This window comes from Scyliorhinus canicula, chromosome 3, assembly GCF_902713615.1.
Source record: "Scyliorhinus canicula chromosome 3, sScyCan1.1, whole genome shotgun sequence".
Lineage (NCBI taxonomy): Eukaryota > Metazoa > Chordata > Chondrichthyes > Carcharhiniformes > Scyliorhinidae > Scyliorhinus > Scyliorhinus canicula.
In genome coordinates, this window is record NC_052148.1 from 158,108,181 (window position 1) to 159,104,763 (window position 996,583).

Consider the following 996,583-nt stretch of genomic DNA (forward strand, 5'->3'; position numbering starts at 1 on the left):
TATCCCTACTCTTGTTCGCGCTAGCGATCGAACCCCTGGCGCTAGCCCTGCGGGCGCGTAAAGCTGGAAGAGAATCTGGAGAGGAGACAGAGAGCACAGAGTCTCACTCCATGCAGATGACCTGCTCCTCTATGTCTCAAAGCCACAGAAGGTACTGAAGGCAATATTGCAAATACTGAAGGTGTTTGGAACCTTCTCGGGCTACAAACTCAACCTGGGCAAAAGGGAGGCATTTCTAGTGAACCCAAAAGGGGGAAGGACAGAGCTGGAGGGGCTCCCATTTAAAACGGCCCCGGAGATCCGGGGATCCAGAGACTGGACACAGAGCCACAAGTGGAACCTGACCAGCCTGGTGGAGGAAGTAAGAAAAGACCTTCAAAGGTGGGGTTCACTCCCACTCTCCCTGGCGGGAAGAGTGCAGACGATCAAGATGAACGTACTGCCAAGGTTCCTCTTCCTGTTTAGATCCATCCCGATCTTCATCCCCACGGCTTTTTTCCAAAACGTAGACAGTCTAATCATGGCGTTTGTGTTTGGGGGTGAGAACCCGAGAATTCCCAAACCGACACTGCAAAGAGGAAAAGTCAAAGGGGGCTTGGCTTTACCAAACCTACAATACTACCACTGGGGATCAACGGCAGAAAAAGTGAGGAATGGGTACAAGAACCCGACACAGATTGGGTACAAATGGAGGAGGCATCCTGTAAAGGAACGACCCTCCGGGCCCTGGCTACATCAGCACTCCCATCCTCCTCAACAAGGTACACAACGAGCCCAATGGTAGCGGCCATGCTGAGAACGTGGACCCAGCTGAGACAGCACTTCGGGATAACCAAAATGTCCCTTATGGCCCCCACCTGAGACAATCGCAGATTCCCCCCAACCATGCTAGATACCACCTTCAAAAGATGGAGGCGGGACGGGGGCACACTGACGGTCGGGGACTTCTACGTAGGGTGCAGACTGGTGACATTGGATGAACTGACGAGGAAGTGGAAACTAGCAACAGGATGGGAATTGAGACACCGCCAAATAAAACACTTCCTCCGCAAAGAGACAGTAGGGTACCGCGGGGCCCCAGAAACCACACTACTACAGGACCTGATAGGCACAAGAAACGAGACGTGAAGGCTATGTGGGAAAATATACGGACAACTACTGGACAGAGCTTGAAATTCACTGGATGAGACCAGACAAAAATGGGAGAACGAACTGGGGACAGAGGTAGGGTGGGGACTTTGGAGCGAAGCACTGAGCAGGGTGAACTCCACCTCGTCCTGACCAAGGCTAAGACTAATGCAGCTCAAAGTGGTGCACACAGGGCCGGCTCAAGGTACCGGCAACTCGGGCAGTCGCCCGGGGCGCCATGTGCTAGGGGCGCCGCGTGAAAGACTCGGGTCCCGCGCATGCGCAGTTGGGCCGGTGCCAACCAGCGCATGCGCGGTGGCCGCCCTCCCTCAGGCCGCCCCGCACAAACATGGCGGATGGATCCAGGCTCGCCGGTGGTCACTCCGGCGCCCCCCCCCCCCCTCGGGCCCCCCCCGGCCCCCCCCGGGCCCCCTCCACCCCCCCCCCTCCGGCCCCCCGCCCCCCCCCCCCCCCCGAAGGGCGCCGAAGTTCAGCTTGCCCGGGGCGCCAGCAACCCTAGGGCCGGCGCTGGGTGCACAGAGCACACCTGACCAGAACCCGAATGAGCAGGTTCTTCCCGGAGGTGGACAAATGTGAAAGGTGCCAGAGGGGCTCGGCAAACCACATCCACATGTTTTCGGCTTGCCCCAAGCTTGCTGGGTTCTCATCAGCCTTCTCCGAGGCAATGTCCAAGGTTGTGGGGGTAAGGGTGAAGCCATGCCCAATAGTGGTAATCTAGTTACAATGAAAGACTGGAGAGGCTTGGGCTGTGAATTGTGTGATCACTGATTGTATTTGAACATATGAGATAGGAAACAACATGGAAAAGAACACAGGGTCAAATTAGTAAAATGTTGAGATCCACAGTGGGAACAGCAGAGTGCAAATCAAAGAACGACGAACAAAGAAAAGTACAGCACAGGAACAGGCCCTTCGGCCCTTCAAGCCCATGCCGACCATGCTGCCCGTCTAAACTAAAATCTTCTCCCCTTCCTGGGTCCATATCCCTCTATTCCCATTCTGTTCATGTATTTGTCAAGATGCCCCTTAAATGTCAGTATCGTCCCTGCTTCCACCACCTCCTCTGGCAGCGAGTTCCAGGCACCCACTACCCTCTGTATAAAAAACCTGCTCGTACATCTCCTCTAAACCTTGCCCCTCACACCTTAAACCTACGCCCCCTAGTAATTGACCCCTCTACCCTGGGGAAAAGCCTCTGACTATCCACTCTGTCTATGCCCCTCATCATTTTGTAGACCTCTATCAGGTCGCCCCTCAACCTCCGTCGTTCCAGTGAGAACAAACCGAGTTTATTCAACCGCTCCTCATAGCTAATGCCCTCCATACCAGGCAACATTCTGATAAATCTCTTCTGCACCCTCTCTAAAGCCTCCACATCCTTCTGGTAGTGTGGCGACGAGAATTGAACACTATACTCCAAGTATTGGGATTGGGATTGAGTTCTGATAAAAGTAACTTTGGGACTGATAGCAGGAGATTCTTCATACAGAGATTGATTAATAACTGGGACTTCTTTGCAGAATAACAGAGGTGAAAACCCTGGAGTCATTGAAATATTGGAAGACTGGATCGAGAATGGGTTGTGTTCTGGTTTGCAAAGTGTTGCATTAATAGTAGTGGTATGGGCTCCTGTATTTTTATGATACATATCAATGATCTAAATGAGGACATTGGATATACTGCATGCAAATTTGTGGATGGCACAAATATCTAAACTGGCGTCAGAATCCCTGAACAGAAAATATTGGAATCTTCTCCCGATGTGATCTATCTATTTTGACACAGAACAGGTGAAGTATTATCAACAAGTTGTATTTATGTAGCATCTTTAATGGGATGAAACATACCGAGGTGCTTCACGAGAGCACTAGAAAATAAAATATGATGCTAAATCACATAAGGAAGTATTGGAGTAGTTGACCAAATAGGTAGGTTTTAAAGGGCATCTTAAAGGAGGAAAGCGAGGTAGAGAGGCACGGAGGGAACTCCAGAGCTTTGGACCCAGGCAACCGAAGGAAGGTACAGCTACCAATGTGGAGCGATTAAAACTAGAACGCTCCAGAGGTGAGAATTGGAGGACTACCAATATATCAGGGGGTTGTTGGGCTGGAACAGATTACAAAAAGGGGATGCAGCAGAGTCATGGAGGGATTTGAACAGGGCGAGGAGAATTTTAAAATTGAGGTGTTGCTTAACTGGGAAGCAATATAGGTGAATGAACTGGACTTAATTCAAGGTAGCAGCGTTTTGGACAACCTCAATTCACAGCATGAAAACAGGCCTTTCGACCCAACTTGTCCATGCCACCCATCTTTCCCATATAACTGTCTAAATGTTTTTTAAAAGACAAACTCTACCGTTCCAGACATTCACCTTCCTCTGTGTGAAAAAATTGCCCCTCTGGACCCCTTTGTATCTCTCCCTTCTCACCTTAAACCTATGCCCTCCAGTTTTAGGCTCCCCTACCTTTGGGAAAAGATGTTGACTATCCACCTTATTATTATGCCTCATTATTTTATAGACCTCTATAAGATCACCCCTAAGCCTCCTACGCTCCAAGGAAAAAAGTCCCAGTCTAACCAGCCTCTCCTTATAACTCAAACCATCAATTCCCGGTACTATCCCAGTAAATCATTTTTGCACTCTTTCCAGTTTAATAATATCCTTTCTATAATGGGGTGACCAGAACTGTACACAGTATTCCAAGTGTGGCCTTACTAATGTCTTGTACAACTTCAGCAAGACGTCCCAACTCCTGTATTTAATGTTCTGACCAATGAAACCAAGCATGCTGAATGCCTTCTTCACCACCCTGTCCATCTGTGACTCCACTTTGAAGGAGCTATGAACCTCCATTCCTAGATCTCTTTGTTCTCTAACTCTCCTGTTTTTGTAAATCCACCACTCTGTCTTAGAATTCCCCCTATGCCAAAAAAGGGCCAATATTCTAAAATGGTGAACAGGGATTCTCACTCCCTGACTCCGATACAGGCTTCTGTGGGTGCTATTCAGGTCAAACTCTCCTTTCAAGTTATCCCCCGGTATAACCCATACCTTCACCGAAGAATTTTAGCTACTTACCCCTTAATAGCATTGATGTCCTGGGTCCTGCGTTATTAAGGAAGTGAAGTAAGCTAATAACCACTTTTTCAGGTTAAATTATTTTATTATCATACTTTTTTTAAAAATAAGTTGTAAACACTTTCTCTACAGAAAGGTAAACAGATTAGTGATTTTGGATGTTGTCTGGTTGGTTGGGGACCTTCAGACCCAAACTTAACATTTTACCTTTAAATCCTAGCCTTCTTTAAATCTATTACCGTTTACAATCAGCTGTTTGCTTTGCCTTTCCCATAACCGAGTTCTCTCTCTCTCTCTCTCTCTCCTCCTCTTCTCTCCTGATGCTGGTTCTCTGTTTTCTGTCCTCCTTCCTCTGAGCTCCGTTCTGACCTCTCCAGCTGCTGCTCCCTCGCGTTCTGCTTTTCTCCTGATGTCTGCTGCCTCGCACGTGGGGGGAGGAGCGAGGGAAGCCCGCGCTTAGTGATTTTTGGCGGGAGATCGGGACCTCCGATAGGGAAAGGACTACGGGGCTTAAAGGGGCAGTCCATTATAATATTTCAACAACACAAAGAAATGTATGCAAACTCTGTTTTTTTCTTTTTCCCTTTCTCCTGCTGCAGGTTGTAATAACAATTCTGACAGACTGAAATTGACTGCATTTTTGACAGAAGAGCTGGCCACAGTTTCTGCTCTTTTCAGCTGCCACCAACCTCTTGTGGGATCTTTCCCTGCACTCTCCCAGACCAGATATTGGCAGACCTCTATGTTTCAAATGACACATTCTGTATTTTCCAGAACACTCCCCAACACCCTACCATTAACTGAGTAGGTCCTGCCCCAATTCGATCCACCAAAATGCACCACCTCACATTTATCTAAATTAAACTCCATCTGCCATTCATCGGCCCACTGACCCAATTGATCAAGATCCCGTTGCAATCCGAGATAACCTTCTTCACTGTCCACTATGCCACCAATCCTGGTGTTATCTGCAAACTTACTAATCATGCCGCCTAGATTTTCATCTAAATCATTAATACAAATAAGAAATAACAGTGGACCCAACACTGATCCCTGAGGCACACATACTTAAGTGCACGCAACCTGGGTCCTGCCCATTGTGGGCGGGGTTCTGGTGGCACCACCTCACGAAGCATCATGGCTGCCGGGAAGCCTGCAGGAGGCCTCGCCCAGCATCTACTGGTCATGCGTGCTCCCATTCGGGCGTGATGCAGCTGGTAGATCGCGCCATAAGGTGCAATTCTCCCAAAGAATGTGTAATTTTGGGCGGGTTTCACGGGGTGATTCCTCCCGGATGTTTGGGTGTGATCCAAACCTGCATTCACCCACACTTAGAGCACGATCTATCGGCCATGCCGTGCTGGACAAGAGAGCGGGCGGGCCGGTCAGATAGTGGGAGAGATCGAAATCAGGAATCACGCCAAGTGCCAATGGGTTTCCGGTCTAACCATCCTGCTTCCATTGAGATGAGGATCCCACCGTGAACCAATAAGCATCAATTAAGACCAATCTCCATCCTAATAACGGGAAGGGGTCCCTATTGAACATCCATGCGTGACCTAACTGCCTCCCCTATCGAACAGCCACGCGTGATCTAACTGCGTCCCCAGTAAGTGGTCACGTGGGTGCCATTCAGTACACCTATTTTAAAACGTGAAACTGGCTGAGTAGCTGCTGTGGGGATCTGGGGAGGTAAGTAGCCATCTTCGAAATCAGGCAGTCAACCTGGGGGTATCAGGGCTGCTGCCCCAGTTCTCAGGGAGGGGGGGGGGGGGAGGGAGCCTTCGGTTGGGGGATGGAGGGAGGGTAGGCTCGGTTGGAGGGTGGGCTGCCACTATTGGAGAGGTTCGCCACCGGGCAGGGGGGCTGCGCCCGGGGGCTCGGCATGACATCCTCTGGATCGTGAACATCCATAACGAGGGCTGCTCCAGCCGCTGCCTGTCCATCCCACCGAACTCCCCCATGACAGAGCCCCGTCCGAGGTAAGATGCTGATTGTCATTTTAACCCCCACTGACCATGGCCGCACAACTGAAGGGGAATTTGCAACTCTAGCAATGTGAGCACGTCTCAGCTCCCACGTAGATCCCAGTGCGTACATGTGCCATGAAGCAGACAGTTGTTAAAGCCTAGCATCCCAATCAGCCCATGAGGCCTGGACACTCTACCTGAACTCCAGAGGCAGCAACAGCACAGAGGCAGCACCCACATTCCAATGCCCAGGAGCTGGTCCACAGCACAGGGGTCATTGCTGTGATCGGAGGGTGGGTGTATGAATCACGAGAGGGAACCAACACCTGGTCCAGATAACATTCCCAGCGGGTGTCTGGGGTCAGGGGCCCAGGGCGGGTTGGCAGGGGATGTGAGGTTGAGAATGTCTGGGGGTCACATAGGTCCGGGGTGGAAGCCATAGCTGTTTGTCAGGCTCTCACCCTCTCCAATTCCTTACAGTTATCACATTATGGATGATATGGTGCACCTCACGGAGGCTGCCATCGTGTTGCTTCTGGCAGGGCTGGCGGCCAGGCGCCAAGACGGCAGTGGCAGCCGCGTCGACAGAGGCTTTATTTCTAATGTCTACCAATACAAAGATAAATCCCTTAAAACTAACTTGGTTTTCCAAACACTACTAACTGTAAATCCACTGCTGTCACCCCAGTTGTGGTAATTCTGCGCCAAAGAAGTGGAGTTTGAGAAAGGAAAGCAATATCGGAAGGATGTCTACATAACAGAGTGGGATACATCCCAAATTGTTGCTGGAAATATGAAATAAAAACAGAAATGCTGGATAATAATAGGTCTGGCAGCATATGTGGATAGAGAAACAGAGTTAATTTTTCGAGTCCGTCAGTCTCTTCTTCGGTGCAGACACATAGACCCTGAATGACTCTCCCTCTACCCCCAGGCAGTGCAGCCTGCTCCTCCAATTCTACCCCAGAATTTTTAAGTTTGAGGACTCTATCTCCTTCAGTTGTTCTGACTGCCGTCAATCAATAGGCTTAAAAATCCAAATTGGAGCTCCTAATGGCTTTGGCAGGATGTAAACTGTGCTCTATTTTATTCTTTCCAATATTGGTTCCTTCACTCGGTGCTTTGTTCTCCATGCTCATTTCTCAAAATGGAACATAGCTGCAACTATCACCCTGTCTGAAGTCCAGTTGATTCAGAAACCAAAATCAAAGAGCAAACTTGCAATCTTCCTGATTCTTGGTACCTCCAAGTCACAGAATGACTACAGATTATTGACCATGGAACAAATGTGTGCAGATTCTACATCACCTTCAACTCTCGTTACCTCATTCTCTTATGCTTAATCCATGTTAATTTGGAAAAGTGGACCCTTAAAAAGACAGACACATTTCCAATTCCAGGATTGTTAGATTCTTTAGTTCATTTTCTGCAGTTCTGTACTTTCATCCTGTATCTGGGGGAATTAGTTGATGAAATAAGTAATGAAGTTTGTATTGTTCTTCGAGAGCTGAAAATATTCAGCACCAACTGATTTGAATTGCTGCTTTGGTGATTACTCAGTGATTTGTTAATGAAAGATAATTTGTGAAATAGAGCTCCAAGCAATTTGCAGTGATTTGCGCTAATATTGCTTCAGTTCAGTCATTTCCTTAACCTGACAGTGACCAATTAAAATCAATATATTTCCACACTTCAAATAAAATTGGCTTTAAATTACAAATTAATCATTTCAGATTTTCAATTTATTAAATATATATTGAAGAATGTTGACTGGACAAACACATCTCTGAGGTTACAGGAACTGTCCTTGTCCTGGACAAAGAGACCACCAAGTTCAGTACTTTAGTGCCATGTGTTCTTCTATGAGAAGAGCATCATATGGAAGAGGAATGTGGGGGGGAGAGCCCAGAGGTCGCCATGTCTGTAATAGAGAAAATAATTGTATGAGGTAGATGACGGAGATATGGACACAAAGACAGACAGAGAGACAAGGACAGGAAGACACTTGTAGATACATAAACATAGAGATGGACAGGTAGATAAAAAAGTAGCTTTCACAAAATTGGTAACTTCAAATCGGAACAGGGTAGAGAAGAACACAGGCAGACGGAGCACTGGAGAGAGAGGAAGAATTTTTAAAACTTAATTATATGGGATGTGAGCATCACTGGTTAGGCCAGCATTTATTGCCCATCCCTAGTTGCCCTTCAGAATGTGTTGGTGAGGGACATTATTGAGAGAATTCTCAGATTCCCTCCTGGGAGGGAATTCCAGGATTTTGACCAGCGACAGTGAAGGAATGGTAATATATTTCCAAGTCAGAATGGTGAGTGAGATGGAGGGAAACCTCCAGGCGGGGGTTCCCAGGTATCTGCTGATCTTGTCCTTCTAGATGGTAGTGGTCATGGGTTTGGATAGTTTTGCCTTAGGAACTTTGGTGAGTTCCCGCAGTGCATCTTGTAGATAGTACATATGGCTACCACTGTTTGTCGGTGAGAGAGAGATTGAATGTCTGTGGAAGGGGTGGCAAACAAGCAACTGCTTCATACTGGAAGGCGTTGATATTCTTGAGTGTTATTGGAGCTGCTCTCATCCAGAAAGGTATTCAATTACATTCCTGCCCTCCAGATCGTTGACAGGCTTTGGGGGACCAGGAGGTAAATTACAGCCTTGCACCTGCTCCTGTAGCCATAATATCTATATGGTTAGTCCAGTTCCGTTTCTGGTCAATGGTAATTCCCCCAGGATATTGATTGTGAGGGATTCAGCGATGGTAATGCCATTGATTGTCAAGGGATTGTGATTAGATCCTCTACTGTTGGAGATGGTCATTGCCTGGCACTTGTGTGGCACAAAGGTTACTTGCCACATGTCAGCCCAAGCCTGAATATTGTCCAGGTCTTGTTACATTTGGACATGAACTGCATTAGTATCTGACGAGTCATGAATCGTGCTGAACATTGTGAAATCATCTGCAAACATCCTCCCTTCGGACCTTATGATGGAAGGTCACTGATGAAGTAGTTGAGGATGGTTGGGCCTGGACACTAACTACCCTGATGAACTACTGCAGTGATATGCTGGAGCTGAGATGATTGACTTCCTGATGGAACCATCAATTTACCAGACACGTGTTTCCGATATGAATCTAGGCTTTAATCGACTTACTACAGAGCCAGCCTGTTACCCGTTGATGAACTCTCAGTGAACTGCAGGCTGACTCTGGACAAGAGTATTTATACAGCAGCACTAGGGGGAGGAGTCGTGGGCGGAGCCAAGTGTGGAGCCCTGTACAAGCTCCTGATCATTCCCAGAGCTACTCCCCCTAGTGGTCGGATAACGCTACTGCGCTTACAAAGACATAGTGTGAATTATCATGTTACATTCACCACACTTCCAACCAGCACAACCATCTTCCTTTGTGCCAGGTATGACTCCAACCAGTGGAGAATTTTCCCCCGGTTCCCATTGGCTCCAGTTTTTCTAGGGCTCCTTGATGCCATATTTGGTCAAATTCTGCCTTAATGTCAAGGCCAGTCATTCTCTGGTGTTCACCTCTTTTGTCCATGTTTGAACCAAGACTGTAATGAGGTCAGGAGCTGAGTGACCTAGCGGGAACTCAAACAACATTTGTGAGCAGGTTATTGCTGAGTAAGTGCCACTTGATAGCACTGTTGATGACCTCTTCCAACACTTTGCTAATGATTGAGAATAGACTGATGGGGCAATAATTGATTGGGTTGGATTTGTCCTGTTTCTTGTGTTAGGAATATACCTGGGCAATTTTCCACATTGCCAGTCAGATTCCAGTATTGTAGCTGTACTGGAACAGCTTGGTTCAGGGCAAGTTCTGGGGCACAAGTTCAGGGCTATTGCTGGAATATTGTCAGGGTTCATAGCTTTTGCATTATCCAGTGCCTTCAGCTGTTTCTTGATATCATGTGTAGTGAATTGAATGGGCTGAAGACGAACATCTGTTTTTTAAATTTATCTTTCAAATTTAAAGTGCCCAATTCCTTTTTTTTCCAATTAAGGGGCAATTTAGCATGGCCAATCCACCTACCCTGCACATCTTGAGACTCACGCAGACACGGGGAGAATGAGCAAACTCCACAAGGACAGTGACCCAGGACCGGTGTCAAATCCGGGTCCTCAGCGCCGTGAGGAAGCAGTGCTAACCACTTCTCCACCAGGCCACCCTTGAAGACTGACATAAGTGATGCTGGGGACCTCTGGAGGAGGACGAGATAGATCATCCACTCGCTATTTCTGGCTGAAGATTGTTGTGAATGCTTCAGCCTAAACTGTAGCACTGATGTACTGGTCTCCTCCATCACTGAGGATGGGGGTATTTGTGGTGCCTCCTTTCACAGTAACTTCATTTGAAGCCTACTCGTGACAATAAGCGATTTTCATTTCATTTCATTTCACCTTCAAAAAACTCCAACACGTTAGTTAAACATGATTTGCCCTTACTAGGTCCCTGCTGGCTTTCCTTAATAAACCCCAATATGGTCAAGTGACTATTAATTTAGGGGCTGGTTTAGCTCATTCAGCTAAATCACTGGCTTTTAAAGCAGACCAAGCAGGCCAGCAGCACGATTCGATTCCCGTACCAGCCTCCCCGGACAGGCGCCGGAATGTGGCGACTAGGGGCTTTTCGCAGTAACTTCATTGAAGCCTACTCGTGACAATAAGTGATCTTCATTTCATTTTTCATTTCCAGTGCACTATTTAATTGTTCACCACCATTCACAGTTGAATGTGGCAGGACCTCAGAGCTTAGATCGGATCCATTGGTTGTGGAATCGCTATTATTTTCTGCTTCTGAATGAAATGAAAATCGCTTACTGTCACGAGTCGGCTTCAATGAAGTTACTGTGAAAAGACCCTCGTCACCACATTCCGGCGCTTGTTCGGGGAGGCTGGTACGGGAATTGAACCGTGCTGCTAGCCTGCCTTGGTCTGCTTTAAAATCCAGCGATTTAGCCCAATGTGCTCTTTGGGATGGAGGTAGTGCGTGTTGTAGTTTCACCAGGTTGACACCTCATTTTTAGGTATGCCTGATGTTGCTCCTGGCGTGCCCTCCTACACTCTTCATTGAGCCAGGGTTGATTCCTGGCTTGGTGGTAATGGTAGAGTGGGGATATGCTAGACCATAAGGTGACAGATTGTGGTTGAGTACAATCCTGCTGATACTGATAGCTCACAGCGCCCCATAGTTCCAAGTCCTGAGTTGCTAGATCTGTTTGAAGTCTATTTAGCACGGTGGTAGTGCCACACAACATGATGGAGAGTATCCTCAATGTGAAGATCAGACTTCATCTCCCCAAGCATTGTGCGGTGGTCACTCCTGCTGATATTGTCATGGACAGATGCATCTGTGGCAGGCAGGTTGGTGAAGATGAGGCCAAGTATGTTTTCCAATTTGTTAGTTCCCTCACCACCCACTGTGGTACCAGTCTAGCAGCTATGTCCTTTAGGACCCGGCTAGCTCAATCAGTAGTGGTACTACCGAGCCACTTTTGGGGATTAACATCGAAGTACCCACCCAGAGTACATTTTGAGTCCTTGTCACCCTCAGTGCTTCCTCCAAGTAGTGCTCAACATGGAAGAGTATTAATTCATCAGCTGAGAGGGGACAGTACGTGATAATCAGCAGGAGGTTTCCTTGCCCATGTTTGACCTACTGCCATGAGACTTCATGGTGTCCAGAGTTGATATTGGGGACTCCCAGAGCAACTCCCTGCCAACTGTATGACATCTCTACTGATGCCGGTTAATACATCCAGTTTCATTCCTTTGTGTTTCTTTTGTAGCGGTTGAATACAACTGAGTGGCATTTTTCCTGGGAAATCTTGTGGAAGATATTGACTGATAAAGGTTTTTGAAAAAGTTATTTCAGCGGGCATTTAAGAGGAAATCACATTGCTGTGCGCCTGGAGTCATGTGTCGGCCAGACCAGGTAAGGACAGTAGGATTCCTTCCCTAAAGAACATTAGTGACCAGTTGGGTTTTCACAATACTGGTATCATTGTCATCAATAGACTTTTTCTTCATGATGTGTTTTAAAAAACAAACATTTTAAGGCATTTATAACTCAATAAATAACACCCCCCCAAGCAACAATCATACCCAGCCAACATGGCTTATACACACAATTCCCCAGTCCCTCCTCCTCCTCCTCTTGATGATCCCACCTTAACGAAACCATCTCCCTCTACCCCTCTCATTCCCTAACACCCCCTTTGTATCTGCTGACAGTTTAGTTTTCCCCAAAGAAGTCGATAAATGACTACCACCGCCAGATGAACCCTAACACTGATCCTCTCAGGGCGAACTTGACTTTCTCAAGCCTGAGAAATCCAGCTATGTCACTCACCCATCCCTCCGATTTTGGGGGCTCCGAGATCCACGCTAATAAGATCCGTCTCCGGACTATCAAGGAGGCAAAGGCCAAAACGTCAGCCTCTCTTGCCCCCTGGACACCCGAGTCTTCGGACACTCCAAAAATCGCCACCTCCGGACTCGGTGCCACCCTTTGTCTTTAATACTGCGGACATGACATCCACAAATCCTTGCCAGAAACCCCTGAGCTTCGGACATGCCCAGAACATGTGAAAATGATTCGTGGGCCCTCCCGCACCCGTCCTCCACCTCTTCAAAAAAACCTGCTCATCTGGGCCATGGTCATGTGTGCCCGGTGTACCACCTTGAATTATATCAGGCTGAGCCTGGCACATGATGAGGATGTGTTGACTGTACTCAGGGCATCCTACTTTCTGATCATGGCTATATTTGCTGCCCAGTAATAATTCATAAAGTTCAGTAAAGCCAGCCCCCGCCCCCTCGGCTCCGCTCCAACAGCACCTTCCTTACTCGCGGGGTTTTACCCCCCCCAAACAAACGAAAGGGGAGTAGAGATAACCCCGGTAACTATAGGCCGGTGAGCCTAACGTCTGTGGTGGGTAAGGTCTTGGAGAGGATTATAAAAGATACGATTTATAATCATCTAGATAGGAATAATATGATTAGGGATAGTCAGCATGGTTTTGTGAAGGGTAGGTCATGCCTCACAAACCTTATCGAGTTCTTTGAGAAGGTGACTGAACAGGTAGACGAGGGTAGAGCAGTTGATGTGGTGTATATGGATTTCAGTAAAACGTTTGATAAGGTTCCCCACGGTCGGCTATTGCAGAAAATACGGAGGCTGGGGATTGAGGGTGATTTAGAGATGTGGATCAGAAATTGGCTAGTTGAAAGAAGACAGAGAGTGGTAGTTGATGGGAAATGTTCAGAATGGAGTTCAGTTACGAGTGGCGTACCACAAGGATCTGTTCTGGGGCCGTTGCTGTTTGTCATTTTTATAAATGACCTAGAGGAGGGCGCAGAAGGATGGGTGAGTAAATTTGCAGACGACACTAAAGTCGGTGGAGTTGTAGACAGTGCGGAAGGATGTTGCAGGTTACAGAGGGACATAGATAAGCTGCAGAGCTGGGCTGAGAGGTGGCAAATGGAGTTTAATGTGGAGAAGTGTGAGGTGATTCACTTTGGAAAGAATAACAGGAATGCGGAATATTTGGCTAATGGTAAAATTCTTGGTAGTGTGGATGAGCAGAGGGATCTCGGTGTCCATGTACATAGATCCCTGAAAGTTGCCACCCAGGTTGATAGGGTTGTGAAGAAGGCCTATGGTGTGTTGGCCTTTATTGGTAGAGGGATTGAGTTCCGGAGCCATGAGGTCATGTTGCAGTTGTACAAAACTCTAGTACGGCCGCATTTGGAGTATTGCGTACAGTTCTGGTCGCCTCATTATAGGAAGGACGTGGAAGCTTTGGAACGGGTGCAGAGGAGATTTACCAGGATGTTGCCTGGTATGGAGGGAAAATCTTATGAGGAAAGGCTGATGGACTTGAGGTTGTTTTCGTTAGAGAGAAGAAGGTTAAGAGGTGACTTAATAGAGGCATACAAAATGATCAGAGGGTTAGATAGGGTGGACAGCGAGAGCCTTATCCCGCGGATGGAGGTGGCTAGCACGAGGGGACATAGCCTTAAATTGAGGGGTAATAGATATAGGACAGAGGTCAGAGGTGGGTTTTTTACGCAAAGAGTGGTGAGGCCGTGGAATGCCCTACCTGCAACAGTAGTGAACTCGCCAACATTGAGGGCATTTAAAAATTTGTTGGATAAGCATATGGATGATAAGGGCATAGTGTAGGTTAGATGGCCTTTAGTTTTTTTTTCCATGTCGGTGCAACATCGAGGGCCGAAGGGCCTGTACTGCGCTGTATCGTTCTATGTTCTATGTTCTAAACCCAGAGATCACCGCATGGACCCGTTTTAAAAAAGCTTTTGGTATAAAAATAGGGAGACACTGGAAAATAAACAAAAATCTCGGGAGAACCGCCATCTTTACGGTCTGTACCCTCCCCGCCAGTGACAATGGGAGCATGTCCCACCTTCGAAAGTCTTCCTTCATTTGCTCCTTGAATTATACCAGGCCAGATTTAATTTCTGTAACTGCTCCCATCCCCGTGCCACCTGAATTCCCAAGTACCGAAAACTCCCTCCCATCACTTTAAACGCACCTCCCTAAATCTCATCTCCTGCCTCCTTACCTGGATCACAAAGACTTCACTTTTACCCATATCCGATTTATACCCCGAGAACCGGCCAAATTCCCCTTGGATCCGCATAATCTCTCCCATCCCCCCGAACGGGTTTGAAATATACAGGAGTAGGACGTCCGCATATAACGAGGCCCTGTGCTCCACCGCCCCTGGACTAACCCCTTCCAGCCCTTTGACACTCTGAGCACCATTGCCAATGGCTCCATAGCCAAGGCAATCAACAGTGCAGAGAGTGGACATCCCTGCCTCATCCCTTGGCGCAGTCTAAAATACTCCAAGCTCACTCAGCTCGTCCGCACACTCGCCACCGGTGCCTGATACAGAGACCGGACCCAGTCTACAAAGCCCTGCCCAAACCACCCCAGGACCTCCCACAAATACTTCCACTCCACCCGGTCAAAGGCCTTTTCCACGTCCATAGCAACCACTACCTCCACCTCCCTACCCTCGGAGGGCATCATGATAACATTCAATAGCCTTCTAACGTTAGCCATTAACTGCCTTCCATTGACAAATCCCATCAGGTCCTCCCATATCACCCCTGGAACACAGTCCTCTACTCTCGAGGCCAAAACCTTGGCCAGCAATTTAGCGTCCACGTTCAGTAAGGAGATTAGTCTGTATGACCCGCATTGTTCTGGGTCCTTCTCCACTTCAGAATCAATGAGATCGAAGCCTGTGACATTGTTGGGGAAAGAACACCTCGCTCCCTAATCTCGTTAAGTGCCCTCACCAACAGCGGACCCAGCATTCCAGACTGCATGTCCTCCAATCCCTCCACTACTTCAACAAGCCCGATTGGGGCTGCCAGACCCTCCACCAACCCTTCCTCCACCTTCAGAAATTTCAAACCCTCCAGAAATCGCCTCATCTCCTCCACCCCAACTGGGAACTCTGACTATAAAATTCCTTAAACACCCCGTTCACCCTTGCTGGGTCCAAGATCGTGTCCCCCCTCTATCCTTCACTCTTCCTATCTCACTCGCCGCCTCCCTTTTCCTGAGCTGGTGTGCTAACATCCTGCTGGCCTTCTCCCCATGCTCATACACCGCCCCTCTTGCCTTCATCAACTGCCCCACCGCCTTCCCTGTGGATAGCAGACCAAACTCCATCTCCAACTTCTACAGTTCCTTCAACAGCAGTGCCTCCGGGGCCTCCGAGTACCTCCTGTCCACCTGGAGAATCTCCCTAACCAGCCTGTCCATTTCTGTCCATTCCACCTTCTCCCTATGAGCCTGCACCGAAATCAACTCCCCACTTACTACTGCATTCAGTGCCTCCCGTACCATTGCTGCCGAAACCTCCTTTGTGTCATTTATCTCCACATAGTTCTGGATAGCCTCCCTCACCCGCCCGCAAACCTCCTCATCTGCTAACAGTCCTACATCTAATCTCCGGTGCGGGCACTGGCACCCCTCCTTGCTCACCTGTAAATCCACCAAGTGTGGGGCATGGTCCGACACTACAATTGCCGAGTACTCAGCGTCTAGCACCCTCTGCAGGAAAGTCCTTTCCAAAACGAAAAAGTCGATCCGGGAGTACACTTTATGTACATGAGACAAAAACAAAAACTCCTTCGATCTCGGTCGTCCAAACCTCCACAGATCCCACCTGTTCCACAAACCCCTTTAGCTCCTTCGCCAAGGTTGGCACCCTCCCCGTCCTTGAACTTGACCGATCCAGCCTCGGATCTATAATCGTATTAAAGTCCCTCCCCCATGTTCAGCCTATGCGAATCCCGGTCCGGAATCTTCCCTAACACCCGCCTCATAATTTCCGCGTCGTCCCAGTTTAGTGCATAGATGTTCACTAATACCACCTGTATCCCCTCCAGCTTCCCACTCACCATAACGTAGCAACCCCCCCCCCCCACCCCCCGAGTCTGCCACTATGCTCCCTACTTCAAATGATACCAGCTTATTAATCAGAATTGCAACCCCCCTAGTTTTAGTGTCTAGTCCCAAATGAAAAACTTGCCCCATCCACCCTTTCCTCAGCCTGGTCTGATCCACTACCCTTAGGTATGTCTTCTGTAGCAATGCCACGTTCGCCTTCAAACTCTTCAAATGTGCGAACACGCAAGGCCTCTTGACCGGCCCATTCAGCCCTCTCACGTTCCATATGATTAGCCTGGTCGGGGGCCACCCACTCCCCCTCCACACCCCCACCCACCCTCCCTCCCCCTAACAAAGTAACAATCCCAACCCCCCTCAGTAAACTTATCACCTACTCGCCCCTCCACTACACTTCCCTGAGCTAGCCCGCCCAGCGAGCCTGAGCTAGCCCGCCCAGCGAGCCTGGTAGCCCCCGCTCATGGCGCCAAGCATCTTCCCCCCCCACTGATTTCTCTCCTCCCCGCTCGAACATACATATGCAAACATTACAATCCCCAACAAACATAAACAAGAAAATTCCACATACCATTTCCCACTAAGAACAAAGTTTACCCATAAACAAAACAGAGCAATGGCCCCAAACTTAGTGCAAAACAATACATACAAAACCAGAACAAAATGAAGTTTCACAGCAGATCAACAACACAAATACTCCCCCCCCCCTCCACCAAGTTCAATGTCCTCCATCACCTGCCAGTCCCCTGTATTTGACAAAGTTCATCGCCTCATCTGACGTTCCGAAGTAAAGTTCCTGGCCCTCATAAGTGACCCACAAACGTGCTGGGTACAGCATACCAAACTTCACCCCCTCCTTAAAGAGGGCCGATTTCACTTTGTTAAAACTCGCATTTCTTTCGGCCAGTTCTGCACCCAGGTCTTGATAGATACAGAGTTCGTTGCCTTCCCATAAACAGCTCCTCGTCTGCCTGGCCCACTCAAGATCTGTTCCTTGTCTCGGAAACGGTGCATTCGTACCACCATCACCCTCGACGGCTCGTTCCTCAGCTGCTTCCTCACAAGCGCCCTGTCCACCTCCAAGGGCCGAACAAACGCACCGTTCCCCAGCAGCTTTTCGAACATACGTGCCACAAATGCATCTGCGTCCAATTCCTCGCTGTCTCCGGCAGGCCGACAATCCCCAGATTGCGTCCATGCGATCTGTTCTCCAGATCCTCCACGTTATCTTGCAGCCACTTCTGGTGGTCCTTTATCAGTCCCATCTCCACCACAATCGCGGTTAGCTGGTCGTCGTGCACAGCCACCGCCTCTTCCACCTTCTGGATCGCCTGTCCCTGGGTTTCCACACGATCAATCCCCGCCTTATCGGATCCAGATATACCTTCCTTAGCTGAGTAAATTGCTCATGGAAAAAGTCCACCAGTTGCTCCATCGCCCAATGGGCCGGCAGCTTTGGTTCCTGACCTTCTGCCATATTCCCCTGTGTCGCAGGCTCCACTCCCGTCTTCGACCAACATTCTCTTTTTTCAGACCACTTCTGGTCCATGAATCCATACACCGTTGGGGAATCCGTCTCCTCTACTTCCTCTGCTTCAGGGCAGCATGGTAGCATTGTGGATAGCACAATTGCTTCACAGCTCCAGGGTCCCAGGTTCGATTTCCGGCTTGGGTCACTGCCTGTGCGGAATCTGCACATTCTCCCAGTGTGGGCGTGGGTTTCCTCCCCGGCTGCTCTGGTTTCCTCCCACAGTCCAAAGATATGCAGGTTAGGTGGATTGGCCATGCTAAATTGCCCATAGTGTCCAAAATTGCCCTTAGTATTGGGTGGGGTTACTGGGTTATGGGGATAGGGTGGAGGTGTGGACCTTGGGTAGGGTGCTCTTTCCAAGAGCTGGTGCAGACTCGATGGGCCGAATAGCCTCCTTCTGCACTGTAAATTCTATGATTCTATGATTCTACTAGTCCCTTGTTTTGTCAAATCCACCGTAAATCAGGGGAGAAGGTCCAAAAGGTTCACCACGAGCAGGAGCTACCAAATATGTGACAAATAACACCATGGTCGCCACCGGAAACCCTCACATCCAAATGTTTTGAATTGAGTTTAAATTCTACCATGTGCTGTGGTGGGATTCAAACCCAGGTCCCCAGAGGGTCTCTGGATTACTTGTACAGCGACAATACCACTATGCCACTGCCTCCCCCACAGACAGAAAGAGGGAAAGCATAAAACGTCAAAGAGGCAGGTGGACAGTAAGAGACAAATGCAGAGAGATGAAGGGAAATAGTCAGACATGAAAATAAATAATCAGGGAGAGTAAGAAAAAGAGAGATAGAGGTAAATGGCCAGAGAGAAAACAGAAAGATTCAGTCAGAGGCGCAGAGGGAAAAAGATACAAACTAGAGGAAGGCAATGTCATTACCATCGCTGAATCCCCCACAATCAACATGTGAGGGTTGTCATTGATCAGAAACTGAACTGCACTAGCTATATTAATACTGTGACTGCCAGAGAAGGTCAAAGGCTATAAATTCTACGGCGAATAGCTCACCTCCTCACCTCCCCCAAAACTTGTGGGTGTACCTACACTTCAGGGACTGCAGTGGTTCAAGAAGGCAGCTCACCAACTCCTTCTGAAGGGCAACTAGGGCTAAGCAATAAACGCTGGCTGTGTTATATTATATTTGGTGGTAATATGTCGTTGTTTTTTTGCCTTTTGAACCAGAATGATCCGTTGAGTTGATGACAAAGAAACCACCAATCTTTAGATTCAAATCGAATCAAAACTAATTTATTGGATAACAATTAATTCAATGAAGTCCGCACATGCTACTGAGCTATAACTAGTAATAAAGTAATGTTGAATCTGTCTCGCAATAATCTATAAACTAATAGTCACTAATTATATCAGCATGTTAACTCTCTCTAATCTAAACTACTCCTCGTGGCGTGATTATTCTCTCTCCTTTGCTAACTACCCAGAATTCCCTGAGGTCTGATATTTAAATTGAGAACTGGTGTTGCCCTCTAGTCTTTGAATTACACTGAGATGTAATAATTAACCCTTCACTGGCTCACCTACATACATATCAATACATCCCCTTGTTTAAACATTTCTTTTCTATGTACAAAGGAAAAAATATATAATATTATTACAATACACAATATCTATATAAGTTTGAAACATAAAAAAGTACAACAGGAACAATTCACAAATCGAGTCTGTCTGCCTTCCTTTTTTTCCTGGTTGGCCTGTCCGACTTTCTTCTTTTCCTGGTTGACCTTCTTAAACCACTAAGAGAAGACGCAGAAGTTTTTACAGTCCTCTGTGAATCTTCATGAACTTGAGAATTTGTCTTTGTATCATTGAAAATACTTTCATGGACTTCCGGTGGCGGCGATGATCGAGTGAGCCGCACATTCGGCTGGCTCTCACTCCGGCGGGGCTGTAGGGGCTGATTCCCCGCAATAGCGGGACTGCGGAGCGGCAAAAAGGCGGCCGCGGAAGTGCGGGGGAACGGGCTGCATTGCATGGAACCGTGGCAGTCCAGGAAGCAGAGGAAGAGAGAGAGAAAGGGACAAAGGCAAGGAGCAGGGGAAGCTGACCTGGAACCTAAGATGGCGGACACACGGACCTCGGACTCAGGAATCCAGCAGGCGCTGGATAACATGCTGCAAGTGATGAAGAGCAGTTTTGAGTCACTGAAGTGGGACAACTTGGACCCAATCCAGAAAGCGGTGGATCAGCTGAATCAGAGGCTGGATGCTCAAGATGTAAAAGTTAAGGAGCTGGGAGAGGCGGTGGAGGAGCAGGCGGATGCGCAGACGAGTGCGGCGTTAGAAATCGACGGGCTGAAGGAGCGGCAAAGAAGACTGCTGGACAGAGTGGAGGAGTTGGAGAATAGAGCTCGCAGGAATAATCTGAGGATCATCGGCCTCCCGGAGGGGGCTGAGGGAGCGGATGCCGCAGCGTTTGTGGCAGACCTATTGATGCAGCTGATGGGGGCGGAAGCCTTTCCGCGACCACCGGAGCTGGAGGGGGCACACAGGGTGCAGTGAGGCAGGGGCGGCTGGGGGGACCCCCCCGTCCGATGGTGATTAGGTTCCACAGGTTCGTGGACAAGGAGCGGGTGCTGCGGTGGGCGAAGAGTGCCAGGAGCAGCACGTGGAACAACAGTGTTCTCCGTATATACCAGGACCTAAGCCAGGAGGTGGCTCGGCGGCGAGCAGCCTTTAAACAAGTCAAGGTGGTGCTGTTCAAGAAGCACATGAAGTTTGGTCTGCTGTTCCCGGCCCGTCTTTGGGTCACGCATCAGGGTCAACACCACTACTTCTCCGAGCCCGAAGAAGCGATGGACTTTGCGAGGGATCAGGGGCTGGTCCCGAAAAGAGGTCCCACAGGCGCGAATTAGAACCCGAGAACTATCGTATGAAGGGACGCCGAATGTGCCTGGAGCGCCGTTCAACGGTTTGCTGGGTTAAAGGTGCCATGCGGGACAGTTGGGACTCTTCCCTTTGTTTTTGGTTACTGGTTGTTTTTTGTCTTCCTCTTTTTTCTGGTTTTTCCTTTTAGTGTGGATTTTTATTTTTCGTGGGGCTCGCTGAGTGCACTGGAGCCGGTATGGTAACCAAGGGTGGCCGGTCAACGATGGGGTTAAGGACGTGGGTTGGGGTTTTTTGTTGTATTGATGTTCATGCCTTCCTGTGCCAGTGAGTTTCCTCCAGCGGGTTGGAGAGGGGGATGGGGCGCCGGGGAGTGGGGATGAGGATGGGGAAACAATGGGAATGAGACAGGGGGGGCGCCGGAGTGATGAGTCACCGGGCTAGCAGATTGGCTAGTCAAGGGAGTCAGGTGGGGGGGGGGGGGGAGAGAATGCAGCCAATGGGTGGCGGGGGTGGGGTTACTTGGGGATGTTGCTGGGGGGGGGGAGGGGGGTTGTTCTGCTGACGTGGGAGGGATTTGAAGTAGGCAATGGAAAGGAGGTCGAGGGTGGAGGCAGCCAAGAGGCGGGCCAAGAATGGCACGACGCGTGGGCCGGGGGTCGGCCCGAGAAAGGCTATGGCTGACCGGCATGGGGGGGGTTGTGCCCCCCAACCAGGCTGATCACCTGGAACGTCAAGGGACTGAATGGGCCGGTTAAGAGGGCACGGGTGTTCGCGCACTTGCGGGCTCTGAGAGCGGACGTAATTATGTTGCAGGAGACACATCTGAAAGTGTCTGACCAGACTAGGCTAAGGAAGGGCTGGATTAGCCAGGTCTTCCACTTGGACTTGGACTCGAAATCCAGGGGGGTGCCAATCATGATCAACAAGTGGGTGCAATTTGAGGCTGAGGGCATAGCCGCAGACAGGGGGGGCAGATACCTGATGGTAAGGGGCAGACTGGAGGGGAGAAGAGTGGTGCTGGTGAATATATATGCCCCGAACTGGGACGACGTGGACTTTATTAGAAGAGTGCTGGGGAAGATCCCGGACCTGGACTCTCGTAGGATAATAATGGGGGGGGGACTTTAACATGGTCCTTGACCCGGGGCTGGATCGGTAATGTCCCAGAATGGGTAGACTCCCAGCAATGGCAAGGGAGCTGAAAGGGTTTATGGAGCAAATGGGGGCAGTGGACCCCTGGAGAGCCAGACAGCCGACGGGAAGGGGTTTTTCTCACACGTCCATAAAGTGTATTCTAGGATAGACTTCTTTGTCTTAAGCAGGGACTGTATAGGGGAGGTAAAGAACACGGAATATTCGGCAATCACTATCTCGGACCATGCCCCGCACTGGGTAGACCTGCAGGTCGGAGGGGCGAATCACCAACGCCCACAATGGAGGCTAGACATGGGACTGTTGTCGGAGGAGGGGATCTGTGAGAGGCTTCGGAGGTGTATGCAAAATTACTTGCAGGTGAATGATATGGGGGAGGTCTCAGCAGCGATCCTGTGGGAGGCGCTAAAGGCAGTAGTGCGGGGAGAGTTGATCTCAATTGGGGCCCACAGGGCCAAGGCGGACAGGGCAGAGATGGACAGATTGGTTAGGGAAATGTGTCGGATAGACGAGGAACACGCGGAGTCCCCGGGGGACGATCTACTCAGGGAGAGGCAGAGACTACAGGCGGAACTTGGGGTGCTATCCACGAGTAGGGCCATGGAACAGCTTAGGAAGGCGAGGGGTGTGGTGTATGAGCATGGGGAAATGGCCAGTAGATTGTTAGCGCAGCAACTCAGGAAGAGGGAGGCGGCCAGGGAAATAAGTAGAGTGATGGATGGGGAGGGGTGCAGAGTGGAGGACACGGCAGGATTGAATAAGGTATTCCGGGACTTCTACGGCAAGCTGTACGCTTCAAAGCCCCCGGAAGAACCGGAGGAGATGAAAAGGTTTCTGGACGGGTTAACATTCCCAACAGTCGGCGGAGGGGGCAAGTGGATGGGCTGGGGGCCCCGATTAGAGTGGAGGAGGTATTGGGGGGCCTGAAGGCCATGCAGTCGGGGAAAGCCCCGGGGCCGGATGGATACCCAGTAGAGTTTTAGAAGAAGTTCTCTGAATTAGTGGGTCCGGTCTTGGTGAGGGTTTTTAATGAGGCAAGGGACAGAGGGACCCTGCCGCCGCCGATGTCGCAAGCCACCATATCACTGATATTGAAGCGGGGTAAGGACCCGGAAACGTGGGGGTCATACGGGCCAATCTCCCTGATCAATGTAGATGCCAAGCTCCTGGCGATTAGAATTGAGAACTGTGTACCGGAGGTGATTGGGGATGACCAAACTGGGTTCGTGAAAGGCAGGCAGCTGTCGGCCAACTTGAGAAGATTACTTAATGTGATAATGATGTCCCCGACGGGCAAGGGGGTGGAGATAGTGGTGGCGATGGACGCTGAGAAGGCCTTCTACTGGGTGGAGTGGGGCTATGAGAGGTGCTCGGACGGTTTGGGTTCGGGGAGGGACTGGTGAATTGGATCAAGCTATTGTATCAGACCCCAAAGGCCAGCGTCAGGACAAACAGAGAAGTGTCAGAGTATTTTAGACTATACCGCGGGACCAGACAGAGCTGCCCACTCTCCCCGGTGCTGTTTGCGCTGACCATAGAGCCGCTGGCGATTGCGCTGAGAACCGCAAAGGGATGGAAGGGCATGGTTAGGAGCGGGGTGGAACATAGGGTCTCTCGCTATGCGGACAACCTGCTCCTGTACGTGTCGGACCCATTGGGTGGGATGGAAAGTATACTGGAAACATTGAGGAAGTTCGGCCAGTTCTCAGGGTACAAATTAAATATGGCCAAGAGTGAAATGTTTGTGGTGCAGGCAAGGGGCCAGGAGAACAGATTGAGAGGGCTACCATTTAGGCTGGTTGAGGAAAGTTTACGGTACTTGGGGATCCAGGTGGCGCGAGACTGGGGCAGGCTGCACAAGTTAAATTTGACCAGGGTGGTGGAGCAAATGAAGGGAGAGTTCCGGAGATGGGATGCACTCCCGCTGTCGCTGGCAGGGAGGGTGCAGACTGTAAAGATGACAATCCTCCCCAGATTCCTGTTCATTTTTCAGTGCCTCCCGATCTTTATCCTGCAGTCCTTCTTCAAAAGGGTTAACAAGATGATCATGAGCTTTGTCTGGGCGGGAAAATCCCCGCGGGTGAAGAAGGCGATGCTTGAGAGGAGCCGCAGCGAGGAAGGGCTGACATTGCCGAGTCTGATTAACTATTACTGGGCGGCTAACATCGCTATGATAAGGAAGTGGATGGTGGGTATGGGGTCTATCTGGGAGCGGGTGGAGGCGGCTTCGTGCAGGGGCACCAGCTTGGCAGCCCTGGTCACGACTCCTCTACCGTTGCCGCCGGCCAGGTACTCCACCAGCCCGCTAGTGGTGGCGACCCTGCGGATATGGGGCCAGTGAAGGAGGCAGGTAGGGGAGGTGGGGGCGTCTGTTTGGGCGCCAATCTGCGACAACCATCGGTTTGCCCCCGGGAGTATGGATGGGGGGTTTAAGAGTATGGCGGCGGGCGGGGGTGGGGAGGGTGGGCGATATGTTCCTGGAGGGGAGCTTTGCGAGTTTGAGGAGCTTGGAGGAGAAATTTGGTCTCGTAAGGGGAAACGATTTCAGGTACCTACAGTTGCGGGACTTTGTCCGTAGATAGGTCCCATCCTTCCACGCCTCCCGCCAATGGGGATGCAAGACAAAATAGTCTCTAGGGGCGAAGGAGGGGAGGGCAGAGTCTCTGATATTTATAGGGTGCTCATGGGGGGGGGGGGGGTCCCAGACGGAGGAACTGAAACTCAAATGGGAGGAGGAGCTAGGCGGGGAAATGAAGGACGGGCTCTGGGCAGAAGCCCTGAGTAGGGTAAATTCGACCGCAACATGTGCCAGGCTCGGCCTGATTCAGTTTAAGGTCGTTCACCGGGCCCACATGACGGTGGCTCGGATGAGCAAATTCTTTGGGGTAGAGGACAAATGCACTAGGTGCGCAGGAGGACCAGCGAACCACGTACACATGTTTTGGGCATGTCCGATGTTTAGGGGATACTGGGAGGGATTCGCGGGGATCATGTCCCGGGTGCTAAAAACAAGGGTGGCGATGGGTCCGGGGTGGCAATTTTTGGGGTTTTGGAGGACCCGGGAGTCCAGGGTGAGAAAGAGGCCGATGTTTTGGCCTTTGCTTCCCTGATAGCCTGGCGACGAATATTATTGGCATGCAGGGACGCAAAGCCCCCAAAGACTGAGTTGTGGCTTTCGGACATGTCGAGTTTTCTGGGTATGGAAAAAATTGAGTTTGCCTAGAGGGGATCTGTACAGGGGTTCGCCCGAAGGTGGCAACCATTCATTGACTTCTTTGCGGGAGAGTGAGCGTCAGCAGGAGGGGGGGGGGGGGGAGAGGTTAGAGTAGAGTAGAGTAGGAGGGATAAATTGGCGGGTAGTGCCGATGGGAGGAGCGGGCTTGTGCAGTATGGTACGATTGAAATATTGAATGTACATGGATGTTTGCACATTTTTGCTTTCTTTTTATTGATGTCTGTAACTGTTTACAATGCCGAAAAACTACTTCAATAAAATTGTTTATTAAAATCCTGACACTGTCACTTGGAAGCAGTGTGTCCAATGTATTTGCATGTTGATCATAATACATTCTTTGTTTCTCTCGTTGATGTTTCATCTTTCGTATCACGGGTAGATGATCTGGATTGGATACTGAAACAGATGGTAGAGTAGTCCTTAATTCCCTGTTCATCAACATTTGCGCTGGTGATAGTGTGGAAAGCGGAGTTGCTCTATAAGTGAGTAACGCTAGATTCATGTCTGAATGAGAGTCCAAAGCTTTGGAAAGAAGTTGTTTAATGATATGAACTCCTTTTCCACTTTACCATTTGATTGAGAGTAGTGCGGACTTGAAGTGATGCGAGTGAAGTTGTATTCTCGAGAGAATTCAGCCCATTCATGACTGTCGAAGCATTGTTGATTGTCAGACATGACAGTGGTTGGAATACCATGTCTGGCAAAAGTTTCCTTAGTCGCTTTTATAATAGATCTGGATGTGAGATCCGATAACTTTATGACTTCCAGATAATTCAAATAGTAGTCGATGATTAGGACATGATCACGGTCATTGCAATGAAACAAATAAATCCCTTCTTTCAACCATGGATATGTCTCCAATGCATGTTGTTGTAGTTTCTCCTTGCATTGTGCAGGTTGAAATTTCTGACATGTTTTGCATCCAAGTATTATATCAGTGATGTCTCGATTGATACCCAGTCAATACACAGCTTGCCTTTCTCTTCTCTTGCATTCTTCAATGCCAAGGTGACCTTCATGTATCTGGTTAAGAATCATGGGTTGGAGAGACAATGGTATTACTATCCGATCAAGTCGAAGTAACGATCCATCCACAACTGTAAATCTGCTTGAATATTCCTGAACTTGGAACAATGCTCTTTTGGGCAACCATTGTTGAGATGGTCGATGACTCTTTGAAGCATTAAATCCTTCTTGGTTTCTTCATGGATGAGGTTCAGTTTCTTATGTGAAGCAGGAAGAATTTCAGCTCAAAGCTTCACTTGAGCTTCTATGTGCTGTATGAAGTCATGAGGTTCTTCTTCTGAATCGAATGAACATGATAAAGCATCTGCTTTAATCAAGTCCTTGCCTGGATGAGTTGAAGTTGTATCTCCTCAGCTTCAGCAAGATCCTCTGTAATCCCGGAGTCATATCATTTAGATCCTTTTGTATGATATGTACAAGTGGTCTGTGGTCAGTTTCAACAGTAAAGGTAGGAAGACCATAGACATAATCATGAAGCTTTAAAACACCTGTCAGTAAACCAAGGCATTTTTGCCTCTCTGTTTGGGTCAAAGAATGAAAGAAGAGGTGCAGTCGTCAGTTGAGACTTTAAATCGAGCCATTCCTTTTGATGATTGTTGGTCCAATCAAATGTTGTAGACTTCTTGATGAGATTTCTGAGAGCAGTGGTTCTGGACGAGAGGTTGGGAATGAATTTTCCTTGAAAATTCACAACACCTAAAAATCATAAATGGCCTTTTTGTCCTCTGGGACTTTCAATCGTTGAATGGCAGCAATCTTGTCGTTGCCAGATCACACACCGTGTTCTGAAACCTGGTCTCTGAGGAATTCCAGAGTCGAACTACCAAAACTACATTTGGTTCTATTCAGTTTCAAATCAAACTTAGGTACTCTTTGAAATACCTGTACGAATCTTGAGTTGTGTTCTTCTCTTGTAGGTGACCAAATGATTATATCATCCACATATACATGAATACCTTCAATACATTCAGTCATCTGTTCCATCACACGATAAAAATTCTCAGATGCTGAGATAATCCCAAATGGCATCCTAATAAAACAGTACTTACCAGAAGGCCTGTTGAATGTATATAACTTTCTATTGGATTTATCAAGTTGCATTTGCCAAAATCCTCTGGGAGGCATCCAATTTGGAAAAGATTTTAGCATTAGCCATCTCACTAGTGATTTCTTCTCTCTTAGGAATGGGATACTGCTCTCTCTTAATTTTCTTATTAAAATCTTTAGGGTCAATGTATATCCTCAGATTACCAGGAGGTTTCTCCACACAAACCATGGAGCTGACCCAGTCAGTCTGTTCTGTGATTCTTGATATAATGTCTTGATTTTGTAATCTTGCCAGTTCAAGTTTCAATCTCTCTCGAAGTGGTACAGGAACACTTCTCAGTGGGTGTACCACTGGTTTGGCATCCAGTTGTCATTTAATTATGTAACGGTAGGGAAGAGTATCCATGCCTTCGAAGACGCCTGGAAAACAATCAAAAATCCCTTGAATGTCGTCTTCAATCATTGGTTGAGGTGAACTCACACTATAAAGCCTCTGAATTAGGTGTAAATCCTTGCAGGCCTGCGCATCTAAGAGTGAAGACTTGTTTGAATCAATAATCTCAAATCTTAGAGAAATCGCTATGTCATTATTGGTAATTAACAAGTAGCAAGATCGCATTGAAGTGATGACATTGCCATTGTAGTTGCTTAACTGACAAGTAGATTGATTTTCAGAGTTTGCTTCAGCTTTGAGAAGTCAAGCCTATTGAGCAAATTGGCAGAAGCGTCAGTAAGAATTAAGAACAGTACAGCACAGGAACAGGCTCTTCGGCCCTCCACGCCTGCGCCAACCATACTGCCCGTCTAAACTAAAGTCTTCTCCACTTCCGGGGTCCGTATCCCTCTTTTCCCATCCTATTCATATATTTGTCAAGATGCCCCTTAAATGTCACTGTTGTCCCTACTTTCACCACATCCTCTGGCAGCGAGTTCCAGGCACCCACTACCCTCTGTGTAAAAAAACTGTGCATCAAACTTAAATTTGATTGGATGATAGAATCTACCTTTTTTAGTAAATAATCTACCTTTTTAGTATATAACTAACTGAAGGAATAAATGGCCAAAACTTAAAATGGCTTCTCGTAATATAGTGTTGAAACACACCAAACAGCAAGAAAGGCTGTTTCCCATGAGAATAATCAAGATATAAACCTAGACAGACAAACCAAGGACATATTTGCCCAAGTCAAAGATTTTGGGCAACACTCCCAGAAACGCTTTTCATAGCAACCAGTAAGATTCATAAGAAAGGCATATTGCAAATCAACTCATGTCAAAATTTGATGGACAAATACATATCGATTTGAATTCACTTTGAAAGAACTTTAACCCAATCAGCTAGAAAGGGGAGAGAAATTAATGACAGTAGGCATCTTTTAAGTATACATGCCGGTTTGAATAATTCATTCTCGAATCACTTACTTTAATCTCTAAAGCTACTTTTCTGCTCTGTCGCTTTGAACAGCTATTTTGATTGTATTTTCAACTTTCTCTATTCAATTAGAAGAACCAATAGAGCTTTGATTTGTATTGAATACAACTCAGGACTCTGTATTTGCTGGGACAAAACGAACTTTAAAGAGGCTCTGTATTGCAAGTGAAAAATACTGATCAAGAGATATCTCATTCGAACTAAATAAAAACAATTTACTCCATACACGAAGTTCTGTTTCATAATCTGACGAGTGGTGTATATCGTGCGGCGATATGAAAGATACACTAACCAAAACTCAGATCTAACAAATGGCGTTGCGAGCATTCCCAAGGAGATAAGGGGGAAAATTTACGAGTTGCACGGACGAAGGAAGAGCGGTGTGGCCTTTGAAACCTCACAGGCCCCCGGAACATCACAGACCAGACCAAACAAAACAATCTGAAGCCTTTGATCCACTGAGGTAAGGACTGAGGTAAGATACTTTTATTGCGCCTCAGCCCATCCACTGTCTCCTACCGGCTAAAGAATCCTGCAAAAACAATATTAAAAAGGAACTGAGATATGCAAGTGTTGAAATTGCTTATTCATATTTTTTTGGAAGCGTTAAACAGGGACAAGAGATAGTTTCCGCGCCTTCAAATAGTAATTATGGAAAATGACAATAAATCCATTTCTTCTAAAAGTGCTGCAGAGTTTCCCACTGCCACAAGAGAGAGCCCAGCCACAACAAATGTCTCTACTGAATTCATCTTTACGGAGCTTACAAATTCAATTCTTAAGCATTTTAATTTGCCAAAAGCAATTACGGAAATTGAGCTGAAATACAACATTACTCAAGGCCAATGGTCCTTTGAAGATGTTAAAATCATTTGGCAAAAGAGCGCCAGTTTAAGGAAAACTAATTGTATCAGATGGCCTCTTGCCGTTTTGCGAGAATTGCGTATTAGGTCCGCAGCTGAAATAAGGGCCCACGAGGACACTTACGGCCGTTAAAAAGGAGCTTGAAACAGCTTCTGCGCTTTTACAAAACTCAAATTACAAACTCCAGTGTTCAGATCACTCCGGATCTTATCTGCACCATCAAAACTGTGAGCCACAAAAACAACTTGCTGACCTCAAACTGAAAAATAACGACCTTCAGGTCACCAATGCGGAACTGCAAAGTACAGCATCTGACCTCCAAACCATTAATGCTGAGATTCAGACTCAATAAACAGCTTGAGGACATTAATAGTGACAACCAAGATCTTCAACGCATTAATTCCAATCCAGAAGGAAAAGTTATTTTCTGATTCAAAGTCCACAGTCCAACTTTTAACAATTCAAAACAATGAGCTGTTCTCCAAAAATATCAGCCTCCAGACAGAAAATGCACAACTCTTAAAAGATAAGAGCATTCTGGACACTAGAATTTCCAACTTGGAACATACTATCTCCCACCTTGAAATCCATTACAGGTCATTGACAAACAATCAAACACCTTAAAAAAGAAAAACAGCTGCAATACAAATGCATGCGAGCAATCTATTCAAGTCCCAAAGCTTGCTTTCACGCCACGTGGTCAAAAACGAAGTTCTGATGAGGACAATGATGAGGATTGCCCTGAATCTTCTGGTTACCATGGAAATGACATTCCTGGCGCCAGCTCTGCTGTGAAACAGCAAATCCCGAAACTAGCACCTTTACGAACTTAAAGGGTTAAGATGGAAACATCGAAAACGCAAGATGCTGATAATGTGTCTATCTACAGATATCGATACACACGACACTGGGTACATACTCCAGCTGACCCGGATAAGGTGGACAGATGGTCTAAATACCTCCCACATCCAAAGAAGGGGGGCTTAGCCACGTGGAATGAGATAGACCGGTTAAAAGGCATTTTCAGGGCAGCACGGTGGCCTAGTGGTTAGCACAACCGCCTCACGGCGCTGAGGTCCCAGGTTCGATCCCGGCTCTGGGTCACTGTCCGTGTGGAGTTTGCACATTCTCCCTGTGTCTGCGTGGGTTTCGCCCCCACAACCCAAAAATGTGCAGAGTAGGTGGATTGGACACGCTAAATTGCTCCTTAATTGGAAAAAATAATTGGGTAATCTAAATTTATAAAAAAAAAGGCATTTTCAGCTTGCACCCCATGGATGGTGTTCAGATTTTGTCAGTAATGGTTTGCGCCAGAGATAGCCAACGGCTCTCCACGAATGTCCTCAGAGCCCTGGGGGATAATTTGCAAAATCTGGATGCGGGCTGGCTGTCAATTAAAGAATGGCTAACAGCTTTTAGTCCACCTAGAACTGATTGGACAAAGATCACTTCCTACCTTCAGAAAACTACAGAAGATCTACAAGATTACGATGACAAGTTTAGGGCAATTTGGGAGGAACATTCAGGCATGACACTTAAGTCAGGAGAATTGACTTGGGAGCAGAGTACATTGGAGCCATTTAAATCTGCTTTTATAAATGGTTTAAAAACAGAATTGTCTAAGACGTTAAATCTGGTGTTCCCTGACTGGAGACTCATTGGCACCACCTACAGGGCATTAGTAGAACACTGTATTCAAATTGAACGAGGATTGGAAGTTAGAAATCATGACGCCCCTGCTACAGAGGGGAAGGCAGGCAGGGTGTTTGGGTCTTCCGAACCTGATGTAATACCACTGGCCGGCGAATGTGGAGAAGGTGCGGAGCTGGGTCAGAGGGGTTGATTCCCAGTGGATCAGAATGGAGGAGAGTTTGTGCAGGGGGTCGGGATTGGAAGCACTAGCAACAGCGCCGCTCCCGATAGTCCCGGGGAAGTACTCAGGGAGTCCGGTAATACTAGCTTCATTGAGAATTTGGAGGCAGTTTCACCAACACTTCGGGTTGGGGGCAGGATCAAGGGAAATGCCAATTCGGCGAAACCACAGATTTGAGCCAGGGAGGTGGGATGGAAATTTTCGGAAATGGGAAGAGAAAGGGATTAAGACACTAATAGATTTGCTTCTGAGGGGTCGGTTTGCAGCGCTGAAGGAGCTGGAAGTGAAGTATGGGCTGGAGCAGGGGGAAATGTTCAGATACAGGCAAGTTCGAGATTTTGCCAGAAAGGAGATACAGAGCTTCCCGGTGGAGCTGGCATCCACATTGCTGGAGGAGGTGCTGACGATAAGTCGACTGGAGAAGGGGGTAGTGTCAGCGGTTTAGGGAGCTATTTTGGAAGAGGAGAAGGCACCACTGGAAGGGATCAAAGCAAAGTGGGAGGAAGAGTTGGGAGTGAGGTGCTTCGGAGAGTGAATGCCTCCACCTCGTGCGTGAGGTTGGGGCTGATACAGCTGAAGGTGGTGTACAGAGCACACCTCATGAGGGTGAGGATGAGCCAATTCTTTGAAGGAGTTGAAGATGTGTGTGAGCGTTCGGGGGGTGGGGGGGGGGGGGGGGGGGGGGGGCGCTAATCACGTTCATACGTTTTGGTCCTGTCCAAAGCTAGAGAATTACTGGAAGGAGGTTTCTAGGGTAATTTCTAAAGTGGTGCACATGAAACTGGACCCGGGCCCCCGGGTGGCCATATTCGGGGTGTCGGACCAGCCAGGGTTGGAAACGAGTGAGGAGGCAGATGTTCTAGCCTTTGCCTCGTTGATCGCCCGAAGGCGGATCATGATGGGATGGAGAGCAACCTCTCCACCCTGTGCCCTGGCGTGGTGGGGGACTTGTTGGAATTCTTGACTCTTGAGAAGGTTAAGTTTGAACTGAAGGTAAGAACACAAAGAACATAAGAACTAGGAGCAGGAGTAGGCCATCTGGCCCCTCGGGCCTGCTCCGCCATTCAATGAGATCATGGCTGATCTTTTGTGGACTCAACTCCACTTTCCGGCCCGAACACCATAACCCTCAATCCCTTTATTCTTCAAAAAACTATCTCTCTCTATCTTACAAACGTTTAATGAAGGAGCCTCAACTGCTTCACTGGGCAAGGAATTCCATAGATTCACAACCCTTTGGGTGAAGAAGTTCCTCCTCAACTCAGTCCTAAATCTACTTCCCCTTATTTTGAGGCTATGCCCTCTAGTTCTGCTTTCACCCACCAGTGGAAACAACCTGCCCGCATCTATCCTATCTATTCCCTTCATTATTTTATATGTTGCTATAAGATCCCCCCTCATCCTTCTAAATTCCAATGAGTACAGTCTCAGTCGACTCAACCTCTCCTCGTAATCCACCCCTTCAGCTCTGGGATTAACCTAGTGAATCTCCTCTGCACACCCTCCAGCACCAGTACATCCTTTCTCAGATAAGGAGACCAAAACTGAACACAATACTCCAGGTGTGGCCTCATTAACACATTATACAATTGCAGCATAACCTCCCTAGTCTTAAACTCCATCCCTCTAGCAATGAAGGACAAAATTCCATTTGCCTTCTTAAACACCTGTGTCAGGTGAGAATATCTTTAAGAAATGGATGTTTAAGCAATGTATCTTTAAGAAATGGAGCAGCTCATATTACTGAAGTGATGTCAGAGGGTGGGGGTAGCTGAGTTGAGCTCACTTCTGCTTTTAATTTCAGTTTGAGAGAGAGCAGCTGAAAAGTGCCTGGCTGGTTTGCTGTGAGCTGTTTTGAAAGGAGAAAGCCAGTTTGAGGAGAAAGCTGGGAATGTTTGTGTTTTTTGCAAAAAGCTGCGAGAAGAAAACACAGAACTAATCTGCTGATGTCTGAAAATCCAAAGACTATAAGTATATTGAATGTAACCTCATGTCTGTTGTTAAAGGTGAAGTCTTTTGGGGATTTGAAGGAACATTTTGAGGGATTATTTAGTGTTGTATTATTTTTGGGGTTATCTTTGAAGTAAGGGGTGTTAAGAGATCCAATGTTTATTTTAAAAGGTTAATTTGAGTTCATGGAATAAACATTGTTTTGTGTTTAAAAACCCACGTGTTCATAATTGTAATACCACACCTGGGGAACAAGCCGTGTGTTTCAAAAGCAACAATCCATTTAAGGAAGAGGTTGGTTGAACTCCATGATACATTTTGGGGTTCTGAAACCGCTGCTCCCATAACACCTGTTGCACCTGTAAACCAACTTTTTGCGCCTCATGCACAAGCACACCCAGGTCTCTCTGCACAGCAGCATGTTTTAATATTTTACCATTTAAATAATAATCCCTTTTGCTATTATTCCTACCAAAATGGATAACCTCACATTTCTCAACATTGTATTCCATTTGCCAGACCCTAGCCCATTCACTTAACCTATCCAAATCCCTCTGCAGACTTCCGGTATCCTCTGCACTTTTTGCTTTACCACTCATCTTAGTGTCGTTTGCAAACTTGGACACATTGCACTTGGTCCCCAACTCCAAACATCTATGTAAATGGTGAACAATTGTGGGCCCAACACTGATCCCTGAGGGACACCACTAGCTACTGATTGCCAACCAGAGAAACACCCATTAATCCCCACTCTTTGCTTTCTATTAATTAACCAATCCTCTATCCATGCTACTACTTTACCCTTAATGCCATGCATCTTTATCTTATGCAGCAACCTTTTGTGTGGCACCTTGTCAAAGGCTTTCTGGAAATCCAGATATACCACATCCATTGGCTCCCCATTATCTACTGCACTGGTAATGTCCTCAAAAATTTCCACTGAATTAGTTGGGCACGACCTGCCCTTTATGAACTCATGCTGCGTCTGCCGAATGGGACAATTTCCATCCAGATGCCTCGCTATTTCTTCCTTGATGATAGATGCCAGCATCTTCCCTACTACCGAAGTTAAGCTCACTGGTCTATAATTACCCGCTTTCTGCCTACCTCCTTTTAAAAATAGTGATGTCACGTTTGCCAATTTCAAATCCGCCGGGACCACCCCAGTGAATTTTGGTAAATTATCACTATAACAGGGGGCTGTTTAGCACAGGGCTAAATCGTTGGCTTTGAAAGCAGACCAAGCAGGCCAGCAACACGGTTCGATTCCCAGAACAGCCTCCCTGAACAGGCGCCGGAATGTGGCGACTAGGGGCTTTTCACAGTAACTTCATTTGAAGCCTACTCATGACAATAAGCGATTTTCATTTTTTTCATTTCATTTAGTGCAGTTGCAATTTCCCTAGCCATCTCTTTTAGCACTCTGGGATGCATTCCATCAGGGCCAGGAGACTTGTCTACCTTTAGCCCCATTAGCTTGCCCATCACTACCTCCTTAGTGATAACAAACATCTCAAGGTCCTCACCTGTCATAGCCTCATTTCTATCAATCGCTGGCATGTTATTTGTGTCTTCCACTGTGAAGACCGACCCAAAAAACCTGTTCAGTTCCTCAGCCATTTCCTCATTTCCCATTATTAAAACTCCCTTCTCATCCTCTAAAGGACCAATATTTACCTTAGCCACTCTTTTTTGTTTTATATATTTGTAAAAACTTTTACTGTCTGTTTTTATATTCTGAGCAAGTTTACTCTCATACTCTATCTCACTCTTCTTTATAGCTTTTTTAGTAGCTTTCTGTTGCCTCCTAAAGATTTCCCAGTCCTCTAGTCTCCCACCAATCTTTGCCACTTTATATGCTTTTTCCTTCAATTTGATACTCTCCCTTATTTCCTTAGATATCCACGGTGATTTTCCCTCTTTCTACCGTCCTTCCTTTTTGTTGGTATAAACCTTTGCTGAGCACTGTGAAAAATCGCTTGGAAGGTTCTCCACTGTTCCTCAACTGTTCCACCATAAAGTCTTTGCTGCCAGTCTACCTTAGCTAGTTCTTCTCTCATCCCATTGTAATCTCCTTTGTTTAAACACAAAACATTAGTATTTGATTTTACTTTCTCACCCTCCATTTGTATTTTAAATTCCATCATATTGTTATCGCTCCTTCCGAGAGGATCCCTAACTAAGAGATCATGAATCAATCCTGTCTCATTACACAGGACAAGATCTAGGACCGCTTGTTCCCTCGTAGGTTCCATTACATACTATTCTAGGAAACTATCGCAGATACATTCTATAAACTCCTCCTCAAGGTTGCCTTGACGGACCTGGTTAAACCAATCGACATGTAGATTAAAATCCCGCATGATAACTGCTGCACCATTTCTACATGCATCAGTTATTTCTTTGTTTATTGCCTGCCCCACCATAACGTTACTATTTGGTGGCCGATAGACTACTCCTATCAGTGACTTTTTCGCCTTACTATTCCTGATTTCCACCCAAATGGATTCAACCTTATCCTCCATAGATGTCATCCCTTACTATTGCCCGGATGTCATCCTTAAATAACAGAGCAACACCACCTCCCTTGCCACCCACTCTGTCCTTCTGAATAGTTTGATACCCTCGGATATTTAACTCCCAGTCATGACCAACCTTTAACCATGTTTCAGTAATGGCCTCTAAATCAAATCATAGTCATTCACGATGATTTGTGCCATCAACTCTTATTCCGAATACTACGAGCATTCAGGTAAAGTACACTTATGTTGGCTTTTATACCTCTGTTTTGAATCTTAACACCTCGATCAGTAACCTCTCCTAATTTATATTTCCTCTTAACTTTTCTCCTAATTTTCCTTGTCGTTGAACCCATATCTTCATGTAACAACCTGCCGCATCGCTTACCATTTACGTTTTTACTTCCCGTTTTATTCCTTTTAGTATTACTGGGCTTATTCACTGAGCTCCCTTCAGTCACTGTACCTTGTACTGTCGCCCTTTTTGATTATTGACTATGGCTTCTCTGCCTTACACTTTCCCCCTTCCTGCCTTTTGTTTCTGTCCCTGCTTTACTACCTTCCGACTTACTGCATTGGTTCCCATCCCCCTGCCACATTAGTTTATACCCTCCCCAACAGCTCTAGCAAACACACCCCCCTAGGACATCGGTTCCAGTCCTGCCCAGGTGCAGACCGTGCAGTTTGTACTGGTCCCACCTCCCCCAGAACTGGTTCCAATGCCCCAGGAATTTGAACCCCTCCCTCTTGTACCATCTCTCGAGCCACATCCGGGCTAACGTTTGGGGTTCATCCCATCTATCCTGACATTCCTACTCTGACTAGCTCGTGGCACTGGTAGCAATCCTGAGATTACTACCTTTGAGGTCCTACTTTTTAGTTTAACTCCTACCTCCCTGAATTCAGCTTGTAGGACCTCGTCTCGTTTTTCTACCTATATCGTTGGTGCCTATGTGCACCACGACAGCTGGCTGTTCACCCTCCCCCCCCCCAGAATGTCCTGCAGCCGCTCCGAGACGGCCTTGACGGCCTTGACCCTTGCACCAGGGAGGCAACATACCATCCTGGAGTCTCGATTGCGTCCGCAGAACCGCCTGTCTATTCCCCTTACGATTGAGTCCCCTATCACTATAGCCCTGCCACTCTTCCTGCCCTGCTGCGCAGCAGAGCCAGCCACGGTGCTAATGCGGGCTAATGTTTGGGATTTGGTGGGAGGATGGGATCGTTGTTATTTTTATTTTATTTAAAATAATTTTTATTGAAACATTTTGTATTTATATAACAACAACGAACCGCAATAAAATACCAACAATAACAAGAATGATAACAGTCATAAACATTCGCCCATCCTCAATGAACAACAAAACATATTAACAACTTAAATAACACAATATTAAGTTAAATAACCATAGAAAAAATAGAAACAGTAATAAAGAACATCCCCCTCCCCCCCCACACCACCCCCCCACCCACCCCCCCCCACCCCCCCCCCACCCCCACCCCACCCCCCCACCCACCCCCCCCCACCCCCACCCCACCCCCCCCACCCACCCCCCCCACCCACCCCCCCCACCCCCACCCCACCCCCCCCCCCCCACCCCCCACCCCCACACACCCCCCCCCACCCCAGTCACTTACCAGGGTTAAAAACCACCTCCTCCCCACCCAGCTTCGAATTCCCAAACTCACTCTTAGCTGTGTCTCACTCTGGCTGTGTCTTCTCTGGCTCACTGGGAGAACTCCCTCCCAGTGGAGGGGTTCTACAATTCATGGGCATTATTCATCATGGACTTTCAAGAACTGGATAACATCGAACATTAGTTGGGGGGGGTGGGTGAGAGGGTTGGGGGAGGGGAACGGTGTGTGTTGATGGTGACTATGGGTGATTCCTGATTCCTTTTTGTCATTTGTTTGTGTGAACATGCGGGCTAATGTTTGGGGTTTGGTGGGAGGATGGGATCGTTGTTATTGACATGGGGATTGACATATTTGTTACTAAATATTTTAGTATGTTGTTGGTGGGTGTAAATTTGGGAGAAAATGTGAAAAAGGAGAATAAAAAATATTTAAAAAAAAGAAATCATGACGCCCCACGAGCCCCACCATCTGCAACAGGCCCTCCCCATGCTCCTTTAAAAGATTCCAGAAAACTGGGTCAATGCAATTTTTGTGGTAAAACAGGACATTGGGCAAAAACATGTCGCTATAGACTAGAGGAGTTACAGGAAAAAGACCACAAAGATACACCCCATGACTCACATCACAGGGAGACACCCCATGACTACTACAGGGACCCACCCCATGACTACTATTGGGATCCGCCCAGGAATACGTATTATGATGATACGTACATCATGGTGCCCACAGGCACCACCTAGATATGATAATGATAAGGACAGGTTTCACAGACAACAATGGCAACCACAACTTGAGAGGTCAAAAAACTAGTGGACCCCACTCTCAGTGGGCCCATTCCAACAGCATTACATGCTTTAATTAAAGACAACTCGTATGGACTGGAAATATCATTGAGAGTGAGAGGACAAGACATTGATTTTCTTTTTGATATTGGGGCACAATTAACCTGTGTCCCGAATAAATATGCGACATTTTTCCCTTTAAAAGACAAGGCGATTGAAGCATATGCAGTGGGAGGTGATCCAGTAACCCTTCAACGGACACAGCCTTTACTGCTTGAATTTGGCCTATATCAACTAATGACTTCAATCTGGATCAGTCCCATTACAGAAGCTCTTTTGGGAATGGATATCCTCTGTACATTAAATTAATCCCTTACCTTTGATAATGGCAAAGTTACATGGTCACTTAGGCGCCTTAAAAGGGGTGATCTTGCTCAACACCCAATTTGGGCAAAGGACAAAAATGTCTGTGGCCTTTTGAAAATGGCACCAGCATCCGTCACTGGAGTGCCACCACCATGCACCTCACAATATCTCATTAATGCCTCCTCAATTGAGGGAATTCTGCCTGTAGTAAAGCAATTGGAAGAGGAGTTTTAATTAAAATTCACAGTTCATCAAACTATCCAGTGTGGCATGTCAAAAAGGCTAATAGCACATGGCGCCTGACTACTGATTATCGGAAATCCAATGAGTGCACTGACAGAAAAGCTCCTTTAGTAACTGATCCTTCTACAATCTTTAGTGCCTTAACACCAGACCTTGAATGGTTTTCAGTTATAGACATGGCAAATGGCTTTTGGTCAGTACCACTGGTTAAGGAAATGCAACCATGGTTTGCTTTCACAGTTAACCAACAAAAGTACACATGGACCAGACTTCCACAAGGATTTCACAGCAGCTCTACTGTTTTTCACATGGCTTTACAGGACCACCTGAGGGAACTACCTGATATGCCCTTCACCATTATCCAATATATGGATGATGTTCTGCTAGCCTCCATTAATGAGTATGATCATGAAAAATACCTGTCTTCCCTCTTGGACCACCTTTGTCACAATGGACACAAAGCAAGCCTTGCCAAAGCACAAATTTCCCAAGATGAAGTTATTTACTTGGGTCAGACAATCTCCAAAGGTAAAAGAAAACTTATCCAGGACAGGAAAGCAGCAAGAGACACCAGAGAACCTACAACTGTGCAGGAGGTGAATCATTTTTGGGACTTTGCAATTTTAACAGAAATTGGATTGATTCCTCTACTCAGCTGGCTCAACCATTAAATGATCTCCTAAAAGGCAACCGGAAATCAAAAGACTCAGTTAAACTCACATTGGAACAGAGTCATTCTTGAACCTGAAATGTGCTTTTTGCATAGCACCTGCACTTGGCATTCCACACAATGGAAGGCCTTTCACTATGTTTGTTCATGAGAAAGATGGCTACATGACAGCAGTACTAGCCCAAGAACATGGTGACCTGTCAAGACCTGTAGGATATTACTCTGCCAAACTTGACAATGTAGCAGTGGCATATGGCAGCTGCCTCAGAGCCATGGAAGCAACCTGTCGAACTGTAATGACTACAGCAGGCCTTGTCTTAGACCAGCAGTTGACTATTAAATGTCCCCATGCAGTCCATTCCCTACTTTCCATGAACAGAGTATCACAAGTCACATCAGCCAGATGGACCAGATGGACAGCGGTGTTGGAAGCAGCTAATCTTTACTTCCACCGAGCAAGTCCAGTCAATCCGTCAAATTTGCTCCCACTTCCTAAAGTGTAAAAGGGGGGAAGAGGAAGAAGGACATGACTGTATGGAAGTAACGAAAGGAATGGAAGAGGCACGTCTGGTAGAAGAAGAACCACTACAGAACCCAGATTTGATTCTATTTACAGATGGCTCTTCCTCTATTGATAAAGATGTCAGAAAAGCTGGATGGACAGCCACCAGCCTCTATGAAGTAATGGCGGAAGGAAGTTTGCCCCAAGGAACATCAGTTCAACATGCCGAACTGAAGGCTCTAACAGAAGCATGTCATGTGGCAAAAGATCAATCAGCAAACATCCATACGGACCCCAGATATGTTTTTGGAGTAGCCCATGATTTTGGTCATTTATGGAAGAAAAGAGGATACCTTACCACAGCAGGGACACCTATACGAAATTGGAAAGTACAAGACCTTCTGGAAGCAATGGCTTTATCGTTACTCAAATGTAAGGCTTATACTCAAGAAGATACTATGGAAGCTGAAGGCAATACCTTTGCATATCAAGCAGCAAAGAAAGCTGCCTCTAAGTGGCATCCTTCAGCATCACCAAGACACATCTACAAATTAGGAGTGATCAAGTTATTACAAATGGGGGTAAAAGCAAATTACTGTGGATGCTGGAATCTGAAACGAAAGGGAAAATGCTGGAAAATCTCAGCAAGTCTGGCAGCTTCTGTAGGGAGAGAAAAGAGCTAACGTTTTGAGTCCGATGACTCTTTGTCAAAGCTAACAGACAGAGAGAGTGGGAAATATTTATACTGTGGAGTGAGAATGAAAGATGAGTCATAGCCACAGAAAACCAGGGAAAAGTTATTACAAGATCTGCGTGAAATGCAACAAAACTCAACAGAACAAGAAAAATAGTCATGGCTAGATTCAGGTATTGAGGAGTATGATGATGATATCTGGAGACAAGTTCAGACTGATAAACCAACGGCACCACAGGCACTGATGCCATTCCTGGCACAACAGATCCATTCATGGGGACATCTGGCCCCTCAACAGATGATGGATCGATTCCACAAAAGTTGGTGTGGCAAAGGATTCAATAAACATGCACAATTAATATCAGATCGTTGTGTAACATGTCAAAAGAACAACTTAGGACCTGTCACAAAAATGCCCCAGCTAAGATCTCCTGCCCCTGCAGGACCATTTCAGAACATACAGATTGATTACATCACCCTTCCTCCATGCCAAAGATACACTGAGGTCCTTGCGATAGTAGATACATGTTCTCGATGGATAGAAGCTACTCCAGTCAGAAAGGCTACAGCCATCCATATGGCCAAAATCCTACGCAAAGACTATATTCCCAGATGGGGAGAACACGCTAGCATTGATTCAGATAATGGAATCCACTTTATGGGTGCAGTATGTCAGGAGGTGTGCAGATTACTGTACATTGATTAGAATTGGAATTTGCATTGTCCTTATCATCCAGAATCATCAGGACTAGTGGAACGCAAAAAACCAGACCTTAAAAGAAAGACTGTCCAAATATACCCAAGAAGACATGAACTGGATTCAAGCTTTGCCCCTAGTACTGTGCAGTATCAGAGCAACCCCAAACAGAACAACAGGCCTAAGCCCATTTGAGATCATTACAGGCAGACCCATGTCCCTGCCAGGAACTATTGACTTACGAAAAGCAGACTGTAATTTAATGAGTGATGAATTACTTAGCTATTGTCAAAATCTAACAAGTGCTGTTAGTTCTGTTTCTCAACAAGTTTCCGCAGCCTGGGGTGAACCCCTTGAAGGTGGACATGGCCTCATTCCCGGCGAGGCAGTGTTCATCAAGAAAATACAGAAATAACCTCTCGGGGCTAAGTGAGAAGGCCCTCATCAGATTCTGCTGACTACACAGTCTGCTGTGAAACTCCAAGGAAAGAAACACTGGATTAACGCGTCACATATGAAGTGCGGGCATCAGAATAATAATAATCAGTTATAATGTTTGCAACATTATTAATTTTAAGTTCCCTCAAGGGCAGCATGGTGGCCCAGTGGAAAGCACTGGGACTGCGGCGCTGAGGACCTGGGTTCGAATCCCGGCCCTGGGTCACTGTCCATGTGGAGTTTGCACATTCACCCCCTGTCTGCGTGGGTTTCATCCCCACAACCAAAAGATGTGCAGGGTAGGTGGATTGGCCATGCTAAATTGCCCCTTAATTGTAAAACAAATTATAATGGGGTACTCTCAATTTATAAAAAAGAAAATAAAAAAAATTATGTTGCCTGGTCTGCTTAACAGGCTTTACTAAACAGTTACATGACAATACCTTTCTTCAAATGTCTCACAGTTATGCCCAAAAATTGAATATCTCCGGGTGCTGAGTGTGTACTGCAATTCCTACCCACTCAGAGGGAGGTATCCCTTTTATACCCGTTCCTTCTAATATTTCAGAAACCGCTGAATGGTATATTTTTCCAAATAACTCAGACCAAGTCAAAGAATTGGCAATACACATCCAAAACGAAGTTTAGAAACTTGAAACCCTTCTGATTCCACTACTTGGGGTTGGCTCTTTGGATGGTTAGGTAGCACTTTTGCGTTGTTGGATTTATCCTTTATGAAATCATCATGCTCATCAGATGTGCATGCCAATGCACGGCAGCCCGTAATGCCCAAAGGATTCAAGTGGTTCAGTCCACACCCAGTACACTACCACCCAATAACTTCGGAGTGGAAAGTATTTGTTGGACTATTATTTACTGCATATTAATCATTTATTAATAATTTTATTACTGAATTTCATAATCAATTTTGAATCACAACCAATTATTACTCAACTTCAGTTATTTTATTGTATAATCATTTTATTTGTCAACATGAAATAATAATTATTAACCTTTTATTACTGAATTATGTAATCATGTAATCAATTTTAATCATGTAATCAATTTTTAATCAGTATATCAATGTTTTAAGCAATTTTTCAATTTTTACTAAGTCCCTTAATCAATGTTGTATTAAGTTCAATTATGAATGTATTAATATTTTACGATGTTATCATTCGATTGTTTTATTTAATTATTAAGTTGTTTGTAATGCTTGCAAGGCTTTTCCCACTCTATTGTTGAAGGCTGTTCTCAAATAAGTGAACCATTAAAGGCAATGTGAATGTCTGTCTCTCTCTCTCTATGCGTATCACTGTCCTATTGCATTTATTCCTTTCCTTCTTTGATTCTATTTCATTTTTGATTCATCCTATTCGTCTTTCGACTAATCAAAAGGGGGGGAACTGTTGAATCTGCCTTTTTTAGTAAAGAATCTACCTTCTTAGTATATAACTAATTAACGGAATAAATGGCCCAAAACTTAAAATGGCTTTTTGTAATATATTGTTATATTACATACTGATCAAGAGATATATCATTCAGACAGTGAGAGGTTGTTTTCCATGAGAATAATCAATATATAAACCTAGACAGACAAACCAAGGACTGATTTGCCCAAGTCAAAGATTTTGGGCAACACTCCCAGAAACGGTTTTCATAGCAACCGATAAGATTCATAAGAAAGGCATATTGCAAATCACCTCATGTTAAAATTTGATGGACAAATACATATTGAATTGAATTAACTTTGAAAGAACTTTAACCCAATCACAGCTAGAAAGGGGAGAGACATTAATGACAGTAGTCATCTTTTAAGTATACATGCTGGTTTGATTAATTCATTCTAGAATCACTTACTTTAATCTCAAAAGCTACTTTTCTGCTCTGTCGCTTTGAACAGCTATTTTGATTCTATTTTCACCACTCTGTATTCTGTATTCAATTAGAAGAACCAATAGAGCTTTGATTTGTATTGAATACAACTCAGGACTCTGTATTTGCTTGGACAAAACGAACTTTAAAGAGGCTCTGTATTGCAAGTGAAAAATACTGATCAAGAGATATCTCATTCAAACTGAATAAAAGCAATTTACTCCATACACAAAGCTCTGTTTCATAATCTGACGAGTGGTGTATATCGTGAGGCGACATGAAAGATACACTAACCAAAGCTCAGATCTAACATTGAAGAATTATTGACTTGTAATACTGTGTTCCATTCCATATCGGTGTAGATGTAGTGGACTATCTTGAGAGGTGATGAGACTTCTGTGGTTCTATCTTACTTCTCAATGATGCCAACAAAGAACGAGCTTTCCAAAGAATAAGCATCTAAATCATCGGAAAAATTTTCTTCAAAACTTTCTTCCTTTGTATCCACACTTGTAACATTAATCTGTTTTGAATTTGACTTTGCAGATTTAAATGTGCGAGTGGATCTACACTGAGCAGCGAAGTGGTTGTATTTGCCACATTGTGAGCAAATCTTTCCCCGAGCAGGGCATTTTCTTTGAGGGTGGGTGGTTCCACACATTCCACATTTCATTATGTATCTGTCATCATACACCAAACCTCTTCGCGCATGTGCAGATCGGTCTTCGTCCATTTTGCATCTTTTAACAAAGTGCTCATGTGTGGGTTGAGAATGCACGTGCGCAAGATGGCTGCCACCTGAAATGCGCATTTTCTTCATCTGCGACACTGCCTTAACACATTCTAACTCGAGGTTCGTTTTCACGCCCTTTTCACGGAGATAAAATTAATTATACTGACTTTTTGATAAATGATGTTAATGGCACATTTCAATCGCATTTTCAAGCGTGGGATCTTTCTGTCTCAGCAAGCATTCTCTGAGCTTTTCATCAATTATACAGAAGACAATTTGATCCCTGATCATTGAATCATTCAATACAGAGAAGTTACAAGATTGAGCCAGCAGTCTGAGATCAATTACAAAGCAATCAATTGATTCACCTTTGTTTTGCATTCTTCTTTTGAAAATAAAATGCTCTAAAGTTTAATTTGTCTGAATTTTACAATAATGATCAAACTTTGCAATGATTACTTCAAATTTGGCTTTATCTTGATCCGTCGCAAATTGAAGAGTTATAGATTTTGATGGAATGTGGACCAGCTATAGTTAGAAGCAGAGCTATATTATGTGCATCACACACTTTAAATCTGAAGCATCTAAATACAATTGAAACTGCTGCTTGAACACTCTCCAATTACATCAAGTTTACCGATGATCCAGAGTTGTCATGGAGCTTGAGCTTTGTCCATCAGTCCTGGATTCATTGATGTTCTGCAGTAACAGGTTGGTGCTTTGAAATTTGAATTGTGTCTTGGTTGTTTCTTACTAGATCCTCACTAAATTATCTAATTAGCTACAGTACACCACCTGGTACCATGTTATATTACCTTTGGTGGTGATAGGGTGGCATGTGGCACAATGGATAGCACTGGGACTGTGGTGCTGAGGACGTGGGTTTGAATCCCAACCCTGGATCACTGTCCCTGTGGAGTTTGCACATTCTCCCCATGTCTGCATGCGTTTCACCCCCACAACCCAAAGATGTGCCAGCCAGGTGGATTGGCCACGCTAAATTGCCCCTTAATTGGAAAAAAAATAATTGGGTACTCAAAATTTATTAAAAAAAGACCTTTGATGGTAATATGTCGTTGTTCTTTGTCTTTTGATCCAGAATGATCCGTTGAGTTGATGACAAAGTAACCACCAATCTTTAGATTGAATCAAAACTAATTTATTAGGTAATGATTAATTAAATGAAGTTCGCACACGCTACTGAGCTATAACTAGTAATAAAGTGATGTTGAATCTGCCTGGCAATAATCTATAAACTAGTAGTCACTAATGATATCCGCATGTTAACTCTCTCTAATCTAAATTACTCCTCGTGCTTTGATCAGTTTCTCTCCTTTGCTAACTACATAGCATCCCCTGAGGTGTGATATTTATACGGAGATATGGTGTTGCCCTCTAGTCTTTGAATTACGCTGAGATGTAATAATTAACCCTTCATTTGCATACCTATATACATATCATTACAGGCTAAACCAGCGGCTCCCACATACTGTAAATGAATTTTAAAAATTACAAAAGGCAAACACCTTAAAGATTTAGGTAAAGAGAAGTCAGAAAGAGGCAGAAAGACAGCCGAAAACACAGACAGCTGGTAAAACAGAGCAAGGGACAAGAACAAAGATATGAGAGAATGATGTGGGGGACATAAGAGACAATGACAGAGATGGGGCAGACAATCAGGATGACACACTCTTATGAAATAAGGGACACTGATTGTGGGCAGGGGGCCATTGGTTCAAACTGAGAGGGATTGAGTTGAGGCCACAATAGCACGGTCAACTAAAAATATAACTTACCTTGCTGTGTCACATTATTATCTGCCCTGCTCACTCACTTGCAATCACGCTGAAACCCAGTTACTCAAACGCACCCTGGAGGGTCATTCTGGGACAAAAGACTTCCCATGGGACAAATAGTTAAAACGCGGGACAGTCCTCTGAAATAGGGGACAGTGGGCGGTTGGATGTGCACACGTTGAGCACTAACCTGCAATTGCGGTCTGTATATTTGCCATGAGTGCGCGCTTGCCCTGGATACCCCTGCCTCTCCTCTCTGGCGCGCCCCCGGCCGCTCTGTCACTCAACTGTTCCCCGGCCGCCAGGTGATCGATCCGAGACTTTCAGTGAGGAAAGGCCCAGGCAGGAGAAGGAGCAAAGGTAAAAACAGAGACGGCGGAGGAAGGAGGTGACCGATTCTCGGTGAACTGCAGCCGTTGCTAAAGGTGCGAATCTGATACAGCCTCCGCCTGGCGGAGGGTCAGCTCAGGGATTGAGTGGAACTTGCGGGGGTCAGCCGTGCAGCACTCACACACACGGTCAGCTGATGAAATCCACACCCAGGCTTATCCCCGGCCTGGCTCTGTGATTTATCTGACCGGGGTGGGCGAGGATGAGCCGGAGCTCTAGCTAGCGAGCTGCTCTCTGAGCGACACAAAGTTCCAAACCCTCTGCAGCTGCCAGTGTGCAAAATAGGGGCATTTCTGCAATCAGTAATACTCATATCAGCAAAGGGTGTTATTCGGTTTAAATTGATGCATTCTTTAAATTTCTGGGTAGCTGGGGGTGTGCACGCACCTTCTGAGGAGGTAAAGTTTTCAATTACTTAACGGCGCCCAGTGCAGTGCAGCTCCAGTTAAAACTTCGGAGCTCACTTTAAATGTTTCCATTTATTGGATTCAACCTTTGTGTGTCTTTTTATTCAATTGTTTTAGATAATTCCTTATTAGAGGCACTTTAGAAAAATATGACCGTTTTTGTCCTTTTCAGATTTAGTTATAGTCTTACTATAAAGTGAGTCCACTTGGGCAGAGAGCTATAAGAGCAACCCTTAATGCACAGAACCACCTCCCCGGGATGTTTAACTTTTTTAAAAAAAACTACCTGCCACCAAGCTGTTTTTTAACCAAAAGTAGAATACTACTAAATGCTGGAAATCTGAAAGCAAAAGCGAAAATGCTGGCAACAGTCAGCAGGTTGGACAGCACCCGTGGAGTGAGAAACAAGAGTTAATGGCGATCCGACTGAGGACTCAAGTATGGGTTTCTTGGACTTTGTGCAGGTTTTTCTGACTGACCGGTAGACTACCGGGAAAACCCGCAGCACGAGGGTGCAGCTAAGTTGCATTGGGAAAAAGAAAAATATTGCGCTTTACAGGGGGAGATATTGTTGTGGTGGTGGTGGGGTGAGAGCTCACCATGGGAGAGCGTGGGGGTGGGGTGGAGAGCGATGGGGAGACATGTAGCAGTAGCTATGCTTGGGGGGCAGGGGCGCAAGCAGTGCTGTAAATCTTATGGGTCCAGTCTTTCTTGCTTTCTCCCCTTCTGAGATTCTTTATCTGAAAGCCTTTTTCGGAAGCTTGGGAAACCTGGCTGAAAGTAGTTCAAATTAAAACGGTTCTTGAAATTGAGGTGTGCAGTCACCATTAAAGCCTCCCGTACCAGCCTCCCCGGACAGGCGCCGGAATGTGGCGACTAGGGGCTTTTCACAGTAACTTCATTGAAGCCTACTCGTGACAATAAGCGATTTTCATTTTCATTTCATAGCTGTACCATCTCTGGAGATCAAAATCAACATCCTGGGGGTTATCATTGATCAGAAACTGAACTGGACTAGTCATAATAATACTATGGCTACCAACGCACTTCAAAGGCTAGGAATCCTACAGGGAGTAACTAATTTCCTCTCTCCCAAAAGCCTGTTGACCATCTGCAAGGCACAAAGCATAGTCACCACTTGCTTGGATGAGTGCAGCTCCAATAACACTCAAGAAGCTCAACACCAGGGTGGCACAGTGGTGCAGTGGTTATCACTGATGCCTCACGGTGCCAAGGACCCTGGTTTGATCCCGGCCCCAGGTCACTGTTTACATAGAACATACAGTGCAGAAGGAGGCCATTCGGCCCATCGAGTCTGCACCGATCCACTTAAGCCCTCACTTCCACCCTATCCCCATATCTCAATAACCCCTCCGAATCTTTTTGGACACTTAGGGCAATTTTAGCATAGCCAATCCACCTACCCTGCATGTCTTTGGACTGTTCATGCAGAGTTTTCAAATTCTACCCGTGTCTGCGCGTGTCTTGCCTCACAACACTAAGATGTTCAAGGTAGGTGGATTGGCCATGCTAAATTGCCCCTTAATTGGGAAAAATAAAACTGGGTACTTTAAAATAATTTTAAAAAAAAGAAGCACAACATCATCCAGGACAAAGCAGCCTACGTGATTTCCAGCCCTTCCACAAACATACAATCCCTCCACCACCAACCAACAGTGGCAGCCATGTGTACCATCGACAAAATGCACGGCAGTAACTTTCCAAGGATTAGGCGGCACCTTCCAAACCCACAACCACCACCATCTAGAAAGACAAGAGCGGGCAGCACGGTGGCCTAGTGGTTAGCACAACCGCCTCACGGCGCTGAGGTCCCAGGTTCGATCCCGGCTCTGGGTCACTGTCCGTGTGGAGTTTGCACGTTCTCCCCGTGTCTGCGTGGGTTTCACCCCCACAACCCAAAAATGTGCAGAGTAGGTGGATTGGCCACGCTAAATTGCCCCTTAATAGAAAAAATAATTGGGTAATCTAAATTTAAAAAAAAAAAAAAATAGAAAGACAAGAGCAGCAGTTATCTGGGAGCCCTACCACCTGGCGGTCCCCTTCCAAGTCACTCATCATCGGGGTGGCACAGTGGTTAGCACTGCCTCACAGCATCACAGCCTTGGGTGACTCTGTTTTGAGTTTGCATGAACTCCCACGTCAGCATACGTTTCCTCCGGGGGCTCCAGTTTCCCCTCGCAGTCCAAAGATGTGCCGGTTACGGGGATTGGCCATGCTAAATTGTCCCTTAATGTCCAAAAGGTTAGGTGGGGTTATGGGGATAGGGCCTACCTAGGGTGCTTTTTCGGAGGGGCTGTACAGACTCGGTGGGCTGAATGGTCTCCTTCTGACCTGTAGGGATTCTATGATCCTGACTTGAAAATATATCACTGTTTCTTCACTGTCACTGGGTCAAAATGCTGGAACTCCATCCTTAACAGCACTGAGTATACCTACACCTCAGTGACTGCAGCGATTCAAGAAGGCAACTAATCACCACCACCTTCTGAAGGGAAACTTGGGATGGGCATAAATGCTGTTCTAACCAGCGACGGCCACATCCTCTAATTGAATTTTTAAAAAATTGTCATCATTCTGTCCCACCTCCACTAAAATGAAAAATAGGTGGATTGGGATCTGATTTGAAAGTTTAACCTCTCATTTAACCAAAACCCACGTATTTTTGGGTTTAAAATTATCCCAAACTTTTCATATTGATGATCTTTCATCAGAACTACCAGCTCTTAAGAGATTTCGGCAAGTGCATGGAGCCTGGGAAAGGAGTCGGGGAAGAACAAAAGGTCATCTGTGATTGGGTGGAGAATGGGGGGAATCATATGATGGAGGTACTGCTGGTGCAAGGGGCAATAATGAGCGAAGTATTGAAACAATGGATGAGTCTAGAGGAGGTGTACTGCAGAATAACAAAGGAGGGGGGAAACATGGAAAATAAGTTAAGGGAAGAAGACTCCTTTGACTTGAGATTGTGCCAGAAGAAAGGCATGTAACCCAGGGGCATGGATCATCCTGCTACCCAGATATGGATAGGGGATCTCAACCTCAAGAACAAGCACACTTTTTGTTATGGAGCAGCTATTGAAGAAAATATTCACATTCCTGGCAATAAAGTACTAGAGACGTCTGTTCCAATTGTTGATTCCAATTGGTACCCAACAGTCTGGGTGATGCTAATTTTGTTCTGGACTCTCCTTTGTGGTTGTAGCATTTTCTTTTCACTCCAGGATTGTGGCCATTGTTGGAAACTTGTGCGCTTATTGTCTGTACCAAGTTGCCTTGAGAATTTGACAGTGGGCCTTCTATTTGATCTGTTCTGATAGTAGTTTGATATAATGGAATGACTTACTAGGTGACTCCAGAGGGCGGTTAAAAATCGCTCACATTATTGTCGGATTGGAGCTTTGTAAATTTGATGCATCTCCTCACATCAGATACTGAGCTGGCCACTAAAACAACACTTTTTGAATCTTAGTGCTAAGCAGGAACATGATGTTAAAGTTGCAATATTAATGCAAGCTAAAATTTTGATATGGAAACATGTCTATTCTGCATAACTCATTTTTTCCAAGGAAATCTTATGGGAAATATTGACTGATTAAATGTCATTTTTGAAAAAATTATTTGCAGATTTGAAATGTGTGCGTTTAAGACACACCTGTTGCTCATATATTGAGATTGTGCTGATTGACCAAAGTCAAATTCATAATTTACCTGGCGTGATGAGTTTTGCAATTGTACTGCTGGTTTCAATCTTCCAGTTTGAATGTGATTTTTCTGCTATTGTACCAATAATGAAACAGTGAAGGCTGGCGCTTTTGTCCGATGGTTCATGACAAGGAAAATGGTGTGGACTGAAAATAATAATCATGATTAACTGATACTCATTCTTCATGTTATCACATCACTGAACATACACTTAAACAGAACAGCATTAGTTATTATGAATTGATGTAACTGACTATTCAGAACTGATTAACTGTTGGGAAGGTTTGATATGTAGGATAGTGTGCATCAAACTTGTAAAATGATTGAAAATTCTGGGTCTTGCTGTAGGAAAATAGTTACCATAAGCATACTTCAAAAACATTGCACAATAACATTATTTTGCAGTCCACATTTATTTTTCTTAAACTGCAGTTATTTTGTTATTTCAAAAGTTATTGATTGCTCCCACTTCAAAACATAACATGGTTGAAACTGTTATTGTTTTGGGAATGTCTTTTAATTTTCTGGATCATACATGCATTGGCTTCTATTCTTGCTCCCACGTCATTACCTCTGGTGCCCCCAAGGGTGTATCCTTGGGCTTCTGATTTCTCTTCTACATGCTGCCCCTCAGTGGCATTATCCAAAAGCACAGTGTTAGCTTTCATATGTATAGTGGCGATGCCCAACTCTATCTCACCACTACTTCTTTTGACTCTGTTTTATTATCAGATCGCTTCTCCAAAATTCAGTACTGGATGAGTCCAATATTTCCCTCAATTAAATATTGGGAAGACTGACGTCATTGTTTTTGGTCCCTGCTCCAAACTCTGTTGCCTGGCCATGGACTCCGTTCCTCTCCCTGATAACAGGGCAGTACGGTAGTATAATAGTTAGCACTGTGGCCTCACAGCGCCAGGATCCCAGGTTCGATTCCCTACTGGTCACTGTGCGGAGTCTGCATGTTCACCCCGTGTCTGCATGGCTTTGCTCCGGGTGCTCTGGTTTCCTCCCACAGTCCAAAGACGTGCAGGTTAGGTGGATTGGCCATGCTATATTGCCCTTTGTGTTCAAAAAGGTTCGGAGGGGTTATTGGGTTAAGGGGATAGAGTTGAAGTGAGGGCTTAAGTGGGTCGGTGTAGACTCGATGGGCCGAATGGCCTCCTTCTGCACTGTATGTATGTATGTATGCTCTATTAAGAGTCCTAGAGGTTGACCAGCACAGAAAAGGCCTTTCGGTGCATTGTTTCTGCGCTGGTCAAAAACAACAACCTAAGTATTCTAATCCCATTTTCCAGCTCTATGCTTTGGCATCAGAAGTGCACATCTAAATACTTCTTAAATGTTATGAGGGTCTCGGCCTACCATTCTTTCAGGCAGCAAATTCCCAGCACCCTCTGAGTGAGAAAGGTTTTCTTCACTTCCCTTCTAAACCTCCTGCCCATTAATCTATGCCCCCCCGGCCATTGATCCCACCACCAAGGGACAGTTTCTACATCTCAGTCACGTCACCCCTCAGTCTTCTCTGCTCCAAAGAAAATGACCCAATCTATCCATTCTCTTGTTATAGCAAAAACTCTGAACCCAGGCAACATCCTCCTAAATCTCCTCTGCACCATTTCCAGTGCTATCACATCCCTCCTACAATTTGGATTCCACAACTGCACACAATATTCTAACTGTGACCTAACCAATGTTTTGTACAGTTCCAACATAACCTCCCTGCTCTTAAATTGTAAGCATCAGCTAATAAAGGCAAGTACACCATATGCCTTCTTAACCACTGTATCCACCTGCCCTACTACCTTAAGGGACCGACTGAGGTCCCTCTGATCCTCAGTGTTTTCCAGGGTCCTGCGGTTTATCATGTATTCCCTTGCCTTATTTGTCCTGCCCAAGTGCATCACCTCACTTATCAGAGTTGAATTCCATTTACCACTGATCAGCCCATCTGACCGTCTATACCCTCCTGTTATCTTAGGTTGTTATCTCCTCAATATTTCCCAACCCCCAATTTTTGTATCATTTTTGAAGCCAGTCTGTTTGAAAATGTGATTTAGACCTGAGCTAAGCTTCTGACCTGAAATTTGCACCATCACTTAGACCATTTACTTCAATGTCTGTAATATTGTCTGACTTCATTGTTGTCTCAGCTCATCTGCCAATTCATGTCCTAGACTTGACTATTACAACACATTCCTGGCTGGTCTCTCACATTTCGCCCTCTATAAACTTCCTACCATTCCATGTCTTAACTCACACCCAAGTCCAGTTCCTGTCATGTGGAATTTGTCAAATGCCTTTTGCAAGTCCATGCATAGCACAACTGCATTGGCCTTCTCGATCTTCACTTGTACTTAATCAAATAATTCAGCAAGTCAGTTGAACATGATTTGCCTTGACCAGGTGACTATTAATTTTGACCTATATAACCAAATTTTGACCTATATAACCATTTCTATAAACCTTTCTCCCTATGCAGTTAAACAGACTAGTCTGTAGTTCCTGGGCTTATCCTTATACCCCTTTCTGAACAATTTTTCTGTCCACTGGCCCCTTATGTCCAAGGAAGATTAGAAAATTGTTGCCAAGATTGGAACATTTTCTCCAATTTCCACTCTTATTCCGTCAGTGTCATCGGAAACATCTGATGGGGACCTGGTGATTTTTCAACCTGCAGAGCCTTTCTGTGACGTCTTCTTTGTAATTTTTAGCCATCCAGTGTCTTAACAAACTCCTCACTCATTCCTTGGTAATCTTCCTTGGTAAAAACAGATGTAAGTAGTCATTTGGTTCCTTAGCTGTGCTCTCTGCTTCATAGGTTCCACCCCTTTTTTTTTTTACCACTCTTTTACTATTTATGTGCCAATAAGATTATTTTGGGTTCCCTTTATGTTCGCTTTCAGTCTCTTCTCATCCTCTTTTTGCTTCTCTTATTTTGTTCACTTTCCTTCTGAACTTTTTATGTTCAGCTGGGTTTGGATTTGTATTATCAACCTGACATCTGTCATACACGCCCTTCTTTTGTTTAATCTTACTTTCTGTCTCTTTCATCATCCTTTAGTGGCATACTCAGTCATAATTACTGTGAATAACCTCTCTCACCCTGGAAACTAATTTTAGAATCTAATATGTCATTCCCTCCATTCCATGATAAACCTACATATTCTCTCTCTTGTTTACAGTTTGTTTAGATATTCCAGATTCTCCTTTAATCTTCGGTATACACCTCAATCTTTATTTCACCCCTTGTTGTAAAATGATTAAAAAATGAAATATAATCAGTGCTTTTAGCTTCCTGGTTTGCTGTTTGTGAGGATACTTCAGTCTAATTGGGTGCTCAGTCCGCTTGATGACATCACTGTTCATCAGTATCAGAGATCCCTATCAGTGGTGCCAGAATTAAATGGCACAGTAATAGAGGAAATACATGCCACAGCATCACTGAGGTCAACAGTGCCTGCTGCTGAATGCAAAATCTGGACCAATTTTGCTTATTACCAGTGTTTGAATTTTTTTTGTGTAAAGCAGCACTTATGCTTGAAGGAAAGGAAATAAAAGAAATAATAGTTACTATGGATATGGTTACAGATGGTTTTGAGCAAAATCCAGATTCCATGTCAGCACAGAATACATTCACACTTTATCCTTGTGGGTTCATTTCAGAAATAAATTGGAGAACAAACTGCAAATTACAATGCAGGGTTTCAAAAAGGCATTTCTTTTGCAGACTGACTGACTTACACAACATTTCTTTATTTTGGGAAGAAAATATTTTATGTTTACAGTTTGTTTCTAAAATTATTATGTTTCAGTCTGGAGTCTGATCATGCCAAGTTTCTTGTAGGTAAATTGTAATATCATTGTTATTGATGTAATTATCTGTTTAACCAGACCGTATGGTGTGCAAACAAAATTTTGGCCAATGCAAACAAATTTTACATAACCTAAAGTGCAATATAGTTCAGTGTCTTTCAATACATTACGTGACCCTCTGTGTGGCCTCATTACACATCCAATTAAGGGTATTCTGATGGTCCCTGGATGAGATTGTTAATTTGTTAATTCCCAATTTTGTTATGGTCTGGGTGAGGAGGGATGAGCTGGCTTCCCTTCTTTATTCAACCCCCTTGGTTGGTCACTTCAAGGTTAATTTAAAAAGGATCCATCCCTTCCCTTTTAGATACCTTTTCCAGTCCAAATGTATATGTTTTTATAAGGAGCCAATTTAACCAGGCTTCCTTCCATCAAAGAAACTAAAACCCAAGAAGAATAATGAAAAACGTGGCACTCATACATACCGGTCAGAAATGAGAAGTTACGAGTCCAAATTAATATTCAAAAATATACAAGCCTGTACTTGGCTTGCCCATGAAGTGAGAATGGTAGTATGTTGCAGCCGATAAATTGGGTGATTCTGGTAGAGCTGATTTTGGCAGGTTCAGAGTTAGTTGGAGATACTTGGTTTTTACATAGAATTACATAGAATTTACAGTGCAGAAGGAGGCCATTCGGCCCATCGAGTCTGCACCGGCTCTTGGAAAGAGCACCCTACCCAAGGTCAACACCTCCACCCCATAACTCAGTAACCCCACCCAACACTAAAGGCAATTTTGGACACTACGGGCAATTTATCATGGCCAATCCACCTAACCCGCACATCATTGGACTGTGGGAGGAAACCGGAGCACACGGAGGAAACCCACGCACACACGGGGAGGATGTGCAGACTCCGCACAGACAGTGACCCAAGCCGGAATCGAACCGGGGACCCTGGAGCTGTGAAGCGATTGTGCTATCCACAATGCTACTGTGCTGCCCTATTTTGATGGGGTAGTTGAAGAGGCTCTCTGATTTTCTTTGAAAGGTGGCTTCTGCAGCGCTTTGCCTCCAACAGCAGAGAAAGAGAGAGCAGCACGGTAGCATGGTGGTTAGCATAAATGCTTCACAGCTTCAGGGTCCCAGGTTCGATTCCCGGCTGGGTCACTGTCTGTGTGGAGTCTGCACGTCCTCCCCGTGTGTGCGTGGGTTTCCTCCGGGTACTCCGGTTTCCTCCCACAGTCCAAAGATGTGTGGGTTAGGTGGATTGTCCATGCTAAATTGCCCGTAGTGTCCTAATAAGTAAGGTTAAGGGGGGTGGTTGTTGGGTTACGGGTATAGGGTGGATACGTGGGTTTGAGTAGGGTGATAGTTTCTCGGCACAACATCGAGGGCCGAAGGGCCTGTTCTGTGCTGTACTGTTCTATGTTCTAGAGGAGTGATCATCACCTGCAAGCTGAAGGGGTGGTGACTGGCTTTCTGCTTGCTCTCACACACCACCAACCCCAGAACACCAAATTGTGAACCAATTTTTCCTGTGTATTCTGGAAGGAAATAAATTATGACTTGCATCCAGAAACCATATTCTTTCATCCCAGACTGTTTGCACATTCTGGAGATATAAATCAACACGAGGTGGGCTTTTGACTGCTGAGATATACAAATCCGTATTTTGTCTCTCCAACCAGAGGAGATTAATGTTTGGTCATGTGCATCTTTTCTATTCCTTTTAAAGTATCTCTGTTTGAGGAAGGCCATGACACCTTCTCAGGATCGGGTGGTCACTGTAATCCACATAGGGATTATCCAGAAACGTGGTAATTTTTTGCTCAGTGCCTTAGCTTTTACTTCTTTTAAAAAACACAAGTCTTCCTTTTTTTTGGAAGTGTTTTAATAAAATTTTTAACATTTTATACAAAATTACAAAACATACAAATAAATACATTTAACAAAACACGTTTAACGAAACACCAACACCATACAAAATCACCCCCCCCCCCCCCCCCCCCCCCCCCCCCAACAACCTTGCAACTCATGAAACAACAAAAACAAAATAGAAAAGAAACTTCTCCCAGCTACTCATCGGCCCCCCAAAACAGCTAACATTGTCCGATCAGCCTGGTATGGCAACTCAGCCTGGTATGGCAACTGCTCGGCCCAGGACCGCAAGAAACTTCAGAGAGTTGTGAACACCGCCCAGTCCATCACACAAACCTGCCTCCCATTCATTGACTCCATCTACACCCCCCGCTGCCTGGGGAAAGCGGGCAGCATAATTAAAGACCCCTCCCACCCGGCTTATTCACTCTTCCAACTTCTTCCATCGGGCAGGAGATACAGAAGTCTGAGAACATGCACGAACAGACTCAAAAACAGGTTCTTCCCCACTGTCACCAGACTCCTAAATGGCCCTCTTATGGACTGACCTCATTAACACTACACCCAACAAATCCAATCCAATTCTCTGAAGTACAGTATAAACAGCTGCCATCTCCGGTAGAACCCTTCAATTGACCCCCTCACGGTGTATTTGACCGTCTCGAGATGCAAAAACCCAAGTCTTCCTGTAAGTAATTTGTGGCTGTAATCTGCTCTTCATGACACAAGTTATATGCTTCGTGTCAAACATACAGTCCGAGGACTTTTACACACATTTGCGGCATCTCAGCATACTTTGGTATGAGGGTCGTAGACCAGTGCAACCTTTCCCCATTGAGTCTTTGCAGCATCTGCCCTGAGCTTTAAGTGTATCCACCTCTGCATAGTCATGGACCTTGGAATGTGCCAGTCTGCAACATTTGATTGTGAACAGCTCCTTGCATTGGAAAACCAGCATGATTCAGGCAAACTTAAGAGCCGATCATCGAACTGACAGCCTTTCAACGGGAGTTGAAGTTCCTTTAGTTTCTGCCCTTGAGAACAGCCTGTAGAGCACAGAACTGGTTAGTTCTGTTGGATGATGTCTACTGTGTGTGATGGAGCATAATGCCAAGGGTGTAAGTTCAATGCCCATACTGACTTAGGTTGTTTTGGGGCCTACCTCCCCAATTTATCCCGAAGTGATATCATGGCATAGATTGTGATTAGCAACCCACGGACAATGAGGACACGACAGTGCATTATGGGAAAGAGTACTCATTTACAGTACACCATCTTTCTTATGATGCACTAAATTTCATTTTGAGTAATTGCTCACTTAAATAAATGTTGTCTTTCCCCAAATTATCAAGTTTTCCGAAACGGCTTGTTATTATCCTCAGATTTAACTCTACTGTACAATGTTAATTAGGATCATTTACAAATAGTACCAGAAATCATGGAACTGATTTATAAGATACTCTACAAGGATCAACTGTCCAAAACGTATTACTAGTGATCTCTTCTCTCTCTCTCTCTCTCTGATGCATTGGGTAATTTAGAACCCATTTCACAACTTTTATACATTAAATCATTGACGTTCAATATGATTTATTTAAAATTCAAGGTATGTAACAAGCGCTGCCTTGGCGTGGCTTACCAATTATTCAAGAAACTCTTAAATTTGTTGGTGAATTATTCACCATAAATTTATGTTACTGCAAATTGTTTAATTCACTCCTGTTAAGTGGTCTAGAATTCCCTTGCTGTAGATGTCAAACAGACAGGTTTATAATCTCCAAGATTTTGTTTAACATTTCAAAACTTGGAACAGTTTTAATTATTATTCCAGTTGCTGTATTAAATGAGCAGCACCAATTCAGCTTGGCTGGGGAAATCAGGGCTTTTAATAGCAATCAGGTGATTTTAAGTAGATTTTTCCCATCGCAGACTCTGTATTTCTAAATCAGCGGGAGAAGTAGTTGTTATCTTTGTCTCATCAAATTTACCATTCATGTCGTACTGGTATTTATTTTTGAATCAAGAAATGAAGAGGAAATAGAGTGGCAGCTTTTTCTTTCCAAGAACATATGTCTTTTTAAATGGCATCATATTCATTATGTGAGCATGCTGAAAATGTGATTCAGTAATCAAAATAAATCAATGAAGCTAAATATTTACTCTATCAGATTCAGTGTGTGGGACATTGTTGATTATCTGTAACTCGTCAAACTGGACACCACATATGTTTCTCAGAGTCAGGGTTTCCCTGAGCTGTTTTCCTCTTCCGCTCTCATGGCTCTCTTAACTTTAAGAAGACCAAATTAGAGGTTATATGATATGAGCGCAGGAGTGGCTTCATTTCCATGGGCTCTGGCTCTGCTCATCTTGTAATCCTTTATGTTCTAGAGTCAGACAGAGGTCTACAGCACAGAAAAGGCCCTGCCCACCGTGTCTGTGCTGTTCAAAAGCAACCACCTAACCATTCTAATTCCATTTTCCAGCACTTGGCCCATAGCTTTGTATGCCTTGTGGCATCGGAAGTGCACATCTAAATATCTCTTAAATGTTATGAGGGTCTCTGCCTCCACCACCCTTTCAGGCAGCGAGTTACAGACTCCCACCACCCTCTGGGTAAACAAATGTTTTCTCACATCCCCATTAAACCTCCTGCCCCTTACCTTAAATCTATGCCCCCTGCTTACTGATCCCTCCACCAAGGAGAAAAGTTTCTTCCTGTCTACTCTAATCTATGCCCCTCATAATTTTATACATCTCAATCATGTCCCACCTCAGTTTCCAAGGAAAACAACCCCAATCTATCCATTCTATCTTCATAGCTAAAACTCTCCAGCCCAGGCAACATCCTGGTAAATATCCTCAGCCCCCTTTCCAGTGCTATCACATCCCGTCTACAATGTGGATTCCAGAACTGCAAACAATACTCTCGCTGTGGCCTAACCAATGTTTTATACAGTTCCAGCATAACCTCTTTGTTCTTAAACTCCAGGCCTTGGCTAAAAAAGGCAAGTATACCATATGCCGCCTTAACCACGATATCTACCTACCCTGCCACTTTCAGGGACTGGTGTACATGCACACTCTCTGACCCTCCTTGCCTTCCAGGGTCATGCAGTTTATCATGAATTCTCTTGCCTTGTTTGTCTTGCCCAAGTGCATCACCTCACATTTAGCCTGATTGAATTCCATTTGCCACTGATCAGCCCATCTGACCAGCCTCTCAATATCCTCTTTTAACCTAAGGCTATCCTCCTCACTATTTACCACCCCACCAATTTTCGTCTCATTCGTGAACTTACTGATTAACACTTCTACATTCATGTCCAAGTAATTTATACAAACCGCAAACAGAAAGGGCCCCAACACTGATATTTGCGGGACCCCACTGGACACAGTACAAATTTTATATTTATCTTTTCTTGGGATATATGTCATTTGCTAACTCCCTAGAGGACCCTGATTGGTGTTTTGCGAAGAAGAGCTGAGATAAATTGTGGAAAATCTTTGTTTGACTGTGGCAGTCAGAGTGGACTGGAGTGGGGCTCAGCTTGCAATGGCGTTGTTGCTGGTGAGTGGGCTTTCACTGTGACAGTGTTGTATGCATGATGGCCGCCATTGAGAATGTTCTTGCATGAAGACCCCGGCTCTATGGTGCAGGTCTTTGAAGCTCACTTTGGAGATTTGCAAGGTGTCCTTGGGAGAATGGTGGAGGTGCATGAGTTGTTTCATTTGGAAGAGCACTTTCCCTGGTAAGGGCCCGCCTTCGAGACTTTGAGATCCTGCTGTCTGGCGTATTATTTATCCTGACCGGTTTGGGAGGTAGGAGTCAGACAAGGTGCGTCTGTGAGCATGATTCCTGGCGAGAAGTGGGGGGTGAGTTCCCGATTGAGTTTGAAGATTGGCTGCCTTGCTTTGTTAATCTTCATTTGGAGGCGGGGTGTACAGGGAGGTTTGACAGAGTATCTGATCTTTGAGGTCGAGGGTCAGTTGGTCCCCCGATTACTGGCTTTATATTATCCTATCCTCGATGCTCATTGAGGTTTGAGGTGGACGAGCAGGTCAAGTCATCCAACCTCCCTCCCCGGTGGGGCCGAGGCTGTGGGTTGCTTGGGTATCAGAGCAGTGGCATGGTGGAAGTGAAGGTGCTTCGTTTGTTGGAATCCTTGAGAGCCCGGAGGAGCGTTCATTGATCCTGTCTTGGCATTGGCCTCCTCGGGCAACATAGATCAAGTCATTATCCTGCAATTCTTTAAAAATCCTGGACATTACTCCCTTGTGATTATGTTGTTGATTATTTATTGTTGTCTTTTCTCCTGAAAGGAATTTAAAAAATAATTAATTTTCAATTAAGGGGCAATTTAGCGTGGCCAATCCACCTACACTGCAGATATTTGGGTTGTCGCGGTGAGATCCATGCAGATGTGGGAAGAATGTGCAAACTCCACAGGGACAGTGACCCGGGGCCGGGATCGAGCCCGGGACCTCGGCGTGAGGCAGCAATGCTAACCACTGCATCTCCATGCCGCTCTGCTGTTACGCCATTGTTGACCTCCCCACCGACTTGGGACTTGCCCTATCTATCCTCAGCTCCAATACACAATTGAAACCCTCACCATAATCAGCTGGTGAGACCCCAAGTCCGGGATCGCCCCCAATAGCCTCTTTATGAATCTGGTATCATCCCATTTGGATGCATACACATTCACCAACACCACCGGGGTGCCCCTAGCCCCTCACTCACTATCACAACCACCCCCCTCAGGTTTCAGCATTTCCTTGGCCCCCGTAAACCCCGTTTTCTTGTTCAACAATATGGCAGCTCCCCATAACTTTGAGTCAAACCCAGAATGAAACACTTGCCCCACCCACCCCTTCCTCACCCTCATCTGATCTTTCACCCAAAGATGAGTATCCTGCAAGAAAATCACTGTGTGGAGTTGTCATATTCTCCCTGTGTCTGCGTGGGTCTCACCCCTCACAATCCAAAGATGTACAGACAGAGTGGCCTGGATTGGCCACACAAAATTGTCTCATAATTGGAAAAGTTTTATAAAAAAGAGAGAATGGCGTGAGAGGATGGGGGTAATTGATCCGTGGAGGTTTGGGCACCCAGGAGAGAGGGAGTATTCTTTCTTCTCGTAGGGTTTATTCCAGGATTTACTTTTTTGTGGTGAGCCGGGACTTGCTGATTGGAGTGGAAAGTGCAGAGTATGTGGGAATAGTGATTTCAGACCACGCTCTGCACTTTCGTGACACGAGTCTTCATTTGGGTCAGGCACAGAGGCTTGGGTGGAAGTTGGATTAAAGGCTTTTGGCAGACAAGGAGTTCTGTGGGAAGGTGACGGTTGCGATTAAGAATTATATGGAGCTCTGTCAGAATGGGGAGGCATCGGCAGCCACATTTTGGCAAGTCTTGAAAGTGGTGGTTGGGAGTGTGGGGAAATTATTTTGTTCAAGGCCCATAGAGAGGATAAGTAGGGAGGAGCATCGGACACTATTGGACAAGATAGTGGAGGTGGATAGGAAGTATTTGGTGGCCCTTACGAAGGAGTTGTTGGTGGAAAGAAAGAAATTGCAGGGGCAGTGTAACCGGTTGACGACGGGTAGGCCGGTGGGTCAGCTATGGCAGGTGGGGGGGGGTTACAGTATGAATATGGAGAGATGCGAGTCGCATGCTGGCCTCCCAGCTGTAGCAACAGGCAGCTTTGAGGGAAAGTCTTCAGGTGAGGGCGTGTGAGGGGCGCGGTGGAATTTGGTATCAGATCCGGAGAGGATAAATGAGGTGTTCAAGGTCTTTGATGAGGGACTGTACAGCGTCGGTGGGGGAGGTGGTGGATATGGCGTGTTTTCTGGATGGGCTGGACTTCGTGGAGCTGGAGGAGGGAAGAGGTAGCCGCTGGAGGAGCCGTTATGGCTAAAGGAGGTGATGGAGTGTTTTGGCATGATGTAGTCGGGAAGACGCCGGGGCAGGTTGGCTTTCCAGTGGAATTTTATAAGCAGTTCGTGATGGAGTTGCCCTCCCCACATTTTGGGCCTGTTTAGTGAAGCAGTGAAAAAAGGGGTGTTGCTGGCTACGTTGGAGCAGGCGCGATTTCGCTGAAAAAGGGGAAGGTCCCATTGGAGTGTGGGTCTATAGGCTTATCCTGCTGCTAAATACGGATGTGAAAGTCCTGGCAAAGGTACTGGTGAGAAGGTTGGACGGGTGTGTGCCGGAGGTGGTTTCGGGGGACCAAACGGGCTTTGTGAAGGGGAGGTGGCTCTCTCGTAAAATTAGAAGGTTACTGAATTTTAGGAGGTTACTGAATGTAATTAAACCTGTCAGGGGAGTGAGTGCCGGTGATGATCGTGCCCATGGATGCGAGAAGGCCTTTGACAGGGTAGAGTGGAAGTATCTGCTTGAGATTCTGGGGAGGTTTGGGTTTGGGCTGAGGTTTGTGGTGTCGGTTCAGTTGTTGTATGCGTCTCCCATGGCAATTGTGCGAACAAATGAGAAAAACCTGGGTATTTTGGGCTGTATAGGGGGACAAGGTAGGGGTGCCCGCTGTTGCTGCTGTTGTTTGCGTTGATGATTGAGTCCTTGGTGATGGCTCTTCAGGCCTCGGTTGAGTGGCGGGGGATTGTGAGAGGGGGGTTGGTAGGGAGTAGCAGGTGTCGTTGCACGCCGGTGACCTATTTGTGTTGGAAAGCATGGGCAGAATCATGGGCCTACTGGGGATGTTTGGGTCTTTTTCAGGTTATAAATTGAATGTAGGGAAAAGTGAGGTGTTTCTGGTGAATGCTGTGGGCAGGGAGAGAGCCTGGGTTCTCTGTCAAGGGAGCCGTTTTGGTACGTGGGCCACAATGCATAGGTGGAACTGGACGGGGTTGGTGGAGGCGATCAAGGAGGACTTTAAAAGGTGGGATACGCTGCATCTGACAGTAGCGGGGAGGGTGCAGGTGGTGAAGTGAATGTGCTTCCAAGGTTCCTGTTTGTGTTTCAGTCCCTCCCGACTTTTCTCCCAAGGCCTTTTTTCAGAAGGTGGATGGGCAGGACTGGGGATATATATGGGTGGTTGGGAGAGCAGGGCAAGACATTAGTGAAAAGGATCAAGCTAAAATGGGAGGATGAGTTAGGAGGGAGATAGGATGGGAAATTTGATATGAGGTAATGCAGCGAGTGATCTCAACCTTCCCATGAGGCGCAAGAATTGGTTTGATACAATTTAATGTGGTCCCCATGACTCGGGTTCAGATGAGTGTTTTTTCCCCGGCAGTAGCAGACGTGTGTGTGCAGTATGGGAGGGGGCGGGCGAATCATGCTCAGATGTTCTGAGGCTGTGAATAGTTGGAGAACGTTTGGGAAGTGGTGTTCGGGACTCTTTCGAGGATTGTTGGGGTTGAGGTGAAGCCGGACCCTGTGGCGGCGATCTTTGGGGTGGCACATGTGCCGGAGCTGCTGGAGGGGAAGGGGGACAATGTTGTGGCCTTCACCTCTCTAATTGCCCAGGGACGGATATTTGGCTGCGGATCTGTATGAATTTCTCAGGTTGGAAAAAATCAGATTTGCCTTCAGGTGGTGAGAGAGAGGCTTTGAGGTACGGCGGAGGCCGTTCATGGCTATATTTGAGTAGCTGCTGCGGGGAGTGGGGGGGGGGGGGGGGGGGGGGGGGGGAGAGGGGCGCGGTATTCAAAGGAGAAAAATGTGCAAACTGTGTACTTTGATTGGATGTTAAGCTCGTGTTATTTTGTTGAATGTATTTGGGATAAAATATCATTAAAAAAAAAAAGTTGCAGAGTGTGGCAGATATTTATAACTCCCCTTTAGAACTGGGGTTTTTGCGTAGTTTCTTTGCTTTGTTTCCTTTGCAAGAATGTGTATAAAGAATCCATGATTGGTTCCTGCATGGGTGCAGATGAGTTTGGTATCTGAGATGAGGAGGCTGTGATGTGTCTCGTCTCATAGAATTTAGTGTAGAAGGAGACCATTCAGCCAATCGAGCCTGTACCGGCCCTTAAAAAGAGCCCCCTTTCCCAAGCCCACACCTCTACCCTATCCCCGTAACCCAATAACCCCACCCAACCCTTTTGGACACTAAGGGCCAATCATGGCATTGCCAATCCACCTAACCTGAACATCTTTGGACTGTGGGAGGAAACCGGAGCACTCGGAGTAAACTCGCGCAGACACGGAGAGAAAGTGCAAACTCCACACAGATAGTGACCCGAGGCCGGAATTGAGCCGGGACCCAGGAGCTGTGACACAGCAGTGCTAACCACTGTGCCATGTCATGGGTTGAACTCCCGTGGTAAGAAGCGCCGTGGGAGGGTGTGTACAATATTACCATGTTTTTGTCATAATATACACCAGTATATCATGGTGCAGACACATACTGATGGACATACACTAGGACCAATCAACATGCACAAACACCGCAGCCAATCACCAGTTAGAACACACGCACTATAAAGGCAGAGGGCATCACTTTTCCCGCTCATTCTGGATGCTGCCTCTCAGAAGCACAAGAGCTCATCAAGTATAGTACAGACTAGTATAGGGCAGCACGGTAGCATTGTGGATAGCACAATGGCTTCACAGCTCCAGGGTCCCAGGTTCGATTCTGGCTTGGGTTACTGTCTGTGTGGATTCTGCACATCCTCCCCGTGTGTGCGTCGGTTTCCTCCGGGTGCTCTGGTTTCCTCCCACAGTCCAAAGATGTGCAGGTTAGGTGGATTGGCCATGATAAATTGTCCTTAGTGTCCAAAATTGCCCTTAGTGTTGGGTGGGGTTACTGGGTTATTGGGATAGGGGGAGGTGTTGACCTTGGGTAGGGTGCTCTTTCCAAGAGCCGGTGCAGACTCGATGGGCCGAATGGCCTCCTTCTGCACTGTAAATTCTATGATCTATGATAGACTCACACCACGTGCTGAATAATTCAACTGGTTTGGACAGGCACAGGTTTCTAGTTAAACTAGCATCGTGTAAACCCACAGTTATCGTATGTTTATTATTTTATAAGTAGTTAATAAAATAGTGTTGAACCTTCTTCAGTGTTGGTGGCACATGTCTGCTTCACAAGTTCACAGTGCCCAACACTTTTTTCATGCCTTTATCCTGTTTCTCCCTTGGTCTCTGGTGGGGCTTATAGATGATGTGGAGATGTCGGCATTGGACTGGGGTGGGCACAGGAAGAAGTCTTAGAACACCAGGTGGAAGTTCAACAGATTTATTTGGAATCACGAGCTTTCGGAGCGAAGCTCCTTCATCAGATAACTAATCTGGTGTTGTAAGACTTCTTATGGGGCTTATAGAGGCATCTAGCTATGCCTAATGATTGTATTGAGCCAATTATAATGTTGCTCTCCTGTTCCTTCTGTATTTGTGTATGTTGAGCAATATTTCCTTTGCTCACAGCGATGTATTTGTCTGTAGCTCTGTTGGCGTTGTTTGCAAAAATGTAAAATCTTAAACCTTTTTTTTAAAAAGACCAAATGATTAGCAATTTTGAGTTATCTATTCTCTTTATCACAAGCTTGAGATCAATATGACTCCAGTTTATCATTTGTTCAAAGTTAAAGATGAAATAGAACATAGAACATAGAACACTACAGCGCAGTACGGGCCCTTCGGCCCTCGATGTTGCGCCGACCTGTGAAACCATCTGAAGCCTATCTGACCTACACTATTCCATTTTCATCCATATGTCTATCCAGTGACCACTTAAAAACCCTTAAAGTTGGCGAGTCTACTACTATTGCAGGCAGGGCGTTCCACACCCCTACTACTCTCTGAGTAAAGAAACTGCCTCTGACATCTGTCCTATATCTCTCACCCCTCAATTTAAAGCTATGTCCCCTCGTGTTGGTCATCACCATCCGAGGAAAAAGACTCTCACTGTCCACCCTATCTAACCCTCTGACTATCTTATATGTCTCTATTAAGTCACCTCTCAGCCTTCTCCTCTCTAACGAAAACAACCTCAATTCCCTGAGCCTTTCCTCGTAAGACCTTCCCTCCATGCCAGGCAACATCCTAGTAAATCTCCTCTGAACCCTTTCCAAAGCTTCCACATCCTTCCTATAATGTGGTGACCAGAACTGCACGCAGTACTCCAGGTGTGGCCGCACCAGAGTTATGTACAGCTGCAGCATGACCTTGTGGTTCCGAAACTCAATCCCCCTGCTTATAAAGGCTAGCACACCATATGCCTTCTTAACAGCCCTATTAACCTGGGTGGCAACTTTCAGGGATTTATGTACCTGGATGCCGAGATCTCTCTGTTCATCTACACGACCAAGAATCTTGCCATTAGCCCAGTACTCTGCATTCCTGTTACTCCTTCCAAAGTGAACCACCTCACACTTTTCCGCATTAAACTCCATCTGCCACCTCTCAGCCCAGCTCTGCAGCTTATCTATGTCCCTCTGTATCCTATAATATCCTTCAGCACTATCCACAACTCCACCGACCTTCGTGTCATCTGCAAATTTACTAACCCATCCTTCTACACCCTCTTCCAGGTCATTTATAAAAATGACAAACAGCAGTGGCCCCAAAACAGATCCTTGCGGTACACCACTAGTAACTGAACTCCAGGATGAACATTTGCCATCAACCACCACCCTCTGTCTTCTTTCAGCTAGCCAATTACTGATCCAAACCGCTAAATCACCTTCAATTCCATACTTCCTTATTTTCTGCAATAGCCTACCGTGGGGAACCTTATCAAACGCCTTACTGAAATCCATATACACCACATCAACAGCTTTACCCTGATCCACCTGTTTGGTCACCTTCTCAAAAAACTCAATAAGGTTTGTGAGACATGACCTACCCTTCACAAAACCGTGTTGAGTATCGCTAATCAACTTGTTCTTTTCAAGATGATTATAAACCCTATCTCTTATAACCTTTTCCAACATTTTACCCACATGTTCCCCATTCATCTACATAATTGCTTCCTACCAGTTGATATAGTTTTAGGAGAACAGGATTATTCGCTGGTGTCACCGTCTCTGGCAGTTTCCTATAAATTGCCATGAGTAATGCCTACAAGAGATCTGATGGTTTTAATTAAAGGAGGCTGGTAACATGTTAACTATAAATGCGGTTGGCTTTTACTGTACAGTCAGTTAGAGAAGCCAGTTCATTATTTTGCCACCTGTAGTGACTGATTTTGTACCCGTCAGTCTTTCATAAACTCTGCTACCCTGTAGTCTTTTTTAAGTTTTTCATTTGTTGTCTACTCTGTAAAGTTTCTCCCCGTCAGCTTCTAAAGACTTTGGCTGAACTGTGTGCTTGGGTTCTGTCATGCATTGGCTGCAGGATCATATTTGAGAATATTAAGAGGAAAATACAAATAAATATCTATCAACTCTATCTATCAAACGGGCAGCACGGTAACCTTGTGGATAGCACAATCGCTTCACAGCTCCAGGGTCCCAGGTTCGATTCCAGCTTGGGTCACTGTCTGTGCGGAGTCTGCACATCCTCCCCGTGTGTGCGTGGGTTTCCTCCGGGTGCTCCGGTTTCCTCCCACAGTCCAAAGATGTGCGGGTTAGGTGGATTGGCCATGATAAATTGCCCTTGGTGTCCAAAATTGCCCTTAGTGTTGGGTGGGGTTACTGGGTAATGGGGATAGGGTGGAGGTGTTGACCTTGGATAGGGGGTAGGGTGCTCTTTCCAAGAGCCGGTGCAGACTCGATGGGCCGAATGGCCTCCTTCTGCCCTGTAAATTCTATGTAAACTCTAATGTTCCAATCTCTCAACTCGTAAAGCCTGAAAGCATTCCGACCACTCACTAAAACAAATTGGAAACACATTGTTTTTGCTTGCATTTTGATATCCCAACATATCAGTAATGGTAACCAATTTTGGGAATTTTGCTAGTAAAAATGTTAAAAGCTGTCCACCAAAAATCTTTGACCAGTGGCTGATCCGTGTACTGTTTTTGCAGGCAGATGGCAAATAACAAAGTGAAAGTATGGTAAAATCCTTAACATCCACAGCTGGAGTTGAGTCTTTGCTTGTGTTGTGTTTCATATTTCAACCGTTGGTCTGCACTTGCATGTACTGTAGCGACGTTTCTATGGGATCTTTGAGTAAGAATTTGTTGGAGATTCATGTCAAGCCAAGTATTTACCCGAGTTGTAACAAACGCATACAGGTAAAGCATGCTGCACATAATCAGGGATATTGTGCAGTGCACAATCTACAGTGCAGAAGGAGGCCATTTGGCCCATTGAGTCTGCACTGGCCTTTCAAAAGAGCACCCTACTTAAGCCCATGCCGCCACCCTATACCTGTAACCCAGTAACCCACCTAACCATTTGGACACTAAGGGGCAATTTTGCATGGCTAATCCACCTAACCTGCACAGCTTTGGACTGTGGGAGGAAACTGGAGCACCCGGAGAAAACCCACGCAAACACGGGGAGAAAGTGCAAAATCCACACAGTCACTTGAGGCTGGAATTGAAGCCAGATCCCTGGAGCTGTGAGGCAGCAGTGCTAACCACTATGCCCGTTTTGTTGAATTTCTTTTAGCTTCTTGACCATCATTTCAGACTGGAATGTTCCAGTGAGAACAAACCGAGTTTATTCAACTGCTCCTCATAGCTAATGCCCCCCATACCAGGCAACATCCTGGTAAATCTCTTATGCACCTTCTCTAAAGCCTCCACATCCTTCTGGTAGTGTGGCGACCAGAATTGAACACTATACTCCAAGTGTGGCCTAAGTAACGTTCTATACAGCTGCAACATGACTTGCCAATTCTTATACTCAATGCCCCGGCCAATGAAGGCAAGCATGCCGTATGCTTTCTTGACTACCTTCTCCACCTGTGGCTTTCAGTGACCTGTGGACCTGTACACCTAGATCCCTCTGACTGTCAATACTCTTAAGGGTTCTACCATTCACAGTATATGCCCTACCTACATTAGACCTTCCAAAATGCACTACCTCACATTTGTCCGAATTAAACTCCATCTGCCATCTCTCCGTCCAAGTCTCCAAATGATCTAAATCCTGCTGTATCCTCTGACAGTCCTCATTGCTATCTGCAATTCCACCAACCTTTGTGTCGTCTGCAAACTTACTAATCAGACCAGTTACATTTTCCTCCAAATCATTTATATATACTATGAATAGCAAAGGTCCAGCACTGATTAAGGGGCTGAAGGTGTAGTGGGAATGTGAGGAAAAACTTTTTTACCCAGAGGATGGTGGGAGTTTGGAATTCGCTGCCTGAAAAGGTGGTGGAGGAAGAGACCCTCATAACAGTTCAGAAGTAGTTAGAAGTGTACTTGCGATCCCAGGGCATACAAGGCAATGTGCCAATGCTGGAAAATGGGATTTTAAATGGATAGGTGGCTGTTTTTGACTGGCATGGACGCGATGGGCCGAAGGGCCTTTTCCTTGCTGTGTGATTCTGTGACACTATTCACAACTAACTGGAAGAGGAGCAGGCTCCACAAACATGCTCATTCTCTGCGATGGAGGAGCTCAATGCTTCAGTGCAAAAGACAATGCAGAAACATTTGCGACCATCTTCAGTGAGAAGTACCAGGTGGGTGATCTATCTCTGCCTCCTGAGGTTCCCAACATCACTAATGCCAGTCTTCAGCCAATTCTGTTCGCGTGACGTGTTATCGAAGCACAGCTGAAGACACTGGTAACAACAAATGTTGCGGGCCCTGGTAACATTCTAGCAATAGTACTGAAGACCTGTGCTCCAGAACTCACCATGCCCCTCGACAAGTTGTTCCAGTACAGCTACCACACCGGCATCTACCTGGCGATATGAAAAATTGTCCAAGTTTGAATTGTCCATAAAAGCAGGACACACCTAATGTGGCCAACTATTGCCCCATCAGTTTCTCCAGATCATCAGCAAAGTGATGGAAGATGCCGTTGACAGTGCTATCAAGCGGCACTTGCTCAGCCATAACCTGCTCACTGATGCTCAGTTTGAGTTCCGTCTGGGCCACTCTGTTCCTCCTCATCTCTGTCTTAAATGGGAGACCCATTATTATGCAACTCTGCTTCCTAGTTCTAGATTCCCCCACAAGGATAAACAATCGCTCAGCACTTACTCTTGTTATGCCCCCTCAGCGTCCCATATTTCAATAAGATGGCCTCTCATTTTCCTAAACTCCAATGAGGATGGGCCCAGTCTGCTCTTCAGCCTTCCCTCATAAGACAACCCCTTTATTCCAGAAATCAGCCGAATGAATCTCCTCTAGACTGCCTTCAATGCAAGTATATCCCCTTAAATAAGGAGACCAAAACTGTACACGCTACTCAATGTGGTCTCACCAAAACTCTACAGTTGTGGCAAGACTCTTCTACTCTTATACTCCCGTCCTATTTGCAATAAAGACCAACATTCCATATGTCTTCCTAATTACTCGCTACACCTGCATACTAACGTTTTGAGATTCATGTACCAGGACACCCAGATCTTCCTGTGTGCTGAATTTTGCAGTCTCTTTCCATTTAAATATAATTCTGTTTCTTCTATTCTTCCGACCAGATTTTGTGGACAATCTCATATTTTCCCACATTACACTCTGTCTGCCAAATATTTGGCAGACATTCACATAACCTCTATACCGTGGCAGACTCTTTGTATCTCTCATCATATCTTGCTTTCTTACCCATCTTTGTAGCATCAATCTGACTACAAAACAGTCAGTTCCTTCATCCAAGTCGTTGAAATGGATTGTTGATAGATGATGCCCCAGCATTGAACCCTGTCGCTTGCCAATCTGAAAATGCCCCATTTATCCCGATTAGTTGGGAAATCCTCTCACCATGATGGGCAACAAATGCTGGCCTTGCTAGTGATGTCCACATTCAATGAACGATTAAAAAAACCAAAATGATTTGTCATGCATTATTTCCCTATCGTAAAACCGTGCTGACTATTTGATTTTATGAAGATTTTCTCAATATTCTACTAGTTTCTTAAATGATAGATACTAAGCTATAGGTTCCTGCTTTCTGTTACCTTACTTTCTTGAACATAGCTGTTACAGTTGAGGTGTTCCAAAACTGCTGGGATCTTTCTGGAATCTGGGCGATTTTGGAAGATTACTGCCAATGCATCCACTGTCTCTGCAGCCACTTTGTTTAAGACCTCGGACATAGGCTATCAAGTCCAGGGAATTGTCCCGTTAGTTTTCCCAGTACTTTTTCATTTTTCGATAGTGATTGTTTTAAGTTTCTCCTTTTTGCTTCTTGCTTTTATACCACTCTTGCGATGCTTGTGTGTTTTCTCCCGTGTAGACATATTAAATACTTGTTCAGAGTCTCTGCTATTTCCTTGTTTCCCATTATTAATTCTGCAGTCTTGCCCTCTAAGGGACCAATGCTCATCTTTTCCTCTTTCTATACTTTGTGCCCAATTCATTTTTTCCAATTAAGGGGCAATTTAGCATGGCCAATCCACCAAGAGGTTAATCGTTTAGTGATTTTGAGAAAAACTCAAAATGAAAAAAACTGTGCTGGTGCCTGGCGACTGTGCTCAAGTGGCACAGAAACAGAGAAAGACAGGAGCTGAGAGGCAGTTCAGTCAGTGGGTGTCAGAGAAGACAGGGATTTTAAGCTAAGAAATACGATAAGACGAATGAGAAACCGAGTTTAGGGGATTCTTGTGTTTGCTCTGCAGTTGAAGCAGTCATGAGTTCACGATGTGCTTTTGAATGTCTCCGAGAGAGGTAACAGTTCGGTGAAAAGCATCGGGTGAATGTTCAGAAATTCACCGGGCAAACAGTTTTCAAGTCCAAACAAGAAGCCGTGGTGACAAGAAAGTTATAATTCTTCACCTGGCTTTTGTGTCAATAGTGATATTGCTGAGGGGTAAAGCAATATTGGGTAATTAAACCCATTTCTTATGTTGTTGTTGAGATCTTTCCACCCTTTTTGTCTGACTATGCTTGATTTTTCTTGTTTTGATAATTATTTTATTAATAGTCGTTTGGACCTCTTGCTGTATTTTCGGTTCCGTTGGAGAGTATCGGAAGGATTATGGGCCTGTTGGCGAGGTTTGGAGGGTTCTCCCACGGGGTACAAGCTGAATTTAGGGAAAAGTGTGGTATTCCCGGTGCATGAGCTGGCACAGTGGGATAATTTAGGGGGGATGCCATTTCTGGTAGCGAGGGATAGGTTTAGGTATTTGGGGATTCAGGTAGCGAGGGAATGGACGGGGCTCCAGAAGTGGAACTTAACGAAGCTGGTGGAGGAGGTCAGGGAGGATCTTAGGAGGTGGGATACACTGCACTTAACGTTGGCGGGGAGGGTCCAAGTGGTGAAAATGAATTTTCTGTCAAGGTTCTTGTTTATCTTTCAGGCTCTCCTGATCTGATCTTTATACCAAACGCCTTTTTTCAGAAAGTGGACACGATCATCTTGAACTTTGTATGGGCAGGGAAGGTGCCGAGGGTGGGGAGGACCCTGCTACAGAGGCAGAGGCAGCAGGGGGGGTTGCCGTTGCCGAACTTGCTTCATTATTATTGGGCGGTGAATGTGGACAAGGTGCAGCGGTGGTGGGAAGGAGAAGGGATAGTGTGGGTTAGGATGGAGAAGGAATCTTGTCAGGGGTCTAGTTTGAGGGCTATGGTGCCGGCAGCGTTGCCAATAGCTCTGAGTAGGTATTCAGGGAACCCAGTGGAGCAGTCCACGGTGAAGATATGGAATCAGCTGAGGAGGCATTTTAGGATGGAACGGATGGTGGTGCTAATGCCGCTGTGCGAGAATCATGGGTTTGAGCCGGGGGGAATGGATAGTGTATATAGGAGGTGGAGGGAATTTGCGCTGGTCAAGGTGAGGGATTTGTATTTGGAGGAAGGGCTTGTCAGTCTGGAGGAGCTGAGGGAGAGGGTAGAGCTGCTGAAGGGTAGTTAGTTCAGGTATCTGCAGGTTAGGGACTTTGCACGAAAGGTCTGGAGAGGGTTCCCTCGGTTGCCGGGATATACCCTGCTGGAGCGACTGCTGCTTTTGGATGTGGAAGGAAAGGGAAATATTGGGGATATATGTAAGTGGTTGGGGAGCATGGAAGTGTGTGGGTGGTGAAGATCAAGGAGAAATGGGAAGCGGAGTTGGGAATGGAGATCAATTGCGGAGTTTGGAGTGAGGCACTGCGAAGGGTTAACGGGACCTCCTCTTGTGCAAGGATGAGCCTGAAACAGTTTAAGGTGATGCCCAGGGTGCTTCTGACTCAGGTGAGAATGAGTGCGTTCTTTCAGGGTGTAGCAGATGAGCGTGGGAGGTGTGGACGGGATCCTGGGTGGGAGGGTTCACTATCCTTAGCCAGGATAGTGGAGGAGGCGGTGGACCCGGACCCTTTGGTGGCGATATTTGGGGTTACAGAGAAGCCGGAGCTCGTGGAGAGGAGGAAGGCCGATGTCGTGGCCTTCGCCTCTCTGATTGCATGGTTGCAAAGTTTGCTGGAGTGGCGGTCGGCATCACCACCGGGGGTAGCAGCATAGGTGGGTGACTTGTACGACTTCCTGCGATTAGAGAAGAGTTAAGGGGCACAGCAGGGGAGTTTGAGAAAAGGCGGGGGATGTTTGTAACTGTGTTTGAGGAGCTATTCGTCACAGGGGGGTGGTGGGGGGGGGGGGGGGGGGGTGAAAAGGGGGGAAAATCTGTACAGACTTTATAGTTGATTGTTTGGAAGTGTGGGGTGTTTACTTGCAGTAACCTGCTTTGATACAAGTTTGTATTAAAATACGTTAAAAAAAAATAATAATAATCGTTTGGTGGTACAGAAGTTAAAGTGGCATATCAAAGCTTTTCACCTTTCACTCATCAGGACACTTCACAAAATTAACAGTGAAAAGGGGAAACAACAATAGATACAATATGAGAAGAGAATGCCAATTAGCACAGTGGTTATCACTGTTGCTTCACAGCTCCAGGGTGTCTGGTTCAATTCCTGGCTTGGGTCACTATCTGTGTGGAGTCTGCAAGTTCTCCTTGTGTCTGCGTGGGGTTCCTCCGGATGCTCTGGTTTCTTCCCACAAGTCTCGAAAGACGTGCTGTTAAGTAATTTGGACAATCTGAATTCTCCCTCTGTGTACACGAACAGGTGCCGGAATGTGGCGACTAAGGACTTTTTGCAGTAACTTCATTGCAGTGTTAATGTAAGCCTACTTGTGACAATAAAGAATATAAGATTATTCTTAATTGGCTAGCAAATGGACTCTGGTTGAACACCTTTTTGGCTTGGCGACGGCATCCTGTGAGTGGCGAATGCCACCCGTGTTGCTACTGCATAGTAGCAATGTGAAACAGCTAGCTTCACCTGCTGCTCAAACTTGCCAGGATAACCTCTGAGGTAGACTGGGCACTTTTGCAGCATCAAAAATGAAGGCCCATGAGTTTGCGTGCTGTACTATGCAAAGATGTTCTGTCTATCACACAAATTAGTGATGTGTATATATACATTTCAGTGCCAGTGTGGTGCTAGGTATGTGGACTGTATGTCCCAAAGACTGGCGGATCGCATCAAACAGCATGTCCAAGCTGCTATTCGCAATGGGCAAGGTACAGACCATACCCAACCAGCCTGTGCTTGGAAAAGTCAAAACATTGTGACAACGTGAGGTATGATTCTGCAATTGGACAACACTTGCTAAATAATCCTCAGTACTAAGAACAATTTAAGAACAGAAAGAACATGTACACACATTGTGCCTGTTTAAACTGAACAAAATAAGTAAAAGCCATTCACTGATTCATTCCCCAGGGTAATGCCTTGACCAATCAGTCAAGCTGCCTGGTTTAAATTTCAAACAATGCATGACAATTATCTGCCAGTCACTATTACTGGTGCATGGCAACGTCCCCACCAAACAGAGTCTACTTGCCAACCGATCACCATTCTCTTCTCATACAGAATAAATTGTTGTTTTCTTCTTTCACTGGTGTTTTTGCGACCAGTCCTGATGAGGACATGACTTGTCTCTTCTGTCAGCAATACTCAAATATTTTATTCTTTGTGATGAAAGTTAATCAGACTACTGTGAATTTGTTCAGTAACTTCCCACCACGGTATCTAAAGAAAGAAAGTTAAGATTTATCAAGCCAGGTTTCACTCTTGGAACTAGTGCTTTCCAGATCAATCAGAAAGAACCAATTAGGGGGAGAAAAAGGATAATTATAATAATCTTTATTGTCACAAGTAGGCTTACGTTAACACTGCAATGAAATTACTGTGAAAAGTCCCTGGTCGTCACATTCCGGCGCCTTTTCGGGTATAAGGCCTCATGGATAAGATTGGATTACATCTCATGCCCCATGCCTTTATGTATTGTACGATCAAGACTTATAATATGGCTCAAGGGAACCCCAACAGGAGTAGTTCAGACAAGGCAGAGCCTATACATTTGAGATAGGTGCCCCAGACTTGACAGAACGCATCTGATTTAGAACAGGTCACAGACATTAGGAACTCTAGAGAAATATATTCCATGTCTAATTTATGCCAGTTTTGAACTGAACGCTCCTTGTTCCTGACCCAGGAGCAGAAGATATTTTTCTGAGTTGCAAAAGTTAGGATGTTGCACAGCCTTTTTTCATTAACATCGGTAATTATCCCATCTGGGATACTCAGAATTAGGAACAAAGGGTTAAGTTCAAAGGCTCTAACAAATATCCACCTAAGCTCCCTAACCACACCAGACCAATAGGGTTGAATCTTAACACAGGTCCATTCACAGTGTACATAATAATTCTTGACAACCAGACACTTTAGAAAAATGGGAGATCAAACCGATGTGTCAGACTAGGTATGATATGCAAACGGTACAGTATCTTAAATTGAGTCTCCTTCACTCTATTGCAAACAAATAGAATCAATCAACTGAGGAAGGTTAGCCCCATATACCTGCCTAAAAGAAGGGGTGATTGCAACATCCATGTACTTAAACCTCAATGGGGACCATTTAAATGGGAAACTGGTATGGGTATATCCCTCAACTCTCTCACAGGTATAGCTTCTGACTTTGTAAATTAAAATTTTTTTTTTTTTCGAGTACCCAATTCACTTTTTCCAATTAAGGGGAAATTTAGCATGGCCAATCCACCTACCCTGCACATGTTTGGGTTGTGGGGGCGAAACCCACGCAAACACTGGGAGAATGTGCAAACTCCACACAGACAGTAACCCAGAGCCGGGATCAAACCTGGGACCTCTGCTCTGTGAGGCTGCAGGGCTAACCCACTGTGCCACTGTGCTGCCCCTGACTTTGTAAAATTAAATTTATAACCGGAGAAGGCACTAAACCGATCCACCACATCAATAATAGCGGAAACTCAGTCCTCCTGCTTTGACACAAACAGCAGCACATCAACTGTGTTAAGTGTAATCTGAAGCAGCCTCTCCCCAGAACCCAGCCCTGATATCAATGGGCTCCTCCTAATAGCCTCTGCAAGTAGCGCTGTGGTCAATGCAAACAGCAGGGCACACCCTTGTTCTCAGACCTAAAACCATTTGTGAGTACTGCCGCCAAGGGTCTATGAACCCATTTAATGTATTCCTCATCCAACCCAAATCTCCACTGTGTGAACACCAAATAATTCCACTCCAGATTAAAGGTTTTCTCCCCATCAAGGGCAGCATGGTGGCGCAGTGGGTAGCACTGCTGTCTCATGGCGCCGAGATACCAGGTTCGATCTCGGCCCTGGATCACTGTCCGTGTGGAGTTTGCACATTCTCCCCGTGTTTGCATGGATTTCGACCCCACAACTCAAAGATGTGCAGGGTAAGTGGATTGGCCACGCTAAATTGCCCCTTAATTGGAAAAAACGAAGTGGGTACTCTAAATTTATTTAAAAAAAGGATTTCTCCCCATCCAAGGAGGTGACCAGCCTGTCTATTGCCCACTTCTGGAAATCCTGGAGCACATTCAATAACCGTCTAACTTTGTTACTGGAAAACCTACCGTTAATGAGCCCAGTCGGATCCTCCCAGTCAATTAACGGTAAAACTCCTTCTACCCGCCTCGCCTGTACTTTAGACAACAATTTCAAATCAATGTTCAGAAGCGAGATTGTCCTGATCATTGTTGGTCTTCAAAATCAGGGAGATGGCTGCCTCCCGCAAAGTCGGTGGCAGCAGACCTGCCTCAAAGGAGGGACAATAGGTTGGGTGGGGTTACCGGGTTAAAGGGATGGGGTGGAGGCGTGGGCTTGTGTCGGGTGCTCTTTCCAGGGGGTTAGGGCAGCACGGTAGCATTGTGGCTAGCACAATCGCTTCAGAGCTCCAGGGTCCCAGGTTCGATTCCGGCTTGGGTCACTGTCTGTGCGGAGTCTGCACATCCTCCCCGTGTGTGCGTGGGTTTCCTCCGGATGCTCCGGTTTCCTCCCACAGTCCAAAGATGTGCAGGTTAGGTGGATTGGCCATGATAAAATTGCCCTTAGTGATCAAAATTGCCCTTAGTGTTGGGTGGGGTTACTGGGTTATGGGGATAGGGGGAGGTGTTAGCTTTGGGTAGGGTGCTCTTTACAAGAGCCGCTGCAGACTCGATGGGCCGAATGGCCTCCTTCTGCACTGTAAATCTATGAAATGAAACAATACATACCCACCAATGGTTCCATTGACAGATCATTAAACTCCCTGTAGAACTCCCACCCAAAATCGTCTGGTTCCAGGGCCTTCTCTGACTGATGCTCCTTAATGGCTATGGCTATTTTGAGAGAGAGGAGCACTAAAGACCAAGCACTGATCTCTGAAATCAAAGGAGCTCAAGGGAAGGGAAGAAGCACTCCATGTGTGCCATCACAACATCAGATTGACCAGGCTTGTATAATAAAGCATAGAAATCCATTAATCTGCTCAGTTTTCATTAACCTCTTATCCCCCCACACCCCACCCAAGGTTTCACAGAGGGAATAACCCTAGATTCTGCCTTCTTCTCAGTGAAAAAGGCCAATACTTACATGGCTTAATCCCAAGTCATTTTTCACTGCTTTCTAAAGTTTTCAAATCCTCTGGCCTACATTCAGCATTGCCTTTTCTTTCAATTTTATACCATCCTTAACTTCCTTAGTTCGCCATAGATGGTGCACTCAATCCCTACAGTGCAGAAGGAGGCCATTTGGCCCATCAAGTCTGCACCAACCCCTGGAAAGAGCACCCGACACAAGCCCACGCCTCCACCCCATCCCTATAACCCCACCCAACCTATTGGACACTAACAGGCAATTTATCATGGCCAGTTTACCTAACCTGCACATCTTTAGACTGTGGGAGGAAACTGGAGCCCCCAGAGGAAACCCAGTCAGACACGGGGAGAAAGTGCAAACTCCACACAGTCACTCGAGGCTGGAATTGAACCCGGATCCCTGGAGCTGTGAGGCAGCAGTGCTCACCACTGCCCGTTTGTTGAATTTCTTTTAGCTGCTTGACCATCATTTCTGACTGGAAATTGTTGGTTAGTTTATCCACAAGTATCACTGACCTACCAGGAGCCCCATCCATTATAACTTATAATAAGATCCACTGTATTCATTTTTTCTCAACGGAATTTATCTTTGTTGTGAGGTTATGAGATATCTCCCGAGGTATATGACATTACTTATCTTCCACTTTAGTCAACCCTTCATACCCTTAATTCCCTTACAATTGTCATTATTTAAGTTTCAGACTCCAGCTTCAGATCCACAATTCTCACCCTCAAAGTGAATGTGAAATTATAAGATGTTGTGATCACTCTTGCCTGGAGGATCCTTTACTGTGAGATCATTAATTAATGCTGTCACAGTACACATCATCAGGTCTAAAAGAGGCAATTCCCTGGTTTGGTTCCCGAATGTTTTGTTCGAAGAAAATCCTCCATGCCACCTTTGCCAATTTGATTTGTCCAATCTATATGAAGATTAAAATCACATAGAATTATTACAGTACCTTCCAAACATCTTACTTGTTAATTCTTTGTAAGAGACAAGAGATTTAAGTTACATTTTGAAATAACAAGCACTGTTTTTTTCTCTTACCACTTTTGTTCCATTTGCAAATAATTTGTTCCTTGCCATTTGGGCCTGGATCAGAGCTTGGACACCATTGTACCCACTACACTTCGTGTTTCTCCAGGAATTTGAAGCCTCAATCACCTTAAACTGTCAGATTTCTCAATGCTTTTTTTTTTCAATTCAACTGTTTTGAGTACGACCTTTTCATCAAAAGTAATCCAAGCTCCATTTTAACAGAGTGGCAAATGAAAACAAATGGAAATATTCAAATCCGACAGTTGATCTTTGAGCGTCATGTGCTAATTGAAGTAGATGTGAACAATAAAACTGAGTTCACTCCTGACATGTACAGTTCAGTGAAGGTCAATGCAATCCCATTGTTCACCATCTACAAGCAGAGATTCATAAATTGTTGCCAGTCATTTTCTACACCAGAGTAATTATAGACAGTATGGAGCCCCAGGCTGCATGCCTTCAAAGACTGCATTTCAGAGAATGAAAGAGAGACGGGTAATTTTTATAATAATCTTTATTAGTGTCACAAGTAGGCTTCCATTAACACTACAATGAAGTCACTGTGAAAATCCCCCAGTTGCAACACTCTGGTGCCTGTTCGGGTACACTGAGGGAGAATTTAGACTGTCCAATTCACCTAACAAGCATGTCTTTTGGGACTTGTGGGAGGAAACCAGAGCACCTGGAGAAAACCCACGCAGACACGGGGAGAACATGCAGACTCCACACAGACAGTGACCCAAGTCGGGAATCAAACCCGGGTCCCTGGCACTGTGAAACAACAGTGCTAACCACTGTGCTACTGTGCCACCCGTTAAGGCATTGTGTTCAGATAGTTTTATTGACATAAAATAAATTATTGGAAGTATGCTTTTAAAAGCTTATTCTGAGGACAATTATTGCATGTCTGTTTTTGGCAATGTTCATATTGTATTGTGGACCCACTTAATGCTCGACAGCTTTAGTGCATCGTGTGGCTTCATGGGTCATGGTCATGGGCTGGTTTAGCACACTGGGCTAAATCGCTGACTTTTAAAGCAGACCAAGGCAGGCCAGCGACACGGTTCGATTCCCGTACCAGCCTCCCCGAACAGGCGCCGGAATGTGGCGACTCGGGGCTTTTCACAGTAACTTAATTGAAGCCTACTCGTGACAATAAGCGATTTTCATTTCATTTCATGTGCCCAATGGAAATATCAATATGTTAATCACAAATTCAGAGCAACAGAATAGGCTTAACTGAGCTCAAATCTGGAACTGCACTGTCACTTTCTTCACAAATGGCTGTCGAGTGAAGTTTGATGGATTGTTGTAGTTTTGGGTTATGCTGTGCAAGGGTTGCTGCCCCTTGAGAGACACTTTGTTCTTTTATTTAGGGAAAGAGATTTTTATCTCTGCCATTCCATCCTGTCATAAGTGCCACTATGATCCCACCTCGGGGAACTTGAGTGATTCTCCTGGTTTTGTACAGCCCGTTGTTGCACACTCCCAACATTGTGTGCAGAAAAGGTCACATCCCATCCTTTTTCTGAGATCGCTTGCATCTGGAGATGGAAGAGATTATTATGAAATGCTGCTCTGGACTTAGCCTGACAGAATCAGGTAGAGTAAGTGCTCTGCGGAATATGAAAAAATGACAGTTGACTTTATGTAACTGATTTGTGTTTCCTGAAATACTTTAGCTGGAAACGGCTTTCTATTGAACCTCGAGCTTGTGCAAGATAATGTAGTGCGCTATTATTGCTGCATCTTGTGAAGCTTGGTCTGTTCCTTTATTTCTCTGGGTGTTGCAGTCGAATAAATCAGGTAAACTCCTATGGTTGCTGACGCTCCTCTCTTCAGCTGCATGTTTGTTGTACAGGACAATTTATAATCGCAGTAAACAACCCTTATTAAGTACAAAACTTTGCATAGATGACTGTTGGATCTTCAAACTTAGAACTGTTAGCTTAGTATCATTTTTAAAAATGTCCTCTGATGACTACACCTTTCCAGTGCCCAAGATTAATAATTTGTCAATTTGATCAGCACTAAATGTATTTTGAGTTATTTATTTTGTTTTTGGTCAATTTAAAATGCCAATTTTAATATTGTGTTTCATTTTGTTGGACCGTGTTATTTCATTTTGCACAAGTAGTTTGTTTTTCTCTGGCTCTGAAAGCCAATTTCCCAATTTTTGGCTTTTTTACACGTTAAAAGTAAGTGCAGCATTTCTGGGGTAGTAATCTTTTCTTTTGTGAATTATGAGGAACAGAAGTATCCAGACAGTGTATCTTGCCAGTTTGTAAACTGCATAAAAAAATGAAGCTGATACATTTGCTAATAAGGAACTTGGTCCAATTAGGTAATCTATGCAAACATATTGAAGAGCCTGAGCCAAGGAAATGGCCAAAATATTGTACTAACACCACAGACCATAAGATATAGGTGCAGTATTAGGCCATTCATCCCATTGAGTCTGCTACGCCAGTCGATCTTGGGTGATATGTTGAATTGTTCTCTTCCCTATTCTCCTGCCTGATCCCCATATGAATCAAGAGCCTATCTATCTCTGACTTAAAGACACTGATTGGCCTCCACAGTCTTCTGCGGCAATGTGTTCCACAGATTCACCACCCTCTGGCTGAATAAATTCCTCCTCATCTCAGTTTTTAAAGATCATCCCTTCAATCTGAGGCTGTACCCTCGGGGTCTGGTTTCTCCTACTAGTGGAAACATCCTCTCCACGTTCACTCTATCTTGGCCTCTCAGTATTCTGTACATTTCAGTGAGATCCACCGAATGTTTTGAAACTCCATCGAGTACAGACCCAGAGTCCTCAACCTCTCCTCATATGACAATCCCTTCATTCCAGGGATCATTTTGTGAACCTCCTCTGGACTCTTTCCAAGGCCAGCATATCCTTCCTTAGATACGGGGCCCAAAACTGCTCACAATACTCCAAATGGGGTCTGACCACAGCCGCATACAGCCTCTGAAGTACATCCCTGGTCTTGTATTCTAGCCTTCTCGACATGAATGTTAACTTTGCATTTGCTTTCCTAAATGCCAATGGAACCTGCATGTTAACCTTAAGAGAATCCTGAACGAGGACTTCTGAATCCCTTTGATTCAGATTTCTGAAGCCTTTCCCCATTTAGAAAATAATTAGTGCCTTTATTTTTCCTACCAAAGTGCATTACCTCACACTTTTCCACATTGTATTCCATCTGCCACTTCTTTGCCTACTCTCCTATCCTGCCCAAGTCCTTCTGCAGCATCCCTGATTCCTCAACACTACTTGTCCCTCTACATATCTTTGGGCTCTTATCTTATTTAGCAGCTTCCCGTTCGGCAGTTTGTCAGTGGCCTTCTAGAAATCCAAATAGATCACGTCCACCGGCTATCCTTTGTCTAACTTCCACGTTACCTCCTCAATGAATTCCAACAGATTTGTCAGGCATGACCTCCCCTTGATGAGGCAATACTGACTTAGTCCTAATTTTTTTCTTTTTAAAATAAATTTAGAGTACCCAATTCATTTTTTCCAATTAAGGGGCAATTTAGTGCACCCAATCCACCTACCCTGCACATCTTTGGGTTGTGGGGGTGAAACCAGTGACCCAGAGTCGGGATCGAACCTGGGACCTTGGCTTAACCACTGTGCCACCATGCTGCTGACTCAGTTCTATGTTACTAGGCACTTCCAAGTACTCCGTAACCTCAACCTTAGTAATGTACTCTAAAATCTTTACAATGACAGAAGTCAGGCTAACCAGCCTATAATTTCCCACCTTCTGCCTCCCTCCCTTCTTAAACAAGGATGTTACAGTGGCCATTTTCCAGTCCTCTGGGACCCTCCCTGACTCCAGTGATTCCTGAAAGATCACGACCAATGCCTCCCCAATCTCCACAGCTATCTCGTTCAGAATAGTGCCGTCCATCTGGTCCAGTTGATTAATTTACTTTCAGGCTTTTCTCCTTAGTGATGGCAACTACACTGTCACACGAGGGAGATACAGAAATGAGACCCCAATGTAGCGGGCAATTTAGGAGTTAAACCGACTGAGGGAAGAAAAACCTGCTAGCACAGAATCAGAAGAATGCACCCACACCTGGTCAAGTTACATTGTCCCAGTCAGACTCCAATTCGTTAATGAGAATGCACAGGATGCCTCAGATCCATTGTTCTTTGGGACCATCCTGTCTGACCAGCTATTACCCATTATAGAGTCTGGTGACCTCTTTGTCCGTCAAAGGGAGATTAGTTGCATATCAATAGCATGGCTCTGTTCTTTTGTACAAACGGGAGTGGGCAATCAGCCACGATAACAGTGATAGGTTCAAGTCTGAAAACCCCAAAGACCCTTTGTTTGAGGGGCTTGGTGGAGCTCAGAGAGAGATAGGGACTACTGTTCTTAATAGTTATAGAGGTGAAGGCTTTGGAAATCCACCATGGAGGCCATGAAAGCTGCCACCAAGGCAGGCTTTGGAAAAATATTCTAACAAATGTCTCTAACAGAAGAAAAATTGCTTCGTAAATGCAAGTATTGCCTTTGCCTGTCTGTGAAAGTGGCCCGAGAGCTGCATGATCTGTTACAGTGTAGTTTAATGGGAATTAGTGTGTTAAGGTTAAGAAACTGCATGTAATCTGGTATTGTTAGGGTTGAAGTTTAAAGGTTTATATATTGTTTTTTTGTTTTAATAAAGTTTTAAAAAAAAATAACCAAGCCCTATGTATTACATTATCACTCATGGAATGAATTAATGCTTATCTGAGGAATTTCCTATTGCAAAAATAGTTGAGGTAAAACATTGTTTAATTTTAAGAAAGAATTAGATATAGCTCTTGGGGCTAAAGGGATCAAGGGATATGGGGGGAGGGCGGAATTAGGGTATTGAACTCTATGATCAGCCATGATCATAATGGCTTAAAGGGCTGAATGGCCTCCTCCTGCTTCTATTTTTGATGTATGTTTCTGTAAATCGATCTTTCTGCACCATCTTAAAATTGAAAAAAAGTTATGGTCCTGGTCCCGTCACTTAGCCACTGTTGAAAGCCGACCAGGTGTCCGTAACAAGACCTTTGCCCCATGCTCTCTTGAAGTACTTAGTCTGGCCAATCGTTGCAGCACATGATATGAATGTTTTCGCCAGCAGGATTGTTTCTTTAATGGCGCCAGCCATCAGCGCTTTTACAAAATTTAGTTAGAACCTGAAGAGAACAATGTCAGCAAGAATTCAATACTTAAACCAGTTAGGATAATTTTATTTGCAAAGTACTTCTCGGGCTATATCGATCCAACAACTGAAAATAGACCTTGATCGAATTACCTTCAGGCTACATGCTGTACCCTATTAAAATTAGTGCTTACTACATGCTATACCCTATAAAAATTAGTGCTTACCAATAGCTTTTCTTTTTGAACATTTAACATTTGTTTGACTTAGAAGTAAATCCAGACAGTAGAATACGGGCTCTCTAGCACTGCAGAGTTGGGGTGAATTGCAGAGAGCTATACCACCTGTCATTGATTGAAACATTGAGTGGCAGAATCACCATTCTGTGCTGGGTTTGCTGATCTCCGCTGACACAACATTACGGAACTGTAATCTACCTCCAAATTTCAAAATGGGGGGAGGGGGGATCCAACCCTGAACACTATCTGGTGACTGCCGGATGAAGATGCCCTGTGGTAGAACGGTCTGTCAACACTAGGCTTTCATAAGAAGTATGGCTGCTTTAGCCACAACTTCAGCCACTCTTTCCTCTCCAACTACTTGTAGAAGCTTTTAACCGCCTGTTTTTATATTTCTTGTTTGTTATATTTCATACTCCAATTCGTCCTTTATTAATTTTTTTATTATACAATGATTTTTAATATTGTTCCAATGTTCTGTCCTATCACTAATCTTTGCAGTATTGTACATCTTTTCTTTCCATTTAATACCGTTCTTAGCTTTGTTAGCTACGGATGGTGCACTCGTCTGGCAGAGTCTTTCTTTCTCAATGGAATCTTTCCAACTAATTCTTACTTTAGTGCTTTCTGTCTCTCCTAATCATTCATGTAAGTGCTTCTCCTTTCTAATGTTATTTCTTGTGCCTATCTCACTGCTCTACTGTGGCGAGGCCGGGGGAGGCTGAAGTGGAGAAAAATTACTCTGGCAGGGCAGAAAATGCTGAAAAATTGGTGGGGGTGAGGGGCACACAAGGTTGTCCAAACATATATTAAGAGAGGAAAAATAGAGTACGAGAGTAAATTTGCAAGTAACATAAAAGTGGACAAAAGTGAATATATAACAAAAAATATTAGTGAAGACGAATGAAAGTTCCTTGCAGTCCAAAGTAGGAGAATTTATAATGGAGAACAAATGGCAAAACAATTAAACAACTACTTTAATTCTGTCTTTACGGAGGAAGACACAAATAACTTCCAAGAAATGCTAAGAAATCCAGGATGTAGTGAGAAGGATGAATTGAAGGAAATTAATATTACAAGAAAAATAGCGTTTGAGAAATCCCCAGGGCCTGATAACCTACACCCCAGCATACTAAAGGCGGTTGCCATGGAAATAGTGGATGAGTTGGTTGTAATCTTCCAAAATTCTATAGATTCTGGAACAGTCCTGGCAGATTGGAGAGTGGTAAATAATCCCGCTATTTTTAAAAAGGAGGGAGGGAGAAAGCCATGAATTACAGACCGGTTAGCCTAACAGAAGTAGGGAAAATACTCGAGTATACTGTAAAGAATGCAATAACCGGACACTTAGAAAATATCAACTGGATTAGACAAAGTCAACATGGGATTTATGAAAGTGTGATGAATATCACGTTCGCTGCAGAATTCAGCTTGAAATAAGGCAACAGAAATTAATACGACCAGTATTTTAATACAAAATGGAATAAAACCACTTCAGCTAAAGGTCGTCCAGGAGTCACCATTTGAAGGGAGAAACTCCTAGCTGACTTCAAGGATCATTAATACATTCCAAACAAATACAGGATAAGGAAAACCTTGCATTGACACACCGTAAATTCTCTAGATCACTCCCCTACACATATAATTATTCAAATCATGAGGACAGGAAATTTATCAGATAATTAATATACAAATCCTTCCTTAAGTATATAACTCTTGACACTTAGAATAACACCCTTAAAGAAGTGTCTGTTTGACAATCTATATATCTAAGAAACATGGCAACACTGAAAAGAGACAGATCTCTATACGAGTCCCTCTTTGCCAATATTTCTTAAGACACCTGACATTCACGCAGACACTAACATCATTAAAACATATATTGATGATAATACATCAAATTGGCCATTTGGCTATTGGCAATTAACCAACAATAAGTGATACGATAACAGAGACAGTCCTTGACTGATTAAAAGGTTTTATGTATAAAAGAGGGGCATTTTAGCAGATAGGTACACTTCTCACTCCCCTGCAGGAATGTGGGTCAAAGCTCTGTTCTTCAAGCTTGCCTCGTCAATCAAAGGCCATCATGATTTTGTAAGTACGTTTCTGTTAAACTTCTTAGAAATGTATTAGAAATTGATAGGAGATACTTTAGGATTTTCCATGTTTTAGATATCTCATTCTCTTAAGAGAAGTAAGTGTGTTAGCAGATAACAAAGGACTGTTAACGGGTTTTGTATTGTTAGCAGATAACAAAGAACTGTTAACGGGGTTTATATTATTAACCGATAACTAAAGACTGTTAATCAATTTATATTTTTAACTCTGCAATACTCTATGTATCAATTGAGAGTATTTTACAATAAAAATACTTTGACTAAAATTATACCATGTAGACTTACTCTCAAAGTTTAAAATCCTAGACACTCATTAAGGAAGTCTTAAATGACTAGGACCCATGACGACAGAGGTAACGATTTAGTTATGAGTGACACATTTGAACTTTTCCCATAAAAAGTAACTGGGATCCTGTTTAACTGTCTGAGACCCGGAAAAGTATTCTCCTTTCGTGAGATCTATTTTGAGTCTTAGCAGAGAAACAGATTTCCATCGTTTGGTGGGTTAACCTAGAGCATAGGTTGTTAATAAAGTATTATCAGGTCCAGAATAACCTAAATCCTTCACAAAAGGGAATTCATGTTTGGCAAACCTACTGAAGTATTTTTGAGGATGCAACTAGTAGAATAGATGAGAATGAACCAATGGATGTGGTGTATGTAGATTTCAGAAAGCTTTTGATAAAGCCCCACATAAGAGGTTAGTGTGCAAAATTAATACATGGGATTGTAGGGGCTGGTTTAGCACAGTAGGCTAAACAGCTTGCTTGTAATGCCGAAGAATGCCAGCAGCGCAGGTTCAATTCCCAAACTGGCCTCTCCGAACAGGCGCCGGAATGTGGCTTTAGCTTTTCACAGTAACTTCATTGAAGCCTACTTGTGACAATAACCGATTTATTATTATTATTATTATTATTATTATTATTATTATTATTATGGGTAATATATTGACATGGATTGAAAATTGGTTAGCAGACAGGAAACAAATAGTAAGAATAAATGGGTTTTTTTGAAGTGGAAGGCAGTGACGAGTGGGGGCTCATATTTCACCCATTGGATACATGGACTGTGCGCTTGCAGAGAACATTAGAATATATGGTATATTTATAATTTGTGTAATCCTTATAAATCTGTATATCTGTATATTGAGGGGTAGGTCTTGCCTTACAAGTCTTATTGAATTCTTTGAGGAGGTGACCAAGCATGTGGATGAAGGTAAAGCAGTGGATGTAGTGTACATGGATTTTAGTAAGGCATTTGATAAGGTTCCCCATGGTAGGCTTATGCAGAAAGTAAGGAGGCATGGGATAGTGGGAAATTTGGCCAGTTGGATAACAAACTGGCTAACCGATAGAAGACAGAGAGTGGTGGTGGATGGCAAATATTCAGCCTGGAGCCCAGTTATCAGTGGCGTACCGTAGGGATCAGTTCTGGGTCCTCTGCTGTTTGTGATTTTCATTAACGACTTGGATGAGGGAGTTGAAGGGTGGGTCAGTAAATTTGTAGATGATACGAAGATTGGTGGAGTTGTGGATAGTGAGGAGGGCTGTTGTCGGCTTCAAAGAGACATAGATAGAATGCAGAGCTGGGCTGAGAAGTGGTAGATGGAGTTTAACCCTGACAAGTGTGAGGTTGTCCATTTTGGAAGGACAAATATGAATGTGGAATACAGGGTTAATGGTAGGGTTCTTGGCAATGTGGAGGAGCAGAGAGATCTTGGGGTCTATGTTCATAGATCTTTGAAAGTTGCCACTCAAGTGGATAGAGCTGTGAAGAAGGCCTATGGTGTGCTAGCGTTCATTAGCAGAGGGATTGAATTTAAGAGCCGTGAGGTGATGATGCAGCTGTATAAAACCTTGGTCAGGCCACATTTGGAGTACTGTGTGCAGTTCTGGTCACCTCATTTTAGGAAGGATGTGGAAGCTTTGGAAAAGGTGCAAAGGAGATTTACCAGGATGTTGCCTGGAATGGAGAGTAGGTCATACGAGGAAAGGTTGAGGGTGCTAGGCCTTTTCTCATTAGAACGGAGAAGGATGAGGGGCGACTTGATAGAGGTTATAAGATGATCAGGGGAATAGATAGAGTAGACAGTCAGAGACTTTTCCCCCGGGTGGAACACGCCATTACAAGGGGACATAAATTTAAGATAAATGGTGGAAGATATAGAGGGGATGTCAGAGGTAGGTTCTTTACCCAGAGAGTAGTGGGGGCATGGAATGCACTGCCTGTGGAAGTAGTTGAGTCGGAAAAGTTAGGGACCTTCAAGCGGCTATTGGATAGGTACTTGGATTAGGGTAGAATAATGGAGTGTAGGTTAACTTAAGGGCAGCACGGTAGCATTGTGGATAGCACAATTGCTTCACAGCTCCAGGGTCCCAAGTTCGATTTCGACTTGGGTCGCTGTCTGTGTGGAGTCTGCACATCCTCCCCGTGACTGCGTGGGTTTCCTCCGGGTAATCCGGTTTCCTCCCACAGTCCAAAGATGTGCAGGTTGGGTGGATTGGCCATGAAAAATTGTCCAAAATTCTATGATTAACCTAGGACAAAAGTTCGGTGCAACATCGTGGGCCGAAGGGCCTGTTCTGTGCTGTATTTCTCTATACCTATCCCAGTAAAGCTACAGCTGGGTGAACTATAGTTAATCTTTTCTTGTTTTATTCTTCTGTTCGAAGTTAATCAGCAGTCCTGTTCAATCATGTGTCTAAACAAAAAATAAAAGTTACGATCTACTGAGCCAGGGTCCACTCTGGGACCTTGCTGAATAAATCAGATGGGACCATAAGAGGGGAAAATGCTGTAATCTATTGTTCAGGAGGCTATTGGGGGGGGGGGGAGTGTAACTCAGAAAATCTCAATGCGATCAGGCTGAGTCAACATGGTTTTGTGAAAAGGAAATCATGGTTGACTAATTTATTAGAGTTCTTTGAGGCCTATACTGTTTAGAGTTTAGAAGAATGAGTGGAGATCTAATTGAGGTATACAAGATGCCACGTCTATATTATCAAGGTATTGATAATGCAGACGTGGAGCTGATGCTTCCTCTTGTGGGGAATTCTAAAACTAGAGGTCATAATCGTAGAATAAGAGGGAGCAAATTTAAAACAGATTTGAGGAAAAACTACTTCCCCCAAAGGGCTGTGAATCTGTGGAATTTGTTCCCCAGAGTGCGGTGGATGCAGGGACAGTGAGTAAATTTAAGGAGTTAGTCAGATGTTTATTTGGTAATGGTTGAAGGGTTATGGGGAACGGGCAGGACAGTGGAGTTGAGGCCAGGATGGGATCAGCAATGATCACATTGAGGGTGTTAGGCTCGGGATTGCCTACTGCCACTCCGAGGTCATGTGTTCTAGGGAGGAGGTGTTCCAGCTAATTTCGCAATCCAGCTCTTGACCTGTAACATTGTGGGTAGCAGATGAAGCACGTATCAGCCATGATAGAATGGCAGAGCAGACTCAATGGATCGAATGGCCGAATTCTGCTCCTATATCTTATGAACTTATGAAGTAACAAGCAATGTGGATGAAGGGGAACCTGTCGTTGTGCTGTACTTAGATTTCCAGAAGAAAGTTGACAAGGTGCCATATCAAAGGTTAATACACAAAATAAGAGCTTTTGTTTGGAAGGTGACATATTAGCATGGATAAAGGATTGGTTGGCCAACAGCACGCAGAGAGTTGGCATCTTTGGGTCATTTTTGGGCTGGCAAGATGTAACCAGTAGAGTGCCACAGGGATAACTGCTAGGGCCTCAACTATTTGCAGTCTGTGTTAATTTCTGTGATGAAGGGACTGAATGAATGGTTACTATATTTGCTGGTGACACACAGTGATGTAGGAAGGTAAGTTGTGAAGAGGACATGGAGTGGGGGCGGGGCGGGGGGGGCTTGATTTGCTTGTGCAAATCCCGCTATGTGGGGCTAATTCTGGGAGAGGCCTGGAACAAAATTTGCACAGTTAATTTCTTAAAATTTAGAGTATCCAATTATTTTTTTTTTCCAATTAAAGGGCAATTTAGTGTGGCCAATCCACCTACCATGTACATCTTTGGGTTGTGGGAGCGAGACCCACGCAGACACTAGGAGAATATGCAAAGTCCACAGGGACAGTCACTCTGGGCCGGGACCAAACCCGGGTCCTCTGAATTGTGATGTAGAAATGCTAACCACTTAAGCCATCGTGCCACCTTGGGTGCAAAACAGTTTGTGATGTCCCAGGCCCCTCCCAGCTGGCATGATCAGGTTCACGCCCTTGATTACCATTCCTCTAAATATGTTTTAATATTCAAAATGGGTTTAAAGCCGTAACTTCGGGAACCTACCGACGAGATGTGGCACTGGTGGGAATCACTACTTCTCTTGCTGGTGTGTTTAAGCCCCACCCCTCACAATGATGGTGCAAAACATGCCCCCCTTCAAAAAGAATGGCAAAAATATTTTGGGAAACCTGCTGGTTTTCTGTCTGAATTTGACACTTTGCCATTTTCTGGCAATTCACCCAAGGTGTTTGCAAAGGGATGCAGATAAGTGAGTGGGCAAAGTATATTGTGGGAAAATGTGAACTTGTCCAGTTTGTCAGGAAGAATGAAGCAGCATATTGTTTAAATGGGTGAGATTGCAGGACTTGGAGGTATAGAGGGATCTGGGTCCTCTGGTACATGAATCACAAAAAGTTATTATGCAGGTAGAGCAAGCGATTTGAAGGCAAATGGAATGTTGTTGTTTATTGCAAGGGTAATGGAATGTAAAAGGGGTGCTGTTTTGCTACAGTCATACGGGATATTGGTGATAACACATCTCGAGCACTATATACAGATTTGGTTTCCTTATTTAAGATAGAAACAATTCAGAAAACGTTCACTTCATTCAGTCCTGGAATGGTGGAGTTATTCTATGAGGAATAATTGTAATTTAGATAAATGAGAGGTGATCTTATTGTGTGAATGTGTCTCTAATTCACTTGTCTCTCATTCCGGAAGAAACGGTCTCGAACACGTTCGTACTTTAGAATATTCTTTATTGCGATCGGGGCAGCCCTCTAGGTATTCCAAAGAAACACCTTTGAGTGTGCCAAAGTTTTGCTCAAAACATCCTGTCTTTATATGTTTTTTAAGGGGCTGTCCCTTACATTCACTTGAGCTTGCCCCCATTACAAAGCATAGCTTGTTTTTGCCATAGTTTCGATACATGATTTACTTGTTAGTGCCATAATTTCAGTACATGATTTTACAGACTTTGAAGTTATCTATTGGCACATGAGTATATAGAAACTTTAACAAAAACAACAGGTGTTTAGCCACAGTATCAATGGCTCCCACATTTCATATTCCGTCATCCAGCCATCTTCCTTGTTTCTCAAGGCTATTTGGCTTACAGTCATGAGTCCGCTCACAAATTCAATAATAACTCCCTTATTTGTAACTTTCCACTAATGTGTCCCATTAATTCTGGATAGCTATTAACCCTTGCTTCACATTCTCATTCCCCCCTTTGATCATTCCATGATCACACAGCCCTCAGGCACTTATCCTTGAGAGTCGGAGGAATTCCTCCGGGAATTCATCCATTGGTCCAATGTCCTCATACACATTTCCGGCATCTACTAAGTCCTGCTTGTCTAACTGGGAAAGCCGCTGCAGCATCTGTGGCATCACAGAGGTGCCTAAACGATTACAAAAGCATTTGACACAGGTTACAATAATACATAGCAAAAGGCAAATAACGATAAAGATAATAAATGCATGAAACAGATAGGTGGTCCAGGAACTAGACCACAGCCCTCCCCACCAGTCGTTCGAGGAGGACTGGCGGAGTCTCTTTACCCCATCCCTAATGTGGTCCACTAGGTGAGTAATGTTCTCCGAGCTATCAGGGATATAAGTACAGCACTCAGAACCCCACTACAGCACATGCACCTCCCTCGCTGGCGAGGAGGTAGTCTAGAGCCATGCGGTTCTGTAAGGCAACGATCCGAACAGCTACTAACTCTACGTTGAGCTCACTGAGTCCTTCCGCGGTATCATTATCCACCTGCTCCAATATATCCCGGAGCTCTAATACTGCCGAACTGCGGCCAAAGGACAGTAGCTATCACCTCCCAAGGCACAAGGGACCTAGTGGTTCGGGCATGGGGATGTTTGGATAGATCTGTATAATGGGTGATGCCAGGGTCTACAAAGCCCATATAGCAAGAACCCGACCAATTTTCCGGCAACCAGGGATATGGTTTATGTCCGCATATAAAATAGGTATCATTGTACGAGGTCAAGTTCCTCTTGGCATCCATCATCATGATTCTAGTCGGCTCTCCCCTCCAGGGGCCTCCACTTGTATGGTTTTCTATTGCTGACCAATTAAAGGTGAACAAGCCTTTTTGTGTAAGATTAGTTATGGGTGGTTGCCAAATCAAGGTCTGGTTACATTGGCTGGTACCTACCGGGTGGGTCCCATTGGCATGATCCTTTTTAAAACATATACTACCTTTTGGAAATTTAGCATACTTGGGGAGGATCAGGTAGGGCGGCTGACGGGTTACAGTAAATTTTGGCCACCACCATCCTTTAAACCTGCTCATATTGAACCCGGCCGATCGCCAATCTATCATATCTTGTGCATCATTATCAGGATCGGTGCGATTACGTTGCAGAGCCCATTCTGCGACCTCGATCAAATAGGAATAAGGGACCAAAGGAATACCCCCATAGGCATGGCTAGGAACATGCGTACATACCCAACAAGAGAAGACATTTAATTTCTTTGCATAAGTATAAGACATAAACAGGAATGAATTCACAGTCACATGGTGCGTTGCCCGCATCCACCTGGTAGGCGGGTGAGTATGAATAGTCTTACATTCAGGAACTCGTGGCTTACCTTTCCTCGTACACCGGTAGTCCCACCGGCAAGCGTAGCGATCGCAGGTCAGGGATCTGCGGATAGTCAGGAACCGAGGCTTCTGCTCGTCTTGATGAATGATGGTGGTGCAGGTATCTCCCGGGGTCGCCGTCCACAAGGTCTCATCTGTGGTGCTGTTGGCACAGCTAAAGGTGTCCTCACGACAAAGGTGCAGAATTTGTCCGCCGGGTCTACATCGCTGGCCGCTAGTGAATGTAAACTGGATGGCGCTGGCAAGGATTACTAGTAAAAAGAGCAGCTTCATCGTGGGGTCCTGCTCCTATTCCGAGTAAGGTCGTATGTACCTAAAACTTAAAACAAGAGTTAATAATCACGAAAACGTCACTAGCTTACAGTGGTGGGTGTGAATCCATGCAATGCGTCCTTCAACTTTGACTGCCGTGGGGGTGGTTAGGAGAACTTGGAACGGTCCTTCCCAACGTGGTTCCAATCCCTTCCGTGTCCAATTGCGGATCATCACACGATCTCCTGGTTGTACAATATCGGAGCTAGCTAAGGGTGGCACTTCCTCTTGCGTGGCATGTACTCGCAAGTGGAGACTCTTTAATACTTTAGTTAAGGCTGTTATGTAATTAGCTATTTCTGTAGTCATGTGGTGGAACTGGACCTGTTGGGGAATCTCTCAATCCCATGGAGTGCGGAGTGCAGTAGGTAATAGTTTGAGCCAAGTGGCTCCAGTCTCAGCTTGTAATTTAAAAAGCTTAGTCTTTAAAGTCTGGTTAGCTCTTTCCACTATCCCAGCTGCCTGGGGTCTGTAGGCGCAGTGTAACTGCTGTTTAATTCCTAGTTGAGTGCAGAATTCTTTATTAATCTGTCCCACAAAGTGAGGTCCATTATCAGAGCTTAAACGATAGGGAATTCCAAATCTTGGTACAATTTCATGCATAAGAACTTTTACTACAGTTGAAGCCTTATTATCTACAGTAGGATAGGCCTCTATCCATTTACTAAACACATCAACAATCACTAATACATGCTTATAACACTGGCATCTTTCCAACTCAATGTAGTCCAGTTGCAGGGTCTCAAAGGGACCCTCGGGCAATGGTGTTTTCCCCTGCTCACAGGGCACTGCCTTACCAGGGTTATACTGCTGGCATATCATGCAGCGATTGCTAATTCATTGGGCTATCTCCTGCAGTCTGGGATGCCACCAGATTTTTAACAATATATCACCTGTAGCGCGAGCACCACAGTGAGTTGCAAAGTGTACACATTCGGTCACCCAGGCTGCCAAAGCATCGGGCATACATGTCTGCCCTGCTCGGGTGACCCACAGCTTACTTTCTTTATCGTATGTACATCCCAATTCTTCCCATAACTTTTTATCGCTAGCAGGAGCGTCCTCCTGTTGCTGGATTACGTCAGTAATGGTCAGCATAGGTTTTTCAGAGGGAGACTTGTCTTTTGAGCTTTTAGTCTGGCTCATCATTTTAGGCACTACCATGGCCTTTGACTTTGAGGCTTCTTTTGCTTGGTGGTCGGCCTGCCTATTTCCTTCATCTACTGGAGTTTTTCCTTTTGTATGGGCAGTACACTTTATCACTGCTACCTTTTCTGGGAACATAAGAGCTTGGAGTAATTGGGTTACTAGCTGCTGATGGGAAATTGGGGTGCCAGCGGATGTTAAGAATCCTCTGTTCTTCCATAATTGTCCAAAATCATGTACGACGCCAAAGGCATATCTGGAGTCTGTATAAATATTTACTTTTTGCCTGCTCCTAGTGCGCATGCGTGTATTAGTGCGAACAATTCTGCTTGCTGTGCTGAAAAATGCTGCTGATTCTACTGTCTCCCCACCCTGGTTGACTATAGCATATCCTGATAACCGCTCCCCCTTTTCACCGATGGAAGCACTTCCATCTGTGAACATGGTCAGGTCTGGGTCGTTAAGAGGGTGAAAATTCAAAACTTAAGATTTGTAAGTTCCAATTAAGATGCATCTTCAGCTGTGTGGACTGTTCATTACTTTATCAGAATTAAAAGGACCAGAGCTCACAGGTAAACCAGCATGGGAGTGTCAAGACATCTTCTGGATTACACACAAAAGCTTGTTGAAAGGGTTAATTGTCTTGCAGAGACAAAAAGGGGCGTATAGTGGGTGGATAAATTGGAATGATGCCATTCGCATCTCTAAACTTGTTTTTATATTTTTCACTCAAATGGACTGGGAGTAAAAGTTGGAGTGCTGCCAAATTCCCGTTATCAAATCTTTCAGCAAACACAATATGTTATTGAAACTCATGGACATATTTCATTTACCCATCTGTTGTTTATAAGTAATTCTGCAATCTCATAATTAAAACATCTGCGTTGTGAGACAGTTTAGTTTCACCCTACTGATGATTATTTGTGTCAGGGAAGTTTTAACCCTGAACTAATGAAACACCGGCTTGATCATATTTGTCATATGTATTTCAACTATCCTAATCTCCACTGAACACCATAAATCTAATATTTTCTTATTCTTACATACGTGATTTTGCACCCTGATTAAAATTCCCTGTGTATCAAAATTACCCTGGAAATGCCAATGATAGCCTTTGAAAAAAAATTGTTAACTGTACTCAAACTATAATCTTTAAAGACAATGCGTAGACAATTTGAAGCTTTCAAATAATCACAGCTCGTAAAAAGTCAAGGTCTGAAGTCAAAGTCTGAATACAGAGACAGTGAATAGTTCAGAACAAAGTTTAAATGCCTAAAACTCCCTCTCTGTAGATGCCTAAAACTCTCTCTCTCTCTCTCTCTCTCTCTCTCTGTCTCTCTACGTAACTATCTGTCTCTGGAACTCTTGTCGCTCTTTCTCTTTATCTAACTACCCCTCCCCTTCTCTGTCTCTACCTGACTCGCTCTCTCAACATTCGCTGTCTCTGTCAGTCCCTCTCTCTGTCTCTGGCTCTCTCTCTCTCTGACCCTCTCACTCTTTCTCTAAAATGGAGCTCAATTAGAATACTGAACAAAATTTTTCATTCTCCTTCGGAAACTTTATCTGTGTCATTCCATTTAAGTCAATTTCCACGGATTAATTTTAGAGGCATTAGCTATTCTTAGAGATGTATATTTCTTTGTGCAGATGACCTGCTTGCTGAAATGGTTAAATTTTTGTACAGAATCAAAAGTGGCATGATGCCATCTCCATCCGCTACCTTAGACAGTACCCATCCTTTCTTTCAATTTTCAATGTTTGTTATTTATCCGGTTTTTGAAAGAGACATTACTGGATGTTTATTTTTCTTTTATTTCAAATGAGTTGAATTACTGCTGAATTTATCTGGACGGCTTGAAACGATCTGAAGTTATTCTCGACATGTATCCATTCTCAAGTTTCTAACCGTAATTTTGTATTGATTTTCCTCCCCATTTTTTCGTTTTGGGAGAGGGCGGGGGGGGGTTAGTCATCCTCAGATATTCCTGAACATCCTCAGATATTCACGCACCCTTCTAAAGCCTCTTATCGCGGGGGCCCTTTCTGATCTTTTGGACTTCACTTAATTTTATATATATTGTTTTCTCCTTGAGACATTCCGGGACAGTCGTTAGCCGTAATTGTTGGTAGTTTTGTGATGTCTTTATGCTATCTTTACCCACTTTATTGCTATGCTTAAAGGAGTTAGAGCTCAATTCCTTTAAACCAGCCTGTCTTCCAAATGGTGTGAAGGTTTAATTTATGTCATTTGTGCTTCTAACTTTATTTGTCTTATCTTTACTTCTGTGTATCTCACCATTTTTCTCTGTTCCACAGAAATCACACCCATCTTTGATCATTGTTTTTTTTACCAGAGTATTTTGCTCTTCAAACACCAAAAAAAATTTTTTAAACTGACTTTTTTACTCATTTGGCCTTGATACCAGACTTATTGGATGTTACCTCACCGTCTGTCCGCCTTGCCAAGTGATTCTAATTTTTGGCGGTCAAAGGTTTGACTACTCGCCTTGTCCACCGGCTCGAGCGGCGTCCAGCTCAGCAAATCCTTCCAGACTTACACTAAATGTTAGGGGTGAAAATATTCACACGAAGGCCTGAGTATCAGTAACAAAGCAGTTTATTATGTCAGAATTCTGGGAGATAAGATTTGGGAACTCCGCAGTCCCTGACAACACCGTATCCCACTTAAGGTTAAACTCACATGGATTAATATACAGATTCAAGGCGGATAGCCTAATGACTTGGTTCTTTTCCCATATGTGCCTTCCTTTTTTTTTAAGACCTTGGCTGTTTTAACTATTTCTTTCTCTGTCAATTTTATACCCAATTTTAATGCAATAGTTTTCCCCCAGTGGCCATTTTTCTTCTAAATTTTTATGCAATTCTCCTGACAATTGTCTCAGTTGCTTGGAATATTCCGGATATTGTTCACACAAGGTTTGAAGCGTGCTTCCACTATCAGAGGTTGTATTACCCATCTCTAACACTATTGGCAGTTAATGATCCTTGCGATTATTGTTTATTTGGCGAAATGGTCCCGGACCACTTTATTCAGTCATGAATTTAAACTGAGTTATCCTGCTCCGTTGCCCAATTCAGGCAGGCTCATCCGTGCCTGCAAGTCTATCTAACTACAAGGTTATAAAGTCCTTGTTATATTTTAACTTATGGTTGATCACGCACCCTTCTAAAGCCTCTTATCGCGGGGGCACTTTTAGACAAAAGGAAGGATCATGATGATGCCGAAACCTCTTCTGTAGCTATTACTGTAGGGGTTACACACCCTCCCTTAAAGCACTAGTCCTTGACTGTGCCTGTGACTATTACTGTAGGGGTCACACTCCCTCCCTTTAAAGCACTAGTCCCTGACTGTTCCTGTGACTATTACTGTAGGGGGTCACACTCCCTCCCTTTAAAGCACTAGTCCCTGACTATGCCTAGTGACTATTACTGTAGGGGTCACACTCCCTTCCTTAAACGGGTTCGCCGGACTGACCTGGATTTCGTAGGAGCGTACCTGAGCGCTGACAGCAGGGCCGAATCGTGGCCGGTACAGCGGAGAGGAATACCAAAGTGGCAAAAGCTTTACTCACAATGGTGGCCCAATTCCTCCTTCGCTCCCGAACTCGATCAGTCGCTTATGCCACCAGTCCCAGCGGAGACTCTTTGAAATCCCACCGCTGCCACCAAAATGTGAATGTGTCTCTAATTCACTTGTCTCTCAGTCCGGAAGAAACGGTCTCGAACACGTTCGTACTTTAGAATATTCTTTATTGCGATCGTATTCCAAAGAAACACCTCTGAGTGTGCCAAAGTTTTGCTCAAAACATCCTGTCTTTATATGTTTTTTAAGGGGCTGTCCCTTACATTCACTTGAGCTTGCCCCCATTACAAAGCATAGCTTGTTTTTGCCATAGTTTCGATACATGATTTACTTGTTAGTGCCATAATTTCAGTACATGATTTTACAGACTTTGAAGTTATCTATTGGCACATGAGTATATAGAAACTTTAACAAAAACAACAGGTGTTTAGCCACAGTATCAATGGCTCCCACATTTCATATTCCGTCATCCAGCCATCTTCCTTGTTTCTCAAGGCTATTTGGCTTACAGTCATGAGTCCGCTCACAAATTCAATAATAACTCCCTTATTTGTAACTTTCCACTAATGTGTCCCATTAATTCCGGATTGTTCTAGCTGTTAACCCTTGCTTCACATTCTCAATTGAAACATATGAGATCCAGAGGGGACTTGACAGGGTGGATACTGAGGGCACAAGTTTAAAAATAAGGGGTCTCCCATTTAAGAGATGAGGAGAATTTTCTCCTCTCAGATAATGAGTCTGTGGAGCTCTCTTCCCCAGAGAATGATGGAGGCAGGGTCATTGAATATTTTTTTTTTTAAAAATATTTTTATTGAAGCATTTGCAAATTTTCTATAACAATTAAAAACAAAACAATAATAACATAAACATCAGCATGGTAAACTAGACATTTCCCACCCAAACCCTTCTCCCTGAACCATATTACACCTACCCCCCCCCCCCTTCAGAATGCTGCTTCTACTGACATTTTAAGTTTACCCAGGAAAGTCGACGAACGGCTGCCACCTCCGAGAGGACCCCAGCATTGACCCCCTCAATGCCAACTTTATTTTCTCCAGCTTGAGAAACCCAGCCATGTCACTGACCCAAACCTCCACGCTCCGGGGCTTCGAGTCCCTCCACAATAACAGGTTCCGTTTCCGGGCTACCTGGGAGGCAAAGGCCAGGACGTCGGCCTGTTTCACTCCCTGAACTCCTGGGTCTTCCGACACTCCGAAGATCGCCATCTCTGAACTCTGCACCACCCGTGTACCTAACACCTTGGACATTGCCTTGGTAAACCCCTGCCAGAATCCTACAAGCTTCGGGCATGCCCAAAACATATGGACATGGTTTGCTGGGCTTCCCGCACACCTCGCACATCTATCCTCTACCCCGAAGAACTTTCTCATCCTCGCCGTCGCACATTTAACAAATTAACATTCTAAACAACCGAGCGGCCCGACGCACACAACCACATCACCAGAACGTACCCAACATACCCTCCTGTCCTAGCTTCTAACTACCCGTATATTAGATTCCCTGTCCTGATTTTATACTGCCAAGCCTCCCATTTTCTCCCCCCTACCCCTCCCCTTTCTGCTGATGTTCAGTTTTCCTTAAAGAAGTCGATGACCGGCTGCCACATCGGAGCAAACCCCAGTTGAACCTCTCAAGGCGAACTTAATCTTTTCCAGCCTGAGAAACCCTGCCGTGTCGCTAACCCACACTCCTGGCTTTGGAGGATTCAAGTCCCTCCATCCCAGCAAAATACGTCTCCAGGTCACCAGGGAGGAGAAGGCCAGAACATTGGCCTCCCTCCCCCCTTGATCCCCGGATCTTCCGATACCCCAAAGATTGCCATTTCTGGACTCTGAGTCACTATCCCTTCCAGGACCTCTGACATGACGTCTGCAAATCACTGCTAGAATCCCCTCAACTTTGGACATGGCCAGAACATATGCAAATGATTCGCCGGGCTTCCCCCACAGCGACCACACCTGCCCTCCACTTCCTCGAAAAACCTACTCATCCGGGCTACCATCACGTGGGCCCTATGAACCACCTTGAGCTGGATCAGGCTAAACCTGGCACACGATCAGGATGAATTGACTCTCCTCAAGGCTTTTTCCCATAGTCCGACTTCCAGCTCCCCTCCCAACTCTTCCTCCCACTTCCTCTTCACCTCCCCGATTGGGACCCCTCCCACTCCATCAATTCCTTGTATATCTCTGAGATCCTCCCCTCCCCAACCCCAGTTTTAGATATTACCTTATCCTGTAGTGGGAGAGGTGAGAAAAACTTGGAACCTGCCTCCGGACAAAGTCCCGTACCTGTAGGTACCGAACCCCGTTCCTACCCGGCAACTCAAACTCCTTTCTCTAAGGCCTCCAGGCCCGGTAAGCCCTCCTGAATGAAGAGATCCCCAATTCTCTCAATCCCTGCCCGCTGCCACCTCCTAAAGCCCCTGTCCAACCCCCCAAACAAACAGGTGATTATCACAGATCGGTGACCACGCTGACGCACCCTCCGGTCTCATGTGCTGTCTCCATTGTCCCCACGCCATCAGAGCTGCCACTACCACTGCTTGTGGAGTACCGAGCCGGCGAGAACGGCAGGGGCACCGTTAGCAAAGCCTCCAAACTCATACCCTTACACAATGCCACCTCTACTCGTTCCCACACCAACCCCTTCCCCACTACCCACTTCCTAAGCATTGATATGTTGGCCGCCCAGTAATAGTTCATAAAATTCGGAAGGGCTAAGCCCTCCTCCCTGCACCCCCATTCCAAAAGTACCTTCTTCACCCTCAGGGTCTTACCAGCTCATATAAAACCCGGGATCGGCACGTTAATCTTCCTGAAAAAAGCCGTGGGGATAAAAATTGGAAGACAGTGAAACACAAACCGCAATCTTGGGAGGGCTGCCATCTTCACAGTCTGTACCCTCCCTGCCAATGACAGCAGGAGCATGTCTCAACAATGGAAGTCTCTTTTCATTTGCTCGACCACCCTGCCCAGATTTAACTTATGGAGCTGACCCCAGTCCCTAGCCACCTGAATCCCCAGGTATTTAAAACTCCTACCCACCACTTTGAACAGTAACTCCCTCAGTCCCCTCTCATGGCCCTATGCCTGGATCGCGAACACCTCGCTCTTACCCATATTAAACTTGTAGCCTGAGAACCGACCAAATTCTTCCAGTATCTCCATAATTCCATCCGTACTCCCAGCAGGTCTGTTATGTACAGGAGCAAATCACCTGCGTAGAGCGGGACCCTATGTTCCACTCCCCTCTCACTACCCCCCCGCCAAACATTAGATGACCTCAGGGCCATTGCCAAGGGCTCTATGGCCAGGCAAACAGTAGAGGGGAGAGTGGACACCCCTGTCGTGCCTCCTACACAAAATAAAGTATTCTGACCGGACCTGATTGGTCCTCACATTCGCCACCCCTGCCTGGTATAGCAACCGGACCCAGTCCACAAATCCCTGCCCGAATCCAAACCGTCCGAAGATATCCCACAAGTACTTCCACTCCACCCGGTCAAAGGCCTTTTCTGCATCCATGGCTACTAGCACCTCCATCTTGCGCCCCTCCGCAGACATCGTTATAACATTTAGGAGCCGCCTAATGTTGGACGTCAAATGCCGTCCCTTCACAAATCCCATCTGGTCCTCCCCTATTACCTCCGGGACACAGTCCTCTATTTGTGTGGCCAGGATCTTTGGCAACAGCTTCGCATCTACATTCGAAAGAGAGATCGGCCTATACGATCCACAGCTTTCTGGATCCTTATCCCGCTTCAAAATAAGGGAAATTGATGCCCATGATAGCGTTGGGGGAGCACTCCGAGTGCCATGGACTCATTAAAGACCTTTACCAGGAGTGGCCCCAGTAACCCAGAAAGCGTTTTGTAAAACTCGACCGGGTATCCATCAGGTCCCGGAGCCTTGCCCGATTGCATCGCCCCCAGTCCATTTATCACCACCCCAAGCCCGATTGGATCTCCCAAGCCTTCCACCAACTCCTCATCTCCCCTCAGGAACTCCTGACAATCCTGATTCTTTTGCTGCTAGTCTGGGCTCAATAAAATTAGAGGCGGATTTGCAGGTATCAATTATTGTTTATTTTAACCAGCTAACTGGGTGACTCACTCTATTGGGAGAGCAGGACACAACCATGCCTCCTGGATCTTCAACAGCCAGAGTGAACAACGTGGCAAAACATTTCTGTACAGATACATTCAAGTTGCATCAAATTTCACATACATACGACCAAATAAGGCAACGGTACAAATGCAAAGCTCCCATAGGCTTTCCCCACATTCCTCAACCTGGCCTGAGGCCCCTTTTCCCAGTATCCTTGGCAACAAAGAAATGGTCTTAGTGACTGCCCATCCCCCTCTTCCTGCCTTGAATCCCAGTTGATGTTTAAAAGTCCCCAACCTAACTCCTTATTCTACTGCAGTAAAATATTACTCCTAACTTGGCCTAACTACCCATTATGCCTTTCTGTTCATTTTCTCACTCCAGCACCCCCAAGAATCGCTTCATACCTTCCTCCCTGGCTGGGGGTTCCGATTTATAAAGTCGGCTATAAAATTCCCGAAATACACCGTTCACCCCCTCTGGGTCCACAATGACCTTCCCTCCTGTATCCTTTACTTGCCCAATTTCTCTCGCTGCCTCCTGTTTCCTCAGCTGATGCGCCAACACCCTGCTGCCTTTTTCCCCATATTCATACACCGGCTCCTTTACCCTTCTCAGCTGCCCCTCTGCCTTACCTGTAGACAGGAGCCCAAATTCCATTTGAAGTCTCTGACGCTCCTTCAAAAGCCCATCATCCGGACACTCTGCATATCTCCTGTCCACCTGTAAAATTTCACCTACCAGCCTGTCCAACTCTGCCCTTTCATTCTTCTCCCTGAGAGCCTGAATCGAGAGTCATTGAATATTTTTAAGACTGAGTTTTGATAGATTCTTGATTGACAAGGGAATCAAAGGGTAATAGGGTGTCGGAAGAAAAATGGTATTGAGACTGTAATCAGATCAGCTATGATCCTATGGAATGGTGGAGCAAGCTCTGGGGGCCGAATGGCCTACTCCTAATATGTATGTATGTTTGTATGTATGTATGTTTGTATGAACGTATGATTCTTGGTGCAAAGGGAGTCCAAGCGATATGGCAAAAGGATGGTGGAAAGTGGAAGTTCTTATTGAATGGTGGTGCAGGTTGGCTTGAGGAGTCCGATCTGCTTCTATTTCTTATTTGCTATATTCTCAAACAGTCAACATGTCAATTGATGACCTTTCATTAGAATTGGAAGGAGTTAGAGATTGAACAGCGTATGAGCAAGTAAAGATTCAGGAAAAAAAGTGGGATTGAGGGTGCTGGAGGAGAGAACACAACTATTGCCAGTACCTAAAATTTATTTGAGTTTCACTGGAACAGTGTTAGCGAGGTCAGAGTGGGATGGAGAAATAAAATGGACTGTGTAGAATCCGCTAAAGTAGCACGCATTGACCAAGCAGGTAGAAAACAGAGGTTTGGAATATTTACAATATGCCGAATCTCCACTCCCCAAAGGGCAGGGTTTTTTATACTGTAATCTGGTCCCCTGTTAAGGGGAACCCCTGCCCACACTTACGGGGAAGCTTGTATTCAGTGGGGGTCACAGGGAATCTGATTGTCCTGATGCAGTGACCTCCACGAGGGTTACAACAGACAGATAATTAGACAAGTGACCGGAAGCTCAAAGTCGTGCTTCCAGACTGATAGCCTACATACATTCTGAAGTCAATTCACATTCTTGGAGTTGAACATGGTCAAGTGAGCTGTTGTCTAGTTCTGGGATATTATTAGGTTCCAGGAGCATGAACAAAGCGATTTGGATGATTATAACGGCTGCCCCTTATAAAATATTTCCTGTTGACATCCTGACCTAAACAGCTGGAGGTTGGATGAGAAGCAGCTGCCTAGTTGATAAAATCAGCTTGCTTGCAGGCGGGATTATGGGAATGGCCCCAGCACAATGTGAACGCATGTGAAGGGCTCGACACAGGAATTGCCCCTGGGCGAGAGTGGAAACCCCGGGAAGCTCAAGTGTTGCCATGTGGGGTCAGGAGGGGCTAATCCACAAGAAAATGCAAAAATATATTTTCAAACTGTATTTTAATGCTCTCTAATGGGCTTCTTTGCAGTACTGGGCAGCTTTGACATGGCAGACCTTTGGTACTAATAGTAGTTGTCCCCCCACAATGTCATTAGAGCCTGATCTGGATAATCAAAGTATCCTGCGGTCTTTCTGCTGCAAACTCTTCCAGCCTTGTATAAATCCTCCCCATCTCCCGTCCTCTCTCCAGAATACTTTTCTGACTTTGGCCATTGTGTATCCCAAATTCTTTTGTCTTACCACTGATGTCCAAATCCCTCCTTTCTGTTTTTCTTTGTCTTATTTCTTTATCTCATTCCCTCAATTTCTCCCTGTTTTTCCCTTTTTCTTTGCCTGTCCACCTCTTAGTTTTTTGTTACCCCTGCGTAAGTCTCTCTCCACCCCCATCACTACTTCTCTCCCATGGCCATTTTTTTTTTAAACACTTAAGTGCAGAGCTCCCAGGGCTATTTGTCTGATATTAAAGCCATGTGTGTTATTCAAGAATAATCTTATAGCCTCACCAATGCGACCTTCTTTGAAACAAGGGAATCAAAGCCACAGCATTCGAGTTATGGTTCCAGAATGGTTAAAGGCATTATTTTGAAACAATTTATTTCAATGTATACGACTACTGTTATGACGTGGCTGACGGCAAATGCCGAGCTGCCCAAATCCCAGAAGAGAAACTTGAAACAGCTGCCAAAACATTTTTTTTACAATTTGTATAGTATGAGGATAGGTTCTGAAACACAGAAATGATGTCCCCAACTACTTGTGATGATTTGATAGTAAAGTTAATGTTCACGAAGAAAGAAAAAACAAAAGTAGAATTAGACTTAAATGCAAAAATGGCTCACACAATAAGCAGTATTTTAAAACAGTTCCAAAAGATTTTGACCATCTTCAGATCTAACCTTCCCCACTTCTGTTCAGCAACTCCTTCTAGATTGTAAAATATATAAAATGTCTGTATTTTTTACCACACAGTGCTTTGTTTTCTTTTGGTGTGTGCTTTGAGGCTAACAGCAGCTGATTCTTCAGGTGTGGCTTTGTTCACACAGCTTTCTGGGCATTCTGACCAGCTATTCCTGTTGCCTGTTGGCAAATCTAAACAGCTATCCCCTCTCATAGTTTTCAGTATCTCCTTAAATACGTTATTTACCTTTGATCTCTCCACTGTCTCACCCAGTCGCTTTAAAAATGCCCCCTCCCTGGTGCATGTGAAACTGGACCCGGGCCCTCAGGAGGCCATTTTCGGGGTGTCGGACCAGCTGGGGTTGGAAACGGGCACGGAGGTAGATGTTGTAGCCTTCGCCTCGTTGATCACCCGAAGGCAGATCCTGTTAGGGTGGAGATCAACCTCTCCACCCTGTGCCCCGGCATGGCGGGGGGACCTGCTAGAATTCCTAACGCTTGAAAATATCAAATTTGAACTGAGGGGAAGGATGGAGGGGTTGTACAATCATGGGCGTTATTTATAGTGCACTTTCGAGACTTGGATTACATCGAACATTGTTGGGGGGGGTGTGCTGGGAGGGTTGGGGGGAGAGGGACTGGATGTGTTAAGGTGACTATGTGTGATTCCTGATTCCTTTTCGTCATTCGTTTATGTTAACATGCAGGCTAATGTCTCGGGTTTGGTGGGAGGATGGGACCGTTGTTATTGATATGGGGATTGACATTACATTTGTTACTGATTATTATTTATTGTTGAGTGTAAATTTGGGAGAAAATGTGAAAAAGGAGAATAAAAAATATTTTAAAAAATGCCCCCTCCCAGAACTGATTAAATTAATTTCTTTACTTTAGGTCTTTGTGTTTAAAAAAGTAAACTCATCCTTTACTTGCTTTACTTCCTCATATTTTTTTTCAACCTGCATATATTCTGCTTTGAATCAAAACAGCCCATTCCAATCTACTCTTGTTATTGCCTTACGTAAACATCTGTTAAGTTCTTCTAGGTTCATTACCGTATCAACCACATCTGATTGTTAGTTTAGATTCTCAGTCACTCTGTCTCTTACTCCAATTACCATACTTACAAATCTCCAACGGCTGAAGAAATAGGACAATGATGTTACCAAAAGAAACATTTTTGTTTTATTGTCAGTACGCATCTTCCATCCTATTTGTTTGATTTGATATTTGGCCTCATTGAACTAATCAAGTTAAGAGGGGGTAAAAGCAAAATACTGGCAATGCTAGAAATCTGAAATAAAGCAGAAAATGCTGGACAAACTCAGCAGGTCTGGCAGCATCTGTGGAGAGAGAAACAGTTAGCGTTTCGAGTCTGTGTGACTCTTCAGAACTATGGGGCGGGATTCTCCCAGCCCCGCGCCGGGCCGGAGAATCCCCGCAACCGCACCGTGCTGGCCTGACACCGGCACGCGATTCTCCGCGGAGAATCGGCGCCATTGGCGCTGGCCGTGGGCCGCTCTAAGCGGCCGGGCTGCCGATTCTCCAGCCCGAATGGGCCGAGTGGCCACTCTTAAAAAGGCAGAGCCCTGCCGGCACCGTCCATACCTGGTCACAGCCAGCCGGAACTCTGCGTGCAGGGTCGGGGGGCAGCCAGTGGTGGGGGGAGGGGGGCTCTGACCCCGGGGGGGGGGGGGGGGGGGCCTCCGATGGGGCCTGGCCCACGATCAAGGTCCACCGATCGGCGGGCCGGCCTCTCGCTCCCTGGGCCTATTTTCTTGGGCGCGGCCTCTGAACTCCCGCGCCATGTTGCTTCGGGGCCGGCACGTTGAGGGAGGCCACCGCGCATGCGTGGGTTGGCGCAGCGCACAGTTCGCGCTTGGATGGGAGGCTGGAGCGGCGTGAACTGCGCCAGCGCCGTGCTGGGCCCATGTAGGCTGGTTTAGCTAAATCGCTGGCTTTTAAAGCAGACCAAGCAGGCCAGCAGCATGGTTCGATTCCCGTACCAGCCTCCCCGGACAGGTGCCGGAATGTGGCGACTAGGGGCTTTTCACAGTAACTTCATTGAAGCCTACTCGTGACAATAAGTGATTTTCGTTTCATTTCATTTTCATGTACGGGCCAGAATCTGTACTCCCAGCGGCCCGTTCACGACGGCTTTTCTGACGGCGTGGACACTCTGCCGCCGATTGGAAGAATCCCGCCCACGATGTGGAGATGCTGGCGTTGCACTGGGGGGGGGGGGGGGGGGGAGTGAATGTAGTACAACATAAATCCAAGGTCCCAGTTGAGGCCGTACTCGTGTGCGGAACCTGGCTATCAGTTTCTGCTCGGTGATTTTGGGTTGTCATGCGTCCTGAAGGCCGCCTTGGAGAACGCTTATCCAGAGATCAGAGGCTGAATGCCCTTGACGGCTGAAGTGTTCCCTGATTGGCCACAGGATAGCAAACATTCAGACGAAATAACAGATCGATACCTCTGACATACTGCTTCTTTAAATACTGTAGATGTACAATTCTACAGGGATGCCTAGACACACCCTGCTTATGACTTGTCGTTTCAAGAATAGATTTTAAAAATAAAGTCTACTTGCAAGAGAAGAACGTGCAACAAGTGATGATGTCTCAAATAATGGACTGTTGCAGTTGCTGTGGAGGACCTGGATAGATTGTTCTGTGGTACTGTCGAGCAACAGATTTCCTCCCGTTTAATATAGTGCATCATTTCAGGTAATCATAGGTATTTAACCCTATGCATTTGCTGATGGAACTCCAGGTGGAGCCCTGTCTGGAAGAGACTTGTGTTGAGCAGGTTCAGCTGAGTGATTATTGGGGATTAAGTTGTCGCACTTATTCTTGAATTGTTCATGAAAGGTTTGCTATGTACGTGGTGTTGCTCCAACCACAGCCTTGTGGAGGAGTAGGAGTAATAGCTTCTGATACAGTTTCTGCTGCTGAGCAGATTATGAAAATGAAATGAAATGAAAATCGCTTATTGTCACGAGTAGGCTTCAATGAAGTTACTGTGAAAAGCCCCTAGTCGCCACATTCCGGCGCCTGTCCGGGGAGGCTGGTACGGGAATCGAACCGTGCTGCTGGCCTGCTTTAAAAGCCAGCGATTTGGCCCAGTGAGCTAAACCAGCCCCTATCTTCATGAAGTCCTCAGATCTGCATCAACCGACCCTAGTCGGTTCATTTTTTTTTAAATCAAGGAAATACCAAATGTAATTCTTATAGTTTTTAAAAATTAGGATATTAAGGCGAAGAGCCACCCATGCTGCAGGATTAAACAGAAAAACACATTAAATCAAGAAATGGGTGACATCAACCTTGTGGTGTTCTATTTTCATGAATTTTTTTCTAAAAGGACCTGTTGGAAGCTATATTTTGTCTGACCTTCAATGTGTACAGTTATTGACTACCAACTAAAATGGGTGTAGCCAGACTAGAAATGTGATCGGTGGAACTGCCTTACAAATGGCCCACTTCTGCTCCTAGTTCACATGCATGTAAACATTAACTCCATCTCAAATGGGACCGGCACTGTAGAATGGCTGAGCATTACTTTGTGTTAACGGGCCCTGAAGGCAGTCCTTTTTTATTATTATTGAAATTACAAGTTGTGAATAATTAGCACCTAGAGGATGGAAGCGAGATATTGTTCTTGCATTAGTGTGAAATTAACTAACCTGTGACCCTTTGCTTTCTTTTCATTACCATGAACTGCAGAATCACCTTACCTGTAAATTAGCGTAAGTCGTAAAGTCGCCATAGTCCCAGATGACCATAGGCTGCTTTCTCTTTGAGGGAGAGAGCTGACTGGTGGTGATTTAACCTGAGGATCACTACACCTCAGGCAAGGGGTGAGGCTGAGAAGTCGGAGCCTTCATGAATAAGCTCAAACCGGTACGGGAATTTAACCAACGCTGCTGGCCTCGCTCTACATCAGGGACCAGCAGTCTAGCCAACTGAGCTAAACCAGCAGCTAATTTAGTTGCAGTGGTCTGTTGACATAAAAAATGAGCTTGAAAGATTTTGAAGTGATTCCTGATTTATTATTAGCATGCAGCAAAATGCAATTCATTTAAATGGGGTTCCACAGTGATGCACACCTCCAAATTACAGTTGGTTCATCTCAAATTGATTCCAACATATTTCTATCTTGGGAACTGTTGAATCTGCATTCCCATTTCGCCTCAGAAGCACCATTGTGCACTGATTCATGGACTTTTAAAGCAATCAGAGAATTTCATTCACATCTCCACCCAATCAGCTTGGCAATCATCACCCTTTCTTTAAACCTGTAGTGAGAACCGTTGCAGAATAATAGAGAACAGGAATCCAGGTGCTTATTATTCACTCTTTTAGCTTCAAATGCATAAATTTGCTGCTTTACCATAGGAACTGGTCCATTTGTAAAGTTATATTTTAAGAGGTAGGTTATTTTCCAGCAGTATAGAAGAGGCAATAATCACTTATCACTTTTGATTTGTGATTGGTGATGCTAAATAGCTGCTGAGATCAGTGGCATTTTGACCTTGTCATGGGGATCTACAGTGAGTTCTACTTCTCGTAAAGTCATTCATATTTTCTTTAATTTATCCCTGTGGAGAAATGGGCGATACTACTTAGGACTGAAGTGGATGCAAAACCTATGATTTACATGAAATGGGAGCTTTTGGTGAAGATTGAGCAGACATTGAGTTTACAAATGCTTTAAAATTATGAATGTTTTTGACTTGCTTTTGTAGGCTGCTATCTTTTGAAGCATTCCAAACTGTACTCACCACAAGAATTTGAACCGATCATCTCAATTCCTTTTTCATTCAGCTCCAGAACAATGTTGGACAGAGAAATGGGGTAAGTGTGATTATTTTGTAATATGCTTGCTCGCCTTTTTAAAATTATTTTGTTGGGATGTGGATTTTGCTGCTGTTTTGCTTTAAAAGCTCCATTAATTTCTGGAAGTGGTATTTCATGACTCAACACAGGTTTAGCTCTAAAGATGCACTGTTGTTCAAATTATTATGTTGTCATGAAGTGACAATGGTGTACTCAGAAACTGAACCACGCAATAATATAACCGAGATTTTCTTCATAAGGAGAGATGCTAACTCACTCAAACTGCATTAGAGAAGTGTTGAATAGAAACACGGCACTTTCTCAAAGGGAAGGGAAGATAGGGTGCCAGAATAATCTGGGCTGGTCTGACACACCATGTAGTTGGCAGTGTTGGTGTGGTAAGAATTTATTTTAAAATAATTTAAAATGTATGCATAGGAAACTAAATTATTTATTGATAACAAATGCTCCACACTGGAGATTGAATGGTAGAGTGGGTTAACACCTTGTTTGTTTAGCAATGAAATTTTGATTTGAATCTAGCTCAGCATGAATGAGAGTCTCCTCTCCTTACGGATTATGCTGGTTAATATGGCACCCAAAATTTAGTATGTGCAAACTCAACATATGTTGTAAATTCAGAGATCAATATGGAACAATTTGGCAATCTCAGTTGGGTGACTGGTGTGGAGAGTGGAAAAATATATACTAATGTAGTAGTGAGTGCTCTTAGAGTTGGGACAAAGGAGACAATTATATCTCAATTTATGAGCATTTCATATTGACAATTGGTTGTAACAATGCAAAGTGTTCTCCCCAATTCATCAGCATCCCTGATCCTGAGTGCAATAATCAAAAAGACACTTGGCTAAAATATTGCTACAGATCATCAATGATATTGTAATCACTGGATGTTTGATGCAGTATATGTACTAAACTCACCACAGAAAACTGAGTGTCATCCTTACTCTTTTAGTAACATATTAATTATATCCTATCAACTTCTCAAGCACTGAAAAATAACCATTGCAACAAAGAGTTTCATTCCTTCAGTTCTTTAACTGTTGGGAATTTAAAACTCTCAAACTTTTTCAATTTTTTGTTTTGGTCTCGTATTCCTCTCTCTTAATGCAATCTTCCTTTCCCTCCCTTTATTTCACGTTCTGTACCAGATTTTAGCATTGGATTTACTCACTCTAATGCTGAGACTATGCTCTGTTCATTTCACAATCTTTAAAACTGACTTTTTTTTTAATAAACATTTTATTGAGGTATTTTTGGCATAGAAACAACAGCAAAATAGACAAGATACATAAAACCATAAACATAGTGCAAAAGCCATTTACCTTTCAGACAGGTCCCACCCTTATTAACCCCCTACTCTACTCTACTCTAAACGACTCTTTTCTCTCTCTTTCCCCCCCCCCCCCCCCCAATCAGCTCCATGATGCTTTGCCATTGCTGGCACCCTGCCCGTTTTCAAGCTTGATCGGTCTAAGCCTGGGTCCATAACTGTGTTGAAGTTCCCTCCCATGACCAACCTGTGCAAGTCCAAGTCCGGTATCTTCCCCAGCATCCTCTTTATAAACTCCACATCATCCCAATTTGGCGCATATACATTCACTAATACCACCTGCACCCCCTCCAGTTTCCCACTGACCATAATATACCGACCTCCCACGTCCGCGACTATTCTACCCGCCTCAAACACCACCCGCTTATTGATCAGGATCGCGACCCCTCTAGTCTTTGAATCTAGTCCCGAATGAAACACCTGGCTGCCCCAGCCTTTCCTCAGACTAACCTGTCCGTTACCTTAATGTGCGTCTCCTGCAACATTACCACGTCGGCCTTCAATCCCCTAAAATGCGCGAACACACGTGCCCTTATGACCAACAAATTTAACCCTCGAACATTCCAGGTGATCAGCCTAGTCATTGCCCCCCACCTCCGCCGATCAGTCATCCCTTTTTTTAGGCCCGCCACCAGTCCGCGATCCACCCCTCCACCGATTTTTTCCCCCCCCCCGCTCATACAAACAAACTCTGATATCAAACAAACTCTGATATCAAACAATCTCCACACAATTATCCAACCGTAAACCACCAAGATCTAAACAAGCACACCTCCATCCCCCAACAGTGTAAATAAAAACCTGAACTCACTCAGCTCTACTGCGGGTTCCAAGCAAAACGAGAAACCTTTTACAAAAACAGAGAATCAAAACAGAAACACAAACGTTGCAACCATGTTCAAAAGTTCTCAGTCCTTCGTCAGCCCTTTCTTTCTTGCAAAGTCCAACGCGTCCTTGGGCAACTCAAAGTAAAAGTGCTGATCCTCATGCGTGACCCAGAGACTGGCTGGGTACAACAGTCCAAACTTCACCTTTTTGTTGAAAAGGATCGCCCTGATCTGATTGAAGCCTGCTCTCCTCCTGGCCACCTCCACACTCAGGTTTTGGTAAACCCGCAGGATGCTATTGTCCTACTTACAGCTCTGTATCTCTTTGGCCCACTGCAGAATATGCTCCTTATCCGAGAACCTGTGGAATCTCACCTCGGTGGGTCTCCTGTTCGCGGCTTCTTTGCAGGTGCTCTGTGAGCCCTATCCACCTCCAAGGGCTGGGAGAATGCCCCATCCCCCAGCAGCTTCTCAAACATGCCTGCGACGTGTGCCCCAGCGTCCGTTCCTTCAAACCCCTCTGGGAGCCCAACAATTCTTAGGTTCTGCCAGCGGGACCTATTCTCTAGATCCTCCACCTTCTCCAGAAGCTTCTTGTGCTGGTCCCTCAGCATCCCCACCTCCAGCTCCACCGTGGTCTGATGCTCCTCCTGCTCAGCCACTGCCTTCTCCACCTTCTGGATCGCAGGATCTTGGGCGTCCAACCTGAGTTCCAACCGTTCAATCAACGCTTTTATCGGGTCCAAGCAGTCCCGTTTCTGCGCAGCAAAGCCCTCCAGGAAGACTTGCATCAGCTGCTCCATAGACTGCTGGGTCGACAAGTCGGAGGTTCGCCCCTCCGTCATCCTGTCCCCTGTTGCAACTACAGCCCAAATCTTCTCTGTCTTATTTCTGCCCTTACGAACACTTCTAGTTCTTTTGTCCATGTACTGAAGTGGGAATTCAGTAGAGAATTAACATTAACATCCGTTCTGCAATTCAAGTCCGTTAAAAATCGGGGGAAAAGGTCCAAAAGTCCGACCAGAGCGGAGCCACCAAATGTGCGACTTACTCCTTCATAGCTGCCACCGGAAGTCCTAAAACTGATTGTTTAAAGAGAAATGCAATTGGTTATCCTGCTAACTCAATCCCAGAAGCCTTGTTTCCCCTCAGTGCAATATTTTTAGCTTCTAGTTGGGCAACTTTCTACACATAAAAAGTAAATGCCTCAATGTGCGAGGGCAGGTATAACTAAACAAAGATGCTTTACTTTGTGAAAGTGAATGTGGGCCATCTGCAGGCAGAGATGGGAGAAATGGTGAAGTGGAGTAAGGAAATGACAGAGACATCAATCAAATACTTTGTATCCATCTGCACAGTGGAAGACACCAATGCATTCCATCGGCCTTTTGGCTAAGATCAAGTGTCTGGTATGTCTCTCTTGTGGAACCCATGAATTGGATTCAATTTGAATTGGTTTCTGGAGCAGGCAAGGAGCTGGATTAGGGGTTCTCTCCTGTCCACACACTGAGCTCTGGTTTTGTAACTCAGAAAAAGTAATAAAAAAAACAAATAGTAGGCAACGCAGGGTATAAACAGAATGAAAAAATTAAAGAAATTAGTATTAGTGAAGGAATAGTATTGGAGAAAATAATGGACCTCAAATCGGCAAATCCTTTAGATTTCATAGCCTGTAACTGAGGGTTTTAAAAGAGCTGACTACAGAGATGGTGGATGCATTGGTTTGGATCTTCCACAATTTATAGATTCTAGAATAAAATGAATTGGAAGGTAACAGACTTCTTCACGAAAGGCGGGAAGGAGGAAACGTGAAGGTATAGGTCAGTTAGCCTAACCAATATCAGTGGCACAGGAAGTGCGAGAGTCCACCTGGGTGGGGGGGGGGGGGGGGGGGGGGGGGGGGGGGGGGGGTTGGACCAGGAGGGGATTTTTTTTTTGGGGGGGGGGAGGGGCTCTGACTGGGAAGTTACAGGTTGGGGGTCAGACTGGAAAGGGAGTTCAGGTCGGACCTGGAGTGGGAATTGGGTCGAGTCAGACTGAGGGGGATGGGGGTTAATCCGGCAGAGAGGATGGCGGGTCAGACTGGGAGTGGATGGCGGACTTGGTCCTGGAGGGTGTGAGGGAAACCAGGAAGTTATGGGCCAATGTGTTAGTGACTTAGCTGAGGGGACTGCGTATGATGTATTTAAGTTTGTTGACGATGCAAAGTTAGGTGGGACGTAGGATGCAAAATGACTGTCAAGGGAAATAGGTTAAAAGCAAATTACTGCGGATGCTGGAATATGAAACCAAAAGAGAAAATGCTGGAAAATCTCAGCAGGTCTGGCAGCATCTGTAAGGAAAACAAAGAGCTAATGTTTTGAGTCCAGGTGACCCTTTGTCAAAGCTGGAGGGAAATAGGTTATTCACTTCAGTAGGAAAAATATAAAAGCAGAATATTTAAAAAAATGGTTTGTGACCGTAAGATGTTAGTATTCAGAGGGACATGTATGTTCTTTTATGAGAACCACATATAATTCACATGCAGGTAAAGCAAACAATTAGGAAGGAAAGAAAATAGAATGATGATTTTTATTAAAATGGATTGAAGTATAATAATCTTTATTGTCACAAAAAGGCTTACATTAACACTGCAGTGAAGTTACTGTGAAAATCCCCTAGTCGCCACACTCCGGCGCCTGTTCGGGTACACAGAGGGAGAATTCAGAATGTCCAAATTTCATAATAGCACGTCTTTTGGGACTTGTGGGAGGTAACCGGAGCACCTAGAGGAAACCATGCAGACACGTGCAAACTCCGCACAGACAATGACCAAAGATGGAATCAAACCTGGGACCCTGGTGCTCAGCACTGTGCTACCGTGCCGTCCAAGTTGGAGTTTATGGAGTTGGAGTGGAAAGATGTGCAGGTTAGGTGGATTGGCCATGTTAAATTGCCCTTGGTGTAGGTTAAGTTAAGCCGGTATTGGGTTTGGGCGGGTGAGTGTGCTTGGGTGGATTGCTCTTTGACTGGGACCCTGGTGCTGTGAAGCAACAGTGATAACCACTGTGCTACCATGCCGCCCATGTATGAAGATTGTGCGAGAATGTTGAGTTGAAGTAGATGTTCAGCGACTTCCGGTGGTGCCCTCGAGGAGGCAGGTCGCAGGTCGGATCGCTCCCGCCCGAGATGGGCAAACGGACCTTTGTCAACGGACTTTTTTGGGACCTGGCAGCCTGAATCGGTGGAGGAGACGATAGGGAAGAGGCTTCCTTTCCGGGGTATGGGCAGCTGGACCAGAAGTGGTCGAGTGGAGCGGCAAGGATCGAAGCGGGAGCAGCGGGGACCCCAGGCCGGGCAGCCAAGCATGGCGGACGGCGGGGAACGGGGAGCGGAGGCTCACTGGCCAAGGGAGGAGCAGATGGAGTTCTTCAAGAACTGCTTCGCCGAGCTGAGGAGGGACACGCTGGAACCGATGAGAGCGGTGATGGACCGAATGGTCGAGACACAGGCGGCCCAAGGGAAGGCGCTCAGGGAGGTCGAGGCGAAGCTCTCCAGTCAGGCGGGCACGGTAATGGAGCTGGAGCACGAGGTGGAGGAGCTGAACGCCCGTCAGAGGAAGATGCAGGAGCAGCTTGAAGAGCTGGGGAACAGAGCCAGGAGGCAGAATTTACGAATCGTTGGCCTCCCCGAGGGCTGCGAGGGGTCAGATGTGGGCGCATACGTGACGGGTATGCTTGAGGCGCTGTTGGGACCGGAGGCCTTCCCTCAACCCCTGGAGTTGGATGGGGCACATAGAGCCCCCGCAAGGAAGCCCAGGACGGGCGACCGACCGAGGGCCTTGGTGGTCCGCTTTCACCGGCTTGCTGACAGGGAACGTGTGCTGCGATGGGCCAAGGCGGAGAGGAGCAGCAGATGGGAGAACTGCGAGGTGCGCATTTACCAGGACTTGGGAACGGAGCTGGCCAAGAGGCGTGCAGGATTCAGCAAGGTAAAGGTAGCCCTCTACAAAAAGGAGGTGAGGTTTGGAATGCTATATCCTGCAAAGCTTTGGGTTACGTTTGAGGAACTCCACTACTATTTTGAGACACCAGAACAAGTTTGGACCTTTATTAAAGACAAGAAGCTGGACTTGAACTAATGGGCACTTAGTTCTTTCAGTGCTGTACAGTGGCGGCGCCCTGTTAACCCAAAATTGCTCTGATTAGGACTTTTATTAAAAGAAGAAGCTGGACTGGAACTAAAGGACTTTGGGCTCTCAGACCTTTTGTGTGGCGGCGGTTTGTTAAACTATCCTGTACTGTAATGTTTTATCCAAGATTGTTTTCAGCCTGGACAGTGAGTGGGGGCTGGAGGGCGCACTGTTTAGGGTCTTTTGGGGGGATTGCAATGGGGGGGGGGGGGGGGGGGGCTGTGCTTGGTGCCTTTTGGCGGGAGATCGGGGCCTCTGATAGGGGGATGGGCTAGGGGCTGGTCACGGGACTTGAAAGGGCACGGTGGGATACAATTAGGCTAATGGGTCCCTGGCGTGTGGGGGGAGGGCCTGAGCGCTGGGACGGGAGACAGGTAGGCGCCAAGGGCAGGGGTCAGTGTGACTAGCGTGGGTCAGGGGGCACCAGGGAGATCGGAGGTGGGGCGGGCTAGGGCCAAGCGCAGGGCTGACCTGGCAGGTCAGGCCTTGGGGAGCAGGGGAGACCCAGGCGGAGGGGGGCGGGGAGGTGGAAGTGGGTTAGGGCCACGTTAGTTTAGTTGAACACGTGTGGCATGGGCAAACAGAGCTGGCAGGGAAAGTGCCTTATGGAAGGATCTTTGGCTTCAACACCGTTCGTTTTCACTATGTTAAGGCTCTTTGCACAGGGCCATTTTTCTCTCTGTAACTGTTACAAATTTGTGTTAAATAAAAAACTTTAAAAATAAAAAAAAAGAAGTAGATGTTCAGCCATCTCGGATCTGATTGAATGGTTGGGTAGGCTGAAAGGCCTGGATGGCCTACTCTTGCTTCTGTTTCTTACGATAAACCCCAAAATACGGAACTGCAGAAAAATCCATCCAGCCATAGGCACAGGCCTTGGGCCTCTCTTATCGGCTTTTTAGCTTCAGTATAAGGTTTTCTGTGCTTGTTTTCTGTTTCCTTGGTTGATGATGTAATCCGGGACCTTGACAATAGGAGTTCTAACTGTAAAGGTGCATTTAATATTTCCCTACTTCTAACAGCTAAGAATGAACCTATAGCAGCATCAATATTAAATTTCAATTTAGCAAAGCTTAAATGCTGTAAAATAGTAAAAGGAGATAATATTTGGTTATATTTCAACAATTTAATAAAAGTTTGTGCATTCCTGTAGATATAGAAAGAGATGAGATAAGGCTGTAGAGTCGATATGTCTCACTCTGTCCTTGTCGCTTCCGGCAATGATAATTAGTTTTTGCAGTAACAGTTATTTATGATGTTGCAAATGCTCAAACACAACAGTCAAAAGGATTGTATTTTTGAAGAACAGTAGCTTTGGAGAAAGGTTTCAGGTCATTTAGTTCTTCGCAATGCCTAATCCCTCAAATACCTTTGACGTCCCATATTCTTACATAGCTATGGTTCTGTGAAAGGTTAACTTTTCTACTTTGAATTCCACGCCTCTAGAAAACAATCTCAGTGCCTTCCATGGCCGTGTAACTTGCATTGCTGTGTCAAATAATTCATGAATCTGTAACCCTAGATCCCATTGCTCCTCAACTGCATTTAGACTTATTAGCAAGGAGTATGCTTGTTTGGCTACATATCCCTTAATTCCACACGTTCCAACATTTGGCATGTGTCTACTATATACCTTATCGAATCATTTTAAAAATCCAAGTATAATACATCTATGTTGTTACCTTTATTTAGTCTTCCTTTTAATTTTTTGAAAGAAGTCCGAAAGTTGGTCAAGCATGACCTTCCTCTTTGAAATCCATTTTGACAATTCTTCATTAAAATTTCAATTTCTGGACATATTACATCTTTGTGTAAAGGCCCCTTTTTTATATCGATATTTGTTTATCTGCTTTATTGTTTTAATAGAATCATAGAATTTACAGTGCAGAAGGAGATCATTCGGCCCATTGAGTCTGCGTGGTCCTTGGAAAGAGCACCCTACTTAAGCCCACGCCTCCTCCCTGACCATAAGACAAAGGAGCAGAATTAGACCACTTGGCCCATTGATTCTGCTCCGCCATTCAATCATGGCTGATATTTTATCATTCCCATTCTCCTGCCTTCTCCCCATAACCCCTGATCCCCTTATTAATCAAGAACCTATCTATCTCTGACTTAAAGACACTCAGTGAATTGGTCTCCACAGCCTTCTGTGGCAAAGAGTTCCACAGATTCACCACCCTCTGGCTGAAGAAATTCCTCCTCATCTCTGTTTTAAAGGATCGTCCCTTTAGTCAGAGATGGTGTCCCTCTGATTCTAGTTTTTCCTGCAAGTGGAAACATCCTCTCCATGTCCACTCTATCCAAGCCTCGCAGTATCTTGTAAGTTTTAATAAGATCCCCTCTCATCCCTCTAAACACCCAGTAACCCCACCTAACCTTTTGGACACTAAGGGGGAATTTAGCATGGCCAGTCCACCTAACCTGCTCATCTTTGGACTGTGGGAGAAAACTGGAGCACCTGGAGGAAACCCCGCAGACATGGGGAGAAAGTGCAAACTCCACACAATCACCTGAGGCCGGAATTGAACCTGGGACACTGGAGCTGTAAGACAGCAGTGCTAACCACTGTGCCGCCCATCTGGACTCCATCGATCTCCCTATTTACCTTCTGCACTGTAAATTCTATGATTCTTCTTTTTAAAAAATAAATTTAGAGTATCAATTAATTTTTTTCAATTAAGGGGCAATTTAGTTTGGCCAATCCACCTAGCTTGCACATTTTTGGGTTGTGGGGGCGAAACCCACGCAAACACGGGGAGAATGTGCAAACTCCACACGGACAGTGACCCAGAGCCGGGATCGAACCTGGGACCTCGGCGCCATGAGGCCGCAGTGCTAACCCACTGCGCCACCGTGCTGCCTTTTATGATTCTATTTAAATATAGCAGTAACATAGCTGACAACCTAAATGTTTGACCCTTAACATGAAACTGTGCCTCCTTGTTCTAGATCAGGGGTGGGCAAACGTTTCCGTGCAAGGGCCACATTCAGAAATTCATAATTTTAAAGGGCCGCATAGTATATTAAGTAAAATAATTACGTCACCCGGTTATGATTCTGGGCACCTCATATAGAACATAGAACAGTACAGCACAGAACAGGCCCTTCGGCCCTCGACGTTGTGCCGAGCAATGATCACCCTACTCAAGTCAACGTATCCACCCTATACCAGTAAGTAACCCAACAGCCCCCCCCCCCATTAACCTTAAAAAAAAATTTAAAATTAAAAAAAAAATAAAAAATAAAAAAAAATTTTTTTTTAATGACTTGGTGGGCCGCATAAAGACCTTTGGCGGGCCGCATGCGGCCCGCGGGCCGTAGTTTGCCCACCCCTGTTCTAGATTCTCCAGCCAGGGGAAATAACCTCTGTTTCTCTTCTATCAAGGCCCTTCAGAATCTTGTGTGCTTCAAAGACATCACTCCCCATTCTTCTCAACTTGAGAATAAAGACTTAATTTGCTCAGCTTCAAATAACAGGACAACCCTCTCATCCCAGGGACCAATCTAATGAAACTTCTTTAACTTTGGAGGCCAAAGTGCACAGTACTCCAGGTGCGATTTCACCAAAGTGCTGTACAACTGTAGAAGATTACCTTGTTCTTGTACTCCAGGCCCTTGTAATAAAGGCTAACATGCCATTTACTTTCCCAATTGTTTGCTGTCCCTGAATTCCAGACTTCTGCGTTCCGTGTACAAGTGCACCAAAGTTCCTCTAAACACCAACGTTTTGAAGTTTGTCTTTTAAAAGTATCCTGCTTTCCAATTCTTGCTGCTAAATTGAATAACTTCACACCTCCCCACAACATACTCCATTGGCCACTTTGTTGCCCACTCACTTAACCTGTCTATATCTTTATGCAGCCTCTTTGGGTAACCTCCTCCCAACTTACATTGTAACCTAGTTTTGTATAGTCAGCAAACATGGGTATATGTCGTTTTGTGTAAATCATTAATATAGATTGTAAATAGCTGAGGCCCCAGCACCGATCCTTGTGGCACTTGACTGGTCTCAGCCGGCCAACTTGAAAACAACCAGCTTATCCTTACTCTTTATTTCCTGACCGTTAACCAATCTTCAATCCATGCTAGCATATTAGTCCCAGCTCCATGAGTCCTTCTCTCTCCTCGTTTAACAACTGTATATTGTTGTCTGTAAAACCTCAGACACTTCAACCAGTTTATTACTCAAACATTTTAGCCAGGGCTCTTTCTTTGCGAGATGAACAAAGGAATGATTCAAACACATTTATTTATCAAACAGTAAAACCAGTTACCCTGCTTAGATGATCCCAAATCAATTATCCCAAGATTCTTAATACTATCCGCGCTGATGGACTCAGTTGAGGGTCTGATTGTCTGAGTTGCAATTCCTCAGGGCCTTCGTCCGCGAAGATGGGTCACACACGTTGCTTTCTTTTGCCTCTGGTCGATTGTCCAGTCTTCTCTGCTCCCTCTGTGAGTCTTCGCTGGAGAGTGTCCTGGTGGTCGATCTTTATACCACTCTTCTTGTCTTGCCAGAAAGTTCTCTGGCCCTCAGCCAATGAATTCTTGGGCTGGAGTCTCAATACCCAATGGTGTTGCTGACTATAACTCTGCAGGACATCTGGAACCCAAAACAACCTATCCATTGGGCTGAGTATCCAGTTGGGTGATTGACAGGGCGGGCCTAGACATGTTCTGGCAGTTTGTCTGTGTCCAGTGTAGCAATGGGGGCATAGAGAATTGGATATAATCTAATAACAAACATCTTCCAAGGGTTTAATTTAAAGGGGTAAGTCAAGGCAGGAGAACTCAAAGTGTTGGTATGATCCCCTTGCTCCCTGTTGGAAAACGGGAACATTTCCAGTGCTGGGGGCCAGCATGAGTGCAGGAAATGTCTCCAATTACAGCTCCTGGAAGTCTGCGTTTCGGGGCTGGAGCGGCATCTGAGGATACTGGAGCATTCGCCAGAATGTTGTGGATAGCATATATAGAGAGGTGGTCATACCGCAGGCTCAGACTGCACAGGCAGGAAGGGAATGGGAACCACCAGGCAAAACAAGAGAGCTAGGCAGAAAGTGCAGGAATCTCCTGTTACCATTCTCTTGCAAAAGAGATATATGGCTTTGGATACTGTTGAGGTGACTGACCTCTCGGGGATAAGCAGCAACAGCCAAATTTGTTGCAATACAGTTGGTTCAGCTGTAGAAGTGTGAAGGAGTAAAAAGTGTAGGAATGCAATAGTTATAAGGAGAACAGATAGGTGTTTCTGTGGTTGCAAATGGGACTCTAAGATGGTATGTTGCCTCCTTGGTGCTAGGATCAAGAGTGTCTCGGAACGGTTACAGGACATTCTGGAGGAAAAGCGTGAACAGCTAGTGGTCATGGTACACATCTTTACCAACAAGCTAGGTTTAAAAAAAAAGGTGATGTCCTAAAAGCAGAATATAGGGAGTTAGGAAGAAAGTTGAGAAGTCGGATCTCAAAATAATCTCAGGGTTATTACCAGTGCCACATGCTAGTCAAAGTAGAAATAGCAGGATATATCGAATGAATACGTGGCTGAAGAGATGGTGTGAGGGGGAAGGATTTAGATTTCTGGGGCATTGGGACTGGTTTTGGAGGAGGTGGGACCAGTAAAAATTGGACGGGTTATACCTGGGCAGGTCCGGGACTGATGTCCAAGGGGAGTATTTGCTAGAGTGGCTGGGGACAGTTTAAATTAAAAAGGCAGGGGATGGGAACCTATGCAACGAGTCCAAGGAGGAGGAATCCAGGGCAAAACAAAAGACAGAAATTTAAATAAGAAAAGTAATAAGCAGAGAAACCAAGGGCCAGATTCAAATAGGGCCACAGTGAAAAATATTGGGAGCGGGACAAGTGGTTTCAAAAAGACAAGCTTAAAAGCTTTGTGCTTTAACGCGCTGAGCATTCGCAATAAAGCGGATGAACTAATCGTACAAATAGACGTAACTGGGTATGATATAATCGGGATTATGGAGAAATGGCTGCAGGGTGACCAGGGATGGGAACTGAATGTCTAGGGGTATTCGGTATTTAGGAAGGACAGACAAAATGGAAAAGGCGGTGATGTTGCATTGCTGGTTAAAGAGGGAATTAACACAATAGTAAGGAAGGATATTAGCTCTGATAATGTGGAATCTGTATGGGTAGAGCTGAGAAACTTCAAGAGGCGGTGGCGTAGTGGCATTGACACTGGACTAGTAAACCAGAAACCCAGGATACTGCTGTGGGGTCCTGGGTTCAATTCCCGCCATTGCAGATGGTGAAATTTGAATTCAATAAAAATCTGTAATTAAAAGTCTAATGATGACCATGAAACCATTGCCAATTGGAGGGTAGCTGATGTAACACCACTATTTAAAAAGGGAGGTAGAGAGAAAACAGGGAATTATATATCAGTAAGCCTGACGTGGATAGTGGGGAAAACTCTGGAATCCATTATCATAGATTTTATAGCAGAGCACTTAGAAAACAGTGGCAGGATCGGACAGAGTCAGCGTGGATTTGTGAAGGAGAAATCATGCTTGACAGATCTCCTGGAATTCTTCGAGGCTATAACTAGAGTTGATGATGTGGAGCCAGTGGATGTGGTTTATTTGGACTTTCAGAAGGATATTGACAAAGTTATTATAGAATAGAACATTACAGCGCACTACAGGCCCTTCGGCCCTCGATGTTGCGCCGACCTGTGAAACCACTCTAAAGCCCATCTACACTATTCCCTTATCGTCCATATGTCTATCCAATGACCATTTGAATGCCCTTAGTGTTGGCGAGTCCACTACTGTTGCAGGCAGGGCATTCCACGCCCCCAATACTCTCTGAGTAAAGAACCTACCTCTGACATCTGTCCTATATCTATCTCCCCTCAATTTAAAGCTATGCCCCCTCATGCTAGACATCACCATCCGAGGAAAAAGGCTCTCATTGTCCACCCTATCTAATCCTCTGATCATCTTGTATGCCTCAATTAAGTCACCTCTTAACCTTCTTCTCTCTAACGAAAACAGCCTTAAGTCCCTCAGCCTTTCCTCATAAGATCTTCCCTCCATACCAGGCAACATCCTGGTAAATCTCCTCTGCACCCTTTCCAATGCTTCCACATCCTTCCTATAATGCGGCGACCAGAACTGCATGCAATACTCCAAATGCGGCCGCACCGGAATTTTGTACAACTGCAATATGACCTCATGGCTCCGAAACTCAATCCCCATACCAATAAAAGCTAACACACCGTACGCCTTCTTAACAACCCTCTCAACCTGAGGGGCTGTTTAGCACAGGGCTAAATCGCTAGCTTTGAAAGCAGACCACGCAGGCTGTTTAGCACAGGGCTAAATCGCTGTCTTTGAAAGCAGACCAAGGCAGGCCAGCAGCACGGTTCAATTCCCGTAACAGTCTTCCCGAACAGGCGCCGGAATGTGGCGACTAGGGGCTTTTCACAGTAACTTCATTTGAAGCCTACTTGTGACAATAAGCGATTTTCATTTCATTCATTTTTTCAACCTGGGTGGCAACTTTCAGGGATCTATGTACATGGACACCGAGATCTCTCTGCTCATCCGCACTACCAAGAATCTTACCATTAGCCCAGTACTCTGTCTTCCTGCTATTCCTTCCAAAATGAATCACCTCACACTTTTCTGCATTAAACTCCATTTGCCATCTGTCAGCCCAGCTCTACAGCTTATCTATGTCCCTCTGTAACATGTAACATCCTTCCGCACTGTCCACAACTCCACCGACTTTAGTGTCATCTGTAAATTTACTCACCCATCCTTCTATGCCCTCCTCCAGGTCATTTATAAAAATGACAAATAGCAGTGGCTCCAAAACAGATCCTTGTGGTACACCACTAGTAACTGGACTCCAGTCTGAACATTTCCCATCAACCACCACTCTTTGTCTTCTTCCAGCTAGCCAATTGCTGATCCAAACTGCTAAATCATCCTGAATCCCATGCCTCCGTATTTTCTGCAATAGTTTACCGTGGAGAACCTTATCAAACGCTTTACTGAAATCCATATACACCACATCAACTGCTTTACCCTCATCCACCTGTTTGGTCACCTTCTCAAAGAACTCAATAAGGTTTGTGAAGTACAACCTACCCTTCACAAAACCATGTTGACTATCTCTAATCATATTATTCCTTTCCAGATGATTATACATCCTATGGCTTATAAACCTTTCCAATACTTTGCCCACAACAGAAGTAAGGCTCACTGGTCTATGGTTACTGGGGTTGTCTCTACTCCCCTTCAAGAACAAGGGGACAACATTTGCTCTGCTCCAGTCTTCTGGCACTATTCCTGTAGACAAAGGTGACTTAAAGATCAAAGCCAAAGGCTCAGCAATCTCCTCCCTAGTTTCCCAGAGAATCCTAGGTTAAATCCCATCTGGCCCAGGGGACTTAGCTATTTTAACACTTTCCAGAATCGCTAACACCTCCTCCTTGTGAACCTCAAGCCCTTCTAGTCCAGTAGCCTGTATCTCAGCATTCTCCTCGACAACATTGTCTTTTTCCTGTGTGCATACTGACGAAAAGCACCTCTCCTATCTCCTCTGACTCCATGCACAACTTCCCACGACTGTCCTTGACTGGCCCTACTCTTACCCAAGTCATTCTTTTATTCCTGACATATCTATAGAAAGCTTTAGGGTTATCCTTTATCCTACCTGCCAAAGACTTCTCATGTCCCCTCCTGTCTCTTCTGAGCTCTCTTTTTAGATCCTTCCTAGTTAACTTGTAACTCTCGAGCGCCTTAACTGAACCTTCACGTCTCATCTTTACATAAGCCTCCTTCCTCTTGACAACTGTTTCAACTGCTTTAGTAAACCACGGTTCCCTCGCTCGACCACTTCCTCCCTGCCTGACAGGTACATACTTATCAAGGACATGCAGTAGCTGTTCCTTGAACATGCTCCACATTTCCATTGTGCCCATCCCCTGCAGTTTTCCTCTTCATCCGATGCATCCTAAGTCTTGCTTCATTGTATCATAATTGCCTTTCCCCCAGATATAACTCTTGCCCTGCGGTATATACCTATCCCTTTCCATCACTAAAGTAAACTCTATGGTAAATTCTATGGTAATTCTATGGTAAACGTAATCGAATTATGGTCACTATCACCAAAGTGCTCATCTACCTCCAAATCTAACACCTGTCCTGGTTCATTACCCAGTACCAAATCCAATACGGCCTCGCCTCTCGTTGGCCTGTCTACACACTGCGTCAGGAAACCCTCCTGCACACATTGGACAAAAACGGACCCATCTAAAGTACTCGCACTATAGTGTTACCAGTCAATATTTGGAAAGTTAAAGTCCACCATAACAACTACCCTGTTACTTTCGCTCCTATCCAGAATCATCTTTGCAATCCTTTCCACTACATCTTTCAGGGCAGCACGGTAGCATGGTGGTTAGCATAAATGCTTCACAGCTCCAGGGTCCCAGGTTCGCTTCCCGGCTGGGTCACTGTCTGTGCGGAGTCTGCACGTCTTCCCCGTGTGTGCGTGGGTTTCCTCCGGGTGCTCTGGTTTCCTCCCACAGTCCAAAGATGTGTGGGTTAGGCGGATTGGCCATGATAAATTGCCCGTAGTGTCCTAAAAAAGTACAGTAAGAAGTCTTACAACACCAGGTTAAAGTCCAACAGGTTTGATTCAAACACAAGCTTTCGGAGCGCAGCTCCTCCCTCAGGTGATTCACCTGAGGAAGGAGCTGCGCTCCGAAAGCTCGTGTTTGAATCAAACCTGTTGGACTTTAACCTGGTGTTGTAAGACTTCTTACTGTGCTCACCCCAGTCCAACGCCGGCATCTCCACATCATGGCTAAAAAAGTAAGGTTAAGGGGGGGGGGGTTGTTGGGTTACGGGTATAGGGTGGATACGTGGGTTTGAGTAGGGTGATCATCGCTCGGCACAACATCGAGGGCCGAAGGGCCTGTTCTGTGCTGTACTGTTCTATGTTCTATCTCTGGAACTTTTCGGAGGCCTATAGAAAATCCCTAACAGGGTGACCTCTCCTTTCCTGTTTCTAACCTTAGCCCATACTACCTCAGTAGATGAGTCCTCATCAAACATCCTTTCTGCCACTGTAATACTGTCCTTGACTAGCAATGCCACCCCACCCCCTCTTTTACCACCTTCCCTGAGCTTACTGAAATATCTAAACCCCGGCACCTGCAACGACCATTCTTGTCCCTGCTCTATCCATGTCTCCGAAATGGCCACAACATCGAAGTCCAGGTACCAACCCATGTTGCAAGTTCACCCACCTTATTCCGGATGCTCCATGCATTGAAGTAGACGCACTTTAAACCACCTTCCTTCCTGCCGGTACACTCCTGCAACTTTGAAACCTTACTCATGCCCTCACTACTCTTAACCTCCTGTATACTGGAGCTACAATTCAGGTTCCCAATCCCCTGCTGAACATGTCCCACATAAGATATTAGTGTGTAAAATTGAAGCTCATGGTATTGGAGGTGGTGTATTGAGATGGATAGAAAATTGGTTAACAGACAGGAAATAGAGAGCAAGAATTAATGGTTCTTTTAAAAAAATTATCTTTATTATTGTCACAAGTATGCTTACATTAACATTGCAATGAAGTTTCTGTGAAAATCCTCCAGTCGCCACACTCCGATGCCTGTTCGGGTACAGAGAGGGATAATTCAGAATGTCCAATTCACCTAACAGCACGTCTTTCGGGACTTGTGGGAGGAAACCAGAGCACCCGGAGGAAATCCACACAGACATGGGGAGAACACGCAGACTCTGCACAGACAGTGACCCAAGCCAGGAATTGAACGTGGGACCCTGGCGCTATGAAGCAACAGTGCTACCATGCAGCCCATATTTTCAAATTGGCAGGCAGTGACTACTGAGGTACCGCAGAGATCGATGCTAGGACCCCAGCTATTTTATTATGTATATATTTTCCTTTAAAAAAAGATTTAGAGTACCCAATTCTTTTTTTTTTCAAATTAAGTGGCAATTTAGCGTGGCCAATCCACCTACCCTGCCCATCGTTTCGTTGTGGGGGTGAGACCCACGCAGATATGGGCAGAATGTGCAAACATGGACAGTGACCCAGAGCCGGGATGCACCTGCGCTAACCACTGCACCACTGTGCTGCCCCTATTCGCAATATATATTAATGATTTAGATGAGGGAACAGAATGTAATATCTCCAAATTTACAGATGACACCAAGTGATGCCGACCACCACTCCAGCAAAATTCATTGCAGTGCAATCAGAGAGGCGAAGGCCACGACATCGGCCTTCCTCCTCTCCATGACCTCCGGCTTCTCTGAAACCCCAAATATCGCCACCAAAGGGTCCGGGTCCACTCCCTCCTCCACTATCCTGGCTAAGACCGCGAACACTCCCGCCCAGAATCTTCCCAATTTTTCACAACCCCAAAACATGTGCGCATGAGTCGCTGGCCCCCACCCACACCTCTCACACTCATCTGCTACCCCCTGAAAGAACCCACTCTTACTCGCTCGAGTCATTTGCACCCTGTGCACCACCTTAAACTGTATCAGGCTCATCCTTGCACAAAAGGAGGTCCCATTTACCCTTCGCAGTGCCTTTCTCCATACTCCCCAATTGATCTCCATTCCCAACTCCACTTCCCATTTCCCCTTGATCTTCACCACCCGCTCGCCTCCCTGCTCCCCCAGCCACTTGTATATATCCCCAATTCTTCCCTCCCCTTCCACATCTGGAAGCAGCCGTCGCTCCAGCAGGGTGTATCCTGGCAATCTAGGGAACCCCTTCCAGACCTTTCATGCAAAGTCCCTAACCTGTAGATACCTGAACTCACTACCCCTCGGCAGCTCTACCCTCTCCCATAGCTCCTCCAGATTGGCGAACCCTTTCTCCAAATACAGATCCCTCACCTTAACCAGTGCCACTTCCCTCCACCTCCTGTATACACTATCCATGGCTCAAACCCATGATTCTCGCACAGCGGCGTTAGCACTGACATCCCTTCCACCCTAAAATGTGTCTTCAGCTGATTCCATATCTCCACCATGGACTGCACCACTGGGCTCCCTGAATACCCACTTGGAGCCATTGGCAACGCTGTGGTCACCATAACCCTCAAACTAGACTCCTTACAAGATTCCTCCTCCATCCTAACCCACACTACCCCTTCTCCTTCCCACCACCGCCGCACCGTGTCCACATTCGCCGCCCAATAATCATGAAGCAAGTTTGGCACCGCCACCCTCCCCTGCTGCCTCTGCCTCTGTAGCAGGGTCCTCCCCACCCTCGGCACCTTCCCCGCCCATACAAAGTCAGATATGATTGTGCCAACTTTCCGAAAAAAAGGTCTTTGGTGTAAAGATGGGGAGAGCCCGAGAGATAAACAAGAGCCTCGGCAGAACATTCATTTTCACCACTTGGACCCTCCCCGCCAACGTTAAGTGCAGTGTATCCCACCTCTTAAGATCCTCCCTGGCCTCCTCCATCAGCTTCGTTAAGTTCCACTTATGGAGCCCCGTCCATTCCCTCGCTACCTGAATCCCCAAATACCTAAACCTATCCCTCGTAAATGGCATCCCCCCTAAATTAGCCCGCTGTGCCAGCTCATTCACCGGGAATACCTCGCTTTTCCCTACATTCAGCTTGTATCCCGATAACCCTCCAAACCTCCCCAACAGGCCCATAATCCTTCCCATACTCCCCAACGGATCTGAAACATACAGCAAGAGGTCATTGGCATAGGGCGATACCCGATGCTCCCTCTGTACCCTCATTATCCCCTGCCACTCTGCCGACCCCCTCTCGGCCCAAACCCAAACCTTCCCAAAACTTCGAACAAGTACCGCCACTCCACCCGATCAAAAGCTTTCTCTACGACCATGGGCACCACCACCTCCGGTACCAGAGCTCTCGACGGATTCATCACCGCATTCAACAGCCATCTTGTATTACTCGCGAGCTGCCTGCCCTTCACAAAGCCTGTTTGATCCTCTGCAACCACCCCCGGGACACAATCCTCCATCCTCCCCGCCAACAACTTAGCCAATACTTTCACATCCGTCTTCAATAGTGATATGGGTCTAGACGACCCACATTCCACTGGATCCTTCCCTTTTTTGGGGATTAGTGTAATTACTGCCTGCTTCATCGTCTCCGGCAATTTCTCCTTCCCCAGTGCTTCATTAAATGTCCCCAATAGATGTGGTGCCAGGTCCGCCGCAAATTCCTTATAAAATTCTGCCGGGTACCCATCCGACCCAGGGGCCTTCCGCGGCTTCCTACCCCTGATACTATCCAGCACCTCCCTCAGCCCCAGGGGCTCCTCCAACACCTGCCTCTTTGCTTCCTCCACCTGGGGAAATTTCAGCTCGTCCAGAAATCACCCCATGTCCCCCTCCTCTCCTCCTGGGTCTGCCTCATAATGTCCCTGGTAATACTCTCTAAATGCCTTATTTATCTTACCTGGCTCTGACACCACATCCTCAGCCCCAGTCCGGATCTTCAGTATTTCCCTGGACGCAGTCTGCCTCTGCAGCTTGTGCACCAGCATGCGGCTCGCCTTCTCCCCATACTCGCATTGCACCCCCCTTGCCTACGCAGTTGCCCTACCGCCCTCCCCATTGTCAGCCTGTCAAATTGCCCCTGCAACATTTTCCTCTTCGCCAATCCCTCCACGGTGGGCACCCTTGTACATTCCCTGCCCACCTCCACTATCTTGCTCACGAGGCGGTAATGTTTCACCCTCCTTTCCTTATTCGCATGAACCGTAAATGAAATAATTTCCCTCCCCTGGACACTGCCTTCAGTGCTTCCCAAAAAATGCCCGCTGACACCTTCGCGTTCTGATTGAACTCCACATAATCCCTAATCGCCAACCGCACCTTATCACAAAAACCTCCATCCGCCAACAACCCCGACTCAAACCACCACCCCGGCCTCTGCTCTCATTCCGTACTGACTATCCCCACATACTCTGCTCCCTCCACCCCAACCAAAATCTCCCGACTCACTACAAAGTAATAAATCCTCGAATGCACCGTATATACGTGAAAAGGAGGAATACTCCCTTCCCCCGGGTTCTGAAAGCACGATGGATCCACCATACCCATCCTCTCATAAACCCCCCCAGCTCATTTGCCATTCGCACCCTGCCCATCGACCTGGGGCTCGATCTATCCACCCTCGGCTCCAGGACACAGTTAAAATCTCCCCCCATGATCAACTATTGCATGGCCAAATCCGGGATTGCTGCCAGCAACCCCCTCATAACACTCGCATCATCCCAATTTGGGGCATACACATTTACCAACACTACCAGTGCACCTTCCAATACCCCACTCACAATCACATATCTCCCACCTGGATCCCTCAACGCCTTCGCACTCACGAATCCCATTTTTTTGCTCATTAAAATCGCCACACCCCTCGATTTCAAATCAAATCCCGAATGAAAAACCTGCCCGACCCACCCCTTTCTTAACCCAACCTGGTCCTTCACACGGAGGTGTGTGTCCTGCAAAAAGCCAACCCCCGCTTTCAAGCTCCTGAGGTGCGTGAACACCCGCAACCTTTTAACCGGCCCATTCAGTCCCCGGACGTTCAATGTTACCAACCTTAATAAAGGCTTGCGCCTCCAATCCCCTCTACCGTCCGTCATCTTCCCCACTTAACTCCTGCCCCTTTAATTCCACTCTGTACCTAGCCTCTCCCAGATTGCCCCTTTCTTTGCCCTTGACCATATCATCCCTCGCTCCTGCCGCGTCGCAGACACCCCCCCCCCCCCGCTTTTCCCCTTCTTCCCCCCCCCCCCCCCACTTCCCATTTCCCCCCTCCCCCCGGCCACCCCTCTTGGCCTTCTCCCCCACCACCTCACTTCCGTTCACCAGCATAACCTGCTCGCACGGCTGCCCCTGCCCAAAGGCACATCCTAATGACCACCTCCTCCCTCCCCCACTCCTCAGCTCAAAGAAGAAGGCCTCCTGCTGGCCTTATCTCCCCCCCCAATCAAGGACTTCTCCTGAACTCCAGGTAGCGTTCTCCAAAAGTAAATAAACAGATGTTAAACACAAACAGTCCCATAAAACAGGAGGGGGGGTGGAAACACCCATCCCCACGTAAACGTTTCACCCCTGCAAGTCCTTATAATCTCAACATTGAACAGAACCCCCCCCCCCCCCCAAAAGGCGAAAATCCCCTAATCCCTACACTCACTTCAAACATGCTCCCGACCATTACATAGTGCCAAAACCCCGGTTCCCAAGCATTGTCCACTCAGTTCTCCCCCAGTTTATGCTCCTTAATGAAGTCGTCGGCCGATTCTGGGGTCACGAAATAATACTCCCGGCCTCCGAACGTCACCCATAATTTTGACGGGTAGAGCACACCAAACCTGATCTGCTGCCGGTACAGCACTGCCTAGGCCTTGTTGAAACCTGCCCGCCGTTTTGCCAACTTGGCTCTGATGTCCTGATAAATCCGGACGTTATTTCCCTCCCAGTCGCAGCTTCGCTTCTCCCTGGCCCACCGTAGAATTTTCTCTTTCACCACAAATTTATGGAGTCTCACGATCACCGGCCGCGGCAGCTCCCCAGCTCTAGGCTTTTGCCTCCGAGACCTATGCGCTTGGTCCACTTCAGGTGCCTTATCCAGCAACCCTTCTGCCAATAGTCCCGCCAGCATCTTCGGGACGTACCTCGTGGCACTCACATCTTCCACGTCTTCAGACAGGCCCACTATTCGCAGTTTCTGCTTTCTTGAGGCATTCTCCTGCTCCTCCACCTTTGCCCTCAGCATTTTACCAAGGTCTCCTAGGAGCTGCACCTCCGCCTCCAGAGCCACCACACGATCGCTGTGGTCGGAGATCATTCCTTCAATCTCCCGAATCTGTGACCCCTGTACCTCCAAACACCTCTCCATCCGCTCCAAAGTACTCTTCAGGGGTGCCACAGCTTCTGCAATGGCCTTTGCACGGTCCTCATGCATTTATTTCCTATGTTTATAGAATTCCTCCTTGATAAAAGTCATCAGAACCTGTATCTGGGGCCTTACTGCTTGCCCCTCCCCCACCTGCATGCTGGAAGAGACTTTCTACTTTCCAGCCAAACCTCTCACTGTTTTCTGCCGGGTCCTGTGATCAGAAGACAGAAGACAGACGACCAGGGGTAAACTACTCCTCTAGCATTCATCTACGCCTTTTCATCAAAATTCCACCCGGATCTGGGTAAAAAGAGCCCTTTTCTGTGACTTTGAACAGGAACAGCCCTTTATGTGACCAATCACTCCATGGTCACAAGTGGAAGTCTCGAGGAAGGATGTACTTGCGATAGAGGTAGTGCACCGAAGGTGTACCAGACTGATTCCTGGGATGGCGGGACTGACATATGAGGAAAGATTGAACTGGTTAGGAATGTATTCACTGGAGCTCAGAAGAATGAGGAGGGAATCTCATAGAAACCTATAGAATTCCAACAGGACTAGACGGGGTAAATGCAAGAACGATGGTGGGGGCATCCAAAACCAGGAGTGACAGCTTGAGGCTATGAAGTGAACCATTTAGGACAGAGGACAGAGATGAGGAGAAATGTTTTAGAACAAAAGTCAGCAGGAAGATCGCTGAAAGAATAGCTGCTCCTCAGTCCTAAAGGTTGCCTCATAGGTTAGCAAGACCACTGTAAATATGTTCCACAACAAGTACCTACATTAGAACATAGAACATTGCAGCGCAGTACAGGCCCTTCGGCCCTCGATGTTGCGCCGTCCTGTGAAACCCCTCTAAAGTCCGTCTACACTAGAACATAGAACATAGAACAGTACAGCACAGAACAGGCCCTTCAGCCCTCGATGTTGTGCCGAGCAATGATCACCCTACTCAAACCCACGTATCCACCCTATACCCGTAACCGGCTAACTTTACTTTTTTAGGACACTGCGGGCAATTTAGCATGGCCAATCCACCTAACCCGCACATCTTTGGACTGTGGGAGGAAACCGGAGCACCCGGAGGAAACCCACGCACACAGGGGGAGGACGTGCAGACTCCGCACAGACAGTGACCCAAGCCGGAATCGAACCTGGGACCCTGGAGCTGTGAAGCATTTATGCTAACCACCATGCTACCGTGCTGCCACTATTCCCTTATCATCCATATGTTTATCCAATGACCATTTAAATGCCCTTAATGTTGGCGAGTCCACTACTGTTGCAGGCAGGGCATTCCACACCCTTACTACTCTCCGAGTAAAGAACCTACCTCTGACATCTGTCCTATATCTATCTCCCCTCAATTTAAGGCTATGTCCCCTCGTGCTAGACATCACCATCTGAGGAAAAAGGCTCTCAATGTCCACCCTATCTAATCCTCTGATCATCTAGTATGCCTCAATTAAGTCACCTTTTAACCTTCTCTCTAATGAAAACAGCCTCAAGTCCTTCAGCCTTTCCTCATATGATCTTCCCTCCATACAAGGCAACATCCTGGTAAATCTCCTCTGTACCCTTTCCAATGCTTCCACATCCTTCCTATAATGCGGTGACCAGAACTGCACGCAATACTCCAAATGCGGCCGCACCAGAGTTTTGTACAACTGCAACATGACCTCATGGCTCCGAAACTCAATTCCTCTACCAATAAAAGCTAACATACTTCTTAACAACCCTCTCAACCTGGGTGGCAACTTTCAGGGATCTATGGACATGGACACCGATATCTCTCTGCTCCTCCACGCTACCAAGTATCCTACCATTAGCCCAGTACTCTGTCTTCCTGTTATTCCTTCCAAAATGAATCACCTCACACTTTTCTGCATTAAACTCCATTTGCCACCTGTCAGCCCAGCTCTGCAGCTTATCTATGTCCCACTGTAATTTGTAACATCCTTCTGCACTGTCCACAACTCCACCGACTTTAGTGTCATCTGCAAATTTGCTCACCCATCCTTCTACGCCCTCCTCCAGGTCATTTATAAAAATGACAAACAGAGGTGACCCTCTGGAATTCGTTACCACAGGAAGTTGTTGAGGCCAAAACGTAGATATAGTACTTGGGGAGAAGGGGATCACAGGATATGGGGGGGGGGGGGGGATCTGAATTAGGCTATTGAGTTGGATGATCAGCTGTGATGATAATGAATGGCGGAGCAGGGACTTCCAGTAGCAGTTATGCAGCAGTAAGCCACACATGTGGGAGCTCCCGTTTTAAAGAGATTTTTCGGCTCTTTTGAGAGCCCAAAACGGAAATTTTTCGACGTCTCCCGGTGGGGGAAGGTGTTCTGAACAACTTTCCCTGCAGTCCATGACTCGAACTCGGAGTGGAAAGGTGGAAAAAACAGCAGCAGCTCCTCAGAAAAAACGGGGGAAGGGATCCAAGATGGCCACCGACAGAGCTCCAGAGGAGTGGAGACTCTGGGCCCAGAAACAACAAACTGATCTCCTGCGCTGCTTTAAAGAATTCAAGGATGAAGTACTGAGCTCTCTGCAGGAAACAAACAGAAGACTGTCAGAGATTCAGTCCACCCAGGGTGCTGCCATCAAGAAGTTGCAGACGCAGGCCATTGAACGAGAGGAGGAGGCCGTGGTCCTCGTGAGTAAGGTGGAGGGGCACGAAGCACTCCACAAGAAGTGGCAGGAACGCTTCGAGGAGCTGGATCACCGCATGAGGCGGAAAAACCTGCGGATCTTGGGCCTTGCGGAGGGGCTATAGGGATCGGACCTGACAGCCTATGTGGCTGTAATGCTGAATTCGCTAGTGGGGGCCGGGTCTCTCCACCTGCCCCTGGAGCTGGAGGGAGCACACAGAGTACTGGCCAGGAGGCCTAAGGAGAATGAACCCCCGCGTGCGGTGCTGGTGAGGTTCCACCGGTTCAGTGATCGGGACTGCGTGCTGCGCTGGGCCAAGAAGGTGAAGCGCAGCAATTGGGAGAATGGGGTAGTGCGGATCTACCAGGACTGGAGTGCGGAGGTGGCTAAGCGGCGGTCCGGATTTAATCGGATGAAAGAGGTGCTTTATAGAAAAAAGATAAAGTTCAGAATGTTGCAGCCCGCGCGCCTGTGGGTAACTTATTCGGACCGGCACCATTATTTCGATTCCCCGGAGGAGGCGTGGGCCTTCGTGCGGACGGAGAAACTGGACTTGAACTAGGGGTTGGGGGTTGCGAGGTCGGCTGTAAGATATTAGTGCTGGATTCGGCTGTTGCTGTGTTCTCTTTTTCTTCGGTTTTTTTTACGTCTTGTTTTAGTACTTTTGCAATTTTGATATGGTTATTTACGGAGGGGTTGTTCTGCTATGTTTTTGTTTTTGTGCTTGGGGCATTGTTTGGGCTGTGTATCTTGCGGGGAGGGTCGGGGGGGTATGTTGTATTCTATGTCGGAGTGGGGGTATGGAGGGGGGCTGATATTTGGGAGCTGCGTCAGAAGGGTGTGGTGGGGCAGGGCGAAAGCGCGGGCTTTCCTCTGGTTTCCCGCACTGCGGGGCTGGGGGGGCGGAGACGGTGACGGGGGAGGTGGGGCCTTAACTGATTCTTCCCCGCGCTGGAGCGGTGCCAGGAGGAGGGATAGGATGGGGGATGATCCCACTTCGGGAGGGGTCGGGCTATTGGCGGGAGTTTCCGGGGTCAGCAGAAGTTAGCTGACCCACGGAAGTACAATGGAGGACGGTTCGCGGCTGGGAGGGTTCCTAGTCTGGGGGGGAAGGGAGGGGGGGGAAAGGGGAATACCGGGTTGCTGCTGGTAGGGGCAAGAAGGAGCTGGTGGGGGTTGGGGGGACAGAGGTGAGGGGTTGTCGCTATGGGGACGGGGTCGAGCAGGGGATGCTGGCCTGGGGCGGGCAGTCGACGGGCTATGGCTAGCCGACGGGGGAGGGGGGCGGGACGCCCTCTGACCCGGTTGGTCACCTGGAATGTGAGAGGGTTGAATGGGCCGGTGAAGCGGTCAAGGGTACTGGCTCACCTGAAGGGGCTAAAGGCGGATGTGGCAATGCTGCAGGAGACCCACCTGAGGGTGGCGGACCAGGTCCGCCTGAGGAAGGGATGGGTGGGGCAGGTTTTCCACTCGGGGTTGGATGTGAGGAACCGGGGAGTGGCGCTTCTGGTGGGGAAAAATGTGTTGTTTGAGGCATCGGAGGTGGTGGCGGATAAGGGGGGTAGGTATGTGATGGTTAGGGGCAGGCTACAAGGAGAGAAGGTGGTACTGGCTAGTGTGTATGCCCCAAATTGGGACGATGCGGGCTTTATGAGGCGTATGTTGGGACGGATCCCGGATCTGGAGGCGGGAGGTCTGATCATAGGGGGGGACTTTAATACGGTGTTGGATCCTTCACTGGATCGGTCCAGCTCTAGGACGGGTAGGAGGCCGGCGGCGGCCAAGGTACTGAGAGGGTTTATGGATCAGATGGGTGGAGTGGATCCATGGAGGTTTGTGAGGCCGAGGGCACGTGAGTACTCTTTCTTCTCCCACGTACATAGGGTCTACTCTCGGATAGATTTCTTCGTGGTGAGTAGGGGACTGATTCCGAGAGTGGAGGAGGCCGAGTATTCGGCCATTGCAATCTCCGACCACGCTCCGCATTGGATAGAGTTGGAGATGGGGGAGGTGCGAGACCAACGTCCATTGTGGCGGTTGGATGTGGGGTTGTTGGCGGAGGAGGAGGTGTGTAGGAGGGTCCGGGCAAGTATTGAGGGGTACCTTGAGGTGAATGATACGGGGGAGGTTCAGGTGGGGATGGTCTGAGAAGCCCTGAAGGCAGTAATTCGTGGGGAGCTGATATCCATCCGGGCACACAGGGAGAGGAGCGAGAGGAGTGAGAGGGATAGACTGGTGGGAAAGATGCTGGAGGTGGACAGGAGGTATGCAGAGGCACCAGAGGAGGGACTGTTGGGGGAGAGGCGCAGCCTGCAGGCTAAATTTGATTTGCTGACCACTAGAAAGGCGGAGGCACAGTGGAGGAAGGCACAAGGGGCAGTGTACGAACATGGTGAAAAGGCGAGTAGGATGCTGGCTCATCAGCTCCGTAAGCGGGATGCGGCTAAGGAGATTGCTGGAGTGAGAGACAAGAGTGGGAATGTGGTGCGGAAGGGGGTAGAGGTGAATGAGGTCTTCAAGGACTTTTACGGGGAACTGTACCGGTCGGAGCCAACGGGGGAGAGGAGGGGAATGAAGAGGTTCCTCGACGGGCTTTCTTTCCCGAAGGTGCAGGAGGAGAAGGTGGAGGGGCTGGGTGCGCCGATTGAGCTGGAGGAGCTAGTTAAGGGGATCGGGCAGATGCAGTCAGGGAAGGCACCGGGGCCGGATGGGTTCCCGGTGGAATTTTATAAAAAGTTTGTGGACCTAGTGGGCCCCTTGCTGGTGCGGACACTCAACGAAGCGTGGGAAGGGGGGACTTTGCCCCCGACGATGTCACGGGCACTGATCTCGTTAATTTTAAAGAAGGACAAGGACCCCCAGCAGTGTGGTTCATACAGGCCCATATCTCTCCTCAACGTGGATGCTAAGATGCTGGCAAAAATCCTGGCCACCAGGATAGAGGACTGTGTGCCAGGGGTTGTGCATGAGGACCAGACAGGTTTTGTGAAGGGAAGGCAGCTGAACACGAATGTGCGGAGATTGCTGAATGTCATTATGATGCCGGCGATTGAGGGGGAGGCAGAGATAGTGGTGGCGCTGGATGCGGAGAAGGCCTTCGATAGAGTGGAGTGGGGGTACCTATGGGAGGTGTAGGGGAGGTTTGGGTTTGGTGAAGGGTTCATTAGATGGGTAAGGCTGCTATATGAGGCCCCGATGGCATGCGTGGCCACGAATAGGAGGAGGTCGGAGTACTTCCGGCTTTACCGAGGGACCAGGCAGGGTTGCCCCTTGTCCCCCTTGTTATTTGCACTGGCAATCGAGCCGCTGGCGATGGCATTGAGAGATTCAGAGAGGTGGAGAGGCTTGGTGCGAGGTGGAGAGGAACATAGGGTGTCGTTGTATGCTGACGACCTGTTACTGTATGTGGCGGACCCGGTGGGAGGGATGCCGGGAGTGATGGAGTTACTAGCCGAGTTTGGGACCTTCTCAGGTTATAAATTAAACTTAGGCAAGAGCGAGGTGTTTGTGGTGCACCCTGGAGACCAGGAGGAAGGAATTGGTGGGCTCCCGCTTAGGAGGGCAGGGGAGTGCTTTAGGTACCTGGGGGTGCAAGTGGCCAGGGACTGGGGGACTCTCCACAAGCATAATTTTACCAGACTGGTAGATCAGATGGAGGAGGAGTTCAGGAGGTGGGACATGCTGCCATTGTCGTTGGCGGGGAGGGTGCAGTCCGTCAAAATGACAGTGCTTCCGAGGTTCTTGTTCCTTTTTCAGTGCCTGCCCATATTTATCCCCAGGGCCTTCTTTAGGAGAGTGACCGGCAGTATTCTGAGCTTTGTGTGGGCACATGGGACTCCGAGAGTGAGGAGGGTGTTCCTGGAGCGAGGAAGGGATAGAGGTGGGCTGGCGCTGCCCAACCTTCTGGGGTACTATTGGGCAGCCAATGTGTCAATGGTGCGTAAATGGGTGATGGAGGGGGGAGGGGCGGCGTGGAAAAGAATGGAGATGGCGTCATGTAGAGGTACGAGCCTGGGTGCCATGGTAATGGCACCGTTGCTGCTCTCCCCCAAGAGGGTTACCACGAGCCCGGTGGTGGCGGCGACCCTAAGAATCTGGGGACAGTGGAGACGGCATCGGGGGGAAACAGGGGGCTCGATGGAGGCTCCACTGGGTGGCAACCATCGGTTCATCCCGGGGAACACGGATGGGGGATTCAGGGGATGGCAAAGGGCGGGCATCAGCAAATTGAGGGACCTGTTTATTGGCGGGAGGTTTGCGGGCCTGGGGGAACTGGAAGATAAATTTGGCCTTCCCCAGGGGAACATGTTCAGATACCTGCAGGTAAAGGCGTTTGCTAGGCGACAGGTAGAGGGATTCCCTTTGCTGCCCTCGCAGGGGACGATGGACAGAGTGCTTTCGGGGGTGTGGGTAGGAGAGGGGAAGGTGTCTGACATCTATAAGGTAATGCAGGAGGTGGAGGAGTCGTCAGTGGAGGAGCTGAAGGCTAAATGGGAGGAGGAACTCGGGGAGCAGATAGAGGACGGGACTTGGGCGGAGGCCTTGGAGAGAGTCAACTCTTCCTCCTCATGTGCGAGGCTTAGTCTCATCCAATTTAAGGTGCTGCACCGGGCCCACATGTCCGGGACTAGGATGAGTAGGTTCTTCGGGGGTGAGGACAGGTGCACCAGATGTTCGGGGAGTCCTGCGAACCACGCCCATATGTTCTGGGCATGCCCAGCACTGGAAGAATTCTGGAAGGGGGTGGCGGGGACGGTGTCGAGGGTGGTTGGATCCAGGGTCAAGCCAGGGTGGGGACTCGCGATTTTTTGGGGTTGGGGTGGAGCCGGGAGTGCAGGAGGCGAAAGAGGCCGGTGTCCTGGCCTTTGCGTCCCTAGTAGCCCGTCGAAGGATTCTGCTACAGTGGAAGGATGCGAGGCCCCCAAGCGTGGAGACCTGGATCAGTGACATGGCGGGATTTATAAAATTGGAAAAGGTCAAATTTGCCCTGAGAGGATCAACACAAGGGTTCTATAAACGATGGCAGCCTTTCCTGGACTTCCTGGCTCAGAGATAGGTAACCGGGTCAATAGCAGCAGCAACCCGGGGGGGGGGGGGGGGGGGGGGGGAGGAAATGAATGGCGGAGCAGCAGGCTCGAAGGGCCAGATGGCCTCCTTCTGCTCTTATTTTCTGTTTCTCTGAAACAACAAGAGGGAAAAACATATTTGATCTCATTACCGCCAATCTATCTGTCGCAGATGCATCTGTCAATGACAGTATTGGAGGGATTGATCACTATGCCCCCTGGTCATCAACCATGGGAAACATCCTACCAACAACTTCAGGCTTAATGTTATTCTTTGCAATATTGTAAGCCTCACTTCGTAAATCACGGTAGATCTTTCTGGCAGTGTTTCTGTTTCTTAATGGACTGTATTTTTGTTGAATTTTGAAATGTTTCTTTAAATATTTCCCACTGTTTATTTGTCACCATAACTTTTAATCATTATGTTAATCAAACAGGGGCAGCTGTCTGCTCCTACCTTTGGAATCGGTTTTGTTTAAGTTTAGCGATTCTGGTTTGGGAATGGAGCATGTTGCTATTTTGCTTAATGCTACCTCATTGATCTCTCTTTCATAGTGCCTTTTATTATGTGTGATGTGATGTGTCAGGAATAGGGTTTTGTCTACTCTAGGTTTGACTGTTTTATTAATTATCTCCTCACCTACTTTCTACCACCTGTCTACATGGACTGAGACATTTATAACAACATTGTCTGGATAATTTGTACTTATCACAGATTAACTTGCTGGTTTTGTCAATGCATCTATTTTAACACATAATATTTAAAAATGATTATGGTAGAATAGTTATTGATGTTTCAAATTTTGAGAGGCAGAATGGTACAAATTAGCAAATGATAGATAAATGTGTAAGATTTTTATGTAGGTGGTATTAACAGTCATAGGTCTACAATGCAAATATGTGTATCCCTGTGATTTACTTGATCAATTTCTAATTTTCATTCTTTCTTCATTCCTCAGGCCGGCATATCCTTCCTCCTTCAGTGAGCCAGATATGGGGTAAGATGAATTCTATTGCCTTTTGTGAATGATTTTTGTATTACAGTTGCATTTTGGCAGATTTGAACCAATACAAGAGATTAAGCAAATTGCTGAATGTAGCATAAGATGTGACCAAGATTAATATAGACCAGGAGTTGGCAATTGGTGGCTCGGGAGCTGCATGTAGCTCTTCATCTCATTTACAGCTTCCAACTTTGCCAGTTGGATTGCATGAACATGAAAAATACCTAGAATGATTAAATCAAGAAAAGTAGGGGCGGCTGGTTGTGCAGTGGTTAGCACTGGAACTGTGGCGCTGAAGACCCGGGTTCGATCCCGGCTCTGGGTCACTGTCCGTGTGGAGTATGCACATTCTCCCCGTGTCTGCATGGGTTTCACCCCCACAACCCAAAGATGTGCGGGTTAGGTGGATTGGCCACGGTAAATCGTCCCTTAACTGGGGAAAAAAATAATTGGGTACTCTAAATTTGAAAAAAAAGAGGGGAAAAAAATGAAGAAAAGTAAAAGCTGTGTTTAAATTGTGGAATAAAAGGCTAACAGTTATACTGTACTTTGTGGTTTCAAATGATTATTCTGTTCAAAAATATAGCCATGCTGTAAATGCACTTTTTTGAGTGGTATAGCTAAGCCATGGTTGTAGATGGTGCATTGGGTTTGATGAACGGGTTGTGTCTCTTATTCTTTCGAAAATTGCTGGGATGGAAAATCATCCTTAATGAAGCATTGGAGTCACAATTCTTATTGTACGATCACAAGAATCAATAGCTGAAAAAAATTGTCGTAATTCCACACATTGCTCCATTAACAGGTTTATAGTACAGAAAAATCAATTTCTTACAAGATCTGTTGTGAAAACTCAAAACTAAAAATGTTTTTTGCCTGTGTAAATTTTTTATTAATTTTTTATTCAAAGTGGAGAAATGTGCTGTTTTTCCATGATTATATCTTTTTGAACACGCTTACACATAATTCATGCACATTCATACACAAAACCTGAACACGTATGTACGGGAGATCTAAAGAAAAAAAAAGGAAAACCCAATGAATGTCAAAAATCTGATAACTCAGTTACTTCCAATTTAGTTTTGATTTTTTCTGTTGAAATCCAATACATGTGCTGTATTTTATTATCTGTGGACATTCTTTGGTCTATCAGGGGCACTTGGCAATTTATCATGTACTTCGATTAGAAATGCCAAATTTTCATACTGATGCTCCCAATTGTTTTATTTTTGGCAAACCTTTTGAGACAGATGCCAGGATTCTCCAATCCCGCCGCCAAGTTCTGACGCCGGCGTGAAAAGTGGCGGCAACCACTCCGGTGTCAATGTTCCTGATAATCAGGAATGCTCCACTTCCTAGGGGGCTTGGTCGGTGCCGGACCCGCAGCTCTGGCCGGCGCGAGTTCGCTCCTACGCGCTACGGGCAGCGTGATTCTGTGCATGCGCATGGGTTCCCATTTCTGCGCTGGCCCCCGAGCAATATGGCTGAGTTCTACAGGGACCCAGCACGGAGGAACATAGGCCACCATGGAACCGCCGATCGGTAGGCCCTGATCGTGGGCCAGGCCACCGTGGAGGCCTCCCCCCCCCCCCCCCCCCCCCCGGGCGCCGGGTCAGAGAATCCCGGCCAGGGTCTTCAGGAAAAGAGGTTGCCGTCTCCCGAAATAGCACATCTATTGAATCCTGGAGCTCACAAGCAGGTTTACACGGCCCAGACTAGCCCAGAGGTTTTGCTGAAAGAGGTATTTTGTTCCTGTTTTGGCTCTCCAATTTTTTGAAAAATCATTGGAAATTCTTACAGAAACTAAAAACAAAAAATGTAGGAGAGTACTGTCAGCAGGGCAGGCAATATCAGTGGAAAGAGAAACATTTCATATCGTTGACCATCTACCTGAACTATTCATTCCTTCCCTTCTCCCTGAAATATGTAAAACAAATATTGTTTTTCATTGTCCATCATCTCCAGGCTTTTAATGTAAGCATTGCGTTGACTAAAGAGTTTGTCTGAGCATTGGCACTGAGACCTATTGAGTGACTGAATTGCTCCACCTGGTGGCCAGTTCTGGGAACAGATAAAACTCAGCATGACTTGTCAGATACATTTTCAACTATCCAGCAGCTGCTTCGATGTGAACTTATGAAATGTGTTTTTAGGGAAACAAAGGCCAATTGTGTACTTATCAAATGATTCGGTCTCAATCATTTTTATTTTTTGAAGTTAACATTTGAGGCCAGTACCAATGAGAAGGTCTGACAATGATTTTCAGCGACGAAAGAGAAAATGCTGGAAAATCTCAGCAATTCTGGCAGCATCTGTAAGGAGAGAAAAGAGCTAACGTTTCGAGTCCGATGACTCTTTGTCAAAGCTTTCACAAAGAGTCACGGACTCGAAATGTTAGTTCTTTTCTTTGTAAAAACTTTGACAAAGAATCATCGGACTCGAAACGTTAGCTCTTTTCTCTCCCTGCAGGTGCTGCCAGACCTGCTGAGATTTTCCAGAATTTCCTCTTTCGTTTCAGATTCCAGCATCCACAGTAATTTGCTTTTATCCAATGATTCTCGGCAGTGGTTAAGAAATGTTTATTTTTAATTTAAAGAAAGACGGCAGACTTTTTCCTTTACTGTGATTGTTTTAAACTTAGATGGCTGGCCTCTTGCTACTATTCCATGTCTGCTGGTAGCATGCAAATCTATGTCTGTGCTGTCAGACTGCTTAGCTGAAGCTGATTTTACATTGGAGCACAGTAGAACAGTACAGCACAGAACAGGCCCTTCGGCCCTCAATGTTGTGCCGAGCCATGATCACCCTACTCAAACCCACGTATCCACCCTATACCCGTAACCCAACAAACCCCCCCCCTTAACCTTACTTTTATTAGGACACTACGGGCAATTTAGCATGGCCAATCCACCTAACCCGCACATCTTTGGACTGTGGGAGGAAACCGGAGCACCCGGAGGAAACCCACGCACACAAGGGGAGGACGTGCAGACTCCACACAGACAGTGACCCAGCCGGGAATCGAACCTGGGACCCTGGAGCTGTGAAGCATTTATGCTAACCACCATGCTACCCTGCTGCCCCCCATTTCTTTGAGCTAAATCATTTTCGGACCATGCCATAATCTACACTCTGCTGCCACTAATTCCATCTCCTTTTTTGTCACCTGCATGGGCTGAATCAGGCTATGAGAAACTCCTGTTGAATCCAGTTTCAAATTTCATCAGCTCTCCATTATAAAGACTGCCTACGTCTATCACTGAAGCTTTGTCTGTCACACCAACTTACCCCCAGAGCCACCAATGCCTTATCCATTATTTTGTCACCGGTAGACATGCACCCACATTCTCGATTAATTAAACGTAAACGCTACCTCCCCCCCCACCCGTACCGTCACCCATCACCCACCATCATATCTTTGCTATCTCTTTGAGACTTGTATTCTCTGTCACATCCGTCAGTACTTTTACTTTCTGTGCACCTCTATCCCTCCCTTTGCCTCATGCTTGGTAGTGCGTGTGGTGATATGGGATAGGCATATCTATGTATAATTGTACATAGTTATATCAATGTATATGCTTGTACGTAACAGTGCCACTGTATGACCAACATATGTAGGGATAGCTATAACCTCCCGCCAGCAGGTGGAACCAGACCGGTCAGATGTATGTATAACGAGAGGACGGACGTGAGCCGGGCACTGGGTAGCAGGACGGACAAGACAGCAGACAGCAGTAACAGAGACGGAAACGTTTGTACATAGGAATGCATAGTTATCACTAACAATAAATACTTGTCACAACTATATCTTCTTGTCTATGTGTACCTTCATCAACAAGGATGCAACAGAACATAGCAGTGCGCAACTGTCAGCTGCTTCAGCGGCACTCTCGATAACCTCTCCTTAAGTTGCACCTCCCTCCAGGCATGAAAGTGCTTTTTAAAACTGAATTTTCAACCTGTCTCAACAACAACAACTTGCATCAACATAGCATTGTTAACATAGTGACATGTCCCAAGCTGCTTCACAGGAGCATTATCAGGTAAAATGTGACACTTTGCCGCATAAGGATTTGTCAGGACCGGTGAGAAGCAAGTTTTAAGAAATTTGTCAAAGGAGGAGAGGGAAGTGGAGAGATCTCGGGAAGAATTCCCCAGTCGTGGGAATACCTCAAACTCTTCAACAGCCATGCATCTGTCAATTTTTTTTAAATTTTAAACTCCTTGGGGTATATTTATATATTAATGATGCTATATCAATATAAATTGTTAATTTTTTCTTTGATCAATCATTATATTTAAAGACTTGTGTCCATTGCTGGTCCTACTGTCTGTCAAGACCTTGTAAAGAGTTGTTGTAACCTTTATATGTTTTCATGTTGATGAATAGTAGTATAAAAAAGCAAAGAATAAGAGACTTGTATTTAATAATGCCTTTCATGGTCTGAGGACATCCTGAAATTATTTATAGTTGTGGAAGTACTTTTGAAATCTCGTTACTGTTGTAATTCCAGGAAATACAGCATTCAGTTTTGACATAGCAGACTCCCACAAACACCAACCTATAATGAGCAGACAATCTGTTTTTGGTATTTTCATTGAATTTCTGCAGTGCAGAAAGAGGCCAATCGAGTCTGCATCGACCCTTCGAAAGACTACCCTACCTAGGGCCAATCCCCTGCCCTAGTCCTGCAACCCCACCCTCAGGGGCAATTTATTATGGCCGCTCCACCTAACCTGCACATCTTTGGACTGTGGGAGGAAACCGGAGCACCCAGAGGAAACCCATGTAGATATGGGGAGAATGCATAAATGCCACACTGATAGTCATCCGAAGTGAGAATCAAAGCCGGGTCCCTGGAATTGTGAGGCTGTGTGTTAACCATTGTGCCACTGTGCCGCCTTGACTGAAAGATAACTATTGGCCAGGACACCAGCGAGAGCAGCCCTGCTCTTCTTCGTATTGTACCATGAAATCTTTTACATCCACCTAAGAGAGCAAATGGGGCCTCAATTTAATGTCTTATCCATAGGGCAGCACGTCTGACGGTGCAGCATTCCCTCAGTACTGCGCTGGAATGTCAGTCTGGAATACGTGCTGAAGTCTCTGGCACGGGACTTGAAACCCTCAACCACCTGACTCAGGAGCAAGGGTGCTATCAACTGAGCCATGATGTGTATTGAACTAAAAGTGGCAGCGTAACCTGGAAGTTCGGTCCCAAGATTGTCTGTCACTCGTTTGACTTCTGACTGTGTGACATAAATCTATCGAGGTGTACTCACAAAAAGCTCAGACATCTCGCGGGAACTTTAAGGATTCACTTTTTACAGTGCCGTTTATTTTCTGGGAAAGTGGACATTCCTTCCAAATCTATACTAATATCAAAATGTAGCTGTCCAGGGGTCTGCAGGTACCAAGTGTGCACAAGAGAACTCCAGTGTAATTGCCCACAATGTCATCTTCAGTGATGCAGTTGGCTAATTGTTTGAACATTGCTGTCTGGGTACAAGCAGCTATAATTTAACAGAAAAATCCATAAAAATTAAAAAAATAAATAATTTGATTTGTGTGAAGAATAGTTCTTAATCCATTTATATTTTGGTCTGTTTAATTTCATCAGAGCTCCTTACTTCGTTATTTGGCTCTTAATAAATTTTGATTATTTCCTTGGTGATCCTTCCTATTATGTTTATGCTTTCCACCCTCGCTTCGCACAAACGTACAATATGCCGGGAGCACCTTTATTCACAAGGAAAGGGAAAGTTTAATTTAACTCAATAGAAAATTGAACTTGATGTTTTTGAAAGGTTTCTGGAAGGCCAGGGGCTAGAAACAAATATTCATTTAAACAGCCCGTCAGATTAAATTAACAGACCAGTGAAATGAAAAAAAAATTTCCCTCCCTCTGGCTATGTGTGACCTAGTGCCATTTCCATTCCATAATAACCGCCTCAATAACCATTCTTTAAGAAAAAAAGGTTGAATCAAGAGACTTTGGAAATATCTACTTCATGCAGCACTGTTCCTGGAATCTGAGTAAATGCTGACATTCCCGGTGTTTTTTGAACAGGATTGTATGCAGTCACAGCAGGGAAGATCATTTATTTCATTCTGAATGAACCAATTGCTCTTTGAACAGAATGCTCCTGCACCTTCCTTTCTGATCATTGCGCAAAGAAACAGCGCAGCTTTAAAACTCAGGTTCATTTTCCGGGATTTTCCGTCCCAACAGCCGCAGGATCTGAAATTCCCGCCCAAAGTTTAAAAAAATATATTTTTTATTCTCCTCCTTTTTCAGATTTTCTCCCAAGTTTACAACCCCCCCCCAACAATGAACAAGAAGCAGTAATGAATATAGTATCAATCCCCATATCTCCAACAACAATCCCATCCTCCCATCAACCCCCAAAAACTGCCCGCATGTTAACATAATCAATTAACAAAAAGGAATTAGGAATCACCCTTAGTCACCATTAACACATACAGTCCCAATTCCCCCCCCCCCCCCCAACTTATGTTCGATGTTATCCAACTCTTGAAAGTGCATAATGAATAACGCCCATGAATTGTAGAACCCCTCCATCCCTCCCCTCAGTTCAAACTTAACCTTCTCAAGAGTCAAGAATTCCAACAGGTCCCCTCCCTGCCACGACAGGACACAGGATGGAGAGGTTGCTCTCCATCCCAACAGGATCTGCCTTCGGGCGATCAATGAGGCGAAGGCTACAACATCTGCCTCCCCACCCGTTTCCAACCCCGGCTGGTCCGACACCCCGAATATGGCCTCCCGGGGGCCCGGGTCCAGTTTCACGTGCACCACTTTGGAGATTACTCTAAAAACATCCTTCCAGTAATCCTCCAGCTTTGGACAGGACCAAAACGTATGATTGTGATTTGCGGGGCCCCTCCCGCAACGTTCACACACATCTTCTACCCCCTCAAAGAGCCGGCTTATCCTCGCCCTTGTGAGGTGTGCTCTGTATACCACTTTAAGCTGTATCAGCCCCAACCTCGCGCATGAGGTGGAGCACCTCACACCAGAACCCCCCCTCCATACCCTATCCCAACTCGTCCTCCCACTTTGCCTTGATCCCTTCCAGTGGTGCTTTCCCCTCTTCCAAAATAGCCCCGTAAACCGCCGATACCACCCCCTTCTCCAGTCCCCCTGTCGTCAGCACCTCCTCCAGCAATGTGGTAGCCGGCTCTACCTGGAAGCTCTGAATCCCTTCCTGGCAAAATCTCGAATCTGCATGTATCTAAACATTTCCCCCTGCTCCAGCCCATACTTCACTTCCAGCTCCTTCAATCCTGCAAGTCGACCCCAAGAAACAAATCTTTTGGTGTCTTAATCCCCTTATTCCCGTTCAAAGTTAACGGACCTTTGGCTGGTCCTTCAGATTGTCCATCCTGCCCGTGATGATTCCGGGCATTGTTTCATTAACAATTATTTGTTGGGATGTAACGGCGCTGACTAGGCAGCCATTTGTTGCCCATCCCTAATTGCCCTTGAGAAGGTGGTGGTGAACCAACATAGAGGAATCATAGAATTTACAGTGCAGAAGGAGCCATTCGGCCCATCGAGTCTGCACCGGACCTTGGAAAGAGCACCCTACTTAAGCCCACACCCCCACCCTATCCCCATAACCCAGTAACGCCACTCATCCTTTTTGGACACGAAGGACAATTTATCATAGCCAATCCACCTAACCTACACATCTTTGGACTGTGGGAGTAAACCGGAGCACCCGGAGGGAACCCACGCACACACGGGGAGAATGTGCAGACTCCGCGCAGACAGTGACCTAAGTCAGGAATCGAAGCTGGGACCCTGGAGCTGTGAAGCAACTGTGCTAACCACGATGCTACCGTCCTCCCGAATGGAACAATGACCCATCAGCCGAGGGAGAGGGTTGGTGATAATCAGCAGGCAGCTTCCTTACTCATGCTTGTCCTGATACCATGAGACTCCGTGGGATTCAGAATCAACGGTGAGAATTTCCAGGTCAATTCCCTACTGACTGTAAATCACTCCTCCGCCACCTAAGGTGGGTCTGCCCTTCTGGTGTGTGAGGAGGTGCGCAGGGATGATAATGATGGTATCTGAGACACGGTCAGTAACGTAAGATATGGCTGCTGCTGGACTAGCCTATGGGGCAGCTTTCCCAATTTTGGGTCAAGCCCCTGGTTGTTGCATAGTCAACTGGGAAGAGTGCTCCATATGTCTTTTTTGGTGTCTAAGTTGATACCAGTTGGTCCATCTGGTTTTCATCTTATTGACTTTTTCACCTCCTCTTTGAAGGTGGTGAAGGTGGTGAAAGAGGGAGGGGGAACATGATCAGGGTTTTATGGTTCCTTAGTGAGAAAACAAATAATGTCCATTCTTCACCGTTGAACCTTGACTGTCGCCTGTACAGCACAGAATGAGAATTGAATCCAAAACTGACTCGTCTGCCAAGCCACCGGTGAGCCCAACCTGTAGAAGTTATCACAGAATGTTTCATCTGGTGCATATAAATTTGCTGCTTGGCTCCTTTTACTCCCCAGCATCTGATTGCTACTCAATTACCAAAAGTCCTAACTCCATATTGAAGGTGAAATATATATTTCTGTGGGAAATGGCTGGCTGCATTGGTCGTACCTGAAGCTTCATCATTGGCCTTCTGTTGTGCTGCCCAATTTCTTGTTGCTTATCTAGACTTGGATGAGGCAGAACATCCTTCAGTTCAACATCAGCAGTTACGTGAAACCATCTGATTTGGTTCCTGCTATAAATTGCTAACTTCCAACTCTGGGATGTTGCCCTTCTTACCTCAATGTCTGTCACTGCAAACCTCATCCAGGCTTTCATCAGATCAAGGATCGATTTCTCAAATATTTTCCTGATCAGTTCTGTGATCACAGTCATATCAATAGCATAGTCCCATTTCCCCATCATTCTTCATCCTTGTTCTCATTGATCTCCATTGGCTTTCTATCCCTATTTGACTTAAAAAGTCCTTGTCTTCAAACTCACCCTTGTCTGCAATCCTGTCCGGCCTGTTTTTCCCAGAATGTGTCCCCGATTTCCTAATTCTGTTCAGTTTACTTCTCTCGTATATCCTTGCTTCCCCCTCAATTGGTTCCACAATTGATCGCAGAGATTTCAGCTACTACTGGACCCTGGAAATGAAGGACTTGCATTTATTTTGTTCCCTTCACGTCCTTTTTTTTTCTCTTTCGTGGGACATGGGCAGTTAAGGCAAGACCAGCATTTGTTACCTATTGCTAATTTGCCCCTTGAACCTGGCTTGCTCAGCGATTTCAGAGGGCAATTAAAAGTCAACCACATTGCTATGGGTCTGGAGTCATACATGGGCATTTGTGAACCAGATGGGTTTGTTCGGCAATTAGTGATAGTTTAACGGTCACCATTACTGAGATAAGCTTTCAATTCCAGATTTCTAAAATCAAATGTAATTTAAATTCCATCAGCTGCTGTGGTGGGTTTTGAATCCATGTCCCCAGAGCATTAGTCTGGGTCTCTGGATTATTAGTTCAGTGACATTTCTACTACTGTCTCCCCCTAATGACGTCCCAAATTGCTTTCCAGCCAATTGGTTCTCTTTTTAAATAGGATCACCGTTACAACTTCTATTCCTTCAGCATCATCTTCATAATTTACCGCTGTGCCTCAGAGCACTTCCCCATAATCTTTCTTCCCTGCTTTCTGGACTTGGATTTGTTTTATTGTCACGTGTACCGAGGTACAGTGAAAAGTATTGTTCTGCGTACAGTCCAGACAGATCATTGCATAGACAAAATACATAGGACATACATAAATACATAATATAAATACATAGGCACAGGTGAGCATGGTGGCACAGTGGTTAGCACTGCTGCCTCACAGCTCCAGGGTCCTGGTTTCAATTCCGGCCTTGGGTGACTGTGGAGTTTGGGAGTTTTCACTTTCACCCGTGTCTGCGTGGGCTTCCTCCAGATGCTCCAGTTTCCTCCCACAGTCCAAAGATGTGTGCGTTAGGTGGATTGGCGATGTTAAATTGCCCCATGGTGTTCAAATGGTTAGGTGGGGTTACTGGGTTACGGGGATAGGGTGGAAGCATGGGCTGAAGTAGGGTGCTTTTTTCCAAGGACTGGTGCAGACTTGATGGGCCAAATGGCCTCCTTCTGCACTGTAAAATCTAAAATTCTAAAAAATTCTAAAATTCCTATAGAGTGCAGTACTACTCAGAGAAGATATGTGGAGACATCAGTTGAGTCCATTGGAGAGTCATTCAGGAGTCTGGTAAGAGTGGGGAAGAGGCTGTTTTTGAACCTTTTAGTGCGTGTTCTCAGATTTTTGTATCTCCTGCCTGATAGAAGAAGTTGAAAGAGTGAAGAACCTGGGTGAGAGGGGTCTTTGATCATGCTGCCCACTTTTCCAAGGCAGTAGGAGGTGTCGATAGTCAATGGATGGGAGGCGGTTCCGTGTGATGTATTAAGGGCGGCACGGTAGCACATTGGTTAGCACTGTTGCTTCACAGCACCAGGGTTCGATTCCTGGCTTGGGTCACTGTCTGTGCGCGGTCTGCACGTTCTCCCTGTGTCTGTGGGTTTACTCCGGGCACTTTGGTTTCCTCCCACAAACCCCGAAAGACGTGCTGTTAGGTGAATTGGACATTCGGAATTCTCCCTCTGTGTACCCGAACACGCACCATAATGTCGCTACTCGGGAATTTGCACAGTAACTTCATTGCAATGTTAATGTAAGCCGACTTGTGACAGTAATAAAGATTATTATTATTATTATTATTATTACTGGCCTGTGCTCATGTTTCTCTGTAGTTTATTACGGTCTTGGGCCGAGCAGTTATCATACCAGGCTATGATGCAGCCTGATAGGACGCTTTCTATGGTACATGTGTAAAAATTGGTAAGAGTCCCGTACCAGCCTCCCCGGACAGGCGCCGGAATGTGGCAACTAGGGGCTTTTCACATTGAAGCCTACTCGTGACAATAAGCAATTTTCATTTTCATTTCATTTCATTTTCAAGAGTCAATGTGGACATGCTGAATTTCCTTAGTTCCTTTCGGAAGTGTAGGCGCTGTTGTGCTTTCTTGGTTGTAGCACTGACATGGGTGGACCAGGACACATTATTGGTGATGTGCACACCTAGGAATTTGAAGCTGTCAACCATCTCCACCTCAGCACCATTGATGCAGACAGGGTGTGTACTATACTTTGCTTCCTGAAGTCAATGACCAGCTCTTTAGTTCTGCTGGCGTTGAGAGAGAGATTGTTGTCATTACACCACTCCACTAGATTCTCTACTTCCGTCCTGTAATCTGACTCATCATTGTTCGAGATCTGACCCACTACGGTTGTGCTATGTGTCAGGAGGTCGAGGATCCAGTTGCAGAGGAGCCAAGTCTTAGGTTTTGGCGCATTGATATGAGTTACGCTGGAATTATGGTGTTAAAGGCAGTGCTGTAGTCAATTAACAGGAGTCTGATATAGGAGTCCTTGTTGTCAAGATGCTCCAGGGTTGAATGTCGGGCCAGGGAGATGGTGTCTGATGTGGACCGGTTGTGGCAGTCTGCGGATTTCAACGGATCAAGCCATTCTGGGAGTATGAAGTTGAAGTGTCTCATAACCAACCTCTCGAAGCATTTCACAATGATCGACGTTGAGGCCACCGGACAGTAGTTGTGGCCACGTTGCTGGTTCTTCTTTGGCACCAATTTGATGGAAGTCTTCTTGAAGCAGGTAGGAACCTCGGAACGGTTTAGGGAGAGGTTGATGATGTCTGTGAACACACCCGCCAGTTGGTCCGCATAGGATCTGACTGCATGACCAGGGACTCCATCAGGACCCGTCGCTTTCGAGGGTTTACTTTCAAGAGGCTGATCTGACTTCGAAGCTGTGAGGTAAATATGGGTGTGTCCGCGGCTGCTGGGACAGTTGACGACGGTTTGATAGTTTCCTGCTCGAACCGAGCATAGAATGTATTGAGCTCATCGGGGAGGGCTTCGCTATTGGCAGGTTTGCTTTGTAACCTGTTATGTTGTTTAAGCCTTGCCACAACTGACGAGAGTCTGTGAAGTTAGTCTGTGACTCTAGCTTTCTATTGGGTAAAGCATCTTTGGATTTTTATTACCTGAGTGGATATATATATTTTTTTCTTTTGTAAAAAATTTAGAGCACCCAATTATTTTTTTCCCATCAAGGGGCAATTTAGCGTGGCCAGTCAACCTAACCTGTACATCTTTGGGTTGTGGGGGTGAAACCCATGCAGACACGGGGAGAATGTGCAAACTCCACACAGTGACACAGGGCCGGGATTGAACCCGAGTTCTCAGCACCATAGGCAGCAGTGCTGTTCCTTCACTGTGGCTGGGGCAAAATCCTGAAACTCCCTCCCTCACAGCATAGTTGGTGTATCTACAGCTGAAGGACTGCAGCAGTTCAAGAAGGGAACTCCTTCTGAAGGGCAACTGAGGATAGGCAATAAACGCTGGCCTAACCAGCGATGCCCGCATCCCACAAATGGATAATAAAAAAATATATATATATTGCCCAATTGTGCTTTGGGCAGATATATCACGCTCTTTGATTTATTCCCTTGACTGTTCTTATAGCATGCGTGTAGCATTTAAATAAAAAAATGGTTCCTCTTTTTTTTGTTTTGTATTCTTCTTGGATGTCTGTTTTACTCTGAATTTCCTCCTTCGAGGTTTTAACATGAATGATCAGTCAGCCACCTATTAGATGCTGTCTCATTTGATCTACAGTTGGTCACATCTTATCAGCAGCACTCTTTATGGTTTTCAACTTGTCAAATGACATTGTGCTGAGGTATTATGTAAGAATAAACACTAAATATTCTTAGAGATGTCAAAATTGTCAACTGATTTATGTACATGTTACTGCAGAGAAACAATCCTATGTCTGTTCCAATTCAATACTATTAGACACAGATGTTAATTCACACTTTGAATTCTAACCATTGTTAGTTTTATTTATGTTATGTTTAAGCTCCTATATTGGAGAATAATAAGTGTGACAAAAATATTGGAATTCTAATTCATTTAGACAAGTTTGTTTTTTTATTATTTTTTGAACAACATAATTATTTTCTCTGATGCTTGGCAATGAAGGTCTGCATCTATTTTGCATGGTTTCACAAAATCACATTGACTGTTTGATCCAGTAAATTAATGACTTGCTTATCCAATAATCACACACAAGACTATATATACTGATAGTTGATCAGTAGAACGTTGTTATTAATATAATGAGGGACCTGAGGCTTCAGTTGTTTCTCATGCAGAATTTTAACCTTTAAAATTCCATCAAGATCCTGCTCTTTAAGGCGCTGGTCTTTGATCTCATGTTATTCTGGACCAGTTTCATTTCTTCCTGGGTCTCTTCACAATTCCCTACTCATGCTTTTCTTTCATACCACACTATCTTTCATCTTTCCAGGTTGTGAGTTTCTCCCACAGGCCACCGGTCTAAGCCTCATTTGTAATGGAAATGAAGCCTAAATGTGTTCTCAGAATTATTATTAGAACTCCTGAATTCAAAGTTCAATGCATTCTTTTATGTACCCAAGATTTTAAATGGGAATATAATTTTTTAAAGCAGTTAATTCTTGGTACGTGAGCAGTGCTGGTGTTAGGAAAACACAGGGGCGGGATTCTCCGTTGGCGGGATTCTCCAATTCGCCGTCTGCGCACTCACGCCAGCGGATTTCCCGACGGCGTGGGGGTGCCCACAATGGGAAACCCTTTTGGCCGGCTGGCGGAACGGAGAATCCCACTGCCAGCGGCGGGGGCGGGGAATCCAGCCGTATGTTCTCCCGCCGGAGGAGAATTGCACCCGTTTTACAATCCCCCTGGGAGTGCAACGTGGGATGCAATTCTGTATCCCGTGCCATGCAAATTTATGCATGGTGAGGAATATGAGGGATTCCCGAAGGAATCCTACTATCGGGCTGCCATTATGAGTGGGTGGCCCGATAGCCAAGTCCCACGGCCGTCCATCCCACCGCCCTATAAATCCCCAGAGACCCCCTATCCAGACGAGCACTCAGAGACCCCCTAAATAGAGGGACTCCCCACAGAGACCCTCTCACTAGAGGGATTTCCCACAGAGACCCACTAACTAAAGGGGCCCCCTGGGATGACTGGAATTAACTGAACAGAGGCAGATGTATTAGAACATAGAACATAGAACAGTACAGCACAGAACAGGCCCGTCGGCCCTCGATGTTGTGCCGAGCAATGATCACCCTACTCAAACCCACATAATACCCGTAACCCAACAACCCCCCCCCCCCCCCCCCCCCCCCCCCCCCGAACCTTACTTTTTAGGACACTACGGGAAATTTAGCATTGCCAATCCACCTAACTCACACATCTTTGGACTGTGGGAGGAAACTGGAGCACCCGGAGGAAACCCGCGGAGTCTGCGGAGGACGTGCAGACTCCGCACAGACAGTGACCCAGCCGGGAATCGAACCTGGGACCCTGGAGCTGTGAAGCATTTATGCTAACCACCATGCAACCGTGCTGCCCTAATTATTCAGAAGAATTCAAGGAAGAATAAACAACATGGGTGGCACGACAGTACAGTGGTTAGCAAGGTTGCATCACACCGCCAGGGACCCGGGTTCAATTCCGGCCTTGGGCGACTGTGCAGTTTGCACTTTCTCCCCATGACTGCTTAAGTTTCCTGCTGGGGTTCTCCCACAGTCCATAGAAGTTCCGAATAGGTGGATTGGCCATGCTAAATTGCCCCTTAATGTCCAGGGATGTGCAGGTTAGGTGGGTGTATGGGGTTGTGGGCATAGGGTGGAGGAATGGGCTAGATCGGGTGCTCTTTCAGAGGGTCGGTGCAGACTTGGTGGGCCAAATGGCCACCTCCTGCACAGTAGGAATTCTATGTTCTATTCTAAAGTGTTGTGAATTAAAGAGACAATTGCAGTAACAAAATTTAAAGTGGGGTAGCAGACTTCAGAAGTAGATCAAACGTCTGAAGCTATTTTAATACACTCTGGGAATCGAGAGTTAAAGCAATTGTGAGCCCTTTGCACAGCAGTCAAGACAAAACAATCCTAAAGATGTTGGTGAAAAAATCTGGTCTGGATTCACTGTTAAAAGATGTGTGGAAGCTTTGTTTAAAAGTGTCATTTGGAAAATCTGGTCTGGATTATGGAATGCAAACTTCTAACGGAGAGCATAATAATTATGAAAGAAGATGTTAAAAACATGTTTTTTGAGGTTTGGAAACATTCACGTGACAATAATCTGGGGGGATTCTGAGGAGACACCCACATTCACCTGGGGTTCAGAGCGGAGAGTGTATGCCCGCAGTCACCTTGTGTCCTTAAAAGAGACTTTGTTAACAAGACCATTATAGATTAAGATGTACTTTGGAATCGGTGTTAATCCGAAAACCTGTGTGTAATTGTTAAGGTAAAGGAGGAGTAAAGGGTATCGTATCATAATCCAATTTTTTCATGTTTTTTCCTTGTTGTTAAAACTAATAAGCGGTCCTGTGATTCTGTTCCTCCATGTTTGATAAAGAAATGGAAAAGTTATGGGGCTGAATTCTCCGCTGTCGGGATGCTCCATTTTGCCGGCAGCCCAGGGATTTCCCGACAGCCTGGGGCTGCCCCCCATTGGGAAACCCCATTGACCAGCCAGCGAAACGGAGCATCCCGACGGTGTGCTGAACCAGAAATCTGGTGAGGTGGGATGGAGAAACCTGCCCACAGTCTTTTGAGCCAGGATTCCATTCTGAGATTTTTCCTATCTAGTTATAACATCTGGGAACGTAACACTGGCAAGACCATTATTTGTTGTTCATCCTTAGCTGCCTTTGAGAATTAGGTAGTGAATCATCTTTTTGAACTATTGGTGAAGGTACAGACTCAGTGCTGATGAGTAGGGAACGTAAGGATTTAGACCTATTGATGATGAAGGCTTTGCCCAAATGATGCTTGATTAATTGGGAGGAGCTCTGCCCCAGGGTGGTGGTTTTGTGTGCATGATTCCAAGTTTCCAGCCTCTTTTGCTTCTCAGCTCCATATTTCCTAAGCCAGCTGAACATTTCTATCTACATTTTTGGAATATCTCAAAGTATAATTTCGGCTGTCCTTTTTCACAGCTTTTCAGTGAATCTTGTTTCTTCAATGAATCTATTGTAATTTAGTGCCGACTTTAGTTCATTGATCAGTACTCCAATTCAGAGGGCATTTGAGTGCCAAATACAGGTAAGGATTGCAGATTTTCCCGCATAAAGGACATTAGTGAGCCAGATGAGTTTCATGTTAAGCAACATCATTAGATGACTTTTAATTCCAGATTTTTATTGAATTCAAATTTGATCATCTGTCATGGTGGGCTTTGAACCTGGGTCCCAGACCTTGCCCTGGATCCCTGGATTACGGGTCAAGGGGCAATACTGCTACACCACCACCTCCCCTTCTAGAGAGGGGCAACTACTTTCTACCATTTGCAGCAAATAAAAGCTCCATCAATTATGGGCAAGTCCATAGGGAAGTGGTATATGTCTAGGCCAGCCTGATATTACTTCTGAATTCAGACTACTGTGAAACAATTTTCATTCATTTCTCCAGTTGACAACAGCTTTTTGATTGGTTCTCATTTTTATGCATTGAACTGTCCTGCTTCCAGCTTTATAATATTTCTTATAGTTGTCAATATATTTTTAAATGGTGTTGCACTATCACAGCTATGTTCTGACCTGACTTACTGTAGAATTCTATAAACATGTTCCGAGGAAGTTTGAATGAAGTGGAAAAAATGGGTTATCACTAGGAACCCTCATGCTTCCAAATGATTGATTTTCTGCACATGTACATCCCGAATATTTGGTTTAATATGCTTTTCTTTTAATACTTGCTTTGGTTGTTGGAAAGCTTAATTGAGTGGAACGGTGGTTAACTTTTTCTGTAATTCCATAAAATGAGCTTCAGTAAAGTCTGATAAAACTGCTGCATAATTTCCACATATGCAGAAGTTGGGCAAGGAATAAATAATCCTGTGAGCACGTAGAGAGGACATTGATTAGAACAAGATGGATTACTGACAACCAACCATGTAGCATTTTTTGAAGTCTGAAATTGCTATTATTTTAGGAAGTGTTGGGAATCGATTATTAAAAGTAGTTAAGGAGCTTTGGCATCGTGGGAGAACCTTACTTTGACATCAACGTATTCCTTGTTTGATGAATGATATTTCAGTTCTGAATAATGAAATTCCATGAGTACATTTCATTAAAAAAATTGTTCATTGTATAACAGCTGATAAGTAGCTGAGCAGGCGCAGGGAATGCTAACACACCATGTACAAAATCTCTCCCAGGCAGACTCTAGGATTTGCATCAAACCTAATCTCGTTAATCACCAGGCTCACCTAAAATTGCTACGTGAGAGCGGTGCTTCACTGATTTCATGGATTTTGCACAGGCTATTTGCATCATGAATATTGCAATGAAGAGAAAGTGGAACATGGCTCTGGTAGTCTCACCACTCTCATTGAGAAAATTAAAATATTGGATTCATATTTGCCAGATCAAACACAAATGTAATGCACTACATGATCCAAGGAGGAAGCTTCGAAGGAAATTCAATTATCAGATGAGTTTAGTGTGTGATTCAAATTTTTTGCATCAGTTTTAAGGGACATTTGAATTTAAGAATGCAACATGAGTACAGCACTGTGCAATGCGAATATTGGAATTTAGGACATTGGTCAAAGATCACTATTGTTGAAAGTTCCTAGTCCTCGTGGAAATGCTTTCAGCAAGGCTATGTCCTATTTCTGAAAAACAGTTGGTGAAGAATTACACTGCCACAAATCTTTACTCAGTCTTACATTTAGTTACAAAGTGAAGCATTACAGCTATGAACGTCCTCAATGAGTTTCTCTTTAATTCTGCCCATGTGAAACTCCACATGATGTAATCAGATTGACCAAGGTCGCAAGGGTGTGTTTCTTGAGCATACAGATACAGGACGCAATTTAATGGAAAAGGAACAGAGTCCTATTTTGAGCATGTTTAGTGAGGTGCTTCCCGGTGCCAAGATCCACCCCACTATTAAATGGGACTCTGCTTCTTTTTTGGATCTTGACAAGGAATGCCCCGCCAAGATTGCGCTTAAACTCATTTCCAGCACTAACGAGCTCAGTTTGCCAGTGCAGGACGAGATGTGGCACCCCGACCTCTGAACTCCCCATCTAACTACTCACTTGAATATGCAAATCTGGATCCCGCCCATTGAGGGCGAGATCCAGATTGTGACGCCTCTTGAGCTCTCGTTTGATTTCACGAGGTACAATGAGAATTGTCACGAGAGGCCTCTTGAGCGATTTAATGGCCTCATCACATCCTGAGTTGGGCGTGATGAGGCCGGTAGATTGCGCCCACAGTATCTCAAAACCGGCAATCTTGGGACTGAGTTGTGCCAATTTCTGGTTTGGGCTGTTTGGACTGCGCCAGGTTTGGCGGATCAGGTTTTTTGGGGTCAAGAGTCATTCGGAGTGAGGGAAAAGACCGGAGCGTGAAGCTGATAACTAATGTGACGCACTACTGCGCCAATACAGCACCCAGTCAAACAAGCCAGTAAGTTACTTTGCTCATTTAAATTAGTGCTTGGCAGCTTATAAAAATGTTCAATTGTTGGTTTTTGGGTAGCCAGATTTGAGATATTGTACCTGTGAGAGGTTATATATTGTTTTTATTCTTGCATAACTCATTGTTTTGGTCATATATAGAATATTGTATGGAGATCAAGATGCTGCAATATTGGAAAGTTTGGAGAAGTGTGCCGACTGTAACTTACTGAACTCAGAAATGAGCCTGTCTGAGGAAAAAAAGTTTGAGTGGGAGAGGGGGAAGGTGGGATGATTCAGTTCTTGAAAGTGATTCAGTGTTTAGATAATGTGGACGTGATTGTTTATTTTTTAAAAGTTGAATGTGATTTACTAATTAGAGGACAAATGCAAAATGAATTGGTTGGAAATTCATGGGGCTTCATACAGCTGGTATATGTGTGAGCAGAGTGAAACATGCCCTCTCTTGCTCACTCCTACCCTCTGACCAAGGCTATAGGGGAATGTCAAGGCTCGAGATCAGCAGAATTTTGGGTAAAATAAACAGAGGGACAGAGAGAGAGTAACAAAAGTAATCTGGTGTTAGTAATTAAGGTGTAAATTAGAAAAAGGTCAAAGCAAAAGTCCCTACATTTCACAACAAATTAGATGATTTAATAGCACAGAATGAAATTAACAGGTCTGATCTAAAAGCTGAGTTGTTGTTACAAAGTGACAAAGGCTGGAAATAAATATTCCAGGATACTTGCTTTTTAGAAGGAGTAGGCAAAATGGAAAGGAAGAGGGTTGGTCCTGATTTAAAAAACAAAGGAGGGGATAAAGACTGGAGAAAAACACTATTAGCTCAAAAAATCAAAAAGTAGTAACTGTCTGGATGAAGCTAAGAAACAACAAGAGGCGGAAGATCTTGGTAAGAGTTGTTTATAGGCTCCCCCTCACAGGAGTTGTAGTGTAGGGCTGTGTGCAAATCAGGAAATGAGAGGTGCACATAGTGGTACTACAATGTTCACAGGTGGGAGTTTTTTCTTCAAATAGACTGTGAAACCAAATTTGCAGCAATAATGTGGCGGATGGGTTCATGGAAGATGGTTCTCTGAATCAACATGTGGAGGAATCAGCACGGGAACAGACTATTTTGGATCGGGTATTGCGCAATGAGAAAATATTAATTAATAACCTTGTGGAAAAGGGGTTTCCAGAAAGAGGGAGTCACAACATATTAGAATTATTCAGTGAGATTTAAATGAATTTTAGTTAAGTTCAAAATGAGGATCTTAAATCTAAATAAAGCAAACTCTGTAGATATGGGAAGGCAAGTTACCTAAAGTAATTTGATGAACTACACGATAAGATATGATGTTTCCTCCCACAGTTTAAAAATGTGTGGGTTAGGTGGATTGGTCATGCTAAATTGCCCGTAGTGTCCAAAAGGTTTTAATAATAATAATCCTTATTGTCATAAATAGGCTTACATTAACACTGCAGTGAAGTTACTGTGAAAAGCCCTTAGTCACCACATTCCGGCGCCTGTCCGATACACAGGGAGAATTGAGAATGTCCAAGTTACCTAACAGCACGTCTTTCAGGAGTTGTGGGAGGAAACTGAAGCATCTGGAGGAAACCCACGCAGACATGGAGAGAACGTGCAGGTGAGGTCATGGGGGTTACAGGATTAGGGTGGGCGAGTGGGCCTTGGTGGGCTGCTCGTAAAGAGGGTCGATGTAGACTCAATGGGCTGAATGGCCTCCTGCACTGTAGGGATTCTATGATAGATGAGCATTGGCTCACATTTAAGGATTTAATACATATTGTGCAGCAAGTACACATTCCTTTTAAGGCATAAAAACCCTGCAGAAAATCTGGTCCCATAGAAGCTAACGAGGTAAAAATAAATCACAGGACGAGGCCTATAATATTGTCAAAGAGAGCAGAAAGCCTGAGGGGGTGGGAGGATTTTAGTATTCAGCAAAGCCAAAACTTTGATGAGGAAACAAAAAAATGAATGAGAGTACATCAGAAAGAGACATAACAAGATTGTAAATGCTTCTATAGGTGTGTAAATAGAGAGACATCAGTGAAAGCAAACACGGGCCATTAGAGAAAGAAAAATATAAAATTATAATGGGGTTAAAGGAAGTGGCAGAGACATTACACACTTTGTGTCTTTACGATATAAGACATAGAAATGTTTTGGAAATAATGGGGAACCAAGTGTCTCGTAAGAATGAGGAACTGAAAAATCAGCCTTTAAAAATAGCCCTGGACAAGTTAAAGGGGATAAATGGTGGCAATACCCCAGAACCAGATGACCTGCAACCTAGGGTTTTAAACATGGTGTTGCAGAGGTGTAACTTGTTTCTGATCTTCCAGAGTTCCTTAGATCCTGGAATAGTTCCCACCGATTGGAAGATAGCAAGATAAGCCTTGAAGTCAAGCAAGAAATAAAAGATCAGTGGGAGGAATATGCTAGAATTTATTAATGTAGTAACAGGACCCTTAGAAATCATCATATGATGAACAGAATCAACACAGATTTATAGAAAGAAAATGGTGTTTGACAAATTTGTTAGTTTTATGAGGATGTCAGTAATGGGGATGATAGGGAAAATCAGGTTTAGCGTATTTGGAATTTCCATAAAAGCATTAGTTAATGTGTCAACAAAGAAGTTGTTAGCACAGTGGGCTATACAGCTGGCTTGTACTGCAGAACAAGGCCAGCAGCGCGGGTTCAATTCCTGTACCAGCCTTCTCGAACAGGCGCCGGAATGTGGCGACTAGGGGCTTTTCACAGTAACTTCATTGAAGCCTACTTGTGACAATAAGTTATTATTATTATTATTATTATTATTATTATTATTATTATGATGAAATCATCTCACCAGGGCCAACATATCATTTGCCTTCTTTACTGCCTGCTGAACCTGCACTCTTACTGTCAGTGACAGATAACACAAGGACACTAAGGTCTCGCTGAGTATCCACCTCTCAATTTATACCCATTCAAATAATAATCTGCCGCCTGATTTTTGCTGCCAAAGATAATAACCTCACATTTACCCTCATTATTCTGCATATTCCCACTCACTTAGCTTGTCCAAATCACGCTGAAGCACCTCTGCATCCTCATCACACTTCATCCTCCTCACAGTTCACCCCTGTATTCACCACAATGCATGACACTGGAACCATTGTATCCACCTAATGTAACCTATGACCTGGAAGTGATTATATGAGCTGCTTCCAGGTACTGTACCAAATCCTGGTGGGCTCTGCCTCTGGCTCCTCCCTCACCAGGGCGATATATAACCCGGCCACCTGCGGGTGGCACTCATCTGCTCAACCGACTCTGGCTGGGCAAGTTCACGACTAATAAAGCCTTATGTTCACTCGCTCTCTCAGCCTCTTGGTGAATTGAAGGTATATCAATTTATTAGTCGTCGACAGCACCATGAAAGCCGCTCTAAAGCCAGGCGGGCTCGAACTCGACGCCCGCGTGTCCGAAGCCAAGGAAATATTTAAACATCGGCTTTGATGCTTCGAGGTCTACATCGACTCCTCCACGCTTGGGTGAGCCATCGAATCTCGGTAATGATTGAGAAAGCGGCCACATACGAGGAAGCGGTCGCAACCCTCGAGGCGCATTTCGTGAAGCCCATAAATGAGGTGTTTGCTGGATACCTCTTCACTACACGCCGTCAACGTGCCGGAGAGTTGCTGGACGAGTATCTGGGAAACCCTGACTCTACTCGCGAGGAACTGCAGCTATCGAGATGTGACGGCGGAGGAGGCTATGAACTCACAGATCACAGATCCGGGAGACCTATGCGACGTGCAGCGACTGTGGGGGAAAAAGGAGCACTACGCGAGAGTCTGTCTGGGCAGACCTACGGCCCAGAAATCGAAAACGACCTATGGACTCGCAGCCCCACAGACCCCGCGATGTGGCTGCGTGCCTGCCCGGAACGCCTCCGTCAGATGCATCATCGGCATTGTGCGAGTCGTGGGGGCCGCTGGGGGCTGCCATCTTGGCCACCGGCCCTGGCACCGACCGACACGTGCGACTGATGGGGGTGGCCATCTTTGTCGCTATCTTCGTTCCCGTCCGACATGTGCGACACATGGGGGCCGCCACCTTGTGACTCCACCGACCACGCAGGCTACCCACAGCTAGACGCGGTGACCCTCGACCAGTCGCAGCCGAAACTGCTGAAGAACTCCATGATGGCCGTCCAGGTCAATGGGCACGAGACCCCCTGCCTCTTCGACTCCGGGAGCACGGAGAGCTTTGTCCACCCCGACACGGTAAGGCTGCTCCCTCCACCCCTACCCCGCCTCACAAACAACCTCCCTTGCCTCCGGGTCTCATTCGGTCCAGATCCGGGGGTCCTTTATCGCCAATCTCGCGATGCAGGGCGTGGAGTATACCCGCTTTGAGCTCTACATCCTCCCCCACCTCTGCGCCCCCCTACTGTTCGGATTGGATTTTCAGTGTAATCACCGAAGCCTGACCCTACAGTTCGGCGACCCTTGCCCCCCCCCCCCCCCCCCCCAATCCCACAGTAAGCTGCCTCGCGACACTCAAGGTCTCACCCCCCTTCACACTTTGCGAATTTCACTCCTGACTGTAAGCCCATTGCCACCAGGAGCAGGCGGTAAAGCTTGCTAGACATGGTATTTATCAAGTCGGAGGTCCAGCGACTGTTGAGTGAAGGGATCATCGAGGCCTGCAACAGCCCCTGGAGAGCACATGTGGTGGTCGTCCGGACTGGGGAAAAGAACCGGATTGTTGTAGACTACATCCAGACAATTAACCGGTTCATGCAACTGGATGCGTACCCCCTCCCTCGCATAGCGGAGATGGTCAACCAAATCGCACAGTGCTGTGTGTTCTCCACGGTCGATCTGAAGTCGGCCTTCCACCAGCTCCCAATCCGCCCGGAAGAGCGCCACTACACTGCCTTTGTAGTAGCCGGCCGACTCTTCCACTTCCTCAGAGCTCCCTTCCGTGTCACTAATAGGGTCTCGGTCTTTCAGAGAACGATGGACCGAATGGTGGACCAAGTACGGTTTCCGGGCGACATACCCGTACCTGGACAACGTGACCATCTGCGGCTATGATCAGCTGGACCATGAAGCCAACCTTCAGATGTTCCTCCAGGCCGCGCAATCTCTCAATCTTACATAAAACAAAGAAAAGTGTGTTTTCCGTACTACCCGACTGGCCATCCTCCGCTACGTCATGGAGAACGGAGTCGTCGGGCCCGACCCCGACTGTATGCGCCCCCTCACAGAACCCCCCTCTCCCCACAGCCTCAAGGCCCTAAAACGATGCCTGGGACTGTTCACATACTACGCCTAGTGGGTCCCCAACTGCGCGGACAAAGCCCGCCCACTTATTCAAACCACCAGTTTACCCCTGATGGATGAGGTCCGCTCGGCCTTCAGCCTCATCAATGCCGACATCACCAAGGCCGCAATGCACGCCTTGCGAGTTCGTCCCCTTCCAGGTAGAGAGCGATGCGTCAGACGTCGCCCTGGCCGCCACCCTCAACCAGGCGGGCAGGCCAGTCGCATTCTTCTCTAGGACCCTCCACGCTTCCGAAATCCGACACTCATTAGTCGAGAAGGAAGCAGAAGCCATAATGGAAGCCGTGCGGCACTGGAGGCACTACCTAGCCGGTAGGAGGTTCACCCTCATCACCGACCAGCGGTCGGTCGCCTTCATGTTCAACAAAGCACAACGGGGCAAAATAAAAAAAAAAAAATCCTGAGGTGGAGGATCGAACTCTCCACCTACAATTACGATATTAAGTATTGTCCTGGGAAGCTCAACGAGCCCCCAGGTGCCCTGTCCCGCGGCACATGCGCCAGTGTGCAAGATGACCAACTTCGGTCTATCCACAATGACCTCTGTCACCCGGCTTACCCACTTCATTAAGGCCTGCAATCTGCTCTTCTCCACCGAGGAGGTCAAGGCAATGACCAGGGACTGCCAAGTCTGCGCGAAGTGCAAACCGCACTTCTACCGGCCAAACAAGGCCCGCCTGGTAAAGGCCTCCTAGCCCTTTGAACGCGTAAGTATCGGTTTCAAAGGGCCCCTCCCCTCCACCAACCGTAATATATATTTTCTCACCATCATCGACGAGTACTCCCGCTTCCCCTTCGGTGTCCCCTGACCCGGCATGACCTCGGCCACTGTAATAAAGGCATCTTCACACTGTTCGGTTTCCCTGCCTACGTCCACAGTGACCGGGGCACATTGTTTATCAGCGATAAGCTATGCCGGTACCTGCTCAGCAAAGGCATCGCCTCGAGCAGGACTACGAGCTATAACCCGCAGGGAAACGGGCAGGTGAGAGGGAGAACGCGACGGTATGGAAGGCCGTCCTTCTGACCCTCAGGTTTAGAAGTCTCCCAATCCCCCGCTGGCAGGAGGTCCTCCCCGACGTCCTCCACTCTGTCAGGTCACTCCTCTGCACAGCCACAAACAAGACCCCTCACAATCGTTTGTTTATCTTCCCCAGGAAGTCCACCTCCGGGGTCTCGCTTCCATCTTGGCTGTCAACACCGGGACCTGTCCTTCTCCGGAGGCACATGAGGAGTCATAAGACCGACCTGCTCCAGCTGCTCCACGCCAACCACCTGTACGCCTACATTGCGCACCAGGACGGACGGCAAGATACGGTCTCCCTACGAGACCTGGCACCAGCTAGTTCCACTGCCAACGCGCCCCCCCCCCCCCCCCGCTACCCAGCGCCCCGTACACCCCCTGGGTCTCCTGTATTGTTCCGGGCAGACACTGCTGCCACCCACCACCCCCCTGCCTACCCCCACATCCCAACCGTCTCCGGCTCGCCGGACTAAGGCTCAAGCTCCAGACACAACGCCCCTGGAGTCACCACTTGCAACAACCGTGCCCGCCGCACCGCCAGAGCTAAGGAGGTCGAAGAGAACGATCCGGCCTCCAGAGAGACTGAATATGTAATGACCCCATGTCACCCCCGCTGGACTTGGTTTTTGTTAACAGGGGGTGAGTGTGGTGAATGTATTCACCATAATGCATGACACTGTAACCATTGTACCCACCTAATGTAACCTATGACCTGGAAGTGGTGATATGAGCTGCTTCCAGGTACTGTACTGTAACCCTGATGGGCTCCGCCTCTAGCTCCGCTGTCACCGGGGCCATATATAACCCGGCCATTTGCGGGTGGCACTGATCTGCACAACCGACTCTGGCTAGGCAGGTTCACGACTAATAAAGCCTTATGTTCACTCGCTCTCTCGGCCCCTTGGGGAATTGAAGGCATATCAACCCCTCCACCCAACTTTGTATTATCTGCAAATTTGGAGACCTTGTCTAAAACATGAATATATAATGTGAACAATTGTGGTCCCAGCACAGATCCCTGCGGGACCCTACAAGTCACTGCCTGCCAATCGGAAAAAGACCCATTTATTCCAATGTTTTGTTTCCTGTCTGCTAACCAGCTTTCTATCCATCTCTTTTTAAAACATTTTTTTATGAAGGCATTTATAAATTTAACGGTCAGGTTTCAAAAGAACAAAACAATATAACCAATACACACCCTCAGTACCAAACCCCAGCCAACATGACTTGCACTAACCGGAACTCCTTCCCCAGCCGCCTTTGCACTGGTTTTCCTGACCTTACCCAACCCCGCATACCTCGACCTCCTCTCCCCCCCCCCCCCCCCCTTTTTTTTTTTGCTGACAGCTTAATTTTTCTTGATGAAGTCGATGAACAGCTGCCACCTCTGGGCAAATCCCTCGAGGCAAATTTAATTTTCTAGAGTCTGAGAAATCCCACCATGTCGGAAACCCATACCCCCGACTTCAGGGGTTCTGAGCCCCTCCAACATGGTAAGATTCGTCTCCAGGTCACCAGGGAGGCAAAGGCCAGGACATCGTCCTCTCTCACCCCCGGGCTCCCGGGTCTTCGACACGCCATGTGGACTCGGCACCACCCTGATCTTTCAAACTTCTGACATGACGTCAGCAAACCCCTGCCAGAAACCCCTCAGCCTCGGACATGCCCGAAACATATGGACATGGTTCACAGCACCCCCGCACAGCGCCCACACCTATCCTCCACCCAATCGAAGAACCTGCTCATCCGGGCCACCATCATGTGCACCGTGTGGACCACCTTAAATTGGCTCAGGCTGAGTCTGGCACACAATGAGAATGCATTGAGTCGCCTCAGGGCCTCCTTCCATAATATGGCCTCCAACTCCCCATCCAACTCTTATTCCCGCTTTCTCTTCACCTCCCCTATCGGGGCTCCCTCCCACTCCGTCTGTTGCTTGTAGATCTCTAAAACCTTCCTCTCTCCTACTCCTGTTCTCGACACCACCTTATCCTGTAGCCCTGGTGTGGCAGGTCTGGTCCGCACAAACGATCCCGGAACCCATTCCCACCTGGCAACTCCAATTCCTCCTCCAACCCCTTCAAGCTTGGGAAGACCTCATCAATCAAAAGATTTCCAAATCTCCCCCCCCCCCCCCCCCCCCACCCCCCCCAAAAGATTTCCAAATCTCCCCCCCCCCCCCCTGTAGATTACCACATATCAGTGTCCGCAGCACATTCTTCACCTTGCGGGGTTTTACCCGCCCAAATAAATCCTGAGATCACAGCATTTACTTTTTAAAGAATACCTTGGGGATAAAAATTGGAAGGCTCTGAAAGACCAACAAAAATCTCTGGGGGATCGTCATTTTAACTGTTAGAACCTGCCCCGCAATGACAGCAGGACCGCATCCCACCACCAAACGTCCCCCCCATCTCTGTTCTACCAACCTCCAAAATTCAGTTAATGCAGCTGCTCCCAATCCCGCGCCACCTGGATTCTCAAATACTGAAAGCCCCCCCCCCCCCCCCCCCCCCCCCCCCACCACCACCACCTAGAATGGTATCTCATTCAACCGCCTCTCCTACTCCCTCGCCTGGATTGCAAAGATTTCACTTCACTCTTGCCCATATTCAATATATACCCAAGAACCGACTAAATTCCTCTAATATCCCCATTACCCTCGCAATCCCCCCCCCTCCAGTGGGTCTGATATGTATAAAAGTAAATCGTCCACGTAAAGCGAGATCCTGTGACCCCCCCCCCCCCCCCCCCCCCCCCCCCCGTTCCCCTGGTGTAACCCAAAATAATCTGATATCACCTGGTTCGTCCGCACACTCACCACCGATGCCTGATACAACAACCGGACCTAGTCCACAAATCCCTACCTAAACCACTCCAGAACTCCCCATAGATATTCCCACTCCACCCGACGAAGGCCTCCATTGCGTCCATGGCAACCACAACCTCCACCTATCCAGTAGATCTTTTGAACACGATTTCCCTTTCGTAAATCCAGGCTGACTTAGTCTAACTTAGACTGCTTTCTCAAGACAGTGCTATGAAATCCTTGATGATGAACTCTGGTAACTTCCTTACTACCGACATTAGGCTCACTGGTCTATAGTTCCCTGTTTTCTCTATATCTCCCTTTTGAATAGCGGTGTTATATCAGCTCCCCTCCAATTTCTAGGAACCATTACAGAATCCTAACAACTTCAGAAAATGACCGCCAATGGATCTACTATTTCTAGGCCTACTTCCTTGAGTACTCTGGGATGAAGATTATCAGGCCCGAGATATTTATCTATCTTAAATTCCATTAATTTTCCCCAAACCATTTATCTTCTAATACTAATTTCCTTCAGCTCCTCACTAAAACTTGTTCCTCAAAACTTCCGGTACATTATTCATGTCTACAAAGAACAAAGAAAAGTACAGCACAGGAACAGGCCCTTCGGCCCTCCAAGCCTGCGCCGACCATGCTGCCCGTCTAAACTAAATTCTTCTTCACTTCCGGGGTCCGTATCCCTCTATTCCCATCCTATTCATGTATTTGTCAAGATGCCCCTTAAACATCACTATCGTCCCTGCTTCCACCACCTCCTCCGGCAGTGAGTTTCAGGCACCCACTGTGTAAAAAAACGTGCCGTGCCTCTAAACCTTGCCCCTCGCACCTTAAATCTATGCCCCCTAGTAATTGACCCCTCTACCCTGGGAAAAAAGTCTCTGACTATCCACTCTGTCTATACCCCTCAGAATTTTGTAAACCACTATCCGGTTGCTCCTCAACCTCCTTCGCTCCAGTGAGAACAAACCAAGTTTATTCAACCTCTCCTCATAGCTAATGCCCTCCACACCAGGCAACATCTTGGTAAATCTCTTCTGCATCCTCTCTAAAGCCTCCTTCTGGTAGTGTGGCGACCAGAATTGAACGCTATACTCCAAGTGTGGCCGAACTAAGGTTCTGTACAGCTGCAACATGACTTGCCAATTTTTATACTCAATGCCCCGGCCAATGAAGGCAAGCATGCCGTATGCCTTCTTGACTACCTTCTCCATCTGTGTTGCCCCTTTCAGTGACCTGTGGACCTGTACACCTAGATCTCTCTGACTGTCAATACTCTTGAGGGTTCTATCATTCACTGTATATTCCTTACCTGTATTAGACAATTCAAAATGCATTACCTCACATTTGTCCGGATTAAACTCCATCTGCCATCTCGCCGCTCAAATATCCAAACAATCTAAATCCTGCTGAATCCTCTGACAGTCCTTATCGCTATCCGCATTTCCACCAACCTTTGTGTCGTTCGCAAACTTACTACTCAGACCAGTTACATTTTCCTCTAAATCATTTCGAACAACAAACGTCCCAGCACTGATCCCTGTGGAACACCACTAATCACAGCCCTCCAATCAGAAAAGCACCTTTCCATTGCTACTCTCTGCCTTCTATGATCTAGCCAGTTCTGTATCCATCTTGCCAGCTCACCTCTGATCCCGTGTGACTTCACTTTTTGTACCAGTCTGCCATGAGGGATCTTGTCAAAGGTCTTACTGAAGTCCATATAGACAACATCCACTGCCCTACCTGCATCAATCATCTTTGTGACCGCCTCGAAAAACTCTCATCAAGTTAGTGCCCCTTCACAAAACCGTGCTGCCTCTCGCTAATACGACCACTTGCTTCAAAATGGGAGCAGATCCTGTCTCGAAGAATTCTCTCCAGTAATTTCCCTACCACTGGCGTAAGGCTCACCAGCCTGTAGTTCCCTGGATTATCCTCGCTACCCTACTTAGCAAAGGAACAACATTGGCTAATCTCCAGTCTTCCGGGACATCACATGAAGACAGTGAGGATCCAAAGATTTCTGTCAAGGCCTCAGCAATTTCCTCTCTTGCCTCCTTCAGTATTCTGGGGTAGATCCCATCAGGCCCTGGGGACTCATCCACAGTAATATTTTTCAAGACGCCCAACACCTCGTCTTTTTGGATCTCCATGTGACCCAGGCTATCGACACACCCTTCTCCAGACTCAACATCCACCAATTTCTTCTCTTTGGTGAATACTGATGCAAAGTGTTCATTTCATACCTCGCCCATTTCCTCTGGCTCCACACATAGATTCCCTTCCCTGTCTTTCAGTGGGCCAACCCTTTACCTGGCTACCCTCTTGCTTTTTATGTACGTGTAAAAAGCCTTGGGATTTTCCTTAACCTCATTTGCCAATGACTTTTCATGCCCCCTTTTAGCCCCCCTGACTACCTTTGTGAAGGTAGAAGCAAAGTGCAAATTTAGTTCCCCAACCATTTCTTTGTTCCCCGTTATGAATGGGTGGGGCATGGGCGGGTGTTGGGAGGGTCGCGGAGCAATGGTCTCTCCATTGCCAGATTGGCCCTGATCATGGAAAAAGCGCCCAATGGCTGCCACTGACATATTTATTGGGAATGGTGGCCGCTGCCACCTTTTAAATGAAACAAAATGAGGCTGTGTGCAATCTTCTGATCAGAAGCAGTAGCAGTGAGAAGGGCACACGCCCTGCACACTTGACGAATAACACCCTCTATGTAGGTACTTTTGGCATCAAATCATGGAGGAGGGATGCTTCCATTTTCTAGCTTCTGGCAAGCAAGGCAAGAGGACTGTGATGATGGATCATTTTCTTACAAGTAAGAGACGGCCAGAGACACAAATAGGCAATGTAAAATGGACAAGATCTCATTACAGATTCTCCTGGAGAAAGCTGCTCAGGAGAGTCCAGGACAGGGCAGAGAAGTGCTAGTGTTAGCACTGGACAGAGCTCCAGTGCCTCTGGTTAGCAGCTGACAATGAAGAAACAACTTGAGGTATGGTTTTGTCAATTGTGCCAACGCATGTAAGGATACAAAACCCATGTGTGTTATATGCAGGTTAGTATCGGCAAATGAGAGGAAAAGTTTCAGATTTTGTAAGAGAAGTGCTGGGTGAAAATTTTATTTTCAGGTCGAGGCCCCTGAGTCAATTATTAATTTGCAGCTGACTCCAAATTAAAAGACGATGCTGTGTCTGACCATGATACCACATTAAAATCATGCCTTAAACTGATGAGGCTGTCAGCATTCTGGAGTAGCATCTCCCAGGAATATCCAGTGCTGAGTAAAACAAGCATTCTGTTGCTGTTGCCCTTCACAATGACCTATATGTGCGAGGTTGGATTTTCTGTTTTCACAGAGATGAAGATGGCACAAAGGAACTGGTAGATGTCTGCAGTTTATATGTGCATTGTCCTCTCCTCCTTTGAACCTGATTCAAGTGAGATCATGATGAACAAGAAGGCTCCCCTTTTGCGTTAAAGGTAAGCGAACGTGACGTGTATTGCGAAGCTCAGCCAGCGTGGGTCCCACAGGTCGGCCGATTGGAAACAATGGGTCCAGAGGAAAAAGGTTTGAAAAGCACTGCCTTAGAGACAGTAGAGTGATAGTCCATGATACTGGTTCTGGGAATTACGGGATTGTCCTATGAGGAGAGATTGAGTAGACTGTGATTAGAAGAATGTACGATAGATGCTAAAGAAAAATATTTTCCTCTAGTACATGGCGGCCACAGTCACAAAATAAGGTGTCTGCCATTTTAGACTGAGATTAGGAGAAATTGTTTTACATAAGAACATAAGAACTAGGAGCAGGAGTAGGCCATCTGGCCCCTCGAGCCTGCTCCGCCATTCAATTAGATCATGGCTGATCTTTTGTGGACTCAGCTCCACTTTCCGGCCCGAACACCATAACCCTTAATCCCTTTATTCTTCAAAAAACTATCTATCTTTACCTTAAAAACATGTAATGAAGGAGCCTCAACTGCTTCACTGGGCAAGGAATTCCATAGATTCACAACCCTTTGGGTGAAGAAGTTCCTCCTAAACTCAGTCCTAAATCTACTTCCCCTTATTTTGAGGCTATGTCCCCTAGTTCTGCTGTCACCTGCCAGTGGAAACAACCTGCCCGCATCTATCCTATCTATTCCCTTCATAATTTTAAATGTTTCTATAAGATCCCCCCTCATCCTTCTAAATTCCAACGAGTACAGTCCCCAGTCTACTCAACCTCTTCTCATAATCCAACCCCTTCAGCTCTGGGATTAAACTAGTGAATCTCCTCTGCACACCCTCCAGCGCCAGTACGTCCTTTCTCAAGTAAGGAGACCAAAACTGAACACAATACTCCAGGTGTGGCCGCACTAACACCGTATACAATTGCAACATAACCTCCCTAGTCTTAAACTCCATCCCTCTAGCAATGAAGGACAAAATTCCATTTGCCTTCTTAATCACCTGTTGCACTTGTAAACCAACCTTCTGTGACTCATGCACTAGCACACCCAAGTCTCTCTGAACAGCGGCATGCGTTAATATTTTATCGTTTAAATAATAATCCCGTTTGCTGTTATTCCTACCAAAATGGATAACCTCACATTTGTCAACATTGTATTCCATCTGCCAGACCCGAGCCCATTCACTTAACCTATCCAAATCCCTCTGCAATCTGCAATCAAAGTGTTCTGAATCTTTGGAGGGCTTTGGATTCTCAATCTTGAGTATATTCAAGACAAAGCGTGATAGATTGTTGGATTTTCAGGAAATTAAGGGTTAATGGGATAGCGTGAGAAGGTGGAGTTCAGGCCAGCCATGATCTTGTCAAATGGTGGAGTACACTTGATGGGTCAAACAACCTATTCCTGCTCCTGCTTTCTTGTCTTCCTACGTCCAATGTGGGGTTCTGGCACCCACTGGAGCGCATTTACAGCTGTCACCTCTGCCTAAGCCACTGTGACCTTATAAGGCAAAGGCCAACTGTACCCAGATGAAAAATTCTTCAGGTACCGGTGGAGGCACTTTGTCTGAGAAGGCAACTATTCCGTTCGCCAGATTCCAAATGCTTATATTCAGCTGAGACTTTTCAAGAAAGTATTGGAAGAATTTTCCCTGAATACAACCGTTTGATGTAAGGATGGTGGTTGGAATACTTGTGACCAGAGTTTAAAGGTCCAGTAAAAATGGGATTCAATCCCGGCTGAGCCGAGATTGATTTATTCACCCTGGGCATAAGTGCGAAATTGGCTCTATCCAGCTCCTTCAACCAATGGGTGTAGAAATGGGATTTTGTTCAAAACATTATGGATGTATGTACACAATACAGGACAAAATCAATTAGTGCTATGCTGATTGCATTAAAAATGTTATTGGATTGTACTCTATTGTGCTGCATGGCGTATTCCCAAATGTTTGTATTTCTATGTTAAATGAAAGATGAAATTTTAATGAGGTCTATACCAATATGAGCCATTGAGTGGAGCTGGTGACCCAGGATATATCTGCATGGTTTTTTTAAGCATTGTTATTTCATACTGACAGATTTTTTTGGTCAAATATTCAATTGTCTAAGAATCAGGCCAGTTACCAGCATTTGGGTTATTCATATTTTTGAGCAATTAATTGCTATAAGTTAAATTGTGTTGCTTATGATCCATCCTCACAACACATGGCAATGATGGCTGGAACAGGGTAAGTACAAACAGTTCCATGTAGATTATCACTGTGGATCACCAACAGTAGGACAACAGCTTTGGCTTTTGAGTGACATTTCTGGTCACTTTGCTAATACCTTGGGCAATAGGTTAACTCTGCAGACCTTGACTGAAATGTGTATAATTATAATAGGATTACAATATTGGTCCTTGCTTCAATATGTGTGAAAACTGTTCTATGATTACTTAATCTGCTGGTTCAAACCTTCAGCTTTGCATTGGATTCCTGCTGGCACCTATTGTGAAGCAGAGGAAGGATTGAAGTGGATCAAAGCGTCATGGAGCAATATCCACACAGCACTGAAGACAGGAGTGGAGCTTAATTTTCGGTGCTTTGGAAAACGCTCTTATCTTTTTTACCTTTTGATGCTTCCTATTTTCTTTATTTGAGGTCTGTAGAAGGTTACAGATGTGACAACTATTGATGCCAAAGACGGGAAGTTATTGTTCACTTGAGGTCGCTGTAATCTGAAAAGAACATGTAATCTTTTTACCACCAAAATTGTGGCCTGTATTTGTATTTAGTAAACTGTTAGTCTATGAAAAATATACAGGGAATAAAGAGGGACAAGATTAGAGACCATGTGACTCTTTATGCATATCTTATTGCCTATTGAACAGGTGGTAACAAGGACACATAACCCACTCTGTGGTTCTTTAAATAGTGCATGCTGTACTGCATTGCAGTACCATTGCAAAATCTAAGTAAAGATTAACTAAATATATAGAGACATAGTTGGAGCCTTAACAGAGTTCCAAAGGTCACGTTTCACGAGAAATTGAACGTCAAAGAGGATTGAAATTCATAGCTTTATGTGCATGCATTGTTATGACCAAGTTAGGAGGGGTGAGCTGATTCCTGGCTTTGTCTAATCCTGGGTTGGTTGAGTTTGAATTTAAAAAAAAAATGTTACTGCCAATTAAGTATGTATCTTTATCTGTGTATAGCTCAGTTTAAGAATTAAGCTAGCCAGATTATTTGAGTTAACAAGTAAGAAATTTTTTTTCAGAGTACCCAATTATTTTTTCCAATTAAGGGGCAATTTAGCGTGGCCAATCCACCTACCATGCATATCTTTGGATTCTGGGGATGAAACCCATGCAGACACGAGAATGTGTACGCCGTGAGGTGGCAATGCTAACCACTGCTCCACCATGCCACCCTCATAGAATTTACAGTGCTGAAGGAGGCCATTTGGCCCATCAAGTCTGCACCGGCCCTTGGAAAGAGCACCCTACCCAAACCCACACCTCCACCCTTTCCCCACACCTCCACCCTATCCCCGTAACCCCACCTAACCTTTTTTGGACACTAAGGGCAATTTAGCATGACCAACCAACCTAATCTACACATCTTTGGACTGTGGGAGGAAACCGGAGCACCCGGAGGAAATCCACGCAACACAGGGAGAACGTGCAGATTCCGCACAGTGACCCAAGCCGGGAATCGAACTTGGGACCCTGGAGCTTTGAAGCAACTGTGCTAACCACTGTGCTATTGAACTGCCCCAATAGAGGTTTATCAAATTATGAGTGGCATGGACAGGGTGGCTATCAGACGTTGTTTCCCCAGGATGGTTACAGGGAGACCAGGTCTGGGAATTGAATATCCAAGGGTACGCTGGATTTCAGAAAGATAGGGTGAAAGGAAAAGGAGGTGGCTTAGCCCTGCTGGTGAGGAAAGAGGTCAGTGCTGTAATGAGAAATGGCATAAGCACTGGAGATTGCAATGTGGAATCAGTCTGGGTAAAAATAAGAAATAACAAATTGAAGTCCTTGGTAGGCGTAATCTCTAGGTCCCCAAACAGTAGTTCTACAGTGAGGCACAGTATAAACCAGGAAATACTCGGGGTTTGCAAGAAAGGTACGACAATAATAATGGGTGATTTTAATATGCACATAGACTGGGGGAATCAAACTGGCAAGTGTAGCCCGGAGGCAGAGTTCACTGAATGCATCAGAGACTGTTTCCTGGAACAGTATGATGGGAACCAACCAGGGAGGAGGCTGCTCTCGATTGGGTATTTTGTAATGAGGAGGAATTAATTAATGACCTCATAGTTAAGGATCCACTAGGCAGTAGTGACCATAGTACGGTAGAATTCAAGATTCCGTTTGGGAGCAAGAAAGTCGAGTCCCAAACTAGTGTTCTGGACTTAGACAAAGGAAATGACATAAGCATGAGGTCATATTTGGCCCATATAGACTGGGCAGGAAAGCTGAGAGCTCTGTAGACGCTGTGTGCGGGATTCTCCGAGCCTCCGCACCTAAACTGCGCTCGGTGGAGGGGCGGAGAATGGGCTTCAGACCCGAGATCGGTCCCTGGGGAATCGCTGCCAATCAGGCTCGCGCGGTCGACGCGGCGCTGGTCAGGGGCCTTTGAAAGAGTTCCCCGAGTGCAGCTGGCCGAGTTCCCGATGGCGTGGTTCTCTCATGGTTCCACCCGACGGGAACTCGGTGTGGCGGCTGCGGACTCAGTCCGCGGCTGTCCTGTTGGGGGGCGGGGGAATCGTTCACGGGTGTGTCCTCCTGGATGGCCAGGCCTCCGATCCGCGAGTGCACGCAATCTTGGGGGGACTATCCACTTGGTGCCGGTTCGCGGTGCGGGTCGGCCATGTCTCGTGGTGCATCTGCCGCAGGCCGCCGCCGTGCACTTGCGCGGACCACCGACCGGAGGTGCAGGGCCACATATCGGCAGCCGGAGCTGCGAGCACTACTCCGGGGCCCTGCTAGCCCCCTGCAAATCGGAGAATCACCCTGGACTTTCTCCAGTTAAGTCCAGAGTGATTTGCGTGCGTTTTTACACGGGCGTGGGGACATTATCCCATTATTGGAGAATCCCGCCCCATGTCTCCATAATGTGGCTTGTGACCTTCACACGTGCAACTTCATACCTGCTGTAGGCGAGTGTCTTTAGTTTGACACAAAATGTTCTTTTAATATCCAGCAGATGATGTGACACGCTAATATTCTACATACCACATCTTTGTAACTGTGTGTATGAAAACAAAATATCTCGCGTACACACTTCACAGTGATATTTTTGCTTACAGCTCCCATAATGCTTTCTATGTTTTTCACAACAGAGATGATTATGCCACGTTTTTGCTTTGGAGGCTCCCTTCCATGTTAGAAAAATTCCAAAGATTCCCCTGTCACGTAATAAGTATTTTTTCTGTATAAAATTTATATATATAATTAAATGTATATTATTTTTGATTTGCTCATTATCAATCTAATTCGTGGTGCTGAGCAACAGTATTGATTTTCATTGGTGGAAATGTTCAACAGATCAGGCAGTATCTGTGGGGGAGAGAAAAAGAGTTAACCAGTCATCCATCTGAACAAAACATTGGGTGGGATTTTCCTCTCTGTGGGTTAAGTGCAATGGCATGCAGGAAAATTGACCTTTTACTCTGACTGCAGTGGTGCGTTTTCCCGCCCCATTTTGCACCTCTCGCTTCATTAGTCAACAGATGGAAACATGGCGTTTAGCTGGCAGGCGGCCTGTAATTCGCCTGTCCTGTCAATTCTCGCAGCCCTTGTGAGGCCGAGGCGTACGTTTGTTCTCTTGGAAGATCCCAGTGGCAATATCCCGAGCCCTGGAACACGGCTCCGAGTCCTCAGTGTCGGCTTTTCCTAGCGCTGTGTCCCCGTTCCTGTGGCCGAACACTTTCTCTGGCAACAAAAGAAAGAAATAAAGGGTTGCACACTGTTCCCGTGCGTGTGTCGTACCTCTTCCGCTTGGATGGCGCGAGTTGGTTGCACCGTATTTCTAGTTGAACCCAGTACCTGATTCCCTGTCGGGAGAGAAGCTGTGAACCCCCTGTACTACATGCCCCTGAAGCGTCATCATCCTTCAAAGGATGAGTACATGGCGGGCAGAATGTGTAAATACTCGATCTTTGAATGAAGACTAGTCACGCTGGTGGTGGCATGGGTCCACCATGGAGTGTACTGATCTGACAGGTTGAGCACTGTGACTCATCATCATCCTCCTGGAATTTAGTGGCTATGAGTGGCTCACATGCCTGCCTTTTCTGGCCCATGCTATGGCTTCTTTCCCTGTAGCCTTGGCTTCCTTGACTTCATTGCCTTCATTCCTCTTGATGTCCTCCTCATTGGAGATGTGCAGATCCTCCATCTTGGCATCTGGCAAGTCCTCCCCCTTTGCAGCACCAGTTTGTGCAATGCACAGTAAACCACGAAAATCCGTGAGACCCTCTGGGAAGTACACTGGAGTGCTCTGCCAGATCTGTCCAAGCATCAGAATTGCATATTCCAGATGCGAGTAGTCTGCTCTACCAGTATTTAGGTGGCACAATGAGCACCATTGTACCTTTCCTGAGTTGGAGATTGTGGCTGTCAGATGGGCATCATCAGCCATGTCCTTTGTGGGAAGCCTTTTTCATGGATGAGCCAATCCTGGATGATGTGTAGTCCTTCAAAGGTGCCTGGGATCTGCAATCTACTTAAGATTTAGGAGCCATGGCAGCTTCCCAGGTGTCTTGCAGAAACTTGTATGATTGGTTTCTGGTGGTCGCAGTCCAGCTGTACCTTGAGTGATTGGAAGCCTTTCCTGTTGATAGGTATTGCCTTTGGCCTTATCCATACGAGTACAGTCGATGGTATCCTGCACCTGTTGGAATCCAGAAATAACAGCTGAGTCCAGTGCTTTGGCTGCCTGGCTGGCTTGATCTCGAGCGAAATGCATGTTATAATGACCCTTGACAAAGAGGGCCTCAGTCACCCCCTGTATTCATGTATGGCTGTAAACTTGAGAGATGCCGCCAAAGAAGTCTCCAATGGAACCCAGAGAGAGCCACTTGCTAGAAGTTAAGAGTGGCGGTGATTTTCAGAACCATTGGCAATGCATGTCCTCCTAGTCCCCGTGGCATCAATCCCTGGAGAATGTAGCAGATGTGAGGCACCAGATTCCTGAACCATTTGAAGGCTTTGATAAGATTGTCTCTTGCTCATCTGCAGAAAAGTCCTCCTGTAATTCTTGATCCCATTATAATTGTACTTGTTACCCCTGTGTTTCCCCCCTCAATTGCTTGAGGTTGACGAACTGTGGAGCTCTATGTGGAGCTTACCCGTCCCCATTTTGAGGGCTACTGTTGTGTCACATATAGGGTTCCCTCACTCCCCCATGAGACCATTGAGTAACACAAACACACACACGTGGCTGTGTCTGTACCATGCGGGGCCGAGGACTGTGCCACGAGCTTCGTGGATCACGAAGAATGAGGTGATGACCACGTCGTGCACACACTATTTTGGACATGACTGACATACCTGCCCCTTCCCTGGACTGGAACAAGATCTGTCTTTGGAAGTTGAGCAATGTACGCTTCCACACTCCACAATCCTCCCACTCTGGCACTATGTCCTTTTGTAAGAGACTTTCCAAATACCAACTGAGAGGATCCCGCTCCCACAATCATGTGTCTGAGTACACCCCCCCTTCCGTCTTCCCACTCCCCCCAATCAAGCCCTTTCCCTCCAGTCCGTTCCTTGCTCACCCCCACATCCCAACCAAAGTCGGTCCCTTGTCCTGTGGCACATTGCAACCCACCGCCTTTGGTATTTAGAGTTTTACCTCTGTACCCCCCTTGGAAGTGAAATGATGCTGCCTGTGAAGGCGGCGCTGAATCCAAGGTTCCGCGACCACTGTGTGATGCAAGGTATGTGAGAAACCTTGAAAGTCACAAGTGTAGTACAGGTTGCTTACATGCAGCTGTGAATCACGCCTTTCGATCCATCAAGGGGGGCTTGATTTTGGTGAGCCTCGTTGATGATGAGCATTCATGATATGCTAATGTATTCAAATGATATATCCAACATGGCGCGGCAGGAGGGGGTAATCATAACCTGTTTGTATGCTAATGAGAAAATGACTTTTTCCTTCCTGTGATATTTTCCGGGCGGCATTGGGAAATCCCGGCCATTAATTTGGTTTCTCTCTCCGCTTGCCGAGTGTTTTCCACCATCTTCTGTTTTAAATTTCATGTTTGCAGCATCTTTACAGTTTACAATAATCACGCTGTTGTGAGGTTATCCATGGGAACTTTACAGATGGAAATCAGAAGAACAACATCGACCTTATGAGAGGGGAATAAAGTTATAAATTGATGAAATTCTTGTGTTTTAGGAGTGAGTCACTTATGTTAGTTTACTCATGTGACTGTCTACGGCAGGGATGATTAAATACTATCTGTTATATTCAGAAGGGCTCAATCTACCCCATTCCTTGATAAACTTGATGTCAGCCATTACCCTGCACATTTTTAAACTGATCGTTCCCTACCACAAGGATTCTGCTCACTTCCTGTCAATTTTCCCTAGTGTAAATTCCCATGTCAATGCTTAAATTAGAAATTGCCTCTAAAAACTTGTCACACTGGATTTATCTCTTTATGTCAGTGATAGCAGCGTAGGACCACAGTTGTGGATATCTAGCTCCTCAGCCGCCATTGTAGATACACTCTTATGATCGCACCAACTCTGCATCTCTGTTTCCTAAGTTGTTCGTCAAGTAACAAAAATGAGTGCAGATGATTAAATAAGTTCAGCTGGTTGTGAATGCAGCTGGTGCACATATTTATCTTTTTTTCGATTGAAAGCTGTGGAGGTTATTTATTCTTAATGGAAGGGCAGTGAGAAAATGTCTGACAACCAAAACAATAAATTCCACAAAGGGCCTATTAATTTTTTTTGAACTTTTCTTGGACTGTATAAAATGAATCTACTTACAAAATAGATATCTGCCAACAGTTAATAATTATTTATTTTAAAGTTATTTTTGTCTCATTACTTAACCAAGAGAAGTAAGTAATAAAAGCAAAACTAGACCTCTGCTAAATAGTTTAAAAGTTAGAACAATACCGCCTGTGTTTGACAGTTAATAAGCAGACTGAGGAATTATATTGGAAAGAGCTAGGAGATGCAATTTACAAAGAGTGCCAGCACCATTTAGCATGGCAAAACTGAAAGGTAAGAATGTTCATAGCAACAAGCAGGCACAGCTAGCTGACATGGGAAAATGTGGCACTGGTTTTGCAAAATAGCGACACAGGAAGTGTGCACATGCAGGACTGTAAATATTACTACATTTTTTTCAAAGTTCTACAATGTCAGGGACTTCTCTATTGACTTAGCAAATTAATGCAGTGAGTAGTTAAACCCATACGGACCAGGGAGGCTCCAGTTTTGATATATGGTCTCAGCTGAAATCTGATCTCAGTTGGGGAGGACCAACTGCCTCCAGTGTTACTGTTCTTGAGGGGGGGTAGAATCAGCCAGGATTTCTGCTGCTGATTGCAAGACAGCAACCCCTGATCATAGTGCATGTGTTAGCTGAGGACATTTGGTTTCATATTATCTTACAAATAAAATCAATTCGTTTTTAAGATGTATCATAATTGATATCCCTTTTTAAAAGAAACTTATAGTAATGCTTTCCAGCTTCCCTTTTCAAAAACTGTTTTGCAATTTTCCTCTTTCCATTTTTTGTCCCCTCTAAACATGTGACTGGTGAGGAATCATTGAATAAAACTCCCTTTTAAGAGATTTGCTTACTGAAGCATCATGACAAGCATGTTATGTTCCACAGTTATAATAATCTTTATTGCCACAAGTAGGCTTACATCAACACTGCAATGAAGTTACTGTGGAAAGCCCCTCGTCGCCACATTCTGGCGCCTGCTCGGGTACACGGGGAGAAATCAGAATGTCCAATTCACCTAACATCACGTCTTTCGCAGACACAGGGAGAACGCGCAGATTCTGCACAGGCAGTGACCCAAGCCGGAATCGAATCTGGGACCCTGGAGCTGTGAAGCAACAATGCTAACCACTGTGCTATCATGCTGCCCAGTTCTTTCCTCAGTTATTTTTTTCAAATGTGGAATTTTACTGTTGCTTAACATTCACAAAGTTTTATCATTTTGTTTTCACATCAGAATTGTTGTTGTTTCGAATCACTTTGTATTTTGGTGTCATCTTTGCCAGTGCTGCTGTCATGATTTATTTTTAAAATTCACTTTCATGGTTATGTAACAAGGTACTCCAGCATTCTTAGGCTTATGATAATCGGCGATAGTTGTGCTCCCACGATTCATGAAACAGTGAATTTTTTTTTAAAAATGCATTAAATGTAGAAATTTGTGAAGTCTCTATCTCAGATTTCCCTATATGTTTGGGGAGGGGGGAGGAGGGGGAGGGGGGTCAAGAGTAGACACAGAGGTGAATGAGATTTAATGTCAGCATTTGCAACATTTACCCTGGAGACTTGCTGATCTAAATTTCAGTATCTGGTGGTTTGCCAAGTATGTGTTGGATGCTTTCCCACATTGAAAGGAGGAGGGAAATCTGATGGCTAATTCACTTAGGGCTTTTTGAGACCTCCTGGTGATTGGTTAATGACCGGCACTGTAGGAGGTAATCCATTTACCCCCCTGGCAATGGAATCATGCTGGGTATCAGAAAGAAAGGGAAAGAATCTAAATAAATACGAATGGCAGAAGATTGCATGAAAATACAAGTCTTTGGCTTTCAGTAAAGAGAGTTTGTCAGGATTGGACAGTGTCTTGAAATGTTCTTGTCATTTTGGTATCTTTTTCATTGTGTGAGACATTGAGAGGGTATGCAGCTAGTGAGAAAATATAAAATTATGCAGCATACAGTAAATGTGGTCCTGAAATAAATCCATGTTGTTTGAACTGGTAAGGGAATGGTTGTGCCAATTGGCAGAACAGCATTGTGATTTTTCTAATGCTGTAGGAGGTAGGAAATGTGGAACAGGTGGTGGGGCCATTGGGGTTCCCAAACTGGGGACTACTGTAATGCTGGATTCGTTGAGGAAGGAGGGACTTGAAGATTTTACTTGACACGAGGAAAGTTGGGGAAGAGACCCTGAGTATTGATGCATAATGTCTGAACTAAACCTTTGAATTAACATCTGCATGATGTCTGGGTTAATGCTGTCTAGGACCGATATTGACACTGGCTGACTGTTATTCATGTTCTTCTACTTTTGTAAGCCACTTTGAGTACTACAGAAAGCATGAAAATTCGTAAGGTAAGTTGGTGAGGAGGGAGGATAGGTTGGCGGAAGGAGGTGGAGTGAGGGAGGCTTAGGGTTGTTGGGAGAGTGGTTGGGTTGTTAGGTGTTAATCAAGTTGTGATGGTGTAGTCGGGATGGGGAGAGTAATTTGGGTCATTGATGGGGAAGTCAGATGTGGTTTGTAGGCTGTTTTGGGGGTGGATCGGATAGTCGGAGATTGTGAGTGGGGGGGGTGTATGGGGGCATAGTTAAGAGTTTGAATAGGGTAGATCGGGGTTCGCAGGTAGTCAGGGGGTGAGGCTGAAATTTGAGGGGGTTGGGAGTAAGCGGGTGGAGGTGTAGTCCAGTGTGAGTGGTATTGGAGGGTAGTCGGAGGTAGGCAAGTATAGTAAGTAGTGGGGATGGGCGGTGTGGTCTGGTGAGAATGCGGGGATTGTCTGTAGTATTGTTACCCAGGAGCTAGAACTGGTTTTAACCCTTCTCACCATTCATGTCCTTTTCCTGCCCCTCTCCAGCTCTAAATCAGGGTATTAAGTGCTCCATATTCAGAGTAATTAGCCATCAGAAGTTAAATTGCCAGGGAAATATTTCAGGGAGTCCTTAGTTTTGGACATCCAAGGGAACCCACAGGACATCTTTCGGCGTACCTCCAGGATATGGGCATTTGAGGATTGGAGGACCTGGTGGAATGACATTTCTCCCTCAAATTTTCTGGAAAAAAAACCAGAAGCAGGCCTTTGATTGTTAGAAGATTCCGGCCGATTCTGTTCCACCTTTATTGTGCAGTACATAATGGGAAAGACCAGTCTCCATTTAAAAGCCGCAATTATTTTCATTTACACACTGGGTCCTAATGTTTGAAGTCAGAAGCATCATTTTAAACCATCCAAAGAATCTCAGTGTGGGAGAGTTTTGTTTTCCTCCAGAGCTGTGAGCAAGAAGGCACCCAATCGTCCAATGAGAAGTTTGGTTGAATGTGCCATGGCTTAACTGCACTTGCCTGGGACCTTGCTCAACACTGATTGGTGATTTACCAATGCACGGAGTTTGACAAGAGCAGCTTGCGATTGGCAAACAACACTGTCAATCGTCTCTTGTTACTCGGAGGCCGATTTGCTCCCAGCTTCAAGGTAGTTACTCCAGTAACTCCCTCTTAATTACCCACCGGACACTCTATAAATTACCCTCAGGGAAACCCTATAAATGATCTCCTAAAGATTGCCCCCGTCACCCTTATAGATTACCCCCAGTAACCGTAAGGCATAGGAGCAGAATTAGGCCATTCGGCTCATCGACACAGTGACTTGGCCTCCACAGCCTACTGCAGCAATGAGTTCCACAGATTCACCACCCTCTGGATGAAGACATTCCTCCTCATCTCTATTTTAAATGATCATCCCTTCAGTCTGAGGCTGTGCCCTCTGGTTCTAGTTTCTCCAACAAGTGGAAACATCCTCTCCAAGTTCACTCTATCTCTGCCCCTCAGTATTCTGAGAGTTTCAATTATATCCCCCTCGTCCTTCTGAACTCCATCGAGTACAGACCCAGAGTCCTCATCTGCTCCTCATATGGCGGAACCGTGGCACAGTGGTTTGCAGGTTTGCAGGAAAAATAAGGGTTGACCAAACCACTGCCAACAGATAGCTTGGGAGGACGAAGTTATTAATCATTTTGAAGGGCGGCATATGATATCACAACCATTTTTCCCAATGGTACCATACTATCTCTCATTTACAAGCAAGCAGCAGTTAGGTTTAAGCAATGAATTTAAGCGAATAATTCTTTTCTGGCATTGGTGGTGTTGCAGAATCGCAGTTTTGCATTTCCCAGCTCCTCAGCCTAAACTGCAAAGGAATGCCAAGCATCAACCAACTCAACTGTTCTGCTACCTAAATTTCTGTACATTTGTAACAGTGATGGGCTGGATCATGTTAGAACGGAGCATCTTGAGGCAAGTCCCATTTGTTAGACATTTTTCTGCACTGTACAACTCAATTTGTTTTGGTCTGGTAATTTTCTGGAGGTGCGAGCTGATAACGCCAATGGTGAATCTGGGAACTTGGTAAATAGTGGGACCAAGAGTGTATCTCATGAACCAAGGATTGGGAAAAACCAGATAAATGGCTGAAAAAGGCGAAATTCAAGTTAGATCAGGGATGGAAAAAGAAATAGAGAGGGAAGGAAATCCAAATCAAGAGAGAGGGAAAAAAAGAAAATAGCAAAGTAAGAAAATAAATTAAAACTTAACCTTTCTAAAATCTCTAATAATTTACCACCTGAAGGAGTGAAATCACACAATTTCAGGTGTTTAATTCCTGGACCTGAGAGGGTTTTTGGCACAGCATTAACAATTAGCACATTGTGAAAAAGGTATTTGCACTGTTAATAACACAGTTAATTTTCTGTGGCGAGATTAATGTGCAATTCCAGCCAGCTCTTAAAAAATGACAGGGAAGCAAAGGATGAAATGGTGTTTGTATAAAGAAAACAGTGGAGGGGCGTGATGCGACCATGAAATTCTGGAGATTCGCAATTCGTGGTGTAGCTCTTAATCCCCTCTTAATAATGTGCATATTAATAATGGCATTCATCGTTAATACACTTGTATTGGACTAAATGTTGTTGGAAATATAAATCAGCAAAATGTTAAATCAAAGGTTTTTTCATAAAACAAGGCCTGAATGTATGCCTTTCAAGTTATGGCTGCATGCCCTGGTTAAGTTGAATCCTTTTTTAAAAAATTACAATTTTTTATTTTTATAAATTTAGAGCACCCAATTATTTTTTTCCCAATTAAGGGGCAATTTTACCTTGGCCAATCCACCTAACCTGGTCATCTTTGGGTTGTGGGGGTGAAACCCACGCAGACATGGGGAGAATGTGCAAACTCCACACGGACAATGACCCAGAGCCGGGATCGAACCTGCCTCAGCGCCGGGATCGAACCTGGGACCTCAGCGCCGTAGTCCCAGTGCTAGCCACTGCACCACATGCCGCCCGTCAAGTTGTATCCTATCGGCTAACCCTGCTATGTGCTTGGTGAACGTGGTGGTCTTCATGACGGCCCAACCTCCTGCTTATCTTTAATGCCTTATATCTCTAGTCCTTGCAAAAGGTGCAAGGAATATGAGCGGGCCTCCGGTTTAAATGACCATACACGTGATGAGGCCAGTTTAGTGTCTGTATTGGCTGGCTCTGTGACTCACTGAAGTTGAAGGTTTGGCGAATACATAAATTAAAGCAAAGACTTGCTCCTTTACCACTCCCCGTACAATCTCCACCCTAATGATTTGGGGGACAAGTAAATAAGAACAGAATAGCTAGTCCACCACTCGCTCTTTCCTAATGATTGTGGGCAGCTATGTCTTTTTAAAAAGAAACAGATGAATTAATTAGTTGTATAACTGGCGTGATACTTGCCAATGACTAGCCTACTCTCCACCTGATGTGAAAGGATAATCACAGAGTAGGCAAATAGTTTAAAGAGCCATTGCGATGAAAAATGCATGCAGCAATTATGTGAGGCAGCAGAGATTATTTCCCTTTGGCAGACGGGAGTTGCAGGCGGAATTGGGGCAGTAATGTTTTAGCCTTTGCCTTGCCGATTGCTCACAGGTGGGTTCTGTTGGGATGGAGGTCAGCTTCTCCACCCTGTGCCTCGGCATGGCTGGAGGGTCTAATAGAGAAGGGATTTGTTTATTCTGCATTTTGGGAAGCCAGTTACTGTCAACTGGCGGGGCGGGGCGGGGGGGGGGGGGGGGTGGGGGGGGGGGGGGGGGGGGGGGGATTGTGCTGAGTCTATTTTATTTTGTGTTGTAATGCTTTGTAAATGTTAAAATGTTAACTCGACTAAAACACTTTTTTTTAAAAAAAAGATCAGCCACGATCTTATTGAATGGTGGAACAGACTCAATGAGCTGAATGACTGAGTCCTGCTCCCAATTCAAATGCTCGTATGAAAGTTCTAATCCACTGTGGTATACCATCATCAATCTTGGAGAAGTGCATGTCCTTTTCTAATTTTCTGGTTAATCATAATCGATGTTACGTTTCTTTCATTTAATTTCAAATTTTATTTCTCTATTCTTCACAATTTATTCTAATTTCTTTTGTCCATTATGCCTAAAGTTTGAATTTTTGGGATCATTTGGGATAAACGCATTGTTGATAAATTTTCAATGGGTAAAATAAACATTAGAAATTTCACTTTAAACTAGAATGTTTGTTCAGTCTGGCTTTGTGATTTACAAAGAAAAACAACACTTCTGTATGTAAATTATTTATTGATGCTGAATTTTTAGAGCTATTACTGAAAATCTCATTTAATCTTTTTTGTCCAACATAAGGGAATATTTGAAAAATATGTCCAGAAATTATTCATGAAAGCTGATTTGTTTTAAGGCTGCATTGGTCCTGTTACACTGGCATCGCTTAGCTGCAGCCCAGTTGAATATTTTCAATTTTATTGGAAAGCAAAATCAAGGAACGAGAAACTTCAATTTGTTTTGAATCCAATGGATCCAGAGTTACGTTGTTTTCAGGAGCACAAATGACTTTATTGATACAGGAGTCCTTTCTCGGTAACATTGCTACATTAATGTTAAAAGTGGTATCGTCCAGATAATATTTCTGATGGACATTTATAAATATTTTAAATAACCTGGAAACAAATAGAAATACAGTGCAGTGTGTGTAGATATTCTTTGCCATTTATTTTTCAAATAAACACCAGCCAAACAAACAAGCTGTCATGTATATTGTGTGGAACAATTTCAAACTCCTTTCCGGAACGTAGACAGATAACATCCACACCCAATCCAGCAAATCTAGAAGCTTTCCTGAGAGATTCGCAAATGCTGTATATGCTATGTCTCATCAAAGTCTTAAACATTTTCCTCTAAGTGGAGGTTCGACTCACGGATTTGCAATTTGAGGGTGGAACCCTTGCTGCATTTTCTTTTTAAAAAATATTTCTTTATTCTCCTTTTTTGCATTTTCTCCCAAATTTACACCCACCAACAAGAAACAATAATCAGTAATAAACAATAATCAGTAACAAATATGTCAATCCCCATATCGATAACAACGAACCCATCCTCCCACCAAACTCAAAACATTAGCCCGCATGTTTACATAAACAACTGACAAAATGGAATCGGGAATCATTCATGGCCACTACTAACAACCCCCCCACCCCAACTAATGTTCGATGTTATCCAGTTCTTGAAAGTGCATAATGAATAATGCCCATGAATTGTTGAACCCCTCCATCCTTCCCCTCAGTTCAAACTTAACTTTCTCAGGACTCAAGAATTCCAACAGATCCCCCGCCCACGCTAGGGCACCACTTTAGAAATTATCCGAAAAACCTCCTTCCAGTAATCCTCTAGCTTTGGACAGGCCCAAAACATATGAACGTGGTTAGCGGGGCCCTGCAACGTTCACACACATCTTCAACTCCTTCAAAGAATTGGCTCATCCTCACCCTCGTGAGATGTGCTCTGTATACCACCTTCAGCTGTATCAGCCCCAACCTCGCGCATGAGGTGGAGGCATTCAATCCGGAGCATCTCAAACCAGAACCCCTCCTCCATATCCTCTCCCAACTCTTCTTCCCACTTTGCTTTGATCCCTTCCAGTGGTGCCTTCTCCTCTTCCAAAATAGCTCCGTAGACCGCTGACACCACCCCTTTCTCCAGTCCCCCTGTCGTCAGCACCACCTCCAGCAATGTGGAGGTCGGCTCCTCCGGGAAGTTCTGTATCTCCTTTCTGGCAAAATCTCGAACCTGCATGTATCTATACATTTCCCCCTGCTCCAGTCCATAGTTCGCTTCCAGCTCCCTCAATCCTGCAAACCGACCCCGAAGAAACAAATCCTTCAGTGTCTTAATCCCCTTCTCCTCCCATTTCCAGAAATTTCCATCCCGTCTCCCTGGCTCAAATCTCTGGTTCTCCCAAATCGGCATTTCCCTTGACCCTGTCCCCAACCCGAAGTGTTGGCGAAACTGCCTCCAAATTCTCAATGAAGCTATTATTACCGGACTCCCTGAATACTTCCCCGGGGCTATCGGGAGCGGCGCTGTTGCCAGTGCTTTCAATCCCGACCCCCTGCACACTCCTCCATTCTGACCCACTGGGAATCAACCCCTCTGACCCAGCTCTGCACCTTCTCCACATTTGCCGTCCAGTAGTAATACATAAGGTTCGGAAGACCCAAACCCTCTGCCTGCCTTCCCCTCTGTAGTAGCAGCTTTCTAACTCTGGCCACCTTCCTTCCCATATGAACAATGTAATCCTTCCCTCAATCTCTCTGAAAAAAGCCTTTGGCAGGAAAATCGGCTGGCATTGAAAAATAAACATAAATCGTGGCAACACGTTTATTTTAATAGCCTGTACCCGACCCGCCAGTGACAGAGGGAGACCATCCCACCTCGCCAGATCAGCTTTCACTCTCCCCGCCAAACTAGAAATGTTGTACCTGCAGGGGCCCCCCCGCCCCACTCCCGGGCAACCTGCACCCCCAGGTACCTAAAGTTAGTCCCTGCCCTACGGAATGGCAGTCCCCCACCCCTACCCTCGCACCCGGCCGAGATACCACAAAATACTCACACTTGTCTGGATTCAGCTTGTACCCTGAGAAAGACCCAAACACTCGAAGCAGCTCCAATATCGCCCCTATCGACACACTGACATGTACAACAGAAAGTCATCGGCATATAAGGACACTCTATGCTCTATTCTCTTGCCATTGCTTCCCTCCAGAGCTGACCGGCTAACAGCCCTATCTCCATGTTCGTAAACTGCACCCCTTGCTCATCTCTGTTGCCGCACCGCCTTCCTGGTAGATAGTCGGTCAAAGCCCACCTGTAATTCTTTCCTCTTTTCTAGCTTTGCTGGGTCCCATCCTCTGCATAACTCCTATCTACCTCCAACATCTCATCTGTTACCCTCTGCCGCTCCAACCTCTCCTCTTTGTCCACCCTGGCCTTAAACAAGATCACTTACCCCCTCACCACCGCCTTTAGAGCCTCCCAGACGACCGCCTTCGACATCTCACCCGTACAGTTGAAACCTACATATCCTTAATTACCTTTTCAATTTTGTCACAGAATACTTGGTCCCCCAAGAGTCCCACATCTAACTTCCGCCCCGGCCTCTGCACTACCCTCTTCTCCAGCACCATATCCACCCAGTGCGGAGCATGATCTGACACTGCAATTGCTGAGTATTCCAACCCCTTAACCTCAGCCAACAAAGCCTTCCCCACCACGAAAAAGTTGATCCGCGAATATACCTTATGGACAGCTGAGAAAAAGGAGTACTCCCGCTCCCTTGCTGCATTTTCAAAGATATTTAAGGTTGGGACTCTCGGGTCCCACTGTAGTGGGTTCCCCTATGGCAGATGCGCAAGCTATTCAAATCTCCATTGACTTTGTTAGGACTGAAGATCCAGCTGGCGGGAGGGGCTGGAATATCCCACCCTAAGTTTCTCTACTTTTCAATCCATAGGGATGTTAACAATTCCAATGATCTTTGAAAGATATTGGTGAAATGATTTGCAATTTCCTCTGCCACCTTTACTCGCGCCGTGAATTGATCTTGCGAGAGTTGGAACCTGCGTTAATGACGTTACGTTCCTGACTGCTTTCCCCATGGCAGCACCTTGGCTAATCAGCCGATTTGTCAACCAATTTAACACCCTTTTCTCCTGTAGTATAAATTGTTATGATTGTTTGAAATTTCACATTCTCGTGTTTAATCCTGATGAGAGTGAGAGAAAAACTTCCGCACCATGTCTCTTTCTTCAGCAATAATTCCCAATTTAAATATTTTGTGCAGATTTACAGCTCTCAAAGTCAACTTCCCTGAAGCCCAGTTTCTTAATAGTTGTTTCCTCATTTCAGCCTATCATGATCACTGAACATAAAATATTGACAAATTATTTGAAGTTCCTCAGTGGATTCTCTCATCTGCAATTGAAGAAAAGGTTCTTTGCAGACTTCAATAAACTCTCCCATGCATGCAGACTGTCCGCTCTGTAAATTCCAGCTGAAAGCAGGTAAATATAATCTCCCCATGATCACAGCTGGGAAGCAGCCTTATACCAAGTCCCACAACTGGAGATCCACCTCCATTTTATTTTGCCATGATCAATAATGTATTCTTGAGAGTTTTTTTTTCCACTCTGTGAAAATGTGTTCTCATCTTGTGGATGGGGCTGTCAAGGCCTCATCTAACACCCATTCCTAGTTGCCCTGTGAATGGTGTTTGGCTTGCCCGATAATTAATTTTGCTGTCAGCTCTTGCTGTATTACTGAATAAAACTGACAGAAAGTTTGCTGTCTGCACAAGTGCAATTAAATGTGGAAATCTGGAAGCCGCTTTCAGTTGCAACAAGTTTTATTCCGGATTCCAAATATGTTGAAGTATCCAAACATAGAAAGTAGGAGCAGGAGGAGGCCATTCAGCCCTTCGTGCCTGCTCCGTCATTCATTATGATCATAGCTGATCATCCAACTCAGTAACCTGTTCTCGCTTTCCCCCTATCCTTTGATCCCTTTATTCCCAAGAGCTATATCTAACTCCTTCTTGAAAACATACAATGTTTGGGCCTTAACTGCTTTCTGTGGTAGCAAATTCCACAGGGTCACCACTCTCTGGGTGAAGAGGTTTCCCCTTGTCTCAGTTCTGAATGGCTTACCCTGTATCCTCAGACTTTGATTCCTGATTCTGGACCAATTATAATAATAATCATCTTTATTAGTGTCACAAGTAGGTTTATATTAACATTGCAATGAAGTTACTATGAGAATCCCCTTGTCGCCACACTGTGGCGCCTGTTCGGATACACAAAGAAATAATTCAGAATGCCCATTTCACCTAACAAGCATGTCCTTCGGGACTTGTGGGAGGAAAGTGGAGCACCCGGAGGAAACCCGCGCAGACACAGGGAGAACGTGCAGACGCCGCACAGACAGTGACCCAAGCCGGGAATCAAACCAGGGACCATGGAGCTGTCAATCCACAGTGCTAACCACTGAGCTACCCTGCCATTGGGAATACCCTTCCTGCACCTACTCTGTCTTGTCCTGCTAAAACTTTATAAGTTTCTATGAGATCCCACCTCATTCTCCTCAACTCCAGCAAATACAATCCTAACCGACTCAATCTCTCCTCATACGTTGGTCCAGCCATCCCTAGAATCAGTCTGGTAAACCTTTGTTGCGTCCCTCTACAACAAGAACATCCTTTCCCAGAAAAGGAGACCAAAACCTGCACAAAATATTCCAGGTGTAGTCTCACCAAGACCCTGTATAATTGCAGTAAGATATCCCTGCTCCTGTACTCGAATCCTTTTGCTCTGAATGGAACATGCCATTTGCATGCTTAAGTTCAGCGACTGGTGTACGAGGACACCCTGGTCTCGTTGTACATTCCCCTCTCTCAATCTATAGCCATTGAGATAATCTGCCTTCCTATCTTTGCACCAAAGTGGATAATCTGACATTTATCCACTTTATACTACATCAGCCATGTATTTGGCCACTCACTCAACTTCTCCAATTGACACTGCAGCATCTCTGCATCCTCCTCACAGCTCACCTCCCACCCAGCTTTGTGTCATCTGCAAATTTGGAGATATTACATTTAGTTCCTTCATCTAAATCATTCATCATTCATATATGCTGTGAATAGCTGGGATTCCATCACTGATCCCTGCATTACCCCACTATTCAACATCTGCTATTTGAAAAAATTCCCATTAATTCCTACTCTTTGGCCGGGATTCTCCGAGCCTCCGTGCCGCAATTGCGCTTGGGGCGGAGAATGGGCTTCAGACCCATGATCGGGTCCGATGCCGCTCCCGCGATTCTCCGGAGGCCGGCAATCGTGCGCGTGTGGCACGGCGCCAGTCGGGGGCCGTTGAAAGAGGTCCTCATGGCGATTCTCCGCCGGCAACTGGCCGAGTTCCCGCCAGCGTGGTTTACTCATGGTTCCACCCAGTGGGCATTCGGAGTGGTGGCTGCGGACTCAGTCTGCGACCGCCCTGGTGGGGGGTGGGGATTCGTCACCGGTGGGGGTGGTCTCTGGGTCGGCCAGGCTCGCGATTGGAGGCCACTGATTGGCGGGCGCGCGCGATCTGAGAGGTGGGGGCGGGGGCTATATTGTCGGGACCAGTCCGTGTTGTGAATCTGCCATGTTGAGCCACCGGAATGCATGCGCGGACCCCTGGCCGGACATGCAGGGCCCCGTATCGGCAGCCGGAGCTGCGAGGAGCATTCCAGGGCCCTGCTAGCCCCCTCAGGTAGGAGAATCACTCTAGACTTTCTCCAGGAAAGTCCAGAATGATTCACACCCTTTTTGTCGCAGGCATCCTCTTGCTATGGATGGAACATACCATTTGCATGCTTACGTTCAGCGACTGGTGTACAAGGACACCCTGGTCTCGTTGCACATTCCCCTCTCTCAATCTATAGCCATTGAGATAATCTGCCTTCCTGTCTTTGCACCAAAGTGGATTATCTGACATTTATCCACTTTATACTACATCAGCCATGTATTTGGCCACTCGCTCAACTTCTCCAAATGAAACCATTATCAGAGAATTCCGCCCTTTGTTTCTGGTCGGCCAATCAGCTTTCTAACCATTTCAATACACTACCCCGCAATCCCATGCACTTTAATTTTACACGCTAATCGTTTACTTGGGACTCATACATGGGAAAGCCTTCTGAAAGTCCATATAAATTACATCAACTAGCTCCTCCTCATAGACTCTGCTAGTTATATCCTCAAAGAATTCTAGTAGATTTGTCAAGCATTTTTTCCCTTTTGTAAATCCACGTTGACTCTGCCCAATGCTACCACTGTTTTCAAAGTGCCCTGCTATTAAATGTTTTATAATGAAATCAAGTACTTTCCCCACCCTGACTTCAGGCTGAATGGTCTTTAATTTCCTGTTTTCTTGCTATCTCCCTTTTTTAAATAGTGGGGTGACATTAGCTACCCTCCAATCTGTAGGAACTATTCCAGATTATCGAATCTTGGAAGGTGAACACCAATTAACCCCCTATTTCCAGGCCACTTCCTTAAGCACTTGGGGTGCGAATTATCAGGCCCTGGGGATTTATTGGCCTTCAATCCCATCAATTCCCCAACACCATTTCCCTACTAATACTGATTTCCTTTAGTTTCTCCCTCTCACAAAACCCTGTGTTCCCCAACATTTCTGGTATGCTATTTGTGTCCTCCATTGTGAAGATAGAACCAGACTATGTATTTGGTTGGTCAGCCATTTCTTTATTCCCCGTTATTAATTCCCCTTTTTCTGACTGTAAGGCGCCTACATTTGTCTGCACCAACCTGTTTCTTTTCACATTCTTATAGAAACTTTTATAGTCAGTTTTTATGTTCCTCGCAAGCTCACTCTAGTACTCTATTTTCCCCTTCTTAATCAATCCTCCTTTACTAATTCTAAAGTGCTCCTAATCCTCGGATCTGCTGCTTTTTCTCACCAATTTGTATTCCTCTTTCTTGGATCTAATACTGGCCGGGATTCTGCCCTACCCAGCGGGGCAGGGGGTCCTGGCGTGTTGGATTTGGTGTGAACCACTCCGGCGTCGGGCTGCCCCAAAGGTGCGGAAGTCTCCGCACCTTTAGGGGCCAAGCCCTCACATTGAGGGGCTAGGCCCGCGCCGGAGTGGTTCCCGCTCCGCCGGCTGGCTTGAACAGCCTTTGGCGCCACGCCAGCCGGGACCGAAAGGACTTCGTCAGCCCGCGTAAGCCCGCGCATGCGCTGGGGCGTCAGCAGCTGCTGACGTCATCCCGGCTCATGCGCAGGGGAGGGGGTCTCCTCCGCCTCCGCTATGGTGAAGACCATGGCGAAGGCGGAAGAAAAAGAACGCCCCCACGGCAGAGGCCCGCCCGCCGATTGGTGGGCCCCGATCGCGTGCCAGGCCACCGTGGGGGCACCCCCCGGGGTCAGATCGCCCCACGCCCCCCCCCAGGACCCCGGCGCAGGCCCGCGCCGCCAACCGTGCCGGTCAGGTTGGAGTTTTGACCATCGCGGGCCGATTCCCGCCCCCGCCAAATCTCAGGTGGCGGAGAATTCGGGACACCGCGGGGGCGAGATTGACGCCGACCCCGGGTGATTCTCCGACCCGGCGGGGGGGGTCGGAGAATCCCGCCCACTATCTGTAATTTTGCTTGTAAGCCATGGTTTGGCCATCTTTCCCATTTTATTTTTGTGCCTGTCAGGAATGAACAAATGTTGCAGTTCACCTAAGCGCTCTTTGAATGTTTGCCATTGCCTATTCACCATCATCTCTGAGAATTATCATAGAATTTACAGTGCAGAAGGAGGCCATTCGGCCCATCGACTCTTGGAAAGAGCACACTACCCAAGGTCAACACCTCCCCCTATCCCAATAACCCAGTAACCCCACCCAACACTACGGGCAATTTTGGACACTAAGGGCAATTTAGGACACTAAGGGCAATTTATCATGGCCAATCCACCTAACCTGCACATCTTTGGACTGTGGGAGGAAACCGGAGCACACAAGGGGAGGATGTGCAGACTCCGCACAGACAGTGACCCAAGCTGAAATTGAACCTGGGACCCTGGAGCTGTGAAGCCATTGTGCTATCCACAATATTACCGTGCTGACTTAAGTAACATTATCTATTTAAGTTACATTCCCCAATCCATCATAGACAATTTGTGCTTCATACCAACGTAGTGTCCTTTTTTAGATTCAGAACCCTAGTCTCACAATCAACTACGTCACTCTCCATCTTGATGAAGAATCTTATTATATTACGGGCTCTCGCATAACTAGAGAGCCAATTATTCCTTTGTCATTGCACAATACCCAGTCTAGGCTGGCCTGTTCTCTAGTTGGTTCCTCAATATATTGGTCCAGAAAGTTATCCCGTAAATGCTCCAGGAATGCGTCCTGTATGGTATTGTTATGAATTTGATTTGCAATCAATACAGATTAAAATCACCCAGAATTACAAATTTTCCTTTATCGCACGTGTCTCTAATTTCCTATTTAATGCCATTTCCAACATCACCACTAAAATTTTGGGGTTTAAATACAACCCCAACTAACATTTTTGACCCTTGGTGTTTCTCAGCCTGTATATTACCACATTGTCGGAGTTAACATCCTTCCTCATTATTACATTCATTTCTTCTTAAATCAGCAATGCAACCCCCACTGCCATTTCCTTGTTCTCTATCCTTTCTAAATACGGAATACCCCTGGATGTCCAATCCCCATCACAGTTCACCCTGCAGCCATGCCTCTGATCCTGACTCTATTATACCCGTTTACATCTATTTGCGTGCTTAATTTATCCACCTTATTGCAAATTCTCCATGCAAATTCTCCACCTCTTTTTATGTGCTATCCATAATACTCTCTGCGCCCCCAGCCACTGCTCTAGCTCCGAAACCTGGACTTTCAGGAGCTGCAGTTGGAGACGCCTCTTGCACACATGCTGGTTTGAGTAATGGATATGTTCCCGGCTTCCCTCATAGAGCAGGAGGAGCACACCACAACTTTGAGTTCTCCTGCCATGACGTACCTCTTTAAATTAAAGCTTTTGGGAGATTCTTAAATCCAGTAATATCAATTACCCTGGGGCTCTTTTTCCCTGGTCATCATTACTAAAAATGTAGACCGTACAAATTATAAGTGATAAAAATAGTAAATATTTACCCGATTGTAGTCACCCAATCAGCTGCTTCCACTTTCCCTGCGTCACTTTTGAATCCTGTCATCATTTGAGGAGCTCCAGACTCCAAGCTAGATGCAAACAAGAATCCTTATATTGTGGTTGACAAAGCTCATATCCACATAATAGTTTCAAATAGTAGACAGGGAGATAACTAACAATACTACAACTTTTCTTTCACATTTGGTTCTTGTTGTTCCTTTCCATTTCTAATTTTCTGGTCAATGAAAAATTTGAGCTCTTCATGGTCTGCCTCTCACCAAATACTGTCATTGCTGATTTAATTATAGCACAGGTGTTATCCTGAATAAATCCTGGAAAGGACGTATTTCCTACAAAGCAACAGATGCCAACTTGTTTTCATCCTGTCTTCATTGTTCCATTTTAATATCTTAAAACTGCCTTGGAGTTTCTCAGCAGTTCACTGGCTGTGTAAACAAATTAAGGGTTATCAGAGCATTATAAAATTACAGAAGAGTTGCAGAGGAAGGGGGCCATTTGGCCTGTGGTGTTTATGCTGCTCTCATGTAGGATTAATTAATCTAGTGCCACTCACCTACCATTTCTCTGTCTCGCTGCAAACCTTGTATTTTCAGGTAATGATCTAATTTATTTGCTTTCGAAGGCCTCAATTGAACCTGCCTCCATGAAACTCTCAGGCAGTGCCTTCCAAATATTCACAACTTTCTGCTTGAAAAGATATTTCCTCATTTCATCATTGCCTCTTTTGTTAATTGCCTTAAACCTGTGGCCCCTGGTTCTTGATCCTTCCACCAAAGAGAGCAGTTTTTCCCTATCTACTCTATGCAGACTCCTGATTTTGAATACCTTGATCAAGTCTCCACTAAACCTTTTCTTCGCCAAGGAGAACAGTCCCGACTTCTCCAATATATCTATGTTGCCGAATACTGCCGTGACACATCCAATCTTAAAGAACACTGGGGAATTAACAACTTGTCACTATTTCCATATTTCCAGCTACAGTACAAATTTACAAACTATACAGGAAAGAAACCAAAAACTAGAATTATGGGATTAACCCAAACCTTAATCATGCCCAAAGATGCCCTGCTCCGTCACAGTTTGAGCTGTTGTAGCCTTTGCTGATGGAATTTTCACAGACATCACTGTCATGGTGTGGACATGGTTAATACCCACTACTCCCGCTCTAAAAATGGCTGAAAATGTTGGAGCTTGTTCAAAAAGGTATAGCTGAGTTTTTGACAGTGCCATAAGTTATTTTCTGGTCCTGCAAAATAAATAATTTTACAATTGTGGAGTCGCATTCCTTCAGAAGAAATTTAATTTTGCAAACCTAATGTGTATGACCAAATTTTATTCGGCTTTGTGTGGAATGGTTTACGTTTAGTTTATATTCCTGCTTATTCGATTTCCTGCTTTGTTATCTATGAGTTTGATCGATTGAAGAACCTCCCCACTACTTGACCTGCTCACAGACACCACAGATCTCCAGTTGAGGGCGCTAAATTCAAACAGATGTTGGAAGAGTTGAAACCTCTGCTTGATGAGCCTGCCTAAAGTCTGTGGACAACTGTTCATGAGGTGAAAGACAAAATAGTTTCCTTTGCTATTCAAAGCAAAATCTGGGCCATTGTGTTTGAGATACCATGGCTTGGAGTTGTGTTTTGACATCAAATAAAAAGATACATAAGTGACTGACATTTCATTGAGATCAAGAGTGGACAAAGTCGAGGGACAAAGCTGGTGAAAAAAACATAATTCTGAGAGTATATAGAAAAAAATGGCTCAATTATTGTGGTTCTGAATGCAAGTTGAAAGCTGCTGCATTTATGACACTTGCACAGGTGATTATTTTTCCAATTATGAGTCATTGAATCAAAATAGATGCTGTAGTGTTTCTTTAGTGCACTGGTTTTACTTTTTTTTAACCCTCCAAATATTTCACTGCAGAAAGGAGAACAAGCATGCCTTGAGAATTGAACTGGAGTATAATCAATATTCTATTCCACATTAAAGGTCATATTTCTAACCCATTGTTGTTAGTTAAAGTATTATTGCTAGGGGAAAATAAAGTTCAGAATATGTTCCTTTAGGGCATAGATGCTTTCTGAGTGTAAATGGGCTAATGCTGTCCATCTGTGCTTTTGTTTGTTTTTGTTCACAATCAAGTTGTATTCTATTTGTGCATTTAAGCTACCTGCTAAATACTTAAGTGCTGGAGACGAATTTGTTGGCAATAAGAATCAATTTTAGGTCTGATAACAGCATTTAATTAATATTCTAGATTTTGAAAATGCAAGGAAAGGATTTGTGAAATGATGAATTACTTTTGCAACATACCTGTCAAAAGGAGCAGAAATACATTTTTAAACAAGAAGCTCCAAAGCGCATCATTTAATTTCAATCTGGAGATATCATTAAGTGACATTTTAAAAGGATCTTCTGGGACCCTAACATATCTTGGGTGCATTGAATCAGTAGTGCACGAGAGAAAAATGCACTGTGTTGAGGTTAGTTTACAAACCCCATAGGACTTACAGTGTGACAATCTGTAGGGAAATGCTTTTGCTGAAACCAATTAATTTTGTAACAAAAGCAGGGAATTATTGAAGTAGAAAATTGACAGCTTAAAATTGAGTTAAAAACTAAAAATAGATTTAGACACATGCTTAAATGATATGTACAGAGAAAGGAGCTGTCAGACTTGTGAATTCAAACTGCGTTCCAACTGGGCTTATTGCTGTACCGTTTGTGCGTTATTTCTTTGAGAAAGCTAGTGTTTTGATACACTTTCTTGAGCTTGACCAGTCCTAAGCCACTCCCGAGAACAAATCCTGCTGGGTTTTTCCGTACTAATTTGCAATGATTATGTTATCAGGCAAGCCAGGCAAAAGGGAGGAGCAACCATAATTCGAAAGCAGGATTAGGTTGAAATAACGAGGTCACCGAATTGCTGTTGCTATGACTACAGCACATCTAAGAATACAGTATACTGCTCGGAGATGAGTCAAGCCTGGGTATTTTGATGTACATTGGATTTTAGCAAATGGCTTCCTCCTTTTAACCTATTGTGGCCTTTGTATGAGTGGAAGGGCAGAGTGACATCACAGAATTACAAAATCACTTCACTCCCGCAGAGCTGTTCATTCTAAAACAAGGTTTTATATTTTGAGCTGTTCGTGTATATCTAAGGTTATTATTTCACAATATCATCAGAAGTGTCAAAGCACTGGGGAGGGGTGCAAGGGAGAAGAACCCCCTTGCAGCAATTTAGGGTTCACTATAAAAATCACAGTGGAGGATAGATTGGCAATGCACAAGACATGAGTATTTTAAGAACCACTTCTATTTTGTAATTATGATCTTATCAAGAACATACCTTTACTGAACAGAAAGTGAAGCACTTCTAATAACATATACGTTTAAAAATTGACTTGATAAGGGAGTTGCTTTCGAAGTGAATGTTACAGAAAAGTCTTCAGTAATAAATGGGTGCTACCCAACTCATCATTAGCTGTTGTGTAATGTTATGGAAACCAACTATATTGTCCCATTTTGCAAGTTATGTAATAATTTTTGTATTTCTTTGGCAAGTTCAGAAACTTAATGGTTTGAACTCTGAATGTTGTGCCATTTTTGATAGGGCCAATAATGAATAATGATGGTAATAATTAATCTGTCAAGACTGGTTTGTGCTTCGGTACAACAGAAATATTATTTTACCTATTACTGGTGTAGTTAATATAATGCTAACATTGGCATCCACCCAACAAAGTGGAAAATTGTTCAGTAATGTCCTGCCCTCATATCAGGACAATTCTAATCTGGCCAATTACCACCCCATCAGTCTACTCTCAAATCATCAGCAAAGTGAAAAACAGTGCTATCAAGTGGCACTTAGTGGTAACCTGCTCACAGATGATTTGTTTGATTTCCACTAGGACTGCCCCGCTCCAGCCCACGGTCCAAATATGACCTAAGGGACTAAATTCGGAGCTGAGGTGAGAGTGACTGCTCTTGACATCAAGACAGCATTTGACCGAGTGTGGCATCAAGGAGCATAAGATCAAAGGTGGGATGTTTGCTGGTGCTTGCATAGTGTTAAGTACTATTTGCAGCTTCTCGGGTTCATGCCCACGTGCAGCAAGACCTGGACAATGTTTAGGCTTGAGCTGATATTTGGCCAGTAACATTTACACCACTCAAGAGCAAAGCAATGGCCATCACCAACAATATAGAATCAAACCAACCTTTTGCTATTCATTGGCATTACCATTGCTGATTCCCCCACCATCAACATTCTGAGGGTCACCACTGAACTGAAACTTAACTAAACCTGCTATATAAACACTGACTACAAAGTGTGAGTCACAATTTGGGAATCTCCAGGAAATAACTCACCTCCTGACTCCCAAAGCCTGTCCACCGTCTACAACACAGTTGCCAGGATTGTGATGGAATACTCTCCATTTGCCTGGATGACTGCAGTTCCAACAACACTCAAGAAGCTTGAAGCCACCAATGACAATGTCAGCCCACTTGGCTAGCATCCCATTCACCACCTTAAACATTCACCACCTACACCACAAATTCATAATGGCTGCAGCATGTACAAATTACAAGACTCACTACCGCAACTCATCATTCATTCCTGGAACACTCTCCCTAACACACTGTGGGTGCACCTACACCACAAGGACTGCAGCGGTTCAAGAAGAAAACACTCCATTACCATCTTGAGGGCTATTAGGGCAATAACTACTGGGGTTCCAACTGGCATGGTAGCACAATGGTTTGCACTGTTGCTTCACAGCGCCAGGGACCCGGGTTTGATTCCCGGCTTGGGTCACTGCCTGTGTGAAGTCAGCACGTTCTCCGCGTCTGCGTGGGTTTCCTCCCACAAGTCCCAAACGACGTGCTTGTTAGGTGAATAGAATATGCTGAGTTCTCCCTCTGTGTACCTGAACAGGCGCTGGAGTGTGGCAACCCGTAGCTTTTCACAGTAACCTCATTGCAGTGTTAAGTAAGCCTGCTTGTGACAATAATAAAGATTATTATTATTATGTTCATATCGCACAAACTAATCAACATTTTTCTATGTTCCAGAATTCATTTAAGATAATGTATGTTGAAATGTATTGGCTTGTATGTCTGGTGACTTGAGGCAATTATTTTTATACCAATGGCTGGGGCAGTTATTGTTCGATGTGGAGGTTAAAAATCCAAAAATTTGATTCTTATGCATAAGGGTGCATCAGCTGAGTTTGTAGTATTGAGGATTGCTGGCCATTTAAGCGAGCCACTGTAACTGTAGCGGTCTGGTGAGGAGGTGTTGCATTTGGAGCGTATACCATGCATGAAGCAGATTGCTGATAGGAGGTACTTTCTTTTTTGGAGAGCAAGTGCGTGCATATTGTGGCTTAATTATCTGAGGATCAATTGGTTACAAGAGGACTTGAATGCTGTAAGCTTCAGTTCTGAAGGTCTCATTCTGGGCAGTTACGAAATAATCATTTTCATGATGTTTCATCACAGATGTATCTATGTATGATTCCACAATGGCATTATTTTTTCCACATTACATCAAGGAGGTTTTCAATTCAATTTCAAAAATGTCAGAGATGCTGAAAAAGTACATGGTCTGAGGAAGGTGGAAACTGTAGAATTGTGATAAAGATTCACATGTGACCATTCAAATTTTTTTGTTTGCTCATTCTCTCTATTTATCTATAACTCATATCTTGTAAATTATCTCTGTCCGTATCCATTTCTGTCTCAAGATTTCATTTATTCCTCTCTCAAATGTGAGGAATAATGGCATTTTCAACCCTGGAACTTGGATAAAGCCTTGATTTAAGCAGCCATTTTCTCCTGAGAGTTCATTATTAGCGAGAGTTCCAGGAATGGTGAGTTGCTGCAGTGACTCTTGTAAATTGTACACTGCAGCCACTGTGCCTCAGTGGTGGATACAGAAAATGTTTAAGATGGCGAATGGTGTGCTAACCAAATGGACTGGCATTGTCTGACCTAGATGATTTCATGAGTGTTGTTGGAGGTGCATTCATTCAGGCAAATGGGCAGTAGTCCATCACACCCCAGACTTGTGCATCATGGATGGTGGACAGGCTCTGGGGAGTCAGAAGGTGAGTTAATTGCCGCAGAATTTTCATTTTTTGACCCCTCTTGTAGCCAGTGTTTATGTGGCTGTTTCAGTTAAATTTCAAGTGGGGAAAACAGAGATGGGGATGAGTTATTCCCCTTAGGGTTGAATTGGGTTGGGTTTGGATCGTGAATCACCCCCTCCTGCCACCCCTCCCCTCACCCCCAGCCCATTTGCAATGGTGGAGAATTTTGTGTCTTAATTGGATCATTCCATACTTTAACTGGACCACGCCACAGGGTAAGAATTATCCCCAGGCACTGTATTTCTTGACCCACTGTGCACATTTATCCAAAAAAGCTGGGGTGGGAGATAGAAAAATGTTTCAAAATGTTTACAATCCATGATTGGTATTACAAGGTACAATTTGGAACTTTATGGATGGAATAACTTTTGTACCCTTGAAAGTTCACCAGTTTTTAAAAAATTCGCACAGTTCTTAAAGAAAGGTGAGATGTCCAATAGCAAAATGGAAGCACAAAGCCAAGATTGTTGATTAAAGTATCTAGGATTTCTCGTGATTTGTTCAGTATGTTGGAGCATAAACAACATCTGTCGGAGTTTCTGGCAGCATTCCAACATACAGTTCCCATTTTTACTGACCTAATCCTGAACCAAGCAGTGTGACTTCCGCAGTGGTCTTGTATGTGGGAGAATGCATACTGGCAGTGTCTATGCCAAAAAAAAGGCTTTTGTTCTCTATGTTTACAGTTTGCTGCGCTGTCTACTTGGCATTGTGTCATCTGATCAATGTGCTATGTCCTCGTAAGTGTTAAAAATACATTTTAGAAATTTATAATCAGGTTAGCAGTTATAAGGGCTGATATCATTCAGTTTAAAAAAATAAATAACAAAACAATAAACAAAATATATTTATTGGAAAAAAAGTGGGTTCAACTTCAGTGCTATTTCATTTTGTAATGTTTTTATAAAGTAAATCATTTTCCATGTGGTTCAATGCTGGTCTTTTTTGGGTTTGTCAGCTCGCCGGTGTGCAGATTTATATTCATTGGGTCTGGTACTAATACATTTTGAAATGGCCCTTGATCACTCGAGTGTTCGAATTACCTTTCATTTGGGTTAGCTTTTAACTGAGGCCCCATTTGCCCTCTCAGGTGGATGTAAAAAAACTCTCACGGTATTAGTTGAAAACAAACACAAAGTTCTCCTTGGTGTCTTGGCCAATACTACAATAATATCACCAAAATCAATTATCTAGTCATTGCCACATTGCCGCTGTGGGACTTGCTGTGCACAACTGTTTTCATATTGTGTTTTTCTTTATATCACAGCAGTAAGAGCATTTCACTAAAGTACTCCATTGGCTGTATCCTGGCATCACGAATCTTACAATATGAATGCAAGTCCCTTCTATTAAGATATTTCAGATTTGTTCTCTTTAGAATGGCTGAAGATGAAAGATAGATGGACAATTTTGGACAGTCAGAACGAAGAGGGGTGGGTGGGGGGGGGGGGGGGGAAGAGAGAGAGAGAGAGAGAGAGGCTCAACTGATATACCAACATCAGAGAGCTAGTGAGTTGAATGGCCTGCAAACAAAATCCTGCTGGATGACAGAATAGGTCTTTATTACGATATTACAGAGATATAAAGAATCGCAGAATTACTATAGTGCCATTTGGCTCATCGTGCCTGCAGCAGCTCTCCAAACAAGTGCCATGACTCAGTGCCGTTCCCCTGCTTTTTCCCCGCACCCCTACACATTGTTTCTGTTCAAATAATCATCTAATGCCCTCTTGAATGCCTTGATTGAACCTGCCTCAACCTCACTTCCAGGCAGTGCATTCCAGACCCGAGCCACTTGTGTGACTAAGTTTTTCCTCTCATCACATTTGCTTCTTTTGCAAATCACTTTAAATCTGTGCCCTCTCATTCTTGACCCTGTTACAAGCAGGAACAGTTTCTCCCTATCTACTTTGTTCAACCCCCTCATGATTTTGGACACCTCTATCAAATCCTCTCTTTGTCTTCTCTCCAAGTAGAACAGTCCCAATCCATCCTCATAACTGAAGTTTCCTATCCCGGGAACAATCCTTGTAAACCTCCCCTACACTCTTTCTAATGTGTGCATGTCCTTCCTCTAGTGTGGTTTCCAGAACTGCACACAATGTCCCAACTGAGGTCTAAGTAGTGTTTTGTATAAATTCCAACTACCAACTGTTCTGGCTTGAGACAATTCACACCTCTTTTATTTAAAAAAGTAATTTTTATTGGAATTTTTTTACAGAAAATATAAAAATATAACAACAAGTAATAATGTGCAACAAACTGCCCCATAACACCCGCAACTCCCCCCAAAACCGTAACAACACATGTGTCCCATCCCCCCACACCCCCCACCCCAACAAGAGAACTTAACCATAAATTAAAATTAAATAAATCAAATTTAAATAAACTAAACAAACATAGTCATCCCCCCGCCGGGTTGCTGCTGCTACTGTCCCAGCACCCTATCGTTGAGCCAGAAAGTCGAGGAAAGGTTGCCACCGCTTAAAGAACCCTTACACCGATCCTCTCAGGGCGAATTTGACCTTCTCTAGCTTAATAAAACCCGCTATGTCATTGATCCAGGTCTCCACGCTTGGGGGCCTCGCATCCTTCCATTGTAGAAAGATCCTTCGCCGGGCTACTAGGGACGCAAAGGCCAGCACACCGGCCTCTTTCGCCTCCTGCACTCCCGGCTCTACCCCAACCCCAAGGATCGCGAGTCCCCATCCTGGCTTCACCCTGGATCCCATCACCCTTGACACCGTCCTCGCCACCCCCTTCCAGAACTCCTCCAGTGCCGGGCATGCCCAGAACATATGGGCATGGTTCGCTGGACTCCCCGAGCACCTGACACCCCCAAAGAACCTACTCATCCTCGTCCCAGTCATGTGGGCCCTATGCAGCACCTTGAATTGAATGAGGCTAAGCCGCGCACACGAGGAGGAAGAATTAACCCTCTCCAGGGCATCAGCCCATGTCCCATCTTCGATCTGTTCCCCCTCCCACTTAGTTTTCAGCTCCTCTACTGACGCCTCTTCCACCTCCTGCATAAGCTTGTAGATATCGGATATCTTCCCCTCCCCGACCCAGACCCCCGAAAGCACCCTGTCACTCACCCCCCTCGCGGGGAGCGCAGGAAATCCCTCCACCTGCCGTCTAGCAAATGCCTTTACCTGCAGATACCTAAACATGTTTCCCGGGGGGAGCCCAAATTTCTCCTCCAACTCCCCCAGGCTTGCAAACCTCCCGTCGATAAACAGGTCCCTCAGCTGTCTAATGCCCGCTCTGTACCATCCCTGAAATCCCCCATCCATGTTCCCCGGGACAAACCTATGGTTCCCCCTTAACGGAGCCTCCATCGAGCCCCCCATTTCTCCCCTATGTCGCCTCCACTGCCCCCACATCTTGAGGGTAGCAGCCACCACCGGACTCGTGGTATACCTCGTGGGAGGGAGCGGCCACGGCGCCGTTACCAGGGCCCCCAGGCTTGTATCCCCACAGGACGCTCTCTCCATCCGTTTCCATGCTGCCCCCTCCCTCTCCATCACCCGCTTGCGCACCATCGAAACGTTGGCCGCCCAGTAGTACCCTGAGAGATTGGGCACGCCAGCCCCCCCCCCCATCTCTACCCCACTCCAAGAAGACCCTCTTCACCCTCGGGGTGCCATGCGCCCACACAAATCCCATGATGATGCTGGTTACCCTTTTTAAAAAGGCCCTAGGGATAAAGATGGGCAAGCACTGGAAGAGGAACAAGAACCTCGGGAGAACTGTCATTTTGACGGATTGCACTCTGCCCGCCAACGACAGTGGCACCATGTCCCACCTTTTAAATTCCTCCTCCATCTGTTCCATTAGTCTGGTGAAGTTAAGCTCATGGAGAGTCCCCCAACTCCTGGCCACCTGCACCCCCAGGTACCTGAAACTCTTCACTGCCCTCCTGAAAGGGAGCCTCCCAATTCCCTCCTCTTGATCTCCCGGGTGCACTACAAATACCTCGCTCTTTCCTAAATTTAGCTTATAGCCCGAAAAGCCCCTAAATTCCGCTAACAGCTCCCAACACCCCCGGCATTCCCCCCTCTGGGTCCGCCACATATAACAGCAGGTCGTCCGCATACAGCGATACCCGGTGCTCCTCCCCACCCCGCACCAGACCCCTCCATCTCCCTGACTCCCTCAACGCCATGGCCAGCGGTTCAATCGCCAGTGCAAAGAGCAGGGGGGGACAGGGGGCACCCCTGCCTGGTCCCATGATAGAGCCTAAAGTACTCCGATCTCCTTCCATTTGTGACTACACTCACCATCGGAGCCACGTAAAGCAGCCTCACCCATTTGATGAATCCCTCCCCAAATCCAAACCTCTCCAGCACCTCCCATAGGTACCCCCACTCAACTCTATCAAACGCTTTCTCTGCGTCCAGCGCCACCACTATCTCCGCCTCCCCTCCACTGCCGGCATCATGATAACAATGAGCAGTCTCCGCACATTCGTGTTGAGCTGCCGCCCCTTGACAAATCCTGTCTGATCTTCGTGAATCACCTCTGGCACACAATCCTCTATCCTGGTAGCCAGGATCTTCGCCAGCAACTTAGCATCTACGTTAAGGAGCGAGATAGGCCTGTATGATCCACACTGCAAGGGGTCCTTAGCCCGCTTCAGGATCAAAGAGATTAGTGCCTGCGACATCGTCGGGGGGAAAGCCCCCCCTCCCATGCCTCATTGAAGGTTCGCACCAACAGGGGACCCACCAGGTCCGCATACGTTTTGTAAAATTCCGCCGGGAACCCGTCCGGCCCCGGGGCCTTACCTGACTGCATTTGTCCAATCCCCCTGACTAGCTCCTCCAGCTCTATCGGCGCCCCCAGCCCCTCTACCAGCCTCTCTTGAACCCTTGGGAAACATAGCCTGTTCATGAAGCTCTCCATCCCCTCTCTCCCCCTCGGAGGTTCCGACCGGTACAGTTCCTCGTAAAAGTCCCTAAAGATCCCGTTTACTTCTGTCCCCTTCTGCACTACATTTCCACCCCCATCCTTCACTCCACCAATTTCCCTAGCCGCATCTCGCCTACGGAGCTGATGCGCCAACATCCTGCTCGCCTTCTCTCCATACTCATATACTCAAAGTACGCTGTTCTCCCAGCAACCCTTCCTCCGGTGCCTCTGCATATCTCCTGTCCACATCCAGGAGCTCTCCCACCAGTCTCTCCCTCTCCTTCCTCTCCCTCCTTTCCCTGTGGGCCCGGATGGAGATCAGCTCCCCCCGGATCACTGCTTTCAGAGCCTCCCAGACCATCCCCACCCGGACCTCCCCCGTATCATTGGTATCCAGATACCCCTCAATGCTCCTCTGAACCCTCTTACACACCTCCTCCTCCGCCAGCATCCCTACATCCAGGCGCCAAAGCGGGCGCTGGTCCCGCGCCTCTCCCATCTCCAGATCAACTCAGTGTGGGGCATGGTCTGAAATCGCTATGGCCGAGTACTCGGCATCCTGCACCCTCGGAATCAATCCCCTGCTCAGGACAAAAAAGTCTATCCGGGAATAAACCCTATGGACATGAGAGAAAAAGGAATACTCCCGTGCTCTCGGTCTCCCAAACCTCCAGGGATCCACCCCTCCCATCTGGTCCATGTATCCCCTCAGCACTTTGGCCGCCGCCGGTCTCCTGCCCGTCCTTGAACTGGACCGGTCCAGTGTGGGATCCAGCACTGTGTTAAAATCTTCCCCCATGATCAGGCCCCCTGCCTCCAGGTCCGGGATGCGGCCCAACAATTGCCTCATGAAGTCAGCATCATCCCAATTCGGGGCATATACGTTCACCAGCACCACCTTCTCTCCCTGAAGCCTACCTTTCACCATGATATATCTGCTCTCCTTGTCCGACACCACCTCAGCCGCCTCAAACGCCACCCTCTTCCCCACCAGAATCGCCACCCCCCGGTTCTTCGCGTCCAATCCTGAGTGATAAACCTGCCCCACCCACCCCTTCCTCAGACGAACCTGGTCCGCCACCTTCAGGTGGGTCTCCTGGAGCATAGCCACATCCGCCTTCAACCCCTTCAGATGGGAAAATACCCTGGTTGTCTTGACCGGCCCGTTCAGCCCCCTCACGTTCCAGGTAATCAGCCGGATCAGAGGGCAACCCACCCTCCTCCCCCGCCGACTAGCCATAGCTTATCAGATGTTCGCCCCAGGCTAGCACACCCCGCCCGACCCGTTCCCCATGGCGATAACGCCTCTCCTCTTCCCTCACCGGCTCCTTCCTAGGCGTTCCAGCAGCAACCCGGTATCCCCCCCCCCCCCCCCCCCCCCCCCCCCCCCCCCCCCCTATCCCCTCCCGGCATGGGGTCATCCCCCTCTTGCCACACCTCCTTGGCACCGCTTCAGCGCGGGAAAGAAGACCAGTAGAGGCCCCGCCAGCTCCACCCCCCCGCCCCGCAGCGCGGGAAACCAGAGGAAAGCCCGCGCTTTCACAGTGCCACACCCCACCCTTCTGACGCAGTTCCCCAAAATCCAGTTTCACCTCAATCCCCAGCCCCGTGCAGAAGAGAATATATAAAACACAAACCCCCAACATTCCCCACCTAACCCACAACCATACCCAACTAACAAACCCACCCGTAAACAGAGCAAACAGAAAACCAGCATACATAACACACATGTCGAAGTTAAAAAAGTTGAAACAAAACAGCAACAGCGGAAACAACGACGGCCAAAGTATGTCCCCAGGCCCTAGTTCGAGTCCAGCTTCGCCGCCTGTACAAAGGCCCACGCCTCCTCCGGGGACTCGAAGTAATGGTGCCGGTCCTTGTATGTCACCCACAGGCGCGCAGGCTGCAACATTCCAAACCTGACCTGCTTGGCATGAAGCACCGCCTTCGTCCGGTTGAACCCGGCCCGCCGCTTCGCTACCTCCGTACTCCAGTCCTGGTAGATCCTCACTACCGAATTCTCCCATTTACTGCTCCTCACTTTCTTGGCCCAGCGCAGCACACACTCCCGGTCACTGAATCGGTGGAACCGCATCAGCACCGCCCTCGGGGGCTCATTTGCCTTGGGCCTCCTGGCCATCACTCTGTGAGCTCCCTCAAGCTCCAGGGGCAAATGGAAGGAGCCCGCTCCCATTAACGAGCTCAGCATCGTGGTCACATACGCCGGGAGATCCGACCCCTCCAGCCCCTCCGCCAGGCCCAAGATCCTCAGATTCTTTCGCCTCGTGCGCACGTCCAGCTCCTCCAAGCGGTCCTGCCACTTTTTATGAAGTGCCTCGTGCAACTCCACTTTCCCCACGAGGACCACGGCCTCCTCCTCCCGCTCAGCGGCCTGCTGCTGCAACTCCCGAATAGACACCTCCTGGGCCGCCTGGGTCCCAAGCAGCTTGTTCGTAGTTGCATTCATGGAGTCCAGCAGCTCAGCCTTCAGCTCCGCAAAACAACGCAGGAGAGAGGCCTGCTGCTCCTGCGCCCACTTCCACCAGTCCTCGGGTGTTGCGCCGGCCGCCATTTTGTTTTCCTTCCCCCGTTTTTTTGGGGGAGCTGCTGCAGCTTCTTTCTTCGTCCCACTCCGGGTGAGCACCATATAGTGTGGGGCAAGTTCCTCCAGGCACCTTCCCCACTGGGATGCGTAGAAACAGCGCCGTTTGGGGCCCTCGAAACGGCCCAAAAGTCCCTAAATAGCGGGAGCTGCCGAACGTGCGGCTTAGCTCCGCATAGCCGCAACCGGAAGTCCAATTCACACCTCTTTAACCTGTGATTATCCCTCTCCCTGGATCTGTAATGATTTGATTACCTGCAAATGCTCGCATTCCAAGCATAGTCCAGCATCTCTGACTTTGTCTACATAAATGTTTCTGGAACATACCTCGCCATTCACCTGAGGAAGGAGCTGCGCTCCGAAAGCTCGTGTTTGAAACAAACCTGTTGGACTTTAACCTGGTGTTGTCAGACTTCTTATTGTATAAATTCAGCATAATCTCCTTGCTCTTGTGCCCTCTGTCCCTATTAATAAAGCCCAGAATATTATGCTATCTTGACTGTTCTCTCCACCTATCCACCCACCTTCAATGATCTCTGCACATATACACCCAGGTCCCTCTGCTTCTGCACCCCTTTAAGAATTTTACCCCTTATTTTCTATTGCCTCATCATGTTCTAACCACCGTAAAGCATCACCTCACACTTCTTTGCTTTAAACTTCATTGACCACCTATTTCTCCACATTACACTGTCCTTCTCGCAGCTTACAACGCTTCCAAGTTTTGTGTCATCCACAAACTTTGAAATTGTCCCCTGCACACCAAGATCTAGATGATTAATATATATTAGGAAAAGTAATAACGACTCCTGGGAAACACCACTACAAACCTCCCTCCAGCTCAAAAAATATCTCTCAGATCGTTACTCTCTGCTTCCTATTGTTCAGCCAATTTTGAAATCCACGTTGCTACTGTCCTTTGTATTCCATGAGCTGTAGCTTTTCTCACAAGTCTGTTGTGTGGCACTGTATCAAATGCCTTCTGAAAGTCTGTGTGCACCACATCAACAGCATTTCCCTCATTGACCCTTTCTGATACCTCAGAAAACTCCCAGAATTAATTAAACACAATTTTCCCTTTAAAAATTCATGCTGCCTCATCCTAATCAGCCCATATTTTTCTATGTGACTACGAATTCTATCGCAAAAAATAGTTTCTAGAAGCTTGCCCACCACTCTCTTTTAAACTGATCTGTAATTGCTGGAGCTAGCGTTACAACCTTTTGAAGAAGAGTGCAACATTTTCAATTCTCCAGTCCTCTGGTACCTCTCCATAATTTAGAGAAGACTAGAAGATTAATGGTCAGCACCCCTGAGACTATGGCCAGCGCCCATAGTGGATGTAGTCAATTGCTCCTTTTACTTGGGTAATTTCTTCCCACTTTTAAGACACATTTCACACTATCTTTAAAAAGCCTACTGTCAATGCCGCCATTATCTCTCAATACTGCCCCAATTCTAACTACCTCTTCCTCTCAAAAGTGCCCAAACACATCACCACCCAACTCCATGCCAAAAACTTCCTGCCCAGATCCATCTAGTCTGATCACAGAACCATGAGCAGCATCAATCAATACTTAATTTAGCTGTGACAACAGTTCATTATTCCTCGTCTGACTCGACCTCTTCAGCCTTTGAACCAATCTATCAAAGAAATAACTGATGCATGTAGAAATGGTACAGCAGTTATCATGGGGGATTTTTAACCAGGTCGGGAAAGGCAACCTTGAGGAGGAGTTTATAGAATGTATCCGCGATAGTTTCCTAGAACAGTATGTAATGGAACCTCCGAGGGAACAAGCGGTCATAGATCGTGTCCTGTGTAATGAGACAGGATTGATTCATGATCTCATAGTTAGGGATCCTCTCGGAAGGAGCGATCACAATATGGTGGAATTTAAAATACAGATGGAGGGTGAGAAAGTAAAATCAAATACTAGTGTTTTGTGTTTAAACAAAGGAGATTACAAGGTAGACTGGGAGCAAAGACTTTATGGTGGAACAGTTGAGGAACAGTGGAGAACCTTCCAAGCGATTTTTCACAGTGCTCAGCAAAGGTTTATACCAACAAAAAGGAAGGACGGTAGAAAGAGGGAAAATCGACCGTGGAGATCTAAGGAAATAAGGGAGAGTATCAAATTGAAGGAAAAAGCATATAAAGTGGCAAAGATTGCTGGGAGATTAGAGGACTGGGAAATCTTTAGGGGGCAACAGAAAGCTACTAAAAAAGCTATAAAGAAGAGTAAGATAGAGTATGAGAGTAAACTTGCTCAGAATATAAAAACAGACAGTAAAAGTTTTTACAAATATATAAAACAAAAAAGAGTGGCTAAGGTAAATATTGGTCCTTTAGAGGATGAGAAGGGAGTTTTAGTAATGGGAAATGAGGAAATGGCTGAGGAACTGAACAGGTTTTTTGGGTCGGTCTTCACAGTGCAAGACACAAATAACATGGCAGCGACTGATAGAAATGAGGCTATGACAGGTGAGGACCTTGAGAGGATTGTTATCACTAAGGAGGTAGTGATGGGCAAGCTAATGGGGCTAAAGGTAGACAAGTCTCCTGGCCCTGATGGAATGCATCCCAGAGTGCTAAAAGAGATGGCTAGGGAAATTGCAGATGCACTAGTGATAATTTACCAAAATTCATTAGACTCTGGGGTGGTCCCGGTGGAGTGGAAATTAGCAAACGTGACACCACAGTTTAAAAAAGGAGGTAGGCAGAAAGCAGGAAATTATAGGCCAGTGAGCTTAACTTCGGTAGTAGGGAAGATGCTGGAATCTATCATCAAGGAAGAAATAGCGAGGCATCTGGATAGAAATTGTCCCATTGGGCAGACGCAGCATGGGTTCATAAAGGGCAGGTCATGCCTAACTAATTTAGTGGAATTTTTTGAGGACATTACCAGTGCAGTAGATAACGGGGAGCCAATGGATGTGGTATATCTGGATTTCCAGAAAGCCTTTGACAAGGTGCCACACAAAAGGTTGCTGCATAAGATAAAGATGCATGGCATTAAGGGTAAAGTAGTAGCATGGATAGAGGATTGGTGAATTAATAGAACGCAAAGAGTTGGGATTAATGGGTGTTTCTCTGGTTGGCAATCAGTAGCTAGTGGTGTCCCTCAGGGATCCGTGTTGGGCCCACAATTGTTCACAATTTACATAGATGATTTGGAGTTGGGGACCAAGGGCAATGTGTCCCAGTTTGCAGATGACACTAAGATGAGTGGTAAAGCGAAAAGTGCAGAGGATACTGGAAGTCTGCAGAGGGATTTGGATAGGTTAAGTGAATGGGCTAGGGTCTGGTAGATGGAATACAATGTTGACAAATGTGAGGTTATCCATTTTGGTAGGAATAACAGCAAACGGGATTATTATTTAAACGATAAAATATTAAAGCATGCCGCTGTGCAGAGAGACTTAGGTGTGCTAGTGCATGAGTCACAGAAGGTTGGTTTACAGGTGCAACAGCTGATTAAGAAGGCAAATGGAATTTTGTCCTTCATTGCTAGAGGGATGGAGTTTAAGACTAGGGAGGTTATGTTGCAATTGTATAAGGTGTTAGTGAGGCCACACCTGGAGTATTGTGTTCAGTTTTGGTCTCCTTACTTGAGAAAGGACATACTGGCACTGGAGGGTGTGCAGAGGAGATTCACTAGGTTAATCCCAGAGCTGAAGGGGTTGGATTATGAGGAGTGGTTGAGTAGACTGGGACAGTACTCGTTGGAATTTAGAAGGATGAGGGGGGATCTTATAGAAACATTAAAAATTATGAAGGGAATAGATAGGATAGATGCGGGCAGGTTGTTTCCACTGGCGGGTGAAAGCAGAACTAGGGGACATAGCCTCAAAATAAGGGGAAGTAGATTTAGGACTGAGTTTAGGAGGAACTTCTTCACCCAAAGGGTTGTGAATCTATGGAATTCCTTGCCAGTGAAGCAGTTGAGGCTCCTTCGTTAAATGTTTTTAAGGTAAAGATAGATAGTTTTTTGAAGAATAAAGGGATTTAGAGTTATGGTGTTCGGGCCGGAAAGTGGAGCTGAGTCCACAAAAGATCAGCCATGATCTAATTGAATGGCGGAGCAGGCTCGAGGGGCCAGATGGCCTACTCCTGCTCCTAGTTCTTATGTTCTTATATGTTCTTATTCTCACCTGCCGCTCTGCCATGATGCATTTTGGTGGTTCTGCACTCTCATGTTTCTAATTCCAGTGTAGAAAGCAAATCTGCGATATCTTTTCCTTCGTGTCGCAAGGATTCCTCCTCGGGCAACTCCTGTTATTCCTCCACACATTGGGCGCGATTTAATGGCCGTGCTGCGCTTGAGCGAGATGAGGCCGTTGGATCCCGGGAGAGGCCAAAATCGAGAAGCACGGCGTGAGCCAGGAGCCGACCAGTTTGTGATCTAAATAGCTTGCTCCCGTTGGTAAAATCTGGATCCAAATGCGGCATGGCGAGAAAAGAATAATCACCACTTAAGGCCAATCTCCAGAAAATCAATGGTAATGGCCCCCTATATAATGGCCTCATGTGATCTAACCGCATCCCCAGCAAGTGGTCACACGGGTGCCGATTTGTACATCTTTTTCAACGTGAAGAGGGCTGAATGGCTGTTGTGGAGATCCGAGGAGGTGAGTAACAATCTTCCCTTCCAGGCAATGAGCCCGGGGGCACTGGGGTTGCTGCTGCAGCTCGTGGGAGGCTGTGGTGGGCAGCCTCGGTCAGGGTAGGCCACCATTGTAGGGGCTGGTTTAGCACACTGGGCTAAATCACTGGCTTTTAAATCAGACAAAGGCAGGCCAGCAGCACGGTTCAATTCCCATACCAGCGTCCCTGAACAGGCACCGGAATGTGGCGACTAGGGGCTTTTCATAGTAACTTCATTTGAAGCCGACTTGTGACAATAAACTATTTTCATTTTTCATTTCATTTCATTGAGGGGGGAGGGGTGTTGCCCCTGAACTGGGAGGCTTTCAATGCCCAGTCAGCCATGCCACACCTGTGGAGGCATCTGGTTGCACGGCGAAAAGCTATTGCTAATAGGGAATTCACAATCATAGTTAAGTGGGCATTTCACAGCTCCCAAGTGGATTCCTGTGGGTAGGCATGTCATGTAGCATGTGGGGGTTATTGCTTCTCATCCCAATCAGACAGTGATGCCTGGACACTGTGCCTGAGCATTGCAGGGGGCAGCACCAGGGTCCCAGCAGCAAATATCCAAACACCCAGGGGCTGGGCCCTAGCACCGGGAATATCTCCATGACCAGAGGGGGGGGGGGGTGGGGGTGTACACCGGTGAGTGGATCAGCACCCGGTCCAGGTAACGTTCGAGCGGGTGTCTGGGGTACAGGGTGTGGGGTCTGGTGACCAGGGGTCCCCTCTGCAGCTGGGGTGCATGGGCTGGGCTGTCGGATGGCTGGGTATGTGTGGAGGGGAGCAATGGGAGAATGGAGGGTCCTGGGGTAGAAGACACTGCTGGTTGCCAGTCTCACACCCTCTCCTAATTACTTACAGATATTACATGGGTTGGATGATATCTTAGAGCCAGTGGAGGCTGCCATCTTGATGCTGCTGGGAGGCCAGGCGCCAGAGAAGGCGGCAGCAGCAGCGTTAACAGACACCCAAGGCGGCTGCCCATGCCCTGAGGACCCGGCCGCCCATCAGGCCAGGGAGGGACCCAGAGGCAGAGGCCCGCGACGGCCAAAGTTGCGCAGGCATCGTTGGTCTTTCAAACAGATGATGGACAGCATGTGCTGCAGGAAACTCTGTCTCAACAAAGAGAGGATGCGGTACCTGTGACATGCCCTTGCGGAATTGACACCATGTGGAGAAGGAGGATACCTGCTCCCAGTGGTCGTCAAGGGCACCACAGCCCTGAGATTTTACGCCTCTGAATAATTCCGGAGGATGCCCACCACAGGCATCGAAGGCCATGGAATGCGGTAGGCAGCAGGCTACTGCACCTCTGAGGTGCATCCTGGAGATACACCTAGACGCAGCAGTGGACAACGGAAGGCCAAGCAGTTCGAGGATTACTGCGTGGGTACCGGGAGGGAGGGGCCGGTGGGAGGGGAGGGGAAAGGATTGGGAGAGGTGCGGTGGCATCATCGGAGGCTAGAACCAGTGGGGGACACGTATGTAGAGCATTAAAAACACTGCATCCAGTCGGGTTTTGGCGTACTGACAGTGTTTGAGATGGAGGTGATGAAGAGATGAAGCAGTGTTTCAGCATTGATGGATAAGGTAAGCACGCGAGTTTGCGATGCTGTAGAGGTGGAAATAAATGACACCAGTGATGGGTAGGACATGGTATGGAAACTCAGCTTGGTGCCAAGCAGAACATTGTTTCACACCATTGGTTCAGCCTTGCTTAGGTGTGGGGGTTTTGATGGGAATGTGCACTCTCTGCTTTACTGAGTTCGAATGATATCGCATTTATCCTTTGTTCATCCACACCTGTTGACCGAGCCTTTGGCCATCATGCCTTATCCTCTGGAACTCTCTTTCGAAGCTCCTATGTCTTGATGTGTCTCTATCCACTTTCAAAGGATTTCTTAAAACTTACTTTTTGACCTTGCCTTCCTTTCTAGGTCTTGAGCACAAAAATGTCCTCATCGTTGTCTTGTAAAGGCAACTCCTCATTCTAAAACAGTGCTCCCAAGTTCTCGACTCACTCACAAGAGGAAATTCAGGATTGTATACATTTTCAAAGTCGCCCATCACATTTCTAATTCCAGAGGAAACAAACTCAGCCTTTCCAACCTATTCTCAGAAGACAACCTGCTCATTCCAGCTATCAATCTAATAAACCAGCTCCAATGCATTTACATCCTTCCTTAAATAAGGTGACCAAAACTGCTCACAATATGAGATGAGGTCTTACCAATGCCCTCCTTCACTGAAGCATAACATTCTTACTTTTATGTTCAATTCCACTCACAATAAAGGATAGTTTTCCATTAGCCGTCTTGATTCTGTGCTGTACCTGCATACAAACCTGTTACTTCTCGTGCACGAGAACATCTAGATTTCACTGTACCATGGAATTCTGCAGCCATTCACCACTTAAGTAGCTTTTTTTATTCTTCTTGCCAATGGACCTCTTCACATTTTCTCACATTATACTGTCTGCCAGATTTTTGCTCTCTCACTCAATCTATCTCTATCTGTATGCCAACTTCTTACCCATTCTTCACAACATACGTTTATGCCTATCTTTGTGTCATCTGAAAATTTAGCTGCCATGCCCTTTCTCCGCTCATCTAAGTCATTGATATAAATTGTAAAAGGTTGAGCCCCAGCACAAGCCCGTGCGAGACTCCACCCGTCACGTCCTGCCGATCGGACGAAGACCCGTTTATGTATACCTTTTGCTTTCTGCCAGCCAGCCAGCCAATCTTCTGGCCATGCTCATATTTTACCCTCACACCATGAACTTTTATTTTCTACAATAATTTTTGATGTTTGATGTGATATCTGGTCAAATGCCTTCTGGAGATCCAACTATATCATGTCTGCAGGCTCCCCTTTATCCCCAGCACATGCTATTCCTTGAAAGAACTCTTAAGAAATTGGTTACACGTGATTTACCTTTCATTGAACTATGCTGGCTTTTTCCAATGACCTTGAGTTTCTTCAAGTTTATTACCTCTTTAATGATCAGGTCTACACCTTCGCCACGACAGCCATCAAGCTAACTGGTCTATAGTTTCCTGTTTTCCCCCGTCTAATTGAATAGAGAGGTTATATTTGCTAATTTCCAGTCTGATGTAACCTTTCTAGAATCTAATGAATTTTAGAGAATTAACACTAACAAATCTATTACCTCATTAGCCATCTCTTTTAAGACCCTAGGATGGAGTCCACCGGGTCCTGGAGACTTGTCAGTCTGTAGCTCCATCATTTTTCTCAGTACAGCTTCCCTAGTGATTGTAATTTCACCAAGTTCCTCTCTTCCTTCCATGTCCTGATTTACAGACATTACGTGGATGTTTTTTGTATTCTCTGTAATGAAAGCAGAGGCAAAATATTTGTTCATTTCATTCACCATTTCCTTATTTACCATAAACTCTCCGTTCTCACTCTCCAGAAGACCAATACTCACTTCCCTTACTCTTTTCCTTTTTGAATACTGGTAGAAGCTATTACTATTTGTTTTTACATTCCTAGCTCGCTTCCTCTCGTACTCTAATTTCTTTCTCTTGATTAACCTTTCAGTCATTCTCTGCCATTCTTTATATTCTGACTAATCATCTCAACTTCTACTCATCCTTGTGCTGTTTTATGCTTTTTGCTTAAGTTTGATGCTTTCACAGCATCATAGAATTTACAGTGCAGAAGGAGGCCATTCAGTCCTTTGAGTTAGTATCGGTCCTTGGAAAGAACACCCTACTTATGCCCACACCTCCACCATATCCCCATATCCCAGTAACCCCACCTAACATTTTTGGACACTAAGGGCAATTTAGCGTGGTCAATCCACCTAATCTGCACATCTTTGGACTGTGGGAGGAAACCGAAGCACCCGGAGGAAACCCATGCAGACAGTGCACAGACAGTGACCCAAGTCGGGGATTGAACCTGGGACACGAGCTGTGAAGCAACAGTGCTAACCACTGTGATGCCGTGCCGTCCATCCACCTAACCTACACATCTGGACTGTTTTGGAGCCCTAACTTCTTTATTTAGCCACGGATGGTGGCTCCTCCCTTCAGCATGTTTATTTATAATAGGAATATACTAATACTGAGTATTCTAAAATATCCCCACAAATGTCTACCACTGCTTCTCATTTGATCTGTCTCCTATCCTAGCAACCCAGTTAACTTCAGATAGCTCAGCTTTTCATGGCCACATAGTTGCTATTATTTAAGTTTAAAATACTTGTCTTAGACCCACTCTTTTCCTTTTCAAACTGGATGTAAAATTCAATCACATTGTGGTCACTGCTGCCCAGGGGTGCCTTTACTCTGAAGTCATTCATTAATCCGGTCACACTGCACAACATCAAGTCTAACATGACCTGCTCTTTGGCTGTTCCAAGTAATACTTATCCAGGCTACTGCTGCCAGTCTGACATATCCAGTTTATATGTGGATTAAAGTCACCCATGATTATTGCCGTCCTTTCACATCACACAAAACTAATATTTCTTCCTGTATACTTTGTTCTATATTATGTTACTGCTTGGAGGCCTGTAGACCACTCCCACTAGTGACTTATTTCCCATTTTATTCCTCACCTCCACCCAAATAGATTCTACATCCTGATCTCTTGAACCAAGATCATCTCTAACTATTGCAAAATGTCCATCCTTGATTAAACATGCTACCCCTCCACCTTTGCCTCGTTTCCTGTTCTTCTCGAATGTCACCTACCCCAAAAGATTCAGCATCCAATCCTTGTTGTCTTGCAGACAGGATGGCTGTCAGATCATATTTATTTACTTTAATGTGCGCTAAGAATTCATTTAAATGCATTCAGATACAGAACACTGGCACCGGACATGTAACACAGCCATCTGGACTTTGCTGTTTGCTGCAGAGAACAGCATCAATTCCCCTCAATATACTGTTCCCTACTACCACTACATTACTTTTTGCTTTCCCAACTTGAATGGCTTGCTGTACCGATAAGAGAACCTCAAAACTATTGGACAATTGTAGACGCTTACACTCTCGTGCTCCTGCCCTCTTTTGGTCCCCTTATCTGCCTCACTCGCAGTCACACACTCCTGACCCTGAACAAATCTGCAGACCCTATCCTAAGTAGTGTGGCTGTCTCCTGATAGAAAGTATGCAGCTAATATTTCCCCTCCTTGATACGTCGCAGAGTTTGCAGCTCAGTATTCAGCTTAACGACTCTGAGTCGAAGTTCCTAGAGCCATAAACACTTACCCCAGATGTATTTGCCCTGGATCACAATATTCTCCGGGAGTTCCCACACACTGCAGGCATGACACATGACCTGTCCTGCCATCCTTTACATATTTTAATTCATTATATTATGCACTTAATTATGTTGCTTTTTTTCAATATTTTTTATCAACTTTACCACCAGTTTGTATACTATTTTAAACTTTAGGAATAGAATAGACTGTAACTGTGTGGTGAATGTAACGTAGTAATTCACACTGTATTTACCAATACTATTGTAAGCGTAGTAGCGTTATCCGACCACTAGGGGAGTAGCTCTGGGAATGCTCAGGAGTTTGTACAGGGCTCCACCCTTGGCTCCGCCCATGACTCCTCCCCCTTGACTGCTGTATAAATAACCGTGTCCAGGGCCAGCCTGCAATTCACGAGAGTTCAACGGGTAACAGGCTGGCTCTGTAGTAAGTAGATTAAAACCACTGTTAATATCTTAAAACACGTGTCTCGTGAATTGATGGTTCCATCAAACTGCTTACCAGATATTAATTAAACAACTTGCTTCTTGCCCCGTAGTAAAGGAAGAGTCAATTCCTACAGCACGAGAAAGGTGGAAAAGCAAAAGCTACGGGAAACAAACACCTCCTCCTCCCCTTTACCAAGTTCATTTGCTCCCCAAACTCCTGTTTGTATTCAGTTTCCTCAGCTGCAATCCTTTGTCAAAGCTGCATGTATTTATAGCCAACTGACATGAGGCTAGAGAAACCAGTTAGCTAATTATGTTCCTCCTTTGCCTGATGCGACTTGACACAAATTGCACCCCTAAATGTATTCCCTGTGAATAAATTTCCTTTAAATTTTGTTAGAAATTATGTGCTCAAGAAACAAAAATAAGGAAGAGGGAAATGAAAAGCTTTTGGAAAGATTTGGATGAACTAAATACATTGCCGAAATAAAAGCAGATCAATTTAATTTCTAAAGGTTTTTGTTCATCCATATTGGAACAAGAATCAGTGAATACGTATGAAGGTGTATATTATTTAATGTATGATTATTGGATTATTCCCAGCATCCAGTCAAAACCTGGCCATCATTTAAAAGGAAAAAATGAAACAATAGAACTCATTTGAGGGAATTTGACTGTGAATAAAAACAAGTCATTATAATATTGTGTATGGTTCACTGGTGATACTTTTGGGTACCTTACTTTAAAAATGAACATTGTTAATCATGTTAATCTTAAATGGCCCAAAGATAATTCTGGGATTAGGGGCTGTAAATTATGAAGAATTCCTGGAGTAAATTTGCTTCCAATGGAGGAAAGTAAATTATCCTGATCTTAAAAATACTGTAGTTGCAGAGCAAGAGGACAAAGGTTATTGATGGGAAGAGTTGAACTGATAATTAAATTCTTGGAAATTATCCTGGTTGAATATTTAGATGCAAATAATATTACATGTTATAGGGATATAATAATAATCTTTATTAGTGTCACAAGTAGGCTTACATTAACACTGCAATGAAGTTACTGTGAAAATCCGTATGAAAAGATAAGGATGGCCTTTCAATAATTTGACTGATGGATGTTGAGGGAACGTCTAAGCCTGGTCTTTTGCTGAAGTAGATACAAAGTGATTCAACTATAGGGAGCCAGGCATGTGGAGAAAATGTGGACGGAAGACAAGACACAAGATATCATAACTCATTCACTGAGACTGTACCTCAATTTCAAAGTTACTACCTGGGTGATTCATATTATTATTATGTGCAAGTGTAAAGCGACTTCATGAACGATCGCAACCATTCAACGGTTGTATTCTGGTCTCAAACTTTACTTCCTGCTGGTACCTTTTCAAAAATTGTGTGAAAGAGAGAGTGGAAGATAAGCAGAAAAACAGAGACAATGGGAAGAACGAATTAGCGAATGGGAGGCAAGCAGACCGCTTCAGGCCAGGGAAGAGGCAATTGAAACAAAACTAAGTATTTAATTCTGACTGTCAAGGGTAGGGTTTTTGACTCTTCATCTGAGGAATGATGATGATGTGCTCTTGAGTGCAGATTGTAAAATTGCAGCTGCATTGCCTGTAATGTTCCAATCTGTACTTGTTGTGGACCAGGTAACTCACCATGGGTGAGGAATCTGAAAATCCACCTTATTATGTGTACTTGGTGTGTGATCATGCGAGGACGTTGACAGTTTGTTAGGTTGCATTAGGTTTAACAGACAGCAATGTTCAGTTGATTATTGGATGATTCCATACTTAGCATAAATTAGGTGTTGTCTTCAGCTCAGACCTGCCTTTTTTCTCCAGGTTTGACAATATTTCAGAACAGGACAGAAAAAAGAGATCATAATACAGTGGAATAGATGGTGGATGATTATTGAGACAATTAAACTTATGAAGCAAGTGATTAACTAGAGATTTTTAAAATCAAAATACAGAATTGCTTGATGTCAGTGCTCATCATTTACACTAATCTCTTCAACTAATACAGTTCCAGACTCTTGAGAGCTTGAATTGAGTAAAAAGAAAGAAACAGCAATGATTGTTTCCTTTTTAGCACAAATTGACCTTGAAGGAGATTCTAATTAGACTGAAGGAAAATAATGGAATGAGTCACATTTGTAGAAGGAGTGGATGCACTGCACAATGCACGGATGAAATGTTATTGAGAAAGCACCAAATGGCTGTGCTGATGTAGGAAGCAACGCAGAATAGAATGTAGATGTACAGGAGAAATTTAACTAGATCTTAGATTAAATGTACTGGATTTCTGCTAGGGATCAAGCAGGCTTTCGAGCACATAGCTGCATTCGGCAGGGTTGTAGTTAGCTGATAAGGGAGGCACTGCGTTTCGTCCAACTCCTACCCCCACTCTGTGTCATTCTCTGAAAAGTGACCATTCTGAATAAGTGTACCCTGCTCGTGAATCCAAAGAATCTGCAGCAAAATATTTTTTTTTCTCTCAGCACAGCTGACTATGAATAAATGATGCAGACCTGAAGCAAGCATAGAATTCCAATGTACCAAACCACTTCCTCCCACTTACTCACATGTAGAAATCATGATCAAGCATAACCGTTGAATGAATTATGATTTTTCAATCATAAAATGTTCCCCAATTGCTTGATTTGTAATGCTAAATACACTAAATATAGTAGTTGTGGTGGTGCCAAAATTTCACTTAGCCGAATCTAGTCTATGGAATATATTCTTTTTTTTTAGAATGTAGATTGACTTCATGATGGACCATTAGGAAGTCAGTGCCATTCACATTAACCAATTGAAGGACGGCACAGTGGTTAGTACTGCTGCCTACGGCGCTGAAGACCCAGGTTCAATCTCGACCCTGGGTCACTGTCCGTGTGGAGTTTGCACATTCTTCTGTGTCTGCGTGGGTTTCACCAACACAACCCAAAGATGTACACGTTGGGTGGATTGGCCACACTAAATTGCCCCTTAATTGGAAAAAAATAATTGGGTACTCTAAATTTATTTAAAAAAACATTAACCAACTGTTTGCTTTTATCAGCAGTTTATTGAAATCATGATTTAGATTGCATTTCTTCAAGTTTATTCATTTTCAGGTGTGTATAACTGCAATTTTAATGACTGTGGCTGAAGAGCATCATAACATTTATTTTGGTATCTAATGATTGTATAACAAAGTGCTTGATTTCGGATATTTTGTTTCAAATTTCATTGGAGAAGGTGCTTAATTACAACCAACACACAGCAAGCAGTGTCAAATTCCTGTTGTCTGGGTCCTATGTGCTTCCATTCTTGTAAGGCAGTTGAACCTATGGTTTTCCTGCCGATATTGGTTGCATGATGCAACACGATGGGCTTTCTGTGCTTCGACCGTTTGGCGGTTGATGGTGAGAGACGTTTACAATCAAGCAGGCGTTGTGGAGTTGAGAGATGGTAACCGACTGCTTACTCAGCCTGGCTGTGAGAGTTCTTTCTAGTTGATGTTAAAACAACAGTCTGAGGATTTCTCTGTTCTAAAAGGCAGTTCAAAACGGTCACTCAAACTATGTGACCTTCGTTCTCCACTATTACTTCAAAAGGGATGTTTATCCAGTGTCTGGAACTGATAATAGGACTGATAATGTTCCAGTCATTAGCTGTTAAAAGAAGTATAATAATAATCTTTATTGTCTCAAGTAGGCTTACATTTACACTGCAATGAAGTTACTGTGGAAAGCCCCTAGTAGCCATATTCCGGCGCCTGTTTGGGTACACAGAGGGGGAATTCAGAATGTCCAAATTACCATCCATAACTGAAGATCTAGTGTTGGGAAGTCATTGTCTAGGCTGACATCTGACTCTGCTGGAAGGCGGAACTTATCAGCTGCAAATTATGTCCCTTTGCCTCAATGGTTCCCTTTTGAAATGGATCAGGGCACTCGCAGGTGTAAAATGAACCCCTTTTCAGCGCTGCAGGCATAATGTGTGAGTCTCCTAATTTTGTGATTTCAAGGACTCTGTAAAATAAGGGGCGCACTTTAACCACCTTATTTTGGCTGCCATGGATCCGAGCGTGCCGGGTAAATAGTGGGAAAAGAGGGTGGGGGTATCCCCTCGGGGGTTGGGCATGGTCAGGTGGACTGAAGCGTTTGAGGTTGGGACTGGACTGGGGGTGAGGGGTTTTGTGTCTGTGAGGCCTTCAAGCCATCTTTGAATATTGTGCAGCACCCATAAGAGTGCAACTGCAGCTGCTGCCTGTCTGTCCTACCAAACACATCCAAGACAGAGGCTTGCTGTGGCTTCTCTCCTGAAAGTCAATTTCATCCCCTTTGACTGTGAGCAGCCTTATAGCTCAAGGTTATTGCTAATGAGGAGTTGGCCTTGTTTGTTGTGAGTGTATTTCACAGCTGCAGGTTGTGTTTGCTGCTTGCTCCTGCTGGTGGCTGAAACGCCTTTAAGCTGTTGTTGCTGTTTCCTTCCTTTTCTGTGGCTGGAAAGGAAGACAATTTGTTCTAAGATACCTTGGTCCTGGACCACTGGGCTCAGGGGGACATACGAGTCCAGAAGGCATTCCGATTTGAAGCAAGAAGACACTGTGGGACCTGGTGTGTGACATTGATCTAAATGGGCCACCTGATATCGCCACTGAAGAAATGCTTTCGCAGATTGCTATTGCTTTAGTTGCTGGTGTGATAGTGCTGCATGTACTTGGCATATCACTGTGGGTTAAACACAGGATGTCAAGAATGTTCAACTGCACCTTGAGCGCCAGTGGAATATGTGGATGACAGGATTTGGTTCCTGTGAGATTGGGCCGTGTGGGAGGGCACAGCTGTGGCTCCTGGGTGGAGAACGGCACTGATACGTGGAACAACTCACACATTGATGGACAGATCATTTCTATGACACAGTTCTTGAAACAATTACACATTCTCAGGCTTATCCTCTGTTTCTGTTGAGGAACCTGTGAGGGGTGATACTGTGTGTTTGGTTTTTTGGTGAAAATGAGCTGATATAACTTTGTATTGGTACCAATAGGAAATGATGATGTTTTGCTGTTGTTTAATGGTTACTGTGATATGTGGAATGTTATGTAGTTAAATTTCAATTCTTTATTACTGTTGAATAAACACAATATTCTCAAGTGGTGCTGCAGGTTGTGTTTGCTGCTCACTCATGCTGGTAGCTGCAAATATCTGAAGGCCGTGTGTTTGTTTGCTGTCACCCCTTTTGTCTCTGTGGCTTGGAGTAAGGAAAGGGAGGATGTAAGATAACCTGCTGCCAGCGCTGGAGAAGGGGAAGGGGTGCTTTTCCTCTCGTCTGGTGTGTTCTGCATTGTGTGATTTCCCCCCACCCCCCCGCCCCTTGCTGAGAAATCTACTGCTAGGAGCTGCAGGAGGGAGGAAGAGGGGTGGATTGATCCAAATGTGCAACTTGACGAAGGTGTTGAAGAAATGCTTTTTCAATTTGCTGGTGACTTTATTGTATTGTTGACTGTTTCATGATTAATGCCTGGAAGCCATGTGTTTGTTTGCTGCTGCCTCTTCTGTGGCCGAGAGCAAGGAAAGGGAGAATGTACGGATGACCTGATACCAACGTTGGGGAAGGGTTCCTCATTATTTCTTCTGGCCTGCTCTGAATCTGAGACAGAGGTGGCTTGATCTAAAGGAGCAATTTGATGGAGGTGTTGAATAAATACTTTTCAGATTGCAGGTGACTTTATTGTACTGATGACTTTATTTGTTTCTTTGTATAAATTCACTGTTGTAGCCTTGTGTTTGTGCCGATATTCTGCAGTGAAAAAGTGTTTGTGTGTTTGGCACGGTGCCTTTTCCTTGCTGGTTAATGGTTAGTGTGATATATGGCCTGTGAAGTAGTTTGTTTTTATCTTTTTGTGTAAAGGTATTGTTGACTGTTTAATAAACAAAATATTATCAAGTGGCTTCTCGAGGGTACACATGTCATGTCTCAGACAATGATTATTCCATCGTATTTCAATCAAACTTTGAAGCCTGAACAATTTGCCTAACCTCCAGAAGTGTCAGCACCAGAGAGGCAGCAGCCAACAATCAAACACTCAAGAGTTGGGCTTCAGCACTGGGGATATCATCGCGACTATAGGTTAAGTGTGTGGATCAGGGGAGGCTATCTAAGCACGCTCTCCCTAATGTTCCCGGCAGAGGTCTCCGCTCTTGGGGTCCCTGCTGTGGCTGGGGGTGAGTGTGTAGGGCAGGGTTTGCAAAAACACATGGCTCGCTGTATGGTACTTTGAGAGAAGGCGGGACACACAGGCTTGGATTTGAGGACCCCGGGTTGGAAGCCTTAATTGATTGTTGATTTCTCTCTCTCCAATTCCGTACAGATAGAACAATATGCTGGTTATGTTGGTGCTGGTGGCAGACCAGGCAGCCAGACGCTGGAGAAAGCAGCAGCGTCAATGCAGGCTGCAGGTGCTAAATTGCTGGCCTTGAAAGCAGACCAAGGCAGGCCAGCAGCACGGTTCAATTCCCGTACCAGCCTCCCCGAACAGGCGCCGGAATGTGCCGACTAGGGGCTTTTCACATTAACTTAATTTGAAGCCTACTTGTGACAATAAGCGATTTTCATTTCATTTTTAATTTCATTCAGGTGGCACCCCATGTGAAGGGGGCGGCCGCACACCCTGAAGACCCGGCCGCCCATCAGGCCAAGGAGAAACCCAGAGGCCAGCAACAACCCACGGTGTGCAGGTGTTGTTGGTCTTTTGAGGAGATGATGGACAGCATTTTCCACAGTAGGCTCCCTCTCAACAAAGAGACAGTGTGGCATCTGTGCCATGTCATCGCGGAACTGGCACCCCATGGAGGAGGAAAACACCCACTCTGGGTGGTTGTGAAGTTCACGGCAGCCCTGAACCTCTCATTAACCAGTTCATTCCAGGGCTCGAGCGTGGACTTGTGCGGCATTTGGCAAGCAACAGCCCGCAAGTGCCTCCGTGAGGTCGCAGATGTCCTGTATACCTGGGCTTCAGACTATGTTAACTTTAAGCTGGACCTGGCCCAACAAGGTGCCCGGGCTGCAGGATTCTCTGCCATCACCAGGATGCCCCAGGTCCAGGGAGTAATTGATGGCATGCATGTCACCTTGCCCGCATCAGGGTGTGCCATTCATTAACAGAAAGGGGTTTCACTACCTGAATGTTCAACTCGTGTGCAACCACCGCCTCAGGATCATGCACATGTTTGCACGCTTCCCAAGGAGCGTACATGGCAGCTACAAGCTGGGACACTCGGAGATCCCCAGCATCTTCGAGGACCACCCCAGGATCACAGCTGGGCTCTTGGGGGATAAGGGGTACCCGCTATGGTGCCAGTGCAGGGACTGGAGACCGAGGCAGAGACCCGATATAACGAGGCCCATGTTGCCACCCATACAGTCGTAGGGCGGTGCATCGGACTGCTCAAAATGTGATTCCGATGCCTGGACCGTTCTGGTGGTGCAGTGCAGTACACCCCCAGAGGGTCTCCCGCTTTGGCGTGGTCTGCTGTGTCCTCCAAACCTGATACAGCAAAGAAGCGACATGCTCGAGGAAGAGGAGGAGGGGATGGAGGTTGAGCCTGGGAGGGACCCATAGAGGGAGCCGGAGGATGGAGGACAGACAGCAAGGGTCCTGCATGGCTCATCCTCCCCCAATTCTCATCGGGCAAAGCTTGGTCTGTTAGCCCCCCCCACCCTCCTCCTCCTTCTCACCCATTTCCCTCCTTTCCCCGCATCCTCCCCCACACGATTACCCTGTTCCGCCCTCCAAGGGTCTGTGTCGGCACTGTCAGTGGGTCAATATACAAGGCAGGAGAGTGATGATAGCTTGCTGTGAGGTAAGTAAGCTCTGGTGCTCATCAGTTTTTCCCAGAGTCTGACTCCTATCTTTCTGCTGACACCTATACTCTGAACGGGGTTTGTAGTGGGGGCGTTTGATCTTGGACCACTGTACCTGGGGGGGCAGGAGTTGGGTGGGGGAGTGGAGAGCAACAGGGGGTGGAATTGCAGGCTGGCCGGCTGTGAAGATTAAAGGGATAGAGACTTGACATGTATCAGCTGTAACATGTTTTTATCGTGAACATTTGACATTTCCATTTCTCCCATCTCTGGTGCAGGCCAACTGTCAGTGAGTGCTCTCCCCTTAGTCAACCCCACTATTTCCAGAGCCTGTTCCTCATAGGGAGTGAGGACTCACATTTCTGGTACTGCCCCCCCCCCCCCCCCCCCCCCCTTTCCGGTGGGAGCATGAGAGGGCATTGTGAGCCGCATGCTTGATGGGTCGGGAGGGAGGGGGGGGCGTCTGTAGCAGGTGGCGCGAATGGGCCCTGCACCTGGACATGAAGGGGTTGTGCTGGTGGGTGCCAGTGGCTTCTGAGGATCAATCACGAAGATCAGATGTGGTGAGGTGTCAGCCAGTGATTTTGAAGGGGGGGCTGGGTGGGAATTTGAAGGATGGCTGGCAGAACTGATGCCAGGAGAGAGCTGGTAACCTACCCTTGCAGCTTGGTGGAGATCGTTGATCTCCTTCCTACATTGTACGGTGGTCCTCCTGGTCATGCTCCCCTTACTGACAGCCGCTGCCACTGCCTCCCAGGTTGCATTGGTGACCCTGTTGCTGGTCCTCCGATCCCCTCAGGGGAACAGGATGTTGTGTCTCACATAGACGGCACCAAGAAGTCTGGCCAGGTCACCATCCCCAAAGCCGGGATCAGTCCTGCCATGTGTGTTGACTGGGAGTGAGTGGTGAGCGAGCGTTTAAAAGCAGCTCACTCTTGTTACTGGCAAGACGCTGAGGCACGGGTCAGGTGAATCGGACGTCAAGAAGCTCGTGGGGGCTCATTTCCGGCTCTAAGTGCTGTTAAATATGGACCGCGATCTCGTCAACCCGACATTCGAGAAACACCCCACCAAACGTACCTAAAATGACACCTTGAACATTTTTCATTAAATCATGCTCGAGAGGTGAGATTCCACCAGCTGACAGAGGCATTATTTTGTTCTTGTACCTGCTGCCGGATGCTTGCAGAACACAGGGCTAATGCCGTGGTCATGTGTCTTGTCGCAGCCGTCCCTTTTGGTTCAAAGGATAGTAAAGTTAAAAAGAGCATATAGCATAGATTCACTCGAAATGTGACAATAATGGGAACGGCTATTTTACTGGTTGTTGAATCTGTAATATTTTGCTAACAGAAGGTTGCTGAAACAAGGCATGCTTTGACACAGGGAGTCGGTGAGGTGGGAGACCATTGTACCTTGTAAGGAAAAATGGATAAATATTGAAATTAGGACATTTGAACTGTGGGCAGAGTATAAGGCTGTAAATTTGTTTCCAATTGATTTCAGAAAGAGTCAGCACAGACCTGATGAACGGTGTGCTGTAAATTTGTATTGTTTACTGTGGACTTCTGAATTATTTTAGCTTAAAAGTTTGAAAACAATTACTTTTTAAAGTTGTTGGTTTTTCTATTTGACTGTAAGGAGGCAGGGCTTGCAAACAAGTGCCGACACTGCAAATGGCCTTGAGCTACATTTAAAGCCAAAATGAGATGAGGTGGACTGAATGTTATTGACATATACAGAGCCAATCATTTATGGAAGAAAAACAAAGTCCCATCTCACAATTCAAATTCAACTTTCAATTATGTTTAGTATTATTTGGAAGACAAATTGAAATACTGTTTCTTAGCTTGGGCTTTTCCACCAAGAACATTTTTTATTAAGTTCTTTTCTCATCGTACACAAATGTTGTTAATCTTCCATTTGGAATTGTCTGGGTATTTAACATAAAACCAAGAAGTTCACAAATTATATTAAGTAGTTAATTAGTTACCTGAAAAATTGAGAATTTATCCTCCCAACTTGTTTTGGAATTCGCTGATAAAACTAGGGTACTTGGAAATGGTGTTACTCCAGGGATGCAGCTCTCAATTTCTACTGAGTGTCTCCTGGTGCTGCATACTGAAAATTATATATATGGGCAGCAGCTCTCCAGGTGATAGAAGAACTTCAAGCCTTTGCTTTTGAGAGAGCTTTCAAGTAAAATCCGTGACTGAGACACTAAAAGGCAGAAGCAATAATTCTGCAATTCTGTTTTATACCGTAGTTTTTGTTTTATTATGCAACAGACCTTATTTTGAGCTCTTCTTTGGGAACATGATGGGGGAAGTAGTGAATGAAAAATATTTTGACAGTTTGATTGGTTCACTTGATTTGTATTTGTTTCAAGAAATTTATAATCATGTTTAATACATTTGTTGATCTGTTGTAAGACATTTCACTTGATGGAGCAAATTTGAATATTAGTCAATCAACTGTAAGTGGAACAATACTTTGTCTAATGCTGGTGTGGTATCAGAGTATAATGGTTAAAAGTGGGTGGAGAATCCCCTGACTTTATAATTCGGATGAAATAAAATGCATGATGCAAACAAAGCTGACTCTAACTCTAAGAGAAGTAAAATCAATTAAAATTACAAAGAAAATGTTGTCCATTACATCAATATGATTGGAATACAAAAGTAAGGAAGTGATGTTTCAGTTGTACGGAGCCATCGTGGGTTCCACCTGGCTTACTTCGCATTGGACCTCAGGAAAGATATATTAGCGGGATTCTCCAACCAGAATCATGAAGCGCAATTGCGCATGAGGCTAAAATCAAGGCCGCGCCACGTGCCCGACGGAATGCCATGTTCTGTTACTTCGATAGGCATTCCACTCCACACATACAGTAAACGCTGTTGGCATTTCATTAATGGGCCTGATCATGTATTCTCTGTGATGCTCCGCCTTAGCCAGGAGGAATTGCAGATAACATGTTTCAATTGTACTTTTAAAGATTGGGAAACAGGCACTGTGGCTGCTGAGGGAGAGAGGAGAACAAAGGGCTGGATTCTCCGGTCGGCGACACCAAAATCGTGTTCGTTGAATAGCCGGAGAATCCAAGTTTCCGCCTGATGTGACCATCAATTCACAAGATGCATGGTTGGAAGTGAACAGTGGTTTTAATAGTCTTACAACTGAGCCTACCTGCGATGAGATGAACTGGCAGCAGGCTCACAACTGCAGATCTTTATACTTCCAGTTAGTGGGAGGATGCATGGGTGGAACCATGGGCGGAGCCAAGGGTGGAGCCCAGTACAAACTCCTCATCTCCCCCTATGGGCAGAGCCGCGCAACTGCTCATATACCGAGCTTACAGAGACACAACACATACAATATAACACAGTGTGAATTACTAGGATTGTGATTCACCACACTGCCGAAATCGGGGGCGGCGGCGTTTTCCCAATGCACCGTCCCTTCCAAAGCAGCTTACTCTAGGAGTGTGCCGCGCCACGTATCGACAGCCTCAGGACATTGCCTGAGGCTTGCCCCCACGATGCTCCGCCCCCGACTGGCCGAGTTCCCGACGCTGTGGGTCTCATGATTTCACCTATCGGGAACTCGGCTTGGTGACTCCGGACTCAGTCCAGCGGCTCCAAAGTCAGGGGAGGGCCGATCCACGGGCAGGGGGGGGACATTATTCGGGGCTGGGGGCACTGTGGGGGGTAGTCCGGTACGTGTGAGCCAGCGGAAGGGGGGAACTATTTTACAGGCCAGGTCAGCGAGCAGCTGCCGCCATGTTGCACGGCGCGGCCGTTGTAGGCCGCCACCGTGCACATGCGCGGCCATGGACCTAGCAATTCTCCGGGGGGCGTATCGACAGCTAGAGCCAGATGCTTTACACTGCCGATCTGCTAGCCCACAGCAAAACGGTGAATCGATGGCCGTTTTGCGCTTGTTTTTCTGGTGTAAAACGCCACAGTTCCCACGCCGACATTGGGACATAGCCCCAGAATTGGAGAATTCAGCCCAACGTCTCCCAAATGGAGAATTCAGCCAATGGTCTTAAAATTAGAGCCAGACCATTTATAAATGAAAATCAAGAAACATTTTTTCATGCCAATAGGAGAAATGAAGGAATCGATCCTAAAAGTCTGTGATACCAGTGCAATTCAAAATTTCGAGTATGAGATTTATTTTTGTTGAGTGAGGATATCGAGAGATATACATCAAAGGCCGTCAAGTGGAATTGAGTTACAGATTTACTAGATTGGAAAGACAGGCTGAATTGTCCACTCCTGTCAATATGTTCCTGATAGCGACACTTTTTTAAAATGGGAATTTCTCGTGCTTATCCATTGGAATATAGATGTGGAAGAAGTGACTGCATTGGGCTTGTTGGGATTGAAATTTGTGTTGTAGCCCAAATAAAAATGTTTTTTGATCTGTACTGACTTAGTGTTTAATTTCAAAGTGTAATTATTTATGATGAATAGTTTGTTTGTTTTATCCTTTCAGTTTGACCTTTGGTAATGGGGACAAACGGAGTACAACATATGTGTAGATTAAAACACTTTGGCATTCTATTTCTTCTGCTATCAAACAAATAATTGCACTTGAAATCAAAATTAATTCATTGGCTTTGAAGCCCTCTGAGCTGATCTGAACACATGAAACTCTCTATATAAATGCTAGTTATTTATTTGTGAAAGTTTACTCCCTCAAGTTTCCTTCAAGGTGCTCACATTATCGCTTGGTCAGGACTGTTATACTATCCCTCTATTTTATATGTATCAGTGCCTTATCTTCATTCACTCCAGTTTCCATCACAGTCCAGTCTCACCACATCAAAGGCAAAGCTTTGCTTCTGAATAGAGTGAATGGGCAAAAGTGAGTTCATGTCTCAATCTCAAATCAAATTCTTCATCCATTTCAAGTATTATGGTCTGAATTTTACGGCTGGCGTGCACCCGAAATTGGCACGGGCGGGAGCGAATGTGAAATCCACTCCTGCCAAAGATCGCATTGTTAATGTGATAATACCATAACACCATAAAACTTAGGAGCAGAAACAGGCCATTCGGCCCATCGAGTCTGCTCCGCCACTCAATGAGATCATGACTGATCTGATGTGATAATCCTCAACTCCACTTTCTCTGTGTGTTTCCAGGCTCATCCTCAGACCCAACACTGGAGTCATCCTCCCTGGCCTGTAGTCCTGCTTCGCTTTCCTCCATCTCTACTGGCCCCCCCCTGTCTGATCTAGATTGCAGGGCACAGCATGTGACCACTATGAGGGAGACGCACTCTGATGGATATTCCAATGATCCGCCAGATCAGTCAAGGCATTGGAAGTGCATCTTGCGCAGCCTGACAGTCCTCTCCACAGTGGATGCTTGACTCCTGTTGTATTTCTCCTCTGCCTCAGCCCTTGGTTGCCGAAGTGGGGTCATGAGTCACCTCATGGGTGGCACGGTAGCTCAGTGGTTAGCACTGTTGCTTCACAGCGCCTGGGGACCTGGGTTAGATTTCTGGCTTGGGTCACTGTCTGGAGCATGCATGTTCTCCCCGTGTCTGCGTGGGTTTCCTCTGGGTGCTCCGGTTTCCTCCCACAGTCCAAAGATGTGCAGATTAGGTGGATTCGTCAATCCAATTTGCCCTTAGTGTCCAAAAAGGTTCGGTGGGATTACTGGGTGATGGGGATAGGGTGCAGATGTGGGCTCAGGTAGGGTGCTATATCCAAGGGCTGGTGCAGACTCGATGGGCCGAATGGCCACCTTCTGCAATGTAAATTCTATGATTCTTCAAGGGATAGCCTTTGTCACCCAGGAGCCACACGTCCAGGAACTATGAACAGCCTTGGTACCTGGGAGTGCTACACAATTCAACATAGTGGATGCCCACATGTTTTACTTGTGTGACAAGCTAAAACTCACACATGCAGCATTAAAATGCTGTAGATTGAATCTTTGATGTTTTTAATTGGCCTTTTAATTGTTGGCTGGCACACATCTGATTTGCACCTGTGCGCGCTGACCTAAACTCATACATGTGCGATGATGTTGGGAAACGCTTCCAAAGTCGTCTTGCAAGATTTTACACACTTCCAGGTTGGGTGCATGCCTGGCCCAGACATGCAATATTCTGGCCTGTGATTTATCCATTCAATTTTGGTTTTTCGAATGACCAGTTTGGAATAAGAACATAAGAACTAGGAGCAGGAGTAGGTCATCTGGCCCCTCGAGCCTGCTCCGCCATTCAATTAGATCATGGCTGATCTTTTGTGGACTCAGCTCCACTTTCCGGCCCGAACACCATAACCCCTAATCCCTTTATTCTTCAAAAAACTATCTATCTTTACCTTAAAAACATGTAATGAAGGAGCCTCAACTGCTTCACTGGGCAAGGAATTCCATAGATTCACAACCCTTTGGGTGAAGAAGTTCCTCCTAAACTCAGTCCTAAATCTACTTCCCCTTATTTTGAGGCTATGTCCCCTAGTTCTGCTGTCACCCGCCAGTGGAAACAACCTGCCCGCATCTATCCTATCTATTCCCTTCATAATTTTTAATGTTTCTATAAGATCCCCCCTCATCCTTCTAAATTCCAACGAGTACAGTCCCAGTCTACTCAACCTCTCCTCATAATCCAACCCCTTCAGCTCTGGGATTAACCTAGTGAATCTCCTCTGCACACCCTCCAGCGCCAGTACGTCCTTTCTCAAGTAAGGAGACCAAAACTGAACACAATACTCCAGGTGTGTCCGCACTAACACCTTATACAATTGCAACATAACCTCCCTAGTCTTAAACTCCATCCCTCTAGCAATGAAGGACAAAATTCCATTTGCCTTCTTAATCACCTGTTGCACTTGTAAACCAACCTTCTGTGACTCATGCACTAGCACACCCAAGTCTCTCTGAACAGCGGCATGCTTTAATATTTTATCGTTTAAATAATAATCCCGTTTGCTGTTATTCCTACCAAAATGGATAACCTCACATTTGTCAACATTGTATTCCATCTGCCAGACCCTAGCCCATTCACTTAACCTATCCAAATCCCTCTGCAGACTTCCAGTATCCTCTGCACTTTTCGCTTTACCACTCATCTTAGTGTCATCCGCAAACTTGGACACATTGCCCTTGGTCCCCAACTCCAAATCATCTATGTAAATTGTGAACAATTGTGGGCCCAACACGGATCCCTGAGGGACACCACTAGCTACTGATTGCCAACCAGAGAAACACCCATTTATCCCAACTCTTTGCTTTCTATTAATTAACCAATCCTCTATCCATGCTACTACTTTACCCTTAATGCCATGCATTTTTATCTTATGCAGCAACCTTTTGTGTGGCACCTTGTCAAAGGCTTTCTGGAAATCCAGATATACCACATACATCGGCTCCCCGTTATCTACTGCACTAGTAATGTCCTCAAAAAATTCCACTAAATTAGTTAGGCATAACCTGCCCTTTACGAACCCATGCTGCGTCTGCCCAATGGGACAATTTCTATCCAGATGCCTCGCAATTTCTTCCTTGATGATAGATTCCAGCATCTTCCCTACTACCGAAGTTGAGCTCACTGGCCTATAATTTCCTGCTTTCTGCCTACCTCCTTTTTTAAACAGTGGCGTCACGTTTGCTAATTTCCAATCCACCGGGACCACCCCAGAGCCTAGTGAATTTCGTTAAATTATCACTAGTGCATCTGCAATTTCCCTAGCCATCTCTTTTAGCACTCTGGGATGCATTCCATCAGGGCCAGGAGACTTGTCTACCTTTAGCCCCATTAGCTTGCCCATCACTCCCTCCTTAGTGATAACAATCCTCTCAAGGTCCTCACCTGTCATAGCCTCATTTCTATCAGTCGTTGGCATGTTATTTGTGTCTTCCACTGTGAAGACCAACCCAAAAAACCTGTTCAGTTCCTCAGCCATTTCCTCATTTCCCATTATTAAAACTCCCTTCTCATCCTCTAAAGGACCAATATTTACCTTAGCCACTCTTTTTTGTCTTATATATTTGTAAAAACTTTTACTGTCTGTTTTTATATTCTGAGCAAGTTTACTCTCATACTCTATCTTACTCTTCTTTATAGCTTTTTTAGTAGCTTTCTGTTGCCCCCTAAAGATTTCCCAGTCCTCTAATCTCCCAGCAATCTTTGCCACTTTATATGCTTTTTCCTTCAATTTGATACTCTCCCTTATTTCCTTAGATATCCACGGTCGATTTTCCCTCTTTCTTCCGTCCTTCCTTTTTGTTGGTATAAACCTTTGCTGAGCACTGTGAAAAATCGCTTGGAAGGTTCTCCACTGTTCCTCAACTGTTCCACCATAAAGTCTTAGCTCCCACTCTACCTTAGCTAGTTCTTCTCTCATCCCCTTGTAATCTCCTTTGTTTAAACACAAAACACTAGTATTTGATTTTACTTTCTCACCCTCCATCTGTATTTTAAATTCCACCATATTGTGATCGCTCCTTCCGAGAGGATCCCTAACTATGAGATCATGAATCAATCCTGTCTCATTACACAGGACAAGATCTAGGACCGCTTGTTCCCTCTTAGGTTCCATTACATACTGTTCTAGGAAACTATCGCGGATACATTCTATAAACTCCTCCTCAAGGTTGCGTTGACCGACCTGGTTAAACCAATCGACATGTAGATTAAAATCCCCCATGATAACTGCTGTACCATTTCTACATGCATCAGTTATTTCTTTGTTTATTGCCTGCCCCACCATATCGTTACTATTTGGTGGCCGATAGACTACTCCTATCAGTGACTTTTTCGCCTTACTATTCCTGATTTCAACCCAAATGGATTCAAACTTATCCTCCATAGCACCGATGTCATCCCTTACTATTGCCCGGATGTCATCCTTAAATAACAGAGCAACACCACCTCCCTTACCATCCACTCTGTCCTTCCGAATGGTTTGATACCCTCGGATATTTAACTCCCAGTCGTGACCATCCTTTAACCATGTTTCAGTAATGTTTCAAAAGAACTCCAGACTTTGTGAATTGAAAATAAATCTAAATTTTCCTTGTTATTTTATATACGTTTTTCGCTGATGTTTCCCTTAAAGTGCAAATACCGTTTTAGCGACCAAGACATAATATTTATTTGCAAATTATAGTTTGTCCTGTGCTGCTGGGAAATGAAGAGTTAATCTTTTTTCCCCATTATTCTGTATTATTATATATTAGCGCAGAGAGTCAGAAATCCACTTCAATTGCACTGCTGCCTCTGTATTTGTAATAACCTTACCATTGTTTAAAGGAGATTCAAAGCATTACTATTGTAGAGGCCTGATTATAGTCGTCAAAGATAATGATGTCTAGGGATTTTGCAGTTCTTGGTGTTCAAAGCAATAACAGGAAAAAAAAATCTAATTTGCATTACAAGTGTAAATCAGACACTGAATTTTATAATGTCTAGTTAAGGTTCAAAACCTATAACTGCGACATTCCCATACCATACTGTATTCTTCATTTAATGCAGTACATAGGCATATAATTCTGCATGAATGCATTTAATTTTTCAAGAATACATATATTTAGACATTCACAAGTTTAATCTAACCCAGAAATTCTGAATGATTCAGAAAATGCCCTATATTTATTGGTTTAAATTGTGCTGACATCTGTGTTTTGAAGCAAGATTTTGCACTGAACGACTTTCTTCAAAGCTTTATAATCTTACATATTACAAAATGTGTGCCTTGTGCGCTTGCCTATTTTGCAAGGTTTTTTTTTAGTTGCCCTCCTTGCATTTTACTATATTGGTGCATGTTGATTAGGAAAAATACATAGTATATGTCACTACCTAATATTTTAAAGCTGCCGTCTCGTACGATGGAGCACACAATGAAGGTAGATCATTTTATAAATGGTGATTGTTTCAATAATGGTAGACATTGTGCAAATGTGGCTTATAAATTCACAAGCGTTATATCTGGTGATTGGACATGTTTATTGGCCACAATCTATTTGTAACAATGATGTTCATGCACTTTGATATGCTTACAATACAAAATTAGACAATCTGTAAATATTTTAAAAACCTCCATGAGAGTACATTTTCACATTTCTTTATAATTTTTACTTTTCATTATAAACAGAATTACTCCTTCAGTATTTAAAATTAACACAAAATAAGTTACTCATGGAACATCGCTGATACTGAAGCAAGCACCAAAAAGGTAGCTTACCATATGCAGTATCCCTTGAAATACTGAAGCGCAAAATAATTAATGTTTTACAGATTAAACTAAATATACTCATTACCATATTGATTTGGAAAGTTTTCAACTGCCAGTTGCATTGATCAGATTTTCCTGCTCCCTCTCCCACGGCGAGGTAAATGCTGTTTTGCTTATTTGACCTTTCTTTGAATGCATCGGAATTCTAAATCCAAGAAAACCTCTGGAATTCTTTTTCAATCAGGATAAAATAGTTTATTTTAGCAGTTCACTGTATGCTGCAAATAGAATTTCCTCTGCACTAAAAAGCTATTTAAAACAAAAACAGAAGTACTATAGCTTTTCTCTGCGTAACATCTTGAGTCTTAAAACTTTTCAATTATAATGACACAACGATAACAAAAAATTAGCCGTCATAAATTTCTTCAAATTTGCTTGTGAATATGCTTGTGATTTCAACAGAACATTCTTAGAGAGAAGCATTACGACATGTTCTGTTTTGGATCCTTATAAGCCAATTCTATATGAACCTAGAAATTAGGCAGCTTTGCATCTTAAGAGCATGTGGCATAGCTGAACCTCCTATGTTGAGGGGGATTGAGCGGTTCTTCAGGTGAGCACAGTTTCAAAGACTTGAATTCAAATGCAGCTCATCTGTTCACAGAATTTACAGTGTAGAAGGAGGCCATTCGGCCCATCGAGTCTGCACCGGCCCTTGAAAAGAACACCCTACTTACGCTAAACCGCTTCCCTATCCCAATAACACAGTCTAACCTTTTGGACACTAAGGGGTAATTTAGCACAGCCAATCCACCCAACCTGCACATCTGTGGACTGTGGGAAGAAACCGGAGCACCTGGAGGAAACCCACACAGACAATAGCGGAAAGTGCAAACTCCACACGGACAGTCACCAAAGGGAAAAATTGAACCCGGGACGCTGGAGCTGTGAGGCAGCAGTGCTAACCACTGTGCCACCGTGCCGCCCGATTGTTAGGTTCTTGTCTCAAAACTTTTAATCCATTGTTTGTAGGTCAGAAACCACCCTGTAGTTCAGTACAAATTGGCAATCTTGTCCATGAGGTTACAGTTGTCGTTGGGACATGTACAATTTTATTCTCCTTACTTACGGGGGGGGGGTATATACTTACTTTGGAACAGTTCAGAGAAGATTCACTCGGCTGATTCCTGGCATTCAGAGTTTGTCTGATGAGAAAAGACTGGGCCTATTTTGGAGTTTAGAAGAGTGAGAAGTGGTTTTATTGAAACGTATAAAATTCTGAGAGGCCCTGACAGGGTATATGCTGAGAGGATCTCCTTGTTGAGGAGGGAATCGAAAACTAGATGGTACTGTTTAACTATAAGGGGTGTCCGGGGTTCACGTGATGTGAGCGGCTGCATTTTCATGGGCTCTGGCGCTATTCATCTTTTAATACTTTTAATCCTGATGCACAGCCCATAATTATTTGATCTTGGTGTATGTGTCCTATGCTATGTTCCTGGAAGATCCTGCCTATATTTTGGTAATGGGGAGTCAAAATATCCTTGTTTGATTGAGGCGGTTGGAGGTGGCCCGGGTGGAGCCCAGCTTGGAGTGGCGGGTTTGCTGGTGAGCAGGCCTAAGCTTTGGCAATGCTGTCGGCATTGAGATGTGTGAATGATGTTTTTGACAATGGTCTCCGTCCCTTAGTACAGGCTGTTGGTGCACATGTTGATGAACTGCGAGAGATCCTTGAGAGAATGGATGAGAAAATATTACATCAGTCGATAGGGCAATCTCCTTGGTGGGGGCTCACCTTTAGAATCATAGAATTTGCAGTGCAGAAGGAGGCCATTCGGCCCATCAAGTCTGCACCGGCTCCTGGAAAGAGTACCCTACCCAAGGTTAACACCGCCACCCTATCACCATAACCCAGTAATCCCACCCATCACTAAGGGCAATTTTGGACACTAAGGGCAATTTATCATGGCCAATCCAACTAACCTGCACATCTTTGGACTGTGGGAGGAAACCGGAGCACCCGGAGGAAACCCACGCACACACTGGGAGGATGTGCAGACTCCACACAGACAGTGACCCAAGCCGGAATCGAACCTGGGACCCTGGAGCTGTGAAGCGATTGTGCTATCCACAATGCTTTAGTGCTTCAAAATCCTGCTGCATGGAACGTTGAATATTCTGGTTGATATGGGGAGTTGGAGTCGAACAGGAAGTGTTCGTGTACCCGGACTTCTAATGGGAGATGGGGACAAATTCCCGGCCGAATTTGAGAGCTGGCTGCCATGCTTTTGCAGTCTTGATTTGAAGGCTGGGCTATTCGTGTTCATTGGAGCAAATTGTATCCGGGACCCGGGGTGGGTCAGAGACCGAGACCACTGATCTTACATTGTCTTTCCCTTGGATTTTTCTTTGATGTTCCTCGAGAAGGTTTGGAGACTGCGGGATTCGACAGGTCATCGCCTCCCATCAGGGCCTATGTTTCCCGCTACCTGTGCTTCAGGGCGATGACATGTCGGAGGCGCAGGGGCTTCGATGGAATTCTGGAAGGATCCTGAATGCTGCTCGACATTCCTGTCACGACTGGGATTTTCCAGCTCTATGGATGTTATCCTGCAGTTCATCAAGAATCCTGAACTTTCTCCTTGTGATTATGCCACTGAATTTATATTATTGTCTTTCATCACGACCAGGATGTATGATATATGAGCACAGAGTCAGCTGTCCCCAGTTATCCTGTTATGGCAAAAAATCATGCTGCATTGTTAGTGTGACATGAGTTGTGTGGTAGTTACCCAGTTTTTTTTATTGTACTCTTTGCATTTACAAGGAGGGTGTACATTATAGATACCTTTCACTTTTTAAAAAAGTATTTTTATTCAGGTTTTCAACAATTTTACAACATAGAGCAATCCCACAAACCACCCTCCCCAACAGTCAATGTAACTAACTCCTGAAAATGCATGATAAACAAACCTCAATAATTGTAGAATCCATCACTTACCCCACTCAGAGCAAACATTGCCTTATCCAGGGTCAGAAACTCCAGCAGGTCCTCCCGCCACATCGAGATACCGGGTGGGGAAGCTGACCTCCACCTCAACAAGACCCGACTGTGAGCAATCAGCGAGGCGAAGGCTAAAATATCTGCCCCCACACCCGCCTGCTGCTCCGGCTGGCCCGACACCCCTTGAGTTGTGCGTCACTCTCAACTTAGCAGGGTAGGCTACTCCAAATCTCACTCCGCTGCCATTCAATGCTGTCTTCACCCATCCAGAGGTCGCCCGCCTTCACGCCAGCTCCGCCGTCAGGTCTTGGTACATTCGTATACCAATGCCATCCTATTCCACCTCTCGCCTCTGCTTCACCCAGCTCAAGACCTTCTCCTTCATGTGGAACCTGTGAAAGCAGATTATAACCACCCTTGGTGGCGCATTTATTTTAGACATTGGCCTAAGCGACCTATGTGCCCTGTCCAACTCGTAGCGGGAGGGATCTTCTCCCTCCCCCATTTACTCCGCAAACATCTTTGCAAAGTACTTGGTCGACCTCTGGGCCCCCCACCCCCTCAGGCAGGCCCATGATTCTCAGATTTTGCCACCTTGACCAATTCTCCAGGTTCTCCACCTTGACTCTGAGCCCTTTGTTGGCCTCCAACCCACCCTCCGCATCTCCTCAGCCATCGAGGTGAACTGGTCGCTATGTTGTGACAATGCCTCTTCTACCCTCTTTAAATTCTCTCCTTGCTCCCGCACCTCAACCAACGTCTTCATAACTGCTACCTTTACCGGGGAAATCACCTCCTCCACCCACTCTTTCATCGCAATCATCATCTCCCTCCCAAGCACCTCCATATGCTTGGCAAACAGCCTCTCGAACTACACTGACATCACCTTGGTCAGAGTTTCCAGTGTCAGGGGAGCGCCTTCCCCCTCGCCTCCTAGCACCACCTGGCAACCCAGCCCTTGCCATCTTCCTGCAGGAATCTCAGCCTCACTCGACAGCGGACGTTTGCTTGCCCCCTTCTTTCCAGCACCTTTTTCCTGGGTCTTAGAAATTTCACGTCCTTCTTATAACTTCCCACGCCAACTCATTCACAAACTACTCCATTCTCCCCGTGTCTGCGTGAGTCTCACCCCCACAACCCAAAAAGATGTGCAGGGTGGGTCAGTTGGCCATGCTAAATTGGCCCTTAATTGGGAAAAAAAAATTAGGTTCTCTAAATTTAGACAAAAAAACATTCACAAACTACCCCTGAAACCAGGCATAAAAGTCCAAAAACCAGAGACTCTAACAGGAACTACCTAATGTGCAACCTCCACCTACATGTCGCCACCGGAAGTTCCCCCCTTCACTTTGTTTGCAGACAAAATGAGTCGTGCCACTGCAGGGTGACAGGTAGATGGGTTTGGAGTGGTGGTGGTTAATATGACATTGTAAGTTCTTATGGGTGATGAGAAACTATCAGTGTTGTGTTTTTCTACTGTGTTATTGTTATTTTGGGAATACGGACTCTGTGCCGTGAAGATGTAAACAGATCATATCCTAGAGAACGTTGGGTACCTTATGATTCTTCTTTGTGGTTGGTGTCTCTGACGTTGTTGGGAGTAGGGGGAAATATGCAATGGCGCACACCCAAGAATGGTTGATTAATCCTTGATTGGCTAGCCTTCTTCGATATTTATTTGACTGTGTGGGTCGTGGCAGTGGTCACTTGATTGAGTAGTTTAGGGCAGAAGTAACTGTCTTTACCTGGGTCGGATAGAGTGTATGTTGAGAGTTGGAGTAGGTTACCCTTCCCCAAGTTGTCCCCTTTTGCAGCTCCTGGTCTGTTCTTCTTGAGATAGGATTTCACTACGGAGGTAGTAACATGTCGGCTGCAGGATTTGAGTGTGAGTCTGAGTGCTGTGGATCAGTGCTGTTGGAGTCTTTCTTCGGTTAGAGTGGAGGCTGGGTGGTCTTGTATAGAGGTGTGCAGGTTGCCCTCCATATTGAGGCCTGGGCTTCCCTGGAGAGGCAGTGTGCTGTTTCTGGTCTGTTGTGTAGCAAACTTGGCATGGTATGAGTATCTTGGTTTGCTGGCTCCTGTTTTTAAGAGTGAACAATGCCAAGCCATGTCATGTTTTGAGGGCTGTATCCTGTTGTTCCCCTTTGCTTAGGATGTTCCTTCTTGACTGGATGACTAAGGTTTCGATTGTGCAGATTTTTCCTTTTTTGTCTTATGGAGGGGGGGGGGGTGCGTCTGTGGTCATGTGCTCATGACTACATCCTGGTATCCTGAGATCCTCTGCTCTTGGTATTATCTTTTTATTCTGTCATTGTCAGTGTGATGGGAGACGCTGACCGCAATGATTTCAATCTGAACTAACTGTCCTCTCTGTATAAATGTGTGGAATAATGATCGCTCAGTACTGTGCTGGATTTGGGGGATTTGTTGCGTCTTGTGGTTATAGGTAAAATATCCTCTTAGAACTATTTTTTTCTGTATTCTTTTTTATTATTTTAGGGTCAAAGAATCACTGACTGGCTAATACAAAGGTAGAGACAGATCTTATATCCGAGAAAAATGTCATATATGTTTATTGATGCCTCTGGTATGATTGGAGTTGGGAAAGATATGCCTGAACATGGTGCAAAAATCTTATCCTATATATTCGTGGGCTGTATGAGCATTCGCTGCATGTTAAGGTGTGTGCCATTTTACCATCTTTTCATGGCTTTATCCTCTTTCCCCTCATTCTTTAGCTTATCCTTCGGTACAAAGGCACCAGGTTTAATGATTAAACTGAACCAACTGATTTGTTGTTCTGTCTTTTTCTGTATTCTTGTATGCTGAGACGCTTATGCTATGCTGTACCAATCCTGAGGATTTGTTGCATTATTTGTAAAACTGGAAAAACTCTAATAAAATATAGGGGTAGCCGATTTAAGATGGCGATGGGGCACCACGATGGTGCAGTGGTTAGCATTGCTGCCTCATGGCACTGAGGTCCCAGGTTCGATCCCGGCTCTGGGTCACTGTCCGGGTGGTTTGCACATTCTCCCCGTGTTCGTGTGGGTTTCGCCCCCACAACCCAAAGATGTGCAGGGTAGGTGGATTGGCCACGCTAAATTGCCCAAATTGGAAAAAAAATGAATTAGGTACTCTAAATTTATTATATATAAAAAAAGATGGAGATGAGGAGGAATTGAGGTGGATCCTTAGTCTTTAGAATTCTCTTCCACAGCTAACAGTGAAGGCTGAGTTATTGAATATTTACAGGGCCGAGTTTGACAGATTTTTAACCAACAATGGGAGTGGAGGCTTATGGGGGATAGGCAAGAAAGTGGCGTTATGGCCACAATCCTATCAGCTATGATTAATTGAATGGTAGATCAGGTTTGATGGACTGAATTGCTCACTTCTGCTCCTATTTCTTGGACATTATTGGGATGAACAATTAAGAGTTTTCTCTGCCACTGATTATGCTTGGCATTTAGACTCCTTTTTTTCGACATTGCTTTGATATTGCGGCTTGTTATAATGAAATAATAGGAAATTTGCTTTTAAATAAAAAGACCTGCCCTTCATAAAGTGAATCAAATCTTTACTGTTAATGCAGGTTTTCTATTAAAATGAAAATGCAAATTTACATTTTTTGATGAACTCTCTGCTCCTCCCGGTGAGGGGTTCAATAAGCTAGAATACTTTGCCATGTTGGGAATGCAATCTGATCACCTGACACCCCAAAGCCCATCCACTATCTGCAAGGGAAAAATCAGAAGAATTGGAAAATCAAGAGAAAGAAGCCCACTTGATTGGCACAGCATCCACCCCTATTGTGACTGCAGTGTGTAACATGCACAAGATGAACTGCAGCAACTCACCAAAAACTTCTCTGACAATACCACCCAGGACCAGGACCATTTAGGACAAGGGCAGCAGGCACATGGGAATATCCCCACATAAAAGTTTACCACTAATTCACCATCCTGATTTGGAACTGTATCGTGGTTCCTTCACCATCACTGAGCCAAAGTCCTACACCACCAAATGCTAATCTTGCCAGAGATTTTAAAAAAGAATTTAAAAACTGGAGTCTTAACCTGGGCCCCTGCCTTTAACTGGCACACATATCCCTGTTTTATTTTGTACAAGCATACACATTATGGCAGAGAAACAAGTTACAACTTGCATTGACAATACTACCAGTGCTTTGGGTCGTGCGATTTGTTTTTTGTTGCTTTAGACTTTCTCTGTTTTCTGGATTCTGGCTGTGTTTTATGCAAAGTTGTATCCCAAATTTCTAGATGTGAAAGTGATTACAGCATTAGTAGCGGAGAGGGGAAGGAAATGATGAAATGTGCATTGGAGACTTGGAGTCTCACCGGCCACCGTTTACAACATGTTCAGCGCGTTTCACACACATCTTTAGATTGGTTTTAGAAAAATCAAAAAAGAGAATTGAAAATGCTGAAGGAGAGTTTTCTGCTCTTAATATTCCCTTTCAACAATGAGCCAACATATTTAAATGTGCATCCCTGGAGAAATAGCTCTATATTTATGTTGTGCAGCAAAGCTGTGTCTCTTATTAAAGACTGTCCAAAAAGAGGGCGCTGTTGCTATCTGCAAAGGAACACATTAAAATTGGATGCATTGGAATTTGTTTTTAATGGCTACTTCCATCTATCATTTTTACAATGTACCCAGTCTTAACAAATATAGTTTCATATTTTCCATTATTACCCAGTTTAGCACAGGGCTAAATCGCTGGCTTTGAAAGCAGACTGAGGCAGGCCAGCAGCACGGTTCAATTCCCGTACCAGCCTTCCCGAACAGGCGCTGGAATGTGGCGACTAGGGGCCTTTCACAGTAACTTCATTTGAAGCCTACTTGTGACAATAAGCAATCTCCATTTAATTTTCATTTCATTTCTTTGCTCCAAGTCTCAGGTCAAGTTTGTGTTTGTGCAGTTGACCGATTTTCTTTCCACAAAAAGATTTTTTTTGTTAATTGAATTAATCTCTCAATTATCTCCCATTATTACTTGATCTTGCTAGTCCTGGGAGCCCCTGTAGATGAGTGGACTCCCAGGGTCTCAGCTGACTGAAGAGCAGGCCAGGCAATGCGGCATGTTCGTGATACTCAGCAGTGAGCATCCCTGAATTTTTCCGATCACCGAGGGAGCAATACTTTGACCTTAGTCAGTGCGTCCCTGCACCAATATTATGAAAGAGAACTCAGAATGTAGAATTGATATGCTTCCAAGCATTTGAGTCCTTGCACGTCGGCACCACTGCAGCTGAAGAGAGCACTGAAAATTTCACCCGCTGCTCTCAATTTTTCATTTTTATATCAGACAACCTTTTCCAAACATAATCTACCTGGTAGGAATGGGAAATGTAACCAGCAGGGACGGGGAATTGGCAATGGGGCTGGAGTGGTTCCGCAGTATGTATAACATATCTGTCTAAACAAATATTTTCTAGTGAGTGGTATTAAATCTTGTTCAGGGAATTTAAAGCAAGGATTAAAATCAGGGCTGATGGAAATTCTTGTAGAAGTTCACCGCATCTACTAATGACTCGGATTAAGGAATTAGAGTGTTATTGTTCCAATTGTGCAAGCACAGTAAATTGTGTGACCGCGAGCAGCAAGTTACATGGGGGCACCAACAGACTAAGTGAGTCGACAAAGCTTTGGCAGGTAGAATTCAGTATGGGGGAAGTGGGAGGTCATTGGCTTTGGACAAGAAAGATAAATTTGAAAATTTTCCTTGTGGTGAGTGTGGAAAGCACTTAGGTGTGCAGATAAATTAATGACTAAAAGTGAATGCACAGGTACAAGAGTAATCAAAGAACTAATGGAATGTTGGCCTTTATCATAAGGGAATTGGCATTCAACGTGAGGAAGTGATACTTCAGTTATACAGCCCCTTATTCAGATGCAGTCTGGAGTACTACATGCAGATTTCTGTAACTTACCTCAATAAGGATATATTGGCTCTGCAAAGGATCGAGCGCAGATTCACCCCAGAATTATACTAAGGCTTAAAAGTGTTAAATAATCAGGGCCCATTGCACAAACTTTATTTTTATTCCCTTGGGTTTAGAAAGTTGAGTGATGATCAAATTATGATACGCAGGGTAGATACAAATAAACGGTTTCTTCTGGTGGGAGATTCCAAAAAGTTCATCATGTTAAAATTATAACATTTAGAAGTGAAGTCTGGAAATACAACCATTTTTTTCACAGAGGGGATAGTGGAAATCTGAAGCTCGAGTGGCCTCAAATGTTGTAGAAACTTGGTTAATTGTGATTTCAAGACTCCCCAATACTCCTTGTTAAAAAGAAATAGGGAATGAATGAATGTAACTGAAGCTGAGGTGCAGATTGGCAGGAGTGACCTAAGCACAGTCCTTGTGGAGACAAAGTACAGTCTTCACATTGAAGATGCCCTCCATTTTGAACAGATCTAACAACGCACAACTAGGCATCCATGAGGTGCTGTGGGCCATCAGTAGCAGCAGAATTGTACTCGACCACAATCTGTAAACTCGTGTCACGGCACATCCCCCACTCTACTGCTACCATCAAATTGGAGGATCAATCCTGGTTCAATGAAAAGTGTAGGGGAGTATGTCAGGAGCAGCATCAGGCATGCCTAAAACTGAGGTGTCAATCTGATGAACACAGGACTACGTGAATTGAGCATTGCTGAAAAAGCTGACATTTATTCTCCAACCTTAGTTATCCTGAGCAGGTGGGTTAGGCCTCTGCAGAGGGCAATTAAGAACACACCACAGTGGCGTGGGACTGGAGCTACATATATGAATGACCAGACCAGAACAGACAGCAGATTTTCTTCCCGAAACGTCATGAATAAAGCTGTTGAGTTTTTATGTCAACCTAGTAGCTTCATGGTCACTTCTGCTTACTTCAACTTTTTATTTCCAGACTTTTAAAAGCACTGAGTTTGAAGCCTCAAACTGTGATGATGGAATTTGAATTTGCATTGCCCAAATTGTGAATTCAGCTCTCTGGATTAGTCGTCCAGTATTATCAGGACAACACTTCCTACACAACAAACTCTCCCACTTCTGTCTGTTGACCGGATTCACTTACTTGGGCCACTTAATCGCTCTCAGTTCCACTAGCACCAGCAACAGTATCCTCCCTCCCACACAGCATCAACAGTTTCCATCTCGGTCAGTAATCTGGGGGTGCCAGGACTTCCTCACAAATATCGCCGCTGGATTTGAGCCTCAAGTCTGATGACACTTGCATTCCAGAGCTGTTCGCTGCTTCAGAACTGACTGTTGGTGATGGTGTGGGATCTTTGACTGTGTCAGGTGCAGCTGTTTCCTCTGCCGGTGGGGTGACTTCAGTGGAGCAGCAGTGGTTGGAAATAGATTCTACGTTAAGATGCAGACGTTCCATGTGAACACAGCACCAGAAGTGATTCTCCTCTGCCTTGCGATGTCATGCTACAGTCAAAATGTCGCAGCACCTCCACATGGAAAGTACACTAATAACCCAGAAAACGCTGGAAAAGCTCAGCAGGAGTGACATCATTTGCAGAGAGAGAGAAACAGACTCACCGTTTCAAGTACAATATGACTCTTTTCTGGAACTCGCAGTCCTGAAGAAGAGAGTCATATTGGAGTTGAACAGTTAACTCTGTTTTACTCTCCACAGATGCTGTCAGGCCTGCTGAGTTTTCCCAGCACCGTCTGTTTTTATTTAAGGTCTTCAGCATCCACAGTAATAATTATTAGGGGCTGGTTTAGCACACTGGGCTAAATCACTGGCTTTTAAAGCAGACCAAGCCAGGCCAGCAGCACAGTTCAATTCCCGTACCAGCCTCCCCGAACAGGCGCCGGAATGTGGCGACTAGGTAACTTCATTGAAGCCTACTCGTGACGATAAGCGATTTTCGTTTCATTTTTTTTCATATAATAGTAATCTTTATTAGTGTCACAAGTAGATTTCCATCTTGCTTTTATTGTAGCAATATTCCACATTATTTCTGTTTATTTCCCCTCAAGGGTGTAGACAGAATGATAGCACTACAAACACCATGGGGTTTTGGGTGTTAGGGCTGGGCGGGAATCAAAATTCCCAATTATCCAGCAGCTTTATTTGCCCACTCCTCCTCGTGCTCATGCCACCTGCTACTGTAATTCTTGCTTAGTTCTATTTTCCCCACCTGAAAGTTTACATTGATTGAAAAAATATAGTACCCACAGGCATATTGAAGAGAGAGTTAGCTAGTTCTTTCTGGAGATGGCTACAGCTCTCACAGCAGACATTCTGGAAAGAGTTTAGCTGGATATTATTGGAGAGGATTGGCAACAGCTTTATGGAAAGGATTTAGCAGGATCTGTTACCTCTGTGCTGCCAAAACTGAAATTGAAAGTTCCTTATGTCTTTAAACCATTTCAATGGGATAAGATCCAATCACCACCTGTTGTCAGACAGAGCACAGCCTTTCAGGCCAATTCATTGGACACAAGCCAAATCAATGAAACCAAGTCCCAGCCAACCTCTGTCATCGATACAAGTCAATCTACAACTCCAGTTTAAACCACCACAGGCTTCTGTTTGAATTAACGGCACAGGAGACTTGCCTTAAATACACAGGTCCACCAATCATCCATGGATTAAAAATGTAATGGGAAAAATAAAAGTTAGGAGAAATAAGGGAATAAACGATGGACCCTTAAAATGGTTCAGGCAGTAGTGGGAATCCAGGGCCAGAGAACGGTGGGCTTCTGGATCTCACACCAACTGCCCCTTCCATGGTGCCCAGAGCCCCTGGGCAACCTGGAGGAAAGAGGATTAACCCCAGCCTATCCATTCTCTCTTGAGGCAATATCCTGCTGAATATCCTTTGTACTCTTTCTAATGCTATCACTTCCTTTCTAATGCTATCACTTCCTTTCTATCGTATGACAGCCAGAACTGTGCACATACTCCAACACTTGTGCGCGCCTGACAGATATGCTGTGCAGGCTACCCATGCTGCCCTGAAAGGAGCCGCTGCCGTAGATGCTCAGAGCAGCAATAACTTTAAAGGGCACAGGCAATGGGTGACGTCCCAGTCCGTGTGGTGCCAACTCTTGCATCATCTGGCACAGGTGGTCCACCGGCACCTGGAACAGACGTAGTATTCTCTGGCACTAGACCTCTGACATCTGCAGGTAGAATGACCAATGTTGGAAGACCCTTGGCCGGTTGTTTCTCCTCCAAGGCTCTGCTGTCCTTGGCCCTGCTCCGAGAAGAGCAACGGATCCAACCTCCCCCTCCTTTGCAGAGCGCTGTTCCTGGCTGTGTGCAGAGGAACATCGATGCGCTGTTGCTGGCTGATCGTAATCATTAAAATTGCCAACTCGACCGGCTCCATGATTCTCCAGAATCATAACCTGAAAGGATGTGAACATCAAAGTGAACGATGAGGACTCCTGATAGTGGCCTGATCCTCTGCCCTCGAGCATCTGGGACATTCACCCATTTGGTTTCCGCTGTGTGGACGCCTTTCCACTAAGCTTCACTTCCTCCCCTGTCACACAATAGGCACTTACCCATAGCTGTCCCTCTGAACTCCACCTGAATGAAGCACCTCAACCTTTCAGAGTCTCGGCCATCCCTAACCCCCCCCATGGGTGTGGAATGGGGACAGTTGAGTGCATCAAATGGACCAGCGTTCTAACCTCACAGGGGACCTGAATAATATTCCTTTATTCCTTTTCCCTTAATGCATTTATCTTGCATTTATGCCATCTTCCAGTGGCGGCCATCGAGTGAGTGGTCGCACATTTAGTGGCTCCTGCTTAAGGTGGATTTTTCTGGTCCTTCCCCACCAGTACGGGGGTTTCTTGAAGCCAAAAGGGTGTGTGAGTGCCCAGGGAAGGTAATACTCTGGTGAGCCTGGTGTGTGGATCAGCGGATGAGAAGTACCACGAGAAAGAGAGAGCAGCTGGAGCAAGAAGGTTTTCATGGTGTGCCACAGGCGAAGATGTGGAAGGCAAGGGAGCAACACTGCCCACTCAGTGATCGACGGAGCAGCTGGTGGGGTTTTTGAAGAATAAATTCCAGCAGCAGAGGAAAGAGGCTTTGGAGGTTTTGGCCAAGGTGGTGGAGCCCCTCAGATCTGCGATTGAGAGAGTGGAGCAGGGGCAAAAGGCTCAAGGTCTGGCGATCCAGAAGGTGGACGAGGGACGGGGGGAGGATGCGTGGCTGGCCTCACTGGACAAGGTGTTCGGGATGGTTTTGGACAGCCAGAAGAGGCTAAAAGAGAAATTGGAGGACCTTGAGAACCACTCCAGGAGGCAGAAGCTGAGGATCGTTGGGATACCTGAGGGCACCGAGGGAATGGAGGCTGCCAAGTTTGTGTCAAGCATGCTGAAGAATTTGATGGGGGAGGACGTTTTCGGCTGGCCCCTCGAGGTGGATCGGGCGTGGAGGAGGAGGCCGCAGGTGGGGGAGCCTCCGAGGGCGATGATAGTGAGGCTGCACCTATTTTTGGACAAGGTAAAAATTCTGAAATGGGTGAGGCTGACCAATAAATGCACCTGGGAGGGGAATTGGCTGCGAGTCTACCAGGACCTGGGTGCGGAGCTGGCGAAGTGGACGGGCGGGTTCAACTGGATAAAGGCTGCCCTCTAAGAAGGGGGTGACAGTTTGGGGTTTGTACCTTGCCTAGTTGTGATTGAAGTGAATTGAATTTATTATCACATGTACCAAGGTACAGTGAAAAGTGTTGCTCTGCATACAGTCCAGACAGATCATTCCATACATGAAAAAAAGGAGAGGCATAAATACACAATGTAAAAACATAGACACAGGCATCGGGTGAGCATACGCAGTGTAGAACTATTCATGTGGGAAGAGATCAGTTTAGTCTAAAGAGGGTCGTTCAGGAGTCTGGTAACAGCGGGGAAGAAGCTGCTTTTAAACCTGCTAGTGCTTGTTCTCAGCTTTTTGTATCTCCTGCCCAATGGAAGAGTTTGGAAGAGAGAACAACCCAGGTGGGAGGGGTATTTGATTATGCTGTCACTTTCCCAAGGCAGCATGAGGTGTAGGCAAAGTCAATGGATGGGAGGTAGGTTTGTGTGATGGACTGAGCTGTGTTCACGACTCTGTAGTTTCTTAGGGTCTTGGGCTGAGCAGTTGTCACACCTGGCTGTGATGCAGCTAGATAGGATGTTTCCTATGGTACATCTGTAAACATTGGTAAGAGTCAATGTGGACATGCCGAATTTCCTGAGGATGTTTAGGCACTGTTGTGCTTTCTTGGTCGTAGAGTCGATGTGGGTGGACCAGGACAGATTGTTGGTGATGTGCATACCGAGGAATTTGAAGCTGTCAACCATCTCCACCTCAGCACCTTGTTGCAGACAGGGGTGTGTACGATATGTTGCTTCCTGAAGCCAATGATCAGCTCCTTAGTTTTGCTGACATTGAAGAAGAGATTATTGTCGTTGCACCACTCCACTAGGTTCTCTATCTCCCTCCTATACTCTGACTAATTATTGTTCGAGATCTGACCCACTATGATTGTGTCATCAGTAATTTGTAGATGGAGTTGGACCCAAATTTTTCCACACAGTCGTGTGTGAATAGGGAGTATAGTAGGGGACTAAGTCTGCAGCCTTATATGGGGCCCTAGTGTTGAGGACCATCATGGAGGAGGTGTTCTTGTTTATCCTTCCTAACACATCAGAAGCCGGAGTTTTATTTTGACTTGCCAGAGGACATGATGGACTTTATGCGGGACCATGGATTGGGAGTAATATGAGGACATTGAACTTTGGAGAAGTGCTTTGTGTTCATTGTAAAGTGGCTGGGTTAGGCAATTTGGGGTGAGTTGTGACAGGGGAGTGCGGTGGTGAGTGTGCTTTGTGTTTCTCTTTGTTGATGGTTGGGGTGGGAGGGCTGTTCTGGAGAGGTGCGGGGAAGTCCGAGGCCACCATCCTACCTCGGTGGGCTAGTTAATGGGAGTGAAGTGGGCCTAGGAGGTGTGAAAAGTGGGAGGAGGGGACCGAGACTGGGTGAGGTGTTTTTGAGAGGAAGTGGATGGCGGGATTCTGGGAGGGGCTTGATGGTAACAATTGGACAGGGCAGGCCAGTGGGCAGGGCCCGGAGTTATGATGATGGCGGATAGGAAGGGTGGGGGGGAAAGATCCTTGGTTAGGATAGTTACGTGGAATGTGAGGGGTTTGTTGGAGGGAGGTTTTCAGTGTCATCGGGGGTAGTGCTCGTGAACTTGCAACTAGGGCCCCTAGAAGCCATTTTCGGGGTGTCGGACTGGCTCGGGCGGCTGGCTGGTGCGGGGGCAGCTATTGTTAGCCTTCGCCTCGCTGATTGCCCGGAGGCGGGTCCTGTTGGGGTGGAGGTCAGCTTACCCATCCTGTGACATGGCTAGACCGGGGACCTATTTAAATTTTTTTGAATTTCGGGAAGGTGAAGTCTCAGCTGAAGGCGATGAAGGAAGAGTTTCACAATGCATGGGGGCTGTTTATTATGCACTTCCGAGAATTGGGTGCCATTGAACATTAGAGGAGGGAAGGGGGAGTCGGCGGTTTTGTGTCTTTGGTTACACTGTTTACGGGTTGATTGTTAATTTGTGTTTTTTCTTTCAAAATAACCATTTTTGTGTGGAGACATTATGAAGCAAGTAACCTCCCCTTTCAGGAAGGTCATGAGAGGGATTGTGTCGTTTTACTTGCCAGGCCTCTTTGCAATATCTTTTCTAGCTGTAAAGAGCTGAAGATGGTCGTAGGAGGTTAACATGCTTTTCTGAGATTCCTTGACAATTCTCTGACAGGGGGTTAGCAGAATCCCCGAAGAAGTCACGAACAACAAATGTTCCTGCCATTTCTCCCACGTTCCTGCCAAAATTACAGCAGGAGATGGAGGACCCCATGGAAAATCTTGCCTTCTCCTTTGTATTGTGCAGGAATCAAAAATGACCTATTTCTGCAATACAAATAGGAAACACTAGAAATCTTCCCATGTTGGTCAGCGTTTGAAAGGAAAATTGGCAAACTAAACTGTCATCATTGTCTTTTTCGGACACCAATTAAATTGTTGTGTATTTGCATTTTAGATTTTCAGCACTTGCAGTTTTTGAACCTTATTTCTGTTGAGACATTTTTGACAAAGTAATGGTAATCTTTTACCTGCTGCTTGTTCCAGCAACCATGTTATGGAGCTTCTGTCCCCATTTAAAAATTATTCCCGCAAAAATGGTCGTGGCCCCTTTAACTCAGCAATGGCATTAAAAGCCAGCTGTACTCCCATCTAAGTTAATGCAATTGTTGCAAAGACAACTGATTGGTTGTCTCTGGGTATTTGGTTTGAACGAAGAGTCAAGCCTTACAATTCAGACACAAACCTGAACTGTGAATTGTTCAGATATGTGTTTGGTTAGATGTTTCTTTTGAAGTTCAGTAAGAAGTCTTACAACACCAGGTTAAAGTCCAACAGGTTTGTTACAAACACTAGCTTTCGGAGCACTGCTCCTTCCTCAGGTGAATGAAGAGGTGGGTTCCAGAAACATATATATAGACAAATTCAAAGATGCCAGACAATGCTTAGAATGCGAGCATTTGCAGGTAATCCAGTCTTTACAGATCTAGAGATAGGGGTAACCTCAGGATAAAAAGGTGTGAATTGTCTCAAGCCAGGACAGTTGGTAGGATTTCGCAAGCACAGGCCGGATGGTGGGGATGAATGTAATACGACATGAATCCCAGGTCCCGGTTGAGGCCGCACTCATGTGTGCGGAACTTGGCTATAAGTTTCTGCTCGGCGATTCTGCGTTGTCGCGCGTCCTGAAGGCCGCCTTGGAGAACACTTACCCGGAGATCAGAGGCTGAATGCCCTTGACTGCTGAAGTGTTCCCTGACTGGAAGGGAACATTCCTGCCTGGTAATTGTCGCGCAATATCCGTTCATCCGTTGTCACAGCGTCGTCGTGGTCTCGCCAGTGTACCACGCTTCGGGACATCCTTTCCTGCAGCGAATGAGGTAGACAACGTTATCCGAGTCGCACGAGTATGTACTGCGTACCTGGTGGGTGCTGTTCTTGCGTGTAATGGTGGTATCCATGTCGCTGATCTGGCACGACTTGCAGAGATTGCCATGGCAGGGTTGTGTGGTGTCGTGGTCGTTCTGAAGGCTGGGTAGTTTGCTGCAAACAATGGTTTGTTTGAGGTTGTGCGGTTGTTTGAAGGCAAGTAGTGGGGGTGTGGGGATGACCTTGGCTAGATGTCCATCTTCATCGATGATGTGTTGAATGCTGCGAAGAAGATGTCATAGTTTCTCCGCTCCGGGAAAGTACTGGACGACGAAGGGTATTCTGTCGGTTGTATCCCGTGTTTTTCTTCTGAGGAGGTCGGTGCGGTTTTTTGCTGTGGCACGTTGGAACTGTCGATCGATGAGTCGAGCGCCATATTCCGTTCGTACAAGTGCATCTTTCAGCGTCTGTAGATGTCTGTTACGCTCTTTGTTTGAGCAGATCCTGTGTATACAGAGGGCTTGTCCATACGGGATGGCTAATTTAATGTGTTTAGGGTGGAAGCTGGAGAAGTGGAGCATATTGAGGTTATCTGTGGGCTTGCGGTAAAGCGAAGTGCTGAGGTGACCGTCCTTGATGGAGATGTGTGTCCAAGAACGCAACTGATTTTTGAGAGTAGTCTATGGTGAGTCTGATGGTGGGATGGAACATATTGATGTCATTGTGTAGTCGTTTCAGTGATTTTTTTTTTGCCGTGGGTCCAAAGGAAAAAAATGTCATCGATGTTTCTGATGTATAACAGCGGTTGAAGGTCCTGTGCAGTGAGGAGTTCTTTCGAAGTTGGCTGAGACTGCTCAATTCCCCAAATTCTTTTTTTTTGTTGAGAATATTAAAATCTCAATGTTCTGCAACACCCAAAGAGTCTTGTTTGTTGGGAATATAAAATCTAGATTAATGTAGCCATTTATTATTTATGTATTTGAGGAGCTAGGGTATTCTAATGTCAGCTGTGATTTTTTTTTCCATTATTTATTTGGGGGGGGGGCAGGGGGCTGGTTTAGCTCAGTGGGATCGACAGCTGGTTTGTGATGCAGGACAAGGACGCGGGTTCAATTCCCGTACCAGCTGAAAATTCTGGATTCTCCCTCTGTGTACCCGAACAGGCGCTGAAATGTGGCGCCTGGGGACTTTTCACAGTAACTTCATTGCAGTGTTAATGTAAGCCTATTTGTGACAATAAATGTTATTTATTTATTTTATTTATTTACTTGTTTGTCTATTGCTCAGTTTATCTCACGGTTAAATCCTGAAACAAGACCTGGTGTTGTAAGATTGTGCTGCTTTATTAAAGACATGAAAGACATTGCATCTTGTAAAGGTCCATGATAGATTTCAGTGAAATAAAGTAAAATAAATTTTGTTCCTTATCCTGGGCACTTTATCAAACTGAGCCAGGTGACCGGGCAAGTGTAAATGCTCTCTGACATGGAGAGTGAGGATCACTTACAAGATCAGGCTGAATCACAGAGGCTAAGAGTGCATCTATTCCAAATATGCAGCAAACAGATGCAAAAACCCAACAATTGTATCTAATGAGCAATCTTGTATTTTCGTGCACCTCAAAGCACTGGTGTAAGAGATTGGTACAAGATATTTTGTCAATTAAGAACAAATGTGGATGCAGGCTTCTCAAACCCTTTCCTTGTACCTGCTGAGCATTGGCCATTAGCTTACTGTCGGCTTTGTTTGATTCGGAATATTTTCTGTAAAACAAATGTTAAGGATTACCTATTTGCCTTGTTTCCAGAACTTTTCTATAATTTAGCAATCTTATGTTATCCTATTACATGAGGTATATTTTCAAAGATGTGAATGTGCACCTCGGAACCGGAATTTCTGGTCCTTGTGACCGTTTCCTTTGTTCTGATGAAAATTGGAAGCTGATGCTGACCAATATCATGAGAGCAAATTATAAAATCTGTCAGTCCACAAGAAAAGACTTGAGCACACCGGTTAGAGTACTGGCAGTTTATTGGATGGACCCACATACAAATCAGCAAGGAGACGTTGACCCAAAACCTCTGTGCCCAAGATGGTCATACCATGGAGGTACACCCAAACATGCGCTGGGAACCCTTGAAAGTCCCCAAGCACTACCTGCATGGGAATTTACCAGGAACTTTGGACTTCTGATGGGCAATTACCCTCCATCTAGAACCCAATGAAACTCTATTAAAGTCAGAGACTTTGGATGGTTCCAACTTACGTACCTGAAAAGTTATTCAGGAAAATTGTAAAGGATTAACATGTGAAGAATCCAACCCCCCCCCCCCCCCCCCCCCCCCCCCCGCACCAATCTGACTTTCCTTGGATCCCAGCTCAACCCCGACCTGACCCGTAACTACTCTCCTGACCTGCAACTACTTCACTGACCACCCGAGCACCCCCCACACCCAATAGCCACTGATGTGACTTTTCCGGACCACCCCACAGCACAACTAACCCCCCACCACCCGGCTACCGCCCCCGCCTGACTTTGCCCCCAACCTGACTACTCGTTGCACCCCCCCCGAATACCCTCTTGACCCAACTACCCCTGACCTGATTACCCCCCTTGCCCCCTTACCTTATGCACACAACCTCTCTGTGAAGCTTGTCAAAGTGGTTTTGAGACATGTAAACTTGGCAGAATATGGCAGCTAGTGTTGTAAAAAGGGGGAGCAGTTTGGATTCAGCCGATGCTCCGACACTGCAAAGTTAGGCCTCCAAAACAGTCCAGTTGTGTAGGTTAAGTGGAATAGCCATACTAAATTGTCTCTTAGTGTGCAGAGATGTGCAGGCTAGGTGGATTGGCCATGATCAATGTGTTGGGTATTAGGGATAAGGTAGGGGAGTTGTCTTGGGTACAATGCTTTTTCGGAGGGTCAGTATAGACTCGATGGGCTGAATGGCCTCCTTTTGTACTGTAAGGGTTCTATGGATTCTATGGACTGGTATGCTTCGCATCCTGAGGAGGCCCAGTTTGGAATGCCAGGGATGAGAAATGCAGAGCTCCAATGCAAAGTGAGAAAGGAGGAGTGAAGTGGCAACCTGACGATTATTCCCATCTTTGGAAGATATGGCTTTGTCTTTACTGCAGTGTTAAATGATTTAAAATAAATAATTTTAAATAATCAAAATCTTTCCTGCAGGATTAAAATGCCTGCACATTTTTAAAATGTTACGTTTTAGTGCATTTTTTAATACAATGTTGAATACCACTGTGAGGTTAAGCGTGGTGACCTGTTAATAGAATGGGGAAGTGCGGATGAAACCTTTTGTGTTGACTCAGGATTTTTTTAAAATTTAAGGATGGCATTTCCACTGAAATCACTTAGCACTGTTGATGAACATATATTTGGTTACAAAAAGGACTACTGCTGTGAACATGATCACATTGTTTGTAACTCTCATCCTTTACTAAAGATATTAAGATTGATATTTGGAGATTGTGACCTGGAGATTTTTTTTTTCTGACTCGTTTTCAAGGCTGGGGAGGAATAATGGTTTTATTTTACCTGAAGATCCTCACTGTTCTAATTTGCACACTATTTCAGTCAGGTCACTGTTTTGTCACAGAATTTACATCATGTAATCCTTTCTTCAGGTGGTCAGCATTGAAGAAGATCTTTGTGGCTTGCTTTGGGCCTAGTTTCTTGGAATGTTGATAGAGACATTAAGGGGAAAAAGTGAATGAATGACCTATCTGATTTCCTCCAAGCATATGTCCTCTGGGTATCGATTTTATGTTTTGCTTTGCATGTCACAACATTCATGCTTGCGCTAATTTAGTTTTCGTTACCTTAATTTCTGGCGCCAGCTTTTACTAGTCTTTCCATGCACAATTCTCTTTAACAATATAGTTAACCCAGAGTTATTGAGGTAAAAACATCCCTGCCTCAGGACTGTGGATTTCGAAAGTGCCTTTCCAACTAGTTTTAAGTTTGAGCTCAACTCAAAAGAACTGCAAATGGCTGTCTTACATTAGGAAGAAAGGATATATATTTTTGGCATGAGAAGATGCTCCTAACAGGAATAAAGTTCCAGGTAACTAGGTATCTACCTGGGAGGGGAAATTAAAATATGGCGAGTAATAAAATCCCCAAATCTTGAACCATGAAGCTATGCATAATTTAAAGAATTTAAATAATGGACTGATCACACAAGTCAGAGGGTCAGAAAAAAGACAGTTACACAGGAGGAAATCACATAAAGGTTGAGTTACTTTTCTTTGTTCTTGGGATGAGGGTGATGAAGCCAAGGCTGCATTTATTGCCGGTCCTTGGTTTTCCCAACAAGGTCACAGTTAGCTTTCTGCTTGAAATGTTGACATCCTTGTGACGAGTGTACTTCCGCTCGTACATTGTGCAAGGTTGAGATTTGCAGGATCTTAATCCAGTGACAACGAGGGATGTAAATTCAAGGTACGATTGTGTGTGACCATAAAGTTAATAATGTTCCTGTTGTTCTTCGTGGTGATAGATTGGGAAGTGCTGTTCTTTGTGGTGATAGATGGAGATTGGGAAGTGCTGTTGAAGCATGCGTGGAGGAAAATGACAGTGCTTCCTGTTGCTTGTACATACTGCAGCGACAATGAATTGGTAATGGAGGGAGCAAAGTGCATTGTTGGTCAAGAGAACAAGCTTGCCCTGGATGATGTTGACATTTTGTGAGGCTGCGTTCACTGCGACAAATACTGATTGTCCCAAATCACTCCAGACTTGACTCTTGTAGGTGGTGGGCAGGCTTTCCGGTAAACAACTCATCACAGAATCCCCAGTCTTACTCCTGTTTTTGTAGATATGGTGTTGATATGATTCTGGTTGACAGTGACCTCCAGTGACAGACAGTGACAGCGGGAAACATTGTGCTGGTGATGTGATGGACTATCGTGAGCGATGGTTTATTTAGCATAACCTCTATGAAAAATATGCAGGAAAGCTAACATTATAAAATTTTGACATTATTTATGATTCATCTTGAATTTGTTAAATTTTTGCTGCACAGCTGAAGTTACTTTCCTTTACTGGCAATACAGCACCTCCTTTGATTGTCGTTTGTCAGAAATCTCATTAAATGCCACTGACATGTGCTTTCTTGACCATGGCTTTTATACTTGTTAATTGTTCTGTAAAGGTTTTGGTGTTGTTGCTGTGTTTTGCCGTTTGATCTTTGGAATACTGTACCTGCTCCATTGCTTACATTTCTCCAGGTTTTTTTCCACACTATCTCCTTTGAAATAGAATTTCATGGAATTATAGCAAGTAATAGGTCCATCGGCCCAAATGGTTGGTGATGGTGTGTCATACTCCACACAAGTCTCTTGTACCACTCTTCATTGAATGCTACCAGCATAATCTTCTGCTCCTTACCCCATGTATTTTGTTTTTTTGTGTGCCAAGTTTGATTGTCGTGGAGGAAAGGTGTCATCACAACTGCACCATTCTTTCAGAATGGACAAAGCTTGTAACCTTTGCCTACAAGCCAGGAATGGGAGCCTTCAATGCCATAGTTAATACTTGAGAAAATTATATTCACAAACACCACATGTGACATTGTGAAGAAAGTGGAAGCTATTTTGTCAGCTGATTAGCTTTATGATTACCTAACTTTGTGTTCAACATGCACACTTTTAGCCAACAACTAAAAATAATTACTGTCTGTTTTACATTCTGATGGCTACTTTCAATGCTCATTTGTTCAGCAAACCACGGAATGCCAGCCCTCTGCTAGATCCAGATGGCACTCATACGCAAATGGACTACTCGATCTTTAGCCCATCGATTCACAATGGTCTGAGAGAGAGAATGAGCTTTCTGTGTGATAACTTTCACGACTCAGCAAATTACATTGATTCTTTCCATAGTCGGGTTAGGGTGAAGGTTAGAACAACACCTTATACAGTGTTAAATAAAAACGAAATACTGTGGATGCTGGAAATCTGAAATCAAAGCAGGAAAGGCTGAACATGCTCAGTAGGTCTGGCAATATCTCTGGAGAGAGAAACAAGAGTTAACAATACAAGTCCATATGACCCTTCTACAGACCCTTATATGGTGGTGTCAGAGACGATGGACTAGGAACTGTCTGCACAAATCCAATTAGTACCAGCCATGTATTTGAGGGCTAAACCTTATTTTGACATGTGCATGAATATTGTTGCTGGCAGATTTTTAAGACACCGTCAACATAACGTGAATTCAACACTGGCAGGAAAAGTGGCATTCTTACAGTAGACGTTTTATCTTTGTTCCGAATCTTATGCCAGGTTGGCTCTAAATGTTGTCTTTGAGTCAGCCAAACAAAGAACAATTCTTCCATATCTAGGAAACTATTATGCTTGCCAGGCCCTGACCTCAAAGTAGGCCCTGGCGATTCAACTGCTAAACTGATTTCAAAAAATTAATACACAGAAGTGACCCGAGGAAACAAATGATTGTACAAAATTAGGACAGTTGCACAAGAAAATGAACCATTCAAGGTAATCTGGAATTCTTTCAAATAATTTACCTGGTCTTCCAGGACAGTCTTAACTACATTCTTTAGGTACTCTTGAATATTTTGTCCAATCACTGCACAAGTGCACTTAATAGTGGAAATTTAAATACCTTTCCGTTTTCCAGTGCTTAGCTTGGGGATTTGCTATTGACAGCTTGCGAGTTAGTTGGATATTATCTTTTCCTGTAGCCTGTCCACTTTTTGTTCTTTTCCCTTTCTATCATTCCTCTACAGTAGATGTTTCACCCTTTTACTTTCAACTCGATTCTTTCAATTATTTTTTGTTTTCTTTTGCGTGATGCACAGGCAATGGTCAATAGTTTGTGAGTATAGTCAGCTTCTTGGGGTTAAATATTTAATTGCTATTTTAAAACGTTCCACTCATGGTGGTAGTCACTATTTTGTGGTCCTTTACCCACTTTTCAAACTTTTATTCCCGGGACCCAATTTAGCCAACCATCTGAACTTTGGGACCCACGTCAACGCGAGACAGGCTCGTTCGTTTACCTTTAATGCGAAAGGGGAGCCTGCTTGGTCCTCACAATCTCGCACCGATAATGTTCACAGGTGGAGAGGGCAGTACGCATATGACGTGCAGAATTCAGTCAGTTCCTTTGTGCATTTTCATCTTTGTGAGAACGGAAAACCCAACGTCGCACATGTAGGTTGTCGTGAAGTGCAGTAGCAACAAAATTCATATTTTACTCCGCACAGAATACTCCTGGAAGATGCTACTCCAGAATGCTGACAGCATCATTGGCTTTGATGTGTTTTTATGTAATATCACAGATCAGGTACAGCAGCATACTCTTTTTTCATTTGGAATCAGCTGTAAGTTAACTGATTCTGGGGTCTCAACCTCAAAAGGAATTTTTCAGCCACGACTTCTCTTTTAAAATCTGCAACCTTCCGCTCATTTGCTAGTGCTTCCCTGCATAAAACACAGATGGGCATTGCATCCTTATTTGCATTGGCACAATTGACAAAACCATACCTCAAGAAATCGTCATTATACTACTTTGTTCCCAAGTTAAGTTTTTTCTTTGTAGGCTGTTAACCAGAGACCTTGGGGCTCTTTACAAAGCTAATACTAGCACTATGCTGCCCTGTCCTGAACTCACCTGAGCAGCTCTCCCTAGCAGATTCAGTTGTGAGATTCTGCCCAGTAGGTACACTGTCTATTTGTGTCTTTGGAGGTCTCTTACTTGTAAGAAAATGATTCATCCACACAGTTCTCTTGCTCTGCTTGCTAGCAGCTAGAAAATGGCAGATGATCTCCTCTGTTATTTTGCGCCAAAAGCGCCTATATACAGTGCACTTGATGGCAAATGTACATACAGGGTGCTTGACCTGCTCATTGCTGCTGCTTCCTGCCAGAAGACTGGGCACAGCTCTTTTCCTTTTGTAAAAGGCCACAGCGACCGTGATTCTCAATAAAAATGCCGATAGCGGCCGTTGGCGCTCCTTCTGCGATTGGAACTAGCATGGGAACGTCATGACCAGTACTTTGAAAAAGTGGCCTTAAACTATAGCAGTGCAGCTTGAAACAAACCAAAATGTGAAATAAAATGGTCCCATTTTCCCTTCTTTTTGTCCCCTAAATGCTCTCTTCTATTTGAATACTAGTGGAGTATATTGATCATGAAATGTAAAGTAAATTGACCTTTTTCATTCTCTTATATGCCTGTATAAGATCGCATCTCATATCTCTTAGATTAGCCGCAAATTGAATTGTGTGGAAAACCCCTTATGATAAATTTATACTACTGCGGTAATATTTCCTTCAATATTAAATGTTCACAGGAACACAGTGAACACAGATTTCAAAAGCATGAAACAAACTATAATTTGCGGCAAATTATTTTGGACCAGTCCAGCTGCAGTGAATGGAACAATGCAAATCCGCTGATTCTGCTAAAGCAGGGGTGGGCAAACTACGGCCCGCGGGCCGCATGCGGCCCGCCAAAGGTATTTCTGCGGCCCTCCAAGTCATTAAAAAAAAAAATTTAAAAAATTTTTTTTTTTAAGGTTAATGGGGGGGGGGGGGTGCTGTTGGGTTACTTGCTGGTATAGGGTGGATACGTTGACTTGAGTAGGATGATCATTGCTCGGCACAACGTCGAGGGCTGAAGGGCCTGTTCTGTGCTGTACTGTTCTATGTTCTATATGAGGCGCCCAGAATCATAACCGGGTGAAGTAATTATTTTACTTAATATACTATGCGGCCCTTTGTGAATTGTGAATTTCTGAATATGGCCCTTGCACGGAGAAGTTTGCCCACCCCTGTGCTAAAGGCTGACAACAGTATTGTAGATTTTGAAATGTTTGAGGTACTGTGGATGGATAATAAATTATTTAAGTTTACCTGGAGAAAAGGCGAAGGGTAAGTAGTGCCTCCACTGTCTCTTCAAAAAAAGACCTGCTGAATTGTTTGATTAATAGTTATTCGTATTTTGGTTAAACAGGTGACATACATCATTAACCATAATATTTATAGAGCAATAAAAAGTGTCTGGTGACTAAGTGCAATTGCCTGTCACAGCAGGAATCAAAATAACTTTGTCTAATCACGAGCAAAGTTGAGATTGCAATATACAGGCATTGTGACATTTCACTTTTTTATTTTGGAACATTCACTTTCAAGTATTTGGTGAGGGTTTTATGGATTGCCTTCTCATCTTTGGTCCTTGAGGCAATTGTTCTGAATTATTAAACTTCTGCATGCTGTAGTTATATGAAAGCCTGGTGCTGCATTTTTATTCATTTTTATAGTGAAGCCAGGTTAAATATTTCATTTGAAATCTTTTAAAAATATTTTTAATAAACCATTGTTATGAAATTTGACCCAAAGTTTCTGATTGAAGTCTTACTCAAAAGAGAGGCTATGCTGCATTTGACTGTTAGCAGCATTTGAAATTTTTCACATTAAAGAATTCTGAATAGTCTTGCGGGCAGGAGGGAGATTGATTTAAACAGTCCAGACTTCTCCTCTCACCACAACTCCAAGAACGAAGGGGGTGTTTTTGCTGGCCCCCTTTATAAGTGGTGGCGACTTTCCACCAACCCATCAGTGTTGGACTGATCCAATCCTCTATTAATAACCCACCACAAACTCAAGACGAGGTAAAATTAGAGGGCTGGTTTATTTTGGATGCATACAAAAGGCGGGATGATGTTTTGCATTCATTTAAGAGAAGAAAGGGATTGCGGGCAAAGTCCACATTATACATAAGAATTATGGTTTCACGTAAGTTTAGAGTCAGGTCAGTCAATGTCCAATTAAGGTTCTTTCAGGTGGTTTTGTCTGGCAGAATTCATGGTCTTGGTCGTAGGAATTTGGTTGCAGATTGAGTCCATTGGGGATGCAACAAAGCATTCTGTTGTGGGGGAAAAGTACAGCTATTTGGCTTTAATGTACTTCACTCCCCCACTCACAAGAAACCAGATGAAGTCTCTTGGAGTTAAAAATGAGACCTTTATTATAATGCTATAGGATGGGTTAGTGAACTTCTAAGTAGGCACATTAGAGCATTGATTCAAGGATTGTACCGATTTGGTTACAATAAATTAGCATATACCAATAATTTGTGACTAGTTACCAATGTCCAATCATGACAATTGATTAGGTTTATATCATGCATAGTATATAAGAACAATTAACCAATTACAACATGTGCATACTTAATTATAATATCCAATGAGTGCAAAGACACGTACATGCTGTCTTCTAACATTCATCACCGGCTCCATATTATCAAGAATGTGGGTATCAATCACCTCCCCTGTCTAAGCATAATGGTCTTCCCAAGGTAAAAATGCCCACTGCTATAAGAATTCTGTTTGATTATGTCTTCCTTCCAGACAACCGGACACGAGTATAAATGGCAAAAAGATCTCACATTGTTAATTGTCATGCTTGATAATGACCATCTGTTGTTTGTCTTTCCTGGGGCCCCATCACCAGCAAGATGTATCCTTGGGCAGATTTCCTACATCTGACAACGTCAGCTGAACAGCTTTCACACAGGAGAGTTTTAACCCTGTCAACACTTAGTGGATTACTAAAGTTTTGAAAAATAATTCTGATATAATGTCAATTCTTGCATCTTCCAAGTTAATTCAGTCTGTTGATAAAATACTGGGTTGTTTCTGGAGTCCAGACTTTGAGAGAGAAGGAGGTCAAAAGTAGACTGCCAGCCTGGAGTCCGGTTTTCTTTTTGGAGGTTAAAACACAACTCCAGATAAAACCCAAAAACTTTATAATTAAAGCAATTCAAACAGCTCAAGGCTCGGTCATGTGACAGGTGGTTTTAGGTCGAGCTATTCAACTAATGAGGCCCCTGGTTAAAACCCAGTGTACTTTGGGCAAGTAACTGTAGAACCATTTCCACAACATTCCACAACATTGGAGATGAGGAGTAACAAATATCTGTACCTTTGTCCATAGTATTCCAGGATGATGATGTGTTAGCCGTTGTTCATTTTTAAACTGCTCAGAAACTTCCAGAACTACAATCATGTTGTCGACGTCAGCCATTTTATTAGCTATTTGTCCAATTTTAAAAAATATTTTAAAGTAGCTAGGGTGTCTTTTGATCACGAGAATCGTATAATTTCATTGTTCATTCAAAGCCAAAATGAAAAAAAGCACCAAATTTCATGAAATGCCTACTCTAAAAATGGCAAACAGCTGATGCTGTTCTTTAACATTTCACACTATTCAAAGAAAACTGCATCTGAACATGCTTTACAGTTTAAAAACTGCTTGACAAAGCTTTAGTGCTCCTTCACATCACATCAGTGGTAATATATAAGATTAACAACAACTTTTCTCCGCGTGATCTAATCTAACAAACAGAATTTACATTTGATTTTTGATTGCATGGTGAAATGTAATTATTTCTAGAGAAATGAACTAATGAAACCTGTGTAGTTTCTGACACAGTGGCCTTTATAGGTAAATGAGTTGATGGCGCAAATCCTCGTGAATGACTATGATTTAGTGGCCATAACTGAAGCATGGTTAAAGGATGGTCACAACTGGGAGTTAAATATGCGAGGGTATCAAACTATTCAGAAGGACAGAGTGGACGGTAAGGGAGGTGGTGTAGCTCTGTTATGTAAGGATGACATCCGGGCAATAGTAAGGGATGACATCGGTGCTAGGGAGGATATGGTTGAATCCATTTGGGTGGAAATCAGGAATAGTAAGGCGAAAAAGTCACTGATAGGAGTAGCCTATAGGCCACCAAATAGTAACATTATGGTGGGGCAGGCAATAAACAATAAGAAATAACTGATGCATGTAGAAATGGTATAGCAGTTATCATGGGGGATTTTAATCTACATGTCGATTGGTTTAACCAGGTCGGTCAAGGCAGCCTTGAGGAGGAGTTTATAGAATGTATGCCGATAGTTTCCTAGAACAGTACGTAATGGAACCTATGAGGGAACAAGCGGTCCTTGATCTGGTCCTGTTTAATGAGACAGGATTAATTAATGATCTCATAGTTAGGAGTCCTCTCGGAAGGAGTGATCACAATATGGTGGAATTTAAAATACAGATGGAGGGTGAGAAGGTAAAATCAAACAATAATGTTTTGTGCTTAAACAAAGGAGATTACAATGGGATGAGAGAAGAGCTAGCTAAGGTAGACTGGGAGCAAAGACTTTATGGTGAAACAGTGGAGAACCTTCCAAGCGATTTTTCACAGTGCTCAGCAAAGGTTTATACCAACAAAAAGGAAGGACGGAAGAAAGAGGGAAAATTGACCGTGGATATCTAAGGAAATGAGGGAGAGTATCAAATTGAAGGAAAAAGCATACAAAGATTAGTGGGAGACGAGAGGACTGGGAAATCTTTAGGGTGCAACAGAAAGATACTAAAAAAGCTATAAAGAAGAGTAAAATAGATTATGAGAGTAAACTTGCTCAGACTATAAAAACAGATAGCAAAAATTTCTACAAATATATAAAACAAAAAAGAGTGGCTAAGGTAAATATTGGTCCTTTAGAGGATGAGAAGGGAGATTTAATAATGGGAGATGAGAAAATGGCTGAGGAACTGAACTGGTTTTTTGGATCGGTCTTCACAATGGATGACACAAATAACATGCCAGTGACTGATAGAAATGAGGCTATGACAGGTGAGGACCTTGAGAGGATTGTTATCACTAAGGAGGTAGTGATGGGCAAGCTAATGGGGTAAAGGTAGACAAGTCTCCTGGCCCTGATGGAATGCATCCCAGAATGCTAAAAGAGATGGCATGGGGAATTGCAAATACACTAGTGATAATTTAACAAAATTCACTGGACTCTGGGGTGGTCCCGGCGGATTGGAAATTAGCAAACGTGACACCACTGTCTAAAAAAGGAGGTCAGCAGAAAGTGGGTAATTATAGGCCAGTGAGCTTAACCTCGGTAGTAGGGAAGATGCTGAAATCTATCATCAAGGAAGAAATAGCGAGGCATCGAGATGAAAATTGTCCCATTGGAGAGACGCATCATGGGTTCGTAAAGGGCAGGTCATGCCTAACTAATTTAGTGGAATTTTTTGAGGACATTACCAGTGCGGTAGATAATGTGGAGCCAATGGATCTGGTATATCTGGATTTCCAGAAAGCCTTTGACAAGGTGCCACACAAAAGGTTGCTACATAAGATAAAGATGCATGGCATTAAGGGTAAAGTAGCAGCATGGATAGAGGTTTGGTTAATTAATAGAAAGCAAAGAGTGGGGATAAATGGGTGTTTCTCTGGTTGGCAATCAGTAGCTAGTGGTGTCCCTCAGGGATCAGTGTTGGGCCCACAATTGTTCACAATTTACATCAATGATTTGGAGTTGGGGACCAAGGGCAATGTGTCCAAGTTTGCAGATGACACTAAGATGAGTGGTAAAGCAAAAAGTGCAGAGGGTACTGGAAGTCTGCAGAGGGATTTGGATAGGTTAAGTGAATGGGCTAGGGTCTGGTAAATGGAATACAATGTTGACAAATGTGAGGTTATCCATTTTGGTAGGAATAACAGCAAAAGGGATTATTATTTAAATGGTAAAATATTAAAACATGCTGCTGTGCAGAAAGACCTGGGTGTGCTGGTGCATGAGTCGCAAAAAGTTGGTTTACAGGTGATTAAGAAGTGTTATGGGGGGCGGCGTTTTCAGAACCCCAAAATGTATAATGGAGTTCAACCATCCTCTCCCTTTAATGTGTTGTTGCTTTTGAAGCACACGGCTTGGTCTCCAGGTGTGGTATTACAATTCGGGACACGTGGATTTTTAAACACAAAACAATGTTCATTCCATGAATTCAACTTAACTTTTTAAAATAAACATTGGATCATTTACCACCCCTTACTTCAAAGATAACCCCGAAAATAATACAACACTAAATAATCCCTCAAAATGTTCCTTCAAACCTGCAAAAGACATAACACCTTTAAACAGAAACACATCAGGTTAAAGACATTACTATTATGAGTTTAAATCACCGAAATGATTCAGAGATAGTCTTTCATGGCAGAGATCACAGCAGATCCAGCTCACTGCAAACACAGACACACCCAAGCTATTTTCCTCAAAACTGGCTTTCTCCTTTCAAAACAGCTCACAGCAAACCAGCCAGGCACTTTTCAGCTGCCCTGTCAAACTGAAAACAAAAGCAGAAGTGAGCTCAGTTTCCCCCACCCTCTGACATCACTTCAGTAATATGAGCTGCTCCATTTCTTAAAGGTACATTGCTTAAACATCCATTTCTTGAAGATACTCTCACATGACAAAAGGCAAATGGAATTTTGTCCTTCATTGCTAGAGGGATGGAGTTTAAGACTAGCGAGGTTATGCTGCCATTGTATAAGGTGTTAGTGAGGCCACACCTGGAGTATTATGTTTAGTTTGGTGTCCTTACCTGAGAAAGGATGTACTGGCACTGGAGGGTGTGCAGAGGAGATTCACTAGGTTAATCCCAGAGCTGAAGGGGTTGGATTACGAGGAGAGGTTGAGTAGACTGGGACTGTACTCGTTGGAATTTAGAAGGATGAGGGGGGATCTTATAGAAACATATAAAATTATGAAGGGAATAGATAGGATAGATACCGGCAAGTTGTTTCCACTGGCGGGTGAAAGCAGAACCGGGGGCATAGCCTCAAAATAAGGGGAAGTAGATTGAGGACTGAGTTTAGGAGGAACTTCTTCACCCAAAGGGTTGTGAATCTATTGAATTCCCTGCCAGTGAAGCAGTTGAGGCTCCTTCGTTAAATGTTTTTAAGGTAAAGATAGATAGTTTTTTGAAGAATAAAGGGATTTAGGGTTATGGTGTTCGGGCCGGAAAGTGGAGCTGAGTCCACAAAAGATCAGCCATGATCTCATTGAATGGCAGAGCAGGCTCGAGGGGCCAGATGGCTTACTCCTGCTCCTAGTTCTTATGTTCTTATAGCATTGATAGAAACAAAACTTGTCAGCCATGGCTCAGTTGGTAGCACACTTGCCTCTGCATCTCAAGGTTCTGGGTTCAAGTCCCACTTTAGGGCTTGAGCATAACATTCGAGACAGATGCTCCTGTACAGTCGTGAGGGAACATCGCACTGATGGAAGTGACATTTGACGCAGGAGAGATTAATCCGGGGCCCCATCTGGCAACTCGGGTGAATGTAAAAGGTCTCATGGCACTATTTTGAAGATGAGCAGGGGAGTTTGTGGCCAATATTTATCCCTCAATCAACATCTGGCCATTATCACATTACTGTTCATGGGAGTTTGCTGAGTGCAAATTGACTACTGTGTTTCCAACCTTACAACAGTAACCACACTTCAAATAACAACTTTATCTGTTCCTTTGGCAATGATCTTAAATTTATTCTCACCTACACTCACTGACAATGGAAAAATCAATTCTCTATTTATTCTGTTGAAATCCATCATAATTTTGTACACTCCATTAGATTATCTCTTATTCTTCCTGTCCTGATGTAAAGAGTCCAAGTTTCTCTCATCATTCCTCAGAATTGAAGTCTCTGACCCTTATACATATTTGAATAAGAATCGATAACATCAATGGCCTTGCTGAAGTCCATGTAGACAACGTCGACATCACTGCCCTCATTTACCTTCTTGGTTACCCTTCAAAAACTGCAATCAAATTGGTGAGACAAAGCCATGCTGACTTTCCCTAATTAGCCTTTGCCTGTCTAAATGCCTATAGATCCTGTCCCTCAGAATACCTTCTAACAATTTACCCACTACAGAAGTATGGCTAACTGGTCTGTAGTTCCCAGGCTTATCCCTACAGCCCTTCTTAAACAAGGACACAGAACAGAAGAGGAATGCTGAGGCAGATAATGGGTGAACTTCTCTGCTTGGGAGACGAAGGATGTGATTCTAAGGGTGCGATTGACGAAGGATGCACAACATGGCCGGAGATTCCCGCGAGCGCCCTCCAGCGGGCCTCCTGGCAGCCTCCGCGCTCTTTGGAATTCACCCAAGTCCCACATGATGTTGGAGTTGGAACTCCACCCCAACGAGGCAGAACCAAACGGCGCTCCTGAAACTGGCTTAAGACCTACCTACCTGATATCCACCGGCCTCCCTCGATTCTCCGGCCTCCCTAGAGAAGCTGTAGCTGAGTGACGTTCAGCACTGGTCCACACAAACGTGGACCAGGTGGAGCGGCACCTGGAGGCTCTCCCGGGTCATAGGTGACTGTCCTCCTCCTGGAACATGGGCACCTTGGCACTGCCACGCAATGAGAAAATTCCAGGGCCCAAAATAAGTGTCATTGAATAGCAGTGGCCACAAATGAACTACTTTCTCATTGTGGATGCCGGGACTGAATTGCGTGTAATTCGCAATCTCATTGCGGGCGGTGTTTGGGAAGAGAGTCAGGACATGTTTCATGTGAGAATACCTTTAAGAAATAGGTGTTTATAAATGGATGTGTTTGTATAAGTATTTGTAGTAAAAGTACCTTTAAGAAATGGGTGTTTATTACTGCAGTGATGTCAGAGAGTGGGTGGAGCTGGGGTGTGCCAGCTTTTTACTTTAGTTTTAGGATGTTTGCTGCATGGTGTGTTTTAGCTTTGTTTTCAGAGCTGGATAGCTTCAGTCACAGCCAGAAGGTTTATGAATCTCTCTCTGTAATCTAAAGACTGTAAATCGATCCTGGTGATTTAAAACTAATAACAGTAGTGACTTTAACCTGATGTGCTTCTGGTAAAAGGTCTTTTAAGTCTTATGGATGTTAAAAGGAAAACTTAAAGGATTACTTAGTGTTGTATTCTTTGGGGGTTGTATTTGAATTGATGGTTGCTAAGATGTTCACTTTGTTTTAAAAAGGTTAACTTGAGTTCATAGAATAAACATTGTTTTGCTTTAAAAATACATTTCCATTTCTGCTGTACCACACCTGTAGAGTGGGCCGTGTGCTCCCCATACCGCAATCTGTTAAAAGTTGTGGGTCAGGTGAACTCCATGATACACTTTGGGGTTCTCTAAACCCCGGCCCATAACACATGCTATGGGCTTGCAGCCTGCTGCCGTGAATTCTGAGCCATTTCCATTCCAGTGGGCGTTCTAACCGCTGGAACCGGAATTAATGCCAGAGAGCCTGCAGCTGGAGCTGTTTTTAAGCACTCCATTTACCACACACTCAATGCAGCCACTAAGATGGCTCAGAGAAGACCTGCTCCCCGATGTCAGAAGTCCGAGGTGGACCCACAGCATGCCCTCATTCCCACAATGGGCCACAGGCTCAAGCCTGTCCTCCAGAACATTGCCTGGGTGGTGGTGGCGGCAGTGACATTCAGCACTGCCCGTCTCACCAGGAGGAGACAGCTGGTGATCCAGAGGAGTGGAGGTCACTGGTAAGTCCACTGTCCTGAGAGGGACAGCGAACCAGGAAGGGTCCAAAGGCTGTGGTGCAATTGTCCTCTGATTGGGGTGAGCTCTGCTGATCCCCTGCTTCCTCTGCAATGGGGCAGCGCTTCTGAGGAGTGCCAACACCTGGTGGGCTTCTGATTGAGCTTGGCTCTTGATGAAGCAGCTGGGATATGAGGGTGGCCTGGGTGGTCTCCTAGTTGACCAGTGGGCTTCTGAGCACTTAAAGGACACATGCAGCACTCAGCAGTGTGAGCAGCCAGGTGCCTGTAAGTAGCACCAAAGGGGTGTGTTTAAAAGACATACTGGAACAATGATGGTGTGAGCCAGTCTAGCCCAATTCCTTGGGGGACACCCAAGTCTCCGTAATTGGCACCAAGCCACTACCTGCTACTGTCCCTGGCCCGGTCAGCCAACCCCCAGGAAGCCCAACAGTTTTCAGCGTTTTTTCTGGCCTCCTCTGCTCCCCCTCTGCAGCCATGCCGCCAGTCCACGTTTGGAAATACTTGTAATAATTCACGCCGTCGAGACTTCCGCCTGAAAGGTGTGGAGTATCGCAGACAGTTGGAGCATACTGTGTCCAAGCTGATCATCACATTTAACTGCATGCAATGCTGGTTTTGGAGGCATGCACCTCATTATTGCCACCTGCGAGAGACCGGAATGGCGCCTGATCTGGCGCAGGGCGCGAACCTTGATTTTGACTGCACACCTGAATCTCCGATGGATTGCAGTTCACATTTATCGCGTCATGAGGCGGACAATTTCGCCTAATGAGTTTGAGATTGTGGGGGGATAAAATGTGAGAGTAAGAAACTGCAGTGTCTTAATTTCAGCATGGTTAGTATGTGGGATGAGGGATTTATTTGAAATTTGGAAATAATCATGCACAGCACTATCAGACGAGTACTGAGTATAGTAATATTATTGAGATCCAGGAAATAAAGAAAATTAAACAAGCGTATTCTGCTGTAAGCTACGAATAATAGTGGCCTAATATTTTTGAACCCTGTCTCAAAGAGTGCAGGAGCGGTGCTGGAAGAGACTCTCTTTGTATCCTTTTTGCCACATTAGCAGTTATTTCCGTTGCCTGAATTTAGTATTTCAGAAATCTGCAGATAAATATACATGTAGCAGAAGAATTATGGCAAAGACAAGAGCTGGAATTTTCCAGCCCCCTCATGCTGGTGGGATCCACTCATCCCGCTAGCGTGAACTGAAATTTCAATGGCTTGCTGGCTGTGGTGTGGGAGAGCTGGAAAATTGCATCTAATTGCATCTAATAGTGTGGGGGCAGCACGGTAGCATGGTGGTTAGCATAAATGCTTCACAGCTCCAGGGTCCCAGGTTCGATTCCCGGCTGGGTCACTGTTTGTGCGGCGTCTGCACGTCCTCCCCGTGTGTGCGTGGGTTTCCTCCGGGTGCTCCGGTTTCCTCCCACAGTCCAAAGATGTGCGGGTTAGGTGGATTGGCCATGCTAAATTGCCCGTAGTGTCCTAAAAAGTAAGGTTAAGGGGGGGGGGGGTTATTGGGTTACGGGTATAGGGTGGATACGTGGATTTGAGTAGGGTGATCATGGCTCGGCACAACATCGAGGGCTGAAGGGCCTGTTCTGTGCTGTACTGTTCTATGTTCTATGTTCTAATAGTTTCATTCCATTTTGTCAATATACCTCATAATCTTCAAAACCTCAGATATCTTACCATGTAACTTGCCCCTTCTCTACCAAAGAATTTGCACCTTGAATTCTTGACATAATTGTGGCTTGTCTCCAGCACCCTCAATGACAGTAATATCCTTCATGCGATCGGAACTGGACACAAGAATATTAATGAATAATAAATGGCCATTTAGAAGATGCTCATCACTTCAGTATTCCAACTTTGCCAGCATTTCCTTGTGTTTAGAATACTCCTTAAGTGAGCATTTGTATCATTCTGCCTAACACCCTCTTCCAGGCAATTATCACTTTGCATTTAGAAGTTTCTTCTGCTTGTTGTACATGTATTTCTCACTGGCTTATTCATCAGTTATAAAACATTTTGTCATGCCCTGAGGATGTGACTCATTACATGAATAGAAATTTTTCCTAGAAGATTTTGTGAAAGGTCTTCGGAAGCTGCTTTTTTGATATGAACATGATTTGAAGAGCATTGAATACCCCACTCCGACCCCCCCAGTGGTAATAACCATTACTTATCGGAGATCCAAGCTACTGTTGCATGAGTTGCTCTTGTGCTGCAGTGAAGGCTGACAGGGAAAAAACTGAGACGAAGGTGAAGGTTGGAAACCTGACATGATCCTGCCCACTTAAGGGTTTAACCCAGGCAGGCAGTGGGGAACCATTGTGGAGCTGCCAGGTATATTAAATTGAATATTAAAAGAGGTAATTAATTGTGAATTTGATCCAATATTTTGACTTTAAAGAGTCTACATAAGCTGTAGTCAAGTATTGGATTTCCAAAAAGAAGAATAGAAATAAGAAAAGATATTTTAAAAATGTTTGGGTGTAAAATTATAATTCTCGGCTTAGGGAGCTGATCATTGTTTTGATGTCATGTGGCAGAGTTTTTGGCATTAATTTGACGTTTTAATTATATATCTGTTTGGTTTGATTTCCTGAGGTACATTGATTTTGCTTACCATAAAGAGGACTGTAACTGAATTGAATGACGTTACAAGCAGTATTTTGGCTGACATTCAGTCTAATCTCAAACTTAAAGAACATATTAACATTTTAAAGAAAAAATTGAGGGTTTCAACTTGTATTGTTCGTGTACATTTAGGATCAAATTTTAACTGAAGTGGGTTCAGTTGCAGGCGGGAGTTAAAACTCTGAAAAGGGGTGTTGGGTTGGGAACCCATTAAGATCCTGCCCAATTCTGGTTAAACCCGGGCAGGTTTGCAGGCAAATGATGAACTCTCCGTGGAACTGTCAGGTAAGTAATTAGAACATTCAAAGAGGCATTTAACTGTGAATTTAATTCAGCAATCCGGCTTTAACTGCCAGAGCTTGAGCTACCTGAGGAACAACGCGGGTCAATGAGACAAGAGCACCGTCTTTAAGGAATAAAAACTCGAAGCTTGTGGCCAGCCGCAATGAAAGGCTTGTGCCGGAAGGATTTGTTCTCAGAGTAAATTCATTGTCTTGAGGGTCATTTTTCAACTTTTTGGAAGTAATTTTAACTACTTTGGCGTTTACTTGCCTTCATCGCAATTTCCTTACTGTCAACCTTCTTTTCAGCATGGGAGTAACTTATGAAGCATTGGCGTAGACCTTTGATGAGAGTGTCACATCAGCAGCAAGAACTCCAGGAATAACAGCACCAATAACAGTTGCCTTCCCTGCAGTCACAAGCTGCAACACGGAAGCAAGGGGTAGACATAGACCTCTAACTCGAAGGAGGTCTGACTCAGAGCACAGGATCTACAGGCAGGTGATCAGCTTCCTAAAGATGATAGGGCAACAGTACCTTAGCAGGCGCAGGCTTTCATAGCATGCCATTGTTGCCATCTGCAATGATCTGGAAGAAGGCCTCCTTACTAGAGGGCCAAGTTGACATGCATTGCCAGTAGCTGTCACGGGCACACCACAGCTTTGCAATTCATCACCTCCGGCTACTTCCAGGAATATGGGTCAGGATTCTCCATCGCCGACGCCAAAATCCATAAATGCACTTGGACGGAGAATCGGTTTAGATGTCAAAAACATGCTGGGCGCCGGTTTCACGCCAAATTGCAATTTTCCGGAGCCTCGACAGTGATGTAAATATGTTGCACTCTGCACGTACAGTAAATACCCTTGATGTATCGTTAACAGACCTGGCCCGGTATTCTCCGGTGCCTCTGCGATTCTCCGGCCCCACTGGGGAGAATTTCTGGCGGCGTGGTTCACTTTTATTTTTTAAAATTGTGAAACCAGCGTTGTGGCTACTGAGGGAGACGGAGAGGGGTTACGGAAAGTGTCCAACATTGCTACAGTTTGCTGATAGTTGTGCCGCTGGCCAGTGGGCTTCTGCCAGGAACGGAGGGAGCAGTGGGAGGCGGCCAGGAGCTGGGTTGTGGGGTCGGGGTGGATAGGTACGAAACACCATTGCCACAGCCTGCAAGGCAGCTGTGCACGCCGATGACTGCCAATTGTGAATGTAGGGCTACGGGTGGTATGGGCGTCCCCCCCATGCTACCCCCTTATGTGCCCTCTGGTCCCAACCAACCCATTAGCTGGATGGCCATGCTCCAGCGCAATCAGTGTCATCTTGTTAGCTGGAATGCGTGTGTGTGGGGAGTGGAGTGCTAAACTGCGACTGCAGCTTTTCAGCCTCTCAAGTGTCAGTCCCAATCCTGGCGAATCGACTGTGTTCCACATTGCGTCAGTGCTAGCCCCTCAACGGTCACTGAATCGGTCCAAATGTGGCACCAATTTTGCTGTCCTAGAAGCCCACAAATCCTGCCCCGCATCAAAACTTGTTCTCAGGAACGGAGAATCCTGTTGCTGATATCTAAAGCATCTCTCAATCTGCTGCCCCAAGGTCATTCACAGGTCACCGATATCTTGTCTCCCAAGCCCACCACTTAAGTACAATTTACCACAAATGAAGCCCCTCAAACAGAGAGGGTTGTAATCGTCACTGCAGTGCTGGATTCCCACAGGTTCAGGGAGCCATTGACTACGCACATGTAGCAATCACAGTGCCCTCAGATCAGCTAAGAGTATTTATCAATCATGGGGTTTCCATTCCTTCAATGTTCTGTTGGCTTGTGGAGACTGAAAGGTAATCCCTTGTGAGTGCACTAGATATCCATGGAGCTGCCATTATTCATTCATTCTGCAGCAGGTTCTCTCTCTTCCACACAGCCAAAGTGGCTGGCTCTTGGGAAATTAGCGTTATCCTCTGAAGACCTGGCTGCTGACTCCGGTGAGGAACTCTATAAGTGAACATTTGCAGAAGGCATTTGATAAGGTGCCACATCAAAGGTTTTTGCAGAAAATAAAAGCTCATGACGGAGGTGATAAGATATTGGCATGGGTTGAAGATTGGCTGGCTGACAGAATACATAGAACATACACAAATTCGTCTTTGTCTGATTGACAGGATGTGATGAGTCAAATCTCGCAGGGGGCTCAACTTTTTACAATTGATATCAACGACTTAGGTAAGTGGGGCGAAAGCATGGTAGCGATATTTTCAGATGACACAAAGATAGGCGCGAACGTATGTTATGAAGAGGACATAAGGAGGTTGAAGACCGATACAGATAGATTGAGTGAGTGGGCAGAGATCTGGCAGATGGAATATAATGTGGGAAAATGTTCATTTCAGCAGGAAGAATAAAAAAAGCAGAGTATTACGTAAATAGAGAAGAGCTGCTGAATTCCAAGGTGCAGAGGGATCTGGGTGTTTTAATGCATGAGTCACAAAAAGTTAGTATGCAGGTACAGCAACTAATTAAGGCTAATGGAATGCTATCCTTTATTACGAGACGAATGGAACTTAAAAGGAAAAATGTTACGCTTAAATGGGGGGCAGTGGCACAGTGGTATTCTCATTGGTCTAATGATCCAGAGACACAGGTTAATACTCTGGGCACCTGGGTTTGAACCCCACCACCGTGGATGGTGGAATTTGAATCCAATAAATATCTGGAATTAAAAGTCTAGTGATGACCATGAGACCATTGTCGATTGTCGTAAAAAACCCAGCTGGTTGACTAATGTCCTTTAGGTTCTCTGACCTACATGTAATCCAGATGCACAGCAATGTAGTTGAGTTTAAATGTCCTCTGAAATGGCCGAGCAAGCCACTCAGTTGTATCAAATCACTACAAAGTCAAGAAAAAGGAAAGAAACTGGACGGACTATCTGACATCGACCTTGGTACTTGAAATAACAGGAACAAACCCAGCCTTGTCGACCCTGCAAAGTCTTAATTACTAACACCTGGTGGTTTGCGCCAAAATTGGGAGAGCTGTTTCACAGACTAGTCAAGCAACAGCCTGACATAGTCATACTCATGGAATCATACCTGACAGATAACGTCCCAGACACCACCATCACCACCTCTGCAGAGGTGGTGGTACAGTGGTATACAGCTGGGCCATCTACATCGACTCTGGACCCTATGAAGCCTCATGGCTTCAGGTCAAATATGGCAAGACAACCTCCTGGTATCGGTAGGAGTGATCACCGCTCAGTCCTCGCGTTGTGTGGCACTACCACCGTGCTAAATGGGATAGATTCAAAACAGTTCTAGCAACTCAAGACTGGGCATTTATGAGGCGCTGTGGCCCAACAGTAGCAGCAGAATTGCACTCAGCCACAATCTGTAACCTCATGGACCCCAGCATGGCCCACTCTACTGTTACCACTCAGCCAGTGGATCAACTCTGGTCAATGAAGGGTGCAGGAGGGCATGCCAGGAGCCAAACCAGACATACAGAAAAATGAGGTGTCGACCTGGTGAAGCTACAACACAGAACTACTGGTGTGCCAAACAGCATAAGCAGCAAGTGATGGACAGAGCTAAGCGATCCCACAACCAACAGATCAGATCTATGCTCTGCAGTTCTGCCACATCCAGCCAAGAATGGTCGTGGACAATTGACCAACTCACTCGAGAAGGAGGATCCACAAATATCCCCATCCTCAACGATCGAGGAGCCCAGAACATAAGGACAAAGGCTGGAGCATTTGCAATAATTTTCAGCCAGAAGTGCCGAGGGGAATTCCATCTCGGCCTGCTCCAGAGTTTCCCAGCTTCACAGATGCTAGTTCTAAGCCAATTCGATACACCCCACATGATAGCAAAAAACAGCTGAAGGCTCTGATACTACAAAGGCTATAGTCCCTGACAATATTCCGGCTATAGTAATGCAGATCTGTGCTCCAGAACTTGCCGCGCCCTGAACCAAACTGTTCCAATACAACTACAACACTGCATCTACCTGGAAATGTGGAAAATTGCCCTGTACACAAGAAGCAGGACAAACCCAACTCAGCCAATTACCTCCCTATTAGTCTATTCTTAATCATCAGTAAAGTGATGGAGGGATCAAAAACAGTGCTATCAAGCAGCACTTACTGAACAATAACCTGCTCACTGATGCTCCTTTTGGGTTCTGCCAGGGTCACTCAGCTCCTGATCTCATTTAAGCCTTGGTTCAAACATGGACAAAAGAGCTAAATGCCAGAGGCAAGGTGAGAGTGATTGCCCCTTACATCAAGGCAGCATTTGAGTATGGCATCTAGGAACCCTCTGAAAATGAGTCCATGGGAATCGGGGGTGGGGGGGGGGGGGAAACTCTCCACTGGTAGGAGTCAGATCTGGCAGAAAGGAAGATGGTTGTGTTTGTTGGAGGTCAGTCTTCTTAGTCCTGGAACATCACTGCAGGAGTTCCTCAGAATAGTGTGGTTGGCCCATTCATTTTCAGCTGATCCATCAATGACCTTCCTTCCAATATAACGTCAGAGTGGAGATGTTCGCTCATGATTACACATTGTTTAGCATCATTCGTAACTCCTCACACTGAAGCAGTCCACACACAAATGCAGCAAGATCTGGACAAGTAACGTGTGCCAAACAAGTGCCAGACAATGACCAGCTCCAATAAGAGAGAATCAAACCATCGCCCCATGATATTTAATGGTATTACCATTATGAATCCCCCACAGTCAACATCTTGGGGCATACCATTGACCAGAAAAATGAACTGGACTAGCCATATAAATATTGTGACTGCAAGGGCAGGTCAGTGGCTAGAAATCCTGTGGTGAGTAACTCACTTTCTGACTCCCCAAAGCCTGTCCACCACCTGCAAGGCACAAGTCAGGAGTGTGATAGAATACCCCCCACTTGCCTGGATGAATGCAGCTCCAACAACACTCCAGAAGCTCGACACCATCCAGGACAAAGTGGCCCCTTTGGCATCACTTACATAAAAATTCACTCCTTCTACCACCAACGAACAGTGACAGCAGTGTGTACAATTTACAAGCTGCACTGCAGGAACTCACCAAGGCTCCCTAGGCAGCACCTTCCAAGCCACGATTACTATGATCCAGAAGGACAAGGGCAGCAGATACATGGGGACATCACCATCTGGAAGTTCCCCTCCAAGCCACACACCATCCTGACTTGGAAATATTTCGCTGTTCCTTCACTGTTGCTGGGTCAATATTCTGGAAGTCCCTCTCTAAAGCACTGTGGGTATTCCTACACCTCAAAGACAGCAGCGGTTCAGGAAGGCAGCTCACCACCACATTCGCGAGAGAAATTAGGGATGAGCAACAAATGTTGTCCGAGTCACATCCCATAAAAATAAATTTATAAAAAAAGTTATACAGGGCATTAGTGAGACCACATCTCGAATACTATGTGCTGTTTTAGTTTCCTCATTTAAGGAAGGATGTAAATGCTTTGGAGGTGATTCAGAGGAAGTTTACTTGATTACTAGCTGTAATGAACGTGTTGTCTTATGAGGAAAGGTTGGACATACGGACCTTGTTTCCACTGGAATTTAGAAGAGTGAGGGGTGACTTGATTGAAGTATCTAAGATCCTGAACGGTCCCAACAAGGTGGGCGCAGAAAGTGTCCTCTTGGTGAGTCCAGAACTAAGGGCACTCTTTTAAAATTAGGGATTGCCTTTATTGGACAAAAATGAGGAGATTTATTTTATTTCAGAGGGTTGTGTAAGTTTGGAACTCCCTATCTCAGAAGGCAGTGGAAGCAGGGAGATTGACTATGTTTAAGACAGAGGTAAAAACCCCAAAAGGCTACAAAAAGATGGCCACCTGAGGATCACCTGAATTCTCTTGTGGATTGATTCACTCCCCTGCCTCGAGGGAAAGGAGAGAACTTCACAGACTGATGTTGACTCATTGCCTTTTCCTGGCATTAATTCAAAAGGGTAATTTCAAATTGAATAGGTCATTTAGATACAAAGACACAAGCTGTCTCAAATGCTCCAGGTGTGAAAACCACTACCCACAATATGTAATTAATCTAGCCAGTCCCCTTATTTGGAAAAGGACTTTGGACATGGTCACATGGTGAGATAGCCATGTTTGTTACCTGATGCTAAAACATCAAAAAGCTGTTGTGCAGGTGGGTTACACTGGAAGCCATCAACCAGTTGTTAGAAATCCAAGCTAACATGAGAAACAGCAATACCTTGAAAATTTAAGAAGGACTCTCCCCAACCTGGTCCAACTTCAGGTACACCTGAGAACACACCTCCTGGAAATTCAACTGCAAGAGGCTCTGCAGTTCTCATTTGCAAGACCTTGCTTTAACCAACGCATCAACTCGTCATAAGAAACTACAGACCTGCCAAGAATGTGGCTGAAACATTCATAAATTGCAATTGTATTTTCTTTTTCTCATCTATGCCTAATCTTTGTGTGAGCGATAGTGTGGGTGAATCGCGTGAGTAGGACATTGTATTTTTAAACCTCTGGTGTGTGATAATAAATAACCTTCCTTATTTTAAATTCACAAATAACTTGTCTCTGGAATTATTTAACATGTGACAGTCACTCTGAAGGTAAAAAAATACACTCCTCAGATACAAAGCACACTGATCACGGGCAACAGGAAAACACAAATTCTGTCAGTAACATGAGGTTCTCATTATAAAATGTCTAAATATGCAACATTTCCATTTTAGAAAGATATGGATGCACAAAATAGGTTTTTTTCTGTACTAGTTTTTTTCATTCACTATGCTTGAAAAGTTCCGGCTGATTTTACAGAACTGCATGTAGGTATTAAGTAAAGCAGTTTGGAATATCGATGCTTTGCATTTTTTATATTTTAGAAAATTCTTACAATATTTAATACCAGCAGTCACAGGTTACAAGTAATGTAAGAAATATTAAAAGTTACAACACATGCTATGCATCACCTGAGTGTCTGTGATGTGTACTGGAAAGGAAAGAGGTCTAGAATACATTTCTATTCAGATTCACATTTCCAAGGCTCAGACTGAGAAATTATCTTCTCTTAAAATTAGCAATCTATCAGTGAAATCCAACAGCAACCTGAAATTAGCAGTTTAATATTTTCATAAAATTTTGATGTATGACACTCTATGCTGTGTCCTTTCGAACATTTTGGAGTAGGTTTGTGTTTTATGATATGTATAGTGCTTTACAGGAGAACATTTACACTAACAAACTTGACTGAAAACATTGATAATTGATGACTCGAGCATTAACAAAATAATGTGCTGTCTTCTTAACAGGTCCTTTGATCGATGATTGTTCTCTATCTATAAGAATTGGTGACATTAGCAGATGTTTTTATATTTTTCTTTTTGTTTGCTATTTTAACATGAGTGTTAACCGATTTATTTTAAATGGGTTAACACCCATTAAAATAGTGGAAAAAGAAATGTAGTAGAATGTGTTGCCTGCCAAAAGTAATGTGTATGCTTCGATCTCCAATGAATCAATGATAATTTAATAGTACGCATCAGAGGTATAAAATTGGTTCTGATTACAGTAACTGCCATGGCGCCTTTTGCTTTGCATTAACCCTTTACTGCCTGCAATGCCATTATTTTGTGTCATTTGCCATGTTGTGCTTACAGAGTCGGGAGCTGGTGTACTTCTTGAATCTCATAATGGAAGAGATAATCCATTAAGTACACAGCATGTGACTTGCAATGTTTGGGGTGTGCCATACTATTTGCAATTTATTTTATTCTGCTTATCATTTCTGTTCCTTCACTGATATGCAACTTAAAATCAAGGTTCGATCAGATTAAGTATGATCAGTTATATATGAACCGAGATCATTAACCCAATTCCCAGTTTTCAGCTATAAGTGCGAATAAATCACTTTGAAGTAGCACAGGTCATTTATTATTATCCTTTGAATACCAGGGTGCCGATTTCTATTTCATACCCCTGCCTAAGTGAAAAGTCCTTGTTAAGATCAGAAGACATCAGTGTGAAATTATTGCCTTTTTTTATTCATTTCTGACACATTGAAGAGAGGCGGGCGGTGCCAAATGGGAGATGTTTAGAAATACATGCTTTAATCAACTACTAATACTATATTATAATTAAGTAATTATTTTAATGTCAACTCACACCAAAATGTTAACACATTTATCAAATTATCATCACATAATTGTTTGGACCACAGGAGTTTATGTCGTCAGAGCGTTGTGAAAATAATGCCCAGAGATGCATAAAAATACACCTTATACAATGGTATATGCTGTCTGCTACTTTCACTTTTTCACCTCAAACTTGTATGATTATTATGACTTTGCTCTGAGTTTAGTCTTCAAAATGTTGAAATAGTCAATTCATACTTTGTATTTTACCCAGCAAGTTTACTTAATTTGGTTGGGGCAGGAGAGTCTCAGAAATTCTTACAAAATTGTGATAGTTGTGGAGAGGAAACATTGGACATTCAAGTCGATTGTTTAATACAGATATGCTCCCACAAAGAGTCGACTTTTACAGCCTTACTAAGCCTTCAGGGGTTCTATCCAGAAACACCCAGAACATCTGCCATATATGCGACTACAAAAAACACAAGTCCACCCTTCCAACTCTGTAACATTAAATAAGCGGACACAAACCATTTAGCTAACAAGAAGCATGTGTGCACTTTGCTTTTAAGCAAAGCAAAGTATGGATGATAGTTCACCAGAAGCCCCTCAATTGAAGCAGTTTTTTTCCAAGTCTGCTACACACTATTATCTGCAGTAACGATTGGCATTATTCAAATCAGGTGGCAGAGGCCTTTTCATACCCTCAGGCTTGCTCTGCCATAGATCTACTGGAGATTATTAGTATAGTGCCTGTGCTTTTAGATATAAAACCACTTTATACATTAATGAAGTTTAATTTTGATGGAAATGAATTCAATATGATGCTTACCCTGAATTTATTCCACTTAAAACTGCCAGACGTACTTGCAGAAAAATAGTTTTAAAACATCCTTGCAGGATTTAGGCCATCTTAAAGTGAATGTTGTGGAAAATGATGAACAGAAAAGAGAATTGAAACAGTCCTTTCCCACTGTAGCGCCAATTTTGTAGCTTCTTGACATTTGGATTTGGTTTAGGATTTGGATTTGTTTTATTGTCAAGTGAAAAGTATTGTTCTGCGTACAGATCATTCTATACATGAAAAAAAAAGGACATACATAAATACACAATGTAAATACATAGACACAGGGTGGGGCATATGGAGTGCAGTACTACTCAGTAGAGACGTCCGCTGTGAGCTTTACTTTGACTACTTTATAAAGGTACCATTCATTTTAGGCAATAAAGACTTGAGTCCCAGCTCCATACACTTTATGGTGTTGCTCTGTTTCAGTCCCAACAGCGTCGCCAATACTGTGGGTATTTCTATTTATCTTAGTGAACCACAAGCCTTCCCTTATATCAATCAAATGACCACACAACAAGTTAGTTTGTTCAAAAAATGGTTTATTTACATACACAAGAGTTATCTCAACATGCAAACACAATATTTACTATGAGTTAAACTATACCTATCAGCTCCAATAACCTAAACTTAACTTCAGGACGACCGGCACTGTGCAAATGGATAAAGGCCTTTATCTGGATTTCACTTGGCTGGTTCGAAGAAAGTGGCTCTGTCTCTGCTGGGCTCATCCATCAGGTAGCGATCGTTGGTCTTGAACTTGGCTGCCTGTTCCTGCTGCAATTGGGTTGGCACAGGCCGGATCCAAACGAGACAGAACACATGGTTGTGTCCCCTTTTATCCCTCTGGGATGTTGCGCTCTTTGGGGCGGTCGTTAACCTTGGACGCAATAGTTCGACAGGGCTCTGATCACTCTCTTCGATTTTGGCCAATAAAGGGGCAGGTGCCCTGGTAGCTGGGCGGGGCCTTAGCGGTCATTGACCTTGGCAGTTGTGCTTTCTGAGTAAGGGGAGTGGCGCCGATCAGTCTGTGGCTGTACCGGGTGCTTGATTGGAGTTCTATTGTCCTGGGAAAACAGGCCATTAAAATGCAAACGAGCGGGGGTTTCGATCAGGTCTGGTTTCCTGTGTTTTAGATATACACAGGCTGTGTATCTGTCTGAATCCTAGATTAACCATAATTCCCAAGGTCCTTTGTAGGTGGCCATTTTAGATGCCTACATTCCGTCCTTTTGATCCTGAACGCGAAGCGTGGTGGATCACACTATTGATCCCTGTTCATCCTTGGTGGACCGGTCACCCTTGGTCAAGGCAAGGTTCTACTCTACTCTATCTTATGGTTTGGGATATTTACCTAATATTCTATTCATAAATTAATTCATCTCTAACGGTTACTATAATTTAGGTCACTATAACATTTAATTTATCTGCACAGTTGATCTCTAGCTAATGCTATCTATGCTACTCTCATGCTGCTGGTGAATATCAAAGAACGTATATTCAGTTCAAAATTTAAAACAGCAGCCTCACATTCCTACTTAATCCTAATAAAGTTAAAGAGGTACATGGTTTATTTTTAGCAGCGATTGTTACATGAGTTCAATTTTGTTGAATTCCAAAGAAGGGGGATCGGACTGTATATATCGGGGAGCAGGAGACTTTTGCTCGCCATTTACAGAGTCCGAGTGTCTGAATGACACTGCAGATTATTGCAATTATGAGAAGGGCCTCGACTATGTATGAAAGGGGGTTCCATTTCGCAATGTTTTCGCACCAGGCGGGGGTTTCGATGTCTGTCTTTATGTGTGGTGTAGTGTCCGGGCTGGTGGCGGTCTGTTGTGTGGTAGTGTTCGGGGCTGATGTAGTGTTTGTTCCAAAAGGTTGTTGCGTGCGCAGTTGCAGAAGTCCAGTGTGTCTTCTGTTTTCTGTGTAATCCTCGCGGTGCAAGCATAGTATCTGTTATCTTTGGCTAATATCTCGTTTTATTAGTCTTTCTCTCCTTACCCGTTATGATTGTCACCATGTGTGACTCCCTCATTTTATTTTTTGAAATACTATTTTGGAGAGACAAGAAATGCAAATTTTTAAAGTACAGAGACTCTCGCAGCTTGTCGTCGATTCGGGGAGTGGTCGGACAATTTCTTCATCCAGTGTTTCTTTACTTGCAACCAGTGGTGGTTGAGGCTTATCTTAACCGGACGAATTTCAGGGTGGCCAGTTTTATAGAGTTTCGTCCCAGAGCTCGGAGGTAGTTCGCGTGTATCAGTGTGTATAGCAGCAGTGATTAGCAACCAATTGTGTCACATGTGTAAATAGCATGTGGGGAGCGACCAGGGGGTCGTGGGAGGTAAAGGAAAGAAGGGGCGAGTGTACAGAACGTGGCAAAATGCATTCTTTATACCACAACCAAAGGCAGAGTAGAGAAGGTGAAACTAAGAGCTTGCCAAAGGCAACGCAGAGTATAGAGAACCATTCCAGAGCGTATGAGGTGACGGGGACATGAGGTGCGTGTGGGCCGCTGCGGGAGAAGAATGGGTGGAATCCCCGGGTAGAGCGGGTGTTACTGCCATTACTCCACTACCCGAGCTTGTACACGAAGGGGCTCACTTTGTCGGAAATGGAGTAGGGTCCTGCAAATTTGGGGGAGAGGAAAGAACTGGGGTTGTAAAGTGAAACCATTACTTGCTGACCGACTGTGTACTCTACGGGGTGGTCGATTTTGTCAAAGCAGGCTTTACTCTGCTTCCTTCGAGCGCCTAATCGGACAGCTGCAGCGAGTTGTGCCGCTTTAATGTTTTCTGTAACCTATTGAACTGCTTTTTTGTGGGTGAGGGAAGTTACTGTAGGGCTTGCCAGATCGAGGCCTAATAAATGTTCAATACTCTTCATGGGCAGTCTGGTCGTGAGAGTGTGGGGGGTGAAACCTGTTGAACTGGAAACGGTGTTCCGAATAAACATGAGAGCAAATGGGAGGACTGTGTCCCACGTGGTATTGTTCTGTTGCACCATCTTCCTAATGGTCGCTTTTAAAGTTCGATTCATTCTCTCGACAATGCCACTGGATTGGAGATGATATGCTATATGGAATTTCTGCCTGATCCCAAAAATTGTTAAAACATTTTGCATGACTCTGCCGGTGAAGTGGGAACCTTTGTCTGACTCAATGCTGTGGGGGAGACCCCAGCTTGTGAATATCTGTTGGGTCAAAATTTTAGTGGTGGCCTTTGCTGTGTTTGTCCGTGAGGGAAATGCTTCTACCCATTTAGTAAAGGTGTCGATTACAACCAGCAAGGGGGAAGCGGGCCAACTTTATCGATTTGCAAATTTGTCCAAGGACCATTCACAGGTTGGGTGTGATGTAATTGTCCTTTCTTTGAGTAACGTTCAGGATTGTTCTGAGCACAGATAAGGCAATTCGCGACATAATGGGTTACATCAATTTTTAAATCGGGCCACCAACACACAGGCCTTAAATGGGCAATGGTATTGTCTATCCCCTGATGTCCGTGCCCGTCATGAAATTGGTAAAAAAGCTGGTTTCTCTCCTGGGTGGGGACCACATAAATTCCGTTTTTTTAAACTATGGCATCCTGTTCAGTCAGTGCATCCTTCCATTTATCATAGGGGGCTGGGAAGGTGCCGTCTAAAACCTGTTTGAGAGTGTCGTCTGCTTTTTGTACTTCAGAGAGATCCTCAACATTGGTCTGGGAAACCTGAACTGAGTGAGTTGGGTCGCTTTTGGGTGGCTGCCAGAAGTGACCATGGCATGATCCTGCTTTAGCTAAGGCGTCTGCCTTAACATTACGGGGTGCGGAGAAGTGATGATGGCTCTTACTTTAATGATACTGTATGTGCGGTCTGAGCCTGTTTTGAGAATGTGATTTAACAATGGGGCAGAGGGTGTGGGTTTTCCATCGGCTGAAACAAAACCTCGAGATTCCCACAGGGGCAAGAATTCTGTTAAACTGTTGCACACATACAGGCCGTCTGAGTGTATGTCTGCGGGAGTTGTAAAAGAGTCGGGGTGCTGAATTACATAGGCTATGGCTGTGAGTTTTGCTGCTTGTGAACCTAGGTGGCCAGGCAGTTTTAAATAGATCTCTTCTAGTGGGTGTCCTTGTGCGTCTGCCACGTAAATTCCACAACCAGTAATTCTAACTCCATTTGCGATTGTGGAAAAACCGTCTACATAAATTTTTAAAGTATTTCCTGTGGTTTTGGAATCCTGTGTCTTACTGCCTGCTCGTGGTTGCAGTGATTTTGGGATAAAGGGTAATGTTGGGCTGCTATGATCTGGCATTCATGTGGGGTCCCTGCATGTTTGAGATTATCGACCAGAAATGTGTGGTTTTTGGTGCATTTTACCGAAATATCCCTGCCTTGTAACAGTAGTGTCCAGCGAGCTGCTCTGATTTGGCTGACTGAACCGTCCTTTAATCTACCGTCTAGTAATAGTTGTGTGGGGGTGTGCTCGGGTTGTGACTGGGTTGAGGCATGTGATATACGCAAAGTACTGTACTGCCCAAAAGACTGCAAGCAAGCGCTGTTCGCAGGCTGAGAATCCTTGCTCTACAGGGCCTAATACTCTTCAGGCATAGGCTACGGGTCCTAAGTGATCATGTCGTTCTTGCAGGAGCACTGCTGATAGGGTTCGCTTGGTGGTTGCTACTTCTATGGCACAGGGCAAGTCTGGGTCTGGAACTTGTAAAGCGGGGGCTGTGCCTAGGGTGCGTTTTAAATCGTCTATGGCGTCTGTGTGCTGCGGAAGCCATTCCCAGGGGGCGTTCTTTTTAAGGAGCTCTGAGAGTGGGGCTGCTTTGGTGGCAAAACCATCTATATAATTTCTGCAATATCCTACCAAATCTAGGAATGATCGGCGTGCAGTGACATTTTGGGGCAGGGGCAATTTAACAATGGACTCGATCCATCTTTGCTCAATTTCTCTCTTCCCGTGTGTGATGATGGTGTCTAAATAAAGAACATTTTCCTTTAAAATCTGGGCCTTTTTGGGGTTTACCTTGTATCTGATTGATTGCAGTCGGCCTAGTAATTCAGATAAGAGCTCCAAGTGTTCCTCTTTTGTGTCTGTTTGCAAGAGCAGATTGTCTACAAATTGTATTAGGCATTCGGGTCAGGAAAATTTAGAAAGTCCGTTGGCCAATTGTTGGTGGAAAATGGAGGGGGAGTTATGGAATCCTTGTGGGAGGCATGTCCACGTGTACTGCTGCCCTTGAAACGTAAATGCGAATTTATACTGGCAGGCCCTGTCTAACGGGATGGACCAAAAGCCATTGCTGATGTCCAGCACCGTGAAATATTTTGCCTGTACTCCCTGTTTGAGTATGGCCGCGGGACTCGTGGCAACAGTGGGGGCTGCTAAAGGGGTTACCTTATTAAGTTCTCTGTAGTCGATCGTTAGTCGCCATGAACCATCGGGCTTTTTTACGGGCCAAATTGGGGCATTATTTGTGGACACTGTGGGTTGAATAACTCCTTGGTCTAACAAACAGTTAATAACCTTTGAAATGTCACCCTCGGCATGCTGTGAGACACCGTATTGCTTTTGCGGCTTTGGATCGGGACTTGAAATCTTTATTGTCCCTGGGATCTTCCATCAATTGTGTTTGTGTTGTGCAAACGAAGCTTTATGTTTTATGAGGACCTCTCTAATCGTCTGGCCTGCACTAATTGTTTGCCGATTAAACCAATTGTCCCCTACTGAGCAAATCCTGTTTTCATAATCCCCTACTGTGAGCGTAGCGGGAGCCCTAGTTCTTTTAGCCATTTGCCAGACACATTTATTTACTGGGTCAAACGAAAGGTTATGGGAGCTCATAAAATCAATGCCTAAAATGTGTTCTGCGGTTTGGGGTAAGTCAACTCAAACAACGGGGTGTTTGGTGCTAATGTTCCCTATCTGAATGGGTACTGGAGCTGTGATATATCCTTGATGCATGTGGCTTGTGAATCCACTCAGGGTGATGGTGTCTGTGGTGGGCAATTTGTCCTGTTGAAACATGGTGGAGGAATTCAAAGTGCTGCGGGATCCTCCTGTGTCCCAAAGAAAATCGACTGTATGACCCCTACTGTGCCTGTAGCTACTAGTCTGCCTGATTTGCCCCAGCGTGTGTCACACACCCAGGTTGGGGAGTCCGAACACTGTCAATTTGTGGAGTCAAACGCTAAATCGTCAGAACACTGTTCCTCGGTGGGGGGTTTGGTTGTTGGTGTCATTGATGGTTCAGAGGGTTTTGCTGGCAATCACGGGTGTAATGTCCTACGTGGCCACAATTGTAACAACCTCATGGTGCCTGTGCTCTGGGGTGCTGGCCCTTGTGTCTACCCTCATTTATCCATGATGGGTCCTGGCTAGTCCTAACTGGGTGCATGTTTGCTTCTATATCGTCCTGATCTGTCTGTCGGTGTAGGGTTTGTTCCCATGCTCTAGATTGTCATTTCAATACCCAAACATCATTGTGTGTGTATGGTCTGCGGGGTCGTAATTTACACCAGCTTTTTGACCTGCGTCTGTGGCATGCGAGACTAAGGTGCGGGACCATTTAGTGGTGTCCTCCTCATTTCGGTGTGCGTGGTTCAATTGTCCGTAGACTGCCATAAAATGAATCCATAGGCGACCAGCAAATGCAGTTGGATGTTCTCCCTTCTTTTGCCTGCAGTGATTTAAACCCTCGACTGGATCTCCTTTGTTATACCCGATGACATTGAATATGGCTGTTTTCATTTCCTGTAGGGCTCCTCCTGCTACATTTTGGGGTTGTGGCAAAGCTGACCTTACAAACTGGCGAAGGCTCATAACTATTAGCTTTACATCCTCCCTCTCATTTAGGCTGTACATAACCTTTTGTTGGCGCACCTCCTCAAAGAAGCTGTGCAGGTCTGCGGTGGGCTGAAATGGACTAATTTTCGTGCAAGCTTCTCTCAAGTGGGTTATGGATAGTGGGGTGGTGTAAACGATATCAGGCTCCGACTGATCTGATGACCTGCGTTGTGTGGTAACCGGATTCATGGGGGTCGAATTGTGAGTGCGGGTGTGCTGCCTGTGCAGTCGGTGCTGCGGGTGTTTTTCTTATGGGGCGTCGGGGGCCTGATTTTGATTTCCGCTTGTCCTCTATGTATTTTTGGGCACTTTCGTTGAACTCTTGCCAATCGGGAGAATCTTCCTCATCTAAATCCTGCCCGAAAGTGTACCCGAAGCCATTCTGTACTGAGAGTAGCGACTGTAACTTTTCTATCTTCTGTCGGCATTTAGAATGGCCAACGGTACTCTGCCTCTGTTCCTTAGTGGAGTTGTGGAGTGCTCTCAAAGCTGCTTTTAAGTCTGCGCATTTGCTAGTTAGCTGGGCGACCTGTTGTTCTGTTTCCTCTCTTACCAGGACTGTGCGCTGCGTATCTTGGTAGGTTTTATCATACTGGGTCGGGAAGCTACTAAGGTGAACTGGACAAGATTGATGTGCACGTTTTACATCAGCCATTTCCTTGTCCTTAGCTGCTAACTATTCCCGGAGTTGCTCAATTACCTTCTTGCTTTCGTTACCGTTTCCCTCGTTCTTTTCTTCCTTCTTTGCGCATTGGAAGGAGATACAGCCTGAGTGAGTGACATACAGCCAGAGTGGGAATTGGAACTTGGTAATTTGGGCAGTGGTAATTAAAGAGGTAAGTGGTGAATTCAAACCTTCAAAACTGTTTTTCAGTTTTTGATTTAAAAGGTCAGTGTCTAGCTCAGTGTCTGATTGGCTGAAGCTGCCCCCACCCTAATTGCTGAGAGTCAGTTATCTCTCAGTCACCTGAGGCATGTTTAGTGACACAAGGGTGTACATTGTATTCTTCTGTTTGAGGCTGAAATAGTGTGACTCATCTTGTTTTGCTGGGTTCGATATAAAAGACAGACAGAAAGCGCAGAGTAAGCTTTGCGCAGGTGAAGGAGACAGCCTGAGTGAGTGAGACACAGCCAGAATGGGAATTAGAACTTGGTAATTTGGCAGTGTGGTAATTCCGCGTGGAGTGGGAGGAGGTGCTGTTTCCCTTTTTGTTCTGTTTCCTTCGTTTGGCTTTGTAACTGGTAATCAGCAGGGAGAGAACCAGAGTGCATTTCGCGAAGCAGAGAGAAATCCAGGGAGCACCCTGGGAAGGTAGATGATATAAAATCTTACCCCCAGGTTCCAGCGGCCTTCATTTTCGGGAGCGAGAGAGAGAGAGCCGGGGAGCAGCTTGGGAACAGGTAAGCGATAAATATTCTGCCATTCTGAGTGATCCAACTGCGGGGGGAACTGTAAAATAATGTCACAGGAAAGCTCTGACCTGATTGACTGATACAGAATCTGCACTAAATTTAAAAATTGAACATTATTAATCTAATTAAACATAATTAATTAATTACTTAATCATAATTTAAAGGGTTATCTAAGCCAGAGATCGGAGAGCACTGTATTTAGCTTTTACGTTTACAGTAGAAATCTTGTGCTAGGAAACATATAGTTAACGGTAACTTATTAAAAATTTTGAAATTTAATTTACTAATTAATTAACGCAATGTCAATTAGAGGGGTGCAGTGCTCTTACTGTGAGATGTGGCAGGTCCGGGAGGCTTCCAGCGTCCAAGATGGCTTCATCTGCAGAAAGTGCACCCAACTGGAGCTCCTCATAGACTGCATGGTTCGATTGGAGCAGCAGTTGGATGCACTTAGGAGCATGCAGGTGGCGGAAAGCGTTATAGATAGCAGTTATATAGATGTGGTCACACCCAAGGTGCAGACAGAGAAATGGGTGACCACCAGAAGGGACAGGTAGTCAGTGAAGGAATCCCCTGGGGAAGGGGGATGAGGTCCTGAAGCAGGAGTTCAGGGAGCGAGGTAGAAAGTTAAAAGACAGGACCTCAAGGGTTGTAAACTCGGGATTACTCCCTGTGCCACGTGCCAGTGAGGCGAGAAATAGGAAGATAGAGAAGCTAAACACATGGCTAAACAGCTGGTGTAAGAGGGTGGGTTTCAGTTATCTGGACCACTAGTAGCTCTTCCGGGGCAGGTGTGACCTGTATAAGAAGGACGGGTTGCATCTAAACTGGAGAGGCATAAATATCCCGGCAGCGAGGTTTGCTAGTGTCACACAGTAGGGTTTAAACTAGTATGGCAGGGGGGTGGGTACCGGAGCAATAGGTCAGAAGGTGAAAAATTGAGGGAGAACTAGGAAATAGGGCCACTATGGCTCAGAGCAGACAGGGAGATGTTGCTGAACACAGTGGGTCTGTTGGCCAGAAGTGCATATGTTTTAATGCAAGAAGTATTGCGGGTAAGGCAGATAACCTTAGAGCTTGGATTAGTACTTGGAACTATGATGTTGTTACCATTACAGAGACCTGGTTGAGGGAAGGACAGGATTGGCAGTTAAACATTCCAGGATTTAGATGTTTCAGGCGGGATAGAGGGGGATGTAAAAGGGGTGGCGGAGTTGCGCTACTGGTTAGGGAGAATATCATAGCTGTACTACGGGAGGCCACCTCAGACGGCAGTGAGGCTATATTGGTAGAGATCAGGAATAAGAAGTGTGCAGTCACAATGTTGGGGGTTTACTACAGGCCTTCCAACAGTCAATGGGAGATAGAGGAGCAGATAGATAGACAGATTTTGGAAAAGATTCAAAACAACACGGTTGTTGTGATGGGAGACTTCAACTTCCCCAATATTGACTGGGACACACTTAGTGTTAGGGGCTTGGATGGAGCAGAGTTTGTAAGGAACATCCAGGAGGGCTTCTTAAAACAATATGTAGATAGTCCAACTAGGGAAGGGGCTGTACTGGACCTGGTACTGGGGAACGAGCCCAGCCAGATGGTAGAAGTTTCGGTAGGGGAGCATTTCGGGAACAGTGATCACAATTCAGTAAGTTTTAAAGTGCTGGTGGACAAGGATAAGAGTGGTCCTCGGGTGAATGTGCTAAATTGGGGGAAGGCTAATTATAACAATATTAGCCGGGAACTGAAGAACATAAATTGATGGCGGTTGATTGAGGGTAAATCAACACCTGACATGTGGGAGGCTTTCAGATGTCAGTTGAAAGGAATTCAGGAACGGCATGTTCCTGTGAGGAAGAAGGATACATATGGCAAATTTTGCAATCCTTGGATAAAGAGGGATATTGTAGGCCTCGTCAAAAAGAAAAAGGAGGCATTTGTCAGGGATAGAAGGCTGGGAACAGACAAAGCTTTTTACACATACATAAAAAACAAGAGGGTAGCCAGGGAAAGAGTTGACCCACTGAAGGACAGGGGAGGGAATCTATGTGTGGAGCCAGAGGAAATAGGCGAGGTACTAAATGAATACTTTGCATTATTATTCACCAAAGAGAAGGAATTGGTGGATGTTGAGTCTGGCGAAGGGTGTGTAGATAGCCTGGGTCACATTGAGATCCAAAAGGACGAGGTGTTGGGCGTCTTGAAAAATATTAAGGTGGATAAGTCCCCAGGGCCTTATGGGATCTACCCCAGAATACTGAAGGAGGCTAGAGAGGAAATTGCTGAGGCCTTGACAGAACTCTTTGGATCCTCACTGTCTTCAGGTGATGTCCTGGAGGACTGGAGAATAGCCAATGTTGTTCCTTTGTTTAAGAAGGGTAGCAAGGATAATCCAGGGAACTACAGGCTGGTGAGCCTTACGCCAGTGTAGGGAAATTACTGGAGAGCATTCTTCGAGACAGGATCTACTCCCATTTGGAAGCAAGGGGTCGTATTAACGAGAAGCAGCACAGTTTTGTGAAGGGGAGATCGTGTCTCACTAACTTGATAGAGTTTTTCGAGGAGGTCACAAAGATGATTGATGCAGGTAGGGCAGTGGATGTTATCTATATGGACTCCAGTAAGGCCTTTGACTAGGTTGCTTGTGGCAGACTCGTACAAAAGGTGAAGTCACACGGGATCAGAGGTGAGCTGGCAAGATGGATACAGAACTGGCTAGGTCATAGAAGGCAGAGAGTAGCAATGGAAGGGTGCTTTTCTGATTGGAGTGCTGTGACTAGTGGTGTTCTGCAGGGATCAGTGCTGGGACCTTTGCTGTCCATAGTATATATAAATGATTTGGAGGAAAATGTAACTGGTCTGATTTGTAAGTTTGCGGACGACACAAAGGTTGATGTAATTGCGGATAGCGATGAGGACTGTCGGAGGATACAGCAGGATTTAGATCATTTGGAGACTTGGGCGGCGAGATGGCAGATGGAGTTTAATTTGGACAAATGTGTGGTGATGCATTTTGGAAGGTCTAATACAGATAGGGAATATACAGTGAATGGTAGAACCCTCAAGAGTATTGAAAGTCAGAGAGATCTAGGTGTGCAGGTCCACAGGTCACTGAAAGGGGCAACACAGGTGGAGAAGCTAGTCAAGAAGGCATACGGCATGCTTGCCTCCATTGGCCGGGGCATTGAGTATAAAATTTGGCAAGTCATGTTGCAGCTGTATAGAACCTTAGTTAGGCTACACTTGGAGTATAGTGTTCAATTCTGGTTGCCACACTACAGGAAGGATGTGGAGGCTTTGGAAAGGGTACAGAAGAGATTTACCAGGATGTTGCCTGGTATGGAGGGCATTAGCTATGAGGAGAGGTTGAATAAACTTGGTTTGTTCTCACTGGAACGAAGAAGGTTGAGGGACGACCTGATAGAGGTCTACAAAATTATGAGGTGCATAGACAGAGAAGATAGTCAGAGGCTTTTTCCCAGGGTAGAGGGGTCAATTACTAGGGGGCATAGGTTTAAGGTGTGAGGGGCAATGTTTAGAGGAGATGTGCGAGGCAAGTTTTTTACACAGAGGATAGTGGATGTCTGGAACTCGCTGCAGGAGGAGGTGGTGGAAGCAGGGACGATAGTGACATTAATGGGGCATCTTGACAAATACATGAATAGGATGGGAATATAGGGATACGGACCGCAGAAGTGTAGAAGATTTTAGTTTAGACGGGCAGCATGGTCGGCGCAGGCTTGGAGGGCCGTAGGCCTGTTCTTGTGCTGTACTTTTCTTTGTTATTTGTTCTCAATTAACTGCGTATGGACCGTCTTCATGACACTATTGCCGTCGGCTTTCTGACTTTCCCTACATTTTTCTTGTTAACCTTACTTTAGTCCTCCCACCAAGTCTGTCCTATCTTTCCTGGACCTGACTCATCATTAGCGCAAAGATTTGACCATCCTTTCCCCTTTAAGTAGGGCAGCACGGTAGCATAGTGGTTAGCACAAATGCTTCAAGCTCCAGGGTCCCAGGTTCAAATCCCGGCTTGGGTCACTGTCTGCACGTTCTCCCCGTCTGTGCGTGGGTTTCCTCCGGGTGCTCCGGTTTCCTCCCAGAGTCCAAAGATGTGCAGGTTAGGTGGATAGGACATGCTAAATTGCCTTTAGGGTCCAAATTGCCCTTAGTGTTGGGTGGGGTTACTGGGTTATGTTGATAGGGTGGAGGTATGGGCTTGGGTAGGCTGCTCTTTCCAAGAGCTGGTGCAGACGCGATGGGCCGAATGCCCTCCTTCTGCACTGTAAATTCTATGAAGTATTTTCTTATCTCTTCCTCCCATATGGGGCATTGCTCTGCTCTTTTGGTTGCTGCGACCTCAGGTTGCTGTGGACTCAATCTTTCCATTGCTTTAGCTGCCAGTACTTTTCTTATCTCTTTCTCAACTTTTAATTTGGGACAGGGGAATAAGGCAGTGATTTGAACAGTGGGTATGGCTTAAGCTATTTTCCGGCTCACAATCGCTCGATAGTTGTGCACAATTCTAACGAGTTTACCTTACTCTTCCTGTTAGGTAGGCATGCGGGTTAGTACACAGTTCCGAAATTCGGTTATTTGGTCGATATGTCTTGCACTTGTGGTTCTTTCTCTTTCTCGCAATTGGATTCAAAGTTTGTGTGTTCTCTCGGAGTGACAAAGTCACTTGTAATCGAATCCCGTCAGAGTTGCCAATAATGTTGCTCTGTTTCGGTCCCAACAGCATCGCCAATAGTCTGGGTATTTCTATTTATCTTAGTGCACCACAAGCCTTTCCTTATATCGCTCAAATGACCATACAACCAGTTTGTTAGTTCAAAAAATTTACATACACAAGAGTTATCTCAACATGCAAACACAATATCAACTAGGAGTTAAACTACACATATCCGCTACAATAACCTATACTTAACTTCAGGGCGACCAGCTCTGTGCAAATGGATAAGGCCTTCGTCTGGTTCGAAGAAAGTGGCTCTGTCTCTGCTGGGCTCATCCGTCTGGTCGCGATCGTTGGTCTTGAACTTAGCTGGCTGTTCCTGCTGCAATTGGGTTGGCACAGGCCGGATCCAAAAGAGACAGAACACATGGTTGTGCCCTCTTTTATCCCTCAGGGAATTTGCGTTCTTTGGGACGGTTGTTAACCTTGGACCCAATAGTTCGATGGCTCTGATCACTCTCTTCGATTTATGTCAATAAAGGGGCAGGTGCTTTGGTAGCTGGGCGGGGCCTTCGCGATCATTGACCTTGGCGGTTGTGTTGTCTGAATAAGGGGAGTGGCGCCGATCAGTCTGTGGCTGTACCGGTTGCTTGATTGGAGTTCTATTGTCCTGGGAAAATGGGCCATTAAAATGCAAACAAGCGAGGGTTTCGATCAGGTCTGGGTACCTGTGTTTTAGATACACATAGGCTGTGTATTTGTCTGAGTCCTGGGTTGGTCATAATTCCCATGGTCCTTTGCAGGTGACCATCTTAGATGGCTACAATGGGATGTGTACATGTTATAGCCGTAGTGTAGGTGAGAAGCAATTTCAACTTGCACCAACACAGGTTATAATTATTATGTATGCCAAATCAAGGCCTGACCTGGAAGAGCGAGTCTCTCTGCACTTTGGAGCCAGGTTTAGCTTTGACATCAACTTACAGTGCACAGGATTGGCAATCGTGTGACACAAAATTATTGGTTGACTTGCAGTGCAACGTGCCATCAGTTGCAGAGTAGACCCCAAGGGTTCTCAACTGGAGCTCTGCAAGAAGATCTCATGTGGTCTTCATGTTTTTTTTTCTGAGCTCTTTCCCATTGGCCTAGCCATTGGTTTAACTGTAAAGTGGCACATTTAAAACATGAAGTGAAAGAGAGAAATAAAAAGCACATTGAAATAAAAAGGAATAAGTCCTGGTGCCGGGAGACCGCGGCACTAACGACAGGCGTGTCCAAAGGCACCAGCCTTACAACTTGTACTGTTCCTCTGGAAGTAATGGCAGCTTCTTGCAGTCTTAAGATGTGTGCCAACAAAACTGTGGACAAAAATACTCAGCTTTTGGGCATTCAAGGCCAGAAAAGCACAGGGTGTGTGGCTGTGGATTGCTTATTGAGACAGCTATCTTCTGAGAGGGGCAGAGACAGAGGCTTGATGCTAGTTTACGCAAAGTAAAGTGTGGGTGTTTGTGAGTGCAGACGGTGTTCCTGCCAATGGTGAACTTTCTACATGTTAAGTAATTAAAACAAAAATAATAAATATATATGTTTAATTGTATAACTTTTTTATAGAAAAGCTTTTGGATGGTGTTACAGGGAGATGGGGCATATTTTGTAGCATGATTGTGTGGGCCTTGGAAGCAAAGAAGTTACGAATTGTTGGTATGGAGAATATTCTGTTGAGTATCCAGAGAATGTTTGTATGTTGCAGAAGTGTGAGTGCAAAGATCAACTATAGATAAGTCATTATGATGGTTCCTGGAAATTGGCCTGTCCCAGATGGTGCTAGCTGGGATGAGGGTCGAAGTTCATTGAGAATATTGCAAGTGAACATGAATTGCACCATTTATTTGCAACTACAGAGTGTTTCAAATAGAACATAAGGACTCTTTTCAATTTCTGTAAAAATTAAATTCCAATAATCGACAATAGTTGTCATTATTTAATTTACTGATACATTTCTCAGGACATTGCACTGATGTTAAACATGCTATTAGATGTGAAGTGTTAACTTATACTGGTGGATTTCCCATGGGATTTCCCACAATGAGTTGGAGGGGGAGAAATACAATTTTAAAACAATTTACTAAGTCAAATTCTGTTTCTTATTGCATTATATTCTGGAATTTTTATTAGTGTTTTGAGGATCAGATTCTGTTTGTTGTTCTGTACAAATTGTGAATGAATGGCCTTTACTTGCAGTAGGGAAGGCATTTAGCATGAACAATTTTTTTGTTTTATTCCTTTATCAGAGTTACAAAGCCAGAGCTCAGAGTGTGGACAGGGACAAACCCCGAATCCAGCTCCTTGCCTGCTCCAAAAACCAATTCAAATTGAATCCAATTCATGATCCTCACAAGAGAGACATACCAGATCCAGGCATTACACCTGATCTCACGCTCAACTTAGCCAAAAGGCCGAGAAGTGATATGCACAGATTTGTTGATGACCTTTCATAGCACTGGTGGGCAGCTTGTGAACTTTGCCGGCACTTCAATTAGATTTTTGGAGTTTAGCACCAAGCGGGAGTTCTGAAGAAAATGATTTAGTTGATGCCCAAGCTTTTGAGACGAGCTTAGCATTTAAAGTAAAACATTTTAAAGAAAGATGTTCAAAGACACAAACAAGTATCCACTTGATGAATTTAATCAGGTTATTGTGAGATATGTAGTTTTCGTATTTTTGGACATCAAAATTTGCAAGAATAGATGAAAAAAGTTTAGCTGATTCTTTTGAAGGACTTTGTGTGGTTTAAATGTATGTGTTGACATAGGATTTTCTTTGTTATAAAATGCTCGCATGGGATTATTAAATTTGACAGAAGTCGGGCAGCACAGTGACACAGTGGTTAGCACTGCTGCCTCACGGCGCCAAGGTCCCAGGTTCGATCCCGGCTCTGGGTCACTGTCCATGTGGGGGTTTGCACATTCTCCCCGTGTTTGCGTGGGTTTCGCCCCCACAACCCAAAGATATGCAGGGTAGGTGAATTGACTATGCTAATTTGTCACTTAATTTGAAAAAAATGAATTGGGAACTCTTAAATTTATAAAAATATACATTTGACAGAAGTCTTTCATTAAAAATGTTCACAAAGGTGTAATTCAAAAGTCATGACACACGAAGTAAGGTCAATGAGGAAGGGGAGCATGTATCAAATGGGAAACTTTTAGTATAGATTTCAAGAACCAGTAAGAGGATTAGAGAGTTTGGCGCAGAATTAAAGAATTTTATGTGCAGACATTAACATTTGCAAAATCCATCTGGGATTATGGGCAGTGGTGGAGCCAAAATTATATAAAGTGGATCCCACGCAGTGTTGTTCATAATTAGTTTTTATTACAATCAACATTCAATATATATTATGAGGGCCGTTCATCTGTCGTGATTTAATCGATTAAATTGTGGCCTTCCTTGTCAGAATGCTGTGGGTATGTTAGTGGTATTTTAGGTTCAAATTCCATGAATTTATATTTGATATGTTGTTTCAAAATGCAAGGAGAATAATTTAGATGTTATTCCTGCGTTTTAGGGTGGTCATTTAAAAAATTCTTTCCTGGGACATGAGCATTGCTGATAAGGCTGGCAGTTGTTGCCCATCCCTAGTTGCCCTGGAGAAGTCTTTCAGTAATACTTTCCTCTTGTGTTATTGAAGTGATTTAATTAGATATTTTACAGGCCTAACATTACTTAATAGGAACTTTCCTTTGTTCAGACATAAGCAATAAAAACAAATACTGGCGTCTACATTCAGCTCACGTCAGATTGTTTTTGGTATTCCTGATTCCCCATTAATGTCAAAGTAATCTCTGCAGCACTGTGGTAGACAGCCTTGAATCTGAAACAAGTGATGGCTTTGCTGGGCCACAGCAAAAACTGACAGGACTTCTGAAGTCCCAGAGCAATATACACTGCAATTGGTTAAACATAAATCGGACATTGATGGGCACTGTGAAGAAAACATTGACCAAGGCAACCCACTGGCCTATTTAAACAGTGCAAGGGGCATCAGGACAAAATTTGTGTGAAATTAAAAAAATAATTATAGTCAAATTCATTTGTGTAATTTCTCAATTGGTAAATCTTTTTGGGAGATATAAATGCTTGTTAACTAGCTCTGACCAATGTTTAACAGGGTAATACAATTTTTTGTTCGTGAACTATAATTTAGGCAATTATTAAAGACAAATAAAATTAACTTTAATCATGCGACACAATCTCAATGGCAAACATCGTAAGAGTTTTGTCGCCCTTGGACGAGGCTCAAACTACACCTCCAAGCTAAAAATCAATATTACACTAAACCTCAGCATGTGCCAGCTGTGCATACCCTTCTGATGTATGTGGAGGCACTGGACATAAGTACTGACAAATTTCCTACACATTAGTGAAACACTCCGTGTGCAGAATGAAATTTCTGCATCTCCTTTCTCACTCTCTCTTCTCTCTCTCTCTCCCCCCCCTCCCCCCCCCCCCCCCCCCCACCCCCCCCACCCCCTTCCAATAAGTGGAGCTCCCCAGTGCAGAAAGAGAGGTGCCCTGATCACTTGACACCATGGACTCAACCCCCCCTAATTCACCTGTTTTGGGGATGGGGGCCCGCCACACCCTTTCATGAAATGTGGGCTTTGCTGGTGAGGCCAGCATTAGTTGTCCATCTCTAATTGCTCTTGAATTGATTGAGTGGGTTGCCAGGCTATTTCAGAGTCTTTTAAGAGTCAACCACGTTTCTGTGGATCTGGAGTCACATTTGGCCAGATCAGGTAACTCTGGCAGATTTCCTTCCCAAAAGGACATTAGTGAACAAGGTGGCTTTTTTATGACAATCAATGATAGTTTCAAGGTTACTACCACTGACTCTACAGCTTTCAATTACAGATTAATAAATATAATTTAAATTACACCATCTGCCATGGTGGGATTTGAAATTATGTCCCCCAGAGCAGTAATCTTGGCCGCAGATTACTAGTCCAGTGACATTATCATGATGCTACCATCTCCCCCAGATGTTGATGACATCTGCAGCCTCCTGGACCAAAAATTGCTGCCTGCTGGATCTGATGGCTATGCATTACCAGTGGCTGTTAAAGTCACCACCACCCTCAATTTTTGCTTCTCGTTCTTTTCAGGACATTTCCAGAGACATGTTGCACATAAATGCATACAACAAGTGATTGATAATTGTTTGCCAGGGCTGGGAGGAATATTAACCACCATAATGATAGCTAGAATGGGTGGGCACTCAGATTTGGATAAATGGCTGGCTAATGTATCTTCCAAGGCCTTGGCTAAATGGCTGACAGGTATTGTGTGTCATCTATTGCAGATAGGTGGCAAATTGCCACTCAGTGGACAAGAAAGCTGGACATTAGAAATTGGTGCAAATTCAACCATAAGTCTTAGGAACAGAATTAGGCCATTCGGCCCATTGAGCCGGCTCCACCATTCTTTCATGGCTGATATGTTTCTCATACTTTTTATGCGAATAAATAAACAAAACTTAGCAACACAATATTTTCATAATGAACCTTGTGAATGCCCTCAGTAAACTTCTGTTGCAACTACATTTGATGTTATTGCTGAGCAAGCCAGACCTCAGACTGAAATAGATCTCGCTGATCATAAACCTGTTTTTATTGTGAAAATGAGGAGGAAGAGCAACTGACTTCAAAAACATAGAATTCCAGCAACGCTGTTAGTATGTTAAAACTTTTTAAAAAATGATTGAAAAGAAAAAAAATTAATCAAACAAGATAAAACTTACACAGTTAAAACAGTCTTACAGAACAACCCCAAGAAAGATACTTGGTCAAAAGTACGCAATTAAACTAGCTTTTAGGCAACAACCTCATAAACATTCTTAACTAAAAATCTAGTGAACATTATCCAAGTCAAGAAATTGTTGCCACTTTAATAAAGGTCCATCTCATAACTTTGTAGATACTTCCACTCTGATGTGAAATTTCAAAAGGAGAATCAGAAACAAACTGTTTGCTAAAATAAAGACACTCCTGGATTAACACTGGGTGGCTGTCTCCAATCCAATTCCACAGCTTCTTAGCCACCCATGCAAAGAAGCTGACCTTCAGGGCTTTCCCCGACAGCAACTCACAACTCAGTTAAATATCCCATTCCTTAAATATCTTTTCCCCCTTTTATCTTTAGTTCCATTGTCCTTAAACACCTCTTTGAACTCTAATTCCCCAAATCTAAAAATTTTTCATGTGTTCTATTTTGCTCTATTTTCAGGTTAATAAAATTTTAATATACCTTCTCCTGTTTGCTCCTGGAACCCCTGTAAGAGGTAAATGTTCTCATCACCTTTGATCTCCTTTTTGAAATCAGTAGCTGAAGAACCCAGATCTCCACTTGTCTCACAATGCACATTTCAGATCCAACCTATTTACCTGCAACTTAGACCCATTGTAACCTTTCCCTAAAAAATGCTTAGTTACAGACACCTCACATTACACTCCAAAACTTTTAAAAACACTTTCCCCCACCACGTCAATGTGATGCAGCCCCTGTGGCTTCAGCTGAGATAGAGAAAGGTTGCTCTGAGTTTTGACATGCTTGAGATTGATGATATCTGTTTTAGGGGGCCCATGATGCACAGGGATAGACGCAGCCATCGGGAGAGAAGGCAGTGTGTTTGTTACTGGTGGGGGCAACGAGTAAGATGTGCAAGTGCTTTGAGTGGACTTCCGATTAACATAACCCCTTTTGCCATCATCCTTTTCCTGCAAGAGTGATGCATTACTGCTATCTTTTTCTGAGACAGTAGCTTGGGTAGATTACTTCTGTCTTCCAAGGCCTTGGCTAATGTATCTGTCATCTTGTTTAAGGCATCAGAAATGTTTAAATCTCTAATTCTCACATCATTGGCCAGGGCATGCAGGGACTGATGAGTTTGTCATGATTCAGAATCCTGAGGTGGCCACTCTATCCAGTTGGATCCTTTTAAAGGCCCCTGGCACAATCCTCAAATGCCTGGCCTGGAGTCCTCTATCTTCTCACAGTGTGCCTCGCACATCAGCCAGTACCTCACACATTTTCTGCGGACCCTCTCATTTTTCTCTTCAGTGATCGCCTCCAAATTTCAGCAGCAGCATCCAGCTAAACAGATACTGGAGAAGGGTGCAGAATCTCCATAGCTGCACCTTCCACCAATCTTTGCTCATTCTCACTTATGAATTATAATTCACCGGGTGAGCTCCCACCCAACTTTCTGACAGGACCCCTGGAGACCGATTGTCTGTGCTGGTGCCGTTAATGATGTGTTCTGTGAAAGTACAAAAGGAATGGGTTGCTTTGAGGAATTCTCACCATTTCTGGGCAGCAGCTGCTGTTCTTCGCATGGTGGCTCATATGATTTATTTATGGGAATGTAAAAATGTTGCAACTCTGCACAGCCACGGTAATCATATTTCATTCGATACTGAATCCAAGCCAAGGACAGGATGTGGATTGCATAGATTAATACTGTCAGCCTGCAACACTTAAGTCTCAGTCTATCCACCTCCGATGATCAGGATGCTCATGTTCCTGTTATGTCCAAAACCACTTCGCTCATTAGCTTAACGATCTGTGAGACCCCATCTTCGGTCCCCTCCATTGTATTTTGCATTTGCTTCTCACACAAAGGGATATGAACATTTATGAGTGATTGTACAGCTTGTGTACGTGAGATGACTATCTTTTGTTCTCTAAAAATATACTTCATTCATGAAATTTGCAAAAGCACATCACAAAACATTTCAAGTTGAATATTACAGAAAGTGCATTAAATTAAACTTTTTTTTCCACACAGTATGTTTCACTCTGGTGCCTCCATACAATTGCAATACCTTGATATTTACACTATACATTCCATGTCAGACATCCTGCTCAAGGGCAAAACATTCCAACTGAAAATTACAGAAAGTGCGATAGAATTCACATGTTTTCCCACGCAGAGTGTTCCACTCTGAGGTGCCTGAATACAATTTCAATACTCTTGATATTCACAATGCACATTCCATGCAGACATGCATACAGCCCGAGGGGCTCTACATGGTTTCCAGCCCATTGGTGTACAATGGCAGAAAGATCTTCGGCAGCGACCTTTTCCCATTATGCCTCTGCATAATCCTGGACCTTGGAATATGCCAGTTATGACACCTCTTAGCACTGGAAAGCCAGTATGTTTTGGGCAGATCAAAGGGTATCTCTTATTGAGTTGATGGTACTCCAGCCAAGGTTGATGTTTATTTTGGTGTGCGTCATTGGAAACAGTCGGTAGAGCATTGAGTCATGCATCACACAGCTGCTCGGGATAAATTTTGACAAAGGTAACTGTACCTTTCTCCTGATCATCTTTGCAAAGGTTATCCTCTTGAGAAGTCCCTCAGGGTTGGAGATGACTTACTTCCACACCAGAGAGGTGGATGCTGCAGTGGATGAATAGTCCAATCCTGGATCTGCAGACTCTGCTCCAGGTTTGGCAGGTGGTGCTTGATCAGGTGGGTGGGTGGGACACTTTGGATTCTGCGCTCTCCTTCTGCTCTTTTCGCTTACAGCCTCTGCGTGCAGCATCCTGCACCTAATCACGTGACGTGATTAGCACATTCGTGGATGCTTATTCTCCAGTTTGTCTGTTTTAAGTCAAGAAATTCTCATGTGTTGATGTGGATGTTGCATTTATTTGGGAAGGCTTTCAGAGTGTCCTTGTAGCGTTTCCTCTGCCCTCCTAGTGTTCGCTTGCCATTGCAGGGCTCAGAGTAGAGCACTTGTTTCGGAGATCTTGTGGCGGGAATGCAGACAATGTGGCCCACCCATCGCAGCTGCTCTAGTGTCTCGATCCTGGGGATATTGGTCTGGGAGAGGACGATTACATTGGTACGCCTATCCTGCCAGTGGATTTGCAGGATTTTACGAAGGCAAAGTTGGTGATATCTCTCCAAGGATTTGAGGTGTCTGTTGCACATTGTCCATGTTTCTGATGCATACAGGAGAGCGGGGACCATGGCTGCTCTGTAGACCATGGGCTTGGTGCTAAATTTGAGGTCTTGGTCGTCAAACACTTTTCCTCATGGATCCGAAGACTGCACTGGCACATTGGATTCGATGCTGGGTTTCATTGTCAATGCCTGCTTGTGCTGAGAGGAGGCCTCGGTGAATGCGTCGATGATGGCTTGTAGCTCGGCCCCTGAGTGTGCGACACTGTAGCTCGATGACAGAAGTTAGGGTAGTTTTGGCTCAGATCTGGAGGCGTTGGAAGTTGAAGAATTTACTGCTTGTCCGGCAGGTTAGCTCCACACCAGCGGGTAGCTTCAGGGCGATGGGGTGGAGTGTTGCTGCGAGGAAGATGTCAAAGAGTGTTGGCGCGATGATGCAGCCCTGTTTGACCCCTTTACAAAGACACAATCCAGCAGCAGGTAGACACAAGATCATGTCCCCATATATTCTGAACTTCAATGTTTTTTTAACCTGACTGGAAATGGCTACAATAAAATGACTGCCCGAGGATCATTGGGCTTCACTTGTGAATTGAAACACTCCCCTGTCTCAGAATGAAACAAAAAGAACCTTCCAGACTGATGTTGACTCAATGCCCTTTCCTGACATGAATTCAAAAGGGTAATTTCAAATTGAATGGGTTATTCAGACTCCAGCTGTCTCAAACTCTCAAGGCGTGACAGCCACCACTCAGGATGTATAATGGATCTAACCACTCACCTTATTTGGAAAAGGACTTTGGTCTTGAAAAAGGTTACATGATGAATCACCCCTACTTTTTGTTTACTTTGAAAATAACAGCAAGAAGGTGTTCTGCAGATAGAGTTTCATTGGAAATCAACTGAGCCAGCTGCGAGTCATCTGAGCAACCAAGGTAATAAACAGCAATGCGTTAAAAATAAGAGGACTCTTTCACCCCCCCCTCCCCCCAACCTATTCCAACTTGGAGTTCACCTGAGAACCAACCTTCTGGAAATTCTACAAAAAGGCATTGCAGCTTCCTGGGAATCCTTTGCTTTACAAGACCTTAACTTCAAGTAAAGCTCACCTCATTGAAGTAACCACAAGCCTTCCGCAAATGACTCTGTAACATAAGAACATAAGAACTAGGAGCAGGAGTAGGCCATCTGGCCCCTCGAGTCTGCTCCGCCATTCAATTAGATCATGGCTGATCTTTTGTGGACTCAGCTCCACTTTCCGGCCCGAACACCATAACCCTTAATCCCTTTATTCTTCAAAAAACTATCTATCTTTACCTTAAAAACATGTAATGAAGGAGCCTCAACTGCTTCACTGGGCAAGGAATTCCATAGATTCACAACCCTTTGGGTGAAGAAGTTCCTCCTAAACTCAGTCCTAAATCTACTTCCCCTTAGTTTGAGGCTATGTCCTCTAGTTCTGCTGTCACCCGCCAGTGGAAACAACCTGCCCGCATCTATCCTATCTATTCCCTTCATAATTTTTAATGTTTCTATAAGATCCCCCCTCATCCTTCTAAATTCCAACGAGTACAGTCCCAGTCTACTCAACCTCTCCTCATAATCCAACCCCTTCAGCTCTGGGATTAACCTACTGAATCTCCTCTGCACACCCTCCAGCGCCAGTACGTCCTTTCTCAAGTAAGGAGACCAAAACTGAACACAATACTCCAGGTGTGGCTGCACTAACACCTTATACAATTGCAACATAACACAACGTAACAATCGAGGATATGTTTTGCCTTCATGGTCTTTGTGCATGTGATAGTGTGGATGAGCCAAGTGATTGAGACGTCATGTTTTAAATTCCAAGGCAAGTGTGTGCTAATACATGACCTCCTTTATTTTAAACACTCAAAAAGCTTGCAGCTGGCAATTATTTAATTCGGATTCTCACTCTGAGGATAAGAAACCGTACACCTTTGACTAATAAACATATTGATCATGGGCAATAAAAATGAATGGATAAATTCTATCCATGACACCGATCTCTTCCCTACTGCAGCCACCTCAATGCCAGATGTATGGAGAGGTGGGCTCCAGGTGTGGAGGAAATATCTGACAGGGAGGAGCTTTCATACCTTTGTGAGGAAAATGCACAATCCGTAACACTGGCATACCTTTTGAGGATATGTGCTGAGAATTGCGGGGAGCTGACAGGTTGTATTACATTAAGTAAGGATTGGAATGAGTGGCTGTGATGGATGGAGGTGAGGAAATGCTTAGAGAATGATTGTTACTGTGGAAATCTATGCAGATATGCAAAGTGATGGGAAAGGAGTAAGCTTCACAAGGCAGAGTTATATTTGTGGATGAATCTGCAAGGTTATGGTATCTGGTGAGGTTAGTAAAATGCTCCTTGCACTGCCTTCCAGCCCTCTTGATCACACATCTACTATTCATCCCTTGGGCACCTCCAACCACATCTTCATTTTTGTGACAACAGGGTTATTTTTCCCCACCACTATGGAAGAAGACTTCCTTACACATCCATACTGCATCCAACAGTGCGTCCAGAGTAGTTCCATTAAGTCTGGGCACAGCCGTTGTCTTCTTTGTTTCAATTTCTCAACTTGAATGTCACAGACTTTGAATCTCCTCCACTATTTGACACTGAAGTGACCCTTTAAATTATAGGTGAAATTCTGAAATGGTGGTCTATATCAACCCCACTTATGCAGTGGATGTACAAAACCCGACGTAAAATAATAATGAGGCGTTTCTCTTGGAATAGTGTTGAGTGTTTGCTTAAAACGCATTGGGCCATTTCTGCAATGTGTAGCCAATTGGAGCACTGCAAAGGAACCTATCCTTTTTGCCATCATTTAAGTGAATGGAGAAAAATTGGGTCAGTTCCTTTCACTGATGATGACACTGATCTGTTCAATTTTCCAATTTAGTGCACTTGGGTTCAGATCGAGGAATATCCCACTGCTGGCTCCAGTGGACAAGCACATGGGCAAGTGGTGTCTTTCTGTTTTGCAATTTCCATCATTTTTATGATTCATCTTAAGTGATGAATGGCAATCCTTTGAGTTAAGGCATTTTGATTTTACAATCTTTATACTATCCTACTGTTACCAATTTTTATCCATCTCGGACATCCGGTGGTGGCCATGGAGCGAGTGGTTGCACATTTGGTAGCTCTCGCTTGAGGTGGGATTGCTTGGTCCTTTTTCACCCATTTTAAGGGCTATTTCTGGTGTGAGGTGCATGAGCACTGAGTATAGCTTTCACTACCTTGGGATACAGGTGGTGCAGAGATGGGCCTAGCTGCATAAGTTGAACTTGGCGTGGCTGGTGGAGGGAAAAAGGTGGATTTTAAGAGGTAGGATGTGTTGCGATTGTTGTTGATGGATTTGGTGCAGAAGATAAAGATGATGGTGTCACCGAAGCTTTTGTTTGTGTTCCTAAACCTCCTGATTTTTGTGCCTTTTTTTAGGAAGGTAAATGGGATGATCTTGAGGTTTGTGTGGGCAGGAGAGGCTCTGCTGGTTTGGAGGGTGTTTTTGGAGAGAGATCGACGGGGTGTGGGGCAGTTAGCGTTGGCGAGCTTGTTGAACTATTACTGGGAAGCTAATATTGGAATAGTCAGGAAATGGGCGGTGGAGGAGCATTCGATTTGGGGGCAGGTGGAGGCGACCTCGTGTAAGGGGACCAGCCTGAGGGCACTGATGTTGCCGTCCTTCCCTTCTCGCCGGTCGGTACTCCAGGAGCCTGGTGGTGGTATCAGCACTGAGGTATTGAAGCCAATGTTGGCCACTTTGGATTGGAAGGCATGTCTTTGTGGTGGAGTTGGAAGAGAGGTGGCGGTTGGTGGGAATTGAATATTTCAGGAATTTGTTTGAGGGAAGGAAGTTTGCAGGCCTGGAGGGACCATATCAGTTGACGAAGGGGAATGTGTTCAGATATCTGCAGATTTGGGACTTTATGAGGAAGGAGATGCTGTTGTGTGCAGGATAAGCTTTTGTCCGAGGATGAAATAGTGGAGGGAAGGGCTGTGGACATGTATGGGAAGTTGATGAAGAGGGAGGGTGCTCCCATGGAGGAGGTTAGTTGGAAGTGAGAGGAGGAATTGGGTGGGACATTGGGGGTCAGAGTATGAGTGAAACTCTGCAGAGGGTGAATATGTCCTTGTCGTGTACAAGACTTGGTCTTATCCAATTTAACGTGGTGCACAGGGCCCACATGACAGTGTCCAGGATGAGTTGGTTCTTTCCAGGGATGGAGGACAGGTGTGTAGGGGGTGCCATCAAATTATATGCATATGTTTTGGGCATGCCCATGGTTGAGGGAGTTTTGGAAGGGATTTTACGGACGTAACGTCAAAGATTTTGGGGGTAAATGTAGACACGTGTCTGGAGGTGGCGATATTTGGAGTATCAGAGGATCCGGGAGTGTAGGTGGGGAGAGGGGCCAAAGTGTTGGCCATTGCCTCCCTGATAGCCCGGAGACAAATTTTATCGTGCTGGTGGGACTCAGTGCCGCTGAAGGCTGGGATATGGGTGAACTGGCAGAGTTACTGCATTTGGACAAGACCAAGTTCGCCATTCAAGGTGCGGAGGAGGGATTCACCTTGAGGTGGAAGCTGTTCACCGACTTCTTTAAGGAGTATTGGGTTATCAGGAGGTGGGGGGTGGGCAGTTCATTTTCTTTTTCTTTTGGGTGGGGGGGGTGAAAAGCTAAAAAGGGGCAGGTGCCGGGTGGCAGCGGGTGAGTGGGGGCTGTTTGTGGGGGGTGTGCAGGGAGGGAGGGGTTTCTTTCCCGTTGCCGTGATTCGCTTGTGTATTTCTTGGTTATGTTTACATTGAAAGTGCCTTCAATAATATGTTTTACACAAAAAAAATTCACTCTACCCCCTCAACATACCCCTTATGTTATTCCTGTTCTCACAAATCACATTACCAAAATCAAAATGGTGACTTGTCTGGTCTGTGTGGCTCAGATATTCAGCAGATAAACATCCATCAGGGAGTCCTTTGTATCTGTTACTGCTGCTTACATATGTCACTTTAATTAACATTCATTAGACTACATTAGTATATGTAATGTATCTTGTTCTCACTCAGAGATTTGAATAACTTGGATTAACATCTGATGAAGTATCTCAATTTGCTTTCTATTATACGTAATTTGCAGGATTTAGGGCTGGAAAGTGAGTGAATGCGCCTCCCACCACATAACTACCTATTGCTCCACAATAGCTGCAAAGCAGCATTGCAGTTAAGTAGGAAAGCTCTGTAGACATTAAATGCCTGGAATGGCAAAAACCAATGTCCAAATGTGCCACAAATGCATTTACATCAGTACTTCTCACAAAAGAGTTCAGACATGACCAAGCCTCCTGTCCATTAGTTTGGCAGCAGCTGATCTTGTCAGCTGGGAATAAATGTCGCCACAGTCCCAGAGGACCATAGGCTGCTTTGACAGCAGACTGGTGGTGATTTAACCTGAGGATCACCACACCTCTGGCGAGGGGCAAGGTTGACAAGGCGAGGCCTTCATGAATAACCTCAGCCAGCACAGGAATTGGACCCGCGCTGTTGCCGTTGCTCCTCATCATGAACCAGTCATTCAATCAACTGAGCTAACCGGATCCTAGTTCATATTTGAAGACGATGTAGTGGAATGATGGAGCCAATTTTTCCCTTCCATCCTAAATGTGCGACAGTTGGCGTGCGATTTGTCTGGAACTTTATTGAGACAACAGTGCTCATTGTTGCAAACATCTAGTTTATGATTCATATGTTTGAGAATATAACATTTAGTTTTAAAAATTAAAGTTTTAACTGTAGAAAAAGGGTGGCATCAGGTTGAAAAACTAATAAGCAACCCTGAAGTAAATGCAATTCAACATGCTTTGAGTAAATTGCAGTTAAAAGCTAGCCTGTGTTTATCTACAAGGCCAGAGTTGACATCAAAAAATTTCAAACAATAGGTGACCCATTTTTGGACTTCTTGGAAGAGTCGGAATGTCTATTATTACCGCCATGAAATAAATTAAAAGGTGGCAATTCTGGGAAAGAGGGTCATGAAGTTCCAGAGATATTAATTATTTGTATGGGTTGCAGAATCAATGAATTGTGTTGAAGGTAAAATAATTTGTTTGTATTTCTGCTTGAATGAGCCCACGGTACACCACATTGCCATGGGGATAATGATTTCGGGGGGTGGGGGGGGGGGGGGGGGGGGGGGGGGGGGGGAGTTGGTTAGAAGGTTACTTTGTTCAATTTATCCATGTATGTTTGTTCACTGAAGCAGGCAGTTCAGTTTTGGGAATAGACGGACGCAGTTGCATCTCTGCTGTGGTGTTGAGAGATCCACAGGATATGTTAGTCAATTATACCTGAACTTCAAGCAGAGAAAATACCATCTACGTTGTTTACCAAGTGGCTTTGTTTGAGTTTATGAGGCAAAGCAGCTGGGAGATTTGCGCTAGCTTGCAGCTAATGGAAGAAATCCACACTGTCTTCACAGACCCTTGTGGCAGAAAATAGTCAACTTGAATTGTTAGGTTAGAGAGAGCTATACAGAAACTGTGGAAGACTTGGAAAACCAATTTTGTATGCCCAAAACCAGGACAAAGGAGCTGAAAAAGTCACAGTTATGAAGTCTTCAAAGGAAATTTGGGGATCGCACAGCCAAAAATGCATGTAATTGGTACCTCGAGGAATAGCTGGAATACTAAGGAGAAATAAAGTAAATTGTGGAGGGTTGTGGCATACCTTTTAGGTTTGTCCCAGGAAAGGTGAATGAACCTTCAGGGTTTCGTAATATAAGTGAACTATTGGAGGGTAGCTGTTGCTGGCTTTTTGGATTTCTTCTTTAAACATTAGTGGTCCCTAACAGGATCATAACACCATATAATTGAAATAGAATATTCCACAGTAGTTTGGGGAGCCAGAACCATGTTTGAGAACAGTGATATTAATATCAGAGGAATCCAATGTGGATCAAACTGAAATATTAAAGCTAACTTTCCCCATGGCAGTGGTGCTTGTAAATGTATATGCTCCGGACTGGGGTGATGTGGGATTTATGAGATGGGTGTTAGGCAAGATCCCAGACCTAGAGTCTCATGGCTTGATCATGGGGGGAGACTTCAACACGGTCATTGATCCCGATCTGGACCGGTCAAAATCCAGGATTGGAAGGAGGCCTGCCGCGGCGATGGAGTTGAGGGGTTTTATGGAGCAGATGGTGGGGGGGGGGGTAGACCCGTGGAGATTCAAACGGCTGAGGGCGAAGGAGTTTTTGTTTTTTCCTCATGTCCATGAAGTTTACTCCGGCATTGATTTTTTTGTTCTAAGCAGGGTGCTAATTCCGAGGGTGGCGGGAACGGAATATTCTGCGATTGCAATCTCTGATTGCGCCCTGCATTGGGTGGATATGCAGTTGAGTGAGGAGAGAGGGCAGCGCTCACTGTGGAGGCTGGATATGGGGTGGTTAGTGGACGAAGCAGTCTATGGGCGGGTGAATAAGCCCAATCAGAATTACCTGGTTGCAAATGATACGGGTTAGGTATCAGCAGTGGTGGTTTGGGAGGCTCTGAAAACAGTTGTAAGAGGGGAACTAATTTGATTCGGTCCCATAGAGAAAAGGTGGAACGAGCAGAGAGGGAGAGATACTTCGAGTGGATGGGAGATATACGGAGGCCCTGGATGCGGGGCTTATGAGGGAGCGTCAGAAACTACACGCAGAGTTCGAGTTGTTGACCACGGGGAGGGCGGTGGAGCAGTTGAGGAGGGCAAGGGGGGCGGTCTGCGAATATGGGGAAAAGATGAGCAGGATGCTGGCGCACCAGCTTAGGAAGAGAGAAGTGGCAGGGAGATTGGGAGAGTAAGGAATAGGGAGGGCAACATGGTCTTGGACCAGGGGGACGACATTTTTAAAGAATTTTACAGCAAATTATATGAGTGGGAAGCCCCGCCCGGTGTAGAGGGGATGAGGCAGTTTCTTGATCAGTTGAGGTTTCAGAGGGTGGAGGAGGACCTGGTCGAGGGGCTGGGGGCCCCGATTGAAGCAGAGGAAATTGTTAAAAGGTCTGGAGGGCATGCAGCCGGGTAAGTCTCCGGTAGAATTCTATAGGAAGTTCTCAGAGGCGTTGTGCCCACTGCTGATGAGGACCTTTAATGAGGCTAAAGAGAGGGGAATCCTCCCCTCCAACGATGTCGCAGGCCTCGATTTCGCTCATCCTTAAATGAGAGAAGGACACGGAGCAATGTGGGTCATATAGGCCGATCTTGCTTTTGAATGTAGATGCCCAGCTGGGATAGAAGACTGTGTCCCGGGGGTGATAGGGGAGGACCAAACCGGATTTATTAAGGGTAGACAGCTCAATGCTAATGTTCGGAGGCTTTTGAATGTAATTATGCTGCCCTTGGAAGGAGGGGAGGCGGAGGTGGTGGTCGCGATGGATCGGGTGGAGTGGGAGTATCTTTGGGAGATGCTGGGAAGGTCTGGGTTTGGGGAAGGCTTCATCGACTGGGTGCGATTGCTCTACCAGTCGCCGGTAGCAAGTGTGTGCACGAACCGGCTGAGGTCGGGGTACTTTAAGCTACACCGAGGGACGAGGCAGGGGTGCCCTCTCACCCCGTTGCTGTTTGCTCTGGCTATAGAGCTGCTGGCCATGGCGCTGAGAGCATCAAGGAAGTGGCAGGGGCTGGTACGGGAAGGGGGGGGGGGGGGGCACCGGGTTTCGCTGTACGCGGACAATCTGCTCTTGTACATCTCGGACCCGGTGGAGGGATGGGGGAGGTTATGCAGATCTTGGGGGAATTTGGCAGGGTCTCGGGGTACAAATTGAACATGGGAAAAGTGAATTGTTCATGATCCTGGCAAGGGGGCAGGAGGGGAGACTGAAGGAGCTGCCACTCAGGATGGTAGACAGGAGCTTTCGCTACCTGGGAATACAAGTGGTTTGGAAATAGGAGGCATTACACAGGCTCAACCTAACCCGGCTGGTGGAGCAAATGGAAGAGGACTTTAAAAGATGGGATATGCTCCCGTTATCGTTGGCGGGGAGGGTACAGACCGTGAAAATGGTCCTCCCCTGATTTTTGTTCGTCTTCAGTGCCTCCCCATCTTCATCCCTCACGCCTTTTTCAAGTGGGTAAACATGACTATTTCGGGCTTAGTCTGGGCGAATAAAACCCCGCAGGTGAAGAAAATGTTGTTGGAGAGCAGTTGGGGGGAGGGTGGGTTGGCGCTGCCGAACTTTTGCAACTACTACTGGGCGGCGAATATAGCGATGATTAGGAAGTGGGTAGTGGGGGAGGAGTCGGCATGGGAGCAGATGGAGGTGGCGTCATGAAAAGGCACCAGTTTGGGAGCACTGGTAACGGCACCTCTGCCATTCTTGCCGGCCCGTTACTCCACTAGCCCGGTGGTGGTGGCGGCATTGAGGGTCTGGGGGCAATGGAGGGGGTATAAGAAGGTGGCGGGTGCGTCAGTCTGGACCCCAATTTGCAATAACCACAGGTTTGCGCCGGGCAGGATAGATGGCGGGTTCAGAAGTTGGCAGAGAGCAGGAATTGGACGGATGGGAGATCTACTCATAGACGGGAGTTTTCCCAGTCTGAAGGCGCTGGAGGACGTTCAAGCTGCCGCCGGGGAACGGTTTCAAGTGCGGGACTTTCTGAGGAAATAGATGTTGGCTTTCCCGCTGATCCCGCCAGGGGGGATACAGGACAGAATAGTGTCCAGTACCTGGGTGGGGGAGGGGAAAGTGTTGGATATCTATCAGGAGTTGTTGGAGGCGGAGGAGACCCGGTGGAGGTACTGAAGGGCAAGTGGGAGGAGGAGCTAGGTGGGGAGTTGGAGGCGGGTCTGTGAGTGGACACCCTAAGCAGGGTTAATTCCACCTCATCATGTGCTAGGCTCAGTCTAATACAGTTGAAGGTGGTACACCAGGCACACATGACGGCGGTGAGGATGAGCAAGTTTTCTGGGGTAGAAGATAGATGTGCGAGGTGTGTGTGAAGCCCAGCAAACCATGTCCCCATGTCCATATGTTTTGGGCATGCCCGAAGCTTGGAGGATTCTGGCAGGGGTTTGCCAAGGCAATGTCCAAGGTGCTAGGTACGCGGGTGGTGCCGAGTCCAGAGATGGTGATGTTTGGAGTGGCGGAAGAGCCGGGAGTTCAGGGAGTGAAAGAGGCTGACGTTTTGGCCTTTGACTCGCTGATAGCCTGGAGACGGAACATGTTATTGTGGAGGGACTCGAAGCCCCAGAGTGTGGAGACTTGGGTCAGTGACATAGCTGGGTTTCTCAAGCTGGAGAAAATAAAGTTTGCCTTGAGGGGGTCAATGCTGGGGTTCTCTTGGAGGTGACAGCCGTTCGTCGACTTTCTCGGGGATAATTAAAATGTCAGCGGAAGCAGCATCTGAGGGGGGGGGGTTGCGGATAGGTGCAATATGGTTAAAGGATGTACAGAAGGGGTTGGGTGGTATATGTCTAGTTTACCATGCTGATGTTTATGTTATTGTTTTGTTATTGTTATAAAAAAAATTTCTGTAAACATCATTGAAATGATTAATGTTTTGTGTATAATTTGTACGGTACTCCAGTCTTCAGACTCCACAATCTAAATAATCAAAATAATTTTGTCCTAAATTGTTTGGTTGCTGTTGAATCTGCGGTAAGCAGAATAAAGAGACGATAAGTAGAAATTAACAAACAAGATTTATTGCAATACAAATCAAAAACTCCTCCACTCCCCTGTGGATCTCCTCCGCAGGTCGGGGTTTTTATACGATTTGGGGATCTCCTTGTTAAGGACATTTGTGGAGTGTAGGAGGAAACCGGAGCACCCGAAGGAAACCCTACAGATCCTGGGGAAACCATGCAGACTCCACACAGTCACCCAAGATGTCGGGTGCCTGATGCTGTGAGGCAGCAGTGCTAGCCACTGTGCCACACCCTTTTAACACTTGAGGCTATTACAAATCTCTGCTGGAGCCTGTGTTTAATCTGTGCTGACCACTGGTCAATTCTCTGGTCCCTCTTTCGCACTCTACTTTACAACGTCCACCAGTGTAGCATCTCTTGCTCTGCTCCTCCAACAGCTCATTCATCAATCCCTTCTTCACCACTGGCTCACAACTTTATTTGTTGTTAGTGAGTCCTTTATACTGCTTATATCTGGACCCGCTTGCATCACAGTCTCCTGATATTCAGATAGTTTCATTAGGCCCCTTTCATGGCAACAGATTATGACTGCGACATGTCTCTTACCAAATCTCCCCAATGCCATTGTAACTTTCCATTGCGTTCATTTCCTGTTTTTGGCTGCTGCTCAGGACTTGAGCCAATGACTTCCATCTTTCAATTTGTGCATTTATTGGGCTATTCTTTTCTCCTGCCTTCCCTATCCTCCAACTGGCAATGCCACCTTTCATAACTCTCCTCTCAGGGGTTTTTACCTCTCGCCACCACCCCAATGTCCCCAAACCTGTCTTGCTCGTACTCTTCTGCCTTCCTGTTTGCCTGCTTGAAACTTGAAATACCTGTGATTAAGGCCATACTTGTTTTTAACCCTGTTACTGCATTCTTCAACAGATCTATAATGGTATGCATTGCAGCATGCGCAAGAAAAGCGAATTCATCTATTTGCACGGTCTTCCCTTACTGACTTACAAATCCAGCTTTTCCACCCTGGACTTGCCCATGAATCAATAATTACTACCTACCCGATGTTTCCCTCCCTTATTCAAAAACAAGGCCTCAGACCATCACTGCATTGGTACACAGATTTTGACTATCACCTGCTTACAAATTACAATTAGGAGCAGACCACCTTCGAGCCAGCTTCGTCATTCAATAAGATCATGGCTGATCTGATTGTAACCTCAACCCCACATTCCTGCCTATCCTTGACAACCTTTCACCCCCTTGTTTGTCAAAAATCTGCCTTGCTCAGCCTTGAATACATTCAAAGACTTTGCTTTCACCGCGTTTTGAGGAAGAGTTTCAGAAGATTAAGTCGGAGAATTATTTTCTCTGAGGATCAGGAGGAGACTTTGAGAGAAAGAAATTCCCCTCATATCTGCCTTAAATGAGCGACCCCTTATTTTTAAACACTGACTCCTAATTGTAGATTCTCTGACAAGAGGAAACATTGGCCGGGATTCTCCGAAATCCCGACCAAGTGTTGACGTGGCGTCAAAACCGCGCAAGCAGCGCCGGCGTCATTGGGCCTCCAGGTCCAGGCATTCAGGGGCCCGACGCAGAGGAACATAGGCCCCCCCCCCGGAATGAGCCCGCCTGTCGATCGGTTGCCCCCGATCACGGGCCTGGCCACCGTGGAGGCCCCCCCCCCCAAACCCCGGAGTTGCCCCCCCCCCCCCCCCCCCCCCCCCCCCGCACCAAGATGGCCCCTGCAACCAGAAAGGCAAGGTCCAGCCGGGTATGACCGGAGAATTGGCAGCCTGGCGTAGCGCGATTCGCGCCCGCACCCGCGCCCCCCCCCCCCCCCCCCACCCCGGTGATTCTCCGACCCGGAACGCGATTGGAGATTCCCACCCATTGTCTCCACATCCACCCTGTCAAGCCCCCTCAGGATCTTAAAGGTTTAAATCAAGTCACCTCTCACTCTTCCAGATTCCAGTAGATCTAAACTTAACCTGTCCAGCCTTTTCTCGTAAGACAATATGCCCATTCCAGTTATTAGTCTAGTAATCCTTCTCTAACTACTGCAAAACATTTAAATCTTTCCTCAACTAAGGAGATAAATACTGTACACAGTCCTCCAGATGTGGCCTCACCAATGCCCTGTACAACTGAAGTAATCCTTACTTTTGTAATCAATTCCCCTCATAAGAAACTAACATTCTATTAGATTTCCTAAATACTTGCTCTCCCTGCATACTAGACTTTTCTGATTCATGCACTAAGACACCCAGATCCCTCTGCATCTCAGAGTTCTGCAATCTCTCACCATTTCGATAATATGCTTTTTTGTTCTTCCTGTGCATCATTTAATATTTTCCCACATGATACTCCATTTGCCAGATATTTGCCAAATCGCTTAACCTAGCTAGCCAATCTTCTATCCATGCCAATATGTTACATCCTACACCAGAAACTTTTATTTTCCGCAGTAACATTTGATGTGACAAATGCGTTCTGGAAATCTAAATACAGTACATTCCCCGGCTCCCCTTTAACCATTATACATGTGACTCCTTCAAAGAACTCCAATAAATTGCTTGGGTGGTAATAATGATTTTCCTCTTACTGAAGCCTCCCTGTCTAGCCAGACTTTCTTCCATCCAAGTCATACCTTACCTTTCATTTTACCCATTTCTCATCTTTTCCCTTTCAAAAATCTTGCTGTGTTCATTCCTCTCTCACCTCTCCTATAAAATCCTTGTGGTCTACGCTCCCCTCCTTGAGTTTCTCTCCAAGATGCCCTACCTCTTCCATCAGCTTCTGTTCCAAGTGAGTCCTAATTCTGGGTGATTTTAATGCCAGTCATAGCTCGTCCTGCCCTCTTTCATCCAGATGTACAATCCTTTTGTCCTGCTTAAATCTCTCCATCTGTATAAACCCATACCCATATTCAACTATAAATAGCTAAAGCAAGTCATTTAGCTCAGCTGGTCAATGCTAGTATTTCTGCTCTACTTTCATCCGAAGCATGCTATTCTGTTCCTCTTTGTGTGTTTATCGAGCTTCATCTTAAATGCATCTGTGTTATTTGCCTCAATTACTCATTGTGATGGCACATTCCATTTTCTTCTCATTTTTTGGATAAAGAAGGTTCATTTTTATTGGATCTATTAATGACTGTTTCATATTTATGACCCCTAACTTTTGAGTTCCCTATAGAGATGTACAAAATTATGACGGGAAGAGGGTAGACAGGATAAAATTGTTTCATTTGGTGGAGAATTCTAGAACCAGGGGACATAGATTCAAGATAAGTGACAGAAGGTGCAGAGGGGTAGTGAGGAAGACATTTTCTACGCAAAGGGTAGTGGGAGTCTGGAATTCGCTGCCCCAGTTGGTGGTGGACGCAGAGACCCTAAACTCTTTTAAAACATATCTGGATTTGCACTTAAGTGCTCTAAGCTATAGGGCTGTGGACTGGGGGCAGGAAGGTGGGATTAGAAAGGGCACCTGGGTGTCCTTGGGCTGGCATGCATAACATGGGCTGAATGGCCTCCTTCTGTGCTGTACTTTTTCTATGATTTTCTATGATTCTATAGTTGGAAACGTGTTTGTATCTACCCTATTGAACAATTTCATCATATTAAAGACAGCTATCAAGTTAACCTTTAACGTTTTGTTTTCTAAGCTATTTAGTTGATCTCACCATATCCCATAACACCGTCAATCCAGTGGTCTTTAACGTTTTTTTTAATAAACATTTTATTGAGGTCTTTATGGTTTTATAACAATAACATAAAAAAACAGATATAAACACAATGCAAAGGCTGTCTTCCTCCCTCACAGGTCCCACCTTTCATACACCCTAATTTAAACTAAACTAAACCTCACCTGCCTGCACACCACCTCATCCGCAAAAAGTTTGACATCTAATCTCCACTGCGGGCGTTGGCCACCTTTCTTGCTCACTTGTAGGTCCACCCAGTGCGGGGCATGATCCGAGACCGTGATCGCTGAACTCTCAGTGTCCACTACCCCCGTCAGTAAAGCCCTGTTCAAGATTTAAAAAAGTCAATCCATGAATACACTTTATGCACGTGTGAATAAAAGGAGATTTCCTTCACTCTAAGCCGCCCAAATCTCCATAGATCCCCCCCATCTGCTCCATGAACCCTTTTAGTTCCTTTGCCATTGCTGGCACCCTGCCTGTCCTTGAGCTCGGCTGGTCTAGCCCTGGGTCAATGACTCTGTTGAAGTCCTCCCCCATGACAAACCTTGCAAATCCAGGTTCGGGATCTTCCCCAACATCCTCCACCCATGGCGCCAGACATTTTCCCACCTACTGTTCACCCCCGCTCGGGGACACATATGCAAAAGAAAACAATCCTAAGCCAATTGCCCAAAAGAAACACAAAGAAAATCAAAAAGAAAACCCCACTTCTAAAATTCACAACTCCATCCCCCATCAGTGCAAATGCAAACTTTAACTCACACAAATATGTGGCAGGCCTCAAATCAATACAGAAGTCATTACAGATAATGTCCAAACACAAAACCTTTTTTAACGTAAGTGCTGCAGCAAAATTCAAACACCTCAATCCACTGTCAGACCATTCCTTCTAGCGAAGTCCATCGCTTCCTGACTCAAAGTAAAAATGTTGCTCCTCATAAGTGACCCAAAGACGGGCCGGATACAGCAGTCCAAACTTAACCTTCTTCTTGAAAAGGGTTGACTTTATTTAGTTGAACCCTGCTCTTCTGGCCACGTCCGCGCTCAGATCTTGATATGCACGCAGAATGCTGTTCTCCCACTTACAGCTCCGTCTCTGCCTGGCCCATTGTAAAATACATTCATTGTCCAGGTACCTATGGAATCTCACCACCATTGCTCTTGGGGGGGGTCACCTACACGAGGCTTCCTCGTGAGTGCTCTGTCCACCTCCAAGGGTCGGGAGAATGTCCCCTCCCCCAGTAACTTCTCGAACATGCCCGCTATATATGCCCCTGTGTCCGTTCCTTCGGACCGCTCCGGGAGACCAACGATTCTCAGGTTCTGCCGGTGGAACCTATTCTCTCCGTCCTCCACCTTCTCCAGGAGCTTCTCCTGCTGGTCTCTCAGCATCCCCACCACCAACTGCATTGCTGTTTGGTGTTCCTCCTGCTCGGTCAGTGCCTTCTCCACTTTCTGAATCGCCCGATCATGATCATCCAGTCTGAGTTCCAGCTGTGTAATCGATTCCTTAATCGGGTCCAAGCATTTCTGTTTCTGCTTGGTGAAGATCTCCTGTACAAACTGCATCAACTGCTCCGTCGACCGCTTTGTCGTCGAGCCAGGACTCCGGTCGTCCGCCATGCTTTCTCCTGCTGCAGCTTCAGCCCAAGTCTTCTCTGTTCGCCTATTTCTTCCTTTGCGAGCACTTTTGGTCCGCCTCTCCATGCACTGATGTAGGATTCCTCTTCACAATTGTGTCCACAATCAATTTCCGAATCCAATCTGACAAAAAAATTGGGGGAAAAGGTCCATAGGTCCGACCCGAGCGGGAGCCACCAAATGTGCGACCTACTCCTCCACAGCCGCCACCGGAAGCCCCTGTGGTCTTTAGCATTGAGGATACCTCTGACCACTTGTTTATTGTACACACCACGTACATCTTTTCACCGTCAACGCTACTCCTTTCTGGATTTTCTCCTGAAAAATACAACTGCAATTAATATTTATAACTGCTTCAACTTTGGCTCTTTCGCTACCACAATACCTTTGTAGCTATTAATTTGCTCAAGTACTACCTCAACATCTTTTATGATCTTGTCTCCAGACAAACCTTCACTAATTAAAAATCCCTGGCATACTTAAGTGTTGAGCAGAATGGGTATTCTGTGGTGAGTAACATACCTATTCATTGCCTAAAGCCGTAGAATCATCCAGAAGGCGCTGTTGTGTTATGTTATTGCTAGTAACAGAAGCTGCCACTTGATATAGGCTCTGCTGAAAGATGCTCCAGACTCGGAGATAAGTTTAACATATTTATTGAATGATTAACAATGCTCCAAAATGAGTTTGACTCTCTACTAATCTGCCTCTAGTAACTCAGTCTATTCTGCTAACTATACAAGCTTGCTCCTGACCAAGTGCTAGGGTGTGATGTTGCTGTTAATCAACCCAGTCTTGAAAGCTGGTTTGCTTGTTTGTAGTGGAGCAAATGTGAACTGGTGAGATTTGTTGTCATGCCATGGTATGTTTGTACTCTTGCCATTGTTTTGAGCTGTGCTGTTATATTGTCCTTCATGTGCAGAGTGGTACCATGTCATACAAGTTCTTGTTTTATTGTTGTTTTTGTCGTGCTTGTCGCATTCAATGACTGTTCCGTGTGGATAATTCGAGTCATTTTCAAAGTTACTTGTGTCAGTGTCCTTTGTTGTATCTGATGCTTCATTGAGCGTTTTTTCTTGAGGATTGTGAGAATTACTGGATGTTGCATTGATCTTGGTGACATCACTCCTTTGTGGTTGATGTGATTCCTCTTTGATTCCTTGGTGCTCCTCGTCTGGAGTCAAAATCTTCAAGATTACATTTTCTTGTGGATAGGCTCGAGTGGATGAGGTTTTAATTGACTTGGTCTCATTGGGCTCGAGAGTAGTTTCACTTTGATTGTTGAATGCCTCTGTACATACGAGCTGAGATCTGTCAGTCTCGCTGTGATCTTGCACATCTTGTATGAGATTGTGATTTCTTCGTCACTTGTCTCACATACAGTGGGTAGACATTCAGTGTCGTCTTGTTGGTTAAATGAGCTTGGTAGACTTTCATAGTCTGCTGCTGGTTGCTCAGATAAGGTTGATAGACCTTCATGGTCTTGTTCATGCATGAACTTCGCTCTGGAGTCTTGAGTTGCTTCCATTGTGGAGTCTGTCAACGAGCTCTCTGGAGGCTTGCATTGTTCTCTGTGGAGTCTTTCAACGCGCTCTGTGTGGAGTCGTGCAGTGGTCTCGCTGTGGAGTCTTTCATTGCTCTGTGTGGAGTCGGGGACTCTGAGTGGTGCGTGGACCACTGTTTTGGTGTCAGGCCGCAGTAGAATCCTGTACTTGTACGAAAGTGTGCCCAGCCCGCTGAAGACATCTGGGTACTGGTTCAGGATGTCGTCGATGCTGGCCTGAGGATCCGGATGAGACGGCGTCATGGTCTAGACCTGTCGGATGAGGTTCAGTTGCTTGCAGGCGTGCGCACCTAGCAGGGACGCCCTGTTTGGTTGAACAATCTTGAATCGTAGGCTTGTCTGTATGTGTCGGTTGGACACTTGTCAGGTGGTAGGACCCCAGTGCCTTAATTGCGTTGCCAGTGTAGTGCCAGAGTTTGCAAGCAGCTGGAAGGAGCTTGGGAGCCTTCTCGATTCTCGTGAAGTCCGACTGCGAGATCAGGTTGGTGGAGGCACCTGTGTGCAGTTTGAACTGGATGGGGCATTGGTTAACATCCATCACTGCATTCCATTCGTCCTCAAAATCCACGGCAAGGATTGATGGGACTTTCAATGTGCCCGGTGTGGCGTATTCGCACTTCGTGATGATGCCTACTCAGTATGTGTTACCCATTGGTTATGTGTCTGCATGTCATGACATCTCTGGTGCTCCCTCGAGTGGTTACTTAGTTGTAGTGTATTTACATTAATCCCTTGTGTATATACAGTGATGCATATCACTACAGGCACAAGTCCAAGAATGTTCCGCACATCTCTGGACAAATGTCGCTCCAACAACACTTGAGAAGCTTCATGCCTTTCAGGGAAAAGCATCTAATCCACTACCATAAATATTCACTCCCTCCAGCACAGGTTCACTATGGCTGCGGTGTATACTATTAAAAGATGCACACAGCAACTTACCAAAGCTTGTTCAACAGACCCTTCCAAAGTGCAACCCCTACAAACCTAGAATAATAAGGGCAGCAGAAACATGGAAAGATCGCCACTGGGAGATTGCCCTCTAAGTAACATTCTGAGTAGGAACTATATTGCAGTTACTTCTCCGTCACTGGATAAAAATCCGAGAATTCCTTATCTGACAGCACTGTGGATGCACCTACACCACACGGAATGCAGTAGTTCAAGGAGATAGCTCATCACCACCTTCTCAAGCAGTAAGGAATGGGCGATAAACCTTGCAAGCTATACTCCCATCCTATGAACAACTGTACTTATTTTTACTTCAGTGTATCACTGCTGTTTTTCTTTTCTTTTTCATGTCAACCAAATTTGACTTATAATCAGCCCTGGAATTTAATCACTTGTCTGATATTCTTCACTTCGTTCAGCATTCCTATTTCTGACTGTTTATATGAACTATTTATCTTTAGAACTATTTTCCCAGAATTACTAATGCTGCATTGGAAGATTTATAATTCCAGATTTGATGCTGTTTCTTTTCCACTGCAAACAAATGCACATATCTCATAATTATGTATTGTTGACATGCTTCTAAAATAGGTCGCAGGCAATAAACCAGCATTTAAAATTTTTTACTGTAATTGCATCCACTCATGAACCAAAAATATTAATTAAAATAACAAACCCTTGAGGATTTTCAAACTGCTTTTCTAAAACTTGAGTTCAGGTACAACTTGCAGCAATTCTGCTGCAAAAAATAACATCTCTTTTTATTATCTTTTCTGGTACGGAATGAATTGATTTATCTAGTGAAAAAATTCAGTAGAGGGAGCCTATTAAATTTGAAAGCTTGTTTACTCTCCTTTTTCTCCTAACTCTTGGGGTACTTGTGCATAGAAATATGCAAGACATCACTTGTCTTTGAAAAAATCCTGTGGAAATACTCTCCAGCATATCACTTCTTTTCCCAGAGCTTGCAGCGAATGCTTTTTAAAAAAAAAAACTGGTCTTATTATTCGACAAAGACGGCAGCAATATAACGTTAATATGTTTGCTGAAACTGCAGTTTAGACATCTGATGTGCTTTGGTCTTTGTGGTATTGTTCTTGATTGTTATTTTAAAACACACTGATGTTTACATATTGCAAGAGTGTAAGAAATAAACTTTGCTGAGAAATGTGTGTGATGGCGTACAGCTCAATATGTGCCTTTGAGGCTGGCCTTGAATCAGTTGTGTAGAAAAGGTGAAGGCTGGTTTGAAGATTGAGATGGCTAGTCGTCTACCAATTATTGGGTCTGTGTGCAAAATCATGATTTCTAGTACTAATGTTTCAGCAGCATAGAAATACAAATTACATTGCCACACTTGCAATGCTAGCATGGCGATAATGACGACAGCCTTACCTACCTCATTAATGGATTGTTTTCCAACACTTTTGCTTCCCTGAACCTTGCCTGTTATTTTTGCAAATGCATTTTTATCACAGATTGACGTTACATGCTGATATTTATTCCGTAGATTAGTGCTCTAAATTGTGCTATATTAACATTCTTTAAATTGCCCTTTTGGAAAAACAATAGGAGATGGTCTGTTTTTCATAATTTGACACTAATCAAATGTTCATCTCTGACACGTGTGATTATTTTATGAGCTGGCCATTAATACATTAAAAAAAGTCAATTCTGCTTTTGTTTCTTAATGGAGAAATGTCACCTTTATTGTTTGAGTTAATAAAATGTAGTTTGGTGGCCAGTTAAATATGTAGTAGCATGACATGGATTGATTTCCTAGTAAGTGTCTTCTCCTATTCTGTCTTCAAATTTTAAAATAAATTATCTTCCTGATATTTGTACTTCTGCTGGAGGAGATACCGACTCAAGAAATTCCTGTGACAGATTTAATACTAAGCTATTGACAGACGTATGGAGTGTCATGTAGGTTCACTATTTTATGTGTACGTCTGTCAAATCATCTGTTACTTAGGAGTATCTGATGATCATTGTTATTGATTATACAATTACTGCCTGTTCTCCTTCTGGATGTATTGCTTGAAGTTCTGGTGTGCAGACTGAAACTGATAGTCGGCACCCATATTGGTTGGTATTGACAGAATGTGTCTTTAATTCTTGTTGAAAAAGATGTTCACTTTCATCAAGGTGCAACATTCAAGAATGATATTGCTCCATATTAAGACTTTTATGCCATTGATGCTCTTCTGAACCCATTACTCTCCAGCCAAGTGGGAAATTGGATCTCCTTTATCATAGGATTTACAGTGCAGAAGTAGGCCATTTGGCCCATTGAGTCCACACCGGCACTTGAAAGAGCACCCTACTTAAGCCCACACCTCCACCCTATCCCAGTAACCGCACTTAACCTTTCCCAGGGGCAATTTAGCATGGCCATTCCACCTAACGCACACATCTTTGGACTGTGGAAGGAAACCAGAGTACCCGGAGGAAACCCACGCAGACAAGAGGAGAAAGTGCAAACTCCACACACTCCCGACGTTGGAAACCCGGGTTGCTGGAGCTGTGAGGCAGCAGTGCTAATCCCTGGGTCACCGTGCCACCCCTATCAAATTACTTCTCCACAATTGTGAGAGTTACATCCTTTTATTTAGTTGTGGAATTCCTTAGTGCAAATGACCCAGACCTAAATGTCATTATTTGTGCATTCCGGGTTCGGTGCTTATCAGCCAGCTGCAATGGAACTTTGGGTCGGGACAGCAGGTAGGGAATTGTCAGACACAAAGATCATGCTTTCTTCTCTTTTACATGTGCTTTTCAATTAACCAGTTTGATAATTTATTACTATCAGGCAGAAATTAATTCTTTCCTTGAGATTTACGTGAAAGACATCATTACTGAAATGTAGCTTTTGTTGACTTTGTTGATAGTTGCTATGCAGTAGTTCACGTAATTGGTTTATAGTCTACCAACACTCATTGATCTCTGAATTCCAATCTCTACAATTTCAATGTTGTTTATCAAGTGCATGTGTTACTTATTTTACCTCCTTTATGTATTACTTTGTGCTTGTTACCATTAAGTTTCATTGGGCATTGATCTGCCTACATACTTATTTTGTCCAGCTCACTCTATTATGCTTTCCTTGATTTGACTTCCAATATGGTATCATCACCATGTTTGATCACTCTGCAATGAGACATGGCCGGCCATACATTCCTCCTTGCCTCTATAATAACGTGAGCTTGGTTACATTCCTTCTTAAAACCATTGCCACCATTGCCTACTTCTACCGTAAAACATCATCCACTGTCACTAAAATCTTATTTTGTCTCATTTTCCAATTCAATTTTTGCATGGCATTCTTTACTGACATCTCAACCGTGATGACCCACGTGCCTTAGGAACAGCCTGTGTTTTCTTTCTGTGTGATAAGATGAAAGTGAAACTGGGAAATATCATGAAATAGTGGTAATTGGTTTCCTGCATATGACGTCATTAGGTTTCAAGAAATGCACTCGTGACCGAGGTTGCTACGAGGATGAGGCAAAGAAGAAAATGGAAATTTGACAGCTTCCGGCCTGTCTTGAGGCACTTAGTTCAGAACACAGATGTGTGATAGGAGTAAGCCAAGCTCTCTGATTCATGGGAGGCCTTGCCATGAAGAATGCAGAATGAATGGAGAGTTCACTGGCCAAACAATCAGCACTCTCTTCTCATGCAGTATAAATTGTTGTTCCTCCATAACAGTTTGGTCAGTTCTTGCGAGCTATCCTGATGACTGCAAGATGTAAAGCATTACTCAAGTTCTGTAGTACTGAACAACTATTCTTTTGGATCAATTCATATCCATTCAATCTCAACATAGTCCCACTCACCTACCACGCAGATCTTGGCAACATCAGTTCTTAACTTTGTGTCCACAAGTCTTCCCTGACATTGCTACTTTCAACCATTGCAGTTTCCTATAGTCCGATGTCCTTGCTTGCATTCTCCACTCTTGCATTTCTGGTCTACCGTCTGTTTAAATCAGCTGGCATAAAATGTGTAATTCCAGGAAATGTGACTTAAAAATTGGCACGTGATAATTCAACAATCTCTGTATCTACACTCGGCTCTTAACAAACGTAAATTTCTTCCTCAACTATTTATATATTTGTCGGGGGGTTTTCAAAAGCTTTTTAAAAACAACAGCATGGATGTAAAGTCCCATTTCACATGTGAGCAGCATAATTTCCTACCTCAGAGCAGGTGAACTTTAAAAATGTAAATTTATAAAAGCGCAGGTTTATGTAAATATTTTCTTAGGCAAATGACAGGATTTAAGTTTTGATATATCAACTAAAAAGATAAATTAGTAATCATGTTAAAAGTAAAATGAAATTAAATATTGGCACATAATTTGCATTCAAAATAATGGTGAGACTAATGGTGCTTACCAATATTTATGCTCAAAGGGGAGGTGAGATGCATGGAAATTGGAAAAGTGCTCACTGTCTAACTCCTCATTCAAATGTTTTTTAAAATTAGGTGTCCTTGAGGGACAGAGTTGAGGAGATTTTTTTTTTCAGTTGGGTGTGTGACTTTGGAACTCTGCCTCAGAAAGAAATGGAGGTCGGGGTCACTGCATGCTTTTAAGGCAGGGGTAGATCGATTCTTCTTAGGCAAGGAAATTCTTGTTGGGCGAGGGAATCAAAAATAATCGGGAATGGATTTGAATATGGAACTCAAAACACAAACAGATCAGCCATGATCTTATTGAATGGTGGTGCAGGCTTGTGGGGCCGAATGACCTACTTTCTGTTTCATATGTGCGTATGTAATTGCTCTGCTTGCATGGGACAAACAAGGTAAATGTCATTTAAAGGTAGAACTTTTTTTTAAATTGCCCAATTAAGGGGCAATTTAGCGTGGCCAATCCGTCCACCCTGGATATCTTTGGGCTGTGGGGGTAAGACCCACGCAGACACGGGGAGAATGTGCAAACTCCACACGGACAGTGACCTGGGCTGGGATTGAACCCGGGTCCTTGAGGCAACAATGCTTTAAAGTTAGAACTGATGTGAACTTACATAAGGAGCCTGTTTTGGACCCATTTAAGGTCATGCATATTTAACCAAGCCTGGAATGGGTTCAAATTATTTTAACCATGTGGTAATTCTTTCAGCCAATTAACTTTTCTAGCTGAAAATGAATGCTTTCAAATGTGTAGTCTCACCTTTTAGATTTTAATTATTGTTGGAGATTTTAAAAATACGAGATTTAAAAAAAATTAAGCGTTTTCTTTTTTCTCTCTTTTCTTTCTCTCTTGATCCAATCTTTTTTCCCCCGCTCGTTCCGTTCTCTTCTGTACCTGATTTGACATCGAATTCACACACTCTAATTTACACTTCCTTTTCGGACTTTGTGTGAATTTCACAAGCCTTCAACACAATTAGTTAAGGAACCAGCCAATAGCTTTGCTTATTCACTCTGGACTCAAATGCACTCTTTTTCTCACTGTGCTATTATCATCTAGCCTGTTCAGAGACTTGCCGTACAAAATTCCTTTGCATTTAGATGGACAAGGGCAAGTCTAACGAGCACTGTTGTATTCATTCTTATAGAAAGGTATAGCCCTTGATTTCACAACTTCCTTGACACCTTTGCACTGAATAACAGTGAAATCCTTGACGACACTTATTCGAAGCAAATTGGCACTCACTAAAGGTTGATGACATTCAGACTGATTTTGCAGAACTGGTAAGCAAATCAATTCAAACTATTACCAAAGGGCAACATGGTGGCGCAGTGGTTAGCACTGCTGCCTCATGGTGCTGGGTCACTGTCTGTGTGAAGTTTGCACATTCTCCCTGTGTCTGCGTGGGTCTCGACTTCACCGCCAAAAGAGATGTGTAGGGTAGGTGAATTGGCCACGCTAAATTACCTCTTCATTGGGCAAAATAAATTGGGTACTCAAATTTATTTTAAAAATAGATAAATGGATACAAACAGTTCATGAACTTGCTGTTAAAAAGATGTGGAATATAAGATTATTTCGGTATATGTTTACTATTGGCCAATTTCTGACCAGTGATATTTCGAATGGTCATCTTTTGTTGGCTGCTGAGATTGCTATGAAGTGATACTATCATTTCAATTAAGCTTGCCCAGAAGAGAAATTTATCATTTGTTTTTATTTATATTCGAATTGAATACAGTAAAAAAAAAGAGAGAGGTAAGCTGATTGCAATAACGATCTGCTGTGTAAGATGTACATGACTTTGACAGGGGATCAGAATTCTGGCGCACTTCGACTGCTGCCTGGTGGATTTGTGGCATTAAACTGCAATCTAATACAATTTCACCGTGGTACTTTTTTCTCATTTTTCAAAGTTGTATTTCATTACGGCGTCTATGTTCCAAACACATTTAAGCCACAGCATATTGTTTAAAGATTCTTTGTATTTTTGCGGAAGTTTTTCAAATGTGTCAAGACATATTAAGTAAGTGGTTTTCATGCTGTACAAGTGCCAAGCAATAGCAATCTCCAACAAGAGAGTTCAAATACCTTCCCCTTGACATTGAACCGCATTAGCATCACAGTATTCCCCATTATAGGCATCCTGGGGGCACGATTGACCAGAAACATAACTGAAACAGCGTTATAAATACTGTCCCTATGTCAAAGGCTAAAGGCTGGGTATTCGACTATAGATAACTCACCACCTGACGGTCCTAAGCCTTGTGTCATCTGCAAGGCACCAGGCAAAGGTGTGATGGAATACCCTCTACTTGCTTGGATCAGTGCAGCTCCTACATTTGTCAAGAAGTTCCATGCCATCCAGGACATAGCAGTTCACATGATTGACAGCTCATACACTACATTAAGCACTCTGCCTCCACAGTAGTGAATAACATCAACAGATTACTTCAACTGTTCTGTCCAAACCTGCAATCTCTCTCACCTTGAAGGACAAGGGCAGCCAATACATGGGAGCGCCACTACCTGCAAGTTACCCTCCAAGTAACTTGCAGGTAGTGGGCAGCACGGTAGCATAGTGGTTAACACAGTTGCTTCACAGCTCCAGGGTCTCCGGTTCAATTCCTAGCTGGGGTGCGGAGTCCGCACGTTCTCCCTGTGTCTGCGTAGGTTTCTTCCGGATGCTCCGGTTTCCTCCCACAGTCCAAAGATGTGCGGGTCAGGTGGATTGGCCATGCTAAATTGCCCTTCGTGTCCAAAAAATGTGTAAAGCAGGAGTTACGGGGATAAGGTAGATGTGGGCTTCAGTAGGGTGCTCTTTGTAAGGTCCGGTGCAGACTCGATGGGCCAAATGGCCTCTGCACTTTAAATTCTATGATTCTATGAAGTCACACACCACCCTGATTTGGAACTATATTATCATTCCTTCCTTGTCGCTGGGTCAAAATCCTGGAACTATCTTCCAGAATGGTACTGTGGTACACCCACACCAAAAAAGCTGCAGCAGTTTAGGAAAGCAGCTCCCATCACCTTCTGAAGGGCAATGGGATGGGAATACTGGCTTTGTCAACATTCTATAAACAAATAGAAAAAGATATTTCCCAGTTTCAAAATCCATATATTGATGGAAAGCTTTCTATTGAGTTCACAGAAGCAGCCTCACGGGAATCGTTGGGAACGAAAGGTTTATTAACAGAGCTACGAAAAGACTATGTACTCAGGTCCCGGATGGGACCGGCCTGCCGTCTCGTACTTGGGCTGGGTTATATACTCTGGTTTCCTCTCCCGCTGAAAAGTGGGCTCCACCCCTCAGCGGAAAAGCTCATACTCCACGAGACTCATAGGGAGCCTAATTGACCAGGCCCTGTGGGCTACGTGTGGGTTACAACATTCCTCCACCCTCCCCCAAAGTCTGAAAACGCATCCGACAAAGGAGGGGGTGGAGTTCTGCACTACTTAGCCCGTGGCTGCCTCTCGGTGTTGGTGAAGCAGGGCCTGGTGGCATAAAGCGAGCTGGCGACCGATATTTTTCGTTGAATGTCGCAGCGGCACCACCGTCAGCAGTTGGTCGACTGGAGACTCCCCATCGGAAATGTGCGGCAATGGAACCTCATTTGCAGATTCGGCATCCTCAGCCTCCTACATCTCTGCATCAAATCCCCCGTGAGATGGTGCCTTTGGAGCCTCCGGGGAGGCTTGTGGTTGCGCTAGTTCCTCCAAAAGGATTTCTCCACATCAAGAGCTCTTAACTGAGATTATGATCGAGATGTCTCTTCGATTCCTGGTTCTGCACACAAACCCAGTACGACACAGGCCCGGTCTGCTGAATGATAGTTTCAGGAACCCACTTGACCCCCGTCTCCGAAGTTGGGCACATGGAACATGTCAACTGGCATGAATCGGCTAGGTGGGGCATGCTCGAGAGGGCAATGCCCCTGCCGTTCCTGTCCATGGTGTACCTTCCCGCTAACGTTTGGCAATGCCTGGCTGAGACAGCTTTGAAGTCGACGTCCCATAAGAGGTTTCGTTGGTGCTACACCAAAAAGGCAGCATACCAAATGTGTGCCCAGGGACTCCAAGATCTGCAGGGTGATATGGGGCAGTGTGAATGTGGCGCATTCCAAATGTCCGCATTAAATTTCCGAACTCCCCACTAGTAAGTAAGTAAAGTCACAATAGTCCCAGATGACCATAGGCTGCTTTCCCCTTTGAGCAGAATCCTGAGCTGACTGATGGTGATTTAACATGAGGGTCATCACATCTCAGGCGAGGGGCAAGGTTGAAAAGACGAGGCTTTCCTGAATAACTGGGATTGAAGCCACGCTCTTGGCCGTGCTCTGCATCACGAACCAGCTGTCCACCCAACTGAGCTCAACCGGCCCCGCACTACAAACGGTTATCAGAGACCAGTCTAATGCTAAACGAAATGCTCGACAGGGCAATGCCCCAGCTGCTTCTGTCAATGGCGTACCTTCCTACCAGTATCGGGCAACCGCAGGCTGTGGCGGGTTTGAAGCCGATGTCCCATGAGAACTTCCCCAGTACTACACCGGTGTCGGTGTGTGGCGTGGGGCGGTAACTGAAAAGGAAGTGTGCCAAACGTGTGTCCAGAGATCTCGCGGTCTGCTTGTTCATGCCACGCTTGAATTTCTGGACTGCTCTTTCGGCCAACCCATTCGAAGCGGGGTGATATGGCGATCGCTGCTCTCAAAATTGCTGACAAGCTTAGAAGGACGAGAGGGGATTGATCGAGGTGTGTAAAATACTAAAAGGGACTGGTAAATTAAATGTAGACCAAATGTTCCCCCTTATGAGCAATCTAGAATGAGAGGTCAAAAGTATAGGTTGAGAAGCAGTAGATTTAGAGCTGAGATGAGGAGGAACTACTTCTCAAAGAGGGTGGTGAATTTGTGGAACTCACTGGAATCTGAGTCATTAAATGGTTTCAAGAAGGCGGTAGATATATTTCCAATAAAACCGGGTTAAAGGGATATGGGCAACAGATGGGGAGGTGGATTTGAGACCAGTAAGAAATCAGTCATGGTCCGATTGAATGGCGGAACAGGCACGAAGGGCTGAATTGCCTACTTCTGCTTGTTCTGCTTCCTATGTTCCTATCATGTGTACGTCCAGCCATTTTGAGTGTGCGTCGATGAGGAAGAGGAACATGGAACCCTGAAAAGGGCTGGCAAAAGTGGCATGGAGACGTATCCGACCCGACCACTCCCAGGGATGTAGCGGTGCCGCAGGCGGGTGCATCTGCTGCTCCCGGCACATTTTGCACAGCTGCTCAATCTCCGTGTCCAATTCATGCACCATACATAGTGAGCATTTTCAGCTTTGACAAGATGGGGTGTTTGTTATGGAGGTGGTCTAAGATGGGGCCTTGCCCTTTGTGCAGAACCATCATGCGCGTCCTCCACGGTGAACTCCGTGATCTTCAAGGTAAAGGCTTTCAGTTCACTTGGAAGGGTATGATGCTGGGCCTCATACAACATGACATGATGAACTTTAGACAACAGGATGTCAGTCTGTATCCATGCATGTATGTGGGCCACCGTAACCGGCAACGTATCCATAAAACATATGGTAGCAATGACCTTGTCTACTCTGCGGGGGCGTTGGAAGCCTCCTGAGCAGAGAGAGCCTGCTTAATGCATCAGCATTCATGATCTGCATATCAGGGGGTTGTTCCAGTAGTTATTTGTGAGCTGCCAACAAGAGGACCCAGGGGTGAATTCTGACCGACGCTATAGGTGGGATGACCCTGTCCTCTTTGAATAACCCCAACAGTGGCTTGTGATCAGTCAATTCCGTGAAACAATGTCCATTGACGTACTGGTGGAACTTCTAACTATGGCCATCCTACATCCCTGTTTGTGACAAAACCCTCTCCAGCACAAAGGAAGGGGGCACCATCGGGAAAGCCGGAAAGATCTTTTGGAAATATATAAATGTGTCCACCTGAGAAAGTTCAAATTTCTCAGCCAACTCCACAAATATTGCAAATTGCCCCTTCAAAAACAAATCCTTCATCATATCAACCCCCTTCTCTTCCCATCTCCTAAACCTAGTGTCCAGCCTCGCTGGCTTGAACATGTGGCTCTTACTGAGTGGTACCAACTTTGATACCACCCCCAATTTGAAGGGCTGCTGAAATTGTCTCCATATCCTCAGTGTTGAGGCCACCACAAGATTCCCTGAGCACTTCAAATTGGGGGTGGTATTGAAGAAAAGAAGTAGAGAAGCCGTCACCAACGCCCTTAGCCCCGACACAAGCCCGACTCTATCTGCACCCATAAAGCAGCCAAATCCACACACCAACCCAGCACCGTCTCAGCATTCACCACCCAATGATAATATATCGGACTGCAGCGCCAAACCTCCCGACTGCCGATCCCTCTTAAGCACCGTCTTCCTAATCCTGGCTACTTTTCCTGCCCAAAATGAATGTCAAAATCAATCTCTCCACTCCCCCAAAAAAGGGTTGTGGTAATAAAACTGGCAAAAATTGAAATAAAAACAGAAAATGAGGCAGGGCATTCACTTTCACCGACTGAACTCTGCCAGCCAATGACAAAGAGAAGCTGAACCACCACAGTAAGTCCGCTTTCACCCTGTTCATCAGGCTTGTAAAATTCAGTTTCCAAAGCCAGGCGCCCAATTCCAGGTCAGCTCCACCCCATAATATCTAAAATGGGAACCCGGAAGTCGAAACGGCAGCACTTCCAAATTTACCCCCCCCCCCCAGTTGAGCTGCCGAGAAACACTCCGTTTGCTCCCAATTCAATTTATGGCCCGAAAAAGCCCCAAATCGCTTCACGAATGCCATGATATCATGCATTGTGGGGATCGGTTGTGTTAAATCTAAAATAAGATCATCAGCGCACAAGAACACCCTGTGTTCAACCACCCCATCGCCCATTACTATTCCTCTCCACCTATCTGAAGCTCTCAGGACAATGGCCGATTGCTCAATTGTCTTCACGAGCAAGAGTGGGGACAATAGGGCGTTCCCCTGTGCAACTGAAAATATCCCGACCTCACATTGTTTGTACAAACACTAGAATTGGGTGCCTTATATATTAACCAAACCCACGCCAAGAAATTAGGCCCTATCCAAAACCGTTTCAGCACTGCGAACAAATATCCCCATCTACCCTATCAAAGGTGTTCTCAGCATCCAATGCCACAATGACCTTCTGCTCCCTCCCTTCCGTCGGGGACAATACTACTTTCAATAGTTGCCTCACATTGGATGACGAGCGCCTTCCCTTCACAAACCCCGTCTGGTCTTCCCCAATAACCTGCGAGAGACACCCACGCAACCTCAGCACCAATACCTTAGCCCAGTTCTTGGCATCTACATTTAATAGAGAATTCAAGCGGTACGACCCACACTCGACCGGGTCTTTATCCTCCTTTAGCAGACGGGAAATGGACGCTTGCATCAGTGCCTCCAGAAGAGACCCCCGAGGCACCGATTCCTCAAGCATCTCCAACAGCAGAGGTACCAATCGATCTGCAAATTTTTATAAAACTCCACCGGGCACCCATCCAGTGCTTTACCCTTCAGCATTTGCCCAATTGCTGTTCTGACCTCCTCCACTCCCAGCAGCCCCTTCATCCCTTCCGGGAATTAAAGGTTTATTTACAGAGATACGAAAAGACTGTGCACCGGTCCCAGTTGGAACTACCATGCCGGCTCACATGAGGGCTGGGTTTATATAATCCAGTTTCTTCTCCCGCTGATAAGGGGAGCTTCCCCTCAGCGGGGAAGCTCATACTCCACCAGACTCACGGGAAGCCTAATTGGTCTGGCTACGTGGATCCCGTCTGGGTTACAACACTTTCCCTATCTGTCCCCTGGTGGTTGTCACTAATTCCAGTGGCAGTTCTTGATTGATTGCAAGTTTGTGATCTGTTGCATGCAAATGATGTTTAAAACTCCAGTGTAGTTTTAAAATGAAACTATTTCAAAAGCTAGAAGGAAAAGAATGGTAGAATCTATCTTCCAAACACTTCTGATTATTAATCTTCCCTTATTAATTTTCCCACTTTTCATTGTGATTATTGATGCTTGCAAGATGGATTCTAATGTACCATGGCCCAGAAATGTAGGTAATTTTTCTTAGTAGTCGGGCAACCTTTTTAATGTGCTTTCTGATGAACGGAAAGATCAAGAATATCAATCCATCTGGTTGGTTGAATTTCCAAAATGTAACCTCGGTTACCTTTTCTTCTTTTCCTCTGAGCTCCAAAGCTCTCAGGAAATTGGGATAGAAGATATTCTGGAAGCTCACAAGTAAATTTCTGAGCTGTCATATCACATGCCTTGCAGTCAAGGAGAAACTTTCTACCGCTGTTCTCCTTGCTACAGATGTCCTAGTTCACTATATTTCGCTCTCCAGTTAATGGTATATCCATTGCAGCATTAATACTCAGTGGTCCAGTCCAGGCCTTGATTTATGATAGTTGAAGACCACTTGAAGGCATATTGGGCAGGATTCTCTCACCCCGGGGCCAGCCCGGAGAATCGCCGCGACCGGCGCGGATCGACGGCGAGACGCAATTCCCCGCCATTGGCGCTGGAATGGTCGGCTGCTCTTTGGGGCTCCCCCGCCGATTCTCTGCACTGGATGGGCCGAGCGGCCGTACCAAAAAACCCGAGTCCCACTGGTGCCCTTCTAACCTGGTCTTGCCCAGCAGGACCTCGATGTGGAAGAGTCCGGGAGCTACCGGGGGGGGGGGGGGGGGCTCCGCTGTGGCCGGCCCGCGATCGGGGCTCACCAATCGGCGGGCCAGCCTCTCGGGTTGGGGGCCTTTGGCCTCCTTTGTTCCACGCCGGCCCCTGTAGCCGTACGCCATGTTGCGCCGTCGGGAAGAGAGAAGGGAGACACCGCGCATTTGTGGAAATCGGGCTGGTCCCACTGCGCATGCGCGCGTTGGCGCCGGTGCCACTGCGCATGCGCGGACCCCGCGGTGCCCATCTGATGCTGGGATCGGCAGCTGGAGCGGCGTGGGTGCCGTGCTGGCCCCCTGTAGGGGCCAAAATTGCTGATCCCGAGGCCACGTTGACGCCGTCGGGAAACGTGACGGCGTTTATGATAGCGTCAACACTGAGCCTCAGGATCAGAGAATCCCGCCGTTCTGTCTATCTGGTCCCTGTTAATTGTATAAATTAAGTATAAGAGTCTATATCAGGGTGTGAATGGGGGCTTGGGGGATGGGCTTGGAGAAGATAGGGTGGACATTCATTAGATGATTACGCATGCTCATTTAACGAGGTGTTTATTTTTTTTCTTCTTTTTTAAAATAAATTTAGAGTACCCAATTTTTTTTCCCAATTAAGGGGCAATTTAGCATGGCCAATCCACTTAAACTACACATCTTTGGGTTGTGGGTGTGAAACCTACGCAGACAGGGGGAGAATATGCAAACTCCACATGGACAGTGACCCAGGGCCGGGATTCGAGCCCGGGTCCTCAGCGCCGCAGGCCCAGTGCTATCCACTGCGCCACATGCCGCCCCTAACGAGGTGCTTATTGATACAGGTGCTGGATTATAGAGTTGGAAGCTGCATAAATTTGTAATGTTTTACCACGGGAACTAATCTAAAATTCAGTAAAGGTTGAATTCTGGTTTCCTCCTTCATCAACTGCCTGTAAGAAGTTTAACAGTCCAGCTTCATTCAGGGATACTGGAAAACAGTTCTATTATCAAACATATTCTACTGGAAGAAGATTGAAATGGTGTGTAAACTGCTATCTGAGATTTAGTTTGTACCTTCCATCAAGGTTTGGAATACTGTTCTGTGATATGCTTATCTGGGTAACACCTCGTTTAGTGATGGAATAATGAATACAGAAGTTTCCAAACTTATCAATGTTCGCCCTGTTATTGGTATACCTGAGATAAAAGGTTGTTGTTTCACCCAATATTGTCTCCAAAGTAAAATCAAATGTAATATGTTTATCACTTGTGAATCTTGGATGCTGTCTTATCAACACTTTAGGAAGCAAGAGAAGTTTCATGAGATTCTTGACTCCATTTCCAATCTCAAGGGGCAAGAAAAGACCCCAGAGGCAAGTAGATTTGGGACCATGCTATGGAATACACCGTTTTGATGGGTGGCAGACCGCTGAGCATTGTACTGCACTCCAGGTTGAAGGAAGAAAGCACTTGGTGAAAGTAGGTTACGTAGACCATTAATCACGAGCCTTGAAAAGCACAGATTCATTCGTGGGAGGCTACAGAGTAGCATGGAGCAATTCATAGCAATCTGAATTGCCAACATGAAGCCCAATTGACAGCTCCAAGAGCAGAGTGTAGCCAGAGAATTCAAAGAAGTTACATGTGTGGTATGTCTGGTAAGAATTTTAGATCTTGCTGGCCCTTGGTGATCCACCAGTGGTAGTTACAATTTAAGCTTTTATACATGTGTTTCCAGTAAAAAGGCAGTTTCCATTAGCAGATCCGCAACTTCCATGATGTAAGGCACCCTTTGCTGTGAATTTGTGGAGTTGCATGTTGTATGTAAACTTGTGTTTTCATGGTCTTGGCCCATTTCTTAGAAGGCACATATACCTAACCAAAAATTTTCATAAAATGAACCATAATATTTTAGCAACAGCACACAAAGTCAGGCAGGAGTAGAAATAATTAATTTTGATCGTACAGATTCAGAGAGAGAGAGAGGGGGCTACTTCTTATTCTATTAGTTAAGCACTTTTATGCAGTGGATGACAATGTTGAAAAGTATTCATCTTGAGTATGGACAACTCTCACTTTGAGCACTAAACAAAAATATAAAGGAGATTGTCATAATATGCACCCATGCACATCATGAGGTAAAAACAGGCAGTGACAGACACCCAGGTGAGCCAATCAACATACAGGACAGAACACAACCGAACACCAGAGGGGGGGGCTTCCAACTATAAAACACACGAGGCATCAGCACTCCGCCTCTTTCCACTGGTGACAACTGTAGTGACAGTCAGGGTGTATATATCAGCCAGCATCTTCTACACGTGGATCAGAGCTAGTCTGGTCTAGTTAGTTAGAGTTAGTACACTTAGAGCAGTAGAATGTCAACCCACAGCCAGCTGTGTGCATTGTTACAGAAGTACAATAAATCATATTGAACCAACACCTGCATTTGGTGTATGCTTTACAGTTCATCTGCATCCTGTTGCAGTCCGTGTTACCCCAGGGTGACTTGCATGACAGAGATGGTAATCGGTTGCTGTTTCGCAGGTTTCAGCCATTCTTAGGAAGATGGTAAATGTTCAGGTTTGCATGGTGAACACAACTCACCATAAAATGTATGTGTGTAACACACAAGATAAAACACAAAGGAGAAATTCCTTCCAAAAACACACATATCTAAAGGCAAGTTGATTTCTACAGTAATCTAAAGTAAGGAGATAATAATATACCTGTATTTTGTGGCATTCTGCAGGAAATTTAAAGTATGGATTTTAAAGTAAGTCAATTAACCAATAAATTGACAGTACTGTAGGAATATACTTCCACTCCAACTTGAGCCAGAGTTTATAAAGAGCCGATCATCTTGTCTTGCTGTACAAAGTGAAACCAATCCAGTAACCCTGATAGTTTTAACATTCAACATTTTACTGCTGGACTTGAGGCTGTTCTAGAATACCTATTGGAGGGACTGTCCCCAAACCACTTGTTTATTATTAAAATAAGATTTTGAACTGAAAATAACATCATCATCATCATGTTGTGTCACGACACTTTCCCTCACCGCTATTCCACACAGGCTTTGGGAATCTGGGGTGTAAATTGGCTAATGTTGTTAGGGGGGCTTGCAAGCTACAGCCTGACAGAGGCTGTGACGTGGACACTCTGACACTGGACCCTTTGCAAATTATACTGCTATCAAAATGTTGAGCTTGATGGAATGCTAATTGTCACTTCTTAGGTGCAAGAAATTCTGAAATTAATTTTGCCTTGTTTTCTCTATACGTTTGGCAGTTTGAGGAACAAATAATTAATTTTCATTGTACAAAGTCAGTGAAAGAGAGAACTTTTTCCTGTTCTTTTAATTTGATGCTTTTATATATTGGAATAAATTCGCTTGTAGTAGTCTGAGCACATATTTCTGGAGTAGACGTTCAGACTTCAGGACAAAAAATGTTCATAAAATAAAGCATGTTACTGAAATTACACCATGGAAGTAAATGTCTCCAACAAAATATTCTTCTTTAAAGAAATATCCATAGCTGGTTATGCTATATACAGCAAAGTTTTGGAACTAATTTATTTTACCTTCTGGACTCTTGAAATCCTGTCATATCAGTTCAAATATGCTTCCACTCAATCTCTTTTGCAGTTAGATCACAATAACGTGAACTGGTATAACATGATTTTACAAAGTATTTGGAGGCAGCAACTTGGTATGACATTGCTCTTTTTGTAATAATCTGCACTCAGATGTAAACAGAGGGTCAGGTCTCCATGCAGCCATGTGACCTCAACAGGAAAAGGGGAGAGAGCAGGGGCCATTCAGGGAGGCTCTTTCTGGCAATGACTATTTAAAAGTATATGAAGTCAAAGAGTTAATGCTTGTCAATGTATCAGCATATATCCAAAGAGGGAACGTTAGAAACTCTAATGTGTTTTTAGCTTTCAGATTATTTTGCCAAACAATCATCTAATGATGGCATAAGTGTGATAGGATGCTTTTCTAGACCCCCCCAGGAGGCTTCCTGTTACTGGTAGAGCATAGCTTCCTTGTATTAAGGTGAAAATTTGTGAGGAGGAAATCATTTTACTCATCTTTGGAAAACAACAATCAAAGCTTTTTTAAAACAAAATATCTATCTCCCGAGAGCTGTCCGAACAAGATGCAGTTACTTAATTTTGTTCTTTTAAAAAGGTTTATTTCTGTTATATTTCTGTATTTGCAATTGTATTCTTAGGATTTTAACAGTTCAATTTAGTTGCATGGTGTAGTCAGTATTAAGGATGCTCTTCATGAGTGATTGAAGCAAGTGTGCTGTTTAAAGTGTTAGTGTTAGAAAATGCAGCACTGCAGTGTGGAATATTCCTTGCAGGAGGTTTTTTGGTTCAGGCAGCTGTTCAACCACCTATATGCTAACAAGTCTTGCTGCCAGGTTCCTGAGGGGTCCTTGCTGGGAAAAATTAAAACCAAACCTCAGACCTCTCTGTCAGCTTGAAGAATTATATTTGTGCCTGTCTTTGGAGCGGACAGGAAATGACCCTTTCACAAACTGATTTTTTAAAAACAAAATTTTCTGCCTAGAGCTATCCGGTCTTTCTCTTGCAGTAGAGGGCTCCCAGACCATTTCCCTGTGTGTTCTGCTGATAGCTTGCTTGCACTGTAGCCTGAAGCCCATGTGCACTGTATGGATGTTGATGTTACAGTGTGTAGTTTGATTCTCTGCAAGCATCCAAGATGTCCAGCACACCTCATGACCCTTTCTATTCCTCTCCTTTTGGACCATTTTATAGGAGACACACGCCGTACGTGGTACAGCCAGACTATCGGATATATGAGCTGAACAAGCGGCTGCAGACTCGGACAGAGGTAAGTCCTTCAGATTTTTTTAAAAATAGCATATAGTACTTCAAATGTGATTTTAGGATAATTTCGCTGGAGCTCATTATGCTGCTTGAAGTATTCCATTATATGCGGAAACACATGGCCGTGATTATTTTTGTAATTAAATTATGTGGCCTCATTATCTCTTGATGCAAATTAATTGTTTAACTTGATAAAAGCTCCCGCTTCTTCGCAGAATTTAATGAAGCCAAGGAATGAAGCATTTCTTTTTCCCAAGGCTGATCCTCCTAACATGAAATTTTTTTGGTTTGGGAAGGGGATGGGTGTTTGATGTTTAAGTAATTTTTAATGGAAGGAAACTATCCCACATTACTGAAGAGAAACACTTTCATTTATATTTGCTTTTGAAAAGTACCTGGGTTTCTACTGAAATAATCACAAGCAACGCAGTGGGAGCATATTATATTGCTGGATCAATGACAGCTTGTTGTCTAATACTTACTGTAAGTAAGAGGTGCTTGGAATGGCTCTTACTGCTGTAATAGGGACGTTAATAAGAAAAGGCTGAAATGGAAGTTAGTCTTTCCTATTGTGCTGCCACCAAGCCCAGTTAGTTAAATTTAAGGAACTGACGGGGAATTTACAATAAGCTAGCAGTCCCGTTAATTAAGAAAATCTGACTGTCGTCGGTCTTTTGTCGGACAGTTGTTCATAAATTCACCTTTTATGTGCCAAGGCAAACAAGATATTTATTGCAGAAATAAATTTTGTAATCAAAGTAAATTATATATGTAAAGTGATGGATTGTAAACATTGCTATGTAATCTGAGGCGATAGCAAGCTCAGGTACGGGTTGCAATTTATTTTGGCACTGCATAAATCTCTCTTATTTGCTTGTTGTGTGTATTTATGTCCAGTGGCAAGACTTTTATGCTGATTTAAAAAATCAAACCAGGATCCTCTCTCTCATTACAAAGATTATACTGCAAGTCAAAACTATAATGGGAAAGAATTGCTGCATTGGAGTGATTTGATGAGCTTTGGGAGCATTTGGAGGCTTCTGATTTGTAAGATTGGAGCATTGCACGAAACCTTTCTGCTTTTGTGTAGTAAGGGTTACCTGAACTAGAGTCTATGTGCACAACATTGCTTCTGTGGTGTGTTAACATTCTGCATTCAGCTGCAGTTACAGATCGTAATGCTGTTGGAACAGCCTCTCTAGTTTCACTTTTCCAAACTCCTGATTGTTTTTGATGCTGGGTTGACTTCTGTTTAATGTACCGAGTTTTGAAAGTGCAGTTTCTTCTATTTGTCTCTGTATTTTTAAACATAAATTTTCAGCAGGGTGAGTAGCATATATCTCTAACTTCAGCATTTGATATTGCTTATGTATACTTAGCCGTATTAATGCATTGTAAATTGATACCATTCTTTTATGCCACGCTCTTGTTATTGTAGAAATATTTAATGTTTTAAATATATATGGTGTCATGTTTCTCTCCACGCCTCAAATTATTGACGCTGTTGAAAATGACTAATTTCTAGGATTTTCCGTTTAAGGAGAAGAGCATAGAAAGGTTAGAGCATGGAAGCTGAACTTTCCTTTCTTGGCATGTGATGTACATGTTCATTTTAACATACACATTCAACGAGGAAATAACTAAAAAAAAACGTTCAGTTAAAAGATGTGTAGTAGTATCACAAGGAGTTACAGTTGTGTTTGCTGTGAATTGCAGTATTGGAGTGTGAACAGCAGTTAGGAGGTGTTGATGACAGATTGCTTTTTATTCTCCTTCCAGCTAAACAAAGTGACGGCCAAGTTCAGCAGTTCCCAAAGTACGGACTAGTAATTATTCAACACTGCATCAATCATTATTAAATGTAGTAGATTTAATGATCTCGCTATAATAGTTCAGATGATATTTAATAAACAATCATGAAGCAATACATTGTAATGAATTTGTATTCCCATGATTATTGCTCTTTTGTATCAGTGAAAATGTCATTACGAATAGATGATATTTTTTATTTGAAATTTGAAGGGAAATATTTTAACAGTACTTCAACCAGTATCTTTTGGCCTCTGAAACTTGGGCTGCCATTCAGTTGGAATCAAAGTCTCCACAGCAATGTAATTCTTATTCCGTTTTCTTTCAAAAAAAATCTGTCACAGTTTAGCACTTTGAAAGCCACTTGGGTTGAGTCTTTGTCCAATTTTCCTTTCTTCCACCCTGGTGAGAGAACTTTGCTGCTTGCCACCATCACAAATGCTCACCACATGGGTACTTGTGGCGTGCTGTGCTAGTGCATTGTGAGGTCCCAAAATGCTGCTGTAAATCTCTTTGGTTGGTAATTGTAAATATGTGAACTTTTTTGGTCTCTGTCCAACTCTGTACAAAACGTTCTTTACACTTGGGGCTGATTTGTGTTAGTTGGGTAATCGTGCGCACAAAGGAAAGAACAATGCCTTACAACTTAGAAATGAGGAGCAGTGTGTTGTTCAAAGACGAATTCATCTGAGCTTGGGACCGAGCTGACGTTTTGGGAAATTCATCAGTTCATCCAAAATCATATCATAGTTTCCCTATGACCACCCAGTGGTGCTACTGGAATGCATAGTGGAACAATACCACAACCCCAGCTCCATTATTTCCTGAGATTTTGGGCCTGATTTTAACTTTGTGTAAGGGCATGGATTTTGACTGGGTTAAAATCCTTCCCATTAATTATATATATTTTTAGTTGATCTTGGGATATGCTTCATGTTGGGCAGAACTTGATTTATTGCCCATTTGATTCCAATGATTCTAATGGTTGCGTGGGCCACTTTAAAGCAGATTTGCAGCCAACCTCATAATGTTAGATTGGAGTCACCTGTAGCTAGAGGAAGATTTGAACCAAGGTTCCAATGGTGAAAGCCCCTCTCTCCTGAGGGGTCTTGGTGAGCAGATTATGACTATCTGATTGTGTTTCTCGGTTACATTTCTGATACTATCCCACAGATCATCAGATTCAATGAATTCAATTTCATAACTTGCCTTAATGGGATTTCAACTCATGACCTCTGGATTGCAAGCTAGGTATCACGACAGCAAGACCACCATACAGTCACTGTTTCATTCACCACATTAGGTTCCCAACAGATCCAGTTTATAATCCAATGAATGCCTCGGTGTGGCAAATTGGTTGGCATAGTGAATGATTCGCTGGCCTTTCACCATTGGAACCTTGGTTCAAATCCTCCTGTGACAGTTGGATGTAAGGGTCATATGTCCAATAGATTTGAGGTAGGTTGAATCCAGTCCCTGTTGGACATGGCTCAGCAACATTGAAGTGAGAGGCCACAGGGTAGAAGAAATCTCACTCCGCTAAAGTATGGGGTGTTGTTCCGAGGATGGAGCAGTAGGATTTTGTTGGGGCAAAATAGGGGGGATTTATTCTGCATCGGGTTGTGATTGATAACATTGAGGCCTTTGCCTGCTGTGTTCCCAGAAGTCTGAAACCCAGATGTACACAGTTAAATTTGAAAAGTTGGATTATAATGAGGCACGCAGTCTCATTCTAATACTTAAAGTGATAACCTGCCTCTTTGGAGTGGTTCGGTGCCTGCCCACTGCCAGATCCAAAGCCATTTGATTTTTTGCTGTTAAAATTCCATCTCGAGTGTCTGAAATGAAAAGATTCCACTTTCCGGTTCAAAAATCTCTCTCCACGGTGAGCACAATAATCTAAAACAATTGATGTTACAAACCTCAAACCCGAAAGCATGACTTGCTCACATCGTATGTGCACCCACATGTGAGTCTTTAAGGTGTTCTTCCTCATCAAGGCAGGAAGGAGACTTTTGAACAAATGTAATTCACTCCAGGCCCTGGAGTCTGACAGTACCCAGATAAGAGTGAACCTGCCTGCAGTGCTGAGAGTTAAGAACGAAAGGCTTTGTGGGTTTGAAGATATCTGACCCAGGGTAAAAATTTGGTTTAATTAAATACAACATGTTTTTTGCTGTAAAATGAATGAAAGGCTTTGGATCAGGGATCACAAGACTCTCTCTCTTTTCTCTCTCTCTCTCTCTCTCTCTCTCTTCCCCCCCCCCCCCCCCCCCCACGATTTTCCTTTTATGTCTCTTTTTATTTTGAAAAAGAACTTGGTAATCGCCAAGATTCAGCCATGAGCATTCGACCTCTTGATTATATCGGTTGAATGTGTTAGTGTTTAGTAAATTACTCGTTCTACATTTAAGCCACCGGGAAATTGGAGGAGTGATTGATGGAGTTTCCAACATGCTACAAGGACAATAAGGTGAGGTGGGGTGGAGGGAGAGGAAACATTCCAACTAAAGTTGCTGAATCTTTTTCCTGCTGGTGTACAGAAAGTCAAATTAACCAAAAACAAAATCTGAATTAAGAGAATCGTCCTCTTGTCCTCTCCTATCCCCTAACTCCATTCCTGAAAAGTATTGTACCTGTGGAAAACTAAGTGACCGTCTCCTAAAAATATCCAGCATTCTGTTGTAAAGCAGAGAGCTATGTTGATGTAATTGATATAAATTACATCGACGAGCCATTGATATCAATTACAAACAGTAATGGTTCCAAAGCTAAACCTTGAGGGGTCCCAGGCAGTTCTGCCTGTCACCGCCCCGCCCACCCTCACCCATGCAATCCAACATAATTCCTTGAACAAATACTTAATGTTTTCTGCACTTCTACCAGTTTCCCATCCATTCCAAGATTAGCCCAAGTCCCCACAGTTTTGAGCCAAACTCATAGCATGTGTCATGCTTTGTCAGTTGTCTTTTGGAAATCTTGTTGCACAATGTTCCATGATTTCCCCACAGTTCACTTGGTTTCCCACTTACTCAAAGAAGTAAGAGAGATTGATCAGATGGTATCACGTCCTTTTAAAGCTATGCTGACTGCTGGTTGCTAGGTTATTGTTGTGCAGACTATCCTGGTTGCCTGTGTCTCTTTGTTTCCATCTCTAATATGTGCATCGCATTATCCTTTATCCAATATACCATTATTTTCCCTGTGCCTATGACTCTCTTGCTCTGGTTGTACAAATCTCCTACTTCGTGCCCCTCAGTACTCTGGATGTAATGTATCCCTGGAGATTTATTTACTTTTCGTTCTGTTGAGCCATCTAGAGCTTCCATCTTAGTCATGTTAAAGTCATTAGTTTTGCTTTAGTTATCTCTATTTGGGAAAGAAATGTTTCTCAAGTATTTGAAGGAGTGTGATGGAGGCGCTCTTAAAAAATTGAAAGAAGCTGTACCCTTGTAGTACCATCGCAGAACAAGGTGCAACCATTCACGTGCTGGTTATGTTGCAGATGGGAAAAGGAGCTAAAATACCATACAAAAGGAATTGTTAATTCAGAGCATTCTGTAAACCAGTCTGTTGGTGAACTGTAAACTTACAATTACCATTTTTTCCCCTTCTGAATGCTAATCATAGTTTGGCATTGAATGCATGTTCTGTGAGCTCCCTGGTACATGTAGTGCCCAACAGGATTTCAGTCAAAATGATTGGCATCATCTGTGTGGCTATGCTAAAGTTTTAATGCAGCACAAGTTCAGTGTGACACGTTTAAGTGTTTCCGTGTTGAATGTGAGACCAAGACCCTCAGTGCTGCCTTCTACATTTGTAGACACTAACCTCTGCTTATGAGTGGCTTGTCTCTCTGCCTGTCACGGAGCAAAAAGCCATCCGCCTATCACTGATATTGGCATCCTTTAAAAAAGATGTGTGTCAAAGCAGGGATAAACGCAACCATAACGAGGAACGTACCATTAAATTGAGTTGTGTTTATATTTTAGCTTAAGTAAAACCACAAAGCAATCTTGTGGAATATGGATTTTAGCTTTAATATTGGTACAACAAATGCTTAGTGACCTGAGAATGTGATTTGTTTGCATGCTCTGTCTGTTCAGAGCAGCGCTCAAATGACCATGTTTCAGTCTTCTTCACTGTAGGTAAGCAGATATCTCTTGTTTGGCGGAACTCCAGGGCAGTATACTCTGCCACAGGAGTTCCTTTCGTGAAGAAATGTGTGTGCATGTGAGTGCATGTGTAAACAGTGTTTTGCAAGCAGTTTTGTTTGTTGCTGTGCATTTCAGTTTCTGCAGGCAAGTGGTTCAGGTAGAGACCGAGGCAGGGGGAGTAAGCAGTGCCTCTAACTTGAGAGTACTTCACAACTGGTAGTAACTGCCTGCAGTAGTGCATTGGCAGAGGCTGTTCAGGTTCTGAGGATTGCTTTTCTCTTCTGTCAGCCAGGACATCGTATCCTGAGCTGGAGGCTGCGAGAACAACAAACTGGGTGAGGGGGGAAATAAGTCAAAAGATGAAGTGAACCATTTTCAGAACCTTAACTTTGCACAGATTTCTTCTTTTGCGCCGCTATTTAAAGATGAGGGGTGGCACATTTAGGACAGAGATGAGGAGATTTTTTTGTCTCTCAGAAGGTAGTGAGTCTTTGGAACTCAAAAAGCAGTGGAAGCAGAGTTTTGGAATATTTTTAAGACAGAGCTAGATAGATTTTCTTTTGAAAAATAAATTTAGAGTACCCAATTATTTTTTTTTCCAATTAAGGGGCAATGTAGCATTGCCAATCCACCTAACCTGCACATCTTTGGGTTGTGGGTGTGAAACCCACACAGACATGGGGAGAATGTGCAAACTCCCCAAGGACAGTGACCCAGGGCCGGGATTCGAACCCGGGTCCTCAGCGCTGCCGTCCCAGTGCTATCCACTGCACCACATGCTGTCCAGCTAGATAGGTTCTTGATTAACAATGGGGTGAAAGGTTATCTGGGTAGGCAGGAATGTGGAGGTTGAGATTGAAATCAAATGAACCGTGATCTTACTGGGTGGCACGGTAGCACAGTGGTTAGCACTGGTGCTTCACAGCGCCAGGGTCCCAGGTTCGATTCCCGGCTTGGGTCACTGCCTGTGCGGAGCCTGCATGTTCTCTCTATGGGTTTCCTCCGGGTGCTCCGGTTTCTTCCCGAAAGACGCGCTGTTAGGTAATTTGGACATTCTGAATTCTCTCTCCGTGTCCCCGAACAGGCGCCGGAATGTGGCGATTAGGGGCTTTTCACAGTAACTTCAGTGCAGCATTAATGTAAGCCTACTTGTGACAATAAAGATTATTATTGTTAAATGGTGGGGCAAGCTCGAGGGATTGAATGGCCTATGTTCGTATGTGAGCCTCCATTTCGAAAATTATGTTTTTCAATGTTAATTCTATGTTCTAAATATCAGGACAGCGGACTAAATAGTCAGCTTGTCTTTTTTTCTTCACTTTGTCTTTTCTGTGAATACGGGATCTGGAAATAATACCCAATCTGTGAAGAATATCCTTATATACACTGCAATATTGGATATTTCTGTTCAGAGTGTAGTACCATTAGCGGAGTACCATTAGCGGAGTAGTAAATATATTTGATTCTGAGACATTCAGGAAACACTCACTGAAACACGGGATATAATAGTTGACTTATGCCTAAAGACCCAAGTAGACTGCGATGGGTACTTAATTTTAATTAGCTTGGTGTCTTATTGTTAAGTTTCACAGATGTTAGACAGGGCTCGTAAATAGAGTATCGCTCTGATTAATAAATGTCCTGGGAAAAACGAGCCCTTTGTTGAAAGTGTTGAGGCCTTCGATTACAGGAGGATACAGAGGGGCTGATCAGTGGCAAATGGAATTCAATCCAGATAAGTGTCAGGTGATGCACTTGGACAGGACAAACAAGACAAGGAAATACCTGATAAATGGCAGGACGCTGGGAGGCAATGAGGGTCAGAGGGAGCTCGGTGTGCATGTACACTGATCCCTTAAGGTAGCAGAGCAGGTGAATATAGTGGCTAAGAAGGCATATGGTGTACTTGCCTTTAGTAGCCCGAGGCATAGAGTTTAAGAGCAGGGAGGTTAGGCTGGAACTATATAAAACATTGATTAGGCCACAGCTAGAATACTGTGTGCAGTTCTGGATTTAACACGATAGGAGAGATGTGATAGCGCTGGAAAGGGTGCAAAGGGGGTTTACCAGGATGTTGCCTGGGGTGGAGAGTTTTAGTTATGAAGAGAGATTGGATAGATTTGGATTATTTTCCTTGGAGCAGAGGAGACTGAGGGGGGACATGATTGAGATGTATAAAATTATGAGGGGCATAGCTTGTGTAGACAGGAAGTAGCATCTGCGAGGCCTGAATGGAATGGATGTGGAGAGGATGTTTCCATTTGTAAGAAAAATGAGAACCAGAGGGCACAATCTCAGAGATGAGGAGGAATTTCTTCAGCCAGAGGGTGGTGAATCTGTGGAACTCTTTGCCGCCGAACGCTGTGGAGGCCAAATCACTGAGTGGCATTAAGACAGAGATGGATAGGTTCTTGATTAATAAGGGGATCAGGGGTTATGAGGAGAAGGCAGGAGAATGGGGATGAGAAAAATATCAACCACGATTGTATGGCAGAGCAGACTCAGTGGGCCGAGTGGCCTAATTCTGCTCCTATGTCCTATGGTCTTATGAATCAAGGACCAGGGGGCATAGATTTAAGATAGGGGACAGGAGGTTTAGAGGAGATGTGAGGAAAAATATTTTTACCAGAGAGTGGTGGGAGTTTGTAACTCGCTGCCTGAAAGGGTGGTGAAGGAAGAGACCCTCATAACATTTAAGAGGTATTTAGATGGGGCAGCACGGTGGTGCAGTGGTTAGCACTGGGACTATGGCGCTGAGGACCCAGATTTGAATCCTGGCCCTGGGTCACTGTCTGTGTGGAGGTTGCACATTCTTCCCGTGTCTGCATTAGTTTCACCCCCACAACCCAAAGATGTGCTGGTTAGGTGGATTGGCCACGCTAAATTGCCCCTTAATTGGAAAAAAAGGTAATTGGGTACTCTAAAAAAAATTTTTTTTTAAAGGTATTTAGATGTGAACCTCCGATCCCAAGGCATACAAAGCTATGGGCCAAGTGCTGGGAAATGGTATTAGAATAGTCAAGTGGTTGTATTTGACCGGCGCAGACTCGATGGCCGCAGGACCTTTCTGTGCTGTAGACCTCTGTTTGACTCTATGACACGAGATAATTATTGCACATAAATGCACCACTACCTGCAAGTTCCCCTCCAAGCCACACACCATCCAGACTTGTAAATATATTGCAATTCCTTCACAATAACTAGGTCAGACTCCTGGAACTTCCCCGCAAACAGCACTGTGGGTGTACTTACACCTCATGGACTGCAGCGATTCAAGAAGGTGGCTCACCATCACCCAAGGTGTTATGTTGAGAAACATAGAAAATTGCACGTGCACCAGAAGAATTTTTGAATTTATGCGTAGAATCTTGAGTTAGCATACCTTTGAGATTAGTCTGTATTTCTTTGATGCCAGTTTAGAGAATGCAACTTGGATCATTTATGATGGCAATCAGATTTTGGGCTGAATCCAATCTCTGCGGATATGACTAAAAACACATTAGCCAATTGGCTTTGACTTACTAAAACGTGAGAAAGTTATCAGACTGTTGAACCGGGTGCTCCGGTTTCCTCCCACGGTCCAAAGATGTGCAGATTTGTTGGATTGGCCATTATATAATTGTCTCTTAGTGTCCAAAGATGTGTAGCGTAGGTGGGATTACGGGGATAGGGCAGGGGAGTGGGCCTGGGTGGGGTTGGTGCAGACTCGATGGGCCAAATGGCCTCCTGCACCGTAGGAATTGTTCTTATTATTCTATGTTGGAATTTTCTTATTTTTTTCTCTGTACTATGAGCAAAATGGGTGCTTGGGCTGACATTGGCAGGCATTCGGGTGGAAGCCAAAAATGACATTCCATTTAATTGAGGTCTCACCGCTGTGCCAGGCAAGGATAGTAGCTCTGGCTTTTTCATGTGCTATCCCAGTTGCAGATAATGGCCTGGAAATGAATGGCAATGAATTTTTGTAGTAGTGAGGACAATGAATACTGTAATGGAAATGAAATGTGGATAACAAGAGAAATTAAATCTGTATCTTGTAAATAAATAAGCAGATACTTGGGCAATCTGAGTACCAGACTATTTAAAGTGGAAACATGTTTTTAGTTGGTTGACTCTATTTGTCCAGAACTTCTTAACACTTGATACATGTGATTTACATGTTCCCTCTGTTTTTTGTACAAATTATGATGTATAAGGACATGTTGAAAAAGGCTTGTTCGATCATTTTTTTGTAAGTGCCTACTTTAGCCTGATAGAAATACAGAAGCACTTGATATATAATGAGTGATTTGCACACTTAGACCTTGTCTGTGTTCTCAGTTCTTCTCTGTGTTCTGATGATGTGAGCAAAAGAACTTGAATGTTGAACTGTCATTTCAGGTTAATGGCCACATCACTCAAACCGAGCGGAATCAAAATGCGACAAGAATAAAAGATAAAAACACACATTAACCTTGAACCCTTGGCTTTGTGGGGTACTTTTTTCTCTTTTAAAGCTAAGATGGTAAAGGGAAATGGTCAATGTACATTTACCACAATGGCAATTAAATGATGCAATGCAAATATTAATACGAGATCACTTAATCCATTTTATGAAACTCCTTTGTTTCTTTTTTAACAAAAATATTAACCCATTTCTGTGGCAGATATAACAGTCTTCTAGAAAATCATTAAGCATTTGTATGCTGTAATTTAGAGGACTATGAATAATTGGATGTTGCACTCTATAAGTGACTTTATTAACCGCGTGATGAGCGGTTTGTTACCAGATGGTTCCCACTGACAGCTTTTTAATTTGTGAAGTCTCTACCAATTTGAAACAGAGTTTTTATGCTATCTAAATTTTTCTTTTGGTCAGAATGTTTTGTTACACTTTGTGGAAATGTTAAAGGGAGGGTGGATACAGAGCATGAGGGTTCCAAGGTGGGCAGCAAACCCAGCGACAGGGTTGATCTTAATGGGCAGACATCATTACCATAGATTTTCTGACCTGACCAGATCCACTACCTGGTTGGAGGTCAGAAGTGGAGATTTGACAGCTGGATACACAGCTAAATGACATGTAGGGCTCTGGCTGACATCAGGAGTAATCAATTCAACTCTGCAGAAAATCGTTGAACATATTCTATAAAGTAATGTGCAATTTCTCCAAAGGGAATGGAGCAGTGAAACTTTTCCAACTATCGCTTCTTCACGTAATGAACTCCATTGTCAGTGTATGCTGCTCTGGGGTGGAACGTGAAACATCTGCTTAAGTACAGTGAAGAAGACTGCATATTAGTCACTTGAACGGACATTCTCGGGCATGGAAGACCCAAGTACTCTTGTTCCTCCTGGGCCACTAGAAGCCTGCAAGTTATATTTAATTACTGAGCTCCTGGGCCTCCTCTGATCCACAATCCATTTCCCGGCAAGTCTGGCCTGACAGGGAAACTGTTAATCTTCCCCCTGTCAACCCTTCAGTGAATATTTCAAACAGATCTAGGAACTCAAGACTGGGCATTCATGAGGTGCTGTGGGCCATCAGCAGCTGCAAAATTGTATGCAAACACAGTCTGTAACCTCATGACCTGGCATATCCCCCAGTCCAGCATTGCCACTAAGCCAGGGGATCAACCCTGATTCAATGAGGAGTGCAGGAGGGCACGCCAGGAGCGACATCAGGCATACCTAAAAATGAGGTGGCAGGCTGGTGAAGCTACAACACTGGACTACTTGTGTGCAGCATAAGCAGCAAGTAATAGACAGCAATTCCACAACCAACGGATCAGATCTAAGCTCTGAAACCTTGCCACATCCAACTGTGAATGGTGGAGACAACTACACAACTAATCGGAGAAGGCTCCACAAATATCCCCTTTCTCAATGATGGAGGGCTCAACACATTAGTGCAAAAGATAAGATAAGATTCACACAGTCTCAACAATCTTCAGCCAGAAATGCCGAGTGGATAATCTCTCGGCCTCCTCCAGAGGTCCCCAGCATCATAACGTCAGTCTTCAGCCAGTTCAGTTCACTCCATGTGATATCAAGAAATGGTTGAAGGCACTGGAGACTGCAAAGGCTATGGGCCCTGATAATATCCTGTCAATAGTGCTGGAGACTTGTGCTCCAGAACTTGCCGTGCCCGTAGCCCAGCTGTTCCAGTCCAGCTCCAACAATGGCATCTACCAGTAATATGGAAAATTGCCCAGGTATGTCCTGTACACAGGAAACAGGACAACCCAGTCAATTAATGCCTCATTAGTCTACTCTCGATCATCAGCAAAGTGATGGGAGGGGGCATTATCAAGCGTCGCTTATTCAGCAATACCTGCTCACGGATGCTCAGAGGTTCAGCCTCTTTACCTCATTACAGCCTTGGTTCAAACATAGACAAAATAACTGAAAGCCAGAGGTGAGAGTGACTGCCCTTAACATCAAGGCAGCATTTGACCGAGTACGGCATCCAGGAATCCTAGCCAAACCGGAGCCAATGGGAAGCAGGGGGAAAACCATCCACCAGTTGGAATTCCTCCTGGTACAAAGGAAGATGGTTGTAGCAGTTGGAGGTCAATCATCTTATCTCCAAGGCATCACAGCAAGAATTCCCCAGGGTAGGTCCAACCATCTTCAGCTGCTTTTTTATATAAACACTAATGACACCCAATTCTACCTCTCCTCCACTTCCCTCAATTCCTGCACGATTGTTAAATTATCAGACTGCTTATCTGACATCTCGGACTAGAGAAGCCAAAACTTTCCCCAAATAAATATTGGGGAAATATTGTTTTCATTTGTTTTCAGCCATTGTTTTCAGACCTTGCTTCAAATTCTTTTCCTTAGATATTGAGTCCATCCCTCTCCCTGATAACCCTCTAAGACAAAACCAGATTGTTCACAATCTTGGTGTCATATTTGATATTGATGTGTGTTTCCAGCATATATTCATGGCTCCACTAAGACTATTTATTTACACCATTGTAACATCACCAAACTTTCATCCAACACACACATGCCTGTAAGACCTTTTATGCACCGTTAAGATGAATTACGCTTGAACAACACTAACAATAACAATACTAAACGGAATCAATTGGCAACTTTACACAGATCAGTGAGCAATCTGTTTGGGCTGGTGAGTCATCATTCAAAAATTGTTTACTGGGAATCAGATGAATCAAAGAAAATGGAAATGTGCGAGCAGCCTTTTATGTTTTAAGTTGTTAGAAAGAATTGCATTTGAATGCACTCTGACGTTGAAGTCAACAGAAGAAGTCGGGAGGAATGGGGTGTTGTCAATGATGCACTAAACTCAACTTTCCACTATGGTCCTGATCACTTCTGCTGATTTTGAGTTTTAAGCATCAATTGAAACTGGAGTCGATCTCCTGCATTAATCACCAAATCAGTGACACTGTCAATGTCACTTGTCTGTGACTAAACACACTGGTACTAGTGTAGAAATCTAAAGTGTAAAGCGGTTTTGTAGTTTAACTTTTCAAATTTGGAGTGCACATTACATGAGCTACAAAAAGATCTTCTGAAGTTAACAAAGGACTGTGCCAAGAAAAAGTGCTCTTCAAAACCTTTACTTGTATCGCTGTGTGTGAAATCGTGGCATTGGGATCAAGGCTGTTCTATTAAATTTGATGTGGGAATGCACTTTGTTAAGGAACGCTTTGAAATTCCTTTAAAGATTTTTTATAAAGTGATGGTTTTTGTTTTAAGAATTAGAACCTCTTAAACCTTGTATATTTTGTTGTGTTGCCTGCCTTGAAACCTAATGATGCAAGGAATGCATGTCACAGTCGGTCAAGAATGAACAAAGGGAACATGTGTAATTGATTTCAGTGAGTGAGCGGTGCCAGTTTGTAAATGAGCTGGAAATGTATGTTGCATTTCCCGAACTGTAAATAAATGCATTTCTTGTGTGTGTTTGCTTTATGAAAGGTAGAATATCATAGATGAACTCAAGTCCTATAATTTAGACTTATTAATGTTTCCCCCTTTGCTATAGAACAAGTTTTACCGTAATATTGTAATCAAACCAATGCTAAATAATACTGCTTTATGGTTTTGTTCAGTAAATGTCTCAAGATTTCTGAAGTATTTTGTTGGTTAGTTGTATGGGAATAAAGGTCTTGAATGGCAAGGTTGTGTTGGATGCTGATTGGGTACTTTAGGATAGTGGTGTAAAGCCACCGTTTGGATTGAACCAGTTTAGCTCTTCTCTAGAGCTACAGATGCAGCCAGTTGCCTGTTAGATTGAACAAAGAAATTTCTCACCACTTGTAACGCAGAGAGCTACAGTTTATGCTGTGGTGCTTGGGCCGGAATAAGGAGAATGAGGCTTGCTCAGAGGCAAAAGAAACAGAAATTCAGGAACGTTTTACGGGCAGCATGGTGGCGCAGTGGTTAGCACTGCTGCCTCATGCCGCTGAGGGCCCAGGTTAGATCCCGATTCTGAGTCACTGTCCGTGTGGAATTTGCATATTCTCCCCGTGTTTGCGTGGGTTTCGCCCCCACAACCCAAAAATATGCAGGATAGATGGATTGGCCACGCTAAATTGCCCCTTAACTGGAAAAAATGAATTCAGGAACGTTTGATCTGAGTGTGGATTTTGGTGCAATAGAATGTAACACTGAGCAGCTCGGCAAACATGGATATCAGTGGACCATCACAATCACCCTTCACCTCAATGCCTCGATCGAAAGCACAGAAATCTACTCCATTTGCTGCAGAAGTCTGACATAAAATAAATTGGGAAGCCTCAACTCACTTCCTAGTCATTACAGATTTCCTAACAAAATGTTGCTTTGGCAATTCGAGTAATTGAAATAAAAATACTAACTGAGATCTCCGATAGCTCAGGTAGTCAAGACTGTCAATCTTCACTCCCCTTTGCCCCGCTCCACTCCCTTCAGGTTAGAAACGAAACAATGATTGCAGTTCCCGGCTCTGAAAGACTATTTACTGCCCCATGATGGGGGTTACATAGGAGGAAAACAGGGTCAAATTCCTCAGCAATGCTGTCCCTTCTATTAGATTAGTCTGCAGAAGGATGACCAGCAAGATCCTCTTCAGAAGAGTAGAAGAGGAACATAATTTGTTTAAAATCTGTTAAATAAAACTTGGAACTGCAATGGTTGTAGCAATGCCACAATGTTGTATGTATTGGTGAGCTGACCCAAGCTGATAATCATGGCCAGACACGGTAGATGAAAAGGACATTGAGTCCGAGGGGTTAAATTAAACGTTCAGAGACTTGTCACACAGTAAATGAGCACCCTGCTTTATCTTTGTTGGATTGTGTTTCATTTTTGACGGCGAACAAGATCATGCTTTTGTGTTTCACTACTTCTAAACAAGGTGTAAAACTTGATTTTCCAAAAAGGGCTGACAGTTGAGTTCTAACAAACGGCATAATTATAAACTATATAACGTAGACTTCAGCAGTTGAACAAATATTGTGTTGTACATTTTGTAGTTATTGCAAGTAAGGTCAAACTGTGAACACTTTAATTATTGCACTAATATGAACTGAGATCTTAAATCAGGCATTTGAAATCAATAATGATGTTGCTGCTAAAATCCAGGATTTATTTTACCGGGGCCACGTTTAAAATTTGTTGTTTCACAAGCTACGTGATCCATTTTGTTAGGCACAAAGCTGATGCACGTCCTACAGCAGCTAGTGACAGAGAAAAAAAATCATGTGGGGGGTGGGGGTGGTAAAGGAAATGTATAAAGGAAGAGAAAGCGAATGTGAATAGACAGTAAAAGGAAATGGAAAGATCAGAAATATCTGTTTGATTTATTAAGGAAAGAGCTAACTTACCGACCAGGCAAAAAATAGCAGAAGGAGCGAGAGTGACAAAAATGTGTTGGATGGTTGTGAAACGTAAAATAAACTAAATGAAGAAGCTGAAAAAAATATGAAGCATAAAAAAAGCCAGTCAGCAGTAACATGTTTCATCACTTCACTGTGTATAATTGCCATGTGTTTTCATCTTCAGTGGTACCTCCCAAGTTCTCACTCCCCACCAGGTTTTACGCTCTGCAACCTCGAATGTCTTCAGCCCCGACTATGTGGTTTGCAGTGCCCTGCACTCATTGCTCAATAATGGTTGTGATCTGGGGACTGAAGGTGCCAGCTGCCATAAGCTGCTAGCATGTGGAAGAGCCCCAGTTCCAGCACTCTGGCAATGCGTGAATGAATTTGCAAACTTATGAATCGCAGGAACATTCAGATTTCAATAATACACAGTACAAAGAAAAACAACAGTGTTTTTTCAAAAACAAACCAGGAATGTTCTGTCCAAACTAGGATACCTGAGATAGATGAAAAACAAGTGGGTTAGAATTTTTTTGTTTGCCCCTGATTTCTGCAGGCTTCGTCTGTCAGAGGTTAAAAGGTATGGATGATGCCATGGCACAAATGAATGATAAGATGTGGGATTCTGATCCAAACTCTGCCAGTTTTAGGAAACGCCCAGCGAAGGTCAAGTAATTCCCCACAGGGAGGAAAAGGACGTTGGTGTCCTTATTATCTTGGGCACCTCACATCATAAACTCAGCAGCTTTGATAAGCTTGGGAACAGTTCTCCAATTCCATTGTTTCAGATAAGGGAAATGAGTGCAACATAGGAAGAAAATAATAACTTGGATTGGGAAAAAATAACAAAGCAGAATGTAATGCAATACTATCTGCCGTGCTTGTCAACTCCTCTTTTCTAAATGCGTCTTTGTTTTTGTAAATCCTCTCACATTTGTGATTAGAAGCAACACTTTTTATCCTAGTGTTTGCCACATTTTGAACTTCTCTTAGAATATCTTTTACCCATTTACACTGTGCTGTGTTTTAAAATATTTTTAGCACCTTTTCAATCACCTCAATGGAAATAAAAAGATGGCTCAAAGTGAATTTGAATAGTTAAATCAGCTTTATTGTCAAGGTAACTGTATACATGTCTTCCAGTCAAGGCCGTGAGGTCTGCCTTGGCTAAAGATTCACACATCTTTCTAGGGGGAGGGGATCACAGCCAGAATTCCAGCTTCTTCAGCATAGTCACTTCCAATGTTCCCTCTGAGCTGAGCTGTGCAATTGTGTAGCAATGTTCTGACACAAGCTGTACGTAAGTCAGCCCGTAAGTCAGTAATCAAGTATGTGTGGCCATGAAAAAATTGAAAGAGTCTCAACGAAATGGTTGCGCACTACTATAAAAAAAAGTGTACCACCTGAGTTTTGCCTCCAATGATGCATGTGCCCGTCTGGTTATGTAAATTAGACAACATCCCCATGATATTGTGAATCACTGGCAAGGTCAGCACTTGAGGTCAGCGTGGGCCAAATCTTAGCATTTAGACTGGGACCTTCAGCCCATTGGTTTATAGACTCCCATCTTTGTTGTCGTGACTTCAGTGACTTGATTGACTGCTGTGGTGGTGAGATACAAATTACTGCAGATTATACAGAAAGGAACAGATGTGATTTTGTTGTTAGCAACATTTCTCAAATACATAACCCGAGTCAGATTTTGAATGATGGCCTTGGTGTACGGGGGCTTTCCATATGATAACAGTGTCAGGAACTTCTGTCATTTTGCCAGGTTTAACTCAAACTTAAAGACTGATATTTGCTGCAGCATAAATAATATCATCCTCCCAGTCCCATCTATTTTTTTAAAATTGCAGACCCTAATAAATAAGGTCCCAAGTTTCCCCTTAAAAGTAAAACTCAATGAGCAGCACGGTGGAACAGTGGTTAGCACTGCTGCCTATGGCGCTGAGACCCGGGTTCGATCCCAGCCCTGGGTCACTGTCCATGTGGTTTTCACATTCTCCCCGTGTCTGCGTGGGTTTCACCCCCACAATCCAAAGATATGCATGTAGGCGGATTGGCCACGCTAAATTGCCTACATTCCTAGCTAACTTTGTATCATCAACAAACTTAAATACATTACCCTCTGTCTCTTTTCTCCAGTTATTAATATAGGTTTAAGTAGCTGAGGCCTCCACGCTGGTCTTTGCTCGCTCCACTCATAATATCTTGCAAAACCTGAAGTGTTCCATTTCTCCCTACACTCTGCTTCCTGTCCATTAACCAATCCTCTACTCATGCTAAACTATTAACTCAACTCCATGGATCCTTATCTTGCATGTTAACTTTTTGTGCAGCATGATATTGAGCGCCTTTTGGAAATCCGAGTAGACATCTGCTAGTTCCAGTTTATCTGCATCCCTTTGGATAATCATAACCATTGCATCCACCAACTCTGCAGCTATCAAAACCCTAGAATGTAGGCCATCTGGACCTGGGGATTTATCTGCTTTTAGTTCCTTATGTATTTCCAATATTTTTCTCTGTCGATATTAATTACCTTATAAGTTGCCCAATATTATAAGCCTTCTCTTTCTGGTAGGTAATTTGTGTCTTCCTTCAACTGTGAAGAGAGGGACAAAATATTTATTCAACATTTCTACATTCTTTCTCTAAGGGACCTTATTTTAACTACTGTGCTTTTCTTTATTCGTTCATGGGATGTGGGCATCGCTGGCCGGGCCAGCATTTTTGCCCATCTCTGAGGGCATTTAAGAGTCAACCACATTGCTGTTTGTATGTTTGTAAAAGATCTTAGAACCTGTTTTTATGTTTCGAGCTTGTTTATTTTCATATTCTATTTTTTCCCTTCCTATCTACTTTTTGGTCAACATGTAATGTGTGCTGACATCACATGTGAATTACATGTATCTCTGAACCCGAAGTTTAGCACAACAAAAGTGGGAATTTTTTTTTTCCACATTGTGGGGGGGGGGGGGGAATTAGTTCTTCTGATTCACCATTTCAAAAATGTCATAAAATATATCACTGGAAATTTATTTAAAAAAATAATCTGAATCAATTTTAATCAATCTTAAGAGTGAGATAACTCACATCATTAAACCCAGTTGCTGCTTTTGTTATTTGAACATTATTGTATTTTAATGATGATCTGAAGCCTTGTAACCTATGAGGAAATAACCCTTTTCAAATGAAATATCGTTGAACTGGGAGTACACACTAATCTCCAATTCTTGTTTTTATCCAATGTGGTTACTTGAAAATGAAGAACGTAATCAAAATTATGATAATACATGTTGAATATTGCTGAAAAGAGAGACATGGTGCTGAAGATTTTCATCTTGCATTCGTCAGGACAAACACAAAAATGCCAAATTTCAAATAACCACACCAATTTAAACTACAGGGGAAAAGGAACACTGATTGGCTGAGGCATTGACATGGAGAAAGCGATGCACAACTATAGTTTCCTATGCAGCAATGTATTTTGCTTCCAGCAAATGTAAATGAGCCATGTTGTGAGCAAAACTTATCATCTGAAATTGATTGTTAGTGTAGCCATTAATGCACTCAGGATTGCTCAACAAGTGCTGTGTAATCATGGAATCACACCTAAGGTGTTCTGTTTCGGGTTTTGCAAGCACAAACATCTGTACTCTGCCAATTACAAACGGCCAAGGAACGTATTGTTTGATTCGATCAGCCAGTAGTTGGGATGTATTGCCTACGTACCAAGCATGTCACCGATACTGATATTCATGTACAATGTTGCTTAACTGTGTGATAGGCAGTACGTCTTTTTGGACTAACATGTTCGCTATGTTGCCAAAACATTGTGTCTTGCACTCATCCGGATAAATGCATGAATGTCAAATTTCAAACTATCACAACAATTTATACGACAGGAGAAAGGGAGTGCTAATTGGTTAGCAGGTTGACTCTGATTTTTGAGGCATCGCCATGGACACAGAAATTGAATGCATCAAAATTATGATGCCAGGCAGTGGCTATCCTGATTAGTTGACGGTTTGCTGTATATCGTGCAAACTCTCAAATGAGCCATTTTCTAACCTGAAAAGTGCTCGGTTTTCCTCAAGTTACCCTGAAAAGTTTCAAAAATATAAGCAACAGGTTCTTAGTGGAAAATACCACTTGCATCATCAGTGCATCGTAGCAGTTTTGCTTTACTGAAACTGTTGTTTACAATGACAGAAGCATGTGCCTTATCTGCTCCAGTTAGCACCACATCACAACCTTAAGGAAGCAATAATTATCTGAAGCTCACAGAGAAGTAAGTCTTTTTTTTTGAGGGGGAGTGTCAAAGAGCATGTAGACAGACACAATTCAGACTCTGCTGCTCACTTTTTCTGACCACTTGGGGCGCATTCATCGAAAGAAGTTGCATGTTCTCCCGTTTGCGGGGTTTGCAGGTTGGAATGGGGAGGAAAGGGTAAACAGAAAGGGGAAATTCCAATGGGAGCATGCATTACCCTCAGTACACATACTGTACCAGTTTTGTTCGCATATCTTCACACCCACACAAATTCTTTTCGTGGAATAGTAGGGGAAGTGATGGAAAGACTCCCAAGTTGATTATCACCCCCTGAATCATTTCTAAACACTCCTTCCATGGCCAACTAGTCCTGGTCCAGTGGGAGGGGCACGACCACTGTGCCACTAGAGCTCCTGGTGCTGCAGTGAAATGTTGGGCGTGATTTTGCTAAATGGGAACAAATTCCCAGAGTGAGCACTTTTAGCCGTGTGTTTCAGCACCGAGAAACACAACGCTATCAAATGTCACTCGGGTTAGATAGGGGGCCTCAGCGGGGAATGCGCGGTTGAGGCATCACATAGCCCTGTTTTCTGTACTGAGGAGCTCCACTCGACGGAACTCTAAATGGCGTCCCGATCTCTGGAGACCCGATGCGACTCCCGATCTCCCCCCCCCCACCCCACTCCAATCTTTTCCCCCCCAACCTCTCCTCCCCCCCCCCCCCCACAATTATCTCTTTTCCCCCACGATCCCTATCCCCCCACCCCACCCAGGATCTCTCTCATACCCTCCCACAATCTCTCCCTCCCCCCCTCCCCCCCCCGATTTCCAAGGATCTCTTCTCCCCCCCCCCCACCACAGGATCTCTGTCCCTCTCCTCATCCCCCCCCCCCCCCCCCCCCCCCGGATCTCTCCCACCCTCCGATCCCCAAGGATATCTTCTCTCACCCCCCACCCCACCACCGCCGCCAAGATCTTCCTGCCTGCCCAACATCCCCCCCACCCACCCCCCGAGTGCCGTCTGGTCCCTGTTTCTGGAGCCCAGTACTGAACGGCGCTCATCCGAGGTGAAGGGGATAGATCCCGCTGCCTTGGTTACCTCAATGAATTGCATATTAAAGTGAGACTAGCTGTCTCTAATGTGTAGATTTGCCAAAAAATGGGTGGGATTCACATTGCACTGGACCATGTTAGAACTCGGGCGGGCACTGCGAACTAATAGGTCCTGGGAGCGGGGTCTCCCGGCTTCTATTGGGCACTGCGTGGCCGTTCAATCGTGCCCGGGGACCCACAGCAATGTGGTTGACTCATAAATGCCCTCCTCTGAAATGGCCTGGCAAGCCACTCATTCAAGGGCAATTAGGGCCAATGCTGGCCTTGCAACTAACAACCACACCCCATGATAGAATTTTTAAAAACTGTCATGCCACAAGTGCAAAATTTTAATGAATGAACATCTGGCTAATCAAAATGGTATGGACAGATACAAGCTATATTATTATTTTAGACTTTGAAAAACAATCATTAATGGGCGTGGAAATGCTGTTGAATTATTTTCACCTCACTTTGTGCCACTAAATGTGGTTTCCAAATAGCAAGTGACGATAAATGGCTCTGCTGTACTAAATACCTGGTCCCACTGTGCTTTGTAATCAACAGGATATCTTGCATCAATCCATATACAAATGGAAGCAGCTTGTGTGATTGTAAAAACAATCTGTCGGACAGTGAACCGGTGCACCCAGAAGGAAGCAGCCATCGTGTTCCCACCCTTTTCCTGTGACTTGCCCAGAGTTCCTTCCAGGCAATATGCTGCTCACGAAGAGCTGACTTATTTTTTTGAAAACTAATAGTCAGTTAAGATATTGTAGCATAAAGTGGGACATGTGGGAGAATACAAGTTTTACATTGGAAAAAGGAACAGAAAAGATTTACAGCACCATCCAGCCAGATTTCTATGTCAAAATAATTTTATCTGAATTGTTGAGGTTAATGGCCTAGATTTTGTGGTCAGTGACAAAGCATCTGGGCTCAGTGTTCATTCCACTTACAGCTGTCTGCAAACCTTTAGTGATGTTTTGAGTGGCAACTTATGATTCCGAGAGATTCTTTTTTAGTATGGTGCCCTCCTCAGGAATTCTGTGGCTTGTTTGTAAATCATAGAGTCCCTACTGTGCCGAAGAAGGCCATTCAGCCCAGTGTGGCTGCACTGACCCTTTAGGAGAGGAAACAACGTGGGCTGCATTCTCTGTCCCCCGATGCCGAAATCGTGTTCGGAGACGGGGTGGAGAATCTATTTTGGCGGCAAATTGGGAGCGGCAACTCCGCCCCCTGAAAAGTGGCGTACTCGAGGAATACACCACGCCAATTATCCGCCCCGCGATGCTCCATCCCGGACCGGCTAAATTCCAGATGGTGTGGGACTCTCATGGTCTCACCCGTTCGGGAACCTCGCATTGCGGCTGCGGACTCAGTCCGGGGCCGCCACGGTCAGGGGAGGGCCAATCGGCGGGTGGTGGGGGGCTTCATTCGGGGCTGGGGCAATGTGGGCGGGTGGTCCGGGGCGCTCGAGCAGCCGATGCGGGGCACTACTTTGATGGTCCAGGTCCGTGGGCTGAGTCTGCATGGAGCACGGTGCGGCGGCTGCTGGCCGTGACCCGGAAATGCTGGGGGCCATATCAGCAGCTAGAGCTGGGAACTCTATGTTACCTCCCTGCTAGCCCCCAGGAAAACGGGGAATCGATGGCCTTTTGACGCCAGTTTTCCTGCGTAAAAGACCACCGTTTTCACAATGGCATGGGGACTTAGTCCCCAAAACAGAGAATCCAGCCCCATGTCTCTTCAACCAATCAAATTGAAGAATCTTCAATCAGCCATTCAGAATTTAATCGGAAGGTATAAATGTTAAATCATGTGCAGAATGCGAAATGAAGGGAGTGGGAGGAAGATGGCATAAAGAGAGAGATGAAAGAGACATAAAGAAAAATTAAAACCAATAATTAAATGCTGAAGGAATGAGAGTCTACACTTTTCAAATTACATTTTCAAGACCTGAGACATTGGCATTAATAAGACTCAACGTTTTGTTAAAAGTTTACTTAGACCTGAGAGTAACGGCCCTATCTTTTTCTGGCATGTTTAGTGAGTACCTAATGTTATATCCTTAATTTTTGTGGATGGTGAGTACTTTGGCGAGGTGGCAAAGCTTGTGGAAGAGCAGAGCAAATTGGACAGCAACTGAGTCAAAGCTGATATCAAAATATACTGGATACTGCAGGTGGCAAAGGCATGTTTAAATTATAAGCAATGGAGACAATTAGATGGAAACAAAGATGAGCAATATTGTAGTGATGGAGTTACGTTGTCTTGCTGATAAACATAACCTGGGGTTTAAAACTCAGCATAGGATTGCATAGGTTGCAACTTTACAATTGGAGCAGGTGGAGTGTCAGGCTAACACCAACTAGCATTTATACAGCGCTTCTAACTAATATGTCCCAAGACATTTCACAAGAGCATATCATTAAAAAAAATTGACACCAAATTAACTAAGGTGATATTGGGACTGGTGAAGGTATCTTAAAGGATCCCTGTTCGAGAGACAGAAAAGTTTAAGGAGGTAGTTCCAATGCTTAGTGCCCAGGTAACTGAATGTACAGTCATCAGTGGTGAAGCAATGAGGATCTGAATATGCAAGAGTCCAGAATTGGAGGAGTGCAGGTACCTAAGTGAGTTGTGGGGATGGAAGATGTTGCAGATGTAGAATGGGATAAGAATTTTAAAGTCAAGGTGTTCACAGACGGACGCTAATATAGATCAGTGGGCATAGGAGTGATGGGTGACTGGGACTTGAGGATGTTTTTTAAAAATAAATTTAGAGTACCCAATTCATTTTTTCCAATTAAGGGGCAATTTAGCATAGCCAGTCCAGCTACCCTGCACATCTTTGGTTGTGGGGGTGAAACCCACGCAAACACGGGGAGAATGTGCAAACTCCACACGGACAGTGACCCAGAACCGGGATCGAACCTGGGACCTCGGCGCCTTGAGGCAGCAATGCTAACCACTGCGTCATCGTGTTGCCCAGGATGTTGTTTTTAAGGCGTGGATGGGTGATGACAGCAGTTTTGGTATGGTGGAAACAATGTCAGTAGAAAGGGAACCATTTTATAATTGCATGGACTGGAGTGGTTTGAGAAAGCGACTCACTACTTACTACCTTCTCACGAGAAATTAGGGATGGGTAAGAAATGCTGGCCTTGCCCATGATGCCCATAACCTCTGAAAGAATAAAAAAATGTGGCAGACAATGGACTAAGGAGAGATACTAAATAGTCATGACGTGGGTGAAGGTAGCTTTATGTCCTTCGGTCGGTTACTTCAAAGCTCATTGGTGCACTAAATATGCCAGTAGATGTAATGTAATCTTCAATTAACTTTGAGTGAGGAAATTCACTTTGAAGAATACTTGTGATATTTCGGTAAAACTCAATATGCTGAGATGTGGAATGTTTGAATAAGAAAGTAGCTGGTTTAGCTTGCAACCATTTAGCCATCAATTTCACCTAGTTAGGTTGAAACGTCAGGTGGCATAGTCAATTCTTACAAAGCAGCAAACGGCTGAGCATCTGATGTGGACAAACAAACTGAGTACACTAAGTAAATTTTAACAGTTTTAAATTGCCAGATTTTCAAAACCATAAACAGTTTAATAGGAGATAGTAGAGAGAGCCAGCCTTCAATCCTGGATACATCTCACACTCTTCACTTTTAGATGTATCAGGTATGCCTTTGAGGTGTTCCAGCATGATATGGACCATGCTAATGTGCAAAGGGGCATTGTACGCCACAGCCATCTGCTGTATATTCTTTCTGCTGTCGTGTTTTCTGTTTACTACTTTATCAGATGCTGTGCTTGGTTTTGAGACCTGAATGTTCACAGTGTGTTTCAGTCCCAGTCTCAACTCATGCTTCAGTGCTCTTTTGAGACTTCCTTCATGTAGATATAATTGAATAATGGCAACCTCTGATTTTAAGTGCCCTTTCATAAACCTGTAATAGATACTTGTCAAAGTGGCCATCTTACACTTTGAATCCCACTGAGAGCAGATTATTAACAGCACATAACACATGGTCTTGAAAATGCATTTTTGATAGGGGTCTTTCTGTAAATAATGAGCAAATCAATTTACGATGTTTGTTTATTATGATTGCATCATAGAAGAAATCGGTACATTCTCAGAATCTGATTGAACATCCATTCGACAAATGCATGCTGCTTTCTGAATACAGCAATCAATCATGCACTTAATCCACCTTTGAGAACAGATTGATTCAACCAAGAAGTCAGTGGAAGAGCTTATCTCTCTGATACGTAATCACGTGTAGGGTCAGTGTAACAACTGCTGGGAATAGTGGTGGTAATGACCGGAGGTAACCACATGACTTTTCACAGATGCTGCTTCCAGAATTCGAGCGAAGGAAGATGGAAGTGGCAGACGAGCTATGTATTCTTTTTGAATGAAGTTCCTTCATTATTCTCTGGCATACAGACCTTCAACAGTTTGACAAGCAGTGCATGTTTCACAGTGGTTCAAGGGTGACATTATTTCATTACGTTCTCACATTTCTTCTTATTTTAGTAACATTAGTATTCACAAGAACGTTGTATGATATGCAAATAAATATAACATAATTGCAACAGGGGAATTCAACGTTAGTTCTCAAAGTGTTCATCAGAAAGCGAACTGAAGTGATCTCCTCTGAGTTCACCTGGGTTCAGGGAACTGATTTCTACCAGCATCTCCTCGTGAAGGAGAGTTTGTTAATTTTCAGAGCAAATATAATGTATTCTATTCCTCCCATTTCGGCAAAAACTGTACATTTCCATCCTTTGCCTCCTTTGCTGGCAAAGGGATGAGGTCTTGCATCAGGAATTTAGGGAATTAGGCAGTAGACTAAAAAGCAGAACCTCTCAGGTTGTAATCTCTGGATTACTCCCAGTGCCACGTGCTAGCGAGTATTGAAATAGGAGAATAGTGCAGATGAATGCGTGGCTTAAGGATTGGTGCAGGAGGGAGGGTTTTAGATTCCTGGACCACTGGAACAGTTGCTGGGGAAGGTGGGACCTGTAAAAGTGGGACGGTCTACTCCTGAACCAGAACGGGACTAACATCCTTGCTGGCTGGTGGGCTTGCAAGTGCTATTGGGAGGAGTTTAAACAAATTTGGCAGGGGGAGGGGACTCAGACGATTAGCAGAATAGGAATGCAGCATAATACAGAAAACCAATCAAGTCAGAGGGAATACAGCAGCAGCAAGTTTCAAAGGGGTAAGATCTGGAGTTGGGGACCAAGTGTAATGTGTCAAAGTTTGCAGATTACACTATAGGATGAGTGGTTTCACACCTCTTTAACCTGGGGTTACCCCTATCTCTGGATCTGTAAAGACTTAATTACCTGCTAATGCTCGCATTCTAAGCATTGTCTGGCATCTTTGAATTTGTCTATATATATGTTTCTGGAACATACCTCATCATTCACCTGAGGAAGGAGCAGTGCTCCGATAAATGTAAGGGCATCCATTTTGGTAGGAATAGCAGCAAAATGGACTATTATTTAAATGGTAAAAAATTACAGCATGCTGCTGTGCAGAGGGACCTGGGTGTCCTTGTGCGTGAATGGCAAAAAGTTGGTTTGCAGGTGCAGCTAGTAATTAAGCAGGCAAATGGAATTTTGTCCTTCATGCTAGAGGGATAGAGTTTAAAAGCAGGGAGGTTATGTTGTATAGGATGCTAGTGAGGCCACACCTGGAGTACTCTGTACAGTTTTGTCTCCTTATTTGAGAAAGGATGTACTGGCACAAGGATATACTAGGAGGATGTGCAGAGGAGATTCACGAGGTTGATTCCGGAGTTGAGCGTATTAGCAGTGAGGTGAGACTAAGTAGACTGGGACTATACTCATTGGAATTTAGAAGAATATGGGGAGATCTTATAGAAACAGATAAAATTATGAAGGGAGATAGCATAGAAGCAGGGAGGTTGTTTCCACTGGCGGGTGAAACTAGAACTAGGGGGTAGAGCCTCAAAATAAAGGGTGCAGTTATAGGACTGAGTTGAAGAGTAACTTCTTTACCCAAAGGGTCATGAATCTGTGGAATTCCCTGCCCAGTGAAGCAGTTGAGGCTACCTCATTAAATGTTTTTAAGGCAAAGGTAGATAGATTTTTGAACAGTAGAGGAATAAAATGTTACGGTGAGCGGGCGGGTAAATGGAGCTGAGTCCACAAAAAGATCAGCCATGATCTTATTGAATGGGAGAGCAGGCTCGAGCGGCCAGAAGGCCTACACCTGCTCCTGCTCCTAGTTCTTATGTAAGATAAGGCTGGATGGCCTCTACTTTAATGCCGGGAGTATGACAAGTAAAATAGATGAGATGAGGATTGAGACGTGGAATTGTGATATAGTTGCAATCACAGAGACACGGTTGAGGGAGGGGCAGAATTGGCAAGTCAAATTCTCGGGACATGGAATCTTCAGGTGAGACAGAGGAGGAGGCATTGCTTCATTAGTTACTGCACTAAGGAGAGATGATGGGTGCGATTCTCCCAACGGGGGCTAAGTGCCGACGCCGGAGTAAATACGGGAGTGTTTTGCTCCGATGTCGGCGCCCTTTCCGGGACCCCATTCTGCGGCCCACAGGGGGCTAGGACAGCGCAGGAGCGGCATCCGCCGCCCCGGCTGCCGATCCCGGCCTGAACCTGATGCCGCGGGGTCTGCGCCTGCGCAGTTCAGCTGCGTAAACTAGCACATGCGCAGCGTCCTTCTTCCCCGCGGTGGCCCCGACGCCAAATGGCGCAGGGCTACAGGAGCCAGCACGGAGGAAAGGAGGCCGGGGGGCAGAGAGGCCGGCCCGCCGATTTGTGGGCCCTGATCGCGGGCCAGATCACTACGGAGGCCCCCCCTCAACCCCCACAGGCCGCACCCGGACCCTTCAACACCGAGGTCCCGCTGGCTCAGTGGATGTTAGAACGGCGCCAGCGGGACTCGGCTTTTTGTTGACGGCTGCCCAGCCCATTCGGCCCGGAGAATCGGCGCGCCGGCCCGGGCTGGAGAGTCACTGCATATCCCGACCGGTGCCGCGCTGACCACGGCTCTGATTCTCCGCATTGTGGAGAGTTGCGTCGGGGCGGCATGGCGCGATTCACGCGGTGCCGCGCCGATTCTCCAACCCGACGGGGGAGTCGGAGAATTCCGCCCGATATCTTGGAGAGGATATCAAATAAAGTTTTGTGGGTAGTGTTTAGGAATCAAAAAGGGACAAACCACATTGCTAGGTGTTTATTATAGACCCTCAGATAGTCGGCAGGAAATTGTGGGTAAATCTGCGCAATTCGCAGACGTACCTCGGGAATCTGCACACTGAGGCTAAGTGCCTCACTCTAATATGCAGATTTGCCAAAATGTGATCTTGTCCGTTGTGGGCGGGATTTACATCGCAAGATAGCGTTAGATGTCACTAGGCATGGCGTGCCGGGCAGATCCCGGGAGTGGGGTCTCCCGGATTTCACCAGCCACACTGCGTCATGGTGAGCTGCTTTTCCGGCACAGCGTGGCCATTGGATCGCGCCCTATATGTCTGTGTATGCACCCTCAGTGTATCTGTGAGAACATTTATTCAAAATGCAAGTTGCTAAGGAGTCATTTTGTGTGGGCCACTGGGCCACATGACTGTTTTTACTATGTTTTGTGCATATGATCTGTGCATTCTGTTCTCAATTACTGCCTTCCAAGCTGGATAATTTAGTGATGCCAGTAATCATTAATACTAACTGTTTTCTTCCCGGGAACTACAGCCTGCAGTTCATTAGAAACAATTGCAAGTGAACCGAGCATTTTGAAACTTAAATGAAATGCGCGTTGTCGAATAAAACTGGAATAAAGTGCACAATGAAGTTACCATTTTAAAATCTTATTCAGTGTCTGTGAAATTATTTATTTATATTAATCAATCTACTGTTCTGTTGCACACAGCGATTCAGACCAAATGCAGTATGAGGAACATGCATGGCTGAAATATGGGGGAACATTGGGTCATGCCAGGGGCAAAAGGGAGAGCAAAGGTTTTGGAACGACATCAATGGATGTGAAGCGAGCAAAACGTGTTGGGGTTGCAGGGGGAGGGAATGCTATGCAACACCTCTTTCCTCTGCCATGGGTGGTCTTTCATCCCATTAATGGAGGCAGAGGGGACTGTCTCATGCTGTAACTGGTGCCCAGATTCTCTTTCCGGGTTGGTTTGCACAGCTATCTCAGTTATGTAAGAATAAAATGACAGGCATCTCGTACAAGGGAGTTGTGCTGAGTATTTTTTGCCTATTTTCTAAGAGGCTTCACAGCGAATGTGGGATTGGAGAATGATCATGAAAGGCAAAGGTGCCAAACCTGTAATGTTTTGTGACAAGATCTTTCAGATTTAAAATTGCTGCGAGTTTATTGAGGAATGAAAATGCTTTGGTGATGGTGCTCTTGGTTTTATCTGCTGAGAAATCACAGCTGAGGGCTTTACAAATTTCCAAACAGCTTTGGAAAGGACATGTCTCTACTTTTGAGGCCTGATTGACTATTCAGCTGCTCAGATGAGTGAGTTTAGAGATGGGGCTTGCTGATATTTGGAGGTGGGGGGTGCAGTTTGCATTGATTATTTTTTTTAAAAAGGGAAATACATTTCTGAAAAAAGCAAGGTTGGCAACCACTGAACAATGTGTTTAGTGTATTCCCAAGATGAGAAACTAATTGCACCTTTCCTTCCCTTGATGCAAGATGATTTTCAATTTTTTTACATTTCTTTGCCTTTTCTGAGCAGCAGGTTGGAATTTTTTCACAAGGCAACAGTGAGGCAGAAGGACCGACTGGTTGCTGCTTACCATTCCATTTTCTTTTTCCCTGGGCCCTGAATATTTTCCCTTTTTTATTATTTATCAGGCTGTGGATATCGCTGGCTAGGCCAGAATTTATTGCCCATCCCTAATGGCCCTTGTGAAGTTGGTTGTGAGCCACGTTCTTGAACCGTTGCAGCCTAAGGTACATTCACAGCACTGTTAGCAAGGGAGGTCTAGAATTTTGACCCAGCGACAGTGATTTACGAGTGATATATTTCCAATTCAGTGTTGTGTGCGGTTTGGTGAAGAATTGCAGGTGGTGGTGTTCCCGTGCATCTGCTGCCCTTGTCCATCAAGATGGTAGAGATTGCGTGTTGGGGTGGTGCTGTTGAAGGAGCCTTGGGGACGTCCTGCAGTGCATATTGTAGATGGTACACACGGCTGCCACTGTGTATTGGTGGTAGAGGGAGTAAATGTTTAAAGTGGTGGATGGGGTGCCAATCAAGCAGGTTGTTTTGTCCCTGATTATGTCGAGCTTCTTGATTGTTTTTGGAGCTGCACTCATCCAGGCAATTGGAGATCATAGAATCATAGAATTTAAGGTACAGAAGGAGGCCACTCTGCCCATTGAGCCTGCACCGGCTCTTGGGAAGAGCACCCTACCTAAGCCCACACCTCCACGCTATCCCCATAACCCAGTAACCCCACCCGACACTAAGGGCAATTTTGGACACAGGGCAATTTAGCATGGCCAATCCATTGGGAGTGTCGATGGCTAGGCCAGCATATATTGACCATCCCTAGTTACCCTTCAGAAGGTGGTGGTGAGAGTTTGTGAACGGGGTGCCAAAAGTGTCCTGGATGATGTTGAGTGTTGTTGGAGTTGCTCTTATCCAGGCAAGTGGAGTGTATTCCATCACACTCCTGACATGTAAGAAGTCCTACAACACCAGGTTAAAGTCCAACATGTTTGTTTCAAACACTAGCTTTCGGAGCGCAGCTCCTTCCTCAGACCTGAGGAAGGAGCAGTTCTCCGAAAGCTAGTGTTTGAAACAAACATGTTGGACTTTAACCTGGTGTTGTAAGACTCCTTATTGTGCTCACCCCAGTCCAACGCCGGCATCTCCACATCATCACTCCTGACTTGTACCTTTGTAGATGGTGGACAGGCTTTGGGGAATCAAAGGTGAGCTACTTGCCACAGAATTTCTAGCCTGATCTGAGCTACTCTTTCTTGCTTTGTAATGGTTAATGCATCATTTCCAACATACCGCAATATACATGGCTGTGTTCCATGTTGTTATACTCAATCATTGGAAAACAGCAAAATCTCCATCTCACAATGAGTCAATATGATGGAAAATCCACTGGTAGAAGGATATGAAGTCAAAGCTTTTATATTTTCTTTCAAATAGCATCTTTAGGATAAAGAATGCAATTAACTGTATGAAAATATTAAATTGTTAATTGGTTGATTGGCAGGTTTTTAGGACTATTTCATTATTCCAAATGATCATGTGAATGAATCTTGTGTAAGACGTGTGTTTTAGTGGAGATAATTTGTAGGTAATAAGCCTTTAGGTTATTCAGTGAGACTGGTAGTAGGATCCATGATGGAATGTTTCATTCTGCAGTGTAATAAATCTGGAATAAATTATGAAAAGTAGGAAAGAATTTTGCAATGTTTCCACCAGGAGATGTTGACTTGGTCCCATGTGTTTATTCGAAATAAACAGCTGTTAGATTGACTATATACTCATCCTCCATATCTGTGTTGATATTTCCACAGTTTTTGTTTTTGGCAGTATCATCTAAGTCCACTATGAACAGGTCCTTCATTGTTGCAATAATTAGCAAAGAATAAATAGATCTAAAAAGGATGTAAAACTAGTCACACACAAACATTCATGGTAATTACGCAGTTTTTTGTTTTGTTCAGGATGTATTGAGGTCGCCCATAAGGCAGCTGTGTACATGTGCAGGGAATGGCTGCGAGTTCTGTGCACCCACCATGCCTTAACAAAGCTAAGTTGCCTTTGAAGGGAATGTGGTGTAGATTTACCAGAATGATAACTCAGCGCTAAGGTTACGTTATTAGGAGAGATTAACCACTCTAGCATTGTATTCCCTAGAATTTAGACACTTAAAGGCTGATTTGATGAACATTTTCAAGATAGTGTATCATAGAATTTGCAGTGCAAAAGGAGGCCATTCGGCCCATCGAGTCTGCACCGGCTCTTGGAAAGAGCACCCTACCCAAGGTCAACACCTCCACCTTATCCCCATAACCCAGTAACTCCACCCAACACTAAGGGCAATTTTGGACACTAAGGGCAATTTAGCATGGCCAATCCACCTAACCTGCACATCTTTGGACTGTGGGAGGAAACCGGAGCACCCGGAGGAAACCCACGCACATACGGGGAGGATGTGCAGACTCCACACAGACAGTGACCCAAGCTGGAATTGAACCTGGGACCCTGGAGCTGTGAAGCAATTGTGCTATCCACAAGGCTACTGTTAAAAACAAATTTTAACATCAAAATAGAACTCATACCTGGGATTTGTGTAGCATGCAAAAAACGGTCAATTACTGTAGTTACAGAGAAACTATTCCTGCTGGCTGGGGAGTCGAGGGCTAGGGGGCATTTTCTTAAAAGTAGAGCCAGACCGTTCAGGAGTGAAATTGGGAAATATTTCTACACACGCGTTGGTAGAAGTTTGGAACATTTTTCTGCAATGGCAATTGATGCTAGATTAATTGTCATTTTAAATCTGAGATTAGTGGATTTTTGTTAACCAAAAGTATTAAGGAAATGGGGCAAAATGGGTATATGAAGTTAGATTGAAGATCAGTCATAATCTCATTTAAGGCAGACAGGCTCAAGGGGCTAAATGACCCACCAGTGTCTCTGTGCTCTGATGCAGAGCTCCATTCCCGGACTCCTACTTGTGTGTGAGAGCATTAACCATTGACTGGTATTAAAATACTGAATATAAGTTTGTAAAGTTAGGATGTCTAATTATTATACTGTACCCATTGCAAACTTCAACCACAAGAGAATAACTTCTGGAATGAAGCTTGCATTGTTTGGCTTTAATCTCTGCAGGAGTTGGATCAGGACCTGTCTCCTGAATTGTACTTAACCTTTTGAGGTGATGTAAATCAGAAACTGCTTCTATTGATGTAAAAAAAAAAGGCACTGTAATTGCATTGTTCAAATCAAAGGAGGTGGAGCTACATTGAAGGACAAAAGCCCAAGTGAAATAAAGTGCTTGTGCAAAATCTTTGTGGTCCGGATCATTAAAAGACTGGTAGATTTTGTTGCTGTACAGCTGTGGTGTACAAAAATGCACAAGTATACCCTCAGATTTTTGTTTTTAGGCGTAATTCCTGGAAGCAGTTTATGGAAGACAACTTTTAAAAAATATATTTTAACACCACAAATAGAACTCATATCTGGGATTTGTGTAGCATGCAAAAAACGGTCAATAACTGTAGTTGGACAACTAAACTGCCTTTGAGGTGCAGGATTTCAACAATAAGGTAACAAATAGTCATTTGGTAGTATAGAACTTGAGCATTGCTCAAAAAAGAGACATGCTGTCAAAGCTTTTTGTCTTGTACTCATCAGGACAGATTTTCACGAATACCAATTGTAAAGGGAACAACAATTTATGCTGCATGAGAAGAGAGTGCTGATTGATTGGCAAGTGGAATGTGCTTGTTCAGGCATTGCCATGATGAATGCACCAGGAAACAATTCACTGCCAAGCTTTTGTTTAAATTCAAACCAAGCGTGTCGACCCTGATTTGTCAAGGCATTGCCATGGGGAATGAACCTGGGAATTACTATTCCCCAGTTTTTGTTTGCTTGAAAAAAGAGCAATGCATGGACATGCCCCTTCTATCTGCAATGGACAGGGGGCGCTGTTTGTGAATATATCGCGCCTCTAGCTTGCTTAAGTGAGCCATAATGTAAGCCAGACTGATATTAAATTGATTGTCAGTGAGTTTCTTAGCACAAATATTAGCAAGTTCTGTCTAATTGCTGAATCACATCTAATATTGGATACTATGGGTGGAATTTTCTGGCCTTGTCCACCGCCGGGATCATTCGGTCCTGTTGAAAGTCAGTGGACTTTTAGATGGGCTGCCAAATCTCCTGCGGCGGGTCCTGACAAGATGGGATCGGGAAGCCCCAGTCTGTGTTTTGACTCCAACAATCGCGAGCTGTTCGGTATGGTTAGTACTTTGCCTGTTGTGAATAGCTGAATATCCTGCTGTTTGATATGATCCATTGATAATTGGCACATACGTCCCACATACCTGTGGTGGCCTTAGGCCCAATCATAAGTTTGAATGACAAACATCAAGCAATGATCAGATCAGGGTGACCATAATCCTGCAGGCTGGGATGGCTTTGTTGTGCCCAATGTCAGCAGCAAACTTGCACGGTGAGCATATGGCTCGGGGTCCCTTTCATGAGGTTGCTGATAAAGCTAATCTTATGACGTGGAGCTGGAGAAATCCCAATGCGTATATTAACCAATGAAGATAGGCTTGCAATAGACAGTGGTATGTTACCATCCCAGTTGATGTTCTAACTGGACTGAAAGATCCCTGAATGGAACCCTGGCTCAAAAGACCGTAACTTTTTAAAAAAAAAACGTGGGGGAACAGTGTCACAGGACCACTAATTGGTTTTAACCACAAGGAAAAAAAGTTATTTATTAAATATTTTAAAAATTGGATTATGATGTAACACACCTTTACTCCCCCTTTAGCTTAACAATGACGCACAGGCTTTATGATTAACATGGATTACAAAGTACATTGTAATCTAAAATGTTCTCATAAACACAAAGTCCCTACTAAGCACACAAGATGACTGCGATAAGACACACTCCTCTCTGAACCCAAGTGAATGTCTGTGGATTTCTCCTCAAAATCACCAATCCAGACGATTCTTACACCGTGGGCCATCTTGTCTCACTGAACTCCAGCTTCACACATGTGATTTCAAATTCCACTTTCAAAAGTCACACTTTCAAATCTTCTTTTAAATTCTGCTTCCCCTCAGTTTTTTGTATTTAGAAATGCGCACTAGGTTTTCCAAATGACACCTTTAAACAAAGCTTCTGCTCCACTTTTAACAGCAAATTTAGTGCAGGATTTTACAGCAATCCTTTTGTGGTTCTTTGTCTTTACTGCTCTACAAACTGTTTACAATTATTTTAATTCTCAATTCCCAGACTGTATTAAAATAATAATAATCATCTTTGTTAGTGTCACAATCCGGCTTACATTAACACTGCAATTAAGTTACTGTGAAAATCCCCTAGTCGCCACACTATGGCACCTGTTTGGATTCACAGAGGGAAAATTCAGAATGTCTAATTCACCTAACAAGCACATCTTGTGGGAGGAAACTGAAGCGCAGAGAGGAAACCCTCGCAGACACAGCGAGAACGTACAGATACCACACAGACAGTTACCCAAGCCGGAAATGAAACCCGGGACCATGGTGCTGGTGCAACAGTGCTAACCACATCAGCCGTTTGATTTACTTTAGAAGTCTGCTGTCCCGCTTTTAATCTAGTTACTGCAATTGTCTGTTTAACTCCGAACACTTTTTAAAGTAAATTTAAAGTACCCAATTATTTGTTTTCCAATTAAGGGCAATGTAGCGTAGCCAATCCACCTACCCTACACATCTTAGGGCCGTGGGTGTGAGACCTACGCAGACACGGTGAGAATGTGCAAATTCCACACGGACAGTGATGCAGCGCCAGGATAAAATCTGGGTCTTTGGCGCCACTCCAAAAACTTTGTTTACTGTTCCTTTAATTCTTTTGAACAATACCTTGGTCTCTGTTCACTTAACTCCAGACTTCAAAGATACTTCTCTTATTTTCTCTGGGCTCCTTAACTAGCTGGACTTAAGATTTCTGGCATCTGTTTTCTTAACTAATACTACATAGTATGCCTTTTCTTCTAGCAAGGCAGAAAGTGATGTTCACTCTTTCGCCTTCTTTTCTGACAGAGCTGTGCCAGCTGCCTTCTCTCTCACTATGTATCTCCAACTGCTCTCAAATTAACTAAATTAAAACTTAAAAGCTTCTCTACCTCACAAGTCTTCAGTTGTTAAGCAACACAGCATACTTGTGCTGGCCTATTTATTTATTCTTAATGCCGTAGTCCTCTCTAAAGACAAAAGGAACACAGTTAGAACTTAACCAACCACCACACATACGAACAGCTTTATCCAGCATAAATCTAACTATAGGTTTTATCTTCCAGGCACAGGAACATTAAATTTAACCCACTTAAAACTATACTTTATTTCTAATATTTACCAATGCACCTTAAAACTACCTTTGTTTTCCTGTAGAAAACCCATTGGCAGAAATCTCAACGAGCACATCAAGGGAAGGGAGCTCTTTGACTGCTGCAGTTGAAAGATGAATATGAGTGCAGGATGGGGTTTATTAAGGAGCAAGGAAATTCTTACATGCAGCTGCAGATTCGAACATAGGAAACGTATTGGAAATAAATATGAAATAGGAAACATTCGGCAAGCAAGGTAGCACAGTGGTTATCACTGTTGCTTCACAGCTCCAGGGTCCCAGTTTTGATTCCTGGCCGGAGTCTGCACGTTCTCCCTGTGTCTGAATGGGTTTCCTCTGGGTGCTCTGGTTTCCTCCCAGAAGTCCCGAAGGACGTGCTGTTAGCTGATTTGGGCATTCTGAATTCGCCCCCCCCCCCCCTCCCCTCCTCCGCGGTGTACCCGATCAGGCACCGGAATGTGGCAACTAGGGGCTTTTCACAGTAACTTCATTGCAGTGTTAATGTAAGCCTACTTAGAACATAGAACAGTACAGCACAGAACAGGCCCTTCGGCCCTCGATGTTGTGCCGAGCAATGATCACCCTACTCAAACCCACGTATCCACCCTATACCCCTAACCCAACAACCCCCCCCCCCCCCCCCCCCCTCCCCCCTCCCCTCCCCTTAACCTTACCTTTTTTTTAGGACACTACGGGCAATTTAGCATGGCCAATCCACCTAACCCGCACATCTTTGGACTGTGGGAGGAAACCGGAGCACACGGAGGAAACCCACGCACACACGGGGAGGACGTGCAGACTCCGCACAGACAGTGACCCAGCCAGGAACTGAACCTGGGACCCTGGAGCTGTGAAGCATTTATGCTAACCACCATGCTACCGTGCTGCCCTTAAAATTATCACAGAACTAACAATGCAGAAGGAGGCCATTCAGCTCATCACGTCTGCACCGGCCCTTGGAAAGAACACCCCAGCTAAGCCCACACCTCTACCCCATCCCAGTAACCCCAATCAACCTTTTGTTTAGACACTAAGGGCAATTTAGCATAGTCAATCCACCTAACCTGCCTATTTTTGGACTGTGGGAGGAAACCGGAGCACCCGCAGGAAACCCACGCTGACACGGGGAGAACGTGCAGATTCCGCACAGACAGTGACCCAAACCAAGCTGGTAACTTCTGACAATAAAGATTATTATTATAAATCAGTGTTAGATAGAAAATTGGAGGAAGTCCAGGCCTAATATGCCATTAAAACTCAATTCAACTACATGAATTGGTTAGTCAATTGTTGAGTTAATAAGTTTACTCAATACCGATTCATGCAAAGGTAGCATATCTAGATTGCTATGATGTAGTGAAGCAGTGGAAATGTCTATGCTTTCCTTGATGGTACATTGGTGATTTTGCTTTCCATGCCAAATGAGCGCATGGACACGGCATTGCTATCAGCATGCAAAGATAACATGAGAACCATTTTAGATACAAAGGGAAAGTTGCTTCTTAAATAGCGATGAGCTGTTATAGTCATCTAACTGCAGCATTTCAGTTTCATAATCCCGCTTAGAAAGAAGATGATCACTCAAAAGAGATAACCTGGGGTTAGAGATTAGGCTATGATGCCTGGAATCGCTCCATAAGGATGTGCAATCTTTATTGATACCATCTAAATATAATTATCTGGCGACTGAACAGTATCTTCTTGTAATCCTGTGATGGAAAGATTTTAAAGTCAAAAATAATCGGTGTTACATAAAGTCTTTGAGCATTTCATCACATCATAATATCATCTTTCCATAGTGGCTGCAACGTACAAGGATTTCAGATGGTGACAGAAACCCCAAGAGCCAGAGTGCAACATATTCTGCAGCGCTCCAGATCTCAAACGTATCTGTTGAATTGGAACACTTTCCCAAATTGTTTATGTCATAATATCTCTGCTTTGATTTGATGTTTGTTCTCAGCTTTGCCTTCTATTACTTCTGTACATGTTTACTGTTACGGCCACTGAATTTTGGCTTGTTATTTGATGTTTATTGTTAAAATTTATAACAAAGTGATAGTTTTATTAATTGATTGTTGGGACATGGAGATCAGTGACAAGGGCAACATTTATTTCCCATTGTTGCGCCTAAACCACAGTGCGTCTTAACCCGTATACAGTGGACAAGTTTGTTTCATAAAACAGTCACTATTTATTCACTTGCTCACAATGTTAAAGTTACACAATCACACACACATACAACATAAGTTAATCCACAAAGCAAGTTCGTACAACAACTTGACTTAGTTTTGAAGTGACTGACAAGTACTGGACAGATATTGGTCTTTATCTGTGGTCATAAATCTTGCAGTCCTCGATGGTTGGTTCTTGGTCTGGTTTGTTCCTGGCTCTGGTCTTCCATCTGCTGGTTGCATTGATGGTCTTCCTCGTTGGCCAGTGAAGGTCACAGTTGTTGGCTGCTGCTACAGAGAGAGATGGTGGGGTTGAACAGCACCTTTTATACCTGGGGATTTTGTGCCCTATGCGCCACCAATCAGTCGGTGAGGGTTCGATCACCCTGATCGATAAAGTCCAATCAAGGTCCGACACCTTGATGGCGGGGGGTGTCCTTACCGACCATGCCCGTAGTTGTCCAGTGCATTTCGGCCCTTCCAAATAAGGAAAGTATGCGCCTTTGAGTCTGCTAGTTGGATGATATTAACACGCAAGTCCTATTGTCCAGGATGGTCTGGAGATGGCATTTTTCATGTGTATTTGCAAGAGTCTGGGTTGCAGCTTTAGTGTTTATTCTGAGCTGCAGCCTACTTGTCCTTGATGTTGGCCACTTTTCCCAGCATCCCTTGCCGGACACCTTTTAGGTGACCACACCATACTTTGTTGCCCTGCAAATTTGGTGGTGAGACTTCTTCTGAAACCACTGCAGTCATTAGGGTAAATGCACTCCTGCAGTTGTATAGAATGCGCAACATAGAAATCGGTCAACTGGTATATGCCACACACAAACTTCCACTTGTCATTTTTTACCTAATTTTATAAGGTATAGTAGTATAGCAGTTTTGTTAGGAGGCAAGTAATCCAGAAGCTTGGACTAATGAGTTCAAGTCCAATCAATTGAGTTCAAATCCACATGGTAGTTGGGGAACCTAAATTCAGTTATTGAAATAAATCGGGAAATAAAAAGCTAGCAAAACTACTGAATTTTCGTAAAAACCTATCTGGTTAGGCATTGAAATCTGCCATCCTGACCCTGTCAGGCCTATATGTCTCTCCAGATCCACAGCGTTGCGGCTGACTCTTAACTGCCTGCAAACCATTCTGTTATGTCAGACTACTAATAAGAATGTAACTGGACAGACCGCCCAAAATCAACCTCGGAACAGGACAAGGCAACGTGACAAGCTACCCAATTAACCTGGCAAAGTCCTCGTCACTGACATCTGGCGACTTTGGACAAATTGGAACAGTGTCCCACATACAAGTCAAGCAACAGGCTGACGTGGTCATACTTGTAGAATTGTACCTGTCAACCAAACTCAGATTCCTACATCACCAGACCCACAAGAGGCTGAGACAGCGTGATGTGTAACCAGGAGGGAGGAGCTCTGGGAATCATCAAAGTTCACTCCAGACCCCATGACGTTTTGTGGCATCAGGGCAAACATGGGCAAGGGAACCTCCTGCTGATTACCACCTACTGCCTTCCCTCACCTAATGAATCAGTACTCCACTGAGAAGATGCATTGAGGGTAGTAAGGGCATCAAATGTACTCTGGGCACAGTGGCTCAGTCGCACCACGACAGGCCAATTCCTGAAGGAGGTATCAGCCAAACTGGGCCTCTGGAAAATGATGAGAGAACTACGAGTACGAGGAAAAAGCCTTCTTGACCTTGTCCTCCCTAACCTACCTGTCACAGATGCATCTGACTGACAGTATTGGGAGAAGTGACCACCACCATCATTTGTGAGTAGGTGTGGCAAGACTGCAGAGCATTGATCTAAACAACTAATAGTGAGATAACAAAGCCTCTGTCTGTAGCACACAGCCCTTGTCGAGTTGATGCCCTGTGTTTGCAGAGAGGACACCCTCCACTGTGCTATTTATCACTACTACCATGCTGAATGGGATAAATTACAATACGTTTAGCAAGACCAAACTGGGTGTCCATGCTAAACTGCAGAAGTGCGCACTACAGATAGACCCCACAACCAGTGTTTTTCTTTACTTCATTTACAAGGTGTGGGCATCACTGGATAGGCCAGCATTCATTTCACATCCCTAATTGCCACTGAGAAGGTGGCGGTGAGCTGCCTTCTTGAACCGCTGCATCCATGTGTTGTAGGTACACCCACAGTGCTGTTAGAGAGAAAGTTTGGGGATTTTCACCAAGCCACTGTGAATGGACGATGCTGTATTTCCAAGTCAGGTTGGTGAGTGACCTGGAGGGGAACTTTCATGTGGTGGGGTTCCCATGTATCTGTTGCCCTTGTCTTCCTAGCTGGTAGCAGTCATGGGTTTGGAAGGTGCTGCGTAAGGAATGAACTCCTGCAATGCATCTTGTTGATAGTACACACTGCTGCTCCTGTGTGTCGGCAGTCGAGGGAATGAATGATCGTCACTGCGGATTTCGGAGAAACATTTTTATCAAGAGAGTGGTTAGAATGTGATGCGCACTACCACATGCAGTAGTGAGGCATATGGTACAGATACATTTAAAAAGAAGCGGATAAAAACAAGAGTGAAAGGAATATAAGTTTCTTTTTGCATTAAATAATGGGGTGCAGCTGTTACTGGCCAAGTCATTACTGATTGACCGTAATCACCCCATTGAAAAGATGGTGGTCAGCAATCTTATTCAACTGCATGACCGTGGTAAAGGTACTCATACAGTGCTGGATGAAAACAAATCAGAATTTTGACACAACATAATTATAATAATCCAGGAGAAGGCAGGTTCATTTAAATTTATAATAAATTTAAAGATTAAGCCTGCTACCGCTGGATACAACAATAGGGTCCCAGTCGAGGACTAGCGAGAGTCCTGGTCCCGGTTCAGGCTGGTATTCAAAGGGCTAAGTAATGAGTCCCAGCAGGGTGGACCTCCGCCCATTAGCGGGAAAGCGCCAATCTAACAGTGTATCCTCGTGGGCTTCGTGAGGGTTATCACAACAATGAAGGAATGGTAATATATTTCCAAGTCAGAGTGTGAGCCTTAAGTGTTGCTGTGCGCCAGACGGAGATTTTGTGTCTCAGAGATGCAGTTGAAGAAGTGAGTGAGTTTCTGCAGTGCGCATGTAGAGGGTGGACAATGTAGCTGCAGTCGGCTGGTGGTGGAAGGAGTGAATATTTACGGTGATGGATAGGATACCAATCAGCTGGGTTGTTTGGCCTTGAATTGTGTTAAATCTCCTAAGTGTTGTTGCAATCAGCCAGGCAAGTAAGTGGAGAGTATTCCATCACATGCCTGACTTGTATATTGTAGGTGCTGAAAAGGCTTTGAGGAGTCAGGAAATAAGACGCTCAATGCAGAATACCCAGCTTCTGATCTGCACTTGTAGCTGTACTTTATGTGGTTGATCCGGTTAAGTATTTGGCCAATGATTGGATTTCTCCTTTTTATGGACACCATATATTAGGATATTTTCCACATTGTTTTAATTTAGTTACAACACTGGCATCTGCCAACAGTCTGGCTGGAGGCTTTGCTGATTTTGGAGCTCGAGTCTTCATTACTACAGGCGTGATGTTGTCAGGGCCCCCAGCCTTTGCTGTGCTCAGAGCATTCAGTGTGTTTCTTGATATCAAATGGAGTGAATTGAACTGATTGAAAACTGGCATCTGTGATGTTGGGGACCTTACAAGAGGCTGAGATTGATTGTCAACTTGGCCACTTCTGGCTGACGGTGGTTGCAAATCCTTCAGCTTTGTTATTTGCACACAAGTTCTGAGTTCTGCCATCATTTAGAATGGAATGATTGTGAAGCCTCCTCCTTTTGCTAGTTGTTTAATTGCCCATCACCATGTATGAGTAGGTGTAGCAGGACTGCAGAGCTTTGATCTGCAGTGGTGTAGTGGTATTGTCACTGAACTAATAATGCAGAGACCTAGGGTAATGCTCTGCGTTTCGAATCCCACCATGGCAGATAGTGGAATTTGAATTCAATAAACATCTGGAATTATAAGTCTAATAATGACCATGAAATAATTGTCGTAATAACCCATCTGATTCATTAATGTCCTTTGGGGAAGTGTAATGATGCATTTCACAGACTTCATTAGAAACACAAAAGATATTTATTAATAAGAAAAACTGTACAGCAGTAGCAGCAGCCGCATGGCTGCTCCTAGTCCCCTGCATGTCTACTGCCTCAGAGATACTCCAACCCCTGGGAGATTATCCACTTTCTCTCCCGAATGGCCCCCCAAGCCAGGTGACCCTTACTCTGCTGTGATGCCCCGAAAGGGACAATGACCACAGGAAGGAAATCTGACGTCCTTGCCTGGTCTGACCGACATGCAACTCCAGACCAACTATCTATCAGTGCCTAGCAACACGTCAAGTCTCCCACCCTCCTGACTTGGAAATATATTACCGTTCTTTCACTGTGTTGGGTCAAAATGCTGAAATTCTGTCTGTCCAGCACTATGGGAGTACCTCTACCATACAAAGTAGCACTTGAACCTTGTCAATGAGTGGGGGGGGGGGGGGGGGGGGGGGAAGAAGAGAGATTATCGTCAACCAGTATTGATCCTCCAGTGACAGTTTCATCCCATTAATTAATCCAATCAGCTCGTATTACTTTCACCCATGTGTTTCCTTTGAAATGCACCTGATCCACTACTGTATAAGGTAGTGAGTGCCGCATTCAAATCACTCTCTTGATTAAAAAATGGTTTATCGGGGCAGCACGGTGGCGCAGTGGGTTAGCCCTGTTGCCTCACGGCGCCGAGGTCCCAGGTTCGATCCCGGCTCTGGGTCACTGTCTGTGTGGAGTTTGCACATTCTCCCCGTGTTTGCGTGGGTTTCACCCCCACAACCCAAAGATGTGCAGAGTAGGTGGATTGGCCACGCTAAATTGCCCCTTAATTGGAAAAAATTAATTGGGTACTCTAAATTTATTTAAAAAAAAAAAAAAATGGTTTATCCTAAATTCATAGTGACTATTGTTGCATTATTTAGTGACTATCGAGGATTTGTAGCTAGTTGGCACACAAGTGGCTCTGTTGGACATGTCAGAGGGCAGTTAAGAGTTGACTACATTCCATGTGGGGCTGGAGTCCCAAAGAGGCCAAACAGGGTATGGATAGCAAGTTTTCTTACCTAAAGAGCATTAATAAACCATTGGGCTTTTCTGACAATATGGCAACTCTAGGGTCACTTTAACCACCACCAACTCTTTTTTTCTATTTCCAGATTTGTTCAAGCTAATCTCATTCCCTGGATTTTTAGACCAGATAATTAGATTCAGTAACATAGCCACCACACTGATATTCTGATATCCTAAACCGAGGAGATTACAATGATAGCAGAGCTAGGCTACTTGGGAGATAAGCTTCAAATGGCCAAATAGTCTTTTGGATTTTGACTTGCCTTGTGTTTCACCGGACAGTGAAGTGTGCAATTATTTCACATCGCAGGAAACAAGTGTCTTACTGAAAAATAAAAAAAGTCTCACGAGATTGAAGTATGTAATTCACATTTAATACTGTTGCAACACCTTGGGCAAGGGCATGGTCAATTCCAGCCCATTCATACCGGAGTCACAACACAAGTGAATTAACCAATAATTCTGATAACAGTACCCAAAGTATTTGGCCCTTGGCTGCCCAATAATTACAGTCACCAGGTTTGTAAGTTGAAACACAATAATGAAATAGAACATAGAACAGTACAGCACAGAACAGGCCCTTCGGCCCTCGATGTTGTGCCGAGCCATGATCACCCTACTCAAACCCACGTATCCACCCTATACCCGTAACCCAACAACCCCCCACCCCTTAACCTTACTTTTTAGGACACTACGGGCAATTTAGCATGGCCAATCCACCTAACCCGCACATCTTTGGACTGAAATGAAATGAAAATCGCTTATTGTCACAAATAGGCTTCAAATGAAGCTACTGTGAAAAGCCCCTAGTCATCACATTCCAGCGCCTGTTCGGGGAGGCTGGTTCGGGAATTGAACCGCTTTGCTGGCCTGCCTTGGTCTGCTTTAAAAGCCAATTCTTTAGCCCTGTGCTAAACCAGCCCCAGTATAGTAGGAATAAACGGGTGTTTTTCCAAATGGTAGGTATGACAAAGGAGGACTGCGGGGATCAGTGTTAGGACCCCAGATATTCACAATATATATTAAATTATTTAGATGAGGGATCCAAATGTAATATCTCCAAATTTACAGATGACACAAAAGTGGGTGGGAGGGTGAGCTGGGAGAAGGATGTAGAGATGATTGTGTGTAATTTGGACAATTGGACAAATGCATAGGAGATGCAGCATAATGTGGATACGTGTGAGATTATCCTCTTTGGTGCAAAATAGGAAGGCAGATTATTATCTGAATGGCTATAGAATAAGAGTAGGGGATATGCAACGAGACCTGGATGTCCTTGTACACCAGTTGCTGAAAATAAACATGCACAGGAGATGAAGAGGGCAAATGGTATGATGGCCTTCATATCGAGAGGATTAGAGTACAGGAGCAGGGATGTTTGCTTCAATTATTCAGGTCCTTGGTGAGATCACAATTGCAAATTGTGTGCAGTTTTGGTGTCCTTCTCTGAGGAAGAATGTTCTTGCTGTCGAGGGAGTGAAGCATAGGTCGACCAGACTGATTCCTGGGGTGGTGGTACTGAGATTGAGTCAGTTAGGATTATATTCGCTGGAGTTTCGACGAATGAGGGGGCGGTAGATCTCGTTGAAACCATTAGAATTCTAGCAGGATGAGACAAAGCAGATGTAGGAAGGATTTTCCCGATGGTGGGGGAATCCAGAACCAGGGGCCATAGTCTAAAGAGACAGGGTAAACCATTTAGGACTGAGATGAGGAGGCATTCTTCACCCAGAGAGTGGTGAGCCTGTGGAATTTGCGACCACAGAAAGCAGTGGAGGGAAAAACATCGTGTTTTCTCAAGAAGGAGTTAGATGTAGCCCTAGTGCTAAAGGGATCAAAGGATATGGGGGGCAAATGGGAACAAGTTACTCAATTGGATTATCAGCCATGATCATAATAAATGGCAGAGCAGGCTCAAAGGACCGAATGATCTACTCCTGCTTACATTTTCTATGTTTCTGTGTAATAAACTAAAAGAATATTTACCCCATGATCAGCTGGTATAAATATCAAGGAGCAAGTATTTTATAGATCTCTGAGGTGTGCATTGTTAATTGTTGATTTGTTAACTTTGAATCGCTGGTATAATGTGGACACAAAAACAAAGATGACTTTAAAAAATTCACTACGTGCAATTTATAATTTTGCATTCTTTAAACTTACTTGTCAGAAAATCATAGAGGGCTGAAGCTTACATGATCAGATCAAAGAATCTTCTGTTCTCTTTGGGGAAAAGGAGGTTGAGGGTAAATTTAATTGAGGTGTCCAAGATTATGACAGGTTTACATAAGGTAAACGAAGAAAAGCTGTTCCCATTAGCTAATGGCCCATGGACTAGGGGACATGGATTTATGTTTTTGGGTAAGTGATGAGGGGGATGTGAGGAAGAACCTTTTATACAGCCAGTACTGATGACCTAGAATTCACTGACTCCTTGGCTGGTGGGAAGGGAGACAATCAGTTGTTTCAGAAGAAAATTCATGGACATTTCAGGGAAATAAATTTGCAAGGCAGTGGGAATAGAGGGTGAGAATGGGATTGACTGGATTGCTCTACAGAATGGTGGCATGTACATGATGGGCTGGATGACCCTGTACTCTGCTTTAACAATGTTATGGCTGGGAATTTCCAGAGGGGAAATCATTCCAGGCGGGATGGAAAACTTGATGGTTCAGTCTAAGGTCCACTGACTTGGGGTGGAATTTCCAGTCCCGAATTCCCATCCAGTTACTCTACATAAATGTAAACTCTACATGTAGGAAGAATTTACATCAAAATGTGAGTTGCTGGTTTCTGAGGTGGGCTTTGTGTTCATTCTAAAAGAGAAACAATTGAAGATTTGAAGAAATATTCCTGCAAAGTAGACTCCTAGAACCCTACAGTGCAGAAGGAGGCCATTCGGCCCTTTAAGTCAACACCAATCCTCTGAACTAGCACTCAACCAAAGCCCACTCCCTCACCCGAACCCTGTAACCCCATGACCCCGCCTAACCTTTTGGACACTACGGGCAATTTAGCATGACCAGTCCAGCTAACCTGCACATCTTTGGACTGTGGGAGGAAACCGGAGTACCCGGAGGAAACCCACACAGACACAGGGAGAATGTGCAGACTCCGCACAGACAGTGACGCAAGCCGGGAATCGAACCTGGGACCCTGGAGCTGTGAAGCAACAGTGCTAACCACTGTGATACTGGGCCACCCCACAGATGTCCACAGGTTCATGAATAATATTAGCCATCTGATCTTTAGAACCTATCCGCTGTTGAATCTTTTAAGTTGATGCATTTTAGAAATGCTTTTCTTTCCAATTTTATGCCAAGAATAGGTTAGTTGGACTGAACAATCTTGATCGAAATCTAAATAATGATTACAAGGGATTGCCCATTGTTTTATTTTTTGAACACGTGCTTAGCACCGCTGCCTCACAGCGTCAGGGACCCAGGTTCAATGCCAACCTCGGGTGGAGTTTGGACTTTCTCCCCGTGTCTGCATGGGTTTCCTCTGGGTGCTCTGGTTTCCTCCCACAGTCCAAAGTTGTGCAGGTTAGGTGTATTGACCATGCTAAATTGCCCCTTAGTGAACCTCCTTCGATGATATTAGGATGAGGAATGGGCATAGGTAGGATGCTCTTTCAGGGGGTCAGTCAAACTCAATGGGCCAAATGGCCTCCTTCTGCACTGTAGGGATTCTATTAACATGCCACTTTCTGCGCTAACTGTTATGTATGATTCTTTTTTTAAATTCTGAATGTAATGGGATTTTGAACAATATCAAAAGAAAATTAAAAATGACACTATAAATTTCTCGGAGTCATTTAACATTGATCTTAAGCGTTGTTTACAACACTGATTTTTTGAAGATGTGTGTTATAAGTTGAGGATAAAAAAACGTTGAACTTTATTGGAGAAAAGCCTCTTAAGGCAATAATGTTCAAGACATGGACTGTGGGAAAAATGTGTCCTGTGTTATCTGCCTGGCAATGCTTCTGTCTGTTCATTTCTTCTTTGTGTGGATGTGCCAACTTTATCACCTTCAGGTTGTTTGGTTCACGGAGTGGGCGAGCTGGTCCCTGATTGGTGGATTGTGATCATTTAGGAAGTCGCTTTTGCCAGCTCAGCAACAACACCTTGTGTTTATATAACACCTTAAACATAGTGAAATGTCCCAAGATGCTTTACAGGAGCATTATCAAACAAAATTTAGCATTGAGATGCGAAAGTAGATGTTAGGATAGATGATCAAAGAAATATCTTCTAAGAAGTGTCTTAAAAGAGGAGGGAGAGGTTTCCGGGGAAAGGAATTCCAGAGCTTTGGGAGCAGGTGGCTAAAGATGTAGCTGTTGCTGAGAAGAAAATCAGGATGTGTAAGAGCCCAGAATTGGGAATTTAAAATCTTTTCCTGCACCCTGTACTACTTTAATGACCTTAGCTAAATCTTTCCAGTGGCCTTGTTGGCAGAAGAAATGGCTTTCGAAGCAGCGATTATATTCCTGGAGTGTACCATGAAAGTGGCATATGGCTTATCGCTGGGCAATGGATTTAGAATACTAGATAGCTGGAGGATACACTGTCCGAAATTAGTCTGATGTACTATTTATTCACAACCTCACCTCAAATCAGTCAATGATTACTCAGATGCTAATGGTCTACTCTGCATTGTCTGTTTTTGATGACACAATCAGATGATGACTGGTTTGGATGATGTGTTGCAGAGCTGTTTAAAGATTGAAATTAATGTGACAGCACGGTGGCACAGTGGGTTAGCCCTGCAGTCTCACGGCGCCAAGGTCCCAGGTTCGATCCCGGCTCTAGGTCACTGTCTGTGTGGAGTTTGCACGTTCTCCCCTAATTTGCGTGGGTTTCGCCCCCACAACCCAAAGATCTGCAGGTAGGCGGATTGGCCACACAAAATTGCCCCTTAATTGAAAAAAATGAATTGGGTACTCTAAATTTATTAAAAAAAAGATTGAAATTAATGAGGTTCAGAATGATGCTGTAAACCAGGACTATAAAGCCCATAAAGGAGATTTACAGATCTAGCTTTGTAACACCGCATGCCAGACAGATTTGCTTATTAGCACTGTGTGTAACATTCTGTTGAGGTTAATTTGTTCCTCAATCTTGTTTGCACGTTTGTATTTTCTGTCGTATTGCAACTGTCAGCCACATGGAAAAAATAATAAGATCCAGTATTGTTAAAATTCAAGATAAAGACATTCCTCACCCTGCTTTTGATTATCATCGACTGTTCAATACATCCTAATTGTGTGGATTCACTGTAGTTATTAATTGTTTACAGTGTTGTGTTAGGTACACTGGTCTAACACTGGCTGCAACTGGGTGCAGCTTAGATCAGAAAGATACTCCAGACCTTGAAGTTAGTTCAATCAGGTTTATTGACCTAATAGCACAGTTAGCACAGTTCTCTGTGAGTTCGGCTCTCTGCTAACTTAAGTGTGGTTACCCTGACTGAACCAGACTAGCTCTTAGCCACGGGGTGGAGGTGTGAGATTGTAACAGCACCCTTGACTGACTCTCTAGATGTTCATCAGTGGAAAGTGTCCACTAGCTGCTTGACTGTATGTTATTATGTGTGTATGTGTGCCTGCGTATCATGACATACAGTAGTAAAAAATCAGAGGACTTGCACAGTTGGCTGAACTTCCCACCCAACTTTCTTCATCACCCCATCTCCAACTTGCCAGTGCTTTGATTACTCCATGTTGCTGTGTGAAGAACAGTCCGAGAGCCCAGCAGCTACATCTCGTTGCAAGTTCCAATTGCCAATCGGAACCATTTTCAAATTAGTTTGTGACTTTTGTGTGCGTCAAGAGCAAGCTTGTGCGAGCTAAAGATTTCTAAAAGCCTGAGATATCGGATTTTGTTTCCTTGCCATAATGGCAGTCAAAACAATGAACTGTCTGTCTATTTATTGTTAACCTTTTCTTTCACCGCTTGAAATGAATTTAGTCAGTTTCAACCTATCTCTCGTACTTTCCAAGTAATAAATCTCAAGCAGGAACTTACATTTGTTTGCTATAGTATCAAATTGTCCGAAAATGTTTCACAGCCCACAAAGTACTTTGGAAGTATAGTTACTTTTCAAATAGAGAAAATATTGTATAGGTCACATTGGAAATATTGTACAACTGTCCAAAAAAATGACCATTATTAGAATGTGCCACACAGCAATTTTAATTGAGTAAAATAAAAAAAACTAACTTGGGCAATTCGGCGAGGCACTGCATTGGCACAGTATGGCACCAGACTCTTTGCCGGTTGCACACCGATTTATTCCTGCACCTGGAGCGACCCTGACCCCACTCCACCTGTTTTGTCTTGCCTGACATGAAACCTGGCAAAATCCAAAGTCCGGCAAGGCATCGGTCTTGAGATTGCTGGTTCCGAGACACTGTACCTGTCATGTTGTAAGTGCAGATGTATGCATACTTTACTCCACCCTGTAGGATCAGTTTCCAATGTGCTTCTTCCATAACGCTCATCTCCTGATTGATGGAGTAAGTCAAATGTTTAGCACAATGGGACCTGATGACTGCAGTCGCTGTACAAAGTATGGGAACTTCAAATCTCCTACTCTCTGAAGGCAGAGCTGATTCTGGCCTTGCAGAAAAGTAGACAAAATATGATAAACTTAGCTGGAAAATCATAGAATCCCTACAGTGTAAAAGGAGGCCATTTGGCCCATCGAGTCTGCAGTGATCGTCCGAAAGAACATCCTAGCTAGACCCAACCCCATCCCTGTAACAACCCCTAACTGGGGCAATTTATCATGTCCAATTCACCTAACCTGCACATCTTTGGACTGTGGGAGAAAACTGAAGCACCCGAAGGAAACCCACGCAGACACGGAGAGAAAGTGCAAACTCCAAACAGACACCCAAGGCCGGAATCAAACCCAGGTCCTGGCACTGTGAGGCAGTAGTGCTAACCACTGTGCCACCTTATGATCTTAACTAGTGAAAATTGATAAATGTAATTGCTAAATGAATTTTGCGTTTTGTCATCCATCATTCCGAATTTACAGTAAATAGCCCAACTATTTACACCAATGGAAAGGTCAGCAACTGCCTCACAACAGCCCCACCAGCTTTAGATTTAAAACTGACTTCCGTTAGTCTCACTTAATATTTCCTACAATGGTGAAACTAATTATGAGACCTCGATGAAGTGCCATAGTTATTTGAAGCACAAGCTCCTTTCACGCAAAATTTTAACTCTCTTTCTCCCCCCACAGACCTGCTGGGCGCAGATTTCCGGTCCTGGCAGCGGCAGGTTTCGTGATGAATGGGAGTGGAAAATTCAGACCCAAAGTCAGATCTCGCCAGTGGGAAAATAAGTTAGAATTTTCCCCTTCCCACCTTCATGGTGGGATAATGGCTTTCCCACTGATCGTTGTCACGAGTACTCGTTATAAATGCAGCTCATTGGAATCATGTCCCCCCTCCCTATGACATGCCACGCAAGTGGGAAATTAGACCATCTTAAACCACGACCAAATATAAGTGGAGCGCAGTTTCTACCTTAGCTTCGGTTGTGAGTTTGAGGTGAATCTGCAGGGGAGGGGCCTAAGGCAGTGTGCGAGAAGCCCAGGCTTGGACGCCCTAACTTGGGGCACCCTTATACTGCTTAAAGTAACGACATGGAAATTAAATCTGAGCTGATAGAATTCAGGCCATTGCCATGGCTAACGGGCATCCATTCATTACAAAATTTCAGCCTAGGCAGAATCAGGATACCAGGTCAGACAAGAGTAGGAGTGCATTAGGCACGGCTGAACGTATCTTGGATATCCTTAAGCCTCTTTCGACCATTCTACGATCACAATGTCAATTAGCTGGGGTTGCATCCTGGCAACCTAGGTTTGTGAGGTGGCACCTCATCTTGAACGTTGGTTCAAGGAAAGGTGATGCAGGTCTCGGGCATGACAGTGACGTTCTGGTCGCAATTGGGAATTCTACTGTCGTTGCCCATTGCTCTTTAATTTGTTGGATCTATCTGTTCACTGGAAGAAGGAGCAGTGAATAATGTAGCCTGCACTCACTGCTGCTTTCTTAATGGCAGTGATCCAATTGAAGAAGAGAAGAAGGGCCTGGTGCTTCCTAGCACATCTTCAAGAAGAGGCTGAGCTGGGGGACCATGATCCATGAGCCCCAGCAATACCCAGAGGATGAGGAGGTCAAACTCATCCCATCGAGGCAACTTGTGTGAATAAGAGTTTACCAAAGATGCTGTTCATATCTGGAGATAAGTGAGAGACAATGTCGCTCATGTCTATGCTTGTCAAGAGATGTGGTGGCTCACATCTGCCACATTCTGCAGGAAGATCTAATGCTGCATGGGTTGGGAGGACCTTCCATGTCAGTGCTCCTGAAGGTCACTGCTGCACTCAATGCTTTTGCCAGTGGGTCATGTCAGGAATCCACAGGGGACCTATGTGGCATCTCATAGTCCTCAGCCTATAACTATATCAAGGAGGTGGTGGATGCCCTCTACAGTAACGCTCTTCATTATGCGAAGTTCACACTGGATGAAACTAGCCAGGCTGCTAGATTCATGGATGATGCGGCGATCTCTGGCTTCTCTAGAGCACAGGCTGCAACTGATTGCAACATGTGGCTTTGAGAGCTCTGTGTCAGCAGCCCTGATGTTCATTAACAAGAAAGGGTTCTATTCACTAAATGTTCAGCTCGTGGGCAACCATCATTCACATTTGTGGCAGGTATCCTGGGAGTTCCCATGTTTCATAAAATCCTAAGATACTCCCAGGTACCTCAGATATTCGAAGGACCACAGTGCATAAAGTGCTGACTGCTGTGTGATAAGGGGTACCCACTGAAACGATGGCTATGACCCTCATGTCTTAGACCAGCACTCTTACCGACATCCCAGAACTTGTCTCATCAAGACTGGAGGAGCGAGCTGGCCCGTGGCACTCCAGCATCAGAGCTTTCATTCTCTGTGATTCCCTCACCAGTTCAGCCATGCTCTGCAGAATTCTGATTGGTCTTCTCCTGACAGGGAACAACATAAATCCTCTTTCGTGTTCCTTCTTCCTTGAGTTCCATTCCAGACATCCCCTTTCTCCACCTGGGCATGAAACCGACCATTTCACTGAGATACACCTCTTCCTCCATTGCACTGCGGCCTTTTGTGCTGACAGTCCAGGCTTGGCAGGGCATGCTAGTAGGCATAAATACTCAGGCACCTGAGTGAAAAGGCTGACAAACACCCAACTACACCTTTGCGCACAGGTCATGCCATCTCTGCACTTTTGCTGTCTGCAGAAGATCTTTGAACGTTTTGCAGCACTGAAGCCAGGTGTGGTACACAACATACTGCCTACTGATCTAGGTGGCCACCTGCGACCAGGCCGCCTTTGTCAGGTGGTACGGTCTTCTCCTGCCGTCTCTGGGCATAGGGATGTTCTGGCTGGCACTGACCTCCTACACTGGGATACCCAAGCTCTCATTGGTGAAGCATAGAAACATAGAAAGTAGGAGCAGGAGGAGGCCATTCAGCCCTTCGAGCCTACTCCACCATTCATCATGATCATGGCTGATCATCCAATTCAGTAGCCTAATCCTGCTGTCGCCACATATTCTTTGATCACCCAACTGCTACATCTAACTGCTTCTTGAGAACGTACAATGTTTTGGCCACAACAATTTCTGTGGTAATGAATTCCACCAGCTCACCATTCTGAGTGAAGAAACCTTTCCTTATCACTGTCCTCAGGCTGTGACCATTGGTTCTGGACACCCTAACCAGCACAAACAGCCTTCTTGCATCTACCCTGTCGAGTCCTGGTAGAATTTCTTTTTTTTTTAAATAACTTTTATTCAAATTTTTCAACAACAAATTTTCTCCCAACAATAAAATAAACAAGGCACAGAAAAAAACAGAAAGAAAAGCCCCTCCCCTCAATACAAAGCAATAAAATAAAAACAAAAAAGAAAGTAACAAACATATAGTTGCAAAATCAAACCCCCTTAACAGACCCATAATCCACCCCCCCCGGGTTGCTGCTGAGATTGACCACCCCCTAACACTCCACCAGGCAATCAAGAAAATGCCGCCACCGCCGGAAGAACCCTTGCACCGACCCCCTCAGGGCAAACTTGACCCTCTCCAGTTTGATGAACCAAGCCATGTCGTTAATCCAGGATTCCAGGCTCGGGGGCTTCGCGTCCCTCCACTGTAAAAGAATCCTACGCCGGGCTACTAGAGACGCAAAGGCCAGAATACCAGCCTCTCTCGCCTCCTGCACTCCCGGCTCCGATGCTACCCCAAAGATAGCGAGCTCCCAGCCCGGTTCCACCCTGGAACCGACCACCTTGGACAAGGTCCCCGCCACCCCTTTCCAGAACCCCTCGAATGCTGGACACGCCCACAACATGTGGGTGTGATTCGCCGGGCCTCCCGAACACCTCCCACACCTGTGCTCACCCCCAAAGAACCGGCTCAGCCTGGCCCCAGTCACGTGCGCCCTATGCAGCACCTTCAGCTGAATTAAGCTGAGCCGTGTGCAAGAAGAGGACAAATTCACCCTCCCCAGGGCATCCGCCCACGTCCCCTCATCGATCTCCTCCCCCAGCTCCTCCTCCCACTTCGCTTTCAGCTCCTCCACTGAGGCCTCCTCCCCCTCCTGCATCACCTGACAAATTGTCGAGATCCTACCCTCACCGACCCACGTCCCCGAGAGCACCCTATCCTGCACCCCCCTTGGTGGCAGTAGCGGAAACTCCGCCACCTGCCGCTTAACAAACGCCCTAATCTGCATATATCTGAAAGTATTCCCAAGGGGAGACCCCACTTCCCCGCCAACTCCTCTAAGGTCGCAAACTTCCCGCTGAGGAAAAGGTCCCCCATCCGCCTGATGTCTGCCCTATGACAACTCAAAAGCCCACCATCCATTCTCCCTGGTGCAAACCGGTGATTGCCCTGTATCGGGGCCCACACTGAGGCCTTCACTTCCCCCCCTATGCCGCCTCCACTGCCCCCAAATTTTGAGGGAAGCCACCACTATTGGACTCGTAGAATACCTTGCCGGGGGGAGTGCGAGCGGGGCCGTCACCAGTGCCTCCAAACTCGTTGCCACACAGGATGCCGCCTCCAACCTCTTCTGTGCGGCACCCTCCCTCTCCATCACCCACCTACGAATCATCGCCACATTCGCAGCCCAGTAGTACCCACACAGGTTGGGCGACGCCAAACCACCTACCTCCCTGCTTCGCTCCAGGAATACCCTCCTCACTCTCGGGGTCTTCCGCACCCACATGAACCCCAGAATACTCTTACTAACCCTCCTAAAGAAAGTCTTTGGAATCAAGATGGGGAGACACTGGCAGAGAAACAAAAACTTCGGGAGCACCGTCATCTTAACCGACTGGACCCTGCCTGCCAAAGAGAGCGGCAGCGCGTCCCACCTCCTAAACCCCTCCTCCATCTGTTCCACCAGCCTCGAAAGGTTTAGCCTATGCAGGGCCCCCCAGCTCCGAGCTGTCTGGACGCCAAGATATCTAAAGCTCCTCTCCGCCCTCTTCAACGGGAGCTCCCCTATCTCCCTCTCCTGGTCCCCCAAGTGCAGCACAATCCCTAACGCGAAGAGCAGGGGAGACAGGAGACACCCCTGCCTCGTCCCCCGGGACAGCCGAAAGTCCTCCGACCTCCTCCCATTCGTCACCACGCTCGCTACCGGGGCACTATACAGCAGCCTCACCCAGCTAATGAATCCCTCACTAAACCCAAATCTCCTCAACACCTCCCACAGGTAGCTCCACTCTACCCTATCGAAGGCTTTCTCCGCGTCCATCGATGCTACTATTTCCGCCTCCCCATCCGCCGACGACATCATAACATTAAGGAGCCGCCGCGCATTGACATTCAGCTGCATCCCCTTCACAGACCCCGTTTGGTCCTCATGGATAACCAGCGGGACCACATATTCCACCCTCCTGGAGAGTATCTTAGACAACAACTTTGCGTCCACGCTGAGGGGCGAGATCGGCCTGTAAGACCCACACTGGAGGGGGTCCTTATCCCGCTTCAGAATCAGTGAAATTATTGCTCCAGACATCGTTGGGGGCAAAGCCCCCCCTCCCTCGCCTCATTCAGGGTCCTCACTAACAACGGGCCCAGCAAGTCTGAGAACTTCTTATAAAATTCCACCGGGAACCCGTCAGGTCCCGGTGCTTTCCCTGTCTGCATGCTCCCCAGTGCCTCCATCAACTCCTCCAACTCGATTGGGGCCCCCAGACCCTCCACCCACTCCTCCACTCTTGGGAACTCCAGCTTATCCAGAAAGCGGTCCATCCCGCCCACCTCACTAGGGGGCACCGACCGATACAACTCCCCGTAGAAGGACCTGAACACCCCATTAACGTCCCTAGCACTCCACACCAGGTTCCCTCCTGCATCTGTGACTCCCCCTATCTCTCTCGCTGCCTCCCGCTTCCGGAGCTGGTGGGCCAGCATCCGACTTGCCTTCTCCCCGTACTCGTATACCGCCCCCTGCGCCCTCCTGCACTGCGCCCCCGCCTTCCGGGTGGTCAGTATATCGAACTCCGCTTGGAGACTGCGACGCTTCCTCAAAAGACTCTCTTCCGGGACATCCGCATACCTCCTGTCCACCCTTACCATTTCTTCCACCAACCTCTCCCTCTCAACCCTCTCCCCACTCTCCCTGTGCGCCCGAATAGATATTAGCTCCCCTCTAACCACCGCCTTCAGCGCTTCCCAGACCACCCCAACTTGTACCTCCCCATTGTCATTAGCTTCCAAATACCCCTCTACGCACCTACGGACACGCCCACATACTTCCTCCTCTGACAGAAGCCCCACACCTAACTTCCACAGCGGGCGCTGATCCTTCCCCTCCCCCAGCTCCAGGTCCACCGAATGCGGAGCGTGGTCTGATATGACTATCGCCGAATACTCCGCCCCCACCACTCTCGGGATTAGCGCCCTGCTGAGGACAAAAAAATCAATCCGGGAATAAACCTTGTGGACATGGGAGAAAAAGGAAAACTCCCTACCTCCCGGCCTCAAAAACCTCCACGGGTCTACCCCTCCCATCTGATCCATGAACCCCCTCAGCACTGAGGCCGCCGCCGGCCTCTTACCCGTCTTAGACCTCGAACGATCCAGAGCTGGATCCAACACAGTATTAAAATTCCCTCCCAGGATCAAGCCCCCCGTCTCCAGGTCCGGAATCCGGCTCAACATTCGCCACATGAAACCTGCATCGTCCCAGTTGGGGGCGTACACATTAACCAGAACTACCCGCTCCCCTTGAAGCCTACCACTCACCATTACGTATCTACCACAGCTATCCGCCACCATACTCGACGCCACGAACGACAAGCTCTTGCCAACTAAAATCGCCACCCCTCGATTCGTCACATCTAGCCCCGAGTGAAACACGTGTCCAACCCACCCTCTTCTCAGCCTCACCTTATCCGCCACATTAAGGTGCGTCTCCTGGAGCATAGCCACGTCCGCTCCCAGCCCCTTCAAATGCAGCAAGACCCAGGACCGCTTCACCGGTCCATTCAGCCCCCTCACGTTCCATGTGACCAGCCAAATCTGGGGGGTCTTCCCCCTCCCTCTGCGCCGGTCAGCCATAGCTCTCCCTCGGCTCACCACGTGCCCGCAGAACCCCCCAGGCCCGTCCCCCACGGTGGCAGACCGAGCTCCCAATCCCCCCCATCACCAGCAGTCCCCCTTCGGCCCCTCCAGCAGCAGCCCGGTACCCAAGCCCCCCCCCCCCCCAAGCTAGGGCCCCCCCCTAGCTGCGTAATCCCTTCCATCATACTTCCGTAAGTCAGACTCCTGCTGACCCCGGCTGCTCCCACCACCCCAATGACCCCCTCCCGGTGTAACACAACCACCACTCCCCCCACCCAGTGCAGGTCCCGTCCGCTGCACCTCCAGCGCGGGAAGAAAGCCCGCGCTTCCATCTCGGGCCACCCCCTTCACCCCCGACCCAATACGCGGTTAAAAGAAGGGCGCGTGACCCCGCGGGCCCGCGAACAGCTCCCCAGCCCTCCACCAGTGGAAAAACAAGAAAGCACCAGAATAAATAAATAACAGCCCAAAAAAGCAAAGAGGCGTCAATAAACACAACCAGAAAAATGAAAGGATACCCAGGAGGACAAGGCCGCCGGACTATGTACATCAGCCCCCAGCCCTCAGTTCGAGTCCAACTTCTCTGCCTGGATGAAGGCCCAGGCATCCTCCGGAGAATCGAAGTAGAGCTGGCGATCTTTGTATGTGACTCAGAGGCGAGCCGGCTGTAACAGGCCAAACTTCACCCCCTTCTTGTGAAGCACTGCCTTCGTCACCTCCGCGCTCCAGTCCTGATAAATCCTGATCTCTGCATTCTCCCACTTGCTGCTCCTCTCCGTCTTCGCCCATCTCAGCACACACTCACGGTCAACGAAGTGGTGAAAACGACCAGCACCGCCCTAGGCGGCTCGTTCGGCTTGGGCTTCCTCAACAGCACTCGATGGGCACCCTCCAGCTCCAAGGGCCCCTGGAACGACCCCGCACCCATTAACGAGTTCAACATCACGGCCACATAGGCCCCCAAGTCCGAACCTTCAGCTCCTCCGGGAGGCCCAGGATCCGCAAGTTCTTCCGACGGGAGCGGTTCTTGATCTCCTCCTTCCTCGCTAGCCATTTCTTGTGGAGCGCCTATGCGACTCTACCTTCACTGCCAGGTCTAGGAGTTTGTCCTCGCTCTCCGAGGCCTTTTGCCGTAGCTCTCGGATCTCTGCACCCTGAGCCCTCTGAGTCGCCATTAGCTTGTCCAGCGAGGCCTTAAGCGACTCCAAAAGCTCAGCCTTCAGCGCTCTGAAGCAGCTCCTGCTGCTCCTGCTCCCACTGCTGCCACGCTGCCGGTTCCCCGCCCGCCGCCATCTTGTTTCTCCTGCCTCGCACCTTTCTCTGCTCCAAAGCCGATTTTCTAACCGCTCCGCTCCTGGTCCAGTCCATCCACCGGCAGATAAGCGCAGTGAATGTGTTCCCACACCGGGAAAAGTCCAGCCAGCACCGCAACGGGCCCTTAAAAGAGCCCAAAAGACCGGAAATAGCGGGAGCTACCGAACGTGCGGCTTAGCTCCGCATCACCGCAACCGGAGGTCGTCCTGGTAGAATGTTACAGTTTCTATGAGATCCCCCCCATATTCTTCTGAACTCCTGTGAATTCAATCCTAAACGACTTTATCTCTCCACATCCGTTCATCCTGCCATCCGATGAATCAGCTGGTAAGCCTTCGCTGCACTTCCTCTGTGGCAAGCCATCCTTCCTCAGCTAAGGAGACCAAAACTGCGCACAATATTCCAGGTGTGCCCTCAGCCTCACCAAGGCCCTGCATGATTGCAAAAAGTGATTCCTGCTCCTGTACTCTAATCCTCTCGCTATGAAGGCCAACATACCATTTATCTTCTTTACCACCTGCTGCACGTGCATGCTTACCTTCAGCGACTGGTGTACGAGGACACCCAGGTCTCATTGCACATTCCACTCCACTATTTTATGGCCATTCAGATAATAGTCTGCCTTTCTGTTTTTATTTAATTGAGAGTACCCAATTATTTTTTCCAATTAAGGGGCAATTTAGTATTGCCAATCCACCTAACCTGCACATCATTGGATGTGGGGTGAAACGCATGCAGGCACAGGCAGAATGTGCAAACCTGTGTCCAGTGACCTGTGGCCAGGATCGAGCCCAGGTTCTCAGTGCCGTAAGCAGCAGTGCTAACCACTGCGCCACCTTGCCGCCCTATGCCTTCCTGTTTTTGCTACCAAAGTGGATAACCGGACATTTATCCAAATCATGGTGCATCAGCCTTTCGTTTACCCACTCGCTCAACTTGTCCAAATCACACTGAAGGATCTCTGCATCTCCTCACAGCTCAGTCTTTATCTAGCTTCCCTTAAATGTATCCTGCTATTCTACTTAACTACTCCTTGTGGTAGTGAGTTTCACATTATAACCACTGTCTGTGTGGAGGAATCTCTCCTGAACTCCATATTGCATATATTGGTGACTATCTTGTATTTATGATCTCTCATTTTAGATGCACCCAGATGCAGAAAAATCTCTCTTCTGTCCTACCCTGTCAAAACCTTTCCTAATCTTAAAAACCGTTATTAGCTTGCATCCCAATCTTCTTATTTCTAGTGAAAAGAGCCCAGGGTATTATTTCCTGATAGGTATAGCCTCTCAAGTCTAGTTCACCTTGAGAAATCCTTTTTGCATCTTTTCCTGCTCCTCTATATTATTGTTGTAATATGGAGGACTGTGCACAGACCTGTGGTCTAATCGATGTTGCATACAATTTTAACATCATGTTTCTGTTTTTCTTGAAATGACCTCGGTGATTTATTATGCCCTTATTAACTACTTTTGTTAATTTGTGTAACTCTGGATAAATGTTCTCTTCCCTATTTACATTATTTTCTCAGGAGCATATGGCCTCCTTATTCTTCTCACCCAGATCCATCACTTAACAATTATCTGCATTAAAGTTAATTTACCATCTACATGCCTATTGTGCACGTTTAGCATGTTAAGTACTATCATGGGGATAGCAAAAAGGCTTGCGATAATATTCTAGCCTTTTCTAGATAGAGGGGAAATGCCAGAGGATTAGAAAATGGCATATGTGACATTCTTGTTGAAGAAGGGTGTAAGGACATTTCTAGTGATTATAGGTCAGTCAGTAGTGGGTAAGGTTTAACCTGGGAAAGAATTAACAGGCACGTGGAGAGTTTTGAGTTAATTAAGGAGAACCAGCACAGATCATATAAAAGACAGATATTGTTTAACTAATGTAATAAGTAATAGAGAAGGGTGATATAGGGAATGGAGTGGATGTTGTATATATGAATTTTAATAAAGCATTTGATGAAGCAGGGTTAACAGAATTGCGACTCTTGAAATAACATTGAGGCCTGTTCTGTGCTGTACTGTTCTATGTAACATGGGGTCAGTGTTAGCTCGGATAGAAAATTGGCTTCAGGAGAGAAAACAGCACATTGTGGTCCTTGGTTGTTTTTCAGCCCGTGACTGTAGACAGTAGTTCTATCAGGTTTTGTGCTAGGACATTTGCTTTTATTTATTTTATTCATTTATATAAATGACTTGGGTATTAGGGTTAGGGTAAGATTAAAAAATTTGCCCGTGATAACGAACTTCAAGGTGTGGCAAATGGTCAGGGTGACACGGATCAAATGCAACAGGGCATAGATAGACTGGCAGAATGTGTAGACAGAAATTAATACAGTGAAATGCAAGGTGATATATTTTGCAGAAGAGATAAGGAGAGGCAATATAGATTTCATGGATCAGTTCAAAAGAGTGTGCAGGGACACATGGACTTGGGAACTCATGTGCATGGGGCTGGCAGGAAATATTGAGAGAATAGTTGGCAAATCATAGTTCGCAAAAGACCTTGGGCTCTAAAAAGAGAGGGATTGAGTACAAAAGCCGGGAGGTTCTGTTGAATCTTTATAGATCTCTTGTTGGCCACAATCACAGTACTACATCCAGTTCTGGTCAGCACACTTTCGGGAGAATGTGAGGGTCCTTCAGAGGATGCTGGAGAAATTTACCAGTATTATCCCAGGGTTAACGGAATTTAACTGCAAAATTAGTTTGGAGAAGCTAAGCTTGTTCTCCTGGGAGCAAAGGAGCTTGAGTGGATATTGAATTGAGGTTTACAAGATTGTGACAGGTTGAGGTAAGAGAGAAGTGATCTCATTAGCTAATAATGCAGAGGACACAAATGAAGCCTTTGAGCAAGAGATAAAGAGGTGATGTGGGGAATAGCATTGTGGATAGCACAATCGCTTCACAGCTCCAGGGTCCCAGGTTCGATTCCGGCTTGGGTCACTGTCTGTGCGGAGTCTGCACATCCTCCCCGTGTGTGCGTGGGTTTTCTCCGGGTGCTCCGGTTTCCTCCCACAGTCCAAAGATGTGCAGGTTAGGTGGATTGGCCATGATAAATTGCCCTTAGTGTCCAAAATTGCCCTTAGTGTTGGGTGGGGTTACTGGGTTATGGGGATAGGGTGGAGTTGTTGACCTTGAGTAGGGTGCTCTTTCCAAGAGCCGGTGCAGACTCGATGGGCTGAATGGCCTCCTGCACTGTAAATTCTATGATTCTATGTAGCAAGTGGTGATGACCTATTGCCTACAAGGGTGGTGGATTTGGAGACGCTGAATAATTTCATAGGGAAATTGGATGTGCGCTTGTGGGAAATCAACTCGAGGGCTACAGGGGTAGAGAGAGGAGCTGGAACTGACTGGATTCGTAGAGAACTAGCAGGGACTCGATGGGCCAAATGGTCGTCTCCTGTGTCATTATGTCCCTATGATACATGATATAAAACACAACATGAACTGAAGAAAATATTTTATAGTCAGATTTAATGAGAAAGCTGTTAACTTTTAAAGTGACAGACACACATACAGAATAATCTTTGTGTTGATGTTTTCTAAATGGTTGAACGATTGACTTTTTAAGTTTTTATTGAGGAATCAAAACTATTATACAAAAACATTAATTTATGATATTGTGGTATTTATCTAGGGGGGTCGTTTCGCTCAGTTGGCTGGACAGCTGGTTCATGTTGTGGAGCGAAGTCAACAGTATGGATTCGAGAGCAACACCAGCAGCGTAGGATCAATTCTCATACTGGTTGAGATTATTCATTCCTTCTCAACTTTCCCTTGCTTGAGCTGTGGTGACCCTCATGTTAAATCACCACCAGTCAACTCGCTCTCTCAAAAGAGAAAATAGCCTATGGTCCTTTGTGACTGTGGCAACATTTACCATTTTTTATGGTATCTAAAGGTGGCAAGAAAAAAATTATACTTTTTCATACACCAGTCAAGAAATATGTATTTTCCTGCATTTGGTGATATCTCATACAAATTTATTTTTTGACCCTTGCACTGTTCTTCCTGAACTATCACACCCCTATACCTTTTCCCCAAACAATCGTACAACCTCAGACTTACATCGCATATATTAGATTTTTAATGTTATTTCTAAGTTACTCTATCAAAGAGGTTGCTCATATCATAAATAAAGCGTGATACCATGTGTGTCAAATAATATTCTGCATTATAACGTGGTATTGCATAATAAATAATATCGTACAGTGTATTCCTAAATAGTTTGATAGCTGTATTTATTCTTATATTTATTTATTTTAGAACTCACTCAGAAAAACTTGCTTGTTTAAAAAAAAATCTCCAACAATAATTAAAATCTGGAAGAATGAGATGCCACACCTGTGAAGGTTAATTTTCAGTGCCTGGGAGGTTGGCGATAATTAAGCCTTCTCTCGCTGGAAATTCACTTATTCTTCAGTGGTGAAAACCTAGCTTTTTCTGGCATGTTTAGTGGGCATCTATCATCATGTAAGTACAGCAATTTCACCCCCTTCCACCTGTTTCTGTGCATCTTCTCTTGGCATAATACTGGAGTAACGAAACCTTGGAGGAACAGGGTAATTCAAACAGCAGCTTCCTAATTTCTACATTAAACTCTGTATGCGTGAATGCCAAATTATTCTTTAATAACGGAAATTGCCGATAGCCTCACCACTATTTCTATTGCAAAATCCAGATCAATTTTATGACTAATTTGATTCATAATCTTGCTGACTTTTGCCCCCTCCAGACAAAATAAGTTTGCGAACCAAGCATTTTTCACAAAGAATATATCCCTTCCAATGCTTTAGTATATTCTGACACTATTGGAAAGGAACATGTGAAAATGCATTTCGCCAAGTGGTTAGCACAACCGCCTCACGGCGCTGAGGTCCCAGGTTCGATCCCGGCTCTGGGTCACTGTCTGTGTGGAGTTTGCACATTCTCCCCGTGTCTGCGTGGGTTTCGCCCCCACAACCCAAAAATGTGCAGAGTAGGTGGATTGGCCACGCTAAATTGCCCCTTAATTGGAAAAAATAATTGGGTAACCTAAATTTAAAAAAAAAAAGAAAATGCATTTCAATTTATTTACATTATGACAACTCAACAGTTCAGAATTAAATATATAAAGTAGTATGGAAGTACACTAGTCAGGATGATCATGGCTGTAGGTTAGCTGATATTGGATCATTGATGTGCCCTGCAGACTAAAGAGGTTGAAAGTAAATCAGTGTCTTAACATGATCCCATTAGAAAATTACATATATGTGCATATATCACGTGGTGTGGATGCATACAGGATTGATGTTGGTTGGGATGCTTTTCGTGGAATAAGAGCCGAGCAGTGCTCATTTTCTAAACTCACCTATGATATAAAACATAGAGCGAATTAAGCCTGTTTATCCAACGTAACTTGTTGATCCCCTCCATTTTAACTATCAATTTTTTTTAAAGAAGTACATTTATTAGGATTTTACATTTTAGAAACTGACACAAAAATGTTACATAGTAATACCATACATTTAAAAAAAAAACAAGGGAATCAGTATCCAACCCGCTCCCCCTGTAGGCAGTCTCCTGAGACACACCAGCAAGGAGGAGAACCAGCCAGCAGTCAATGTGGGGGAAATCACACCTACACCAGAGAAGAAAACAGGATGTCTACTAAATACAGCACTCAGCCCATCACCAAATCTCCATGCACCCGGGGAGCAAACCCAGCTTCCCCCCCCCCCCCCCCAACCCATCACAGGTGCCCTTAAAAAGGGGTACCTCCGATACTCGCAGACCACAGGAAACCAGACACAGTGCTGGGCCCAACTGTCTAAAAAGAGAACTCAGGAAATTATGTGTCCAGGATCTCCCAAACAACCCCAAAACCCACACCCCGTCGAGCCTGCAACCACACAAACCCATCTAGGGAAATGAACCACTCCCGCTAACACAAGGAGGGAAAGGATAATCGCACTAACCCCAGCCAGGAGGGGATTCCAGTCCAAGAGAATAAAAACCGTCACCCATCAATAGAGAGTTCTGGAAGGGAAGGTCGGCCCTCGTTCCCCTGTCACACAAGACCCTTCCACCCATTCCACCAGGCTAGACCGGAACCAGGACTAGCACACTGCTCACCCAGATGAAAAAAGGATGAAAGAAACCCCCAGGGAGGGCCACCCAACCGACTCATGGTAACCACTGTCATATAAAGGATACCAAGGCCTCTCATCTCAACCCTCAGCCAGGAATACCAATCCCACTTCAGTCTACTCTAATAACGGACAAGCTTAAATTCAAATCTAAAACAAAAACCCAAAACGAATTAACCATAATTGATGGGGCTGACCTCCGGTACAGTGAGGATGAACTAACCCCACCAACCCCAACCTTCTACCCATCTCCCTGCTCCGGCTCAACTCATCTTCCTTTTAAATGAGACAGCTGGTGATAACAAAGAACACCCCCTTCCCCCAATCACAGGGATTATAAGATAATATCAGACATAATTATAATTAGGAGTGAAACTGCACAAATCCCATTTGCTAAATCAGGGTAACCAACGGTAGAGACCATTACACCCATATTTCACACTCCCCTGTAGGAAAACAGCACCAAAAAAACAGCATCATGATCAACAGGGAGCAGTGTTCAGGATAACAGATGTTGCAGGGCAGTCCTCAGGATAAAGACAGCATCCCAGTCGCACAAAGAAAGCAAAGCCAAGGATAAAGCAGGATCAATGAGCAATCTTCAAGATCTCTCGAGGATTCCGACGATCGAAACTCAAGACATCATTATTTCCGCTGTGCCATTGCATCAGCAACCAGGCAACTTAGAGCTTGTGCCAGCCCGGGGGGGGGGGGGGGGGGGGGGGGGGAATTACTGGACCCCTCACAACGAGCATCAGGAGACAATACAGGACCAGTGATCGGTGGGCCAAACTGACTCCGGACCCTGAACGTTGTGCTCCATGGAATCTGATACACCCAGCCTCCAAATCAAAATTACTGAAACATGTCAGCCAATTTTCAAACTCACTCCGGAAACTCCTCCACCACCTCTCACCAGGGGCTGGACCCAGGGGTATACCCCGCTCAGTCTTCCTCCCCTTCAGGATGGATGACATACAGCAGGATCTCAACAAAACTGAGGTGGGCGCCCACCAGGGAAATTGCTCTTTCAAGTACAAGAACCTTTTCATGCGCCTCTATCGCCTCCATAAATGTACCTCACAACTCTTGGAAGTGAGCCCTGATGACCTGCACCACAGAACCAAGATTTTCAGCAGAGAAAATATCTCAGTTGGCAGCCATCATCCGATAGACGCAGCACCGCCAAGGCGAAATCCCACTCAACAGCAACTGCGACGCTGCAAGCAGGGCCCTATTCTAACCTACTCCAACCACCACAAACAAATGAGAATTTTAGCATTATATCTCGGCTCTTACTCGCAAAGACACCTACCAAACAGTTCCTGGCTCGTAGGACAAGCCATGTAACCCAAGAAAAGACAAATCTGAAATGTGCACTGGGAATCAAAAGACGGACGGGTAGAGCTGGAGCTTGTGAAAATGCTGTCACTCCCGTGCTCACATCACGTGACTCCCCATAACTTTCATTTTAATTGTGCCTTTTGCAATCTTAGAACGTTCATAGCGCTTCACTGCCAATTGTTTTCTAGTGTAGTCACTGTTGTGATGCGGGGAAATGTGCACATCAGTGCCCCAAAAACAGCAATAAAATGAACAAGCAACTAATTTGTTTTTGATTATGTTGGTTGTGGGATAAGTCTTCTGTACTTTGAACAGTGAGTGCATTAGAATCTTTTACATCCAGCGAAAAGGATATTGGGACCTTGATTGAACGTCGGATCCAATAGATGGGACTTTTGATGAAGCAGCACTCAAAATGTTAGCAAAGCTTGCTCAGGTCTCTGGATTTAAACCTATAATCTTCTCATTCAAAGGCATGAGTGTTACCACTGAGCCAAGGCCAACATCTATAATAGTCGTTTTTCCCTCTGACTTCCCTGAAAAGAATAAGGAATTGCTGATTTTTCTAAATACTGAAAGACTATCAGGAATGTGTAGAGCTGCATCACAGGAAGAGTTAACACCTGCAGAAAGTTTAATTTTGATGGGGAGGAGAAATTTATATGGAATTACTGACCAAGATCAGGTCATTCTATGTAGTTGGGCGCCGCTGTTGGGGGGGATGTTTGAGGACGCGGTGCGCTTCCAGAGGCAATGGGACAAGCATCTATTTTGTTGTTAAAATAGGATAAGGACCCAGTGAAGTGTGGATCATATCAGCCAATATCCCCGTTGAATGTGGATGCCAAAGTGTTGACATTTAGGTTGGAGGAGTGCCTTCCGCAGATGGTACGGAGGATCAGACGGGGTTTGTAAAGGGTAGGCAGTTGTCCTTACATGCACTTGTTAAATGTGGTGCTCTCCCCATCGGGGGGGGGGGGGGGGGGGGGGGGGGGAGCAGGATGTAATGGTGGCGCTGGAGAAGGCATTTGATCGAATAAAGTAGAATTATTGATGTTGGAGTGGTTTGGGATTGGGCCTAAGTTTGTGGTGTGGGTCAAGTTGTTGAATCAGGAACTGAAGGCGAGTGTTCGTATGAATGAGGTGAATTTGGGACATTTTTAGTTGCATAAAGCAGGGGTGCCCCATGTCCCCTCTTTTGTTTGCGCTGGTGATGGAGCCCTTGGCCATTGCGCTGAGGAGTCTGGATAAGTGGAGGGGAATAGTGAGGGGGAGGCTGGAGCATAGGGTTTCCCTGTATGCTGATGACCTTTTGTATATTTCCAACTCGGGTCCAACGGTGGGGCATATAATAGGGCTGCTTACGCGATTTTGGGCTTTTTCGGGATACAAATTGAATTTGGAAAAGAGCAAGTGCTTTCTGGACTCCCACCAGGAGTAGGAGTGGGTTTGGGGGGATTGCTGTTTCGTGTCACAACTACTCACTTTTTAAAAATTTAATGTACCCAATTATTTTTTTTCCAATTAAGGGGCAATTTAGCGTATTCAATCCACCTACCTTGCACATCTTTGGGCTGTGGGGGCAAAACCCACGCAGACACGGGGAGAATATGCAAACTCCACACGGACAGTGACCCAGAGCCTGGATCGAACCTGGGACCTCGGCGCCGTGAGGCAGCAGGGCTAACCCACTGCGCCACCGTGCTGCTCTCACAACTACTCACTTAAGGTATCTGGGGTGCAGCTGGCTCGGGATTGGCTCCGGCTCCGTAAATTGAATTTTATGAGCCTGATAGGCAGGGTCAAGGCCAATCTGTTGAGGTGGGACAACCTCCCCCTGTCATAAGCAGGCTGGGTGCAGGCAGTAAAAATTAATGTTTTGCCGCAGTTTTTGTCTTTATTCCAATGTTTACCGGTCTTCTTGCCGAAATCGTTTTTTATGGGGGTGGAATAGTTAATTTTGTTGTTTGTCTGGGCAGGTACGGTGGTGAGGATTCGGAAAACGTTGTTTCAGAGGGTGACAGGGGGTTTGGCTCTGCCGTATTTGATGTATTATTATTGATGGAAAATGGGTTGGAGTAGGGAGCTGTGGGTGAGGATAGAGGCAGAGTTGTTTAGGGGGTTGGAGCTGCAGGCGCTGGCGACAGTGTCGCTTACATTTGTCCTGGGAAATATTCGGGTAGTCTGGTAGTGGTCGCCACGCTGAAGAAATAGAGGCAGTTCCGGCAACATTTTAAGTTAGCGGTGGGGTCGGAGTTGATGCCAATCCAAGAAAATCATGTGTTTGAGCCGGCGAGATTGGACGCTAGGTTATGGGGATGGGGTGGGGGAGGAGGGGTGGCTGTGGTGGAAACGCAGGACTTATTTCTGGAAAGGCGGTTTGTTAGCTTGAGGAGTTGCCGGAAAAGTTTGGGTTCCACGTGCGGAGGCTTTTAGGTATATGCAGGTGCGGGATTTTGCCAGGAAGGTTTCCCCGACATTTCCGGTGAAGCCGCCCTCCTCGTTGTTGGAGGGGGTGTTGTCAGTCATGGGATTGGACTGGATTGGATTGGATTTGTTTATTGTCACGTGTACCGAGGTACAGTGAAAAGCATTTTTCTGCGAGCAGATCATTAAGGACATGGGAAGAAAAGGGAATAAAAGAAAATGCATAATAGGGAAAAGATTAGAACGAGTATAAGTTAAGTAAAAGTGGATCTGTTGGGGAGAGCTTGCAGAGAGTTGCCTGGCTCCGGGGCCATCTTCTGAATGGGTAGGAAGGGAGCTAATCTCGGCAATTTTTGGGAGGTTTCTGGTGGAGGATGCAGTGTCGTTGGAAGGGGTGCGACCAAGTGGGAGGGGGAGCTGGGGTTGACGCTGGAGGAGGGGTTATAGTGTGAGGTGTTGCGGATGATGAATGCTTCGGCCTTGTGTGAGACTGGGGTTAATACAGTCCAAGATGGTGTACAGGGCTCACCTGACGAGGTCACAGTTGAGCCTGTTGTTTGAGGGGTGGAGAATACTTGCAAGCGATATGGGAGGAGCACGGCCAACCATGTACATATGTTCTGGTCCTGCCTGGTGGAGAAATTTTGGAGGTCATTTTTCAGCACTCTGTCGGCGATCTTAGACTTGGAGCACAGACCCCTGGGGGCTATTTTGGGGTGTCGGTCCAGCCGGATCTGCAGACTGGTGTGATGGTGGATGTTTTCGGCTTTTCCCTGCTGATTGCTCACAGGCGATTCCTGTTGGAGTGGAGGTCAGCCTCTACACCCTGTGCCTCAGTGAGGCTGAAGGACCTGATGGGGTTCCTGTATCTTGAGAAGGTGAAGTTCAATTTAAGGGCGATTGAGGGGTAACATAAGAGAATTATGTTTGGGTTCCACGTGCGGAGGAGTTCATTCTGCACTTTAAAGAGTTGGTTGCTGTCAGCTGCTAAATGGCGGGGGGCCCGCAGAGGAGGGGAGTTGTCATCGAGAGAGTAGAGATATGGGGTTATTTTTCGAGACATGGGTGGGTTGGTTGGTAGAGTTGGGGTTCTTTTGGTATATTTTTTTTAATGTATAAAATGTTAAAAACTGAACAAAAATATTTTCATAAATTTCTCTAAGTCAGTTGTCCAAGTCTGCCTGTTACAAACAATTGGGTTGTGTTATCTTCCTGAATGACTCGACCTCATTGGATTCCTGTAGGTATGCATTTGTCGACTGAAGATAGTTTTGGGTAGAGAGCGATAAACCAGGGTCAGGGTGAACTGCAGTGATGCTTGTAAATTCAGTTAGTAATTTGTATTTTACATAAACAATTTTAGTGAATGTTTTGTACATTACCAGAATTAATAAGTAATTCTGATATATGGTGGTGGAGTCCATGGGAATTGTTTTAAATGAAAGAAAACAGTTGAGACTGTAAAAAAGCACATTAACAAATCAGCTGAAGAGACGCAGCAAACAAAAACACCGTGAAACAATATGATGTCCAAGAACAAGAACAGAGCATACTGGAAAGACTTGGCAGGTCTGGCAGCGTCTGTAAGGAGAGTAAACAGAGAAAACATTATTGTTTCAATGCAAGAACTCTGACTGCTTTTCTTAGAAGAGATTAACATACAATCATAGAATTGCTATAGTGTGGAAGGAAGCCATTCAGCCCATTAGGTTTAGAACATAGAACATAGAACGATACAGCGCAGTACAGGCCCTTCGGCCCACGATGTTGCACCGACATGGGAAGTCAAAAACTAAAGGCCATCTAACCTACACTATGCCATTATCATCCATATGCTTATCCAATAAACTTTTAAATGCCCTCAATGTTGGCGAGTTCACTACTGTTGCAGGTAGGGCATTCCACGGCCTCACCACTCTTTGTGTAAAAAACCTACCTCTGTCCTATATCTATTACCCCTCAATTTATGGCTATGTCCCCTCGTGCTAGCCACCTCCATCCGCGGGAGAAGGCTCTCACTCTCCACCCTATCTAACCCTCTGATCATTTTGTATGCCTCTATTAAGTCACCTCTTAACCTTCTTCTCTCTAACGAAAACAACCTCAAGTCCATCAGCCTTTCCTCATAAGATTTTCCCTCCATACCAGGCAACATCCTGGTAAATCTCCTCTGCACCCGTTCCAAAGCTTCCACGTCCTTCCTATAATGAGGTGACCAGAACTGTGCGCAATACTCCAAATGCGGCCGTACCAGAGTTTTGTACAGCTGCAACATGACCTCATGGCTCCGGAACTCAATCCCTCTACCAATAAAGGCCAACACACCATAGGCCTTCTTCACAACCCTATCAACCTGGGTGGCAACTTTCAGGGATCTATGTACATGGACACCGAGATCCCTCTGCTCATCCACACTGCCAAGAATTTTACCATTAGCCAAATATTCCGCATTCCTGTTATTCTTTCCAAAGTGAATCACCTCACACTTCTCTACATTAAACTCCATTTGCCACCTCTCAGCCCAGCTCTGCAGCTTATCTATGTCCCTCTGTAACCTGCAACATCCTTCCATACTGTCTACAACTCCACCGACTTTAGTGTCGTCTGCAAATTTACTCACCCAACCTTCTGTGCCCTCCTCTAGGTCATTTATAAAAATGACAAACAGCAACGGCCCCAGAACAGATCCTTGTGGTACGCCACTCGTAACTGAACCCCATTCTGAACATTTGCCATCAACCACCACCCTCTGTCTTCTTTCAACTAGCCAATTTCTGATCCACATCTCTAAATCACCCTCAATCCCCAGTATCTCGCTTATCTCCTCAGCCTCCACACACAACTTCCCACCACTGTCCTTGACTGGCCCTACTCTTACCCTAGTCATTCTTTTATTCCTGACATACCTATAGAAAGCTTTTGGGTTTTCCTTGATCCTACCTGCCAAAGACTTCTCATGTCCCCTCCTTGCTCATCTTAGCTCTCTCTTTAGATCCTTCCTCGCTTCCTTGTAACTATCAAGCGCCCCAACTGAAACTTCATGCCTCATCTTCACATAGGCCTCCTTCTTCCTCTTAACAAGAGATTCCACTTCTTTGGTAAACCACGGTTCCCTCGCTCTACCCCTTCCTCCCTGCCTGACTGGTACGTACTTATCAAGAACACGCAATAGCTGTTCCTTGAACAAGCTCCACATATCCAGTGTGCCCAACCCTTGCAGCCTACTTCTCCAACCTACACATCCTAAGTCATGTCTAATGGCATCATAATTGCCCTTCCCCCAGCTATAACTCTTGCCCTGCGGGGTATACTTATCCCTTTCCATCACTAACGTAAAGGTCACCGAATTGTGGTCACTGTTTCCAAAGTGCTCACCTACCTCCAGATCTAACACCTGGCCTGGTTCATTACCCAAAACCAAATCCAATGTGGCCTCGCCTCTTGTTGGCCTGTCAACATATTGTGTCAGGAAACCCTCCTGCACACATTGTACAAAGAACGACCCACCTAATGTACTCGAACTATATCTTTTCCAGTCAATATTTGGAAAGTTAAAGTCTCCCATAACAACTACCCTGTTACTTTCGCTCTTTTCCAGAATCATCTTCGCCATCCTTTCCTCTACATTCCTAGAACTATTAGGTGGCCTATAGAAAACTCCCAACAGGGTGACCTCTCCTTTCCTGTTTCTAACCTCAGCCCATACTACCTCGGAAGAAGAGTCCCCATCTAGCATCCTTTCTGCCACCGTAATACTGTCCTTGACTAGCAGCGCCACACCTCCCCCTCTTTTGCCCCCTTCTCTGAGCTTACTAAAACACCTAAACCCCGGAACCTGCAACAACCATTCCTGTCCCTGCTCTATCCATGTCTCTGAAATGGCCACAACATCGAAGTCCCAGGTACCAACCCATGCTGCCAGTTCCCCTACCTTATTTCGTATACTCCTGGCATTGAAGTAGACACACTTCAAACCACCTACCTGAACACTGGCAGCCTCCTGCGAAGTCAAATCTGTGCTCCTGACCTCTATACTCTCAATCTCCCGTACCCCAAAACTACAATCCAGGTTCCCATGCCCCTGCTGAATTAGTTTAAACCCCCCCAAAGAGCACTAACAAATCTCCCCCCCAGGATATTGGTGCCCCTCAGGTTCAGATGTAGACCATCCTGTCTATAGAGGTCCCACCTTCCCCAGAAAGAGCCCCAGTTATCCAGAAATCTGAATCCCTCCCGCCTGCACCATCCCTGTAGCCACGTATTTAATTGCTCTCTCTCCCTATTCCTCGTCTCACTATCACGTGGCACGGGCAACAACCCAGAGATAACAACTCTGTTTGTTCTCGCTCTGAGCTTCCATCCTAGCTCCCTAAAGGCCTGCCTGACATCCTTGTCCCCTTTCCTACCTATGTCGTTAGTGCCAATGTGGACTACGACTTGGGGCTGCTCCCCCTTAAGGACCCGGAAAACACGATCCGAGACATCACGTACCCTTGCACCTGGGAGGCAACATACCAAACGTGAGTCTCTCTCGCTCCCACAAAATCTCCTATCTGTGCCCCTGACTATTGAGTCCCCAATTACTAATGTTCTACTCCTTTCCCCCCTTCCCTTCTGAGCAACAGGGACAGACTCCGTGCCAGAGGCCCGTACCCCATGGCTTACCCCTGGTAAGTCCCCCCCCCCCCCCACAAGTATCCAAAACGGTATACTTGTTACTTAGGGGAACGGCCGCAGGGGGTCCCTGCACTGACTGCTTCTTCCCAGTCCCTCTTACATCTATCTCCAGTCTTTGGTGTAACTACTTCCCTGAAGCTCCTATCTATGACCCCCTCTGCCTCCCGAATGATCCGAAGTTCATCCAGCTCAAGCTCCAGGTCCCTAACACGGTTTTTGAGGAGCTGGAGTTGGGTGCACTTCCCACAGATTAAATCAGCAGGGACACTGACGGCGTCCCTCACCTCAAACATTCTGCAGGAGGAGCATTGTACTGCCTTCCCTGACATCACCTCTAGATTTAAAAAAAAACAAGAAAAATAAAAGAAAAAGAAAGGAAGAGCTTACCTGATATTCCCTCAAACCCTGCTCCCTCTGAAAGGTAAGCAAATTTAAAGGCACTCACTCACCTTCACGACAAGCCCCTGCTCCCGTTTCCCAACAACCGTGGGTTTTTTTTGGTTAGAGGAGGAGGTAGGATGGGAAACACTGACAAAGTGTTTCGGGTTTAACTGTCACTTGACAACAGCCCCTCCACAAACCACCTTCAACTTAGGCTGACCACACTGCACGTATGCAAATTTCCCCAGAACAGCTGATCAGTAGCTCTGCTCTGCTGCCCTCTGCTGGACTTAATGGACCGACCCTTTGAAGGAGTGCCCTACCCAGGCCCATTCTCCCAGCCGATCGTTGGAACCACGTAGCCCCACCTAACCTGCACATCCCTGGGCACTAAGGGGCAATTTAGCATGGCCAATCTACCTAACATGCACATGCCTTTGAATTATGAATTGACTGTACCTGCTGATTGTTGCTTATTTACTACATTGCATATCAAAACCTGTGGATTCCTTTCATAAATCCCAGAGGCTGCCTTCCTATGATCCTTTCTACAAAGTGCTCTGACACATCTATAAATTATTTTGACACGGGTGATATGAGAAAATCAATACCAGTTTATCAGGTGTCATCAAGTGGACGTTCATGCTAGTTGGCCTGATATAAGACCTCTTCAAGAGCTGTGTAATTGAATAGGGCTGAAGCCATGAAAATGCCGACTGCCAACTGACACTAATAAATATCCTTTCAGCAGGTTTGCTGCAGCCACGTTTGATACGTACACTGAACGCCAAATCACAACTCGCCCGAGACTCTTTTTTCAGAAGGAGGCCCACTTCTTGCTCGGAACTGTTATCAAGTGCTTGCGACTATTTTTTGCGTTGCCTTTGGTTCTGTTTACCTTGACTGCTTATTTTACAGTCCTGTTATCAAAAGAAGATCTGGAGACCAGGGTGAGATTATAATGGAAAAATACACCTGAAGCAATATTTGGCTGTTGTCTTCTCAAAAAAATTTGGCTGTTGTCTTGTATCAGTTTAGTGAGTTGAAGCAAAATTCAATATTAGCCATTTCAGTCACTGACTATTTAAATTTACATATCCAGAATTCCATTAAGTCCACCTCAAATAAATGATTTAGCTCAGTTAGATGTTACATCACTAACTATGCTGACAGTGTTGATCCATGAGTGTGAGAAGATCTGTGAAGGTCTTTCTAACGGCTGAAGGAATGTGCGAAGTGTGGACACCAGTCAGATATTCTGCAGTGGTAACATCAGTTTTAGTGTCATTGTAGCTAATTATCTCATTATCATACTGTAAAGTTATCTGCTGTGCTCAAACGATGGAATAAATGAGTTAAGTTAATTAAAGAATTATAGTGGTTAACTGAATGGATAGAAGTCATGTTGCCCTGACCATCGAAGGAGAAGCAAAATATTGTGATCTAGCAACACTTACATTACTTAATGTCATTGCGACTATTGTAAGTAATGTGATAAAATAGGCTGTTAAACAGCTTAATTTTCAGTGTATAAATTTATCACAGGTATTTCCTTGTGAGGTAGGAACAAAGATGACATTGCTCTTTCCTGCTGGTTCCTTTGCTCTTCCTGGAGTCTCTGGATGTGAACGGTTAAGTGAGCCAATGCTACTCCGAGCTTGCTGCTGGCAAATATTTTTCTCTCTTCCTCTGCGAGGTGCCGAGCTTCTCGTCTAATGTAATTGGGATGAGATTCAGAACTTAAGTATATTGCTGTTCAGGAGCTTGGCCGAGTTTTATAGCACGTACCATGTTATCCAGGAAAGAATCATACTGGATGCTATTGCCTTCATATTCAACATCAGATTAATAATTGACTCCAATCGATCATGCTTTCTAGATTTGTTTTACTGATTTTGATATGGTGAACTATTCGTGTGCAAAACCTAATTGTTTTGATGTGCAATTGGGGAGGGAGAGATAACTTCATAATTTGCAAATTCTACAAAACTTAGGAAAGTAGTAAGCAATGTGGGGATAGTGGCAGGCATCAGGAGGACATAGATGGATGAAATGGGTAAACAACAGCTAGATTAAATTTAATGCAGAGAAGTGTGAAGTGATACACTTTGGAAAGAAAAAGAAAGGGTGGTTATATAAACTATATGGAACAGTTTTAAAGGAAGAGCGCGCAATCAGTGGGACCTGGGGATGCACACAAATCTTGAAAGATGGTAGGACAAGTTGATGAAGTTGCCGAAAGCATGTGGAATCCATGGCTTTATGTGTAGAGCACAAAAACCATGAAATTATACTAAACCTTTATAAATCTCTGGATGGATCTCAGCCGATATTGTGTACATTTCTGGGCACCATGTTTTAGAAAGGATGTCAAGGTCCTAGAGGTGTCACAAAGGGGACTTACTGGAATGGTACTGGGGATGATGGGCTTAGCATAAATTTTGACTCTGACATGCTGGCTGTGATGTAATTCCTGTTGACTTTGGAAGGTTTCAATGTTGGGTCATGCAAATGAAATCCGAGATTTAGAATCCTGCTGACAAAACTGGCACATCCCTAGATCAAATTAATTACCATGGTGAGTTTCCACTCATTTGCAGGCTTTCAATGAGGCTATTAAAATTAAACATTTTTTTTAGATTCATGCGCACATTTTAATGCAAAAAGTATTAACTCCGAAAACATTTCTCTAATGCGCTACTACATGGACAATTTTATTCATATAATTATGCAAATTAGACTGAACAGTAACTTGAGCCATAAAATAAATTCGGAAAACCGATGAAATTTGTGCCCGGACTGCTTCCAAAGCAGAAACTCTACCCCTAAATATTTAATCTATTTTAGATGTTGTACTTCACCATGTTAACATAAAATTTCATACACCGCACTTAGAAAGTTGATAACAATGTCAGTATTACGCTGAGAATTTACAGTGCTTACACTTTTTAAGTATTTGCGTTTAGGATGCGGTTGAGCTTGGCATCACTTAATTTACTGCCCATCCTGAGTTGCCCTGAGGTCACATTGGACTTTCTCCTTGAACTGTGCTAGATTGTTAGTCGCTTTAATCTAGCACTAATTGTGCTAGATTAAAGCGACCAAGATATTGGCCCAGGAGTGGTAAGGGAACATTGATATACATGCAAGCTAGGCTGGAGTATGACTTGGGAGGGGAGCTTGGAGGTGATGGTGTTTCCACAACATTGCTCCCCTTCTGCTCCTTGGTGATAGAGGGAGGGGTAAGGGACAAAGTTGCTATCAAAATAAGTCGCTTATTTGCATCCTGTGGATTGTATATACTGCATCCAGTATGGTGAATATTGATACCAGTGGTGGAGATACCATTCATTAGAACCATTTTGTCCAAAATTGTGTCGGACGTTTTTGAGTATTTGGGGGCTGCACTTTTTCTTTCTGCTTTTCTTCCAATTCGGCCTTTAAAAAAAACTTCTATCCTTCCTTTCACTATTTTGCAGGATGCTTAGTTCATTGCATCAGAAGATCTGCATGAGCTTGTTTCAGATTTAGAACCATAGAATTCCTACAGTGCCGAAAGAGGCTATTTGGCCTATCAGGTCTGCACAGTCCCTCTGAAAGAGCACCCTACCTAGACCCACTCCCTCGTACTATCCTCATAACCCCACCTAACCTGCACATCCTTGGATACTGAAGGTCAATTTAGCATGGCCAATCCACCTAACCTGCACATCTTTGGACTTGGGGGGGAAACAGGAACTCCCAGAGGAGACCCCCACAGACACGGAGAGAACAGACAATCTCCACAAAGGCAGTCACCCAAGGCTGGAATTCAACCTGCATCCCTGCAGCTGTGAGATAGGAGTACTAACTACTGTGCCACCGTACTGGCCGCGTGCTGGTAAACTTGTCCTGCAGGGAAAGCCTATATCAGATATAAAGAGTGGACTTTAATTCAACTTCCAATTAGATCAGCACTTTTTTCAGCTTGTGATTATTATGGTTTATCGTTCTGTTATTATTTGCTGCTTTTCTCACAGGTTGGTGACAACATTATTTCCCCTTTCTTGAAGCTATTCTACTTATTTGTTTATGGAATGCGGATACACTGCCATTGTGAAATGGGAGAATGTTGTCATTGAAGTTGCCCAACTTCAAATTCCCCAAATTGAGCTCCTGATCTCACCTGTGTCACTGGCATTGGGACAAGTGCAGAGTTATTTCCACCTTCTTTGAAAAACAGTGAATGATTGGGGAGATCTGAAGAGTGGAAACGTTGGGATAAATGTTCATCTTCACCACTCGGGTGGCATTTCAACGGAACAAATCATACCCATGGGGGCCGGTTAAGCTCACTTGACTAGACAGCTGTTTTGTGATGCCGAGCAAGGCGAACAGCGTGGGTTCAATTCCTGTACCGGCTCGGGTTATTTTTGAAGCCTGCCTTCTCAACCTTGCCCCTCGCCTGAGTTGTGGTGATCCTCAGGTTAAATCACCACGAGTCAGCTCTCCCCCTCAAAGGTCATGGTCATCTGGGACTATGGCTACATTACCTTACCTTACCCTACCCATGATCGTACTCCATTGTTGAATTGAAAATGTTTTCCATAACTATAACCACTTCACACATTCAAGGCATACCTTTTACTGCATTATCTCCGAAATGTGAAAAAAATGGAGTACTTTAATTTTCAAAATGACACATCTTCAGAATGAGCATATTCTGTATATTGTTTTATACTCCATTTTAATCAGTTGGATACTCAGCACTGATTGTTCCCATTTTGAAAATTCTTTGTCTGCAGGATAGCGACAACCTGTGGTGGGATGCCTTTGCTACAGAGTTTTTTGAAGATGATGCGACATTAACACTGTCATTCTGCTTGGAAGATGGACCAAAGAGATACAGTAAGAGTCCTTTTTATCTGACTTACACTAACTAGTATCAATGTTCTGAAGTGTTCTTTGAGATAGCAAATTTGAAGGCAAAAGAAACCTGCCTGTTAGTCATTTGATCCACCATCAGAATGTTATTATTTTTACTCCCATTGCTTGTTGTCGTTAAGCCACAATTCTAATTTTGTTATAATGTGGATAAGGGGTTCACCTGTAATCATGAACATTCATATATCATTCAGCAAATTTATGTCTGTTTCATGCAATTTTCAAAATAATAGTTAAAATAGAACCAGTTTTCCAATATCAATATTAAGAATAGTCTATGGAAAAGCAATTAATGATTTTGTTCAGCAACCAAGTAAGTTAAAGTGGTTTTGGGATTGGAATGGCTTATTTGAGATGTAAAAAAAATTAATTGTCAGTCATTGGAATGGATCATTCTAATCTTTGAGTGCCAACGTTATCTCAACCAACCTAACCAGTTTGCAGTTTCAGCCAAATAGCAAAAGTATTCAATTATGAGATGACAAAGAAACTTCTCTTTTTATGTATTACAAAAAGCTTATGGTGGTACAACACTCGCTGTTATATTAAATGATGAACATCCATGCAGTTTAGGGAAATGTTTGTGTTCCCCAGTTCCATTTTGCCAGTGCTGTACCATGATGAGGTGCCCCAACCACCTTTCCTCCCGCAACTTCAATGTAAAACATGGATTCAAATCTGTTGCACAATTCAACAAAGCATTACATGGGTTTTGGAATTTTTTTGTTTTAAAACAGCGAATTTTTTGAAAATTCATTTCCAGGATGCGGGCATCGCTGGCTAGGCCAACATTTATTACCCATCCCCAGTTGTCCTTGAGAAGGTGGTGGGATGGTGACTTGCCTTCTTGAACCACTGCACTTCCTGAGGTGCAGATACCCCCACGGTGCTGATAGGGAGGGAGTGCCAGGATTTTAACCCAGCGTCAGTGAAGGAACAGCGACATATTTCAAAGTCAGGAGAGTGAGTGACTTGGAGGGGAACTTCTAGATGGTGGTGCTTTCAGGGACCTTCTACTCTTGCCCTTTTAGATGGAAGCGGTTGTAGATTTGTAATGTGCTGTCTAGGGAACCTTAGTGCGTTCCTGCAGTGCATCGTGCAGATAATGCACATTGCTGCTTATTGGTGATGGAGGAATTGAATGTTTGTGGAAGGGGTAGCAATCAAGCAGGCTGCTTTGTCCTGGATGATGACGCACTTCTTAAGTTGGAGCTGTAGTCATGCAGACAAATGAAGAGTATTCAATTACACTCCTGACTTGTTTCTTGTAGATGGTTGACAGGCTTCGGTGGGTCAAGAGGTACGTTACTCGCTGCAAGATTCCTAGCCTCTGACCTGCTCTTGTAGCCACAGTAGGTATATGGCTCGTCCAATTCAGTTTCCAGTCAATGGTAACCCCAAGATGTTGATAGTGGGGGATTCAGTGATGGCAATGTAATTGAATGTCAAGGGTAATGGTTCGATATCCTCTTGTAAGAGATGGTCATTGACTAGCACCTATGTGGTGCATATGTTACTTGCCACTTGTCAGCCCAAGCCTGGAAATTGTCCAGGTCTTGCTGCAATGTGTCATTTATTAAATGTATAATTTAATTCTAATTATTGTACTCTCAGTATCTTGTGTGTTGTGCATTTTGAACTTGGAAGTAAATCTTGAGCCTATACACAATGAAATTATATCAGTGTATCTTAGCCCTTTGAAGGAGGCAGTAAAATATAGTGACCAGTCCACATAATCTTCAATAACCAGCGCTCAGTATATTCCACGTTTGCAGTTAATTCAGTCTGTTTATTGCAAAAGCATTAGGGCAAAGCCAACTGTTTTCTTGTACTATATCCAATTATCTCCTCAGCCAGAAATGGTCAATTTCACCAACTGATCGCTTGTACAATCAAAAAAAACATTTTCTCCCAAATTGCCAACAGTGTTTTCTGATAATCAGTGAGCAGCATCAAAGTGACTGTAATTATGTCAAATGATGGCTACGGCATAGCACCGGGATAGGTGATGGAGAATCAGCATGTATTTGCAAGCTAACTCCATGTCTACTGTGAGATTGCCACACACACTTAGGCAGTCTGGCTCCTCAAGACCCAGAAATAAGCCGGAATGAGGAGGGGCCTATCGAGGACACAGAATGTGCATCTGTATTCGGCCAGTCATATTGGACATCTGAGTGGCTGCTTTATGCCTATAAGCTTGTTTTATGGTTCTTAATGAATACTTTGTGTCATTCTTCTCAAAATGAGGGAGGCAAGGGAAATATTGGGATGAGATAGTCTTTGCCATGTTTTGCAAAGTGTCATCTCCGGCGGGAAAAGCAGAAGGTCAGCTACTGGGTTTTCTCACCGTATTTTTAAAATGATTGAGAAAAAATGGTAAGAAGAGCTTGCCCCGCCAGCAACTTGGGTTTCTAAAAGATCGGGTGTCCCAACTTAAAAAAAAGTAATAGACACCGCCCCCCCACCAGTCATGATCCTCTTTGTCCGGAGACTGTATTCAAATGTGCGCCTCCTGCGGGTTCTGCTTCCCGGCTGCAAGTTGTGAAGGACCTGCCATAATTCATGTTGGGTTTGGACTGGCGCGTGAGGAGAACTTTCAGTACATGCTGGTGTGAAGAAGGTCTTTCCGACCTTTCCGACAGCGCCCACCTCCTCGCTGTCGGAGGAGGTGCTGTCAGTGAGGGGGCTGAAAGGGGAGGATCGTCTTGGCAATTTATGGGAGGATTCTGGAGGAGGATAAGTGTCCATGAAGTTGGAATAAGGATAAGTGGGAAGAGGAGTTGGAGGCGGCATTAGAGGAGGGGTTGTAGTGTGAGGTGCTGTGGAGAGTGAATGCCTCAACCTCGTGTGTGAGTCTATGGCTGATTCAGCTGAAGGTACACAGGGCGCACCTGACGAAGTTAAGAATGAGCTGGTTGTTTGAGGGGGTAGAGGGCATCTGTCAGCGGTGTGGGAGGGGCCCTGCTAACCATGTGCATATGTTCTCGTCTTGCCCAAAGCTGGAAAAGTTTTGGAGGTAATTTTTTAGCACCATGTCCGAGGTCTTGTATGTAGACATGGAGCCCGATTCCCTGGGGGCCATATTTGGGGTGTTGAACCTGCCCAAGTTGCAGATGGGAGTGGGGGCAGATGTTTTATCATTCGCCTCACTGATTGTTCGCAGTCAGGTTCTGTTGGGGTGGAGGTTAGCTTCTCCATTCTGTGCCTCAGGTTGGCTGGGGGACCTGATGGAGTTATTCTTGCTGGAGAAGGTGAAATTTGCTGCAAGCTAGGGGGGAGGGGGTTCTTTTTGTGTTGGAGTTTAATATGTTGGTTATGTTTTTTGTTAGTGTAAAATGTAGAAAATAGGAATAAAAATACTTTTTTAAAAAATGATTCACGTTGGCGTGAATAGACAATTTAACATAATCTTTATCATCACCAGTAGGCTTACATTAACACTGCAATAAAGTTACTGTCAAAAGGGAAAAGCCCCTAGTCGCCACACTCCGGAGCCTGTTCGGGTACACGGAGGAAGAATTCAGAATGTCCAAATGACCTAACAGCATGTCTTTGGGGACTTGTGGGAGGAAACCGGAGCACCCGGAGGTAACCCACGCAGACGCAGGGAGAACATGGAGGTCCATCAGGCGTAAAGGGCTGATAACTATATTTGAGTTGATGCAAATGGGGATCCTGACGATTTAGGCCACAAATCCCATTAAATCATTGGCGGGGGTAAATGCCCCCAGCGTACAATCCGTTGCGGGATTCAGGTGCAATTTTCTGTGCCATCTCTTCCCCCGCGCCTCCCCAAAAATGGGAGTGAAAAATGTTTCCCAGTGTAAGAGGAAATATGAAAGGGATTAGCATCTTTGATAGTCGATAACTTGCCAGATTGGCTGAAATGTATCCTTGGCTGCTAATAGATGCTAGGGAGGAAATTGGGATGGCTGTGACCATTTTACAATCCTCCCTGGCTGTGGATGCTGGAATGTGTCATTGCTTGAAAAAAATGAGGAAGTAATTAACTCATCTCCATGGTGGGCAAATTATTGAAAAGGTTCTGAGAGAGACTATAAATCGTCATTTGGAAAGGCCTAAATTAATCAAGAGCAGTCTGCAAGGATTTGCTTGGGGACATTTCTGCCCGATGAACTTGATTAAATTTTTTGAGGAGGTAACAAGTCGGATTGATGCGGATAGAATGTTTGACGTGTCCTGCATGGATTTTAGCAAAGCTTTCCTCAGCATGCTTCATAGCAGACTAACTGAAAAAGTAAACGCCCATGCGATCCAAGGAAAAGTGGTAAGTTGGATCCAAAATGGAATGTGTCAAAAAGCAAAGTGTTAATGGTGTATTTTTCTGACTGCGCTGCAGGTAGGGACAATAATAAGTCGATTGCTGTACGTGGTACACTTAAGGGACATGATTTAGAAGTTTACAGATGATATGAAAATTGGACAGATGTTTGAGTGAGAGGCAGAAAGTGAAGACTGCAGGAAGATGTCAAAGGACTGGTCAGGTGGGCAGAATGTTGCTATTTTTCTAAAATGGATATGGTACAAGCTGATTTCTAGGCCGCAGTGTCAACTACAACTTCGGTGGAAATGTGGTGATAAGTCATACCCATCATTTTTGAACAAATCGATCCCCTTTGTGCCGGGCGGGAGGCCTGACAATCTCCCCCAGTGTGTTTAAAATGTCAGCATTATCAACCCTCTGTCTCCAACAGCTTACATACACAGGAAATTCTGTAACATTTGTACTGGAGAAGTCAAAATTATACTGCGTTTTTAATTTTGTAAATTAGGTCTGATATGAATAATAGGACATCAGAGTGGATAATGCTTGTAAATTATTAAAGAGAAAAGAGCCCAATATTTATATTTTGTGCATAATCCACTCGTTTATTAGGATAAAAGTTAAACAAACATTTCCATAGAAACCCTGCAGTACAGAAGGAGGCCATTCGGCTGATCGTGTCTGCACCGACCCTCTGAAACAGCTCCCGCCCTATCCCCGTAACTCCGCGCATTGATCATGGTCAATCCGCCTAACCTGCTCGTTTAATGGACGCACAGCTGATTCTTTGCAGGGATATGATTGAACTCTTAGCTTCAATGTGGTTTTTTTTTGTTGATTTTATTGAAAAACACATAGTAATTTACAGAGGTTCAGGTTGTGTGTATTTAAAGAATAAATTGGAGGGAAATAAAAAGCAAACTGATAAATGAGGTTTTTATTTCATGACCTTGTCGTGAAATGATTAAAAATGAAATCGTCCTTGACCAGTGTTAACTAGTTCAGTGACTGAGCAAGTCAAATTTCATTTTTCATGTGACAATTCTCGACTTGTTTGTGTTTAGTGAAACTCATTTGCAATTAGGATCATAAAAAAACATCAATTTTGTGGCTTTTCTATAGGATTCTGTTGTTGTCTTATGTATCTATAACTTTCTTCATTTTTCTGTGGCTTTGGACATGAAACATCTTGCTGAAAGGAAACAATTACTATATGATAATGAGCTCACCTTTGCGAATGTTCTGATTAAGAATACTTGACAACCTCATCCCCATTTAAACTTTTAAATCTCACCTCTTCCTAAGTGGATCGAAAGTCAGTTGTTGAATCATGTAATTTTTGTTACTGAGGGCTCAGATCCTAGAATTCGCCCATTATCAGGCTCTACTCCAAATGGCAGCTTTAGATAATTGGTAAATATGGCCAATCCAATGAAGGCAACAAGCTGTTTCTTTAAACAAAATTTCCACTTAGAAATAAGTCTATTTGTTTAAAAGCTACAAAACAGCCAGAACAAGGTAGGACCAATGGAATGTTCCTTTAACATTGCAGTCATAGGGCAGCACGGTGGCCTAGTGGTTAGCACATCTGCCTCACGGCGCCGAGGTCCCAGGTTCAACCCCGGCTCTGGGTCACTGTCCGTGTGGAGTTTGCACATTCTCCCCGTGTCTGCGTGGGTTTCGCCCCCACAACCTAAAAATGTGCAGAGTAGGTGGATTGGCCACGCTAAATTGCCCCTTAATTGGAAAAAATAATTGGATAATCTAAATTTATTTTAAAAAACACTGCAGTCACGCTCAGGCCTAGTACCCAAATCTGTGCCGCATTCATTTTTCATCAGATTGATCTCCATGAAGTAACTTTACTAATATTGCAAGAACATGACAGCAAGCTTCCATTACTGGAAATAGTTTCATTTTTATGTGAGGACATTTTTGGCTGTCGGGTGCGGGAGAGTGTTTTTTGTTTATTGAGATATTCTTAGGATGTCACGTTTCTAAACACTATTCTACAGCAACTATTTAAGCCTCTTTAATACCTTAAATGTGACTTTTATCTTATTTGGCCCCTCCACACTGTCAGTTGATTATAATATCCACTAAAAACACACAACATGCCTAGGAGCACTTGAAAGGTGAGAAGACACTTTGACCTGAACAGCCTGCACCTAAAATATTAATCTGTCTTCTCTTTTTTTTAATATAAGTTTAAAGTACCCAATTATTTTTTTCCAATTAAAGGACAATTTAGCATGGTCAATCCACCTAACCTGCACATCTTTGGGTTGTGGGGGTGAAGCCCATGCAGATACAGGGAGAATGTGCAAACTTCCCACACAGTGACTCAGGGCCGGGATTCAAACCTGGGACCTTGGCTCTGTGAGGCAGCAATGCTAACCACTGCGCCACGTTTCGCTGTTAATATGTCTTAAGAACATAAGAACTAAGAGCAGGAGTAGGCCATCTAGTCCTTTGAGCCTGCTCCGCCATTCAATGAGATCATGGCTGATCTTTTGTGGACTCAGCTCCACTTTCCCGCCCGAACACCCTTTATTCCTTTAATAAGAACATAATTCCTTTAATAAGAACATATTCTTCTCTAACTTTATGTAATGATGGGCCTACTGAGTATTTCAATCATTTCTGAACTTTTTTCCTTTTTATGTGTGTATAACCTCTGACCCCTTCATTGATAGAGATCTCTCCAATAAAATATCATTCCTTCCTCTTGCATCTGAATGTTTAATCTAGTTTCTTCTGTGTGGAGAATGGCTGGTAGGGCAATGCAAAGATTTCAAATTCTCTTTATCAGCCCCTTAACTTGCACTTTTGTTAACTTTTTAAAATTATTATTACACTCTGCTGTGATTACGTTTTATTATATATGGTCACTCGCTATTCAGAATAAAATGCTCTTGATGTAGAAAAACAATGTTACTGTAAACCAAAGTACAGATGATTGCTGCAAAGGTATAAAACAAGAGCTTTAGGCAGTAGAGGCTTTTCCCTCTTAAGAAAATCCTTTCCCAGTGACTAGAAAGAGTGGCCTATTTTTATAATGCTAAAAGCTGTTTTACAGTTGAGGGTAAGCATCATTGGGCATCAGTGTTGACAGTGTTCAGTTCATCTCTTTAAAAGGCAAAATTACACCCTAGAGCAGCGAAAGAAGAGTAGTTAGTGTGCGATTAGGTCCATTCATGTGGTCAGGTATCAGATTTGTTAGCTGTCTTATCAGTCAACAAGGCACAGAAGCTGGAGGGCAAATGGCAATTAACATCCAGTCAAATCAGTTGGTGCCCCATTCCTTGTGAACTGTCCTCCAGATAAGGGGCGGTTTCTCCCCCCCTTCCCCCCCCCCCACGTCGGGTGGGAGAATCGCGGGGGCGGTGCACAAATCTCTCCACGCCGCCCCAACCCCGCACGCAATTCCCCCCCCCCCCCCGAAACCAGCACCGCGCGAATCCCGCTGGGCCGCTCAGAGAATCGCCGCAAACGGCGAGTGGCAATTCTCTGGCCCGGATGGGCCAAGCGGCCGCTCCGACACGACAGGTTCCCACCAGCGCCATCCACGCCTGGTCTCTGCCGGCGGGAACTGTTCGGTAACGCTGGCGGGGGAGGGCGGCCTGTGAGGGGAGGGGGGGGCAGCCTCCGATGGGGTCTGGCCCGCGATCGGGGCCCACCAATCACCCCCCCGGGCCTACCTGCTTCCGTGGCCAGCGCCAGAACACCGGCGCCATGTTGGTGAGGGGCCGGCGGGCGTAAGAAGTTCCCCGCGCATGCGCAGGATGGTGTGGCCCAACTGCTCATGCGCAGGATTGAGCTGCCCCAACTGCGCATGCGCGGGTTTGTGCGGCGCCCATTTGGTGCGACGTAGGGATGCTGGCGTGACGTGAACCACTCTAGCGCCATGCTGGCCCGCTGTGGAGGCCAGAATAGGTCGTGCCCGGGACCTGTTCGCGCCGTCGTGAAACGCGACGCCGTTCCCGATGGCGTGGGCACTTAGTCCCGGGAGCGGAGAATACCGCCCAAGATGTTCTGCCATAGACTAAAATGCTGTGCTGTCACTGTAATACAGCCTGTTGTGGTAAATCTCCTGCCTATCTTCCCAGTCGATCTGAATGTTTTGTTTGTGTATGTTCTCCGAGTGCAGCAACATGAATATATAAATGAACTGGGATTCTAATTTATGAACAATGAGTAGGTTCTTGTAAATTGCATGAAAGTTGCAGACTTGTGGGAATAAAACACCTTTTTATCAGAAAAGGTATATTAAAGGCTTTAAAAATAGACCATAAATTAGCTGGACAGGACACACATTACATCGCAATGTATCACAGCTCCTGAATGGAGCATTCTAAGTGATGAATGCTTATCTTCCTGTTCTGTATGTATTGTATGTTTGTGATTGTGCATGGCAGTCACAGATGCCTGCATTTTATACTGTATTTCAAATATTAGGACATGGGAACGTGCTCATGTTACAGCCTGGTTGTTGAACATGTGGTATTCCAGCAGCTATAGAGAATAGATTGCAGTCATGAATGCCTGCCTTTCTGGGCGTACTGCTGACTTTGCTTAATTTGAATCAAGGTTAAAACATCCTCATTGCTCTAACTGCTGCTGTCTGCTCCATCCGTTTCCATCAGTTCAGAAAGGTGGCACAGTGGTTAGCACTGCTGCCTCACAGCGCCAGGGACCCGGGTCAATTTCCGGCCTCGGCTGACTGTCTGTGTGGAGTTTGCACTTTCTCCCCGTGTCTGCGTGGGTTTCTTCCGGTGCGCCGGTTTCCTCCCACAGCCCAAAGATGTGCAGGTTAGGTTGATTGGCCATGCTAAATTGTTCCTTAGTGTCCAAAAGGTTAGGTGGGGTTACTGGGTTACGGGGATAGGGTGGAGGTGTGGGCCTAGATAGGGTGCTGTTTTAGAGGGTCGGTGCAGACTTGATGGGCCAAATGGCCTCTTTCTGCACTGTAGTGATTCTATGATTATGTAACTTAACATTTCAGTTACCCAGGAAACCCACTACCTTAAGCTGTGCTGTTCTCCATCTCATGCTGTATTCCGATGGAAATGCCTACTTTTTGTATTCATTCAACGGATGAGGGTGTCATTTACTAGGCCAGAATTTGTTACCCATCCCTAATTGCCCTTGAGAAAGTGGTGGTGAGCTGCCTTCTTGAATCACTGCAGCCCATATGGTGTAGGTGCACCCACAGTCCTAGTAGGGAAGGAGTTCCAGGATTTTGATCCAGAGACAGTGAAGGAACGGCAATGCAGTTGTCAGCTGGGTGACTTGGACGGGAACTGCCTGGTGGGGACACTCCCATGTGTCTGCTACTCTTGCCCTTATAGATGGCTGCGGTCATGAATTTGGAAGGTGCTACATAAGGAGTCTCAGTGAGTTCCAGCAGTGCGTCTTATAGGTGGTACATACCACTACTGCGCATCGGTGGCGGAGGGAGTGAATGTTTGTGCTTGGGGTGCCAATCAAACAGGTTGCTTTATCCTGGATTACTAGTGCACCCATGCCTGATCACAACTGTTTTGTGTGCAGGGAAGCTAACAGAGAGCGAGTGCCTTTACCCTTGGCTTAAGGACAGGTGATTTTTAAAAGTTGAATACGCTGACATGGTGCTGGTAAAATGTTCTTGATTTTGTGAACAGAAGTTATATTAAGTGTATTGAGCAACTCCCAACATTTCAATTGTTCTGTGTAATTCATACCTATGGTAAAGTAGAGTAGCACATAATTTGAACCACCCTTCACCTCACCCAGTTTTCCAACATTGGCAGTATTTTGTTCTTGTGCCTCTATGAAGGAGGTCTTCTTCCAGGAGGCTGCAGATGTCAACCATGACTTGCCATGAATGCCTGAGCCTCCCAAGGCACTGGTGCTGTGGTGCCAGAGTGGAGGGCTTTACAAAGGAACCCAATCAGGTAGTGGCTGCACACACACACTCCCACTATCCAGCACAAATCACCAATCAGTAATGAGGAATGGAAACCCCAGCTTTTCATCAGACTACTTTGTGGCCAGTTGCAGCTTTCCTATTGCCACGCTGCTCAAAGTAAATCTGGCAGTTTCTTAGTTGTATGGGGAAAATTCTCCCGGGTGAGGAGAGGTGGATAGGGATGCATGTGGGATCTTAAATCATTTAAAAGTGATGTGGGGCTAAGGGTCTGACATTATCCTGCCCAATCGGGTTTCACGCAACCTTACTGAGAGAGCTGGTCTTCTGCCTGTGGAGCCTGTTTTGGGGTCTCAGCTCCTTCCAGCTGGATCTGTTTGCGCAGGTGGATGTGGCTGAGGAGAAGATAATGGATTTTAATGTGGGTGTTGCTGCTGCTGATGGTATTGATGTTCTTGCTTCTCTTCCTCATGAGAGTTGCAAAGTAGAGCTGCATAAGCTGCCTCCATGTCATGGTGAAGGCCAATAGCAGGGAAGTGCAGTTGAAGGTGATTGAACTGCTAGACAGGTGCATATACTTTTAAGAAGTTGCTATTTACCTGCCAAGTACTGAAAACGCTCTTTGTGAAGGAGCGCAGTCAGCAGCAACTTCTCATCTGGCCATGGCTACAGCTCTTCAGTTACATTGATCAGATCCTTCCAAGCCTGTCAGTTTTACTAAACTAACTGTCCCACTATGCACTCACCTTAGTGTCCATGGTGAATTGCTGTTAAATCCGAAATCCTTAATTAAAGTATGATATTCTTAACCATATGAATATTTATATACCTTATCCAATGCTGCATGGTCGGGTGAAACGTAGCAGTTGGGAAGGATAATGTCAGGCTCTTGACCCTATTTCAATTATAAAGGATTTTAGTCCCCACTGTAAGGGCCCTTCCCGTTGATTCCCTTTCTTGCCTCATTATTTTTGCTGTTATCATTTTGATCCATGGATGATCAATGGACATACATCTTTAAGACGAGCAGGGAAAAAGAAACTCAGAAGTTACAAAAGAGAACACTGTGCTAGCCTTCAGACAGCAGAGCTCAGACATTTTGGCACCCGAGAGATCGGTGGGACTTGGTTCGATTGGTTGGCTGGCGGCCAATGAATTGGCCAAAAGGCCGTATTCGATTGGATTCTGCCTGAGTGGGATGGTTTTTTTCAGAGAACCAAGGAAGAACAGTTGGTTCCCTGGACACTCAAGTAAAATAAGTTGCTCTCTCTCTTTCCCTCTTGTTTTTCTTCAGAAAAGCTGCATAGCTACTGTACTGTTGGAATAATGGAAATGGAAGGAAAAGGTTTGGGATGAATCTTCGCTGCTGCGGTTGTGGCCTTTGTAGGCGCCAGTCTTCTCCGGATGCTACCCTCTGGGGAATTGGTTCAGACAAGACATTCAAGTCGGTGCAATTCTGACCTCCGGCCACCAAATGGAGCCTCTGTCTCCCTGAGATATTGCTGGAACTTTAAACCTGATAATTTTACAGTGTTTTCCATTTGCCTGATCTTTGTGCAGAAAATGTGGCTGTATTGTAAAGTGTGTTCTCAGATTGGGCTTTTCCCAGCCAGTCAGACAGAGGATGAAAGACTCACAGACCTGGTGAGAATCGGCTTGCAATCACTCACTCCCGAAGTTCCCTTCACAGTTTTAACTGCTTCTGTCTGTTAAATAGGAGTGCCTTCCCAAGGTCTGACTAGCAGCCTTTTAAATCGCCTGGCAGAGAGAGCAGCAGAGAGAGAGAGAAGGTCTTCCAGCTGCTTCCAGGCTGAATCTCTTCACAGATCTCAGGACAAAATGGAATTCTTCACATGACCCACCTTTCTTCTGGAAGATTCTGAATGGCTCCACCAATCACAAGCAACAATAGGAGAGAGTTCAAAATTTCAGATTCATTGATTGGCTGCTTGCCAAGTCTATCGCACTGACCTCACGGGCTCTGCCAAATAACCTAAAAGGGAAGTCCTGGGCATGTACATTAGACCAGGGTGTTTCAGATTGCAGCAGCTAACAAGCAGATTGTAGAGTAAAGGCAGCCAGGAATTAAAGGTCAGGAATTAAAAAGGAAATATAGAAGAGACACAGGTTTTACAACAGTATCTTAACAATAATAGTTAACCTCTTGTATTTTCTGCATATTTAATCATAATTCTTGTTATTAATAAAAATTAATTGTGTTTAAATTTACGACCTGTTGACTGTAGTTATTGGCAGCCAAGGCCCAAAGACTTTGGGTGGATTTCTAAGAATTATTTATTAATTTAAATTGTTTTGCGATTTCGCATCAAGTGGGCCTGAAATTGACCGCGCCCTAGCCCAGAGGGTCGTAACATCACATGCATCCATATCCACCTCCCCTGGTCTGGGAGAATTTCCCCCATAAGATCAAGAAACTGCCAGATTTACTTTGGGAAACGTGATAATTGGAAAGCTGCAATTGGCTGAAAAGTAACCTGAAGAAAAGCTAGAGTTTCCATTCCTGATTACTAACTGGTGATTCCTGCTAGAATTGGGGAATGTGTGTTCAGCCACTACCCGACAACTGGGTTCCATTGTAAAACCCTCCTTTGTGACACCTAGCATGAGTTGGTGGTTCCTTTAGGAAAGGAGTGGGGTCAGTTGTCGATTTTTAAAATACTGGAATATATCTGCTGCCCTGCAGCATTCAGTATTGTCGCTTTAGGCCACTTAATTCTTGAGTGCTGCTGTTGCATCGTAAAACCAGTACAGTAATGATATATTAGTAACAAGTGCATTAACATATTTCACAGCACCATTTTGAGTGCTGTACAGTGCATCATTTCATAAAGTGCTGTGAAATATGTCGATGCGTTTTCATTAACTGTCCATCAGAACTGTTCATTTGTGGCTTGAGCCCCACCTCTGTAAAATTATTGTGTTGTGAATCAGAAAGGATTGTGCTATTTTTACATTTTTACTTCTGAAATGAACTTCGGTGTCCTTTCAGCTATAAGATAACTTTAAATTTCCCATTCTGCTGCACTGCAGCTTGCGCAGTTTGTAGAGGCAGACAGTACTGGAGGAGGCTAAATATTCATTATGAAATGAATGGACTGAGTTTAATGGTGACAAGGTTAGTGTTACCACAAATAACATGAATGAAATTTTAAATTAAATAATGGACTGCAAATGTTACACTTTATGACATATACACATGCAAAATACATAGTATTAAAATGGCAGTTTTTAAGAGTAGAAAATCCCATTGTCATAACCCAATGCACCTTAGATAGTTTTAGATCCGGGCGGCACGTGCACAGTGGGTAGCACTGCTGCCTACGGTGCTGAGGACCCAGGTTCGAATCCCGGCCCTGCGTCACTGTCTGAGTGGAGTTTGCACATTCTCCTCATGTCTGCTTGGGTTTTGCCCCCACAACCTAAAGATGTGCAGGTGAGGTGGGTTGGCCATGCTAAATTGCCCCTTAATTGGAAAAAAATGATTGGGTACTCTAAATTTATAGAAACAAAAAAATATATATTTTTAGTTTCAGTGACTTGTGCCAAAAATGGGACTGTTAGGAGTGGTAGGTGGGTAAAAAGTAAAGCTACAATTCCCCAGATTGGGAATGATTTCTTCTTTCAGAATTTTCTGGTGAAATTGTAACTCCAATTATAAATACCACTTTTATGTTTTAGCTAGAGAAAGGTACTGAGAAAATCAGCCCTCACTCGAACCATTATGTCAAAAGCAGCGAAAGTGCTGCTCCTCTGGCGGCGGAAGGGAAATCAGACACTGTTTTCTATTCTGCTTCACCTAATTGTGACTTCTTAGGGTGCAATATCTGGAAGCCACTTGGCTGCTCACTAACCTTTGCTATGACCTGTGAAAACTTGGTGATGAAAAAGAGGAAATATAACATTCACCCAAAATGATACAAGTTTTTTTTTTCACACATTGTACAATTGGTATCATCATTTTTAGTAAGATTGTAGGACTGGCTAGACTTGCTGATTCCCAACATTCTTAAACCATTGCTGATTAACGTTCTATGAATTTCACTATGCTGTCTAGATCTTTACGGTTATTAAAATTCTACCATTTATACCTAAAAGCTACCCATATTTAATACTTTTTTTTAACATTGCTGCCGGGAACTGTTTGACCATTTGCCTAACGCAATCCCTCACACAGGGTTTCCTTTGGATAAAATAGACTTATTATGGATCCCGATATTTACTGAGTTCAAAAGAGCTCAAACAGTCACTGCCTCTCTCGACCAAACCATTTGCAGAGTTGATATGAGAAAAGGAGTTGAGTGGCAGCTTTGAGTGGGCCCTGTGAATCGAACACATCAGCTGCAGCACTGACAGACCAGTGATGGGAGATGCAGTGAAGCTCTACCACTTGGCAGTTGATTGGCAGCTCCTGATGTTGGAAGCTGTGATTGTAAAATCTTGCTCCCCAAAAATAATCTGCAACAGTGATTAAAACCCCCTTTTTTCCGATTGTATCTTACGGAATTTGCTGATATTGATTTTAGATCAGCATTGCAAATAACTGAATAGTCCCCAAAATGTATCCTTTCTTCGTGCTTTATGTTAATCCAAGAGCAATAATTAAAACATCGAATGCCACTTTGAATATTGATAGTCTTGGGGATATAAATGCCTTAAATCTGTCAGAAATTGGTGATTCAACTCTGCTTAGCACTGAAAGTTGCGTCAGCGTAAACATTCTTTCCATACAACATCATTCAGAATTATTCTCTGTAATCACTGAACCTGAACATGCAGAATAGAATTAGAGGTGCCTGGAATGGCTGTTTAAATTGCAGTATTTTTGAATAAATCATTTAAAATACTCACCTGGTTATATTTTTATTCCATGCAGCAAAATGGCAAAGCAGACCTTCAAAGGGTCAACTCAAATAAAAATGATCCATTTTCTTGCTCGATTCAGATTCTGAGCACAGTTCGCTTCAGAGCCTCTGTGAAAAATAACAGTGCAATGTAAGGTTGGAAGAATATTTTCCCCATTTCTTTGCTTTTAAATGCAGCATGCTCTGTAATTGCTGGAAACATGAAATCCTGTGTAAAATCCACTGTCAGCATTAGAGCTCGGTGTTGTTCCTATTAAGTTGTTGATTATAAACATCAGTGTTTTAACGGATATTTTGGGATCTGTAATTAGAATATTTTTCTGTGCTTTTATATGTCTGCAATTGATGTTGATGAGAGCAAGAAATCATGCTAGCACGATATATTTTAATGAAGTGTGTGAATGTTGAATTCTCTTTTATTAGGCTTCAATTATCTAATGTTGGTAACATCGATTAGTTGCTGTGCTCTACATGAAGGGTTTTAGTGGGCAAGATAATATTCATAATCAAAGGGTCTTTACTGTCCTTTTTTGATTTAATAAGGTAAACTTCACCTTATGTCTTTACCGAATATCTTTTCGTAGAATTATAAAATAATTATCTGGTTCATCATGGCCTGATTTCAAGTCAGTAAAATCATAACAATTTTCTTTGCTTTTTGAAGCAGAGTTGTATTCATTCAATGTCACTTCAATCACATTAAAATTATAAATAGGAATTGATCCCTTAACTTGCAGATAACATGATAAATACTATTGCACTGGTTTCCATAAGCACCCAGGGTTTGATCTTTGAGTCAGCTTGACCTGCCCCAGAAATGCATTCAGGTCGGCAAAGACATTTGATCCACCTAGCCTTGCTCACCCCTTCTCTATCCTCTATATTGCTTTAAAAATGAATAAGCAGAAATTCTTTCAGGTGCCAGGTGCTTGTCTTTTTTTTCTTTATTGTGTTTTTGCATTTTTTAAATAAATTGGTTTTACATAAGGTGAGCAAGGTTACACTCTAAGAGAATATTAATGTATAATTCAGAATACTGTGTAATTAAGCAAAAAGAAGGAATTTATTTATGTCTGAAGTAGCAGCTGTGTGAGTTTCAGGGTAATAAATAAAACCACAGCCTCTGCGGAATTGGCAAGTTTTTCTCCCTTGCAAAGTCCCATGGTGCCAATGAACCCTTACTAACAATATCCAAAACAGTGCTGAATTTGTTGAGAATTTGGTCATTCACCATGTTCTCATTCTTTTCAAGTGTAGAAAGATATCATTTTTTTGTTTAAATATTTCTGATCCACACAACTATGCTTCCAGTTTGTACTGTCCTTCCTTGCTCATTGTGCTAGCGTCTAATTTATACAGTGCTCTCTGAACAAAGAAATTGTAGGTGTTGCCATTTCACACATCATGACCATCTGACAGAATAATAAGTAAAGGAATAATGAAGATTCAAGTCAAATCCTGGAAGTCTCCTTCCAACTTCAGGCTCACATGTATTGCCAAAATAAAAGCAAAACATCTGGAAACACTGAAGCATTTCTTTATATAGAGTAAGCCATACAACATTGGCTGTAAGCTTGCAATAATATTACTAGTTCTTTTGCATTTTTACTTCCAGCCCAAGTCTTCTTATCCGTACTCAGTTTATTCTCTTAATTCTTGTCTACAAGCATCGCAAAGCAGAATTTCACCAATCACATCTGGTATCAGGGCCATACTAGCAGCAGAGGAACTAAGAAAGTGGAATAGGTGATTTAGCTCATCGAGCCACCTTTTAAGATCATGAAGGATCTGTGACCTAATTCCGTATGCTCACTTTTGCCCATACCCCTTAATAGATTTGGCTACCAAAATATTCGCTCTATCAAGGCACCATCAGAATTATGGGTAGAGTTTTAAGGATTGCCAAACTGAGAGTCGACACAACACGCTACCACTGACTGTTGGAAGCCACTGCCATTTAATGCTCACTTGAGCGTTAATTGACAGTGGGCGAGACTTTGCCGCCCTTAGGAACAAGACCCACCTGTGAGATTGGCTGACCGTTCTCCCACCTGTTCAGGCACAACGCTGCAGTGGCCAGAAGAGGTACTGCAGTTTTTTGCCTGGAACTATGTCTTGGGTCTGTCCTCAAGATAAGTCTTAGGGGTCCCAGGATAAGGAGGGTAGGGGATGCTCTGGGAGGTCGGGAGGGGGCGATCGTGGCATTGGGGGCAGGGAGAGTCAGAGCTCCAAGATTCCAAAGCAGAAGGCAACCCAAATTTGAAGGCGTCTTCAGATTGAGGCGCCCTCCCACACAAAAAAGCTTATTTCTCTGTTTCCCACCAGTCTCTTATCCATTCCCACCAGTCTAAAAATTGAGGCTGTGTGGGAAAAGGGTCTTAATAGATGAAAAGGCAGACTTCCCCCTGAGGCCTTGCCCGCCCAAGTGTAAAACTGCATCTGGGCCAGAGCAGGCAGAACCCGGGGGGGGGGGGGAGAATCGTGTCGATACAATTTTACATCCTCTCCACCTTACCTCAGAAAGCGTTTAGGGGGAGCGCAAAATTATGTGCCCGATGTTCTTTCTTATGCCTCATTGTGATACAGTTGGTTGGGCTTTGTGCTACTTCAGTGAAACCTCTGATACCTGAGTTCAGGACTTATGGGACTTTTAACTAAATATGGCTGTTGAAATTTTACAGGAATCTCCTGTCATAACATTAGTGGCTAATACCATTCTCCTGGTGGTTCTGCCTCTGCCCACTTCCTATCAACCTTATCACAGGGCAGTGGGTCCCTGTTGAAATTCAGGACTTGGACATTAAGAATTTTTCCGAGTCCATAACGGTGTGGAATTAGCTTGTCCTCACAAAAAGGACAGTGGGATAATTGAGAGGCACATTTGAAGCAATCATCCGACTTTTAACGTTTTGGTTTTTTAAATGTTGTTTGCTGAAACAATTAAGTTTGCGATGCCTCATTCAGACAAGACAAATCTATAATAAGCACACTCTCCTGGGTAAGTTTGCAGAAATGCTTTTGTAACTTAAAAGGGAGTGCAATGATGGTAAATACTACATAGAAGAATATATTGAAGTTTAAAACAAAGATTGTTCAGCTCATTCCCATCCAAAACCAAATATAATTTTCCTGTCATGGCCTTGACCTAAACCTCATGACTGATGCAGATAAAGCCTCCAAGAAGTTCTGTGAACTTCTCTCTGACCTCTAAAACGAATAACTGCAGAATATTTATCCAACCCCAGAAAGCACCCAACACAGCTCAGACCAGTTCCAATCCAGAGGTAACTCAACCATCGTCTCAAGCTACATGAATCATCGTGTCTCATAAGAGTGTTTGTTTATTTTTATAATGATCATTCCTTTCTTCAGGCAGTTGTTTACGCAATTCCTTTTTAATTTAGTCCATAGTTTGTTCCACATAAGCACTACATTAATTTCTATTTTAACTTGAGGCCATTAACGTATCTATTTACCAACAGAATTCTAACTTATATAATTGGTGATTAATACTTAAACCAAAACAAATTCTTCCTCACCGTGGATAGTACCCTGTGGTTCTCACTTTCTCTTCATCAGTATTTACTGGCCGATCTTGTTTTGGTGTTGCTAACTGGGTGACACTGCTGCCTCACAGCTCCATGGACCTCGTTTCAATTCCGGCCTTGGGTGACTGTATGTGTGGAGTTTGCACTTTCTCCCTGAGTCTGCATGGGCTCCTTCCGGTTTCCACCCACAATCCAAAGATGTGCAGGTTAGGTGGATTGGCCATGCTAAATTGCCCTTTAGTGTCCAAAAGGTTAGGTGGGGTTACTGGGGTACGGGGATAGTTGGGTATGGAGGATAGGGTACCCCTTCCAAGGACCGGTGTAGACTCGATGGACCTCCTTCTGCACTGTAAATTCTATGGAATCCGGATCAAGAGCAGTATTCAGATCAAGTAGGTTAGAAAGTGGTGGGAATAACTGGCCACAGGATTTGGGGTTGTGGGGAGAGATGGATAAATAGTTTTTTTTAATTAAAACTGATGAATCAGTGCTGTTTTGGCCTAAATTATGCTGTGAGAAAAATTGCTGTTGAACCAATAAGGTTTATGTAAATACACGCTTTCCTTGGTGCATTAAACTACTGTTGTACTGCCCCTTCCACATGGATTAAAATAGCTGTCGGATGTGCTTTGAAGCAAAGTGACATGTATAACTCAGCAAACAGTCCCATATTGTGTGTAATATCAATCCAATCTGAGATGAAGCCTGGTTCAAAAATGTTCAAGCAGGTTGTTGAATCTGCTGGGTATTAAGGCAATTGTATTTGAGTGTTTTGTATCTGGGAGAGGAGATGCTGCACATGAGCTCCCTAACATTGAAATGCTGCTGATGGGAGTTGATGGCACAGGGCTCTCACTCAAGGAAGGGAATGCAGAGACACACGTCACTGCAGAATCAAAGTCTTGCTGACTCTGAGTCACCCTACACCGAAAAGAGCATTTGATCGAACATATAATAACTACAGTTAGAATTTATTATGTTAATATCTCCAGACATCAATAACAGATCTATAACTATGAGTACCTCAATTTTTGTTGTAGCTGTGAGACACTGAATAGTTCCGCTATGTTTGAAAGTGTGGAATCTATAACTGTACATAAAGCTGTGTTTTTCCTGGGTCAAATGGGCATAGGAAGATTTACACAATCACTGAGTGAGAATGCTGCCAGTTTCTGTTAGTACCTGTCAGTGCTGGTACCTAACTCTGAAATCGTCTTATTTTTGAGGCTTTGTGTTCAACTAAGAATGGTTTACTCCTTTACACAACTAGTAGCTCTAAAAGAGTTTAAAACATGATGTAGCTGACAATAATAACATCTTGATCATCCAATTACAAAAACTGATACTAAGTCAGCTTTAACCATGAAAGCTATAGTTGCCCCGCGTTGCCATTAATTTTATAACTCGAGTTGAAGCAGTTTGCCAGCAACAAATCACATTTCAATGGTTGCTTCTACAAAAGCGTAAGTCCGAGTTCAGCAGAGACATTTTTGTTTGTCAATGGTGCTGCCTTTCATCTTGCTTAAAGCTCAGAAAACACAGGGAAGTGCATATACTCAAATATTAAGCAGAACAGAAATACATTAATGTTGTTAAAAATGTGACTCTCCCCTTAATATACATCCCAGAGCCTAGCTCTTACAAATATTGTTCCCAAAGCAGGCCTTTATGAATGTATTCAAATTCCTGAGGAGAGGTCAATTTTAATAACACACGATTTTGTGCAATTATGTTACTGACCTCGGCACTTCGCCCCAGGTTCCTGCTAATCACAGAGCCAGACATCAGGGGCAAAGAGCAAAGGTCACCAGTGTAAATATCTGAAGTCAGGCATTCCCCAGTTTAATTCCACTGTGAAAACTTGGTACCAGAATTTTTTCATCAAGTCCCTTTCCGTAGATGAGGCCCTGCCTTGCACATCAACTGAGCTAAAATACTGTGCAACACTCATAGTTTCCTTTTACAGTTACACCTATTGTTAATGTTTGAGCCTCATAAATGGTGAAAATAAGGAGCTGAATTCAATGATGATAAGAAATGCGGTGTGCAGAGTTAGTTAATTATGAAATTTTGAAATTGCAGCAGCAGACTGAGAAACTAAGTTGGCGGTGTGGCATTAGTGGGTTGAACCTCGCCAGACAATGGGGATTCAAAATTGTGATACATTTGAAGGCAATGAATGCTCAATATATGACATTTCTTTTTAAAAATTAAGCCTCTTGCTACAAGGGTAAGTCAGCAGCTCACTGGGCACTTATGGCATCTGGTTCATGTTCATTTAAAGATGATATGCAACAATTAGCTTTGTGTCTGAGGTTGCAATTGTTGAACTTTGGCCCAATGCAGCGAACCCTTGCATCAGGGCAACACTCCTCCTCAGATGAGGATCACTGTGATGAGCCTATGGAAGAGGACATGAATGTGCATGAGCATTAAATGGATACCAGGGCCACGGTGAAACATGCCAGGGATACCAGGGGCAATCTCATATAATGAGGTTCAGCCAAGATTGAAGGAACGACATGATAATTGTCTCATCCTCGGGATTCCTGTTGATGTCTATCAGTCCCTGCCAGCCTCCCCAACTGCCCCACCCCCACCCCCAGGAGCAATTTCTGAACTTGTCCTCTACCATCTAAAATAATAAGGGGAGTGGATGTCTGCGACACACATTCACTACGGAAGCCTGTTACCCAGGAGAACTGATACATCAACGGGCATATGTCAAGCAGCATATAGTACTGACATCACAGAACCTGCTCTATTGTTACCGGTCCTTCACATAAGGCAGTTCGACTGTCCATGTAAAACTTCATCTCAGATCATCTTCTTGATTCTGCGTATAATGGAGTGTCTGAAGAACCCATGGGTGGGATTCTCCATCTCGCCAGCCACGTATTCCTGTGTGGCACACCCCCGCCGGCAGCAGGATTCTCTGTTTCGTCCCGCCGGCTAATGTGGTTTCCCATTGTGGCCGTGCTACACCGTCGGGAAACCCTCGGGCGTGGGTGTGCTGCCGACGGACCAGAGGATCCTGCTGAGTCAGAATTCTGCACCATGTACTTGTATGTACATCAGTCTGGCAAATATCAAAATGGACACACATGAATGTTGAGTAAAGACTAATCGTAACTGAATAAAGTGAAAACAATATAGACGTGATCTACCAGCCATGTTGCCCTCAGGCACAATGTGGCCGGTAAATCACAGAAAAGGCCTCCCTTGGGCTTCCTGGCAGCCTTTACACCTCGCAGGATGTACCCAAGCCCATGAGGCATGAGAATCTTGCCCAAAAGGGGCATGTCCAAATGGCGCATGCCGAAGGAGGTTTTAAACCTACTTAGGCGATCTTCCCGGGATCTCTTGGCCCCCCCGGAATCTATCAGTCTCCGTAGTGAGGTCACAGCCGAGTGCCGTTCTGTACTGGTCACACAAACGTGGACCAGGCATAATGGCAGGTGGGGGTCTCCCAAGTCATCAGAGGCCCCTGAGTGGTCAGGGTCAGTGCAGGATGGCTTCCTGGCGCTCCTCTGGAGCATGGGCACCTTGGCACTGCCAAGCCAACAGGAGCGCTGCCAGGGCGGTTTTGCCAACGGTCAAGGCCCTAAGGGGGGCCATACCCATGAAAAGAGGGTGGAGAGGGGGTTTGAAGGGTGGGGGTGTAGGGTAGGTAAGTAGGGGCCTCTGGGAGGTTAAGGTGGGGTGATGGCTGGGGGTCCTGGAGGGGGGGCTGTAAAGAGGCGAGGGGAGGCCAGAAAAGGGAGACCCCTGGACCCCATAGCAGGATACCCTCACTTGGGGGTGGGGCCCATATGAGTGTGGGGGGAGGGGGGGGTGACATTGCCCATGGGTGAGGGGTGTAGGTGACCCACAAGCTCACAGAGATCGGGGCACCCTTTCAAAATGAAGGCCCAATTTCTGAGTTCACCTCCCCAGTGTGGGCTAAACGGTGAGAAACTCCCAGAGCCCAACAAAATGACTACGGGGGAAGCTCCCTGCAAAACCTACCACAAATGAACTGAGAAATTGTTCTGTTAAATTCCGCCCTATAACTTGCAATATTTAGATGTGAAAAAGTTTGTTTTGGAAAATCACACCTTTGGTAGAGTCATAGATTCAACTAATTGGGAACAAAGTTTCATCGTGAGCATGTTTAGCCGCGTGTTTCCCGGCGCTCGCAGCACTGAACATGGCTATACAACGTGACTCATGTTGTGTAAGGGACCTCGGCGGGGATTGCTCAGCCAAGGCCGCTTATAGACCCATTTTTCACACTGAGGAGCTTCACCTGCCGTAGCTCCCCAATGTAGCAAGAGATCGGGATGCCATCCCGATCTCCAAGGCCCCCAAAGTGATCCCTGACACCACCACCCCAGCCTGAACGCACTATGGGAGGGACTCTGGCGCCCTCCACATCCTCACCAAGCACCCAAGCAGGAATACCCGACCCGATCACCCACATGCATAAAATGCCAGCTTGGCACTGTCAGCCTGGAACTCCCCATCCCAACCTCAGCAATGCTGTATGGAGCCGAATGACAGGTTGGAGCACATATGGATCAATTGCTCCATCTGGCTCTCCATGGAGGAAGCCATGTACTAATATTCCTGAGACATGGCAAATGCCATGGCGTGTCTGGACTCATTCACACCCCGCACAAAGCTACACAGAACCTCTGCGATCTCCACCATATGTTCCCCTAACCTCTGCTGCATTTCCAACAGGCTTATTGTGTATATGCGATTGTTCCTGCTATCCCATGTCATGCCTTTCCATGGCCTGGCATCCATTAAAGACTCAAGAACAATCATGTCCTGTTCCACAGGTTCGTTACATTCACTGTCATTTGAGGACAACTAGAGGCCCAACACCAACGTGGGGCTTAGCGGGGGCCTGTTCCCCAACCGTCCTTCCAGTGTTGGGGACCTTTATTGTCACAGCCTCCCTCAGTGACTGAGATGTGTCTGTGCTGTGCTAACCAGAATATGGATCCGATTCTGAATGCAAACTCTCTGTGACTCAGGTGGGTATGCATGTGCTGGTGAAAGGTGCAGGAGAGGCAAGTGGCGGTTCATCCTTTGTGTCACTGGTGTCATTGTACTCAGAGGTGGAAGCTTCACCTTCTGGAGTAGCTGCACCCTGGGGTCTGGATTGCAGGGACTTGTCAAGGATAACAAAAGGAAATATATTAAAGTTCCACAGAGTCCATGAGCACAGCACAATTCCTTGAATGGTGCTGAGTGCCCATATGGCAGCATGAGGCTTGATGCATTCCCACACTGATGCGTTGCTAATCTAGCATCGGCGCCAGCTACAGATTGACCACCATGTTTTATCACAATTTGCAGCACTTCTTCGCAGCTAGGGTGAGGACCTTGGGGTCAAGAACCCCACCACCCATCTTCACCCTTCCTTCAGGGTTATGGATAGCTTGTCTTGCAAGAGAAGGTGAAGAATGAATGACTTGAAAGGTACAACTATCTCCCTAGTCTGCACACATCCCCAGCGCACAGATAGGTTGGAATGCATATGGATCAATTGCTTGACCTGGCTCTCCAGGGCAGTTGCCATCTTCTTCATCATCAATATGTTATTAATCACTCCCTGTAGCAAAAATGCCACAATTTGGTCTCAAATGCCATGTAACCCTGAGGCCAGTCATGCATTTACCCAACTAGCCTAGCAGCAGATTTAAACAAATACATAGGACAATTTGTCCTGGGCAGGTCCAATGAGCTTTTTCCTGCACTGGACAAAGGATCTTGGGTGAACCTCAGAGTTGCTAACCACCCCCGCGATCTGTCCAGGCCACCTTGGTCAAGTTGGTAGATATCCTGTTACAATTGCTTGGGCAACTCCCACCATTCTCTGATGGCCTGGAGGGGAATCTACAGGGAAGCATCTCAGGACCCTGGGGCAGTCTCTGTCTTGGTTATGACATCTCCGTAGTGACATGCTGTAGGAGGATGGTCCCAGGACATCGAGATTAATAAGGTGGGGGTGGTGATCTAGGAAAGAAGTTTCAGAGGGCCTGAGGGCAGTGAAGGAATGCACAGAACAAATGGCAGAAAGGTGAAGAAGAAAGTTGGAGCCTTGATGCAGATCCTCTCTGTATGTCGAGATGGTTCTTTTATAGCCCACCTGAACCTATTGAATAGTCACTTGATGGTAGGATCCTCCAATGGAAACCAACCTTGCCACGCCGTCAGCTTTTTAAATTTTCCCATGAATTGCTCTAGACTCAAAAGCAAGTCTGGCACCCACTTCTGGTTCCACCATTGGGAACTGTGTCACCAATCCAGCAGGGGGCAGCAGAGCAGAGCTTCTGATTGGCTGTTCCGGGGAGATTTGCATACGTGCAGTGCGGTCAGCGTAAGTTGAAGGTGCACCTGCATCAGTGACCCAAGGTGTTCGACGGAAGTCAAGCATCCAGCAGGGGGCAGCAGAGCAGAGCTTCTGATTGGCTGTTCCGGGGAGATTTGCATACGTGCAGTGCGGTCAGCGTAAGTTGAAGGTGCACCTGCATCAGTGACCAAAGTGTTCGACGGAAGTCAAGCATCCAGCAGGGGGCAGCAGAGCAGAGCTTCTGATTGGCTGTTCCGGGGAGATTTGCATATGTGCAGTGCGGTCAGCGTAAGTTGAAGGTGCACCTGCATCAGTGACCCAAAGTGTTCGACGGAAGTCAAGCATCCAGCAGGGGGCAGCAGAGCAGAGCTTCTGATTGGCTGTTCCGGGGAGATTTGCATACGTGCAGTGCGGTCAGCGTAAGTTGAAGGTGCACCTGCATCAGTGACCCAAGGTGTTCGACGGAAGTCAAGCATCCAGCAGGGGGCAGCAGAGCAGAGCTTCTGATTGGCTGTTCCGGGGAGATTTGCATACGTGCAGTGCGGTCAGCGTAAGTTGAAGGTGCACCTGCATCAGTGACCAAAGTGTTCGACGGAAGTCAAGCATCCAGCAGGGGGCAGCAGAGCAGAGCTTCTGATTGGCTGTTCCGGGGAGATTTGCATACGTGCAGTGCGGTCAGCGTAAGTTGAAGGTGCACCTGCATCAGTGACCCAAGGTGTTCGACGGAAGTCAAGCACCCGAGACACTACACGTGTAGTGTCTCCCACCCGCCCTCCTCCTCTAACCTAATAATAAGACCCATTGGAGTGAGCAGGTGAGTGCCTTATTACATTATTATTTTTCTTTTTCTTATTTGTTAACCAGAACTAGGTTGAAAAAGACTATAGCAGAGGTACTATAGCAGAGGTATCCAAGTTTGTTTTTTTTTTAAACTGAAATTTATACAAAGTAATAAATTAATTAACTAATCAGAGATGGCTGGGCAGGTGATGTGCTGTAGCTGTATGATGTGGGAGCTGGCTGTTCCCCTTGTGAATGGCAATGACCACATCTCCAGCAAGTGTTGTTTGCTGGAAGAACTCCGGCTCAGAGTTGATGATCTGGAATCTGAGCTTCAAACACTGCGGCACATCCGGGATGGGGAGAGTTACCTGGACACTTTGTTTCAGGAGGCAGTCACACCTGGGAGATTAAGTAATTCACATTCAGTAAGTGATCAGGGACTTCAGAGTGTGACTGTTAGTGAGGCAGGCAGGGGGAACCTGAGTGCAGGAGCCCCAGACCTTGACCTTGTCCAACAGGTATGAGACTCTTGCTCCCTGTATGGATGAGGAAAAGGGCTCTGGACAGGATGAGCCAGCTGACCACGGTACCATGGTGCAGAAGGCCATTCAAGAGGGGGGAGTAAAAAGACAAGTAGTTGTTATAGGGGATTCTATAATTAGGGGGACAGATAGTATCCTATGCAAGCCGGATCGGGAGTCTCGCATGGTGTGTTGCCTGCCCGGTGCCAGGGTGCGGGACATCTCTGACCGGCTTGAAAGGATATTGGAGCGGGAGGGGGAGGATCCAGTTGTTGTGGTCCACGTTGGGACTAACAACATAGGTAAAGCTAGGGTGGGGGACCTGTTCGGGGACTATCAAGCACTAGGAAGAAAATTGAAATACAGGTCCTCAAGGGTCATAATCTCCGGATTACTGCCCGAGCCACGTGCCAATTGGCATAGGGACAAGAAAATTAGGGAAGTAAACACGTGGCTAAGGGATTGGTGTGGGAAAGAGGGATTCCACTTCATGGGACATTGGCATCAGTTTTGGAACCGGGGGGATCTGTACCGTTGGGACGGTCTCCACCTGAACCGATCTGGAACCAGTGTTCTAGCGAAGAGGATAAATAGGGTGGTCAGTAGGACTTTAAACTTCTGAGTTGGGGGGAAAGTGAAAGCGACAGGGAGCATGGAGTTAAATGGCAAGATACGCAGGAGGATAACATGTAGGCAGGTGGATTTAAGCTTGAGGCAGACTAGGAATTCAACAAAAAGGAAGGATAACTTTGGAGATCTTAGGACTTCCAATATCTGTAATGATAAGAAAGTTAGCATTAAGGCACTTTACCTGAATGCTCGTAGCATTTGTAACAAAGTAGACGAACTAATGGCACAGATCATCGTGAATGATTATGATGTGGTAGGCATCACAGAGACATGGCTGCAGGGGGTTCAGGACTGGCAGTTAAACATCCAAGGATATACAACCTATCGAAAAGACAGGGAGGTGGGCCGAGGGGGTGGGGTTGCCTTGTTAGTTAAGAACAAAATTAAATCTATGGCACTAAACGACATAGGATCGGATGATGTGGAGTCTGTGTGGGTAGAATTGAGGAACCACAAAGGCAAAAAAACCATAATGGGAGTTATGTACAGACCTCCTAACAGTGATCAGGACCAGGGGCGCAACATGTACCGGGAAATAGAAAAGGCATGTCAGAAAGGCAAGGTCACGGTGATCATGGGGGACTTCAATATGCAGGTGGATTGGGTAAATAACGTAGCCAGTGGATCCAAAGAAAAGGAATTCATGGAATGCTTACAAGATGGCTTTTTGGAACAGCTTGTCATGGAGCCCACAAGCGAGCAGGCTATTCTGGATGAAGGGACTGGGGGCATTCTAGCGAAGTTTGCCGATGATACGAAGTTAGGTGGTCAGGCAGGTAGTGCTGAGGAAGTGGGGAGGCAGCAGAAGGATCTAGACAGTTTGGGAGAGTGGTGCAGGAAATGGCTGATGCAATTCAACGTGAGAAAATGTGAGGTCTTGCACTTTGGAAAAAGAATCCAAGCTTAGACTACTTTCTAAACGGTGAGAAAATTCATAATGCCAAAGTACAAAGGGATCTGGGAGTGCTAGTCGAGGATTCCCTAAAGGTAAACATGCAGGTTGAATCTGTGATTAAGAAAGCGAATGCAATGTTGTCATTTATCTCAAGAGGGTTGGAATATAAAAGCAGCGATGTGCTACTGAGCCTTTATAAGGTTCTGGTTAGGCCCCATTTGGAGTACTGTGTCCAGTTTTGGGCCCCACATCTCAGGAAGGACATACTGGCACTGGAGCGTTTCCAGCGGAGATTCACACGGATGATCCCTGGAATGGCGGGTCTAACATATGATGAACAGCTGAGGATCCTGGGATTGTATTCATTGGAGTTTAGAAGGTTAAGGGGAGATCTAATAGAAACTTACAAGATAATACATGGCTTAGAAAGGGTGGACGCAAAGAAACTGTTTCCGTTAGGCGAGGAGACGAGGACCCGTGGGCACAGCCTTAGAATTAGAGGGGGTAAATTCGGAACAGAAATGCGGAGACATTTCTTCAGCCAGAGAGTGGTGGGCCTGTGGAATTCATTGCCGTGGAGTGCAGTGGAGGCCGGGACGCTAAATGGCTTCAAGGCAGAGATAGATAAATTCTTGATGTCGCGAGGAATTAAGGGCTACGGGGAGAATGCTGGTAGGTGGAGTTGAAATGCCCATCAGCCATGATTGAATGGCGGAGTGGACTCGATGGGCCGAATGGCCTTACTTCCACTCCTATGTCTTATGGTCTTATGGTCTTAAATTGGACCCAAGTTTTGATCATTGCATCTCCTTCAAAAAAAAATTTCAGTATGTGCAAAAATAGTGCTCAGTAGAGAAAATGGTCTCCTGAAAAGTGCGACAGGTCCTGCTTGGAAAACATAATGTGTGTAAAAGGGTGGTGGTGCAGAAAAAACAAATAGCTATAGTGTGAATAAATAACACTGCATGGTAATTTAATGTCAGTCCAACTCGAAAGAACAGACAGTTTGTGAGCAAGTGTGTGGCTCGAGGAAAAACACAAAGCACAGAAAGGCAAAGCTAGGGAAATTTATATACAAGGTTGAGAATTTTAAATCTGAAGTTTTGGGAGGGGAGTGTGGATGTTCTTGAACCAGTGTCTGTCATTAAGTATAATGGGTGGGATTTTCCGACCCCATGCCGGGTCGGAGAATTGCCCGGGGGGGGGGGGGGGGGGGCCACGAATCTCGCAGCGCCGGTCAGGGGCTACTCAACGAGACCACCCCACCCCCCCGGCGATTCTCCGCGCTCGACGGGCCAAATGCCCGCCGAGTCCCGCCGGCGTCGTTCACGTGTGGTCCTACCCTGCGGGACCTTGGCGTTCTGGCTGCGGGGGCCATCCTGGTGTGGGGGAGGGAGGATCCGACTCCAGGGGGGGTCTCCACGGTGGCCAGGCCCACGATCGGGGCCTACCGATCGGTGGGCAGGCTAATCCGGGGGGGAATCTTATGTTTCTCTGCAAAAAGCCCTGTAGGGCTCCGCCATGTTGCCTGGGGGCCGGCGCAGAGAAGGCAACCCACACGCATGCGCGGACCCGCGTTGCCCGTGCTGGCCCCCGTATCGGCAGTTGGAGCTGTATGAAGCACTCCAGTGCCCTGCTGGCCCCCCGTGCATCGCAGGATCGCTGCTCCTCGGGGCCAGATGACGCCATCATAAAACGCTCCCCCGTTTATGATGGCGTCAACACTTAGTCCCAGAGAATCCCGCTCAATGTTTTCCAGCTAGGGTCAATAAGCAAGTGGCATTGGGATATGGACATGAATTAAAGTCTATGGAGGATGAGAGATTAAAACCATAAGACATAGGAGCAGAACTAGGCCACTCGGCCCATCAAGTTTGCTCCGCCACTCAATCATGGCTGATATTTTTCTCATCCCCATTCTCCTGCCTTTTCCCCATAAACCCTGATCTCAGAGGGTGTTCGGATGTTCAAGTCTGAAGGGGATTACATGTTTGTAATAAAATACATTTTTTTTAAAAGTCTGGAGGTGATAAAGGCATGATTGAGGATTTCAATGCGGATGGGCTAAAATGGACAATATTATGGAGAGGCAAAATATTGTCGTTGAAATTGGAGAGGCTAGCTGTTGGCTCGATGAATAATATGTGGTTTAAAATAATGCTAAGTATGGATTTGATTCCTGCTCTGGGTGAGTTAGACTTGGGAGCTGCCGTTTCACCCAGCCCCCTGAGAGTGGAAGGCAAAAGCAACTAATCACTGACGAACAAAACCTGCCAAACAAAACATGAAACAGTCGCAGATAGTGAGCCAAGGACCTGCCTTCTGGTAGAGAACCCATAACATGTCATGGTAATGGAGAGGATATGATCTTGAAAGCCTAATTGGGGTCGAACAAGCGGCCAGTAATCTAATTCTTCTGTGAAGGAAGATTGTGTTAGAAGGCAAGATCAGATAGTGCAGCCAGAATCATTTCGTATCAAGGGAGTAGCATCCAGAGCAGAGTGAGAGCCAGCAGGAATCGATTAGCAGTGGACCAGAAACAAAAGCTAATTGGAGCTGGCCCAGTCATAAAAATGGGTGAATCCTAGCAGAAAGCAGTGGCCAAGCGGAGGTCACAAGAAGTCCAGAAACCACTGGAGAAATGGATATCAGTCCTGGGAATGGTGTTTGGGACTTAACATCGAAGCAGAGGAATGCAGCTCAATCTTATTGATACAAGAACAGTAAGTGTTGTAATTACTGGAAACTGTACTGTGGTGCTAATTAAATACAGCCTCAGTAACCAGTAATGAGACAATTAATATCCATATGTATTTAAACATTACGAAAGTAGAGATTAACTGTAATTGTAAAAGTGCCCATTTTGCTAGTGGGAATGTTCTTGGCTGCAATACTTATGATTGCATTTGTCAACCTCCCAATGAATGTGTGTGTGTGTCGAAAATGTGGAACTGTGAGGTAGGGTTACTATGTGTAATTAATTAATAAATTCAGCCTTGGAAATTTATTTTGTTGACTCTAGCAAAATCAAAACCCGTTCTTTTAAAATTGTGCTAGAAGTAGAAAACATGAAAGCTAAGAGATGTTTACAATGTTTCTGCATGTAATAACAGAAGGAATTATCCTCGTGTCCATTGATACATCTATCAAATAAATTTGCGAATTAATTTCAACCAATCACTGTGTGGGCGATGGAGCAGGTAAACAATCTGTTCAGTCAGTACAGTCCTTAGGAGTTACTTGTTCGCACCCTTCGCTACCTCCTGGCTTTTCTGCATTTATCAGCATTGAGATAAGAAACATTGTGGAATGAAGAATCTAAGGTACTGGGTCACTGCTGCACTTAACATAATGAGTAGACTGTTACTAATCAACATCGTGCCAAAAATATTTCCGAAACTACCCTATGGTGGAATCTACAATCCAAAGCAAGCAAGAACTTTCCAGTCCCCCCCCCCCCCCTGGCAGGTTTTCCTGTGGTGGAGGCGGCTTGCCATTGGTCGTAGCAGGATCTTGCGGTCCCGCCGAAGCGTTTTGCATGACTTGCTCATCCCGCTGCTGGGGAACTCGCACCAGGAGTCGACTTTGGGGGGACTGGAAGGTCCCATCAGTGGGAAGGGCTGGAAAATCCTGCCCTCAGTCTGTTAAGACCCCATCATGTCATTGTGCATCAAAAGAGCACTGCAATAATGACCCTAACAATGCAAATTTCAACATTGCTCCTGAAGGTAACTTCAAACTTCCTAGCATTATCTATCTGCCACATTTAAATCATAAATGAAGTTCCATGCTTGCTGCTTTCCGAACAAGGTACATTATCAAGTGATGGTAGCATGCAATTAACACGTTTCCTTTCTGCTATTTTAGTGGAGGTGTTAACCTCTACGCTAGGGTCATTTCACAACCATGTTATTAAAATTGGCAGGCAGTCGTCCTCCCAACACTTCTACATGGCTCAGAAACCTGGACTACATACAGATGTCCCTCAACGCCCTGAAAAGATACCATCAACATTGTCTTAGATGGATTCTCTGTAATAGCTGGGAGGTCAGGCATTATCATATCCGCGACCTTGAAGGAGTCGAGCGTACCAGCATCAAGTCCAAGATCATCCAAAAATAACTCTGCTATAGTGGTCATGTACTTAAGATGCCAGAGTCCTGATTGTCAAAATAAATCTTCTTTGCCCAGCTCGAGGAAGGCCCCAGAATAAGAGGAAAACAAAGGAAGCGCTTCACCGGCACCCTGAAGGCATACCTCAAGGAATACAAGATTATCATAGAATTTACAGTGCAGAAGGAGGCCATTCAGCCCATCGAGTCTGCACTGGTAAGAGCACCCTACCCAAGGTCAACACCTTCATCCCATCCCCATAACCCAGTAATCCCACCCAACACTAAGGGCAATTTTGGACACTTATAGACGTCAATGTCCTGGGAGACCCTTGCTGAGAAGAAACCTATCTGGAGAAACCGCCTGACTGAAGGAACACAATTCTTTGAGAACACCCGATGATGAGAGGAAGTCTGGAAAACGGCCTGAGAAAGGAGCATTAGCAGTCCCGAGTACAAGGACCAATACCACACCTCAGAAACATCTGCCAAATGTACAGTTGAAGATACGGCTCTAGAATAGGTCTCATCAGCCACGCAAGGACTCACAGAACCCATGACCAGTGACATTGAGTTTCTTAGGTGGGCAATCATGCATTGCGAGTGATCACAGAAGATTAGAATTTTGGGAATTTATTGATTATTTTGGGGGGGATTTTCCCCATTGTGTAAAGGATCTGAGTAAAAGCTCTGTAAGGCACTTTGGACCATTTTGCTATGTTAAACGTATGATATAAGTTTTTTTTGCATAAGTTGGAATGCACATGGTATATGCTGATTGACTTTATTTCATTTCGTGATTTTAGACATTTTTTGTCATGTAACTAAGACCATAGGAAATAGAAGCAGGAATAGAGCTGCAAGCCTACCCTTCATTCAGTAAGAACATGGTTGGTCAACTTCAATCCCACAATATCCCCATATCCCTTCATTCTCCTTGGTATCCAAAATTCTGTATATTTCTATCTTGAATATAACTTGTATGACTGGTCATCCCATAGAGCTCTGGAGTAGAGAATGCCTACCTTTTTGGTGAAGGAGATTTTTTCCAACTCAGTATTAAATGGCCAAACTCTTATCCTGAGACTGCAACCTTTAGTTCTCGACTTTCCACCCAAGATAAACATCCTCCCAACATCTGTCCTTTCAAACCATGAATAATTTGTATGTTTTAATAAGATTACCTCTAATTCTTTTAAACTCTGGGGAATGTAGCCTCAGTGCTTGATTCTTTTCAGAGTGAAAAATAGACAAAGAAAGCAAGGACAGTAATAATGTCTTAATGCATAATTCTTGCATTTGCCCCTTTAATCTTGTGTCTTATCAAGGCACGTCCTTCTCCTAACCTCTTTGGAGCAGTAAGTGTACTGTTTCTCCTGCCATGACTAAACCACCCCGCTCCTACCCCATTCTAGCTATTCAGTTTCACCCTTTCATAACTGAGGTTGAAACCAACTGGCCAGAATTTCAGTTCCTGCAAGAAAATAATTTTAGCGATTGATAGTTTAGTTGCCCAGTTCAGGGCTGTTCTGCAACAAATATAAGTATATAGAGCCTTTTTATAAATACAATACAAAAAATAGACATAGGTATCACATTGGGTGCATATTTATAAGTGGAAATATTCAAAGTATGAATTCTTAGGATAAAAATGTGTTTTCTTTAAATGGGATCTAGATTGGAAGAAAATGATTCATTTGGGTACGAGTGTTAAATCAACCATTGCAATGCTGATGAGAAACCAGTCTTGTGTAACTTTGTTAATAGGACTAACACATTCAATTGATAGCAGAGGGAAAGATGTTCTGATGTCAGTATTTGCATTCTGATATATCCAAAAGAAAGACTTGTATTTATGTATTCCTTTTTACAACCTCAGGTTGGCCCAAAGTACCTTACAGCCAGTGAGGTACTTTGCATTGTGGAAATTATGACAGACAACCTTATGGACAATAAGTCACCAATAAATACCAGTAATAATTTAGGAGAAACCGATTACTCAGAGTTGTTAGATTGTGGAACTCACTGCCACCACATTGAATGCTCATGGTGAATAGCATTGTTGCACTTAAGACAGCACAGTGGCGCAGTGGGTTAGCACTGCAGCCTCGTGGCGCTGAGGTCCCAGGTTCGATCCCGGCTCTGGGTCGCTGTCATAGAATCATGGAATTTACAGTGCAGAAGGAGGCCATTCGGCCCATCGTGTCTGCACTGGCCCTTGGAAAGAGCACCCCACCTAAGCTCATACCTCCACCCTATCCCCGTAACCCCACCAACCATTTTTGGACACTAAGGGCAATTTTAGCATAGCCAATGCACCTAACCTGCACAACTTTGGACTGTGGGAGGAAACTGGAGCACCCGGAGGAAACCCACGCAAACACGGGGAGAACGTGCAGACTCCGCAAACAGTGACCCAAGCCAGGAATCGAACCTGGGACCCTGGAGTTGTGAAGCAACTGTGCTAACCACTATGCTACCGTGCTGCCTCAAATGTTAATTAGATATCACCATTCTGTGTTGTCTCTAGATAGCACTAATAGCACTAACAGGATATCCCCACTATTCAGCAAGCAGCTACTGGATATTATCAGACCCTGGTCCCTGTACTTCGAATCAAAGACTGTTTATAGCACAGAACAAACCGTTCAGCCCATTAAGTCAGTGCAGGTTCTCTGCAAGGGCAATTTAGCTAGTTCCAACTTATGCTTCCACTGTACCCTGGAAATATTTTCAATCAGTTGGTTATCCTATTCCATTTCGACAAACACAATTGAATATTCCTCCACTATCCTATCAGGCAGTGCATTCCAGATCGTAAACACTCACTATATTAAAAGCTTTTCCTCATGTCATTTTTGGTTGTTATGCCAATCACTTTACATCTGTTTCCTCTGATTTTTGATCCTAGCTTCTCTCTGTCTAGGTCCCTCATAATTTTCAGCACCTATATCAAATCTCTTAATCTTAAGGAGGGCAGTACTAACTTCTCCCTTTTATCCATTTAACTGAAGCCATTCTCTAAAGCCTTCACAACCTTCCTAAAGAGTGGTGCCCAGAACTGGTCACAATCCTCTAGTTGAGGCCGAACCAATATTTTATAAAGTTCCATCATAACAAACGTTCTTGCTTTTGTACACAGTGGGCGGGATTTTCCACGCAACTCGCCACAAAGTGGTGGTGACCCACCATTGGCCAATGGCAGGATCTTCTGGTCTCACTGTTGTCATCGGGGTTTCCCGTTGAATGCACCCCTTGCAACCGGAAAACCTGTGGCAGGGGTCCGCCATTGGTGGGACTGGAAGATTCCATTGGCATGGACCGCCGGAAAATTCTGATCATTGTCTCTAGTTATAAAGCTCAGATCCCGTATGTCTAATTAACCACTTTGTTAACTTGTCATGCCAGCTTCAACTATTTGTTCACATTTACCCCTCGGTTTCTCTGTGCCCTTTTGGAGTTGTACCCTTTATTTTATATTGCCTCTCCTTGTTCTATCAAACTGTATCACTTTGCAGCTCTATGAGTAGATGGAGTTTCAATTTCCCTACTTATCACTAATCATCCTCAAACCTTCAAAATTTAGGTTAAATAAAACTTTGCTTCCCTGTCTAGACTTTAGAAGTAGGGTTAAAGATTTAAGCAGTTCACTTTTATTTTAAATAATGTTCTCACGTAATTGCTTTCAACTCACTAGCGACCAATCTTGAATGCCACCTAACCCAATTTCCCATCTGAAATATTCAGAATTGGCCTAATCCATCACTTTGAGTTTACCCTGATCACACACCCTTCAATAACTTATCTATGCAATGTAAGTTGACACTTCTGTCTGAAGGTGTGCTGCATTATTGGAGGCACCATGTTTTTGGATAACTATTTAAACTGAATTCTGTCTGCCTCTTCAGGTGGATAAGCGATCTCACTGCACTATTTGGAGAGCAAAGAAATTGTGCTGGTGTCCTGACCAATATTTATGACCTCAACCAACACATGTTAGCTGATTATCTATCTCATTGTTGTTTGCAGGATCATGTACAAATAGATTTCCACATGTTTACACAACAACTTCAAAGGTAATCAATTAGCTGCACTTTGGAATTAAGATATGAAAGTCACAGTTTCAATGCTGAATTTAAAAAAAATAATCTTTCCATGCTTCCCTCTTGACTTTATCCATTAATCTTCATGTTGTTGAATCAATTCCTGATTTACTATAAATTAGCCTCTGTCTAGCCCATCTGCATCTCCTCTGCCCACTACTGTCTCCTGGCACTTAAAAGCCCCAGCCTCTCGGTCTATCCAATTATGCTCTTTGGTCTCTTCCCAAATCCAGTGTATAATTTATTTTTCTCATCTGATCTTCTTCAATTCTCACCTTCTCTCTCCACGCCAACTATAACTGTACAATTTTACGACTTTAATGGGGCTGTTCCTGCTCGAGACCCATAGTTTCTCGGTCGTACTTTTTAAAAACAATATTTAATATCAGATTAAACAAATCATCGGATGGGCAAGGAAAAAACAATCCAACAAATGTATATTCATTGTTTTTAACCTTTCATCATTTTTTGAGGCATCCCAGGCACGCACAGATGCACCTTGGTACCAGTAGGGATGCTGCTGAACACCAATTGGGACAGTAACATTAAGGAGTTTGCACATTCTCCCCGTGTTTGTGTGAGTCTCGCCCCCACAACCCAAAAATGTGCAAGCTAGGTGGATTGGCCACGCTAAATTGCCCCTTAATTGGAAAAAATGAATTGGGTACTGGAAATTTAAAAAAAAAATTGTTGCACTTAAGGGAAAGTTAGATTGGTGCATGAGGAGGACAGGAATAAAGCTGACTGGGTGAGAGGAGACTTGTGTGGAACATGAACCCCTGCATTGGGCCAAATGGCCTATTTCTGCACTGTAAAATCTGAATTAATTCTGTGCAATTTCCCCTCTCACTTTGCTATCCATTTATTTTCCTTTCCATCAGTGCCACTCGTACTTGAGTTCCTGGTGTTAATGGAACTGATTCCAGCCACTGTCTGTTGTAAGCTTTCTTGCTGATAGAAATTTGTTGTAACAAGGGAGAGGCACAACCCGCATTTACACTTTCTCAGTAAATGTTAATGATTGGATTGCAGCCCCCAACATACTGAATGTCAGCAAGAAACACCATTGTCAGATATATCAGACTGGAGAGATGGAAATTTCCTCTAGGAATCAGTATTGGCACCATTGCCTTTCACAATATTTGCAATAATTTAGATCATTTTATAGGGAAAATAATCACACTTTGCACATGGCAGGAAATAGTGAGTGTGGTTAACTGAAGAAGCCTCTGAGATGTTGGGAGATATTAGACTGTTCAGTCGATGGGCCAGGTGGATGTCAATTGAGTGTAAGGTTGATGATGAAGTGATGTATAGTTTGGATGAAAGGTGAGGAAATGTGCACTCAACAATAAATGTTTTAAAGAAATAAAAGAGCACTGATCCTTAATCATCTCACATGAATTTCATGGCGGCTGTGTATATATGTCTACAATATAAAATGGTATGGGAAACCTGCAATGCAAATGTTGCGAGTTTGGTGATAATAAATTGCTTGAGCGTTGACTCTCAATTTATGATGCAATTTTCTTTTAATCATCCATTGTTCTCCATCTGACCAAAGTGCATGGACAGAGTCATTGAGGACCAGGGTGTGGGTTCTCCCTAATGACTATGCTGCTGAAGCATTTGGGAATGCCCCGAGGAGAATGGAGTTCTGATAACTGTTTGCTTGTCCTCTTATAGTGTGTGGCATGGAAGGAACAGAAAATGATGCAAACAAATGTGAAGAATGATCAAAAAATACATTTTAACAAAGATTTTAAGGTGGTTAGAAGGCAGGACATACATTTGTGTGAATTTAGTGTTATGGGCCAGCCTTGATATATTATCAAGTTTTGAACACAAACTGATTGCGTGGTTTTATTTTCAGTGAACTGCCACATACCTCAGGGAGCCAATTCTCTCCAATTGTGTATCCAGTCATCATGACTCCAATTAAAGAGTCAGCATTATTCCTGCTGCCTGCTCTGTGACTCCCTTCTCAAAGCAACATCTCTGGAATAATTTGACTAACAGGATGGGAGGGGTGGTGAAAGAGGAGGTGGCTTGCTCATTTATTTCTGAGATGGCTGCTAAAAATTAGATTTGTTGCATGTCTATTTTTAATTTGTTTCCACTGCCAGCTTTGGGAGGCTGAATTTGTTACATAACACTGCTCACCTGTGCTTGGCATGTGAAAAAAAACTTTCCTTGTGCCAGAATAGGTTTTCTATTTTAATTGATAAGTCATATCTCCAGTGGCTTTGGACAAGTTAAAAGAATATGCAGTGTGTAGTTTTACCTCCTAAGAATAAGTGAGAGGGCGCCGCACGGTGACGCAGTGGTTAGCACTGGGACTACGGCGCTGAGGACCCGAGACCGAATCCCGGCCCTGGGTCGCTGTCCGTGTGGGATATGCACATTTTCCCCGTGACTGCGTGGGTTTCACCCCACAACCCAAACGATGTGCTGGTTAGGTGGATTGGCCACACTAAATTACCCCTTAATTGGGGGAAAAATAATAATTGGGTGCTCTAAAATTGAAAAAAAAATAAGTGAGTAATATTCTGAAAAGCAATTGACACAATAGTAACATCAATTATTGACATTGCCCACCATCACAGTTCATTGAATGATACGGCACAATATGAATGAAGATATTATTACTGTTAACCACAAATATTTTCCTCATGGTGCCTAATGTGGTCTCAAAAATAAAGATTTTGATAATAACTACTACTTCCAGGAGACAGGGACAAAGTAGCTTTGTTTCTAACGAGCTGGCATGATGATAGGCCTTTTAGAAGGCTTATATCTGATAAAATACAATTCATAAGTGACTTTCATCAAGTAGTTTTTGTTTTTTTCTTATGTGGAAATTATACAAGTATGTGTAAATAATATCCTGTCACCCCAGTTTCTTACTAATTATGTTATATTTCCAAACACTTTATAAATATATTGCTTTCGACAGAAAGCCTTCCTACTTCACTGCATTTAACCAGCGAACAGGATACAAATGAAATTATGACAAGTACTAGAAGCGCATATCTTGAGTTCAAAAAGGCTGCATCAATTACTTATCCCATTGTATTTAGCTTATCTATACATCCTATTAAAGATGGAGGTCAATTTGGGAGCTGTCGGAAATGCTCTTCCAACTAACGCATCTTCTGTCATCATTAGCGATTAAACTCCTGTCCTTGCTTGTGTGCGATGTATTATTCAGGAAATAATTAAATAGTTCCAAATAAACTCTGCTGGTCACCTCTTGATAACTTCCTCGTTCATATGCATTAAGACCTGGACAGTTTTCAAGCTTGGACTGATAAGTGGCACATGACATTCGCGGCACATAAGTCCGAGGCAATAATCATCTTAAACAAGGGAGAATCTAACCATATCCCCTTGAGATTCAATGACATTACCATCGCTGAATACCCCAGTTGGGCCAGCCTTACAAATGTTGTGGCTACAAAAACTATCTACAAGGTGTATATCAGGAGTATAATGGAATACTCTCCACTTGCCTGGATGAATGCAGCTTCAGTAACACTCGATGCTCAGCACTATCTAGGACAAATGAGCCACTCGTTTGGCACCCCATCCACCACCTTCAACATCCACTCCCTCCATCATTGGTGAACAGTAGCAGTATTGTGTACGACCTACAAATTGCGCAGCAGCAACTCACCAAGACTCCTTCAACAGCACCTTCCAAACCCACATCTACCACCTAGAAGGACAAAGGCAGCAGACACATAGGAAATCACCACCTGCAAGTCGCTTCCAAACCACTCACCAATCTGACTTGAAAATATATTACCGTTCCTTCACTGTCGCATGGTCAAAATCCTGGAGCTACCTCCCTAAATGTGGGTGTACTTACAACACATAGTTTGCAGTGGTTCAAGAAGTCAGCGTATCACCACCACCTTCTCAAGGGCAATTATGGACGATCAATAAATGTTCACTTAGCCAGCGATGTCCACCTCCCATGAACAAAAAAAATTCTCTATTCCATTTTGATCTGAAACTCTGTACTTGGCAATGCAATCATAATAATAAGCTTTATTGTCACAAGTAGGCTTTCATTAATGCTGCAATGAAGTTACTGTGAAAAACCCCAGTCGCCACATTCTGGCGCCTGTTCGGGTACACTGAGGGAAAATTCAGAATGTCCAAATTACCTAATGGCACATCTTTTGGGACTTGTGGGAGGAAATCGGAGGACCTGGAGTAAACCCACGCAGACACAGGGAGAACGTGCAGACTCCGCACAAACAGTGACCCAAGCCGGGAATCGAACCTGGGACCCTGTGAAGCCATAGTGCTAATCACTATGCAATCTTGCTGCCCACATTGTGATATGGTCTCAAGGATATTTTCACATTCCATTTCAACAATTTGCACACTCTTAGTTTCTCCCCTATTGTATTTATAGATAACAACTAGTATGATTTTACAGGGGATACATAGGAATCCAGGAAAGAGCATGACCAGAAAAAACTTTGCAGCCCTTCTAACAGGTTTGAAAAATACCTAAACTCTTAGGAATATTGCAGTTATTCACCAGCTCCTCCAGGAAAAATAAATTATAAATCCATATAGAACCACAGAATGGTTAAAGCACTGAAGGAGTTCATTGAGCCTGTCTTGTCTGTGCTGGTTTTCTGCAAGAGGTACTCACCTAATTTAATTCTCCTGCTCTGTGCCCTGCAATTATTTTCTCCTCAGATAGTTATCCAGTTCCATTTTGAGAACCTCAATTGAAGCGGCAGCGTGGTGGCACAGTGGTTAGCATTGCTGTCTACGGCGCTGAGGACCCAGGTTCGAATCCCGGCTCTGGGTCACTGCCCGTGTGGAGTTTGCACGTTCTCCCCGTGTCTGCGTCGGTTTCTCCCCCACAACCCAAAGATGTGCAGGTTAGGTGGGTTAGCCACGCTAAATTGCACCTTAATTGGAAAAAATAATTGGGTACTCTAAATTTCTAAAAAGAAAAAAAAACTCAATTGCATCTGCCTCCACCACACTGTTAGGCAGGGCATTCTAGCTCCTAGCCAATGGCTGCATAAAAACCTTTTGCTCCTGTCGCCGTTGCTTTTTTTTTTGTGAATCACCTACAATCAGTGTCCTCTGGTTTTCAATCCTTCCACCAGTAGGTACAGTTTATTTTTATCTACTTTGTCCAGGTCCATTATGATTTAGAACATCTCTATTCTCTTCACCATCTCTTCTCCCAGGAGAACAGCCCAGCTTCTCCCAAGATAAAATCAATTACTGCGGATGCTGGAATCTGAAACAAAAACAGAAAATATTGAACAACCTCAGCAGGTCTTTGACAAGAATCATCCAGACTCGGAACGTTAGCTCCCTTTTCTCTCCACAGATTCTGTCAGACCTGCCGAGATTGTCCAGTATTTTTTGTTTTTGTCCCAGCTTCTCGATCCACATATCTGGAACTTTTCTCTTGTATCTTATTTGCACCCTCTCATCCTTCCTAAAGTGTGATGCCCAGAACAGAACACAATACTCCAGTTGAGGCTGAACCAGTGTTTAATGTTTAACATCACTTCCTTGCATTTTTACTCTATGCCCCTGTGTATAGAGCCCAGGATCTCTCTCCTTTTTAAAAACTCTTTCTCAACCTACCCTGTAACCTTCGTTGATTTATGAACATAGAACATTACAGCGCAGTACAGGCCCTTCAGCCCTCGATGTTGGGCCGACCTGTGAAACCCCTCTAAAGCCCATCTACACTTTCCAACTGGCACATATCCTCTTGCACTCCCTTGGTAATTATACTCTTTATTTTCTATTGCTTCCCCTCAGTCTTCCTACCAGAATGAATCGCTTCGTACTTCTCTGCATGAAGTTTCATCTGCTATTTGTCTAGTCATTCCACCAACCAGTCCATGTCCTCTTGATTTTTAGCACCATCTTCTCACCATTCACAATACTTCCAAATTTTGAACCTTCGAGCTTCCTCTGCCATTTATCACGATCATGGCTGATCATCCAACTCAATAACCTAATCCTGCTTTCTCCCCATAGCCTTTGGTCCCATTCGCCCAAAGTGCTATATCCAGCCGCCTCTTGAATATATTCAATATTTTAGCATCAACTACTTCATGTGGTAATGAATTCCACAGGTTCACCACTCTTTGGGTGAAGAAATGTCTCCTAATATCTGTCTGAAATGGTTTACCCTGAATTCTCAGACTGTGACCCCTGGTTCTGGACACACCCACCACCGGGAACATAGTCCCTCATCTACCCTGTCTAGTCCTGTTAGAATTTTATAAGTCTCTACGAGATCCGCCCACATTCTTCTAAACTCCAGCGAGAACAATCCTAACCTAGTAAGTCTCTGCTCATATGACAGTCCCGCCATCCCTGGAATCAGTCTGGTAAACCTTTGCTGCACTCCCTCAAGAGCAAGAACATAATTCCTCAGAAAAGGAGGCCAAAACTGCAATATTCTAGGTTTGGCTTCACCAAGGCCCTGTATAATTGCTGCAACACATCCTGCTTCTGTACTTGAAACCTCTCGCAATGAAAACCAACTCACCATTAGCCTTCTTTACCGTCTGCTGCACCTGCAATGCTTACCTTAAACAACTGGTGCACAAGGACACCCAGGTCCTGCTGCACACGCCCCTCTCCCAATTTACAACCGCTCAGGTAGTAATCTACCTTCCTGTTTTTGCTTCCAAAGTGAATAACCTCACACTTATCCAAATTATACTACATCTGTCATTGATTTACCCACACGCCCAACCTGTCCAGATCATGCTGTAGGATCTCTGCATCCTCATCACAGTTCACCCTCTCACCCAACTTGGTATCATCTGCAAACTTTGAGATGTTATATTTTGTTCCCTCATCCCAATCATTAATATATATTGTGAATATCTGGGGTCCCAGTACTGATCCCTGTAGCACCCCACTAGTTACTGCCTGCCAATTTGAAAAGGACCCATTAATTCCTACTTTTTGTTTCCTCTCTGCTAACCAGTTTTCTATCCACCTCAATATGCTTCCCCCAATCCCATGCGCTTTAATCTTGCAGGACTTTGTCAAACGCCTTCTGAAAGTCCAAATGTACCACATCGACTGGCTCCCCCTTGTCAACTGTACTGGTTACATCTTCAAAGAATTCCAACAGATTTGTCAAGCATGCTGACTCTGACTGATCCTGCCACTGCTTTCTAAATGTTCCGCTATAAAGTCCTTGATAATGGATTGAAGAATTTTTCCCACTACTGATGTTAGGCTCAATGTCATTCTCAAATTTTGAAGTGTGCTGTATACACAAGTCCAGGCCATTAATATATATCAAGAAAAACAAAGACCATAACACTAAACCCTGGGGGGACTCCACCATATGTTTTCCTCCAGTTTGAAAATCATCGATTCACCAATACTCTCTATTCCTTGCAACTGAACCAATTTTGTATTCGTGCTGCAACTGTGCCTTTTATTCTATGGACTCTAACTTGGTTGACAAATCCATTACGTGACATATATCCCTGGGAATAGAGGAGGCTGGAAATTACTAACATTCAGTTAAAATCATGGGTGTTGACATTATTAGCAAGGGAGTTGTTATCATTTCATCTGTCTAAAGATTTTTGTGAAGAATAAGTACATTGAGAAATTTGTTGCTGGTATATATGTCCTTTGAGCAAGCAGTTTAGTTATCTTCTAGGACTTTAGGGAAATGATAGGAGAGGGGTTCAGTGCAGAGTTTTCTGCAGTAAATTAAATCAAATGCTGCTGGTTGAGGATACAATGTCTATTCTTTGAGGTTATTTCCAATAAAATAGAAATTCCCGAATAAACTATATACAGCTGATTTTCCTCTGCCTATTTCCCAGCCTGAGAAACAAATACAACACAGAAGAAAAGGGGACATAATCTCTGCTTCCCCATTCTGTCTCTGAATGACATATACTTACATTTGTACTTACGGCTTTTTTGCTATCTGCATTTACCTGCCTTTGGAGAAGCTACAATATAAATTACATTCAAATTGAAGTCAAATGCCTCTACACACAAATTTACTTTAATAGCATGGGTACAGATTGGGGCAAATGCTTTCACAAATGCTCGCATTACTGCTCCCTGAACTGCCATTTCATCATGAGGGTTTCTATCCAACCTGCGCCAGTTCTTGAGGGAGGCACCCAAAAATAGGCAAATGTCTAAAAGCTTACAATGGTGTGAAGCCTCTCTCCAACCCCAAGCAATTAAAATAAATTGGTTATACATTGCTGCAGCAGGGTATCTGCTTTTAGACTTGCCTTTGCACATTTAGGTTTATGAATTGTTTGTGCGTCAATATGCTGAAAATGCAAGCTGAATGGATCACAGTGCGGGAAACCAGGCATCCAGGGCCTGAGTGAACAGGGTAAACAACTGTGTAACTCCTTAACCAATCATATTAAAGAATTGTGCAATGAACAGTGCAAGGACTGATAAGGAAGCGTAAATTTGAGTAGGAATTCTTTGTCAAATCGGGTACAAAAGGAGAAGCAAAGAGCAGGAAAGAAAGACTACATTAATAAAGAGAAAAAAGGAGCAGGAAAAGTAAATTTTGAAAAATAACATCTTTAACAATAATTACAACATGAAAGAATTAAATTTCACACCTGTCATTATTAACGTTCGGTGACACAGGGGTTGACTGGCAGTAATCAACACATCTCATTGTCAAAGTGATACTTAAACTTGAAACAATAATAACTTTCAGTAGTGAGTTTAGCTCATGTGCAAGTTCAGAAACGTCATGCCATTCAGGGCATTTGAATGGAGAATGGAGATGCTGTTTTCATAAAGCTAAAGGCAGCGTGTCACATCTCGGACAACAACTTTTGGATCTCCATGTTTAACCATGTGACTACACTATCTTCAGTTCCTGTCGCATTTGCAAATAAATAACGGTGAATGCTTCACCAGTACTTTGGCAGAAAATCATGGGCAACTATGTAATTAACTTTAAAATTCCACACCACAGGAACTGTCGCTAATAAAAACCTGAAAAATGAAATTTGAAAATAAAGCTGGGAAATGCAGTGGAAATACACTGCAGGGACAACCAACATTGGTAAAGAATAAAAATATAGGTCAATGTTGTGAATATAAGACTCTTCCTCAGTATTTTCTCTTTGTATTTCAGCTTTCTAACACTTCAATTTTTAATTTTAACACTGATTAGTTTCCCTTCGACAGATAGAACATCTGGCACAAAACCCAGTTTTTCATGGACTATTTGATCACCTGTGCCTATCTTCATTTTGAAACTTCCATCCCATTCTTAAACAGAAAGATATCCAGCTGGGTTTTATTTTGCTGGACTCATCAGCATACCATTAATTTCTTTTGTTGGCAGTATTTCCCACTCATCCAATACTCTGGAGAGGGGGGGGCACATTCTAATCTCTAGTCTTGCTTGAGGCTTGCTACTTTTGTATTCATGTCGTCTGGTTATTCTATTGCAGTCTAAGTTAAATGACCTGCTTAAATCCAAATTATCTATTCCTCTCGTGTTTGAGCTTGTGTCATTTGAGCAGCTTATTTTTAGAACAAATCACTGAAGATAAAGTTTAGGGGTCAGAAATTATTCATCACCGTGAAGCACGGAGGAAAATTATGAATAGCTATCGCTCCAGTCTAGGTAAGAACGTAGTGCTCAGTTTCTGTGGCCAGAGCTCTGCCCCCTCTATTCCCTGATGTGCTGGATTTGGTTTGGCATGTGCTAAATTAGGTATTCCTGTGACGGACTGATTCCATGAGACTGCGTCCTAATGAAGGTGGATGTTACAGATTTTGAAGTGCTAGATTTTTCTGTTGATTTATCATTGACCATTACACTGACTTGGAAAATCATAGAATCATGGAATGGTTATGTCATGATATGCACTCATGCACATAATGAGATACAGACAGGCAGTGACAGACACCCAGTACAGCCAATCAACACACGGGACAGGACACAACCAATCACCAGGCAGAACACTAGAAGGTGGGCTCCCACTATAAAACACACGAGGCATCAGCACTCTGCCTCTTTCCACTGGTGGCAACTGTAGTGACAGTCAGGGTGTACATATAAGTTAGCAACCTCTACACGTGGCTCAGAGCTAGCCTGGTCTAGTTAGTTATTGTAAGCACGCTTAGATTAGTAGAGTGTCAAACCCACAGCGAACTGTGTGCACTGCTTAGCAAGTTCAATAAAGCGGATTGAACTAACATCACAGTTTGGAGTCTACTTTCAAGTACAACTGCATCCAGTTGCAGTCCGTGTTACCCCAGGGTGATTAACACGACCGGTTACAACGCAGCAGGAGGCCATTGCACCCCTCATGTCTATGCTGGCTCTCTGGGAGGGCACTTCACCTAGTTCCACATCCCTGCCTTTTGACATGGACTTGCAAAATGTTCCTTTAAAGCTAATAATCCAATTCCTTCTCGAGTCCCTCGAACCTACCTCTCAGGCAGTGCATTCCAGATCCTAACCACTCATGTGAAAAAAGTTTTTTTCTCATATTTCCATTGCTTCTATTGTTAATTACGTTAAATCTGTGCCCCCTGGTTCTTGAACCTTCCAGCAATGGGAATACTTTTCCCTGTCTACCCTGTCCAGACCCCCCCCCCCCCCCCATCATGATTTTGATCATCTATCAAATATCCTCTCAATCTTCTCTTCTGCAAGGAGAACAGTGCCATCTTCACCAATCTTTCTTCATTACTGAAATTCCACATCCCTGAAACTATTCTCATGAATCATTTCTTCACCCTGTCTAATATATTGATATCCAAATACTGATGGTCAAGAGGTAAAGGAGCAACTTCTGGCAAACCTGGTTAATTTTGCAGATGATCTCAGTAATACCAGTATCTTTGACAGCTGCAGATAATTGGTATCGGTAGATGCCAGAAAGTTCTCACCAACGGCACTTCAGCGTGGAGGAAAATCTAGTGCTGGATCATTTTTTTCTTGTCCCACCGTTGCAGTTTCCAAATACAGGCAAGTTACACTCGGATGAGGATTCTCTGACTGCAGGTTGACAGCCACACAAAATTTCAGGCAAAAGGGAGAGAGAGTATGTTAGGGTAGCCTTCCTTATCAGCTTATTCACCAAAAAGATTGCGTTCAAAAACAGTTCAAAGTTTAAAGCTTGTCTCTGTCATGAGATTTCCAGTAATTCGCCTTTGCCTTTTTTCAGTTTGTGCCCCCTATCGATTAAAGTGATTGCAGTTCAAGACAAGCAGCTCTTCTCTCTCATGTGCCACCAGGATCTGATGATTTATTTGAATGGTATTGTTGCCCACAGTCCAAAGGTGAACTTATCACCATTTCGTAAAATAAAATCCAAGTGTCCAAATAATGCAATGTCTAAATTTTAAAAGAAAAGTCCAGATTGTGAAGATATAGTTTTCCCAAAACTATTATCGCCGCAACATTATATTTTCACATGGCTATCTACATCTAAAACATTGCACTCTTATTTACCACACTTCACACATTCAAATACATGCACTGTAACCCTAGCTGAGGCTGTATTACTTCCCCTCTTACACTGAATGCACCCGATATCCTATTATTTTCTACTCTGGCACTACTTCTCTCTCCCAAAGTTCTTTGCACCCTGGCATCGCTCTCGAGTATTACCTCCTGGTTCCCACATCCATTCTAAGTTACGTTAAACCCTCCCCAATAGAATTAGCAAATCACACCACAGGGAAATTGATCCTGACTCTATTTAGGGGCACTCTGTACGGCCTGTACAGGTCCCGTCTCCCCTGGAGCCAATCTCAGTGCCCCAAGAATCTAAACCAGGGCCTGCTTCCTGCACCATATTCCGACTACCACATTCCGTGGCTGCGGTCATGTCGGGGCAGGGGATGGCGAATGGGAACCGGGAGTACTCGTCAATCACGTTTAGGAAGTACGTGTTGTGGTCGGTGGATGGGAGGGGCCCCTTGAAGTCCATACTGAGGCGTTCAAAGGGATGGGAAGCCTTTACCAGGTGTGCTTTCTCTGGCCTGTAGAAATGCAGCTTGCACTCCGCGCAGATTTGGCAGTTTCTGGTGATGGTCCTGACCTCCTCGATGGAGTAAGGCAGGTTGCGGATCTTGATAAAATGGAAGAATCGAGTGGACCCCCGGGTGGCAGAGGCCCTTGTGGAGGGCCCGGAGTCGGTCCACTTGTGCGTTGGTACATTTGCCGCACGATAGGGCATCAGGAGGCTCGTTTAGCTTCCTGGGATGATAAAAGATCTCGTAGTTGTAAGTAGAGAGCTTGATCCTCTACCGTAAGATCTTATTGTTCTTTATCTTGTCCCGCTGTGCATTATCGAACATGAAAGCAACCGACCCTTGGTCAGTGAGGAGCGTGAATCTCCTGCCGGCCAGGTAATGCCTCTAATGCCGCACAGCTTCTACTATGGCCTGGGCCTCCTTTTCAACGGAGGAATGACGGATTTCTGAAGCATGGAGGGTGCGTGGGAAGAAGACCACGGGCCTACCCGCTTGGTTGGGGGTGGCCGCCAGAGCTATGTCGGACGCGTCACTCTTGACTTGGAATGGAAGGGATTCGTCGATTGCGTGCATCGTGGCCTTTGCGATGTGTGCTTTTATGGGGCTGAAGGCCTGGCAGGCCTCTGCCCACAGGGAAAAAACCGTGGATTGGATTAGTGGGCGAGCCTTGTCCACATAATTGGGGACCCACTGGGGGTAATATGAAAAAAATCCCAGGCAGCGTTTCAGGGCCTTGGAGCAGTGGGGGAGGGGAAACTCCATGAGGGGCGCATGAGTTCGCGATCTGGGCCTATAACTCCATCATGCACCACGTAGCCAAGGATGGCTAGACGGTCGGTGCTGAACATGCATTTGTCCTTGTTGCAGGTGAAATTAAGGATTTTTGCGGTTGGAGAATTTTCGGAGGCTGGTGTCATGGTCCTGCTGGTCATGGCCGCAGATGGGTGACATTGTCGAGGTACGGAAACGTAGCCCGCAAACCATACCGGTAAACTATTCGGTCCATCTCCCGTTGGAAGACCGAGACTCCATTTGTGACACCGAAGGAAACCCTCAGGAAGTGGTAGAGCCGCCCATCTGCTTCGAATGCAGTGTATTTGCGGTCGTCCGGGCGGATGGGGAGATGGTGGTAGGCGGATTTGAGGTCCACCGTGGAACAGACCTTGTATTGTGCAATCTGATTGATCAAATTAGATATGAGGGGGAGTGGGTACGCATCGAGCTGCGTATACCTGTTGATGGTCTGACTATAATCGATGACCATCCTGTGCTTCTCCCTGGTCTTTACAACCAATACTTGAGTTCTCCAGGGGCTGTTGCTAGCCTCAATATACCTTCTTTCAGTAGCCGCTGGACTTCCGACCTAATGAAGGTCCGGTCCTGGGCACTGTACCATCTGCTCCTGGTGGCGACGGGTTTGCAATCTGGGGTGAGGTTCGCAAAAAGGGAAGGCAGGTCAACCTTGACGGTCGTGAGGCTGCAGTCAGTGAGAGGGGTATAGGGCCGCCGAATTTAAAGGTTAAGCTCTGGAGGTTGCATTGGAAGTCTAACCCCAGGAGCGTGGCAGCACAGAGGTGCCACATAGAGGAAGGACATAGAGTTGGAAATGTTTAAATTCCCTTCCCTGGACCGTGAGGTTAGCTTGCAGAACCCCCTGGTCTCTACAGAATGAGACCCGAAGGCCAGAGAGATTCTTTGGTTAACTGGGTGTATGGGATGAGAACAGCGCCTTACTGTGTCGGGGTGTATGAAGCTCTCTGTACTTCCGGAGTCGATCAGGCAGGATGTTTTGTGTCCGTTGATGAGCACGGTCGTCGTCGTGGTCGAGAGCGTTTGGGGCCGAGACTGGTCCAGGGTCACCGAGGCGATTCGTGGTAAAAGTTGAAGATTTTCCTCGGGCAGTGTGTGGTCATCCGAATTGGGGTCCTGAGACTCCAGCCATGATGGCGGCGCCCATGGGTCACACATGGCTGGGGGTGTGCAAGATGGAGGCGCCCACGCGTCGCAGGTGGTCCCAGGGGAACAAGATGGCGGCACCCGGGGCCTGCACGTGGCTCGGGAAAACGAAGATGGCGGCGCCCCTTGCCTGCACGTGGCCTGTGGAGAGAGTTGTGGTGGCGGCCCTGGTTCGCTCCCAGAGACGGCGGCGACCGCCCGGACCTGACATACCGCCACAAAATGGGCCCTTTTGCCGCACCCTTTGTAGGTGGAGAAGCAGGCCAGGCAGCGCTGCCGGGGGTGCTTGGCTTGCCTGCAGAAATAACAGCGGGTCCCCCCGGGGTTCCCTGGCAGCCGCGCGGCACAAGCTTGTGGGGGGATGGGTGATGCATCAGGGTCGGCCGCGGGCGGGTTCCACGCAGCCCAAGGGGATGCTGTGCGGTCGGGAACGACGCGTGGGCGTTTTGGGAGGCCACATCCAGGGAGCTAGCAAAGACCCGTGCCTCCTTGATGCCGAGTACCTCTTTCTCTAGCAGCCGCTGATGGATTTGGGAGGACAGCATACCTGCAACGAATGCGTCCCAGATTAAAAGTTCTGTGTGGTCACTGGCTGAAACTTGCGGGCAGTCCACAGTTCCTACCTAGTACCAGAAACGCACGGTAGAATTCATCCAGCGATTCCCCCGGGATTTGTCGCTGGCAGATGTCGGGCGTAGACCTGGTTTACTAGGCGAATGTCGTGTCCTTTCAACAGGGCCATTGTGGCCTCGAAATTGTCCGCATCCTCGATGAGGGTGTAGATCTCTGGGCTTACACTCGAGTGGAGAACTTTCATCTTCTGGTCCTCCGTGGGTGTAGTCGTGGCCGTCCTGAGGTACCCGTTGAAGCACGCCAGCCAGTGTTTGAAAGTTGCCGCTGAGTTTGATGCGTGGGGACTGACTTGCAGACACTCCAGCTTGATTCGGAGCTCCATTCTTTAAAATCTAGTCCAATAAATTGATGCACGATCAGTAACTCTCGAAGCGAGATTGGACGACAATTGAAGGCTTTTTGGACTAGATGTTTCCCCCAGCAGCACAGGTACAGAATGCAGCAGCTGGGGAGACACAGACTCTTATACTCCGCCTTACTGGGCAGAAACAACAGGCAGGCTTCACCAATGATCTTGCTGCCTCAGGTACCTCCCACACCAATGGTCTTGCAGCCTCAACCTAGGTACCGTAATACCCCTAATACTGACTGCCACAATCCGATTCATTACCAGCTTTCATTTCCATGAGATTTTTACACGACCTTGTGATCTGGCATAGCCAGTATCGGCTGATGCTTAACATTAGTTGTTCTGTCCTTCATAGCGTATCATTCACGTTTGCTTTGCATAACCTGTTGCAGTTAAATATTGGTTGGAAGTACTGGAGTTGTATCACGGCGATGTAGCTTTGCCTAGCTGCAGTTAGCATTTCTCTGAATCCTGAAATGTTTTGAGGTTCTTCTCAGATCCTCATGATCTCATGTTGAGTGATGTAATTCAAACAAAATGATTCTCACGATACAATACAATTGTACGTGACTGTTATTTAAAACAAGGTGCCAAAAACATCCTCTTATTCAGGGACTTTACGAGTAAATGTAACTGGAATTCAAACCTTCATTACTCCATAAATAGAGACACCGGATTATTCATAGATTCATAGAATTACAGTGCAGAAGGAGGCAATTCGGGCCATCAAGTCTGCACCAGCTCTTGGAAAGAGCACTCTACCCAAGCTCACACCTTCACCCTATCCCCATAACCCAGTAACCCCACCCAACACTAAGGGCAATTTTAACACTAAGGGCAATTTAGCATAGCCAATCCACCTAACCTGTACATCTTTGGACTTGGCACATCGTCTCATTGTGTCCTTTATTATTCCTGACCTACAATACCCTGATATAAATCATAGTAAGTGGAAGATCAGTTAAGAAGTGAGATTCTGCATGTGCTTACTTAAAATCTGGTTACCTCCAAAGGGAAATTTGAGACTCAGCCTCTTGTATTAAAATGAAATGAAATGAAAAGATATTCACCATTCTATTGCCGGTTCAATTTTAGTTTAAACATCAGCCTCTTTGGCATTGACTATCTTTCTTATCCAATATTTAGCCATCAACGTATCCCAATGGTTCATTAAAACCATCTAACTAAATCAACGTGAACACAGATGCTGCAAGTTTTTAAGTGCCGGTTGGTCTACTTATTTCCTGCTCATAGATCTGTGCATAAACACAATAAATCAAGGGATGTCCAAAGTTTTTAGTTTCTGCTTTGACGGTTTGTAGAATGGTAGATTCCATTTTGAGCAAGTGGAAGATATAATTGTATTTTAAGCCATCCATCAGAGTTGAGTAGGTAGAGTTTTATTTGTTTACACAAGTTGTATTCGCCTCTCATATATTTCCCCTTTGGTTTCAATTGTGTTAAATATTATTGTTTCATGCTCCAAATTCTTCTTGTGCCAATTTAGCTTTCCTTTATTGAGGAGAAGGGCTCCCTCACCTCTACCAGTGCTGAATGTAGTTATTGGGATGTGAATAATATTAGCTGTGCCACAGGTCCATCTGTCGTTCAGTGGCAGCAATCATTCACAAATGCAGTCTGAACATCTTTCTTCCATATTTGAATTCTGATGAAAGTTCATTGACCTGAACCGTTAACTCTTTCTCTCCACAGATGTTGCTTAACCTGCTGATTATTGCCAGCATGTTTTTATTTCCGATTTCCTAGTATTTTTCTTATGTACTTTTAAAGGAGTTGACTCACAACGATCTAATGCCTTCTATATAAAACCGTGGGCAGGATTTAGCGGGCCTGTTCGCCAAGAGTGCAGACCATCATGGCCGCAGAATATCGCGAGAGACCAAAACGGGATTTCCGTCAGCAAGATTTCCGATTGCAATGTTCTCAGGCCCTCTTCGATCATTTGACCACGTTCACGCCCAGGAAGGGCGCAAACCCGATTTGCATCAATTTGAATGGGAGGTCAGGTGCTGGGAACTTGTGAGGTGGTGGCTTGTGGGTTCAGGTGACATGAGGGATGATGGAAGGATGGAGTGCCAAGAAGAAACGGGGAGCACTTACCCTTGCTGATCCTAGTAGGTCATTCATCTTCTTCCGACCCTGCACTCCCGTACTCCTGGTCAGGGTGCTGGCACTGACCATTGCTGCCCATCTACCAGGTGGGGTTTTGTGACCTTGCTAGTGAATCTCCTGCAGCATTAAATATTCTTTTGAGGGTCCCCTCGGTGAATTGTGGAGCTGCCTTCTTGGCTGCTGTCCTCCTGGCTTGACTGTGAGCAACTGATGTGGAGCCGTTTAAATGCAGTGCCCCCTAGATTGACAGGCAAATCAGGCGCCTTATGCCTTAGGCATGGTGTTTTTCAAGTGGGGGAAAAAATAATTTCAAAGTGACTAAAGATTGCTATTCGGATCACACCGCTGGGACCAGTGGGAATTGCACCGATTTTATTGGTAAAAATGATCGACTTGTCCATTTTTGGGGGAAATTCCAGCGGAATGTAACAAAGTCCAGGTCCTGTCATCTGAACATGTGGCGGTTTAATCCCTCCAAAGGTGGACCAAGTGAATAGTGTGAAGATAAGGTCAGACATGGATTGTTAAGCTGCTTTATTTCCCAGCACATGGACACTCAAAGTACCAAAAGATGTATCTCACTTAGCTTCACATTGCTTCCTGTATATGAAGAAGCTAATGAACTTAGTACACTGTTCCACAGTTGTACTCTTATTCTCAGAATTATCTTAATCTCGGTACAGCTACTTCTGCACAAAACTGAACTCAAATTTTGGCTGTCGGTTCAGAGCAGAATCTCGCCTCTCGCCAGTCTCCTGCTTTTTTTCTTAAGTTTAGCTCAGTCACAGCACTTTTGTCATTTATAATCCCAAGGAGCACTCCATCCTCCCACCCCAGCTATGTGACAGGTCACCCTAAACGTGACACAAAATACAATTCCCCCAGGGTTTTCCTCTTGTCCTGTTAACCTCTGCCTGTTCATTCTCCATGATTGTTTTGCTGAGATGGATTTAACCATTTGGAAAGCCGGGAATAGGATTTGACACGTGAAGCAGCGTGTTTGAGTTCCAGCGTAATCTGGCATTGTCCTGCACTGAAATGTTCTCTGCTTTATAGAAGAATCTAAATCCAAATGCTGTTCCCTCACCAAGAGTGTGAGATATCAAACTAATCTGTCAGTGACATGCTGCCCTGTAAACAGGTACTAGCAGGCTCTTGTGACAGCACAGAGAGAATAAAAGACACATGCTAGACATCTGAAATAAATGCTGAAATGCACAAAAGATACCCTCCTGAACGGTTAATCTAAATGAACTGTATCCTTTCTAATTAAAAATGCTGACGGACCAAGGTAGGAATGTCTCGGCTTCCACTTGTCGATAACATGGATAGTGAACTTTTTGTACTGGGCGCATTACCAACCTGTTGCACGATCAGACGGCCTACTTATTTATTTCCCACTCCATTTTACTTCATTCCGACCTCAAAAGTGGTGCCATCTTGCCAACTAGTCTTCTCACATCCTTTATTAATACTGATCACTTTTGAGAGGGCTGGATGAAGTCTGTAATGGCTTTCCACTCCCCCACTTTTCCCTTGTGGCAAAATTAATTTGATCTAAAAATGTCATATTGTAAAATGCTAGTTGTCTGAATTTAATGGAGTGTGGGAGGAGGCATACAGCTGTGTACAATTGGCCACTGCTGCAAATCAGATGCTAACAGCAGGAAAAACAGTAAGATCTGTGTGTTTGTTACTAGCAACAGACGTATGCTAAAATCCATTAAATGCAGATACACATTCATCGTAAAAATCTATTGATGTAAGGTCACAGCCTCCTTTGGAGATACCGGGGTTGTCTTCAGTGTCTGTGCGTCCTAAAATTGTCTCAAAATGACATAACGCCGAAGGAAGCTATGCTTGACGATTATTTTTTTCACGCACCATGAATTTGGTCAGGTTTTGAATAATTTGGATCGAGTCAGGTGGCATTTGCAATAGACGGAAGATAGGAAGCGAGGAGTAACTGTGTTAAGCGTGTTTGCCCTCAGGTATTCCTTCAAAAGTCATATGCCTGGCAGTCTCTTCTTTCATCACAGACCTTCTACTATTTATTTACAGTTTTGAAACTTGGTCATTCATATGTGAAATTACATTGGGTATTTCCCTGTAGATTTCACCATCTAATGTATAATAACCTGCATCATTCACCTTTGACTTCTTGGATGGCTATGCTTATCATCATCTCGGAAGGCAACTTTCTAAACCAGAAAGGCATTTTGTTCAGAGGAAGTTTATATTTTTCTTGTGAAGGTAAAGGCTGTGAATGAAAAGGACTGACAATGTTTCCCAGTCAATATTTATGTGGAGCAACAAATGTTAGTCGACAATACTTATATAGAGTGAAAATTCACATTCTTCAGTCTTTGAGTTCAGACCACCCAGAATGCAGACCTCCCTGAATTTAGATCATATTCTTACAGACAGAAAAATAAATGAGCTGGTCTGAGACAGGGCAAAGGCAGAACGTGCATTCTAGTGAAAAAACATGCAGGGATATAATGGGGGTAATTTTGATGTTATGCAGCAGTGGAAAATGAACAAAAGTGAATCGTCAGGTCAGTTTTTGTTTCTCCTTTGTCCTCAGTGGAAACGAAAATGAGTAGCTGTGTAAAACATGCTGGAGAATTTCGATCATGCATGATCATATAATGCCATTTTGTAACTCAGAAAATGGCAGCATGTCGTGCCTGAAGAGACCCCAGAACAATCCAGTAACTCCTTACCAGAAGGTACACTTGTGTAAATGCCTCTACTGTTGAATAGTCTGTCAGTATTCATTGTTGGAGTAGACGGCATGGCGGCGCAGTGGTTAGCATTGCTGCCTGACTGCGCCAAGGACTGGGTTCGATACCGGCCACGGATCACTGTCCATGTGGAGTTTGAACATTCTCCCAGTGTCTGCGTGGGTCTCACCCCCACAACCCAAAGATGTGCAGGGTAGGTGGAATGGCCACACATAATTTCCCCTTAATTGGAAAAAAAAAAGAATTAGGTACTTTAAATTTAAAAAAAAACATTAATTGTTGAAATTAGGATTAGGACACTTTAAGTGCTAGAGGTTGAGTGGTGCCTGTGAGACTCTGTCATATGAGTCAATGCCTTTAGGTATTAGAGAAGGGAGTTTTAGGTTTGAATTGTACCAAATGCACACATTTCACAGTATTAATTTCTACATTCAAAACACATCGAAGTAAGTTTTCTTTTTTATCATTCTCTTTTTATCCTGTAATTCTCTAATGATAATCAATTTGTTTGTGCACCTGATTCTTAGTTTCCTATAAAGTTCAACTTTCAAGCATGGGTCGAAATTTTCCCCGCAATCGGGGCAAAAATAGTAGAAGTAGTCGGAATGGCTAAGGCCCACCACTGAGCACAGCATGTCCCATTTCATGGGGCAAGTTTGAAGGCTGGCGGAGTTTCATGGGGCAGGTTTGAAGGCTGGCGGAGTTTCATGGGGCAGGTTTGGAGGTCAGCGGAGTTTCATGGGGCAGGTTTGGAAGCCGGCGGAGTTTCATGGGGTAGGTTTGGAGGTCTGCGGAGTTTCATGGGCAGATTTGGAGGTCAGCGGAGGTTCATGGGCAGATTTGGAGGTCAGCGGAGTTTCATGGGCAGATGTGGAAGCTGGCGGAGTTTCATGGGGCAGATTTGGACCCCGGCGGAGTTTCATGGGGCAGGTTTGGAGGTCAGCGGAGTTTCATGGGGCAGATTTGGAAGCTGAGGAGTTTCATGGGGCAGATGTGGAGGCTGGTGGAGTTTCATGGGGAAGGTTTGGAGGCTGGCAGAGTTTCATGGGGCACGTTTGGAAGCTGGCAGAGTTTCATGGGGCAGATTTGGAAGCTGGCAGAGTTTCATGGGGCAGGTCTGGAGGTCGGTAGAGTTTCATGGGGCAGATTTGGAAGCTGGTGGAGTTTCATGGGGCAGGTTTGGAGGCTGGCGGAGTTTCATGGGGCAGGTCTGGAGGTTGGCGGAGTTTCATGGGGCAGGTCTGGAGGCTGGCCGAGTTTCATGGGGTAGGTTTGGAAGCTGGCAGAGTTTCATGAGGTAGGTTTGGAGGCTGGTGGAGTTTCATGGGGCAGGTTTGGAGGCTGGTGGAGTTTCATGGGGCATGTTTGGAAGCCGGCGGAGTTTCATGGGGCAGAATTTGAGGCTGGCAGTTTCATGGGGTAGGTTTGGAAGCGGCGGAGTTTCATGGGGCATGTTTAGAGGCTGGTGGTGTTTCATGGGTAGGTTTGGAGGCTGGTGAAGATCCAAGGGGCAGGTTTAGAGGCTGGTGGTGTTTCATGCATGTGGAGTTCACAGAGGCAGCTGGCCAGTTAAATTGTTCGCTGGCTCCTTTGATTTCAGATTTTGGCAACCCTGCTGTCTGGATCCTGAAGTTTGCAGAGCTAACCTGGAGAGAGGGGGTCTGTTGGTGAAGTGAGGTAACCCTATAGAGTTATCTATTGATTTGTATTTACTGGACCAGAAGTGTCAAGAACTTAACACCCCACTGTCTTCTGTAACCCTGAGGGAGTGAAAGGTTGGCACTGCTGGTCTGCCAGGGCAATCTTTTGATGCTGCCATTGCATGTTGCATCTAGGTGCAAGGAAATAATTGAGTTTCAGAAGTGCGCATGTAGTGCTTTATCAGAGTGAGCATAAAGGGTGGGCATGGCGCCTTCTCACATAGAGGCAGTAGAAGCCCGTCAAAGTGAGCAACTGGAGCCCAGAAGGAGGGCGGATGTTCAGGAGGGAAGAGGATGCGGCGTGAGCAGCAGAAAGGAGAAGAGGGAAGACAACCAAGTTCTGCTGTGTGGGAACGGTGTACATAGTACGGACAGCATACCTCCAACATGATGGAAGATCGGTTACAGAGAAATCTTGGGATGAGCCGTGATTTGTCAAATGGTGCAGCAGCAGCAGGAACCAAAATCCATAGACTCTTTCCCACCCAACGAACGTCTCTGTCCCAGGACTTTCCAGGACTTAACGGGAGATCTGGCTGGTATATCCCAGTCAGCAGCACACAGATACATTATGAAAGTGACTAATGCCCAGTTGCTCATGTTGGGGGATACCTTTGTTTTTTCATGGATTTTGCTTCTCCTACTAAGAGAGCCGCGATCTTTGACCAAATTGCAGACTTTCCTCAGGTGCAGGACATCATTGACTGCACTCATGTTGCAATAAAGGCCCCAACTCAGCCTGCAGACACCTTCGTGAATTGCAAGTCCATTCACTTGATCATAGAATCATAGAATTTACAGTACAGAAGGAGGCCATTCGGCCCATCGAGTCTGCACCGGCCCTTAGAAAGAGCACCCTAGCCAAGCCCACACCTCCACCCCATCCCTGTAACTCAGTAACCCCAAATATCCTTTTTTGAACACTAAGGGCAATTTAGCATGGCCAACCGACCTAATCTGCACATCTTTGGACTGTGGGAGTAAAGCGGAGCACCTGGAGGAAACCTATGCAGACATGGGGAGAACGTGCAAACTCCACACAGTCACCCAAAACGGGAATCGAACCCAGGTCCCTGGAGCTGTGAAGCTGCAGTGTTAAACACTGTGCTACCATGCCACCCTAGCAATGTCCAGATGGTTGTGACCACAATAAGGTCTTTCTTCAAGTTTGTGTAAGGTTCCCAGGCAGCAGCCATGACTCCTTTATACTAAGGAATTTGCAACCCATCCACCCTTCTATTTCAGCCACCTATGCAGATTCAGGGATGGCTTCAAATGACACCCTTTAGGAACCCACATCCGAAGCAGAATGCAATTCCAAGGCTACCATGCTGTCACTAGGATCACCATTGATCAGGCAATTGGTATTTTAAAGTTGAGATTTAGATGTGTTGATCGCTCAGGTGGCACTCTCCAACATTCCCCAGCAGGAGGTTTGAGAATATTTGTATGATTCAGTCATATTTACACTGTAGCTAACCTCTGCATTATAGGCATAGCTGTCAGTATCTTTCAGACATGCATGGTAATAAGTCGCTTACATCCTGGCCCCTTTACCTTAATGCCATTGACCATAAACAAGGCACTCATGCCGCCAACTTGACCATAATCAAACCATGTCCACAATGCAGATAATGACACAAAAGAAGGTGTAAAACCTTCTGCACACTGACATGTATGTATATTGCATCATTCATGCAGGAATGGCACCTCACACATGATGATTACACAACTGTGCCATGACAGCTCATTGAAATAATTGGTGCTACATCCATTTTGGCCAAATGTCCTGTTTAAGAATTGGGACACCATATGCATCAATCCTGGCTTCAATATACTATCAGCAAACCACACAAACCACATCCTGTGACACATACATAGAACATACAGTGCAGAAGGAGGCCATTCAGCCCATCGAGTCTGCACCGACCCACTTAAACCCTCACTTCCACCTTATCTCCGTAACCCAAAAGCCCCTCCTAACCTTTTTGGTTACTAAGGGCAATTTATCATCGCCAATCCATCTAACCTGCACGTCTTTGGACTGTGGGAGGAAACCGGAGCACCCGGACGAAACTCACGCAGACACGGGGCGAATGTGCAGACTCCGCACAGACAGTGACCCAACGGGGAATCGAACCTGGGACCCTGGCGCTGTGAAGCCACAGTGCTATCCACTTGTGCTACCGTGCTACCAGAAATGACAATGCAGCCACTGTAGTGGGGACAGCAGGTGACCTGTATGAACTGGACAATACATGACCGACCGAGTTGTGGTGCCCACACAAATGCCAAAACACAACATGACAGTGAAAATGAATGTCCAGCACTCTGCGTCCAAGCTCCATACACAGTTGCTGACCAGCATCTGATCCTGGAGTCGGTTCATTACATCTCCCTTAACATCACACTTTGATGGAAGCTGAAAGATACAAGGAATATTTCAGTGCTTCGGCCTTTGACTCTTATGTGACACCAGAGAAGAAAGAAACTCTTGTGTGTCTCAACAATCGGACCACATCATTCCTCCTGAGACTACGTCAATATGTAATTCTGCAAATAAAATCAAATTACTGCAAAAACAGAATATACTGGACAATCACAGCAGGTCTGACAGCATCTGTGGAGAGAAAAGGGAGCTAACGTTTCGAGGCTGGATGGCTCTTTGTCAAAGCTTTGACAGATGCTGTCAGACCTGCTGAGATTGTCTAGTATTTTCTGTTTACGTAACGCCGCACGCTGCCCTTAATAATGCTTGTAAGAGTGACCTCATATTTGTATCATTCCTATTATACACGCTTCCGACTCCCATGTATGCCCCCCGCCAACTGAAATATCGTGCCAATGTAAGATGATGTTGGGACAGGCTCAATGTCTTCACGCGTGATTCCCCATGTTTCTGGGCCAGGCACGTGCTTCCCCGTGCAACATAAAAATCTGGCCAGAGTCATGCAGAAGTGAAATAAAATATATTCTCTTTTTTTTTAAAGTATTTTTATTAAGGTTTTGCAGAATTTTTCATAATAAAACAGTAGTAACAATAATAACAAAACAAACTAGAGTGAACATTAACATAATGTAAAAAGAGAATATACAATAACAATTAAATAGACATTACCACACGCGACCCAGTCTTCCCACACCATCCCACTGAAGCACCCCCCCCCCCCCCCCACAGATTGCTGCTGCTGACATTTTAATTTTCTCCGAGAAAGTCGACGAACGGCTGCCAACTCCGAGAGAACCCTAGCGTAGACCCTCTTAAGGCAAACTTTATTTTCTCGAAACTGAGAAACCCAGCCATGCCATTAACCCAAGTCTCTACACTTGGGGGCTTCGAGTCCCTCCACATTGATAAAATCCATCTCCGGGCTTCGAGGGAGGCAAAGACCAAGACAAAATAAAATATGTTCAACAAGTGCTCAAATGTGTTACATGCAATGTGAAAACAGTAACTATGATGAATCCATTAGTACTCTAGGTGAGACCGCACCTTGTGCTCTCGTATTCTCCTACGAAGTGCCCGTTTGGTTGCCATGGAGGAGGTGGAGTCAGGCTGCTCAATTCTCTTGAGAGTAATGAGGAATATGGTGGCTGGCCTCGTCATGCAGGCATCCACTGGGGATCTCCTTCTGACTGCAGACTGTGCACCTCTGCATGGACAGATATGTTCACTGGTACATGTGGAGCAGACTAGGGTCCTGATGGAAGGGCTGGGGAGGTAGAAGAAGATGAGGGTGTTGAGAAACGCTTGGTACTTTCACTCTCTTCAGTGATCTCCACAGCCATAGGATGGCCTTCAGTTGGGGTTGACTGGGTTTGGCAGGATTGGCTGCTGATGTGCAGCAACTGCTGTGCCAACAATGTGACCATCCTGTTAAGGGTATGCAGCTTCTCATATATTCCATGGATGTCAGTGATCATACTCTGAGAGGCCTGATCTAGGCTAATGAGGGAGGCTTTCACCCTTTCCTGGTGGAAATCCTACTCTTTTATCCACTCCGAGTGTGGCTGCATATGTCTCTCCACAAGACTGGTCAATCTCTCATGGCCAGAGCTCTTGCAGTTGAGCCTCCAGGACAATGTGGAGCTCATGAAGGTGGAGGGTTTCTCCAACCACATTCCAAGAGCTCCTACTGTCTCAGGGAACCACCAAATAGCCACACATTTGTTCCTGGTTGGACAAATACTATGCCCCAAAAGGTGACTACCAAGGTTCAACATTCCTGCCCACTGGAGCATCATCGTGACTTTCCTTCCTCTTCCCAGAGGCTTGTGCTCAGATGCCTCTGATGTTGACGCCTCCTTCTGCACTCTGGTAGAGCGCCTTTCACCTTATGACAGCTACATGCTACATCCCTCCGATGTGATGGTATCTGAGTTTCGTGTTTGAGCTAGTTTTATATGACTCTGCATCCTCAAATTTCTTGTCTTCCTCTTGATGCCTGAGGGATGGCTTGGCGTGGAGGAGTGAGTTGGGACATATGTGAGACATAAAATTAGATATTTCGGTATAGCCCTTCTTATAGTGAAAGCATGCTTTGATGCACAACACTTCTTGACTCAACCCTTGCACGCTGTCTCATGCTAACATCCCATTGTGTTCAGTGAAATGACAGAATGATCTCCACCATTACCACCATAGAACATAGAACAGTACAGCACAGAACAGGCCCTTCGGCCCTCGATGTTGTGCCGAGCCATGATCACCCTACTCAAACCCACGTATACACCCTATACCCATAACCCAACAACCCCCCACCCCTTAACCTTACTTTTTTTAGGACACTACGGGCAATTTTAGCATGGCCAATCCACCTAACCCGCACATCTTTGGACTGTGGGAGGAAACCGGAGCACCCGGAGGAAACCCACGCACACACGGGGAGGGTGTGCAGACTCCACACAGACAGTGACCCAAGCCGGAATCGAACCTGGGACCCTGGAGCTGTGAAGCATTTATGCTAACCACCATGCTACCGTGCTGCCCATGAGCAAGGGCAATCTCAACATCTTCTCTATCACCTGCTAATGGCAGTTCACCGTCACCAACACTGCTCAGGCACCGAGGCTATCTCCTTAGCCATTGCTCCACTGGACATATGGGCTACAGGCAGGCTGACCCATCCCCAGTCCGGGACATCACTTTGGTAATCTCCTGCCTTTTGTTTTGTAACCACAACATGAATTTTGGTTAGATATGAGATAACTTCACATCTAACAAATGCAGTGATTATTGCTCTTTAGTGAACCCATGCTTCACAGTACCTGTTCCATATCTGCTTTGTGCAGGCAACACGGTGGCGCAGTGGATAGCACTGCTGCCTTGCGGAGCCGAGGTCCCAGGTTCAATCCCGGCTCTGGGTCACTGTCCTTGTGGAGTTTGCACATTCTCCCCGTGTCTGCGTGGGTTTTGCCCCCACTACCCAAATATGTGCAGGGTTGGTGGATTGCCCACGCTAAATTGCCCCTGAATTGGAAAAAATGAATTGGGCACTCTAAATTTAAAAAAATATATATCTGTTTTGTGCGCAGCAACATTATCTGCTTACTGATACAAACCTCATTGCTGAAGCAGATCTTTGTGCCTGATCCCTCATTCTATCTGCCGCAGGCAGATATGACCCTTCCCTTGGATCTTTGTGTCTATGAGACAATTTACTCACCTTGCTGAACGCAATAGGTCACTGAATCTTTCGCAGCACTGGATCCATGATCTCCAGTGGCGCTCACTGCTGCCACAATCTGAATCTATCCTTTCTCTTGGTAGCAACAGGTGGCTTACGATGGCCAACTCGCTCTCTTCTCCTTTGCACCTCTTCTTCCAAGGCCCGCAGGTCCTGGTCAGAAAAGATTGAGCCAGCTGGCCCCATTCCTTTAAAAGTAGTCTGTCTGTGAGACATTCTATTAATTAATTATTGAAAATGTAAGGCGAGAAAGGTCATGAGCAACTCAGAATACATTGCTATAATTCACTTTTGCATGTTTACATACACTAACCGTGCACATGATTTCATCTATGAACACTGTTAAGTGTGTTTGAGCAGAGGGTTCTGCAAATACTCTGGGTGCCGTGTGTGTTGCAACTGCAACTCCAAACAGGCATGCTGTGCTCAGCAATAATTGACAGCCCTATTGGCCTACTCTGTCTTATTCAGACTGTTACACTGTGCAATATGAGAGACCTGGTCAAGGGTCCACAAGGGCACATCCGGAGCGAGAGGTGGCAGTAGGGCAAGTGGAGTGGATAATGAGAATGGCAATGTGTTTTTCCATCCATTGAGTCTAGTCGGCTTAGTAAATTATTGCATATTATCTGCATCAAGTGTAGGTCGCAAAACAATGCCATCTCTATGGTGATGTCCTGAGAATCCACTCAGTGGTTTAGTTCACATTTTTTTATTAGGAAGCATCAATGCCAATTCTCCCGTAGGTGGAGCGGAGCCCATGATGGGCTATCTATTCTAGGATAATCTGAAAGTTGGGCATTTACAATTTTGAGACTCACATAACAACTCAATAATGTCTCCTCCAAGGCTCCAGATGTACAATTTCAGGACTTATCACTTCCAGCCCATCCTCCCACCAACTGAAAATCAGACCTGCAGGCTGCCATTTATAATGTTCCGGGGTCACAGAGTCGGGAATTCTTCCATCTCTGCGCATCTCACCTGGAGCAGAAATCTGAGCCCTAGTGTCATCAGGGTTTAAAAAAAATTACAGCAGATGTTTTATTTCAAAAAGCAAATTTGACTGTTTAATGCACTTGAACCATCGATAAGAGTTCAAATGAGATCTTCCAAATCAATAAATCGATTGAACAGCAGCAAATGTCGTCATGCAGGAGGGAAGATACCAGGCTTGCAGCTGTTGGCCACAGATTAGGTAGTAATGGAAATGGTCACCAGATGTTTTGATGAGAATACCATTGGAAAGAAAGAACTTTCTTTAGATAGTGCCTTTCACACCCGAGATGTTTTCTAACCAATGAATTACTGATTTTGGTCCAGCCATTGTTCTTATGTAGACAAACATAGCAGCAATTTGTGCACCAAAGGATTCAACAAACAGTCCAGGTATGAAATCTTGTTGATGGAGTTTGTAAGGCTCAGTGCTGATACAAATGATTAGACCCTGTACTAGAGAAATTAAAAATTAAAATTAAGTTCTAAAAATGTGGAACTTAAAATAAAAATCCCAATTTCTCTCTCCGAAAGAGGTTAAATCAATATTTCGTCTCAGTTTTCAAGGTGGAGGACACCAGTCCCATCCCAATAATAACAGGTCATGCAATGGTGATAGAAAGGGAGAAACTTAGAAAAATCGTTATCAATAGGGAAAAAGTATTGAACAAAAATATCCCCAGGGCCTGATGGCCTATCTCCTAGGGTCTTAAAGGAAGTGACAGCAGAGATAGTGAATCCATTGACCATAATATTCCAAAATTGCCTGGATGCAGGAAAGGTTCCAGTGGATTGGAAAAATGCTAATGTAATGCCTTTATTCAAAAAGGGAGGGAGGCAGAAAGTAAGAAACTATAGACCAGTTAGTTTAACATCTGTCGTTGGGAAATTGTTATACATTTAGAAAGTCAAAATGCTGTCTGTCAAAGTCAGAGTTTAGAAGAATGAGAGGAGATCTAATTGAGGTATATCAGCAGATAAAAGATATTGACAAAGTAGACGTAGAGTGGATGTTATCCCTTGTGGGCAATGTAGAATGAGAGGTCAACGTTTTAGGATAAGGGGTGGCAGATTTAAAACAGAGATGCGGAGAAATGTTTGGGGCGGTGCTTCCGGGGCTTCTGTTGTTTTTCCGGCCAATGGATGCAGCGGGTGGTTGTGGACTTGCAAACACCAAGGTTGTGGCAGAGAAGATGAATGGCTTCACCCCTGTGTGAGTACGTGTGTGTAACAATCAACAGGCTGCTGGACCTAAAGTATCCTTACCCAGATACAGAGCAGATGAACAGTTTCAAAGGGTCACAAATCTGTGGCATTCACTACCTCGGAGTGCGGTGGATGCATTGAGTAAATTTAAGGAGAAGATAGACAGATTTTTAATTAGTAATGGGCAGGAAAGGAGTTCAGTCGAGGAGATCTGCCATGATTGGAGGAGCGGTTTCAAGGGGCTGAATTGCCTACTCCAGCTTCTAGTTCTTATGTAAACGCCATGGTGTCTTGCTGAGGTTCAATTCCACATGTGCTGTCCGTTGGAAATTTGCCAAAAGTCTATTACCTAAAATAGGAAGTGTACAAATCAATCCAAGTTCCCACTCCTAACTGTTGTCCAATTTCTGTGTTGGAAAGTGTATCTATAGATTTTGATGAGAACTGGATGGAAATTGGTAGTGATGTGTACAGCCGGAAAATAGCCTGCAAATGATCATATTAGAAATAAATAGAACAGTACAGCACAGAACAGGCCCTTCGGCCCTCGATGTTGTGCCGAGCAATGATCACCCTACTTAAACCCACGTAACCCGTATACCCGTAACCCAACAATCCCCCCATTAACCTTACACTACGGGCAATTTAGCATGACCAATCCACCTAACCCGCACATCTTTGGACTGTGGGAGGAAACCGGAGCACCCGGAGGAAACCCACGCACACACGGGGAGGACGTGCAGACTCCACACAGACAGTGACCCAGCCGGGAATCGAACCTGGGACCCTGGAGCTGTGAAGCATTGATGCTAACCACCATGCTACCGTGAGGCCCCTATTCCTATCCCACTTCCTATTCTCACTTTACACATGATGGATGACCACTTGGGCAGGATACCAGAGAACTGCCGACATACATGAAATTGAATCGCAGGAAAGGGAAAGAAAATTGTTAATTTTTTCATAACTTTGTTTTAACTTCCAAACAAGTTACTGCTTTTGTCCTGAAGCCAATTAAACATTTTACTTGCATTATTGCTGAAGCTTTTAGTTCATATGCTGCAGTCATACTCTCTTGAAAGCATGTAGTCACTGAATACGTTATGATTTCCTTATCTGTCTTCGCTTTGTTGCTGTTCAAATTATGCCTAGTGTGCTGAACCTGATGATAATCCCTCATTTTTTTGTTAATTATTGTTTAAAATAACTGCTTATTAAAGCAGGCCGCACACTAATGTGTATTAGTGGGGTTTTTTGCGTGGTTTCTTTCTGTGTGCAGTATCCCCCGAAATGGGAAAAGGATTAGTTACGATAACTGTATTTAAGTGCTTCAGTCAGCTTATTTTATCTTTCTTGCATTGATGCTCTTTTGGATTTGCACACATTTGTCAGCAATAAAGAATAGACAATGGACAAAATACTGTTGCCAATTTTGAAACTCGAATGAGACTGAGGATAAATGGGATAAAGTATGAAGGAAATAGGTCACATCAGGCCAATAATTCTGTGGTCTTATGAAAATTCCACTTTGGTTCTTCAAGGTTTCTCCATGAATATAACAAATAAAAAGGGCTTTGTTTCCAGCATCCCATTAAGTAAAAAAAAATTCAAAGGGTGGTGCAGTGGTTAGCACTGCTGCCGCACAGCGCCAAGAACCCGGGTTTGATCCCGGCCTTGGGTCACTGTCCATGTGGAGTTTGCACTTTCTCTCCATGTCTGCGTGGGTCTCACCCCTACAACCCAAAGATGTGCAGGTTAGGTGGATTGGTCATGCTAAATTGCCCCTTAATTGAAAAAAGAAATTGGGTACTGTAAATTTATTAAAAATATATATATTCAAAATTTATAGATGGCAAAAAGTAGCTTCAGTAAATAAACCATATTAGTTGCTGCCTGAGTTACTTTAAACAGATTTGAGGAATCTCATTTTCCTTGTGCTTTTTTAAGTAGATTTGATGATTAATAAATTTTTGAATGTAAATATTTGTTGGAAAAATTCCATTCTGTGCTGTGGATAAGTACCAGATGTGATTTGCATGAGCACAAAACACAAGTGCTGTAATCCCATACCATATCTTGTTTAAAAATGTTGCTGTTGTTTCTGAATTGATTATTAAAATGGGATGTAGAGATAATGAGATACAATATAATAGTGGCTTCAAGGTATACCCTAAATGTTCTGCAAAGTTGGAACACTGCAGGAAGCAAGTTTAGGCCATTTTTATTTTAATTGCAAACTGTGCCATCAATGAGCGCAGTTCCATTTCAGATGAGATGAATACTATGAAGTGATTTATTAAATGGTACATTTACTCAATGTGAGTGTGAAATGATTCAATCTGTATGCCTGTATTTGGGAAAGTTTATTGTTTGGCAAAAAAGTTTCAAAAAGTTTAGCAAGAAATGTCATGTTGCCTATTTTTGAGAATGAGTTCCTCTTTTTTAAGTGTCATGCCAGTGCATAAAGATATTACATTTTTTAAAAACTGTGTTCCTTTTAAAATGGACCCTGATGAACTATAAAATGGCTGCTGAGGAGTCATCTGGCATTTGCAACTTCAACAGCCTGGCAAACCTTCTGGAAAAGTTCCAAGTTGGGTTATTATAGGCAGGGGTCTTCCTTGAATGAAAATGTCATCTTCAGTCGGATTTCATATCTGCTCCTCGAGGCTTATTCAGGGATAATAAACGTATAGACCTCGTGGCTCCAGGTCTGCCGTGTAACAAAGGAAAGCCATTAAAATTGAGTATCCACAATGGAGTGCTAAAGATCACTATCTATCTTTTATTATATACCAATGGCTTTTGACTGAAACTCCTCCTTCACCGTGAAAGACTATCATATGATTTCCATTGTCTATCAGAGGACGTACTTCGTGTGATCAAAATGACCCTTTGATTTTGAAATTATTTTGTTCAAAAACTAAGAGAGAGACCAGACATTCTGTAGAACACCAGCAACAACATCACAACTGCAAAGAAAAACTGTCACCTCTTCAAGACCCGGGAGGCTTTAAGTCTTTTGGCAGGCCTTGTGCAACCTACTTGAAGCAGCTCTGAGTTTGTCTAAAGAAATTGGACCTCCAACTGTTATGACCAACAAAATATAACCAGTGTCTGATCAATTTCCCATCTCGCTTCCCTCAGTATCCTTGGATGCGTTTCATCTAGTCCTGGTATCTTATCAACTGAAGGACAGACAGCCTATTCAATTCCACCTTTGATTCAATTGTAAACCATTCTAGTGTCTGCATTTGTCTGTCTTTTTCACCATGGCCTGGGTAGTATCTTCTTCCTCAGCAAAGACAGATGCAAAGTTGTGGCTGTTGCCCATGAGGGCTCCACCTATGGACCATTGTAAGGTATTAACTGTGATGTATCATGTTGGTGCCTTTGTGGGCTCCGCCCCAGGCTCCTCCCCTTGAGGTGAGGTATAAAGAGCAGCAGCCCTGTAGGCGGCTCTCAATAGCAGAGCAGTCGCAGGCAGGCACTGTTCTAGTCGATTAAAGCTACTTCTACTCCTTGTTTTGTGTGAATTGATGGTCGCATCAAAAGTATTCATTTATTATCACAGCTTTGCCGTCTTCCTCCATACGTAAATCTCTTTTTTGGTCCCCCATCTTCTTTTTACCACCCTTTTGTTGTTTACATGCCTATCAAAGCCGTTTGGCTTCCCTTTTATGTTTTCTGCCTGCCGCTCTTATTGCTTCTCTTATTTGCTTTTAATTTAGCCTGATCAATTATATGTTCGACCTGATGTCTGTCATAGAATCACTACAGTGCAGAAGGAAGCCATTCAGCTCATCAAGCCTGCACCGACCCGCCAGAAGAGCACCCTGCCTGGGCCCACTCCCCCACCCTATCCCTGTAATGCAGTTACCTCACCTAACCTTTAGGAGACTATGGGGCACCTTAGCATGGCCATTCTACCGAACCTGCACATCTTTGGACTGTGGGAGGAAACTGGAGCACCAGACAGATAAGGCTGGAATCAAACCTGGGTCCTTGGTGCTGTGAGATAACAGTGCTAATCACTGTGCCACCCGTGTCATAAACACTTTTTCTTCATAATTTCTATCTCTTTTGTGGTCCAGGGAACTCTGGATTTATTTGCCGTACCTTTTCCTTTCACTGGCTCTCTGAAAGAGAATTCTTCCTTTGTCCAACTCCACTGCCTTACCCCGTAACCTTGTCCATTCTTTATTTTCTGGATGAAGGGGAAGTGGATTCTCCCCCCCCCCCCCCCGGTCTTGGCCCTTTCCCGATTATTATGGGCTATCGTCTCCTGCAAGGGACAAAGAGAGGGCATTGTAAGCTGCACACTTGGTGACCGGGTGGGGTCAATAGCACGTTACATGTTGGGCACTGCACCTGGATATAAAGGGGTTGTGCTGGGTGCCAGTGGGTTCTGAGGAGCATGCATGAAGGTTGGTTGTGGGGGGGTGCGAGGTGTCAACCAATGATTTGGAGAAAAGGAGGGAGGAGTTGGGAATTTGAGGGGTGGCAGGCAGAACTGAGGCCTGAAGAGAGGTGGAAACACTCTTGCAGCTCGGCGGGGGTCATTTGTCTTTTTTTTGAGAATCATAGAATCATCATAGAATCCCCACAGTGCAGAAAGAGGTGATTCAGCCCATTAAGTCTGCACTGGCCCTTGCTCCGATAGAGCACCCTACCTAGGCCCAATCCTCCACTCCTCGACCCATAACCCCAACTAACTATTGGGCAATTTAGAATGGCCAATCCACCTAACCTGTACATCTTTGGTGATGTCTTTATTGAGTTTTCATGTTTTATATCCAAAAATTTATAAATTACAAAACTGCACCAAAAACCAACACATATATTCACAAACCGATGTCTTCAATACAACCTCTTTCCCCCCCCCCCCCAACTTTGGCCGGCATTCATATTTTACATTCCCCACTATTGCAAAAACAGTATTTACAAATGTTTATTTACAATTTGGTTTGGGCCTTAGCTTTCCCTCAGGCTGGTCTCTCTTGCTTGTCCCTCGCCTTCCTTTTGCGTGTCTTTGCCCCCATTCCTCCCTCCCCCGCTTTCATTCCCTCCCCAGCCACTTTCATTTTCCTCTCTGTCCCGTGGCTCGTCTATGTCTCCCATTCCTCCTCCCCCCCCCCCCCCCCCCCCCCCCTCCCCCCCCCATCTGACCCGACCAGTTGCTGGCTGCAAACAGGTCTTGAAACAAGTTGGTGAATGGCTTCCACATTCTGTGGAAGCCTTCTTCAGACCCATGGATGGCGACTTTTATTTTCTCCAGACCGAGCAGGATTCTCTGGCGAGCGATCAGGGAGGCAAAGGCTAGTGCATCAGCCCCCCTCGCCATGAAGAGTTCTGGCAGATCGGACACCCCAAACACTTCAACTTTAGGGCATGGCTCCACCCTCACTCCCACAACGGTGGACATGGCTTCAAAGAAGGTCGACCAGTACCCAACATGACTGGGGCACGCCCTGAACATGTGGGTGTGGTTGGCAGGACCTCTCTGGCGCTGTTCCCATTTGTCCTCCACCTCCAGGAAGAACCCACTCGTTCGCGTTCTGGTTAGGTGCACTCTGTGCACCACGCTTAGCTGTGTTAAGCTCAGCCCTGCACACGTAGAGGTGATTTCCGCCCTGTGCCTTGCTTCAATTCAGATTCCTCCTCCAATTTTTCCTTGTCTCGTCCGGGGGGGGGAGGGGGGGGGAGTGTACCTCCTCCAACAGTCGCCTGTACATGTCTGCACAGTTTCCCTTTCCTAGGCCTCCCGCATCCAGCAGTTCCTCTATTAACGAGTGTCCTGGTAGCTGGGGGTATGCTGCTGTTTCTTTACGGAAGACGTTTTTGACCTGAATGTATCTCGGGTCACTTCCTCTTGGTAGCTGGAACATCTTTGTGCATTCCCCCCAGTGACACTACTCTGTCATCAGTGTGCATGTCCCTAACCGTCAGAGTCCCCTTGTTCTGTCTCCACCGTTTGAAGGTGGTGTCCATTATTGTGAACTTATGGTTGTTGCAGATCGGGGCCATGGTGGCTATTTCGGTTAGGCCAAAGTTTTGCCTCATTTGGTACCACGTCCGGAGCATGCTGCTACCATTGGGCTGCTCGACTATTTGGCCTGGGGGTTATGGGAGAGCGGCTGTGGCTCGGGCTTGGAGGGACATCCTTGTGCAGAAACTTACCTCCATCATCACCCACTCTGCTCCCGGTTCGATTAGCTTGTCGACTGTTGAAAAAGATCATGGGGTTATAGATCGGGAGGGATCTGAACAGAAAGAGGAACCTGAGAGCACATTCATTTTGGTCATCTGTATTCTCCCTGAGAGTGGGAGTGGGCCCCAACTCTACAGGTCCTTTTTAACTTCCTCCACCAGACCTGCATGTTCCATTTGTGAATCTGTGTCGAGTCATGGGCTATTTGGATCCCCAGGTAGCGGAATTTGGCTTGGGCCAGTTTAAACGGCAGTCCCACCCAGCTCTGTTCTCTCCCCTATGGGTTCACAAGGACGATCTCACTCTTACTCAGGTTAAGTTTGTAACCCGAGAAGGCTCCGAATTCCTTTAGGAGTTTCATTATTCCTTTCATGCTGATCCGTGGGTTTGAGATGTAGAGGAGCAGGTCATCCACACAGAGTGAGTCTCTATGCTCTCTGGCTCTCCCTTTGGATACCTCTCCACCTCTCCTTTGCTGCTCTGAAGGCAATCGACAGTGGCTTGATTGCCAGGACGAACAGCAGTGGGGACAGCGGGCATCCGTGCCTCGTGCCTCTTTGCAACCGGAAGTATCTAGAGCTGGCGGCGTTTGCCCATACACTCGCCATGGGAGCGCTGTACAGTAGCTTCACCCAGGAGGTTTACCCTGGCCCAAATCCAAACCTCTGAGGTACTTCATTTGATTCTGTCGAAGGCCTTTTCTGCATCCAGGAAGATGATCACTTCTGGTGTTCTCTCCCCGGATGGGGGTCATTATCATGTTTCGCGTGAGCCTGATGGTCAACTTAACTGCCTGCCTTTGACAAGCCCGTCAGGTCCTCCGCGACTACCTCTGGCAAACAGCTATCCAGCCGCATCACCAGGATTCTTGTGTCCGCATTAAGTCATGAGATAGGCCTGTCGGACCTTCACGCAGTCGGGTCTTTGTCCTTTTTGGGTTTCAGTGATATTGAGGCTTGGGCCAGTGTTGGTGGCAGGGTGCCCCTTACTTGTGAGTCTGTGATCATCTCCCCCAAGTGCGGGGCCAATGCTGGCATGAATATTTTGTAGAAGTCCCCCTGGGATTCCATCTGGCCCAGGTGCCTTCCCCGCCTGCATGGAGTTGATACTCTCCAGGATATTTACCAGGACCACCGATGCCCCTTCCAGGACACCAATATGACATGCTGCCTTCCCAGCCCATGTCTGTGCACAAACGCGTCCTCCTCGGCTGGTGCAGTGAAGTAGAATTCCTTCCACTGGAAGGTTACCCACAGTTTGGCCGGATACAGCATAACCAAGCCACATTCCACTCTTGTACAGGGCCGCCTTGGCTGTGTTAAATTCAGCGCAGCGCTTGGCCAGGTCTGCCCCACATTCCTGGTAGACTCGGATTGAACGGCCTTCCCATTGCAGGACCAAGTGTGCCTTGGCCAGTTCAGGATCTTTTCCCAATCTTGGTATTGGTGCAGCTTCGCTATTGCGGCCCTTGGCTGCCCCCCCCCCCCCCCCCCCCCCACACTTTAGGATTAGGCAGGAGTGACCTTTGTCTATCTACAGGGGTTTGGGAAAGTTCTCTCTTTTGATCAGGTTGCTCAGCATCTGGGAGCAGCACGGTAGCATTGTGGATAGCATAATTGCTTCACAGCTCCAGGGTCCCAGGTTCGATTCCAGCTTGGGTCACTGTCTGTGCGGAGTCTGCACATCCTCCCCGTGTGTGCGTGGGTTTCCTCCGGGTGCTCCTGTTTCCTCCCACAGTCCAAAGATGTGCAGGTTAGGTGGATTGGCCATGATAAATTGTCCTTAGTGTCCAAAATTGCCCTTAGTGTTGGGTGGGGTTACTGTGTTATGGGGATAGGGTGGAGCTGTTGACCTTGGATAGGGTGCTCTTTCCAGGAGCCGGTGCAGACTCGATGGGCCAAATGGCCTACTTCTGCACTGTAAATTCTATGATCTATATTCTGGGGGATTCATGCACTCCGGCAGGTCCACGATACAGAGGTTCTGGTGGCACGACCGATTCTCCTGGTCCTCAACCTTCCTCTTCAGTACCCTTTGCGCCTCCATCAACCTTGTTACTTTGGTTTCCAGGGAGACGATTCGGTCACTTTGGTTGGTCCCTGATTATTGCCTCCTGTGCTTCCATCATATCTCTGTTTTCTCCAAGGCCACCTTGAAGTGGGCTGGGGCATCCACGATGGTTGCCTTCACTGTCACCATCATTTTCAACTTGATGGCACTCGCTTACGGTGGGAAGACCGGTGTGAAATCCGGCAACCCAACTCAGGTGTGGCTGACTCCGACTCGCTCTTCGTGTTCGCCGTCACCCCGTTCCTCCCTCTCCAGGTTTTTGCTGGCCCTACCATGCTTTCGGGTCCTTGAGTTATTACCGGGCATTTCCCGGTGGTTGCGGCTGTCTTGTGAGAGGGTGGCTGGGGGGGGGGGGGGGGGGGGGGGGAGAGAGAGAGATTCAACGGATTTGGTGGGCTATTTTCGTGTAGAAAATGCTGTTTTTCTGAGTTCCTGGAGGAGAGCACCTTCCCTGTGTCCGCTCAGCACATCCTCCTCACTGGAAGTCGTAGTTGCTACTTTGGACAGCGGTCCTCCTTGCCATGGTGCCGGCACTGACAGCCGCTGCCACTGCCTCTGCCTCCTAGACGATATTGGTGACCCTGTTGCTGGTCCTCCGACCCCCGCGGGAACAGGATGTCCCGTCTCGCATCGACAGCGTCGAGAAGCCTGGCCAGGTCGGCATCGCCAAAGCGAGGAGCAGGTCTGTGCGCTGCTATGCTTTTCTGCTGACTGGTAGAGAGTGGTGAGGGAGCGTTTGAAAGCAGCTGCCCCTTGTTAGCAACGAGACGCTGAGGCGGAAGCCTGAAGAATCAGACGGCGAAACAGCCAGTAATGCCAAGGAGCTCATGGGGGCTCATTTCCGGCACTAAGTATCATTGAATACGGGCCGTGATCCCGCCAACACAGCCGTAAAAAAACACTCCACAAATTGCGCCCAAAATGGCTCTCAGAAATGTTTCCGTTAAATCGCGCCCACAGTTTACGCATGTAACTTACTGCTCAAATTTGGTTGCAGAAATCTGTTGACTTTATACTTTGGATTTTTTGCGACCTGAAGGAAATGTGAGTTTTTTTTTGATCAATCAATGAGAAAGAATTGCACATCTTGTCATGGCAGCAGCTTCAGTATAGAACACTTCCATTTTAAGGAAACCAATGAAGCTGCTTTGTGTTAATTCATCATTAAAATACTTTCAGTCACGCCAGCAGCAGTCTTTGAAAAATGAATGTTCCTTACGCCGATTTGCTATGGGATTTAATGAGTTCAGAATTTTCCCATGTGCTAATTTCATTTTTTAATCTGCAGTAAGAAGCAAAGGACTGCTGTCTATTTCTTCAATATGAATCCCCAAGATTATCATCACAGTTTAAGATAGAGGTTAAATACTCAGTATGCTATTGTGATTAATGCAGAAAATGCTGGATAAACTCAGCAGGTCTGGCAGCACCGGTGGAGAAAGAAAATAGAGTTAATGTTTCAAGTCCATCTGACCCTTTTTGAGAACGGAAGAAGCGTGGAAATGTGATGGATTCGAAAGTTGGAGATGGGAGGTGAAGGAAGTGGTGTGGTAAGCCACTGTTGCACCTGTATTAGGTGATGTAAGGTCGGACCTGTATTACAGGTTCGCTGATAGCCCCTACCTGCTGGCTCCGCCCAGGAAGAGTAGTATAAATATACGTATCCTCTATTCAACTGCCATTTCGCCAGCTGCTGTAGGAGGCCACGCATCTTACTGCAATAAAGCCACAGTTGTACCCAATCTGAGTCTTTGTACAATTGATCGTGCATCAAGTGGCATAGAAACAAGGTCAGGGATAGGTGGGAGCTAAGGAGAGACCTTTGTTCTCCGATTAATACATTCTGCTATTTTGCCTTTATGTCACTATCATCACCTTCTTTCGCCTTTAATGCTACCATCAACACTCCCTTTGGCTTGTTCCATGACATCTTTGTGAAATCTATCATTAGCTCCCATCTATCTCTGACCTTCCATTCTGCTTCATACAGAGCAATGCGTACAACTCTGATTTTTCACTCTCTAAATTTTAGTTCTGAAATGTGGAGGGAAAATGCTTGTACTTCCCTTGTGGCTGGCTCAAGCGCAATAATTCTTACATTTGATCGGGAGGTGATGCATGTTCTGTGATTCCTAAGTTTCCTATCAGGAATAAATTAATTGAAAAAAGTAAGTTATTTTAAGATTTTTATTGGTTCAGCCCTCTGAACTGAATTAGTTACATCAGACAGAATCTGAAGTAATGGAGATGCATTCATGAGAATGAAATAAATCAGTAATGAACTTTATAATTACAGTGGGTAGTTTTTAACTACCGTGAAAAAATAGAAGGTGATAACAAGGGCTCTGAATATCTCAGATTTCATCAAATGTTGTACTGCATTCATGGGGGTTGAATTCCCCCTGGTTTAATTAAGCCATAATTTACCTACCCAGAATTAATAAATATTTTAGAAAAATTGAAGGATGTCTCTGGGTAACTAATTATTTTGTGGAGAACTGCCCCTGTGCTGATCCTTCTATTCAAAATTTCTATTTTGCTCTCGGGATGTGGCCAAAATAATGATGGTACATTTGCAGATTTAATATGCCTAGAGCATTTAGTCACCGTTCAAGCACAACTTGAATTTTACTTTGAACAGAAATTAATTTCTGGTACCTTTACAGTTTGTCATGGAAAGAAATTGTTAAAATTAAATCACTTCTGTTTGCTAAATTATTTGCTATATTGCTAAATAAACTCAACAAACAAGTTAGTAAAAGAACATTTGGAAGCTGATTAGAATTCAAATTGAATGAATTTTTTCATGTGCTGAATTTTATTCTAATTTGATAAAGAAATCATCTCATCTTGTATGAATCATTCTCGTGGCTATTTCTGCATATACTACACTAAGGTACAACTTAATTATCTCTTTACTTACTCTGTTTAGAGAATGTGCTTTCAAATGCTTTATTCAGATTGGATCCCAGGGTGTTTACAAGTGGATTCCTGAGGGACCCCAAGGTTATCAGGTTCCTGTCTATGTCATCAATTTTCTGGATTTGCTGTCTTCCACATGTGTTATTTCTATTGCCATCTATATCCCACTGACAAAAAAATTCCATAATGATTGCTGACACTGTCTTATGGAGGATACGACATTGGCTGTGTCACTCTGGGAAAGTTTAAAAATCCTTTAAGCTTTTGTGTATACGAGTGGCAGATCAATATCTTTCATGGATGAATGGTACTCCTCCCAACCAAAGGGAGTGTTTAAATTTGTGTTTAAATCTGAGCCTCAAATGACATCCAAAATTGACTTTCTCGAACAGTCTAAGCTTTGTTATTTCTTACCTGAGATTCTGAAGGAGGAATACCAGTTAAAGCTAGTTGTTATTTCAGGAGGGAAGTCAGACTGAATACTAGTCCAGTTCCAAGATTGCTGATTATTTATTTTATGTACAACAATATAGTAGTGCTGACAGTAATGCATTTTTAAAATATTGATTTAGGGGATGTGGCCATTGCTGGCTAGGCCAGCCTTTATTGCCCATCCCTAATTGCCCTTGAGAAGTGGTGGTGAGCTGCCTTCTTTTTTTGTGTTTGTTTGTTTTTTCATTTAGATGGTCCAATTAATTTTTTCCAATTAAGGGGCAATTTAGCGTGGCCAACCCACCTACGTTGCACATCTTTGGGTTGTGGGGGGGCGAAACCCACGCAAACACAGGGAGAATGTGCAAACTCCACATGGACAGTGACCCAGAGCCGGGATCCAACCTGGGACATTGGCGCCGTGAAGCAGCAGTGCTACCCACTGCGCCACCGTGCTGCCCTGTGAGCTGCCATCTTGAATGGTTGGAGTCGCTGTGGTGTAGATACATCCACAGTACAGATAGGGAGGCAGTGTTGACAGTAATGCAGTGTTGACAGTAATTCTATGGGAATCTGTGTCCCAGACTCTTGCCCTGCTGTTTGGAGCAGGCAGAGTGACAGCAACGTGGTGTGGGAGGGGTGGGGTACTCAGAAATGTTATGCATTGCAGCCAAGAGGCCTGTTTCTCCTCTGCAAGTGTTCAGTATATTCTGCCGTTTTAATAATGCATACTTCCCTTCAGATGATGGGAGTGTCCCCAAGGAGGTTCATTATCTTTATGTGAAACATCCATATTTTGCTGTTCTGGTTGCAGAATGTTGTTCTTAACACTGAGTAGATGTTCTGCTGTTGGAACTTGAAGGTTGGACACAGCCACACATGTTAAATGATGCTGCAAGTTGTCCTCTACATCTGGCAAAACATTTTCAGTATTCCACTATGTTAACTGAATGGCCAACATTTCTGAGTATTTTTGTAGGTGGATACACAAAGTTGAAGTCCTAGGAAGAGTCTACTTGCTATTTTAATTGTGTCACTTACATCACACATTTGAAAATTCTAAAACCAGATTGTATAAATTTATCAATTAAATAATAACAGCAACTTGTATTTAAATAGGGCGGGGTTCTTCAAGCCTCCGCACCGCAATCATGCTCGGCGCGGGGACGGAGAATCAGGCGTCAGACACGCGATCGGGTCCGACGCCACTCCTGCGATTCTACCGGAGAATCGCCGCCAATTGTGTGCGCGCGCCGGTTGGGAGCCATTGAAAGAGGCCCCCGCCACGATTCTCCGCCGGCAACTGGCCGAGTTCTTGCCGGCGTGGTTCACTGATGGTTCCACCCGACGGGTACTCGGAGCGACGGCTACGGACTCAGTCCGCAGCCGCCCTGGTGCGGGGCAGGGGGATTCATCAGTGGGGAGGCCTCCAGGACAACCAGGCTCGCGATTGGGGGCCACCAATCGACAGTCATGCGTGATCTCTGGAGGGGCTTATATTCGTGGGGCCGGTCTGCCTGTGTGGGTCCGCCATGTTGCGCAGGGCCGCTGCCGCGTCGATGCGCGGACCTCTGGCCGGACGTGCAGGCCCCGTATTGGCAGCGGGAGCTGCCTGAAACTACTCCGGGGCCCTTCTAGCCCCCTGCAAAATGGAGAATCACCCTGGACTTATTCCAGTTACGTTTAGAGTGATTCGCGCCTGTTTTCCCACGGGCGTGGGGACATAGCCCCATTATCAGAGAATTCCGCCCTCTATCTCTGAACATATTTTAAAAGGAACTGCCAAGTGCTTCACAAACTGAAAGTAAGAGGACGCTTTGAGCAGCAAAAGGAGATATTGAGATGGTTGACCAAAGTCTTGGAAAAATAGATGTGATTTGAGAAGGTTCTGAAAGCAGGAGGGGGAAGTAGAGGGGTCCAGAGAGGGGCTGTCAGAGAGATGGGCCATGATGGCTAAAGGCTCTGCCAACAGCCGGGGCGAAGAGAAGTGAGGAGAAGAGAAGCAAGTTCACATTTATTCGACTGAAGACCTAGGAACAACTTAAAGGTGGAAGAGATTGGAGAGCTAGGATAAGACAAGATAAAGGGAAGTGCAAAGGAGGACATAAAATTTAGTACCTTGAAAGAAACAACCCACATAGATCAGGGAGGACAGTGGTAGGGCAAGTGTAGCTTAATTCAGGTTGGAATACAGGTTGCTGGGTTTTGGACTGGAGTGTGTAAAGTGTGGAGCATGGGAAGTCACTGGGCGTTGGAGTAGTCTGGAAAATGACAAAAGCTGTGTTAAGGGTTTAAGAACTAAATGAGCTGAGTTGGAGACAGGTAATGTGGCAGGAGATGATGATTTTTGCCCCTGATTGGTTTGGTCAGCCAAATCCTAGTCATGGTATCTTGTCCTCAATAGATCCACATCCACCAGGAGCGGGATTTCATAGATTTATTTCAGATTCTATCTTTATAGTCAACTGATCAATCTCAGCAGCATTTTAACTAAGGCCCCTGAGGCAAAGACACGGTAGGGTTGATTTCCTCAAGGATTCTCTTCTTCTGCCACCATAACTTTGTTCGATATTTGGTAGAATCCCCCATCCTGTCGCCATTGAGTCTAAACTGTTATGCCAACTAGCTTCCGTGTTATTTCTCATTATAGAATCTTGTAGGGCAGAAGGAGGCCATTCCACTCGCCTTGTCTTTACCAGCTCTTTGAAGGAATTGTGCAATTTATTCTCATGACCCAGCTTTCTCCACTAACGCTGTAAAATATTTATCTTCAAACAAATGTTCTGTTGGCTTTTCATAGTTCCTGTGGAATCTGATTCCACCACTCATTCAGGTAGTGCTTTCCAAGTCAGAATAACTCTCTATGTGAAATCATTTTTCCTAATTTCTTCTTCAATTCTTTTACCATTTATTTTTAACCTTTTGCAGATAGGTCCATCTGTCAGAGGTAATAGCTTTCCCCCATTTTCCTTATTCAAACCTCTCATAATTTTATTACCTCTGTTAGGTTTCCCCTTAACCTTTGCTCCAAGGAGAAAAATCCCAGCTTCTCCAATCTCTCTACTTAAATGAAGGTGCTCATTCCGCTCCTTCCTGGTGTCATCTTGACCAATTCTCCCCCTCACGGTCCCCCTCCCCCCACCAAAGCTCTGACATCCTTCTTAAAGTGGGTGCCCAGAATTGTAGACGATACTCCAGCTGAGGCCTAACCTTTGAATTCTAAAGATTTTGGATAACTTTCTCATTCTTGTATTACAGTGATCTATTTTACAAAGCCAAATATTCCCAATACTGTCTTATCAACATTCCCTGCCCCTCCTTCCCACATCATCCCCAATTCCATCTGTCATTCATTTCTCAAATGCCCACCCCAACCCCATCCCATTTTTCACACGCCCGATTTCCACCTACCCCCCCCCTCCCCCCCCCACACACACACACAAGCTGTTCTCCCGTGCACCATACCATTTCCACACCCCTCCCTAATCATTTGGGAGACTATAGGAGGCATTCTCCGTTGCCCAACACCAATATCGTAATGGCCGATCGGGCGGAGACTCCCTGTTTACGACCGAATCAAGGGCGGCGCCTGTTTTCGATGCTCCACCCTCTCCAAAACAACATAATCGGGGAGTATGCCGCACGCCAATGGGACGGCTTCAGGGCATTATCTGAAGGCCCTCCGATGGTACGCCCCCGATTGATCGAGTACCAGATGGCATGGTTCACTTGTGCTCTCAGTTTTTGTGAACCCGGCAGTGTCCAGCGCCACCAGTCAGGGGGGTGAGCCGTGCAGCTGGCTCGGGGGGCTTCGGCGAGGGCTGGGGGACTGTTGGGGGCTGGTTATCTGGCAGGTCGGGTCCACGCACGGCCGTCGCCATGCCGTAGGGCGTGATCGCTGCAGGTCGCCGCTGTGCGCTTGTGCGGCATTTCTGCAACCGTTTATTTTGAGATGGCCGTGTGTTTTACGTGGAGCAGCTGCTAGCCGCCCCTCACCGGTCAGAGGGTCGGTGCTGGGGCCTCGCCGATTTTGTTCATCGTAAAACTAGACACTTCCTCCGAACGTAGCCTCAAAATCAGAGACTCCAGCCCTATGTTCTCCCACGAGAGGTGAATTGAAACTGCGGGAGCGAAAATCAGGAAGCAATTCAGTATCCTCGCCATGTAAATTTATGCACGGTGAGAAATACGATGGATTCCTGCGATCAGGCCGCCATATTGAACGGGTGACCTGACATCAAAGTCCTAAAGCTAGCCACCCCTCCCTCCCCCGACATGGCAAAGCAACCCCCACCCTCAACCAGCCGCGTGGCCTAGTCAGACCTCAACAAAGGTTAAGAGAGGTGATTAGATTCCCTATCTTTGGAGATTGTCATTGCCTAGCACTTCCACAACTTGACTGTTCCAATTGACAGACTGGCCTCCAGCCTTCCAAACTCGATAAACATGAACTCAGACAGAACTCTGCTGCTTGCATCCTAACTTGCAGCAGGTCACGTCCACCCACCACTCATGCTCACTGAATTCCTTCGCTCCTGATCCAGTAACACTGCTAAATTTAAATTCTTATTCTCATGTTTAAAGTCCTCTGCAGCTTTATCCCTCCCTATCATTGTCATTTCCTTCAGCACTGTGGACCCTCCAAGAGCTCTGCCTTTTTCCAACTCTAATTGTGCATCCCATCCTTTCATCCCACTGCTGGCCATTGTGTCTTCAACTGTCTCGGCCCAAAGTTCTAGAATTCCCTCCATAAATTTCTTTGCGTCTCTTCTCTTTTTGAAATTTTTTTTTCTCCATAAAGCCTATGCCTTTGGCCAAGCTTTTAGTTGTCCTCGCAGATTTCTTAGTATTAAGTTTTGACTGTTTGCACTCCTGTTATGTATCTTGCGACAAGTACAAGTTGTTACCATTGCTGTGCTGTTTTTGAAAATGTACACTTAGCATTGATGACTAGCACATTGCCAGCAGGCTCCAGCTCACCTGTGAGCTCTGCCTCAATCTGTGCTACCTTCTCAAACTAACAAATGCACACTTCAGGACATATGTAGCTGTTTGCAAATGTGTCAGCACTGCCCTGTATACTGTCTCAATCAGCCAAGAGTAAGTTGACAGTAGGCCTGAGCCCAAGAGGATCTAATTATTTACTTTTCTTTTGTGCTCTGATGTGCAAGTTGTCTTTAAGCTTGTGATTTCCAAGCATTTCTCCAGTTGGAAACTATTACCTTAAATCTTTTGCCATTGTATTATTTAGTCAAAAACATCAAAGTGAAGGAGCGCATGCACAATGACTGACATACTGGGTGCCTGTAAGTGATCGGTATCATGTATCTAGATTGTGTTAAAGCAATTGACACATGAACCCCTTGCGACACGTTAATGTGCCAAGGCTTTTAGCTGCAAGTCGCAGCTTGAACATTTTCCCTGGGAAAATCTGGCCAAGCAGGAGGCCGGGTTGGAAGGTTATCTGAGCAGCTAGACATGGACTTTAAAAGCCTTCTATTTGTATCAATTCTGATAAATATTTCAGGTACAGTAGTTTACTTTCCAGACACGGATTACATTGTTCAGCACATTTGAAAATGGGCTTAGCTGTAATTGTCTCTAAATCAATCTTCTAAACATTTTTAAAATATCCCTTTCTTTTTGTGCAAAGGTGTCCAAAGTGCCTTTCAGCCAATTGAGCGTGATTTCAAAGCATTTCTCCAGCTGGAACTATCACCTTAAATCTTGTGCCATGTATCATTCATTTAAAGGAAAGCAAAGTTTTATTGAACGGAAGTTGAAAGTACTCAGGCAGGTATATGTAGTGATCTCTGTATGTAGTAATACATGATCAGACTATGTTAAGCAAGTACAGGCAATTGAATACTGGATGGCCACACTATCAGGAACTATATAAATGTTTTCCCGCTCTTTCCTACAGGAGTGAGAAAGCTAGAGAGAAGCTGTTATTAGTAATCAGAGTATTGTATCATCTTATTTAATAGCTTAGTTGTTTGTTTGCTTTACTAGTTCAGTATTAAGTAAAAAGAACGAGATTATTTTATATTATTAAATTATTTTATCACTGGAAAACTACGGCTATATTTCAACAACTTGGCTAGATAAAAAGAGTCGTATATATATTACAACATCGTAATATAACAGGTAACATTTGCATGCAGGTAATCCAAATTTTCTTGCAAACTACAAGAAAAGTCCTTATTAATTGTATTCCCTTTTCAGAGACCCATTGCACATGGAGCTACCCTATTTTTATTCCATAGCCACTGGGCTTCAATTAGCAAAAGAGGAAGATCTGTGACAAGGTGGATGTATTAAAGCACCTTCTTTGCATCCTGGTAATTCCTGAAAACAGAAAAAGAAAGATTTTTGAAACACTGGTGAATTGGTGGGTAAATAAATGCAGCACACGTTGTGATATTGATCACTACCAGTAGTGGATTAGAGTTCCTAAGGCTAAAACGGCTGACAGGAAATCCTTTTGCATTCTTGTGATCCTGACTGAGCACTATATGGACATTGGGGTCAGGACAAGGGTAGGATCAGCTTAGCCAAGATGTTTGCCACCTGAAGGATGGAAAATTAGGGATAGGGAGGACAGAGCAACCTGGAATATATATTTCAATGGGTTAAGACATCATTCTTGATATTCTGTTTTAATTACATTTCATATTCATGAAAGGGAGCTGTGTATTTTACCCTGTTGATAACAGCCATGTAGTCCCTGTACACCAAACAGGCAGCCACTTTTAAATAGGCAATGAAATTCATGTTCATACCCAAAAGGAAAATCAACAGAAACCAATAGAAAATATATTCCTATGTGAGTAAATATTCATTATATATCATTGGGAATTTAAGGATTTAGATCATGTTAATCAGAAAAGAAAAATAAGGATTTGATCCAATTATTTGTCAAACCCAACATTTGCACCCATGCTTTTTATTTACTTCGAGTTTTAATGAGTGAAATGGTGAAAATCATTTCAAAGAAATGCTTGCACCATTTCTCTTAAGTGTTTATAAAATTCTGCCTGCTTCAACGGCAAGACCACATGTCTAACTAGTTACTATAGTGACAATTTATTTCCAGATACTCACTGTGGGCAATGACAGTACAATGTTAGCTTGCAATACGTGAACCTGTAATCATCTCTTATTATCAAGCTTGATGAGTACTTCTTGATGGTTGTTTTTTTATTGTATTTAAAGTTGTACACATAACTGGTTTTGAATTTTCCGTGCTGCTGTATTTTTATTATCCTAAATACCTGAAACCTAAAGTGAATAAATGATACTTGGAGTGTCTGGTATGCTAATTCCAGCTACTCCTATGTAAAATCATGGAGAACAACTGGCTTTTTCTTGCTTCTGTGCACAGCTGATCAATGCAAACCTTTATTTTAGGCAAATCAAAGCAAGCATTTCAATTCAGTTCACAGATTAATTTAAAAATTCCACGTGCAAAATATGGACCTAGCATTTTACGCAATAAATTCAAATATTTTGTGTAGATTGATATCTGCAGGAACTGTATTGACAATGTGATTTTCTTAATGAAAGTAAATTTTGCCTGAAAGTACAGTTTCAAGAAATATATGTTGCATCAGAGTGTGCTAATTGTCATTCAGAGCTAGTAATAAAATAAAATCTATTTAGAAAAGAAGCAAATTTCATATGTTCACATTTGCCAAAAGAGGTGGGTTATTATAATATAAGCATTAATTCCACACTTCTAGTGAGGAACGTTGTTCATGGAGTACAGTGCAGAAAATTGCCATCTAAAATTCATTGTTGGAAAACCACAGGTTATTCAGCTAAAGCGTGATCTCTGACTTCCATATCCTAAAAATGCTTACTTCAGCTGTACCTGTGGTCAATGGTGGATATAAAATGTTCCATGATCAGTCTGATTACTTCTTCGCTAATTGTTCCCTTCAAATGTTCCCTCTTTCAAAACTGTCTGTGTGGAGTTTGCAAAATGGCCACGAATATGTAAAAAAAAAATGCTGCCCAACTGCGCATGCGTGGCAGATCATCGGCGCACATGCGCAAAACTATGCGCATGCGTGCCAATGATAGGACACGCAAGCGCAGTGTGGCCGCTTTTTTTTTAAAACGGTTATTCATTTATTTTATTAATTTAATTTTTTTTTTCATTTATTTTATTCATTTTTTTTTTTTTACACATTTGTGGGGGTTTATTTGATAAAATTTTGCCGGAAAAAAATGCAGAACTTTGGACAGATGGAGACTCCATACTTTCCGACACCGGAAGGCTTCACCTTCATCCAACAGGTTCCATTGGAGGAGTGTGTACAAGGGCCAAAAGGGCCCAAAACCATTTCCTCAATTTTTGTCAGCAGCAAACAAAGTAAGAGAAAATGGTGTGTCGCGAAGGTTCTCCGGCGTGGGTCGTGAAGGTCGGCCGGGTTGGGTCCCGAAGGTTGGCCGGTTGGTAAAAATAGGTCCCCAGAAAAAAAGTTTGAAGAACACTGGTCTAAACACTCTCATATCTGCTGGTTGGGTGGGGAATGGGGTCAGGAAAGGAGGAAGAAGTCTCTTTGGGCTTTTCCTATCAGGGACGATACAACCAGTTACTGAAACCTTCTGTGCCTGACATCAGCTATCTCACCTCCCCCTGGGGGTTGAACATTTCTCACCGCTCTTTTGACAAGTTATTCTGAATAATTATTTTGAACTGTGACTCAGTAATTCAATATTTAATTAAAATAGAGACTTGCATTTTCATGATTATTGGATGTCTCAAAGAGCTTTACAGCCAATGAAGTATCTTTTGACATGTAGTCACTGTTGCAATATAGGAAGCATGGCAGCCAATTTTCACTCCACAAACCCCAATGAACAGTAAATCATCGAATTATACAGGAGAGAAGAGGCCCTTCAGCCCATCAAGCCTGTACCGACCCAAAAAAACTATTTGAACCTGCACTCATCCCACTTCCCATCACTTTAATGCTATGACATGCAAAGTGATAATGACTAGATAATCTGTTTTTTGTGGTGTTAATTGAGGAATAAATATTGGCCAGGACACTAGGGAAAACTCCCCTGCCCCTCTTCAAAATTATCTCATTAGAGATTTTTGACATCCTCCAAAGTGGCAGATGAGGCCTCAGTTTAATGCTTCATCTGAAAGATGGCACCTTGAACAGTGTAATGCTCCCTCGGGACTGCATTGGAGTGCCTGCCTTGATCTTTCTGCTCAAGTGGAGCTTGAATGTGAAACATTGTGATTCAGAGGTGAGAGTGCTCCAACTGAGCCATGGCTGACTCACAATTAAACTTCAAAGTTGTTTACGAAACCATTCAAAAAAGTAATTGAGTAATTCCAACATTATATCCTGACTTTTATATTCTATACATCTGCCAATGAGCATTCCATATGCTTTCATTATAACCGTGTCTACTTGAACTGCTGCCTTTAGGGACCTGTGCATTTGTATACCAAGATCACTCACTTCATCTACCCCTCTTAGTATATTCCCATTTATTGTATACTCCCTGTAACTGTTTGACCGCCCTAAATGCATGACTTCTCTGTGTTAAAATCCATCTGTCACTTTGTCGCCCACTCCACCAACCCATCTACATCATGTTGGAGATTTTTGCTATTCTCTACACTATCCACCACTCAGCCAATCTTTGTGTCATCTGAAAATGTGCCAATTGTGCCTCCCACGTTCACGTCCAAATCGTTCATATATAACACAAACAGTAAGCGTCCCAACACCGAATCCTGTGGAATACCACTTGAAACAACTTTCCATTTACAAAGGTAGCCATTGAACATTACCCTTTGTTTCCTGTTACTAAGCCAACTTTTTATCCAGCGTGCCACATTGCCCTGTATCTCTAGGCTTTTACTTTTTTGACCAATCTGCCATGTGGGGCCTTGTTAATTGTCTTGCTAAAATCCATGTACACAACATCCACTGCACTACCTACATTAAGTCTTCTTCTTACTTGTTCTTTAAGGAAACCTCAACTGCAATTTTACTGTGGAGTCTTTCTGAATTTCTTCAGATTATGGTCATGGTGACTGACTTTTGACTGCTTTTAGGTTGAGGTGGTATATGAATGCAGTTAGTGAACAGAAATTCAGTAGTTTTACCAAGAAACCTTGTGCACCTTTGAACTGGATTAAAAGCTACTGGGAATAATGATGGTGGGAAATGACCAGGTTTTGCAATATGCCTATTGAAAAATATAGCTTAAACTTTTGAATTTACAAGAATGTAAATATTTAATGAAGACATGCTTAAAATCCCACCTCAGCAAAGATACTGTTCTGTAAATGCTTTTCCTATTGAGTGATTATTCCTTATCCAGTAACTAATTGTCGAGGCCTCAGCCAATTGAGAGAATGGGCTGATGTCTGACTCATGCTCGCATTATTACAATCTATTTCCTTCACTTATTATCTTCTCATTGCCTGGAGATTTCTTTTTTAAGGTGTAAAACTATATGAATACTAATGTTTATCATCATCTGACAGGCATCTTCCTGTACCCAATGGAAGCCTTTGGGCCAACATCTGAAGCTTTATCTGCTGTCAAACTGTATGTGAAGAAAGGGAATTATTACCCCTTGTCAGTGGCATTATTTTCAGCTGAAAGCTTTATCTCGGGTAGTAACCAATATGGACAAGTGTCATTCGCTTAATTCTATGACCATAGTTGGCCAAAACATTTTACCTGGTGGATATTATACAATCTCTGTCTCAGTTTGTGTGATTAATGCCTTGAAGGCTTTCATATTTTAATGGAATTCACTTCCATGACCCTTGTGTCTGGTATGTGTGAGCACATCACACTCTTTGAGTGCTGCCAGAATTTTTTTTACGAAGCGTACAATGCGAACATTTGAAGTACTAGAGAAGTTGTTTCAAAAAAAGAAGCTGACACAAAAAAAGGATTGCAGTGGACAGCATAATTGTTCACTGTTGCAGAAGAGAATAACAAATCTTCACATAACAAGCATAAGAAGGACAAACATTTCCACAGAAACCATTCCCATTTAAATTGTCATGATTCTGTGAAAGATTCAGAAGCTATCAAAGAGCTTTACTAAATTCATAACTTAACTTCTAGCTTGTTTCCTTCAAAGTCACCTTTATCTGGCGAGCTGGCACCGGTGTCGCCCAATCCCCCAGTATAGTTACTTCACATATGCCCAGTGATTCACCATGTGAAGACTCCCCCTTGAGCCTAGCCTCTAAATTACCGTGCTGCTAATCTCAGAGCTGATGCTTGTGAGGGTCAGATCAAGCGACAAAAACATCTCCAGGCTTTCCCCTGCTGAAATGACAAAAGATGCCACTGCATTTAAAATGAAAGAGAGGGGCAAGGGTTAACTTGTAGTGTGACGGAGAAGCAAAAAGGAAAGTGGCTGCTGAAAGGAAACTGCAGTTTTCCATGCAGAGTGTGAAAGGTGAAAGAGAAGAAAGAAGGAAAAAAGGATAAGGTGTGCAGAAACCCTTTGCGGCATCCCGAGTGTTATCACTTGATACAACTGTGAATCTCCCCTTGCCCGTGAGGTTAACCCATCTTCTTCTGAAGGAGCGAGGATGTGCATGCAGGCTTGAGGCTGAATTTGATGTGCCCGGGCAAATGTGGATACTGCTGCGTACACCCCCATTATACAGGGCGGGACAACAGACAGCTGTAGCCTGCCTGCCTTATTTAAATAAATAATCACAGGTCAATTAGGCGTCTTATCAAGTCAATTGATCGTGACAATACACTGCGCATGCCATAAAATGTTCGGCGTAGGTAGCCGGGTGAGCGTGGGAAGTCTCATTTTTCACTTGCATGTTTAAATGGCAGGAAGTGTTGCGAACTCAGCTGATGTTACTGCTGGCCAATCAGGCCCCAGAATGGAACCCCGGCGCTCGCTAGACCATAACTTCTACTTTTTGTTTTCAGACATGGGTGAACAGAGTCACACGGCTGCCAGTTAACATTTCACAAAAGAATAAAACATTGATCAAACATGAAAAGATTGATTATAATACAATACTCCTTCACCCCGCCTATATTTTCACAGATATACATAGAGTACATAGAATATACCTTACACTATAATGTTCTTGGTAAGTACGCAGTCCATGTAAACCAATCGGCCAACTAGTCAGGCAGTCCACACTCTGAAATGAAGTGGCAAATGCCACACAAAACAACTTCTGTGGGTTTCGCATCAACCCCCCCCCCCGGCCACGTGTGAGCCAACTGGTCTCACTAGAACTCTTGACTTCCACACGAGTGTTTCCAAACTCCACTCTCGAAAAACATGCCTTTGAATCTTCTCCCAAACAATACTTATTCTTGGATGCCTTCACCAAGGATCCACTTTCCGGATTTCAGTCTCACCTTTCAGTATTCCTCTGCCTTGGAATACCACGTGCATTCAAGCTTCCACGCAATCGCTTAGGTACCCAGCACACCAACATAACACCACTGCTTCACGGCTGTGTTTTTTTATAAATTTAGATTACCCAATTATTTTTTCCAATTAAGGGGCAATTTAGTGTGGCCAATCCACCTACTCTGCACATTTTTGGGTTGTGGGGGCGAAACCCACGCAGACACGGGGAGAATGTGCAAACTCCACACGGACAGTGACCCAGAGCCGGGATCGAACCTGGGACCTCAGCGCCGTGAGGCGGTTGTGCTAACCACTAGGCCACCGTGCTGCCCTAAAACATGTTGTTCACGGCTGTGTTAAGGTGTCACCAAACCTTTGGGGTGGGATTTATCGCAAAACCTGCCACATGTTTTGGCCCAGAGGAGGCAGCCTGCCATTGTCCGGCAGGGGGATCTCCTGGTCCTGCCGTTGTCAACGTGGTTTCCTGTTGAATACACCCCTCACTGTTGGGAAATGTGCTGCAGGGGTGCGCAGGAGGCAGGACTGGAAGATCCCGCCGGCGTAACGGGCCAGAAGATTCCAGCCTTAATTTATCACATGAACTAACTGAAGTTTAAATCCTTTCTCAGCAATATAGCATAGTCAATTCACCAAACCTGCACTTCTTTGGACTGCGCCAGCCCTTGTAGGGCTCCGCGAACTCCCCCGTGCATGCGTCAAAATACGCTGGCTAGTCTGCGCATGCGCGAACTCACGCCGTCCCTCCGTATGGAGTATTCCGTACTTTCAGGGGCTGTTGACTCCGGAGTGGTTAGCGCCGGTTCTCCCACCGACATGGGGCTTAGTCTCCAGAAGGGAAAATCCTGGCCATAGTCTATTTCTAACATCCACAAATGCAAATACAGAAGACAAAGAATAATACAGAATACTTACAACAGCCTTTGCCTAAGGAAAGGAGGGGGTTTGCACTTCGATCAGATTGGACAGTATTTCCAGAGAGCGGGACGTCTACCCCAGTGAGGGGTGCAAATCCCACTCAGTCCTGAATCATGTCGACTCCATGCTGAGTTCATTTGTGGAGGGGCGTGCCATCCGTCCCATTATTATTCAACCCTTGATCTCACCCAATAGTATCCAATCCCCTTGCCTTACCCTCATAATCCTAAGGAAAGATTATACTTGGCACAGAGGGAGTGCGACAAAGGTTCACCAAACTAATTCCTGGGATGGCAGGATTGTCTTATAAAGCGCGATTGAGGAGACTGGGCCTGTATTCTCTGGAATTTTGAAGAATGAGAGGTGATCCCGTTTAAATATAGAAAATTCTTACAGTGCGTGAAGGGGTAGATGCAGGAAGAATTTTTCCCCTACTGGGGATGAGAGAGTGTCTGGAGCCAAGGGACACAGTCTCAGAATAAGGACTGAGATGGGGAGTAGTTTCTTCATTCAGAGTGTGGTGAATCTTTGGAGTTCTGTACCCCAGAGGGTTACGGAGACTCACTCATTGAGTATATTCAAGATTGAGAGTGATAGATTTCTAGATATTAAAAATATTAAGGAATATAATATAATCTTTACTAGTGTCACAAGTAGGCTTATATTAACACTGCAATGAAGTTACTGTGAAAATCCCCTAGTCACCACATTCCGGCGCCTGTTCGGATATTCTGAGGGCAAATTCAGAATGTCAAATTCAATTAAAAACAAGGACATCTTTCAGGACTTGCAGGAGGAAACCGGAGCACCCGGAGGAAACCCCACAGACACGGGGTGAACATACAGACTCCGCACAGACGGTGACCCAAGCCGGGAATCGAACCCGGGTTCCTGGTGATGTAAAGCAACAGTGCTAACCACTGTGCCGCCCATCATATGAGAATATGAGCATATGGGGAATTTTGGGATAATGCAGGAAAATAGCGTTTTGAGGTAAATCAGTATGGCCTAATTAAATCATGGAGCAGACTTGAGGGGCTGAATGGCCTAATAGTGTTCCAATTTCCTTCATTCCATTGTGACATTATAAATTGTGACTGCTTGTGAGGAACTTTACAGTGGTGCCCTGTGCAGGTATCAAGATTTGTGGACTGCATAACTGCCTCTTGAATCAAAGAATGATTGCAGCCTAGATGTTTTTGTTTTCTATTGAGAAAGTTGGCAAAATGGTGGTGACGGGGAGCACTCAAGGCAGTGTGTGTGTGTAGTCTGTGATTTCTTGCACCCTGGGAAAGCTGATAATTTGAGCAAAGCCTCATTTTCTTTCATTTTGCTACACTCTGTTCACAGGAGAAGAAATGTAAATGTTCCTCCTGGGACGGAGAGCCTTAACCTTCCCAGTACAGCAGTGACTGTAAACGGTGAGAAATGTTGCTGACTTCACCTGCCACAGCCTGGAAGGAGCCAGTTGCATAAAGGAAGTGTTAACCCTGTGGCCGTTCAGGGCTTAAGTTGCATTTACAGCAGGTGACATAGCTCAGTGGTAGCCTCCATTATGAAGTCACCTTTCTTTTTAATGAAGTTGAGAGAAGAAAATTGTTTCCTGACAACCCGTTGGAGGTATGGTGTCCCTCACAATTTCTTCCCCTTCAGTATTCTCCCAGTTGCTCCTTCTTGCTCTAGTTTTTTTTGTCTTCACCCTCATCTTTCAGCCCCTAAGGAGGTCCTACAGTCCTACTCAAGGCAGTCAGGAATATTTTTGAAAACCTCAAAAGCGACATGATACAACCTTTAGTTGTAGAAGTGAGAAAATAAGTCAAAAATCACCCAAGGTAACAAATAACGAAAAGCTGCAACTAACCTGTATGTAGTCGCTGCTCCTTTAAATAATGCAGCTTAAGCACTCCTTTGTAAGGGGTGTCCAACAGGAGCCAATGATGTTCCTCTACTATTTCTTTTGAAAGTGGAAATGCGGTGGAATATTAATGATGAGGGAGGTGACTTTGCCCCTTCATTCCTTCTGTTTAGATATTCCAGTACATAGCTCAGAGACAGAATGTATTAAACGGCATGTTTAATACATCCCGACCATGTACATAATGTTGCATTGCTCACTGGGATTAACCTAGGGTGAATCTCTCAACCTAACCTCATTCAGTAGTTTATAAATCAAGTTCTTAGTACTGGCATATTCACACATTCTGATTCTGCCTATTAATATTAAAACGCTAATCACAGTTATTTTTAGCATCAATTGTGTTTACTTTCCAAAAGCTGCAAAATAATAATCTTTATGAATATTAAATTGAGCAGCAGTCTGACAGCAAGTTTAGAACACTTCCTCTGACACCCTTAAACAATATCCTTAAGCAAAATAAAAACAGAAAATACTGGAAATACTCAGCAACTCAAATTGCACCTGTGGAGAGAGAAACAGAATGATCATTTCAAATTGATTTTCAGCAGAACTGGAATAAATTAGAGATGTAATAGTTTGACAAGTACAGAAGTAGCAAAAGGGGAGAGGGGTGTGATGAGGTAGAAAGCAATTAATTAAATGACAAAAGGGAAGTTGGTTCAAGGTGAAAGGTGATGGTAGTGGGATAAGAAACAAAATATGTACCCAGAAAAGTTATCAATATGTCCCGAACAGAAGGTGTGAGATTCCATGAGCAACATGTCAGAGCATATCTCCAATTAAGTCTAGAAATGCTTTAGTGGTCACCTTACAATTCCTGACTTCAGGTGACTTGTGATGATCATCCTTTGGTTCAGCAAAGTTCATTTTTAAATAAGCAAAAAAAAAGTTTGACTTAATAGTTTTGGATTTCTTTCATTCGTCAAAACATGTGAATGGGAATAGCAATGGCAATTATTCTAGCGAAGGTATAAATGGCGTTTACAATGGTACCCCATAGGTGGATTGATTCCAGCAGACAAGTGTCGGAGATGCACCATTGGTACTGGAGACTGTGTGATCCATGGAATGAAGGCCCCAGGTTAGAGGATATCACCTGACCTAATGTAAGACATTTTGTGGTCTTATCATTTTCTAACCAATTCCACTATGTGAGTGTGCAGAGTTATGAATCATTTTATTTCTTTGAAACTACAGAGTTCAGTTGGGTGACTGAACATTATACTCACTAAATTTATTTGCTGTCTTTGATATTTAATCGATAACATTTTCCTTTGTTATTAAGAATTATTGTGTTATGAAAATAACAAGCCTATAGACAAGGACTACATGTACTAGATCTCTCATAATGTGGATTAATGCCAAGGGCCTGCTTCAGTAGAGACATCAGTCTGTTTTTTTGCACCAAAATTAATAACTTTTTTATACCTCCAGGGCTTGCCTATTGGAATATTGGTGTTTTAAAACATTTTTTAGAGTACCCAATTATTTTTTCCAATTAAGGGGCAATTTAGCATGGCCAATTCACTTAACCTGCACATCTTTGGGTTGTGGGGGCGAAACCCACGCAGACATGGGGAGAATGTGCAAACTCCACACGGACAGTGACCCAGGGCCGGGATTCGAACCCGGGTCCTCAGCACCGTAGGCAGCAATGCTAACCACTGTGCCACCATGCTGCCCTTGAATATTGGTGTTTTGATGCAGTTGCTAAAAATTAAGAAAGTTTAACCCAAGATTATTTGGTTTATATAAAGATTCTAATAATTCATGTGATATTAGCTATTTGCTTAACTTATTCAGTTATTCACATACCCAAATCTTTATTTTCTATTACTATTAATTTGTACCTTTTCATCCTCCCTGTGTGTGCCTGGGTTTCCTCCGGGTGCTCTGGTTTCCTCCCACAGTCCAAAGATGTGCAGGTTAGGTGGATTGGCCATGTTAAATTCCCCTTAGTGTCCAAAATTGCCCTTAGTGTTGGGTGGGGTTACTGGGTTATGGGGATAGGGTGGAGGTGTGGACCTTGGATAGGGTGCTCTTTCCAAGAGCCGGTGCAGACTCGATGGGCCGAATGGCTTCCTTCTGCACTGTGAATTCAATAATTCTATGAACAATATGCATATTCTCTTATGAAAAATGAGGCAACGTACTTCTTTAGTATCTCTTCCATTCAAGCATTGTAGGCTTGCCTCATTCATCCCTTAGCGATCCTATGTCTATCCTGATTATCCTCTTAAAGCAATTGTTTGATGTTAGGATCCTTTAGATGAAACAGTTCTTGAACGATATAGTAGCTTGTAGCACGTCAGTCTGCGGTAAACCAAGCATTTTGTTCCAGCAGAACTGGTAATTCTTAATGTGGGATTCACATTATGTAATGGCTTCTTTCTTTAACCAACATATCAAATTTAATGAGCAAAAAAGATAAACTGGTCCATTAACCAGCCTCGTCCCTTGCTGATAACTAGGCCCATCATGGCACGAACATCAAGGCAAACACTCCATTGCAATACTGAAGGAGTGTTACACTGTCGGAGGTGGGGTATTTTGGATGATGCATTAAAATGAGACCCTGTCTGCATTGTCAGGTGGATTTAAAAGATCCCATAACACTATTTTGAAGAAGAGCAGGGTCCCTTCTGTCCTGGCCAATATTTATTCCTCCATCAACATCACAAAAACAGATTATCTGAGTTGTATCTTTAGACCAGGAGTTCTCAGCCTTTTTTAACCCATGGACCCCTTTTCCTCTTAATTTTTTTTTGTGGACCCCCATAGCCATTCCACAGAAAAAAAAGCTTCTTATATGCGTGGTAAACTAATCCTAAAGTCCATCTACCTTACCGTGAGGGTTGGAAACGGATTAGCGGTATTTTCGTACGTTGCCAAACTTATTCTAATATGAAAAGTAATGAAAAAAACTTTTTACTGACTAAATTGAATTAAATTACTCTAAAAATAACCAATTCATATCAAATATACACAGTTTCTAGTGATTACTGTGTTAAAGAGAGAGAGAGAGAGAAAGGTGAATATTCATCATGAAAACAAACATTTTTTTCTTCTACTTGATTCTCAGTAATAACAATTGTTCTGAAGTAGAATTGCTCTATGGACCACTAAAATATCACCGTGGACCCCCAATTCGGTATTTTTTTGTGTGGACCCCCAGTAATGTTACATGGACCCCCAGGGTCCATGTGGACCCCGGTTGAGAACCACTGCTTTAGACTAACAGTACAAAAGAAATAGATTGCCGAAGCACGTGGGTTTAAACAAGATCAACAGAGGTTTATTGAACAGGTGTTCAGCGGACAAGGTTTGGCCCTGGATTCCCCAAAAGCCCTCAAAGTTGCCGATGATGTCACACATGTAAGATTACTCAGTTCTTCAAGAGACATTATACACAGCTGCAGCAACCCACATATATAACAATCTGGGCATTAATATAGAACATAGAACAGTACAGCACAGAACAGGCCCTTCGGCCCTCGATGTTGTGCCGAGCCATGATCACCCTACTCAAACCCACATATCCACCCTATACCCGTAACCCAACAACCCCCCCCTTAACCTTACTTTTAAGGACACTACGGGCAATTTAGCATGGCCAATCCACCTAACCCGCACATCTTTGGACTGTGGGAGGAAACCGGAGCACCCGGAGGAAACCCACGCACACACGGGGAGGATGTGCAGACTCCGCACAGACAGTGACCCAGCCGGGAATCGAACCTGGGACCCTGGAGCTGTGAAGCATTTATGCTAACCACCATGCTACCGTGCTGCCACTATGATACATTGTATGGGAGCTTGCTGCACGCAAATTGGCTACCGTGTGTTTACACTGCCACAGTGACAGCACTTCAAAACTGCTTCATTGGTTATAAAGAACTTTGGAATGTCCAATGGTTGTGAATCATAGAATTCCTACAGTGCAGAAGGAGGCCATTCGGCCATCGAGTCTGCACTGACCCTCCGAAATAGCACCTTACCTAGACCCATTCCCCCATCCACCTCATCCTTTCCCCATAAGCTAAGCTGCACATCTCTGGACATTTAAGGTCAATGTAGCATGGTCAAACCACCCAACTTGTACATCCTTGGACTGTGGGAGGAAACCAAAGCACCCAGAGGAAACCCACGCAGACATGGGGAGAGTGTGCAAACTCCACACAGTCACCGAAGACCAGAATAGAACCCGGGTCCCTGGCGCTATGCGGCAGCAGTGCTAACCACTGTGCCACCATGCTGCCAGGAAGGGGCTATATAAATGCTAGTCTTTACTCTTTCATAACTGCAGGTGTTTGATAATGGAATTTGTGTTGTGCTGCTAATAAACCTGCTTGTGAAGTTCTCAAAATGCCCTGTTACCTAGAGCTCTGCATATAGTTCAGATACATAGTTAACTATACTGCTCTAAAGCACCAGGTTAAAGTCCAACAGGTTTGTTTCAAACACGAGCTTTCGGAGCACGGCTCCTTCTTCAGGTGAATTCACCTGAAGAAGGAGCCGTGCTCCGAAAGCTCGTGTTTGAAACAAACCTGTTGGACTTTAACCTGGTGTTGTAAGACTTCTTACTGTGCTCACCCCAGTCCAACGCCGGCATCTCCACATCATGCTCTAAAGCAGGCATTGTCAAACTCAGGGGCATAACCAGCGGGTGGGTTGCGGACGGGTGTCGGGAGGGTCGCGGAACCATTCGTTGAACCAACATCGCGCAAATCCGCGCGCAACAGCCACAGCAGCCGGTTGTTAATAATGCCGGCTGCGAGCGGCCTTCAAAATGGTCAGGAACAGATTTTAAAAATTTGCGCATGCACGATCGTTGGTGTGGCTGCATTTTTTTTATATGGTCCGCAGCCTTTTTTTTTTCCACGTTTGAGGGGGCCAAAGGGACCATTGGGGCCAAATGGACCCAAAACCATTTTCTCCATTTTTGTCAGCAACAAACTAGGTAAGAGAAAATGGTGGGTCGCACAGGTCGGCCGGCGAGGTTCGCAAAGGTCGGCTGGCGAGGGTCGCAAAGGTCGGCTGGCGAGGGTCGCAAAGGTCGGCTGGCGAGGGTCTCAAAGGTTGGCTGGCGTGGGTCGCGAAGGTCGGCCGGCGTGTGTCGCGAAGGTCGGCCGGCGTGTGTCGCGAAGGTCGGCCGGCGTGTGTCGCGAAGGTCGGCCGGCCTGGGTCCTGAAGGTTGGCTGGTTGGTAAAAATGGGTCCCCGGAAAAAACGTTTGAAACACACTGCTCTAAAGTATTCTTCTTGAAGTAAACACTGAAATATGGAGAATCTCTGACTTGTCTAATGGCAGCCTAGTGGAGCTTCTTGCCTCAAAATTGCCAGTTATTAAATGGGCAAGCTTGCCAATTCTCTTTAAAAATTGAAGAGTGTTTAAGTTTATCAGTGACTTTGCTGATAATCAGCAGTTACTTTCCTAATGTCAGAAAGCAGGATTTGAAAGCAGATGTTTGACATGGTTAAAGATTTATTTTGCTATCTGTGCAATGATACTGGGTTCTTTCTTTAAAAAAAGAAGCAATTTCACACCTATAATGATCAAATTTGAACAATTCAATTTTACCCGAACTGACCCAATTGTTATGACTTCCCGTTCAAAAATTGGTCCAGCCCACCCCGCTACCTGATCTTTTTTTGTTCCTCCATCATATCAATGAGAAAGTTTCCTGAGACTTTGAAACCTCCTAATGCACCGATATCATAATGTAATTAAATGTGCACCCTTGTGGATTGCTTCGCTGAATTCTGCAACACTACCAATTAACTGAATGTGACTAAATTCAGTATGCAGAGTCAACAATTTGCAGGAAACGCAGCACCAATTAGACTCCAAGCTGGATCGTCCAGCCATCTGAACACAGTAATTGATTGTCCATCTGCCCAGTGTTTAACATTTTCTTTTAATCCAAATGACTAGGTTTTACACTTTACATAGTTTTAGTATAATATTCACTCTGATGTTCAGTGTTTTTTATTATACAATAAGCACTTCTGAATTGCTTTGTATGCCATTGCTAGTAGTAAAAAACAGCAAGTGCAATTAATTCCAACAATTAGGGTATCGTAAAACCCATGTGTATTCTCTTGGGGTTTAATTCGATAACCAGTTTTGAGTTTTACTTCCCCTCATATTCTCCCCATTCCGCGGCCAAGGATTTCACATAAAGATCCAGAATAAACTGTTTTAATTTGATCAAATATCAAAGGGATTGATGGATGACATGAGACTATTAGCTTCAAGATACATTTGTACCTGAAGGTATTTCTGCCTTTGTGCATTAGCACATTTGTAATGGAGGTTGGATTTCGTCTTTGCATTCTGTGAAAACCTTCTTTCTCCAGCACTGTATATGAAAGCGAAAGGTGGAAAACAGATTTTAATATTGGCAATATAGGAAAAGGAGTAAGCCATTCAACTCCTCAATTATTTTGATATTCAGGTAGATTGTGGATGATCGATGCCTCAACTCTATTTGCCTTTCCTTGTTTCATACCCTTTGTTATCCTTCTCTCACCGGGACAAAGGGAAAAATCAGGCACAGACACGGTGCAGCTTTTGTGCACATGCTGGTGACTGTAATTTCATGTTTAAGCAGTAAGAGCAAAGGAACAGGCCCTTCGCTCTCCAAACCGTGCCAATCATGATGCCTGTCTAAACTAAAACCTTCTTACTTCCGGGATCCATATCCCTCTATTCCCATCCTATTCATATATTCGTCAAGATGCCTTTTAAACATAGCTATTGTATCTGCTTCCACCACCTCCCGGCACTGCTTTCCAGGGACTCACCACCGTCTGTGTAAAAAAACTTGCCTCGCATATCTCCTCTAAACATTGCCTCTCGCCCCTTAAGCCCATGTTCCCTTGTGATTGACATTTACACCCTGGGTAAAAGCATCTGACTATTAACTCTGCCCACGCCACTCATAATTTTGAAAACCTTTTAACAGGTCGCTCCTCGACCTTTGTCGTTCCAGTGAAAACAATCTGAGTTTATCCAACCTCTCATAGCTAATACCCTCCAGACCAGGCAACATCCTGGTAAACCTCTTCTGTACCCTCTCCAAAGCATCCACATCCTTCCAGTTGTATGGCAACCAGGAATGTACGCAGTATTCCAAATATGGCCTAACTAAGGTTCTATACAGCTGCAACATGACTTGCCAATGTTTATAATCAATGCCCCGGCCAATGAAGGGCAAGAATGCCATTTGCCTTCTTGACTACCTTATCCACCTATGTTGCCATTTTCAGTGATACGTGACCTTTACACCCTGATCTCTCTGCCAGTCAATACTCTGAAAGCTTCTGCTCTTTACTGTATAATTCCCATCTGTATTATACCTCCCAAAATGCATTACTCCACATTTGTCCAGATTAAACTCCATCTGCCATTTCTCCGCCTAAGATTCCAACCTGTTTATATCCTGCTGCATCCTCTGACAATCCTCTTCACTATCCACAACTCCACCAATCTTTGAGTGGTCCGCAAACTTACTAATCAGACCAGCTACATTTTCCTCCAGATCATTTATATATGCAATGAACAACAAAGGTTCCAACACTGATCCTTGCGGACACCGCTAGTCACAGCCTTCCATTCAGAAAAACACTTTTCCACTGGTACCCTCTGTCTTCTATGACCGAGCCAGTTCTGTATCCATCTTGCCAGGTCACCTCTGATCCCGTGTGGTTTTACCTTTTGTATCAGTCCGCCACAAGGGACTTTGTCGAAGGCTTTACTAAAGTCCACGTAGACAACTTCCACAGCCCTTCTTCATCCATTATCTTAGTCACTTCCTCAAAAAACTCTATCAAGTTAGTGAGACACCACCTCCCCTTCACAAAAGCATGCTGCCTATCACTTATAAGTTCATTTGTTTCCAAATGTGAGTAAATCCTGTCCCTAAGAATATTTTCCAATAGTTCCCTACCACTGACATAAGACTCACTGGCCTATTATTTCCTGGATTATTCCTGTTACACTTCTTAAACAAAGGAACAACATTGGCTATTCTCCAGTCCTCTGGGACCTCAGCTGGAGCAAATGAGAATACAATGATTTCTGTCAAGGCCCACAGCAATGACCTCCCTTGCCTCCATCAGTATTCTGAGGTAGACCCCATCAGGCCCAGGGGACTTATATACCTTAATGCTTTTTAAGATGCCCAGCAACACCTCCTTTTTGATATCAACATGATCCAGACTATCAACACACCCTTGCCTAGACTCGTCATCCACCAAATCCTTCTCTTTGGTAAATACTGATGCAAAGTATTCATTTAGTACCTTGCCTATTTCCTCTGGCTCCACGCGTAGATTCTCCCCTCTGTCTTTGAGTTGGCCAATCCTTTCCCTGGCTACCCCTTGGGATTTGTCTTAATCCTGCTTGCCAAAGACTTTTCACGACCCTTTTTATCCCTCCTGACTCCTTGCTTAAGTTCCTTCCTACTTACTTTATATTATTCAAGGGCTTTGTCTGTTTATATATATATATAGGCTCTGAATAATCCTAATGCCTAACAATAAATATAAAACTTTTGTCAGATGGTATTTTTAAAAATGCATTCAATCATTAAATATATAGGCATAACTTCTCTGACTACTTTCCGTATCATATGCGTAGGAAACTGAAAATCTACGCAACTGCAATGTCTCTGATGGACTGGTTTTCCTCTGCCCTTTAGATTCTTGCTTTCATTTGACATACATTCTAATGCAGAAAACTACCATAATTATTAGCGTCAACTTGATAGGGTGCCTGCATTAGCAGCTGAAAAGCAATATGTGATTTGGGAGGACAGATCTGTACTTAAATTCATTTCCCAAGTTTCTGCAAAGATAGTGTCAGAGGTCAATCTGGGCGAAGACATTATTTTTCCATTATCATATCCTGCTCCACACAAATCTGTGATATGTTTCAGTATGTTAATGTGAGTAGGATGCTTGGTTACTATAGTGATAACACAAATTATGTTAGCTAAGCTAGTCAGTTATTATTATCCTGTCAAAGCATAATATTGCCCAGTCCTGATGGAAAGAAAGAATGACTAGGTAGCTTTTAGTCAATCTTCCTAATATCACCCGCTTTGGCTCAGTGTCAATTTCTGTCTGATTGCAATTCTGTGAAACACCTCTGGCCTTTTCTTTAATGTTCAAAGCATTATGCAAATATGCTATTGTAGTTACCATCATATGACAGTGACATCTAGTTAGTTATTAAGATGCTAACATGATGTAATAGCTAATTAAATGGTGTAATCACAATTTTTGAAATGCATACTGGGTTGTAATACTGAAAGATATATCACTAGTGAGCCAAAAAAAAAAGTTTCTATATTGCTATTAATTCAGAATTGGGTGAACGTACTGGTCTGAATTGAAATTGCTTGGATTCGAATTGCAGTTCAGTCCAGCTAAAAGACCAAGCCTCAAGGGGGAGCCAGGCAAAAGATGTAACATAAAAGCAAATTACTGGGGATGTTGGAATCTGCAACAAAAGCAGGAAATGCTGGAAAATCTCCGCAGGTCTGACAGCATCTGTGGAGAGAGAACAGGGCTAATGTTTAGAATCTGGAGAAGATGTAAGATAATCAGTCATGAATCTTGCACCTCAAGTATTCATGGAAGTTTCACTCAAATGCAGTTCAGACCTGACTAAAGTTGGAGCTAACACGGCAATAAACAAGTCTTGTAGTTCTGATCCCGTCAACTCCATTCTTGTCAGGGCTGCTAATTACACTTTAGATCTGAATGTGCTGAAAATTACATTGTAGTAAAGACCAATCTATGGTGTAATCCATCATTATGGTGCAGAAATCTTACATAGCTGGGATTACATACAAACTTATAAAATAGGAGAAAAGGCCATTTGGCACTCAAGCCTGCTCTACCATTCAATAAGATCATAGCTAATCTGATTGTGGCCTCAACTCCACATTCCTTTCTAGGGGCAGCATGGTGGTTAGCATAAATGCTTCACAGCTCCAGGGTCCCAGGTTCGGTTCCCGGCTGGGTCACTGTCTGTGCGGAGTCTGCACGTCCTCCCCGTGTGTGCGTGGGTTTCCTCCGGGTGCTCCGGTTTCCTCCCACAGTCCAAAGATGTGCGGGTTAGGTGGATTGGCCATGCTAAAATTGCCCATAGTGTCCTAAAAAGTAAGGTTGGGGGGGATTGTTGGGTTACGGGTATAGGGTGGATACGTGGGTTTGAGTAGGGTAATCATTGCTCGGCACAACATCGAGGGCCGAAGGGCCTGTTCTGTGCTGTACTGTTCTATGTTCTATGTACCCCCAATACACTTTGACTCCTTTGTCAGTCAAGCATCTATCTCACCCGGTCTTAAAAATATTCAGTGACCCAGCCTCACTGCTCTCTGGAGAAGAGAGTTCCACAGACCCGTGACCCTTTGAGAAAATAAAATTCTCCCAATCTCAAATGGGAGACCGCTTATTTTTAAACTGTGCCTCTTAGTTGTTGTTTCTCCCACAAGGGGAACATCCTTTCAGCACCCGCCCTGTTAAATCCCTCAGGATCTTACATGTTTCATTAAGATTGCCTTTCATTCTTCTAAACTCCAATGGATACAGGCCCAACCTTTCCTCATAAGATAACCCCTCATTCCAGGAATCAGTTCAGTGAACCTTCTCTGAACTGCTTCGAAAGCAATTATGTTACTTCTTAAATGAGACCAAAACTGTACATAGTACTCTAGATGTGGTCCCCCCCAAAATTGTTTTATATTCCATTCCCCTTGAAATAAGCAACAACGTTCATTAGTCTTTCTGCACCTGCAGACTGACTTTTGTGATTCATGTACGAGGACAGATCCCTCTGTACATCAAGAGTTCTGCAATCTCTCTCCATTTAAATATTATGCGGCTTCTTTATTTTTCCTGCCAAAGTGAACAACTTCACATTTTCCCATATTATACTCCATCTGACAACTTTTTGCCCACTCGCTTAACCTATCTGTATCACTTTGCAAACTCTTGTAAGGGTCCTCCCTGTTTATTCCCTGTCTATTCTCTTATTTTCTCTTTCTTATATTTTTGCTTACATTTTTGATCCATGGATGATTAATTGACATATGTCTTTGAGGCAAGAGGCCTGTGTCTTTAGTTCAGCAGAGGATTTCAGCAGCAGGAGAGATCACTATACAAGTCTGTGCTGGTTCATACTGACATTGTAGGTGGATCACAACAATGACACTGACTCGGTTTCATTGATTTGCCTGCTGGCCAATAACTTGGCCCAAAAGGCTGTGCTTTGCCCGGGAACAGATGGTGATTGAATCTAATCCCACTGGAATGTTTTTCAGAACTCCAAGGGTTGAGTTTGGTTTCAGTTTTGGTCTTGGCAGCCCCAGGTAAGGACCTGCAATCCTCTCCTCTCTGTTTTTCTCCAGAAAGGCTGTGTTTCTGAACTGGCAAAGAACCTGGATGAATCTATGCACAGGCAGAGTCCAGAACCGATCAACTCTTTCTACAAAAGATAAATGCCTGAATGCGAACCTTGAGCTGAAGGCCTAGTTTGATGAGAAATAACGTTTGTCTCCAGAAAACCTGCTGCCTGTGATTACTGCATTTTTCTGGGCTGTAGGGACTTGAATGAATGACTCTACGAAGAAGACAATTAAGGACTGCAAAGCAGAGACTTTAATCTGCAAGATTGCTGTGAAGAAAGTTTGCTAAAGAACCATCATTCAAAGCAAAGACTCATGTTTTGATATTCATCGTTATTATTTATTTATCCTTTTCCACCACTTTGTTTATCTGTCTTGTGTGTGTAGGAGCGGGTGGGACACAGTTGAAGGGGGTAGTGCCTTTTGTTGTCTAATGTTTACTTCATGTTTCATGATATTCTTGGTATAAATAAACAGTGGTTGTGTTTAAACTTCCAAACTTGGTAACTGTGGTTATTTGACAACCAAGGGGCCAAAGACTTGGATATATTTACAAGAATTATTGGTTATTTCACTTCTGTTGTGACTCAGCATGTGGGGCTGGAATTGACCGCACACCAGCCCAGGGTGTTGTAAAACTCCTATGTCCTCTTCATCACTTACTTTCCTACCTGGCTCTGAGCCATCAGCAAATTTAGCAACCGAGCATTCAGTTCTGCCATCCAAGTCACGAATGTAGATTATAAATAGTTGAGGCACCAGCACTGATCACCCCAGCAATGCTCGCTGTGGCACTCCATTAGTCACATCTTGCTAACCAGAAATGACCCATTTATCCCTACTCTCTGCTTCCTGTTAGTTATCCAATCCTCTACCCATGCTAATATATTACCCCTCTTACTTTGCATCGTAACATTTGAATGTGGCACCTTGTCAAATGGTTTCTGGAAGTCTAAGTGCACCATATCTATGAATTTCCTTTTACCCATATAACTTGTTGGTTTCTCAAACAGCTTGAATAAATCTGTCAAACAAGATTTCATTTTCACAAAACCATGTTGACTCTGCCTGATTGTACTGAGATTTTCTAAGTCCCCCATTATAATCTCCATAATAATAGATTCCAGCATTTTCCCTATGGCAGATGTTTTTATAAATTTAGAATACCCAATTATTTTTTTGTCCAATTAAGGGGCAATTTAGGATGGCCAATCCAGCTAACTTGCACATCTTTGGGTTGTGAGGGTGAAACCCACACAGACTGACAGATGTTAAGTTAACTGGCTTGTAAATTCTTGCTTTCTGTCTCCACGTCCCCCCCCCCACCCTTTCTTGAATACATTCGCCATTTTCCAACCTGAGGAGACCTGACCAGAATCGAAGGAATTTAGGAAAATTGAGGAATTTAAGAAAATTCAAACCAATGCCTCTACGATCTCAGCAGTGAACACTTTACACACCCTCAGATGAAGTCCATCAGGACCTGGGAAATTGCAAGCTTTTAGTTCGAATAATTTTCTCAGTACTCTTTCATTAATGAATGTAATGGTTTCAAGTTTCTCCCGTTCATCTCTTGCTGCATAGAACATAGAACATAGAACACTACAGCGCAGTACGGGCCCTTCGGCCCTCGATGTTGCGCCGACCTGTGAAACCATCTGAAGCCTATCTGACCTACACTATTCCATTTTCATCCATATGTCTATCCAGTGACCACTTAAATGCCCTTAAAGTTGGCGAGTCTACTACTGTTGCAGGCAGGGCGTTCCACACCCCTACTACTCTCTGAGTAAAGAAACTGCCTCTGACATCTGTCCTATATCTCTCACCCCTCAATTTAAAGCTATGTCCCCTCGTGTTGGTCATCACCATCCGAGGAAAAAGACTCTCACTGTCCACCCTATCTAACCCTCTGACTATCTTATATGTCTCTATTAAGTCACCTCTCAGCCTTCTCCTCTCTAACGAAAACAACCTCAATTCCCTGAGCCTTTCCTCGTAAGACCTTCCCTCCATACCAGGCAACATCCTAGTAAATCTCCTCTGAACCCTTTCCAAAGCTTCCACATCCTTCCTATAATGTGGTGACCAGAACTGCACGCAGTACTCCAGGTGTGGCCGCACCAGAGTTATGTACAGCTGCAGCATGACCCTGTGGTTCCGAAACTCAATCCCCCTGCTTATAAAGGCTAGCACACCATATGCCTTCTTAACAGCCCTATTAACCTGGGTGGCAACTTTCAAGGATTTATGTACCTGGATGCCGAGATCTCTCTGTTCATCTACACTACCAAGAATCTTGCCATTAGCCCAGTACTCTGCATTCCTGTTACTCCTTCCAAAGTGAACCACCTCACACTTTTCCGCATTAAACTCCATCTGCCACCTCTCAGCCCAGCTCTGCAGCTTATCTATGTCCCTCTGTATCCTATAACATCCTTCAGCACTATCCACAACTCCACCGACCTTCGTGTCATCTGCAAATTTACTAACCCATCCTTCTACACCCTCTTCCAGGTCATTTATAAAAATGACAAACAGCAGTGGCCCCAAAACAGATCCTTGCGGTACACCACTAGTAACTGAACTCCAGGATGAACATTTGCCATCAACCACCACCCTCTGTCTTCTTTCAGCTAGCCAATTACTGATCCAAACCGCTAAATCACCTTCAATTCCATACTTCCTTATTTTCTGCAATAGCCTACCGTGGGGAACCTTATCAAACGCCTTACTGAAATCCATATACACCACATCAACAGCTTTACCCTGATCCACCTGTTTGGTCACCTTCTCAAAAAACTCAATAAGGTTTGTGAGACATGACCTACCCTTCACAAAACCGTGTTGAGTATCGCTAATCAACTTGTTCTTTTCAAGATGATTATAAACCCTATCTCTTATAACCTTTTCCAACATTTTACCCACAACCGAAGTAAGGCTCACAGGTCTATAATTACCAGGGTTGTCTCTACTCCCCTTCTTGAACAAGGGGACAACATTTGCTATCCTCCAGTCTTCCGGCACTATTCCTGTCGACAAAGACGACATAAATATCAAGGACAAAGGCTCTGCAATCTCCTCCCTGGCTTCCCAGAGAATCCTAGGATAAATCCCATCTGGCCCAGGGGACTTATCTATTTTGACATTTTCTAAAATTGCTAACACCTCCTCCTTTTGAACCTCAATTCCATCTAGCCTGGTCGACTGAACCTGAGTGTTCTCCTCGACAACATTGTCTTTCTCCAGTGTAAACACTGACGAAAAATATCCATTTAATGCTTCCCCTATCTCCTCTGATTCCACACACAACTTTCCACTACTATCCTTGATTGGCCCTAATCTTACTCGAGTCATTCTTTTGTTCCTGATATACCTATAGAAAGCCTTAGGGTTTTCCTTGATCCTATCCGCCAATGACTTTTCGTGTCCTCTCCTCGCTCTTCTTAACTCTCCCTTTAGGTCCTTCCTGGCTAACTTGTAACTCTCAAGTGCCCTAACTGAGCCTTCATGTCTCATCCTAACATAAGCCTTCTTCTTCCTCTTGACAAGTGCTTCAACTTCCTTAGTAAACCACGGCTCCCTTGCTCGACAACTTCCTCCCTGCCTGACAGGTACATACTTATCAAGGACACGCAGTAGCTGTTCCTTGAAAAAGCTCCACATTTCGATTGTACCCATCCCCTGCAGTTTCCTTCCCCATCCTATACCTCCTAAATCTTGCCGAATAGCATCATAATTGCCTTTCCCCCAGCTATAATTCTTGCCTTGCGGTATATACCTATCCCTGCCCATTGCTAAAGTAAACATAACCGAGTTGTGATCACTATCACCAAAGTGCTCACCTACATCTAAATCTAACACCTGGCCGGGTTCATTACCCAGTACCAAATCCAATGTGGCCTCGCCCCTTGTTGGTCTGTCTACATACTGTGTCAGAAAACCCTCCTGCACACACTGCACAAAAACTGACCCATCTATAGTACTCGAACTATAGTATTTCCAGTCAATATTTGGAAAGTTAAAGTCCCCCATAACAACTACCCTGTTACTCTCGCTCCTGTCAAGAATCATCTTTGCAATCCTTTCCTCGACATCTCTGGGACTATTCGGAGGTCTATAGACAACTCCCAACAGGGTGACCTCTCCTCTACTGTTCCTAACCTCGGCCCATACTGCCTCAGTAGACGAGTCCTCAAGCGTCCTTTCTACCGCCGTAATACTTTCCTTGATTAACAATGCCACACCCCCCCCTCTTTTACCATCTTCTCTGTTCTTACAGAAACATCTAAATCCTGGAACCTGCAACAACCATTCCTGTCCCTGCTCTACCCATGTCTCCGAAATCGCCACAACATCGAGATCCCAGGTACCAACCCATGCTGCAAGCTCACCCACCTTATTCCGGATGCTCCTGGCGTTGAAGTAGACACACTTCAAACCAGCGTCCTGCTTGCCGGTGCCCTCTTTCGAACTTTTAACCCTATCCCTGACCTCACTACTCTCAACATCCTGTACACTGGGACTACAATTTAGGTTCCCATCCCCCTGCTGAATTAGTTTAAACCCCCCCGAAGAGCACTAGCAAATCTCCCCCCCAGGATATTGGTACCCCTCTGGTTCAGGTGAAGACCATCTTGTTTGTAGAGGTCCCACCTACCCCAGAATGAGCCCCAATTATCCAGGAAACCAAAACCCTCCCTCCTGCACCATCCCTGTAGCCACGTGTTCAACTCCTCTCTCTCCTTATTTCTCACTTCGCTAGCACGTGGCACGGGTAACAACCCAGAGATAACAACTCTGTTTGTTCTAGCTCTCAGCTTCCACCCTAGCTCCCTGAATTTCTGTCTCAAATCCCCATCTCTCTTCCTACCTATGTCGTTGGTACCTATGTGGACCACGACTTGGGGCTGCTCCCCCTCCCCCTTGAGGATCCCAAAAACACGATCAGAGACATCACGAACCCTGGCACCTGGGAGGCAACATACCAACCGTGAGTCTCTTTCGTTCCCACAGAACCTCCTGTCTGTTCCTCTAACTATGGAGTCCCCAATGACAAGTGCTCTGTTCCTCTTCTCCCTTCCCGTCTGAGCAACAGGGACAGACTCTGTGCCAGAGACCTGCGCCCTATTGCTTACCCCTGGTAAGTCGTCCCCCGCAACAGTATCCAAAACGGTATACTTGTTATAGAGGGGAACGACCACAGGGGATCCCTGCACTGCCTGCCGGTTCCCTCTCCCTCCCCTGACGGTAACCCATCTACTTTCTTCTTTTACCTGAGGTGTGACTACCTCCCTATAACTCCTCTCAATAACCTCCTCCGCCTCCCGAATGATCCGAAGTTCATCCAGCTCCAGCTCCAGGTCCCTAATGCGGCTCTCGAGGAGCTGGAGTTGGGTGCACTTCCCGCAGATGTAGTCAGAAGGGACACTAGAGGTGACCCTTTCCTCCCACATTCTGCAGGAGGAACATTCAACTGCCCTAGCCTCCATTCCCACTGGACTAACTTCCCAACAACTGAAAAATAAAAAAATAAAAAGCTTGTTAGTTTAGCAATCCAACGGACAGAGCTTTTTTTTTTTGGTTAGAGGAGGAGGATGGGTGGGAGACACTACGTAAGTAGTGTTTCGGGTAAAGCTGTCACTCGAGAACAGCCCCTTCACAAACCACCTTCAACTTACGCTGACCGCACTGCACGTATGCAAATCTCCCCGGAACAGCCAATCAGAAGCTCTGCTCTGCTGCCCTCTGCTGGATGCTCACCTTCCGTCGAACTCCTCGGGTCACTGATGCAGGTGCACCTTCAACTTACGCTGACCGCACTGCACGTATGCAAATCTCCCCGGAACAGCCAATCAGAAGCTCTGCTCTGCTGCCCTCTGCTGGATGCTCACCTTCCGTCGAACTCCTCGGGTCACTGATGCAGGTGCACCTTCAACTTACGCTGACCGCACTGCACGTATGCAAATCTCCCCGGAACAGCCAATCAGAAGCTCTGCTCTGCTGCCCTCTGCTGGAATGTTATTTGTATCCTGTACCATGAAGACAGATGCAAAATATATGTTTAATACATCGGCCATTCCTTATTTTCATTATTAATTCCCCAAACTTACACTCTAGAGGATCAACGTTTACTTTACTCACTGTTTTAGATAGAGAAATACAGCACAGAACAGGCCCTTCGGCCCACGATGTTGCGCCGAACTTTTGTCCTAGGTTAATCATAGAATTTTGGACAATTTTACATGGCCAATCCACCCAACCTGCACATCTTTGGACTGTGGGAGGAAACCGGAGTACCCGGAGGAAACCCACGCAGTCACGGGGAGGATGTGCAGACTCCACACAGACAGCGACCCAAGTCGAAATCGAACTTGGGACCCTGGAGCTGTGAAGCAATTGTGCTATCCACAATGCTACCGTGCTGCCCTTAAGAAGTTAACCTACACTCCATTATTCTACCCTAATCCATGTACCTATCCAATAGCCGCTTGAAGGTCCCAAACTTTTCCGACTCAACTACTTCCACAGGCAGTGCATTCCATGCCCCCACTACTCTCTGGGTAAAGAACCTACCTCTGACATCCCCTCTATATCTTCCACCATTTATCTTAAATTTATGTCCCCTTGTAATGGTGTGTTCCACCCGGGGAAAAAGTCTCTGACTGTCTACTCTATCTATTCCCCTAATGATCTTATAAACCTCTATCAAGTCGCCCCTCATCCTTCTCCGTTCTAATGAGAAAAGGCCTAGCACCCTCAACCTTTCCTTGTATGACCTACTCTCCATTCCAGGCAACATCCTGGTAAATCTCCTTTGCACCTTTTCCAAAGCTTCCACATCCTTCCTAAAATGAGGTGACTAGAACTGCACACAGTACTCCAAATGTGGCCTGACCAAGGTTTTGTACAGCTGCATCATCACCTCGCGGCTCTTAAATTCAATCCCTCTGCTAATGAACGCTAGCACACCATAGGCCTTCTTCACAGCTCTATCCACTTGAGTGGCAACTTTCAAAGATCCATGAACATAGACCCCAAGATCTCTCTGCTCCTCCACATTGCCAAGAACCCTAGCATTAATCCTGTATTCCGCATTCATATTTGTCCTTCCAAAATGGACAACCTCACACTTGTCAGGGTTAAACTCCATCTGCCACTTCTCAGCCCAGCTCTGCATTATATCTATGTCTTTTTGAAGCCGACAACAGCCCTCCTCACTATCCACAACTCCACCAATCTTCGTAACATCTGCAAATTTACTGACCCACCCTTCAACTCCCTCATCCAAGTCGTTAATGAAAATCACAAACATCAGAGGACCCAGAACTGATCCCTGCGGTACGCCACTGATAACTGGGCTCCAGGCTGAATATTTGCCATCCACCACCGCTCTCTGTCTTCTATCGGTTAGCCAGTTTGTTATCCAACTGGCCAAATTTCCCACTTTCCCATGCCTCCTTACTTTCTGCGTTTTCCTTTTTAAATACCTGTAGAAACTCTTGCTATTTGTTTTTATATCTTCAATTAGCTTTCCCTCATAGCCTACCTACCACCTTTTTTTCAGCCATTCTTTGCTGTTTTTAAAAATAAATTTAGAGTACCCAATTATTTTTTCCAATTAAGGGGCAATTTAGCACGGCCAATCCACCTACCCTACACATCTTTGGGTTGTGGGGGCGAAGCCACGCAACATGGGGAGAATGGGCAAACTCCACACGGACAGTGACCCGGAGCCGAGATCGAACCTGGGACCTCGGCGCCTTGAGGTGGCAGTGCTAACCACTGCGCCACCGTACTGCCCTGCTGGTTTTAAATATTCTGACCCATCTTCTAAACTACCACTAGTCTTTCTGAAATTATACGCTTTTTCATTCAGTTTGATTCAGTCTTTAACTTTTTCCCGTTTAACTTTAACTTCCATGTATGGTACAATGGGGGCGATTCACCGCTCCGCAGACCAAGTGCCCGCGCCGTCGTGAAACCCGACGGCATAAACAGGGCCTGGGCACGACCTATTCTGGACCCCACAGGGAGCCAGCACAGCGCTGGAGTGGTTCACGCCAGTCCAGCGTCCCCATGTGGCATCAAATGGGCGCCGTGCCAACCCCCGCATGCGCAGTTGGGGCAGCTTAATCCTGTGCATGCGCAGTTGAGCCGTGCCAACCTGCGCATGTGCGGGGAACTTCTAACGCACGCCGGCCCCGATATGGCGTGGGTGTTCAGTGGCCGACCGCGGCGGAATGTAGGCTGGGGTGGGGGGGGGGGGTGGGGGGGAGGCCGGCCCGCCGATTGGTGGGCCCCGATCGCGGGCCAGACCCCCTCGGAGGCCCCCCCCAGTGAAGGAGGCCCCCCCCCCCCCGGAGCGTTCCCACAGAGTTCCCGCCGGCAGCGACCAGGGGTGGACGCCGCCGGTGGGACCCTGTCATATCAGAGCGGCCGCTCAGCCCATCCGGGCCGGAGAACCGCCGCTCGCCGTTTGCGCCGATTGTTCGAGCGGCTCGGCGCGATTCGTGCAGCGCTGGTATCAGAGGGGTGGGAGAATCACGTGCGGGTGTCGGGGTGGCATGATGCAATTCGCACGGTGCCCCGGCAATTCTCCCACCCAGCGTAGGGGGGAGGGGGGGGGGGGGGAGAATACCGCCCAATGTCTTTCTTTTTCACTGAAATTTATCTTTGCCGAGTGTTACAAAATATCTGCTTAATCGTCTGCCACAGCATTTCTATTGACTCATCCCTTAACATAATTTCTCATCTTACTTTAATCAGCTCTGTCTTCATGCCCTCAAATTTCCCTTATTAAGTTCAGAACTCTAGTCTTAGACCCACTCTACTCCCTCGAACTGAATGCAAAATTCAATCGAGTTATGACCATGGCTACCTAGGGCACCTTTACTATGAGGAAGATAATTAATCTTGTCTCATTGCACATTACCAAATCGAGAATAGTCTGCTCTCTGGTTGGCTCTAGCACGTGCTGCTCAAATACATTGTCCTGAAAACACTCCACGAACCCCTCTTCCAGGCTATTTTTCCAGACAATCTGATTCACCTAATCCATTTGTGGATATAAAATCACCCATGTTTATCACTATACCTTTCTCAAAAGCCCGTATTATTTATTGTATACTGCATCCTACAGCATGGTCATGGTCCGGGAGCCTGTAAACTACTCACAGAAGTGACTTCCTTTATTATTTCTTATCTCTACCAAACTGATATAGTTACAAGTTGCAAAGTGTTGGGATTCTCGTACTGGATCTTAACATAGTGAACAGCGTCATTTTGAAAGATTTCCATATGAAGTGACTTCAGTAGGGTGCTCTTTCCAAGGGCCGAATGGCCTCCTTCTGCACTGTGATCCATGGTCAGACCTCAGATTGTGGGGGATCCGATTAGAGATTAATAATGGTTTTAAGTAGATTGTCAAGAGGCTCAGACCTCACACTATGGGTGGGATTTACTGATCAACCCACCACGTGTTTTCCAGTGGTGGAGGTGGCCTGGCAATGGATTTACCGACCCTGCCATTGTCAATGGGATTTCCCGGTGACTGCATCCCTCATCGCCGGGAAACCCATGCACCTGCGTGGGAGCGGAATATCCCACCAGCGTGAACTGCCGGTAGACAGTGCCCTATATTTTTATAAAGTATATATCGATAACCTCGCGGCTAATTTTTAAATTTGAACAAAGACCCTCAAACAACGTGAGTTAATACCTGAAACCAACATCTTGTTATCCCTAAAGAGACTCTAATAATCCTCTACGGGCCACAGAGACAAAATTCAAAGGGAACCATTCAAAGGCCATCGACATGGCCATACTGGAAAGGATTCTGAGAGATAAGATTTATGATTATTTAGAAAAACATAGTTTGATTAAAGATAGACAGCATGACTTTGTGATGGGCAGGTCATGCCTCACAAGCCTCATTGAATTCTTTGAGGATGTGATGAGACACATTAATGAAGGTCGGGCAGTGGATGTGGTGTATATCGATTTCAATAAGCCATTTGATAAAGTTCCCCATGGTAGGCTAATTCAGAAAGTCAGGGGATACGGGATACAGGGACATTTGGCTGACAGGATACAGAATTGGCTGGCCAAAAGAAGACTGAGTGGTACTGGATGGAAACTATTCCGCCTGATGTCGGTGACCAGTGGTTTCCTGCAGGGATCTGTCCTGGAACTATGCTGTTTGTGGTTTTTATAAATGACTTGGACGAGGAAGTGGAAGGGTGGGTTAGTAAGTTTGCCGATGACATGAGGTTGGTGGAGTTGTAGATATTGTCGAGGGCTGTTGCAGGTTACAACAGGACATTGACAGGATGCAGAGCTGGGCTGAGAATGGCAGATGGGGTTCAACCTAGATAAAAGTGATTCATTTTGGAAGGTCGAATTTGAATGCTGAATACAGGTTAAAAGGCAGGATTCTTGGAAGTATGGTGGAACAGAGGGATCTTGGGGTCCACGTACATAGATCCCTCAAATGTCCACCCAGGTTGATAGGGTTGTTAAGAAGGTGGAAGGTGTGTTGGCTTTCATTAACAGGGGGATTGAGTTTAAGAGCCAAGAGGTTTTGCTGTAGCTTTATAAAAGCCTGGTTAGACCACACTTGGAATATTGTGTTGAGTTCTGGTCGCCTCATTATAGGAAGGGTGTGGATGCTTTGGAGAGGGTGCAGAGGGGATTTACCAGGTTGCTGCCTGGACTGGAGGGCATGTATTGTGAAGAAAGGTTGAGGGAGCTAGGGCTTTCCTCCATGGAGCGAAGAAGGAAGAGTAGTGACTTGATACAAGGTGATGAGAGGCATGGATAGAGTGGATAGCCAGATAATTTTCCCCAGGGTGGAAATGGCTGTCACAAGGGGACATAATTTTAAAGTGATTGGAGGAAGGTATAGGGGAGAGGTCAGAGGTAGGTTCTTTACACAGAGAATGGTGGGTGTGTGGAATGCACTGCCTGCAGAGGTGGTGGAGTCAGAGTCAATCGGGACATTTCAGCGACTATTGGGCAGGCACATGGACAGCAGTAAATTGAAGGGGTGTAAGTTAGGTTGATCTTAGATTAGGATAAATGGTCGGCACAACATCGTGGGCCGAACGGCCTGTAGTGTTCTATGTTCTATTCCATAAGCCAGGTCAGGTTAACTGGTGCTGGACTCAAAGACCCTGAGAAGAAATATCTACTCAGCCGGTGCCTCACAGCCAACCTGCCGATTACCGAGCCAGAGCCGCAGAGTGTCCACAGCGATTGGTCCACTCTAAACGTTACCATAGTCAGCACCTGCGAAGAGATGCTCAATCTCCTGACAGAAAACACCAAGGCTGATTCAATGAGAATGACCAGGAGATCCAGGATCTTCTAGAATGCAAACGCAAGATGTTGCTGAACTGGCAGCACCACCAAAACACGAGCGAGAAGAAACAAGCCTAAGGCAACTGAAGACCGATGTGAAACAAAGAACCCATGACCTAAAGAACAAATAGTAGGTGGAAGGAGCACAGAAGAGTCAGCATATTGCCAAAAACCACGAGTGCATGGCTTCTTTGGCGCAAGTAAAGCCTCTGCGGTCCAAGTACCCAGAGATCTACCAGACTGGGAGCCAAAAATGGAGAGGCGCTTCTTAAAGACAGAGAGGCAGTCAGCGCCAACTGGAGAGAGCACTTCGATGACCTCCTAAACAAAGATGCAACCCTCGACGCCATCCCATAACGCATTACCCACCACTGTCTCAGCAAAACCCCTCCCGCCATGAGGTCAAAAAGCCCATCCGACAGCTGAAAATAACAAGGCTTCTGGCGCAGATGGAATCCATGCAGATGTACCAAAATGCAATGGAAAGGGACCCTTGACACGACCTCATCTGGAAGGAAGTGAGCATGTAGATCTCAGAATGCCATAATTGCGACCATCTTCAAAGAAGGAGATAGGTGCGACTGCGGAAATTACAAAGGGATTTCCCTACTGTCCACCAAAAAAAATGGTCATTGCAAAAATCCTTCTCAACCGCCACTTTACAGTGGCTGATGAGCAGTCTCAATGCAGCTTCCACCCATCAAGAGACACAATGGACATGACCAATGCATATGACAAATCCAGGAAAAGTGCAGGGAGCAGCACCAACCCCTGTACATGGCCGTCTTCAATCTCGCAAAGACCTTTGATTCTATCAACCATGAGGGATTGTAGAACATCCTCCTCAAATTCAGTTGCCCGCAGAAATTCGTCACCATTCTCCGCCTGCTCCACGATGACATGCAAGCCGTCACCCTCACCAACAGATTCACCACAGACCTAATACGTGTGCAAACTGGGGTCAAACAGGGCTGCGTCAGTGCACCAATGCTCTTCTCCATCTTCCTCGCTGCAACACTCCACCCCACCACCATGAAGCTCCCCGGCTGTGTGGAGCTAACCTACAGGACAAACGGGAAACCAGTCAAACTCTGCACCTCCAGGCTAGAACCAAGACCACTCCGACTTCTGTCATTGAGCTGCAGTATGCAGATGACGCCTGCGTGTGCGCGCACTCAAAGGCTGAACTACAAACCATTGTCAATGCATTCACCAAGACATGTAAGAGAATGTGCCTCAGCCTAAACATCTGGAACACAAAGGTTCTCTACCAGCCCACTCCTGCCACACAACAGTGCCCTGACCATCCAGATCCATGGTGAGCTCCTGGGCGATGTGGATCATTTCCCAAACCTCGGAAGCCCCTTCTCAGTGTGAGCAGAGATCGATGATGAAATCCATTACCGACTCCAAGACACCAATGCATCTTTAAACACAGAGTGCTTAAAGCCTGAGACCTCAAATCCAGGAACAAGCTCATGGTCTACAGAGCAGCCCTGGTTCCCGCCCTCCTGTATGCAGCAGAAACATGGACAATGTCCAGCAGACACCTCAAATCCCGAGAGATATCACCAATGTTGCCTCTGTAGAATCCTGCAAATCCACTGGCAGGATAGGCATGGGGAAAAGCACCCACTAAGGTGTCAACCACCTTGTGCATTAATGAGTGGAGCACATGGAGGCCAAGCTTAAGCAGAGGAAAGAGAGCGCTGAATCCAGAACTTCCCACCCACCCACCTGTGGCAGTCTAAGGTGCCAGGATTGGTCTATTCAGCCACTGCAGAACCCACTCCCCAGAAGTGGAAACAAGTCATTATCGACCCTGAGGGACTGCCAAAGAAGAGGAGAAGGGGAACATAAAAGTCTTAACCTAAGGCATTCAGAATCAATATTGCTATTGTGTAACCTTCTGGACCCATGATTCTGCAGGGTTGATTTTTCTAGTGTTTCACATTTCCCATATTTATCAGTATAACAGAGTGACACTTCGTATTACAAGATCTATAAGATTTGAGCACTGCTGCAATGCAGCTGTTCATTAAAAAATCCAAGTAGGAATTTAACATAATATTTTCTAACCGCGAAGAATTGCATTAAACAAGAGTGAAGAGCAGTGACTCTGACTTCCAACTCAAAATACAATAATGCATCTTATTTGAAGCTTTTTCTGTATAGCATATCTGCACCTAAGACATAATTTAAATGTATATTTTTAATAGAATTGCTATTTTTAAAAATTGCTCCAGCAGTATCACTTCATCAACTTCGCATTTACATATGCCATTTGCAAACTCCAGACCTCTTTTTTGCACAGAAGACTATTTTGCTGCATGAACAGGCTCTATTTTAACCCTTTATAGTTTTGTAATAATTTTCAAAGCCTGATTTTCTGTCACATTTCCATATTTTACTTGCTAATTTTCTTGACCGACAAAATGCAGTGGGTAATTATAGATAGATGTACTCAAATCATTGCAGCTCGAACATGGAATTATGGGGGAAAAATTGACTAAATGTAATGTGATTCTTCTGGATTAAGGAGCAGTTGTGTAGATGCATTGAATTTTTTTGCTAGATTCTGAACGCAATCTCGGGCCACGCTGCTACCAAATAGCAACACACCGCAGCCATCGTAGCCAGTAAGAGAACGGGATCTACCCAGCTCGCAACAACTCCCAACATCTAACGTGATCTCACAAGACATCGCAATGTGAAGCCTGCCCATTGTGGGCGGGATCACCTTTTGGCAAATCTGCATATTAGAACCAGACAGCTAGTCTCACTCTTGTTCCCTGAGGTAGCCAAGGCATTGGGCTCTCTCCCCTTTGCCTTGGGAGACTTTGGGCGAGCACCATTCAGTGCTGGTCTCCACAAACTGGGACCAGACGGAACAGCACTTGTGAGGGTCGCCCAGGGATTTGGAGGGCCTCGGGTGTATGCCCTCTGGGCAGGGAGGCACCCTGGCACTGCAAGCCTGGCCCTGGCACTACCAGCCTTGCATCCTGGCAATGCCACCTGGGTGCCAATCTGGCATTGTCAAGTTGCCCAGGTGGCACTGCCAGGGGCACTGCCAGTATACCAGACTGGCAGTGTCAAGCTGGCATTTTTCGCATGACAGTGATTGGGTTGGTGGGTGCATTGCATGTTTGTAGGGGGGAAGCGTGGGGAACCCTAATAGTGAGTTGGGGCTTGGGGGGTGGGGATTCGGGGAACGTGTCAGGAGCTCGAGAGTTCGGCGCAACATTTCTCATTGCACTGAGGAGTTCCGTTGAGTGGCGCCACTCAGTACAGAAATGGGGCTGAACTCATTGGGAGTTGAGTTGAGCCTTGGGAGCCCGTTTTTATTGTGTTTGTTTATTGTCACGTGTACCGAGGTGCAATGAAAAGTATTTTTGCCTGCAGCTCAACATGGTTTTGAGCTGCAGTCATCGATCATAGAATTTACAGTGCAGAAGGAGGCCATTTGACCCATCGAGTCTGCACCAACAGTTGGAAAGAGCACCCCACTTAAGCCCACACATCCCCATAGCCCAGTAACCCCACCTAACCTAAGGGCAATTTAGCATGGCCAATTCACCTAACCTGCACATCTTTGGTCTGTGGGAGGAAACCGGAGCACCCAGAGGAAACCCACGCAGACACAGGGAGAATGTGCAGACTCTGCACAGACAGTGGCCCAAGCCGGGAATCAAACCTGGAACCCTGGAGCTGTGAAGCAACTGTAGGATGTAGGAGCCCTTGTTGTCAAAATGCTCCAGGGATGAGTGTAGGCTAAGGAGATGGCATCTGCTGTGGACCTGTTGTGGCGGTATGCGAATTACAGTAAATCTAGGCATTCTGGGAGTATGGACTTCATGTGCCTCATGATTGGCACTGGTATGATGGTGGTCTTCTTGAAGCAGGTGGGGACCTTGAAACGGAGTGGGCGGATGGGCGTTAGATAGCGGGGTGTTTCTTGGTACTGTGAGTGCCAGGAAACACGCGGCTAAACATGCTAATTATGGGACTCTGTTCCCATTTGATTAGATTGGGCCCTCTGTGTTCACAATATCTGCAGGAAAACCAAATAAATTCAAATCACCTTGTATTGAATTTGCAAAGAAAGTCCTCCAAATTACAATTTTAAAATAAACCAATACTGGGCATAGAAATTTCCTTATTACCTAGAAATAATTTCTAAAATTATTTTCATTAATTATTACATCAGTATCATTAATATAACTTATGAACATCATTAAGCATCAGGAGCATAAAGCACACTGACAATTGGCATTCACACACCCTGCACTGACCCAGAAACAGAATTGAACGTTTGAGGCAAAATTGAACAGTGTTTGCCAGAATATAAAGATGCCGTATGCTGAAGATTTTATAACTCCTGACTAGTCTTGAGCTTCAAATACTGGATTGAAACCTTGGTGTTATTGGAATCCCACAATTAAATTGCCATATTTTATTCATTCCTCAGTGTGGTGATATGCACCACTGTTGTAATAGGTGAAAATATTCACACGAAGGCCTGAGTATAAGTTTTTTAAAAAAGCAGTTTATTATATTAGAATTCTGGGAGAAAAGACCTGAGTCTCCGTAGGCTGTTGACAACACCATTTCCGGTTCCTCAGCAGTTCAGATACCACGGCAATCTCATTGTCAACTGGCGTGCATTCAAGCAGAGATTTGAGATTTACATGGTAGCATCTGACCTAGATGACATGGCCGATGCTGAGGAGATAGATCTTCTACTCACCATTGCGGGTGAAAATGCAACAGAAATCTTCAACTCCTTCAAATACTCCAAAGGGCAGGACAAGAGAGACTTCCAGACAGTCCTGGACAAGTTTGAAAACTTGTGCGAGGTGAACACAACAGAAATCAGTAAAACTGCCACCTATACTCACCACGAGGAAAAGGTAGGCTTGCAACAGAAGCAAACGGCAATTTTGATTGGCAGCCATCTTGCGCGAGAAGCTGCACATGCGCAGTTGCGCAAAGAGCACACAGTAAAGGAAAAGCGATTTGCACATGCGCAGTCCATTCCTACGCTCTATGTCACAAGCGTCATGAATCAGAGGCCCCGGACCACGCCCACTTAAAGGGGAAATGTCCAAAAATAGTGGGAAAAAATATTAAAACCAAAAAACACAATTCTTTCACCTGGAACGACAGCACAATGCCTGAACTTCGACCAGGAGCTGAAAGTAACCTCTGCAGAACCCTGAATAAGCAGTTAGCACCACCCTAAGAGATGATTTAGTCCTTGAAAACTACGACTCAGACGATGATTTCATCATTGGACGTGGCGACCTCAGTACCAAATCCGAATCGCAATGAGATGTGTTGTACAGTGAAGAATCCGACACAGTCATGGACGAGTTCTTCAGATTTGAGGATCCTCAGCCCAGCATAGACGACATAGTGACATTAAGATTCTTAATTTAATAATTTCTATCAATCACCATATGTTCAATTTTCTTACTTGCAGTGAATTTTCGGAGATTAAACCAGTAGAATTCAATTCAGTGCAACAGCACAGTATTTACCAGCGTAAGGGCAGCACGGTGGCCTAGTGGTTAGCACAACCGCCTCACGGCGCTGAGGTCCCAGGTTCGATCCCGGCTCTGGAGTTTGCACATTCTCCCCGTGTCTGCATGGGTTTCGCCCCCACAACCCAAAAATGTGCAGAGTAGGTGGATTGGCCATGCTAAATTGCCCCTTAATTGGAAAAAAATAATTGGGTAATCTAAATTTATAAAAAAAAATATTTACCAGCATAGATGACTGGTGTATCACCGTTCCCTTCAGAGAGAAGGATCACACATTTTAATTACCTTCATGTTTCTCAGCTATAAGTGTGTAAGTGTTCCATGAGTACAGGATTCTGCTGCAGCCTGACGCCAAGAGACAGAGAGCGGTACAAGCCCACAGAGAGCAGCCTGACGGCAAGAGTGTGGTCCACGCACCACAAAGAATCCCCAACTCCACACAGAAAGCAATGACAGACTCCACAGCGAGACCACAGCACGTCTCCACACATAACACAGAAAGACTCCACAGCGAGACCACTGCATGACTCCGTTGAGAGCGCACAGATCGACTCCACAGCGAGACCACTGCATGACTCCGTTGAGAGCGCACAGATCGACTCCACAGCGAGACCACTGCATGACTCCACACAGGGAATGATGCCAGACTCCACAGAGAGAACGGTACAAGCCTCCACAGCGAGCTCATTGACAGACTCCACAATGGAAGCAACGCAAGACTCCAGAGCGCAGTCCTTGCATGAACAGGACCATGAAGGTCCAGCAACCTTATCTGAGCAACCAGCAGCAGACGATGCAAGTCTGCCACGCTGCAGTGCACAGCAAGACGACTATGACAGTCTACCACGCTCACGTGAACAGCAAAAAGACTATGACAGTCTAACCAGATTATTTGAGCCACCAGAAGAAGACTCTGACAGTCTACCCAGATTATTTGAGCCACCAGAAGAAGACTCTGACAGTCTACCCAGCTCATCTAACCGACAAGAAGATGCTAAAGGTCTATCCACTGTATGTGCGACAAGTGACAAAGGCTTCACAATTCCCATACAAGATGTGCGGCATCTCAGCGAGACTGACAGATCTCAGCTAGTCTGTACAGAGGCACTCGACAATCAAAGTGAGGCTACTAGTGACTCCAGTGACACCATGTTAATTCAAACCTCATCTACTCGAGCCTCTCCACAAGAACCTGAAATTACTTGAGATGGGGAGCATCAAGAAACCAAAGATGATTCAGGTGAACCAGAAAGGGCTCCAGATGGGGAGCATCGGCAAGCCAAAGATGATTCAAGTGAACCGGACATGACTCCAGATGGGGAGTGCCGAGGAATCAGAGACGGCACGCTCAATGCAACAGCAGATGCCACAAAGGACACTGATACAAGTAACTTTGTGAAGGACTCAAATTCTCTACTTGGTGTAGTGATTGAGCGCAATAAACATAACAACAAAACCTACAAAGACAACAACAAGAAGTGTACCAGAGGCAACGAACACAACAAGCATGTCAATAACAACAGTGACAACAACAATAGAACAACTAGTACGACATGCTACAACTCTGCCCATGAAGGACAATGTTACTGCTCAGCTCAGAACAATGGCGAGAGCAAACATACCATGGCATGTCAACGCATCTTACCAATTCACATTTGCTACACTACGGACAAACAACACAGCTTTCAGGAAAGATGTCAACAAGAATTGCTACCACAAGCATTAAAAAAAAGAGTCCACCTCAGACAATGAAGTGATTTGACCATTTGAACACCTCCTGATGACTTCTTGGTTACGTAAACACCAGGATACTGACGGCATTCACAAGGGAATGACAACATCAACATCGACACTTCCAAAGCAGCACAAGAAAGCCACTCGACCATGTAAATTCATGAACTTTGAACTCTTCTTTGGTATTGTATAATCCTCAACATCATCATAACTATTACTTGGTATTGTATAATCCTCAATGTCATCATAACTATTCTTTGATCTTGTATCGTCATCACAGTCATCATAAGTTGTACATGTCATCACTTATTTACCTGCTTTTGTTCAATTTTTCTTTAACACTGTATAGAAAATATGTAACACGAAAAAGGGGGATGTGGTGATATGCATCACTGTAAATACACAAGGGGTTAATGTAAATGCACTACAACTAAGTAAACACTAGAGGGAGCACCGGAGATGTCATGATATGCAAACATGCAGCTAATGAACACTTAGCATAGGACACAACCAATGAGCAGTCAAGACACCCAGAGGTGGCATTACCACAAGGGGGCATTACACAACCCATATAAAAGGACAGGGCACACATGCTCTGTCTCTTTCCACAGACAGACACTTACGAGAGTAGGACAGGGGCAGATCAGAAGCATCACACCCAACACGTTTCTTAGAGCAGACTGGTTAGTTAGACTGAGTTACCACAGCAAGATTAGCAGGAGAGTCGAACTCTATCAGAAATGTGCTAATGGTTCAATAAATCACATTGAACTTTTTTCAAAGTCTGGAGTATCTTTTGGTCAAAGCTGCATCGAGTTGCAGTCTGTTATCCCAGAGTACATAACACATCACTCAGTATCCATAATTCCCAAAGGTATCTCATCTGTACTTCCTGGTTGCATACCCTGGCTGACTGAATGCAGGAGTTGATAAAATGCTCTCCCGGGTCGTCATAGAATCATAGAATTTACAGTGTAGTATGAGGCCATTCGGCCCATCGAGTCTGCACCAACCCTTGGGAAAGAGCACCCTACTTAAGCCCACGCCTCCACCCTCTCCCCGTAACCCAATCTAACCTTTTGGACACTAAAGAGCAATTTAGCATGGTCAATCCACCTAACCTGCACAACTTTGGAGTGTGGGAGGAAACTGGAGTACCCGGAGGAAACCCATGCAGACATGGGGAGGAAGTACAAACTCCACAACGTCACCCGAGGCTGGAATTGAACCCGGGTCCCTTGTGCTGTGAGGCAGCAGTGTTAACCACTGTGCCACTGCCCTCACTAACAACAGTCTGTATCTTGCCAGTTGCAAGTGCTTAAGCATGTCCGATGAGAACAACATGTGGACATTTAAGCAGGTAACTCAAGGCCAACTAATATGACAATTGGGATGAGGCATTTGGTCATATGGAAAAGCTGCATTAGAGTACAGAAGGTTCAAGAGTGATTATAATTGGAATACCCAAATTCCAGAAAGGTGTAGGCAAGTGGAATGTTGATGTGTTTAATGCAATCATAACACTGAGTGACTGTAATGAAAACTGAGAAGTGTAGGTGTGAAATTACAGTATAGAGTTTACTACGCTATGTTGAAAATGTTGAGTTTCGGTAGTAGACTGCCAAGGGAGGCAGTGGGCTCTCATTGTCTCAGTACATTAAAAAGGGAATACCTGTTTAAAATGTTTATGGTGAAGAGAATTGTGAAATACTATATTCTCTGAAAATTGGGATAAATTTTTCCAGCTTCATATTCCTCGAATTATTGGAGAGTCAGAACTCTTTGCTATATTCACGAGACTTAAACCGGAGTTGTGGTACAATCATACAAAACTTTATTCATGCTATACATTTTAGAATGGCCACCTTTTTTGGTAGCCCCATGGCATCCTTTGCATCCTGTCCATGTTTGATTGGAGTTCCTGCTGCCATGAGGAAACCCTGAAGTTGCCATAACTGCCCCAAAATCATGGCCAGACCAAAAGCATAGCGGAAGTCGTATATATATTCCAAATAGTCCAGCAAAGTCTTCACATCGCTCTCGTGCTGTTCCTCAGTCTCGGAGGCGATCAAAACATCATCCACGTATTTAATAATGACTGAACAGGTCCGTTGCATCTCTCTGAGGTGATTTTGCAGGGCCATATAATAGACTGTTGGACTATTGTGAAATCTCTGTGGGAGTCTAGTTCAGGTCTACTTTTGCCCATCGATTGTGATGGCAAACCATGGCTGTACTTCAGAGGCGAAGAAAACTGACCAAAACCCATTGGCCATTTCAATCACCAAAAGCCATCTATATTCTGAAGACAGTGCACTAAATATTGTGGAGGGGTCGGCTACCAAGGGGGTCAGTCTGTCCACTTGTTGGTTGGCGTTCCTTTGGTCCACTGTCAATCACCACGTTCCATTCGCCTTTTTAACTGGCCAAATTGGACTGTTGGACACACTGTGGGTCTTGACCAATAGCCCCCTCTCTACTAACTGTTCCACAATACGTAAGATCCCGTTTATAGATTTTTTTTTGATAAACATTTTATGGAGGTATTTTTGGTATTGTAACAACAAAATTAACAATGTACATGAAACTATAAACATAGTGTGACCCTCTCATGGCGAACTTGATTTTCTCTAAACAGAGAAAGCTAGCCATGTCCGATAGCCAGGTCTCCGACTTTGGGGGCTTTGAGTCCCTCCAAGCTAATAGTATCCGTCTCCAGTCCACCAGGGAAGCAAAGGCCAGAACGTCTGCCTCTTTCTCCTCCTGGATTCCCGTGTCTTCCGACACCCCGAAAATCACCACCTCTGGACTCAGCGCCACCCTTGTTTTTAACACCGTGGACATGACATCTGCAAACCCCTACCAAAATCCCCTGAGCTTTGGACATGTCCAGAACATGTGGACATGGTTCACTGGTCCTCCCGCACATATTTCACACCAGTCTTCCACCCCAAAGAATCTGCTCATCCGGGCCATCGTCAAATGAGCCCGATGAACGACCTTGAATTGTATCAGGCTGAGCCTGGCACATGTTGGGGATGCGTTGACTATACTCAACGCGTCCGCCCAAAGACCATCCTCTATTTCTCCTCCCAGCTTCTCCTCCCACTTGCACTTCAGCTCCTCGGTCTGCGTCTCCTCTGACCCAATAAGTTCCTTGTAAATGTCAGAGATGCTCCCTTCTCCTACCCATCCTCTGGAAACTACCCTGTCCTGAATCCCCCTTAGCAGTAGGAGCGGGAAGGTTGACACCTGTTTATGTAGGAAGTCCCGCACCTGCAGATACCTGAATCTGTTTCCCCTCGCCAACCCAAACTTCTCCTCCAGCGCCCTCATACTCGGAAAGCTCCCCTCTGAAAACTTATCCCCCATCCTCTCAATCCCTGCTCTCCGCCATATCTGGAACCCCCCATCCACACTTCCCGGGGCAAACCGGTGATTATTACAGATTGGGGACCTGACCAAGGCTCCCTGTGCTCCCACATATCTCCTCCATTGCCCCCAGACTCTAGGGCTGCCACCACCACGGGGCTCGTGGAGTATCGTGCCAGCGGGAACGGCAGAGGTGCAGTTACCAACACCCCCAGACTGGTGCTCTTGCATGAAGCCGCCTCCATATGCTCCCATGCCAACCCCTCCCCCACCACCCACTTCCTGATCATGGCTATATTCGCCGCCCAGTAATAGTTACTAAAATCTGGCAGCGCCAGCCCGCCCTCTCCCCGACTCCGCTCAAACATTACCTTCCTTACTCGCGGGGTCTTGCCCGCCCAAACGAAGCCAGTGATCACTTTGTTGACCCGTTTAAAAAAGGACCGCGGAATAAAGATGGGGAGACACTGAAATACAAACAGGCATCTCGGGAGGACCGTCATCTTCACCGTCTGCACCCTCCCAGCTAGTGACAATGGAAGCGCATCCCATCTCCGAAAATCGTTCTTCATTTGGTCTATTGGTCGGCCAGATTTAATTTATGCAGCCAGTCCCATTCCCGTGCCACTTGAATGCCTAAGTACCTAAAGCTTCCCCCGACTAATCTAAACGGCAGCTTCCCCAATCGTCTCTCCTGTCCCCTCGCCTGGACCGCAAACATCTCACTTTTCCCCATATTTAGCTTATACCCCGAAAACTGGCCAAATTCCCTAGAATTCTCATGCTTTCTTCCATCCCCTCTATTGGGTCCGATACATACAGAAGCAGGTCGTCTGAATAGAGCGAGACCCGTTTGTAGATGTTTGACTGATGGGGTACAAGGGGGGATTTTTCCAGTGAATGTGACTGGGTCCATCTGTAACAGGCCACAATCGTTTTTGTCTTTTGGCAAAATCGGATGTTCCTTTAATTCATCCTTCTTGAGGGGCCGAATATTCCAGGTGGCCCTTCCTTTGGAAAAACATAGGGATCAGTTCACCTGTGTGAGAACGTCCATACCCAGCAGTCCTTGGGTCACAGGTCCCACCACACAGGTGTCTCAATTTGGTGTGGCCCCAAGTCTATGACGACGGATATCGTCTCAAACGTGGGCATCTGTCTTTCCGTTGCCCCTCAACACAGCATTTTATTGCCTGACAAGGGAACGCGGGGAAGCTATTTACAAGCCATACACGTTAATTTGGTTCTGATATCTATTAAACAGTCCACTGATTCTTCACCTACCGTCGCGTTGATGTATAGGCCGTTGGCACGTTGCTGCAGGAGGGCCAACAGGGGTAATGCAAGGGTAGGATCTTCTCGTTTTTGCCACCTGCAGTGCTGCGTCTTGCTGGCGGGCTGTGAGTTGTCTGAATTGGTCCACCAATCCATCGGAGTCTCCCTTGTCACTCTTCCCATTACTGATATTCATGCCCCCCTTGCCCCTTCCCCTAATACGGCCCGTTTTGGCCCATTGTCCTTACTTCGCGCAGTGATGACATTGCCCCGGGCATCTGTCATTAGATGATCTCACAGTCACTTGTGTTGTCTTGACATTTGCGGTCATACCCCGTTCCAATCGACTAAGATAGGTAACGAGGTGAGTGAAGCCACTGCCCTCTGTATCCCAGTCGGGCTTATTAATTCTCAATGTTCTATGTTCTAATTCTGGTTTCAGGCCAGCCACAAAGGCATCAAACTACTTTTGTCTATATTTACAACGTCATCTCTCTGATGCCTAAGTGTTCGAGCCACATTGTTCTAAATCGTTCGCCAGAGTCAGACACTTGCTCACTTGCTTTCTGTTGGCAGGCAGCTATCTTTCTGCAGTCTGTCTTAAACAGGTATATGCCACGCACCATGTCCTTACTTGGTCCTAACCTTCTGCCAGATTTTGCCCATCCTGACCCAATCCACTCTCTACTTTCTGTTACAATTCACCACCCTTACGCTTGGGGATGACACAACTGAGAATCTGGACTCCATCCATAGGGTGGAATCCATAAATTCCTTTGAGACATTTTAGGACATCCCAAGTCTTGGTTCCAATCTTTCTGGGATGAGGAATCTCTTGTGACCACTTGTCAATCTTCTCTTGGTCTGCTAGCTTGTGAGAGTGGTGTGTTTTATAGGTATGTGTCTTTGATGATGTCCCCGATGGTTCATCTTGTCCTTACCTTAACACCTGTAGACCCATCGTCAGACTAGGATGGTAATCCTGCCGACTATGCCAGATTGTTATATTCACGAGAATTGAGCCGGAGTTGTGGTACAATCATACAAAATCTTCAACGTTACATGCTGCTATAACTTTTTTCTCCACAATTTCTGCAACTTTCACAACTTTGATAACTCCTTTCAGAGGAAGGACTGTGAGAGTGTCACTTTCTTACATGGATTGGTTATGATATGCCACAGTGGGCCATTACTCCCATTAATTGGCTTTATCCCCCACCGATTGGGTTTATGTCTTACTCACACTATTGTGTTTTCGGTGATGTTGGTTACTGAGTAATGAACTCATGTTTTTTTTTCACGTATACTTTAACTTTGTTCCAGAACATCTGCTGCTGACCACTGCAGTTGTATACATGAATAACCATCTACTCCTATATCCTTGAATGAATTACGACTAAATATTAAACCATCCAAATGTGGACACGCGGTAGCCATTCACTTTTTTTATCTACCGGTTCTTGAGAATTGAAGAAGTTGGCTTACTGAAGGCTGACATTTGAATTCTTGACATGTTTGTACTTGAGAAATGTGCTATGTCATATTGACTACAATTATGTATATTCTTTTACTGTTTTCATACCTGATAACCCAAGTACAATTCCACATTTAATTTTTAACCTGAGAGCTGACTTTCTTCTGTAGGAATGCTTCTTTGGCGAGGAAGGGAGAGCCTTTTTGAATATGTTCTCTCTGTCACCTTTGAATTGTTCGAATTAATCTCGGTATTGGTAATTCATACTAGTTAATCAGCTTCTCTGGTCCCAGCTGCCACATGTTTATGTAGTATTACTCCGTCAAAGCACTTTTTTTTAACCTGAAGTGAAATTTCACATGCTTCAGCTTCAATTGCTGGCATCTTTCCTAATGTCTCTGAGGTAATAATGTAATATAGTGGCATAAATTAATGTGACTAATTACCACAATGTTAATTATCTGTAGATGGTACATATATGGATACACATTACTTAAGAGGCATATGCCTCTTTAAACATTTAGTGAATCAAGTAATTGATGATCCCATCTCTTGAGTGCTCCTTTCAGCATCGTGTGTACACTAAAGTCTGAATATTTGCAAAACCAGTCCTATGGGAAAGCATGTTGTGCATTATCAATCGCAAAATCAGAACTGTAGTAATGCAAAATGCCTTTCAGGTTTCATTGTTATTTATATGGTGGGGGGGGGGGGAGTTTGAGAATATGTTTAATAGTTCATCTAGTATTATAAATGTTCTTGTAATCGGATTAAAGGATTTTCACATTTTCATACATATTATTTAAAACTTTTAGAAAATATCAATGCGTACAATATGATTCAATGACTGGAGTGGCAGTTATCTGCCAAACACCTGAAAGTAGTTTATTCAAGTGGTGTTAATTACAGGAGTAGGAAGCTAAACGTGCTTGTGATTTATCATAAGGACAGTAAAAGAGACAGGCTTTACAAACTGCATTATCAGTAAAGGGCGTGCGAGTAGACAGGCGACTATGCTTAATTGAGACGAGACCGAGTAAGCAGCAAATGAAGTTAATGTGGGAATTCAGCGCACGGGAGAAAGAGGTGTGGTGTACACAGGAAATATTCTAAGTTAATTAAGTGAATCATTATATTAACTAAATAACAGAAGTACCAATGGCAGGACAGGTGTTATGTTGCAGCTGTGGAATGTGGGAGTTTTGGAAGCCAAGGTGACCAATGACAAACACCTCTGCGGAAAGTGTAAGAGGAATTACGGATCAGGATTAGTAATCGGGAACTGAACTGCAGACATTGTGCAACATGTTGCGGGGGGAGGACGATACTCTGCTCCGGAAGACGGCCATGTCTCTTAGAAAAGGGTTATCTTCTTTTGATCAGTGGTGAGGGACAGAAGGGTGTGACCATGAGTGAGTCATGTAAACGGTCCGAGCAGTGGTGGAGGAGCCTCAGACCTTGCAACTGTCAAACAAGTTTGAAGTGCTCACAACCTGTGTGGGCGAAAATAAGGTCTGCAAGTCTGAAAATAAGGGCAGCAGGGTAGCAAAGGGTAGCATGGTGGTTAGCATAAATGCTTCACAGCTCCAGGGTCCCAGGTTCGATTCCCGGCTGGGTCACTGTCTGTGTGGAGTCTGCACGTCCTCCCACTGTGTGCGTGGGTTTCCTCCGGGTGCTCCGGTTTCCTCCCACAGTCCAAAGATGTGCGGGTTAGGTGGATTGGCCATGCTAAATTGCCCGTAGTGTGCTAATAAAAGTAAGGTTAAGGGGGGGTTGTTGGGTTACGGGTATAGGGTGGATACGTGGGTTTGAGTAGGGTGATCATGGCTCGGCACAACATTGAGGGCCGAAGGGCCTGTTCTGTGCTGTACTGTTCTATGTTCTATGTTCTAAGGTGGATAAGCTGGCTGGCCATGGCATCATGGTACAAGAAGCTATTCAAGTGGGGGGAGCAAAAAGGAATGTAATGGTAGTAAGGGAGAGTATAGTGAGGGAGATTAACACTGTGCATGTATTGTCTGCCTGGTGCCACAAATCAGGACACCTGCTCAAGGCTGGAGAGGAACCTGCAGTGGGAGAGGGAGGATCCTACCCTCGTGGTCCATGTAGGTACCAACGGCATAGGCAGGACAAGGAAAGAGGTTGTGCATGATCAGTATGTGGAGCTAGCTACCAAATTGCTGGTGTGATTTAATGGCTGCGTTGTGCTTGAGCGAGAGCGCGATGAGGCTGTTGGATCGTGGGAAAGGCCAAAATTGAGAACCGTGCAGGGCACCGATCGGTGTGCGATCTAACCGCCTGTTCGGGTTGGTGAGATCAGGATCCTGCATGGCATGGCAAGAAACCAACAATCACCACTTAATATCCATACAATTAATGAAAACAGCCCCCAATTTAACGGCTTCCCGTGATCTAACTGCCTCCCCAGCAAGTCACACGGGCGCCGATTAGTACGCCTTTTTAAAAACATGGTGATGGCGGATTGGCTGCTGTGGGGATCCGAGAAGGTGAGGCGCCATCCTGGCTCCCAAGCAATGAGCCTGGGGGCAATGGGGTTGCTGCCCTGCTGCTGGGGGGGAGGAGGGGGTTCGGGTGCGCTGACATCGGTGGGGGTGGGTTGCCTTTAGGCTGGGGGTGGGGAGGGGGGTGTCTCATGATCCACAGGTCTGCCATGCTACCCCCGGGTCGTACACCCGTTATGGGGGCAATCCAAGGCCCTGCCTGTCTGTCTCATTGACCACCCATAACTCTCACTGGCCGCGCGGCCAAAGGCTAATGCCAATAGGGAATTGGCAACTGTAATTAAATGAGCACTTCACAGCTCCCAAGTGGATTCCAATGGATGGGCAGCCATGTAGCTTGTGAGGGGTTATTGCCTAGCATTCCAGTCAATCTGTGATGCGTGGACATTGTTCCTGAACACTGCAGGAAGCAACACCATGGGCACAGCAGCCAACATCCGAACATCCAGGGGCTGGGCCACAGCACCGGGGACATATCCGCGACCAGAGGGTGGGTGGGTGCAGCGGAGAGTGGTCCAATGCCCGGTCCAGAGAATGCTATATGCAGGTATCTGGGGTACAGGGTGTGAGGTCCAGTAGCCAAGAACCTTCGCTGCGGCGGGGTGTGTGGGCTGGTCATGTGAGATGGCAAGCTATGTGGTGGAGGGAGAGAGGGAGTCGGTGGATCCTCACCTCTGCGCTGTGTACCAATCTCTCCATCGGTGACCAACCTGTCCTTGCCCAATCCCATGACCCATGGCCCATTCCTCATAGCGGGTGAAGACTCTGATGTCCAATACCCCACTTGCTGTCTGGGCCTCTCCCGTCTGTTGTGGGCCAACTTCTCCTGCGGGGACACAGGGGAAATTGTGAGCCTTAATTCATCATGGGGGTGGCATGAGGTGGGGGGGGGGGGAATGGGGAGTATGGGGTGAAATGGGAAGTATGGGGTGATGGGGAGTATCGGGGGGATGGGGAGTTTGGGCGGGGGCACTATTGGGCATGGGGGGCCGGGGCATGGTACAGGGTGGTGCGGTGCCAAGTGCATGCTCTTGTGGAGGGTGGGGGCTTGGGGGCAGTGCCAGGAGGCCAGTGCCAACCAATCTGTTCTGCCCGGTGAAGGCTGTTGATCTTCTTACAGCAATAGGTGCCAGTCCTCTTGGTGACGCTCCCAGAGCTAATGGTCGCTGCCTCTTCCTGTCTGGCGGGCCCTGGCTACCCTGTGGCTGACCCTCCGAACTCCCTGGGGGAGCAGGGCATTCCGTCTGGTCTCAACCGCGTCCAGCAGTCTAGCCAGGTCAGCACCCCTGAATCGTGAGGCTGGTCTCCTCGCTGGCATGGCTGTGAGCTGTGTGGGGTTTGCTCTGCAGGAATAGTTTAAGTGCTGCTTCCCCTTGTTAGCGGGGAGCAGGTGGGTGCGGTCCTGGAGAATCAGCCGGCGGGACCATTATTTGCTGTATGAAGCCCGTCGGGCCGCATAAGTGGACCAATTAACATTTGATACTGATGACGGCTGAGCGTTGGGAAACTTGTGGCGGAGTTTGCACTTTCTCCCCGTGTCTGCCTGGGTTTCCTCCGGGTGTTCTAGTTTCCTCCCACAGTCCAAAGATGTGCAGGTCAGGTGGATTGGCCATGATAAAATTGCTCCTTAGTGTCCAGTGATGTGCAAGTTACATGGGATTACGGGGATGGGGTGGGGGGTGGGGTGGGGGGCCTAGGTGTAGACTCGATGGGTCGAATGGCCTCCTTCTGCACTGGGATTCTATGATAATTGATAGCACACATTGAAGTAAAAAAAAAATGATCTGACAGCCATTAGAGAGACATGACTGCAGGATGACAAGAATTGGGTCCTGAATATTGAAAGGTATATGACATTTGAGGAGAATAGGAAGCTAGGTAAAGGTGGAGGGGTAGCATTGTTAATCAAAGATGGCGTTGGTGCAATAGATAGAGTTGACCTTGGTTCAGGAGATCAGGATGGTAGAATCAGTTTGGGTGGAGAAGTGGAATAATGGAGGAAAAAAGTGAGTGATCTACAGGGCCCTTAACAATAATCACAATGTAGGACAAAGTATACAAGAACTATAACTATATACTATAAGGGCAGCACGGTAGCATTGTGGATAGCACAATTGCTTCACAGCTCCAGGGTCCCAGGTTCGATTCCGGCTTGGGTCACTGTCTGTGCGGAGTCTGCACATCCTCCCTGTGTGTGCGTGGGTTTCCTCCGAGGTGCTCCGGTTTCCTCCCGCAGTCCAAAGATGTGCAGGTTAGGTGGATTGGCCATGATAAATTGCCCTTAGTGTTGGGTGGGGATACGGGTTATGGGGATAGGGTGGAGGTGTGGACCTTGGGTAGGGTGCTCTTTCCAAGAGCCGGTGCAGACACGATGGGCCGAATGGCCTCCTCCTGCAATGTAAATTCTATTGGGTGCATGTGATAAAGGACATTAATCATGGGTGATTTTAATCTGCATATAAATTGGAAAAATCAAATTGTCAGTATTAGCCTGGATGAGCAGTTCATAGAATCTTTCAAGATAGTTTCTTAGAACTGCAAGTTCTGGAACCAACCAGACAGCAGGTTATATTAGATTTGTTATTGTATAATGTGACACAATTAATGAATGACCTCCGAGTAAAGGCACCCCTAGGTAGCAGCAACCATAATATGATTGAATTTTACATCCAGTTTGAAAGAGAGAAGAGTAGGGTTAAGTATTTTAAACTTAAAAAAGAGCTACTATGTGGGTGAAGGATGAGCTTGCTGAAGTGAACTGCGATATTAAACTAGCAGATAGATCAATACAGAAACAGTGGCAGACATTTAAGGGGATATTTCAGAAAACTTAAGAATATGTATATTCCTACTGTAAAGAAAAATTCTGATGGAAAGATCCGTCCTCCGTGGTTAACTACAGAAACTAAAGAAAGCATTTAACTTAAGGAAAAAGCATATAATCCATGAAGATGAGTGGCAAGTGGGATGGTTGGTCAGAATATAAGGAAGGGCAGAAAATGACTAAAATATTAAATAGGAAAAATAAATGAACATGAGAGGAAGTTATCTAGAAATGTAAAAAAGGATAGTAAGGGTTTCTAAGGGTATTTAAAAAGGAAAAGAGTAAGTAAAATGTGTTGATCCTCTTGAGAGTAACATTGGGGAGTTAATATTAGATAATGAAATGAACAAATGTTTTGCTTCTGCCTTCAATATAGAGAATCAAAAAAAACATTCCAGTAATAGCTGTAAATTAAGAGGTGGAAGGGAGCGAGGAACTTGGTGAAATTACAATCACAAGGGAAGTGGTACTGGGCAAACTGATGGAGCTGCAGGCTGACAAATCTCCGGGTTCTGATGGAGTTCATGCTCGGGTCTTAGAAGAGGTGGCTAATAAGGTAGTAGATATGTTGGTGCTAATTTTACAAAATTCACTAGATTCTGAAAAAGTTCGAACAAATTGGAAAGTAGCAAATATACCCCTTTATTCAAGGAAGGAGGGAGGCAGAAAACAGGAAATTGTAGGCCAGTTAGCTTGACATCTGTCGAATCAATCATTAAAGAGGTTATAGCTGGGCACTTAGAAAACTCAAGGTAATTGGGAAGAGTCAGCTTGAGTTTGTGAAAAGGAATTCCTATTTACCCAATTTTCTGGAGTTCTTTGAAGGAGTAACATGTGCTGTGGATAAATGGGAGCTAGTAGACGTACTATACTTGGATTTCCAGAAGGCATTTTATAAGGCGCCATATCAAAAGTCCTTGTGGAAAACAGAAGCTCCTGGTGTAGGGGGTAACATATTAGCCTGGATAGACAATTGGCTGGCTGACAGAAAACAGAGAGTATACAGAAATGGATCTTTTTCTGATTGGTGTATTGTGACAAGTGGAGTCCTGCGGGTTCTGTGCTGGGGCCTCAACTTTTTCCAATTCACATTAATGAATTGGATGAGAGGAGTGAAGGCATAGTAGCTAAATTTGCTGATGACAGAGTATGTTGTGAAGAAGACAAGGAAGTTACAGAAGGCTATCGATAGGTTGAGTGAGTGGGTAGAAATCTGGCAGGTGGAATATAATGTGGGAAAATGTGAAGTTGTTCACTTTGGCAAGAAGATTTAAAAAAAAACAGTATTAAGCAGAAAATGGCTGCAGAATTCTGAGGGATCTGCAGAGGAATTTAGGTGTTTTAGTGCATGAGTCATAGAAAGTTAGTCTGAAAGTACAGCAGGTACTTAAGAAGGCTAATGGAGTGCTATCCTTTATTATGAGAGGAATTGAACATTAGAAGTAAGGGATATTGTTGAGATCATATCTCAAATACTGTGTGCAGTTTTGGTCTCCTTAAGGAAGGATGGAAATATGTTGGAGATGGTTCAAAGGAGGTTTACGAGATTGATACCTGGAATAAGCAGGTTGTCTTATGAGGAAAGGTTAGACAAACTGAGCTTGATTCCACTGGAGTTTAGACGAGTGAGGGGTGACTTGATTAAAGTACATAAAATCCTGAATGGTATTGGCATGGTGGGCATGGAAAAGATGTTTCCTCCTGTGGGTGAGCCTTGAACTAGGGGGCACTGTTTTCAAATTAGGGGTCACCCTTTTAGAACAGAGATTAGGAGAATTGTTTTCTCTTTGGAACTTTCTGCCTCAGAAGACAATGGAAGTGGGGTCAGTGATTTTTTTTTGAAGGCAGAGAGATGGATTCTTGTTGGACATGGGAATCAAAGGTTCTATGGGGTTGATGGGAATGTTAATTTCGAAGCACAAACAGATCACCGACAATCTTATTGAATGGTGGAACAGGCTCGTGGGTCGGCTGGCCTACTCCAACTCCTAATACGTATGTTTGTATGAATGTTCGGAAGAGCATTGCCTGAGGTTCCTGCAGATTCCATCCCCCACCATCTCCTGTTGTAACTTTGGCATTTGCACCATTTCTCAAGAGTTTCTGCTGAAGTTACAGTGGAAGATGAGGAGAGCCTAGAAAGCACATACTTTAAAACAGTCACACAAAGAACATATTAGACAGAAGAATGACGATCCTTGAAGAAAAAGATAGAATTGTTTATACAGTGCACAGCCTTGAAGAAGGTGCCTTTGCCTCTCTGAAACTCAAAATCAGTTTACTCGCAATAGAGCTTTTTGGCAACACAAAGTATTTGAGCTCATTGCAGTGCACATTACCTAACTCTGACGAGCAGCCTAGTTTGGTTATTTCTAAAATACTGGGAAGGCAAAAAAAGGGAAGGAAGATAAGGGAAGGGACCAAGAGAGAGAGCATGCAACAGCATTGCAGCATCAAAGAATTATAGCATAAAAATTATACAATAATGAGACAGAAAACATGCCAGATTTGTCTAATCCTGCAGGAATTGCAAACCCTTAAACCTCACTCCAGGGGCTACACGGTGGCGCAGTGGTTAGCACTGCTGTCTCACGGCGCCGAGGACCCAGGTTCGATCCCGGCCCTGGGTCACTGTCCCTGTGGAGTTTGCACATTGCCCCCGTGTTAGTGTAGGTCTAACCCCCACAATCCAAAGGTGTGCAGAGTAGGTGAAATGGCCACTCCAAATTGCCCTTTAATTGGAAAAATAATTGTGTACTCTAAATTTATTTTTAAAAAACGAGAAAAAATAAACCTAATTCCATCCTCACAGTTATCGGTCTCATCTTTTGCTTTGATAAATCTGCTTAGGTCATTGACGATCAGGTTTGAAATGCCAAGAGTAATATTGTAATCTAATGGGAGGGATCAATTCTGAAAATACTGTATCTTGCTGTGGCTGGAGAAGCAGTAGTTTCCAGAGGGACCTCCTAAGTTCACTTATAAGGGTTTTTGGTGTAAACAGAAGTCCAGGATATTATGGAATACATACAGTTCAGTTAGTCCTCATTTTAAGTTGCCTCATTCAGTGTTGCTCAGCTTAAATGTTGAGGATATAATAGTATAATAGGGCCTATATGCTTAATGTTGGGATTTCCACTTCAGCTTCCTATCACACTGGGGCCCATGTAGCATCACTTGGCCCAATTGGTGCAATTTTAGAGTGGCCTGCCCTACTCCTAACACTCTCTCCTCACGACTCTCTCACTCTCTAGCCTTTCCCCCTCCCTGACCACCTCACTCAGAGCTTCTCCCTCGTTTGCTTCCTCCCTCTCACGCCCCTCTCCTGAGTCCCAACTCATAGCAAGAGCTTGGGAGAGGGAAGCAGTGCGCGGGAAAAGTGGCAAGAGGGAAGGTTGTGGAGTGGGATTGCAAGCAGGAGGGAGCAGGAGAGGGAAATGATGAGTGGAAGAGAGTCCCGGAGTGAGAGTGGCTGGCGAACAGGAAAGAGTCGAGGACTGAGAGTCGGCAAACAGGAGAGTCGGCTAGTCAGAGCGGCATCAAGTGGGGGATAAATAGAGTTAGCATATTTATTTTACATTTTTAAGTTTGCAGTATTTAAACTTGGAGTATTACGTTTAATGATTTTTTCTGACAGAAAAGGTCGTACAGAATCTAACTACAGCTCTTACATTGGTTGTGATGGTAAAATCTTTGTTTAAAATTGTTCCACTTCAGTTCCAATAACCTCACATCTCAGTCAGGTTTGTGAATTGCAGCAGGACTATTCTAAATAATCTCATTTGGGATTTCTTCAATGGCTCAGTTGTTAGTGGCATGGCCTAAATGTGAAAATGAGTCATATACTCATCAAATTCCTGCAGTGCAGAAGGAGGCCATTTGGTCCATCAAGTCGGCACCAACCCTTCGAAAGACCACCCTACCTAGGCCCAATCCCCCACCCTATTCCTGCAGCTCCACCCTAAGGGGCAATTTAGCATAGCCGATCCACCGAACCTGCACATCTTTGGACTGCCGGAGTAAACCCACGCAGACAGGGGGAGAAAGTGCAAACTCCACACAGACAATAACCCAAGCGGGAATGAAACTCGGTCCCTGGCGCAGTGAGGCACCAGTGCTAACCACTGTGCCACCGTGCCGCCCCTCAATGGGAAGTTTCCAGAATCAACCTGTGGTTTGCACTGAGATGCAAGAGGGAAGGTCACAGAGTGGGATTGCAAGCAGGAGGGACGGGGAGAGGGGAATGCTGGGTGGGCGAGAGTAGGGGGGTGAGCAGGAGAGAGTTGGGGAGTGAGAGAGGCAGCAGCAGGAGGGTCAGCTTTCGTTATAATTGGCCTCAGAATTTCCAGAATGGATATGTAGTAACATCTTGTTCCTGATCACCATCTAATAACTCTTGTTAGAAATGTGCTGGTCAATTTAGTTAAACATGAGTTCAGACTTGGCTATGATGCCCGGACAGTAAATAACTCGGCAACACTGACTCTCTAAATTCATACATGAAAATTGAAAAAATTGAAAATCGCTTATTGTCACGAGTAGGCTTCAATGAAGTTACTGTGAAAAGCCCCTAGTCGCCACATTCCAGTGCCCCGGGAAGGCTGGTACGGGAATCGAACCGTGCTGCTGGCCTGCTTGGTCTGCTTTAAAAGCCAGCGATTTAGTCCAGTGAGCTAAACCAGCCCCTGTAAATCGTTTATTGTCACAAGTAGGCTTCAATGAAGTTACTGTGAAAAGTTCCTTAGTCGCCACATTCCGGCGCCTGTTCGGGGAGGCTGGTACGGGAATTGAACCCGCGCTGCTGGTATTGTTCTGCTTTACAAGCCAGCTGTTTAGCCCACTGTGCTAAACCAGCACCTCATGGAGTATGGCTAGTGAATGAGATACCGTGGGAATAACACAAATTGCTGGAGTTACATTGGAGAGGTAAACAAAAACATTTCAGAAGATTCTCTATTTGTTTTTTAGTTTTTTTCCTAAGAGCACTATTACTGTGAATATTGCATTAGAAATCACATTTTAGTAGTTTGCAGTTACTGTTCATGTCTCATGTTTTGTCTTTATAATTTGTAAAGCTACACATCATCTTAATTAATCAATTTACACAAATGTAGAACCGATGTACAAATATAAGACGTGTTTTCACTGTACTGAATTATGAATGGCAGCCACAATTGTGTGTAGTTTAGTTCTAATTTGACCTGATACAGTGGGAGCAGCAATAAGCTGCCACCTTCTTCCTGATTGGCACCAATTAATTTTCAGTTAGAAACATTTACTCTCTGTGTCACAAGTGGCAAGTAGGACAATCCCAGTCGGATCTGTGAGGTTATATGTGCAGTGCTGCCCTTCTGCTGGCACACTCTTAGCTCTGAATCCATTCTTAATCTTCACCACCCTTGATCAGTACACTGTACTTCAAGTATCTGAATTTAATATCTTGTGAATTCATTAGATTCAATCAGTAATGTTGGTGCATCACTGTCATCCCTCTCAGTAGGCTTTGCTCACAGTTCTGTGTTATGAAACAATTTAAGTTTCTACACCTCCTTTAAAATAATGATATATCCAAAGGTGGTCACAGGAGGATTGTAAACTTAGTTATGACACTGGGCCACATAAAGCGAGATTAGGACAGATGACCAAAAGGAAGGTATTAAGCAGGAATGAGGTGGCGAAGCATACAAGAGTATTGCAGAGCTTGTGGCCTAGCCAACTGTTGAGGTGCCCACCAATGGCCGACCAATGAAAATTAGGGATGCACAAAGGGCAGCACGGTGGCGCAGTGGTTAGCATTGCTGCCTTACGGCGCCAAGGTCCCAGGTTCGATCCCGGCTCTGGGTCACTGTCCGTGTAGAGTTTGCACATTCTCCCCGTGTTTGCGTGGGTTTTGCCCCCACAACCCAAAGATGTGCAGGGTAGGTGGATTGGCCACGCTAAATTGCCCCTTAATTGGAAAAAATGAATTGGGTAATCTAAATTTATATTTTTAAAATGAGGAATACTCAAGAGGCCAGAATTAGAGGGGCAAAAAATTTTGTAGGGTTGTGGGCCCAGGGAGATTGCAGAGATAAGGAGAAGAGAGGCTGTGGAGGGATTTGCAAAAAAGGATGCGGATTGTAAAATGAATATGTTCCTTGACTGGGAGCCATTCTAGGTCAGCGAACATTAGGCTGATCTGAGAACAGTACTTGGTGCAAGTTAAGACATAAGCAGTTGTTTCGGGTGACCTCATGTTTATGGAAGGTAGAATGGAAATGAGCCAAAGGTTTGTTGGAATAATTGAGTCTAGAGTAATGAAGGCAGGATTTAGGGTTTCGGCAGCAGATAGAACTGACACAGGGATCAAAGCTGGGCGATGTTCCAGCAAAACAACAAAAGAAACAACAAAATTAACATGAAAAGACCTAGCAATCTGAATTGGTCAGGCAGTACGGTGGCGCGGTGGCCTCTCGCGAGATAGCGGCCTTGCCACGTCCCGATAGGGGAGCGACGAGGTTGTTGGATCGCACCCGTTAATTTTTGTGATCAACCTATTTTCAGCTCTATTTATAAAACGACATTAGGTTACCACTCTTAAAAATGCCACTGTATGTTACTGCATTAAAAAATATATTCTAAAAGACTGCATAATTGTATTCATTCATGGAAGATTTTCTATTGCCAATAAGCAAATAAGCAGTAACTTGAGCAATTAAACCACTTCTTAAAACTGGCGCAATCTGTGACCAGATCAGTGATTGCTCCCACAGCATTGGCCATGTTCTTTTTCATTTATTAGTACCAGCAGCGGAAGTAACCTCAGACTCATCTGAGAAAAGGCAGCACTCAACGCCACCATCATTGTACTTCTTAAGTCCCACAGCATCGAAGAATTTCAAATTAGATCAAACTGATAACTTTGAGAGGATTGAATATGATCTCCCTGTGTTTGTTCTGTAATATAACTGACAAAGTCATAACGGTGACTTGCAGGCTTTACTGGAAGAGTGCAGGACCCACGGGCAGCAGAATGAAGAGTTACATCTGCGGAGTGGGCAAAAATATATGTGTGTGCTGCTTATTCTTCCTTGCCCAGACTGTCCTGAGCTCTGAATTTCAGATCTGTGGAGGTCAGGATGAGAGGAAGATTAACAGGAGACTCATTATCCGGTTAATTTTTCACATCTATTAGTGGGGTGGTTCCAAATGACATGAGCTGTCTTGGAAGAGTGCCTGCCTGTCCTCTCAGCCTCAGTTGGCAAGGGATTTGGGAACCAGAGACAAATCGCTTGCTTGAGAGGAACCGGAGAAAGAGAATTCATAGCCCTCGCCAAAATCTAGAGATTAAAATAGTGGCGACCTACAACTTAGTGGAGTTTAAAGGGAGGAAGAGCCTGCGGAGGGTGGGAGGTTCTGTCCTCTCACACACAGCATACTGCCTTTTGGATGATCAGTGTTAACAGTAATCAAAGCAAGTTGGAGAGGAGACAAGAAAGAAGGCAAAATGTAGCTATAAAAAGAACAGAGATAAAATGAAAATTATTGTTATATGTATATTTTAGATTCTAACAGCTGACACAAGTCAGACTGTGTGTGCATGTGTGTAGATGCATGTAAGTGTGTCAGACATGATCTTGTTTCTACTCAGTATAATTTGGTATAAGCATGTCAAGTTATTGCAACTCTTAATTGTATTTGTTCTAAATATTCCACTATCATTTGAAATGCATCCACTCTATAATGATGGGACAGTATTTTATTTGTGATGTGTGTATTCGCAAATACAAATTTCCAAATGGCACATTGCAAAAGACAATGAGTGCATACTCAGATCTTGCATTGAGAACTGTGTTGCATTTTTTATATGATTATCTGTTTTTATTTTTAGCGGTTCTACATAATTTGATCTTATTCTGTTCAGAGTAAACTATAAAATGCCAGAGCACCGTAACAGGCCATTTGGCCCATCCGGTGCTGGGGCTTTTCTCCATATCTAATCACATTCTTATGGCTTCTTCCCACATATTATTCCTCTTTCTCAAACAACTGTCTTAATTCCCTTTTTAAAATAATTAATGAACATTGCTCCATTGGTAGTTTGGGCCAGATTCAAACCAATGTCTATGTGATGAATTTTTTTCAATCATCCTTTTTTTTGTGACCACCAGTGTGTACCCTCTCATTACAGTTTAGCCAAATAATGAAAAAGATTAATCATATTGTATCTTATAATTCCCTGGCTGAGAGTTAGGCTGTCAAACTGCCCTTGCCTCTGCCAATGACACTCTTTACCAGGCTATTAAGGGTTACACAAGTATTTGAGAATAATCATCACTTAATTTCCTTTTAATTGTCCCTCCTTCCTTTTCATATAAACTCACATTCGTAGCCCCAGCCAGAATTAGGATCACAGAGACCAGGGGTGAAATTCTCGGACCCTGCCCGGGGCCGGTGAAAATCCCGCTCCCACAGTGGCCGGAATTCTCCGCCACCTGGGAATTGGCGGGGGTGGGAATCACGCCCCGCAGATAGGTGTGCCCTCCGCGCCGATCGGCATGCCCCCCGCGGTGATGGGCCGAAGTCCCGCCGCTGACGGGCCTCCCCCGCCGCCGTGGTTTCAACCACCTCTGATGGCGGCGGGATTGGCGGCGCGAGTGGGCCCCCGGGGTCCTGTGGGGGGCGCGGGGCGATCGGACCCCGGGGGGTGCCCCCTCGGTGGCCAGGCCCGCGATCGGGGCCCACCGATCGGCGGGCGGGCCATTGCCGTGGGGGCACTCTTTTTCCTCTGCCGCCGCCACGGCCTCCACCATGGTGGCGGTGGAAGAGAACCCCCTTACCGCGCATGCGCGAACCAGCGAAGACCTTTTGGCCAGCCCCGACACCGGCCGGCGGGCGTCAAAGGCCGTTGGCGCTGGTTTTGCCGCCAGTCAGCGTGGCACCAACCACTCCGCCGCGGGCCTAGCCCCCAAAGGTGCGGAGAATTCCGCACCTTTGGGGAGGCTCGACGCCGGAGTGGTTGGCGCCACTCCGCTACGCCGGGACCCCCCTCCCCGCCGGGTAGGGGGGAATCCCGGCCCAGAATTTTAACTGCCACCAGGTGGCGAGCATGGGGTCAGATTCCCTAAAAGTAGTGTTGGGTTGGAAACCGACACAGTCCTGCCCACTTCCAGAATTGCCCTTGGTGGGTTTGCAAGTGAGCTGGGACTCTGTCTACACCTCTCGCTGCCTTGGGTGAGCGGGCAACATAATGAAAGATCACTCCCACCTAAGTTATTCCCTCTTCCAGCCTCTTCCATCGGTCAGAAGGTACAAAAGTCTGAGAACACCCACTAACTGTGGCCTGTTTAGCACAGTGGGCTAAACAGCTGGCTTGTAATGCAGAACAAGGCCAGCAGCGCGGGTTCAATTTCCATACCGGCCACCCCGAACAGGCGCTGGAATGTGATGACTAGGGGCTTTTCACAGTAACTTCATTGAAGCCTACTTGTGACAATATGCAATTATTATTATTATTATTATTATTATTAACAGATTCAAAAATAGCTTCTTCCCCGCTGTTACCAGACTCTTGAATTTCCCTCTTATGGACTGAATTGATCCCTTCACACATCTTCTCTACTGAGTGGTACTGCACTCCGTATGCTTCATAGAATCATAAAATTTACATTACAGAAGGAGGCCATTCAGCCAATCGGGTCTGCACCGGCCCTTGGAAAGAGCACCCTACCAAGCCCACACCTCCACCCTATCCCCGTAACCCAGTGACACTAACGGGAATTTATCGCGGCCAGTCCACCTAACCCGCACACCTTTGAACTGTGGGAGGAAATCGGAGCACCCAGAGAAAACCCACGCGGACACGGGGAGAATGTGCAGACAGTGACCCAAACTGGGAGCTGTGAAGCAACTGTGCTAACCACTGTGCTACCATGTCATCCTTCACCCGATGCCTGTGTCTATGTATTTACATTGTGTATTTATGTATGACCAATGTGTTTTTTCATGTATGGAATGATTTGTCTGGACTATACGCAGAACAATACTTTCACTGTACCTAATAATAATAATCATCATTATTGTCAGAAGTAGGCTTACATTAACACTGCAATGAAGTTACTGTGAAAAGCCCCTAGTTGCCACACTCTGGCACCTGTTCGGGTACACGGAGGGAGAATTCAGAATGTCCAATTCACCTAACAAGCACGGCTTTCGGGTTTTGTGAGAAGGACTGGACTGAAGGAAGGACTGGCCCGGAGGAAACCCACCCAGACACGGGGAGAACGTGCAGCCTCTGCACAGACAGCGATCAAAGCCGGGAATCGAACCTGAGACCCTGATGCTGTGAAGCAACAGTGCTAACCACTGTGCTACCGTGCTGTCCTAATTTGTTGGTACACTTGACAAGAAACAAATCCAATCTAATTGTGATTTACTGCACAGAAAAGGATCCTTCGGTCAATCATGTCTGTACAGGCCATAGGGCGGGGGAACGGGCCTAGGGTGCTCTTACTGAAGGTCAGGGCAGATTTGATGGGTCAAATGGTCTCCTTCTGCACTGTAGGAATTCTGTGGTTTTATCCTATTCTAATCCCATTTTCCAGCACTTGGTCCGTACGTAGCCTTGTATGCTATCTGCTGCCGTACATGCAGCACCGAGGTCACCGATGTCTTGTTTTTTAGAGGGCTGCAGTCTTCACTGCAGTGCTGGATTCCCACAGGTTCAGGGAATTGGGTAGCAATCACGATTCCCTCCGATCAGTCAATAATATTTATCAATCACATGGGATTCCATTCTCTCAATATTCAGGTAGTTTGTGACTACTGGAAGGTGTGATCATGTGTGTCTCCAGTAGATATCCAGGGATTGACTGATTCATTTGTTCTGCAGCAGTCACATCTCCAGCAAGTCCTCTCTCCTCCACAGTCTCAGTATTTGGCTCCTAGGAGATTGGGGACACCCTCTAAAGACCTAGCTGCTGAAATCCATAAGCAACCTTACTATTGATAAAACAGGATCCACATCACCAACAGAACAATAATAAAACAAACCATTGGGTTGCCAATGATTATACAGGTGCCTGGACATATCTGGAAGGACCCTTCAATATTCCCCATTAATGGTCTCCAAAGTGATTGTGACAATCCTGATTCTTTTGCTGTCAGTCTGGTCTCAATAAAATTTGAGACGGATTTGCAGGTATCAATTATTGTTTATTTTAACCAGCTAGTTGGGGTGACTCACTCTATTGGGAGAACAGGACACAAACAGTCTCCTGAATCTTCAACAGCCAGAGAGAACAAAGGGACAAAACATTTATGTACAGATACATTCAAGTTGCATCAAATTTCACATACATACGACCAAATAAGGCAACAGTAATGAATGCAAAATTCCCATAGGCTATCCCTGTACACTTCTTGACCTGGCCATATATCCTGATTGGCTCATTTCACATTCCTCAGCCCTGGGCTCACTTCACATTCTTCAGCCCTTGGGGGGCCCCTTTCACTCAGCATTCTAGTCCTAGCAAATACCCATCCCCCCATCCAAGCCATGCTTTGCCCAGTTCCTTTGTTCGTATACCCGGGTATCCTCTACATTATCCTAACTAATTATCCCACTTTGTAGCACATTTGTTTGTTCAATTCCTCAATTATGATCTGCTGTGTCCTCCACAACATCACATTGCAAAAAGGAATGGAGCTGTAAGAGGAGTTACTTACAGAGTGCAGGCACCTTCCAAAAAGGAGGGGAGAAGTGAGAGAAGGAAGTTGTGTTTGTAGTCACACAACTGTCGGCAAAAACAGCCTCTGATTGACTCATCCAAGCATATTTCATTTAATCTGTGCACGTGAAACCATCTAAGAGTGCCATTAAAAAGCAAGTACACACTCTACCCTCCCATGGACACAATTCATTCCAACTGCCAACCAACAGCTATCACATTTGCACCCTTTCCTCCCCATAAAGAGCATGTCAGTGAGGGGTTGAGCCACCAAGACTTTGCTCCATGCAATGTAGAGTAGAGTGAGAAGGTCATTGATCTGGGCCAGCCTACACTTGGTTGCCTGACACACCTGATTCTTTGTGGAGGTGGATGGCAGTGCCAATGCCTGAGACATTGCAGTAGTCGTGTTAGAAATACCCTCCGTCCTTTCTGCCTCTGGGAATGCTCATAGAAGCACAGGCACTTCCCATTGCTGCTTTACAAGTTCTTTCTTCACGGATGACCCCAGAGGATCAGATTTTTTTATTTTTTTTTATATAATTTTTATTGGCCCAGAGGATCAGTATTGATGTCCAGCTGAGCAGCGATTGGAGGTTCCTGTGTAATACAGCTGGAACGTTCTACTGCTTCGACACCTACTGTTGCTCACATGAGACAACTGAACTATCTCTAAGTACCCATCAAAAGTCTGTGTATCTGTGTTGACAGAGGGAGTGCATGATCCTGTGATGGTGCATCCTCAGAGTGCTCACTCTCCTGTGAGGACTCCTCAGCTAAATCCCTCAACAGCTCCTCTGTCACCCATGAGGACCTAGAAATGCAAGTCAACCATCTGAAAGAGAAAGGAAAGTTTTAAGAATGTAAGGTGCAGTGTGTGAAATGGCCACTTTGTGCCATAAATAGGAGTCTTTAGAAGCAGTACGGTGGCACAATGGTTAGCATTGCTGCCTCACAGTGCAGAGAACCAAGGTTCGATCCCAGCCCCAGGTCACTGCCCGTGTGGAGTGTCCACGTTCTCCCCATATCTGCGTGGGTCTCACCCCCACAGCTCGAAGATGTGCAGGGTAGGTGGTTTGGCCATGCTAAATTGCCCCTTAATTGTGAAAAAAAGAATTGGACACTTTTTAAATTAAAAAAATAAAGAAAAATAAATAAATAAATAGGACTCTTTAAAGGAATCTTTGCCCTTCAAGAATGATGGCATCCTGTGCGAGAATTTGTGGCAGCTTTTGCAAAGAAGATAAGTTTGAGAGAAAACTGATCACGTCATTGAGAATCTATTGTCCGATTATTTCATGTTAATAGAACGTAGAACAGTACAGCACAGAAGTTGCATGGAGAAATGGTTGCTTAGTAACATCTATTGGCTCTATCCAGAAAGTATGGCAGGAACTTCAATGCAAATACAAAATGCTTCATTAGAAAAACAAAATCCGAGGCAGCACGGTGGCGCAGTAGATTAGCCCTACTGCCTCACGGCGCTGAGGTCCCAGGTTCGATCCCGGCTCTGGGTCACTTTCCATATGGAGTTTGCACATTCTCCCCATGTTTGCGTGGGTCTCGCCCCCACAACCCAAAGATGTGCAGGGTAGGTGGACTGGCCACAGTAAATTGCCCCTTAATTGGAAAAAATGAATTGGGTGCTCTAAATTTATTTTAAAAATGAAAAACAAAATCCCCATTTGTGGCACAAAACTGTGAAATGTGGAAACTTAATTTGGAAACTTATTTTGACATTAAACTGTATTTTGTATATTGTTGATTAACAAGATATACTGTAGCAATTAGTTTGGTATTCATTTTCTCTCTCTAATATTCTCACCTTTCCTAAGTGTGGTAACTCATGCTGGGGGTTGGTTTAATAGTTTCTAGTATCTCTCTGGTGTGAACTTAAATCGTGAAATTTGGCACATTTACTATCATCCATGGGGGTTCAGGACTGTGGTGTAACTAAATCATGATGAGAAGCAAAACTCTTTATTCTTCCGATCCCTAGCTTTTGGATATTGAGGTTAATTGTAGGTACTCACTTGAGATTAGCTCATTTACCACTGATCAGATGATGCACCTTGCTGATGCGTTCATCCATACTACGTCACACTGGTGCTGTCAATCAGAACTAAGGAACCAACTCAATAATTTAAACTTTTAAAATAATCTTTACTTCTAATCCTGTGGGAAAGGTCACAGGGTGTTTAAAATATATTCATTTTTGTGATGTGGGTGTCACTGGGTGGACCAGCATTTATTGCCTATCTCTTAAATTCCCTTGAACTGAGTGACTTGTTAGGCCATTTCAGAGGGCATTTAAAAGTAGATCTGGAGTCACATGTATTTATTTTATTTACTTAACTTTTATTTAGCCCATTGAATCACTTGAGAACCAGTTCTCATTGACAATAACAGCCTGGCCAAGAGGCTAAAGTCGCAGCAACAACAATTACACAACAATACAATTAACATAAACACTAAAAACAATAAATACAAATTAGCAGTAAAAGAGAATTGACAGTTTAGCAAGTACAAGTATCAATCAACAAAACCTTAACCCTTCGGTGAAAGGCATCTGCGGTATTTATCCAATAAAATTCATTAACTTTAGCTTTAGTTGTACCTCGTTCCAATGTCTGGCAGCCACAAACTGAAATTAGTTACGACCAAAGACTGTGCTCGCCCTTGGAGTGACCAATTAGATCAAGTCACGTGACTTTAGATTATAAGAACAGACAGTAAAATGTAACAAACATTTCAAGTAGACAGGTGTTTGCCCTAGCAAGGTTCAATAAATTAGCAGAAGCCAGTGGCATTGGCGCCTTGTGTGCAGTGAGGGGCCAGTTAATCAGGGAGTACAGGTCGAAGTGATGGGTGTGAAAAGGCGAACCAGCCACACATCTAAAATGGATGTTGATTTACCAAGAGCAGTATTGGAGGTTACTTTGTAAATAAGGATACCATAATCAAAACCAGGCAGGATAGACATCAAAACTATGGTGTATCTGGTCGAGTGAGTAAAGCAGGGCTTATTGCCATACAGAAAACCTGTATTGTACATTGTAAAATGTCAGTGCGGGAATTAAAAGTCAAAGCATGGTCCAACCAGATTCTGAGACATATGTAAGTGGAGACTTGCTCCATTGTTCACATTGTCTGGGAACAAGCTGTTTATAATGACTGTCAGTCTGAGTTGGCTAATTCCATATTAGGCTATTGGGACTATCAAGTTGTTCACTAAAGTAACTTCTATTCTTCTTGCACATATTAATTAACATAAGTATTTCAACAAGCACATTAATTGAGCAAGGTTGAATGAAAAGTCTATTGATTATTTGTTTTAGGTGATTTCCAGTCAATGGCCAGTTAAATTAGCTGGCTAGATGGCGGATGTGGATCAGATTAATGCCAACAACACATAGTTTGATCCCCATTCCAGCTGAGGTAGACTCAGGGCCTGCCTCCTCGCCCAACTTGTAACAGGTAAAATCACAGCACTTTGCCCTGTTACAATTAATACTCACCGAGGACCTACCTCCGGCAGAGAACTCAAGAAGGACTACAAGTTGCTCTCCCACTATTGCAGAGAACTCATCTGAGCATGGACCCCCTTTTAGATGAGCTACAGCTGTCATCAGCTAAAAATAATCATACCAGTGGAGAGAAACAAAACCTTAAGGAGTTTCCAGTAAAATTAAACTTGTGGAAGCAATCTATTCCTTTACCTATTTTAGTGAATGTGTACAAATATATATTTACACCAAACGTATTTCTAATTTCTGACACCAGACAATGACTGATGGTATAAAAGCAGCCCTACTTGGAAGTGATAACAGTTATAACCCTGAAGTTGGAAAAATGCATCTTCTGAAAATTCAAAGCAGGAGAGCAAGAGAAAATCTGCCTGGATGTAATTTATCAGTACCTCACCGTGATTCATTGAATTTGTATCATATTTCAGTCAGTGAAAAGTTTTTACTCAGCTTGCACTTTTTCTGCACTATTTGCAGAATCATTCCTCAGCAGGATTGGACATCCTTTGGTAATATCTGCAAAGGGATACAAATCTGAAAATATATAGGTCAAATTTTGCATCAGTGATAAATACAAAATTGTCAGTGTTCGTTTTACTGGAGTTTTCAAATACTCAGTTAAATGTTGAGAAGTCGGTGATCCTATGCTTTTCAATATGTTGTTCTGTTGGCATCCTTGCAGTCTGTAGCCAAATAGATATCACTGACCTGACCAGAATGTGACCTTCTGCACAATTTGTGTCACTGCACAAATAAAAAATTGTGCCTTGTGGAATGAGGTGCAATTGGGATTTTAACGCTGTACTAAGTTCATAATTACTGCTGAAAAAGCTCTCTATTTCTATTTTCTATTTGTGGAATGGCAAATTTCTCCACTATGATTAACAATTAAAAATTTTTAAAATAAGTTTTGTAAGTTTTTATGACATTTCAACTTGCACCGTAATTCCATGTGTACGTCCCAATCATTTACTTTGGACCCTGTAAAATATAATTAAAATTGAAGGATAATCAGTGTATCTCCTTCTGGGTTTGCTGTCTGTGAGAATACTTGAATGCGATTGGCTGATTACCCAAACTGATGGCATCACTTGTTGTTGAATGCCTACAGGCCCCTTTGACATGGCGCCAAATCATAGGGTAAGAGATAATCCACGTTACAGAGATTGCAGAGAGGCCTTTCCTTGGAGTTAGCGGCAAGCACCAATGCTTTGTTGTGACCACAAAGTACGGTTCTAACAGTGGTAGTGGACAAAAGACATTCAACATACAGTCATTGTAATGGATAAAATTCTGCACATTGAGTACACAACAAAAACAGTTCCATAGAATAACTGCAGTTGCTAATTAATCCACGCCACACTATTTTGTAATTGAAAAGCTGAGGCTGAAGAACCTCAGTCCATATGCACAAAACCACCAGAATTGAAAAGAGAAGACAGGGTAAATGATGCACTGGAAATGAAGTTGAGCAAGGCAGAAATAGAAGTGGAGACATGTAACAGAAGGTTTTACAGCCAAATAAATTAATAACGCAGATGTCGGGAGGTCAATAGTTAATAGGCACGATCTGCCAATTTTATGTAGCCAATTAATTATTCCACAGCAAGACAGAATGACAGGGCAAAGATGATGAACCTGATGGTGATTCATTCTTGAAGAAGCATGTTGTATATGTCTCTTTACTTCTATTTGAAAGAAAGACAAAAGCTTCAGTAACCAAGTTCTGCACATTGTTCCAATTATACTACAGGGGACAATTGTGCTGATGTGCTTACATACATCTGATCTTACATAGTCCTTTAACAATCTTTTACAAATATGAAAGACTCATGAGTCTTGGGTGATTTGTATGAGCCTTCTCTGTAAAGCATAAGGAATGGGAAATGTTTTCTAGAACACCATTCATAAATGCAAAACATTCACTACAAACAGTTCTATTCAGAAACAGAAACATAAATTGTAGAGCATTACTATACTATTACAAAATAGAAGGACATGTTATTCTCAGTCTTATCCTCGTATGAGTTGATCCAACTTTAATCCTTGCCTAGTACAATGTTGGAAAACATCTCTTCGTTCTTGTTAACATCGGTTTCATTCTTGTTAGCCAAAATGATAATGATTGTGGAAAATGCCGTACGTTAAAACATTCAGTAAGGAGAAGTGGGAAACATTCGGCTGTTCATGCCGGTGGGGTTTTCTGGTCATGCCGACAGCCCCCCCCCCCCCCCCCCCCCCCCCCGGCCCAGGCGGGTTACCCGGTGGGGTGGGGTGGATTTAATAGGACATCCCATTGACAGCGACGGGACAAGAATATCCCAATGGCAGGCCGCCTCCCGCTGCCAAGAAACACATCATGGTGAGGCCGGAGAATCTCGCCCAGTGTATGTTTAAAATCTGCCGTTTAGAAGAGTGTTCACAATTGTAACTGCATTGCTGGGATTTGGTAGACTGTGAACTCTGCTACGATCTCGAACATTGTCTGACACCACTCTTAATACCTAGCTGTAGCTATTTTTTTTGTTTGTGTTGGGATTCAGCCAATATCTCATAATAAAGTGGTAATCACCTCTCATTTCAAGTTGTGATGTTTGCGTAATGTAAAAAGGGAAGTAATTAGAGCAAATAAGATTGAAATTAAAAGAACTTCAATTTTTAAAATAAATTCATACTGCAAAATGCAGAGCATATTTCACACCTTATATTATTTAGTATGATTTGAAACCAAGGTAACTTATATATTGCTTTTACTGAGTTTTTTTATGCAGAAAGGTATAATATGACTTTTTTTTAAATCTGGTGGATATATATTGTATTTGAAAATATGAAACAGCCAAGAACGAGGGAACTGAGTAATCCATACGTATTCTCTTCACTTTGTGATTTTCTCTTGCACAGCTATCGGAAGAACCCTTATTCCACGATATTTCAGTACAATCTTTGAGGGGGGAGTTACAGACCTTTACTATGTTCTTAAACACTCGAAGGAGTCCTACCACAATTCATCCATCACCCTAGACTGTGATCAGTGTACTATGGTCACTCAACATGGCAAACCCATGTTTACAAAGGTAAGAGAAAGGAGGTAGGAAAAACAAGGTAGTATATAAAGGATGATGAATGATAAACACATTAACCATCTAGAATATGCTGACAGATTTGTCATTTCAGGTACTAACCTGGTACGCTGGGGAGGTCACACACAATTTATATTCAACCAGATAATCCAAGGGATTGTCCAACGGTAGCAGGAAAAATAAATTTAATTAAATCATGGCTGATCCACACCTCCACTTATATTATCCACCTTTCCTCTGCGTCCAAACAACTTAGAAACAAATTTGAGGGTACAGTTCCCCTAAGATGATTATTCCAGCATTATTCGCCCAAAATTGGTTAAACTTGTGCAAAAGATCAAGGAATTTCAATCGCATCCATGCAAATAGAGTTTCTGTGATTTTTACCCTGCTTTAAAATACATTGCACTGGTTGCCAGCCCCGCCATCACAACTAGCCACATCCCGCATCAAATTGATCACCGTTGTGTTTTTTTGCTACTTGTTTTATTTTCAGCCCTTTGAAGAGTCTTAAAATTAACCCTTTTTTTAGACATAAGGCGTAATTACACCTTTTAAAAGAAACTGTCAACTGTCCACCAATTTAATAAGAAAATGGTTCTGACGGGTTTTTTTTAAAGTAATTTAAATTTATTTTAAATGAGGTTGCATACAGGTGGTGACTGGACACTTGGTTCTGTGATCAACACATTTTCAGTTATATTAATAAAACTGCGCAACCACTCTGGAAGATAACCAGGAATATTTTTAATGCAAGGAGAAAAAACAGTTCACTTCTAAAATGCTGCAGATTGCCCTTGCTCGTGGAAAATTTTATGTCTGTGATAATGCAAAAGAGTTTGAGTGGAACCTGAAGCAGAATGTGACTTTGGTGAAACTGGCAGAGTGTCGAATGCACTTATCCCTCGGATTGCTGCTTTGCTTGGAATTGGAGATCTGACCCTCCTGCTCAACATGAGCAGAATGTAGTTTTCTTTCCCAGGTGAACTGGATGAGGGGAGACTTGTTCCTAGGCCTCTGCTCTTCTTGCTGTTTAACAGGCCATGTAGTAATGCCTGAGAAATGGAGGATTGCCTCAGCCCAATTATTTTCTACTATTCTTGTGGAAAGTTCCAGCAAAGCCTCGTCTTACAGCGAACATTTTCTTTTCCTCTGAGGAGGCAGATGCGGGCATAAAATTTTTAAATGGAAAAACCAAACTGAAAGATATGAGGATGAATAGTGGAATCGTGCATGTAAGAAAGTACATGGCTGCAAAGGACCTGCAGTCTACCTGCTCAGTCGCAAAAATACTAATGCCACTTGATCGCCGACTCCTAAAATATCTTGCCAATTCTCCCTTAAAATTCTCCACGCTCTCTGCTCTGCTTGCAATTTATAAACTTCATTTCACATGTTCAGTACTCTGCATAAATTAATTAAATCTCTAATTCCCAGTGTGCCTTCCTTTCTCTAAGCTGGAGATGTGCCCCAGGCTCTAGAGTTTGTGGCAACTTTGAATATATTATTGGGGTTAAACTTTTCTATTCCCTTAAGTATCCTGAACGCTTGAATATTGTTTTCCCTGAGACTCATTCTCTCCTGTCTCAAGTGATTTAAGTTAGGTCCTAACTTAGTAATAATGATAGTTTTAAAATGTTATCCCATCTACTTTAAAACCCGATTAACTCTGTCCATATCCACATGGTCAGGGAGAGTTGGTGGGCCTAGCTTCTTGGAAAACATCAAAACGAAACCTAGAAAAAGTGGTAATGTTTAAAATGTCCAGACACTGCTACGAAAAGCAGTAACTTTCTGTGCAAGTGTGCAATATTTTCGCAGGGTTTTTTTTTTAGTATTTTTAAACTTTAGAAATGTACCACTTAGTAAAATGTTTTAAAATGTGCTATTTTAAAGAGCTAGATTGTGTTATTTTATATCCTATTGCTTGATATGGGCATCCCCTGAATGCTGCCGTAAGATAAAATTATTAATTTAAATAATTATTTTGACTGTTTGAAAAATGTTACAATATTTTTGCACCATTATCAGAAGCCCAATATTCTGAAAATCAAGAAATGTTGTTTGTGTGCCTAACTAAGTTTTCGTCACTAACGGAATGATCATGAAACTTTTCTTGTTACATATGTTGGTTGAGTAAGGTAATGTGTAGTACTGACAATTGGTTCTCATTAAATGCATGACATGATGCGCTGCTAAACAATATCGAACAGAGGGTGACAAGTTCAGTTGCTTCTCCGTGCAAGCTAGCTGATTGCAGCAAGGAAACAAGTTAGGAGATGAGCTTTTGCATAGCATCCCTGGCTAAAGAGAGGAAAGCTGAGCAGGGTTTAATTCTGCAACTGCTGCTGAAAACTGTGTGGTTATGGACATTAATGAAGGAGATCAGCTGATTTAATACTGTTATTGCATTAAATCCAGAACTTGTTTGGTCTGTGTGTGGCTTGCACCATGGCTGACACTGTCAAAGGGAACACGTTTTAACTTATTCTGTACACAATCCAACTGATCAAAAAATTCATAGAATCATTACAGTGCAGAAGGAGACCATTCAGCCCATTGAACCTGCACCAACTCCCTTAAAGAGCACCCTACCTAGGCCCATGCCCCACTCTAATTATTGTTGCCTTCTCAGTAAGTAAACTATCTATTTCCTATTTTTAAAAATTAGGCTATATCCATATAACTCAATGTGATTTTGTGCATTAGTTCTCCAGAAATTTCATTTTCAGAAATAATCCAGACGCTTAAAAAAAATATTTTGTGGCTCTTTGGAGGAAAGTTTAATGGACTGTTGCAAGTTGGACCTACAAATTTAACAAAGTTCCCTTCCCAGGGATAGTAGCAAATGTATCGTTAGCATAATTGTTTCTTAGCTACTGAAATTGAGAGCGCAAGAATCATCTATTGCTGATATTTAAACAAGAATTTTAATTAATCTTTTTAAAAATCTGTCTAGGTTTTTGTAGGAATAAAATTTTAGAATTCTGTAACTTGTTAGAAATTCATCTTCAGGTGAAAAAAACTGTACAAACTCTACTGTCTAAATGATTCATCCTTCTTGCTTAAATTGCTGGAATACAAAGTAAACCGTCCCAATTCAATTGATATTGGTTGTGTGCCTCTATTTGTGGAGGGCATGATTTGTGGAACTGATTTTCACAAATAAAGTAAGTGTGGTTTCCACTTATCAGTTTAAATGATGGAATGTATTCATAAATTTTGGTGTAAACATTGACAACATAAGAACTAGGAATCCGAACAATTCACACCAGCTAATTAGTTTAATATAATAATCACTACTTCAATTGTTTCAAGCCCTGCAATCAATTATTTCAGTGGATAGGATGCAAAAGCCATCACTAATCTTTTGATCAGTGTCATTGGGATCTGTGTCAATTTGTTCACTATTTTGACTTCCCGGCCAAGGTGTGAGCGGTCGCACATTTGGCAGCTCCCACTCGAGGCAGTCTTTCTGATCCTTTTCCCCGATTGCCGGGCGGATGTTTTGAAGGAAAAGGGTGCAGGAGTGGTGGAGGAAGACTTTACTCCACCGGTGAATGGATTTGTGGACCAGAAGTGGATTTAGAAGAAAGGAGCTGCAATAGCAAGAAACTCTTCGTGTGACACAGGGGACGATGGCAGAGAGCAAGACATCGGCCCTACCAGCCCAATGGTCGACCGAGCAGTTGCTGGACTTTTTGAATGAAAAGGATGGTTCTCTCTGGAGGACCTGGCGAAGGCTGAAAGTGGGGATCGACCGCATGGAGCTGAGGTTGGAGGCCCAGAGCCAGGCGATCCAGAAGGTGGAAGAGGAGCATGAAGAGCAGCTTACCTCCATGGCGGCTGAAATTGGGATGTTCAGGGATACCCAGAAGTGGCTCAAGGAGAAAGTGGAGGACATAGAGAACCACTCCCGGAGGCAGAATTTCGGAATTGTGGGGATGCCAGAGGGCATTGAGGGAGCAGACGCAGGCTCTTATGCAGCCAAAATGCTGGATAAGCTGCTGGGGGAGGGGGCCTTCGACCGGCCCCTGGAGGTAGATCGGGCGCATAGAGCATTGATGAGGAAGCCGCAGACGAACGAGCCGCCGAAGGCGGTGGTGGTGAGGTTACGTGGATTCCTGGATACGGTGAAGGGCCAGGCAGACGAGGAGATGTACTTGGGAGAATAATAAGCTCCAGGTATACCAGGACCTGGGTGCGGAACTGACCCAAGAGCAGAGCGGGTTTCAACCGAGCCGAGACTGCCCTCTTTAAGAAGAGGTGAAGTTCGGGATGCTGTACCCGCCCCGCCTCTGGGTGACCCACAACGGTCGCGAGTGTTATTTTGGAGCAGCGGAGGAGGCGATGGAGTTTCTGAGAAACAATGGACTGGCAGGAGAAAGACGGCATTGAACTTTGGAGGAGGTGTGAGGGGATGTTGGTTCTCTCTGCCCCTCCTTGTTGGGTTTTTCTGTTGTTATTGTTGTTGTTGCTCCATTTCTTTGGAGGGGTTCAGAGGAGAACCTTTTTTCACTCGGGGGTGGTTTTTCTTTCTTGTGGGGTTCTTTGGTGGGAGGCTGGATGATCGTGCTGGGTGAGTGCATCTTTTTCTTATTGTTATTGCTTTTTGCACCATGGAAGTGTGTGAGCAGGGGAGGAGGGGAATCAGTAGGGGGTAGGATCTTTGGCACCATGGGCAGGGGATGCCAGGCTAGCTGGGCGGGGTAGTTCATGGGAGTGCAGTTTGTTAGAGTGGTGGTTAAGCAGGTGGTTAGAGTGGGTTGGGATTATTTTGTTTGGGGGGGGGGGGGGGGAAGGGCTGACAGGGGTGGGTCTGTTGAAATACAGTAAGAAGATGGGTCGGTGACGGTGGGCATCTGAGGGCGGGCCGGGGGCTGGCCCAAGAGGGGCTGTGGCTCCTCGGCCGGGGGGGGGGCCCTCCGACCAGGCTGGTCACATGGAATGTGAGAGGACTGAATGAGCCGGTCAAGCGGTTGCGCATGTTTGCGCATTTGAGGAACTTAAAAGCGGATGTGGCATTTTTACAGGAAATGCTCTTGAAGATCGGGACTCAGATTAGGCTCAGGAACGGGTGGCTAGGCCAGGCCTTCCACTCAGGATTAGACATGAAGATGCGTGAGGTGGCGATTCTAATAAATAAGTGGATAGCGTTTGAAGTGGGGAATATAGTAGCAGGTTTGGGGGGATGGTTCATAATGGTTAGTGGGAAACTGGAGGGGATGCAAGTGGTCCTGGTGAACATCTATTCCCCAGATTAGAATTTTACAGTGCCGAAGGAGGCCATTCGGCCCATCGAGTCTGCACCGGCCCTTGGAAAGAACACCCCACTTAAGCCCACATCTACACCCTATCCCCGTAACCCAGTAACCCCACCTAACCTTTTGGACACTAAGGGCAATTTATCAAGGCCAATCCACCTAACCTGCATGTCTTTGGACTGTGGGAGGAAACCGGAGCACCCAGAGGAAACCCACGCAGACACGGGGAGAACGTGCAGACTCCTCACCGACAATGACCCAAGCCGGGAATCGAACCTAGGACCCTGGAGCTGTGATGCATCTGTGCTAACTACTGTGCTACCGTGTCGTCAAATTCATGTGGCAGGTGCGATGGAAGATTCTGGACCTGGACTCGCACCGGCTGAAAATGGTGACGGGGGTATGTTAATACGGTTATTGAGCCGAAATTGGACTGGTCTAGTCTGCAGTCGGGGAGGGTATCGGCGGTGGTGAGGGAGCTAAAAGGATTTATGGAGCGCATGGGGGGGGGGGCATGGACCCGTGGAGGTTTGGGAGGCCGAGGGCGAAGGAATTTTCATACTTCTCCCATGTGCACAGGGTATACTCCCAGGTCGACTACTTTGTGATGGATAAGATTCTGCTGGCGAGGGTGGTTGGCTTGGAGTATTTGGCGAACGGGCAGAGATGGCGAGGCTGGTGGGTAAGGTTCGTAGGCCTCATGGGCGAGGCTGTTGAAAGAGGGGCAGAAGCTCCAGTTGGAGCTCGGGCTGGTGTCTACGGGTAAGGTAGTGGGGCAGTTGCGGGGAGGCAGTGTATATGAGTATGGGGAGAAGGCGAGTAGGATGTTGGCACATCAACTGAGGAAGCAGGAGGCGGCAAGGGAGATCAGAAAGGTGAAGGATAGGAGGGGAAATATACTTTTAGACCCAGTGGGGGTGAATGGGATTTTCGAGGACTTTTACAAGAGGTTATATGATTCGGAGCCCCCGGCCTGGGGGGAGGGAATGAGATGTTTTAGAGGGGTTGGAGTTCCCCAAGTTGGAGGTGGACCCGGTAGAGGGGCTGGGAGCATCCATTGCACTGGTGGAGGTGATGGAGGGTATAGGGGTGATGCAGGCACAGAAGGCCCCGAGCCCCGATGGCATCCTGGTAGTGGAGCAGATGGATGAAGGTGGGTTTAATTTTTTTTTAATAAACATTTTTTTGAGGTATTGTTTGGTGTTACAGCGACAACAAAATAAAAATAATGCATGAATCTATAAACATAGTGCAAAAGCCATCTCCCTTCCTTACAGGTCCCACCTTTATTAACCCCCCCCCCCCCTGCTGATGATTAGTTTTTCGCAAAGAAGTCGACAAACGGTTGCCACCTCCGGGTGAACCCTAACATTGACCCTCTCAAGGTGAACTTGATTTTCTGCAAACAGAGAAAGCTAGCCATGTCAGATAGCCAAGTCTCCAGCTTCGGGGGCTTTGAGTCCCTCCAAACCAACAATTTCCGTCTCCGGGCTACCAGGGAATCAAAGGCCAGAACATAAGAACATAAGAACTAGGAGCAGGAGTAGGCCATCTGGCCCCTCGAGCCTGCTCCGCCATTCAATTAGATCATGGCTGATCTTTTGTGGACTCAGCTCCACTTTCCGGCACGAACACCATAAGCCTTAATCCCTTTATTCTTCAAAAAACTATCTATCTTTACCTTAAAAACATGTAATGAAGGAGCCTCAACTGCTTCACTGGGCAAGGAATTCCATAGATTCACAACCCTTTGGGTGAAGAAGTTCCTCCTAAACTCAGTTCTAAATCTACTTCCCCTTATTTTGAGGCTATGCCCCCTAGTTCTGCTGTCACCCGCCAGTGGAAACAACCTGCCCGCATCTATCCTATCTATTCCCTTCATAATTTTAAATGTTTCTATAAGATCCCCCCTCATCCTTCTAAATTCCAGTGAGTACAGTCCCAGTCTACTCAACCTCTCCTCATAATCCAACCCCTTCAGCTCTGGGATTAACCTAGTGAATCTCCTCTGCACACCCTCCAGCGCCAGTACGTCCTTTCTCAAGTAAGGAGACCAAAACTGAACACAATACTCCAGGTGTGGCCGCACTAACACCTTATACAATTGCAACATAACCTCCCTAGTCTTAAACTCCATCCCTCTAGCAATGAAGGACAAAATTCCATTTGCCTTCTTAATCACCTGTTGCACTTGTAAACCAACCTTCTGTGACTCATGCACTAGCACACCCAAGTCTCTCTGAACAGCGGCATGCTTTAATATTTTATCGTTTAAATAATAATCCCGTTTGCTGTTATTCCTACCAAAATGGATAACCTCACATTTGTCAACATTGTATTCCATCTGCCAGACCCGACCCGAACGTCTGCCTCTTTCTCCTCCTAGATTCCCAGATCTTCCGAAACCCCGAACATCGCCATCTCTGGACTCGGTTTTTAACACCGTGGACATGACATCTGCAAACCCCTGCCAGAATCCCCTAAGCTTTGGACATGTCCAGAACATGAGGACATGGATCGCTGGCCCTCCCGCACACTTTGCACACCTATCTTCTATCCCAAAGAACCTACTCATCCGGGCCACTGTCATGTGGGCCCGGTGAACGATTTTGAATTGTATCAGGCTGAGCCTAGCACATGTTGTGGACGCGTTGACTCAACTGACCGCATCCGCCCAGAGACCATCCTCTATCTATCCTCCCAACTCCTCTTCCCACTTGCGCTTCAGCTCCCCAGTCTGCGTCTCCTCTGACCCCATAAGTTCCTTGTAAATGTCAGAGACCCTCCCTTCTCCCACCCACCCTCTGGAAACTATCCTGTATCCCCCTTGGTGGTAGGAGCGGGAAGGTTGAAACCTGCCTGTGTAGGCAGTCCCGCACCTGCAAGAACCTGAATTTGTTTCCCCTCGCCAATCCAAATTTCTGCTCCAGCTCCCTCAAGCTAGGAAAGCTCCCCTCTATAAACATACCCCCATCCTCCCAATCCCTGCTCTCTGGCATCTCCGGACCCCCCCCCCCCCCCCCTCCCCCGTCCATCCTTGCCGGGGAAAATCCGTGATTATTACAAATTGGAGACCAAACCAATGCTCCCTCTGCTCCCACATGTCTCCTCTATTGCCCCCAGACTCTCAGGGCTGTCTCCACCACGGGGCTGGTGGAGTACCGTACCGACGGGACCGGCAGAGGCACCGTTATCAACGCCCCTAAGCTGGTGCCTTACATGAAGCCGCCTCCATATGCTCCCATGCTGACCCTTCCCACTCCCCCCACCACCCACTTCCTGATCATGGCTATATTCGCTGCCCAATAGTAGTTACTGAAGTTTGGTTGCGCCAGCCCGCCCTCTCCCCGGCTCCGCTCAAGCATCCCCCTCCTTACTTGCCTGCCCAAACAAAGCCAGTGATCACTTTGTTGACCCGTTTAAAAAAGGACCACGGGATAAAGATGTGGAGACACTGAAACACAAACAGGAATCTCAGGAGGACTGTCATCTTCACCATCTGCACCTTCCCAGCTAGTGACAACGGGAGCGCGTCCCACCTCCGTAAATTGTCCTTTATTTGGTCTGATGTAGTTCTGAATACATTTCCTCAGCCGGCCGCACACCTCTTCGTCAGCTAGAAGACCCACGTCTAACCTCCAGTGTGGGCGCTGGTTACTGTCTTTACTAACCTGTAGGTCAACCCAGTGCGGGGCATGGTCTGAGATTGTGATCGCCAAGTACCCAGTGTCCACCACCCCCATCAGTAAGGCCCTGCTCAGAATAAAGAAATCAATCCGGGAGTACACTTTATGCACGTGTGAGTATAAGGAGACCTCCTTCACCCTCGGCTGCCCAAATCTCCATGGATCCAGTCCTCAGTCCTCTCAAATGCGCAAACATGCGTGCCCTCTTGACCGGCCCATTTAGCCCTTGTACATTCCAGGTGATCAGCTTAGTTGGGGAGCTCATCAGCCTCAGCCCCCCCCCCCCCCAAGCCAATCAGCAATCACCTTTCTTGGGCCAGTCTCCAGCCCGCTCCCCGTGCCTCCACCGGCCTGCCCCTAGGCAGCCTCCGCCCCCGACCTCCTCTCTGTCCCTCAGCAAGAGTCCCTCGCTCGTCAACAGAACATTCCCCCCCCCACCCCCCCCTAGTAACAGCACAATGTAAATCAACCCCTTTGATAAGCCTAACATCTGCTCACCCCCCACTACACTTCCGTGAGCTAGCCCGCCCAGCTAGCTTGGTGGCCCCCACCCCTGGCGCCCGACATTTTCCCACCTATTGTTCTCTCCTCACCTTCCCCACCGCTGATACACACATATTCGAATGACAAACAATCCCAACACAATTGCCCGACAGAGAAAAAAAAACGCTAAACAAAGAAAAGATCAAGCAACAGATCCAGCATCTGAACAAACACACCTCCATCCCCCAACGGTGCAAATGTAAACTTTAACTCACTCAGCTCTGCAACTGGCCCCAAATCAATACAGAAGGCATTACAAATAGCATCCACAAAACAAAAAAACAAGAAACTTTTTTAACATGAACGTTGCGGCAAAGTTCAAAAGCTCTCAGTCCGCCACCAGTCCTTTCCTTTTCACGAAGTCCAGCGATTCCTCAGGTGACTCGAAATAACAATGTTGCTCCTCGTACATGACCCAGAGACGGGCCGGGTATAGCACTCCGAACTTCACCTTTTTCTTAAAAATGGTTGACCTGATCTGGTTAAACCCAGCTTTTCTCCTGGCCACCGCCGCATTCAGGTCCTGATAAATCCGCAGGATACTGTTCTCCCATTTGCAGCTCCGTGTCTGCTTGGCCCACTGTAATATACACTCCTTATCCAAATACCTGTGGAATCTCACCACCATTGCCCTCGGGGGGTCTCCTATTCGCAGCTTCCTCGCAAGCGCTCTGTGAGCCCTGTCTACCTCCAAGGGTCGGGAAAATGTCCCCTCCCCCAGCAGCTTCTCGAACATGCCCACTATGTATGCCCCAGCGTCCACTTCTTCGGACCCCTCCAGGCGCCCAACGATTCTCAAGTTCTGCCAGCAGGACCTATTCTCTAGATCCTCCACCTTCTCCAGGAGCCTTTTATGCTGGTCTCTCAGAAGCCCTACTTCCATCTCCACCGCAGTTTGAAGTTCCTCCTAGTCAGCCAGCGTCTTCTCTACTTTCTGGATCGCCCGATCTTGGGCGTCCAATCTAAGCTCCAGCCGTGCAATTGACTCTTTAATCGGGTGCAAGCAGTCCCGCTTCTGCTTGGCGAAGCCCTCCTGGATAAATTGCATCAGCTGTTCCGTTGACCGCTGGGTCGACAAGCCAGAGGTCCGGTCATCCGCCATGCTGTCTCCCGCTGCAGCTTCAGCCCAAGCCTCCTCTGTCTGTCTGTTTCTGCCTTTGCGAGCACTTCTAGTCCTCCTCTCCATGCACCGATGTGGGAATCCAGTAACCAATTGCCTCTGTCATCGATTTTTCAAATCAAGTCCGGCAAAAAATCGGGGAAAAGGTCCAAATGTCCAACCTGAGCGGGAGCCACCAAATGTGCGACTTGCTCCTTCATAGTCGCCACCGGAAGTCATGAAGGGGGATTTTAAGGTGGGACGTGCAGGGTAGGTGCAGTCTGTGAAGACGACGGTTCTCCCGAGGTTTTTATTTGTGTTCCAGAACCTTCCAATTTCTATTCCAAAGGCTTTTTTAAGGAAGATTAATGCATTGATCTTGGGGTTTGTGTGGGCGGGGTAAAGCCCCACGGGTGAAGAAGGTGCTGCTGGAGCGGGTACGTTGGGAGCAGGCAGGCTTTGCCACATTTGATGAACTAGTACTGGGCAGCAAATATTGTCATGGTCAGACCGTGGGGGAGGGGTCGGCATGGGAGCGGATGGATGCAGCCTCTTTTAAGGACACTAGCTTAGGGGCACTGTTGACGATGCCTCTGCCGTTCTCGCTGGCCAGGTACTCCACAAGTCAAGTGGTAGTGGCGACTCTGAGGGTGTGGGGACAGTGGCGGCAGCACCTGAGGCTTGAGGTTTGCTCTGGGGCGGGCCGGGGGCTAGACGCGGGGTTCCGGGTGTGGCGGCGGGTGGGCGAGGATTGAGTAGTTTGGAGACCTATTCGTAGGGGACAGCTTTTCGAGCTTGGAGGGATTGGTGGAGGAGTATGAGCTGCCCAGCGGGAAGGGGTTCTGGTACTGACAGGTGCAGGACTATGTGAGTGAGCAGGTGCACTCCTTTCCTGACCTGCTGCTCCCAGGGTTGCAGGACAACGTGGTGTTGAAAACAGGGGTTGGCGAGGGTAGCATGTTGGGGATCAAAAAGGAATTGATGGACTGGCAGGGCGCCCCCATAGGAGAAGTTAAGTGGAAGTGGGAGGAAGAGCTGGGGAGTGAATTGGAGACTGGGCTGTTGGGGGAGGCTCTGAGGAGGGTGAATGCATCCTCTTTGTGTGCGCGACTTAGTCCTTTGCAATTCAAGGTAGTCCACAGGGCGCATGTGACGGTGGCCAGAATGAGCACATTTTTTGAGGGGGTGGGGGATAGGTGTGGGCGGAGCACGGGGAGACCCGCAAATAATGTCCACATGTTTTGGGCCTGTCCAAAATTGGAGGGATTCTGGTGGGGGTTCGCTGACATGATGTCTGAGGTGTTCAGGGTGAAGGTTGTCCCGAGTCCAGAAGTGACAATTTTTGGAGTGTCAGGGGGCGAGAGGCCGGTGTTTTGGCCTTTGCCTCCCTGGTAGATGGAGATAGATCCTGTTGGAATGGAGGGACTCGGGGCTGCTGAAACCTGGGGTGTGGGTGAGCAACCTCGCAGAATTCCTTAGTTTGGAAAAAAATCAAGTTCGCCTTGTGAGGAACTGTGGAGGGGTTTGCCTGGAGATGGAAACTGGATTATCGGTTGCCGGTAGCAGAGTTCCCAGCCATTCCTTTCCCCCACCACCACCCCTTTTGAAGTGAATAGAAGCCTTACAGATCAAAGGATCTGAGGGGGTTAGAGCCCTGTGATGTGGTTTTGACTTTCTGTGAAGTCATAGCTGCTGCTTTTCAGACATTTTCTGAGGCAGCAGGTGTCAGGAACTGGTGAATAAATAAGCAGTGATTTTGTTTCATTGTTTCTGCCTGGACAGCTCTTTAGCTTCCAGGTAGGGGTGACTGATCGGGATGGATCTCTGTTATGGGGGTCTCTGATATGGAAAGTTCTCTGTTACAGAGGTGTCTGTTATGGAAGGTTCTCCGTTGGGGAGGTATCTGATGTGATGGAGGTCTGTGATTGAGGGTGGTCTGTAATGGAGGGGGGTCTCTGATACAGGGGGGCTCTGATGCAGGGGGGCTCTGATTTGGGGGGCTCTGATGTGGGGGGTCTCTGATCTGGGGTGGCTCATGTGAGGGTTCGCTGTTATGGGGGTTGATTTGATTTATTTGATTTGATTTATTATTGGTGGTTCTCTGGTGGTGGGGTCTGAAGTGGGTGTGTATGGGGAAGTGGGTCTAGTTACCCTCGTGTGTGTACTGTGGGAGGGGGAATGACCCAGCAGGTGACATGGGGGAGGGGGGGGGCAGGATTAGAGTTGTGTGGGGGGTGTGGGGGCCAGCCGCCAGACTCCATTATTGGGCCGCCCGCTCAAAATGTGATTCGGAACAGAATCCCTTGCAATCCCTGGCATGCATAAATTTGCATTGCTGGGGAGAGCGAATTGCTTCTGTGCATCACTCCTGGGGCCAGCGCAAAAAAGAAACGGCTCAGTTCCGGTGGGAAAACAGTCTCCCAAACAGAGAATCCAGCCAATTATATCAGTAAAGTTCCTCCACAATGAGAAATAAGTTGATTGGTAAGACCAATAAATGAAAGCAACTTTGTTTTAGTGGTCACTCACGGGATATGGGCATCCCTGGCAAGACCAGCAGTGAGAACCCGTCACTAATTGCCCTTAAGCAGATGGTGGTAAGCCATCTTCCTGCAGTCCAGAAAGGTAAAGTTACAGGCACTTCAATTCTGCTGTTGGGGAGGGAGTTCCAGGATTTTAACCCAGTGATAATGATGGAACCACAATATATTTCCAGTCTAGGTGTCATGGAATTTGGAGGCAAACTTGGTGGTAGTGATGTCCCCATGTGTCTGTTACCCTTCTCCTTTGATACGGAGAGGCTGTGGTTTTTTGATAATTAATCCACATCTAAACGGGTTCGATTCCCAGTTTAGCAGCCTTGAGCCATGTTACAAACTAAGGATTTCAGTTTTACACAGGTTAAACTGTATGAATATATTTTTATTCCTGTGCCTGGAATATGGTGTGTATGTGTACAAGTCTATTGTTCCTTTCTTTTTCCCTACATTACAAGTTCTCAGGGTTGATACAGTAGTCCCCCTTTATAACGCGGGTGTTGGGGTCCAAGACCCCAACCCGCGTTGTATCCGAGCCGCGGATATCCATGATGGGGGTTTTAAATTTATTTAAAAACCTATGCATGCGCTTCCCATTGTGAGTCTACGGGGGGGCGGGGGGAGAGGTCAGACCCCCGTAGACTCACAATGGGAAGCGCTAGCATAGATTTTTAAATAAATTTAAAACCCCCATCGTGGATCCAATTAAAATTTCAGCGGCCGGCTCACTTTGATCCGGAGAAGGAAGCTGCTCTCACTGAAATCAGCCGGCCGCTGAAATTGACACTGCCGGCTGCTCTCTCCCTCCAATCCAACTTTTAAGTTTTAATGTTTCTGATTGGAGGGAGAGAGCAGCCGGCAGTGTCAATTTCTTTTTTTTCCTCCGGCTTGCCCCCTCTCCCCCCACATCCTCCAACTAGACCCCCTCTCCCCCACACCCTCCGACTCGCCCCCTCTCCCCCCCAACACCCTCCGGCTCGCCCCCTCTCCCCCCCAACACCCTCCGGCTCGCCCCCTCTCCCCCCACACCCTCCGGCTCGCCCCCTCTCCCCCCACACCCTCCGGCTCGCTCCCTCTCCCCCTCTCCCCCACACCCTCCTGCTCTCCCCCACAGCGTCCAGCTCGCCCCCTCTCCCCCCACACCTTCCGGCTCGCTCCCTCTCCCCCTCTCCCCCACACCCTCCTGCTCTCCCCCACAGCGTCCAGCTCATCCCCTGTCCCCCCACACCCTCCGGCTCGCCCCCTCCCCACACCCTCCGGCTCGCCCCCTCCCCCCCCCCTCTCCTCCCCCGTCCCCAACACCCGCAGGGCCCTCCTCTCTCCCCCAACACCCGCAGGTCCACCCTCTCTCCCCCACATCCCCAGGGGGGTCTCCCCCACACCCACAGGGGGGTCTCCCCCACACCCACAGGGGGGTCTCCCCCACACCCGCCCCCCTCCTCTCCCCCCCAACACCCGCCCCCCTCCTCTCCCCCCCCAACACCCGCCCCCCACCTCTCCCCCCCAACACCCTCCCCCCTCTTCTCCCCCCAACACCCGCCCCCCTCTTCTCCCCCCCAACACCCGCCCCCCTCTTCTCCCCCCCAACACCCGCCCCCCCCTCTTCTCCCCCCCTCTTCTCCCCCCTCTTCTCCCCCCCTCTTCTCCCCCCTCTTCTCCCCCCCTCTTCTCCCCCCCTCTTCTCCCCCCCTTCTCCCCCCCTTCTCCCCCCCAACACCCGCCCCCCTCTTCTCCCCCCAACACCCCCCCCCCCCTCTTCTCCCCCCCCCCAACACCCCCCCCCCCCTCTTCTCCCCCCCCCCCCCCCCCCAACACCCGCCCCCCCCCCCCCCCTCGGCAGTGTCAATTTCAGCGGCCGGCTGATTGTTTCAGTGAGAGAGCAGCTTCCCTCTCCGGATCAAAGTGAGCCGGCCGCTGAAATTGACACTGCCGGCTGCTCTCTCTCTCCAATCCAACTTTTAAGTTTTAATGTTTCTGATTGGAGGGAGAGAGCAGCCGGCAGTGTCAATTTCAGCGGCCGGCTCACTTTGATCCAGAGAGGGAAGCTGCTCTCACTGAAATAATCAGCCGGCCGCTGAAATTGACACAACTGACAGTTGGGGTCCATAAGCCCCCCCGCGGTATATTGCGGAGCGCGGTATAACGGGGGACTACTGTAATTAAGGAAAAGTGTTGTGTGATAGTCGAGTACATCCTTGCCACCGGCAAAGAACAGTCAGCAGATAGGTCACACTGGGCTCCTCTCTAAAGATCAATGAGTGCATATCAAGCTGGTTATTTTGGAGAGATGGGCAACCGGAAAAAAAATTCAATCCACAGGATGTAGACTCGTGAACGGAGAAAATGCAGTCCACACCTCTTAAAATAATACAAGAGAGTTTGCACATTCTCCCTGTGTCTGCGTGGGTTTAACCCCCCCCCCCCTCCAAAAAAAAAGATGTGCAGGGTAGGTGGATTGGCCACACTAAATTGCCCCTTAATTGGAAAATAAAATAATTGGGTACTCTACATTTTTTTTAAAAACTTTTAAAATAATACAAGAGGAATTGGGCATTTTCACAGCGAAATATGGCATAATATTTTAAATGATTGGATTCGGAGATAAGAGCAATTTAGATTTAAGCTCTCCCCTGTTGTGAATAAAGGCACTGCCCAGAGCTGCATCAAGTCATACAGATTAGAAGATCCCAGCTTTGAGTCCCCACCTGTATGAAATTAGCTGTCTCTGTTGCAGTGATATAGATCGGCCTTAAATTCCTGGGCCAAGGAGGGAGAAATTAGCTTGTATCCCCGTGTGCAATTCTCCACTGCCAGAAAGTTTGCATGTGTGAACAGAATAAAACTCAGTCAGGAATCCATGCATGAATCAGAGCTTGCACATGAGTGTGGTTACTCGGTTAAAGTACTAGAGTGCTCCTGGTTGCTTTGGAATAATGTCCCAGAGCCAGTCCGCATCTTCAAGGAAGGAGGGTTAAAAATAGGCAAAGAAAAAATACATTTAACAATTATTGATCAGTTCTTTATTTCGAAAGGTAGAAAAACAAGGGAGTAGAATTAGTGCAGGGTCCTTTCACTTCTAGTACCACTGCTTGAATCCAGCCCAGATGATCGAAGATAACATTTTCTGTTTCTTGAAAATAAAGCTCTGATGTGCAGTGGCTCAAACAGTTTCACCCCATTTCTTAGAGTTTATATACTAAGACACATTGGGCCGCAACTTCCAAGCTCCAGGACACCATATTTTTGGGGTATACCTGAAAGGTACGCTGGGGAATCTATATTTGGAGTTTCACAGATAAGGAGATGCACATCAATTACTTGCAGGTGCAAATGTCCCCTGGGAAATTGCTCTATTCTGGGAACTACTTAGAAATAGGATTTAAATTGGCCAAATTACACCAATAATTACCCAGAAAAACCTCGGGAGGACTCCTCACCCACACCCCCAAAACCCCAGAAGACTCCCTTGAGCATTCTTCTGTTCGGAAAACAAAGGTCGTTTTACAGAATTTATATTGGTAAATATTCAAAATAAGGTATAGTTTTAAGTGGGTTTAGTTTAATGTTTCTGTGTCTGGAAGGGTAAAACCTACAGTTAGATTTATGCTAGACAAAAATGTTTTTGTGTGTGAGAGTTGGTTAAGTTTCCACTGTGTTTCTATTGTGCTTAGAGAGTGCTATAATGAGAAAAATAAATAAAAGACATCATCATGTGGGTGTTGTTTAGCAACTGGGGCCTTGTATGGGAGAGAAGTTTTCAAGTTTTGGCTGGAGACAGGTCATTGAGGAATGAAAAGCTCTCAATTCTGTCAGGAGAAGCTGAACAGGACAAGCGAGTTGCAAAGGTGCAAACTTCCTAAGGAATAAGATATGATCCAGATAAACAGGGAATTAGAAAGAACATTTAAGACACCTGAAGTTCAGAGAACAGAGACCAAAGTATTTTAAGAAGAATTCAAGGAAGTTTAAACAAAGTGTACTGCGTTAGAGAGACAATTGCTGTAACTAGATTTAAAGTGGGACAGCAGAGTACAAAGGTAAATCAAACATCTGATGCCATGTTAATACAATCTGAGAATCGAAAGTTAAAGCAATTGTGAGCAGTTTGCACAACAGTCAAGGCAAACAAATCCTGAAGGGGTTGGTGTTAAATCCTGGACTAGACTCATAGTCAAAAATGGAGCAGAAGCTTTGTTTAAAAGTGTCTTTTGGAAAACTTGGTCTGGATTTCAGAATGCAAACTGCAAAGGGAAAGGATTATTATTATGAAAGACGATTTCAAAGCGTGTTTTGGAGAGAGTGTGGAAACTTTCACGTGACAACCCTCTCGGGGGATTCTGAGGAGACATCCGCAAACATTCACTTACGGTTCAGGGAGGAGAGTGTATTTGCCCACACTCACGTATGTGCTTACATAGAATTTACAGTGCAGAAGGAGGCCATTCGGTCCATCGAGTCTGCACCGGCTCCTGGAAAGAGCACCCTACCCAAGGTCAACACCTCCACCCTATCCCCATAACTCAGTAACCCCACCCAACACTAAGGGCAATTTTGGACACTATGGGCAATTTATCATGGCCAATCCACCTAACCTACACACCTTTGGACTGTGGGAGGAAACCGGAGCACCCGGAGGAAACCCACGCACACACGGGGAGGATGTGCAGACTCCGCACAGACAGTGACCCAAGCCGGAATCGAACCTGGGACCCTGGAGCTGTGAAGCAATTGTGCTATCCACAATGCTACCATGCTGCCTTAAAAGGGACTTTGTGTCAATGAGGCCATTGTAGATTAAGATGTACTTTGTAATGCATGTAATCCCAAAACCTGTTTTGGGGCAGCATGGTAGCATAGTGGTTAGCATCAATGCTTCACAGCTCCAGGATCCCAGGTTCGGTTCCCGGTTGGGTCACTGTCTGTGCGGAGTCTGCACGTCCTCCCCGTGTGTGCGTGGGTTTCCTCCGGGTGCTCCGGTTTCCTCCCACAGTCCAAAGATGTGCGGGTTAAGTGGATTGGCCATGCTAAATTGCCCGTAGTGTCCTAAAAAGTAAGGTTAAGGGGGAGTTGTTGGGTTACGGGTATAGGGTGGATACGTGAGTTTGAGTAGGGTGATCATTGCTCGGCACAACATCGAGGGCAAAAGGGCCTGTTCTGTGCTGTACTGTTCTAATTCTAATTCTAATTCTGTGTGTAATTGTTGAGCTAAGGGGTGTGTAAAGGCGTATTGTAACATAATTAAATTTTTTCAAGTTTAATAAACTTTCTTTCTTGTTACTAACACTAATTAGAGGTCCTGTCACTCTGTTCCCTCACTTTTTATCCAAAGGTGGAGTCTTTTGAGCCAAGGTTCCATTCTGGCATCTTCCTGTCCAGCCATAACATCAACTGGAATCGCAAGATCCCTCCCCAAATGGGACTCTTTCTCCCTCACCCGGCCCACAACCATGCCCCACTCTGCGCTTCCTCCTCACCAAGGAACCCGCAAATCCATGAGATTTACCTCATAGGGTCCCCCACTATTGCCAGGCCAAACTCTCAACACCACCACCACTCATCTCCCCCCCCCCCCCCCCCTCCTGAGGCCAGATCTAACAGGAGCCAACACTTTACTCCCCAAGTCACCACCCTCCAGCTCTGATTGCCACTCCAAGAAAGTTCAGGGACCAAACAACCCTCTTTATCATGATGTTGGCCATCTCAGAGCCCACATGGATGTATGGTATTGAAACCATCAGGTGAGCGTGCTAAATTTGGAACTAAGGGGTCACGTTGAAGCAAAGCGGGGGGAGATTTATTTTGTATTTAAAAATATTATGCAAAATCCAACAGCATGTGACAATATCAGATACCTGAATTGAGAATATTTGCCACTATTGAGGCACAAATTCACTCAAAAAATAATATTTTGACAGAAAGTGTTAAAAATTGAGATGTAGAAATCCTAAGTTTTCTGGTGCTGTGTAGTGGTGCCATGTGATGTGCTGAATGCTTGCTAGACTCTTTCTTGTTGATCCTCTAGAGACCATCTGTGCTGGGAGCATTGATTATAACGCTTCTGCTGGAATTAGATCTTTCTGGTTGCCATGCCAACTAATCAGCTGGTTCCTGTTGCCATGGTGATAAAATGTCACAGCTCAGAGAACCGCAACAGGAATTGAGCAAAACAGCAAATGTTTTCTTAATTGCAGTCCTCCACTATCAAAGACACTTTTTATGAACATGATGAAAGAGAAAATGTGCAATTTACATACATAAGTCAAAGTTTGGTGAGAAAGCTCATACTCTTTGACTTTAAGGCTAAATGTAACATTTATTCATTCCTTTAGTTTGCTGGAAAAATGCAAATCTGTGTGATTTTCTTATTCTTAACTCCTTCTTTTCTTCCTTTTCAATGCTTGTTGCCAATTTGATAGGTTTGTACCGAAGGGAGGTTGATTCTGGAGTTTACGTTTGATGATCTGATGAGAATAAAGACATGGCACTTTACCATCCGGCACTACCGGGAGTTAGTCCCACGCAGCATTCTTGCCATGCATGTAAGTAACATCCTTTCATTGCTGCTCTGAAGCCAAATGTCACTTTTCTGTCAAATGCCTGACTTATAAATACTTTTATGCGACCCATTAAATGTACATATCTTAATACCAACAATACAGCAGCATCATTTGATGTACTCACAGAATCACGGAATGACACAGTGTAGAAGAGGCCCTTTGGCCCATCGGGTTTGCACTGACATATGAAAAACACCTGACCTACCTACCTAATCCCATTTACCAGCACTTGGCTTTGAATGTTACCGCGTGCTAAGTGCTCATTGAGGTACCTTTTAAAGGATATGATGAAACTTATCTCTACCCCACCTTCCCAGCTAGTGCATTCCAGACTGTGACCACCCTCTGGGTTAAAATGTTTTTCCTCAAATCCCACCTAAACTTCCTTGCCTTCACCTTGAACTTGTGTCTGTTAGTGACGGACCCTTAAAATTAGGGGAACAATGCTCCCTATCCACCCTGTCCATGCCTTTCATTATTTTGTACACCTTGATCAGGTTGCCCTTCTGCTCCATCAAAAACAACCCAAGTCTATTCAACCTCTCTTCATAACTTAAATTCACCATCTCAGGCAACATCCTGATGAATCTCCTCCGCACCACCTCCAGTGCAATCACATCCTTCCTATAATGTGGTAACCAGAATTACACACACTACTCCAGCTGTGGCCTCACCAAAGGTCTGTACAACTCCAACATGACCTCCCTGCTTTTGTAATCTCACCACCCTATTAACCTGCCCTTCCGTCTTCAGAGATCAGTGGACAAAAGCAAAGATTGTTTTGTTCCTTAGAACTTCATAGTGTCAGGCCGTTCATTGAATACTTCCTTGTCAAATTACTCCTTCCAAAGTGTATCAGCTCACATTTCAGGGTTAAATTCCATCTGCCACTTGCCTGTCCATTTGACCATCCCATCTATATCTTCCTGTAACCCAAGACACTGCAGCGGTTAATTGACCTGACAAAAGTGGTAAAAGTAGAAAGTAAAACAGGTCCAATTTAATAAAAAGACTACAACACCAAAGTCCCAAATTGATTGTAAAGCACTTTTGTGATCTCCTGAAGCAATGAAAGGCATTATATAAATGTAAACATTTTTTAGATGTAGTATCTCTTTACACATTGAAACTGATCATAATTTAGTACATGTTGTACAGCTTCACATATTTGTACCTTGGCACGTGCTACCCAATTCCCTAATGACAAAGCTAATGAGGGGCGATTTTGCGTCTGCGTTAGCCGTTAGTGAAAATGGCGACGCGGGTGCAAAATCCCAGAGTCGGGAAATGTGATTCTCGCCAGCAAGTTCACATTTCCTGATTTTCCACACCTCTTGCCGATGTCGTAACAAGGTTCCTGCCCACAAGGGGCGAGTACCTCATTGTAATACATTTGAATGAATTTTAATGTAATCAATGATCTCCCCGCACCACCCCCCCCCACTTTAAAAAAAAAAAAAATTTAGAGTGCCTATTCCTTTTTCCCAATTGAGGAGCAATTTAGCCTGCACATCTTTGGGTTGTGTGGGTGAGACCCACACAAACACTGGAAGAATGTGCAAACTTCACACAGTTCCATCAAGCCCCACCACCCTGCCAGACTGAAAATCACGCCCACTCGTTTTTTTCAGAAAATTGTCCCTATAAATTCGACTGTGCAGCTGGAGAACTACACACCTGTTTTCAGTCAGAGTCTGACACTCTGGGAGAATTACAAGAAAATTCCGTCCAATGAGTGAGTTGCAACGAAACCTGGAACAAGAAATCAAATAAGATCCCCACTGGTTAAATATTCTGACTGTAATACTTTTTGTGAGAGATGCCCATCTCATGTAAAAGTAAATCAGTTTTATTTGTTGATTTGTCAGCATACAGTGTGAGGAAACAAAGCAATCGCATTTGTTCCTTGTTAATTCCTGTCAAATTCCAGTTACCTGACTCTGTTTTCTTGTTCCTATTCCTACCCAAATCATCCCTGCACAAAAAGGTTCCAAAACTACTTATCTGTGCAGAAAACATACTTTTAATTATTATTTGGACTTTGTTTATTCAGAGTATTTGGTAATGTCTCCTTTTCATTCCAACATTACTAATTTTAATTGTGTTTGTATTTTCTCAGCTCTTGTAAGTTTAAAGGCCTTTTAAGGAAGTTTATGTAGTTAACAGGTTGAATGCTTGGTTACAATGGACCATGGTGATCAATTTTGAATACAATTTGTGCACTCATAGAAAGCTCAAATTTGTAAAAGTTGTCACTATTATCTTAGTGCTTGCTAGGTGTTATTTATGTCATTGGTGTATAAGATCACCCTGTAATTTTGTCTCTTTCTCTGCCCATGCTCTGATTGTTGATATGGTATTAGTTTGGGGAAATATGTGATTACTGAATGGCAAGTAAACCACAACTGGCATTCTCTTTCAGTGTCAGGGTTACTACTCTTTGCCTCAGAGTCAGAAAACTGTCTGTTCAAATCCCACTGTAGGATTTGAGTGCTATATTATGTAATCTTCTGGATAAGATGATCAACTGAGACTGTCTTTGACCAGAACTTACCAGGGATTTACTGTGCCCCAATTGACTGCGCTTCAAAATGCCACTTATTGCCTGGGAAGTTCTCTAGGTTTTCAGGGCAGGGTTCTCCGACCCCCCGCTGGGCCAGAGAATCGCCGGGGGGGGGGGGGGGGGGGGGGGGGGGCGTGAATCCTGCCTTGCCACTGGCTGCCAAATTCTCTGGTGCTGGTTTTTTGGCAGGGGTAGGGATCACGCCACGCCGGTCGGGGGCCGTTGACAGTGACCGTCCCTCCGGCGTAAATTACACAAGGTTCTTACTGGCGGGACCTGGCACTGCGGGCGGCCTGAGAAGTCTTTGGGGGGGGGGGGGGGGGGGCGCGGGGGGATCTGGCCCCGGGGGCTGGGCCTACGTTGACCTGGCCCGCGATCGGGGCACACCGATCTGTGAGCGGGCCTGTGCCGTGGGGGCATTCTTTCCCTCCGCGCCGGCCGCTGTAAAGCTCCGCCATGGCCGGCGCGGAGAAGAAACCTCCTGCGCAGGAATCACAGCAGCGGTTCTGGGAACACGCTGGTGCGCATGCGCCAACTCGTGCCGGCCGGCAGAGGCCCTTCGGCGCCGGTTGGCGCGGCGCCTATCACTCCAACGGCAGCCTAGCCCCCCAAGGTGCGGACTCCTCCGCACCTTCCAGGCAGCCCAATGCTAGAGAGGTTCATGCCACTCTTTGGCGCCGGTACGACCCACCCGCCGGATACCGGAGAATTCCACCCTAGGTGTCTAAAAATGACTGTCAGAATTAAATAGGAATGAGAGTGATTTTAAATTTTATGTTTGTTCATTTTGTTCAAAAGGCATCCGAATCAAGATAAAGAATGTTGTCCACTTTTGAAAGCCAAAACTATTTATTACTACAGTTCACTCTGAAATGTCATGGGCTTTATTTGCTGCTTTTTGTGAGCAAGTGTTTGCTGATTCCTTAGACATCCTGCAAAGTCCCACCTCCGCACTCAGACTTAGAACAGTTAATCTGCCAAAGAAGCAGAAAGAACTTCCATGCCTTTTGTCAAACAAATAAATAATTAACATTCCAACATCAAAATTGCTACTTAAGAATAACATGGTGAATTTTATTACATATTTGCAACCATGAAAACTATATTGCAAAATCTGCTAGAATGATTAGATTTACAGTTTATAGGAAATTATACTGTTTTGAATTTCAACAAAAACCTTTACTGCATTTAACTGGGATATTGGGTGAAATTCTCCGTGTAGGAGACTGGTGGCTGGATTCTCCCATTTTGCGGCTATGTCCGGAGGAAGCGCCTGGTCTTACGACCAAAAAGTCGGCACTGCCCCCACACCGATGCTCCACCCGGTGGAGGGCTAGCAGCCGTACCACATAAAGCCCCCGGCTTTATCTGCAGATACGGACGGAGATGGGCCGGCTCTGTGGCCACGCATGTACACGGCGGCCATGACGTACAGCATGGCGCCGGCCGCACGCAGACCCGGCTGTAACCCCCCCTCGCCTCCCCCAGAACAACCCTCACCAGTCTCCCCAGCCCCTTCCAAAGCTCCCCCTTGCCAGCAGAGCGGCTCCTCCCGACCCCCCACCCCCGAAAACTGTGGCGGGGCTGGACGCAGTCCACAGCCGCCATACAAGGTCCCTAAAAGCTGAGACGACACACGACCGCGCCATCGGGAAGTCAGTCCATCAGGGGAGAGCCTCAGGTGATGTCCTGAGGCCGTCCCAATGGTGCGTGGCGTACTCAGCGATTATGCCGTTTTTGAGGGGGCGGACCATCCGAAAAACAGCGGCACCCCGATTTCGGCGTAGAAAGGGATTCTTCAGCCAATCTTTGGATGCGATTACAGCGTCCGCAATCGGAGAATCACGGCCTATGTTCTCCCACCAGAGCTGAATTGCATGTAGTTTGCGCTCTCAGTCATTCCCATGCCTTTGCCATGCAGATTTATGCATGACAGCAGAATCCCACTATCAGGCTGCCATTTTTAGTGAGAGACCTGATAGTGAAGTCCCGTGCCTACCACCCCCAGCCCATCCCCGCATCGTGATTCGGTCCTCCCTGGATTTTCTGGGCCTCCCATTTCCGCTAGAGTGGGAGTGACAGGACCTGCCCCCCCTCCCCCTCCCCCACAGACTCCCTAAATAAAGACCCCACCCAGAGACTTCTTAAATTAAGAAACCCCCAGTAAAGAGACCCCTTTCAGGAAGCCCCCAGAAAAAAAACCCTGCCTGGAGGCTAGAGAGTACTCCAGAGGCAAAGAAAATAATTACTGTTGTAACACTCACTTGGGCAATACTCCTGCTGGCTCAGACAGAGGAAGCACCAAGTGTCCATTCCTGGAAAGAGAAAAGCAATCAGCTCTGTTTAAACCCCCTCTGTTCCTTGATCTGCAAGCCATTCATTCATTTTTCATACTAAGCTGTGATTGACAGCTTCCACACTCACACACACAGCTGTCAGCTTTGCTTAATTCATCTCTTCATGGTTGAGTAACACTGAAGAGCATTAACCGCAATGTTTATAAACATCAATCTTTGGAGTCATGGTGATGCAATGGTTAGCACTGCTACCTACGGCGCTGTGGACCTGGGTTTGATCCTGGCCCCAGGTCACTGTCTGTGTGAAGTTTGCACATTCTTCCCATGTCTTTCACCCCCACAACCCAAAGATCTGCAGGTCAGGTGGATTGGCCACACTAAATTGCCCCTTAATCGGAAAAAAAATAATTGTGTACTCTAAATTTAAAAAAAAATAAATATCAATTTTTGACAGGTGCTGGCCCACTTCAAACACAATTAAATGCTTTCCAAGCACCTCTCTTCATGCTTGAGTGATTTCGAAATGGTCAGCTGGAAATTGAAAGCACTTTATTCTGTTTGAGGGCTAGAGAATCATGCGGGCTAGGAGAATATGGTGTTTGGCCTGCAAAATGCATGGGCGCGAACCTTGAATCCCAACACCAGTGGGGTGCTGGAGGATCAGAAGCAACGATCCTGTTTTCTCCCCGATGCTGAATTCTCCGTACCACCGAGAACTCCGCTACCAATGGCGTGAGGCGGAGAATTTCAGCCATTATGTTTTGTGACTTCAAAGTTGTTAGCAAACGGGAAATTGGCTCAGCTAATACTGTTACATCTGAGAAACATTTTATATTTTGATGTCAGCTATTTAACTCTGCAATTATGATACATTCCTTATGCACATCTCTCTATACCATAGTGTGAAAAAAGAATCTTGGCTGCTCCAAAAAAAAAGGTCTGCTTCACCAAATTTTTATTCAAGTGAATTTTTGTTATAATTTGAAATTCCGCCAAGTTAAATAGCTATCTCTGCTACATTCCAACAGTCCAAGCTTTCAAACCACATGGGACAGTGGCACATGGAGTAATTACTGAACATTGTTGCAGATGTACAGCACAATCCATTGAAAAAGAGACTTCTAGTTTTGCTTTTTAACCAGATGCTGCTGCCATCAACATTTAATGATCTGCCTGACACATCACATCTCCCTGAGAGGATACTAGCTGGTGTGCTCTGTGTAACATATTGTTTCACAGCTTGAAAAGGCATCCATAATCAAGGCATGTAGTCAACTATCAAAAAGAAAAACAGAATGAATTACTGAATCATGATCAAGAGGAGATTCCTTCACTGTGCCCTGACCCTTCCTACCCCCAGTGGATTCTGCAGGATCTATTGTAGTAGAATTTGGCCAGGAACATTGATATTGCTCTAAGCAAACAGATGAAAGGCAGAATGTTCTGCAGGTTCTTGTTCATTATTTCTTGATTTGTATCATTGTGATACCCGCGCAGCCCATGAACTGCTCCATTTATTTGGCTTTCCCCTGTCTAATTCTTATCGTCAATATTTTTCCAACTGATATTGTACAAAAAGATGAATGAATATATGGAAAGGCGGCCACTCTTGTCGATAACTTAATCTATGAGAGGTGCACACTACTACACACTTACAGAATAAAACATAAACTCAGTATATTTGTTGTTTCAAATCTCAGCAGGTAGGATATGAAATATTTATCTGAAGGTGGGTGAATGTATGCATATATAGGGATGGTGGAACACCAGATGTAGGAATTGGAGAAAATGTTGATGTATTCAAGATTTCCTTCTTCCTCTCCTTCCCATTGGTTTTTGACACTCTTCCGCATTGGTGACTGAATTGTTGGTGTAATCGTTGCAATGTTGCTCAGAGGAAACATGAAATCAATTCCATTAAGTCTTTGAAAAACAGTGACTGTTCTTTTGATTTAAGGATGGTTCTACAAGTTAATTTCCCTGAATTTTCAATTTAATACAGTGCATGCGAAGTCCAGTTCATTCTACAACAACTGTGGTAAATTTTCATTTATTCTCCATGGTGAATTCAGAGGGAAGTAATCGCCAGTCGTTCTGGTTAATTTTTAAGTTTTTTAGACACTTTTAAACTTAGTGATTTTTCTAACCAAACTGTTTTGCACTGTTGATGCTCTTAATTGTCAATAATAATAATCATTGAATTAACCAATTGTCATAGAAATCCATCATTAATCCTTCAGGGAAGGAAAGCTGCCATCCTTACCTGATCTGACTCAGCAATGTGGTTGACTCTTAAATACCTTCCAAAATGCCTGAGGAAGTTCCATTTATGAAACCGCTACAAAAATCAATACTAAGAACAAAAGCCAATCTGGTCAATCCTACAAAAATTTCCTTGCTAACATCTAGGGCTTTGCGCCAAAATTAGGAAACTGTTCCACAGGATAGTCAAACAAACAGCCTGACATAGTCATACTCACAGAATTATACCTTTCAACTAATGTTCCAACATTCCTCCATCACCAGCCCTGGGTATGTTCTGTTCCATTCGCAGGCCAGATCCACCAGCGTGTCAGCACAGTTGGGAAAGTGTGCTACCTGGCAGTCCTCAACATTGACTCCAGAGCCCATAGCATTAGGCTGTCATGGGCAAGGAAACCTTCCCAATGCCACCCATTCCCTCCCTCAGCTGATGAATTAGTACTCCTCCAGTTTGAACACTAATTGGAAAAAGCACTGAGAAGTGTACGGGCACAAAATTCACTCTGGGTAGGTGGCTTCAATGTCCATCACCGAGAGTGCGTTGGTAGGACTACTACTAACCAAGCTGGCCGTGTCCTGAAGGACACAGCAGCCAGACTGAGTCTATGGCAAATTATGAGAGAACCAACACAAGGGAAAAATATACTTGACCTTGTCTTCACCAAACTACCTGTCGCAAATGCACAGATGTATTTGTCTGTGACAGTATTGGTAGGAATGACTACCGCATAACCCTTGTGGAGATGAGAACCTGTCTTCACACATAGAACAGCCTCTATTATGTTATGTGACACTACTACAGTGCTAAATGATACAGATTTGGTACAAAACTAGCCGTCCATGAGGTACTGTGGATTGTCAGCAGCAGCAGAATTGTATTCAACCACAATCTGTAATCTCATGGCCTGGCATTTCCCTCACTCTACAATAAGCATCAAGCCAAGGCTTGAACCCTTGTTCAAATGAGGAGTACCAAAGTGCATGCTAGGAGCAGCAACTAGTGTATGTAAAAATGAGGTGCCAGTCTGGTGAAGATACACCACAATGCTGCATGCATGCTAAATAGTGGAAACAGCAGGCTAGAGACGGAACTGAGGGCTCCCTTACCAGCGGATCAGATCAAAGCTCTGCAGTTGTTCTATGCTGTAAATGGTATCAAACAATTAAACAATTAACACAAGGAGGCGACTCCATGAACATGCCCATCTTCGATGATGGTGGAGCACAGCGCACAAGTGTAAAAGACAAGACTAAAATGTTTGCAACTATTTTAGGCGAGAAGTACTGAGTAGGTAGTAAACCTAATTTAAGAAAATTATAAATTGAACATTTTATTTTTTGAATCTGTATTTAACAGAAATACTCACTGATCAGGTTTTCATTTAAGTGGTCAACAATTATATATAAAAGATGATATGGAAAGGATGAGTTTTTTTTTACTCTGAATGAGAGCTGGAATACATTACATTTTAAAAGTTATTTTAAGGTTACTCGACAAATTTTAAGTTATTCTACAGATCTTAATGTTAGAAAATTCAGTGAAATAAGTGTGGGGCAATTTTGTACAAAGTAGGCTTTGCTCTCACTTAGCAATGAAACACATCAGTCATTCATGAGGAGGGTCAATTTTACGGCCTCAGGGCTTTTTCATTCAGCCTCATGATGCTGTGCGATAGTTTTTCAGTCGGGCTGTTGGAAGTTTCAGTCCATTGTAAAGTCAGTAAGCTCCTGTCTTTAAAGCTTGGCTCTGGAAATACCAGCAAGCTGATATCTGCTTCCGTGTGGCCAGATTAAGAAGTGTGCATGCATTCAGGTAATCATAAAGCTGACTGTTTACAAATATATTTGACCTTTCTATCCCCACTGTTGCAGAATTAATGGATAAATGCATTGCCTGGTATGGCACTGAGCAATAGAGTTGAGGAGAATCTTTTCTAATGTAAAGCATAATGTCAATCGGAACACTACAATTGGCCTTTGGGGAAAAAATGATACTCAAATCCTTAACAGAACTCTTATTAAATGCCATTTAAAAATTAGTTCCTGACCGGGCGGCATGGTAGTACAGTGGTTAACACTGTTGCTTCACAGCACCAGAGTCCCAGGTTCGATTTCTGCTTGGGCCATTATCTGTGTGGAGTCTGCACATTCTGCCTGTCTCTGCGTGGGTTTCCTCCAGGTGCTCCTGTTTCCTATCACAAGTCCCGAAAGACGTGCTGTTAGGTGAATTGGATATTCCGAAATCTCCCTCTGTGTATTTGAACAGGCTCTGGAGTGTGGCGACTAGGGGATTTTCACAGTAACTTCATTGCATGTTTAATCGTATTTGTGACAATAATAAAGAGTATTATTATTATGATTATGATGTGTGCTGTAAAAATAGATACTCATGCAGTTGTTGGCTTGCAGGAAACTATCATTCATTTGATCAAATATTATATGTTCTAACTTATTGATCTTTTCAGGCACAGGATCCTCAGGTGCTGGAACAACTGTCCAAAAACATCACTCGTATGGGGCTGACTAACTTCACTCTCAACTACCTCAGGGTAAGATCAGTAAACTACAGATCCATTTGATAAATGCCAAAATAAAGCTCATTTTCAGAGTCAAATCTGAATTGCCACATCTATTAATCTTCATTTGAAAGATGATTACAACATCTAAAGGTGGGTAATCAGCTTAATTATGCAATGAAGATGGAGCTAACAGCAAGATGTTGTATAAATTGGTGTGGGAGAAACACATGCTAATGGTTGTTAATTTTATAACAAGTGCAATATTTTTTTGCATTATTTTCTAAATGCGCTTATAATAATTTAAAATACTATACTTCAGGTTTTTGTATTGCATAGAACATAATTGGTTGGATTCACCGCTGGCAGGGTGCTCCGTTTTGCCGGCAGCCCGGGGTTTCCCTACGGCGTGGGGCTGCCCACAATGGGAAACCCGATTGACCAGCCCGCGTAACGGAGCATCCCGCCGGCAGGGTGAAACTGAAATGTGGCGCGGCAGGGCGGAGAATCCAGCCCCATATTTTTCAAAACCGAAATTATTGAAAGAAGTATGAACTATTAGCAATATCCTTGTTAGTGCCGTACTTTTAGCAGTCAATTATTTGGGTGTTTTATGTGTTTACATTTCTATCTTGCTCACATATTTTACATAGTGTTGTTACTGGATTTATTATGAGCATATGTATTTATGCTAAAACAAATCTAAAAATTCATTATGAATGTTGTTTATCAGCTAAATTGTGATTATATCGTCTATAATCAATCTGAAGAATAAATGATGACTTTTGGAACAAAATAGCTATAAATTAAATGGGATCTTTAATTGAATAACGTAAATAGGAAAACAAAGTATAAATTTGCTATTTTTGAAGAGGCCAGGATAGAAGGCTGGATTTTTCTGAACCGTGAAATCTGAAATCTGTTGAGAGGGGGAGACTGGAGCAGGAGAACCTGCTCGTGGATCCTGGTCCCTGAAAACACTGGCTGAAATTTTCCTTTTTGCCCCACCCAAGCAGGGGAATCAACTACCTGACCCTTTACAGTTGGGGAGCAGGTGGTAAGGGTAGGGAAAGCAGCTCATTTTCTTGTCTTTCTGCCATGGTATTGCCGGCCCCAGGTAAGTTCAATACAGGGGTGGCAGTAAAAGACAGCTTATGGCTCTGATGGAGGGATGGAGCCTGAAAGTAGCCATCTCTCCCTCTCTTCTGACTCCCAAGACTCCCAACAAGATTGATGCAGCCTCATTCTGAGCCTGTTAGAAATTTTAAAAAAACATTTCTGCTTCCTTTAATAGCAGCTCCTCCTCCTTCAGCTGCTGCGGGGGTTGTTCCACTACAGCCCTGCCAGTTGTCACTGCCTGGCAGTCGAGGTCTCCTTCTCCATCATGTACAGAAGGAACCTACCCTGCATCTTTAATTCGGCCCAAATTGCGTTGCAGTAGTGGGTGGCTCCTCCAACAATCAAACCACCTGGAGGATACGTCAGACCAGATTCTCTACCATAGGCTGGAAATAGTAGTCTAGATTTCCCATTGTTGACCACCAGTAGTATTGGCATCAAATCAAGAGGCCAATTATGGCAAATGTATTCCCTCACCACCAGAAATCCACTAACCTTATGCCATGGTGCGGTTTCTAAGAGTGAAGGAAGCAGATATGTAGTAAATTCCCATCTCAAATTGGTGTCAGCTTCAATTGAATATTAATGTGAGATCAGAGTCTGACATTGCTATGGAATCATCTGCGATGGTAGCTTATCCAAAAGGCACAGGTAAGTAACTTAAATTTTAAATATGTAAGTCATTTTTTGACCATTTCAGTATTTTTTTCTGTGGCACTTCTCATGAGCCTTTGTGCCAATTGTTCAATTTTTTTTGCCCCCCAGCACCATTACTGCAACCAATGGGTTTCTCAATGGGAATTCCCCTATCTGAGGTGTTTGGAAAAAGAAGAAGAGGATCTACAGAGGGATGCCAGGCAGGTCAGGCTGCACAAGAGGTGCTTTGTGCCCACCTGTCAGGGTTCTGACATCTGCATCTGCAGACAAATTGTGATCATAACTTACTTTGATAGTTAATTAGTGCATGTGGAGGCCCCACTTCCTAAAGGAAGCTAAGATAGTAGACCCAGTGGCACCATTCAACTACGTGAATGCCAAATGACCATTCTCAGAAGCATGGCACTCAATGTGCCATACATGCAATGCCGCTACAGGAAAGGGAGGTGTGCAGAGGTGATCAGCAGCCAGCACACCTAGGTTGGCCACACCTGTCAAAGTGCCACCAACCACACAGGTCCTGGCACACTACCTGTTAATCACTGCAGAAAACTGTCTGCACTGAGTTTGGGTCAGCAGAGAGGCATATAAAGAGCTGTGTCTGGAATACAAAGAGATAAAATTTATGCAACAGTTGTACAAAACTCTAGTTAGACTGCATCTAGAGCATCCTGTTCAGTTCTGGGCAGCGTATCTTAGGAAGGATATATTGGTCTTGTGGGGGTTCCATGCAGATTCTCCAGAATTATTCTGAGGCTGAAAGGGTTAAATTATGAGACCAAGTTACATAGACCATCTTGTATTCTTTGAATACACTTTGAAATTTAAGGGGTGATCTTAGATTATTGAAGGAATTTATAGGTTGGATAGAAACTATTTCCTCTGGGGGGTGGTAGCGTGTTTGGAACAAGGGAGCTTAATCTTAAAATTAGGGCTGGACAGTCACATCAGAATTGATCATAGACTTATAGAATCCCTACAGTGCAGAAGGAGGCCATTCTGCCCATCGAGTCCACCCTATCCCCGTAATCCCACCTAGGGGCAATTTAGCATGGCCAATCTCCCTAACCTGCACATTTGTGGACCGCGGGAGGAACCCGGAGCACCCAGAGGAAACCCATGCAGACACGGGGAGAAAATGCAAACTCCACACAGACAGCAACCCGAAGAATTGAACCCGGGTCCCTGGCGCTGTGCGGTAGCAGTGCAAGCCACCATGCCGCCCCTAATTGATGCCAGGAAACATTCGATGCACAAAGGGCATTGGAAACGATGGCTCTCTTTACCCAAAAAGTTGTTCAGACTCAGTCAGTTAAATAATTGAAAATTTCAAAACTGATATTCATAGATTTAGGCAAGGCTTTTAAGAGATATGGAACCAAGGTGGGCAAATAGAGTTTTGTTAGAAAATGACAGAACAGGTTCAAGCCAGAGCTTGTAACTGTTCCAATGTATCATTTTGAGGGGAGCACTTATAGCTGTCATCCGCATAGGGCTAGTGACTCCAGTTGCAGTAATAATTAGCTTGGCCTGAAACTTGGCTCTACCTCCTTGGAGGAATGCTGCAATACAGAACTATGACGTTGATGTGTAGACAGATTATCATCATCCTTGCAGTCGCCTCCACTTCAAGGAGTCAATTGTTGGTCTACTCCGTCATTATCTGCAGGTTCATGCCTGCCTGCAGCTTGAACTTCCTTTCCTTTATTTTTGCTTGCCACTTCTTAGTCTCTTCTGCTTCAGCTTGAGCAAAGACAGCTAAAATTCTGAACCCTTCCAAGATTTTGGTCCTCTGATTCTGACAGTCACCCTTATTTCCCTTTAAATATCTCTTTTGCAGTTTTCCACTCCCACCATTTACGTACTCTTCATTCTTTCAATTTTTATTTTTATTTGAAGTGCCCAATTTTTTTTCCAATTAAGGGACAATTTAGCGTGGCCAATCCACCTATCCTACACATCTGTGGGTTGTGGGGGTGAGACCCACGCAGACAGGGGGAGAATGTGCAAACTCCACATGGACAGTGACCTGAGGCCAGGATCGAAGCCGGGTCCTCGGTGCCGTGAGACAGCAGTGCTAACCACTGCACCACCATGCTGCCCTCTCTTCATTCTTTGAAGTATGAATCTGTTTGGAATTTGCACGTCCTCCCCGTGTCTGCGTGGGTATCCTCTAGGTGTTCCGGTTTCCTCCCACAGTCCAAAGATGTGCATGTTAAGTGGATTGGCCATGTTAAATTTCCCCTTAGCGTCCAGCGGTTTGGCGGGGTTACGGGGAAAGGGTGGAGGAGTGGGCCTGGCTATGGTACTTCTTCAGAGGATCAGTGCAGACTTGATGGGCCGAATGGCTTCCTTCTGCACTGTAGGGATTCTATGATTCCAGACAATATGCTTCTATTTGAGTCTGTCTGAACTCTGGCAATAACTATTCCAACCTAGACTGTTCAGCATTTTAAAGGATGGTGTTCTATTATATCACTATAGATTAGCATGACTGTTCCTTCACAAACATTGTCATGCTACTCAAATAACATAACCCTTTGAGTACCACTGATGAGTTTGCTTGTACTCAATAGTATCTAGGGAGGAAGTAGTAGTTGTGTTGAATCTTGTTGCTCTTTACCATTTTTACCATTTGTTTCTTCAGAATGGATTTGGAAATCGAGTTACTTTAAAATAGTCTTTCAATGCTATATTTCATTAGCTCCAGTTCAGAAGAGGCACAAGATGTTAAGTGTTTTATTTTTGTGGAACTAGCTTTTCTATTTCTTCTTCATTGATTGCCCTTTCTCAACAATTTGTAAACTCTTTCACCAATTGTGCTTGGAAGCCTGTGAAACCTTTCTGTCTATGGACAGAAAATAAAATGTGAAGACAGAGACTCAGGCAGTCATTACAAGGGAAACTCAGCTGATCAAAAACTGTGAGAAGATCCAAATGTGGGAAAATAGTTATTTTGTTTATCAAGCAAGTTGGCTCATCAAAATAAGGAACTGTTGTTACATGTTCATTGTTTTGTATTATTTCATGGTAACAAGTTGTAATAATTAAACTGATTAAGCTTGGTAACTCATACAAATGCAAAATACTGTGGATGCTGAAATAAAAATAGAAAATGCTTGAAATACTCAGCAGGTTTGCCTGCTTCTGTGGAGAGAAAAATATTAACACTTCAGAATGTTCCAGCATTTGCTGCTTTTATTTGCCTGATAACTGTTGATCTGAATCTTCACACACACTGAAGTAAAACAGCTTTGATACATATTGGCTTTGTCTCGATGAGTGTTTCCGTAGTCGATCCTTTAAGAGATCAAAGATGCGCACATGATAAAGACTTGAAAGTTACTTCAAGTCACAAAGGGATATTGTAGTTGCATCTATAAGTTATGTTGTCATATACTTGGATAACAGCAATTGCATTTAGATAGCATTTTAACATATTAAAAGCACGCCACAAAAATGCTATCAAGCAGAATTTGACACAGAACCACATAAGGTTTTATGATTCATAATCAAAAACTTGATTAAAGAAGTTAGTTTTAATGAGCATCTTTGTAAGAGGACAGAGCGCCCCCGACGATGTCACGGGCGCTGATTTCCCTGATCCTGAAGCGGGATAAGGACTCCTTGCAGTGTGGATCATATAGGCCAATTTCACTGCTGAATGTGGATGTCAAGTTGCTGGCGAAGATCTTGGCCACTAGATTCGAGGACTGTGCCGGGGGTGATACATGAAGATCAGACGGGTTTTGTGAAGGGGAGGCAGCTGAACACTAACGTGCGAAGGCTGCTAAATGTGATAATGATGCCGGCGGCAGAAGGAGAGGCGGAGATTGTGGTGGCATTGGATGCGGAGAAGGTCTTTGACAGGGTGGAGTGGGGGTACTTGTGGGAGGTGTTAGAGAGGTTCGGGTTTGGGGAGGGGTTTATTAAATGGGTGAGGTTGCTGTACGAGGCCCCGATGGCGGGTGTAGTGACAAACGGAAGGAGGTCCGAGTACTTCAGGCTCTACCGTGGGATGAGGCGGGGTGCCCCCTGTCCCCCTTGCTTTTTGCGTTGGCAATTGAGCCTCTGGCCACTCAGGGAGTCGGGGAGGTGGAGGGGTCTGATGCGGGGTGGGGAGGAGCACTGACAGTTGCTGTATGCAGACGACTTGCTGCTGTATGTAGCAGACCCGGTGGAGGGAATGCCGGAGGTGATGGAGATTCTTGCTGAGTTTGGGAGTTTCTCGGGCTACAAGTTGAACCTGGGCAAGAGCGAGCTGTTTGTTGTTCACCCGGGAGATCAGGAGGAGGGGATTGGTAGGCTCCCGCTAAAAAGGGCAGTGAGGAGTTTTAGGTACCTGGGGGTTCAGGTGGCTAGGAGTTGGGGGACATTGCATAAGTTTAATTTTACTAGGTTGGTGGAGCAGATGGAGGAGGGGTTTAAGAGGTGGGGCATGCTGCCGCTGTCGTTGGCGGGTAGAGTACACTCCGTGAAAATGACGGTGCTCCCGAGGTTTTTGTTTTTGTTTCAGTGCCTCCCCATTTTCATTCTGAGGGCCTTTTTTAGGAGGGTGAACAGCAGCATCATGGGATTTAGTGGGGGGCTGGCGCTGCCCAACCTCTCTGGGTACTATTGGGCGGCTAACGTCTCGATGGTACGTAAGTGGGTAATGGATGAGGAGGGGGCAGCATGGAAACGGATGGAGATGGCGTCCTGTGGAGGCACGAGCCTGAAGGCACTGGTAACGGCGACGTTGCCGCTCCCTCCAACGAGGTACACTACGAGCCTGGTGGTGGCGGCTACCCTCAAGATTTGGGGGCAGTGGAGGCGACACAGGGGGGAAGTGGGGGGCTCGGTGGAGGCCCCGCTGCGGGGGAACCATCGGTTTGTCCCAGGGAACATTGATGGCGGGTTCCTGGGGTGGCACAGGGCAGGCATAAGGAAGTTGGGAGACCTGTTCATTGACGGGAGGTTTGCGAGCCTGGGTGAGCTGGAGGAGAAGTTTGAGCTCTCCCCGGGGAATATGTTCAGGCACCTTCAGGTTAAGGCGTTTGCTAGGCGGCAGGTGGAGGGGTTCCCTTTGCTGCCCCCTGGGGGGGTAAGAGATAGGGTGCTTTCGGGGGTGTGGGTCGGGGATGGGAAGGTGTCTGACATCTACCAGGCGATGCAGGAGGTGGCGGAGGCGTCGGTAGAGGAGCTGAAGGCTAAGTGGGAAGTGGAGCTGGGGGAGCAGATTAAGGAGGGGACATGGGCGGACGCCCTGGAGAGGGTGAACTCCTCCTCTTCATGTGCAAGGCTTAGACTCATCCAGTTCAAGGTACTGCACAGGGCTCATATGTCTGGGACGAGAATGAGCAGGTTTTTTGGGGGTGAGGACAGGTGCATTAGGTGTTCGGAGAGCCCAGCGAACCATGCCCATATGTTTTGGGCATGCCCGGCACTGGGGAAATTCTGGCAGGGGGTGGCGAGGACGGTGTCGAGGGTGGTAGGGTCCAGGGTCAAGCCAGGCTGGGGACTCGCGATATTTGGGGTTGGGGTGGAGCCGGGAGTGCAGGAGGCGAAAGAGGCCGGTGTTTTGGCCTTTGCGTCCCTAGTAGCCCGGCGGAGGATCTTGTTGCAATGGAAAGATGCGAGACCCCCAAGCGAGGAGACCTGGATCAGTGACATGGCGGGATCCATTAAGTTGGAGAGGGTTAAGTTCGCCCTGAGGGGGTCGGTACAAGGGTTCTTTAGGAGGTGGCAGCCTTTCCTCGACTTTCTGGCTCAACGATAAGGAACTAGGTCAGCAGCAGCAACCCGGGGGGGGGGGGGGGGGGGGGGGGGGTTCAGGGGGGTATTGTTTAAGTTAATTTGATTATTGTAATTTATTTTGTTGTTTATTGGGTTTGGGGGGGGGTGGGGGGGTTCGTTATATGCGTTGTTACGGGTGCCGGGGGTGTTTATTATTGTTATTATTATTATTGTTCAGTTGCTATACATTTTTCAAAACATTTCAATAAAAATTATTTTAAAAAAAAGAAAGAGGACAGAGCAATAGAGAGAATTCCAGAGCATAGGGCATTAGACATGCTAATTAAACATGTCCAGATTAGACATGCTGCCAATGGTGGAACAATTAAAATTGGGGAAGCAGAAGACTGGGGAATACAGAGATCTCAGATGGTTGTAAGGCCCGAGAGAATATATTGTTCTATATTCTTTGTTGCCTCAAAGAGAAAAGGAATGGAGGTGTCCAGACTCTGGATTCTTGTAAAACACGATGACAGGTTTATTACGGGTGTTGCTCAATGTTCAAGATGGTGATCTGCTCAAAGCCCTTGCAAATACTCTGCTAACGTCACTACACATGACGTGATGCAGAACCAGCAGGAATGTACTCCCAGATACAACATCCCTCCCTCATTACTTCATTAGTGCAACTGCAGTCATTAACATTTATACAACCGATCCCCTGATATGTTATTTCTATACATATGTACAATTCAATACGACAATCTCTGGTGGACATATATTCATTTTTGGCAGAATTCGGTGTTCTTGAACTCGGCCACTTGCAACCTCAGAAGTGTCCTCATCCCTTTCTGTAGGTGGTACTTCTAGGGTAGCTATTTCAGTATCTATCTTTATAGGCATTGAACAGTCCTCTTAATCTTAACTTGTCACTGCCTCTGGTCTCTGTTCCCTGTTCCAAAGTGTAGATCTCCAGATCGTCTGAAGGTAGAACTCCTGAGACGTTTCTGCAAACTCACTTCATGCAGCAAGTAATTGATCAGCATGATGTCGCCAAACGTTCTCATCATCCGTCTGTATGGTGTATGATATTGGAGCTGTCTTTGCTCGGATCATAGCTGCTATCCATTTCTCATTAGTGGTATAACTCCAAGCTAATATTCTCTCCCTGGTTGAATACTCGCCTTTTAGAAATTTTCTCCCTCCCAGCAATTTGTGTTCTGGTTCTCGTTTGACAATCACTGAAGTATCAGGTGGAGTTAACAAATCAAACTGTGTTTGTAGTTTCCTCTTGAACAACAGCAATGCCGGTAAACTTTGTGTGGTAGCATGTATAGTGCTCCGATAAGATATTAGAAATTTGTGTACTCTTCATGTTAAGGTCCCCTGGTCCTTTGATGCTTTAGTAGAATGCTTTAATAATTGCATAAAATGTTCAACCCAGTCCATTCATTGCTGGATAATATGGAGCTGACTTGATATGGTTTATACCATTCCCTGTATAAACCAACTGCATGAGGGGCATCCTGGTGTGACAAGGATGAAGGAATTGGCATGCAAATATTTTTGGATGCCAGGATTAGACGCTCAAATTGAAGAGAAAGTTGGGCAATGCCAATCTTGTGCGAAGCTAAGGAACACTCCATTATTAGAATGGTTACATACATGGGAATGGTCAACTCAGTCATGGCAGGGCAGTATGGTGTTGCAGTGGTCAGCACTGCTGCATCACGGCCATTAAGCCTAGTGCATGAACAGGATGCATTCACCATCCTCAGAGCCTCCTCCCATACTCAGCCTCCAACACCCTCCCCAGCTCTTCCTCCCACTTCCGCTTAACTTCTCCTATCGAGGTGCCCTCCTAGTCCATTAATTCTTTGTAAATCTCCAACACACTGCCCTCACCAGCCCCTGTTTTCAACACCACCTTATCGTGAAAACCCGGGGCGGCAAGTCAGGAAATGATGGCACCTGCTTCCTGACATAATCTCCTTCCTGGAAGTACCGGAACCCATTCCCTCTAGGCAGCTCATACTCCCACGAATAGGTCTCCAAACGGCTCATTCCTTGCCTGCCGTCACCCGCGGAACCCTGTGTTCAGTACTCCCACAGCAAACCTGTGATTCCCGCAAATCGGGGCCCAAATGATGCATCTCCAGCCTCAGGTGATGTTGCTTCTGTCCCCACACCCTCGGGGCCGCCACCACCACCGGACTTGTGGAGTACCTGGCCGGCGAGAATGGCAGAGTCGCCGTCAACATTGCCCCTAAGCCCGTGCCTTTAGAGGAGGCTGCCTCCATCTGCTCCCACACCAACCCCTCCACCACTATCCACTTCCTGACCATGGCTATGTTTGCTGTCCAATGGTATTTCATTAAATTTTTTAATTTGGCGAGGCCAGCCCCCCCCCCCACGTACCCGCTCATTCAGCATCTTCTTCACCCGTGGTGCTTTCCCTGGCCACACAAACCCCAAGATCAATGCATTAATCTTCCTAAAGTAGGCCTTTGGAATAAAAATCGGAACGTTCTGGAACACAAATAGAAACCTTGGGAGTACCATCACCTTCATGGACTGCACGTGCCCCGCCAATGACAGCGGGAGTACATCCCACCTCTTAAAATCCCCCTTCATCTGCTCCACCAACTGTGCCAAATTCAATTTATGTAGCTGCTCCCATCCCTGTGCCACTTAGATGCCCAGATACCTGAAACTCACCCCCACTACCTTAACGGCAGCTCGCCCAACCTCCTCTCCTGCTCCAGGATCGGAAAGATCTCACTCTTCCCCATGTTTAACTTATACCCAGAGAACCAGTTGAATGCCACCAAAATGTCCATGATCCCCACAATACCTTCCAGTGGGTCCAATTTGTAGAGCAACAGGTCATCTGCATATAGCCAGATCCCCCCCTCCGCGCACTATCCCTTTCCAGTCCCTTGACGCTCTAAGCTCCATTGCCAGTGGCTCTATCGCTAAGGCAAAAAACATTGGGGAGAGTGGGCATCCCTGCCTCGTTCCACGATACAGCCTAAAATAACCCAAACTTGCCCCTTTAGTCCTTACACTCGCTACCGGTGCCCGATACAACAACTGGCCCCAATCCTGTCTGAACCCGAACCGCCCCAGTACCTCCCACAAATATTCCCATTCTACCTGATCAAAGGCCTTCTCTGCGTCCATAGCGAACGCCACTTCCAAATTCCATCCTCCGAGAGCATCATTATAACATTCAACAAACGCCTGACGTTAGCTGACAGATGTCTCCCCTTTACAAAGCCCGTCTGGTTTTCCCCTATCATCCCCGAGACACTGTCGTCAATTCGCGAGGCCAAGATCTTTGCTAACAACTTGGCGGTAGGACCCACACTGCACTGGCTCCTTATCTTTCTTAAAAATTAAAGATATCGAGGCCTGCAATAACGTGGGTGGGGAGCTCCCCCTTCGTCCTTGCCTCATTAAATGTCCTTACCAGCAGGGGCCCCAGGTCTCCCAAAAATGTTTCATAAAATTCTACCGGGAAGCCGTCTGGCCCCGGGGGCTTCCCTGACTGCATCACCCCCATACCCTCCATTATTTCCACCACACTAATGGGTGCGCCCAATCCCTCTGCCAGTGGTCCTCCACCATTGGGGAACTCCAACCCGTCCAGGAATCGCCACATTCCCTCCTCCCAGTCGGGGGCTCCGATTCATAAAGCCTCCCGTAAAACTCCTCAAATACCTCGTTCACCCCCACCGGGTCCAGTACCACTCTATCCCTCCCGTCCTTCATCCTTCCAATTTCCCTCGCCGCCTCCTGCTTCCTGAGTTGGGAGGCCAGCATCTTACTAGCCTTCTCCCCATACTTATACACTACCACTCTGGCCCTCCACAACTGCCCTACTGCCTTCCCTGTGGACACCTGCATGAACTCCTTCTGCCTCTCCTTCAACAATCCTGACTCTGGGGCCTCCGAATACCGACTATCCACCCGCAGAATCTCGTCCACTAACCTTGACATCTCTGCTCGCTCCCCATTCTCCCTATGTGCCTGGATCAATATGAACTACGCCCTAACCACTGCTTTGAGCACCTCCCATAGTGTGGCGGCGGAAACATCACCTGTATCATTTAGTTCCACATACTCCTGGATGGCGGCCTTCACCTGTTGACAAACCTCATCCGCTAACAACCCTACATCCAGCCTCCACTGCGGACACTACCACCGCTGGTCCACTTGCAAGTCCACCCAGTGCACTTGGTCTGAAACCACGATCGGCGATTACCCCGAGTCAACCACCCCTGCCAATAACGTCTTGCCCACCACTAAAAAATCAATCTAAGAGTACAACTTGTGCACATGGGAGAAGTGCGAAAACCCCTTCCCCCTCGGCCTCCCAAACCTCTGCGAGTTCACCCCCCCTCCGAGTCTACCCCCCCTCCATGCGCACCATGAACCCCTTCAGCTCCTTCACCACCGCCAACACCCTCCCTGGCCTCGGGCTCAATCGGTCCAGCCCTGGGTCAATGCCCATGTTAAAGTCCACCCCATAATCAACCAGTGCGAGTCCAGGTCCAGGATCTTCCACAGCACCCACCTCATAAACTCCACATTGTCGTAATATGGGGCATAAGCATTAACCAAAATCACCAGCATCCCCTCCAGCTTTCCATTCACCATCACAAACCTTCCCCTCAAATCTGCTACTATATTCTGCACCTCAAAAGCCACCCATTTGTTTACCAGCACCGCCACCCCTTGTGTCTTCATGTCTAATACCAAATGGAAGACTTGCCCTACCCACCATTTCCTCAGCCTTGTCTGATCCCTGAAGCCACATCAGCCTTCAAGCTCCTCAGGTGCATGAAAACACACGACCGTTTAACTGGCCCTTTAAACCCCTTAACATTCCATGTGACCAGCTTGGTCAGCGGGCACCCTGCCCCCCCCTCCCCTGCTGATCAACCATATTCCTTAGGCCAACCCCTGGCCCATGCCACGCGACCCTCCAGGCCCACCCTCGGATGTCCACTTTACCATTCCCTATGCTGCGCTGCAACAACAACACTTTGTCAAAAAAAGTTGTGCCACACAAAAGGTTGCTGCATAAGATAAAGATGCATGGCGTTACGGGTAAAGTAGTAGCATGGATGGAGGATTAGTTAATTAATAGAAAGCAAAGAGTGGGGATTAATGGGTGTTTCTCTGGTTGGCAATCAGTAGCTGGTGATGTCCCTCAGGGATCCGTGTTGGGTCCACAATTGTTCACAATTTACATTGATGATTTGGAGTTGGGGACCAAGTGCAACATGTCCAAGTTTGCAGAAGACACTAAGATGAGTGGTTAAGCAAAATGTGCAGAGGCTACTGGAAGTCTGCAGAGGAATTTGGATAGGTTAAGTGAATGGGCTAGGGTCTGGCAGATGGAATACAATGTTGACAAATGTGAGGTTATCCATTTTGGTAGGAATAACAGCAAAATAGATTATTATTTAAATGATAAAATATTAAAACATGCTGCTGTTCAGAGAGACTTGGGTGTGCTAGTGCATGAGTCGCATAAAGTTGGTTTTCAGGTGCAACAGGTGATTAAGAAGGCGAATGGAGTTTTGTCCTTCATTGCTAGAGGGATGGAATTTAAGACGGGGGAGGTTATGCTGCAACTGTATACGGTGTTAGTGAGGCCACACCTGGAGTATTGTGTTCAGTTTTGGTGTCCTTACCTGAGAAAGGACATACTGGCGCTGGAGGGTGTGCAGAGGAGATTCACTAGGTTAATATCAGAGCTGAAGGGGTTGGATTACGAGAATAGGTTGAGTAGACTGGGACTGTACTCATTGGAATTTAGAAGGATGGGGGGGATCTTATAGAAACATATAAAATTATGAAGGGGATAGATAGGATAGATGCGGGCAGGTGGTTTCCACTGGCGAGTGAAAGAAGAACTAGGGGGCATAGCCTCAAAATAAGGGGAAATAGATTTAGGACTGAGCTTAGGAGGAACTTCTTCACCCAATTTCCTGCCCAGTGAGGCAGCTGAGGCTCCTTCATTAAATGTTTTCAAGATGAAAATAGAAAGTTTTCTGAAGAATAAAGGAATGAAGGGTTATGGTGTTCAGGTGGGAAAGTGGAGCTGAGTCCACAAAAGATCAGCCATGATCTCATTGAATGATGGAGCAGGCTCGAAGGGCCTGATGGCCGACTCCTGCTCCTAGTTCTTATGTCAGCAGGCCCCCCCTTCATCTGAACAAAACAACAACCCCATTTCCTCCTGCTAACCACTTGACCACCTCACATTGTGCTCCTATTAACTAACCCACCCAGCCAGCCTGGCAGCCCCCAGCCAGGGCGCCTGAGCCTCCTACTGCCCCCCACACCCCCCCCCCCCCCCTCCTCCGGCTCCCACACCTCACAAACAACAATGGAACAAGCAAAAAAGGTGCACTCACCCTCAACGCAACAAAAGATCTTGAAGGAGAAAAGTTCTCCAACTACCAACAAACATAAAGAAGACATAAGAAAAAATGGGCAGAAGCACCCATCTCCTCACACCTCCTCCACAGTTCAATGTCCTCCTCCTGCCAGTATACTGTCTCTTAAAAACTCCATCACATCCTCTGGTATTCCAAAATAATGCTCTCTGCTCTTAAAAGTCACCCAGAGGTGGGTCGGGTACAACATCCCAAACTTCACCCCTTTTTAAAAAGGGCAACCTTCACCCGATTAAACCCGGCTCTCATCTTTGCCAGGTCCACGTCCTGGTCCTTGTACACCCGAAGCTCGCTCCCCTCCCAGGTGCACCTCCTCGTCTACCTTGACCATCTTAATATCTTCTCCTTGACAAGAAACCAGTGAAAACACACCACCATTGCCCTCAGCCGTTTGTTTGCCTGCGCCTTCCTCATCAGTGCACTCGGTCAACCTCCAGGGGCCGGTCAAAGGCCCCCTCCCCCATCAACGTATCCAGCATGTTGGTTACATACGTGCCACATCCACTCCCTCAATGACTTCAGGCATCCCCACGATTCTTAGATTTTGTCTCCGGGAGCGATTCTCCAGGTCCTCCATCTATTCATTTGACCTCTTCTGGGTCTCCCGCATCAGACTCATTTCAGCCACCAACGAAGTGAGCTGCTCCTTGTGCTGCCCCACCGCCGCCTCCACTTTCCACATAGCCTGGCGCTGGGACTCCAGCCTCTGCTCCACGCGGTCAATTCCCACTTTTATCCGTTCCACCGCCTTGGCTAGGTCTTCCTGGGCCTCCCTCCTCTGTCAGCTAAATTCCCACTTAGAAAGTCCATCAGGCGCTCGATCGACCACTGGACAGGCAAGGCCGACTCTTGACCCTCCGCCATCTTGACCTGTGTCGCACGAAGATTCTCTGGCTCAAACTGCTCTGTTCTTCCCGACCCACTTCTGGTCCGTGGGTCCATCCACCAGCCCCACCAGTGGAGTTAAAAATTTTCTCCAGTCACCCCTGCACCTTTTTCCCATATAACATCCTACAAACGGGGAAAAGGTCCAAAAAAAACCACCTCGAGAAGGAGCTGCCAAATGCATGACCACTCACTCCATGGCCGCCACTGGAAGTCCGCTTCTTTTTCTAGTTGAGCGTAATTAATTTCTGTGCTAGTAAGAGTGTGTGAAACAAATGCTATCGGTCGTTCCTCTCCTGAAGGCATAATGTGCTAGACGACTGTACCAACTCCCAACCCCACAGCGTGAGGCATCGCAAGTTAAATGCAACTTTATTTTTGGATTATAATGAACCAACAGCTCTGACTTCTTTTGATTCATTGTATGCATTCTCACATTTTTATGTTTGACAAGTAGCAACATATGTAATCCAAGGCTTCAATCGTATTACTAAATTCGGCATTAATTTATCGTTATAACCCATCAATCCTGAAAGCAACCTTAATTGTGTCATATTCTGAGGACACAATGCTTCTCTAAAATAGCTAACATTTTCTTCAGTTCTTCGTGTCTACTATCTTTGTCAATGATATGACCAAGATAATTCATGGATGACTGAGAAAAAGTTACACTGTTCCTTCTTAACTCTCAGGTTGTGGCTAACTGTTTCAGGGTAGCTTCCAAATTCTCCTAATGCTCCTGCTCACTTGAACTGTTGCACTCCATTCAACCCACTTATAATTTGTCCACGGATCTTTGAAAAAGAATAGGTGCAGATGTTATTCCAAAAGGAAGTCTTCTATAATGAAACAAACCTTAGTGCATTATGATGGTGAATAGTGGATAAGATTTGGCAGGCACATTAATCAGTCACAGATATGCTGTGAAAGATCAATTTTACTGAAATTCCTTCCAACAAACAAGTCTTCAGTCAGCGGGAGTGGATAATAATCTACCACCAAAACAGTTCTAAAATCTCCCCAAATTCTCACAGAGCCATCCCGTTTTAATACAGGAACGATTGGTGTCAACCAATCACTTTTTGTAACAGGTTCAATGACTTGACCATACTAATTTGACTAGTTCTTCTTCAACTTTAGCCTTGATGGTGTATGGTACGGTTCTAGCTTTGAGACATATGGGTGAGGTGTCTGGCTTGATGTTTAGGTGTAGCTCAATCTGAGTTGAGAAATGCTGAGACCTTAATGTTCTCCGCTGTCTGATTAGCTATTTTTAAACATTGGAATCTTTCTTCACAGGAATTCTAAGTTTGATAATCCTCATCAACACGTCCATGGCGCCGGTTTTACCTGTCATTTTTGGATCCTGGCTCCTAGGATCTACACTTCCTCCCTTTGACTGTGTTGAAAAGTATGGCACAAACAATCCCTTGAACAAGCAACTAGGAATTCTTTCCTTTTTATGCCTGAGTATTTCAACTTTGCTCCCGAGTAATGGCCCGTGCAGAGTCGGCAGACTCTAAAATCCCTGTTCCCCGCAGCCCATGTAGCTTTGCCACGTGCATGGTCCCTGCAGCCCAGACTCCACTCAGTTCCACGCAAGCAAGTCTTCCCCACACTCAGGATTCTTGTAAAACACCAAAGGTTTATTAAGTGTGTTACTCACACAATCAAGATGGTGATCTGCTCAAAGCCCGTCCAAGCTCTCTGCTGACATTGCTACACAACACATGACGTAGAACCAGCAAGAGTGTATTCCTATATAAGTAACGCATAGATGCGCAGGATTTGAAAGCAATGATAACTTAAAAATTGAGGTGTTGCCGGATTGAAAGTCAGTGTAGGTCAGCGAGCACGTAGGCGATGAGCGAACAGGACTTTTTGCACATTAGGATACAGATAGAATAGTCTTGGTTGAGTTCAAGCATGCGGGGGTTGGACGAAGGGAGGCCAATCACGAAAGCTCATTTTCGTCAAATAGGACACAAAAGAATGTGAAAGGCCTGTTTCAGCCTCTGGAACTAAGTTTGTGGTGGAGAGTAAGACAATGGTTTTGGTCACACAATGTTCAGTTGGAGGATATTTCTGCTTATCCAGTACTGAATGTAATGCAAGCAGCAAAACAATTCACAGATGGTGGGAGGGATAAAATGAAGTAGAGTTGGACATCGCCAGGATACAAATGGAACATGATGTGTTTTAGGATTGTTTCATCTTGGAACATCATGTAATGAGAAATATGAGGGACGATCAATATATCCTTAGGAGCATACGAGTAGGAGTGGGCCATTTGGCGTGTTGAGCCAACTCTTCCATGGCTGGTCATCCACCTCAATGGCAGTTTGCTACTCTATCCCCATATCCCTTAATGACATTAGTATACAGAAATCTAACAATTTCTGTCTTGGGCATGCTTAATAGCTGAGCTTCCACAGTAGAGAATTCCAAAGATTAACCCCTCTCTGAGTGAAATACCCCTCGCCCCAGTCTTAAATGGTCTGCCCCTTATTCTGAGACCGAACATCCTATCTGCACCTCCCCTATAACCACCTGTAAGGAATTTGTATGTTTCAATGAGATCACCTCTTATATTCTTCAAAACTCCAGAGAATACAAATCTAGGTTCCTCAATTTCCCCTCTTAAGACAATCCCACCACCCCAGGGATTAGGGTGGTGAACTTCCATTGCACTCCCTCTATGGCAGATACATTCTCCCTTAGACCAGGAGACCAAAACTATACACTATACTCCAGGTACAGTCTCACCAAGCCACTATACAATTGCAGTGTTTCTCCTGGGCTCAAACCCCCCGCAAAGAAGGCCAACAGACCATTTGTCTTCCAAATTGCTTGCTACACCTACCTTCTAGCTTTTAATGACTTGGGAATAAGGAAACCCATGTCCTTTTGGGCATCTGCAATCCCCAACATCTTATCATTGAAGAAATACTCTGCCTTTCTGCTTTTTCTACCAAAGTGGATAACTTCATACTTATTCACATCATACTCCATGTACTATGTTCTTACCCATTCACTTAGTTTGTCTAAGTCCTCTTGAATCCTGCTTGCATCCTCCTCATAACTTGCATTCCTAATTGTGTCATCAGCAAATTTGAAAATATTACATTTGGTCCCCACATCCAAACATTTATATAGATTGTGAATAGCTGTGGCCCCAGCATTGGTCCTTGCGGTATCCCTCCAGTAACAGCTATCCATTTATTCCTATTCCCTGTTTTCTATCTGTTGTCCAATTCTCAATCCAACCAGTAAAATACAGCCAATCCCATATGGTCTAATTTTGTTTACTAACGTGCTGTGTGAGACACTATCAATAGCCAATTAATTTTCTGAGTATTACCTCTTTATTAGTATTTTTTTCAGTTCCTCATTTTCACAAGCCCCTTGGCTCCCGAATACTTCTGGGAGATTTTCTGTATCTTCCTCTGTGAAGGCGGACACAAAGTAATTGTTTAATTTCTTCACGATTTTCCTATTCTCCATTATAAATTCTCCTGTCTCCACCTGAATTGGACCCACATTTGTCCTTGTTAATCTCTTCCTTTTCACATACCTAAAGAAGCTTTTGCAGTCTGTCTTTATGTTTCACACTAGCATGAATTCATATTTTCATTTCCCTTTATCAGGGTTTCTTGGTCCCCTTTTGCTGGATTCTAAATTGCTCCCAATCCTTGGGCTTGCCACTTTTCCTGGCTACCTTATAAGACACTTCCTTTGACCTAATGCAGTCTTTAACTTTTTTTTGTTAGTCATGGTTGATTCATCTTTCCTGCTGGTTTTTTTTACATCTTAGAGGAATGTATACATGTAGACAAATCCTTGGTTACAGCAGGGGTAATGATGCAGAAGCAGGAAGACAAGCCAATGCGAATGGAGCGGGTGGAGAAGCGCCTGGAATTGCAAGGTGCGATCCATGAGGTGGGAAGGGCGGTAACAAATCACAGTGATCGGATTGTGTAGTTGGAGGCAGAGGTGGCGACGTTGTGACCAGCCTGCAAGGAGTTGAAGGTGAAGGCCGATGATCAGGAGAATCGGTCTAGGCGGCAAAATTTAAGAATCGTTGGCCTGCCGGAGAGGGTGGAGAGAAAGAGTGCCATGGCCTACGTTTCAAAGCTGGTTGGCGAGGGGGTCTGTGAGAGGGTCCCGGAAGTGGCCCGGGCACACCTGTCGCTGCACCAGAGGCCGAGAGCTGGGGAGCTGCCGCGGGCGGTGATAGTCCGAATGTATAAATTCCAGGAGAAGGAGAAGATCCTGAGATGGGCGAGGACGATGCGAGACTGCAGTTGGGTCAGGGGATCTGAATATATCAGGACATTGGGGGCGAGCTGCAGAGCAGGGGGGTGTTTCAACCAGGCCAAAGTGGCGCTTTTTTGGAATAAGCTCCAGTTTGGGATGTTGTACTCGGTTGAACTCTGGGTGACTTTTAAGGGGAAGGAACATGTTTTTACGATGCCAGAGGAGGAACGGCTTTATTAAGGAGCATAGCTGAAGGAGGGTTAATCAAATCATCAGCAACCGCTTGTCGCTATTTCTTGAATTCCCCAGACAGAAATTCACCAACTTCTCGGTTGTCCACTAAGGGGGCAACGACGCCACAGAGACCTCCATAATTTTCTCCCCTCTGAGGCTCGACTTCCGAATCATACGAAGATCCCTTGTCCAATTTATTCCGAGTATTATACCTCTTCGACAGCACTTGATAGAGGGAATCTAATTCTGTCACATTGCACCACTTCCTTTCTGCAAAACACCCATTAAACGGGTCAAAAAGGCCAAAACCCAAATCCCAGGAAGGAGCCACCTCATGTGCAACTGCTTGCCTCATAGTTACCACCGGAAGCTGTCAATGTAAAGCTTGAGTGGCTGACAGCATTGCTTTTGATCCCTGAATATCTCTGACAATTGCCCAAACTATGCATTCAGGTTTGTATCCCTGCCACAGTACCGAATGGCTCTTACTCAGTGGTGGGCATTGTGCGACCCATCAGGGTTCTGAGTGCGGCTGACAAGACAGTTTGTTGCCCATTGCCAAGTGCAAAATTACATTGGTTTCCATCCACGTAGTTTATTCCTACTCGTACATAGGTAAAGAAAAGATACATGAAATAAGGTGCGCACTGGTCGAGCACAACATTGACTCTGAGAACCGTGCGCTCTCACTGCGCCCAAAGTTTAAATATTTATTTTGTTCATACCATTTATATGTAGTTGATAGTTCTATTAATATATGAATGATTAAGCATTTTCTATAATGCTAAGAAATGTTTGGGGTGTATTAAATGTATTCAATCTGATTCAATCATGGGGTGATGGTTAGTGAACATGCCCAATTTCAATCTTGCGGCCCACAGAGATGAAGCAGGGCCACTCATGTGGCCCACTCAATAGCTAAGGTTGCCGATCCATTAATGTTGCAAATTACATCCTAGATTATTGTGATCATGGTACGTAATCCCTCCCCTTCCTGCCTGCATCCTTTTATATAGTTGACCACACCATCCTCCTCCAAGATTTCTCCTCAGTAGAACAGCTGGGTTCCTGTCCTCACCTGGCACTATTCTTATCTAGCCAGCAGTAGCCTGAGAATCACTGGGATATTAAATAAGGGCTATTCTGTTTATTCTGAGAACAGTTGCAAAACCCTGTGAGAGGGAGGATAGCATTAAGCATATTTAATAACGACTTTCAAAGGATTATTTGGGTCTAAGACGTGCCTTCCTTATTATTTTACCTTCTTGAGTTAGAAGGTTGTCCATTTTAAGTAGATACACATTCTGTGACTTTCATTTGTGCTTGTTTGTCTTTTGTAAAATTACATTTGGCTGATATTTAGACTTGAAACAAGATCTAATATGAGGGTACGCCATTTTTCAATTCTGGCCTGAGATTTTGTGAAGGCATAGACTAAGTCCAATAGTTGAAAGCAATTACAGGCAGGGTTTTCAGTTTATATCCTGGACACATTACTGAAAGTTGACCTTGACCTCATTATAAGGATGAACACTGTGAATGATATGGGGAGTTAGGAGGCCTGTACTAACCTGGCAATTAATTTTCTGGCTCCTCACACCTTAATCTGCCCATGCAAATTCTTTAACTATCTTCCAATGTGTTAGCAGGAGGAGCGCGTAAGCACTAGTCCTGCCCGCTAGCCTGCTTGTCCCATAGCCCCTATTGCCATTTGCATTAAAAGCCAATAGAACCCCTAGCAATGGGGCTGAGTATATGTGCTAAAATGTTCCCCAATATTTGGATCCTGCCAGCAGGTCAAGAAACTCTTTGCTCAGCATAGCAGCTGGCCTGGTCTCCCACAACACTTAGTTACTTGAAGGACTGAATATGCCCTGCATTTCCTCATTCTCATCCAAAGGACCAACAGCTCTAAAGGTAGGTCTCCCTGTTTGTCCAGAAAGGCTCTTATATAGCCCACATGTACCTGATGCATTGTTAGCTAACAGTAGATTTCACCACTAAAAAGCTTTCCCGGCCGCGCAATTGGAATTGTCTCCATTGTACGCCACTGGCATTTAAGTTTTAATTGGAATTATGTGATAACCAGCAAAAAGCAAGGAAGTGGATATGGCACCCACTTTCTGTTCCACCATCAGGAACAGCACACCAAGATTAAAATTCTACCCATGGTCTCGATAATAATCTCAGCAAGGCCAGTCTTCCAACCCTATACCCTTTTATTGGCATAACAGGAAAGGTCGTAGCCGCAGCTTACATCATGCATGTCCAAGCCCAGGGACCTACAGAATACTAGCCCAGGTTGAAGCCACAGATTTTAAACTCCCGCTGCTGGTTTCCAATTGGCTGAGTGAGCCCACCCACTCAATAGGGAGGTTCATACTTTACGAAGCCCACGGGGAGATCTATTGGTGACCCCCTGTGCCCATTGTGGCCACCATAACATCCCTCTCAAGTCCCTGCGCTATGAGAAAGTCCCTTCCGCTGCTTGGTGATCGGTATAAGATCAGTCAAGGGTGGGACTGGGCGTGGTCGTGTGACACAAATTGAGGAGCTTAATTTCCAGAGGGAGCGCCAAAGAGTTACTGACACAGATTTCTCTTTGGTGACTGCTTCAATTGGGCACCAGCTTTCTCTGCTTCTATCTCAGAGTCCATAACCCCATCATCTGGAGGGATGGGAGCTGGATTGGCTTTGAGCTTTTGCCTGACACTGGCAGTGGCCACCTCCATGGCTGGTGACGGCTTCCTCGGGAGCGGACATCTTGCTCATGAGGTGGTCCAGGTGTTTCTTTAGACCTTACCCTGGACCTTCACTTTATATGTCACTGGCCCCGTTTTCTCCGTTATGATCCCAGGGATCCAGCTGGGACCATCTCCGAAGTTCCTCTCCTAAATCTGATCGTCTGCTTAGAATGTTCTTTCTGGACTTCCGGTGGAGTGGGCGAGCAGGGCGGCCGCAGTAAGAGGGGGTCCCCCCCCGGTGGCCACGATTTATGGCAATTTCGGGGATTCCCCAAGTCTTCGCTCACCCCCCGACTTTCGGCGGCCTTTGGGACCATCACCGGCAGCTAGCGGGGCCGGTTTAAAAACCGGCGAGGAACCCTGTGCGGGTGTCGGGCGGCGGGGGCTGAGGCGCTGGGCCCAGCGCAGCGGGGTGGAGCTACAAGAACAAAGAAAATTCCAGCACAGGAACAGGCCCTTCGGTCCTCCCAGCCTGCGCCGAGGAGGATGTAAGGAGGCCGAGGCGGCAGGCCTGAGAACAGGGCACGATGTAGCCACATCGGATGGCTCCCACCTAGGATGAAGAAAGAAGGCTGAAGTCCGGACCCAGGGGAGCTCTGGGGGAATGTAGAGGAGAAAGAAAGATGGTTTAAAGAAGTTCGGTGAAAGTTTTTTTTCCTCCCCTTTTTCCTTTTATTTGTCTGTGAAGGAAGAAAAATTGTTTTTTTTCCAAAAAAAAAGAATAGTTCAGATTGATGAAGGACAGAAAGGTAGAAGAGGAGAGAAAAGAAAAGAAAGAAAAAACAATAAGCCGCTAAAGGATACGAAGCGCAGTGTCGAAGAAAGGAGGAAACGCGGGTTCGCCGCTGAATGAGAGGACGAGCAAAAGTGCTGACAAGATGGCGGAAGCCGAACCGCAAGGCTGAGCCGCACTACTTACGGTGGAGAAGGTGATCGAGCTGATGGCAGTGGAGCTGGAAAAGCAGTTCACGAGGCACATGGAGGCCTTGAGGAAGGAGACGGTGGTTGCATTGAAGTCATTGGTGGAGAAGGCAATCGCCCCGGTGAGGGTGGCGGTGGCAAAGGCATTGGCCGAGGTGAGAGAGCAGGGCGAGAAGATTAAGGAAGTGGAGGAGGCCGTGTCACGACCCAGCGACCAGGTCACCTCAATGGGGGACGAGCTGCGGCGGGTGGTGGAGGTTAACAGAGGACTCCGAGCAAAGCTCGAAGACTTGGAGAACCGCTCAAGGCGACACAATTTGAGAAATGTGGGGTTGCCCGATGGGACAGAGGGCCCAAGGCCAACACAATACTTCGCAAAGAAGTTGGTGGAGCTGATGGGGGAGGGTGAGAACCCCTCCCGGTATGAACTGCCGAAGCCCAAAGTGAACGAGCCACCAAGATTACAGCACAGGAACAGGCCCTTCGGTCCTCCCAGCCTGCGCCGAGGAGGATGTAAGGAGGCCGAGAAATTATCTGCTTCCATGAGTTCTGCACTAAGGAGAAGGTATTAAGTCGGGCAAAGCAGAAGCGTGAGGTGCTATGGGATGGTACTGCGGTTCGGATCTACCAGGACTTGACGGTGGAGTTGGCAAAAAGACGAGCGGCGTTTGGGTGAGTGAAGGCGGCACTGTACAAGGGGGTGCGATTTGGTATGGTGTACCCAGCGAGGCTGAGGGTAATGTATAACGCCAGAGACTTTTATTTTGAGACAGCGGAGGCAGCTGAGGCGTTCGTGAGGGCGGAACGCTTGGGACAAACGTGAGGAGCGGAACTGGAAGAGAGACTGTGATCTGTGTTTGAGCAGCTAGAAAATGTATAAATACTACAACTTTCTTTTTACTGATGTGTATTGTAATTTACGTCTCTTTGCATTGTTACAGAGATCAAGTTAATGGTGGGTTGATTGGCGTTCTATGTTGCGACGGTTAAATGTTACGTTAGTGAATTGTATGGGTTGGATTGTTGTTTTTTTTTTGTTTTTTCTTTCTCTGGGACTGAGTGGAAGGAGATTATATATCTTGGCGGGGGGGAAGCCAAGTTTCCCCCTAGCTAGCTAACTAAACTTAGCTAGTGAACGGAGGTGAGGTGAGAGCAGGGCTGCGGACGTTGGAGCCTGGATAGCAGGCTTCAATGGGCCTATGAGGCGAGTGAGAGGGGGGGAAAGGATGGATGCTGGGAGATGTTGTGTCAGGGGGAAATGTAGGGGGGTTCTTGGGAGGGGGGGAAGGGGTTCAATGTTAACAATGGACAGGGACGGGTCAGGCTTTTGGGGCAGGGCCTGGTGGTATGATGATGGTGGATAAGAAAGGTGGTGGGGGGGGGGGGGGGGGGGCAGTGAGAGACCCCCAGTAAGGATAGTCATGTGGAACATGAGAGAGCTAGGAGGTGAGGTCAAGGGTGCTTGTGCATCTTAAAAATTTGAAAGCTGATGTGGCAATGCTGCAGGAGACTCATTTGAGGATGAAGGACCACGTGAGACTTAAAAAGGGCTGGGTTAGCCAAGTGTTTCACTCTGGATTTGATGGAGGGGTAGCGGTGTTGGTCAGCAAAAAGGTACGCTTACAGATGGAGAAGGTGGTGGCAGATCAGGGGGAGTAGGTATGTGATTGTGGCAGGGGCGCTGGAGGGGAGATTAGTGGCGCTGTTAAGTGTATATGGTCCCAATTGGGATGATGTGGGATTCGCGAATGTGTTTGGGGCAGGAGCCAAGGTTGGACAGATCACGGCCGCGCTCACTGGTCCCATCAGAGGGGGTGAAGGCGCTAGCTGGGCTAATGGTGGAAATGGGAGGGGTGGACCCTTGGAGGTCGCTGCATCCGAGGAAACGGGAGTACTCGTTTTTCTCAGTCCATAAGGTATACTCGCGGATCGACTTTTTTGTGGTGGGAAAGGCTTTGCTGGCTGGGGTAAAGGGGCCGGAATACTCTGCAATTGCTGTGTCAGATGACACTCCGCATTGGGAGGATATGGTATTGGAGAAGGGGGTAGCGCAGAGGACGGGGTGGAAACTGGATGTGGGGCTTTTGGGGAATCAAGTGTTCTGTGAGAAAATTGAAAAGGTAATTAAGGAATATGTAGGTTTCAACTGTACGGGTGAGGTGTCGAAGACAGTTGTCTGGGAGGCTCTAAAGGCAATGGTGAGGGGTGAGGTAATTTTGTTTAAGGCCAGGGTGGCCAAAGAGGACAGGTTGGAGCGGCAGAGAGTAATTGATGAGATGTTGGAGGTAGATAGGAGTTATGCAGGAGATGGGGACCCAGCAAAGCTGGAAAAAAGGAAAGAACTACAGGCGAGCTTCGACCGACTGTCTACCAGGAAGGCGGTGCGCCAACTGCGACGAGCAAGGGGCGCAGTTTATGAACATGGAGATAAGGCAGGTCAGCTCCAGAGGGAGGCAGCGGCAAGGGAAATTCTTCAAGAGAGTGATAGGGCAGGGAAGTTGGTGGTGGCGCCGGAGCTGATTAACAAGGTTTTTGAGGAGTTTTGTGAGAGGTTGCACAGGTCAGAGCCACCTGGGGGAGACCGTGAGATGCAGGAATTTTTAGATGGGTTGAAGTACCCGAGGCTAGGGGAGGGGGACTGGGCTACATTAGATGGAGCAATAGTGGAGCAGGAGATAAAGGATGCGATTGGGAGGATGCAGTCGGGGAAGGTGGCAGGGCCGGATGGGTTTCCGGTGGAATATTATAAAAAATTCAAGGATAAGCTGGCACCCCTGATGGTGGGGATGTTTGAAGAGGCGATAGGAAAGGGGTGCTGCCACTAACCTTGGAGCAGGCATCGATTTCACTGTTGCTAAAAAAAGATAAGGATCCGACGGAGTGTGGGTCGTATAGGCCCATATCACTTCTGATTGTGGACGCAAAAGTATTGGCGAAGGTACTGGCGGGTCGGCTGGAGGAGCACCTCCCGAAGGTGATAGGTGAGGATCAGGTGGGGTTCGTGAAAGGGAGGCAGCTGTTTTCAAACATTAGGAGCGTTTTGAACGTTGTTATGGCACCGGCGGAAGGGAAAGAAACAGAGGTGGTTGTGGCAATGGACGCCGAGAAGGCGTTTGACTGGGTAGAATGGGGGTACCTGATGGCAGTTCTGGAGCGGTTTGGAATTGGAACAAGATTTGTAAACTGGATAAAGCTATTATATAAGGAGCCGAAGACGAGTGTCCGCACAAACAATGTCAGCTCGAGATATTTTTCTCTCCACCGTGGGATGAGGCAGGGATGTCCTATGTCCCCCTCTGCTGTTGCACTTCCGATTGAGCCATTGGCCATTGCATTAATAAGTTCGGGAGCATGGAAAGGAATAGTGCGGGTGGGGGGGGGGGGGGGGGGGGGGGGGGTGGATAGAGCATAGGGTGTCCTTATATGCCGATGACTTGCTGCTGTATGTGTTGGAACCGAGTGTGTCGATAGGGGGAATATTGGAGCTACTGCGAGTATTTGGGTCGTTCTCGGGGTACAAGCTGAACCTGGACAAGAGTGAGTATTTTGTGGTGTCTCGGGTGGGGGCAGAGGTTGGGAGGGCTGCCATTCCGTAGGGCAGGGACTCGCTTTAGGTATCTGGGGGTGCATGTTGCCTGGGAGTAGGGGAGACTTCGCAGGTGGAACATCACTAGTTTGGTGGGGAGAGTGAAAGCTGATCTGGCAAGGTGGGATGGTCTCCCTCTGTCACTGGCGGGTTGGGTACAGACGGTTAAAATGAACGTGTTGCCACGATTTCTGTTTATTTTTCAATGCCTACCAATTTTCCTGCCAAAGGCTTTTTTCAGGGAGATTGAGGGAAGGATTACCTCGTTCATATGGGGAGGGAAGGTGGCCAGAGGGAGAAAGGTGCTGTTATAGAGGGGCATGCAGGCAGGCAGGGGGTTTGGGTCTCTCGAACCTGATGTACTACAACTGGGTGGCGAATGTGGAGAAGGTGCGGAGCTGGGTCGGATGGGTTGATTCCCAGTGAGTCAGAATGGAGGAGAATTTGTGCAGGGCGTCGGGACTGAAAGCACTAGCAACAGCACTGCTCCCGATAGCTCCGGGGAAATACTCAGTGAGTCCGGGAATAATAGCTTCATTGAAAATCTGGAGGCAGTTTCGGCAACACTTCGGGTTGGGAGCAGGGTCAAGGGAAATGGCGATTCGGGGGAACCACAGATTTGAGCCAGGGAGGTGGGATGGGTGTTTTCGGAAATGGGAGGAGAAGGGGATAAAGACGCTAAAAGATTTGTTTCTTTGGAGTTGATTTGCAGGATTGAGGGAGCTGGAAGCGAAGTATGGTTGGAGCAGGGAAAAATGTTTCGATACATGCAAGTTCGAGATTTTGCCAGGAAGGAGATACAGGGCTTCCGGGTGGAGCCGGCCACCACATTGCTGGAGGAGGTGCTGACGACAGGGGGACTGGAGAAAGGGGTGGTGTCAGCGGTCTACGGAGCTATTTTGGAAGAGGAGAAAGCACCACTGGAAGGGATCAAAGCAAAGTGGGAGGAAGAGTTGGGAGAGGATATGGAGGAGGGGGTCTGGTGTGAGATGCTCCGGAGAGTAACTGCCTCCACCTCATGTGCGAGGTTAGGGCTGATACAGCTGAAGGTGATATACAGAGTGCACCTCACAAGGGCGAGGATGAGATGAGCCGATTCTTTGAAGGAGTAGAAGATGTGTGTGAGCGTTGCGGGGCCCTTGCAAATCACGTTCATATGTTTTGGTCCTGTTCAAAGCTAGAGGAATATTGGAAGGAGGTTTTTAGGGTAATTTCCAAGGTGGTGCACGTGAAACTGGACTTGGGTCCCCGGGAGGCCATATTCGGGATGTCGGACCAGCTAGGGTTGGAAACGGGTGCGGAGGCAGATATCGTAGATCGCCCAAAGGCGGATCCTGCTGGGATGGAGAGCAGCCTCTCCACCCTGTGCCCTGGAGTGGCAGGTGGACCTGTTGGAATACTTGACCCTTCAGAAGGTTAAGTTTGAACTGAGGGGAAGCTCGGAGGGGTTCTACAAGTCATGGGCATTATTTATTATGCACTTTCATGAACTGGATAACATTGAACATTAGTTTGGGGGGGGGGAGGTGGGGGGGGGGGGGGGGGGGGGGAGCTGTGTATATTAAGGATGAATATGGGTAATCCCTGATTTCTTTTTGTCATTTGTTTGTGTAAACATGCGGGCTGATGTTTGGGGGTTGGTGGGAGGATGGGATCGTTGTTATTGTTATGGGGATTGACATATCTGTTGCTGATTATTGTTTATTGTTGGTGGGTGGAAATTCGGGAGAAAATGTGAAAAAGGAGGAGAATAAAAATATTTTTTTTAAAAAAGAATGTTCTTTCTGTTCGTGCAGAGTCGTAATTTCTTTTCCGGTTCTCTCGTTGGGACTCCACCCTCCCCATCAGGTTTGGGAGTGGTAAGCTTAGTCTCGTACAAAGCCACCCATTAACAGTTCCGCTGGGCAAATCCTGTTGTTGTGTGAGAAGTGGTCTGATAGTCGAATAACAATTGAGCCAATAGCTTCTGGTGAGCATTTTCATTTTCCATACTCCAGGATAACCATTACGTAGTTCCATAAGTATCCGCGCCACCCTCGGTGAGGGACAACTACTCAAGATCCCAGAGACACTATGCACAAAGGGACTTGGGAGTCCTTTTTCACGATTCTCTTAAGGTTAATGTGCAGGTTCAGTCAACAGTTAAGAAGGCAAATGCAAAGTCAGCATTCATGTCAAGAGGGCTAGAATACAAGACGAGGGATGTACTTCTGAGGCTGTATAAGGCTCTGGTCAGACCCCATTTGGAGTATTCTGAGCGGTTTTGGGCCCCGTATCTAAGGAAGGATGTGCTGGCCTTGGAAAGGGTCCAGAGGAGGTTCACAAGAATGATTTCTGGAATGAAGAACTTGTCGTATGAGGAACGTTTGAGGACTCTGGGTCTGTACTCGTTGGAGTTTAGAAGGATGAGAGGGGATCTTATTGAAACTTACAAGATACTGCGAGGCCTGGATAGAGTGGACGTGGAGAGGATGATTCCACGTAGGAAAAATTAGAACCAGAGGACACCATCTCAGACTAAAGGGATGATCCTTTAAAACAGAGATGAGGAGGAATTTCTTAAGCCAGAGGGTGGTGAATCTGTGCAACTCTTTGCTGCAGAGGGCTGTAGAGGCCAAATCACTGAGTGTCTTTAAGACAGAGATAGATAGGTTCTTGATTAATAAGGGGATCAGGGGTTATGGGGAGAAGGCAGGAGAATGGGGATGACAAAATATCAGCCATGATTGAATGACGGAGCAGCCTCGATGGGCTGAGTGTCCTAATTCTGCTCCTATGTCTTATGGTCTTATGGTCCTCCACACTGAGATCGCCTTTCTAATTCAGATAGGGTTTTATTTCTTCTGAGGGTTCTCCTCGGAATCCATCATTAAGGATCATGTACATTAGTTTAAACAGAGTTGGATCTTTTTGCGTCCAGGCCTTAATTGTCTTGCGGACACTAGCAAAGTCTCTGAAAAAACTTTATGGTCATGGCAACATCTTCCAATGAATCGGCATTAGCTATTCAGGTTCTAGGGCTGTGATCTAAAAGGTATTCATAATCTGCAAGTAACTGGGCCCAATGCTGTATTCGAGCAGAGGCAATAAAGGGAATTGCCTTATCCACTTCAAAAAGTCCCAATAAAGGCTTGTGATCGGTTACGGTTATGAAATGCCTACCATAGACATATCAGTAAAACTTTTTTACACCAAATACAATCACCAAGCCCTCTTTGTCAATTTCAGAGTATGACTGCTCAGCATTCAAAAGGGTATGTGTATGCAAGAGGCCTTTCCATTCCATCTTTCCAGCGGTGTGATAATACCGTCCCAACCCCTTGAGGGGAAGCGTCACATATCAAAAAGAGTTCCTTTTGAGAGTCAAAATGAACCAATAAGTGGGATGACAGCAGTTATTTTCAACTTAATTGAAAGCGTCCACCTGCGATGTCTTCCAAGACAGTCTTTGGTACATCCATTTTGGGTATGCACAGGAGTCAGTAAGCAGACCAAATTCAGGATCGGGTTCCCGTAATAATTTACTAATCCCAGGAAGGATTTTAACTCTGTGGTGTTTATTGAGTTGGTGCTTCATTGATGGCCTTTACATTGTCCTCAACCAGATATAAACCTTTTTATACACCGGCTAGATAACTCAAATAGGTTGCTTCATTTGCTTGAAAAGCACTTTTTTCTCCTCTTCAGGTGTACTCCAGATCTCGAGATACATTGGAAAATGGCACATGCTGATGAGACCCCAAAGCTCAAGTTAATGTACTCATGTAGGTCATTGTGCGTGTTGATTGTAGCATATTTCCGGGGAGGCTCATCTAGCTCAAGTTGAAGATCAGCGTGGCTCATATCCAATTTAGTGAACGTCTGACCACCTGCTAATCTGGTGTACAGATAAGGTTGCAGGAGCGTCAGCCCTTGACCTTGTCCAATAGACTTGAGATTCTTGCTCCCTGTGTGGATGAGGGAGGGGACTGTAGGGAGGATGCGCAGAGCACGGTACCTGGTATAGGGAGCTATTCAAGTGGGGAGGAGAGGGAAGAGAAATGTTGTCGTAATCAGGGATAATATAGTTAGAGGCATAGACACTCCTTCTGTGCAACCAGGATTGAGAGTCCTGAAGGTTCTGTTGCCTACCTGGTGCCAGGATTCAGGATATCTCATCTGGGCTGCAGAGGAACTTGGAGTGAGAGGGTAAAGATCCAGTTGTCGTGATCCACATAGGTAGAATAAGGCTAGATGTTCTGCTCGAGAACATGAGCAGTTAGGGGCTAAGTTAAAAGGCAGTGCCAAAAAGGATAATAATCTCCAGATGGGTTCGAATTCGTGGGACATTGGCATGTTCCGATACGACTTTCTTCAGCTGAATCATTCTGGGGCCAGAGTCCTGGTGAATTGCAATAATAGGGGTGTAAATAAGGGTGTAATAATCTCCAGATTATTATCTAGGCCACAAGGTAATTGGCACAGGGTCAATAAGATTAAAGAAACAACTGCATGGCTCAAAGCTTGGTGTGGGAGGAATGGGTCCGAATTCGTGGGACATTGGCATGTTCCGATACGACTTTCTTCAGCTGAATCATTCTGGGGCCAGAGTCCTGGTGAATTGCAATAATAAGGGTGTAAATAGGGCTTTAAACTAAATAGTGCGGGGAAGGTTCAGTTGCACAGAAATTAGAAAATCAAAGTCAAACGAGAAGGAAGGATTGCAGGTTAGTGATGAGATGGCTTGTTACCAGAAAATAAAAGGAAAAGACAGAACGTGTGACTGTCGTATTGCACCAAGGAATTGGACAAGAGCAGGGAAATTTGATAATAGAACAAAGTTAAAGGCTTTGTCTATGAATGTACGAAGCATTCGGAATGAAAGAATTAATACCGCAAATTGAAACAACAGGGTATGATTTGATGCCAATTACTAAGACATGGTTAGGAAATTATAGGCCAGTGAGTTTAACTTCGGTAATAGGGAAGATGCTGGAATCTATCATCAAGGAAGAAATTGCGAGGCATCTGGATAGAAATTGTCCCATTGGGCAGACGCAGCATGAGTTCGTTAAAGGCAGGTCATGCCTAACTAATTTAGTGGAATTTTTTGAGGACATTACCAGTGCAGTAGATAACGGGGAGCCGATGGATGTGGTATATCTGGATTTCCAGAAAGCCTTTGACAAGGTGCCACACAAAAGGTTGCTGCATAAGATAAAGATGCATGGCATTAAGGGTAAAGTAGTAGCATGGATAGAGGATTGGTTAATTAATAGAAAGCAAAGAGTTGGGATAAATGGGTGTTTCGCTGGTTGGCAATCAGTAGCTAGTGGTGTCCCTCAGGGATCCGTGTTGGGCCATCAATTGTTCACAATTTACATTGATGATTTGGAGTTGGGGACCAAGGGCAATGTGTCCAAGTTTGCAGATGACACTAAGATGAGTGGTAAATCAAAAAGTGCAGAGGATACTGGAAGTCTGCAGAGGGATTTGGATAGGTTAAGTGAATGGGCTCGGGTCTGGCAGATGGAATACAATGTTCACAAATGTGAGGTTATCCATTTTGGTAGGAATAACAGTAAACGGGATTATTATTTAAACGATAAAATATTAAAGCATGCCGCTGTTCAGAGAGACTTGGGTGTGCTAGTGCATGAGTCACAGAAGGTTGGTTTACAAGTGCAACAGGTGATTAAGAAGGCAAATGGAATTTTGTCCTTCATTGCTAGAGGGATGGAGTTTAAGACTAGGGAGGTTATGTTGCAATTGTATAAGGTGTTAGTGCGGCCACACCTGGAGTATTGTGTTCAGTTTTGGTCTCCTTACTTGAGAAAGGACGTACTGGCGCTGGAGGGTGTGCAGAGGAGATTCACTAGGTTAATCCCAGAGCTGAAGGGGTTGGATTATGAGGAGAGGTTGAGTAGACTGGGACTGTACTCGTTGGAATTTAGAAGGATGAGGGGGGATCTTATAGAAACATTTAAAATTATGAAGGGAATAGATAGGATAGATGCGGGCAGGTTGTTTCCACTGGCAGGTGACAGCAGAACTAGGGGGCATAGCCTCAAAATAAGGGGAAGTAGATTTAGGACTGAGTTTAGGAGGAACTTCTTCACCCAAAGGGTTGTGAATCTATGGAATTCCTTGCCCAGTGAAGCAGTTGAGGCTCCTTCATTACATGTTTTTAAGGTAAAGATAGATAGTTTTTTGAAGAATAAAGGGATTAAGGGTTATGGTGTTCGGGCCGGAAAGTGGAGCTGAGTCCACAAAAGATCAGCCATGATCTAATTGAATGGCGGAGCAGGCTCGAGGGGCCAGATGGCCTACTCCTGCTCCTAGTTCTTATGTTCTTATGTTCTTATGTTACAAGCAGACCAGGTCTGGGAGTTGAATGTCCAAAGGTACTCAGCATTTCGGAAGAATAGGCAGAAAGGAAAAGGAGTTGGTGTAGCTTTGCAAGTAAAGGAAGGGATCCTCTCTTGTTGGAGACAGTCATTGCCAAGCACTTGTGTGGTGCAAATGTGATGCAATGGGTGGCTTTGGGGAATTAGAATATTCGTCTAGCTTTCTGTTTAAGAGCTATCAATATAGTAATGCTTCATAGAATAGAATTCTTACAGTGTAGAAGGAAGCCATTCGGCCTATCGGGTCTGCACAGATCTCTGATAGAGCACCCAACCTCGGCCACTCCTCCTCCCTATCCACATAACCCCATTCCCCCGCCTAACCTGCACATCTTTGGACTCTGGGAGGAAACGGGTGCACCCAGAGAAAACCCACACAGACACTGGGACAAAGTACAAACTCCACACAGTCACCCAAGGCCAGAATTTAACCTGGGTCCTTGACGCTGTGAGGCAGTAATGCTAACTACCGTGCCACCCAATAGTAAAGTATTCCACTCGCTCTTTGGGAGTAAGATATTCTAATCTTGAGGTTTGTTGATTCTTTATTCTTTAGTGCAGAAATTTTACATGTGGCAATATTGACCTGCCTCAGGAATTTAAGTAAATAAATTAGGCAGGACTCAAGAAGGTGTAAAAACAATATGTTAGGAATGACTGGATTAAATAGCTTTTTCTAGTTCCATATTTCCTTAAATTCCCATCACTCGTTTGAGGATTATAAGATTTCATGTTGCACTGAAAATATAAGTCAGAAAATAGTGCAAGGAAAAAATTAGTAGCAGGCATTCTACATGCTAATTAACATTCAAAATTGAGATTTCACACAAGTGCATCCACCAGGATCAAAAACATGGAACCCATAAAAGGCCTGGCAAAAAAGCATGTTCCCTGTGTATTGGAATTTGTAAAATAATCTCTGTATTTAAAGTGTTAATTCCAAGCAAACATTATATTATCAATGCGAGAAACCGACTTCCTGCAATACAGAAAAATAGCGCCAGGGATGTGTTTTATTTTGCTTTTCAAAACACAATAGTTAATAGAGGGTGGACGTCCGGTTCGTCACTATTGTACTCTTAAAATTGTTATCTGAGTTCAGTTGCACAGATGAAACCTACCATTCCTTTTGCAGGAAAGTAACCGGCATAATGCCAGTAAACCTAGGAAACTGGTGATTATCTTGATAAATTCCATTGTAAAATAATGAATTGGATGCATGTGAGCCACATTTAAAGTCAATGCTTATATATTTTTTTAAATATTTACCATGTGAGTTTTTTGACCTGGAATACTGGTGCCCTCATGAGACATAATTTTGATTTGTAGTTTATCCGGAGTCAAAGACAGGGAGTAGAGTGACCAGATTCTCAGCCAATACTGCCAATGAAAGACCAAGCCAGTCCGGGGAGGTCAGTTAGCTCAGTTGGCTGGATGGCTAGCTTGTGCTGCGGAGCGACACCAACAGCGCTGATTCAATTCCCATACCTGCCTTCTCAACCTTGCCCCTCGCCTGAGGTGCAGTAACTCTCAGGTTAAATCATCACCAGTCACCTCTCTCTCTCAAAGGGTGGCACAATGGTTAGCACTACTGCTTCACCGTGCCAGGGACCTGGGTTCCATTCTGATCTTGAATGACTGTGTGGGATTTGCCTGTTCTCCCAGTGTCTGCATCAGTTTCCTCCAGGTGCTTCCACAGTCAAAAGATGTGCAGGGTAGGTAGATTGTTCATGATCAATGCGTGGGGGTACACAGATAGGATGGGGAGTGGACTAGGTAAAGTGCTCTTTCACAGGGTCTGCTTCTACACTGTAGGGATTCTATGAGGGAGCATCCTATGGTCGACTTTCAATTTTTTTTCACATTTAATAGGCATGCACACACATTTTCTGCACTGATTGGCAATTGGGAACCCAGGTCCCTGGCACTGTGAGAGAGAGAGGTGACTGGTGATCAGAGTAGAGTGGGAAATCCAACAGTCTTCTGACGGAGCCAAACTGGCTGAGAATCCTTAAAGGGTAAGGACCAAGTTACTGGGGAGAGGAGTGGAGGAAAGTAAGAAAACGGTTGGAGGTTTTTTATGGAGGCATGGACACATCCGTTACTCATCCTTGTCCCAAAATGTCTTGGCAAGTCATGTTGCAGCTGTATAAAACCTTAGTTAGGACACACAGGAGTATAGTGTTCAATTCGATCACCACACTACCAGAAGGATGTGGAGGCTTTAGAGAGGATGCAGAAGAGATTTACCGGGATGTTGCCTGATATGGAGGGCATTAGAGGTTGAATAAACTTGGTTTGTTCTCACGGGAATGAAGGAGGTTGAGGGGCGACCTGATAGAGGTCTACAAAATTATGAGGGGCATAGAGTGGATAGTCAGAGACTTTTTACCAGTATAGAGGGGTCAATTACTTGGGGGCATAGGTTTAAATTGCGAGGGGCAAGAGAAGGGCCTGTACTGTGCTGTACTGTTCTATGTATGAGGCAAGGTTTTTACACAGAGAGTAGTGGGTACCTGGAACTCGTTGCCGGAGGAGGTGGTGGAAACAGGGGCGATAGTGACGTTTAAGGGCATCTTGACAAATACATGAATAGGATAGGAATAGAGGGATATGGACCCCGGAAGTGTAGAAGATTTTAGTTTAGACAGGCAGCATGGTCGGCGCAGGCTTGGAAGGCCAAAGGGCTTGTTCCTGTGCTGTACTTTTCTTTGTTCTTTGTTGTCTGATACCAACCCTTTTAGTGACTGCAGTTTCAGTGGACAGTTTCCTGGCAGTACATTGACAGATAAAAACAGTATCACAGTTCTATCTACATAATGTGACACCAATTAGCATACATTAAAAAAACACTCAGCCATTTCTGACAGATAGGTAGGCCAGTAGTTTGCAACCTGATGCAAAGATGGTGGAATTTATTTTAACAATTCTAGTCCTACTACCATCCCATTCCTGCTGAAATATAGGATTGTAAAGTAACCAAGATCATCACCACAGGGTGCTCTACCTGTGTGCCTGCTAGTACTTCAGGCAGGGGATTGGAAGATGTCCCTAAAGGGAATGAAATTGTAGCTTAAATCTACATTTCTTGCAAATGGTTAATCAATCTTCTCTTAAAAGATGCAACGGTTTCTTTAACAGGTACTCCCTGTGACAAACATTCTGTGCTCTAAAATTGACACCTTTCTTCGAACCATAATAATTGGTTGTGTACTTTAACTGTTCCTGAGAATTTGCCAGGTTTGGTTAATATATATGTATAATGTAGGGACAGTAATTGTATTTTGAAAAGTTTGGTTTCTAAAACTTCTCCACATTCTACCTCTGCAGCATTACCATTGAAAAACACACTCACTGCTCCTGCATCAGTGCTGATAGATTCCACTTGACAACTTGCACAGGTTCAAGTTGTTTTTCAGCTTTGGTGTCTTGCCTATTCTGAGAAGAGCACCATCTGTCTTCAATCTTTTCTTACATCTTAATCTAATTTCCTTTGGCTTCTGATCCTTTCCTTCCCCTATCCTAATTTCCTGTCATTTCTAAATGTCTATTTTATCCATTATTAGATCAGTTCATTTTGGAGGGCGAGGTTGCCATCACATATGCCCTAACAACTAGCTTCAAAGTGCCATTGAGAGCAGGCTGTGTGCCTGCCGCTTGGTCAGGATATGATGTATGACCTGAATCGAAGTGCACAGTAGAATAAATGGTCCAGTAGCAGCTTCATACAACCCTCATAATGAGCTATAGAGGAAGAATCAGCCATGTATAGTTGTACCATTTAACATCATTAATATTTGAATACATACATGTTCTTTCTTGTTCAGTCACTTAAATATGTAGAATGTTGTTTAGCCAGTGACTGTTAATTGCATGAATACCTCGCTATGTTTAAACTAACCATTTTGTATTCTGTAAAAATAACAAAAGCTGAAAATCCATTCCACACCTGATACAGTCAAGATGTTAAGACAGGATTTCATTTTGATTTAAAGCAACACCTATGTTCCCAGGTCTTCAGCACCACAACTATTAGAACATAAGATGTAGGGAGGTGAAAAGGCCATTGACTGTGTTCCATTGACTGTGTTCCTGGATGTGCTTCAGGACCATTATGTTTTTTCTCAACTTCCAAATTCATTTCTCTGACTGCTCCTAGAATGGCCTAAATGCAGATATTGGATGAGACTGGACTCGATGCGTGGGTGGCCTTCCTTTATTGAAAATTGATGGACTCGTTTTTAAAATGATTGGACTCGATGGCCTTCCTTTATTGAAAATCCTCTCAAAATACACAGTATCTAGGCTAACACATGAAGAATGACCTTGATGAAGTACTGAAAGACAACTTTAAAAAAATGAAACTTATGTTTGGAGAAAAATGGTACGGTAAACAAATAGAATTCACTTATTCCCCAAGTTTAACTCATGACGTCTATAACACTGGGATGTTCACCACCTTTTCTGTGGAGCTGCATTTAGATTATTTAAATTAAAATAGTATCCTTAACTAAGCATTGCTGGAACAGGTCAAAGATCTGAACCAGTGGATCCCGTTATGAATATTGGTAGGCAATTAAGCAATTATTGGTAGGAAGTGGATCCATGAACATTCCCAGCCTCAATTATGGTAACGCAGCACGTGACTGCCAAAGACAAAGCTAAAACATTTGTAACTATCTTCAGCCAGACGTGCAAAGAGAATAATGCTTCTCAGCATCCTTCTGATATTATTAATATATGCAATTATATTAATTACGTACAATATTAAGAAATGGCTGAGCATATTAGATACAGCAAAGACTCTTGGGCCCTAACAATACCTTGAGTCTAATGTGCCCTTACCAAATCCATTCCTGAATAACACTAACATAAAACATACAGTGCAGAAGGAGGCCATTTGACCCATCGAGTCTGCAACGACCCACTTAAGCCCTCACTTCCACCCTATCCCCGTAACCCCTCCTCACCTTTTTGGTCACTAAGGGCAATTTATCACTTAACCTGCACGTCTTTGGACTGTGGGAGGAAACTGGAGTACCCTGAGGAAACCCATGCATCCACGGGGAGAACGTGCAGACTCCGCAAAGACAGTGACCCAGTGGGGAATCAACCTGGGACCCTGGCGCTGTGAAGCCACAGTACTATCCACTTGTGCTACTGTGCCATCCACCAATAATTTGAAAGATCACCCAGGTAATCTCCCATCCACATAATAATGTTAATCTCTATTGTCACAAGTAGGCTTACATTAACACTGCAATGAAGTCACTGTGAAAATCCCCTAGTCTCTACAAGTCGGCACCTGTTTGGGTACACTGAGGGAGCATTCAGAATGGCCAAATTGCCTAACAGCACGTCTTCCTGGACTTATGGGAGGAAACCGGAGCACCCGGAGGAAACCCACACAGACACAGGGAGAACATTCATACTCCACACAGACAGTGATCCAAGCTGGGAATCGAACTTGGGACACTGTCGCTGTGAAGCAACTGTGCTAACCATTACGCTACCGTGCCACCCTAGAGTAAAGCACATCAAATCCAATCTGCTCAATTATTACTCAATCAGCTTACTTGGAATGATCAGCAAAGTGACGGAAGGAGTAGTCAACAGTGCTATTAATTGGCACTTACTCATCAATGCTCAATTTGGGTTCCCCTTGGACCCTTTGGGTCCAGACCTCATTCAGTTCAACATGGGCAAAAGAACAGAGTTTCAGAAGTAACGTGAGAATGAGTGATCTTGAAATAAGACACCATTTGATCAATAGTGACACCTTCAGTAAAAATGAATTCGGTGGGGCTGGGAGAAAACTTCATTGGTTGTAGTAATCCCTGGCAGGAATGAAGATGGTTGGCATTGTTGGAGGCCAATAATCTCAACTCCAGGGCATGGCTTCTGTGGTTCTTCAGGTCAGACTCAACTATCTTAATTTGCTTCATTGATCTTGCCTTAATCACAAGGTCAGAGCGGCAATGTCCACTAATGATTGCACAGTGTTGAACACCATTCATATTTCCTCAGATAATGTAACAGCCTATTTCCTAAATCAGCAAGTGCCAGGCTTTGTCTGGTAAGTGGCAAGTAACATGTGCGACACACAAGTGCAAGCCTATGACTGTATTATCTATGGGAAATGCTTCAGCAAGGAAATAAGTAACTGGGACAACATCAACCATGAGTGATTAAAGTATAATTTAATTTATAGTATAATAAATCTATAGGGAAGATGTTTAGGAAGGTAAGCAGTTTTAAAAAATACGCCTTAAAGGAGTTGAGAACAGGTAAATCAGGAAATGTTCAAGAGAAGTATCTTTGAAATAAGCAACTGTGACTGTTTATATGCATAGGCTATTCAAAGTCTTCAGGAACCGATTATATCATGAGGTCTCAAAATTGACATTTTCTTTTGACGTAGGCAGCCTAAGGTGTATAGAGAAGTATGTTTTCAATTATTATTTGGAGGCTTTGAAAGATACAGAAACTAGAAAGCTACTTTCAGTATACAGTTAGATTGATTTCCTTTGCTTATATACAAGTGAAAGCTGTTCTACATACTCCACAAATATTTCTGTATACTCCTGCTTACTCAAGTGTATTATTGGGAAAATAACAGGAAGAAGGAATTAGTTATTCCTTAACAAATGTGCCTGGCTACAACAGTACTCAAGATGCTCAACACCATTCAGGATAAATCAGCCTGCTTTATTGGCACTCCATCGACTAGCATAACATCCATCTCCTCCACCACCAGTGTACCATGATGGCAGCTGCCTACCTGCAGGATACACTTCAGTACGTTGGCACCTCTACCACCAAGAAAGGCATGAGTAGTGGATATTGTGGAACACCATTAACTCCAAGGTTCCCTCCAAGTCACATATTATCCTGACTTGGATTTATATTGTTATTCCTCAATTCTTGCATTATTAAAATAATAGAAATTCCCAGAAAACAGCACTATGACTATACCAATACTGCACAGTTCAAAATGTTAACTGAACACATTCTTGTCCCTGAAAATCTGTCCAGATACACCACATCAACTGCAATACCCTCATCAACCTTCACCATTACCTCGTCAGAAAACGCAAGCAAATTAGCTCAGCATGATTTTCCCTTCACAAATATGTGCTGGCTTTCCCTAATTAACCCACATTTATCCAACTGGCTGTTAATTTTATCCCAAATTATTGTTTTAAAAGCTTTCCCACCACTGATATTTTACTGATTAGCTTGTGGTTACTGAATTTATCCTTACACCCCTTCTTTAACAAGGGTGTAATATTTGCAATTCTCCAGTCCTTTGGCACCACCTCTGTATCTAAGGAGGATTGGTAGATTATAGCCAGTGCCTCTACAATTTCCTTCTTTACTTTCTTCAGTGGTCTGGATGCATCTTGTCCAGTCAAGGTGATTTATTAACATTACATACAGCCAGGCTATCTAATACCTCTTCCTTTTCAACTTTTATCCTCGCCAATTTTTCAATTGCCTCCTCTTGCAGTATAACATAGGTAACATCTTCTTCTTTAGTACAGATAGGCAGCACGGTGGTACAGTGGTTAGCATTACTGCCTCACAGCTCCCAGGTCCCAGGTTCAATTCCAGCCTCAGGTGACTGTGGAGTTCGCACTTTCTCCCAGTGTCTGCATGGGTTTCCTCCGGGTGCTCCGGTTTTCTCCCACTGTCCATAGATGTGCACGTTAGGTGGATTGGCCACGCTAAATTGTCCCTTAGTGTCAAAAAGGTTAGGTGGGGATACTGGGTTACAGGGATAGGGTGGACGTGTGGGCTTCAGTAAGATGTTTCTTTCAGGGGCCGGTGCAGACTCAATGGGCCGAATAGCCTCCTTCTGTACTGCATTGATTCTATGATTCTATTCTAAGAGATGCAAAGTATTCATTTAATACCTCAGCCATGTACCCTGCATCCATGTGTAAATTCCCTTTAAAGCCCCATTCATTCTTTTGCGATCCTTTTACTATTTATATGTCTACAGGAAACTTTTGGAGTCACTTTTATGCTAGCTCCCAGTCTCTTAAATTTTTTCTTGCTTCTCTTATATTTTTTTCACTTCCCCTCTGAATCTTCAGTATTCAGCCTAATTTTCAATTGTATTTTCCACCTGACATCTGCCATAGGCACTTTTCTTTTGCTTCATCTTTCTCTCTATCTCTTTCATCCTTCAAGGAGCTCTGGAGTTTTTTGCTCTACCTTTCCGCCTCAGGAGAGTGTACCATGACTATGCCCAAACTATCGCCATGTCAGAGCAGCTCATTGTTCCATTACAGTTTTGTCTGCCAATTTTTGATTCCAATTTACACGGCCAAATCTGTTCTGACCCTGTGAATGTTGACCCTGCTCGAATTAATTATTTTTATCCTGGTTTTCTTCTTGCCCTTTTTCATCGCTAACCCATACCTGGCTTTCCCATTACTATTCCCAGTCTGTATTTGGATAATTAACGTTTTCCATTATAGCTACTTTATGCCCTTGTACTCCCCTATATTTTCCTTACAAATGTGTACCTCTATCATTCTCTTTTCTACAGTGGCCTATAAAATGTACCACCACCCATCTTTGAGCTCTAGCCTCCCCCCAGCCCTCCTTGCCACAGCCCTCACTCCCAACTGTCAACTCTCAAACTTGATTTCTGACCCCACGACCACTGATTGCTGGAGACCGTCCTCAAGGGTTCCTAGCTACAGCTTTCTACCACTTAAATCCCTTCCAGCCACCAGCCAGGGTGTCCATTTCACTGGCTACTGGGTGCAAGATAGAGCCATAAAATGATAGTAATGAGGTTCTACCATTAAGAGCAGCAGAACCTAACGTGTTGCCGCGATTTCTGTTTATTTTCCAATGCCTGCCGATTTTCCTGCCAATGGCACTTTTTAGAGAGATTAAAGGGATGATTACCTCGTTCATATGGGGAGGCAAGGTGACCAGAGTTAGAAAGGTGCTGCTACAGAGGGGAAAGCAGGCAGGGGGTTTGGGTCTTCCAAACCTGATTAATATTACTGGGCGGCGAATGTGGAGAAGATGCGGAGCTGAGTCAGGGGTTGATTACCAGTGTATCAGAATGGAGGAGGGTTTGTGTAGGGGGTCGGGATTGAAGGCACCAGCAACAGCGCTGCTCCCGATGACGCCGGGAAAATACTCAGGAAGTCCGGTAATAATAGCTTAATTGAGAATTTGGAGCCAGTTTTGCCAACACTTCAGGTTGGGGGCAGGGTCAAGGAAATGACGATTCGGGGGAACCACAGATTTGAGCCAGGGAGGTGGGCCGGAAATTTTCGGAAATGGGAGGAGAAGGGGATTAAGACACTAAACAATTTGTTTCTTGGGGGTCGGTTTGCAGGACTGAAGGAGCTGGAAGTGAAGTATGGGCTGGAGCAGGGGGAAATGTTCAGATACATGCAGGTTCGAGATTTTGCCAGGAAGGAGATACAGAGCTTCCCGTTGGAGCTGGCCTCCACATTGCTGGAGGAGGTACTGACACCAGGGGGACTGGAGAAAGGGGTAGTGTTGGCGGCTTACGGAGGGCAGCACGGTAGCATTGTGGATAGCACAATTGCTTCACAGCTCCAGGGTCCCAAGTTCGATTTCGACTTGGGTCACTGTCTGTGTGGAGTCTGCACATCCTCCCCGTGACTGCGTGGGTTTCCTCCGGGTACTCCGGTTTCCTCCCACAGTCCAAAGATGTGCAGGTTGGGTGGATTGGCCATGAAAAATTGTCCAAAATTCTATGATTAACCTAGGACAAAAGTTCGGCGCAACATCGTGGGCCGAAGGGCCTGTTCTGTGCTGTATTTCTCTATCTATCTATTTTGGAAGAGGAGAAGGCACCACTGGAAGGGATCAAGGCAAAGTGGGAGGAAGAGTTGGGAGAGGGTATGCAGGTGGGGCTCTGGTGTGAGGTGCTCCGGAGAGTGAATGCCTCCACCTCGTACACGTGGTTGGGACTGATACAGCTGAAGGTGGCATATGGAGCACACCTCACAAGGGCGAGGATGAGTCGGCTCTTTGAGGGTATAGAAGATGTGTGTGAACTTTGCGGGAGGAGGGGGCGCAAATCACATTCATGTGTTTTGGGCCTGTCCAAAGCTGGAGGATTACTGGAAGGAGATTTTTAGGGTATTCTCTAAAGTGGTGCACGTGAAACTGGACCCGGGACCTCGGGAGGCCATATTCCGGGTGTTGGATCAGCCGGGGTTGGAAACGGATGCGGAGGCAGATGATGTAGCCTTCGCCTCGTTGATTGTCCGAAGGCGGATCCTGTTGGGATGGAGAGCAACCTCTCCACTCTGTGTCCTGGTGTGGCGGGGGGGGGGGGGGGGGGGGGGGGGGGGGCCTGTTGGAATTCTTGACACTTGAGAAGGTTAAATTTGAACTGAGGAGAAGGATGGAGGGGTTCTACAATTCATGGGCATTATTCATTATGCACTTTCAAGGGGTGGCATGTGGCGCAGTGGATAGCGCTGGGACTGCGGCGCTGAGAACCCGGGTTCGAATCCCGGCCCTGGGTCACTGTCCGTGTGGAGTTTGCGTATTCTCCCCATGCCTGCATGGGTTTCACCCCCACAACCCAAAGGTGTGCAGGGTAGGTGGATTGACCACCCTAAATTGCCCCTTAATTGAAAAAAAATAATTGGGTATTCTAAATTTATTTTAAAAAGATATGCACTTTCAAGAATTGGATAACATCAAACATTAATGAGGGCGGGGGGGGGGGGGTGGTTGGGAAGGTTTGGGGGACTGTATATGTTGATGGTGACTATGGGTGATTCCTGATTCCTTTTTGTTATTTGTTTATGTTAACATGCGGGCTGTTGTTTGGGGGTTGGTGGGAGGATGGGATTGTTTTTGGTGATATGGGGATTTACATTATATTCATTACTGCTTATTGTTCATTGTTGATGGGTGCAAATGTGTGAGAAAGTGTAAAAAAGTTGGAGAATAAAAATATATTTTTTTAAAAAGAGCAGCAGAACCTGCCGGTCGGTACCTGGCCTTGTTGGATTCTTCGGACATGTTCCATTTCAACCGCATACTTTTACCTCCCAATTAATATTGGGGTTGTATCTCCTTTACATATGTTATAATTAAATAGAAAAGTAGCAATATGAAATTCATTGTTAGTTAATGAACTGTCTGGCTATTTACTGCCGAACACAATATTATACCTCTGGCAACCACAGTAGTGGTGAGAATATATCATTACCACATTGTTGTTATAGCCTAACATTGTTTCAGTGCAGTACTGGATTCATTTGCCACAAGTATAACTTTACCTGTGTCACTCAAAAGCAGTGGAATAAAATCCTGCATTTCACCAAAATAAATACAAATTGGTGATGTGACAAGGTTGTTAGGAAATGACCAATCTTTTTAAAATATATTTAGAGTACCCAATTATTTTATTTCAATTAAGGGGCAATTTAGCGTGGCCAACCCATCTAGGCTGCATATCTTTGGGTTGTAGGGGCGAGACCCATGCAGTCATGGGGAATCATGACCATCAATTCAGTCGAGACAGTTTGTACCAAAGAACAGTGGCTTTAATCAATTAGATGTGTGCCAACCTGTAGCTTCTCCCGCACTGAGAGCCTGTCTCAGATCGGCCGGTTATATACCTCCTCAGAGGGGCGGAGCCACAGGTGGGGCCAACAGCAGCATCAACACAACAATTCAACAGTAACAGCAACAACAGTAAGTATATACAATAGTCGATGACAATAGTAATAATAGAACAACAGTGAGTATATACAATAGCCATACGTGGCTTACCACAGGAAGAATGTGCAAACTCCACACGGACAGTGACCTGGGGTCAGGATTGAACTCGGATCTCGGTGCCGCGAGGCAGCAGTGCTAACCACTGCGCCACCGTGCTGCCAAAGATATGACCAATCATTTTAAAGACTATTAATAGAAATCATCAAGAAATCAGAAGTAAAACCACAACAACTGTTAAAATTACAAACTTTTGATTCCCACTTTGATCAGCAATATCCACATTCAACAAACCACTTGTTTTATTCCTTTCATCAGGCTTTCATTACAAAGTGCAACTAGAGTGTAATGAATCTAGATCACCAACAGTACCATAACATTGTGTGTAAAATGTACATATTGGAATGAAGTCATAGATTATCATTCAGATTTAGGCTTCTGCTGCTGACATGGAGGAAGTGTGGTGGGGGTCATTGACAGAATTACTTTTGCCATTGGATATACTCCCTCCTTTTCCTTGATCCAAATCCTGGTATTGTCGCTCATGTTCCCCGCCCAACTTTGTGTGCATGCTTGTATCTCTGCTGTAACATCCTGGAGGAAACTGTAAAATAAGACTGTGTTTATCAGCTGGCTGTTGCAGAGTGCTGCTTAAGAACAATACCAAGAAACTGGTTTGAATACACAGTCACATTCCCAGGGTTCTGTTGTAGACTAGCAATTGAATACTGTTGAAACTTGCCATGTTTAAATGCTGAAGCTATAATTGATGGGAACTAGTGTATCTCCATGCTTTGGTCTGGAGTCTGGTAAAAAAATAAACTCAGATTTTTTATGGTGACTTGTGCTGTTGCTGTGTTACTCAGGAGGAGTTTCTGGTATTTTCTGTCCTTGTATTTAGGATAAATATATCAATTGTTCAATGACGAACTGTTAGCTATAGCCCTTTGGAATTGAGTTTATTCTAAAACGGCATCCCTGGCTATTAACCAAAATGTTGTAAAATATTGCAACACTCAAGTCGGCAAGTTGCAGGAACAGATTTTTATTCACAATCATGCTTGAGAATGACAACCTGTTCCAACAGGGTGTCTCTCTTGTACAAAGGCTGCATAACATACTAACATTTAGTTATCATCCTTACACTATGAAATCCTAATACGCAGAATTATACAGGCTGCAGCTGTCCCCTTTATCTAACTGAAGGCTGAAATCTGTGCTCCTTATCACACTTTTGCTTATCCATACTGTGAAAGTCATTAAATTTGTGATTATTACTTTCCCACATCTTCATGCTGAGTGAGAAAGGGCTCAAGTAACTCTTATTTGAAAGCTGTTAATGGTCACAGCTATATTTGCCTATTTCAAAGCTATTCATTGTTAATTTAGAATCATTTCAATTACCCCACTTCATAAGTGAACTCTCTGCTCCAGGCCGAGTAATCTGAGGAACCAGAGTATCTTTGGAGATGCACCTGTTATGGCAACCTGATATTCTTCCTACTCTGTTCTAGTTGATCCTACAATCCAGAACAAGTAGGGTGGGCCTGACTAAATAGCAGGAAGCCTAGTGGTATGTGCTCATGGCATGTTTTAAGCCACTTAAACACCACTGTGTCCAATAGCTGTCCGAAACCTTGTTGATCACTTGAAACTGTTTCTTTGCTTTTCTCTCATTCTTTAACTCATTTTGTATCACTTGCCTTTGAATTTCACACTTTGTTTCTGTTTATCTCCACAAATCCTCTGTCTCACAAAGTCTATATTGGTTAAAGCTCTTGTTTCTCTCACTGTCCTTTTGTGCACACCTGGGAAGGGATTCTCCAATCCTGGGGTTAAGTGTTGACGCCGTCGTAAATGCCGGAGCGTTTTACGACGGCGTCATGTGGCCCCTAGGATCAGCGGTCCTGCGTCGCACAGGGGGCCAGCACAGCATTGGGGAGCCTCACGCTGCTCCAGCTGCTGATAGGGGCGTTAGCACAGGCGCCGGAGGTCAGCGCATGTAAGCCACGGCCAGCGCGACTTCGCACATGCGCGTGGGTTGCCATCTCTGTGCTGGCTGCAACGCAACATGGCGGAGACCTACAGGGGCCCGGCGAGGAGGAACATAGGCCCCCACCAGGATAAGCCCGCCCGCTGATTGGTAGGCCCCGATCGCAGGCCAGACCACCGTGGAGGCCCCCCCTGGAGTCGGATCCCCCCTCCACCCACCAGGCCACCCCCTGCAGCATGAACGCTGAGGTCCCGCCGGGTAGGACCACACGAGAATGACGCCGGCGGGACTCGGCCTAACTCGGTGGGCACTCGGCCCATCGCGCGGGTTGAATGGCCGGGGGGGGGGGGGTCCGCGTCGGAGCGGCGTTGCGTGAATCGCGCCCCCCCCCCCACGCCGATTCTCTGACCCGGCGTGGGGTCGGAAAATCCCACCCCTGCTCCTTTTCATTCTTCTCGATGGGATGGATTTTATGTACCCTCACTGGCAGGTTTGACAGTGGGGAGACATGTTAATTCCAACAGGTGGTTATCCTGTGCCTACCTACCTGCCCCAGATCTGTCAGAAATTTTACTGGGGGTTGGGATGGGGTTCGTTGAGCCTATTGAGGCCTTTGAGTGGCCAATTAATGGATGGTTAAGGATCTCATCCCACCCCGGAGGTGTTTTACCCACAGTACCGGAGCCAACGCCGTGCAGCAAGCCCAGAAGCCTTACCTGCACAGGCTGGTGTTGCACAAGAGGGGGACTGGACCCATCACAGACACGCAACAACCCCCCCCCCCCCCCCCCCCCCCCCCCAAGAAGGTCATTTTAACTTCCCCCACTATCTTGCAGAGGCCCCCAATTTCAGGCATGTCTGGGCTCCTTGGTATAGTGGCACTGCCAATAGTTGCAGCAATGGCCTCCACCATTCCCAGCTGGCCCTGCTGAGACAACAGATCTGCCAACCATCCAATTGGCCGGCAGCTCTGTTGGACTTCTGTCCCTTGCTCAGGAGGAAGTCTTGGCTTAAAGCAAAACTACACTTAGCATTCAATTTTTGCAGATCCACCTCAGAATTGTGGGCCGGAAGGTTCGCTGACTTCTAGCCAGGTGGGTCGGGGACCATGATGCTCTGTAAAATCCATCTTTATATCTTTCACGGTAGCACAGTGGTTAGCACTTTAGCTTCACAGCTCCTGGGTCCCAGGTTCAATTCCCAGCTTGGATCACTGTCTGTGCGGAGTCTGCACGTTCTCCCCGTGTGTGCGTGGGTTTCCTCCGGGTGCTCCGGTTTCCTCCCACAGTCCAAAGATGCGCAGGTTAGGTGGATTGGCCAGGATAAATTGCCCTTAGTGTCCAAAATTGCCCTTAGTGTCCAAAATTGTCCTTAGTGTTGGGTGGGGTTATGGGGATTGGGTGGGGGTGTGGGCTTGGGTAGGGTGCTCTTTCCAAGAGGCGGTGCAGACTCGATGGGCCGAATGGCCTCCTTTTGCACTGTAAATTCTATGATTCTATGTGTGAGGAAGACGCGCTTGTTAGGTGAATTGGACATTCTGAATTCTCCTTCTGTGTAACCGAACAGGCGCCAGAGTGTGGCGACTCGGAGCTTTTCACAGTAACTTCATTGCAGTGTTAATGTAAGCCCACTTGTGACAATAAAGATTATTATTATTACGTCTGTTTTGTGCGCATTAACTGCTTACTGATACAAGCCTCATTGCTGAAGCAGATCTGACCCTTTCCTTGGACCTTTGTGTCTATGAGACAATTTACTCACCTTGCCGAACGCAATAGGTCACTGACGCCAAAGGTCACTGACGCTCCAGACGCCAGAACTTAAGAATCGTTGGACTGCCAGAGGGCCTCGAGGGCTCAAACCCCACGAGCTATATGTCCAAGATGTTCGGAAAGTTGGTGGGGATCTTCCTGACTGGATTGGACTGGGCCCATCAGTCGTTGAGGCAGAAGCCCAAACCTGGGAAGCTACCACAGGTGACAATAGCCAGCTTTCATCGATACCTGGATAAGGAGCAGGTCCTGAGGTGGGCGAACGGCCATCGAGACTGTAGATGGTAGGTCCATGTCATCAGAATATATCAAGATGTTGGGGCAGAGCTGGTGAACAGGCATGCGGCATTTAGTAAGTCCAAGGCCACACTGTATAAGAGCAATGTGAGGTTTGGGGTCGCGTACCCGGCTCGTCTTCAGGTAACTTTCAAGGACAGAGATTATTATTTTGATGCGCTGGAGGATGCAAATCAGTTTGTCAAGAAACATGGCAAATGGTGAAATTTTAATTCAATTTTAAAATTCTGGAATTAAAAGTCTGGTGATGACCATGAAACCATTGTCGATTGTCGTAAAAACCCATCTGGTTCACTAATGCCTTTAGGGAAGGAGATCTGTTGTCCTTACCGGGTCTGGATGCAAAAGGCTGCAAAATTGGGCAGAGAAATGGCAGATGAAATTTAACCCGGACAAATGCGAGGTGATGCATTTTGGTAGATCCAATTCAGGTAGGAGATATAAAATAAATGGCAGAACCATCAGGAGCATAGAGAGACAGAAAAATCTGGGTGCGCAGATCCACAGATCCTTTAAAGTGGCAGCACAGGTGGAAATGGTGGTAAAGAAAGTATATGGCATGCTTGCCTTCATAGGACGGGGTATTGAGTATAAAAACTTGAACATTATGTTACAATTATATAGAACGTTGATTAGGCCACATTTGGAATACTGTGTCCAATTCTGGTCACCGCACTACCAGAAGGACATGGAGGCTTTGGACAGTGTACAGAAAAGATTTACCAGGATGTTGCCTGGTATGGGAGGGTATTAGGTATGAGGAGAGATTGAATAAACTGGGATTGTTCTCCCTAGAGAGACAGAGGCTGAGGGGTGACCTGATTGAAGTTTATAAAATTATTAGTGATATAGATAGGGTGAACAGTTGGAGGCTTTTTCCCAGGGCAGAAATGACAATTACAAGAGGGCACAAGTTCAAGGCCAGGGGGGAAAGGTTCAGTGGAGATGTGCAGGGGAAGTGCAGAGGTTTGACGACCTGTTCGTGGAGGGGAGGTTTGCTAGTTTTAAGGAATTGGCTGAGAAATTCCAACTGCCTGGTTCCAGTCTTTTCAGATTTGTGATTTTTCGCGCAGGGTTTTCCCCTCTTCTTTGGTGCCGCCCTTTTCGCTTTTGAAGATCCTGCCTAAGCTGGATGGGGGATCTATTTTGGATATAATAATCTTTATTGTCACAAGTAGGCTTACATTAACACTGCAATGAATTTACGGTGAAAAGCCCCTAGTCGCCACATTCCGGCACCTGTTCGGGTAGACAGAGGGAGAATTCAGAATGTCCAAATTACCTAACAGCACGTCTTTCAGGGCTTGAGGGAGGAAACCAGAGCATCCGGCAGTGAGACAGGGGGAGAACGTGCAGACTCTGCACAGACAGTGACCCAAGCAGGAATAGAATATCCTTTCAACAAATTCTGCTCCGTTGAGTGAATTGAGGACAAAATGGAAGGGCAAACTGGGTCCCATTCTTAATGTTGAGATGTGGAATGAGACCCTTCACAGGGTCAACTCTCGTCTTTATATGCTCGGCGAAGTTTGATTCAATTCAAGGTTTTGCACAGGACCCAAGTGGCCAGATCTAGGGTGAGCGGATTCTTCCCAGGGTTGAAATAAGTGTGAATGCTATTCTTAATGGCCAGCTAATCATACACATATGTTCTGGTCCTGTCCCAAGTTGATGAGCTTTTGGGCCTCTTTCTTGAACACCATATCAGAGACACTCGATGTAGATTTGGACACATGTCCGCTGGTGGCCATAATTAGGGTGTCAGATTCACCGGTGCTTCAGTATGGGGTGAAGGTGGATGTCCTCGCCTTTGCCTTGTCTGTAGTCTGGAGACAAGTTTTGCTTGGGTGGAGGTCTCCTACCCCCCCAGTGCCACGGCTTGCTTGGGTGACCTCATGCCGTTTCTACATTTGGAAAATGTCAAAGACGTCATCGGGGGTCAGTGGAGTGATTCCACCTAAGATGGCAACCATTTATTTCCTTTTTAAGGAGTTAGTCATCGTCAGTTGTTCGGGGGGTTAGTTTTGTTTTTGAGTCAAAGTTTATGGGTGTTTTTGCTTTTTTGTTTCTCTCTTCTATAGTTATTTATGTTTGATTGTTTTGAGTGGTTTTGAAAATCTCTTTATCTCAGCCTCGAACGTACTCAACAATCCATCCTTTAGAGCCCTCTGCAGTAAATATTTCCACAGATTCACTAGCCTCTGAGAGAAGAAATTCCTCATCTTTGTCTTAGACTCTCCCACAAGGGGAAACAGCCTCTCAGCATCTACCCTATCAAGCCCCCTGAATGTCCCATATGTTTCAATATGGTCGCCTCTCATTTTTCTAAACTCCAATGAGTACAGGCGCAACCTACCCAACCTTTCTTCATAAGAAAATCCCTTCATACCCAGGATCAACCTAGTGAACCTTCTCTGGACAGCATATCTTTCCTTAGTTAAGGGGACCAAAGCTGATGGCAGTATTCAAGATATGGTCTAACTCGTGCCTTGTATAGTTTTAGCAACACTATTCTATTGTTATAGGGCAGCATGGTAGCACAGTGGTTCGCACAATTTCTTCACAGCTCCAGGGCTCCAGGTTTGATTCCCGACTTGGGTCACTGTCTGTGCGGACTCTGCACGTTCTCCCCGTGTCTGCGTGCGTTTCCTCCCACAGTCCAAAGATGTGCCGGTTAGGTCGATTGGCAATGCTAAATTGCCCATAGTGTCCAAAAAGGTTAGGTGGGGTTATGGGGATAGGGTGGAGGTATGGGCTTCATCCTGTGGCACTCCACTAGTTACAGGTTGCCATCCTAAAAGTACCCCTCTTATCCCAACTCTCTGTCTTCTATCAGTTAGACATGCCAATATACTACCCCAAATATCATGGACTCTTATCCTAAGTAGCCTTTTGTACCTTATCAAACTCTTTTTTGGAAATCCAAATTTTTACTGGTTTCCCTTTATCCTGCTCATTACCAGCACAAAGAATTCAAATAAATTTACCAGGCATGATCGCCCCTTCATGAAGCCATGCTAACCCTTCTTGACTATATTAAATATTTCTAAATGCCCTGCTATTACATCCTTTATAATGCAGGCTAACATTTTTCAAATGACAACTAACTGGTCCACAGGTACTTGCTTTTGTCTCCCTCCCTTTTTGAAAAAGATGTTACATTGGCAATTTTCCAATCCCCTCGGAATTTTCCAGAATTGAAGGATTCTTGGAATCCACCAGCAATTTCCTTTAATATTCGAGGATGCAACCCATCACGTCCAGGGTCCTATCAGCCTTTGGCCCGATTAGTTTCCCTGGTACCTTTCCTTTGGTGATAGTTATTGTATTTATTTCTTGTCACTTTAACTTTTGAAATCTTGCCTCACATGAACCTCACCCCCTACCCTCAATATTTGGTTTAAAGTCCTGTCTGCAGCCCTAGTAACGTGATTCGCCAGGACATGGTCCAGCATGGATCGGGTGAAGGCCGTACAAACAGTACAGCTTTATCTTTCCCTAATATTGGTGCTGGTGGCCCCATGAATTGAAACCCATTTCTACCATACCAAACTTTGAGGCATGGCATCCAACTCTTATTTACCGTATGCCAGTTTGCTTGTGGCTTTGATGGTAATCTAGAGATTCTTACCTTTCTGGTTAAGCCTTTTCATTTCATCCCTAGCTGCTCATTTTCTCTCACACTCTTGGCTGCTCAGAACAGTACCTATCCCTCTAACTGTACTGCCCCCTAGTACAACTACATTTCTTTTCTCTCCCACTTGGATGGCCCCCTCCATCACTGTGCTGTGGTCAATTTGCTCATCCTCTCTACCGTCCGTGCTCTCCTTCATTATGGAGGGGTAATAGCTATTTTCTTAAGATACAGGATGCACTATGTCGATGGCATTCCCGTACCAGCCTCCCCGGACAGGCGCCGGAATGTGGCGACTAGGGGCTTTTCACAGTAACTTCATTGAAGCCTACTCGTGACAATAAGCGATTTTCATTTTTTTCATTTTCATTATTAATACCTTATAGTTGTTTATATCACAGTCTTTGATTTATGTTGAACTTTACATAACTTGAATGATTAAGCGTATGTCTGAAATTGCATTGATAATTCTCTTGCTGGTTTATTGTCATAGAAACGGGTTTGAAAATTGTCAGAACACTTGTGGACTAATGTTAGGTCACAGAATATCTGCTGCCATCTTCTGGTTAAAAATGTATTTCAACCTTATGTATGCTTTTGTATCTGTGAATCGTTGGAGCTTCAGTTTGATTTATCAGATATCCTTGTTTTATCTTTGCTTTATCCTTGTATATCGCAAATATGCATGTCGCTGGCACCTTAAACCATCAAACCACTTTTGAAGCAATTCTTCTATTGGATTATCATAGAATTTACAGTGCAGAAGGAGGCCGTTCGGCCCATCGAGTCTACACCGGCTCTTGGAAAGAGCACCCTACCCAAGGTCAACACCTCCACCCTATCCCCATAACCCAGTAACCCACCCAACACTAAGGGCAATTTTGGACACTAAGGGCAATTTAGCATGGCCAATCCACCTAACCTGCACATCTTTGGACTGTGGGAGGAAACCGGAGCAACCGGAGGAAACCCACGCACACACGAGGAGGATGTGCAGACTCCGCACAGACAGTGACCCAAGCCGGAATCGAACCTGGGACCCTGGAGCTGTGAAGCAATTGCGCTATCCACAATGCTACCGTGCTGCTATACGGACACCTAAGTAGTAACTGGAGGCAAAACATTCCAATACTGAATGGTAACATGTTGTCGAGAAAGCTACCTGGGCTTTCAGCCAATTTAGGATTTGAAACAAATTTGTTTACAAAGAAGTGACAATGAGCACAATTTCTAGCTTCATAGATACTTTATGCCCATAAATGTAGGGTTGGTTGTTATTTTTCTTCATCCCACAACAGCTGTTGATGAGTGTATTTGGTTGTAACTATGCATGTTATGTTGTGTGAAAGAAATACATATTTTATTGTTGTCTGCCAAGGGTTGACTGGCTTTGAATTGGTGCAGCTACTAGTGACAATCGGACTATTCATAACTCATTCGAAAAAGAGCAGAATAAGTATCCCTTTTAAACTGGAGATACACCATTCAAGATTTTGGTGTTATGTAGCCTGAAGCATCATTGTACCATGTCACAGAATGAAAGGGGCATGTTCAACTTCACCCCTCCATTGAGTTTCTGATCTCAGCTAGACTGCTATGGAGAGAGAGAAGACACTGTTTCACAAAAGAGGTGTTTTGCTTCAGGACATGCAGGACTTGGTCGGATTGGAAATTTAAGCAAGGAGAGAAAACATTAGACAACTATCTTCAAGATTTGTACATTAAGGTTATTATAGTGCCTTGTAATGCAGTGGATTTGGAGCAATGACCTTTCACTTCTGATAAATCGATTCAAATCAGCCCAGACTTAATTGAACCAAATTCCCTCTGGCAGATGGCTGAAAAAAGTAAATATTTACAAATGAAGGTCTCAATTTGTTTCTAATGTTTATGAGGCCACAACACCCCATACTAATAATTAATCCCATTCAGATGCTTAGTGAGGGCAATGGATTCTTAGTGAATCACATTCAATATGGTTAGTGAAAAAAATGAAAACAATTGTAATGTAGAAATTGCTATTCTAAATGTCATAATATCCACTCATGTATATCATGAGATGCAGACAGGCAGCGATTGACACACAGGATAACCAATGAACACACGACACAGAACAACCAATCACCAGACAGGACACCACCACTATAAAGCCCACAGGGCATTAAGGCTCTCCCTCTCTCACAGAACACGGCAATGGAGATAGTTGCAGTGCACAGGCCAATGAACAACATTACCATGTGATAGAGAGCTAGTCTAGTCAAGCCAATAGGAGGTTATCAGTTAGGTTAATAGAGTGTCAACCCACAGCAGATTATGTACAGAAATCAACAGGCTCAATAAAACAGTGTTGGACCATATCCTGCATCGGAAGCCTGTTTCTAGTTTTACTGCATCCAGTTGCAGTCGATGTTAGACCAACACAGATAACACATCACTAAAGTCAGAGCTAAGACACTTTTGTGGCATCTACCTGCTCTTTGGTAAGCATAATAAACATTTTAGTAAAACTATAATTTACTGTGCCTCTTTTCTAAATGCTGACACATTTTTGTTTCTGTTTGCAACTCTGAAAATTTGAAGGATAGTCAGAGGAAAATGAGGGCCGAAGGGCCTGTTCTGTGCTGTACTGTTCTATGAAAGTGCTCACTTTTTTGTAAAACTAAACCATAGTCTCACCATAACATCCTTTGACAGTTTTTGTGCTCCTCTGGAAAGCTTGTTCCCTACATCGCTGTTCTCCTGTTTACAATGGACCTGCTATGGAGCAAGCTAGGACAATCCCATAATTAAGGGTTGAATATTACAGGATCATCTGTGTCCTTTAAAATAGCAAAGTGTGGGATAATTGTGTCAAACCAGTCTGACAGCTGCTTTGGAGCTGCCCAACTCCCAAGTGATCAAGTTGGGAAAACTCTGAAACAGTAGTATGACCTGTTTAATGTTGCAATTCAACTACTACCTACGCACCCCGTGTTTGCAATGAGACCACTTATGGACGCACAAAGATATTAATAAGTTATGTTACCCAACCATTTTGAGCAGAGAGGGGAGGGTTTTCTGAAGGAAGGAGCCTCACTTGAAGTGGGTTTCCAACACCAGATCTGGATTGCAGTTACCCTCAGTATGAAGATTTTCACCAACATCATTATTGCAGTGTAAATGCATCCTTGATAAAATCAAAGCATTTTGATTTTTAAAAACATGTCAAAGAAATTCCTGGCAAGGCCTATTATTTTCAGCTGTAAAAGGAGAAGTATCTGAAATAGAAATTACCTCTAAAGGAATTTATTTTCTTTTACATTGAGTAGCAACCAAAGACGAAGTGGAATAAAAAGGGGACAATGTATCATAAGACAATGTATAGGTTTTATTACAAATCTGCATAGTTCTGGAGAAATTCCCTCCAAAGGGACCTGGGTTGGATCTAAATTATCATACCTCCAATTTCTCACACAGCCATCTTTTTGAAATTGCTGTCAGTTTTAAGTATTTTTAATCAACAACACAGTAGGTTGTTGCAGGTTGAAGGATTAAATGCACAATATTTAAGCAGTAAACAATGCCTGAAGTTCTCAGATAATTTCAGACCAATGAAGGATATAGAAAAATAATTATCTTTCCTATGAAGTAAAGTTTGTAACAATGTTGGCTAAAGAAATGGTTTATTCAAAGACACTGTGATCTAAGGACATAACAAATAAATGAAGGAGTAGACCATTCAACCTGTCGAACCTGCTGATCAGTACTGATAATGAGGGGGGGGATTTTCAGCCATTCTGGCCGTCGGGACAAGAAGGCTAACTCCCACAGTTTCCCAGCCCGGGGGGAGGGAGGTTCGGTGGAAAATCTCATTGACGGGGGGGGGGGGGGGGGGGGGGGGAATCAGAAAATCCCGCCGCCGGCTATAGGCAGGCTGCATCCCACTGCCAATAAATGTACCGCGGGAGGCCAGAGGTCCAGTTTGTGGCCATGACTCCACTTTCCTGCCTACAGCTGCTGCCCCCAACCCCAACTCTTGATTTCCTTGTACATCAAACTCTGTGTAACTCAGACTTGAATATATTCAACGCGCAGTGGAGGATGAGTCATTGAATATATACAAGACTTGAGTTAGACATATTTTTGATAAACAAAAGAGTCAAATATTTTTGAGAGGCAGACTGGAAAGTGGAGTTTGGCAACAATCAGATAAACCAGATCATATCTGCTGAAACATGTGTTTGACTTTGACTTTTCTTATTTTTAACACAACCAGTGTAACAGTATAAATTTGTTCTCATTTTTCCAGTTGTGTGTTATACTGGAGCCAATGCAAGAACTGATGTCCAGACATAAAACATACAATATCAGCCCAAGAGACTGTCTGAAAACCTGCTTATTCCAGAAATGGCAGCGAATGGTGGCACCTCCAGGTAAACTGACAATGTACTTTATATAATAAAATGTATATTCATAATAGTTGGAGGAGATTGGCCTTAATTAAGTTAGGTAATGCTCCAATTGTACATTTTTTTTGTTCCACACAGTATCAAATTTACTGACCACTCAAGAAATACTGGGCACGATTCTCCGAGCCCCGCGCCAGGCCGGAGAATCGCCGCAACCGTGCCACGCTGCCCCGACACCGGCGCGCGATTCTCCAAGGTGCGGAGAATCGGCGCCATCGGTCGCAGGCTGCTGTCCGCAGCCGGACCGCCGATTCTCCGGCCTGAATGGGCCGAGTGGCCGCACGGAAACGGCAGAGTCCCGCCAGCGCTGTTCACCCCTAGTCGCTGCCAGCAGGAACTCTGTGCGGGGGGGGGGGGGGGGGGGGCTGCATCCCCGGGGGGGCCTCCGATGATGTCTGGCCTGCGATCGGGGCCAACGACTGGCGGGCCGGCCTCTCTCCCCCCTCCGCCCCCCCGACCTACTTTATTGCGAAGCCAGCTCCTGAACCCCCATGCCATGTTGCGTTGGGGCCGGCGTGCTGAAGAAGTCCCCCGCATATGCGCGGGTTGGCACAGCCCATTTGGCGCCGGGAAGGGTGCCCTGTGGGGGCCAGAATCGGTTGTCCCCGCGCCCGTTTCACGCCGTCGTGAAATGCGACGGCGTTCACAATGGCGCGAACGCTTAGTCTCCATTTAGGAGAATCTCTCCCCCTATCATTCTGGAAACCCAGTATAGTTATTCAATACACTTTTGTGTCACAACATTACATGTTCAGTGGTGTATGTAGTTACATTTCAAAAGGTCATGTAATGTATTAGAGACAATCTTTACTCAGTCTATTATTTATTTACAAAGTGAAACATTACAAGTATACACCGTCTAACTCAACTGCGACCCAAGTCTCAGTGAGTGCCCCAATTAATTCTTGCACCTGCAATTAATTATTGGGCGACACGGTAGCACAGTGTTTAGCACAGGTGCCTCGCAGCTCCAGGGTCCCAGATTCAATTCCGGCCTCGTGTGACTGTGTGGAGTTTGCACTTTCTCCCCGTGTCTTTGTGGGTTTCCTCTAGGTGCTCCGGTTTCCTCCCACTATCCAAAGAAGTGCAGCCTAGTTTTATTGGCCACGCTAAATTGCCCCTTAGTGTCCAAAAGATTGGGTGGTGTTACTGGGTTGAGGGGATAGGGTAGAGGCATGGGCTTGGGTCGGGTGATCTTTCCAAGATGGGCCGAATGGCCTCCTTCTCCACTGTTGATGCTTTAATTCAATGAAACACAGTTGATATATACTTAACACAGGTAAACAAGGAGTAAGTAGTGTTTATATGAGCTACATTGCACACTTGAATTGATGAAACAATCTACAAAATGACTGCTGTAATATTCATGGTTATATATCAATGCAAATTTTAAGAATTGCACGTTGCATGATAGAAAACATGATTTGTTTCCTGCAATTATAAAAGTGATCCATCTTCTCTCCTCGTGTGTCAATGGAAGCTCAGTTGTTAGCTCTCTCATCTCTGAGTCTGACGTTTACGGGTTCAAGTCCCATTCCAGAGATTGGGGCACAAAATTTAAATTGACACTCGAGTGCAGAACTGAGAGTGTGCTTCGCTGCGGTGGTATCAGCTTTTGAATGGGACATTAAACAAAGGCCCAGTTTGCTTTGTCAAGTGGACGTGAAAGATCCCATGGTAATATTTCAAAGACGAGTGGAGGAGTTATTCCCCATGCTAATTTATATCCCACAGTTAACATCACTAAAACAGAGCATGGGGTCATTATGATATTTCTGTTTGTGGGTGCTTGGTGAGCATAAATTGCCTGTCATGCTTCCCACATTACAGCAGTGACTGCATTACAAAGTGTACTTCATTCGCTGTAAAGCATGCCGGAATATCTTGAGGTCGGGAAAAGAGCTACAAGAATGCAAGTTTGTCTATAATTGCTCAAGCTGTAAATTTTCCAATAGTCAGCAAAGTATCTTCACATATATGCTTCTCTGTGTTTTTTTGAAATGGGAAGGAAAGAGGATTCTCCCACTTGAAAGAGAATAAGTAATGGTCTTACCAGATATTGCATCACCACATGGAGACACTTAATTAGTGTTCTTTCTGTACTTGGCTACCCTAGTGATAACAAATACAGGTTATTGGTAATTTAAATTTGCCTAATATGGATGATCTGTTAATTCAGATTGAAGCCGACTTCTGGTGACGGCGGGCGGGAGGCAGACGCGCGTTGGAGGGCTCCCGTTCGGGAACGGCATTGTCGGGGGGTAACGCCCGGTCCTAAGGGCAACGGAGGCAGCAAAAGTCAGGAGACAGCACAGGGAGGGGAAATGTCGAAGATCAGCAAAAAAACGGCCGTGAAAAAAGCGGCTGAAAGTCCATCGGGGAGTGGAAAGGTCACCGCGGAGTGAATAAAGAAAATGGAGGCTGGAGCACCAGGGGAGGCCGCATTGCTTACGGCTGAAGAAATAAGTGAAGTGATGACCGTGGAAGTCTAAAGGCAGTTTACAAAACACATGGAGGCAATGAGGAAGGAGATGGAAGTGCTGGTGGAGGAGCCGATTACCCCGGTGAGGACAGTGGTGGCGAGCGCAATGGCGGTGGTACGGGAGCAAGGCGAGGCGCTGAAGGAAGTGGAAGAGACATTATTGCAGCACAGTGATCAACTTACCTCGATGGGGAAGGAGATGCGGAAGGTGATAGAGACCAACAAGGATCTGCAAGGCAAAATGGAAGACCTGGAAAACAGATCCAGGCGACAGAATTTGAGGATTGTGGGGCTGCCCGAAGGAGTGGAACGACCGAGGCCGACTGAGTATTTTGCTTTGATGTTGGCGAAACTATTGGGGGAGGGGAAGGATCCCTCCCGATCGGGCTCATCGGCGTGGAGGCCTGTACCAAAGGCAAGTGAGCCGCCAAGAGTAGTGACTCTTTGCTTCCGTAGGTACAGTGTAAAGGAGAAAGTCCTGTGCTGGGCTAAGCAGAAGTGGGTGGTGCAGTGGGCTGGAGCTGGTGTACGCTTATACCAGGACTTTACGGTGGAGCTGGCGAGGAGGCGGGCTGCCTTCAAGCGGGTGAAGAGGGCACTGTACATGAGCACGGTGCAGTGCGGCATTGTATATCCAGTGAAGCTGAGGATGCCCTACAAGTTCAAGGACTTTTATTTTGGGCGGCGGAAGCAGCGGAGGAGTTTGCGAAGGCAGAAGGACTGTGACAGAATAGAGAAATGGTCATATACCGATGAAGCCTCATGACTGTATTTTTTCTTTTTTTTGTTTCACTGTATGCTGGTGTATGGGCTATAGGAGCCAACATTGTATAAATTTGGACAAGGGAAGAAATGAGACTTTCAGTCGTAATGAGGGTTCTTTGGGGTATGGGTGTGTATGTGGGGTTTGTGTGCTAAAGGGGACTTCTGGGTTTTTCCTGGGGCCGGGCAAGGGGGAGAGACCCGGGCGGAGGCCTCCACGCTGGCCGGTTTAACCCGGCCAGTGAACTGCGGTGAGGTGGGGGAGGGGCTGCGGCCATCGGAGCCTGGCAGAACAGGGTCCGAGGGGGTCTAGCCGGGATGGAAAGTTGGGGGGAAGGAACTGAGGTTGGGGGGGAGGATGTTTACAAGAGGAAGTGGAGGGGGGGAGTTGGGGGGGGGGGAGGTTTACAACTCTTGGATGTCATTTACGGTACTCTTTCGGAGGTTGGATGGTATTGAGTGTCGTTGGGGGGGGGGGGGGGGATTCTATAGGTTAATGGTGACCATGGGTGATTCCGGACTCCTTTCTCTTTTTCGCCTTTGGTTTTTTTTCCACCGTGGGAGGGGTTGTTTTATTTGATGCATATATTGACAGGTGGGCCGTTGGTTGGGGTGGTGGGAGGATGGGATCGTTGTTGATGTTCAGGGTATTGACTTTGTATCTGTTACCGTTTACTGCTTGTTGGTGGGGTGTAAACTTTGAAGGAAAATGTGAAAATGAAGAATAAAAACATTTTTTAAAAATTCAGATTGAAGTCATGCAAATATAATACACCTTGTGTTGTTTCATTAAAATGGTTCATTTGTACCTCTGAATATTCAGTGTAAAATAAAGAATAAACAACTTTGAATGAACAATGGAAGGCTGTAAGAGGGGCATTCAAGAGTCTTCTTTTTGAACAATGGAGAAGGTGACTTATATCTGGCCTGAGCCAATATTGCTGAACCCAGAAAACACTGGTATGAAGTTATCCCCACCTGTTGGCTGCAACACGCCCATCAGAATAGTCCCTAGAAATAGGTTACAAATAAGTACTTTTTTGGTAAGAATATAAAAAGGGATGATTTTTTAATAATGTATCTACATTCTCTACATTTTACAACCTTGAAATAATTGTATATTTATTTCCTAAATCTTCCACAGAAGCATGCTGATTCTGGCTGCCATTGATGCTTTTTAGGTTTGGCACTGAAACATTCAGCTCCTAAATCAGCCCTTGTAGATAACTTTTTTAAGGAAAGTTGAGTCCAGGAAAATGCAAAAATAAAATTTCACTGTCCAGCCTGAAAGTGCTGTAAAACTGGCCAATCCAATTAAGAGATTTTTTAAATCTTTGAATTACGACTATATATATATATATATATATATATATGCATATCTAAATACATACATTAACAAATAAAAACTGAAGGAGGTAAATAAATACAAAGCATACAAATATTCTACGGTAACAATTAACTGGAAATTATTTGGTGGTAAATCACATGAGATTCAGGTGAAGTCATCCAGGTAAAACTGAACAAATCTCTTTTCAGGATATGTAAGATATTTTACACTCCCGCTACAGTTTAAATTTGGTATCAAACCTGCTGTGATAGTTCTGTGAGTTTGGTGACGGATTCATTGTGTTGCAATATCGAATGTGTAAGCCTATGAAATTTATGGTTCTTGCTGCTAAAACCAAAATTGCCCCATTTAACTAGATGTTCTGGTGCTAATGTAATGGTGTATCAGTTTCAGAACAGTGCTCCAAAAACTAATGTGTGGCACTTGATGTGGGTCAGGCTACTCACCAGCACAGGCCCAACTCCTCTTAGGCCAGTAGACCATTTTAGTAAGTAAATTGTACTGTATGTCTGACCAGTTGAAGTAAACCATACAAGTTGTTGATAACTTCAGTTTCCTCCCAAACTGCTTGAGGCAAGCAGAATATGATGATAAATAGCCAGTTTAGCATCTAATCTGGTGTTCTGAGTAAATTAAGATTACTTAATGAGCATAAGAGTATAAAGGGTTTCATAATGAAAAAAATGCAATTTTTTGAAATCAAAAATTAAAAGCTGAAAATGCTGGAAATATTCGGCAGGTCTGACAGCATCTATGAAGAGAGAAACCGAGTTAATGCTTCAGGTCTGTAATCTTTCATCAAGGTAAAACCAAGGGGCTTGAAATATCTATTCACTTGCAAATTTACAAGACTCCAGTCCTGTTGCTTTGCTCAACAGAATCATGGATCAGAGAATTGGTCGCAGAGGCCAGCAGATCCCATATCCCAACCAATAAAATTAGTGATCAAAATATCAGGAGCATCATAAATCAGGCTTGCTGACCTCTTGATTCTCGAATCCAAGCGAGAGAACTGAACCCAAATCATACTTGCAGTTTTCGGGTTATAGTGCATTTGGTAAATGTCAAAGAAGTCTAATGTTTCTGTAATTCTTTGGTCATGTAGTGTCTCTAGTCTGTAGTACAAGGGCTGATACTGATTGTTGTTAGTTATGTATTACCTGCAGACTGCGCTAAGGTTTGTCGTTGTTAGAGTCCTTACATAATTTACATAACTGTAGAATCTATATTATTAAAGGCAGTTAGTTTGTAAACTATTATCATCATTGTTTCATCTTACATCTTCAAGTGCAAAGAAGATGTAGTGATTTGGGAATTATATAATCATGCAATACAACAAGTGTTGAGGTGGCTCATCACATTGGAGCACCAGCACAATGGAGAACCAGTACGCTGTGTCTCAGTGGTGGTAGGATGCAAGATGTAATCTCCCATGCTGCCTGGTTTCCGATCTCAGCCGTGCTGTCTTGGGAAGGCGCTGAGCAGAGGGTAAATGCCTCCCCACAGAAAGGGGAGGTACAATTGGAGGGACTGTACGTGGTCCCCTAGCCATTCTTGTACTCCTCCAACTGTCAGGCTCAGAGTGGCACTGGCAGAGGCTCCAAACAGATCACTTGACTGCCCTTTCGGCCATAGAGATAAGTGGTTTAGAGGAACTGGGGGACTGAGGAGAAAAATTGAGGAAATTCATTCTGTCACAAAAATAACAGAAGAATTATATAATATAAACTATATCGTATATGAACCGGTAAAACCGCTGTAAGTAACAACCATGTAAGAGTAAAATACCTGTCCCATGATGCTGTAATCCTTCAGGTCGAACCTCACAATCAGCTGTTATACCCTTTCTCCTACGTCACACCGCCTCAACCCCACAACCTCGCTCAGCGCGCCCAGCGCATAACGGTAAGAAAACAAAGTTTAATTACTTTTTGTTAAAGTCATTCGAAGTATATATTATATAAAATAATAAAGATGGGGAGAGAATAATGAGGCTATCCAATCTTGGTGGTTCAAATGGTTTTTGCAGTCCTAATAACAGCATCTGGAGTCCATAGTTTGGACCACAAACTTGTAAAGACCTATTCCATATCGACTAATCTCATGTAACTAATTGTACAAGCTATATATGGAGGAAGATTTTGTCTGATCACTATGTGTTAGTAACATCACAAATAGAAAGGGAACGTTTGCTATATTTCTATTTCTAGTGAAATTGTAAAAACGTTCTGAAGGAATGTGTTTAGACTTTTGTTAGAAATAGCGATTAGAGGAAGTGTTTGCCTTATGTTTGTTGTAAGACGTTGGGCATAGTTCAGAAGGTGTTACGGTATTCGTAGTCAGAGGTAGTTCAAAAGTAAGTATTTATTAACTACTAGAAGTATATCTATAAGCATATTAAATATCCAAGTTAGGAGCTGTCTCCATTCTTGCTTCGACCTACATACTGACCCCTAGATGCATATCATGTGTTCTCTTACAACATTGTGTGGGCAGTACATTACGCAGTCCCACGTTTACTTTTTATGTGCCACACCCTTATACTGCAATTTCTACAACACTATTATTGTACCTCAACCAGAGGAAATCTCCCGTGGTTGGCCCTGGACCAATTATGCTCACTTCATATACCTGTGGTTCCATATTCAAGACTCAGTTTTGGCAGCCACATACATTTTGGGACTTTTCAACTAGGACATTAGGTGGGAATCCTTGTACATGTTGAACATCTCACAAAAGCTGGCAATTAATTTCTCCCACCACATGTTCACCTCCTTCTGGCTTAATAAGGAATAGCATTGTCATAGGGAAGGGGCAAAGACAATACCTGTTTATTTACCTACTTTGCTGAAATGTGAAAGTGAACAAATAAAGAGAATTTGAAAAAGAATAGCAAGAATAATTTGGAAAATTAGGGGCTTGTCATAAAGAAAAGTTCACAAAATGAATTTGTTTTTAATGGACGAAAGAAATTTGAAAGGAACATGATCAAGAAGCACGGACAATATAGAAGCAAGGAGGCTAATCTGAACTGTAAACAGGCCTCCAAGACGTACATGCAAAATATTGTAAGACTCGACATTAGGATGTTTTCCTTCACAATGTGCCTGAAATGTGGAATAAATGCCCGTCAAAGGTATTTAATACTATTTGAAACAACTCCATCAATAAAGAGAGCAGAATAATTATGAAGAATAGATTGAGTACTGTCTTCTTAAGAAGTTTCATCATTTATTCACCTCCCGCAGGATATTAATTAAATTGGGCTAGTCCATATGATGTAAGTTGTAAAATATTTGAAGACAGAAGCAAGCCAAATGACCTTTCCTCAATGTATATTTTTCCTATGTTTAAAATAAACCAAAAAAGAAATTAATTAATCGACAGGATCTGCATTATAACTATTCTAATAAAAAAGTATTCCAAATTAGTTAGAAAAGGTGTTACGTGAGAAATTACTGGTACAATGAGCAAGGAAAGTGCCATCAATACAAGCTACACATCCCTCCAAATGAAACATTTTTAAAACTTTGCTTCCTGGTAGGAAATATTTTCACTTTAATTCTCGTCTTCACTTTATTGAAGATCTGAGATTTAAAGTCAGGGAATCATTAGAGAGCGACCAAACTGATATTAGGAAATCAACATTTTTGACCTTCCAGAATGCCTATCATTATCCAGTTATGATTCTGAAGCCAACTTGTACCAATTGAGTACTGATATTCAATTAGCAAATATTGAAGTTAAACCACCAAACACTCCAGATAAACATCCAGGAATTGAAATAATGTGATCTTCAACAATCTGATCCAGCTTTGGTGGTCTAATATGATGCAAACTATTTTGCTAAATTAATTACATGTTGAGTAAATGAAATTAATGAACGCAATAAAGGGAATTTGTTTTTTGAGAATGTGTCAGGAGATAGGACCCATGCACTATAGTTTGACTGGCCAGGATTCTGGAGCTTCATGCAATATGTACCTTCAGCTTGTTGCTCTTGATATAGCAGCTCATGAGGCAAGGTCACAACATAATCAATGTTGAGCTGACCCAAAAACTCTGATCTTGATTCTTTTCGCATTTTGTTTTGTCTTATTTTGTACAACAGAACCTACCAGACAACAGACAAATAAACGAAGAAAGCGGAAGAACTCAGCAAGCAGCACCTCAAACAGCAGCGCAGGGAATACCAACAGTACAAACAGCAAGAAAAAGAGCCCCGTAGGGAACTTCAGTCTCTCCAGTCAGGTACCTGTAAGCATCTCCTTTCACTTCTGCGTATGGACTGTATTAACTTTCCATTAGTTACTCAAAGCATATATACATTGTTGAGATGGTTGTATTGATTCTCTTTGTGGTGTCAACTTTTCTCAGTAATCTTTACCTGCTAATATCCAGAAAATAATCCAAGTGTAATTATAGAGTGCCCCATTTTCATACAGTTCCATCCGGGTCTCTTCGAAAGTCTTCAAAATCAAACTTTCTCCGACAGTATCTGTCTTTTCTATTTTGTTCCATCAGCACCTGTATTTTACATGAGATAAATTAATCCCAAGTGTATAGGACTGAGAGTGAAAAACAAAACGACATTTGTCACAGCAAAAGTGGCTCAGTTACATTGTAGATACTGTGACCTTTTATTCTCCAAAATAAACGGTTTATAAAAATAAACATGGTATATAAAACCATGGTTATGAACAGTGGTAACATGTGTTAATACTGACTTTTTTTCTTACTTCCATGAGCCTGCTTTTATTTACTCGATAAACTCGGATAGATTCACCAAGACCAATTTCTAGCTCCCAAGCAACACATTGCATCATGATGATGTTTAGCCCAGCCGCAAAGAGCTGAACAATCAAAAATGATGGAATGCCTCCCCAACGCATTCATATTCCATGAAGATATCATAATCCAGAAATCAGCCTTCAAATACTACCCTGAAACCAGCTGCATCTCATAAATTTGCAACCTTCAATTAAAGCCCCACCCTCACTTTTTTTTTAAATCGAATGAGACTCAGCAAAACAATTTTTTTAAAAGCACACACTGACAGACATGAAAGAAACGAAAAATATGTTTTTAAATAAGCGGCTCCAACAATGTAATCGAGACCCACGGTATCCTCCCTCCTCTGGCAGCAGCTACAGCAGGGCTCCATCCACGTCCTTCAGGACAACGTCTCCCCCATGGTGGCTACTCCTGAAATGTCAGCATCCTCATCGCACAGTGCAGCACAGCGGCTCCATATGACATCCTAGATGTCGTCCTCCACTGCTCCAGAACAGGTAAATCCCCAGAAAAGCAGAAGAGAAAAAAATAAAATTGTTTTTATTAAATTGTATTTACTCAGCACGTAGCTGAGCAATATACATGAAAAAAAAGTCCCAGATTTCATCCTCCTGTCCATACTGAGATAGCTCTTCTAAGCCAGGTGGTTGTAGGGGTCCTATTAGTAGCTTCAACATCAACAATCTGTATTTATATAGCACCTTTAACATAATAAAATGACACACAGTGATTCACAGGAGCATTACAATGTAAAATTTGACCCCAAGCCACATGAGAGATATTACGGCATTTTAACCAAGCTTGGCCACAGAAGTAGATTTTAAGGAGTACGTAGAAATTTGAGAAGAGAGTTCAAGAGCTTAGGGCCTTGGCAGTTGAAGGAGGGCCACCAATAGGTGAATGATTAAAAGAGTGGATGCTCAAGAAGTGGGAATTAGATGAGCTCAGACATCTCGGATGGCTGGGGACGATTACAGAGATAGGGAGTAACAACGCCATGGTGAGATTTGAAAACAAGTGATGAGAATTTTAAAATAAAGGAATTGCTTAACTAGGACCTAATGTAGGTCACAAGGACCTGGATGATGGTTGAACAGGACTTGGTGTGAGTTACAACATAGGAAGTGGAGTTTAGGATTACATCAAGATTATGGAGGATAGAATATTGGAAACTAGCCATAAGTGTGTTGAAATAGTCAAATCTAGAGGTAACTATAACACAGGTGCAGGTTTCAATAGCTGATGACTTGATGTAGGAAGGAGTCGGTGATGTTACAGAAGTGGGAACAACGATCTTAAAAAAAGTGGAAAACTTTATGGTACAGAGGAGGCCATTCAGCCCATCATGTCTGTGCCAGCTGAAAAGCAATTATTCAACCTAATTCCACCTTCCAATTCTTAGTCCATAGCCCTCACGCCCTACGATACCTCAAGTGCATATCCAAGTGCAGATATGTGATTGGGAGCTCATCTCAAGTCAAATATGGCTCACCCTCAGACAACTGGAAAGCTAAATGAATGGTAATGGTATTAGAGTTGTAATCCACAGGCCAAGACTAATCCTGTGGAGCCATTAATTCAAATCTCACTATAGCAGCTGGGGAATTTAAATTCAATTAATTAATAAATATTGAATACAAAATTAGTCTAATTAATAATGATGAAACTCCCAGCTTGTTATAAAAAAAACCTATCTGACATATTAATATCCTTCAGAGAAGGAAATCTGCCATCCTCATCTGGTCTGTTCTACATGTGATTCCAGATGCACATCTCTCTTGTTGCCTCACAGCTGTCCTCTAAAAAAGCCTAGCAGTCCACTCAGTTATATTAAACTTATGCTAAAAAGTTAAATGAATATAAAATCAGATGTTTCATCTGGCATCAAATGAGGCACTGGAAGTGGCAAAGGCACTTTGCCCAGACGGCCCTGCAAAATCCTTCTTTGGTAGCATCTAGGAACTGGTGCCAAAATTGGGAGAACTGTGCCACAGACTAATCAAGCAATAGCTTGACATACTCATTAATACCTAATTATATCTTACAACCTTTAAACATATCTTACAGCCAAGGTCACAGATCCCATAAGAGGTGATGTACTGTGGTACACAATAGGGAAGGAGTTTTCTTAGGATCCTGAATGTTGACTCCATCCCCTTTGAAGTCTCATGGCATCAGATCAGGTGCAGGTACCGAGGCCTCCTGCAGATTATCACCTACTATCCCTCATTCAGCTGATGAATCAGTGCTCCTCCATATCAAACACTGATTGGAAGAAGCACTGAGGGTTGCAAGGGTTCAGAAATTACTCTAGGTGGGGTCTTCAATGTCCATCATCAAGAGTGGATTGGTGGCACCACTACTGACCAAGCTGACCGATTCCTGAACGGCATAACTGCCAGACTGGGTCTGCGGCAGGTGGTGAGAGAATCAACATGAAGCGAAAATCTCTTGACCTCATCCTCACCAATCCACCTGTCCAATGCATCTGTCGATGATAGGATTGATAGGAGTGGCCACCAAAGCGTCCTTATGGAGACAAAGTTCCACCTTCGCATTGAGGACACCCTTCATCGTGTTGTGTGGCACTATCACCATGCTAAATGGGATAGATTCAGAACAGATCTAAGAGCCCAAAATTGGGTAAACATGAAACATTGTGAGCCATCAGCAACAGCAAAATTTTATTCAACCTCATTGCCTGGTATATCCCTCATTCTACCATTACTATGAAGCCAAGGGACCAACCTCAATTCAATGAAGTGTAGCAGAGCATGCAATGAGCGGCACCTGTTATACCTAAAATGAGGTGCCAACCTGGTGAAGCTACATCACAGTACTAATTACATGTCAACAGTGGAAGCGGCATGCAATAGATGGAGCTAAATTACTCCACAATTAATGGATCAGGTAAAAGCTCTGCAGTCCTGCCACATCCATTTGTGAATGAGGACAATTAACCAACTAACAGAAGGAGGAGGATCTGCAAATATCTCCTTCCTGGGCAGCCCTGCATATCAGTGCAAAACATGAGGCTGAAGAATTTGCAACCATTTTCAGTCAGAAGTGTCTTGTGAGTGGTCCATCTTGGCCTCCTCCAGAGGTCCCCAGCATCACTGATGCAGTATTTAGCCAATTCAATTCACTCCATGTGATATCGCGAAATGGCTGAAGGCACTGGATACAACAAAGGCAATGAGTCCTGACAACATCACGGCTATGGTACTGAAGACATGTGCTCTGGGGCTAACAGCTTCCTTTGTCAGGCTACTCCAGTACAGCTACAACACTGGCATCTACCTGACAATGTGGAAAATTGTACAGGTATGTCCTATACACAAAAAAGTGAAACAGTTTAAGTCAGGGATCCTATAAACTCATCAACAGGAGCTGTTGAGATTATCTTAGAGGTACACAGGCTGTCTAGGATCAGGAATTAAGGGAGGAAGGTATAGTGGGGAGCCAGTCACGGCCACCCCAGGGAATTAACTCAGCCCCATAAAAGGGTGAATGGCATAGAGAAATGCTCTACGCTTAGGAACAGATGTCTTGACGCTGCAGAGATGGCAGGGAGAGTAAGCAGTAAACAATGGGCAGTGCAGGAGATTGTCACCCTCCTAGCATCATGGGGCATAAGAGGAGGAGGCAAGGTTTCTAAGAACAATTGGGTGGCCACCTGGATGCAAGGAAGCAGCATCTGGCAATGGGGGCACAGCGCTTCGATTTTGGGCCCAGTGGTGATGAGGAATAGCCAGCAATGCCGATGTCCCAGGAAAGCACAAATAAAAGAGCTGCACCCAGCCGTCAACAGGGCAGGGAGTGGAGAGACAGGCAGGAAGGACAAGGAGCACATACCTTAAGTATAAGATTTACCGTCAATATCGGAGATGCCTGGAGATAAACCGAGATCCAGTGCTGCAGTAGATTGCAGCTCCCAAGCATCTGTGGTCTCACTGCTGAAGACCTCACACTCACAGCACTGGTCACTGTGCCTGCCAGTAGCTGTCAAAGTCATTGTGATCCTGCGCTTCTTTGTTTATGGCACCTTCCAAGGATCAGTTGTGTACCTTGGTGACATCTTGCAAACAGCAGCACACCTCTGCATCTTGTAGGTTACTGATAGTGAGCGATGGTGGTATAGTGGTGAGCATAGCTGCCTTCCAAGCACTTGACCCGGGTTTGATTCCCGGCCATCGCAATACAAAAAATGTGTTGTAGGTTACTGATGCCCTATTTGCCAGGGTGGCACAGTACATTAGGTCCATGACAAATATAGCCTCACAAACACAGGGCAGTGGAATTTGCCTCCATGTGCAGGGCATCATCAGTTACACTCATGTGGCAAGCAGCCAGCCATTGATTGATTGACTGATTTATTGTCTCATGTACCGAAGTACAGTGAAAAGTATTTTTCTGCGGCCAAGGGAACATACACAGTACATACACAGTAGACAAAAAGAATAATCAACAAAATATACCGACAAATAAGTAATTGGTTACAGTGCGGAACAAGGGCCAAACAAAGCAAATACATGAGCAAGAGGAGCATAGGGCATCGTGAACAGTGTTCTTACAGGGAACAGATCAGTCCGAGGGGGAGTCGTTGAGGACTCTAGTAGCTATGGGGAAGAAGCTGCTCCTATGACTGGATGTGCGGGTTTTCAGACTTGTGTATGTTCTGCCTGATGGAAGGGTCTGGAGGAGGGAAAACCTGTCTGCCTTCCTGAGGCAGCGGGAGGTGTAGACAGAATCAGTGGGAGGGTGGCAAGCTTGTGTGATACGTTGGACTGCGTTCACCACACTCTGCAGTTTCTTGCGATCTTGGGCCGAGCAGTTGCCCTACCATGCTGTGATGCAGCCGGATAGGTTGCTCTCTGTGGCACATCTGTAGAAGTTTGTGAGAGTCGAGGCAGATATGCCGAATTTCTTCAGCTTCCATCGGAAGTAGAGACGTTGTTGGGCATTTTTGACTGTTGCATTAATGTGAGTGGACCAGGACAGGCTGTTGGTGACCCCCAGGAACGTAAAACTATCGACAATCTCCACTTCAGAGCCATTGACGTAGACGGGGCCATGTGTCGTGCTACGCTTCCTGAGATTCATCAACAGGAAGGACTCCCACTCCCTTAAGGTTCAGCTGGTCTGCAACTAAAAGAAGAGATTCCTCCATGCGTACTTTCTTGCTTTTCTGCTATTCCAGGTTGCTGCAGTTTTTCACATCACTTTTACAAAGTCCGTGAATGGATGCTAGGAGACAAAAGATAGTCCTTGTAGAGATGGCTACTGACCCCTCCAAGAGACCCAGACAGGCACAGAGGAGCTCTAACCAAAGCCACCTGTTCATTAGGATGACCACTGAGCAGGTCATCAGGCTTCTGGAGGTGCGGTTCTGTTGCCTGGACTGATCAGGCTGGTGCACTCCAGTACCCTCCAGAGTTGTGTGGACCTTGAAGATAGTGAGGTCATGGAAGGAGGCAGCTCATTGGAAGAAGATTTGTACACAGCAAACTCACACAAACAGCAATATGATAATGACCAGATAATTTGTTTCATTTTATAATGTTGATTGGGGATAGATATTGTCCAGGGCACCAGTAACAACTCCTTTGCTCTTCTTCGAAATAGTGTCATAGAATTGTCTATATCCATCTCAGCAGGCATATGGGGCCATGGTTTAACATCACATCCAAACGACAGTACCTTCAAAAGTGCAGCTCTCTATCAGTAGTGCACTGGACTAGAGTGGGACTTAATCCCAGAACGTTATGGTTTAGAGGCAAGAGTGCTACAACTGAGCCACAGCCATCGCTATTAATGAACCCTGTTGTCCTTCACTATCTCATACTTTTATTGTCACACCATCAATAAAAAGGGGTCACACTTGTGTCTTCAATGTCTTTATTTACATAGTGCTGCAAATCACAAAATAGTGCTGCAAATCACAACAGTGCACAGTTACAGCAAGAAGATCCACCCCAGAAGGCAGCATGGTGGCGCAGTGGGTTAGTCCTGCTGCCTCACAGTGCCGAGGTCCCGGGTTCGATCCAGGCTCTTGGTCACTGTCCGTGTGGAGTTTGCATATTCTCCCCGTGTTTGCGTGGGTTTCGCCCCCACAACCCAAAGATGTGCAAGGTAGGTGGATTGAATATGCTAAATTGCCCCTTAATTGGAGAAAAATGAATTGGGTACTCTAAATTTATTTTAAAGAAGAGGACCCATCCCACTTTACTGAACATGACAAGTTCACCTCTGTGCTCAGACGCTTCTATGCGACAATCCCCCTTGAAGGCACAGAGAATTTGTAGGCAGCTTGGCTTATGGCTAAGATGCATGTTGCAGTTTTCCTCATTGTGGAGGTGCCAGAGGAAGTTGCACCCAAATCATTCCATGGGCCCTGCTGTATGGATGCTCCTGTTAGAGCTGAGGATTATGAAGGCACCTTGTGAGGAGCGACACCCTCATCAACCTGTATGACATCCTCAGTCCTTAGCTGAGTTATTAGGAAAATTAGGATGACCGGAGTGGAGCACCAAATGGGGTACAACTGGCACCCCCTCCAAACAATCTCTGTGCCGTTAGCACCAATGACCTGTCCAGGCAACAGTATGTGGCATTCATTCTGTGTACATCAGTGCACACATGTCCTGCATTAGGTGCAAGTGCCGTGCCTGCGACTGTCCATGAGATTGACCACTCTCTCTATGGAAGAGCTCATGGGCTCATAACCCCAAGCCATTGTGGTGCACATGAGCTGGATTGCCTCCTCCATTCTTTACACTACCCTGCAGTCCTTGCACTGCTTCAGGGAATGCTGAAATGTGGGAACGCATCTGCTCCTCTGCTCTCGGACTTTTCTTTCCTGGGACTTCTAAGGCCTTGCATCTTCCCTCAATTTAGCAGGGCTCGGTATTTCTTCAGTATTCCGAGGGGAACTGACCACAGCTATCATTGTCTCTGGAACCTCCTCCGAGATACTAGTGCCATGCTTTTCACCATGTGTCACCCTATTTACACTTGTGTGAGGATCCACCGAGGTGAGAATATTTACACTGGTGAACAGTGTGCTTGTAAGATATGGTGCTTCTTCGGTTCTTTGATTGGTAATTGTGGGCTCTTGATTGAGAGGGAGAGGTTGTGTTGACATCTGCATTTGCTGGAAACACAAAAAGAGATCATGAGAATTAGCCTGGAAAACAGAGGTCTCTGCAGTACAGAGGTTACCGCCTCCACCATGAGTGCCTATTTTGCCAGGGTATGCTTACTTCTGTTCCATGATCCTGGTTATATCAATTTCCCAGTATTCCATTGTCACGATGATCTGCAGATAAGCTCCACTTATCAGTGCGCTCTTTGGATTGGATTGGATTTGTTTATTGTCACGTGTACCGAGGTACAGTGAAAAGTATTTTTCTGCAAGCAGCTCAACAGATCATTCAGTACATGGAAGAAAAGGGAATTAAACAAAATTCAAGAAAATACATGAGAATACATAATAGGACAACACAAGATATACAATGTAAGCATTGGCATTGGTTGAAGCATACAGGGTGTAGTGTTAATGAGGTCAGTCAATAAGCGGGTCATTTAGGAGTCTGGTGACAGTGGGGAAGAAGCGGTTTTTGAGTCTATTCGTGTGTGTTCTCAGACTTCTGTATCTCCTGCCCGATGGAAGAAGTTGGAAAAGTGAGTAAGCCGGGTGGGAGGGATCCTTGATTATGCTGCCCGCTTTCCCCCGGCAACGGGGCTGTATCTGCCTGTTTGTTTTGTAATAACAAAAGAGAATGCGATAAGTCACTGATGTCCCCTATGGCCAGTGGTCAACAGCTCTAATTCAGTGGAACTGCATATTTCCATGTGTAAAGGTTTTCAGCAGCTTTAAGTCACTCTGAGGGGTTATTAAATACCATTTGGCACACTCCCTTCCCATGCACAGGACTGAGGAGACATCCAGTACTAGATGTAACACAACAGTGAATGCGAAAGGGTGAAAATAGGTAGCAGAGACGTGGAGCTGGTCTCAACAGTATACATCTGGAATAACATGGACTCTGTTTCTGGCTGATGCCGCTGAGGGGGCAGCATGCAGATGAGAAATACGAGAGGGCCAAGGTGGATACATGCAGGTTCGAGCCTTTGCCAGAAAGGAGATACAGAGCTTCCCAGTAGAGCCGGCTTCCACATTGCTGAAGGAGGTGCTGATGACAGGAGAAGGGGTTTGTATTGGTGGTTTAGGGGGCTATTTTGGAAAAGGAGAAGGTGCCGCTGGAAGGGATCAAGGAAAATTGTGGGGAAGAGTTGGCAGAGGGTATGGAGGAGGGGTTCAGGTGTGAGGTGCTGCGGAGGGTGAACGCCTCCACCTCGTGTGCGAGGTTGGGGCTGATACAGCTGAAGGTGGTGTATACAGCACAAGCTACAAGGGCGAGGATGAGCTGGCTCTTTGAGGGGGTAAACGATGTGTGTGAGCATTGCAGGCCGGGGGGGGGGGGGGGGGGGGGGGGGGGGCGGCAAACCATGCTCATATGTTTTGGTCCTGCCAAAGCTGGAGGATTACTGGAAGGAGATTTTTAGGGTAATTTAGGTGCACATGAAACTGGACCCGGGCCTTGGGAGGCCATATTCGGGATGTCGGACCAGCCGGGGTTGGAAAAGGGTGCGGAGACCGATGTTGTGGCCTTTGCCTCGTTGATCGCCCGAAGGCGGATCCTGTTGGGATGGAGAGCAACCTCTCCACCCTGTGCCCTGTCATGGCAGGGAGGGGACCTGTTGGAATTCTTGACTCTTGAGAAGGTTAAGTTTAAACTGAGGGGAAGGTTGGAGGGATTCTACAATTCATGGGCGTTATTCATTATGCACTTTCGAGAATTGGATTACATCAGACGTTAGTTGCGGGGGGGGGCGGGGCTGGTGTTGGGAGGTTTGGGGGGAGAGGGACTGTATGTGTTAATGGTAACTGGGTGATTCCTGATTCCCTTATGTTATTTGTTTATGTTAACATGTGGGCAGTTGTTTGGGGTTGGTGGTAGGATGGGATTGTTGTTGATATGGGGATTGACATTATATTCGTTACTGCTTGTTGTTTATTGTTAGTGGGTGCAAATTTGGGAGAAAATGTGAAAAAGGAGAATAAAAATATATTTTTTAAAAAGATGCCTGCCCAGTGGTCAACGGAGCAGTTGGTGGACTTCTTAAGTGAGAAGTTCAGCGAGCAGAGAAGGGAAGCCCAGAAGGACCTTGCCAAGGTGTTAGAGGAACTTAAAGCGGGGATTGATCATGTGGAGCAGAGGCTGGAGTCCCAGGGCCAGGCAAAAAAGTGGAGGAGACGGTGAGGGAGTACAAGGACCAGCTCATCTCGTTGACGGCCGAGATGAGGGTGATGCGGGAGACCCAAAAGAGGCTGAAGGAGAAAATGGAGGATCTGGAGAAACACTCCAGAAGTCTGCAAATTCTGGGAATGTCCAAAGGCAGGGAATGAGCAAAGGCTGGCACATATGTGGCCACGGTGTTGGAAAAGCTGATGGGTGAGGGGGCTTTTGACCAGCTCCTGGAGGTCGACTGAGTGCACAGGGCGCTGATGAGGAGGCCACAGGTGGGCAAGCCGCCGAGGGCACCGTTTCTTGGACAAAAAGCAGATTCTGCGGTGGGCGAGGCAGATGAAGAAGTGCACCTGGGAGGGCAATGAGTTGTGGGTGTACCAGGACCTGGGCGCAGATCTGGCGATGAGGAGGGCCGGGTTCAATCAGGTCAAGGCTGTCCTCTTCAAGAAGGGGATGAAGTTTGGGTTGCTGTACCCAGCCCGTCTCTGGGTACTTTTCCAGAATCGAGATTCCTATCGAGGGACACCAGTGGAGGCGACGGAATTTTTGAGAGACAATGGACTGGCAAGAGAAGGAGGACACTGAACTTTTGAGGAGGTGTGAGCAGGTGTTTCCTTTTGGTGGTTGTTGGAGAGTTTTCTCCCCTTTGAAATGTTTGGTTGGGCTTGGTGGTGGGATGCTTGGGGAGCATCAAGGTTGAATACACCTTTTTCTGTTACTTTGTTTCTTGAAGGAGTGTGGAGGGTGGGCGAAGAATCGGGGGTTTGGAGGCCTTGGGCAGGGGCTGCCATGCTAGCTGAGCAGGCTAGTTAATGGGAGCGCAGTGGGGGTTGGTCAGGTGGTTGGTGCTGAAGAGGGAGATGGCGGTGCTGTTTGGTTTGGGGGAGGGGGATGCTGACAAAGGTGTGGTCGTGGTTGAGCAGTTCGAAAGATAATGGTGGATATCTGAGGGTGGGCCTAGAGGGTCGCATGGCATGGGCCGGAGCAGGCCCAAACAGGGATATGGTTGATTGGCAGGGGAGAGGGGCGGGGAGCACCCCACCAGGCTGGTCACGTGAAATGTGAGGGGGCTGAATGAGCCGGTCAAATAGTCCCGTGTGTTCGCACACCTGAGGCTGAAGTCGGATGTTGCTTTTTTACAAGTGATGCATTTAAAGATAGGGAATCAGACAAGGTTGAAGAAAGGATGGGTAAGGCAAATGTTCCATTTGGGACTGGACATGAAGAAGTGGCGGTGCTGGTAAATAATTGAGGAGCGTTCGAGGTGGGGAATATAGTGGCAAATTCAGGGGAGAGGTTTGTGATGGTGAGTGGGAAGCTGGAGGGGATGCTGGTAAATGTTTATGCCCCAAACTGGGACGATGTGGAGTTTGAGGCGGGTGCTGGGAAAGATTCCTGACCTGGACTCGCACCAGTTGATCTTGAGGGTTAGATTATAACACGGTCATTGGGCTAAGTTTGGACTGGTCAATTTATATGTGTGTAGAAATATATTTATATATTCTGACCAGCAAACCCCATTTCGGCCTTCTGGAAGCCATTGCTGTTGAGAGGAACAAGGCATGGGTTCTATGCTAGACCTTTGAGAGCCCTAATCATCAAAAGGTGGCATGGTATCAATTGCACACGTATCCTTCATCCACTTAGGTGTGTACAAAAGCAGCCATTTTCCTTTTGTTTTAATTGACAGTATTATTTCATATTCCCCTTACACTTCCATTTCCTTTTCTTTCCTTTTTATATTTTTTCATTCTGTATTGCCTCCCTATATTTGTAATAAGCCTTTTTTAATCTAACATCTCTATTTATCCAAAGAATCCCACCTTTTGACACACAGGGTGCGATTCTCCAGCCTTGTTACGCTCTTGCTCAAGCGAATCAAAGCTGGTGAATAGCGGGAGGCTAAAATCGAGAACCGCGCCAGGCACCAAACAGTTTGCGATGCAACCGGCCCCCTCCCGTAGGCGAAATTGGGATGTTGCAGTACCTTGGCGAGAATCATTTATCGCCACTTTAGCCCTATTTCCAGGGAATGGGACACAGCTCCGGGGACATGTCCATGACCAGAGGTTGGGTGGGTGCCACAGGGAGGGGGAGATGCCCAGAGAGATGGGCCAAGGGTTCAGAGGTCAGCCTGCTTTGCGGAAGGAAGTGACAAAAGCGTCATAATGGTTGTGCACAAGGGTGTATAATGTGTAATACAATTCCCCACTCTCCCGATGGTGCCGCCCCCCCCCCCCCCCCCCCCATTCTCACAACCCACCCCCTCACCCCTCCCCTCTTCCCCGGTCCCCTCAACGATCCTCGATGTGCTTGGCCTTCCTAGCTCTACCACTACGTCCAGGTGTCTCCCGAGGATTCACATCAGAGGTGGAGGCAGCCAACTGCTTACCTTGTCCCGTTGCCTTTGATGCTCCTGGCAGCCGTCCTCTGGGGGCTCTGAGGCCAGAGACTTGTCGGTGGCACATGCACAGCCATGCGACCCTGTCCTGTGGGCTGACTGGCCTCCTCAGAGGAGTGGAACTCGGGGGAGCTGATGGCCACCATCCCCACTCCACAGGACGGGTCCGGGTTGGAACTCAGCACCTCCTCCCGCTCGGTGCCCATAGGGCCCTGGGGTTCACCATGGGACGGAGGGGCAGCTGGTTCGAACCCGCGCTGCCCCTGCATCATCTGGCTCTACCAGTCCTGGTGGTTCCCCACGGTCTGCACCATCATATCGACGACCTCAGCGATGTTCCTCAGTGATTGGGCTATGCTCTGCAGCACTTCAGCAATGCCCAGCTTTGACTGGAACCAGCTCTGCTGGACCTCAGCCATTCCCATCTGAGAGCGGGACATGTCCCGCAGAACCTCATCAAGTTCAGCCTGGTGCTGGGTAACATCCCCCAGCGAGGAGGACATTTTGTCGAGACCCTCAGTCATTACCTTTGCCAACTCCGTGACACCTTGGATACCTTCACTAATATTGCCAAGCACCAGGCTGTCTACTATGGTCGCCATCCTAGCAGTGTTGGCCTCGTTGCCATGCATTGCCAACAACATCTCTTGCGCCTGTAGCCTCTATGACTTCTCCAATTGGCTATGGATCTACTGGAGTGACGCTGTCATCACCCTCTGAATGTCCCGACTGCTCTCCATCAGCTCCGGGTAACCCTGTTCCACAGGCTCATCATCAGGCTGGGACCCAGCTGATCTCCAACTGCTGTCTTGCCTGGGGGTTCCTGCCTCCACCTGATATATGTCAGCAGATCTTTTACAGAGGGTGGTGGGTGCCTGGAACACGTTGCCTGGGGAGGTTATGGAAGCAGATACATTAACAGCATTCAAAAGGCATTTTGATTAATACATGGATAATAATAATAACCTTTATTGTCACAAGTAGGATACATCAATACTGCAATGGAGTTACTGTGAAAAGCCCCTAGTCACCACATTCCGGCGCCTGTTCGGGTACACGGAGAATTCAGAATGTCCAAATTATCTAACAGCACGTCTTTCTGGACTTTTGGGACGAAACCGTGACACCCGGAGGAGACGGGAAGAACATGCAGACTCCGCACAGACAGTGACCCAAGCTGGGAATCGAACCTGGGACCCTGGAGTTGTGAAGTGCTACCCACTGTGCTAGCGTACCAGGATGAGTAGAGGGATAGAGCACTGGGAAGTGATGATGGTTTTGGCCAAGGATGATATCATGCCAAGTACAGGCTTTTGGGGGGGGGGGGGGGGGGGGGGGGTGCGCAAAGGTTCATGTGCTGTAATGGCCTTTGTTCTTTGTTCAGTGTGCTGCTCACCAGATTGTGCCCCCGAAGCCTGACCACTAACATTTCCAACGGAGGTGTGTGTATCTGTGCTGATGGAGGGGTGGGGGTGACAGCTGTGTGGTGGTGGTATGGATATGAGCACTGCCATTGGTGCAGAGCACTGGCTTCCCATTGGCTCTGGCTGGTCATGTGCCTCTCATCCGATTGGTTGGGACTAGTCATGTGACTGCTCTCCAATTGGTCGAGAGGCAAGTACCCAGAGTTCCCGGCGGTCGGCCATTCTCTGTAGTCGACCACCGGGCTAACAACTAGACTGATTAAAGCCACAGTTCGGATCCTAAATGTGTCTTGAGTCGAATTGATGGAGCTTCGCATCAAGCCTGACTGCCTCGGCACAAGCCCGCATGCCTCAAATGCGTCTGCAATTTTTAAACACTGGCAGGCGTGTTTTAATAGCTACCTGACGACTGCAGCCGGCAAGCCCGCCAAGGAGCAGAAACTCCACATCCTCCACTCATGCGTGGGCACATCAGTCTACGCAATGATCGAGGACGAAGGCGATTTTGATGCGGCCATGGAGATTCTCAAAGGACACTTTCTCCAGCCAGTCAACGAAGTATACGCACGGCATCTCCTGACGACCAGACAACAGTTCCCTGGTGAGTCCCTCGACGAGTTTTACCAGGCCCTCGCAGCTCTAGGGAGAACGTGCGCATGTCTCCAAGTTTCGGCGATGGAGCACATGGAACTTCTAATCAGAGTCGCTTAGGTTGCTGGCATGCAGTCTCCTTCTATCCGCCAACGATTGCTAGAGAAGACAACCCTCAGCCTAGCTGAGGCACGGACTCTTGCAACCTCCCTGGTTGATGGACCTGCTGACCTGAACACCCGCGCATACGCCCCCGGCCGCGCAGCAACTCCCGGACTTCATGGCACACGCCACCCCCATCCTCCGTGGACCCCGACCCCCCCCCCCCCCCCGCAAGCCTGCGCCGCGGGTCGCTCCGACAAACTAGCGGGGTCCCGTTGCTATTTCTGTGGCCTCTCAAAGCATCCCCGCCCGCGCTGCCTGGCCCGCTCCGCTCTGTGTAAGAGCTGCGGGAAGAAGGGCCACTACGCAGTGGTCTGCCAGACCAAGTCGGTCGCTGCTGTTCCGCACAGTGACCGCGGATCGCCCCCCCCCCCCCCCCCCCCCACGGGGCCCACGCCGCGCACCAACCTCTCCGGCCCGACTCCAGCAACGGCCCCATGGTCCTCCCGACCCGCGCTCCCAGCTGCCCCGACCGGCTCCCAGACGCCGCTGACACTGCCCCCAGCCACCACGAGGCTCCCACAGGCGCCGCCATCTTGGGCCCCGGACGCCATGTGCGGGCCATGGTCGCCGCCATCTTGGGCCAACTCGGAAGGCCCTGCAAGCGACTACTCTGCCACGGAAGAGGATCTGGAACTCTCACCACGACTGGCTTCCATCAAGCTCGACCAGTCGCGACCACGCACGCTCGCCAAGACAACAACAACGGTTCAGCTCAACGGACACAAAACAAGGTGCCTGCTGGACTCCGTGAGCACGGAACGTTTCGTCCACCCCAAGCTGCTCGCTCCCCATCCACCCAGTTAAATATAAAATTGAATTGGCCTCGGGTTCGCATTCCGTCCAAATCACCGGGTGCTGCATAGCGGACCTCACAGTCCAGGGGAGGGTTTTCAGAAATTTCAAACTCCTCATTCTCCCCCGTCTACGCGATCCAGCACTCTTTGGCCTGGACTTCCAGTGCAACCTGCAGAGCTTGACTTTTCAATTCGGCGGCCCTATTCCTCCTCTTACTGTTTGCAGCCTCGCATCCCTCAAAGTGGACCCCCCTTCCTTGTTTGCTAATCTCACCCCAGATTGTAAACCTGTCGCCACTCGGAGCAGACGATACAGTGCCCAGGACCGGACCTCCATCGGGTCCGAGGTCCAGAGGCTCCTTAAGGAAGGAGTTATTGAGGCCAGCAACAGTCCCTGGCGAGCCCAAGTGCTGGTAGTTCGGACTGGGGAGAAAAACCGGATGGTCATCGATTACAGTCAGACCATCAACAGGTTTACGCAGCTGGACGCGTATCCTCTCCCCCGTATTTCCGACCTGGTTAACAGGATTGCGAAGTACAAAGTCTTCTCCACGGTGGACCTTAAGTCCGCCGACCACCAACTCGCCATTCGCGCGAGTGACCGAAAGTACACCGCGTTCGAGGCTGATGGGCGCCTCTACCACTTCCTCAGGGTTCCATTCGCTGTCACAAATGGAGTCTCGGTCTTCCAACGAGAGATAGATCGAATGGTCGACAAGCACGGTTTACGGGCCGCCTTCCCGTATCTCGATAACGTCACCATCTGCGGCCACGACCAGCAGAACCACGACATGAACCTCCAAAAATTCCTCCGAACCGCAAAACTCAATTTAACTTACAATAAGGATAAGTGCGTGTTTAACACCGACCATCTAGCCATCCTTGGCTACGTAGTGCGTAACGGAGTGATAGGCCCCAATCCCGAACGCATGCGCCCCCTGATGGAACTTCCCCTCCCCAACTCCCTCAAACGCTGCCTGGGCTTCTTCTCATACTACGCCCAGTGGGTCCCCAACTACGCCGACAAAGCCCGCCCCCTCATCCAGTCCACCTTCTTTCCCCTGTCGATGGAGGCCAGCCAGGCCTTTAGCCGCATCAAAGCGGATATCGCAAAGGCCATGATGCATGCTATCGACGAGTCCCTCCCATTCCAGGTCGAGAGCGACGCGTCTGACGTAGCTCTGGCAGCCACCCTGAACCAAGCAGGCAGACCCGTGGCCTTCTTTTCACGAACCCTCCACGCTTCCGAAATCCGCCATTCCTCGGTGGAAAGGGAGGCACAGGCCATAGTCGAAGCTGTGCGATATTGGAGGCAGGAGGTTTACCCTCCTCACAGACCAACGGTCAGTAGGTTTCATGTTCGACAATGCACAGAGGGGCAAGATCAAGAACGACAAGATCTTGCGGTGGCGGATCGAGTCGTCCACGTACAACTACGATATCTTGTATCGTCCTGGGAAGCTCAACGAGCCTTCTGATGCCCTATCCCGCGGTACCTGCGCCAGCGCGCAGATTGACCGCCTCCGCTCCCTCCACAAGGACCTCTGCCATCCAGGTGTCACCTGTTTCTACCATTTTATTAAGACCCGCAACCTGCCCTACTCCGTCACTAGGGACTGCCACGTCTGCGACGAGTGCAAACCGCACTTCTACCGCCCCGAACGAGCGCATCTGATCAAGGCATCCCATCTCTTTGAACGTCTCAGTATAGACTTCAAGGGTCCCCTCCCCTCCAACAACCGTAACACTTATTTCTTGAGTGTTATCGACGAATACTCTCGATTCCCTTTCGCCATTCCCTGTCCCGACATGACCACAAAAACCGTCATAAAGGCCCTCCTATCCATCGTCTCCCTGTTCGGTTACCCCGCGTACATCCACAGTCCTCTTTTATGAGTGACGAACTGCGTCAATTCCTGCTCAGCAGGGGCATAGCCTCCAGCAGGACGACCAGTTATAACCCCCGGGGTAACGGTCAGATCGAGCAGGAGAATGGCACCATTTGGAAGACCATCCTGCTGGCCCTACGGTCCAGAGATCTCCCTATTCCCCGTTGGCAAGAAGTCATTCCCGACGCCCTGCATTCAATCCGGTCTCTCCTCTGTACCACCACTAATCAAACACCTCATGAACGTCTTCTTGTTTTCCCCAGGCAGTCGTCCTCAGGATCCCCTCTCCCGACCTGGCTGGCCATCCCCGGGCCCATCTTGCTCCGGAAGCATGTGCGGGTGCACAAGTCCGACCCGTTGGTTGAGCGAGTCCAGTTACTCCACGCCAACCCGCAATATGCGTACGTGGCGTATCCCGACGGTCGGTAGGATACGGTCTCGCTCCAGGACCTGGCACCCGCCGGCGTGCGGCCTTCTCCCCCTACACAAACACGTCCCCCCCCCAGCCCCCGCCCCCCCCCCCCCCCCCCCCCCCCCCCCACGACACAGCGCACATGCCCCCTCTTCCCCGATTACAGCGTCTCCACCACCGGTCCGGGGTACGGAGACACATCTACGACCAACGCTCCCGGAGGCAAGGACGACCATCGGCCCGACGTCACCGGCTCCACTGCGACGGTCCTCCAGAACACCACGGGCACCCGACAGGCTGATCGTCTCCATCTGATGTGGCCATGGGACTTTTTTGGGGACATTTTTATGTTATTCTGTTGTTATTAGTAGTAGTAGTATTGTTTTGCCATGAGCCAGTGGGCAGCTCACCCCTATCGATTTTCGCTGCTCATACCACCAGTCCTCGGACCCCCCCTTACCCCCTTACCCCCTTCTTTCTCCACAAGGGGTGAATGTGGTGGTATGGATATGAGCACTGCCATTGGTGCAGAGCACTGGCTTCCCATTGGCTCTGGCAGGTCATGTGCCTCTTGTCCGATTGGTTGGCACTAGTTATGTGACTGCTCTCCAATTGGTCGAGGCAAGTAGGCCCCGCCTCTGAGGTGGGGTATAAGTACCCAGAGTTCCCGGCGGTCGGCCATTCGCTGTAGTCGACCACCGGACTAACAACTAGCTGATTAAAGCCACAGTTTGGATCCTAAATGTGTCTCGAGTCGAAATGATGGTATATCAATTTAATCAGTGGCATCCCCGGAGCTCTCCTTCGAGGTGGTCTCCTGGGAGCCTGGAGAGGGTGCCACCCAGGATGGGCCAGCACCGTCGGCTGGAAGACCTGCAGGAGAATGGACATGTGGTCAGTGAGAGGGATGGGTTAATCAGTAAGGCAATAACAACTCGTGTTTGACAGGTTCCCTGGGTGGAGCCTGGTGGTTCCTCACCTCTGGGGCCTCCACCAGCCTCCGCTTCAGGGAACGTTCTGTCATCGGCCACCCCAGTCATCTCCAGGGCACGCTCACAGCTGTCGCCATCGCATCCCAAGAAACATTGGCTGCCATATGGCTAACCTTCTGGAACCCTCGGAGGAACAGGACATCCCTCCTGGCCTCCACCGCATCTTGGAGCCTCCCGAGATCAGCGTCCCCAAATCTTGGGGCTGGTCTCCTCGGCGTTATTGTTGCGAGCTGGCTGGGGTTGGCTGAGCAAGTGCAGCTTAAGTGCTGCCTGACTTTGTTAGCGGGGAGCTGGCGAGCGTGGTGCCACACCTCAAAAGATGCAGAGAGCATACATGGACAATGACTGAATGAGTGACACCAGCCCTGTACCTTGTGGGAGATATCCTCATTTCCCTACGAGAAGCAGGCATGACTGATATGTTCAGTCACTGTGCTGGCAACCTTGCACAAAGCTCTGGACTAAGCACCCTGCCTTTTTTTGGTGCAGGAATCCAGTTTTCTGGTTGCAACTCCAGGAACACAACTCATCAAAACAAGGAGCCATAGAAAGAGTAATATTATTGAGAGTTTAATTACAGAGGTGAACATTATGTACAAGTGCTTAACACCTGGAGTTTTAAAAAGAGCGGGAGCAGAGAGTCAGAGCGGAGATTTAAAAAGAGCGGCAGTTAAGAGTCAGAGCGGGTATTTAAAAAGAGCAAGAGCAGAGAACTGAGCAGATTCCTCGTCTCCAGGAATTCTCCGATTGCCAGCACCCTGGGATGTCTGTGCCTCTGCCTTTTGTGGCTCTGCGAGTGCCCACCTGGTGACTACTGTAGAATGAAGTCCCACCAAGGAGTGTGTCTCTACACTGGTGGAGTGTGTGTGGGTGAGCGCTGTGTCGGTTCTTGGATATCAGAATCCATGAATCCCTCCTCTCTGCTGGTGTCGGTGTTGGAGTAGAGAACCTGGACTATTCCCTGGGCTGCATTCCTGATGTGCCTGCAAAAGAAAGGATAGTTTGTTAGTGTATGGCAGAGGCCTTTAGAACAGGAAACATGACTCAACATTGTTGTCTGATGGATGATGCAGTGCTGAATCCTCACCATCAGCACAGGGGTAGTCGACATCTTCCCTCACCAGCTGGATGGCTCTGTCCTCTCAATCCGTTAGGGACTTGAGTTCTGGCATCCCTCCACCTGTCTGAGATCTCTCCCTCTTGTGTGCTTGCTTCTACTGCATGAAAACAGATGGAGAGAGTGTAAGCAGAACAGGGCAGGTGATGAGAATGTTTGGTGTGTGTGGATAGTGAATTGAACCAGTGAGGTAATGAGGACACAACCCAGCGGGTAGATGAAGATGTGTGTGGGAGAGCAAGTGGCGGCTTTCCTGAACTGGCAGTGAATGTGATCCCTGTAGATGTGTAATGGATGTGTTAGTTGAGAGAAGAGTAACTTACCCTGGCAGAACAAAGGAGATCATTCATCCTCTTCCCGCACTGAATGGCTGTCCTCTTCTGCAGAGCAGTGGCACTAACGACTGCTGCCACCACCTCCCATGCTTCGTTGGTGACCTTGCTGCTGTTTTTTCTCCTGAGCGTGGGTACAGCACATCATGGTGGACCTCTACTGCATCAAATAGACTTCCCAGGGAGGGAACTGAAAACATGGGGGCAAATCTCCTGGCAGCCCCCACTTCCTGGCCACATCTGAAGTGTGGCTGATGCGAGCTGGGATGGCGTTTGAATGTGGCACCTTGATGATTGCATCGCTGACATGATGGCGGTGCATATCCTGCAGCAGTGCAGGACAAATGTCTTGCACCAAGGTCTCTGTGACCCTAGCTATGTTGACCTCATTACATTACAGTGGTGCCACAATCACCTCAGGCATATGGTTCCTCCATACAGCCTTTCAATCCAAGGAGTGTACCAGACACCCCTTCCTGATTTTCCAAAGCTTGCCAGGCAAATCAGAAGCCAGCGATGCAAAGGGAAAAGCCACTATTGCCCTTGGCGGGTTCAACGCTGCTTTTCCGACCTCCCCTTGGCCTTTGCCAATTTTCAGGAATCTTGCGCCAATCAATTTAGAATACATTTTTGATGTTTAATGGGGTTTGTGCAGGAGCTGAGTGAGTGCACAATTAGCACGTAAAAATGAGAAAAAAGCGCTAAAAGTGAATTGCACATTTCTACATCAGTCTTTGTATTATTGAGAAAACAAAGTGGGGAACCAGGACCCAGAGTACTAAGTGTTACCTCGGAAATTAATTCAAGTAAATCAAGTACGATTAGTCAGTAGATATCAAACCCATGTTTTAATTATTTGTACAGTACATTGTAGGTGTAAGGAGAGTCTGAAGGTAGGAAGTTGCACAGTTTTGATGTCCTGAGTATTGAGTTGGAGTGGGAAATCAGTCATTAGTGTCTCCACAAAATAGGCTTTTTTAAACCTCATTTGACTGTAAAACATGTCTCTGCTAAACCTCAGTTGTGGGTTATATTGCTGCCCTCTGCAGGGAGTAAGTGTCTGAACCAGTGAGTTCAGGTTCCAGCGAGTATTATTGAGGGAAATGGGCCTTTTACGTCCTTGTTTATTTTTACAGCATGTATTCTTTGAAACAATCTTTTGTTTACATCATTTCTTTTTGTGACTCAATGTCCCTGTATATTTTCCTGATTAGCTGCAGTGCCTGATCCCCACATGTATTAGTTTTTTTTTCCGTTAATGAGATGAGTAAGTTTATTCATCAGTGTATTGCTAATTAGTAAGAGGCTGTCTTCCTCCATGCTGACATCCTGTTTATTATAACAGCTGGGCAAATTGGAACATTTTCTGCACAGATTGTTGTACAGTTCCAATATGTTTATAGGTGACAGACTCTTTGGTAACAGATGGTAAATTTAAGGCTTGTTGGCAATCAGCAGGTTTTTGCTAATGACTTAATTACCTATGCAAATTATCTCATCAGTATGTGCGTTGTTATCTCTCTTTTAAAAAAAAACTTTATTTAAATTAATTACAGTAATCAAGCAGTGGAACAAACACTAGATTGCTGGTGGCTGGAGGATTGAATGTCTGGCCAAGTATGGGAACAAGCTGACGGATTGTACAAATAAACCTGTTCAACAGTTAATCATTCTCAGAGAGGCAGCATCTCACTCCTGGACATGTGCAGCAGTTCAGAAGGTTAATAACCTACCGTTCTTATAGTCTCACCTCCATACCAGTCCTATGGTCACTAGCTGTTGTGTTTGCTTTATTTATTTATTTTAATCTTCAAAATACTAACTAATGCAGAAATAGGATTCCATATATTGTTCATACTTTTTTACAGAAAGAAAAAGTTTGGAATAAAGGGCGAGTTTGGGCATTTGAGGAGTTTTACAAGAGGATGTATGGGTCGGAGCACCCAGTGGGAATGTCGGATATAAGGAAGTTTTTGGGAGGGTCTGGAGTGTCCCAGGGTGGGAGAGGATGATGAGGCAGGGTTGGAGAGCTAGTGGGGATTGAGGAGGTTCGGGCGGTGGTAGGGAAGATGCAAGCGGGTAAAGCACTGGGGATGAATGAGTTCCCGGTAGAGTTTTTGGATAAGTCGGCGTCGCTATTGGTGGAGATGATTGAGAACGCAGTAGCTATAATAATAATCTTTATTGTCACAAGTAGGCTTACATTAACACAGCAATGAAGTTACTGTGAAAAGCCCCTAGTCGTCACATTCCGGCGCCTGTTTGGGTACAAAGAGGGAGAATTCAGAATGTCCAATTCACCTAACCGCACGGCTGGGAGGGTGCTACCGGAGACGATGGGACAGGCATCTATTTTGCTGTTGTTAAAAAAAAGGATAAGGACCCAGTCAAGACTTGGTCGCGTCGGCCAATATCTTTGTTGAATGTCTTGCCAAAATGTTGGTGCCTATGTTGGAGGAGTGGCTTCCGCAGTGGTTGGGGAGGATCAGACAGGGTTTGTAAAGGGTTGGTGGTTATCCTCAAATTGTTAAATGTGGTGCTCTCCCCCATCAGAAGGGGGGAAACAGGAGGTGGTGGTGGTGCTGGATGCAGATAAAGCATTTGATCAGATAGAGTGGACTTATTTGTTTACGGTATTGGAATGGTTTGGGAACAGGCCTAACTTTGTGGCATGGGTCAAATTGTTGTATAAGGAACCGAGGGCAAGTGCATGTACGAATGGGGTGAACACGGGATATTTTCACCTGCATAGGGGAACGAGGCAGGGGTGTTCCATGTCCCCCCTTTTGTTTGCGCTGGCGATAGGGCCCTTGGCCATTGTGTTGAGGAGCTCGGATAAGTGGAGGGGCCCAGTGGGGGGGGGGGGGGGGGGGGGGGGGAGCATAGGGTGTCCCCGTACGCTGATGATTTAAAAACAAAAAAATTTAGAGTACCCAATTCATTTTTTCCAATTATGGGGCAATTTAGCGTGGCCAATCCACCTAACCAGCACATCTTTGGGTTGTGGGGGCGAAACCCACGCAGACACAGGGAGAATGTGCCAACTCCACACGGACAGTGACCCGGGGCTGGGATCGAACCTGGGACCTCGGCGCTGTGAGGCAGCAATGCTAACCACTGCGCCACCATGCTGCCCTCACTGATGATTCTTTGTTGTATATTTCCAACCCGGTTCCCATGCTGGGGAACATAACAGGACTGCTTAAGCGATTTGGGGATTTTTCAGGATATAAATTGGATTTGGAGTAGAGCGAATGCCTTTTGGTCTCCCCGCACTTGGGGGGATTGCCGTTTCACGTGGCGACTATTCATTTCAGGTATCTTGGAGTGCAGATGGCTCGGGATTGGGCCCAGCTCCGTAAACTAAATTTTACAAGTATGGCGGGCTAAGTCAAGGTGAATTTGTTGAGGTGGGATAGCCTCCCCCATCATCGAAAGCCGGCCACAGGAGATAAAGATTAATGCTTTGCCGCAGGTTTTATTTTTATTCCAGTGTTTACCAGTCTTCTTGCCAAAAGCGATTTTATGGGGGTGGAACATTTGATTTCATCGTTTGTCTGGGAGGTACGGTACCGAGGATTTGGAAGATAGTGTTTCAGAGAGGGTAACAGTCGGGGGGTTTGACTCTGCCAAATCCGCTGTATTATTATTGGGCGGCGAACGCTGAGAAGGTGTGGGGTTGGGGTCGGGAGCCGGAAGCAATGAAAAGAAAATTGCTTATTGTCACAAGTAGGCTTCAAATGAAGTTACTGTGAAAAGCCACTAGTCGCCACATTCCGACGCCTATTCGGGGAGGCTGGTACGGGAATTGAACCGTGCTGCTGGCCTGCTTTCAAAGCCAGCGATTTAGCCCTGTGCTAAACCAGCCCCAAACTGGTGAGGATTGAGGCAAGCTCTTGTCGGGAGTTGTGGGCACTGGCAATGGCGCTGCTAACGTTTGCCTCGGGGAAATACTCGGGTCGTCCGGTGGTGGTGACCATGCTAAAGATATGGAGGCAATTTCGGCAGCATTTTAAGTTAGGCGTGGGGTCGAGGCTGATGCCGATCCAAGAGAGTCATGTGTTTGAGCTATTGAGATTGGATGCTAGGTTTCGGGGATGGGAGGAGCCGGGGCAGTGGTGGAAATGAAGGATTTATTCTTGGAAGGGCAGTTTGCGAGCTTGGGAGAGTTAACTGAGAAGTTTGGGTTTGCATGGGGAGGAGGCCTTTGCAGATGCGAGATTTTGCAAGTAAGGTTTACCCGGCGGTTCCGGTGACACCACCTTCCTGGTTGTTGGAGGGGATGCTGTTGGCTATGGGATTGGAGGGGGGGGTCATCTGTGCGATTTATGGGAGAATTCTGGGGGAGGATACAGCATCATTAGAGGGGGTTAAGGCCAAGTGGGAGGAACAATTGGGGTGGTGCTGGAGGAGGGGTTGTGGTGGGAGGTTTTGTGGAGGGTGAATGCCTCAACTTGGTCTGCGAGACTGGGGCTAATACAGTTAAAGGTGATGCGCAGGGCATACATGATGAGGTCAAGGATGATCCGGTTGTTTGAAGGGGTGGAGGACACTTGTGAGCGGTCCGGCAAACTATGTACACGTGTTATGGTCCTGCCCAAAGTTGGAGAAATTTTGGAGGTCTTTTTTCCAGCACCATGTCGGTGGTCTTGCACTTGAAATTGGAGCCCAGTTCCTTGGGGGCCATACTTGGAGCGTCGGACTTGTCGGAGCTGCAGGCAATGACAGATGCTTTAGCCTTTGCCTCACTGATTGCTCACAGGTGGGTCCTGTTGGGGTTGAGGTCAGCTTATCCGCTCTTTGCCTCAGTGTCGCTGGGGGACTTGACGGAGTTCCTGTATCTTGAGAAGGTGAAGTTCACCTTGAGGGGTGCGATTGAGGGGTTCCATAAGAGATTCGGTCTACTTATTCTTCACTTTAAAGAGTTGGTTACCATCTACTGCTAAGGCGGGGAGGGGGGATTGGGATGGATGGGGTTTTACTTCGAGTTATGTGGGGGTGGTTGGTTTGTACATAGAACATACAGTGCAGGAGGAGGCCATTCGGCCCATCGAGCTTGCACCAACCCACTTAAGCCCCATCCCAATAACCCCTCCTAAACGTTTTTGGTCACTAAGGGCAATTTATCATGGCCAATCCACCTAACCTGCACTGTGGACCGTGGGAGGAAACCAGAGCACCTGGTGGAAACTCACGCAGACACGGGGAGAACTTGCAGACTCCGCACTGACAGTGACCCAGCAGGGAATCGAACCTGGTACCCTGGCGCTGTGAAGCCACAGTGCTAATCACTTGTGCTACCGTGCTGCCTAGAGGGGGGTTCTTTTGTTTTATGTATAAAATATTAAAAACAGCATAAAAAATATTTTCTAAAAAAAAATAAAGGCCGAGTTTGTGTTTCACTGGTACTTTTCTGCCTGTTGAGCACCATGTTGTGAATAGATTTTTTTTTCCTTTTGACATGGAAACTTGTTTCTCGAAGTGTTTTACAATAGTTAATTCCATCAGTCACTCCACATTATACCTGTGCAATGTGCCATGCATGGCATGATTCCAATTCGTGCGTACCAATTTCAGCTTTGGGGCCAAGGAATGAATGGGGAAGGCTCGGCACATGCTCACAAGGAAGTATGATAAACTGAAGGATGGATCACGGCATTCATACAATATCCTAGCTTTCAGATGTTGACTGGCACAGATAAAGCTGAAAATTGGTTCTTGGTCAGAAACCTTTCTGGAGAACAGATTAGGATAGGAGGAGAAAAAATCTGAACTTTCTTTTAAATACATTATATGAATTATATGAACTAGTCATATTATAGATTCAAGTTTTTCCAAGAATTTAAAGACCATAATATAGATTTATAAAGTTTTACAGCTCAAAAAACATTCAGCGCAACATATCTGGACAGAACTATCTACTCTATCATTCCCCAATTCCTTTTCAATTGTCTTGTTCTAATATTCATGCACTTCCCTTTTCAAAACATTATAAAATGTTCCAGACCTCCTTTATTTTTTTGCTGATAAATTTATGCCATTTAGTTATTGACGCATTTTCCCCTTGGTTCTTACTACTTTTTGAAGATTTTCCTTTGTTTTTCTTCTGTCCTCAGTTGGAGATGCTGACTTGAAGTTTTTTAGTACAAACAATGATCATACTACTTAATACTAATAATAATCTGTATTGTCACAAGTAGGCTTACATTAACACTGCAATGAAGTTATTATGAAAAGCCCCTAGTCGCCACATTCCGGCGCCTGTTCGGGTACACAGAGGGAGAATTCAGAATGTCCAATTCCCTAACAGCACGTCTTTCGGGACTTGTGGGAGGAAACCGGAGCACCCGGAGGAAGCCCACGCAGACATGGGGAGAACATGCAGTCTCCGCATAGACAGCGACCCAAGCTGGGAATTGAACCTGGGTCCCTGGTGCTGTGAAACAACAGTGCTAACCATCGTGCCGCCCATTTACAGGGAGGTGAGAAAGCTACAAGGTTTGTCGAAAATGTGGAAGGCTGGGAAGGTTCAGGTCTTGCTGAAACTTAATGGCAGGACCTCATTATCATTTCTTGAATTTATTTTCCAACCAGCAGCAGGCCTTAGGGTAGACATCACCACTGAGGGAAGGAAGTGTAAAATTAGGCATTAGACAGGGGTACAGAGGTGGGCAATCAGGAGAGAGGAGCCTCAAGACTTGAGGAACCATGGAGAGCACCCCTGCTGCTGCTTACCCACAAGCAGTGCAGGAAAACGGACTTAGTTTGTTGAGCTGGCAACTTCTATATCCCTTTTCCAGCCTCTCAGAAGCATGTACAGGTTTATCGGACTTTCAATTGGTTTCCAAATTGGATTGTGGGTGCTCAATTTAAAAACATTAAGAAATGTCCCGCTTTGCCACAGTTGATCACTCAGATGCCACAAAGCTTGCCAATGTAAAAGCAGAATTGCAGGGTCATTTTGCACCTTTGACTTTTTAACCCACCTGCCGTGGAGGAGTTAGTATCAAAGCAATATGTCTGTTTAAAAATGCTTTAAAAGGGCAGAAAAGAATACAGCTTAAGTGCATCTGCTGTTTAACTTAGTCATTTGAAACAACAACTGGGCGGGATTCTCCGACCCCCCGCCGACTGCCAAATTTTCTGGCGCCGGAGAATTGGCGGGGGTGGGAATCGCGCCGCGCCAGTCAGCGGCCGCTGTCAGCGCCCCCCCCCCCCCCCCCCCCCCCCGGCGATTCTCTGGCCCACGATGGGCCGAGGTCCCGTCCCCTTCTATGCAGGTCCCGCCAGCATAAATTGGAGTAGGTTCCTTACCAGCGGGACGTGGCGGCGCAGGTGGGCGCGGGTCAACCTGGCCCGGGCGGGGGCGGGGGGGGGGGTGCCCCCACGGTGGCCTGGCCTGCAATCGGGGCCCACTGGGCCTATGCTGTGGGGGGCACTCTATTCCTCCGCGCCGGCCATGTAAGCCACTGCGCAAAGGTGAACCGCCCCCCCCCCCCCACGCATGCGCAGGGATGATGTCAGCAGCCGCTGATGCTCCCGTGCATGCGCGGACCCGCGCCAGCCGGTGGAGTCCCTTCTGCCCCGGCTCGTGCGGCGCCCAAGGCCTTCCACGCCGGCCGGTGGGGCGCAAACCACTCCGGCACCAGCCTAGCCCCTGAAGGTGCGGAGGATTCTGCACCTTTGGGGCGGGCCGACGCTGGAGTGGTTCACGCCACTCCATCCCACCGGGTACGGGAGAATCCCGCCTCTGATCTCTTTGTGTGTAATTAATGAATAATTTATCTAACTAGTTTTGTCTTAACTTTATGGAAACAAAATCTTTGGTTATATTGGTTCTAGTGTTCGAAGGTGATTCGAAAATGTAAAAAGGAATTAACGGAAGTGAAGTAAATAATACACCACTGTAATAATGATGGCAACTGAGTAACAGCACCACTTTCTCAAGTGCAATTATAGATGGAAAACAAATCCCGGCCTCCCCGAGATTCTCACATCGCATGAAAGAGTAAAGCAAACTTGATAGGCAGGAGTTGGAACAGGCCACAAAATAAAATAGAACAAAAAAATGTTGAAAAGGTTATGATGGATTCTTGTTAATTAGTGGTTTGTTTCCTATTATGCCAAAATAATTTTTCTATGAAGCTGAGACATCATTGAATATTTAACGTATGATGAAAATGAAATGAAGTTACTGTGAAAAGCCCCTAGTTGCCACATTCCGGCACCTGTTCGGGGAGGCTGGTACGGGAATTGAACCGTGCTGCTGGCCTGCCTTGGTCTGCTTTAAAAGCCAGCGATTTAGCCCTGTGCTAAACCAGCCCCGATATGATATGATGTAAGCCTAAAAATGTTTAGAACAGAGTTGAATTTTTTTCTCAAAAGCTCTTCTTCCAGAGGCTTTTTTGTTAAGTAAATGTGGCAGACAGTATGTTTAAGTGAACAAGAGCAATATCCAGACTGATATCAATGACAGATTTTTAAAATTCAGCCAAATAGTATTTCTACTAGAAAGCGGGTATTACATGTGGACAGCAAACCGATAAACTGTCAATGCTGATTGTGTTGCTACTCGTGTCTTAATAAAGCTCGTAGTCTCAAGTGTGGAGAAGATGCTTTATTGTGAGTTCGTTCAGTTTCCAGAGCTCGACCTAGAACGACCTTCCAGTGCTAACTACCAGCTTTGCTTGCTGTGTGTGTCCTGCTTACCAGCCCGCCTGCTGTGAAGTGCGTCCTCACTTCCTGTCCTGATCTATTTATATGGCTCTCCCGTGCTCCCTCTAGTGGTTGCTCAGTTGTGTTGCATCTGGTTCACTTGTGATCACCACATCCCCCTTTTTCTCTTAACATATTTTCTGTACATCGTTAAAGAAAATTGTACATCCTGTCCCGGTGTATTTGTAGCTCTCCCGCTCGTGTTTGCTCTGTTGTTCTGTATCTAGTCAATCTACGATCACCACATCCCCCTTTTTCTCTTTACATAGTTTCTGTACATCATTAAAGAAAAATTCTACAACACAGTAACTTATGATATGCGTATCTATACAAGTGATGGTGCTATTGCCTTAGTTAACAAAGCCAATGTATTTATATGTCCAATCTTAATAAAAAACATTTATGAGTCCAAACTTGATGAATTTGTTCAGAGCTTTTTTTTTTCTTTTTGTTGTTGATGACGTGGTGATATTGATATTGCAAGTCCACTGTGAATGTTGTTGGTGTTCCTTGTTATGTTAAGTACCCAATGCGTCATCCCGAGGTGTTTGAATGGTCACATCACTGATGTTGACTGGCATGGACTTTTTTCTGTGCTTGTGGTGTTGATTTATTGTCTCATCCGCCTTGGATGCTGGTGTGCTTGCTCGTTCTGGAGCAGACGTGTGTTTATGCGATTCGTCGTCATCCCATGACATGTTTGTAGTCTTGTCATCGTTTTGCCATGCGCTGTGGCATTGTCCGTCATGTGCCAAGTAGTGCCATTGTGTACAAGTCGTTGTTTCATTGCTGTTGTTTCTGTCGTTCTTGTTTTTGTTGTTTTCGTTGCCGTACTTGTCGCTGTTTTTGTCGTTTCCGTCTTTGGTGTTGGCACTGTCGTTGTTCCAGACTTTGTTGTTCTCGTTGCCAGTCTTGGTGCTGTTTTTGTCGTTTCTGTCTTTGGTGTTGTCGCTATCTTTGTTCCTGACTTTGTTGTGTTTGTTGCCATTCTTGTTGTTTCTGTCTCTGTCGTTGTCGCTATCTTTGTGCCTGACTTTGTTGTTTGTCTTGTCGCGCTTCATGTTGCTTTTATTCTTGCTGTTGTCGTTCTCGTTTCTGCTGTGCTTCTTGCTATTGTTGTTGGTCTTGTCGCGCTTCATGTTGTTTTTGTTCTTGCTGTGTTTCTTTTGACTTTTGTTTTTTTTTTGTTATACTCTATGAGTGTCCCGAGTGGATAATTTGAGTCATTTAGCATTCCGTCTCGCGAGTGGTGCGAATGATCTGATGTTGCATCGGTGCAGGTGACATCAATCAGTTGTGGAGAATTGGATTCCGCATCTTTGCTTTCTTGGTGCTCCTCTTCCGGAGTCAAAGTCTTCTCGATTACATTTGACGCGGTGTCTGTGGACTCTCGGCGCTCCTCTTCTGGAGTTAAAATCTTCATGATTTCTGTTGATGTTATCTCACTGGACTCCAGGTGCTCCTCTTCTGGAGTCAAAATCTGCATGGTTTCTTTTTGTTTGGTGTCTCTGGACTCCAGGTGCTCCTCTTCTGGAGTCAGAATCTGCATGGCTTCTTTCGGCGTTGTCTCTCTGGACTCCAGGTGCTCCTCTTCTGGAGTCAAAATCTGCATGTTTTCTTTCGGCATCGTCTCTCTGGACTGTTGGGTGGCCCGACTCTGTGCTTCTGTACAGACAAGCTGAGAACTGTCAGTCTCACTGTGATCCTGTACGTCGAGTGCGAGCACCTTGTCACTGTTTTCGCTCTGTGCTTCGGTACAGGCAAGCTGAGAACTGTCAGTCTCACTGTGATCCTGTACGTTGAGTGTGATCACCTTGTCACTGTCTTCGCATGCAGTGGGCAGAGGTGCATTGTCGTCTTCTTGTTCATGTGAGCGTGTTGGACTTTCATAGTCTGCTTGTGGTTGCTCAGATACGGCAGGTTGACCTTCATGGTCTTGTGCATGCATGGTGTCAGTGGTTAGATGTACGTTGTCTTCTTCTTGTTCCTGTGAGCTTGGTAGACTTTCATTGTCTGCTTGCGGTTGCTCAGATACAGCGGGTTTACCTTCATGGTCTTGTTCATGCTTGGTGTCCGCCCGGGAGTGTTTGCTTGCATCCCTGTTGGCGTCTTTCATCACTCGCACTGTGGAGCCTGTCATCGCTCGCTCCGTGGAGTCTTCCTATGCTCTCTGTGTGGCGTCGTCTTCGTCTTGGGTATTGCTGTCATCCAATGTATCGACGAGCTGCCATGGCCTCATGGTGTTGGATTCATCTACCATGAGTAGAGTCGTGTTGAGCTTTGCAACGGTGTCGCTGATGCTGTGATCAGCATGTCCAAATAACTCCTCCATGTCTGAGTAGTATTCCTTGATACCCATTTCATCTTCGTTGGCTTCTTCTACCACGAGTTGATTCGTGTTGAACTTTGCGACCGTGTCGCTGATGCTGTGAGAAGCATATCCGACTGACTCAGCTGTGTCTGAGTAGTATTCTTCGAAAAACAAGTCATCCTTTGTTGTTTCGGAATTCTTTTTGTTCTCTTCACTTTGGGTGGTGCAGACTGCTTTTTTCAGGGTGTTGTGCAAGTTGTTTTTAACTGTTGGTGTAAGTTCAGGCGTTTTTCTGTGTTCTGAGGCAAGAAAGTTTGTGTTTACCACTTTAAGTGTCTTATTTTCAATTTTCGGGCATTTCCCTTTTAAGTGGGCGTGGTCGGGATGCTCAGACGTCATGACGTCACGCGCAGGAATGCATTGCGCATGCGCAAATCGGCCTTCCTCCTTCACTGTGCGGTTTCGTTCCCATTGCGCATGCGCGGCTTGCGCATGCGCATAACGATCGGCGCTGCGATCTTTTTCAAACTGCGCATGCGCGACTTCCGGTTCCGGCGCATGCGCAGACGCGATTTGTAGTTCTTTGCTTACCAGAGACTGCAAAATGTGCTCCAACGCCATTTTTTGCCGTTTTTCGCGGATTTCAGCGATTTTTCTGTCCCACCAGGACCGGTCTTCCAAAATTCGTAAGTTATCTTCTCTTCCCGATTTGGACAGGGTTTCAGCGTTTTGGCTTTGTGAGAAATTCTTTTTATTTCTTCTTTTTGATCTGTACTTTTCATTCGCGATTTCTTGCTCTTTTCGTGATTTTTTAAGTTTTGCATCACTCAGTCTCTGTGCAGTTTGGACTCTGAGTATGTCTTGCTGTTCAAATTTCTCACAGTACTCTTCAAATTTGTTTAGTACCGTTTGTAAGCTGTTTCTGTCTTCACCTTTTGAGTATTTAAATCCATTATAAACTTTCGTAGCTTCATTTCCTTCGATGAGAATTGCTATTTTAATTTCGTCTGAGGCTGCTGCTGCATCATATGCTATGATACCGAAATCGAACATTTGTTTAAACCTTTCCCAGACACTTCTTACTTTTCCAGTCGTGTCCAGGTGAAGTGGGTATCCAAGGCACATCCTCTCATCAGCAATGTCTTCCCAAGTCGAATGTCCAGTAGGAGATTTCCATGCCATTCTTGGTTGAGATTTCCATGCCATTTTTTTGTTTTCTGTATCTGCAGCTGAGTTGTCCTGTCATAAGCATCTGAAATCACTCCTGGAACCATGTGTTGCTACTCGTGTCTTAATAATGCTCGTAGTCTCAAGTGTGGAGAAGATGCTTTATTGTGAGTTCGTTCAGTTTCCAGAGCTCGACCTAGAACGACCTTCCAGTGCTAACTACCAGCTTTGCTTGCTGTGTGTGTCCTGCTTACCAGCCCGCCTGCTGTGAAGTGCGTCCTCACTTCCTGTCCTGATCTATTTATATGGCTCTCCCGTGCTCCCTCTAGTGGTTGCTCAGTTGTGTTGCATCTGGTTCACTTGTGATCACCACACTGATGTGACTTTTGAATTTGAAAATATCACAACTGGCTGCAAAAGATTGCACCTACATGCAAATAATTTGAAAATATCTACCCAACTCCAGTTCGGATTCATCAGAACATGTGCCAGGGAAGTGAGTAAAGAAACAGAACCCTGTTAAGTTTAAAGGAGCATTAGGGTGTTATGATACTGAGAACTGGCACAGTAAAAGGTTTCTTTACATGCAATCAAATTTTATAGTATCATAAAATTTACAGTGCAGAAGGAGGGCATTTGGCCCATTGAGTCTACACCAACCCTTAGAAAGAGCCCCCTACTTAAGCTACTTAAATTTAAAGTTTGTTTAAATAGACTTGAAAGAATTTTACGTGGAAATGCAATTGAAATTTCGCCTGCCTTTGTACTACAAATTAATGGAAAATCATAATTTTGAATTGTAAGCCTCCATGTTTCAAACATTTCCATCTAACTGTTCATATAATATTATAGTTCCACAATTCTTACATATCCACATTCCTGAAAAAACACACATGCATCAAGTTGTGTGCTATCTTTCACAGCCTTTGCTTGTGAAAACAGTAATCAAATTGCTGTGATCAACAGGATTTTGCATATATGTATTTTCATGTGTATGAGAAGCATGCAAGGTCATTGAGGCCCCAGCCCCTGCTGAGAACTGCTCAGCATTCATCTTGTGCTACTGTGTAGAATGTTTGTGATTAACACATGGGGGGAGGGGGGGGGGGGGGGGGAGAGGATACGACAGAGGGTATTGATGATTCATGGAAGATACACCATTAAGTGACAGCAGACCAAGTAAACTGCAAATGACACATAGAACCATAGAATTCCTACAGTGCTTAATGAGGCCATTCAGCCCAGCGAGTCTGCACCCACCCTCTGAAAAAGCACCTTACCTAGGCCCGACCTTATCCCCGTAACCCCATAACCCCATCTAACCTGCACATCTTTGGACACTAAGGGGCAATTTAACATGGCCAATCCTCACTTGCACTTATTTGAACTGTGGGAGGAAAGCAGAGCACCCAGAGGAAACTAATACAGATATGGAGATAAAGTGCAAACCAGTCACCGAAGCCCGGAATTGAACCCGGGTCCCTGGTGCAATGAGGCAGCAGTGCTAACCACTGTGCCACCGCGCCGCCCACATGTTATTTATTAGAAGAGCATTTGTTCTTCCTGATCTGAATGATCTTTTTCTTGCATTGTAGTGTTACAATATACTATAAACAGCACAAATGCACCATCTAGTGGATGCTGACTGCACAGTACTTTTGCTTCTTACAGTTTTAAATTAAACTTTGCTTTGATCTCGGAGGGTAAAGCAAGTTAAAAATAATGCTTTAAAATGTTTAAGATTAGGAATTGTTCTGTTAGATTAACATTTGACAAAATAACAGTAGTTAACTTCACATATCCTATAAATACTCTTGCTGAATTGCAAGTAGAATAGTTGGTTGACAGCTTTGTTGGTGAAATAAAATGTAAAGTTTGTCTTGACTAATCAATCAAATCCAAAATTATGGTGCATGTTTACTAGATGCACCCACATTTTAGTTTGCATACAGTCTTAGGAATTCAAACTAAAGCTCTGCAGTGTTTTACCACATGACTGTTTGTTCCTGTTATAGGATGTTATGGTGGTGGGTGAACCTACACTGATGGGCGGAGAGTTCGGGGATGAGGATGAGCGACTGATCACTCGATTAGAGAATACGCAGTATGACGCAGCAAATGGCATTGATGACGAGGAAGATTTCAATAACTCTCCTGCACTGGGAAGTAACAGCCCTTGGAACAGCAAAGCTCAGTCTAGTCAGGAGAGCAAATCAGAAAATCCCACACCACAAGCCTCTCAATAAACAAAAGCATATCACTTTTATTATAAAATTTTGTGCTCCCTACCCCTTCCCCTCCCCCCCCTCCCCCTTCTTCTTTCTCCAGGCTGCACCTGAAAGTTTCTTGTTTCAAATTGTCTACATTCAGCAGTATTAAAACCTACTTTGATTTAGTGAGTTCATATTTAAAGCTTTAAAATCCCAGCTGGTATTATAAGCCATGCAACCCATTATAATTTGTGGGCATCTTAATGTGACATGTTTGTGGTTTCTTTGAATTGTTCCTAAGTTTGAACAGTTGCTATCATGGAAATCTGGTAGTGATTATCATTCATATACAGGTTTTGCAAGAACCTTTGCTGGTCCAACTTTTGCTTGTGTATTTATGTAAGCTTTTTGTATGAAAACTAACAGATAATTTAGAGCAGAAACTATTTCATTCACATAAATGTTCAGCACAGTATGTGAAAGTTAGAAATGAGTCCTTGTGTCATTAAACAGATGTATTTTATGTATGCTTTGCCATTAATTAAATGTGCCAATAAACAGTGGTAACATGGATGCACATGTCTGACAGTCACAGTTGTCAGTTTTTCCACTAAATCTAGTAGAGGATTTATGCATAAAACATTACAATAACTTGGTAAATTGGTAAGTATTGCAGAAATGCAACAGATATGTAATGCAGTGATGAACTGAACATCCTGCATCTGAACTCAGAATCTAACTCTTAATTCTGAAGTCAACAAAAATGCAACACACACAAATTGGATATTGTTATCATAAGGGAATGTACATAGTTCATATATTGCATGTAACATTCACAGGCTTGGTAGTCCAACCCATTTACTGAAAATGCCGCTTAGATTTTTGCAGTGAAATTCCAGCTGTGGCTATTTTAGAAACTGGAAACACTTCTAATTGAATATTGTGGATATTAGGCACAATGCAGAGCCATGAGTAATTTTCTCACATTGATGGCGAAATTAAATACCCAAAAAGTTGGTTGTAATAAAATGTTTTGCAGAAGATAATCTTTTCCAGCTGTTGAAGTATACAGGACCAAATTGGTACTATAATTACATTCTATCTTTTAAATTGAGAAACTTCATTGAAAGTCCAGGGCTCACAGATAAGTGGATGACAATGAGAACTAAGACAAATCAACAAGTGCACGAGGTTTAAAAGCCTGTAGGTTGCAGGAATTTGAATAGTCAAGACAGAGGAGGACCTCGACAGTTTTAAGATCTGCGGGGAGAAATGATGCATTTTGTCTTGATTTCAACACAGTGAAGGAAGATGCATGGAGAAAGAAAGGCATCTCAGGTGTTTTATAGCCTTGTCAGTACTGTTTCACAGTTCGTAAGCTTATTACTTTTAAACGTCAGAAAGAAACTCATGCAGATTACTTTGCTAGCACATCCCTCCCGCTCTACCATATCTTAACCAATGAGGAAAGCAAGAGCATTGTCGTAGGAATGCAATCAGCCTCCAGGTCACACACATCCTGACCTAAGACATATCAGCAATGCTGGGTCAACACACTAGAATATCCTACAAAGTACCATTATCAGAAGGACTGCAGCAGTTTAAGGGGAAGGCCCATTGCCACTTTCTAACTTGGTATTGGCAGTAAATGTGACTTTGTTTGTATCTCACTGCACTACTGTGTCCCACATCCTGACAAGTCTTTTTTTAAGGTTACATTTCAAAAGACTACCATTTCTTTCATTAATATTTGATATTGTTACGCCACCCTGGGCAAGTGTGTGGTCAATTCCAATGCCGCGTGCTTCAGAGTCACAACAAGCCTTCACAGTTCCAAGAGAATGACACCCAGACTTACTGGAGAGAGTTTTGGTGGATATTTTGGTGGAGAAATAATTGGAACCCTCCATCCACCCATCCAAGCTGCAGGACTAAAATGGAACCTTGTAGGTCTGAAAAGCATTCCAGATAGATGATATCCAATCACAACCTGTTACCTAGCACAGCACAGCCTTTTATTTTATATATTTTTAAAATAAAGTACCCAATTAGTATTTTTTTTCAATTAAGGGGCAATTTAACATGACCATTCCACATAGCCTGCACATCTTTTGGTTGTGGGGGTGAGACCCACACAAACACAGGGAGAACGTGCAAACTCTACACGGACAGTGACCCGGGGCCAGGATCAAACCCAGGTCCTCGGTCGGTGCCGTGAGGCTGCAGTGCTAACCACGGTACCCCCATGCCACCCATGAGCACTACCTTTTAGGTCAATTCATTTGCCACCAGCCAGATCAAGCAGACCAAGTCATCACTGAGGCCAGCCAATTTCCAATCTCCAGTCTAAAACATCACAGCCTTCTAGATCCCGTTATTTTAATTAAAGACTGCCTCCAGGCTGCTTTCCCTTAAAGTCACAGGTCCATTAAATATCCATGGATCAAAAATAAAAGAGCAAGAATAAAAGGGGACAACAAGGGAACAGTCAGGGAATAAACAAGAAGGAACAGGAAGGACCTTTACAATTTTAGATACTTTAGCCTATCCTTCAATTTTCTAAAAATTATATTGCTGTGCTTCCACCAGTTGACACCATTCCCAAAACTGCAATGTGTTAATGATGGAAACCATGTGGAGTAAAATGAATCACAAAGGATTCTATTCAGTCATAATTCAGCTGGAATACAGAAAGTCGCTTGGTAGTACAGGCTGTGATTGTTGCCAAGAAAAGCCAGAAATGCCCCTATGGCCCAATGACTGATGGATTGTATCAAACAGCAAGTCCCTTTGGCTGTTCACATTAGGCAGAGTTCCTATGATGGTACTCAACCAGCCCATGCTTACAAAATTCAGAGCACACAAGATATCTGACATTAGACATGATTCTTCAACTGGGCAGCACTGGCTGAACAATCCCGAGTGTGTTGAGAATTACTTTAAATCAGTCATTTTCAAACTCGGGGTCATGACCCACAGGTGGCTGCTCAGGACAATCCACAGCATGACAAAGCAGTGCTGGTGTGAGCGACAGAGCCTCTGGTGAACAGCCCATTAAGAAGAATCTGAAATCGGGAACAAAGCAGAATAAAGATTTTTTTTTAATTTAGACTACCCAATTATTTTTTCCAATTAAGGGGCAATTTAGCATAGCCAATCCACCTACCCTGCACATCTTTGGGTGGTGGGGTGAAACCCATGGAAATGCGGGGAGAATGTGCAAACTCCACACGGACAAAGCAGAATAAAGATGATTTCTTGAGGTATGGCTTTATTAATTGTGCCAATGCAAATCAGGATGCACAACCCATGTGTGTTATATGCAGGGAAATACTGGCAAATGAGAGTTTAAAACCTTCAAAACTTCAAAGGCATTTGAACACTAAGCATAGCGAGTTTCAGGTCAAACCACTTTTGCTATTTTCCAAAGGATGCAGCGAGAACTTAAATCATCATCTGAAGTCCTTAGCAGAAACACAACATTGAATGGTAAAATAATTGAGATTGTGAGGACCAAGCAGGCTCACCTGTCACATTAAAGGTAGATGAAAATGGTGTGTCGCTAAGGTTGGCCAGTTAGTAAAAGTGGGTCTTGGGGGGGAAAAAAAGTTTGAAAAACACTGCTCTAAATAACTAAATAAAGATCATCAGTCGGGCTCGCAATCTGACTCACTTATACTTGCCATAAGCTAAATATATTCCCATCAGGGACCTGTCCTCGACGAGCAAAAGGAACATGTTCAAACATTGAACCTTTTATTGAATTAAATAAATGTGTGGGGAACAATAATTCCTTGCTGCATTCTCCATCACAACACCTCAACCAACAGAGTCAACTTGCCAACTAATCAGTGCACTTCTCTCATGCAATAGAAATGGACTTTGAAATTTGGCATTCTTGCATCTGTCCTATAAGTGCAAAATGCAAAGCGTTGACAGTATCACTCTTTCACCAATACTAAAGTTCAGCTGGTCTTCAAGGAACAGAATCGTTCAAGAAAACTTTCCATTAGCCACAATGTTTTCACTTTGAGACAGTTCTTAGTGTCACCACTATTTCAGGCCAGATGGATGGTTTCAGGCCAGATGGAATAGTACTGTTATTGCTGTTTTAACTATTAGGGCCAGTGAGTGAGGAACACTCACACTGAGACAAAGATGAAGTAAAATGAGGCTCATGTTTCCATCTGGATTCTGGTGAACATGTTGACTTAATCCTTTCAAAATCTGCACTGATTAGTTGGAGCCCTGCTCTACAGCCTTGAAAAAGTGTCAAATAGCATCTCTATCTGTTGCATAAAGCATTGTTTCATCATTTGCAGTGGGAAAACATTTGTATCCAGAAGAGAGGAAGCTGAACCTAGATTTTTAGCCGAAGTAGAGTTATGTTATGTTCCAGCTGAGAAAGAGAGTATGGAACAACAACAACCTGAAAACACCAAATTGGAAGTCTACCACGCCTGCGTCTCAGTGTACGCTTCTACAGTGGTGAAAACTGGTTGAATGGTCCGGTCAAGAGGGCTCGCATGTTTGCACATTTGAGGGGACTGAAGGCGGGCGTGGCAATGTTACAAAAGACACACCTTAAGGTTATAGACCAGATTAGATTGAGAAAGGGGTGGGATGGCCAAGTATTCCATTCAGGGCTGAACTCAAAGACCAGGGGGGTTGCGATCTTGATCAGCAAACGAGTGGCATTCGAGGCAGGGAGAATCGTGTCAGACAAAGGGGGGTAGGTACATAATGGTGAGTAGGAAGCTGGAAGGGTTGCGGGTGGTACTCGTGAACGTATATGCTCTGAATTGGGACAATGTGGAATTTATGAGGCGGGTGTTAGGTAAGATCCCAAACTTAGAGTCACATAACTTGATTATGGGAGGAGATTTTAACACAGTCATTCATCCGGAATTGGACCGGTCAAAATCCAAGACAGGAAGGATGCCTGCCGGGGCAAAGGAATTGAAGGGGTTTATGGAACAGATAGGGGGAGTAGACCCATGGAGGTTTGCACGGCCCAGGGCAAAGGAGTTTTCTTTTTTCTCCCATGTCCACAAGGTATATTCTTTCATCGACTTTTTTGTTCTGAGCAGGGTGCTAATACAGGGGGTGGTGGATACTGAGTACTCGGAAATCGCAGTGTTGGATCATGCCCCGTATTGGGTGGATCTACGGGTTAGTGTGGAGAGAGGACAACGCCCGCTGTGGAGGCTGGATGTGGGGTTGTTAGCGGACAAAGCGATCTGTGGGCGGGTGAACAAGTCCATCCAGAACTACCTGGAAACAAATAAAGAGCTGTGAAGCAGCTACGACGTGCGAAGGACGTACTATATGAGCACGGGGAGAAGGCAGGTCACCTGCTGGCACACCAGCTGAGGTGGCAGGCAGCCTCATGGGAGATAATGCAGATCAAGAACTCAAAGTGTGGTTTAGTGACAACACCGAGAGAAGCCAATATGTCATTTGAGGTGCTCTACAGAGATCTGTACAGGTCACAGCCACCGGAGGGGGTGTGTCAGGTATGACAGAGTTTCTGGATTGTCCTTCCTGAGAGTAGAGGAGGAGTGTACAGAGGAGTGGAGGCTGCACTAGGCTTGGATGGGGTGCTAAGGCCGATTGCGTTGATGCAGACAATAAAGACCCAGGCCCTAATGGGTATCCGGTTGAATTCTAAATAGAACTAAGAGACAAGGTCATCCAGGGGAGAAAATGGAACTGGGTAAATAGTTGGTCAAAAACTAAGTAATGTGAGAAGTAGAATGTCAGATTGGAGAAATTAAATGGAGTCCTGCACAGTTCAGTGCTTCTACAGAAAAGAGCTGGAATCTGAATGCAAAAATCTGCTTGTCAAACATGTTTAACAGTGTTAAACTCAGAAGATTAGTTTTTAAATAAATTTAAAAAGAGTACCCAATTATTTTTTTTCCAGTTAAGGGGCAATTTAGCGTGGCCAATCCACCTACACTGCACATCTTTGAGTTGGGGTGAAACCCACGCGGACACAGGGAGAATGTGCAAACTCCACACGGACAGTGACCCGGGGCTGGGATCAAACCTGGATCCTTGCCGCTGTGAGGCAGCAGTGCTAACCACTTCGCCACCATGCCACCCTGGACGATTAGTATCACGTGGATTTGAAAAGTGACTTAGGTTGGACATTAAAAGGGAAATTAAATTTAGCACCTGGAAATGTAAATTACCTTGATTGAAAAAATTATGCATCGTTTAAATCTGGTTGTAAGGTTTACCTAATTCCAGACGTAAGCCACCATATTGAGATTGCATTAGTAGTTAAGGATTCAAAAATGGGGAACCATACTAAACAGGCTTGGGATTTTTTTCACCAGAAAAAAGAGGGGTAACTAGTAGAGATCTTTAAGATTATGAGAGTGTTAAGGTAGTCATAGAGATGCTTCCATTTGCGGGTGAAACCAGAACTAGAAAGACAATCTAAAAGTCATTAATAAATCACTTGGGAAATTGAGAAACTCCTTTACCTATAGTGGTTTAAATAAAGGAACTCACTATCGAAACACTTTATTGATGTGAATAACATTGATGCATTTAAGCGGAATGTATATGAGAGGGCAAGGGAGAAACAATAGAAGGAACCAAAAAGAAAATACTGGAAAATCTCAGCAGGTCTGGCAGCATCCGTAGGGAGAGAAAAGAGCTAACGTTTCGAGTCCAGGTGACCCTTTGTCAAAGCTTGACAAGGGTCATCTGGACTCGAAACGTTAGCTCTTTTCTCTCCCTGCAGATGTTGCCAAACCTGCTGACATTTTCCAGCATTTTCTTTTTGGTTTCAGATTCCAGCATCCACAGTAATTTTCTTTTATCCAAGGAATAGAAGGATACGTTGATTTAGATGAAGAATGTTGGGAGGAAATTCACACAGAGCAGTATGTACCGTTTGGGCCAAATACCGTTTCTGTGCTATATCCTATATGTATTTTGTAAAAGCTAAGGACATAAAGTGAGCACAATTAGAAATTTGAACCCACCATGTGTTTAAAATTTTGTTGGTTAGGTTACACTTTAAATTCCCGGCCATGGGTTGCTGTCTGTGCTATCTGTATTTTATAAAAGCTAAGGAGATAAAGTTTCTGTGTGAGCACAATTGGAAATTTGAACCCACAATGTATTTAAAATTGCATTGGTTAGGTTACAGATTAAATTCCCGACCATGGGTCGCTGTCTGTGTTGTATGTATTTTGTAAAAGCTAAGGAGATAAAGTTTCTGTGTGAGCACAATTGGAAATTTGAACCCAAAATGTGTTTAAAATTGCGTTGGTTAGGTTTCACTTTAAATTCCCAGCCCTGCATCGCTGTTTGTGCGGAGTTTGCACATCTCCTCATGTTTGCGTGGGTTTCACCCCCACGACCCAAAGTTGTGCAGGGTAGGTGGATTGGCCACGCTAAATTGCCCCTTAATTGGAAAAAATGTATAATTGGGTACTCTAACAGTTGCCCTCTGTCACTGATGGGTCAGGTACAGGCGGTTAAAATGAACGTGTTGCTGCGATTTCTGCTTAGTTTTCAATGCCTGTCGATTTTCCTGACAAAGGCTTTTTTCAGAGAGATTGGGGGAAGGATTACGTTGTTCATATGGGGAGGGAAGGTGGCCAGAGTTAGAAAGGTGCTACTACAGAGGGGAAGGCAGGCTAGGGGTTTGGGTCTTCCGAACCTGATGTATTACAACTGGATGGTGAACGTGGAGAAGGTGTGAAGCTGGGTCAGAAGGTTGATTCCCAGTGGGTCAGAATGGAGGAGAGTATGTGCAGGAGGTCGGGATTGAAAGCACTAGCAACAGCGGCGCTCCCGATAGCCCCGGGGAAGTATTCAGGGAGTCCGGTAATAATAGCTTCATTGAGAACTTGGAGGCAGTTTTGCCAACACTTCAGGTTGGGGGAAGGGTCAAAGGAAATGCCGATTCAGGGGAACCACAGATTTGAGCCAGGGAGGTGGGATGGAAATTTTCGGAAATGGGAGGAGAAGGGGATTAAGACACTGAAAGATTTGTTTTTTAGGGGTCGGTTGCAGGATTGAAGGAGCTGGAAGCGAAGTATGGGCTGGAGCAGGATAACTGTTTAGATACATGCAGGTTCCAGATTTTGTCAGAAAGGAGATACAGAACTTCCCAGAGGAGCCGGCCTCCACATTGCTGGAGGAGGTGTGACGACACGGGGACTGGAGAAGGGGGTAGTGTCAGCAGTTTACGGAGCTATTTTGGAAGAGGAGAAGGCACCACTGGAAGGGATCAAAGCAAAGTGGGAGGAAGAGTTGGGAGAGGATATGGAGGAGGGGTTCTGGTGTGAGGTGCTCCGGAGAATGAATGCCTCCACCTTGTGCGTGAGGTTGGGGCTGATACAGCTGAAGTGGGAAACAGAGCACACCTTACGAGGGTGAGGATGAGGCGATTCTTTGAAGGAGTAGAAGATGTGTGTGAACGTTGCGGGGGGGGGGGGGGGGCTAATCACATTCATATGTTTTGATCCTGTCCAAAGCTAGAGGATTACTGGAAGGAGGTTCTTAGGGTAATTTCTTAGGTGGTGCTCGTGAAACTGGACCCAGGTCCCCGGGTGGCCATATTCGGGGTGTCAGACCAGCCAGGGTTGGAGGCAGATGTTGTGGCCTTTGCCTCGTTGATCGCCCGAAGGCGGATCCTGATGGGTTGGAGGGCAGCCTCTCCACCCTGTGCCCTGGCGTGGCAAGGGGACTTATTTGAATTCTTGACTCTTGAGAAGGGGAAGGATGGAGGGGTTCTACAATTCATGGGCATTATTCATCATGCACTTTCAAGAACCGGATAACATTGAACATTAGTTTGGGGGGGGGGGGGGGGGGGGGATGGGTGGGGAGGGGCGGGGGGGGGGAGGGGCTGTGTGTATTAAGGGTGACTATGGGTGATTCCTGATTCCTTTTTGCTATTTGTTTATGTGAACATGTGGGCTGATGTTTGGGGTTTGGCGGGAGGATGGGATCGTTGTTATTGTTATGGGGATTGACATATTTGTTACTGATTACTGTTTATTGTTGGTGGGTGTAAATTTGGGAGAAAATGTGAAAAAGGAGAAAAAATATTTAAAAATAAAATTGGGTATTCTACATCTATTTTTTTTTAAAGTTGTACCTTAAATTAATTAATGAAACAGCATAATAGAGCTGCTTAGCATAATGTAGTTATTTATTTTTTCTTTCCATTAAAAGTATTTGTTGATGTATTTCAGAGTTGGTAACCTGATGCAGTTTTATCAATTCATCTCTACAAAGGGCAGGTGAATCATCTTCACACTGAGATTTGCCGTGCTGTGAAGTTCAATCCCAGGATCAATCGCTGAGGCAGAATTTATGTTAATATTCAAGATTAGATTGGGCAGCAGATGAAGCAAAAGGGATTGAATGGAGATGGAAACAGAGTGGATAAATGTGATCACAACTATTTATTCTAACATTAACTGGATGTGTTGATTGATCTGTTTCCGGGTTGTAAATTCTATGCAGAGGGAGTTGTGTTTAAAGATGAAAGAGACTTGGGTTGTGGTCAGCCCATCCAGCTGAAACCCACTGTCCCAAAGCCACATTATTCTGGGAGCAACTTTAATTGAGTCAGAGTGTAACTTCACCTGGGAGGAAGTCCTATCCTGGAGCACTGCTGGCCAATCTGATTGCCCAGGAGCTTGTAGTCCCAGCAGTGCCAAAATCAAGTAGTGTCCACTTCTGGAACAACAAGCAATCCCCAGGAAAATGTTTAATTGATCCTGGACTTCAGTTAAGTCCAGGGACTTTGGACACGCCTGCCTGGGGATGGAGGGAGTTTAAGTTCCCTGTTTTAGAGGCCAGGAGGGGAGGGGGAAGTCTCCTATGGGCACAGGAGTCCCAGGAGACTTCAAATTAAAGTCAAGAAAATAGAAGCCGGGGGCTTCAATTAAAATCAGTGAAAACAAATTTAAAACATTGATTACGATCCCAGGCCAGACCCCAACAGTGGCTAGGGTACTGGACAGAAACCCAAATATTTTATTGTTATTTTTAAGACTGTGTGGAAATGATACTTTTCTCCAGGAGTAATTGCACAAAGAAATAGGGATATGGTATATTAAAACAAACTTTATTCCCAACACAGTATTAAAATCTTTAACATCACACTGGAAAATAGCTTACAATTATCCCTTAATCATTCTACTGAACAGAGTGAATACAATACCCCTAATTGCTATCTTTATTCCCACTTAAACAAGAAAAAAACCCATCTCAGCTCCACTTAATCCACTGTAACTATCAATGGCACATACTTTACAGAGGTGTTCTTTGATAGAGACAGATCTCTTGATACAGCTTTAAAGACAAAACCGGACTCCTGTCAGACCAATGGAGAAACTCTGGCTGTACGTCTTCAGAAACTATTCCTCAGCTTATTTCAGCTCCCCCTTGTTCTGAGACAAGTCTGCATTGCTTTAAAGACTGTTAATCTCTTTTAACTGAACTGCAGAGAGCAAGATGCCTGACTTATGGCCATAGCTTCATCGGAACTGTTTTTTCTACAAAATGCCTTAGCTCCATCCAGTAATGACATTAACTTACCAAGCTGATCTAATTAAGTCCACAGGAATCCCCTTAATCAAAACAAAATTCCATTAGCCCAAGCTTTTTATGAAGGTTGAATTGCTCCCAAACTTTCAAATGAAGATTCTTTTAAACACGACTGCAGCAGTCGAACACATTTTAACCCAGGCTTTTATCCCTTGCTGCACCAAATACCTATAATACTGCACATCTGAAATTCCAACATTCATCACACATTAAAAATAATTTCATTACTTAGAGTGATAAATGTTTGGGGTAATCTGGCAAGTATAGTAGAGACAAAAATATGTGTTAAAAAAATAAATTGTGAGTACCTAATTTATTTTTTCCAATTAAGGAGCAATTTAGCGTGGCCAATCCACCTACACTGCACATCTTTGGGGTGTGGGGGTGAAACCTACGCAAACACGGGGAGAATGTGCAAACTCCACACGGACAATGACCCAGAACCGGGATTGAACCTGGGACCTCAGTGCCGTGAGGCAGCAATGGTAATCATTGCGCCAACGTGCTGCCCCGAGACAAAAATATTAGAGATGTTTAAAAGGTCATTGGATGTTAAGATGGGGGAAATTGAGGTATTGGACCAGTGTGGGCTGAATAGACCTTTTTCGTCCTTAATTATTTTCAATTCATCACCTGCCCTGGAATTCTGAAGCATTTGTAAATTGACATCTACAAGCTACAGTTGAATTATGTTAATTTACAGCATAACTTTAAATCATTTTAGGGTTTTTCATACACAGAAAGCCAATGATGCTGCACTCAAGTGTATGGCTTTGATTTATTTCATATGCCTGTGACTTTAATTGCAGAGCTGATTCTGACCTGCGGTTCTGAATACAAATGTGTGTAATTCATCGTTAAAATGTGATTTGTCATTTTAAAATTTTGATATGGGAGACAGTGCTAGACAAAGTCATTTTTCAGCATTCGTCTTCTCCTCAGTATACTCAGCCCAGATGCTCCTTATTATGTTTTCTGCAGAGATCGGCTAGATAATGATTTTTTTCAGAATTTTTTCACCCCATCACCAAGGCATCAACAAGACTGGTTACACACAGGATATAATGGCATTTAGCACACATGGCACCCCAAAGTGCTCATTTATGATAACAGCATGGCCTTTACCAGTGCAGTGTTTGGCAGGTTCATGCAATCCAACGGCATCTGCACAACTCCATACTACCCGGCCTTGAACTGTTTGACGGAGCTTGTGGTCCAAACTTTCAAACGGGATGAAGACCACCACAGGATCCATGGAGACATGTTTAGCCAGTTTCCTTTTTGCTACCGGACCACGCCACATGCCACGATGGGGGTCGCACCATCCAAGCTGCTTATTGGATGGGACCTTCGCACTTGTTTGAGTCTGGTGCTTCCAGACATTGGTGGGATGGTCCTTTGCGGCCAGGACAGGTCCGAACGGACACAGCCCGGCGTATGCTCTTGCGCAACTTTTTGCTGGACGACTCGGTATACATCTGGAACTTCGATGATAAGGCCACATGGATCCCAGGTGTGGTACTATCCCAGACTGGACCAGTCTCGTACAAAGGTGCAGGAACAAGGCTGCCAAGTCGAACGGACACATTGTCTGTCTCCGCAGTCGTGTCCCTGATCTGCCAGACCCGCTTCCAGATGCCCCGGCCCCATGTATTCCGCCTCCTCTGCCGCTGTCTCCATTGGCCATGAAACCCCAGGACACCAAGATGGCAGATGCGGACCTTTCAGACTCTGACTCAGAGATGAGGAGTCAACTGCCAGCAGAGTTCGACATCCCGATGTACGGCACCGAACCTGCTGCACCGGCTCCACTCCGACCCTCCACGTGGAAACGTCGATCCCCCCGTCCGGTATACAACTCCAAACCCCGTGCTGACAATGACCGAGCACCAACCCCAGGTGAAACGGGCAAAAGGACCCTCACGCCATTCCGCTGATGTGGACGCCATTCAGGACTTGGGGAGGGGGGGGAGGAGGAGTGTTACAACCCCCATGGAGGTCATGGGGTGTGGACCATCAGCTTCTCCATGACCTCTGCTGAGTACGAACTTCCCCAGTAATGGGGCGAGGCTTCCTCTTAACAAATGGAGCCTGTATAGTATAAAAACCCGAACCTAAGTGAAGGTTAAGGCAGGAGAATCCTTTGGGGAGTGGGGAAGTCCAGTTTATATATATTAATAACCCAGTTTGATCCTACCTATCATTTCCTTGTAGTCACTCAGTGTGAATTTTACATATCCTATAGTGCAGAAAATGTAAATTACAGTTGTAAACGTTATCGGTCCCTGCCGCCCCACATCCATAACCACCTGTGCCCTCACCCACTCCACTTTATAAACTTTATTTTATTTGTGATGTTGAAATTGGAAAAATTCCCATTATTTCTGTGTGATGTGACCATCAATTCACTAGAGACACGATTGGAAGTAAACTGTGGTTTTAATAGTCTTACAACTGAGCCTGCCTGCGACCAGAAGAACTGAGGGCAGGCTCACGGCTGCAGCACTTGATACTTCTGGTAGTGGGAGGGGCCATGGGCGGAGCCAAGGGTGGAGCCCTGTACAAGCTCCTCATCTCCCCTATGGGCAGAGCCGCACAACGGCTCACATACAGAGCCCACGAGAACATAATACTATGTAATGCAATTACAGTATGAATTCACCACATTCACCCCCTGTAAAAAAATCAAGTCCGGCGGGGGTGACTGGTCTAGAAGTTGAGCCGGTCCGGTGGCCGGTCGTCCTTTGCGATCGGCGGAGCACCGGGGTTGCAGCCTCTTCGGGTGGCTGGGTGGTGACGATCGGTGTGGTTATGAGGGTGGACTCCGGGGGGTGTTTCGGTCCGAGCTTCATTCCTGACCGGTGCGACGGGCGAAGGGGGGCGCAGGAAACCTATAGGCGCGGGGGCGCCGATCGTTGGCAGGGAACCAATAGGCGTGGGGATGCAGGGCGTGGGGGGCTGAGTGGGGTGTAGTGTGAGGGTTACCTCGGTGGTGGAGGTGGTGGTGGATCCTGTAGGCGCCAGGTCCCGGAGGGAAACGGTGTCCTGATGGTCGTTGGGGTATTCGATAAAGGCGTAGTGGGGGTTCGGGTGAAGCAGTAGCACTCTCTCTACTCGCGGGTCCGTTTTGTGTGTCCGGAAGTGCTTCCGGAGGAGAACCGGGCCCGGTGTCCTCAACCAGGATGGGAGTGCAGCCCCCGTGGTAGTGCCCCTAGAGAAAACAAATAATCGTTCCTGAGGAGTCTGATTTGTGGCCGTACACAGGAGGGACCTAATTGCATGGAGCGTGCCGGGGAGGACCTCCTGCCAGTGGGAGGTCGGGAGATTCCTGGACCGTAGGGTCAGTAGGACGGTCTTCCAGACTGTCGCCTTCTCCCTCTCCACCTTGCGCGTTCCCCCTGGGGTTGCAGCTGGTAGTCCTGCTCGAGGCGATGCCCTGACGCAGCTCGTCCCTCATGAAGGACGAACCCCTGTCGCTGTGTATGTAGCTGGGGGAACCGAACAGGGTGAAGACACTGTGCAGGGCTCTGATGACTGTGTGGGAGGTCGTATCGGGGCAAGGGATGGCAAAGGGGAAGCGGAAGAATTCGTCGATGACGTTAAGAAAGTACACGTTTCGATTGGTTGAGGGGAGTGGCCCTTTGAAATCGATGCTCAGGCGTTCAAAGAGCCGGGTGGCTTTACCAGGTGGGCCTTGTCTGGTCTATAGAAGTGCGGTTTGCACTCCGCGCAGATCGGGCAATCCCTGGTGATGACTTTTACCTCCTCGGTGGAGAAAGGCAAATTTCGGGCTTTGACGTAGTGGGCGAGCCGGGTGACCCCCGGGTGGCAGAGGTCATTGTGGATAGCCTTCAGGCGGTCGTCTTGCGCGCTGGCACAAGTGCCGCGGGACAGGGCACCTGGGGGCTCGTTGAGCTTCCCCGGTCGATATATGATATCGGAATTATAGGTGGAGAGTTGGATCCTCCACCGCAAGATTTTATCATTTTTAATTTTGCCCCTTTGCGAGTTGTCGAACATAAAGGCAACCGATCTTTGGTCGGTGATGAGGGTAAACCTACCTGCGAGGTAGTTCCTCCAGTGCCGTATGGCTTCCACAATGGCTTGAGCTTCCTTTTCGACTGAGGAGTGTTGAAGTTCCGAAGAGGAGAGGGTTCGGGACTAGAAGGCGACTGGTCTCCCTGCCTGATTCAGAGTGGCGGCGAGAGCGACCTCTGAGGCGTCGCTTTCCACTTGAAAGGGGACGGATACATCCACCGCCCACATGGTGGCTTTGGCGATGTCCTCCTTGATGCAGTTGAAGGCCTGGCGGGCCTCAGCTGACAGTGGGAAGAGTGTGGTCTTAAATAGTGGGCGGGCTTTGTCTGCATACTGGGAGACCCACTGGGCGTAATAAGAGAAGAATCCCAGGCACCTCTTGAGGGCCCTGGGACAATGAGGGAGAGGGAGTTGTAAGAGTTGCATACGGTCCGGGTCGGGGCCCAGGACTCCGTTTTCAATGACATAGCCGAGGGTGGCTAGTCTGGTAGTGCGGAAAACGCATTTCTCCGTATTGTAGGTGAGATTGAGTTTCTGAGCGGTTTGGAGAAATCGGTGGAGGTTGGCGTCGTGGTCCTGTTGATCATGGCCGCAGATGGTGACATTGTCCAAGTACGGAAACGTGGCCCGCAGCCTGTACTGGTCCACCATTCGGTCCATTGTTCGTTGGAACACCGAGACCCCATTCGTGACGCCAAAGGGGACCCGGAGAAAATGGAAGAGGCGGCCATCTGCCTCGAACGCTGTGTAGTGGCGGTCCTCCGGGCGGATTGGGAGTTGGTGGTAAGCAGGCTTCAGATCCACAGTGAAGAATATGCGGTACTGGGCGATTTGATTGACCATGTCTGCAATTCTGGGGAGGGGGTACGCATCGAGGTGCGTGAACCGGTTAATGGTTTGGCTATAATCAACCACCATCCGGAACTTTTCCCAGGTCTTGACGACCACCACCTGAGCTCTGCAGGGGCTGTTACTGGCCTCTATGACTCCCTCACGTATGAGCCGTTCGACCTCGGATCTGATAAATACCCTGTCCTGCAGGCTATACCGCCTGCTGCGAGTGGCTACGAGTTTGTAGTTAGCAGTGAGATTAGCGAAGAGTGGAGGGGGGTCGATTTTTAGTGTCGCTAGACTGAAGATAGTGAGTGGAGGTAGGGGTCCGCCGAAGCTGCATGTGAGGCTCTTGGGATTACATTGGAAATCGAGCCGGAGTAAGAGTGGGGCACAGAGGTCGGGGAGTACGTACAGCTGGAAATTAGAGTCGTTGGCGCCCTGAATCATTAGGGTCACGATGGTGCGCCCCTGTATGAGGACCGAGTGCGAGCCCGAGGCGAGGGAGATAGTTTGCCGTGCAGGGAAGATAGGGAGCGAACAGCGTCTTACCAGGTCAGGATGTACGAAGCTCTCGGTGCTCCCAGAGTCGAAGAGGCATGGTGTCCTGTACCCGTTGATTTGAACGGACATCATCGAGCTCTGGAGGTGCTTTGAACGCGACTGGTCCAACGTGACTGCGTTGAGTTGCGGGTAGTCGGCGGCTCAATCAGCAGTGCTGGAGTGGCCCCGTGATGACCGTCCGCTGAGGTCGTAGTCGTCAAGGTGAGGTTCAGTTGATGGCCAAGAAAGCGGCCCCCATTGATTCCACATGGCGGGTGATGAAGAAGATAGCGTCCAAGATGGCCGCCCCGTGGATCGCATGTGGCGGGCGGCGAGGAACATGGCGTCCAAGATAGCGGTCCCCATGACTCGCACGTGGCAGGCCGCGTGGAGGAGGATTGCCAAGATGGCGGCCCCCATGAGTCGCACATATCAGGTGGAGGTGGAGTCGGCAGACACGCTGCAGCATTACGGGGTCTGCGGGCCTGCGAGTTTGGGAGGCAAGTGCTCTGGACTGCGGGGGAGTTAGAAAGTTTTGATTTTGCGAGGCATACTTGGGCATAGTATCCTTTGCGACCGCAGCTGCTGCAGGTCGCGTTGCGGGCCGGGCAGTGCTGCCGCGGGTGTTGGGGCTGGCCACAAAAATGGCACGCTGGCGCTCCACAGTGGGTGGGTGGCCATGCGGCGCAGGCCTGGGGCAGTCGCTGGTCGGGGGCCCATGATGGGGTTGCTTGGTCCGCGGGGAATGAGTTCAGACTGCGGAACGCGACCTCCATAGTCGTAGCTAACTCTACCGTGTCCTCTAAGTTCTGGGCCCCTTTCTCAAGTAATCGCTGGCGCACATAATTAGACCTGAGCCCTGAAACGTATACATCATGTACAGCGAGTTCCATATGCTGGGAGGCCGTTACAGTCTGAAAGTTGCAGTCCCGAGCAAGGGCTTTTAAGTCGCGCAGGAAGTCTTTCAGCGACTCTGCGGGGCGCTGGCGGCAGGTAGTGAAAATGTGCCGCGCGTAGACCTCGTTTATCGGCCGCACATACAATCGGTCGAGCATGGCCAGGGCCTCAGTATATGAGGTGGTGCAATTGAGTTGCGTAGAGATACGATGGCTCACCCGTGCATGCAGTAGGCTGAGTTTCTGCTTCTCTGTAGTCTCGGATGTGCTTGATTCAGGCTTGAAACATCGAAGCCAGTGTAGGAAGATTTCCTTTGTCTCTGCAGCCTGCGGGTCGAGTTCTAGTCGATCAGGTTTGAGGGCTGATTCCATAGTAGTTTTCTTCAAGTTTTCTAAGACTATTAAAGTGATGTGACCATCAATTCACTAGAGACACGATTGGAAGTAAACTGTAGTTTTAATAGTCTTACAACTGAGCCTGCCTGCGACCAGAAGAACTGAGGGCAGGCTCACGGCTGCAGCACTTTATATTTCCGGTAGTGGGAGGGGCCTTGGGCAGAGCCATGGGCGGAGCCTAGGGTGGAGCCCTGTACAAGCTCCTGATCTCCCCCTATGGGCAGAGCCGCGCAACGGCTCACATACAGAGCCCACTAGGACATAATACTATGTAATGCAATACGGTGTGAATTAGAATACAGTATGAATTCACCACACTGTGTGCTGTGTCTATTGATGTTTTTTCTGCAAATCCGGACCACCACTAAAACTGTAAACACGGTGAAGAAGAAACTAGAACTGTCCATGCACAGTATTCGCCCCAAATTCAGCCGTTTTTAAATTGGATTATAATTGACTTGGGTTGTTATGAGCTGTTACAAACCTCAAAATTTACATTGATCTGCCAAAAGTCTCAGTGAAAGTTTTAGTACTGTCAATGACCATAAAAGTATTTTGGAAGTATTTAATAGTTCCTGAAGTTTATCCATTGCCAATTGCTGAGCTGTGCATACCAGGTTTGATCCCCAATCTGTTTATCAGATGATCCCAGCCAAAATGCTCTGACAAAGGTAGTGCCATTTGACACTACCCCATGCCAGTAATGAACTTTTCCCACCAGGAATGCATGTAATGAAAACTGGCGAGATACGTTGCCCTTAATTTACCAAGGTTTAGGATGTTATTTCTTGGCAAACTAGGATCATTAATGTGGTCTGAGCACAACTGTGGACTGTGCACATCTGTACTGTCTAGTCCAAACTTTTTACTGCAATGTGAAGTTTTTTTTGTTAAATTTATTAATTTTTTCCAATTCAGGGGCAATTTAGCGTGGCCAATCCACCTAACCTGCACACCTTTGGGTTGTGGGGGCGAAACCCATGCAAACACGAGGAGAATGTGCAAATTCCACACAGACAGTGATCCAGGGCCGGGATTCGAACCCAGGTCTCCAGCTCCGCAGTCCCAGTGCTAACCACTGCACCACATGCTACCCCCATGCAATGTGATGTTTACTCACTTATATGAAATTTCCACAACTCTGGTGCACAGTGCAAAATATATTTGATATAATCTGTAATCATGTATGTGTTATTTCATGGTAGTAACTCACAATAGACCGCACTCACCCTTAAAGCTGGGTTGCTTCTGAAGAGCAAGAAAAGTCAACACAGGAAGCAAAGTGAAACAGCCCCATTTAATGCAACTGCAAGAGGCCCCAAAGTGACCTCAACCCCCCCCCTCCCCCCAGCCCGAAAGGCTTTATGGAAGGTTTCCCCCCCCCAAAAGCTGGCACTGCCAAGGTGCAAGGCTTACACTGACAAGGTACCTAAAGGGCATGCAGCTAGGAGCCTCTGATTCCCTGGGAGACCCCCACGAGTGTCATTCCGTCTGGTCCCCCTTTGTGGACTGTTTCCTCCCACGGTCCAAAGATGTCCAGTTTAGGTGGATTGGCTATGCTAAATTCTCCCTTAGGATGGGATTGCAGGAATCGGGCAGGGGATTGGAACTAGGTAGGATGGTCTTTCGAAGGATCTGTGCAGACTCGATGGGCCGAATAGCTTCCTTCTGCACAGTAAGGATTCTATGATTCTGTGAATAACGGAGGGCTGGCTCTATAAAAAAAGTTTAGGACTGGGTACTAAATGTTGCTGAATACATGGAGTTCAGGAAATATAGGGAAGGATAGAAAGGAGGATGGGTGGTAATCTTCTACTTAAATGGGCGTGATTTAACAGGATAAAAACAGTCCCGTTTTGGGCGTGTTAAGCAGGATGGTTTCTTGGTACTAAGAACAATACCGCTATATAACGGGATTTTGCCAGGTTTTTTTGGCCTCGGTGAGGAACACCCTGCCGTGGCCGCACTTACCTAATTTCCTGCACTGATGAGTAGTTGCGGATCAGGGCACCATTTCTAAATGCACCCTTGTAGACACCTGGGGTGGCCACGTCCCGATTCCAAAATGGACACTCGCAAAGAATACAGGGAAAAATGGACAGTGCTAGGAAAACAAGCAAGTGCAAGGTTTGCCTGTGGATTAGAACTTGCAGATCCCAGACAGAACTGATATTACAAGCCATTAGCATAGTAATGAGCTATCTCCGGGGACAAAAGAGAAACATTTAAACAATCGGTACCAGGACAGACTCCCCGGCGCCAGTGGAGACTAAAACAAAGGCAGGCCAACGGTTACCTAGGGCCCGCCCAGTGATCGAGAAACGACCCCTTTATTGGAGAGAATCGATACAAATGATTGGGACATGGTCCAATTAATTGGGACCAAGTTCAGGAGCCGCCCAGAGAGGCGCGAAACCCTTTGGGGTATAAAACAGAGTCCCTAAGGTCAGAGCGCTCTCTTGAACTCTTCTTCTTCACCTTCACCTTTGGCTCTCAGCGACGAGAGGCCGCCAAGCACCAGCCAAGTAAGTCTAAGGTCAACGCATGTTACGAGATAGGCGCTCCTAGCTACTATTCAATACGAGTTCGAAGCCAGCAGTGTCAGAACCGGACAACGGACATTGTTCCTCTGACTGAGTGGGCGCCCGAAGCTAAGTATAGGCTTTTAGTAGTAGTTGTAGTTTAGTGAGTAGTTTGTGCATGAGTAATAATTGACTGTGTGTGTAAATAAATGTGCATTGATTTCAAACTTACCTAACTGGTGTATCGAGTCATTGATCAGTATTCGGTTTTGAACCTTGTGGTGGTATCAGAAAGATACCTGGCGACTATTGAGCAAAGATAATTAAAACAGAGCAAATTAAGGAAAGCATAACGAGCAACATCCTGATCTTTTGACCCCACCCCACAACCATCCCACTACATCCTCCGGACCCCCCCCCATTACACCCAGCTAACCTCTTAGTGGGCCCTTGAGCCCCACCTCACCTAACCTCTGAAAGGCAAGGCACCACTGGACTCGATCCCTGGCAGGGCACCCAGGACCTTAGCACTGCCAGCACCAAAATTCTTTATGAAACAAGTCCATAGAATCCCTACAGGGCAGGAGGCAATTTGGCCCACCGAGTCTACAAAGAGCACTCAACTAGGTCCACTCCCCCACCCTTCCCCTGTTACCCAACCTAACCTGCACATCTTTGGACACCAACGGGCAATTTTAGTGAGGCTGATCCACGGGAAGTGTGAAAACTCCATAGTCACCCGGCCTTGGCCCAAGGCCGGAATCGAACCCAGGTCCCTAGCGCTGTGAGGCTGCAGTTCTAACAACTGTGCCACTGTGCTGCTACCAAATGTCGTTCACCTCAAAATGTTTGTCAGGTTTTCTCGAGTCGTAATGTTTCTCCTGTACCTTCCATTTCATCTCCATCCTCCCCGCCAAATTCAGAAATATCAGATCTAACTGTGTTCTTATGCTTTTGCCCATTAGTAACTCAGTGAGCGTAACACCTGTGGTGACATGAGGTGTGGTTCTGTAGGTGAGCAGGAAATGGTCAGCCTGGTTTGCAGAGAGACTGATGACAGTTTTGAATGTTTGGATGGCTCTCACAGCCAATCCATTTGAAGCAACGTGGTAGTTTGGTTCTTATGAAATGTTGGAATGCTTCACCACTAAAAGCAGTGCCATTATTGGAGACCAGCATCTCAGGCAACCCGTGGGTGTGAATGTCTGTCGCAATTTTTCTATAGTTGCTAAGTCGTGGGCTTCATTTTGTATATGTTCAACCACTTGGGAGTGAGCATCTTTGATGAGGAAGAACATGGAGCCCATGAGTTGACCTGAAAAAAACGATGTGTAGTCGCACCCTTGGTCGCCCTGGCCACTCCCAAGGGTGCATTAAGGCAGCAATTTTTGCTGCATTTGATACCGATTATATTGTTTGACCAGACTCTCTACGTTCATACCCACCGCGGGCCACCACACTGTGTGCAAGCATTTTCATCTTTGTCATGTCAGGATGGGCAACGTCACAGTCATAGAATTCCTACAGTGCAGGAGACCAGTTGGCCCATCAAGTCTACCCTGACCCTCCGAAAGAGCACCCCCCCCCCAGACCCACTCCCATGTAATCCTGTAACCCTACATAATCTGCGCATCTTTGGACTGTGGGAGGAAACTGGAGCATCCAGAGGAAACCCATGCAGATACGGGTAGAATGTGCAAACTCCACATGGTCCTGCAAGGCCAGAATTGAACCCGTGTCCCTGGCGCTGGGAGGCCCCGATGCTAACAGGGTGTCCTGAGATGAGATCCCTTAAAACTGGATAGCTAGGATAACACTAGAATAGTTCTACATAAATTAGTTTATTAAGAATTGAGATTAATCATAGAAAGTATACCTAGTAACTATTAAACATGTATTTTTCGGACATAGCAGTAATAAGTATTCAAACTCTTGCTACAAGCAGTGGCCACAATTCATGATGGGATTTAAGCTAGCTAACTTGTCCATGTTTTTTGAGACAAATGTAGTGTGGTCAGCAATAACATGGTCAGTTCAGTAAACAGTTCTTATCAGTGGCCCCAATATCCTGTCTTAAACAATCCATGGTGTAAAGAGGAACCAACTTTGGCATCCTGCCCCTGGATGAACAATGAGGGAGGCAGGAACTGGCTGTGACACGCAAGATGGGAATGTCAGGAAAAATAACTTTATAATGGACACAGAATCCTAGTAAACAACAGGTGGCAGGATGGGGTTAAATCATGAGTTGATCACAGTCATCATCTTGCTTAGAGTAAATTTTATTGGTCAATATAAAATTGACAATTCCAAAGATTGGATCAAGTCCAATTGGGGTGAGGTATTGATTTTTGGAAAATTGTATAACTGTTGCACCTGAACCAGTATAGTGATTTGGGCATTTATCCAGATCCCTCTTCCATGTACATGGACCAAGTTTGGAATAATAAAGCCATCTTAACCGGAGTTGATGTGTGTCTGCAGATCTGTGTGTTCAGCTAAGCTGTAACTAAGAGGGAGGATCCCCACGTAAAAGCTAGCTCATTATTTAGACCTTGGAAATTCTCCTGCACACCGTGCCGCCCCAAGTGTAGCTCTTGGAATAATAGCTGTCTAGCGGGAGTGGAAATGACTATTCTTGCTCCCCTTAATAATACACCGTCTTCACAACTTCATCTTTTCTTACCTGAAAGGGTCATTCGTAACTGCTCAGAACTGTTATCATGATGCCCGCCATTGGGGATCATTTGTGGACTTAAAATAATATGAAGTCCTTTTGCTTCCAAATCCTGACCTGTTAAAACCACAAGACCATAAGACATAGGAGCAGAATTAGGCCACTCGGCCCATCAAGTCTGCTCCGCCATTCAATCATGGCTGATATTTTTCTCATCCCCATTCTCCTGCCATCTCCCCATAACCCCGATCCTCTTATTAATCAAGAACCTATCTATCTCTGTCTTAAAGACACCCAGCGATTTGGCCTCCATAGCCTTCTGCGACAAAGAGTTCCACAGATTCACCACCCTCTGGCTGAAGGAATTCCTCCTCATCTCTGTTTTAAAGGAGCGTACCTTTAGTCTGAGATTGTGTTTTCTGCTTCTAGCTTTTCCTACAAGTGGAAACAGCCTCTCCACATCCACTCTATCCAGGCCTCGCAGTATCCTGTAAGTTTCAATAAGATCCCCCCTCATCCTTTTAAACTCCAAAGTGTACAGACCCAGAGCCCTCAACTGTTCCTCATACAACAAGCTCTTCATTCCAGGGATCATTCTTGTGAACCTCCTCTGGACCCTTTCCAAGGCCAGTGCATCCTTCCTTAGATAAGGGGCCCAAACTGCTCACAATACTCCAAATGGGATCTGACCAGGGCCTTATACAGCCTCAAAAGTACATCCCTGGTCTTATATTCTAGTTCTCTCGACTTGAATGCTAATATTGCATTTGCCTTCCTAACTGCCGGCTGAATCTGCACATTAACCTTAAGAGAATTGTGAACAAGGACTCACAAGCCCCTTTGGTCTTCTGATTTCCTAAGCATTTCCCCATTGAGAAAATTGTCTCTGCCTCCATTCCGCCTTCCAAAGTGCAGAACCTCACACTTTTCCACATTGTATTTCATCTGCCATTTCATTGCCACTCTTCTAGCTTGTCCAAATCCTTCTACAGCCTTCTGTTGTGCTGACACTGACAATGTTATCAAGAAAATTAAAAGCAAGAATGATTTCTTGTGGTATTGGCAGAAGTGGTATACTTTCAGGTAGGGGAAGGCAGCTTAAAAGTGTCCATTTTTGAAATGTGTGTGCCTGGCCTATGTTAAAATGTATACTTGGAGACTGCCAACAATAGAGCCCAGCATTAAATCCCTGCTGAAGCAATAAAGGAAATGGCCATATCTTCCCTAAGTAAGCCCAACAGGTCAGTAACTACTATGAAATGTTGCCCTAATGTATTGATGGAACTTTTTCACTCCAAAGATTACTGCTGGTCCCTCTTTTTGATTTATAAGTAAGCTTGTTCAGCATTGGTCATAATTCTCAAGACATAGGCAATCAGCCTTCTGCACCATCTTTCATCTTGTGTGCTAAAACCCTTCAATTCCATAAGGAGACACGTCACAGGTAAGAATGATCTCTTTTGAGGGATCAAAATGAACCAAAAGACTGGATAATTCTAAAGCTGGTTTGACCTGTTCAGAAGCTACTTTCTGATGCTCTTTCCAATGCCACCTCTGGTGTGTCTTCAGTGGTGTGGAGGGGTGCCAGCATTGGAGAAAGATTAGGAATACATCTGCTGTAATAATTTGCCATTCCTATCGAGGATTTAAATTCGGACATATTTTCAGGGGCCAGTGCTTCCTTGATTGCTTTTATATTTTCTTTCATTGGGTGTAGCGCTTTGGCATCTACCCTGAATCTGTTACTTCGTGAGTTTGGAACGTACATTTTTCTTTTTTCAGCCTTAACCTGACCTTTGTAAAAGTTCTAAAAATTTCTTAGGAGATTTTCTCGGTACTCCTCTTTGGATGTTCCTTTCATCAGTACCTCGTCTAGATAGACAACCACCTTGGGTAGGTCCTGTAGTAAGCTTTCCATCATGCTCTAGAAAATTGCACACACCAATGAAACCCAAAATGGGTAGCCTGGTATACTGGTATAGGCCTTTATTTGTACTTGTAGTAACAAATTCTCTAGAAACCTCGTCTAATTTTAATTGCTGGTACAAGTGGCTCATATAAAGTTTAGTATAAATTACACCTCCTGCTAATTTAGCATATAAATATTCAATTGTCCCTATTGGGCATCAGCCCAATTTTGCCACCAGATTTGTGGTTAATTTGTGGTCCCCACATATCCTACGGTTCCATCTGACTTAACCACTGGCACGATCGGAGCTGCCACTCCAAAAACTGTACATGTTTAATGATGCCGAATTCTTGACCATTGCATCACAGTCCCTCCTCTTGATCCAGTGAGTGTCAGCGAACTAGATCACACAATTCTAACCAAGCCCTCGGATAGGAAAGTATCAATGTCAAGCAATAAATCCTAATCCCTAACCCAACATGTAAACATTCTGCAGACATCATAAATACAAAATTAGACTTCCAATATGTACAAAATAAACTAGAAATTACAGATAAATACGAAAAAAGCTTTGAGGCGAGAGTCCAATTAGCAATTCCAATTATTTGAGCAAGCAATTATTTGGAATTGCCAGAATCTTAAGTTTGAATTACTTTGGCCTAGTGGTTAGCACAACCGCCTCACGGCGCTGAGGTCCCAGGTTCGATCCCGGCTCTGGGTCACTGTCCGTGTGGAGTTTGCACATTCTCCCCGTGTCTGCGTGGGTTTAGCCCCCACAACCCAAAAAAATGTGCAGGGTAGGTGGATTGGCCACACTAAATTGCCCCTTAATTGGAAAAAATAATTGGGTAATCTAAATTTTTAAAAAAAGTTTGAATTACTTGAAATAATTTTTATTTGTGAATGATAGAAACTTAATGACATCAGTTAAAAGTGAAATCTGGAGATGACAGTTGACTAACTGCTTCTTCCCAAAAAGCAGCCAACATTGTAAAATTGTAAACTGGGAAGAATCCCATTTGAAAGGAATATGAGAAAATACAATGCTTAAAAATGATAAAGGGATTGAAAGGCTGAAATACAACAAAATAATTAGCAGGAAGCTTCCATGCCAGTGTTCTCTGTAACTTAAAGTCTGACGGGCTAAAGTTATGTTAACATTAAAGCATCCTTATGTTAACACAACAGCGCCCTCATGTTAACACCACAGTATCCTCATGTAAATACCACAACACCCTCATGTTAACACGACAACACCACGATGTAATCAGTAAGGCTTCTAAAAGGGTAATAAATACCCTGAATTGCTTGTTGACAGAATTAGCTTTTGCAGCTACTTTGGTGCATGGGGACAGCCCGTACTGAGGAGCCGAACAGCGAAGGTGTTTCTTCCGTGTAGATTTAGGACCCTATAATAACTTGAAATATAGTTTGAAATAGATTAATTCCCATCTAGTATCAGCAAGGGAGTCTAAGGGATAGAAGACCTTAAAGTAGCCAACTAGTTAAGAAGGGAGAGGATATAGTAATCCAGAAAGGAGTAATATCTTTAGTCTTAAAAAAGTTGAGCATAGAAATCCAGATGGCGAAAACCACATCCTTTTTTAAAAATTCGTTCTTGGGATGTGGGCATAGCTGACTGGACCAGCATTTGTTGCCCATTCCTAATTGCCCTTAGACTAAGTGGCTTGCTAGGCCATTTCAGTGGTGGGGCAGTTAAGACTCCAACACATGGATCCAGGATATGTTAATTTAATCTTCCTGTTGCCGGTCCTTTCTTCTATGAATCTGTATCCATGTGTCCATTCCAAGGCGAAAAATCCTAGGTATCCAATCACAAAGGTAGAGAGGGAGAGTAGCATCTTAGTATTCCTTACTATCTGATTTCTTCTCCCCATTATCCCTTCCAATAGATGCTGGCTTACGCTTCTTTATTAAACCCCTTTATAATCAATCGATTCCCATTTTCAGTTATGCAATGGATTTTATTGCTTCATCTCAGAATCTGGGGTGGCCAAACATTGGTGTTTAATTTGGTTGCTTTCCTGGGATGATGAGTTGCCACAAGGCAGAGTCGCATAAATGGAAGTCGCGTAGATGAGAAGGGTAGGTTTTAACTAAACCCAAACACAAGGAATGAAGATCTCGGAAAACCCTTTGGAGGTCTTTGTGTCTACTGCGAAGTAGAGTACAGTAGTCTAGCCATCTGTGTTTAATGGGCTACTTTCCTGGGATTATGAGTTGTGGCTTTTGCCACAGGGCAGAGTTGCACAAACAGAAGTCATGTAGACAAGAGTAGGTTTTAATTAAACCCAAACACAGGGAATGAGCTTGGAGGCCCTGTAGATGATGAACGAAGAGGATGAATAGGTTTTCTACCAAAGGATTACAAAGTAACTAACCCGCAAGATTCCACACCCTGTTGCCATCCTCCACCATACAGAATCTGTCTACAAATATTTTCAGGACCTGTTTGCCTCCTTCCCTGATTCTCTGGGTTCTCTCTCTCTCTCTCTCCTCGCCCCCCCCCCCCCCCCCCCCCCCCCCCCCCGCCTTTTGTTTTGGCACAATGGCCCCTTGGGGTCATTTATTGCCATCACCTGGCACTCATGAGGTTCCCCTCTGTAGCTCAAGTTGTCAGCTATGAAGGTGGGGGCTCGGGTATGTTTTATCACAATGTTGTTGTAATGATATGTATAATCTAAGGCGAGTAAAGGGTTAACAAGATGATGTTCATGTCTATCAACACTAGATGGCATCACTGAATAGTCTTATAAAAGTCTGCGTCTCTTACATGTGGTTAAAATGAATGTGTTGCCGCGATTCCTGTTTATTTTCCAATGCCTGCCTATTTTCCTAACAAAAGTATTTTTTAGAGATATTGAAGGGATGATTATCTCGTTCATATGGGGAGGGATGGTGGCCAGAATTAGAAAGGTGCTACTACAGAGAGGAAGGCAGGCAGGGGATTTGAGTCTTCTGAACCTGATGTATTATCACTGGGCGGCGAATGTGGAGAAGGTACCGACCTGGGTCAGAGGGGTTGACACCCAATGGGTCAGAATGGAGGAGAATTTATGTAGGGCGTCGGGATTGAAGGCGCTAGCAATAGCGCCGCTCCCAATGGCCCCGTGGAGATATTCAGTGAGTCCAGTAGTAATAGCTTTGTTGAGAATTTGGAGGCAGTTTCGCTAGCATTTTGGGTTGGGGGCAGGGTCAAGGGAAATGCCGATTCGGGGGAACCATAGATTTTAGCCAACTCTTTATGGGCGTGATCCCAACAATTTTTCCCTTTGGATCCCAGATCCTATATCGGGGTATTACACAATTCTACCATTTAGGCCATTTTGTGTTTAGGTATCTCCTAAGGATTTCTTATCATTGGATTGCCATTTCTAATTCTCTCGCTCTCTCCCGAGTGTTCATCATGGGTGTGAGGGAATCGACAGGGGTAGGGCTTTCACTAAATTCCCTCCCACTGAGTTTACTCAACTCCCTTGACTATCCTAGTTCTGACTATGTAGTTTGTTATCCTTGGTTTACAGAAACCTGGGGCTGAATTCTCCATTTCAGAGATTATCCTAGCGCCAGGACTGACTCGGTGGTTCTAGGACCACAGAAACGTTGCCGGTCCCGAGCAATTTAGGATCCGTTAATGGGCTAGCACCGGCACTACGTGGAAGTAGAGGACTGAAAAATGGTGTCCGATTCATTGGGGACAGGATTGGCACTTGAGAGACTGACAAGCTGCAGCCATATATAAGCACTCTACTCCCCACAAACACCAAGATGGAGGCAGCTAGTAGAATGGCACCGCGGCTCGGAGATGGGGAGCTCAAGATCCTGCAGGACACCGTGGAAGAAAGGCGGGCTCCTTCTTCCCAGAGGTGGAAAGGAGGTTGCCACCAGCCCCTGTACACTGGGCATGGGCGCATCTAGCAGAAGCCATGGGCCCCACTGCCAGGAACGGCCAGCAGTGTCACCAGAAGCTGCACGACCTCAGGGCGGCCAGGGTGAGTAGACAGCACTATGCCCCTGGCACTAAACCCCATCCCACACACCCCTGAGTCTCCCCCATCACCCGGAGGGTGACCAAACCGCACCCGTCGGCAGTTTGCTCGCACCCCACCCTACACCATATGGCAGCACCCACACCGCCTGCCATGGCCAGATGGCACGTTCACAAAGGTCATCAGCTGCCCACTCCCTGTCCTCCCGCGTCAGACTGCCTAACTCTGCATTATCTGTTTCCCCCGTCCCACAGGAGAAGGTGGCACATAACTGCAGGGAGAGAGAGAGAAGACTGGAGGGGGCCTGCAGGACCCTCACCGTCGCAGAGCGGTGGGAATTGGACCTTGTCGGTGGACCTGGGGAGATGGCAGGCAACGAGGTGGGGATTGGTATCCGGGAACCAAGTGAGCCCCTGCTGAGTTGCGGTGTCCCTATGCCATGCATAGCACATGCTCCACACCACCTCCAGCACCCTAAGTCCCCCACACCTTTCCCCTCAACCCCAGCACCCCACCTCCTGCACCCCCACCATACCCCACCTTAACCCCAACCCCAGCACACCCCCACCTCAAGCAGCACCCCCCCCCCACATACCCCAACCCCAGCACCCCACGTTCCCGACACATAAGAACATAAGATCCAGCAGAGGGCAGTGGAGCGGAGCTGCTGATTGGCTGTTGTGGGCAAAATTTGCATCAGTGCATTGCAGTCACTGCATCCATAACGTGTACCTGAGCAAGAGCTCAGGTACATGGAGCTGTTGCCTCCTCCTCTAACCAAAACAAAAAAAATCACTGTAAGGATCCCAGCCGAGTAAAGATAAAGAGGGAGACTCGAGGGCAGGTAGAAGTAGAAAGAAGTTGAACCGTGATGTTACAGCCTGCAGGCAAGTGATTGGCTGGTGACTGGTAAGTAGTTTTTCTTTTCCCTGAGGTGTTCTCGTGCGGGGCACAGTGGTTGCTGAGTGAGTGCTTGCTGAGAAGGGGAGTAAATTTTTAAAAAACTTACTGTTGGGAGTTTCCAGCTGAGTGAGGACAGAGTGACTGCTGAGTAAGTAGTAAAGATTTAAATTGTTTGCGCAGGCCCATAACAGCTGATTGCTGTTCTTGTGTGGGGCGCAGTGGTTGCTGGTTAAGTGTTTTATTTTTACCTGTATTTATGTTGGGCAGTTCCTGAACCCTAGACACTACACTTGTAGTGTCCCCCACCCTTCCACCTCCTTTAACCTAAGGGGTAGAGTGAATAACAGGTAAGCTCTTTCTTCCTTTTTCGTTTTGTTTATCTAGAGGGGATGGCAGGGAAGGCAGTGCAATATTCCTCCTGCAGAATGTTTAAGGTGAGGGACTCCGTCAGTGTTCCTGCTGATTTCACCTGTGGGAAGTGCACCCATCTCCAGCTCCTCAGAAACCGCATTGGGGAACTGGAGCTGGAGCTGGATGAACTTCGGATCATTCGGGAGGCAGACGTGGTCATAGATAGTAGCTCCAGGGATATTGCTACTCTGATGAATCAAGATAGATGGTTGACGGTGAGAGGGGCTGGGAGGAAGCAGTCAGTGCAGGGATCCTCTGTGGTCGTTCCCCTCAGTAACAAGTATACCGTTTTGGATACTGTTGAGGGGGACGACCTACCAGGGGTCAGCCACGGTGAACGGATCTCCAGCACTGAGTCCATCCCTGTGGCTCAGAAGGGAAGGAGGGAGAGCAGGAGAGCAATAGTTATTGGGGACTCGATAGTTAGAGGGACAGATAGACGGTTCTGTGGTAGCGAAAGAGACTCACGGATGGTATGTTGCCTCCTGGGTGCCAGGGTCTGTGACCGTGTTTTCAGAATCCTTAAGGGGGAGGGGGAACAGTCACAAGTCGTGGTACACATCGGTACCAACAACATAGGTAAGAGAAGGGACGGGGATTTAAAACCGGAATTTAGGGAGCTAGGGTGCAAGCTGTGGGCCAGGACAAACCATGTTGTCATCTCTGGTTTGTTGCCGGTGCCACGTGCTAGTGGGGTGAGGAACAGGGAGAGAGTGCAGATAAACGTGGCTGCAGGGATGGTGTAGGAGGGAGGGTTTCAGGTACGTGGATAATTGGAGCACATTCTGGGGATGGTGGGACCTGTACAGACAGGACAGTTTGCACCTGAACCAGAAGGGCACCAATATCCTGGGAGGGAAATTTGCTACGGCTCTTTGGGGGGGTTTAAACTAATTTGTCAGGGGACTGGGAAAACGAGCTGTAGTCCAGAAGCCAGTGTTGAGAGTAGTGAGGTACTGAGGAGGGTATCCAGGTCACAGGAGTATACCAGCAGACAGAAAAGTGGGTTGAAGTGTGTCTACTTCAATGCAAGGAGCATCCGGAATAAGGTAGGTGAACTTGGAGCGTGGATTGGTACTTGGGACTACGATGTTGTGGCCATTACGGAGACATGTTTAGAACAGGGACAGGAATGGTTGTTGGAAGTTCCGGGGTATAGATGTTTCAGTAAGAATAGGGAAGGTGGTAAAAGAGGTGGAGCAGGAGCATTGTTAATCAAGGGTAGTTTAACGGCTGCAGAAAGGCAGTTCGAAGGGGACCTGCCTACTGAGGTAATATGGGCCGAAGTTAGAAATAGGAAAGGAGCAGTCACATTGTTAGGAGTTTTCTATAGGCCCCCAAATAGTAATAGAGATGTGGAAGAAGAAATTGCAAAACAGATTATGGATAGGTGTGGAAGTCACAGGGTAGTTGTCATGGGTGACTTTAACTTTCCAAATATTGATTGGTACCTCTATAGGTCGAACAGTTCGGATGGGGCAGTTTTTGTGCAGGAGGGTTTCCTGACACAATATGTGGATAGACGGACAAGAAGGGGGGCCACATTGGATTTGGTACTGGGTAATGAACCGGGCCAAGTGTTAGATTTGTTTGTGGGAGAGTACTTTGGAGATAGTGACCACAATTCGATGGGACCAGAAACTGCCAGGGAAAGGCACAAATGAAAAGTGGAGCTTGTTCAAGGAACAAATACTGCATGTCCTTGATAGGTATGTCCCTGTCAGGCAGGGAGGAAATGGCCGTGTGAGGAAACCATGGTTCGCAAAAGAGGCTGAATGTCTTGTCAAGAGGAAAAAGGAAGAGTATGTAAGGATGAGAAAACAAGGTTCAGTTGGGTCGCTTGAGGGTTACAAGGTAGCAAGGAATGAGCTAAAGAAAGGGCTTAGGAGAGCTAGGAGGGGGCATGAGAAGTCCTTGGCGGGTCAGATCAAGGAAAACCCCAAGGCTTTTTACTCTTATGTGAGAAATAAAAGAATGACCAGGGTGAGGGTAGGGCCGGTAATGGACAGTAGTGGGAATTTGTGCATGGAGTCAGAAGAAATAGGAGGCGTTGAATGAATACTTTTCTTCAGTGTTCACCAAGGAGAGAGGCCATGTTTTTGAGGATGAGAGTGTGATACAGGCAGGTAGGCTGGAGGAGGTAGATGTTCTGAGGAAGGATGCAATTTTGAAAAACCTGAGGGTCGACAAGTCCCCTGGGCCAGATGGGATATATCCAAGGATTCTTTGGGAGGCAAGGGGTGAGATTGAGCCTTTGGCTTTGATCTTTGGGTCCTCACTGTCCACGGGGATAGTGTCAGAGGACTGGAGAGTGGTGAATGTTGTTCCTCTGGTAATTATAGGCCAATTAGTCTTACTTCGCTGGTCGGTAAGTTAATGGAAAAGGTCATGAAGGATAGGATTTATGACCATTTGGAAAGATGCAGCTTAATCCGGGATAGTCAACACGGATTCGTGAAGGGTAAGTCTTGCCTCACAAATTTGATTGAATTCTTTGAGGAGGTAACGAAGTGTGTAAATGAATGTAGAGCAGTTGATGTCGTATACATGGATTTTAATAAGGCGTTTGATAAGGTTCCCAGTGGTCAGCTCATGAAGAAAGTAAGGAGGTGTGGGATAGAGGGAAATTTGGCCAATTGGATAAGTAACTGGCTATCACATAGAAGACAGAGGGTGGTGGTGGATGGAATATTTTCAGACTGGATACCAGTCCTCTGCTATTTGTGATTTTTATCAATGACTTGGAGGAGGGGGCTGAAGGGTGGGTCAGTAAATTTGATGACGCCAAGATTGGTGGAATAGTGGAGGAGGTGGAGGGCTGTTGTAGGCTGCAAAGAGACATTGATAGGATGCAGAGCTGGGCCGAAAAATGGCAGATGGAGTTTAACCCTGATAAGTGCGAGGTGATTCGTTTCGGTAGAAAAAATTTGAATGCGGATTACAGGGTCAACGGCAGGGTTCTGAGGAATGTGGAGGAACAGAGAGATCTTGGGGTTCATGTCCACAGATCTCTGAAGGTTGCCACTCAAGTGGATAGAGCCGTGAAGAAGGCTTACAGTGTGTTAGCGTTTATTAACAGGACCTTGAGTTTAAGAGCCGCGGGGTTACGCTGCAACTATACATGACCCTGGTGAGACCACATTTGGGGTATTGTGTGCAGTTCTGGTCACCTCATTATAGGAAGGATGTGGAAGCATTGGAAAGTTGCAAAGGAGATTTACCAGGATGCTGCCTGGTTTGCAGGATAGGTCTTATGAGGAAAGGTTGAGGGAGCTAGGGCTTTTCTCTTTGGAGTGGAGGAAGATGAGAGACGACTTAATGGAGGTTTATAAGATGATGAGGGGGATAGATAGAGTGGACGTTCAGAGACTATTTCCTCAGGTGGATGTAGCTGTTCCAAGGGGGCAAAACTATAATGTTCAGGGTGGGAGATGTAGGAGGGATGTCTGAGGTAGGTTCTTTACTCAGAGAGTGGTTAGGCTGTGAAATGGACTGCCTGCTATGATAGTGGAGTCGGACACTTTAGGAACTTTCAAGCAGTTATTGAATAGGCACATGGAGCACACCAGAATGACAGGGAGTGGGATAGCTTGATCTTGGTTTCGGATAATGCTCGGCACAACATCGAGGGCCGAAGGGCCTGTTCTGTGCTGTACTGTTCTATGTTCTAACTAGGAGCAGGATTCAATGAGATCATGGCTGATCTTTTGTTGACTCAGCTCCACTTTCCCGCCAGAATACCATAACCCTTTATTCTCCAAAAAACTATCTATCTTTATCTTGAAAACATTGAATGAAAGAGCCTCAACTGCTTCACTGGGCAGGGAATTCCATAGATTCGCAGAAGTTGAAGGTGAAGAAGTTGCTCCTAAGTGAAGAAGTTCCTCTTAAGCTCAGTCCTAAATCTACTTCCCCTTATTTTGAGGCTATGCCCCCTAGTTCTGCTTTCACCTGCCAGTGGAAACAACCTGCCCGCATCTATCCTATCTATTCCCTTCATAATTGTATATGTTTCTCTAAGATACCCCCGCATCCTTCTAAATTCCAACGAGTACAGACCTCAGGCAGCGTTGCCCAGCTCGGAACGCGACCTGCAGCGACTGCAGCAAGAAAGGACATTTTGTCAAAGTCTGCTTGGCCCGACCCAAAGTTCCAAAATAACAGGCCAGACTCACAGGCCCGCAGACCCCCGCAGCGTAGCTGCGTGCCTGCCGGTACCGCCCCCTTCTGATGCGTCATCCGCCTCATGCTATCCGTGGAGGCCGCCATCTTTAACTCTACCCGACACGTGCGACTCATGGGGGCCGCCATCTTGGCCACCATCCCACTACTGCCGACCACGCCGGCTACCTGCAGCTTGGCGCTGTCACTCTCGACCAATCATGGCCCAAGCACCTCAAGAACTCCATGATGACCGTCCGGGTCAATGGGCACGAAACGTCCTGTCTGTTTGACTCTGGGAGCACGGAGAGCTTCATCCATCCGAACACGGTAAGGCGCTGTTCCCTCTGGATTTGCCCCACATCCCAAACAATCTCCCTTGCTTCCGGATCACATTCAGTGCAGATCCGGGGGTATTGTGTCACGAACCTCGCGATACAGGGCGCCAAGTATGCCAATTTTTAACTCTATGTCCTCCCCCATCTCTGCACTCCTCTCGTTAGGATTGGATTTCCAATGCAACCTCAGAAGCCTGACCCTGAAGTACCCCCTCTCACCGTATGTAGCCTCGCGACCCTTCAGGTCGCCACTCCCTCACTCTTCGCGAACCTCACCTCCGGCTGTAAACCCGTCGCCACCAGAAGCAGGCGGTACAGTGCCCAGGACAGGACTTTTATCAAGTCAGAGGTCCAGCAGCTCTTGAGGGAGGGTATCATCGAGGCCAGTAATAGCCCCTGGAGAGCCCAAGTGGTGGTCGTCAGGATCGAGGAAAAGAACCGGATGGTTGTAGACTACGGCCAGACCATAAAATCGGTACATGCAACTCGATGCGTACCCCCTTCCCCGCAGAGCGGACTTGGTTTCATCCACGGTAGATCTGAAGTCCGCATACCACCATCTTTGATCCACCCGGAAGACCGCCACCACACTGCCTTTGAGGCAGACGGCCACCTCTTCCACTTCCTCAGGATCCCCTTCGGCGTCACCAACGGGGTTTCGGTCTTCGAAAGAACGATGGACTGAATGGTTGACCAGTACGGGCTGCGGGCCACATTCCTGTACCTGGATAACGTCACCATCTGCAGCGATGATCAGCAGGACCACGACGCTAACCTTCAGAAGTTCCTCCAAACCATCCAAGCCATCCTCGGCTATGTCATGGAAAACGGAGTCCTAGGGCCCGACCCCGACCGCGTGCGCCCCCTCCTGCAACTCCCCCTTCCCTCCTGCCCCATGGCCCTGAAAAGATGCCTGGGGTTCTTTTCATATTATGCCCGGTGGGTCCCCAACTATGTGGACAAAGCCCGCCAACTTATCAAAGCCACCATCTTTCCCCTGACGACTGAGGCCCACCTGGCCTTCAGCCACATCAAGGCAGACATTACCAAGGCCGCGTTTCACATGGTGGACGAGTCCATCCCGTTCCAGGTGGAGAGCGACGCGTCAGATGTCGCCCTGGCCGCTACCCTTAACCAGGCAGGCAGCCCCGTGGCCTTCTTTTCCCGTACCCTCAACGCCTTCGAGATTCGGCACTCCTCTATCGATAAGGAAGCTCAAGCCATTGTGGAAGCCGTGCGGCACTGGAGGCACTACCTGGCTGGTAGGAGGTTCACCCTTGTCACCGACCAACGGTCGGTTGCCTTTATGTTCAACAACACACAGCGGGGCAAGATCAAGAATGATAAAATCTTGAGGTGGAGAATCGAACTCTCCATCTATAATTACGATATTGTGTATCGTCCTGGGAAGCTCAATGAGCCTCCAGATGCCCTGTCCCGCGGCACATGCGCCAGCGCGCAAGATGACCGACTTCGGGCCATCTACAATGACCACTGTCACCCGGCTACTCCACTTCGTCAAGGCCCGCAACCTGCCCTACTCCACCAAGGCCCACCTGGTGAAGGCAGCCCGCCCCTTTGAGCGCTTCAGCGTCGATTTCAAAGGGCTCCTCCCCTCCACTGACCGCAACATGTATTTTCTCAACGTCGTTGACGAGTACTCCCGTTTTCCTTTTGCCATCCCATGCCCCGAAATGACCGCAGCCACTGTCATTAAGGCCCTGCACAGCATCTTCACCCTGTTCAGTTTCCCCACTTACGTCCACAGTGACCGGGGCTCCTCGTTTATGAGCGATGAGCTGTGTCAGTTCATGCTTGGTAAGGGCAATATCTCGAGCAGGACTACCAGCTACAACCCCCGGGGAAACGGACAGGTCGAGAGGGAGAACGCAACGGAATGGAAGGCTGTCCTTCTGACTCTACGGTCCAGAAGTCTCCCGGTTTCCCGCTGGCAGGAGGTCCTCCCCGATGCGCTCTACTCCATTCGGTAGTTCCTCTGCACAGCCACGAACGAGACCCCTCACGACCGTCTATTTGTCTTCCCCAGGAAATCCACCTCCGGGGTCTCGTTTCCATCCTGCTGACAACACCGGGGTCTGTCCTCCTCCGGAAGCACGTGAGGAGCCATAAGTCCGACCCCCTGGTCGAGAGGGTCCAGCTCCTACATGCCAATCCTCAGTGTACCTAAGTGGCGCAACGCAACGGCCGACAAGATACAGTCTCCCTCCGGGATCGGGCACCCGCCGGTTCCCCAGCGACGATCCCCTACGCTTCCCCCCCCCCAACACACCGCCCCCGCCCCCGCCCCTACACGGCCTACACCCCCCTCCCTCCATCGCCGACCCACCGTGATGAAGTTCCAGTCGACAGTTTTTAAACTGAGAATTATTTGAGTTGCAAACTATTTTGTTCTTACTACACTCGCTCTTACACAGACTGGCTTAGATTTAATAGAGCCTAAAGGGATACTTGGGCACACACCCGATGCTGGATTCTCCGCCGGCGGGATGCTCAGTTTTGCCGGCAGCCCGGCGGTTTCCCGACAGCTTGGGGCTGCCCCACAATGGGAAACCCCATTGACCGGCTGCGTAACGGAACATTCCGCCAGCGGGGTGAAATAGAAATGTGGTGCGGCGGGGCGGAGAATCCATCCCCCTATGTCCAGAACACGGCTGTTGTTTTGGCTACAAAACTGTAATATGTTTTTCTAGTGGTCGAGCATTTAGAAATTACGGTAACACATTGACAGCCACCTATCTAATCTCTCCAACCCATCCTCCCTACCTTTTGATATCCTTTTTTGTCAAACAATTGTATACTTACCTTTTAAAAATACTAATTGACTGAGCTTCAACAACATTCCTTGTCACAGAAAATAAACCGTTTCCTTCAGAATTATCCAGAAATTGTATTTGGTAGGTGGAGAACGGTAAAGTAGACTTGAGGTTTCTGAAGCCCATCATTGGCTTGAGTCTCATTTAAGAACCTTATTGAGGCCGCTGGTCTTCCCTCCCAAGCGATAGGCCTCCAGTTCACTAAGCCAAGGTAAATTATATTTTGGTCAGGGTAATAATAGGGAATATATTTAGGTATCCATTTCTTTTTCTTTCGATTAAAGGGCAATTTAGTGTGGCCAATTCACTTACCCTGCACATCTTTGGGTTGTGGGGGTGAGACCCACACAGACATGGAGAGAATGTGCAAACTCCACACGGACAGTGACCTGGGCCAGGATCAAACCTGGATCCTCACTGCTGCTAACAATACTAGGGAATTATATGCATACCTTTATACCTTTCCACAGGTTTCTTGATTCCAACTAACCAGACAAGCTGTTGGAGGCGATGGATCACAAACATTGTACTTTGATGGAGGAATGATGGTGGGAATGGTCTATGTCACTGCAAGGATAGCTCAACTTGTGCAGGAAGTGCCTCGGGCAGTTCAGAATTTCAATCCTCATCAAGAAACAACAAATTGCTTTGAGTGTATTCTGTATTTGTCCCAGCTGACCAAAATTAGAAACATTCTATATTAACAGTAAATCATTTCATATTAGCAGTAGTCAGACTAACAGTTAATTAAGTCTTCTTTGACTTATTGCTATACACGTTTGGAAGTTTTTGCTGTTTAATTATAGAGAATAATAATCAAAATTACAATCTCCACAGGATAAACAATAGGCATACTGAGCATCTAATATTGACATTTAGTACCCTTCAGGTGTTATTCTACAGATGTTTCAGCTGAAGATGTACTGTGGCACAATTCCCTATGGTGTGTAAATAATAATGCATAAATAATTAGTTTACTCAATTTTGAAGTATTTGAATTAGGTTTTCCCATATTAAATTTAAGCTATTTCTCTCTTTTGAGCCTTGATTTAGAACATCCCAGTTTTGTATTGTTAGTATCTCTACATATGCAACTAATATATTTAAGTATTTGACATGCTGTCAATCAGCTTCCTATTTAATTATGCATTTAGTTCACATAATTAGTTTACTCAATTTTGAAGTATTTGAATTAGGTTTTCCCATATTAAATTTAAGCTATTTCTCTCTTTTTCAGTTGATCCAGTTGTTGTGGTCCACGTTGGGACTAACAACATAGGTAAAGCTAGGGTGGAGGACCTGTTCGGGGACTATCAAGCACTAGGAAGAAAATTGAAATACAGGTCCTCAAGGGTCATAATCTCCGGATTACTGCCCGAGCCACGTGCCAATTGGCATAGGGATAAGAAAATTAGGGAAGTAAACACGTGGCTAAGGGATTGGTGTGGGAAAGAGGGATTCCACTTCATGGGACATTGGCATCAGTTTTGGAACCGGGGGGATCTGTACCGTTGGGACGGTCTCCACCTGAACCGATCTGGAACCAGTGTTCTAGCGAAGAGGATAAATAGGGTGATCAGTAGGACTTTAAACTTCTGAGTTGGGGGGAAGGGAAAGTGAAAGCGACAGGGAGCATGGAGTTAAATGGCAAGATACGCAGGAGGATAACATGTAGGCAGGTGGATTTAAGCTTGAGGCAGACTAGGAATGCAACAAAAAGGAAGGATAACTTTGGACATCTTAGGACTTCCAATATCTGTAATGATAAGAAAGTTAGCATTAAGGCACTTTACCTGAATGCTCGTAGCATTTGTAACAAAGTAGACGAACTAATGGCACAGATCATCGTGAATGATTATGATGTGGTAGGCATCACAGAGACATGGCTGCAGGGGGTTCAGGACTGGCAGTTAAACATCCAAGGATATACAACCTATCGAAAAGACAGGGAGGTGGGCCGAGGGGGTGGGGTTGCCTTGTTAGTTAAGAACAAAATTAAATCTATGGCACTAAACGACATAGGGTCGGATGATGTGGAGTCTGTGTGGGTAGAATTGAGGAACCACAAAAGCAAAAAAACCATAATGGGAGTTATGTACAGACCTCCTAACAGTGGTCAGGACCAGGGGCGCAACATGTACCGGGAAATAGAAAAGGCATGTCAGAAAGGCAAGGTCACGGTGATCATGGGGGACTTCAATATGCAGGTGGATTGGGTAAATAATGTAGCCAGTGGATCCAAAGAAAAGGAATTCATGGAATGCTTACAAGATGGCTTTTTGGAACAGCTTGTCATGGAGCCCACAAGGGAGCAGGCTATTCTGGACCTAGTGCTATGTAATGAACCAGACTTTATAAAAGATCTTAAAGTAAGGGAACACTTAGGAAGCAGCGATCATAATATGGTTGAGTTCAGTCTGCAGTTTGAAAGAGAGAAGGCAAAATCGGATGTAATGGTGTTACAGTTAAATAAAGGTAATTACGAGGGCATGAGAGAGGAACTGGCGAAAATCGACTGGAAGCAGACCCTAGTGGGGAAGATAGTAGAGCAAAAATGGCAGGAGTTTGTATGCATAATTGTATGCATAATGGATGTACAGAGGTTCATCCCCAAGAAAAGAAAGATTATCCGGGGAGGGATTAGACAGCCATGGCTGACAAAGGAGGTCAGGAAATGTATCAAAGAAAAAGAGAGATCCTATAAAGTGGCCAAAGGCGCTGGGAAATCAGAAGATTGGGAAGGCTACAAAAACAAACAGAGGTTAACAAAGAGACAAATAAGGAAGGAGAGGATCAAATATGAAGGCAGGCTAGCCAGTAATATAAGAAATGATAATAAAAGTTTCTTTAAATACATAAGAAACAAACGACAGGCCAAAGTAGACATTGGGCCAATTCAAACTGATTCTGGAAGGCTAGTGATGGGAGACGAGGAAATGGCTGGAGAACTTAATAAGTACTTTGCGTCTGTCTTCACAGTGGAAGACATGAGTAATATCCCAAAAATTATAAAGGGTCAGGGGGCTGAGTTGAGTATGGTTGCCACTACAAAAGAGATGGTGCTGAAAAAGCTAAAAGGTCTTAAAATTGACAAATCTCCTGGCCCCGATGGGCTACATCCTAGTGTTCTGAGGGAGGTGGCTGAAGAAATAGCAGAAGCGTTGGTTGAGATCTTTCAAAAATCACTGGAGTCAGGGAAAGTCCCGGACGATTGGAAGATCGCTGTTGTAACCCCCTTGTTCAAGAAAGGATCAAGACAAAAGATGGAAAATTATAGGCCAATTAGCCTAACCTCGGTTGTTGGTAAAATTCTAGAATCGATCGTTAAGGATGAGATTTCTAAATTCTTGGAAGAGCAGGGTCGGATTAGAACAAGTCAACATGGATTTAGTAAGGGGAGGTTGTGCCTGACGAACCTGTTAGAATTCTTTGAGGAGGTGACAAGTAGGTTAGACAAGGGAAATCCAGTGGATGTGGTCTATCTGGATTTCCAAAAGGCCTTTGATAAGGTGCCACACAGGAGGCTGCTGAGTAAGGTGAGGGCCCATGGTGTTCGAGGTGAGCTACTGGCATGGGTTGAGGATTGGCTGTCTGACAGAAGGCAGAGAGTTGGGATAAAAGGTTCTTTTTCGGAATGGCAGCCGGTGACCAGCGGTGTCCCACAGGGTTCAGTGTTGGGGCCGCAGCCGTTCACCATATATATTAATGATCTGGATGAAGGGACTGGGGGCATTCTAGCGAAGTTTGCCGATGATACGAAGTTAGGTGGTCAGGCAGGTAGTGCTGAGGAAGTGGGGAGGCTGCAGAAGGATCTAGACAGTTTGGGAGAGTGGTGCAGGAAATGGCTGATGCAATTCAACGTGAGAAAATGTGAGGTTTTGCACTTTGGAAAAAAGAATCCAAGCATAGACTACTTTCTAAATGGTGAGAAAATTCATAATGCCAAAGTACAAAGGGATCTGGGAGTGCTAGTCGAGGATTCCCTAAAGTTAAACATGCAGGTGGAATCCGTGATTAAGAAAGCGAATGCAATGTTGTCATTTATCTCAAGAGGGTTGGAATATAAAAGCAGCGATGTGCTACTGAGCCTTTATAAGGCTCTGGTTAGGCCCCATTTGGAGTACTGTGTCCAGTTTTGGGCCCCACATCTTAGGAAGGACATACTGGCACTGGAGCGTGTCCAGCGGAGATTCACACGGATGATCCCTGGAATGGCGGGTCTAACACATGAGGAACGGCTGAGGATCCTGGGATTGTATTCATTGGAGTTTAGAAGGTTAAGGGGAGATCTAATAGAAACTTACAAGATAATACATGGCTTAGAAAGGGTGGACGCAAAGAAACTGTTTCCGTTAGGTGAGGAGACGAGGACCCGTGGGCACAGCCTTAGAATTAGAGGGGGTAAATTCAGAACTGAAATGCGGAGACATTTCTTCAGCCAGAGAGTGGTGGGCCTGTGGAATTCATTGCCGCGGAGTGCAGTGGAGGCCGGGACGCTAAATGGCTTCAAGGCAGAGATAGATAAATTCTTGATGTCGCGAGGAATTAAGGGCTACGGGGAGAATGCTGGTAGGTGGAGTTGAAATGCCCATCAGCCATGATTGAATGGTGGAGTGGACTCGATGGGCCGAATGGCCTTACTTCCACTCCTATGTCTTATGGCCTTATGGTCTTAGTACTTTCTGTTTGCTTTATCCAACTCTGTCTCGGGTTGCAAAGACCAAGATCATCCTGGTAGTGGCGTTATACACGTTGTGCATTAAAAAAAATTTTTTTTTCAAGTACCCAGTTAAATTTTTCCAATTAAGGGGCAATTTAGCATGGCCAATCCATCTACTCTGCACATCTTTGGGTTGGGGGGGGGTGGGAATGGGGGGGAACCCACGCAACATGGGGAGAATGTGCAAACTCCACACGGACAGTGACCCAGAGCCGGGATCGAACCTGGGACCTCGGCACCGTGAGGCAGCAGGGCTAACCCACTGTGCCACCCTACATTGTGTACTTTGCTAAAATCATGAAGAAGCAATGCAATTTAGTTCCTGTGCTTGGATTTTCCGTGGAGTATGAAGAATGAAACAACAAAATGTAAGTAATCCCTTGGGGAACAAAATTTATATGTTGCAAATTTAAAACTTTTTCCACATGCCAAATATAACCATTTGCTGGCAATAGCTAACATTTAAATAACAAACACCTACTCTTTCCCAGAAAAATGTTGAGGTTTCTACGACAATCAGAACTTATCAAGACTGGGACAGATAGGTTTTTATTAGGTGATGGTATAAAAGAATATGAAGCAAAGGCAGGAAAATTGAATTGAGCTTGGTCAGCCATGATCTAACTGAATAGTAGCACAGGCCCAAGGGGCTGAATGGCCCACTCTTGGTCCTATCTTCCTCCTTTACTAAGGAGTAAAATGTGTTTTTTTTAAACCAGTCCTTCAGCAAGCAAGCAGTTAATTATTTGCATTATGGTTAATTATACTTTAAGCTGCCATGTCTGCCGGAGGTAACTTTCAGAGAAAAGCACAATGTTTCAAAGAGTTTGACATCATTTCAAGAGTTTTACACTCACTTAGCAACTGAGCAGATTAGTAGTAAAAGATATTTGATATGGCTAAAGTAATGCACATCTCTAATTAAATCAACCAAAAGAGGAAAACTATGTAGGTATATTAATTATCCAAACAGAGTACGTTGCCATGCCATAAGTGACGCACTGTGCTTTCTTTATTTAAAAAATATATCCAAAACAAAAAATGATAAACATGAAATAAAAATGCAAAGTGTTAAAACGACTAACTTCCATAACAGAGTCATGAAGCAACCATGTATTTCATTTATCAATTTCAACTTAACCAACAGTGCATTTCCTGTTTAGATTTGGTTGATTTGAAATCATTTGTTAAAATAATTTTCCTATTTACAGAATTCGTATACCTTTATGACCTGATGTACTGTAGAACACCCCAACTGTTAGTTATGTTTTTCCTGTATGAACAATATTTAACCAGAATAGTTAATTTTGTTAACCATCACCCTCCCACAGGAACAATTTCTTTAACTTCCCTGGTGGCCTAGCTATTATACCATTTTTCCTGCCTGCTGTAACTTACCTAAACACTCCTTGCCCTTGTGTGTTGTATTCAATGCAATTCTCTTGGGTTGATCATATTTCTAATATTCCTCCTATATCACATTTACCAACTGCCACAACAGCCCCGGTAAGTATATCTAATGCTTCTTTCTTCATTGTGCACTGCTCTATTACCAAGAATACAACTCCCAATTGTATAAGTATTAACCTTACAACTTACATAGATTTCTGCCCTGCTAAAGGAGAGTCCCATACAACTATAATCTTCTTGTGCCTTAGGCAGTATCTTCATCCCAGCAAGGACAGTTTGTAAAATTTACCTCGTGGAAAATGCAGGCAGGTAATATTTATCACCATCTCAAATTGCCTTGCTTAGGTGATGGTGAGCCTTGCCCTGAATTGTTGCCGTGTTTGGAGTGGTGATATTAGGCATGATGTTGAGCAGGAAATTTCACGATATCGACACGGCGATTATGAAGAAATGGTGGCATATGTCCAAGTTAGGATAGAACAAAAAACAAAGAACAAAGAAAATTACAGCACAGGAACAGGCCCTTAGGCCCTCCCAGCCTGCGCCGATCCAGATCCTTTATCTAAACCTGTATCCTATTTTCCAAGGTCTACTTCCCTCTGTTCCCACCCGTTCATATACCTGTCTAGATGCCTCTTAAATGATGCTATCGTGCCCGCCTCTACCACCTTCGCTGGCAAAGCGTTCCAGGCACCCACCACCCTCTGCATGAAAAAACTTTCCACGCACATCTCCCTTAAACTTTCCCCCTCTCACCTTGAAATCGTGACCCCTTGTAATTGACACCCCCACTCTTGGAAAAAGCTTGTTGCTATCCACCCTGTCCATACCTCTCAATTTGTAGACCTCAATCAGGTTCCCCCTCAACCTCCGTCTTTCCAACGAAAACAATCCTAATCTACTCAACCTTTCTTCATAGCTAGCACCCTCCATACCAGGCAACATCCTGGTGAACCTCCTCTGCACCCTCGCCAAAGCATCCACATCCTTCTGGTAATGTGGCGACCAGAACTGCACGTAGTATTCCAAATGTGGCCTAACCAAAGTCCTATACAACTGTAACATGACCTGCCGACTCTTGTACTCAATACCCCGTCCGATGAAAGCAAGCATGCTGTATGCCTTCTTGAACACTCACCTTCAGGGTACAATGTACCTGAACTCACAGATCTCTCTGTACATCAATTTTCCCCAAGACAATTCCATTGACCATATAGTCCGCTCTTGAATTTGATCTTCCAAAATGCATCACCTCGCATTTGCCTGGATTGAACTCCATCTTCCATTTCTCTGCCCAACTCTCCAATCTATCTATATTTTGTTGTATTCTCTGACAGTCCTCCTCGCTATCTGCAACTCCACCAATCTTAGTAGCATCTGCAAACTTGCTAATCAGACCACCTATACCTTCCTCCAGGTCATTTATGTAGATCACAAACAACAGTGGTCCGAGCACGGATCCCTGTGGAACACCACTAGTCACCCTTCTCCATTTTGAGACACTCCCTTCCACCACTACTCTCTGTCTCCTGTTGTCCAGCCAGTTCTTTATCCATCTAGCTAGTACACCCTGAACCCCATACGACTTCACTTTTTCCATCAACCTGCCATGGGAAACCTTATCAAACGCCTTACTAAAGTCCATGTATATGACATCTACAGCCCTTCCCTCATCAATTAACTTTGTCACTTCCTCAAAGAATTCTATTAGGTTTGTAAGACATGACCTTCCCTGCACAAAACCATGCTGCCTATCACTGATAAGTCTATTTTCTGCCAGACGTCAATAGATCCTATCACTCAGTATCTTCTCCAACAGTTTGCCTAGCACTGACGTCAAGTTCACAGGTCTATAATTCCCTGGATTATCCCTGCTACCCTTCTTAAACAAAGGGACAACATTAGCAATTCTCCAGTCCTCCGGGACCTCACCCATGCTCAAGGATGCTGCAAAGATATCTGTTAAGGCCCCAGCTATTTCAATCCTCGCTTCCCTCGTAACCTGGGATAGATCCCATCCGGTCCTGGGGACTTGTCCACCTTAATGTCTTTTAGAATACCCAAAACTCCCCCCCCCTTCTGTATGACAACTTGACCTAGAGTTTTTAAACATCCATCCCTAGCCTCAACATCCGTCTTGTCCCTCTTCTTTGTGAATACCGATGCAAAGTACTCATTAAGAATCTCACCCATTTCCTCTGAGTCCACGCATAAATTCCCTCTTTTGTCTTTGAGTGGGCCAATCCTTTCTCTAGTTACCTGATGAGACCATCAATTCACGGGACACATGCTTTAAGATATGAACAGTGCTTTTAATCTACTTACAACAGAGCCAGCCTGTAACACGATGAACCCTGGGTGAACTGGTCGGCTGGCTCGGGGCATCGATCTCTATACAGCAGTCCAGGGGGAGGAGCCGTGGGCAGAGCCAAGGGTGGAGCCCTGTACAAACTCCTATGCATTCCCAGTGCTACTCCCCCTAGTGGTCGGGCAACACAACTGCGCTTACAATAATATGGTATATATATTACAGTGTGAATTACATTCACCACCTACAAAAAAATCAAGTCCGGCGGGGGTGGTGGTTCACAAATTGAGTCTGTCCGGTGGTCGAGTCGTCCGCTGCAATCTGCGGAGCACCGGGGCTGCAGCCTCTTGTGGTGGCTGGATGGGTGTTGTGGGTTGGGGTACGATGGCGGACTCCGGGGGCGATTGTGTCCGAGCTCCATACCTGTCTGGTTTGACTGGGGACGCTGGGAGCTAGCCGGTGTGGGTGCGCGAAACAATTGTAGCGAGCTAGTGGGCTCAGGAGCACGAGGGGGCGGCTGGGTGGGGTGTAGAGTGAGGGGTACCTCTGCAGTGATAGTGGGGGTGCTGGACCCTGCAAGTGCTAGGTCCCGGAGGGATACGGTGTCCTGATGGCCGTCAGGGAACACTACGAAGGCGTACTGGGGGTTTGAGTGAAGCAGATGCACCTTCTCTACAAGGGGGTCAGTTTTGTGCGCCCTGACGTGCTTCCTGAGGAGTACAGGGCCCGGCGTCTTCAGCCATGCTGGGAGAGAGACCCCCATGGTAGTGCCCCTGGAAAAACGAAAGAGCCGCTCGTGAGTGGTCTGATTGGTCGCTGTGCATAAGAGGTACCTAATAGCATGGAGCGCGTCTGGGAGGACATCCTGCCAATGGGAGACTGGGAGATTCCTGGACCGGAGGGTCAGTAGGACGGTCTTCCAGACCGTCGCATTCTCCCCTCTCCACCTGCCCGTTCCCCCTGGGGTTGTAGCTGGTAGTCCTGCTCGAGGCGATGTCCTTGTCGAGCAGATACTGACGCAGCTCGTCGCTCATGAAGGATGAACCCCGGTCGCTGTGTACGTAGCTGGGGAAACCAAACAGGGTGAAGATAATATGCAGGGCCCTAATGACTGTGTGGGAGGTCATATCGGGGCACGGGATAGCAAAGGGGAAGTGAGAGAAGTCGTCTATAACATTTAGGAAGTAAACGTTCCTGTTAGTTGAGGGGAGTGGCCCTTTGAAATCGATCGCGAGGCGTTCAAAGGGCCTAGAAGCCTTGACCAGGTGGGCCCTGTCTGGTCTATAGAAGTGCGGGTTTAACTCCGCACAGATCGGGCTGTCCCTGGTGACAGCTTTTACCTCCTCAGTGGAGAAAGGCAGATTTCGGGCTTTGATGTAATAGGCGAGCCGGGTGACAGAGATCGTTGTGTATGACTTTTAGGCGGTCGCTCTGTGTGCAGGCGCACGTCCCGCGGGATAGGGCATCTGGGGGCTCTTTGAGCTTCCCCAGTCGATACTTAATATCGTAGCTATAGCTGGAGAGTTTGATCCTCCACCTCAGAATCTTATCGTTTTTAATTTTGCCCCTTTGCGAGTTGTCGAACATGAAGGCAACCGATCTTTGGTCGGTGATGAGGGTGAACCTCCTACCTGCGAGGTAGTGCCTCCAGTGATGAATAGCCTCCACAATGGCTTGTGCTTCCTTTTCGACTGCCGGGTGTCGGAGTTCCGAAGCAGAGAGGGTTCGGGAGAAAACTGCCACTGGTCTCCCTGCCTGATTTAATGTGGCTGCAAGAGCTACCTCTGAGGCATCGCTCTCAACCTGAAAGGGGGTGGATTCATCCACCACCCACATGGCCGCTTTGGCGATGTCCTCCTTGATGCAGTTGAAGGCCTGGTGTGCCTCAGCTGACAGGGGAAATAGTGTGGCCTAAAGAGTGGGCGGGCTTTGTCCGCATATTGAGGGACCCACTGGGAAATAGGAAATAGGAAAAAAATCCCAAGCACCGTTTGAGGTCCTTGGGACAATGAGGGAGAGGGAATTCTAAGAGGGGGCGCATATGGTCCGGGTCGTGGCCCAGGACTCCGTTTTCCACAACATAGCCGAGGATGGCTAGTCTGGTCGTGCGGAAAACGCATTTCTCCTTGTTATATGTTAGATTTAGTTTCTGAGCCGTCTGGAGAAAACGGTAGAGGTTGGCGTCGTGGTCCTGCTGGTCATAGCCGCAGATGGTAACATTATCCAAGTACGGGAACGTGGCCCGCAGCCCGTACTGGTCCACCATTCGGTCCATTGCTCGTTGGAACACCGAAACCCCATTTGTGACGCCGAAGGGAACCCGGAGGAAATGGAAGAGGCGGCCATCGGCCTCGAATGCCGTGTAGTGGCGGTCCTCCGGGTGGATTGGGAGCTGGTGGTATGCAGACTTCAGATCCACTGTGGAAAAAATCCGATACTGGGCGATCTGGCTAACCATGTCTGCAATCCTGGGGAGGGGGTATACGTCGAGGAGCATAAACCTATTAATGGTCTGACTGTAGTCTACGACCATGCGGAATTTTTCCCCGGTCTTGACGACCACCACCTGAGCTCTCCAGGGGCTGTTGCTGGCCTCTATGATCCCCTCACTGAGGAGCCTTTGGACCTCCGATCGGATGAACACCCTATCCTGCAGGCTGCAGTCCGGGGTGAGGTTGGCAAAGAGAGGAGGGGGGGAGATTCGCAACATGGCTAGGCTGAAGATAGTGAGTGGGGGTAGGGGTCCGCCGAAACTGAGGGTGAGACTCTTGAGATTACATTGGAAATTGAGTCCCAATAAGAGTGGGGCGCAGAGTTCGGGCAGGACGTAGAGTTGGAAGTTAGAATAGCTAGCGCCTTCGATTGAGAGAGTCACGGCAGTGCGCCCTTGGATCTGAACAGAGTGGGAGCCCGAAGCGAGGGAGATAGTTTGCCGCGCAGGGAAAACGGGGAGCGAACAGCGTCTTACCAGATCTGGGTGTACGAAGCTCTCAGTGCTCCCGGAGTCGAAAAGGCACGGCGTGCTGTACCCGTTGATTTGGACCGTCGCCATCAAGTTGTGGGGGTGCTTTGGGCGCAATTGGTCCAGTGTGACTGCGCTGAGTTGTGGGTAGTTGGCGGCTCGATCAGCTGTGCTGGAGTGGCCCCGTGATGACTGCCCTCTGAGTTCGTAGTCGTCGAGGTAAGTTTCAGAATTTGGAGGGGATGGATCCCAAGATGGCCACCCCCATGAGTCGCACATGTTGGGTGGGGGCGGAGTCGGCATACAGGTTGCAGCATTTCGGGGCCTGTGGGCCTGTGAATTCGGGGAATGAGTGCTTTGAGCCGTGGGAGGGTTAGAGGCTGGGGCTTTCTTCGCCAGACACACTCTGGCATAGTGTCCTTTTCGCCCGCAGCTGCTGCAGGTCGCGTTGCGGGCCGAGCAATGCTGCAGCGGGTGCTCGGGCTGGCCACAAAAGTGGCAGGCTGGGGCAGCATTGTGGCTGGGCGGCCGCGCGGCGCAGGCCTGGGGGAGTTGCTGGTCGGGGGCCCATGACGGGGTTGCGGGGAACGAGGTGAGGCTGCGAATTGAGACCTCCTTAGTCATAGCAAGTTCAACAGTATCTTCAAGATTTTGGGCCCCCTTTTCCAACAGTCGCTGGCGCACGTAATTTGATCTCAGGCCTGCAGCAAAGACATCACGGACAGCAAGTTCTCTATGCTCTGTAGCAGTTACAGCCTGATAGTTACAGTCCTGAGATAGAATTTTTAGTTCTCTGAGGAATTCTTCGAGTGATTCCGTAGGCCGCTGGCGGCGAGTAGTAAACACATGTCGCGCGTGGACCTCATTTACAGGCCTCACATACATTTTGTCGAGTAGCGCTAGGGCTTCAGTATATGAGCCGGTACAGTTTAATTGAGTGGAAATTCTGTGGCTTACCCTCGCATGCAGTAGGCTAAGTTTCTGCTCCTCCGTCGTTTCAGCTGTGCTTGCTTCAGCCAGGTAGGCTTTAAAACATTGGAGCCAATGTGAAAAGATTTCTTTTGCCTCTGCATCCTGTGGGTCGAGTTCCAATCGCTCAGGCTTGAGGGCTGATTCCATGATTGTTCCTTACTGTTTCTTAAGAAGATTAAATTGATGAGACCATCAATTCATGAGACACGTGCTTTAAGATATGAACAGTGGTTTTAATCTACTTACAACAGAGCCAGCCTGTAACACGATGAACCCTGGATGAACTGGTCGGCTGGCTCTGGGCATCGATCTTTATACAGCAGTCCAGGGGGTGGAGCCGTGGGCGGAGCCCAGGGTGGAGCCCTGTACAAACTCCTATGCATTCCCAGTGCTACTCCCCCTAGTGGCCGGGCAACGCAACTGCGCTTACAATAATATGGTATCATATATATTACAGTGTGAATTACATTCACCACATTACCCTCTTGCTCCTTACATACGAATAAAAGGCTTTGGGATTTTCCTTAACCCTGTTAGCCAAAGATATTTCATGACCCCGTTTAGCCCTCTTTATTGCGCGTTTGAGATTCGTCCTACTTTCCTGATATTCCTCCAAAGCTTCATCAGTTTTGAGTTGCCTCGATCCTACGTATGCTTCCTTTTTCATCTTAGCTAGTCTCATAATTTCACCCGTCATCCATGGTTCCCTAATCTTGCCATTTCTATCTTTCATTTTCACAGGAACATGTTTGTCCTGCACTCTAATCAACCTTTCCTTAAAAGACTCCCACATTTCAAATGTGGATTTACCCTTAAACAGCTGCTCCCAATCCACATTCCCTAGCTCCTGCTGAATTTTGTTATACTCTGCCTTTCCCCAATTTAGTACTCTTCCTTTCGGACAACCACTCTTGTCCTTGTCCATGAGTATTCTAAAAGTTACGGAATTGTGATCGCTATTCCCAAAGTAATCACCGACTGAAACATCAACCACCTGGCCAGGATCATTCCCCAATACCAGGTGCAGGATAGTGTGTGACTAGAAAGAACATTTGAAGTGAATGGCATTCCCATGCCATTTGAGGTTGTCAATGGTAGAGGTCACAAAGCTGGGACCTGCTGTCTATACCGGTTATCCAACATCTGTTAATTAATCGGATCTCCCAAGTAACTTTATAAGTTAATTTTGCAACTGCTGCTTTCTTCCAATAATATCCAAGGCCAGGATTATGTCAAAGTGTGTCATTCCCAGTGCCATAACCACTAATTGTGCAGCACTTCAATGGTGGGCGCCCGAGCGCCTGAGGAGGTGCACGATGCAGACTTGAGGCTGGCCCAGGAAGAGTTATGGCTGATCGGCGGGGTGGGGACGGGGCGGGGTGCCCCCGATCAGGCTGATCACATGAAATGTGAGAGTGTTAAATGGGCCAGTCAAGAGGGCCTGCGTGTTTGGACATTTGTAAAGCACATTTGAGGATGTGGCAATGATACAGGAGACACACCTGAAGGTGTTGGATCAGACTAGGCTGAGGAAGGGGTGGGTAGGGCAGATATTCCATTCAGGACTAGACTCCAAAACAAGGGGGGGGTGGCGATTCTGATTAACAAACAGGTGGTGTTTGAAGTGGGAAGTATAGTGGCCGACTCGGGGGGCAGATATTTTATTGTGAGCGGAAAGTTGGAGGGTATGCCGGTGGTGGTTGGTGAACATTTATGTACCAAACTGGGACGACATAGAGTTCATGAGGCGGGTATTGGGGAAGATCTGATCTGGACTCGCATTGGCTGACTATTGGGGGGGGGGGGGGGGGGGGTCTTTAATACGATTATAGTTCGGAGGCTGGATCGGTTGAGTTCTAGGACAGGGTGGGTGAAGGCGGTTGTGAACAAACTAAAGGAGTTTATGGAACACATGGGGGGTGGGGATCCATGGAAGTTTGGGCAAAAGAGTACTCATTTTGTTCCCATGTACACAAAGCATACTCCCGAATTGACTTTTTCGCTATAAACAGAACGTTGTTGGCGGGGGTGGTGGACGTTGAGTACTCGGCGATAGTGGTGTTGGATCATGCCCCACATTGGATGGACGTATGGGTGAGTAAAGGTGGGGCAGCGCCCGCACTGGAGGTTAGATGTAGGGTTATTAGCGGAAGAGGAGGTATGTGTGCGGGTGACGGAGGCCATTCATGGGTATGTGGAGATAAATGATACGGGGAGGTTTCGGCAGCTACAGTATGGGAGGCGTTGATGCAGTGGTGACAGGGGAGTTTATCTCGATACGGGCACACAGGGAAAAGGTGGAGTGGACGGAGATGGATAGGTTAGTGATGGAGATTCTCCAGGTGGACAGGAGGTACTCGGAGGCCCCTGAGGCGGGGTTGTTGAAAGAGCGGCAGTGGATGCAGATGGAGTTTGGGTTGCTATCTATAGGGGATGGTTTAGCACCGTGGGCTAAACAACTGGCTTGTGATGCAGAACGAAGCCAGCAGCGCGGGTTCAATTCCCGTAACATCCTCCCCGAACAGGCACTGGAATGGCGACTAGGGGCTTTTCACAGAAACTTCATTGAAGCCTATTTGTGACAATAAGCGATTTATTATTATTATTATTATAGGGAAGGCGGTGGGGCAGTTGAGAAAGGCGAGAGGGGCGGTGTACGAATATGGGGAGAAGGCTAGTAGGATACTAGTACATCAGCTAAGGAAACAGGAGAAGGCAAGGGATATTGGGAAAGTGAAGGACAGAGGGCGGAATGCGATCTTGGATCCGAATGGGGGTGAAAGGGGAGTTTAGGGACTTTTATTGCAGGTTATGAGTTGGAATTCCCAGTCGGGGTGGAGGGAATGAGGCGGTTTTTGGAGGGACTGGAGTTTCCGAGGGTGAAAGAAGAGCCGGTGGAGTGTCTAGTGCAGTGTTTTTCAAACTTTCTTTTCTGGGGATCCATTTTTACCAACCGGCCAACCTTCGGGACCCACGCCAGCCGACCTTATCAACCCGCGCCGGCCTACCTACACGACCCGCAATTTTCTCTGACCTTGTTTGCTGCTGACAAAATGGAGGAATCACAATCGCATCCAAAGCACGTGACATCGACGTTCGGGGGGGCGTGACCTGCTCTCTGCCTCCCTTCAGCCAGGAAGATTACATTGCATTAAAAAAAACTTCTCCTGCTTTTTCAATTGCGCAAACCTACCTTGGCTAATAAATGGAAGTGTTCCAGATGCCTTCTTAACCACCTTAGCAACCTGTCCTGCTACCTTCAGGGATCTGTGGACATTCACTCAAGATCCCTCCCTTTCTCTACACTTCTCAGTATCCTCCCATTTATAGTGTAATACTTTGCCTTGTTTGACCTCCCCAAATGTATCACCTCACACTTCCCTGGGTTGTATTCCATTTGCTGCTTTTCGGTCCACCTGGCCAGACCAGTAGCTGCTTCATATTTTGAAAGACATGAGGGATAAAGTATTTGCTCCTGTATCAATTTGCATTTCATTCAATTCCGAGGTGTGGGCTGATTGGCTGGCCAGAATGTTCTTTTGTGTCTCCACTTGTGTTTTCTCTCATGTATGAATAGTGCCTTATGCTCAATTGTGTTCCGAATGAAGCAAAAATGTGGACATGGGCAGGTTGGCCGAATGTTGTGGGATATTCATTGTAATTCAGTGTAACACAGGATTTGGCTACATAGGTGCTGGTAGCTCAGTCAGTCGGTTTTGGGATCAGAAATAGAAAAGAAATTCATAACAGAATTAGAAAAAAAGAACCTTCACATTTTGGGTGAAATCTTGCCTTTAAATGCTAGCTGATCAGTTTTCCTTATTGGAGATTACGGAACCACGTGGTTCTACGCATGGGCACCGATGAGCGGGCACGCATTGTTTTTATATGGTCGCAGCCGTCATTTTGAAGGCCGCTCCAGCCAGCATTTTTAAAAGCCGGCTGTTGCGCCCGGATTTGCACAATTGGAAGCGCCACGACGGACGGCTCCACTACCCTCCTGACACCCACCCACGACCCACCCGGGGGTCGCGACCCTGACTTTGAAAATGCCTGGTCTGGTGGCCCCAATTGGGCTGGTGGAAGTGGTGGAGCAGCTGGAGGCGATGTAGTCAGGCAAGTCTCTGGGGCCGGACGGGTAACCAGTGGAGTTCTATAAAAAGTTTTCAGGAATGCTAGGGCCCTTGCTGCTAAGGGCGTTTAATGAGGTTAGGGAGCGAGGGAGGGGTACTCCCTCCAACGATGTCACAGGCCTCGATTTCTCTCATCCTGAAGCGGGATATGGACCTGGAAAAATGTGGGTCGTACAGGCCAATTTTCCTTCTAAATGTAGATGCCAAGCTATTGGCCAAGATCTTGGCCTTGAGAATAGAGGATTGTGTGCCAGGGGTGAGTGGGGAGGACCAGGCGGGGTTTGTGAAGGGGAGACATTTAGCGGCAAACATTAGAAGGCTGCTAAATGTGATTATGATGCCCTCCAAGGGAAGGGAGGTGGAGGTGGTGGTCGCCATGGATGCAGAGAAGGCCTTTGATCGGGTGGAGAGGAGTATTTGTGGGAGGTACTGGGGCAGTTTTGGTTTGAACAGGTTTTGTGGACTGGATCCAGTTGCTGTACCAGGCACCGGTGGCGAGTGTCCGGACGAACCAAGTGAGCTTGGATTATTTTAGGCTGCACCAGGGGACAAGGCAGCGTTGTCCACTCTCCCCACTGCTTTTTGCCTTGGCTATAGAACAAAGAAAAGTACAGCACAGGAACAGGCCCTTGGGCCCTCCAAGCCTGCGCTGACCATGCAGCCCGCCTAAACTAAAATCTTCTACACTTCCGGGATCCGTATCCCTCCTTCCCATCCTATTCATGCATTTGTCAAGATGCCCCTTAAACATCACTATCGTCCCTGCTTCCAACATCTCCTCCGGCAGCGGGTTCCAGGCACCCACTACCCTCTGTGTACAAAACTTGCCTCGTACATCTCCTCTAAACCTTGCCCCTCGCACCTTAAAGCTATGCCCCCTAGTAATTGACCCCTCAACCCTGGGAAAAAGTCTCTGACTATCCACTCTGTATATGCCCCTCATAATTTTGTAGACCTCTATCAGGTCGCCCCTCACCTCCTTCATTCCAGTGAGAACAAACCAAGTTTAGAACATAGAACAATACAGCACAGAACAGGCCCTTCGGCCCTCGATGTTGTGCCGAGCCATGATCACCCTACTCAAACCCACGTATCCACCTATACCCGTAACCCAACAACCCCCCTTAACCTTACATTTTAGGAGACTACGGGCAATTTAGCATGGCCAATCCACCTAACCCGCACATCTTTGGTCTGTGGGAGGAAACCGGAGCACCCGGAGGAAACCCACGCACACACGGGGAGGACGTGCAGACAGTGACCCAGCCGGGAATCGAACCTGGGACCCTGGAGCTGTGAAGCATTTATGCTAACCACAATGCAACCTCTCCTCATAGCTAATGCCCTCCATACTAGGCAACATCTTGGTAAATCTCTTCTGCACCCTCTCTAAAGCCTCCACATCCTTCTGGTAGTGTGACAACCAGAATTGAACACTATACCCCATTGGTGACAGCGTTGAGAGTGTCAAGGGACTGGCAGGGTATTGGGGGGTGGGGGGGGGGGGGGGGGGGAGAGCACATGGTCTCACGATACGCAGATTACCTGATTTCATATATTTCTGACCCGCTAGGGGGGGATTGGAGGGATTATTGTGATCCCTGGGGAATTCGGCTGTTTTTCAGGGTACAAACTGATTATGGGCAAGAGCGAGGTCTTTTTGATTCAAGCAAGGGGACAAGAGAAGAGATGGGGGGAGGGAGGTTAAGGTTAACCGTTTAAGGTGGTGGGAGGGAGCTTTCGGTATTTGGGTATACAGGTGGCACGGCAGTCGGAACGCAAGCTGAAGTTGGCTCGGTTGGTGGAGCAGATGAAGGGGGACTTCAGAAGGTGGGATCTGCTCCCGTTGTCACTGGCGGGGAGGGTGCAGACAGTAAAGATGACGGTTCTCCAGAGGCTTTCGTTTGTATTTCTTTAAGAGGCTTCTTTAAGAGGGTGAATGCGGTGATCTCTGTGGTTGTATGGGCGAGTAAAACCCCATGGGTAAAGAAGGCGCTGCTGGAGCGGGATCGCAGGGAGGAAGCCCTACCGAATTTCAGAAACTACTACTGAGCAGAAAACATAGCAATGGTTAGGCAGTGGGGCAGGGGTCAGTGTGGGAGCCGGCATCATCGAGGGGCACAGGTTTATGGGCACTGGTAACGGCACCTCTGCCGTTCTCGCCGGCTCGGTACTCCACAAGCCTGGTGGTAGTGGCTGTCTTGAGGGTGTGTGGACAGCGGCGGAAGAATATGGGAGTGGAGGGGGCATCGGTATGAACACCTATCTGTGGCAATCACCGGTTTGCACTGTGGGGGCTGGATGGAGGGTTTCAGAGATGGCAGTGAGCTGGGATTGAGCGGTTGGGGACCAGTTTTATCGATGGCAGCTTTCTGTGCTTAGAGTAGGAGTTTGAGCTGCCTGGCGGGAATGGGTTCCCTCGTCCCTGCAGGCGAGGGACTTTGCGCGAGGCAGGTTTTGACCTTTTCGCACCTGCTGCACCAGTGGATACAGGACAACGTAGTGTTGAAAACGGTGTGGGGGAGGGGAAGGTCTCGGAAATCTAGAAGGAGCTCATGGAATGGGAGGGGGTCCAATAGGGGAGGTGAATTGGGCAGGGAGTTAGAGGCGGGGTTGTGGGAGGATGACTCGAATAGAACCAACCTGTCCTCGTTGTGTGCCAGGCTTAGCCTGATACAATTTAAGGTGGTCCACAGGGCGCTTATGACTGTGACCCGGATGAGCAGGTTCTTTGAAGGGGTGGTGGAAAGGTGTGGGCGGTGTCCGGGAGGGCCCGCAAATCACGTCCACATGTTTTGGTCTGTCCAAGGCTTAGGGGATTTTGCCAGGGATTTGCCGATGTCATGTCAAAAGTATTGAAGGTACGGGTGGTTCTCTGAGTCCAGAGGTGCCAATATTTGGTGTGTGGGAAGATCCCTGGTCCAGGGGCGAGAGAGGCTGATGTTTTGGCCTTTGCTTCCATGGTAGCCTGGAGGCGGATCTTATTGGCATGGAGGGATTTGGAAGCCCCAAAATCAGGGGTATGGGTTAGTGACATGGCCGGGTTTCTCAGACTTGATAAGATCAAGTTCGTCCTGAGGGGGTCGATTCTAGGCTTTGCCCAGAGGCGGAAGCCATTTATCGACTTCTTTGGGGAAAATTAAGTTGTCAGCATAAAAGGGGAGATGGGGGTAAAGGGAAAGAGGGAGGCAAGGTGGGGCTGGTTGAGGTGGGAAATAGCTTGGGGGAAAGGGGGATTATGGAATTGCATATGTAAGCCATGTTGGCTGTGTGTTGGTTGGTTGAGTGTTATTTGCTTTGTTGTTTCTTCCTGCTGAAAATTGTTAAAATTATATCTGCCTTAATAAACTATTTAAAAAAAGATGTTATTTCAGAAGCCACAGGGTCAGTGCCATTAGGTTCCTCATGGCCTCACTCGAGTATGATCTTCCCAGAGACCCCTCACACACAGGCTTTTCCCTCTTCCAGACCCTTCCATCAGGCAGATGATACAAATGTCTGAAGACCCGCACATCCAGACATAGGAACAGCTTCTTCCCCACAGCTACTAAACTCCTCAACGACTCTCCCTTGGACTGTTCTATTCCTGTAACATCACTATTCACTGCTCTTGCTCATTTATTGCTTGTTTAGCCCTTGTTCCGCACTGTAACCAATCACTTTGTCGATGTACCATTTGTCAATGTACTCTGTTGATTATTCCTTTTGTCTACTATGTACGTATTGTGTACGTTCCCTTGGCCGCAGAAAAATACTTCTCACTTGTACTTCGGTACATGTGACAATAAATATTAATCAATCAGATGAGGAGGCAGGGCAACATACTTAACCAAGGGTACCCTGGGACATAAATACCCTGTCCCGAGTGTGGGCCAGGCACAGGAAACCATTCGGGGAGTAGAGTGTGTATTAAGTGAGTCAAATAAAACCTTTTTGTTCCAATACAAAAATCAAAACTGTGCAGCACTTATGCTTTCACTCTTTTTGCCCTTTCCCATCTGATTATACAAAATTCTAAAATTCAAAATAACAAATGCATTCATGGAAAACTTGTGCAATTTAGCAGCAGGGAACATTCACATTGGTGAAACCCGCCAGCAGCTGCCACTGCAGCATCTACGTGCAGCCTGTTAGAGAGTCTCCTGCTGAAATTAGGAGAATGTGCATCACCGCCAGGATGTTCCACTGATAGACAGTGCCACATTATTTGAAGAAACATCTGACCACCAAAGCAGACCAGCCCGAAGGTTCAGTGGTGCCTCCCTGGATGATCTCGTCCAGGCCATCAGGGAAAGATAGGAAGTTCTCTTCCCAAAAGATGGCACAAAAGGGCGCTTCTGCCAGACCATGGCAGCCTAGATGAAGGTGGCAGAGGAGGTAACTAATCATGGAGTCATGACCAAACCTAGATCCAATAAACAAAACAAGTTAACAACATGTTCAAATCTTCAAGTGCCAGTGTCACATCTTCAATAGAGGTCTCTCGCATGGTCATCAATAATGTGTGTGTGGGAGAGTGGGCAGCTATTTCAAAAGAGTAAATGCATGATCAGGCTTAGTACCACATGGCAACTGAGGCCAAAGCGTGTGGAAGTTTGCCCTGTGTGTGCGCACTTGGATGCAACATGTAAATGACAGGATCTTACATGTGATGGGGATGCATGCAGACGAAGAGGTAAGGAGTTACTTGACATTAACTTTTCATTTTCACATGCAGAACCATCAGACCCAGGATGCCAGGAAGATGATACGCACAGAAGCTGGATTCCTGAACTCCGGCTCCTCACAGCAGTCGAAGAGCAGGCCATGGAGATCGTTGACAAGGAGGGAGCGCAATTGGTGGCAGATGGTGAGGTTGGACCAGGCACGAGAAAGGAGGAAGAACAACCTTCCAACTGGTGATATATGGACACATGTGATAGGTGTGATGGAATGCGGAGCACTCAAACTGTGGTGACGCAATGTGATTTTTTTCTGTTCTCCAATACAGGTCATTATCAATCAAGGGCCATAGAAGGAACCTGAGGACTTCACCTCTGGGGACAAAGAAGCCAGTGCCTCAGAGGATGCACCATCATTCAGTATCCACTAGCATAGTAACAACCACACGATATGTGGAGGTGTCACAGACTGGAATTTTCCAGCTGTTCCGCCAGCGGGAGCTTCCAGTCCCCCGCCACGGGTTTCCCACAGTGAGGGGTGCATTCAATGAGAAAGCCCGTTGACGATGGACGGACCAGAGGATCCCGCCGTCAGCCAATGGCAGGCTGCCTCCCACTGTGGCAAAACACATGGCGGGTTGCGCAGTAAATCCTGCCCAATCATTTGAGAGCAGAATCTGGTGACACTGAGGAATAATGTGACAGAGTCTATGGGAAAATATGATGAAGATGCCAGGGATTCTGAGTAGCCTTGTGTGGGGTATGTAGGAGTCCATTCTAGCCATGGGTTCCATCATGTTTATGGCATTTGAGCGCAAGGCTTCATCCATGGAGAGGATGGCATTGCCTTAGAGCTAGGTCGAGCATTCAATCCATATGTGGTCTGACCTGCAGTCCATTGCTCTAACCATGGGCTCAAGTGCAGCAATGGCTAGGCAAGACAGGGATGAGGCTCACGGGCCTTCGTCAGGAGCTACTTCCACTCAGGGAGACACATTCATGCCCCAGATGGAGGAAGTGCATGCCCTGGGAGCTTTGTCTCAGGACATTCCTATGGTTAGCAATGGCTCTTCACACCCCCTCCCCCTCCTGTAACTTCCTGTAAATCTTGACATTTAGCTTCCTATGCTTCATCCTAGGCATTGTAATTTCGGATAGCTGTCAATATTTGCAAACCTTGGTGCAAAACTGAAAGGTTATTTTTAAAACAATTACATTTTACAAAACTCCCACTTTTTATTCTTTAACAGCATGAAGTTCCCCAAAGCGCTTCAAACTCATGAAAAATAAACAACTGGACAACAAACAGTGTTACAAGAAAGAATATGAATACTGATTTGAATGAAATGTCAAAAGAGTTTTTGTTGGAGGGGATAGAGGTAATATGATAGATAAGGAACACCACCTGGAAGTTCCACTCCAAGTCATTCACCATCCTGACTTGGTGTCACTGGCTAGGCCAGCATTTATTGCCCATCCCTAATTGCCCTCGAGAAGATGGTGGTGTGCCGTATTCTTGAATCATGCACAGTCTAAGTAGTGTAGGTATTTCTACAGCGCTGTTAGGAAGGGAGTTCCAGGATTTCGATCCAACAACAATGAAGGAACAGTTATATATTTCCAAGTCAGGATGGCGTGCGGCTTGGAGGTGAACTTGCAGGCGATGGTGTTCCCATGCATCTGCTGCCCCTGTCCTTGCAGTTGGCAGAGATTGCAGGTTTGACCTTGGTGAATTGCTGCAGTTCATCTTGTAGATGGTACACACTGCTGCCAGTATGCATTGGTGATGAAGGGAATTAATGTTTGTTATTGTAGATGGAATGACAATCAAGCGTGCTGATCTCTCCGGGGGTAGTGTTGGGCTTCTTTAATGTTGTTGGAGCTCACTATCGAGGCAAGTGGAGAACATTCCATCACGCTCCTGACTTGTGTTGTAGAGACGGTGGACAGGCATTCAGGGGTCAGGAGAGGAGTTACGCACCGCAGAATTCCAGGCCTCTGACCTGCTCTTGTAGCCATGGTGTTTATTGGGCCAGTCCAGCTCAGTTTCCAATCAATGGCAACTCCCAGGATAGCGTTGATTGTGGTGGAATGCAGTTATGGTACTGCCATTGAATGTCAAGAGGAGATAGTTTGATCATCTCTCATTGGAGATGTTCATTGCCTGGCACTCCTGTGGTACAAATATTACTTCTAATTATCAGCCAAAGCTTGAATGTTGTCCAAATCTTTCTGCATATGGACATGACAGAAATGGTTAAAGACCCCATAAAAGTGTGAAATTTGTCATATTTAACTAAAAATAAACTTTTGTTGTAGCATCAGATGTTGGGAGCATTAAGCACTAGTGTGAAGTGAAACTAGAAAAGCTCCAGGGGGCTGAAATCGGCAGCACTTCCAGTGCATTCCTAGCAATATGGAACCTGTTGTGGTAATCCCCACTGATGTATTATATTGTATATATGGGTTTTACTGTAAGGCCCCTGTACTCCACATACGGGGGTAGATCCCTGCCTGCTGACTCCGCCCAGTACGCAGAGTATAAATGTGTGTGCTCTCCGTACAGCTGCCATTTTGTCAGCTGCTGTAGGAGGCACACATCTCTGTGTAATAAAGCCTCGATTACATTCTTCTCTTGTCTCGTCGTAATTGATAGTGCATCACCTGTCCCAAACAAAGAACTGGGGGTGCATTCTCCGTTGCCCAATGGACAGGGTGATGTCTGACCATAGTGATCGGATGGTGGCATTGGAGGCAGAGTTGGGGCTCCTGAAAGACCTTTGCAAGTCGTTAACAGCAATGGTAGAGGAGCAGGAGAACAGATCTAGAAGGCAGAAAATGCACATCGTCGGCCTGCCTGAAGGTGTGGAAGACACGAGTGTTATGAGATACGTCTTGAGGATGCTGGCTGGGCTGGTGGTGGAGGGTGTGCTGGACAAGGTCCCAGAGGTGGATAGAGTGCACAGGTCTCTAAGGCAGAAGCCAAGAGTGGGGGAGCCGCCGCGGGCGGGGATTGTAAGGCTCCACAAGTTTGCGGAGAAGGAAAAAAGGTCCGAATATACCAGAACATTGGAGCAAAGCTGGCGAAAACATGTGCTAGGTTTAACAGGGCCAAGAAGGCTCTTTATCGACTGCAGATCAGGTTTGGGGTGCTGTACCCGGCGATACTGTGGGTGACTTTTGAAGGCCGGGAGTACTATTTTGAAACTCCAGAGGACGACAATGACTTTATTAGAGACTATAAACTGGGGTGAACTTTGGTGGGAGACCGAAGAGTTGGCACAAGGGAGTTCGGAGGACACAGATAGTGTGGGAGCTGGAGGGTGGGGGGGAACTTTCATTGTGGTGACTATTTGTTGTGGGGTAATAGTTTGTAAGGGGGGCAACTGCCCCCCCGTGATGGTGTTTATTTTTTGGAGAAGGTGACCTGTGATTTCGATGCGTCTTGGTTTGGGTGGGGAAGGGCAAGGTCCAAAGGGAGCCGTTTACACAGACCAAGGTGGAAAGGGTGAGGGGAGGGGGGGGGGGGGGGGGGAGAGAGAGATGCAACGTGGCAATGTTGGAGGAGAAGCGTGGACTTGGGCAGAGAAGGGGGCCACCTTGGATTGGCCCGGTTTAGGGTGACATTAAAGCAGACAGAATCGGTAGGGAGGATGGGGGACAGTAGAGGCAAGTGGAGGCGCAAGTGTCCGGTAAGGCTCATATCATGGAACGTGCGATGGCTGAACGGGCCGGTAAAGAGATCTTTGATCTTTGTGCACTTGAGAAGTCTGACGGTGCGGTGATCTTTCTGTAGGAAACGCACCTCCGGGGAGGGATCAGGCTAGGTTGAGAAAGGGATGGGTGGGTCAGGTAATTCACTTGAATCCGTGGGGGGGGCTGTTCTGTTGAGCAAAAAAACCAAGGAAGTTGTGGGACCCAGGTGGGAGATATATGATGGTGAGCGGCGTGTTGGAGGGGACGCCGGAGGTGCTGATGAATGTATGTGCACTGAATTATAATGACATGGGATTCAGGAGGGAGCTGCTTGGAGTGATTCCGGACTTGGCCACACATCGATTGATTATGGGAGGGGTTTTTAATTGGAGCAGAGGGTGGACAGGTCGAGCCCCAGGTAAATGGGAAGGCTGCGGATGGTGAAGGAACAGGGAGGGTTTATGGAAAGGATGGTGTTGCTCGTTCTGGGTGAGTGTGCTTAACACTCCCTTTGGCTCTGTTTCAATTTCTATGCTCTGGAGTCGCCAGGTGCCGTATAGACACCGTCACAAGTTTCAAGGTCAAGTTCAAAGCAATAAAGCTGTACACCAATTAGTAAGTCCAAAACAATTAGAGTTTATTATAACACAATTATAATAACACTCATGCACACGCTAAAGACTAACTTACTTCTACCACTAAACGACTAATACTTATCTAAGAAGGAACTGCGAGGTCAGGGAACAAGGCTTTCGTTCCGTTCTGGGCTGCAGGCTTCGGGTCACTATCGATCGGCAAGGGTATAAGTAATGCCGGGGTCAGGTAGCGATCGTCGTTAGGCACTTACTTATTGGCGGCTTCAGTTCAATCGGCTGATGGAGAAGACAGGGGTCTCGAGGCTGAATTCAGAAGCCGGAATCAGGAGAAAGAATCAGAAGACTGAACCATGCGTGGGACCTCTCTTTTATAGGCCCCAGGGGTCCGCGCCCCTTGGGGCGGGCTTCCTCACCTGCTGGGGATCGATTGGTGCCCAAATTAAAAATGATAAAATCTTGCGGTGGAGGATCGAATCATATATCGACCGGGGAAGCTCAACGAGCCCCCAGATGCCCTGTCCCGCGGCACATGCGCCAGCGCGCAAGACGACCGCCTGAAGGCTATCCACAATGACCTCTGCCACCGGGGGGTCACCCGGCTCGCCCACTATGTCAAATCCCGAAATCTGCCTTTCTCCACCGAGGAGGTAAAAGCCATCACCAGGGATTGCCCGATCTGCGCGGAGTGCAAACCGCACTTCTATAGACCAGACAAGGCCCCGGCATCCCGGCCCTTTGAATGCCTGAGCATCGATTTCAAAGGGCCACTCCCCTCAACCAATCTAAATGTGTACTTTCTGAATGTCATCGATGAGTTCTCCCGCTTCCCCTTTGCCATCCCGTGTCCCGATATGACCTCCCACACAGTCATCAGAGCCCTGCAGTGTCTTCACCCTATTCGGTTACCCCAGCTACGTACACAGCGACAGGGGTTCGTCCTTTATGAGCGACGAGCTGCGCCAGTACCTGTTTGACAAGGGAATCGCCTCGAGTAGGACTACCAGCTACAACCCCAGGAGGAACGGACAAGTGGAGAGGGAGAACGCGACGGTCTGGAAGGCTGTCCTACTGACCCTCCGGTCCAGGAATCTCCCGACCTCCCATTGGCAGGAGGTCCTCCCCGACGGGCTCCATGCAATTAGGTCCCTCCCATGCACCGCCACCAACCAGATCCCTCATGAACGACTATTTGTTTTCTCTAGGGGCACTACCACGCGGGCTTCGCTCCCATCCTGGTTGAGGACACCGGGCCCGGTTCTCCTCCGGATGCACGTCCGGACACACAAAACAGACCCGTTAGTGGAGAGAGTGCTACTGTTGCATTCAAACCCCCAATACACCTTTATTGAATTCCCCGATGGCCGTCAGGACACCGTTTCCCTCCGGGACCTGGCGCCTGCAGGATCCAACATTACCACCACCGCCGAGGTACCCCTCACACTACACCCCACCCAACCCCCCACACCCTGTGCTCCCGCGCCTATAGGTTCCCTGCCCACGCTCGGCGCCCCTGTGCCTATAGGTTTCCTGCCCCCCCCTGTCGCCCGTCGCACCGGTCAGGTATGAAGCTCGGACCGAAACACCCCCGGAGTCCGTCCTCGTACCCGCTCCGATTATCACCATCCACCAACTTGAAGAGGCTGCAACCCCGGTGCTCTGCCGATCCCAAAGGACGACTCGGCCACCGGACCGGCTCAACTTGTAGTCCCGTCACCCCCGCCGGACTTGATTTTTTTACAGGGGGTGAATATGGTGAATTATACTGTATTGTAATTCACACTGTATTGCATTGCTTTGTATTATGTCCTTGTGGGCTCTGTATGTGAGCCGTGGCGTGGCTCTGCCCATAGGGGGAGATGAGGAGCTTGTACAGGGCTCCACCCTTGGTTCCGCCTAATGTGCTGCAGCCGTAAGCCCTGCTCTCAGTTCCTCTGGTCGCAGGCTGGCTCAGTTGTAAGACTATTAAAATCACAGTTTACTTCCAATTGTGTCTCTAGTGAATTGATGGTCACATCACACAGGCCACAATTTCGCTGATTCTGAAGCAGGACAAGAACCCGGTGCTGTGTGGGTCCTACATGCCGATATCCCTGTTGAATGTGGATGCCAAATTGCTGGCCAAAATTTTGTCCTCCAGGATTGAGTTCCGGACGTTATTGGGGAGGACCAGACCGGGTTTGTTAAGGGTAGGCAGTTGGTTGCCAATGTAAGAAGGTTGTTAAACGTGATCATGATGCTCCCGGAAGGTAGGGAGGTGGAGGTCATGATCGCAATGAATGCAGAAAAGGCTTTTGATGGGGTAGAATGGGATTATATGTGGGAGGTACTGGGACGGTTGGATTTGGGTGGGGCTTTATTGACTGGGTCAGGTTGCTGTATCAGGCTCCTGTGGCAAGTGTACGGACGAATAGGACAACATCGGACTATTTTAGACTGCACCGGGGGACGAAACAGGGATGCCCCTCTCCCCATTGTTGTTCGCGCTAGCGATAGAGCCGTTGGCAATTGCTCTGAGAGCCTCGAGGGGCTGGAAGGACTGTCATCTTCACCGTCAGCACCCTCCCAGCCAGTGACAACGGAAGCTCGTCCCATCTCCGAAAACCGTCCTTCATTTGGTCTACTAGTCGGGCCAGATTTAATTTATGCAGCCGGTCCCATTCCTGCGCCACTTGAATGCCTATGTAGGGGCTGGTCCGGGAGTGGGGGTTGGAGCACAGAGGCTCGCTCTATGCAGACGACCTGCTTCTGTATGTATTGGACCCAATAGAGGGGATGGAAAAAAATCATGAGGATTCTAGGGGAATTTGGCCGGTTTTCGGGGAATCAGCTAAATATGGGGAAAAGTGAGATGTTTGCGGTCCAGGCGAGGGGACAGGAGAGGCGTTTGGGGGAGCTGCCATTTAGATTAGTAGCTGGAAGCTTTTGGTACCTAGGCAGTCAAGTGGTGCAGGAATGGGACCGGCTGCATAAATTAAATCTGGCCTGACTAGTAGACCAAAAGAAGAACGATTTTCGGAGATGGGACGAACTTTCATTCTCACTGGCTGGGAGGGTGCAGACGGTGAAGATGACGGTCCTCCCGACATTCCTGTTTGTATTTCAGCATCTCCCCATCTTTATACCGCGGTCTTTTTTTAAACGGGTCAACAAAGTGATCACTGGCGTCGTTTGGGCGGGCAAGATCCTGCGAGGAAGGAAGGTAATGCTTGAGCGGAGTCGGAGAGAGGACGCGCTGGTGCTGCCAAATTTTAGTAACTATTACTAGGCGGCGAATATAGCCATGATCAAGAAGTGGGTGGTGGGGGAGGGGTCGGCATGGGAGCGTATGGAGGCGGCTTCATGCCAGGGCACCAGTCTGGGGGCGTTGGTAACTGCACCTCTGCCGTTCCCGCCGGAACGGTACTCCACCAGCCCCGTGGTGGTGGCGGCCCTGAGAGTCTGGGGGCAATGGAGGAAACATGTGTAGCAGAGAGAGCATCGGTCTGGTCGCCAATCTGTAATAATCACTGGTTTGCCCCGGGAAGTATGGACGGGGAATTCTGGATATGGCGGAGAGCTGGGATTGAGAGGATGGGGGTTTTGTTTATAGAGGGGAGCTTTTAGAGTATGAGGGCACTGGAGGAGAAGTTTGGGTTGGCGAGGGGAAATGAATTCAGGTATCTGAATTCCTAAGTAAACAGGTGTCGACCTTCCCGCTCCTACCGCTAAGGGGGATCCAGGACAGGGTAGTTTCCAGAGGGTGGGTAGGAGAAGGGAGCGTCTCTGCCATTTACAAGGAACTTATGGGGTCAGAGGAGACGGAGACCGAGGAGTTGAAGCGCAATTGGGAGGAGGAGCTGTGAGGATAGATAGAGGATGGTCTATGGGCGGACGCATTGAGTAGAGTCAACACGTCCGCAACATGTGCCAGGCTCAGCCTGATACAATTCAATGTCGTTCATCGGCTCACATGACGGTGGCCCGGATGAGCAGATTCTTTGGGGTGGAAGACAGGTGTTCAAAATGTGCGGGAGGACCAGCGAACCATGTCCACATGTTCTGGACATGTCCGAAGCTCAGGGGATTTTGGCAGGGTTTGCAGATGTCATGTCCACGGTGTTAAAAGCAAGGGTGCCACTGAGTCCAGAGGTGGCGATTTCCGGGGTGTCGGAAGACCCGTGAATCCAGGAGGAGAAAGAGGCAGACGTTCTAGCTTTGCGTCCCTGGTAGCCCAGAGATGGATACTATTAGCTTGGAGGGACTCAAAGCCCCCGAAGTCGGAGACCTGGCTATCGGACATGGCTAGCTTTCACTGTTTGGAGAAAATCAAGTTCGCCTTGAGAGGGTCACTGTTAGGGTTTGCCCGGACGTGGCGGCCATTCGTCGACTTCTTTGCGGAAAATTAATTATCAGCAGAAGAGGGTGAGGGGGGTTAGTTTAGCTTAGAGTAGGGGGTTAATAAAGGTGGGACCTGTGAGGAAGGGAGACGGCTTTTGCACTATGTTTATAGTTTCATATGCATTGTTTATTTTGTTGTTGTTACAATACCAAAAATACCTCAATACAATGTTTACTAAAAAAAAATTTAATGAGCACAGGTATCTCGTAGTACTGTAGGAGCTGCACGATATGTCAGATATAGGGAGGGTCAAGGCCTTAGATAGATTGGGAAAAAAAATGAGAATTTTAAAATAAAGAGCTTGACTGCGAGCCAATGTATGTCATTGAGCACAGGCATGAGGTGAACAAGACTTGATGCGAATTAAGGCATAGCGAGCAGAGTTTTAGATGACCTCAAGTTTCCAGAGAGTAGAATGCGGGAGACTGCACAAGAATGTGATGGAATAGTCACGCTTAAATATAACAAAGGTCTGAATGAAGGTTTCAGCAGCAGATAAGTTGACACAGGGACAATGTCGGGGAATGTTACAAAAGTGGAAACTGGTGGTCTTAGTGATGTGGCACAAGTATGTGGTCGGTAGCTCATCTCAACAAAATATCACTCCCAATGCTGTGAACAAACTGTTTTAATCTCAGGCAATCGCCATGTACAGGGGATGAGGTTATTAGCAAAGCAACAGATATTTGGAACTGGAACCGAAGACAATGGGTGCGGTTTAACAAAAAGGTTTCTAAGTATAATTTGTGGCGAGTTTTCCTGGGAGTTCCCACCGTTATCTGGACCCCTGGGAAGTTTCTCACTGGTTCAGCCCACACTTGAATTTTTTTCATCACTGGGGAGCTGAACTCGGAGATCAGGCCACAGTGAGCTTGTGGGTCCCCACACTCCCTCACACACATGGACATTACCCTACACACTCCCCCAAGTGAGGACACCCTACTCACCAGTACCCTGCTAATAAGGGAGTGCAGCACTTAATTTTAAAAATAAGTCCAATTAAGGGGAAATTTAGCATGGCCAATCCACCTACCCTGCACATGAAAAATGAAATGAAAATCGCTTTATTGTCACGAGTAGTCTTCAATGAAGTTACTGTGAAAAGCCCCTAGTCGCCACATTCCGGCGCCTGTCCGGGGAGGCTAGCCTGCTTGGTCTGCTTTAAAAGCCAGCGATTTAGCTCAGTGAGCTAAACCAGCCTCTTTGGGTTGTGGGGATGAGACCCATGTTGACATGGGAAGAATGTGCAAACTTCACATGGACAGTAACCCGGAGCGGGGATCAAATTCGGGCCCTCGGCGCCGTGAGGCGGCAGTGCTAACCACTGCACCACCGTGCCACTCTGGGAGAGCAGCACTTAAAATGCTCCTGCACCGCCAATCCCATCCGGCTTGCAGCCACACCGAGACCAGCTCCACGATTCGGGGGTGCCGATCTGGGCAGATTGTTGGATGCGGTGGAGGCAAGACAGGATGCCCTGTTCCCCCGAGGGTCTGCCACAGGACAGCCAGTGCCACCTGGAGGAAGTGACAATGGATGTCAGCTCGGGGAAGTGACCAGGAGGACCGACACCCAGTGCCGCAAGTGGATCAACGTCTCCACTGGGCCGCACGAGTGGGTTGGCACTGGACCCATGAATCTCCCCCACTCCCCCGAAAATGCGCCTGGCACCGCCCACCCCCGCCCAGCACTGCTCTATGCCCTGGCCCACCAATATCCAGCAGTCTGCTCATGCTGTCCCACCCCCACACCCCTCACATACTCCCCACCCCTCTCCCTATCCTTCTTGCCTGCATATGCCCCATCTATCCCACCACCCAAATCCTCGATGAATGACGCGTGCTGCTCATGATTCTCCCTCTGTATCCTCACAGAAGTTAGCCCACAACAGACATGAGTGGGCCCAGATGGGTGGCAGGGTGCCAGACATCAGAGTCTTTACCCCCGACGAGAAATATGTCCTGGAGGTCGCAGGGTGGCAGAGGATAGTTCTATCACAGACGTTGAGGTTGGCTTACAGTGCAGAGGTGATTGTCCACCAGTCCCCACCCAGATGAATTGTCATACGAGTTGTTAATGCCATACAGATTGACCCATCCCTCCCACTGACCCCATGTCCATTCTTGCACAGGGTTCTCATCCAAATGTGCCAGCTCCTCTCCCCTTGGCCTGATGGGTGGCCGGGTTCTCAGGTTCTGGACTAGGCACTGCACATGGGCTGCCGCCTCCTCAAGTATCTGTCAACTGCCTCCTCCAGCACCTGGCACAGTATCACCACGAGGGGCCCAGCCCCTGGGTGTTCAGATGTTGGCTGCTGAGTCTGTGGTGTTGTCTCCCACGGTGTTCAGACACAGTGCCCAGGAACCATGGTCTGATTCGGATGCTAGGCAATAAGTCCCATATGCTACATGGCACGCCTATCCATGGGGATCCACGTGGGAGGTGTGAAGTGCTCAGTTAACTACGATTGCCAACTCCAATTAGCAATAGCCTTCAGCCATGAGGCCAGAGGCCTCCGCGGTCATTGTGAGTTATGGGTGGTCAGTGGGGCTGGTGGGCTGGGGTTGCCCCAGGAACGGGAACACACGCAGGCGCTTAGACACCCATATACCACCCCGCCCGTCGTGGGCAGCCACACCCCGCTCTGCAACCCCCCCTGATGGCGGCCCACCCTGACCCAGGCTGCCCACCCCAGGGGTTCCCCACTCCCCCTTCGAGCACCAGGGCAGCAACTGTAGTGCCCCCGGGGTCATTGCCCGGAAGTGAAGATGGCGACTCACCTTCTCAAGTTCCCACAGCAGCCCTTCCACCAGCTTTATGTCTTTAAAAAGGAGTACTAATCGGTGCCTACGTGACCACTTGCTGGGGAGGCCGGTAGATCATGGGGTCCGTTAAATAGGGCACTGCTCCCGTTAATTGTATGGAGATTCGCCTTAAGTGATTATTGGTTTCTTGCCACACTTGGGGCGGGATCCTGATTTTGCTCACGGGGGCAGGCTGGTTAAATTGCAAACAGATCGCCGTTCTCGATTTTGGCCTCTCCTGTGATCTAACGGCCTCGTCACGCTCTCGCTTAAGCGCAACATAGCCATTAAATCGTGCCCTCTGTGTTCATTTTTCACTACACAGTGACATGACTTGGACGTTTTTGTTGTGAAGCAGGCATATTGGAGGATCTCAAGGGACACGCTTCTGGGCCTCTCCAAGGTTGCCATCAACAAACAGGTCTAAGCTGCAAGCAGTCGAGGGCTTCAGACAGCCTGACTGCCTGCCTCTCTCCCTTTGAAAGTTTTAGATTGCTGTTCAATTTTTTCAGTGGGGCCTCTTTCAGAAGGGGCACTTAGCTCCTCTTTAATGAAATTATCCGGTTGGATCAAGAGTTATAAATGTGGGTTGTTGCTTTTTTTGAAACTCAAATAAACGTTATTGAGAATTATTTTCTTCTCTCCCACTCGCCACGCAACTGCTACTTTTAGTCATCAGGAGGTTGTGTAAAGAGATGAATTCAGACAGATGATTATTACTCATGTACTTGTCAGAGGTAGGTTCTTTACTCAGAGTAGTAGGGGCGTGGAATGCCCTGCCTGCAATAGTAGGGCATTTAAATAGTCATTGGATAGACATATGGATGAGAATGGAATAGTGCAGATGGGCTTTAGATTGGTTTCACAGGTCGGCGCACCATCGAAGGCCGAAGGGCCTGTACTGCGCTGTAATGTTCTATGTTCTCAAGTATCGACATGATCACCCCAGACAAGGTGCCTCCTTGTTTGTCCAATCTAAAAGCAATAACTAGAAACTTGTATCACAAATGTCCATTTTAAATTGATAATAGGCTTCTTTTACAATTGCAGAAAATTCCAGCTGGAGTCACGAAATGTGTATTCGCGCGCGCACACACAGTAGTATTAAATTTAAGCGAACTAGAAAAACGTAATTTAAGAAAAAGACCGTAAAATATTATCGGAAGAAAATGGGATTAAATGTCACCAACTATTTGAGTGTCAGTGAGCCACGTCCAACCTGCTGATCTTCGCGTGCCGTTTACTCTGACAGGTGACGGGCCGAATGCCCGCGCATGCGCGCCCGCTCGGGAGCCCAGACGGTCACATGACGGCGGTGTGTTTGTGTTTTATTTCCTCCCACTTTTCCTCCCGTCAGAAGATGGCGGCGGTGCCGGAGAGTGGGGATAACAGAGAGAGTGCGGGACGGAGTTCTGAACGCGGTGTCCACCAGGCAGAAACGCTGGGCTTTTACGAAGCAAAAGAAGAGTCCAACAAACACGCAGGTCAAAAACGGAACCTGTCAGGTGAGTGGGGCCGACCCTTTTTTTTCCCCCCTGGCGGAATGGTTGCGGCTCGCGCGCGCGCCGCGTCTTGTTGGTGTGGGTTGCTCGCCCGAATCGCGGGCCTTGTGTCAGTGGAAGCGCTGCCAGCAGCTGGGAGACGGGCCGGAGCGGGTGGCGCGCAGGCCAAGAGAGTGTGCCGCGGGCGCTCTGCGTCCCTGACACGGTTTCGCTCCTGGGTCTGGCGAAAGCCGTTGGTTTTCCAAGCGCTGGTGTTGGCCCTCGAGCTCGGTCCGTGCGCGGATCACCCGGGCGGCTCGAGTCAGCGCCCAGTGACAGCTGTCAACGTCTGTCTGTCAACTGGGCGCGAGGGCCCACCAATTGGGTGGGTGGGTGGGTGGGGGGGGGGGGGGCTTCCTCTTTGTTCTGTCAGCAGTGACACTCACTCGCTGCACAGTCTAATCCCAGGCGGACTGACCAGAGGCATGTTCGCTGTGTGTGGGGGCCACCTGTTGTTCTGCTCCATGGGATAGAGGGAGAATTACTTGTATTCCGATGACTGATGCAGCCTTACAGGAAATATTCCATCACCTTCAGTCATGAGGACAATGCCTTGCTTAAAATTTATTAATTAAGAAAAACATGGGAGTGTTTATTTCTGCTGGGAACCTGCGCGTGCGTGTGCAGCCGTTCCACTCTGACACGTTAGGTATACTCTTGGTTTTACAGTCAAACTCTAATCTTAAACCACAGTTGTACTGTCGATCTTCATGGGAATCTGCAGCCAGCACCGAAGTGTATTCTTTCCTTTTACTTCTGTAAACAAAAACAAGGTTGGCTCTGTTGATGTAAAGAGCCGTGCACAGAATGCAAATGGATATTCAAATGGTTTGCACAAAGATCTTGTCACTACTTCTCAAAAATTTGAAGGCTTTTCTTTTTTGATCACCAGCATATTCATAATTGACAGATAACTCCTGGCACTTAGATGGACGTTACAAATAAGTTTATGAAGCAGGAGGAAGCTCGTTGGCACTTCCAGCCTGCCTCCCCATTCATTATGATCATGGTTGATCATCAAGTTCAGTATGTTGATCCGGCCTCCTCCCCCCCCCCCCCCCCCAATTCCCTGACCCCTTTAGCCGCAAGAGCTATATCTAATTCCTTCTGGAAATTACACACTTCATCTAAATCACTGAATTGACAATAAGTTTAAAAAAAAATAAACATGGAGGTATTTTTGGTATTGTTACAACAGCAAAATAAATAATGTATATGAAACTATAAACATAGTGCAAAAGCCACCTCCCTTCCTTACAGGCCCCACCTTTATTAACCCCCTACTCTAAGCTAAACTAACTGAATTTTTTTCCCCTCGCCCACCCAAACGTCTCCAGTGCCCTCGTACTCTGAAAACTCCCCTCTCTCAACATATCCCCCAGTCTCTCAATCCATGCTGTCCGCCATACCCTTCTGCTGACGATTAATTTTCCGCGAAGAAGTCAACGAACGGTTGCCATCTCCGGGCGAATCCTAACAGTGACCCTCTCAAAGCGAACTTTATTTTCTCCAAACAGAAAGCTAGCTATGTCCGATAGCCAGGTATCTGACTTTGGGGGCTTTGAGTCCCTCCAAGCAAATAGTATCCGTCTCCGGGCTACCAGGGAAGCAAAGGCTAGAATGTCTGCCTCTTTCTCCTCCTGGATTCCCGGGTCTTCCGACACCCTGAAAATCGCCACCTCTGGACTCAGTGGCACCCTTGTTTTTAACACTGTGGACATGACATCTGCAACCCTGCCAAAATTCCATAAGCTTCGGACATGCCCAGAACATGTGGACATGGTTAGCTGGTCCTCTCGCACATTTTGCACACCTGTCTTCCATCCCAAAGAATCTGCTCATCCGGGCCACCGTCATGTGAGCCCGATGAACGATCTTGAATTCCTGAATTGTATCAGGCTGAGCCTGGCACATGTTGCGGTCGCGTTGACTCTACTCAACGCGTCCTCCCTTAGACCATCCTCTATCTCTCCTCCCAGCTGCTCCTCCTCCTCCTCCTTGCGCTTCAACTCCTCGGTCTGCGTCTCCTCTGACCTCATAAGTTCCTTGTAAATGTCAGAGATGCTCCCTTCTCCTACCCACCCTCTGGAAACTACCCTATCCTGAATCCCCATTAGCGGTAGGAGCAGAAAGGTTGACACCTGTTTACTTAGGAAGTCCCGTACCTGCAGATACCTGAATTTCTTTCCCCTCGCTCACCCAAACGTCTCCAGTGCCCTCGTACTCGGAAAATTCCCCTCTCTCAACATATCCCCCAGTCTCTCAATCCATGCTCTCCGCCATATCCGGAACCCTCCATCCATACTTCTCGGGGCAAACTGGTGATTATTACTGATTAGGGGCCAAGACCGATGCTCCCTCTGCTCCCATATGTCTCCTCCATTGCCCCAGACTCTCGTGGCCGCCACCACCATGGGGCTGGTGGAGTACTGTGCCGGCGGGAACGGCAGAGGCGCAGTTACCAAAGCCCCCAGACAACTGCCCTTGCATGAAGCAGCCTCCATACGCTCCCAAACCGACCCCATCCCCACCACCCACTTCCTGATCATGGCTATATTCGCCGCCCAGTAATAGTTACTAAAATTTGGAAGCGCCAGCCCACCCTCTCCCCGACTCCGCTCAAACATTACCTTCCTTCCTCGTGGGGTCTTGCCCGCCCAAACGAAGCCAGTGATCACTTTGTTTACCTTCTTTAAAAAAGGACCACGGAATAAAGATGGGGAGGCACTGAAATACAAACAGGAATCTTGGGAGGACCGTCACCGTCACCATCTGCACCCTTCCAGCCAGTGACAATGGAAGCGCGTTCCATCTCCGAAAATCGTCCTTCATTTGGTCTGCTGGTCGGGCCAGATTTAGTTTATGCAGCCGGTCCCATTCCCGCACCACTTGAGTGCCTAGGTACCTAAAGCTTCCCCCTACTAATCTAAACAGCATCCCCCCCCCCCCCCCCCCCCCCCACCCCCCACTCCGGACCAGCCGCTTGAGGCTCTGAGCAATTGCCAATGGCTCTATAGCTAGCGCGAACAACAGTGGGGAGAGGGGGCATCCCTGTCTCGTCCCCCAGTGCAGTTTAAAATAGTCCGATGTTGTCCTATTTGTCCGTACACTTGCCACAGGAGCCTGATACAGCAACCTGACCCAGTCAATAAAGCCACGCCCAAATACAAACCGTCCCAGTACCTCCCACAGATAATCCCATTCTACCCGATCAAAAGCCTTTTCTGCATCCATTGCGATCACTACCTCCACCTCCATTCTACCCGATCAAAAGCCTTTTCTGCATCCATTGCGATCACTACCTCCACCTCCCTACCTTCCTGGGGCATCATGATCATGTTTAACAACCTTCTTACATTGGCACCAACTGCCTACCCTTAACAAACCCCGTCTGGTCCTCCCCAGTTACGTCCGGAACTCAATCCCGGAGGACAAAATTTTGGCCAGCAATTTGGCATCCACATTCAACAGGGGTATCGGTATGTAGGACCCACATGGCTTCGGGTTCATGTCATGCTTCAGAAGCAGCGAAACCGTGGCCTGTGACATAGTCGGGGGCGGCACCCCTCGCCTTGCCTCATTGAACATCCTCATCAACACCAGCCCCAATATCCTAGATAACATTTTTTATAAAACTCCACTGGGTACCCATCCGGCCCAGTGCTTTACCCGACTGCATGGCCTTCAGACCCTCCACTAACTCTTCCAACACGATCGGGCCCATCAGCCCTTCTACCAGCTCCCCGTCCACTTTATTCACCCCTGCTGAATCTCCAACCAGGTTCCCATCTCCATCATTTACTTTCCCTATCTCCCTGGCTGCCTCCCTCTTTCTAAGCTGCTGTGCAAGCACTCTGCTGGCCTTCTCTACATGCTCGTAGATCCTCGAGCCCTCGCCTTTCGCAGCTGCTCCACCGCCCTCCCTGTGGTTAACAAGCTGAACTTTGCCTTTAGCCTCCACTGTTCCCTTAAATTCCCGCATCTGGGGTCTCCGCATACCTCATATCGATTTGTCGCATCTCCTTCCCCAGTCGGTCCGTCTCTGCCCTGTCCACTTTCTCCCCATGCATCCGTATCGAGATCAGCTCCCCTCTGACCACCGCCTTCAGTGCTTCCCAGACTACTGCTGCTGACATTTACCTCGTGTCGTTGACCTGCAGGTAGTTCTGAATACATTTCCTCAGCCGCTCGCACACCCCTTCGTCAGCCAAAAGTCCCACACCTAACCTCCAGAACGGGCGCTGGTTACTGTCTTTACTAACCTGCAGGTCAACCCAGTACGGAGCATGGTCTGAGATTGTGATCGGCGAGTACCCCGTGTCCACCTCCCCTGCCAGTAAGGCCCTGCTCAAAATAAAGAAATCAATCCGGGAGTACACTTTATGCATGTGTTAGTAGAAGGAGAACTCCTTCACCCTCGGCTGATCAAACCCCCCCCCCCCCCCATATGCTCCATGAACCCTTTTAGTTCCTTTGCCATTGCTGGCACCCTGCCCGTTTTCGAGCTTGACCGGTCCAAGCCAGGGTCAATAACTGTGTTGAAGTCCCCTCCCATGGCCAACCTGTGTGAGTCCAGGTCTGGTATCTTCCCCAGCATCCTCTTTATAAACTCCACATTAACCCAATTTGGCGCATACACATTTACTAATACCACGTGCAACCCCTCCAGTTTCCCACTGACCATAATGTACAGACCTCCCACATCCGAGACTATTCAACCCGCCTCAAACACCACCCGATTACTGATCAGGATCGCAACCCCTCTAGTCTTTGAGTCTAGTCTCGAGTGAAAGACCTGACTGACCCAGCCTTTCCTCAATCTAATCTGGTCAGTTACTCTAAGGTGCGTCTCCTGCAACATTACCATGTCCGTTTTCAGTCCCCTAAGATTTGCGAACGCATGTGCCTTCTTGACCGGCCCATTTAACCCTTGAACATTCCAAGGCATCAGCCTAGTTGGGGGGCTCATTGCCCCCCCCTTCACCGATCAGCCATCCCCTTTTTTTTTGACCCGCCTCCAGCCCATGCTCCGCTCCTCCACCGGTCCGCCCCCAGGCAGCCTCCCCCCTCCCCAACCCCTCAACCTCCTCTCTCTCTCTGTCCCTCAGCCCAAGTCCCTCGCTCGTCGGCAGAACATTTACCCCCCCCCCCCCCCAATAACAACACTCTGTAACCCAACCCATTTTAATAAACCAAACATATGCACACCCCCCACTGCGCTTCCGAGAGCTAGCCCGCCCAGCTAGCTTGGTGGCCCTTATCAGTGGCACTAGATAGTCTCCCACCTATTGTTCTCTTCCCCCCCCCCCCCCCGCTCATACAAACATACTTCAACATCAAACAATTCTCACACAATTGCCCGACAGAAACACACCAAGATCAAAACAAGCACACCTCCATCCCCCAACAGTGCAAATGAAAACCTTAACTCACTCAGCTCTGCCGCTGGTCCCAAATCAATGCAAAAGGCATTACAAACAGCTTCCACAAAACAAAAAACGAGAAACTTTTTTTAAAAAAGAACAGAAAAACAAAAAAAAATAACCATGAACATTGCAGCAAAATTCAACGGTTCTCAGTCCACCACCAGTCCTTTCCTTTTTGCGAAGTCCAGCGCGTCCTCAGGCGACTCAAAATAAAAGTGCTGTTCCTCGTGCGTGACCCAGAGACGGGCCGGATACAACAGTCCGAACTTCACCTTTTTCTTAAAATAGATCGACCTAATCTGGTTGACGCCTGCTCTTCTCCTGGCCATCTCCACAATCAGGTCTTGGTAAACCCGCAGGATACTGTTGTCCCTACAGCTGCATGTCTGCTTTGCACACTGTAGAATGCGCTTCTTATTCAAGTACCTGTGGAATCTCACCACCATTGCCCTCGGGAGGGGTCTCCCATTTGCGGCTTCCTCGCGAGTGCTCTGTGAGTCCTGTCCACCTCCAAGGGCCGGGAGAATGCCCCAACCCCCAGCAGCTTCTTGAACATGTCTGCGATGTATGCCCCAGCGTCCGCTCCTTCGGACCCTCCGGGAGCCCAACGGTTCTCAAGTTCTGCTGGCGGGACCTATTCTCTAGGTCTGCCACCTTCTCCAGGAGCTTCTTCTGCTGGTCTCTCAGCATCCCCACCTCCAACTCCACCGCAGTTTGAAGTTCCTCCTGCTCAGCCAGCACCTTCCCTACCTTCTGGATCGCTCGATCTTGGGTGTCCAATCTGAGCTCCAGCCACTCAATTGACTCTTTTATCGGGTCCAAGCAGTCCCGTTTCTGCTTAGTAGAGCCTCCCTGAATAACTTGCATCAGCTGCTCCGTTGACTGCTGGGTCGACAAACCAGAGGTCTGGTCCTCCGCCATGCTGTCTCCTGCTGCAGCTTCAGCCCAAGCCTTCTCTTTCTGCCTTTATGAGCACTTATAGTCCTTCTCTCCATGCACTGATGTGGGAATTCAGTACACAATTGCTTCTGTCATCAGTTTTACAATTCAAGTTCGGTAGAAAATTGGGGGAAAAGATCCAAAAGTCCGACCAGAGCGGGAGCCACAAAATGTGCAACCTACTCCTTCATAGCCGCCACCTGAAGTCCGAATTGATAAGTTGACAAAATATCTGAACCTATTTGTATTGAGATAGCCATGTAAACTGCCCCCCTCTCCACTAATTTGGCCATAAAGTGTCCAGCTATTTATACGTTATCCAAACAAGCACTTGGGTCAAGCAGCATCTGTGGAAAGAGAGCAGTTAACATTAATGTTAACTGTTATTCACTCCACAAATGCTGCATGCCTGCTGACTTTTCACAGCATTTTTTATTTTATTTCAGATTTCCAGCATCAGCAGTACTTTTGCTTTTGATTTTTCATTTTTCAAATTTGTGGCTTTCCTTGGTCTAAATATGTATTTGCAGCTTAGTTAATTGGCAATCCTCAACATGAAATTCTTGGGACGAGACTAAGTATCTTTTTCATAAAGTTTTTTTCTTCATTTCTAAAGTGGATCGCTTAGAATTTTTGTATTTTACTGACTCCGTTTTGTCTCCTGAGTGGTCAAGATTTATTTGGTAATCATATTCGTATACCAGCCATTCAGCTTTTTGCCTTCTAATAAGTAATTATTTAGCTTCTCTTATACTTACACAGGAAAAGCTGACAAAAAGTAAATTGGTGGTAAAGACTAGAGTGAAAAAGGCTTTGACTTTTAGTTGAGTATAGTGTGTTGAATAACTTTTCTTCTATCAGATTCATGAATCATCATTACTAAGGTTAAAGATTCTCCAGATAGCTTGCATTTCCTCATGCCAAGCACAAAAAGCCAAGGTTGTCAGTGTACAGAAATGTGAACATAGGCAGGAAGTATTTGGGAGATCGCCTGCAAAATATGAAGAAATAAACCTCGAGGGCATGATTTAACAGAAAAATTTGGTGTCCTTTAGTATGCGTTTGGCTAGGTGTTTCTAGCCAGCTGCAGTGGCGAGATTGTGGACAGTGGTTAACGGCACTTAGTGCCGCAAATGAGCCCCTACGAGCTCCTCCCCATTACTGGCTGTCTCACCACCTGATTCACCAGACTCGTGCCTCAGCAGCTTGCCGTTAACGAGGGGAGCTGCTTTTAAGCGCTTCCTCGGCACTTACTCCCAGTCAACACACAAGCAATGCTGCGTGCAGACTTGCTCCTTGCTTTGGCTATGCCAATATGGCCAGGCTTTTCGACGCTGCCGATGAAAGATGGGGAATGCTGTTCCCCCGAGGAGGTTGGAGGGCCAGCAGCAGGGCCACCAATACTAATACTGCTTGGGAAGCAGTGGGAGCAGCTGCAGTGCGGCAGCACGACGAGGAGGACGCTGTACAATGTAGGAGCTGCAGATAAGTTATCACTTCTGCCAGCAACCCTTCAAATTCCCAATCCCCCCACTCCCCAAGTCACTGGCTGACACCTTGCACTCTCCCCACATCCAGTCTTCATGCTTGTACTTCAGAATACCCTGGCACCCACCAGCACAAACCCTTAACGTCCAGTTGTGCTGCCCATGCATGTCACCTGCTTTTGACCCTCATGATCCATTAAGCACACGGCTCACAAAGCCCTCCCTATGTATCTGCAGGAGAAGATAGCCCATAATAAGTGGAAAGGGCCAAGCTCGGGGGGGGGTGGGGGTGGGGGGAGGGAGTGGGTGGGAGCGGGCGGAGTGCCAAAAATCCGAGTCCTCACCCCCTATGAGGAATGGGCCCTGGAGATCACGGGTTTGACCGAGGAGAGAACAGTCACCAACCGCGAGGTTGGTCTGCACCGCAGAGTTGAGTATCCTCTGCCTTTCACCCAGATGACTTCCCAAGGACACCACCATCAAGGCCTCACAGTTATCACACCCACTTTCCACCAGTGCAGAGATACTGACCTCGGCGAGCGACATTAGTAAACAGGCTTCTGGTGGACACCATGCAGTTACTGATGCATCTCAGGTGGAGGCAGGACATCGAAGGGAGTCAGTAGTTGGAGGTCTGCCGGATCCTAAGACGGAGCTGCGTCCCGGTCAGCTGCAGAGGCTTTGGATAAGGTTATCCCAGAGCTGATGCACATGGTAGGTGTCATATGAGAGTACCTTTTAAAAAATGGATGTTTAAGCAATGTACCTTTAAGAAATTGTGCAGCTCATATTACTGAAATGATGTCAGTGTGTGGGTGGAGCTGGTTTTTTAGTTCAGCCATTTTGCAGTGTTTAGTTTCAGCTTGAGAGAGAGGAGCTGAAAAGTGCCTGGCTGGTTTGCTGTGAGCTGTTTTGAAAGGAGAAAGCTGGGAATGTTTGTATGTTTTGCAAGAAGAAAACACAGAACTAATCTGTTGATGTCTGAAAATCCAAAGACTATAAGTATATTGAATGTAACCTCATGTCTGTTGTTAAAGGTGAAGTCTTTTGCGGGTTTGAAGGAACATTTTGAGGGATTATTTAGTGTTGTATTATTTTCGGTGTTATCTTTGAAGTAAGGAGTGTTAAGAGATCCAATGTTTATTTTAAAAGGTTAATTTGAGTTCATGGAATAAACATTGTTTTGTGTTTAAAAACCAACGTGTCCATAATTGTACTACCACACCTGGGGAACAAGCCGTGTGCTTCAAAAGCAACAATCCATTAAAGGGAGAGGTTGGTTGAACTCCATGATACATTTTGGGGTTCTGAAAACGCCGCTCCCATAACATAGGACACAGTGATGAGATTCAGGATGGGATCTCAGTGCTTTCCAGCAGTGCTTAGCCGATTGGAGATTATGTTGACTATGCCTGGTACCAAGCCCAACAGTGCTAGGGTGGCAACCACAGTGGGAAGCCTGGAGCACAAGGTCTGCATCTTGAATTGTGGTGTCCCAAGGTATGGCTCAGTCCATGAGATCCATGGAAGAGGGCCTCAACATCATGGCCGAGTCGATGAGGGACATGTCCCAGACCCAGGCGGACATTACCGAGGCACTCCAGAGCATGGCCCAGTCACTGAGGAGGATCGCCGAGAGTGTTGACACCATGGTGCAGACAATGGAGAGGTGGAAGGACTGACAGAACCAGATAATGCAGAGGCCTCTGGAGTTCCCTTCAGCTGCTCCTCAGTTGCATGGAGACCCCCTACAGGCACTGTCAGGGAGGAGGAAGCAATGGAGTTCAACCTGAGGCCTGCCACCAGATGACGGCGGTCTCCAGTTCTCCTGTACACCCCCTCCCTCCTGACATCGGTGCATCTCAAGGACGACGGGCAGAACAGTGTGGCATAATAATAATCACTTATTATCACAAGTAGACTTCAATGAAGTTACTGTGAAAAAGCCCTAGTCGGCACATTCTGGTGCCTTGTTCGGGGAGGCTGGTACGGGAATTGAATCCGCGCTGCTGGTATTGTTCTGCATTACAAGCCAGCTGTTTAGCCCACTGTATGGCGAATCCAGTGATACCAGTAAGTCAGCCTGGACCTCCGGGTCCTCCCGAGTACACCCGCAAGGGAATCAAAGGTCACAGGGTGCGAAACGCAGTAGGCTGCCCCACCTAGATGTAGCAGTCAACCATGTAAGACCAAGAAGAGAGAGGATAACTGATTGTTGGGGGGTGGGGGGGTGGGGGGGGGGGGGGGGGTGGGGGGGGGGGGGGGGGTAGCTAGGAGGAATGAAGTGTCAAATGTTCACAGTTAAAACATGTTACACCTGATACATGTGAAGCCTCACAGTTAATCTTCACTATGGGCCTACCTGTGCCTTCACCCCGCTTTGACTTCCTACTCCCCCCTCCCTTTGTCCCCGGGCACCATGGCACAAGATCAAATGCTCCCGATGCAAACCCTTTTAATAGGATGTGTGTGAGCGCGCTGTCAGCAGAAAGGCAGGAGTTAGACTTTGGCCTAAACTGAGGAGCGCCAGAGCTCCCCTCACAGGAAGTTATACCTGTATAACTCCTACCTTGTATATTGACCTGCTGACAGTGACGACACAGGCCCACCACCCTGGGATGATGTTATGCAGACACTGGGAGGGGGGGGATGAGGATGGAGGGGGTGAACTGAAAAAGCCTCGGCCTGATGAGGACCTCTCTGGGCATGCCGTACCGTTTTCGCCGTCTGTCCTCCTTCCTACGGCTTCTCCTGTGGGTCCTGCCTGGGCTCACCCTCCATATCGATCTGGTCCTTCGCCTAAGATGAGTCCACAAATCCTCCTACATGGGGTGCAAAATTCGCAAGGATATGGCGTATGTGCTGCACTGTCTCTTTGTTGAGATGGAGTCTCCTGCGGTACGTGCTGCCTGCCATCTCCTTGAAAGACCAACAACGCCTGTAGACCTTGGAACATCACTGGTGTCCCCCTCTAGGTTCCTCTTCGGCTTGATGGATGGCCGGGTCTTCAGACTGTGCGGTGGCCCCCCCGTCCTGCGCCTTCAGCCTGTGTTGACGCTGCTGCCACCTGGGCTGCCCCCAGCACACGAGGGCATTCTCTGCGGGACTAACATTACCATCCATTTCGGTATCTAAGGAATTGGAGAAGGAGAGAAACTAACAATCAGCGAAGGCTACACCCCGGGACCCTCAAATCCCCCAAGCCTCCCCCACCCTCGCGTGTCCCGTTTCCTCTTAGTGTGCCATCCACCAAGCCAGTTGTATTGGAGAACCTTGCTCTGCACATTCACCCCGGCCACATCAGGAACCCCCAGATCCCTGCCCAGGTGCCCTCCCCTGTTCCACACACTCACCCTTTGGTCGCAAGGATATCCCCAGTGCTGAAGCACAGCTCTTATGAGTGTTTGTTTGCTGCTGCCTCTTATAATGCTGACGCTTCTAGAGTAAAGGCTAACTGTTCAGGCATCAAAGTTTGATTGAAATGCAATGCAATAATTATGGCCCGAAACATAGCACGTGTACCCACAAGAATCCACTTGAGAATAATTTGTTTATTAAACGATCATAGAACATAGAAAAATACAGCACAGAACTGGCCCTTCGGCAACAATAACAAAGTTTTGAAAATCAACTACTTAACATTCTACATAGCATTAACCATTAAACAACAAGGAAATGCCACCGTTCCATACTGGTACCAATGCAAAGCAATATCAAGTCATTTTCACAAAAACACCCCGAATACACAGTTTAACAAGTTCATCAACAGAAACGGAGGATAAGCCTGAAAATGTTATTATGTTTAGAATGTTTTCATAGAAATTATCTGTCCATCAATATATTACTTGTTCCACGTATCAGTCCCATTCTCCATCCAGGATCTGCAGTTGAGCAGGCCCTCCCACACGGCCCAATCTCACCGGAACCAAATCCAGATATTTCACTGCCGCTCAAGGTGCTGTTGATTTCCAGCAGGGTGAGGTGTCATTTACATGCAGAACGCACCACACCAGCAACAAAAGCATCAGCGATCTGCAAAAGCATTTCTTCAACAGTGTCATTAGGTGACCCATTTGGATCAATATCGCGCACCAGGTTCTGCAGCGTCTTCTTGCATCAAACCGGTTTGCCTTCTGGACTCCTACATCCCTCTGAGCCTGGTGTTCACATACCCAGGGATCTTAGAAAAAGTTGTTCTTCTTTATGGCTACAGAAAAAGAAGGCAACAGCAGCCTCCAGACATTGCAGCCACCAACAGGAGCAAGTAGCAAACAAAACCTGCAGCTTTTGGTGTTCTCTTGTGCCTAACAAGGCCGATTTTAGCATGGCCATTCACCTACCCTACACATCTTTTTTGGGTTGTGGGGGTGACACCCATGCCGACACGGGGAGAATGTACAAACTCCACATGGACTGGGGTGCTATAGTTGGAAAATCACCTGGAATGGCTTCTCTTTCTGTTCCCACATTGTTGTCGCAAGTTCAGTCCAAATTCTGTTTTGAATTTTGTCTCTTCCACCATCCATGTAGTGGAGATGCCGGAGTTGGATTGGGGTGGGCGCAGCAAGAAGTCTTACAACAGGTTAAAGTCCAACAGGTTTATTTGGATGAAGGAGCTACGCTCTGAAAGCCAGTGATTCCAAATAAACCTGTTGGACTTTAACCTGGTGTTGTGAGACTTCCTACTGTGACCATCCATGTAAGCAACTATTTTCAGATTGTCATCAATTACGCACCAACTGGATCAGCAGTACAAAACCAAACTATTTTGTTCCTATGCCACATTTGGAGCATGAGAGTCATAGCTGCACCTTGATTTTCGTTCACTCAAACAGAACTTTTAACACTGTTTCAGCTCTAACCAGGCTGCAACCATAGCAATCAAATACATGTGTGCAGAACCCTCTCCACTTAAATGTTTAGCTTTGGGAAAGCACAGTTCAAAACTTCACACTTTAAATATTCAGATCCATGTCCAAGTTTGAGACCACAGTGGAATTGTAATCCAAATCCAACCCCTGTATTATGAGGGAAAATTGTACCACTGTATTCTGGAGTCATGTTGGATTCTAACACCATATTTCAGTGCAAGTCCAATGTTGATGTGAAAATGAAATTACATTTTGTGTCCAAATGTGCCATCCAAATAGATTAGCCTTACATGGATAATGAGGGGCTGGTTTAGCACAGTGGGCTAAACAGCTGGCTTGTAATGCAGAAAAAGACCAGCAGCGCGGGTTCAAATCCCGTACCAGCCTCCCCGAACAGGTGCCAGAATGTGGCGACTAGGGGCTTTTCACAGTAACTTCATTGAAACCTACTTGTGACAAGCTATTATAATAATTATTATTATTGTATTGACCAACCTGATAGACCGATTGGGACCTGGGGAGAGTGGGTAGCTAGCTCAGCTTGATGAAGAATTTATTCTTCTACCGTGTATAACTTCTGTACAAATATTTTTTCAAAGCTTGTATACCTAAAATGTTCCCTCATCTAGGCTCATTGATCTGCTATATTTTCTAATTTGTCTTGAATTACCAGCATTTTTTTGTGTTTTAATTTTGATTGCCAATTTTTGGTTAATCTTAATGATTGAACAGATTGACAGTATTGTTGTAATAAACTGAGCAACAGTAATCTCTCAATTTCCCACATTAATGACCGCTTACATTGGCCTGAATTCATTGCATGATATTGGTGTTGAGCTAATTACTGATGTTGTGATTTGTTATTTGTTTAAGTGGATCTATATAGTTCAGTAATTTTTGCTTGTGGGAATTGCCTCTCCAATACATTATCTCAGCTTTTTGGTATATTGAGTAGCTTGTTTATGATGCTTACTAAGACAGCCTGTCACAAGTGATAGTTTTTACCTATAGCAATAAACTTGAGTCTTGAATGCTTGATTTATAATTTGTTTTGTCACTAACAGGCACTTTAGATAATCATGAATTTTTTTTTGCGAAAGCAATTGGTCCAACTCTTTTCACAAATTTTGCCTGAGAATAGTATTTTATTTAAAAGAATATATATATTTTTCCAATTAATGGGCAATTTAGCGTGTCCAATCCACCTACCCTGCACACCTTTGTGTTGTGGGGGTGAGACCCACGCAGACACGGGGAAAATGTGCAAACTCAATTGGACACTGACCCGGGGCTGGGATCGATCGTGGGTCCTTGGCGCCATGAGGCAGCAGTGCTAATCACTGTGCCACCTGAGAATAGCATTTTAGATGGTGACTTTGCTATTCTTCTTACCCCTCCTCCTATTGAAGAGCACGATCAATGTGCGTTTTTGGACAAAATCTAATAATGAACTCTCCATTCATTGAAGCAGTGCCATGTATAACATGTAGTTTGAGATTTTCCTTTAAATATTTTCTGAAATAAGAAAAGTAGAACCTCACTTGTGCATCACTTTATTTCTTCTGTACTCAAACTGTTTTACGGGCAATGCGTTATTTTCAGATTGCAATTACTGTTAAGCAAAAACCTGACCGTTTTGCATTAGCAAGGTCAGTATGCTCAATAAATGAGATGAATGACTAGCATTCCACCCTCAAGAAACATCAAAGTGACTACACATGTTTGTAATACTTATTTTTTAAATCTTTTCTGCATAGATCTGTCCCTGCTGAGATTTATTAGTGCTGAATTGACACGGGGGTATCTTTTGGAACACAATGAAGCCAAGTACAAGGAAAGGAGAGAGAAAGTATACACATGTTTGCGAATTCCTCGGGAACTGGAAAAGGTATATTTTTTACCTTTGTAGATTTCTCAACTAAAATTCTCTTTGCTAATATTTTTGCTAATTTTACTTGTTTGCTACGCACTGGAAGTGTAAAACTCTTACAAGTACATAATTGACTGAGTGTACAATAATGTATGATGGTATAAATAGGGACTATTATATTTAGCTGATTGATATTGTTTTTCTTTATAACCTGACTACCAGTCATAAATTATTTATGGGATCAGTCTACTCCACTCCAATTATAATCAGCATTTATAGTCATGTTCAGTCTTTTTACAAAAATTGTGCTGCACTTTACTTTCTCAGCATTGAAGTGCCATGATCAGAAGTAACAAAGTTTTTGTAGTACTGTCATTTTTTAAAAATTGAAGGTAGCTGCATTGTAAAATTAACAATGGTGTATAATAATGACGGTTCTGCATATTCGGAGATACAACCTCCGTTTGCTTCAAAGTGGTATATGATTTGTTCAGCTATATGCTATTGTCAAATGCAAATGAAAGTTATCCAAATCCAAGAGTCCCAGTTAACAGATTTCAGGGCTAGTTAAGCTGTAGTTTTCAAAAATTCTAGTTGGTTTGGAATACTCAAGGCATTAGGTTAAGATAGAGGGAAGGATTTTCCACATCTCCACCCCACACACCCCTCAAAGTGTGTTTCTCGATGGCCCACCATTGGCTGGAGGCGGAATCTTCTGGTCTCACTGCTGTCAATGGGATTTTCCATTAAATCCACCCTTTGCCACTGGGATACTCGTCGGTGGGACCTGAAGATGCCACTGGCGAAAATTACCAGGGGTATCTGGGAGTAGCATCTTTACTCGGTTGCACTGGTTCATGCATGCGTTTATGTTCTTATTATAGAAATGAACACCAGGGGGAAACTTGAACCCTGCTAATTAATTTCAGATAAACTAGTGCATTTTGTTTCCGGGTTGCTATTTGTGCCCAAAGAGGAAATTCTACCTAATGTACTCCACAAAAAACATCTTCGCATAGGTGCCAGCATTTATTTATCCTTTTGTGGGGTAAAAAATGAAATTTCTATTATTTATTAATAATGGCACAGATTTTGCAGTTGTACTAATGTATTTCCTGTCATGGCAACTGTGAAACTGACACTTTTGGCATCCATGCAATGCACAGTTAAACACAGAAATCAATACGTTACTGTTGGTCATTCCCTGTTCCTACACAGGGTTCATTGTTGGGGTTCAAAATGTGACCAGTTTTATAAATCACATGAACTGATATGAACCCCTTTATGGCGTATTTTTGTTATAAAAAGCCCCCAAAATGTTGCGTCTTGGAATGGGGTACTGGTAGACAGAGTCATAACTACTGCCCTGCCTATCATTGGCTCTATGTTTCCCCACGTTTTGCTGCTTCTTGTAGTTCTGTTTGCCCTTCTGCAGCTGTGCCACTTGTGTCCCCTAGTCTTTTTCATGGGTTTTTGGCAGCCAGTCTGATAGCCAGTCTGCCACTTTGGGTGGTGCGGCTGATCGCCAACCGAGCATGATTCTTCGCCGGACATTTAGGGAGGAAAAAGGCTAGAGCGTCGGCTCCCCTTCCTATGAAGAGTTCTGGCTGGTCTGACATCCCAAAGACTGCCATTTTTGGGCTTGGCTCCACCCTCACACCCACAACCTTGGACATTGCCTCAAAGAAGGCTGTCCAGAACCCGACATGCTCAGAACATGTGGATGTCACTTCCGGTGGCGGCGATGCGAGAGTAGGTCGCGAATACGGCAGCTCCCACTGCGAATGGACTTACGGGCCCTTTTATAGGAGCTTTAGCGGCCCTCTCTCGGTGAAACTCGATGGGGCAAGCAACACTGGAAAGGTTCCCCGCATCGGTGTGTGGAGTGGACCAGAAGTAGGGCTGCGAAGCGAGCGAGGAAGCGGGTGGAGCCGGCGCAGGAGCACAAAATGGCGGCAGGCTCGGATCGGGCAGCGTGGGCTCAGTGGTCGCAGGAACAGCAGGATTTCCTCAGAAGCTGCTTTGCAGAGTTAAAAACGGAGATGCTGGCCCCAATGAAGGCCTCAATGGAGAAGATGGTTGAGACCCAGAAGATGGAGGAAAAGGCAATTAAGGAGATTGAGAAAAAGGTCTCTGATAACGAGGATGAGATACTTGGTCTGGCCGTTAGGGTGGAGGTGCATGATGCCTTGCATAAGAGATGGCAGGAGAGATTGGAAGACCTTGAAAACAGGTCCAGGAGACAAAACCTGCGAATTTTGGGCCTCCCTGAGGGTGCAGAGGGGTTGGACCGAGTGCATTTGTGACCATGATGCTGGGGACTCTGATGGGGACGGGGGCATTCCCTCGGCCTCTGGAACTGGACGGGGCGCACAGAGTCCTTGCAAGGAAGCCCAAGACTAACGAACCGCCGAGGGCAGTGGTGGTATGCTTTCACCGCTTCTCAGACAAGGAACTTGTCCTGTGGTGGGCCAAAATGGAGCGGAGCAGCAAATGGGAGAACAGTGTAATTTGCATATACCAGGACCTGGGAGCAGAACTGGCCAAGAGATGCGCTGGATTTAAGTGCGCTGGGTGCTAAGACGGCCCTCCACAACAAAGGGGTGAAGTTCGGACTGCTGCATCTGGCGAGGCTTTGGGTCACGTATCAAGACTGGCATTACTACTTCGATACACCGGACGAGGCGTCGACATTTATTAAACAGGAAAAGTTGGATTCGAGCTAATGGGGCAGCTACAATTTGATGAAATGCTCTGGTGGGGATGTCCTAACATAAGATTGGGAGTAATGTTAAATGCTTGAGGGGGCTGGGGAGGTGGCTGGAGGGAGCTGTTATGCTGTTTCCCTTTTTGTTCCCTGTTTCTCTGGCCATGCTCTCTGCTTTTGCGGAGCTCGGCCACAGAGGGGGGAGAGGGGCCCTATACTTAGGGCTGCTCTTCACGCATCTGGAGCCATTTCTTTTACGGGGCTGGGTTAACGCCCAGGGTTTGTTTCTTGTTTCACTGGGCGGGGGAATTCTTTGGGCTTTCCATGGGAAGAGAAGGGCCCGAATAATGAGACAACAGGATGATAGGAGACAGAGGTGGAAGAGTCTGGGTCAGCATGGTCAGCAGACTCACAGAAGCGTAATGGGGGGAGAATTAGTGTTAAGCTGGTGCTTGACTCGGGGGATTGGGATTGTGGGGCTGCTTGGGGGGGGGGGGGGGGTTGGGGTTGGATGCTGCTTTGCTGACAGAAGAGGAGCCAGCTTTGGGGAACAGATGGAGAGTCGGGGGCGGGGGGCGGGGGGGCCCCAGTGGGAGGGCTCGAGCAAGCAGGGGGCGCGGGCTCGTGGCTGGCCGAAAAAGGGGGATGGCTAGTCTGGAGGGGGTGGGGGTTAACCCCCCGTCCAGGCTGATCACGTGAGGGGTCTGAATGGGCCGGTCAAGAGGGCTCGCATGTTCTCGCACCTAAAGGGGTTAAAGGCAGACGTGGCCATGCTACAGGAGACTCATTTAAAACTCGCAGATCAAACAAGATTGAGAAAGGGGTGGGTGGGCCAGGTGTTCCATTCTGGGCTGGATTCAAAGACCAGAGGGGTGGTAATTCTGGTCAGTAAATGGGTGGCATTTGAGGCAGGGAGTATTGTGGCTGATAAAAGGGGCAGATACATAATGGTGAATGGAAAGCTGCAGGGGACCCGGGTGGTGTTAGTGAACGTCTGTGCCCCGAACTGGGATGACGTGGAATTCATGAGACGAATGCTGGGTAAAATCCCGGACTTAGAGGCACATAATTTGATCATGGGGGGTGACGTTACCACAGTCATTGACCCATGGAGATTTGCTCGGCCGAGGGCGAAGGAGTTCTTTTTTTTTTCTCTCCCACGTTCACAAAGTTTATTCTTGTATATATTTTTTTGGTGTGAGCAGGGCGTTAATCCCAAGGGTGGAGGGGACGGAGTACTTGGCCATTGCAGTCTCTGACCATGCTCTGCACTAGGTGGACTTGCGACTCGGTGAAGAGAGAGGGCAGCGTCCACTCTGGAAGCTAGATGTGCGATTGCTAGCGGATGACTAGGTTTGCGAGCGGATAAATAGGAACATCCAAAACTACTTGCGAACAAACGATACAGGAGAGGTAACGGCGACTACGGTTTGGGGGGCTCTGAAAGCAATTATCAGAGGGGAATTAATTTCTATCAGATCCTACAGGGAGAAGAAAGAAAGAGCGGAGAGAGAGGCTAGTAGAGGAGTTACTCATTGTAGACCGGAGTTACACGGAGACCCCTGAGACGGGGCCACTGAAGGAGCGCCGGAGGCTGTAGGCAGAGTTTGATCTGCTGACCACAGGGTAAGCGGTAGCACAGCTGAGGAAGGTAAAAGAGGCTGTCTATGAGTATGGGGAGAAAGCGAGTAGAATGCTGGTGCACCAACTTCGCAGGAGAGAGGTGGCCCGGGAAATTGGGGGAGTTAGGGATAAGGAAGGTAACACTGTCTTGGACCCAGAGTAGGTGAACAAAGTCTTTTTGGAGTTTTATTGTAAACTGTGCGAGTCAGAACCCCGGTGGGAGGGGAAGGGATGAAGCCATTCATGGACCAAAAAGGTGGAAGAGGATCTGCTAGAGGGACTGGGGGCCTCGATTGAGTTGGAGGAGATAGGCCTAGTTGGGCAAGGCCCCGGGGCCGGATGGCTATCCTGTAGAATTCTACAAGAAATTTTCGGAACTGTTGAGTCCACTCCTGCTAAGGACCTTTAACAAGGCTAAAGAGGAACCCTCTCCCCAACAATGTCACAGGCCTCAATCTCACTCATTCTCAAACGGGAGAAAGATCCGCTACAATGTGGGTCCTACAGGCCAATATCGCTTTTAAACATAGATGCCAAATTGCTGGCCAAGATTTTGGCCACTAGAATAGAGGACTGTGTCCCAGAGGTGATAGGGGAGGATCAGACAGGCTTCGTTAAGGGCAGGCAACTGAACTCCAATGTGCGGAAGCTCCTAAGCATTATTATGATGCCCTCGGAAGGAGGGGAGTCAGAAGTTGTGGCTGCGATGGATGCAGAGAAAACCTTTGACAGGGTGGGATGGGAGTACTTTGTGGGAAGCGCCAAGAAGGTTTGGATTCGGTGAGGGACTCATAAGGTGGGTCCAACTACTTTATCAGGCCCCCGTAGCAAGTGTATACACGAACCGGGTGAGGTTGGAGTATTTTGGGCTTCACCGATGGACGAGGCAGGGGTGCCCCCTCTCCCCGTTACTATTTGCCCTTGCAATAGAGCCGTTGGCCATAGCGCTGAGGGCTTCAAAGAACTGGCAGGGGTTGGTTTCGGGGGGGGCGGGGAGGGGAGGGGTGGGGGGGGTTGGTGAGGAGCATATCGTCTTCCTCTACGCGGATGATCTGTTTGTGAATATTTCGGACTCTATCTAGAAGAGAAGGGCACACCCCAACATACCAAGGAGAAGGAAATGGTACATAGTTTAAAAAAAACAATAAAATATGAAATAGAATAACTGGTAGGGTATTGTGCACCAGCACTGTACACCTGGCAAAATGATTTACACCACGTAAGTAGGCGACCCCATTCCCCCCCCCTCCCCGTGGTTCACCTTTCTTTCCTCCGGTTTATCCCTCCCTCCCAGTCTATCTCTCCTTTTCATGCCGTGGCCACTTTCCCCTGATTCTTAGCTACCTGGCTATTCTTCCTCTTGTCCGTTGGCCACAAACAGGTCCCGGAACAGTTGCGTGAATGGCTCCCACGTTCTGTGGAAGCCGTCGCCTGACCCTCGGATGGCAAATTTGATTTTCTCCATTTGGAGAGATTCCGAGAGGTCGGACAGCCAGTCTGCAGCTCTGGGCGGTGCTGCTGACCGCCAACCAAACTGGATTCTACGGTGGGCGATCAGGGAGGCAAAGGCAAGGGCATCCACCCTCCTCCCCAGGAATAGATCTGGCTGGTCCGAGACCCCGAAGACTGCCACTTTCGGGCATGGCTCCACCCTCACCCCCACCACTTTGGACATTGCCTCAAAGAAGGCTGTCCAATACTCCACAAGTCTGGGGCAAGACCAGAACATGTGGGCGTGGTTGGCCGGGCCTACTTGGCACCATTCACATTTATCTTCCACCTCCGGGAAGAACCTACTCATACGGGTTCTTGTTAAGTGGGCTCTATGTACCACTTTTAGCTGCGTCAGGCTGAGCCTTGCGCACGTGGCGGTGGAGTTGACCCTATGCAGTGCTTCGCTCCAGAGTCCCCACCCTATCTCAATCCCCAGGTCCTCCTCTCATTTCTTTCTTGTTGCGTCCAGTACGGTGTCGGCCCTTTCTGTCAGTCGGTCATACATGTCACTACAGTTTCCCTTGTCTAGTATGCTTGCGTCCAGTAGTTCTTCCAGTAGAGTCTGTCGTGGCGGTTGTGGGTACGTCCCTGTCTCCTTTCGTAGGAAGCTTTTAAGCTGCAGATACCTTAGCTCGTTCCCCCTGGCTAGCTGACATTTCCCTGTCAGTTCGTCCAGTGTTGCGATCCTGCCGTCCGTGTATAGGTCCCTGACTGTCAGTGTCCCTCTGTCCTGCCCCCACCTTTTGAAGGTGGCGTCAGTCAGTGCTGGTGTGAACCTATGGTTGTTGCAGATGGGAGCTTTGTCCGACATTTTGGCAGGGCAAATTGCTGCCGCAGTTGGTTCCAGGATTGGAGGGTGGCTATCACCACTGGGCTGCTGGAGTGTTTTTTGGGTGGGGATGGGAGTGCTGCAGTGGCGAGGGCCCAGAGAGAGGTCCCCACGCAGGAGGCCTCCTCCGCGCGCACCCACTCGGCCTCTGGCTCCTTGATCCATCCCCTTATTCGCTCGGCTGTCGCCGCCCAGTTGTAGAATTGTAGGTTTGGGAGGGCTAGCCACCCCCCGGATTTTGTTTTTTGTAGGACCTTCTTTGGGATCCTAGCATCCCCCCCCCCCCCCCCATACGAACGCCATGATTAGTTTGTCCAGCTCTTTGAAAAAGGCCTTGGGGATGTAGATCGGAATTGATCTAAACAGGAAGAGGAACCTGGGCAGTACGTTAATTTTGATCGTCTGGACTCTCCCCGTGAGGGAGAGTGGGAGTGTGTTCCATCTTTGCAGGTCCTTTTTTACTTCCTCTGTCAGACTGGTGAGGTTCCATTTGTGGATCCCTTTCCAGTCATGGGCTATTTGGATCCCCAGGTAGTGGAATTTGTGTTGGGCTTGTTTAAACGGCAGCCCCTTTAGTGCTGCCCCCCCCACTTGCGGGTGTACTGGGAAGATCTCGCTTTTGCTCATGTTGAGTTTGTAGCCCGAGAAGGCTCCAAACTCTTTCAGGAGCACAATGATTCCGTCCATGCTGCTCTGTGGGTCCCAAATGTAGAGGAGCAGGCCATCTGCATAGAGTGAGACTGTGTGCTCTCTGACTCCCCTTCGGATCCCCCTCCAGCCTTTTGCTGCTCTGAGCGCGATTGCTAGTGGTTCGATCGCTAGGGCGAACAGCAGCGGGGACAGTGGGCATCCTTTTTTTTAAAATAATTTTTATTGAAAATTTTTTTTTACATGAAAATATTTACCCCAACTAACTATAGAATATTACAAAATATTCCCTCTTAACAAATATCCCCCCCCCCCCCGCCTGAACTCGCGCGCGCGTTGTCCCTCCCCAAAAACAAACAAAGCAACAATCAACATCAAACATGAACTGCGAACAAATTTGCCCGCATTACAATCGTAAATAACCCACCACCCCCGTTGTTGCCACCCCCCCCCCCCCCCCCCCCCCCCCCCCCCCGGGTTGCTGCTGCTGCGACCTCTGTACCCTATCTTTGAGCCAAAAAGTCGAGGAAAGGCTGCCACCGCCTGAAGAACCCTTGTACCGACCCTCTCAGGGCGAATTTGACCCTTTCCAACTGAATAAAGCTTGCCATGTCATTAATCCAAGTTTCCACGCTTGGAGGCCTCGCGTCCTTCCACTCTATTAGTATCCTTCTTCGCGCAACTAGGGACGCAAAGGCCAGTACTCCGGGCTCTCTCGCCTCCTGTACCCCCGGCTCCACCCCAACCCCAAAGATCGCTAGTCCCCATCCTGGTTTGACCCTGGATCCCACCACCCTCGACACCGTCCTTGCCACCCCCTTCCAGAACTCCTCCAGTGCCGGACATGCCCAAAACATATGGACATGGTTCGCTGGACTTCCCGAACACCTGACACATCTGTCCTCACCCCCAAAGAACCGACTCATCCTTGTCCCCGTCATATGGGCTCTATGTAGCACCTTGAATTGAATGAGGCTAAGCCTCGCACACGAGGAGGAAGAATTAACCCTCTCCAGGGCATCAGCCCATGTCCCATCCTCTATCTGCTCTCCCAGCTCCCCCTCCCACTTGGCTTTCAGCTCCTCTATTGATGCCTCCTCCGCCTCCTGCATTACTTTGTATATGTCCGATATCCTCCCCCCTCCGACCCAGACCCCCGAGAGCACCCTATCGCTCGCCCCCCTACTGGGGAGCAAGGGAAACCCTTCCCCCGGCGTCTAGCAAATGCCTTCACCTGCAAATGTCTAAACATGTTTCCCGGGGGAGCCCGAATTTCTCCTCCAGCTCTCTCAGGCTCGCAAACCTCCCATCTACAAACAGATCCTTCAGCTGCCTGATGCCCACCCTGTGCCAGCTCTGGAATCCCCCGTCCATGTTCCCCGGGATGAATCTATGGTTCCCTCTTAACGGTGCCTCCATCAGACCTCCCACTTCCCCCCTGTGTCGCCTCCACTGCCCCCAGATCTTGAGGGTGGCCGCCACCACCGGGCTCGTGGTGTACCGCGTGGGAGGGAGCGGCCATGGCGCCGTTACTAGGGCCCCCAGGCTTATGTTGCCACAGGACGCCCTCTCCATTCGTTTCCAAGCTGCCCCCTCCCCTTCCATCATCCACTTGCGCACCATCGATACATTAGCCGCCCAGTAATACCCCGAAAGGTGGGGTAATGCCAGCCCTCCACTCTCCCTACTCCGCTCCAAGAAGACCCTCCTCACCCTTGGGGTGCCGTGCGCCCACACGTAGCTCATGATGCTGCTCGTCACCTTTTTGAAGAAGGCCCTAGGGAGGAAGATGGGCAAGCACTGAAATAAAAACAAAAACCTCGGGAGGACCGTCATTTTAACGGACTGCACTCTGCCCGCCAGCGACAGCGGCACCATGTCCCACCTTTTAAATTCCTCCTCCATCTGTTCCACCAGCCTGGAGAAGTTCAACTTGTGGAGAGTCCCCCAGTTCCTTGCCACCTGCACCCCTAAATATCTAAAACTCTTTCCTGCTCTCTTCAACGGGAGTCTCCCGATTCCCTCTTCTTGGTCCCCTGGGTGTATCACAAATACCTCACTCTTACCCAAGTTTAGCTTGTACCCCGAAAAGTCCCCGAATTCTGCTAGCAGTTCCATCACCTCCGGCATTCCCCCTTCTGGATCTGCCACGTATAGCAGCAGGTCGTCCGCGTATAGCGATACCCGGTGCTCCTCCCCGCCCCTTGTCAGCCCTCTCCACCCCCCTGAGCCCCTCAGTGCCATCGCCAACGGTTCAATTGCCAGTGCGAAGAGCAGGGGGGACAAGGGGCACCCCTGTCTGGTCCCCCGGTGGAGCCCAAAATACTCCGATCTCCTACCATTCGTCACTACACTTGCCGTCGGGGCCGAATAGAGCAGCTTCACCCATTTAATAAATCCCTCCCCAAATCCAAACCGTTCCAGCGTCTCCCACAGGTACTTCCACTCCACCCTATCAAATGCTTTCTCCGCGTCCAATGCCACCACTATCTCCGCCTCTCCCTCCACTGCCGGCATCATGATGACAGTGGGCATCCTTGTCTGGCGCCCCTGTGCAGTTGGAAGTATTGGGAGTTGGTATTGTTGGTCCGTACGCTCGTCGTGGGAGCGTTGTATAGGAGCTTTACCCAGGAGGTGAACCCTGTTCCAAGCCTGAACCGCTCCAGTACCGCTGAGGTATTTCCATTCAACTCTGTCGAAGGCCTTTTCTGTGTCTAGGGAGACGATCACCTCTTGTGTTCTCTCCCCGGAGGGGGTCATTATCACGTTCAGCAGGCGCCTGATGTTCGAGGTGAGCTGTCTACCTTTGACAAAGCCCATCTGGTCCTCTATGACCACCTCAGGTACACAGTCTTCTAGCCTTTTGCTAGGATTTTGGACAGTATTTTGGCATCTGCATTCAGCAGTGAGATGGGTCTGTCTGACCCACATTCCGTTGGGTCTTTGTCTTTCTTGGGTATCAGTGAGATTGAGGCCTGTGCTAGCGTGGGTGGCAGTGTGCCCCTAGCTAGCGAGTCTGTGAACATCTCCCACAGGTGCGGGGCCAGCGCTGTCGCAAATTATTTGTAGAAGTCTGCCGGAAATCCGTCTGGTCCCGGCGCCTTCCCCGCCTGCATGGAGCTAATGCTGTCCATGATCTCTCCCAGTGCTAGTGGTGCTTCCAAGCCCTGTTTTCTGCCCTCCCCCACGACTGGAATGTCCAGTCCATCAAGGAACCGTTTCATCCCAGACTCCCCCTTTGGGGGCTCTGAGGTGTATAGCTCTTGGTAGAAGGCCTTGAAAGTTTTGTTAATCTTTTCTGGTTCTGTTTCTAACGTGCCTCTGGTACCCCTGATTTGTGCAATTTCTCTGGTGGCTGCCTGCTTTCTCAGCTGGTGTGCCAACAGGCGGCTGGCTTTGTCTCCATGTTCGTACAGGGTCCCAAGCGCCTGGCGAAGTTGGTGCACTGATTTCTTGGTGGAGAGCAGGTCGAAGTTCCTTTGTAGCTCTTTCCTCTCTGCCAGGAGCTCTACGGTCGGGGCCTCGGAGTATTTACGGTCTACCTCCAGTATGGAGTCGACCAGCTGCTGCCTAGTCACCCTTTCCTCCCTATCTCTTCGCACTTTGAAAGCGATGATTTCCCCTCTTAGTACGGCCTTTAGCGCTTCCCCGAACATGGAGGGTGAGACCGCCCCGTTCTGGTTGTTCTCTGTATACTCTGCTATGGCCCGCGCTATCCTTTCACTGAAGGCCTTGTCAGCTAGTAAGGCACCGTCCAACCTCCATGTGGGGCGTTGGGCCCTGCCCGTCTCTATCCGCACGTCCATGTAATGTGGAGTGTGGTCTGATATCACAATTGCGGAGTATTCCACTTTGTCAATGCCTGGAAGCACCGTCTTCCCTACCACAAAGAAGTCAATTCTGGTGTTTACGTTGTGTACTGGGGAGAAGAAGGAGAATTCCTTCTCTCGGGTGGGAAAACCTCCAGGGGTCCGCCGCTCCCATCTGCTCCATAAAGTGACTGAGTTCCTTGCCACGCTTGAGGTTTTCCCCGTTTTGGGGTTTGATCTGTCTGTCTTTGGATCCTGTACACCGTTGAAGTCTCTCTTTCCCCCCCCCCCCCCCCATGATTAGTCGATGCGTCGCTATGTCTGGGATTTCTGCCATGGTCTTCTTGATGAAGCTCGTGTCGTCCCAGTTGGGTGCGTACACGTTGACTAGTACCACCGGTGCCCCATCCAGGGCCCCGCTGACCATGACGTACCGTCCCCCCCCCGGTTCCGTAACCGTCTTTGTCGCCCTAGACATTGTCCTCTTGCCAATCAATATCGCCACCCCCCCCCCCCCCCCCCCCCCCCCCGGCCTTTGTCCCACAGCAGGAATGGTAGGTTTGTCCCACCCAGCCCTTTCTTACCCGCAGTCAGTCCTGCTCTCTCAAGTGTGTCTCTTGGAGGAAGACTATGTCGGTCCTCATATTTCTTAGGTGGGTGAGGACTCTGGATCTCTTCACTGGGCCGTTGAGTCCTCTTGCGTTCCAGGTGACTATCCTGGTGGGGGGCTCCTGCCCCCTCGCTCCTGTGGGATTAACCATACTTATCTGGTGGACGCGCCCCTGCCCTCCGGGGTTTCCCTTTGTTAGGGGGCCGTCCAGGATGGCCGCTGTCCTCTCTCCATACGGTCAGGTCCCTGCGCTCTGAGGTTTCCCTTTGTCCCGGGGGCACCCACCATGGCCGCCCACTGTGTGTCCGCCACATGGGTAGTCCCCTGCATTCTGGGGTCTCCCTTCGCCCAGAGACCGTACTGGGTGGGTGCTTGCAGCGGTTCCTTGTTTCGAGCTCTTGGTTGTGGCACTTTGTAGCCCTGTTCCTTTTCTAGCCTCTTTTGTCCCTCCTTCCCTGCATCCCCTCTCCCTGTGTATCCCCCGCCCCCGGTCTCTCCCTTTTCCCTCCTCCCCCGTATACCCCTCCTTTGTCCCTCTTTCCCCTGTTCCTGTCCCTGTTTGCTCTCCCTTCTCCATTACTCTCGTTTCCTCGTGCTGGGGCCTGGCCTCCCACCTGGAGCGCCCTCGGGCAGTGGTTTGCTCTTTGTTCAGGGTGCTCTTGCCGTGGCGGGGGGGCCTGGCATTTCCTCACCCCTCCCCACCCCCGTTGGCGTGTCGTTGCCCCTTGCCAGGTGCCCCTCATCCCTACCCTCGCTTGTGGTTTTCCAGCCCGTGTTCCTCGACAAACTTGTTTGCCTCAGCAGGGGCTGTAAAGAAGTATTCTCTGTCTTGGTATGTGACCCAGAGTTTTGCTGGGTACAGCATACCAAAACGCATGTTGCTCTTGTGAAGAGCTGCTTTCGCCCTATTGAACTCTGCCTGTCTCCTGGTTATATCTGCCCTAATATCCTCATAAATTCGAATGGCGTGTCCTTCCCATTTGCAGGCTCTATTTTTCCTGGCCCAGCGCAGGATTGTCTCCTTATCCTGGTACCGGTGCAGTTTAGCTATGACTGCTCTCGAGTGGTCTCCTGCCTTGGGCTTCGGGTGCAGCGACCGATGTGCTCTGTCCATTTCTGGTGGGTTGGGGAAAGTTTCCCTCCCCACTAAGTTGCCCAGCATCTCGATCCCCTCTGGCAGGCCCACTATCCTGACATTTTGCCTTCTCGAGTGGTTTTCCTGGTCGTCCACTCTGCCTTTCAGGCTCCCCTGTGTTGTGCCCAGTCTCGTCACCTCCCTCTCCAGGGCCATGACCTGGTCGCTCATGTCAGTCGCTGCTTCCTCCAGCTCCTTAATGGTCGCCTCCTGGGCTTCCAGTTTCTCCCCTTGGGCATCCAATTTCTCCTCCAGTCTGGCCAGGGCCTGCTGCACCCCTGTCATGGCCCTCGCCACTGCTGCCTGCACTGTGGCCTCTATGTCTGCCTTCGCCTCTGCCTTGTTAACCTGCTGATGCTCCCTCAGCACCTCGGCAAAGGCTGCCTTCCAGTTCCAGCTCCCCCCTGGCCCCGGGGGAGAGGGCACCTGTCTGTCCAGCTCTTTTTGATGCGGCGATACTTCTGTTCTGCCGCTTCGTGTGCTGATTTGCTCGTCTGAACTGGCTCGCCCATTGCCCCGTCTGCCTTTGGTGCCCCTTCTCCCTCTGCTTTGGCTCCCTTCTGGCATTTTTTCTCCCCCTTCCCGTTCTTCTTTCCTTCTCCCCTTGTTTTTCTTTCACCCCCTTTTCCGCACCCTATATTTTTTTTGTTTCTTCCCTTTTTTTTCTCTCCTCCCTTCTCTCATTTACCACTTTATTTTTTCTCTTTTATAAAACTCTTCTCAGGTGGGCTTGTTTTGGGTGAGGAAAAAAAGTGCAAAAAGAGAAAAAATAATACATATATTTCCCCCCCCCCCCTCTCTTTAAAAGTTTTCTTTTCAGAGTTTTGTTTTGCAAAAGTTCTTTTTCCTTCCTTTTCCCTCACTCACCCAGGGTCGAGAGAGAGAGGCCTCTTTGTTCTTTCCTCGTGGTGGTCACTGCCGGTTTGGGGTGCTCTTTTCCCGCTGCTCTTTTCCCGCTGCTCTTTTCCCGCTGCTCTTTTCCCGCTGCTCTTTTCCCGCTGCTCTTTTCCCGCTGCTCTGTTCCCGCTGCTCTGTTCCCGCTGCTCTGTTCCCGCTGCTCTGTTCCCGCTGCTCTGTTCCCGCTGCTTGGTCCGGGCCGCCGCTCGTCGCACCCCGCGCTCTCCTGGTTCGGGTGGCTGGGTCGTTGGTCGCTCCTCCATTTCCTCCTCTCTGCAGGTTCGGCCCCTCTTTGGTCCGGGCCGCTGCTGCTCCGCTCCTGGCCTGCGCTCTGGTGCCGTGGGTGGTTTTGTTGCCGCTGCCGGATCGCTCCGCTGCCGAGGGCCCGGTTTCCCTGCCACCAATGTCGCGGGGCTTTGAATTTTTTTTTGTTCCCCCCCTCCTCCAGTTGCGAAGACTCCTCGAAAGAAAGCCCCGACCTCGTTGACCTGCGGAAGCCCCTTTTTTCCGACCGCTCCACTCGCCAACCGGAAGTCCTCCCAGACTGTTAAGATGACTGTCCTCGGGCAGCACGGTGGCCTAGTGGTTAGCACAACTGCCTCACGGCGCTGAGGTCCCAGGTTCGATCCCAGCTCTGGGTCACTGTCCTTGTGGAGTTTGCACATTCTCCCCGTGTCTGCGTGGGTTTCGCCCCCACAACCCAAAAATGTGCAGAGTAGGTGGATTGGCCACGCTAAATTGCCCCTTAATTGGAAAAAATAATTGGGTAATCTAAATTTATAAAAAAAATTTTTTTTTAAAAAAGATGACTGTCCTCCCCAGATTTTTGTTTGTCTTCCAGTGCCTTCCCATTTTCATCCCTAAGACCTTCTTTAAGCGGGTGAACAAGGCCATTGCAGGATTTGTGTGGGCAAATAAGACCCCGCGAGTAAAGAGACTGTTTCAAGAGTGCAGTTGGGCGGGGTGGCTGGCGCTGCCGAATTTTTGCAGCTACTACTGGGCAGCTAATATAGCTGGGTATATAATGGGTAAGTAATAATGGGTATTGGGGGAGGGGTTGCGTGGGAGCAGTTAGAGGCGGCGTCATGCAAAGACACCAGCTTAGGGGCGCTCGTAACGGCACCTCTGCTGTTCTTGCCGGCGCGCTACTCGAGTCCGGTGGTGGCGGCGGCACTAAGGATCTGGGTTCAGTGGAGAAGGCACAGGAAGGTGAAAGGAACCTCAGTTTGGACCCTGATACGCAACAGATTTGTTCCGGGCAAGATAGACGGAGGGTTTCAAAGCTGGCATAGGGCAGATATTAAAAGGATGGGGGAACCTGATCATAGATGGGACTTTTCCCAGCTTGAAGGAACTGGAGGAGAAATTTAATCTGCCCCCCCCCCCCCCCGGAAATGCCTTCAGGTACGCGCCTTTCTAAAATAAACAGGTGGTGGCATTTCCATTGCTACCCCACGTAGGATACAAGATCGGGTGGTCTCTGTCTGGGCAGGCGAGGGGAAGGCGTCGGACATCTACCAAGAACTACAGGAGGCAGTGGAAGCCCCAGTGGTGGAACTTCAGGGCAAGTGGGTGGAGGAGCTAGGTGGGGAACTGTATGCGGGTATTCCTCCTGTATTCCTCCTCATCATGTGCCAGACTTGGCTTAATTCAGTTTAAGGTGGTCCATCGGGCACACATGATGGCAGCGAGAATGAGCAAGTTCTTTGGGGTTGAGGATAGATGTGCGAGATGTACGGGAAGCCCAGCAAACCATGTCCATATGTTCTAGACATGTCCGGCTCTCAAAGAAATCTGGCAGGGATTAACTAAGGCAATGTCCAAGATCCTAAACACGCAGATGGTGCCAAGTCCAGAGATAGCGATCTTTGGTGTGTCAGACGATCCGGGAGTTCAGGAAGCGAAAGAGGCCGAAGTTTTGGCCTTTGCCTCCCTGGTAGCCCAGAGACGGACTCTTTTAATGTGGAGAGACTCGAAGCCCCCGAGTGTGGAGACCTGGGTTGGTGACATGGCTGGGTTTCTCAGTCTTGAGAAAATAAAGTTTGTCTTGAGAGGGTCCATGTTGGGGTTCTCTCGGAGGTGGCAGCCGTTCGTCGACTTTCCAGGATATCATAAAAATGTCAGCAGCAGCAGCAATCGCCGGGGGGGGGGGGGGGGGAAATGTTCAGTTCATATTCTTTCTTTTCTTTATAATGTTAATGTTCATCTTCACCTTGTTTTGTTAAATGTTGTTAATGGTTAAGTAAAAATTTTGTTTTGATTAAAAACCTAAATAAAAATAATTAAAAAAAAAAAGAACATGTGGACGTAGTTGGCTGGGCCTCCTTGGCACCATTCACATTTGTCTTCCTCCTGTGAGAAGAACCTGCTCATTCAGGTTCTGGTTAGGTTTGCTCTGTGCACCATCTCCAGCTACATTGGGCTTAGCCTTGCACATGTGGAGGTGGAGTTTTCCCTGCTCCGTGCTTCGCTCCAGAGCCCCCACACTATTTCTATCCCTAGTTCTTCCTCCATTTTTCACTTGTCTCGTCCAGTGGGGAATGTGCTTCGTCTAACATCGTCCGTACAGTTCCCCGTTCCTCAGTCGCTCGGGTCCAAAAGCTCCTCTACCTGAGTGTATTGGCATTTAAGAATATGTTGTTTCTTTATGGAGGAAGTTTTTGATTTGTAGGTGTCGTAGTTCATTACCTTTGGGCAGTTGAAACCTCTATGTCAGCTCCTCGAGCATTATTCATCTGTTGTCCATGTAGAAGTCCCAAACTGTCAGCACCCTTCCTGTCTCCTCCTTTTAAAAAGGGGGTCCATTCTGGCTGGTGTGAATGTGTAATTGTTGCAGATGGGGGCTATGTGGACATTTCAGTCACGCCGAAGTGTTGCCGTAGTTGGTTCCATGTCCGGAACATGGCTATTACCACAGTGCTTGTAGAGTGCTGGATGGTGGGGATGGGAGTGTTGCTCTGGCAAGAGCGCAGAGGGATGCTCTCCTTCATCCTTACTCCATTCTGTTTCCGGCTCCCTTACCCATCTCACTCTTTCTGCTGTGACCGCCCAGTGGTAGTATTGGACTTGGCCTCCCGTGCTTCTCTTTCTTTGGAGGACGTTTTTGGGGATGCTGGGATTTTTGATGGGTGCCATCCAAAATGGCCACGGTCACCGTACTCACCATGTGCTTCGGGATTTCCCCTTGTCCCGGGGCCACCCATGATGGCCATCAACTATTTTATGCCATGTGGGTGAACCCCTGCACTCCGATGTTTCCCTTTTATTTGGAAACCTTCCAAAAGTGGCTGTCTGCTGTGCCACCTTTGTTGCCATGCGCGATCTGTCGTAGCCAACCTAGAGACCCCCGTCCACTAGTTCCACTCATTGTTCTGCTTCTCCCCCTTCCTCCTCACCCCCCTTCCTATTGTTGTTCCCCTCCACCGTTTACACCCCTAACGGTCCCCTTAATGGTGATGTATACCCATCCTGTCGCCAGGCGCTTTCTCCCTGGCGGGTGATGTGCCGTGCCCCCCTCATTCATACCTCCTGGTGCTAGCTTTCTCACTGGGGTCGGTCCAAGCCTACCCTTCGTCCACTACTTATCTTCTCCCTCTTTCTCCTCCTCGCCCTCCTGCATTCTACTATCCTCGCCACTTCCTTTCTGTGTTTTGGCTCCTCGGTTCAGAGCGATGTGATACAGTCCCGCACAACTTGTCTATTGGTGCTTTAGCCTCTTCGGGTGATCTTATCACTGTTGCCTTTGTTGCTATCTTCCTCATCTGTTCTCTTGGATGAATTTGTCTGCCTCTGCAGGGGCCGTAAAGCAATGCTCCCTGCCCTGCCCAGCAGGCCAAGGACAGACATGTATGCATGGGAGCAGGGTTGTGTGTTGGAATGGCAAGCAACCGGCCGGTCAGGGTCCTGAATGCGCACAGACTGAAGGTGCTCAGCAAAGCGATCACGCAGTCTGCGTTTGGTGTCTCCGATATAGAGGAGACCACATTTGGAGCAGAGAATGCAATAGACCAAATTGACAGAGGTGCAAGTAAAACGCCGCTTAACCTGGAATGAGTGTTTTGGGCCTGGATGTTAAGCATGGAAGAGGTAAAGTGGCAGGTGTTACTCCTTCTGCGATTACATGGGAAGGTGGCATGGGAGAGGTGTTGGGTATGGTGGAGGAGTGGACTAGATTATCTCTGAGGGAACGGTCTCTGTGGAGTGCTGACAGAGGGAGTGAAGGATTATGTGTTTGGTGGTTGCAATACGCTGGAGTTGGCGAAAATGGCAGAGAATTATGCTTTGCATGCGGAGGCTGGTGGGGTGAAATGTGCGAACGAGGGGGACTATAGCCTTGTTCTGGGAGGAGGGGAAGGGGCGAGGGTAGTGGCACGGGAGATGGACCGCACACTGTTGAGGGCCCTGTCAACAACTGTAGATGGGAAATCACGGCTGAGAATGATGCCACTTTCCAAAATGGGGCTTTGAAAATGTGTTACTTCTTCCTCATGATCTTCCACCTGCATGGTGGCTAGGGTCTCTGCAACCGCCACCCTGAACACAGCTTTTATATCGGCCTTTATGTCTTTGGAGTCCGCTTAGCTTCCTGTTGAGGATCTTAATCCATCCACCCTCCAGAGACGGGGAGCTACCTCTGCAACTTGTTGGTCCCTCTCATTCGAGTGTGTTTCTTCGCCACATGGATCCTCCTTCTCATTCAGTCGCTTCTCCTGCTTTTTGCCTCTTTTCAGCCTCTGAAACAGCTGTTGTTCGGCAACGCTCTTTGTGCTTCTCTTGGAGAATGTGAGGGGATGCATCTTTCCTGGTTCTTGCTGGCTGTTTTGGATAAAAGAGCCTAATTTTGAGTTCTTGGGTGGAGAGCTACCTTTTGTGCATCCGCTCAGCACATCCCTATCACTGAAAGTCTTCAATGTATTTTTTTAAAAGTTTGTTTAATTTTTCAGCTTACACCATACTCCCAAGTATATGTCCCAATCTTTATTTTGTGCTCTGAAAATGTTCTAATAAATGAATGATGATCACTGCATTTTGCTTCTTAAAGGTTTGCTATCTGAGTTCTTCAATATGATTGGCTTTATAACCTGGTTGAAGACGTGAACATTGCTGGATTCCTCCAGTTCCCGAATACTTGGTGTTGGGATCAACTAACCTCAGGAAAGATTAAATCCATGCTGCAGAGGTCACTGCATCTTTGTGCATAACTTTGTGGTCAGCAACCATCTTCAGCTGCTTCATCAATTACCTCCCTTCAATCATAAGGACAGAAGTGAGGACGTTAGCGGACGACGGCGTTCAGCACCATTCGTGACTCCTTAGACAACGAAGCAGTCCATGTCCAAATGCAGCAAGGCCTAGACAATACCCAGGATTGGGCTGACAAGTGGAATGTTACAATCGCGCCATACAAGTGCCAGGCAGTTACCATCTACTACAAGAGAGGATCTAACCACTGTCTCTTGACATTCAATGGCATTACCATCGCTGAACCACCCACAAATCAACATCCTGGGGGTTACCATTGATCAGGAACTGAACTTGACTAGCCACATTAATACAGTGGTTACCAGAGCAGGTCAAAGGTTAGGAATCCTACGGGGAGTAACTCACCTCCTGACCCCCAATGCCTGTCCACCATCTACAAGGCACAAATCAGGAGTATAATGTAATACTCTCCACTTGCCTGGATGAGTGCAGCTCCAACAACCCTCATGAAGCTCGACACCATCCAGGACAAAGCAGCCCGCTTGATTGAGTACAGTGTGCTCAGGAACCACCATTTGAAGTAACAGCTCTGATCTTTTGACCTTCATCCTTGTTTTTATCCCTTTCCCCTGTGTGTTTGACTGTCGTGTGTGCGTGTGTGGGCAGCGGGTGGGACAGTTAACGGTGGTAGAATGTCAGCCTGTTGTTATTCTGTGTTTACTGCATACTTCATCATCATTCTTATTACAAATAAACACTAATTGTGTTTCAACTTAAAACAGGTGACTATAATTATTGGGTAGCTAAGGGTACTTTTGTAAGAATTACAGTAGTCCCCCGTTATACCGCGCTCCGCAATACCGCGGTTCGCGATATACCGCGGGGGGGCTTATGGACCCCAACTGTCAATTGTGTCAATTTCAGCGGCCGGCTGATTGTTTCAGTGAGAGAGCAGCTTCCCTCTCTGGATCAAAGTGAGCCGGCCGCTGAAATTGACACTGCCGGCTGCTCTCTCCCTCCAATCAGAAACATTAAAACTTAAAAGAGGGATTGGGCGGGTGTTGAGGGGGGGAGAAGAGGGGGGGCGGGTGTTGGGGGGGCGGGTGTTGAGGGGGGAGAAGAGGGGGGGGCGGGTGTTGAGGGGGGGAGAAGAGGGGGGGCGGGTGTTGAGGGGGGGAGAAGAGGGGGGGCGGGTGTTGAGGGGGGGAGAAGAGGGGGGGCGGGTGTTGAGGGGGGGAGAAGAGGGGGGGGCGGGTGTTGGGGGGGCGGGTGTTGGGGGGAGAAGAGGGGGGGAGGGTGTTGGGGGGGGAGAAGAGGGGGGGGCGGGTGTTGAGGGGGGGGCGAAGAGGGGGGGGCGGGTGTAGAGGGGGGGGCAGGTGTTGAGGGGGGGCGAAGGGGGGGGGCGGGTGTTGAGGGGGGGCGGGTGTTGGGGGGGGAGACCCCCCTGTGGGTGAGACCCCCCCTGTGGGTGAGACCCCCCCTGTGGGTGAGACCCCCCCTGTGGGTGAGACCCCCCCTGTGGGTGAGACCCCCCCTGTGGGTGAGACCCCCCCTGTGGGTGAGACCCCCCCTGTGGGTGAGACCCCCCTGTGGGTGAGACAGGGTGGACCTGCGGGTGTTGGGGGAGAGAGGGGGGCCCTGCGGGTGTTGGGGGGGAGAGGGGGGCCCTGCGGGTGTTGGGGGACGGGGGAGGAGAGGGGGGGGGAGGGGGCGAGCCGGAGGGGGCGTGCCGGAGGGTGTGGGGGGACAGGGGGCGAGCTGGACGCTGTGGGGGAGAGCAGGAGGGTGAGGGGGAGAGGGAGCGAGCCAGAAGGTGTGGGGGGAGAGGGGGCGAGCTGGACGCTGTGGGGGGAGAGGGGGCGAGCCGGAGGGTGTTGGGGGGGGAGAGGGGGCGAGCCGGAGGGTGTGGGGGGAGAGGGTCTAGTTGGAGGATGTGGGGGGAGAGGGGGCGAACCGGAGGGTGTGGGGGGGGGGGGAGAGGGGTCTAGTTGGAGGATGTGGGGGGAGAGGGGGCGAGCCGGAGGGTGTGGGGAGGGGGCGAGCCGGAGGATGTGGGGGGAGAGGGGGCGAGCCGGAGGGTGTGGGGGGAGAGGAGGCGAGCCGGAGGGTGTGGGGGGAGAGGGGGCGAGCCGGAGGGTGTTGGGGGGGAGAGGGGGCGAGTCGGAGGGTGTGGGGGGAGAGGGGTCTAGTTGGAGGATGTGGGGGGAGAGGGGGTCTAGTTGGAGGATGTGGGGGGAGAGGGGGCAAGCCGGAGGGAAAAAAAAGAAATTGACACTGCCGGCTGCTCTCTCCCTCCAATCAGAAACATTAAAACTTAAAAGTTGGATTGGAGGGAGAGAGCAGCGGGCAGTGTCAATTTCAGCGGCCGGCTGATTGTTTCAGTGAGAGAGCAGCTTCCCTCTCCGGCCGCTGAAATTTTAATTGGATCCACGATGGGGGTTTTAAATTTATTTAAAAATCTATGCTAGCGCTTCCCATTGTGAGTCTATGGGGTCTGACCTCTCCCCCCGCCCCCCCGTAGACTCACAATGGGAAGCGCTAGCATAGATTGTTAAATAAATTTAAAACCCCCATCATGGATATCCGCGGCTCGGATACAACGCAGGTGGCTGTCTTGGACCCCAACACCCGCGTTATAAAGGGGGACTACTGTATTGGTTAATTCAGTTGTGTTGTGACTCCGGGTAAAGTAGGGCTGGAATTGGCCGTGCATTAGTTCAGGGTGTCATAACATAATATGGAGGAAAGGCACAGATCTTCCAATGAAATAAAGGGAAAATTCTAGGATGTTGTTTGCTATTGCATTTTGGGATTCAGAGGAAATCCTTATGCATGCACATGTGCAGTACTTACGCAGGAATTTAAAACTTCCGATGGGGAGAGATATGCTGTCTGGACTCCACTGTGAATGCATCCTGACCCTGCTGGCTTGAGCTAAATGCCCTGAATTTGCTCAGAAATCTACTCTAGGATACTCGCATTGTTAATTACAGGCTTAGGATCTGGGTTGAAAGTAATTAATAGCAGAAGGTCTGGAAATGTATTTTACAGTAAACTTACTGAACAATTAATAGCCTGCCGACCCACCCAAACCCCTCCATGCAACACCCATCCAGTCACAGTCTCACAGCTGACCGTGAGATTGGGGCCAAAATGAAATGATTTTATTCCAAGAGTTTCAGAATTTTGAATGCTGATCTCCTTATTGTGAAAGCATTAGTGAAGCGTTTTAAAGCATTTAATATATGATGCATCGAATTGTGCACTTTAGAATAATACCTTTTATCTGAAATTGTCTTTTGTTGTGGCTTTCTTTGATAGGAATAAGATGATCGAGTTTGTTTCTGGTATACATTGAAGGTGGCCATGGACTGTATTGTTTACTAGAAGAAGCAAATGTCACTTGAAACAAATGTTAAGTCAAGCTATTGACCCTGATCTATGTAGTAGATATAATACAGCAGTCACCATTATTTACATGGAAATTGGATTTCTGCTTCTGGCTAGCAGTGCATGTTTGACTAATCACAGAAATTAGCAGTTTGTTCAAGCTTTTGCCCTCCTCCAAAACCTAACTCAACATTCAAATGTATTTTAATATTTGTAACATTTTCCAAAGCAAATTGTTTTTACTTTTCTTTCTATGTATTTCATCCCTCCCTTTAATTCAAACTTGCTCTCTCTTTCTTTCATTTTCTGTGCTGATTTGACCTTGATTACAATTAGTATTTTCTGGTTTGACCTGTCTGCTGCTCATTAACTTTTCTTAATCTGGTTATAGAGATGAATGGTTTCTTGTCCTGGCCCCAGGTGTTGTGTTCAATGTTTTTAAGACGTTTTTTGCCCGGGACCTATTTTTACCAACCGGCTGACTGCTGCGGCCCACCCACGGGTCTAACCCCGAGTTAGAAAATTACTAGTTTAAATTCTTGGCTGACTGACAATGACTTGCTCTGCTTATAAACAGTAAAAATCAGCGGAGGGGGCATTGTGGAGCATATCTAAAATACCAGCATTAGACAACAATAATTGAAAATTAGACCATATTCTTCCCCAAACTGAAATAATTCAATAAATACCTGTTAATAATCGTTCAGTCTGATTTTGTGATCTGTTACTTGCAAGGTTAGCCCCAAAACTTTCAGTATGTATTTTTGAGCTGTTCGACATTATGGAAAACGGCAAACTTTTATTTTTTAAAAATAAATTTAAGAGTACCCAATAATTTTTTTCCAATTAAGGGGCAATTTAGCATGGACAATCCACCTACCCGGCACATCTTTGGGTTGTAGGGGCTAAACCCACGCAAATACGGGGAGAATGTGCAAACTCTACACGGGCAGTGACCAGAGCCGGGATCGAACCTGGGACCTCGGTGCCGTGAGGTTGCAGAGCTAACCACTGCACCATCGTGCTGCCCTGTAAACTGCAAACTCAACTGGTTATAACTTAGAAAACATTTCATTTTGGAAGCTGTTCAATAATCCCCCATGTATTCAGGTGCAACATTAAACAAGGGAATTGGAATACTTCTGTCCTCTTTGATTATAGCTTCTTCCATATTCCTAAATTAAGTATTTCAGATGGAGGAAAACAGTTCTGATATTAGCTGCAAGTGGGTTATTTCCTTCTAGGCCTCTCTCCTCTGCTGTAATTTTGGAGCAAACTACTGAAATGGGAAAACTTTGAGGAAATTAATTTTTTTTTTCCCGTTTTCAATCACCTGGTTAACAATTGAATCTGTAGCAAAGTATATCTGCAAACCAGGTTAGATTATTTTTCATTTCCTTTTAGACACTGATATCATCAACAGCAAATGACCCTTTCAGCACAACTTCTAAGTGGTTCTTCAGAATCCCTAGTGAAGAAATGTCAGATAAAGTTGGGCTCATGATGGATCCATGCAACATCATGTTTCTTGTGCATTGAGCTAGGATGTAATTATTTTTGCCTGATCAGAAATTCAGATCTCTTGCCTTGTTTGGAAGTCAAATGCAGAGTCCAGTGTATCAGCTTGCTTTCTGTAACACCTGTCGAACAAGGTTTGTGCTGCTGTTCCACTTCCACTTTTTACTATAATTGTCCTCTTTTGAAAATTTGCAGTTATGCAGCTTCTGAACTCCCCTGCTGTTTTTGTCATTTTGGAGCAATTGGAACATTATTTGAAGAAGTAGAACGTTACCTCACAATTTTGATTCATGTGCAAGACAAAAAAATCTTGAAGACAAAATTGTAACCTTTTGGAGTCTTCTGCAAATGCAGTTATCCTTGTGCCCTATCCTCTTTAGCAATCAACCGATCTTAATATGTGGAGAATAAATTCCAGTCCGACAAAGCTGTGTAAGCGACTTTTGTGCAAAATGACTTGCATACTTGACTTCATGAATGGACCAATCAATGCATGAATTTGACTCTTTTTCCTTCCCTCCACTCCCCCAAATATTATATCTGGTTTACTGCAACTGTTGTTTCCCTTTTGTAAAGAGTGATTGAAGCATCATAATTCCAATTTGCACATACCTCTATTGCTTCAGTGGCACTGAAATCAGTCCAAAAAGGAATATACACACAATTTGAGCTTTTGTTTGCTGATTTGTAGTATCAATGGAACATATTACATATTTTTGAGACTTTATAATGTGTTCTGCAATGCATAGTAATCTGTGTACAGTTTGTGTATGAAATATTGTGTTTTTAAAAAAAAATCTGTTCTTTTTCAGTTGATGTTCTTTGGATTCTTTCTTTGCCTGGATGCCTTTCTATATCTCTTTACTCTGTTACCATTGAGAGTACTTCTAGCCCTAATGAGATTTATTACTCTCCCCTGTTGTGGCTTAAGGTAAGATGTATGTTACTTTACAGTAATTGTTGAGGATAACTTTTATGTTGCAAATATTCAAGCGTCTAGAAATTCTATCTGTACATATATACTAAATTGCAGTACTGTTTCAGGATTGTTGGAAACATTTCTGTTTAGTGTGCTCACCTTTTAGTGAATCGAAAAGATTCCAAAGTGGCACGTTGAGAATTTTAAGGCAAACTTCTATTAGATATTGACGGGTGGCAGCAGTTTTAAACAGATAATACAATCTCTTTAGTACAAATCAAATATCTATACTATTTAGATGTTCAGCTGACCATTGTGTAAATACTTTCATTATCTGTGCTTAAAAATGCCGAGGAAAAAAGAAAATGCTTATTCTTTTGGAGCAAGGTGTGTGGGGAGGTCTATTCATATTTAACAAAAAATAAATTAAGTACTTTAGTTATGAAATGTACTTTAGTAAGTTACAATTACTGTAGCTTTTAACTCCACGCTCAGTTAGTTCTTATCCTTAGCTTCATTGACCCACGTACAGATGAAAAAGGCCATTCAGTTCATGTGCTTCCATGGAAACCAGCAGTTGGCCCACTGCTTGGTTTGCCTTCATTACCCCATTCAAGTTTTTCATTATTTGTTGACTCAAGGTGTGCTTTTTGACCAAGTCTAAAAATTGACTTTGAAATAAAGCACTTGCAGTTAAAATCACCTTCCAGGTACTCCAAAATGTTTCACAAAATTAAGTGCTTCTATTTAGGTAAATGTGTCTGCTAATTCATGCACAACAAGATTCCACAAAAACAATCACTTCTTAACCTGGTTTTGGGAATGTTGGACAAGGGTTACTGTCCAAACACTCAAACCACCTGCTCAATTGCCATTGGATCATTTATTGTGAACCTTGACCACGAGGCAGATAAAAAAGGCTTTGATTTAGCGTTTCCAAAATTGTCATGCCACAATGCAGTGCTAACATATTACTTTATTGAAATATCAACCTAGATTACATGCTATCAAGTGGGGTTTGGATGCATGACTTAATGACACAGCAGCGAGCATGCCACCATATAAGCCTAGCTGAGCATTGTAGTTTAACTTTAATTACATCCCACGTTAACAGTACCTATTCAATAACAACATCAATGCAGCTAAATTGTAATATTTGAAGTCAAATTAAACTAAAGTGGAGCTAGTTTACCAGATGCAAGGTAAACCTCTCTCTAGTTAGGTATTGGATTCGGGAGAGACAACAAAATTTGCTTTCAGATTTGTTTAAGAAAGCAATAAATAAAAAGCGGATGGTTGTGTCTGTGATAACAGTCAAGAGAGACATCGAGATATTTCAGGCCATCAAGGGATTCTGCAGAACCCTAACTGAGGCTTATTGATTATGTGGCATCAGCCTTCAGTTCTTAAGATGATCTGTATTACCATCGTTGCACAGGGATAATGCTAACATTGAATGTGTCAGAAAGTACAACAATGCAAGAAATAAGACTTTTAAAACTGGTTGGATAACTTCATAAGGTTTTAAACTGGTTCTTGGAATGTAGGTGACATTAATCAATTAGTATTTGTACAGGTACAGTGCCTCTGGCTATGTGAAAACTACGATTTTGGAAAGCTGGATTTTTTAGATGAGTAAAATAACTTCCTGACTTGCTCAGCTATGTGCTGCAGTGGCATGGTGGAACACTGATAGTTATCAGTTTTGCGTGCCTGTCTTTTACCGCGCGACAAGTAGTCCCAGCAACCCTTGATCTAACTTTCCCGAACTACCTAATATTAAAACTGGCAGGGGCTTGGTTCCTGGGTTCTGGGTTTGACTTTTGAGTTGCTGGTTTTGCAACACTGTGCCTGTAGTTCATCTTGAACTGCATTGAGGGCATTAAGAGTCAACCATGTAATATGGGACTGGAGTTGACCAGGTAGAAAAAGGACAGCAGGTTTAATTTCTTGAAGGATATCAGTGAACCAGTTGGATATTTACAACAATGTAGCAACTTTTTTGATCAATTTTCTGATATTAGCCAACCTATTTATAGAATTGAATTTTGCTATAATGACTGAATTTGAACTTCAATTTGATGGCTGCTACAACCATGTGATATACTCAAGGCAGTTATAATATTATTATGATGCACTACGTGGATTATTCCATGATGTCCAATAAGCATTCATCTACACCATCCATTGCTTAAAAAAAGCCAATATTTTCCAAACCACTGCCTCATACATTTCTTACAGTTCACTGAGGTCGAAGATTGTTCCCATCAACTAGAAAGAGTTTTGTGCACCTCCGATATTCAAAAATACAGCTAAACCAGAAAACTATAGGCCATTAGTTTAGCTTCAGGTGCTAGAAAGAAACGTGGTGTTCTGCCGAGAGAATCTCAACATGTCTCTGGAAAAGGAGGTCACTAATTTGGTAAACAGTTACTGTTCACTAACCTCACTTATTGCTGAAAAATGAATTTGTGAAATGTTTGTGAAATGTCTTGGAAACAAGTATTATTTAATTTTATTTCAGTGACGGACGACTGCTACAACCTGCTCAGGTATGTGACATACTCAAGGCAGTTATAATGATCATCTGCTTTGTTATGATGCACTACGTGGATTATTCCATGATGTACCATCTCATTAGAGGACAATCTGTCATCAAACTCTACATCATCTACAATATGTTAGAGGTATGTAAGCTTGATAAAGTAAAACTTTCCCAGCTAGGTTGATACAATTGAAAATTAATTTGTTTAAAAATCTTATTTAGACATTTTGGTTATGCGGTTTGTAGGGAAATTAAGACTGAGCAGAGCAAGGTATGTTGCTTATGCTGAAACCAACAAGGTATTCATTTGTTTTAGTTACACATTTCGACTTAGTATTCCTGATATAAATGACACATAAACAGAATAAAGCACAGTACAGCACAGGAGCAGGCCCTTCAGCCCTCCAAGCCTGCGCCGACCATGGCACCTGCCTAATCTAAACCCGTATGCACTTACGGAGACTGTATCCTTCCATTCCCACCCTATTCATATATTTGTCTAGATGGCCCTTAAATGTCGCTATCGTACCTGCTCCTACCACCTCCCCAGGCAGCGCGTTCCATATATTTACCATCCTCTGTGTTTTTAAAAAAAACGCCTCGCACATCAGTTCTAAACTTTTCCCCACGATCTTTAAACCTATGCGCCCCTAGTACTTGACTCTCCTAGCCGAGGAAAGAGCATCTGACTATCCACTCTGTCCATGCCACTCATAATCTTGTCGACAGCTATCAAGTCGCCTCTCAATCTCGGTCGTTCCAGTGAGAACAGACCGAGTTTATCGAACCTCTCCTTATAGCTAATTCCCTCCATATCAGGCAACATCCTAGTAAACCGCTTCTGTACCCACTCCAAAGCATCCACATCCTTCTGATAGAGTGGCGACAAGAATTGTACACAATATTCCAAATGAGGCTGAATCAAGACCCTGTATAGCTGCAACATTGACTTGCCAATTTTTATATTCAGTGCCCCGACTGATGAAGGCCAGCATGCCGTATGCCTTCTTGACCACCTTATCCACATGCATTGCTTCTTTCAGTGATCGGTGGACATGCACGCCCAGATCTCTCTGCCTGTCAGTACTCGCAAGAGTTCTACCATTTACTGTGTAATGCCTACATGCATTGGACCTTCCAAAGTGCATTACCGCACACTTGTCCGGATTAAACTCCATCTGCCATTTGTCCACCTAAGTCTTCAACCAGTTTATATCCTGCTGTATCCTCTGACAATCCTCTTCACTATCTGCAACTCCATCAATTTTTGTGTCGTCTGCGAACTTACTAATCAGACCAGCTACATTTTCTCCCAAATCATTTATATACACCACGAACAACAAAGGCCCCAGAACTGAACTCTGGAACACCGCTAATCACAGCTTCTCATTCAGAAAAGCACCCTTTTACTGCTACCCTCTCTCTTCTGTGCCCAAGCCAGTTCTGTAGCCAACATGCCAGCTCTCCTCTGATCCCATGTGACTTCACCTTTTGTACCAGTCTACCATGAGGTACTTTGTCAAAAGCGTTACTGAAGTCCATGTATACAACATCTACTGCCTTTCCCTCATCCATCATCTTTGTCACTTCCTCGAAAACTCGATCAAATTAGCGAGGCATGACCTCCCCTTCACAAAATGATGCTGTTCATCACTAATAAGTCCATTTGTTTCCAAATGTGAGTAAATCCTATCTCTAAGAATTTTTCCAATAATTTCCCAACCACTGACATAAGGCCTATAATTTCCTGGATTATCCCTGCTGCCCTTCTTAAACAATGGAACAACATTGGCTACTCTGTAGTCCTCTGGAACCTCACTTGTAGGCAATGAAGTTACAAAGATTATTGTCACGGCCCCAGCCATTTCCTCCCTTGCCTCCCTCAGTCTGGGGTAGATCCCAGCAGATCCTGGGGACTTATCTACTTTAATGCTTTTTAAGATGCCCAACACCTCTTTATTAATATCAACATGACTCAGCATATCTAAACATTCTACCCTATACTCCTCATCCACCAAGCCCTTCTCTTTGGTGAATACTGAGGCAAAATATTAATTTAGTTTCTCTCCCATTTCCTCTGGTTCCATACATAGATTCCCTCCAATATCCTTGAATGGACCAACCCTTTCTCTAGCTACTCTCTTGCTCTACATATGTATATATTACTTTAGGATTTTCCTTAATCCTGTTTGCCAGTTACATTTCATGACCACTTTTAGCCTTCCTAACTCCTACCTTAAGTTCTTTCCTACTTTATATTCTTCAAGGACTTAATTTGTCCTAAGCCTTTTAAACCTTACAAATGCTTCCATCTTCTTTTTGCCAAGGTTCATAATATCCCTCGTTATCCAGGGTTCCCTAAACTTGCCACCCTTATCTTTCATCCTCACAGGCACATGCCAGTCCTGAATTCTAATCAACTGACTTTTGAAAGCCTCCCACATGCCAGGTGTTGATATTCCCTCAAACAGCTTCGCCCAGTCAACACTCTCCCGATTTTGCCTAATGCTGTTGCAATTAGCCATCCCCAAGTCTAACACCTTCACCTGAGGACCACTCTTGTTCTTCTTCCAAAAGCAGCTTAAAACTTACAGAATTATGATCACTGTTCCCAAAATTATCTCCTACTGAAACTTCAAACACCTGGCCGGGCTCATTTCCCAGCACCAGGTCTAATATGGCCCCTTCCCGAGTTGGACTATTTTCATATTGTTTCAAGAAACCCTCCTGGACGCTCCTTACTAATTCTGCTCCATCCATGCCTCCAGCAGTAAGTGTGTCCCAGTCAATATAGGGAAAGTTAAAATCACCCACCACAACAACCCTAGTATTGATGCATCTTTCAGAGATTTGTCTGTATATCTGCTCCTCTATCTCCTGCTGGTTGTGAGGAGGTCTGTAGTAAACCCCCAACATTTGTGACAATTCCTATTCCAGAGCTCTACCCATTTGCCTCGCTGCCTGAACCCTCCAAGGTGTCCTCCCTCAGCGCAGCTGTAATATTCTCCTTCACCAATAATGCAACTCCCCCACCCCTTTTGCATCCTTCTAAGCCTGTTACATTACTAATATTCTTAATTTTTTAGTTTCAAAATGTTATATAAAACACGCACATAGCTGTAGCTCCATTGAATTGTGACATTAGCAAAACACCTTGCAATTTTCCAGTGCTATGGACTTGTCCTCCGTTTATTTGATTGCAATCAATCTTCCAAAAAACTGAATTATATTACCTATTTCTGTCTATGTGCAAAAAGGTACATGGTGATTGGAGAACATCGAGTTGGAGCATAACAACAGGGGAGAAGCAGCTGGGGAGCCCAGGGCAGCCGAAACCCTGTTAAAATCTAAAAGTTCTCCCTCCACATTTTTTTCATTTTCACTCTATCCTTTATATCTCTCTCTGCTTCTCCACTCCCTCTCTTTTTTTTTCTCCCTCTCCTGCATCCCCCATCCTGTTTTTTCACTCTCGCTCCTGTCCATTCTCTGTCTCTTTCTCTCTTCCTCTTTTCTCTCCTGCCCTGCCTTGCATTCTCCCGCTCTGACAGCTCTTCCGCTGGCTTTCACCACACATTCTCTCTTTTTCCTGCCTTTCACTCTCTCTCTCTCTCTCTCTCTCTCTCTCTCTCTCAGATTTGGTTAACCTCTCTATTACCTATTTTGCAACCATTCTGAAAGACATAACCATCGACTTGTGCACCTATTAACATTCGCAATGCAGTGTCTCTTCCACATCCTCCTAAGTTCTCAACCTATTTTTATTGTATGCCGCTTAAATAAATTGCTACAATATATCTGCATTGAACCTATACCTTATCCACCTATTATTTACTTTCACCAACTACTGATATGTTTTATTTGCTGTCATTTAGCCTTGCATATGTTCATCCCATTGAAATGATTTAGATCCAGTTAAACACCTGTGTCACTTTTCATTAGTATTTATAAAAACTGAAACCGCGTACAAAACATATTCATTGTGTGACAAATATTTGATGTATTTTTTTACTGGGATTGGATGACTTTAGAGAACATTCCATTAATAATACAGCAATCTGATTATTCTGTAGGTAGCAGATCGCCTTTTTTCTTCCTTCGGACAAGATATTTTGGATGCATTGTATTGGACAGCTACAGAACCTAAAAAGAAAAAACGAGCTCACATTGGGGTGATCCCTCACTTCTTCATGGCTGTACTTTATGTTTGTATCCTTTGGTTAAGTCTTATCAAAGCTTCGGGATTTTTTTTTAAGAAAATATTTTATTGAAGCATTTGTACTTTTCACAGTTTACAGTTTAACACTTTAACATTCCTTAAAAAACCGCGCGGGCCGAAACACGCAAAAAAAACCAAAAACAATGTCCCTTGCTACCCCTGCCCTATTTCCTAATTACCCGTGTACTGAGTTCCCTGTCCTTGTTTTACACTACCATGCCTCCCATTCCCCCCCACCCCCCTTACTGCTGACATTCAATTTTCCTTGAAGAGGTTGATGAACGGCTGCCATCTCTGGGTGAACCGCTGAATTGATCCTTTCAAGGCAAACTTAATCTTGTCCAGCCTGAGAAACCCCGCCATGTCGCTGACCTACGCTCCTGACTCTGGGGTTTCCGAGTCTCTCCATCCCAGCAAAATCCGTCTCCGGGCCACCAGGGAGGAGAAGGCCAGAACATCAGCAAAGTCCCGTACCTGTAGGTACCGAAACCCGTTTCCACCCGGCAACTCAAACTCCTCCTCTAAATCGTCCAGGCTCGGGAAACCCTCCTGAATGAAGAGATCCCCAAATCTCTCAATCCCTGCCCACTGCAACCTCCTAAAGCCCCCATCCAGCACCCCCCGGAACAAAACAGTGATTGTCACAAATCGGTAACCACACTGACACCCTCTCCAATCTCATGTGCTGTCTCCATTGTTCCCCACACCCTCGGGGCTGCCACTACCACTGGGCTTGCGGAGTACTGAGCCAGCGTGAACGGCAGGGGCGCCACCAGTAAAGCCTCCAAACCCGTTCCCTTACAGGATGAGGCCTCCACCCGCTCCCAAATTGACCTCTCCCCACTACCCACTTAGTTTCAGAATTTATTGACTGGCTTAACAATTTTGGTTGTTAACTAAGTTAATTAGATTTTGAAGTTCAGCATGCTAGGGCCCGATCTAACAAGAGTCTCATAGCGAGAGTGTTTAGCCGTGTATTTCCTGGCGCTCAGCGCTGAGCAACAGCCCACTATCTAACGCCCATCCGGTTAGAAAATGAAATGAAAATCGCTTATTGTCACGAGTAGGCTTCAAATGAAGTTACTGTGAGAAGCCCCTAGTCGCCACATTCCGGCGCCTGTTCGGGGAGGCTGTTACGGGAATCGAACCGTGCTGCTGGCCTGCCTGGGTCGGCTTTAAAAGCCAGCTATTTAGCCCAGTGAGCTAAACAGCCCCAGGGCCCCAGCAGGGAACTTGCACCCAAGGCCACGCTCAGCCCCGTTTTCTGCACTGTGGAGCTCCGCTCGCCGGAACTCTTCAGTGCAGTGATAGACTGGGGCGCCACCGATTTCTCGAGCTCCTGATTTCCCCCAAGCCTCAATTAACTATAAGGGGTTCCCTAAACCCCCCCCCCCCCCCCCGCACCTGTGCAGTGCACACCTGACCAGGTGACCACCATGTGAAAAATTCCAGCTTGGCACTGCCAGCCTGGCATGCTGGCAGTACCCCTGACAGTGCCACCTGGCCACATTGGCAGTGCTCGGCTGGCACCCCAAGTGGCACTGCCAGGGTGCCAGGTGGGCAGTGCCATGGTAACTGGGTGACACCAGCAGTGCCAGGGACCATCCTGCCCCAGAGGGCAAACACCTGGGGGTCTCCAATTACCTGGGAGACCCAACGAATGCTGTTTCGTTTGTGGAGGCCAGTACTGAATGGCACTCGCCGAAGGACTCCCGAAGGGGATAGATCCCAATGCCTTGGTTACCTCCGGGAACTGCATATTAGAGTGAAACTAGCTGTTTGGCCAAAAGATGATCCCGCCCACAATGGATGAGCTTCACATTGCAACGTCTCGTGAGATTGCTTTAGATTTTGCGAGGTGTAGCAAGCCGGGTAGATCCTGGGAGAGGGGTCTCCTGGCTGTTAGCGGCCACGCGCTGCGGCACGCAGCTTTTCGGGGGCAGCATGACCTGTAGACCGCGCCCTCAATTTAGTTTTTATGTAGCGTTGAATAAACTGTATTGAAAGGTTTTTAAATTTAGAGCAGTGTTCTTCAAACTATTCCTCCGGGGACCCATTTTTACCAACCGGCCAACCTTCGGGATCCAACCCGGCCGACTTTTGCGACCCACGCCGACAGACCTGCGCGACCCACCATTTTCTCTTACCTTGTTTGCTGCTGACAAAACTGGAGGAAATAGTTTTGGGTCCCTTTGGCCCTCGAACACACTCCTCCAATGGAACCTGTTGGATGAAGGTGAAGCCTTCTGGTGTCGGAAAGCATGGAGTCTCCATCTGTCCAAAGTTCTGAATTTTTTTCTTGTAAAGTTTTACCAAATAAACCCCCCCCCCCACCCCCCCGAACTTTAAAAATAAATAAAATGAGTAAAATAAATGAAAAAAATGAATAAACCCCACCCCCCGAACTTGTAAAAAAAATAAAATAAATGAAAAAAATTAATAAAACCCCCGCCGAACTTGTAAAAAAAATAAAATGAATAAAATAAATGGAAAAAAATAAAAATGAAATGAATAAAATAAATGAATAAAAACCACTACAGAACTTGTAAAACAAAAAGCTACAACCGTTTAAAAAAAATAGCGGTCGCACTGTGCGTGCGTATGCGCACCGATTATCGTGCATGTGCACCGATGCCGAATTTCTTTTGACATGTTCCTGGCCGCTTGCAGCCGGCATTATGAAAAGTCAATGGCTCCGCGGCCCTCCTGGCACCCGCGCGCCCCTGACTTTGAAGAACACTGATTTAGAGTACCCAATTTTTTTTTCCCAATAAAGGGGCAATTTGGTGTGGCCAATTGAACTACCCTGCACATATTTTTGGGTTGTGGGAGGTTAGACGCAGACACGGGGAGAATGTACGAACTCCACGTGGACAGAACTGTGTTGAAAGTTGGGCTTTGTTATCTGTACCTTTTTGTATGCACTTATTACTTTCTGTTCCTGAAAGGAACTTGGGCACTGTTGATTAATTTTGAAGTATGACGCACGTGTAACCAATGCCATGCACAAGTGTATCAAAGTGTGATATGGGCTACCAAGATGCAGTGGCAAATGCAAAGTTATACTGGACAATATTTGTTGTCAAAGTAATTGAGAGGTTAATTGTGCTCATCTTTACGCTACAGCAACTTCAGGCAAGGGTAGCTGCATGGTTAAGCAAGGAAATCAGAAGTTTGAGCATCTTGGTGGTGTTGGAGGGAGGGTTTCAGATTTCTGGATCATTGGAATCTTTTCCGGGGCAGGTGGGACTTGTACAAGAAAGACGCGTTGCATCTAAACTGGTGGAGTACCTTTATCTTGGCTGGGAGATTTGCTAGAGTCACTGGGGATGATTTAAACTAGCATGGCAGGGGGGTGGGAACCAGAATGTTAGCTTAGATGGTGCAATAACTGAAGGAGAAATAGAGAACCAAAATAAGAGAACATCATCACCCTCAGGCAGAGCAAAAAAGTTGACAAGTGCGAGAAGGGAGGTGGTCAATGCAGGATTGAGAGTGTTGTACCTAATGCGTGCAGTATACGAAACAATGAGCCTGTAAAACACATTGAAATTAGCCGGTACAATGTTGTAGGCATCACAGAGACGTGGCTGAAAAGGGATCAGGGCTGGCATCTAAATATCCAAGGATATGTGTCTTTTTGAAAGGACAGGCAGATGGGCAAAGGGGGCAGGTTGCATGGTTAGTAAGGAATGAAGTTAAATTGATAGCAAGGAGCGATATAGGATCCAAAGACATAGAATCTGTGTGGGTCGAATTCAGGAATCGCACAGGTAAAACGACTGATGAGAATAATGTACAGGCCCCCTAGCAGTAGTCAGGATGCGGGGCAGAAAGTAAATCAGGAGATGGAAAAGGCATGTAAAAAAGGCAATATTACAATAATCATGGGGGACTTCTATATGCAGGTGGACTGGAAAAATCAGGTTGGGAGTCGATCTCAAGAAAAGGAATTTGTGGAATGTCTAAGAGATGTTTTTTTGGAGCAGCTTGTGACAGAGCCTACTAGGGAACAGGCAACAGGCAATTCTGGATCTGATGACGTGTAATGAGGCAGACTTGATTAGGGAACTTAAGGTGAAGGAACCCTTGGGGAGCATTTGACCACAATATGATAGAATTTACCCTGCGGTTTGAGAGGGAGAAGCTGCAATAAGATATAACGGTACAGTATTACAATTACATAAGGGTAACTACACAGACATGAGGGAGGAGCTGGCCAAAACTGATTGGAAAAGGAGCCTTGCACGGAGGAAAGTGGAACAGCAATGGCAGGAGTTGTGGGGGGTTATTCGGGCGGCACATCAGAGATTCGTCCCTAGGAGGAGGAAACATGCCAAGGGGAGGTCAAGCCATCCACGGCTGACAAGAGAAGTCAAGGACAGCATAAAAGCAAAATAAAAAGCATACAAATTGGTGAGGATTACTGGGAAGCCAGAGGATTGGGAAGCCTTTAAAAGCGAGCAGAAGACAATTAAAAAGCAATAAGGTGGGGAAAGATGAAGTATGAGTGCAAGCGAGCGAGTAACATAAAGGAGATAGGAAGAGTTCTTTTCAATAGAGAAAAGGTGAGAGAGAGGCAAAAATAGACATTGGTCCACTGGAAAATGTGGCTGGAGAAGTAATAATAGGAAACAAAGAAATGGCAGAGGAACTGAATAGTTACTTTACATCAGTCTGCACAGTGGAATACGCCAGTGGGATGCCAGAGCTCTAGGAGAATCAGGGGCAGAGGTAAATGCAGTGACCATCACTAAGGAGAAGGTTCTGGGGAAACTGAAAGGTCTGAAGGTGGATAAATCACTGGGACCGGATGGACTACACCCCAGGGTTCCAAAAGAGATAGCTGAGGAGATTGTGGAGGCATTGGTGATGGTCTTTCAGGAATCATTGGAGGCAGGAAGGGTCCCAGAGGACTGGAAAGTGGCTAATGTAACATCGCTGGTTAAGAATGGAGGGAGGCAGAAGACGGGAAATTATAGGCCGGTTAGCCAGACTTTAATCATTGGTAAGATTTTAGAGTCCATTATTAAAGATGAAATTGCGGAGTATTTGGAAGTGCGTGATAAAATAGGACTGAGTCAGCATGGCTTCATCAAAAAGAGGTCATGTCATGTGGGGACTTGATTCTTGAAGGTTTTTTCAAACTCCTGCATTATACGGCAGAGAAAGCCACCATTGCCATCGGTGGCTTCTACACCGCTTTTCCCACCTGCCATCGGCCTGTGTATCTGATTTTGCATTGAATTCATCTACACTATATTTATAATTTTTTTCTGTGCCCTTGGGATGTGAATTTCACAATCTTTCAATAAATTTGATTGAGGAAATATGCAGTTCCTTTACCATTCACGCAGGTTCCATATGCCTTGCTGCAGCATTATCAGCTTATACTTAATAATAATAATAATCTTTATTGTCACAAATAGGCTTACATTAACACTGCAATGAAGTTACTGTGGAAAAACCTCTGGTTGCTACATTCCGCTGCCTGTTCGGGTACACAGGGAAGATTCAGAATGTCCAATTCACCTAACAGCACGTCTTTTGGGACTTGTGGGAGAAAACTGGAGCACCCAGAGGAAATCCATGCAGACACCGGGAGACTGTGCAGACTCTGCACAGACAGTGACCCAACCCGGGAATCGAACCTGGGACCCTGGCGTTGTGAAGCAACGGTGCTAACCACTGTGCTAGCTGCAAATTATAATTACAATTAAACAGGCAAGGCAAGTCTAGCTACCCTAGTACAGCCAATTATGGCTCAATGATGCATGAAAAGCTACAAAATAATTATAAAAATAGTTTATTGTTCCAGCAAATATCGAAGTGTGGGTATGACAACTTATTACAATAAACTTGTTACATTTAAAAATTATATGAAAGGAAAATTTTCAGCTTAGAGGCAACTTCAAGAACTACCGTTTTTGTTTTACATTTTGCTACCTGACTAAACAAGATTGCATTTAGCAGAGTTCCAGACTTCTTCCAACAGGCTTGGCACACAAAATAGCCCGAATGGCTGTTTCTGTGTTTTTGTTTTCCTCTGTTTTTCTTTGCTGTTTTGTTCTAACCTTAACACGTTTATTACAGTCCTTCATACAATTCTGGTCATGGTGCAAGCAACAACTTTGAATGTTGCTTTTAACTCTCACAACAAGTCATTACTTACCATCATGATGTCGAACAATGTGAGTATTTGTGTGCCTCATTTTCAAGCATGGGTTTTTTCAGCTTTATTTAACTTCAGTCTGATACCCAATCTGACGTTCAGTCTTTTTTTAATAAAGATTCCAAACTTTACAAGCGTGTCAATTTTAAGGATAGCTGAAATGCATAGCTTTCAAATTTACCTCTGTATGCTGCGATGGTATTGTCCAGTGTTTTTAAAACTATACAATGTTGCAAAACTGAAGTAGCCCATTCAATACATAATAACTGATAGAGCTATCCAAATAATTTCACTCCCCTGGATTACCTCAAATTCTGTAATTTTAAAAAATTCAAGTATTTTTTCATTTCATGTTTGAATGTTGCGACCACTACCCTTTCAAGCAGTGCACTTAGGATCACGTAATTCAATTCATTGTATGTGTAAAAGATAAATGCTTCGTGATGTCAGTTCTGATTACTGGTCACTTTTGCTGGTTGCTGGTAACTTAAATCTGCAGCCTCTGTAATTGATACATCTGCCACTAGAAACAGTTACTCCCCATTTACGCTTGATTTTTAAAAATCAGAATGCTTCGGATATTGGGATATTCCAACCAATGTAAACTCTGACCATAAATTATCTTTTGCAGCAAAGATAACCCAACCAATATCTAACCTGTGACTGCACAGCATTTGGCAGGCGCTTAACAATTACATTGCTCATATACAGGATTTTATTTTTATTTTCTCTCTTTTTTGCATTGGCACCAATTTTAAAACACAACATCATCCCAGACATTGTACTCTTATTGAAAAGCAAAAAATTCATCCTGTTGATTATATTTATATATTTATAATAATTTATACACATTTAATATGTCCAAATTGAATTTGAAACTTTTTTTCTAAATCAGTTTGTAGAAATAAAAGGAAGTGTTTTCAAGAAGTTTGAGAAGAACAATCTGTTTCAGATGTCCAACAGTGGTATGTACAGTTCCACCGATTTAGTTTGTAAAATAATCTTTAGCTGAGTTTGAAAAAAACTGTACCATTAATTTTATGAAATTGAAATCTGTTTATCAGTCTTGATTCAAATTGGCAGGTAGTTTAGTACCATTGTCATTTTTCATGTTAAAGGTGCTACATGAATCTATCTACAAAACCCAAAATGTTTGATATGATTCTGCGATTGACCAGCATTTTCTGAACAATTGCGTGAATAGTTACACTAACAACCATTTATTGTAGCATGGCTCATTTACGCTTGCTAGAAAAAGGCACACATTCATACAAAGGGACCTGTTCTCTGCAATATGTTCAAGCCTTGCACATTTTCCGAATTACCCAGGTTCATGGGGAGCCTTTCATTCCATGTTGTTTTCTCCATGATAATGCTTCGGCCAATCAGAGTCAGAATCAACCAACCAGTCAACACATTTTTCTCCTGCAATATAAATTCTTGTAACTGTTTTAAACTTGATATTCTTGCATTTTCATGACCAAAGCTTCAACTCGATATCTCTCTTTTCAGCAATATTCAAATACTAGTTTTTATTCTGGATACCATGAGGAAATTCCAGCCAAAATGCACTTGAAATAGTTTACACCAAGTTTATGCTAAAAGTGTTTCGCGTAATCACAAATTTAAGATCTTCAATGAAACAGCACAATTTGGCAGCACAATGGATAATTTTGTTTCCCTTTCCACTTTCCATTAAAATGGTTCTTTGTACTTAAGAAGGGTAGGTAACCTGGTGAAATTTTATCAACATAAATTTATCACCAAAAATAAGCATTTTTATTCAGCATGTCCAGCCCTCCACCTATGAGTAACTGATATTAAAATTGCTGAAAATTACTTTTTATATAAAAGAATACACTTAACAACTTGTCATTTTCATACTGAATTATTAGCTTGCCCGGATAGTTTCTTAGTAAATTTTTCTAAATACAAATTTTCATTGGTTTTCACATTTTTATGTTACACATTTCAGTTTGTGCATTAAATGACCAGTGTCAGAACCGTGTATAATATCAAACAACAGCCCCCAAGATGGAATTAAAATGACAAAAGAGAGATAGACCAAAGAGCGAGAAAAATAAAACACAAAAAACAAACAAACAAGGATCACTATACATATTTATATCTACATGCTTTGCTCCACCCCCTCCCATGTGGCTTTGGGCCCCATTTGGCTGATCTGCCTACGTTGCCCTGCCGAGTGTTGACCCTCACATGGATTTCCACGCGTAGTGCTGCTCTCTCTGGTTCTCTGTTTGTCCTTGGGCCTTTTTGGGCTTTTGCGCCCCCAGATGGCGAATTTGATTTTCTCCAGTTGGAGAACTTCCAACAGGCTGGACAGCCAGTCTGCAGCTTTCGGTGGTGCTGTTCGCCAGCTGAGCAAGATTTTTCGGCAGGTGATTAGGGAGACAAAGGCTAAGGGGTCGGCACCAATCCCCATAAAGAGTTTGGGTTAGGTTGATACCCCAAAGACTGCCACTTTGAGCTTGGCTCCACCCTCACCCCCACAAGCTTGGACATTGCCTCTGAAGAAGGCTGTCCAGAACCCGACACATCTGGGGCATGCCCAGAACATATGGGTGTGGTTGGCTGGGCCTCCCTGGCACAGTTCACATTTATCCTCGCATCCGGGAAGAACCTGGTCCTTTGGGTTTTGGTTAGTTGCGCTCTGTGCTGCAATTAGGCTTAGCCTTCAGCTGCATTAGACTTAGCCTTGCACACGTGGAGGTTGAGTTTGCCGTGTTCAGTGCTTCGCTCCAGAGCCCCCACCCTATCTCTATCCCTCGTTCTTCCTCCCATTTTTCCCCTGTCTCATCCAGTGGGAGGCGTGCCTTTAACAGTCGCCCATACAGGTCCCTGCAGACCCCTCTCTGTCTCTCTCTTTCGCTCTCTATCTCTTTCTCCTCTTCTCCCCGCAAGCCGCACGTGACCTACAGTTCATCTTTCAATAAGTGTCTGGTATCTGTAGGTATGTTGTCCTTTCCACTAGTTCATCACTAGTCTATCGTTCATGTAAAAGTCACTAACTGCCAATGTGTCCCGTCCCCCCCCCGCGTCCTGTCTCCACCTTTTAAAGTGTGCCTTAGCTGGTTCCATGTCCAGAGTGTGGCTATTAACACTGGGCTTGTGGAGTGCTTGGATGGCAGGGATGGGAGCACTGTTGTGGCAATGGCTCGGAGGGACATTCCAATGCAGGAGCTCTCCTCCATTCTTGCCCTTTCTTCCTCCAGTTCCCTTACCCATCCCCTCCCTCTTTCTGCTGTGGCCACCCAATGGTAATATTGTAGGTTTGAGGTGGACAGGCCTCCCATACTTTTTCTTTGCAGGATTTTTTTTGGATCCTTGGATTCTTGCACGCACACACGTGTGCGCACACATACTTGTCAACTGTGTTTGAAAAGGCCATGGGAATGTATGGATCTGAACAGGAAGAGGAACCTGGACAATAGGTTAATAATAATCGCTTATTGTCACAAGCAGGCTTCAATGAAGTTACTGTGAAAAGCCCCTAGTTGCCACATTCCGGCACCCATTCAGGGAGGCCGGTACGAGAATTGAACCCGCGCTGCTGCCTTGTCCTGCATTACAAACCAGCTGTTTAGCCCACTGTGCTAAACCAGGTTCATCTTGATTGTCTGCACCCTCCCTGCCTGGAAGAGTGGGAGTGTGCCCCACCTCTACAGGTCCTTATTTACTTCCAATAATAATCTTTTATTCGTGTCTGGCGGAGTTGGTGCACTGCCTTTCTTGTGAAGAGCAGGTCAAAATACATTTGTAGCTTTTTCCTCTCTGCCAGAAGCTCTACGGTCAGAGCTTCGGAGTACTGCCGGTCCACCTCAATTATCGACTCGACCAGTTGTTGCCCAGCCACCCCCTCCTGCATGAATCTGGCAGCTTTAAAAGCGATAATCCCATCCCTGACCATGGCCTTCAGCGCCTCCCAGAACGTGGAGGGTTAGACCTCCCAATTCTGGTTTTTGCTAATTTACCCATCTATGGCCTGTTATTTTCTCGCAAAAGGCTTTTTTGGAGGCGGCCCGTCTCCAAACTCCGTGGGGACATTGGACTCGGCCCATCCCCAAACTCATGTACATGTAGTGTGGAGAGTGTGGTCGGAGATTACGATCGCGGAGTATTCTGCTCTTACTATCCCTGGAAGCACCGCTTTCCCTACCACAAAGAAGTCAATGCACGTGTGCACAATTAAACCCCCCACCCCACTCCCCGCCCCATCATTAGTTGGTGCGGTCTATGTTGGGAATGTCCGCTACGGTGGTCCTCATGAACTCCGTGTCGTCCCAATTGGGAGCGTACACATTAACAAGGACATTGCTGACCATGATGGGCAGTCCTCCTGGATCCGTAACCGTCCTCACCATGCTAAATGCTCTTGTCTCATAGCAGGATTCTTTCCCGGTCCTGGTACCGGTGCACCTTGGCGATTATGGCCCTTGGCTGCATCCCGGCCCTGGGTTTCTACTAACTGGCGGACGTAGTCTGTGGGGTTCCTGCCTTTTGTTCCCTCAGGCCCACTATCCTTAGATTGAGACGCCGCGACCGGTTCTCCTGGTCCTCTATCCTACCCCTTTAGGCTCCCCTGTGTCGCCACCTGTAACTGAGATGCTATCTCCGTCTCCAAGGCGACGACGATTTGGTTGCCCGAGGTCGTTGAGGTGTTTTCCAGATCTTTACTGTGTTCCCCTGGACCTCTAGTTGCCTCTTTGCCTTGTCCAGGGCCACTTGCATGGTGGCCAGTGTCCGCGACCTCTACCCTGACCACTCCCTTTATGTCAACGTTGATGTCCTCTTTCAGCTGCCTTTGAACTTACCTCCCTGGTGAGGAACTTCTTCCATCCACCCTCTGCAAGGGGGAGCTTCGTGTGCGACTTGGTACCTCTCTTTCAGGTGTGGCTGGAGTTTCTTTGCCCCATGGGTCCACTGATCCATTCGCATACTTCTGGCTTCTGTTGCTTTTTGTCTCTTTTCAGCCTCTGGAGCTGTTATTGTTTGGCATCGCTGAGTTTCTATTGGAATGGGTGAGGGGATGCTTTTTTCCTGGTTCTGTTAGGCTGTTTTGATTAAAAGATCCTAATTTCAAGTTCTTAGGAGGAGAGCCACCTTTTGTGCATCTACTCAGCACATCCCCGTCACTGGAAGTCCATTTCTTAGTGAATTAAGTATTTTTTTAAAATTTAAAAGCTTTTAAAACACACCTACCAGTGCCTGTGCGCCTAAGAAAATGGGCACAATTGGAGATGCCCTCCTAAACCAATGCTATTTTGATCTGTGGTTGTAGACAATTCTGTTAGGAGCACCTGACTCTTGCAAATTGAATCTTGAACCAGCATAAATGATTGTTGAAAACCTTAATGGTTTCATTTCAAATTGGCAGAACCCTTACCCTGGTTCAGCTGAGTCAGCCTAGATTGTGCTGATATAACCAGCAGAAAAAGTGAAAACTCAATCTCCTGATGGCATAAGTTAAAATGCAGTTTATTAAAATTGTTACTCTATTTTGATTTTAAAAATTGCTCATTGCTGAAGGAAAGGGGATGAAATGAAGAGCAGGTGGATAGGATTATGTGGAAGATGCTTGTTTAAATCAATTGAGCATGAGATGCTTTTTTATGAATATTGTAAGCAATTATGAAATCATAAGATTTTTTGAGTTGGGGTTAAGTTATTTATAAGTAGTCCCTTTTCTTTTTGTTTCCTCTTCTTTGTATGTCTAGGTTTGTGTCTTTGTTTTGAATGTTTTGATTTTACAATTATCAACAAAGCAGGGGTTCTGATGGAGGACATCTTAAAACAATGATCCAGATTTTGCGGTAATAAGAATGGCCAGCTCTGGCAATTTCCAATGTTTATACTTAAACCCGGAAATCAAGAAGTTGTTGTCCCAGTTGCCCAGGACTTCCACAAACTTTGCTGTAATGGTATATTGCCCAGAGACACTGCATTCACATACTTGAAACAACATGAAGTTTCTGTACTTGCTCTAGATACCCACTTAACCTCATCAGAAAAAGTTGGGGCTTGTCCAATAAAGAGTAAGCGAATTTTAAATGCATGGTAAGACTTGATTACTACCAAACAACTTCATGACACTGAAATTTTACTTTTATAATTGTGTGCCTGATTCCCTCATTATAATTATTGTTGGAGCTTTTTAAGAAATGAATTTCTAAGAATTTTCAAACTTTTTCTTTTTTTTCATGCATTTGTCTTAATCCCATAATTCTTTCTTTGCTTTTGTTCTCTTTCTCTCACCCCCCCCCCCCCCCCCACCGCCTCCAACCTTGCACTTTCCCAGCCTCTGAATTTGCTTCAAACATATACCAGTTGTATCAAAAGGTCATCAGCCTGAAATGTTACCTTTATTATATATACACAAAAGATGCTGAGTTAACTCAACTTTTGTATGTTAACTTTATTTCTCTGTTTACTGATCTTTAGTATTTCCACCATTTTCTGTTTTTATAATAATAATAATATCACTTTTATTTTGCTTTCTGTACATTAATTTTAGTTGAACTAAATATTGTAATTTACACTTCTGGGTTTAGAATCTGCATGCCTTGGTAAGGTTCATTCAGTCTGATTGAGGAGTGAAGTTGTTGCTTGCCCTATTCACACAGGGCATCAATCACCTATAGAGGGTACTGTTCTACTTCATCTCTCTCAATACCATTACTTGCAGTTCAAGTCGTAATCGGGGATAGTATAGTTAGGAGCATAGACATTGCTATCTGGCCAAGATCAAGAGTGCCAAATGTTGTGTAGCCTACTTGGTGCTCAGGTTCAGGATATCTCATCTAGGCTGCAGAAGAACTTGGAGTGGGGGAGTAAAGATCCAGTTGCCAGGCCCACATCAGTACCAATGACATAGGTGTAACAAGGATAGAGGTTCTGCTGAAGGAATATGAGCAGCTAGGGGCTAAATTTAAAAGCAGAACCAAAAAAAAGTAATAATTTCCAGATTACTACCTTAGCCACGAGCTAATTGGCACAGGGTCAATAAGATTAAAGAGGTAAATGTATGGCTCAAAGGTTGGTGTGGGAGAAATTGGCTTCAATTCATGGGACATCGACACCAGTACTGGGGAAGGATGGAGCTGATCTGATGGGACGGTCTTCACCTGAATTTGTTTTTTATTAAATATTTTTATTGGTGTTTCATTATTTACATTAATCTTTATGGAAAATAACGGGGAAAACATAGTAATACAGTGACACACAAAAAAAACAAAGAAAAACCCCAAAATGGCAATGAATAACAGAAAATGAAAAACACATGAAATGAGCGGGAAAACTAAGATACAAATACTAATATAAAGATACTACAGCAAAATGTGACCGTAGTCTATTTATACTGCATTGATTGGCTTTAGTGCAAATGTAGGCGGATGGCTTTAATCTCTGAATCCCCTTTTTTGTTTCTTTGTGTTTCTTGGGCATACCCACAATTTACATGTTGTCTAGGTCTTCTGTGTGTGCGCACTTGCACCCCTCCCAACCTCCCCGGAATATAAGGCCTACTTCCCCCCCCTCCCCCCAACAACTTTTCCTCGCTGTGGTGTGGGTGCTCCTCCCACCCCCCACCCAATGGTTGCTGGTCACAAACAGGACTTCAAAGAGGCCGGTGATTTTTTTCCACGTATGGTGGAACCCTTCATCTAATCCCCTAATTGCGGATATGCTTTTTTCCAATTTTAAGAACTCTGCTCGGGTCGAGAGCCAGTCTGCGGCTCTGGGTGGTGCAACTGCGTTCCATCCGAACCGAAGTCTCCATCGGGCTATCAGGGATCCTCTTCCGATCCACTTCTAGTATGGAATCGATCAGCCGTCGCCTAGCCTCCTTTCCTTCCTAATCCTAAACGCCCTAAGTAATTATTTCTCCCCTGATCACCACCTTCAGTGCCTCCCAGAACGTGGAGGGTGAGACCTCCCCTTTTTGATTGCAGGTTACATATCGATTGATGGCTTGTGATATTCTTGCGCAGAATGCCTTTTTGGCGAGGAGGGCTGTGTCCAGCAGCAGTGGGCGATGCTGGGCCCGGCCCGTCTCCAACCTGATGTCCATGTAGTGTGGAGCATGGTCTGAGATTACTATCGCAGAATATTCCTCTCTCTCTTCTTCCCCCCCCCCCCCCCCCCCCCCCCCCCCGCCCCACTACCCCTAGAAGCATCGATTTTTTTTTTCCACTATGAAGAAGTCTCTACATGAATAGGCTTAGTGTACAAGTGTACATGGGAGAAGGAGAACTCCCTCGGGTGGTTGAATCTCCATGGGTCAACCCCCACAACCTGTTATCTGTTCCATAAAGGTGTTTAGTTCTCGTGCAATTCCTGATATCCCCCCCCCCCCCAAACAACGCTACTTTTTTCCGAATAGTACGGCCACACACCTCGCCCTTGTGTCAAAGCACGCCTGATATGTCTGTCCCATCCAGCTTTTTCTTGCCCTCAGTTGGTCTTTCTCTCTTAAACCAGCCTGAATGAGTATGCCACTACAGTAACTGACTTCATTAGTAAGTGTGTCAAAGACTGTGTGCCAAAGAAGCAAATCTGCGTGTTTCCCAACCGGAAACCCTGGATGAACAGGGATATCCATTGCTTGCTGAAGTCTAGGTCTGAGGCATTCAAGTCAGGCGACCCTGACCTCTACAAGAAAGCCAGATATGATCTAAAGAAATTCATCAAAGATGCCAAAAGACAGTACCGGACCAAGCTCGAGTCCCAGGCTAGCCACACTGATCCCTGCTGCCTATGGCAAGGTTTGCAAGACATAACTGGCTACAAGATGAAGGTGTGTAAAATCGTCGGCTCCAATGTACCACTCCCTGATGAGCTCAACGCATTCTATGCCCGCTTTGAGAAAGAGGTCAGCGAGAGCAAGCCCTCCACCCCAGAAGCCGCGGATGAACTTGTATCTAAGATCACCACTGCAGACGTCAGAGCAGCCTTCTTGAAGGTCAACCCACGGAAAGCCACTGGCCCGGATGGGGCACCCGGACGAGCACTCGGGTCTTGCGCGGATCAGCTGGTGGGGGTATTCGCAGACATCTTCAGCCTCTCTTTACAACAATCTGAGGTCCCGATCTGCTTCAAGAAGACGACCATCATCCCTGTACCAAAGAAAAGCCAAGCAGCGTGCCTTAATGACTATCGTCCAGTGGCTCTGACATCCATCATCATGAAGTGCTTCGAAATGTTAGTCATGGCACGAATCAACTCCAGTCTCCCAGATTGCCTTGATCCACTACAGTTCGCCTACAGCTGCAACAGGTCTAGAGTAGACGCCATCTCCATGGCCCGGCACTCTACCCTGGAACACCTAGATAACAAAGACACCTATGTCAGACTCCTATTTATTGACTGCAGCTCAGCCTTCAACACCATCATTCCTACGAATCTCATCTCCAAACTCCTTGGCCTTGGCTCCTCCCTCTGCGACTGGATCCTGAACTTTCTAACCCACAGACCACAATCAGTAAAGATAGGCAACAACACCTCCTCCACGATCATCCTCTACACCGGTCCGCCACAAGGCTATGTCCTCAGCCTCCTACTATACTCCTTATATATCTATGACTGTGTGGCCAAATTCCCCTCCAACTCTATTTTCAAATTTGCTGATGACACCACCGTAGTGGGTCAGATTTCAAACAATGACGAGATAGAGTATAGGAATGAGATAGAGAATCTGGTGAACTGGTGCGACGACAATAATCTCTCCCTCAATGTCAACAAAACGAAGGAGATTATCATCGACTTCAGGAAGTGTAGTCGAGAACATGCCCCTGTCTACATCAATGGCAAAGAAGTAGAAAGGGTAGAGAGCTTCAAGTTTTTAGGTGTACAGATCACCAACAGCCTGTCTTGGTCCCCCCCATGCCGACACTATAGTTAAGAAAGCCCACCAACGACTACTTTCTCAGAAGACTGAGGAAATTTGGCATGTCAGCTACGACCCTCACCAGCTTCTACAGATGCACCATAGAAAGCATTCTTTCTGGTTGTATCACAGCTTGGTATGGAGCCTGCTCTACCCAAGACCGCAGGAAACTACAAAAGGATATGAATGTAACCCAGTCCATCACGCAAACCAGCCACCCATCCATTGACTCTATCTATAATTCCCGCTGCCTCAGAATGGCAGCCAGCATAATTAAGGACCCCACGCACTCCGGACATATTCTCTTCCACCTCTTTCCGTCAGGAAAATGATACCAAAGTTTGAGGTCACGTACCAACTGACTCGAGAACAGCTTCTTCCCTACTGCCATCAGACTTTTGAATGGTCCTACCTCATATATTAAGTTGATCTTTTCTCTACACCTTGCTATAACTGTAACATATTCTGCAGTCTCTCCTTCCTTCCTTATGCTACTGCCATCAGACTTTTGAATGGACCTACCTTGTATTAAGTTGATCTTTTCTCTACACCTTGCTATAACTGTAACATATTTTGCAGTCTCTCCTTCCTTCCTTATGTATGGTATGCATTGTTTGCACAGCATGCAAGAAACAATACTTTTCACTGTATACTAATACATGTGACAATAATAAATCAAATCAAATAAATATGTCTCTTGTAGGAAGACTATGTCCACCCTCAGGCTTTTGAGATGGGAGGAGACTCTGGACCTTTTCACTGACCCGTTGAGCCTCTCATGTTCCAGGTGACTATTCTGATGGGGGATTTCTGTTTTCCCCCCTTTCTGTGGGGTCAGCCTTACTTACCTCGTGGTCGAGCCCCTGCATGCCAGGGTTTCTCTTTGTTCATGGCCGTCACCTTCCTCTCTCTAACTATCTCCACGTACGACCTTCTGTAACCAGCCCTCTATCCCCGCCGAGTCCTTCTACTTGCGTAATTTCCCCCCTTCCATTTCCCCGTTCTCTCCTTACCTGCGCCTTCCCGGCTGGCGCTCCCTCCCTCTTGTGGGAGGTGTACCGCGCCTCCTCCCCCCCCCGCCCTTACTTCCATGCACCAGCTTGTTCGCTAGTGTTGTGGCTACCCCCTCGGACCAGATTTCCATTTTAACGTCCCCAAGTAAAGTTACCGCTTTTCCCCTGGATCATTAAAGTCTATGCTTAGTTTGTTGCCTTTCATTGTTGTTTCCCAAGCTCGTTCTTCCGAATGAACCCGTTAGCCTCCGGGGAGTCAAAGTAATTTCCTTGCCCTGGTATCTGACCCATAACTTGGCAGGGTGGAGCATACCAAACTGCACCTTATTTTGAATAGTGCGGTTTTGGCTCCATTCATTTCTGCCTGGTGCTTGGCCTGGTCCGCTCCAATGTCTTGGTACACGCAGATGGTGTGTCCTTTCCACTTGCATGACTGCATGTTTTCTGCCCCCCTCAGGATCCACTCTTTATATTTATCCGGGAATCTATGGAGTCTCACTTTCATTGCCTGCGGTAGTTCTCCCGACTTCGGTCTCTGTTGGAGCGACCTGTGGGCCCCGTCCACCTCTGAGGGCTTGCCGAAGCCCTCATCTCCGACCAGCTTTCTGAGTATCAACGCCACACACTGTCTTTTTTCCCTTACGATTCCTCAAATCTACCCACACAGATTCTACGCCGTCTGACTCAATCAGCTTCCTCCCGTCTGTGTCCTCCGGTAGCTGACGATCCGCAGGTTCTGCCGGCGGGACCTGTTCTCTTTGTCGTCAACCTTTCCCTTCAGTACCTTCTGAGTCATGACCAGCCTTACCACCACCGCTTCAAGTGAGGTGATCCGCTCTCCCTGGTCTGTGGCAGCTTTTTCTAGGTTCCACACCATTGTCTCTTGGGCTCCCAGTCTCTGATACACTTTGTCCATTGCCTCATTTATGGGGTCCATCTGCTGCTGACCCCAAAGCCGCCATGAGATCGGCTTTCATCGCTTCACTGTGCCTCTGGAGTCCTTTGTGATGAACTCCATCATTGCTTGAGTCGGCATTAGCGATTCTGTGGGTCAGCCATGGTCGGTCCTCGAACGCCACATGGGTCTCCCTGTTCGGAGGTCAAGGTTCTCTTCTCTCGGCCCTTACTGCCTTTGTGGCGTGATTGCTGGCTCGTTGGCATCCTGGCTGATACAGCAGTGAATGAGGGGTTACTTGGGGACCTTTTGTCTTTTGGTGCCCGTTGGTGTCCGTTTGGCGGGGTTAAAAGTCGAATCCAAAGTTCCTAGACGAGAGACGTGCTAGCTAAGTGAGAAATAAGGAGAGAGAGGAGTTGAACACGTGGCTACAGGGATGGTGCAGGAGGGAGGGTTTTGGTTTCCTGGATAATTAGGGCTCATTCTGGGGTAGGTGGGACCTCTACAAACAGGATGGTCTTCACCTGAACCAGAGGGGTACCAATATCCTGGGGGGGAGATTTGCTAGTGCTCTTCGGGGGGGTTTAAACTAATTCAGCAGGGGGATGGGAACCTAAATTGTAGTCCCAGTGTACAGGATGTTGAGAGTAGATCTGAGTCTTCTGATGTCATGCCGCTTGTGACGTCATGCCGCTTGTGATGTCCTGCGTAAAAATTGATTGCGCATGCGCAAATTGATCATTGGGCATTGTGCGCTTTTTCTTCAACTGCGCAGGGTGCGATTTTTTGTTTCCAACTGTGCAGGCGCGGCTTGTGCATGCGCAGATCCATGTTCGAACGGTGTTCGATCTTTTTCTGGCTGCGCATGCGCAGAACTATCTGCGTCCAAAATGTCTGCCTTCAATTGCGCATGCACGACATTCGCATGCGCAGAATGATCTTTGCCCAAAACTGCAGTTTTCAACTGCGCGCGTGCGGCTGCGGTTTCCTGCACATGCGCAGAACCAGATTTGCGTCTTTTGTTCCCGGGCAGTTTAAAATGTGCTCAGACGCCATTTTAACTTTAGACCCGCGGAGAAAAACTTTTGCTGCGTTCTTTCTTGGTTAAAAACTTAATGTTGTTTTTTTATTGCGATCTGCACTTTTCAATCGTGATTTCCAGCGTTAAATCCTGTTCACTCAGTAATTTTTTTCTGAGGTGCTCATTATTTATTCCCCAAACAATTTGTTATTAACAATTAAACAATTAAACAATTGTTAGAATCATGCTGCAGTGAAAAGTTGCATGATTGTACCAACAGCTTAAGATCAGCCACAGAGCTGTGAAAGATTCCACTTTCCCTTGCAATCTCTTTGCAAAGATGTAGCACTCATATATGTCATTTGACTGTACTGTACAGTGGCTATCAAATTTTTGTTTTATCTTGATAGAACATAGAACAGTACAGCACAGAACAGGCCCTTCGGCCCTCAATGTTGCGCCGAGCCATGATCACCCTACTCAAACCCACGTATCCACCCTATACCCGTAACCCAACAACCCCCCCTTAACCTTACTTTTATTAGGACACTACGGGCAATTTAGCATGGCCAATCCACCTAACCCGCACATCTTTGGACTGTGGGAGGAAACCGGAGCACCCGGAGGAAACCCACGCACACGGGGAGGACGTGCAGACTCCACACAGACAGTGACCCAGCCGGGAATCGAACCTGGGACCCTGGAGCTGTGAAGCATTTATGCTAACCACCATGCGACCCTGCTGCCCTATCTGCCCGATCTTCTGTGTAGATAAGAGTTGTAAATCTCTATCGCGTGATCACCAGCCGTAGTCAGTAAGAGAGCTATTTTCCGAGCATCGGTCGCGTTTGCTAAGTCAGATACTTCTACATACAGTTGAAATTTTTGTTTAAACAGTCGGCAGTTATCATTAAAGTTACCGTTGGTCCTGAGGTGACGAGGAGCTTTGTGGTCTATCCATCGTGCCTGGAGTCGGCAGCTTTGTTCCGGAGGTGCTGTCCAGAGGCGATGTTTCTGTTGCCAAATAGCTATCTGGTTTTCTCTCTGAACGTACAGAATTTAACTAGGTAGATGCAGCATCCACTCCGGTACCATATATTATGTTATGTTATTTGAGTAACATAAGTCGCTACTAATACGTCGCTACTAACCGTAGACAATGTTGAAAGATACCCCAGTCCTCTAAATAAGTTGAAAGTATTTATTTAGTAACGACAAAGCTATTAGTTGAGTTCAACACTCTGCTGATCTAACTCTAGTAACACAGTAAACCTGACTAGCTGTCCAAACTGTATCTCAGCCACATGTGGTGTCGTGATTGAGATCTATGCTACACTCCTGTTGTTACTCCAGTCTCTGCTGGGTGAGTGAGGTGGAGAGCCTGTGTGTGTTGTGTTTTATAGTGGTCGTGTAATGCCCTCTAGAGGTGATGCCACAGCTGGGTGTTCTGATTACCCATTGGTTACATGTCTGCATATCATTACAGTAGAGAGATTTGAAAACAAGAAGGTGAAGTTTAAAATCAATATAAGTGATTACAGGGCTGACATGTGAACAGACTATGTGTGAGTAAAGACTTTTGGGGGGGGGGAGGGGGGGGGTAATTTTTCTGCTCCCGTTGACCTTGGACGGGATCAACGTTGGGATCTGATTATCCCACAGGAAACCCAAATTGTGTTTCATGCCGATGTAAAGGTCCCCTCCCCTGTCCCGTGAAGTAATGGGAATCCTGCGTTGCAATGTCTGGATCATCATTACAATAAATTTATATTTAATTATCAGGCCTCTGTTCTATATGTGAGCTAATTGGAGTTGGAAGAAGATGACAAATAGCAGGTTGCCAGATCGGTCAGGCTGCTTGAAGTTGTCCAATAGACCCTCTCAACTGCAGCTATGAACACAAATGCAGATAGTGTGGCTGTAAATGACTGCATCGGAGCATCCTTGTGTCGTCTTTCTACTGTCACAGATGTGTTTGGAGGCCTGATTAAATTTTATTGCAAGATTCACCAGGAGCTCTGCAGTCATGCTTTCAGTAAGAAGTCTTACAACACCAGGTTAAAGTCCAACAGGTTTGATTCAAACACGAGCTTTCGGAGCGCAGCTCCTTCCTCAGGTGAATGGCGAGGTATGTTCCAGAAACATTTATATAGACAAAGTCAGAGATGCTGGACAATGCTTGGAATGCAGGCATTTGCAGGTAATCAAATCATTACAGATCCAGGGAGAGGGATAATCACAGGTTAAAGAGGTGTAAATTGTCTCAAGCCCGAACAGTTGGTAGGATTTTGCAAGTCCAGGCCAGATGGTGGGGGGTGGATGTAATGCGACATGAATCCAAGATCCCGGTTGATGCTTTCAGTGATATGGATATAAGATACATTGCCATGGTGATCATTAAGTTGACAAGGATGTCAATATCTCAGTACCATATTTGCAGACAATATTACACCGATCTGATAATGAATCTGTCAGGGCTAGTAAAGAACTCGATGTGGAGCTGTGCTGCTTGTTTGAAGGATATCTGCTGCTAACATCCACTGTAGCGATAGTATGGTCAATGCCAGTGTTAGTCAGTGCATCCTTTTGTTATCTTCAGGCATTCTGTAATGCTGAACTATGAAGATGGCTCTGCAAGGAGTGACACACAGGGCCCTCTCCAGCAACTCATGCAGCACAATCTCTACTTTAGTAGCCATGAAACAGTATTGTGTTGCATGCAACTCCTATTGTGTGGTTTGCTGTCTTTTCCGATTCCTTTCCCCTTGTTTTTCAGATGTAAGTCACTCTTCTCCGTTAAGCCATGGGGATGTTGTTAGTGGATTAAAATACTTTTTAATCTTTCTAGCACCTTCCAGGTGTCCTGTTTCTGCCATTTTGTTCTGACTTATCTCATTTATTGAATTTCATCAAATGCAGTTTTCAGCTCCACCACTAGTGTGCTCTGTACATCCACCTAAATCTGTATCTGGGGCGATTGAATAAATATGTGATTACGACCTATGAAATTTAAACACGCTTATGGATTACCATTCTGATGAGATTTGTGCCAGGAAAGAAATTAAAAACGAATAAATGAAAGAAATTCAGCATCTGAACATACACTTAGACACTGTTGCTTTGTCCTGAAATTTTCACCATGTTGCCCGTTGTGTCTAATCCATAATTTCTAAATTTAAATTTGAATCCTCTATGTCCTCCACCTGAATCTCTTAAGGTTTCTTCTACCACTGACTCATGCTGATACTGTGAGCCCCATCACACTATTTTCAGACTGACCTGACCTGAGCCTCGGCCCCTGGGAAGAAATGACATGGAAATTTACTTGACAGCACAAAAAAAAACTGTAATCCTGTCGCCAGGCCTAGCTTTAAATTGGGTCAGAGGTCTTAGCACTTTAAAAGAGCTAAAGTAATTTAAGACCTGTTTCCAGTCTCCACTGAAAAGCAGCTTTTCTTTATGGCAAGGAATTACAGCCAAGTTTCATAGGCTTTTTGGTATCTGCATATTTAAACTGCAAACAACATTTGTTTAAATAATTTATAAAAATAAATAAATTTAGAGTACACAATTATTTTTTTTCCAATCAATGGGAAATTTTGTGTGGCCAATTCACGTATCCTGCACATCGTTTTGCGTTGTGGGGATGAGACCCACGCAGACACGGGAAGAATGTGCAAACTCCACACAGACAGTGATCCGGGGCTGGAATCAAACCCGGGTCCTCGGTGCTGTGTGGCAGCAGTGCTGCCCCTTGCATTTGTTTAAATAATAAACTTTTCCAGTTTACGGCTGAAGAAACCTTTACCTTCCAAAATATTTGTCCATGTTACCAAACTTGGAACCTTATTCAACACCCTATTACAATCCACTCATAACCTCTACCACTACTTTCATACTCTAATACTTAGTGCTCCCAGTATCAATATTACTGAAGACCATTGATTTACACATTTCGCATACAGTACCGTCATAATCATTGAAAATAACCTTCAGTATTGCTAACACACTATTGCACAATAATACAAATATTCAGCGCTGGCTCTCAGACCTGTGCCCAACAGAGATCCTCCCTCAAGGTAGCTCCTGCCACCTCTGAACCTACATGTTACCCACCCTCCATCTCTTTCATCAGGGCCTGCCAACCTGGGCCTGCTGAAACACCCCAGACTTGTAGGTATCCAGCTTCATGACTCCTCTCGTTAGGGACTGCCTGTAGGCCTGGCAGTAGCCATCACTTCAGGTGGTGCGGCTGGGACTAGAGAGTTGCCCACCATTTGGCCACCAGCTCTTGAAGGTAGCACTTTTTCCCAGATGGTAGTGGAAGTTACACCCTAAGCCAATTAATGGCACAACAGCAGTTAAATTGTTAAAGGGTGACTTGGGCAAGGGAGGCAGACGCCATGACTTTTTAACCAGTACTCCTCCACATAAAATTGCGACCCATATCCCTAGTTTAACGCTCTGACTCCCACAAATTTCTCGGGTTCAACTTTATAATGCACTTTGAAAATGGTGGTTCTTGGTTTTAATTGGATTACTTACAGCGAAATGTGGGCACGAGATTCCTGAAGGATTTTCCCACAAGTTAGTGGATGATCTTGACGTATAAATTGTGTAGGCTTTGATTAATCGGTCCTTTTGAAAATCTGAGGTTGGGAGAGGAATTAAGTGTTGCTCCTTCCAGTTCTCAGCCCAAGTATTCTTCTTCTTACCCTTTTTTTAAATCACCTTGCTAGATCCCACTTGAATACTCATTTCTTTCTGCTTCTGACCCTTTTTGTTTTCCTCATCCTTGCCCCTTGCTGTATCCCTCCTCTATCGATACTACATGCTCATTGCTGGGAAATGCAATCGGTGATCTAAACCTATGTGACTAACTATCCTTACCCTAGTTCATAATGTTTGATGTTAGTCACATTGTATTTGAAAAATAAACATGTTACCTCCTGGCAAACCTCACTTTGACTTCAATTCTGAAAAATCAAGAAAGGAAGAATATTTGAGGAGCTGGAGGCAAACGAGCAAAAATTGTGAGGTAGCTCTGCAGCCTCTGGTCTGCGTTATGAGGAGAAGCTTGGACTTTCAAGTCTGGGAACATGATGGGTGGAATTTCTATAAGCCCTCGGTGGTGTTTTTAATGGTGGGAGGGCCAGAAATTGGCTTCATGCTGGCATGAATTTACAGCAGGATCATCCTCTGATGCCCACCGTGCCGGCTCGGAAAACCCGCCAGAGGATGGCTTGAACTTCATTTCCATTTGAACCCTCACATCAGATTCTCTGTGATGCCAACTGGAAAACACGCCAGCGTGGAACACGTTCGTACAAAATGGCTTGCAGATGTTGGGCCTCATCTGAACACTGCCTGAGGCTGCCTCCAGAGATTGGAAGCTGCCCACAACCCTGGTACACCACAGCAGTGGGTGAGGGGAGCATCTGCAGGTGGACCTTCCAGAGGGGTCCATCTTCCAGCCTCAGGATTTTCTGGGGATCCATTTTCTTTCTCAGAGGTCTATCTTCCAGTCTCCTGAGTGCTCTTGGAGATCTACCTTCATTTTCTGAAAGTTCACCTCCTTTCCTCAATGGTGGGTCAGTGATGTTGGGCGCCTTTTCAATATGGCGCCCTAACACAACTGAGCACCACACATCATCCAGGTCTGCCTCGCCACTGAAAAAAGCGTGAAACACCCGGGTTCATAATTAATGAGGTTGGGGCTGAAAGATTTACTGTGTTTTCCTACCGGCTTCCGTAGTGGGAAACACTTCACGTTCCTGCCCCCGCCATGGCACTTAGTCTCAAAATGGGAGAGCTCCACCTGTCTGAGCAGTGTACTTGTAGCGATCACAAGATGGTAAAGGAATGTCAAAGGTAAACAAATTGCCAGTGTAGGAAAAGTGAGCACAGATTAAAATTTGTGAAAGATAAATTTAAAACTGATAGCAGGAAGTTCTTTAAAGGGATGTTCAATTCTTGGAATCTTTTTCCAGATTGAGCAGCGAAAGTGAAATTTTAAGAACCAACTAGATAGGAATCTAGGACATAGAAACATAGTCACAGGATTAGGCCATTCAGCTTGTGTTTGTTTTGCAATGAGACCCAGGCTAAAGCTCTGGGGACCCGGGTTCGAATCCCACAATGACAGATGGGTGGGATTAGGTGGATTGGCCAAGCTAAATTGCCCCTTAGTGTCCAAAGATGCGCAAGCTAGGTGGATTGGCCATGAATGTGCGGGTTACAAGGATAGGGCCAGGGAGTGGGCCTAAGTAGAGTGCTCAGTCGGAGGATTTGCAGACTCAATTGTCGAATGGCCTCATTTTACACTAAGGATGCTATGGAATTTGAATTCAATTAACAAAACAAAAATTTGGAATTAAAACTCTAATGATAACCATGAAGCCATTGTCGATTGTTGTAAAAACTATCTTGCCATCCTTGGTTTTGTCTAAATGTGTTTGACCCTTAAATGCACTATCAAGGGAAATTAAGAATGTGCAATAAATGCTGGCCTAGACCAGCAAAGCTCACATTCGGAAAATAATTTTAAAATGCTACCCTTTTGTGAGGAAAAAAACTATTTTGTCATGAACCCTGAACAGCCTAGCTTTAATTTTAAGGTTAAGCCTCTGGTTCTGGATACCCCAGGGGAAATAGTTTCTCCTTGTCTATCTTCTCAAATCGCTTAATCATCCTAAACATCTTAATTTGAACACCTCATAATCTTCTGTATTCAACGTAATGTAAATCTAGTCTATTCCATTCGTTAGTCCTCATAATTTAACCCCTTTATCAGTATCTGCACTCATTCCCCTCCCAAACCATTATATCTTCCCGAAGGGGCTGTGCCCAGAACTGAATGAATTACTCCAAATGGGTCCAACCAAAGTTCTAATAATTTGTAACGCAAATTACAGCTCCTTGAGATAAAAACAAATATTCCAATAACTTTTATTTCATACAAGTCCATTAGCTGTTAGTAATTTCTCTAGATGGCCCCTATATCTCTCTGCTCGTTCACAGTTCACAGATTCTCATTCTTCTTAAAATAACCTGATTATCTTAAGTTTGAATTGGATTGAATTTTCCACATCAAACTCCATTTGTCACAGTTTTATCTGCTCTTTGAATCAATCAATAGAAAACTTGGATACAGGCCCCTCCTTTCTTGGTGATCATTTTTAAATATTGTGGAAATCTGAAGTCCCAGTACAGACACTTTTAATGTTGGTGCATATCGTGTTATCCTTATTCCGTGTCCCAGCAGATAATAAAATCCCAATTTAAATCAATAGAATGCCTAACCAGGTGGGAGACTGTAAGATCGTTGTGGATTGATTAGTTAAAATTGATTTGCTTATCTGTAAAAAACGATTCAGCCAAATGGGAACATTAAAATGTGTTTGCTTATCTGTAATCTGCTGGGGGCCTCTGATCCCCTGAGAGACCCCCATGAGTGCTGTTCCGTCTGGTCTTCGTTTGTGGAGACCAGTGCTGAACTGCGCTCGCCCAAGGTCTCTGAGCTGAAGGGGGTGAATCTCAAAGCCTCAAATACCTCTGGAATCTGCATATGAGAGTGAGACTAACTGTCTTCCTCTAATATGCAGATTTGCCAAAAAGTGATCCACCCACAATGGGCAGGATTTACATTGCAACACCTCGTGAGATCATGTTGGATCTTGTGAGACGTTGCGAAGCGGGTAGATCCCAGGAGCAGGGTCTCCCGGCTTTTATTGGCCTCATTGCTTTTCCGGCGCAGCGTGACCATTTGATCACGCCCAATAATTTGATGGCTGGTTGAAATGGTGTGTCCTCAGGAATTGGGGTATGATCGAGTGCAGGAACCGTTGCAATGGAAAATAAAATGATAACTTTGGGATCATTTGTTCAAAATATCTCTCTAATCCATGTGTATTTATTTTAATTATTTGCTATGTAATTTTATTTGTTAATTACTGTATAATGTTTTTGAAAGAGCACTTTGAGCTTCTTGGTAAAAATGATAAAATTATTAGCTTCCACACAAATTATGATGGTACAGGTGATTAGACTCTTTTACATGCCACTGTTTAATGTAGGAACAATCTGTTTTGCAGATATCAGAGAGAGGTTCAACAACTATGTTCTTCTGCTGATTGTTTGTTTGAGGAATATGGAACAATTTTCATGGAACCCAGGTATAAAAATTACATACAATTTCTCATAACTTCAGTTTTCTCAGAACAACCCTAATTTCTCAAAATATCTCTTGTCTATTTGCTTTGAAGAATAACACATGCTTCAATCTAATTATATTTAACTCTTATTTTGTTGTAATCTGATTTAATCCAGGTATTGTAGGTTCATTAACTCCCAGAATGGATCAATTTCTAATCGCATCTTAATTTACTTGAATAGAGTCTGTGTGAAAATAAAATTGTGTAGGTTTACACTCACTTGGGTTGTGACAGAAATTAAGGAACACTTTGGTGGTGAATTCAAGCGGGAGTTCACCTGTTCATCCACTGTAACAACTGAAGAAGAGCTGCAGAACCCCTTAGGAAAATTGTTTCTGAAGTTCTTCGGTTAAAGTTTCTGCCAATGAACAGAAGAGCCACCATGGAAGTTCACCCCTTAATTTAAATTGTATTGCATTTGTCTCCTATCTCTCCTTATTGTCTGAGATCTATTATACCTTAATGTGCACCTGTATTTTATTTCTGTGTAGCTCACCAAGTTTTATCATCTTAGTGTGTACATATATCTATACTTTAGTATCTTATAGGTTAGGGTCTAAAGGTAATTTATTTTAAATACATTATTAATAATGAGATAATAGCCTATCCTGTATTGCTGAGAAAGATGAAAATATATTTGTGTTAGTATGGGTATAAGACGAACGGAAAACATGTGAATTAAAGTTAAAACAGTATTATAAAGGATACAAGACTTGTTTATATAGTGCCTTTCACAACCACAGGTCTCCCCAAAGTGCTTTATAGCCAATGAGTATGTCTGAAGAATAGTCACTGTTGTAATGTAGGAAACATTGCAGCCAATTTTAGTGTAATAATCAAATGACGTGTTTTAGTGATGTTGACTGAGGAATGAATATTGGCAGGAGGCAGTCCAAAGTTCCCCTGCTCTTCTTCAGAACAGTGCTGTTGGATCTTTTGCATCCACCTGAGAGATTCCTCAGTTTAACTTCTCATCTGAAAGATAGCACTTGGCAGTGCAACACTCCCAGTAATGGACTAGAGTGTCAGCCTTGATTTTTCTGTTTAATTCCTGGAGTGGGACTTGAACCTCCAACTTTCTAACTCGGAGGCAAGACTAGCATTTTTTTGAAAATATATATTTCCATTAAACTTTTTTTGGACCAAAAAGTACAAATAATCCAAATAACAGTCAACTAAACAGAAACAAGCACTCCTCCCCATTATGCCCTCTTCCCCCTCCCCTCAAAAGCTAACTAGTGACCAATTAATTGAAATGCAATATAAACAGTTGCCATCCCTGGTAGAATCCTTCATTTGATCCCCTCAGTGTATTTGACCTTCTCAAGTTGCAAAAACTCTATTAAGTCACCCAGCCACACCAAGGCACTAGTGGCATCACCATCCTCCAACTCAACAGGATTTACCTCTGAGCAATCAACGAAACGAAGACCATGACGTCTGCAGCCGCACCAATCCGCAGCTCTGGCAAGTCCGAAACCCCAAATATAGCTGCCAAAGGCAGAGCTCCAACTCGATGATCAGGATTGCCGACCTAGTGCTGAAAAAAAGAGACCCAGAAACCCACAAGCTTGGGACAAGATTAGAACATGTGCGTGTGATAAGCGGGCCCTCTCGGAACAGCGCTCGCACCTATCCTCAACCACCACAAAGAAACTACTCATTCTGGCTTTAGTGAGGTGCACCTAAACACTACCTTGAGCTAGATCAGGCTCTGCCTAGCACACAATGACGTGGCCTTCACCCTGCGAAGGGCCTCACTCACACCTCCTCCTCCAATATAGGTCCCAACTCCTCCTCTCATTTGGCCTTCGCCCCTTCCACTGAGACCTGATGCTAACCCCTGCTCTTCCCCGCTGTTACCAGACTCCTAAACAACCCTCTTATGGACTGACCTGATTAATACTGCACTCTTGTATGTTTCACCCGATGCCGGTGTCTATGCATTTACATTATGGACCGTGTGTTGCCCTTTTATGTATTTTTAAAAAAAATTATTTTCTTTTAATGTACTAAATGATCTGTTTGAGCTGCTTGGAGAAAAATACTTTTCACTGTACCTTGGTACACGTGACAATAAACAAATCCAAACAGATCACTCACTCTCCAGCCTCTTCCCCTTCCACCCCCCCAAATGTGGCATCTAATTTTGCCAGTTCGAAAAGTGGTTCATACAAATGAGGGCCCGCCTTGACACTGATCCCAGCTTGAAATGCTGACTTGAATTGCCTCCTTACTTTTAAAGTGGTGACGACCACTGGGTTTGACGAATACTTTGCCGGAGCAAATGGCAGAGACGCCGTCACCTGTGCCCCAAGCTGGGCCCTCTACATGAGCCAGACTCCATCCACACCCGTCGACCGTGTCATAATATCCACTCATGTATATAATGAGGTGCAGACAGGCAGTGATTGACACACAGGATGACCAGTAAGCACACAACACAGTGCAGCCAATCACCAGACAGGACACTACCACTAAAAAGCCAGAGGGCACTAGGTTTCCTGTTCTCTCTGGACCCAGCCACTGAGACAGTCAGAGTCCACGAGCTAGCAAGTGCAAACACCATGCTGTAGCTAGTAAATCTGGTCAGGCTATTACTAGGTCTCCAGTCAGTTCAGTATAGTGTCGACCCACAGCTGAATATGTTTATCAGTTCTATCGTTGAATAAAAGAGTGTTGGATCTTCTCCAGTGTTAAACGTCTGTTTCTAGCTTCTCTGCATCGAGTGCAATCCACCTTGAACCAACCTGCCTAACACATCAGACCGCAGGTCACCACACAACCCCTACACCTCAACGTTGGCAGCCCAATAATAAAACATCAAATTCGTAGTGCCAACTTGTCTATCCTTCTGCAGGGCACCCCTCCGAATCCTCAGGGTTTTCCTCACCCTGATGAAATCTGATATAAGCCACTCAGCTTCCCGGAAAAATAACTTGGGTCGAAATACTGAAAGGCACTAAAATAAGAACAAGGTTCTCGGCAAGATGTTCATCTTGATGGATTGAACCCGGCCCACCAAGGACACTGGAAGGCTGTCCCACCTTTGCAGGTCAGCCTTGACCCTACTCGCTAGGCTGGTATAATTCAATTTATGGAGCTGCATCCAATCCCAAGCCACCTGAACTCCCCAAATACCAAATGCTCGTCCCAGCCAAGTGGAAGGTTAGCCTTTCCAGGCCGGCTCCCTCCCCGAAGTCCCTACATTTAACTTGTATCCAGAGAAGGAACCAAAGTTCTTCAGTATACCCATGTCCCCATAACTGGCCCCGGATCCCTTATGGCATAAGGTCATCCGCATACAAGGATACCCTGTGTTCCACCCCACCCCTAAGTATCCCCCTCCATTTGCTTGAGGCCCTCCTGGCAATAACCAGTGGCTCAATCGCGAACACGAACAAGAGGGGAGAAATAGGACACCCCTGTCTCGTCCCCCTGTGTCACAGAAAAGGCCCCAAACTCTCAATGTTGGTACAGGCAATGGCAGAAGGAGCCTCATACAACAAAAGCACCCACAATACGAAATAGGGCTCAACTCAAACTTCTTCAAAGCCGCAAAAAGATACCTTAATTTCTTCTACATTGAATGACACTATTGTCAACGGTTCCGATTCAGCCGCTGGGGTGAGAACCACATTAGCAATCACCTCACATTGAATGATAACATTTGGCCCTTTACAAATCCCGTCAGGTCCTCCCCAACTATCTCTGGGAGATAGGGTTCCAACCTCAATGCCAGGATCGTGGTCAGAATCTTTGCGTCTACATTAAGCAATGAAATTGTGCTATGCGACCCCCATTCCGTGGAATCCTTGTCCTTTTTCAGAAGAAGAGAAATAGATGTCTGCCCAAGCGTCTCAAGGAGAGAGCACTGTGCCAACGAATCATTTAACATCCCCATCAATAATGGAACCAGTTCATCCACAAACATCTTGTAGAATTCCACCAGGAACCCATCCTGTCCCAGTGCCTTTCTTGTCTGCGTCTTTCCTAACACTGTTCGGACTTCCTCCAAACCCAGCGGTGCCTCCAGCTCTTCCTGAAATACCTCCCCCACCCTAGGGAACTCCAGACCCTCTTAAAAACTCTACCATTCCAAGGCCATCCTCTGGCGGCTCCGATCTATAAAACCTCTCCAAGAAGGCTCAAAATGCCCCATTCACCATGTCTGGTGTGGAAACCAGCCTATCTTCCGAATCCCTAACCTGAATTATCTCCCTAGCAGCCTCTTGCTGCTTTAGCTGGTGAGCCAACAAATGGCTGGCATTCTCCCCATACACATACGCCACCTTCTTCAAACGCCTCAGCCTGCAAATCATCCTGTCAGTAGGCTGCAGGTCAAACTGCATTTGCAGCTTTTTCCTGCGTGTCAGTAGTTCCCGGATTGGGTTGCTCACATACCTACGACCACTCCCAGGATATCATCCACTAACTTCTGTGCTCCTTCTTGGCATGTTCTCTTATGGCTCCCGAGACCTTCCTGCAGAATCCAATGTCAAACAAAAGCCCTATAGCCAACCTCCACCCCTTGCGCTATGTCCGGCCTGCCTCCAACACTAGGTCTACCAGATGCGGTCAGAAGTGACCATGCCGAATATTCACCTTTTCACGCTGGGGAAAAGAGTGACAAAGTAATCTATCCTCGAGTACAGCTTGTGTACAGGGGGAAAAAATGAGAACTCCTTACCCTCGGGGTGCATAAACCGCCATGGGTCCGCACCTCCTGTCTTCTTCATGAACGGAGCCAGCACCTTTGCCATCCTCGAAGGGGTCAACAACTTTGACCTAGAGGGGTCCATTTTCAGGGCTATCCACCCCCCTAGAATCAGTTGGTGAGTGTCTAAATCCGGTATTGCAACCAACAACCTCCTTATAAAGTTACATCATTCCATTTTGGGTGTACACGTTCACTTTCCCTCCAGTGTGCCTGCAACCATCACATATCGAGCCTCCCTGATCATCCAAGACCTTCCCTGCCTGGAAGCAGACCCTTTTATTGATTAAAATTGTCACCCACCCAACCCTGCTATCCAAGTCTGAGTGAAAAACCTGGCTCACCCAGGCTTTACACAGCCTGATCTGGTCCTGGACCTGCAAGTGATCTTGGTTATTGGGTTACAGGGATAGGGTGGAAGTGAGGGCTTAAGTGGGTCAGTGCAAATTCAATGGGCCGAATGGCCTCCTTCTGCACTGTATGTTCTATGTTCCTGTAAAAACACCAAATCGGCCCCCAAACTCGAAAAATGAGAGAAAATACTCACTCTTTTCACAGGATCCTTGAGGCCCCGCATGTTCCAGTTGACTAACCTCCAGCCTTTCATTGCAAATTCCTAGGTCCCAGGCCCACCTAACATGGTTACCAGCCCCACCCCAAGATGAGGCGGAGAAAATCTCCTGGTCACTGTTCACTCTACGAACCCCCACCCCCCAACTTCCTTGTTATATAACACCGCCTTCGCCTTATTGAAGGCCATAAGCCTTTTTGTCAGCTCAGTGTTGGTAGATCTACACTGTGTGTCTGTCCTAGTCTATATTGCAGTTCTTCTTGGCCCACTCCAGGACCCACATCTTCATCTGGAAGCTATAAAAATGAATAATCATCGCTCGTAGTGGCTCATTCGCCCGTGGCTTCTATCGCAGTGCCTGATGAGACCTATCTAATTCTGGAGGAGCGAACACTTCATCCCCACCCACTAGCCAAGAAAACATCTCCCAAGAAGTACTCTGTTGCCGTTGAGCCTTCCACTCCCTCCAGCAACCCCAGCATTTTGAGGTTCAATCACCTCAACCAATTCTTCAAGTCTTCAACTTTTGCCGTCCGCCCCTTGTTGCTCTCTGACACGAGCAGTATCTTTGTTTCCAGCGAGGCGGGCTGCCCTCATGCCGAAACAAGGCCTCTTGCACATTTCGACATCTTGCCTAGTTCTTTCACAATTTTCAACGTTTTATCCTGCTGCTCTCTGATCTGGCCCACTGTCTCCTCAACAGTGGCTTTAAAAGACTCCTTCATCTCTTTGCTCAAACTGCCTGTCCATTTGATTTCCAAACTTTCCCAGTTCCTGTGCTATCACCACAGGTTGCGTGTCTACCGTGATGGGTATGGCCGTTCCGCCATCTTCTCACCTTCAGATTCCATCGCCGGGTTAGCAGCCTGGAGTTTATTTCCAGTGAACTTTTTCAACAAGACTTGCAACATAGCTCTGTCGAGCAACCTTGTTCAGCCAATTGGGTTTGAACCCCCAAATCACCTTAAAAACGGGCAAAAGAGATCGAAAAACAATGATCCGGGTGGGAGCCACCTTTCGTGCGTCTTGCTCTTGCATGACTTAACTGAAAGACCACTACGACTAACATTAGGATTTCTATAAGCATAGTTTGTTTTAATTTGATAATGAAATTCACATTGCTTAATATTACAGTATGATGGCATGAAACTTTTGAGCTGACAGTTTGAAAATTGGCTGGAAAAGCTAGGTCCCTTCCATGTGAGTTTCTGGTAATCATTGTTCTTAGTAAGATTATTATCTGGAACATTCATAATCCACTTAGCTTTCCTTAAACACTTAACCCTTTACAAAATATATCTAAACACTTGCTTCTTTTAACTCAGCAGACTCCCTTAAGGCAGGTTTTGAACCTGAACCATAAGTCCATTCTAATTTTTTTTAGACACAACTGTGATATCCAATGTTCATGGAGGGTGAAAGAGTGAGTTATTAGATCACCTGCCATGTGGTTGAACTTCAAGAAATTGTTGAGTTGTCTTAAATCTTTGAATGTAGTTTATTATCCATGTCTGTAGATCCCGATTTATGACTGTACCTGGAGTAATTAGATATCTAATTTTGAAAAAATATTTATTTGTATAATTGAGATAATCTATAAGCTTTCCCTGGAATCTTAACTGTTGATGCCACGGGATTGGAGCAAGTCACTTGTCCATGTGGCCACCCAGTAATTGTAATAACTGAAAACCAGACAACAGAAGCCCAATTTCAGCTGCTGTGCTTAATTTGGTGAACAACTTGGCTTGCAAGAATTGACCCACATTACACATTGACACCACTTTACTCAGCGTCCAACACTAAAGGAAAGACTTGAATGACATGAATTTCTAGAGAGTCTTTCAGGAGATCCCCAAGTAGTACTTCTAAAGTGTAATCACTGTAGTGTTGTAATATAGGAATGTATTTTATTTAACTGGGCAAAAGGTGGCAAGGCTACTTGTAAGTCTACAGTAGCCTGACTTGTAAAGGAACAATTTATTTTCTCCCTTATTTTTGTTTTCCTCATATATGTAGAAGGTTGCTAAATTCAACAAATAATGAATGTTACATCAAAGATATATTAAGTTTCATATATTTGTGAGGATGCTAAAATACTATAACTTGCAGCTCCAGGCAAATATGCTGAAGTATTTTTGTACAAGGGTAAAATGAACAGCACAGCAACTACTTGAAAGTTGTGAGTCATAATCTTTCTGTGGCTGTATTTGAGTTTTGAAAGTAATTGTCATTGTTGATCACTATAATGCTTCTGAAGCTTTATAAATAAGGAACACAAGTAATAACCCATTTATTTTGGACGAAAAGCATATCTTTTGTTCATATGCCTTTCCAGCAATGTTCGCAAAGGTGAAGTATGTGAGATGGACAAGAATGCAACTAAAAGGAATGACTTGCCTAAAATAGTCAAAATTAACTTTGAATATGTGTCCATTTTTGAGCAGATAAAATTTGGTATGATTGTAATTTTCATTGAATACAGATATAAAGATAAATGTACAATTTTAATTATATAGAAATTAGAGAATTATATCCGTAATTCTGTTTTTTTTTCTCTCATTTATAGACCATCTTTGGGTACTGTTTCCAGATGTTTGCATGGTAATAGCATCTGAAATGGCTGTGGATGTGGTTAAACATGCTTTTATTACAAAGTTTAATGACATTACAGCTGATGTGAGTATATAGGTCATTATTATTTGTAAATGAGAGAATTTGTAATTATACAGTATTGTTTAAATCCATTGGACATGCCAAAGCATTTCCATGATCGTAATTTATTTTTGGAGTGCAGCACAGCCAAATCACAGCCCAAAAATGACCTACGTTTTTTTTTAATTCATTCATGTGATATGGACTTTGCTGGCTAGGCCAGCATATATTGTCCATCCCTAATTGCCCTTGAGAAGGTGGTGGTGATCTGCCTTCTTGAACTGCTGCAGCCCACGTGGTGTAGGTATGCCCACTGTGCTGTTAGGGAGGGAGTTCCAGGATTTTGACCCAACAGCAGTGAAGGAACAGCGATATATTTCCAAGTCAGGATGTTGAGTGGTTTGGAGGAGGGCTTCCAGGTGGTGGTGTTCCCATGTGTGGTGTTCCCATGTATCTGCTGCCCTTGTCTTTCTAGATGGTATCAGTCATGGGTTTGGAAGCTGCTGTCTCGGGAGCCTTGGTGAGTTCCTGCAACGCATGCTGTAGATGGTACACACTGTTGCACTGTGCATCAGTGATGAAGGAAGTGAATGTTTGTGGATGGAGTTCCAATAAAGCAGGCTGCTTTGTCCTCAATGGTGTCGAGCTTTGGGTTTTGTTGGAGCTGCAGCTCCATCAGGAAAGTGAAGAGTATTCCATCATACTCCTAACTTGTGCCTTGTAGATGGTGGACATACATTGGGGAGTCAGGAGATGAGTTGCTTACTTCAGAATTCCTAGCCTCTGACCTGCTCTTATAGCCAAAATAGTCAAGTTAAGTTTCTGTTCAATGGTAACCCCCAGGATGTTGATAGTGATCATTTAATCTGTTTGGGTGATTGTTGACCAAACGTTGGGACACTCCAGGTCAAGTGAAGGAGTCTGATCAAATTAGGCGACTTGCTTTGTTGAATACCGAACTTTTTTTTTCTTAAAATTGTGAACTGAATCATTATGTTGTTCAGGATGTCAGGAAATGGAATACCTTTCCACTTTTAATGCCCAGTCCCAACGCCAAATACAAATCAGTTGAAGTATATTATGTGTTGAGTAAAAGCTCCCTTTATCACTCTTTAGCCGAACACTAAAGCGCAAACATCATAACAGAATTGTGATATTTTACAGACATACCATTTTTGTAGCTCTTATGAGTCATGCTGCCTGATTAGTACTGAATTTGGGCAGTTTTGTGCTTACATCAACATTGAACAGTATGAACTGGTGGAATTAATGTAATATACGGCACTTATCTTGGATTAATCTATTGAGCAAGGAGTGAAAATTGAGTACATTTATTTAATTTTTGAATGCAATTGTGTTATTTTATCCCTCTATCCTCTATCTTTACCCCAGGATATGGATGTTTCAAAATACCCTTAATTCAGTGTTATACTAAAATAGCATTCAGGGTTCGGAGTGAATACATGCAAGAAATTATCCCTGATTCCAGGCAAATTTTCAGTTTTACAGCAGAGAACTCTTAAAATTAAAGCAATAATTAACCATACTTATAAAGGCTTTGAGATGACTAGCGTTTAGGTTGGTCATTTTTCAATTAGTTGTATAGAGAGGCTGAGCTATGATGAAATAAGCTCCCACTGAGAATAAAGAGGAAAGAAAATACACAAAATAAACTACCAAGATGTTGTGGTTAAGATGGGAATTGAGGTTTGAAGATGAGCACATAGTAATATGCTCTATGACTTACAGCTTTTTAAAGCTCTAGTGCAGGTGCCAACTTGTTTTGCCCCTTAATCAAAGGTTCTTTGTTCCAAACCTTTAGTCAAAAGATCTAACATAACATTTAAACTCTTCACTCTCTCTTCATCGATAGGTAAGATAGGCCAAAAAGGCCATCAAGCTAACACATACAAAAGCAAAACACAGAATTTCAAGCATTCTGCTAATTTATTCAGTCTGTCTGTTTTTACATTTATTTTGGGTTTTATTTTAAGAACTAGAAAATGCATTGGGCTGGCCTCTTCAGGGAAAACCTAGATGAGAAATAATACTCAAAGTTATATTCTTTAGACTGTCATCAATTCAATTTCTCAGAATGAGAAAGAAAGCATATTGTGCATTTCACATCCTGAGGAATTCCAAAGCACTTCACAGCAAATGGAAGCACTTCTGAATTGTAGTCACTATTGTACTGTCAGAAAATGTGGCATCCATTTTGCACATAGCCAAGTCCTGTAAACAGGATAATCTGTTTTTAGTAATATTGATTAAAGGAAAAATAAAAATCATAGAAAAGAATCTTGCAGCACAGAAAGAGGCCATTCATCCTATTGTTTTTGTGCAGGATCTTTGAAAGGGCTGCCCAATTTAGGCAAACACCTCTGGCATGATTTTGAGTAAAAAAAACAATTAGTCTTCAAATACATGTCCACTTACCTATTGAAAGTTCCTGTGGAATTTGATTTCACTCTTTTGGGTGGTGTGTTCCAGATCTTAACGCCGTCTGAAAATAATTCATCTCATTTACCTTCTAATTCTTTGGCAAATTAGTTTAATTATGTATCTGGTTACCGACCCATTTGCCAGAGGAAATAGTTTCTTCCTGCTGTCTCCATCAACAATCCAATCCTCAATTTTGAAAAGCTCTGTTGAGTATCTCCTTAATTTTCCCTGCTTTAAGGAAAACAATCTCCGCTTTTGAATTTCTCTTCATAACTCAAGTCCGTCAACCCTTGTTTCATCCTGGTAAACCTATGTATCCTTTCCAAGGCCTTGATATATTTTCTTAACTGTTGCTCTGAATTATTCCAACTGAAATTTGTTACGGTTTAGCATAGTTCCTTTTTGTACTCTATGCCCCTATTTACATACCAAGCATTCCATATGCTTTCTTAACAGCCGTATCAACTTGTCCTCCTATCTTCAAAGCTTTGTGGATATGCACCTCAAAGTAGTACCATTTTGATTATACAGCCTCTTTGTTGTTTCTCCCAAAGTGCATCACATCACACTAATCCATATTAAATTGCATCTGCCCATTTCACCAATCTGTCTGTTTTTCTGAGGTATGCTATTACCCTTCTCACTATTTATTACATTGCCAAGTTGTGTACCATTAGAAAACTTTAAAATTGTACTCTCTATACTCAAGTCCAGGACATTTATGTACAAAAGATAAAAAAATCAAGGGTCCAAATAATCCTTAAAGGATCCTATTTAGCACTTCTGTCCATTCAGAAAGATATTTATTCACCTCCATTCTCTGCCTTCTATCCCTGGGCCAATTATGTACCCAAATTACCACAACCCGTTTAATGCTACTTTAAATCTAATTATATTATGATTGTTATTTTCTACGTATTCTCCCACTGAAACATTACCCTACTTTTCTACGTAATTCCGTAGAACTAGATGTGTGTCCTTCCTCAGTGGCATGGAAAGTTATCCATTGAACATTTTAGGAATTTTCCACCATCTTTGTCCCTTGCACACATCCCCGTCTATAATAGGGTCATTGAAGTTTCCTACTGTTACTCCTTTATTATTTTTGCATTTCATAGAATTTCTGTGAAATTTACCAACCTATTTCCTTCTCTAACTCCTTCTCACTAATTGGAGTCTATAATAAACATTCAGCACTGTAACAACTCAATTTCTGTTTCTCAACTCCTGCCAAATAGTCAGACTTTGAATCCTTTAGCATATTTCCCGTCCTGTAGAATTGGTATATTCTTGAGCAACAGTTCCATTAAACACCAATCCCCCATACTAAGTTGTTTAAAATGTTTAGTGCCTATTCCTAACCATGTTAAAGCTACTTCTTCTAAAAAGTGAGTGGAATGGAACTTAGCCCACAACCTTCTGAACCTGAGGTGAGAGTGTAAATCAGTTTGTGCTAAACCGAAGTCCAATGTGTGATATTGAAATTCTAGTTTGTGGCCAGGTTTTTTGGGGATGTTTGTATTTTTCTTCTCTGCTCCTCTCCATCCTTGGACAATGTAGAGTACAGTATAGCCCCTGAATGTATAGTATCTGCAAAAATATTGTGAATGCAAAATATCAAGTTTCCAGAGTTGTTAACACCGTGCTAAAATAAGCTATGGTTTTCCTGTACACAGGTTTATAGTGAGTATCGAGCCAGCCTTGCATTTGATTTGGTCAGTAGCCGTCAAAAAAATGTAAGTATATGAATGTAGTTTCTCGTCTGTTACCTTTTTTACATGTTTTTATCAAGATGTTTAAACTAAAATTGAACTTGCCTGATTTCCATGCTTCAAAACACAAATTCAAAGGAACAATTTATGTTGGAAATCTGGTATTTTGAATTAGAATTATGACTGTGACACCCTTAAGAATGTTTTTAAAAACTCCTCCGGAGATTTGTTTTTTTTTGCCCATCACATATATTGTGAAGTCCCAAGAATTGGTCAAATTCAAGCTTTAATGTTGATTTTATTCCTTGGTTTTAAAGTTTTATAATAAAGCACTTTACAAGTACAATTTATGCTCTAGATTCTATTGAATTATTGTGAATATTAGTTGTTGAGTTTAAAAATGTGCTTATAAAAATAAAATCTAATTGAATCCTATACTGGTTAGTTTCAGGTTGTAGAGAGTCAAATGTGAAAATAACCTGCCTGGGGACCGAGCAGGTTTCACTTTCTACTTTTAGCTGCTTTGAACCAGGGTAGAAAGACCTGAAATACACTTCTATGTTGACTAGATTAAGTAGCTCAAGTAATTATTGACCTGTAATTTTAGATGACAATTCAAAATAATGAGGGGACCTGGCACACACTAATGCCCCTATGCAGAAAATCCACAAGTAAATCTTTCATAGGCACCTGCAAACTACTAAAAAATATTTCCAGCCTCATCCTACAGAAGAGCTTCTGCAGTAAATGAGAAATAGGTAGAGAGTCGGAGGAAGTATAGAGTTGTTAGAGGTCCTGTGGTGGGATAATGTTGTCGGATATGGGGTGAAGGTAGCATTGAACATCGTCAATCTGTTATCCAAGTTTGAAGGCACATGTAGCGAGTAAAGGGCAGAAGCTATTTTAGAGGGGAGGAACAGTGACAAGTTAGTCTGCTAGATCAGTGTTGTCCAATAGAATTTTGATGCTTGCCAAACTTGTGATCAGGTCGCCATATTTACCACATAATACAAAACATGCACAGTCTTTAAAAATAGGGTTGAACCATCAGCAATCAAAACCTAAAAACGCAATGCTTTAGACAGGAGAACAGCTATGAGAGGGATTTGCAATCCAACTGTTCCACAAAGCAAGCAGGCAGTACACGCGCTTAGGAAAGTGACAAACTATTAATGGAAACGTCTGTTTCTGACTATGTTCCAGGTTATTTCAAAAACAAAAATTTTCTTTGATAGTGAACTGTTTCTATTTTATCAGAATCAATGTTTTAGAAGACTTGGAGAGAAAATTACATATCTCTAGGTATTGGCTTCTGCACTCCGATTCTGACTCTTGCCTTGCTTACATTCTGTCACCTGCCAATTCCGAACACAGCACTTGTGACTTATGGCCAACCTCATGTAATCCCTCCTTTTACTTAAATAGCACCCTATTCCTTTTAATCACTCATTTAAACAGATTTCATTTGATTTGATTTATTATTGTCAAGTTTATTAGTATACAGTGAAAAGTATTGTTTCTTGTATGCTGTACAAACAATGCATACCATACATAGGGAAGGAAGGAGAGACTGCAGAATATAATGTTACAGTTATAGCAAGGTGTAGTGAAAAGATCAACTTCATACGAGATAGGTCCATTCATAAGTCTGATGGCAGTAGGGAAGAAGCTGTTCTTGAGTCATTTGGTACGTGACCTCAAACTGTGGTATCTTTTTCCTGACGAAAGAAGGTGGAAGAGAGTATGTCCAGGCTGCTGGCTGCCTTTCCGAGGCAGTGGGAATTGTAAACAGTCGATGGATGGGAGGCTGGTTTGCGTGATGGATTGGGCTACATTCACAACCTTTTGTAATTTCCTGCGGTCTTGGGCAGAGCAGGATCCATACCAAGCTGTGATACAACCAGAAAGAATGCTTTCTATGGTGCATCTGTAGAAGTTGGTGAGAGTCACAGGTGACATGCCAAATTTCCTTAGTCTTCTGAGAAAGTAGTGTCGTTGGTGGGCTTTCTTAACTATAGTGTCGGCATGGGGGGACCAGGACAGGTTGTTGGTAATCTGGACACCTAAAAACTTGAAGCTCCTGACCCTTTCTACTTTGTTCCCATTGATGTGAGCAGGGGCATGTTCTCCACTATGCTTCCTGAAGTCGATGACAATTTCCTTCATTTTGTTGACATTGAGGGAAAGATTATTGTCGTCGCACCAGTTCACCAGATTCTCTATCTCATTCCTGTAGTCTGTCTTGTCATTGTTTGAAATCCGACCCACTATTGTGGTGTCATCAGCAAATTTGAAAATCGAGTTAGAGGGAATTTGGCCACAGTCATAGGTGTACAAGGCGTATAGTAGGGGGCTAAGGATACAGCCTTGTCGGGCACCGGTGTTGAGGATTATCGTGGTGGAGGTGTTGTTGCCTATCCTTACTGATTGTGGCATGTGGGTTAGAAAGTTCAGGATCCAGTCACAGAGGGAGGAGCCAAGGCCAAGGAGTTTGGAGATGAGATTCGTAGGAATGATGGTGTTGAAGGCTGAGCTGTAGTCAATAAATAGGAGTCTGACATAGGTGTCTTTGTTATCTAGGTGTTCCAGGGTAGAGTGCAGGGCCATTGAGATGGCGTCTGCTGTGGACCTGTTGCAGCGGTAGGCGAACTGTAGTGGATCAAGGCAATCTGGGAGACTGGAGTTGATTCGTGCCATGACTAACCTTTCGAAGCACTTCATGATGATGGATGTCAGAGCCACTGGACGATAGTCATTAAGGCACGCTGCATGGTGTTTTTTTTGGTACAGGGATGATGGTCGTCTTCTTGAAGTAGATAACGACCTCAGATTGTTGTAAAGAGAGGTTGAAGATGTCTGCGAATACCCCCACCAGCTGATCCGCGCAAGACCCGAGTGCCCGTCTGGGGACCCCACCCGGGCCAGTGTCTTTCCGACGGTTGACCTTCGAGAAGGCTGCTCTGACGTTTGCAATAGTGATCTCAGATACAAGTTCATCCAAGGCTTCTGGGGTGGACCACTTGCTGACCACTTGTTTAAACGTGCATAGAAAGCGTTGAGCTTATTAGGGAGGGGTGCATTGGAGCCGGTGATTTTGCGTGCCTTCATCTTGTAGCCCATTATGTCTTGCAGACCTTGCCATTGTTCGTGGGGGTCCGTGTGGCTAGCCTGGGACTCGAGCTTGGTCCGGTACTGTCTTTTGGCATCTTTGATGGATCTCCTTAGATCATATCTGGCTTTCTTATATAAGTCGGGATCGCCTGACTTGAACGTCTCAGACCTAGACTTCAGCAAGCAGTGGATATCCCTGTTCAGCCAGGGTTTCCGGTTGGGAAACATGCAGATTTGTTTCTTTGGCACACAGTCTTCTACACAATAATGAAGTCAGTTACTGTAGTGATACTCATTTTTAAATACTGACCAGTCCACTGACTCTAAGCAGTCCCGTAGGAGATCATCCAATTCCTCAGACCAACAATGCACAACTTTCTTTAACGGATTCTCCCACTTTTTGTTTATAAGCCGGGAGCAGGAGCACAGCCTTGTGGTCAGATTTGCCAAAGTGTGGGCGGGCGATAGAGTGGTACGCATGTTTGATATTTGTGTAGCAGTGGTCCAGGATGTTTACACCCCCTGGTGGAACAGGTGACGTGTTGGTGGTAATTTGGTAGTACGCTCTTGAGCTTGGCCTGATTGAAGTCCCCAGCTACAATGAACAAGGCCTCGGGATGTTTCGTTTCAAGGCTATTTGTGGTGGTGAATATTTAATTTAGGGCAGTTTTCATGTTCGCATGGGGTGAGATGTAAACTGCCGTCAGGATAACGGAGCTGAACTCCTGCAGAAGGTAGTAGGGGCGTCAAGTATTCTAGGTCTGTGGAGCAAAAACTCACCAGTGTTGCTACATCTAGGCACCAGGAGGTGTTGATTAGGAGGCAGACCCCACCTCCCCTCGCCTGAGGCTGCCATTCGGTCCATTCGCTGGATTGAGAAGCCCTCTGGTTGTAGGGGACAGTCCGGTGAGGCAGGAGTGAGCCATGTCTCCGTGAAACAGAGCACACAGCAGTCCCTCAATTCTCTTTGAAAAGTGAGTCTGGCTTTAAGTCCATCTAGCTTGTTTTCTAGAGATTGGACATTAGCTAGGAATAAGCTAGGCAGATCTATCAAGATGAAGGCTGAATACATTTGGATGTTACTGTAACACCCCAGCTTGTCAAAATTGCATATTGCACATGGCACCCCTCATTGGCAGCCAAGCAGCGCTGCCACCGCTCATGCACTTCAACTGTTTTATAAGAACTGCCTACTTCCAGCCAAATAAAACCAAGTCAATCACTTAGCATCCCCCCCGTGTCACTATATTCTCCCAAGAAAATCTAGAGAGCAGTTCTCTTTCCAAAAGTCAGTGCTTCTTTCACAACACTTTACTAGTGGTTGCTGAAGACCTGAATGTATTGGCAGAGGCACCCAGAGAGAACAGTAACAGAGTAGATAACAAATGATGAATTATTTTTCTTATTTTATGGACCAAGTGGCCCTTCAGCTTGTATGTCATTAGAAATCTGACAACTGAACTATATTTGATAAATATTGTTCCTTCTGACCGATAGGTGACTCTTATCTCACAACAGCGTGGTTGATTTTTCCTTGCTCAATTAGAGATGAACGACAAATAGCAGTCCAATGAGTGACACGCTCTTACCCATCGTTGCAACTTTAGTGAGGCTCTAAAAATGAACAACATTAATTCATCACGTCTATCACTGATGAATGGCAAGCATATTGAACAACAGTGCACTAGACCATAGTTAAAAGGCCATTGTCCTGTCTCTGGTGTCTGCTTGAATACCAACTCAGGTGGTACTTTCCATCGCCCCTAACCCTCTGTGGGTTTGTTATTGTAACAATGATTTGAAGAAGCCACGGTTCAAGTACTGCCTGACTTTTTTTTTTAAAAATGTTTCCTTCAACCCCATTCCCCATAAACATGTTAAGAAAACATAGGGCATAATTTAATGGAAATGAAACAGAGTCCCGTATCGGGCATGTTTAGCTGGGTGTTTCCCAGTGTTTGCAGCGCCGGCAACGACCCTGCTCGTTTCTAGGCCATGGCAAGGATGCCCTGTCAAGGCCACACTTGGGCTTTTCCGGCACTAATGAGCTGCGCTTGCCAGTGCAGGAAGAGATCGGGCACCATTGTAAATGGCTCCGCAATCTCTGAACCCCCAATGCCCCAACTTACCACTGAGGGGACTCTTGAGCCCCCCTCACCCCACCTCATAAGGGCAGGGCATCCCCATGACTAATCCTGGCATGGGCATAATGCCACCTGGGCACCTTGGTGCTGCCAGCCTGGTAGTGCCCCTGCCAAGCTGGCAGTGCCACCTGGGTACCTTGGCAGTACTAGGGTGGCACCCAGTTTGCACTGCCAGAGTGGTAGGCTGGCTGTGCCACGGTGCTGGGTGGCATCAGGGTACCACCCTGCCTTGAGCCCGACCACCCAGGGGCCCCTATTGTCTGGGAGACAGCTCCAAGTGCCAGAACACCTGGTCCACGTTGGTGGAGACCAGTGCTAAATGGCGTTTGCTCGGGGTCTCAGAGATGCAGGAGTTAGATCCCGTGCCTGGGGTAACTCTCGTGAGCTTAACTGCACACTTGAAAATGCAAATCTGGATCCCAACGTCAATGGGCGGGATCCGGATTGCGACGCCTCCTGTGAGATTTATGGCCTCGTCACGTCCTGAGCCGGGCGCGACGAGACCGGTAGATTGCAGCCATACTTACATTTTAAGTATGTAAAATTCAGGTTCATGAAGTGTTGTGTAGAAAGAAAGGAACAAGGGGTTTTGGAATGCCATGGAAACAGGAGTACAAATGTATGATGCCACATAGTGGCTTGTGTTTACACCTTCAAGTTCCCAATCTCAGCAACCTCTATGAGACAATCAAGTGCCTTCTCACAAGAAGGATGAGCAAAAATGAAAACTGTTATGGGCCTAATGGCTGCCAAAAAGTGGCACTTGAAGCTTAGTTTTTTGCATCTACAACAGTTGTTTAATGCACTGGATTGCTGGTTGCTGCTACTTTCTACATACAATTCCTAGCTAAGGACTTACTATTCGGGCAGCAGCCATGGTCTCTTTCTTCAATCGAGAAATCTGCACAAATGTAATTTTTTTAACTTGCTGTTAAGAAATGGATGGAAAGTAATAGTAGCGTGCTTTCCATTGTGCCTGTTACTGGCAAGTTGATCCAACTTTTGAAGCATCCTATTAAACAGGTAATACATATCGTATAATGCATATTGATCATTCCCCATTTAAATAAGTATTTTACACACTAAGATATTCTGGGTATGCATATTTCTCACTTCCAATCACTGGACTTTTAGCTTCAAATGTCTTCTTTAGCTGTTTGGTTCTGTTGGTAAGCCACACATCTTATACAATCACCTCCTCGTGTAGATGTCATAAAATTATCCATAGCTCAATTATGTTTGTCGGTTCTTTGTGTTTCCATTTCCATTCTACCAAGAAAATGTATTTCTCAAGAATGGTTACTGTACCTAGATATTGGGGAATTTGCATCAACTCACCAGTTAGCTGACTACCGTGAGCAGCAAGGTCGCAAAGTGGGTAGCACTGTTGCTTCACAGCTCCAGGGTCACAGGTTTGATTCTTGGCTTGGGTCACCGTCTGTGTGGAGTCTGCACATTCTCCCTGTGTCTGCGTGGCTTTCCTCCCACAAGTCCCGAAACACGTGCTGTTAGGTAATTTGGGCATTCTGAAATCTCCCTCTGTGTACCCGAACAGGCGTCGGAATGTGACGACTAGGGACTTTTCACAGTAACTTCATTGCAGTGTTAATTTAAGCCTACTTGTGACAAAGATAATTGATCATTTTGTTCATTGTTTATCCTTTACTTAAGGTCTGTTTGATAATTTTCTTCCAGGCATATACAGATTATAGTGATACAGTTTCCAGAAGAATGGGATTTATACCACTTCCATTGGCAGTTTTGGTAAGTTAAAATAAGGTATAACACATTCATTTAGAAAGTTGAATTATTCTTTGCATTTCCACACTGTGCAAGGTGATAATTACTGTTGGAAGTGGAATTTGGAAAGTCGCTCTTTGGGCTTTTGTTCACTATAACTCAAGTCAAAAATCTCATCTGTACTGGAGTGTTTCAGCCAAGATTGAATTTTAGACAGACTGACACACAATATTGGATAATGGTGGATATGGTTTAAACAAGTCGTAGGTCTGGTAGCATATATGGTTAGTACTAGGCTAGTATTCTAGAACTCTGGACTAGTAATCTGGAGAAGTGAGTTTAAATCTCACCAAGGCAGTCAGTGAATTGAATTTGGTTAATTAAATAAAATCTGTAATAAAAAGCTAGTATCAGTAATGATGAGCATGCAGTGTTATGATCTGGTTAAGGACCGATGACTTTTTGTTTAAAGTAAGAAGTCTTACAACACCAGGTTAAAGTCCAACAGGTTTATTTGGAATCACCAGCTTTTGGAGCGCAGCTCCTTCATCAGGTGAGTGTTTTGCTTAAAAGTAGGCGTGAGGATGACAGTGGATTTCACTGAGCCTGACAAATATTTGCAATCTCAAGTAAAGTCACTGTTCTATACATTGCTCGCGAGTGAAATCTAGCCTGTTACTCTGATTATGATGCAAGTCTCAAGATATTCATTACATAGACCATGAAACCAAAATAACTACCCTAAATGCCAACAAACTTCCTGGTTGGTTTTTGGGTTCATGTTGATTTTTCCCTTTCTATGGCTAGAAAGCACACTGCACTTAATTAGGAGTTTCAATGTTAGAGATTCATTAAGCAGAAATCTATTCACCATCTTCAGAAAAACACCTGCAAGACAAATTGCTGATTCCTGGCAGGCTTGGATCTTCTGCGAAGCAGCAATTATTGGTAAATTGCCATTCCACTTGAACTTTTCCACATTCTGCGCTGCTCTGCATATCTTACCAGGTCTTCTGAGCCTGGCTTCAATGGAAATGTGGAGCACAGCATCTCTGGGAGAACTCCATCTCAGTGCTGTAGCATCGGTGGAAGGACAGGATGCATCCCTTTTTACGGTAGTAGTTGCTGTATGGTAATTTTAAAGATCCAGTGTGAATGTTAGGGAGTGGATGAATATTAGTGAATGGTTGATTGGGTGAGTGGATGAATAAATGAGGCTAGATAGGTGTATCGAGGTGGGGGGGGAGGGTGCCAGTTCCCTCTTTTCCTTTCTCAATCAAGGGATGTCATCATGCAAAAGTCATCAACTTTTCTTTCACAAAGTTTAGCATCAAAAGCTCAGCAATTATTGCAACAATTTCAGTGAGTTTTACATTCAAGCATTAAAAATAATCTGCATATCTTCGATACCAAGGATAGTGCAGGTAGATGAGTGTTAAATCTAAAGGTTCAAATATATTATTACTTAAAAGCACATTGATCGATGAGGCTAAGTGCAAGGACATTATTAATATAATTGAAATAAAAGCTTAGACAATAAGATATCTAACAGCCTAATAATTTTGTACAAGACAATGACTTGGGCACAGTTAAGAATACTATATAAAATTTTGTATGTCTAATTCCAGGAAGAAAATTAAAGCCAGGGAGAGGATTCAACATAGATTCACAAGGATGAATAAGGGATGTGAAAGTAGTGATGCTAGTGGGGCGAAGTGAAGATTGTGTCAAGTCTTTTTTGAAATTATGGAGTGTTTTGATGGAAAGTACTCTTCACACATTCATCCTCTAATTGGGGAAGTAGTGATGAATTATCCTCAATTTGAAATTGTAAGAGAGTTAGGAAAGAGATAAAGATTTTTTTAAATTCTGACGGTTGCTGAAATATGGAGTGCTTTACAGCATGGAGTGACTAAAGACAGGACCATTGTGGCTTTTAAAGACAATTGGATAAATATTTAAAGCAAATATTTAGGGCAGCACGGTAGCATAGTGGTTAGCATCAATGCTTTACAGCTCCAGGGTCCCAGGTTCGGTTCCCGGCTGGGTCACTGTCTGTGCGGAGTTTGCACGTCCTCCCCGTGTGTGCGTGGGTTTCCTCCGGGTGCTCCGGTTTCCTCCCACAGTCCAAAGATGTGCGGGTTAGGTGGATTGGCCATGATAAATTGCCCGTAGTGTCCTAAAAAGTAAGGTTAAGGGGGAGTTGTTGGGTTACGGGTGTAGGGTGGATATGTGAGTTTGAGTAGGGTGATCATTGCTCGGCACAACATCGAGGGCCGAAGGGCCTGTTCTGTGCTGTACTGTTCTAAAGATGCAGGGATATTGAGTGAACAGGGCAGTTGGAATAGTTGCTGTAGTGAAGAGTTCCAATAGACCTGATGGTCAATTTGATTAATTTGGAATCATTTCATGTTAATTCCTAGTATGATTTATTGTAACAGCAATTAGAAACTTAAAATATAAAAACTTCAAAGCACAGAAGGAAGCTGTTTGGCTGATCATTTCCCTGTCAGACAAAAAAGAAAAATCCAGCCTAATCCCATTGTTGTAGCTCTTGGTCTCTGTCTCGGTTGCAGCACTTCAAGTGCATATCCAAATATTTTTAAAATGAAGTGAGGGACTCTGTCTCTACTGCCCTTTCATACAGTGAGTTCCAGACCCAAACACGGTGATATTTTCCAGTTGTTCACGCCGGCGGGATCTTCCGGTCCCACCAACAACTCGCCTATCCCACTGAGGGGTGCATTTAATGGGCAACCCTTTGGCAACAACCCTGCCATTGATGAATGGTGGACCACCTCCCACCGCAGCAAAACATGGGGCGGTTTCTTGGTAAATCCCGCCCCATGTCTCTAGAAAGATTCTTCTTACCTCTGTTGTAATCCTTCTGCCAACTATTTTAAATCTATGTTGCTGATTACTGGCCTCTATGCTAAAAGAAGTAGGTCCTTCCTATCTATGATATTTTGGTTCCCCATAATTTTATACGCTGCAAGTAATTTCTCCCTGGCCCTTCTGATCCAAATAAACAACCTCAGTTTTCCAATCTTTTCTCACAGCTAATAAAAAAGCAATTTGTAAACTGTATGACTGCAATTGTTTTTGTCAAATTGCTCCTGAACCTATGTGATAAACTGTTCAGCATAGTGGCTAAGCGGTTTTAGTTAAGGTGAAAACCCAATGTTTAATCAAGGAGGATATGGAGGGCCTTCCTTTACTTGAAGCATGGTATTGTAGATAAATTAATGTAGTCATATGTGCATATTGATAAAAGATACTGATAGATTTGAGCAACAACAGATCCATTAGTCTTATTTGGTTCTGTTTAACAGAATAGAATTGATTATTGGATTGGACTGTCACGTGTGCTGAGGTACAGGGAAAAGTATTGTTCTGCGTACAGTCCAGTCAGATCGTTCCATATATTAAAAAGCATGGGGCATACATAAAAATACATAGGCATCGGGTGAAGCATACAGAATGTAGTACTACTCAGTAGAGATGATATGTGAAGAGATCGGTTCAGTCCATAAGAGTGTAATTCAGGAGTCTGGTAACAGCAGGGAAGAAGCTGTTTTTGAACCTGATAGTGCATGTTCTCAGACTTTTGTATCTTCTGCCTGATGGAAGAAGTTGGAAGAGAAAATAACCCGGGTGGGAGGGTTCTTTGATTACGCTGCCCGCTTTCCCAAGGCAGTGGGAGATGTAGACCGAGTCGATGGGCACGAGTTCGCCTGATGGACTGTGTGTTCATGACTCTGTAGTTTTTCATGATCTTGGGCCGAACAGTTGCCATACCAAGCTCTGATGCAGCCAGATTGGATGCTTTCTGTGGTGCATCTGTAAAAATTGGTAAGAGTCAATGTGTACATGCCGTATTTCCTGAGGAAGTATAGAAGCTGTTGTGCTTTCTTGGTCATATCGTTGACATGGGTGGACCAGGACAGATTGTTGGTGATGTGCACACCTAGGAATTTGAAGCTGTCAACCATCTCCATCTCGGCACCATTGATACAGACATGGGTGTGAACGATATATTGTTTCCTGAAGTCAATGACCAGCTCCTTAGTTTTGCTGGCGTTGAGGGAGAGATTGTTGTCGTTACACCAAGCCACTAGGTCCCTCCTGTATTCTGACTCATCATTGTTCGAAATCCGACCTACTAAGTTTGTGTCATCAGCAAACTTGTAGATGGCGTTGGAGCCAAATTTTGCCACAGTCATGTGTGTATAGGGAGTATAGTAGGGAGCTCAGTACGCAGCCTTGCGAGGCCCTGCTATTGAGGACTATCGTGGAGGAAGTGTTATTATTTATCCTTACTGATTGTGGTCTATGGATCTGGAAGTCGAGGATCCAGTTGCAGACGGAGGAGCCAAGTCCTACGCTTTGGAGCTTTGATATGTGCTTGGCTGGGTTTATGGTGTTGAAGGCGGAGCTATAGTCAATGAAGAGGAGTCTGACATAGCCCTTGTTATCGAGATGCTCCAAGTATGAGTGTAGAGCCTGGAAGATGACTTCTGCAGTGGGCCGGTTGTGGCAGTATGCAAATTGCAGTGGATCAAGGCATTCTGGGAATATGGATTTGAAGTGTCTCATAACCAACCTCTAAGAACTTTATAATGATTGATGTCAAGACTACCGGACAGTAGTCGTTGAGGCACTTTGCCTGGTTCTTCTTTGGCACCTGCATGATGGTGGTCTTCTTGAAGCAGGTGGCAACCTCGGAACGGAGTAGGGAGAAGTTGAAGATGTCCGAAAACACCCACTGGTTGGTCAGCGCAGGATCTGAGTACATGACCAGGGTCTCCGTTGGGACCCGTTGCTTTCTAAGGGTTCACTTTCAAGGAGGCCGATCTGACTTCGGAAGCTGTGAGGTAAGTATGGGTGTGTCTGAGGCTGCTGGGGTACTTTCCTGCTTGAACCAAGTGTAGAATGCTCTGAGTTCATTGGGGACGGGTGCACTGCTGCCAGAGATCCTATTCAGCTTTGCTTGTAGCCCGTTATGTTGTTTAAGGCTTGCCACAACCAATGAGAGTCCGTGTCGTTAGTCTGTGATTCTAGCTTAATCTGGTATTATCTCTTGGCATCCCTGATGGCTTTGCGGAGGTCGTACCTGGAATTCAGGTATAGGTCAGTGTCGCCCGTCTGACGCCTCAGACCTGACCTTCAGTAGGGAGTGAATCTCATGATTAAACCATGGTTTCCATTTGGGGAATGTACACACTACCTTCTTTGGCACGCAATCTTCTACACACTTGCTGATGAAGTCTGTGATGGTGATGGCAAACTCATTTTGGAGTATGAATAGGAGTCTGATGTAGGAGTCCTTGTTGTCGAGATGCTTCAGGGATGAGTGTAGGGCCAAGAAGGAGGAAATCTGAAGATTATTTATCCAGTACTGATTTAGTAAATAACAATCAATTCACTTTGAAAGTTGAAGATTGAACTTCACAAACTCCTTGATTTTATAAGATCATAAGAACAGTGAGCAATGACTTTGATGTCCTTAATGGAGCATCCAAATGTTCACAGTACTCTTAACTATGGCCTGAATTGATGAATTAAGAAGAGTCTTCCTCATCTATAATTCACTTGCACATTATAGGGATTCACTTTAGATTATGTTTCTCAAGAGTGTGGATGTAAGAACAGAATAAGCAAGCATCCTCCGGGCTTATGTTTGTCTTCTGATATTCGATGTTTTGAGCACAATTTGAGCAACAGATGAAGCTAGCTGTTTCACATTGCTACTATGCATTTGCAATGCAAGTGGTATTCTCCTCTCATAGGATGCTGTCATCAAGCCAAAATGATGTTCTGCCTTGTACAGAAATGAGTAATGAGGTGAATAAGTTGTAGTGCAGGTGTAACGTTGTGTATGCAGAAGGCCTTACATGCCAATGACTGGTGGATTGTATAAAATAGCATGTCCCTTTGGCTGTTCACAACAGGAAAGCTACTGACCACACTCAATCCGTCCACGCATGCAAAAACTCAGAACCGAGTGTCCAACATTAGATGTGATTCTCCAATTGCACAGCACTTACTAAATGATCCCAATTGTGCTAAGGATTACACTTGCAACCATTTAAGATTATTAGTTTGGCTTGGAGTGTGGCTCACTTGTGTGTATGAAAAGCAAAATATATTCACACACAGTCCTTTACAAACAGAAATAACACATCCAAGCATTGCGTCTTTTTTCAACTAAGCAAAAGCTTGGGGGACAGCCATTCCCTGGCTCATTCCATTTGCAATGTCTTCCCCAAATAGAGACAACTTGCCTAGTTTAAATTTAAACAAAAGCTTGGCAGTTAACTGTTCCCTGGTGCATTGTCTAACAATCAGAATGCACTTGTCAACCTAGTGACTATATTAGTGTCATTCAATCTCCCAGAAAGTATTAATGAGGTACAATTAAAATGAGGATAGTCAAGTTACATTATAGAAATAGGTTTCCAGGACAGCTTCTCTGCCATCCTTTTCCTACTTTCCTTTGACTAATTGGGTCCAGCTTTAAATCCAGTGCAAACTGATAATGGGAATGTATCCTTGGTATAGGGACTAAAATTAATTTATGAAATCTCGGTTTCTTTAAACTTTAACTTGGCATCAGTTAGCAATCTGACATGGATGCTACATGTAGATTTACCAACACTCCCTGACTGACCAGGAGTTTCCTGGAATTGGTGCATCGTCCCTAAAGCTTTGCATCCATTTTGGCAATTAAATTTTTCTTCTGCAGTGATCCCCGCCACATGTTTGTGACATTAACAGCTGCTGAGAAAAGCTTGCAGCTTGATAATATCACACCAACAAAACTTTGACGGTATAGGGAGGATGAAGAGTTTGGAATTTTATGTCTCTGCATTCACTGGGACTGAGAAGTTTAATCAATTGGAAATTCTCAAAATTTGGAGAGGCTGAGAAATTCTCAGCTGCTGTGTATGAATGGGTGGAGTTCTTTGATTTCCCTTCATCTGCTGGGCCCTTGGTTCCCCTCATTCTGTGCCCTCTTAGCCCTGTTTCCTTTCATCCCCCCCCCCCCCCCCCCCCCCGCACTCACTTGTTGCTCAAAACTACAAATAAAATTACTCAACTGCAGACAAATTCCATGATATGCCCTTAAATTATATTGAAACAGAGTAATCCACCCCTCTGACACAGAATCAAGACTCCTGGGGTATTGGATTTGACTGAAAATCTTTGAAGTACTGAAGATACTTTTTTTCCCTTAACCTTTTGTAACAAATAAACTGTTACTTTGTCACTTGAATTTTGGTCTGACAGGGTATATTCAGCTGCTGTGAGATTCAAGTAAACAGGGCTGGGATTTTCTGGCTCAACCTGCTGCGAGGGAGGTGGTGGGCCAGTCAAATGTCTTTCAGAGGACCAGACGGTTCCTGCAGCAGGCAGTGCCAGAAAATCCCGTCCCTGGTCTAGAGTAGTTTGTCTAATTCCTGTTTCTTGTTATTTATACATATTGTATCGATAAAGACGCATTCTAATTTGAATAGGACATTGTGGGCGCAATTCTTCGACCCCCATGCCGGGTGGGAGAATCGCGGGAGTGCCGGGCGATTCCCGCCACGCCGCCCTGGAACCCGCACGCAATTCTCCCACCACCCCCAAAACGGCGTGCCGTGTTTCACGACAGGCCATTCGGAGAATTGCCGCTCGCCGTTTCTAACGAGCGAGCGGCAATTCTCCGGCCCGGATGGGCCGAGCGGCCTGCCCAATCCGACGGGTTCGCGCCGGTGCCAACCACACCTGGTCGCTGCCGGTGTGAACAGCGCGCGAACGCTGCGTGTGCGGCCTGTGGGGGCGGGGAGGGAGGATCGAGCTCGGGGGTCTGGCCTGCGATCGGTGCCCAGGGATCGGCGGGCCGGAGTCTCTAAAGGACGGACTCTTTTCCTCCGCCGCCCCGCAAGATCAATCCGCCCGCGGGGAGGACGGCAACCTGCGCATGCGCGGGTGACATCATTTATGCGCCGCCGCTTTAACACGGCGCCAAGGCCCGGCACGAGTAATTGACGCGGCCCTGCTCCAAGCCCCCTGGGGGTGGGAGAATAGGGGGCGAGGAGCGGCCTCCGACGCCAGAGTGAAACACTCCGGTTTTCACTCCGGCGTCGGCACTTAGTCTCCCGATGGGCGATTTTCACCCTGTATCTGCTTATTGGGTTGTTGACTTTGAACCAGTATAGAATATCTTGTAGCAAACTCAAAAAAATAATGAAGAGGAAGTAAGCTCATCAGCTTATTTAAGTGCACCATTTTAAAAATTTACTGTCATTTCTTAAACGCTGTTATTTTTTTCTTTTACTTGTCATATCTCTAAACAAAATACACCAGATACTTTACTCTTAACTGTGGTCAGAATTCTCAGCAAGTGTACACAAGGAATTAATTGTTTCCACATATTCAGTCATTTATTATTGTTTATTGAAACCCTAAACATAATAATAATCTTTATTAGTGTCACAATAATAATCTTTCTTGTTACAAGTAGGCTTACATTAACACTGCAATGAAGGTACTGTGAAAAGCCCCTAGTTGCCACACTCCGATGCCTGTTCGGGTACAGAGAGGGAGAATTCAGAATGTCCAATTCACCTAACAGCATGTCTTTCGGCACTTGTGGGAGGAAACCAGAGCACCCAGAGGAAACCCACGCAGACACGGAGAATGTGCAGACTCCGCACAGACAGTGACCCAATCCAGGAATCAAACGCGCGTCGCCACTGTGAACCAACAGTGTTAACCACTCTGCTACCGTGCCGCCCATGTCCTTACATAACCTTAAAACTTATCATAACCACTTTCCCAAGTTAAAACTGGTTTAATTGCTCACTAAGTTTAGAAGTAATTGTTAACAATAGTTATTCGAGATTTGTTAAACAGGTATATAATATGCAAATCTGAAATTTGTTTCATGAGGATTGCAATTGAATTATTATTTCTGACTCCTTTCTTTTTCATGTGTAGCTATCCCGAGTTATTACAAGCTCTACAAAAATTCAGGGAGCATTGGCTATTGTCAGCCTATTGGTGTTTTACTTCGGGTAAGAAATTAAAATATTTACTGTTTTTAGGGGTTCGACGGACAAGAGTTATTCTGAACACAAATAGGACCTTCAGATAATTATGTATTGTTTGAAAAGTCTAAGTAATTTTAAATACAAGTTCAGTGCATTTTATGTAAAGCAGCAGATTTCTCATTCTAACAAGATATATACCTGTAAAAACACTGGGCTGAATTCTCCATCGGCAGAATCCTCCGTTTCGGCAGCAGTTCACTCATGGACGTGGATTTCCCGATGGCACAGGGGTGTCCACAATGGGAAAAATTGCCGGCTGCCGGGACGGAGAATCCTGCTGCCGGCGAGGGCATGCAGCACCAGAAAATAGGTGCGGCAGGTTGGTGAATCCCACCCATTATTCTTGGTTGAGGATAACAGTGCGTTGTTTTTCACTTCCCACTTCTGATACATACTCCCTGTCTGAAGCATTGTTTCATATCTGACTGGTTACCAACCATACAGACATATCCTCGTCATAATGTTTGATGTTGCCTTATTCTGAACTTCTTTATTTGTATGGTCAGCCCATAACTTCTTACTAGCAACTCCTAAGTAAGTGTTATCTAGTATAGAATGGCAATTATGCTCAAGTGTGGCACAATGTTGTACTGGATGCTCTCATTTTAGTGGAAAATGCCTTGCATTTCAACGCACAAGAGGTAAATTTACTTCACTTGATTTGCTTAACAAACATTGCCACCCTTCGTAACTAAAATGTTAAAATGCTCAGTCTGTTTTTCATTTTACTTTTACCAACAAACACACAAAGTTAAAATATCTTGCTTACGCCATGTGACTATGAATATTGAGGCCGTATGACCAATGATGGTATAATTTACTTATTACTTGCCTAGAATAATAGTCACAGTGGTCTACAGCACAGAAAAGGCCCTTCGACCCATTGCGTCCGTGCTAGTCAAAAACAACTACCTAAGTATTGTAGTCCCATTTTCCAGCATTTGACCCAGAACCTTGTATGCCTTGGCATTGCAAGTACACATCTAATCAATCATGTATGCAATTGCTACATTTGGATTCTTAATTAACTATATGTAGTTAGGGCGGCACGGTGGCGCAGTGGTTAGCACTGCTGCCTCATGGCGCTGAGGACCCGGGTTCGATCCTGGCCCCGGGTCATTGTCCGGGTGGAGTTTCCAAATCTCTCCCCCCCCCCCCCCGTCTGCGTGGGTCTCACCCCACAACCCAAAAAGATGTGTAAGGTAAGGTAGGTGGATTGGCCAAGCTAAATTGCCCCTTAATTGGGGGAAAAAAATAATAATTGGGTACTCTAAATTAAAAAAAACTATATATAGTCACGACGCCCTATGCTGCTCTTGCTCATGGATTTGCTTTGGTTGGCTCCTTGTTCCGCACTGTAACCAATCGCTGTTTGTCGATGTACCATTTGTCAATGTACTCTGTTGATTAATCTTTTTGTCTACTACGTACGTACTGTGTGCGTTCCCTTGGCCGCAGAAAAATACTTTTCACTGTCCTTCGGTACATGTGACAATAAATCAAATCAAATTAATCTATTGGATAATGCAAGTCATGGTTCAAAAGTAGTTTATGCCATTATGGCTCAAATTCTCTTATGTTTTTTATTCGTTCCTGGGATGTGGGTGTCACTGGCAGGCCAGCATTTATTGCCCATCCCTAATTGCCCTTGAAATGAGTGCTAGGCCATTTCAAATGGCATTTAAGAGTCAACCACATTGCTGTGGGTCAGCAGTCATGTAGGCCAGGCGAGGATGGTAGATTTATTATCACGAGATTGGTTTTTACGACCATTCACAATGAATTCATGATTATCATTAGACTTTTAATTCCAGGTGTTTTGATTGAATTTAAATTCCACCATCTGCTGTGGCAGGATTTGAACCTGGATCTCCAGAGCATTACCCTGTGTTTCTGTATTACGAGACCAGTGACAATACCACTATGCCACCATCTTCCCGTAATGTGGAAATGTTGCCTTTGAAAGTAGGGAGAGATATTTTTCTGCCGATTTTTTAAAACATTTTATTTAGTTACTTTTGTTGTCAATATGTCAGTCTTGTACCCTGCATTCGAAAGTGACTTTGGCACTGCACCGTGGCCAGGTCATTGATACTGCAGGAACAGTAACTCAAAGGTTCATTCCCGTGTTTCCTGTGGATGTGGTTTCCAGGGAACCTCGTTACTTTCGGACAGATTGGCCGGTTGTCGTCTCTCTCTCTCTTCCTCCCTCCGGGGCCTGCATGTGGAGAGGGTTCCTGGCTAACCTTTCTTTTTAAATTAAAAGGAAACAAAAATGTCAGTCTTGTACATAGTAAACAACTGGTTCTCTGACTGACAAGTTTGTGATGCTGTAACTTTTTATTTTGTTGAGAGAGAGGAAGAGAAGCTAATCTACTTAAGTAACCTGTTCGTAGCACGTGTTTGTCAATCTCTTATCTTTAAAGAAAATAGGGAAGTGAAGTGGCATCAAGCTGATCCAGATAAAAGTAACTGATGATGTACATCTGGTTACTATAGCTCTTCTCCTTTTGTATCCTGATGAAAGCGCTCTCTGACATCGCCAGAGATTAGTTCCAGACTCTCTCTCAGTAACATAATCAATAAAATTTCATTTATACTCTATAAAGTACTTGAAGCAACCATAGAAACTAATGTATTGCTACAAATATAAATACCAATTTCAAGACAAATCAGCTACAACAGTTGCACAAGATTTTGTTTTGTTTGTTTTTCTTCCTTGCTTTATACTTGCCCAGGTAAAATGCCTTTGTGTATTTCTAAGTTAATGGCATTCCATAAATGTCAGTTGATGTCAATGTTGTTTCGGCACAAAAAGCTTCTTAAGAAGCTTGGCCCTGTCTTTCACCACCTTCTGGAGTGTACAAATGTTGAAGGTCTTAAAAGCTGAGAAGGATTATTCTAATTGAGGAGCAAAATGCAGGTTTGTATTATTAGGGACATGGTAAAAGGGTACTTAGAAAATCATAACATGGTTAGGCAGAGATAGCATAGATTAATGAAAGGGAAATGATCTCGACAAATCTGTGGAGTTTTTTGAGAATGCAACTAGTACACCGGATAAGGGGAAATCAGTGGACAGAGTGTATCTGGATTTTCAAAAGGCATTTGATAAGGTGCCACACAAGAGGTTATTCGACAAAATTGGGTCTTGTGTGAATGAGGGTAATACATTAGTTTAGATTGAGGATTTGTTAATGGAAAGTAAACAAAGAGTAGGGATAAATTAGTCATTTTTGGTTTGGGTTGGCAGATTATCAGGTTACTGCATTGGGGCTCAGCTATATATCTTATTTCTCAATGATGTAGACAAGGGAGCCAAATTTACTATATCTAAGTTTTTGACGTAATGTTTGGTGGGAAAGTAAGCTGTGAGGAGGACAGAAAGAGGCTGGAGGGGGCCAGGTTGATTGAGTGGACAAGAACATGACAGACATTTGAAATATAAGCTTATTCACTTTGGTAGGAATAGAGAAGCAGAATATTTTTAAATTGGTGAGAGACAGGAAAATGTTGATATCAGAGGAACCTTCGTGTCATACTTGTCGAGGGGCGGTAGGGTAGCACAGTGGTTAGCACAGTTGCTTCACAACTCCAAGGTCCCAGATTCGATTCCTGGCTTGGGTCACTGTCTGCGGAGTCTGCACGTTCTCCCCGTGTCTGCGTGGGTTTCCCTGGGCGCTCCGGTTTCCTCCCACAGTCCAAAGATGTGTGGATTAGGTGGATTGGCCATGATAAATTGCCCTTAGTGCCCAGAAAGGTTAGGGCTACTGGATTGTGGGGGGTGGGGGCTTAGGTCGGGTGCTCTTTCCAAGGGCCGGTGCAGACTCGATGGGCCGAATGGCCTCCTGCACTGTAAATTTTATGAGTCTATGATAAAGCTGAATCACAGAGTCAACATACAGGAAAGGATAGCAAATGGTACAAAGGAAATTGACATAATGGCAAGGAAATATTCCCACAATTACCTAGGGTCTTGCTGAGACCATGCCTGGGGTACTGTGTGCAGTTTTGGTTTCCTTACCCAAGGCAAGATGTATGGTTACTCGTGAGAAGTCCAATAAATTAATTCCTAGAATGAGAGGATTGTCCTTTGAGGAGTGATTGAGTAGACTGGGTCTATATTCCTAAAATTTAGAAGAATGAAAGGTAATCTCATTGAAAATTGTAAGATTCTTTAAGGGGTTTGAAAAATGTAAATGCCATGGGGATGTTTCCCCTGGATGGAGAGTCAATAACATGGGTTCATAATCTCAGAATAAAAGGCTGACCATTCAGGACTGAGATGAGGGGCATTCTCTCAGTCGAAGTGTTGTGAATTCTCTCCCTAGAGAGGTGTAGATCCTTGGTCCTAAAGTATATTTAAGACAGTTGGACAGATATTTGAGTATTGAAAGAATTAAGAGATAGTGCAGGAAGTGCCATTTAAATGACGTGTCGACAAGCACAGGTCAAAGTCTGTAATTTCTGGAGGGAGGAGCTCACCTTTTGACTCCCCAAAGCCAGTCCACCATATACAAGGTACAAGTCAGGAGTGCAATAGAATATTCTCCACTTGTTTGGATGACTGCAACTCCAACAACACTCCAAAAAGGCTCCTTGGACAGCACCTTAGAAACTCACTACCTCTATCACCCAGAACGACAAGGACAGCAAATTCATGGGAATACCACAACCAGCAAGATCCCCTCCTTTTTTTGGAATAATATTTCATGAAGGTATATGAACATTTTTATAGCAGTAACATAAACAATGACATCAACATGGTGAAATAAACATTTCACCCCTCTCCCCCCAGCCCAATCTTCACGCGCCTCAACCATACAACAACAATCTGTCCTTCCCTTTGGAATACTGCATCTGCTGTCATTTTAATTTTACCTGAGAAAGTCGACGAACGTCTGCCACCTCCAGGAGAACCCTAACATTGACCCTCTTAAGGCAAACTTTCTTTTCTTGAGACTGAGAAACCCAGCCACGTCACTAACCCAGGTCTCTACACTCGGGGGCTTTGAGTCCCTCCACATTAACAAGATCCGTCTCTGGGCTACCAGCGACGCAAAGGCCAAGACGTCAGCCTCTTTTGCCCCCTGAACTCCGGGATCTTCCGACACTTCAAAGATCGCTACCTCCGGACTCGGCACCACCCGTGTTTTTAGTACCGTGGACATTGCCTTAGCAAAATCCTGCCAAAACCCTCTAAGCTTTGGGCATGCCCAAAACATGTGGACATGATTTGCTGGGCTTCCCGTGCACCTCGCACAGCTGTCCTCCACCCCGAAGAACCTGCTCATCCCAGCCGCTGTCATGTGTGCCCGGTGGACTACTTTAAATTGTATCAGGCTAAGCCTGGCGCATGATGAGGAAGTATTAATCCTGCTTAGGACATCCGCCCATAGCCCCGCCACTATCTCTCCTAGCTTGTCCTCCCACTTTCCCTTAAGCTCCTCCACCGGAGTTTCCTCTGCCTCTGAAATCTCCTGGTAAATATCCGATACCTTCCCCTCTCCCACCCGGGTACTGGAAACTACTCTATCCTGTATGCCCCATGGCGGCAGCAGCAGAAAGGCCGGCACCTGTTTCTTCAGGAAGTCTCGCACCTGCAAATACCCAAAACCGTTCCCTGCTGGCAATTTAAACGTATTCGCCAAAGCTTTCAAGCTGGGAAAGCTCCCGTCTATAAATAGATCCCCCATCCTTCCAATTCCTGCCCCCTGCCAACTCCGGCACTGCCATCTAGCCTACCCGGTACAAACCTGTGGTTATTATAAATTTGGCTCCAAATCTATGCTCCCTCCACTCTGTTATATCTCCTCCATTGCCCCCAGATCCTCAGAGCCGCCACTACCACCGGACTTGTGGCGTATCGGGCAGGCGAGAACGTTACCGTTACCAATGCCCCCAGACTGGTGTCTTTACATGACGCTGGCAAATTCGCCCTGAGAGGGTCGGTACAAGGGTTCTTTAGGCGGTGGCAGCCTTTTCTCGACTTTCTGGCTCAACGATAGGGTACAGGGACAGCAGCAGCAGCAACCCGGGGAGGGAAAAGGGGAGGGAAAAGGGGGGGGGGCCAACAATGACTATGTTTGTTTATTTAATTTTAATATTTTTTAAGTTCTTTTGTTGTTCATTAGGGTTGGGGGGGGTGGGGGGATGTGATACATGCGCCGATACGGTCTGGGGGTGTCACAGTTATTATGGGTTATTGTGTTGCATTTCATTGTTTGTCGTTATGTTTTATATTTTCTGTAAAAAATTCCAATAACAATTATATAAAAAAAAAACAATACAAGAAAGAAAGAAAAAATAGCAAACACCCCGTCGCAACAACAAACCCCCGAATCCCCCCCCCCCCCCCCCGGTTGCTGCTGAGACTGACCACCCTCTACCCCTCCGCCAGGAAATCGAGAAAAGGCTGCCACTGCCGGAAGAACCCTTGTACCGACCCCCTCAGGGCAAACTTAATCTTTTCCAGCCTGTTGAACCCGGCCATGTCATTGATCCAGACCTCCGGGCTCAGGGGCTTCGCGTCCCTCCACTGTAAGAGAATCCTACGCCGGGCTACTAGAGACGCAAAGGCCAGTGTACTGGCCTCTCTCGCCTCCTGCACTCCCAGCTCCGATGCTACCCCAAAGACCGCGAGCCCCCAGCCCGGCTCCACCCTGGAACCAACCACCTTGGACAAAGTCCCCGCCAACCCCTTCCAAAACCCCTCCAAAGCCGGACATGCCAAAAACATGTGGGTGTGGTTCGCTGGGCCTCCCGAACACCACCTGCACCTGTTCCCCCCCCCCCCCCCCCCCCCCGGAAAGAACCGGCTCATCCTGGCCCCAGTCATGTGCGCCCTATGCAGCACCTTCAGCTGAATTAATCTGAGCCGTGCGCAAGAAGAGGACGAGTTCACCCTCCTCAGGGCATCCGCCCACATCCTATCGTCAATCTCTTCCCCTACCTCCTCCTCCCACTTCGCTTTCAGCTCCTCCACCGAGGTCTCCTCCTCTTCCTGCATCATCTGATAAATCGCCGAGATCCTCCCCTCACCGACCCACGTCCCTGAGAGCACCCTATCCTGCACCCCCCTAGGCAGCAGCGGCGGGAACTCCACCACCTGCCGCTTAACAAACGCCCTAATCTGCAGATACCTGAAAGTATTCCCAGGGGGGAGGCCCCACTTCCCCTCCAACTCCTCTAAAGTCGCAAACTTCCCATCGAGGAAAAGGTCCCCCATCCGCCTAATGCCTGCCCTATGCCAACTCAAAAACCCACCATCCATTCTCCCTGGTGCAAACAGGTGATTGCCCCGTATCGGAGCCCACACTGAGGCCTTCACTTCCCCCCTGTGCCGCCTCCACTGCCCCCAAATTTTGAGGGACGCCACCACTACCGGATTCGTGGAATATCTTGCCGGGGGGAGTGGAAGTGGGGCCATCACCAATGCCCCCAAACTCGTACCTACACAGGACGCCACCTCCAGCCTCTCCCATGCGGCACCCTCCCCCTCCATCACCCATCTGCGAATCATTGCCACATTCGCAGCCCAGTAATACCCACACAGGTTGGGCAGCGCCAAACCGCCTGCCTCCCTTCTTCGCTGCAGGAATACCCTCCTCACTCTCTGGGTGTTCCGCGCCCACACGAACCCCAGAATACTCTTATTCACCCTCTTGAAAAAAGCCTTCGGAATCAGTATGGGGAGGTACTCTAAAAGGAGCAAATACCTCTAGCATCCCCCCGCCGGATCCGCGATGTACAACAGTAAATCATCTGCGTACAACGACAACCGGCGCTCCTCCCCTCCCCCGCACAATCCCCCTCCAGTTCTTCGAATCCCTCAACGCCATGGCCAAGGGTTCGATCGCTAATGCGAAGAGCAGGGAAGACATGGGGCACCCCTGCCTCTCCGCCCCCCGGGAAAGACGAAGGTCCTCCGACCTCCTCCCATTCGTCACCACACTCCACCGGGGAGCTATACAGCAGCTCACCCAGCTAATGAATCCCTCACCAAACCCAAACCTCCTCAGCACTTCCCACAGGTAGCTCCACTCCGCCCTGTCAAAAGCTTTCTCCGCATCCATCAATGCTACTATTTCCGCCTCCCCAGCCGCCGACGCCATCATCATAACATTAAGAAGTCGCCGCACATTGACATTCAGCTGCCTCCCCTTCACAAACCCCGTTTGGTCCTCATGGATAACCATCGGGACCACATCTTCCACCCTTCTGGACAGTACCTTTGACAACAACTTTGCATCCACGTTGAGGAGCGAAATCGGCCTGTAAGACCCACACTGGAGGGGATCCTTATCCCGCTTCAGGATCAGTGAAATTATTGCTCTAGACATCGTCGGGGGGGCAGAGCCCCCCCCTTCCCTCGCCTCATTCAGGGTCCTCACAAGCAGAGGGCCCAGCAGATCTGAAAACTTCTTGTAAAACTCCACCGGGAACCCGTCAAGTCCTGGTGCTTTCCCTATCTGCATGCTCCCCAGCGCCTCCATCAGCTCCTCCAACTCGATTGGGGCCCCCAGACCCTCCACCCGCTCATCCTCTACTCTAGAGAACTCCAGCCTATCCAGAAAGCGATCCATCCCGCCCACCTCCCTAGGGGGCACCGCCCGGTACAGCCCCTCGTAAAAGGATCTGAACACCCCATTAATGTCCCTGCCACCCCGCACCAGGTTCCCTCCTGCATCTGTGACTCCCCCATCTCTCTCGCTGCCACCCACGTCCGGAGCTGGTGGGCCAGCATCCGACTTGCCTTCTCCCCATACTCGTATACCGCCCCTGCGCCCTCCTCCACTGCGCCTCCACCTTCCGGGTGGTCAGTATATCAAACTCCGCTTGGAGACTGCGACGCTTCCTCAAAAGCCCCTCCTCCGGGTCATCTGCATACCTCCTGTCCACCCTTACCATTTCTTCCACCCTTACCATTTCTTCCACCAGCCTCTCCCTCTCAACCCTCTCCCTCCTCTCCCTGTGCGCCCGAATGGATGTCAGCTCCCCTCTAACCACTGCCTTCAACGCTTCCCAAACCACCCCAACTTGCACCTCCCCGTTATCGTTGGCTTCCAAATACCCCTCTATACCCCGACGGACCCGCCCACATACTTCCTCCTCTGCCAGAAGCCCCACATCTAACCTCCACAGCGGGCGCTGATCCTTCCCCAGCTCCAGGTCCACCAAATGCGGAGCATGGTCAGATATGGCTATCGCCGAATACTCCGCCCCCACCACTCTCGGGATTAGGGCCCTTCTGAGAACAAAAAAGTAAATCCGGGAATAAGCCTTGTGGACATGGGAGAAAAAGGAGAACTCCCTACCCCCCCGGCTTCAAAAACCTCCAAGGTTCTACCCCTCCCATCTGATCCATGAACCCCCTCAGCACCGAGGCCCTGCCAGCCTCTTGCCCGTCCTAGACTTCGAACGATCCAGAGCCGGATCCAACACTGTATAAAGTCCCCTCCCAAGATCAAACCCCCCGTCTCCAGGTCCGGGATCCGGCTCAACATTCGCCGCATGAAGCCCACATCGTCCCAGTTGGGGGCGTACACATTGACCAGAACCACCCGCTCCCCCTGGAGTCTACCACTCACCATTACGTATCTACCTGCACTGTCTGCCACCACATTCGACGCAACAAACGACAAGCTCTTGCCAACTAAGATCGCCACCCCTAGATTCTTCGCTTCAAGCCCTGAGTGAAACACCTGCCCCACCCAGCCTTTTCTCAGCCTCACCTGATCGCCACCTTAAGGTGCATCTCCTGGAGCATAGCTACATCCGCTCCCAGCCCCTTCAGGTGTGCCAAGACCCAGGACCGCTTCACCGGTCCATTCAACCCCCTCACGTTCCATGTGACCAGCCGAATCTGGGGGGGGGTCTTCCCCCTCCCTCTGCGCCGGTCAGCCATAGCTCTCCCTCGGATCACCACATGCCCAGACAACCCCCCAGGCCCGTTCCCCACGGTGGCAGACCCCCCCCCCCCCAGCCTCCCCCTTCACCAGCCGTTTCCCTACGGCCTCTGCAGCAGCAACCCGCTACCCCTCCCCCTACTTCCCCCCCCCCCCCCATTCCCCCCAACCCCCAAGCTAGGGCCCCCCCGAACTGAGTAACCCCTACCATTGTACTTCTGTAAGTCAGCCGACTCCTGCTGACCCCGGCTGCTCCCGCCATCCCGACGACACCCCCCCCCCCCCCCCCCGATGCAACACAACCACCAATCCCCCTTCCCAGTGCCGGCTCCGCCCCCTCCTCCTCCAGCGCGGGAAGAAACCCCACGCTTCCATCCCAAGCCCCGCCCCCCCCAACCCGACACGCGGGAAAAAGACGGGCACCTGACCCAGCGGGACCGCGAACAGCTCCCCAACCCTCCACCAGTGAAAAAACTAAAAAGCACCCCAATAAATAAATAACAGCCCCAAAAAGCGAAAAAGCAGAACAGCGAAAAGGCAACATCAAACACAGCCGGTAAAAACGAAAGTATACCAAGGAGGGCAGAGCCTCCGGTCTATGTGCATCATTCCCCAGCCCCCCAATCCTCAGTTCGAGTCCAACTTCTCTGCCTGGACAAAGGCCCAGGCCTCCTCCGGAGAGTCAAAGTAGAGCTGCCGGTCCTTGTAAGTGACCCAGAGGCGAGCCGGCTGTAACAGGCCAAACTTTACCCCCTTCCTGTGAAGCACTCCCTTTGCCCGATTGAAACCAGCCCTTCTCTTCGCCACCTCCGCGCTCCAGTCTTGATAGATCCTGATCTCTGCATTCTCCCACTTGCTGCTCCTTTCCTTCTTCGCCCATCTCAGCACACACTCACGGTTAACAAAGTTGTGAAAACGGACCAGCACCGCCCTAGACGGCTCGTTCGGCCTGGGCTTCCTCAACAGCACTCGATGGGCTCCCTCCAGCTCCAAGGGTCCTTGGGACAACCTCGCGCCCATTAACGATCCAGATGCCTCGCTATTTCTTCCTTGATGATAGATTCCAGCATCTTCCCTACTACCGAAGTTAAGCTCACTGACCTATAATTACCCGCTTTCTGCCTAGCTCCTTTTTTAAACAGCGGTGTCACGTTTGCTAATTTCCAATCCACTGGGACCACCCCAGAGTCTAGTGAATGTTTGTAAATTATCATTAGTGCATTTGCAATTTCCCTAGCCATCTCTTTTAGCACGCTGGGATGCATTCCATCAGGGCCAGGAGACTTGTCTACCTTTAGCCCCATTAGCTTGCCTATCACTATCTCCTTAGTGATAATCATCTCAAGGTCCTCACCCGTCACTGATATGTTATTTGTGTCTTCCACTGTGAAGACTGACCCCAAAAAACCTGTTCAGTTCCTCAGCCATTTTCTCAGCTCCCATTATTAAGTCTCCCTTCTCATCCTCTAAAGGACCAATATTTTCCTTAGCCACTCTTTTTTTTGTTTTATATATTTGTGGAAACTTTTACTATCTGTTTTTATATTCTGAGCAAGTTTACTCTCATAATCTATTTTACTCTTCTTTATAGCTTTTTTAGTAGCTTTCTGTTGCCCCCTAAAGATTCCCCTGTCCTCTAGTCTCCCACTAATCTTTGCCACTTTGTATGCTTTTTCCTTCAATTTGATACTGTCCCTTATTTCCTAAGATATCCACGGTCGATTTTCCCTCTTTCTACCATCCTTCCTTTTTGTTGGTATAAACCTTTGCTGAGCACTGTGATAAATTGCTTGGAAGATTCTCCACTGTTCCTCAACTGTTTCACCTTAAAGTCTTTGCTCCCAGTCTACCTTAGCTAGTTCTTCTCTCATCCCATTGTAATCTCCTTTGTTTAAGCACAAAACACTAGTGTTTGATTTTACCTTCTCACCCTCCATCTGTATTTTAAATTCCACCATATTGTGATCACTCCTTCCTGGAGGATCCCTAACTATGAGATTATTAATCAATCCTGTCTCATTACACAGGACCAGATCTAGGACCGCTTGTGCCCTCGTAGGCTCCATTACATATTGTTCTAGGAAACTATCGCGGATACATTCTATAAACTTCTCCTCGAGGCTGCCTTGACCGACCTGGTTAAACCAATCAACATGTAGATTAAAATCCCCCATGATAACTGCTGTACCATTTCTGCATGCATCAGTTAGTTCTTTGTTTATTGCCTGCCCCACCATAATGTTACTATTTGGTGGCCTATAGACTACTCCTATCAGTGGCTTTTTCGCCTTACTATTCCTAATTTCCATCCAAATGGATTCAACCTTATCCTCCCAGCACCGATGTCATCCCTTACTATTGCCCGGATGTCATCCTTAAATAACAGAGCTACACCACCTCACTTACCATCCACTCTGTCCTTCCGAATAGTTTAATACCCTCGGATATTTAACTCCCAGTTGTGACCATCCTTTAACCATGTTTCAGTAATGGCCACTAAATCATAGTCATTCACGATGATTTGCACCATCAACTCATTTACCTTATTCCGAATACTACGAGCATTCAGGTAAAGTGCACTTATGTTGGCTTTTATACCTCTGTTTTGAATCTCTACATTTCCAAAAAACGAAAGAAAAAATAAATAAATAAATTGGACAATGAAAAGAAAAACTACTGACCAGTCACTTACCAGGGTTAAAAAGCACCTCCTCCCCACCCAGCTTTGAATTCCCACCTAGCTTCAAATTCCCAAACTCATTCTTTGCTGTGTTTCATTCTTTGTTGTGTCTTCTCTGGCTCACTGGGAGAGAGTTACGAGTTGCTCTTTTAAATTGGCCTGAGTTGACACCCCTCACCTGCTTTTAGATCAAAGTAGATTAAGGTGACTGACACTTAACTGCCAACCAGTTATGTGAGTGGGTGGGGCAGCCCTTGTTAACCTTTGCTGCACAATTTAAACTCCTGAAATTTAAAAGGGAACAGTCTTACCAATTGAATTTAATTCAATTCTCACCTAGCTTCAAATTTCCAAACTCACTCTTTGCTGTGTCTCACTCTGGCTGTGTCTTCTCTGGCTCACTGGGAGAACTCGCTGGGAGTGAGACTCACAAGTTGCTCTGCTGCACCCAATACGGGGCATGATCCAACACTGCAATTGCCGAGTACTCAGTATCCACCACCTTCAGTATTAGCGCTCTGCTCAGAACAAAAAAGTCGATGCGAGAGTATACCTTGTGGACATGTGAAAAAAAGGAAAACTCCTTTGTCTTCCTGCGAACCTCCCATGGGTCTGCTCTCCCCATCTGTTCCATAAAACCCTTCAATTGCTTTGCTGCAGCTGGCCTCCTCCCTGCCCTTGATTTTGACCGGTCCCATTCCGGATCAATGACTGTGTTGAAGTCGTCTCCCATGATCAGGTTATGTGACTCTAAGTCTGGGATCTTACCTAACACCCGCCTTATAAATTCCACGTCGTCCCAATTCAGAGCATATATGTTCACAAGTGCCACTCGCACCCCTCCAGCTTCTCACTCACCATTATGTACCTACTCCCCTTGTCTGACACGATTCTCCCTGCCTCGAATGCCACTCGTTTGCTTATCAAGATCGCTACTCCCCTGGTCTTTGAGTCCAGTTCTGAGTGGAACACTTGGCTAACCCACCCCTTCCTCAATCTCGTCTGGTCTGTAACCTTTAGGTGTGTCTCTTGTAGCATTGCCACGCCCACCTTGAGTTCCCTCAAATGCACTCTCACGCGAGCCCTCTTGACTGGCCCATTCAGCACTCATGTTCCATGTGATCAGCCTGGACGGGGGGGGGGGGGGGGGGGGGCTTCCAACCCCCCTACCCTGCCGACTAGCCATCACCCTTTTTAGGCCAGCCTCGAGCTCGCGCCCTCCGCTTCCTCGAGTCCCCACTTGGGCTGTCGCCGTTCTCCCCCCCCCAACAACAGCGCTAGCAACCCAATCCCCCAATTCAAGCTCCAGATTAACACCTGCTCACCTCCCACCGCACTTCTGAGAGTCAGCTGACCCATGCTGTCTCGATAGCTCCAGCCCCTAGCACCAAGCAGTCTATCTCCCTATTGTACTCTCCTATCTTCCCCCCCATGAATAAACATTTTAATAGCATCACATTCCCCAGTAAACAAACAACAGAAAAAACAGTGAAGAAACAGTCACTTTAGAAAAATAGTCACCCAAAAACCAGAACTAAATTCAAAGCCCAACCCCCCTCCTAACAAGGTCCCTGCAAGACAGATCAACCTTTAACCATCCACACAGCCCATTATTTCACATACAGCTACTTAAATTTATACAATCCAGCACCAAAAATCGCTGCCACAGTACTTCCCCAAGGCTTAAGTGTCTTTTAATTCGCCTCCAGCTTAATTTCTTTAATAAAGGTCCATATGTCGTCAGGCGTCTCAAAGTAGAAGTCCCATTCCTCATGTGTGACCCACAGACGGGCTGGATACAGCATCCTGAACTTCACCCCCTTCTTAAAGAGGGTCATTTTTGCCCGATTGAACCCAGCTCGCCTCTTGGCCAAATCCGCTTCCAGGTCCTGATAGATGCGCAACTCAAAGTTTTCCCACTTGCTGTTCCGTTCTTTCTTGGCCCACCACAAAACGTGTTCCTTGTCCATGAAACGGTGAAAACGTACTACCATGGCCCTCGGCGGCTCGTTCGCTCTGGGCTTCCTCACGAGAGCTCTGTGCGCTCTGTCCAATTCCAGGGGCCGAGGGAACGCCCCAGCCCCCATCAACTTCTCCAATGTGTCCATCACATAGGCCTTCGCATGCAATACCGCACTGCCTTCAGAGAGGCCAACAATTATGAGATTCTGCCTCCTGGACCTATTCTCCAGGTCCTCCAGCTTCTCCTGCATTCTTTTCTGGCGGTCGTTCATCATCCCCACCTTGCTTTCCAGCACGGTTATATACTCCTCGTGCTTGGACAACTTTTGTTCGACTTCCTGGATCGCTCTCCCATGGGTTTCCTGATTCTGAACCACTTGATCAATCGAAGTCTTAATCGGGTCCAGCATGTCCTTCTTTAGCTTGGCGAAGCAATCCTCGAAAGACTTCACCAGCCGCTCCGTCGACCACGGCCCTTGCTCTCCGCCATGCTGTCCTGTGTTACCAGCTCTGCTTGCGTCTCCCATATAGGACTTTGTCTTCTCACACGGCCACTTCTGGTCCAGTTCACCGGAGGGGGATTTCTCCTTACTGTCTCACTCTTCACTGATTTATCCCATAAAAATCTGGGAAAAAACGGGGGGGGGGGGGGGGGGGGAAGGTCCAAAAGTCCGTTACAGGCGGGAGCTATCAAATGTGCGATCTACTCCTCCATGGTTGCCACCGGAAGTCCCGTAAGTTTACTCCTAAGCCACACACCATCCTGATTTGTAACTATATTCTAATTTCTTCAGTGTCGCTGGGTCACGGTCCTGGAACTCCCTTCCTGATAGCACTGTGGTGTACCTACACTACATGTCCTCCAGTAGTTCAAGAAGGAAGCTCACCACTACTTTCTCAAGGGCAATTGGGGATGAGTAATAAATGCTGGCCTTGCCAGTGATGCCTGCATATCTTGAGCAAATAAATAAAAAGGCCGAGTTGAATAGAAAATCGATCATCATCTTATTGAATGGCTTGGATGGAGAAATGGCCTAGTCCTGCACATATTTCTTCTTTGTGTTAGATGGCATGGCGTTCTAATCTGGAAGCTGATTTCTAAATGATCACATAACTGATCCCATTTAAAAAGTAGGATTGGTTTGTCACCAAGCCTGAATTTCATTTGCCTTTCTAGTCAAAATGAGCTTTTGCGAGAGTAGTTTTCTGAAGAAAAAAAAAAATGTTTTAAAGGTTCAAACAGAGAGGAAACATCAGACTACTTAGGATAAAATTTAGATTCCAAATAGCAGTTAAATGAGGTGTATCAAACTTAATTGCTCTCTATAACATTAAGAAAGAAGTTACTGGGTCACAGAAAACTGCTGCTGCCACGTATATTTGTAACAGGTTAAATGTTTGTTGAAATCAACCGACAGTTTCCGAGTTCCATAGAAGTGGCCCAATTTACAAAACTATGCCAGATAGGGTCGCAGGCTCTTTGGGGCTAATTATATGAAAATGCATTCACCACCTTAAGGGAAATTAGGGATGAAGAATAAATGCAGGCTTTGCTAGCAGCATTTACATTCCATGAATGAATAAGGAAAAAAGTTGAGTGTTGCCGGCTAGAAATATCTACTGGAAATTTGGGTTGATTTTTAATTAGTGCAACATCCATGAAGCATACAACTGAATTCCAATTCTGCACTGCGAGCAGCAAAGGTTCCACTCCAGTGGTGAGATTTAATACATTATCCTACTAGTGCCTACTAAACTACACAGAGAACTTGATGTACCCTCAATAATGACACGAGAGGGTGTACTCGTACTCGAAGGCTTTAATAAACAGAGAACTTCGCCAGCCAGAGAGATGAGTGCTCACTGAGCGCCGCCCACAGGACGTTACCTTATATCTGGAACCCTGCGAGGTGGATCCAGAGGCGGAGTCCCCCAGGGTTCCAAACCCGGTCTTAAAGGGGCATTACATGCATCGGTCTTAAAGGCACATTACCCATTCATCACATTCGCCTCCTGTTTAAGAAAAACACAGTGTCATTCGGGGGTGAAGTGGGATTACATGTCCATTTTCTTTGGGGGCTTGATCGTCCTTGTCGACCTTCTCAGCTCGGGCGGTGGTGCGGCAGACACGGACGTCTTCGATGGGGGTACATCCAGGAGCATGGTGGTCGGAGCTTCTGTGCGGTGCGGGGTAGGGAGGGTAGTTGGGGATGGCGGTGACATCGCAGATGTGAAGGAAGGAGGAGGGGGGAGGGGGAGCGTGGTTGGTTGCGACAGGCGGTGTGTGGGTGCAAGGGTGAACATTGGCGAGAGGGGAAGCGTCCGTAGGGGAACCAGCGGGTGCCAGATCCCGCAGGGAATCCGTATCCTGCCGTCCATCAGAGTGCGCGACGTAGGCAGACTGGGGGTTTGCATGTAGCAGCTGGACCCTCTTGACCAGAGGGTCCGTCCTATGGCTCCCCACATGCCTCATGACAAGAACAGGTCCCAGAGTCATCCGCCAACGTGGAAGCGAGATCCTGGAGGTGGATTTCCTGGGGAAGACAAACAAGCGATCGTGAGGGGTCTCATTCGTGGTCGTGCAGAGGAGCGACCTGATGGAGTGGTGATGGAGTGGAGCGCGTCGGGTAGGATCTCCTGCCAGCGGGTGGTTGGGAGATTTCTCGACCGTAGGGCCAAAAGGACAGCCTGCCAAACTGTTGTGTTCTCCCTCTCCACCTGCCCGTTTCCCCGTGGGTTGTAGCTGGTCGTCCTGCTCGAGTCAATGCCCTTGCTGAGCAGGTACTGACGCAGCTCATCGCTCATGAACGATGTACCCAGGTCGCTGTGGATAAAAGCGGGAAACCCGAACAGGGTGAAGATGCTGTGCAGTGCCTTTACAACGGTAGCCGAGGTCATGTCGGGGCAGGGGACAGCGAATGGGAAGCAGAAGAATCGTCGATGACAGTTAAGAAATAGGTTTGCGGTTGGTGGACAGGAGGGACCCTTTGAAGTCCACGCTTAGTCGCTCAAAAGGCCCAGAGACCTTCACTAGGCGAGCCTTGCCTGGTCGATAAAAGTGTGGTTTGCACTCCGCGCAGATCTGGCAAGCCTTGGTTATGGCCCTGACGTCCTCGGTGGAGTAAGGTAGGTTGCGGGACCTAAGGAAATGGGCGAGCCGGATGACAGAGATAATTGTGGATAGCCCGCAGGCGATCCTCCTGCGCGTTGGCGCACATGCCGCGGGACAGGGCATCTGGGGGCACGTTGAGCTCCCTTGGACGATACTTAATATCGTACGCGTAGGTGAAGATATCGATTCTCCACCTCAAGATCTTGTTTTTGATCTTGCCCCGTTGCGCATTATCGAACATGAAGGCGACCGACCGTTGGTCGGTGACGAGAGTGAACCTCCTACCGGCCAGGTAGTGCCTCCAGTGCCGCACGGCCTCCATGACGTAGCCGAGGATGGCTAGTCGGGTTGTGTGGAAGACGCATTTTTCTTTGTTGTAGGTCAGGTTGAGGGCCCGTGCGGTCTGGAGGAACTTTGAGGTTTGCGTCATGGTCCTGCTGGTCATGGCTGCAGATGGCGACATTGTCCAAGTACAGATAAGTAGCCCGCAGCCCGTACTGGTCCACCGTTTGGTCCATCATCGTCTGGAAGACTGAGTCCCCATTAGTAACGCCGAAGCGACTCTAAGGCAGTGGAAAAACCGGCCGGCCTGTTCAAAAGCAGTATAGAGGCAGTCTTCCGGATGGATAGGAAACTGGTGGTAGGCAGATTTTAGGTCGACCGTGGAGAATACCCGGAATTGCGCGATCCAGTTGACCATCTCTGTTATGTGGGGGAGGGGGTACGCATCGAGCTGCGTGAAGCGGTTTATGGTCTGGCTGTAATCCACAAACCTTCCGTTTCTTTTCCCCGGACCGGACTATCACCACTTGTGCCCTCCAGGGGCTGTTGCTGGCCTCGATGACCTCCCTCTTTCAGGAAACGCTGGGCCTCTGACTTGATGAAAGTCACATCTTGGGCACTGTACCGCCGGCTCCTGGTGGCGATGGGCTTACATGTCGGGGGTGAGATTTGCGAATAGTGAGGGGGTGCAACTTTCAGTGTTGCGAGGCTGCATACCATGAGGGGGGGGTGGGGGTCAAGGGTCTGCCGAACTTCAGGGTCAGGCTTCGGTGGCTACATTGGAAATCCAAGCCAATCAGCAGGGGGGCGCAGAGGTGTGGGAGAATGTAGAGCTTGAAACGGACGTACTCGGTGCCCTGAATCGTGAGATTCGCAATACAGTACCCCTTGATTTGGACCGAATGGGACCCAGAGGCGAGGGGCGATGGTTTGGAATGCAGGATAGGTGCGCAGGGAGCAGCGCCTTACTGTTTCTGGGTGCGCAAAACTCTCCGTGCTCCTGGGGTCGAATTGGCAGGGAGTGTCGCGCCCGTTGATCTGGACGCGCATCATGGAGTTCCACAGCTGCTTTGGCCGCGACTGGTCGAGGGTGATTGCTCCCAGCTGTGGGTAGTCAGAGTCTTCTGCCGAGTCAGAGTTACAAAATGGCCGTCCCCGTCGGTCGCACGTGCCGGGTTTAGAAGATGGCCGCCGCCAAGATGACCACCCCCATGACTCGCACGCGGCCGATGTTGTGTGAGAAAGTGGCGTGTCCGGCCGGCGCGCAGCCGCGTTGCGGGGCCTGCAGGCCTGTGAGCTCAATTTTTGGGCCTGTTGAGTTTATTTGCTTCTGGGCCTTGGGCCTGGTCAGGCAGACCCTCACGAAATGTCCCTTCTTTCCGCAGTCGCTACAGGTCACGGAACGGGCAAGGCAGCGCTGTCGTGGATGCTGGCCGTGCCCACAGAAAAAGCGCTGTGTGCCCCCGGTCTGGGTGGGTCGCCACGCGGTGCAGGCCCATGACTCGCACGCGGCCGATGTTGTGTGAGAAAGTGGCGTGTCCGGCCGGCGCGCAGCCGCGTTGCGGGGCCTGCAGGCCTGTGAGCTCAATTTTTGGGCCTGTTGAGTTTATTTGCTTCTGGGCCTTGGGCCTGGTCAGGCAGACCCTCACGAAATGTCCCTTCTTTCCGCAGTCGCTACAGGTCACGGAACGGGCAAGGCAGCGCTGTCGTGGATGCTGGCCGTGCCCACAGAAAAAGCACTGTGTGCCCCCGGTCTGGGTGGGTCGCCACGCGGTGCAGGCCCGTGGCGTGGCCGATTCCGGGGAAGGCCGAGAGGGGCTCGCAGTGTCCGCGGGGTACGTGCCGAGGTTCCAGGGAGGTGACAAGCGTTACCGTTTCCTGCAGATCTTTCTCCCCGTTTTCCATGAGTCGCTGCCTAATATAGTTCAAACGTATTGCGGACATATAGGCATCACAGATGTGTACGTTCGTGTGGCCCTCCGCGGTCATATCTTGATGGTTACAGTTTCTAGCGAGCATGGTGAGCTTTTCCAAATACTCGTCCAGCGATTTCCCCTGAACGCTGCCAGCGAGTAGAGAGCAGATGCCGTGCATGTACCTCATTGATGGGTTTGACGAATCGCTTCCTCAGAATCTCGATCGCAGCACTGTAGTCGGCCGCCTTCTCGATCAGGCCGGAGATTCTGTGGCTCACCCTGGCGTAGGCGCAGCTTGCGAGGCTCAGCAACGGGGACTGACAAGGAGTCCAGGTAGGCCTCAAAACACCGGAGTCAGTGTTCAAAAATCTCTTTGGCTTCCGGCATACGTGCGTCCAGGTCGAGCTTTTCTGGTTTGAGACCGCTATCCATCCTTTCATAATCTGTTTATTAAATTCATATATCCTCAATAATGACATGAGAGAGTGTACTCATAAACGAAGGCTTTAATAAACAGAGAACTTCGCCAGCCAGAGAGATGTGTGCTCACTGAGTGCTGCCCACAGGATGTTACCTTATATCCGGAACCCTGGGAGGTGGAGCCAGAGGCGGAGTCCCCCAGGGTTCCATACCCGGTCTTAAAGGGGCATTACATGCATCGGTCTTAAAGTCACATTACCCACTCATCACAGAACTATAGGATAGAGGCCCTGTTTTAAAACCATCTCTGAAAAGTCAGGCAGTCAATCAGAATGCAATGGGCCTGGCTGACCTGATAGTTGACCGGGCTGTTTTCAAAGCTGGCTTTTTCAGAAACATAGGTCAGGATCTTCGCCTCCCACTATCAGTGGATTTGTGATGGGCAAGGGTGGAAGATATTGCTAGAGCAAAAAAATTAGTTTCCCGATGTCCGGAAATCAGGCTGGGAACCTCCTTTCCCGATGTTCATGACAAGTTGATAGGGGGTCATGTTTCCTGCTGAATCTCTCTCATGATCCACATTTTGTGGCGTCCTTATCCTTTTTCAAGATAATGGAGCTAGAGACCGACAAAAGTGTATCGGGCAATGAACCCAGACCCAAAGAGTCATTGAACATATCTACTATCAATCACACCAATTGGCCTGCAAACCTCTCATAAGGTTTGACAGGAAACCTATCCGGACCAGGGGCCTTACTTGTTTGCAGGTAAGCCCAATGCCCTTCAGTACATCCTCAGAGAATAACGGAGCCTCCAACTCCTCCCTCTCTTTCTCTCCACCACCGGGATGGACAATCCATCTAGGAACTCCCCGTGTCCACTCCAGTCCCCGGGGACTCTGACGTGTAGAGATCCCTGTGTAAAAAAAATAAAAATCCTCAAGCACCACATTGACCGCTCTCGGAGAAGGGACCAGGCTGTCGCTTAAGTCCCTAATCTGTACGATCTCCTGGGAAGCTGCCTGTCACCCCAGCTGGTTAGCCAAAAGACAGCCTACCTTCTCCCCGTACTCCTAAACCATCACCCTCGAGCACTGCAGCTGGCCCACCGCCTTCTCCGTGGACACCAGATCAAACTGCATTTGCAGCTGCTTCCTGGTTGTCAGCAACTCTGGAGTAGGGCCTCCGAATTCTGCCAATCAGTCTCCAAGATTGTATCAACTAGTCACTGCTGTTCTGCTCTCACCATCCAATCTAAATGCGCCTTGTAGGAAATTACTTCTGGTCCCCCACAGAGTGGAAGGAGAGACCAAAGTGTTCCTGTTAAACCTGTTACTTTCCTCGATGATCACAGACACATGCTCATAAAACCCCTTCTCCATTGCACCTAACCTGCACAGTGAGTGCTGAATGGGATCCATCTCCAGCACCAGGTCCACAAAGTGTGGAGCGTGGTCAGAAATGACTATTGCCGAATATTCCGCCCTTTTAATCCATGGGATCAGGGACCGATCCAATAAAAAGGTCAATCCTAAAAGAGATAATAGACCTTATGCACATGGGAAAATAATGATTAACTCCTTGTCGCAGAAATCTTCATGGGTCTGTTCCACCCCTGCCCCAAATAAAGGCCAGAAGCGTCTTCACCACTCCCGATAAAGCCAATGATTTAAGCCTGGGCAGGTCCACAATTGAAGTCCCTCCCAGAAACAATTGGTGCGTATCTAGATCGAGAATAGAAGACAAAAGATCCTTAAGAGCCAAATCATCCCAGTTGGGGCAGAGACATTTACCATTGCCACCAATGTACCCACCAGAGACCCACTGGCTACCATGCACCTACCATTAAGATTTGCCACGATCCTGGTGTAGGTGTAGTCAGAAGCTGGGGAAATTGTAAAGGGGAACAAAGAAGTGGCAGAAGAACTGAACACATACTTTGGTTCTGTCTTCACAAAGGAGGACACAAATAACTTCCCACAAATGTTAGGGAACCAAGGGTCGAGCAAGGAATTAGAAAGAAAATAGTGCCTGACAAGGGAACCCACTTATTAACCAAAATTGGCGCACCTCAGACCCTGCCGACAAAGCCCAAGTGAAACACATGTCCCACCCACCCCCTCCTCAGCCTGGTCTGATCTCTTACCCACAAGTGAGTCTCCTGCAAAAACATCACATCAGCATTTAGATTCCTTGGCCGGGATTCTCCCCTAGTCGGGGGGTCCCGGCGGGACGGAGTGGCGTGAACCACTCCGGTGTCTTGCCTCCCCAAAGGTGCGGAATTCTCTGCACCTTTAGGGACCAAGCCCTCACATTGTGGGGCTAGGCCCGCACCGTAGTAGCTCCTGCTCCACCAGCTGGTGCGAACGGCCTTTGGCGCCCCGCCAGCCGGGGCCGAAAGGCCTTCGCCGGCCGGCGGAAGTCCGCACATGCGCCGGTGCGTCAGTGGCTGCTGATGTCATACCGGCGCAGGGGAGGGGGTCTCTTCCACCCCCGCCATGGTGAAAGCCATGGCGGGGCTGAAGAAAAAGAGTGCCCCCATGGCGCAGGCCCGCCGGCCGATCGGTGGGCCCCGATTGCGGGCCAGGCCACTGTGGGGGCACCACCTGGCGTCAGATCCCCCCCCCCCCCCCCCGAGCCCGCCCGCGCCGCCAAACCCACGTAGATATCAGGTAGATATTTTGATTCCCGCCGGCGGGAGAGGCCTGTCAGCGGCGGGACTTCGGCCCATCGCGGGCTGGAGAATCGCCGCGGGGGCCCCGCCGACCGGTGCGGCGCGATTCCCGCCCCCGCCGAATCTCTCGATTCTCCGACCCCCCGGTGACCAACCGAATGTGGGGTCTCCCCCGCCACCCCCATCCTGGAATCAACCATTTCCTCCAACAGGAATTATTAGGCAACTACTAACAAAGTACAGGCCAGAGGTCCTCTCGAGATGACTGCCAAACATTTTTTAACATAAATATTTTAAAAAAAGTTTTTCAAGAAATCTTTAATTTAACATATACGAACAATTGAACAGAATATATACAAATTGATATTTTTAAAATACCCCTTAAACCCCCCCCCCCCCCCCCCCCCAAATACACCACACCCCCTCTGAAGGATCTATTGACTGGACCATGTCAGTGAGGGATTTTGAAACCATTGATTCAAGGTTACCGGCCGTTCTAGTGCATTGCTGAAACTCAGTAGAAATCCAAGTTTAAAAACTTGCGAGGTGCAAATAAGAATTGTTTTATTTGGCTTCTATTGATTACAACTTGAAAGTAATTTAAAAAGGCAGTTTGTAGACAATTTGAAGCTTTCAAAGAATCACAGGAATGATCTTCTGAGACAAACAGCTCGAACACAACTTTAAAAGTCAAAGTCTGAAGTCAAAGTCTGAAAATGAAATATGAATACAGAACTCTTTTCTAACTCTTTTCCTTTCCTTTCCTTTCCTTTCCTTTTCTCTTCTTCCTAACCCTTCCTTTCCTTCCAACTCCTTTCTTTCCTATCTAAAATGGTGGCCAAATCATCCATGGATATACTATTTCATATCTGTCTTAAGCGATCTGATCACACCCCAATATAATCCTAATTGGTTTGAGTTAGACTCGAACACATTTGATTTGATAGCAAGCTGCCCATCTTCACTGTGTAACATTACTTCTAATTGTTGCTTGCCTGCTTACTTTTGCATGTTAAAGAATGCGATATTGTGCTTTATCAAAACCAGCAAAGACTGGTCTAATGCTGACCTACCTACTGCCACAATGGAGACCTCATGCTGACCTCACTGCTGCAACAATGGAGACCTTGGGCGGCATTCTCCCCTACCCGGCGTGACGGAGGGTCCCGAAGTAGGGGAGTGGCGCCAACCACTTGGGGGTTGCGCCTCCCCAAAGGTGGGGAATTCTCCCCACCTTTGGGGGCCAGCCCCGCGCCGGAGCGGTTGCCACTAGAAGACCGGCGCAAAAAACCGGCGTCCCCGGCAGCGGGGCTGGCCGAAAGGCTTTCGCCGGTCCGCGCATGCGCCGGCAGTGACGTCAGCGGCCAGCGGATAGTGCAGCCAGGGCACTGGCCCGGAGTCTGAGCGGGGGGCCCCGATCACGGGCCAGGCCACCGTGGGGGCACCCCCCGGGGTTCGATCGCCCCCCGCCCCCCCCCCCCCCCCGGACCCTGGGGGCCTACTCGCGCCGCTGAGCCCGCCGTTCCAGAGGTGGTTTAAACCTCGGCGGCGGGAGAGGCTTCCCAGCGGCGGGACTTCGGCCCATCCGGGCCGGCGAATCACCGCAGGGGCCTCTCCGATCGGAGTGGCGAGATTCTGATGCCGCCACTTCCCGGGTGGCGGAGAATCCCTGCCACGGCGGGGGTGGGATTTTAGGCGCCCCCAGGCGATTCTCCGACCCTGCTGGGGGTCAGAGAATTTCGCCCCTTATGTTATCTCGTCGCGCCATGCTGGACATAACTCCGAAAATATAATTCAAACTGTCTATTTCAATTCAGTAAAGTAAATTATGCTGCTTTTATAAAATCGTTTTAATGAGAATGTTGGAATCAAATATTTATATATAAAGATATTTGATTCAATGTTTTAACTGTTCATTTATTAAAAACAAGGCAACACAGTCTAAAATGTTTCAGCTTGTATAATCATGGGATGTAATTCACTAATCTCAAACGGCGTGAGAACCGTCGAACCTCACTCCTACTGCCTCGTTGCCATGGATTCAGCCCTTGTCCTTGGAGAAATGTAATGGGAACTGTCCGTCTTATCAGACTTCTGTGATACTTGTAAAATTATGACAATGAGTATGCAAAATATATGTTCTGTTTAATTTTAAAACTGGGAATTAATATTTATGCTTTAAGCAACTATCTTTTTACCTATATTAAGTGTATTAGAAATACCTGGCTTCTACACCCTCCTAACCAACCCCCTACCAGTCGTTGGCCATGACCAAGTCCTTAAAGAAGACGATGAACAGCTTCCGCCTGGAATAGAACCCTTCCTTCGACCCTCTGAAGGCAAACCTGATCTTTTCCAATTTCAGAAACTCTGATAAGTCCCCCAACCATGCCGAGGCCTTTGGTGGAGCCAGTGACCTCCATCATGGTAGGACTCGCCTCCGGGCAGTCGGAGAGGCGAAGGCCAGGACAATCGGCCTTCTTCCTCTCCAGAAGCGCCGGTGAGTCCTACACCCCAAAGATTGCCACCAACGGACAAGGCTCTAGCCTGACCAAAACTCAATCAACTTAGGCAGGTCCAGAACATGTGTGAATGGTTTGCCGACTGCTTAGACCACAAGACATAGGAGCAGAATTAGGCCACTCGGCCCATCGCGTCTGCTCCGCCATTCAATCATGGCTGATATTTTTCTCATCCCCATTCTCCTGTCTTCTCCCCTTATCCCCTTATTAATCAAGAACCTAGCTATGTCTTAAAAACACTTAATGATTTGGCCTCCACGGCCTTCTGTGGCAACGCGTTCCATAGATTCACCACCTCTGGCTGAAGAAATTTCTCCCTATCTCTGTTTTATCAGATCGTCCCTTTAGTCTGAAGTTGTATCCTCGGGTTCCAGTTTTTCCTACTAGTGGAAACATCCTCTCCATGTCCACTCGATCCTGGCCTCGCAGTATCGTGTAAGTTTCAATAAGATTCCCCCCTCATCCTTCTGAACTCCAATGAGTTCACAGAATCAGAACCAGAATCCTCGACCGTTCCCCATATGACAAGGTCTTCATTCCAGGGATCATTCTTGTGAACCTCCTCTGGACCCTTTCCAGGACCAGCACATCCATCCTTAGACACGGGGCCCAAAACTACTCACACCTCATCGTGGAATATTGCCGGTCCACCTCCAGAATGGAGTCAACCAACTGCTGCCTTTCCACCTACCAACCTTATTCCTGAGAGCCTTATACAAAATTATCTCCTCCCCCCCCCCCCCCCCCCCCCACCACCACCAACCTGACAACCGCATTCAACACTTCCTGGAATGTGGAGGGTGAAACCTCCCCGTTCTTATTGAATCCCACATCGTACCCGATGGCCGAAGCCACCCTTTCATAAAACTGCATATCTGCCAGGAGCGTCGTGACCAACCTCCACAGGGAGTGTTGGACTCGGACAGTCCCCAGCCGCATAGCCACATTGTGTGGGACATGGTCCGATATTACAATTGCCAAGTATCCAGCCCCCACTATCCCTGGGAGTAATAATCTATTCGGGAATAGACCCGGTGCACGTGCGAGAAGGAAAACTCCCTCTCCCTCAGATATCTATACCTCCATGGATCCCATCCTGCTCCTTTGCCATCCTAGAAGTTACAAGGACATGGGACTCGGCCTATCTATCCTTGGGTCTAATACAGAATTGAAATCTACCCTCATGATCAGTTGATGTGGTTCTTGCTTAGGGATGACCGCCAACACCTTGAAAAAGCCATACTCCACCCGCAAGGATGTGCAACCGGGCTCAAATGTACCCCAATTCCAGGCCCACCCAAGGTGGTCACCATCATGACCCACCCTCCATAACTATCGATAAACAAAGGAACTTTAATTGCCAGACCTCTATCCTCCCCACACCGCTCCCTCACCCCCCTCGAGCACCGATCCAACAACCCGCCACCCTGCCCAACCCCCTCCTCCCTTCAAACTTAAAATAAACAACTCACCCAACTCTTAAACGTAACCCCCCAACCCCTTAAACCCTTCATAACAGCAAATTACTGCGGATGTTGGAATCTGAAACCAAAGAGAAAATGCTGGAAAATCTCAACAGGTCTGGCAGCATCTGTAGGGAGAGGAGGGAGCCAACGTTTTGAGTCCAGATGACCTTTGACAAAGGTCCCTTAAACCCTTTGTTAGCTTAATGCACAAATAAAACAACATCTTCCCCCCCCCACCCCCGTCTCCTCTCCTTCCCTCCCCCCCCCCCCCCCCCCCCGGTGACCAACTGCAGCTCTCTCCTCCAATCTGCTCCCGTTAAGTAGCATACCTGCCAGCAGGGTGACCCCTCCTTGGTGATCAACAGAAAAGAAAAGAAACTCCCTTTCCCAATCTCCCTTTTTTATCGTGCATTCTAGGAAAAAAGAACTCTCAACCTCCTTCGTGAAAACACAAAACCCCGTACTACCATGGAAAAGACTAAACAAAAAGCAGAAATGCAGAAACCCAGAAAAAACAAGATACATTAACATGTAAAGTTCACAACTCCAGAACATCCAACAACCACTATCAGATTTTTCTTCACTAAGTAATTCGCCTCATCCGGCGCATCAAAATAATGGTCTCTGACTTTGTCTTTATGCGGGACCCGCAAGGGAGCCGGGTACGCCACTTTGAACCGCACCTTGCTCTTGTCGGGCGCCGTCTTGGCCTTGTTGAGCCCAGCTTGTTGTTTGGCCAATTCTGCCCCGACATCTTGATAAATATGGATGGGATGGCCTTCGCCCACTTTACAATCTGCTCCTTCTTCAGATATTGATGGAGATGGACTATGACCGTCCGTGGTGGATCCCTGGATCTCGGCTTTTGTCGCAGCGACCGGTGAGCCCAGTCCACCTCTGGGTGGGCTCGCAAACACCCCCGCTCGCACCAACCTCCCGAACATCTTTGGCCCCGACTCTGGCATTCGTACCTTCAATGCCCTTGATAGCCCAACGATCCTTAGGTTCTGGCACCTGGAATGGTTCGCCTGGTCATCCAACTTGGCCTTCAATGCCTTTTGGGCCTCTGCCAGTAACACCACCTCTGCCTCCAAACAGGCAATCCGGTCACTGTGGTCTGTGACCGCCACCTCCATCTCCCGAATCGTCGAACCCTGCATTTCCAACTACTGTCCCACCCTATCCAGAGTCACTCGAATGAGCGCCACCACCACCTCAGTAGCACTGGACGGGTCCTCCAACATCGCTATGGGGTTTACTTCTTGAATTCTCCTGTGAGGAATTCCACTAACTTCTCCGTTGTCCATTGGGAGGGCTACGGCGGGCCCTGCCATTTGTTCCTCTATTACGCCACATGGCTCTTCTGAGTCTGATGAGGGGCCTTTATTCGACTTAAGCCTTGTTTTGTATCCTCCAGATATATCCCCACTTGAGGAGGAATCAGCAAACTACAAATACCCCACTTTTCTTCCCAAAATGGCAAAAAGGGCCAAACATCAATTCCCCAAGAGGGGGCCACCTTGCGTGCAACCTCTCACCTCATAGCCGCCACCGGAAGTCTGGCCGCCACATCACCCCCCCCCCCCCCCCCCCCCCCACCCCCCGAGTAAAACAAAGAAAGTCCTACCATCAGCAAACTAAACTAACCCCCCCCCCCCCCATTCCCACCTAACACTCTGCCCAAATTCACAAATTGAAACCAAACCCAAGATCTAAACCCACAATCCCCAACCCAGATGCTAAGCCCGCAGTGCTGACCAAATCAGTTCAACGGCTGCAACTCCTTCAACCCCCCCCCCCCCCTCCATCTCACTCTCTGTTTCCCGAAGCAGACAACAACATTGCTCGCCTCGGGGATAAAACAATCATCATAGTCATAAAATAAACATCATAATCGCCCATCGACCACATAAACACACACAAAATGTTATCAACAAATATCAACAACTATGTACAGGATACCCCAACACTCTTCCTAAGAGACATACATCAAAGATCTTGTACAACACGTTCAACTAGTTCCAAGTCCATGCTTTTTAATGAAGGCGTCTGGTTCCTTAAAGTAGTAGTCCTTCGATTCTCATGTGACTCACAACCATACCGGATACAGCACCCCGCACCAAACTCCTTTCTTGCACAGCTGTAACTTTATTTAAGGCCAGCTACTTGTCAGCTCAGTCCCCATGTCCTGGGCAGCAGTGGCACTGCGGTTAGCACTGCTGCCTCACAGTGCTAACGACCCGGGTTCAATTCCAGTCTTGGGTGACTGTGTGGAGTTTGCACTTTCTCCCCATGTCTGCATGTGTTTCCTGTGGGTGCTCCTGTTTCCTCCCACAGTCCAAGGATATGCAGGTTAGGTGGATTGGCTATGCTAAATTTCCCCTTGGTGTCTAATATTAGGTGGGGTTACAATTGGGCGGTGAGTCTGCCTAGGTAGGGAGCTCTTTCAGAGGATCAGTGCACATTCGATGAGCCATATGGCCTTCTTCTGCACAGTAGGAATTCTATGATTCCAAATCCTCACGTGGTTTCCTTCCTACTTCTAGTCACTGTATTCTTTGTCCCACTTCAGGACCCTCTCTTTAAAGCTGTGGAAGCGAATAATGATTGCTTAATGTGGCTCGTTCAAATGATGCTTCTGCAAAAGTGTCTGATGAGCTCTATCCAGCTCTGGAGGGGACACATGACCATCCTCGCCCATCATCTTCCCAAACATCCGCGATAGATATTCCGTGGAATTCGGGCCCTCCACCTCCTCTGGCAATCCTACAACTGAGGTTCTGCCTCCTTAAAGATTTTCAAGATCATCAACTTTAGCCTTTAATCTCTTGTTCTCATCGGCCACCACTCCCATCCCGGCTTCCAACGATGCAAGCTGCTCACCTTGCTTCGTCAGCGCCTTCTCCACACCCTCTAGCACCATGCTTCGTTACTGCCTCAGCAGTCTTGTCAAGTTTCATCCGGACTGGGTCTATGCCTCCTTAATCGATTTTCGTAGACTCTCTGCCACCAACTTCCATTTCTTGTTGAAGTGTTTGCGAGCACATCCTAGAGCATGTTCGCTGTTACTGGGGCAGCTGTCTCTGCTGGCGAACTGAACAAAGCTTTTGCGGGTTTTTGCTTTCTTTCTTTTTCTCATGTGTTTCGTGCAGGAGAATGGTTTCCTGCAAAATTGTCCTGAAAGTTGGCCAAAAATGGGGATTCTGGTCGGAGCTCCTGAGGTGGCATGGTGACATAGTGGCTAGCACTGCTGCCTCACAACACCAGTGACTGGGGTTCAATTCTGGCCTCTGTCTGTGTTGAGTTTGTACGTTCTCCCTGTGTCTGCGTGGTTTTCTTCCAGGTGCTCCAGTTTCCTCCCACAGTCCAAAGTTGTGCAGGTTAGGTGGATTGGCTATGCTAAAGTGCCCCTTAGAGTCCAGGGATGTGCAGATTAGGTTCTGGTTTACGGGGATAGGGCGGGTTGGGCGGGGGAGTGTAAGTGGGTGGGGTCGGTGCAGACTTGATGGGTTGAATGGCCTCCGTCTGCTCTGTAGGGATTCTATGATTCTACCTGGTGCTTGACCTCCTCACATACCGGCACTGGAAGTTCCTAGTAATCCCAATTTAAATGAAAGATTCACAATCACCTCTTTGCTGTCCCGTGTGTCCTTAATCCATTGGGCCACATCAGCATTCCAGCTTGAATGCTGCTATAGAGAATTGACGTGACTTGACTGGAGGCATTTTGATATGAGGCGTGGGGTTTATTTATACTCGAAATTCAAAAGGCGTGGGAATCTAAAATCCACTTAAATACAGGCCTGGTCTAATTAATCGATGATTAATAGATAAATAAATCAAAACCGTGTAAAAGATGAGGCCTGACCTTCCAGCCAAGAAAGTCTCACCTAATGAACCAAAAAATATGTTACATGTATTTAAAGTGCAAAACCATATATAGTGATTTTTTTAAAAATTAATTTTATTGCAAACATGTATCAAAATAGGTTACAGCAAATAAACACCTCATGAACCATACTTCCCAACAATCAACTATTCAGTATGTACAAATTTTTTCCCTTTTTCGCCTCGCCCCTCCCTCCCCTTGTGACGAACAGCTCCTCAAACATGGTCACAAACATCCCCCACCTTTTCTCAAACCACCCTGCAGAGCCCCTTAACTCGTACTTTATTTTCTCCAACCGCAGAAAGTCGTACCTAACCAAGCCAATACGCCTGGTGGCGATGTCGACTGTCACTCCAGTAAAAATCGCCGCTGTGCAATCAGAGGCGAAGGCCACAACATCGGCCTTCCTCCTCTCCATGAGCTCCGTCTTCTCTGAAACCCCAAATATCGCCATCAAAAGGTCCGGTTCCACCTCCTCCTCCACTATCCTGGCTAAGACCGCAAACACTCCTGCCCAGAATCTTCCAAATTTTTCACAGTCCCAAAACATGTGCGCGTGATTCGCTGGCCCTGGCGCACACCTCCCACACTCATCTGCTACCCCCTGAAAGAACCCACTCAATCTCTTCTGATCATATGTACCCTGTGCACCACCTTAAACTGTATCAGGCTCCTCCTTGCACAAGAGGAGGTCCCGTTTACCCTACGCAGTGCCTCACTCCATACTTCCCAATTGATCTCCCCTCCCAACTTCGCTTCCCATTTCTCCTTGATCTTCACCACCTGTTCGCCTCCCTGCTCCCCCAGCCACTTGTATATATCCCCAATTCTTCCCCCCCCCTTCCACATCCGGAAGCAGCAGTCGCTCCAGCAGGGTGTATCCCGGCAACCTAGGGAACCCACTCCTGACCTTTCGCGTAAAGTCCGTTTGTGTGCTCTGACTTTTGTATTTCCTGCCCTATGGAAGAACTTAGAAGAGTGAGTCAGCCAGGTGGGAGGGGTCTTTGATAATGCTGTCTGTTTCCAAGATAGTGGGAGGTGTAGATAGAGTCAATGGATGGGAGGCAGGTTTGTGTGATGGACTGGGCTGTGTTCATGACTCTCTGAAGTTTTTTGCGGTCTTGGGCTAAGCAGTTGCCATACCAGGCTGTGATGCTAGGGTGGCATGTGGCGCACTGGGACTCCGGCGCTGAGGGCCTGGGTTCGAATACCGGCCCTGGGTCACTGTCCGTGTGGAGTTTGCACATTCTCCCCGTGTCTGCGTGGGTTTCACCCCCACAACCCAAAGACGTGCAGGTTAGGTGGATTGACCATGCTAAATTGCCCCTTAATTGGGGGAAAAAATAATTGGGTCCTCTAAATTATTTTTTTTTAAAAAGGAATTTGAAGCTGTCAACCATCTCCACCTCAGCCCCATTGATGTAGACAGGGATGTGTACAGTACTTTGCTTCCTGAAATCAATGATCAGCTCTTTAGTTTTGCTGGCATTGAGGGATAGGTTATTGTCGTTGCACCGCTCCACTAAGTTCTCTATTTCCTTCCTGTATTCTGACTCGTTGTTGTTCGAGATCCGACCCACTGTGGTTGTGTCGTCAGCAAACTTGTAGATCAAGTTGAAACCAAATTTAGCCACACATTCGTGTGTGATTAGGAAGTATAGTAGGGGGCTAAGTACGCAGCCTTGCGGGGCTCTGGTATTGAGGACTATCATGGAGGAGGTGTTGTTGTTTATTCTTACTGATTGTGGTCTGTGGGTCAGAAAATCGAGGATCCAGTTGCAGAGGGAGGAGTCAAGTCCTAGGTTTTGGAGTTTTGATATGACCTTAGCTGGGATTATGGTGTTGAAGGCGGAGCTGTAGTCAATCAATAGGAGTCTGTTGTAGGAATCCTTGTTGTCGAGATGCTCTAGGGATGAGTGTAGGGCCAGGGAGATGGCGTCTGCTGTGGACAGGTTGTGGCGGTATGCGAATTGCAATGGATCTAGGCGTTCAGGGAGTATGGAGTTGATGCGCTTCATGACCAACCTCTCGAAGCACTTCATTACGATTGATGTCAGGGCCACCAGACGATAGTCATTGAGGCACGTTGCCTGGTTCTTCTTTGGCACCGATATGATGGTGGTCTTCTTGAAGCAGGTGGGGACCTCGGAGAGGAGTAGGGACATGTTGAAGATGTCTGCGAACACATCTGCCAGCTGGTACGCTCAGGCTCTGAGTGTACGACGAGGGATCCCGTCCAGACCCGTCACCTTCCGAGGGTTCACTTTCAGGAAGACCGATCTGACTTTGCAAGCTGTGATGGTGGGTATGGTGTGTTTTGGGCTGCTGGGGCACTTGACAGCGGATTGATGGTTTCCTGCTCGAACCAAGCATAGAAAGCATTGAGTTCATCAGGGAGGAGTGTGCTGCTGCCGGAGGTACTGCTCGGCTTCGCTTTGAAGCCCGTTCTGTTGTTTAGGCCTTGCCACAACCGACGAGAGTCTGGAACGCTAGTTTGTGACTCACTCCAGCTTGATCTGATATTCTCTCTTGGCATCCCGGATGGCTTTGCGGAGGTCGTATCTGGATTTCTTGTACAGGTCAGGGTCGTCTGACTTGAACGCTTCAGACCCGTCCTTCAGTAGGGAGTCAATCTCCTGATTAAGCCATGGTTTCCGGTTGGGGAACGTACGTACTGCTTTCTTTGGCACACAGTCGTCCACACATTTGCTGATGAAGTCTGTGACGATGGTGGCAGACTCATTTAGGTTGGTCGCTGAGTTCTTAAATATGGACCAGTCCACTGTCTGCAAGCAGCCACAAAGGGGCTCTTCTGTTACCTCGGACTAGCACTGCACGGCCCTCTTAGCCGAATTCTCCCGCTTAAGTTTCTGCTTGTATGCCGGGAGAAGGAGCACCGTCTTAGAACATAGAACAGTACAGCACAGAACAGGCCCTTCGGCCCTCGATGTTGTGCCGAGCAATGATCACCCTACTCAAACCCACATATCCACCCTATACCCGTAACCCAACAACCCCCCCCCAACCTTACTTTTTAGGACACTATGGGCAATTTAGCATGGCCAATCCACCTAACCCGCACGTCTTATGGTCTGATTTTCCAAAGTGTGGTCGGGGGATGGAACGGTAGGCGTCCTTTATTTTGGGGTAGCAGTGATCAAGTGTGTTGTCGTCCCTGGCGGAACAGAAGATGTGCTGGTGGAATTTTGGCAGTACACTCTTGAGGTTGGCCTTGTTGAAGTCCCCGGCCACGATGAACAAGGCCTTCGGGTGTTCTGTTTCGTTGTTGTTTATTTCTGTGTACAGTTCGTCCAGCGCCGCCTTCACTTCTGCCTGGGGAGGGATGTATACTGCTGTTATAATAGCTGACGTGAACTCACATGGAAGATAGTACGGGCGGAACTTCACAGTCAGATATTCCAGGTCTGGGGAGCAGTAGGTCGCCAGGGTCGCCAGATCCAAGCACCAGGAGGAGTTGATGAGGAGGCAGGGAGGCCAGGCAAAGAGCTTGGCGCTGGCCTGCTGGTTTTGAGGTGGAGGGAAACCTGTAAAAGACATGGGTTGGCATAGTGACACAGGGTTAGCATTGCTGCTTCACAGCGGCAGGGACCCGGGTTCGATTCTGACATCGGGTAATGTCTGTGTGATGTTTGCACATTCTCCCTGTGTCTGCGTGGGTTTCTTCCGCATGTTACGGTTTCCTCCCACAGTCCAAAGATGTGCAGGATAGGTGGATTGGCCATGCTAAATTTCCCCTTACAGTAGGGTTACAGGGCAGGGGATTGGGCCTGTGTAAGGTGGTCTTTCGAAGTGTCGGTGCGGATTCAATGGGTTGAATGGACTCTTTCTATGAAGACATTTTTTAAAAAAAATAATTTTTATTCACATTTTCACAAAAAAGAAAACAATAACAGAAAATTCTAAGAACAAAAAAAACAGAACCCCCCCCGCCGTAAATACAAAAGAGAAACAATAAATTAACGCCCGTCATTGACAAAAACAGATATTCAACCCAAAACAAAAACAAAGAGACAACCCCCCCCCCCCCCGCCGGTTGCTGCTGCTGCTGACCTTTTGTTTTTACCGTTCTGCCAGGAGATCTAGGAATGGTTGCCATCTCCTGAAAAACCCCTGCACTGACCCCCTTAGGGCAAATTTCACCCTCTCCAATTTAATAAACCCCGCCATATAGTTGACCCAGGCCTCCACGCTTGGGGGCCTCGCATCCTTCCACTGAAGAAGAATCCTCCGCCGGGCTACTAGGGACGCAAAGGCCAGAACACCAGCCTCTTTCGCCTCCTGCATTCCTGGCTCCACTGCAACCCCAAATATTGCGAGTCCCTAGCCTGGATTGACCCTGGATCCTACCACCCTCGATACCGTCCTTGCTACACCCTTCCAAAATTCCCCCAGCGCTGGGCATGCCCAGAACATGTGGACTTGGTTTGTTGGGCTCCCTGAGCACTTAATACACCTGTCCTCTGTCCCAAGACCCATACCCCCGAGAGCACCCTGTCCTGGACCCACGTGGCGGCAGCAGGGGGAACCCCGCCACCTGCCGCTTGACAAACGCCCTTACTTGCATGTACCTAAAGGTGTTCCCCGGGGGGAGCCTGAACTTCCCTTCCAGCTCACCCAGGCTCACAAACTTCCCGTCTATGAACAGGTCCCCCAGCCTCCTGACACCTGCCCTGTGCCAACTCAGGAACCCACCATCAATTCTCCCCGGAACAAACCGGTGGTTCCCCCGTATCGGGGACCCCATTGAGGCCCCCACCTCCCCCTGTGCCGCCTCCATTGCCCTCAAACCTTGAGGGTAGCTGCCACCACCAGGCTCGTGGTATACCTCGTCAGAGGGAGTGGCTGCGGCGCCGTTGCAAGCGCTTCCAGGCTCGTACCCACACAGGATGCCATCTCCAGCCTCTTCCATGCCGCCCCCTCCCCGTCCATTACCCACTTACGCACCATCGCTGCGTTGGCAGCCCAATAATACCCACAGAGGTTGGGCAACGCCAGCCCCCCCCCCCCCCCCCCCCCCATCCCTGCCCCGCTCCAAGAACACCCGTCTCACCCTTGGAGTTCTGTGTGCCCACACAAACCTCGTAATGCTCCTGTTAACCCGCCTGAAAAAGGCCTTCGGGATAAGGATGGGGAGGCACTGGAACAGGAACAGAAACCTCGGGAGCACCGTTATCTTGACTGACTGCACCCTATCCGCCAAAGACAGCGGCAGCATGTCCCACCTTTTAAACTCCTCCTCCATTTGCTCCACCAGCCTTGTGAGGTTTAGCTTATGCAAGGCCCCCCAGCTCCTGGCCACCTGAACCCCCAAGTACCTGAAGCTCTTCTCCGCCCTTTTCAGTGGGAGCATCCCAATCCCCCCCTCCTGGTCCCCCGGGTGTACCACAAACAGCTCACTTTTCCCAAAGTTAAGCTTATACCCTGAGAAATCCCCAAATTCCCGGAGAATCCCCATCACCACCGGCATTCCCCCCACCGGGTCCGCCACATACAACAATAGGTCATCCGCATAGAGCGACACTCTGTGCTCCTCCCCACCCCGGACCAGCCCCCTCCAATCCCCCGACTCTCTCAGCGCCATAGCCAGGGGTTCAATTGCCAGCGCAAAAAGTAGGGGGGACAGGGGACACCCCTGCCTCGTCCCTCGGTATAGTCGAAAATACTCCGACCTCCTCTTATTCGTGGCCACACTCGCCATCGGGGCCTCATACAACAGCCTCACCCAACTGACAAACCCCTCCCCAAACCCGAACCTTTCCAGCACCTCCCACAAGTACCCCCACTCGACCCTATCAAAGACCTTCTCCGCATCTAGCGCCACCACTATCTCCGCCTCCCCTTCCACCGCCGGCATCATAATAACGTTCAAGAGCCTCCGTATATTAGTGTTCAGCTGCCTCCCCTTCACAAACCCCGTTTGATCCTCGTGGATAACCTGCGGCACACAATCTTCTATCCTCGTGGCTAAGATCTTTGCCAACAACTTGGCGTCCACATTCAGGAGTGAGATCGGCCTGTATGACCCACACTGCAGGGGATCTTTTGCCAACAACTTGGCGTCCACATTCAGGAGTGAGATCGGCATGTATGACCCACACTGCAGGGGATCACTGCAAGGATCAAGGAGATCAGCGCCTGAGACATCGTCAGGGGCAAAGCCCTCCCCTCCCTCGCCTCGTTGAAGGTCCTAACCAACAGGGGGCCCAGCAAGTCTGCATACGCCTTGTAAAATTCAACCGGGAACCCATCCGGCCCCGGCACCTTCCCCGACTGCATGTTCCCTATCCCTTTAACCAGCTCCTCAAGCTCAACTGGCGCCCCCAGACCCTCTACCCGTCCCTCCTCCACCCTCGGGAATCTCAGCCGGTCCAAAAAGCGCACCATCCCCCCCCCTCTCCGCCGGAGGTTCGGACTGATATAGTCTCTCATAAAAGTCCCTGAAGACCCCATTAATGTCTACCCCCCTTCGCACCACATTTCCTCCCCGGTCCTTAACTCCACCAATCTCCCTAGCCGCATCCCGCTTACGGAGCTGGTTTGCCAGCATCCTACTCGCCTTCTCCCCATACTCGTACACCGCACCCTGAGCCTTTCTTCTATGAAGACTTACTTACTAAATGTAACACTTAATTTCATTCACACATCCACTGAGGCATCGATGCTGCAGGCAATTTGACCATTTTAATGGCCCTCATCAAGATGATGATCAGGACGATCCATCGCTGGTTACCACCGTCACATGAGGCACAAAAGCCTGAGCAGAAAGTGGCAGCCAGTCCTCTAGATGGTCAAAATGCTGGGGAACATTGACCACTGCAATGGCGAGTATTGGCCCGACCAGGGGTCTGTTGCAGATGGTGTTCTTAACTAGAGATGGAATACAATCGATTCTAATCGCTGGGTCCGTGATTGACACTCAGAAGGCTGACAAGCTGCAGCCACATATACGCATTACACTCATCACACTTACTCATCCCAGCCAACAAGATGGCGCTGGTGGCCCATCCCAATGATGGGTCGTCGGCTGGGGCCAGAGGGTACTTGAGGGGTGCGCCGAGGTCATTTATACGACCTATGGCCCTAAGTTCACAGTAGGCAGTCAGCGGCGTTCGCAGCTGCATGGCTATCCTGTAGGTTGTGGCAATGGTGCTCCATGCCCGTCCACCCCGACTCCACAGCTCATCACCTGACCAAACCCCCCACTACTCCCTCCAGCCCTGGCACAAGGGCCCCCACCCACCCTGGGCCAATGGCACGACTTAGCAAACAATGGCAATGTTGGACACTTTCTGTACCCCCCTCTCTCTGCCTCAGAAGCCACGGCGCCTGTTTCAAAAGCACAAGTGAACCTCGCCATTGGGAATTCGCCTCCGTGGAGGCGGATGATCGCGGAAGCAGCGGAGAATATTGGGTCAGACCCACCAATGATATGCCAACAGGGTTTACTGTACGTGCGTTCTGCAACGCGTTGATGTACATTCTGGAATACATTGACACTGCTGTCGGGGCACTGGAGAATTGCGATTTAGCATGAAACCAGTGCCTGGCATAATTTCGGCATCAAAACTGATTCTCCGTCCAATCGCATTTCCCGATTCCAGCGTCAGCCAATGGAGAATCCCGCTCACTAACTTTTCCTTTTTTAAAATAAAATGTGAAGGAACAGAGTCGGGGACTGTTAAGTAGTTTTAACACCAAGAAAAAAAACATTTATTAAACATAAAAAGTTGAATTATAATATAATACTCCTTCACTCCCCCCTTAACTTGATAAATACACTCCAATTTTAAGGTAAATACTGATTACAAAGTACATCTTAAGCTACAGTGGTCTAATTAACACAAAAAGTCCATTTTAAGCGCACAAGGTGACTGGTTAAATACACGCATGCCGCTCAGAACCCACGTTAGTGTCTGAATTTCTCCTCCGAAACTCCCCAGATGATGATCACATGAGAGTTTCCAAACCCCACTCCCAAAAACACGCTTTAGAATCTTCTATCCCAATAATGCTTTTGATTAGTGCTTAGCATTCTGAAATTCAGTCCAGGTTGCCGAACTGGCACTTTTAAACAAAACTTCCACTTCCTTTTTAACAGCGATTTGACTCGAGGATTTTACACTACCTGCTTTTAGGTTTCCTTTGCCCCACTGCTTTTACACAAACTCGTGGTGCATAGTTATTTCAACTCGCGTTCCACTGGCTGTAGTAAAATCTCACAAACCTGAAAGTCACTTCAAATATCTCTTAATTTCTCTTAATTTATGTAGTTTCATTAACTAGCTGCTCCTCAGATCTCTACTCTTGATTTCTTAACCAATACTCCATGGTGTGGTTTTTCTTCAAGCAGAACTGAGAGAGATGTTCCCTCTCTAGTCTTCTAAACCAACTGCATCTAGCAGAGCTGCCTTCTCTCTCAGTACCTATCTCCAACGGCCCACAACCGAGCTAAACTGAAATGTAAAAGCTTCTCTGCCCCATGAGGCCCCAGTTGCTAAGCAACAGCCACATGCATATGCCTTTTATTTACTTTTCACGCTTTAGCTCTCTTATAAGCACAATAGAAGCACAGTTGGAACTTAACCAACCCCCACACACTCAAACACCTTTTTCCAGCATGAATCTAACTATAGGTTTACCCTTCCAGGCACAGAAACATGAAATTAAACCCACTTAAAACTACACCTATTTCTAATGTCTGCAATACAAATATAAATCCCTTAAAAATATCTTGGATTTGGTCACCAAATCATAGTGACTCAGTCATGGGTGAACATTAGTATCCCCGGCGTAACTCCTGATGCTAATAATCCACCCTGTTGCATGTTGGAAAGGCCCTGTATGAGTAATATATTTCAGAGGGAGCTGCAGTGTCTAATTGTGTGATAGTCTAATTTAAGAAGCAAGGCTTGGCATCAATAAAAGTAGTTTGCTTGCAAGTTTTTTATTTGACAGGGCACTAAAAGTTTCTAGGAATGCCTCTGAATAACTTTGCCTATGTTAATAAAAAACAGCTATCCTGCGTGAGAAGAGTGGGTGAGCGGGTTGGGGAATAGTAAAAGAACAATTTCATACTGTAATTTGAGTCTGATGGCTATATTCAGAAGCCATTGCTACATTACATTACACTTACAATTTGCGATTCCAAGTGAACTACTGTTGATTGCAAGGATTTTGCAGACCAGTAATATCTTGTAACAGTCGGTTTTCTAAAGAGGATTATATATGACTTGATGGATATGTTTGTAGATGAGCATTGTCTGTTTGGCAGCTATGGATTACTCTGGTTCAAGGCCTCCTTTGCTATTCTAAACATGGTTTTGTTTCTTTCCCTTTCAAGGCTGATTGCACTTAAAGTTCTTAACAGCATTGTGTTGCTGGGGAAATCTTGCCAATATGTGAAAGAGGCCAAGATGGAGGAAAAACTATTTCAAACCCCACCAGCCAACACCCCTGGGAAATTTGCCAAAAAACCCGCCAGCAAAGCTAAATCGCCTCAAGGTAATTAAGTTTCATATGGCATCTTAATCAGCATTTTACACCAAGACAAACACTACCTTTATTAAAAAATGTATATCTACCACTTAATTTGGATAAGCCAAATATAAATGTCTTAGTAATATAATTTTGTTTGCAAAATTAGTGCATTTCTGAAATTATTTTTTGAATGCAAATCAATAATTTTGTGTCAGTTCAGTGATTTCTGACGTAGCAGCATTTCAGTTATATTTGGAAGCTACTACCCACAGAGACAAATAGACAAATCAGATGATAATAGCGAGTGCTGTAAAAAATTTCTTTGATAAGCTGCAATTAATACAATGATACATTTTTTGATACAATTCTACTGGATAGGAGCATGCCAGTACAGAGCTGAAAATTAATGCTTCCTTTCCTGTGTGTGGGATTCATGCACTTTTAACATTTAAAAAAAATCTTGTTCATACTGAAATTTAATGTCCCAACCCTCAAAGTGGAGCACTGAATGATGAACCAATACTCGATCCCAGATCTTCAACCTTACACCAACATGCTTTAATCATATCAGATGCATTTAATTAATAGTCAATCAATTAAATCAACCAAAATTCCAATAATAATTGCAAACATTTATAAATATTGTTTTAGCACAAGTATCAATATGTTGGATAGAATTTCTGTGCTTTGAATTGATGATGGAGTTATGGGAATTCATAGCATTCTGAAAGCATTCACTCTGTTCTGATCACACTTCCATGTATATATTTTTCAACATCATTGAGAACAAAGAACAGCTGAGGTGATGATAATCAGATAGGATAGCCTTGTTTTCTACAGCAATTATTACCTACCCGTCGGGAACATGATGGAGTTTAATGATTTTATTTGCATTGTTTTCTTTTCAGAACAACTGTAATAATGGAAAATAAATATTTTGATTCAGCTCATATTATTCCAATTTCTTCCAACAACACAGAACCCTGTTCGTATCTAGATAGCTATTTTTTGTACTATTTAACTATTTTTTGTACTATTTAAAAAGTACACACCATAACCCGAGTGTAAACTTCATGCTTTATGCATGCCTTAGCATAAAGAAACTATTGAATGATTTGCCTTAACACTATGGCGCAATTTGGTTTTGGAAAAAGAGTTCCCCCCCCCCCCCCCCCGTTTTGGGCCTGTGTAGTGGCGTATTTCTCGGCACTTGCAGCACAGAGAACGACCCTGCTATCTAACAGGGCCTTGTTGTTCTTTTTGGCCTCTGCAGGGAGCACCCCGCCGAGACTGCATTTACCTAATTTCCTACACTGACGAGCTGCGCTCGCCAGTGCAGGAAGATGACTTGCAAATCGGGTGCCATTTTTAAAAGCTATCACAAACTTTCAACCCCACGGCATCCCCACCATGTAGGGATGCCCTTGTGGCAGTCTCAAGGTGCCTGAATGCTAGCGGGAGTGCCAGAATACCACCTTTCTCAGATTCCGACCACCCAAGGGCCTCCAATGATTTGGGATATCCCCCCTGCCCAGGTGCCATTATGCCTGTTCCACGTTAATGTGGACCAGTGCTGAACAGCGCCATGGCGAGATCTTCCAGGTGAGGCCATTTGTTCCTGGGTCATGGGACAATATGGTGCAGACATACTTAAATATTCTCATTTAACTATTATTAAATATGTTAATTTTGATCTTGCCCTCATCACGTGAGATCTCGCGAGGCATTCTGAGCATCTCAATTCTCGCGAGATTAAACGGCCTTGTCGTGTCACAAAGTCGGGTGTGACGAGGCCATTAAATTGTGCCCTGTATAACTATGTTGACTCGTTCCAAGATAAACAGGTTTAAAACAAAAGATTAATCAGCAACCAACGGGCTGCACAAACTAATTATGTCAAATGTTCAAGTCCCTTGCCTCCCTCCGTTACTGAAATCCATTATCTAAAACCATCAGCTGTCACAAAACAAACTAATTAATTTGTTTAAATATTTTGCATCTGGAAAAGTTCCACAAGCTGCAAACGAATGAATATGACTGCCCAACTTGGTGAGATTTTACAGGACATAAAAATAACAGTAATTGTCAAAATATATATTTAGAGGTCAAAATTAATGATAAGATGGTAAAAATAGGCAATTGCCCCAGAAGAAGTTACTGCAGGTGCATCCAAATAAAATAACAATATTTGATTTATAGTGATTTAAAAAAAATATATATTTTGAAAATGAATGTTTTAATTTGTAAGCAAATATCTTGAATGAACAACTGATTATTTTCAGGAAGGCTAGAGTTTTAAGAGGGGTTTTTGATTTTGTGCTATTTACATTTATCTTGAATAAGTGCTGCTCAGCAATTTTCCTTGAAATCTAATTTTGACCATGGAGGGAGAAATTAATAAATTCCATGATCCATATACACAAGTTATAGATGCTTCTAAAATTATTTTTCAATTGCTTTATATTATTTAGTATAGTTATTCAGTGAAATGCTAATATTGATCATTTTTGCTATTGGAACACAAATGAGGAATAGCAGTCTAAAGTCTTGCAAATATTAATATAACTTAAGATCTTAACATTTTAGTGTAACAAAATTGCAAGTATAAATTACAGAAAATAGTTAAAATATTTGACCTTGTTTTGTATGTTAATTTAGTATCTTGTGTAGGAAATCCTGTTGAGATACAATCAGAATGTTTGCAAGCATTTTACCATGGAGGTATGTTCATGTTTAAAATAAAAGATTTGACATGTCTTCACATATTGATAATTTGCAAAACCTATAATGGGATCATTTCAATTTGACAGGTACTTCAGAAGAAATGCAATCAGAGTCCATCATTAGCCAGCCTGTATCCCTATCAGAAAGTGTATCAACTCTCGTCTCGAGCAACAGTTCTGACCAGTTTCTTACAACCCCAGATGTAGAGGACAAGGGAGTACCACAGGGAAAATCTGATGGCAAGCATTGTTCTTCAAAAGAAGATCTTCTAGAAATAGACAGGTTCACAATTTGTGGAAATCGGATTGATTGATTATTGCACACTTTAACCTTTAGAAGAGCTGCTTCGAATGTAAGCCTTTGCATGGCAAACTGAACACTGTCAAGCTTGACAATATATAAAGGTTCGAAAGCTGCAAAGGAAGCACTGATCAGGAATATTTATTGAAAACTTTATAATTTATTAATAACTCAAACCAAAATATATTTACCTGTTTTTTCCATCTCTGTTTGGAAATATTTGGTTTGGAATAGGCCATTTTGGTTTGTGTATCAATTTCCTGTGGCAAAGGAAGAAAATCTTTGGTTGGTTTCTGTGGAGACCTGGCAGACAAATGCTTTCAAGACAGCTTTCCCTACAACCGTGTGGATTCTTTGTGCAATATTTCTTGCCACTCATGATGCAAATGCACCTTCAAACAGTGATGTGAGCATACAGCCAGATAACCTTTTTGGCTTTTTATAACTTTTCAACAATACTCACTTAATAACTTCAGGCTTTCATTGTACAGAGATGTGCCTGCTGCAATGATTTTTTAAAAATTCAAATCCTATATTGCTGTTCTTAGGAAAGAAATTCAGGTAATGCTGACCCGAAAATATTTCAGTTGAAGTTTACAATTATTTCTGAAGAAGCTTCAGTTATAAAATGGAGATGTAGGGAAACTTGATAAACAGAATGTTGATGCAAGTGGATCCTCTTTAAAAAGTTATTATCATCACATAGTGCATTATTTGTTTTTCTAAGACCAGAAAACAGAGGTTATTAATCACCTGAAAGAGAAAAAGAATTCTCATGATCTTTTGAAGAGGTTCCTTCCATAGCATTAATATGTCATACTATTCAGATGTTGCTGAAGCTTCTGTGTGCTTCCAGCATTTTTTACTTCTCTTTCAGATTTCTATCATTCATGATTATTTTCACTGTATCTGAAGGATTATGCTTCATAGAAAATAGGAGATTAAAGTTGTTCAAATTGATTAATTGAGAAAGTTGCATTTTGGGAAACAATGAAACATAAAGATATAGATTAAAAGAGGGTTCAGAAGAAAGTTACAAATTGATAAGAGAGAGAACATTTTCCTACAGCAGCGTGTTTGCACATGGGAAAATAAATGAAACCGACATATATGCGGAACAGTTCCTTTATAAGTTAAGTGCATTAATCTATTATAGTTTCTGTCTGCAATGCTTATTTATATATTTTTTGCACTATAGACCATAATGTCTTAGTTCGAGATTTCACAAAAAAGATGATTACATTACTCTTCATTTTAATGGCTCAAAAGCTTGTTTTGCAAGAAATATTTCATGTAAACCGAAATGTTAAGTCGTTTTACTGAAGTAGCACCAGGTGAATTTGAATAAATTAGCTTATTGTTTACTCTGCGGGGGGGAGGGGGGGTTTATCAAAGTGCAAATTTCAAATAAACAATAAATTGGACTACTCAATCCTAAGGTAACTGCAAAGGGATTCATGGCTATAATTTATAATGGCACCAAATATTCTGTATCTTTTTTATAATTAGTACATCTTGTAAATGAACAATGCTGAATAAATGTTTTTGTAACACAAATTGTTTGTTTATTAATATATGTAACAAATCAAGGCTAATCATAATGAACAATTTAAATCTTTGAAAAAGGACTATCTGGATAACAATCCTAGATTCAAGCCTTCTGTTACATACAGCTGAAGTTTGAGGTATGCTTGATTTTTCTTTTGCACGGGAGTCTTTTACATAAGAAGTGTTGTTTTGTAGTTTTAACTGAATAAACTATTTGCTAGAATATTTTTATTATGGGAGTTTTTCTGTCCACTCTTTTAACTGACTTACTTGCATGACGAATCACATTAAAAAGCATTGTCCCTATGAGCACTGATACTGTAGTTATATGTACACATTTAATTTGTCAGATGCAAACTTTAAACAGAAAATGGTAAGAAAATAAGAATTAATGTTTTGGATGAGATCATTTAATAACTTTAGTTTCAAGGTCTCCAGCAAAACTTTAGTTCATCTCTTACTTGGTGTAACTGGAGTCAGTGCAAACCCATGTGTTATGGTTTATAGATTTCCAATGTTCAGCTTTTCTTACCCAACTGCAGACCTGTTGATCCTTGAGTGCCATTTTGACACCTTTCTGTTCTTCCAGCAATCTAATGTCAAACATTTTGATTAAGTCAAGTTAACCTATTTTTTTCCATCTTTATCTATGTAAAATTGTGCTCAGTATTTATAAAACTGAAAAGGTGATGTTTATAAAAAGGTACATATCCAGTTATTGTTTTAAACTCAAATATCTCTGATGGAATGATGCTCAGTCTTTTACCCTTCATATTTGGTCCATGTTTTTGGTTCCCGCCACAACCTCTGTTCCCTAGCTTGATTCCTTCCCTCTCCCTGGCAACTGTCTGAAATACTCAATTTGAAACTTTGATGCTGCATTTGACCCCAATATGAGCTTCCCACCACAAACGTATTTATCACCAAGGCTGCCTACTTGCATCTCCACCACATTGCCCAACCTCTTGCATGTTTCAATTCAGTGCATCTGCTTTTGAAACCTCATTTACGCTTCGTTACATCCCAACTTGACTCTTCCAGTACTCTTCTGGCCCACCTCCAATCTTCCACTCTATACAGAATTGAGCTTATCAGAAAATTTGCTGCTCATATTTTAACTCATACCAAGTGCCATTCAGCCATTGCCCCAATGCTTGCTGACTTGTTGGCTTTCAGTCAAGCAGCACCTCGATTTTAAAATTACTATCTCTCAATGCTCTTGCTCCTCACTACTCTGCAACTTCCACCAGCCCTCAAACCTTCAAAGTCTTTATACTCTGTCAATTCTGACATCTTCGGCATCCACGATTTTAATTGCTCCATCACTGATGGTCATGGTTTTGTCCTGCAATTCCTTCCATAAACCTCTTTAGCTCTTTGCTTTGCTCTCCTTTTAAGATGCGCCTTAAAATCTTTGGGTGCAGGGCGTGGCATGGTGGTATATTGGTTAGCACTGCTGCCTCACGGCGTCGAAGACCCGGGTTCGACCCTGGTCCCGGGTCACTGTCCATGTGAAGTTTGCACATTCTCCCCATGTCTGCGTGGATCTCACCCCCTCAACCCAAAAGTGTGTAGGGTAGGTGGATTGGCCATGCTAAATTGTCCCTTAATTGGGGAGAAAAGAGTTTTTAACTATGGACGCGATTGAACCAAAACATTTCTAAGTGTCATTTCGGGTGAGTTTGGCGACGTGATTCTCGTCAGCCTTTTGGGTGAGATCCACACTGGTATTGAACCACACTTGACCTTGGGGAGTTCTCCCTGGTCAAGCCACACTTCAAAATGTTTTAATCACTGGGGAACTGAACATGCTGGTGAGACTGGCTCCTCAGAGATTTTGAAAGGGTGCCCCAATGTCTAAGTGACCTTGAGTGTGCCAACACCTCCACTCACGGGCAATGTCGTCCCTCGCACACATGGACATTATTCCACACTCCCGCAAGTGAGGACACCCTGCTGTGGGGTCGCTGAGGGCCCCCCCTTTCAGGATCCCCATCCTTAACCCTCTCCAACCTTCATGAGGTCTCTTTACACACCCCCACCCTTCATACTCCCCTCATCACCTTTCCCCTTTCATCACTCCCCCCTTTCATTGGCATAGTCCCCTCAGGCTCTGATCCTTAGTAGTGACACTTTGGAACCCTGGCAGTGCCACCTTGGCAGTGCCAAGGTGCCTGGGTGCCAGACGGAGACCCAGGGGACCTCCCTGCCCCAGCCCCCCCAGGTGCCATTACGCCTGGTCCACGTTTGTGTGGACCAGTACTAAATTCAGTTAAATACCAATTCCATTGGCAATTATCCACCCTTTGCATCACTGAATTCTCTTTGTCGTCCCTTATTTCTCCCTCCACTGTTGGCTTTGAACTCTACGTTCTCCATGAGAATTGGGCCACAGTTCTTTGGCTCATTTGCTGTGTGGTTAGGGAATTATGTGGCTGGTGGTTTGTGATTCTGCAAGTTAACCCGAATGGACATGGAGGTATTTTAATTTTGATGGGCTGAATGGCCACCTTATGTGCTGTAATGACTCTGCCTCTAAAGCCCTGTGTTGTTGAGCAAAATGCAGACCAGCAATTGGCAGAACTGAGTTAAATGGCTCCATTGAACGGGGCATCAAATATAAAAACTGGCAAGTCATGCTATAGTTGTATAGAACCTCGGTAAGGCCACACTTGGAATATTGTGCACAATTCTGGTCCGCACACTACCAGAAGGATGTGGAGGCTTTGGAGAGGATGCAGAGGAGGTTTACCAGGATAATACCTGCTCTGGAGGGCGTTAGCTATGCAGAGAGGCTGAATAGACTCAGACTGTTTTCATTAGGTGGAGATGCCGGCGTTGGACTGGGGTGAGCACAGGAAGAAGTCTTACAACACCAGGTTAAAGTCCAACAGGTTTGTTTCAAATACGAGCTTTCGGAGCGCAGCTCCATTTACCTGAGGAAGGAACTGCGCTCCGAAAGCTCGTGTTTGAAACAAACCTGTTGGACTTTAACCTGGTGTTGTAAGACTTCTTACTGTTTTCATTAGAACTGCGGAGGTTGAGGGGTGACCTGATAAGAGGTCTACAAGGTTATGAGGGACATGGATAGAGTGAATCGGCAGGCACTCTTTCCCAGGGTGGAGGGGTCAGTCACCAGTGGGCATAGGTTTAAGGTTTGTGGGGCAAAGTTTAGCAGAGATGTGCGAGGCAGGTTTTTTATGCAGAGGGTGGTGAGTGCCTGGAACGCGTTGTCAGAGGAGGTTGTGGAAGCAGATACATTAACGGCGTTCAAAAGGCATCTTGACAAACACATGGGCCCGGATTCTCTGCCGGCGTGGTGCTGCCCCACAATGGGAAATCCCATTGACCGGCTGGCGTAACGGAGAATCCTGCCGACCGGTCTGACCAGAAATGTGGCGTGGTGGAGCAGAGAATCCCGCCCCACTGATCGGATGGGTATAGAGGGATACAGGACTAGGAAGTGCTGAGGATTTTGACCACGGGTGGTATCATGACCGGTACAGGTTTGGAGGGACAAAGGGCCTGTTCCTGTGCTGTATTGTTCTTTAAAGAGTAGTGAGGTCAGGGATAGGGTTAAAAGTTCGAAAGAGGGTACTGGCAAGCAAGACGCTGGTTTGAAGTGTGTCTACTTCAATGCCAGGAGCATCCGGAATAAGGTGGGTGAGCTTGCAGCATGGGTTGGTACCTGGGATCTCGATGTTGTGGCGATTTCGGAGACATGGGTAGAGCAGGGACAGGAATGGTTGTTGCAGGTTCCAGGATTTATGTTAGAGAAGATGGTAAAAGAGGGGGAGGTGTGGCATTGTTAATCAAGGAAAGTATTACGGCGGTAGAAAGGACGTTTGAGGACTCGTCTACTGAGGTAGTATGGGCCGAGGTTAGGAACAGGAGAGGAGAGGTCACCCTGTTGGGAGTTGTTCCAGAGATGTAGAGGAAAGGATTGCAAAGATGATTCTCGACAGGAGCGAGAGTAACAGGGTAGTTGTTATGGGGGACTTTAACTTTCCAAATATTGACTGGAAATACTATAGTTCGAGTACTATAGATGGGTCAGTTTTTTCTGCAGTGTGTGCAGGAGGGTTTTCTGACACAGTATGTAGACAGGCCAATAAGGGGTGAGGCCACATTAGATTTGGTACTGGGTAATGAACCCGGCCAGGTGTTAGATTTAGGTGTAGGTGAGCACTTTGGTGATAGTGATCACAATTCGGTTATGTTTACTTTAGCAATTGGCAGGGATAGGTATATACCGCAAGGCAAGAATTATAGCTGGGGGAAAGGCAATTATGATGCTATTTGGCAAGATTTAGGATGGGGAAGGAAACTGCAGGGGATGGGTACAATCGAAATGTGGAGCTTTTTCAAGGAACAGCTACTGCGTGTCCTTGATAAGTATGTCCAAAGATGTGCGGGTTAGGTGGATTGGCCATGCTAAATTGCCCGTAGTGTCCTAATAAAAGTAAGGTTAAGGGGGGGTTAAGGTTGTTGGGTTACGGGTATAGGGTGGATACGTGGGTTTGAGTAGGGTGATCATGGCTCGGCACAACATTGAGGGCCGAAGGGCCTGTTCTGTGCTGTACTGTTCTATGTTCTATGTACCTGTCAGGCAGGGAGGAAGTTGTCGAGCAAGGGAACCATGGTTTACTAAGGACGTTGAAGCACTTGTCAAGAGGAAGAAGAAGGCTAATGGTAGGATGAGACATGAAGGCTCAGTTAGGGCACTTGAGAGTTACAAGTTAGCCAGGAAGGACCTAAAGGGAGAGTTAAGAAGAGCGAGGAGAGGACACGAAAAGTCGTTGGCGGATAGGATCAAGGAAAACCCTAAGACTTTCTATAGGTATATCAGGAACAAAAGAATGACTAGAGTAAGATTAGGGCCAATCAAGGATAGTAGTGGAAAGTTGTGTGTGGAATCAGAGGAGATGGGGGAAGCGTTAAATGGATATTTTTCGTCAGTGTTTACACTGGAGAAAGACAATGTTGTCGAGGCGAATACTCAGGTTCAGTCGACCAGGCTAGATGGAATTGAGGTTCACAAGGCGGAGGTGTTAGCAATTTTGGAAAGTGTAAAAATAGGTAAGTCCCCTGGGCCAAATGGGATTTATCCTAGGATTCTCTGGGAAGCCAGGGAGGAGATTGCAGAGTCTTTGTCCTTGATCTTTATGTCGTCTTTGTCAACAGGAATAGTGCCGGAAGACTGGAGGATAAAAAATGTTGTCCCCTTGTTCAAGAAGGGGAGTAGAGACAACCCTGGTAATTATAGACCTGTGAGCCTTACTTCGGTTGTGGGTAAAATGTTGGAAAAGGTTATGAGAGATAGGGTTTATCATCATCTTGAAAAGAACAAGTTGATTAGCGATAGTCAACACGGTTTTGTGAAGGGTAGGTCATGCCTCACAAACCTTATTGAGTTTTTTGAGAAGGTGACCAAACAGGTGGATGAGGGTAAAGCAGTTGATGTGGTGTATATGGATTTCAGTAAGGCGTTTGATAAGGTTCCACATGGTAGGCTATTGCAGAAAATAAGGAAGTATGGGATTGAAGGTGATTTAGCGGTTTGGATCAGTAATTGGCTAGCTGAAAGAAGACAGAGGGTGGTGGTTGATGGCAAATGTTCATCCTGGAGTTCAGTTACTAGTGGTGTACCGCAAGGATCTGTTTTGGGGCCACTGCTGTTTGTCATTTTTACAAATGACCTGGAAGAGGGCGTAGAAGGATGGGTTAGTAAATTTGCAGATGACACGAAGGTCGGTGGAGTTGTGGATAGTGCTGAAGGATGTTATAGGATACAGAGGGACATAGATAAGCTGCAGAGCTGGGCTGAGAGGTGGCAGATGGAGTTTAATGCGGAAAAGTGTGAGGTGGTTCACTTTGGAAGGAGTAACAGGAATGCAGAGTACTGGGCTAATGGCAAGATTCTTGGTAGTGTAGATGAACAGAGAGATCTCGGCATCCAGGTACATAAATCCCTGAAAGTTGCCACCCAGGTTAATAGGGCTGTTAATAACGCATATGGTGTACTAGCCTTTATCAGTAGGGGAATTGAGTTTCGGAGCCACAAGGTCATGCTGCAGCTGTACATAACTCTGGTCCGGCCGCTCCTGGAGTACTGCGTGCAGTTCTGGTCACTACATTATAGGAAGGATGCGGAAGCTTTGGAAAGGGTTCACAGGAGGTTTACTAGTATATTGCCTGGTATGGAGGGAAGGTCTTACGAGGAAAGGCTCAGGGACTTGAGGTTGTTTTCGTTAGAGAGGAGAAGGCTGAGAGGTGACTTAATAGAGACATATAAGATAGTCAGAGGGTTAGATAGGGTGGACAGTGAGAGTCTCTTTCCTCGGATGGTGATGACCAACACGAGGGGACATAGCTTTAAATTGAGGGGTAGTAGATATAGGACAGATGTCAGAGGCAGTTTCTTTACTCAGAGAGTAGTAGGGGTGTGGATCGCCCTGCCTGCAAAAGTAGTAGAATCGCCAACTTTAAGGGCATTTAAGTGGTCACTGGATAGACATATGGATGAAAATGGAATAGTGTAGGTCAGATAGGCTTCAGATGGTTTCACAGGTCGGTGCAACATCGAGGGCCAAAGGGCCCGTACTGCGCTGTTATGTTCTATGTTCTAAATGATACCAGGTCCAGGCCACGTTAGGGAGGCCGTTAGTTCCCAGGACCCGGGAGAATACAGCCCCGCCGTATTTAAATGAGCCTAATGGCTGATTTAAATATGTATATCTGGAGGTGAGATCTACTGGCTGCGTTGTGCCTGAAAAGCAACATGGCATGGCCAGTAGATGCCGGGAGATCCCTCTTCCGGGATCTACCCAGCTCGCCAGGTCTCGCGCGATCTTTCATGAGATGTCAGCAACCCCATAGCAGGGTGTCCTCACTTGAGGGAGAAACTCCCGATGGCCCAAAAAAATTGTGTGTTTCGATGCCAGTGTGGATCTTACCCAAAAGGCCGACGAGAAACAACCCGCCAAACTCACTCAAAATGACACTTAAGCCGTAATTCTCTGGAAAGATTTATAGCGAGAAATTTCTCGTGGTAGCGAGCAGGAACTGATGCGAGCTTCCCGATGCTCGGCCCGATGAGGCCGGGAACGCTATTCAACTTTAATTGGTCCACTAAGTGTGGCCCAATGGGCTTCACATCGCAAATGAAGGCTCGCCAGCTGATTCGCTGGGACCACACTCACCAGCTGCCTGCTAACAAGGTCGAGGAGCACTTACAAAGCCAGTGCCACTCAGCTTGCCGCCATGGCGCCGAAGACCAGTGCCCAAGATTTGGAGACGCGGACTAGGGGAGGCTCTTGGATGGGATTGAGGCCAGGAGGATGTCCTGTTCCCTGAGGCTCCAGGAGGGTGAGCCACAAGGCAGCCAGTGCCGTGTGAGATGAAGTGGCAGCGACCATCAGCTTGAGAAGCGTGACCAGGAGGACTGGCCTCCAGTGTTGCTAGAAGGTCAATGACCTACACCGGGTGAGTTGACACCAAAGCCGGCAACCGCATCCCCCCCCCCACCCCCAAGACCTTTCTGCCCCCAAGTGAGCATCCACACCCAACTCTCCATGCGGCCCCCAACCCTCCCTTCACTCCCCACTCTCCCTTCAAACCCCCCAACCCATCCTTCAGTAATCCCCCCCCTCCACTGTGAACCATGCATGTGGCTAATGATGCCCTCTCTCTGTCGCCGCAGTAGAAGCTCTCCCACAATCACCGGGAGGAGGGTCCAGATTGGTGGGGGGGTGCCGGACATAAGAATCCTCACAGCATTCGAGGAAAGGGCCCAGGAGGTGATGGGGGGGTCCGAGGACAGAGCGGTCACCAATGCAGACGTTGGCACTTGGCATAGAGGTGAGGATTCACTGGGTCCCACCGGAGGACCTGTCAAACGTGACCACTCCCTCTGACCACATGTCCATTCTGCCGCAGGTTCTCCAGCTGACTGCACCGGCCCATCTGAGATGGCCCCCTCTCCTGCCTCCCATGAGCCCACCTACAAGGAGATCCTTGGATGCCATTATCGACACGTCACAACTGTCATCCCCACCCTCCACCAGCACAGAGACACACACCTCAGTGGGCAACATTAGTGGTCAGGCTTCTGGGGCACAATCTGGTGAGCACCACGCAGTTGATAATATCCATTAGGTGGAGGGAGTACCACCCAGGCGGGACAGCAGTCGGATGTCTGCTGGAGCATGATGTTCCGGAGTGATGGAGACATTAGGGAGCGGCCAGGACATTCAGAGGGAGATGTCAGCGTCACTCCAGCAGGTCCATAGCCGATTGGAGGACTCCCAAAGGCTATGGGCGCAAGAGATGTCGCCGGCAACACGTGGCACCGAGGCCAACACTGATCGCAATAGAGAGACTGGTGTCGACAGCATGATTGAAGGTGTCCAAGGCATAGCGCAGTAAGTGACAGCCATGGCTGAGGGACTCGCTGGGGGATGTGACCCAGTATCAGGCTGACCCTCACAGACGGGAATGGCCGACGCACTGTGGAGCTTGTCCCAATCGCCAATTGCAGGTGGGCATTGTCGAGACACTGCAGAGCATGCCTCAAGCACTGAGGAGAATTGTCGAGGGTGTCGAGACGATCGTGCAGACATTGGGGAGCCGCCTAGGCTGGCAGGGCTCACTTCGGGATAGACAGGCAGCTAGGGCTCAAATTAGCTGCTTGTCTATTCTGAAGTGAGCCCCAGGGCCCTATGGGCACCGAGCCAGAGGAGGTGCCAACCCGGACCTGTACCACGGAGTGGGGATGGTGGCCATCAGCTCCCCCGAGTTCCAAACCTCTGTTGAGATCGCGTCTCAACAATCGCACACGGGACAGGGCAGCACGGCTGTGTATGCCGCCAAAAGGTGCACCAGGGACCTACGGCACCAGAGGATACCTGCCAGGCTCATCGAAGACCACGGGACGTGGTAAGCAGCTAGCTGCCTCCACCAGCTGCCTCCACCAGATCAAGGAAGGCTAATCAGGTTGAGGATCACTGAGAGCACCGAGGGAAAGGGGTAGGTAGGTGGTGGGGAGAGTGGGGCAGCACCATTGGGAGAGTGTGGCATTGTATGACACCTGTGACACATTAAAAACCCTTCAGCACAACCAGTATGACGCCTCCGTCACCTCCGCAATATAGGCTCACCTCAAAACCCTTGGCCCATCTCTCGAGGCATTCCCCACCCCCTCCTCCCCGGGCACACCGCTTGCGGGTGATGGGTGTGAGCAAGCACTCAGCAGACAGGCAGGGGTCAGACTGTAGCATAGATTGAGGAGAACCAGTGCACAGCTCTCTGCGGGTTATCATCACCCCATCTGCCCTCGACTGTGACCCGCTGACTGTGCCAACACAGTACCAGCACCTAGAACGATGTTACACATATCCTGGGAGGGAAATGGGGTGGTGGGGGATGGGAAGATAGCGATGATGTGAAGCAGGCGAGTATGGGGGCCTCTCTGGCCCTCTGGGTTCGCCAGATCCTCGCTGCTTCCGCCTGTCCTGCAACCTCTGGCTGTTCCTCCGGTTAATCCCCCGGCTCGTCTTCCATCCCCTGCTGGTCCGGCGCCTCCTCATCATCCTCGTCCTCATTCTCCTCGGAGGTGGGCACATGTTCCTCATCCCCAACTTCTAGCACATCACCCCGCTGCTGTACCAGAGGACATAACAGACCACTGCAAAGCGTGATTAGCCAGGTCCTCAGCGGGTACCCCTTATTCCCCCAAGAGTCAGCCACTCATCCTGGGGTGGTCCCTGAAGAGGCCAGGAATGTCTGACTGCCCCAGGATGTAGCTGTTGTGCATGCTCCCTGGGGCATCCCAGCAATGGCGGAGAATCCTGCTGCCCAGGCATCCTGTTGGGCTTGGTCCACGTCAAAGTTTATACCGTTTTCCGCTTAGGCAAACCGGGCTGTCGTGACTTGTCGGATGCACCTGTGAGATGCCACACAGGTCTGTGCTCGAGCCCTGGAAGGATCCCGAGGTGTAAACGTTCATGGCTGCAGTGACCTTGACGGCCACCGGGAGCAGCTGTTCTCCTCCTCCTTCCAGGATGGCTACTCACCTCCTCAGCTCAGAACCCTTTTGCCAGATTCACACGATTCGATGCCAGGGTGACCACTTGCTGCGGAGGCTGGTGAATCACAGGAGGTCATTGGATATGGGGTCGCTCCTGTTAATTGTATGGAAACAGGGCTCAAGTGGTGATAATTGATTTCTCGCCATGCTACGACAAGATTCCAATTTCACCTACGGAAGCGGACCGGTTGCATCGCAAACTATTTGCTGCCAAGTCCGTTTCTCATTTTCAGCCTCTCCCTCTATTCACCGGCCTAGTTTTTCTCGAGCGAGAGCACCATGAGGCCGAGAATTGCGCCCTTAGATATGTTTCGGTTGAATCATGCCCATTGTTAAGGAACATCTTAAAGGAGGAGAGCAAGCAAAGATGTTTAGGCAAGGAATTGCAGAGCAAAAGCACGGCTTTCAATGATGGAGCAATTAAATTTGGGGATGCCCAAGATGTCTGAATTGATGAGTGCAGAGATTTTGAAGGTTTGAGGGCTGGTGGTAGTTGCAGAGCAGTGAGGGGCAAGGGCATCAAGAAATAGTAATTTTAAACTCAAGGTGCTGCTTGAACAAGAGCCCAAATAGGCCAGCAAGCATTGGGGCAATGAGCTAGTCTCACTCTAATATGCATTCCCGCGATCTAACCAAGGCGTGGGATCTAATCCCCTCACCTTGGCGACCTTGTTCAGTGCCGGTCTGCATTAACGTGAACCAGATGGAATGGCTGGGGGTATCCCATGGGATTGGAGACCCCCCAGGTGCTTGCCCTCTGGCATTGCTAGTCCACCTGGTATCCTGGCACTGCCATCCTAGCACCCTGGTCATGCCACCTGAGTGCCAGTCTGGCACTGCCAAAGTGCCTAGTAGCACTGCCAAGTTGGCATTTTGCGAGCAACCGGAATTAGGCCTGAGGGTTCCCTGCATTGCTGCAGGGAGACCAAGGACCTCCTTTCAGTTGAATTGGGATGTGGGGGGGATTTCAAGGGTCGAGGGATATGGACGCCACTTTTAAATGTAGTCTTGATCTCTCCCAGCATTGAGGAATTCCGGCGAATGAAGCTCTTAGTGCAGAAAGCAAGACTAAGTGCGGCGTCAGCTGCACGTTCTCCGCTGAAGTCCCCCGATCGACCTGAATGGTCCTTCGATAGCGTGACTTTTCTTGGTCCCCCCATGCTCCTCATATCCCCACTCCCACTCACATCCCACACAGGGCAGCCTTCATTACCATTTGACCCTACATGACTCCCGCCTACATTCTCCCCATCTGTCTCATTACAGGGCACATAAGAACGGAAGGCCTCGATGGTGCCAGCAGCACTGCATATTGGGTGTCAATCAGTAGCACACTCATGCTGACTAAAGTGGTATAATTGACCTGTCAAGGAAGGGGCAGGGTGCTGATTAGGAAACTGTTGAGCGAGGCACACAAGTGTGATGACCGAAATCAGCATGTCAAGACAACTTCCTCCTTAGAGAGTTCCCCCAACACTCATGGACTGTGTTTTAAACAAATCTTGCAATTTGAACAGCCAGCCACCCAGACACGAATCCCTGACAGACTGGTCTCTATAACCAGCAGTCTTGAACTTACAGACATCTCATGCCCTCTGGCTTCACAGTGCTGCCTGAGTGTGGGGTTCATTCTCACTGCAGCCCCCCCCCCCCCTGTCAGGCCTCACGAGGCCTGAAAACACCCCTTTTCAGAGCACCCATTCTACCTATGCAGCCTGGCCTCTCATGGGACCCCCCTAAGAACCTCAGAGTCGCCCTCAGTGCTGAACCTATGGATTCACCTCCTTCCACCAACTATCTGGCTGTCACTCTGGAAGGGCAAACCCTCAGCAATTATATTGCCACAAATCCAGCAAGTAGAACATGGGAAGAGCTGCCTGCATAGTAGCCACCAGACTTTTTTAATCCTAGAGGCTCATAGACATGAAGGGCCACTAAGGCTTGCGAGCGATCCTACCCCAACATGCCAATACTGAATGCACCCCCCACCCCCTCCTGACCCGGAGTTTAACTTATCTGGGTCCCCCACGTCCTCTCTGTTGCCCTCTCTGTGACTGACACCCTGGATGATAATGGAGCCCTGAGCGCTCGCCTCCGATAGGTCGCCAGGTTTCATTTACATACAACTGTTGTAAATCATCACGCAACCAATGAATATTCATTAAGGGGGAAGCCCGCAGAAAGGGCATGCTAATGACATTATAATGTATTAAAATGAGATTCCAGGCCTTCCGTGGTCTTTTAACATTACACCACCAGCAAGTAGCCTGAAAGACTGGAAAAGCGTTCTCATCGGTGAGAATCACGTTTTCCAATTCTTGCTGAATTTTTAGACTGCATTGCCGTTCTCGCTGACAGCTAACGGGGCTCAATATCGGCCCCAATATATACTACAGAATAAAAGAGTGCTGATTGATTGCCAAGTCAACTCTTCTTACTCCAGAGCAGTTTTTCAGCCAATCAACAGGGAATGTGACAATATTTGTACATTGTCTTGGAACAGATGGCCAATGCATTTTCTAGCAGCTCAGAAACAACACATTTACGTTTGATATGGAAATAAGTGTGAAAGTAACAGGTTTCCATCTATTATGATCCCAGACCTGAAAGGAACAGGTTTCCATCTATTATGATCCTAGACCTGACCTCAACAGTGGCTAGGATACTGGACCAAAACCCCAATATTTTAGTTTATTTTAAGACTGGGGAAAGAATGATTCACTCCAGGAATCAATGCATGGATAAAAATAGGGCTTTGGTATTTATCAAACGAAACTTTATTATAAATACAATATTAAACTTTTTAACTTCACACCCGAAAAAGAACAGCTTGCAATCACCCCTTAATACTGCTACATTTCCCATGAAACAAGAAAATAAACATACAGCTCTCAATCGGTTTAAACCAGCATGTCATGAAGTAATGCTTGCATTATAGCACCCCTTCAGACTCTGGCTATACAACTTCAGATGGCTGCTTCAACTAGGTTGTTTCAGCCTTTTCCTTGTCTTCAGACAAGACTGCTGGTTTTTAAATTTTAAAACTTTTTTTTAGACTATCTTACTGGGAAAGAAAACATGATTTCTTTCTGGTCATCCAAACAAACAAGTGTTGCGAAATCACAGATCAGATTTCACTTCCAAAAGCCTTTCTCCGAAACATATCTCTCGCCACAGCTTCCTCTAAAATTGTCTCTCTCCACAGCTTCCCAAAATGTCTTCATCTGAGCTCCACCCAGCACTGACATCATCTCCCCAAGCTAAAAAAAACAAATTAACTTTCCGGGAACTGCAAGCACATTAACTCCTCAGGGACTTCCCAGGCAAGCCACAGTCCATTAGCCTGGACTGAAAAACATATTCATGGTCAATTTCACCTGCTGTTCCCTAGAATCAAAACAAAATCCTTTTTAAAGCCATGATCACTGCAACCACACACTATACCCTCATGCTTTTAACTCTTGTCCACTACATTTATAATCCAATTTTCCTAACATCTTCCAATCATCCCACAACATTAACAGTTAATGTTCATATTTAGCACCAAAGAAAAGTGTGATGATTGAACAAGAGAAGCCAGTGAAATGGTGAGCCTATGACAAGACATGGCAGTGTTGTAGCAATTGGTTTCAACATGTAAATTTGGCACTCTAACTACAAATTAATTCATGACCAATTAATTTTGAAGACTCCTATTCCATGAATTAGGGAATGTCTCATTATGGAAGATGATGATTGAACCTTGGAAAAAACCCCAAGCCTTGGCAGTTTAAATTTAATATGCCATGATTGTTCAAAGAGGTTAGACAGAATAGAATCAGGGTTACACGTACCCTTGTTCAAGGGTTATGGATAAAGAGACCTCAGCGATCTCATCAACATGGTCAGATAGCATCACACATCTGCCCAAATTGTGAAAATGCTAATCGATTCACAATGCCATGTCCAGCTTGAGGAAAAAATTTGAACCATTTTGCAAAGCTATGCCGATTGAAGGAGATCGGTGGAGTAGTTTCTTCCTGAGAATGAGGTATGGTATGTGTATACTATCATGGATCGTAAGCACCAGGTCATTTTGAAGAACGCTCAGTCAAGATTGCAGGCATCTGTGTTTCTCAACAGTAGTGAGCGACACACTCCACCATCAGCATTTTACAACTTACACTCCTACAACAGATGTTCTTTAAGCCATTGATTACTCAATTTTTTCTGTTTTAGTCCCAGTGTACTACAAAAACATTACCCTAGATAGGTTCACATTCGACATTGCTAAAGGATAAAGACCTTCTGGGGGTAAACATTTTCAACAAGCTTGGCTTCAAACTTGCATACCCCAGCAGATCACATATTACTGTGATCAATTACACATCATGGCATCCATCATTATTTACCAAATCTAGGGAGATTAAGCATTGTCATGCTTCTCCTGTTGACACATCAATTCCATCAGTTTTGCAAAATTTGAGTCAGTTGCCATTGGAATCTAGGCCAGAGAAGCAGGAGATGAAATGATGAACAACAGACAGTATAATTGACCAAATCAACTCATTGCCATAGATGTCAAACTAGTCATTGTGCAATGCAAAAAATAGCAAATTTAGACGATGCACGATCTGAAAGTAATCAACAAAGCCATCATTCCAGGAATGTATCCACTTCCTGCAATCAAAACATTATTTAATCATGTGTCATGACAACGTTTGACATGCAACAAAGTTATCTTCAGATCGCCCTAGCAGATAAAGCTAATGGGCAGGATTCCGTGTTCGGGTGATTATATTCTCCCACGGGAGCTGAATCGCTTCTGCTTCGCGCAGGCCCTGGGAGCGGCACCCAGAAGCGATTCAGTATCCATTGCCATGCAAATATATGCATGGGTGGAATCGCAAGGGATTCTGTCATGGATCTCGCTATCAGGTTTCCCTATAGCGGATAATCCCCCTCCGACAATGCAAATCCTGCCACCAACAATAGGTACATCCTCCACCAGTGACCTCCATCAGAGCCCCCCTCCAAAAGAGGGAACACTCTATATTAGAGAACTCCCATATGAGAGAGCCCCCGATAACAGGGAACCTTCAGAGTGTAGAAGCCCCTAAAACAGAGAACCTCCATAGCAGAGAACCCCCCCCCCCCCAACAATCAGTCACCCCTGCCTGAAAGCTAAAGGTAAGTCCAGGCTGAAGCGTCTTTTTCACTCACCTGTGCCTTACACCTGCTGCCTCAGATGTCAGGAAAGCAGCAGCCTTAATAGAAAGCCAAAACCACATCACAAGTCTTTCAACCCCCTCAGTTCCTTTGATTTCCAAAGTTTAATTTCCCTTCAGGTTTGAATGGATCTCAAGCAGTCTGCTGTGAAACTAACTGCAATGTTTATAAACATCTAGCTATGACAGACAGCTCATGACCACACTAAAAGCAGTCAAGTGCTTTGTGCTGAGAAAAAGAGGAACTGAAAGAACTTAACTCTTAGATGTTTATAAACATTCTGCTCAGCTTCACAGCAGTCTACTTGGGCCCCATGCAAGCCATAAGGGAAATAAAATTATACAATCCAGACATGCCTGGAAGCTGTTAATTGCAGGCTACTAAAAGCTATTTTTCTTTGAAGTGAATAGAAACCTTGTGGATCTAAGCAGCTGCGGGGGTTTGAAAACTTGTGAAGTGGTTTTGGCGTTCTATTAAGTTACAGCTGTTGCTTTCTAGACAATTGGCTAGGCAACAGGCCGCTGAAAAATAAGCCATTTTTTCACTGTTTCTGCCTGGTCTGCTCTTTGGTTTCCAGACATGGGTGTTGATTGAGGGGGGGGGGGGGGGTGTCATGCTCTGTTGTTGGGTTCTCTGATATGGGGAGTTCCCTTTATGGGGTGTTCTGTGTAAGAGAAGGCTCTCTGCCATGGGGCATAACCCTATTATGGGGGATCTCTGATGGTGATTTCCATTGAGATTCTGGGGGGGGGGGGGTGGGTTGGATTTGCCTCGTGGGGGTGATGGGTGCCTCCGATGGACTTCGGGGGCATCCACCTTAAATATTTACCCCCTTGACCCACAATGGGGTCCACCAAATCTGGGCCACGTTGGTGGATGCTTGTACCAGTGAATCAGGGAGGCATGGAGAATCCAGTGTCCAGCCCATTAATAGGATGCAGACCCATTTACATTCTCCTATGGCATGGGATTCGAACCTTGATGCCACCGCCATCAGGGCCCAGAGCATTGGAAATAAGGGAGGGGGGGGGGGGGGGGGGGGTGGCTGATCCAGTTTTTGGCCTAGACTACAGTATCTGCTGTATTGTGAACTCCACTACCAGTGACGGGCAGCAGGAATCCAGCCCAATATATTACAGCTTTAGTTTTCAAGCTGAGCACCTAGTGCATTCCAAAAAATTGTTCCATCGAACTTTTCAGGTGTTGAGGGAATGCTCAACCTACTTGCCAATGTCTGGAAAAGCGGCAATGCAGAACATGATCAGTGGTTATCAATGGTGCTCGCTTGACTTTCACAACACAATTTAATGTTTAACAAGGACAAATACAATTTGTGGCATCTGAAATTGACATTTAGGGTGTAGAGCGGCAGCAGCTGGAGTAAACCCTACATATCGTTAAAAACTATGAGCGGGATTCTCTGCCCCAGCAGCTGACCAATTAGGTTTCCCATTATGGGCACCACATACCGTCGGGAAATCCGCTGGCGTGAGTCCGCTGACAGCGAAACAGGATCCTGCTAACAGAGAATCCGGCCCAATATTTTTATTTTAAAATATGGAAGGACACTATTATTTGGATACTTGGATTTTTCAAAAGGAGGTCATAAGTTCACCTTGGATTGTGACCAAGCTTTTCCTGAGAAACCACCTGACCAGCATGGTACTTCTGGGGGAAGAACTGTTTATTTTGAATTGCAATCATTTTAATTGATGAGGAAAAATTGGCAAAGGCTAGTGATTTAATGCAAATCACATGACAGAAATTAGTTTTATGTTTTGGACCTATGGGGTGGGATTCTCCAATAATGGGGCTATGTCCCCACGCCAGTGTCAAAACGCGGGCGTTTTCCTTGAGGAAAGTCCAGAGTGATTCTCCAATTTGGAGGGGGCTAGCAGGGCCACGGAGTGCTCCTCGCAGCTCTGGCTGCAGATACGGGGCCCTGAACTTCCAGTCAAAGTCTGCGCATGCGCACGGCGGTTGCCTGCGGCGACTGCCCGTGCAACGTAGCAGACTCAGCCCGCGGCACAGCACCAGGAATGTTGGTAACCCCGAGATCGCGCATGCCCGCGGATCGGTGCCGCCTGATCGCCCCCTCTGGCCGTCTGGGAGGTGAAGGATCCCCCCCCCCCCACCAGTGAAGGATTCCCCCTGCCCCCTCACCAGTGCAGCCGCGGACTGAGTCCGCAGCCACCGCTGCCCTTTCCCAACAGGCAAAACATGGTTAGAACCACGCTGTCGGGAACTCGGCCAGTTGTCCTTGCAGAATCACCGCGGGGGTCAATGTCAATGGCCCCCTACCCGTGCTGCGTATACCCCGCGCGCGATTTGCTGTGATTCTCTGGGGATCGGAGAATCGCGGGAGCGGCATTGTGCCGGATTTCGGCGTCAACACCCATTCTCTACCCACGCGTCGATCGCAATTTCGGCTCAGAGAATCCCACCCATTGTTTTTGTACTCAGTGGGCCGGATTCTTTCAGCCCGGGGCAGGGCCAGAGAATCCCAGCGACTGGTGTGAATCGCGGCACGCCGCCCTGGTGCCAGCACGTGATTCTCCGCAGAGCGGAGAATCGGTTTGCCATTGGCGCCAGCATGGATGGTGCGGCGCCGGTTGGGGGGGCTGCTCTAAGCGGCTGGCCCGTCAATTCTGGGCCCGGGATGGGCTGAGCAGCCATCGTAAAAATGGTGAGTCCCACCGGCACCGTCCACACCTGCTCTCAGCCGGCGGGAACTCGGCGTGGAAGGGTCGGGCGGCGGCGGTCCGGCCCCGTGGGGGGGGCCTTCCCATGTGGCCTGGCCGGCACGTTGGCGCCGGTGCAACTGCGCATGTGCGGATCCCGCGGCGCCCAGTTCACGCCGGGATCAGTGTCATGCTGGCCCCCTGTAGGGGCCCAAATTGCTGATCCTGAGGCCATGTTGACGCCGTCGAGAAACGCAAAGGCAAACGCAAAGGCGTTTCCAACGGCATCAACGCTTAGCCTCAGGATGACAGAATCCCGCCCAGTGTGTTTTGGGGAAAATGCTGAGAACGACAGTCTCGCTCCCTGCCTGAAATTCCATATGTGGCAATAGTTTCATGACATCATTAGACTGTAATTTTTATTGAATTCAAATTTCACCATCTGTAGTGGAGGGATTCGAACCTGGGACCCCAGAGTATTCTGGGTCTCTGGACTACTAGTCCAGTGACAATACCGCTAAGCCGCCGCCTCCCAGGCCTCACAGATACTCTATTGGAGATGGAGAGCGGAAGCACCAGCCTGAATCTATACTTGTGAACATTGGCATACATATCTCCATGGTCCACTGTCCACAATGATCACCAAATGCTGACTACATTGGTAGCCATATGATATTTTTTTTTATTGTCACAAGTAGGCTTACATTAAGACTAATGAAGTTACTGTCAAAATCCCCTAGTCGCCTCATTCCGGCGCCTATTCGGGTACACAGAGGGAGACTTCAGAATGTTCAAATTACCTAACACCAAGTCTTTCTGGACTTGTGGGACGAAACCCACGCAAACACAGGGAGAACATGCAGACTCCGCAGACTCCACACACAGTGACCCAAGCCGGGAATCGAACCTGGGACCCTGGAGCTGTGAAGCCATTGTGCTAACCAAGGTGCTACCATGCTGCCCCGACGATGCTCTGGTCATCGACCTCTATGCATCTGCAGACTATCAGATCATCTTCATCAGGCCAACATCAAGGTCAAATATGTTTTTAAGAAAATATTTTATTGAGGCATTTTTAATTTAACATTTTAACACTCTAAACAGCAGAGCGGTCCAGCACACACAAGAACCTCACAATAACATACCCACTTCCCACCGCCCTAACTCCTGACTACCTATAAATTAGATTCCCTATCCTTATTCTTCACTTCCGTGCCTCCCATTTCCACCCACCCCCCCCATTCTCCCCCCCCCCCATTCTCCCCCCCCCCCCCCCCCATTCTCCCCCCCCCCCCCCCAACCTCTCTCCTGCTGATGGTCAGTCTTCCTTAAAGAAGTCGATGAACCTCCGAGCGAACCCCTGTAATGAACCACTTAAGGCAAACTTAATCTTCTCTAGCTGTGGCACCTAGCTCCTTGCCCCCCACTGGTTCCTCTCCACCCCTGCTCTTAGTGCAAAACATTCAAAACAATCGAAACAAAGGCAAGAAGTAAAAACAAACAATCCCTCCCAAGGCCTGAACTCAAAAACCCATCCCTCCTCCCTTAACAAAGAACTGTATATTAGCCTAACCCCAACTTAATCTTCTCTTCACTGACCCACACCCCCAACTTAGGAGGCTCCGAGTCCCTCCATCCCATTAAAATCCGTCTCCGGGCCACCAGGGACCAAAACACCGGCCTCTCCACCACCGTCAGGCTCCCAGATCTTCCAACACTCCAAATATTGCTACCTCTGGACTCGGAGTCACCCTCCCCTCCAGGACCTCTGACATGATATCTGATATCATGATATTTATTTGATCACCTATCTTAACATCTACTTTCACATCTCAACTGGGGCAGGTTTAGCACAGGGCTAAATAGCTGGCTTTTAAAGGAGACCAAGGCAGGGCCAGCAGAACGGTTCAATTCCCGTACCAGCCTCCCCGAGCAGGCGCCGGAATGTGGCGACTAGGGGCTTTTCAGAGTAACTTCATTTGAAGCCTACTTGTGACGATAAGCAATTTTCATTTTCATTTCCTACTCTGCTAATAGCCCCACATCTAACCTCCACTGCGGATGCTGGGCCTTTCCTTTGTTAACTTGCAGGTCTATCCAGTGTGGAGTGTCGTCTGACACAATTGCTGAATATTCAGCATCTACCACCTCAGCCAGCAGCGTTTGTCCAACACAAAGAATTCTATCCAGCAATGCACCTTGGGCACGTGAGAGTAGAATGAAAACTCCTTACTCCTTGGCCTTCCAAATCTCCACACTTCAAACCCCCCCCCAATGCGCTCCATAAATCCCGCAGCTCCTTTGCCATAGCTGATAACTTCCCAGACCTGGCCCTTGACCGATCCAGCCTTGGATCCAGGATAGTGTTGAAATCTCCCCTCACAATCAATCGGTGGGAATCCAGGTCCGGGATCTTCCCCAGCACCTGTCTAATAAACTCGACGTCAACCCAGTTTGGTGCTTATATATTTATCAGTACCACGGCCATTCCCTCAAATTTCCCACTGACCATAACCAATCTACCCACCTGGGTCCGCCTCTTTATTCCCCATCTCGAATGCCATCCGCTTATTGACCAGGATTGCCACCACCCTTGTTTTAAAGACTAATCCCGAATGGAACACCTGCTCGCCCCATGCCTTCCTTAACCTAATCTGATCGACCACCTTCAGATGTGTCTCCTACAACATAGCGACGTCCGCCTTCAGTTGCCTCAAGTGCGCGAACACACGGGCCCTTTTGACTGGCCCATTCAGTCCCCAAACGTTCCACGTGACCAGCCTGGTTTGGGGGGGGGGGGGGGGGGATCTCCCCCCCGGCCGATCAACCATAACCTCTCCTAGGCCAGTCTGCGGCCCATGCCCTGCACCTCCCATGGCCTGCCCTCGGGCAACTACTGTCATCAACCCTCCTCCTCCTCCACCTTGAAAGTCCCTTCCCCGTCAGCAGTGTAATTCCCCTACCCTCCACTCCCCATCCCCCCCCTCCGCCCATCAGTCTTCAGCTCACTCCCCACTTTGCTTCCGTGAACTAGCACACCCAGCAAGCCTGGCAGCCCCCACCCATGGCACCTAGCTCCTTACCCCCCACTGGCTCCCCTCCACCCCTGCTCTTAGTGCAAACATTCAAAACAATCGAAACAAAGGCAAGAAGTAAAAACAAACGATCCCTCCCAAGGTCTGAACCCAAAAACCCATCCCTCCTCCCTTAACAAAGAACTATATATCAGCCTAACCCCAAACAGGACCGAAGAAATATAAAGAAACAAGCAAAACCCCCGAAATAAATCCGATCCGAACAACATAAACCCAAAGTATTTACAGAACATAGTTCAGATCTCCTCAGTCAAAGTTCAAGGTCCTCCTCCTGCCAGTCTATTCTCCTTGATAAAGTCCGCTGCCAACTCCGCCGAGCCAAAGTACAACTCCCAGCCCCCAGAGGTCACCCATAGGCAAGCCAGGTACAGTAGACCAAACTTTATGCCCTTCTTGTATAGGGCCGACCTGACCTTATTAAAGTTCGCCCTCCTCTTCGCGAGCTCTGCTTCCAGGTCCTGATACACTCAGATCTCAACATCTTCCCAAGTGCATCGCCTCGTCTGCCTGGCCCACCTCATAATGCGTACCTTGTCCAGCAACCGATGTAAACGTACCACCATCGCCTTCGGCGGTTCACCACACTGGGGCTTACGCATCAGTGCTCTGTGGGCTCAATCCACCTCCAGCGGTCGATCAAACGCACCTTCTCCAACATCTTCCCCACATATGCACCAGCATCCGGTCCTTCGATTCCCTCCGGCAGACCCACGATCTGGATGTTCTGCCTCCAAGAACGATTTTCCAGGTCCTCCACTTTCTCCAGCAGTCTCTTCTGCTGGTCACGCAGCATCCCAATCTCTTCTGCCATCGAGGTGGACTGTTCCTCCTGCTCCCCGCCAGCTCCTCCAACCTCTGCGTCACCTGTCCCCAGTCTCGTCTCCACGCAGTCAACCACTGCCTTGAGTCCACCGCCCCGGCCAGCTCCTCCGCACTCTCCTTCCGCTATTAGGTGAACTTCTCATTTAAGAAGCTCACCAACTGGTCCATTGACCACGGAGATGACGGGTCCAACCCTGTTCATCCGCCATCTCCAAGTGCGTTGTCCGCTCATCACTCACCACCACGACCTGGTTTAATTCTTTTCCAATTACTTCTGGGCTGCAGCTTCATAAACCAGGAGCTGTTCTTGCTTCTACACCTTTTTTCTACAAAATTCATGCAACAATCCGGTGTAAAGGCCACAAAAAGACCACCATGAGTGGGAGCTGCCAAATGTGCGACCATTCACTCCACGGTCACCACCGGAAGGCCTCCATGGTCGCCACCGGAAGTCCAAGGTCAAATATCTTGCAGGTTCATTCAACTGAGTTACTGGCATTCTTAGTTATATTGCTATTGCAGACAGTGTTGGTGTTAGCAAAGTGACTTGTGATGTTGAAGATTATGTAATCATGGTGATATTACATTTAGCTTGGAATCTTGTTATACGAGAGGAGTTGAAGGCAGAATCGGTGACAGACAGCATACTATAGAAAGTAAGTCAATACCTAAAAGCCAAGTGCCCTCACAAAAGAGAGGAAGACTTTAGATAGACTGGACATGCTAAAATTGCCCTTTAGTGTCCAGGGATGTGCAGGTTAGGTAGGGTTACGGCGTTGCAGGGTTAGGGCGGGGGAGTGGGCCTGGGTGGGGTGCTCTTTTGGAGGGTCAGTGCAGACTCAATGGGCCAAATGGCCTCCTTCTGTATTGTAAGGATTCTATGGAATTACTATTTCTGTGTTAGATCTAAAAATTCACTTCATGAAAATACAGAAACAAGTGAAATTAATTTAGATTGATATTAGAACACTTTAACACATTTATTGATCAGATAAACACTCACAATGTTCACATAAGGCAATCCTCAACACTTAGTAATTATCAATAATAGTAAATGATACAGGATAATCAAAAGGGAGGAGCTTAAACAAAAAAAAACAACCTTGGCTGCTAAAGATTATGTAATTTAAGGGGAATGAGGAAAAAGGTTTTTCCCCTAGAGTACACAGTGAACTGCCATTGTTTCATTGAAACAATATCGCAGGCAGAATTTGAGCAGTTATCCCAAAAGCACTACAGCTATATGCATTGTATCTTGTCCATAATGGACATTGGGGTTTCATTAGATGAAACAATAATCCTATGAAATAGGTTAGTGGTCAGCAATAGATTGCCACGAAGAAGAGTTCATTAGAAACCACGTAGCTTTTATTCAGTTAGAAATCTATTAAATCGTGTCCCATGTCTTTACAAATCTAGGCAACAACTCCAAGTCGATATTTTAGGTCATTTGAATGCTACTTTCTCATAGCATCTGTCTGTTGTAAAAGTGTCTGATAGTGTTCAATTCTGACTGTCAGAAGCCCACTAGCCTTTAATTTAAAAATCCTTTGTTAATAGAAAGTGCATCAACTTCCAGACTGAACTATCATGAATGGATAGTTACAAACCTGCTCCTTTAATTCTTCCATGCTTAACATTCCAGGCCCAAAACACTCATTCCAGGTTAAGCAGCGTTTCACTTGCATCTCTTCCAATTTGATCTACTGCGTTTGCTGCTCCCAATGTGGTCTCCTCTATATCGGAGAGACCAAACGCAGACTGGATGATCGCTTTGCTGAGCATCTTCGGTCTGTGCGCATTCAGGACCCTGACCTTCCTGTTGCTTGCCATTTTAACAAAAGACCCTGCTCCCATGCCCACATGTCTGTTCTTGGCCTGCTGCAATGTTCCAGTGAAGCGCAACGCAAACTGGAGGAACAACATGTCATCTTCCGGTTAGGCACGCTACAGCCGTCTGGCCTGAACATCGAATTCAACAACTTCAGATGATCGGCCCCACCTCGGTACATTTGTTTTCATTTCATTTTAACTGTCTTTTACCATTTCTTTCTTTCTTAATATACACTTAATTCCCCCCCCCCCTCCCCCTTCCAATCTTATCCACCTTTCCTGCACCTTTCTCTTCTTTGCTTCCCCCTTCCCCTCCACTCACACCTACAGTTCATCCTCTGATGTTAGTTTCCCTGCTGTTTAACCTTTCACATCTTTTGTCCTCTCTGGGGACTGCCATTAGTACTCTTTGCCCTTGATTTCTGTGGCCATTAGCACCCGGTTTCCCTGGGTTTCTGTGGCTATGACTGATCTTTCATTCTCACTCCATAGTATAAATACTTCCCACTTTCTCTGTCTGTTAACTTTGACAAAGAGTCATCGGACTCGAAACATTAGTTCTTTTCTCTCCCTCCAGATGCTGCCAGACTTGTTGAGATTTTCCAGCATTTTCTCTTTCGTTTCAGATCCCAGCATCCGCAGTAATTTGTTTTTATCATTAATGGATGTTATTAGCCTTTTAACATTCCTTAGGTAAGGAATAGAGCATTTAAAATTGTCCTTATTGATGTCCATGTCCAAAAAGTGGGCTTACTAAAATTCCAGCAAATTTTATAACCGTGAAGTGATGTTCATCTGTCTTTAATTAAATTAAGTGCCGTCCCTCTGTGTGTGTGTGTGTGTGTGTGAAAGGCTTCTGGGTAAAATGGTTGTGCTTGGCCATTTCTCTGCCTGGAACCATTTATTCAATTCTAAAATATAATGTCGTAATTATATAGAATGCAACTAATATCTATATTCTAGGTCACTATCTCTATAATCTGTGACAGAAAGGCTCTAAGGGAAGGACACACCAAATGTGGCTCACTAAGAAAGTTAGATTGCTGAAAAAAAGAGACATTTCGAAGCTTTTTAAACTTGCACTCATCAGGACATTTCACAAGAATACCAGTGTAAGGGGAAAACAGCAATTTATTCTGTATGAGAAGAGAATGAGAAGAGATTGGTTGATGAGTGGACTCTGATTGGTAGAGACATTGCCATGCACCAGCTGATGGCAACTGACTGATAACTGCCAAGCATTGTTTGAAATTTAAACCAGGCAACTTGACCCTGATTGGTCAAAGCATTGCACTGGGGAATGAATCAGTGAATGGTTGTCACTTATTTTGTTTAACTGAATGTGTGTATTTGTTCTTTCTGTCTACAAAGAACAGGGCCTTGTGTATTAATATATGTAGCTTCCAGTACATGCAAATACCACACTGCGAACCTGGCTAATAATCTTAAATTGGTTGTCAGTGTAGTTTTTGCACATTGAGGATTATTTAACAAATGTTGTCCAATTGCCGAATCACATTTAATATTGGACAGTTTTGAGTTTTGCAAGCATGGGCTGGTTGGTTATGGTCTGTACCTTGCCAATTGTGAACAGTGACTGCTACATGCTGTTTGGCACGATCGCCAGTATTTGGGACATATGGGACTGGACTCTCCACCGGCAGGATGCTCTGATTTGCAGGCAGCCCGGGAGTTTCCCGACAGTGTGGAGTTGCCCCACAATGGAAACCCCATTGACTAGCCGGCCTAACGGAGCATCCAGTCGGTGGGGTGAAACAGAAATGTGGTGCAGCAGGACGGAGAATCCAGCCCATGGCCTACATATCTAGCACCACTGGCACTGAACTTCATATACTGCATTACTCAATTGTGTGAGCAGTAGAGCACCTTTTTAGCTTGAAGGCAACATACTGTTAGTGGTGAATGCCACTCGTTCCGCTACTGCATAGTAGCAGTGTGAAACAGTTAATTTAACCTGTTGCTCACATTTGTGAGGTACGTAGCCCTTCCAGAGTGATCTGAGGTAGACTGGGCACTTTTCAGGGCCCAAAGTGAAGGTCTTACACCTGTTCCTGAGGGATATAAAGTGCAAAATGATCTGATCAAGATGGCTATTATCCCAGAGGATGTCTTTGATGCTCCCTATTTCAACATCAGACTTGCACTGTGAGGAAATGACTCGGGTCTTATTCACAAGGTTGCTGGTAAGACCTATCTTATAGCATGTGGAACTTTAAGAATCCCAATGCGTATATTGACCAGTGAAAGTAGGTTGTGGTAGACAATTCCCCTGGAAGATTTCTCAACTGGTACATCAAGGAAGGGGAGTTCACTTGACTGTTGTATTTCAAATATGAATTTAAGCACAGAATGGAGCCCACTAAGACATCTAAGAAAATTATTACATGCAGCTGCGGATTGAAATCATCCACATATCGTAAATATGTAAGAGGTAGGAAGTTAGATGCTATTTCACTGAGGACATGTTTCTCATGGAACCCAACAAAGATGCTTGCGAGAGCTGGACCTAGAGAGGATCCCATTGCAACACCATCAATTTGGGCATACATGGCGTTATTAAAACAGCAAAAGTTGCCATATTCATAAGTTCAATGAAAACTGATTCACACAATGGTGGTGGGCTAGTTCACCATGATATAATGCTGCAGCACAAATATCTATGGCTTCCTTAAGTGGAACATTGGTGAATAGGCTTGCAATGTCAAATGAGCACATAGAAACACAATTGCGATTGATAGGCAAGACATGCATGGTCTTATAAATGTGAAGGAATCCTTCACTGTCTATCTGGAAAAGTTAAAGATATTATGATATTGAGAAAAAAGCATATATTTCTGCAAAGATAGTTGGCTGGTCAAAATATTGGACAGTATATAAAAAGCAGCAAAGAATAACTAAAAGATTAATAAAGAAAGAGAAAACTAGCTCGAACTGCAAAAGTAGATAGAGTTTCTGCAGGTATTTTAAAAAGAGTAAGTAAAATGAGTGCTATCCTCCCCAGAGTGAGTCCGGGGAATTAATAATAGAAAATTAGGAAGCGATAGATGAAACAAAACTGATATTTTTCATCTGTATTTCACAGAAATAAGTATGAAATAAGTATGAATCGGGAAGTGAAAGATGAGGAACATAAAATAATTACAATCGTCAGGGAAATAGTACTGCAAATAGTATTCGAAACAAAATCTGCCAAGTTCCCAAGTCCTAATGGATCTTATCCTAGGGTCTCCTGTTGCAGTTAGAAAGGAGATTAATTTAAACAATCCTAATTTCTTCTCTCACAACCCATCTGTAAACAGAAAGGTATTTCAGATTTCCCCCTAAATGAGTGGTGGTGTGCTTTCCCCAACCACCAGGTGGCATGATTCATCCCCTATTAAAAACCTTGCAGTAAACTCAAGACAAGATAAAATAAGGTTTGTTTTACACGCACACAAATGCGTCGGAAGGTGTTTTCTCAACATTTGCCCTGTTTGCACTCATCAATAAAAGATGGTTATGGGAAAGAAAGGGCAAGATCAAGATAAAAATAAGAATTATTTTTCATGTAATTAATTTTCAAAACCAAAGGTCCAATGGATTCCTTCAGAGGGTATCAGGCTGAGTGTCGCAGGTTTGTCCATCTTTCCAGAAGCAAGGACCGCAATGATGGAAAAGGTACCAAGAGATTAATTAGTCTTGAAGGCATTGATACAGAAGTTCCAATGTTCCAGTATTTCACAGTGCAGTTGAGGGCAGGCAATTTACCTGGACAGAGCTCTTTCTGCTGTTGCCTGTTAGATGATAAAATATGAGACTGAGGAGAGATCATGTGACATACCTCCCCTTTCTCCTCATGGATGTTGGACAAAGAATGTATTTTGCCATGTCCCGAATTTTGTTAAGTGTTTAATAAAGCACTCTGGGTTCCTTTTGTCCTTTGCAGACATACTAGGCTGTAATCTCAGTTCCCAAGACTAAGGATTGGATTCTCCAATTGCTGACGGTGAAATCGCGTTCGGCGATTGGCCGGAGAATCCGTTTTTCTGGCTACATCGGGGGCGGTGCCGTTTTTCAGACACTCCGCGCCCTCAAAAACAGCATATCGCTGAGTACGCTGCACGCCATTGGGACGGCCTCAGTACGTCACCTGAAGCCCACCCCTGATTCTCCGTTCCCGATGGGCCGACTTCCCGACAGAGCGGGAAATGTCTCATAGTTTTCGGAGACGTCGCGTGGCGGCTGCAGTCTGTGTTCAGCGCTACCACAGTCGGGGGGCATTCCACTGGCCAGGGGGGCTTCGGTGGGGGCTGGGGGGTCTGGTGTGGGGTGGTTCAGAGGTGGCGAGGGGGTTACAGGGGGGCACTATCTGGCATGCCGGGTCCGGGCACGGCCAGCACCATGTTGTACAGCGCAACCGCTGCAGGTCGCTGCCATGCGCATGCGCGGCCAAGGACCCGGCAATTCTCTGTCCGTTTCTGCAGGTAAAGTCAGGGGCTTTGCGTGGCGCGGCTGCTAGCCCCCCACCGGGCAGCAGGGGCGTCGTTGACTTTTTGGTTGTAAGGCTAGACACATGCTCCGGACATAACCTCAAAAACGGAGAATCCAGCCCTGAGTGTTGACACCAGGGCATGATTTGTGGACTTTCACGACAGAAAAACTGCCACCTGAATTGGATCGATTCAGCGAATGTTGGGGGGCTAGCACCGGCGCCACGTGGAACACAATCGATTCCTATGAAAAACTGTGCGGGATTCGCTGGGTCCATGACTGACACTCGGGAGGCTGACAAGCTGTAGCCGCATATACACATTACACTCCCCACACATACTCATCCCAGCCAACGAGGTTGCACTGGTTGTCTTGGAGTGCGCCCATACAGCTGATGGGTTGGCTGGAGCCAGAGGGCACCTAGTGGGGTGGCCTGGGAGGACACCTATACGACTGATGACGCTAAGTTCACAGTGGGCTGTCAGAGGTATGCACAGCTGCATGGCTGACTTTCCGGCTGCGGCAATGGTCAAGCCTCCCCCTGTTACACTTGAGCCCATCGTTATGCAGGTTGATATTCTTGTTTACTCCCTGAACCCTTGAATGTTAAAGTCCCGAACCCCTTTGTTAATCATGCTTCCCCTTCTCAAGGCCACCCTGACTTTCTGGGACATCTTCCATCCTCCATGACAACATAGCAAACCCCCGCATGACTTTTCAGATTCTGACTTACAGGATAAAGATGTCTACCCTGACCATGACAGTATCCTCTGCTTCACAGGATGATGCCTCTAACCCAGACCAAAATCGTGACTGACAATGCCCTGCACACCATGATGCCCAGAGAGACGTCTCCCGCCCAAAACATGTGTGCCATGCAGATCTCCCTAACAAGGCCCGCACCATCTCAAGACAGTCTCTTCAATATGCCCCCGATGGTATAGCCTCGCCCCCAGATCAGTCTCTCCAATATGCCCCTGACAGTGCTCTCAGTCCCAGGACAGTCTTTCACTACTCTGCTCCTTGTTCCCACCCCACAAATCCAGCCTCTGTATTCCTCTAAGCATCCCATGTCCCACCACCTCCCCCAAAGTCCTGCCTCCATCTTTTCCCTCCTGGAAGGTATTGCCTCCAAAGCCCAGCCTCAGTGCAGCTTCTAACAAGCACTGATATCGCACAGCGTTGTTCTTAAAGGTAAGTAAAAGTAGTGTATACATACCTTGAAGTCGTTGATGAAGTGAAGTTTGCCAGGTACACACTATTTGTATATAGCTGTATATAATTGTAAAACAAATCGTTCTAATTATCTGCTGGTGAGGCACTTAATTTGGAGGGAGAATGTGATTCCAGAAAGCTGTCTTTTAATGAGCATTTATGAGATGCAAATTATTGCAAATGAGGTTTACCATGTAGATCAGCTGGAAACTCGACCCACCTTTAACCCATCATCAAAGTTGGGTGATTAAACTTCCAAATTTAATTCCTACCAGCAGGACTTCTGGTGGTGACATGTAGGAGGAGGTCGCATGTTGGGTAGCTCCCACTAGAGTCCTGGATTTTTAGTCCTTTTCACCCATTTTTTGGGTGAAAAGTCTTGAGAAAAATTTGTCCCAAGTGGGATTTAGCTGGCACAGAATGTCCAAGAGCCAGCAAAGGCATATTGGGAAGAAGGATATGAACGCCAGTCTGCCAGCAAGGTCGAGTACAATGAAAGGTGCGTTGGCAGGGAAGATGGCGGAATTACGGGAGCAGGGTGAAGTGTTGAAGAGGACGGAGGAGGCACTGTCGAGGCACAGTGACCAGCTCGCATTGCTAGTAGCTGAACTGGCCAAGGTGGAGGACAGCAATAAGGGCCTGAGAGCTAAGGTAGAGGATCTTGAGCATAGGTCACGGCAGCAGAATTTGAGGATTGTGTGGCTACCCGAAGGAGTAGAGGGCCTGAGGCGGACGTACTTTTTTTCAAAGTGCTGAGGAAGCTGATGGGGGAGAAGAGCCACCTCCTGTGGAGTTGGATAGGGCCCACTGGTCGCTTCGGCCAAAACTGCAGGCGAACGATGAGCCAAGGATGGTGATAATCTTCCATAGATATCAGTCGAAGGCGCTGAGGTGTGCCAAGCAGACAAGTAACATGGGAAGGCACTGGTATTCGAATATACCAGGATCTCATGGTGGACATGGTGAAGAGGCAGGGGCCTTAAACAGGGCAAAGGCGGCATTGCACAAGAGTGGAATTCACTTTGGGATAGTCAACCCGGCTAAATTGAGAGTCACGTACAACGTGAGGAAACATTTCTTTGAGACAGCAAAGGCGTTAGTAAAGGCAGATGTGGGACTGGATTGAGTATAGTGGAAGAACTTTCTTGCTTTTAGGAGTTGTGGTTGGTTGAAGTTGTATAAAGTTGCATTTTCCTGTGGGTTTTTCCTTTCTTTTTTGTTAGTCCAGATGTTTTGATGCCTTTACTATGAATATGGGTACTTGGTGGGGGTGGAAGAGTGTGGGGGTCTGTGTTTTGGTGGGGTGTCTCAAGGCGACAGAGTGGTTGGGTGGGGTGGAGAGGTTTTGCCTCTTTTTTTTGAATGGGGGGAGGGGGTCTCTGATGGAGGGGCTCCCTCGCTAGTGAACTGGAACAAGGTGGGGGAAGGGAATGCAGATCACACATCCTGTTTGGCATACGTAGGAGGTGTAAATGGTGGGGGAAGGCGGATTGTGGGGAATGAGGTGGTTTCGAGAGGAAGTGGGTGGGAGGTTTCTTGGGAGGGGAGGGGGCAGTTGGCTGATGATGACTGGGAGCGGGGGATGGGTCCATCCATTGTATGGGGCTCGGTACCATTTTGGGTGGACTTTGGGCTGTGAATTTCGGGGGTGGGTAGTGGGAGCATCCCCGGAGGAGGGGTGGTTGAGCAGGAGGAGGGAGGTGGTGAGAGTTCCCCCGTCTGGCTGGTGGTAAGGAATGTGCGTGGTTTGGAAGATCCAGTGAAATGGGCAAGAGTTTTTGTGCATTTAAAGAAGGTTGGGTAAGTCAAGTGTCCCACTCGGGATTTGATAGTAGGGCCCGGGCCTTAGCTGTATTGATCAAAAAAAAGAGTCCAGTTCCATAGGAGAGGGTCGGGGGGGGTTCAAAAATGACTGATTAGGGACAATAACATGTTTGATCCGGCTAGATTGGATGCCAGGTTTAGGGTTTGAGAGCATTTTTTCAAATTTAGAGGACCCAATTCTTTTCTCCCCAATTAAGGGGCAATTTAGCGTGGCCAATTCACCTACCCTGCACATCTTTTGGGTTGTGGGGGTGAGATCTAAACAAACACGGGGTGAAGTTGCAAACTCCATACTGACAGTGACTCGGGGCCAAGATCGAAAGCGCGTCGTGAGGCAGTAGTGCCAGAGCCAGTGCTGCTGTTAGGGTTTGGGAGCAAAGGGGGTGGCAGTAATACGAGATTTATTCCTGGAAGGGCATCTTGCGAGTCTGGAGGAGTTAGCGGGGCAGTACGGGTTTGTGCAGGCAGAGGCGTTCAGATATGTGCAGGTTCAGAATTTTGCTAATAGGATTTTTCCGACCTTCCCAGTGTTGCCCCTGTCGTTATTGTTGGAGATGGTACAGTCGTTGGTGGAGCAGCAGCGACGCTGGAGGGGATTATGGCCAAGTTGGAGGAAGAGCTGGGGGGGGGGGGGGGGGGGGGGGGGGGGGGGGGGTAGTGGAGGAGGGTGTATGGCGTGAAACCCTGCGGATGGTGAATGCCACCTAGTTGTGTGCAAGGCTCAGGCTCACATGATTAAAGGTAGTGCATCAGGCATATTTAGTAAGGGATAGGATGAGTCAAGGTTTTGAGGAGTTAGAGGATAGGTGTGAGCAGTGAATCACGGACGGGATTCTCCGATCCTGGGGCTAAGTGTTGACGCCGTCGGAAACGGCGGAGCGTTTTATGACGGTGTCATCTGGCCGCTAGGATCAGTGATCCTGCGCCACACAGGGGACCAGCACGGCATTGAGGACCCTCACGCTGCTCCAGCTGCTGAAACGGGCATCAGCACGGGCGGCGTGGGTCCGCAAATCGCGCCATGGCCAATGTGAGTTTGTGCATGTGTGTGGGTTGCCTTCTCCATGCCGGCCCCTGGGCAACATGACGGAGCCCTACAGAGGGTCATGTTTTGGGCATGTTTTAAGCTGGCAAAACATTTGGGGCTCCTTCTTCAGCATTATGTCAGCGATCGTACAAAGGGAATTGTAACCTGGTCCCATACAGGCCATTTTTAGGGTTTCGGACCCGCCGGAGCTGCAGTCGGGCGTGGGGCAGATGTTTTAGCCTTCACCTCACTGATTGCTCACAGGCGGGTTCTGGAGCAGTGGAGGTGGACTTCTGCACTCCGTACCTTGGCACGGCTGGGATATCTCACGGAGCTTTTGCCCCCTGAAAATATTAAATACATGTTGAGAGGTTCGATGGGGAGGTTTTACAAAAGATAGCAGCCATTTATCATATATTTCAAAGAACTGGTCACTGTCAAAAGCTAGCGTGGGTTGGATGGGAGGGATGTTTTGTTTTGGGGCTACTTATTTGTTTGTATTTTTGTATTTATAATTTAAAAAATATTCAATAAAAATATTTGACAAAAAAACAAAATTCCCATCAGCAGGGAACTGACTTTTCCCATCATGCCAAATTTAGTGCCCCTGCCCATCATAATTCCCACCATAATTCCTGCCACAATTCCCACCACTGGCTGGAGCAGAAAATTCTGCACAGTGTGGTGAATGTATAATTCTTAATTCACACTATGTATCATTGTGTCCCTGTGGGCTCCGTCTGTGAGCCGTTGCGCGGCTCTGCCCACAGGGGGAGATGAGGAGCTTGTACAGGGCTCCACCCTTGGCCCCGCCCATGGCTCCGCCCATGGCCCCTCCCACTACCGGAGGTATAAAGTGCTGCGGTCTTGTGAGTCTGCCTTCAGTTCTTCTGGTCGCAGGCAGGCTCAGTTGTAAGTCTATTAAAGCCACAGTTTACTTCCTCTCATGTCTCGAGTGAATTGGTGGTCACATCAATTTAATAGACTTAAAAATACCACCATGGAATCAGCCCTCAAACCTGATCGACTAGAACTTGACCCGCAGGCCGCAGAAGCGAAGGAAATCTTTCTACACTGGCTTCGGTGCTTCAAGGCCTACCTGGCTGCGTCGACTACCTCCACAACTACTGAAGAGCAGAAACTCAGTCTCCTGCACGCACGGGTGAGCCATCGCATCTCCTCGCAACTCGATATTACCGACCCATACACCGTAGCCCTCGCTATACTCGACCGCCTATACGTGCGGCCTGTAAATGAAGTTTACGCGCGGCATATTTTCACTACCTGCCGCCAGCGCCCCGCAGAGTCGCTAGAGGACTATCTGCGTGATCTAAAAGCTCTTGCACGGGAATGTAACTTTCAGGCTGTAATTGCCTCCCAGCATATGGAACTCGCTGTCCGGGATGTGTATGTTGCAGGGGTCCGGTTTAACTATGTGCGCCAGCGGCTCCTCGAAAAAGGGGCCCAGAACTTGGAGGACACTGTAACGCTAGCAACCTCGCTGGAGGTCGCGTTTCAAAGTTTGAACTCGTTCCCCGCTGACCACGCGACCCCATCGTGGACCCCCGACCAGAGACTGCCCCAGGCCTGCGCCGCGCAGCCACCCGCCCACTATGGAGCGCCATCATGCCATTTCTGCGGTCAGTCTCAACACCCACGGCAGCACTGTCCGGCCCGCAACGCAACCTTCAGCAGCTGCGGTCGAAAAGGACATTTTGCTAAGGTATGCTTGTCTAAATCTAAACCCTCTACTCTAATGCTCCCGCTGTCCAGAGCAATCGCTCCCCCAACTCGCAGGCCAGCAGACCCCGCAATGTTGCAGCGTGTCTGCCGACTCCGCCCAACATGTGCGACTCATGGGGGCCACCATCTTGGCAATCCTCCCCCACGCGGCCGGCCATGTGCAAGTCATGGGGGCCGACATCTTGGGCGCCATCTTCCTCGGCGCCCGCAACGTGCGATCCACGGGGGTGGCCATCTTGGACGCCATCTTCTTCATCGCTCGCCACGTGCGAGCAATGGGGGCCGCCATCTTGGCCATCACCTGATGTTTATCTCGACGACTACGACATCCGCGGACAGTCATCACGGGGCCACTCCAGCACTGCTGATCAAGCCACCGACTACCTGCAACTCAACGCAGTCACTTTGGACCAGTCGCGGCCAAAGCACCTCAGAAGCTTAATGATGTCCGTTCAGGTCAGCGGATACAAGACACCGTGCCTCTTCGACTCCGGGAGCACCGAGAGTTTCGTTCATCCAGACCTGGTAAGACCCTGTTCGCTCCCTATCTTCCCAGCACGGCAAACTATCTCCCTTGCCTCGGGTTCGCACTCGGTTCAAATACAAGGGCGCACCGTTGCGACATTAACAATACAGGGCGCCAGCTACTCTAACTTCCAGCTGTACGTACTACCAGACCTCTGCGCCCCCCTCCTACTCGGGCTTGATTTTCAATGCAATCTTAGAAGCCTCACACTCAGCTTCGGTGAACCCCTACCCCCTCTCATTATATGCAGCTTAGCGACTCTAAAAATCAACCCCCTTCCACTCTTCGCTAATCTCACTGCTAACTGCAAACCCGTAGCCACTCGCAGCAGGCGGTATAGCCTGCAGGACAGGGTATTTATCAGAGCCGAAGTCCAGAAGCTCTTACGTGAGGGAGTCATAGAGGCCACTAACAGCACCTGGAGAGCCCAGGTGGTGGTCGTCAAGACCGGGGAAAAGTTCCGGATGGTGGTTGATTACAGCCAGACCATTAACTGGTTCACGCACCTCGATGCGTACCCCCTCCCCCGAATTGCAGACATGGTCAACCAGATCGCCCAGTACTGCATCTTCTCCACGGTGGATCTGAAGTCTGCATACCACCAACTACCAATCCGCCCAATTCTCCTTATTACATGTGAGATTGAGTTTCTGGGTGGTTTGGAGAAATCGGTGGAGGTTGACGTTGTGGTCCAGCTGGTCATGGCCGCAGATGGTGACATTATCCAGATACGGAAACGTGGCCCGCAGCCCGTACTGGTCCACCATTCGGTCCATTGCTCATTGGAACACCGAGACCCCATTCGTGATGCCCAAGGGAACCCGGAGGAAATGGAAGAGGTCCGACAAAAGGTCTCGGAGAATGAGGACGAGGTCCTAGGCCTGGCGGTGAAGGTGGAGGCGCACGAGGCGCTCCACAAGTAGTTGCAGGCGAGTTTTGAGGAGATGGAGAACCGATCGAGGCGGCAGAATCTTCAGATTCTGGGTCTCCCGGAGGGGCTGGAGGGATGGGACATGGGAGCCTATGTGGTCACCATGCTGAATTCGCTGATGGGAGCGGGGTCCTTCCAAGGGCCCCTGGAGCTGGAAGGGGCCCACCGAGTGCTGGCGAGGAAGCCCAAGCCCAGCGAGCCGCCGAGGGCGGTGCTGGTGGGGTTCCACTAGGGTTCGCTGATCGAGAGTGTGTGCTTAGGTGGGCCATGAAGGCGGAGCAGCACATGGGAGAATGCGGAGGTCTGAATCTACCAGGATTGGAGTGCGGAGGTGGTGAGGAAGAGGGCCGGTTATAATTGTACGAAAGCAGTGCTGCACAGGAAAGGGGTGAAGTTTGGCATGTTACAGCTGGGCGCCTATGGGTCACCCACAAAGACCGTCATCACTATTTTGAGTCCCCGCAGGAGGCCTGGGCCTTTGTTCAGGCCGAAAAACTGGACTCAGACTGAGGGTTGGGGGGATGGTCAGGGATGGTTGTGTTGTGCTTCGAGGGGGGGGGGGGGGTTCTTTCTTTGTTCCTTTGTTCTTTGGGGGGTTGATGGGGTATTATTCAGGCCCGCCAGATGGGCTCGTGAAGCAGGGGGTCAGCCTGGGGCATTGATGGTCGGTAGGGGCATTGATGGTCGGCGTGGAATCCTGGATCAATGATATGGCTGGGTTTAAACTGGAGAGGGTCAAATTTGCCTTAAGGGGGTCGGTTCAATTATTCTTCCGGCGGTGGCAACCGTTTCTAGACTTCCTGGTGCAGCGTTAGGTGATGGTCAGCAGGGGTGAGGGTTCATTTGTTTTTCTTTATTGGGCGTGTGTATTTGCTTTCATGTTAATTATGTCGGTTAATTTATTATCTGTGTATAGGGGTGGGCTATTGTTCCTATTTCTTTCTGTTCGTGTTGCTAAAAATTTGTGAAAAGCTGAATAAAAATTATTTTAAAAACAACATCAGGGGCGGGATTCACCACTGTGCAATGGCAAAATCGAGGAACGCGATTGGGTCAGTTCTGATGCCAAAATTGCGGCGGTCGTCAATTCATGCCAGATTACAATTCTCCGTCACCTCGACAGTGATGTCAATGCATTTGCACATCATTAGCAGGCCCAATCCGTTATTCTCCGGGGCCTCCGTGATTCTCTGCCTCCAATGGGCCAAATTCCTGATGACAGGTTCACCAGGATGCCCAGGCAGCAGGGCTCACCACCATCGGCAACATGCCCCTGGTCGAGGGGTTGATCGATAGGATGCATGCGCCCCTACAAGTACCTGCAGATGACAGACTGCTCTGCACAAATCGAAAGATGTGCCGCTTGATGAACGTGCAGCTGAAATGTGACCATCAGATGTGCATCATGGACATCTGCGCCAGAGATCCGGGAAGTTTGCACCACGCCTTCATCCTGGCACACTCGATGATTCCTGACATGTTCGCGATGCCCCTCTGGCTGGGGGGGAGGGTGGGGTTGTGTTATAGCCTGCCTGCTTACCATTGGCTGGGGACTAATGACAATCCCACAATCCTGTGGGAGTATGAGCTTCCCCAATGAGGGGGGCAGAGAAATCATTAGCAGACTCCCTGCATAAATAGAGCTGGCCAGTTTGGAACCAGGGAGAGAGGAGTTTGGCAGCAAGAGAAGTTGTTGCTGCTGTTGTATATATATATATGTGTTAATTTGTAATTAAATATTATTTCTTTGTATCCTGAAAACTCGTGCTGGATTCTTCGTGGCCCTCACAAAACTGGCGATGAGGGTTAAAGTGAATAGCTGTCTACACTGCTGAAGCCACCTCCCTGGAGTTTTGTTGGACACAGGTTGGAAGTTGTTTTCTATTGCACCATGCCTCAGTATGGACGTTTGGATGTTTTTGATGCTGCGCTGGAAAGCTGGAACCAATACGCACAAAGGATGCGTTACTATTTCCGGGCAAACAACATCACCGAAAATGAGCGCCAGGTGGTCATATTGCTCACCGCCTGCGGCCCGCATACGTTTGGGGTGATTAGGAGCCTTACGTACCCAGTTGCGCCAGACACCAAAACGTTTGATGAACTTGTGAACATAGTGGGGCAACATTTTAACCCAACCCCATCCACGATAGTCCAACGTTACCGGTTTAATACCGCTGAAAGGACCCCATGAGAATCCCTTGCCGACTTTCTATCCAGGCTACGCAGGATTACAGAGTACTGTGACTATGGTGAGACCTTGTCAGAAATGTTACCCGACCGTTTGGTTTGCGGTATTAACAATGTGGCCACCCAGAGAAAGTTGTTAGCCGAGCCAACATTGACTTTTCAACAGGCCATTCAAATAGTATTGTCCCGAGAGAGCGCAGAACGAGGAGTGCAGGAGCTACAGGGAATGGAGGTGCATGCCTTGGGGCGCAACCCCTTCCATCCGAAAGCAGCACACGCACCCCTGCGGTACCTTGGGCAAGTCGACGTCCGGGTCGACGCCAGTGGCCATCAGACATTCCTACCCGAAGGGAGCCTTCTCCAGACCAATGGATGAGGAGCCATGTCAGTGTCAAACTTGTAGGCGCCGACCCCGTCACAGACGCCGGTCCTGGTGGCGCCAGAGGTGCTGTCGTTCCGACCGAAACTGGGGCCAGCCCAGGGGCCATACCTTCCATTTGGATGAACCTGCGGCGACTACTCCCGAGGACGTGGAGACGGAGGATGACTGCCTGCAGCTGCATTGTGTGGCAGCTCCCTGTGTGGCCCCCATTAAAGTGACAGTATGGGTCAATGGTCACCCGCTTGAGATGGAGTTGGACACTGGCGCAGCGGTCTCCGTGATCGCCCAGAGGACATTCAACCACATCAAGCAGGGTATACAAACCCTTACATTAACTGACACACAGGCCAGGTTGGCCACCTATACAGGGGAACCATTGGACATTGCGGGAACTATGATGACCCCTATTGTTTATGAACGCCAGGAGGGGCGTTTCCCACTTATCGTGGTGCGCGGCCACAGGCCCAGCCTGTTGGGTCGGGACTGGTTGCGCCATTTGCAGCTGCAGTGGCAGCACATCCTCCAAACAGTTTCTGGAGGGTTGACTGAGGTGCTAGGACAATACCCAGATGTATTCCAGCCCGGTTTGGGGAAAATAAAAGGGGCTGTAGCCTGTATCCAAGTCGAACCAGGAGCCACGCCGCGCTATTTCCGGGCGCGCTCGGTGCCTTACGCCTTGCTCGAGAAGGTAGAAGGGGAGCTCACTCGTTTGGAGACTTTGGGTATCATCAGGCCCATCCGTTTCGCTGACTGGGCAGCACCAAATGTACCTGTAATGAAGCCAGAGGCCACAGTTCGCTTGTGCGGCGACTAAAAACTTACAGTGAATACGGCTTCCCGACTCGACCAATGCCTCGCATAGAGGATCTCTACGCGAAGCTTGCAGGCGGACTCTCGTTCACAAAATTAGATATGAGTCATGCCTACCTACAGTTGGAGCTGGACCCTGCCATATGTAACGATTAATACACACCGCGGCCTGTATGAATATACACGTTTGCCCTTTGGAGTATCCTCTGCCTGCGCTATTTTTCAACACGTTATGGAGGGCATTTTGAGTGGTTTACCATGTGTTGCTGTGTACTTAGATGACGTTTTGATCACAAGGACGTCGGAGCAGGAACAGTTAGAAAATTTGGAGACTGTCCTTAGACGCTTTTCGGAGGCTGGAGTCCGTTTACGTCGCACAAATGTGCGTTTTTCAGGTGAAGGAAGTAGTCTACCTGGGTTATCGGGTGGACCGCGAAGGTTTGCACGCCATCGCAGAGAAGGTGCGCGTGATTCAACAGGCCCCCGCCCCGACTGACACTTTGCGTCTTTGTTCGTTTCTCGGCCTCGTAAACTATTATGGAAAGTTACTCCCCAATCTGGCAACTACGCTGGCCCCGTTGCACCTTCTGCTAAAGAAGAATCACACCTGGGTTTGGGGTCAGCAGCAAGAAACAGCTTTCTGGCGGGTAAAACAACATTTTCGTCTTCTGGGTTACTAACCCACTATGATACTGGAAAGCCTTTGCTCGTCACATATGATGCATCCCCGTATGGTATTGGGGCCGTCCTGTCCCACAAGCTGGAGAATGGGGCGAGCGGCCGATAGCTTTCGCATCCCGCATATTGACTGCAGCGGAAAAAAAGTACGCGCAGATCGAGAAGGAGGGCCTGGCAGTGGTCTTTGCGGTGAAACGTTTCCACCAGTAGGTATATGGCCGCCACTTCACTATCGTGACTAATCATAAGCCTCTGCTGGGACTTTTCAGAGAGGATAAGCCGATACTGCCCATTGCTTCCGCACGGATCCAGCGCTGGCCTTTGTTGCTCGCTGCATAAGAGTATTCTCTGGAGCACAAACCTGGAACCCAGATAGGGAATGCCGACGCACTGAGCAGATTGCCTTTATCGACCGGCCCCATGACGACCCCCACGACCGGTGAGGAGGTTGCAACCCTAAATTCTATGAACACCTTGCCTGTCACGGCATCACAGATCCGTGAGTGGACCCAGACGGAGCCAGTCCTGTCAAAGGTTAGGCACATAGTCCTGTATGGAGGGCAGCATAGGCAGCTCCCAGGCGAGTTGCGGGCATTTTCCTCCAAGCTGTCCAAATTCAGCGTGGAAGACGGCATCCTTTTGTGTGTGATTGTCCCTGAAAAAGGGCAGGAGCTGATACTGAGAGACTTGCACAATGGGCATCCAGGTGTGACCAAAATGAAAATGTTGGCCCGGAGTTATGTCTGTTGGCCAGGCCTCGACACCGACATTGAGAAAGTGGCCCAAAACTGCTCCACTTGCCAGGAGGATCAGAAGCTTCCGCCGGCTGCGCCCCTACATCACTGGGAATGGCCAGGGCGGCCTTGAGCGCGCTTGCATGCGGATTTCGCCGGCTCTTTTCAAAGATCCATGTTCCTGCTATTAATCGACGCCCAGTCTAAATGGCTAGAGGTGCATAAGATTGGAGGCACAACGTCCTGCGAAACAATCGAGAAGATGCGTTTGTCTTTCAGTACGCATGGCCTCCCCGAGGTACTGGTCACGGACAATGGCACTCCGTTCACAAGTGAGGAGTTTGCAAGGTTCATGAAGCTGAACGGCATACGCCATATCCGCACTGCCCCTTACCACCCGGCTTCAAATGGGTAGCGAAGTGCGCAGTGCAGACATTCAAACGAGGCCTAAAGAAGCAGTCTTCCGGGTCGTTGGACACGAGACTGGCTCGGTTTTTGTTTGCATATAGGACCACCCCCCATGCGGTGACTGGGGTAGCTCCCGCAGAACTCCTAATGGGCCGGAGACTTCGCACCCGCCTTAGCATGGTTTTCCCAGACATTGTCGCAAAAGTACGGCACACACAAGAACGGCAGGGACATGGTTTTTCTCGGCATCGGCCGATTCGGCAGTTTACGCCCGGTGACCCAGTGTTCGTTCGGAATTTTGCTGGTGGTGCCCAGTGGGTCCCTGGCGTAATGTAATCCTTCGCCAAATGGGCCCTATCTCTTACCAGGTGCAAGCCCAGGGGCGTCTCCAGCGCAAACATGTAGACCATGTTCGGTCCAGAAGACTATCCCTGCCAAAGATTGCCCGCCCCAGGAGCTCATTCCTACAGCCGCAGAGACCAGACACAATGGAAAGTATTCCTCACAATCTTCCTCTGGTTCCTCACTCAAAGCCAGCGCAGGTCATGACAGAACCACGTGGAGATAAAGACACTGAGATGATGGAGGCAGCAGACTCTGACTCCGAGATGGAGACACAAGACACCTCAGAGGGGGAATCCTCGGGCCGTGGATGTACAACCATTACGTCGTTAATCACGGAAGCGCCGGTCTCCATCTCATTACACGCCGCCTGATCCAGCGCCTTGTGCAAATGGTGTCCGGCCTGCGGCAAAACTAGTCCGACGCCTTCCTTCGCCAGGGTCTTCGGTGGATTCCTTGGACTTTGGGGGGGGAGGGATGTTATAACCTGCCTGCTTACCATTGGCTGGGGACTAATGACAATCCCACAATCCTGTGGGAGTATGAGCTTCCCCAACGAGGGGGGCGGAGAAATCATTAGCAGACTCCCTGCATAAATAGAGCTGGCCAGTTTGGAACCAGGGAGAGATGAGTTTGGCAGCAAGAGAAGTTGTTGCTGCTGTTGTATATATATATATATATATGCTAATTTGTAAATAAATGTTATTTCTTTGTATCCTGAAAACTCGTGCTGGATTCTTCGTGGCCCTCACAAAAGGTTGGCTCCTGGGCGGCAGTGGTTACCCACTGAGGTCATGGCTGATGACACCCATCCGGAGGCCACAGACCGAAGCCGGGACCCTCTACAACGATACTGGCTTCCAGTCACTAAAGCAGGTTTCTGTCATCATCCCCTCTCTCCTACAACTATTGAATTTTGAACCCATCTTGTCAAATTAGCCTATATCCTATGTGCATTTGCCTTCTTTATAAGTCTCTTATGTGGCACCTTGTCAAAGGCTTTGCTGAAATCCATATGAACTACATCAACTGCACCATCCTCATCTATGCACCAAGTTACCTCCTCAAAAAATTTTATCTGACAAAGCCATGCTGGCTATCCCTGATCAAACTTTGTCTCTCCAAGTGGAAATAGGTTCTCTCCTTCAGAATTTTCTCCAATAACTTCCCTACCACTGACATGAGACTCACTGGTCTGTAGTTCCCTGGCTTATCTCTACAACCCTTTTTAAATAGTGGGACCACATTAACTGTTCTCCAGTCCACTGGCACCTCCTTCCCCAGGCCAGAGAGGAAGTAAAAATTTGGGTCAGAGCCCCTGCAATTTCCTCCCTTGTCTCCCACAGCATCCTGGGACACAATTCATCCATATCTAGAGATTTGTCCACTTATAAGGCTGCCAACACCTCCAATACCTTGTCACGCCCGTGACAATTTTCTCACGGACCTCGCAGCCTCTCTCCCTGAGTTCCATATCTACATCCTCATGGAGGAATTACCCCACAAAAATGAAAGAGAAAGCTATTTGAGTTAATAAAGTGAAACCCATATATATACAGTAGGATGATAATCTTCCTGAATGAAACTGCATTAGGATGTCCATCATGACAATGGACAAATGGATCATCTAGCAGTTTAAAAAGCACCTGTAAATAACTGGGAGAAATTAGGAAATAATCTTCAAAACATTAGTAACATTTCTTCCAAGAATATCACTATATTTGAAGTGACAATTAGCAAGCAATTCTCCAATTTCCAATTTCTAGGAGGGACCTCCGGGAACCAAAATTGGATATCTGTTTTGCTGACCATGTAAGAAGTGTAGTGTGCATTTAAATTTCCAGTTTGTGCCACCAGTATGTGATGCTTCTTTGGGAACATAAATTTGGAAACATTTTGTTCCTCTTTAGTTTATTTTCTCCCTTTTGAAGCTACACCATCTCCAATTGAAAGACTGGGCAGATGACTTCTTCCCAGATGTTCAAAGACACCGATACTAGCTACTAAGTGTTGTATGATGAAGTTGAAGTTACTCCCCCTCTGGTAAACCTTTCCATGGGTGAAGAGTTGCCTGTTTCTGCTCAGCATCACTCTGCAGCAATAAGGCTGAGATTGGAAATGTAATTTATTGAGGATAATATCCATTAACCTATGTCTCAGTCCTGTACAATGACAGTTATTTAAGGCTTTAATTATGATGAAACAATTAAAGCCTCCAGCAGTAAGTGGTTGCTCACTGGTTTTAAAACCAAGTCATTTTAATGGATTGTTGACTAACAGAGATACATATCTGGTTGTGGAAAACGAACATTTCTGTTTCTCAGTAACCGGTTGCTCTTGCGCAGCTGTTCAATAATTGATGGGCTAATACTGAAATCCAAAATGCTTAATGAGTCAATACACAGTACTCCGGCATATATTTGAGTGGTTGGTCCAAATTTAGAAGCAGAAATCGGCTATCAGTTTGTCTGCCTCCTGTCCTATCTGGAGACAGTAGGGTTAATGGTTGGGAAAGGGTGTATTTTCCTAAAAGATTATAAAACAGCTTATGTGGAAAAAATGCATAGATTATTATAAGCTTTAGCAACCAAACGAAGTACTGTATGTCACAACATCTACAATTTACATAAAAAGAAAATGCTATGAATCACAAACCAAACAGAAATGCTTGACAGATCAATTAACATCCGAGGAAAAGTGTATTACTGTTTTTGGACAGAGATGGTTCATCTGAATTTTGCTCTGTTTTATTATAGAAATGAGCAGTAACTGCACAGCATATGGACAAAATCAAATTATGTATACACATATCTCACAGGGAATATCTGTTGAAGCAGATTTTCCTTTACCCCCTTCCTTGACATCAGCAATGATCTTCTGAACAGACTGATGGGAATTCATTGAATCCATACAATGGTTGTAGCTCAGAAGGAGGCCATTTGGCCCGTTGCATCTGTGCTGGATTTCTGCAAGAGCACCTTGCCTAGTACCAGTCCTGTGCCTTTTCCTTGTAGCCCTGCAAATTTCTTTCTCTTATAGTATTTATCAATTCTCTTTTGAAAGTCACGAGAGAGTATAGTGGAGTTAGATTCAGTCGTGACTTTCAAAAGAGAATTGATAAATACTATAAGAGAAAGAAATTTGCAGGGCTACAAGGAAAATACTTTTTCCTCACTTATTGCATTGCTAATTGAACCATGTCCTGCCATGATGTAGCCTATGTTCTGTATGTAACAAAGTCTAAAAGCCATGGTGTTTAGACCATGGAGCTTACCCTGTTATGGGCTATTATCTCCACGATCCCCAAAGATAATTAAGATTAATGTCAGACTCCCCATTCATTTCTGTATCTCCACCACAAAACATGCCTGATTCGAGAAATTACATTCTTCAGCTTCAGCAATACAGGAACCATCATGCACCACTGTGCATTTTATTAAATCATAGAATCATAAAATGATGAAACCCAGTTCTTTTGCAGAGCCTTTTCCCATTCCCTGCTCTTTTCCCTTACTTTTCTTTTCCTTCAAGTATTTATCCTATTCCCTTTCGAATGATTACACTGGTGCTGCTTCCGCAACTTGTTCAGGCAATACATTCCAGATCACAACAACTGTAAAAAGCAATTTCCTCCTGTTGTATCTAGCTCTTCGTCAATCATCTTAAATCTGTGACCTCTAGTAACTGACCCTCCTGCCATTGGAAACAATTTTTCTTATTTACTTTGTCAAAACGAGTTTATTGGTTGAAAAACATGTGAGGAGTAAGAATACAATTGTGGTTAATTGCAGAGGCGAATTTGCAATGAAACACAGTGGGCGGAATTCTCTGATAATGGCGCTATGTCCCCAAGCCCGCGTGAAAACGGGCGTGAATCACTCTGGACTTTTGTGGCGAAAGTGCAGAGTGATTCTCCGTTTTGAAGGGGGCTAGCAGGGCCCCGGAGTGGTCCTCGTAGCTCTGGCTGCCGATATAGGGCCCTGCACTTCCGGCCGCGGGTTCGCGCAATATGGCAGACGCACACAGCGGGCCGGCCCTGACAATATAGGCCCCGCTCCCCAGTGCGCGCCCGCCGATCGATGACCCCCAATCGCGAGGCTGGTCGTCCTGGAGGCCCCCCCCCCCAAACCAGGGCGGCCACGGACAGGGTCCACAGCCTCCACTCCGAGCTCCCGCCGGGTGGTACCATGAGCGAACCACGCTGACGGGAACTCGGCGAGTTGACGGTGGACAACCCCTGCAGGGGCCTCTTTCAATGGCCCCCAACCGGCGCTGTGTTGACCACGCGCACGCGCCTGCCGGCGATTCTCCAGTCCCCAGAGAATTGTGGGAAAGTGTCGGACCCAATCGCGGTTCTGACGCCCCATTCTCCAACGCCGCGCTGAGCGCGATTTTGGAGCGGAGGCTCGGAGAATCCCGCTAACCGTGCCTCGGCACAGTACCCTGAACAATGGGGCCCCTGCCGACCTGTGTCTAGGCACCAATCAGAGCCTGATAACACTGCATTTGCTGATGAACTCAAATGAGTGCATCAGCAGGAAATGCAGAGCGACCTCAGACTTTGATTGGTCTGATTGGTCGAGTCCCCTTCGAGCAGGAAAACAGACTGGTCTGAACAAGATGTGACTAGGTGAAGGGAGAGAGAGGCAGAGACAAAGGATCCTGGGCTGGATTCTCTGTTTGGGAGACTATGGCCGTGATTTAAAAGAAAGGTTTTAAGTGTGGTAGTAAGCGGGAACTACTGCGAGCTTACCGGCGGTCGACCCAGTGAGGTCATCACCAGTACCCAGTGTCAATTGGGCCACTAAACGAGGCTCCATGGGCTTCACATCGCAAATAATGTTCCCGCCAAGTGATTCGCCATGACCGCGCCTGCCAACACCCTGCTAACAAAAGAAAGCAGCAGTTAAACCGATCCCGCAGAGTAAACCCCACACAGTACGCAGCCATGACACAAAGGAAACCAGCTCCACTATTCGGGGATGCCGACCTGACCAGAATGTTGGACGCGTGGTCTCCCAACGGAATACCCTGTTCCCCCGAGGGGTTCAGCGGGTCAGCCATACGTCAGCTGGTGCCACCTGGGAGTAAGTGGCAGCGGCCGTCAGTTCCCAGTCTGCCATGCCTGCCACCCCGCCCGCCACCCACACCCCCCCCCCATATGGCCATGCACCAGCCATCACACAGCTCCATACCGTGTCCCAGCTCACCCGTGTCCAGAAGTGATCCCCACAACTGCCCCACCCCTTCCAGCCACCCCCCCCCCCCAACCATCCCACAATGCATGAAGCGTGCGGCTCACAATGCCCCCTTGGTGTCCCCGCAGGAAAAGTTTTCCCACAATAAAGGGGAGAGAGCCCAGAGAGGCAGCAGGGTGCTAGACATCAGAATCCTCATCTCTTATGAGGAATGGGCCCTGGAGGTCAGGGGGTGGCTGAGGACAGACGTAGAGGTTGGCATATGGCACAGAGGTGAAAATCCACCAGCCCCCATCAAGATGAGCTTCACATGTGAGTTGTTAATGCAGACAAAATGATCCGTCCTTTCCACTGACCACATATCCATTCCCCTGCAGGTTCTCCATCTGATGGTACCGGCCCATCCATGCTGGTACCACCCTCCCCCGCCTCCCAAGAGACTACCTCAGAGGGGAGCTTTGAGGGGACCACCATCGATGTGTCAGAGCTGTCAACCCCATCCTCCACCAGACAAAGATACACACCTTGGTGGGCGAAAGTAGCGGACAGACTGCTGAGGCACAATCTGGTGAGAACCATTCAGTTACTGATGCACATCAGGTGGAGGCACTAACATCGAGGGGAGACAGCAGTTGGAGGTCTGCTGGATCCTAGGACCCAGCTGGGTCCCAGTCAGTTGCTGAGTCTCTGGACCAGGCAGTCCCAGAGCTGATGCAGTTGATAGGGTTCGGTCGTGAGATTCAGAGGAGGATGTCAGCGACATTCCAGCAGGTCTATAGCCAGTTGGAGGGGTCCCAAAGGCTACTGGTGCGATTCTCCGCTCCCCACGCGGCGTGGGAGAATTGTGGGAGGGCCCCCCGACAAAATTCACGCCCCCCTGGCGCACCCCGCGATCGGAAGAATCGCCGCTCGCCGTTTTTCACGGATGGGCCGAGCGGCCTGCCGTTCACGACCGTTTCACGACGGCGACAACCACACCTGGTCGCTGCCGTCGTGAAATGGGTGAGATATGCCTGTTTGGGGCTTGTGGGGGGAGTACAGGGGAAAGAGCACCACGACTGTGCTCGGGAGAGGACAGGCCCGCGATCGGTGCCCACCAATCATCGGTCCGGCGTCTCAATCGGACGCACTATTTCCCCTCCGCCGCCCCGCAAGATCAAGCCGCCACGTCTTGCGGGGCGGCTGAGGGGAAAGACGGCCACCGCGCATGCACGGGTTCGAGCTGTCAGCGTCGTGACGGCAGCTGCGCATGCGCGGGTTGGAGTCGGCCAACCTGCGCATGCGCGGCTGATGTCATTAGGCGTGCTGGCCGCGTCATTCTCGGCACGACGCCCCTGCAGCCGAGATTTACGGAGCGCCGCTCCTAGGGCCCGCCGGGAGGGGAGAATAGGGGGCCAGGAGCAGCCTCGGCCGAGTTCTCGACGGCCCTCCCGGTTTTTCCCGGGAGCGGAGAATTCCGCCCTACAGGCGCAGGGGATGGCGAAGGCGATGCATGGCACCGAAGCCAACACTGATAGGGTGGCACCGCAGAGGAGAGCCTGGTGCAGGACATCAGCACCATGACTGGAGGTGTCCAAGTGGTGGCTCATTCAGTGTCGGCCATGGCTGAGTGCCTTGACATTATGTAAAAGTCGCTGGAGTACGTGTCCCAGTCCCAGTTGGACCTTTCTGAGACGCTGGGGAGCATGACCCAGATCAGGTGGGTATTGCTGAGATGTTGTAGAGCATGTACCGGTCACTGGTGGGTGTGTCCCGGTCTCAGGTGGACCTTGCCGGGGTGCTCCAGTGTATGTCCTGTCATCGCTGAGGGCGGCGACACCATGGTGCAGACAGGGGGCACAGGCCAGGTGGGACAACGGGCGTGATGGGATGGTAGGTGGGAAGTGGGGGGGAGGGGGTGAAATGACAGACAAAGCCACATCTTATGCAGGGGAGGATGAAGGCTTTCCTGGCCCTCCGGGCATGTTGGACCCTTGCCGCTGCCGCCTGTCCTCCATTCTCTGGATGGTCTCATGGGTCCATCCTGGGCTCACCCTCCAGCCCTTCCTGATCCAGCTCCTCCTCGTCTTCCTCTTTGGGCGTGGTCGCACGTTCCTCCTCCACCACCTCCAGCACATTGTCCCGCTGCTGTGCCAGGCTTTGGAGGGCACAGCAGCCCACCACAAAGTGATAGAAGTTCCGGGGCTATACCAGAGCAGTCGAGCCATCGTTAACGCATTTTGAGTAGTCCGATGCACCGTTCAATGACAGCTCGGGTGGGCGCTTGGGTCTCATTGTATCGGGTGATTGACGGTTCATAAAAACCATCTGCAGCTTTGACCCATTCATACTGCTTGATGCTTCAGTGACGTGAGAGTAAGTGCAGGGTGAGTGCAGAGAAATCATGCTCGAGTGATTGGAATTCACTTCGTGCTTGGGATGCATTTTCATCTCTTTGATATGGTCAATGCTTACAAACATCGGGATTTAACCAGTTAGGCCACTGAAGCATGAAGGGATATGAACGAATCAAAGCTGCAGATTCATTTTAGGAGGTTTTGGGATGCCTGACCTCACGTCAAGCACCAGTTCCGAGACCCAAGGATGCGGCCCCCGACCTTGGGGCCGCTACTACCGAGAGCCGGACTGCCACTGGAGGGGCCCAAAGGCCCATCAGACAGTCTCCCCAACCTAGAAGACCTGGAGGGGGAACACCAGTATCCATTGAGTCAGAAAGAACAGGCCGACAATGCCCGAGAGAGGGACCACCCCTTTGCTGTCCCGTCAGGCACAGCAGCCCTCCACGTGACTGGGCATATTACATGGACGAAGAGGTCGACCACTAGCAGCAGTTGAACTGCATTGCGGTGCCAAAAGTGGCGCTGATCCACATCACATTCTGTATAAACGTCCATCCCATCCAGATAGAATTAGATACTGGGGCCACAGTCTCCGTGATGAGCCACTGAATATTTGACTAGGTCAGCTTGGGAATCCAGACATTGGCCTTGCGGGAGACAGACATAGAACATAACAGCGCAGTACAGGCCCTTCGGCCCTCGATGTTGCGCCGACCTGTGAAACCACTCTAAAGCCCATCTACACTATTCCCTTATCATCCACATGTTTATCCAATGACCATTTAAATGCCCTTAATGTTGGCGAGTCCACTACTGTTGCAGGCAGGTTATTCCACGCCCTTACTACTCTCTGAGTAAATAACCTACCTCTGACATCTGTCCTATAGCTATCTCCCCTCAATTTAAAGCTATGCCCCCTTGTGCTAGCCATCACCATCCGAGGAAAAAGACTCTCACTGTACACCCTATCTAATCCTCTGATCATCTTGTATGCCTCAATTAAGTCACCTCTTAACTTTCTTCTCTCTAACGAAAACAGCCTTAAGTCCTTCAGCCTTTCCTCATAAGATCTTCCCTCCATACCAGGCAACATCTTGATAAGTCTCCTCTGTACCCATTCCAATGCTTCCATATCTTTCCTATAATGTGGCAACCAGAACTGCACGCAATACTCCAAATGTGGCTGCACCAGAGTTTTGTACAGCTGCAACATGACCTCATGGCTCCGAACCTCAATCCCTTTGCCAATACAGTAAAAGCTAACACACCGTACATCTTCTTAACAACCTTATCAACCTGGGTGGCAACTTTCAGGGATCTATGTACATGGACACCGAGATCTCTCTGCTCATCCACACTGCCAAGAATCTTACCATTAGCCCAGTACTCTGTCTTCCTGTTACTCCTTCCAGCTGGCTATATACAGAGGGGAGCCTTTGGCCATTGCAGGTACCTCGGTGGTACCGGTTGAAGATGGACAGCAGTCAGCCAGTTTGCCCCTGGTGGTAGTATGTGGTGGTGGCCCGGGCTTACTGGGGCGTGATTGATTGAAGCACCTCCACCTCGACTGGCAGCGGGTTTGTAGCATGTGCCCGGATGGACTGGAAGGCATATTGGAAACATTCTCAGAGGTTTTCCAGGATGTGTTAGGCACCATCAAATGAGCTATTGCCAAGATCTGTGTCAACCCATCAGCACAGACACACTACTTCTTCGCCCGGCCGTTTCCGTATGCTTTATGACCAAAGATGGACGTGGAGTTTGACTGCTTGGAGCGACTGGGCATTATCCACACTGTACAATTTGCGGATTGGGCAGCTCCGGTCTTACCCATGTTGAAGCCCGACGGATCCGTTCGTCTTTGCGGGAACTATAAAATAACAGTCAGCAGGGTGCTTCGTTTGGACCGTTACCCTGTCCTGCGCATAGAGGACCTTTACGCAAAGGTCAGCGGCAGCTGTACATTCACAACTCTGGACATGAGCCACGGGTACCTCCAACTGGTTTCGGCCCCAGGGTCCAGGAATTTAGTTACGATGAACACATACATGGGCAGTACGAATACACCCGCTTGCCTTTCTGGGTTTCATCTACTTGCTCCATCTTTCAATGGGTCATGGAGAATATACTCAGGGGCCTTCCGCGCATCGCAGTCTACCTGGATGATGTTGATCACTGGGGCCGCCGACCAAGACCACTTACAGAATCTGCCAAGGTTCTCCAGTATTTTGCGGCTGAAGTCATGTACCTAGGCTACCATGTGGACTGCCACGGCCTCCACCCAGTCAAGGTCAAGTTGTGTGCGATACAGCAAGGCCACCGTCCCGGAAGGGCCAATGGAGCTCCGTTCGTTTTTGTGGTTCATTAATTACTATGGGAAATTCATTCTGAATCGGCGACCTTACTGGCCCCCTGTATCGATTATTGAGAAAAGGCCAGCCAAGGGAATGGGTTCGAACATGATGGGTGGCCATTTTGAAAGTAAAGATGAAGTTGATGTCTTCGAGGTTCTCAAGCCATTTCGACCTGCCAAGCTCACATACGATGCCTTGCCCTATGGCGTTGGGTCATTTTGGCCTACCGCATGGATGACGGGTCAGAACACCCCATTTGTCTCTTGGATGCTCGCCACGGCCGAGTGGAATTATGCCCAAATTGAAAAGGAGGAGCTGGCCGATGTTCACGGTCAAGAAATTCCACCAGTACATTTATGGCCACATGTTCACCATACTAACAGACCACAAGGCTTTGCTAGGATCGATTAAGGAAGACAGAGCAATCCCTCCCATTGCTTCGCACAGGTTCAATGTTGGGCACTGCTACTGGTGGCCTATACGTACAAATTGGTGCACCGCCCGGAGGAGAAGGTTCTCCATACGGATGCTACAAGTCGCTCCCCCTTCCGACCAGGACACTGACACATGCTTTTGCTGGCGAAGTCATAGCCGGCCAACATTTTATGGACTCATTGCCCGCCACGGCGACCCGAGTTCAGGCCTGGATCCAGACAACTTGGATTAAATGGAACATCTGGCAATGAGAAGCACTGGAGCCTTGGGTAGTTAATTAATAGGTGACTACGGGAAGGTGATGTTTCATAAAAGGGGGCAGACATGTGAAGCGTGAGGAAGGGTCTTATTTTTTTTAAAGGGCAGCACGGTAGCATTGTGGTTAGCACAATTGCTTCACAGCTCCAGGGTCCCAGGTTCGATTCTGGCTTGGGTCACTGTCTGTGCGGAGTCTGCACATCCTCCCCATGTGTGCGTGGGTTTCCTCCGGGTGCTCCGGTTTCCTCCCACAGTCCAAAGATGTGCAGGTTAGGTGGATTGGCCATGATAAATTGCCCATAGTGTCCAAAATTGCCCTTAGCGTTGGGTGGGGTTACTGGGTTATGGGGATAGGGTGAAGGTGTTGACCTTGGGTAGGGTGCTCTTTCCAAGAGCCGGTGCAGACTTGATGGGCCAAATGGCCTCCTTCTGCACTGTAAATTCTATGATAATCTATGAAACCCGCAGTTGTCCCGTGTCTGACATATCATTTTGTATAAGGCTCAACACAGCACCTCAGTGGATGACCGGAGAGTTTTTACTACCAAAATTGTAGAACTCAGCGTTGAGGATGGTGTCGTCCTTTGGGGGAAATGCGTCGTGGTCCCGGAAAAAGGGTGCGGCTCACTTCTACGGGACCTCCACAATGGACACCCAGGGGTTTTGAAGATGAAGCTGTTGGCCTGCAGCTACGTCTGGTGGCCCAAGATTAACACCGACATAGAAATGTTAGTCTAGTAGCGCGCGCGGTGCCAGGAACACCAGAGACTGCCTCTGGCAGTGCCCCCCCTCCCGTGGGAATGACAGGGTTGACCCTGGTCCACCTTCATTTTGATTTCACCGGGTCGTTCCAGGGGGTCAATGTTGCCAATAATAGTTGACGCTCTCTCCAACTGGATGGAGGTGCACCACGACCACGAAGGTTACGGTTAAGAGGCTTTGCTAAATGTCTAGTATGCACAGCATCCTGATGGTGCTCATTTCCAACAACGGAACGGTGTTTACCAGCTCCAAATGTGGCTCTTTTATGCAGACCAATTGGATCCGCCATGTGCGCACCACTCCATACCACCTGGCCTCGAACGGGTTAGCTGAACGGGGGTCCAAACTTTTCAACAATGAATGCGGAAACAGACCTCGGGCGCTCGAGACCTGCATAGGATGCTTTCGGTTTTGTTATCGGACCACATCGCATGCTACGATGGGGGTCGCACCTTCGGAACCACTCATAGGACGCCACATTCGCACTCAGTTGAGTTTGATGATCCCGGACATTGGCGGGTATTGCTATATTTATTTGGTTAGAAATATGGCAGTCAACACGGTCACCTTCCTTAATCCTAATTATGTTTGCTTTAGAGTCGCCAGGTATCTCTCGATACCGCCACAAGGTTCTCACCCGAATACTGATCAAAGAGCCAATACACCAGTTAGTTAGTTCAAAGTCAATACTATTTATTTACACACACAGTAATATCTACTCATGCACAAAGTACTACAAACTAAACTATTTCTAACGCTAACGCCTATACTTAACTTCGGGTGCCCACTCAGTCAGAGGAACAATGGCCGTTATTCGGATCTGAGGTTGTTGGGTTCGAAGAGGAACAGGAGAACAGCTAAGGTTGTCCGTCTGGTAGCGAGCGTTGACCTTGAACTTACTTACTTCTGGTGCAGCTGGTGGATGGTTCTCTCGCTTTGAGAGCCAATTCCAAGAGAGCGATTCTCTCGTGGGGGTTCCTTCTTATACCTGGAGGGGATTCGTGCGCTTTTAGGCGCGCCTTAAACTTGGCCCCAATTAATTGGGCCGCTTATTGATCACTGGTATTGATCTTGACCAATAAAGGGGTGGGTGCCCTGATGGCTGGGCGTGTCTTAGGTGGCCGTTGGCCTGGCTTTGTTTGTGCTTTCGGTTTGGGGAACTGGCGCTGGGATGTCTGCAACAGTATCAACTATCTGAGTGTTAGTCCTTTGTTTCCCGGAGATGGGCCATCAATACGCTAATCGACCCAGAGTTTCAATTCCGTCTGGTAACTGCTTCCCGAATATATATTCGGGCACTGTGCCTGCTTGTTTTCCTGACATTGTCCACAGTTCCTTACATTCTTTGTGAGCGTCCATTTTGTATTCTGGAAATGGCCATCCCAGATGGCTACATGGGAAGGTCCGCTGAAGGCAGAATCGGTCTGAAGTGGACATGGCCAGGCCTACACTCCTGCGCCAATTTTCGCCGGGCAACTCGGTATACGTCCAAAACTTTGGCGACGTAGCTGCATGGATCCTGGACATGGTACTAGCCCTGATGGAATCTATAAGGTAGGTTGCAGGGCTATGAGTCTAACAGTCACATGGACCATCTTTGCAGCTATATCCAAGAGCTACTGTTCCCTGTCGCCTCACCTCCATGGTTCCGCCTCCTCCACCTTTGCCATTGGCACCGGCCCTGAAAGCCTTGGAACTCCAGGACACCAATATGGTGAATGAAGAGCCCTCGGACTCCGCCTCGGAGATGGAAACTAAGCCGTCGGCAGTAGTCGAAGACCCGGTTTTCTGATGCAGAGGCAGCCACACCAGCTCCACCCAAACGTTTCACTCAGAAGCGATGATCCCCAGTACGGTATATGCCTCCGGACCTCACGCAGGCGACATCCGTAAGCCAGCCCTGGGCGAAGCGGACAAGAGGACCTTTGTGGCATTCTGCTGAATCGGACGCTGTTCAGAACTTGGGGGAGAGAGTGTTACAACTCTCACGGAGGTCACGAAGTATGGACTATCAGGTTCCCTGTGACCTCAGCGGAATATGAACTTTCTCGTTAACAGGACGGGGCTTCCTCTTGACAAAGGGTTCGTCTAGTATAAAAACCCCAGCATAAGTGAAGGTCGGGGAGGGGGAACCCTTTGGGGGGGGGGGTGGAGTCGAGTAATTGCAACTTTCATTAAACCTTTGTTTATGCCTCCTACCCATCATTGTCACTCTGATCGGATCCAACACACACTTACCTATATTAAAATTAGTTTCCAAATTGCACACCCATTTTGCAAGCTTACTCTGGGTTTATCACCACAGTACCCGTACTGTCCTGGTAATGCATGTGTACTTAAACCGTTGTAATGCATTTGCTGGTAAAATTGTAAGACAAATAACAGAGTGTGCAAGTGTTTTTTTAGATAATTGTCTGTGCTTTATATCTTTGGATACTATTTATTGGTTATCTTCCAAATTGATGTGTATCACACTATCCAGCACCATGGAAACAGCAGCAAAACTGTATTCGGAGAAGAGCTGTCATTGTGGTTGGTTCAGCCAATAACGGCTTCAGGTCAGCAGAAGAAAGCAAGACCAATAAATAACAAGCTGCTCCAACAAGTTATTTGATGGCAAAATTTAAGCAACATCCAACCACTTTCTGGATGTAAAATAGGAGCAGGTCTGGCTCATCATGATGTACAAGTCAACATTCTCAGCAATTACTGAGCTCTCAACTGCTAGACAAGAACCTGGAAGCTGCAAAAAGATGTGCAATGTCTGATAAATTCATGCCAGAATTCCAAATTCTGATTTAAGACTGAAATGTTTTGCACTGAACAGTGACAGTAAATATGCAGGTGCAGTACATGGAAATGCAAAGATTCTCTGAGCCTCATGAACATTTCACTTCAAAATCTAGATGAGTGAAGAGAAAAACAAATGATTCAAAGATTAAAGGAATGAGCTTCCAGGAAATATTAAAGAACAGTACAGAGTTTGAGTAGGGAAAAGGTTAAGGACACCTGACTGAGAATGCCTGTTTCATCACTCTCCAGTTTCGACCTTGCGCATTGCATGGAGAGTGTATGAGCCAAAATTACCAATGACACACTTTGTTGCTGTGATACATTAATCGACCTCATCCTCTGTTGACTTTTACCATTGCCTCTGTTACGGTCCTGGTTTTGTTCTACTTACAGCTGCTATGAAGCACATCCGTTGTGGTAGCCTTTTCCTCCAACCTGCAACATTTAGACCAGAGGTCTGTATTGCATCCAGGGAATACTGTTGTCATTGTGAATGAGGTAAAGGATGGAGAAATCAGAGTGTGAATGGGGGAGGGGGGTTTACAAATTAAGCAATGAATGGGTCAGGATTACATTTGTAGATAAAGGGATGTCTTCACAAAACAGCACACATTCTGCATTTGCTCTCCCGAACAGAGTAGAAATTGTACTGTAGATAGTTAATACAGAATGCCAGATTGAACTATTTGGACTGCGCCATTAGAGGGATCATGCTTTTCTTCAAATAGGGATCTTATCTGTCCACCTGAATCATTCAGTGGGGCAGGGGGATTGATGGAGCTTTCAAAGAACACCCCCAAAAATGCAACACTCCCTACAAACTACAGCAGCATGTCACAGGAAAAAAAATATTTGGATCGCAAAAGATAAATTATGGGTTGGATTCATCCGCCCCGCCTGCTGCAAGATCCCGGGTGTGACACGGACCATGTGCAGGTCCATTTACCTCGGGCAAGAATTTCTGGTCACCGGGCGGGTGTAGCCAGAGAGTCCCGCCTTATGTGTTATCCAGAACACAATAGCATTTACAGTTTTACATTTAAACGGTTCCAGAAATTGCTAAGGAAATATTTAATTTGAGATCCATATTCCTTGAATTTTAAACAGTTCCAGAATATTGGGAAATTGAGGACAGATCAATGAGTTAGGCTTCATGAAATGGTTTCTTCGTTAATTAGTTGGCTCATCTTTAATGTTCCAACGTCGTGCTATTTTCAATGTTCAATCATACATTGAACTGTTTGTAATTTATTGGATATTAAAATTGGAAGGAAAAGGATATTTATAGATTTCACTACCTAGAACATGTCCAATGTTACAGTGGTTAGCACGGCTGCCTCACAGTGTCAGGGACTCAGGTTCGATCCCGGCCTTGGGTGACTGTCTGTGTTGAGTTTGCATGTTCTCTCTGCGTCTGCATGTGATTGCAATGATTTTCCGATTTTCGGCTGCAACAGGGACCCCACTGCTGGCTGCAGGCGGTGGAGAATCCAGACCAAAGACTCTTATCTTTTTACTTCCATCATTAATTTGTCCCTCTTTTCGCTTTTGTACTTGTTTGTCTGTATGTGTATGTAGAAGGTGAGGCGGGTTAGGTGGGGTAGTTAGAGATTGGATAGTAGTTAACCAGTTATATTTGTTACCTATTTAATCATAGTGACTGTTAATAGTAAAAAGTTAATTGTGTTTAAATTTACAAACCTGGTTACTGTGGTTATTGGGCAGCTGAAGATCTTGGGTATTTTCAAAATAAAATAAAATTTCAACCACATTGTGACTCTGGGTCAAGTGAGGCTGGAATTGACTGCACACTGGCCAAGGGTGCAGTCCTTAACTTCCTTGGCTAGCCATGGTTAGTTTACCGCTCTCTTAGCATCTTTCCTCCTTACTGCGATGTAATTTTGCTCAGAGCCATCAATTACCTCCTTAAGTACCCGCCAATGCTTCTTTACTGTTTTCATAGAATCATACAGGACAGAACAGACCTATTGGCCCATCAAGCCTGCACTAACAAAAAAAACAACTCTAAATCTACACTAATCCCACTTCCCAGAACGTGGCCCATAGCCTTGAATGTTATGGCATTTCAAGTGCTCATCCAAGTACTTTTTAAAGATTGTGAGGTTTCCTGCCTCAACTATCCTCCCAGGCAGTGGATTCCAGATTCCCACCACCCTCAGGGTGAAATTTGTTTTCCTCAAATCCCCTCTAAACCACTTGCCTTTCACCTTAAAATTATGCCCATTTGTTTTTGATCCTTGTACTAAGGGGTACAGGCCCTGACCTGTCCACCTAATCTCACTTGCTAGCACATAGCTCATAGCCTTAAAAGTTATGGTGTGCCAAGTACTCATCCAGGTACTTTTAAAAGGATGTGAGGCATCCCGCCTCTACCACCCTCCCAGGCAGTGCATCCCAGACTGTCACCCTCTCTGGGTAAAAATATTTTTCCTCAAATCCTCCCTAAATCTCCCACCTCTCACTTTGAACTTGTGTCCTCTCGTAACTGACCCTTCAACTAAGGGGAACAGCTGCTCCCTATCCACCCTGTCCATGCCCCTCATAGTCTTGTACACCTCAATCAGGTCACCCTTCAGTCTTCTCTGCTCCAGAGAAAACAACCCAAGCCTATCTAATGTCTCTTTATCGCTTAAATGTTCCATTCCAGGCAACATTCTGGTGAATTTTCTCTGCACCCCTTCCAGTGCAATTACATCCTCCCTATAATGTGGCGACCAGAATTGCACACAGTACTCCAGCTTTAGCCTCACCAAAGTTTTATACAGCTTCACTATGACCTTTGTGCTTTTGTAATCTATGCCCCGATTGATAAAGGCGAGTCTCCCTATGCCTTTTCCACCACCCTATTAACCTGCCCTTTTGCCTTCAGAGATCTATGGACAAACACTCCAAGGTCCCTTTGTTCTTTGGAACTTCCCAGTGTCAGACCTTTCATAGTATACTTCCTTGTTAAATATACTACTTGCAAAGTGTATCACCTCACACCTTTCAGGGTTAAATTCCATCTGCCACATATCTGCCCTCTTGACCATCCCGTCTATATCTTCCTGTAACCCAAGACACTCAACCTCACTGTTAACCACCCGACCAATCTTTGCGTCATCCGCAAACTTACTGATCCTACCTCCTACATAGTCATCTATGTCATTTATGTAAATGACAAACAATAGTCACTGGCTTCCAGACACTAAAGCAGCCGTCTATCTTCACTGTCTCCTACAACTAAGCCAATTATGAATCCATCTTATCAAATCACCCTGTATCCCATGTGCATTTGCTTTCTTAATAGGTCTCCCATGTGGGACCTTGTCAAAGGCTTCGCTGAAATCCATGTAAACTGCATCAACTGCACTACCCTCATCTATACACTTTGATGAATTTTTAAAGATAAAAACCTGATCAAACCTTGCATCTCCAAGTGGAGATAGATTCTCTCCTTCTAAATCTTCTCCAGTAGTTTCCCAACCATTGACGTGAGACTCACTGGTCTGTAGTTCCCTGGCTTGTCTCTACGCCTTTCTTAAATAGTGGGACCACATTAGCTGTTATCCAGTCCTCTGGCACCTCTTCCCTGGCCATAGATTGATTTCTTAAGCTCCATCCTGCACGTTCTGTATTCCATTACTGATCTGCCAGACTTGCTCCCCTTATACTTGTTAAAAGCCTCTTTTTTCCTTCTCATCGTATCCTGAATGTTTCAGGTCATTCATGATTCTCCAGGTTTGTTACACCTTCCTATTACCATAGAAAGAACATATTGCGCCTGTACCCTCCCACTTCATCTTTGAACTGCTCTCCTGTATGTTTCCCCACAAGTAACTCTTTCCCGTCTACATTGACCAGATCCTACCTTATTTTGTTAAAATCTACTCTCCCCAATCTAAAACCTTTTTTTGGAACTTGTCTATTTCTTTGTCCATAACAAATTTAAATTGAACCTGTTATGGTCTCTATCACTGAAATGCTCCCCCCTCAAACCCATCAACCACCCATCCGGCTTCACTCCCCAGAATTAGGTTCAGCACTGCACCATCCCTTGTTGGATCCTCACCATCCCTTGTTGGATCCTCTCCATATTGAGCTAAAATGTTCTCCTGTATACATTTTAAGATCGCTTCTCTATCTAAGCCCTTAACATGATGGCTATCCCAATTAATTTTGGGAAAGTTGAAATCACCTAATATGGGAGCTGTTTAGCACAGGGCTAAATCGCTGGCTTTGAAAGCAGACCAAGCAGGCCCGCAGCACGGTTCGATTCCCGTAACAGCCTCCCCGAATAGGCACCGGAATGTGGCGACTAGGGGCTTTTCACAGGAACTTCATTTGAAGCCTACTCGTGACAATAAGCGATTTTCATTTCATTTTAGGGGCTGGTTTAGCACACTTGGGCTAAATCGCTGGCTTTTAAAGCAGACCAAAGCAGGCCAGCAGCACGGTTCAATTCCCGCACCAGCCTCCCCGAACAGACGCCGGAATGTGGCGACTAGGGGCTTTTCACATTAACTTCATTGACGCCTACTCGTGACAATAAGCGATTTTAAATTTTCAAATTTTTAATTACCCTGTTATTATTGTTACACCCCTCCACGAATTGTGCACATATTTGCTCCTCAATTTCCCACTATCTGGGGGTCTGTAATAAACACCTAGCAATGTAGCTGCCCCTTTTTTATTTAATCAAAGCCCTGTACAGCTCCAACATAACCTCCCTGTTCTTCATAGAATCATAGAATTTACAATGCAGAGGGAGGTCTTTTGGTCCTTGAGTTTGCACCAGCCCTTGGAAAGAGCATCCTACTTAAGCCCACACCTCCACCCTATCCCCGTAACCCAGGAGCTCCACCAAACTTTTTTGGACACCAAGGGCAATTTAGCATGGCCAATCCACCTAACCTGCACATCTTTGGACTGTGGAAGGAAACTGGAGCACCCGGAGGAAACCCACGCAGACACCTGGAGAACATGCAGACTCCGCACAGACAGTGACTCAAGCCGGGAATCGAACCTGGGACCAGGAGCTGTGAAGCAACAGTGCTAACCACTGTGCTACCGTGCCGCCCACTTAGGTCCAGAACTGCTCCTTAGGCTCTTATAATCGATGCCACAACTGATAAAGGCAAGTATCCCGTATGCCTTCTTAACTACCCTATTCACATGTCCTGCCACCTTCAGGTATCTGTGGACCAGCACACAAAGATCGCTCTGTTCTTCTGAGCTTCCTAGTATCCTGCCATTCATTGAATACTCCCTTGTCGTATTACTTCTTCCGATGTGCATCACCTCACACTTTCAGGGTTAAATTCCACCTGTCACGATCTGCCAATCTGACCAATTCTTTTATATCCTCCTATAACCTAAGTCCAGCTTCTTACTGTCAACCACCCGGCCAATCTTCACGTCATCTGCAAACCTACTTCCTTCCACTAAAATTTTGTTCTCTATCATTTATATATCATCACAAACAATAAAGGGACTGATCCCTGTGGTATGCCACTGGACACCAGCCACCAGTCACACGGACAGCTTTCTATCACCACCCTCTGTCTCCTAACACTAAGCCAATTTTGGATCCAACTTATCACATTACTCTGAATCCCATGTGCTTTTACCTTCTTTATCAGTCTCCCATGTGGGACCTTGTAAAAGGCTTTGCTGAAATCCATATAAACTACATCAACTGCCCAAACCTCATCTGCACACCTGGTCATCTCAAAAAAATTCAATCAAATTTGTTAGGCAGGACCTCACTTTGTCAAAGCCATGCTGACTGTCTCTGCTCAAACCTTGCATCTCCTAGTGGAGATTGATTCTGCCCTTCAGAATTTTCTCCGATAGTTTCCCTAACACTGCGTGAGACTCACTGGTCTCCTGTTAATCTATCCGCCCAGTCCACTTTAGCTAACTGGATCCTCATCTAATTGTAATTAACTTTATTTAAGTTAAACATAGTTGTTTCTGACCCAGGTTTCTCACTCTCGAGCTGAATATTGAATTCCATAATAATAATCTTCATTGCCACATGTAGGCTTACATTAACACTGCAATGAAGTTACTGTGAAAAGTGCCAAGTCATCACATTCTGTCACATGTTCGGGTACACAGAGGGAGAATTCAGAATGTCCAAATTACCGAACAGCATGGGGCGCGATTCTCCGCTTCCCACCGACGGGTCGGAGAATAGCGGGAGGGCGTCCCCGACATTTTTCACGCCCTCCCGCTATTCTCTCCCCCCCCCCCCCCCCCCACGGCCGCCCCACGACTTGAATCGTTGCTCGCCGTTTTTTATGGCGATCAGCGATTCTCCCCAGGCCGATGGGCCGGGTTCCCAGGCCTTTACGGCCGTTTTTACAGCAGCAAACACACCTGCTTGCTGCCGTCGTAGAAACAGCCGCAACATGCCCGTTCTGGGCATCAAGGGCCCCGATTGGCACGGCAGTACCACGGCCGTGCCAAGGGGTGCATGGGCCCATGATCGGTGGGCACCGATCGCAGGCAGTGCGCCCGTGACGGACGCACTCTTTCTCCTTTTGCCGCCCCGCAGGATCAGTCCGTGGGGCGGCCGAGGGAGATGACGGCCCCGTGCATGCGCGGGTTGGAGCCGTCCAATCCGCGCATGTGCGGCTCACGTCATCGTGCGCGTCAGCCGGCGTGACGCTTGGCGCGCGGACTTAGCGACAGTCGCTAAGGCCGCGATGCCGTGGTTCACAGGGCCTCGCTGCTAGCCCCGCCTGGGGGGGAGAATCGGGTCCTGGGAGGGGGCGCGGAGGCTGCCATGAAACATGGCCAGTTTCACGGCCGCCTTTACAACTCGCCGCATTTGCGGAGAATCGCGCTCCATGTCTTTCATGGCATGTGGAAGGAAATCGGAGAACCTGGAGGAAACCCACGCAGACACATGGAGAACGCGCAGACTCTGCACAGAAAGTGACCCAAGTCGGGAATCAAACCTGGGACCCTGGCACTGTGAAGCAACAGTGCTAACCACTGTGCTGCTCATACAATTCTACCATGTTATGATCAATACGTCCCAGGTAATCTTTTTCTCTGAGGTCATTTATTAAATCTGCCTCATTACCCTTTAACAGCTCCAAGGTAGCTTGTTCCCTGGTCGGCCCCATGATGTATTGTTTTAGGAAACTATCCCCAATGCATTCTTATGAATTTGTTGTCGTAGCTACCCTTTTGAACTTGATTAACCCAAACAATAGGAAAATTAAAGTCACCCATAATTATTGCTCTATCCTTTTTACATGCTCTTATTATGTATTGATTTGTACCCTTTCCTACAGTTTGGCTATTGTTTGGGGGTCTTTACACTACTCCTACAAATCTCCTCTTTCCCTGGTTTTTTTACCTCCACATAATTGACTCTACATCATCTGAGTCTACATCGTCTCTCACAACTGTCCTCATTTCATCCCTTATGAACAGTGTTATCCCACCACCTTTTCCTTCCTTCGCGTCTTTTGAAAGGTCAAATATCCCTGAATATCAAGTTCCCAGTTTTGATCTCCTTGTAACCATGTTTCTTTAATGGCTATGAGATCATATCAATTTACTTCTATTTGCTCCATCAGTTTGTCTACCTTATTTTAAATGCTTCATGCATTAAGATACAAAGGCTTGCCTTTTTGCCATTTTTGAGCATCCTAACGTTTGTATTGTGGCACTATTTGCCTCTCACCCTTGATTGCCATGCCTACTGTTTTGCATATTAGTATTCTTTATTTCTTTCTGTATATTGGTGGTGGTGGGGGGCAGGGGGCGGGGGGGGGGGGGGGGGGGGGGAGGGGAGGGAGCGATGGCAGCACAACAGCAGTGGTTAGCACTGCTGCCTCAAAGCACCAGGGACCCGGTTTCAATTCCGACCTTGGCTAACTGTCTATGTGGAGTTTGCACATTCTCTCCATGCCTGCGTGGGTTTCCTTTGGGTGCTCTGGTTTCCTCCCATAGATCAAATATGTGCAGGTTAGGTGGATTGGCCATGCCAAATTGCCCCTTAGTGTCCAAAAGGTGAGGTGGGGTTACGGGGATAGGGTAGTGGTTAGGGCCTAGGTAGGGTGCTCTTTCGGAGGGTTGGTACAGACTTGATGGGCCGAATGACCTCTTTCTGCACTGTAGGAATTCTATTCTATGATTATTGTCCTTGTTTTTCTCTCCCTTTTCTCTACTTTAAACCCTCTTGAACTACACTAGCAAATACTTGCTGTGGGAGATCAGTCCTGGTCCTGCCCAGGGATAATGCTGTCACATTTTGTACTGGTCCAACCTCCCCCAGGACTGGACCCAATGTCGCCGGAATCTGAAACCCTACCCCTTGCACCACCTTTCTAGCCAAATATTAATCTAATATATCCTGCTATTTCTACTCTGACTAGCATGTAGCTTTTGCAGTATTCCTGAGATCATTACCTTTGAGGTCCTACTTTCAACTTACTTCCTAACTCCCTGTATTCTGCTTTAGGACCTCATTCCTTTTTTAAACTTTGTCACTGGTACTGATGTGTACCATGACCACTGGTTGTTCACTCTCCCATTCCAGAATGTCCTGTTGCTGCTCTGCAACATCCTTGACTTTAGCATCAGGGAGACAACATACCACCCTGGAGTCTTGTTTGCAGCCACAGAAACACCTAACTATTCCCCTTACAATTCAATTCCCTGTAACTATTGCATTCCCACACTTTGTACTCCTACCCTGTGCAGCAGAGGCCACCACGATGAAACAAAATTAGTTGTTGCTGCTTTCCCGAGAGGCCATTCCCCTCAACAGTACCCAAAACGGTATATCTGTTTTTAAGGGGAATAGCCGCAGGATTTTCCTGCAAGGCCTGCCTAGTCCTCTTGCTCTACCTGGTGGTCAACCATTCCGTTCCTGCCACTTAGCCTGCAACCACCTCTCTCTTACGTGCTATCCACTATACACTCTGCCTTGCGGATGCTTCACACTATTCCCAGACGCCGCTCCAGCTCCGAAACCCAGGCTCCCAGGAGCTTAAATTGGAACCAAGTCCTGCACACATACTGACCCCGGGAACTGGAAATGTGCCCGGCTTCCCACATAGAGCAGGAGGAGAAAACCACAGCGTTGAGCTCTCCTGCCATGTCTTACCCCTTTGGATTAACCATTTAAAGCACTCGGAAACTCAAATGATATCAAGTACATTAGGGAACTTTTTCCCTTGACCTCGTTAATATAAAATATAGCTTTTGCAAACTATGAACCATAAAATAGGACTTTACAAGCTATAAGCGATAATAGCATCAATCCCTACCATCTGTACTCACCCAATCAGCAGCTTCCACTTGTCATGCATCGCTTTTGAGTTGTGAGGTCCACCTCTGGATTGAGTGAAGGTGGACTGCGCCACACCTTTTAAAGTTTTTCTGCTGCTCTGCCCAGCTGCTCTTCACCAAACTCGCTCTCTCTGATCTCCGGTGCTCTGTACTGTAAGAGTTACTTAAAGTCCCCTTGTTTCCCCTTGTCTCCAAATTCCCGAAGTCCTTACTTTTATTTTTAAGAGCAGAATTCCTCACCAAGAAGTACTGTGCCATCATGAGATGGCACGGTGGCACAGTAGTTAGCATTGCTGCCTCACAACACCAGGGACCCGGGATCAATTCCCACCTTGGGTCACTATCTGTGTGGAGTTTGCACATTCTCCCCATGTCTGCGTGGGTTTCCTCCGGTGCTCCAGTTTCCTCTCTCAGTTGGAAGTTGTGCAGGTTAGGTAGATTGGCCATGATAAATTGCCCTTTAGTGTCCAAAAGGTTAGGTGGGGTTATTGGGTTATGGGGATAGTGTGGGTCGTGGGCCAAATGTGTTCTTTCTGAGGGTTGGTGCAGACATAATGGGCCAAATGGCCTCCTTCTGCACTGTAGTGATTTTATGATTCAATCAGAGGGACTGGTCACCTAACTCCCTGCATCACCAAACTCCAGCAGTACTTCTAATGCAACAAGGCAACACTCCAGTACAGACCAGGCATCACTGAGGGAGCCTTCCTTTTATGGCCCCTAATTCAAGGCTTCCAAAACTGGATTCAACCAGTTGTCTAATTAACTAGCTTCAGTTGAGAGCCTGTTAGCTCTTGTTTTAAAGCTGCAGTTACATTTCACAAAGTCAAATGAACAACTTTTAGTTAATTGCTAAATTAAAGAACAAATAGACTTTAGATTGAAATTAGCCCTTAAATAAAATTATTCCTTTAAATTTACCCCTTGAGACTCCCTGTTTCACCAAACTCCAACTCCCCGTGTGTGTGTGGGTTTCCTCCGGGTGCTCCGGTTTCCTCCCACAGTCCAAAGATGTGCAGGTTAGGTGGATTGGCCATGCTAAATTGCCCTTAGTGTCCAAAATTGCCCTTAGTGTTGGGTGGGGTTACTGGGTTATGGGGATAGGGTGGAGGTGTTGACCTTGGGTAGGGTGCTCTTTCCAAGAGCCGCTGCAGACTCGGTGGGCCGAGTGGCCTCCTTCTGCACTGTAAATTCTGTGCACTTCTAATGCAACAAGGCAGCACTCCAGTGCTCAGGAATGTCGAGCCACAGATACAATTCCCCCCAGGGTTGCGACACCTCTCATGAAGTGAAATGAAATGAAAATTGCTTATTGTCACGAGTAGACGTCTATGAAGTTACTGTGAAAAGCCCCTAGTACCACATTCCGGCGCCTGTTCGGGGAGGCTGTTACGGGAATCGAACCGTGCTGCTGGCCTGCTTTCAAAGCCAACGATTTAGCCCAGTGTGCTAAACAGCCCCTAAGATTATGGATGCTTAGGTAACCAGCATTATTTGGTAGATCTTATGATTGCAAAATGTAATTTAATTACCGCTGAACAATAATTTATCTCAGTTGGATTCTTTTTGGAAAACACCTATATATGCATATTGTTGTATTCAGGTGAGATGGGGTTGAATGAATCTCCTCTTTTCCCTCTCCTCCTTTGACCGCAACAGATTTCCTTTTCAAAAATAGATATATTTGCCAATTTCATGGGTGTTTAACTGCTTCCATGTTATGACCATAAAATATACGATAAACAGCTTTTCTTTTCAAGTCAAATTATAGGGACGTGTGATACTTGAAGATTGATGACTTGGCTGGCTTCAGGTTGATCTCAGTGGTTCTGCTGCTTTCAGCATCAAGGTGATTTATTTGTTCTCCTGGACCCAACAGCTAGGTGGAGTTTTTGAAAAATGCCGGCTGCATTTGGGTAATCAAAATCAGCAGTGTTCAACTTGCAAGTTGGATGGAGAGAGGAGGTACCTACTCAGGGTCTTGTTCCTTGTCTTTCCTGTTTTGCAGAGAAGTCAGGTGTTTTAACACACAAAGATTTGGCTTGTCATGTGATGTTCTCCCACCAGTGATCCAAATATAGTAATGGCTGGTGCATTCCAGTTACCTTGATTTAATCATGGCTGGGAATTGCTCTTTAAGCCACGGTCCCATTATCCAAGTGATTATGTCTAATGTTCTGAAGGAGAGTCATACGGACCTGAAACATTAACTCTGTTTCTCTCTCCACAGATGTTGCCAGACTTGCTGAGTTTTTCCAGCATTTCCTGTTTTTAGTATGTTCAATGGTCTGTCGCCACCCAGTTCAGTACTGAGGTGATTGTCCGGGCACGTTCTTAATTGGATAAGAGATTGGTCAATAATATTAAGGAGGTAAATGTGTGACTCAAAGATTGTTGTGGGAGGAATGGGTTTGAATTCATGGGACATTGGCAACAGTACTGGGTTCCGATGGGACAGTTTTCATCTGAATCATGCTGGGACCAAGTCCTAGCGAATAGTACAACTAGGGCAGCAGACATGGCTTTAAACTAAATAGTGGGGGGTGGGGGGGGGGGGGGGGGGGGGGGGGGGGGGTCAGCTGTATGGAGAATTAGAAAATCAAGGTTAAAGGAGACGGTAGAAATGCAGGTTAATGATGAGGGCTTTCAACAAGTTAAAGGAGCCGAGAGCTCAGGTGAGGTTAGTAAAGTTTCCAAACCACATAATAGAACAGAGAGTATAGAAGGTGGCAGGAATCTAATCTCAGGCAGAGCAAAAAAGGTGACAAGTATGAGAAGGGAGGTGGTCAATTCAGGACTGAGGGTGTTGTACTTGAACGCGCGCAGTATACAGAACAAGGTAAATAAGCTTGTTGCACAAATTGAAATTAGCAGGTATGATGTTGTGGGCATCACAGAAACATGACTGCAAGGGGATCAGGGCTGGTATCTAAATATCCAAGGATATGTGTCCTTTCGAAAGGACAGGCAGATGGGCAAAGGGGGATTGCATTGTTAGTAAGGAATGAAGTTAAATCGATAGCAAGAAGCGATAGGATCAGAAGGCATAGAATCTCTATGGGTAGAGTTGAGGAATCGCAACGGTAAAAAGACGCTGATGGGAGTTCTGTACAGGCCCCCGAGCAGTAGTCTGGATGCGAGGCAGAAAATAAATCAGGAGATAGAAAAGGCATGTAAAAAAGGCAATATCACAATAATCATGGGGGACTTCAATATTCAGGTGGACTGGGAAAATCAGATTGGTAGTGGATCCCAAGAAAAGGAATTTGTGGAATGTTGAAAAGATGTTTTTTTCAAGCAGCTTATGACAGAGCCTACTAGGGAACAGGCGATTCTGGATTTGGTGATGTGAATGAGGCAGACTTGATTGGGGTACTTAAGGTGAAGGATCCCTTAGGGAGTATTGACCACAATATGAAAGGGTTTACCCTGCATTTGAGAGGGAGAAGCTGGAATCAGATGTAACGGTATTACAATTAAATAAGGGTAACTACAAAGACATGAGGGAGGAGCTGGCCAGAGTTGATTGGAAAGGGAGCCTAGCAGTAGTTTTGGGGAGTTATTCGGGAGGCACAACAGAAATTCATCCCAAGGAGGAGGAAACATGCTAAGGGGAGGACGAGGCATTCGTGGCTGACGAGGGATATCAAGGGCAGCTTAAAGCACAAGAAAAAGCATACAAAGTGGCGAGAATTAGTGGGGAGCAAGAGAATTGGGAAGCCTTTAAAGTCGAGCAGAGATAACTAAAAAAACAATAAGGGGGGACAAGATGAAATATGTGTGTAAGCTAGCGAGTAATATAAAGGAAGATAGTTTTTCTCAATATATAAAAGGTAAGAGAGAGGCAAACATAGACATTGGACCACTACAAAATGAAGCTGGAGAAGTAATAATAGGAAACAAAGAAATGGCAGAGGAACTGAATAGTTATTTTGCAGCCGTCTTCACGGTGGAAGACACCAGTGGGATGCCAGAGCTCCAGGAGAATCGGGGGCACAGGTAAGTATTCTGGCCATCACTAAGGAGAAGGTTCTGCGGAAACTGAAAGATCTGAAGGTGGATAAATTACCTGGACTGGTTGGACTACACCCCAGGGTTCTAAAAGAAATAGCTGAGGAAATTGTGGAGGCATTGGTGATGATCTTTCAGGAATCACTGGAGGCAGGGAGGGTCCCAAAGGACTGGAAAGTAGTTAATGTAACACCGCTGTTTAAGAAGGGAGGGAGGCAGAATACGGGAAATAATAGGCCAGTTAGCCTGACTTTCGTCATTAACAATATTTTAGAGTCCATTATTAAAGATGGGATCGCGGAGTACTTGGAAGTGCATGATAAAATAGGACTGAGTCAGCACAGCTTCGTCAAGGGGATATTATGTCGGCCAAATCTTTGAGGAGTTCTTTGAGGAGGTAACAAGGAGGTTAGACAAAAGATAACCAGTGGACGTGATTTATTTAGATTGCCAGAAGGCCTTGACAAAGTGCCCCATAGAAGACTGTTAAATAAGTTAAGAACCCATGGTGTTAAGGGTAAGAGTATTGGCTGACTCGCAGAAGGCAGAGAGTGGGGATAGAGGGTCTTTTTCAGGATGGCAGCATTCATATTGAGAGGGCATGTCGAGATGGCTAGAATACAAGAGCAAGGATGTACTCTGGTCAAACCCCATTTAGAGTATTGTGAGCAGTTTTGGATCCCGTATCTAAGGAATAATGTGCTGGCCTTGGAAAGGGTCCAGAGTGTTAAATTACTTTACGCAATATATATATATTACTCTTTGAACCAGCCGAGTTGATGAAATAAATAATAGTCTTCTTTTAAAGATGAACTAATTTAATGAGTAATATAAATAATATTCTGTGAGTCCTTTGTACTTAATACTCAACTAGTAAAAGAAATAAAATGCAGTAATAATGTAATAATTTATAACTTTTCTCTCTCTAGCTAATCTGTGTCTTGTCTGTTCTCTCTTGAAGCACACTCAGAAAGAGCGGGAAAGACTTTCTCATACCATCTGATAGTGAGACATCTGGTGTTGAAATGACTGTACTACATTTGCATACTTTGATCCCGTATATTCATATACAGAGATCACTACATCCCACTTTTTAAAAACATTTTCTTGGAAATAGTAAAAGAAAATTTAATTACATATGAAATGCAGCGTATACAATGTACAGTAATCACTAGAATCATGAAAAAAGTTCACAAATTCAGACAATTCGGTCTTCTTCTCCTTGTCGATCTTCTTAACATCAAAGGTGATGAAGAGGATTTAATGTCTTTATTGATCATCAAATTTGAATGCATTTACAGTTCAATTTGTTTTGAGATTATCTGGTTCAAATCAAGATGAGGAAAAATCTTCGGAGTATCTGTGACTTGAAGTGGATCTCTTCTATTTCTTCTCAGAATGTTTCCATCTGAAGTTCTTATCAGGTAAGATCTTGGAGAAAATTGCCTAATTATGCGAGCAATGTCAGACCAACCTCCTTCAGGAATTCGTAATCTAGTAGTATCATCCTCAGATAGAGTAGACAATTCTTTTGAATGTTGATCAAAGTATTTTTTCTGCTTCATTTTCTGTTGTTGAATTTCCTTCATAGTGCAACTTGTTCAGGATCAGGAAAATGTGACTGAGGTAGAGTTGTTCTCAAAATTCTGTTGTATACATTTGAGATGGAGATAATCCTGTAGTTAAAGGTGATGCTCTGTAATTGAGTAAAGCTAGATAAAAATCAGATTGAGAATCTTTGGATTTAGTAAGTAGTTGTTTCATAATGTGAACACCTTTCTCTGCTTTTCCATTGGACTGTGGAAAATTAAGGCTTGATGTTGCATGTTCAAAATTGTACTTCAATGAGAATTCTTGCCATTCATGACTTGAGAAATATGGGCCATTGTCAGACGTGATCATGTTGACTAATCTAGATAAAGTGTCAGCAATTATTAACTCTTTACTTGGTGTGTATTTTAGTGTGAAATCATATCTTCTTAATTTATTCATCAGACGTTGAAGCCTGGGAGTCATATCATTCAAGTTTTGTTCAATGATGTGTACAAGTGGACAATGGTCAGTTTCTACTGTGAACTGGGGGAGACCATAAACATAGTCGTTAAATTTGGAAATCCCAGTAACTAGCCCAAGACACTCCTTTTCAATTTGGGCGTCAGTCATGGATCTTGATGCGTAGGCAATAGGAACCCAATTATTGAAATGGTCTTGTTGAAGTAAAACAGCACCTATGCCATTTTTACTAGCATCCATTGAGATTTTAGTAGGTCTTTTAGGCACCTGTGTCCAGTCTGAAAGTAATTGGAATTGTGTTAATGTACACAGTAGTCATCCATTCGTTGCTAACGGCATTGACTCTTTGATCTTTCGTTGCTTGAAGATCCTGTTCATATTCTTGATAAGCTGGCTTTGTCGCTTTAAAATGATTCTTGCTTGCTTGCAGATCATTCTCGATGGACGATTCAATCACGCCAATGAAGAAAGTATTGAGAAAATATCATCATCTTCTGGGAAATCTTCTTGTGTGTTTATTTCTTCTTGTTTGTCCACAGCTCTCACTTTGTAATTTTTTCTGTGCAGGAGGAATGTAACTTGTGTATGATTGACACTTAGAAGCATAATGGTTTAACTTCTGACATCTTAAACAGCTTTTACCAAAAGCAGGGCAGTTTCCCTTTAAGTGGGCATTGCCACACCTGTGACACGTAATCACATTGTCGTCATGACGTATTAGTGATGTACACATGCGCAGACGTCTTCTTCGACGTCTCGCATTTCTGTGCGTAGTGTGCATGTGCAGAGTCCGAAAATGCTTGCGAAGGATAGTTTCCATTCCTCATAGTCTTCTGCTTTGCCTGCAACACCATTTTGATTTTCTCTGCCTCGTGGTCGAGATACACGTTTTTTTCCTTGGGATAAAATCATAATACTGACTTTTGGTCTGTTCCATGGAGATGCACTTATCAATCGCGATTTGTAAGGTTAAATAATTTTGCCGAATTAATGCTTCTCTGACAGTATCATCAACTATGCCATAAACATTCTGGTCTCTTACAAGTGAATCATGTATATCTGCATAGTTACTGCTAAGAGTTTCAGATCAGTGCTGAAATTATTCACCGGTTCGCCACTTTTTTGAATTCTTCTGTGAAATTTTAAACGCTCTAAAATTTAATTGGTCTGTGTCTTGCAATGTTCATCGAACTTCACTATAACTTGATCAAATTTTGTTTTATCTTCACCAGCATTAAAATTAAAGGAATTGAAGATTTTGATTGCTTGCTGTCCTGCCAGGGACAGGAGTAAAGCAATTCTTCTAGTCTCTGGTGCAGCACTTAAGTCACTAACTTCTAAATAGAGTTGAAACTGTTGTTTGAACAATTTCCAAATCAAATTTAAATTACCAGTGGTCTTGAGATGTCTTGGTGCTTGAACTTGGTCCATTGAAAAGTTGTTTTTGTCGAAGTTGCCGATGTTGCGATGACTTCTGTGGTCGAATAGTTGATTCCAATTTTTTTTTTCTTTTTATTCTGAATCTTCGTGAGTCTTTCCTAAAAGCTTAAAGCACCTCTGGTACCATGTTATATTACTTTACATAATATATGTTACTCTTTGTACCAACCGAGTTGATGAAATAAACAAGTCTTCTTTTAAAGAGGAACTAATTTAATGAGTAATATAAATAATATTCTGAGTCCTTTGTACTTAATACTCAACTAGTAAAATAAATAAAATACAGTAAAGGTAACTAACTATACAATGTAATAATAAATAATTTATAACTTCTCTCTCTCTAGCTAATCTATGTCTTGTCTGTTCACTCTCCTGAAGCACACTCTCTCAGAAAGAGCGGGAAAGTCTTTATAATACCATCTGATAGTGAAACATCTAGTGTCGAAATGACTTAATACTCAACTAGTAAAATAAATAAAAAACATTGATCATGTATATTCATATACAGAAATCACTACACAGAGGTTCGCAAAAATGATCTCTAGAACAAAGAGTTTGTCGTATGAGGAACGGTTGAGGACTCTGGGTCTACTTGTAGTTTATAAGAGGGGGGATATTATTGAAGCTTACAGGATACTGCGGGGAATGGATAGAGTGTCCGTGGAGGTTGCTTACACTAGTAGGAAGAACTCGAACCAGAGGGCACAATCTCAGAGTAAAGGGATGATCCTTTAAAACAGAGATGAGTAGGAATTTCTTCAGCCAGAGGGTGGCGAATCTGTGGAACACTTTGGCACAGAAGGCTGTGGAGGCCAAATCACTGCGTGTCTTTAAGACAGAGATAGATAGGTTCTTGATTAATAAGGGGATCAGGGGTTATGGGGAGAAGACAGGAGAATGGGGATGAGAAAATATCAGCCATCATTGAATGGCAGAACAGACTTGATGACCAAGTGGCCTACTTTTGCTCCTGTCTTATGGTCACCATTCATCCTTGTTCAAGGCCATTGGTCCTGGTGCGGCTTTGCACACAGCTTGTCTACATTTCAATAGTTTTGCAATGTTCGGAGCAATGATGCAACTGCGCAGCCAAGTCACAAGAATGCGACTGAAGTATTTTTAAAAAATCACTTCGAGGTTTCCAGCCATTCAAGTCAAAATATTTGGTTGATATCGAACATGGTTTCACAATATATTAAAAACTAAATTACATGTGTAGACATTCTAAAAAGGAATTCAGGTTCACATCAGCAGCGCAATACAATAAACCCAAATATATACCAGAGTGATATTTATGAGCTCATTAAAAGTAAATCTTTAGCACCTTGGAAATGATTGGAGTTAGTTTCATTCAGCACAAACACAGATTGCAATCTCTCCTGCATTCTCTGGGTGGATGAAGAGAGGAAGTTCGGAGTCCCCGCTTCACTGTTCCCACCCTCGCGCGTGGCTGCCGTTCGGTGTGAGCCCCATGTCCACCACCGATGGCGGGCGCGCGAGCGCAGGTTGGAACGCGCGACGAGTCGGAGCGCGCGAGCTGGTTGTCAACGGACAGG

The 996,583-nt window shown here is 45.9% G+C and overlaps 2 protein-coding genes, 1 long non-coding RNA gene and 2 other non-coding genes across 19 annotated transcripts; 4 read left to right on the forward strand and 1 right to left on the reverse strand.

Moving 5' to 3' along the window:
- Window positions 1-7,926: 7,926 nt before the first annotated feature.
- LOC119963056 lies at window positions 7,927-46,951 on the reverse strand. The gene is made up of 2 exons (XR_005460019.1): window positions 46,790-46,951; window positions 7,927-8,121 (listed from the first exon to the last, which is right to left on the reverse strand). It is a non-coding gene; the product is annotated as an uncharacterized LOC119963056 (long non-coding RNA).
- On the forward strand, window positions 46,839-705,984 carry LOC119963054 (LIM domain-binding protein 2). 14 transcript variants are annotated; one of them, XM_038791570.1, is made up of 13 exons: window positions 46,839-46,959; window positions 111,054-111,162; window positions 142,104-142,142; window positions 345,265-345,340; window positions 423,688-423,790; window positions 575,817-575,989; window positions 595,541-595,663; window positions 605,269-605,352; window positions 607,204-607,299; window positions 662,023-662,146; window positions 668,590-668,679; window positions 670,886-671,031; window positions 705,208-705,438. In XM_038791570.1, the coding sequence occupies exons 2-13, from the start codon at window positions 111,143-111,145 to the stop codon at window positions 705,436-705,438; spliced, it is 1,305 nt and encodes a 434-aa protein (XP_038647498.1). In that variant the 5' UTR covers window positions 46,839-46,959; window positions 111,054-111,142. The 14 variants fall into 14 exon arrangements, with proteins under 14 accessions (XP_038647498.1, XP_038647497.1, XP_038647501.1 ...); XM_038791569.1 differs by having other exon boundaries at window positions 46,894-47,024; XM_038791576.1 differs by lacking the exons at window positions 46,839-46,959; window positions 111,054-111,162; window positions 142,104-142,142 and adding exons at window positions 246,184-246,281; window positions 671,919-672,065 and having other exon boundaries at window positions 670,886-671,025; window positions 705,208-705,335.
- On the forward strand, window positions 675,695-675,766 carry trnag-ucc. The gene has a single exon. It is a non-coding gene; the product is annotated as a tRNA-Gly (tRNA).
- A 70,416-nt stretch (window positions 705,985-776,400) lies between the features above and the next one.
- tapt1b (transmembrane anterior posterior transformation 1b) lies at window positions 776,401-923,302 on the forward strand. Of its 2 annotated transcripts, XM_038791563.1 has the most exons (15): window positions 776,401-776,606; window positions 791,123-791,253; window positions 815,910-816,028; window positions 818,541-818,703; window positions 822,632-822,767; window positions 828,871-828,968; window positions 829,845-829,914; window positions 849,873-849,953; window positions 857,847-857,956; window positions 862,051-862,110; window positions 869,037-869,105; window positions 878,067-878,143; window positions 918,371-918,531; window positions 921,166-921,228; window positions 921,318-923,302. In XM_038791563.1, the coding sequence occupies exons 1-15, from the start codon at window positions 776,408-776,410 to the stop codon at window positions 921,542-921,544; spliced, it is 1,764 nt and encodes a 587-aa protein (XP_038647491.1). In that variant the 5' UTR covers window positions 776,401-776,407; the 3' UTR covers window positions 921,545-923,302. The 2 variants fall into 2 exon arrangements, with proteins under 2 accessions (XP_038647491.1, XP_038647492.1); XM_038791564.1 differs by lacking the exon at window positions 921,166-921,228 and having other exon boundaries at window positions 921,318-921,544.
- Window positions 880,223-880,353, forward strand: LOC119964007. Its single transcript, XR_005460248.1, has one exon. It is a non-coding gene; the product is annotated as a small nucleolar RNA SNORA71 (small nucleolar RNA).
- Window positions 923,303-996,583: the final 73,281 nt, after the last annotated feature.

Excerpts from the sequence above, each read along its gene's own strand:
- LOC119963054 (XM_038791565.1), top strand. The coding sequence starts at position 246,190 with ATGATTGGAGTTGGGAAAGATATGCCTGAACATGGTGCAAAAATCTTA. Across the intron at positions 595,664-605,268 it reads GCAGCATTCTTGCCATGCAT|GCACAGGATCCTCAGGTGCT; the intron begins GTAAGTAACATC and ends TGATCTTTTCAG. Across the intron at positions 662,147-668,589 it reads GCGAATGGTGGCACCTCCAG|GTCGAACCTCACAATCAGCT; the intron begins GTAAACTGACAA and ends GTAATCCTTCAG.
- tapt1b (XM_038791563.1), top strand. The coding sequence starts at position 776,408 with ATGACGGCGGTGTGTTTGTGTTTTATTTCCTCCCACTTTTCCTCCCGT. Across the intron at positions 776,607-791,122 it reads TCAAAAACGGAACCTGTCAG|ATCTGTCCCTGCTGAGATTT; the intron begins GTGAGTGGGGCC and ends TTTTCTGCATAG. Across the intron at positions 918,532-921,165 it reads CAAAGCTAAATCGCCTCAAG|TATCTTGTGTAGGAAATCCT; the intron begins GTAATTAAGTTT and ends ATGTTAATTTAG.